Source organism: Ranitomeya imitator, chromosome 5 (genome assembly GCF_032444005.1).
Source record: "Ranitomeya imitator isolate aRanImi1 chromosome 5, aRanImi1.pri, whole genome shotgun sequence".
In the NCBI taxonomy this organism is placed as follows: domain Eukaryota; kingdom Metazoa; phylum Chordata; class Amphibia; order Anura; family Dendrobatidae; genus Ranitomeya; species Ranitomeya imitator.
The window spans coordinates 361,452,162-362,605,594 of NC_091286.1; the positions used below are offsets into that span (position 1 = coordinate 361,452,162).

Consider the following 1,153,433-nt stretch of genomic DNA (forward strand, 5'->3'; position numbering starts at 1 on the left):
AAAAACCTTCTCTCCTCCAGACGCAAAGAATGCCCCTTGTGCCCGTCACCTTCCTTGGTATAAACAGATCCTCAGCGAGATATTTGTATTGTCCCCTTATATACTTATACATGGTTATTAGATCGCCCCTCAGTCGTCTTTTTTCTAGACTAAATAATCCTAATTTCGCTAATCTATTTGGGTATTGTAGTTCTCCCATCCCCTTTATTAATTTTGTTGCCCTCCTTTGTACTCTCTCTAGTTCCATTATATCCTTCCTGAGCACCGGTGCCCAAAACTGGACACAGTACTCCATGTGCGGTCTAACTAGGGATTTGTACAGAGGCAGTATAATGCTCTCATCATGTGTATCCAGACCTCTTTTAATGCACCCCATGATCCTGTTTGCCTTGGCAGCTGCTGCCTGGCACTGGCTGCTCCAGGTAAGTTTATCATTAACTAGGATTCCCAAGTCCTTCTCCCTGTCAGATTTACCCAGTGGTTTCCCGTTCAGTGTGTAATGGTGATATTGATTCCTTCTTCCCATGTGTATAACCTTACATTTATCATTGTTAAACCTCATCTGCCACCTTTCAGCCCAAGTTTCCAACTTATCCAGATCCATCTGTAGCAGAATACTATCTTCTCTTGTATTAACTGATTTACATAGTTTTGTATCATCTGCAAATATCGATATTTTACTGTGTAAACCTTCTACCAGATCATTAATGAATTTGTTGAAGAGAACAGGTCCCAATACTGACCCCTGCGGTACCCCACTGGTCACAGCGACCCAGTTAGAGACTATACCATTTATAACCACCCTCTGCTTTCTATCACTAAGCCAGTTACTAACCCATTTACACACATTTTCCCCCAGACCAAGCATTCTCATTTTGTGTACCAACCTCTTGTGCGGCACGGTATCAAACGCTTTGGAAAAATCGAGATAGACCACGTCCAATGACTCACCGTGGTCCAGCCTATAGCTTACCTCTTAACTGATTAGATTGGTTTGACAGGAGCGATTTCTCATAAACCCATGCTGATATGGAGTTAAACAGTTATTCTCTTTGAGATAATCCAGAATAACATCCCTCAGAAACCCTTCAAATATTTTACCAACAATAGAGGTTAGACTTAATGGCCTATAATTTCCAGGTTCACTTTTAGAGCCCTTTTTGAATATTGGCACCACATTTGCTATGCGCCAATCCTGCGGAACAGACCCTGTCGCTATAGAGTCCCTAAAAATAAGAAATAATGGTTTATCTATCATATTACTTAGTTCTCTTAGTACTCGTGGGTGTATGCCATCCGGACCCGGAGATTTATCTATTTTAATCTTATTTAGCCGATTTCGCACCTCTTCTTGGGTTAGATTGGTGACCCTTAATATAGGGTTTTCATTGTTTCTTGGGATTTCACCTAGCATTTCATTTTCCACCGTGAATACCGTGGAGAAGAAGGTGTATAATATATTAGCTTTTTCCTCGTCATCTACAACCATTCTTTCCTCACTATTTTTTAAGGGGCCTACATTTTCAGTTTTTATTCTTTTACTATTGATATAGTTGAAGAACAGTTTGGGATTAGTTTTACTCTCCTTAGCAATGTGCTTCTCTGTTTCCTTTTTGGCAGCTTTAATTAGTTTTTTAGATAAAGTATTTTTCTCCCTATAGTTTTTTAGAGCTTCAATGGTGCCATCCTGCTTTAGTAGTGCAAATGCTTTCTTTTTACTGTTAATTGCCTGTCTTACTTCTTTGTTTAGCCACATTGGGTTTTTCCTATTTCTAGTCCTTTTATTCCCACAAGGTATAAACCGCTTACACTGCCTATTTAGGATGTTCTTAAACATTTCCCATTTATTATCTGTATTCTTATTTCTGAGGATATTGTCCCAGTCTACCAGATTAAGAGCATCTCTAAGCTGGTCAAACTTTGCCTTCCTAAAGTTCATTGTTTTTGTGACTCCCTGACAAGTCCCCCTAGTGAAAGACAGGTGAAACTGTACAATATTGTGGTCGCTATTTCCTAGATGCCCGACCACCTGCAGATTTGTTATTCTGTCAGGTCTATTAGATAGTATTAGGTCTAAAAGTGCTGCTCCTCTGGTTGGATTCTGCACCAATTGTGAAAGATAATTTTTCTTGGTTATTAGCAGAAACCTGTTACCTTTATGGGTTTCACAGGTTTCTGTTTCCCAGTTAATATCCGGATAGTTAAAGTCCCCCATAACCAGGACCTCATTATGGGTTTCAGCTTCATCTCAATATATGTAATCTATTCCTGTCTGACCAAAATACCTATGAGATAATTCGAAAAGACCCAACCATGGAATACTCCTCTGGATTATTTAACATCCTTACAGAGGCTTCTCAGACTGGATTAATCTCTAAAAATTAATTTGACTTTATATTCTCTAAGTATCCAATGATTGCCATTTTCTATGCTCTACCGTTGATCCATGAAGGATTTTTCCTTCTGAAGGGGCACCCAATAGTTTCCAGTACAGATGTCCTCTGTCAGAACTAGATTGTCTAACATGATCAACTTTGTTACAGCATTACTCTCATATGTTAAAGATACCACTGATTTGACCAAAGTTGAAGATATTACAGTAGAAGATGGTACCATGTTAGCATCGATCGATGTGGAATCCCTCTAGTATACCTCACACATCAGGTCTATCGGCCGTGAAGCACTATCTCAATACAAGAGAGACACATCTTATACTTCATAATAAATTCCTGATGAGACTCGTTGAGTTAATCCTTTGACATAACTTTCTTATCTTCAATGGCAAATGCTTTCCAGGTGAAATAAGGGGCGTAAAATGCTCCTCATAGTGTAGAGAGTGTGCCAACCATAGGAGCCCACTTTCACACTGCATTGCTTGGGTAAGGACATACACACAAGGCATATGGAACCATAAACAAAGGGGAACCAATAGATAAAAAAAAAATCATGGAAAAGAGCACACATCAAGTTCACCAAACCAAACAGGTCCCCCTAAGGTTAACTATGAGTTTGCCAGATACATTAAAAGTATACCATGCAGGTGCTTCTCATGCAAAAAGTGAATCTCATATATTATAGAGTCATTACAAACAGAGTGATCTATTTCAAGTGTTTTATTTCTGTTAATGTTGATGATTATGGTTTATATCCAATGAAAATCCAAAATTCATTATCTCAGTAGATTAGAATACTTTTTAACACCGGCTTGAAAAATTATTTTAAAATCCGAAAAGTTGGCCTACTGAAATTTATTTTCTGTAAATGTACTCAATACTTGGTTGGGGCTCCATTTGCATCCATTACTGCATCTATGCAGTGTGGCATGGAGGCGATCAGCCTGTGGCCCTGATGAGGTGTTATGGAAGCCCAGGTTGCTTTGATAGCAGCCATCAGCTCATCTGCATTGTTGGGTTTGGTGTCTCTCATCTTCCTCTTGACAGCATCCCATTGATTCTCTATGGGGTTAAGGTCAGGCGAGTTTGCTAGCCAATCAAGCACAGTGACAATGTTGTTTTTAAACTATGTATTGGTAATTTTGGCAGTGTGGACAGGTGCCAAGTCCTGCTGGAGAATGAAATTTCCATCTCCAAAAAGCTTGTCGGCAAAAGGAAGCATGAAGTGCTCTAAAATTTCCTGGTAGATGGCTGCGCTGACTTTGGTCTTGATAAAACACAGTGGACCTACACCAGCAGATGACATGACTCCCCAAACCATCACTGATTGTGGAAACTTCATACTAGACCTCAAGCAGCTTGGATTGTGTGCCTCTCCACTCTTCTTCCAGACTCTGGGACTTTGATTTCCAAGTGAAATGCAAAATTTACTTTCATCTGAAAACAACACCTTGGACCACTGAGCAACAGTCCTGTTCTTTTTCTCCTTGCCTCAGATAAGATGCTCCGGTCGTTGTCTATTGGTCATGAGTTGTTTGAAACAAGAAATACGACACTTGTACCCCGTGTCCTGGATATGTCTGTGTGTGGCGGCTCTTGAAGCAACGACTCCAGTAGCAGTCCAATCCTTGTGAATCTTCCTCAAATTGTTTAATGTACTTTTCTTAACAATCCTTTCAAGTCTGCGGTTATCCCGGTTGCTTGTCCACCTTTTTCTACCACACTTTTTCCTTCCACTCATCCCTCCATTAATATGCTTGGACACAGCACTCTGTGATCAGCCAGATTCTGTTTGTAATGACTCTATATAATATATGAGTTTTACTTTTTGCATTGAAGAACTGAAAAAAAAACCTTTTTGATGATATTCTAATTTTGTGAGAAGCATCTGTAGGTCAGACCGTAGGATTAAATATTATCGCCTATACGCTAAAGGTGGTAGTCAATATACTAAGGCCATATATATGGGTAACCAAATCAAAGAGTTATAGTTATCAAATATAACTAGCAAAGCTGAGCTGTTCATTAGGCCTCCTGGATTCATCGACTCAAGCCAGAAAATCCATCTCATTTCGTGTCGTATAATCTTTTTATCTTAGTCGCCTAATCTGAATGAAGGGGAAACTACTTTGAATTCTGAAAGACTTGACAGACCGGACACTGGTGCTGGTTCTGACAGTGTGGATCCTGTAACACTTGACAAGATGGACACTAGTGCTGGTTCAGACAGCGTGGATCCTGGAACACTTGACAGAATGGACACTGGTGCAGGATCAGGCAGTGCGGCTCCTGGAACACTTGATAGGACAGACACTGGTGCAGGTTCAGACAGTGTGGATCCTGGAACATTTGACAGGATCAACACTGGTTCATGTTCAGACAGGATATTTCCAGGTCTCACGAGGGTGTCCATGTCCCCCTGGAAGACCTAGAGTTAAGCAGTCAAGTCGGATAATGAATTGCAGGTCGTCTTTAGAGATGATGTGATTTGTGTCCCATATTAAATGGGTTTAGTTTCCTCTGATGCGGAAGAGGTTATCAACCCTTTTTATGCTGGTCAGAAACATGCAGCTAAATTTCAGTTGCTTCTGATCTGGTCATTACCTCTTCCTATAAAAACTGGCCTAACCTTCTTGTCCTTGCCGATGAAAGATGCATCTTCCTGTGCTGTGTGCTAATGCTAAGTTGTTGGAGTATAGTTGTTGTAGTAATGATGTGTAGTTTGCTGTAGTAAGTGTGTGTTTATCTCCATGTCCCTGTTCCCATTTAGTTTATTTCTCCCTGTCTCTATCCTCCTTCCTATTGTTGGTTAGTGATTTTGTATGATAGAGGTTTTCTGTTATCCCTGTTTTGTCTTTGTGTCTTGTTAACCTTACATTTCTGTCCCATGCTTCATGTGGTGGGGGAGGGGACAGATCAGGGTTTAACAGGAGCATTGTAAGGTCGGAGACTCAGGTCTATCTTCAAGAGTACCCCCAGGACAGAGATAGTTAGAGTTCCAGTTCCAGGGACAGTTTGAACCCCCCATTCCTTTCCAAAGACCATCACAGTGTGACACAAGTTCAGGTACAGACAGGATGAATTCAGGTTCAGGTGCAGACAGGTACTAGGTTCAGGCTCAGACAAGATGGTTCCAAGATCACGTTCAGACAGGACAGATTCAGGTTCAGGTACAGACAGGACAGTTTTGGCTTCAGGGCCTGACAGAGCAATTTTTGAGATTCAGAGACTGGCAAGGTGGTTTCAGGTTCAGGGACCGACAGAGTGATTTAAGGTTCAAGGACCGACAAGGCAGTTTCAGATTCAGTGACCGACAGTGTGGTTTCAGGTTCAGTGACCAACAAAGTGTTTTCAGTTTCAGGGAAAAAAGAGCAGTTTCAGGTATGGTTATAGATAGAGCAGTTTAAGGTTCAGGGACTGACAGAGCAATTTCAGTTTAGGGGGCCGACAAGGTGGTTTCAGGTTCACAGATGGACAGAGCATTTTCAGATTCAGGATACAGATTCAGGTACCAACAGGGTGGTTCAGGTTTAAGATTCAAGTTCATGTACCAACAGAGAGGTTTCAGGTTCAGGGACTGACAAGACCATTTCAGGTTCAGAGACTGACAAGGTGGTTTCATGTTCAGGGACATACAGAGCGGTTTCAGGTTCAGGGTTCAGGTTCAAGTAGTGACAGGATAGTTCAGGTTCAAGGACAGGGACTTGACAACAGCTTAACAGGTTGCAGACTAACTAAACACAGATGTTGCACAGGCACCTCTCTATAGGGGATGGTGCCTTAAATACATGCCTCCCAGCCATTGGTTGGGGAAACATAAGGCTGTGAGTGAGCGCACACACCCTTAGCACGCTGACAGCAGATCTGCGTGAAGTGCACAGGTCTTGAGACACAAGAGTCAGAGCAGAGAACATAGCTGGCCAGTCGAGGCGATGAGCATGTCAGCAGCACTGCTGGGATAAGGGGGAGGCACCATGCAGGGATGGGGGCATTATAGGGTAGTGTTGCTACCATTTGTAATGTTCTCTTGGATGGGGTGATGAAACTACAGAAGCTAAAAAAACCACATGTGAAGGTGCTAACTGATCTATGGTCTAGCCATGTGTCCATAGGTTTAGGGGGAGTAAAAAAAACTGTGGACCAGATGGTCCCATAAAGATTTCCTTCTCCTAAAGATGATATATGGCGCACTGAAGATGGAATTGCAGATGACAAGTTATATAACTACATTGACTTTTCAGTTTTTGAACTTCCACAAAAATGTAAAATAACCAATACATTTCTTTCAACTTCACAATTGTGTTCCACTTGTTGTTGATTCTTCACCAAAAATTTACATTTGGTATCTTCATGTTTGAAGCATGATATGTGGGAAAAGGTTGAAAAGTTCCAGGGGGCCGAATACTTTCGCAAGGCACTGTAACTCATAATAAATAATTCAGAAAAACAATGATGAATGTCATTTTTTCCAGCATTAATCTCACAAAAAAAATTAAGAGACATATGAAGCTCAAAAATGATACCAGTGAAAAATATAACTTGTCCCATAAAAAAAAGCCGTAAAGTAGCTAAGTCAACAGAAACCTAAAAAAATGACTCTAGGCATATGGCAATGTAAAATGTTTTTGTTCTATGAAAAATGTTGTTATCGTGCAAATATAAAAAAAAGTAACAAAAAATCTAAAAATATCATGTATAACATAACAACCATAGAATAAAGCTGGAATGTTATTTATTCTGTAGAATGAACATTATAAAAGCTAATCAATAAATCATTGGTAAATATATTACCATCATTTTTAAAAGTACTTAACGTTCACAAACAATTCCCCACATGGGTCTTGAAACATTGAGTGAAATGCAAAACTGGAAAAATTCATTGATATTTTGACAATTGTCATGCAGGAAAAACCAACATATCCTTAAAGGTTATGGCTATGTGCACACGTAGGAAAAGAGGTGCAGAATTTTCTGCACAAAATCCGCATCTCCTGGCAGAATCCGCAGCTGCGGATTTCCCGCTGTTTTTATGCGGATTTTGTGCGGTTTTTATGCGGAATTGATGCGGATTTTCTGCGTTTTCTGCCACTGCGGATTTTTAACATGGAGAGGTGCAGAAACGCAGCAGATCCGCACAAAAGTAGTGACATGCACTTCTTTGAAATCTGCAGCAATTCCGCACTGATTTTTCCGCACCATGTGCACAGGTTTTTTTTTTCATTGATATACATTGTACTGTACATCACAGTGCGGAACTGCAGCGTTTCTGCGCGTAAAAATCCTCTGCGGATCCGCAGCAAATCCGCATCCTGTGCACATAGCCTAAAGGTTCAACTAGAAAGCAAGTCCTCAAAAGACTGGATTTCAGCAACTGAATTATAAGCCGGCAGGTGTATGGATATGTAGCAAGTGTTTCATAGCAGCTGGCACTCTTATTAATTCCTCAGACCTAGCATTGATATACAGAGTCCTAAGTAGGAGACTCTCTTTATGGCACAAACACGCACTTGTCACATATTAACAGGGTATGTCTTGGTTTGTCAGCGCAGCTACATTAAAGTAATGTCTTGGTGGACAACAAAATTGCAGAGCAGTGCAATATTCTGCTGCTAAAACATCAATCTGATGACCAGTGGGGGTCCCAGAAAGGATATTCCAATGATCAGTAAGTCATTGCTTATTCTAAGGCTAAGGTTACATGACTGTTTTTTCTCCATCCGAGAAAATTGGTCCCATTATGCTAATCAAAGTCTGATTAGTCAAGCCATCAGAGTTTGATCAGGGAGTGATCTGATTTTATTGAAGGTGGAGAGAAAAAAAAAGTTTTTCCACTATCTCCATTCAGTCAGTCCATGAAAATCAAACTGCATTTGGATGTCTCCAGAATGTTGGCCAATTTATTTCACAGACCCGGTGTGCCATCCGATGGTCCAAAGAAACCTGCTGTAATTTTTTTTGTCATACAAGTGTAATGTGCACTGCTTCTATTGTGCTCCATGCCTAAGTATAGTGTTCTAAATTTATTTTTTTCACTAGCTAAATGTGAAATAGCATGCTATATCCCACTTTGTCATTTAGTGCTGTGGTGACATCGTTCTGTGATTTGAACTGTTGTGCATGAAGAAATATTTTTGGGGGGCAGTTGCTAGCCTGAGTCGCCATGCCATATCTCACCTTGTTATTTAGTGGCGGTGAAATTTCACAGTGTGCATAGCTCATGCACATTAAAAAAATACTATTTTTTTCTGTTGCAAAACGTGATACAGCCTGCCGTCTCACATGCATTCATTTTGATGGGTTGAAATAAAGCTGTCTGCAGACCTCACGTGCATAACAAGAAGAAAAATTTCTGTTGCTAAACGGGATACAGCCAGCCATATCCCACGCTGTAATTTTGTGGCGGTGAAATTGCTGTGTGCGCAGAGCTATTGCACATATAAAAAACAACGTTTTGGGGGTTTTACAAACTTGATACAGCAGGCTAAAACTTAATTTGAAATTGTTTGGAGCATATCTTCTAGATTATGCAGGCGTCACCCACACTTAAAAAAAAATTGTTCTGTTACTAACGTCGTACAGTAGGGGACATCTCACTTTCAAATTGTTTGTAGTATCTAATCTGTTATAAAGGCCTAATCCACAGCCCCCCAAATTCTTCTGTTACTAACGTCGTACAATAGGGGACATCTCACTTTCAAATTGTTTGTAGCATCTAGTCTGTTAGATGGGCCTGATCCACAGCCCCCCCCCCCCAAAATTCTTCTGTTACTAACGTTGTACAGTAGGGGACATCTCACTTTCAAATTGTTTGTAGCATCTAGCCCCCCAAAAAATTATTGTGTTACGAACGTCATACAGTAGGAGACATCTCACTTTCATATTGTTTGTAGTATTTAGTCTGTTATAGAGGCCTAATCCACAGACACCAAAAATATTCTTCTGTTACTAATGTGATACAGTAGGGGACATCTCACTTTCAAATTGTAGCATCTAGTCTGTTATAGGGGCCTGATTCATAGGCCCTCAAAAAATTCTTCTGTTACAAATGTCGTACAGTAGGGGACATATCACTTTCAAATTGTTTGTAGTATCTAGTCTGTTATAGAGGCCTAATCCACAGATCCCCAAAAATTCTTGTGTTACTAGCATCATACAGTAGGGGACATCTCATTTTCAAATTGTTTGTAGTATCTAATCTGTTATAAAGGCCTAATCCACAGGCCTCCCAAAAATTCTTATGTTACTAACGCTGTACAGTAGGGGACATCTCACTTTCAAATTGTTTGTAGTATTTAGTCTGTTATAGAGGCCTAATCCACAGGCCCTCAAAAAATTCTTCTGTTACTAGCATCATACAGTAGGGGACATCTCATTTTCAAAGTGTTTGTAGTATCTAATCTGTTATAGAGGCCTAATCCACAGGCTCCTTAAAAATTCTTATGTTACTAATGTCGTACAGTAGGGGACATCTCACTTTCAAATTGTTTGTAGCCTCTAGTCTGTTATAGAAGTCTGATCCACAGGCCCCCAAAAGTCTTCTGTTGCCAATGTCATACAGTAGGGGACATTCATCTCACTTTCAAATTGTTTGTAGCATCTAGTCTGTTATGGAGTCCTGATCCACAGGCCCCCCAAAAATTCTTGTGTTCCTAACATCACATAGTAGGGGAGATCTCATTTTAATATTGTTTGGAGCATATCTTCTTTGTCATACAGGCCTCATCCACACTCAAACATTTCTTTCTTCTGTGTCTAACGCAATTCAGCATGTCATATTTCATCTTGTTATTTACTGCCGCTGAAATTCAGCCGTTTGCAGAGCTGGTGAAGAGTTTAAAATCTATGTTTTTGTTGCTAATACTGTGCTCCTACCACTCTATCTGAGCAACATGACTGGGAAAAAGTGAGGCTGTGGTGGAAAGGGAATTACGCTTGGTGATTAAGGTGTACATGGGGTAGGTGGTAATGTTTGTGAAAACACTAGTGAACCAACAATGTCACATCCTATGCAAAGAAAAACTGACAACTTCTGTTACTGGATGGGCTACTAGACTACCTTTCTTTGGCAAACACACAGCGGAACTCTTTGTTGATGAGGCCCAGAAAGAGCATGTGCTCAAGTGGATGGCTAGTGCACCTTCAAGTGGACTCTCCTCCTCTTCCTCCACTTCAACATCACACCCAGTACAGTCCACAGATAGGCACCCAAATTACTCTTGCTTCCTCCCCACGCCACAACTTTACAAATGTCCAATTTAGGCTGGTTTCACACTAGCGTATGGGAGTGCTGCGGATGGCAGTGTACTTCCTCCCTTCCTCCCTGAAAATACACCTACACTCCGCCTACGCCTCCTTGCGCCCTGCAGTTCCCTGCGTACCTATCTTTATCATTGGGTACACAGGGACATATGCTGTTTGTGGATGCTTCCGCATGCGCCATTTGGACTCTGCGCCGACCACAACAAAACGCAACATGTTGCGTTCGGCGCAGTTCAGCGCAGTGTCCAAACGGCGCATGCGGTGGCATCCGCAAACAGCATACGTCCCTGCGTACCCAATGATAAAGATAGGTATTCAGTTCAGGGCACCGCGGGACGCAAAGAGGTGTAGGCGGAGCATAGGCAGAGCATAACTGTGGTTTCAAGGAGGAAGTACGCTGTCATCCGCAGCACTCCCGTACGCTAGTGTGAAACCAGCCTTACTTTTATGGAACCACATATGGGTGAGTCTGAAGAGCTGTTCACACATTCTATGCCATGGTCATCAGAAGTGTACTCAAAATCTTCACAGAGTCAAGAGGAGGAAATCTGCATTAGTGCCCAATTTTTTTTAGCTTGGATGTGGGGCAAGATGAAGTATGGTCCGAGCAGCATCCTGATCCTTGTCACTAGATCACCTCCCTGGGGGAGAGGATCCTGATGAGACTCAGACATCTGAGGCTCAGGCGGACTGTACTGTGCTGTCAGGGCAGGAAAAGGAGAAGGGCGACTCCAAGGGCAACCAATGTGATAACACAGAGGATGATGATGATGAGATGGTAGATCCCAATTGGCGTGAACATAGAGGCATACAGCTGAGTAGGTCATCTGAGGAGGAAGACAAGGAGGTTACGTTGCGCAGTATGCCGCAGACACGTAGTGATGCAGCCACGAGCAATGCATCCTTAGCCACAACTGTGGCTGTGACCAGCAGCATCTGTGGGTTTGCAGCTCACAGGGGTGGCAAGGTTTGCTTAGCCTAAGCCTTTTTTGACACTGCAAAGGATGAGCCAACTCACATCATCTGCCAACTTTTTAAATAAAAAGTGAGTAGAGGTAAAAAGTGCAATAATTTGACTACTACATGTATGAACCTTCACATGCGCAATCAACATGTGCTACTCTGGGAATACCTCTGTGCTAAAATGCGTACCAACAAACCTCAACAACCATCAGCCACCCCATCAATCGCATCTGCTGCTTCTTCCTTATTCTCTGTTGCTGTGCCAACTATTGAGATGTAGGTCTCTGACCACAGAACCTTGGGTTCTTTATTTGCTCCAGTCACAATGACTGAGAATCCGCCATCAGCTGTAATGGGAGCGAACATGCCTGCTGTTTTTGACCGATCTCAGAGAACGAGCACACCACAACTTTCTCAATCCACCCTAACATCTCTGCCTGCACCTCCATTGTGCTCCAGCAATTTGTCCGGTTCACCGTACTCCACTCTCTCTCAGTACTGCAGCCAGCCCACGGTACCGCAGTTGTGGTCACGTAAAAGAATGTTTCCTCCTACGCATGATGAAGCTAAGAGGTAGAACTCCACCATCTCCAATCTGTTGGCCATGGAAATGCCGCCTTCCCGCCTGCTGGACACAGACGGTTTCCGAAAGCTGATGGCCGTCGCAGTCCCCCAGTACCAATTGCCTAGTTGTCATTACTTTTCTAAGAAAGCTGTGCCTGCCCTACACCAACATGTTGAAGACATCACCCGTTCCTTGACTAATTCTATGTCTGCCAGGGTTCATTTCACCACAGACACTTGGACGAGTAAGCATGGCCAAGGGTGTTACATTTCGCTGACTGGGCACTGGATGACTCTGGTGGTTGCCATGCAGGCCTCATCCACACTGAAACAATTCTTTCTTCGGTGAGTAAAGTGATTCATCATGCCATATTTCACCTCATTTTGTGCCTCTGAAATTCAGCTCTGTGCAGAAGTTGTGCAGAGTAAAAAAATCTAATTTTTAGTTGCTAATAGTGTGCTCCTAGCACACTATCTGAGCAACATAACTGGGAAAAAGCAAGAACGTGGTGGAAGGGAGATTAGGCTTGGTGTTCGAGGTGTATGTGGGGTGGGTGTTAATGTTTCTGAAATCACTAGTGAACCAACAACATGACGTCCTATCCAAAGATAACTGACAACTTCTGTTGCTGGATATTGTAGTTTTTAGTGTGCTGAATTGTTCTTGCGTAATTGCAGACTCTGATATCTTTAGTGGGGCTTCTGTGCTTGCTGTTGCTGGAGATGTTAACTAATTTGTGGAAATGTGAACAGTCCTGGTTGGGTGTCCATCTGCTGGGTTGGGTGTGATGGAAGACCTGTCAGTCCCTGTAATACTATTTATACTGTTGTAAAATTGATGCCATTTTGTAGGTGTCTGCCACTAATTGTTGTAAATGTGTAGACTCCAGGTTAGGTCTCCTTAATGCGTGTTGTCTGTAGCAATACGCCTCCGAGACCTCAGGCCTTCACTTCATTGGAGTCAACTACCCGTGTTACTACTATCCATAGCTTTTTCTTACAATAGTAGTCTATGAAACTGATATAAATGCCACCTGAGTGTGGCTGAGCATGAAACCAGGTTGAGCTGTTGTATGTGGTATCGGGGTTCCCAGCACAGCAGGCCTACACCAATCCCTCACCCACCTCATCTTACTTTGATGTTCAGTTGAAAGCTCTAAATGCTGGCCCAGACGAACATACCTCATGCATGGCTGATTGCTGCTGTGCCATGTTGCAATTTGTACTGTGGGTGAATTGAGTGAACGTGCTCAGATAAGGAATTATCCTAGCATACTTGTGTGCTGAGTGTCTTCGGCGTGCTCGAAAAATATGTACAAGTCACCATGCCTGCATGTCTCGTGGCTGTTTGAAAGCCGCAACACATGCAGGGTTTGCCTAACAAACAGGCAATCCCTGCATGCCTTGCGGCTGTCAATCAGCCACGAGACATGCAGGCGCAGGGACTTGAACATATTTTTCAAGCACACCGAAGACAGTCAGTTAGCACACGAGTATGCGCGGGTAACACCTTATCCATTCTATTCAACCCTGACTCAACATTCATGGCTAGAAGTTTTGAGATCAACACCAAATTTTGGTTTCACAAAATTTGCTGCTTTGGTATTTTTAGATCTTTTAGCCAGAAGTTTCTCTGGTTACTGAAGCACAATTATGAGCATTTCACAAGTTTTTACACTTTTATTGACAAATACACAGTGTATGCAAAGACAGAATAATTACAGTGTTGATCCTAATTTATCAAGAATTCTGTAATTTGCCCTGGTAACTGGATATCAGCTTCAGGGCAAAATCCTGACTGATGGCAACCCATTCTTATCTAATTAGTGCTTGTAGCTTAGGGTACCGTTACACTTAACGATTTACCAACGATCACGACCAGCGATACGACCTGGCCGTGATCGTTGGTAAGTCGTTGTGTGGTCGCTGGAGAGCTGTCACACAGACAGCTCTCCAGCGACCAACGATGCCGAAGTCCCCGGGTAACCAGGGTAAACATCGGGTTACTAAGCGCAGGGACGCTGGGGAACGTGACAGGAATGTAAGTATGTAGTGTTTTTTTTTACTTTTACAATGGTAACCAGGGTAAACATCGGGTTACTAAGCGCGGCCCTGCGCTTAGTAACCCGATGTTTACCCTGGTTACCAGTGAAGACATCGCTGAATCTGCGTCACACACGCCGATTCAGCGATGTCAGCGGGTGATCCAGCGACGAAATAAAGTCCTGATCATTCCCCAGTGACCAACGATCTCGCAGCAGGGGCCTGATCGTTGGTCGCTGTCACGCATAACGATTTCGTTAACAAGATCGTTGCTACGTCACAAAAAGCAACGATTTCGTTAACGATATCGTTATGTGTGACGGTACCTTTACCACAATTTATTTGCTTTTGTTTGTTCATATGCTTTTGGAGGATTAGCCCCAGGTTCTCAATGGAATTTAAATCTGGAGACTTTCCTGGTCATGGACCCAAAATATCAAAGTTTTGTTCACCGACTCACTTAGTTATTACTTTTGCCTTGTGACATGGCGCTCCATCCAAGAAAATAACTTTACTGTAAGGACGTTTATTGGATTGCAGTGGATGGGTATAAAGTTGTTTTCTCTGCTGAAGACCTCTACAGACTATTTGGGACATCAGGAAGAATGATTGTCCAAAGAAGAAAAGGTGAGCGCTACCATAAGTCGTGTGTCCTACAAACAGTAAAGCATCCCGAGACGATTCATGTGTGGGGTTGGCTGTCATCCAAAGGAGAGGGCTTATTCACAATTTTGTCTAAGAACACTGCCATGAATAAAGAATGGGATTTAAACTTCCTCCAAGAGCAAATTTTCTCAACAATCCAGGAGAAATTTGGTGATGAATAATGTTTTTTCCAGCATGATGGGGCACCATGACTGGATGCAACACGCAGACAAGGACAAGGAGGAAGTAATCAATTAAACTGTTTATTTCCCTAATGTGGCGGGAAATGAATCCTCAGATTCACTGTAACTATTACAGCAGTCTCTTGCTAAATATTCTTATAACTTTCTAATGGGGATTGTACTCCTGGTATCATGAGAGTCAGTACTATCTCTTTCTATAACACAAGCCCTAGCGGGTGTCTCCTGTTCCTCCCGCCAGGCCGCATTTCAATCGGCCCCTACCCTGTCTGTTGTCCTAGTCAAGGCCAACCCCTGTTTTGTATGTCAGTGCTAGAAGCAACAGCCCAGCTCACTCATGCCTCCCACTCATCACCACATGCACCACCCCCGGGCAGAGTCTCCTCAAGCGTCTTTGGTACTTGACTGACGACATATGTTTATCATACTCAGTGGGATGAAGGCTAAGCCTCGGCTGTTGACTGGTGTCGTCTGGGCTCTGGGTCTTTACCGGCAAAGGTCTGGTACTCGAGCCTCAACCGGTGTAGTCTGGGTTCTGATGTTTAGCTGGTGACTCTTGGTTTCTGCTTCCAAGCACACCACAACCCGCCGGCTCCTGCTTTCTGCTGTGGCCTGTCATCTCGACCTCAGCGTCTTCTCCAGCACACGTCCAGACCATTGCTTCTTTTGGCACCAAAACCCGCTTTCTATACTGGGAAACTACGTTCTCAAGGTCACCTGACTTAGTGTTCCTTCCAAACTTGTCTCTTCAGAAACTTTTCCTCTTTCAATTAGTTCCGCATTGTCCCTTTTGGACAGGAGATGGCAGTCTTCCTGCACCAATGCTGAACAGCACTTGGCATTTTCATGCTTAATGTAACATCCTCTTACAACTCGATGAACAAAACATTGAGATTTTGGGTCCATGGCCAGGAAACTCCTCAATCTCATTAAGAACCAATCCTGAAAAAGCAGGTGGACAAAAAATAGGGAAATTGAGATAAACTCCAACAACTGATTAGACAAGAATTGTCTGACATCAGTCAGGATATGGCCCAGAATCTGATATAAAGCATACCAAGGTTAAGGGAAGAAATCTTGATAAATAAGGGTCGACACATAATTACTGAGTCTTTACATAAGCTTGATGAATTTGTCAATAAAATTAAAACGTATGAAATGCTTGAAATTGTACTTCAGTAACCACTGAAGTCACAGAACATCTGACTAAAAGATCTAAAATTACTGAAGCAGCAAATTTTGTAATAACTAAAATTTGTGTCAATCTCAAAAGTCTTGTTCATGGCTAAACATGTAAATCTGTTTTGATTTTTGTATGCTCAATAGAATTAAACAGCAGGATGATAATGACACCCTGAAATGCTACTGAAGGACTGTGCAAGCCATTCATGACCAGTGATCCCTTTCTTCGACCCTCAAAGACAAACACCGGACCTATCTACTATATAATTGTCTAAGGGTCACTTCCGTCTGTCCTTCTGTCTTGCTCGGATATTCATTGGTTGCGGCCTCTGTCTGTCATGGAAATGCAAGTCACTGATTGGTCTTGCCAGCTGCCTGTCATGGCTGCCACGACCAATCAGTGACGGCCACAGTCCGATTAGTCCCTCCCTACTCCCCTGCAGTCAGTGCCCGGCGCCTGCTCCATACTCCCCGCAGTCAGCGCCCGCTCCATACTCCCCTCCAGTCACCGCTCACACAGGGTTAATGCCAGCGGTAACGGACCGCGTTATGCCGCGGGTAACTCACTCCGTTACCGCCGCTATTAACCCTGTGTGACCAAGTTTTTACTATTGATGCTGCATATGCAGCATCAATAGTAAAAATATCTAATGTTACAAATAATAATAATAAAAAAAATGTTACTCTCACCCTCCAACGTGCGCCCTCTCCTCGGCAGTGCAAGCGGCAGGTTCTGGTGCCAAAGATGCTATGCGAGAAGGACCTGCCATGACGTCACGGTCATGTGACCGTGACGTCATCACAGGTCCTGCGCTCATACCAGCACTGGGACCGGTAGCTGCCGCATGCACCTCACACAAGCGCCAGGGGCCCTCGAAAGGTGAGTATATGTTTATTTTTTATTTTAAGTCTTTTTTAACCTGTTACATACGTGGCTGGGCAATATAGTACGTGGCTGGGCAGTATACTATGTGACTGGGCAGTATACTACGTGTCTGTGCTGTACACTACGTGGCTCTGTGCTGTATACTACGTTGCTGGGCAATATACTACGTTACTGGGCAATATACTACGTGACTGGGCAATATACTACGTGGCTGGGCAATATACTACATGGCTGGGCAATAAACTACGTGACTGGGCAATATACTACGTGACTGGGCAATATACTACATGGCTGGGCAATATACTATGTGGCTGTGCAATATACTACATGGCTGGGCAATATACTACGTGACTGGGCAATATACTACATGACTGGGCAATATACTACGTGACTGGGCAATATACAACGTGGCTGGGCAATATGCTATGTGGCTGTGCAATATACTACGTGGCTGGGCAAAATACTACATAGCTGGGCAATATACTACGTAGCTGGGCAATATAGTACATGACTGGGCAATATACTACGTGACTGGGCAATATAGTACGTGACTGGGCAATATACTACATGGATGGGCAATATACTACGTGGTTGGGCAATATACTACGTGGCTGGGCAATATACTACGTGGACATGCATATTCTAGAATACCCGATGCGTTAGAATCGGGCCACCATCTAGTGAGTTTATAATTATCTAATCCGAACTGTAAAGTTAGGGGTTCGTACAGAACACCCCTGTGTCTGGTGCTAAACTCCGAACACGGACTTCTCTCGGACTTTTAAGATGTAGAAACTTCTGGAGCCATCACAGCCATGGCAAGTAGTGCCATGTCAATAAATTAATAAAATATCAGAATTGTAAGAAACAACCAAACTAAAACATAGTTGTGTTTTATTACGTCTTTCAGGAAAAAAAATATTCCATATATTTTCTTATTCATATATGATCCATAGAGTTGCGCATTAATGTGCACAAATTTTTATTAAATAAATTAAATTAAAACTATTAAATTTCAAGCTCATAAGCATTTCATTTAAGGCAAATACAGTATACCAAGTTATTTGTGATCATTTACCAATAAAATCAAATAAGGGTACCTGCTTTGTCTAACAATGGAGAAAATGTAATAGAACCATTTTTTTTCTTTTTCTTTTTAAATAAAAACGTTTTTTATGTTTTGCAATCATCTATTAATCAAAATGCAGACCTATGAGATATGGCAAATGTACAATGAAATAAAGGCACGTGAAACATTGATTAAAATAAAATGAAAGGAAAACTTGTAGAGCTGTATACATTGTACAATACTTTTCAATGTACAGAATAGTTATTTGGCTAAACGGATGCAGACATTCAAAATAAGTTATTTCTAATACGAGCTGAGATGTTGAGATACCCTACATAATGTCACAAAATTAGTAGTAGTAGACAAGCTTTAGTAAGAGCAAAAATGTACTAATGAAATAGAAACCCAAAATGCAATATGAAATGGCAAACAGTAACAAGTGTTTTGTGCTTCAGACATCTTTCAGAATTGATCATTCATCTTTGTTCATGAAGGAAAAATAGTAAAACACAATAATTAATTTGCAATGACATCGGGGTCGGGGAGAGGAGTTTCTCTAATCTACCCTATAACATGAGCAAGTATTTCAATATCTCCTAAGAATGGCTTTATCAGAACCAAGCCAATGAGTAAAAGAATTAAAAAAAAAAAATACGGAATTAAATTGGCTTCAGTTCTTGTCTCTTTTTTTGTTTCTGAAATGATGTCCCTCGAAGCAGTTTTCATAGACGAGGACACCATATATACAATATACAGTATGTTCACATAACAAGCCTATCGTTTAACATCCAAGAATACTTTGAAAAGAAATGTGGAGGCAGAACTTTTTTTTTTTTCATAGTAAACAGGTCAAGTCCTTTGTGAAAGAGTTTTTACAGCATTTTGTATGGTTAAGACTGCCGTGACTGGTTTCATATATTATAAATCTTCGTAGCAAAAGAACAACCTGAATGTGATGTGCCAACTGTATGCTTGTCACAACACTATTTCACCAAAAATATACAGAAATCAACATTCTTGTTACATGTGCATTAAATTACTGAAATGAATGAAAGTGTATGCGTCATGTTGTCACAACTAGCAGCGTGTACAGTCCAATCTTACTCATTTCCGTGGTAAAATTGCTAGCAGCTGTAACATCCTTTTCTTGTAAACATGACCTTATAGATCGAGTTTGGACAGATCATTTTTTTTATCCTTGATACAAAGTGCTTTAGACCGTACAATTAGAGAACAGTACCAGAAAAGTGTAGGGCTTCCAACATAATATCTCTATTTCAATTTGGTGTGATTGGCTTTCTAGGTGAGTGGGCATTTAAACCATCCACTGTATACTGTATTCTATAGTTTATAGGATTAAAGATATCAGAATATCTTTCTTACATTTCTAGCCTTCACTTAAAACATGCATTTTCATGCAACCAAAAGAGATTGGCTTGTAGAACTTCCATTCAGGTTCTTTCTAATTCTTGCACCGCTAATTGTAAGGGCTTTCAAAACAGTTCATGCAATGATATGAATGACTAAGGAAACTGTAAACCCTACAAAGTGTTATTTGTGTATGACATGTGGAGGGCTAAGGGTTTCAGTACCATCCCTAGTTTTGCTAATGCTTTGAGATGATCTTGCTATTCCAGTCCTCATAGAGTCAGATAACAATGTGGTCTCCACCGTAGGCTCAGAGGCAGCATCGTATGTTTCTGTCTCTAGCTCCTCATCTGCAATAAAAAGTTTTGACTCTCTCCACTGTGGGTACGTGTCCTGGCTGCTTCTTGAGACACTCGAGTCACTGCATGATAGCTGTTCATTTAGTTCTTCTGTAGATTGAATCAAATTTTGTACAGAAATTGATTTGCCAAAATCCTTGTGTGTGAATGGACCTGATGATAATACCCCACTATTTGTATCAAGGCTTTTCCGCCTTACAAAATTTTTAGGTAAACTGGGTTGTGCAGGCTGTACGCTTTCTTTTGAAGCAACAAGGCAGGCGGTGACGTCACAAACATCCTCTTTTGTGGTCATGGGAATTATATGAATTGGTTCTGGTTTGCAGATATGTGTCAGTGGCGATACAGCTGGTATCTGTAGTGTTGTTGGTGCTGTTGGCTTCGAGGCCTGGCTTATTTGGTTTGATATACTGTTTGTTACCACAGTTACAGGTCCATCATTTACATTTGCTGATACTTGTGTTGCTTGGCTATCCATTGTTGGACTAAATCCATAATAGGCAGGTGCATTAAATTCATTTGGTGTGAGCACAAACTGTAACCCCCGGGGGATGTTGGCACTAGCTGATCTGGTTATGAATCCACTGTTCTGTGCAGAATTTGACAAATCTTTGCTGTCTATTGGACTTTGATAATCAGAAGTTTGTTCACATTCAAATAGGGGCATCTGAAATGATGCCAATGTCAGCGCTGAGGCAGATCCCTTCTTTAAGACCTGTTGGTAGATATCAAGTAGGCTGTCCAATTTTGACTCAATTGACTGTACCTAGGAAAGAAACAAAAACATAAACATATATATCATCATTGCCAACTTTAGTAATCATGAATTGTGGGCAAAATATATCTTTATCAAATGCCTATATCAAAAGGGGCCATATACAGTTCCACTGACACTCTTTTAAAACCCCATTTTTCACTCCTGTTGAATGAATATCCCAGTAAAAGCTCCTGAGATATAACTGAACAGAAGTGTTTGGCAGAGGCCATGCAGTGGCATTCATCACCCTTAGAACTCCCTTTTAACCCCCAAGCAACAGCCGCACAAACATGTATGGCAGGCTTGCACTGTCACTATATGGACAGTAGTTGACCCTGCTGTGTACGGCGCAGATGCCGCTGTATTACAAAACTGGCACCCAAGATTAAATGATGTCAGAGCTAGCTTTGATTCCATCAGTTCAACACTATAAATGCCAGTGTCAAACATGGCAGCAGCATTTAAAAAATATCCAAGATGGCCTCTGCCAGTTTGGAGCTCACTGCTTCCCCCATGCAAAGCGAATACAGGGTGCTGATAAATTGCTTTGGCAGCCGGGGACCTTCTGAAGGACTCCTTGTCTGCCATGGTATTGTTCTTATAAAGCCTAAGCTTTTACTGAGCAATATAGGAGACCAGTAATACACTGAAATACTATAGTCGCAGGTTTAAGTCCCCTAAAAAAAACTTATAAAAACTTTAAAAAACATTTATAAAAAATGGAAAATAGCAAAATGTAAAAATAACGTACATATTTGGCAAGATCACATACTTATGGATGGGATTGGCACATTTCTGCTGTTATTACTATATTTTGAACTAATCAATACTATCTGAAAATATAATAAACTGCAAAATATGTTGTTAGGGATAGATGTATCTCCCTTATTTCCAGTCTGTAACTCCCTTTTTCCTGCTGAGCGGAATGTTCTCACTCGTCAAAACTGCCTGTCTGCGGTAATAGAAAACTATCAGGAACCACGTGGTGGGAGGGTTGTCACCACAGATTCTTTCTCTCATTTTTGTGAAGCTGCATAGTGTGATACTGTGAGGGGTAAAGAAGACCAGAAGTGGATAGACATCTGACAGATGGTGAGTGTTGAGTGCAGCACTATAGGATGAGAAGGCAGCAGGAAACAATGAGGAGAAATAAGCCAGCTCACCCGTGATGCATAAACCAATCTTCGGGAGCACGGACCCACTGTGTCCAGGCGTGTAAAGTCAAAAACAGAAGGAATGTCCAGCTTCACCGAATCCGTAAAAAAGAATTTTCTTTATTCACAAACTTTAAACATGGAGGATACAGACTTCAGCACAAACCATATGGGTAAGAATCTCAACGCGTTTCTGGAGACTAAGCTCCCGTAGGCTACGTTCACATTAGCGTTTTGCGTGTTTGCGTCGGGCGACGCAGCGGCGACGCATGCGTCATGCGCCCCTATATTTAACATGGGGGACGCATGGACTTGCGTTGTGCGACGCATGCGTTTTTTTTGCCGCAAGCGTCGGGTGCAGAAAACGCAACAAGTTGCATTTTTCTTGCGTCCAAATTTCGGCAAAAAAGGACGCATGCGTCGCAAAACGCAGCGTTTTTGCGTGCGTTTTGGTGCGTTTTTATTTGCGTTGTGCGTTGCGTCGCCGACGCAGCGGCGCACAACGCAAATGTGAACATAGCCTTAATCATGACCATATGGTTCGTGCTGAAGTCTGTATCTTCCATGTTTAAAGTTTGTGAATAAAGAAAATTCTTTTTTACGGATTTGGTGAAGCTGGACATTCCTTCTTTTTTTGAGCAGGAAACAATACCAAAGTAAGCACTATCAGCACACCAGCAGTGTCGGCCACTCCAGAAACATGCAATGGAATAAATGCACTAATGCAAATAATCTTCTATGGTTAGAAGTCCGAGCTTCTGAAAGTCACATATAGTAAACATTTTTTTTCCTCGTCGTGTTTTTCTGATATACATTTGCATGTAGATTGTGAGAATGCTTATTTATTATTATTATTATTATTATTATTATTATTATTAGTAGTAGTAGTAGTAGTAGTAGTAGTTGACTAGTTACTACAGATGGACAGATCGCTTCGTAATCAAAGTCGTGCTGAGGATACTGAAAGAGAGGAGATTTGTGAGTCTCCTGCCAAGCTGCCATGGACTAGAGTCCAGGCTTATGGACTGGAATTCTGTGAATTGATTCGCCCACCTCAACTAGTCAAGAAAATTTAGATTTGTTTATTAAATGTTTCATTTAAAATTGCATATTAAAGATATATACTGCAGATGAATCACTCAAAAATGTGTTGTCCGGTCTTATGTGAACAGGATTGCCTATTTTAGCCAACCAGTATTCTATTACCTTATCAAATCAACTCTGATTCATAAGACATATCAATGAGATTTGATAGAGGATACTTTGTTCAGGATACTATTTTGAGATGGATGTACATGACAGATAGCATATGAAAAATGAAATTCCAGAAACAGGGAGAAATCTTTATAAAATGTCTAGTTTTTTAATGTATCAAACAAATGCTGGAACAGCACAAATACAAGAGCACTTCGGGTGCAAGGCCTCCAAAGCTTGTAATCCCTTCCTTGCAAGATAATATAAAAATATAAAAAAAAGTGGCAGCACTCCAATACTTATCCAAGTGAAAAAGGACTTTAATGTCCCTGGTGGCATGGCAACGTTTCAGCTACACTGTGCCTTTCTCAAGCCTATTTTTTTTTTAATGTACAAATCCAGAGCCTGTATTACCGGCCCATAAGTTTCAGGCCGGCATCACACTTGCGAGTTTTACGGACGTAAGAGCGCAGAAACTACGTCCGTAAAACTCGCAAAACATACGGCACAATTATTCTCTATGCCCCTGCTCCTATCTGCCGTATTAAACTGATCAGTATTATACGGCTTTCTACGGCCGTAGAAAATCGCAGCATGCTGCGTTTGTCACCGTATTGCGCAAATAAAACGTCAATGAAAGTCTATGGAAGCCCCAAAAATACGGATTACACACGGACCAGCAGTGTGACTTGCAAGGAATACGCAGCGCTGTTAGAGAGAAAAGCCGGAAATTCAGTGCGGTGTACAGTAAAATCACACTGACAGCTTACAGTAGAATAGGTAGAATAAATGTGTACACATAGAATAGGTATATATATATATATATATATATATATGTCATTGAGACACATATATGTATATATATTATTACTTCATCCAGCGCGATATAGCAGAAAGCCGCTAATTCAATTACCGGCTTTTGCTTTCTCCTTCCTAAACCCGACATGATATGAGACATGGTTTACATACAGTAAACCATCTCATATCCCCATTTTTTTGCATATTCCACACTACTAATGTCAGTAGTGTGTCTATGCAAAATTTGGCCGATCTAGCTAGTAAATTAAAGGGTTAAATGGCGGAAAAAATTGGCGTGGGCTCCCGCACAATTTTCTCCACCAGAGTAGTAAAGTCAGTGACTGAGGGCAGATATTAATAGCCTGGAGAGGGTCCATGGTTATTGCCCCCCCCCCCTGGCTTAAAACACCTGCCCCCAGCCACCTCAGAAAAGGCACATCTGGAAGATGCGCCTATTCTGGCACTTGGCCACTCTCTTCCCATTCCCGTGTAGCGGTGGGATATGGGGTAATGAAGGGTTAATGCCACCTTGCTATTGTAAGGTGACATTAAGCCAAATTAATAATGGAGAGGCGTCAATTATGACACCTATCCATTATTAATCCAATACTAGTAAAGGGTTAAAAAAAAACACACACATTGTTAAAAATTAATTTAATGAAAAAAACACAAAGGTTGTTGTATTAATTTATTCTACTCTCAATCCACTCACTGAAGACCCTCGATCTCTAAAAAAAATAAAATAAATAAACCAACAATATACATACCTTCCGAGGATCTGTCACGTCCAACGATGTAAATCCATCTGAAGGGGTTAAAATATTTTGCAGCCACGAGCTTTGCTAATGCAACGTTGCTCATGTCTGCAAAACCCCGGAGAATGTAGGTAAAGTAGGTCATTGACCTATATTTACCTGCATTTGCGGTGAGGCGCCCTCTGCTGGCTGTTCCCAGATCGTGGGAACTTTCCTAGAAAGCTCCCAGGCTCGAGATCATAAGAGGGCGCCCTCTGCTGGTTGTCCTCATATGAACTCGAGCCAGGGAGCTTTCTAGGAAAGTTCCCACGATCTAGGAACAGCCAGCAGAGGGCGCCTCACCGCAAATGCAGGTAAATATAGGTCAATGACCTACTTTACCTACATTCTCCGGGGTTTTGCAGACATGAGCAACGTTGCATTAGCAAAGCTCGTGGCTGCAAAATATTTTAACCCCTTCAGATGGATTTACATCGTTGGACGTGACAGATCCTCGGAAGGTATGTATATTGTTGGTTTATTATTATTATTTTTTTTACAGATCGAGGGTCTTCAGTGAGTGGATTGAGAGTAGAATACATTAATACAACAACCTTTGTGTTTTTTTCATTAAATTAATTTTTAATAATGTGTGTGTTTTTTTTTAACCCTTTACTAGTATTGGATTAATAATGGATAGGTGTCATAATTGACGCCTCTCCATTATTAATTTGGCTTAATGTCACCTTACAATAGCAAGGTGGCATTAACCCTTCATTACCCCATATCCCACCGCTACACGGGAATGGGAAGAGAGTGGCCAAGTGCCAGAATGGGCGCATCTTCCAGATGTGCCTTTTCTGGGGTGGCTGGGGGCAGGTGTTTTTAGCCAGGGGGGGGGCAATAACCATGGACCCTCTCCAGGCTATTAATATCTGCCCTCAGTCACTGGCTTTACTATTCTGGTGGAGAAAATTGTGCGGGAGCCCACGCCAATTTTTTCCGCCATTTAACCCTTTAATTTACTAGCTAGAACGGCCAAATTTTGCATAGACACACTACTAACATTAGTAGTGTGGAATATGCAAAAAAAATGGGGATATGAGATGGTTTACTGTATGTAAACCATGTCTCATATCATGTCGGGTTTAGGAAGGAGAAAGCAAAAGCCGGTAATTGAATTACCGGCTTTCTGCTATATCGCGCTGGATGAAATATTAATATATATACATATATGTGTCTACTGACATATATATGTATATATATATATATATATATATATATATATATAGACAGTATATATGTTTTTTTTTTTTTAAACACATGGATCCCTTGTATAGCCGTATGTCGGTTTTGCAAGCCTGCGATAAAAGCACGCAGTACGGATGACATACGGATTACATACGGAGGATGCCATGCGCAAAAAATGCTGAAACACCCTGCCTACGGAGGAGCTACGGACCACTATTTTCGGGACTTTTCAGCGTATTACGGCCGTAATATACGGACCGTATTTTCATACGCTGTGTGTGACGCCGGCCTCAGACAGATATGTCCTTAACTTCATAACGACCGCCGATGCACATTAAAACGATGGCTGCTAGAGGGGACTTACTCCTTCATCGTCATTTTAAACTGCCGATTGAGAATAAGGGTATAGCGTGCCCCAGAGGCTGAAAATCTGAATTCCAGCTGAAATTCAGGCGAACAAGATCAGCGCTGGATTTTCAGATCCCCGATCGTCGTTATCACGTTAAAAAAAGAGTGCTCATTATTAAAATCAATCAAAAGAGAGAAATGATGTCTCCAAGCCCCCTGGTATCTCTGTCATCACCCAGTCCTTCCTGCTCTGTCCCTCAGCCCTCTGCCTCCTCTTCCTGAAAAAATATTGCGAAGTGTGCCCACCGAAACCTGCCATCATGCACCCTGCAAAAGCAGGAATTTTTCCTATTGGTTCCTTTTGATCACTGTGATGGACCCTATAACAGTGATCAAAAGCCAATAATTAGTATGATATCCCCCCGTATTATCCCCTTAGTCAGATTTGTTTTTTAAATTTTATAATTTTTCATAATTTTTTTTCTATCATTCTTTGCCGTTAGGGTTAGGGTAGGGCTTAGGGTTAGGATTGGGCTTAGAGTTAGGCTTAGACATATTGTTAGAGTTGGGTTTAGGGTTGGGGTTGAGCTTAGCGTTAGAGTTGTGCTAAGAGTTAGGGTTGGGCATATTGTTGAAGCTGGGCTCAGGGTTGGGGTTGGGCTTAGCATTAGAGTTGGACTTATTGTTAGAGTTAGGCTTAGGGTTAGGTTTGAGGTTGAAGCTGGGCTTATTGTTGGAGATAGGGTTTTTTCAAAAAGCTATAACAGAAAATGATGATATGATGACTAGTGTTGAGTGCAAGTGCTCACTACTTGAGGCAGCACGGTGGCTCAGTCGATAGTACTGCAGCCTTGCAGCGTTGGGGTCCTGGGTTCTAATCCCATCTTTGACAACATCTGCAAGGAGTTTGTATGTTCTCCCCGTGTTTGCGTGGGTTTCCTCCGGGTACTCCAGTTTCCTCCCACATACAAAAGACATACTCATAGGGAATTTAGATTGTGAGCCCCATCTGGGACAGTGATGATAATAGGTGCAAACTGTAAAGCGCTACGGAATATGTTAGCGCTATATAAAAATAAAGATTGCTCTTTATTGCTGAGTATCGCAGGTTCTAGAGTAACATGCTCGATTCTACACCCCACATGACGGCATATTCAATATCAAGACACAATGTTATCAAATTCTGTATAGTATCTTAGGGTTCAAAATCCTCACTATACCCCTGGATAAAATCATTGAGGGGTTTAGTTTCCAAAATGGGGTCAGTTGTGGCATCATAGTGGCCCTGCAAATGTGACATCGTGCTCGCCGGCTGTTTCAACCAAATTTGTGTTCCAAAATTTAAATATTGCTCCTTCCGCTCCGAGCCCTACCATTAGTCCAAACAGAACTTTTTGACTACATGTGGGTTATTGCCGCACTCGTAAGAACGTGGGTAACAAACTGTGGGGTACAATTTTTGCTGTTACATCTTGCAAAAGTAAGAAACTTGGGGTAAAGCAAAATTTTAGAGGTACATTTTTTTTTCTTTCATTACACTTTGTATTAATTCCTGTGTAGTGACTGAAGGGTTAAAACATATTCTGACAACAATTTTAAAGAATATGAGAGGTGTGGTTTTTAAAATGGTATCATTTTGGGGGCGTTTTCAATATATAAACCCCTCAAAGTCCACTCTCTCAGGCTGGTTTCACATTTGCGTTTTTTTGGGTGTGTTTTTGCGGTAAAAAACGCAAAAAAACGCATGGTGAAAAACGCATGTAAACGCATGCAAACGCTGCGTTTTTTTGACGCATGCGTTTTTGCATGTGGTGTAAAAAACGCGGCGTTTTACCGCGTTTACATGCGTTTTTTCATGCGTTTGCGTTTTTTAAACGCATGCTGAGAAATGTGTGACAGCTGCCAATCATTAAAAAAAAGTAAAAAACCCACTATAAACAGAAATAGTTAGGGTTAGGGGTAGGGGTAGGGTTAGGGGTAGGGATCATAACCCTAACCCTAAAGAGATCCTAACCCTAACCCTACCCCTAACCCTAACCCTAACCCTACCCCTAACCCTAAGGGATCCTAACCCTACCCCTAACCCTACCCCTAACCCTAACCCTACCCCTAACCCTAACCCTACCCCTAACCCTAAGGGATCCTAACCCTACCCCTAACCCTAACCCTAACCCTACCCCTAACCATAAAGGGGTTAGGGTTAGGGTTAGGGGTAGGTTTAGGGGTAGGGTTAGGATCCCTTAGGGTTAGGGGTAGGGTTAGGGTTAGGGGTAGGGTTAGGGTTAGGGTTAGGGGTAGGGTTAGGATCCCTTAGGGTTAGGGGTAGGGTTAGGGTTAGGGTTAGGGGTAGGGTTAGGATCCCTTAGGGTTAGGGTTAGGGGTAGGGTTAGGGTTAGGGGTAGGGTTAGGGTTAGGGGTAGGGTTAGGATCCCTTAGGGTTAGGGGTAGGGGTAGGGTTAGGGTTAGGGGTAGGGTTAGGATCCCTTAGGGTTAGGGTTAAGGGTAGGGTTAGGGTTAGGGTTAGGGTTAGGGGTAGGGTTAGGATCCCTTTATCACCTTTACGTTGGGTGGTGGCATATTAGTGTGTTTTCAGTGTTTTTAATAAAAAAACGCATGCGTTTTTTAACGCAAAAAACGCATGCACCAAAAAACGCATGCGTCCCCATTGATTCCAATGCATTTTTTGACACAAAAAAAACGCACGAAAACGCATGCGTTTTTTTTTGGTCCAAAAAACGCTTCTAAAAATACTACAAGTAGCATTTTAGAAAAAAAAGCATGCAGTTAAAAAACGCATGCGTTGCAAAACGCGACCAAACGCATACACAAAAAAAACGCATGCGTTTTCAATGTTAAATATAGGAAAAAAAAACGCAGCAGACAAAAACGCAAGTGTGAAACCAGCCTCAGTGGGTCATTGCATCTGCAAACAATAACAGTGAAATCTGCACTATAATATAGCGCTCCTTACTTTCTGAGTTTTGCATTGTGCCTCAAAAGTAGTTCCCGATTACATGTAGGGCATTGGCGTACTCGGGATAAATTGCACGACAAACTGAGAGGTCCACTTTTATCTTGTAGCCCTTATAAAACTAACAAAAAAAAAAGTAATTATTCTTTCTTCACCACACAATGGTATGAATTTTGCTGAGGCTCATGTGGTGTCAACATGCTCACGGAACCCCTAGATGAATGCATTGATAGATGCAGTTTGTAAAATGACATCACTTATAAGGGGTTTCTGCTGGTGTGACATCCCCAATAAATTTTGGGAGTCATTTTCTCTTGTTACCCTTGTGAAAGTAAAAAAATTGGGACTACAGTAAAATTTGTGTAAAAAAAGTAAAATGTTAATTGTTTTCCTTCCACATTCCATTAATTCCTATGAAGCACCTGAATGGTTAATAAACTTCTTAAATATGGTTGTGAGGACTTTGAGGGGTGCAGTTTTTAGAATGGTGTCACTTTTTGTATTTTGTGTCATTTAGGTCCCCCAAAGTAAGTGATGTGGCCCCTAAAATTTTTTTGGGCAAATTTTGTTGGAAAAATGAGAAATTGCTGATCAACTTTGAACTCTTCTAACTTCTTAACACAAAAAATAATGTTTCAAAAACTATGCAGATGTAAAGTAGACATGTTGTTTATTAACTATTTGTGTGGTATAATTGTGATTTAAATGCATAAAAAGTATGAAAATTGCAAAACTTACAAATTTTTGTCAACTTTTCGATATTTTCATAAATATACGCAAATTATATTGACCATAATTAACCACTAACATGAAGTACAATGTGTCAGGAAAAATAGTCTCAGAGTCAGTGGGATCAGTTGAAGCCTTGCAGAGTTATTACCACATAAAGTGACACTGGTACATTTGTTTTGAGTTGAGTTACCAGCGTAAACGTAAAAAAAAAAAAACACTACATACTTACAGTCCGGTGTCTGTCCCCCGGCGCTGTGCTTTCCTGCACTGGCTGTGAGCGCCGGCCAGCTGTAAAGCACAGCGGTGACGTCACCGCTCTGCTTTACGGCTGGCCGGCGCTGACAGTGCAGGAAAGCACAGCGCCGGGGGACAGACACCGGAATGTAAGTATGTAGTGTTTTTTTTTTTTAACGTTTACGCTGGTAACCAGGGTAAACATCGGGTTACTAAGCGTGGCCCTCCGCTTAGTAACCCGATGTTTACCCTGGTTACCAGGGGACTGGCATCGTTGGTCGCTGGAGAGCTGTCTGTGTGACAGCTCTCCAGCGACCACACAGCGACGCTGCAGCGATCGGGATCGTTGTCTAGATCGCTGCAGCGTCGCTTAATGTGACGGTACCTTAAGTCACTGCCCATAACCTTTGATGGCTTATCTTGTGTGAGAAAAATCAGATTTGGCAAGTTTAAATACAACAAGGCTAAGCCTTCTTTGTAGATATCTGTTGTCAAGAAGAGTGTTTGGCACCCCATACACATTAGATTTGGGGTCTCAAACTGCATTCCTCGAGGGCCGCAAACCATGCGTGTTTTCAAGTTTTCCTTAGCATGGCACAAGGTGCTCTAATCATTATGTGTGTAGGTGATTAAATTATCACCTGTGCAGTACAAGGAAATCCTGAAAACATTATCTGTTTGCGGCCCTTGAGGAATGTCGTTTGAGACCTCTGCATTAGAAAGTCAACCAGTCTTACTAAAATCACCAGGTCAGTTTACTTTAATTCTGATTTTAGCCAGTGTGGAAAGCTGCTACAAAATGCAGCTGTCTTTCTAGCAGACAAGGCTAGCCTGCACATTAGGGCTCTTTCACCACATGTACCAGAAACACTGATGTCTTACAGTTTTCATACGTACGTGAGACACCCATGTAGACCCTTCAAGTGAATGGGTCTGTGTACATGTCAGTGTGCTTCCGTGAACCGTGTGTCCATAAGAAAAACACTCTGACATGTCTATTGTTTAACAGCAGCATGGGTCGCAAAGCATCCCGCACATGTGCATACTGATGACACATGGATAACATTCTTGTGTCATCAGTGTGACATGTACCGGTGTGTTATGACCTGGTGGTCAGGACAATAATGGACCTGGTGGTTAAGAGCACACGGAATGACCTGATAGTTACTGATAATAAGGACGAGCTCTGGGACGTGGGAACTCTGCTGACCGCAATCCCTAAACCTATCAAACACACTAGAAATAGCCGTGGATTGCGCCTAACGCTCCCTATGCAACTCGGCACAGCCTAAGAAACTAGCTAGCCCTGAAGATAGAAAAATATAGCCTACCTTGCCTCAGAGAAATTCCCCAAAGGAAAAGGCAGCCCCCCACATATAATGACTGTCAGTAAAGATGAAAATACAAACACAGAGATGAAATAGATTTAGCAAAGTGAGGCCCGACTTACTGAACAGACCGAGGATAGGAAAGGTTACTTTGCGGTCAGCACAAAAACCTACAAAAAGACCACGCAGAGGGCGCAAAAAGACCCTCCGCACCGACTCACGGTGCGAAAGCGCTCCCTCTGCGTCCCAGAGCTTCCAGCAAGCAAGACAACAAATTAAATAGCAAGCTGGACAGAAAAATAGCAAACCAAAGAAATACAAGCTGGAACTTAGCTTCTGATGGGAAGACAGGTCACAAGAACGATCCAGGAGTGAACAGACCAATACTGGAACATTGACAGGTGGCATGGAGCAAAGATCTAAGTGGAGTTAAATAGAGCAGCAGCTAACGAATTAACCTCGTCACCTGTGAAACTCAGAAACACCCACCAGAGGAAGTCCATGGACAGAACCAGCCGAAGTACCATTCATGACCACAGGAGGGAGCCCGACAACAGAATTCACAACACCGGTGCCTGGGAATCAGCGGTACTGTTCTCGCTGTTCCCCAGTGCGGGTGCTCACATCATTGTCCCCTGCTCGTGCTACAATCAGCGCTAGCAGGGGGCAATGTTGACAGTTATATTCAACTGTTAACAGCGAGAGCAGGAGGTGGCTGATGGGAGTTTCCATCAGCCATGACCTGCACTATAAATAAATTTAAAAAAAAATTATGTGGGGTTCCCCTGTATTTTTGATAGCCAGCCAGGCAAAACTGACAACCGTTGGGCTGCAACGTTCAGCTATCTGCTTTAGTGAGGCTGGTTATCAAGAACAAAGAGGTCCCCATGCCATATATTTTAATTATTTAAAAAAATAATTTAAAAAAATGGCAGGGGTCCCCCTTTTTTGACACCCAGCCAAGCTAAAGCAGACAGCTCGGGGGCTGATAGTCTCAGGCTGGTAAAGGGCCATGGATATTGGTCCCTCCGGCCTAAAAATAGCAGACTGCAGTCGCCCCAGGAAAGATCCATCTATTAGATGTGCCAATTCTGGAGCTTTGTCTGGCTCTTCTCACCTGCCCTGTGGCAGTGGCAAGTGGGGTTCATATTTGCGGTGACAACAAGCCCACAGCTTAGTAATGGAGAGGCAACTATAAAATGCCTATCCATCACTAATCCTATAGTTATATTGTAAATAAACACACTGCAGTGATGTCAGCAACACGAGAAAAAAATGCTGAGCTATGTAAAATCCGCCCACATCACTAATTTTCATTTTTCTTTGTATACTGTGCATAGGAAGAAAATTGACAATCAGTGGTGGGATCGGGGTTATAAAGAGCCATAAATATAGAGAACTATGTGGTAGATTTACTAGTCATCTAGTGATAATCTCCTGCTGACAAATCTGCGATTTTATCAAAACTACAGCACGCAGACCAGTAAGACCAGTAAGAGACACATCACTGGAATCAGGGTCTCTGTCTCTACATCATGTTGCTCTCAGATTATGTGGCAAAATCTTGATGCCAGATTCCCTTTGGCTCTGGCGCAGGCACTGCAGTGTGCAGGCGCTGGGCCTCTCTGACCTTTCCTGGCACCTGCGCACTGCAGTACTTTGCTCTGTCCTCAACAGGGCAGACAAAGTACGCCTGCGCCGGAGCTGCAGCGTGAAGACCAGAAGAGGACGTCATCCTATGAAGATGGGAGGCCCCAGAATGGACCGCGACGCCCATCGGACCAGACCGCGACGCCCACCGGATCGGACCGCCTGCCCATGTGAGTATAATCTAACCTCTTTTTCTCATCTTTTAGGATACATCGGGGGCTTATCTACAGCATTCCAGAATGCTGTAGATAAGCCCCTGATGCCGGTGGTCTTAGCTCACCCTCGATTTTGGGGGTGACAGGTTCCCTTTAAACTACACTGTTCATGTTCATGAGGACTCTATCAATTGTATCTGTGTGAGCAAGTGGATCCATCTTGTGCCTGAGGAAGCTGCAGTGCATGGTCGCCCTGAGTAACAGTTCCCCTAGAGTTCCAAAGAATTCTGAACCTAGGGGTGTGCTCGTAACACTTATTCTGAAGTCCTGAACAGGAGAGGTATTTGTGATGCTGCTATCTTTAGCCCCAGAGGATTGTCAAAATTTACATACTGTAACAAAACTTCAACCATGTAAGTAAGAGCTAGTCTAGACAGGATTTCATCTTCTGAGAATGGAAAGTAAGGGATTCAACCACAAGTTTATTAGGAGGCTGCATTCATTTTCATTATAAAATACTTTACCTGTTTTTCCACTTTTACCACTCGGCCCAACATACTGAGGTCGTCCCCTGCCTCAATTTCATGTACAGTTTTTTCACGACTCTTTTTATCTGTTGCTATTTGACCTTTTCCAAGAATCTGATCGACCCTGTACATGAGAAATAAAGCACAATGTTATTAATTCAGCAACAACAGAGGAGAAGAAACTAGAAGACAACAAATTTTAAGGAATACAAATGAGAAATATTACAGTTTTCACTTTAACGCCTTGTGCACATCATAGTAAAAATCGGACGAGTGCTATTCAATGAGGCTGTGCGCAAGCACAATTTTATAATCGGGACACACTCGGCCATTCAAGTCTAAATGTGAGAAAAATCGGCTGATTTTCACAGACAGAGTGAATGGAGCAGATGTAGAAACTTTTTTTTTTAATTCTCCACATCCAAGAAAACCGAATCACACTCTGATCACACTCTGATTAAACTCTGATCAGAGTGTGAATACTGTAGCATAATCGAACCGATTATATCTCAGATGAGAGAAAAACGGTTGTGTGTCCTTAAGCATACATTCAAGGCTGTATTCCTAGGTCATGCTGCCTTAGGCACCGATAGTTAACCCCTTTAAATGGGAGTCCCCTGAATATTTTGGAGTTAGCAGATATTGTATTAAATTGTATTCATATTATTGTATTCATTTAAAGGAGTTGTCCTGGATTTAAAGGAGTGGAATTTTTAGCCAGCCCTGCAGCTTGCCAGATATAAATGATGTGCAATGTACACACTGCAAGGATTTGGCTCCGCTTGCCAGTTCCAGTAGTCATCATGAGACAGCAAGTATACCATTTGCATGCTTGCTGTTGGGTGCGGATTAAAGTCTCACCCAGTCCTCTCAATAGTTTAAATTGAGAAGCAGATGAGACATTAGTTGGCTCTTGAATAATATGCAAACCACATCCTTGGGGTAACATGTCAACCGCTACAAGGTGCCAGAAAAAGAACTTTACATGATCAAAGATATGGAGCCATTTTATAGTCAAGTCAAGCTGGCTCAACCCACTCCTGACTTGATTGATGGCCCAAAAGCCAAGTACATAGTCAGAAGCCACCTTTAGTGCGTTGTGAGCTGGGGTGTACTGGCCTCACCTTCATCTTTATAGTGCGAATGCCACGGGCACTGCTACCCTAGTGCTGGAGACTGGCTGGCCTGGCTTCTCTGGAGAAATGATCCACCTCATTGACTGTATACATGATTGGAAATACAGTTCTCACAGTCCTTTTCATATGTGATCATAAATTACTAAACAGAACATATTCTAAAATGTACTTTATTCACAGGTAAACAAAGCGATTCTTCTGCAGTCAAAGCTCCTTTTATGTTAAATTCTTGCATGGAGCTGAGCCTCAAAAATCATATAAAAACATACCCGACATCAAAAACATTTTTAGTATGCAAAAGAATAGGAAAAAAGGAAAGGTGTATTGTAATGACAAAGCCTTTATTCAGTTACAACACATATACTGAAAGAAAACATGCTAATTACTAACCGCGTTTGAAGGCTCTTTATCCTGCATAGCATATCTAAATGTCCAGCAGAATATTGCTCAATCACATCTTTCACATCATAAGGACGCAAAGTTTCTTTAAACTTCCTCTTTGCTACGTGGAACTTCATAATTCTGTGGGAAAATGTTATGGTTAATTAATTTCCCACATAAATCATAAATGATTGATAGGCAGAAAATTAGTAAAACGATCCCACTTAGGGACATGATCATTATAAGTAACCTGTCAAGAGGATTTTATACCTTAAGCTAACTGCATGCACAGCAGGTGAAATAAGTATTGAACAAATTACCCTTTTTTTACGTAAATATATCTCTAAAGGTGCTATTGGCATGAAATTCTCACTCGATGTCGGTAACAACCAATCCAATCCACACAGGCAAAGAACTCAATAGATTTCCATAAATTAAGTTATGTGTAATAATGAGAAATAACACAGGGATAAAGTGTTGATTTGCGATTTTGGCCTATTCTCCAAACGAAAACTCTTCAAATCCTGACAGCTTCGTGGGCTCCTTCTATAAATTCTGAGCTTTAGTTCCTTCCATAAATGTTCTATTGGATTCAGGCCAGATGATTGGCTGGGACGTTCTAGCATATTTTATTTCTCTGAAACCAATTGAGAGTTTAATTTACTGTGTGTTTAGGATCATTGTATTGCTGAAATGTCCACCCTCATTTCATCTTTTTCATCCTGATAGATGACAGCAAATCTTTTTCTAGAATGTCTCGGTACATTTGTCAATTCATTCTTCCTTCAATTGCACGAAGTTTGCCAGTGCGACATGCTGAAAAACCGCCCCACACCAGGATGTTCCCACCACCAAACTTCAGTGTTGATATAGTGTTTTGGGGGTGATATGCAAAGCTTTTTGGCCTCCAAACATAGTGTGTATTATGGCATCCAAAGAGTTCAGTACTTGTTTCACCCTCTGTATGGACAGGCACCTTTGCAGCGCCCCAGAGTCCTGGTCGTTGCAGTCGCTCTGCCACTAAGGGCAGTGATGTTATATCTGATTGCACTAAAGGAGTTCACCTGACCAGGTATCACAGTCACACATTACACTTCACACTCCGGCCACCAGGGGGAGCAAAAGGCTCTATGTATTAGGCCACTCCTCACACTCGGGTAAAACTGGGGGTTGGATAGGAAGTTAGTCAGAAAGCAGCCTGGGAGAGTTCCAGGGAGGACCTGTCAGGCGTGGGTTCTTGGCAGGTGCCTAGCAGAAAGGACAGATTGTTACGGAGCCGCGCCTGCACTACCTTGTGGCGGCATCCTAAGGAAGGACACGAAGTGAAGTATTTTGTGGAGAAGTGAGAAACGAGATCGCAGCACAAAGGAGATAGAACCAGTAGGAGTCGTGCCCCGAGAACGGCAACATCCTACTGAAGCGCGTAGCCGGTGGCCGGAACGCCGAGGAAGTAACAGACTTCAAGCATTACTTCAAACAGCGGCAGGACAGTTGATTATAGGTTGACTGTCTAACTTAAATTACCTAAGCAGACATAGGAGGCAATTGTGGGAGAGGGGCATCTCTAGGGTCCCAGAATAACTCCAGGCCTACCTGTCATACAGGTGCGTCCTAGCCATACTATCTGGGGGACGGAGACAGAGAGAAAGAACGAATACGACAGTTGTGAGGACTATCCCGTGGTACTCAGCAGGGAAGGACTACAACACACAGGTGCTAGAAGGTAGGCACTGATTTCCACCTGCAAAGGGAACTCTGGATGTGCCTTCGGACCGGCCGATCTCAGCCGGCCCTGTTAGCAGTGCTCTGGATTGCGGATCCCGAAGTCTTCAGTAAAAAGGTAAAGAGACTGCAACCCTGCGTCCTCGTTATTAACCATGCCTCACATCATCACTACCTACACTACTGGGAAGCCCTGGGGATATACTTCACCTGTGGGAAGGTATACCATCTAGCTGCCATAACACCACCCCAGTGGACCCCAAGCAGCGTCGGTCACCCTGACTGAACACCACAGGTGGCGTCACGAACCCATGACAGACTTTCATCACCTTTCATTGGACGCCCCTTAGCAGGGTCACGGAACAGGTCCAGCCACCGTGACAACCCCAGGACCGAAACAGAGAGGACCGGTACCGAGTACCCCACGGCCCTGCATCTGGGGGCGCTCCACCTTCATACTGATTAAATCCATACCATGATTGTAGAAACTAGTTTTGTCGTTTCTGAGAAATCCAGCATGAAATTTGTGTGCAAATGAGAGAGCCGCATGAGCTTTGAGGTGGCACATTGCCCACCTCCTTATTCCTCACCAGTCACTTGCCTGGTGTGTATGACTAACAAGTTACTCATTTTTCAATTACCTACCTCCCCTGACTTGAGGCTTACACTTTTTCACTGCTGCTTGTTGCTGCACAGCTCCGTTCTTCAGATGGAGATGGCACATGCTCATATCAATACACTTGAGTAACGTAACGTGTAATGAGTAACGTATCGTGCAGGATATCAGTCAGGGGAGGCAAGTCACTGAAACAAGAGTGATCTGTCAATCAGACTCAGGAAGCAGACAGAAGGGGAATAGGGAAGGAGGGCAGGAGAGCTGCAAGTACAATACCTGTCTTACCCCCAAATCACCTGTGGATTTACATATGGTACACTTACAGTGCCATGAAAAAGTATTCCACATTTCTAAACATTACACCCACAAACTTAAATGTATTTCTTTATGATTCCATGCGATAAACCAACACTATGCAGCAAGTATTTGTGAAGTGTAAATGAAATGATACATGATTTTAAAAATATTTAAAAAAATGTAAATCTGAAAATTAGTGAATTTAGTCCATCTGCGTGTAATTTATTCTCAATTTAACTACAGCTGTTCTGTGAAGACATCAGAGGTTTGTTTGAGGATATTAATGATCAATCTGCAACATGTACACCAAAGAACTAACCAGACAGGTCATGGATGAAGTTGTGGAGAAGAGTAAAGCAGGATTAGGTTCTAAAAAAATAATCCAAGCTGCGAACATGTCACGCAGCACTGTTCAATCCATCATCCAAAAAAGGAATGAGTATGGCACGACTGCAAACCTAATAAGATATGGTCGTTCACCTAAACTGACATTCCAAGCACAGAGAACAATAATTAGAGAAGCAGATCAGAGGCCCATGGTGATTCTGTAGGAGCTGCTCAGCTCAGGTGGGAGAATCTGTCCACAGGACATATATTAGTTGTATACGTCACACATCTGGCCTTCATGGAAGAGTGGCAAGAAGAAAATCATTTTTGAAAGCAAGCCATAAAAAGTCCTGTTTGCAGTTTGCAAAAAGCCATGTAAAGGACACAGCTAGCATTTGGGAGAAGGTGCTCTGGTCACATGAGACCAAAGTATAACTTTTTGGGCTAAATGCAAAATGCTAAGCGTGGTGGAAAACTAACACTGCACATCACCCTCAAAACATCATCCCCACCTTCAAACATGGTGGCAGCATCATGCTGTTTGGATGCTTCAGCATGAACAGGAAGGCTGGTCAGAGATGATGGGAAGATGGATGGAGCGAAATACAGGGAAATCCTGACTACTGTTCTCTGGAACCCTGAGAATTGTGCTCTGCAGCCCTGTCTTGAATGGGACAATGATGTACATTGTTGATCTTCGCTCCATTCCTTATCTATGAGAAATAGCAGGAGACTGAACTTGGCAGTCCAATGGAAAATGAATGGAGTTGATGTGGAGCATGCGCACCTCTATGCCATTCAAGATTGGACTGGTTCCTGGGTTTCAGATTCCCTACTTGGTATTGCTGGGTGTCTCACAGCAAGTTATGTCCAATCAGCAGGATTTTAGATTAATTGCTCTTCTGGAAATAACCCATTCTCTGTGCTTGCCCCATGATAGTAATTTGGGTGATGCTTTTTAAAAATATATTTACTAGGAACATTTAATTCAATAGAGATGTGCAGCAATATTTTCTTGCTTAATTTTTTTTAATCTAAGACATGACGCATATTTTGGCTGTGCTATATAGTTCCTGGAAACAGAGCCTGAATTATAGATACCTAATAAAGTAGACACTTGAATGTTGTAATATCTATACCAATTTTCATTTCCACTGTAACTACGCATAAACCGTAAGCCCAACTAAAAATGTTAAAAAACAACATCAAAAACTTTTTGTGTAACATTAAGTCAATTGTCTTTTTGTAAACCACCACTAGAGGGCAGCAAAACAATCCTAACATTTTTACCATGACTCAGAAAGTAAGTGCTGAATGATTGGCAGCTAAATACATTCTGAAAATACTTTTATTTATAATCTGTGTCGTCCTAAGAGCCAAAAACAAAGACATGGATAAGTACATGACTCCTCAGATGAAAGAAGCAGCAGACTGGCATGGTGACAGCAACAGCACAGAGCCTGGGTGAGTTCTAACAGTTGTAGAGAAAAGAAGTAGAATAGGTAAAAACATTTTCAAGAAAGACAAGCTGGCTTTGACAGTAAACGCAAGCTCAGCAATCAAGTGTTCACTGCTGAGCCAGCTTCAGAAACTGTTCTATTACATGCCAGTCATTCAAATGGATGGGGCAAGACATGCTCAGCGAGCGCGAGGTGCTCAGGTTCATGGAGGACAGTCCCCAGCAGACAAGCCTCCTCTATGACATTCATGTGCCCTAAATGGACATACACATGGTGACTTGTGTTTAATCATGAAGTAGTAATCATGTGCTTGTGGAGCGCCCGCTAGGACCGTGGGGTACTCAGTACCGGGTCGGTTCTGTTCTTAAAGGGGTGGTCACGGTGGCAGTAACCGGTCCGTGGCCCTGGGCATCCAGTAAAAAGGGAGTTAATGGAAATGGGAATAAAGTCTAATGTAGTGGTGTTCGTGATGCCACCTGTGGTACTCGGCCAGGGATGACGCTGCTTAAAGGGGTCCACTGGAGATGATGGTATTGCAGCTTAGATGGTACAGATCCCCACAGGTAGAGCTTAGTCCCCAGGGCTCCCAGTGTAGTTAGAAAGGATGATAGATGATGAAGTGCAGGAAAGAATTGGAGGACACAAGGTTAGAGTCTCTTTACCTTTTACCGATGCAGTTCAGGTACAGGTTACAGGTGGTCTTTGGAATCCTGGCAGCCTGGAAGCGATTTGGAATCCCTCTAGCCAGGTGGGGTTGGACGCCTTCCTTTCTTCACTGTGTTCTGAGTCCCTTGCTGCCTGAGGCTTCGTACAAGGTCCTCTCTTTCTCTCTCTGTCCCTTTAGGTGGACACTACCCAAATGCCAGGCAACTCGAGCCTTTTTACAGGGGTTCTTCTCCTGTGGTGACTCTGGGGTCTATCTGCTGCTGTGCCTTCAGGTGTAGTGGTGGCCAGAAGACTTGAAATCTCCTGCCTGCTGGTGGGCATACAGTTACCCCCACAACCTCGGAATTCCAGCCTCCGGTTTCTTGCACTTGATCCTGGATGGAGCCCAATCGCAGCTCCCCTCCATTTTCTCTCTCTTTTCTCCTTTGCTCCATCTCCCCTCACTGTCTCCTACAGACTGTCTGACTCTCCTGTCAGAAGCTGCAGAACCTCGTGCCTGCACTGCTTCAGCTCTCCTCACAGACTGACTACTAACTCCTCCTCCAGCCAGAATATATAGGGAAGCTACCCTCAAACCGGGTCTAGAGCTTCCCCTTCTGGCCTGGAGTCAGAACAGTGTTGTGTGTACGAGTTACCTGTTAAAGTGATTCTTGTCGCTTCCAGGCATGACACCACCCTTCTCGTGACAACCGAATTCCTGGGGTGTTACACTTGATTCATTGTATCAAGGACAGATAGCTATAAGAAGGTCAGTATTTTCACACAGACTTTGGATACATTTTTGCATGTAAGTGTGACTTGTGACTACCTGCCATGCTGAAAATGTTCTATGAAAACATAAGCAGGACAGAGCAGTATTTCTGAACTTTGGCCTATTCACCCAGAAAGCCAAGAAATCCTTCTCCTGGGGCACAGTATGAGCATGGTCTTATTCATGGGCACAATCAGGCTGCAAAAATTAGAAACTTAAGCCCCATCATACACCAATTATTCAAAACAATGAAACTGTTACATGTGAAGTGACTAAAATAATGTGATAATCTTATGAAAATGGCATGAGAGGGTCCTCCGCAATACACGTCAGGATGGAATGGATGATGGGAATATTTAAAGGGAATCTGTCACCCCCCAGGCGTTTTTAACTAAAAGAGCCACCTTGACAGAATGCAGCATTAATGCTGCACAAGATGGTTCTTTTAGTTAAAAACGTCTGGGGGGGGGGGGAGGGGTGACAGGTTCCCTTTAAGGCAAGATCTAAAGGGGTTTTATTTTCTGGACTAAAGATACATTTCTGCAGTCAGTTTATCTGACTGTAGATTGCTGAACCCTAAAAGTGTACTATAGGCACACCGTCAGGATTCACCTCTGTTGTCTATTCTAGCGGATGTCACATGACTGCTCATATGCAATTTGAATACTTGCAGTCATGGGGTTACCGAAACAGCGAGGAGCCAGAAGACCGCAGCGTCTGATTTCTCCTACTCCTGCACTGAATAGAAGCACTTCACCTTCACATTAAATGGTGTAAATTTCTGTGGGCAGTGCAGGGATTGATCTGCTCTGTTGAGAGCTCCTGGAGCTAAGAATCTCAGATATGCACTGCTAGCCACTCCCATCTCCTAAATAAACGAGGTCCTATCTAGCACTCATTGTCAGAGATAGCTTATGCTGCATGCCTGGTGGATGTTTGTGGTTGTTACTGGAGAAAGTGTTTGGTGGATTTATCTGTGACTGATGCTAGATTTTGAGTGTGTGATAATTTCCTTTCCTCTCCTACTTTGATTTGATCCCATCCTCCTCTCTCTGATGCATTCCTCTTTTGTATGTGGGAGTATATTTGTATATTTGGTATTTTTGTTACCCCTGTTTGTATTACCTTATTAGTCTGGTTGGTGTATTATCGTACACTACTACTTCTCTTTTCTGTGGGTGGGGGAAGGTTACAAGCTGAGAGCAGATTCAGGAGCTAAGGTAAGGTGTGTGGCCCTGGCATCTTCACTATCAAAAGTAACCCAGGTAACAGGGTGAGCTAGGGTATCTCTAGCATTAGGGAAGGAGCCCCTCGTCTCAGGACACCCGACAACAGAGTCACGACATTTGTGGTCTGATGTCAATTAGCAACTTTCAGTGCTTCTCTCATTTTTCTTTAGAAGAGTTGCTAGTTGGCACTTGATCGCCAATAAGTAATCGTATATGAGGGGAATCCAGACAGTGTGCATATGGCACACTCAAGACTTGGCAAAACTGCAGGCACAAAGAGTGACTGTAGAACTTTATGTTTAGCCCAGAAAATCCCTTTAATCGTTAGTAGAGATGAGCGAACCCAAACTAAACGCTGAACACGAACTTCTCCCAGGAATCCATTGCAATGTTCAGAGTCCCGGGGAAGTCCATTGCAGAGAGAAAGGGATAGAGAAAAAGAGATAGAAAAATATTTTCTCAAAGGAGTTCAGGTTATGGCTCAAGTACATTTCTGGTACCTCAAATGAACTTTGGAATAAAGTAAAGGTCGTATGCCAGAACCTGAACTTCCAAGGTTCTGTTCTTCCCTAATCATTAGGGTTGTCTGCTTGTCATGTTTTTTATGAAATGCTGCCTACTGCATGCTAGTAAATGCCTGGAAGTTAAGAAAATCCTCTTTCTTTGTTCTTAGGGTATGTGTGCACATTGCAGATTTGCTGTTGTGAAAATTTGGGTGGATTCTTCCTCTCTTTTCAGAAAACGCAGTTGAAAATCTGCACGGATTTGATGCGTTTTTATATGCAGGTTTGATGCATATTTTCAGGCAGATTTTTCATGTGGATTTGTATGCGTTTTTGTAAGCTGAATAAAGATATATTATTTAACAAAAAAAAGAATCTGATGTAGTTTCCTATTCCAACCTCTTCTTTTACATTCTCCATTGAAGACCATAATATTATTACATGCCATGTTCAAATATAATGTTTACACACACACATATATATATGTAATTCCAAGCCCAAGGTTTAGTAGTTAATAAAATGGTAAATAAAGAGTTAAATAAAAGACACACACACACACACACTCACAAAATCTGCATGAAACGTAATATCTGTTTAATTTTCAAAAACGTTATAAGCATATGTTCTCATGGTCAGTAAACGCTGCAGGTTGGATGCTGCGTACATCCACAGCGTCCAACCCGCAGCGTCCAAATGTTACAGCATAGTGGATGGGATTTGCAGAGATCCCATCTCCACTATGCGTGCACCAGCACCCGCGGCCTCCCTGCAGAGACGGATATGCGGCGCATCTTTCCAGACTGCAGCATGTCAATTTATCTTGTGGAGACGTCCAGTTTCCACAAGATAAACATCCCCATACAATGTATTGAGCGTGGTGATTCCGCATGGTTCAATAAACACATGCGGAATCACCTGCGTTCACAAGCCAGCAGTGCTTTGGACGGAGCAGACATATGCTGCATCCAAAGCACTGCTGGTCCCTGACTGTGGGAACATACCCTAAAAAAAATTGTGTGGGCTCCCGGGTAATTTTCTTAACCAGCAGAGGGAAAGCTGATGGCTGAGGGCTGATATTAATATTATGGGAAGGAGCCAATAGCCATAAATGTTCCCAGGCTATTAAAATAAGCTCACAGATGTTTGCTTAGCCTTTACTGGCTAGTTTACAGGGAAACCCCAAAATAAAATTGACCTGGGGCCCCCCTATAAAATCAAACCAGCAAAGGCTAGGCAGACAGCTGTGGGCTGATATTAATAGCCTGGGAAGGGTCCATGAATATTGGCACCCCCCAGGCTATAAACATCAGCTCTCAGCCACCCCAGAAATGGCGCATCTTATAGATGCACCAATTCTGGCACTTAGCCTTGCTCTTCCCACTTGTCCTGTAGCGGTGGCAAGTGGGGTTCATATTTGTTGGGTTGATATCACCTTTGTATTGTCAGGTGACATCAAGCGCACAGATTAGTAATGGGAAAGCATCTATAAGACACCTATTCATTACTATTCCTATAGTTGTATGGTAAATAAAAACACAGCCAGAATAAAGTCCTTTATTAAACTTAATTAACCATACCTACTGCATCGCCTAATCCCCGAATCCCTTGATCTCCTGCAAAAAAAAAACCAACATAAATACTCCCTGTCCGAAGTAGTCCATTTAATAATGAGTGTCCCATGGTGATCTCCCGTGTAGAACAGTCACATCAGGAGATGCAGCGGTGCCACAAGTGGCAACATGAACTCCGGTGAACTCTCTTACGGTGGCGTAGTGATACACTGCGGGAGGATCACCTCCTGCAGTGTATCAATGGAGTGTATCTCCTGATGTGACTGCTCTACACGTTAGATCGCCGTGGGACACTCGTTATTAAATGGACTAAGGCGGAAAGGTAAATATATGGTGGTTTATTATTTTATTTTAGTTGCAGGAGATCGAGGACATCGGGGAATTAGGTGTTTGGTGAGTATGAATGTTGTATGTGATTATGTAAATGTGTTTTTTTTCTTAGTCAATGGTTAGACTCTTTGTTGCAGCCCCTAGTTGTGCGAGTCCCAGGATTTCTCAGAGACGCCAAAGATGTTTTGCATCAACTCTCCAATACAATATGGAATAACAATTTTCACTGGATTGGTTTTGAAGTAATTTCTTTTTACACTTCCATACCGCAAAACGTGATTATTACAGCGCTTGAATTTCATCTGAAAAAATATAGTGACTGTATTACTGATAGTGCAATTTCATCATGCAAGTTATATATTTCTTAATGAACCATAACTATTTTTCCTTTGATCGACAGTTTTATCTCCAGTGCAAGGGGATCTCAATGGGCTGTAAGCATTTACCATCGGTAGCTAATTTAGTCATGTCCTATTGGGAAGCTTTAATTTTGTATTCTGACAATAACCCCTTTTGCCTGATGTGTTCTGGTATGGCAGATACATGGATGATACACTTCTCATTTGGAGTGGCGATGTGTCTGCCATACCGGGACTTATGGATTACATTAATTCTAATGATTTTAACCTTCGATTTACATGTAGTACTGATCCTTGCACTATTTAATTCTTGGATTTAACATTGCGTGGTATTGTGGGTGATGTTATTGCTACATCAACCTATTGCAAACCATTATCAGGTAATAGTATATTACACGCTTCTAGTAGCCAGCCTATTCACACCATTAAGTCAATACCAGTGGGTGAATTAACTAGAATCACCAGAAATTGTAATGATACTGCCATTCTCTAGCAGGAGGTTGATTATGTTGTAATAAATTGAAAAAGAGAGGTTATCCTAATTGGTTCCTTATCAGGGCAAAGAAAATTGTACAAAAGAAAGAACAATGTGATATGCTTGTGCCAAAAGAAAAGGATAGAGGTGGTATTAGGAATCAGAAAATTATTTGTTCTACCCAATATTTTCCTCAATATAATATCATCAAATCTCTCATCTTAAAAAATATTCCTATTTCGTATGAAGATGAGGTTCAATCCACTATTCTATCTTCGGGCTGTCAAATGGTGGCAACAAAAGGCCACTGCATTGTTTGACACTCTCTCACCAAGTTTTTTCAATCCCAGTGGTGGATCAGGCACCTGGCTGCATCACATTGGTTTTTACCGCTGTGGTGCATCTAGATGCAGAACATGTGCTCACTCCACTACTGCACATTCTTTTTGCGATAGTGAAAATAAACAGCAATATAAAATACAACAATTGATCAATTGTAATAGTAAGAATGTGATTTACATGATCAAATGTACAAAATGTAATTTGAGTTACGTAGGCTGTATAACTCGGAATGCTTAAAGTTCATATTTCTGAGCATATTACCGATATTGTTACTTCTAATATTGTCAATTGCTCTATGTCATTTGCAACTAAGCACTTTGGTTTCTTGTCATCAGAGGAGTATGGCATTCCTGCAAGCTATGGGCATTGAGAAACTAACATTACCTGCTAGAGGAGGAGACTTCAAGGACGCTTAATTACGCATGAAGCGTATTGGATGTTCTGTGTGAATCCCTGTCATCCCGTGGGTTTAAAAGCATGAAAAGAGATTATGTTCCACTACTAAAATATGACTATTATATGTAATCTGCATTTTCTATGTGTTTTTTTCTGCTTTTGTGTATATCTTTAAAAAATGTTTCTTTTTCTATGTTTTTAAATTGTGAGTCATTATATGTATCATGTGACTGGTAATTAATCTTCATTGGTTGTAGGTGATATTTAATCATGCTGTTACTTATGTGGAGTAGCTTTGAGAAAGAACAAGAGATTGTTCGAAACACGTTGCCTGTTTCTCACTATTATGTGATTTTATTCGACTGGACTTTGCATTTTTATTCACAATAAATTTGGAATTTTTTGGAACCTGGATTTGCCCCCCTTTTTTGCTCTACTAGTACCAACACCCGGTCCCCTTCTTTAAAGGTCCTGACCGTGGCTTTTTATTGTACGTGCGGCTCTGCGCAGCCTGGGCATCCATTAGATGCTCTTTTACTATGGGCCATGTTGTGAATTCTGTGGCAGAGCTCCCTCCTGTGGTCACAAGTGGTACTTCGGCTGATTCTCTCTGGGAGCTTCCGTTTGTGGAGGAAAGTTGTACTGCGGCTTCTGAGTTTCCTCCCTCAGGTGATCTGGTGAGGTCGTTAGGTGCTTCTCTACTTAACTCCACCTAATGCTTTGATCCATGCTTCCTGTCAATGTTCCAGTGTTGGACTTGTTTTTCCCTGGATCATTCCTGTGGCCTGCTGCTCTGCATAGCTAAGTTCTTCTTGCTATTTGTTTGCTATTTTTTCTGTCCAGCTTGTCTAATTGTTTTGCTGGAAGCTCTGGGACGCAAAGGGTGTACCTCCGTGCCGTTAGTTCGGTACGGAGGGTCTTTTTGCCCCCTTTGCGTGGTTTTCTTTAGGGTTTTGTGTAGACCGCAAAGTTATCTTTCCTATCCTCGCTCTGTTAAGAAAGTCGGGTCTCACTTTGCTGAATCTATTTCATCCCTACGTTTGTCTTTTCATCTTAACTCACAGTCATTATATGTGGGGGGCTGCCTTTTCCTTTGGGGTATTTCTCTGAGGCAAGGTAGGCCTATTTTCTATCTTCAGGCTAGTGCCGAGTTGCATAGGCAGAGTTAGGCGCAATCCACGGCTGCCTCTAGTGTTGTTTGGAGAGGATTAGGGATTGCGGTCTGCAGAGTTCCCACGTCTCAGAGCTCGTTCTATTATTTTGGGTTATTCTCAGATCACTGTATGTGCTCTGACCGCTATGTCCATTGTGATACTGAATTGCCTATCACAACAGTACAGGAAGCCGAAAGTGCTAATGATTCTCAATAGAGGGAAAAAAGAAGTTCTGAGACCATTTTTTTTTCTTTGCACTGTGTTTTGCCTTTTTTTTCCCCTAGACATTTGGGTGGTTCAGGACACAGGTGTAGCAATGGACATTAAAGGTCTGTCTTCATGTGTGGATCAGCTCACGGCAAGAGTTCAAAATATTCAAGATTTTGTGGTTCAGAATTCTTTGTTAGAACCGAGAATTCCTATTCCAGATTTGTTTTTTGGAGATAGAACTAAATTTCTGAGTTTCAAAAATAATTGTAAACTATTTCTGGCTTTGAAACCTCGCTCCTCTGGTGACCCAGTTCAACAGGTTAGGATCGTCATTTCTTTTTTGCGTGGCGACCCTCAGGACTGGGCATTTTCTCTTGCGTCAGGAGATCCTGCATTAAGTAATATTGATGCGTTTTTCCTGGCGCTTGGATTGCTGTACGATGAGCCTAATTCAGTGGATCAGGCAGAAAATAATTTGCTGGCTCTTTGTCAGGCTCAGGATGAGATAGAGGTATATTGCCAGAAATTTAGAAAGTGGTCCGTGCTCACTCAATGGAATGAATCTGCGCTGGCAGCTATATTCAGAAAGGGTCTCTCTGAAGCCCTTAAGGATGTCATGGTGGGATTTCCTATGCCTGCTGGTTTGAATGAGTCTATGTCTTTGGCCATTCAGATCGGTCGACGCTTGCGTGAGCGTAAATCTGTGCACCATTTGGCGGTATTACCTGAGATTAAACCTGAGTCTATGCAGTGCGATAGGACTATGACCAGAGTTGAACGGCAAGAACACAGACGACTGAATGGGCTGTGTTTCTACTGTGGTGATTCCACTCATGCTATCTCTGATTGTCCTAAGCGCACTAAGCGGTTCGCTAGGTCTGCCACCATTGGTACAGTACAGTCAAAATTTCTTCTGTCCGTTACCTTGATCTGCTCTTTGTCATCGTATTCTGTCATGGCGTTTGTGGATTCAGGCGCTGCCCTGAATTTGATGGACTTGGAATATGCTAAGCGTTGTGGGTTTTCTTGGAGCCCTTGCAGTGTCCTATTCCATTGAGAGGAATTGATGCTATGCCTTTGGCCAAGAATAAGCCTCAATACTGGACCCAGTTGACCATGTGCATGGCTCCTGCACATCAGGAGGTTATTCGCTTTCTGGTGTTGCATAATCTGCATGATGTGGTCGTGTTGGGGTTGCCATGGCTACAAGCCCATAATCCAGTATTGGATTGGAAATCCATGTCGGTGTCCAGCTGGGGTTGTCAGGGGGTACATGGTGATGTTCCATTTCTGTCAATTTCGTCATCCACCCCTTCTGAGGTTCCAGAGTTCTTGTCTGATTACCGGGATGTATTTGATGAGCCCAAGTCCGATGCCCTACCTCCGCATAGGGATTGTGATTGTGCTATCAATTTGATTCCTGGTAGTAAATTCCCAAAAGGTCGACTGTTTAATTTATCCGTGCCTGAGCACACCGCTATGCGCAGTTATGTGAAGGAATCCCTGGAGAAGGGGCATATTCGCCCGTCATCATCGCCATTAGGAGCAGGGTTCTTTTTTGTAGCCAAGAAGGATGGTTTGCAGAGACCTTGTATAGATTACCGCTTTCTTAATAAGATCACTGTTAAATTTCAGTACCCCTTGCCATTGTTATCTGATTTGTTTGCTCGGATTAAGGGGGCTAGTTGGTTCACCAAGATAGATCTTCGTGGTGCGTATAATCTGGTGTGAATCAGGCGAGGCGATGAATGGAAAACTGCATTTAATACGCCCGAGGGTCATTTTGAGTATCTAGTGATGCCATTCGGACTTGCCAATGCTCCATCAGTGTTTCAGTCCTTTATGCATGACATCTTCCGAGAGTACCTGGATAAATTCCTGATTGTGTACTTGGATGACATTTTGATCTTCTCGGATGATTGGGAGTCTCATGTGAAGCAGGTCAGAACGGTTTTTCAGGTCCTGCATGCTAATTCTTTGTTTGTCAAGGGATCAAAGTGTCTCTTTGGTGTGCAGAAGGTTTCATTTTTGGGGTTTATCTTTTCCCCTTCTACTATCAAGATGGATCCTGTTAAGGTCCAAGCCATCCATGATTGGACTCAGCCGACATCTCTGAAAAGTCTGCAAAAGTTTCTGGGCTTTGCTAATTTTTATCGTCGCTTCATCTGCAATTTTTCTAGTATTGCCAAACCATTGATTGATTTGACCAAGAAGGGTGCTGATTTGGTCAATTGGTCTTCTGCTGCTGTGGAAGCTTTTCAAGAGTTGAAGCGTCGTTTTTCTTCTGCCCCTGTGTTGTGTCAACCAGATGTTTCTCTTCCGTTCCAGGTCGAGGTTGATGCTTCTGAGATTGGAGCAGGGGCTGTTTTGTCGCAGAGAGGTTCTGATTGCTCAGTGATGAAACCATGCGCTTTTTTTTCCAGGAAGTTTTCGCCTGCTGAGCAAAATTATGATGTGGGCAACCGAGAGTTGCTGGCCATGAAGTGGGCATTCGAGGAGTGGCGTCATTGGCTTGAAGGAGCTAAGCATCGCGTGGTGGTATTGACTGATCATAAGAACTTGACTTATTTCGAGTCTGCTAAGCGTTTGAATCCTAGACAGGCTCGTTGGTCGCTGTTTTTTGCCCGTTTTGACTTTGTGATTTCGTACCTTCCGGGCTCTAGAAATGTGAAGGCGGATGCTCTGTCTAGGAGTTTTGTGCCCGACTCTCCGGGTTTATCTGAGCCGGCGGGTATCCTCAAGGAAGGAGTAATTGTGTCTGCCATCTCCCCTGATTTGCGGCGGGTGCTGCAAAAATTTCAGGCTAATAAACCTGATCGTTGTCCAGCGGAGAAACTGTTTGTCCCTGATAGGTGGACGAATAAAGTTATCTCTGAGGTTCATTGTTCGGTGTTGGCTGGTCATCCTGGAATCTTTGGTACCAGAGAGTTAGTGGCTAGATCCTTTTGGTGGCCATCTCTGTCGCGGGATGTGCGTACTTTTGTGCAGTCCTGTGGGATTTGTGCTCGGGCTAAGCCCTGCTGTTCTCGTGCCAGTGGGTTGCTTTTGCCCTTGCCGGTCCCGAAGAGGCCTTGGACACATATCTCTATGGATTTTATTTCAGATCTTCCCGTTTCTCAAAAGATGTCAGTCATTTGGGTGGTCTGTGATCGCTTTTCTAAGATGGTCCATCTGGTACCCTTGTCTAAATTGCCTTCCTCCTCTGATTTGGTGCCATTGTTCTTCCAGCATGTGGTTCGTTTGCATGGCATTCCAGAGAATATCATTTCTGACAGAGGTTCCCAGTTTGTTTCGAGGTTTTGGCGAGCCTTTTGTGGTAGGATGGGCATTGACTTGTCTTTTTCCTCGGCTTTCCATCCTCAGACTAATGGCCAGACCGAACGAACCAATCAGACCTTGGAAACATATCTGAGATGCTTTGTTTCTGCCGATCAGGATGACTGGGTGTCCTTTTTGCCTTTGGCTGAGTTCGCCCTTAATAATCGGGCCAGCTCGGCTACCTTGGTTTCGCCATTTTTCTGCAATTCTGGGTTCCATCCTCGTTTCTCTTCAGGACAGGTTGAGTCTTCGGACTGTCCTGGTGTGGATACTGTGGTGGACAGGTTGCAGCAGATTTGGACTCATGTAGTGGACAATTTGACCTTGTCCCAGGAGAAGGCTCAACGTTTCGCTAATCGCAGACGCCGTGTGGGTCCCCGACTTCGTGTTGGGGATCTGGTTTGGTTATCTTTTCGTCATATTCCTATGAAGGTTTCCTCTCCTAAGTTTAAACCTCATTTCATTGGTCCGTATAGGATTTCTGAGGTTCTTAATCCTGTGTCTTTTCGTATGACCCTCCCAGATTCTTTTTCCATACATAACGTATTCCATCATCATTGTTGCGGAGATACGTGGCACCTATTGTTCCATCTGTTGACCCTCCTGCCCCGGTTTTGGTGGAGGGGGAATTGGAGTATATCGTGGAGAAGATTTTGGATTCTCGTGTTTCAAGACGGAAACTCCAGTATCTGGTTAAATGGAAGGGTTATGCTCAGGAAGATAATTCCTGGGTTTTTGCCTCTGATGTCCATGCTCCCGATTTTGTTCGTGCCTTTCATGTGGCTCATCCTGGTCGGCCTGGGGGCTCTGGTGAGGGTTCGGTGACCCCTCCTCAAGGGGGGGGTACTGTTGTGAATTCTGTGGCAGAGCTCCCTCCTGTGGTCACAAGTGGTACTTCGGCTGATTCTCTCTGGGAGCTTCCGTTTGTGAAGGAAAGTGGTACTGCGGCTTCTGAGTTTCCTCCCTCAGGTGATCTGGTGAGGTCGTTAGGTGCTTCTCTACTTAACTCCACCTAATGCTTTGATCCATGCTTCCTGTCAATGTTCCAGTGTTGGACTTGTTTTTCCCTGGATCATTCCTGTGGCCTGCTGCTCTGCATAGCTAAGTTCTTCTTTGCTATTTGTTTGCTATTTTTTCTGTCCAGCTTGTCTAATTGTTTTCTTGAAGCTCTGGGACGCAAAGGGTGTACCTCCGTGCCGTTAGTTCGGTACGGAGGGTCTTTTTGCCCCCTTTGCGTGGTTTTTTTTAGGGTTTTGTGTAGACCGCAAAGTTATCTTTCCTATCCTCGCTCTGTTAAGAAAGTCGGGCCTCACTTTGCTGAATCTATTTCATCCCTACGTTTGTCTTTTCATCTTAACTCACAGTCATTATATGTGGGGGGCTGCCTTTTCCTTTGGGGTATTTCTCTGAGGCAAGGTAGGCTTATTTTCTATCTTCAGGCTAGTTAGTTTCTCAGGCTGTGCCGAGTTGCATAGGCAGAGTTAGGCGCAATCCATTGCTGCCTCTAGTGTTGTTTGGAGAGGATTAGGGATTGCGGTCTGCAGAGTTCCCACGTCTCAGAGCTCGTTCTATTATTTTGGGTTATTCTCAGATCACTGTATGTGCTCTGACCGCTATGTCCATTGTGATACTGAATTGCCTATCACAACAGGGCCATACTGCCACAATACGGTCCTGCATGCTCGCCATGTGCTCGATTACACTCCGATGCGGAGTTGGCTCCTGTCCCCCATGTCTCCTTAGCTACATCGAGCAGTCCCCTTGGATGCCTGCCATACAATAGCTCAAATGGGGAAAAACCTGTGGATGCCTGTGGTACCTCATGGATAGCCCTGACAATAACACTGATGGATAGCTTTCTGTGTATGCTGTGCAGGCAAAAAGCTGTGGGGTGGGGTTATACAGAGCTCATAAATTTGCAGGACTACATGGCATTAGGTTTACTTGTCCTCTAGTTATAATCTCCTGCTGATAAAACAGTGAGGATGTTTGGATCCCATTCTTTATTCATGGCAGTGTTCTCAGGCAAAATTGTGCATGTGTGAGGGGGTGGTTGAAGATTCCCACTCCACACCTGTTTACCTGTGTAAACATAAAAGATGTAATTGGTGTTTTAGCCACTAGTTGGTAGCAGTTTGCAGATTCATACGACTGTCACCTGTATGTCATTTGGTACACAGGGAAATAACCAGTTTGAGCCGCTCCCAGAGACAATTGGAAAACTGAAGGATCACTGAGAGCTGCAGGAGGCCATCTTGGAGTGCAGTTATAGAGCGACAGATGTCACAGGAGCACAGTAGAGTTAAGAAGAACGGGTGTGTGCAGTGTGTTTGGAGCTGGTTAGATTACTGAGGAAAGGTGCAACTGTTCCAGTAATTCTTGTCAGAGAAGAAGAATCACGTTGGGGAGACGTCTACGGATGGATAAAGAGTTAGATTCCACGCAAAGCATTGGCTGTGACTTGATTGGCCTTCTAGCCGGTCAGGCAAAAACTGTGCTTTAGGTAAAAGCCCATGATCCACTCCACGGTCTCCCAGCTAAACGGCTGTTTGGATGATCAGACAGCCACTTTTGTGATCTGTTAACGGCTGGTAAGTCCTGAGCTCAGGCCCCACCATAGAGTTTCCAGTGGGTGCATACACGCAGACGTTGGTGCCAAACCTAAATTCTCAGTTAGAAACATTGTTTGCTAAGAGGGTTGTGTGAACCTTAGCTAGATACTCCCCTCAGTGTGTGAGCTTGTGTAAAGATAGTATAACAGAATTGTAATTTTAGAGAATTGTTAAGTTTGTGAATCTCTGTGCTGCACTGCTGTAGGGGCCACCTCTTGCACTCTTCTAATTACACACTTGCTCTGGGTAACGTTACCGCATTAGGCAGAACCACAAGTCAGGCAAATTACAGTGTACCTGACAGAACATACTGGGCCTATCGGTTGTGTAGCGCAGGGATCCTAGCTGATCTGTGCTAGGTGTGTGTGTGATAGTTAACTGTTTCTTTCTTGCTATTTCCAGGGTAATACAGTTTTCATTGTTAGTAACACCTAGTTCCTTAAATTTCCTGGTTGTGTTCTTTGTCCTCAGCCCGCTATATTTTGGAAGAGACCACCCCAGCACACGGTCTACACATGAGCCCACTCCTGTGTATGAAAAGCAACCCCACACATGAATGGTTTCTGGATGCTTTACTGTTGGCATTAGAGATGAGTGGATTTTTGGAAACTCACTCATTTTGCCAAATTTTCCCCCCAAAATTTGATTTGCAGTGAATAAACTCATGTATCTAAGTACTGGAAAGCTTATATTTGCTTATTAAATACATGTGAGGGAGAGGAGAGGACCTTGCTGACCATAAGCTCTTACACTTTACATGCGAGAGAAAGGACCCCACTGATTTGCCTGCTCTATGATGTGTCAGCAATGTGAGAAAATAGTGCTGGGCAAGTTTTTTTTTTCTTTAGAGAACTACAAATCGAATCTCAAAATGCTTGAATTCGCTTGAAACTGCAGTTTTCAGAAAATTTGACTCCGTTGATTTATCCGCTTATCTCTAGTTGGCATGACACAGTAGCACTTTCCTTTTCTCCAGAAAATAATTTTTCTAGATATTCCAACCAGTCTGAAGGGGATTTAAACAGAGTGAATAACTTTACCCCATCCTCGGTAATCTAAAACTTGTTTTTCTTGAAAAGTTATTTTGTCTGATGAAGCACCCTTCAGACCTGTTTTGGACTTCTGGAAGAATGATTGTCCAGTGAAGAAAAGGTGACTCCTTTTTCCTGCTAACAGTAAAAACATCATAAGACTATTAATGTGTTTTTTTTTTCATCAAGAGTAGTGGGCTCACTTAACATTCTCCTGAGAACACTGCCATGAATAAAGAATGGTAACTAAGCATCCTCCAAGAGCAACTTCTCCCAGTGATGCAAGAAAAATTTAATGGTGACCAATGCTTTTTCCAGCATGATGGAGCACCATCTCAGAAGGCAAAAGTGATAACTAAGTGGCTCAATGAACAAACATTGACATTTTGAGTCCATGGCCAGAAAACTCACCAGATCTCAATCCCATTGAGAACCTGTGGTCAGTCAATCCTGAAAAAGCGAGTGCACAAGCAAAATCATAGAAACTGTGATAAACTCCAAGTAGTGATTAGACAAAAATGTGTTGTCGTCATTAATGATTGGCCTCAGAATCTGATGCCCAGCTGCCAGATTGAATCGCAGAAGATTTGATAAATTAGGGTCAACAGTACACTATGAATATTGAGTCTTTATATAAACTTTCTGTATTTGTCAAAAATAGTATAAAAATGTATGATATGCTTATAATTGTACTTCAGTAGCTATAGAAACATCCAACTAAAAAACCTAAAAACACTAAAGCAAACTTTGAAATAACTTAAATTTGAGTCAGTCTCAAAACTTTTAGTTAGGACTATACAGTTAGGTCTGTTACTGTAACAGCTGAAAGCTAGGTGGCAGCCAATAAGCACGTCTACTAATACAAGGGTTACTGCTATATCCAATTATTGGGTAACAAGAAAACAGCAATCGCATAGTGTCACAGCGTCATGTTTTACCAGCATTGTGTCATGTCTATTAATCCACTCAGAACTACAAAAAAACTTGCTCACCTACCTTAATGTGATTTTAACTTTCATTTACTAACATTTTTGCATGAGCAGGTATATTGTTATCCTTCAGGAAGGCAAATACATTATTCTCGCATGTTAGAAATGTAACTTTTAACTGTAATCTTCTATTTTTTACTCACCTGATTGCTCGGATGACTGTTTTTAGAGCTGGGGTTAGATCCTCTACTGACACATCGCAGTGACACCCTTTGTCATCGTGTACTTCCTCTGTTCCAAGATTTACGTCAGCTAAAAAGATAAAATCAGATGCATCTAAGAAGATATTCACGGGAATTCAAATCTACAGCCTTTTAAGGATAAGGCTGAAATATGCATGTTTAGTATTGGATTCTGTTGTTCATAGTGCCTTCCTACTTCCTAAGCTGCTAACTAGCAAAGATTGATATTTTGCTGATCTGTAAATCTCAGGACTTATCTTGTCTGATAAATCTTGCTTCTCGGCGGACCCAGTTCAAATAGTAAATAATAATTTCAAGGGACAAAGAAGTGCATACATATAACTCTTTAAAAAGCTAATATTTAATAAAAATTTTGGAAAAAGCACTTAAATTCCTATAGTGCACAACAAGAGGCAAATAATAGAAACAACTAACAGAAATCAGTTGGATCAGACCACTAAGAATAGTCTGTTGGAACAGACCAAAATTGGACTCATAGAGATAATAAATAAATTCAATCTATACTGCCTCTCCCACTTAAAGATATATCATTGTTACCATAGAGGGAGATAGGAAAATACACACAGAAAAAAGATAATGTATGCTTATTCAGGTGATACCACATAGGACCTACAAATCCCTGAGATAAGGTACCGTCACACATAGCGACGCTGCAGCGATACCGACAACGATCCGGATCGCTGCAGCGTCGCTGTTTGGTCGCTGGAGAGCTGTCACACAGACAGCTCTCCAGCGACCAACGATCCCGAGGTCCCCGGTAACCAGGGTAAACATCGGGTAACTAAGCGCAGGGCCGCACTTAGTAACCCGATGTTTACCCTGGTTACCATCCTAAAAAGTAAAAAAACAAACGCTACATACTTACCTTCCGCTGTCTGTCCTCGGCGCTCTGCTTCTCTGGTCTGGCTGTGAGCGCCGGGCAGCCAGAAAGCAGAGCGGTGACGTCACCGCTCTGCTTTCCGGCTGACTGACGCTCACAGCCAGACCAGAGAAGCAGAGCGCCGAGGACAGACAGCGGAAGGTAAGTATGTAGTGTTTGTTTTTTTACTTTTAGGATGGTAACCAGGGTAAACATCGGGTTACTAAGCGCGGCCCTGCGCTTAGTTACCCGATGTTTACCCTGGTTACCAGCAAAGACATTGCTGAATCGGTGTCACACACGCCGATTCAGCGATGTCTACAGGGAGTCCAGCGACGAAATAAAGTTCTGGACTTTCTTCCCCGACCAGCGATCTCCCAGCAGGGGCCTGATCGCTGCTGCCTGTCACACTGGACGATATCGCTAGCGAGGACGCTGCAACGTCACGGATCGCTAGCGATATCGTCTAGTGTGACAGTACCTATATCCTTATTTTGACTGGCACCAGAGGTTTGCACCCTAGATAACAAGGTTTTGGGCGCCCCCCACCCCCCCGCTCAACAGCGACTGACCATAAATATCCCTGTAAATCCCTGTCACATCAGATAGACCAACTGTCTGCTGGGGAGAAAAGAAAAGCTAAGGTACAGTATATCAGATAAGATAGGATGTTAGTTATCATTATGATGTTAAGGAGTGGAGATAGGTTCCATGCCTCTGCCTCAACATGCTTCCCCCAAAAAGGTTCATGAGGAGGCCCAATTCATGTGAAGTACAGATTCTCTGATGGCCACAGGTCCATTGTGGTATTCTCATGGTATTCTGGTTCTCGGCGGACCCAATAGTAGTACAACTCACCAACATCTCACTTGTGCTTATTTTATTTTTCTCATATATTGGTTCCCATATCTCTAAGATAGCTATCAACCTAACACTCATTCACCTGACAGCTATTTTTCCCCATAATCATGAATGCTTGGTTTGGCATGACTTTCATGTATTTTTCAATGGGACAAGAGGAGAAAGCCATTGTCAAGCACCTGGCAATGGCTTATCTCCTGGAAGAACCTCATTTATCATGGAAGGGTCATAATATGGTGGACTAGCCCCATCAAAATTGGCTGGTTCAGTCCACTTTAAGCTAATGTGTATGGAGGCTTAGGTCACTGATTGTTTATCACACTTGTAACTTGTATCACACTTGTAAGTATGGCATCTTGTTATGGTAATATAATGTTTTACTAGCATTTTACTAGTAGACGATCAGTACCTAATAAGGCAAAATAACTACATTTCGCTCGCTATATCTGTTTACCCTCTTATGTGCAGATATGCCACACGAGAGGGCTAGTCAATTATGACCCACTGCAGCGAAGTGTTCACTGTAATGACACGAAAGAGGACTATGGCTGTCTTGCCAATTGGCATGACATGAACGTAAATAGATTTAGCAATAAAAAAGTGTCAGCTATAAATAATATTGGTCACCTTCTTTCTGTCCAAAAGGTTCATGAACCTCAACATTAAAGGGGTTGTTGAGGATTGAGAGTGTACAGCCACAAACATAGAATAATGGTCGTTCTTAGGTACTGCTGCTCAGCTCCCATTAAAGTGAAGTGAAGACATTTTCTATTTTAATGCCGAGGTATATTAGAAATAAATGTTTATTATAATTATTATTTCATGTCAATATAATTTTTTGTTAACACATTTGCAAATATCAAATTTTTATGTCAGAACCTGGCAATTATGGAAATGTGGTACGTTATATAGAAATCTCTTTTTTTATTGCAGATAGCTTATGCAGGAAGTTCTACTTATTCCAACTTCTAATTGGCCGCCAGGAACATCTCTAGAACTGCCCAGTGTATTATACAGTTTAATGTATAAAACCATTGTTTGCAATGAAACAATACATTTACACAACTTAGATTTTGTAGAAAGGGTGAGGCGGTATTAATATCATATTCATTAAGACACCACTCTAGCGTTTTATTTATTACCATGCTGGAGTAGTGCTACTAATGTAAGTTCCCCGCCTTTAATCTTATACTTACATCTTCATCTTTTATCTTTGCCACTCCTGATGGTCTCCAGCAGTTTGTGACTTGTCGGATCGCTCCAGTGTTTGTGCAGGAATAACTATCTGTAGGGACTGGCGTCGGACCAGCAAAAGCGCAGTAACAGATGCAATTTACGCAAACTGCCACTGCTAGGCAAGTCCTCAAGGGTTGGGATATTCTTCACCCACTCCCAAAACGACCATTAGCAACTACTGAGAAGAAATCAGAACTCAACCAGGAAGTACTCACCATACCACTGCGCAAGGGAACTGAAAAAACAGCACTGAATTGGATTTGAAGCAGGCCTTAATTAGCCAGCCCAAATCTAAGAATAAAAATCAGGTGATGTATTCCTCCCAGTCATGTCCAGGGAGCCACTCCCTGCTCACCTGTACAGCAGGGTTCACATTCCCACCATTGGTTAACACCAGGCAAGGCAGCTTCCTGCATTGCCTAGCAACTGGGAAACACATCATCCCATGTCTCATGGGCCTCGAAACAAGTGAGAAGCACAGTGTCCTGTGTTCCGACAACGCTCACCACTTCCACATACAAGGCATCACCGTGAGTAGTTGCACCTCCCAAGTGTGCAATATCTCCTCCCCCATCGCCAACAAACCAGTGGAACATTCTGGAAATGCGAAGAGGATGTTTTAGTCCATCAGCAGGTATTCCTAACAGGAAGACGCTTTTCAATGCAAGTCTGTGAGTACCTCGTTCTAGCTCTTATAGACTATCAGTCATAACTTGTGGCCACAAGATGGCAGTGCAGGACTGTAGTGGTGCTCGGAAGAGCTGAAGGTGAGTATTGTATCAATTACTGGGATCTTGCATTAGTAGCTCCACTCCAACGCTAAAATAAAAAAACACCGGAGTGGTGCTTTAAAATAATATCCAAAGGATATGCCATAAACGCAAATTCGATGAATTTCAGCTATCAAGTGAATGGGTATTTCATCAACTTTTACTAATTTACAGTGGCACTCTTTATAGACTGCAGTGGACAAGTAACAGTGCTATGGTATTTCTGCAACTTGCATAAGTAGCCATTGTCTCCAAACTGCTCCTGCTATCCAAGTGTTTTCTTTAAAAAAAAATCTCAAATTCTGTTTAACATACTTCACATTTCATTCTTGTTCATGTATTAAAAGCAATACCTTATGCACTGTTTGCTTTTGTTTTGTAAACTTTTTTATGTATTGAAGTTATTGCATAATTTTTCTGAGATCTTCTGATTTCATCTTGTTATGGGTTTTTCTAGCATGCAGTGCAGATAATTTATTATACTATATTAAACAGCTTTTATCCAACTGTAGATCAAGTTTTATTGCACCATTCTGTAAAATATGCATGCTGAATCAGAAGAAATGGAATTATGGCAGGTTTAGCAATGTTCTTATAGCTGAAGTACATTTATGTATTTTCTTTTGCTCTAACAAGCTAAAAAGTGACTAAATTAGATCTATGTGCAGCAGTAAAGTATTCAAAATCATGATTTAATAGTTCATATATTTTTGAGACAGATAAAGATTTATCATCTATCTTCAGGAGTGCACCTCTCCCCAGCCTCCCACTTTCCTGCTTACTGGGGGCGGCGTGCTCCTGAAGAGTGACAGTTGGGACAAATGACATGATTGAGCTCCAAGTCTAAACTCTTGGCTCTCTATTGCTGTGAGCAGAAGCAGCTTAGCCTCTGCAACATTGTAGAAGTACAGTGGGGAAGAAAAGTGTGGCATTTAGTCAGCTGCCAATTGTGCAAGTTCTCCCACTTAAAAAGATGAGGAGGCCTATAATTGACATCATAGGTAGACCACAACTATGAGAGTCAAAATGGGAAAACAAACCCAGAAAATCACCTTGTCTAAATTGGCAAGATTTATTTTGCAAATTATGGTGGAAAATAAGTATTTGGTCATTAACAAAAGTTCATCTCAATATTTTGCTGTATTCCTTTGTTGGCAATGAAACAAAAAAACTATAGGAAAGAAGAAGCGCACATAGGGTCTTATTTCAGAATCTGCTATTCAGAAAAATGCTCACCTGGTGCCCCTTTGATAGGGCATATAAATGTAAGCTGCCGCCGTTCGATGGGTCAAAAATTGACCATATCAGGAACCATACAAAGGATTTTTGTGGATATTGTCCGCACTGCTGAACAAATAGAAATCCGGACGTATTGATGAAAAGTAATGGTGGTTTTATTCAATGCATTTCAAAGTCTATATATGACTTCTTCCTCAGGAAATACCACACACATACCAATGTTGGCAATGACAGAAGTTAAAAGTTTTCTGTAAGTCTTCACAAGGTTGGCACATTGGCACATACTGTTGGTGGTATGTTGGCTCATTCCTCCATGCAGATCTCCTCTAGAGCAGTGATGTTTTGGGCCTGTCGCTGGGCAAAACGGACTTTCTACTCCCTCCAAAGGTTTTCTATGGGGTTGAGATCTGGAGACTGGCTAGGCCACTCTAGGACCTTCATATGCTTCTTACGAAGTCACTCAATTCGTTGCCCTGGTGGTGTGCTTGAGATCATTATCATGCTGAAAGACCCATCCACGTTTCATCTTCAATGCTCTTGCTGATGGAAGGAGGTCTGCACTCAAAATCTCATGATACATGGCCCCATTCTTTCAAGTACACGGATCAGTTGTCCTGGTCCCTTTGCAGAGATCAGCCCCAAAGCATGATGTTGCCACCCACATGCTACATAGTAGGTATGTGTTCTTTGGATGCAACTCAGCAATGTGTCTCCTCCAAACACGACGAGTTTTGATTCTACCAAACAGTTCTACTTTGGTTTCATCAGACCATATGACATTCTCACAATACTCTTCTGGATAATCCAAATGCTCTGTAGCAAACTTCAGTTGGGCCCAGACATGTACTGGCTTAAGGAGGACATGTCTGGCACTGCAGGATCTGAGTTCTTGGTTGCATATTGTGTTACCGATGGTAGCCTTTGTTACAGTGGTCCCAGCTCTATGCAGGTCATTCACTAAGTCACCCCTTGTGGTTCTGGGATTTTTGCTCACCGTTCTTGTGATCATTTTGACCCCATGGGGTGAGATCTTGCATGGAGCCCCAGATCGAGGGATATTATCAGTGGTCTTGTATGTCTTCCATTTTCTTATTATTGCTCCCACAGTTAATTTCATGACACCAAGCTGCTTGACTATTGCAGATTCAGTCTTCCCAGCCTGGTGCAGGGCTACAGTTTTGTTTCTGGTGTCCTTCGACAGCTCTTTGGCATTCGACAAAGTAGAGTCTGGAGTGTGACTGTTTGAGGTTGTGGACAGGTGTCTTTTATATTGATAACAAGTTCAAACAGGTGTCATTACTATAGGTAATGAGTAGAGGACAGAGGAGCCTCTTAAATAAGAAGTTACAGGTCTGTGAGAGCAAGAAATCGTACGTGTTTTAGGTGACCAAATACTTATTTTCCACCAAAATTTGCAAAAAAAAAATCTTGCAAAATCAGACAAGGTGATTTTCTGGATTTGTTTTCTCATTTGGACTCTCATAGTTGTGGTCTACCTATGATGTCAACTACAGGCCTCTCTCATCTTTTTAAGTGGGAGAACTTGCACAATTGGTCGCTGACTAAAGACTTTTTTCCCCACTGTACATAGACACTGAAGCTGGCCAGATCTAGCATTCCACCCAACTTGAGAGCAGTGCTTGCAGGCTTCAAAGCATAGAGTTTGCAAGTGAATGCTCCTTGTCTATTAAACTGGCCACCTATTATAGAGTGCAGCAGCGGCCAGAGTTGCCTGTAACTTAGACAACAAGCAACAAACTATACATTTAAAAATCCCTTTGTTCTTGAGAACGGAGTTGTTTTTTTAAATAAGAGCTAGATGGCATAATTTCTAGTTTTTACATGCAATTGTATTAATTTATAATGATGACAATTCTGCTTTAATATTATAGCTAAACATATGACATTGTTTTATTCACATCATAAAATTTAAAAGTTGATATTTCATGTGCTTTAAATGACCTCTCTAATTTCTATCCATTACTCAATGACCCTGATTCATCAAAGCAATTACGTGAAGCGCTTTGAAAATTCGCAACATTTTTGGAGTTGCGAGAAAATGTTGTGGAATAACAGCACAGTGGTTGGGGCAGCACAGTGGTATGACGGAGCATAGCGAAGTCCTCACGTCTAATTCATGACGACCTGAGGCATGCCTTACGCCATAATATCTTACTGGAGTCAAGGACTGGAGCAAGATAGGTTGTGAGGGGCACACCACTTTTTATGTGTTCGCACTTCTTAATGAATCAGGCGCATCTCACTCCAATACACCTCCTCATCAAGACCAGTAGGTATCAAGATGAATAGGGCACAATGTGTGTGCCAGTTATTGCACTGTTTTCTGTTATGTACTTTATTGACGGATCTGCAATTGTACCTGAATAATCAGAATGCACATACTGTATAGGCAAGGCAGGTGTATTCTATCTATTGCAGTCTCTACTATAGATATACTCAGATACCATGGTCTTTCTATTATATATACATTATATAATAAAAGTGAGTACACCCCTCACATTTTTGTAAACATTTTATCATCTCTTTACGTGGGACAACACTGAGGATATTACACTTTGATACAATGTAAAGTAGTCAGTGTACAGCTTGTAAAACAGTATAGATTTGCTGTGCTCTCTAAATAACTCAACACACAAAAGTGAGTGCACTCTCCCTGATGTCATGTCATTCATAGTGTTACAAGGTCTCATGTGTAAATGGAGAGTAGGTGTGTTAAATTTGGTGTTATCGCTCTCACACTTCACTGGAAGTTCAAGATGGCAACTCATCACAAAGAATTCTCTGATGATCTGAAAAAAAGAATTGTTTCTCTAGATAAAGATGACCTAGCCGATAAGAAGATTGCCAACATATTGAAACTGAGCTGCAGCACCGTGGCCAAGACCATACAGCGGTTTAACAAGACAGGTCCCACTCAGTGCATATGTGGTAAGCATTATATCCAGAGGTTGTCTTTTCAAAATAGTGTGAAGTCAACACACCTCATGAAAGCCATAAATCACAGTAACCACAAGTATTAAAATAATAAATATCCATATACTGTGACTTATGTATCCTATATGGACATAGCAACGGGATAAAGTCGCAAAACCTAAATCAACCAAAGAAAAAACACACGACAAAGAAAATCCCAAAATATTTAGAATAATTCATATAAATTTATTTAGAAAATCAGATAAAAGATGACAAACAACTGGAATGGGAGGGGGAGTACAACCACATAACACATGTCGAAATAAGGACACACACAGGACTCAAAAGTAATCATAGAGTTGTATATAGGCAGCTCAGGACATACCTACTGCTATGAAGTGTAGTACTATATAACTATTGCACGGCGCCCATGCTGCCTAATTATAATGCAACTTGGTGCTAGAATATAAACCATAGATCCGAACAGTAAAAGCGGCCACAGCAGAGCCACATAAGGTAATCAATATATTTATCTGTCTAGCACCAGGAAAAGAGTCCAGGAGTGTCCACCCCAACGCGCGTTTCGGCGTGTGGCCTTTCTCAAGGGGTGAGGAAGGAAGGGGAGGAACAAGTATAAAAAGCCCCTAGAACCAATGAAAATGCCTAAAACTAATGAGGGAAGGATCTGACACACTGCTGTAATTAGCGTCTCAGCTGATATTTAACCGTGAGACTCCCAGGACTCATTGCTGCCATGCTGTCAGACGTGTGCGCTACCATGGAGACAGAACGCTAAGCGGCAAAGAACCATAAGATGTCTAGCATAGCGCACACTCCACTGAATGCCACCACATCCATGACGCATGCGCAGCCATGGTGACAGGACGCTCGGCGGCGGCGGAGTCATGTGGTGAAGGGCGTCATATCACATGATCGCCACTGCCGCACATAGAGACACCGCAAGCCGACGAGGGAACAGGAACCATGACGCGCAGGCGTACTGTGGGAAGATCCAGGTACGATAGTCATATATAATCATAATGCAACAACAAATAAACAGAATTAGCATTATTAAATGTACATAACTGAGACGTAAGGTATTTTATGAATAAGGATGGTCAAATCTAGCAGTCATAACATCCAACATACAGATCAACAAAAAAGTATTTCTTATATATAACACAATCAATTTGTATACTAACGGAGTCTATAAATAATCTGTGCAACAAGACCGCCATAGATGTTGCATATACAAAAGGCAAGGTGACAACAGTAACGCAGGTTCTGTGTATTTTTAATAGATGTCGAGGCAGAACATTGAGTCCATATGGATGAAGTTTCTTGATAATATGAAAAATCCAGCATAATTGTGTCCATCACAAGAATAATCCAACATCATTCCAGGAAATAAAGGTAATGGGGCTGAATAAAAATACAAATAGACATAAAAAAGTTAAAAACAAGGACATGCGAATGTGAACAACCAACGGTCATATTATAGAAACGGTGCAAAACTAATATTTTCATTAAGCCCTTTGGGGTGGACAGTATCCAATATCCATATCCACCTACATTCCCGTTGGGCTAATTTCATACTGATTTTCCCACCACGGATCCCCGGGTCTATTGAATCTATACCCCTAACTCTAAGTGTAGAGCCATCACAGTTGTGATGTGTCTTGAAGTGACGGGGTATAGTCCGAAGCGTGGATACTTCCACATGGTCGGCGGCCGCCGCAATCCCAAGAACGTGCTCACGCACACGTACTTTTGATTGACGTGTGGTGAGACCAATATATATAAGACCGCACGGACACGTCGCAAAATAAATCACATTTTTGGTGGTACATGTGATACCATATGAAAGAATGCCTTCATAAAGCATGGCCTATCCTGCAGGCAGATTCGATCCTTAAGCAAATCCTTCCTAAAAATCCTAGTGTAACCATCCGACGTTCAAAGAATCTTCGTGACTGTCTTGTTAGGAGCCACTATCAGGAGGGCCCTGGGTTACGCTTTATTGATGGGGTGGGTCCGAGGTGTGTGTGTGCTCCATGTGGCCGGTGTGTCGCCTGTCCCAATATTGACCGCACGGACACATTTACCAACTCCTCTGGGTCTAGAACCTATGAGATTAGGCAACGTATCACATGTACCACCAAAAATGTGATTTATTTTGTGACGTGTCCGTGCGGTCTTATATATTGGTCTCACCACACGTCAATTAAAAGTACGTGTGCGTGAGCACGTACTTGGTATTGAGGCGGCCGCCGACCATGTGGAAGTATCCACGCTTCGGACTATACCCCGTCACTTCAAGACACATCACAACTGTGATGGCTCTACACTTAGAGTTAGGGGTATAGATTCAATAGACCTGGGGATCCGTGGTGGGAAAATCTGTATGAAATTAGCCCAACGGGAATGTAGGTGGATATGGATATTGGATACTGTCCACCCCAAAGGGCTTAATGAAAATATTAGTTTTGCACCGTTTCTATAATTTGACTGTTGGTTGTTCACATTCGCATGTCCTTGTTTTTAACTTTTTTATGTTTATTTGTATTTTTATTCAGCCCCATTACCTTTATTTCCTGGAATGATGTTGGATTATTCTTGTGATGGACACAATTATGCTGGATTTTTCATATTATCAAGAAACTTCATCCATATGGACTCAATATTCTGCCTCGACATCTATTAAAAATACACAGAACCTGCGTTACTGTTGTCACCTTGCCTTTTGTATATGCAATATCTATGGCGGTCTTGTTGCACAGATTATTTATAGACTCCGTTAGCATACAAATTGATTGTGTTATATATAAGAAATACTTTTTTGTTGATCTGTATGTTGGATGTTATGACTGCTAGATTTGACCATCCTTATTCATATAATACCTTACGTCTCAGTTATGTACATTTAATAATGCTAATTCTGTTTATTTGTTGTTGCATTATGATTATATATGACTATCGTACCTGGATCTTCCCACAGTACACCTGCGCGCCATGGTTCCTGTTCCCTCGTCGGCTTGCGGCGTCTCTATGTGCGGCAGTGGCGATCATGTGATATGACGCCCTGCACCACATGACTCCGCCGAGCGTCCTGTCACCTTGGCTGCGCATGCGTCATGGATGTGGTGGCATTCAGTGGAGTGTGCGCTATGCTAGACATCTTATGGTTCTTTGCCGCTTAGTGTTCTGTCTCCATGGTAGCGCACACGTCTGACAGCATGGCAGCAATGAGTCCTGGGAGTCTCACGGTTAAATATCAGCTGAGACGCTAATTACAGCAGTGTGTCAGATCCTTCCCTCATTAGTTTTAGGCATTTTCATTGGTTCTAGGGGCTTTTTATACTTGTTCCTCCCCTTCCTTCCTCACCCCTTGAGAACGGCCACACGCCGAAACGCGCGTTGGGGTGGACACTCCTGGACTCTTTTCCTGGTGCTAGACAGGTAAATATATCGATTACCTTATGTGGCTCTGCTGTGGCCGCTTTTACTGTTCGGATCTATGGTTTATATTCTAGCACCAAGTTGCATTATAATTGGGCAGCATGGGCGCCGTGCAATAGTTATATAGTACTACACTTCATAGCAGTAGGTATGTCCTGAGCTGCCTATATACAACTCTATGATTACTTTTGAGTCCTGTGTGTGTCCTTATTTCGACATGTGTTATGTGGTTGTACTCCCCCTCCCATTCCAGTTGTTTGTCATCTTTTATCTGATTTTCTAAATAAATTTATATGGATTATTCTAAATATTTTGGGATTTTTTTTGTTGTGTGTTTTTTCTTTGGTTGATTCAAAATAGTGTGATGCAGTGACCCCTGTGACAGCTATGGGGCGCTATGAGTGCTCTTTGGGATGTGCATGGAGGCATATCTATTGTGATAATCGTGGTGAAACAGTGACTGGCTGTGTTGTGAATGGCCGATATGTGTCGCAGAGGGAGTCTGCGTAGTAAGTCTGATGCAATGTTGTTGTTCTGGGACCTGTAGTCCCTCAAGAGTGTATATGTATGGTGTAGCTGTAAGGGAGACTTACTAGGCTAGTTGTGTGAGATGGGTGGGACAAACTAGCCACACATCCACACTCCCATCCAGGGGAGTGGCTAAGGGTATATAATGTGACCAAGGTGTGGGTCACATGGTTCCTGTGCATGGTCGCTGTGAGTGACCTGTGTGTTCCTGTGTGGTTCCAGTGGAAGGTCCTGGAGAGCCTGTGTGTTGGGAGGTCCTGGGAGTAGGACCGGATCCCTGAATAGCACACTGAACCACCTGTGTTGAATTTCCTGGGAGTAGGAGTTCTGAATAGCACATGGTGGGGCTTTGGACCTGGTGAGCCTGGTGTGTTGGATTTTCCTGAGAGTAGGAGTCCTGAATAGCACACTGAACAACCTGTGTGGAATTTCCTGGGAGTAGGAGTTCTGAATAGCACATGGTGGGGCTTTGGACTTGCGGGTGGCCTGGGGTGTTGGACGAGGTCCTGAATAGCACCTGGACCGGTCACATGTGCGGTTCATTTGGGGAAGCTACCGTCCTTCGGTGGGTCTGGACTGACTAAGATATGCCGCCCAGGCAAGTTGGTGATCCCTGTGAGGCAGCTTTTCCGAAGGAGTGGACTCACAAGGAGTCAGCAGGTGGAGCAGGAGCTCCCGTCAGGTACCTTACAGACTGTTGGTGCTTGTGATGTTCCATGAACTGTGTGGTCTCCCACGGTGACTGAACGGAGTGAGGTTCGGCGTGTTTAGAGACTGTGACCCAGTGTCATATGCGCTGTATGTGACTTGGGACATTGGTGAAGTGTACGGCGTACAGACACCCATGGTAACTGGGCGAAGTGAGAGGCCCAGCATGTTTAGTGTCTGTGAGACAAAGCTGTAAACGTGAGTTAAAACCGTATTGTCATATGTTGGTGCCTGTTGTGCTCCATGGACACCCATGGGAACTGGACGAAGTGAGAGGTCCAGCATGTTTAGTGTCCGTGAGTCAAAGCCGTAAATGAAGTGTTAAGACAAAGCTGTTGGTGCCTATTGTGTTCTATGGAATGTATAATGTGAACTGTGCATAACCTGGTTTATGACCCTTTAATAAACCGTATGGACTGTTTTGTGTTCAAAAATCGTGCCTGACTACGTGCCAAGCGAGTGTCCCCCAATACACTTAGTGAGAGCAATCTTACAATAGGCATATGAGTGCTGCCAGCATTTCTGCAGACATTAAAGGGGTGGGGTGGTTAACCTGTCAGTGCTCAGAACATATGTCACACATTGCATAAAATTGGTCTGCATGGTGTTGTATCAGAAGGAGGCCTCTTCTAAAGATGATGCACAAGAAAGCCCACAGTATGCTGAAGACAAGCAGACTAAACACATGGATTACTGGAACCATATCCTGTGGTCTGATGAGACCATGATAAACTTATTTGGTTTAGATGGTGTCAAGCATGTGTGGTGGCAACCAGGTGAGGAGTACAAAGACATGTGTGTCTTGCCTACAGTCAAGCATGGCGGTAGGAATATCATGATTTGGGTTGCATGAGTGCTGCTGGCTGTGAGGAGTTACAGTTCATTGAGGGAACCATGAATGCCAACAAATACTGTGAAATACTGAAACAGCATGATTTCCTCGCTTCAGAAACTGGACTGCAGTGCAGTATTCCAATTTAATGACCCCAAACACACCTCCAAGATGACCACTGCCTTGCTAAAGAAAGTGAGGGTAAAGGTGCTGGACTGGCCAAGTATGTCTCCAGACCTAAACCCTATTGAGTATCTGAGGGGCATGCTCAAATGGAAGGTGGAAGAGCACAAGGTCTCCAACATCCACCAGCCCCATGATTTTGTCATGGATGAGTGGAAGAGGATTCCAGTGCAGATGTAATGAAATACATGCCCAAACGAGTTAAGGCAGTGCTTGAAATAAAGGTAGCCACATCAAATATTGACACTTTGAGTACAATCTGTCCATCTTCTCTTAGGGGTGTACTCACTTTTGTTACCAGCAGTTTAGATGTTGATGGCTATTAATGTGATGAATTATTTAGAGGGCACATAAAATTTACACTGTTATACAGCTGTATACTGACTACTTTGCATTGTATCAAAATGACATATCTTCTGTGTTGTCCCATGAAAAAATATAATAAAATATTCACCAAAATGTGAGGGGTGTACCACTTTTGTGGTATACTGTATACCACAGAGGTTAGCTTGTTCTTTGCTGACATACTTTTGAGTCTGTACCATTTCTCACCATGCTATCCCATTTTTGTACTTTATCATCTTATAGTTTTGTATTAGTCTACTGTTTTGTATCCATACTTAATGAATATTCATTATTAGCTTTTCCTCTATTTCAATGTAGGTGTTCCTGTTACAAAAATGCATGAAAATCACTTAAAAATGCTGAAGCACTCTTCCAAATCATTTTCATTGTCAAACTATTTTTCTGTTTATATGTTCGTGTCACAAGGTTGTCACATCCCCCTGGGAGACCTGGAATTAAACTGTCACGTCGGGAAATAAATCACAGCTCTTCTTTAGAGATGGTGTGTCCCATATTAAATGGATTTTGTTTCTTCTGGTGCTGAAGAGGTTAATGACCCGTAGTATGCTGGTCAGAAACATGCATCTCCATTTCAGCTGCTTCTTATCTGGTGAATACCTCTTCCTATATAAACTGGTGAGACCTTCTTGTCACTGCAGGTGAAAGATTCGTCTTCCTGTGCTGTGCGCTAAAACTAAGTGTTTGGAGCAGAGTTGTTGTAGAAGTGTTCTGTGGTTTTCTGCGGTACATGTGTGTTTATCTCTTGGTCACCGGTTCCTGTTTAGTTTATTCCTCCCTATCCCTATCCTCCTCCCTATTGTTGGTTAGTGTTTTTGTATGTTAGAAGTTTTGTCTTCCCTGTTTTGTCTTTTGTGTCTTGTTTACATTACATTTCTGTCCAATGCCTCTGGAGTGGAGGAAGGGACAGATCAGGGCTTAATATGAGCACAGTAAGGTTGGAGATTCAGGCCTCTCTACCTTTAAAAGTACCCCTGGGACAGAGATAGATAGGGTCCCAGTTCCAGGGACAGTTTGAGGTCCCCCTTTCTTACTGAAGGCCATCACAGTGGTGTGACAGTTTGGTCTTTTAAATGCCTTATTCTGCTTCAGATTTTGAAAAAGTCTCGCGCGTGTGAATTCTTTAAAGCATCTCCAGATAGAGAATGCTTCTTACTAGGCGATGTCCAATCAAAAGGCATCAAAAAAAGTTTCAAGAAAGTATATTCTCCAAAAACTCTTGAAAAACTCTTTAAAATTTTTTCAGGGTATCAAACATCAGGTCCTAATCATCCACATGACTTATATCCTGTAATATGATGCAGAGCTACACTTTCACTGTACACTCTGCATTTCAGTGTTTGTTAACAACCAAAATTACACTCAAACGTGAAAAAATATAGAAAGGCAGTACTCACTGTTTCCTGTGGTGAAAGGAAGTCCTTTATTTCTATTCATATGGACATCCAAAGCGGCATAGCGATGTGTGAGGGAAGATATGCGGGGAGATGCAAGGACGACAGTTGTTTCGCGCACAGGTGGCGCTTCTGTAACACCCCAGGTAACCGGTTGCTACAGTGATGTTGCCTTCCCTTCGGGGAGGGCGATTTCATGCTTGGAGGCAAGGAGGATTTCCTTTATCAGGTAAGCACCTACATGCTACACATTCTGAATCCAGGCCAGAAGGGGGAACTCTGAACCCAGATTCAGGGGAGCTTCCCCAGCTTTAAGTATTCTGGTCTGGAGGAGGAGTCAGTTCAGTCTGGAGAGACAGTGGGGAGAGTGGGGTTGTGCAGCTATGTGTAAGCTGCAGCTGCAGGAAAGGAAGATAACTTGAAGGGTTGGAATGTAGTGAGCATCAGAGGAAAGAAGCACAGGAGAAGGAAAGGGCTTAGAGGGGAACTGTGACCAGGCTCCCTCTGAGCCGAAGCGCAGGAATCGGGCACCGGGAGCCTGAGGTTGGGTTGAACTCTAGGTTGCACAGCAGAACTGGAGGGCATAGGACGTTATGTAATTTGCCCGCACCCACACCTGAAGGCGCAGCAGAAGTCGAGGAGCCAGGATCATGATAGAGACCCTATAGAAAGGCTTGTACTGCCCACCATATGGGTAACTTTCCCAGGACAGGAGAGAGAGGACTTTGTCAGCAAGCCACGGGCAGCAAGGACCTTACATATTGACGCCAGTAGGAAGGCTTACGGACCACACCCGGGAGAGGGATCCACATTAGCTTCCAGGCCGGCCGACCACATCACCACCTGTTGCTGGTACCCTGGACTGCGGCTGCTTACAACCAGTAAATCAAGTAAAGACATTACAACTCTGTGTCCTCCATTTATTTGCCGGCATACACCATCCCTGTCCAGCACACCGGGAGCCCTGGGGACCCCGCTTCGCCTGTGGGAAGTGTCACCATCTTTGCTGCAGTAACATCACCCCAGAGGACCCCTTTAAGCAGCGTCGGTCCCCTATGACCGAGAACCACAGGTGGTGTCATGAACGCAAACAATATTACAACTCCCTTAAAAGACCTTTTACTTGGGCGCCCAGGGGCACGGACTGGGTCGCTGCCACCGTGACCACCCCTTTAATTGCAACCGGACCTGGTACCAAATACCCCACGGCCCTGGCAGGCTACTCAACTTGGCGTCATGAACAGGATGGACCGACCCATTGAAATGGGTCGTGTGCACCATGGACTGTAATGGACTGTGTGAAATTGTTTATTGGCAGCCATTATTGCACCACGAGGCGGATAGAGAACGAGGAGGATGTGTTGCCATGGGTGGAGCTCAAGAACCAGAGCGAAAGCTGGATCCACCCCCTACAGAGACTTTAATGCCAAAAGATCATGTCCATCAAGAGGACGGATCCACCCCCAAAGATGGCCGGCGGGAAAGTGGAGCAGAGACTGCCCACGAAGTGAAGAGAAGGAAGAGGACGCGGGAAAGTGTGGCCGCAGCATGGCTGCACTCTACTAGGTAGAAGCGATGGCGGACAGCAGTGAAGAGCCACTGGAACATGCCAACACTAGAGAGGATGTCCCCGGTCCCCGGAGTTGCCCCTACGACTCCTGCGGACCCAGATGACAGCGGTGGCCACATGGAAGGAGTCCCTGATCAAAAGGATGATGACCGCACAGCAACAGAACTTACCACCAGCACTCACAACCCCGGCAGAGCCAGAAAGAGCGGCACTGCTGAAAAAGATGTCGGGGCCGACGGAAGACCCGGAGCCTGCACCTTTAACCCCAGCAGAGCCAGAAAGTGAGACGCTGCCGAAAGAGACAACGACACCGCAGCACCAGGTCCAGCGACCTGCGCACCTGACCCCAGTGGAGGCGGAAAAGGACACTGGCACTGGAGAGACAGGTACACAAACTGCCCTGGTATCTGAAGAAACCCTGGTGGGACCCCTAGAACCCCCGTCAACCTTAACGCCTGGCCAGGTAGTTACCACTACAGTAACCTGGGACCGCATGGCAGATCTGGGGGATGCACTTACTGACCCAATGGTACCTGAACCCTCGCCCCTGAAGGCGTGCAGGCAAAAAGAAACCACCTAAAACTAGGCACCCTAAAACTGACATAATGGGATTCCCAGTAGAGGCACAAGCAGCAGCCAATAGTGTAACAATGATAGAAAAAGAAGAGTACTGTAAACAACAAATCCTAAAACTTGCCGCAGAAGAAAAACAGTGTAGAGCTAAATGGGAGACTATGGAGGAAATAAAGATATTAGCTAAAGCCAGGTCCCGCGAATATAAACTTGCAGATAGAGGAACAATAAGATCGGGAACTGTTGTTACCTTTAACTTGGACAGAGGATGGGGATTCATAAAAGAACATGGTGAAACAACTGAACTGTTTGTAAACCGCAGAGATGTAGAGTCACACCTCTTAAAGGGACACCCTGACCATGACCTGTACCCAGGAGACAAAGTGACTTTTACCCGGCACCATGGAGAAAGGGGATATTATGCCCTACATGTTAAAAGGTGCCCAGGACAACATACTAATACCCGTGTAACCACTGAAAGTGGAGTGCATAACCAGGCTACACAAACTCCTGTTGATGGACTGTTTTCAGCAGAGTCACCAGCTATGACATTCACCAAATAACTTCCCCAGTCAGGAAGCTGTGGACACCAGGACCTGCCGTGGAAAAGAAAATAAAGAGACAGAGTTACCTGCTTTGAAAATGTTGATTATGTTTTGATTGTTTTGTTGATGCTTCTTACAGTTTAAGGAGACAGTAGGGTAATGAACGATGCTTATCTGAGAACTTTCCCTTGTAAATAGCTGGCACCTCTTTAGGTGCCCCTTATTGGTTTTACCACATGCTGGCAGCATGTGTAGAACCTCTGTTTACCTTGATTGCGTTTATAGACCTGAAGCAAAACCGTCTGGTGTGGCTGAACACCGGGTCTGGATATATGCCTTGTAGCCCGCCCAAGCCAACGTTGGGGGTTTATGACGTATCCCCCACATCATTGTTATTATAGGTGCACAAGGACACCCTGTTGTTATATTATAATGTTTGCACTTTACACCTGTGTGCACTTATATAAATATGTTATGCAACGTTCAAGAAAAAGTACCTCCCATAAAGGGAAGCCTAAGTTTTCACCTGTTTAAACCTGTTGACATGCATATCTAAAAATGTTTGCTTCTTTAACCTGTACTGTTTTCTTTTCCCTGTCCGGGAGTACTGGAGTTAATGGGGAGGAGTGTAACACCCCAGGTAACTGGTTGTTACAGTGATGTTGCCTTCCCTTCGGGGAGGGCGATATCATGCTTGGAGGCAAGGAGGATTTCCTTTATCAGGTAAGCACCTACATGCAAAACATTCTGAATCCAGGCCAGAAGGGAGAGCTCTGAACCAGGATTCAGGGGAGCTTCCCCAGCTTTAAGTATTCTGGTCTGTAGGAGGAGTCAGTTCAGTATGGAGAGACAGTGGAGGAGTGAGGACCGAGAGCAGAGAGTGGGGCCTTGCAGCCACGTGTGAGCTACAGCTCCAGGAAAGGAAGATAACCTGAAGGGTTGGAATATAGTGAGCATCAGAGGAAAGAAGCACAGGAGAAGGAAAGGGCTTAGAGGGGAACTGTGACCGGTCACCCTCTGAGCCAAAGTGCAGGAACCGGGCACCGGGAGCCCAAGGTTGTGTTGAACTCTAGGTAGAACAGCAGAACCAGAGGGCATAGGACTTTATGTAATTTGCCCGCACCCACACCTGAAGGCACAGCAGTACACGATGAGCCCGGGTCGTGATAGAGACCCTATAAAAAGGCTTGCACTGCCCACCATATGGGTAACTGTCCCAGGACAGGAGAGAGGACTTTGTCAGCAAGCCACAGGCAGCAAGGACCTTGCATACTAGGGTGAGTAGGAAGGCTTACGGACCTCACCTGGGAGTGAGATCCACTTTAGCCTCCAGGCCGGCCGGACCACATCACCACCTGTTGCTATTACCCTGGACTGCAGCTGCTTACAACTAGTAAACCAGGAAAAGGCGTTACAACTCTGCATCCTCCATTTATTTGCCGGCATACACCATCCCTGCCCAGCACACCGGGATCCCTGGGGACTCCGCTTCACCTGTGGGAAGAGGACCCCTTTAAGCAGTGTCGGTGCCCTCTGACCGAGAGCCACAGTGGCGTTATGAACAAAAACTTTGTTACAACTACCTTAAAAGACCTTTCCCTTTTACTTGGGCGCCCAGGGGCCACGGACCGGGTCGCTGCAACTATGACTACCCCTTTAATTGCAACCAGACCCGGTACCGAGTACCCCACAGCCCTGGCGGGCGACTCACTTCTATGGGTCCAATAGAATTAGACCAATAGATTGGACTTATTGAAGTGCCACCCATGCGTGAAACAGCCGTCGTCCTTCCATCTCTCTGCATGTCTCCCCTCACACATCGCTATGCCACTTTGGATATCCATATGAATTGAAATAAAGGACTTCTTTTCACCACAGGAAACAGTGAGTGCTGCCTTTTTATATTTTTTTCATGTTTCTATTCTATTTGCTGGAAACTGCACCACAAGCATCAAAAGTTTCCTGAACAGCTGTTATTGGTTTTCACAATAGTTCATCAACTGGTACCTACATATTCCTCACCTGTTCTGAGTCTTAAACTGCACTGACCACACCTTTCAGTCCACTTAGCTTAAGGTCTGTGTGCAGACTGTGCCATCTAGATATCCGTACATTTAGGACCCCATTTATCAAGACTGGTATTTTGCACATCAGATTTAATGAAAACATCGCAGGAGTGACATGGGCCAAATTCATGAAGAAGAATGCTATTCTTTAATAAATATGGTCCATCTTTCAACTGCCATGTGCCAATCCCAGAACTATACTTACATAATTTTTGTGTACTTGGCTCCACTCCATCCTGCACAAGTTCCACTCACTTTTTCAAAAGAAGGCTAAATGCGTGTCGACTTTAACCTATCACTTAGGAGGTCCTGCTGCTATCCTGGTGTGGTGATGTATATACAGTATACATGAATAATTATATACATGCTCTAATGTACATTCTATATTATTTTAACCATCTATACCTCACTTGCATGGCTGGCAATAATTATACAGTAGTGTATATTTCATCCTGTTTCACACTGGACATAGAATTTTTCTATTACTTATGCAGCATGCCTCCTATTTTATTTTGACACTTGTCAATTTGTGTGTCACCCCACAGTTTTTATAATTGCGTACTAATCAAATATTTACTGTATATACTCGAGTATAAGTTGAAATGAGTATAAGCCGAGGCACCTAATTTTGCGACGAAAAACTGGGAAAACTTATTGACTTGAGTATAAGCTGGGTATGCATTGTTCCTCATCCCTATCCTGGTATGCATGGCTCCCAGCCCCTATCCTTGTATGCATGGCTCCCCGTCCCTGTATGCATGGCTCCCCGTCCCTGTATGCATGGCTCCTTATCCCCACCCTTGTATGCATGGCTCCTTATCCCCACCCTTGTATGCATGGCTCCTATAAAAAAACAAACATCCTACTTAGCTTCCTTGCGCACCCTTGCTGCATCTCTGTTGGTCACGGACCACTCCTGGCATGTTAACCCCCGGCACACTGCGATCAAACATGATCGCAGTGGTCCGGCAGCATAGGAAAGCATGTGATCGCATTGCTCCGAGGGTCTCTTACCTCCTCCTCCCTGCAGGCCTGGATCCATAATGGCCACGGGGGGCCTTCCGGGTCCTGCAGGGAGGTGGCTTCCAAGCGCCTGCTCAGAGCATGCGCCAGGAAGCATCCCTGCTGTGCCTGTCAGATCGCTGACAGTTTTTATATTTTTTTTTTTTGTGTGTTTTTTGCACTTTTTTTCGGGGTGCAGTTGGGCCCATTTTTGTCTTGTAAACTGTGGTGTCTGTTCACATGGGGTGCATTTGGATAGCGCTGGGCAGGCCCGCCTGATCTAATAGAAGGGTGTCACTACTAGGCTTGCCTGGATGCTGTGCATCTCCATTGTGTGAACAGCGCCACATACAAGTCTTTTATGTGCAGCAATGTGCCAAGCAGCCACCCCCTCCATTAGTTTGGTAGGTTGAGAGTGGCTGCCTCATCGGTTATGCTGCACCTGTGTAGTCTCCATCTTAACCACATGGGTCCACTGCATTTGTTTAGAGGCCTGGGCAGGTAAGCATCTCTGCCTCGTTTTGCTGTTTTTTCTGACACAGTGCACTGCAAAGTTTCAGATCAGCGATCTGACCCTATTTATTCATGTCCCCTCTTGGGACAAAGTAAAAAAGTAAAAGAAAATATTTACATGTGTAAAAAAAAAAACCTAAATAAAGAAAAAAAATATTGTTCCAATAAATACATTTCTTTATCTAAATAAAAAAAACCAAACAATAAAAGTACACATATTTAGTATCGCCGCGTCCATAACAACCCGACCTATAAAATTGTCCCCCTAGTTAACCCCTTCAGTGATCACCGTAAAAAAAAAGGAGGCAAAAAACTATGCTTTATTATCATGCAGCCAAACAAAAAGTGGAATAACATGCGATCAAAAAGACGGATTTAAATAACCATGGTACCGCTGAAATGTCATCTTTTCCCGCAAAAACGAGCTGCCATACAGCGTCATCACCAAAAAAATGAAAAAGTTATAGTCCTCAGAATAAAGCGATGCAAAAATAATTATTTTATATATAAAATAGATTTTATCGTATAAAAGCGCCAAAACATTAAAACATTATATAAATGAGGTATCGCTGTAATTGTACTGACCCGAAGAATAAAACTGCTTTATCAATTTTACCAAACGTGGAATGGTATAAGCGCCCCCCCAAAAGAATTTCATGAATAGCTGGTTTTTGTTCATTCTACCTCACAAAAATCAGAATAAAAATCAATAAAAAAAGTCGCGTGCCCGAAAATGGTACCAATAAAAATGTCAACTAGTCCAGCAAAAAACAAGACCTCACATGACTCTGTGGACCAAAATATGGAAAAATTATAGCTCTCAAAATGTGGAGACGCAAAAACTATTTTTTGCAATAAAAAGCGTCTTTTAGTGAGTGACGGCTGCCAATCATAAAAATCTTCCAAAAAAATGCTATAAAAGTAAATCAAACCCCCTTCATCACCCCCTTAGTTAGGGAAAAATAATAAAATGTAAAAAAATGTATTCTTTCCATTTTCCCATTAGGGTTAGGGTTGGGACTAAAGTTAGGGTTAGGGTTAGGATTGGGACTAAAGTTAGGGTTAGGGTTGCAGCTAAAGTTAGGGTTAGGGTTGGGGCTAAAGTTAGGGTTAGGGTTGGGGCTAAAGTTAGGGCTTAGGTTAGGGTTCTGGCTAAAGTTAGGTTTAGGGTTGGGGCTAAAGTTAGGGTTAGGGTTGGGGCTAAAGTTAGGGTTGGGGATAAAGTTAGGGTTTGATTACATTTACAGTTGGGATTAGGGTTGGGGTTAGGGGTGTGGTTAGGGTTATGGTTGGGATTAGCATTAGGGGTGTGTTTGGGTTAGGGTTTCAGTTAGAATTGGGGGATTTCCACTGTTTAGGCACATCAGGGGCTCTCTAAATGCGACATGGCATCCGATCTCAATTCCAGCCAATTTGGCGTTGAAAAAGTAAAACAGTGCTCCTTCCTTTCCAAGCTCTCCCGTGCGCCCAAACAGGGGTTTACCCCAACATATGGGGTATCAGCATACTCAGGACAAATTGGATAACTTTTGGGGTCCAATTTCTCCTGTTGCCCTTGGGAAAATACAAAACCGGGGGCTAAAAAATAATTTTTGTGGGTGCAAAGTTCTCACAACACATCTAGATAAGTTCCTTGGGGGGTCTGGTTTCCAATATAAGGTCACTTGTGTTTTTTTTACTGTTTAGGTACATCAGGGGCTCTGCAAATGCAACGTGACGCCTGCAGACCAAACCATCTAAGTCTGCATTCCAAACGGCGCGCCTTCCCTTCCGAGCTCTGCCATGCGCCCAAACAGTGCCCCCCCCCCCCCACATATGGGGTATCAGCGTACTCAGGACAAATTGGACAAGAACTTTTGGAAGGAATTTTTTTCCCCAAAGTGGAGCTTACTATTTGCCACATGTTTTTTTTTTGCCTTCCTCTGGATCAACATGTTAGGGCATGTTATGTTAGGCACCCTAGAACGCATATTGGGTGCCTTGTAGGCACCCATACTTACATTTTTGCTATTATCTGCAAAATTACTTTAGATATAATTTTGAAACTCCAGGTATTCCTCAAGTATGTCATTGTTGATAATGTCCAGTTGTTCATATAATTTTTTTTCATAGGCATTATGGTGTAACAATGCTTGTTTGGTGAAAACTACATCTGTACGAATTGGGGGCCTTTTAGGCCCCCGCTATTTTTATCATGTTCTCAGTAGTGTTTGTGTCTCAAGTTACTTTATTTGTACTCAGTAATGCTGGTGGAGGGGCCAGGGTGTGGATAATAACATGTGAAGATGTCATGTGATTTTTGGAGGGAGTGATAAGGTCATGACATCACCTCATGTCCTTCAGAACACAGTAATGAGCTGTGTATAGAGTACTGAGGACCATATACACTGTGAGCTAATTGCTGAAGGACCTGTGATAAGATAAACTGTTGAGAGGAAATCTGATTCATTTTCAGTTTCTGTTTCTAAGAAGCTTGCAAAGGCTAGAGCTTGTGAGCCACAAAAATCCAGAGAATTGTACACCACCTAAAAGTATAAAAGGTAAGAGCTGCTGAGGGTGAGAGGAAGAAGGGGGGACATTACACTTACAGTGTGTCACACACAAGCAAAGAGTGGACAACCCTGATTCTGTTCATTGTTTTTTCTTTGAGTTTGCTAACATCTAGTCAGCAATGGCACACTCTTCCTCCAAGTATCTGACTGACCAAGAGATTGAAGCGATTATGTTTCAAAGCGATGATAAAAGTGAACTTTCTTTGTCTGATGAAGAATATCTGCCACCAGCTAATCAAACATCCTCATCCAGTGATTCTTCTGATGATGAAGAAGTGAATCTAGTGGATCCTCAAGAAGTGATAAGCAGAACATCCAAAATGAATGTTTTTTGGGACAGTAATCCTACATTATGTGTAATATAAAAGTCTAGCACTCAACTTCAGTAACCGTAGAAGCAATTGTAACCGTAGAAACGATTTATTAGTAGCACAAGAAACGTTTCAGTCCCTTGGGACTTTCATCAGTCGCGTGCCAATGCAGGCCAGAAAGGCAAATTCAGTATAGCTGAATAAGACTTGCGGTGGACGCCGTGTCTCGAGGTGGCTCTTCTCCTCTCCCCCTCTCCAGCATTCTTAAGTCACGGGTGCTTCACCCGACAGGTGGTCATTCTCCACCATATCCCATGTGCTTTCAAGTATACTCCTTTTATACTAGGGGTCACACATATGCGCTGGTTTTATCCATATCTTATTCAGCTATACTGAATTTGCCTTTCTGGCCTGCTTTGGCACGCGACTGATGAAAGTCCCAAGGGACTGAAACGTTTCTTGTGCTACTAATAAATCGTTTCTACGGTTACAATTGCTTCTACGGTTACTGAAGTTGAGTGCTAGACTTTTATATTACACATATTGACGGTTTGGGAACCTAAGTCTTAGCACCAGTCTGTGAGCTGTGCACACGGTGTTTTCTCTTCACGAGTAATCCTACATTAGTCGGACGTACTCCAACACACAATATTGTGAGACAGGCTCAAGGAGCTGTGGGAAGTCCCAGTTACTTTTCTCCTAAAGATGTATTCTGTACTTATTTTTCTGACAATATTGCAGAAGAGGTCATATTATGTTCAAACCTAGAATGAAGACGTATCGCTTCTGCAAAAAATAGGTCCTTGAAAAATATCTCAAAAGAGGAACTTTATGCATATATTGGACTTTTACTGCTGGCAGGGAGTCAAAAATCGTATGATGTCCCAATACGAGAATTATTTCTGGACCCACTTTCTGATCCACACTATAAGGCGACAATGTCAGTGGGCAGATATGAGGAAATTAGAAGAATCATTCGCTTTGATGATAAGCGAACTCGTGCAGCGAGGTTTTAAACAGACAAATTAGCCCCTATCAGTCATATATGTAACATATTTATCAAAAATTGCACAAAACTTCTGAAAAAATAACATCAGAATTGTTTGGAAGACTAATATAATACAAAAGAAAGTTAGAATAAAAATGTAGCTGCAGCTAGTTTGCTATAGATTTCTATGCATTTTTGTGTGTTTTCATGTCTTTGTGTGAAATTTGGGAAAAAAAAAGATTTTTTGGTGTTTTCTGTGAAAAATTATAATTAAAATTTTATCTACCATTCATATTTTATTGAGCAATTTTGAAATAAACTTGTGAAAGTTATTTAAGTGTGTTTTTCTACATTATGTGCATGGGGCCTAAAAGGCCCCCAATACTTTAATATGTTTATTTTTAACGTCATGCCTTCTAGCGTTAAACTAGATGGACTTAAAGTCTTCCTTCAACCTTAATGACTATGTTACTATGTCCAACTTCTCTTGTTACCCTTGGGAAAATACAAAACTGGGGGCTAAAAAATAATTTTTGTGGAAAAAAAAAGAATTTTTATTTTCACGGCTCTGCGTTATAAACTGTAGTGAAACACTTGGAGGTTCAAAGTTTTCACAAGACATCTAAATAAGTTCCTTAGGGGTCTTCTTTCCAAACTGGTGTCACTTGTGGTGGGTTTCAATGTTTAGGCACATCAGGGGCTCTCCAAACGCGACATGGCGTCCCATCTCAATTCCAGTCAATTTTGCACTGAAAAGTCAAATGGCGCTCCTTCCCTTCCAAGCTCTGCCATGCGCCCAAACAGTGGTTTACCCTCACATATGGGGTATCAGCATACTCAGTACAAATTGCACAACAACTTTTGGGGTCCAGTTTCTTCTGTTACCCTTTGGAAAATAAAAAAATGGGGACGAAAAGATCATTTTTGTGAAAAAATATGATTTTTTATTTTTACGGCTCTACATTATAAACTTCTGTGAAGCACTTGGTGGGTCAAAGTGCTCACGACACATCTAGATAAGTTCCCTAGGGGGTCTACTTTCCAAAATGGTGCCACTTGTGGGGGGTTTCAATGTTTAGGTACATCAGGGGCTCTCCAAACGCGACATGGTGTTCCATCTCTATTCCAGGTAATTTTGCATTGAAAAGTCAAACGGCGCTCCTTCCTTTCCGAGCTCTGCCATGTGCCCAAACAGTGGTTTACCTGTTGTGAATTCTGTGATCAAGCTCCCTCCTGTGGTCACGAGTGGTACTGCGGCTTCTGAGTTTCCTTCCTCAGGTGTGAGGTTAAGTCGTTAGGTGCTGCTCTATTTAACTCCACCTAGTGCTTTGATCCTGGCCTCCAGTTAATGTTCTAGTATTGGTCTTGCTTCATCCTGGATCGTTCCTGTGGCCTGTCTGCTCAGCATAAGCTAAGTTCTGCTTGTGTTACTTTTGTTGCTATATTTTCTGTCCAGCTTGCTTTTTTGGTTTTATTTGCTTGCTGGAAGCTCTGAGACGCAGAGGGAGCACCTCCGTACCGTTAGTCGGTGCGGAGGGTCTTTTTGCCCCTCTGCGTGGTTGTTTGTAGGTTTTTGTGTTGACCGCAAAGCTATCTTTCCTATCCTCGGTCTATTCAGTAAGTCGGGCCTCACTTTGCTAAATCTATTTCATCTCTGTGTTTGTATTTTCATCTTAGCTCACAGTCATTATATGTGGGGGGCTGCCTTTTCCTTTGGGGAATTTCTCTGAGGCAAGGTAGGCTTATTTTTCTATCTTCAGGACTAGCTAGTTTCTCAGGCTGTGCCGAGTTGCATAGGGAGCGTTAGGCGCAATCCACGGCTACCTCTAGTGTGGTTTGATAGGTTTAGGGATTGCGGTCAGCAGAGTTTCCACGTCTCAGAGCTCGTCCTATGTTTTGTGGTTTTTGTCAGGTCACTTGTGTGCTCTGAACTTCAAGGTCCATTGTGGTTCTGAATTACCTATTCATAACAGTACTGGAGGCCAAAAGTACTATGCTTCTCAATAGAGGGAAAAAAGAAGTTCTGAGACCATTTTTTTTTCTTTGTACTGTGTTTTGCCTTTTTTTTCCCCTAGACATTTGGGTGGTTCAGGACACAGGTGTGGTGATGGACATTAAAGGTCTGTCTTCATGTGTGGATCTTCTCACTGCAAGAGTACAAAATATTCAAGACTTTGTGGCTCAGAATTCTATGTTAGAACCAAGAATTCCTATTCCTGATTTGTTTTCTGGAGATAGAGCTAAATTTCTGAGTTTCAAAAATAATTGCAAACTGTTTCTGGCGTTGAAACCTCGCTCCTCTGGTGACCCAGTTCAACAAGTTAAGATTATTATTTCTTTATTACGTGGCGACCCTCAAGACTGGGCATTTTCCCTTGCGCCAGGAGATCCTGCATTATGTAATATTGATGCGTTTTTTCTGGCGCTCGGATTACTGTACGATGAACCTAATTCAGTGGATCAGGCAGAGAAAAATTTGCTGGCTCTGTGTCAGGGTCAGGATGAGATAGAGATTTATTGTCAGAAGTTTAGAAAGTGGTCTGTGCTCACTCAATGGAATGAATGTGCTTTGGCAGCAATCTTCAGAAAGGGTCTCTCTGAAGCCCTTAAGGATGTCATGGTGGGATTTCCTATGCCTGCTGGTCTGAATGAGTCTATGTCTTTGGCCATTCAGATCGGTCGACGCTTGCGTGAGCGTAAATCTGTGCACCATTTGGCGGTATTATCTGAGCATAAACCTGAGCCTATGCAGTGCAATAGGACTTTGACCAGAGCTGAAAGGCAAGAAAACAGACGTCAGAATGGGCTGTGTTTCTACTGTGGTGATTCCACTCATGCTATCTCCGAATGTCCTAAGCGCACTAAGCGGTTCGCTAAGTCTGCCACCATTGGTACGGTACAGTCGAAATTTCTTTTGTCCGTTACTTTGATCTGCTCTTTGTCTTCCTATTCTGTCATGGCATTTGTGGATTCAGGCGCTGCCCTGAATTTGATGGACTTTGAGTTTGCTAGGTGCTGTGGGTTTGTCTTGGAGCCCTTGCAGTGTCTTATTCCATTGAGAGGAATTGATGCTACGCCTTTGGCCAAGAATAAGCCTCAGTATTGGACCCAGCTGACCATGTGCACCAGGAGGATATTCGCTTTCTGGTGTTGCAAAATCTGCATGATGTGGTCGTGTTGGGGTTGCCATGGCTACAAGTCCATAACCCAGTATTGGATTGGAAATCAATGTCTGTGTCCAGCTGGGGTTGTCAGGGGGTACATGGTGATGTTCCATTTCTGTCTATCTCATCATCCATCCCTTCTGAGGTCCCAGAGTTCTTGTCTGATTACCGGGATGTATTCGATGAGCCCAAGTCCAATGCGCTACCTCCGCATAGGGATTGTGATTGTGCTATCGAGTTGATTCCTGGTAGTAAGTTTCCTAAGGGTCGACTGTTTAATTTATCTGTACCTGAGCACGCCGCTATGCGGAGTTATGTAAAAGAATCCTTGGAGAAGGGTCATATTCGGCAGTCGTCATCGCTATTGGGAGCAGGGCTCTTTTTTGTGGCCAAGAAGGATGGTTCGCTGAGACCTTGTATTGATTACCGCCTTCTAAATAAAATCACGGTCAAATTTCAGTACCCCTTGCCGCTGCTATCTGATTTGTTTGCTCGGATTAAGGGGGCTAGTTGGTTCACCAAGATAGATCTTCGTGGTGCATATAATCTTGTGCGTATTAAACGGGGCGATGAATGGAAAACTGCATTTAATACGCCCGAGGGCCATTTTGAGTACCTAGTTATGCCATTCGGACTTGCCAATGCTCCATCAGTATTTCAGTCCTTTATGCATGACATCTTCCGAGAGTACCTGGATGAATTCCTGATTGTATACTTGGATGATATTTTGGTCTTCTCGGATGATTGGGAGTCTCATGTGAAGCAGGTCAGAATGGTGTTCCAGGTCCTGTGTGCTAATTCTTTGTTTGTGAAGGGATCAAAGTGTCTCTTTGGTGTTCAGAAGGTTTCTTTTTTGGGGTTCATTTTTTCCCCTTCTACCATCGAGATGGACCCTGTTAAGGTCCAGGCCATTTCTGATTGGACTCAGCCGACATCTCTGAAGAGTCTGCAAAAGTTCCTTGGCTTTGCTAATTTTTATCGTCGCTTCATCTGTAATTTTTCTAGTATTGCTAAACCATTGACCGATTTGACCAAGAAGGGTGCTGATGTGGTCAATTGGTCTTCTGCTGCTGTGGAAGCTTTTCAAGAGTTAAAGCGTCGTTTTTCTTCTGCCCCTGTGTTGTGTCAACCAGATGTTTCGCTTCCGTTCCAGGTTGAGGTTGATGCTTCTGAAATTGGAGCGGGGGCTGTTTTGTCGCAAAGAGGTGCTTATTGCTCGGTGATGAAGCCATGCGCCTTCTTTTCCAGGAAGTTTTCGCCTGCTGAGCGAAATTATGATGTTGGCAATCGAGAGTTGCTGGCCATGAAGTGGGCATTCGAGGAGTGGCGTCATTGGCTTGAAGGAGCTAAGCATCGCGTGGTGGTCTTGACTTATCTCGAGTCTGCCAAACGGTTGAATCCTAGACAGGCTCGTTGGTCGCTGTTTTTCTCCCGTTTTGACTTTGTGGTTTCGTACCTTCCGGGCTCTAAAAATGTGAAGGCGGATGCCTTGTCTAGGAGTTTTGTGCCCGACTCTCCGGGTTTGCCTGAGCCGGCGGGTATTCTCAAAGAGGGAGTAATTGTTTCTGCCATCTCCCCTGATTTGCGGCGGGTGCTGCAAAAATTTCAGGCTAATAAACCTGATCGTTGCCCAGCAGAGAAACTGTTTGTCCCTGATAGGTGGACGAATAAAGTTATCTCTGAGGTTCATTCTTCGGTGTTGGCTGGTCATCCTGGAATCTTTGGTACCAGAGATTTGGTGGCTAGATCCTTTTGGTGGCCGTCTCTGTCGCGGGATGTGCGTTCTTTTGTGCAGTCCTGTGGGATTTGTGCTCGGGCTAAGCCCTGCTGTTCTCGTGCCAGTGGGTTGCTTTTGCCCTTGCCGATCCCGAAGAGGCCTTGGACACATATCTCTATAGATGTTATTTCGGATCTCCCCGTCTCTCAAAAAATGTCGGTCATTTGGGTAGTTTGTGATCGCTTCTCTAAGATGATCCATTTGGTACCCTTGTCTAAATTACCTTCCTCCTCTGATTTGGTGCCATTGTTCTTCCAGCATGTGGTTCATTTACATGGCATTCCAGAGAACATCGTTTCTGACAGAGGTTCCCAGTTTGTTTCGAGGTTTTGGCGAGCCTTTTGTGCTAGGATGGGCATTGATTTGTCTTTTTCCTCGGCTTTCCATCCTCAGACAAATGGCCAGACTGAACGAACCAATCAGACCTTGGAAACATATCTGAGATGTTTTGTTTCTGCTGATCAGGATGATTGGGTGTCCTTTTTGCCGTTGGCTGAGTTCGCTCTTAATAATCGGGCCAGCTCGGCTACCTTGGTTTCACCGTTTTTCTGCAATTCTGGGTTCCATCATCTTTTTTCTTCAGGGCAGGTTGAGTCTTCGGACTGTCCTGGTGTGGATACTGTGGTGGACAGGTTGCAGCGGATTTGGACTCATGTAGTGGACAATTTGACCTTGTCCCAGGAGAAGGCTCAACGTTTCGCTAATCGCAGACGCTGTGTGGGTCCCCGACTTCGTGTTGGGGATTTGGTTTGGTTGTCATCTCGTTATATTCCTATAAAGGTTTCCTCTCCTAAGTTTAAGCCTCGTTTCATTGGCCCGTATAGGATTTCTGAGGTTCTTAATCCTGTGTCTTTTCGTTTGACCCTTCCAGCTTCTTTTTCCATCCATAACGTATTCCATAGGTCATTGTTGCGGAGATACGTGGCGCCTGTGGTTCCATCTGTTGATCCTCCTGCCCCGGTTTTGGTGGAGGGGGAGTTGGAGTATATAGTGGAGAAGATTTTGGATTCTCGTGTTTCGAGACGGAAACTCCAGTATCTGGTTAAGTGGAAGGGTTATGGTCAGGAAGATAATTCCTGGGTCTTTGCCTCTGATGTCCATGCTGCCGATCTTGTTCGTGCCTTTCATATGGCTCATCCTGGTCGGCCTGGGGGCTCTGGTGAGGGTTCGGTGACCCCTCCTCAAGGGGGGGGTACTGTTGTGAATTCTGTGATCAAGCTCCCTCCTGTGGTCACGAGTGGTACTGCGGCTTCTGAGTTTCCTTCCTCAGGTGTGAGGTTAAGTCGTTAGGTGCTGCTCTATTTAACTCCACCTAGTGCTTTGATCCTGGCCTCCAGTCAATGTTCTAGTATTGGTCTTGCTTCATCCTGGATCATTCCTGTGGCCTGTCTGCTCAGCATAAGCTAAGTTCTGCTTGTTTTATTTTTGTTGCTATATTTTCTGTCCAGCTTGCTTTTTTGGTTTTACTTGCTTGCTGGAAGCTCTGAGACGCAGAGGGAGCACCTCCGTACCGTTAGTCGGTGCGGAGGGTCTTTTTGCCCCTCTGCGTGGTTGTTTGTAGGTTTTTGTGTTGACCGCAAAGCTATCTTTCCTATCCTCGGTCTATTCAGTAAGTCGGGCCTCACTTTGCTAAATCTATTTCATCTCTGTGTTTGTATTTTCATCTTAACTCACAGTCATTATATGTGGGGGGCTGCCTTTTCCTTTGGGGAATTTCTCTGAGGCAAGGTAGGCTTATTTTTCTATCTTCAGGACTAGCTAGTTTCTCAGGCTGTGCCGAGTTGCATAGGGAGCGTTAGGCGCAATCCACGGCTACCTCTAGTGTGGTTTGATAGGTTTAGGGATTGCGGTCAGCAGAGTTTCCACATCTCAGAGCTCGTCCTATGTTTTGTGGTTTTTGTCAGGTCACTTGTGTGCTCTGAACTTCAAGGTCCATTGTGGTTCTGAATTACCTATTCATAACATTTACCCCCACATATCAGGTATCAGCATACTCAGGATAAATTAGACAACAACTTTTGGGGTCCAATTTCTCCTGTTACCCTTGGTAAACTAAAACAAATTGGAGCTGAAGTTAATTTTTTGTGAAAAAAGTGAAATGTTCATTTTTTTTTAAACATTCCAAAAATTCCTGTGAAACACCTGAAGGGTTAATAAACTTCTTGAATGTGGTTTTGAGTACTTTGAGATGTGAAGTTTTTAGAATGGTGTCACACTTGGGGTATTTTCTATCATATAGACCCCTCAAAGTGACTTCAAATGTGATGTTATGTCCCTAAAAAAAAAATGATGTTGTAAAAATGAGAAATTGCTGGTCAACTTTTAACCCTTATAACTCCCTAACAAAAAAAATTTTAGTTCCAAAATTGTGCTGATGTAAAGTAGACATGTGGGAAATGTTACTTATTAAGTATTTTGTGTGACATATCTCTGTGATTTAAGGGCATAAAAATTCAAATTTGGAAAATTGTAAAATTTTCAAAATTTTTGCCAAATTTCTGTTTTTTTCACAAGTAAACGGAGGTAATATCAAAGAAATGTTACCACTATCATGAATTGCAATCTGTCATGAGAAAACTTTATCAGAATCATCAGGATCCGTTGAAGCATTCCAGAGTTATAACCTCATAAACGGACAGTGGTAAGAATTGTAAAAATTGGTCCGGTCATTAACGTGCAAAGCACCCTTGGGGGTAAAGGGGTTAATGAGCGGGGACACGGGATTGTTCGGCCAGAAGAGCTGCTGGCACCAGAATGAGATGCAGTGAAGTCGTGCAGGGAAGTTAAGTAGGATGTGTGCTGAAAGCCGGTGGCTGAGGCTGTAACTGTACGTGCTATAAGAGAAATGGACATTCACTGCCACATGTTTTGTTTCTCCACACGGTGGGGAAAAAGTAACCTGCGCAGTCGGGTACTCTCGGAGTTCCCCATGTATACACACCACCACCACTTTCTGTCCATTGGGGTTGTCCACCAGAGTCACTAAGCTCTCCATGTCCAAGAGAGCCTATGTTTGGTACCTGTTGACGAGCAGGAGGTGAACAGGGAGGAATATCTGGCCACCTATCTAAGTAGGAAACTCACCCCGGCCAGGAAGTATTATAGCATAGTGGAGAAGGAGTGCCTCACCATTAATTGGTCCTTGGAGTCCCTACACTATTATTTACTCGGTTGACTATTTTGCTTGGTGACAGATTATTCACCCTTGGTATGGATGAGGAATGCCAAGGAGAGAAATGCTCGGGTCACCAGATGGTTTCTATCTCTGGAGAATTTCAATTTCACAGTGGAACATCACGCAAGGAAGTTGCGGGGAAATGTGGATGCCCTGTCATGGGCCCCTTGTATGGGGACAAATGTTCATCCCCACAAATTTGAAAAGGGGGTGGGTATTTGATGCAGTGACTGGTGTTATATGCGAAGTTCGCTATGTGTCACCCAGGATGCGCACAGAAGAGTATTAACATAGTAACATAGTAACATAGTTAGTAAGGCTGAAAAAAGACATTTGTCCATCCAGTTCAGCCTATATTCCATCATAATAAATCCCCAGATCTACGTCCTTCTACAGAACCTAATAATTGTATGATACAATATTGTTCTGCTCCAGGAAGACATCCAGGCCTCTCTTGAACCCCTCGACTGAGTTCGCCATCACCACCTCCTCAGGCAAGCAATTCCAGATTCTCACTGCCCTAACAGTAAAGAATCCTCTTCTATGTTGGTGGAAAAACCTTCTCTCCTCCAGACGCAAAGAATGCCCCCTTGTGCCCGTCACCTTCCTTGGTATAAACAGATCCTTAGCGAGATATTTGTATTGTCCCCTTATATACTTATATATGGTTATTAGATCGCCCCTCAGTCGTCTTTTTTCTAGACTAAATAATCCTAATTTCCTAATCCTAATATCCTATTAAACCCGCTGGAGTGCATTGCAGTCACAGGAATAGCTGTGGCTGCAGTGCAAAAAAAGTAAGTGTGGACCTGGTCAAGTTATTTGAACAAGGCAATGTTCAGGAAAACCCGTTAAGGGCTTTTATTTTTGGAGCAAATTACAGGATGGTAGTGGGGCAGTTTGCTCCCTCCAGGCCAGGTTTTACAAGTGGACCACGGCCACAGATTCCATTTAAAAACCCTGCAGCAAATGGTTGGGTGTATCTGTCTTGGTTTGCAAACTTGCAGAGCAGGTAGCTCTGCAAAGCTCAGGCGGTGTGAAGAAACAGAGCCAAGCAAAGCCAAAAGGCCTGGCACCCCTTAGCATAGCATTGTGGTGCAGTCGCCCATGGCAATAGGTCTCGGACACGGACTGTCTTAATACCCGGCTGTGATCCGGAGGATACCATGTGCTGTTTACTTTGGAAGTTCTGGACATTAAAACATGTTTGTTTTGAACTTTCCTGGGTCACTGCCTGTCTGTCACACTGCACCAACCACCACTGATTCTATTGGTTTCTTGCAATCATTTTCACTATACTATGCTATACTATACAACACTATACCACAGTTTATTATAATTTGCCAGCCAAACTATAATGATTAGGGATATTTCAAAAATATATGCACACTGAAATTGCATCACCAAGAAGGAAAAAGTAATGAGATTATGAAAATCACAGGATCGATATACACGTACAGTACATGATATGCAAATGATTACAAAATGGAAATAAAAATTCAAAAATCTTGAATTATTCAGTATCAGGTATGAGCGCCACATGGAGAAATATGTGCACTTACACAACTTTTCATGTTATCAATGTGGTATTAATGGTTCTCTGAGGAATTTTCTGTCTCGCTGAATGCCCTTGGTCATGCAAATCATGAAGATCTATTATTGGAAGCTTCCTTTGCAATTGCAACCAATAAAGTCACAGATGTGTTTGAGACAAGTCTGGAGATACTGCAGGCCATGGTAGCATGTTTAGGCCATGTAGGCTTTTCACATTAACACAAGCAACATGTGGCCTGGCATTGTCATGTTGAAAGACGGCTCCTGGGACACTTTAGACAAATGAATGCACCACTAGTGCTGCAAAAAAATCAATGTAACATTGAGCTGTTAATGTGAAGCATCTGGCTAAATTTACTCTTGTACCGTGAATATAAAAGAGTGGCAACCCAGTAGTCAGCACTATTTCTAACCCTAAGAATATGGGCATCATGATGAAGATAGGGCAGCAAGAAGTCGCTTATGTATCGGGCACTTCCATGAGGTCTAAATCCATGATGTGTTGGTGGCAGGGTAACACTAAAGGCTGCTTCCTTCGTCCCCTCCCCCCAGCCACGGACAACAGATTGGGTATCGTTATCCTTTTTATCTCCTGACAGTTACGCGTCCATCACCTCATCCTCCTCCATTTGTTTCTCGGCTCCTGCACCTTCACTATCAGTTTGTCTGGTACTATGAGTCACCCTTGATCACTGAAAGCCACTCTACCATGGCACCCACCTGTGTAATGACAGTCTGGAAATTTGAGATATTGTTATCCCTTCTGAATCCTCTTCTGCTTCCAACTCTTCTTCTGGGACCACCACCTTCTCATGCAAACTATTCACAGTGTGCTCCAGCATGTAGCTGACCGGAATAGTGATGCTGACGGCATCATCAGCACTAACAATCTTAGTAGCCAGTTCAAAATTGTGCAGAAGGGTCTTTCATCTGTGCTTACTGTACAAGCATGATTTGCACTATGTTTGTACTGCCTTGGCACTGGCTATGCAAAAGGACATACTGCACCAGGGCTTGTCGCTGCTGCTAAAGTCACTAAATATATAACACAGTATACCCACAATTGGTTAAAAAATCCGTCACATCATATTTCAATATAAAGAAAATATTAATTAATAAAACTAAGAGATAGTCAACCACCGGGGTGCGCTGTGCACGACTGCAGTGAAAACCACTGCGAAGGAGATACTAAAACCAATGCAATACCACACGGACCAAAATACAGAAAAACTATGCAAAAGCGTAGGAATGTTAAAATATGGCTTTATTAATGGAAATGCCCATGATTACATAATCAAAAAATAAATCTTTAAAAACATAAACAATTCCGCGCAATAACAGGATTACAAAGCTGTATATATTTTCCAGCAGTATCACTGTGTGTGTAATGGTGACATTGATTCCCTCTTCCCATGTGTATAACCTTACATTTAACAATGATAAATGTAAGGTTATACACATGGGAAGAGGGAATCAATGTCACCATTACACACTGAATGGGAAACCACTGGGTAAATCTGACAGGGAGAAGGACTTGGGGATCCTAGTTAATGATAAACTTACCTGGAGCAGCCAGTGCCAGGCAGCAGCTGCCAAGGCAAACAGGATCATGGGGTGCATTAAAAGAGGTCTGGATACACATGATGAGAGCATTATACTGCCTCTGTACAAATCCCTAGTTAGACCGCACATGGAGTACTGTGTCCAGTTTTGGGCACCGGTGCTCAGGAAGGATATAATGGAACTAGAGAGAGTACAAAGGAGGGCAACAAAATTAATAAAGGGGACCGGAGAACTACAATACCCAGATAGATTAGCGAAATTAGGATTATTTAGTCTAGAAAAAAGACGACTGAGGGGCGATCTAATAACCATGTATAAGTATATAAGGGGACAATACAAATATCTCGCTGAGGATCTGTTTATACCAAGGAAGGTGACGGGCACAAGGGGGCATTCTTTGCGTCTGGAGGAGAGAAGGTTTTTCCACCAACATAGAAGAGGATTCTTTACTGTTAGGGCAGTGAGAATCTGGAATTGCTTGCCTGAGGAGGTGGTGATGGCGAACTCAGTCGAGGGGTTCAAGAGAGGCCTGGATGTCTTCCTGGAGCAGAACAATATTGTATCATACAATTATTAGGTTCTGTAGAAGGACGTAGATCTGGGGATTTATTATGATGGAATATAGGCTGAACTGGATGGACAAATGTCTTTTTTCGGCCTTACTAACTATGTTACTATGTTACTATGTTACTTCCACAATACCAGGATTTAATTAATAAAAGCTGTACAAGAAGCGATATAAGGTGCAAAGGTAAAAAAAACCCCAAAAAACAAACAAATACTACAAAATTATCTACGTGTATAAAATATATATATTAATGTGCAAATATACCCATATGGCGACATAAAGTGACCTAGTGTGTAAAAAGCTGATTAAAATATCTCACGCATAAAGTGCACTAAAAAATATTGTACAAGTATATCCATGTCACAAAAAATAACAAATAACCCAGTGTTAAAAAACAATAAATAACCCCTTTGATATATAACGCAAATATATATAAAGTGCTATAGTGAAAAGACATTGCCACGGGGTATAAAAGTAATGTGCCAACGCCGGCCAAAATTATGTAAAAATAAGGTGCCCACTTGCAAACAGCTACCACAGGGTTAAAAATGATGGCGTCTGCCCAGATTATATATCCAAACGTGCAGTAGTACAGCAAGAATTATAAGGTTTTCCATATACCTGGGGGGGCTGGATCCTGTGCCTGCGTGTACCCGACGTGCGTTTCGGAAATATCCTTCCTGGATATCCTGACGAAGGATATTTCCGAAACGCGCGTCGGGTACGCGCAGGCACAGGATCCAGCCCCCCCAGGTATATGAAAAACCTGTGGTTGATGGAACGGTTGGTGGTTGGCATGTTGATCGCACATGTGCCGGTTCATGCATGTAGTTGTCAAATTATTGCAATTTTTCCCTTTACTGAGTTTTTTTTGCAAATTTGGCAGATAATGTGAGTTGGGTAATCCTTTGAGGTCTTAAAAAAGTCTCAGGCTATCCTCCATTTATTCACTGGCCTTACCATCTACGCCACACACCATAGGACCCCTGGGGATCCCGCTTCACCTGTGGGAAGTGTAACATCAGGGCTGCCACAACATCCCCCAGGGAACCCCTCTAATGCAGCGTCGGTCCCCCATTGACCGAACTCCACAGGTGGCGTCACGACAAACTTTAAACATTTAACCCCCCTTTAACGTTGATGCCCAGGTCGCAGCCACCATGACATCCCTCTTTGCGACCGGACCCGGTACCGAGTACCCCACTGCCTTGTGGGCACGTCATAGTAACAAGCTGAAATGATTGTTTCGCTAAAAGGTATGATGTGTAGTGTGGGGTAATCTGCAGTGTGTGTTGTACTCAGGGCCGTATTTAGAGTTTCTGTTGCCCTAGGCACTTTTAGAGCTGCATCCCCCTTTGGTGAGTATGACACTATCAGCAGTGACTTTGGCAAAAATCGTTGATGTGAAAGTAGCCTTTTGCAGCAGATCGGGCAGTTTCTCCGCATCTGCCGCGTAACGGATCACTTACGGCAACACTGCGTTTGGCCTCATTCATTTTCTATGGGATTTGTGGACATTTGTGTCACTTGATTTGGCAAATGCGGTATCATACCTCTCAACTTTTGAAGAAGGGAAAGAGGGGCAGAATTTTTAGGCAAAGCCTCTGACCACACCCATTTCACAACTAGTCACACCCATATCCACGCCCCAACCACACCCATTTAGTACTGCTGATCACACTGTTTCATAAACAATAATTATAAACAAAAAATGGCCACACAGTGCTCCATACTGTATAACGACCCCACATGATGCTCAATACTGTATAATGGCCACACAGTGCTCTATACTGTATAATGGCCAGACATGATGTTCCATACTGTATAATGGCCACACAGTGCTCTATACTGTATAATGGCCAGACATGATGTTCCATACTGTATAATGGCCACACAGTGCTCCATACTGTATAATGGCCCCACATGATGCTCAGTACTGTATAATGGCCACACATGATGCTCCATACTGTATAATGGCCACACAATGCTCCATACTGTATAATGGCCCCACATGATGCTCAGTACTGTATAATTGCCACACATGATGCTCCATACTGTATAATGACCCCACATGATGCTCAATACTGTATAATGGCCACACAGTGATCCATACTGTATAATGACCCCACAGGATGCTCCATACTGTATAATGGCCACACATAATGCTCAATGCAGTACAATGGCCACACATGACGCTCCATACTGTATAATGGCCACACATGATGCTCTATACTGTATAATGGCCACACATAATGCTCCATACTGCATAATGGCCCCCTCCCTCCCATCTTGTATGCATGGCTCATCTCCCCCTTCCATCTTGTATGCATGGCTCATTCCCCCTCCCATCCTGTATGCATGGCTCATCTCCTCTCTCCCATCTTGTATGCATGGCTCTTCCCCCCTCCCATCCTGTATGCATGGCTCATCTCCCCCCTCCCATCCTGTATGCATGGCTCATCTCACCCCCCTCCCATCCTGTATGCATGGCTCATCTCACACCCCCATCCTGTATGCATGGCTCATCTCCCCCCATCCTGTATGCATGGCTCATCTCCCCCCTCCCATCCTGTATGCATGGCTCATCTCACCCCCCCTCCCATCCTGTGTGCATGGCTCATCTCCCCCACCCCCTCCCATCCTGTATGCATGGCTCATCTTACCCCCTCCCATCCTGTATGCATGGCTCATCTCACCCCCCATCCTGTATGCATGGCTCATCTCTCCCTCCTCCCCCCATCCCATCTTATATGCACGGCTCATCTCCCCCTCCTCCTCTGTATGCATTGCTCATCCCCCCTCCCAACTTGTATGCATGGCTCTTCTCACCCCCCTCCCATCTTGTATTCATGGCTCAGCTCCCCGCTCCCATCTTGCATGGCTCGACTCCCTGTCCTCCTTCATCCTCCCCCATCCTCCTTCATCCTCCCCTCGTCCTCCTTCATCCTCCCCCCGTCCTCCCTGGCTGTCATACTCACCTTTCCCACACCGCGCCGAACATCCCTCCATCTCTGTCCCGGCGCAGCACCTTCTTCCTGCGTGAGCGGTCATGTGGTACTGCTCATTAAGGTCATGAATATGCATCCATATTCATCACCTTAATGAGCGGTACCATGTGACCGCTTATACAGGACGAGCTGCCGGCACTGAGACCAGGCATCGCTGGAGTAGGGTGAGTATGACATCTTCAAGGAGGCAGGCAGGCAGGCGGGCGGGGGGCGGTCGGTCGAGAGGTGACCCTGTACTTTAATTAAAAAAAAAAACTTGCTCAGGTGCCGCCCCCCCCCCCCCCCCCCCGCATCGTCCTGCCCTAGGCACGTACCCTCAAGTGCCTAGTGGCAAACACGGCCCTGGTTGTACTCTCACGCTATGTGTGGTAAATGTTATACTTTATTGTGCTGTGTTTCCTTGACAGGTAAAAGTTATATTTCAATTATATTCCAATAGGAGGAAAGAAGGTAGTTTTTTGCTGATTGGATATACAAATCCACCATTTATGGTGTTCGTTATTTCTTGTTTCACTAATTACTCAACAGTTGAGGAAGATAGCATTTTGTCAGTCAGCACCTTCTCCTCAATCAGTTGGCACCTGGTAAATGCCTGGATTTAAAATGTCTTTTTCTTATGACTCTGGTACTTTAAATAGCAATTCTCTCATAAAATGTCATTAACATTTGAACAGAACTTGTAGGTCATTCTGAAAATACTTAGCCAGCTCCAAATGAACTTACATTTCCTAAGATTTCCTTCCATCTCCATTAATGGACAGTTTATAACAGAATTTTGGCTATTTCTGGATGGTTAGAGATGAGAGGGCAGACTCTAGCCATTATTTTAGTGTCAGTTACAACAGTCTTTTTTACAAGTGTTAGTGTTGCTAAAGTGCCACTATTGGTTTTATTGTGCTAGCTGGATAAAAGCAAGGCTTATTTATTTGGGCGCTACATGTCTACATTAGTCATTTGCAATGATAAAATCGTAGCTGTAAGCAGATGGCATTGCTTTGTATAATGGAGCTCTTTTCCTGTAATTCAAAGTCTCTTTTTACTCTAATAGGAGTCTTTTACGTATATTGTACAAATAAGTTCATTTAGAAAGTGTCTATGTAGTAATTAGTCATGTAAGAGTAGAAAAAATACGGGAACTATATTTTATGTGGCATGAACGATTTATGTATGCCTTTGGCATCGGTGTTTTACCAGCATTGCCTTATTCAGTAATGTTTTTAAGTGTTTCTTGACAACACTCTTTGCAAGCACTATGGGACTATCACACCAGTCTAATCTTGCGTGTAGTGGTGTCGTTTTAACAGTATTTACGATACCATCTGTTTAGTAGTTGAAATGGCTGCCTTTAACTTCTATTTTCTTTTGTGTTTCTTGCCAATATATCTCAATGTAATCTCACATGTACTCTATACAATGTAACTGAAATGTCTCATCAGGAAAAAAAATGATACATGGAAGTGTTAATTATTATCAAATATTATGAAAAAAAGTTCAATCCGAGGAATGGAAATGACAGCAAGCAAATCAAATCAGAATGCAAATGATTTAAAATCTTTCTACTTTTTAAAGGGATGTTATTCTGGATTATCTCAATGAGAATAACTGTTTAACTCCATATCAGCATGGGTTTATGAGAAATCGCTCCTGTCAAACCAATCTAATCAGTTTTTATGAAGAGGTAAGCTATAGGCTGGACCACGGTGAGTCATTGGACGTGGTATATCTCGATTTTTCCAAAGCGTTTGATACCGTGCCGCACAAGAGGTTGGTACACAAAATGAGAATGCTTGGTCTGGGGGAAAATGTGTGTAAATGGGTTAGTAACTGGCTTAGTGATAGAAAGCAGAGGGTGGTTATAAATGGTATAGTCTCTAACTGGGTCGCTGTGACCAGTGGGGTACCGCAGGGGTCAGTATTGGGACCTGTTCTCTTCAACATATTCATTAATGATCTGGTAGAAGGTTTACACAGTAAAATATCGATATTTGCAGATGATACAAAACTATGTAAAGCAGTTAATACAAGAGAAGATAGTATTCTGCTACAGATGGATCTGGATAAGTTGGAAACTTGGGCTGAAAGGTGGCAGATGAGGTTTAACAATGATAAATGTAAGGTTATACACATGGGAAGAAGGAATCAATATCACCATTACACACTGAAAGGGAAACCACTGGGTAAATCTGACAGGGAGAAGGACTTGGGGATCCTAGTTAATGATAAACTTACCTGGAGCAGCCAGTGCCAGGCAGCAGCTGCCAAGGCAAACAGGATCATGGGGTGCATTAAAAGAGGTCTGGATACACATGATGAGAGCATTATACTGCCTCTGTACAAATCCCTAGTTAGACCGCACATGGAGTACTGTGTCCAGTTTTGGGCACCGGTGCTCATGAAGGATATAATGGAACTAGAGAGAGTACAAAGGAGGGCAACAAAATTAATAAAGGGGATGGGAGAACTACAATACCCAGATAGATTAGCGAAATTAGGATTATTTAGTCTAGAAAAAAGACGACTGAGGGGCGATCTAATAACCATGTATAAGTATATAAGGGGACAATACAAATATCTCGCTGAGGATCTGTTTATACCAAGGAAGGTGACGGGCACAAGGGGGCATTCTTTGCGTCTGGAGGAGAGAAGGTTTTTCCACCAACATAGAAGAGGATTCTTTACTGTCAGGGCAGTGAGAATCTGGAATTGCTTGCCTGAGGAGGTGGTGATGGCGAACTCAGTCGAGGGGTTCAAGAGAGGCCTGGATGTCTTCCTGGAGCAGAACAATATTGTATCATACAATTATTAGGTTCTGTAGAAGGACGTAGATCTGGGGATTTATTATGATGGAATATAGGCTGAACTGGATGGACAAATGTCTTTTTTCGGCCTTACTAACTATGTTACTATGTTACTATGTTAAACTCTCGTGGCTGATCTACACATAAAGCATTACAGTAGAAAGCATCTGGCAATGTAGATGAGAAATGCCACAGAGCAACAGGCTGGGAAAATGAACGCACTGAAAGGGAGCAGCAGTGTAGTAATTTAAGAAGATTATAAACCAGAATTTATGTTAACCATATCGTAACTGTACGCATACTTTTCCTACATTTATTAGGACAGAGACTTATACTGAGATTTGAAAAAGTGTTTTAACAGAAATTCAAGCCTCAGATGAAATTCGTTTTCTGTAAAAACAAAAATGCCATATACTAGATGTCAGCTGCACAGCAGCCTTGTAGGGCGATATTTCAATGGTTTACATCAATTGGTGAATTAGTAAACATTGATATATTTGGATGCAAGGGAAATGGTGACTAGGGTGCTCAAACATTTTACAATTGGCCCCTAAAATCTCAAAGCTATCAAAACTATGGCTGAGGGTGTGATTGCTGTGTGTGGAGGTGGACTGTAGCTGTCACATTCCTTTCCCTGAAGCCACAAACCGTGTTATTGTGGGACCATAGGAACAGTTAAGGTACCTTCACACATAACGATATCGTTAACGATATCGTTGCTTTTTGTGACGTAGCAACGATATTGTTAAGGAAATCGTTCTGTGTGACAGCGACCAACGATCAGGCCCCTGCTGGGAGATCGTTGATCGCTGAGGAAAGTCCAGAACTTTATTTCGTCGCTGGACTCCCTGCAGACATCGCTGGGTCGGCGTGTGTGACACCGATCCAGCGATGTCTTCACTGGTAACCAGGGTAAACATTGGGTTACTAAGCGCAGGGCCGCGCTTAGTAACCCGGTGTTTACCCTGGTTACCAGCATAAAAGTAAAAAAAAACAAACACTACATACTTACCTACCGCTGTCTGTCCCCGGCGCTCTGCTTCTCTGCACTCCTCCTGCACTGGCTGTGAGCGTCGGTCAGCCGGAAAGCAGAGCGGTGACATCACCGCTCTGCTTTCCGGCCGCTGTGCTCACAGCCAGTGCAGGAGGAGTGCAGAGAAGCAGAGCGCCGGGGACAGACAGCGGTAGGTAAGTATGTAGTGTTTGTTTTTTTTACTTTTACGCTGGTAACCAGGGTAAACATCGGGTTACTAAGCGCGGCCCTGCGCTTAGTAACCCGATGTTTACCCTGGTTACCCGGGGACCTCGGGATCGTTGGTCGCTGGAGAGCTGTCTGTGTGACAGCTCTCCAGCGACCAAACAGCGAAGCTGCAGCGATCGACATCGTTGTCGGTATCGCTGCAGCGTCGCTGAGTGTGAAGGTACCTTTAGATGTAATGTTTGGGACTAGCACAGAGTGAGAGGGGTGGGTCAAAGGGAAAGTGAGAAGTTTCTGTCAGAGAGACAGATAGGGCCTGGAGTATGTAGTTCGTTGACCACAATGTCCAAGGTGAGTAGTGCTAAATTCTGGGGTGACTGTTATGACCTGGTGGTCAGGACAATAATGGACCTGGTGGTTAAGAGCACACGGAATGACCTGATAGTTACTGATAATATAGGACGAGCTCTGAGACGTGGGAACTCTGCTGACCGCAATCCCTAATCCTATCACACACACTAGAAATAGCCGTGGATTGCTCCTAACGCTCCCTATGCAACTCGACACAGCCTAAGGAACTAGCTAGCCCTAAAGATAGAAAAATAAAGCCTACCTTGCCTCAGAGAAATTCCCCAAAGGAAAAGGCAGCCCCCCACATATAATGACTGTGAGTAAAGATGAAAATTACAAACACAGAGATGAAATAGATTTAGCAAAGTGAGGCCCGACTTACTGAACAGACAGAGGATAGGAAAGGTAGCTTTGCGGTCAGCACAAAAAACTACAAAAAGACCACGCAGAGGGCGCAAAAAGACCCTCCGCACCGACTCACGGTGCGGAGGCGCTCCCTCTGCATCCCAGAGCTTCCAGCAAGCAAGACAACAATCAAAATAGCAAGCTGGACAGAAAAATAGCAAACCAGAGAAAAACAAGCAGGAACTTAGCTTCTGCTGGGAAGACAGGTCACAAGAACGATCCAGGAGTGAACTAGACCAATACTGGAACATTGACAGGTGGCATGGAGCAATGATCTAGGTGGAGTTAAATAGAGCAGCCAGCTAACGAATTAACCTCGTCACCTGTGGAAGGAACCTCAGAAGCCGCAGCCCCACTCACAACCACCAGAGGAAGCCCATGGACAGAACCAGCCGAAGTACCATTCATGACCACAGGAGGGAGCTTGACAACAGAATTCACAACAGATGACCCTAAGTTAGAGGAGAATGAAGAGTAGGGATAGCGAGATCTGAACTTCAAGTGACTAAGAGACAAAGTAACCTTCTGGAAACAGGTCCTAGGAGAGGATGCCTAGCTATGACACCCTGAGGTGATAACACTGGGGAATAACAGAAATACACAGGACTTAGTACAATGGACTAGTAAAGTGTCCTGAGTGCGAGTTCTAGGGTGGCAGCAATGGAAAGAGTGCGTGGAACCAAAGAACAAATGCAAGACACTTTGAGAGGCCTGGATGTCTTCCTGGAGCAGAACAATATTGTATCATACAATTATTAGGTTCTGTAGAAGGACGTAGATCTGGGGATTTATTATGATGGAATATAGGCTGAACTGGATGGACAAATGTCTTTTTTCGGCCTTACTAACTATGTTACTATGTTACTATGTTACACTTGTTAATCAGGACTGTAGCGTTAAAGCTGAGTTGTGGTGAAGTAGGGAGAAACAGTGGACATAGAGAGCCCTGGAGTAAACTACTCAGGAAGGAAACTGTGGAAAATGCTGCGAGTTGAAAAGAAACATTCATAAAACTTTGTGCTAGCTATCCCTTGTATATAGCCCTTTCCAAGTTACCATTCAGTAAAGAGTTTATTTTTGAATGTTGGTCTCCCTCATAGAACTGTGAAACTGGTCTTGGCAAACCTGCAACAACAGTTACATGCGGCCTGCACAGGCGTAATGCCCTCACAGCACAAGATCACACACTCAGCTAGTACCTCCACTTTCATGTAACGTGCCGAGACGCAGGAGACGAGTACTTCGCCCACGGCTACCGCACCGCACCACGTTACAGCTGCATCAGATATTTGTAAATCCAACCAAACTCCAGTGAAAGCTAAAATTGGACCATAAACTTTCCCTTTAAGAGGACCTTTCACTACATTTTTCATATTGAGCTGGATACACAATTCACTAGTGGCTGCTGAGCAGAATAACTTTTTTTTATTTCTTCTTTCTGTTGTGGAGATATTAGCAATTAACTTATTAGTACATAATGAGTTAACTTTAGTTTAGTGCAAATGAGTGTTATTAAATACGTTTCAAAGGGGGGTGTACTCTTCTCCCTGTATGAGTTGCTATCTGATAACACCCACTTGGATATAAACTCATTAGGAGCCAATACTTTGATTGCTAATCTGGAGAGGTGAAAATTGTGTGAACATTTCAACATAAAAAATGTGGTGAAATGTCCTCCTTCACCCAGCCAACCAGTATTCTACTCTGCACTAATGAAGTGCAATAACTCTGAAATAGTCGCCTGCTGCAAAAGATATTTTCCTCTCAGACCATAAACGTGCCCTTAAAAACAGGGCATACAAGTCAGTAGATAGTGAACTTCTTATCAAAGGCTAATTTACATATCTCTTTTTCCCAAGGAGGATTGCATGGTCTACTAGATTCCTTAAAACAGATTGGTGCTCTCCTTAACCCCTTAAGCCCCGAGGGTGGTTTGCACGTTAATGACCGGGCCAATTTTTACAATTCTGACCACTGTCCCTTTATGAGATTATAACTCTGGAACGCTTCAACGGATCTTGGCGATTCTGACATTGTTTTCTCGTGACGTATTGTACTTCATGATAGTGGTAAAATTTATTCGATATAACTTGCGTTTATTTGAGAAAAAAACGGAAATTTGGCGAAAATTTTGAAAATTTTGCAATTTTCCAACTTTGAATTTTTATACCCTTAAATCACAGAGATATGTCATGCAAAATACTTAATAAGTAACATTTCCCACATGTCTACTTTACATCAGCACAATTTTGGAACCAACATTTTTTTTTGTTAGGGAGTTATAAGGGTTAAAAGTTGACCAGCAATATCTCATTTTTACAACACCATTTTTTTTTAGTGACCACATCTCATTTGAAGTCATTTTGAGGGGTCTATATGATAGAAAATACCCAAGTGTGACAGCATTCTAAAAACTGCACCCCTCAAGGGGCTCAAAACCACATTCAAGAAGTTTATTAACCCTTCAGGTGTTTTACAGGAATTTTTGGAATGTTTAAATAAAAATGAACATTTAACTTTTTTTCACACAAAATTTATTTCAGCTCCAATTTGTTTTATTTTACCAAGGGTAACAGGAGAAAATGGATGCCGAAAGTTGTTGTGCAATTTGTCCTGAGTACGCTGATACCCCATATGTGGGTGTAAACCATTGTTTGGGCGCGTGGGAGAGCTCGGAAGGGAAGGAGCGCCATTTGACTTTTCAATGCAAAATTGACTGGAATTGAGATGGGACGCCATGTTGCATTTGGAGAGCCCCTGATATGCCTAAACATTGAAACCCCCCACAAGTGACACCATTTTGGAAAGTAGACCCCCTGAGGAACTTATCTAGATGTGTGGTGAGCACTTTGACCCAACAAGTGCTTCATAGAAGTTTATAATGCAGAGCCGTAAAAATAAAAAATCATATTTTTTTCACAAAAATGATCTTTTTGCCCCCAATTTTTTATTTTCCCAAGGGTAAGAGAAGAAATTAGACCACAAAAGTTGTTGTGCAATTTGTCCTGAGTACGCTGATACCCCATATGTGGGTGTAAACCATTGTTTGGGCGCATGGCAGAGCTCGGAAGGGAAGGAGCGCCATTTGACTTTTCAATACAAAATTGACTGGAATTGAGATGGGACGCCATTTTGCGTTTGGAGAGCCCCTGATGTGCCTAAACATTGAAACCACCCACAAGTGACATCATTTTGGAAAGTAGACCCCCTAAGGAACTTATCTAGATGTGTTTTGAGAGCTTTGAGCCCCCAAGTGTTTCACTACAGTTTATAACGCAGAGCCGTGAAAATAAATTTTTTTTTTTTCACAAAAATTATTTTTAGTTTCCAGTTTTGTATTTTCACAAGAGTAACAGGATAAATTGGACCCCAAAAGTTGTTGTCCAATTTGTCCTGAGTATGCTGATACCCCTTATGTGGGGGGGAAGCACTGTTTGGGCGCATGGCAGAGCTCGGAAGGGAAGGAGCGCCATTTGGAATACAGACTTAGATGGATTGGTCTGCAGGCATCACGTTACATTTGCAGAGCCCCTAATGTACCCAAACAGTAGAAACCCCCCACAAGTGACCCCATATTGGAAACTAGACCCCCCAAGGAACTTATCTAGATGTGTTGTGAGAACTTTGAACCCCCAAGTGTTTCACTGTAGTTTACAACGCAGAGCCGCGAAAATAAAAAAATCTTATTTTTCCCACAAAAATGATTTTTAGCCCCCCACATTTTTATTTTCCCAAGGATAACAAGAGAACTTGGACCCCAAAAGTTGTTGTCCAATTTGTCCTGAGTACGCTGATACCCCATATGTTGGGGTAAACCCCTGTTTGGGCGCACAGGAGAGCGCGGAAGGGAAGGAGCACTGTTTTACTTTTTCAACGCAGAATTGGCTGGAATTGAGATGGGACGCCATGTTGCGTTTGGAGAGCCCCTGATGTGCCTGAACAGTGGAAACCCCCAATTCTACCTGAAACCCTAATCCAACAACACCCCTAACCATAATCTCAACGGTAACCCTAACCACACCCCTAACCCTGACACACCCCTAACTCTAATCCCAACTCTAATCCCAACCGTAAATATAATCCAAACCCTAACCCTAACTTTATCCCCAACCCTAACCCTAACTTTAGCCCCAACCCTAACCCTAACTTTAGCCCCAACCTTAACCCTAACTTTAGCTCCGAACCCTAACCCCAACCCTAACCCTAGCCCTAACCCTAGCCCTAACCCTAGCCCTAACCCTAGCCCTAACCCTAGCCCCAACCCTAACCCCAACCCTAGCCCCAACCCTAAACCTAGCCCTAACCCCAGCCCCAACCCTAGCCTGTCATGATCCCAATGGCAGGGAATAACAAAAAGGACAAGCACAGATACAAACAAGCTCTAGGGCGATGGAACCTGAGCTGACCGCGACCCTGAACCTAACACACAAATAAAAGTAGCCGGGGAACGTGCCTACGATGATCCTAGACGTCTCGCTCCAGCCGAAGATCTAACTTCCCCTATCAGAAGAAACACAGACCTCTCTTGCCTCCAGAGAAATACCCCACAGCAAATAGCAGCCCCCCACATATAATGACGGTGAAATGGGAGGAAAGCACATACGTAGTATGAAAACAGTTTCAGCAAAATGAGGCCCGCTAAAGCTAGATAGCAGAGGATACAAAAGTGAACTGCGCGGTCAGCGAAAAACCCTTCAAAAAACCATCCTGAAATTACTTGAACTCATGTGCCAACTCATGGTACATGAAAAGCAATTTCAGCCCACTAGAGCAACCAGCAGCAGAGAATCACATATCTGCAGGCTGGACTAAAAACCAAATTAAGCAAAACACAAAACAGGAAAATCCAAACTTAGCTTGTCCAGAAGGTTCTAGGAGCAGGGAGCAGAGGTAACAAGACACACTGGATACATTGATAACCGGCGAGGAAATGCCAGCAAAGCCAGGTTAAATAGGAAACTCCCATATGCTGATGGAACAGGTGGAACCCAGAAACCCAGGAAAGACAAGTCACCCAGTACCATCAGTAACCACCAGAGGGAGCCCAAAAACAGAACTCACAACAGTACCCCCCCCTTGAGGAGGGGTCACCGAACCCTCACGAGAACCACCAGGGCGACCAGGATGAGCCCTATGAAAAGCGCGAACCAAATCATCAGCATGAACATCCGAGGCAACCACCCAAGAATTATCCTCCTGACCATAACCCTTCCACTTGATCAAATACTGGAGTTTCCGTCTGGAAACACGAGAATCCAAGATCTTCTCCACAACATATTCCAATTCTCCCTCCACCAGCACTGGAGCAGGAGGCTCAAGAGAAGGAACAACAGGTACCTCATACTTCCGCAACAACGACCGATGAAACACATTATGAATAGCAAACGATGCCGGGAGATCCAAACGAAACGACACAGGGTTAAGAATTTCCAAGATCCTATAGGGACCGATGAACCGAGGCTTGAACTTAGGAGAAGAGACCTTCATAGGAACAAAACGAGAAGACAACCACACCAAGTCACCAACAAGAAGTCGAGGACCCACGCGGCGACGGCGATTAGCAAACTGCTGAGCCTTCTCCTGGGACAACTTCAAATTGTCCACCACATGACTCCAAATCCGATGCAACCTATCCACCACCATGTCCACTCCAGGACAATCAGAAGGTTCCACCTGACCAGAGGAAAAACGAGGATGAAACCCCGAATTACAAAAGAAAGGAGAAACCAAGGTAGCAGAACTAGCCCGATTATTAAGCGCAAACTCGGCCAGCGGCAAAAAGGTAACCCAGTCATCCTGATCAGCAGAAACAAAACACCTTAAATAAGTTTCCAAGGTCTGATTAGTTCGTTCAGTCTGGCCATTCGTCTGAGGATGGAATGCAGACGAAAAGGACAAATCAATGCCCATCTTAGCACAGAAAGTCCGCCAAAATCTAGACACAAACTGGGATCCCCTGTCAGAAACGATGTTCTCAGGAATCCCATGCAAACGAACCACATTCTGAAAAAAGAGGGACCAACTCAGAGGAGGAAGGCAACTTAGGCAAGGGTACTAGATGAACCATTTTAGAAAAGCGATCACACACAACCCAGATGACGGACATTTTTTGAGAGACAGGGAGATCCGAAATAAAGTCCATGGAAATGTGCGTCCAAGGCCTCTTCGGGATAGGCAAAGGTGACAACAATCCACTGGCCCGAGAACAGCAAGGCTTAGCCCGAGCACAAACCTCACAAGACTGCACAAAAGAACGCACATCCCTCGACAAGGAAGGCCACCAAAAAGACCTGGCCACCAAGTCTCTAGTACCAAATATTCCAGGATGACCTGCCAACGCAGAAGAATGGACCTCGGAGATGACTCTACTGGTCCAATTATCCGGAACAAACAGTCTCTCAGGCGGACAACGATCAGGTTTAGCCACCTGAAACTCCTGCAAAGCACGTCGCAAGTCTGGGGAGACAGCAGACAAAATCACCCCATCCCTAAGGATACCAGAGGGCTCAGAATTTCCAAGGGAGTCAGGCACAAAACTCCTAGAAAGAGCATCCGCCTTCACATTCTTTGAACCTAGCAGGTATGAAACCACAAAATTGAAACGAGAGAAAAACAGTGACCAACGAGCCTGTCTAGGATTCAGACGCCTGGCAGACTCAAGGTAAATCAAATTTTTGTGATCAGTCAAGACCACCACACGATGTCTAGCACCCTCTAGCCAATGACGCCACTCCTCAAATGCCCACTTCATGGCCAAAAGTTCCCGATTACCAACATCATAATTCCGCTCAGCCGGCGAAAACTTTCTAGAAAAAAACACGCATGGCTTCATCACTGAGCCATCGGAGCTTCTCTGTGACAAAACCGCCCCCGCTCCAATCTCGGAAGCATCAACCTCAACCTGAAAAGGGAGTGAAACATCTGGCTGACGCAACACAGGAGCAGAAGAAAACCGGCGCTTAAGTTCCTGAAAGGCCTCCACAGCCGCAGGAGACCAATTAGCAACATCAGCACCCTTCTTAGTCAAATCCGTCAAAGGCTTAACAACACTAGAAAAATTAGTTATAAAACGACGATAGAAATTAGCAAAGCCCAAGAACTTCTGTAGACTCTTAAGAGATGTAGGCTGCGTCCAGTCACAAATAGCCTGAACCTTGACGGGATCCATCTCAATAGTAGAAGGGGAAAAAATATACCCCAAGAAAGAAATCTTCTGAACTCCAAAGAGACACTTTGAGCCTTTTACAAACAAGGAATTGGCCCGCAGGACCTGAAACACCTTCCTGACCTGCTGAACATGAGACTCCCAGTCATCAGAAAAAACCAAAATATCATCCAAATACACAATCATAAATTTATCCAGATATTCACGGAAAATATCGTGCATAAAGGACTGGAAGACTGAAGGAGCATTAGAAAGTCCAAAAGGCATTACCAAATACTCAAAATGGCCCTCAGGCGTATTAAATGCGGTTTTCCACTCATCACCTTGCTTTATTCGTATAAGATTATACGCACCCCGAAGATCAATCTTAGTGAACCATTTAGCCCCCTTAATGCGAGCAAACAAATCAGTCAACAATGGCAAAGGATACTGATATTTTACGGTAATCTTATTCAAAAGACGATAATCTATACAAGGCCTCAAGGAACCATCTTTCTTGGCCACGAAAAAAAAACCTGCTCCCAAAGGGGACAAAGATGGACGGATATGTCCCTTTTCCAAGGACTCCTTAACATAATCCCGCATAGCAGTAAGCTCTGGCACTGACAGATTGAACAAACGACCTTTAGGAAATTTACTGCCCGGAATTAAATTTATAGCACAATCGCAATCCCTGTGAGGAGGAAGCGAACTGAGCTTAGGCTCCTCAAAAACATCCCGATAGTCAGACAAAAACACAGGAATCTCAGAAGGAGTAGATGAAGCGATAGAAATCGGAGGTGCATCATCATGAACCCCCTGACAACCCCAGCTTAACACAGACACTGATTTCCAGTCAAGGACTGGATTATGAGTTTGTAACCATGGCAGACCAAGTACTAGAACATCATGCAAATTATACAGTACCAGGAAGCGAATCACCTCCTGATGAACGGGAGTCATACGCATGGTCACTTGTGTCCAGTACTGAGGTTTATTCATAGCCAAAGGTGTAGAGTCAATTCCCTTCAAAGGAATAGGGACTTCCAGAGGCTCCAGACTAAACCCACAGCGATTGGCAAATGACCAATCCATAAGACTCAGGGCAGCGCCTGAATCCACATAGGCATCGACGGAAATGGATGATAATGAACAAATCAGAGTCACAGACAGAATGAACTTAGACTGTAAAGTACTAATGGCAACAGACTTATCAACCTTTTTTGTGCGTTTAGAGCATGCTGATATAACATGAGCTGAATCACCACAATAAAAGCACAACCCTTTTTTCCGCCTATACTTTTGCCGTTCACTTCTGGACTGAATTCTATCACATTGCATTATCTCAGGTGACGGTTCAGACGACACCGCCAAATGATGCACAGGTTTGCGCTCCCGTAAACGCCGATCAATCTGAACAGCCATAGTCATAGACTCATTCAGACCAGCAGGCGCAGGGAACCCCACCATAACATCTTTAATGGCCTCAGAAAGGCCATCTCTAAACTTTGCAGCCAGAGCGCACTCATTCCACTGAGTAAGTACCGACCACCTCCGAAATTTTTGACAATAAATTTCTGCTTCATCTTGCCCCTGAGAGAGGGCCAACAAAGCTTTTTCAGCCTGAATCTCTTGGTTAGGTTCCTCATAGAGCAAACCCAATGCCAGAAAAAACGCATCTGCATTAGGCAACGCAGGGTCCCCTGGTGCCAATGCAAATGCCCAATCCTGAGGGTCACCCCGCAGGAAAGATATAATTATCTTGACTTGCTGAGCAGGGTCTCCAGAGGAGCGAGATTTCAAAGAAAGAAACAACTTGCAATTGTTCCTAAAATTCAGAAAACGAGATCTATCTCCAGAAAAAAACTCTGGGACAGGAATTCTAGGTTCAGACATAGGAGCATGTACAACAAAATCCTGTATATTTTGAACCTTAGTGGCAAGATTATTCAGGCTGGAAGCCAAACTCTGGACGTCCATGATAAACAGCTGAGATCAGAGCCATTCAAAGATTAAGAGGAGGAGGAAGTAGCCAGGCTGCAATAAGGCTAGGCAGCAAACTCTGAGGGGGAAAAAAAAAAAAAAAAAAAAAAAAAACTTCCTCAGACTACTTATCCTCCTACTTCAGCCAATACAATTAACACTTTGTGGGCCGGTTATACTGTCATGATCCCAATGGCAGGGAATAACAAAAAGGACAAGCACAGATACAAACAAGCTCTAGGGCGATGGAACCTGAGCTGACCGCGACCCTGAACCTAACACACAAATAAAAGTAGCCGGGGAACGTGCCTACGATGATCCTAGACGTCTCGCTCCAGCCGAAGATCTAACTTCCCCTATCAGAAGAAACACAGACCTCTCTTGCCTCCAGAGAAATACCCCACAGCAAATAGCAGCCCCCCACATATAATGACGGTGAAATGGGAGGAAAGCACATACGTAGTATGAAAACATTTTCAGCAAAATGAGGCCCGCTAAAGCTAGATAGCAGAGGATACAAAAGTGAACTGCGCGGTCAGCGAAAAACCCTTCAAAAAACCATCCTGAAATTACTTGAACTCATGTGCCAACTCATGGTACATGAAAAGCAATTTCAGCCCACTAGAGCAACCAGCAGCAGAGAATCACATATCTGCAGGCTGGACTAAAAACCAAATTAAGCAAAACACAAAACAGGAAAATCCAAACTTAGCTTGTCCAGAAGGTTCTAGGAGCAGGGAGCAGAGGTAACAAGACACACTGGATACATTGATAACCGGCGAGGAAATGCCAGCAAAGCCAGGTTAAATAGGAAACTCCCATATGCTGATGGAACAGGTGGAACCCAGAAACCCAGGAAAGACAAGTCACCCAGTACCATCAGTAACCACCAGAGGGAGCCCAAAAACAGAACTCACAACACTAGCCCCAACCCTAGCCCTAACCCTAGCCCCAACCCTAGCCCTAACCCTAACCCCAACCCTAGCCCTAACCCTAACCCTAGCCCTAACCCTAGGCCTAACCCTAACCCTAGCCCTGATGGGAAACTGGAAATAAATACATTTTTTTAATTTTATTATTTTTCCCTAACTAAGGGGGTGATGAAGGGGGGTTTGATTTACTTTTATAGCGTTTTTTATATCGGATTTTTATGATTGGCAGCTGTCACACACTAAAAGACGCTTTTTTATAGCAAAAACGTTTTTGCTTCTCCACATTTTGAGACCTATAATTTTTCCATATTTTGGTCCACAGAGTCATCTGAGGTCTTGTTTTTTGCGGGACGAGATGACGTTTTTATTGGTAACATTTTTGGACACGTGACAGTTTTTGATCACTTTTTATTCCGATTTTTGTGAGGCAGAATGACCAAAAACCAGCTATTCATGAATTTCTTTTGGGGGAGGCGTTTATACCGTTCCGCGTTTGGTAAAATTGATAAAGCAGTTTTATTTGTCGGGTCAGTACGATTACAGCGATATCTCATTTATATCATTTTTATTATGTTTTGGCACTTTTATACGATAAAAGCTATTTTATAGAAAAAATAATTATTTTGGCATCGCTTTATTCTCAGGACTATAACTTTTTTACTTTTTTGCTTATTATGCTGTGTGGTGGCTCGTTTTTTGCGGGACAAGATGACGTTTTCAGCGATACCATGGTTATTTACATCCGTCTTTTTGATCGCGTGTTATTCCACTTTTTGTTCGGCGGTATGATAATAAAGCGTTGTTTTTTGGCTCGTTTATTTTTTCTTACGGTGTTCACTGAAGGGGTTAACTAGTGGGACAGTTTTATAGGATGGGTCGTTACGGACGCGGCGATACTAAATATGTGTACTTTTATTGTTTTTTTTGTTTTTTTAGATAAAGAAATGTATTTATGGGAATAATATTTTTTTTATTTATTTATTTATTTAGTAATTTTTTTTAATTTTTTTTTTAAACATGTGGAAATTTTTTTTTAAACTTTTTTATTTTGTCCCAGGGGGGGACATCACAGATCGTCGATCTTACAGTTTGCACAGCACTCTGTAAGATCGGCGATCTCACTCATCGCTGCAGGCTTACAGAGCTGCAGCTGCAGCCTGCTCCTGACCCGGAAGTACTCCCTGCAGGACCCGGATGCAGCCCTGCGGCCATTTTGGATCCGGGTACTGCAGGGAGAAGACCTCGGTACAAGGTGAGCACATCACCTTGTACCGATCGTCTCAGGGAATTACGCAGGGAGCCCCCTCCCTGCGTGATGCTTTCCTGTACCGCCGGCACATCGCGATCATGTTTCATCGCGGTGTGCTGGGGGTTAATGTGCCGGGAGTGGTCCGTGACCACTCTTGGCACATAGTGCCGGATGTCAGCTGCGATAGTCAGCTGACACACGGCCGCGATCGGCTGCGCTCCCCCCGTGAGAGCGGCCGATCGCCTATGACGTACTATCCCGTCGGTGGGAATTAAGGCCCACCCCACCTCGACGGGATAGTACGTCATATGGGATTAAGGGGTTAAAGAGGTTGACCGGTATTTTAAATTGATGGCCTATCCTTATGATAGGCCATCAATTTCAGATTGGTGTGGCGTGAGACCCAGCATCCCAGCCAATCAGCTGTTTCCCCAGCCACAGCTGGATATGATCAGTTGGGAAGCTGCACAGCTCCATCAACTCTATAGTGGCAGCAACCTGGTACTGCACATACACACCTTCTCATTTGAATAGGGGTAGATCTCTAGTACTCTGCTGCGGTTACTATGCAGTTGACAAAGCTGTATCGTTTTCCTTTGCAAATGATCCTTTCCGGCATCTACCAGCATCGAAAACAGCTGATTGGTGGGGGTACTGGTTGTCGCACTACCACCAATTTGATATTGATGACCTCTCCTGAGGATAGGCAATCAATAAAAAGTACCAACCAATCTTACATGGTTGAACTCTGTCCTAAATTTTTTTCGAAGATTCCTCACCCAATTAACCAATGTGCTACTTGTTAGAATCTGTTTTGTTTTGACCATCCGCCATCTTGTTGTGGTTTTCTGGCTGCTGGTCTATTTCCCCTTGTGCTGGGTTGTCTTGGTCAGGTAATGGCATCACCCTTTATTACCCAGCACCTGCCTCCCATTCCTTGCTGGACAACAGTGTTAATCCGCTAGTTCTGGCTAGGTGCTTTGATAGCTTTCTGTGTTTGATATTTTGCAGTTCTGGGATCTCGGGTTCTGCTATCTTTTTGTTTTCAGTTTGTTTCTGCAGCCGTCTCTGTGTTTCCTATTAGGAGGTGACCTGTTTTTTGTACCCAGTCCTTAGATCTTTTAGGGACCTCCTTCCCCTTATCTATAGGTCTTCGCTGAGTTTAGACTAGGATCGTCGGTGGGTCTATTCGCAAGGAATGGGTCGCCCACTCCATCGTAGGGTTTCAGCCTAGTCTTAGTGCAGGGTCAGCTTTCCCCCATCTCTCCTAGTTCTGTGCTGCAGTTTCGTAACACTGCTCTGCACTGTTGAGAGGCAAGAGTTTGAAACAGCTGCCTGCTAATGCAGGTGTAGTTTTTTGGAAAAGACTCTGGTTTGGCTGAATATCCAAAGATATGTGCCAAGGTCTACATTGACGTATATAGATTGGTTATCTCTAATAGGTGGTAGTGTAGATTTACATAGCCCATATCTATGAGCACGCGAATATAAAGGACCTTACTAATCTAAAAGACTTTATGCCTAATTTAAACTGTTCTTAAATAGGGATTATGAGAACTGTTAAAAGTACTCAGACAAAAAAAATATACTTGCTGGAAAGGAAAAGAAAAAGTAATTCTTCGCTCAGTTAGTGAAATAGGCTATATGGCTGCACGCTACTAGCTAATGACACCCTAGCGGTCGACCACAAGCATCAGACTAATTCTACAATTGCTCTATGAAGAATTTAAAAGGAATAAATAATTTGACATATTGATTAAGTTACCGTAGGTTATACAGACATTATAATCTAATATAAATTATTAATAAATGAAATGAATAATTAATTATTAGAATATAATTATTTAATATAGATTTTAGACATAAAAAATATATACAATCAATATCCATGAGAAAATACATACTGAAATATTCCACTTTTCATATTAACTATAAAAAATACAATAGATTTCAGCGAACGTGCTTATTAAATGATTTAATGGACAATTATAAGGCCGCTGTTGTCATGAGGGAAGCAATCCCCTCCCTCCACACCCCCATAGACTTAGCAGTGACTCATACCGGCTATACTAACAATTAAAAAAAATAATGTATTCCACATTATTTTTCTTTTCATTTAAGGCTACTTTCACACTAGCGTTTTCTGGCGGACGTCAAAATGCGTCATTTTGTGAAAAAAACGCATCCTGCAAAATCTCCCGCAGGATGCGGTTTTTTCCCATTGACTTGTATTGGCGACGCATCGCGACGGATTGTCACGCGTCGCATACGTCGTGCGACGGATGCATCGGAATTTGGCGATACGTCGTCTGGAAAAAACATTGATTGTAACATTTTTTGTCTCCGCCGGGAAACATGTCGCGACGCATCCTGCGGCATGCGTCGTTGGCTAGAATGGAAGCCTATGGACGCAGGATCCATCGTGACACGTCGTATGACGGAATGCAGGTCTGCAATACGTTTTTTTACACTGAGCATGCTCAGAATCAGGATTTTGTAGCCATTTCACCAGTCACCCCCAAATCTATATAAACCTGGCCTGGGCCTTCAACCCCAAATGTGCCAGGAAGACTCCAGCCAGCATCAAGCCAGCATCCACACAGCATCCAGACAATATCAAGCCAGCATCCAGACAGCATCCAGGCAGCATCCAGACAGCATCCAGACAGCATAAAACCTATGCAGCCAGAGACCTGACTGTGCTGCCAGAAGCCAGCATCAAGCTAGAGGCCTGCCAGCCAGTATGAGTACTGCCATTTTTGCGTGTGTCTGTGTGCATGTGTGTGCATGTCTGTGTGTGCATGTGTTTGTGTCTGTATGATGTACTGAATACAGCCAGAGCTAAACCTGAATACAGCCAGAGGCCTGCCATCGTCCTGCACCAGTCAGCGTCCTGCCAGAGTCCAGCTCCAGCCTGAGGCCTGCCACTGTAAAGCCAGCATCCAGCTCCAGCCTCAGGCCTGCCAGCATCCAGACAGTGTGTGTCCTGCCATTTTTGCGTGCATCTGTGGGTGCGTGTGTGTGAGTGTGCGTGTCTGTTTGCGTCTTTGTGTTTTTGTCCACCTGTGTGCTTTTGTGCATCTGTGTGTGTTTGCATAAGCCTGTGTGCTTTTGTGTGTGTGCATCTGTGTGTGTTTGCGTACGGCTGTGTGCTTTTGTGTATGTGCGTGCGTTATGCCTGCGCCTGTGTGCTTTTGTGCGTCTGCATTTGTTGTGCATGCGCCTGTGTGCTTTCGTGCATGTGTCTGGGTGATTGCGGTTGCATGCATCCGTGCGACTGGGTGAGTGCATGTGCATTTTTATTTAGTAATGTGATGTATTTACCAAGTAGTGTATGAGCATGTGTCTTGCGTGTGTGTTTGTTTTTTTTACTTTCATTTTTTTTTCTTGTTTTATTGTTGGAAACATTTCCAGTTGATGTACTTGTATTTAAAATAAAGAGCATTGTAGCTCCTAATTGTGATGGTAAAAAAAAAGAAAATTAAAAAAGAATTAATAAAAATTTTCTTAAAAATGTCCGTAGTATCATTTCACAAACCTGGTGTATGTACAAATGGCCACACATGCAATACTGAGTTGGTTTAGGGTGAATTGTTTAAGATAAAAGGTTATCTAACATTTTTAAAAGGGAAATTTAATTTTTTAAAGTTATTTTTAAAGGGATTTTTTCAAATCACATATGTGATCAATACATTTTGAACTGGTGTGTAGGCATTTCAATTTTACAAGAGGGTATTTTTTTTTTTTAATTTTTTGGGGGGTTGGGGAAATGGTTTTACAGCTTGCACATACTATTGCAGTAGGGAATCCAGCTGAGACTGGTGTGCCTTGGGTATTTTTTGGGGGGGTTTATGTCTAAAAACTTTTGCTGTTGGCCTGCATGAACATTGCTCAGATCATTTCAGCAGGGTGGTTAGTAAATCTTTTACATTAGCCACCAGGGACAACAGCTGCCTACCCAGAATGTCTTCTTCTGGGAGCCCTCCTCCACAGCGACAGCGTGTTGCGGTAATTTTTAATTATTTAAGTTTTTGGTGCTATAGTTAAAATTTCGGGTAATCACTATGTTAGGAGTCGAGTTTCCTCTGCTGCACAGGGGGAATCTCGATCCATGTCTGCTGCGGTCTCCCATCCGGTATCGGCCGCAGTGGGCTCTGCTCAGCGGAGACGTCGCTCCCAGCGTCTCGCTGGGGCTGATTCGGTGCATAGGGTCACTACTGCCTTTTCTGGCTTTCCTATGGTACTCTGCACTGATCTGCGGCGAGCGAGCCTCTCTGGGACTAAGTCCTTGTTTACTCACACTGAGCATGCCCAGGGCAGGGTCTCCCATTGGAGGTCGAGGGCCACATGTTCGGTCACATGCTCAGGTGCTGCAGTACATTCCATTGGTCCTTCTGGAAGGTCCTGAAAGGGCAAAACATGCTCAGGTACTGCAGCACTTTCCATTGGTCCTTCTGGAAGGTCCTGAAAGGGCAAAAACTTCAGTAGCAGCTTCCTGTGCTGCAACTATATAAACTGCGCATGACCGTACGGCCATGCGCTAGTATCGTCTTATGCTATATGCTTTGCGCCAATATGGTCATGTGTTTGAATGTGTTCAGGGACCCGGCTGAAATAAGCCCCTAGAATGCTGGCACCTCCGGCGAGGAGATTGTATTTAAGTGTGTTCAGGGACCCGGCTGAAATAAGCCCCTAGAATGCTGGCATCTCCAGCGACGAGTTTTGTATGCATGCATGACCACTCACTGCTCACATCTGGGTAGTTGGCCTGTGCCTCTGTGAAAGTCTAACAGGGCACAGAGCTTTCCTCTCGCGGTTACTCTATGAAGCTAACAGAGTTGGTATATACCGCCATATAGAGCCGCCATTATTTAGCAGCAGGTGCTTTCCTGCACGGTGGATCCCGGGTTGCGAACGCACCAATTCCATTTAATAAATTATATATTTGGTGCGTTCCGCCAACCCTAACAGTATACTAGCGCCAGGATCTGGCTAAGTAATGGCGGATGAACAGCGATTGCAGGGGTACATCCAGCTGCTGGAGGGCCGGTTGGCGTCTCTTGAGCGTGCAACCTCGGCGGTGGATGTTACCGCAATAGCTGTTCAGGCTGCTAGCGTGGCTGCAGCAGCTTTACCCACTGCCACCTCTGTTCCGACCCTATCTCACCTTCCTTTGCCTGAGAGATACTCTGGGGACAGTAAGTCCTGTAGGGGTTTCGTGAGCCAATGTGGTATACACCTCGAGCTTCTGGTTGCACGTTTCCCTACTGAGCGGGCAAAGGTGGGATTCATAATCTCTCTCCTGTCGGACAGAGCGTTGGAGTGGGCTACGCCGCTGTGGGAGCGCAACGATCATGTGGTGCGGAGTGTTCCTAGGTTTCTGGACACTCTGAAACAGGTCTTTTTAGGACCTCAAGTCACCCATGATACAGCGCTCCAACTGCTGGCTTTGACTCCGGGTTCAACCATGGTCAGCCATTTTGCTGTTCACTTCCGGACATTAGCGTCTGAGTTGGAATGGCCAGATAAAACCCTCATTCCCGTATTTTGGAGGGGGCTGGCTGACCATGTGAAGGACGCTTTGGCCACTAGGGAGATTCCCGCCACACTGGAGGAGCTCATAGCCGTATCTACTCGTATTGACCTCCGTTTTAACGAGCGGAGGTTGGAGCGAGCCCAGTGTAGGCAGAGGTTTCGGCTGGCTCCCACCTTCGCCAAACCTTTGGAATCTCCAGGCCAGGCATCCGAGTCACATGAGGCCTTAGAGGTGACACGAGTGGGATCCAAGTCTCAGTCTGCCCGTGCACATAAGGTCCATCATGTTTGCCAGCAGTCAGGACACCTTGCCTCCAAGGGTCCTCAGCGGTCGGGGAAACGTCAGCGTCTAGTGGCAGTTGGAGGAGGTACACTAGACACGGCGACGTTTGCCTCAAAGTTGTCCTTCAAGGGGACAATTACCATAGGTCCATCCACTCTTATGGTTGAGCTATGCGTGGATTCTGGGGCAGAGGGTAACTTTATGTCTTCCGCTTTTGCCCAGCGTCACGCAATACCCTTGGTGATGCTCGCCAAGCCGGTAACCATTCGAGTGGTAAATGGGTCAACACTACCTTCACAGATTACCCACCAAACCATTCCTTTCACGCTATCTGTGTCTCCATCACATCAGGAGATAATCTCCCTATTAGTCATTCCTGAGGGAATTGATGAGGTCCTGTTGGGGATACCATGGCTTCGCTACCATTCTCCTCATATTGAGTGGTCCTCCGGGAGAATTTTGGGATGGAGTAAATCTTGCGAGGGTAGATGTCTGAGGGAGTGCGTTCAGGTTGCTACTACACAGGTACCCGCAGATCTTTCCTCTCTCCCCAAGCACTATTGGCCCTATACAGACGTGTTCTCCAAAAGAGCTGCGGAGACCCTTCCGCCTCACCGCCCCTATGACTGTCCTATTGACCTCTTGCCTGGTGCTGAGCCTCCCCGGGGTTGAGTCTATCCGTTATCTCTCCCGGAGACGGAGGCAATGTCCCAGTACATCCAGGAGAATCTGGCAAGAGGATTCATTAGGAAGTCAGTGTCACCGGCAGGGGCAGGGTTCTTCTTCGTACAGAAGAAGACTGGAGACTTACGTCCATGCATAGACTACAGGGGTCTTAACACCATCACCGTTAAGAACAAGTACCCACTACCACTGATATCTGAGCTGTTTGATAGGCTACGGGGAGCGAGGGTATTTACAAAGTTAGATCTGTGGGGTGCTTACAACCTGATTCGCATCCGTGAGGGGGATGAATGGAAGACGGCTTTTAACACCAGGGATAGGCACTATGAATATCTGGTGATGCCCTTCGGGCTCTGTAATGCCCCAGCCGTTTTCCAAGACTTTGTGAACGATATCTTCCGGGATATGCTCACCACCTCGGTCGTAGTCTATCTGGATGATATTCTCATCTTCTCTCCAGATATTGACTCCCATCGGAGAGATGTTCGCAAAGTCTTCGACCTCTTACGGGCAAACTCCCTCTACGCCAAGTTGGAGAAGTGTGTGTTTGAGCAGGAGTCCTTGCCTTTCCTTGGTTATATCATCTCTGCCCAGGGTTTGGCTATGGATCCTGCCAAGCTACAGGCTGTAATGGACTGGCAGGAACCCCATTCTCTTAAAGCGGTGCAGCGCTTTATGGGGTTCATTAATTACTATCGCCAGTTCATTCCACACTTCTCAACTTTGGTAGCTCCCTTGGTTGCCCTCACCAAGAAGGGAGCAAATCCCAAGTTGTGGTCAGAGGAGGTCTCCAAAGCCTTTCTCTCGATCAAGTCACACTTCGCTAGTGCTCCCATCCTACATCGCCCCGATGTTGATAAGCCATTTATCTTGGAGGTGGATGCCTCATCCGTTGGTGCTGGAGCAGTCCTTTTCCAAAAGGATGCTCAAGGTCGGAAGCATCCTTGCTTCTTTTTCTCCAAGACCTTCACACCAGCGGAGAGGAATTATTCCATCGGGGACAGGGAGTTGCTGGCCATGAAGTTGGCTTTTTCGGAGTGGAGACATCTCTTGGAGGGAGCTCGCTTTCCCTTCCAAGTCTTCACTGATCACAAAAACTTGGTGTATCTGCAAACGGCCCAGCGGCTGAATTCTCGCCAGGCTAGATGGTCCCTGTTCTTCTCCCGGTTCCATTTTACTCTCCATTTCCTCTCCGGGGAGAAGAACGTTCGTGCTGACGCTCTCTCCCGCTCCGTGGTGTCATCGGAGGAAGAGGAGGAGCCTCGGCTTATTGTCCCTTCTGAGAGCCTGAGAACTGTAGCTCCGGTTTCGCTAGAGTCTGTGCCCCCGGGCAAGACTTTCGTACCAGCTAACTTGCGACCGGAGGTTCTCTCTTGGGCTCACTCCTCCAGAGTGGGTGGGCATTTTGGGACCAAGAGGACATCTGAGCTTCTGGCGAGAACATACTGGTGGCCGCATATGGCCCGAGATGTCAAGGACTATATTCAGGCGTGCGTTTCTTGCGCCCAGAATCGGTCTCCTCGGCAACGGCCTGCTGGGTTGCTTTACCCTCTACCGGTGGCAGACAGGCCCTGGGAGATGGTCGGGATGGACTTTGTGGTGGGTCTACCCAAGTCGCGTGGCTGCTCCATTATTTGGGTTGTCACCGACTATTTCTCCAAGATGGTGCATTTGGTGCCGCTTCCTCGGTTACCCTCAGCACGGGCCTTGGCGGTGTTGTTCATTAAACACGTTTTCCGTTTGCATGGTATGCCTGATAAGATTGTCAGCGATCGGGGTCCCCAGTTCGCATCTCGGTTTTGGAGAGAGCTCTGCCGTTTACTCAGCATAGAGTTAAACCTCTCCCCTGCATACCATCCCGAGACGAATGGGTTGGTGGAGAGAACCAACCAGACTCTGGTGACATATTTGCGACATTTCGTCTCTGCTAGGCAGGATGACTGGGCATCTTTGCTACCTTGGGCGGAATTTGCCCTGAACAACGCCGTAGCCGATTCCACTGGTCAAACTCCTTTTCTCCTTAATTACGGCCAGCATCCGCGTGTCCCTGTGCCCATGCCCGTGTCATCCATCGATTCTAGGGTGGCAGACTGGGCGGTGGAGGCACGTGACATCTGGGACCGCACACAGGATGCCATCCGGGCCTCCAAGGAGAGAATGAGGGTTTCGGCTGATACACACCGGTGCCCCGCTCCGGTCTTTGCTCCTGGCGACTTAGTGTGGCTCTCCGCCCGTAACATCAGGCTGCGAGTTGAGTCCACTAAGTTTGCTCCTCGCTACATTGGCCCGTTTAAGGTTCTGGAACAGGTCAACCCTGTGGTCTACCGTTTGGCTATTCCTCCACGCCTTCGTGTCACCCATACTTTCCACGTTTCCCTCTTAAAGCCCGTTCATTTGTCCCGGTTTTCCGAGTCATCTGCCGGGACATCGGGTTCATCCATGGATGAGTTTGAGGTGAATGCTATTGTGGGGTGCAAGGTGGTACGTGGCAAGAAATTTATCTGGTGGACTGGAAGGGTCACGGCCCAAAGGATAGTTAAATAAATAAGGCAGCACACTGCAGCGCTAGAACATACAAACTTGAAATACGAAATTTGAACTGCATTACTGCACTAGAAATATGAAAAATGAGAGCGTTTAGCGCATAAAAATGGCCAATTTTATGTGTACCTGGTAGCCACTTTACGGCATCTCTCTTATACCAGGTCCTACGCTTGCCTTACCTCGCTGAGAATAAATGTCTACATCTGAATGGGTACATGTGAAACCTGAGGATAGAACCTGGGAGCCTGTGGAGCACATTCGGGCTCCGCTGCTTATCGCAGCTTTTGAGCGTAGTGAGGCTCAAGGAGGGGGGGGTCCTAGGAGGGGGGGTAATGTTAGGAGTCGAGTTTCCTCTGCTGCACAGGGGGAATCTCGATCCGTGTCTGCTGCGGTCTCCCATTCGGTATCGGCCGCAGTGGGCTCTGCTCAGCGGAGACGTCGCTCCCAGCATCTCGCTGGGGCTGATTCGGTGCATAGGGTCACTACTGCCTTTTCTGGCTTTCCTATGGTACCCTGCACTGATCTGCAGTGAGCGAGCCTCTCTGGGACTAAGTCCTTGTTTACTCACACTGAGCATGCCCAGGGCAGGGTCTCCCATTGGAGGTCGAGGGCCACATGTTCGGTCACATGCTCAGGTGCTGCAGTACATTCTATTGGTCCTTCTGGAAGGTCCTGAAAGGGCAAAACATGCTCAGGTACTGCAGCACTTTCCATTGGCCCTTCTGGAAGGTCCTGAAAGGGCAAAAACTTCAGTAGCAGCTTCCTGTGCTGCAACTATATAAACTGCGCATGACCGCACGGCCATGCGCTAGTATCGTCTTATGCTATATGCTTTGCGCCAATGTGGTCATGTGTTTGAATGTGTTCAGGGACCCGGCTGAAATAAGCCCCTAGAATGCTGGCACCTCCGGCGAGGAGATTGTGTTTAAGTGTGTTCAGGGACCCGGCTGAAATAAGCCCCTAGAATGCTGGCATCTCCGGCGAGGAGTTTTGTATGCATGCATGACCACTCACTGCTCACATCTGGGTAGTTGGCCTGTGCCTCTGTGAAAGTCTAACAGGGCACAGAGCTTTCCTCTCGCAGTTACTCTGTGAAGCTAACAGAGTTGGTATATACCGCCATATAGAGCCGCCATTATTTAGCAGTAGGTGCTTTCCTGCACGGTGGATCCCGGGTTGCGAACGCACCAATTCCATTTAATAAATTATATATTTGGTGCGTTCCGCCAACCCTAACACACTATATGCATTAATTATGTTTTCACAGGAAGCTGAAGCAGCTGAGGGCCTCTCAGAAGGAGACGGGATGGGTGGAGAAATACAAGGAGCGGGTGCACAGAGTGTAAGTTGTGCCGAAACAGTCGCTTAACACATCACAGAGCACCCAACACATACAAAACACTTTATCATACATCACAGTACACATACAACATATGCCTACATCAAACATAATATTTTTTCTTTTTTTAAGTCTGCTGCACATTCTGGCCAAAGCCATGGATGTCCTCCCAGCCGCTCCCAGAGTCGGCGTCATCACCGCCGCGGTCAGCCAGCAGTGAGTTTGCTTTTTTTTTCTCTTGGTAGTTTTGTGTTTCAGTGTATTAATTTGTTTTTTATTTGTTATTTTCACAGTCTCCACAGCGTGCTCCCGACTCAGATGGTGAGGACATCGAGATCGATGTGGGCCGCCTCACCGAGGAGGTCCGTGAGCAGGAACCGCTGTGGAATATGGCTGACCGCAGGCATGCTGATATGTATGTGACCCGTCGGCTCTGGGAGGAAGTCTGCCAAAACATATTGCCGAGGTGGGAGGACCTTGCGCCAAGGCAGCAGACTCAAGAATGTAAGTATTCACTTTTCAGTTCTGTTTTGAACTGAACGGAATGTGTTTTGTAATTAACACTTGTTTTAATTTCTTTCTTGTCTTTACAGGTGAAAGGGTTAGGAAGCGGTGGCGGCTACTCAGGGATCGCTTCAAGAGGGAGTTTAACCAGGAGATGCTGGCACCGAGTGGCTCGGCAGGACGGAGAAGGACTCCGTATAAATACAGCCGTGCCCTGTCCTTCCTCCGGGAAACGATGCTGAGTAGAACGTAAGTATTCTACAGGCCATTGAATAAATCACCATGTTTACCTGTCTAAATTTTTTGGTTTCAGGCAGGGCTTTTTCCTATCAATATATTATTTTTTTTCCTTTTTCACAGCACCATCTGTAGCCATCGGGAGCCTGCATCTACCCTGGATCCCTCTGGAGCGATCTCTCAGGAGTCTGCCACCGAGGGCCACGTCAGTAGACCCCACCCCTCTGACCCTTCGTCTGACCCTTCCGGTACCTCTGCCCCATCCACTTCCACCGCCGCCAGCACTGGAGCATCATCACAGCCTTCGTTACTTGAAGCTGCTGGTCAACAGTTAGCGTTCCCTTTACCCCACCCCTCTGATCCTGCAACCTCTACACGACCATTAGGTTCATGGCGGCAGTGACAGAGGGGTCAGAAAAGGGGCTATGCTCCTGAATTCTTACATCTGAATGCATCCTTCCAAAGCTCTTTCAAAATTTTGGGAGAGCAAGTGGCTGCTGGGTTCAACATGGTGCAAACACGCATCAGTGAACACAGCAGTCGCTTGGATAGGCTGCATTCAGATGCAAGTCAAGCTCAAAGCAACCTTTTTTTTCAATCCATGCTCAGGAGCATGGAAAAGCTAACTGTTGACCAGCAGATGCGGGTAATGCAATGCTGCCATACTGCTCTAGTGACATAGTAACATAGTAACATAGTTAGTAAGGCCGAAAAAAGACATTTGTCCATCCAGTTCAGCCTATATTCCATCATAATAAATACCCAGATCTACGTCCTTCTACAGAACCTAACAATTGTATGATACAATATTGTTCTGCTCCAGGAAGACATCCAGGCCTCTCTTGAACCCCTCGACTGAGTTCGCCATCAGCACCTCCTCAGGCAAGCAATTCCAGATTCTCACTGCCCTAACAGTAAAGAATCCTCTTCTATGTTGGTGGAAAAACCTTCTCTCCTCCAGACGCAAAGAATGCCCCCTTGTGCCCCCTAGTGCAGGTCAGCTCCGAAACCCCTCCAACACCCACACCTCCCCACACAGCCACTTCAACTTTCCCAGCTCAGGCCCAATTCCCAGCCCAGGCCCAATTCCCAGCCCAGGCCCAACTCCCAGCCCAGGCCCAATACCAAACCCAGTCCCAATTCCCATCCCAGGCCCAATTCCCATCCCAGGCCCAATTCTCAGCCCAGGCCCAATACCAAGCCCAGTCTCAATTCCCATCCCGGCCCCAAATCCCAATGTCTTCCCCTATGTTTTCTTCCTTGTCAAGCTTTCCTTCCCCATTTAGTATTCCACCTACCCCAACACCACCCCCTCTGCTCAGCCTCCTGTTCCCCCCTTCCACTACACCCCAACACAGTAGGCTTTCCCCACCTATCGACGTGGTCCAACCTTCCAGCCCCTCCGCTAGTATCTCCACCCCACACTTTTCTGACCTGTGAATGCTTTTTTTTGCATGTTAAAAAATATATATATTTGTTAATCTTTTTCAAAATTTTTTAAAAAATATATAAAAAAAGGTTTTAACACAAAGTTTTAATAAAAAAAAAAGTATTACAATGTTTTGAGAAAAAAATTTAAATAAAATCTATTTTGGTTTAAAGTCAACTATTTGTTTCAGTGCCTTCATTTAGGTAAGCTGCTATGGTAACAAACAAAAGGTAAAAAAAAATACACACCACACATTAAAAGGTATAACATATTTGGTTTATTACCAAGAATACCACACTTATGGAAACTAATTAATAAAACTTGGTGTCAATAAAAATACTTTGTACAGAAACATAAATCCCCGAGACATGAAATAAAGATCTCACACTATGTTGTCTTTCCATGGAACACGGCCTACAGGTGACACAAAATACACTGCAAAGTGGTCCCTAATTCTGGTAACAGAACCTGCGGAGCGAACATAGCTGCTGTGGTAATCCCACAAGGTTGTCTCTGATTCTTCATCATCCACAGAAACAGGCTCCTTGGAAAGTACAAAGTTATGCAGCACCACACAGGCCTTGACAACCTCATCCACTGTTTGTGTGTGCAGTCTTATGACAGTTAGCAGAACTCGCCACTTTGCGGTTAATATTCCAAAAGCACACTCCACCACTCGTCTGGCTCGAGTTAAGTGGTAATTGAATACTCTTTTTGTTCTGGTTAAGTCTCTGCTTGCATACGGTTTTAGTAGGTGTGGCGATAACTGGAATGCCTCATCACCAACACATACATATGGCATAGGTGGTCCAGTTGTTCCCGGGAGTGGTCTGGCTGGTGGAAAATCATACGTATCTCCATACAAACAACGGCCCATCAGAGAAGTTTTGAAGACTTGTGAGTCGTGGGACCGGCCATAGGCTCCAATGTCCACAGCCTGGAATTTGCAGTTGGCATCTGCTATGGCCATCAGTACTATTGAAAAGTACTTCTTGTAGTTAAAGTACTCTGAGCCAGATCCTGCCGGTTTTGCAATACGGATGTGTCTCCCATCTACAGCACCCAAGCAATTTGGGAAATGGCACAGTTTCTCAAAAAGTTCTGCTCTTGTCAGCCAGATGTCCTTTGTCGGTTGTGGAATGTACTCCTGGTGCAAGGTTTGCCATATAGCCATGCAGGTCTCTTTCACAATTCCGGAAATTGTAGATATTCCAAGGCGGAACTGATAATGTAGTGAAGTTAGGGATTCTCCTGTAGCAAGGAAGCTGTGAAAAACAAAAATGTTAGTAAAAATTGCAAAGACCAACATAACATTTTTAAGCAATTTACACAAATATTACATTTTTTTTTCAAAGTTTCAATAAATGGCACTGCGGAAATTTTTGTTCTGTTGTGATGTACATTAAAAACAGCATTTTTACATCTGTGCATTCCTATTATGGAGCAGGTGAAAAACACTGGAATGGCCACAAACAATAAAAAAATTAACATGCTGCAGAAAATGCAACGCAATGTTTCAGCGCAGTATTTTCTGCAGCATGTTCACTGCTGATGTTGTTTTCTATAGGTTAAAATATGTTTACATGACATTAAATATGAGCAATGATATAAAAAAAAAAAAAGAAGGCTTACCGCAGTGTCACCATCAACCGCTCCGCCGGTGCGATGGAAAACCTCATGCGTGTGTCCTGCCATCTGATGACATCCCCAACTTGTTCCAGCAACCAATCAAAATGCTCCTGCCTCATCCGAACATAATTAAAAAATTTGTCCGGGTTCTGCCGCAACTCCATGTAGAGAGTTGAATGGACGCCCCGGGTCATCCGCAGTTCATTTATAGGATGTATCCATAGTCGTCGCCGGTGACGTCGCTGCAGAATAATCCTCCCTCTTGCTGCTGCCTCCTTCTCTCGAACTATTATATCCAGCCGATTGGTCTCAAAAATCACATCAGTTACCACGCTCGCAATCCTCCCAAGCACTCCTTCCATCTCTGCCACTTTCTCTAAACCCTTTCAAAGATGGGCTGTAAAAACAGTCAGTATATAGTTTTCCCTATTTTCCAGTAGCCAATCACATTTGGGAGACTCCCATTTTTAGGCATGGAAAATGGATCCGTCATAAAAACGGATGAAACGGATGGTAAAAACAGACACAACGGATGCAACGGATACAGTTTTTCGACGGGACTGTCTAGCAGATTTGCGACGGATCTGTCGAAATACTGTATGCGTTGCATCCGTTTTTCACTATTTTTGACGCATCCGTCGATACGTCGCGCTGACGCATTTTGACGGCCACCAGACGACGCTAGTGTGAAAGTAGACAAAACACAAAAGTGGATAATACTGAAGTCACCAGCATAGTTATACACCCCTACCAGGGGTATCTGTGTATCTATAGTAAAGCAGGACAACAATATGGACCATAACGGACAACTGCAAAATTGTAATCAAACACAACAAAGAGAAAAAAGGCAGCAAATAGTCCAGAATAAGGAAAATATATAGAAAACTTTATTTAATGATACCAGATAAAAACATAACAGAGGGATAGAATGATCCCTGCACTACACAAAGCATGTAAAGAATGGACAGGCGATAGGTGTCCACATTGTAAACGTATGCATATAACTATACTGTGAGCACAGCTCATCTATAGTACAGGCCGTATAAACAATGGCCCAATATAGTAAAGTAAACGAAGAAAAGATTATATAGTATAAATAATTATGGCCGCACCCTTGCATAGCAGAGTATATACATACCAGATCTTATGTATAGGTAGACACCACACTCCTGTCCCCCCCTGTCCATTCTTTACATGCTTTGTGTAGTGCAGGGATCATTCTATCCCTCTGTTATGTTTTTATCTGGTATCATTAAATAAAGTTTTCTATATATTTTCATTATTCTGGACTATTTGCTGCCTTTTTTCTCTTTGTAGTGTGAAAGTAGCCTAACTGGCATCATAGCAATATATGGATAAAACAATCTTAGTTGTCAGCCCGGGCAAAATTGAGCTATCAGAGCTGCTATTACGATCGATATTTACAAAGAAGAAGTAGCTTAGCACTACACAAAAAGAGGAATACCCCACAGAAACCATAGACAAGTAATAAAAAGGGTAGAAATGGAATAGGATGCCTACATAACAATGGCATTATTCTATCTCTGCCTGTCAGTTGCACAGTGCTCAAAATTACAGCAGTGTGACCTCCAAACCATATGTAAGTAAAAGAAAATACAGATTTTTTCACAAGATTTGTGGTAATCAGTGTGAAATACAAATCCATTGTGTGTAATTTTTCTTCCTTATTGCTTTTTCTTCCACCGTGCTCTGAACATCATCAGAAAAGAGGCCAAGATTATATCTTGATTATTATACATGATAAATATGGCTTATAAAACGAATCTATGCACTTTGAAGAAAATGTGATGTACAGTATCTGTCTCTTACAGTTTATTCATTGATATACTCTGAGGGCTGCAAAAAAAGACACTTAAAGAAACACTCCCGTTAAAATCCTCTTAATATATTAATATAATTTATCTAATATATATTTTATATAATAATGTTCAGTATAGTAATATATATCTTAATAGAATTTTATTCTCTTAATATATTGTAGTCATTGTATTATATAGCACTGAGTACTTACAATTGCTCATTTTGCCTTTCTACCCATCTAGTTCTTCTCTTTCCATTATGTCTATGGCATCACATGATTAAACACTGACTAGCTGAATTACTGTAAGCTCTATGTAGAAAGAGGAAGTATTTAATCCCTGCATGAGTCATCACTGCAAAATTCCCTGGCAGGGGGAAGGAGTGGAGCACCTGGGTCATGAGTTTAAGGAGGGGGATGACTTATGCAGGGAAAAGAGATCTTTTGATTATACATAGATCAGAGAAAAGAAAATAATTAATTAGTAAAATGAACAATTGTAAGTACACAGTGTTGTATAATATGATTGCAATATATTAAAATGATAAAAACTTTGATTAGAGTGCTTCTTTAAGTTATAAATAAAATTCAGAATGATCAAAAGATGCTACAGAGAGTGAGTCCAGAAAGAATGACAAGTTCTAATTCAGGATTATACCCTTTAAGCAGTGGCACACACAGGGTAAGAACAGTATATGAGCCCCTTACAGTCCAATAGTGCTGTCTATACTTTCAGCTGCTTGCTGCTTTGGAGGTAGAAGTGCCCCCTTACCTCTTGAGCCCCTGTACGGCTGCACAAATTGCACACCAATGATATGTCCACCCCTGCCTTTAGGACAGTTATGCTTAATATATGCTAACTATACTGGCATGTGTACTGCACATAACTATTATGTGAACAGTTCAGTTACTCCCATTAGCGAAAACTACAGAGAAATATACTGCTGTTTGGCAAATATGATCTACGAAAGAAAACCGCATACACATAGTTATGGGCCTGCTCCATTCATGAAGGAAGCATCTCCTCCTGCCTCTGAAATTGATTTATCAGCTTCTTTATACAGTATGCAGATACACAGCTGCCAGCAGATCTGGGACCAACACCTATCCCTAAAACCGAGGCTTACCAACCCGATTCTGACTGGTGAGCATTTAGGCAAAATATGAATGGAGATATTGGCATGAATGTGTGCTTGGCTTTATCCGTAAGTCCTAAGGAAATTAATGGAGCAGGCTGAGCAACTAATACGACTAGTGATAAGCGCATATACTCGTTGCTCGGGTTTTCCCGAGCACGCTCAGGTGATCTCCGAGTATTTGTGACTGCTTGGAGATTTAGTTTTTGTTAACTCAGCTGCATGATTTACAGCTGCTGGCTAGCCTGAATACATGTGGCAGTTGCCTGGTTGCTAGGGAATCCCCACATGTAATCAAGCTGTCTAATAGCCGCAAATCATTCAGCTGCGGCGATGAAAACTAAATCTCCGAGCACTCACAAATACTCAGAGACCACCAGAGCGTGCTTGGGAAAACCTGAGCAACGAGTATATTCGCTCATCACTAAATAGGACCCCTTAACTCTTAAAGAAAGAAGTGCACCTGTTTTGCCTCCTCTCAATTCATTCCCCGCTGTAACAGGCGGGATGGGTTTGAATGACCTCTATTTTGCAGATAAGAGTAGGTCTTAAAATTAGGGCCCACAGCTATCAGCCACTTATGGCATATCTACATGGTTTAATTCTAAGTAGAGCAGAAGGGTGCATTTAGGGAAGAATATCTCAGTACATACAGAGTCTGATGGGGCTGTTGCAGGGGTTGAATACGGTTTTAGTTTGTCTGTGATAATTTTCTTCACCTGGTTAGCAGATCATGCTCTTTGGGCACCCCAAACAGCACACTTCTGGGATCGTGTGTCTTAAATGTCAATATCAGAGATTGACAGCACTATTTAAGGGGTTGATAGCAGCAATCAGAGTAGCAATCAGAGCATATAACACAGCCCTGCTTCATACACCTGCATCGGACATGTGATGTATATGTAAGGCTACTTTCACACTAGCGTTAACTGCAATCCGTCACAATGCGTCGTTTTGCAGAAAAAACGCATCCTGCAAAAGTGCTTGCAGGATGCGTTTTTTCCCCATAGACTTGTATTGACGACGCATTGCGACGGATTGCCACACGTCGCATCTGTCGTGCGACGGATGCGTCATGCTTTGGCGGACCGTCAGGAGCAAAAAACGCTACACGTAACGTTTTTTGCTCCTGACGGACCGCTTTTTCCGACCGCGCATGCGTGGCCGGAACTCCGCCCCCACCTCCCCGCACCTCACAATGAAGCAGCGGATGCGCCGGAGAAATGCATCCGCTGCCTCCGTTGTGCAGTGCGTTAAACGCTAGCGTCAGAATCTCTGCCTGATGCATTGCGACGGGGAGATTCCGACGCTAGTGTGAAAGTAGCCTAATGTGGATGAGGGGCAGAGGTTAAAAGTAGAGATTAGCAAATTAATATGATGCCAATCAAATTTTTGTTGAATTATTAGGAACTCACGAAACCCAGAGAAACAGTTTGCCATTCACCCTGCGTGAATTGCCAAAAATGTCCATTGCCTTTTTACACATTGCACAAGACTGCATTAGCTAGAAAAGGATCACGTGACCTGAGGTGGGCTTTCCATTAATGCACTACAGCCATCGTATCACATGGTATAGCACATGAGGGGCTATAAAAGCAAAATACAGCAATGCAGCAGCCATTTTGTGGTGAATCTGGATAGTGACAGAACACCACAGCTCACAGCTTTGCCAACGATAGAAGGGAAAGAGAATAATGTCATACATGTTTTTCAGGGCTACTGGAGCATTTAGGGTACTTTCAATTTGCCAAAAATGAAATTTACTGGAAAATTCATTGAATCTGGCAAATTCAAATTTCAAAAGATTTGCTCATCTCTAGTTTAAAGAATAGATAGACCACTACTTTGAGGGCTTTATGGTATTTCATCAATATCAGATGTTAAAGGGTCCGACACCTCACCGATCAGTTGCTATCATCCTCACCAGCACCAAAAGCTAAACAGTGTACAAAGCTGAACAGCAGAGCTCTGAACATTGTATTGTGGCCACTGTCATACAGCAGCTGAGTTCCTATTCAACTATAGGTCATTAATATCAAGGAAGAGGAAAAACCATTTAATGTCTGATTATTTATGCTAATGACATAAAAACTGAGAGAACATTCTTAAAATGAAAAAGAAACTGAAATTATTTATTTTCAGCATATACATTATCAATTCTAAGCCATCCATCTTCACCTACTAAAGGGCCATAATGAAATCAATTCAGATACTGCAAATGTCTATTTGTATTAATATTGCACTTCTTTACAGGTTTAGCTTAGCATAGTATACCTGCATCATTTTTTAAATGATATTTTGCATTGGGGTCAGACCACTTTATAAAAATATATACCGTACTTTAATACTATAGAGTGCATTATTGCAATTATTCACCATTCTTTGCACATTAGTAGCTATTCTTGAATATTTCGGTTTAGAGCTCATCTGTCTGTTGAATAGATACTGATAGATTTTGTGAATGGAATATAAAACTTCATGTATATATTTCACACTACAATTATAGTTTTAGAAAAGCAAATACTCTTACTATCAGTCACGGGTTTGGGTTGTGAACTCTTCAGTCTCAGAGAAGGTCTAAATCTGGTTCTGTCATTGAAGCTCCAGCTTTTTTGTACTTTTGTAGGACTTGCTTCTGAGGCCATATCAGTGCTCGGGGAACGTCGATCTCCAACAGATGTTTGTCTGCCTTTTATACTTTGACCTCTTGGGCTTGCCATACGTACTCTCTCCTTGAAGCTTAATTTCTGGCTGTGAAAAAGAGATTATAGTTATTCAAATTAGAGGGCAGATCCATCAAACACTTAAGTGGGCAATAAATAGTTAAGGTTTGCTTATATATAATTTTTTTTTAAGAATGTATGACCAGATGGGCTTAATTTATCTATAACTCAATAAAACTCAATAAAATAAAGAAAAAATGTAATGAGAAAAAACCTATTTCCAAACAGGAAGCTTAGATAGATACATTATAATGAAAGCAATTGAAAAACAGATTCCATTGTGGCTCATAATGTAGAAAAAAGAAGATTAATTATCAAAGGTATTACAAGTAAACATGCAAGTTAGTCCACAGCAAGCAAATTGTCCATTTATTGAAAACATGTCCTCATGCATGTGCACGACTTTACGTTGCAGACAGTGAATATAATTTACATGTCATATTTGCTATCTGATGGCTATATATATATATATATATATATATATATATATATATATATATAGCCATCATATATATATATACAGTATATATACATATATTATTCCCAAATATACAGTGCTGTTCTTGCAGGAAATTATGTTACTTATCTAAGTTTGCAAGGGTATGCTTAACTATCGGAGACCAATAATTTAATGATTTTCTTGTGTGGTATGAAATTTTATGTTAATGAGGTTTGCCAGGATTTTACATTGATGGCCTTTACTTTGAATAGGTAATCCAAGTAAAATTGGTGGGGTCCAACCTTCAGGATCCCAATAAACCTGCAAAGCACATAGGCAGGAAGAGCACATGTTGGAACAACGTGGCCCTTCTTAAAAGCGTTGTTCCAACTTTTCTTCTTACACTCAATTTGACCATGGTGGTTTAGGAAAAAGATACTACTAATGCTCACCTCCCAGGATGTCTTCTACAACTAGTAATACTCACCTCCCAGACTGTCTACTACTATTACTTATACTCACCTCCCAGACTCCCGCTCCTCTACACTTGCTACTGGATCCCTCAATGGACTGCTGACATCAGTATCTGTTGCAACACCTTGCATGACCATTGCAACCAATCAGCAAATACTGATCACAGTCACAAGACAATTGACTTCATTCTCAGGTGCTATAAAGAAGTGACTCTGGCATTTAAGACTTTGCTGTGCCGGGTACTGAAGAGACGTGGTGAAATTCATTGCTGCAGTTCAGCAGTTGCTAATGCCTCTAACTCTGCTGATCACTGAAGTTTCCAAGAGTAAGAACCTGTCTCCAATCCAACACTCATGGACAATCATAAAGACAGGCTATCAAGGTAAATATTCCAGAAGAAAAGGAAACTTTAAAGAGCAGTACCACCCAGATAGTGAACACTGCATGGAAGAAGGTTAGTATTTCAACATCATTCAAATCGCTTTGAAATGCAAGTGAAAATTGTACATCCATGCACTGGCTATCATATTAAGATCTTGAGCACATACCATATTATCAGCCTGAGTGCGATTCGACAAAACATTGGATTGTCTATAGGGTGTGCACATGTCCGAATTCTTTCCTCGGGGAAAGTATATTCTGCATGTCTGAGTTTGGGTTCACACTGGGCCATGCAAGTCATTGACTGAATGAAAATCATTGGACTGCAATTGGAAGAAATTTTGTTCTCGATCTTCTCAAAATATGTTTTTTCATCCGAGAGAATCGGATCACACAATGATAAGAATCTGATCAAACTCTGATCAGATTGTCATTTACATACAATGGGGAAAATAAGTATTTGATAGACTGACAATTTTGCAGGTTTTCCCACCTACAAAAAATGGAGAGGTCTGAAAGTTTTATCGTAGGTACAACATACCTTCAACAATAAAAACAACTTTTTGATATAAACTCCAGTCGCCATGTTTGGAGGAAGAAGAAGGATAAGCACAACATAGAACACTGTTCCCACCGTTACGCATTGTAGAGGAATCATAATACTTTGGGGGTGCTTTTCTGCAAAGGGGACAGGACGACTGCACGATATTGAAGGGAGGATGGATGGGGGCATGTATCACAAGATTTTGGCCAACATACTCCTTCCCTCAGTAAGAGCATTGAAGATGGGTCTTGGCTGGGTCTTCCAGCATGACAATGACAGAAAACACACAGTCTGGGCAGCTAAGGAGTGGCTCCATAAGTAGCATGTCAAGATCCTGGAGTGGCCTAGCCAGCCTCCAGACCTGAACCCAATAGAAAATCTTTGGAGGGAGCTGAAACTCAATGTTTCCCAGTGACAACCCCCATACCTGAAAGATCTGGAGAACATAAAAGTACCAAAATCCCTGATGCAGTGTGTGCAAACTTGGTCAAGAACTACAGAAAACGTCTGACCTCTAATAGCAAACAAAGGTTTTTGTACCAAATATTTATTTCTGTTTTTCTATTGTAACAAATGCTTATTTCATGCAATAAACTGCAAATTAATTATGTAAAAATCGTAAAATGTGATTTTCTGGATTTTTTTAAGATTCTGTCTCTCACAGGTGAAGTGTACCTACGATACATATTACAGACCTCTTCAGTCTTTGTCGAGGGAAAACTTGCACAATAATGTTTTCATACCTTCTTTGTGCGGTTTATAAAAAGGAATTTTGGGACTGAGCTGGAAATGTTACCATGGTATTGGATTTGGGGAAATAACCCTGACTCCTATTAAATGCGGGTTTTTACATCAGCCAGGATTTGAGGAAAATATAGCTTTGTTATATCTGGCTAAAGTTTTGGCCAAGTGACAACTCAATGATTTTCAAACTAGTAAAGAATGAATATAGCAACCTAATTATCTTAAGGGATTTTAAGCTCTCTGTGGCTGATCATTATCCCATACCATTATCATTAAAGCAATGGTATACATGGTCCCCTCATTCCCATCCTGGCATGCATGGTTTCCTCATTCCCATCCTGGCATGCATGGTTTCCTCATTCCCATCCTGGTAAGCATCGTACCCTCATCCCCATCCTGTTATGCATGGCCTTCTGATCCCCATCCTAGAATGAATGGTCCCCTCATTCCTATCCTGGTATGCATCGTCTCCTCATCCCAATCCTGGTATGCATGGCCCCCTCATCCCTATCCTGGTATGCATGGTCCCCTCATTACTATCCTGGTATGTATGATCCCCTCATCCCCATCCTGGTATGCATGGCCTTCTGATCCCCTTCCTATTATGCATTGCCCCCTCATCCCCATCCTGGTATGCATGGACCCCTCATCTCCATCCTGGTATGCATGGTCCCCTCATCCTCATCCTGGAATGCATGGTCCCCTCATTACTATCCTGGTATGCATGGTCCTCTCATCCCCATCTTGGTATGCATGGTCCCCTCATCCCTATCCTGGTATACATGGTCCCCTCAATCCTATCATGGTATACATGGCCCCCTCATCCCTATCCTACTATGCATGGCCCCCATCAGAAAAACATAAAAAACAAGAACCGTTCTACTTATCATCCCTGCACTCACTCACAGCATCCTGTTCTTATAAGAGCAGCTAATTTATACTTGTAAGCAACGCATATCAGTGATGTCATAGGCTGCTTACAAGCCGAGGACAGCTGCTGGAATACTCACTGCTCTCCATGCCAGGGACTATGGGCATGTGGAGCAGTGAATATTCATCTTATTTAATAGCAGGCACACTGTTATGCACAGCCACTGACTTCCAGGTGAACATGTGTGCCTGCTATTAAAGTACAATAAATATTCACTGCTCTCCAAGCTCATGGAAATGGAAAGCAGTGAATATTCATTCCTTTTAGTAGCAGGCACATGTTATCACCCGGCAGCTTCAGGAGCCCGTGCTGCGGCTAACAGCGTGTCTGCTATTAAAGAGCAATGAATATTCACTACTCTCCGCACCCATAGTCCCTCCCACCTCTCAGCACCCGCTTTAATGCATAGAGGTGGGCGAGACTATGGGCGTGGGGACCAGTGAATATTAATTTCTCTTTAACAGCGGACACCTGTTGCTGGGTAACACGGACTTTAAACTCCCTCCAACCTCCCTATGGGGTTGAGATCTGGAGACTGGCTAGGCCACTCAAGGACCTTCATGTTAGGTGTCGAGTTCCCGGCGCTGCACAGGGGGAATCTCAAATCACCTCCGCTGCGGTCTCCCATTCTTCTCCAGCTGCAGAGGAGTCTGCTCAGCGGAGACGTTGGTCCCAGCGTCTGGCTCAGGCAGATACTCTGCGCTTGGTTGCTGCTGCTCTTCCAGGCTCAGCTATTGTAGCCAGTACTGGTCAGCGGCGAGCAGGCACCTCTGGGACTAAATCCTGATTTTCCCGTTCTGAGCATGCCCAAAGGAAGACTTCTCATTGGAGGTCGGGGGTCACACGCTCAGGTCCTGTAGCAACTCCCATTGGTCCTCTAGGAAGGTCCTGAAGTTGCTGCAACTATAAAAGGTTTGCATGGCTGCACGGCCATGCGCTAGTATCATTTGTGTATGTGCTTGTCGCCAGTTGATACACTACCAATCTCTCTAAATGTGGTGTGTTCGTCTAGCTTTGGGAATACTCTCAGGCAGGCAGTTAGCGTCAGTAGGGGCAATTAGCTGCTTGGCTTAGCATCAGGCTCCTTCCTGTGTGCGGTTAGCAAGGAAGAGTTCCTGTGCAAGCACAACCCTAGTTAGGGTATTATTCCCACATGGAATCTTACAACTCTGTGTAGCAACAGGGTTCATTCATATTCAGACCGAGTGACAGAACTCGTGTCTATACCGCCAAATAGTGCCACCTTCTATTAGCAGCAGGTCTCACTCCTGCACGGTGGACCCCGGGCTGCAAACGCACCTATGCTACTCTACTAATTACTCGGTGTGTTCCGCCAGCCCTAACACCTTCATATGCTTCTTACGAAGCCACTCCTTCATTGCCCTGGTGGTGTGCTTAGGATCATTATCATGCTGAAAGACCCATCTACATTTCATCTTCAATGCCCTTGCTGTTGGAAGGAGGTTTACACTCAAAATCTCATTATAGATGGCCCCATTCATTCTTTCATGTACACGGATGAGTCGTCCTGGTCCCTTTGCAGAGAAACAGCCCCAAAGCATGATGTTGCCACCCCCATGCTACATAGTAGGTATGGTGTTCTTTGAATGCATCTCAGCATTCTGTCTCCTCCAAAAACGGCAAGTTTTGTTTCTACCAAACAGTTCAACTTTGGTTTCATCAGACCATATGACATTCTCCCAATGGATAATCCAAATGCTCTCTAGCAAACTTCAGATGGGCCTGGACATGTAATGGCTTAAGCAGGGGACACGTCTGACACTGCAGGATCTGAGTCCCTGGCGGCGTAGTGTGTTACTGATGGTAGCCTTTGTTACGGTGGTCCCAGCTCTACGCAGGTTATTCACTAGGTCCCCCCATGTGGTTCTGGGATTTTTGCTCTCCATTCTTGTGATCATTTTGACCCCACGGGGTGAGATGTTGTGCGGAGCCCCAGATCGAGGGAGGTTATCAGCTGTCTTCTTATTATTGCTCCCACAGTTGATTTTATCACAGCAAGCTGCTTGCCTATTGCAGATTCAGTCTTCCCAGCCTGGTGCAGGGCTACAATTTTGTTTCTGGTGTCCTTCGACAGCTCTTTGGTCTTCACCATAGTGGAGTTTAGAGTGTGACTGTGTGAGGTTGTGGACAGGTGTCTTTTATACTGATAAGTTCAAACAGGTGCCATTACTATAGGTAATGAGTGGAGGATAGAGGAGCATCTTAAATAAGAAGTTACAGTTCTGTGAGAGCAAGAAATCTTGCATGTTTTAGGTGACCAAATACTTTCCACCATAATTTGCAAAATAAATCTTGCCAAATCAGAGAAGGTGATTTTCTGGATTTGTTTTCTCATTTTGACTCTTGTAGTTGTGGTCTACCTATTATGGTAATTACAGGCCTCTCTTATCTTTTTAAGTGGGAGAACTTGCACAATTGGTGGATGATGAAATACTTTTTTCTCCACTGTACATCTGGAGTATAAGATGCACCCCCCATTTTCCTCCAAATTTTTGGAGGAAAAATGTGCATCTTCCAGTCCGAAAAATACGGTAGGTGAAAAATGAATATCCCAGTAAGGCCCTTCCTTTAGTTTAAGAAACTATTTTCACAGCATTCAAAAATATCGCCATTAAATGGCTTGTATGTCCTGTTAAGTGATTAGAAGCGCTTTCTTTGCTTTCTTTGAAGACACACTCTTTGAGACCAATGAAGGCAAGCAAATGCTTCCAGGGTCATATTGAAATCAGGACAGTACAGGCATTACTCTGCAGTTAGCACAATCATCTTTCGTGGCCTTTTCTGGATCCACAGAGATAATGTCATTTTATTATGTTGAAAAACATCCATGTCAAAAAACTATTTCAGTGTCAGGCAACCCCCTTAAGGCTATTTAATACATGTATTGTCTCTTGGTGTCAGCAATCCAATGTGTTTCTTAAAGACCTCTACTAGAGCATTTTACACTTTCATCATTTGTTTCCAGGATGACCTAGGCTCGCTTCACACATCCACATTTCATGGTCAGTGTAGGGACAATAATTTCTGGGCAACTTACAGATCTCCTGTGGTTGTGAGTAGCTGGCCTTAGTGACTACTATTACTTAAAGCACCAGTCAAGAGTTTTTTTTCAAATTTCAGCTCTGGCAGTATTACTAATCTAAGTTCCCTAACTTTAGTAATATAGTTACCAGCTGCTGTCTTTAGCTGTTCCCATTGTCGGTCCGGTCCTGCTCTGCCATCTTGTAACTGCAACTTCTGACTGAAGTCAGAGGTAACGTTCACAAGCTCTCAATGCAAGTTTATGAATACCTCGTTCTGGCCTAGTTCTGGTTGACTTACATTAAGTTGAGACTTTTGGGTCGTCCAGCAAACATTGGCACGATCCGGCAGAAGGCTGACCGGGGCGGCACCAATAACAGATGAAGATGATGGCTGTTTAGCATAATACTAAGGGCAGGGAACTTACATTAGTGACAACACTTCAGCGATAAAATAAAAAAAAGCTGAAATGGTACTTTAATGCGACAGTGCTCTATCTACTGAAAATCACTGTCACTTTCCACTTTCATGAAAATAATGTTTTCATATTATTAGGAAGTAGTGGGCAAAGTAATATCTTATGTAGTCTATTACCTGGTGGATCCATATCAAGGAGTCTTGTAATGTTTGAAGTGACCACAACTTTTGCATAGCTGTATTACTCTATACGTTGGCTGAAATATAAAGACTATTTTTCTTGCTCCAATAAGCCTGCATTAGTCTGCCATGTATACTCTAGATGCAGCTGCTGCTGACTTCATGGCGAACCCTGACCACATTCTAGAAGCCTATTTGGGAAACACTGGTGTGTAAGCTCAGGAATTTGAAAATACTAAATGTAAAGCTAGTCAGGCTAGTTATAGATCACATTTTTAGATTACATTTAATGGGGTTGTTTGAAAGATATGCATTTCTTCTTTGTATGTTTTAATTACATAGAAATGCATATTAAGAGTAGCATCGGATGGCCGTAGATTCTCTCATCCAAGAGAATTGGGCCGATTATGCAAATGACACTCAGATCATAGAATAGTCTGATCCATTTCTCTTGAATGAGGGAATCAGAGCACACTGTAAGGAGAAGATGAAGAACAAAATTTCTCCATCTTCTCCATTGTGTCAATGCTGGGAAATCGGATTGCACTCCGATATCAAATGAGTGCAGTCGGATGTTTCCCAAGCACACATTGATTTGCATAGCTGAGTGTGATCTCAATACCAGAACTGTTAGGGCTAGCGGAACGCACCAAATAATAATAACTAAGTAATAAGGTGCGTTTGCAGCCCGGGGTCCACCGTGCAGAGATGTCACCTGCTGCTCGGTAATGGCGGCACTATATGGTGGCATTACATCAAAGTATACACGGGTTAACGTCACCCCATGTGAACAGATGCAAACTCAGTTACTTCACAGAGCCGCAGAGCACAATAGAATGCTGTACCCTTTTAGCTGACACAGAGTGCAGCAGAGTAGGATCTAGAGGGATCCTTAATGCTCAACCCCACTACACTGGTGGTTGAACTTACTCTGTCACTCAGTGGCTTTTGAGCCCGTGCCTGAGGATGCCTGGAGACAGATGCTGGGTTCAAGCAGGAATTCCCACCCTACTCTGACAAAGGTATTGTGCTAAGATAATTAATGCGGACACGACTGCGAACTGCTAACAGAAAGCAATAGCGCACGGAGTGCGCAAAGCGTCGCATTTGCGTACGCCGCTACTGATGCTGACCTAGTGTGTGGCGGAGGCTTAGCCACTGAGTGGCGCTGTATCTTAGCTCCACTCACCCTAATGCCCAAGCAACAACCAGAGGGAAGGGGATCATTAAGGAGCATTCACCAGATACAATCATACAAGCTCACTCACACAATTTAGGTTTCATACTAGCGCATGGCCAAGCGGCCATGCGAACCTTTTATAGCTGTAGCTCTCCAGGACCTTCCTAGTGGTCCAATAGGAGCTGCTACAGGACCTGAGCATGTGACCCCCAGCCTCCAATGAGAGGTCGACCTGTGGGCATGTTCAGTAGGAGAAAAGCAGTCCCTGGAATGTCTGCTCGCCGCTGAACAGTGCTGCCTACAAAGGCTGAGCCTGGAATGGCAGCAGTAACCAAGCGCACAGTATCAGCTTGAGCCAGATGCTGGGATCGATGTCTCTGCTGAGCAGGTTCCACTGCGGCTGGAGGAGAATGGGAAATCGCAGCGGACATGCTCGAGATTCCCCATTGTGCAGCGGCGGGAACTCGACACCTAACACAAACTCAGGCAAACTGTGATTTCTCCTTGGACTGAGACGGCCAGAGAAAAAGAATCGCACGTGAGGGGCCTCATAGAATAATATTGGTCCGAAAAGCAATCCAATGTTTTGTCACATTGCACTCGGACCAATAATACGTTGGTGTGAGCGAACCCTAAAGGTATGTGCACAACTTGTGTTTTTGCTGAGTTTTTCCACGTTTTTGCCATGAAAATCATTGCATTTTACTGCCACTGCCAGCAAAGTCAATGAGATTTCTTATATCTCATGCATAAAGTGATTTTCTTTTTTAATAAATTTGCAAAAATTACTACATTTCTGTTGTTTTCAGTCAATATGGGGTGCAGAGTGTACATTAATGAGAAAAAATGAACTTTTTTGAATTTACCAAATGGCTGCAATGAAACAAATAGTGAAAAATGTATACTTTCTGTACTTGAATACTTTCTGTACCCACTGTATATTGCTTATTTTTTCCTTGCAGATCTGAACCAGTTTCATGACTGCAGCATGTAAAAAATTCAGCTTTTTCAAAACGCTTTTCATCCCGTCAAATAAATGGAGAAAAGCGTCTTAAAAAAGTGTCACAAACACATGCTAAAAAGTGGCCAAAATGCATGTTTATTATGCAACGTTTTTCCTACCAAGAGACATGTTTTTGACACCAAAATGTCCGCAGGAAATACTTAATGTGTGCACATTCTCTAAGTGGTGTGAATGGCTTAGGGTATGTGTCCACGTTCAGGATTGTATCAGGATTTGGTCAGGATTTTTCATCAGTATTTGTAAGCCAAAACCAGGAATGGAACAATTAGAGGAAAAATATAATATAAACATATGCTCCACTTTTGCATTTATCACCCACTCCTGGTTTTGGCTTACAAATACTGATGAAAAATCCTGACCAAATCCTGATGCAATCCTGAACGTGGATACATACCCTTAGATGGAAATACCTGCCTCTGTGCAACGGCAAAAGACATTTGGGACTTGCTTAGCTGCATTGTTTCTGACACGCTTTGACTGATATTACCACTTCAGCCATGAACGGCTGAGAAGGCAATACCCCTTAAACTGATGAAAGAGTCAGAGAATTACCGTATAGTGACATATAAACAATTCCTCTATTTCAAAATTTTAGAAAAAAGCTGCAAAGTTGTAAATAAGAGAGGCTTTTGTGACAGATGAAAATATAGTATAAAGTAATAACTTATAATATAAAGCCTGATATGTATCAAGTCTCTTCCATCTGTGGAATTCAGTATTTACAATTTCATTTGTTTCATGGAAAAATCAGAGCAGTCCAAAAGATGATGGATATTGGAATTGCTGATTGTATACATAACTGACTTTAACAAGACTTTGAATTTCGTTAGGTCAATCAAAGCAAACACATTTCCATGGACTTAGAAATCCAATAAAATATAAAGTGTATTCAGGCAAAGTGCTGGTGCCTTGGAGATTTCTTTACTGTTTGCGTGTCAGTAAGGTAGAATATAGCAATAAGATAATCACACAAATTGGAAAAAGAAGAGCTAACAAACCACAACAGGTCCATAGGTCAATCAATTACTTTCTTAACTTATCAAGGTCAAATTGTAAATATCCATTCTTAAATTACATAATATTAAATACAAGTAACTTGTCAGCTTTTGCCAGAGAGGAAGTGACCGGTCCTCCTTTATAGCCTCACCGACATGATTCTTGCCAATTGGAAGAATTTTCTTCTGGCAGCATAACCGACATGCTCAGGATCTTGGCAGCTATTGTCATAGATCTTCTATAGATATTACCGCTATCATTGCCCATTCAGGCACGGTGTCTTATTCTTTATACAAGTCCCCTAGTGGGTCATGACAACTGCTGCCCATGACTGAGCCAGTAGAATGGTCAGCCGTGAATCTTTTGATCTGTGAGTTCCTTGTTGTTAAGATTTTAGGGTTGCGTTGGCCACCTCCACTCCAGACCCATGTTGGATTTTTATCTTTTGTCAGGGCATCTCTTTAAGTTAAATTTTTACAGCTTTTACGTTCATATTAAGAAAAATCCTCCAATGTATAAATATTTCTGGTTAAAAAGTAATAATTTATACAAACTACATGCATTACACATGCACTTAATAAATATTCCACATGCAAAGTATTACATGAAAATATATTCTGCATGCTGCGATTATTATCAAAAAAATAACATACAAATATACAAAATCTGATTCTGTTAATTAATTTACACTGCATCAGTACCAAGTGTAATTTTATACTAATAACAAGTTAAGAAGAAAATGTAAAACTTTTATTTAAATAATTTTTTTTCCAAGCTAATAACCGATATCAGATTTAGAAAACACATGCAATATTTTTTACCACACTTTTCAGTCACCCTCCTGATGTCATATATTTACTCTTACAGTAAGTCTGCTGTGATTAAAAGGTTTCTCCGGCCTTAGGGTACCATCACACTATACGATTTACCAACGATCACGACCAGCGATACGACCTGGCCGTGATCGTAGGTAAGTCGTAGTGTGGTCGCTGGAGAGCTGTCACACAGTCAGCTCTCCAGTGACCAACGATGCCGAGGTCCCCGGGTAACCAGGGTAAACATCGGGTTACTAAGCGCAGGACCGTGCTTAGTAACCCGATGTTTACCCTGGTTACCAGCGTAAAAAAAAAAAAACAGTACATACTTACATTCCGGTGTCTGTCCCTTACCGTCTGCTTCCCGCACTCACTGACTGCCGGCCGTAAAGTGAAAGCACAGCACAGCGGTGACGTCACCGCTGTGCTCTGCTTTCACTTTACGGCCGGCAGTCACAGTGTGGGAAGCAGACGGCAAAGGACCTGACGGACACCGGAATGTAAGTATGTACTGTTTTTTTTTTTTTACATTTACGCTGGTAACCTGGATAAACATCGGGTTACTAAGCGCGGCCCTGCGCTTAGTAACCCGATGTTTACCCTGGTTACAAGCGAACGCATCGCTAGATCGGTGTCACACACACCGATCTAGCGATGACAGCGGGAGAGCCAGAAAGAATGTTCCAAACGATCTGCTACGACGTACGATTCTCAGCAGGGTCCCTGATCGCTGCTGCGTGTCAGACACAGCGATATCGTAACAATATCGCTGGAACGTCACGAATCGTACCGTCGTAGCGATCAAAATGGCACTGTGTGACGGTACCCTTAGGCAACAAGTCTGCACTTTGTAAGGATTCTCTGGTGCCGGAAGCGGCAGGTGTGCGATTTACATATGGATGGTCACGTGCCATCTAGACGTGCACAGCTTTGCCCAATAGAAGTGTATTGAGCAAGGCCATACACGCCTAGTTGGAATGTTGCTGGAAGCATGTAAGTTGCATAATTACAGTCACATGACTGCCCACTCCTGGTGACAGCACAAGAGAATCCTCACAGCGCGCAGTGCTTGCGATGTGAGGATTCACAAGTCTTCAGTCACATACAGTAAAGGCCCCTTCACATTAAGCGACGCTGCAGCGATACCGACAACGATCCGGATCGCTGCAGCGTCGCTGTTTGGTCGCTGGAGAGCTGTCACACAGACCGCTCTCCAGCGACCAACGATGCCGGTAACCAGGGTAAACATCGGGTAACTAAGCGCAGGGCCGCGCTTAGTAACCCGATGTTTACCCTGGTTACCATCCTAAAAGTAAAAAAAACAAACACTACATACTTACCTAACGCTGTCTGTCCCCGGCGCTGTGGTCTGCACTCCTCCTGTACTGGCTGTGAGCACAGAGGCCGGAAAGCAGAGCGGTGACGTCACCGCTCTGCTTTCCGGCTGACCGACGCTCACAGCCAGTACAGGAGGAGTGCAGAGCACAGCGCTGGAGGACAGACAGTGTTAGGTAAGTATGTACTGTTTGGTTTTTTTACTTTTAGGATGGTAACCAGGGTAAACATCGGGTTACTAAGCGCGGCCCTGCGCTTAGTTACCCGATGTTTACCCTGGTTACCAGTGAAGACATCGCTGGATCGGTGTCACACACGCCGATCCAGCGATGTCAGCAGGGAGTCCAGCGACGAAATAAAGTTCTGGACTTTCTTCAGCGACCAACGATCTCCCAGCAGGGGCCTGATCGTTGGTCGCTGTCACACATAACGATTTTATTAACGATATCGTTGCTACGTCACAAAAAGCAACGATATCGTTAACAATATCGTTATGTGTGAAGGTACCTTTACTGCAGACTTTGCAGCCTAAGGCAGGGCAACACCTTTGAGAACTGTTCAAAATGGAGGAAGAGAGATTTATGGTAATTTAGTAAAATTCTTGCTTACACAGCATTTCAGAGAAGTAGGTAACTTTTACCGGTAGATAACCAAGTTTAGTCCAATAATCAAAAGACTGTCACTTCCTTAACAATTAATGACCCAAATGTGGACTAACTCACAACTGGAAGCCGCAAGTAGAGATCCAGATTTTTTTAAAAACACAAAACATTTTTTTATTATTTTAAGTATTCTGTAAAATATAAACAAACACTTCTTTAAAATATATCCGAGTGCCCCAACTAGAGAAGGACTCTGATACTGGTTAAATAATACACCATAATGGTGATATAAAGTTATTGTGGAGCATAAAGAGCCTTCATATACTGCCGAACACAGTATTACATTTATTCATAAGTATACAAACAACGAGCAAAGCAGAGATGCAAAGTACAAAATATATTGTTGTCATGTGACTTTACATAAGCTCAAAGCAGACCTAGCCATTACAGTGAAAATCAAATAATATAAAAAGATGAAGATCCTCTTCCCCTTCCCTAAACACTTCTTCCGGATGTGCTCCTTCACCTGACCGCTTGCGTCTCAGCTTGCGTTCCAGGGAGAGCAGGTCCGGAAATTAGTTTTACAAAGGGGAATTGGAGGAAGTACCCATGCGCCGATGTACATCCGGTGAGAGGCTAATTACATTTTATTCCACCGCACATGTCCCGGATAGTCCCATTGGTTTCTGCACACCATATGTACTCCTTTTCAACCACCCATAGAAACGCCCCCGGAAGAAGCGGAAGCAAAATGTGCATTGGGGTGAGGAGGAACGCTGATCTCCCACTGAGTCTGTGGAGCATTTCACAAATCGTGTAAGAACGAAGGATCTTCATCTTTTTATATTATTTGATTTTCACTGTAATGGCTAGGTCTGCTTTGAGCTTATGTAAAGTCACTTGACAACAATATATTTTGTACTTGGCATCTCTGCTTTGCTCATTGTTTGTATACTTATGAATAGATGGAATACTGTGTTCGGCAGTATATGAAGGTTCTTTATGCTCCACAATAACTTTATATCACCATTATGATGTATTATTTAACCAGTTTCAGAGTCCTTCCTAGTTGGGGCACTCGGATATATTTTAAAGAAGTGTTTGTTTATACTTTAAAGAATACTTTAATAATAAAAAATTGTTTTGTGTTTTAAAAAAAATCTGGATCTCTTCTTGCGGCTTCCGGTTGTGAGTTATTCCGCATTTGGGTCATTATCTTTTACCGGTAGTGTAAATACTTTTAATTTGAAAATATAAAATGTTCAGTGAGCTTTTTTTTTTAAATCTTGCATTTTTGTAACAATTTTTTCCAGCATAGAAAATTTGTTTTCCTTCAGCCGCTTTGATAACTGAAAGTACTCTTTTGTAGTATAAATGATAGTAGTGAAAGAGTCAGCACATATTCTCCTCTGAAGGTTGTACCCCCCAGCAACTCACCCACCCAACAACATATCTCCAGAGATAGTGAAATGCAGTTGCCGAGCTGACCCTTTGACTGCCATCATCTGTAGTCCAACACAGTAAGATATCACTGAAGTTAATGGCAGGAAAATACACTGGAAAACAGTAGAGGTTTGGAAACCATTTGCCTGCAAATTGTTTTCATAGGAGTGAAGACAAATTCCCTAATAAAGTGATTTGCAAAATTTTGTAACTTATCATGTTGGATAAAATCATTAAAACATTTTTTAGTTACTCCAAAATAAATGTAAACTTGTGCAATAGAAAAATTTGAAAAAAGTTCTTTGCTATATGGAAAGTTTTAAGAATCTGCATGCTTAATATGCTTAAATATCATGTATCGGTTTGACTACCTTAGCTTAAAGGGGTTGTCTAGTCTTAGGCCGGTGTTCCACTTGCAACGGCAAGTCTCTCGCCTCAATATCTGGCACTGTTGCCGTCACTTGGGACCGGAGCATGCGGCTGCATGTATTTCTATGTAGCTGAATGCTCCGGTACCAACCGCCAGCAGCAGTGCCGTGTATTGTGGCAAGAGACTCGCGCAAGTTTCTCACATTGCAGTTGCAAGCGGGACACCGGCCTTAGACTACAAGTCTACAGTCATTCTATGTCACTCTATGTGTCTGCAAACTTGTGCACTGCGTGCCATGAGGATTCTGGTGCGTGACTGCAAATATATGATTTGCATACATGCCAACTAGATGGACTTGGCATCGCTCAATGCAAGTGTGTTGAGCGAGGCTGGACACAACTAGTCAGAATGTGGTTGGAAGTAAGCAAATCACATATTTGCACTCACATGACCACTCACTGCTGGTGCCAACCCCGGAGAATCGTCCCTGCACACAGTGCATGTGATGTGTAGATTCACAAGTCCGCAGTCACACAGAGTGACTGCAGACTTGTAGCTGAAGACCGGACAATCCCTTTAATATTACAACATCACATGATGATAGTTCTATGTGAAAACTTTAGCTCATACTTGTATTTTATTTGGTTATTCATGTCATCTTAAGAAAAAAAAGCTATTAAAATGCTAATATAGGAAACCATTAGAACACGATTGCGGAAATGTTGCGGCAGCTGTAGCAGCCAACCTTTTCTGCAGGCACAAATGTAGTCTGTGGCACCACATAGACTGCCCATTTAAGGTGGCATAACATATATGCTCTATATATGGGACTGTTTGTTGATGTGCAGTGATCAATATTTTTAATTCCTCCTACAACCTTACTTGTGCATACTTGCAGCTGTAAGTTTAGCATTATTTTTTAAATCTTACCATAAATTTATCTGTGGAAGGAATAGAAAGCAGAAAACCAGCAAAGACAAGCACATTGTAAATGCATTAAAAGGCAATAAAAGACATGAACAGGACAAAGAAGAAGAGAAGGAAACAATGCAGAAATATTCTTTTCATCAGATTATCAGGGATGAATGTGCCAAACATTATCTGCATTAAATAGGAGAATTCTTGAAATAAATGTATCAAGTATGAATGAATATGACGTAGCAAATTGGCAGAATATCATCTTTTTGGCTCAAAAAAGGCAGAAATCCATGTACACTCAAAATCTACTACGGCACATACCCAGAGCATAGACTGCTGTTTAGCATACTGTAACAAGCCTATCATGTTATTTATCTTTCCAGACACCAGTCAGTTTAATTATCCCATCTGTTCAGTATCAGTTTTAGCTACTAATAAGAAGGGGTCATTAGCGGAATAGGAAGGCTATTCAGTTTCGACGACGAGCCTGCATGTTTGGTTATTCAGTCAAATATCAAATTCTATTTTTAATGGTAAGTGGCAACAACAACCTGCCGGCGTACAAAACGTCATTACAGGCAGCAAGCAGCAGTGAATCTAGCAAGCAGTTTGATAGTACCACAAAAAAAATAAAGTCACAGCAAAGATTAGGCAAAAACAGATTAGATTACAAAGCACAGGAAGAGGAAGTCACCCATCATGCACCTTCTCTCAGCTGGCATTCTCAGATATCATATGAGCAGACAGGATGCGGAATACCTAAGGTTCCGAGAGCTGTACATCCTGAAGAGCTTCTGCTTATTACTACAAAGCTTACTAGGAGTGAGGGGAAATAGAGGATCAGATTACTAAGCATAGCACGCTCAGGACATGTGTTAGGCCTCATTATGTACTATTATTACAGATTATTAAGGATAAAACAGACAACCAGAGACACAAATATTCACAAATAAAGCCATCAGAAATTGCAGATAAATTATGAAATTGTGGTTTATGATCAAATTATGTAATTTTTTTGACATTTCGTTAGCATCAGCTTTTGAGCCAGTAAAGCGCTGAAGCTACCCTATTACAATTCTGATCAAAAAGTGAGTAGCGCTGTACATGTATCTTTTTACTGACAGACATAGCAAAAGATAGTGTTAGTGGGGATCTAAGAGCTAAGACCTCCACTAACCACTAGAATTGTTCCAGTCAACCTCTCATGGCTTCATTAGGGAAAGATAGATCATGCCATTACTGTCCATGACCCAACCAAGGCTGATGGAAGCCAATCATACAAAACACCTCCATATAAAGGCTCAGACCCCAACCAATGCTATCTGATAAAACAGGGCTTCTCAAACTTTTTCTACTGGTGTTTCATTAGACAGATCAAGATAATGCTTGGGCCTACCAGACAGACCAAATATATGCATAGGCCTCTAATGGAGCATCATCAGACAGATCAAGATAATGCCTGGGCCTACCAGATAGACCAAGGTTATGCTTGGGCCTCTACTGGTGACTTATCAGACAGATCAATAAATTGTCTGGACCTACCAAATAGACCAAGGTTGTGCCTGGGTCTTTATTGGTGCCTCATCATACAGATCATAAAATAGTTTAGTAAAAGTGTATTTTGGAATATGTTGCACTTGTGTATTGCTGTGGTGATCCTTCTGTTATGACTTACATAGACCATACTTTTACACTAGATAAGAAAATTGTTATGTCTTAGGAGAGGGAATTCTTAACACATTTTATGTATATATAGTCTCACTGTTGCATGGGCAAGAATAACCATTTTTCAAATCTGGAGCTGGTGGTGCCGACAGAATTATTGACAGAATATTATCAAACAGTCCTCACTGTAGTGAATAATAAAAAAGTTATAAGCCAAAAGGAAGAAAATGTTTAATGAAAATCAATGACCTATGTCTTTTATTTGTAAAAGTGCAACAGTAAAAAAGTCTTCATTTATGGATAGTCTTGGTGTTCTTCAGGAAGAAGAACCATTGTCTTGGGGTTCTTCAGGAAGAAGAACCATTGTCTTGGGGTTATTCAGGAAGAAGAACCATTGTCTTGGTGTTCTTCAGGAAGAAGAACCATTGTCTTGGGGTTATTCAGGAAGAAGAACCATTGTCTTGGGGTTATTCAGGAAGAAGAACCATTTTCTTATAACTACTACGTTTACTGGTTTAGTGGAATAAAAGCCACCTTTAGTTTCTAAACTTTTACCTCAAAGTTTTTTTCAGAGATTGTAGACAGAAAACAGCTTCCAATATTTCATTTTTGGTTAAATTATTATCCTACAATCGCAATATTTCAATTTTCTTCTGCAGTTTGTCAATCCTTCACAGAGGAATCTAAAAAACAAGCCTGTGTACCATGAAGAGGCAGGCTATTGTGCAGCTTCCTGTGGCCACTTAAGTACATGTAGTAACCACATAGACTAACGCATCCACCGCTATTCACAGAGAAGGCATGCAAAAATCATGTCATTTTAGTTGGTCGGAATTGTGTAAGGGTTTAAACTAATAAAGAAAACAACAGATACTTGTAAATATATAGTCTCCATCAATGTCATAATGCATAAAGACTTTCTACTGTTTATACCTTTTTTTTATCTTAGTTGAAAAATAATTACACTTCTTTCCTCTGGGGTGGTTGAGAAAGTAACAAAAATTATTTTGTAATAATGGAATCTTTTTTTTAAATTTCTTTGTTAAAGAAATAAAAGAAGGAAGAAAATAAAAAAATAACCGTAATACGTTTTCTGTTTTTGATTTTTTGGGGGGATTTTTCCCAAAACACGTTATATTTACAGTATGTCAAATGCAATAAACGCGGGATTAGAAAACTGGTTAATTCTTTTGAAATATGATACTGTTTCTGTAATTCACACGGAAAAAAGACAAATGATGACCATAACCAAACAATAAAATAGGTAGTTCAGGTGCTAAAAAGTTAACTAAGAATTGGATGAGGAGAGGAAGTGGGAGTAAGAATAAAATGTCAATTATTATGTGCAGACTACGATTTTTAGTAACTTTTTTTTTTCCTGTTTCATTACTCTAATAATATGCAGTCAAATTAAAAGACTTAGCAAAGCTCCAGACAGAACAACTATAAATATCTTTCAGTGTGTTTATTCAGTAATATTTGCTAATGATCTAGAAAACATTAAATGAGTTCACAAACAATAACTACAGCCACCAGACATCATTAGAACTTAGAAGCTCACTAGTCCATGACAAAAATCATATAGCAAGATAATAACGCAATAACTTATGATGCTGAAATAACATATTTTACACTAGTCAGCTAATCTTTTCAAGTATTATTTTTCTTTTTCTTAATTTTCTAAATTGTTAAGACATTTTTTTATTTAGCCATTTCTATTTACTTTTTTCTTTCTTTAACCTATTTCTTATCTTCTTAGGTTTCCACGATACAGACTGTAAGGATTCACCAAATTATAGCATTGCTCAATTTATATACATGCATTTTCTGACACATTGATAGCTGCCTTATATTCTTTTTATTTGTTCAGTATTGGATCTTTGCCATTAAATTTATATAATTCTACCTTACCTAGAAGAAGTTATAATGGAAATGTACCATACTAGGTTATTTTCAAACATCTATATACATTCACAATGTCTTCTAACTTTCATATAATGTACAATAAAGAATAAATGAAGTCATCTTAACTCACAGTTACAATGTTAGAAGCCTAGATTGAAACTAACTAGTCCTTCTAACAAGATGTGATGGTGGTAAATAAATACTACAGTAAGAAAGAGAAGTGATTAAATTCAGACAAAATGTATTGGAAGCAGAAATAAGGCAGGAGAAAATACCCAACAATCAAACAATGCCCCCCAGCCAAAATCAGATACACTAAATACTTATTGATGTAAAAATGTAAATACTATAGGAAAGATAAGACCTGTTGTAACCAATGTAAAGCTTCATAAACTCGTCCGGCTCAAACATCTAAATGAAGTTGAAATACAAATTTCTGATCAGATTTTCAAAATATCATTTGGAAAAAGCACGGTGTTAGGGCTGGCGTTACGCACCCAATAATTATAAGGATGGTATAAGGTGCGTTCGCAGCCCGGGGTCCTCCGTGCAGAGATGGAACCTGCTGCTGAGTAATGGTGGAGGGACGCTTGCTCACACATGGGTTACACCTCACCCAGTGTGAATGAAAGCGAACTCTGTTGCTTCACAGAGTCGCCAAATAAACGTTGCGCCCTATTAGCAGTCACAGGGTGCAGCTGAAAGACGCTGGTGGGATCCCTATGAATCACCCCCACTAAACTGGTGATTGGACTTGCTCTGACACTCGGTGGTTTTTGAGCCCGCGCCTGAGGATGCCGTGAGTCAGATGCAGAGTCCAAGTGGGAATTCCCACCCTACACTGATCGGTTGTCAGGACAAAAGTAAACTAATATTTACCGCACAGAGTGCGTACAGCGCCGCACTGACGCCACTATCCACCCTAACTAGGGTCAGGAAAGCGCACTGGTTGCGCGCGGCGCCGCACTGGTGGTCGCTGCTGATTTGACACATTACAGTCGTGCTTCAGTGCAGGATAGCACTGTTAGGCGCTAGGTAGCTCCATCATTCGCGAACATTCAACATCACTAGGAATGGGTATGATTAAGGAGCATTCACCAGAACATGCATACATGCACACACACATGATAACAGGTTTATACTAGCGCATATCCGTGTGGCATGTGAACCTTTAATAGCGGAAGCTCCCTGGGACCTTCCGAGTGGTCCAATAGGAGCTGCTTCAGGACCTGCGCATGTGACCCCCGACCTCCAATGGGAGGTCGTCCCTTGAGCATGCTCAGAAGTAGAAAAATAGGACTTAGTCCCAGGACCACCAGCTCGCCGCTGATGAGTACTGGTTGCAATGGCTGAGCCTGGAAGGACAGCAGTAACCAGCCGCACAATATCAGCTTGAGCCAAACGCTGAGACCGACGTCTCTGCTGAGCGGCTGGAGGAGAATGGGAGACCGCAGCGGAGATGGTTCGAGATTTCCCCTGTGCTGCGGTGGGAACTCGACCCCTAACACACAGTATATAAGGAATGGTGGTAATGGTAAACTATTTCAGATTGTGGACCTAACAGATATCACACCAGGCAAATTGTCATCAAAGATGAATACAAGATGAAAAAATGCAGCAGATACAAAAGACAGCATCTGGAAACCAGGTGGGACATAGAACAATATTCTAGCAAACGAAATAAGGATATTGACCTGGGAACATGTAAACACAATAGTTTCCAAGAGGATCTGTGTGTACAAAAAACAGGAGAAGGATATTATAGGTGTACATAACTTCAACAATGAAACAAATTCTAGAAAACAAGACAACTGACTTGGGTAGGGAAAGTATTCAGACCTCTTTCAATTTTTCACTATTTGCTTCATTGCAGCCATTTGATAAATTCAAAAAAGTTCATTTTTTTCTCATTAATGTATATTCTGCACCCCATCTTGACTGAAAAAAACAGAAATATAGTAAGAAATATAGTAATTTTTGCAAATGTATTAAAAAAGAAAAAACTGAAATATCACATGGTCATAAGTATTCAGACCCTTTGCTCAGTAATGAGTAGAAGCACCCTTTTGAGATAGTACAGCCATGATTCTTCTTGAGAATGATGCAACTAGTTTTTCACACCAGGATTTGGGGATCCTCTGCCATTCTTCGGTGCAGATCCTCTCCAGTTTCATCAGGTTGGATGGTGAATGTTGGTGGGCAGCCATTTTCAGGTCTCTCCAGAGATGCTCAATTGGGTTTAGGTCAGGGCTCTGGCTGGCAGTCGAGAATGGTCAGAGTGTTGTTCTGAAGCCACCCCTTTGCTATTTTAGCTGTGCTTAGGGTCATTGTCTTGTTGGAAGGTGAACCTTCGGCCAAGTCTTGTCAGGATCCTATGGTAGGATTTGAGCAGGAACCTCGGGGGTTAAAGCTGCTGGCCTCACTTTGGATAGGGGAGGGCTTTTTACAGCTGCGGGAGGTTTGCTTTTTTTCAGTTATACTTCTGCCCTCGGCTGAGTTAAGTGACCCCTGTATGCTTGTCTTTGGGCTTTGTTCCTATCTTGTGAATCTGCATCCCGTTTTGTCCCAGCCTGTCCCCCACATCGCACTTGCCTGTCGATTAGGTTCTGTCTATGGATTATCTGGTTCTTTCGGTTGTTTCCTCGGCTCTGGTATTACCCGCTCAGATTCCTGACACCCATTTGTACCCGGTTACTATACGCTTGTCGGCTCCCCAGCTGGTCACCTCCCAGTTGTACCCTTGGAGCTCTGGCGGCTGGCCTTACCCCGGCCCCTCCTCCTGTGATCACGTGCCGCAGGTCCTGCATGCTGGTGACCATGCCGTTCTGTGTCTGCGGGTGCTGTCTACCCATCTCCATTCCGCTGTATGGGACTCATGTCCAGACCTGGACAGGTCGGTCACAGGGTCCCTGATATTATAACTGACCACAACAGTAGTCTTCTGTGGTTAGGGTGCAGTATGGATCCAATGTGCACCCTGTCTGAGCAGGTGAAGCACCTGTCTCAGATGCTGCAGAAACTAAATCTAGAGCAGCAAGCCCAGCAGGTGATGGATACGGTTCAGGGGGGAACTCTGTCCTCAGGAATTCAGGGGGGGAGGGTTAGAGAAGTCGCTCTGTTCCCCCCTGAACACCCGGTTAAGTTACCTGATACATTTTCTGGTAACAAAAAAGAATTTAGAGAGGGCTGCCAGCTCTTCTTCTCTTTGAGACCCTGCTCCTCTGGAGATGAAAGTCAGAGGGTGGGCGTTGTCATGTCTCTGCTAAGGGGGCTCCACAAGCCTGGGTGTTTTCTCTCCCCTCCACGGCCCCTGAGAGAGTGTCGGTGAATGCATTTTTGCGGCCTTAGGGCACGTTTACGATGAGCCTGATAGAGTGCGTCTGGTGGAGGATATGGTGATGAGTGTTTGTCAGTTGAAGCACTCGGTTGAGTGGTTTTGCTCGGAATTGAGACGTTGGGCTACAGAGGTTTTGTGGGATGACACCGCCCTCTAGGGCTTGTTCCGTAGAGGCCTTTCCGAACATCTGAAGGATGCCCTGGCGCTTCATCCTCCACCTGATTCCCTGGATGACGCCATGACGCAAGCGGTTTGTATGGATCGCAGGTTGCAGGAAAGAGGTGTTATGCAACTGGAAACATAATTGTTCCCCAGTGGAGACGATGCAGTGGCTACTTCTGAGGCTTTGGAGGTGGGCACCATCGCTTTGAAAGAGAAAGAGAGAAGATGTCGTCATGAGAAGCAGTTGTGCTTCTATTGTGGAGAGTCAGGACACTGGAAGAGGGATTGCCCTTCCTGCCCCTTACCATTCAAGTCAGCGGGAAATGACTAGGTCTGGGTGGTGGTCGAGGAAGCCATCCAGACCCTCCGGTACACTTTTCCTCATTTGCTAAAGTTTTGCTACCGGTGGAACTGTTGGTGGATGGTTGTCCTTATTTTTCTACAGTTTTTGTGGACTGCAGTTCATCCATCAACTTGGTCAGTCCTCACTTGACTTCACAATGTAAGATAGGGACAGCTAGACTCCAGTGAAAGTAGTGGCCATTGACTCCTCTCCATTCACTAAAGAAGGAATTTGTTATGTCTCAGAGGTTTTTCCTTCAAAATAGGCTCTGATCATGTTGAAGAGATAAGTTGTTTTGTCTTGGGGAATTTGCCTGCTGGGTTGGTGTTGGGAATGCTCTGGTTGCAACTCCATAACCCTATCATCAATTGAGTGACAGGGGAGATTGTTCAATGGGGCCCTAACTGTGTGAACCATGGTTGTGAATCTGAATTATTAACAAAAAATAGCCAAATACTAAGGTGTATCCAGATATGGTACCCCTATAAGGTCCTCTAATAGAAAGTATATATGAAGCCAGGAGGAACCTGATAAATCTAAAATATAACCTTTATTTGTCTCCTTTAAAATGATTTCTAATGGATAGAACAGTGAAAAAGTGCATATAGTGCTCAAAATAAACAGTGCTCAATAAAAAATGGTTTGATCTCACCACATCAGTCATTTTTCCAGGAGCATCCTCATGTACATTTGCAGGGAAGGGAAAAGTAGACAATAGCTATGCTACCCGGTCGTGCCCCTGTACTGCTCCCGTCCTGACAAGGACAGTCCCCAAGTCAGGCTAAGTTTTGTACCCACCACAAACAAATTACTTTCCCTACGCGTTTCCTCTCCCATAGGGGAGATTCATCAGGGGAACAGAAAAAACGGGGGTATGCATGTAGTACAATGTTCTATTTTGGGATATTAAGCCCCTGCATTGGCAGGTGGCTCCTATGTGTCCAGTGCGCCTGGCTTCCAGTGTGGACTATGGTATGGTGAATCTGAATTATTATCTGAACCTGTGAAGTCTGTCTCTATGTCGTCAGTTGGTCTGGAGGGTACTCCGGAGTACCTGAAGGACTTCGAAGACATGTTCTCCAAAAGCGAGGCTGAGGTTTTACAGCCACATAGACCCTTTGATTGTGCCATTGAGCTGGTTCCTGGGGCTAAGTTGCCTAAAACCCTTCTGTTCAATTTTTCTGGTCCTGAGCGTTTAGCCATGAAGGAGCCTCCACAAGGGGCATATACGTCCTTCTGTCTCTCTAGTGGTTGCCGGATTCTTTTTCGTTAAAGAAAAAGATGGCGGTCTTCATCCCTGCCTCGACTTTCGAGAACTTAATAAAATAACTGTGAAAAATACATACCAATCAGTTGTCTGGGACTAAATGGTTCTCCAAACTTCATATCCGGGGAGCCTATAATCTGATGAGGGTTTGGGAGGGGGACAAGTGGAAAACGGCCTTCCTCACATCTGAGGGACTCTTTGAAAACCTGGTCATGCTGTTTGGACTTACGAATGCTCCCGCTATTTGTCAGAATTTCATTAATGTGGTATTTGCTGACCTTATAGGACATTTTGTTAGTATTTATTTGGATGATATTTTGGTGTTTTCCCCGGACAGTCAGACTCATTTGCAGCATCTATGTACTGTTCTCCAAAAACTCATGGAAAATCAGTTATTTGCTAAATTAGGGAAATGTTCGTTTTTTGTACAAGAACAATTTTTTTGGGGTCTGATTGAGTCCTTTGAGGGGTTTTGTATGGATCCCAGGAAGGTGCAGGCGATCGCTGATTGGGTTCAACCCTGAGACCTCAAAGGGCTCCAGCACTTCCTGTGATTTGCCAACTATTATCGTAAATTTATTGAGGGGTTTTCACAGGTGGTTAAACCCCTTACTGATCTTACCCATAATGAGGTGGATTTAAACGATTCGTAAAGGTGCGCCAAGGAGTCTTTTTTGGCATTAAAAAAAAGTTTCATGTCCGCTCCGATTTTGGTACAACCAGATTCGTCCAAACCTTTTATTGTGGAGGTGGATGCTTCTTTGTGTGGGGGGCAGTGTTGTCACAGGGTCCTGCCACTTTAATTAACTAACCTCAAACCCTGTGCCTTCTTCTCCAAGAAGTTCTTGTCCGCTGAGAGAAATTATGATGTGGGCAATAGAGAACTTCTTGTGGTCAAGTTGGCATTTGAAAAATGGAGGCATTTTTGGAAGGTGCGGCTCATCCGATTACTGTGATCACTGATCATAAAAATTTGGCATACATTGAGTCGGCGAAAAGATTAACCCCTAGACAAGCTTGTTGGTCGCTTTTTTTTGTGGGCCTCACTGGGTTCTGATATCAAAAATTATATCTGCATGTGGGGTTTGTGCATGTTCCAAAAGCTCTCACAGCCAGCCAGCTGGGGAACTGGTGCCTTTACCAGTTCCTGAGAGACCATGGACTCACTTGTCCATGGACTTCATTACCAATCTCCCTCTGTCCAGGGTTGATACTGTCATATGGGTGGTGGTGGACAGGTTTTCTAAGCAAGCCCATTTTGTTCCTTTCAGGTACCTTCACACTGAGCCACTTTCCAATGAGAACGACAGCGATCCGTGACGTTGCAGCGTCCTGGATAGCGATCTCGTTGTGTTTGACACGCAGCAGCGATCAGGATCCTGCTGTGACATCGCTGGTCGTAGCTAGAAGTCCGGAACTTTATTTGGTCGTCAGGTCGGCGTGATTCGTCATGTTTGACAGCAAAAGCAACGATGCCTGCAATGGTTTTTCATGGAGCTAACAACCAGCGAGAACGATAAGTACGTCACTGGATCGCTCCTGCATCGTTCAGCTGTTGCCGGTGTTTGACGTCTCCTAGCGACCTAAACAGCGACGCTGCAGCGATCGGCTCATTGTCTATATCGCTGCAGCATCACTTAATGTGACGGTACCTTTAGCCTCATTACCCTCAGCTGAGACTTTGTCCAGATTGTTTGATCAGCATGTGGACCGTTTGCATGGGGTACCCCTGAATGTTGTGTCTGACAGAGGTGTGCAGTTTGTGTCTAAATTTTGGAGGGCATTCTGTAAGAAATTGGGAATTTCTTTGTCTTTCTCTTCCGCATACCACCAGGAGAGTAATGGGCAGAAAGAACACACCAATCAATCCTTGGAACAGATTCTTAGGTGTTTGACCTCTGTTAGGCAAGATGACTGGTAGGACGCTTTACCTTTGGCTGAATTCGCCTTCAACAACCAGGTGTGTCAGTCCACTAGTATGTCCCCAATTCTGGTCAATTATGGCTTTAATCCTCATTTTGGGGAATTTTCAAGATTGGATTCCGGATGTCCTGGGGCAGAGTGATCTGTTCAGTGGTTAAGGGATCTGTGGACTGAGGTACAGCGTAATATTTTCAGGGCTCAAGGGAGGTATAAGTTGTTCACTGATAGAAAGAGAACTCCGGGTCACATGTTTCAGGTTGGGGACAAGGTTTGGCTTTCCACACTGAATATCAACCTGCAGGTTCCGTCGGCCAAATTAGGTCCTAAGTTCATCGGCCTGTACGAGATTGTGGAAATAGTCAACCCGGTTGCCTATAGATTGCGTCTTCCAGCCTCATTTAAATTATCTAATGTGTTCAATAAATCTCTGTTAAAACCATTAGGTTCAGTTAAGGAAGATTCTGGGTCGGCACCTCCTCTGGTGTTGGTGAAGGGTCACAGGGAATATGAGGTTGGACACATTGTGGATTCTTGGCTGGTGCGCCACTTTTTGTAGTACCTAGTGCATTGGAAAGGGTATGGGCCGGAGGATCGCTCATGGGTTCCTACTCACTTGGTGCATGCTGACCGTCTGGTTCAAGCATTCCATGCCAAACATCCTGGGAGACCTGGGGTCCAGTGGCCCCCCATTGAGAGGGGGGTACTGTCATGATCCTATGGTAGGATTTGAGCAAGAGCCTCGGGGGTTCATGCTGCTGGCCTTCCTTTGGATAGGGGAGGGCTTTTATAGCCATGGGAGGCTTGCTTTTTTGTCAGTTATACTTCTGCTCTCGGCTCAGTTAAGTGACACCTGTACGCTTATGTTTGTGCCTTGTACCTGCCTTGTGAGTCTGCATCCCATTTTGTCCAGGCCTGTCCCCCACGTCGCACTTGCTTGTCGATTAGGTTCTGTCTGTGGATTATCTGGTTCTCTGACCCGTCTTGATTTCTGACTTCCCTTTCAGTTGTTCCCTTGGCTCTGGTATTACCCGCTCAGTTTCCTGACACCCATTTGTACCCGGTTACTATACGCTTGTCGGCTCCGCAGCTGGTCACCTCCCGGTTGTAACCTTGAAGCACCGCTGATCGGTCCGGGACCTCTGGCGGCTAGCCCTGCCCCGACTCCTCCTCCTGCGATCATGTGCCGCAGGTCCTGCATGACGGCGACCATGTTGTTCTGTGTCTGCGGGTGCTGCCTACCCATCCCCTTTCTGCTGTATGGGACTCGTGTCTGGACCTGGACAGGTCGGTCACGGGATCCCTGATAAGTCTGAGGTCCAGAGCACTCTGGGAGAGGTTTTCATCCAGGATATCTCTGTAGTTGGCCTGCACTGAGGAGAGGCTTCCGTTGAGCCACTCTGCCATAAAGGCCTGACTGGTGGAGGGCTGCATTGATTGTTGACTTTGTGGAACATTCTCCCATCTCCCTACTGCATCTCTAGAGCTCAGCCACAGTGATCTTGGGGTTCTTCTTTACCTCTCTCACTAGTTATGAGTGAACAGCATTGTTGCTCGGGTCTCCCTGAGCATGCTCGGGTGATCTCCGAGTATTTTGTAGTGCTCGGACATATAGTTTTCATTGCCTCTGCTGCATGATTTACGGCAGCTGGGCAGCCTGAATACATGTGGGAATTCCCTAACAAACATGTATTCCTCAGATGTATTCATAGCAATAGCTTAGGAATAACATTGGTTAGCATGTATATTTCTATATTTAGCATATATTGGTTAGCATATACATATCCTCTGGGCCATCAACTCTTACATCTGATAGGTAATTCTGGGAACTATGGTTATAATTAATTATCCATCGCCTTGCCTTCTATTTTAGCACTTTAGCACTTTATGTGAATGTGTTTCGGCCATGCAACTTGCTATTTGATCAAATCAGTCATTGTTATACTGATGAGCAGTGATGTTGCTGCATATGGGGACATGCACACTATACAATAGTTTTAAATGTATGCTGCTATGATGCTAGACTGTTGTACATGCACAGCAGACTGAATGACACTAGGAACACGGCCGACAATAGAGGAAATTTTTCTCAATTCACGCCTTTTTTTTTCAATTTTCCTGGTGACATGCGGCATTACGCCCCACTGGTGAACTGGTGCTCAGCATATATATATAGAATAACTCAGTCTTCAAATCCACAACAAAAGAAAGGAACATATGCGGCACTCACCCAGCTTGTGTGAAACTGTTGTCTTTAATAGTACAATAGGCTGGTTACAATCATTGCCTACAGTTCGGCAGAAAACAGTGAGGGTGCGCGGGGTGTGGATGGGAAGACGGCCGTTTCGCGAGTTATGCACTTCTACGGGTCCATGTGACTATTAAAGACAACAGTTTCACGCAAGCTGGGTGAGTGCCGCATATGTTCCTTTCTTTTGTTGTACATGTACCCCTACAATATTGTTGTATGGTGCCATTATGCAAGGGTGTTTATTATATACCCCCTTTCTTTGTGATGCTAGTGTTTAATATTATTTAGATAATACCTGGATTTTGGTCTTCTGGGTCTTGCTAGCCCCCAAGTGTTTTTTATGTGTGTTTGACAGCTACTGTAATATCCCCTGTATCTTTTGCATTATTGGTTAATAAAGTATAAATTTTATATTCATAAGTTCTTGGATTTTTTGATTGTTGTAAATTCTTTGTGTTTCTCAGATGTATTCAGCCTGGCTAGCACCTGTAAATTATGCAGCGACAAAAACTAAATGTTCAAGCACTACAAAATACTCCGACATCACCTGAGCATGCTCGGAGAGACCCAAGCAACAACGCTATTCGCTCATCACTATTTCCAACCAAAGCTCTTCTCCCACGATTGCGCAGTTTGGCTGGACGGCCAGGTTTAGGAAGACTTCTGGTGGTCCCAAACTTCTTCCTTTTAAGGATTTTGGAGGCCACTGTGCTCTTAGGAGCCTTGAGTACTGCAGAAATTATGTTGTAATCTTGGCCAGATCTGTGCCTTGCCACAATTCTAGTAAAAGGCAGATTCTTTAGGAGCACTGGATAGGTAGCCCTAGTGAGGGTAGGGCGCACAGTCACCCCGCAGCTCCAGCCGAACACCTCCGAAGAAGGACAGAAACAGGAAAAGGGTGAAACTCGGTCAAAGGAGGGCCGAAAGGAAACTGACACCAGAATGAGGTTTAATCCACAACGCGTTTCAACTGAAGTCTTCATCAGGTGGACATTTATTGGCAACAATAAGGAGGCAGTATATAAATACAAACCAACAAATCACAACACTATTAAAATTACATATGAAAATTATTTAAAACAACAGTCACATATAACACAGCCTGTCACAAAATATGGCCATGAACTTGTATTGAACACATTTGGAAACCTGCAAGGTAAATGCAATGGAACCCCAATAAAAAAAGCAATATAAACAAAGCAATATAAAAAATAATAAAAATGAATAAATAATAAAAAAAGAATAATGAAGGAAAATAAAAAATAAATAGAATAACTAAAAAAATGTTTATCTAAAAAATAATAAAAATGTGATAGAAAAAAGTGACCAGATGTTAGGGGTCGAGTTCCTGCCTCTGCACAAGGGGAATCTTTGGCCATCTCCGCTGCAGTCTCCCATTCTTCTCCTGCTGCAGTGGAGCCTGCTCAGCGGAGACGTCGGTCCCAGCGTCTTGCTCAATCTCACTCTGTGCAAAGGGTTACTGCTCCTTTTCCAGCTTCTGCCATTGAAGCCAGTGCTGGGCAGCGGCGAGCAGACGCTTTTCCCCTTCTGAGCATGCCCGGGGTAAGATCTCTCATTGGAGATTGAGGCTCACATGCTTAGATACTGCAGCAAAACTCATTGGTTCTCCAGGAAGGTCCTGAAGTTGGTCAGGCTCTGTGGCAGCCTCTCATTGGTCCTTCTAGAAAGGTCCTGTACTTGCTGCAGCTATAAAAGGTTCACATGGACGCACGGCCATGCGCTAGTATCAATCCAAGTATGTGCTTTGCACCAGTGTGGTTATGTGTGAATGTATTCAGGGACCCGGCTGAAATAAGCCCCGAGAATACCGGCTCCTCCGGTGAGGAGATTGTATGAATGTATTCAGGGACCCGGCTGAAATAAGCCCCTAGAATACCGGCTCCTCCGGTGAGGAGATTGTGTGGTGAGGAGATTGCGTGTTAGCATAACCACTGACTGCTATCAGTTCGGCAGTAAGCTTGTGCTCCTGTGAGACTAACAGGGCACAGTGCTTTCCTTTCACGCCTACTCTGTGAAGTAACAGAGCTAGTTTATATCACCAAACAGTGCCACCATTCACTAGCAGCAGGTTCCTCCTGCACGGTGGACCCCGGGCTGCAAACGCACCAATTATATTAAACGTCTATATTTACTCAGTGTGTTCCGCTAGCCCTAACACCAGATAACCATTTTTTTATTTCTTCTATTTATTTTTTATTTTCCTTCATTATTATTTTTTATTTATTTATTCATTTTTATTATTTTTTATATTGCTTTGTTTATATTGCTTTTTTTTATTGGGATTCCATTGCATTTACCTTGCAGGTTTCCAAATGTGTTCAATACAAGTTCATTGCCATATTTTGTGACAGGCTGGGTTATTTGTGGCTCTTGTTTTAAATAATTTGCATATGTAATTTTAATAGTGTTGTGATTGGTTGTTTTGTGTTTATATACTGCCTCCTTATAGTTACCAATAAATGTCCACCTGATGAACACGGTACTTCAGTTGAAACGCGTTGTGGCTTAAACCCCATTCTGGTGTCAGAGTTTCCTTTCGGCGCTCCTTTGACCGAGTTTCACCCTTTTTCTTGCTGCAATTCTGTCTCTGATCTCCTTGGCCAGTTCCTTCGACCTCATGATTCTCATTTGGTCTGACATGCACTGTGAGCTGTGACGTCTTATATAGACAGGTGTGTACCTTTCCAAATCAAGTCCTATCAGTTTAATTAAATACAGCTGGACTCCAATGAAGGAGTAGAACCATCTCAAGGAGGATCACAAAGAAATGGACAGCATTTGACTTAAATATGAGTGTCTGAGCAAAGGGTTTGAATACTTATGACCATTTGATATTTCAGTTTTTCTTTTTTATTAAATTTGCAAAAATTTCTACATTTCTGTTTTTTTCAGTCAAGATGGGGTGCAGAGTGAACATTAATGAGAAAAAATTAACTTTTTTGAATTTACCAAATGGCTGCAATGAAAAAAAGAGTGGAAAATGTAAAGGGGTCTGAATACTTTCCATACCCACTGTATTAGAAGGGATCCAGTGACTTTATGATCCAGAATCAAATAAATCTCACTTAAAACCTATAAAAATGTGTGTGCTTCTATATACATTCTAACTTACAGTGGGGAAAATAAGTATTTGATACAGTGCCAACTCTGCAAGTTTTCCCACCTACAAAGAATGGAGAGGTCTGTAATTTTTGTCATAGGTACACTTCAACTGTGAGAGACATAATCTAAGAATAAAAAACAGAAAATCACATTGTATGATTTTACATTAATGAATTATTCTGTGTGATTGGAACTACGTCCTGACCAAACTTGGAGACAATTACAAAATGAGTAGTGTTTCAGCTCCTGGATTAAAAAAATCAACTTTATTGGATCATTTAAAACTCCATTCCATAATGTGCATAGCAGGAGGATGGTGGAAAAAGGTGACTTATTTCAAAAAGATGCATGTAAAGAAGCTGCGGAGACACCATCACGTGTTTCTCGACGCAAGCAGTGAATAGCCAGGCCTTTCCCCGGGAAGGAACAACCACGGGAAGGGCAGCATCTTATGAAGGAAAGCCACCTATGCCAAGCATGGTATCCACCCACAGACAGCTGTTTCGGGGTTTTTGCCCCTCATCAGTGTGGAGTAGGAATCTGGCTATTAGGAGCAGTGCCTAGTAAAAAGGCTATAAAGGCACAGATGATTGGCCTCGGGGAGACCAAAACATCCAACACTGCGGAGACACCATCACGTGTTTCTCAACGCAGTGATTCCAGAACACTGCCCCCATCCCTTATGGGAAATATGCAGATGCATGTAAAGAAGCTGCGGAGACACCATCACGTGTTTCTCGACGCAAGCAGTGAATAGCCAGGCCTTTCCCCGGGAAGGAACAACCACGGGAAGGGCAGCATCCTATGAAGGAAAGCCACCTAACCCCGAAACAGCTGTCTGTGGATGGATACCATGCTTGGCATAGGTGGCTTTCCTTCATAGGATGCTGCCCTTCCCTTGGTTGTTCCTTCCCGGGGAAAGGCCTGGCTATTCACTGCTTGCGTCGAGAAACATATTTCATATGCATATTTCCCATAAGGGATGGGGGCAGTGTTCTGGAATCACTGCATTGAGAAACACGTGATGGTGTCTCCGCAGTGTTGGATGTTTTGGTCTCCCCGAGGCCAATCATCTGTGCCTTTATTTCAAAAAGATGACCTGCATACTTTGTCAATGCATCTCAAAAAAACTATAAGTCTAAGGCCGGCGTCACATTAGGCATATGAAAATATGGACCGTTTTTTACGGCCGTAATATGCAGAAATGATCCCAAAATAGTGATCCGTATGTCATCCATAGGCAGGATGTGGCAGTGTATTTAATCCGTGTGGCATCCGTACAGCGAGATTTTCTTGCCGGCTTGCAAAACGGACATACAATGGATCCATGGGCTCAAATATTCATTAAAACATATATTCAGTCTATATATATATCTATATATATAATTGTCTAAGGGTTTTTCCGTCTGTCTGTCTGTCTGTCTTTCTGTCTGTCTGTCTGTCTGTCTTTCTGTCTGTCTGTCTGTCTGTCCTGCAAATCCCGGCTCTCTGATTGGTCGAGGCCGCCAGGCCTCGACCAATCAGAGACCGGCACAGCATCGACGTAGAAATCCCGCGTCTCTGATTGGTCGAGGCCACCAGGCCTCGACCAATCAGCGACGGGCACAGCGACGATGATGTCATAAAGGACGTAGAAATCCCGCCTGGCGGCTTCGACCAATCAGCAACGGGCACAGCGACGATGATGTCATAAAGGACGTAGACATCTCACGTTTCTGATTCAGCGACGGGCACAGTATCGACGTAGATGTCATAATGGTTGCCATGGCGACGATGATGTCATAAAGGTTGCCTTGACCAATCAGCGACGGGCACAGTGTGCCGCGAATTCTAGAATCATCATTGTCCATATACTACGGGGACATGCATATTCTAGAATACCCGATGCGTTAGAATCGGGCCACAATCTAGTATATATATATATATATATATATATATATACACATATGTCAGTGAGACATATATATATATATATATATATATGTATATTTCATACAGCGCTAGATAGCAGAAAAGCCGGTAATTCAATTGCCGGCTTTTCCTATCTCCTTCACAAACCCGACATGATATGAGACATGGTTTACATACAGTAAACCTTTTCATATCCCTTTTTTTTGCATATTCCTCACTGCTAATGTTGTAGTATGTATGTGCAAAATTAAATCCAGGAAAAAACTGGCGTGGGCTCCCGCGCAATTTTCTCCGCCAGAGTGGTAAAGCCAGTGACTGAGGGCAGATATTAATAGCCTAGAGAGGGACCATGGTTATTGCCCCCCCCCGGCTAAAAACATCTGCCCCCAGCCACCCCAGAAAAAGCACATCTGTAAGATGCACCTATTCTGGCACTTGGCCACTTTCTTCCCACTCCCGTGTAGCGGTGGGATATGGGGTAATAAAGGGTTAATGTCACCTTGCTATTGTAACATTAAGCCAGGTTAATAATGGAGAGGTGTCAATAAGACACGTATCAATTATTAATCCAATAGTAGTAAATTGTTAATAAAACACACACACACATTAGGAAAAAAGTATTTTATTTAGTTCAGGACCAGTTTCCAACCTATAACTGCTTTGGACTACACATTTAGACTTGTTGTTTTTTATTTGAGAGAAGACAAAGTATAACAGGAAGATTTGTCTTTCTTTACTATCAACTCTATAACTTTATGAAGAAAAAAAAAATGAATTAACCCCTTCATGACCAGATGTATTTTCATTTTTGCGTTTTTGTTTTTTGCTCTCCTTCTTCCCAGTGTCATAACTTTTTTTATTTTCAAAATAGCCATGTGAGGGCTTTTTTTTGCAGGACAAGTTGTACTTTTGAACTTTTGAATGACACCACTGGTTTTAACATATCTTGTACTGGATAACGGGAAAAACATTCCAAGTGTGATGAAATTACATTTTTTTTGCTTTTTTACCATGCTCACTAAATGCTAAAACTGACCTGCCATTATGATTCTCCAGGTCATTTCGAGTTCATAGACACCAGACATGTCTAGGTTCTTTTTAATTTAAGTGGTGAAAAAAAATCCAAACTTAAGATAAAAAAAGGCACCATTTTCCGAGACTCGTAGCATCTCCATTTTTTGTGATCTTGGGCTGGGTGAGGACTTATTGTTTGCGCGCCGACCTGACGTGTTTATTGATACCATTTTGGTGTAGATACGAACTTTTGATCACTCATTGCATTTTATTACAATGTAGCAGAGATTAAAAAAAGTAATTCTGATGTTTTCAATTTTGTTCTCGTTACGTCGTTTAGCGATCGGGTTAATTCCTTTTTTATATTGATAAATCAGGTGATTCTGAACGTGGTAATACCAATTATGTGTATATTTGTTTTTTTATTGTTTTATTTTGAATGGGGCGAAAGGGAGGTTATTTGAACTTTTTTTTATATATATTTTATTTTTTTAAGATTTTTTTTACATTTTTTTTCTTTTTGCATGCTTCAATAGTCTCCATGGAAGACTAGAAGCTGCAGTACTATGATCGGCTCTGGTACATACAGCCAATGATCAGATCACCTGCATGTAGCAGAAATGCTCACTTGCTATGAACGCCAACGCGACAGGATATGAGACATGGTTTACATGCAGTAAACTATTTCATATCCGTTAGATTTCTACATATCCCTCACTAATAATGTTAGTAGTGTGTGTGTAAAATTGTGGAGCTGTAGGTGTTAAATTAAAGGATTAAGGCCGGGATCACACATACGTGAGATACGGCCGAGTCTCGCAGGTGAAAACTGTGCTCTGGCCCCGGCACTCCACAATTTTCTCAGCCAGAGAATGAAAGCCAGTGACTGAGGGCAGATATTAATAGCCCAGAGAGGGACCGTGGTTATTGGCCTACCCCAGCTAAAAACATTTGCCCCCAGCCACCCCAGAAAAGGCGCATCTGTGAGATGTGCCTATTCCGGCACTTAGCCTCTCTCTTCCCACTGCCTTGTAGCATTGGTATATGAGGTAATAGGGGTTAATGTCGCCTTGCTATTGTAAGATGACATTAAACCTGTTTAATAATGGAGAGGTGTCAATAAAACACGTATCCATTATTATTCCAATAGTATGAAAGTGTTAAAAATACACACACACATTAAGAATTAAGTATTTTAATGAAATAAAGAAACACACTGGTTTAACATCTTTATTGCACTCTCAATCTAAGCGAACCCCTCGTTCTGTAAAAAATTCCAAAATAAAAAAGCAACAATATCCCATACCTGTCCGCCGTACAGTCAAGTCTCACGCAGTAATCCATATCTGGGGGCATTTACATTTTACAACTGGGAGCAATGCTAATGCGGCTGCTCTCGGCTATAAACGACTGGGGAATGAATGAAATGGAGGGAACGGAGCTACAGTGACTAGCGGCATGAACTCAAATGATTTTCCCATGCTCAAAAGTTCATTTGAGTTCATGCCGCCAGGGGGCGCAGCTTCGGTGACGGCACCGCTAGTCACCGAAGCTCCGCTCCCTGCCTTTCAGAAAAGAGAGGTAATATTACTTGCTCTTCTGGGGTATGTGCACATGAAGGTTTTTTTTATATGGATTCTGCCTGGAACCCTCCTGAAAAAAATGCTATAAAACATTAATAATAATAATGCACAGCGATTGCTGTGCACATCTTCAGTATTTTCTTGCTTCTTTTAAAAGCTTAAGGGTTTGGAAAACCATGAAGTAATTAACATAAATAATATGTAGTGATGAGCGAATATACTCGTTACTCGAGATTTCCCGAGCACGCTCGGGTGTCCTCCTATTATTTTTTAGTGCTCGGAGTTTTAGTTTTTAGCTCCGCAGCTGAATGATTTACATTCGTTAGCCAGCATAAGTACATGTGGGGGTTGCCTGGTTGCTAGGGAACCCCCACATGTACTTATGCTGGCTAACATGTAAATCATTCAGCTGTGGCACTAAAAACTAAAACTCAGAGCACTAAAAAATACTTGGGAAATCTCGAGTAACGAGTATATTCGCTCATCACTAATAATATGTTAATTTTTCTTTATAATTGAACGAATAGGGAAAATACTCAGGCAAAACTGCAAGCAAAGCCGCTGTAGGAAAAAGTCCGCTAACACTTTCTGAAGCGACTTCACCTAAGGGCAGTCCCACACGTCCAGATAATTCCGGTACCGGAAAAAATCGGTACCGGAATTATCCGTGTCCGTGTGCCCCTGCGTTTCTGTGGCACATCAGTGTGGCACACGTGCGGCACACGTGTGCCGCCCGTGTGCCCACTGGGTACCACACGGAGCGTGCAGGAGACAGCGCTAAAGTTTAGCGCTGTCCCCTGCATCGTGCTGAAACCGCGATTCATATCTTTTGTGCAGCAGCATTTGTTGCAGAGAAGTGTTATGATCCGGTGACCTTGGAGCTGCATGAGAACTTTCACTGGAGAAAGTGGCCACTATACTGACCGCAAACCTGAACTTAACACCGCAACTAGAAGTAGCCGTGGAGTGTACCTAACACACCTAGACACCTCGTCACAGCCGGAGGACTAAATACCCCTAAAGATGGAAATCGGAATACTATCTTGCCTCAGAGAAAATCCCAAAAGGATAGACAGCCCCCCACAAATATTGGCGGTGAGTCGGAGAGGAAAAAAACATACACAGGCAGAAAAAACAGGATTTAGCACAGGAGGCCACTCTAGCTAGATAGGACAGGATAGGACAGAGTTCTGTGCGGTCAGTATTAAAACCCTTCAAAAAATCCAGAGCAGAATATACAAAAAACTTCCTACATCTAACTAAAGATGTAGGAGCGTATATCTGCAACTCCAGTGAATCCTACAAACAGAGCAGGAATAAACTGAAACAAGCACACAACAGTGTGCCACAGATACAAAAACAAAACACTTATCTTTGCTGAATTTGGCAGCAAGCAGGAGAAGCCAGAAAGCGATCCAACACTTCACAAGGAACATTGACAACTGGCAAGGGCTAAAGGATCCTGCACACCTAAATATCCCAGTCAGAATTGTAATTATCCTATACACCTGGCCAGGACTGCGAGTCAGAGACAACTGCATTCCCACCACCAACCACTGGAGGGAACCCAAGAGCAGAATTCACAACAGAGAAGATATGAATAATCCTTATAGTGGCCACTATACTGACCGCAAAACTGAACTTCTGCAGAGAAGATACGAATAATCCTTTTTTTAAGTTTATCGTGTATAAAATAAAGGTCCATGTCCCCATCCCCCCCTTGTGCACCCCCCCCCCCCCCGCTGTTCTGAAAATACTCACCCGGCTCCCTCGTTGGCTGTCGCTGCTTCCTGTCCTGGCCGCACCTTCTACTGTATGCCGATTACAGTCATGAATATGAGGCTCCACCTCCCATAGGGGTGGAGCCACATATTCATGACTGTAAATGAGCGGCCCCACGTGACCGCATACAGTAGAAGGTGCGGCCAGGACAGGAAGCAGCGACAGCCAACGAGGGAGCCAGGTGAGTATTTTCAGAACAGCGGGGGGTGGGGTGCACAGGGGGTGGGGTCATGGACCTTTATTTTATACACGAAATACTTAAAAAAAAGGATTATTCGTATCTTCTCTGCAGAAGTCCAGGTTTGCGGTCAGTATAGTGGCCACTTTCTCCAGTGAAAGTTCTCATGCAGCTCCATAACACTTCTCTGCAACAAATGCTGCTGCACAGAAGATATGAATCACGGTTTCAGGGGGACAGTGCTTACTGTAGAGCTGTCTCCTGCACGGCACACGGACTGCACACGGACAACGTCCGTGTGCGGTACGTGTTTTACTCGGACCCATTGACTTGAATGGGTCCGTGTAATACGTGCGCTCCTACGAACACTGACATGTCTCCGTGTTTGGCACACGGAGACACGGTCCGCAAAAAATCAATGACATCTGCACAGATGCATTGATTTTAATGTGTCTACGTGTGTCAGTGGCTGCGGTACGTGTGGAAACTGTCACCTCACGTACCGGAGCCACTGACGTGTGAAACCGGCCTAAGAAAACCTTGGTGCCGTCGGAATTAAGACATCACACCATTAGAGATATTGGTAATAGGATCTCTTTCAGGATTAATTATAAATTCATGTCCGTAATTAACATTTTATCAAACGTTTTATGAAATAAGTCTTTCAATTTTCAGTAAAAGACTTTTGATCTTGAAACCGATTTTAACTAAGGGTTGGCACAAATTGCTTCTGTTAATTGGTTGTATGAGCAGATGTGTGAGATCATTTTCATATATTCTTTTAAAAACTTTATTGATTGCATTATACAGTATATATTTATGCATATGATCAAATAAAGAAAGAAATTAAGGAAAGGGATAAAAAAAGATAAAGTGAGAACAAGTACTTTGAAAATATTTCCTATGCAAATGAGCACCGGAAAAGGTATAAATAGGCTGCATGGGTTGTTCTGAACTATCACCTGATAAAGGCTTGTTAGCTGAAATCCAATAGTAGAGAAAACACACATCCGCACTGCTCAAAGGTCAAACTCAATGACCGTATTATATTATCGGTCTAGCACCACAGAAAGTGATACTAGCTGTATGAATCCTTTACACCCGAATCAACGGGGTGCTGCTGCCAGAAAAAATGTATACAGAATCCAATGGCAAAATAGAAAAAGTAGGCGCGCACTTACCCTGTTGCGGTGAATATCACTTTATTAGGACATATAAACAAACGGATAGCAGGGAGGGATAGAGTCAGCCACGGACAACGATCGTTTCGTGCTCTACGGCACTTCAACGGGTCCTAACGCTGAGTGGAACAGGAAGGAGTTTTATAGACCCATCCGGATCCCAAAACTCCTCCCCCTGGACTCCAAACAGTGTTACATTTAAAACAAAATGATGTTAAAAACAACAATAATAAAATAGCACATGCTGAGAACTACAAATAAACCGAATATAACTTTTAGAAACAATGATTGAGACACTTTTATAAGAAAACCGACATGTCGACTTTGTCATTCAAACCAGATGGTCCTGCTGCGTCTGCACGCAGGATCCATCTTGCTTCCCTGCGCAGCAGGAGGCGGCACAAATCCCCAAAAATCAACTAACAGGCAGTTAAGCGTACAAGCCTTACTGCACTCACACCAACAGAGAAAGTGCTATTTGACCTTATGATCCAATCTATCTGATGTAACTTACTTATAAAGCTGGGGAAATTTGCTTCCAGGACCGCCAATATGTGGTGATATGTGGTACATATAATATGTGGTACTTAATAATAAAGATCATTTTCTAAATATTATTTCCCTGCCATCATTAATTTTTATTTTCGTTTATTACTGGTTTTTTTAGTCCATATTTGGCGCATGTTCTTTACGTTTCTACATTGGCAAAACATTTCGCCCGCTATTTGTTCGGATTAGGGAGCATTTTTATTCCATTAGAACAGGGAAAGGAGCTCCGAGGTTAATAGACCATCTACACACTTACCATGCAGGAGATGCCCAAGTACTGAGATTTGCGGGTTTGGAGCGGGTTTCGTTGCCTGAGGGAGGAGGGGATTTGTGCCGCCTCCTGCTGCGCAGGGAAGCCAGATGGATCCTGCGTGCAGACGCAGCAGGACCATCTGGTTTGAATGACAAAGTCGACATGTCGGTTTTCTTATAAAAGTGTCTCAATCATTGTTTCTAAAAGTTATATACGGTTTATTTGTAGTTCTCAGCATGTGCTATTTTATTATTGTTGTTTTTAACATCATTTTGTTTTAAATGTAACACTGTTTATGTTTGGAGTCCAGGGGGAGGAGTTTGGGATCCGGATGGGTCTATAAAACTCCTTCCTGTTCCACTCAGCGTTAGGACCCGTTGAAGTGCCGTAGAGCACGAAACGATCGTTGTCCGTGGCTGACTCTATCCCTCCCTGCTATCCGTTTGTTTATATGTCCTAATAAAGTGATATTCACCGCAACAGGGTAAGTGCGCGCCTACTTTTTCTATCTTGTTAGCTGAAATGCATTGTGTTTTAATGTTGCATTTTAATAAACCATATTGAAGAATACTGGAAGAGCAAAGTTGTTCTTGTTTTTTTCTACAAGTACACGTCTAGATGGAACCTTTTGAAGGACCCTCCACAGTATATCAAAATGGCAGCAGACTGCTATCAAGGATTAATTCTCGTTATCCTACAATTGTGCCTATGTGTATAACTGCCCAAGGTGAGTAACATTCCTCACCTGCTACCAAGTGTGACATAATTTGTCACACTTTTCTCCCTTGTAATCTAGGTAGCATCTTGCAGCAATTTCAGCCACTAAGTTTAGGGGGATACAAAATTCTTTTTATCATCCTTTTTTTCTCCAAAAATAATTTTACACTAAGCTGGAAACATGAACAATTACATAGTTGGACTTCAAAATTCTATTTTTTTCACATTTTGATGGCTTGGACATGTGAACACATTTGCAGCAAGGAATGTTAATGGAAACGTTCTTTCCTGATCACTGCCCTGTATAAATCAGCTGATATGTCAAACTATAAATGATAAAACACTTGGACTATAAGATACGTTGGTATGATCATCTGATCCATACAGTTTTTATTTATGTTGTCAGCACATTCCCTGTTTACATGAATGAATAAACTGCCGTCAAGAATGGAAAATGTATGCAGTGGACCATTACTCAATCCAACCCCCCCTGAACACTTCAATATGTAAAATATTTAGTAATGAGCGCCAATCAGCCAGCTGGCCATTCTGAATGAGAATGAGACTTAAATAGTCCTTTTTAGGTGACTGAGATATCATGTTGAGCCACCTCCCTAGTGTTCGGGTTCAGTTCGGCGAACAGGGAGGTGTTCGCCGAACTGTTCGTCGAACCCCATTGAAACCAATGGTAGGCAAACACAAACACATACAAACACAAGGAAAACACATAGAAAACACCTTAAAAGGTGTCCAAAAGCTGACAAACTGCTCAGAAGACACAACAAACATGGAAAAGTCACAACTACATATAGTCATGCGAAAAGAGGTAGAGGAGTAAAAGGAGGAGGAGACACAGAAATAGGCATGTCATGCCCTACAAAAATCAAGAAAGGCTGGAGTAAAAATCTAAACTCACTCTACCAACACCCAGACGTCTTGACAAAAAAAATTAAAAAAGAAATATCTTTAGGTAGAATGGTGGCGGGTCCATTCAGAACACTTTCCTTAGAAGACGTAGTGGTGCCCCCGTTGGGAGTTGTGCCAAAAAATGAACCCAATACATTCAGACTAATCCACCATTTGTCATATCCAAGAGGCAGGTCAGTAAACGACAACATCGATGCGGAACCAAGTACAGTACTATGTACTGTACCTCCTTTGACGAGGCAATCAGGCGGGTCAAGAAGTTGGTAAGGGGCACCCTAATGGCCAAAACAGACATTGAGGGGGCATTCTGGTTACTACCTGTGCCTCCGAATAGTGTCCTCCCATTGGGCTGCTTCTGTGAAGGAGCATACTACATAGATCGCTGTTTGCCCATGGGGTGCTCCATATCCTGCTCACTATTTGAGGTGATTAGTTGCTTCCTTGAATGTGTTGTCATGGACGTTTGTAAGGCGGCACATATTATCCATTACCTCGACGACTTCTTATGCCTGGGCCCAAAAGATTTGCCACAGTGTGAAAACACGCGGTAGTCCACCTGTGAGAAGGAGAGAGCTGGAGGGAGAGTGGACACCCCAGAGCCGAGGGGTTAGATTGAGAAAGAAAGAAGGCGGTGTAGCTTGGGTGGGGTACTCTGCTGAGTAGCAGAACTAGCTACTAGGCAAAAAAGGATTTCCTGGGCCAGATGCCATTAAAAAATAGTATTTAGGTAAACAGGCTGTGTAGCTTGCTTCATGGGTGGGGTACACTGCTGAGTAGCACTAAATTCTACTAGGCCCAAAAGGATTTTCTGGGCTAGATGCCGTTTCAAAATAGTAGCTAGGTAAACAGGCAGTGTAGCTTGCTTCATGGGTGGGGTACTCTGCTGAGCAGCACAAAATGCTATTAGGTAAAAAACGATTTCCTGGGCTAGATGCAGTTAAAAATTTGTAATTAGATCAACAGGCGGTGTTGGTTGCTTCATGGGTGGGGTACGCTGCTGAGTATCACTAAATTCTGCTAGGCCCAAACGGATTTCCTGGGCTAGATGCCATTACAAAATAGTAGTTAGGTAAACAGGCGGTATAGCTTGCTTCATGGGTGGGGTACGCTGCTGAGTATCACTAAATTCTACTAGGCCCAAAAGGATTTCCTGGGCTAGATGTCGTTACAAAATAGTAGTTAGGTAAACAGGCGGTGTAGCTTGCTTCATGGGTGGGGTACGCTGTTGAGTATCACTAAATTCTACTAGGCCCAAAAGGATTTCCTGGGCTAGATGCCTTAACAAAATAGTAGTTAGGTAAACAGGTGGTGTAGCTTGGTTCATGGGTGGGGTTCGCTGCTGAGTATCACTAAATTCTACTAGGCCCAAACGGATTTCCTGGGCTAGATGCCGTTACAAAATAGTAGTTAGGTAAACAGGCGGTGTAGCTTGCTTCATGGGTGGGGTACTTGGCTGAGTAGCACAAAATGCTATTAGGTACAAAACAATTTCCTGGGCTAGATGCCGTTAAAAAATAGTACTTAGGTAAACAGGCGGTGTAGCTTGCTTCATGGGTGAAGTACGATGCTGAGTAGCACCAAATTCTATTAGGCCCAAAAGGATTTCCTGGGCTACATGCCGTTAAAGATAGTACTTATGTAAACAGGCGGTGGGTGGCTGGGCAACTCTGCTGACTAGCAGACACTGAAGCTTTGGAGCAGACCTCTGAATCCCAGGCCATAGTATGAGGAAACAACTCTGCAGACGACCCCACCCACCTGGAATTGATGATGGCAACGTCATGCAAAACTCAGCAAGGGGACTAAATAAAAGAGTCTCCATTTTTTCCAAACATTCGGCCACAGACACCACTTAAGTGGCATCAATTTCGCCAGAGTTTTTTAAAACGGTTGGTGAGGTGATTTTCAAAAATCATTAAGCTTTTAGTCTCCCCAAGATGACACATGGGTAGAAAAGTCCTTGCGGATCCAGGATTTGTTCATCTGGATGAACGTTAGTCTGTCTACATTGTCACTGGACAGCCGCGTGCGCTTATCTGTCAGCAAACCACCAGCAGCGCTGAACACACGTTCAGAGAGAACGCTGGCTGCGGGGCACGACAAGATCTCCAAGGCATGAGTGGCGAGCTCAGGCCATTTTTCAAGATTGGAAGCCCAAAATGAGCAAGGGTCCAGTTCCACAGTCATGGCATCGATGTTAACTTGGAGATACTCTTGTATCATCCTCTCTAGGCATTGGCTGTACGTCAGACTTCTTGTCTCCTGTGGCCTTGCAAAGGATGGTCTAAAAAAATCTTGAAATGATAGGAAAAAAATTGCTGTTACCACCAGATACGATGTTACTGTTATGGTTTGAGTTATGACTCGATAGTCCCATGGTTGGCAAGTTAGAACTCAGAGATTCACTATGTGCACCACTGGTATTTTGTGGAAAAGCAGATGTTAGATTCTGTAACAGTCTCTGCTGTTACTCCTGCATGCGTGAATCCCTTTCTATGGCCGGAATTATTTCACCAAATTTGCTTTTGTACCGGGGATCTAAGAGTGTGGCAACCCAGTAGTCGGCATTACTTCGGATTCTGACAATCTGAGGGTCATGTTGCAGGTAGTGCAGCAAGAAGGCACTCATGTTTCTTGCGCATCCAGGAGGACCAAGTCCTTTTTGTCTTTCTGGTGGCGAGGTGAGAATCATGCTTCCTTCGTCTGCCCTCTCCCCCCAACTTCGCACAACAGAAATTTGTTCAAGGTCTCCCTCATCTGATGAGTCTTCCATGCCCAGTGCCAGTTCATCCTCCACTTCTTCCTTGCCTCCTGCACCTTCTTTGCGAGAAAATCTATCCCAGCCCTCCACCAGCATGTCAAAGACTGCATTGTCCATGCACTGAGGCAATCAGTCAGTGGAAAGGTGCACCTCACAATAGATGCATGGACCAGTAGGCATGGCCAGAGACATTACGTGTCCATCACGGTGCACTGGATTAATGTGGTGGATGCAGGGTCCACAGGGGACAGCCATAGTGGGACAGTTCTGCCTAGCCCACGGTCTAGAAAATAGTTGGCTGTAGGCGTTCGCAACCCCTCCTCCTCCTCCTCCTCCAGAAGCGAAAGCTCGTCCACAGAGCGCAGTCGCACGACCACTTCATCCGCAGCTGCCAGTGTTGCACACGAGGTGTCCCATTATGGAACAGCTAGTGGTAAGCGTCAGCAGGCTGTGTTAGAAATGAAGTGTTTGGGCGACAACAGACACACCGTGGAAGTACTGGCCGAGTGCTTGCAGCAACAAACTCAGTCATGGCTGGGCAGTGTACATCTTGAGGCAGGCAAGGTAGTCAGTGATAACCGAAGGAATTTTATGGCTGCCATAGCCATTTCAGAACTGAAACACATTCCTTGCCTTGCTCACACCTTGAACCTGGTGGTGCAGTGTTTCCTGAAAAATTATCCGGAGTTACCAGCCCTGCTCCTGAAGGTGCGAAGACTTTGCTCGCACATCCGCCGGTCGCCCGTACACTCCAGCCGTATGCTGAACCATCAGCGATCGCTGAATCTTCCCCATTACCGCCTAATAATCGACAAGAAGGTGGAGCTCCACACTGCACATGCTTCAGAGACTGTGCGAACAGAGGCGTGCTGTCATTTATTTGTGGGAGGATACACATACACGGGCAGGCAGTTGGATGGCAGACATGGAGTTGTCTGGTGTGCAGTGGTCGAAGCTCCAAGACCTCTGTCAAGTCCTTCAGTGTTTTGAGGAATGCACATGGCTGGTAAGTGCAGATGACGCCATCATAAGCATGAGCATCCCACCAATGCGTCTGCTGATGCAAAGTTTGACGCACATTAAGGAGCTGGCATCTGCAGCCGAGGAGGAGGGAAGTGTTATGGACCTGGTGGTTAGGAGCACCCGGAACGACCTGATGGTTAAACTCACACAGGACAAGCTCTAGGAAGTGGGAGCTCTGCTGACCGCAACCCCAAATCCTATCACACAACTAGAAATAGCCGTGGAGCGTACCTAACACGGCCTAGACGCCTCTTCACAGCCTAAGAGCTAACTAGCCCTAGAGACAGAAAATAAAGCCTACCTTGCCTCAGAGAAATTCCCCAAATGAAAAGGCAGCCCCCCACATATATTGACTGTGAGTAGAGATGAAAGTCACAAACACAGAAATGAAACAGGTTTCAGCAAAGGGAGGCCAGACTTACTAAACAGACTGAGGATAGGAAAGGTATCTTTGCGATCAGCACAAAAAACTACAAAAAGACCACGCAGAGTGTGCAAAAAGACCTCCGCACCGACTCACGGTGCGAAGGTACCACTCTGCATCCCAGAGCTTCCAGCTAGCGAGACAAAATAATGATAGCAAGCTGGACAAGGAAACAATGAACAAATAATTAACTAGCAGGGACTTAGCTTTTGCTGGAGTAGACAGGTCACCAGAAAGATCCAAGAGCGAACTGAACCAGTACAAGAACATTGACAGCTGGCATGGAGTAACGATCTGAGTGGAGTTAAATAGAGCAGCCAGCCAAAGAATAAACTATGTCACCTGTGGAAGGAACCTCAGAAGCAGCAGCTCCACTCACAGCCACCAGAGGGAGTCCATGGACAGAACTCGCCGAAGTACCATTCATGACCACAGGAGGGAGTTCGATAACAGAATTCACAACAGGGAAGCCTTGATGACAGTCAGCCATTGTCTGCTCAGGGAATTCTCCTGGACGAGGTGGCGAACGACGAGGAGGAGGAGGAGGAGGATGATGGGGATGAATATTTATGGGAGGAGGATGCTTCTCAGGTGGCAATACAAACTGGTGGCGTTGCAAGGTCAGGTACAGGGTTTTTGTGGGACACAAGTGATGTTGATTTGCAAGAAAGTGCTCCTCAACCCAGCACAAGCAGTGAATTGACACCTGGAACATTGGCCCACATGGCAGAGTATGCCTTGCATAACCGAAAAAGGGACCCCAGCATTATCAAAATGATGACCGATGACGATTACTGGTTGGCCTGCCTCCTGGATCCACAATATAAAGGAAAATTACAAAATATCATGCCACATGAGAACCTTGAGCAAATATTGGCTACCAAACAAGCAACTCTTGTAGACCATTTGGTTGAGGCATTCCCAGCACACAGCGGCGGTGATGGTTCTCACACGAGCCGTAGGGGGCAACATGGCAGAGGTGTTTGAGGTGCACAAAACCGAAGTGGCATTGGACAGAGGGGTTTTATGACCAGTTTGTGGAGTGATTTCGCAATTATTGCTGACACGACAGGTACTGCTGCATCAGTTACAAATTACTTTTCCTCCCTTATTGATGCTCTCCCTCACAGGTCATTCCCCTTTAATTACTGGGCATCTGAAATAGACACCTGGCCAGAATTGGCAGAATATGCATTACAGGAGCTCGCTTGCCCTCCTGCTAGTGTGCTATCAGAAAGAGTCTTCAGTGCTGCTGGTTCAATACTGACCGAAAAAAGGACACGTCTGGCTACCCAGAATGTTGGTGATCTAACCTTCATTAAAATGAACCAATCATGGATTTCAAATTATTTTGCCCCACCTTCCCCTGCTGACACGTAGCTTGCCAGAAAAATGTCTTGCTTTTGGCCTCCTCTTACTGACTTCTCCAATTCCTCCATTTGCAGCTGCTGAATGTCCACCATAGGCCATTTTTATACCTCCCTAAATGGGCTGACTCCCCCCACAGGGCCGTGGTCACCACCTGGTGCAAGCACCCGTGTGAGTGCCGTTTGCCTGGATAGGTGGGTGTGCCCACTCTTGGGCGACGGCACTGGCACAGGATCCCTCAAGTTTATAACTCAGAGTGGTAATGGGCCAAGAAAATATGACACGAGGAGACTATCCCAGGCTGGATTTCAAATGTGTCAGTAGCAGAGAAGCGAAGTACCAGCCATATTAGCAAACTAGTTCCCTTGAGAGCAAAAAAGACGCGGAACAGCGGGTTGAAACTAGGACTCTCATTAACTGTAGTACTATGCTGGGTTGTACTGAGCTGGGTTGTAATGAAGGCAAGTGAAATGGTGAAGACAGAGACCAAGTGAGTGAAGAGAAAGGAACTGAGGCTGTGTGTGAAAATGCTTCGTATTGTTAAGGAAACATTCATCAAATTGTGTACCCACTACATAATCCCCACCAAGCTATCCCTCAGTAAAAAGTTTATTTTTTGACTGGTGGTCTCTCTCAATTGAACCGCCAACATCTGATCCTGGCAACCCAAGCCATGTTTAACATGCAGCCTGCAGGGGTGTAGCATCCCTTTAGATGAAGTCCACGCACCCAGCCAGGACCCCCAGCTTCATGTAATGTGTCGGGGTGTAAGAGATGAGTACCACGCCCATGGCTACCGCCCTACACCACGTTACACAAGTGCAGAAGCTACGTTCTACATTAGCTGAGGAGTTGCCTCATGAGATCCAAGTCAAATCTCTCCAGACTATTAATTTATATAGAGCAGTTGGATAGTGCTGCTCATCAGTTTTCCTTGGCTCGCACCTTTCCTGTCAGTCCTGCAAACTCACAAACCTTTGGCGCTACCCGTTTGTTACTTAGCCAGTGTAGTTTTCCTAATCACTGCTCACTTTCCTATGGGCTGCTGAGCCTTGCACTGTTCAGAGTGACTTTTATCTATATATGTAAATATAAAGATAACAGCCTAGAGTTTAGAACAAATACACTGTCAGACCTGAATGCGCCACACTTTGGGTCTTCAGAAAGACAATGCTCCTCAAAAAGAACTATCACTCTAGGAGGAGCACCCACACCCCAGCAACAAGGAAGGAGGCTGGGGAGCTCTGCACCCCAGAAGACACACAATGAGACTAACCCGTTCATTTATCAATTGAAAATGTTATAAAATACAAATGTAGCAACATTACCTGTATTATGACGTAGTATTGATACTCATTTGATTGGAACACACTAATCTATCAGGGAGCTTTGCCTTCCGTACTATATATTTATCATTAGAAATGTTGAGCTATCGGCAGGTCACATGCATTTTTTTGCTTTTGTTACATGCTAACCTCAGAAATCTATCGGAAAGTGTGCTGGAGAGGCAGAAAGATGTTCAGTAGCTCTGTTGAAGGCTATAGTAAGTGTTTCTCACCCCAGTGGTGTATTCACAGCTACGTTGCTTAGTATAGCTGTATAATGCCCTTCATGGTGCTGCAGCTGCCAAGGCATTCCTACAGAGAGAAAGAGGAGCTGGATCTTCTCCACTTCCTGTGTGCAATGTATGAACTATCATATTAGCTAGTCAGTACCCAGCGAAAACACATAATTAGAGAATCTAAAAGGATAAAACTAGGGAAAACAGCATATAGTTGTCATATATTGGTCAGAGATAGTGCTACTCCTCATGCTTTACAAATGAAATCTTATTCCGAAAACTCAGATCATATGACTTGTACACTTTAAAAGTCGCAGATAAAAATGTGACTTTACTTCAACTTTGACTAATCTTTACTAATAAAAAAAGACTCATGTCATCATATTAGAAATGTTGGCATATCGGCAGGTCACATACGTTTTTTTTTGCTTTTGGTTGATTCTACTGTGACTTTGAATTTACGTATCAATAATGGACTTACAATTGAGTAACATCTTTGATATTTGTTTAAACATGACCTTCACTTGTACGCTTACTATGCATATCCATCATGATCAAAGAAGAATAAATCATACTTATACAAACCTTCCAGATGTCTCTCCTTGTTCTTTCCTTCAGGTATTAGTTAATGAAAAAGAATGAAAAATAATGTAATTAAGCGGACTGTATTTATATTACGTGATATAAACAGTGCATAGGACAATAGGAAATGCAATTGTTATTGAATATGGGACACACAACATACAATTGGCTATAGCTTAAACAGCGCAGCAAAGCTCTGAAGCAAATCCATCACACATATGTTTCCCACAGTCCTTTTCCATGCAGCATGCTCAGTACATATCACAGCAGACTGGCAAAGCACTCAATGAGGCAAATGCATGGCTGACACATACTTTACAGAAAGCTGTAGACTTTTATTAAGATTAATAGTATCTGCAGTGATGAAGTAGATTAAAGTCAATTAATAGTTGTCTCTCATGGAACAATTTGGAAAATAAATGTATGTGGGTTATATTTTTGCTTGTATTGAAAATATTGTCTAGCACATAATATGAACATATAATTGTGTTTGTCCAAGCAGCGTTCTTCATAGTTCTTCGCAAATACTTTCCAAAGACCTAATAACCCAAGGCTCCAAATTAATGTCCACAAATGCTCTATCAAGGAGGTTTGAAGTTTAACAATGAACAGGTTCAATCTGTCTAAGAATTCCTTTACATGTCCGTGTTTGCGTCCATTTTTCATGGACGCCACACGTACCCATTATAATCTACGCAGATGTCCAAGTGTTTGAACGGATCATGTGTATATGCAAATCACACGGCGACATGTCAGTTTTTAACAGGAAGCATGGATGACAAGAGCCAATACACGTCTATGGGTCCATGTAAAACATGGCCAGCACACGGATGGTGTTCTGTATGTGTTTAGCATTGCAAAGTATAGGAGAAGCTTTGGAATTGATTTTTCTTAAGCTATACTGGGAAAAAATGGATGGCCCACAAATAAAAAAACACTGTTGACACCAGTATCGCTTTTTCGGGTATCGGAAATATACAGACATGTGAAGGAGGCTTAAAAAGGAAAACTTGTTTAAAAAATGAAAACCAGCATTACTATCCTCCTGCCGCTCCGGTGCTGTCTCTTCTCTTGATATTGTTGCAGAGGTGATGTCTACAGCATGGGAGCACTGCAGCTAATCACTGGAGCTCAGCGGTTTACACCATCAGCCTTAGCGTTGCTGCTGAGCCCAGTGATTGGCTGCAGTAGTCACATGCAATAGATCAGCACCTGAGAGGCAGCGCTGGAGTTACGGTCGGTAAATAAGGCAAATCTTTCACATTTTTAAACAGAGCCTTACTTTGCAGCATTAAATAGAAATGTGGACAATCCATTCCAGCGGACCTGTCACCAATCCTGTCATGTTTGCTTTAGAAAATACTCATGAAATTAAAATTCCGCAGCATCTTTTTTCACAACTCTGCATTTTGCCTTTGCATTATGAATAAATTGGCAACTGGATGTTACCACCCTTCTTTGTCAAATGAGTGTGTCTCTACACAGGCTAAAAGTATCAGTACTGATTGGATAGTGTCAGACTGTACAGAGACAAACCCCAGCTGATAACACCCGGCTGTCAATTTATTCATACATTTCTAGGAGGAATAACATTGAGAATATGAAAAACATTTAATAAAAAAGTCATATTAGGGGAGGTAAAACGTCATCTTAAAATAATAATAACACCTTTTTTCATAAATCAGTGGTATTAGTGAAGATACAAAACTTTGTAATATATATTAGTAAAGACAAATGCCTTTCTTTCTCTTTTTCTTTCGGTACTTTTTCTTCTGCACTGATCACTCACTTAAAAAATAAATTGCTCAAATCCATCTAAAAATCTGGTTAAACTACAGTTATGGCCAAAAGTATTGACACCCCTGCAATTCAGTCAGGTATTACTCATTTTCGTCCTGAAAATGATTGCAAACACAAATTATTTGGTATTATTATCTTCATTTAATTTGTCTTAAATGAAAAAACACAAAAGAGAATGAAGCAAAAAGCAAAACATTGATCATTTCACACAAAACTCCAAAAATGGGCCAAAAGTATTGGCACCCTCAGCCTAATACTTGGTTGCACAACCTTTAGCCAAAATAACTGTGACCAACTGCTTCCGGTAACCATCAATGAGTTTCTTACAATGCTCTGCTGGAATTTTAGACCATTCTTCTTTGGCAAACTGCTCCAGGTCTCTGATATTTGAAGGGTGCCTTCTCCAAACTGCCATTTTTAGATCTCTCCACAGGTGATCTATGGGATTCAGGTCTGGACTCATTGCGGGCCACCTTAGAAGTCTCCAGTGCTTTCTCTCAAATCATTTTCTAGGGCTTTTTGAAGTGTGTTTTGGGTCATTGTCCTGCTGGAAGACCCATGACCTCTGAGGGAGACTGTTGTGAATTCTGTTTTCGAACTCCCTCCTGTGGTCATGAATGGTACTTCGGCGAGTTCTGTCCATGGACTCCCTCTGGTGGCTGTGAGTGGAGCTGCTGCTTCTGAGGTTCCTTCCACAGGTGACGTAGTTTATTCTTTGGCTGGCTGTTCTATTTAACTCCACTCAGATCGTTACTCCATGCCAGCTGTCAATGTTCTTGTACTGGTTCAGTTCGCTCTTGGATCTTTCTGGTGACCTGTCTACTCCAGCAGAAGCTAAGTCCCTGCTAGTTATTATTTGTTCATTGTTTCCTTGTCCAGTTGGCTATCATGATTTTGCCTTGCTAGCTGGAAGCTCTGGGATGCAGAGTGGCACCTCCGCACCGTGAGTCGGTGCGGAGGTCTTTTTGCACACTCTGCGTGGTCTATTGTAGTTTTTTGTGCTGACCGCAAAGATACCTTTCCTATCCTCAGTCTGTTTAGTAAGTCTGGCCTCCCTTTGCTGAAACCTGTTTCATTTCTGTGTTTGTGACTTTCATCTTAACTCACAGTCAATATATGTGGGGGGCTGCCTTTTCCTTTGGGGAATTTCTCTGAGGCAAGGTAGGCTTTATTTTCTATCTTTAGGGCTAGTTAGCTCTTAGGCTGTGAAGAGGCGTCTAGGCAATGTTAGGTACGCTCCACGGCTATTTCTAGTTGTGTGATAGGATTAGGGGTTGCGGTCAGCAGAGCTCCCACTTCCTAGAGCATGTCTTGTGTGAGTTTAACCATCAGGTCGTTCCGGGTGCTCCTAACCACCAGGTCCATAACAGTACAGCTGGCCCAAAGTATTAATGCATCTCAATAGAGGGATAAGAGAAGTTCTGAGACCATTTTTTTTTCTCTGCAGTGTTTTTTGTCTTTATTTTCCCCTTAACCTCTGGGTGGTTCAGGACACAGGTGTAGATATGGACATTCAAGGTCTGTCCTCTTGTGTGGATCATCTCAATGCAAGGGTACAAAACATTCAAGATTTTGTGGTTTAGAATCCGATGTTAGAGCCTAGAATTCCAATTCCTGATTTGTTTTCTGGGGATAGATCTAAATTCCTGAAATTCAAAAATAATTGTAAACTGTTTCTAGCTTTGAAACCCCGCTCCTCTGGTGACCCCGTTCAACAAGTAAAAATCATTATTTCTTTGTTGCGTGGTGACCCTCAAGACTGGGCATTTTCCCTTGCGCCAGGAGATCCTGCATTGCGTGATGTAGATGCGTTTTTTTCTGGCGCTTGCATTGCTTTATGATGAACCAAATTCAGTGGATCAGGCAGAGAAAATCTTGCTGGCTTTGTGTCAGGGTCAGGATGAAGCGGAGGTGTACTGTCAGAAGTTTAGAAAGTGGTCTGTGCTTACTCAGTGGAATGAGTGTGCCCTGGCGGCAATTTTCAGAAAGGGTCTTTCTGAAGCCCTTAAGGATGTCATGGTGGGATTTCCCACGCCTGCTGGTCTGAATGAGTCTATGTCCTTGGCAATTCAGATCGATCGGCGCTTGCGTGAGCGCAAAGCTGTGCACCATTTGGCGGTATTCTCTGAGCATAGGCCTGAGCCTATGCAATGTGATAGGACTTTGACCAGAGCTGAACGGCAAGAACACAGACGTTGGAATGGGCTGTGTTTTTACTGTGGTGATTCCACTCATGCTATCTCCGATTGTCCTAAGCGCACTAAGCGGTTCGCTAGGTCTGCCACCATTGGTATGGTACAGTCTAAATTTCTTTTGTCCGTTACTCTGATTTGCTCTCTGTCGTCCTATTCTGTTATGGCATTTGTGGATTCAGGCGCTGCCCTGAATTTGATGGACTTGGAGTTTGCCAGGCGCTGTGGTTTTTTCTTGGAGCCCTTGCAGTATCCTATTCCATTGAGAGGAATTGATGCTACGCCTTTGGCCAAGAATAAGCCTCAGTACTGGACTCAATTGACCATGTGCATGGCTCCTGCACATCAGGAGGATATTCGCTTTTTGGTGTTGCATAATCTGCATGATGTGGTCGTTTTGGGGTTGCCATGGCTACAGGTCCATAATCCAGTATTGGATTGGAAATCTATGTCTGTGTCCGGCTGGGGTTGTCAGGGAGTACATGGTGATGTTCCATTGCTGTCAATTTCGCCTTCCACACCTTCTGAAGTCCCTGGGTTTTTGTCAGATTACCGGGATGTATTTGAAGAGCCCAAATCCGGTGCCTTACCTCCTCATAGGGATTGCGATTGTGCTATTAATTTGATTCCTGGTAGTAAGTTTCCTAAGGGCCGACTGTTTAATTTATCTGTGCCAGAGCACGCCGCTATGCGGAGTTATATAAAGGAATCCTTGGAGAAAGGTCATATTCGCCCGTCGTCGTCACTGTTGGGAGCAGGGTTCTTTTTTGTGGCCAAGAAGGATGGCTCTTTGAGACCTTGTATTGATTACCGCCTTCTTAATAAGATCACAGTCAAATTTCAGTACCCTTTGCCGCTGCTGTCTGATTTGTTTGCTCGGATTAAGGGGGCTAGTTGGTTCACCAAGATAGATCTTCGAGGGGCGTATAATCTTGTGCGAATTAAACAGGGCGATGAATGGAAAACAGCATTTAATACGCCCGAGGGCCATTTTGAGTACCTGGTTATGCCATTCGGGCTTTCTAATGCTCCATCTGTGTTTCAGTCCTTTATGCATGACATCTTCCGAGAATACCTGGATAGATTCATGATTGTATATTTGGATGATATTTTGGTCTTTTCGGATGATTGGGAGTCTCATGTGAAGCAGGTCAGAATGGTGTTCCAGGTCCTTCGTGTGAATTCCTTGTTTGTGAAGGGGTTGAAATGTCTCTTTGGGGTTCAGAAGGTTTCATTTTTGGGTTTCATTTTTTCCCCTTCTACTATCGAGATGGACCCTGTTAAAGTTCAGGCCATTTATGATTGGACTCAGCCGACATCTGTGAAGAGCCTGCAGAAGTTCCTGGGCTTTGCTAATTTTTACCGTCGCTTCATCGCTAATTTTTCTAGTGTTGCTAAACCGTTGACTGATTTGACCAAGAAAGGTGCTGATGTGGTCAATTGGTCCTCGGCGGCTGTAGAGGCTTTTCAGGAGTTGAAGCGTCGTTTTTCTTCTGCCCCTGTGTTGTGCCAGCCAGATGTTTCGCTCCCGTTTCAGGTTGAGGTTGATGCTTCTGAGATTGGAGCAGGGGCTGTTTTGTCGCAAAGAAGTTCTGATGGCTCGGTGATGAAACCATGTGCCTTCTTTTCTAGAAAATTCTCGCCTGCTGAGCGCAATTATGATGTTGGCAATCGAGAGTTGTTGGCCATGAAGTGGGCATTCGAGGAGTGGCGACATTGGCTTGAAGGAGCCAAGCATCGCGTGGTGGTCTTGACGGATCACAAGAATTTGACTTATCTCGAGTCTCCCAAACAGTTGAATCCTAGACAGGCTCGATGGTCGCTGTTTTTCTCCCGTTTTGATTTTGTGGTTTCGTACCTTCCGGGCTCTAAGAATGTGAAGGCTGATGCCCTGTCAAGGAGTTTTGTGCCTGACTCTCCGGGTGTTCCTGAGCCGGCGGGTATTCTCAAAGAGGGGGTAATTTTGTCTGCCATCTCCCCTGTTTTGCGGTTTGTGCTGCAGAAGGTTCAGGCTGATAGAGAAACTGTTTGTCCCTGATAGATGGACTAGTAGAGTTATCTCTGAGGTTCATTGTTCGGTGTTGGCGGGTCATCCTGGAATCTTTGGTACCAGAGATTTGGTGGCTAGATCCTTTTGGTGGCCTTCTTTGTCACGGGATGTGCGTTCTTTTGTGCAGTCCTGTGGGACTTGTGCTCGAGCTAAGCCCTGCTGTTCTCGTGCCAGTGGGTTGCTTTTGCCCTTGCCGGTCCCGAAGAGGACCTGGACGCATATTTCCATGGATTTTATTTCAGATCTCCCTGTCTCTCAAAGGATGTCGGTCATTTGGGTGGTTTGTGATCGCTTCTCTAAGATGGTTCATTTGGTACTCTTGTCTAAATTGCCTTCCTCCTCTGATTTGGTGCCATTGTTTTTCCAGCATGTGGTTCGTTTGCATGGCATTCCGGACAGATTTGCATCGTCTCGGACAGAGGTTCCCAGTTTGTTTCGAGGTTTTGGCGGTTCTTTTGTGCTAAGATGGAAATTGATTCGTCTTTTTCTTCGGCTTTCCATCCTCAGACAAATGGCCAAACCGAACGAACTAATCAGACTTTGGAAACATATCTGAGATGCTTTGTTTCTGCTGATCAGGATGATTGGGTGTCCTTCTTGCCTTTGGCTGAGTTCGCCCTTAATAATCGGGCCAGCTCGGCTCCTTTGGTTTCGCCTTTTTTCTATAATTCTGGTTTCCATCCTCGTTTCTCTTCAGGGCAGGTTGAGCCTTCGGACTGTCCTGGTGTGGATACGGTGGTGGACAGGTTACAGCAGATTTGGACTCATGTGGTGGACAATTTGACATTGTCCCAGGAGAAGGCTCAACGTTTCGCTAACCGCCGGCGCTGTGTTGGTCCCCGACTTCGTGTTGGGGATTTGGTTTGGTTGTCATCTCGTCATGTTCCTATGAAGGTTTCCTCTCCTAAGTTTAAGCCTCGTTTCATTGGTCCGTATAAGATTTCTGAGGTTCTCAATCCTGTGTCATTTTGTTTGGCCCTTCCAGCTTCTTTTGCCATCCATAATGTGTTCCATAGGTCGTTATTGCGGAGATACGTGGCGCCTATGGTTCCCTCCGTTGATCCTCCTGCCCCGGTGTTGGTTGAGGGGGAGTTGGAGTATGTGGTGGAGAAGATTTTGGATTCTCGTATTTCGAGACGGAAACTCCAGTACCTGGTCAAGTGGAAGGGTTATGGTCAGGAAGATAATTCCTGGGTTTTTGCCTCTGATGTTCATGCTGCCGATTTTGTTCGTGCCTTTCATTTGGCTCATCCTGATCGGCATGGGGGCTCTGGTGAGGGTTCGGTGACCCCTCCTCAAGGGGGGGGGGTACTGTTGTGAATTTTGTTTTCGAACTCCCTCCTGTGGTCATGAATGGTACTTCGGCGAGTTCTGTCCATGGACTCCCTCTGGTGGCTGTGAGTGGAGCTGCTGCTTCTGAGGTTCCTTCCACAGGTGACGTAGTTTATTCTTTGGCTGGCTGTTCTATTTAACTCCACTCAGATCGTTACTCCATGCCAGCTGTCAATGTTCTTGTACTGGTTCAGTTCACTCTTGGATCTTTCTGGTGACCTGTCTACTCCAGCATAAGCTAAGTCCCTGCTAGTTATTATTTGTTCATTGTTTCCTTGTCCAGTTGGCTATCATGATTTTGCCTTGCTAGCTGGAAGCTCTGGGATGCAGAGTGGCACCTCCGCACCGTGAGTCGGTGCGGAGGTCTTTTTGCACACTCTGCGTGGTCTATTGTAGTTTTTTGTGCTGACCGCAAAGATACCTTTCCTATCCTCAGTCTGTTTAGTAAGTCTGGCCTCCCTTTGCTGAAACCTGTTTCATTTCTGTGTTTGTGACTTTCATCTTAACTCACAGTCAATATATGTGGGGGGCTGCCTTTTCCTTTGGGGAATTTCTCTGAGGCAAGGTAGGCTTTATTTTCTATCTTTAGGGCTAGTTAGCTCTTAGGCTGTGAAGAGGCGTCTAGGCAATGTTAGGTACGCTCCACGGCTATTTCTAGTTGTGTGATAGGATTAGGGGTTGCGGTCAGCAGAGCTCCCACTTCCCAGAGCTTGTCCTGTGTGAGTTTAACCATCAGGTCGTTCCGGGTGCTCCTAATCACCAGGTCCATAACAGGAGACCCAGCTTTCTCACACTGGGCCCTACATTATGCTGCAAAATTTGTTGGTAGTCTTCAGACTTCATAATGCCATGCACACGGTCAAGCAGTCCAGTGCCAGAGGCAGCAAAGCAACCCTAAAACATCAGGGAACCTCCGCCATGTTTGGCTGGTTTCACACTTGCGTTTTAAAACGCATGCATTTAAAAATAAAAGCATGGTGAAAAAACGCATGTAAACGCGTGCAAACGCTGCATTTTTTAGACGCATGCATTTTTGCATGTGGTGAAAAATATGCGGCGTTTTGACGCGTTTACATGCGTTTTTTCATGCGTTTGCGTTTTTTAAACGCATGATGAGAAGTGTGTGACAGCTGCCAATCATCAAAATCAAGTAAAAAAAACCACTATAAACAGAAATAGCTAGGGTTAGGGTTAGGGATCCTAACCCTAACCCTAAAGGGATCCTAACCCTAACCCTAATCCTACCCCTAACCCTAACCCTAGGGATCCTAAACCTAACCCTACCCCTAACCCTACCCCTAACCCTAAAGGGATCCTAACCCTAACCCTTAGGGTAAGGGGTAGGGTTAGGGTTAGGGTTAGGATCCCTAGGGTTAAGGTTAGGGGTAGGGTTAGGATCCCTTTAGGGTTAGGGTTAGGATCCCTTTAGGGTTAGGGTTAGGATCCCTTTATCACCTTTATGGTGGGGGGTGGCATATCAGTGTGTTTTCTGTTTTTTTCTATAAAAACGCATGCGTTTTTAACGCAACCAAACACATGTGCTTAAAAACGCATGCCTTTACATAGACAGCAATAGGTTTTTTTGCTGCCTTTGCCCAAAAAGCTCTACTTTTGTCTCATCTGACCAGAGAACATTCTTCCAAAACGTTTTAGGCTTTTTCAGGTAAGTTTTGACAAACTCCAGCCTGGCTTTTTTATGTCTCAGGGTAACAAGTGGGGTCTTTCTGGGTCTCCTACCATACAGTCCCTTTTCATTCAGATGCCAACGGATAGTACGGGTTGACACTGTTGTACCCTCGGACTGCAGGGCAGCTTGAACGTGTTTGGATGTTAGTCGAGGTTCTTTATCCAACATCCGCACAATCTTGCGATGAAATCTCTTGTCAATTTTTCTTTTCCGTCCACATCTAGTGAGGTTAGCCACAGTGCCATGGGCTTTAAATTTCTTGATGACACTGCGCACGGAAGACACAGGAACATTCAGTCTTTGGAGACGGACTTGTAGCCTTGAGATTGCCCATGCTTCCTCACAATTTGGTTTCTCAAGTCCTCAGACAGTTCTTTGGTCTTCTTTATTTTCTCCATGCTCAATGTGGTACACACAAGGACACAGGACAGAGGTTGAGTCAACTTTAATCCATGTCAACTGGCTGCAAGTGTGATTTAGTTATTGCCAACACCTGTTAGGTGCCACAGGTAAGTTACAGGTGCTGTTAATTACACAAATTAGAGAAGCATCACATGATTTTTCAAACAGTGCCAATACTTTTGTCCACCCCCTTTAGGTTTGGTGTGGAATTATATCCAATTTGGCTTTAGGACAATTCTTTTTGTGTTTTTTCATTTAAGACAGATTAAATGAAGATAATAATAGCAAATAATTTGTGTTTGCAATCATTTTCAGAAGGAAAATGAGCATTATCTGACAGAATTGCAGGGGTGTCAATACTTTTGGCCATGACTGTATACCCTATGCCTGTAACACTCTGTAGAGAGAGGAGGGAGGAAGAATTTGGAGGGACACAAAAGCAGAACGACATAGAGAAATTGCTGACATTTCCAGTGCAAAGGGAATACCTGATAAAAATGCAGGATACAAGTCACATAGTGGCCAGAAATATTACGTTTCCTTTTATACACACGACAGTTTATTTTGAAAAGTCACCAAAGGAGAACTTACACTTAAAGGGAACCTGCCAGATGATACATGCTGCCCAAACTGTGGGGAGCATGTGTCAGACGCTGGCTGTTGTATCCTAGCCATGCATGTTTCAGAGAAAAACATACTTTTAATAAAAAATTTTGTAATTTATTTCATCAGAGAAATCTGCTTCTTTCTCCCCAGGACTAATCATTCATTATCCAAATTCTCAATTCTCAGGTAAACTGTGTACGAGAAACAGTCACAAAGAGGACTAAAACTAACCCAAAAATGGGTCTAGAATGCCGAAAAAAACCAATGACCGTTTTTTTACGTATTATAAAAAACAACTGACACTTACGGTGAAGAAATTGCTGTATATCTTGTGGTCCAAGGTCTTGATTAATTAATCTGACAGTCTAGGATGGAGAACAGCTTAAAACACTTTGGTGGTCTCAGCGCTTGCAATAAACATTTGGGTCACGAAGAAAGATGTTCAGCTCAGGTTAAAGTTGTATTTGGATATTCCATGGGACTCTTTTACCCTAATCCATGACATCAAAAGCACATCCAATCTTAGAGGATAATTATTTTATGGCTGTGCTTTGCCTTTAGATAGGTCAACACATTCTTTAGAGAGCTATGTGAGATGTGCAGCATCTATGCAAATTCTGCCAAATAGTTAATTAAATCTGTATGATTTGCAAACATAGAAGACTTGGATCCGTGTCTGGCAGAAAAGACTGTGACAAAAATAGGTTGCTGTCTTTCCTGTTATTGAATAAAGGTCAGTGTGTACTAGTTTAGAAACCTGATATTCAGACTGATGAAACATAGGACGCAGAAGTGATAAATGCATTGGACAGTTTTCTCTTAAAGATTGCATATAATGGCACATGCAGGCTGTATTATATAGCTAGCATCGGCCTCTAACAGGTTCAAGTCCTGCAAGGGACTAACAAATAAAGTAAAATGCAAAGAAAAAAAGTTTTACAAAATGTGAAAAAATAAAAAAGATATACAAACTGAAATAAACCCCTTTTCCTCAGTTAACAATTAAGTAATAAAGAAATATAAAATATTAATAAAATACCCATATTTGGAATCAACATGTCTAGAAAAGTCCAATATATCTAAATATAAAGTATTTACCCAATCTATAAATTGCTGGTTTCTGGTTGCTGCAACTTCACAAAAGATGTAATAGGATGCGATCAAAATGCTGTTTCTACACTAAAACAGAACTAATAAAAACATCAAGTCACCACACAAAATACAAGCACTAACAAGGCTGAATCAACCAAAAAAATAAAAATTTTATGGGTTTTGGAAAGTGGTGACTTAAGCAATTTTTTTCTATGAATTTTTGAAATTTTCAGCACAAATAAAAATAAATATGCAAGTTTGGTATTGTCATAATCGTACTGACATTGACAATTTTTCCAGGTCGTTTTTTACTGTAGAATGAACACCGAAAAAAAACCCCAAACCCCAAATACTATTGTGGAATTGTGTTTTTTCTCAATTTCCCTTCACTTGGAATTATTTTCCCATTCTCCAGTCTACAATATGACAAAATGGATAGCCTCAAACAAAAGAACCTTTAGTCCCACAAAAAAATAATCCCTTGGCTTTGTCAGTTGGAAGATATTAAAGTTACAGCTCTTAGAAAAAGGAGAATAAAAAATGAAAGAAAGTGCAAAGTAGGAAAATTGCTTGGTCCTTAAGGGGTTAATTGTACAATTTTGTTTCCAAAATTCTACTGGTTGACTGCAGAAATAGCAATTGGCCTGGCTTTATTTTGCTGTCAGTCATGAAACATAATTGCTCTGGGAACATGACATAAAAAGAATTCTAATTTGAGGTTTTTGCATGAATAGAGTAGAGTAGAGGGCATCATTAAAGAAAAAAATGAAAATGAGTTCAAATTTAAAAAACGTACTTTCAAATACTGACAGTGACAAGTCATGGGGATAAGAGGAGAGAAGAAGATATACTCACCAGCGATGGGTGAGCATGCTAGGCACGGCTTGATACTTGAGCGGTGCTGAGAATCTCTTCATGCTCGGGTCCCCGTAAGAAGATTATCTGAGCCAGGCACAGGTTGAGAGAGATGCAAAAAAATGCTCAAGTTTGCCATTTGCTTCCATAATATTCAACTCAAGCACTTCCGACTGTCCAAAGTGCTCGATTCGAATACCGCGCCTCAGGCATTTTGGTGCTTGATCAACACTAATACTCACCATTCACCTGAATCTGCTGCCATTCTCATAGTTTCTTCTGCAACAAAAGTGATGATTTTCCAACAACCAGTCTTTTGATCCTACAGTCAATCAGTGGTCACAGTAGTCAAGTGACAAGCGGTAGGTGGAAACCGTCATAATGGCTGCGCTGTAGTGGGCAGCAGATTCCCGGAGTGAGTATATCTTCTTTTATTCTCATGGATTGTTGCTGTCAGTTTTTTAGTCAAACTAGAAATCCCCTTTATAAGGTTGCTTAACACTTTAGAAAAATATTGTCTGAGATGTGTTGCACATTTTGATCATTTTGAACATACTGTCTGCAGGTGCCATGATACAAGTATTAGAAGCTTAATATTTATTACTGTGACTTAAAATTGTGGAAAGAGGGAACAGCACAGTAACTTCATAATTTAGGGGTATGCCCGCTTTCAGATGCTTCTGCTAGTTCCCGTATTTCACAATGATGACGCAGCAATACAAAAATATGAGTTCACGGTCATGGTATCAGCTCCTCCATCTGTTCCAAGCCAAAATGTTGCCTGTGGACTTCAGTATATAAAATGTCACTGTAGCATTTTTTTTTAATGATGCTGCTTTGAAATTTTGTATTTTTGATAGAAATGAGAACAGTGGATGGTCCTAAAGCTTTCTGTAGGTGTACACACTCATATGGAACTTAAGTACCAGCTACAGGATACTTAGGCCCCAATTCATTATTGCCTTTGCGCCTGTTTTTTTTTGTCTTTATGGATAGAGTCTAGCAATTCCAGATGTTTTCATTTGATTCATAAAAAGTTGCAAAATTTGGCGCAACTTTACTACATTCCTTCCCTGGAGTATTTTTTAGTACACCAATTTTAGTGCATCTTTTGGCACCAACAAGTGACTTTTGCTACTAAAGATCTCCAAACAGTTCAAGTCCATTTTGAATTCTGCGCCAAATTCATGAATCAGGTGCACCATTTTGATGAATTTGGAGACCAAATCGGAAATTAATGACACAAGACAAAAAATGAAAGTGACTTAAAAACATATGCAGATGATGAATCGGGGCCTCCAGCTTTTCCTACAATATATTAACATGCTCAGCTCCTTCTGCTGTATAGGATTTGATGTTACCTGAACATTAGGCAGTATGTTCAACTTGACAAGTTCAAATAAAGAGGCCTATCTCATAGAGATGACAACAATCACTCATTCAATGAAAGCCATTCTGATAGTCAGCTGATTGCTGTGGTTCCAGTCTCTAATACATTGTCCATTAGCAGTGGAAGGAAAACACTTGTGGTCAAACATGTATCATTTATATGGTTTTCTATGTAAAGCGCTTAGGCAAAAGTAGCTAAAGTAGTCGCTTGGCTGATGATATATTTCTTCAAACAGGAATTCCACAAAAAAAATTAAACGTTATAGTGGCCTTACTGATTCCCTGCCACTTCATTGATTTTTTATTATTCTCCTACCCCCCATCTCTGCCTTCTGGTTCCTCTTAACAACCAGTACATGTCCTGTCAGCCAATCCCACCGATTACCAGTGATTATGTTGAGCAGGACTAAGTAGCAGAGAATGGCAAGGGACGAATGAAGTGTGGGAATAGGAGATTGGTTAGGCAATTTTGATTTTTTTAGGCATTGATCCTGTTTAAAAACCAAAAAAACCAAAGGGGTTTTCGGGTTTTAGAAAACCCTGTCCTCAAGTCCTTTCCTCACTCTCCTCAAATCCACCGCTATCTCTGTTGCTTCTCACGGTGACTGTTAGTGTCTGCAGAGCTGAAGTCTAGTATTGTTTGCGGCATTGATGTCACCCCGTCAGCCAATAGCTGACCGCAGTGGCTATGACCAAGTAGATGTAAAGAGCGTCTCAAAAGCCGCTGAGCTCGCTGATTGGCTGCAGTGCTGTCGACATGAAGTCAGTGATGGAGGCAATATCAGACACTGGGAGTAACAGAGAAGTAGAAAGGATGAGTAAAGAACGTTTTCTATTTTAAAACAAAGTGCACCTGGGGGCAGGTGTTTCCTAAAATTGGAAAACCCCTATAAATTATCCGCCCTTTACAAAAAACCTTCTAATAGCACTTTAACAGACAAAGTAACACAACAACTAAGGAAATGGGATTTTAATTTGGAGCCTGGAGATTTTAGTCTGGTTTATTAGCATACGTTTAAATTTAGGACTGTCGTGTAGAAAAAAAAATCAAGAGACAAACCGACATAAATACTAGTGTTCTATAAGTTAAACAGACATCACGAACAACACCAGCTGCCATATTTGTACCTACTTTGTAGGGCTGCAGGTATGCAAGGCCTTCAAATGAGGCTTCCAGGTAGCAATGGAAACCGATTTCTCATCAGCCGCATAACTACGCCATACACACTACGTGCAGGATATATAATAAAAAAAAAAAGAAAAAAACAAGGCAGAAGGGAGCAGGGGATAAAACAAAATTGAAAAGCAGATTAGTAAACCAGTACAAGTCATGGCTTTATTCATCATTCATAGCATTGATACATGCCTGAGAGGTGGAAGAATACTTTCATAATATCGCCAGGTGGCTGTCAGGTATGTTCGACTGGAATCAGTAGAATAAAACCGCCACGTAGCCTGGTATGAGGAAAAAATAAGAAGCACAAGGGAACCAACAACACATGAAATAAAGGAAGAACCAAGCCCGGAAAGAAGTATTAATACTTCACTCACAGCACTGCCTGCCACTTATCGAAATTGTGCTTTACATAGGTAGATGATACCTAGGCACGTGGAAGAAAATCACTATGGATAATCTCAAATAGATTTTTGTTTTTGAAGATCCAGGGATTCATTTTATTTTAGCACTACTTATTAAGTAATATTGTGCATGGAAACTTGCTCATTATTTGCTTTATAAAATGTGGTTCCAGTTCGTTACTGCTAACAAGTGGAAAAGTAGAATTTGATTTTCTAAAATGCGTGAAAGAAAACATTGATGAAAAATTAAATTGCCTCAATTATGCTTGAGCTTAATTTACAACTCCCATTGCCTTTTTTAAATAATAAAGGTTAGGTGATTCTAGTGAAGTCACATCTGAGAGGCTACAGGACAGTCTGATATGACCACGTTGCCCATAGGCTCTTGTAAGACATATTTGCAGACGCCCATCCAGCTTGAGGCTCTAAGGGTGATGTAATTACAGAAAGCCAAAATTAGCAATTACCATAATTAACCCATTATCAGTATTACCGTGCCCTGAGAAATAACTAGGAAAATGCAAAAGGGGCAATAACAAATATTAATGACTCCTACTGGGGGTGCCGGAACCAGTGCAACAAGTGGAGACAATCTATGGGTGGGCTTCACCAACACTTGTACTAATGTTGCATTTTTCATGAATTGTACATTATAATTAGTCAGTCTAATGATGGTTCCACTCATCCGTGATTCACGGTCAGTACGTGGACCGCATGACACAAACTGGCAGCAGGTCTCATGCCCCATAAACATACATAAGGCCGTCAAATATGGGTTTGGAGACCCACGAAATGTCCGTGCATCATGGTCAAGTATAAACCTGTGAAAGGGAGATGAGTGAAACTGGCTTAAGGTGGGTCTCGGTTACTTCGGTCCCAATATTGGGCAGCATGGTGGCTCAGTGGGGCACTGGGGTCCTGGGTTCAAATCCCAACAAGTACAATGTCTGTTTATATGTTCTCCCTGTGTTTGTGTGCGTCTTCTCCTAATCCATACTGATAGGGAATTTAGATTGTGAGCTCCAATGGGGACAGCGATGATGAAGTCTGTAAAGAACCGATGAATGGGACTATAAAAGCGAGTAACATAAATAAATTACATAGAACTAAAATTGTAAATGCTAATTTCTGGATAATTTGCCTGTCCAAACAGGCTGCTTATCACCACACTTAAGAGCAAAACACTGTAGGTTGGGTAAAATGATTTTTAAGTCTGCCTAAATATCATCATCCTCAGCAGCACATTATCCAGCTGCCAATAACAATGATTGTCTTTGTGCACAGAATGATCTATCTGTTATATCGGCATATATATCAATTAATTAACTTATATTTTTCAGTATGACCATTCTATCTGTTTTTGTTATCCACTTCACTGGTACTGTAGGACATTATGGTACAAAACACCTACTGAGTAATACAGAATAGTCTCAGGCGCCATGGGTTGGCAACCAGTGCTATAAATTATTTTAATAAGAATTATTTTTAAACTGGTGATAATTGGTTAAATGAACGTTTCCTTGAAATTGACAGAATTCATACTGCTGACTGGATGAGTTGTCTAATTTTAAGTGAATTAAAGCATTGTCAGGAAAATCTGTCGTAAAGGGTAAAAAAAAAAAAATAACAAGTTGTGCGCTACTTACCCTTCCCAGGTCCAGTGCTGAGTCTCAACTGCTGATTCTGATGTTTGTTGTTTTTTGCAGTACTGATGTCACATTGACAGGGATGCAGACAGTAATTGAGCAGACCCGCTCTGCTGATATAGATGGTACAAGGCGTTCAGTGCTTCTGACCTTACTGATTGGCTGCAGCGCCGCTGTCAATGTGTCACCAGTGCAGCAAAAACCAGGACAGTAGTGGAGGCAAAACCTCAGACCTAGGCAGGGTAAGTAAAGGACAATCTGTGTTTTTTTACTACTAGCATAGCTTATAGAAAAAATACTTTTCTGAGTGAGGACAACCCTTTCTCCCTTTTATTATTTTATTATGAAGACATGCTATTTGCTAATATTCTCTCTGTTTCAAATCGAAGTTTTCAATATTTCTGCTGACTATCAGTAAATGGAAAGAAACTGTGGAAGCAAGAACATTAGACTGCAGACTGATAAATTCTCCTGGCAGAATTGTTTTTTAATATTTGTTGAGAAACTGGAAAATGATGATCCCGCTAATGTGTGGGAGGTGCAGAAAAATAACTGGAACTTTTTCCCAGACCAGTTACAATCTCATGTAAATGGGTAAGACGAATTTACAGAACCTGTAAAATAAATATAATACAGATATTAAAAAACTTTACCAGGCTATCATTAAAATTTTTTAGATGAAGATATTAAAAAAAACTTTACCAGGATCTCGTTAGAACTTTTTGGTTGTTTTATTTTTTTAGTATTTGCTTTTATTGATTTGTTTGCTTTGAGCACGATTTTCTACTTTTAAAGGGAACTTGTTACTTGAACAAAAAAGCTATTAACTGGCAGACATGGAGTTAATCTACAGGTTAGCAGTGTTCTGAACCTGCCTGGCAAGGTCCCCTACAGTGGGAACTTAGACTCCCATTATAGGGATCAAATGAACTTTATTCCTCCCGGTAACATTCGGTTTTTAGTCATGGGGGTGGTGCCGTCACGGGTTCAATCACTGCTCTGTGTATAGAGAATGGCAGCTATAACTAAGCCCCCGACACTGACTCACAGCTGGATCTAATGCTTATCTGCTGTCACTCAGTGCCGGGGGCGCAGTTATGGCCGCCGCTCTCTATACACAGAGCAGTGACTAAACCAGCACTGGCTCCGCCCCTGTGACTGACAGCTGGATCTAATGCTGAGCTGCTGTCACTCAGTTCCGGGGGGAGCAGTTATGGCCGCCGCTCTCTATACACAGAGCAGTGACTAAACCGGCACTGGCTCCGCCCCTGTGACTGACAGCTGGATCTAATGCTTATCTGATGTCACTCAGTACTGGGGGCGCAGTTACAGACGCCGCTCTCTATACACAGAGCAGTGACTAAACTGGCACTGGCTCCGCCCCTGTGACTGACAGGTGGATCTAATGCTTATCTGCTGTCACTCAGTGCCGGGGGCGCAATTACAGCCACCACTCTCTATACACAGAGCAGTGACTAAACCAGCACTGGCTCCGCCCCCGACACTGACTCACAGCTGGATCTAATGCTTAGCTGCTGTCACTCAGTGCCGGGGGCGCAGTTATGGACGCCGCTCTATATACACAGAGCAGTGACTAAACTGGCACTGGCTCCGTCCCTGACACTGACTCACAGCTGGATCTAATGCTTATCTGTTGTCACTCAGTGTGGGGGGCGCAGTTACAACCGCCGCTCTCTATACACAGAGCAGTGACTAAACCGGCACTGGCTCCGCCCCTGTGACTGACAGCTGGATCTAATGCTTAGCTGCTGTCACTCAGTGCCGGGGCGCAATTACAGCCGCCGCTCTCTATACACAGAGCAGTGACTAAACCAGCACTGGCTCCGCCCCTGTGACTGACAGCTAGATCTAATGCTGAGCTGCTGTCAGTCAGTGATGGCGGCACAGTTACAGCCGCCGCTCTCTATACACAGAGCAGTGACTAAATCGGCACTGGCTCCGCCCCTGTGACTGAAAAGTTAATTTCCTCCAGCGGGGCTCAAGGTGCTGGCACCGAGCAGCATCAGAATGCTATTAACCTGCAGATTAAGTCCATATCTGCAGGATAATAGCATTTTTACACGAGACCGATTCCCTTTAAGGGCATCAAGGAGACAGAATTGTTTCTGGAGACTCTATGGTGCAACATAAGTAGCCCGGATGGCTGGAAAAATTAGCAGCAAGTTTATTTCTTGTAATTACTATAATTTATATAGGGATAATGTTATTTTGATTCAATTATGTTGTGTATAAATATTGATGTTAATCCAGTACATTAATATGAAAAGTTCCAACTTTTTTGGATTTGTATCTTGAGTAATTGGTCTTTATCATTAGTAAGTGTATGTTTGTTGTTAATGTACCATGCAAACCATTTATCATCCATATGGCAATTCAGTACCATATGAGCGATTAGGAAAGAAACATTCTCTCCCATAATAAAAAGTGACGTAAACAATTGGTAATTAAAGGAAAATGGTTTATTTTACACTTCAACAGTCATCATTTCTATTAGCTTTGGGCCATAACATTTTTTGCTCCTAGCTCCGGTGTTTGTTCTTGAATAGCCAGTATGTGTATAAAACCTTTATCCCTCAGCAGAAGGATGGGGTGATTTTAGGGCATGTGCTCTGGGTACATGGGAAAGCCCCAAGAGCCTCTTCCCTGGCAAAGTATTTAGACACGGAGCCAAGGGAATGAACTAAATCTTCCCAGCAGGGGATTGGACTAGTCTAAACAGCCTGTAATCCTATGCCCTGACGACGCCATTCTTTTATTAACTAGAGCACACCTCTGGAAGACTAGTGGTGTCCACTGAAATAACTAAAAGGAATTGCATTTAATAGGCACTAAATATCCCACAGAAAATGAGAACTCTGCAGTCCACATATTTCAAGAATGCCACTCATGACATTGATTATATGCAACTTATTATTTATACAGATTAAAGCAATAATATGGCCCTTTGATAAAAGTAAGACATACTGAATATACAGTAGTATATGTACAACGGTGATTAATGAGGATTTCATACTAAATGTAGTCATCAGCAAGCTCAACAAATATACTCTGGGAATTGGTAGTTTAAGATCTGAAAATGGTCAGTTTTCTATTGATCCCATGATGATGGTTGATTAAAAGAGCTGGCAAGTGTGTTAAATTTATATAAAACATTTGATTGTGTCTAGTCTGCTATAGCTATTAAATAGAGTTTGTCACCAGGTTTTTGTAATGCAATCTGAGACCACCATGACGTAGAAGAAGAGAGCCTGATTCCAGTGATGTTTCACTAACTGGACTGGGTGTTAATGTTTCTAGACAATCAATGCTTTATCAGCTGCAGATTATCACTACAGGACAAGTGGCCTCCTGTCTCCTTGTCCAACCCCACCCCCAGTGCTGATTAATACAGTTTCCAGTCAATACACAATGTACACATAAAGTTGCCAATCAGTGGTTTGGTCAGGGTTCGGTGTGGTTGGGGTTATACACAGCTCACCATTCTGAGCTTTGCTAAATCTGCAGCAGAAAAACTGTAAGGCTATGTGCACACGTTGCAGAATTGCTGCGGAAATTTCCGAGGCAATTCTGCAACTCCCTGCCGCGGGAAATACGCATGCAGAATTGGCATGCATATTCCCGCTAAACACTAGCGTTTTACAAGCGTAATTATCTTGCAGAATGTTAGAATTATCCAAGCGATCTGTAGCATCGCTTGGAAAACTGATTGACAGGTTGTTCACACTTGTCAAACATAGTGTTTGACAAGTGTTACCAACTTTTTACTATTAATGCTGCCCATCCAGCATCAATAGTAAAAAGATATAATGTTAAAAATAATAATAAAAAAAATTGTGATAGTCTCACCTTCCGATGGCCCCCGCAGCATGCCCGCTCCTCGTGATGCTCCCGGCAGCTCCCGTTCCCAGTAATGCCTTGCAGGAATGACCCCAAATGATGCAGCATCACGCGAGACCGCTACGTCATCACAGGTCATTGCCGCATGGCATTACTGGGAACGGGAGCAACGCAAGGAGCGGGAAGGCTGTGGGAGCAATCGGAAGGTGAGAATATCATGATTTTTTATTTTAATTCTTTTTTTTTTTTTACAGGTATATGGTTTCCAGGGCCTGGAGAAGAGTCTCCTCTCCTCCACCCTGGGTACCAACTGCACATGGTCTGCTTACTTCCCACATGGTGGGCATAGCCCCATGCGGGAAGTAAGCGGATCAATGCATTTCTATGTGTGCGTAATCGGCGCACAAAGAATGAACATGCTGCGTTTTTTCTGGAATGTGATTCCGCAGCGGAAAAAAAACGCAGCATGTGCACAAAAAATGCGGAATGCATTAAAAATGATGGGATGCTTATGTAAGCGTTTTTTCGGTGGAAAAAGGTTGAAAAAATGCTAAAAAAAAGCTAAAAATCCTGAATGTGTGCACATAGTCTAAATCTATTACAACTGCTGCACCCAGTCATACATCGCGGGAATCAGGGTCTCTGCCCTAACCACACACTGCTGTCAGATAACACAACAAAAACTGCTGACAGATTCCCTTTAAGCATCAGGTAGCAAAAGCTCATAGAAGTAGACCTACAAAATTCAAAGCATTATTGATTCTGCTTGTTTCTGCTTTTAGTGCCCTCGCAAAAATGCCAAACTGACCATGGAACCAATGTCTGCACAAATGCTGCCTATCTAGAGTATGCATCACTGGCTTATTGCCATTGTCCAAGAAACTGCACACAAGCCTGAGATTAGCAAGTACAAGCCCCGAATTGTTTGGGTGCACAAGCACCAGGATTAGATATTGTTTATTTAAAAACTGCACTAACGGTTACTTGAAATAAAGACATCAGCTTTTTTAATTTATCAAGGAACTACATGAGATGCCTGGGTGAGGCGACTAACAAGCTCCTCGGCCATGGCCAGGGTATTTAGATGCAGGACTTGGGCAGCAAACAGAATCTTGGTCGTGGGAGAAGCAAGACCAAGCTAAGACTTTGGCAACTACTACCGTATTTATTTTACGATGTAAGCTATCTGCAAGAGTCATATTTGCATATCTAGTATCACATAGAAATATACTGACTGTGAATAAAATCAAGAAATATCTATTTTTAGTTATTTTTAATTATTTTTAATTAAACAAGGCTGCTGGTGAGATCTGTAGTGTTTTTCTGGAGGCTCTAACAACAGCTATTTTAATGATAAAGGACTATTGATTTACTATGTCATTGTCTGAAAGCCATGAAAAGTATAGTAAGTTTACAGAAAAATCTAAAAAGTCTGATGGCTTAGTACTTTGCAGAAAATATAGAATGAAAGTAATTTTCTATTTATCAAGAAATTTGGAATTCTTTAAAGATCTGCATTCAAATTCTATGATTCTGCATAAAACAGGTAAAAATAGGTTTGAAAGAATAACAAGGCGTTTCAAGAATAACAATACATCTCATTGTCAATGTCATTTATTTGATCAGTTTAAGAGGTAACTCAGTACTTTCATATAAATGTCCAAGAGTTGGAGTTGGACACCTACTGCCCCCACTGGACAACCCCTTTTGGTCAGAAATCTTTTTATAAACATATTTACAACCATGATTGTTTTTTTTAAATGTAACTCTATTTTTCATTCATAGTAAATCAAAGTTTATCATTATCACCTGGAAGTACAACTGTCAAAAATAAACTCTCTTCAAAATGTTGTGTATGCATTTCTTTAGCAATGGTGCATAATGATCTTTAGGGTATGTTCACACGTTCAGGATTTCCATCCTTTTTTTTTCAGGACAGTTTTTTTAAAAAACTGCAGCTCTTGGCAGAAAACGCAGGTCCTTTTTTTGTCCTTTTTTGATGCGTTTTTGATGCGTTTTTTGATGCGTTTTTTTATCCTTTTTTTACTGTGTGTTTCCTAGGAAGCTTTTTAGGGCTAAAATGGCTGAAAATACCCTAACCCTACCCCTAACCCTAACCCTACCCCTACCCCTAACCCTAACCCTAACCCTACCCCTAACCCTACCCCTAACCCTAACCCTAACCCTACCCCTAACCCTACCCCTAACCCTACCCCTAACCCTACCCCTAACCCTAACCCTATTCTAACCTTAGTGAAAAAAAAAAAAAAAATTCTTAATTTTTTTATTGTCCCTACCAATGGGGGTGACAAAGTGGGGGGGGTGTCATTTACTATTTTTTTATTTTGATCACTGAGATAGGTTATATCTCAGTGATCAAAATGCACTTTGGAGCGAATCTGCCGGCCGGCAGATTCGGCGGGCGCACTGCGCATGCGCCCGCCATTTTGCAAGATGGCGGCGCCCAGGGAGAAGACGGCCGGACGGACACCGGGACGCCGGGTAAGTATAAGGGGGGGAGATTAGGGCACGGGGGGGCATCGGAGCACTGGGGGGGGGGCATCGGAGCACGGGGGGGGGCATCGGAGCACGGGGGGGCGGGATCGGAGCACGGGGGGGCAGCCACACTCCGCCCACGCACTTCCGCCCGCTCCCCCGCACTTCCTGCTGCAGCGGTTCTGCACATCAAATCGCAGTAAAACCCGCAGATATATTTTTGATCTGCGGGTTTTACTGCGATTTTGACCTCACAATGGAGGTCTATGGGTGCAGAACCGCTGCGGTTCAGGAAGAAGAATTGACATGCTCCTTCTTTTTTCCGGGAGCTATTCAGCGCGGCTTTTTTTTTACAATTTCCGGACCATGTGCACAGTGTGTCCTGTTTTCCATAGGGTACAGTGTACTGTACCCTGCATGGAAAACAGCTGCGGAACCGCAGCGGCAAAACCGCCGCGGTTCCGCGGTAAAAAACGCACTGTGTGAACATGGCCTTAAAGGGGTTTTCCACTTGTGGCCTCTAATGGATGTGCGATGTAGTTGTGACGTCAACCACAACCAGAAACCAGAGCAGCAGTGGGGAGCCATCCTTGAGTAGGGACCGAGATTCTGTTGGAATCATGTAGGGAAATCTCTCACATTTGTTTGTTTTTTCTATAGTACTTGGAATGTTCTGTTTTATTCAATTCTACAAATAAACTATTTTTTGCAACTTTTTAATAAAAAAAAATGGCTGGATATCCCTAGCTTTTTCCTATTGCTAGCACTGAGCAGGAGTGTTTTTTCACCCGAGTCTAGGATTAGCTGGCTACTTCAACACTGGTGAGCTGGACCACACTTTTCTATTCAGAAGTGAGCCGTCTCTGGCTGGGGGAAGGTTCAGTAATACCTGATGGCCATTAGTGTCTAAAAAGCTTTAAGTGGAAAATTCCTTTAAATGTTGCTTTGTGCAATTCCTGCCTCACATTTCATAACTACTGTTCGGTATATGACTAAAACTAGTCATGAACTCTCACTGACTACAGCTTATATAACACCAGTCAGTGCCCTGTACCCATACCATGGCTCCAGTGAAGGAAGTGTAATGGGGACTGTATTTCTCTTTTCTGTGAAGACACCAGTCATTGCCCTGAACCCATACCGTGGCTCCAATGAAGAAAGTGTAATGGGGACTGTATTTCTCTTTTCTGTGAAGACACCAGTCATTGCCCTCAACCCATACTGTGGCCCCAGTGAAGGAAGTGTAATAGGGACTGTATTTCGAAGACACCAGTCAGTGCCCTGAACCCATACCGTGGCTCCAGTGAAGGACGTGTAATGGGGACTGTATTTCTCTTTTCTGTGAAGACATCAGTCATTGCCCCGAACCCATACCTTGGCTCCAGTGAAGGAAGTGTAATAAGGAACTATACTTCTCTTTTCTGTGAAGACATCAGTCATTGCCCTGAACCCATACCGTGGCTCCAGTGAAGGAAGTGTAATAGGGGACTATACTTCTCTTTTCTGTGTAGACACCAGTTAGTGCCCTGAACCCATACCGTGGCCCCAGTGAAGGAAGTGTAATGGGGACTGTATTTCTCTTTTCTGTGAAGACATCAGTCATTGCCCTGAACCAATACCGTGGCCCCAGTGAAGGAAGTGTAATAGGGGACTATACTTCTCTTTTCTGTGAAGACACCAGTCATTGCCCCAAACCCATACTGTGGCTCCAGTGAAGGAAGTGTAATAGGGGACTATACTACTCTTTTCTGTGAAGACACCAGTCAGTGCCTTGAACTCATACCGTGGCTCCAGTGAAGGAAGTGTAATAGGGGACTATACTTCTCTTTTCTGTGAAGACACCAATCAGTGCCCTGAACCCATACCGTGGCTCCAGTGAAGGAGGTGTAATAGGGGACTATACTTCTCTTTTCTGTGAAGACATCAGTCATTGCCCTGAACCAATACCGTGGCCCCAGTGAAGGAAGTGTAATAGGGGACTATACTTCTCTTCTCTGTGAAGACACCAGTCAGTGCCCTGAACCCATACCGTGGCCCCAATGAAGGAAGTGTAATGGGGGCCCATATTTCACTTTTCTGTGAAGACATCAGTCATTGGCCTGAACCCATATTGTGGCTCCAGTGAAGGAAGTGTAATAGGGGACTATACTTCTCATTTCTGTGAAGACACCAGTCAGTGCCCTGAACTCATACCGTGGCTCCAGTGAAGGATATATAAAAGGGGACTATACTTCTCTGTTCTGTGAAGACACCAGTCAGTGCATTGAACACATAATGTGGCCCCAGTGAAGGAAGTGTAATGGGAACCTAAAATTCCATTTTCTGTGAGGATACCAGTCAGTGTCTTGAACTCATACCGTGGCCCTAGTAAAGTAAGTTTAATTGGTGTCTATACTTCCCTTTTCTGTGAGGACACCAGTCAGTGCCCTGAACTCATACAGTACCATAGCCTGAGTGAAGGAAGTGTAATAGGGGTCTATACTTCCCTTTTTTGTGAGATAACAGAAGGAACCTTTAACTACCGCAAATCCTGGCTCGCCTGTTGTTCAGGTTCCTATAATCCTATTAGATCGGGTCAGGCTTATGTTTAACTATCTTTGAGATTCATATTTTACTTGCGTTCTTTATGATGACAAAAGGGCAGTGCCATGCTCTACTTTACCCTCTATAAACATAAGTGATTTAACGGAAATAGTCTATGATATGCAACTGAGTAAACTTTAAAGGAGTTTTCTATACCCCATGTGACCTCTGCAGCCAACCAATGATCTCAGCGGTTTTAAAAATCAAAAGAAGACAAAACCCCACTAAAACTATGAATTCATTAGATAGAAATAATACCCAAGAAAAAAAATATTCTCAATAACTCTAGCAATTTACTTGACCCGCATATACTCTATGCAAAGAAATATATAGATTAGGGACACAAGAGATAAAATATATGATATCAATTATGGTAGGGGAGGGAAAGGCAAACTAATCATAGAGGTTGGCACTCTAAATATTTAACAATAATGGCGCCTACGCTCAATGTAGTCTGTTTCCTAACTACCCTAATTGATAATATAATAATACACAATATAACTTTTGTGTCTTTATCTATATTTTTGGTTGTTTGATATATTGATATTTGATAGATTATATATTGGTCAATTAAATTGCCAGAACTATTGAGAATGTTTTTGTCTTGGATTTTAACTCTATTTTAATGTCGATGTGAATACTTTTTATTTTAGGAGTGATACCTTTATTGGCTTTATTGGCTGGTTAGCCAATAAAGGTATCACTCCTAGAATACTTCTGTCATCATTGGGCAGAAAAGTATTCACATCGATTTTTCTGGCTAACACGGTACCACAATACAATTTGTTATTGTACATCAACTGTATTTTAAAAAATTCATAGTTTTAGAGGTTTTTTTGTTCTTGTTCTGTTTTTTTTTATGTTTCTCCCCTAAGACCATAGGTAATTTTGGCTTTATTTGTCTTTGGACGTTCTTCCTTTGAAAAAAAAAACTTTCTTAAAATAAAGTGAGAATGGATGAATTCACACATTGAATTTTTCATGCAGTAAAAAATCTAAGCCAAGAGTGCATCTGAAAAGAAAAAAAATGTATTAAGGAATACTCACACATACAGTCACAGATTTGACAAACTTTTCCAATATTTCTGTGACTGAATACTTGCTTTAACTGATTGGGCTTCTGGTGTATCTGCAGTATGTGCATGGATTTCTGCAATCACTTTTCAGATGAACTGGACAGATGCAACATACTTGTCATTACTACAGTATATCCTAAACTTTTTCTTATTTGACGTTTTTTTTGTAGAGCCTAAAGGAAATATTTTGATATTTCCTCTCTGTTATTACCTTAAAAAACCCTGCACCAAAAGCTGAATGTATGACGGATGGGTCAGATCACATTACTCTTAGTGATGTTTGGATGGAAAAGTTCAAGGAAAAGTCTCATTATTACATAACAGGAACTTTGGTAAGACAAAAATGGATGCTAAAAGAATGGAATTTTTAATTTTAACCCTGGGGTTGCACTGTAAAATAAAGTTTTCTTTTTATTTAAATGAATTATCATATGATTATGTTCACAGTACTTTTGCACAACACGTGAAGTTAATATTGGACAAGTAAATTAAAGGCGGTTTCCACTAAGTGCATTTATCAGAATAAGTGATAAAATGATAGATCTTTGGGGGTCCAATCATTATGACCCTCACTTATCCGAGATTGGAGTTACTAAGTTCCGTGTGTAAAGTGTATAATAGTGAGCAGAATTGAGCAAATTTTTCATGATTCGATTCCAATTACGATTGGCGGCGAATATTGTTTTTCCAATATTCGCTGAACACGACCGAGCGTCATTGGAGTCAATGAGAGTAGAAATTACTGAATATGTTCGGAATCGATCATCAAACATATAGGTGCTTCTCATAAAATTAGAATGCCATCAAAAAGTTAATTTATTTCAGTTCTTCAATACAAAAAGTGAAACTCATATATTATATAACACTATTACGAACAGAGTGATCTATTTCAAGTGTTTGTTTCTGTTAATGTTGATGATTATGGATTACAGCCAATGAAAACTAAAAAGTCATTATCTCAGTAAATTAGAATACTTGATTGATTTCGAAAACTTCACACTAGACCTAAAGCATCTTGGACTGTGTGCCTTTCCACTCTTTCTCCAGACTCTGGGACCTTGATTTCCAAATGAAATGCAAAATTTAATTTAATCTGAAAATAACACCTTGGACCACTGAGCAACAGTCCAGTTCTTTTTCTCCTTGGCCCAGGTAAGAAGATTCTGGCGATGTCTATTGATCTTGAGTGGCATGACACAAGGAATGCAAAACTTGTAGCCCATGTCCTGGATACATCTGTGTGTGGTGGCTCTTGAAGCAATGACTCTAGAAGCAGTCCGCTCCTTGTGAATCTCCCCCCTATTTTTGAATGGCCTTTTCTTTACAATCCTTTCAAGGCTGCGGTTATCCCGGTTGCTTGTGCACCTTTTTCTAACACACTTTTTCCTTCCATTCAACTTACCATTAATATGCTTGGATACAGAAGTCTGTGAACAGCCAGCTTCTTTAGCAATGACCTTTTGTGGCTTACCCTCTCTGTGGAGTGTGTCAATGACTGCTTTCTGGACATTTGTCAAGTCAGCAGTCTTCCCCATGATTGTGGAGCCTACTGAAACAGACTAAGGGACATTTTAAATGCTTAGGAAGCCTTTGCATGTGTTTTTGTTAATTATTCTAATTTACTTAGATAATGACTTTTGTGTTTTCATTGGCTGTAAACCATACTTAACAGCATCAACATAAATAAACACTTGAAATAGATCACTCTGTTTGTAATGACTCTATATAATATGAGTTTCACTTTTTGTATTGAAGAACTGAAATAAATGAACCTTTTGATGATATTCAAATTTTGTGAGAAGCACCTGTAAATTTGACACAAATAGGGTACCAATATGGAATGAATATGGCAAAATAAGATTCAGCTACCGATTCTGAACATATTTGCTCAACTCTAATAGGGAGCATGTGGTATTACTGCTTCATTTATTTCAATAAGACTGATGTAATGGTTATTTCTGTCAGTTCTATAGAAGTGAATGACGCAGTAATACATCAAGTGCACTACAGCTCCATTCACACAGATTTGGGACTCCCATTCTTGGGATTGGTGATCAGACTCCAAAAATCATACTTTTTTGGATAGATGATAAATGTATTTAGTGGGAAAAAAAACCCTAAAAATGTTGGTTTCTTTAATGCATATATGTAAACAAGAATAAAATAATCTTTTACACATTTAATGAACACTAATGGTCATTTAATTTATAATACTTTAAAGCTTTAAATGATTTAAACAAAATTGACAAAAAAACTTTTAAGAGACTAATGAATCAAAGAGATTTTGGAGCGGCACATAAATAATAGCATCTTACTGATAACAAGAAAAGGTGACAATGTGAGCACCAGCTTATTATTCTACCTATTCTGAAAAAATGTACTTTCAAAAGTCTGGAAATAAATTTGATAAAAATGATTTTATGTAAATTTAGAAACTTTGGTTTGAAATCTGAAAAAGATACAAATATCTCTAAATGCATAGCATAGCTTGAAACGTCTGTGCCCAGATGCAAATTTTCTACCTGGATCCCCTGAAGCACAGTTACATACATACATATTTACACATATTTCTATCACCAAGTCAAAAGTGGTTACTTTTTGCTCATGCATTATTCCTGCTGCTCCTCTGTGTTTTTTTTTTTTTTTTTTTTTTTAAATCTGTCATATAGTTATAGATACAGACCTTTTTTGACCCCTTTCTGACCTCGGACGGGATAGTACATCCGAGGTCAGATCCCCTGCTTTGATGCGGGCTCCGGCGGTGAGCCCGCATCAAAGCCGGGACATGTCAGCTGTTTTGAACAGCTGACATGTGCCCGCATTAGCAGCGGGTGAAATCGCGATTCCCCTGCCGCTATTAACTAGTTAAATGCCGCTGTCAAACGCTGACAGCGGCATTTAACTGGCGCTTCCGGCCGGGCAGACAGAAATGAGCGCATCGCTGACCCTCGTCACATGATCGGGGGTCAGCAATGCTTCTGTATAGTAACCATAGAGGTCCTTGAGACCTCTGTGGTTACTGATCCCCGGTAGCTGTGAGCGCCAACCTGTGGTCAGCGCTCATAGCACACCTGCATTTCTGCTGCATAGCAGCGATCTGATGATCGCTGCTATGTAGCAGAGCCGATTGTGTTGTGCCAGTTTCTAGCCTCTTATGGAGGCTATTGAAGCATGGCAAAATTTAAAAAAAAGTTAAAAAAAATGTGAAAAAAATAAAAAAAATATAAAAGTTTAAATCACCCCCCTTTCGCCCCATTCAAAATAAATCAATAAAAAAAATCAAACCTACACATATTTGGTATAGCCGCGTTCAGAATCACCCGATCTATCAATAAAAAAGAAGCATTAACCTGATCGCTAAACAGCGTAGTGAGAAAAAAATTCGAAACACCAGAATTACGTTTTTTTGGTCGCCGCGACATTGCATTAAAATGCAATAATGGGCGATCAAAAGAATGTATCTGCACCGAAATGGTATCATTAAAAACGCCAGCTCAGCATGCAAAAAATAAGCCCTCATCCGACCCCAGATCATGAAAAATGATCGGAAAATGGCGCAATTTTTTTTTTTTTGCAAAGTTTGGAATTTTTTTTTACCACTTAGATAAAAAATAATCTAGTCATGTTAGGTGTGTCTATGAACTCGTAATGACCTGGATAATCATAGTGGCAGGTCAGTTTTAGAATTTAGTGAACCTAGCAAAAAAGCCAAACAAAAAACAAGTGTGGAACTGCACTTTTTTGCAATTTCACCGCACTTGGAATTTTTTTCCCGTTTTCTAGTACATGACATGCTAAAACCAATGATGTCGTTCAAAAGTACAACTTGTTTCGTGAAAAATAAGCTCTCACATGGCCAAATTGACGGAAGAATATAAAAGTTATGGCTCTGGGAAGGAGGGGAGCGAAAAACGAACACGGAAAAACAGAAAATCCCAAGGTCATGAAGGGGTTAAATTTAGTATTACTTTGTATAGTTTTTACTAAGGGAGCATTGCTCATGTGGTAATAATGCAAAGCACAATAAAAGCAGAGAATTCCATGTGCCACGCTCCCCTTGGTAAATACCATGAAAATTAGCCTAAACAAAAAGTCCCATACCTCTGGAACCTTATTGAGTAAAAAAAACAGGATTAATCAGGCAAGAAGTGAGAATGAAAAATAGAGCACAAATTGCCCACTTTTGACTTTGTGACAGGTCCTCTTCACGGAGGGAATGAGAGGCAAGGAGGCTGAGCGTTTCCTCTTTTCCATAGTTTAGTGTTTATCATACATAGAAAGTGGGTAGGTAAATAAAAGTGAGCAGCGTCTAAATTCAAGCTATTGCGGCCACCACAGCTACAAAGATCACCAATAATGGAGTAAGCTATCTTATAAAAGTGTAAGTTCCCCATAGACAGGTTCTTAAAGAAGTATTCTCAAGTTCTTATATTGGTTTAATTAGTTAGATACCATGAAAATAAGCACATTTGCAATTGATTTGTTATTTCTATCTGCTGTCATTCTCCTGCAATAAGAGCTTTTATCATTAATAGCGTACAGCTTGTTTCCATGGAGCCCAACCTCTATTGCCTGGAAAAGAGTGTGCAGTAGTTATATTCCAGGAGATGAGATAACCCTTAACATCCCAGTCAGCTCTCTCTAGGCCACTGATTTCTATACAGTAATTATAGCTGCTCACCTTCCTCCCTCCTCCTACCTCCTCTTCCACTCATCCTCTGAAGAGATGCAGTTATAAATCACCAGCCTGGCAGCTTTCACAACAGTTCTCCTAATCACGCCTCTCTTCTCTCACTATCCAGAGCTGTGTGCTTGATGAAATACCCTGTTATCTCTATGTGTTAATACAGTGATAACTAGACATGAACGAATATGTTCGGCTCCCTCCTTATTCGGCAAGCTATGGTGCTTACCGAAGAAGCTGCAGCGGTAAACTCAATGCCTGGAGCGCTCCGATAAACAGGTGTCCAGCACCGCAGCTGCATGTGTTGCATGTGTGACTGTGACAACACATGCATGGAGGGCCTGTATGTTGTGACTGTCACACAGCCGCAACACATGCAGCTATGGTGCCGGACACTTGATGATCAGAGCGCTCCAGGCATCCGGGTTCCCACTGCAGCTTCTTTGGTAAGTGCTATAGCTTGCCGAATAAGGAGGGAGCCGAACATATTCGCTCGTGTCTAGTGATAACAGTGTACACTCCAGAAAAAACACTGATAGCTGACTGTGTTATAGCAGAACTTGTGCTGGGCTTTATAGTTCTACTAATACTACAGCTCTGCTGCTCACCAGAACTATCACTCGAGGAGTAGAGTCCTTCGAGATAGAAACCTAGAAGTAGGGAAAGTGTAAGAATATTCCATTACTGTGAACAGCTCAAGAGTAAACTTGAAAATACCTCTTTAACAACAAGCTGTAAGGGTAATTTGTTGCACTTAATATGCTATAGTAAACTGTGGCCAATGCCGCCTTATTGGGGAATATTTTTGACCTTTCATATTGTGCAATATACGGCAATACGTGGATCGGCAATTTCAGATAGAGGTGTTAGTCCACTGGCAAATGTTTCCAGACCAATGAAAATATATTTATAAAAAATAATTACCGTTTACTGTACGTTTTGTGTGACACTAACATTTTAGGAATCGTTTTGTTGCTATTATGCTTTATGTACACTTGTTTTTCTATCACTATGAATCTCTATAGTATGTAAAGACAAGGGGACATATCTATGAAGCAAAATGTGCCAGAATTCAAGCGTAATTTGCTCCCAAAAATGTTTTTAATGATTTGCACCATATATATATATGATGTGTTGTAGACACTTTATACAAATTGTCTATATAGGGGACGTGACTGAAAGAATGTGGCTGATCGGGACAACTGTGTGACTTAATATACGACACTATGAGCAACAATTGTGAGGCATATTTCTGGCACAAGGTGGGCCAACTGTTAGCTGATGTAAACTTAGACCAGACAGTCTTAAAATTAGACAGATTTATCAAACGGCATGAACCACTCTGATAAAATCTGTCTGTCTGGTCTAAGTTTGCACTGATTAAGAAATAGACAATTATGATTAATATGTTCTAATGTGTACAAAAGCAGTACCGAAAATGTTTCACAATTATATTGTATAGATTCGAGTTCTAGTATTGATTACAACATTACTTAACCCTCACCTGAATTAAACTAGCTGCAGGATTTCTCCTTTTTTCAAAGTGCTTCTGTCGATGTTGTTCCTGAACTTTTAAGGCAAATCCCGACCCAAGAATTCCCTGAAAGGTACAAAATATTTTTACCATTTATAAGAATCTGCACAGTAGAAGTGACTTCTTTTCTGCTTGTCAGAGGATTCCCAAGCATGTTTTTTTTCCTGTGACAAAAAGAAAAGAAGCCAATTTTTACTATCTGCATGATAGCTGGAATCATTTGGCCACCCAAATGAACCCGCTGATCTGACCATAGCTTGTCTACCTTTGGATTGGATTGACCTCCTAGTATCTGACCCTGGTTATTCCCCTGACTAGGGTATTGTCTTCTGATTCTGTCTTTTATGTTTATGACACTTCTAGTTTGGCAATCTTTGCCTCAGGCTTGTTCCTCTGGCCTGCAGCTACTCCATGGATGCAACCCAAAGGCCCCAACTGTAAGTCCAGATTCCTGTAAAGGGGCTGTAGGGTGAGGTTCCTTTGGCACCTACTTTATAGAGTGACTAGTGCCAAGTTTGCCTGAGGTTGCCTTTCTGAGCTGACAACATGAGGGTGGAGATACCAGAGGAAGGGTGGTTCCCCAATAGAAGATGTAATCAAATGTTAAAATTACCAAGAAACTTTTTTGGTAATTTTTTCATTTGATTACATCTACTATCATGGAAGCGCCCTTCACCTGGTATCTCCTCTCTCATTACACACTACCAGAACTCCCTTGGAGGAACTTCCATCAGCACAGCGTGTCAGCTGCATATATTGGATTTATTTCATTCATTTTTAGGAGTTGTGCTCAAATATGCACCACTACATCACGTGAGCAAATTCCCTGTTTTTGATTTTAATCTTGTTCCCTTAAGGGAATTCCACCATTGATATATGAGCTTACAACCTAAGACAGACTGTACAAGCAATGAGTTGTGCCTCTTAGTATTTTAATATGCTAACAATTTGTACTATCGAAAACCAGAAAAATGTCCACAATGTTTGCTGTTGCCTTGCTTGGAATAATATTGAAATGTCCATTTAGCAAGTGTCTGACATGTTACAAATTGATAATTTTGAGCCAACTTTATAAAAAACCTTGATTTGAGAGACCACGAGTAAAGTAGATATGCAGTACAGCATCTTTTTTAAAAAGTTAAAAAATCAGCAACCATCTACTCCCTCCTGTAGGAAGTTTGAAAGAAATCTACTGTCAAGTAAAATTAAATTTTTCCTACTTAATTGACTGACTTTTCCCAGTTTAACTCCGGTACTATGTTCTAACTTCCATTTCGAATTTAATTGGTCTCAAATAAACAAAATAAACTATAATGTTGTATCTTGTTGTATCTTGTGGCCTCATTAAATAAAAATATTTCAAACAATCATTGATTAAAAAACGTATTCAATATTGGAGGTCTCTGTTGGACAACGGCTAACATGAGTGAGATTCACCACTTATCTAAGAGACACATATTTACTTTATTGATTAGAGCACAAGGGTTATTTTTTAGAAACAAACCTTGTCTATTTTATGAAAAGAGTGTAAGAACAACAAAGAAAATGTTTTATAAACTAAAACGAAAGCTTCTAAACTGACTCATAGTTGCAGTGGTCTCATCCAATCAAGATGTGTTGTAATAAATTAGAAATGACCAAGGAGCTACTAATTAAAGGGGTTGTCTACTTAATTCATTTATTTAAAAGAGTTAATAATACAAATACAAACAATTTACAAATATATTTAAATTACAATGGTGTCCTAATCTTCAGATAATGGAATTTATTGGATTGACCAACTGGCTCATTTCAACAGCTAAGCCAATAATCCTCCTTCGAAGCTTCAACCAAGTAATGGGTCTGGTTTTGCTATTAAAATGAGCCAGTTCTCCAGCCTCATTCATTTACGCTGTTTTTCCTGCCAAGACGCATTTTTGGTGTGGAAATGTATGCAGCAAATACTTAATGTGTGCACATACGCTAACAGATCCACACTACATTATTATTTATTAAAGAAGTTCTGTGCTTTATACTCACTGCAGGTAGTGCAAAGAAGGAAATACCAAGAAGAGCAAAACCAGCTGAAAGAAGCCTTCCAAGCCACGTATGAGGAGTTTTGTCACCATAGCCAATGGTTGTCAATGTGATCTGTAATACACATGAACAAGTAATACGTTAATAATATATGAAGCATTCAAAGATTATATACTGAAGCACCGAATGTGCTAAAAGTCATTTATGAATCTGTGATCAGACGTGGCTGTAATGTAGATTTTTACTTTCATAGTGCAATGTTCTCATTTAATGTGCAATGTGGATGGTACATCGGAACAATGTGCATAGTGAGGTAGAAAGAAAAATGGAAACGTAGGGACACAATTCTAAATGGCATCATTTGCGCAAAATAAAAAAACTCTTTCTTGACTTGTACCATATTTATTACGTGTTTTCTACAGTTTCTGAACCTTGTCTATAGGAACATGGCCTTGCTGAAATAGAGGATGAGACCTAAATGTGACACCATGATCTGATAAATTTGTCAAAATGTTGTCTCAAATTTCTGACACAAAGTAAGCAAAAGAAATAGGCGGCGTGAACTTAAAATGACCAATAAAGATGAACCAAATGTATCAAACAGCATGAAATAACTGACTGCTCTCCAGATACATTCTGAATATAAAAGATGGCATCATTTCATGCAACAGGATCATGCTTTCTACCAACTTATGTTTTTATCAACTTGTTTTTTTATTGAGTTTTCATCACATCTATTGTGTTTTCTTTCTCCTTGGATACGCTGCTCAGCTTAGGGGCAGGGGGTGGTCAAAGTGGCAGTTGCGTCGGGTAACAAATGCTATGGGGTGCAGCTGTAGTTTTAAATAGCACCATTTATTTTACCATACAATGCATTGGAAAAAGGAAAAAAAAAATCGAAAGGCAATAAGCCACCCCCCCAATTTTGTAATTTTGTTTTTTTTGGGGGGGATGAGGTGGATTGCTTTTACAATTTTTATTCTGCCGTAAAACTGATCTGCTTGGTAGTGTGATTCTCCAGGATAAGGTAATTATTGCAATGCCAAGCTTGTATAGTCTACTATATAAAGCTGAATGTGTGTATGTGTGTGTGTGTGTGTATGTGTGTATGTATGTCCGGGATTGGCATCTGCACCGTCGCAGCTACAGCCACAAAATTTTGCACAGTCACACGACTGGACCCCGAGAGCGTCATATGCTATGTTGTGAGGCGAAATTTTAACCCCGCGCGTTCCAATTCACCAAACAATTTTGCCCCTATCTACATAATGGGGAAAAAAGTGAAATGAAAAGTGTTGGAGGCGTCGCAGCTACAGCAACAAAATTTTGCACAGTCACACGTCTGGACACTGAGAGCGTCATAGGCTACATTGTGAGGTGAAATTTTAACTCCGCGCGTTCCAATTCACCAAACAATTTTGCCCCTATCTACATAATGGGGAAAAAGTGAAAGGAAAAGTGTTGGAGGCGTCGCAGCTACAGCCACAAAATTTTGCACAGTCACACGTCTGTAACCCCGAGAGCGTCATAGGCTATGTTGTGAGGTGAAATTTTAACCCCGCGCTTTCCAATTCCCCAAAAATTTTTGCCCCTATCTACATAATGGGAAAAAATGAAAGGAAAAGTGTAGGAGGCAAATTGACAGCTGCCAGATGTGAACAAGGGGGACTTAAAGAATGAGAGCGATGGCGCCAAAGAGTATATACCGTACAGTTGCTAAGGTGGGGCCCCGACATGGGATACTCACCACACACGGGGATATGAACACACACATAATGCGGCACACACTACCACGTGCTTGAACACATATTACCCTCAGCACACATTTCACCACAAATACACCAACCTCGCCACATAAAAGTTGAAACACAAAAGTCGCCACTCAAAACTCGCCACGCGCAGAACTCGCCACATGCAAAAACTAGGCTCTTGCAAAACTCGCCACAAGTGCAAAATTCTCCTCATGAAAAACTCGCCACACGCAAAACTTGCACACGCGGAAAAATTGCCACATGCACAAAAGTTGCAACACATGCAAAAGTTGCCTCACACAAAACTTGCACATACTCAAAAGGCACCACACATTATATTCGCAACGCGCAAAATTCGCCATGCGCAAAACTTGCTGCACACAACTTGCTACACTAACCTGTCACATGCAACTCGACACACAAAAAGTTGCTACACAAATGTTGCCACACAAAACTCATCTCACAAAAGTCGCTACATGCATGTCGCCACACGCAACTCAACACACACAACTTGACAAACGAAACTCGCCCTAAAACACACACAAGTCTGGTATTATCCTTCAAAAATAAAAATCTGATTAATAAGCAGACAAACTACAACAAATGTACCATATAGGAAATACGGCAGCTGTCAGTCACATGACCTGTCTATTATGTGTATGTGTGAGCTAATATATACTGCCAGGGGGAGGGCTTCCTGTTGGCTGGGGATTTATCAGGCTGCCAATTTAACTTACAAATACTGAGGTAAAAATACTGAGCAAATAACGTGTGAACGAGGTCGAATACAGGAGGAGATGACACACAGGTATATACTATATACAGGGGAGATGACACACAGATATATACTATATACAGGAGAGATGACACACAGGTATATACTATATAGAGGAGGAGATGACATATAGGTACATATATATACAGGAGGAGATGACATACAGGTATATACTATATACAGGAGGAGATGACATACAGGTATATGCTATATATAGAAGATGACATGCAGGTATATACTATATGCAGGAGGAGATGACACTCAGATATATACTATATACAGGGGAGATGACACACAGGTATATACTATATACAGGAGGAGATGACATACAGGTATATGCTATATATAGAAGATGACATGCAGGTATATACTATATACAGGAGGAGATGACACACAGATATATACTATATACAGGGGAGACGACACACAGGTATATAATATATACAGGAGGAGATGACATACAGGTATATGCTATATATAGAAGATGACATGCAGGTATATACTATATACAGGAGGAGATGACACACAGATATATACTATATACAGGGGAGATGACACACAGGTATATAATATTTACAGGAGGAGATAACATACAGGCATATCTACTATATAAAGCTGAATGTGTGTATGTGTGTCTGTGTGTATGTGTGTATGTATGTCCGGGATTGGCATCTGCACCGTCAGCTACAGACACAAAATTTTGCACGGTCACACGTCTGGACCCCGAGAGCGTCATAGGCTATGTTGTAAGGCGAAATTTTAACCCCGCGCGTTCCAATTCACCAAACAATTTTGCCCCTATCTACATAATGGGGAAAAAAGTGAAAGGAAAAGTGTTGGAGGCGTCGAAGCTACAGCCAAAAAATTTTGCACAGTCACACGTCTGGACCCTGAGAGTGTCATAGGCTATGTTGTGAGGCGAAATTTTAACCCCACGCGTTCCAATTCACCAAACAATTTTGCCCCTATCTACATAATGGGGAAAAAAGTGAAATGAAAAGTGTTGGAGGCGTCGCAGCTACAGCCACAAAATTTTGCACAGTCACACGTCTGGACCCTGAGAGCGTCATAGGCTATGTTGTGAGGTGAAATTTTAACTCCGCGCTTTCCAATTCACCAAACTATTTTTCCCCTATCTACATAATGGGGAAAAGTGAAAGGAAAAGTGTTGGAGGCAAATTGACAGCTGCCAGATGTGAACAAGGGGGACTTAAAGAATGAGAGCGATGGCGCAAAAGAGTATATACCGATCAGTTGCTAAGGTGTGGCCCCGACATGAGATACTCACCACACATGGGGATATGAACACACACACAAAATGCGCCACACACTACCACGTGCATGAACACATATACCACCCTCAGCACACATTTCACCACACAAACACCAACCTCGCCACATAAAAGTCGAAACACAAAAGTCGCCGCTCAAAACTCGCCACGCGCAAAACTCGCCACATGCAAAAACTAGGCTCACGCAAAACTCGCCACAAGTGCAAAACTCACCTCATGGAAAACTCGCCACACGCAAAACTTGCACACGCGGAAAAATTGCCACATGCACAAAATTTGCAACACATGCAAAAGTTGCCTCACACAAAACTTGCACATACTCAAAAGGCACCAGACATAAAACTCACCACGCGCAAAACTCGCCATGCGCAAAACTTGCTGCACACAACTTGCTACACTAACCTGTCACATGCAACTCGACACACAAAAAGTTGCTACACGCATGTTGCCACACAAAACTCATCTCACAAAAGTCGCTACATGCATGTCGCCACACACAACTCAACACACACAACTTGACAAACGAAACTCGCCCTAAAACACACACAAGTCTGGTATTAGCCTTCAAAAATAAAAATCTGATTAATAAGCAGACAAACTACAAGAGCAACAAATGTACCATATAGGAAATACAACAGCTGTCAGTCACATGACCTGTCTATTATGTGTATGTGTGAGCTAATATATACTGCCAGGGGGAGGGCTTCCTGTTGGCTGGGGATTTATCAGGCTGCCAATTTATCTTACAAATACTGAGGTAAAAATACTGAGCAAATAACGTGTTAACGAGGTCTAATACAGGAGATCACACAGGTATATACTATATACAGGGGAGATGACACACAGATATATACTATATACAGGAGAGATAACACACAGGTATATACTATATAGAGGAGGAGATGACATACAGGTACATACTATATACAGGAGGAGATGACATACAGGTATATACTAAATACAGGAGGAGATGACACACAGGTATATACTATATAGAGGAGCAGATTACCTACAGGTATATACTATATACAGGAGGAGATGACATACAGGTATATGCTATATATAGAAGATGACATACAGGTATATACTATATACAGGAGGAGATGACACACAGATATATACTATATACAGGGGAGATGACACACAGGTATATATTATATACAGGAGGAGATGACATACATGTATATACTATATATAGGAGATGACATACAGGTATATACTATATATAGGAGGAGATGACATACAGGTATATACTATATATAGGAGGAGATGACATACAGGTATATACTATATACAGGGGAGATGACACACAGCAGGTATATACTATATACAGGGGAGATGATATACAGGTATATACTATATACAGGAGATGACATACAGGTGTATACTATATATAAGGGAGATGACAAACATGTATATACTGAGGTGAAAATGAGAGGTGTGAGGTGAAAATGAAAAGGTGTGAGTGCAAAATGAGAGGAGTGAGGGAAAATAGTGTAGTGATCGGAAAATGACAGATGTGAGGTCGAAATGATAAGTGTTAGGGGGGAATGAGAGGAGTGAGGGAGAAAATGAGAGGTGTGAGGGAGAAAATGAGAGCTGTGAGGGGGAAAATGAGAGGCGTGATGGGAAAATAAGAGAAGTGACGTGCTATAACTAACCACAGATATTTACTATGCCCAGGCAACGCCAGGCTCTTCAGCTAGTTCTATATATTTACAGAGTGACTGTCCTTTTAATTTTCATGTACTAAATCAATATTACATGTGAAAATAATAAACTTTGTAATGTATCTTATTAGAGAAATCTGCTTCTTTTTCCTACCGGACTGGTCCATCATTTTCAAAATTCTCAATTCACAGGTAAAATCTGTATGCAGTGAAGACTGATTTTTATATTATTCATATAGGAGATGACATTTGCTGCTGAGAAGACTCTATGTTGCTTAGAGGAGGGGGGAGAAGCTCTCTCTCTAGTTCCTTTCTCTTCCCTCCTTTTCCCTCCACATAGAATCTTATTAGTAGCAACTGTAATCACCTACATCGGTAATAGGAAAATGTCTTCCCTGGGAATATTGTCTCCCAACACATTTATGACGTCATTGGTCAACAATTGATAAGGGAGCTACCAGTAGTGGATCTTGATGATTTGCGTGGCTAAAGGTACCGTCACACTAAGCGACGCTGCAGCGATACCGACAACGATCGCTGCAGCATCGCTGTTTGATCGCTGGAGAGCTGTCACACAGACAGCTCTTCAGCGACCAATGATCCCGAAGTCCCCGGGTAACCAGGGTAAACATCGGGTTACTAAGCCTTCAGCTTCCCGCACTGACTGAGCGCCGGCCATAAAGTACAGCGGTGACGTCACCGCTGTGCTGTGCTTTACGGCTGGCCGGCGCTCACCAGTCAGTGCTGGAAGCTGATGGCGAGGGACCTGACCAGACACCGGGAATGTAAGTATGTAGTGTTTGTTTTTTTACATTTACAACGGTAACCAGGGTAAACATCAGGTTACTAAGCGCGGCCCTGCGCTTAGTAACCCGATATTTACCCTGGTTACCAGTGAAGACATCGCTAAATCGGCGTCACACACGCCGATCCAGCGATGTCAGCGGGAGATCCAGCGACAAAATAAAGTGCTGGACTTTCCCCAGCGACCAACGATCTCCCAGCAGGGGCCTGATCGTTGGTCGCTGTCACACACGATTTCGTTAACGATATCGTTGCTACGTCACTGAAAACATGTCAGGGTGTATAAGTGTGGCGCTCATATTAAATGAGAAATAGTTTGAGATTTTTTGAAAATTTTGTTTTCATTTTTTCATCATTTGCATCATTAACATGTCTAGTCCAAGAGTGATCTTCATACATCAGTGGTAGCTCCATGCTGACTCTGTTAGACCCCCCACAAAATCAAAGGCCATAGAAAATCCAGGATTCTGAGGCATTTGAGAAAATAGGGATAAAATATAACCTTTATTCCATCCTTAAAAATCACAACTCAAGAGAGGCCTGGATGTCTTCCTGGAGCAGAACAATATTGTATCATACAATTAGGTTCTGTAGAAGGACGTAGATCTGGGGATTTATTATGATGGAATATAGGCTGAACTGGATGGACAAATGTCTTTTTTCGGCCTTACTAACTATGTTACTATGTTACTATGTTACAACTCGTCTACCCCAATTGTATTTCGTCATGTGATTTTTAAGGATGGAATAAAGGTTATATGTTATCCCTATTTTCTCTAGTGCCTCGGAATCTTGGATTTTCTATCATTAACATGTCTATAGATCCTGTGATTTCCAACAACATAATTCCTTGACGCTGCAATTTCAGTGTTGAGGAGTGTATGTAGTGCTTTTTGACACTGCAGGCCGGTTTTCCCTTCAGAACATACCCTTATGAAATCAATTAAGGCCACGTTCCCACATGTCAAAATAATGTGTTTTATCTATACTTTCGCCAGTCCGCTCCAAAATTGAAAATAGCAATTCTTTGTTTATTGCATTTTTGTTGCTTTTTATATATCAGTTTTTTTTAATGCTTTTATCAATGCAGAAAATCTATAATTTTATACCTGTTTTTTCAGGCTCCCAATAAAAATCTGTGGTGAAAATATGCACTAAAATAGGCACAGTTCTGCCTCAGAAGGTATGAGTTTTGAATATATCACTTCAATTGTGAAACACAGTGTTTTTTTCTACACAAAAAAATGCATGGGAAATAATGTAGCATTTCCACTACATGTGAATAGTCACTAAAGGAGGTATAGTGCAGTGTTACAGAAAATGACTTTGGGGCAATATGATTTTTGGTAGTGAAGCTTGGACAAGTGAAGAACACGGTTTCAATGTACCATGCTCCCGTGGTGTATGGTTAAAATGCCAATTAACTATGCTAATGTATACAAGCAAGTCAATTCTAATTAGCAGTAGCACATCTTCGAACCATCTATGATTTATTTTGGCAAAATAATCAGCATGTCTGTAAAGCCTATTAAGAAAAACAAGTTTCCACACTTAGCAACAATTCCTAATAGTACTTAGGAAAGAACAACAATGGGGTTGGGTCGAAGTCTTAACACCGCTGTACTTGCCAGAAATTGATTTTCAATAATGAGTGTTCAGTCAGCTGTCTTAAGATATGCTAAAGTGTATAATTTTATCTGATTTCTTCATATGATAAGCCACTTGGTACTTGCTTATTCCTTTCACGCTATTTTTCTTTGTCTGTTTGGGACTTTCTAAGAATAGCTCCCTGATTACAAACTGTTTTTGAGCATCCGCTGTGAAAATAAGCTACCATTCAGATAGTGCAGCCATTTCTAAATGTCGTTGATGTAGTGTACTTCGTTTAACACTCATCTTTAGTGCCCCAGACAGCAGTGGGCCCTATGAGATTACACATGACCTGGCGCAGTTCACACTGACAGCTAATGGTGGCATAGTTTAGTGAGTAAACAGCAATTTTACCTGAGATAATAAACTACCGTATTTGAAAACGGCACCAATTTACAGAAAAATGCATTTTAGCGCAGGTTCCAGCTGCATCCTGACCTTGCTATGGCCACCAGGGGAGCATCCTGCCTAAGGCTACTTTCACACTAGCATCGTACGATGCACGACGCAATGCGTCGTGGCGACGTACCGACGCATGCTGTGAAAGCGCAGCACAACGGGGGCAGCGTATGCAGTTTTACAACGCATCCGCTGCCCCATTGTGAGCTCCGGGGAGGATGGGGCGGAGTTCCGGCCACGCATGCGGGGTCGGAAATGGCGGACACAACGCACCAAAAAACGTTACATGCAACGTAACTTTGTCTACTTTTGGTGAGTCATTTTTTAAATAAAGCTGCTTTGTTTTTAATACTTCTGGTATTTGGCTTGGACAAAACCTTATTGATATTCTTAGGTGAAGATTGCATGCGTTTTTATGTGTTTCCACCAAGGCAAAGACATTTAAAATGCACATGTGTTTTTTTCCTGAAGATTTTCCGCATCTAATGTAAGTGTATGGGGAAATTACACACAGAACACTCAGTGTAGCTGCAAGAGAAATTGACCTGCTGCAGATTTGAAACACGTACTGTAGGTGAGCTTATGCTGAGTAAAAAACACAGTGGGCATGAGATGTCTATAACTTCCATCCACTTTGCTGGAAACATAAGACGTTGTGTTTTTAGTGGAGCAAAACTAAGCAACTTCAAAAGCGCACCAAAAGCTCATTGTGGGAAAATAGCCAAAGGCTACGATGAGCTTTTGGCGAGTTTTTGATGTTGCAGAATTTCTGCACCATTTTTGCACCAATTTAAATTAGATTACTTGCGTTTTTATTACCATGCAGTTATATCGCATTTTTGATGCTGCATTTTTTGTCTCTATTTGGTGTGTCATTCTTTAAATAAAGCTGCCTTGTTTCTAAAACTTTCTGATATTTTGATTTCACTTAACTTTATTGCCATACATAGGTGCAGATTACATGCGTCTTTGAAGTGTTTGTGCTGTGGAAACACATAAAAAATGCATGTGTTTTTTTTACCTGCAGACTTTCTACATCTAATGTAAGTCTATGGGGAAAATATCTGCACAGAACACTCAGTGTACCCGCAAGAGAAACTGACATGCTGCGGATTTGAAAAACGCACAGCAGGTGATTTTGCACAGCCTAAATAAGAAGCATGGTGAACAAGAGATTTCTAGAAATCCCACGCACTTCGCTGGAACTGTAAGATGCTGCATGTTTTTCCTGTGTCAAAAATGCAATAAAAGGTAATTGTGGGAACGTAGCCTTAGGCCAGAGTCAGACTGGCGTAGAATACAGACGAGTCCTATGCGAGAAAACATCACATAGCACTCAGACCAGTGTTAATCTATGGGGCCGCTCACTTCACCGTATTTTTTCTCAGGTGTATTCAACGTGCATGTAAAATTGCAGCCTGCTGCGATTGTATGCGTATATCATAGGAGACTCGCCAATTCAACCCTATGGGTGTGAGGAAAACTCGGACACCACATGGACCATCCGTGTGACTTGCGACAAAAACGCACACATTTTCTTTATTTCAGCCCATTGAGCCATTAAATTCAATGGGGAAAAGCAGTGAAAAATGTAAAGCCATATGCATGCTATACGGATGTCAGACGAATAAATAGGTGCGATAAAATCGCGTCATCGCATTGCAAACGCATTACACATGGATGACCATACGGAGAACCCTTGTACGACTCTCAGCAAGGAGCTTTGTATCGATTTTCCATACGTTTAGTGTGACACCGGCCTTAGGCTAGGGCTACTATGAATTTTTTTTATTTAGAAAGCTCTGTATCTGCATTAGACTGGGGTCACACTTACGAGTGTGATGCAAGAAACTTGCGCGAGACCGGAGCGTGCGGCTGCATGTATTTCTATGCAGCTGAACGCTCCATTCCCGAGTGCCGACAGCAGTATTGTGTTTTGATGCGAGAGACTTGTGCGAGTTTCTCGCATTACACTCACAAGTGTGACCCCGGCCTTACGGACAGTTTGCCTTTACCAAGCTGTTTTTGTAATTAAAGTGGAACTCCAGGAAGATAAAAAGTATTCACATGGACATACCTTCTTAAACTGTAACGCTGACATTCAATGCTCTGTTTCCAATTATTATATTATCTGACAACTAGTGTGACATTGTTTTTGCTGCTGAGTGATTCTCTTCCCTTCAGGACTCACTCATTCTAGCGTATAAATTGGACAATCGGTTAAAAAATTGGATTGCACTAGGACCAATTATATTCAATGAGGCAGTTCAGATCTGAGTATATTTTCTCAGCTATATTTGGCATGAGAAAAGAAAATATCAGCATGCTGCGATTTTACTTTGAAATTGGTTAGTGCAAGAAAAAAATTGCATGCATATGGACCATCAGTCTGGCATCCAATTATTATGGATATAATACAATTCTATAACAGAAAACTGTAAATGGTCTTGTAAAAGATTAATAGCTGATGTATAAAAAAACTGGATTGTACACAGACAGCACACGAATAAAAAGTGAGAAAAAATTGTCCCTTTTTCCTTGATGAGAATTGGACAGATGTTTTATATGCTAGTGTGAGCATTGTGTCACAGGACTAGTAACAGCCAGCTCCCTGATAACTGCTCCTTCCATTCAGTCTAAGGCCGGTTTCACATTCGCGTTTTGCTGATCTGCGGAGGGCTGCGGACTTCCTCCGTGAAGCCCCGCCCTCGGCTGAACCTCTGCCGCTAGCTCCGCCTACTTCTGTATGCGGCATGCATGCGGCCTGCGTACCTATCTTTAACATTAGGTACGCAGGTCGTGCCGCTATATGCGGATGCTTCCGCATGCGTCATTTTGATGATGCGGCAACCAGCGTAGGACGCAGCTTGTAGCAATTTTTTTTCCTCCGCATCGTCAAAACGACGCATGCGGAAGCATCCGCATACAGCCGCATGACCTGCGTACCTAATGTTAAAGATAGGTACGCAGGCCGCATGCCGGCAGAAGTAGGCAGAGCTAGCTGTGGAGGTGCGGCCGAGGGCGGGGCTTCACGGAGAAAGTCCGCAGCCCTCCGCAGATCAGCAAAACGCTAGTGTGAAACTAGCCTAAAATCTGGGAGTGTGGCCAGCCCTTAACAAGTTATATGTCATATGTATTCTGAATTTGATTTATGTATACGAGTCCTCCTTCCCCCTTTCAACTCAAGATTAGGGATGAATGGACCCATGGATGTTCAGACTCTATTTTAATAACCAGCTAAGGCAAAGCAAACCCCCATTACTAACTCAGTAAGTAAAAACAGAAGAAAGCACACAAACAAAGTCTTTATTTGAAAAACACGAAGAAATAAAAATCTTTATTTGAAAAAATCCCAACAATTTTCCTATTGCCCCCATTTATTAAAATAAATAATAAACAAATAATAATCCACAGGGTCAGAGTAATCCATAATATGGAGGTCCCACGACAATCATAGTCTTCTTCACCCAGTCTATTCACAGAATGCAGCAGTCACTGCCAGGTCTTGCGCTGCGCTCTTCAAGGCCCAGCTGCTGTGAACTGAGGTGATGTCAGTAAGATTATCTCAGTTCACAGTGGTCATTTCTTACGAGGACAGCGATGCTGTGAACTGAGGTAACGTTACTGAAGTCACCTAAATTCACAGCTTCTGGTTCTCACGAGGGCAGCGCGAGTGCAGGACTGATAAGCAATGGTGCACACTGTGGATTATTATTTTTTTTCTTTTATTATTTTATTTATAAATGGGGAAAGAGGGAAATTGTTGGGGAGTTTTTTCATATAATTATTTTTTTCTGTGTTTTTTTTTTTTCAAATACATTTTTTGGGGTGTGTATTCTTGATAGACTCCTCTCCATTAGTGATGAGCAAGAATACTCGTTGCTCAGGTGTTCCCGAGCATGCTCGGGTGGTCTCCGAGTATTTGTGAGTACTCGTAGATTTAGTTTTTGTCGACACATCTGCATGATTTATGGCTGCTAGCCAGCCTGAGTACATGTGGGGGTTGCCTGGTTGCTGGGGAAATCCCACATGTATTCAAGCTGTCTAGCAGCCGCAAATTATGCAGCTGCATCAACAAAAACAAAATCCACGAGCACTCACAAATACTTGGAGACCACCCGAGCGTGCTCGGGAAAACCTGAGCAACGAGTATACTTGCTCATCCCTACTCTCCATTACTACCCCGTGGGCTTGATGTCAGCAGATATTACATAGCTGACATCAACAACACAATCCCATTAACCCAATTGCCACTGCACCAGGGCAATTGGGAAGAGCCAAGGCTAAGTGCCAGAATTGGTGCATCTAACTGATGCGCTGTGTATGGGGCGACTGAGGGCTAGCCTTATTACGGCAATATCCATGGCACTTTTCAGCCTATTAATACCAGCCCCAGCTGTCTGCTTTGCTTTAGCTGGTTATTAAAAATAGGGGGAACCCTAAAAAAACAGTGTGGGGTCAGATATTAACCCCTTCATGACCGGAGGATTTTTCGTTTTTCCGTGTTCGTTTTTCGCTCCCCTCCTTCCCAGAGCCATAACTTTTTTATTTTTCCGTCAATTTGGCCATGTGAGGGCTTATTTTTTGCGGGACGAGTTGTACTTTTGAACGACATAATTGGTTTTAGCATATTGTGTACTAGAAAATGGGAAAAAAATTCCAAGTGCGGTGAAATTGCAAAAAAAGTGCAATCCCACATTGGTTTTTTGTTTGAATTTTTTGCTAGGTTCACTAAATGCTAAAAATGACCTGCCATTATGATTCTCCAGGTCATTACGAGTTCATAGACACCAAACATGACTAGGTTATTTTTTATCTAAGTGGTGAAAAAAAATTCCAAACTTTGCTAAAAAAAAAAAAAAAAAATTGCGCCATTTTCCGATACTCGTAACGTCTCCATTTTTCATCATCTGGGGTCGGTTGAGGGCTTATTTTTTGCATGCTGAGATGACGTTTTTAATGATAGCATTTCGGTGCAGATACGTTCTTTTGATCGCCCGTTATTGCATTTTAATGCAATGTCGCGGCGACCAAAAAAACGTAATTCTGGCGTTTCGAGTTTTTTTCCCGCTACGCTGTCTAGCGTTCAGGTTAATACTTTTTTTTATTTGATAGATTGGGCGATTCTGAGCGCGGCGATACCAAATATGCGTAGATTTGATATTTTTTTTATTGATTTATTTTGATTGGGGCGAAAGGGGGGTGATTTAAACTTTTATGTTTTTTTAATTTTTTTCACATTTTTTTAAACTTTTTTTTTTAACTTTTGCCATGCTTCAATAGCCTCCATGAGAGGCTAGAAGCAGGCACAACCCGATCGGCTCTGCTACATAGCAGCGATCTGCTGATCGCTGCTATGTAGCAGAATTGCACATGTGCTGTGAGCGCCGACCACAGGGTGGCGCTCACAGCGACGGGCAATCAGTAACCATAGAGGTCTCAAGGACCTCTATGGTTACCATTCACAAGCATCGCCGACCCCCGATCATGTGACGGGGGTCGGCGATGACGTCATTTCCGGCCGCCCGGCCGGAAGCGGTAGTTAAATGCCGCTGTCTGCGTTTGACAGCGGCATTTAACTAGTTAATAGGTGCGGGCAGATCGCGATTCTGCCCGCGCCTATTACGGGCACATGTCAGCTGTTCAAAACAGCTGACATGTCCCGGCTTTGGTGCGGGCTCACCGCGGAGCCCTGCATCAAAGCAGGGGAGCCGGCATCGGACGGTATAGTACGTCCGATGGCGGTAAGGGGTTAATAGGTTGGGAAGGACCATGGATATTGTCCCCCTCTGAGAATAATAAGACCAGCTCACAGCTGTTTGCTTTCTCTTGACTGGTTACTAAAAATAGCAGCTGGCTGAAAGAACAAGATATAGTGTGGGAGGAAGAGTGAGAAAGATTTGATGACACAGTTTGTGGAGCAAGGAAGGGACAGGTGTAGACAATATGGAGAGCGGGAGAAATTTGAAAACACTGTATGAGGAGCAAGGGGGAGATGGGTGCAGACACAGTATAGTGAGTGGGTTGATGGATGCGGACACAGTATGGTGAGTGGGTGGGACGGTGTGGACACAATATGATGAATGAGGGGATGGTATGGACACAGCATGAGGGGTTAGGGGGAGTATATGATGGGGATGGTGCAGACACAGTATGGTGACACAGAATGGGAAGGATAGGATTGAATGCAGTGCGCAAATGAGTAATGCATCTGGACCCAGTATGATGAGTGAGGGGATGGTGTGAACACAATATAATGAGTGGGGGGTAGGTGCAGACACAGTATGATCAGTGGGGAGATGGGTGCAGACCTAAAAACGGGAAAGGTTTATTCTGATTTCATGTCAGATATTGAGAAAAACATGCATATGTATCTTTTTATATAGTGCATGTAAACTTCTGGTTTCAGCCGTATGTGAGCAGACATAATGGTTAGAGGGGGCATGTGAGAGAAAACATTTTGAGGCATGAGAGTTACAAGTGTGAGGAGACAGTAAGGAAAAGTATGAGTGGTCACAGAGTGGAGATTGAGTAATGTGGGGGGATGGTAGCATGAGGGGACTGTGTAAGGGCACAGCCAGGAAGGGCCAGTATGCCAAGAAGTGGGAGTGTGATGAGGGGGCACAGTATGGAGACTGGGCCCTATAAGGGGAAAACATTTTGATAGGACAATGTGAAGATGGGGCCCAGTATGGAAAAGAGATGGCTCTGTGGAGGGCATGTATCACAAGAGGGACAGTGTGGGGGTCATCTGTTGTGTATAGAATATAGAGAGAAGAAATTATTAAATTATTTATTCAGGGGCTAAATATATATTTTTTTATTTAGGAGCACTGTAATTACACTGCTATTTTTAAGGGCATCATGTCAGGATGTGCGGCAGAAGACCGGAGAAGATGACAGTCTGCAGAGATAAGATATGGATGTGAAAAGTCATCATGTAGTTTGGACAAGATAAAGAAGAAAAGAAAGAGAACGAGTCCAATCAGAAACAACATCGTCTATCAGGTACCTAGATGTAATTTATTTTTTGTGACACTAATTCTCATGGTTTTATTTTTGTTAGGAGCATTAAAGGGGTTGTCCAAGTTTGTGATGAGTCTGCAGTCATTCTATTTGACTGCAGACTTTTCAATTCTCACAGTGCGCACTGCATGTTGTCAGGATTCTCTGGTGCCAGCAATTTGCATACATGCGGGCACATGCCGACTAGACATGTGTGGCCTCACTCAATGAAAATGAATTGAGCAAGGACAGCCAAGCCTAGTCAGAATGTGGACAGAAGTATACAAATCACATACTTGTGCTGACTAGTGATGAGCGAGTATACTCAGTACTTAAGATTTCCCGAGCACGCTCGGGTGTCCTCCGGGTATTTTTTAGTGCTCAGAGTTTTAGTTTTTATTGCCGCAGCTGAATGATTTACATCTGTTAGCCAGCATAAGTACATGTGGGGGTTGCCTGGTTGCTAGGGAGTCCCCACATGTACTTATGCTGACTAACAATGTAAATCATTCAGCTGCGGCAATAAAAACTAAAACTCCGAGCACTAAAAAATACTCGGAGGACACCCGAGTGTGCTCGAGAAATCTCGAGTAACGAGTATATTTGCTCATCACTAGTGCTGACATGACTGCCTACTCTTGCCACCAGCAAGGGAGAGTCCTAAAAGTGTGTTACAGAACCCCCCAGCACCAAGAATGTTATGCAGTATATACTATGTATAATAGGTTCCATGTGAAATGCATCAGTCCACAGGCTGCGCCCCTGGACAAGATATTCTCTTTCTGACCTCCCACCACCATTGTAATTCCCACAGTAAATATCGGCAGGCTCCGGCCCCCTGCTGCTATTGTAATGTATGTCTGGCCTGCTGTGTTCCTATTGGCCTGCCCTGTGTATCTGTGTTATATATTCTGTGTGCTGTAAATAAAGGTGGTTCTTAGACTGGAAATAAGTGGAGAAGCAGTCAGCTTTTATATGCTCTCACGTAACCAAGGAATTCCAGCCAGCTTCCTTCATTCAGAATCTACATTAAAAGCAGAGTGGACTTCCTGAAACACGGGGTGTTACTGAAAGAGGTACCCCAGCTTGGTAGACCCTGTTACAGTGTGCAATGCATGCGCTGTGAGAAATAAGAAGCCTGCAGTCACCTAGAACTACTGCAGACTTTTGTCTCAAACCTGGAAATGCCCTTTAATTATGAAATGAAGCCCTGTAGCAGGCCAATGCTAACAGCATGTAATACAGTTATGTGGAAAAGTGTTTTCCACCTTCCTGAATTCCTATTCTTTTGCATGCTTGTATTCCAGCCTGTTGCAGTCTATTGGTGGTGTACTGAAACATTTTCCGTTTTTGCATGGTATCCTTACACAAATCCCTGTATAAGGTCAAATGCCTGTATGGAGAAGAGAGAAACCTTGGTTCCTTTGTGATGTCAAGCAATGAGTCTCTTAGCCAATTAGGATAGAGTGAGACTATGACGTCTGCAGCAATATTTGGCGGGAGAGAAGGTGGTCTGCGTATCCTGAATGCTTTCATGATTAGGTTTTTACCCTTCGTTTCAGGGATCATGTAAGATATCATAGAGGAGACGTACTCTCCCAGCTGAGATTTCCCCACCGATTCCGGGATTCCTCGAACTTTCATGTTGTTTTTTCTATTAAAGTTCTCAAAGTCTGTTAATTTATTCTTGAAAGAGGCTATGTCATTCTTTAGATTGACCAGAGGGTCCGATCGCACAGAGTCACCCCTTGCATTATATAAAGACGCCAACTCGTGATGTTTACTTGAAGGGTTGGACTTTTTCGGGGTATTGGGAGATTTGTCAGAGGTCATGTTAAAGTCAGAGAGTGGGACAGCATTCATTTGTGAAAATATGTTTTTAAAGAGTTTTTTAAAGACTTTCTCGGAAGTTGTAATTCCTTTTCGGTCCATAGATATTAGGAGAGCTTTACATAGGTTACCCATGAATCTCGCCGAGGGGTATTCATCAGAGGCTGAGACTCCATCTAATAGGGAGTAGTCAGGGACCTCAGGGCAAGACTGCTCCTGTTCCATGTCGCTGGTATTTGAAGTTTTTGACATATCATCCGAGCCGCTCAGCTCCTCAATATCGCTGGACCCCTTTGAGTACACTTCTGAACCCTCATAATCATAGTCGTCAGAGGAATCATTGTAATCTTGGTCAGAGGAGACCGAAGAGTCCGTATAGTTGTCAGTGTCTACACATTTATCAGCTATTGGTGACATACGCGGATCAAAGAAAGTGTCAGTGCTGGCCTGATTGTCACACTTCCCTCTAGTAAGGGTCTCAAGTTTCTTTGCAAAACGTGAGGTGAGCGTCTCTATAAATGTCTGGGACAACAATGCCCTGTCGTTTTACTAATTAAAGGGGATTTTTTCCCACTCAGTTTAGATTTACTTTTTGAGGGTAGAAAGTCATTGGTGGTGTTGAGCTGAATCCCCAGCTCCAGAAAAAGCATCTCTTCCTTGTTATGACCCAGCAATGGTGATGATAGGGGATTGTCCCTGTGGTAGTGCCCCTGTTGTGGGTTCGAGTCTGCCCCATCCTGAAGGAGTCTAACCCAATCTGGTGGGTTATATTTATTGCCGCTCCTCCCACCCGGGGATAGATTCTTCCCCCCCGTACTGGGGAGATGTGCAGCGCTTAAAATGCTCTCTCTCGGCGCGATGTGCAGGGACTACTTTCTCCCCCCCGTACTGGGGAGATGTGCGGCGTTTACGATGCTCTCCCTCGGCATGGTGTGTAGGGAATAGTTTCTTCCCCCTGTACTGGGGAGATGTACGGCACTTATTATGCTCTCCCTCAGCATGGTGTGCCGTAGGCGAGCCTCGCCGCTGCTCTCTGACTTCACTGTCCCCCACCGCCATTCCCGGCATCTGATATTTCCTGCCCCCTTCATTGCCGGGTATGAACTCCTGTGCGTCATACCTTAGTGTGCTTCAGTGCGGTGAAGAAATCGCTCCGCGGCCGGGCTGCTGTGCTGCTGGGGTGCTGTCCATTAGTTCTCTATTCGTTGCTGTGACTTGCGATGCAGGGGAGATCCCTCGGCGCTCCTTGCCATCTTCCCCGCCTGGCAGCGATGTCTTGATGGGAGCGGGGATGCTTGTTGCTGGCGTCGCTGGACTGCTTGCGATATCCCTCTGCCGCGTCCCTGCAGAGTAGAAGTCCGCGGTCTCTCTGCTTCTCGTTGGCTCTCCCGCAGTCTTCTCCAGGGTTGGGGCGGGGGTGGGGATCCTCCACGCAGTTGTCCGGGTGGTTGTCGGTGTTCTTTGGGGCTGCAGGACCACCGATTTTTGGCCGGCAGCTCCACTGCTCCACTGCTCCGGCTCACGGGACTACTTCTTTCCTCACCAGAGGGAAGCCTGCCGCAGCCATTGTTGTATTTCTCCCGAGGACTTCTGTGCCCTAATGAGGGAGATTTCGTCGGTGTGCGATCATTTTTCTTCTTCCCTCCTGCTCCTGGCATGTTCTTGCAGGTTCAGGAATCAAATAATCCACGTTTGAGTAAGCTAATTAGTAGCAAATAAGGGATTAGCAGGAGCTCCACACTTGCACGTCTGCTCCTGTCCCTTGGCAAACCACGCCCCCCGAAATGACAGCTTTTCAAAGGCGATCAATGCATAAAAATCAGACAGCATTGCATGGTCCAAGTGCTGTACAATTTTTTTGTCGCACCCATAGATTTGCATTGGTGAGTCTCGGACGACATACAATCGTAGCCTGCTGCACTTTTACACGCACGTTGAATATGCCTGAAAAAAAAAACACTGATCTGAGCTGCCCCATAGAGTAATACTATGCTGAGTTCTACGCAAAATTTTCTCACATAGCACTTGGCCATATTCTGCAGTAGTGTGACTCTGGCCTAAGGCCTTAACATTTGTCTGTGCGGTTTGCACACACAAAGAATAATACATTGAAGTAAAGTTTAATACAATAATCCTAAAAACTAAAACATGTACAGTAATAAAAATGCAAATATTAGCTATTACTTGAAATACATATTTTTGTATTCCTTAACAAGACTACGAAATAAACACTATAGAGAAAAAGATACAGTTAGGTCCATATATATTTGGACAGAGACAACATTTTTCTAATTTTGGTTATAGACATTACCACAATGAATTAAAAAAAAAAAACAATTCAGATGCAGTTGAAGTTCAGACTTTCAGCTTTCATTTGAGGGTATCCACATTAAAATTGGATGAAGGGTTTAGGAGTTTCAGCTCCTTAACATGTGCCACCTTGTTTTTAAAGGGACCAAAAGTATTTGGACAATTGACTCCAAGGCTATTTAATGGACAGGTGTGGGCAATCCCTTCGTTATGTCATTCTCAATTAACCAGATAAAAGGCCTGGAGTTGATTTGAGGTGTGGTGCTTGCATTTGGAAGGTTTTGCTGAGAAGTACACATGCGGTCAAAGGAGCTCTCCATGCAGGTGAAACAAGCCATCCTTAAGCTGCGAAAACAGAAAATACCCATCTGAGAAATTGCTACAATATTAGGAGTGGCAAAATTTACAGTTTGGTACATTCTGAGGAAGAAAGCAAACACTGGTGAACTCATCAATGCAAAAAGAGCTGAGCGCCCACGGAAGACAACAGTGGTGGATGATCGCAGAATAATCTCCATGGTGAAGAGAAACCCCTTCACAACAGCCAACCAAGTGAACAACACTGTTATGAAAGGCAATTCAGAATCACAATGGACATGGAGGTCAGAGCACATACAGTGAACTGACAATAACCCAAAATAATAGAACGAGCTCTGAGACGTGGGAACTCTGCAGACCGCAATCCCTAAGCCTATCAAACCACACTAAAGGTAGCCGTGGAGCGCTCCTGACCAGAACCTAGGCGCCTCGTCACAGCCTGAGAAACTAGCTAATCCTGAAGATAGAAAAATAAGCCTACCTTGCCTCAGAGAAATTCCCCAAAGGAAAAGGCAGCCCCCCACATATAATGACTGTGAGTAAGATGAAAACACAAACATAGAGATGAAACAGATTTAGCAAAGTGAGGCCCGACTAGCTGAACAGAACGAGGATAGGGAAGATAACTTTGCGGTCAGCACAAAAACCTATAAAAAACCACGCAGAGGGGACAAAAAGACCCTCCGCACCGACTAACGGTACGGAGGTGGTCCCTCTGCATCTAAGAGCTTCCAGCAGGCGAGAAAAACCAATAAAGCAAGCTGGACAGAAAAATAGCAACAAAATAACATAAGCAAAACTTAGCTTTGCAGAGCAGCAGGCCACAGGAATGATCCAGGGAAAAAACAAGTCCCACACTGAAACATTGACAGGAAGCATAGATCAAAGCATCAGGTGGAGTTAAGTAGAGAAGAAGCTAACGAGCTCACCAGATCACCTGAGGGAGGAAACTCAGAAGCTGCAGTACCACTTTCCTCCACAAACGGAAGATCCCAGAGAGAATCAGCCGAAGTACCACTTGTGACCACAGGAGTGAACTCTGCCACAGAATTCACAACAGTACCCCCACCTTGAGGAGGGGTCACCGAACCCTCACCAGAGCCCCCAGGCCGACCAGGATGAGCCACATGAAAGGCACGAACAAGATCGGGAGCATGGACATCAGAGGCAAAAACCCAGGAATTATCCTCCTGAGCATAACCCTTCCATTTAACCAGATACTGGAGTTTCCGTCTTGAAACACGAGAATCCAAAATCTTCTCCACAATATACTCCAATTCCCCCTCCACCAAAACCGGGGCAGGAGGCTCAACAGATGGAACCATAGGTGCCACGTATCTCCGCAACAATGACCTATGGATTACGTTATGTATGGAAAAAGAATCTGGAAGGGTCAGACGAAAAGACACAGGATTAAGAACCTCAGAAATCCTATACGGACCAATAAAACGAGGTTTAAACTTAGGAGAGGAAACCTTCATAGGAATATGACGAGAAGATAACCAAACCAGATCCCCAACACGAAGTCGGGGACCCACACGGCGTCTGCGATTAGCGAAAAGTTGAGCCTTCTCCTGGGACAAGGTCAAATTGTCCACTACCTGAGTCCAAATCTGCTGCAACCTGTCCACCACAGTATCCACACCAGGACAGTCCAAAGACTCAACCTGTCCAGAAGAGAAACGAGGATGGAACCCAGAATTGCAGAAAAACGGTGAAACCAAGGTAGCCGAGCTGGCCCGATTATTAAGGGCGAACTCAGCCAAAGGCAAAAAGGACACCCAGTCATCCTGATCAGCAGAAACAAAGCACCTCAGATATGTTTCCAAGGTCTGATTGGTTCGCTCGGTCTGGCCATTAGTCTGAGGATGGAAAGCCGAGGAAAAAGACAAGTCAATGCCCATCCTACCACAAAAGGCTCGCCAAAACCTCGAAACAAACTGGGAACCTCTGTCAGAAACAATATTCTCTGGAATGCCATGCAAACGAACCACATGCTGGAAGAACAAAGGCACCAAATCAGAGGAGGAAGGCAATTTAGACAAGGGTACCAGATGGACCATCTTAGAAAAGCGATTACAGACCACCCAAATGACTGACATCTTTTGAGAAACGGGAAGGTCAGAAATAAAATCCATAGAGATATGTGTCCAAGGCCTCTTCGGGACCGGCAAGGGCAAAAGCAACCCACTGGCACGAGAACAGCAGGGCTTAGCCCGAGCACAAATCCCACAGGACTGCACAAAAGCACGCACATCCCGCGACAGAGAGGGCCACCAAAAGGATCTAGCCACTAACTCTCTGGTACCAAAGATTCCAGGATGACCAGCCAACACCGAACAATGAAGTTCAGAGATAACTCTATTCGTCCACCTATCAGGGACAAACAGTTTCTCCGCTGGGCAACGATCAGGTTTATTAGCCTGAAATTTTTGCAGCACCCGCCGCAAATCAGGGGAGATGGCAGACACAATTACTCCTTCCTTGAGGATACCCGCTGGCTCAGATAAACCCGGAGAGTCGGGTACAAAACTCCTAGACAGAGCATCCGCCTTCACATTTTTAGAGCCCGGAAGGTACGAAATCACAAAGTCAAAACGGGCAAAAAACAACGACCAACGAGCTTGTCTAGGATTCAAGCGCTTGGCAGACTCGAGATAAGTCAAGTTCTTATGATCAGTCAATACCACCACGCGATGCTTAGCTCCTTCAAGCCAATGACGCCACTCCTCGAATGCCCACTTCATGGCCAGCAACTCTCGGTTGCCCACATCATAATTACGCTCAGCAGGCGAAAACTTCCTGGAAAAGAAAGCGCATGGTTTCATCACTGAGCAACCAGAACCTCTCTGCGACAAAACAGCCCCTGCTCCAATCTCAGAAGCATCAACCTCGACCTGGAACGGAAGAGAAACATCTGGTTGACACAACACAGGGGCAGAAGAAAAACGACGCTTCAACTCTTGAAAAGCTTCCACAGCAGCAGAAGACCAATTGACCACATCAGCACCCTTCTTGGTCAAATCGGTCAATGGTTTAGCAATACTAGAAAAATTGCAGATGAAGCGACGATAAAAATTAGCAAAGCCCAGGAACTTTTGCAGACTTTTCAGAGATGTCGGCTGAGTCCAATCATGGATGGCTTGGACCTTAACAGGATCTATCTCGATAGTAGAAGGGGAAAAGATGAACCCCAAAAATGAAACCTTCTGCACACCAAAGAGACACTTTGATCCCTTCACAAACAAACAATTAGCACGCAGGACCTGAAAAACCGTTCTGACCTGCTTCACATGAGACTCCCAATCATCCGAGAAGATCAAAATGTCATCCAAGTACACAATCAGGAATTTATCCAGGTACTCTCGGAAGATGTCATGCATAAAGGACTGAAACACTGATGGAGCATTGGCAAGTCCGAACGGCATCACGAGATACTCAAAATGACCCTCGGGCGTATTAAATGCAGTTTTCCATTCATCACCTTGCTTAATTCGCACCAGATTATACGCACCACGAAGATCTATCTTTGTGAACCAACTAGCCCCCTTAATCCGAGCAAACAGATCAGATAACAATGGCAAGGGGTACTGAAATTTAACCGTGATCTTATTAAGAAGGCGGTAATCTATACAAGGTCTCAGCGAACCATCCATCTTGGCTACAAAAAAGAACCCTGCTCCTAATGGCGACGATGACGGGCGAATATGCCCCTTCTCCAGGGATTCCTTCACATAACTGCGCATAGCGGTGTGCTCAGGCACGGACAAATTAAACAATCGACCTTTTGGGAATTTACTACCAGGAATCAAATTGATAGCACAATCACAATCCCTATGCGGAGGTAGGGTATTGGACTTGGGCTCATCAAATACATCCCGGTAATCAGACAAGAACTCTGGGACCTCAGAAGGAGTGGATGACGAAATTGACAGAAATGGAACATCACCATGTACCCCCTGACAACCCCAGCTGGACACCGACATGGATTTCCAATCTAATACTGGATTATGGGCTTGTAGCCATGGCAACCCCAACACGACCACATCATGCAGATTATGCAACACCAGAAAGCAAATAACCTCCTGATGTGCAGGAGCCATGCACATGGTCAGCTGGGTCCAGTATTGAGGCTTATTCTTGGCCAAAGGCGTAGCATCAATTCCTCTCAATGGAATAGGACACTGCAAGGGCTCCAAGAAAAACCCACAACGCTTAGCATATTCCAAGTCCATCAAATTCAGGGCAGCGCCTGAATCCACAAATGCCATGACAGAATATGATGACAAAGAGCAGATCAAGGTAACGGACAGAAGAAATTTTGACTGTACAGTACCAATGGTGGCAGACCTAGCGAACCGCTTAGTGCGCTTAGGACAATCAGAGATAGCATTAGTGGAATCACCACAGTAGAAACACAGACCATTCAGACGTCTATGTTCTTGCCGTTCAACTCTGGTCAAGGTCCTATCACACTGCATATGCTCAGGTTTAAGCTCAGGTAATACCACCAAATGGTGCACAGGTTTACGCTCACGCAAGTGTCAACCGATCTGAATGGCCAAAGACATAGACTCATTCAAACCAGCAGGCATAGGAAATCCCACCATGACATCCTTAAGGGCTTCAGAGAGACCCTTTCTGAATATTGCTGCCAGCGCAGATTCATTCCATTGAGTGAGCACTGACCACTTTCTAAATTTCTGACAATATACCTCTATCTCATCCTGAGCCTGACAAAGAGCCAGCAAATTTTTTACTGCCTGATCCACTGAATTAGGCTCATCGTACAGCAACCCAAGCGAAAGGAAAAACGCATCGATATTACTCAATGCAGGATCTCCTGACGCAAGAGAAAACGCCCAGTCCTGAGGGTCGCCGCGCAAAAAAGAAATGACGATCCTAACCTGTTGAATTGGGTCACCAGAAGAGCGAGGTTTCAAAGCCAGAAATAGTTTACAATTATTTTTGAAACTCAGAAATTTAGTTCTATCTCCAAAAAACAAATCTGGAATAGGAATTCTCGGTTCAAGCAAAGAATTCTGGACCACAAAATCTTGAATATTTTGAACTCTTGCCGTGAGCTGATCCACACATGAAGACAGACCTTTAATGTCCATTGCTACACCTGTGTCCTGAACCACCCAAATGTCTAGGGGAAAAAAAAGACAAAACACAGTGCAAAGAAAAAAAAAATGGTCTCAGAACTTCTTTTTTCCCTCTATTGAGAATCATTAGCACTTTTGGCTTCCTGTACTATTATGAAAGGCAATTCAGAATCACAATGGACATGGAGGTCAGAGCACATACAGTGAACTGACAATAACCCAAAATAATAGAACGAGCTCTGAGACGTGGGAACTCTGCAGACCGCAATCCCTAAGCCTATCAAACCACACTAAAGGTAGCCGTGGAGCGCTCCTGACCAGAACCTAGGCGCCTCGTCACAGCCTGAGAAACTAGCTAATCCTGAAGATAGAAAAATAAGCCTACCTTGCCTCAGAGAAATTCCCCAAAGGAAAAGGCAGCCCCCCACATATAATGACTGTGAGTAAGATGAAAACACAAACATAGAGATGAAACAGATTTAGCAAAGTGAGGCCCGACTAGCTGAACAGAACGAGGATAGGGAAGATAACTTTGCGGTCAGCACAAAACCCTATAAAAAACCACGCAGAGGGGACAAAAAGACCCTCCGCACCGACTAACGGTACGGAGGTGGTCCCTCTGCATCTCAGAGCTTCCAGCAGGCGAGAAAAACCAATAAAGCAAGCTGGACAGAAAAATAGCAACAAAATAACATAAGCAAAACTTAGCTTTGCAGAGCAGCAGGCCACAGGAATGATCCAGGGAAAAAACAAGTCCCACACTGAAACATTGACAGGAAGCATAGATCAAAGCATCAGGTGGAGTTAAGTAGAGAAGAAGCTAACGAGCTCACCAGATCACCTGAGGGAGGAAACTCAGAAGCTGCAGTACCACTTTCCTCCAGAAACGGAAGATCCCAGAGAGAATCAGCCGAAGTACCACTTGTGACCACAGGAGTGAACTCTGCCACAGAATTCACAACACAACACTCTCCAGGAGGTAGGCGTATCAATATCCAAATCTATCATAAAGAGAAGACTGCATGAAAGTAAATACAGAGGGTTCACTGCACGGTGCAAGCCACTCATAAGCATCAAGAATAAAAAGGCTAGACTGGACTTTGCTAAAAAATATCTTAAAAAGCCAGCACAGTTCTGGAAGAACATTCTTTGAACAGATGAAACTAAGATCAACCTCTACCAGAATGATGGAAAGAGAAAAGTATGGCGAAGGTGTGGTACAGCTCATGATCCAAAGCATACCACATCATCTGTAAAACACGGCGGAGGCAGTGTGATGGCTTGGGCATGCATGGCTGCCAGTGGCACTGGGTCACTAGTGTTTATTGATGATGTGACACAGGACAGAAGTAGCCGAATGAATTCTGAGGTATTCAGAGACATGCTGTGTGCTCAGATCCAGCAAAATGCAGCAAAACTGATTGGTCGTCGTTTCATACTACGGATGAACAATGACTCAAAATATAAAGCCAAAGCACTCAAGGAGTTTATTAAAGCAAAGAAGTGGGATATTCTTGAATGGCCAAGTCAGTCACCTGATCTCAACCCAATTGAGCATGCATTTCACTTGTTAAAGAGTAAACTTCAGACAGAAAGGCCCTCAAACAAACATCAACTGAAAACCACCGCAGTGAAGGCCTGGCAGAGCATCAAAAAGGAGGAAACACAGCATCTGGTGATGTCCATGAGTTCAAGACTTCAGGCAGTCATTGCCAACAAAGGGTTTTCAACTTAGTACTAAAAATGAACATTTTATTTAAAATTATTGAATCTGTCCAATTTCTTTTGGTCCCTTTAAAAACAGGGTGACACATATTAACCCCTTCATGACCGGGGGATTTTTCGTTTTTCCGTGTTCGTTTTTCGCTCCCCTCCTTCCCAGAGCCATAACTTTTTTATTTTTCCGTCAATTTGGCCATGTGAGGGCTTATTTTTTGCGGGACGAGTTGTACTTTTGAACGACATCATTGGTTTTAGCATGTCGTGTACTAGAAAACGGGAAAAAAATTCCAAGTGCGGTGAAATTGCAAAAAAAGTGCAATCCCACATTGGTTTTTTGTTTGGATTTTTTGCTAGGTTCACTAAATGCTAAAAATGACCTGCCATTATGATTCTCCAGGTCATTACGAGTTCATAGACACCAAACATGACTAGGTTATTTTTTATCTAAGTGGTGAAAAAAAATTCCAAACTTTGCTAAAAAAAAAAAAAAAAAAAAATTGCGCCATTTTCCGATACTCGTAGCGTCTCCATTTTTCATCATCTGGGGTCGGTTGAGGACTTATTTTTTGCGTGCCGAGATGACGTTTTTAATTATAGCATTTCGGTGCAGATACGTTCTTTTGATCGCCCGTTATTGCATTTTGATGCAATGTCGCGGCGACCAAAAAAACGTAATTCTGGCGTTTCGAGTTTTTTTCCCGCTACGCTGTTTAGCGATCAGGTTAATACTTTTTTTATTTGATAGATCGGGCGATTCTGAGAGCGGCGATACCAAATATGCGTAGATTTGATATTTTTTTTATTGATTTATTTTGATTGGGGCGAAAGGGGGGTGATTTAAACTTTTATGTTTTTTTTATTTTTTTCACATTTTTTTAAACTTTTTTTTTTTAACTTTTGCCATGCTTCAATAGCCTCCATGAGAGGCTAGAAGCAGGCACAACCCGATCGGCTCTGCTACATAGCAGCGATCTGCTGATCGCTGCTATGTAGCAGAATTGCACGTGTGCTGTGAGCGCCGACCACAGGGTGGCGCTCACAGCGACGGGCAATCAGTAACCATAGAGGTCTCAAGGACCTCTATGGTTACCATTCACAAGCATCGCCGACCCCCGATCATGTGACGGGGGTCGGCGATGACGTCATTTCCGGCCGCCCGGCCGGAAGCGGTAGTTAAATGCCGCTGTCTGCGATTGACAGCGGCATTTAACTAGTTAATAGGTGCGGGCAGATCGCGATTCTGCCCGCGCCTATTACGGGCACATGTCAGCTGTTCAAAACAGCTGACATGTCCCGGCTTTGATGCGGGCTCACCGCGGAGCCCTGCATCAAAGCAGGGGAGCCGGCATCGGACGGTATAGTACGTCCGATGCCGGTAAGGGGTTAAGGAGCTGAAACACCTAAACCCTTCATCCAATTTTAATGTGGATACCCTCAAATGAAAGCTGAAAGTCTGAATTTCAACTGCATCTGAATTGTTTTGTTTAAAATTCATTGTGGTAATGTCTATATCCAAAATTAGAAAAATGTTGTCTCTGTCCAAATATATATGGACCTAACTGTACAAAATGTATATACATTGGCAGAGCAAAACTAGCTTTCATAGAGGACCTGCCTCCACTATGTTTCTATTATTCCTCCGGTTTTTCTCCTAGAAATTTAGGAATAAATTAGCAACTGCATGTGGACATAGCCTTTGTCAAAGATGCCTAAACAATCAGTTGTCAATTTATTTACAATTTTCTAGGAAGAATAACAGCGCATCAAAACAATATGGTTTTCTAAAACCATTCTTAAGAATTGTTATATCGTGGAGCATGCAATTAATTTACTCAAACAAAAGTGTCAGGTCTTTAAGGTTTTAAAGGATTTTAACTTGAAATAACTGAAAAATATGAAAATACTGTATTAATATTTAGAAAAAAATACATATTTTTTGTTTGTTCCAACTAAAGATATTAACTCACCAGAGAAGGACATTGATTACAGGTACACATCTTCTAATGTACATGTTTTATTGAGTAGTTGCAGTTTACATAAAGCCATGAAGATAAATCTTATTATAGGGGCCATTTCAATTATTGTGATGGGCTTTTTGTGCTCTTATAACATGCAAGATATGACATATAACATTACATAAATAATCAATCCCATTTTATTCCATTTATTTTCACTTGTGATTAATTCAATAGCTGAAAAAAATGATGACCTGTTCATTCCTGAAGTATAAATGAGTGGTCACCTCAATTCCATATAGAAATCAATGATTCATTATTTTCATTGAAACATGTTTAACCTTCCTCCAAGCACAATATCTCCTTCCATTCAAGATTGATTTTACTTACCGTACCCCACCATAATGCATCTGCATATGTTTGAAATTGTGTGTTAGCTTCTTTCTCCACCAGATACACAAGGAACGATGAAAAGATGAGCACTAAAAATCCTATATACCAAGCTGTGATGAGTTCCTGCGTGAGAAATGCAATGTGTTAGAATAATATGAAGGCTAACAACAAGTTATCATAGTTTGTTAATAGATTGTCATCTTTTAGAGAGTCTGGAATAGGTGAAAAATTAAACCCTTTTAATTTTATTAAATATAATATGACCTTATAAAATGTGTCCACAATCTGTAAGCTGCTCTTATATTTGGGTTAGGGCTACACAGCAACCTGGGCCATAAGACATGACACATGGGCAAAGTTCATTGTATGGTATGCGACCAATGTCCTAGGTGCGTGTGCAGCATTTGCTACATGGGACCTATGGTTCAAGTGTGGGTGGCGTGTGCGCCATAAGTTTTATGTGTGGTTGTTCTATGATGTATTAATCCTATGTGTGAGTGGTGCGGCATGTATTCCACTTAGGCCATGTTCATACATTCAGTATTTGGTCGGTATTTTACCTCAGTATTTGTAAGACAAAACCAAGAGTGGGTGATAAATACAGACGTGGTGATGTGTTTCTATTATACTTTTCCTCTGATTGTCCCACTCCTGGTTTTAGCTTACAAATACTGAGGTAAAATACTGACCTAATACTGAATGCGTGAACATGGCCTTACTATTAGCGTACATGCGTCATCTGTCCTGCGTCATTAGTGTGTCATGTGTGTAATGTTTAGAATGTGTGTGACGACTTCTGTGCAGCTTGTATGTAGTAATCTGAACCTTTACTTGATTCCTTTCAATTCACCATCAATATTCTTTAAGATGCGAAAATTCCCAAATTTAAAGTTCACATGAATGCAAAGTTTAATAATGATAATAATTAAAATAATAATGTGGTCTATGTCTATTGTATGTTTCTCATGAAATATTCAAAATCTAATTATTTATATTACCGAAGATTAATCTTAAGTGGGAGGTTTGTGATGCAGATAAGGAAGCAGAACGAGGAAGGCTGTGTGCCTTTGGTGAGTTTTTGATATTGCGTATTTTTGCTGCATCAATAACGCTGCGACTTAGGCCGTGTTCACAAATTCAGTATTTGGTCAGTATTAAAACTGGCTGGGTGTTTAGAAGACAGCAGTGGGCCCAGTCTCAGACCTCCTCAGTGGCTGCGGTCAGCCATATATGTCCCCTCCGTCGGCTACTACTGGGGAGACGCATTATTAAATTAAATTAATGGATGGATAACATCGAATCCACATTGTTTTTCCCTTGCACTCAAAAAACAGACAAGTTTTAATAATTGTACGGGATACAGTTTTCATCCATTTTCGGTCCGTGCGTCATCTATTTTTCTCGTGTGAAGAAATTACCTGATTGAGGTTTTCCAATTTTCTTCTAACATCAGTTAAAAATGGACAGAACTTGGATGCAGTATGTTTTTTTCAAGGACCAGCTAAACTAAAATATGTTCTACAGGACAAACCCCCCCAAACATATAGAATACATACTTAGATCTTAAACGTGTGAATAGGGCCTAACTAACACACGGATAAGTCATATTTCCTACAGTATTAGCTTCTATTTTTCGCAGTTCTCTTTTCTGTCAAACCATCTATGAGAGCTATATTTCCTGACTTGGAAAAGGGGTTGTTTAAATACAATAACCCCTATAATTCACCAGAAATACTGTATATGTTCAGTAGAATAAGTACAAACAGTAACATCAATTCTCATCTTATTTCTAGATTTATGGGAAATGAGCATATAATAGTGATTACCTTGCTGTGTGCATAAACAACAGAACCTAGTAGCTTCCAAGTTCCCCCTCTCCGATCCATCCGCACCATACGTAGGATCTGTAGAAATCGAAGACTTCGAAGTGCTGATGTAGCAAAAATATTTCCCTGAGATCCAGCAGACACAACTGCCACAGAAGCAATAAGAACGATAATATCTAGAAAATAATTAATTCAACATAATACGGGTTAGTTTGCTTATATACACGGTACATAGGAATCTAAAGTATGAATACTGGCAACCTCCAACAAGATGGTCCTGGTGCGGCAGGGCTTTCATAACAGAGCAGAAACACTAGAAGACTATTATTTAGGGTTGGGTTTGTTTCTCAACACTATGAATGCATTATGTGGCCTTTGGGAACCAGTCGCCAAAAGCATCTACTCTTAGGGTTGGCGGAATGCTCCGAGTATATACAATACAGACCAAAAGTTTGGACACACCTTCTCATTTAAAGATTTTTCTGTATTTTCATGACTATGAAAATTGTACATTCACACTGAAGGCATCAAAACTATGAATTACCACATGTGGAATTATATACTTAACAAAAAAGTGTGAAACAACTGAAAATATGTCTTATATTCTAGGTTCTTCAAAGTAGCCACCTTTTGCTTTGATGACTGCTTTGCACACTCTTGGTATTCTCTTGATGAGCTTCAAGAGGTAGTCACCGGGAATGGTTTTCACTTCACAGGTGTGCCCTGTCAGGTTTAATAAGTGGGATTTCTTGCCTTATAAATGGGGTTGGGATCATCAGTTGTGTTGTGCAGAAGTCTGGTGGATACACAGCTGATAGTCCTACTGAATAGACTGTTAGAATTTGTATTATGTCAAGAAAAAAGCATCTAAGTAAAGAAAAACAAGTGGCCATCATTACTTTAAGAAATACCTAGCCCCGACCTATTCAAGCGCGCTTTGGAAACCCATCTCTTCAAACAAACCTACCACTTCAACTACTCAGTAATCTAACTTTGCCCGGTTCACTCCTTCAAAATATTACTCTGAATCTGCACCCTACTTTTCATCTGTCTCCACACCCTCCATGCACATGATAACTGCACTTGATACTTGACTATTGCACTTAAACACACGGGCTGATGACCGGATCATGCAGCTTTATATGAAAATCCCTATTTATTATAATTGCCAGACCTGGAATAACAAGCACTTTTCACTTATTGTGTCCCCCCATTTCCTTGAAGATTGTAAGCTTGCGAGCAGGGACCTCACCCCTAATGTCACTGTTTAACCCCTTACTGACATGGGACGTACTATCCCGTCGAGGTGGGGTGGGACCCCATGACCACGGACGGGATAGTACGTCCAGCGCGATCGGCGGCGCTCACGGGGGGAGCGCCGCCGATCGCGGCCGGGTATCAGCTGTTTATCGCAGCTGACATCCGGCACTATGTGCCAGGAGCGGTCACGGACCGCCCCCGGCACATTAACCCCTGGCACACCGCGATCAAAGATGATCGCGATGTGCCGGCGGTATAGGGAAGCTTCCCGCAGGGAGGGGGCTCCCTGCGGGCTTCCCTGAGCCCACCGCAGCAACGCGATGTGATCGCGTTGCTGCGAGGGTCTCACCTCCCTCCCTGCTTCCTCCAGCCCCGGATCCAAGATGGCCGCGGATCCGGGTCCTGCAGGGAGGGAGGTGGCTTCACAGAGCCTGCTTAGAGCAGGCACTGTGAAGGCTGCAGCGCTGCATGTCAGATCAGTGATCTGACAGAGTGCTGTGCACACTGTCAGATCACTGATCTGTGATGTCCCCCCCTGGGACAATGTAAAAAAGTAAAAAAAAATTTTCAAAATGTGTAAAAAAAAATAAAAAAAATATTCCTAAATAATGAAAAAAAAATATATATATATTATTCCCCTAAATACATTTCTTTATCTAAATAAAAAAAAAACAATAAAAGTACACATATTTAGTATCGCCGCGTCCGTAACGACCCGACCTATAAAACTGGCCCACTAGTTAACCCCTTCAGTAAACACCGTAAGAAAAAAAAAAAAAAACGAGGCAAAAAACAACGCTTTATTATCATACCGCCGAACATAAAGTGGAATAACACGCGATCAAAAAGACAGATATAGATAAACATGATACCGCTGAAAGCGTCATCTTGTCCCGCAAAAAACGAGCCGCCATACAGCATCATCAGCAAAAAAAAAAAAGTTATAGTCCTGAGAATAAAGCGATGCAAAAATAATTATTTTTTCTATAAAATAGTTTTTATCGTATAAAAGCGCCAAAACATAAAAAAATGATATAAATGACGTGTCGCTGTAATCGTACTGACCCGAAGAATAAAACTGCTTTATCAATTTTACCAAACGCGGAACGGTATAAACGCCTCCCCCAAAAGAAATTCATGAATAGCTGGTTTTTGGTCATTCTGCCTCGCAAAAATCGGAATAAAAAGCGATCAAAAAATGTAACGTGCCCGAAAATGTTACCAATAAAAACGTCAACTCGTCCCGCAAAAAACAAGCCCTCACATGACTCTGTGAACCAAAATATGGAAAAATTATAGCTCTCAAAATGTGGTAACGCAAAAAATATTTTTTGCAATAAAAAGCGTCTTTCAGTGTGTGACGGCTGCCAATCATAAAAATCCGCTAAAAAACCCGCTATAAAAGTAAATCAAACCCCCCTTCATCACCCCCTTAGTTAGGGAAAAATTAAAAAAATGTATTTATTTCCATTTTTCCATTAGGGTTAGGGCTAGGGCTAGGGTTAGGGCTAGGGTTAGGGTTTGGGCTAGGGCTAGGGTTAGGGCTAGGGTTAGGGCTAGGGTTAGGGCTAGGGTTAGGGTTAGGGCTAGGGTTAGGGCTAGGGTTAGGGCTAGGGTTAGGGCTAGGGCTAGGGTTAGGGCTATGGTTAGGGCTAGGGTTAAGGCTACAGTTAGGGTTGGGGCTAAAGTTAGGGTTAGGGCTATGGTTAGGTCTAGGGTTAGGGCTACAGTTTGGGTTGGGGCTAGGGTTAAGGCTACAGTTAGGGTTGGGGCTAAAGTTACGGTTAGGGTTTAGATTACATTTACAGTTGGGAATAGGGTTGGGATTAGGGTTAGGTGTGTGTCAGGGTTAGAGGTGTGGTTAGGGTTACTGTTGGGATTAGGGTTAGGGGTGTGTTTGGATTAGGGTTTCAGTTATAATTGGGGGTTTTCCACTGTTTAGGCACATCAGGGGCTCTCCAAACGCGACATGGCGTCCGATCTCAATTCCAGCCAATTCTGCGTTGAAAAAGTAAAACAGTGCTCCTTCCCTTCCGAGCTCTCCCGTGTGCCCAAACAGGGGTTTACCCCAACATATGGGGTATCAGCGTACTCAGGTCAAATAGGACAACAACTTTTGGGGTCCAATTTCTCCTGTTACCCTTGGGAAAATACAAAACTGTGGGAAAAAAAAAGATTTTTTATTTTCACGGCTCTGCGTTATAAACTGTAGTGAAACACTTGGGGGTTCAAAGTTCTCACAACACATCTTGATAAGTTCCATGGGGGTCTAGTTTCCAATATGGGGTCACTTGTGGGGGATTTCTACTGCTTAGGTACATTAGGGGTTCTGCAAACGCAATGTGACGCCTGCAGACCATTCCATCTAAGTCTGCATTCCAAATGGCACTCCTTCCCTTCCGAGCCCTTCCATGCGCCCAAACGGTGGTTCCCCCCAACATATGGGGTATCAGCATACTCAGGACAAATTGGACAACAACTTTTGGGGTCAAATTTCTCCTCTTACCCTCGGGAAAATACAAAACTGGGGGCTAAAAAATAATTTTGGGGGGAAAGATTTTTTTTTCAATTTTCACGGCTCTGCGTTACAAACTGTAGTGAAACACTTGGGGGTTCAAAGCTCTCACAACACATCTAGATGAGTTCCTTACGGGGTCTAGTTTCCAAAATGGTGTCACTTGTGGGGGGTTTCTACTGTTTCGGTACATTAGGGGCTCTGCAAATGCAATGTGACACCTGCAGACCATTCCATCTAAGCCTGCATTCCAAATGGAGCTCCTTCCCTTCCGAGCCCTCCCATGCGCCCAAACAGTGGTTCCCCCCCACATATGGGGTATCAGCGCTCTCAGAACAAATTGGACAACAAATTTTGGGGTCCAATTTCTCCTGTTACCCTCGGGAAAATACAAAACTGGGGGCTAAAAAATAATTTTTGTGGGAAAAAATTTTTGTTTTATTTTTACGGCTCTCCATTATAAACTTCTGTGAAGCCCTTGGTGGGTCAAAGTGCTCACCACACATGTAGATAAGTTCCTTAGGGGGTCTACTTTCCAAAATGGTGTCACTTGTGGGGGGTTTCAATGTTTAGGCACATCAGTGGCTCTCCAAACGCAACATGGCGTCCCATCTCAATTCCTGTCAATTTTGCATTGAAAAGTCACACGGCGCTCCTTCCCTTCCGAGCTCTCCCATCCGCCCAAACAGTGGTTTACCCCCACATATGGGGTGTCAGCGTACTCAGGACAAATTGTACAACAACTTTTGGGGTCCAATTTCTTCTCTTACCCTTTGGAAAATAAAAAATTGGGGGCGGAAAGTTAATTTTTGTGAAAAAATATGTGTTAGGTCTCGAGTTCCCACTTCTGCACAGGGGGAATCTCGGGCCGTCTCCGCTGCGGTCTCCCATTCCTATCCAGCCGCAGTGGAGTCTGCTCAGCAGGGACGTCGGTCCCAGCGTCTTGCTCGGCCTCGCTCTGTACAGAGAGTTACTGCTGCTTCTTCTGCTCCTGCCATTAAAGTCAGTGCTGGTCAGCAACGAGCGGACTTCTCTGGGACTAAGTCCTTATTTGCGCACACTGAGCATGCCCAGGGCAAGATCTCCCGTTGGAGATCGAGGGTCATGTGCTCAGGCTCTGCAGCGCATTCCATTGGTCCTCTTGGCAGGTCTTGGAAGGGCAAAGTTTCTGTGGCCACTTCCTGTCCTGCAACTATATAAACTGCGCATGACCGCACGGCCATGCGCTAGTGTACAATTATTATGTGTGTGTGTAGATGGATGTATGTTGATGGATGAAAGCTCCTAAGTATCCCTCCCTAGAGTTGTTGACTGCTCGCGGATGATGGTAGCTCTCTAGCGCCCGACTATCCATCTGTATGTTACACACATCACAGCGTCCTATAGCTGTGCCTGCCAGTACGGCGCCGTGCGCTTGCCTTGCGCTTTCCATATCCAAGCCTGGGTGGTTAGTGGCATCCGTCAGTGCGGCATCGCACGCACTCTTGTGCTCATTTATTACTAATAAGGTTCATTACACACCCAGTTGCGGTGTTGTGCCAGCAAGGGTCTAATCGGACTTCAATCCCTTTCGGGGTTAAGTTCGCTGACTACTTGCTCGCGCTCTATGTGCGGTACCGCGGTCCTGTGACTTAACAGGATCGCTTTCTTCACATTGGGTGAGGTTTAACCCACATGTTTATACTTTTAGTACCGCCATATAGTCTGTCATTCACTAGCAGCGGGTTTCGCCTGCACGGTGGACCCCGGACTGCGAACGCATCTATATCATCTTACTTGGTGCGTTCCGCCAGTCCTAACAATACACTAGCACCAGGGTCTGGCTAGTGATGACAGACAAACAGCAATCCTTCCGGTATATCCAGCAGCTGGAGGGTAGGTTGGCGGCTCTCGAGAGCGCAACCTCAGCTGTGGATGTGACCGCAGTTGCTGTACAGGCTGCCAGCGTGGCTGCAGCAACTTTGTCCATTGCCACCCCTGTTCCGACATTTTCTCGCCTCCCGCTGCCAGAAAAATTTTCTGGTGATAGCAAATTTTGTAGGGGATTTGTGAGTCAGTGCTCTATTCATCTTGAGCTCCTGGCTGCACGCTTCCCCACAGAGCGGGCTAAGGTGGGATTTATTGTATCTCTATTGTCGGACAGGGCGTTGGAATGGGCTACGCCACTGTGGGAGCGTGGCGATCATGTGGTGCAGAGTGCTCCGCTGTTTTTGAGCACTCTGAAACAGGTCTTTTTAGGACCTCAAGTCACCCATGATACTGCGCTCCAACTGCTGGCATTAACTCAGGGTGAGTCCTTGGTCAGTCATTTTGCCGTCCAATTCCGCACTTTAGCATCTGAGCTGGAATGGTCGGATAAAGCTCTTATCCCCATATTTTGGAGGGGCTTGGCTGACCACGTAAAGGACGCTCTGGCCACTAGGGAGATTCCTACCACACTGGAGGAGTTAATAACAGTCTCCACTCGAATTGATCTCCGTTTTAACGAGCGGAGGTTAGAGCGAGCCCAGTGTAGGCAGAGGTTTCGGCTGGCTCCTACTTTCGCCAAACCTCTGGAATCTCCGGTCCTGGTTCCTGAGTCACATGAGGCCAGAGAAGGGTCACAAGCGGGATCTAAGTCCCGGACCGCTTGTGCACTCAGGGTCTGTCATGTTTGCCAGCAGTCAGGACATCTAGCCACCAGATGTCCTCAGCGGTCGAGGAAACGTCAGCGTCTAGTGGTCGTAGGTGGAGGTACACTAGACACGGCGACGTTTGCCTCTAAATTGTCCTTTAAGGGGACAATTACTATAGGCTCATTCTCCCACTCGGTAGAGCTCTGCGTGGATTCTGGGGTGGAGGGCAATTTTATGTCTTCTGCCTTCGCCCAACGTCACGCAATACCCCTGGTTATGCTAGCTCAACCAGTAACGGTACGAGTGGTGAATGGGTCGACACTGCCCTCACAGATAACACACCAGACCATCCCTTTTACTCTGTCCATGTCGCCATCTCATCAGGAGATTATTTCTCTGCTCGTCATTCCAGAGGGAATTGATGAGATCCTGTTGGGAATACCTTGGCTACGGTACCACTCTCCTCATATCGAGTGGTCCTCAGGCAGAATTCTGGGATGGGGTGAATCTTGTGGGGGTAGGTGTCAGAGGGAGTGCGTTCAGGTTGCTACAACAGAGGTACCCGCAGATCTATCCTCTCTACCCAAGCAGTATTGGTCTTATGCAGACGTGTTCTCCAAAAAGGCGGCGGAGACCCTTCCGCCCCATCGCCCCTATGACTGTCCTATTGACCTCTTGCCTGGTGCTGAGCCTCCCCGGGGTAGAGTTTATCCGCTATCTCTCCCGGAGACGGAGGCAATGTCACAGTACATCCAGGAAAATCTGGCAAGAGGGTTCATCAGGAAGTCAGTGTCACCTGCTGGGGCAGGATTCTTCTTTGTGCAGAAGAAGAATGGGGAATTGCGTCCATGCATAGACTACAGGGGTCTTAACGTCATCACCGTTAAGAATAAGTACCCTTTGCCTCTGATATCCGAGCTATTCGATAGGCTTCGGGGAGCAAGGGTATTTACTAAATTAGATATGCGGGGTGCTTATAACCTGATTCGCATCCGTGAGGGGGACGAATGGAAGACGGAGTTTAACACCAGGGATGGGCACTATTAATATCTGGTGATGCCCTTCGGGCTCTGTAATGCCCCAGCCGTTTTCCAAGACTTTGTGAACGATATCTTCCGGGATATGCTTTCCACCTCGGTCGTAGTTTATCTGGATGATATTCTCATCTACTCTCCAGATATTGACTCCCACCGGAGAGATGTTAGCAAAGTCTTCGACCTCCTACGGGCAAACTCTCTCTATGCCAAGTTGGAGAAGTGTATGTTTGAGCAGGAGTCCTTACCTTTCCTAGGCTACATCATCTCAGCCCAGGGATTGGCTATGGATCCTGCCAAACTACAGGCTGTGATGGACTGGCAGGAACCCCATTCTCTTAAAGCGGTGCAGCGCTTTATGGGATTCATCAATTATTATTGCCAGTTCATCCCGCACTTCTCAACTTTGGTAGCTCCCTTGGTTGCCCTCACCAAAAAGGGGGCGAATCCCAAATTGTGGTCTGAGGAGGTCTCCAAGGCCTTTATCTCTATAAAGTCACACTTCACTAGCGCTCCTATTCTACATCGCCCCGATGTTGATAAGCCATTTATCATGGAGGTGGATGCCTCTTCTGTTGGTGCTGGAGCAGTCCTCTTCCAAAAGGATGCTCAAGGTCGGAAGCATCCATGCTTCTTTTTCTCCAAGACCTTCGCACCAGCAGAGAGGAATTATTCCATCGGGGACAGGGAGTTGCTAGCCATGAAGTTGGCTTTCTCGGAGTGGAGACATCTCTTGGAGGGAGCACGTTTTCCCTTCCAAGTCTTCACAGACCATAAAAATTTGGTGTACCTGCAGACAGCTCAGCGGTTGAATTCTCGCTAGGCCAGATGGTTCTTGTTCTTCTCCCGGTTTCATTTCACCCTCCATTTCCTTTCTGGGGAGAAGAACATTCGGGCCGACGCTCTCTCTCGCTCCGTTGTGTCATCTGCGGAGGAGGAGGAGGAGCCTCGGCTTATTGTCCCCACCGAGAGCTTGAGAACTGTGGCTCCGGTTTCGCTGGAGTCTGTGCCCCCGGGCAAGACTTTTGTTCCATCCAGTTTGCGACCGGAGGTTCTTTCTTGGACGCACTCGTCCAGGGTGGGTGGACATTTTGGTACTAAAAGGACATCTGAGCTACTGGCGAGGACTTACTGGTGGCCGCATATGGCCCGTGATGTCGCGGAGTATGTTCGGGTGTGTGTCTCTTGCGCCAGGAACAAGACTCCTCGGCAACGGCCAGCTGGTTTGCTTTATCCTCTGCACGTGGCGGAAAGGCCCTGGGAGATGGTCGGGATGGACTTTGTGGTGGGCTTGCCCAAGTCTCTTAACTGCACCATTATCTGGGTGATCACCGACCATTTTTCCAAAATGGTGCATTTGGTGCCTCTTCCACGGCTACCATCTGCACGGGCGTTGGCTGTCTTGTTTATCAAGCATATCTTTCGCCTACACGGTATGCCACACAAAATTGTTAGTGACCGGGGTCCCCAGTTTGCGTCTCGATTCTGGAGAGAGCTTTGTCTTCTACTCAGTATTGAGTTAAATCTCTCTTCGGCATATCATCCAGAGACGAATGGGTTGGTTGAAAGGGCCAACCAGACCTTGGTCACATATCTGCGACATTTTGTTTCTGCCAGGCAGGATGACTGGGCATCCTTGCTACCGTGGGCAGAGTTTGCACTTAACAATGCCGTAGCCGACTCCACCGGTCAGACTCCATTCCTCTTAAATTACGGCCAGCATCCGCGTGTTCCTGTGCCCATGCCTGTGTCTTCCGCTGACTCCAGGGTGGCAGACTGGGCTGTGGAGGCACGGGACATTTGGGATCGCACGCAGGATGCCATTCGGGCCTCCAAGGAGAGAATGAGGTCCTCCGCCGATGTTCATCGGCGCCCCGCTCCGACCTTTGCCCCTGGCGACTTGGTGTGGCTCTCCGCCCGTAACATCAGGCTGCGAGTTGAGTCCACTAAGTTTGCTCCTCGGGTCCCTTAATGGTTCTCGAACAGGTTAATCCCGTGGTCTACCGTCTGGCTCTTCCTCCACGCTTGGGTATCACCGACACTTTTCACATATCCCTCTTGAAACCCGTATACATGTCCCGGTTTTCCGAGTCATCTGCCGGGACATCGGGTTCGTCTACGGACGATTATGAGGTGAACGCTATTTTGGGGTGCAAGGTGGTACGCGGCAAAAAGTTCTATTTGGTGGATTGGAAGGGTTATGGCCCTGAGGACAGGTCATGGGAACCTGCTGAAAACATTCGGGCCCCACAGCTCATTGCTGCCTTTGAGCGTAGCGAGGCCCAAGGAGGGGGGCAATGTTAGGTCTCGAGTTCCCACTTCTGCACAGGGGGAATCTCGGGCCGTCTCCGCTGCGGTCTCCCATTCCTATCCAGCCGCAGTGGAATCTGCTCAGCAGGGACGTCGGTCCCAGCGTCTTGCTCGGTCTCGCTCTGTACAGAGAGTTACTGCTGCTTCTTCTGCTCCTGCCATTAAAGTCAGTGCTGGTCAGCAACGAGCGGACTTCTCTGGGACTAAGTCCTTATTTGCGCACACTGAGCATGCCCAGGGCAAGATCTCCCGTTGGAGATCGAGGGTCATGTGCTCAGGCTCTGCAGCGCATTCCATTGGTCCTCTTGGCAGGTCTTGGAAGGGCAAAGTTTCTGTGGCCACTTCCTGTCCTGCAACTATATAAACTGCGCATGACCGCACGGCCATGCGCTAGTGTACAATTATTATGTGTGTGTGTAGATGGATGTATGTTGATGGATGAAAGCTCCTAAGTATCCCTCCCTAGAGTTGTTGACTGCTCGCGGATGATGGTAGCTCTCTAGCGCCCGACTATCCATCTGTATGTTACACACATCACAGCGTCCTATAGCTGTGCCTGCCAGTACGGCGCCGTGCGCTTGCCTTGCGCTTTCCATATCCTAGCCTGGGTGGTTAGTGGCATCCGTCAGTGCGGCATCGCACGCACTCTTGTGCTCATTTATTACTAATAAGGTTCATTACACACCCAGTTGCGGTGTTGTGCCAGCAAGGGTCTAATCGGACTTCAATCCCTTTCGGGGTTAAGTTCGCTGACTACTTGCTCGCGCTCTATGTGCGGTACCGCGGTCCTGTGACTTAACAGGATCGCTTTCTTCACGTTGGGTGAGGTTTAACCCACGTGTTTATACTTTTAGTACCGCCATATAGTCTGTCATTCACTAGCAGCGGGTTTCGCCTGCACGGTGGACCCCGGACTGCGAACGCATCTATATCATCTTACTTGGTGCGTTCCGCCAGTCCTAACAATATGATTTTTTATTTTTACAGTTCTACATTATAAACTTCTGTGAAGCACTTGGTGGGTCAAAGTGCTCACCACACATCTAGATAAGTTCCTTAAGGGGTCTACTTTCCAAAATGGTGTCACTTGTGGGGGGTTTCAATGTTTAGGCACATCAGGGGCTCTCCAAACGAAACATGGCGTCCCATCTCAATTCCAGTCAAGTTTGCATTGAAAAGTCAAATGGCGCTCCTTCGCTTCCGAGCTCTGCCATGCGCCCAAACAGTGGTTTACCCCCACATGTGGGGTATTGTCGTGCTCAGGACAAATTGTACAACAATGTTTGGGGTCTATTTTCTCCTGTTACCCTTGGTAAAATTAAACAAATTGGAGCTGAATTAAATTTTTTGTGAAAAAAAGTTAAATGTTCATTTTTATTTAAACATTCAAAAAATTCCTGTGAAGCACCAGAAGGGTTAATAAACTTCTTGAATATGGTTTTGAGCACCTTGAGGGGTGTAGTTTTTAGAATGGTGTCACACTTGGGTATTTTCTATCATTTAGACCCCTCAAAATGACTTCAAATGAGATGTGGTCCCTAAAATAAAATGGTGTTGTTGAAATGAGAAATTGCTGGTCAACTTTTAACCCTTATAACTCCCTAACAAAAAAAAATTTTGGTTCCAAAATTGTGCTGATGTAAAGTAGACATGTGGGAAATGTTACTTATTAAGTATTTTGTGTGACATATCTCTGTGATTTAATTGCATAAAAATTCAAATTTGGAAAATTGCGAAATTTTCAAAATTTTCGCCATATTTCCGTTTTTTTCACAAATATAAGCAGGTAATATCAAAGAAATTTTACCATTGTCATGAAGTACAATATGTCACGAGAAAACAGTGTCAGAATCACTGGGATCCATTGAAGCGTTCCAGAGTTATAACCTCACAAAGGGACAGTGGTCAGAATTGTATAAATTGGCCCGGTCATTAACGTGCAAACCACCCTTGGGGGTAAAGGGGTTAAATTTTCTTAACTCGTACCGAATTTATTGTTTGTACATGTCCCCGCTTAATTGTAAAGTGCTGCGGAATATGTTGGCGCTATATAAATAAAAATTATCATTATTATAATTATTATTATTCAAATCTGTCTGATAAACAACGCTTCCATAAAAAACATAAATTACTTTTTTGTACAAGTGACTTTTTGTACGAGCCTATGGCTACAGCATACTATAAGCTAGGTGTTCTGTTACATCCTGATGCACCATGAAAAAGTCAACTGCTCTGCAATCCACTCTATAGCACACAGAGGCATCTAATAAAAAAAGTATCCTAGGGGATCCTATGGGTGACATTATCCTTTTCAAGGATTGGCCATTTTTTAGTTTTGCTCTTTCGTTTTATTATCTTGTTCTCTTAAGAGCCTCAAATTATTTATTTTTCCATTGACCATTTGTTTTACCATAAATAATCTAAAATATAAGAGAAAAATCCAAGTGAGGTAATAAAAATTGCAATTTCAACATTGGTTTTGGGGAATAGTTTTTACAATGTTCATTCTGGAGTTAGAATTACCTGGCATGAACATTTTCTAGCTTAATACAAAACTATCAAATTTATACTTTTTTTCATTATCTTGTGATTAAAAATGTTTTGATAGCTTTTTATTGCATTTTTTAGGAAATGCAGCATTTCTTAGCACTATTTAATTTATTTTGATAGATTGAACTTTTATAGACACAATGACACCAAATAGGTTTACTTTTTATATTTTTAATTTCTTTATTTTTGAATGGGAAAAGGGTGATTTAAACTTCTATATTTACTTTTTGATATATATGTGTACAATGGCATGTAAAAGTTTCAGCACCCCGGTCAAAATTACTGTTATTGTGAACAGTTAAGCAAGTGAAAGATGAAATCATCTCTAAAAGGGCTAAAGTTACAGATGGCACATTTCCGTTGCATTTTACACACACACAAAAAAATATATTTTCATCTTTTACTTTTTAATAATTACAAAAAGGAAAATGGGCTGATGTAAAAGTTTGAAAACGATGGTTAATACCCAATAGCACCCCCTTATGCAAATATCACAGCTTGTAAATTTTTTTTTAGCCAGCCAAGAGTCTTTCAATTCTTGTTTGAGGGATTTTCATCGATTCTTTCTTGGAAAATTCTTCCAGTTCTGTAAGATTATCGGGTCATCTTACATGCACTGCTATTTAGAGGTCTAGCCACAGATTTTTAATGATTCTGATCAGGGGAATTGTGAGGGCCATTGTAAAACCTTCAGCTTGTGCCTTTTGAAGTAATCTATTGTGGATTTTGAGTGTTTAGGATTTTTATCCATTTGTAGAAGCCATCTTCTTTTCAACTTCAGCTTCTTTACAGATTGTGTTATGTTTGCATCAAAAATTTGTTCAAATTTCGGTAAATCAATTCTTCCCTCTACCCAAGAAATGTTCCCTATGCCATTGGCTGCAAAACAACTCCAAAGCATAATTGATCTGTCCTCATGCTTAATGGTTGGTGAGGTATTATTTTCCTGAAATTCTATGCCCTTTGTTCTCCACACATACCTTTTGATCATTGTGGCCAATGAGTTCTATTGCTATCTCATCGATCCACAGGGTTTGTTTCCAAAATACTTCAGGCTTGTTTAGATGTTATGTTGCTTACTTCTGATGCTGTATTTTATGGTGAGGATGCAGGAGAGATGTTCTTTAGATGACTCTTCCATGAAGGCTATATTTGTGCAGATATTTCTAAACAGTAGAGCAATGTACCACAACTCCAGTCTGCTTAAATCTTTCTGAAAGTCTTTTGCAGTCAAGCGGGGGTTCTGATTTGCCTCTATAGCAATCCTATGAGCAGCTCTCACTGAAATTTCACTTGGTCTTTCAGACCTTATCTTGACCTCCACTGTTCCTGTTAACTGCCATTTCTTAATTACATTTCAAACTGAGGAAAGTGTAACTTGAAAACACTTTGCTATCTCCTTACAGCCTTCTCCTGCTTTGTGGGCCGCTACCATTCTCACTTTCAGAATGGTAGGCAGCTGCTTAGAAGAACACATGGCTGCTGTTTTTTTGGCACAAGGTTAGAGAAGGCTGGGTTTGTATAAAGCTGGGAAATTGGCTTCACCTGGGCTTTCCTAATGATGATAGTGAACAAGCAATAACCCTAACAGACTAATTAAGGTCTGAAACCTTGGTCAAATTTATCTGATCACACAAGTCTCCAAGGGTGCTCAAACATTTACATTGGCTGTTTTCTTTTTGTAATTTTTAGCATGTAAAAAATAACAATATACACTGCTCAAAAATATAAATGGAACACTTAAACAGCAGAATATAACTCCAAGTAAACCAAACTTCTATGAAATCAAACTGTCCACTTATGAAGCAACACTGTTTGACAATCAATTTCACATACTGTTGTCCAAATGGAATAGACAACAGATGGAAATTATTGGTAATTATAAAGACACACTCAATAAAGGAGTGGTTCTGTAGGTCAGGACCACAGACCACATCTCAGTACCAATGCTTTCTGGCTGATGTTTTGGTCACTTTTGAATGTTGGTTGTGCTTTCACACTCGTGGTAGCAAGAAATGGACTCTACAACCCACAAATATGGCTCAGGTAGTGCAGTTAATCCAGCATGGCACATCAATGCCAGCTGTGGCAAGAAGGTTTGCTGTGTCTATCAGTGTAGTGTCCAGTGGCTGGAGGCACTACCAGGAGACAGGCCAGTACACCAGGAGACTTGGAGTGGGCCGTAGGAGGTCAACAACCCAGCAGCAGGACCACTACCTCAGCCTTTGTGCAAGAAGGAACAGGAGGAGCACTGCTAGAGCCCTGCAAAATGACCCCCAGCAGGCCACAAATGTGCATGTGTCTGTACAAGTGGTTAGAAACCGACTCCATGAGGATGGTCTGAGTGCCCAACGTCCACAGATGATGGCTGCTCTCACAGACCAACACCGTGCAGGATATTTGGCATTTGCTACAGAACATCAGGATTGGCAAATTCGCCACTGGCGCCCTGTGCTCTTCACAGATGAAAGCAGGTTCACACTGAGCACATGTGACAGATGTGACAGAGTCTGAAGACGCCGTGGAGAGCGATCTGCTGCCTGCAACATGACCAGTTTGGCAGTGGGTCAGTAATGGTGTGTGGTGGTATTTCTTTGGATAGCCGCACAGCCCTCCATGTGCTCGCCAGAGGTAGCCTGACTGCCATTAGGTACCGAGATGAGATCCTCAGACCGCTTGTGAGACCATATGCTGGTGCGGTTGGCCCTGGGTTCCTCCTAATGCAGGACAATGCCAGACCTCATGTGGCTGGAGTGTGTCAGCAGTTCCTGCAAGATGAAGGCATTGAAGCTATGGACTGGCACGCCCGTTCCCCAGACCTGAATCCAATTGAACACATTTGGGACATCATGTCTCACACCATTCACCATCGTCACGCTGCACCACAAACTGTCCAGGAGTTGGTGGATGCTTTAGTCCAGGTCTGGGAGGAGATCCCTCAGGAGACCATCTGCCGCCTCATCAGGAGCATGCCCAGGCATTGTAGGGAGGTCATACAGGCAGGTGGAGGCCACACACACTACTGAGTCTCATTTCCTTGTATTGAGGCATTTCCACTAAAGTTGGATCAGCCTGTAACTACACTTTGATTTTGAGCATCATTCCAACTCCAGACCTCTGTGGGATATTAGTTGTGATTTACATTGATCATTTTTAGATTTTATTGTTCTCAACACATTCCACTATGTAATGAATAAAGATTTACAACTGGAATATTTCATTCAGTGATATCTAGGATGTGGGATTTTAGTGTTCCCTATTTTTTTTGAGCAGTAGTTTTTTCCTAAAATACAAAGGAAATGTGTCATCTTTAAACTTAGCTTTTTAGAGATCATTTAATCTTCAACTTGCTTAACTGTTCACAATAATAGTGTCATGACTCTGAACATGATGGTGCCACCTCCATCCTGGTCAGGTCAGGGTTAATTTTAGTCCGCCTCTCTTTGGTTCTGGAATGGCTATTTAATGTTGGCAGTTCCTGTATTGTGTCGGTGATACTTCCGTATGCTCGGCTTGTGGTTGCTGACCTAGGTTCTCGTCCGTGAACATTGTGCCTCTGTGGTAGTGTGCCTTGCTGTGTATGACTCGGTTTTGTTCTCTGGCTTCCATCTTTTGCATTCTGCTTTGTACTGCTCTGTCTCTCCTGATTATTAGACCCCTTGGCTTGTCACTGTTTACTCTTTGCCTTATCCCAAAGGTACTTCACTCCCTCCTGGCTTTGACACTCGGCTCTATTTGACTACGTTTTCTATCTGTGCCCTGCCCACCGTGTGTTCAGTGTCATTCCCTACACTCATGTGCTGTGGTTCCGCCCCCTGGTCATGTGACTGCTCTGTGCCAGGTCCTGTGCTTACTGCATTAGAGTAAGGTCCTTGAGTTTGGCGTGACTTGTTTCTGCACTCACTACGTTTATTTGTGCCTCCCTGATAGCGCCCTCTAGGCAGCGCCAGTGATACCTTAGGTGTCCCGACAAATAGTAATTTTGACCAGGGTGACCACCGTGTATACATACACATATATATATATATATATATATATATATATATATATATATGTCTTATTTTTTTTACTTTATTTTTGTCCCCTTACATTCAGCATTTGCTTGGAATGGAGCTCTCTTGAGTCCGCTCCCTGTACATGAAAATGGAAGCCACAGATCTTTGAAGGGTTAACATATATGTCAAAGGTTTTAATATGGAACATTCTCTTGACAGAAACATTGGATAGGCAAGGCAGAACATGTGAACAAAGCATGTGAAAAGAACCTTATAGATGAACATCTCAGATTTCTAAGAAAAGATGCTTCAGAAATTTTATTACATGGGGAATACAATTCTTTGCAAAATTTAACTTGTCAGGGTTTAGTATAGACTTTTATCAAGCAATTATCTAAAAACAACAATAGGACGAAATGCATTTATTGCAATAATGTACCAGATATTTCACAATGTGATTTATGATCACATTGGTTAACATTGTATTAATTTCCAATCGCGGCTCACTGAACAAGCAATCACAATTCTCATTGATATTTAGCGAAGCTTCCCTGCAACTCTCTTTTAATAGGTTCTCTTCAGGATGCAACAGGCATAGATTCTCTATATTGCTGTAGGCAGCTTTGGCAGCAACAACGATGATTTGGCAATATCAAAACATAATAGCAAGCGAGAGAAAGAATTTATTGCTTTGCTGTGACATAACACTTAAATAATGAATGGGAGTTTCTTTATTTTTCATTATTGTCTTTATCAGTCACTAGTAGCATGAATAAATACTTATGGCTCACTTATATCTATCATACATACTTTATCCATTAAAGGGGTTATCCAGTACTTTAATTATTTTTGTGTATGGGGCTCAGAACTAAGATTCAGGTACTTGCTAACTATTAGCTTGTTCTACAAGGGGACAATTTCTCCCAGTTCCTTGTCGTCCAGGCTGCTCTGTTGATGGGACATCACTGCAGACTTCATAGTTGCTTCCTCACAATTCGGCAGTGGGGAGCCAGTTGTCAATCAGCATGACATTGTCAGAGAGGCACCATCAACAGAGCGGAACAGAAGAGAAGATGCTGTTCTGTCTCCGTGAGGTCAGCACAAGCCACAGAATTGCTGTCAACAGCGGACCATGGTCACATTGAGGCAGCAGAGAACATCACAGGACAGAGCTGACATGTTGTTAGCAAAAACTTGCCTGTTAGTACTTAGACTTATAGCAAAAAATAATAAAAATCCTGGATATCCCCTTTAAGTCATCAACTAGCATTCTTCTTCCATCATTTGTGCCATACCTATATAATGAACGTGCTCACCTATTACACAAAATGGTTTTCGGGCATATCTTAACCTTCCTTGCCATCCTCGATAGCGACAGCAGCAACCAGCAGACCATATTCGAATAATATATTCCAAACCGAAGACGACAATCATTACGAATTCCTGAAATATCAAGAAGAACATTTACAAACACAAAGAAAAAAGTTTAGAATAGGTATTGCTCGGAAGCAATTTTTTAAATGAAGTTTATATTTTTAGCTCACGCAAAAGCTTAAAAAACAGAAACTGTCAGTATGTACAGTGGGTATGGAAAGTATTCAGACCCATTTAAATTTTTCACTCTTTGTTTCATTGCAGCCATTTGGTAAATTCAAAAAGGTTCATTTTTCTCATTAATGTACACTTTGCACCCCATCTTGACTGAAAACAAACAGAAATGTAGTAGTTTTTGGAAATTAATTAAAAAAAGAAAAACTGAAATATCACATTGTCATAAGTATTCTGACCCTTTGTTCAGTATTGAGTAGAAGCACCCTCTGGAGCTACTATAGCCATGAGTCTTCTTGGGAATTATGCAACAAGTTTTTCACAGTCATATAAAAACACGGCCGCCCCTCACCTCGACTCGCCCCCAGAAGAAGCAGGCGGTGAAACACGCGTTGGGGTGAGGGGACGCCAGGAGCATCCACACTGTAGGTAAATATTAATCTCTACACCAATTTTTAGGTGCTTATTCTACCCACTTTATGCTGGAACTTTGAATTCTAGAAAGATTCTCCAGCCCTAGGAATATATGCATATTTAGTGGAGACTGTGTGATTGTTTGGATGGCTAGTTCCTCCATGTCTCCATATGATGGTGTAATGCATGACGGGTGAAGGAATTTTTCTTGATATTTGATGACTATTTATTTATTGTGAATTGGTATAATATTCAAAGCAAATAATTAAATTACATTTTTTTTTTATCCTATTGTGTGTGCGAAGGGCCTTGTCTGGCGTCCCCTAAATGGCATTTTGCTTTTTTATTATTACTATTATTGTTGTCTATTGTCTTTTGGATTTGATTAATAAAAATGTATTTGTATTTTATATATGGTTGGGATCTCTTTTTTGTCTCACACATTTTGTGGGACGTGTTGATACACTTTGATAAAGTGCCCTAGGTAATATTGGACACATGTTGATTTATAGTATATACCTGTATGTCATCTCTTCTGTATATAGTATATACCTGTATGTCATCTCCTCCAATATATAGTATATACCTGAATGTCATCTCCTGTATATAGTATATACCTGTATGTCATCTCCCCTGTATATAGTATATACCTGCTGTATGTCATCTCCTTCTCCTATGTGTCAACTCCTCTTTTATATAGTATATACCTGTATGTCATCTCCTCCTGTATATAGTATATACCTTTGTGTCATCTCTTCCTGTATATAGTATCTACCTGTAAGTCATCTCCTCCTGTATATAGTAATGAATCACATGGCTTTGCCTCTTTCTTGTAACCACTATTCGTTGGTGTGAGTACCTTGTATTTATTCTTTTGCCTGATGTGCCCCTGCCTGACCTTCCGTCGCTGTTTTGTCTTTTAATTTTGGTTTTGGTGTTTCTTTTTAATGATTTTAATTTATGCTTTTTATTCATTATTTCAGCTATCCGTTGCTCAAGATATACCCCTATGTTCCGTCGAGGTCACGTATTTTACATCATGGAGTGGCATCTATGAAGTCATTTAAGTCGTCATACTTTGAGGAGAAGTGTGACTCTAGTATGGACTCAGCACTTTGCAGTCATATCATGTTGATTAATTAATGTGGGCCTATATGTGGTTGTGACTTTTCTCTATTATATATACCTTTAAATAGTCTATACTATGTGCATGTCCACACACTGCCTCCTGTTTTGGCTTGGTGCATGGTGGAGGTGGGGCGCCAGCCTCCCGGATGTTACCAGCCCTCACAGTATTGGCTTTTTGTGGGTGCTTTCTTTCTGTGCTTGTGTTATATAGGCACAGATGCAGCTTGCATATGTATGTTGTATTTATTTATTTAAATGTTTGTCATCTGTTTATTAATATCTTTAGCCTGATATTGTCACCATGTATTGTTCTCTGTCCGTATGGAGACGGGCTGTCTCTTCTCCCCTTGTGAGTTCTCTCTGCTTGCTCTGTCTGTGGGTGTGTTTTGGTGGCGACTCGCCCTTCGGATTGCGCAGCGGGGGATTGTCACGGGGCTTTTTGATCGCCCGCCTCCTCCGGACAGTGTGCGTAGTATGTAAAGTGTATTTGTGTCTCCTAGGTTACTGTTGTAGACGCGTTATGACAGCGCTGGCGGCGCATGCGCAATACAATGTATTTACCTATTAGCTGCCGCTTTCTGATGACACTCCCCTGCCCGTTCAGTGGCAGAGCGGATGTTCCTGCCGGCGGTCCCACGTGACCTTTGTGTCTCCTAGGCTACCGCTTAGATGCATCATAATAGTGTTGGTAGCGCATGCGCAATATACTACCTATTAGCCGCCGCTTTTTTATGACACTGTCTTGCCCGCTCAGTGGTAGAGCGGCTGTTCCTGTTGGCGGTCTTATGTGACGTCATGGCGCTATTTTGGCTGTTTGCTGACTGGCCTATCAGCTCCCTACCTAGTTTTAGCACTTTGTCTCTATTGGTACTTCAGTACCCTGTGACTTCTCTCGTCGGATATATAGGGAGGTTATATCCTCCATCAAAACCACGCCCCCTGAAGAAGGTGAACCCGCACCGAAACGTGCGTTGGGGATCTAGGACCGGACAAATTATCCTTTCCTGATATGGGTAAATACTTTTGTCTTATTTGTCTGCAGCTGTGGCTCTCTTGTTGGGTTTAAACCATCTCACAGGTTATCTACGTTTGATGGGTTATATGGTAAGGGTATGCCTTAGAGCAGTGGAGGTCACATGACATGTTATGCTCTATACATAGGCTCCCCTTCCCCTAAATTTTCCATGTGAACCTATACAACAATTAACTAGCTATATTATGCATATATTGCATCTATATTGAACTTCTGCCCAGCATTTTACAGTCATTTTTATATTATATTATACCACACTGGGTGTGCCCATTATGGAAGTATAATCTTACCGCTCCTTTTTATTTGGTATCTGTCCACACACCCATTTGTACTATGCCATTACTGGATATATTGATTGCTCTGTTGTCCTGTACATACGCTTTATGGTAGTTTTGTGTATGTTTTTAATCTTGTATTTAATAAAGATTTTTCACGTTTGTTTACAAGTGGCATGTCTGTTTGACTCATTTGCTCTCCTGTTGTCCTATATATTTTGAGTCATTTTCTTTTGCCCTTATAGATATGCTACTTAGCATTTATATGCCAGTTTATGCATGGTATTTTGATAGATGAATATGTTGTTGGGACTATTTGTATTAGTATATACCTGTGTCATCTGCTCCTGTATATAGTATATACCTGTGTGTCATCTCCCCTGTATATAGTATGTACCTGTATGTTATCTCCTGTATTAGACCTCGATCACACGTTATTTGGTCAGCATTTTTACCTCAGTATTTGTAAACTAAATTGGCAGCCTGATAAATCCCCAGCCAACAGGAAGCCCTCCCCCTGGCAGTATATATTAGCTCACACATACACACAATAGGCAGGTCATGTGACTGACAGCTGCCGTATTTCCTATATGGTACATTTGTTGCTCTTGTAGTTTGTCTGCTTATTAATCAGATTTTTATTTTTGAAGGATAATACCAGACTTGTGTATGTTTTAGGGTGAGTTTCATGTGTCAAGTTGTGTGTGTTGAGTTTTGTGTGGCGACATGCGTGTAGCAACTTTTTGTGTGTCGTGTTGCATGTGACAGGTTAGTGTAGCAAGTTGTGTGCAGCAAGTTTTGCGCATGGCGAGTTTTGCACGTGGCGAGTTTTATGTGTGGTACGTTTTGAGTATGTGCATGTTTTGTGTGAGGCAACTTTTGCATGTGTTGCAACTTTTGTGCATGCGGCAATTTTTCCAGATGTGCAAGTTTTGCGTGTGGCGAGTTTTCCATGAGGTGAGTTTTGCACGTGTGGCTAGTTTTGCGTGAGCCTAGTTTTGCATGTGGCGAGTTTGGCATGTGGCGAATTTTGCGCGTGGTGAGTTTTGAGCGGTGAATTTTGTGTTTCGACTTTTATGTGGCGAGGTTGGTATATGTGTGGTGAAATGTGTGCAGAGGGTGGTATATGTGCTCAAGCACGTGGTAGTGTGTGGCGCATTTTGTGTGTCTTCATATCCCCGTGTGTGGTGAGTATTCCATGTCGGGGCCCTACCTTAGCAACTGTACGGTATATACTCTTTGGCGCCATCGCTCTCACTCTTTAAGTCCCCCTTGTTCACATCTGGCAGCTGTCAATTTGCCTTCAACACTTTTCCTTTCACTTTTTCCCCATTATGTAGATAGGGGAAAAATGGTTTGGTGAATTGGAAAGCGCGGGGTTAAAATTTCGCCTCACGACAAAGCCTATGACGCTCTTGGGGTCCAGACATGAGTAGTTAAGGGGGTGAAACGGTTTTGTTTCTATATTTTAATTAATGGCGGCTGGTCAGTTGTGTGAGAGATCATGGTGCTTCTATGACATGTCCCTCTCATTGTTTTTACTGATCCACACTGCACAACACTGGAAGGGTTCATGCACCCGACCGATTTTCTTGGACGAGTGTTATCTGTTGTTTTCACAGATAGCACTTGTACCTATGATATTTTATGGGACTGTGCACACAACTGATTTTTTTTTTCATTACACAGAGTGGTCCACCGAAATAATCAGAGACATGTCCAATTTTGATCCTAGTGTCAGATCAAAGTCGACAATGTAAGTCTATGGACCCTGAAAGGATTGTACTCACTCAGACGCGTAGGAAAAAACAGGAGGCACATTCTCTTCAATGTCCATGTGGGTCTATTTGCTCCATAAACCATCAAGGCAGCAACAAAGAGGTTAACAGTCCGTACATCAGGCCGACACAGCATTAATGTCCATAGAAGACCTCTGCTCTTCTCAGGCCTATGGGCACACAGGCTGTGCAATGTCCAGCACTCAGGCTCTATCTGAAGCCATGGACACAGAAAGGCTTCTCCCTCTCTTTACACAGGCCACTCTGTAGTGTCCAGCCTGAACACATGGAAATCTGTCCACACTGACAGACTACCAAACACCCACTACCATGTGCAGCTAAACACACCTAAATTAGGTAGCCTGTCACCACACCCACAGGTGAGGTAACATCACATGCATTGATCACATGATCATGACATCACTGCAGGTCCTCGACCTCCTGCAGGGAAAAAGGGTACAGTTAGCGCCCCCACTCAGAAGTGAGGTATATGGGTAGCCAGACCCTCCCATCTCTCATAGCTAACCGCAACCCGGACCCAGGTGCACTAAATGATATCTTTAGTGCTCACATGCACTAAAGACAAAATACTCCGGGTTGCATTGCAGGGAGCATCCATCCCTGTGACACATACCTCCCATTAACTATGCGACCACCAGTCACACCACAGCCCGTAAAAAATCAGATTACACTCAGATGACATCCGAGTAAAGTCTGATTTTCATGGACAGATTGGAGAAGGAGAAGAAACTTACCAGTTTTTTTTAGACATGGAGAAAAAAAAATACCACCCTGACCAAAGTGTGATCAGAGTAATAGGACCATTTTTCTCAGTTGTGGAGAAAATGGTCATGTGACCCTACCATAAGAGTAAGTTTACACACCGATTCATGCAGAACTGTGGATTGTGTAAGTGTTATGGGCAGAAAAGTGGACTCTATGGTATGTGCAGAACTCTGGATTGTGTGGTAGATCGGCTGACTCGTCTGCACATGGAAGTAGATACAGGGACACTGTCTCTTTAAATCTTTCACTGGTTTATTATATACTTGCGGCATAAACCAGTGTGAAGTAAAATTACTTGGGCAAAACAGGAAAGCAAAACAAAATGGTATAGTCTTGATGGCATCCCTTCTCAATATGAGACCTTAGCCCCCATATAAAGGAATGGGTCAGAGACCAAGGTAACAGGACCCCTAACGCACCCGTCTCCCCCTACTATGGGTCAAGTAACAAAGTCTGATGACCACTTCCTCTAACTTGTCACCTGTATCACCAAAAAATACCAGCAAAAGTAAAAAAAAGTGGTATCCTTTAGAGGTGAGACTCAACAGGGAGTATGTTTTCAACAGGGAATGTATTAGATATGAAATCACTCATTGCTTGCAGACCATTTACCAGCAAAAAACAGTGATATTTATCACTGAAATCCTATTTTTAAAATGTTAAACCCAAGGACAGTCATGGAAACTAATATTACTTAACTATAATGGAGGCTGTTTGATTTCAGTTAAGGTGTGCAGCTTTTGGCATATACCCTATTGGAAGCAAAACAGACCCCATTATAAAGTGATACGCATGATGGATTTAAAATCCGTCATGCAACAAATAGCATTTGCAACAAAACTCATATGGATAGCGGTTCTGGTGACGTATTCATGTTGTGATGGTCGTTCTGGCCTCATATTCCTGTACTGATGGTGTTTGTAGTGATATCTTTATGAATTGGTGGTTGTCCTAGTTCTGTTTTCATCTACTGTTGATGGCTCTGGTGATGCATTCACATAGTGATGATGCTTCTGGTCCAGTATTCATCACGAGAATCATCATCAGTACATGAGTATGAAACCAAAATCATCATCAGTACATTAATACATCACCAGAGCTTTTCCATTTTTTGCATTTCTGTTTTTTGCTCCCCTACTTCCGAGAGCCATAACTTTTTAAATTTTCCATCAATATGGCCATGGAGGGATAGTCTTTTGCAGAAAGAGTTGTACTTTTGAAGGAAACCGTTGATTTTACCATATAATGTACTGGAAAATGGGAACAAATTTCAAGCACGGTGAAATTGCAAAAAAAATGCAATCCCACAATTGTTTAATTTTTTTACCATTTTCACCAAATGCTAATACTGACATGCCATCATGATTCTCCAGGTCATTATGAGTTGGTAAATTCCAAATATGTATAGGTTCTTTTCTATTTAAGTGGTGAAAAAAAATCCAAAGTTAGTTAAAGAAAAACAAAAACATCATTTTCCGAGATTTGCAGCGTTTCCATTTTTCGGGATCTGGGGCTGGGTGAGGGCTTATTTTTTGTGCACCAAGCTGATGTTTTTATTTATACCATTTTGGTGTAGATACAATCTTTTTCTTGCCCGTTATTGCATTTTAATGCAATATTGCGGCGACAAAAAAACTGTAATTCTGGGATTTTGATTTTTTTTCTTGTTATGCCGTTTACTGATCTGATTAATTATTTTTATATATTGAAAGATCGGGTGATTCTAAATGCAGCGATACCAAATATGTGTATTTCTTGGATTTAATTGTTTTATTTTGAATGGGGAAAATGTGGGGTAATTTAAACTTTTATATATATTTTTAAATATTTTTAAAAACTTTTTTTGTAACTTTTTTCTAGACTAAAAGCTGCGATCATCCAACTGCCTGTGCTATCATCTGACATGTGCCGGAAAAAATTTTGGCTCAGCAGCAGAGCACACATCAAAGGGGCAGACCCGACATGCACCGTACATATACGGTGCGTGTCATGAAGGGGTTAATGAATCACCAGAACCTCCATCAGTACATGTATACATCACAAGAACCACTGTCAGAAAATTAATATGACACCAGTACCATCATCGGTAAATTAATATGTCACGAGAATCATCATCAGTACATGAATACATCACCAAGCTTAGTACAGCAATCAATTTTAATGTCAATTCAGGTCCATGTAATTTTGTATGTTAAGAATCTACAACTAGTATGTGTAAAATTATATACAGTGGCGCTCAGTGACCAGCTGTGGTATAATGCTGCAGATTTTAGACAACAACCACTAAGTTGTCAGGGTTAAACCTATGTATAAAATGATAAATAAATAAATCCGCGCAAAAACCAATATAGAAAACCCAAACCTTTTACTGGACAATGTATTATATACCTTACACATATGGATATTACACTTCCTCTATTTGAATAAAAATGGGTGTTAATGTAAACAGTCCGTACGTGATCTACAAGTTAAAACACCAACCAGAAACAGACATGTGCACTATTATAAAGTCCACGTGGATGCTGATATTCATAGGTTATACAATAGATAGTCTTAGTATACCGACCTACAGATGCCCAATCTGAGTCGGAAAAAGAAAAGACTGTGAGTCTATAGTGTGGAGCAAAGAGAGATATCTCGTACACCCTATTAGAAAACAGCAAGCAGAAAAAGCAGAAAAATAATGAAAAAAAGAAAAAATATGTAGAAACTAGATGTAACACTATGAAACCGCCCCGGCCGGTGGCGGATGTTACAGAGAGTCAGGAGTAGCAGCGTAAGACAGCCGTGTTACCCGGGTCAGACAGCCGGGTTAACCGGGTCGGAAACCCGCTGTACGAGCCTCCTGTTACCTTAGGTGGAGCTCATGAGATGCCCCTTTCTGTTCTTCGGTATACCTCCGTTGGAGATAGTCCTGGATCCTGGGCTGGTGATGTAGTCACGGCTACCAGGCTACCAATCTTCGGAGCAGGACCTGCCGTGACGTCACCAGTCACGTGGAGAGAGGTGTTACTTGAAAACTGAACGTTCAGTGAATACGGCTCGCCTCATAGACCAAAATCCTACGCGTTTCGGAAAGAACGCTTTCCTTCGTCAGGGATGGTCCTCGGTGACCCATAGAGCATATTTATAGAAAAAACGAGAGGTGGAGTTGTACTACAAAAAACCGAAGAGTTCTATCTCGCTGTTTAGACCCTTAGTAATAAGAGTATTAAGAACAAATATCCACTTGCTTTCTGCTCTGGACATGATGGCAATATAATTCCCTTGTCTCCAGGGTACCGGTATTTTTTCTAATCCTGTTATTTCCATAGAATTCAGGTCACCATTGTGTTCTTCCACAAAATGTTTGGACAACGGGTGGCCCAAAGAATCTACAACTCCCAGTATGTCCTTAACAAAAGTAAGGAGATGCTGATAGTTGTTGCTATAAGTCATTATCAGACTGTGGACCATGCAGAAACCACAGTACTGATGAGATGTAGTCAGTATCAACAAGTAAACATTCACATCCAGGTACCATACAGGTGACATCTTCTCTGACTGAGTAGTTTCTTTCTTTTCGTCTCCATCTTTTCCAGATGTCATTGTGAGTTTTAATATCCCCAGCTCTTCTCTGCAGAATTCCCTTCTCTCTTCGATCTTCTGCAGCACATCCCAAAACGGTCTCCTTATAAAGTGTGGTATTAAAATGTATTCAGCATAAAAATATCTGAACATATTATGACCTAAACAAGCCTCTTATGGTATATGGCCTCCACACTATCTGACCTTATGAGCTACACCTGCCACACTGTCTGCCTTAATGAGGTATATCAGCCCCACTGTCTGTCATTATCAGCTATAACCGCCCCACTGTCTGCCATTATCAGCTATAAAAAGCTATAAAAGCCACAATATCTGCCTTATGAACCATGACCTACACCATGGCTGTCCCATCTCCACTGTTTTCCCTTACACTCTCTATAGCTCCACACAATCCCCCCACCATGCTAACCTCTTTCAATACTGTGCCTCCATTTCATACTGCCCCTTTCCTTATTCATACTGTTCCCCTTTTTCACTATGTCCTTATCATGCACACCACATTGTCCTGTCCAAACTTAACCCCCTGTCCTCCTACACAGAATGATGGTCACCACAGCCATCCATACTGTATAATATCCACAACAGTCCCCAATATACACTATGATGTCCATCACAGCCACCCTTGCAGTATGATATCCACCACAGCCCCCCATTATATAGTATGATGGTCCCCCACAGCACCACATGCAGTATAATGGCCCCACAGCCCCTTATATACCGTATAATCCCCCACAGCATTCCACACAGTATGATATCTACAACACCCACAATATACAGTATAATATCCTGCACAGCCCCTATACAGTATGTTCACCACAGCCCCAGTATAAGATCCCCAACAGCACCCAATACAGTATGGTCACCCTCTTGTTATTTCCCTACAGTCCCTCTTGTAATGTCCCCATATCCAGTTCCATCTTGTAATGTCTCCACAGCTAGCCCCTCTTGTAATGTTTCCACAGCCAGCACCTATTGTAATGCCCCCATAGCCTGCCCCTTATGTCCCCATAGCCAGCTTCTCTTGCAATGTCTCAATTGCCAGCTCCTTATGTCCCCATAGACAGCCCCTTATGTCCATGCGGTGCCCCAGGATCCTGGTCGTCGCAGTGGTATTGCTTTCCTCTGGGGAGAGTGATGCTACGTTTAGAGGCAAGAAAGGATAATTGCATCCAGGTATCACAATCATGCAACACATTCACACTCCAGGCCACCAGGGGGAGCTTCTGCTCCTATTTATTAGGTCACTCCTCATATATATATATATATATATATAGCTGGTAGTCTGTAGGGAAAGCTAGAAAGTTCCAGACAGTAGTCTGAGGAGGACAGAGGGTGTACGGAGCTGTGCTTGCCCTCATAGCTGCAGCTCCCAGAAAAGAGACATTGAAAGGCAGAATTGTATTGCAGCGAGCGTGAAGGAAGTCGAAGCAAAGGAGAGGATACCAGAAGGGGACCAGCCCCGAAAAGGCTGCCTCCTTCTGAGGCGCAGAATCCCGGTAGCCGGAACACCGATTGAGTAAGAACCTCTACGCTTTATTTCAGAGATCGGCAGGACAGCTAATTGCAGGTTACCTGTCCACACCTACACCCAGGAGGCACGAGGACACCCACAGAGCCTGGTTATCTAAGAGACCCTATAAACAGACTCAAGTCACCAGTCATACGGGTTTTGTCCTATCCTATATGGGGGACAGAGAGAGCGAAACATCTGTGATACCCTTATGTGAAGCCATAGGCAGTAAGGGACTAGACCACTGCAGCGCAAGGGAAGGCTACTGATTTCCACCTGGACAAGGGGACTCTGGACTTGCCTCCAAACCGGCTGGACTCTGTCTACCCTGTGGTCTGGTGCTCTGGACTGTGGATGCTGAAGTCTTCAGTAGAGGCAAAGAGACTGCAACCTGGTGTCCTCGTTCTTCACTGCGCCATTCACCATTCACCAACTACACACTGGGAAGCCCTGGGGATATACTTTATCTGTGGGAAGGTATACCATCTAGCTGCCATAACATCACCCGAGCGGTCCCCTTAAAGAAGGGTCAGTCACCCTGACCAAATACCACAGGTGGCGTCACGAACGTAAACTTTATCCCTTCAAAGACCTTTCCCCTTTTTATATGGATGTCCCAGGGCCATGGACCGGGTCAACCACCGTGACATCCCCTGTGAACCGCAGGACCCGGTACCGAGTACTCCACAGCCCTGACGGGGCACTCCATGTCCCCACAGCCAGCCCCTTTTGTAACGTCCTCATAGCCATGCCTTTATGTCCCCATAGAAATCCCCATACCCAGATACTTATGTGCTTGTAGCTTCTTGGAATTTTTCCATAGCCAGCATCTTATATCCCCATAGTCAGCCCCTTTTGTTCCCACAGACAGCCCCTCTTGTGATCTCCCCACAGCCCATCTTATGTCTCCATAACAAGCCCTCTTGGACTGTCCCCACAACCACAGGCTCTAGATATAATAGTCTCCATTCATTAGAAACATAATAGAATACAAATAAAAAAGATTATACTCACCTAATCCAGGCCCCCTGTCCATTGCAGCTTCATCTCTTCTTCCATGTGGTGCGGCAGGGAGCTGATTACAGACTCGAATACAATTGAGTGAGGGGAAGGAGAGATGGCTGGGGTGCAGGAAGAGAGAAGGTTGAGCGGTGTCAGTGCCTGCGCCCGGGCCATCTCTTTGCTGAATACCTCTCCCTGAAGCAAGGTGATAGAATGCCGCAGGCAGGCATTCAGCAATGTCTTTGATTTTTATTTCCTGCTGAAATGAAACCCCCTCTGGTAGGCAGGAGGTAGTGTCCTTGCTAGGTTGCTTTCCTGCCTATACCTCATCCTGGCACTGGTTACAGCTGTAGCATAGGGAGTGTTATAGAAAGTATGAACCACATCTCTCCTGCTTTTTCTTTGCTGTAGGATGGACGACTACAAATTAAATGGATCACCATCACAACTACTTACATGACTACCTTTTAAGTAACTATCTCACTCCAACTAATTACACCAATTATGTGTCACGATCCGTTTTTGGAATTGTGGCAGATCTGTTTTCTTTAACGTAAAACTTTTTTCCTTTCAGGCCATCGGGCGTTAATATCAGTTTCTCCCAGCTGGCCTGCTGGTGTAGTTGAATTGCTGTTGGGTCAGCCGATGTGGGTGGTGACCACTCCCACCATCCTTTAAAGGTCACCTGAAGCGTCAGCTGACTGTCGGTGTGGGTGCAATCTGCAGTGACCAAGCTGGAGTATAGGAGCTCTCGGGGTGCAGTGGTGCTTCAGCTGAATATGTTTATCTGGTGTCTTTATCCTGCTGTGCAGTGCTTTGCAGCAGAAAGATAAGTGTTGCATTTTTGTTACCTCGTCCCTTCGGTGTCTGCCCCTTCCCGGGGTTTCTTACCTGCAGTAGGTGCGGCTAGTGCCCGTCACCCGCCAGTGCACTAGCTAGGGCTAGGTGACATTTAGGGACCTGCATAAGATGTTAGGTGAGATCAGGGACAAACTCAGGTCAGAGCTCAGGAGGTAACCATCCCTGATTCCCAGGTGTCAGGGCCTTCCTCTCCCCTATTCCATCAGTATTGTGATGTTTGGTGACCGACCAACCAACTGTTGAGTTGTGTCACACTGGGTCAGTCACTCCATGACATTATGTGGACAGAATCATGTGATCTATTGGACCTTATAAAAACAGTGCACAATTTTAATTATGCTTCCTAAATAATTTTTCACTACAAAACTTGCATTGCTCACCACCTCAAAAAAACTCTGTGTGCCCATACTCTTAGCGTTTGATTTTTTGTATGTAATAGATTTGGTTTCACTTTTTTTACATAAATAATACCTGTTAAAAAATAAATGATACCAGTAAAAAGTTTGGCATAGGTTGAACATTTTTGTTATTAAATCTTTAGAAAAGTGTATTTTTCAGACTTGGCAATACTGGGCAGAAAGAGAATAAATAAAAAAGGTCATCTTAATTAGTCCATTAAGATAATTATAGGTAATTTGTAGGATAATGATAATGATCCAATTATGAAAAAGGAAAACATGGCCAATGAATGGGACCTAATCTTATCTATTTTTCTGCAGACGTTCTGTTAAAAACAATTTGTATGTAGAAAAAAAGATATCTATATATTTGCATCTATGAGACCATTTTAGTGCCAGAAACTGTTGTTCTCTTTCTGACCAGGCCAATTTTTTCAATTCTAACCAGTGTCAGCTTATGTGGTAATAACTCTGGAATGCTTCAATGTACCCCGGTGATTCTGAGATTGTTATTTCGTGATATATGATGGGTCATGGCTGAAGTGGCCGCAACATGGGTAGGTGCGTATGCAGCCAGAATTGTCAACGTATCTAGACCTGTGGTTACTGTCCACAGATAGGAGAGGGTTTTATCCTGCTGGTATTTCTGGCCGGAGATCTCCTGGTACAGGTCAGAGATGGAGGAAGCCCGAGAGCCAGAGGATTCCAAGGCCTGTGCCGCGCACTATAAGCACAGTGCCCGGGGATTTTTGCACAGTGTGTGGACACCGTCCCGCAGCCAGAAAGGAAGGAGGAAGTATGGGCCGAGGCGATGAGTGAATTGGCATCCCTGCCAGGGGTGAGGAACAACAGGCAGGGACGGCAGCGCTACATAGTCACCTGTGTATTGCTTTCAGCAATGAGCATACATTTAGAACCAATGTATTAAGAGTACTTCTCTCAAGATGACAGACCATATATCAAAGCACATCTCCACCTAGATCAATAAACATGACAATAATTACAGCGTACTTAGTAGTCCACATAGCCAGTAAACACTAGTAAAGCACCTCTGGATTTTTTGGTAGAGAGTGAGACTCATCTAATTTCTGCTATCATCTCTGCCACAAACAAAAATTTTAAGGTAAGTTGTGGAGGGAAGAAGCAAGAAGCTAGTCCAGTACAACAAAGTAAGAGAACTTTGAGAGTCCAAAAGGGTTGACTGGTTTAATTTATATATATGGAGATTCTTCCTTTTGGTTAAGACAAACGTTCTTCTGAGGAGTCTACAGCTGGTTATTTGCATGCAATTGTGGTCAGCCAACAACTATATATACTGGCTCAACCATACATATAAACGTTCAGTTTGGCCAAACTCTTGGGTTTTCAATTGGGATAGATGTGTAACCCACTACGTGACAGCTCTAGTGGTGCCTTATCTCCCAGAGAACAAAATAGTTGGACATTTAAATTCACACTGCCGATTCTTATTTCCCCCAAAATGATCTGTTGAGGAAAGTAGGGTGACCTCTATACACATTATATTGTTGGTCCATCACACTGTTATCATTGCATCAATTTTAATATGTACAGTGGGGGAAATAAGTATTTGATCTGTTGCTGATTTCGTAAATTTGCCCACTGAATAAGACATGAACAGTCTATAGTTTTAAGGGTGGGTTAATTTTAACATTGAGAGACAGAATATCGAAAATAAAATCCAGAAAATCACACTGTATAAATTATATAAATTTATTTGCATTTTGCAGTGAGAAATAGGTATTTGATCCCCTACAAACTACTAAGAGTTCTGACTCCTACAGACCAGTTAAACGCACCTAATGAACTTGTTACCTGCATTAAAGACAGCTGTCTTATATAGTCACCTTTATAAAAGACTCCTGTCCACAGACTCAATTAATCAGTCAGACTCTAACCTCTTCAACATGGGCAAGACCAAAGAGCTTTCTAAGGATGTCAGGGACAAGATCCTAGACCTGCACAAAGCTGGAATTGGGCTACAAAACCATAAGTAAGACACTGGGTGAGAAGAATACAACTGTTGGTGTATTAGTAAGGAAATGAAAGAAATACAAAGTGACGGTCAATCGACATCGATCAGGGGCACCATGCAAAATCTTAACTTGTTGGGTATCCTTGATCATGAGGAAGGTGATAGATCAGCCTAAAACTACATGGGGGAACTTGATAATGATCGCAAGGCAGCTGGACCACAGTCACCAAGAAAACCATTGGTAACACATTACGCAGTAAAGGTTTAAAATCCTGTAGTTCCCGCAAAAGGTCCCTCTGCTCAAGAAGGCACATGTGCAGGCCCGTCTGAAGTTTGCCAATGAACACCTGGATGATTCTGTGAGTGATTGGGAGAAGGTGATGTGGTCAGATGAGACAAAAATAGAGGTCTTTGGCATTAACTCAACTCGCCGAGTTCGGAGGAAGAGAAATGCTGCCTATGACCCAAAGAACACCATGCCCATGCCCAGCAAGGAGGTGGAAACATTATGTTTTGGGGCATTTCTCTGCTAAGGGCACAGTACTACTTCACCACATCAATGTGAGAATGGATGGAGCCATGTACCTCTTTCTCTCCACCAGGACATTAAAAATGGGTTGTGGCTGGGTCTTCCAGCAAGACAATTACCCAAAGCATACAGCCAAGGCAACAAAGGAGTGGCTCAAAAAGGAGCACGCTAAGGTCGTGGAGTGGCTTAGCCAGTCTCCAGACCTTAATCCAATAGAAAACTTATGGAAGGAGTTGAAGCTCTGAGTTGCCAAGTGACAGCCTCAAAATCTTAATGATTTAGAGATGATCTGCAAAGAGGAGTGGACCAAAATTCCTCCTGACATGTGCGCAAATCTCATCATCAACTACAAGTCTGACTGCTGTGCTTACCAACAAGGGTTTTGCCACCAAGTATCAAGTCTCATTTGCCAGAGGGATCAAATATTTATTTCTCACTGCAAAATGCAAATAAATTTATACAATTTATACAATGTGATTTTCAGGATTTTATTTTTGATATTTTATCTCTCAATGTTGAAATTAACCTACCCTTAAAATTATAGACTGTTCATTGTCTTTGTCTTACAAAATCAGCAAGGGATCAAATACTTATTTCTCCCACTGTATAAGAGCCTATACTGGCTCCTACAATTCACAGTAATTTCTCTACACTTATGTTAGCACATGTATAAATGTGATATGTGTACTATTCCTAACTGCACTTAACTAACCAATCGAAAGTTCAACTAGTCCCTTTATTCTTCACTTAAAAGTTAGATTTAGAGTATCACAATATCAAGTCTTCCCTGGAATGCCTAAAATTGAGTAGATGAAATTTTCATTACTGATGTGTCAAACAGTGCAACCAGGGAGCAATTATCACTATTGTTTATTTTCCTTTAATTAAAAGTCTTACAGTAAATTTTCTTGCAAACTAATTAAATACTGTATCCCACATTTCAGTTTAGAGCTTCTGTTTCTTCCTAAAATGCTTATAAATTTTGAATAGGTTTTGTTGTCCTATGGAGACATAAAATCCCGCTGCAAGGGATAGATCCCAAGCCTTATCTGCCTCTGTGGTCTCCCATTCAGCTCCGGCTGAGGTGGGTGCTGCTCAGCACAGATGTCGGGCCGAGCACATCCTTGCCCCCCAGCTTGTGGTGACTTTCAAGAGTGGCAAATGTCTCCGGGGGGTAATATTAGGTATTGGGATTCTTGTTATGTAGGCAATCCAGTGACACAGTGTGCCAGCAATCAGAGCACATACAGTGATCTGACAATAACCCAAAAACAATAGAACGAGCTCTGAGACGTGGAATCTCTGTAGACCGCAATACCTGAACCTATCCTAAACACAACTAAAGGCAGCTGTGGATTGCGCCTGACACTACCTATGCAACTCGGCACAGCCTGAGGAGCTGACTAGCCTGAAGATAGAAAAACAAGCCTGACTTGCCTCAGAGAAATACCCCAAAGGAAAAGGCAGCCCCCCACATATAATGACTGTTAGCAAGATGAAAAGACAAACGTAGGGATGAGATAGATTCAGCAAAGTGAGGCCCGATATTCTAGATAGAGCGAGGATAGCAAAGAGAACTTTGCAGTCTACAAAAAACCCTAAAGCAAAAAAACACGCAAAGGGGGCAAAAAGACCTACCGTGCCGAACTAACGGCACGGCGGTACACCCTTTGCGTCTCAGAGCTTCCAGCAAAACTAATTGACAAGCTGGACAGAAAAAGTAGCAACAAAAGCAAAGAAGCACTTATCTAAGCAGAGCAGCAGGCCACAGGAAAGATCCAGAAGCTCAGATCCAACACTGGAACATTGACAAGGAGCAAGGAAGACAGAATCAGGTGGAGTTAAATAACAAAGCAGCCAACGAGCTCACCAGAACACCTGAGGGAGGAAGCTCAGAAGCTGCAGTACCACTTGTGACCACAGGAGTGAATTCAGCCACAGAATTCACAACAGTACCCCCCCTTGAGGAGGGGTCACCGAACCCTCACCAGAGCCCCCAGGCCGACCAGGATGAGCCACATGAAAGGCACGAACAAGATCTGGAGCATGGACATCAGAGGCAAAAACCCAGGAATTATCTTCCTGAGCATAACCCTTCCATTTAACCAGATACTGGAGTTTCCGTCTAGAAACACGAGAATCCAAAATTTTCTCCACAATATACTCCAATTCCCCCTCCACCAAAACCGGGGCAGGAGGCTCAACAGATGGAACCATAGGTGCCACGTATCTCCGCAACAACGACCTATGGAATACGTTATGTATGGAAAAGGAGTCTGGGAGGGTCAGACGAAAAGACACAGGATTGAGAATCTCAGAAATCCTATATGGACCAATAAAACGAGGTTTAAATTTAGGAGAGGAAACCTTCATAGGAATATGACGAGAAGATAACCAAACCAGATCCCCAACACGAAGTCGGGGACCCACACGGCGTCTGCGATTAGCGAGAAGTTGAGCCTTCTCCTGGGACAAGGTCAAATTGTCCACTACCTGAGTCCAGATCTGCTGCAACCTGTCCACCACAGAATCCACACCAGGACAGTCCGAAGACTCAACCTGTCCTGAAGAGAAACGAGGATGGAACCCAGAATTGCAGAAAAATGGAGAGACCAAGGTAGCCGAGCTGGCCCGATTATTAAGAGCGAACTCAGCCAACGGCAAAAAGGACACCCAATCATCCTGGTCTGCAGAAACAAAACATCTCAGATATGTTTCCAAGGTCTGATTGGTTCGTTCGGTCTGGCCATTAGTCTGAGGATGGAAAGCCGAGGAAAAAGATAGGTCAATGCCCATCCTACCACAAAAGGCTCGCCAAAACCTTGAAACAAACTGGGAACCTCTGTCAGAAACAATATTCTCAGGAATGCCATGCAAACGAACCACATGCTGGAAGAACAAAGGCACCAAATCAGAGGAGGAAGGCAATTTAACCAAGGGCACCAGATGGACCATTTTAGAAAAGCGATCACAGACCACCCAAATGACTGACATCTTTTGAGAAACGGGAAGGTCAGAAATGAAATCCATCGAAATATGTGTCCAAGGCCTCTTTGGGACCGGCAAGGGCAAAAGCAACCCACTGGCACGTGAACAGCAGGGCTTAGCCCTAGCACAAATCCCACAGGACTGCACAAAAGTACGTACATCCCGTGACAGAGATGGCCACCAGAATGATCTAGCCACTAACTCTCTGGTACCAAAGATTCCAGGATGACCAGCCAACACCGAACAATGAAGTTCAGAGATAACTTTACTAGTCCACCTATCAGGGACGAACAGTTTCTCCGCCGGACAACGATCAGGTTTATTCGCCTGAAATTTTTGCAACACTCGCCGCAAATCAGGGGAGATGGCAGACACAATGACTCCTTCCTTGAGGATACTCGCCGGCTCAGATGAACCCGGAGAGTCGGGCACAAAACTCCTAGACAGAGCATCCGCCTTCACATTTTTAGAGCCCGGAAGGTACGAAATCACAAAATCGAAGCGGGCAAAAAATAACGACCAACGGGCCTGTCTAGGATTCAAGCGCTTAGCAGACTCGAGATAAGTAAGGTTCTTATGATCAGTCAATACCACCACGCGATGCTTAGCTCCTTCAAGCCAATGACGCCACTCCTCGAATGCCCACTTCATGGCCAGCAACTCTCGGTTGCCCACATCATAATTACGCTCAGCAGCAGAAAACTTCCTGGAAAAGAAAGCACATGGTTTCAACACTGAGCAACCAGAACCTCTCTGTGACAAAACCGCCCCTGCTCCAATCTCAGAAGCATCAACCTCGACCTGGAACGGAAGAGAAACATCTGGTTGACACAACACAGGGGCAGAACAAAAACGATGCTTCAACTCCTGAAAAGCTTCCACAGCAGCAGAAGACCAATTAACCAAATCAGCACCCTTCTTGGTCAAATCGGTCAATGGTTTGGCAATGCTAGAAAAATTACAGATGAAGCGACGATAAAAATTAGCAAAGCCCAGGAATTTTTGCAGACTTTTCAGAGATGTCGGCTGAGTCCAATCCTGGATGGCTTGGACCTTAACCGGATCCATCTCGATAGTAGAAGGGGAAAAGATGAACCCCAAAAATGAAACTTTCTGCACACCGAAGAGACACTTTGATCCCTTCACAAACAAAGAATTAGTATGCAGGACCTGGAAAACCATTCTGACCTGCTTCACATGAGAGTCCCAATCATCCGAGAAGATCAAAATGTCATCCAAGTAAACAATCAGGAATTTATCCAGATACTCACGGAAGATGTCATGCATAAAAGACTGAAACACAGATGGAGCATTGGCAAGTCCGAACGGCATCACTAGATACTCAAAATGACCCTCGGGCGTATTAAATGCAGTTTTCCATTCATCTCCTTGCCTGATTCTCACCAGATTATACGCACCACGAAGATCTATCTTAGTGAACCAACTAGCCCCCTTAATCCGAGCAGGGAACCCTGCTCCCAGTGGTGATGACGATGGGCGAATATGTCCCTTCTCCAGGGATTCCTTCACATAACTGCGCATAGCGGCGTGTTCAGGCACGGATAAATTAAATAATCGACCTTTAGGGAATTTACTACGAGGAATCAAATTGATAGCACAATCACAATCCCTATGCGGAGGTAGGGCATCGGACTTGGGCTCTTCAAATACATCCTGATAATCAGACAAGAACTCTGGGACCTCAGAAGGAGTGGATGACGAAATAGACAAAAATGGAACATCACCATGTACCCCCTGACAACCCCAGCTGGATACCGACATAGAGTTCCAATCCAATACTGGATTATGGGTTTGCAGCCATGGCAACCCCAACACGACCACATCATGCAGATTATGTAGCACCAGAAAGCGAATAACTTCCTGATGTGCAGGAGCCATGCACATGGTCAGCTGGGTCCAGTACTGAGGTTTATTCTTGGCCAAAGGTGTAGCATCAATTCCTCTCAACGGAATAGGACACCGCAAAGGCTCCAAGAAAAACCCACAACGTTTAGCATAATCCAAATCCATCAGATTCAGGGCAGCACCTGAATCCACAAACGCCATGACAGAATACGATGACAAAGAGCATATCAAGGTAATGGACAGAAGGAATTTGGATTGTACAGTACCAATGACGGCAGACCTATCGAACCGCTTAGTGCGCTTAGGACAATCAGAAATAGCATGAGTGGAATCACCACAGTAGAAACACAGACCATTCAGACGTCTGTGTTCTTGCCGTTCAACTCTGGTCATAGTCCTATCGCACTGCATAGGCTCAGGTTTAATCTTAGACAATACCGCCAAATGGTGCACAGATTTACGCTCGCGCAAGCGTCGACCGATCTGAATGGCCAAAGACATAGACTCATTCAAACCAGCAGGCATAGGAAAACCCACCATGACATCCTTAAGAGCCTCAGAGAGACCCTTTCTGAACAAAGCTGCCAGCGCAGATTCATTCCACAGAGTGAGTACTGACCACTTCCTAAATTTCTGACAATATGCTTCTATATCATCCTGACCCTGGCACAAAGCCAGCAAATTTTTCTCAGCCTGATCCACTGAATTAGGCTCATCGTAAAGCAATCCGAGCGCCAGGAAAAACGCATTGACATTACTCAATGCAGAGTCTCCTGGCGCAAGAGAAAATGCCCAGTCCTGAGGGTCGCCGCGCAAAAAAGAAATAATAATCAAAACCTGTTGAATAGGATTACCAGAAGAATGAGGTTTCAAGGCCAGAAATAGCTTACAATTATTTTTGAAATTAAGAAACTTAGTTCTATCACCAAAAAACAAATCAGGAATAGGAATTCTTGGTTCTAACATAGATTTCTGATCAATAGTATCTTGAATCCTTTGTACATTTGTAACGAGATTATCCATTGAAGAGCACAGACCCTGAATATCCATGTCCACACCTGTGTCCTGAAACACCCAAATGTCTAGGGGAAAAAAAAGACTGAACACAGAGCTGAGAAAAAAAAATGATGTCAGAACTTCTTTTTTCCCTCTATTGAGAATCATTAGGTTGGCTCCTTGTACTGTTATGTAGGCAATCCAGTGACACAGTGTGCCAGCAATCAGAGCACATACAGTGATCTGACAATAACCCAAAAACAATAGAACGAGCTCTGAGACGTGGAATCTCTGTAGACCGCAATACCTGAACCTATCCTAAACACAACTAAAGGCAGCTGTGGATTGCGCCTGACACTACCTATGCAACTCGGCACAGCCTGAGGAGCTGACTAGCCTGAAGATAGAAAAACAAGCCTGACTTGCCTCAGAGAAATACCCCAAAGGAAAAGGCAGCCCCCCACATATAATGACTGTTAGCAAGATGAAAAGACAAACGTAGGGATGAAATAGATTCAGCAAAGTGAGGCCCGATATTCTAGATAGAGCGAGGATAGCAAAGAGAACTTTGCAGTCTACAAAAAACCCTAAAGCAAAAAACCACGCAAAGGGGGCAAAAAGACCCACCGTGCCGAACTAACGGCACGGCGGTACACCCTTTGCGTCTCAGAGCTTCCAGCAAAACGAATTGACTAGCTGGACAGAAAAAGTAGCAACAAAAGCAAAGAAGCACTTATCTAAGCAGAGCAGCAGGCCACAGGAAAGATCCAGAAGCTCAGATCCAACACTGGAACATTGACAAGGAGCAAGGAAGACAGAATCAGGTGGAGTTAAATAACAAAACAGCCAACGAGCTCACCAGAACACCTGAGGGAGGAAGCTCAGAAGCTGCAGTACCACTTGTGACCACAGGAATGAATTCAGCCACAGAATTCACAACAGATTCTCCCGCTGTGCGGGATAGATCCCAAGCCTTATTTGCCTCTGTGGTCTCCCATTCAGCTCCGGTCAAGGCAGGTGCTGCTCAGCACAGATGTCGGTCCCAGCATCTTGCTCAGGCTCGTGGTTTACACTTGGTTACTGCCGGCCCTCCAGCTAAGGCTATAGGAACCAGTGATGTTCTGGTGCAGTCCTGTGCTCTAGAGTCTAAGTACAGAGATCACCGTACTGAGCATTTCCTTGAAGTGATGTCTTCTCATTGGTGGTCAGACGTTAGATGCTCTGGTGATGTGGCGGCTCCAGATTGGCCCGCGGGCGATGCCACAGCTGGCTGGGCGTGAGTGTTTGGGGTGGAGCCTAAGGTTTAAAAAGCTTTCAGCGGCGCATGCGGGTGCGCTAGTATCATTTCTGTGTGGCTATGTGAGTGAAGACCCTACCAATCTGTCTGCAAGTGTGATATGTCTGTCTAGCTTTGGGACTTTACACGTAAGCTGGCAGCTAGCATCTGGAAACAATTAGCCATTTGGCTTAGCATCTGTTATCTACATGTGTGTGGTTAGCACAGTAGAGTTTCAGAGCAAGCTCAACCCTAGTCAGGGTATTATGCTCAGCATCTGTTTAGTTTTTGTGTGCGATTGACACAGCTCAGTTGCAGAGTAAGCTTTTCCTCATGCAACAAAATATTAAGTTAAGGGTACCATCATTTCTGTCCAGGCCTATTTCATGAGTTTTATTTTTTAAATTCTGTGGAAGCATGGTTGAAAAGCAATGTCTGACTTTCATTTGTTCATTTTCATATAATTTTTATTTATTACTACTTTTGTCAGATTCAAATTATTTCTGTGACCATTGTGGGGTTTTCTGTCATTAAACAAGGCGTACCAACAATTTTGACCACGTGTGTATTCCAAGAAGGCATTCCAAAGTGTACGTAATGCTTCAAGGGGTTGTCCATTTATTTTAACAAGTGTGTTACAGAGTTGCTTAATGTAGCTGAATTGGTTAGAAAAGGTCCATGTACTGTAGTTCAGCCTTTCTAGATCAATTAAACATTGTTTAACACTAGATTATTTATAACCCTAAATAGGATTTGTTAATAGACAAGCTTCCAGCTATTCCTTAATTGATGGGTGGTCCAGTAGCAATATACTCAATGATGAGATTGCTGTCAAATAATCTTAAAAAAATAGTACCATTCATATCAGATGTGACATTAAAGATCATCATGTCCCCAGAGATTTAGTAGTGTAAAATGAGGCTCCACTAGCACACAGTGACTAAGGATGATCACCTTTGACATAAATGCCTATTGATAGGAAGGTTCCAGAACTCATTTGGAAGCTCCCTCACAATCTTAGAACTGAGGGTTACTCATTAGGCAGCATAAAGGATAACACAATGGGAAAGGCCAGTTTTCCACATTTTCTTTTTAAATAATGAGGCTTATGTAAATTGGCCTGTTCTGATCAAAAGTATCTCCCAAGAGCTTTGGTGCTATTGATGTAATAGAAGGTTGATCTTTGAAGTGATGTTCCATATTAAGTTCCCAGTAGTTGCAGAGGTTACCTAATGTATAACATGTTTGTGATTTTTCTTTTTGCTTATTGTAATGATTATAATTAATTGTGCAACATCACAAAGAGTTGGTGACCTTTATGTGATGCTCTAAGACAAATGACTCTCCCTATTAAGAATATATCAAACACTGGAAATAATGATGAAAATATTATATTTAATAATCATGTAAAAGCAGTATTAGATAAGGCTTCAAACTAGACACAACCTTTCATCTTGCATGGCCAAAATAACCCTAGAAAAATGTTACCCTCTCCCCCAAGCCATAGATCTATTTTAAAAGATCAACAGTAGTCTATTAATGGGCATCATAGAGTAGAATATTCAGTAGAGTACAGCTTTTAATAATAAAAATGCGATAAGTTGTTAAAATCTTACTTTCATTTGGCCTCTACATGACCATAGATTTTCCTAAATAGCTAATAAATGACTTACACAGGAATTTATTATAAAAGTATGTAATTATTCACAGTGCATGGCACGTAGGCCACTTCATCCAATCAACATGATATCAACATCATATCAATAGTTGTGAAGAATTTTACTTCTCAAAACTGAGAAGTATCATTGTTATCATCACTATGGATACAAATACATTTTTCTTTCTTCAATTGGCCATAGAGATTTAAGGGGGAATGTGACATCATAAAATTACCGAATCTTTAAACTTTTTTAATTTATGTAAATTGTATTTTTAATAATTTTAATTGACCCTTTTTAAATGTTTCATGTATATGCTTTATATATCCTGCCAAGGACAACATCTGCAATGGGTTTTGCATGTTCACCCCATGTATGCGTGGGTTTCCTGACACACTGAGAGGGAACATGTGAGTCCCAAAGGAGACAGTGATAATTATCCTCCATCCCATAGTCCCATGCCCATATACCCATCATACATGTCCTCCATCCCATAGTCCCGTTCCCATATACCCATCATACATATCCTCCATCCCATAGTCCCATCATACATAATGTCCATCCCATAATCCTGTGCCCATATACGCATCATACACATCCTCCATCCCATTATCCCACGTTCATATACCCATCATACACATCCTCCATTCCATAGTCCCTTGCCCATATACTCATCATACATATCCTCCATCCCATAGTCCCGTGCCCATATACCCATCACACATCCTCCATCCCATAGTCAAGTGCCCATATACCAATCATACATATCTTCCATCCCATAGTCCCATGCCCATATACCCATCACACATCCTCCATCCCATAGTTCCATGTCCATATACCTATTATGACATCATCTTCGCTATGGCAACCATTATGACATAACCGTCACCATTACAACCTATTATGACATCATCGTCACCATGGCGACCATTATGACATCAACGTCACCATTGCAACCTATTATGACACCATTGTCACCATGGCAACCATTATAACATCATCTTGGCCATGACAACCTTTATGATATCATTGTCGCCATGGCAACCATTATGACATCATCGTTAATACACACACACATACACTCATTTTTATATATATAGATCTTATAAGAGAAATCTGCTTCTTTTAGTTGCTACTGATGAGATTCTATGTAAAGAGGAGAGAGGAGTAGGGAGGAGCAACAGGAGGAGCAACTGTGCTGTATTACATTCGATGGGGGGCTGGCTGCATTCCATTCTATGGGGGGCTGGCTGCATTCCATTCTATGGGGGCTGGCTGCATTCCATTCTATGGGGGCTGGCTGCATTACATCCTATGGGGGCTGTGCTGCATTACATTCTATAGGGGGCTGTATTACATTCTATGGGGGAGGGCTGTATTACATTCTATGGGGGGCTATATTACATTCTATGGGGGGCTGTATTATATTCTATGGAGGGGCTACATTATATTCTATGCGGGGCTGCATTATACTCTATGGAGGACTATGGGGTGTATTATACTAAACAAGCAAAATGCTGTCCATTCATTGAGTGATTGGATTGTTTATGTGGGAACAGAATCCTTGTCCTCAGCAGCACATCGCCGGTGTAAACTGTAGATGTGCTGCTGATAACATGATACTGTATGGGGACAGATTGATCTAAATGTGATTGTTCTGTCCCCATCATTCTTTCCCAGTTGGTGTAAAGAGGCCAGGAAACAAGCGAACGACTTCACTTTTGTCAATCACGCTCATCTAGCGGCCTGAGATTAGCGCATGTAAATACAGCAGAAATGCTTCACAGGGAGACCAGGCAAGGATGATGACAGTTGTAGTTGGCACCCGGCGCCTGGGAATAGCGCTAACTCTACTGCTTTTCCCAGCACCAGAGCATTTAATTCTGGTATGTGTAATGATTTTTAGGGTTGATGTCAGCTACGTAATGTCAGCTGCTATCAATCCCCGTTGTAAGTAATGGAGAGGCGTCTATCAGACACCCCCACTACTAGCCCAGACCTGGCGAGACCCAGCGACTCTGAAGAGCGGTGACGGTAGTAACAATACCGCTCTTCACAGTTGCCGAGCTCAGTGCAAGACCCGGAATATCTGAAGAATGGTGACGTTACTGAGCTACTGATGTCACCGCTCTTCAGTGTCTCTGGGTCTCGTGCTGCGCAGCAGAACCAAAAGTGGCTGTAGGCAAAGTTTATGGAGCATCAGAATGAGGGTCCATAGCCTTTGGTCATCTCAATCCCTTCATTATCTACGAGATCCAGTTATGTAGGTAAAGTAGCGGCTTTTCTTGGTACTGCAACTAAAAGCAATAAATAGGACTGAGTTGCAATGCTGGCTACAGCTGTAATTGAATGTTATATAGTCGTGTTACACTCCCCTCACTTCTTGTAACTTACAAGTGTACAAAGATATTATACAGTCACTATGTGACAAGTGGCCTGTGTAGCTTCAAATGCAAGGGCTGAATTTTAGTTCCAGTCTGTTGCAAAGATATTAGCTTGTGAAGTTTAAGTTAGAATTTATGCTAACTTCAACTGGGTGTTAACACAGATTTGTTTCTTGAACATGTACTTCTTCCCCTGCATGAGATTGACTAATTATAAGTATGCAGTGTCATGCAGGGAAGAAAAGAACACACCCTCCTCTCCTCACTGATCTCTGCAGCTGCTGTGTAGAGATCCAGTAAAACTGAGTTATGTATCATTTCAACCCCTTCTAGATTTCATCTCAAACTGCTGTCAGATCTCCCCCTCTTCCACATTGACTTTGAAGCTACTATTAATGATGTGGTTAGTTTAACAGTCTCAAACTGGTGAAGGGTCCCTTTTAATCTTCATGGTTGGATAGTGAAGTATGCCATATATGAATAATCAGTGTACTATACTTGGCATTATAAGTAAAAATATATGAGCATATATGAAAATATATTAATGTAAATAATACAATGTTAATTATGCAATCACTATATACTAAGCTGTGTTTCAATATTTGCTATTTTAATCTTAACCTGCTAGGTCCCCCATGCCCTCCAATCCATTTTTCTGTACAAATGGGGTTTAAAAAAAGCAATGCTAATGAGGGCTTTGACTAGTCAATGGGGCGTTAGTTGCCCCAGACTAGTCAGTCCTCTTTCCATGTTATCATGCCAATGTGGACGTGATAACATAATTGTCATTGTCGCTCATGCAAATTTGCCGAGAATGCACTTCCCGGCTTATACACTGCTGCAGAGGTCCCATGACACTGCCAAAATGTGCAGCACGCATTTTGCAGGGGCTGGTGATGATGCCGCTCCTGCAAATTATGTTATCACTCCCACAGGAGTGTGATAACATGGAAAAAGGGAGGACTAGTCTGGGGCAATTAACAACCCATCAACTAGTCAATGCCCTCATTAGCATAGGAAGCGGGGACATTATAAATGCTTTTTATAAACCTCATTTGTACAGAAAAACATTATACAAGGATGGATAGGCAGAGAATGTATTCATAAATAAGTTAATGCTGCTGGGTTGGAGGGCATGGGGGATCTGACAGATTCCCTTTAACCCCTTTGTGACCTCGGACGGGATAGTATGTCTGAGGTCAGAACTCCCGCTTTGATGCGGGCTCCAGTGGTGAGCCCGGATCAAAGCCGGGAGAAGTCAGCTGTTTTGAACAGCTGACATGTGCCCGCGATCCACCCGCCGCTATTAACTAGTTATATGCCGCTGTCAAACGCTGACAGCGGCATTTAACCTGCGCTTCTGTCACATGATCGAGGGTCAGCGATCCGTCTGCATAGTAACCATAGAGGTCCTTGAGACCTCTATGGTTGCTGAAGCCGGATTGCTATGAGCGCCACCCTGTTGTCGGCGCTCATAGCAAGCCTGCAATTCAGCTACATAGGAGCAATCTGATGATCGCTGCTATGTAGCAGAGCCGATCGAGTTGTGCCAGCTTCTAGCCTCCCATGAAGGCTATTGAAGCATGGCAAAAGTAAAAAAAAAAGTAAAAAAAAATGTGAAAAAAATAAAAAAATATAAAAGTTTAAATCACCCCCCTTTCGCCCCATTCAAAATAAAACAATAAAAAAAAATCAAACCTACACATATTTAGTATCGCTGCATTCAGAATCGCCTGATCTATCAATAAAAAAAGTATTAACCTGATCGCTAAATGGCATAGTGAGAAAAAAATTTGAAATGCCAGAATTACGTTTTTTTGGTCTCCGCGACATTGCATTAAAATGCAATAACGGGCGATCAAAAGAATGTATCTGTACAAAGGTGGTATCAATAAAAACATCAGCTTGGATCGCAAAAAATAAGCTCTCAAACGACCCAAGATTATGAAAAATAGAGACACTATGGGTATCGGAAAATGGCACAATTTTTTTTTTTTTTAGCAAAGTTTGGAATTTTTTTTCACCACTTCATAAAAGAGAACCTAGACATGTTTGATGTCTATGAACTCGTAATGACCTGGAGAATCATAATAATATGTCAGTTTTAGCATTTAGTGAACCTAATAAAAAAGCCAAACAAAAAGTGTGGAAATGCACTTTTTTTACAATTTCACCACACTTGGAATTTTTTTCCCGTTTTCTAGTACATGATATGGTAAAACAAATGATGTTGTTGAAAGTACAACTTGTCACGCAAAAAATAAGCCCCCACATGGCCATATTGATGGAAAAATAAAAAAGTTATGGCTCTGGGAAGGAGGGGAGCGAAAAACGCACACGGAAAAAACAGAAAATCCCAAGGTCATGAAGGGGTTAAGCATGCTTGTTTTTTTGTACAGGGCTATAATCATGATATAAGATAAAGCAATACATTTCCTTGTATATGACCACCTCTGAGAAACTGTCACTCAAGCATCATAAAAGTGGCATATTACACATTGATCAAAAATCATAACTAGATACTAAAAAAAGATCTATGTTATCCTTTTTTAGCATATTGTAGGTCTGTGACATTTGAATTACAACCTACTTATTTCTCTTTAGTAATCAACAGCTTCCTGCTTAGCCATAGTATTATTGATGTCTACAAATCAAGGGACACAGTAAGCAAAAAATTATTTGCAATCCTTAAAATTTAGCTGATTCTCATTATAGCCAAGCTTACAATCTAGGTCCCATGTTACGTACTGTTAGGGAAGGCATTAAATATTGTAGAAATGACTAATTTCCTAAAAACCTTAATGGTTAGTCTATGTGGTAAAGGCATAATGTAACTACATAAATAAGTAAACTAAATATGTAAAAGATGTAAATGCTAAGTTGACATTAAAAACACTTTTTTGACTGAGAACATGCAGGATAAAAAATACACAGAAATCTGTGTGAGCAGGTTGCGGGATGCAGTGACGGGCAGGAGACAGAGCAAGGGTTATGAAACAGTGGAAAAAGGTATTAATAGTTCTGGGGGGTTAACTTATCCTGTCAGATGTTTATCAAGACGTGGTCATCCCAGAACTGGTGATGGCGCCAACAATGGCTGACACGGCTCTTGTCCAATATGGTCCTGGAAGTAACGATGATCCATCTTCTGGCGGCAGCGGTTCGTCTCCAGTACCTTCCGCTGAGCCCCTAGTCCAGAAGCAGGGACCACAACACTGTCTGAGTCTGAAGGGATCCGGCACACTGGTGAATCAGGACAAAGCTGACGGTCCTGCACCCGGTCTCTCCCGGAACGGGCGCAGTACTCACTAGCCCGGAACGCTCAACACGCTGCTTTGCGGTAATCAACGGGCACACTGCACGTCCCTCCTCACAGTCTTTGTCAGTGGTGGTGGGGAAGCTCATGTGTGGGCCTGCGCTATACTGATGCTCAAAGGCCATAGCACTCATGCCCCCCTGCTGTGAGCTGTCTCTGACTGCCAAGTCAGCCTCTTTCCACTCGCGCTGAGCCTGTAAACCCTTAGCCACACACCCTTTTTCCACCTGCAATGATTGGTCCGGTCTCTTAAGCTTTTCCTTGGACAACAGAGGAGACAGCCCTGACAGTTCCGGAAGCGGCACAAAAAAGGTACCCGTGGCACAGTCCCTCTTCTTACACCTGCTGAATAAAACATGGTTTTCCTATGAATCTGTGATTTTTAAGGAAACAGTCCAAGGAAGTCCAATAATGGCTTCTATTGTAATTGCATGCCCTGTATGTCATATGTCAAAATTACAGAGCTTTACTGTTTGAAGTCAGAATGGTAATAAGCACAATAAAACCACAGTTAGAGTACACTGTAGTTTTTATGTTGAGTTTGAAGTGGATTCTCGATATCGAAAACCACTTCAAATGCTTTTTGAACAAGCTTTTTATTGAATTAATTAAGAAAACATATCGCTGTTCAAAAGGCACATTTATTTTCTAATTGGCTTTAAAACCATGAAATGTCATGTCTTTGCTATGGATTCCTCTTAGAATCTGCATCAAACTAAACTCAACAGGCTACAAGAAGAAAGTTTGCCCACTGACAAAGACATGAACAGTTTATAATTTTAAGGGTTGAGATATAGAATATCAAAAATAAAATCCAGAAAATCACATTGTATAGACTATATAAAATTATTTGCATTTTGCATTGAGAAATAATTATTTGATCAACTATTTAGAGTTCTTGTCTCCTACAGACCAGTTAGATGCTCCTAATCAACTCTTTACCTGCATTAAAGACAGTTGTTTTACATAGTCACCTTAATAAAAATCTCCTGTCCACATACTATTATTATTATTTATTTATTTATATAGCACAAATTGATTCCATGGTGCTGTACATGAGAAGGGGTTACATACAAATTACAGATATAACTTACAGTAAGCAAATTAACAATTACAGACTGATACAGAGGGGTGAGGACCCTGCCCTTACGGGCTTACATTCTACAGGATGGTGGGGAAGGAGACAATAGGTTGAGGGTTGCAGGAGCTCCGGTGTTGGTGAGACAGAAGCTTCGGTAGTGGTGAGGAGGCAGCGAGGTCAGTGTAGGCTGTAGGCTTTCCTGAAGAGGTGGGTTTTCAGGTTCCGTCTGAAGGATCCGAATGTGGTTGATAGTCGGACATGTTGGGGCAAAGAATTCCAGAGGATGGGGGATATTCGGGAGAAGTCTTGGATTCGGTTGGGTGAGAAGCGAATAAATGTGGACGAGAGAAGGAGGTCTTGGGAAGACCGGAGATTACGTTAGGGAAGATATCGGGAGATTAGTTCAGAGATATATGGAGGAGACAGGTTATGGATGGCTTTGTAGGTCAGTATTAGCACCTGGAAATTATGCTATACCTGCTGAGGTATATAAATCTGGCGGCCCTGTTCTGATGCAAACGGTGACCAAACTATTCCAATATATGTGGACAAAGGAACAGGTTCCACAACAGATGAAAGATGCCAGCATAATCCACATATACAAGAGGAAAGGTAGTCGCCAATCTTGTGACAACCATCGAGGCATCTCCCTTCTGTCCACTGCAGGCAAGATATTGGCTCGTCTCTTGCTCAACCGCCTTTTACATCACCTTGAGCAAGGACTGTTACCCGAAAGCCAGTGTGGTTTCCGTGCTAAACAGTAGATATGGTCTTTTCAGCACGTCAACTTCAGGAAAAGTGCCAGGAGCAACACCGTGACCTTTATGTAACCTTTGTTGATTTGACCAAGGCTTTTGACACAGTCAGTAGAGATGGCCTGTGGAAGATCATGGCAAAATTTGGCTGCCCGAGCAAGTTCATCTCAGTCATTCGGCAGTTCCATGATGGCATGATGGTGAAGGTTCTGAACGATGGAGACGTATCTGAGGCTTTGCCAGTAACAAATGGCGTAAAACAAGGCTGTGTGGTGGCTCCAACCCTGTTCAGTATGCTGTTCTCTGCAATGCAATGTTAAGTGATGCCTTTAACAACTGTGAAGATGGAATCCAGGTTAGGTACAGGACTGATGGCAAGCTATTCAACCCAAAATGCCTGAAGGCGGTTACGAAAGTGCATGAGACTGTTATCCGTGAATTACTATTTGCAGCATGAAATGGACAGTTTTTCGCAAGCCTGCGACAGTTTTGGTCTCGAGATCAACATTAGAAAAACCGAAGTTATGTATCAACCGGCTCCAGGAAAACTGTACAAGGAGCCACGTATCACAGTGAAGGAGCAAAACCTCAAAGCAGTCGATAACTTCACCTACTTAGGCAGCACACTTTCCCGTGAAGTAACCATAGACGCTGAGGTTAACAACAGAATCACCAAAGCCAGTGCCGCCTTCGGGAGACTGCGTAAGAATGTCTGAGAATGAAGGGGACTCAGCCTTACCACCAAGCTGAAGGTCTACTGCGCGGTGGTCCTCACCACACTTCTCTATGCTAGCGAGACCTGGACAGTGTACAGCCGGCATGCTAAACAGCTTAATCATTTCCACATGAGTTGCCTCCGCAGACTCCTCCACATCAGGTGGCAAGACAATGTCCCAGACACGGCAATTCTGGAACAAACTGGGCTCTGCAGCGTTTACACTCTCCTGCTGAAAGTCCAAGCCAGGTGGGCTGGACATGTGGTCCGAATGCCGGACAGCCGACTACCGAAACAATTGCTGTACGGAGAACTGTGCCAAGGAAAGCGAGCAGTTGGGGGGCAGAAGAAGCGCTATAAAGACTGCCTTAAGGTGTCTCTCAAAAACCTGGAAGTCAACACCAATGAATGGGAAGAGCTTGCCCTGGATCGTCCAGGTTGGCGGGGCAGGATCACCTCAGGAGCACGTGCAGCTGAAGATAGGAAAATCTGTGACACAAAAAGAAAGCGTGCTGTACGCAAGGCACAAGCAGAATCTGGTGTACTGACCACATCTGCTTTCGTATGTCAAGTATGTGGGCGAACCTTCAGGGCCCGGATTGGACTCATCAGCCACCTCCGGACCCATAACTATTAATTCTCTTCTAATCCTGAAGTCATGGTCATCTTCGAAAACGAAGGACGAACATCATACAGGTCAGTATTAGTAATTTGAACTGGATACGCTGAGGGAATGGGAGCCAGTGAAGAGATTTGCAGAGGGGGAAGCAGAGGAGTAGCAAGGAGAGAGATGAATTAGTCTGGCAGCAGAGTTAAGGATGGACTGGAGAGGTGCAAGGGTGTTAGCAGGGAGGCCACAGAAAAGGATATTGCAGTAGTCAAGGCGGGAGATGATGAAGGCATGCAGAAGCATTTTAGTACATTGGGTTACTCAGAGGCAGCGGACTTCCTTTACGGAGGAAAGCGTGATGTAATTAATTGCAATATATAGGTCAGGTAAGGAAGATCTATGAGATGGAGGAAAGATGATGAGTTCAGATTTGTCCACATTGAGTTTGAGGAAGTGAGAGGAAAAGGAGGATATGGCTGATAGACACTCAGGGATTCTGGACAGCAGAGAGGTGACGTCTGGGCCAGAAAGGTAGATCTGAGTGTCATCAGCATAAAGGTGGTACTGGAATCCATGGGACTTTATGAATTGTCCCAGGCCAAGTGTATAGATTGAGAAGAGTAGGGGTCCTAGAACAGAGCCTTGGGGGACTCCAATAGAGGGTGGGATGAGGAGGTAGTGTGGGAGTGGGAGACACTGAATGTGTAGTTGGAAAGGTATGAGGAGATCCAGGATAGGTCGAGGTCTTTGATGCCAAAGGAGGAGAGGATCTGTAGTAGGTCAACTGTGTCAAAAGCAGAGGACAGGTCTAGAAAGAGGAGTACAGAGTATTGTTCGTTAGCTTTGGCTGTAAGTAGGTCATTAGTAATTTTGGTCAGGGCTGTCTCAGTTGAGTGATGGGGGCGGAAACCAGATTGTAGATTATCAAAGAGCAAGTTAGATGAGAGGTTGCAGCGGGAAGAAGGAATTTCTCAGTATGCAACATCACTGCTAGAAGTGTTAGTGGAGGTGCAGAGAAAGGAGGTGGATGGATTTGGCGGCATGGGCTCTAAAATCCGGATACTCTAGGGAGCAATTCATTCTGGGACTGCACAGCACATCCTTGAGGTGAGCACTGTCAGAACGGGTTCGACAGATCCCGCTCTTACATTTCGTCAAATCCAGGTGTAAGCAGTGGCCTGAATTAAAGAAGAGAGCTACGCGTCTGGGGTGATGCATGTCCAGGGCGTCAATACCAGAGGGAACCCAAACCATCAGGAGGTGCTGGGCCCTTGTCAACGTGCAAGAGAAGCTGACCCAGATGGAGTGAAGGGTGGGGGAACTACAACAGTCTGATTCACTGTACTCATGCAACCATTCTTCTGCCCGACCGATAAGGGATCCGTGGGAGCAAGCCCACTCCTGTCAGTCATCGGAGGCACGAGGACAGGCTCGAGGTGCCGTCCCAGCAAGAAGGAGGCATCCAATGCTGGGAATGTGGAGGACGGGGGCACCTTGCCAGAGACTGTCGGAACTATACTCAAGGCCAGCGGAAGCCGCTGTTAAACTACCAACCCCCGCAGTAGTGTGGCACTCTGTGAGGGAAGCAAGGAGAGAAGCCGCTCCATATCATAACGAAGACTTGATTGCTGGGTGTCCCATCCTATGTGCCAAATTTGAGGGAGTTCTAGTGGATTGCCTGATAGATAGATACCGGGTCACAAGTGACAATGATGCCAGAAATGTATTTCAAGCAGTATTTCCAGGCCCTGGCCAAGCCACAAAAAGAGACATTGATCTGGTTGTTTGTTGCCAACCAACAACTTATCCCGGTCACAGGGGTCATGTGGATGAATATTCGAATCTATGGGCAAGAAGTGGAGAGAAAAGGGAACCTGCTAGTCCTTGAGCCTATCAAAGAAGATGTGCCTGTAGTACTGGGAATGAATATCCTACGTGAACTCAATCAGATTATGCTTACCAAACAGGGACCTGGATTCTGGAAGAGGCTACTACACATAAGCCTACTCAAGAAGCCCTTCAACGACTGATCCGCATCTGTGGGATGCACAAGAGTGTGCCATCCTATCAGACGGTAGGGGTCATCAGGGCTCCTGGTAAAGAACCTCTAATCCTGTCTCCCGAGCGAGAAACTATAGTATACCTTCCAGTGGGGACGCATTCCAACCTTGACGGGTTGGAAGTGATTGTTCAGCCTGTGGTAGATGGAGGAGTGGACCAAGAAGTCATGATAGCTCATACGATAGCTGTGGTCCAGCGAGGACATGTCCCCATAAGAGCTTTGAATGTGGGCCCCGGGGAGGTTACCTTGCAACGAGGGACAGATCTAGCCCTGGTGTACCTACATAAGGGTGAAGTGGAGAAGGAGTCAGAAGTAGATGTCTTTATTGCCGAAAGAAGGTGCGTAGTGGACCCTAGCAGTTGCTGCGGGGGCCGAGGAGACACCATCCCTGGAGTGGAGTGGACGGGTCATCCTTGATCAAATGGAAGTGGATGTGAAGGCTCCGGGCCCTGAGCATGTGCAAGCATTAGAAGCTATGCTGTGGGAAAATTAGGCTGCATTCGCTCGTCACGCTGAGGATTTTGGCTGTACTGAAGCCATCACACATGAGATACTGACTGGAGAAGCTCGTCCAATTCGAGAACAATACCGGCTGATCCCGCCCAAGATGTATCAAGAGGTGAAAACATTACTAAGGCAGATGCTGAATTCAGGAGTGGTGCAGAGTAGTCAGAGCCCTTGGGCAGCCTCCGTGGTGCTCGTCAAGAAAAAGGATGGGACCATCCGTTTCTGTGTAGATTACAGGAAACTCAATGCCTCCACTGTTCGAGACTCGTATCCGTTGCCCCGCATCGAGGAATCCTTGATAGCGTTGGGGAAAGCCAAGTACTTTTCCACCCTGGACCTAGCAAGTGGATACTGGCAAGTAGCCGTGGCAGAGAAAGACAAAGAAAAAAACCACCTTCATCCTCCCTATGGGGCTGTTCGAGTTTAACCGGATGCCCTTCGGGCTCTCCAATGCTCCAGGCACATTTCAATGGCTAATGGAAAAGTGTTTGGTAGACTTAAATTTTGAGGCTACCCTGATCTATCTGGATGACAACATTGTGTTTTTGGACTCATTCGAAGAATACCTTGCCCGGCTTGGACAGGTACTCGGAAGACTGCGGGCTCATAACCTGAAGGTGAAGCCAAAGAAGAGCCACCTTTTCAATAGTGCGATCGAGTACCTGGGCCATATAGATGGAGTTCTACCCTCACCAGAAAAAGTGGCTGCTATCCAGAAGTGGCCAGTCCCTCGAACAGTGAGAGAACTCCAAGCCTTTCTGGGGCTCGCCGGGTACTACCGCCGGTTTGTTAAAGACTTTGAGAAGTTGGCGGGTCCTCTCAATGAGCTGCTGAGGGGGATCGCTGGAGTACCGAAGACCCAGTACATCCCTTGGGCCCAGAGACAAGACGTGACCTTCCGGGCTATAAAGAATGCCCTTACCTTAGCCCCGATGTTGGCCTACGCAGACTTTGATCAACTGTTTATGTTGTACACAGATGTTAGCCTTCATGGACTCAGTGCAGTACTTTCTCAGAAACAGGATGGACAAGAGAGAGTCATCGGGTATGCCAGCAGGTCCCTGCGAGACAGTGAAAGAAACCCTCAGAATTACAGCTCCTTCCGGTTAGAGCTCCTGGCCCTGGTGCGGGCCATGACAGAGAAGTTTGGGGGCTTCCTGACAGGGACCAAGATTCAAGTTCAAACAGACAATAATCCCCTGCCCACGTTGAGAATGCTAAATTGGGGGCCTTAGAGCAATGGTGGGTGGCTCGCCTAGCCAAGTTTGATTTCCCCGGCTACCGAAAATGCAAATGCTCATGGGCTGTCAAGAGTGACTGTGGAGACTCCAATGTGGGATCTCAATGAGCAACTCAAAGAGGAGGAAACCCCAGACTTTCGTAAGTTTAAGCCCCCAGTGGTTGCGGCCCAGTCAAGAAGGGAGGCCTGTGCATTATCCCAATCTCTGGGGAGAACCAATGAGGAATGGGGACATGTTCAGGATGAAGACGAAGGGCTGAGACAGATGAAATGGTGGGTAACTCAGAAGCGGAAGCCTGGCAAACAAGAAAGAGATGATCTGGACTCTGATATGAAGAGTGTGTTACACCAGTGAGATAGACTGGAAGTGTGACAGTCAGTGCTATATCGTGAGAGACAACAGCCAAAAGATATGGAAGTAAGGTGGCAGGTGGTCATCCCAGGAAGAATGGCTCAAGAAGTGGCTAAAGAAGCCCACGAATTTGGAGCTCACTTCGGGTCCACAAAGACCTACCAGTGGTTACAGTGGTATGTGTATTGCCCCCGGTTGAAGTCTGTGGTGGAAGATGTTTTCCTGGCAATGTTGAGTATGTGACCTCATTAACACTTAAGAGTACCGAACAGAGGGCACCCATCCAGACCATGCAGACTAAGGAGCCACTAGAAGTCTTGATGATTGACTATCTCCTCGTGGGACACTCGGCCCAGGGGCTACAGTACTGTTTGGTGATGATCGATCATTTCTCTAAGTTCGCAGTAGTCACCCCGACTAGAGATCAGACTGCGGAATCGGCGGCGTGAGCCATCTGTCAAGACTTCATCCTGGTGTATGGGTGCCCAAAGCACATCCACTCTGACCAAGGTGCATGTTTCCAAGGCAAGGTGATGGAAGAACTTTATCATATGTATGGCATCGAGCTGTCCTGGACCGCCCCTTATCATCCTCAAGGCAACAGAGCATGTGAACGCATCAACCGAACCTTACTTCAAATGCTGAGAACGTTGGAGGAGTATAAGAAGGTGTGTTGGTGGGACTACCTGCCAGAGTTGGTCTGGACCTACAACAATCGGGTCCACCCCAACACAGGTTATACCACCTATCTACTGCTATTTGGAAGAGCTGGATGAGAGATCATTGAGCTGAATTTGGAACAGCCAGAGGAGCTGATGGAGTGAACTGTCACCTCATGGGTGAAAGAGCATCGGTAACGATTACAAACAATACGGCAGTTGGCAGGTCAGCAGCTGCAAGAAAAAGAACATACGGGCTGTAAACCGACTCAAGAGTTACCGCTCCAACCTGGAGACCGAGTATTAGTCAGAGAGAATCGCCCCAAGGGAAAACGAAGTGAGAGATAGGAAGTACAGCCTTACAGAGTAATCGAGCGAGTGTATGCTAACGGCCCTGTCTACAAGGTGCAGATTGAGAGTGGGGCGTCTGCCCCTAGAGTACTTCACAGAAATATGCTGCAGCCCTGCCGGTCTGAGATCCGTTCTATGCCATTGTCGCCTGAAGGCGCTACTCCACTTCCTGAAGCTGTCATGCCTGATGGTGAAATCAATGACGAGTGGTGGACCATTCCTGACATAGTAGGGGGTCCTCAGCCACACAGTGACGGTAATCCCATGGATGTACCAGTACTGCCATGCGAGGATGAGACCAGACAAGAGCCCTCGATGACTTCCGCAGCAAGTGTTCCTCTGGAAGATAGTCAAGCCTTGCCTGACAGCCAAGAGCTCCGGAGATCCCAGAGGTCAAATGCAGGGGTTCCACCAGTCCGATATGTATAACAGTGTGCTCTGTCTGTTTTTCCAACTTTGTTGCCTCCTCTATAGGTGCTGTTTCTGCATTGCACGTTCCTTCATTACACTTTGACCTTGATGCTGTGATGGCAGAGGATGACCATCATTAAGAAGGGAGGCATGTAAGAGGGTGGTGCTGTTATGGACAGTAAGGAACATGCTGTCACTTTAAAAGACTGCACCCCCTTGCTTGGCATGATGTAATGTTCTGCTTCTCCCCTGCAATAGATTGTGTGAATGAACTGGACTGTGCAGAGGGTGGGAGTGGAGCCTGAACAGCGTGTGTGAGCTGGAGCTGCTGCAGAGAGAACTTTGTGCTATTTTGCTGCAAGAGAGGACGCACAGCCTGTAACAGAGTGGACTTGTGAAATTTGACAGACTTTTCCGGGTGCAGCGAGAGTGGCTGTCCTGTGTGAGTTTGAGAAACCACGAAAACACCGAGAAAGGGATTTACAGTTTCCAGAAGCATCTCCAGGACCCAGAAGCAAGAAGAAGACCACGTTTCATGGAGCTGGCAGAAAGCCTTGTGCACCACCATACTGGACTGTAGGGGCCCCCCGGGACTGGATCTGAGTTCCCAACATCACCGTGAGTTTGTTCCTGTTTTGTGCATGTTAGAGCCTAGTGTAGGCTTCAATAGTCAGTACACGGGAGCCGTGTGGCCTGTTTAAAAAGGCCGGGGAGGTTATACGTAGAGTAGCATCATTATTTGTTTATTGCTTGCATTTGCTTTTGTGGCATATATTGAATCTTTAACAGTTGGAGCACCGTGCTCTTTGACGGACAGGCTAAAGAATATAACTCTTGTAAATTACCTTTTGCCATAACCCTGTTTGCATCTTCCTCATCCACTTCATTCATTGCCTTCCAATAAATTTACCCTTTGTTGTTTGAACCTTATCTTGTGTATGGTAGTCGTCCTGCACCATGGTGGTCCCCGGCCATCACTTCAGCAGTAATGGGAGGTATGAGCTGTGGGGGTCCAGGGTTGGGAGATATGTCGCCAGCAGTGAGGAGAAGCAGAGAAAGGGAGAGCAGGTGGGAGAAGGAGAGTGGCTGGCTTGTTTTATGTTTTATTAAGACAGATTTGAGATTGAGGAGCAGCTCAGCAGAGGAGGACAGGTGGGTAGGTAAGAGGGAAGGGGAGACGATTATTTGGTTAGAGGGTGCTGGGGTTTATGGATAGCAAAGGAGAGAGGATTAATGGAGCAAACACTGTAAGGGCATATTTAAACATGTTGAAGGAGTAAGATGGGTTAGTACAAAAGCTAGATCCAAGTAATAAGAAGTGTTTATTCAGCAGACATACCCAAATGAGACAGATACATAGAGTGGGGTCTTGACTCCTGCCGTGACTAACTGCCGTTGAAATAACTGCACTTCACAATAATTAGCTGCCGTGATAATAATAATAATAATAATTTTTATTTATATAGCGCCAACATATTCCGCAGCGCTTTACAAATTATAGAGGGGACTTGTACATACAATAGACATTACAGCATAACAGAAATACAGTTCAAAACAGATACCAAGAGGAGTGAGGGCCCTGCTCGTAAGCTTACAAACTATGAGGAAAAGGGGAGACACGAGAGGTGGATGGTAACAATTGCTATAGTTATTCGGACCAGCCATAGTGTAAGGCTTGGGTGTTCATGTAAAGCTGCATGAACCAGTTAATTAATTTTTTTTTTTTTTTTTTTTAATATAGGCCACACAGGGATCGTTAGGTTAATGCATTGAGGCGGTAGGCCAGTCTGAACAAATGAGTTTTTAGGGCACGCTTAAAACTGTGGGGATTGGGGATTAATCGTATTATCCTAGGTAGTGCATTCCAAAGAATCGGCGCAGCACGTGTAAAGTCTTGGAGACGGGAGTGGGAGGTTCTGATACTTTACTGCCGGGAGACGCGTGCCTGACCCGCACGCGTGCCCCCCTAGAATGCTACTACATTTATAGAACTAAGTAGAGGATCAGGTGAGAGGGATTGTGGGCCCTTATTTGGGATAAATTAGCAATTTACCAACATACCAGGGGAGATTACATGATCAAAGGCACAGGGCCTGGCTACAACCATATGCTGTAACACCTTGCACCAGATAGTATCTCCTGTGACCTCAGCATGGATGTACAGCAGTAAGTATTGAATACAATGCAACAAATGATTTTAGCAAACATTCAGCAGGCACTGTTATATACCATTAAAGGAATTGTTGCAGGATGATAGGCAGCAGATGACAGCAAGCAGAGATTGCACCAATAAAGGAACTCAATTAACATACTCAATGAACCAGTCAGACTAACCTCTACAACATGGGCAAGACCAAATAAATTTATATAATTTATACAATGTGATTTTCTGGATTTTATTTTTGATATTCTATCTCTCAATGTTAAAATTAACCTACCCTTAAAATTAGAAACTGTTCATTTCTTTGTCAGTGGGCAAACTTACAAAATCAGCAATGGATCAAATAATTATTTCCTTTACTGTACATGATAGAGAAGAGCAGACTTGTAGATAATCAGGTTTGTGGACTTTTTAAAAAGTTCAGTACTGGACCCAAACTTGACTCGAACTTGACTACGGACCCCGATCTCCATATATGTCAATGGGACCAGAACTTCAGTGCTGTAAAATGGCTATAAATGGTGATAGTAAGGGCTAGGGGCTGCAAAAGGAATAAAAATGGTAAGAGCAGGACAATTGTCCTGCAAACAAATGTGGATAGGGAAATGACTTAAACGGGTTCTGTCACCATAGCAATCATGGTAAAACAGGAAGTAAATGAATAACAAAAAAATGTTAACAATGACCTCACAGAGACTGAGACTTGCTACCGCCAGTCCAGTTAAAAATTGCATCCACAGAGCATGAGGCACAGTGTCCCCACAGAAGCTGATAACAAATTTCACCTACAGAGAGTGTTTTCACATTTTTTCCAGAGAAGCTGATTCAAATTTTCACCCCCAGAACATGGGGCATACTACCCTCACAAATGGGGTTGCAGAATACACATGGGTAGCGGATCAGATTTCTATTATGGAAAGGCAGCCTGAGAAACGGGTAACACATCAAAGGAAAGCAGAAGTCAAGCAAACTAACTACTTCTCAACTGAGTCAGCAGTTGATGTAACGAGACAAAATAACCATCCTTGATAATTTTTTAGAGGCTGTGTAATTGGAATAAGTAGTGAAATGCTTTAATGAGCATTAGGCATGGTCTCAAAGGTACAGTAAAATACATTTTTAGGCCCACTGCTCGCAAAGACATGGCTGCTGAGAACACAGAGGCTTTTGGGCACAGTACCCCCACAGAAACTCATAACAAATTTCACTCACAGAGCATGGGGTCCGTACCCCTACAGAACCTGATAACAAATTTTACCCACATAGCATGGGACACAGTACCCCCACAAAACTTGATAACAAATTTCACCCACAGATCATGGGGCACTGTAACCCCACAGGTCCAAAATATCAGCTCCAATAGTGTACATTACAAATGTCGCCAATGAAAAGCTGGTAATATGCTCTTGGATCGAGCTGGAGGTCTACCGCGAGGCATGCTACCAGCAGTCCAATTATAAAGCATGTTTTCACCTTTCCCCAGAGAAGCTGATTTAAAATTTCACACCCAGACAAAGGGGCACAAGCAAGGTTGTACACACAGTGGCTTATAGGCACAGTCCATCCACAAATATGGGTTAAGGAATACACACAGCAGCTTTTGTAACAGTACTCCCACATACATGGGTTAAAAAATACATACAGCACTATCACAGACACGGTTGCATAAAAGTAGAAAAATATGTTTAGACGCACATCACTCCCACCGATACAGACAAAGATTCTAAACACTTTTGGATACGCACAATATAACAGACATGGGTGCAAAGTACACATAGAGAGTGTTTTTGGAAAACTGCACACATACAAAACCTAATACTGTCCCTCACTACAGCAGTGTCAGAAATAAAAAATAATTTATCATGAACCTGAAGGAACAGATCCAAGTGTACTGTTGGAGGAGGTGGACATGGCGGTAAAGGTGAAAGAGGCAGGGCAGCTTTGTAGCACTGGGGTCCTGAGTTCAAATCCAACCAAGGACAACATCTGCAAGGAGTTTGAATGTTCTCCCCGTGTTTGCGTGGGTTTCCTCCGGGTACTCCTGCTTTTTCCCACACTCCAAAGACATATTGATAGGGAAATTAGATTGTAAGCCCCAATGGGTCAGTGCTGATAATGTCTGTAAAGCGCTTTGGAGTTATTGACGCTATATAACTGAGTAAATTAAATAGTCAAGGGAGGAGTAATCCATACTGTTTTTTCTTGTTTTCTTTATCACACTCTCTCACTTAACTGTGATAAACACAGATTCTGACAGTACACTTTCAGCCAGGCCATCACCTCCAAGACATAATGGGCAAGCTCAGGCCATGTGTCCAATTTGGAGACCCAGAAGTTAAATGGGGTTGACCAATCTGTATGTGGAGAAGTGTGGACTAGGAAGGAGTGAGCACTAAAATGCTCAGGTGCTTATTGCTCAACTGAGCAATTCTTAAAACTCGCATGTTTGTTTAGAGTAATGGGAGTCTATGGGAAAGTTGAGCTTTTTTCAGGCAGACATTACATAGAGGTCTGGGGACAGTGAAAATGTTCAAATGGATGGGAAAAGTGCTGAATGGAAGGAGAATAGCATGGGGAAGACCCCTGGAGGCATCTCGGACTCCCAGATCACTGCTGAGAACAATAGTGTTACATTTTTATTCCAATTTAAAGAGTGATAATAAAATATTTCAAAGCGATGAAAAATTGCATTTTACAGGAAAAAAAAATGTTAAAAAACATTCTTCCAGCACAATGACTTGTATATAAGGCAAAATTTTAAAAGGATTACTGTTGTGATTTCTGTTGTCAAGCTCCCTCCTGTGGTCATGAATGGTACTTCGGCTGGTTCTGTCCATGCGCTCCCTCTGGTGGTTGTGAGTGGAGCTGCTGCTTCTGAGTTTCCTTCCACAGGTGACGAGGTTAATTCGTTGGCTGGCTGCTCTATTTAACTCCACTTAGATCATTGCTCCATGCCACCTGTCAATGTTCCAGTATTGGTCTTGTTCTCTCCTGGATCGTTCTTGAGACCTGTCTTCCCAGCAGAAGCTAAGTTCCTGCTTGCTTTTCTCTGGTTTGCTATTTTTCTGTCCAGTTTGCTATTTTGATTTTGTCTTGCTTGCTGGAAGCTCTGGGATGCAGAGGGAGCGCCTCCGCACCGTGAGTCGGTGCGGAGGGTCTTTTTGCACCCTCTGCGTGGTCGTTTTGTAGTTTTTTGTGCTGTCCGCAAAGTTACCTTTCCTATCCTCTGTCTGTTCAGTAAGTCGGGCCTCACTTTGCTAAATCTATTTCATCTCTGTGTTTGTAATTTTCATCTTTACTCACAGTCATTTTATGTGGGGGGCTGCCTTTTCCTTTGGGGAATTTCTCTGAGGCAAGGTAGGCTTTGTTTTTCTATCTCTAGGGCTAGCTAGTTTCTTAGGCTGTGTCGAGTTGCATAGGGAGCGTTAGGAGCAATCCACGGCTATTTCTAGTGTGTGTGATAGGATTAGGGATTGCGGTCAGCAGAGTTCCCACGTCTCAGAGCTCGTCCTATATTATCAGTAACTATCAGGTCATTCCGTGTGCTCTAACCACCAGGTCCATTATTGTCCTTACCACCAGGTCATAACAGTACAGGTGGCCCAAAGTATTAATGCATCTCAATAGAGGGATAAGAGAAGTGCTGAGACCATTTTTTTTTCTTTGCAGTGTGTTTTGTCTCTCTTTTCCCCTTTAACTCTGGGTGGTTCAGGATACAGGTGTAGATATGGACATTCAAGGTCTGTCCTCTTGTATGGATAATCTCACTGCAAGGGTACAAAACATTCAAGATTTTGTGGTTCAGAATCCTATGTTAGAGCCTAGGATTCCAATTCCTGATTTGTTTTTTGGGGATAGATCTAAGTTTCTGAATTTCAAAAATAATTGTAAATTGTTTCTTGCTTTGAAACCTCGCTCCTCAGGTGACCCTGGTCAACAAGTGAAAATCATTATTTCTTTGTTACGTGGCGATCCTCAAGACTGGGCATTTTCCCTTGCGCCAGGAGATCCGGCATTGCGTGATGTTGATGCGTTTTTTCTGGCGCTCGGATTGCTTTATGATGAACCTAATTCAGTGGATCAGGCAGAGAAAATCTTGCTGGTTCTGTGTCAGGGTCAGGATGAGGTAGAGATGTATTGTCAGAAGTTTAGGAAGTGGTCTGTACTCAGTGGAATGAATGTACCCTGGCAGCAATTTTCAGAAAGGGTCTCTCTGAAGCCCTTAAGGATGTCATGGTGGGATTTCCCATGCCTGCTGGTCTGAATGAGTCTATGTCTTTGGCCATTCAGATTGATCGACGCTTGCGTGAGCGTAAAGCTGTGCACCATTTGGCGGTATTATCTGAGCATAGACCTGAGCCTATGCAATGTGATAGGACTTTGACCAGAGCTGAACGGCAAGAACACAGACGTCGGAATGGGCTGTGTTTTTACTGTGGTGAATCCACTCATGCTATCTCCGATTGTCCTAAGCGCACTAAGCGTTTCGCTAGGTCTGCCACCATTGGTACGGTACAGTCGAAATTTCTTTTGTCCATTACTCTGATTTGCTCTTTGTCATCCTATTCTGTTATGGCATTTGTGGATTCAGGCGCTGCCCTGAATTTGATGGACTTGGAGTTTGCTAGGCGCTGTGGTTTTTTCTTGGAGCCCTTGCAGTATCCTATTCCATTGAGAGGAATTGATGCTACGCCTTTGGCCAAGAATAAGCCTCAGTACTGGACCCAATTGACCATGTGCATGGCTCCTGCACATCAGGAGGATATTCGCTTTTTGGTGTTGCATAATCTGCATGATGTGGTCGTTTTGGGGTTGCCATGGCTACAGGTCCATAATCCAGTATTGGATTGGAAATCTATGTCTGTGTCCAGCTGGGGTTGTCAGGGGGTACATGGTGATGTTCCATTTTTGTCTATTTCGTCATCCACCCCTTCTGAAGTCCTGGAGTTTTTGTCGGATTACCGGGATGTATTTGATGAGCCCAAATCCAGTGCCCTACCTCCTCATAGGGATTGCGATTGTGCTATCAATTTGATTCCTGGTAGTAAGTTTCCTAAGGGCCGACTGTTCAATTTATCTGTGCCAGAGCACGCCGCTATGCGGAGTTATGTAAAGGAATCCTTGGAGAAGGGTCATATTCGCCCGTCGTCGTCACCATTGGGAGCAGGGTTCTTTTTTGTGGCCAAGAAGGATGGTTCTTTGAGACCTTGTATTGATTACCGCCTTCTTAATAAGATCACAGTCAAATTTCAGTACCCTTTGCCGCTGCTGTCGGATTTATTTGCTCGGATTAAGGGGGCTAGTTGGTTCACCAAGATAGATCTTCGTGGTGCGTATAATCTTGTGCGTATTAAACAGGGCGATGAATGGAAAACAGCATTTAATACACCCGAGGGCCATTTTGAGTACCTGGTTATGCCATTTGGGCTTTCTAATGCTCCATCAGTATTTCAATCCTTTATGCATGACATCTTCCGAGAGTACCTGGATAAATTCCTGATTGTATATTTGGATGATATTTTGGTCTTCTCGAATGATTGGGAGTCTCACGTGAAGCAGGTCAGAATGGTGTTCCAGGTCCTTCGTGCGAATTCTTTGTTTGTGAAGGGGTCAAAGTGTCTCTTTGGAGTTCAGAAGGTTTCATTTTTGGGTTTCATTTTTTCCCCTTCTACTATCGAGATGGACCCTGTTAAAGTCCAGGCCATTTATGATTGGACTCAGCAGACATCTGTGAAGAGTCTGCAAAAGTTCCTGGGCTTTGCTAATTTTTATCGTTGCTTCATCAGTAATTTTTCTAGTGTTGCTAAACCGTTGTCTGATTTCACCAAGAAGGGTGCTGATGTGGTCAATTGGTCTTCTGCGGCTGTGGAGGCTTTTCAGGAGTTGAAGCATCGTTTTTCTTCTGCCCCTGTGTTGTGCCAGCCAGATGTTTCGCTTCCGTTTCAGGTTGAGGTTGATGCTTCTGAGATTGGAGCAGGGGCTGTTTTGTCGCAAAGAAGTTCTGATGGCTCGGTGATTAAACCATGTGCCTTTTTTTCTAGAAAGTTTTCACCTGCTGAGCATAATTATGATGTTGGCAATCGAGAGTTGTTGGCCATGAAGTGGGCATTCGAGGAGTGGCGTCATTGGCTTGAAGGAGCCAAGCATTGCGTGGTGGTTTTGACGGATCACAAGAATTTGACTTATCTCGAGTCTGCCAAACGGTTGAATCCTAGACAGGCTCGTTGGTCGCTATTTTTCTCCCGTTTTGATTTTGTGGTTTCGTACCTTCCAGGCTCTAAGAATGTGAAGGCTGATGCCCTGTCAAGGAGTTTTGTGCCCGACTCTCCGGGTGTTCCTGAGCCGGCGGGTATTCTCAAAGAGGGGGCAATTTTGTCTGCCATCTCCCCTGATTTGCGGTGGGTGCTGCAAAAATTTCAGGCTGATAGACCTGACCGTTGCCCAGCGGAGAAACTGTTTGTCCCTGATAAATGGACTAGTAGAGTTATCTCTGAGGTTCATTGTTCGGTGTTGGCTGGTCATCCTGGAATCTATGGTAACAGAGATTTGGTGGCTAGATCCTTTTGGTGGCCGTCTTTGTCGCGGGATGTGCGTTCTTTTGTGCAGTCCTGTGGGACTCGTGCTCGGGCTAAGCCCTGCTGTTCTCGTGCCAGTGGGTTGCTTTTGCCCTTGCCGGTCCCGAAGAGGCCCTGGACGCATATCTGCACTTAGATCATTGCTCCATGCCACCTGTCAATGTTCCAGTATTGGTCTTGTTCTCTCCTGGATCGTTCTTGTGACCGGTCTTCCCAGCAGAAGCTAAGTTCCTGCTTGCTTTTCTCTGGTTTGCTATTTTTCTGTCCAGTTTGCTATTTTGATTTTGTCTTGCTTGCTGGAAGCTCTGGGACGCAGAGGGAGCGCCTCCGCACCGTGAGTCGGTGCGGAGGGTCTTTTTGCGCCCTCTGCGTGGTCTTTTTGTAGTTTTTTGTGCTGACCGCAAAGTTACCTTTCCTATCCTCTTTCTGTTCAGTAAGTCGGGCCTCACTTTGCTAAATCTATTTCATCTCTGTGTTTGTAATTTTCATCTTTACTCACAGTCATTTTATGTGGGGGCTGCCTTTTCCTTTGGGGAATTTCTCTGAGGCAAGGTAGGCTTTGTTTTTCTATCTCTAGGGCTAGCTAGTTTCTTAGGCTGTGTCGAGTTGCATAGGGAGCGTTAGGAGCAATCCACGGCTATTTCTAGTGTGTGTGATAGGATTAGGGATTGCGGTCAGCAGAGTTCCCACGTCTCAGAGCTCGTCCTATATTATTAGTATCTATCAGGTCATTCCGTATTCTCTAACCACCAGGTCCATTATTGTCCTTACCACCAGGTCATAACAGATTACATACAAATTGTCTCTTCAGGGAGGAAGAGGACTAGAACTTTAGTGCCACCTATTGGAAGTAGCAATCCTAACAGTCAATGTCGGCCCTTTAACAAGCTTTGTCACATGACTTAGGATAATAGCCAAACCAGAATCTCAATTTGCAGACACTGCAGACACTGCAGGTACTGCCCCTCGTCAGAGACAATTTGCATTTTTCCAAGAGGAGCATTGCGGCTTTAAGTCTCCTCACCTTGACATGCTTATCATGTCACTCTCTGCAAGGAGAAACGATACTTCTTGGATCCCGGTCAGACGCCTCTCAGTCAGCCAAGCCAGTTCTCCACTTTGCACTGACGAGGGGCAGTACCCCTATTCCAGACCACGGAATAGTCAATGAAGAATATAATATCGATACATTTTGAACAAGTTTTTTGAGCCTTATATAGCAACGAAATGTACCCAAGAAGGTGCAATACCCTATGGGTGAGCAATAAAAGACCGATAAATTTTATACCAACAAAATGTAATCCAGACCACGGAATACCCTATGGGTGAGCAATATAATAATGATAATATATTGAACAATTTTTTTGGAGGCTTATATAGCAACGAAATGCACTCCAGAACATGGAATAGTCTTTGTGTGAGAAATATAATAACAATTACATTTTCTACAAGTTTTTTGAGGGTTATATAGCAACAAAATGTATCCAAGAAGATGTAGCACCCTATGGCAGAACAATATAATAGCAAAACATTTTGACCACATTTTTTGAGGCTTTTGTACTCCATACCACAGAATAGTATATAGGTGAACATTATAATGCTGATACATTTTTGACCAAATTTTTTGAAGTTTTTATAGCAGTGAAATATACGTAAGAAGATGTAATACCCAATGGGTGAGCAATATGATACCGATAAGTTTGGAACACTATATGTCTGCGAAATGAAAGTTTACAACATTTTTAAAAGCTTTTGTTTACTGTTAGAGATCACAGAAATGTTCACAGACCATGCAACACTGTATGTCTGAGAACTGGAAGCCTACACAATTTTTAGAAGCTTTTGTTCACGTTTAGAGATATGGCTAAGAAATGTAGCCCAGGAAAATGTTTCATTGATTTTTGGGTGTGTTATATAACAGAAAAAAAAGACCTCAAAGCACGTAATACTTGATGGATCTAAATATATTCAATTTTTTCAACCCCCACGAAAAAACTGCAGCTATATATTTGCCAATGGACTGCACAGACCAATTCCCTGTCTACTGACTGGATTCTGTCACTCTTCTTGCTCCTGCGACTCTCTCTCCCTCTCTAAGCTAAATGCAGATTGTACAACCCCTGGCAAAAATTATGGAATCACCGGCCTTGGAGGATGTTCATTCAGTTGTTTAACCCCTTCCCGACATGCGCCGTACTAGTACTGTGGCCTCACAGTGAGCGCCGCGGCGACCGCGTGTAGGTGTCAGCTGTATATGACAGCTGACACCCCGCAGCAATGCCCACGATCGGCGCTAGCGCCGATCATGGGCATGTAACCCCTCTGATGCCGCTGTCAGTAGTGACAGCGACATAGAGGGGCATCGCGCAGGGACGGGGACTCCCTACGCTCTCCCACAGGAACAACGCGATGCCATCGCGTTGTTCCAGTGTTCTGGAAGGGGTCCCCGGATCCAAGATGGCCGCAGGATTCCTTCCGGGTCATGAAGTGAGGTGGCTAGCCAGTGCCTGCTCAGAGCAGGCACCGGAAAGCCTCCTGCACTGCCTGTCAGGTCGCTGATCTGACACAGTGCTATGCACAGTTGTCAGATCAGCGATCTGATCTGATATAGTGATGTCTCACCCTGGGACAATGTTAGAAACTCACAAAAAAATAGAATGTACAAAAAAAAAAAATCCCCAAGTAAAGAAAAAAAATATTTCCCAATAAATCCATTTATTTATGTAAATAAAAAAAAGAACAATAAAAGTACACATATTTGGAATCGCCGCGTCCGTAACGACCCGCTCTATAAAACCGGCGAACAAAAAGTGGAATAACACACGATCAAAACTATCAAAGTAACATTTCCCACATGTTTACTTTACATCAATGTTGGAAACAATTTTTTATGAGGGTTAAAAGTTGACCAACGATTTCTCATTTTTACAACACCATTTGTTTTAGGGACCACATCACATTTGAAGTCACTTTGAGGGGTCTATATGATAGAAAATAACCAAACGTTACACCAATCTAAAAACAGCACCCCTCAAGGTGCTCAAAACCACATTCAAGAAGTTTACTAATCCTTTAGGTGCTTCACAGGAAACTTTGGAATGAACATCTAACATTTTTCACAAAAAATGTAATTCAGATCCAATTTTTTATTTTACCAAGGGTAACAGGAGAAATTGGACCCCAAAAGTTGTTGTGCAATTTGTCCTTAGTACGCTGATACCCCATATGCAGGGGTAAACCTGTTAGGGGTCGAGTTCCTGCCTCTGCACAGGGGGAATCTCTGCTGTGGTCTCCCATTCTTTTCCTGCCGCAGTGGAGCCTGCTCAGTGGAAGCATCGGTCCCAGGGTCTCGCTCAGTCTGACACTGTGCAAAGGGTTACTGCTGTCTTTCCAGCTTCTGCCATTGTAGCCAGTACTGGTCAGCGGCGAGCAGACGTCTTTGGGACTAAGTACTACTTTTCCCCTTCTGAGCATGCCCAGGGTAAGATCTCTCATTGGAGATCAAGGGTCACATGCTCAGGTACTGCAGAAATTCCCATTCGCCCTCTAGGAAGGTCCTGAAGTTGCTCAAGTTCTGTGGCAGCCTCCCATTGGTCCTTCTGGGAAGGTCCTGCAGTTGCTGCAGCTATAAAAGATTCGCATGACCGCATGGCCATGCGCTGGTATTAATCCTTGTTATGTGCTTTGCGCCAGTGTGGTTATGTATGCCTGTGGTCAGGGTCGGCTGTAATAGCCATTAGAATACCGGCACCTTTGGTCAGGAGTTTGGTTGCATGTATTCAAGGCCCGGCTGAAATAAGCCACTAGAATACCACTAGAATACCGGAATTGGTTGTGTGCTTTCCTGACTGCGTGACCACTGACTGCTATCTGCTCAGCAGTTATCCGTGTGCTCCTGTGAGCTTAACAGGACACAGTCCTTTTCTATATCAGCGAGTTCACGTATACCGCCATATTGTGCCATTTACTAGGAGCAGGTTTCTCCTGCACGGTGGACCCCAGGCTGCGAACGCACCAATAACATCATCTATATTTACTCGGTGCATTCCGCTAGCCCTAACAGAATACTGTGCATGGCAGAGCTCGGAAGGGAAGGAGTGCCATTTGACTTTTACAAAGCAAAATTGGCTGGAATTAAGATCGGACACCATGTCGCATACAGAGAGCCCCTGATGTGCCTGAACAGTGGAAAACCCCACAAGTGACACCATTTTGGAAACTAGACCCCCTAAAGTACTTATCTAGGTGTGTGGTGAACACTTTGAACCCCCAAGTGCTTCACAGAAGTTTATAACGTAGAGCCGTAAAAATGAAAAATCATAATTTTTCCACAAAAATAATCTTTTTACCCCCAATTTTTTATTTTCCCAAGGGTAACAGAAGAAATTGGACCCCAAGTGTTATTGTGCAATTTGTCCTGAGTATGTTAGTACCCCATATGTGGGGGTAAAGTACTGTTTGGGCACATGGCAGAGCTCAGAAAAGAAAGAGATTTTACTGTTGTGGTTTGCAGGTGTAATGACCCACTGGAGAGCCCATGAGGTGTCAAAACAGAAGAACCCCCCATAAATGACCCCATTTTACGAACTACACCTCTCAATGAATTCATCTAGGGGTGCAGTGATCATATTGACACCATGGGTGTGTCACAGAATTTTATACCGCGGAGAGACACGGGAGGAACGGAGCCCTATTTGCCTATTGAAGTGAATGGGTCTGTGCACATGTCAGTGTGTTTCCACAGACCGAATGTCAGTGTGTTTCCATGGACCGGGTGTCTGTGGGCAAAACACGCTGACATGTCCGTAAATGTCAGCACGGGCCACAAAATATCCAGCACACGTGCATACGCATAACACACATGAATGTCATCTATGTGACACACATCGGCACTAGGGAAGAAGTGTTACAGTAAGTGCTGTTCCCCGGCGCTGAACACGACTTTCATCGTTCTCCCCTGCTTTGCCAGCGAACGGCACAAGCAGGGGAGAATGATTCTCTTGTGGCTTGTTTTTTGCGGAGCAAGATGATGTGGTACCATGTTTATTTATATCTGTCTTTTTGATCGCTTGTTATTCCACTTTTTGTTCGGCGTTTTTATGATAAAGCATTGTCTTTTGCCTTGTTTTTTTCATGGTGATCACTAAAGGTGTTAACTAGTGGGACAGTTTTATAGGGCGGGTCATTATGGACACGAGGATACCAAATATGTGTACTTTTATTGTTTAGATTTTTTTCATTCAAATATTTATTTTTTGATAGAATAAATATTGATTTTTATTATTATTTTTTAATTATTTTTATAAATATTTTTACAATTATTTAAAAAAAAAATTTTTTATTTCATATTATGTTTGTCACTTTGTCCCACTATGGGACAATAATTTTGTGCAGGCTGATCGCTTCTATAGCATGGAGATCTGCATGCTATAGTAGCTGTCAGCGCTGCATGTATTTGACACTGACCTGGGAGACTTCCCGATCATCACTGTGCATGACAGGAAGTCTCTTAGCTCTGGAGACTCGGTTGTCGTCATGAAGACATCGGTTCTCCATGGCAGCGATTGGGACCCCGCGTCACACCGCGGGGTCTCCGATCCAAAGGCAGAGGGGCTGTCAGCCCCTGTGCCGGCTCCGGAATGCTGCAATCGTGTTCGATCGCAGCATTTCAGAGGTTAAAGTCCCGGGAGCAGTCTGTGAGAATCAGCTGACACCTGGCCGCAATTGGCCGCACCAAACTGAATTCTTGCCCCATGTGCTGGAAAGCCTAGATACAGCTCTGAAGCACAGGAGCATTTCAGTGAAAAATATACCTGGCTGCAATTATTCAGCCAGGCTCCAAGTCATGCTGCCCAAGGTTTGGGCAGCATGAGTTCGGTGACAGATTCCCTTTAATGAATTAAACAAAATTTCTATAATTTCCTGACAAACTGATGAAGTGTACAGGAACAATAGGTAATATTGAATTCAACATGGGCCTGAATCCACATTACTACAAATTCATGCAATATTAATTTCTAAAGGGACAGAAGAGTTGTTCTAACTGTTGAGTCAGAATGATTCTAACAAGACGACACTTGGACAAATAATATAAAGCATATTTTCTATTGGAGTTGTGATAATATATTTGTTACTAACTTAATTTATTGTTCTAGATAGTTCCACAATTGTGAATTGTCAACCCAGCTGACACATGGTGGCGCAAGTTTACCATATTTAGAAAAATGTGGTCCCTAAAGGATAAATGCAAAATAAATAAATAACCTTTGATTTTTATGACTTTGCATTGACCATAGTTGTATTTTAACATTAATTTGCTGCCTTGATATCCTTCAGTTTGACATTTTGTGACATTTCTTTTGAATATTAAGTGTTTATAAGGTTGTTTTGTAATCAAGCTGCATTCATAAACTATAAAATAGCAGCTATTTTGAGAAAAGATAAGCATGTCTCCATCTGAAAATGTCCATACCTTTGCATCAAAGTGCAGACTAAAGTCTGCAATACTTACTCATGATACTTTCAAGCTACTGAAAAGTACCGGCTACCTCTCTACCAACTACTAACAGCATCTCATGCTTTAAAATAAAAATAATTAACATATGAATCCGATTTCATTTAATAAAATATACTTGAGTTTCCAAATATCCATACAGGTAGTCCTCAACTTATGAACATTCATCTTACTTGTGAGTCGCAATTACAAATGTCAGATGTTAAAATTAAAAAAAACATACTCACCGCTGAACTCTCCAGCCACCGTCTGGTCTTATTTCCACTGTTGTGGGCTACATCTCCAGCCTCTTCAATATAGGCAAGGCTCCCGGCCACACCCCGGCAGGAGCTCACTGAGAGTCATAAGGTCTTATCATCATCGCAACCTTAGGACATGCAATAAGCACCGGCATCTATGCATCCAGAAGTCCTAGCTTACAGTGAAGATGCTGGAGATGCAGGCTGTCTGATGATTGAAAGAAGAAGACAGGATGTCAAGGTGATATACAGTATATCACAAAGTACACACCTCACATTTTCGTAAATATTTTATTACACCTTTTCATGGGACAACACTGAATATATGACACTTTGATACAATATAAAATAGTCAGTGTACAGCTTGTATAACAGTGTAAAATTGGTGTGCCCGCTAAATAACTCAGCATACAGCCAATGATGTATAAACTGAGGGCAACAAAAGTGAGTACACCACTAATTGAAAATGGTCAAACTGTGACCAAAGTGTCAATATATTGTGTGGCCACCAATATTTTAAAGCACTTTTTTAACTCTCTTGGACATAGAGTTCATTAAAGCTTCACAGGTTGCCTCTGGAATCCACTTGCACTATGATGACATTACAGAGCTGGCGGATGTTAGAGACCCTGCACTCCTCCTCTCTCCATTTGAGGATGCTCCACAGATGCTCAATAGGGTTCAGCTCTGTAGACATGCTTGGCAAGTCCAGCACCTTTACCCTCAGTCTCTTTAGCAATGCAGTGTATTTGGGGTCATTATCATGTTAGAATACTGTTAGAATATTGTTAGAATACTACCCTGTGGCCCAGTTTATGAAATGGAGGGAATCAAGTGCCATAGTGTTGGGAGTTTTATGGTTTGGGGCTGCATGAATGCTGCTGGCTGTGAGAAGCTACAGTTCATTGAAGGAACCATGAATGTCAACATGTAATGTGACATACTGAAGCAGCGCATGATCCCCTCCCTTTGGAAACTGGGTTGCAGTGTATATCTAATGAAAAAGATACACTACCACTGCCTTACTGGTGAGTATTGGTTAAAAAAAGCAAAAAAACTAATACTCACCTTTCCAGCCCTCTTGTTTCTGCTGTTGTGTGCCGCATCTCCAAGTATTTCTGGTCACATCGAAGGTCCAGAGTAAAGAGGCTGGAGATGAAGCATGCTCTGCGACAGAATAAAGAGGACTGGATGATTAGCAGCAGGGTGGCTGGAGAAATGTTGATTAGTTATAAAAAATACAAAATGGAGATACTCAACTCTCTGGCAGCCTCGCTACTTGCCTTCCAGTATTCCTCTTTCTGGCATTAATTTCCAAGTCTTCTGGCCATGTTCGAGCACAGTAGGTCACTGCACATCACTCATAAGGTCATGCTCCTAAGTCAGTAAGAGGCCACCTCTTAATGAATCAGAAGCATGTCATGTGTGTACCTCATCACAATTTTGTAATTTGTAAATAACAGAAGAACTCACCGACACTTCCAAACAGAAGACTGGTGTGTACAGGTGCAAACTAAGAGTAGCCATCTCCATATATAACCAACAAATAAAGTTGCACTCTGTAGCGTTACAGCATGCAAATTTGAAATGTATGAAATATGAATTGCATTACTGCTCTAGAAAATAGGAAACATTTAGAATACTTTGAGCATAAAGGAAAAATTTAGAATACTTTGAGCATAAATTGTCCGATTCATGTATACCTCGCAGCCGCGATAAGTCGAGTCTCGTTGCTGGAAATCTATCTAATGTGAATCTGACTGAGCACTCCACCCATCAGCCTCTGGCAGTTTTAATCATAGCAGGATCCTATCTACCCACCTAAATGCAGGCTTCAGTCTAGGAGAGGATTCCCATTAGATTCAGTTGAGTGAAAAGTGTTAGTCCCTTTTTGATTTGCTATTCTTTTGCATATTTGTCACACTTAAATGTTTCAGATTACCAAACAAACTTAAACCTAATTTTGCACAATAATTTAGTGATGATGGTTGCAGCTAGTTTAAAAAAATCCACTGTTTTGATGTTAAACGGGTTGTCCGCACCATATTGATAAGACTGCAGTCTGCGTGACTGCAGACTTCTGAATCCCCTCAGCGCACAGACTCTACGCTGTATTGATTCGATGGTGTCCGACCTGAGAACGAAGGGTATGCATGTTTTATACATACTCCCAGCCAGTGGGCGCTGCCATGCTTTCAAGCATTTGTATGGAGCAAGGTCGTGCCCTTTAGATGGCCACACCTACTAATCAGACACATCACTAGAAGGGGCACGGCCTCGCTCAATACATGTGTATGTAGTGAGACCATGCCCACTAGATGGGCCCTGGCCGAGAGTATGTATAGCTCATACATAATATCCGATCCCAGCTCAGAAACTGGCGAATCCCTGCAGCGCAGTGTGTGCGCTGGAGGGATTCATAAGTTTGCGGTCAGAGTGACAGCAGACTTATCTATTTGAACCGGACAACCCCTATAATCTGCTTTGAAAGTCAACTATTTATCAAAGAAGATGGTGATACTGTTTGCTACTTGGCCCTCACAATTTCTACGTTGTACATACAGTACAGACCAAAAATTTGGACACACCTTCTCATTTAAAGATTTTTCTGTATTTTCATAATAATGAAAATTGTACATTCACACTGAAGGCATCAAAACTATGAATTAACACATGTGGAATTATATACTTAACAAAAAGTGTGGAACAACTGAAATTATGTCTTATATTCTAGGTTCTTCAAAGTAGCCACCATTTGCTTTGATGACTGCTTTGCACACTCTTGGCATTCTCTTGATGAGCTTCAAGAGGTAGTCACTGGGAATGGTCTTCCAACAATCTTGAAGGAGTTCCCAGAGATGCTTAGCACTTGTTGGCCTTTTTGCTTTCACTCTGCGGTCCAGCTCACCCCAAACCATCTCGATTGGGTTCAGGTCTGGTGACTGTGGAGGCCAGGTCATCTGGCGTAGCACCCCATCACTCTCCTTCTTGGTCAAATAGGCCTTACACAGCCTGGAGGTGTGTTTGTGGTCATTGTCCTGTTGAAAAATAAATGATGGTCCAACTAAACGCAAATCAGATGGAATAGCATGCCGCTGCAAGATGCTGTCATAGCCATGCTGGTTCAGTATGCCTTCAATTTTGAATAAATCCCAAACAGTGTCACCAGCGAAGCACCCCCACACCATCACACCTCCTCCTCCATGCTTCACGGTGGGAATCAGGCATGTAGAGTCCATCCGTTCACCTTTTCTGTGTCGCACAAAGACACGGACTCATCAGACCAAAGCACAGATTTCCACTGGTCTAATGTCCATTCCTTGTGTTCTTTAGCCCAAACAAGTCTCTTCTGCTTGTTGCCGGTCCTTAGCAGTGGTTTTCTAGCAGCTATTTTACTATGAAGGTCTGCTACACAATGTCTCCTCTTAACAGTTGTTGTAGAGATGTGTCTGCTGCTAGATCTCTGTGTGGCATTGACCTGGTCTCTAATCTGAGCTGCTGTTAACCTGCAATTTCTGAGGCTGGCGACTCGGATAAACTTATCCTCAGAAGCAGAGGTGACTCTTGGTCTTCCTTTCCTGGGGTGGTCCTCATGTGAGTCAGTTTCTTTGTAGCGCTTGATGGTTTTTGCCACTGCACTTGGGGACACTTTCAAACTTTTCCTAATTTTTTGGACGGACTGACCTTAATTTCTTAAAGTAATGATTGCCACTCATTTTTCTTTACTCAGCTGCTTTTTTCTTGCCATAATACAAATTCTAACAGTCTATTCAGTAGGACTATCAGCTGGGTATCCACCAAACTTCTGCACAACACAACTGATGGTCCCAACCCCATTTATAAGGCAAGAAATCCCACTTATTAAACTTGACAGGGCACACCTGTGAAGCGAAAACCATTCCCGGTGACTACCTCTTGAAGCTCATCAAGAGAATGCCAAGAGTGTGCAAAGCAGTCATCAAAGCAAAAGGTGGCTACTTTGAAGAACCTAGAATATAAGACATAATTTCAGTTGTTTCACACTTTTTTGTTCAGTATATAATTCCACATGTGTTAGTTCATAGTTTTGAAGCCTTTAGTGTGAATGTACCATTTTCACAGTCATGAAAAAATACAGAAAAATCTTTAAATGTGAAGATGTGTCCAAACTTTTGGTCTGTACTGTATATATTAACCTCTTCCCAACATTGGACCTACTGGCATTTAATGTTTTGCTGTCAGATTCTGCAAAAGGATGTATTAATACATCCAGGTAGTCATATGGGCACATGAGCAGTGCCCGCACCATCAGCATCAGGAAATAGGCTTAACTGATTACTGAGTTCCTGTTGTAACAGCGAAGGCCAGTTCAACGATTAATAGCGATCCGGATATTTAGAAGGTTGTGAGAGGGTTAGGTGTATAATGTTAGGTGCAGCAATATTATATTCCAGAGCTGAAATAAAAAACAAATGCTGGAGTGGTGCTTTAAGGGAAATATAATGGATTTTCATGTTACTGGTAGCACTAAAGCCTAAGAAAAGCAACATGGCTCCCTCCTAAAACAAAATCCAGTGAAATCTGTGCTGGAAAATCCAAATTACCCCCTCTCTTCTGAGCCCACCTTGTACCTAAACTGCAGTTAGCTTCCAAATATGTGGCATTATTGTAGTGAGGAGTGCTTACTTAACATATTATGGGCTGTATGTTTCTAGACTCTCTGGCTGGGCATAACGTATTGGGCACCACAGTGGCATTTTTGCAATTTTCACTTGAGGGATGTGGTCACTTCTAGGGGTTTCTGCTGTTTTGGAATCTCAGTATCTCTTCTAATTTTACATGGCATCAGCAATCTATTCTAGCAAAAATAGCACTCAAAAGTCAAATAAGACACCTTTACTTCTAATCCCTTAGATTTGTCCAAACAGTAGTTTCTGACTCCCATATGGGGTATCAGAGTGCTGAGGAGAAATTATACATCCAATTGTGTGATCAATTTTCTCTGTTACACTTGTAACAGAGTTGAGAATTTTGAGAATTGTTGTTGAGAATTTTGGGGCTGAAGCAACTTGTTTATTCAATAAAACTAATATTTAAGCTTTAAGGCACAATATTATAAAATTCTGAGAAGCACCAGTGGGCTCAAGATGCTCAGCACATCCCTAGATGAATTCCTTGTGGGTGTAGTTTCCAAAATGTTGTCAGTTGTTGGGCATTTCTGCTGTTTTGGCACCATTGGGACTTTGCAAATGTGTCATGGCATCCGCAGCCTATTCCCCAGACCAATTTACACTCCAAAAATCAATAATGCTTCTTCCCTTCTGAGCCCGGCCTTGTGCCCAAACAGCACTTTCTGAGCACATATGTGACATCATGGTACTCCGGAGAGATTGCATGACAAACTGTTGAATCCATTTTCTCCTTTTGTCCTTGTTAAAATGGGGCTATATTTGGGGCTAAAACAACATTTTAGCAAAGAAAATACATATTTGTTTCTTCCAGAACCTGAAGGGTTAAACTTTTTGAATGCGTTGAGGAGTGCAAATTTTAAAATTGGGTCTTTGTGGGTTTCCTAACATTTAGTTACCAGAAAAGTCAAGCGGTACCTAAAAATAAATTGGTCTTGTAAATTTCAATGAAGTAATAAAAGATTAATGATAAACTCCCTTCTAGCAAAACAAAAACATTTAAAAAATGATGCTGATGTAAAGTGGATATGTGCTAAATGTTTTTAACTATTTTGTGTGGTATGACTATCTATTTTAAGGACATCAAACTTCTAAGTTCAAAAATTGTGAAGTTTTCAAAATTTTTGACAAATTTGAGATTGTATTGACCTAAATTTACCATTAACTTTAAGTATCATGAAAAAACATTCTCACATTCTCATAGTCAATGAGATACGTGGAAGCATTGCAGAGTTCTTACCACAGAAATTGACATGTCAGAATTTTAAAAAATTGGCCCGGTCACGAAGGTCTAGACAGGTTTTGACAGAAAAGGCTTGAATGTATGTTACAATTACAGAATTTCAAGCTCTGCACTTTTTTTTTTATTTGGCTGCATGCATTCAGTGTCCTCTACCTAGAAGGGTAAAGCTCCCTGATGTCAGTCCCCTAATTATAATGTTTGATAATTTTCTTCCGTTGATTACCTGTTCCATAAAAAGACATATAAAGTATAGTTAAATATGCCAGCATTAGGATCTAAGAGAGAAAATATCTTCTATAAATAACTGTAATGTCACATTATGTTCAGTATAATAAATCTCTAAGAAATTCTACTAACCCATTAGGGTAACTTGCTCTTCCAGCCAGTAATGCTGTTTACATAATGTGTTTTATATGGATGATTAATAAAGATTAATTTGCATCTGCCTTGTGGTACAGGGCTAGACACGATGCATGACAAAATCTATCTTAGTCATTCTTCATGCACTCTTATCAAGTAGTAATCTACAATTGTTTTTGATTTTCTAATTAAAATCCAGTTTATTATTTAATTCTAAAAACAAGCAGTAGAATTATATTTCATATATGTCAAAATAAACTTTTTGACGGACTATTTTTCAGAAAAAAAAACCTTGAACTCTCTGAATTGTAAAGTTTGGCAGAATGTTTTCCTTATAAAAATAAATATTATTAAGAAAAATATATCGGCGATTAAACCTATAAATGGAATCATCCAATGTATGGCATTATGTATCACTCTTTTTAGGGCTTGCTCACACAAGCCTGTAACTCGGACAAGTACTATCCAATGTTTTATTGGATATCTCTCTGACCAATGTTGTACTATGGTGGAGTGCTGAGAGTTGATCCACAAATAGAATAACACGCACCTATACAAATCTATGGGTGCCTGTAAAATATCAGACTCCACTCTAAGGTTATCCGAGTGCAGTACGACATCCACAGACTCAGACATTGGAGAAGATGGAGAAATTACGTTCTCCATCTTATTCACACCTGTGCTACGATTTTCTCATGCAAGCGAATTGAATCAAACTGACACTCTGCTCAAACTGTGATCAGAGTTTGAGCAGAGTGTAGTTATCATAATTGATCAGATTCTCTCATACAGAGTATATACAATCGTGTGATGCCGGCCTTATAGTCATCTTCACTGTAGGCTCACACTAACCTTGTCGTGAGTGCATTGGGATTTCCAGTTTTTACAGTAGAAAAGTACAATTTCCAATATTATTCTTGCCTTCATAAATGCCAAACCCAATAGAAACCAGGCCCTTGGTGTGACCAAAACCTTAGGCCATATACGGATCGCAATGCAAGGAATAACTGTGTTTATGACCCTTGGTCAGTCATTGCATTGTGATCCATATACCAACCATGAAATACTGTTGTCTAAACCCGGCCTTACTTGTATATATATTATTACATTACGGTATAGATCACATATCTAGTAGTAAGATAATCATAAATGTATTCTATGAAATAAATCCAATATTGAAAATTTTGTATCCAATTAAAACTTTTCTTTTACAAAGGGTTTCATTTTTTACAATCTTTCCCTTATACATATTACATATTCCCATTGTACTATTATGCTGATTTAAGAAACAGAATAAAATTAGTTTTTTTCTGAAAGTGTTTTGCATTACTTTTTACCTTTCCATGGACTAACTGTATAAATGTCATTCGATCACTGTTCTCAAATATATTTGACTGTTGGGAATCACAAGCCTCTGGATTTCTCTGTTCTCACTGGCCATTAACTGAATCTCAGAAACGGGTGGGGATTAGTTGGAGTTACCCTTGAGCTAATAGTTTTTGGAGGCACTGCTGAGATCCACAGAACACCTAGGACTTGAAAAAGGATGATAAATAAGCCTTTGTCTTACATATTCTCAGTCCTTCTTCTGAGAACTTTTCCCACTCAGTCTTGGGAGATTCATTTTAAAGAACATTCTTGGATTTTATGCTATGCATGCTATTTATGTGCTTCAGTTGTCCTTAGGCTTGTGACTGAATTAGTGATTGAGATAAGTTGAATTCAGGACAATTCACAGATGAAATATTGCATGGGTTAATAAAATGTTAATTTCACTGGGTGTGCCGCCTCACTCTCCATCTTTATTGAAATCAGGACTACAATGTTGTACCTTTGATACTCTGGCTGACATTTTTCTGAACTGTAAAGGGACATCATAAAGGTTAGAAAAATCTTTATGCTCACCTCTCCGGCTCCTCCGCACCATCAGCCATCCGGACCAAACTGCACCTCTTTATCACTGTCACTTGCCCTGAAATCCTCGGGCCTCTCACTCCAGGCTAGTAGTTTTGACTCTGATGAACTCAGAGAGGATTTTACACTTACGTGCATAAGCTCATGTTGCATGTTGTGACATCATGATCTTCTGTTCTCTTGTGCAGAACCCTACTGGGTCTCATCAGAGTAACTTTTCATCCTCCTAAAGTTAGTACTTTGTTTCTATGAGCTTTTCACATCTTGCCACTGGGATTTTTGCCCATTCCTCAAGGCAAAACTGCTCCAGCTCCTTTAAGTTTGATGATTTCCTCTGGTGAACAGCAATCTTCAAGTTTGACCACAGATTCTCAATTGGATTAAGGTCTGGGCTTTGACTAGGCCACTCCAAAACATTTATACATTTCCCCTTAAACCACTTGAGTGTTGCTGTAGCAGTATGCTTTGGGTCCTTGTCTTGTAGGAAGGTGAACCTCCGTCCCTGCCTTAAATTACTGACACACTGAAACAGGTTTTGCTCAAGAATATCCCAATTTTTTTTGCACCATCCATCTTCCCCTTAACTCAGACAATTTTCCCTTCCCTGTTGCCAAAAAAACAATCCCACAGTATGCTGCTGCCACAATCATATTTCACTGTGAGGATAAGCTGTTTTGACACTGCGTTTACCTGATTTCAAACATAGCTTCTATTTTTTTTGTAACTTAGGGCTTTTTTTTCTGCCCACTCTTCCATTAAGGCTACCTCCTATTGAGTGCACGGCTTATTGCGATCGTATGGACAGACACTTAAGTCTCTACTTGGAAACTATGCAGCTTTTTCAGGGTTAGCTTTGGTCTCTGTGCTGCCTCTCTGATTAATGCCCTCCTTGTCCAGGCTGAGAGTTTTGGTGGGCGGCCCTCTCTTGGCATGTTTGTTGTGGTACCATGTTCTTTCCATTTGATGGTCTGATGGAGCTCCAGAGGATCATCAGAGATTGGGATTTTTTTTTATAATCCAACCCTGACTTGTACTTCTCAACAACTTTGTCCATGACTTTTTGGAGATCTTAGTTGGTCTTCATGGTGTTGTTTGGTTAATGGTGATTCATGCTTAATGGTGTTGCAGGTTCTGTGACCTTTTAGAAAAGGTGTATACATACTGACACAAAAAATAGCAGATCCCGGCACTCACAGTTTGAATTAATAATTGCTGCTTATTTGAGTGAAAATTCAGTTAGATATTTCAGTCCATCACAGGCTTTTCTCAACAATGCAATTAAGGAACAAAGGTATGCTTAGGCCTACATCACACTAAACGTATGGAAAATCGTTCAGAGTCTCCCTGCCAAGAGTCACACAACTGTTCTCCGGGTGTAACGCGTTTGCAATGCGATATGATTTTCTCCCACCCATGTATCCATAAGGCATCCATATGCAATCCGTATGGCATGCGTATGGCTTTACATTTCTCACTGATTTTCCCCATTGAACTAAACTGCTCAATGGGCTGAAATGAGGAAAATGTGTGCATATTTGTTGCAAGCTAGATGGACGGTCCGTGTGGTGTCTTAGTTTTTCTCACACTCATAGGCTTGCATTGGTGAGTCCCTGACGATATACGCGTACAATCGCAGCATGCTGCAATTTTACATTCACGTTGAATATGCCTGAGAAAAAATACGGTGATGTGAGCTGCCCCATAGATTATTATTATTTATTATTATAGCACCATTTATTCCATAGCGCTTTACATGTGAGGAGTGGTATACATAATAAAAAACAGGTACAATAATCTTAATCAATGCAAATCACGACTGGTACATGAGGAGAGAGGACCCTGCCCTGCAAGTTGCAGGCTTGTCAGAAGAGGTAAGTCTTCAGGTTCCTTTTGAGGGGTTAAAATGTGTTCAAAGTGCTGCCCATTGTGTTTGATTGTCAATGCATTTGAAACAACGAATTGCCACTACATGCTTTTTATCTTCCTACTCCTACTGATTTCAGGGGACATCTCCCCCAACCCCGGTCTACCATCCACCAACCTCAACCCATACCCTACCTCACATAGAAACCTTAATAATCTTACTAATATTACTTGCACTCCTTCATCGCCTTCTTTTAATTGTGCCCTTTGGAATCCACGGTCTATATGCAACAAGTTTCCTTTCCTACACAATTACTTTCTGAAAAACGGTCTCTCCTGTGGCCATTTCCCATGGTGGCTTACAATTCTCACATTCCCCGAGACCCACAAACAGACATGGTGGTGGAGTCGGCATGCTTCTCTCCCCACAATGCACCTTCCAGGTCATCCCCCGAGCTCCATCACTCTCATTCCCTTCTTTTGAGGTCCACACCATCAGGCTCTTTCGTCCCCTCTCCCTCAGAGTAGCAGTCATATACCGGCCCCCAGGCTCACCCACCCACTTCCTGGACCATTTCTCTGTCTGGCTGCCGCACTTCATGTCCTCAGAACTACCAACCCTTATCCTGGGAGACTTCAACATCCACATAAACAGCCCCACTTCCACATCTGCATCCCAGCTTATATCACTAACCACTTCTCTAGGCCTCGAACAGCTCTCAACCTTTGAGACACACAAGGACGGTAACACCCTTGACCTGGTCTCTGCCCGGCTCTGCTCAATCTCCTACCTAGATAACTCACCATTTCCCCTGTCAGACCACAACATTCTCTCCTTCACACTCACAAATTCTCGCCCCCCACCACACTCCTACATACTACACATTAACTTGTAAATAACTCATGAAAGAATATAGTTATGTTAAAACCAAGCACACCACTGTTTTTCTTGTGAAATTCTCAATAAGTTTGATGTGTCACATGACCCAATTCCCACTGGAAAAAATAAAGTTGGATCTAAATGGCCGACTTCACAATGGCCACCATGGTTACCACTCATTTTGAAAAGTTCCCCCTCCCACATACTAATGTGCCACAAACAGGAAGCTGATATCACCAACCATTCCCATTTTATTTAGGTGTATCCATATAAATGGCCCACCCTGTATATATATAACTATTATTATTTTGTAATTTAAAAAATGTAATTTAAAAAAATGCTTTTTGGATATTACATCCCAGTGAGAGAACACAGGCCTAGCAAAAGGTTTGAGCAAATGATACCATAGAAAGTGGTAGCTCTTGAGGTCAGGGATGTGAGGAGAGCTCCACGTGTATCGCTGCAAGGGCAGCTTCGTCAGGGAAAATGTGCTAGCCAGAGTCAGTAACACATGTATAAATATAATCCAAGATTAATAATCTATTACTGGCGTGTCCTACAGTGTGCAGCTGTGGTGGAAGCTAGCGGTATGTGAGAGGTTACCAGAAGAACAGTTGAACAGCTGATTCGTGTGGCCGGAGTCAGCGCGTGCACCATGAACAGGGGACCCAATGTCCAGATAGAGCAAGGCTAACACGAATGTGTTGCTCTGCATCGCATGCATCTTGTGATGTCCTCCAATTTCACAAACACATCCACTCATAATCCTAGAGCCGCAGCGTGAAGACCAGAAGAGGACGTCATTTGATAAAGATGGGAGGCGCTGGACCTGGACCAAGAGCGGGAACGCCCCTGGGTGAGTATAATCTAACGTCTTTTTCTCATCTTTTAGGATACATCGGGGGCTTATCAAGAGCATTCCAGAATGCTGTAGATAAGCCCCGGATGCCGGTGGGCTTACCTCACCCGCGATTTTGGGGGTGACAGGTTCCCTTTAATGTTGACTTATATTTATACATGTGTTACTGATACCAGCTAGCACATTTTCCCTGACAAAGCTGTGATCCTAACGATACGCATGAGGCTCTCCACACACCCCTGACCTCTGGAGCTAGTGCTTACTATGGTTTCATTTGCTGTCATGTGTTTGGGCACTTTGTTTACTCATATTCCCCCCTTCCTCTCCTCCACTGTGGGGACTGTCCTCCTACAGCCAAATTTTCTGTACATGCTTTTCCATTGTTCCTCCTCCAGAGGTTCACTTTTGAGCTGCTAATCTATGTGAATACTTTCCTGCCCAATGATGACAGAAGTATTCTAGGAGTGATACCTTTATTGGCTAACCAGAAAATAATATGTTAGCAAGCTTTCAGAGCACAGTGGCTCCTTCTTCAGGCAAGATTACAAAAATAATTTGTGACCCCATTCCCATACTTTTCTCGTTCATGCATGTGCTGTAGCTTGAGGGCTTATTATGGTTTATTTGAAACTGTTAAACTGTAAAGCGCTGCGGAATATGTTGGCGCTATATAAATAAAGATTATTATTATTATTTAGTTTGGTCACTACACTAACTATGAGGACGGCCATTTTTGGTTAACTGTTATTCTCTCTGAGGTACCTCTATTATGGGCGATCATCCATTTCTCCTGTTTGCTCTGTTGTTGCCTGTATTCCATGTACGCTCATCCATTTATTGCCTATGATTGCTTCATTGTATTATATTTACTTACATGCTTAGTCAGCCAGGCCATTATGCACTCAGGCATGTGGTCACGTGTTTTAAATGTATTTACGATAATTGGTTTTGTGTTTTTTGGTGTCAATAAAATTGTATTTTTTCATTCTTATATACCATATGTGCGCATTGTATATGCATTGACCTTTCCTTCTCCTTATTTTGCTTCAATGGACCTCATGCATTAGGCAGCACCCTTTTAGTCTTGCATATATTGATGGACTCATTAAGGCTGGTTTCACATTTGCGTTTTTTGCCGCTGCGTTTAAATGCATATAAACGCATGCGCATCCTATATTTAACATTGAAAACGCATGCATTTTTTTTGTACGCGTTTGGCCGCGTTTGACGACGCATGCGTCGTTTCTATGCTTGCGTTTTTTTTGCGGAAATGCAACATGTAGTAATTTCTAGAGGCGTTTTTCTGCCGCAAAAAAAGCATGCGTTTTTTTGCGGCAAAAAAACGTGTTGCTGTCTATGTAAACGCATGCGTATTTAAGCACATGCGTTTGGTTGTGTTTTTAAACGCATGCGTTTCAATAGAAAAAAACAAGTCTACACACTGATAAGCCACCCCCCACCATCAAGGTGATAAAGGGATCCAAACCCTAACCCTAACACTAACCCTAGGGATCCAAACCCTAACCCTAGCCCTAACCCTACCCCTAACCCTACCCCTAACCTTAGGGATCCAAACCCTAACCCTACCCCTAACCCTAATCCTAATCCTAGGGATCCAAAAGCTAACCCTAACCCTACCCCTAACCCTAGGGATCCAAACCCTAACCCTACCCCTAACCCTAACCCTACCCCTAACCCTAACCCTAACCCTAGGGATCCAAACCCTAGCCCTAACCCTACCCCTAACCCTAACCCTACCCCTAACCCTAACCCTAGCCATTTCTATTTATAGTGGGTTTTCTAGTTGATTTTTATGATTGGCAGCTGTCACACACTAAAGACGCTTTTCATTCCAAAAAATATTTTTTGCGTTACCACATTTTGAGAGCTACAATTTTTCCATATTTTGGTCCACAGAGTCATGTCACACGCCCTCTGTACTCCCATTGGCAGTGTCTGGATCTTGATTTTTCTCTTGTGAAATTTCTCATCATGCGTATCAAAAACGCAAACGCAGGAAAAAACGCATGTAAACGCGTAAAAATGCAGCGTTTTTTTTACCGCATACGAAAACGCATGTGTCTAAAAAACGCAGCGTTTGTACGCGTTTACATGCGTTTTTTTCACCACCTGCAGATGCGTTTTAAATGCTGCGTTTTTAAATGCAAATGTGAAACTAGCCTTAGTAGTGCACCCTATAATATACATATTAGATTGACTGACTGATCACAGTGCCCTGAGTGCGGGGACCTATGGCATGGGTCCCCGTACCTCTTTCCGTGCTGTCACTGACAGCTGTCTGCATGTAGCTGTGTAACTGTCACTGTGTGTTTATACCCATTGACAGTTTAAAGTCACCCGCTTATGACGTGCTATGTCCGTCATTGGTCGTAAAGGGGTTAAATTGTAGCTTGTTGGAAATCACATGCTTGTGTATTCCTTTGCTCTCACTGAAATTTTTTACATTGATTTTTCTAATAAAAAAAATTACACACACAATTGTGATAGGCCCTTTTTAACTTTCTACAGTATATAGCATATTTATTGTGTGATACTTTTTTTTATTTGTTCCACCTGTTAAAAAAATAAGGAGTAAACAGACCATATTTATTTATTCAACTGAATCTTCTGGAAACTGTGAACAGGCACCATGCAAATAAGTAGTGTGGATATCAACATTTTCTGCAACCAGAAGTATAAGGAATGCCATTCTCCCCTTTCCTGACATATATCAGATTTAATCATTGTTTTCCACCTCTGAGTCTTCACTCTTCATGCTAGAATGTCTGACTACAGCAAACTCATATTTATGCAACATTTCTCAGAGAGGTGTTTAGAGGTGAATGCTTATCACTAGGAGCTGTCTTGGAAGGGGTTCAGAAGTTGTCAGAAATTGGAACAAGCCAATACACATGCCAATTTTTGACATGTTATTATGTAATTTCCATTATATTACGATGTTGTGTCAGTTTAGCAGCAGTCTTTCTGACTTCATAAAACTGTGACTGTGGTTTATTAATGAAGAGTCATAATTTATGCACAGAATTATATTCTGCTTAGTAGCAAATACCCAGTTCTTTGCCCCGGGGACCTGTTTTATTTATAATACTTAATATATTCTGCCAGGCCTAGCTGTTGAAACAATTTCCATTCTGAAAAATGTCAAACCAGCAGATGCACAATGATAAAAGAGAGAAAATCTATAATATAATCAGTATTGAAACCAAACAGGAAAAATAGCGGTGATTCCCGGGCGCTGCCACTGAGTGAAGACAAGGGTGTATGGGGTATGATGTGGCTCTGAGTAACATACTAAACCTGATGGAGGAGTAAACACTACTTGGAAATGCGTTATATGAATGAATAAAGATCCAGAGAACATGCCCCCTCGTCTTCACTCTGCAACAGCTGCCGGGAATTACAGCTCTTTTTCTTGTTTGGTGTGAATACGTTTCTTCCCGCTGGCGTATGGGTCAGTAGTCGGAACAGCAGCCCTTCATTCTTACAAATAGGGAGTTGGGTCGGGTCATAACCCGGGCAGGAGATCATATACAATCCTTTGCTTGCTGTGTCTTATATTGGGGGTAACACACTTAGAGCATCTTTTCTCTTTTTCTTTCATAATATAAATAGTATGAAATATGTTATTCACATTTGGTGCCATATTTGTCTTCTTATTTAAATATTTGCAACTGGGGCTAGAAATCATTTTAGCAATTTAGTTTCTTCAAAAAATATTGCACTGTTTGCTCCCTACAGCCGCAGTATTAGACCGGTTTCAGACATCCGGTTATTTCCGTCCGAGATATCCGTGTCCGTGTGTTGTGAATGTAATACTTGCGGCACACGTTTGACAACTGTGTGCCGCATCAGTACCACACGGACAGAAGAAGCACTACAGTAAGCGCTGTTCCCCGGCGGTAGCTGCTGAAGACGGCTCTCATCATTCTCCCCTGCTCTGACAGCTCGGCGTGAGCAGAGTAAAATGATGAGAGTTATAATAAAGTCTGAACGATGACAGCAGGTGGGGGCTTTTGGGACTCTTTCTCCCATCTTACGACACCTGCTGCCGCTAATAACAGTGACAGCAGGGGAGGATGATCAGGGTATTCCTCAGCCGCCACCTGTGATCTAACAAAATAAGTTAATGAAAAACTCGATGTGGGTTCCCCCCTATTTTCTTGAACCAACCAGGCAAAACTCACAGCTGGGGGCTGCAACCCTCAGCTGTCAGCTTCAGCAAGTTGGCTATCCAGAATAGAGGAGTCCCGATGCTGTTTTTTTTAATTTTTTAAATAAATATTTTTAAAAAACACGGTGTGCGATCCCCCCCATTTTTGACAACCAGCCATCCTAAAGCTCACAGCAGGGGGCTGGTATTCTCAGGCTGGTAAGGGGCCATTGATATAGGCCCACCCCCAGCCTAAAAACATCAGCCCGCAGCTGCCCAGAAAAGGCACATCTATTACATGTGCTTTTTCTGGCGCTTTGCCCAGCTCTTCCCACTTGCCCTGTAGCAGTGGCAAGTGGGGTTAATATTTGTGGGGTTGGTGTCACCTTTGTATTGTCAGGTGACATCAAGCCCACGGCTTAGTAATGGAGAGGTGTCGATAAGACACCTCTCCATTACTAATCCTATAGTTATATGTTAAATAAAGACACAGCCAGAATTAAATCCTATAATTGAAAAAATTACACAGACTTGTTTAATATTTTCAATTAAACCATACTTATAACCTTGCCTAATTCTCCAACGCCCTTGATTTCTTGCAATAAAAGTTAAATAAAAAACAAAAATATACCATACCTGTCTATCGTTCTGTCCCACGCTGTAATCCATGTCTGGGGCATAAATAGTTTTCAACCTGGACGGTGCAAAGATGCGACCATCACGGCTGAGAACCACTGGTGAATGAGCTGCTGAGAGCTGCTGTTCTATTAGTGTTTTTAGAACAGCTACAAAAGTGGAGTTTTAATGCAAAGTTGTTACCAAACCATTGCAGTCGAGTGTGTATCTGACTGTGTTAAATTGTCTTATATTCATATCAACAGCGAGAGCAGCCGAATACAAGTTATACTACACATCTAAATCTATTTCTTTTCTATCTACAGTATCTTCACTCTTATGACTGCCAAGAAATACAAACTGCAGAAAAATGCTGTAGACTCCCCAGATATCTATCAAGTGAAAAGAAAGAAAAACAATAACAAACCTTATTAATTGGGCCATCACCGGGGAATTACAGTGTTAGGCCGGTCTCACACTAGCGAGTTTTACGAACGTATGAGAGGCGCAAAAACTACACATTGCACACGTACCAATGATTCTCTATGGGGCAGCTCCTATCTGCCGTATATTTCGCAGCCGTATTTTACGGGTGTAGAATATCGCAGCATGCTGCATTTGTCAGCGTATTGCGCAAAAAATCCGCCAATGGGGGGCGAGAAAAATATGGATTACACACGGACCAACAGTGTGACTTGCGAGCAATACGCACCGATGTTCTATAGAAAAGCCGGCAATTCAGTGCAGTGTACAGTAAAATCACACTGACAGGTTTTATTAGAATAGATGGAATGAATGTCTACACATAGTATAGGGGTATATATATATATACACATATATATATATGTCAGTGAGACACATATATATATATATATATATATATATATGTATAGATATATATATATTTATTTATTTATATTTCATACAGCGCTAGATAGCAGAAAAGCCGGTAATTCAATTGCCGGCTTTTGCTATCTCCTTCCCAAACCCGACAGGATATTAGACATTGTTTACATACAGTAAACCATTTTGTATCCCTTATTTTTTAACATATTCCTCACTATTAATGTTCTAAGTGTCTGTGTGCAAAATTTGGGGGCTCTAGCTGTTAACATAAAGGGTTAAATCACAGAAAAAATTGGCTTGTGCTCCCGCGCAATTTTCTCCGCCAGAATGAGAAAGCCAGTGACTGAGGGCAGACTTTAATAGCCTAGAGAGGGACCATGGTTATAGGACCCCCCTGGCTAAAAACATCTGCCCCTAGCCACCCCAGAAATGGCACATCTGTAAGATGCCCCTATTCTGGCACTTAGCCTCTCTCTTCCCACTCCTGTGTAGCAGTGGGATATCTATATATATATAATTGTCTAAGGGTTTTTCCGTCTGTCTGTCTGTCTGTCCTGGAAATCCCGCGTCTCTGATCGGTCGAGGCCGCCAGGCCTCGACCAATCAGCGACGGGCACAGTATCGACGTAGAAATCCCGCGTCTCTGATTGGTCGAGGCCGCCAGGCCTCGACCAATCAGCAACGGGCACAGCGACGATGATGTCATAAAGGACGTAGAAATCCCACGTTTCTGATTCAGCGACGTGCACAGTATTGACGTAGATGTCATAATGGTTGCCATGGCGACGATGATGTCATAAAGGTTGCCTCGACCAATCAGCGACAGGCACAGTCTGCCGCGAATTCTGGAATCATCATTGCCCATATACTACGGGGACATGCATATTCTAGAATACCCGATGCGTTAGAATCGGGCCACAATCTAGTGGGGTAATAAAGGGTTAATGTCACTTTGCTATTGTAAGGTGACATTAAGCCAGGTTAATAATGGAGAGTAGGGTTGAGCGACTTTTACTTTTTTAGGGTCGAGTCGGGTTTCGCGAAACCCGACTATCTCAAAAGTCGAGTCGAGTGAAATCGGCCGATTATGGCGAAAAGTCGGGGATCGACCGAAACACGAAACCCAATGCAAAGTCAATGGGAATTTTTTTTCTACTTTTTTTTCTCTCTCTCTCTCTCTTTCTCCCCCAGACCCCCCCCTCCGTTCCTGAACAGAAAAGCTGGTGTTACACATTGCAAATCGCTACAGCGCACAAGCAACAAGATGACGATAGGTGTCCATGCCCCTAAGACCTATGTCATCACTCTGCCCATGCTCCTTCATTGGCTGAAAAAAATGGCGCCAAGCGCGTCATACGAAACACGACTTTGGTGCGAAAGTCGCGTACCGCATGCCCGACCCCACACAGGGATCGGGTCGGGTTTCATGAAACCCGACTTTGCCAAAAGTCGGCGACTTTTGAAATTGAACGATCCGTTTCGCTCAACCCTAATGGAGAAGTGTCAATAAGACACTTATTAATCCAATAGTAGTAAATGGTTAATAAAACACACGCACATTAGGAAAAAAAGTATTTTATTGAAATAAAGACACAGGGTGTTGTAATAGTTTATTAAATGCTCAATCGAAATGATGACCCTCGTTCTGTAAAAATGAAAAATAAAAAAACAACAATATCCCATACCTTTCCACTGTTACAGTCATGTCCCACGCTGTAAATCCATCTGAAGGGGTTAAATAATTTTACAAGCAGGAGCCTGGTAATGCAGCCGCCCCTGCCTGTAAAAACTGGGGAATGAATGGGAAGAAGGTGAATGTAGCTACCTAGACTTGCGGTGCTGCACCCCCTGCTGGCATTACCTCATATGAACTCGAGCATGGGAATTTTTCTGAATATTTTCTCACGCTTGAGTTCATCTAAGGTTATACCAGCAGGGGGCGCAGCATCGCAAGTCTAGATAGCTACGTTCCCCTGCTTTCCATTCATTCCCCAGTTTTTACAGGCGGGGCGGCTGCATTAGCAGGCTCCTACTTGTAAAATTATTTAACCCCTTCAAATGGATTTACAGCGTGGGACCCTTTATTTTAACAGCTAGAGCCCCCAAATTTTGCACACAGACCATTGGAACATTATTAGTGAGGAATATGTTAAAAAATAAGGGATATGAAATGGTTTACTGTATGTAAACCATGACAAACGGATACACGCATATATTGAGAGGGGTACCTCATAATCAATCAGCGTAACTACTAGTGTATTAGATTAGAGGCACTCTCACCCACATCATAGGACGATAAGGACCCACCAAAAACTACATAGAACCACAAAGAAAAAGGTGGAAAAATGTCCGCAAGTACAAAAGTAGAAACAACTTTATTAATAAAACTATACACAAAGGTATCAAACAGGGACAAGACAAAATCAGGCAGCAGAGTACATCACCACATAGTTAGCGAGAGCCCACATACTGGGGTGTAGGTAGATCATGAGCGCAAGTGCGCAGCAAAGTATAAGAACATAAAAGCATACTGTAAGCCTTACCCAATCGTATATATGCACCCAGCAAGTGTGGGCTCCCGCACTCCCCGACGCGCGTTTCGGAAGTATAACACTTCCTTCCTCAGGGGGCATGTCATGCAGGACGGCAGAGCGGTATAAAAGCACCCGCGACCGGAAGTGACCATGTCTGTGCGACACCGATGATCCATTCACCCGCCTCCATGCACTGACATCACCGCTGCTGTAAGATCACATGGGGCCCCATGTGACCAGAACAACAAGCGGCAAGCAGCGACGGGCAGAGGGAGGGACCCACACAGCGTCACAACAAACAGCGGCCATACTAACTGTGGGCAACGTGCCAGCACCATACCGCAACAAGCAGAGCGGTGCTGCACCGCCATACAGGGGAACAGAATACATAATACATAATATAATTTAAGACACAGAGACCCCAAACCACAGAAACATATGGCGGAGGTGTAAGACAAGTATAACACACACTATATAAACCCAAATTTATACAATATAATATATGCATAAGTACGCAATTAATCAATGCTGTACATTAATCGGTCAACATGGATAAATACATGATAGCATCATAATTGGAAGATGAGTAATATTATACCATCATACAATATTTATATACCAATATACATTGTAACTATTCCGTACATAAATAGGCCACATAGTAACATCATACATAAGGCCAGTAATATACATATAACCGAACGGATACATATACAAAATTTGGTACGGAATACACCCCATCTTCATCTTGGTAACTCCACTCTCCATCACAAGCACCACGAATATAGAAAAAGTCACTAAAAAATAAAACAAAATTAGTAAAAGAATTTAAAACCATAGAGGTCAATGCACAATGCAGCCCGCAAAATACATCAGCAGGGGGACCCCAGGAAAGGGACAAACGAGAGGCACTCATTTAGCCCATTGGGATGAACAGTGTTCAGAGCCCAAATCCATCTTGTCTCAAGCTGAGACAGACGTTTAGACAGACCACCACCACGGATGTTAATATTTAAAGATTCAATACCACGTACCCTCAACAGCGTACCATCACAGTTGTGGAAATCTTTAAAATGACGTGGTATTGTTTTTAAGGTGGAGGCGTCCGCGTGACCGACTGCCGCCTGAATGCCCAGTACGTGTTCCCTTATTCTAACCTTGAGCTGGCGAGTAGTCAGCCCAACGTAAATAAGGTTACACGGGCACGTAGCATAGTAAATAACGTATCTTGTGGTGCATGTGATACGCTGACAAATATTAAACGATTTGGTACCATCAGCGTTCAAGAACCTATCACATCGCACCACATTCGGACAGGCGACACATCAGCCACACGGAACGCACCCACCACGACTAGCAAATCTATCGAGAAAGGTGGGCATCACTTGTTCAGGATAGTGACTAGAGACCAAATGGTCTTTTAAGTTCTTTGCCCTTCTAAAGGACATCAATGGTGCTGGTGAAATCAATTTTTTCAATATAGGGTCAACCTTTAGAATCGGCCATGCCCTTTGCAAACTGGAGCGAACCATATCAGCACGGGAACTAAACGTAGTTACAAATCTCACAGTGTCATCCGCCCTTTGCCTAGGTGTATTATTATATAGGAGGCTGTGGCGGGAAGCATGCTTGGCTCGATGATATGCCATCTTAACCAACCTATGACTGTAACCACGGGCAAAAAAGCGCTGCCTCAGCTCCTCAGCTCTAGTCTCAAAGTCACCATCAGACGAGCAGATTCTGCGAAGACGGAGAAATTGCCCCACTGGCACAGAGCGAATCATGTGCTTAGGATGACCCGAGGAGGCAAAAAGTAGTGTATTGGTAGCCGTCTCCTTTCTAAAAATATCAGTTTGTAAATAACCAGAAGTGTCTCGTCTGATGGTGACATCCAAAAAGTCAAGTGACCGATAATCAAAAACAAAGGTCAAATGCACATTGAGGTCATTGCTGTTCAGGGTCTGCATCACCTGCCCAAGGTCGACGGGGGTGCCCTGCCAAATGAAGAAGATATCGTCAATGTATCGTGTCCATAAAGGGACACGGTCCATTAACCCCTGTTCATTAGACAGGAACAGGTCCCTCTCCCACAACCCCAGGAAAAGACCAGCATAAGCGGGCGCAAAGGCCGCGCCCATGGCGGTCCCCTGGAGCTGAAGGTAGAAGGACCCCTTAAATACAAAAAAGTTATGAGTGAGGGTGAACTCTAAAAGCTCCAGCAGAAGTTCTCGTAGGCCAAGCGGTAATGATGATGTACCTAAGAAATAACGTACGGCCGCAATGCCATCTTTATGTCTAATGTTAGTATATAACGATTCAACATCTGCTGAAACCAAAAGAGAATCACCCTCCAAACACAACCCGTCGACCCTGCGCAAGAGATCACCCGTATCCCGCAGAAAGGAAGGGAGGCTTGTCACAAGAGGCTGGAGGTGGTAATCAATCCACTTATTAATGTGGTCCAGGAAATTCCCTCTACCAGACACGATAGGTCTGCCGGGCGGTGTGGAGGTATTTTTGTGTATCTTGGGGAGGAGATATAGCGTCGCCACAGCTGGCTCAGGAACCACCAAAGCCGATGCTAACTCTTTGGTGACAATGCCGTCCTGGAGTGCCCGTTTAAGAATCTTATCTAGTTGACCACAGTATGCCGAGAGGGGGTTATATGTCAAACGTCTATAACAGGTCGTATTATTTAATTGACGATATGCCTCCTTCTCGTACATATTGGTGGGCCACAAGACGACATTGCCACCTTTATCAGCCGGTTTAATAACTGTATTTGGAAGTTCCTGCAGAAAACTCAACCTCAGCCTCTCCTCCCTTGTAAGATTATCGTTGACACGGAAATGTGGTATTTTATATAAATCCTCCATCACCACCCGGACAAACAAATCGATACTGGAACAAGATGACAGTGGAGGGAACCTCGTGGACCGTGGACGAATGGAAGGTGGAATCTTACCTCCTTCACCAATGTGCTCACTAGCCAACTCCTCGAGTATCCTTAGGGCCTCCTGTTCCTCTTCTGTGGGAAAAAGGGAAGAGGGAGGGACCCACCAATATGTACGAGAAGGAGGCATATCGTCAATTAAATAATACGACCTGTTATAGACGTTTGACATATAACCCCCTCTCGGCATACTGTGGTCAACTAGATAAGATTCTTAAACGGGCACTCCAGGACGGCATTGTCACCAAAGAGTTAGCATCGGCTTTGGTGGTTCCTGAGCCAGCTGTGGCGACGCTATATCTCCTCCCCAAGATACACAAAAATACCTCCACACCGCCCGGCAGACCTATCGTGTCTGGTAGAGGGAATTTCCTGGACCACATTAATAAGTGGATTGATTACCACCTCCAGCCTCTTGTGACAAGCCTCCCTTCCTTTCTGCGGGATACGGGTGATCTCTTGCGCAGGGTCGACGGGTTGTGTTTGGAGGGTGATTCTCTTTTGGTTTCAGCAGATGTTGAATCGTTATATACTAACATTAGACATAAAGATGGCATTGCGGCCGTACGTTATTTCTTAGGTACATCATCATTACCGCTTGGCCTACGAGAACTTCTGCTGGAGCTTTTAGAGTTCACCCTCACTCATAACTTTTTTGTATTTAAGGGGTCCTTCTACCTTCAGCTCCAGGGGACCGCCATGGGCGCGGCCTTTGCGCCCGCTTATGCTGGTCTTTTCCTGGGGTTGTGGGAGAGGGACCTGTTCCTGTCTAATGAACAGGGGTTAATGGACCGTGTCCCTTTATGGACACAATACATTGACGATATCTTCTTCATTTGGCAGGGCACCCCCGTCGACCTTGGGCAGGTGATGCAGACCCTGAACAGCAATGACCTCAATGTGCATTTGACCTTTGTTTTTGATTATCGGTCACTTGACTTTTTGGATGTCACCATCAGACGAGACACTTCTGGTTATTTACAAACTGATATTTTTAGAAAGGAGACGGCTACCAATACACTACTTTTTGCCTCCTCGGGTCATCCTAAGCACATGATTCGCTCTGTGCCAGTGGGGCAATTTCTCCGTCTTCGCAGAATCTGCTCGTCTGATGGTGACTTTGAGACTAGAGCTGAGGAGCTGAGGCAGCGCTTTTTTGCCCGTGGTTACAGTCATAGGTTGGTTAAGATGGCATATCATCGAGCCAAGCATGCTTCCCGCCACAGCCTCCTATATAATAATACACCTAGGCAAAGGGCGGATGACACTGTGAGATTTGTAACTACGTTTAGTTCCCGTGCTGATATGGTTCGCTCCAGTTTGCAAAGGGCATGGCCGATTCTAAAGGTTGACCCTATATTGAAAAAATTGATTTCACCAGCACCATTGATGTCCTTTAGAAGGGCAAAGAACTTAAAAGACCATTTGGTCTCTAGTCACTATCCTGAACAAGTGATGCCCACCTTTCTCGATAGATTTGCTAGTCGTGGTGGGTGCGTTCCGTGTGGCCGATGTGTCGCCTGTCCGAATGTGGTGCGATGTGATAGGTTCTTGAACGCTGATGGTACCAAATCGTTTAATATTCGTCAGCGTATCACATGCACCACAAGATACGTTATTTACTATGCTACGTGCCCGTGTAACCTTATTTACGTTGGGCTGACTACTCGCCAGCTCAAGGTTAGAATAAGGGAACACGTACTGGGCATTCAGGCGGCAGTCGGTCACGCGGACGCCTCCACCTTAAAAACAATACCACGTCATTTTAAAGATTTCCACAACTGTGATGGTACGCTGTTGAGGGTACGTGGTATTGAATCTTTAAATATTAACATCCGTGGTGGTGGTCTGTCTAAACGTCTGTCTCAGCTTGAGACAAGATGGATTTGGGCTCTGAACACTGTTCATCCCAATGGGCTAAATGAGTGCCTCTCGTTTGTCCCTTTCCTGGGGTCCCCCTGCTGATGTATTTTGCGGGCTGCATTGTGCATTGACCTCTATGGTTTTAAATTCTTTTACTAATTTTGTTTTATTTTTTAGTGACTTTTTCTATATTCGTGGTGCTTGTGATGGAGAGTGGAGTTACCAAGATGAAGATGGGGTGTATTCCGTACCAAATTTTGTATATGTATCCGTTCGGTTATATGTATATTACTGGCCTTATGTATGATGTTACTATGTGGCCTATTTATGTACGGAATAGTTACAATGTATATTGGTATATAAATATTGTATGATGGTATAATATTACTCATCTTCCAATTATGATGCTATCATGTATTTATCCATGTTGACCGATTAATGTACAGCATTGATTAATTGCGTACTTATGCATATATTATATTGTATAAATTTGGGTTTATATAGTGTGTGTTATACTTGTCTTACACCTCCGCCATATGTTTCTGTGGTTTGGGGTCTCTGTGTCTTAAATTATATTATGTATTATGTATTCTGTTCCCCTGTATGGCGGTGCAGCACCGCTCTGCTTGTTGCGGTATGGTGCTGGCACGTTGCCCACAGTTAGTATGGCCGCTGTTTGTTGTGACGCTGTGTGGGTCCCTCCCTCTGCCCGTCGCTGCTTGCCGCTTGTTGTTCTGGTCACATGGGGCCCCATGTGATCTTACAGCAGCGGTGATGTCAGTGCATGGAGGCGGGTGAATGGATCATCGGTGTCGCACAGACATGGTCACTTCCGGTCGCGGGTGCTTTTATACCGCTCTGCCGTCCTGCATGACATGCCCCCTGAGGAAGGAAGTGTTATACTTCCGAAACGCGCGTCGGGGAGTGCGGGAGCCCACACTTGCTGGGTGCATATATACGATTGGGTAAGGCTTACAGTATGCTTTTATGTTCTTATACTTTGCTGCGCACTTGCGCTCATGATCTACCTACACCCCAGTATGTGGGCTCTCGCTAACTATGTGGTGATGTACTCTGCTGCCTGATTTTGTCTTGTCCCTGTTTGATACCTTTGTGTATAGTTTTATTAATAAAGTTGTTTCTACTTTTGTACTTGCGGACATTTTTCCACCTTTTACTTTGTGGTTCTATGTATGTAAACCATGTCTCATATCCTGTCGGGTTTGGGAAGGAGATAGCAAAAGCCGGCAATTGAATTACCGGCTTTTAACCCCTTCCCAACCCATGACGCCACGTAGGCATCATGAAAGTCGGTGCCAATCCGACCCATGACCCCTATGTGGTGCCATGGAAAGATTGCGTCCCTGCAGATCAGGTGAAAGGGTTAACTCCAAATTCACCTCATCTGCAGGGACAGGGGGAGTGGTAGTAAGGGATGACTTGGGGTCACTTGTGGGGAGTTTCTATTGTTTAGGCACATCAGGGGCTCTGAAAACGCAACGTGACGCCCGCAGAGCATTCCATCAAAGTCTGCATTTCAAAACATCACTACTTCCCTTCCAAACCCAGACATGTGCCCAAACAGTGGTTTACCCCCACATATGGGGTATCAGCGTACTCACGAGAAACTGGACAACAACTTTTGGGGTCAAATTTCTCTCGTTACCCTTGGGAAAATAAAAAATTGCGGGCTAAAAAATCATTTTTGAGAAAAGAAAACATTTTTTTTTACTTTCATGGCTCTGCGTTATAAACTTCTGTGAAGCACTTGGGGGTTCAAAGTGCTCACCACACATCTAGATTAGTTCCTTTGGGGGTCTAGTTTCCAAAATAGGGTCATTTGTTGGGGATCTGCAATGTTTAGGCACACAGGGGCTCTCCAAACATGACATGGTGTCCGCTAATGATTGGAGCTAATTTTCCATTTAAAAAGCCAAATGGCGCGCCTTCCCTTCCGAGCCCTGCCGTGCGCCCAAACAGTGGTTTACCCCCACATATGGGGTATCAGCGTAGTCAGAACAAACTGGACAACAACATTTGGGGTCCAATTTCTCCTATTACCCTTGGCAAAATAGGAAATTCCAGGCTAAAAAATAATTTTTGAGGAAAGAAAAATTATTTTTTATTTTTATGGCTCTGCGTTATAAACTTCTGTGAAGCACCTGGGGGTTTAAAGTGCTCAATATGCATCTAGATAAGTTCCTTGGGTGGTCTAGTTTCCAAAATGGGGTCATATGTGGGGGAGCTCCAATGTTTAGGCACACAGGGGCTCTCCAAACGCAACATGGTGTCCGCTAACAATTGGAGCTTATTTTCCATTCAAAAAGTCAAATGGCACGCCTTCCCTTCCAAGCCCTGCCGTGTGCCCAAACAGTGGTTTACCCCCACATATGAGGTATCGGCGTACTCGGGAGAAATTGCCCAACAAATTTTAGGATCCATTTTATCCTATTGCCCATGTGAAAATGAAAAAATTGAGGCGAAAAGAAATTTTTTTGTTAAAAACAAGTACTTTTTCATTTTTACGGATCAATTTGTGAAGCACCTGAGGGTTTAAAGTGCTCACTATGCATCTAGATAAGTTCCTTGGGGCATCTAGTTTCCAAAATGGGGTCACTTGTGGGGGAGCTCCAATTTTTAGGCACACGGGGGCTCTCCAAACGCGACATGGTGTCTGCTAAAGAGTGGAGCCAATTTTTCATTCAAAAAGTCAAATGGCGCTCCTTCCCTTCCAAGCCCTGCCGTGCGCCCAAACAGTGGTTTACCCCCACATATGAAGTATCAGCGCACTCAGGACAAATTGGGCAACAACTTTCGTGGTTCAGTTTCTCCTTTTACCATTGGGAAAATAAAAAAAATTGTTGCTAAAAGATCATTTTTCTGACTAAAAAGTTAAATGTTCATTTTTTCCTTCCATGTTGCTTCTGCTGCTGTGAAGCACCTGAAGGGTTAATAAACTTCTTGAATGTGGTTTTGTGTACCTTGAGGGGTGCAGTTTTTAGAATGGTGTCACTTTTGGGTATTTTCAGCCATATAGACCCCTCAAACTGACTTCAAATGTGAGGTGGTCCCTAAAAAAAATGGTTTTGTAAATTTCGTTGTAAAAATGAGAAATCGCTAGTCAAATTTTAATTTCCTAGCAAAAAATTTTTTTATTTCCAAAATTGTGTTGATGTAAAGTAGACATGTGTGAAATGTTATTTGTTAACTATTTTGTGTCACATAGCTCTCTGGTTTAACAGAATAAAAATTCAAAATGTGAAAATTGCGAAATTTTCAACATTTTTGCCAAATTTCTGTTTTTATCACAAATAAACGCAGAATTTATTGACCTAAATTTACCACTAACATGAAGCCCAATATGTCACGAAAAAACAATCTCAGAACCGCTAGGATCCGTTTAAGCGTTCCTGAGTTATTACCTCATAAAGCAGTGGTCCCCAACTCCAGGCCTCGAGGGCCGCAAACAGTGCAGGTTTTCAGGATTTCCTTAGTTTTGCACAGGGGTTGGAATCATCACCTGTGCAGATGATCACATTACCACCGATGCAATACTAGAGAAATCCTGAAAACCTGCACTGTTGGCGGCCCTCGAGGCCTGGAGTTGGGGACCCCTGTCATAAAGGGACACTGGTCAGAATTGCAAAAAACGGCCAGGTCATTAAGGTCAAAATAGGCTTGGTCATGAAGGGGTTAAGCTATCTAGCTCTGTATTAAATATAAATATATATATATGTGTCTCACTAACATATATATATATATATATATATATATATATATATATATATATATAGACGGTATATAAGTTTTCATGAATATTTGAGCTCATCGATCCATTGTATGTCCGTTTTGCAAGCCGGTGAGAAAATCTCGCTGTACAGATGCCATACGGATTACATACGCAGAAGTACATGCGCAAAATACGCTGCCACACCCTGCCTACGGATGACATACGGATCACTATTTTGGTAACATTTCTGCGTATTACGCATGGAAAATATACGGACTGTATTTCCCTACGCTGAGTGTGACACCAGCCTTAAAGAGTCCAATGCAACCTTTACATCCCAAAGCTATGACGATAGGGAGCCAGCACCCAAACTGTCAGCACTCCAACTGCTCTTACACTACAACTCCCAGCAATCTACAGCATCAGACATGCAATTGTCATGGCTTATTGTGACTTGTATTTCCACAGCAGTTTGAGTCACTGAGCTTGCTGATGCTTCACCTAGACACAATGAAGTTTATGCCATGAAAGAACAACCCCCAAAACCTAAGTGCTGAGGTTACGGTGAATGTTGCAGAAATAAAAATGTATCTCTTCTTTATTTTAGTTAAAGATATAAAAAACAGATTTATATGAATTATGTTATTGCCATCATTTAAGAACTATATAAAATGTTTAGGTTACAGTAGAAGGGCTATCTTCCAACTTTTGAAGAACAGAAAGAGGGACAAAATAAGACTCCACATAGAAGAAAAGAGAAAAAAAAAAAAACAGCACAGATAGGCAGCATCTCATTAAAGCACATCCAATTTGCCTTGATAGTTAAACAGTAGAATTTCTGTGCAAAAAAAGCTGCAGAAAATATGCAAAATGTATGCTACATGTAAAAAAGGTCTAAAGTTTTAAAGCAAATGTGATTCTTTGAAATCTCTGCCTTTCGTGCGTATTAGGCCGGCTTCACACTTGCGAGTTTTACGGACGTAAGAGCGCAGAAACCAAGTCCGTAAAACTCGCAAAAAATACGGCACAATTATTCTCTATGCCCCTGCTCCTATCTGCCGTATTTTACTGATCAGTATTATACGGCTTTCTACGGCCGTACAAAATCGCAGCATGCTGCGTTTGTCACAAGAAATACGCCAATGAAAGTCTATGGAAGCGTGAAAAATACGGATTACACACGGACAAGCAGTGTGACTTGCGAGAAATACGTAGCGCTGTTAGACAGAAAAGCCGGTAATTCAGTGCGGTATACAGTAAAATCACACTGACAGCTTACAGTCCAATAGGTAGAATAAATGTGTACACATAGAATAGGTATATATATATATATATATATATGTCAGTGAGACACATATATGTACAGTGGGGCAAAAAAGTATTTAGTCAGTCAGCAATAGTGCAAGTTCCACCACTTAAAAAGATGAGAGGCGTCTGTAATTTACATCATAGGTAGACCTCAACTATGGGAGACAAACTGAGAAAAAAAAATCCAGAAAATCACATTGTCTGTTTTTTTAACATTTTATTTGCATATTATGGTGGAAAATAAGTATCAATGATCTATATTTAGCTTCATTTGCGGTGAGGCGCCCTCTGCTGGATGTTCATAGATCGTGGGAACTTACCTAGAAAGCTCCCAGGCTTTCTAGGAAAGTTCCCACGAACTTACCTAGAAAGCTCCCAGGCTTTCTAGGAAAGTTCCCACGATCTATGAACATCCAGCAGAGGGCGCCTCACCGCAAATGAAGCTAAATATAGATCATTGATCTATATTTAGCCTCATTCCCCGGGGTTTTGCAGCAAGGAGCAGCCTGCATTAGCGGAACTCCTTGCTGCAAAATGTTTTAACCCCTTCAGAAGGATTTACATCGTTGGACGTTACAGATCTGCGGAGGGTAAGTATATTGTTGGTTTATTATGTTTTTTTACTTACAGAACGAGGGTCTTCAGTGACTGGATTGGGCGTAGAATAAAATACTCCAACAACCATTGTTTTTATTTCATTAAAATAATTTTAAATAATGTGTTTGTGTTTTATTTAACCCTTTACTACAATTGGATTAATAATGGATAGGTGTCATAATTGACGCCTCTCCATTATTAATTAGGCTTAATGTCACCTTACAATAGCAAGGTGGCACTAACCCTTCATTACCCCATATCCCACCGCTACATGGGAATGGGAAGAGAGTGGCCAAGTGCCAGAATAGGCGCATCTTACAGATGTGCCTTTTCTGGGGTGGCTGGGGGCAGATATTTTTAGCCAGGGGGGGCCAATAACCGTGGACCCTCTCCAGGCTATTAATATCTGCCCTCAGTCACTGGCTTTACTACTCTGGCGGAGAAAATTGCGCGGGAGCCCACGCCAATTTTTTCCGCCATTTAACCCTTTATTTTAAGAGCTAGAACGGCCAAATTTTGCAGATACACACTACTGACATTAGTAGTGTGGAATCTGCAAAAAAATGGAGAGAAGACATGGTTTACTGTATGTAAACCATGTCTCAAATCATGTCGGGTTTTAGGAAGGAGAAAGAAAAAGCCGGTAATTGAATTACCGGCTTTCAAGCTGTAAAGCGCTGGAAAAAATATTAATATATATACATATATGTGTCTACTGACATATATATATATATATATATATATAGACAGTATATATATATATTTTTTTCTTTTTGGGACACATGGATCACTTCTATAGCGGTATGTTGGGTTTGCAAGCCTGCGAGAAAACCACGCAGTACGGATGCCATACGGATTACATACGGAGGATGCCATGCGCAAAAAACGCTGACACACCCTGCCTACGGAGGAGCTACGGACCACTATTTTCGGGACTTTTCAGCGTATTACGGCCGTAATATATGGACCGTATTTTCATACGCTGAGTGTGAAGCCGGCCTAAAGAGGCTGCAGAACTGTGCAGTTTGGGGGCATTTTTTCTCTATAGGCCTCTTCTAAAAAAAAACGCATGAAAATAAATGCTGTTGCATTTTTAAAAAGAATCAAAGCTTTTCTGTACTATTAAAAAGGCGGTAAAACACAGATTAATATCTGCACCAAAATCACATCAATTAAGGGGAAAATGCATAAAAGAAACACCTCAAACAAGCAATCATCAGAGAGGATTGTTATTGCGTTGTGTCGTGAGGACACCTGCACAAAAAAAGCAGCAGAAAAAACATAACATTGACACCACGTGTGAACATGGCCTCAGCATTACAGTTTTATTACTTTTTTATGGGTTTAATTAGAAATATCAATCACACCGTTTTTTACGCCATTTACCAATCTGTATGAATAAACTGATTGCTGTGCTGTACGGGTTGTCACGATTAGGCTACGTTCACATTAGCGTCAAACGACGCTGCGTCGTCAACGCACGACAACGCATGCGTCATGCGCCCCTATCTTTATCATTGGGGACGCATGCGTTGCGTTGTCGTGCGTTTTCGGTAAAACGCACGACGCATGCGTCGTTTCACCGCACCTGGGTGGCGTCGGAGACGCTACCATGTTGCATTTTTTTAGCATCCAAAAAACGCACGCGTCGCACTTGCGTCGCTCGTGCGTCGTCAATGCGTTCAATTTCCCATTGAAACCTATTGACAACGCACTTGCGTCGCGGGTGTGCGTCGTGCGTGCGTTGTGCGACGCATGCGTCGTTAGATAAAATGAAACAAAAAAGTGTCTAGACAGTGTCTAGACAGTGCAAACAGTGAGAAAAACATCCCCCATATATAAAGAAAATGTTGGATTGTTTGTCACTTCTGCTGCAGGCTACACAACAGACTAGACACACTACAATACTGTCTTTTCATCCGCTGTCCAGAGATGTAAGTATAGAATGATTCTGTGCATTTTCTACATGTTTTTTAAAATTATTTTTGCAAGTTGTGTATTATATTCTGCACTGTGGTTAAAGATATTGTGGTATTTTTAGTCTGGTTGTGATGTATGGCGTGGTATAGGATGGCGTTTCATTGTCTGCGGCCTTGATTATTGTTCTTTCCAGGATAGATTTTTCTTTTCCATTTTTTGGTTTGGTGGTGTTTTTTGTATTCAGTTGTGATGTTTTATTCTTGCGTTATATGATGGCGTTTAATAGTCTCCGGTCCTGTCGGTTTTATTGTAAAGTATGGTAGTATAGAATGATTCTGCGCCCTGTTATTAAATGTAATAATTTATATTGCAAGTTGTGTATTATGTTCAGCACTGTGGTTGTGTAAAGACATTGTTGTATGTTTCTGGTTGTGATGTATGGCGTTGTATGGCCTTTTATTGTCTCCGGCCCTGTCGGTTTTATTGTAAAGTATGGTGTGTTAATGTTTCTGCCCTTAATTTTTGGGGGTTGTTAATTTTTTCCTTTCAAAAATCTATTGTGTTTTTTGTGTTGCTCCATGCATACTGTACTTTAAAAAAAAAAAAAAAACTCTTTTGGGATTACTACATTGGGTCTGTTGTAGATTAGTTTTCTTATCTTTAGGCTTTTGTACTCTGGCATTGGGTTGTCTCTGCCATTGTTTCTTTAATTTAATCAATGTGGCAGTGTTGTTTGCTCAGCGTTAGTTCAGTTGGAGTGCAATGTTCTTTGTGGTTTAAATGAATATTTTTTTTTTTTTATATATATATTGCTGGATTGTGCATAGGAGCATAGGATCAATGTTATTTTGTTCTTTATTTCAGAATTGCATTAGTCATGGCCAGCGGCAGCGATTCGAGCAACACCCCACCGCTGAGGAGTCCGGTGAGTACATGATCTACTATTGCTTACTATATTCGCTGTCATTTGTAGATGGGTCACTCAACTTTTTGGTAAACTATTTTGCAGGCTTCTTCAAGTGAGGAGGAGGACCAGGAGGAAGAGAGGGAGCAGGAGCAGAGACCACGGGGCCAAGCTGTGGTTGCAGGATGGAGAGTAAGTTTTTCTTTCAAACCTATTCATTTTTTTTCTGTAATTTTTTTGTTTTTGCGGGTATGGGGGGTGGTGGGAGGGGGTGGTGGTGTTTGTGGTAGGTGGCGGTGGAGGAGGTAGGGACAATTTTTTTTTTCTTGCAAACATTAATATTTTCCATTTATTCTAGGTTTCACAACGGGCCCTGGATGAACCACTGGATATTGACATGATGGTGGCATCCATTGAAGCACGGGGCCCGTTGTGGGACAGCCGTGACCCCCGGCACGCGGACCAGGGCATATTGCGGCGTCTGTGGTTAGAGGTGGCACAATCGCTGTGGGATGGCTTCGACAGCGCTTCCCCCAAGGCCAAAGCTAGTTTCCGTAAGTATTTCCAAAATGCTGCTGTGATCCATCATGCCAGGATTACACAACCGTCTGTGATGTCTTCTATTGGGATTGCACACGGTTGCGTAATCGTTTTCAATATATTATCTAAAACCTTTTTTATTTTTTATCTTTATACACAGTTAAACAATTGAGGACCAGATGGCGCTCCATGAAGGACCGCTTCAGGAGGGGCCTGAAAAAGGAGGGACAGACCCGTAGTGGTGCTGCAGCTTCAAGGACCTCGGTGTACAAGTACAACCGTATACTGCAGTTCTTGCGACCGGTCCTTGAAAGCAGAGAGTAAGTATAGTACCTATGCACACACCTAGTTTTTACAACATGCATATTCACATACTACATTCCAGCCACGTAGCTTATTGCCCAGCCATTTATTTTGGCAAGTACAAAGTATAGAAATGAAGAAAAAAAGGCAAGTTCACCGAGGCGTGAAACGTTAAAAATACATACTTTTATCCTCTTCAATCATAAGCAGAGGATGAAACATCAGCACAATACAATAGACACTATCTACGCGTTTCAGGAGACAGGGAACATCAGACCTGAAACGCGTAGGTAGTGTTTTTATTGTATTGTGCAGATGTTTCATCCTCTGCTTCTGATTGAAGTGAATAAAGTATTTTGTTTTTACCTTTCACGCCTCGTTGACCTCGAATTTTTTATTCATTTCTGGTCTTCTCACACTTGACACAGCGGCTCCCTTCTGGGATTACTACAATGGTGAGCTTGACTTACTAGCAATTTCCCTGAAATCTGAAGTATACAGAACACAGAAAGATAGTAGATTGGCCATGCCCAGCCAATATTTCATAGTGGAGTAGTATAGTGGCTATCCAGGTGTATCCCAGATTTTTTATACACAAAAAAGTAAAATATAATAGATACGGCATACATTCCACTGCAAAGCAGGTTATGTTCCCATGGTTGCTCAGCTCGCAGGACCTGTGATGACGTCTCGGTCACATGACCGTGACGTCATGGCAGTTCCAACGTAAGCATAATTGTCTGGCGTTACAAACCGCAACCATAGGTGACTATTTTGAATAAATAAATGCATTTTTTTTAAATATTGATGGTGCATATGCACTGTCAATATTAAAAATAGGTTAATATTAATGGCGGCAATGGATACCTGGCGGTAAAGTTTATTAATGACGCATGTGAAATGTGATATTTAGTATACTAATGGTTTCCTTATGTTTTCACAGAACACACAGCAGCACCCGCGAGACTGTCCGACCCTCTGGAGCGGTCCTTTGTGAAGCGCCATCTGAACTGTCGCAGCCATCCCACAGCGAGAGCAGGTCTGCACCACCACAATCTGGCGAACCGGCAGCCGGTCCATCAGATGTTCCCCTGGCCGAGGCCTCTGTCGCTCCTTCCTTCGGGTCTTCCCGACAGCGTCAGTGGGCCTCGGACAGGGCGGTCATGCCCGAATTTTTACATTTGAGCACCGTATTTCAGAATGGTTTCAAGGCGCTGTGCGATAAAATGTCCAATATCGAACGGCGTCTTGAAAACATCGAAACGGATCTCTCGAGGCCGGCCAAACATTTTTTTTACTGCCATTCACAATGGCATGGTTGAACATCTTACGCCGGAACTCCAGATTTCGGTCATGCAGGGCTGCAACAATGTATATGTCACTGCTCTGCAGCAGGCTCGGGTCATGCAGTCAGCGACAAATGTGCCCGCAGTACCATCGCTGGCTGCCATGACTCCGACTCCTGCTGCAGAGCACCACCACAGAGCTCCGCGTGCCGAGGGCCACCACCACCGCCACCGCCACCACAGAACAGAGCCCCAAAGTTCAGAGCATGACAGGCCTTCAAGGGCACACAGACGGGAGGCCGACCCACACCCAGAGGGAGAGAGGAGGAAGAAAAAGAAGAAGACGACGACGACGACAAGCACTACGACCTTGGCTATGGCTGCTCCCAAAACTACCACCAGAACACAGCCTGGGTCGACCCGGAGCACACCAAGTACCCAGGCTGGGTCTACACGGAGTACACCCAGTACCCAGCCTGGGTCTACAAGGAGTACACCATCTACACAGCCTGGGTCGACCCGGAGCCGGAGTAGCCAGCCAAGGACACTGGTCGTCCCTCCTCCTCCCTCACCTCCTGCTTTGGCAGTCTCGCCACCATCAACTGCCTGGATTGATGTCGGCATCCCGTCTAGTGTGATAGAGTATGCTGCTTCCTCCCCCTCGTCCTCCTCCTCGTTCTCCTCAACACCCCCAAAAAGTGTGAGATATCAATCCCCTTTAATAGCAGATGTAGATACCCCCTAATTACATTTTCCGATTTTTTATTTTGTGTCCCTAAATAAAACTGTTATTTTTAAAAAAAAAAAAATTTCGTTTTTATTGTCTCAAATAAAGTTTGCACCAAATCACACCTTGCGCCGTATACATAAATCTTGTCTTTGTAACACCTGATGTGCAATGTCTGACAATATGTTATCAATTTTTTTTTTCATTGTTTTATAGGGCTGTCGCTCAGTGTACTATCAGATGTTACAAACACAAACAGCATTGCTCAATATGTCAAGTTTAAAATGTACCATCACACAACGATTTCAGTATAGATAAAGTTGTTTTTTGTGTGTAACCAACGTTATCTTTTCTGAAATCGTAAAACGATTGAGCACCTGCTGTGAGATTTTTGGTGTTAGCGAATGATTTGGAATTTTTTGGGGTAACTGATCACACGCTGTCATTGTTGGATCGGCGAGTTAGACACCGATCCAGCGATGTCTTTGTTTTAAACAAGGGAATATTGGGTTACTAGCGCAGTGTTTTAAACACTCAAATAAAAAGTGAACAATACCCCACCAATATAAAAAGGTGTCAACCACGTCCCTCGCCGTCATCTTTCCGCACTGACACTGTGATTCCCGCCCGTAAAGCTGAGCACACCGTTGACTTAATAATAAACGCTGTGCTGTGCTTTAGGGCTGGCACAGTACGGGAAGCTGACGGCGATGGACGTGTCACACACCGGAATATAATGTTTTTTTGTATTTTTTAAAATTACATTTACAATGGTAAACATCGTGAGTGCGGCCATGCGCTTCATAACATTACCCAGATTACACGGGACTTGCTCTTTTTTGGTCGCTGGAGAGCTGTCTGTGTGACAGCTCTCCAGCAACCACGCGACAACTAAACAACGATCTCGGTCCAGTCGTATCACTGGTCGGTATCGTTGGATAATAGTTTTATTAATGTACCTTAAGAAGTCAGGTGAGGTGGAAGCAATGTTCACAGTGTCGCCACTATTTGACTCTGGACGTATTCTGGACGTATTCTAGCATCCTGAGTACAATAGTGTTAACTCTGTAGAGTTTTGCAAACATGATCGTCTCCCTCCTTGTCAAGCCAGGTTCCATATGAAAATAGTCTGCAGGATTAAAAATGGTTGACAAGGTGGGAGCCGATCATGTTATACGTCCAAACTATGGTACACACGGCTGAAAAATTTATTTGTTTTGTCACAGTCCATTTGGGTACTGGTGCTCACATAAATTTTGTGGGACACACATTACTTTCACTAAAAATGGATTTTACAATTCTATTACTATGGAAAAACATATGGGAGATTTTTTTTGTGAAAACGGAAAGGCACAAGAACTTTATTTCAAAACACAACGCATTAGAAAATCAGGGGACATTATAACAATAACCAAACATAGGATGGTTAAATGACATGGACTCCACAGTGTTTACATGACATCATAATAACAAGATGAATTAAACCATTTGATCTTGCCATGAAACACGGCCAACATCTGAAACAAAGTATGCAGCAAATTGGTCCCTCATATGAGCAATCTCCACAGTTGTCCGCAGAGGATGATCTTGATAATCAGGCAATGGATTTGGTATGGGTTCATCGAGTTCCATGTTGACTCTCTCTTTATCAATAATAAAATTGTGGAGAACCACACACGCCTTCACCACCTCATCCACTGTCTCAATTTTCAAATTTATGGCGGATCCTAAGATACGCCATTTGGAGACCAGGATGCCAAAGGCGCACTCCACAGTTCTTCTGGCCCTGGACAGTCTATAATTAAAAATAGTTTTGGTGCGGTCCAACCCCCGACTGGAGTACGGTTTAAGTAGGTTGCCACTCATTTGAAAAGCCTCATCCCCAACCACAACAAATGGCAGGGCCGGTCCTTCGGTGTTGGGAAGAGGTCGTTGCTGGGGGAAATTAAAATTGTTCTCGTATAATCTTCGGCCCATGTCTGACTCCTTAAATGTCCGTGAATCATTTGCACGGCCAAACGCTCCAATGTCCACAGCGAGAAACCTGCAGTCCGCACCTGCAATTGCCATGAGCACGGTGGAAAAGTATTTTTTATAATTAAAAAAAAGAGATCCACTTCTTGAAGGCTTGGTAATCCTAATGTGCTTCCCATCCACGGCTCCAATACAGTTAGGGAAAGAACACACTTGTTCGAATTTTTGGGCGTTGGCCTGCCATATTTCTGTTGTAGGGATGGGTAAAAATTCCTCCCGGAGGTTGTCGCACAATGCGCGGCATGTGTCGGCAATAATACCAGACAGTGTGGAGACTCCAATATGAAACTGGAAATGCAGTGATCTCAAGGTCTCTCCGGTAGCCAGGAAACTGACAAGAAGAAAAATAAATAAATATAATTAATTACATTGTTATGAAAGAATTTTTCATTTTTAATTACAATCCCCCACCCCACAAAACAAAAACACGTTACTTAAAAAAATGGCAAGAACATATAAATCCTTCACATTCCATTACGTACCGTAGAGTCACCAGCAGACGTTCCTCGGGGGAAATCGATTTACGGAGCTGCGTGTCCTGCCTGGAAATGCTTCCTTCCACCAGACGCAGCAGATATCGGAAGCTGTTTTGAGACATCCTGGTGTACTCGAAGTATTTCTCCTGGTTGTCATTTAACTCGCCAAACAGACAATGGTAGGCTCCACGACTCTCTCGGACTTCCACTATAGGGTGTAGCCAAAAACACCGACGACTCCTTCTCCGTAGTTTGTCTCTTTTCCTCTGTTCATGACAGGCAATAGCATAAGCAATAGCAAGGGCTAATTCCAGCTCAAAATTGAGGTAGATACTCTCCATGGAACGATCCATCTTGATGCTCTATGGTTGGAAATAATCTATGCCGGGGTATATATACCACTATTACATTAATACCCACCCTCATCTACCCATTGGTGGCATTATCAATTGTCTAGACACTAGACCCACCCTCTTCTATTCATTGGTGGTGTTATCTAGTGTCTAGACACTAAATTGTGTGTAAAGATATAATCATTGTTTGACAACGCATGCGTCGTAAAACGCTGCGTTTTTTGTAAAAAGCGCAACAAAACGCACAAAAAAACGCTGCGTTTTACGACGCATCCGTCCGACGCTTGCGTCAAAAAAGGTGCGTTTTTGCGTGCGTTTCCGATCCGTCGTGCGTTGCGTCGGCGACGCAGCGTCGCATGACGCTAATGTGAACGTAGCCTTACAGGGACACAAAATGTGTCCTTGTCATTTGATGATTGTGATGTTTATTATTAAAATGACTTTTTTTCATTGTCGTGTTTTTCGGTATTTTTTAGTAATTTTATAGGATGAAAAAATCTCTTATTCTCCCTCTAGAATAAAAATACATAGAAATACACTGCTGCATACAATGTCTCAGTACAATCTGCTTGTGGAGTTAGAGTCTGCAATACCAGATCAAGTACACACAATTCTCCTCATTACTAGTGATGGGCTATTCTGTGGATGATCGCTTCCAGAAGGTTTGACCGAATATCAAAAAAAAAGTTTGGTTCTGGTACCAGAAGGGTACCTGAATCCAAGCCTGGAATCCATTCAGATTAATGGGGATCCGAACATTCATTGTTTGCCACATTGTCATCTGCATGACAGCAAGACAAACATGGGCTCTGATCGGAAGTAAGATCATTACTGCTAGTCAGAGAGCTGCGGTTCCCACGCTGTGACCAACAGTAAAAAGGTTACCTCCGGTCACGTGTTGGCTGATGAGAGAGTACTACTGCCATCAGCCTAAGCCTGCTGTTGCTGATAACAGTGAAACCAGGTGCCGCTGATGGGAGTATTCATCAGCCGCAGCCGGTGCTATAAATATATAAATAAATAAATTTAAAAAAAATGACATGGGATCTCTTCTATTTTTGATAACCAACACATGCTGCAACTCTCAGCTGTCAGGTTTATCATGGCTGGTTATTGAGAATAAAGGGGTCCCACCCTGTTTAAAAATAAATAAATGAATAAATAAATAATTTAAAAAAATGTCTTGAAGAATAGGTTTAATTTAATTTAAATAACTATTTAAAAAATGGTGTAGGGTCCCCCCTATTTTTGACAGGGGCCATGGATATTGTCCCCCCCCAGCCTAAAAATAGCAGCCCACAGCTGGCACATCTGGTATGTACGCAAATTTTGGTGCTTTGTCGGGCTCTTCCAACTTGCCCTGGTGTGATGGAAAGTGGGGTAATATCTGTGGGGTTGATGTCAGCCATTTTATATCCGCTGAACTCAACCCAACAAGTTAGTAATTTAAAGGTGTTTATGAGATGCCCCCATTACTAACCCCATAGTTAGATTGTAAAAAATATACAGCCAGAATAAAATCTTTTAATTTAAATAATGACACAGACTCCTTTATGTGAAATAAACATGCACAGTTATACTCACTTTATGCCTAACCTATTGAAGCCCCTGTCACCAGTAAAAGACAGAAAATAATACACAAACATAATACTCACTAATCCACTGATGCCCATTTCCCCTTTAAAAAAAGAAAAATATTAAACAACCAGTTCTTTCACCTGTATGATGTGAAGATAATCCATACTGTCCCACAACTATCCGGATGATGTAACCGTTATCCCGGCCAGCCGAAACACTGACTCAGGAGCATAATCGCATCTGCAGTGTCAAGTGCTGAGCTGCTGTGAGAACTTTCTCATGAAGTGAGCATTGCTGTGATGTCAGCGGGTTTCAACAGGTTTGAATTCCAGAGACCTTTCTCACGGCAGCTCAGTGCAAGACATTTTAGGAGCGTTTATGCTTCTTTGAGTGTCACAGATGTGACTGCTTTCCAAACCATCTGGATTATCGTGGGACAGTATGAATTATCTTCATGTCAGACAGGTAAGGGATATGGTTGTTTGTTATTTTTCTTCTTTTCTAGACACTCCAGGAGCACCTGTGTGTGTCAGTGTGTTCCAGCTGGTGGGGATAGCAGTCGCATCACTGATGTGACCGCTATCCATATCATCCAAATCATCATGGGACAGTATAGATTATCTTTACATCAGACAGGTGAAGGATATGGTTGTTTATTATTTTCTTTTTTTCCAGGGGACATGGGCATCAGTGGATTAGGTGTAAGGTGATAATAATTGTGCTTTTTTATTTCAAATAAAGGAGTCTGTGTCATTATCTCAACTAAATGATTTTATTCTGGCTGCTTCTTTTTTACAATCTAACTATGGCATTAGCAATGGGGGCATCTTATAGACACCTCTCCATCACTAACTTGTGGGCTTGATGTCAGCAGCCATTAAACAGGTGACATCAACCCCACAAATATTACCTCACTTGCCACCACACCAGGGGCAGCTGCTGGATGCTATTTTTAACAGGGGGTGGCAATATCCATGGCCCCTTTCCAGTTTGAGGATAAAAGCCCGCAGTTGTTTGCTTTAACTTGGCTTGTTTTCCAAAATGGGGGGACCCACACTATTTTTTTAAATAGTTATTTAAATTATTAAGAAAAATGGCATGGAGCCCCTCTATTCTCGATAACAAGCCATGATAAAACTGACAGCTGAGGGTTGCAGCCTGCAGCTGTCAGTTTTGCCTGCCAATTTTGCATTGCACCCTTAGCATGTCTGAATAGTTCAGTGCAGTCTTGGTCCTATAAGCCCAGTCAGGTAGTATATTGCCCAGTCACGTAGTATATTGCCCAGTCACGTAGTATATTGCTCAGCCACATAGTATATTGCCCAGCCACGTAGTATATTGCCCAGTCACGTAGTATATTGCCCAGCCACGAAGTATATTGCCCAGCCACATAGTATATTGCCAAGTCACATAGTATATTGCCCAGTCACGTAGTATATTGCCCAGCCACTTAGTATATTGCCCAGCCACGTAGTATATTGCCCAGCCACGTAGTATATTGCCCAGCCATGTAGTATATTGCTCAGCCGCGTAGTATATTGCCCAGTGACGTAGTATATTGCCCAGCCACGTAGTATATTGCCCAGTCATGTAGTATATTGCCCAGTCATGTAGTATGTTGCCCAGTCACGTAGTATATTGCCCAGTCACATAGTATATTGCCCAGCCACTTAGTATATTGCCCAGCCATGTAGTATATTGCCCACCCACGTAGTATATTGCCCAGCTGCATAGTATATTGCTCAGCCACGTAGTATATTGCCCAGCCACATAGTATATTGCCCAGGCAGCGTCAATAGTAAAAACTTGGTCACACAGGGTTAATAGCAGCGGTAACAGAGTGAGTTACCCGTGGCATAACGTAGTCCGTTACCGCTGGCACTAACCCTGTGTGAGCGGTGACTGCGGGGAGTATGGAGCGGGCACCGACTGCAGGGGTGTAGGGAGGGACTAATCGGACTGTGGCCATCGCTGATTGGTCGCGGCAGCCATGACAGATAGCTGGCGAGACCAATCAGCGACTTGGATTCCATGAAAGGCAGAGGCCGCGACCAATGAATATCCGTGACAGACAGAAAGACAGAAGGACAGAAAGACGGAAGTGACCCTTAGACAATTATATAGTAGATATGTTGTAATAAACTGTTCAGAGATTTGATAACTCTAGATACAACTTTAATGTCCAAATAGGAAACAGTTCCCAAATGACCATGCCGCTATCGTACAAAGCAAATAATCACTAGACCCAGTTGTAGAAATAGCAAATTTTACTAGTTTCATGAAACTATGATTTCTAACACTTGACCTCAGACTGAAAATGCTAAAACATAAAAACTGATGTTACAAGTGGATGTATGAGAAGAGCGATTAGATATAAACAGATAAAGCCTGTCATTCTATAGCTTTTGTAAAACTCTAAAAGGGAACAGCTTTTCAGAAGAGTTACTAGGAATAACTCAGTAGAATACTCACTTGTTTTTAGTCGTGACCTGGTCCGGTCATTTGTGCTGACCATTAGAGACCAGCGTCTGCAGGCAAAAAATATAATTAGGTAATACATTTAGAATAACACTTGTCTGTCTGTGGGAGGGAGGGAAGCACAGCTCATTACCTTTCATAGAAAGCAATGTACGGTTGAACTCTATTCATAATGAATGTTTAATTTCTGTGACCAGTTCATGTTTGTGTGTTTAATATTGAGTGATTATACACTGGTGGAAACATTTATAGTTACTGTATGTTTTGCTATAGATTTAAGCTAAGGTATAACCAACGAATAAGTATATATTGGTATATATAATAAATAATAATGTAAAAACATCAGCCAAAAATCTAAATACTAATGATTCTAAATAGATATACCCACAGAGAAGAACATGTAAGCTCGGTCCTTGTGGAACAGTTGCCAGCTAATGTGATTTGCATTTCCATGCACATTTATTAACTATAGTCTAATGACCTGCTTTCCTTGGGTTATTTCAGAATACATTTCCCTTAATGAATGTGGAGTTAACCCAGGAGACAATAAAACATTATTAAAGTAGTATTTTCACAATTTATTTCCGTGAATCGGCTTTTAACTTTTGCTTTTCCATATGGAATAAAAAGGAAAAAGGTCTAATCTTTTATATCCACAATTCCAAAGAGGATTATACAATTGTCAAATATATATTAAAGGCTTCTTCAATAATAAAGAACTATATATTAAAAGATAATGAAGCCTGATAAATTATTGTAAAGTATTTAACACTGATGTGAGTTTAGGTAAATGTAGTCAGAGAATGAATTTGGAAACGTTCAAACTTGAGTCTCTCTGTTACAATTACGGTTTATCTTTTTCATGATTAATTAAATAATAATATACATATACGATATAATATAAAAAAAAATAATATACTAAAAACAGCACTACAGGTATGTGAACAAAGCATGTAGAATAAATAATCAGCAAGCTGGTGCCCAGCAGAAATATAATGCTGGTGAAAAGGAAAAGTTATGTAAAGCATTGAGAAGCACTATACCTGGTCATATGGTGTACAATATATGGTCATATAGTGCACAATACATAGTCATATGGTGCACAATACCTGGTCATATGGTGCACAATACCTGGTCATATGGTGCACAATACATGGTCATATAGTGCACAATACATGGTCATATGGTGCACAATACATGGTCATATAGTGCACAATACCTGGTCATATGGTGCACAATGCATAGTCATATGGTGCACAATACCTGGTCATATGGTGCACAATACATGGTCATATAGTGCACAATACATGGTCAGATGGTGTACAATACATGGTCATATAGTGCACAATACCTGGTCATATGGTGCACAATACATGGTCATATAGTGCACAATACATGGTCATATGGTGCACAATACATGGTCATATGGTACACAATAGATGGTCATATAGTGCACAATATCTGGTCATATGGTGCACAATACATGGTCATATAGTGCACAATACATAGTCATATGGTGCACAATACATGGTCATATAGTGCACAATACCTTGTCATATGGTGCACAATACCTGGTCATATGGTGCACAATACCTGGTCATATGGTGCACAATACATGGTCATATAGTGCACAATACATGGTCATATGGTGCACAATACATGGTTATATAGTGCACAATACATGGTCATATGGTGCACAATACATGGTCATATAGTGCACAATACCTGGTCATATGGTACACAATACATGGTCATATAGTGCACAATGCATAGTCATATGGTGCACAATACCTGGCCATATGGTGCACAATACATGGTCATATAGTGCACAATACATGGTCATATAGTGCACAATACATGGTCATATGGTACACAATACATGGTCATATAGTGTACAATACCTAGTCATATGGTGCACAATACATGGTCATATAGTGCACAATACATAGTCATATGGTGCACAATACCTGGTCATATGGTGCACAATACATGGTCATATGGTGCACAATACATGGTCATATGGTGCACAATACATGGTCATATAATGCACAATACATGGTCATATAGTGCACAATGCACGGTCATATGGTGCACAATACATGGTCATATACTGCACAATACATATTCATATAGTGCACAATACATGGTCATATACTGCACAATACATGGTCATATGGTGCACAATACATGGTCATATAATGCACAATACATGGTCATATGGTGTTAAGGCTAGCGGAACGCACCGAGTAAATAGAGATGTTTTTATTGATATTGGTGCTTTCGCAGCCCGGGGTCCACCATGCAGGAGTACCTGCTGCTAGCAAACGGCAGTACTATATGGCGGTATAGACTAACTCAGTTAATTCACTGAGTAGCCGTGAAAGAGAAGCACTGTGCCCTGTTAGACTCCACAGAGGCACAGGCTAACTGCCCAAACAGAGAGCAGTCAGTGGTCACGCATGTACACAAAACTCCTCGCCGGAGGAGCCAGCATTCAAGGGGCTTATTTCAGCCGAGTCCCTGAATACATTCAAACACAAACTCCTCGCCGGAGGTGCCAGCATTCTAGGGGCTTATTTCAGCCGGGTCCCTGAATACATTCAAACACAAACTCCTCGCCGGAGGTGCCAGCATTCTAGGGGCTTATTTCAGCCGGGTCCCTGAACACACTCTCATGTGACCACACTGATGCAAAGCACATAACAAAAGATAATACTAGCGCATGGCCGTGTGGCCATGTGAGCCTTAAATAGTTGCAGTACGTTTAGGACCTTCAAAGAAGGACCAATGGAGTTGCTGCAGTACCTGAGCATGTGACCCCAGATCTCCACTGAGAGATCTTGCTCTGGGCATGCTCAGAGTGCAGAGCACGACTTAGCCCTAGCACCTACAAGGACCTTCCAAGAGGGACCAATGACCTTAGCTGCAGTATCTGATCATGTGACCCTCGATCTCCACTGAGAGATCTTACTCTGGGCATGCTCAGAACGTGAAAAGCAGGACTGAGTCCCAGAAGCGTCTGCTCGCTGCTGCCCAGCACTGACTTCAATGACAGAAGCAGGAAATGCAGCAGTAACTCTTAGCACAGAGTCAGACTGAGAGAGACGCTGGGATCGACATCTCTGCTGAGCAGGCTCCAGGAGAAGAATGGGAGACCGTAGCGGAGATGGCCCGAGATTCCCCCTGTGCAGAGGCAGGAACTCGACCCCTAACATGGCCCCCCCTCCTTTGGCCTCGCTACGTTCGAAGACAGCAATGAACTGCGGAGCCCGAATGTGCTCAGCAGGCTCCCAGGATTTATCCTCAGGACCGAAATCCCTCCAGTCCACCAAATAAATTTTTTTGCCACGAACCACCTTCCCCCCCAAAATAGCGTTCACCTCGTAATCGTCCGTAGACGAACCCGATGTCCCAGCAGATGACTCAGAAAACCGGGACATGTATACGGGCTTAAGGAGGGACACATGAAAGGTGTCGGTGATACCTAGGCGTGGAGGAAGGGCCAGACGGTAGACCACAGGATTAACCTGTTCGAGGACCTTGAAGGGACCCAAGTAGCGAGGAGCAAACTTAGTGGACTCAACACGCAGCCTGATGTTACGAGCGGAGAGCCACACTAAGTCGCCAGGAGCAAAGGTCGGGGCAGGGCACCGATGTGCATCGGCGGAGGACCTCATTCTCTCCTTGGAAGCCCGTATGGCATCCTGAGTGCAGTCCCAAATGTCTCGTGCCTCCACTGCCCAGTCTGCCACCCTGGAGTCAGCAGAGGACACAGGCATAGGCACAGGAACCCGCGGATGCTGGCCGTAGTTAAGGAGGAAAGGAGTCTGACCGGTGGAGTCGGCTACAGTGTTGTTAAGGGCAAACTCTGCCCATGGTAACAAGGATGCCCAGTCATCCTGCCTAGCAGGAACAAAATGTCGCAAATAAGTGACCAGAGTCTGATTGGCTCTCTCAACCAACCCATTCGTCTCAGGATGATAAGCCGAAGAGAGATTTAAATCAATACTGAGTAAATGACAAAGCTCCCTCCAGAATCGAGATGCAAACTGGGGACCCCGGTCACTGACAATCTTGTCCGGCATACCGTGTAAGCGAAAGATATGTTTGATGAACAAGGCTGCCAGAGCCCGTGCAGATGGTAGCCGTGGAAGAGGCACCAAATGAACCATTTTGGAAAAATGGCCGGTGATCACCCAGATAATGGTGCAACTACGAGACTTGGATAAGCCCACCACAAAGTCCATCCCGACCATCTCCCAGGGCCTGTCTGCCACCGGCAGAGGATAAAGCAAATCAGCTGGCCATTGCCAAGGGGACTTGTTCTTGGCGCAAGAGACACATGCCCGAACATAGTCTGCGACTTCACGAGCCATATGCGGCCACCAGTATGTCCTCGCCAGTAACTCAGATGTCCTTTTGGAACCAAAATGTCCACCCACCCTGGATGTGTGTGCCCAAGAGAGAACCTCAGGTCACAAACTGGGTGGTACAAAAGTCTTGCCCGGAGGCACAGACTCTAGCGAAACCGGGGCCACAGTTCTCAGGCTCTCAGTGGGGACAATAAGCCGAGGCTCCTCTGCCAGACAACTGACTAAATCAAAAAACGCACAAGGCGCGGCGGGCGGAAGCATAGAAAACAATTTTGGCATGCAGACCCGCCGCAGGAAAGGCATGACGAGATAAGTGCTAATGTGATTAATTTATCGTCAAAACTTTTTTCACAGGAACAATTACAGTTATTGACTTATGGTCTTAATTTCGTACCTATATTAAGAAAAACACACGCCCACAGAAGCAGGAAGACCTGACACCACAACAATAGGAGCCCTTAAAGGGACCACACTTCTTATTTTTCACACTATCTAGAAAACGCAGTTTGAGAAAGACCCGAGGCAGGGTCGAAACGTTACTACTTCGTTTATACTCCCTGCTGTGTGTGTATATATACGAAAATTTTGTCTCAACACATGTGAATAAATACATCACATTTTTGCAAAGATATACCATAAGAGTGCGGCTGATTTTTCTATATTGGACTTGTTGTTGGGTTTTTCCCAAGTACAGCCAGCACCAACCTAAGATAGCTGAGTGCGCTCCTTTTTTCTTAATATATTAATTTCGTACCTGATCAGAATTTTGATTTATTTTCAACCATATTAGATATTAATAAATTTATCCGCCACCTTACATTGAAAAAACATTTTTGGTCAGATGAACATGCGGATCATTTGGAAAATGAAAATACGGTTGTTAATATGGTGGAAAATGAGTTCCATGCACTGGACTTTCATGAGCAGGTCTCTTTAATAACCTTACAAGAACTACAGGGATTTGACATAGGAAATAATACTTGTATTAATCAATCAGACAACTTTAAGACCAAAAATCCGTTTTTTTATCCTATTCAATCACGTGCGGATTGCATGAATAGGTTTCAGGAAGTGGTTGAACGGGAACTTAAAATTCTTAAGAATAATATTCCATCTAATAATTACAATAATAATTTATCAAAAAAGCATCGACAGGCCATTAAAGATATAAAAGACATGGATGATATAGTCATTAAGAATAGTGACAAAGGGGGTGTGATTGTCATCATGAACTCCCTAGATTATAAAAGTGAAATTTTGAAGTTAATTTCTGATGGGAATGTTTACAAAAAATTATCTTCGGACCCTACTAATCTGTTTAAACAAAAATTTGATAAAATGACCGAAGAAGGGGTCTCTTTGGGAGTTCTAACCAATAAACAGGCTAATTTCTTACAAGTCCCTCACCCTGTGACACCTATTCTATATGGATTGCCCAAAATTCATAAGCAAGCAAAATTTCCCCCAATGAGACCCATAGTTTCAAGTATAGGATCAATAAATGAATTCTTGGGCCAGTGGCTGGACTCTTTGCTTCAACCATTGGTCCAAAGAATTCCGGGGTATATTAGGGACACAAAGGACATTCTTGATATTCTAACACACAAAGAGTGGAAATCAGGTTATACCTGGCTTAGCTGCGACATAGTTTCGCTGTATACGGGTATTCCACACAGCGTAGCTATGTCGGCATTACAATTCCACTTAAACAATTATAGTTCATACTCCCTGGATCTCATCAATTTTATTTTACAAGTCACATTCTTTTTGTTAACTCGTAATTTTTTCTCATTTGATTCTGAGTATTATTTACAATGTACTGGAGTAGCAATGGGGGCCAAATTCTCACCTTCATTGGCCAACCTGGTTATGGCGCACTGGGAACATTTATTTTTGTTTTCCACCTCCAATTTTTTTCTTCGTTCATCCATTGGTATGGCAGATACATCGACGATACGCTCATTATTTGGCAAGGCGATGTATCCGCCATACAGGATTTTCTGAGTTACATTAACAATAATAATTTCAATTTAAAATTTACATATGTCCATGCTGAAACCAAAATTTCCTTTCTGGATTTAGAATTAACAGGTGTTCCCAACAAATTAATTTCCACAAGAACCTATATTAAACCATTAGCAGGCAACACCATCCTACATGCCCAAAGTAGCCATCCCAAACATACTGTCAAATCCATCCCTGTAGGTGAATTCACTAGGTTAAAACGAAATTGTAACAATAATGCTGAACTTCAAAACGATCTTGTAAAATCCTGTAAGAAATTCCATCATCGTGGATATCCAAATTGGATGCTGAATAGAGCGTTACATCTAGTAAATAACGATACGAAATCGCAAAGTAACCCTATGTGTTCAGGGACAAATCCCCCAAAGAATTGTTTAAAACCAACGCCAAAGAAATTAATTAATAAAAACAGTGTCATGAATAAACCATTTGTTTGATTACAATTCAGCCCACAATTTAATAAAATTAAAACTATTATAAATAAAGCCATCCCTATCTTATATGAAGATCGCATTCTCTCCCAAATATTGAGTGAAGGGTGTAATATTGTAGCCAGAAGAGCACCTACTCTTGGTAACAAATTGTCTCCCAATAATTTTTTGTCTCAAAAACACAGTAGCACATGGCTCAAGTGTACAGGGAGCTACAAATGTAATGTGACTAACTGCACTACGTGCAAACACCTGGTGACCACTAAATCGTTTGGCACCGCAGAAAATAATAGCCTGCACAAAATTCAAAGCTTTATTAACTGCAACACAAAATGTGTTATATATGATTGATTGCATTGACTGCAATAAAACATATATTGGCTGTACAACTAGAAAACTGAAAAATCGGATATCAGAACATCTATACGATATCTGTTGTGAATTCTGTGGCAGAGCTCCCTCCTGTGGTCACGAGTGGTACTGCGGCTTCTGAGTTTCCTTCCTCAGGTGATGTGGTTAAGTCGTTAGGTGCTGCTCTATTTAACTCCACCTAGTACTTTGCTCCTGGCCTCCAGTCAATGTTCTAGTATTGGTCTTGCTCCCTCCTGGATCGTTCCTGTGGCCGTCTGCTCTGCATAAGCTAAGTTTTGCTTGTGTTATTTTTGTTTTGCTATTTTTTCTGTCCAGCTTGCTTAATTGGTTTTTCTTGCTTGCTGGAAGCTCTGGGACGCAGAGGGAGTACCTCCGTACCGTTAGTCGGTGCGGAGGGTCTTTTTGCCCCTCTGCGTGGTTGTTTGTAGGGTTTTGTGTTGACCGCAAAGTTATCTTTCCTATCTTCGGTCTGTTCAGTAAGTTGGGCCTCACTTTGCTAAATCTATTTCATCTCTGCGTTTGTATTTTCATCTCTACTCACAGTCATTATATGTGGGGGGCTGCCTTTTCCTTTGGGGTATTTCTCTGAGGCAAGGTAGGCTTGTTTTTCTATCTTAGGCCTAGCTAGTTTCTCAGGCTGTGCCGAGTTGCATAGGGAGCGTTAGGCGCAATCCACGGCTGCCTCTAGTGTGGTTGGATAGGATTAGGGATTGCGGTCAGCAGAGTTCCCACGTCTCAGAGCTCGTCCTATGTCTTTTGGTTATTGTCAGGTCACTTTGTGTGCTCTGAACTTCAAGGTCCATTGTGGTTCTGAATTACCTAATCACAACAGTACTGGAGGCCCAAAGTACTAATGCTTCTCAATAGAGGGAAAAAAGAAGTTCTGAGACCATTTTTTTTTCTTTGCACTGTGTTTTGCCTTTTTTTTCCCCTAGACATTTGGGTGGTTCAGGACACAGGTGTAGTGATGGACATTAAAGGTCTGTCTTCATGTGTGGATCATCTCACTGCAAGAGTACAAAATATTCAAGACTTTGTGGTTCAGAATTCTATGTTAGAACCAAGAATTCCTATTCCTGATTTGTTTTCTGGAGATAGAGCAAAATTTCTGAGTTTCAAAAATAATTGTAAACTGTTTCTGGCTTTGAAACCTCGCTCCTCTGGTGACCCAGTTCAACAAGTTATTATCATTATTTCTTTATTACGTGGCGACCCTCAAGACTGGGCATTTTCCCTTGCGCCAGGAGATCCTGCATTATGTAATATTGATGCGTTTTTCCTGGCGCTCGGATTGCTGTACGATGAACCTAATTCAGTGGATCAGGCAGAGAAAAAATTGCTGGCTCTGTGTCAGGGTCAGGATGAGATAGAGATTTATTGTCAGAAGTTTAGAAAGTGGTCCGTTCTCACTCAATGGAATGAAGGTGCGCTGGCAGCTATTTTCAGAAAGGGTCTCTCTGAAGCCCTTAAGGATGTCATGGTGGGATTTCCCATGCCTGCTGGTCTGAATGAGTCTATGTCTTTGGCCATTCAGATCGGTCGACGCTTGCGTGAGCGTAAATCTGTGCACCATTTGGCGGTATTATCCGAGCATAAACCTGAGCCTATGCAGTGCGATAGGACTTTGACCAGAGTTGAACGGCAAGAACACAGACGTCAGAATGGGCTGTGTTTCTACTGTGGTGATTCCACTCATGCTATCTCCGATTGTCCTAAGCGCACTAAGCGGTTCGCTAGGTCTGCCACCATTGGTACGGTACAGTCAAAATTTCTTTTGTCCGTTACTTTGATCTGCTCTTTGTCATCTTATTCTGTCATGGCATTTGTGGATTCAGGCGCTGCCCTGAATTTGATGGACTTGGAGTATGCTAGGCGTTGTGGGTTTTTCTTGGAGCCCTTGCAGTGTCCTATTCCATTGAGAGGAATTGATGCTACGCCTTTGGCCAAGAATAAGCCTCAGTACTGGACCCAGCTGACCATGTGCATGGCTCCTGCACATCAGGAGGATATTCGCTTTCTGGTGTTGCATAATCTGCATGATGTGGTCGTGTTGGGGTTGCCATGGCTACAAGTCCATAACCCAGTATTAGATTGGAAATCAATGTCTGTGTCCAGCTGGGGTTGTCAGGGGGTACATGGTGATGTCCCATTTCTGTCTATTTCGTCATCCACCCCTTCTGAGGTCCCAGAGTTCTTGTCTGATTACCAGGATGTATTTGATGAGCCCAAGTCCAATGCCCTACCTCCGCATAGGGATTGTGATTGTGCTATCGATTTGATTCCTGGTAGTAAGTTTCCTAAAGGTCGACTGTTTAATTTATCTGTACCTGAGCACGCCGCTATGCGGAGTTACGTGAAGGAGTCCTTGGAAAAGGGTCATATTCGCCCGTCATCGTCGCCATTGGGAGCGGGGTTCTTTTTTGTGGCCAAGAAGGATGGTTCGCTGAGACCTTGTATAGATTACCGCCTTCTAAATAAAATCACGGTCAAATTTCAGTACCCCTTGCCGCTGCTATCTGATTTGTTTGCTCGGATCAAGGGGGCTAGTTGGTTCACCAAGATAGATCTTCGTGGTGCGTATAATCTTGTGCGTATTAAGTGGGACGATGAATGGAAAACTGCATTTAATACGCCCGAGGGCCATTTTGAGTACCTAGTTATGCCTTTCGGACTAGCCAATGCTCCATCGGTGTTTCAGTCCTTTATGCATGACATCTTCCGAGAGTACCTGGATAAATTCCTGATTGTATACTTGGATGATATTTTGTTCTTCTCGGATGATTGGGAGTCTCATGTGAAGCAGGTCAGAATGGTGTTCCAGGTCCTGCGTGCTAATTCTTTGTTTGTGAAGGGATCAAAGTGTCTCTTTGGTGTTCAGAAGGTTTCATTTTTGGGGTTCATTTTTTCCCCTTCTACTATCAAGATGGACCCTGTTAAGGTCCAGGCCATCTATGATTGGACTCAGCCGACATCTCTGAAGAGTCTGCAAAAGTTCCTGGGCTTTGCTAATTTTTATCGTCGCTTCATCTGTAATTTTTCTAGTATTGCTAAACCATTGACCGATTTGACCAAGAAGGGTGCTGATGTGGTCAATTGGTCTTCTGCTGCTGTGGAAGCTTTTCAAGAGATAAAGCGTCATTTTTCTTCTGCCCCTGTGTTGTGTCAACCAGATGTTTCGCTTCCATTCCAGGTCGAGGTTGATGCTTCTGAAATTGGAGCGGGGGCTGTTTTGTCGCAGAGAAGTTCTGATTGCTCGGTGATGAAACCATGCGCCTTCTTTTCCAGGAAGTTTTCGCCTGCTGAGCGAAATTATGATGTTGGCAATCGAGAGTTGCTGGTCATGAAGTGGGCATTCGAGGAGTGGTGTCATTGGCTTGAAAGAGCTAAGCATCGCGTGGTGGTCTTGACTGATCACAAGAACTTGACTTATCTCGAGTCTGCCAAACGGTTGAATCCTAGACAGGCTCGTTGGTCGCTGTTTTTCTCCCGTTTTGACTTTGTGGTTTCGTACCTTCCGAGCTCTAAAAATGTGAAGGCGGATGCCCTGTCTAGGAGTTTTGTGCCCGACTCTCCGGGTTTGTCTGAGCCGGCGGGTATTCTCAAAGAGGGAGTAATTTTGTCTGCCATCTCCCCTGATTTGCGGTGGGTGCTGCAAAAATTTCAGGCTAATAAACCTGATCGTTGCCCAGCGGAGAAACTGTTTGTCCCTGATAGGTGGACGAATAAAGTTATCTCTGAGGTTCATTGTTCGGTGTTGGCTGGTCATCCTGGAATCTTTGGTACCAGAGATTTAGTGGCTAGATCCTTTTGGTGGCCGTCTCTGTCGCGGGATGTGCGTTCTTTTGTGCAGTCCTGTGGGATTTGTGCTCGGGCTAAGCCCTGCTGTTCTCGTGCCAGTGGGTTGCTTTTGCCCTTGCCGGTCCCGAAGAGGCCTTGGACACATATCTCTATGGATTTTATTTCGGATCTCCCCGTCTCTCAAAAAATGTCGGTCATTTGGGTGGTTTGTGATCGCTTCTCTAAGATGATCCATTTGGTACCCTTGTCTAAATTACCTTCTTCTTCTGATTTGGTGCCATTGTTCTTCCAGCATGTGGTTCGTTTACATGGCATTCCAGAGAACATCGTTTCTGACAGAGGTTCCCAGTTTGCTTCGAGGTTTTGGCGAGCTTTTTGTGCTAGGATGGGCATTGATTTGTCTTTTTCCTCGGCTTTCCATCCTCACTACTAATGGCCAGACCGAACGAACCAATCAGACCTTGGAAACATATCTGAGTTCGCCCTTAATAATCGGGCCAGCTCGGCTACCTTGGTTTCGCCGTTTTTCTGCAACTCTGGGTTCCATCCTCGTTTCTCTTCAGGGCAGGTTGAGTCTTCGGACTGTCCTGATGTGGATACGGTGGTGGACAGGTTACAGCAGATTTGGACTCATGTAGTGGACAATTTGACCTTGTCCCAGGAGAAGGCTCAACGTTTCGCTAATCGCAGACGCTGTGTGGGTCCCCGACTTCGTGTTGGGGATTTGGTTTGGTTGTCATCTCGTCATATTCGTATGAAGGTTTCCTCTCCTAAGTTTAAGCCTCGTTTCATTGGTCCGTATAGGATTTCTGAGGTTCTTAATCCTGTGTCTTTTCGTTTGACCCTTCCAGATTCTTTTTCCATCCATAACGTATTCCATAGGTCATTGTTGAGGAGATACGTGGCACCTATGGTTCCATCTGTTGATCCTCCTGCCCCGGTTTTGGTGGAGGGGGAATTGGAGTATATTGTGGAGAAGATTTTGGATTCTCGTGTTTCGAGACAGAAACTCCAGTATCTGGTTAAGTGGAAGGGTTATGGTCAGGAAGATAATTCCTGGGTCTTTGCCTCTGATGTCCATGCTGCCGATCTTGTTCGTGCCTTTCATATGGCTCATCCTGGTCGGCCTGGGGGCTCTGGTGAGGGTTCGGTGACCCCTCCTAAAGGGGGGGTACTGTTGTGAATTCTGTGGCAGAGCTCCCTCCTGTGGTCACGAGTGGTACTGCGGCTTCTGAGTTTCCTTCCTCAGGTAATGTGGTGAAGTCGTTAGGTGCTGCTCTATTTAACTCCACCTAGTGCTTTGCTCCTGGCCTCCAGTCAATGTTCTAGTATTGGTCTTGCTTCCTCCTGGATCGATCCTGTGGCCGTCTGCTCTGCATAAGCTAAGTTTTGCTTGTGTTATTTTTGTTTTGCTATTTTTTCTGTCCAGCTTGCTTAATTGGTTTTTCTTGCTTGCTGGAAGCTCTGGCACGCAGAGGGAGCACCTCCGTACCGTTAGTCGGTGCGGAGGGTCTTTTTGCCCCTCTGCGTGGTTGTTTGTAGGGTTTTGTGTTGACCGCAAAGTTATCTTTCCTATCTTCGGTCTGTTCAGTAAGTTGGGCCTCACTTTGCTAAATCTACTTCATCTCTGCGTTTGTATTTTCATCTCTACTCACAGTCATTATATGTGGGGGGCTGCCTTTTCCTTTGGGGTATTTCTCTGAGGCAAGGTAGGCTTGTTTTTCTATCTTAGGCCTAGCTAGTTTCTCAGGCTGTGCCGAGTTGCATAGGGAGCGTTAGGCGCAATCCACGGCTGCCTCTAGTGTGGTTGGATAGGATTAGGGATTGCGGTCAGCAGAGTTCCCACGTCTCAGAGCTCGTCCTATGTCTTTTGGTTATTGTCAGGTCACTTTGTGTGCTTTGAACTTCAAGGTCCATTGTGGTTCTGAATTACCTAATCACAACAGATATCTCCTGTACTTTAAATAATGGTCGCACTGTTTCAGCAGCAGCCAAACATTTTATTGATCACCATTCTCGCAGTACAATATCATTGAGAGTAACAGGGATTGAGAAAATAAAAAAACCTTCACGAGGAGGTGACATTCAGAGAATTTTGTTAAACAGGGAGGCTTTTTGGATTTTTAACCTTGGCACTAGGTTTCCTAATGGTCTAAATAGAAGCAATGAATTAATGTTCCATTATTGATAGTCACTTCATGTATTGTAAAAAGTTTTCATACATTTTTTAATTTTTTTTTTTTTTTCATCTTTCAATCTTATTTTTTGCTATTTTTGTATTTTTTGCATTAACTTTAGAAATATTGTATGTGTGTATTTTTCTATATGTTTATGTGTATTTAATTGTTAGTTTTGCACAAATTTACGCATTTTATATAGAGGTTCATTGTTAGTATTTAGGACCTTCGGGTCATGTGAAGACTTACTATCATTTTATTGGTTCCTGGTTCTTTTTATACCTGAGGAATCAGTGAGTAGATCAGCTGTGATAAAGACCGCTGTGTCGGTCGAAACGCGTAGCCTACCTCGCATGTGCTATGGTGCTGTCCCAGGAGTTGTTTCTCCATTTTAAAAGTTGGAATAAATTTTCATGATTTTACTGAAGCTGGAACCATTCTCTTTTCGTTTATGGAATCCTGCTGCGTCTTGTCAGGACGAAGTTCCGGGCTTCTTGCAATGATCGGTGAGCTGGCTTTTGCCGTATATTCTGTTTATATCTTATATTGACTGCCGTTCACCCGATTTTAACACCTTATTGGGACTCACCGCACCTAAAATTTATCGAGGTTTTGATCTACTTTTGTCACACCATACATCTTTTTACTGCAAGATGACAGACTTGGCCAGAAACCGCATGCAAAAAGCTGCCAAGGTTTTCTCGGGCTCACCTGAGGGAATTGATTTAACCCCTGATGTCTCCAACATGTGGTCTCAGCTGCAAAAAATCATGACCCAGGAAACTAAGGTATGGTGGGATTTTACCACCCTCCAGAACTATGTCACAAAAGACATGATTCCTAGAGGTCTTCGGATTAAGAAGAAAGCAACCACAGATTTTGGACAATTATTCACTGATGAATGGAATCAAATACTCAGCACTTGCTCACTAAACCTTATGCGCCTCATTATTAAATATGAAGAAACAAAACTCTCGGACATACAAAAAGAAATTGAGAGCACTAAGGAAGCCCTGAACTCTATGAACATCACCGCTGAGACAAGCGACTTTTATAAAAAAAATCCAAGAGGATATAACAGCATTAGAAGATGAAATTATTCAAAGAAAAAAGCGCAACTTTCAACGTGATTTAGGTGACTACACGTCTAACAAAGTTTATAACTGGAATGAAGGGGAGAGTTCTTTTAGAACCCCAAGATCTATTTTGAGACAGTCTAATAAAAAACGGCAGAACAAACGATATGTAAGTTTCAGCTCAAGAGAAGGGGAATCTGATGACTATACCTTCAGTGCTTCTGATAATTCCCTCAATGAGTCCGCTGGGTGTAGTTCTGCCAGACAACTGACTAAATCAAAAAACGCACAAGGCGCGGCGGGCGGAAGCATAGAAAACAATTTTGGCATGCAGACCCGCCGCAGGAAAGGCATGACGAGATAAGTGCTAATGTGATTAATTTATCGTCAAAACTTTTTTTACAGGAACAATTACAGTTATTGACTTATGGACTTAATTTCGTACCTGATCAGAATTTTGATTTATTTTCAACCATATTAGATATTAATAAATTTATCCGCAACCTTACATTGAAAAAACATTTTTGGTCAGATGAACATGCGGATTATTTGGAAAATGAAAATACGGTTGTTAATATGGTGAAAAATGAGTTCCATGCACTGGACTTTCATGAGCAGGTCTCTTTAATAACCTTACAAGAACTACAGGGATTTGACATAGGAAATAATACTTGTATTAATCAATCAGACAACTTTAAGACCAAAAATCCGTTTTTTAACCTATTCAATCACGTGCGGATTGCATGAATAGGTTTCAGGAAGTGGTTGAACGGGAACTTAAAATTCTTAAGAATAATATTCCATCTAATAATTACAATAATAATTTATCAAAAAAGCATCGACAGGCCATTAAAGATATAAAAGACATGGATGATATAGTCATTAAGAATAGTGACAAAGGGGGTGTGATTGTCATCATGAACTCCCTAGATTATAAAAGTGAAATTTTGAAGTTAATTTCTGATTGGAATGTTTACAAAAAATTATCTTCGAACCCTACTAATCTGTTTAAACAAAAAATTGATAAAATGATCGAAGAAGGGGTCTCTTTGGGAGTTCTAACCAATAAACAGGCTAATTTCTTACAAGTCCCTCACCATGTGACACCTATTCTATACGGATTGCCCAAAATTCATAAGCAAGCAAAATTTCCCCCAATGAGACCCATAGTCTCAAGTATAGGATCAATAAATGAATTCTTGGGCCAGTGGCTGGCCTCTTTGCTTCAACCATTGGTCCAAAGAATTCCGGGGTATATTAGGGACACAAAGGACATTCTTGATATTCTAACACACAAAGAGTGGAAATCAGGTTATACCTGGCTTAGCTGCGACATAGTTTCGCTGTATACGTGTATTCCACACAGCGTAGCTATGTCGGCATTACAATTCCACTTAAACAATTATAGTTCATACTCCCTGGATCTTATCAATTTTATTTTACAAGTCACATTCTTTTTGTTAACTCATAATTTTTTCTCATTTGATTCTGAGTATTATTTACAATGTACCGGAGTAGCAATGGGGGCCAAATTCTCACCTTCATTGGCCAACCTGGTTATGGTGCACTGGGAACATTTATTTTTGTTTTCCACCTCCAAAGTTTTTTCTTCGTTCATCCATTGGTATGGCAGATACATCGACGATACGCTCATTATTTGGCAAGGCGATGTATCTGCCATACAGGATTTTCTGATTTACATTAACAATAATAATTTCAATATAAAATTTACATATGTCCATGTTGAAACCAAAATTTCCTTTCTGGATTTAGAATTAACAGGTGTTCCCAACAAATTAATTTCCACAAGAACCTATATTAAACCATTAGCAGGCAACACCATCCTACATGCCCGAAGTAGCCATCCCAAACATACTGTCAAATCCATCCCTGTAGGTGAATTCACTAGGTTAAAACGAAATTGTAACAATAATGCTGAACTTCAAAACGACCTTGTAAAATCCTGTAAGAAATTCCATCATCGTGGATATCCAAATTGGATGCAGAATAGAGCGTTACATCTAGTAAATAACGATACGAAATCGCAAAGTAACCCTATGTGTTCAGGGACAAATCCCCCAAAGAATTGTTTAAAACCAACGCCAAAGAAATTAATTAATAAAAACAGTGTCATGAATAAACCATTCGTTTGTTACAATTCAGCCCACAATTTAATAAAATTAAAACTATTATAAATAAAGCCATCCCTATCTTATATGAAGATCGCATTCTCTCCCAAATATTGAGTGAAGGGTGTAATATTGTAGCCAGAAGAGCACCTACTCTTGGTAACAAATTGTCTTTCAATAATTTTTTGTCTCAAAAACGCAGTAGCACATGTCTCAAGTGTACAGGGAGCCACAAATGTAATGTGACTAATTGCACTACGTGCAAACACCTGGTGACCACTAAATCATTTGGCACCGCAGAAAATAATAGCCTGCACAAAATTCAAAGCTTTATTAACTGCAACACAAAATGTGTTATATATAAGATTGATTGCGTTGACTGCGATAAAACATATATTGGCTGTACAACTAGAAAACTGAAAAATCGGATATCAGAACATCTATATGATATCTCCTGTACTTTAAATAATAGTCGCACTGTTTCAGCAGCATCCAAACATTTTATTGATTACCATTCTCGCAGTACAATATCATTGAGAGTAACAGGGATTGAGAAAATAAAAAAACCTTCACGAGGAGGTGACATTCAGAGAATGTTGTTAAACAGGGAGGCTTTTTGGATTTTTAACCTTGGCACTAGGTTTCCTAATGGTCTAAATAGAAGGAATGAATTAATGTTCCATTATTGATAGTCTCTTCATGTATTGTAAAAAGTTTTCATGCATTTTAAAATTTTTTTTTTTTTTTTTCATTTTTCAATCTTATTTTTTGCTATTTTTGTATTTTTTGCATTAACTTTAGAAATATTGTATGTGTGTATTTTTCTATATGTTTATGTGTATTTAATTGTTAGTTTTGCACAAATTTACGCATTTTATATAGAGGTTCATTGTTAGTATTTAGGACCTTCGGGTCATGTGAGGACTTACTATCATTTTATTGGTTCCTGGTTCTTTTTATACCTGAGTAGATCAGCTGTGATAAAGACCGCTGTGTCGGTCGAAACACGTAGCCTACCTCGCATGTGCTATGGTGCTGTCCCAGGAGTTGTTTCTCCATTTTAAAAGTTGGAATAAATTTTCATGATTTTACTGAAGCTGGAACCATTCTCTTTTCGTTTATGGAATCCTACTGCGTCTTGTCAGGACGAAGTTCCGGGCTTCTTGCAATGATCGGTGAGCTGGCTTTTGCCGTATATTCTGTTTATAGAGACAGTTATTAACTCCTCCAGTGTGGCAGGAATCTCCCTAGTGGCCAGAGCGTCCTTAACGTGATCAGCCAGGCCCCCCCAAAATATGGAGATAAGGGCTTTATTCGACCACTCCAGCTCAGAAGCTAGAGTACGAAAGCGGACGGAAAAATGGCTGACCAAGGACTCACCCTGAGTTAGTGCCAGTAGTTGGAGCGCTGTGTCATGGGTGACTTGAGGTCCTAAAAATACCTTTTTCAGAGTGCTCAGGAACAGCGGAGCACTGTGCACCACATGATCACCACGCTCCCACAGCGGCGTAGCCCATTCCAATGCCCTGTCCGACAAGAGAGACACAATAAATCCCACCTTAGCCCGCTCTGTAGGAAAACGTGCAGCCAGGAGCTCGAGGTGAATAGAGCACTGACTCATGAATCCCCTACAAGATTTGCAATCTCCAGAAAATTTTTCTGGCAGCGGGAGGCGAGATAATGTTGGAACAGGGGTGGCAGTGGACAAGGTTGCTGCAGCCACGCTAGCAGCCTGTACAGCAACTGCGGTAACATCCACAGCTGAGGTTGAGCTCTCGAGAGCCGCCAACCTACCCTCCAGCTGCTGGATATACCGCAAAGATTGCTGAATGTCCGCCATTTACTAGCCAGACCCTGGCGCTAGTATTCTGTTAAGGCTAGCAGAACGCACCGGGTAAATAGAGATGTTTTTATTGATATTGGTGCGTTCGCAGCCCGGGGTCCACTGTGCAGGAGTACCTGCTGCTAGCAAACGGCGGTACTATATGGCGGTATAGACTAACTCAGTTAATTCACCGAGTAGCCGTGAAAGAGAAGCACTGTGCCCTGTTAGACTCCACAGAGGCACAGGCTAACTGCCCAAACAGAGAGCAGTCAGTGGTCATGCATGTACACAAAACTCCTCGCCGGAGGAGCCAGCATTCTAGGGGCTTATTACAGCTGGGTCCCTGAATACATTCAAACACAAACTCCTCGCCGGAGGTGCCAGCATTCTAGGGGCTTATTTCAGCCGGGTCCCTGAACACACTCTCATGTGACCACACTGATGCAAAGCACATAACAAAAGATAATACTAGTGCATGGCCGTGTGGCCATGCGAGCCTTAAATAGTTGCAGCACGTTTAGGACCTTCAAAGAAGGACCAATGGAGTTGCTGCAGTACCTGAGCATGTGACCCCAGATCTCCACTGAGAGATCTTGCTCTGGGCATGCTCAGAGTGCAAAGCACGACTTAGCCCTAGCACCTACAAGGACCTTCCAAGAGGGACCAATGACCTCAGCTGCAGTATCTGATCATGTAACCCTCGATCTCCACTGAGAGATCTTACTCTGGGCATGCTCAGAACGTGAAAAGCAGGACTTAGTCCCAGAAGCATCTGCTCCCGGCTGTCCAGCACTGACTTCAATGGCAGAAGCAGGAAATGCAGCAGTAACTCATAGCACAGAGTTAGACTGAGTGAGACGCTGAGATCGACGTCTCTACTGAGCAGGCTCCACTGCAGCAGGAGAAGAATGGGAGACTGCAGCGGAGATGGCCCGAGATTCCCCCTGTACAGAGGCAGGAACTCGACCCCTAACATATAGTGCACAATACACGGTCATATGGTGCACAATACATGGGAATATGATTGACTATTTTTGTTAGTCACCTATTTTATGAAAAGTTTGGGTTTGCATGTACAAATTTGTTAGATATGGGGTAGTGAAAGATTTTCAACATTGCCCAAAGATGTCCTAAATCTGACAGGTTTGTAAAAGCACAGCTCCGTGTTATAAAGAAGAGCCAGCCTATTCTCAAAACATGCAGTGAGTATGTAAGGGGGTGCAAGGACTAGTTGTGCCCACTCGCCTTTACGTCCCTGACAAGTTGGCATATTTAATACGTTATACTGTGAACTGTATAATGCTGCTATATAGTATATGACTGCTAAATGTTATGTGCACTGTAAGATTGTTAATGCCATGTATTTATGTTACTGTCTAGGGAAAGTGCAGTATTCAGATTGGCCCACTAGAGGGGGCACAATAGTATAAGACATGAGTAGGATAGGAACTAGTTAAATTAGGAGGGGCCAACTGAAGTAAGCTGGAAGGATTTCCTGTAGTCAGTCAGAAAGGCCTCAGAGCCCGTGCCGGGCAGTAGAGTCATGTAACGTTTCTCAAGTGAAGGAGCCCAGCTCGCCCAGGGCCTAGGAGTAACGATTGCTGGTGAAGCAGACAAATACAGCACAGCTTTGTTATGATGGTGGTCAGCTACGGAAGACGCCTGTGAGTCTGGGGCGTAATAAATTTGCAAAAATGTCTACATTACTGTTTTTTTTCAGTCAATATGGGGTGAAGAATGTACATTAATGAGAAAAAAATGAACTTTTTTGAATTTACCAAATGGCTGCAATGAAACAAAAAGTGAAAAATGTAAAGGGGGTCTTAATACTTTCCATTCCCACTGTATGTTGGCTTACAATTTGAAACTATTCTGCTGGATCTAAGTAATAAAAGACCTACATGTTATAGCACTAACTATTGCATCTTTTATTTTATTTTGAATAATGCCTTTTCTTGAGTTTACTATAGATATTTGCCATGAGGCAAAGATCAGATATCTCTCATATGAGTGCATAAGGGTAAAAATTGATTGTTGTCCTGTTTTCTTTCAATTATAGACAAGTTAGTAATCCTAGAGAGATGAAACCAGTACGAGGGATGGCCTAATGGGAATGAATAAAATGGTGGATCCTGAACGTATAATATGTGAATACCATACAGGTATTATTCTTCACTCATACAAAAAGTCTGGGAATTATATTACTCAGTCATAATCTTTACTAATTTTCTTTGTATAAAGTAATAATGGACGTTTTTTCTTCAACCAAAATTTCTATATTCACTACACATGGCTGAATTTGGAGTGAACTTATATGTGTTCCTTGTGCGGGAAAACCAGTTGAAAATATCTTGCCTGAAGGTAATTTTTTTTTTTTTTGCAAACTGGTGTCAATAACTAGGGTAACACGCAGCAAAAAATGTTGAATGGGGCCCTGAAATGCCCAAAATTGTAGCACACAGATAGATGAGGTGTCTGACGAAGATACCACACTATTCAAAATGGGGCCTATATTTTTGTTTTTTTCCAGAAAAATAGTGTATAGAAATAGGGTAAGACACAGCAAAAACAGTTGACTGGAGCCCTCAAATGCCACAATTTGTAGCCCACAGATAGATGAGGCGTCTGACGGAGATACCACACTGTTCAATATGTGGTACTGTATTTTTGTTTTTAACGCAAAATGGTGTATAGAACTAGGGTAACACACAGGAAAAACAGTTGAATGGAGCCCTCAAATGCCACAATTTGTAGCCCACAGATAGATGAGGCGTCAGACGGAGATACCACACTGTTCAATATGTGGACTGTATTTTTGTTTTTAACGCAAAATGGTGTATAGAACTAGGGTAACACACAGGAAAAACAGTTGAATGTAGGCCTCAAATGCCACAATTTGTAGCCCACAGATTGATGAGGCGCGTGACGGAGATAGCCCATTTTCAAATATCTGGCCTGTATATTTTTTTTTTGGCCAGCAAAATTGTGTCAATAAGTAGGCTATGACACAACAAAAAAAATTCTATGGAGGCCTGAAATGTCATAATTTTGAGGGCAATGATTCTGCACTGTGAAAAGGATTTGGCTGTAGTCTGCAGTGTCAACACGCAAATGGAGAAAAAAGGGGGCTCTGGATTGCTTTGGAATAAAATAATCAGGATTAAGATGAAAAAAAAATTATTCTTAGCCACTGATACCTGGTTACTAGGTATAAATGTAATAGGCAGCAGCAGACAGTAATGGAATGGACCCTCTTGATGTATACAATGATATCTATATACCCACATACAGTGCCTGCATGCCTTGCACTGATATGTATAGAGGCACATACACTCCCCTGCCTACCTAGCACTGAAATCTATATATTCCGTAATTAGACATTAGAAAGACTGTTGGCTTAGCTGGATTTGTGTATTCTATGATGGTATACCCACACTAACTGATAAGCACCCTAATCTGACCCTATCTCGGCAGCACCTCTCCCTACACTGTCTTAGGCCTGTCCCACACGTCCAGATAATTCCGGTACCGGAAAAATTGGTACCGGAATTATCCATGTCCTTGTGTCCATGTGCTTACGTAGCACATCAGTGTGGCACACGTGCGGCAGCCGTGTGCCGACTGAGGACCACATGGACCATGCAGGAGACAGCGCTATAGTTAAGCGCTGTCCCCCGCGTGCGGTGCTGAAGCCAGTATTCATTCCTTCTTCCCAGCAGCGTTCGCTGGAAGGAATGAAAAATCATTTTAAAATTTTTTTTTTGTTGTTTTAAAATAAAGTTGCCGGTAATCTGCCCCCTCCCACCCCCTGTGCGTCCGCCCACTGGCATTAAAATACTTACCCAGCTCCCTCGGCGCTTCCATCCTCTCAGCGTCGCAGCTCTTCCTGTATGAGCGGTCACGTGGTGCCGCTTATTACAGTAATGAATATGCGGCTCCAACCCTATGGGAGGTGGAGCCACATATTCATCACTGTAATGTGCGTCACCACGTGACCGCTCATACAGGACAAGCAGCGACGTTGAGAGGATGGAAGCGCCGGGGGAGCTGGGTAAGTATTTTAATGCCAGCGGGTGCACAGGGGGTGGAAGGGGGCAGATTACCAGCAACTTTATTTTAAAAACAAAATGATTTTTCATTCCTTCTTTCCAGCGAACGCTGCTGGAGAGAAGAAATGAATGGGGCTTCAGCACCACAAGCTCGGGGGACAACGCTTACAGTAGCGCTGTCTCCTGCACGGCACACGGACTGCACACGAACAGCATCCGTTTTACATGGACCCATTGACTTTAATGGGTCCGTGTGATCCGTGCGCTCCCACGAACATTGACATGTCTCCGTGTTTTCCAAACGGACACACGGTCCGTGAAAACACGCTGACATGTGCAGAGACACATTGATTTTAATGTGTCTATGTGAGTCAGTGTCTCCGGTACGTGAGGAAACTGTCACCTCACGTACCACCTCATGAGCCACTGACGTGTGAAACCGGCCTTATAGACCTGAGGACGCTGTGCGGTCAGCCAATCAAGCCAACATGGCTGCGGCAATACAGTGGGTGGCAAACAATCCCTGCATGTTGATTGGTGCTCTAAAGAGCGCCAAACATGCAGGGCAGGGACCTGCCGAATAATCTTGGAAAAGCTAGGTGCTTGCTGAGCACAGCGAATACAGAGATGCTCGGGTGAGTACCGAGCATTACCGAGTATGCTCGCTCATCACTAGTTAAAACAAATGGTGTTGTTCAAAAGTACAACTCATTCCGCAAAAAAACAAGCCTTCACGTGGCCATATTGACAGAAAAATAAAAAAGTTACGGCTCTGGGAAGAAGGAGAGCAAAAAAACGAAAACGCAAAAACAAAAATACCCCTGGTCATGAAGGGGTTAATAACAATATATTACAAAATATTTTTTCAAGTTCCATTAAATGCCCATTCATTTTTAATACTTTCTAAAAATGTTTTGTTTTTTAACCCCTTCATGACCCAGCCTATTTTGACCTTAAAGACCTTGCCGTTTTTTGCAATTCTGACCAGTGTCCCTTTATGAGGTAATAACTCAGGAACGCTTCAATGGATCCTAGCGGTTCTGAGATTGTTTTTTCGTGACATATTGGGCTTCATGTTAGTGGTAAATTTAGGTCAATAAATTCTGTGTTTATTTGTGATAAAAATGGAAATTTGGCGAAAATTTTGAAAATTTCGCAATTTTCACATTTTGAATTTTTATTCTGTTAAACCAGAGAGGTATGTGACACAAAATAGTTAATAAATAACATTTCCCACATGTTTACTTTACATCAGCACAATTTTGGAAACAAAATTTTTTTTTGCTAGGAAGTTATAAGGGTTAAAATTTGACCAGCGATTTCTCATTTTTACAACGAAATTTACAAAACCATTTTTTTTAGGGACCACCTCACATTTGAAGTCAGTTTGAGAGGTCTATATGGCTGAAAATACCCAAAAGTGACACCATTCTAAAAAATGCACCCCTCAAGGTGCTCAAAACCACATTCAAGAAGTTTATTAACCCTTCAAGTGCTTCACAGCAGCAGAAGCAACATGGAATGAAAAAATGAACATTTAACTTTTTAGTCACAAAAATGATTTTTCAGCAACAATTTTTGTATTTTCCCAATGGTAAAAGGAGAAACTGAACCACGAAAGTTGTTGTCCAATTTGTCCTGAGTACGCTGATTCCTCATATGTGGGGGTAAACCACTGTTTGGGCACATGGCAGGGCTTGGAAGGGAAGGAGCGCCATTTGACTTTTTGAATGAAAAATTGGCTGCACTCTTTAGCGGACACCATGTCAAGTTTGGAGAGCCCCCGTGTGCCTAAAAATTGGAGCTTCCCCACAAGTGACCCCATTTTGGAAACTAGACCCCCCAAGGAACTTATCTAGATGCCTAGTGAGCACTTTAAACCCTCAGGTGCTTCACAAATTGTTCCGTAAAAATGAAAAAGTGCTTTTTTTTTCACAAAAAATTTCTTTTCGCCTCAATTTTTTCATTTTCACATGGGCAATAGGATAAAATGGATCCTAAAATTTGTTGAGCAATTTCTCCCGAGTACGCCGATACCTCATATGTGGGGGTAAACCACTGTTTGGGCACACGGCAGGGCTCGGAAGGGAAGGCGCGCCTTTTGACTTTTTGAATGGAGAATTAGCTCCATTTGTTAGCGGACACCATGTCGCATTTGGAGAGCCCCTGTGTGCCTATGCAATGGAGCTCCCCCACAAGTGACCCCATTTTGGAAACTAGACCCCCCAAGGAACTTATCTAGATGCATACTGAGCACTTTAAACCCCAAAGTGCTTCACAGAAGTTTATAATGCAGGGCCATGAAAATAAAAAATAATTTTTCTTTTCTCAAAAATGATTTTTTAGCCTGGAATTTCCTATTTTGCCAGTGGTAATAGGAGAAATTGGACCACAAATGTTGTTGTCCAGTTTGTCCTGAGTATGCTGATACCCCATATGTGGGGGTAAACCACTGTTTGGGCGCACGGGAGGGCTCAGAAGGGAAGGCACGCCATTTGGCTTTTTAAATGGAAAATTAGCTCCAATCATTAGCGGACACCATGTCGCGTTTGGAGAGCCCCTGTGTGCCTAAACATTAGAGATCCCCCACAAATGACCCCATTTTGGAAACTAGACCCCAAAGGAACTAATCTAGATGTGTGGTGAGCACTTTTAACCCTCAAGTGCTTCACAGAAGTTTATAACGCAGAGCCATGAAAAAAAAAAAAAATCTTTTCTCAAAAATGATTTTTTAGCCCGCAATTTTTTATTTTCCCAAGGGTAACATGAGAAATTTGACCCCAAAAGTTGTTGTCCAGTTTCTCCTGAGTACGCTGATACCCAATATGTGGGGGTAAACCACTGTTTAGGCACATGTTGGGGCTCGGAAGTGAAGAAGTGACGTTATGAAATGCAGACTTTGATGGAATGCTCTTCGGGCGTCACGTTGCGTTTGCAGAGCCCCTGATGTTGCTAAACAGTAGAAACCCCCCACAAGTGACCCCATTTTGGAAACTAGACCCCGAAAGGAACTTATCTAGATATGTGGTGAGCACTTTCAACCCCCAAGTGCTTTACAGAAGTTTATAATGCAGAGCCGTGAAAATAATAAATACGTTTTCTTTCCTCAAAAATAATTTTTTAGCCCAGAATTTTTTATTTTCCTAAGGGTTACAGGAGAAATTGGACCCCAAAAGTTGTTGTCCAGTTTCTCCTGAGTAAGCTGATACCCCATGTGTGAGGGTAAACCACTGTTTGGGCACACGTCGGGGCTCAGAAGGGAAGTAGTGACTTTTGAAATGCAGACTTTGATGGAATGGTCTGCGGGCGTCACGTTGCGTTTGCAGAGCCCCTGGTGTGCCTAAACAGTAGAAACCCCACACAAGTGACCCCATTTTGGAAACTAGACCCCCCAAGGAACTTATCTAGATATGTGGTGAGCACTTTGAACCCCCAAGTGCTTCACAGACGTTTACAACGCAGAGCCGTGAAAATAAAAAATCATTTTTCTTTCCTCAAAAATGATGTTTTAGCAAGCAATTTTTTATTTTCTCAAGGGTAACAGTAGAAATTGGACCCCAGTAATTGTTGCGCAGTTTGTCCTGAGTATGCTGGTACCCCATATGTGGGGGTGAACCACTGTTTGGGCACACGTCGGGGCTCGGAAGCGAGGGAGCACCATTTGACTTTTTGAATACAAGATTGGCTGGAATCAATGGTGGCGCCATGTTGCGTTTGGAGACCCCTGATGTGCCTAAACAGTGGAAACCCCTCAATTCTAACTCCAACACACCCCTAACCCTTATCCCAACTGTAGCCATAACCCTAATCACAACCCTAACCCCAACACACCCGTAACCCCAACACACCCCTAACCCTAACCACAACCCTAATTCCAACCCAACCCTAGCCCTAAGGCTATGTGCCCCCGTTGTGGATTCGTGTGAGATATTTCCGCACCATTTTTGAAAAATCCGCGGGTAAAAGGCACTGCGTTTTACCTGCGGATTTACCGCGGATTTCCAGTGTTTTTTGTCCGGATTTCACCTGCGGATTCCTATTGAGGAACAGGTGTAAAACGCTGCGGAATCCGCACAAAGAATTGACATGCTGCGGGAAATACAACGCAGCGTTTCCGCGCGGTATTTTCCGCAACATGGGCACAGCGGATTTGGTTTTCCATATGTTTACATGGTACTGTAAACCTGATGGAACACTGCTGCGAATCCGCAGTGGCGAATCCGCAGCGGCCAATCCGCAGCCAAATCCGCACCGTGTGCACATAGCCTAATTCTAAAGGTATGTGCACACGCTGCGGAAAACGCTGCGGATCCGCAGCATTTTCCCATGAGTTTACAGTTCAATGCAAACCTACGGGAAACAAAAATCGCTGTGCCCATGCTGCGGAAAAACTGCACGGAAACGCAGCGGTTTACATTCTGCAGCATGTCGCTTCTTTCTGCGGATTCCGCAGCGGTTTTACAACTGCTCAAATAGAAAATCGCAGTTGTAAAACCGCATTGAAATGCGCAGAAAAAACATGGTAAATCCGCCATAAATCCGCAGCGGTTTAGCACTGCGGATTTATCAAATCCGCAGCGGAAAAATCCGCAGAGGACCAGAATACGTGTGCACATACCGAAACCCTACCCCTACCCCTAACCCTAACCCTACCCCTAACCCTACCCCTAACCCTAACCCTACCCCTAACCCTACCCCTAACCCTAACCCTACCCCTAACCCTACCCCTAACCCTACCCCTAACCCTACCCCTAACCCTAGTTCTTACCCCAACCTTAGTGGAAAAAAAAAAAAAAAAAAATTTTATTGTCCCTACCTATGGGGGTGACAAAGGGGGGGGTGTCATTTACTTTTTTTTTTATTTTGATCACTGAGATAGATTATATCTCAGTGATCAAAATTCACTCTGGAACGAATCTGCCGGCCGGCAGATTCGGCGGGCGCACTGCACATGCGCCCGCCATTTTGGAAGATGACGGCGCCCAGGCAGAAGACGGACGGGACCCCGGCTGGATCGGTAAGTATGATGGGGTGGGGGGGACAACGGGGGGGGCGTCGGAGCACGGGGGGGGTGGATCGGAACACGGAGGGGGGTGGATTGGAGCACGGATTGGGGGAACGCTGTGCGGGCAGGCGGATCGGAGCACGGGGGGGGGATCGCTGTGCGGGGGGGGTGATCGCTGTGCGGGGGGGGTGATCGGAGTGCGGGGGGGTTTGATTAGAGCACGGGGGGTGTGATTGGAGCACGGGGGGAGCGGGCAGGAGGACGGGGGAGCGGAGCACAGGACCGAGGAGAGCGGACCACAGATCGGGGGGCTGGGGGGGCGATCGGTGGGGTGGGGTGGGGGCACACTAGTATTTCCAGCCATGGCCGATGATATTGCAGCATCGGCCATGGCTGGATTGTAATATTTCACCATTTTTTTAGGTGAAATATTACAAATCGCTCTGATTGGCAGTTTCACTTTCAACAGCCAATCAGAGCGATCGTAGCCACGAGGGGGTGAAGCCACCCCCCCTGGGCTAAACTACCACTCCCCCTGTCCCTGCAGATCGGGTGAAATGGGAGTTAACCCTTTCACCCGATCTGCAGGGACGCGATCATTCCATGACGCATATGCTGCGTCATGGGTCGGAATGGCACCGACTTTCATGACGCAGCGTATGCGTCAAAGGTCGGGAAGGGGTTAAGCATATGTGGAAAAAAAGAGAAATACATTTATGTATGCAGTCTGTTATTCATAGATTTTATGCGAACAGCAATAAATAGAAGTTTAAGATAAAAAAAGATAAAAGCTGCTAATAAAGTGTCTTAGTCCCAAAAAAACAGAATTGAAAGTGCTTGACGGAAAGGGTAGATGTTCTTCCATACACTTCCAATACTCAAGAGACTCTTTTTACAAGATAAAACTTTCAGGTCCAATCAATATACAATACAAACAAACGTGTTGAAAGCGGAAAAAAGTTTTGCAGACTGTTGCATTTTACGGAACACAATAAAAACAGAGTTAGCATGATCTCTGGTGAAAAGTACACAAGTGGGTACATATTTATCTCCGCATTATGTGCCTTGGGAGTATCAAATGTTCACGGAAGTGTTGATATGACAGGAAGAAAGACAAGAACTGTGGCATGTCAAAGAGCGGAAAAGGTTAATTGATGCCACAAGACTCTATTTAGCCTACTGTAAGAAGAGCTGAAATTCAGCAGAAACTTGGTGCATCTGTGGTGTAAGAAAGTGCAGAACGGAGACGCCATAAGTTAGTCTTCTAGTGATTACAGAAATACCCTCAACATATCGGTGAAAAATGAAAGTGTAAGTACTCGTCTTGTCTTACAAGGGGTGAAGTGTCATTCAGCAACTCAAAGAACATAACATGCCTGCCTGATCCCTTCCTCCGAGTTTCAAATACCTGTTCAAAAATTGATACCATTTGGCAGTCACTCAACCAGAAGAGAATGCAACATTATCAGGGTATTAGCGAACTACATAAACATAGCGTGCCCCTATCTCAGGATACTTCTCTGGTCTTTCTCCAAACAAATTGCTTAATATTATTTAGGAAAATACTATACACAGTTGGCTTGTAAAAACTTTTAAAGATTATATTTGATAAGTAACATTTTCTTACTATGACGTTAGCATCAGAATGGTGGCTGTTTACGGAAGCCTATACTTTCTCAATGCCATGCTGACACAGACTATCACAGTTTACATTATGACAGCTCACTGAGAGGCTTTTGGATTAGTTCAGCTTGTTGAGTGAGTCATTATCATAATAACACAGTATAATAGTTCTGCAAGTATGTAATGTACTAACAAAATGGAGCTTCAGGAACAAGAGATTTTCTTCTTTGGACACACTGTAATACGGCATATGGAACTACTAAGGAGCTCTCCCAAGGAATCTTCACCTGTATTAGTCAAATGAAAAAGTTGCTGCAAAGGGTTGGAGAGCCCAAATAGTCAGTGCATTAGGCCATGTGCACACTCTCGGTATTTGGTCAGTTTTGTACCTTAGTATTTGTAAGCCGAAACCAGGAGTTTCAGAGGAAAATCAGAGGAAAAGTATAATGGAAACACATCACCACTTTTGGTTTTAGGGCTCATACCCATTTGCGAGAAAAATGGACCAATGTTATTCAATTTTTTTCTCAGCTGAAATCAGGCTGAGAAAAAAATTGCAGCATGCTGCAATTTGCTGCGTATCTCGGATGAGACTCGCCAATGCAAGTCAATGGATGCGAGAAAAAAAACGCACATCACTCGCACCATGCGAGTGCTGTCCATTTTTTATGCATCGGCGACCTTTGAAAGGCCAGTAATTCATGTACGGTGTACAGTAAAATCATACTGACAGGTCAGAATAAAATAGATATACCAGATCATTTTCCCACGCTCCAGAGTTCAACGCAGGTCAGGCTGTGAGTCATCGCAGCATCACTGTCGGCACCGCTTGTCACTGAAGCTGCGCTGGCAGCATGTCCTCATTCACCAGTGGTTTTCATCCAGGATGGTTGCATCTGGGCACTGTCCTGGTTAAAAACTGTGTATACCCCAGGTATGGATTACGGTGTGGGACAGAACGACAAGTATATTGTTGGTTTATTATTTTACTTTTATTACAGGAGATCGAGGGTGTTGAATGGATCGACATAGCAATCTGGCAGTGACAACCATAGAGGTCTGCTGGAGACCCATACGGCTCCATGTATTGCTATGCGGCCACACGCTCCGCTCCAGAGTGCCGATGCCAGAGCTTAGTTTTAACCTGCAAGACTTGGCCGTTTCTTGCTGTGTGTGATCCCGGCCTTACATTCGCGGCTGTTCTGGGCACATGTCAGCTGTTCAAAACAGCTAATGGTACGTTCACATTTGCGTTGTTGGGCGCAGCGTCGTCGACGGATACCGACGCATGCGTCATGTGCCCCTATCTTTAACATGGGGGGCGCATGGACATGCGCCGGTATGCGTTGTAATGTGTTTTATGACGCATGCGTCATTTTGACGCACCAGACAGGGCGTGGACGACGCTACTTGTAGCATTTTCCCTGCGCCAAAATTCCTGAACTTTACTATTTTATGACAATGCATGCATCACAAAACGCTGTGTTGTATATATGTGTTGTGGGTTGCGTTGACGACGCTGCGCCCAACAACGCAAATGTGAACGTAGCATAACATGTGCTGGGAAAGATGCAGCTCACCGCTGGAGCCCACATCAAATGGAGGGAGTCCGACATCGGCGTATGTCGGAAAGAGAATTCATCGCTTTAATTTTGATTTCATAAAGACACTTTCATAAAAATGTTTGTAATATATCTTATCAGATAAATTTGAATCATCGCCTGTGTATAGCAGAGGTGATCGCATGATCGCAGCTACTATTCTCCCATGGAGACTATTGAAGCAAGTGAAAAGTAAATACAAAATGTTTTTAAAAATATTAAAAAAATACAAAAGTTCAAATAACCCCCCCTTTCATCCCATTCAAAATAAAACTATTTTTAAAAAAATTAAAAAATACACATATTTGGTATTGACACATTCAGAATCGCCCAATGTATCAAGACATAAAAATAATTAATCCAATCGGTAAACAGTGTAGCGAGAATAAAGTAAAAAAGCCAGAATACTTTTTTTGGTCTCCGCAACTTTGCATTAAATTGCAGTAATGGGCGATCAAATGATTGTATCTACCCCAAAATGGTATCATTAAACATGTCAGCTCGGCACACAAAAATAAGCCTTCATCCAGCCCCAGATCACAAAAAATGGAGACGCTACAGGTCTCTGAAAATGATGCTATTTATTTTATTTATGGTCCCCCCACCTCCAAGTCTCCGAGTCCCCCCGCCTCCGAGTCCCACCCACCCTCCTTTAAGACGATACTCACCTGCTCCAGCGATGCCTGGTCTCAGCGTCTGTAGCGCGTCCTGAGTGAGCGGTCATGTGGTACCGCTAATTAAGGTCATGAATATGCGCATATTCATTACCTTAATTAGCGGTACCACATAACCGCTCACTCAGGAAGAAGGCGCTGCGGCGGGACAGAGCCGGAGGGATGTCGGTGCGGCGTGTGGGACAAGCAGCTGACAGGTGAGTATGAGGGATGGGGGGCGGGGGGAGGATGGTAAGCCACCCACGCCATGCAAGATGGCCCGGGAGAAGGAGCGGGGGAGGGGGTGGAGAGATGAGCCATGCATAGGGAGGGAGGGGGGGAATTATGAGCCATCAGCCATGCATAGGGAGGGAGGGGGGGGAATTATGAGCCATCAGCCATGCATAGGGAGGGAGGGAGGGGGGGGAATTATGAGCCATCAGCCATGCATAGGGAGGGAGGGGGGGGAATTATGAGCCATCAGCCATGCATAGGGAGGGAGGGAGGGGGGGGAATTATGAGCCATCAGCCATGCATAGGGAGGGAGGGAGGTGGGGGAATTATGAGCCATCAGCCATGCATAGGGAGGGAGAATTATGAGCCATCAGCCATGCATAGGGAGGGAGGGGGGGAATTATGAGCCATCAGCCATGCATAGGGAGGGAGGGGGAATTATGAGCCATCAGCCATGCATAGGGAGGGGGGGAATTATGAGCCATCAGCCATGCATACGGGGGGGATTATGAGCCATCAGCCATGCATACAGGGGGGGGATTATGAGCCATCAGCCATGCATATGGGGGGGGGGATTATGAGCCATCAGCCATGCATAGGGAGGGAAGGGGGGGGGGAATTATGAGCCATCAGCCATGCATAGGGAGTGAGAGAGGGGGGGGAATTATGAGCCATCAGCCATGCATAGGGAGGGAGGGGGGGAATTATGAGCCATCAGCCATGCATAGGGAGGGAGGGGGAATTATGAGCCATCAGCCATGCATAGGAGGGGGGATTATGAGCCATCAGCCATGCATACAGGGGGGGGATTATGAGCCATCAGCCATGCATACAGGGGGCGGGGATTATGAGCCTTCAGCCATGCATACAGGGGGGGGGGATTATGAGCCATGCACACAGGAGGAGGGGGGATATGAGCCATGGCCATTATACAATATGGAGCATCATGTGGGGCCATTATAAAGTATGGAGTATCATGTGTGGTCATTATACAGTATGGAGCATCATGTGTGGCCATTATACAGTATGGAGCATCATGTGTGGCCATTATACAGTATGGAGCATCATGTGAGCTCATTATACAGTATTGAGCATCATGTGCGGCCATTATACAGTATTGAGCATCATGTGAGGTCATTATACAGTATTGAGCATCATGTGAGGTCATTATACAGTATGGAGCATCATGTGTGGCCATTATACAGTTTTGAGCATCATGTGTGGCCATTATACAGTATGGAGCATCATGTGTGGCTATTATATAGTATAGAGCATCATGTTTGGCCATTATACAGTATGGAGCATCATTTGCGGTCATTATACAGTATGGAGCATCATGTGCGGTCATTATACAGTATTGAGCATCATGTGTGGCCATTATACAGTATGGAGCATCATGTGTGGCCATTATACAGTATGGAGCATCATGTAGGGCCATTATACAGTATGTGGAGCACTGCGTAGCCATTGTACAGTATGGAGCGCTGCGTGGCCATATTTTTGTTTTGTTTTAATGTATATGAAACAGTGTGATCAGCAGTGCTGAATGGGTGTGGTTGGGACTTGGATATGGGTGTGATTAGTTGTGAAATGGGTGTGGTCATAGGCGTGGCCTAAAATTTGCCGCGGCAACCTTTATACCTTTTTCCCTTCTTCAAAAGTTGGGAAGCATGGTACCGCATTTCCCAGATCACAGCAAGTACCGCAAATCCCATAGGGAATGAATAAAACCAAACGCAATGTTGCCGTAAGGCTACGTTCACATTAGCGTTGCGCCGCCGTGCGTCGGCGACGCAACGCGCGACGCACGCTAAAACGCGCGCAAACGCGCGCAAAAACGCGCGCGTTTTGCGACGCGTGCGTCGTTTTCCGACGAAAATCGAACGCACAGAAAATGCTACATGTAGCGTTTTCTTGCGTCCGACGCTAGCGTCGGAAACGACGCACGTGGCGAAAAACGCCACCAAAACGACGCACGTGTCCCCTATGTTAAACATAGGGGCGCGTCGCCGCTGCGTCGCCGCTGCGTCGCCGGCGCAACAGCGACGCACATTGGCGGAACGCCAATGTGAACGTAGCCTAAGTGATCCGTTACATGGCAGATGCAGAAAAACTGCCCGATCTTCTGCAAAAGGCGACTTTCACAACAGCGATTCTTGCCAAAGTCACTGCCGATAGTGTCATACTCACCAGAGGGGGAGGCAGCACTAAAAGTGCATAGGGCAGCAGAAACTCTAAATACGGCCCTGGGCGTCACACTGGCGTTATAAATAGCCGAGTGCAATGCGATAAAAAATCGCATTGCACTCGGACCAATGTTAACATATGGGGCAGCTCCCAGCAGCCGACTTTTTGTCGGCCGTTTTCCTCGGTTCAAGACAGTCGCAGCATGCTGCGATTGTCTCGGACCGAGGAAAACTCTCGGCTCACCCGCACCCATATAAGCCTATGGCCACGTTATGGATTTTAGACATTGTGTCAGGACCTAGGCCCTCAGAATTTTCTAGTATTATGGTGATATAGCCTAATCCACATTTTCTGAGGTCAGGGAATCTTGAAGATTGACTTTCACAGAGTTAGTAACAAAGCTATTAAGGATGAAGGAAGACTTTAAGTCCATCTAGTTCAACCCATAGCCTAACCTAACATGCCCTAACATGTTGATCCAGAGGAAGGCAAAAAAAAACCCATGTGGCAAAGAGTAAGCTCCACATTGGGGAAAAAAATTCCTTCCCAACTCCACATACGGCAATCAGACTAGTTCCCTGGATCAACGCCCTATCAAGGAATCTAGTATATATAACCTGTAATATTATACTTTTTAAGAAAGGCATCCAGTCCCCTCTTAAATTTAAGTAATGAATCACTCATTACAACATCATATGGCAGAGAGTTCCATAGTCTCACTGCTGTTACAGTAAAGAACCCGCGTCTGTTATTATGCTTAAGCCTTCTTTCCTCCAGACGTAGAGGATGCCCCCTTGTCCCTGTCTCAGAAAGGTCTTTGTACTGTCCCCTCATATATTTATACATTAAAATAAGATCACCCCTTAGCCTTCTTTTTCCAAACTAAATAGCCCCAAGTGTAATAACCTTGATATTGCAGACCCCCCAGTCCTCCAAAAACCTTGGTCGCTCTTCTCTGCACCCACCCTAGTTCAGCTATGTCTTTCTTATACACCGGAGACCAGAACTGCACACAGTATTCTAAGTGTGGTCGAACAAGTGATTTGTAGAGAGATAAAATTATGTTCTCCTCATGAGCACCTATGCCTCTTTTAATGCATCCCATTATTTTATTTGCCTTTGTAGCAGCTGCCTGACACTGGCCACTAAATGTGAGTTTGTTGTTATGATCAGGTGGCCTTGGAGCAGCATGAAATGACCTTCGCTGGAGCAGTGGTAACTTTACTGACCGCAAACCCTGATCCTAACAGCGCAACTAAAAGTAGCCGTGGGGTGTGCCTAACCAGACCTAGGCACCTCGACACAGCAGGAGAACTAAATATCCCTAAAGATGGAAATAGGAAAACTCTCTTGCCTCAGAGTAGACCCCCAAAGGATAGGTAGCCCCCCACAAATAATGACTGTGAGTAGGAGAGGAAAAGACACACGCAGACAGAAAACAGGGATAAGCAAAGGAGGCCACTTCTACCTAGATAGGAAAGGATAGTACAGGATACTATGCGGTCAGCATAAAACACTACAAAATATCCACAGCAGAAAAATACAAAAACTCCACCACCTAACTAAAGATGTGGAGAGTATATCTGCGACTCCAGCGAATCCAACTAGACTGAGAAAAACAACAGGCACAGTCTAGCAGGAAAAAAATAGAAACAAGATCAGCACAGAAAATAAACACACAGCCATGTGTCTAAAAAAATGAAGCAAACACTTATCTTTGCTGAGTTGGCAGCAAGCAGGAGAGGCCAGGCAGGGGACCAACACTTCCAAAGGAACATTGACTACTGGCAAGGACTAAAGAGTCCTGCACAGCTAAATACCCCAGTCAGAATTGCAATTAGCAGAAACACCTGTCCAAGACTGCTGCTCAGGAATAACTGCATTACCATCAACAACCACCGGAGGGAGCCCAAGAGCAGAATTCACAACAGTTTGTCATCCACCCATACTCCCAGGTCTTTTTCATTGACGGTTTTGCCCAGAGTTTTAGAATTAAGCACATAGTTATACATCTTATTACTTCTACCCAAGTGCATGACCTTACATTTATCCCCATTAAAGCTCATTTGCCATTGATCAGCCCAAGCTTCTAGTTTACATAAATCATTATGTAATATAAAATTGTCCTCCTCTGTATTGATTACCCTGCAGAGTTTAGTGTCATCTGCAAATATTGAAATTCTACTCTGTATGCCCCCTACAAGGTCATTAATAAATATGTTAAAAAGAAGAGGGCCCGGAGGCTGGGAGGAGGTTAAAGGCAGCTCAAAGCCAGCTAGAGGCGGTCTTGCTGAGTAAGGCTGAAAGGAAGAGGGAATTCATGAATTTGGCCTATTATCAGGAGGGTGAATCAGTGGGTCATTTGCTGTCGCTGGTGGCATCTGCCCAGAGAAATACTTCCTTTGTTCACTCTTTGGTGACTGGGAGTGGTGTTGCTGTTTCTGAGACTTCAGAGATTTTGGAGACTTTTGCAGATTTTTACGCAGACTTATACTCCTCTCGGGTAGATGGGTCAATGGAGGACACGGTGGCGTTCCTTGAGGAGTTGGAGCTCCCGAGGCTGAGTGACACAGCTAGGGAGGATTTGGAGGCTCCCATTACGGAGGAGGAATTGGGACGGGCATTGCAGTCGATGGCTAATGGGAAGGCGCCTGGCGTAGACGGATTTCCTGCCGAAATTTATAAAAGCTTGGGGGAAGTGTTGATCCCTAAATTGAAGGCGGTCTTGGAAGAGGCTACGAATGGTGGAAGGCTACCGGCATCTATGCGGGAGGCCACAATAGTGGTGATTCCAAAGGAGGGGAAAGACCCGACACAGCTGGATTCATATCGGCCAATTTCTTTGCTTACTATCGACGTTAAACTCCTGGCTAAGGTGTTGGCGATGAGGTTGACAAGTGTTATTTCTGGCCTGATACACTCAGACCAGTCTGGCTTTATGCCTGATAGGTCAACTGCGATTAATCTACGAAGGCTGTATATGAACTTGCAACTCAAAGCCGATAACTGTGGCCAGAGAGTTATTGCATCTTTAGACGCTCACAAGGCGTTCGATAGTGTGGAGTGGGGGTATCTCTGGCAGGTGTTGCGAAGAATGGGGTTTGGACCGCAGTTCATATCATGGATTCAATTAATGTACTCGATGCCGATGGCCAGGGTTAGGGTAAACGGGGAGTTGTCACGGACCATACAATTGGCTAGAGGGACGAGACAGGGGTGTCCGCTTTCCCCCCTTTTGTTTGCTCTGGCGGTGGAACCACTGGCCGCTACGCTTCGACAGTCTGATGAGATGACGGGGTTTAAATATGGGGTGATTGAAGAAAGGGTGGCGTTGTATGCGGATGATATTTTGTTGTTTCTGGCTGACCCGGTTGCATCCTTGGAGGGAGCCATTGGGATTATTGAACGATTCGGATCAGTGTTGGGACTTAGGATAAATTGGAGTAAGTCTATCTTGTTTAAGGTGGACGATGTGGATGGGGAGCCATTGGAGGACGGGCGACTGGAGGTGACGAGTAAATTTAAGTACCTGGGAATATGGGTATCTATGCCGGTCACTGACTATATACATGAGAATCTGACTCCAATCTTGGGTGCCCTCAAGGCAAAAGCGGATGCATGGCTTAAGCTACATTTGTCTGTGGTAGGCAGGGTGAATCTTATCAAAATGATTCTGATGCCGAAAATATTGTATATTCTTCACAATGCGCCGGTTTGGATACCACGTGGGAAATTTAGACGGATCAACTCTCTGTTTAGGAATCTGATTTGGGGGAGGCAGCATCCGCGTATCAAACTGGAGACACTTCAGCGACCCAAGGATGATGGGGGTCTGGCATTGCCTAACCCTGAGTTGTACTTTCTTGCAGCCCAGAGTCAGCATTTAAGGGGCTGGGCGCATGAAGGGTCATCTGGGGCAGTACAGCGGTTGATGGAGGTGGTGACAAAAAGAAGGCCAGTGGTGCAATGTTTGGAGGATGGATCCTTGGAGAGTTTGGGGAAGCTATATCCGACTTTGCTGTTGATACGCAAGCTGTGGAGTAGATTGAGGCACATACGTGGGATCACGGACTTGACTAGATACTCGCCGCTATGGCATAATAACAATCTGAAAGAATTTGAGGCATTGGGGGTACTGATAGAGTGGTTGGGCAAAGGGATTCAGTATGTGTATCAAATAATTGAACAAGGTGAACTGAAATCATTTTCCCAATTGCAGGCGGAATTTGGTCTTGGGTCTGCAGGGGAGTATCAATATTTGCGGATGAGGCATACCTTTGGAGCTCAGAGTAGGAACGGAGGTATTAGGATTCAAAGGGATATAGTACTGGAGTATGTGTGTAATGATGGGACGACTGGAGGAGTCATATCCACTCTGTACAGGGATCTGTTGCACACTTTTCTATTGGGGTTTCCAATAATGGCAAGAGCTAAATGGGAAAGGGATTTGGGCCCAATAGATAACGAGACTTGGGAGTCGGTGTTGGAATGGATCCCAAGACTGTCGCTGAGTGAACTGTATAGACTGTCACAGCTCTATATGATACACAGAGTTTATAGGTCTCCGATGGTGCTATATAAGGCAGGATTGCGTAATGACTCTGAATGTCCGAGGTGTAAGTCTACGGATGCAGACATTTTCCATATGATGTGGACATGTCCGAGGTTGGCTGCCTTCTGGGTGGCAGTTTTGAGTCGTATGGAAGGTGCGTATGGATGCACGGTGCCAAGGGATCCAGTTGTCTGTTTGTTGGGATGCGTGGATGAGATTGGAGTGGATAAACACCTAAAGATAGCTATAGCCAGATTGTTGTATATGGCTAGGAAGGTGATAGCTAGAAACTGGATTAGGGAAGAGCCGCCGTCAAGAGGAGAGTTCCTCCAGTATGTGAAACAGGGCCTGACACTAGAAAAAGGGATTTATAAGAAGAAAGGGAAAACTGAAACGTTCAATAAAATGTGGTCTCCATGGATTGCTATGGGATAGTAATGTGAAGTGTGGCTTATACGAATGGTTGAGGGATTAGATACTCTATTGTTTTAATGATGGTAGTAATTAACAAGATGAGCTGCTTTGTGGGGTGGGGGTGGGGGGCTTTGGGATCGAAGGGGGCTGTTTGAAGGGGGAGGGGGGGGAAATACTCTATATTGAAAATGTAAATGTAACATGTTAATTGCCTTGTTATTCTTAATAAAAATTTATTTGAATAAAAAAAAGAAGAGGGCCCAATACTGACCCCTGTGGTACCCCACTGCTAACCGCGACCCAGTCCAAGTGTGCTCCATTAATAACCACGCTTTGTTTTACTTACACATATTTTCCCTTATCCCCATTATTCTCATTTTATGTATCAACCTTTTGTGTGGCACCGTATCAAAGGCTTTTGAAAAGTCCATATACACTACGTCCACTGGGTTCCCTTTGTCCAGCATCTCTTTAAAAATTGACATCTATGTATATACTTTTTGAAAAATAACGTTTTAGAATATTTAGGACTTTTTGGTGTGAACATTGACTTCACAATTGTCACCATGTATAACATCATGTCACCTACCAGGACGAAGAGGCAATATGAAGCTTGCTCTTGATGTTCAGGGATGGTGGAAAACACTGACAGAATTAAGCAGCTGAAGACAAGAAGAAAGCTGAAAGAAAGAGAAACAAATATGTGTCAGATTTTTTTTATTCATTCTTTTAGATTAAATATTATAAATGTAAGTTATTGCACGTTAGCAGACAATGTTCTCATTAATTAACCTATATGCACAGGGGTGTAACTATAATTTTTGAGGTTCAACAGCAGTAGAGTCAGAATAGGCCCTCAATTTTATTTTGATTGTAGACTGATCTAGTAATGTAGCGCAACTAGTTTTACCTAAAAGCAAACAAGTAATGGACAATAGAACTAAAGTACAGATGCTCTGTATGTTCTGTATAAAAAAGAATCCAAAAGTACAACAAGACAGTAGATAAAAAGGAAGCACAGTAGTGTTTTATCACCCAAAAGAAGGAATAGTCCCCTGGCTTCTTCGTCCATGAAAATGAAACAATGAAGTTCTGTTTCTGACACGTTTTCATTGCTGTTTTTGGTCATGCAGTGGCATGCTTTACCATTTCACCTAGTTAAAAATTCTGAAACCTGACATGCCCATTATAAGTTAAGGAGATCCATCAGTATCTAATACAAAATCATGATCAAAGCCTAAAAATCTATACAGGTTCAGCCCAGACCATGACAAGGCAACTGTCTTGAGAAGAGCAGAGAAAAATCTCCACCCACAGTTCATTTAAAGGGCTTGTCCATCCATACTAAAACTTTACACACACCATGCATGAGATGAAAATAATAAATTACTGTATTCTCAGCTGCTGTCATCTCTGTGGATTCAACACAGGCTACTCCAGTAGTCTGTGCCAGACTGGAAGCCATGACATCCTTGTCCCTCTGTTACAGCACCTCTTGTGATTTGTTGCCACAGTGAGGTGACTAAAACAGCAGGTCATCAGATGTTTCTTTGGTGACACACTCGTACTAGTCAACTGATTACTGCAGCCAATCGTAGGCCTTATTGGTCCAATGGTTGAGCTGTGTATTCTGGATAAACAAGTGTGAGAACAAGTGAGTATATATTAATTTGTTATTTTCACCCCATGCATGGTGACTGTACAGTTTTTACTATGGCCAGGCAAGACTTTTAAGATTCAGGATTATGATGTTTAAGGCTGTGTATCCACATTGCGTTTTTTTATGCGTTTCCGCCATGTTTTTTGCCGCAGCGAAAATGCATAAAAAAACGCTTAAAAATGCATTCCCATGCAATCCTATGGGATTCTGCAGTTGCTGTGCCCATGCTGCAGATTTCCCCACTGTGGAATTGCATAGCGGTAAAATCCACACCACGATCATTATTTCTGCGGAATCGCGGCGATTCCGCTGCCATAGGATCACATTGAAACGCTCACTTTACGCACGTGGCTATGCCCACCATGCGTAAATTGAGCGCTTCGTGTGCAGATGGTACCCAGGGTCTGCAGGAGAGGAGACTCTCCTCCAGGCCCTGAGTACCATATTCCTGTAAAATAAAAAATAGGGATATACTTACCTTCTGATGGCCTCCGGAGTCCTCCCGCCTCTCAGCGGTGCACGCGGCGGCTTCCATTCCCAGGGATGCATTGCGCCAATCACCTGAGATGATGTCACGGTCACGTGACTGTGACATCACAAAGATCCTTCGCGCAAAGCATCCCTGGGAACGGAATGTACCGGGAGCGCCGCTGAGGAGACAGGGGGCCATCGGAAGGTGAGACTAACCTTATTTTTAAATTATTTTTAACATTCTATGTTTTACTATTGATGCTGCATAGGCAGCATCAATAGTAAAACGTTGGTCACACCTGTCAGGCACTATGCTTGACAAGTGTCACTAACTAGTCAATCACTTTTCCAAGCTATGATTCAAATCGCTTGTAAAGGGCAAGCATTCTGCAAGCTAAAACGCTTGCAAAATGCTTGTGTTTTGTGAGAAAACGCATGCGAATTCCGCATGCATTTTACCAGCAGCAGGGAGTTGCGGAAATGCTGCGGACATTTCTGCAGCATTTCTGCAACGTGGGCACATAGCCTTAAAATAAGATCTGAAATGCAAACAGTTATTGGCCACCTTTTTTAATATTCCATCCTTTTAACAATCTTTCAATATCCAAAGCCCAAAATCATCATGAACATCAAAGCAGATTGTGTTGGATGGAATCTGTCAGTAGGACCAAACCTAGTATTCTGTATATATATATATATATATATGTATATATATATATATATATATATATATATATATAGCTCACAGGCAGTTAATGTAACTTTAGTGTTGCAGTACAGCAGAGCTATGAGAGCAGCAGCAAATGTGTTTGTAAAGAGACAAAGTTCAGTTCTACTGTTCTGTGTTAGTTTCTTGTCTCACACTAGTAATTCCCCTTTTTATTACAATAAGCTCTGGAGACAGATTCTCATGCAGATTAATGTTCACCTCATAAGTCTTTAAAGCTCATTTGCATATAAGAAAAACATGGATTTCTCTGGAATAAGACATTGGGTCGTAGATATTAACTTATCATTTTATTCAGCTTCCTATTGCCTATATATACTATCTATTTGCTCCTACTCCTGCACTGAAAAGGAGCACTTCACCTTATTTTTAAATTGTATTTATTTCTTTTGGAAATAACTAACGGGGGTTAGTCGGCCATGGTGGGAGCTCTGGGAGTCTTATCTCTCAGCTTAGCATGGTTAGCCACTACTATCCCCTATATAATCTGGGTCCTAACTGAAACACATCATCAAAGCTAGCTTATGCTGCATGTTTGGGAGGATAGGAGTTAGTGGTTATGAGAAGGTGTATAGTGGGTTTATCAGTGACTGTTGCTTGGGTTTGTAAGTGTGATAATTCCCTTTCCTCCTCTTACTTTAATTTTTCCCCATCCTCCACTCCCTGGTGCATTCCTCTCTTATATGTGAGTGAATATTTGAATGCTTATTATTTTCAGTTGTCCTTCTTTGTGTGTCCTTGTTTGTCTGGTTAATGTACTGCAGTGCACGCTTGCTCCCCTTTTCTCTGGTTAAGGGAAGGGTACAGATGGAGGGCGGATACAGGAGATAAGGCAAGGTATATGGCCCGGCATCTTCCCCTTCAGAAGTAACTCAGGGAAGAGGGAGAGCTAGGGCGCCCCCCTAGCGGTAGGGACAAGGAAGAGGCCCCTGGTCCTGGGTCACCTGACAATCGAGTCGTGACAGCAGATTTAAAACATTGATACTCAGGGGAGCAGTGGGAATTAAATAAGAGCAAAAACTGCCCACTTTTGACTTGGTGACAGGTCCTTTTTTAAAAGGGGTTGCATTTTTGAAAAACTAACTAAACTATTTTTACAGAGTACAGAATGAATGCAGAAACTTCTGACAATGGAGTCACTGAACGGATATCCATTTTTACACTCAGCATTACACATTTTTAAAAACTCTCACTTTCCGAAAGTAACAATCTGATAAAGTACAGAGATATAAACATTCAAATGGATTCAGACCACTTAAAACATTTTAATGTAATACATTAGTGTGTGTAGTTCTTTGCTTTGTGACTCAGTGTTCGTTGTTTGTGCTGCTCATTGTCAATGTAATACATCTCTTATGCTATATAATGATAAAAGAATTGAGCAGCAGATAAAATTAGAAACAGTGGATAAATTTAAAAAATATAAGGACACAATATATAAAAAAATGAAGAAGATTTTAGAGTCCAACCATATGAGCACTGGCAAGGTGAATACATGAAGGTTATTTATATTTTCCCATGGATAGATACACTGGCTGGCTTTTGCTCCCCACGTGCATAAACAAGATTTCGGTGACCATTAACATGTGGGCAGTTCACCAACTGCCCTTTCTTGGGTTACTTTTGATAGGTACTATCAAATAGCAAAACGCGCGTCGGGTGTGGTGGGTCCCTGGCTGCTGGCTTGCACAAGGTAATTAATATCATTGTATGTATTTTATGGGCTTATATTATCTATGCTGTATATGTCTGCTCTGCTTGCTGTAGCACTCAGGCACCTTATTTATTTTTGTATGCACAATATATATTTATACTATTAAGATTATGCACTCTATATTATATGGTGCTTGGTCCCTATTGCTAGCAGATTGAGCTGACGGGTTGTATTCAGATAACCTATGTGTGTATACCTATTTAGGTTGGATATATATGTATATATCTAATTCTTTTTTTTGGATATTGATTGCCGTAGTCCCTTTCATGCTTGATATATATTATGCCACTTTAAAGCCATACCCACCCCTTTTTTCTTCCTGTATTTGTTTATTCCCCATTAATACTATTTTATGTACCTTTATAAACCTGTGTTTTTTATTGTATTTAAATAAAAATTACTTTTTAACCAATCTTAAAAAGTGTTAAGATACCGTCACATTTAGCGACGCTGCAGCGATCAAGACAACGATGCCGATCGCTGCAGCGTCGCTGTGTGGTCGCTGGAGAGCTGTCACACAGACAGCTCTCCAGCGACCAACGATGCCGAAGTCCCCTGGTAACCAGGGTAAACATCGGGTTACTAAGCGCAGGGCCGTGCTTAGTAACCCGATGTTTACCCTGGTTACCACTGTAAATGTAAAAAAAAAAAAACACTACATACTTACCTTCCGGTGTCTGTCGCGTCCCCCGGCGTTCTGCTTCCTTGCACTGTGTAAGCGCCGGCCGTAAAGCAGAGCGGTGATGTCACCGCCGTGCTCTGCTTTACGGCCAGCCGGCGCTGACACAGTGCAGGGAAGCAGAACGCCGGGGACGCGACAGACACCGGAATGTAAGTATGTAGTGGTTTTTTTTTTTACATTTACACTGGTAACCAGGGTAAACATCGGGTTACTAAGCGCGGCCCTGCGCTTAGTAACCCGATGTTTACCCTGGTTACCAGTGAAGACATCGCTGAATCGACGTCACACATGCCGATTCAGCGACGTCTGCAGGAGATCCAGCGACGAAATAAAGTTCTGGCCTTTCTGCTCCGACCAACGATGTCACAGCAGGATCCAGATCGCTGCTGCGTGTCAAGCACAACGATATTGCTATCCAGGATGCTGCAACGTCACGGATCGCTATCGTTATCATTACAAAGTCGCTCAGTGTGAAGGTACCTTTAGTTTTGGTGGTTGTACTAATAGTTGCAAAGTGGAAACAGCCAGCAAGACCTTCTTTGTAAAAGGTAGTTTGACCCAGATGTCTAGTCAGTGCTCATTAACTCCGGTCATAATGGCCCACCAACAGATGATGTTTTCAGGACTAGCTTAGTGTTGCCCAGGTGATAATTCTATTACCTGGGCAATGCTAAGGATATCATGAAAACATGATCTGCTGGAGTTGAGGAACACTGGTCTAGACATCACAGTTTGACCCATACAAAAAGTTGATGGGATCGTTATACTTGCTCATTTTTTTCTGTTTCTAACACACCAACTTTCAGAAATGAGTGTTTATACATTCACTAGATAATGAGCGAACCTGAAGTTGAAAGTCTGTTGTTAATACTGGACAGTTAGTGTACGGTGCTAAACACAGAACACAGACTTCTCCCAGAAGTGTGTTGCAATGTTCAGAGTCCCAGGGAAAGTCCATTGCAGAGAGAGAGAGACAGAGAGAGATCACCATTCTTTTAAATGAAGTTCAGGTTCTGGTTCAAGTTTGGGTACAGGTTTGGTATCCGAACTGAATTTTGGAACAAAGTTCAGGTAGGGAAACAGAACCTAAACTTCCGTGGGTCAGCTCATTCCTAATCTTCACCCTTTGATAAATTACAATATCGAAAGATAATTCAATGATATTCACTTCACCTTTCAGTGGTTTTAATGTTATGGCTGATTATTGTATTCTAGAAAGACTATACATATTTTAGTTTGTTAATGAGCCCTTAAAATATTAAACTAGACACCTAAAATGACATCTGTTTAACAAGAAAATGATGTTATTATTATTATGATTATTATGATAAATAATAAGACGAAGAAGGAGAAGGAGAGGAAGAAGAAGACAAATAGAGAAATAACAATTTTTAACCTTTTATAATCTTGTGTACACATTAATTTACTGGTTGGATGATTTTTGAAAACTCATAAAGTTGTTTGAAAAAGAACATTTTGTTACAATAGCTGTTTTTCTTTCGTTCTGTGTTTCAAACAGATGATGCTCTTTGTATTGTGATACAGCCAAACTTAAAACTATAATTTATTATTTTTCCCATTGATTATTGCTCTACATATGCTGTGGCACATACATAGGTTTTAGTGAGCTATACATGCACTGTGGCTCCCTACAATGACCAATAGCCAAATATATTGAGTTGTTGGCTGTAATAATTTTAAATTTTAAAGTTGGATTTCTCAAAATCAGTAAGCAAAAGAAACATTGGTCTTGAAATCCCAATTCCACATACAAGTTTAATGCTGGACACTATTTCTCAGCCGTCTTCATATTATTCCCTATAATCACCATTGCAATAACACCCAGAGTGCCCAGAGTGCCTTACATTTATAATCCTAGACAGTCACATTGCAATAAAGCTAACCATAGTTCACCCATAATGAAACTAACCACAATACCCCAAGAACAGAAAAAAGTCACTGTGCCTCCATGGCAAACATATTGGGCTGACATATCAGAAACTGACAACACTAGATATGGTTTAGGGTTTCCTCCATAAACATATCATTTATTCATACTATAGGAGATAACTGTATAATTTCTGGGGTAAGACTGCTGTGATCACAGGTATGGGCTACCAAAGTCCACTGTGTAAAATGAAGGTGTATGAGCATGTACAATCACTGGCCTATTGAATGCCTATAGGAGTTGTGTTTGCATTTGCTCACCATTGCTCCATTTACATGGATTATTTGGACCCTATTCACCAAGTTACATGAACATCTCAGTAGCTGGACCCTCAGTGGTCACATATTTAACATGTGTTCTATAGGTAGGTGATATATGTTGTTTGAGACAACCTGTTTTAATTTAGCTGTGTCCTACCCACACCGCACTAAAAAATAGCTATGATGGTGGGACTTAGCGCAAGTCATTCTGCTTACATGATCATGGTAGTTTCCCTGGCAGTGGTGCAGGCTGGCGGAAAGAATGGTCATGTAGCCAGGACAGTACCAGGAGGTACATGTAGAGACATAATCATAAGTCAAGAGAATAATCAATAACTGATCCAAGGTAATAATCAGGCATGTTTATTGGGAATGCAAGCAAGGCACAGATAAGTTCACGCAAGTTAGTCAAATTATAAGTGACAGTGGAAAGCAGAGTTTCTGGAGTTTAAATAGCTTTCAGCCCCACCCAGACCACACAGGATGGATCAAACACACTGAGAAATAAACTCTTGAGCTCCCAGCCTGGATGGAACAGCAAGTTCCAAAATAAACAGAACTAAAGTTGTTAGCCTGCATTGTCTGCAACAAGAGTGTGGCGCCACTAGGCATCAGAAGGAAAGAAAGGAACGGCAGGCACCAATACAGATATCACATAGGCCAGTAGTTGAGGCTTCATTATTGACTATCTTTTTTATGTATTATGTTTTTTATTAACAAGAAGCTGTGGTCGTACTATAAAGAAGTAAACATTATAGAAGACGGTAGACTTATGGGAAACAATGTATTGTATCAAATACTTATCAAATGCAAATTAATTGTATAAAAATCATACAATGTGATTTTCGGGATTTTTTTTAAAGATTCTGTCTCACAGTTGAAGTGTACCTACGATAAAAATTACAGACCTTTCCATTCTTTGTAGGTGGGAAAACTTCCAAAATCAGCAGTGTATCAAATACTTATTTTTCCCACTGTACTGTATATAAGAACATGAAAATCAGCATGCCTGGCTATTTCTACAGAGTGTAATAAGGGACTTGTGATTAGGTCATGGTCACACTATCCGTATTCGGTCAATATTTTACATCAGTAAAATGTATAATGGAAACACGTCACCACTTCTGTATTTATCACCCACTCCTGGTTTTGGTTTACAAATACTGATGTAAAACACTGACCAAATACTGACCGTCTGATGGTAGCCGAATTAACATTTAATATAGCGATATGCTGTGACATTCTATGTACACATGATTTACTGTGTCATAGTTTCGTATATACGTTGTATAATATATTCCAATTACATGAGACATTTTCCATTGGACTCAAAAGTATAAACATTGCCAAAATAAAACATCACCTATAATGGCAAATCTCAATTACTCACTTCAATTTCTCCCTTTACCCCTGTTACAAAATCATCTGAACAACATTTCTCATAAAGCAGATAGCAGTTTCCAGACAGGGTGGAAAATAATTGTTTAACAGTTTTGATAATGCAAGCCATGCAGCTTAAGTTTTCCACCATTTATAGTTTTAGCTAGAGCTGTTTATGTAGGAAAATGAGATATGGCAAAGGTTATTACCATTCGTTAGAAATGTTTGACAAGTGCTGTATGGAAGACAAGATTTCTTCCATAGATGAAGTCTAGCAAATTTAGATTACAGGTCGTCATGTGCAATGACATGTTATTTCGCTTTCACCAGTCTAATAGCATAATACAGAGTTTTGGCTTGCAAGACAAGACTACAAAATACAGAAGCACATAAAATAATGATATAATAAAGACATATTTAAAGAGGACATGTCACTTACCCTAAATATGTTTTTTTTTAGTTAGTGTGAATGATGCCGTTTTCTTGAATCTGGAGTTTTTTGTCCTGCATCTTTCCATTTCTGAGAAATAGCCTTCCCTTTCTTACTACCCATCTAACATATGAATCTAGTTTTGTCAGACATGGCGTATGATCCTCGAAAAGACAGCCACAGTAGAGTGTTGAGAAGCACACTCCCCGGATTAACACGACTAGGTTCACATCCAAGGTGCTAAAAGAAAGAGGAGGCCATATTTCAAGAATGGAGAGGTGCAGGAACAAAAGAAAAACTATGCCAGATTCAGAAACAATTAGACCAGGTAAAAAAATATATATTTATAGCAAGTGAAAAACCCTCTTTAATTACTATGCTTATAGCATAGGTGGGTAGGAGTCATGTTTCAGAAAGATAAGTATCTTTCTATACGTGAATAGAAACAAAACTTACAAAAAAGGAGCGATGATGAAAACTAAGGCTAATGATTGGATGCTGCAGGCACATGGAACCACATGATGCCGTCCATGCAGGCAAGTAAACAGAGACTGGTAGATGTGATGGATAGAAGATGCACTGTTGATTTATAATCATCCAGCAACTCTAGGGGTTAAAATGGTTATAGCAGATGGAGTGATTAGCTCAGCCAAGGGGATACTGGGAAAGTTATTATTGTGCCCTGGACATCCAAGAGTAAGGTGTGTGCTAGAGAGTCTCCTGTTAGGCAAGCTGTATAGACCAGTTCTTCCTAGGAAGTGATTGCTGTAATCATAGAAGCAGTCAGGACAGCCAGGGGCATCTTTATTACCTCAAGATAGAAGTGAGAGAGCTACAGCACCAGACTCATGCTCCCCCACCTCACTGCATGAGCAAGCTACAGTTATGCTTAGGTTAACACACTGTGCGTGAAGAGAAGTTATCTGTAAAGAAAAGTTATATGTGAAGAGAAGCTACAGTCATGGCCAAAAGTATTGACACCCCTGCAATTCTGTCAGATAATACTCATTTTCTTCCTGAAAATGATTGCAAACACAAATTATTTGGTATTATCTTCATTTAATTTGTCTTAAATGAAAAAAACACAAAAATAATTGTACTAAAGCCAAATTGGATATAATTCCACACCAAACATAAAAAAGGGGGTGGACAAAAGTGGCACTGTTTGAAAAATCATGTGATGCTTCTCTAATTTGTGTAATTAACAGCACCTGTAACTTACCTGTGGCACCTAACAGGTGTTGGCAATAACTAAATCACACTTGCAGCCAGTTGACATGGATTAAAGTTGACTCAACCTCTGTCCTGTGTCCATGGGGGACCACATTGAGCATGGAGAAAAGAAAGAAGACCAAAGAACTGTCTGAGGACTTGAGAAACCAAATTGTGAGGAAATATGAGCAATCTCAAGGCTACAAGTCCATCTCCAAAGACTTGAATGTTCCTGTGTCTACCGTGTGCAGTGTCATCAAGAAGTTTAAAGCCCATGGCACTGTGGCTAACCTCCCTAGATGTGGATGGAAAAGAAAAATTGACAAGAGATTTCAATGCAAGATTGTGCGGATGTTGGCTAAAGAACATCGACTAATATCCAAACAAGTTCAAGCTGCCCTGCAGTCCAAGGGTACAACAGTGTCAACCCGTACTATCCGTCGGCGTCTGAATGAAAAGGGACTGTATGGTAGGAGACCCAGGAAGACCCCACTTCTTACCCCGAGACATAAAAAAGCCAGGCTGGAGTTTGCGAAAACTTACCTGAAAAAGCCTAAAACGTTTTGGAAGAATGTTCTCTGGTCAGATGAGACAAAAGTAGAGCTTTTTGGGCAAAGGCATCAACATAGAGTTTACAGGAGAAAAAAAGAGGCATTCAAAGAAAAGAACACGGTCCCTACAGTCAAACATGGCGGAGGTTCCCTGATGTTTTGGGCTTGATTTGCTGCCTCTGGCACCGTGTAACATATTGTCCCCTTAAAAATATAATTTTAATCAAATACTCTTAAAAATACCACTTCCCAGTGAAAACAGAGAAAAATATATATATGAATCTATTTGTGCACCTATCCTCATATGATAGCCCTGCGCTTACCTGCTGTCCCTTCCTAACAGTGGAGGTTGGCACCCTGATAGATTATTTGGCGCCCCCACTCTGCGGCGGCTAACACCTGCTCACCCTGTGACTAACCAACTATAGGAGGGAAAACAATGAGCAAATGAAAGAAATGAAAGAAAGCGTAGGGTAAGAAAACATAAAGGTGCACAAAAAATTATTATATCCACCTCCTATATTGGAATCTCATGTAGGACGGTTAAAACGCTAGAAAAAACATAATTGGAGCAAAAAAGATCCGCTTGCTCAAAAGCGTTTTGGTGTAACGGTCCTACTGCACACCTTACAGGGATATGGCTGTGTACATAGATAACGAGATAGCAATGGGAGGAAAGATGTATATTGACAAATGACCTGGTTCAGTCTTAGATAAATCATGTGCATGGCAGCACCTCCCTGGTAAAGATTAACAGTGGTCATAATCAGTGCTTTACAAAATGTTCAACAGTATTGCATATCTCAGTATAGCTCCTAATATCCATAGGCACACAGTAGTTTCAAAATGCCATACCGGAAAAGAGAAAAAAATGAAAATAGAAGAATACACTCAGCTGTACACTAGATGAAATAATATGCAAACAATCACCAATGAGCTCTGATGACCAATGGTAGGTGCCTATACACATGCAAAGTCTAGTAGACAAAAATAGGTGGTTCCAAAGACAGCTAACAAAAAGGGTGTTAACCCCAAGAAAAACCACTTAGCTGTCAGCAAACGCCCGACGCGTTTCCCCGTCATACGGTTCCTCAAGGGGCAAGGATGATAGTGAACCGGAGGTCAGAGATGCAGGTGCCCTGATGCCTAGGCAGACCCAGGCCTCTGGCACTGGACTGCTTGATCGTGTGCATGGCATTATGAAGTCTGAAGACTACCAACAAATTTTTCACCATAATGTAGGGCCCAGTGTGAGAAAGCTGGGTCTCCCTCAGAGGTCATGGGTCTTCCAGCAGGACAATGACCCAAAACACACTTCAAAAAGCACTAGAAAATGGTTTGAGAGAAAGCACTGGAGACTTCTAAGGTGACCAGCAATGAGTCCAGACCTGAATCCCATAGAACACCTGTGGAGAGATCTAAAAATGGCAGTTTGGAGAAGGCACCCTTCAAATATCAGGGACCTGGAGCAGTTTGCCAAAGAAGAATGGTCTAAAATTCCAGCAGAGCATTGTAAGAAACTCACTGATGGCTACCGGAAGCCGTTGGTCGCAGTTATTTTGGCTAAAGGTTGTGCAACCAAGTATTAGGCTGAGGGTGCCAACACTTTTGTCTGGCCGATTTTTTGAGTTTTGTGTGAAATGATCAATGTTTTGCTTTGTGCTTCATTCTCTTTTGTGTTTTTTCATTTAAGACAAATTAAATGAAGATAATACCAAATAATTTGTGTTTGCAATCATTTTCAGGAAGAAAATGAGTATTATCTGACAGAATTGCAGGGGTGTCAATACTTTTGGCCATGACTGTATCTGTAAAGAGACTTTCATACATGTTGATGAACCATTGTATGAAGAGAAGTGATTCTGTGTGAGGAAAAGAAGCTTGAACAAAACCCCTATGATCAGCTGCAGCTCAGAACAGTGTCATAGCTGTGTGCCTGTAAACCTTTACCTCCCCTCTACTGTACAGAATTATAATTTATGGTTGCCCTGAGTCAGATTTCCCCAGGATTCCAACAAGAACTCATGTTTCCTTTGTAGCGCCCTTATATCCTGAGTGGCGTGCATGCAACAAAGAGCACAAAAGTGGTGGTTCTGGAGTAGTGGTGGATTTAGTGTAAGCAAAGGTTATATAGTCATGATCAAAAGTGTTGGCACCCTTGAAATTGTTCCAGAGAATAAACTGGTCCAAAATTCCAGTTAAGAGATGTAAGAAGATTATTGATGGATATAGGAAGCAATTGATTGCAGTTATTTTTTTCCAAGTGGTATATGCAACTAAATATTAAGTTGAGGGTGGCAACAATTTTGTCCAGCCCATTTTGGGTGTTTTGTGTAAAATTATTGTCCAATTTGCCTTTTTTCCTCTTTTTTGTGTTGTTCCAATACATACAAATGAAATAAACATGTGTGTTACAAAACATATGTCATTGCAATATTTTCTGAGAAAAATACTTCATTTTCTGGAACAAATACTTTTGGCTATGACTGTATTTTTCACATTATTATTATTTATTTATATAGCACCATTAATTCCATGGTGCTATACATTAGATGGGGTTACATCAAAATAAAAATATCACTTACAGTAAACAAAACTAACAATGACAGACAGATACAGAGGGAAGAGGACCCTGCCCTTGCAGGCTTACATTTTACAGGATTGTGGGGAAGGAGACAGTAGGTCAGGGGTTGCAGTAGCTCCAATGGTGTTGAGGTGGCCATGTGGTCAAAACAAGTTGTAAGCTTCTTTGAAGAGATGGGTTTTCAGGTTCCGTTTGAATGATCCAAATGTGGTGGATAACCGGACGTGTTGGGGCACAGAATTCCAGATGATGGGGGATATTCAGGAGAAGTCTTGGAGGCGATTGGGTGAGGAGCGAATAAGCGTGGAGGAGAGAAGGAGGTCTTGGGAGGACCGGAGATTACGTGAGGGAAGATATTGAGAGATTAGTTCGGAAATATACAAAGGAGAAAAGTTATGGGTGGTTTTGTAGGTCAGTGTTAGTAGTTTAAACTGGATATGCTGGGAATTTGGGAGCCAGTGAAGGGATTTGCAAAGAGGGGAAGCAGGAGTGTAACGAGGAGAGAGATTAATTAGTCGGACAGCAGAGGTAAGGACAGACAGGAGGGGTGTGAGAGTGTTAGAAGATAGGCCACAGAGGAGGATGCTGCAGTAGTAGAGGAGGCAGATGTTTAGGGCATGCACAAGCATTTTGGTAGAGTGTTGTGAATTCTGTGGCTGAGTTCACTTCTGTGGTCACAAGTGGTATTGCAGTCTCTGGGCTTCCTCCCTCAGGTGTTTTAGTGAGCTCGTTGGCTGCCTTGCTATTTAGCTCCACCTGAGTCTGTCTTCCTTGCTCCTTGTCAATGTTCCAGTGTTGGATCTGAGCTACTGCATCTTTCCTTGGGCCTGCTGCTCTGCTAGATAAGTGCTTCTAGTTTGTTTTCTGTTTTTTCTGTCCAGCTTGCTATTAACTTTTGCTGGAAGCTCTGAGAAGCAAAGGGGTGCACCGCCGTGCTGTTAGTTCGGCACGGTGGGTCTTTTTGCCCCTTTGCGTGGTTTTCGTTTTAGGGTTTTTTGTAGACTGCATAGTTCTCTTTGCTATCCTCGCTCTGTCTAGAATATCGGGCCTCACTTTGCTGAATCTATTTCATTCCTACGTTTGTCTTTTCATCTTGCTAACAGTCATTATATGTGGGGGGCTGCCTATTCCTTTGGGGTATTTCTCTGAGGTAAGTCAGGCTTGTATTTCTATCTTCAGGCTAGTCAGCTCCTCAGGCAGTGCCGAGTTGCATAGGTAGTGATAGGCGCAATCCACTGCTGCTTATAGTTGTGTGAGGATAGATCAGGTACTGCAGTCTACAGAGATTCCACGTCTCAGAGCTCGTCCTATTGTTTTTGGTTATTGCCAGATCTCTGTATGTGCGCTGATTACTGCACGCTGTGTTGCCTGATTGCCAGCCATAACAGTACAAGGAGCCACACCAATGATTCCCAATAGAGGGAAAAAAGAAATCCTGACATCATTTTTTTTTCTTAGCTCTGTCTTCAGTCTTTTTTTTCCCCTAGACATTAGAGTGCTTCAGGACACAGCTGTGGACATGGATATTCAGGCTCTGTGCTCCTCAATGGATAATCTCGTTGTAAATGTACAAAAGATTCAAGATACTATTGATCGGAAATCGATGCTAGAACCAAGAATTCCGATTCCTGATTTGTTTTTTGGTGACAGAACTAAGTTCCTGAGCTTCAGAAATAATTGTAAGCTATTTTTGGCCTTGAAACCTCATTCTTCTGGTAATCCGATTCAACAGGTTTTGATTATTATTTCTTTTTTGCGCGGCGACCCACAGGACTGGGCGTTTTCTCTTGCACCAGGAGATTCTGCATTGAGTAATGTTGATGCATTTTTCCAGGCGCTGGGATTGCTTTACGATGAGCCTAATTCAGTGGATCAGGCTGAGAAAAATCTGCTGGCTTTATGCCAGGGTCAGGATGATGTAGAAGTATATTGTCAGAAATTTAGGAAGTGGTCAGTACTCACTCTGTGGAATGAATCTGCACTAGCGGCTTTGTTCAGAAAGGGTCTCTCTGAAGCTCTTAAGGATGTAATGGTGGGATTTCCTATGCCTGCTGGTTTGAATGAGTCTATGTCCTTGGCCATTCAGATCGGTCGTCGCTTGCGCGAGCGTAAATCTGTGCACCATCTGGCGGTATTGTCTGAGAGTAAACCTGAGCCTATGCAGTGCGACAGGACTATGACTAAAGTAGAACGGCAAGAACACAGACGTCTGAACAGACTGTGTTTCTATTGTGGTGATTCTACTCATGCTATTTCTAATTGTCCTAAACGCACTAGGCGGTTCGATAGCTCTGCCGTTATTGGTACTGTACAGTCCAAATTCCTTTTGTCCATTACCTTAATGTGCTCTTTGTCATCGTATTCTGTCATGGCGTTTGTGGATTCAGGCGCTGCCCTGAATCTGATGGATTTGGATTATGCTAAACGTTGTGGATTTTTCTTGGAGCCTTTGCGGTGTCCTATTCCGTTGAGAGGAATTGATGCTACACCTTTGGCCAAGAATAAGCCTCAGTACTGGGCCCAGCTGACCATGTGCATGGCTCCTGCACATCAGGAAGTTATTCGCTTTCTGGTACTGCATAATTTGCATGATGTGGTCGTGTTGGGGTTGCCATGGCTACAAACCCATAATCCAGTATTGGATTGGAACTCTATGTCGGTAACCAGCTGGGGTTGTCAGGGAGTACATGGTGATGTTCCATTTTTGTCTATTTCGTCATCCATTCCTTCTGACATCCCAGAGTTCTTGTCGGACTTTCAGGATGTATTTGAAGAGTCCAAGTCTGATGCCCTACCTCCGCATAGGAATTGTGATTGTGCTATCGATTTGATTCCTGGTAGTAAATTCCCTAAGGGTCGTTTATTTGATTTGTCCGTACCTGAACACACCGCTATGCGCAGTTATGTGAAGGAGTCCCTGGAGAAGGGAAATATTCGCCCATCGTCGTCACCATTGGGAGCAGGGTTCTTTTTTGTAGCCAAGAAGGATGGTTCGCTAAGACCGTGTATTGATTACCGCCTTCTTAATAAGATCACTGTTAAGTTTCAGTATCCCTTGCCATTGATTTCTGACTTGTTTGCTCGGATTAAGGGGGTTAGTTGGTTTACTAAGATTGATCTTCGTGGTGCGTATAATCTGGTGAGAATCAGGCAGGGAGATGAATGGAAAACGGCATTTAATACGCCCGAGGGTCATTTTGAGTATCTGGTGATGCCGTTCGGACTTGCCAATGCTCCATCTGTTTTTCAGTCTTTTATGCATGACATTTTCCGTGAGTATCTGGATAAATTCTTGATTGTTTACTTGGATGACATTTTGATCTTCTCAGATGATTGGGAGTCTCATGTGAAGCAAGTCAGAATGGTTTTCCAGGTACTGCGTGCTAATTCCTTGTTCGTGAAGGGATCAAAGTGTCTCTTCGGTGTGCAGAAAGTTTCATTTTTGGGGTTCATCTTTTCCCCTTCTACTATCGAGATGGATCCGGTTAAGGTTCAGGCCATCCAGGATTGGACTCAGCCGACATCTCTAAAAAGTCTGCAGAAATTCCTGGGCTTTGCTAATTTTTATCGTCGCTTCATCTGTAATTTTTCTAGCATTGCCAGACCATTGACCGATTTGACCAAGAAGGGTGCTGATTTGGTTAATTGGTCTTCTGCTGCCGTGGAAGCTTTTCAGGAGTTGAAGCGTCGTTTTTGCTGTGCCCCTGTGTTGTGTCAACCTGATGTTTCTCTTCCGTTCCAGGTCGAGGTTGATGCTTCTGAGATTGGTGCAGGGGCGGTTTTGTCACAGAGAGGTTCTGGTTGCTCAGTGTTCAAACCATGTGCTTTCTTTTCCAGGAAATTTTCTGCTGCTGAGCGTAATTATGATGTGGGCAACCGAGAGTTGCTGGCCATGAAGTGGGCATTCGAGGAGTGGCGTCATTGGCTTGAGGGTGCTAAGCATCGCGTGGTGGTTTTGACTGATCATAAGAACCTTACTTATCTTGAGTCTGCCAAGCGCTTGAATCCTAGACAGGCCCGTTGGTCGTTATTTTTTGCTCGTTTTGATTTTGTGATTTCATACCTTCCGGGCTCTAAAAATGTGAAGGCGGATGCTCTGTCTAGGAGTTTTGTGCCCGACTCTCCGGGGTTATCTGAGCCGGCGAGTATCCTCAAGGAAGGAGTCATTGTGTCTGCCATCTCCCCTGATTTGCGGAGAGTGTTGCAGAAATTTCAGGCTAATAAACCTGATCGTTGTCCGGCCGAGAAACTGTTCGTCCCTGATAGGTGGACTAGTAAAGTTATCTCTGAACTTCATTGTTCGGTGCTGGCCGGTCATCCAGGAATCTTTGGTACCAGGGAGTTGGTTGCTAGATCCTTCTGGTGGCCATCTCTGTCACGGGATGTGCGTGCTTTTGTGCAGTCCTGTGGAATTTGTGCTAGGGCTAAGCCCTGCTGTTCACGTGCCAGTGGGTTGCTTTTGCCCTTGCCGGTCCCGAAGAGGCCTTGGACACATATTTCGATGGATTTCATTTCTGACCTTCCCGTTTCTCAAAAAATGTCGGTCATTTGGGTGGTCTGTGATCGCTTTTCTAAAATGGTCCATCTGGTGCCCTTGGTTAAATTGCCTTCCTCCTCTGATTTGGTGCCTTTGTTCTTCCAGCATGTGGTTCGTTTACATGGCATTCCTGAGAATATTGTTTCTGACAGAGGTTCCCAGTTTGTCTCGAGGTTCTGGCGAGCCTTTTGTGGTAGGATGGGCATTGACCTATCTTTCTCCTCGGCCTTCCATCCTCAGACTAATGGCCAGACCGAACGAACCAATCAGACCTTGGAAACATATCTGAGATGTTTTGTTTCCGCTGACCAGGATGATTGGGTGTCATTTTTGCCGTTGGCTGAGTTCGCCCTTAATAATCGGGCCAGCTCGGCTACCTTGGTCTCTCCATTTTTCTGCAATTCTGGGTTCCATCCTCGTTTCTCTTCAGGACAGGTTGAGTCTTCGGACTGTCCTGGTGTGGATTCTGTGGTGGACAGGTTGCAGCAGATCTGGACTCAGGTAGTGGACAATTTGACCTTGTCCCAGGAGAAGGCTCAGCTTTTCGCTAATCGCAGACGCCGTGTGGGACCCCGACTTCGTGTTGGGGATCTGGTTTGGTTATCTTCTCGTCATATTCCTATGAAGGTTTCCTCTCCTAAATTTAAACCTCGTTTTATTGGTCCGTATAGGATTTCTGAGATTCTCAATCCGGTGTCTTTTCGTCTGACCCTCCCAGACTCCTTTTCCATACATAATGTATTCCATAGGTCGTTGTTGAGGAGATACGTGGCACCTATGGTTCCATCTGTGGAGCCTCCTGCCCCTGTTTTGGTGGAGGGGGAATTGGAGTATATTGTGGAGAAGATTTTGGATTCTCGTGTCTCTAGACGGAAACTCCAGTATCTGGTCAAATGGAAGGGTTATGCTCAGGAAGATAATTCCTGGGTTTTTGCCTCTGATGTCCATGCCCCAGATCTTGTTCGTGCCTTTCATGTGGCTCATCCTGGTCGGCCTGGGGGTTCTGGTGAGGGTTCGGTGACCCCTCCTCAAGGGGGGGTACTGTTGTGAATTCTGTGGCTGAGTTCACTTCTGTGGTCACAAGTGGTATTGCAGTCTCTGGGCTTCCTCCCTCAGGTGTTTTGGTGAGCTCGTTGGCTGCCTTGCTATTTAGCTCCACCTGAGTCTGTCTTCCTTGCTCCTTGTCAATGTTCCAGTGTTGGATCTGAGCTACTGCATCTTTCCTTGGGCCTGCTGCTCTGCTAGATAAGTGCTTCTAGTTTGTTTTCTGTTTTTTCTGTCCAGCTTGCTATTAACTTTTGCTGGAAGCTCTGAGAAGCAAAGGGGTGCACCGCCGTGCTGTTAGTTCGGCACGGTGGGTCTTTTTGCCCCTTTGCGTGGTTTTCGTTTTAGGGTTTTTTGTAGACTGCATAGTTCTCTTTGCTATCCTCGCTCTGTCTAGAATATCGGGCCTCACTTTGCTGAATCTATTTCATTCCTACGTTTGTCTTTTCATCTTGCTAACAGTCATTATATGTGGGGGGCTGCCTATTCCTTTGGGGTATTTCTCTGAGGTAAGTCAGGCTTGTATTTCTATCTTCAGGCTAGTCAGCTCCTCAGGCAGTGCCGAGTTGCATAGGTAGTGATAGGCGCAATCCACTGCTGCTTATAGTTGTGTGAGGATAGATCAGGTACTGCAGTCTACAGAGATTCCACGTCTCAGAGCTCGTCCTATTGTTTTTGGTTATTGCCAGATCTCTGTATGTGCGCTGATTACTGCACGCTGTGTTGCCTGATTGCCAGCCATAACAGTAGAGTGAAGGTTGGGTAAAGGACGGATTCTGGAAATATTTTTGAGCAGAAGGCAACTGGAGGAGGTAAGAGCTTGAATGGGCTGTTTAAAGGACTGGGCAGAGTCAAGGGTTACTCAAAGGCAGCGGATTACCGGGACAGGGGAAAGTATGAATTCATTTATTGTGATAGATAGATCAGGAAGGAAAGGTGTAGATGGAGGAAAAATAATTAGTTTAGATTTGTCCACATTGAGTTTGAGTAAGCGAGAGGAGAAGAAGGAGCATATGGCTGAAAGACACTTTGGAAGTCTGGAGAGCAGAGAAGTGACATCTGGGCTAGAGAGGTAGATCTGAGTGTCATCAGCAAATAGATGGCACTGGAAGCCATAGGACTCTATGAGTTGTCCCAGGCCAAGGGTATAGATTGAGAAGAGAAGGGGTCCTAGGAGAGAGCCTTGAGGAACACCAACAGAGAGGGAGCGAGATGAAGAGGTAGTATGGGAGTAGGAAATGCTAAATGTGCGGCTGGTGAGGTATGAGGAGATCCAGGATAGGGCAAGGTCTTTGACACCTAAGGAAAAGAGGATCTGTAGTAGGAGACAGTGGTCAACTGTGTCAAAGGCAGAGGACAGGCCTAGAAGGAGGAGTATAGAGAATTGCCTGTTAGCATTGGCTGTAAGTAAGTCGTTCGTAAGTTTGGTCAGGGCAGTCTCATCTTACTCTGGCATTTTTGTTTCTGAAGTTGGAGTAACCCCTTAAATTATTTTTGATAGATTAAAACTATAGACTATAGGCATATTTTGTATATAGGGTCAAAAGAGCCAATAATATATTAAATTAAAAACTTGACACTAAATTTATTATGTACAGAGTTCTGAATGTATGTTATTGTGGAAAATGTCTATTACTGGAGCAAGAAAACAAACTGACTCAAGGATGGATGCTTGAGTTTCCTATGAATTAAAAAGATGGATAAAATGACGACTGATCCATGGGAAACATATCATGAATTATGGATTCAATGAACATTTGTTACTCTAAATTAGTTACTATCACTGGTTTGAAAGTCTGCAAGTTTTTCCATATACTGATCTATTCTGTTTTTTTTTCTCCAGCACAAATAAACTGTAATTGAAACAGATCAGTATTTATACTCCAGAGATGATGCTTTGCATCTCTTTACAGAGATGGCAACCAAATTGAAATTTCTCTTTATTGCTAGGCTGACAGCAGTGCTATTTTAATGTAGGAGGGAGGAAGCAAACAAAGAAAATACAAGATGTGGGGTGAGAATCAGACATATGCTGTGTCTGTAAAGTGACAATGCATTACCCAAATTTAAACAACAGAGTAATAATTGACAGGGAAACTAGGGTTTGTGCATCACTAGTATACATACAAAATTGCTAAAGTTACAAGTACAATATTGGCTGATTAACTGATAAAAAATATCTGGGGACTAATTTATTAAAGCAATTACGGCAGAATTCTGTCGTAAATTGCTTAGAAAAGTTGGACATTTTTACGAAACGCTGAGCTGTGCAAAAAGTTAACAACTTTTGACACTTTCACACCAGTCTCGCCCAGCTCCACCAAAATGGGCAGAGCTAAGGCCGGGATTGGATGAGGGTGTGATGCCACAGAGTAAGATTTGTGGTGAGCGGAGACCAAGGCACTGCCGCTTTTCAGATGATTATGATTCGTTAAGAAGGGAGCGCCTATTAATGAATAAAGTGTGTCTGACTCCAACATGCCCCTTCATCAAGACTAGCTGCCTTTATTTTGTGTAGAAAGGGTTGCATGCTCTATGATCTTAAGTGCAGGAGAATGTCGCCCTCTCTCTTGACTTGAATTTGAGCTCCAAAGTGCACTTCATTATAGACTCATGGAACAGTAACTAAGGGCAGAGAAATTACATGAGTTTATTAGTTCCCTGGGTGAATGCTTAGTGAAGCGGCGATATAGCACCACAACTGTGAAAGGTGGTGAAGCCTCCATGACTTAGAACTACATCGCTTTCCACTGTCAGGCAGTGGTTATTCATCGTCTTCACTTCTTCTGAGTGCTACTTAATATACATGAACCTTTACCTAACAGCAACAAGGCTCAGCGATTATTCCATACTCTATCTTCATTCTTTTCATTCATGCAAAGTAGAGTGATACCAAATGGTTTTACAGATTGAAAGCTTTGGGGACAAAAGCCAGACAAGTGGTTTGCGAGGATTGATGCAACATATCTCACACTAGTTGGCTCACCATCTGCTGCAACTGGAAATCATGAGAAACAATGCCTGGAACATTCTGGCGGCTTTCCAATTGGGCACAGAAACTCATGCTCCTTGCATGGAACATTTGCTGAATTTAATTGTGCAACATTTCTTTAAAAAAAATTCCTGTTTGAGGAAATACCTACTTGAGCATTCTCATGTGGTAAAGCATACAAAAACAGAATGGTCTGCCAGAGGCCCGTTTACATTGTGACATTGCAACCCACTAAAAATCAATACTGCATATGCTGAGTGTCCGTATGAGCAGCATAAAACCTCAATGAACTATATCATCTAGCATCCAAACTAGAAAGTGGGTTTCTTTGTCATTTGTCATTGGCAGCTGATGAGAAACCAGTGTCACCTATTCAAGACCTTTGAAGAATTTGTCATTAGGGAAAACTGTGGTATTAACAATGTTATGCCACTCCTATTTATCATGAGAAATCCACTCACCAAAATGCAAGACAGGATACAAGGAGAACAGCAAATTTGTTAACGATTCAAACGCTGTAAATCATACACGTTATTAAATGTCTTAAAAATCTCTAGAAACCCATGGGGGCTTAGAAGCAAAGTAAAAAAATGTTAAAATTTGTAATGGCTAACTGAAAAGATGGTAACAAATAGTGAACTTTTGATGCACAACAGGACGCAGATATAGTATAGAAGTAAATGGTAGAGAAAAGGGAAGATCATCGGCACATCCATCCAGGATATATATAAAATGTCTTTTATTGGAAAAAATTAATTACAACATTTGTCCTGTGAATAAGGGTGTTTTAATACACCAGAAATGCATCAAGTTTCTTGATGTTTCACTTTAACCATGTTTTAAATATTTTTTTCCGATAAAAAATATTTTATATATATCCTGGAAGGATGTGCCGATGAACTTCCTTTTTCTCTACCATTTGTCTGTGATCACCAGGGTGCAGCACCCTCAGCATGAACTCTAGTTGAAATACTGATCAAGTGATTTACAGCATAGTAAGCTTTCAAATGTCCCACTCCATACTCCGCACTACCTTCACACTATATGAGCAATATAACACAAGTGACATGTTGTCCATTCTGACATCACACCCAGCAGTCACACGACTTGTTTGATACATGACTAACAACTCTAGAGCTGAATGTGTAATGCAAGGCCTACTGGAGGATGAATGAGTAGTGCAATGCCTACTGGAGATTGAATGAGTAATGCCAGGCCTACTAGAGAATGAATTAGTAGTGCAAGGCCTACTGGAGGATTAATGGGTAGTGCAAGGCCTACTGGTGGATGAATGAGTAGTGCAAGACCTACTGGAGATTGAATGAGTAATGCCAGGCCTACTAGAGAATGAATTCGTAGTGCAAGGCCTACTGGAGGATTAATGAGTAGTGCAAGGCCCGCTGGAGGATGAATGAGTAGTGCAAGGCCTACTGGAGGATTAATGAGTAGTGCAAGGCCTACTGGAGGATTAATGGGTAGTGCAAGGCCTACTGGAGGATGAATGAGTAGTGCAATGCCTACTGGAGATTGAATGAGTAATGCCAGGCCTACTAGAGAATGAATTCGTAGTGCAAGGCCTACTGGAGGATTAATGAGTAGTGCAAGGCCCGCTGTAGGATGAATGAGTAGTGCAAGGCCTACTGGAGGATGAATGAGTAGGCCAAGGCCTACTAGAGAATGAATGAGTAGTGCAAGGCATACTAGAGAATGAATTAGTAGTGCAAGGCCTACTGGAGGATTAATGGGTAGTGCAAGGCCTACTGGTGGATGAATGAGTAGTGCAAGGCCTACTAGAGGATGAATGAGTAGTACGAGGCCTATTGGAGGAAGAATGAGTAGTGCAAGGCCTACTAGAGGATGAATGAGTAGAGCAAGGCCTACTGGAGGATGTCAGACACAGACAAGGGACACATCTTCAGTACAGGGCGTGCATAGGCAGCAGTCACATTTGAACTCTAATGACTTTAGGGGTTCAATGTCCAGTGTGTTTCCAAAAAAGTTACAAGTGTTGTAAATGGCACATAGCCATCTTACAGATTTTGCTGTGGGGTCCAGGAAGATATGTCTCTTCCATTGGCCGCATTGTTTTCATGTAGCTCTGGGTTTCATTGTATAAATTATTCATTATTTCATAAGAATAAGATAAGTTATTCTGCGACATAGCTTTGCACTAGTTGGCAGTTTGTGCACTGAATACTAAGTTTTACACAGCACCACATAGCAGATATGATTGCTGAATGTAATATCTACATTTATTTTGGCTATTAGAGCACACATTTCCAATTTGAGAAAATGAAATAGTTGCTCTCTGTTTTGTAGGTCAGAGAGTCACTGGCTTCAGCTAAATATATCCAGTGTAATAAAATGCAATGTTGGGATGCCAGCAATTATGTGTGAAACCACAAATGGATCATTCAGAGTTTGCTGTGATTCAGAAACACAGTCTTAGACTTTCATTCTGCTCAGCAATGTTTGCAAGGAAGTCTATTACTCTGTGTATATTGCCTTTACTACTAGAATATTATTTGCTGTCCCTTGGCCTAGGCTAGATATTTAGTTACAAGGCATTTCTCAATGTTCATGAGATTGTTGTATTTAATCCACAGGACATTTACTGTATTACAAGATCAAAAGAACAGTTGCTAATGCAGAACTGTAGAGGAAAACATAAAAGAAGACTGAATAAACACAACTTAGAACTTCAATATCTAAAAGGATAAATGAACAGTTTATTATTAACAAAATATATTATTCCAGTTTTTAACTTTGATGAAATAGTAAAGGCAAATCTGTTAAGCCGAAATAGCAAAAGACATCAAAAATTATTTTTTCTAGCAAAACCAATATTAAATTTTCTTTGTGGTAATAGCATTTTACAGGGTTTTTTTCAGGCTACTTTCTACTAGAAAGAAGAGTCACTTGACTCAAAGGTTTATGTCTGTATTTGAAGATGAGCTTTGTAGCAAGAAATTAATTAATTTATCACCTATCCACATCATAAGTTGCTGAACTCTGGAGGTTGCACATTTCAACAAAGCTGCAGTCATTGCTGCTTAATTCAAAGTCTATGGGGTTGTCAAAGATGGCGGTGAGTCCCCTAGAAATCAGCAACCTTTGAGATTAGGTGATGATTTGCAATTTTAGTATGAATCCTAGAAAGACTTGTTCGCCTCTCTTCAGTGCAAAAAATACCGAGCATTTTTGTATTTTGCAACATCTTTATATGTGTTATTCCTGTTGTTTTTCAAGAAAATGCACTTTAATATAACATTTGGTTATGGAAATTAAAGAGGTTTTTCAATTTTAGGTATTTTAGAGCATTTGGTCTACTTGCCTGAAATAACAAACACCCTTCCCAGATTCGTTGCAGGCTCCCTACCATTTCTGGGTCATGATGTTTTGAATGCAGCGGTGATGCGACATTGTCAGTGCGCATCACTGCTTTAGCCAATCACCGAGTTCTGAAGCTGTGCAATAGAGCTATTTCACTGCCATGTATCAAGGAATATTCTGCAGAGATCTGACTGTGCGGAGAAAGTCTGACAATGGAAATCCACCAGCAATCATCTCATTAACTGGATGTGCTCATTGCTATTCACTTTGCACATCAGGTGGTGCCATAATACATCACAGCTCTGGCAAAAATTAAAGGTACCGTCACACTAAGCGATGCTGCAGCGATACCGACAACGATCCGGATCGCTGCAGCGTCGCTGTTTGGTCACTGGAGAGCTGTCACACAGACAGCTCTCCAGCGACCAACGATCCCGAGGTCCCCAGTAACCAGGGTAAACATCGGGTTACTAAGCGCAGGGCCGCGCTTAGTAACCCGATGTTTACCCTGGTTACCAGCGTAAAAGTAAAAAAAAAAACACTACATACTTACCTTCTGCTGTCTGTCCCCGGCGCTGTGCTTTCCTGCACTGACTGTGAGCACAGCGGCCAGAAAGCAGAGCGGTGACGTCACCACTCTGCTTTCCGGCCGCTGGGCTTACACAGGGCAGAGAAGCATAGCGCCGAGGGACAGACAGCCGAAGGTATGTAGTGTTTGTTTTTTTTTTACTTTTACGCTGGTAACCAGGGTAAACATTGGGTTAATAAGCGCGGCCCTGTGCTTAGTAACCCGATGTTTACCCTGGTTACCAGCGAAGACATCGCTGAATCGGTGTCACACACGCCGATTCAGCGATGTCAGCAGGAAGTCCAGCGACGAAATAAAGTTCTGGCCTTCTAGCCCCGACCAACGACATCACAGCAGGATCCTGATCGCTGCTGTGTGTCAAACTGAACGATATCACTAGCCAGGACGCTGCAACGTCACGGATCACTAGCGATATCGTTTAGTGTGACGGTACCTTAAGAGAAGACTGCACAATGTTCACTTTGGCTGATTTTTCTCTTTATAGGTATATTTTTGAGTAAAATGTAAATTGTTCTTTTATTCTATAAACTTCTGACAACATGTCTCCGAATTTCCAAGCAATAAATTTTGTATTTTTTTTCTGAAAAGGAGAAAAGGTCAAAATTAGTGTGACAGGCAGCAGCGATCAGGCCCCTGCTGTGCTGTCGCTGGTCGGGGAAGAAAGTCCAGAACTTTATTTCGTCGCTGGACTCCCCGCAGACATCGCTGAATCGGCGTGTGTGACACCGATTCAGCGATGTCTTCACTGGTAACCAGGGTAAACATCGGGTAACTAAGCACAGGGCCGCGCTTAGTAACCCGATGTTTACCCTGGTTACCATCCTAAAAGTAAAAAAAAACAAACACTACATACTTACCTACAGCCGTCTGTCCTCCAGCGCTGTGCTCTGCACTCCTCCTGTACTGGCTGTGAGCGTCGGTCAGCCGCTCACAGCTACCGCTCTGCTTTCCGGCCGCTGTGCTCACACAGACAGTACAGGAGGAGTGCAGAGCACAGCGCTGGAGGACAGACGGCTGTAGGTAAGTATGTAGTGTTTGTTTTTTTTTACTTTTAGGATGGTAACCAGGGTAAACATCGGGTTACTAAGCGCGGCCCTGCGCTTAGTTACCCGATGTTTACCCTGGTTACCGGCATCGTTGGTCGCTGGAGAGCGGTCTGTGTGACAGCTCTCCAGCGACCAAACAGCAATGCTGCAGCGATCCGGATCGTCGTCGGTATCGCTGCAGCGTCGCTAAGTGTGACGGTACCTTAAGGCATGTGTTTGTGATGTACAAGCCAGTCCCTGATTAATCCTGCCCATGGTTAAGACAGCCTGAATCAAGTAACAGCCTCCCTTTGAGTAGAAAATGTGTTTACAACTTAGTGCTTTATTTACATAAAACATTATTTGTGAGTTGATCCCTTTAAGTATCAACTGACCATGGTGATCCAGCAGTTGAAATACCCCCCAAAAAACGCAAGAACTTAACAAGTAAACAATGTGCAGTACAAAATCCAAGAATCCATATCTAATATATAAAGCTGAATGTGTGTGTGTGTATGTTTGTATGTCCGGGATTGGCATCTGCACAGTCACAGCTACAAAATTTTGCACAGTCACACGTCTGGACCCCGAGAGCGTTATAGGCTATGTTGTGAGGCGAAATTTTAACCCCGCGCATTCCAATTCACCAAACAATTTTGCCCTTATCAGTTGCTAAGGTGGGGCCCCCGACATGGGATACTCACCACACATGGGGATATGAACACACACACAACCACGTGCTTGAACACACATACCACCCTCAGCACACATTTCACCACATATACACCAACCTCGCCACATAAAAGTCGAAACACAAAAGTCGTCGCTCAAAACTCGCCACGCGCAAAACTTGCCACATGCAAAACTAGTCTCACGCAAAACTCACCACACGTGCAAAACTCACCTCATGGAAAACTCGCCACATGCAAAACTTGGACACGTGAAAAAATTGCGCGTAATTTCGCAATGCATCCTGGGAACGGAAGATGGCGGCAGCCGTGCGCGTATCGCCGGAGCTTCGCTGGATCCCGCCGGCGGGTGAGTATATAACTATTTTTTATTTTAATTATTTTTTTAACAGGGATATGGTGCCCACACTGCTGTATACTACGTGGGCTGTTAGATACCGCGTGGCTGCTATATACTACATAGCCAGTGTTATATACTGCATGGCTGCTATATACTGCGTGGGCAGTGTTATATACTACGTAGCTGCTATATACTGCGTGGGCAGTGTTATATACTACGTGGCTGCTATATACTGCATGGGCTGTGTTATATGCTACGTGGCTGCTATATACTGCGTGGGCTGTGTGATATACTACGTGGCTGCTATATACTGCGTGGGCAGTTTTATATACTACGTGGCTGCTATATACTGCGTGGGCTGTGTTATATACTACGTGGCTGCTATATACTGCGTGGGCAGTGTTATATACTACATGGCTGCTATATACTGCGTGGGCTGTGCTATATATTACGTGGCCAGTGTTATATACTGCATGGCCTGTGTTATATACTACGTCGTCTGTGTTATATACTGTGTGGCTGCTATATACTGCGTGGGCTGTGTTATATAGCACGTGGCTGTGTTATATACTGTGTGGCCACTGTTATATACTGCGCGGCCTGTATTAACGCTTCGGGTATTCTACAATATGTATGTATATAGCAGCCACATAGTATATAGCACAGGCCACGTAGTATTTGTCTGCTATATACTACATGGCTTCTATATGCTACGTGGCCTGTGCTACATACTATGTAGCTGCTATATATATACATAAATACATATTCTAGAATACCTGATTCGATAGAATCGGGCCACCATCTGGTAAATATATAATGACCAAATATTACATTGTGAATTGTTTAAGCTGAAAAGCTGAATACTTTTTTGTTAAGTCTTCACTCTCCATTCAGCTGCTAAACGATCGGAACAAAGAGAAAATCGTGGAACGAGAGACGGTTAACATAATCTAAACAAGTATTTACGGCACCACGCGTGCCTTCATACTGGCCAATTTTCCATGATGCTCCTGACTTAGAAGCCTTTGATGCACCATGCCAAAAACCTTTTCATATCTGCAATAAGAAAACAAAAAAGAAGATCTTTCCATAAGTTAAAGACAAATCCCTAGTTAACAGGATCCAGATAAAAAGGTAATAGTGGAGGACAAGATTAATAGTGTACACCAGCATAAGCAGCCGCCTTGGCAGAAGGTTTCCATCAGCTGCAATTCTTAAGTCTGCCCCTTATTTTCAAGCTACATGAAGTTGTATTAAGCAGATGTCGACCAATATTTTACTGTTCAAGTGCAGCCAAAGCGTCTTTCAGTAATAATTCTTTTTTTAGAGGCAGATTCTGCGCTGCATTTCATAAAAGCCAATTTGTGTAACAGACGCCTACTCAGATTTGAACAGGTCGATCATGAGAACTATTCCTGTAAAATAACTGTGACAATTATAGAGCAATTATTTTGAAAGAATGGCAATACATGTTTTCCTGCAAGCTCTACGTGTAGGAGTGAGACTTAAAGAAACAATGAACTGACATGAGAAGAGAAAAATCATTCCACCACATTTTGAATGGCATACTATAACTGTACTTTACAGGGATTTTGACATTCCTCTTCTCCATACACTACTGGTAAAAGTTTGACAGGTGTCAAGGTAAGAATGGTTTCAAAAATAGAATTGTTAATAGTTTATTTTTATCAATAAACAAAATGCAAAGTAAATCAACAAAAAAGAAATCTAAATCCAATCAATATTTTGTGTGATCACCCTTTGCCTTCAAAACAGCATCAAAGCATCAATTCTACTAGCTACACTACCTAGTGATGAGCGATCGCACTCGGATAATGTGTTATCTGAGCATGCTTGGGTGTTATCCAAGTAACTTGGGCATGCTCAGACAATATGTTCGAGTTCCTGCAGCTGCATGCTGTGTCGGTAGACAGTCACAACACATGCAGGGATTCCCTAACAAACAGACAGTCCCACATGTGTTGTGGCTGTCTAACAGCTGTAATACATGCAGCAGCAAGGACTCGAACATAATATGAGGGTAAGTGCCCACACTGCGGATTCTCTGCGGATCCGCAGTGTTTATTGAGGTGCAGAAACGCTGCAGATCCGCAATTGATTTACAGTACAATGTAAATCAATGAGAAAAAAAAATGCTGTGCACACTTTGCGGAAAATCCACTGTGGAAACGCTGCGGTTTAAAAGAAGCAGCATGTCACTTCTTTCTTGTGAATCTGTTGCGTTTTTGTACCCATTTCATTATAGAAAACCGCAGGGGTAAAAAAAACGCAGCAAATCCGCAAGAAAACCGCAGCAAAAACGCACAAAAACTGCTGTGGAACCGTACAAAAAACGCGACAAATCCGCAGGTGCGTTTTCTGCCAGGAGAGGCAGAATTCGCACCAGAAATTCCTAAGCCTAATCCGCAACGCGTGCACATAGCCTAAGAGCACATTCAAGATACTTGGATAACACCCGAGCATGCTCGGATAACACGTTATTTGAGCATGTTCGTTCATCACTAACACTTCCCTTCAAAATCGGAAGCTGTCCAGCAGTGCCAGCAGCTCAGAATTTGGCAACTACCAGTGGGACCCAGTTATACCTATCCACTGTTCACACAAGTTTGGTAAAAAGAGGTGTTCAAGGAAGAATTGAGGCCAAAAACAATTCAACATGGAAATAAGGCTAGGTTCACATTGCGTTAGGGCAATCTGTTAAGCGCATAGCGCTAGCAGATTGCACTAACGCAGTGTTTATATTGGGTCCACGTTCGCCATCCCCGCTAGCGCAGATCTCCGATCTGCGCTAGCGAGGGACGGACTTTGGATGCACCTCTGACGCTGCAAGCAGCGTACGAGGTCCAGCACAAAAGAACGGCACATCTCTTGCCCTCCGAAAATGGCATGCGCTAGCGATGCGCTACAGGCTCAAATCACATTGCTGTCAATGGGTGCGCTAACGCAGGGGTCCCCAACTCCAGTCCTCAAGGCCCACCAACAGGTCATGTTTTCAGGATTTCCTTAGTCTTGCCCAGGTAATAATTGCATCACCTGTGCAATGCAAAGGAAATCCTGAAAACATAACCTGTTGGTGGGCCTTGAGGACTGGAGTTGGGGACCCCTGCGGTAACGTACCCATTGCACGGCGTTAATTGCGACATTTTCACCGTGCAACGCAGTTCGTTAGCGTTAACCCATTAACGCAATGTGAACCTAGCCTAAGGCCATTTTCAATTATGCACGAAAATATAGGAACTGGGGTGCAGAAAAATGACAGCAGGTGCTCTGGATTGATGAGTCAAATGTTAAAACTTTTGGCACTAACAATAGGCAGAGCTGTGATGCTTTCAAAAGAGGGTGTATCTAGGTATGCATACTCTTTGGCCTCAGCTCACTTTCCATTTTGTAATTTGTAAAAGGAAAAAGAAAATAACAAGATATATACATATCTTTTTTTGCCTAACACACAAATAAAATGTGTCATCTTCAACTTTAGGCTGTTTTGAACATCTGACATGTGCCCCTAACAGCTGCGGTTGAAATCACAATCCACTCACAGCTGCTAACCCGTTAAATGCCGCTGTCAATCTCTGACAGTGGCATTTAATGTGATCGCGCTGGAAGGGCGTCACTAATACCGCCCATTGACGTCCGTGTCACATGACTGTGGGTCATCAATGGATTGGCATGACAACCCGGGGTCTGCAGGAGACCCTTATGGTTGTCATTGCCGGATTGCTATGAGTGCCGCCCAGCGTGTCCCATTTAAATACAAACAATTAAAAAATACTTATTTGGTATCGCCCCGTTCAGAATTGCCCAATCTATCAAGTTATAAAAATACTTAATCTGATCAGTAAACGGTGTAGTGAAAAAAAAAATCAAAATGCCAGAATTATTATTTTTTGGTTGACATCACATTGCATTAAAATGCAATAAAGGGCGATCAAAAGATTATATCCACACCAAAATGGTAAAATTAAAAACACCAGCTCGGCACGCAAAAAATAAGCCCTCACGCAGTCCCAGATCCCGAGAAATAGAGACGCTACAGGTCTTGGAAAAGGACGCAATTTTTTTTTGGGGTACAAATTTTAGATTTTTTTTTCACCATTTAAATAGAAAATAACTGATATATGCTTGCTACCTACAAACTCATAATGACCTGGAGAATCATAATGGCAGGTCAGTTTTAGTATTTGGTGAACATGGTTAAAAAAATCCCAAAAAACTATGGTGGAATTGCACTTTTTTTCCAATTTCACCGCACTTGGAATTTTTTCCCCATTTTTGAGTACATGATATGGTAAAACCAATAGTGCTGTTCAAAAGTACACATTGCAAAAACAAGCCCTCACATTGGCCATATGATGGAAAAATAAAAAAGCTATGGCTCTGGGAAGAAGGGGAGCGAGAAACAGAAATGCAAAAATGAAAAAGGGCTGTGGAGTGAAGGGGTTAAAAAGTTCCTTGGAGCTGAAACAGTAAATAAAATTTAATAATATAGCTCGCATATTTCAGGGGCTATGATGAGTAGAGATGAGTGAATTTGATTGGGTCCCTGCTTATTCGACAAGCTATAACGCTTACCGAATAAGCTGCCTCGGGAACCCGGATACATGGAGTGCATGCTGATCAGCTGTTCGGCTCTGCAGCTGCATGTGTCACGGCTATGGAGAGCCCAACAAACAGGCTCTCCATGGCATGTGTTGTGACTGTGAAACAGCTGCGACACGTGCAGTTGTGGAGCCGAACAGCTGATCAGCATGCACTCCATGTATCCGGGTTCCCGAGGCAGCTTATTCGGTAAGCGCTATAGCTTGTTGAATAAGCAGGGACCCAATCAAATTCACTCATCTCGATTGAGGAGTACATATGAATATATGAATAATTTCACTCGATTTGCTAATTCGCCACTCCAGAAAATAACAGGAGAATTAATTCTTATTTTCATAATTTCTGAAATCGTGTAAATTGGCAAAGTACAAGAAGGATATCATATCCCCAGTTAAAATGTTAGAGATCAGGGCTAATGTCTTTTCTGCATTTTTGAATATTGTTCTTTACTTTCCTGTCCAAGGATAAACAAACCATCACCCGCATAAGGGTCCACATGATTTTCTCTATTTTCAAGTTCCAAATAAAGGACAAATTTAAATTTACTACATGTAGTAAATGCCAAGGTGAGAGCAATGAGCACTTAGCAAACATAATGTTAGTGGTTTAGCAAAATTCCACGCTTACTACCACGATATAAAAATACATTAAAGAGTGCAAAATACATGAATGTGATTTCTAACACAGTTTATTCCATACATATTGAAGCCTTTTCTAACTTGAGTAAAAAAATCACTTATGTTTCACAGAGCCATGTTATGAAAAGAAAACCTCGTAATTGATTGACCCATTATGCCATAAACCTACTGCAGCGTATAGCTGACTACTATCCAAAAAATCCAACATAATCAATCAAACTTTCCCAAACTCAATTAGCTAATACTTGGCTTATAATTAGGAGCATATGGCCATTTAGTACAATTTTTTGCATATGTATGGCCAGTTGGCCAAATTAAGTGTTACATCAAGTTATTTTTGAAGAATATTTGCAATTTCTACCACTTAGGCCAAATGCAATCTAATCTCTTGTTCAGCAATTGGATAATATTCCTTATCCCAAAATGTATTTGCATAGCGGTAATATTTCGAACTTTTACTAATACAGTTAGTCTGGTATCCAATATTGAATAATGTGAATTTGATCCCTACAAATAGTTACTCAGAGGACCAAGTTAAGCACAACATGTCTTCCCTTACCTTAGCTCATCTTATCCTGATTTTGAGGAATAGACAAGAGCAGACAAGCAGGTGCATGACAAGATAACAGATAGTAAACAAGATTTCTGCTACTTCTGTACCATGAAATTTTTATCTTCTCTTCCTGACAACTTTATCTTTCAAAAAGTAGAAGAATAAAGGTGGCTGGGAATTTAGGAGGCAGCGATCATGCTATCCTTGAATTTTGGATTACAAGAGGAAGAAGACCAGCGAGGACTCAGACTTTAAGTTTGGACTTCAGAAAGACAGATTTTAATGGACTCAAAGAATCCATTAAACAACATGTATGTAAGTGCTTGGATATGAATACAGTAATTAACCATAGCCATACAGCAAACAAGTCATGCCAGACTAATCTAATTTCCTTCTATGATTGAATCACTGACTGGGTGGATCAGGGAAATGCGGTAGATATAGTATATCTCAACTTCAGACATGCATTTTATAAAGTATCTCATACTATCCCTATTGAAAAAATGACCAAGTATAGGATTGACAAGGCTACAGTTAGATGATTCATAACTGGCTCAGTGATTGTACTCAAAGAGTGGTAATAGATGGTTGCATATCCAATTGGAAGAGTATTTCAAGTGGGGTACCACAAGGCTCTGTCCTGGCATCAGTGTTGTTCATCACTTTATAAATGATCTAGATAAGGGAACTGAAGGTAAACTGATCAACTTTGCAGATGATGCAAAATTAGGAGGGATAGTTAACACAACAGAAGACAGAGAAAGAATTCAGAAGGATTTAGATAAGCTTGAACAATAAGCAGCGGCTAATAGAATGGTATTTAACAGGCAGAAATGCAAAATTCTACATCTGAACTATAAAAATGAAACTCACATCAACAGAATGGGAGGAATAGAACTAAGCAACATCAAGTGTAAAAAAGATTTGGGTATACTAATAGATCACAGACTGCACATGAGTCAACAGTGTGATACAGCAGCAAAAAGGCAAACACAGTTCTAGGATATATTAAGAGAAGCATAGAGACAAGATCATGTGAAGTAATTATCTCCCTCTATACCTCCTTGGTCACGCTGCATCTGCAATACTGTGTCCAGTTGTGGGCACCACATTTTAAAAAATACATTGAAAAACGAGCAAATTCAAAGAAGAGCAAAAAGGATGGTGAGTGGACTGCAAACTGTAATACAAGGAACAGTTAAAGGATCTTAGAATGTTTAGCTAAGGCTAAGATGATACTTAATAGCTCTGTACAAATATCTGAAGAGATGTTACAGTGTAGAGAGATCATCTTTATTCTCATTTGCACATGGAAACATGAGAAGCAACAGAATGAAAGTGAAATGGAGAAGATACAGATTACATATTAGAAAAAAACTTTTTGACAGTGAGGGTGATCAATGAGTGGAACAGACTGCCACAAGAAGTTGTGAGTTCTCCTACAATGGAAGTCTTCAGAGGCTGGACAGACATCTGTCTGAGATGGTTTAGTGAATCCTGCATTGAGCAGAGCGTTGGACACGGTGAGGTTCCTTACAACTTTAACATTTTATAATTCTACTAGATGGCAGCCCGAATCTAAAGAATCGGGAGTCTAGAATCCATATATACTTTATTTATTCAAATGTAAGAATAATACAATTAATAAATAATAGTAAGAAAGAACAAAAATAATAGGCAATATAGGGAGAAAACACCAAACAAAAGTTCAAAATTGGTGTGAAAATGTCACTGAACCACTTCACAACTAAATATATATAGTTTTGGTAAATGGTATTATCATTTTTTTGACGAAATTCGGCAGGAGCTCGAAGAGCAACGTCACTGGGCCCGCCTCCATGCAGTAGAAACTTGCTGTGAGGTAAAAATTCAAAAATCACACCAAAATGGCGGGCGGAGTGTGTCACAGTACGGCACGTTTCTGATTGGTCACTCGCAGCAGGCGGCAACCAATCAGACACTGGACACTGTTGACGTCACTTATCTCCGGACATTAGCTCCGGACATTAGCTCCGGACATTAGCTCCGGACATTAGCTCCGGACAAAGCCACGGAAGTTGGCACAAATTGCAGGAAGTAGTATTCTAGGCAATTAATCTCCGGACATTAGCTCCGGACATTAGCTCCGGACATTAGCTCCGGACAAAGCCACGGAAGTTGGCACAAATTGCAGGAAGTAGTATTCTAGGCAATTATATATTAGATGATTCTTTGGGCTTCCAATTCTATTGGCAACATGACCTTCACTCATCCTGAGACTGAAGGGGCTTCAGCTTTGATTTTGGGCTGTAGTCCCTTGACTATTTTTGCCTTCTCAATGGTACTTCCTGAGACCTGGCTTCCCAGCAAACTGAAGCTGGCCCTATTCACTTGCATAGAGCTCCTTTGCTCAGTGGGTGGCCAGGGCACTGCTGTGTAGGTAAACAATCTTAATTTGCAGCAGTAGTGCTAAATCAGCATTCTGCAACCTTCATTCTCAAAATGGGTTTGGAGCCCTGAAGGTCAGATTCACACCAATCATAAAGTAATGGCATAACTTGATATAAAGATACAGGAATATCCCTTTAAATTTGTAGGCCTCTTTTCATTACACAGGCTTACAGCTCACTTCTTGTAAGCATTTTATATTAAATCTTAACTGAATTGTCTTATTTGTCACCAACCAAGGGTACAATAAATCTATTCCATCTATGAAGACAATTTCATGACATCTGAATGAGAACACAGTGCATTAATCAGTATCTAACAGCAGCAATGTAATAGCTTCTATCGGCAGGACACTTGTGAAGGATTATTTTAAATATAAGTAGTTTATAAAAAATAATCAGTTTATCGGCCACTGAGTATCTGATTTTATATTGTCGTCATTGCTTTCCTATTTGATGAATGGAGGGATTCCAGCATTTTCTCAAAATAATTTTAACACTTTGATTAGTTCTATTGGGAATAACTTTCAAGCTATAGCTATACATACATTAGTAAATAAGAGTCAAGCTGCAAAATATAGTGCGTTAACCTGTCAAACACAATACTATTCAAAAGTGATGAAAATCAGATATTTAATATGTGTACTATGGATACCAAAAAGTAAACTCAGTTTATCAAATTACTTTAGTTGATGTAAATTATTCGAGTCTACATTAGCGTTCAATGAGGAAGATTTACTACGGTAATGCTCTATTATTATTTATTATTAGTATTATTTATTATTATAGCGCTATTTATTCCATGGCGCTTTACATGTGAGGAGGGGTATGCATAATAAAAACAAGTACAATAATCTTAAACAATACAGGTCAAACTGGTTCCGGAGAAGAGAGGACCCTGCCCGCGAGGGCTCACAATCTACAAGGGATGGGTGAGGATACAGTAGGCGAGGGTAGAGCTGGTCGAGCAGCGGTTTGGTGGATCAGTGGTTACTGCAGGTTGTAGTCTTGTCGGAAGAGGAGGGTCTTCATGTTCTTTTTGTAGGTTTCGATGGTAGGCGAGAGTCTGATAGGTTGCGGTAGAGAGTTCCAGAGTAGGGGTGATGCATGAGAGAAATCTTGTATGGGATTGTGAGAAGAGGAGATAAGAGGAGAGCACAGAAGGAGATCTTGTGAGGATTAGCGGTTGCGTGCAGGAACGTACCGGGAGACGAGGTCATAGATGTATGGAGGAGACAGGTTGTGGATGGCTTTGTATGTCATGGTTAGGGTTTTGTACTGGAGTCTCTGGGTAATGGGGAGCCAGTGAAGGGATTGACAGAGGGGAGAGGCCGGGGAATAGTGGGGGACAGGTGGATTAATCGGGCAGCAAAGTTTAGAATAGATTGGAGGGGTGCGAGAGTGTTAGAGGGGAGGCAACAGAGCAGGAGTTACAGTAGTCGAGGCGGGAGATGATGAGGGCATGGACTAGGGTTTTTGCAGATTCTTGGTTTAGGAATGTACGGATCCGTGAAATATTTTTGAGTTGAAGGCAGCAGGAAGTGGAAAGGGCTTGGATATGTGGTTTGAAGGAGAGATCAGTGTCAAGGATTACCCCGAGACAGCGAGCTTGTGGGACTTGGGAGAGTAGGCAGCTGTTTACTGTAATGGATAGGTTTGTTGGGGGGGTCGCGTGAGATGGGGAAAGACAATGAATTCTGGTTTGTCCATGTTAAGTTTTAGTAATTTAGTGGAGAAGAAGGATGAAATAGCAGACAGACATTGAGGGATTCTGGTTAGTAGAGTGGTGATATCTGGTCCAAAGATGTAGATCTGCGTGTCATCAGCATAGAGATGATACTGAAAACCGTGAGATTCTATGAGCTGTCCCAGGCCAAGAGTGTAAATGGAGAAGAGCAGTCGCCCTAGAACTGAACCTTGCGGGACTCCGACAGATAGAGAGAGTGGTGAGGAGGTGGTGTGTGAGAGGGAGACGCTGAATGTCCGGTCTGTTAGGTATGACGAGATCCAGGATAGGGCCAAGTCTGTGATGCCAAGAGATGAGAGGGTCTGCAGTAATAGGGAATGGTCCACTGTGTCAAAGGCAGAGGACAGGTCCAGGAGGAGGAGGACAGAGTAGTGTCGCTTGCTCTTGGCGGTTAATAGGTCATTGGTGACCTTACTTAGGGCAGTTTCAGTGGAGTGGTGTGACCAGAAGCCAGATTGTAAGTGGTCGAAGAGGGAGCAGGAAGAGAGATGAGAGGACAGTTCAAGATGGACGTGTTGTTCCAGTAGTTTGGAGGCATAGGGGAGAAGTGATATAGGGCAATAGCTGTAGATACAGAGGATTAGTCAAGAGAGGGCTTTTGAGTATAGGTGTGATTAAGGCATGTTTAAAGCTTGAGGGCAAAACACCAGTTGTTAGTGATAGGTTGAAGAGATGGGTTAGGGTTAAGATAAAGACTGTGGCGAGGTTTGAGATGAAGTGGGATGGGATCGGGTAAAGTGCACAGGTGGTGAGATGTGATCTTGAGAGTAGAGTGGAGAGTCGATCTTCTGTAATGGTGGAGAAGTTGATTTTGGAGGTGGAGGGCTGGGCAGTTGGGAGGAAGGGCTCTGGGGGTTGTCGACTAAAACTGTCTCTAATTTTATCAAGGAGGATATGAGAGATGAGAAGTAGGTTTGTTTAGCTGTGGCGAGTGTGGTCTTGAAAGTAGTGAGGGACTGTTTGAATGCGATGAAGTGCTCGTTGGAGTGGGATCTTTTCCATCTCTGCTCAGCAGCCCTGGAAGCTCGCCTCAGTTCTTTGGTCAGGCTGGTGTGTCAGGGTTGTCTGTTGATTTTGTGAGCTTTGGTATGTGTGAGAGGGGCAAGAGATTCCAAAGCTACAGCTATTGCGGTGTTATATAGAGCGGCAGCATCATTGTGTAGGGAACTCTATTTAAACAAATAGTGCAAACTTAGACTAGTAAGTCTGAAAAAGCATCATGGTGGCTCGTGCTGGATGATACATTTGGTGCACCACCTCTTTGTTGGCTTAGAAATCTCAAACAGATGAGCTTGTCAATTAGTATTAGAGCAGCCATAGCTAGTGCAGCCTTATTTGTTAACAGAGCAGTGTCCCATCTTTTAAATTGGTACTTTCTTTCCAATGTTTTACTCTTTTATTTTTACGAAAGTTGTTGCATTTTAAGTCACAACTAGGGACATGCTGGAGTCAGACACTCCTGATCCATGAAGAGGCATGAGTTAATGCCGCCGCTTGGCATGAATTTGACAAGCAGCAGTTGCCATGCCCTGTCCAGACCCCAGCTCTGCCCATTTCAATGGAGCTGGGAGAAACTGGTGTGAAGACGCTAAAACTCATAAAATTTAGGTGCAACTCTGAGAATTCTGGCATAAAACTTTTGATAAATTGCGCCAAAACAAGTAAATCTGCCCTAATGTTTTTATGGGAGAACTGTTTGATGTTGTATTCATACATTTTGTGTCCATGGTATTGTTCATAACATATCTAATAAGTAGTAATATCCATTTTAATTTTTATTTAATAAATCGATAGTTTACATTAAAAGTAAGCAACTTTGTAATATTTCTTATTAGAAAAATCTGCTTCTTTCTCCTCCAGGGACTGATTATTCACTCTCAAAATTCACGGAGAAAATCTGTATTCAGTGAAGACATATTTTTATATTACTGAGATAGGAGATGGTTACTACTGATAAGAATATGTATTAATATTTTAAATATCTGACTTCACTGAAGACAGATTTTACCCATGGATTCAGAATTTTGAGAATGAAACTTCAGTTACTCTTTAAAAATTGCGTTGTTGTTTATGATCAAAGCGGCATATTGTAAAAGATTGTGAGCTATGTAAAAGTGCCATTCACTTTAATAAAGCTGACACAAGTCCCCAAGGACACCTTACCTTTGTCTTTGTCTTATTCAGTCATGCACTAAAAAAAGTCAAACAGTGTTTTTGTGCAAATCTGAAAAAGTCAAGTACCGCCAAGATGAAGGCCAGCCTCTGTCGGCTTCAATCAAGTGAATAACTCAGTTAAGGTTCTATCAGCATTCCCATAATAAAAACTGTTTTTGGGGGGATTCCAAAAGAAACCCCAACATAGTGGTCAGGTGAGAGCACTGTGTGAACCTAGCCTAACACGACATGCAAAATTGGCCACTGATTAAGAACAACTTTTCAATACATATCATCAGGGATGTCGCAGTAATGTTACAATGTTCGAGTGATATATCTATACCATGTTAGATGGCAATGGATAGACTAATATAAGTACTGTATTTTCTGGCGTATAAGACTACTTTTTAACCCCTGAAAATTCTGTCAAAAGTCGGGTGTCGTCTTATACGCCAGGTGTAGTCTTATAGGGCAGATGCGAAGTAATCTGCGGTCGCCGCATATTGTGGGGGGAGCGGTCCCAATGATGAGGTGAGGGGGCGCCTCACCGGTAAGGTGTAAGTGAAGCAGAGGCAGAGAAGGAGATAATAGGATACAAGGGCGAGCCAGATGAGTGAAAGAGGAGTGTTTTTCTAGGCACAGGATCGCTCTCTCTCTTTTTTGCATACCCCTGGCATCCCAGACGCTGACAGTTTGCTTCACTTACACCTTCCTGGTGAGGCGCTCCCTCACCTCGTCATCGGGACCACTCCCCCCACTATATACGTCGACCGCAGATTGCTCGGCACCCACCCTATAAGACGACACCCGGCATGTAAGACAACCCCCAACTTTTGAGATTTTATATTTTAACTGGAAAAGTTGGGGGTCGTCTTATACGCCCAGTCGTCTTATACGCCGGAAAATACGGTATCTTATAATGAAGAGGAGCATAGGATAAATATTGCTTGAAAAAATGCTAAACCTTGGAATTGTGAAAAAATATAAAATCTTATCCTTTGTCAGGAGTATATGATAAAAGACTTACCATTTTAATACTTTATACGGTAAATTACTATAAGAAAATATGCAAACATATTGCAGAAACCTGAACAATAAGCCCAATGAATCCTGATGACAAACCAGGTCAAGAAAAGAACAGTCATTTTCTCAGAAGCAAAACTGAAATGAGCGGTGTTAGGGGGAAACATCTATTTTCAAAAGTAACACACTTTGACAAATGGAAGACTAGAATAGCGAATTTAAACCCTGTGAATAATAGACTGATGGTTTCTGAGAAATGTTCTCTTTTTAACTACTATTTCTTTTATGAAAGACGAGATCATGCATTAGACCAAATATTCATGGTCTCCAGAGATATAACAATTCCCACATCATTTGTCACTAGATTTCCAAAACTCCTGAATAGCAATCTTTTTATGCACCAATGTAATGACTCCCATATATCTTCTTCCTTACAAAAGTCATGAGTCTGGGTAATTTCTGTCACTTTTCTGGCCTAAAGAACTAAATAACTTTAGTCATTTGAAAAAACAAAAAAAGACCAACAAGAACCACCCAAACTGAACAGTTAGAAGACCAGCAGGAGGCTGTTGTAACTTGTATTGGTAAAAGGATTGGCCGGGGATCAGTACCGAAGAATCCTTTTTCTTTATGACTACCATGCTGGGTCTACTTATAAAAAAAATCAGATGTTGATAGTCCTTTAATAAACATCCCATGACATAATATCATCTACACCTTTTCTTAGTGAACTGAAGACATAGAATGAGATAATTTAAAATGGCTAATTGTTTGCATGTTTTGTTGTACTAACGCAACTTATTAGAGATGAGCAAATCTGCAAAAATTACAATTCAGCAGATTCGATCTGCATTTAACTGGGAAATTCGGTTTGCATCAACATTATTCAAAGCAAATAAAATGAGCCCTGATTCCTGGTATAAAAGCCATTTATTATGCTTTGCAGTCTCCTAGCCTGATCCCAAAACATAACAAAGAGATGAGACAGAAAGGGGTTAAGAAATAATACGTCTGTTACCTGCAGAGGACCGGTTGGGTGCTATGATGGCAAGAATGGATGAGGAGCTAATTATTTTTTTTATTTTTTACCATTTGTCTTGCTTATATGACTCTAGCAAAATGGAAACCCAGTAAGTATTTATTTTGTTTGGTTGACACAAATCGATTTTCCAAAAATTTGGATTTTGGTAAACTGAAATCAATTTGATTTGTTTCAAATAGACTTCTTCATCCTTACAACTTATATCGTCAGGTAACCAAGAAACTTTTATCTTATTTGTACAAATGACTTGTATATTTTCTATTAGTTACAGGTTCTATATGTTTTGTCTTTTTATCTATCAGAACACTGCAATGTCGCGTTAATTTGTCAACAACCTAAAATGATAAACAAGTCATCAAAAATATATATCTTGATGATATATCTTGATAACAAGCAATTTAAAATAAATTTGCCAATTTCAAGATCATTTTCAGACCTTCCCGTTATTATTATTATTCAACCCTTATACCAAGTGTCCGGCACACGGTGAATGTTATGAGTGCCTTTGTTTTAATTTTCTGTTTACTTCAGCAATAATTTGATTCCAACTCCGCAGCAAAAAAACATGTCACAACTAATATTGCATGACTGCATCACAATCTGGTGGTAAGTCTAAAAAAGCCAGCAAAGGTTAATTAGAAAATATCTTTGGAAGATAACAAGCTCAGTGAAGGTAAACTAAAACAGAACTTTCAATTATGGGTCATCTTCATTTATAAGGATAAGGGTAGGATAAGCTGGAAAAAATATCCCATTAATAATTCTTCACAATATGGTGCAATTTGTACTGTGACAAATGATTAAAGAGGTATTCACATCTCCAAGATCCTATTCCAATATGTAGTAGGTATATTAGGTATAATATTAATAATAATAATAGAAAATACCGTTAATTACTGTAGAAATGTAGTCTAACTCTTCTGATTTGCTATATTGCTTACCCCATTTGCAGGGCATTACACTAGCTTAAGTATCAATGGTTCCAACCACTCATATAGTGACAGTTACCTAGTTAGTTGTTACTAGTCTTAACCATGGATTACTAAGCTACTGCAACGCCCTGCACATGGGGTAAGTTATATAGTTAGTCAGAAGAACTATACTACATTTCTAATTTTAGGTATTTTCTAATATTATTATTATTAGTAGTATTATTATTATTACATATACTACATTTTGGGATAGGATCTTGGATATTGGAATACCCCTTTAAGAGATTTTTGATATATTGAATGTGCTAGGTATATAAGTATTCTGCTTACTCTAAATGTCCCCATATACATTAGACTTATGTCAGCCGAACCAGCCAATAGCGACAAGTTCAGCCGACCATGTAACGGCATGGGGAGAATTGATGGTCAGAGGAGATGTCAATCATGCAAGGTATTTCCAATTTTGGATTTCCAATAACATTGTTCTCCCCAAGATTAGCTAATGGCCGATGTGTCAGTCTGCAGCTTTCTGATAGAAAACCAAGGAGAAGAGAGTTTGTCCGAACAAGAGAGTCAACTAAGATGGCTGTTGGCCAAACGACTGGTGGAAGCATTATCAAATGTATTATTTATGGGGTCCTTAAGTGATATAAGCGACATCGTCAGGATTTTAGGAAATACTGTATCTGTCATAATGGTATCATATCAAAAAATTACCGCACACTCAGACTGGATATGCTGAAAAAGGTTATTAACCAATTTATTATAACAAAAAAAGGAAAAAATAGCCACAGAAAAAGTAGGAACAAATGTGTTCATATGAGACCAAACCCAACGTTTCGACCCACCAGGGTCTTTTTCATAGGGTTACTGGGGAGATAAAAAACAGTGTAAACAAACAACAGTGGTATGGCAATAATACAGTGAAGAGAAGTCAAATAATCTGTACAAACATAGAATCACCGAGCTATATATACAAATGGAAAATATACAGACATAGAACCAGAATATACATACTAGATGCAATAGAGGTAATAGATGATATTACTATTAAGGTTCAAACTAGTAAATTAAGTAGAGTATCTCTAGGAGGGAGGGGGGAAAAAGGGAGAAAAAAAAGGGGGGGGGAAAAGAAGGAGGAGGAAGAAAGGAACGAAAATACGAGAACGATAGTAGTAAAGCGGGATGATTACCTTGGCTTCCAGAGGTATGCGCATATGTGGCAAAGAGGAGGGAAAGGCAGGAAGGCAAATTTTTGTAGTACAAGTCCTGTCACTATGATAAACAAGGTAGTGTTATGAAATTATATATGCCTAGCGGTCCCAAATTTAGAGAGCTAAAGGAAGGAATCAAAGGGAGAGAGGAATGTACAATAATAATATGTATGTCATAGTATATAGTGTACCATATATAGATATACCTGAAATGTCCTAGGTGGGCGCTCCAGTGTCGAGATGATCGACTGATATATACTGGAACAGGCTGTAGGCCGATAGTGTGTCCCAAATAGTACAGTTTAGTACATAGTAGTCCTAAAATATGAGGAGGCTATATAAGGTAAGCGGAAAGGATGGACAAGTGAATAATGTAATAGGTAGAAAGGTACCTAAGGTGTCCTTGTGCAGTGATACCAGGTATGGTCCAATAGGGTATACGGGAGGTGGCAATTCCACATGCCCTGGGAGAAGTAGCTGGATTAAGCGTACTAAAATGATAAGGGGAACTAGTAAGGGTGGTATGTACACAAAGTGTAAGAAAGTAACAGATAGAGCGTCACATATGGTACCTGCTTTGTCCTGAAAAGGCTGCGTGAAGTTGCCCACTGGAATGACAGGGGATAAAGGACAAGTGGGTCCAAGGGCTCCTGCTGGCCCTGGGGTAGTAGACCTAAAGATAAGGTCATAAATGATGAAGGTGCAGTAGGGTGAAAAATAAAATAGAAGACCAATGGTGGCGCAGCGCAGAGAGACAGCTAAAGTACCTGTAAGGTCCTAAGTTTCTCGCGGGGTAGAGTGGTGGAGCGGCACTCCCGTGCCTTGCTCTAGGCCGTGTGCTGAAGAGGAGCTAATCGGAGCTATAAATGGTACCGGCGGTCCGATAAACCGGAGGTGCGGCCGCCAGACCGGAAGTTACGAATCGTAACTTAGAACAGGCTAGGCGCCTGCGCGATGGGCGCTAATGGTCTAAGGCGGACGGGGGGAGGGGGGGGAAAGGAGGAAAAAGATGTAGGGGTGCCTGCGCAGAGGTAGATGAGTGCGGCGCCATAATGGATGAGCGTGGGCGCCTGCGCAGTAAGCATTAGTGTAAAAAGCGGCGTCCAAATATGCTGCCGATTACGCAATGGGCACAAATGGGCATGACTGAGGAGTCAGATATGTAAAGTACAGGGGAGGGTGTATTGCGAAACAGCCTAATCTATGCGGGCAAGATTAGCAGGACAAGGTGATGGAGTAGTGACGCTGTATGGGGGCACACAAGGTCCATACATATATGGGGATGGGACAAGCTAGGGATGGGGCATGGAAATGGAGCTAAGAGAATATAAAAAGGGGGGCAGGGGCCAAGGGGGCAGTAAGGCCAGAAGACTATAGGAGGCGATAAAAAAGGTATAAGGAAAAGGTATATAGCTCGGTGATTCTATGTTTGTACAGATTATTTGACTTCTCTTCACTGTATTATTGCCATACCACTGTTGTTTGTTTACACTGTTTTTTTATCTCCCCAGTAACCCTATGAAAAATGACCTGGTGGGTCGAAACGTTGGGTTCGGTCTCATATGAACACATTTGTTCCTACTTTTTCTGTGGCTATTTTTTCCTTTTTTTGTTATAATAAATTGGTTAATAACCTTTTTCAGCATATCCAGTCTGAGTGTGCGGTAATTTTTTGATATGTGACTGTTTGGGCCTCCTGGTCTGTTTTACCAGCACCTCGAACTATTATTCTTGATCTGAGTGCATACCATTATTCTCCTTATGTCATAATGGTATGTCGGAAAATGGTAGTATGGCTATTTAAAGAGTGAAGCTTCCATGTAAGGGTACATTCTTTTTTTTAAATTCGATTATTAAACAATGCACACATTAATACATAACCAATATAACGCATACAGGCTTCACATAAAATAGGAAGACAGCAAGTCTACACAGTAAAATATTTGCACAAATCTCAATTCCTCAAGTCCACAACATTTGGGAAATAATTAAGAGACTGATTATACAAAATTATGTTTTTTGGTTATACATAACACAGAATGATACCATACAACCAACACATCTATCTTAAAACTACAACTACTACCCTGCTGCCAAGACCGACTTCCCATAGTGTTAATAACTTTATCATAGTGTAAAGTGTGAGTCAATACAATCTTTAATAACAGACCACTATCTACGTGCTGATATGGTAAGATATGATAAATTCCACGTGTCCCAAATCTTATTAAATTTCCCCAAGCATCCCCTATTTTGATACAGTGTCCGCTCATAGGGTTTAATTGAATTTACCTGCTCAATCCAAGCTCTAAGGGATGGACACAAACTACTCATCCAACGTAAGGCTAACATTTTCCTCACCAGGAAAAGTGTCTCCTGCAAGAAAATCTTAACGTGGTGTCCCCATATCTCTTCCTCCAGTACACCAAACAAGCATACTAATGGATCAAGGGGAACGGGAGTATGTATAAGGGAGGTCAACAACGATGTTACCTCATTCCAAAAGGATAGAATAACTGGACATTCCCACACCATGTGTATAAAGTCTGCGTCCATCACATGGCATCTTAAACATTTGAAGATTGATATTGTCCCATTTTGAATAACCGTAACGGGGTTAGGTATGATTGGTGTATTATGTATAATTGAATCATTTTTTTATTTGCCGAAGGAGATACCTTGGTTGGAGATTCAAGAATCTCCCCCAATCATCATCCTGAATATTAGTGATAAGGAGACTCCATTTTCCCCTGTCAATAAAGCAGAATCAATACCCACGGACAACATGTGTGACTACAAAGTAGAGATAAGACCCTGAGGACCCTGTGATTTAAAGATCCCAATCAAGGGGAAGGTCGAAATTATTTGAGATGTACTAGTATTACGTAAATATGATTGAATTGCTGATCTGAGCTGTAAGTAACGAAAAAATTGGGACCTAAGGATTTGGTATTTAATTTGTATTTGTTCAAAAGACATTAAGACATTGTGGTCATATAAATCTCTGAGTGAGGAAACATTATGTGAGATCCAGAATTGAGTGGAGGGGTGGTTTAATAACACCGGGAAGTAACTGTTCTTCCATAGTGGCACTTCAGCTATAATATCCTCAAAATGGATCACTTTTTTATTTTGTCTCCAGACTGATCGTGCCAGTCGAAGTAAGGGCAATAATCTAGGGGTATTAGGCTTATCTGCTTCCAAAAACCCAAACAGACAATCAGTCTTTGCAGCGTGGGCCAAATGGTTCTCTGAGTTTGGAAGGTAATTATCAGGCATCCACCTACTCAAAGCTCTGATTTGTCTGGACAAATAATAAAAAAAGAAATCCGGTAATGCCGCTCCCCCCATTAGTTTAGACCTATGTAAAGTAGACAACTTGAGTTTAGGTCTGGCCTTCCCCCATATAAAAGACGAGATTAATGAGTTTAAATTGGAAAAGAAAGATTTAGGAATCAATACTGCACTATGCTGAAGAGAGTAACTAAGCTTCGGGAGCAAAATCATTTTAATCAGATTTATGCGTCCGGATACGGACAACGGTAATTTACTCCAGATGGTGAATTTAAGTTTGGCAAGATCCAACAACAGGAGAATATTAAATTGTAAATCGAGTTACATAGTAACATAGTTAGTAAGGCCGAAAAAAGACATTTGTCCATCCAGTTCAGCCTATATTCCATCATAATAAATACCCAGATCTACGTCCTTCTACAGAACCTAATAATTGTATGATACAATATTGTTCTGCTCCAGGAAGACATCCAGGCCTCTCTTGAACCCCTCGACTGAGTTCGCCATCACCACCTCCTCAGGCAAGCAATTCCAGATTCTCACTGCCCTAACAGTAAAGAATCCTCTTCTATGTTGGTGGAAAAACCTTCTCTCCTCCAGACGCAAAGAATGCCCCCTTGTGCCCGTCACCTTCCTTGGTATAAACAGATCCTCAGCAAGATATTTGTATTGTCCCCTTATATACTTATACATGGTTATTAGATCGCCCCTCAGTCGTCTTTTTTCTAGACTAAATAATCCTAATTTCGCTAATCTATCTGGGTATTGTAGTTCTCCCATCCCCTTTATTAATTTTGTTGCCCTCTTTTGTACTCTCTCTAGTTCCATTATATCCTTCCTGAGCACCGGTGCCCAAAACTGGACACAGTACTCCATGTGCGGTCTAACTAGGGATTTGTACAGAGGCAGTATAATGCTCTCATCATGTGTATCCAGACCTCTTTTAATGCACCCCATGATCCTGTTTGCCTTGGCAGCTGCTGCCTGGCACTGGCTGCTCCAGGTAAGTTTATCATTAACTAGGATCCCCAAGTCCTTCTCCTTGTCAGATTTACCCAGTGGTTTCCCATTCAGTGTGTAATGGTGACATTGATTCCTTCTTCCCATGTGTATAACCTTACATTTATCATTGTTAAACCTCATCTGCCACCTTTCAGCCCAAGTTTCCAACTTATCCAGATCCATCTGTAGCAGAATACTATCTTCTCTTGTATTAACTGCTTTACATAGTTTTGTATCATCTGCAAATATCGATATTTTACTGTGTAAACCTTCTACCAGATCATTAATGAATATGTTGAAGAGAACAGGTCCCAATACTGACCCCTGCGGTACCCCACTGGTCACAGCGACCCAGTTAGAGACTATACCATTTATAACCACCCTCTGCTTTCTATCACTAAGCCAGTTACTAACCCATTTACACACATTTTCCCCCAGACCAAGCATTCTCATTTTGTGTACCAACCTCTTGTGCGGCACGGTATCAAACGCTTTGGAAAAATCGAGATATACCACGTCCAATGACTCACCGTGGTCCAGTCTATAGCTTACCTCTTCATAAAAACTGATTAGATTGGTTTGACAGGAGCGATTTCTCATAAACCCATGCTGATATGGAGTTAAACAGTTATTCTCATTGAGATAATCCAGAATAACATCCCTCAGAAACCCTTCAAATATTTTACCAACAATAGAGGTTAGACTTACTGGCCTATAATTTCCAGGTTCACTTTTAGAGCCCTTTTTGAATATTGGCACCACATTTGCTATGCGCCAATCCTGCGGAACAGACCCTGTCGCTATAGAGTCACTAAAAATAAGAAATAATGGTTTATCTATTACATTACTTAGTTCTCTTAGTACTCGTGGGTGTATGCCATCCGGACCCGGAGATTTATCTATTTTAATCTTATTTAGCCGGTTTCGCACCTCTTCTTGGGTTAGATTGGTGACCCTTAATGTTCATTATATTTTGGTATATTTATTCCCAAATATTAAGGGTACATTCTTCCAGAGTTTTTATGTGGATTTTGAAGAACTTCAGCTTCAAAATCCACATCAAAGATCATTCAAAGATTACTTGAAGCATTTTTATTTCAAATTTAAATAGGATCCACTTCAAAATCCATGTAACAAAATAGGGTGTGAACATACCCTTAGCTGTTTTTAGTTAATGCATGTGAATTCAGTTATTCTTAAACCACACAACGTCTGAAATTCATGAGCTAACATTGCTATACTGTGATTTTCTTTATAGAAGCACGCATTATCATCAAATAGCTTTGAGAACATGTGCATTGTGCTTGAAACAAGAGGTTCCCTATTGTCCCTCACCATCTGCTACAGAACTCAAAGGCAAGACCAGGTGATCCTATTGTGTCAATGTTCTAAATGAGGGAATCCTCCATCAGCAGATGAGACTTGTTAGACTGATTTACAAAGAACTGCTACATTATGCAGATTAACTATTTAGTGACATCTTCACATATGAGAAGTTTTATAAAAACAATTAAGAAAGCAGAAAATAATGTCAGCTGCTAGAGTAATTAATTTTTCAGTATGTAAAGGTGACTTGTCATGTACATTTTGGTCTGTGGGGAGCATGATATAGACAAGGAAAAGCTGAGCAAAATAATATAAAGGTTAGTTGTAAAAGATTCAGTAGAACATATTTTATTCATTGAAATTGACTTTTGCATTCATATGAGTCAAGTGGGTGGTCCTTTTGAGTGACTGACAGCTCTCTCAACATGCATAATTTTAGATTGTCCATTGTTAGTTAAGACCACCCACTGAACACCTACAAAACCCAGTGTTTTAATGTATAAAATGAAATGTTTACTGAAACTTTTCCCACAAAAATGTACATAAATCTAATCAACTCCTCCTATTCTACAACATTCTAACAGCAAATACCATTTTCAACACAACAGGTTCGCTTTAATAATTTATTTTACATATATTTATAATAACTGTACAAATCCAGCAGAATATCACCATGTTTCAGAAACAATATTTGTAACAGCTGTATTATTTAGACGTTAATCATGTTCGTAATACCAGTTCTGGTTCTGGGATTGCGTTGCCATTAGTGATGGGTAAGCATGCTTTATACTTATCGAGCATCGGGTTGCTTGATCGAGCATGTGGCGAGTATCACTTGGTGCCCGAGTGCTCGGGAAGCTCATTTGAATCATCTGAGCCACGTTTCACACTGAAGCGGGGTATTCCCAAGCTGGGAGCACAGAGACTCCTCTGTCTGCTGGACATATTGGTAAGAGCATGATCACACAGCCTCTTATAGCTATGCTATAAGACTGGTCACATCAGCTGAGCATCATAGTAAATGATCCATACTGACACCTCACTTTTATTCTCCATGGCATGATTAGTATGCAAGAGTTTAAAAGTGATCAAATAAAATAAAACAGTGACTTCAATTAAAAGAAAGTACTGATATTTCCATCTAAACTTTATATCATTATTATTAGTCTGTTACAGAAAATGTTTAAGCTTTCAATTAACCCCTTAAGGACACAGGAATACTTTTTTTTGCCCTTTGATTTTTCCTCCACTTTTTCCGAGAGCCATACTTTTTTTATTTTTCCATCAACATAAGCAATATGAGAGCTTGCTTTTTGCAGTTGTAATTTCAATTGACATCATTCATCTTAACTTATGATGTACTGGAAAACTGGAACTGTGGAGGGGTTTGTTTATTGTGCCCTGAGCTGCCATTTTATTGATACCTTTTTGGGGTACCTATGACATTATTATTATTATTATTATTATTATTATTATTATTCATTATAGCGCCATTTATTCCATTTTGATTGCTTTTTGCTGTATTTTTTAGCAAGTGCACCATCTGAAAAATCCTTGGATTTCTTATACTATATGCTGCAATGATACAGTATTGCATAATATAGTGAAATCATGGCTCCCCTATGAACAGCAGCCATTGGCTGCTGTCGTAGCCCATTGGTTCTCTAAAATCACATCATAGTGGCAATTACATAATTGAAATGCTGGTGTCAGAGATTGACAGTGGCATTTAAAAATTAAAATGCAGCAATAGGAGCGAGCTACTGTTGCAGTAGATACAACCAGATGCCAGCTATGTAACACAGTCAGCATCTGCCTGATATGAAACTGGCTATGCTGACTGCATACTTTCTTTAGCCATTTATGATGAAAATGTACATAATATTGTACATTGTTAAAGCGTTAAAATATTAGGGAATTTGGCTTCACATGTAATATACTACTGTATTTATGTGAACACAAAGCAGCTACAAACAGGAGTTCCAAGCATATCCATGCATGTACAGTGCCATGCAAAAGTTTGGGTACTCCTGGTCAAAATTACTGTTTTTGTGAACAGTTAAGCAAGTTGATGATGAAATGATCTCTAAAAGGCCTAAAGTTACAGATTTATACATTTCTTTTATATTTTAGGTAAAAAAAATATTTTTTCATCTTTTACCTTTTAAGAATTACAGAAAGGAAAATGGGCCAATGCAAAAGTTTGGGCACCCTGTATGGTTAGTACCTAGTAGCACCCCTTTTGCGAATATCACGGCTTGTAAATGCTTTTTGCATCAGCCAAGAGACTTTCAATTCTTGTTTGAGTGATTTTCATTCTTCTTTGGAAAATTCCTTGGTCGTCGTGCATGCACTGCAATTTTAAGGTCTAGCCACAGATTTTTCATGATGTTCAAATCAGGGGACTGTGAGGGCCATTGTAAAATCTTCAGCTTGTGCCTTTTGAGGTAGTCTATTGTGGATTTTGACGTGTGTCTAAGATCGATTTGTAGAATCCATTGTCTTTTCAACTTCAGCTATGGTGCTATGCTTGCATTAAGAATTTGTTGAATTTCATTTAATCCATTCTTCCCTCTATTAGTGAAATGCTCCCGTGCCACTGGCGGCAACAAAACCCCAAAGCATGATTGATCCACCCCCATGCTTAATGGTTGGTGAGATGCTCTTTTCCTGAAATTCTGCACCCTTTTTTCTCCACATATACCTTTGATCATTGTGGCCAAAGATTTCTATTTTAACTTAACTTGGTCCTCAGGACTTGTTTCCAGAATGCATCAGGAGTGTTTAGATGTTCTTTTGCATACTTCTGACCCTGAATTTTATTGTGAGGATGCAGGAGAGGTTTTCTTCTGATGACTATCCCATGAAGACCATATTTTTGCAGGTGTCTTTGAACAGTAGAACAATGTACTATAACTCCAGAGTCTGCTAAATCTTTCTAATGGTCTTTTGCAGTCAATCGGGTGTCCTGATTTGCCTCTCTAGCAATCCTACTAGAAACTCTCACTGAAATTTTACTTGGTGTTCCTGACCTTATCTTGACCTCCACTGTTCCTATTAAATACCACTTCTTAACCCCTTCCCGACCCATGACGCCACGTAGGCGTCATGAAAGTCGGTGCCAATCCGAGCCATGACGCCTATGTGGCGTCATGGAAAGATCGCGTCCCTGCAGATCGGGTGAAAGGGTTAACTCCCATTTCACCCGATCTGCAGGGACAGGGGGAGTGGTAGTTTAGCCCAGGGGGGGTGGCTTCACCCCCTCGTGGCTACGATCGCTCTGATTGGCTGTTGAAAGTGAAACTGCCAATCAGAGCGATTTGTAATATTTCACCTATTATAACTGGTGAAATATTACAATCCAGCCATGGCCGATGCTGAAATATCATCGGCCATGGCTGGAAATACTAATGTGCCCCCACCCCACCCCACCGATCGCCCCCCCAGCCCCCCGATCTGGCCGGTACACTGCTCCGGCTCCCCTCCGTCCAGTGCTCCGCTCCCCCCCGTGCTCTTGTCCGCTCCCCCCGTGCTCCAATCACCCCCCCGTGCTCCAATCACCCCCCCTGCACTCCGATCCACACCCCCCGGTGCTCCGTTCCACCCCCCGTGCTCCGTTCCAGCCCCCCCGTGCTCCGTTCCACGCCCCCCGTGCTCCGTTCCACCCCTCCCGCGCTCCGATTCCCCCCCCGTGCTCCGATCCCCCCCTCCGTGGTCCCCCCCCACCCCATCATACTTACCGATCCAGCCGGGGTCCCGTCCGTCTTCTCCCTGGGCGCCGCCATCTTCCAAAATGGCGGGCGCATGCGCAGTGCGCCCGCCGAATCTGCCGGCCGGCAGATTCGTTCCAAAGTGCATTTTGATCACTGAGATAGATTATATCTCAGTGATCAAAATAAAAAAAATAATAAATGACCCCCCCCCCTTTGTCACCCCCATAGGTAGGGACAATAAAAAAATAAAGAAATTTTTTTTTTCCACTAATGTTAGAATAGGGTTAGGGTTAGGGTTAGGGGTAGGGTTAGGGGTAGGGTTAGGGTTAGGGTTAGGGCTAGGGTTAGGGGTAGGGTTAGGGGTAGGGTTAGGGGTAGGGTTAGGGGTAGGGCTAGGGTTAGGGCTAGGGTTAGGGGTAGGGTTAGGGCTAGGGTTAGGGGTAGGGTTAGGGCTAGGGTTAGGGGTAGGGTTAGGGTTAGGGTTAGGGGTAGGGCTAGGGTTAGGGTTAGGGTTAGGATTTCGGTATGTGCACACGTATTCTGGTCCTCTGCGGATTATTTCGCGTGCTAAACCGCTGCGGATTTATGGCGGATTTACCGCGTTTTTTTCTGCGCATTTCACTGCGGTTTTACAACTGCGATTTTCTATTGGAGCAGTTGTAAAACCGCTGCGGAATCCGCACAAAGAAGTGACATGCTGCGGAATGTCAACCGTTGCGTTTCCGTGCAGTTTTTCTGCAGCATGTGTACAGTGATTTTTGTTTCCCGTAGGTTTACATTGAACTGTAAACTCATGGGAAACTGCTGCGGATCCGCAGCGTTTTCCGCAGCGTGTGCACATACCTTTAGAATTAGGCTATGTGCACACGGTGCGGATTTGGCTGCGGATTGGCCGCTGCGGATTCGCAGCAGTGTTCCATCAGGTTTACAGTACCATGTAAACATATGAAAAACCAAATCCGCTGTGCCCATGGTGCGGAAAATACCGCGCGGAAACGCTGCGTTGTGTTTTCCGCAGCATGTCAATTCTTTGTGCGGATTCCACAGCGTTTTACACCTGTTCCTCAATAGGAATCCGCACAAAAAACACTGGAAATCCGCGGAAAATCCGCAGGTAAAACGCAGTGCCTTTTACCCGCGGATTTTTCAAAAATGGTGCGGAAATATCTCACACGAATCCGCAACGTGGGCACATAGCCTTAGGGTTAGGGTTGGAATTAGGGTTGTGGTTAGGGTTGTGATTAGGGTTATGGCTACAGTTGGGATTAGGGTTAAGGGTGTGGGGGGGTTAGTGTTGGAGTTAGAATTGAGGGGTTACCACTGTTTAGGCACATCAGGGGTCTCCAAACGCAACATGGCGCCACCATTGATTCCAGCCAATCTCGTATTCAAAAAGTCAAATTGTGCTCCCTCACTTCCGAGCCCTGACGTGTGCCCAAACAGTGGTTTACCCCCACATATGGGGTACCAGCATACTCAGGACAAACTGCGCAACAATTACTGTGGTCCAATTTCTCCTGTTACCCTTGTGAATCTAAAAAAATGCTTGCTAAAACATAATTTTTGAGGAAAGAAAAATGATTTTTTATTTTCACGGCTCTGCGTTGTAAACGTCTGTGAAGCACTTGGGGGTTCAAAGTGCTCACCACATATCTAGATAAGTTCCTTGGGGGGTCTAGTTTCTAAAATGGGGTCACTTGTGGGGTTTTCTACTGTTTAGGCACACCAGGGGCTCTGCAAACGCAACGTGACACCCGCAGACCATTCCATCAAAGTCTACATTTCAAAAGTCACTACTTCCCTTCTGAGCCCCGACGTGTGCCCAAACAGTGGTTTACCCCCACTCATGGGGTATCAGCGTACTCAGGAGAAACTGGACAACAACTTTTGGGGTCCAATTTCTCCTGTAACCCTTGGGAAAATAAAAAATTCTGGGCTAAATAATTATTTTTGAGGAAAGAAAACGTATTTATTATTTTCACGGCTCTGCATTATAAACTTCTATGAAGCACTTGGGGGTTCAAAGTGCTCACCACACATCTAGATAAGTTCCTTTCGGGGTCTAGTTTCCAAAATGGGGTCACTTGTGGGGGGTTTCTACTGTTTAGGCACATCAGGGGCTCTGCAAACGCAACGTGACGCCCGCAGAGCATTCCATCAAAGTCTGCATTTCAAAACGTCACTACTTCAATTCCAAGCCCCGGCATGTGCCCAAACAGTAGTTTACTCCCACATATGGGGTATCACCATACTCAGGAGAAACTGGACAACAAATATTGGGGTCAAATTTCTCCTGTTACCCTTGGGAAAATTAAAAAATTCTGGGCTAAATAATTATTTTTGAGGAAAGAAAACGTATTTATTATTTTCACGGCTCTGCATTATAAACTTCTATGAAGCGCTTGGGGGTTCAAAGTGCTCACCACACATCTAGATAAGTTCCTTTCGGGGTCTAGTTTCCAAAATGGGGTCACTTGTGGGGGGTTTCTACTGTTAAGCCACATCAGGGGCTCTGCAAACGGAACGTGACGCCCACAGAGCATTCCATCAAAGTCTGCATTTCAAAACGTCACTACTTCACTTCCGAGCCTCGGCATGTGCCCAAACAGTGGTTTACCCCCACATATGGGGTATCAGCGTACTCAGGAGAAACTGGACAACAACTTTTGGGGTCCAATTTCTTCTGTAACCCTTGGAAAAATAAAAAATTCTGGGCTAAATAATTATTTTTGAGGAAAGAAAACGTATTTATTATTTTCACGGCTCTGCATTATAAACTTCTATGAAGCACTTGGGGGTTCAAAGTGCTCACCACACATCTAGATAAGTTCCTTTGGGGGTCTAGTTTCCAAAATGGGGTCACTTGTGGGGGGTTTCTACTGTTAAGCCACATCAGGGGCTCTGCAAACGCAACGTGACGCCCACAGAGCATTCCATCAAAGTCTGCATTTCAAAACGTCACTACTTCACTTCCGAGCCCCGGCATGTGCCCAAACAGTGATTTACCCCCACATATGGGGTATCAGCGTACTCAGGAGAAACTGGACAACAACTTTTGGGGTCAAATTTCTCCTGTTACCCTTGGGAAAATAAAAAATTGCAGGCTAAAAGATCATTTTTGAGAAAATAATTTTTTTTTTTCATTTTCATGGCTCTGCGTTATAAACTTCTGTGAAGCACTTGGGGGTTCAAAGTCCTCACCACACATCTAGATTAGTTCCTTTGGGGGTCTAGTTTCCAAAATGGTGTCATTTCTGGGGGATCTCCAATGTTTAGGCACACAGGGGCTCTCCAAACGTGACATGGTGTCCGCTAATGATTGGAGCTAATTTTCCATTTAAAAAGCCAAATGGCGTGCCATCCCTTCCGAGCCCTGCCGTGCGCCCAAACAGTGGTTTACCCCCACATATGGGGTATCAGCGTACTCAGGACAAACTGGACAACAATATTTGGGGTCCAATTTCTCCTATTATCCTTGGCAAAATAGGAAATTCCAGGCTAAAAAATCATTTTTGAGGAAAGAAAAATTATTTTTTATTTTCATAGCTCTGCGTTATAAACTTCTGTGAAGCATCTGGGGGTTTAAAGTGCTCAATATGCATCTAGATAAGTTCCTTGGGGGGTCTAGTTTCCAAAATGGGGTCACTTGTTGGGGAGCTCCAATGTTTAGGCACAAAGGGGCTCTCCAAACGCGACATGGTGTCCGCTAACAATTGGAGCTAATTTTCCATTCAAAAAGTCAAATGGCGCGCCTTCCCTTCCGAGCCTGCCGAGTGCCCAAACAGTGGTTTACCCCCACATATGAGGTATCGACGTACTCGGGAGAAATTGCCCAACAAACTTTATGATCCATTTTATCCTACTGCCCATGTGAAAATGAAAAAATTAAGGCGAAAAGAATTTTTTTGTGAAAAAAAAGTACTTTTTCATTTTTACAGATCAATTTGTGAAGCACCTGAGGGTTTAAAGTGCTCACTAGGCATCTAAATAAGTTCCTTGGGGGGTCTAGTTTCCAAAATGGGGTCACTTGTGGGGGAGCGCCAATTTTTAGGCACACAGGAGCTGTCCAAACGCGACATGGTGTCCGCTAACGATGGAAATAATTTTTCATTCAAAAAGTCAAATGGCGCTCCTTCCCTTCCGAGCCTTACCATGTGCCCAAACAGTGGTTTACCCCCACATGTGAGGTATTGGTGTACTCAGGAGAAATTGCCCAACACATTTTAGGATCCATTTTATCCTGTTGCCCATGTGAAAATGAAAAAATTGAGGCTAAAAGAATTTTTTTGTGAAAAAAAAGTACTTTTTCATTTTTACGGATCAATTTGTGAAGCACCTGGGGGTTCAAAGTGCTCACTATGCATCTAGATAAGTTCCTTGGGGCGTCTAGTTTCCAAAATGGGGTCACTTGTGGGGGAGCTCCAATTTTTAGGCACACGGGGGCTCTCCAAACGTGACATGGTGTCCGCTAAAGAGTGGAGCCAATTTTTGATTAAAAAAGTCAAATGGCGCTCCTTCCCTTCCAAGCCCTGCCGTGCGCCCAAACAGTGGTTTACCCCCACATATGAGGTATCAGCGTACTCAGGACAAATTGGACAACAACTTTCGTGGTTCAGTTTCTCCTTTTACCATTGGGAAAATAAAAAAATTGTTGCTAAAATATAATTTTTGTGACTAAAAAGTTAAATGTTCATTTTTTCCTTCCATGTTGCTTCTGCTGCTGTGAAGCACCTGAAGGGTTAATAAACTTCTTGAATGTGGTTTTGAGTACCTTGAGGGGTGCAGTTTTTAGAATGGTGTCACTTTTGGGTATTTTCAGCCATATAGACCCCTCAAACTGACTTCAAATGTGAGGTGGTCCCTAAAAAAAATGGTTTTGTAAATTTCGTTGTAAAAATGACAAATCGCTGGTCAAATTTTAACCCTTATAACTTCCTAACAAAAAAAAATTTTGTTTCCAAAATTGTGCTGATGTAAAGTAAACATGTGGGAAATGTTATTTATTAACTATTTTGTGTCACATATCTCTCTGGTTTAACAGAATAAAAATTAAAAATGTGAAAATTGCGAAATTTTCAAAATTTTCGCCAAATTTCCGTTTTTATCACAAATAAACGCATAATTTATTGACCTAAATTTACCACTATCATGAAGCCCAATATGTCACGAAAAAACAATCTCAGAACCGCTAAGATCCGTTGAAGCGTTCCTGAGTTATTACCTCATAAAGGGACACTGGTCAGAATTGCAAAAAACGGCAAGGTCTTTAAGGTCAAAATAGGCTGGGTCATGAAGGGGTTAATTACGTTTCGAACTGAGGAAAGGAAAAACTGAAAAATGCTTTGCTGTCTTCTTGTAGCCTTCCCCTGCTTTTCATAGCGCTGGGCAGCTACTTAGAAGAACTTATGGATACTGTTTTTGTGGCACAAGGTCAGAGCAGGCGGTTTTCATAAAGCTTGGAAATTTGCATCATCTGACTTTTCCTAACAATGATAGTGAATAAGCTCAAAGTTACCTGAGTGCACAAATCTCCAAGGGTACCCACTTTTGCATTGGCCCATTTTTCTTTTTATAATGTTTCAAAAATGCAAAAAAAAGGCATATATATATATATATATATATATATATATATAACAGAAATGCAGAAATATTTGCAAATTTTATTAAAAAAAACTGAAATATCACATGGTCATAAGTATTCAGACCCTTTGCTCAGACACTCATATTTAAGTAACATGCTGTCCATTTTCTTGTGATCCTTCTTGAGATGGTTCTACTCCTTCATTGGAGTCCAGCTGTGTTTAATTAAACTGATAGAACTTGATTTTGGAAGGCACATACCTGTCTATATAAGACCTCACTGCTCACAGAGCATGTCAGACCAAATGAGAATCATGAGGTCAAAGGAACTGGCCAAGGAGCTCAGAGACAGAATTGTGGCAAGGCACAGATCTGGCCAAGGTTACAACAGAAATTCTGCAGTATTCAAGGTTCCTAGAAGCACAGTGGCCTCCGTAATCCTAAAATGGAAGAAGTTTGGGACCACCAGAAGTCTTCCTAGACCTGGCTGTCCAGCCAAACTGAGCAATCATGGGGGAAGAGCCTTGGTGAGAGAAGTAAAGAAGAAGAACCCCAAGATCATTGTGGCTGAGTTCCAGAGATGCAGTAGGTAGATGGGAGAAAGTTCCACAAAGTTAACCAGCCCTCCACCAGTTGGGCCTTTATGGCAGTGGCCCAACAGAAGCCTCTCCTCAGTGAAAGACATATGAAAACCCGCATAGAGAATGCTAAAAAACACATGAAGGACTCCCAGACTATGAGAAATAAGATTCTCTGGTCTGATGAGATGAAGATAGACCTTTTTGGTGATAATTCTAAGCGGTATGTGTGGAGAAAACCAGGCACTGCTCATCACCTGTTTTTTTTGCCTTCCTCTGGATCAACATGTTAGGACATGTTAGGTTAGGCTATGGGTTGAACTAGATGGACTTAAAGTCTTCCTTCAACCTTAATAACTATGCAACTATGTAATACAATCCCAACAGTGAAACATAATGGTGGCAGCATCATGCTATGGGGTGTTTTTCAGCTGCAGGGACAGGACGACTGGCTGTCATTGAAGGAAACATGAATGTGGCCAAGTACAGAGCTATACTGGATGAAAACCTCTTCCAGAGTGCTCTGGACCTCAGACTTGGCCAAAGGTTCACCTTCCAACAAGACAATGACCCTAAGCACACAGCTAAAATAAAGGAGTGACTTCAGAACAACTCTTTGACCATTCTTGGCTGGCCCAACCAGAGCCCTGACGTAAACCCAATTGAGTATCTCTGGAGAGACCTGAAAATGGCTGTCCACCAACATTCACCATCCAACCTGACGGAACTGGAGAGGATCTGCAAGGAAGAATGGCAGAGGATCCCCAAACCCAGGTGTGAAAAACATGTTGCATCATTCCCTCATGGCTGTACTAGCTTAAAAGGGTGCTTCTACTCAATACTGAGCAAAGGGTCTGAATACTTATGATGTGATGTTTCAATTTTTCTTTTTTAATACATTTGCAAAAATTACTACATTTCTGTTTTTGTTCAGTCAAGATGGGGTGCAGAGTGCATATTAATGAGAAAAAAATGAACTTTTTTGACTTTAACAAATGGCTGCCATGAAACAAAGAGTGAAAAATTTAACCCCTTAATCCCATATGATGTACTATCCCGTCCAGGTGACCTGGGACTTAATTCCCGGTGACGGGATAGTACGTCATATGCGATCGGTCGCGCTCACGGGGGAGCGCAGCCGATCGCGGCCGGGTGTCAGCTGACTATCGCAGCTAACATCCGGCACTATGAGCCAGGAGCGGTCACGGACCGCTCCCGGCACATTAACCCCCGGCACACCGCGATCAAACATGATCGCGATGTGCTGGCGGTACAGGGAAGCATCGCGCAGGGAGGGGACTCCCTGCGGGCTTCCCTGAGACGATCGGTACACAGTGATGTACTCACCGTGTACCGAGCGTCTTCTCCCTGCAGTCCCCGGATCCAAAATGGCCGCGGGGCTGCATCCGGGTCCTGCAGGGAGCACTTCCGGGTCGCCTGCAGCTCTGTAAGCCTGCAGCGATGTCAGTGAGATCGCCGATCTTACAGAGTGCTGTGCAAACTGTAAGATCGGCGATCTGTGATGTCCCCCCCTGGGACAAAGTAAAAAAGTAAAAAAAAAAATGTCCACATGTGTAAAAAAAAAAAAAAAAAATTACTAAATAAATAAATAAATAAATAAAAAAAATATTATTCCCATAAATACATTTCTTTCTCTAAAAAACAAACAAAAAAACAATAAAAGTGCACATATGTAGTATTGCCGCGTCCGTAACGACCCAACCTATAAAACTGTCCCACTAGTTAACCCCTTCAGTGAACACCGTAAGAAAAAAAAAAACGAGGCAAAAAACAACGCTTTATTATCATACCGCCGAACAAAAAGTGGAATAACACGCGATCAAAAAGATGGATATAAATAACCATGATACCGCTGAAAACGTCATCTTGTCCCGCAAAAAACGAGCCACCACAAAGCATAATAAGCAAAAAAATAAAAAAGTTATAGTCCTGAGAATAAAGCAATGCCAAAATAATTATTTTTTCTATAAAATAGCTTTTATCGTATAAAAGCGCCAAAACATAAAAAAATAATATAAATGAGGTATCGCTGTAATCGTATTGACCCGACGAATAAAACTGCTTCATCCACTTTACCAAACGCGGAACGGTATAAACGCCTCCCCCAAAAGAAATTCATGAATAGCTGGTTTTTGGTCATTCTGCCTCACAAAAATCGGAATAAAAAGTGATCAAAAACTGTCACGTGTCCAAAAATATTACCAATAAAAACGTCAACTCGTCCCGCAAAAAACAAGACCTCACATGACTCTGTGGACCAAAATATGGAAAAATTATAGGTCTCAAAATGTGGAGACGCAAAAACTTTTTTGCTATAAAAAAGCGTATTTTAGTGTGTGACGGCTGCCAATCATAAAAATCCGATATAAAAAACGCTATAAAAGTAAATCAAACCCCCCTTCATCACCCCCTTAGTTAGGGAAAAATAATAAAATTAAAAAAATGTATTTATTTCCATTTTCCCATCAGGGCTAGGGTTAGGGTTGGGGTTAGGGTTGGGGCTAGGGTTAGGGCTAGGGTTAGGGTTGGGGTTAGGGTTGGAGCTAAAGTTAGGGTTAGGGTTGGGCTAAAGTTAGGGTTAGGGTCGGGGCTAAAGTTAGGGTTGGGGCTAGGGTTGGGGCTAGGGCTAGGGTTAGGGCTAGGGTTAGGGTTGGGGCTAGGGCTAGGGTTGGGGTTAGGGTTGGAGCTAAAGTTAGGGTTAGGGTTGGGGCTAAAGTTAGGGTTAGGGTTGGGGCTAAAGTTAGGGTTAGGGTTTGGATTATATTTACGGTTGGGATTAGGGTTGGGATTAGAATTAGGGGTGTGTCAGGGTTAGGGGTGTGGTTAGGGTTACCGTTTGGATTAGGGTTAGGGGTGGGTTAGGGTTTCAGGTAGAATTGGGGAGTTTCCACTGTTTAGGCACATCAGGGGCTCTCCAAGCGTCCGATCTCAATTCCAGCCAATTCTGCGTTGAAAAAGTCAAACGGTGCTCCTTCTCTTCTGAGCTCTCCGGTGCGCCCAAACAGGGGTTTACCCCAACATATGGGGTATCAGCGTACTCAGGACAAATTGGACAACAACTTTTCGGGTCCAAGTTCTCTTGTTATCCTTGGGAAAATAAAAATGTGGGGGGCTAAAAATCATTTTTGTGGGAAAAATAAGATTTTTTTTATTTTCGCAGCTCTGCGTTGTAAACTGCAGTGAAACACTTGGGGGTTCAAAGTTCTCACAACACATCTAGATAAGTTCCTTGGGGGGTCTAGTTTCCAATATGGGGTCACTTGTGGGGGGTTTCTACTGTTTGGGTACATCAGGGGCTCTGCAAATGCAATGTGACGCCTGCAGACCAATCCATCTAAGTCTGTATTCCAAATGGCGCTCCTTCCCTTCCGAGCTCTGCCATGCGCCCAAACAGTGCTTGCCCCCCACATATGGGGTATCAGCGTACACAGGATAAATTGGACAACAACCTTTGGTGTCCATTTTATCCTGTTACCCTTGTGAAAATACAAAACTGGGGACTAAAAAATAATTTTTGTGAAAAAAAAGAATTTTTATTTTCACGGCTCTGCGTTATAAACTGTAGTGAAACACTTGGGGGCTCAAATCTCTCAAAACACATCTAGATAAGTTCCTTAGGGGGTCTCCTTTCCAAAATGGTGTCACTTGTGGGGGGTTTCAATGTTTAGGCACATCAGGGGCTCTCCAAACGCAACATGGCGTCCCATCTCAATTCCAGTCAATTTTGCATTGAAAAGTCAAATGGCGCTCCTTCCCTTCCGAGCTCTACCATGCTCCCAAACAATGGTTTACACCCACATATGGGGTATCAGCGTACTCAGGACCAATTGCACAACAACTTTTGTGGTCTAATTTCTTCTCTTACCCTTGGGAAAATAAAAAATTGGGGGCAAAAAGATCATTTTTGTGAAAAAATATGATTTTTTATTTTTACGGCTCAGCATTATAAACTTCTATGAAGCACTTGGTGGGTCAAAGTGCTCACCACACATCTAGATAAGTTCCTTAAGGGGTCTACTTTCCAAAATGGTGTCACTTGTGGGGGGTTTCAATGTTTAGGCACATCAGGGGCTCTCCAAAAGCAACATGGCGTCCCATCTCAATTCCAGTCAATTTTGCATTGAAAAGTCAAATGGCGCTCCTTCCTTTCTGAGCTCTGCCATGCGCCCAAACAATGGTTTACACCCACATATGGGGTATCAGCATACTCAGGACCAATTGCACAACAACTTTTGTGGTCCAATTTCTTCTCTTACCCTTGGGAAAATAAAAAATTGGGGGCAAAAAGATCATTTTTGTGAAAAAATATGATTTTTTATTTTTACGGCTCTGCATTATAAACTTCTATGAAGCACTTGATGGGTCAAAGTGCTCACCACACATCTAGATAAGTTCCTTAAGGGGTCTACTTTCCAAAATGGTGTCACTTGTGGGGGGTTTCAATGTTTAGGCACATCAGGGGCTCTCCAAACGCAACATGGCGTCCCATCTCAATTCCAGTCAATTTTGCATTGAAAAGTCAAATGGCGCTCCTTTCCTTCCGAGCTCTGCCATGCGCCCAAACAGTGGTTTATCCCCACATATGGGGTATCAACGTACTCAGGACAAATTGTACAACAACTTTTGGGGTCCATTTTATCCTGTTACCCTTGGTAAAATAAAACAAATTGGAGCTGAAATAAATTTTGTGTGAAAAAAAGTTAAATGTTCATTTTTATTTAAACATTCCAAAAATTCCTGTAAAACACCTGAAGGGTTAATAAACTTCTTGAATGTGGTTTTGAGCACCTTAAGGGGTGCAGTTTTTAGAATGGTGTCACACTTGGGTATTTTCTATCATATAGACCCCTCAAAATTACTTCAAATGAGATGTGGTCCCTAAAAAAAAATGGTGTTGCAAAAATGAGAAATTGCTGGTCAACTTTTAACCCTTATAACTCCCTAGCAAAAAAAAATTTTGGTTCCAAAATTGTGCTGATGCAAAGTAGACATGTGGGAAATGTTACTTATTAAGTATTTTGCATGACATCTCTGTGATTTAAGGGTATAAAAATTCCAAGTTGGAAAATTGCAAAATTTTCAAAATTTTCGCCAAATTTTCGTTTTTTTCCCAAATAAACGCAAGTTTTATCGAATAAATTTTACCACTAGCATGAAGTACAATACGTCACGAGAAAACAATGTCAGAATCGCCAAGATCCGTTGAAGCGTTCCAGAGTTATAACCTCATAAAGGGACAGTGGTCAGAATTGTAAAAATTGGCCCGGTCATTAACGTGCAAACCACCCTCGTGGCTTAAGGGGTTAAAGGGGTATGAATACTTTCCGTACCCACTGTATATATATGTGTGTGTGTGTGTATATATATATATATATATATATATATATATACTTTTTTTATTCTTTTTTTGGCTACGTGTCATTTTTAACTTTAGACCTTTTATAGATCATTTCATCTTCAACTTGCATAACTGTTCACAATAAGGGTGCGTGTCCACGGTCTGTAATGACGGCGCTTTGGACGGAGCGTCGCCGCAAAGAAAACAGACATGCTGCAGTGTAAAAAGATGCGCCGCATGTCCGTAAACGCAGGGCCGCCGGATGAGTGTTCGCACACATAGTGGAGACGGGATTTCATAAAATCCCCTCCACTATGCTGTAACATCTGGACGCTGCAAGTTGGACGCTGCGGCTGTACTCAGCGCTCAATCCGCAGCTAATCCGGATGTAATCCTGAACGTGGACACATACCCTAACAGTAATTTTGACCGAAGGTGTTCAAACTTTTACATGCCACTGCAATCCATACTGGGAAATGTGTAATGCTTTATTTAACCAGTGGTGGCACTGCAGGTTTGTATACTTGCTGCTGCAGATTAAAACTGATTGCTATGGTTGTACAGTTTGTCTGTAGAGCAACCTGTGATACACTTATTGTGTGGAACCCTTCAAATAAAAGAGATTGACCTAAGTGGATAACATGTCAAATACAGGTGTTAAAAAGGTAAACCACACAAATGTCTATTCTAAGGTGAATCCTTTAGGATATCACAAGGGCAGAATAATCTACATATTGGTTTGATACATACAATAGGGTTGTTAGTAACTAACCATTTAAAAAAACTACATTTATGTTTATTTCTGCATTTACAATATCCTGTAGAAATAGGTATGTAGATGTATTATGAACAAATGAAAAACAGTTTTTTGATAAAATGCTAATTTAGAATATAACACTTGGCAATTTAACAAAATCCTAAAACTTTGTTTTTCTTCCTAAAAGCTTTGGGACACTACATGAATCTAATATGCTGCAAATGGCATAATTAATAAGAATAGGAAATTAATTTCTTTCACCGCAGTATTGTGAGAATGGCTTTTATACTAAAAATCGAAATCATGCTTCCCGTCTCTATTAATTACAGTTACACACAAGCATTTTGCTATAATGCAAAATGAAGTGTTCAGCAGGTTGTATAAGGTGGTGTTGTCTTTTCATCTGGTCCAGCTGCATTAAGGGTTTTTCATGATCAGATGAAAAGGAATAGATAGCTATTAGTCATTGTTTTGAAAGAGAATCATGAATCATGCTATGCCTTTCCCATTAGCAACCTTTGTTAGACCTTTATGTAGTATGGCATTTCTCCAGCTTCCTGTAAACTTATATAGCTGCTACAAAAACACTGGGACAATTGACTTTAATTGGCACTTTAATCGCTATTCTCAAATGAGATGAAATAGGCAGGAGACCTAATATCGACTTGTTTGCTCTTTTATGTTGTTTCTCTAGAGAACACTTGCTTCCTCCTACCCAGGCAGTGCAAGCTGATCTACACACACGTCTCAGAATGTAACTTTGATTACTTGTTTATTGCTAAATATCATGCCAATACTGATTGGTCTCACTAACCAATAGATTTTGGAATTACTTGAATGGCACATCTATAAACTCTAAAATTTGATATATTTCAAAGAAAATCATACTGCACTTCAAGATATTCCAGACACTTATCTGTAAAGCAATTTTATAAGTAATTTCACGGCACTTTTCTTTCATACAGTTTTTAAGATCTCTAATTTTTCAAGTCATTAAATGAGTACCTGTTGCTTCGAAAGTAATCTAAAATCATTTGTTATTATTCGAATCGCTCAAAAACTTTGCAATAAGGTAATTAACTTATGAGCAAACACCAACTCCAACCTGTGCTATGATAAACATTTCCTGGAACGGTCTCCTGTAACTGACATTTGACTGTGTTATTGTTAGCAGTGAAAATGACCCTACACTTCTGAAATAAATTTTTTCTGTTATGATAATGCATGTAAGAGCTAGATGCATTGTGGGACAATTTGATTATCATCTTGGTGAACAGGTGAGGCATATGGTTATTATATTAATTCTTTTACAGGGGACATTGGCTTCTGTGGATTGGGTGTAAGGTGAGTATAAGTGTTTTTGGTTATTTTAGAGTCAATAAAGGAGTTTGTCTTATTTGTTCAAATACAGGACTTTATTCTGGGTGTTTTTTTTTTCTGCCAGTTTGAAAATTGGATTAGTAATGGGGGCGTCTTATATGTAGACAGGGCAAGTGGGAAGAGTCAGGCTAAGTGACAGATTTGGCACATCTTATGGATGCATCATTTCTGGGGTGATTGAGAGCTGATGGTTTTAGTCTTTGAAGGTACCACTATCCATGGTCCCTTCCTAGACTATTAATAGTCTGCAGCTGTCTGCCTAGCCGCTGCTGGTTATTAGTTATAGGGGGTACCCTATGTCATTTTTTTCTGCCTCCCATTGTAATGACCAGTAGAAGCTAAGTATACAGCTCTGAGCTGATATTAATACCCTGGGAAGCTCAATGGGTATTACCCCCTTCCCAGGCTATAAAAATCAGTCCCAAGCAGTCCACTTTCCCTCTGCTGTTATGAAAAGTTTGTTGGACCCAATGCCAGCTTTTTCAGAAAATATTTTATTAATTAAATACATGTACAGTAAGCTGCACACACTGTGCTAATTATATATGTGACTGACATCTTTATATCTATCTATCTATCTATCTATCTATTCTATGTGTATATATCTATCCTATCTCTTCCATTCTGTCGGGTCATGCATGGTTTTACTTAACACGGCAGATGAAATGTCAGGTTTTTAAGGACATGGGTATGTAAAAATTGGATGGCAGTCGCATGGTCCAAGCGCCATGCAATTTTTTTTATCACACCCATTGACTTTCATTGGCGAGTCTCATCTGAGATACGAGGACAATCGCAGCATGCTGCAATTTTTTGAACAGCCTGATTTGAGCAGAGAAAAAAATAGCAGATGAGCAGCGACTCACAGAATAACATTGGTCAGAGTGTAATATGATTTTAAATCGGATTGCACTCATCCGTTTTTCTTGCAAATGAGTATAACCCATATACCCCTATGCCCTCCATATATATCAGTCCATATTTCAATAAACCATTAGAGAGGAGATATAAAAAACACACAAAAAAGGGTTAAAAATGATATACATGCACTAGTAGTTATGTGGTGTACATCTTGAGCTGTCCACGTGGTCTCTTCTATGTGGGAGAGACCACAATGGAGGTAACATAGTAACATAGTTAGTAAGGCCGAAAAAAGATATTTGTCCATCCAGTTCAGCCTATATTCCATCATAATAAATCCCCAGATCTACGTCCTTCTACAGAACCTAATAATTGTATGATACAATATTGTTCTGCTCCAGGAAGACATCCAGGCCTCTCTTGAACCCCTCGACTGAGTTCGCCATCACCACCTCCTCAGGGAAGCAATTCCAGATTCTCACTGCCCTAACAGTAAAGAATGCTCTTCTATGTTGGTGGAAAAACCTTCTCTCCTCCAGACGCAAAGAATGCCCCCTTGTGCCCGTCACCTTCCTTGGTATAAACAGATCCTCAGCGAGATATTTGTATTGTCCCCTTATATACTTATACATGGTTATTAGATCGCCTCTCAGTCGTCTTTTTTCTAGGCTAAATAATCCTAATTTCGCTAATCTATCTGGGTATTGTAGTTCTCCCATCCCCTTTATTAATTTTGTTGCCCTCCTTTGTACTCTCTCTAGTTCCATTATATCCTTCCTGAGCACCGGTGCCCAAAACTGGACACAGTACTCCATGTGCGGTCTAACTAGGGATTTGTACAGAGGCAGTATAATGCTCTCATCATGTGTATCCAGACCTCTTTTAATGCACCCCATGATCCTGTTTGCCTTGGCAGCTGCTGCCTGGCACTGGCTGCTCCAGGTAAGTTTATCATTAACTAGGATCCCCAAGTCCTTCTCCCTGTCAGATTTACCCAGTGGTTTCCCATTCAGTGTGTAATGGTGATATTGATTCCTTCTTCCCATGTGTATAACCTTACATTTATCATTGTTAAACCTCATCTGCCACCTTTCAGCCCGTTTCCAACTTATCCAGATCCATCTGTAGCAGAATACTATCTTCTCTTGTATTAACTGCTTTACATAGTTTTGTATCATCTGCAAATATCGATATTTTACTGTGTAAACCTTCTACCAGATCATTAATGAATATGTTGAAGAGAACAGGTCCCAATACTGACCCCTGCGGTACCCCACTGGTCACAGCGACCCAGTTAGAGACTATACCATTTATAACCACCCTCTGCTTTCTATCACTAAGCCAGTTACTAACCCATTTACACACATTTTCCCCCAGACCAAGCATTCTCATTTTGTGTACCAACCTCTTGTGCGGCACGGTATCAAACGCTTTTGAAAAATCGAGATATACCACGTCCAATGACTCACCGTGGTCCAGCCTATAGCTTACCTCTTCATAAAAACTGATTAGATTGGTTTGACAGGAGCGATTTCTCATAAACCCATGCTGATATGGAGTTAAACAGTTATTCTCATTGAGATAATCCAGAATAACATCCCTCAGAAACCCTTCAAATATTTTACCAACAATAGAGGTTAGACTTACTGGCCTATAATTTCCAGTTTCACTTTTAGAGCCCTTTTTGAATATTGGCACCACATTTGCTATGCGCCAGTCCTGCGGAACAGACCCTGTCGCTATAGAGTCCCTAAAAATAAGAAATAATGGTTTATCTATTACATTACTTAGTTCTCTTAGTACTCGTGGGTAGGGTTGAGCGAAACGGGTCGTTCATTTTCAAAAGTCGCCGACTTTTGGCAAAGTCGGGTTTCATGAAACCCGATCCGACCCCTGTGCGGGGTCGGCCATGCGGTACGCGAGTTTCGCGCCAAAGTCGCGTTTCAATGATGCGAAAAGCGCCATTTCTCAGCCAATGAAGGTAAACGCAGAGTGTGGGCAGCGTGATGACATAGGTCCTGGTCCCCACCATCTTAGAGAAGGGCATTGCAGTGATTGGCTTGCTGTCTGCGGCGTCACAGGGGCTATAAAGGGGCGTTCCCGCCGACCGCCATGTTACTGCTGCTGATCTGAGCTTAGGGAGAGGTTGCTGCCGCTTCGTCAGAAGCAGGGATAGCGTTAGGCAGGGTCCATTAACCACCAAACCGCTTGTGCTGTAGCGATTTCCACTGCCCAACACCACCTTCGGTGTGCAGGGACAGTGGAAGCTACATTTTTTTTTTCCCCTCAGCGCTGTAGCTCATTGGGCTGCCCTAGAAGGCTCCCTGATAGCTGCATTGCTGTGTGTACGCCGCTGTGCAAACCAACTGCTTTTTTCAAAGCACAAATCCTCTTGTTCCTTCCTTTCTGCACAGCTATCTTTTTTGTTTGTACACACTTTTTATTTAATTTGTGCATCAGTCCACTCATTATTGCTGCCTGCCATACCTGGCTGAGATTACTGCAGGGAGATAGTAATTGAAGGACACTCCCTTTTTTTTTTTTTTTGTGTGGGAGATTAAGATTGACATTTCTGCTAGAGTGCCATCCCTGTGTGTGCCATCTCTCACTCAGTGGGCCATAGAAAGCCTATTTATTTTTTTGCTTGATTTGGGTTATAAAATCTACCTGAAAAAATCACTACATCAATCAGTGGGAGAAAAATATTGGCCTCAGGGCTTGTGTGCCACTCTTGACTCCTGTGTGTGTCATCTCTCAGTCAGTGGGCCATAGAAAGCCTATTTATTTTTTTGCTTGATTTTGGTTCTAAAATCTACCTGAAAAAATCACTACATCAATCAGTGGGAGAAAAATATTGGCCTCAGGGCTTGTGTGCCACTCCTGACTCCTGTGTGCATCATCACTCACTCAGTGGGCCATAGAAAGCCCATTTTTTTTTTGTGTGCTTTATTTGGGTTCTAAATTCTACCTGAAAAAATCAATAAATCAATCAGTGGGAGATTAATATTGGCCTTTGGGCTTGTGTGCCAGTCCTAAGCGTGCCATCTCTTTCTCTCAGATAGTGGGCCATAGAAAGCCTATTTATTATTTTTTTTATTGGGTTTATAAATTTTCCCTGGAACCAAAAAAAAAAAAAGTGGGAGATTAATATTGGCCTCTGGGCTTTTGTGCCAGTCCTGAGCGTGCCATCTCTCTCACAAATAGTGGGCCATAGAAAGCCTATTTATTTTTTTGCTTGATTTGGGTTCTAAAATGTACCTGAAAAAATCACTACATCAATCAGTGGGAGAAAAATATTGGCCTCAGGGCTTGTGTGCCACTCCTGACTCCTGTGTGCATCATCACTCACTCAGTGGGCCATAGAAAGCCCATTTTTTTTTTTTTTGCTTTATTTGGGTTCTAAATTCTACCTGAAAAAATCAATAAATCAATCAGTGGGAGATTAATATGGGCCTTTGGGCTTGTGTGCCAGTCCTAAGCGTGCCATCTCTCTCTCTCAGATAGTGGGCCATAGAAAGCCTATTTATTATTTTTTTATTGGGTTTATAAATTTTCCCTGGAAAAAAAAAAAAAAAGTGGGAGATTAATATTGGCCTCTGGGCTTGTGTGCCAGTCCTGAGCGTGCCATCTCTCTCACAAATAGTGGGCCATAGAAAGCCTATTTATTTATTTTTTTTTTGTTTTATATATTCTCCCTGAAAAAAAAAAGGGAGATTAATATTGGCCTTTGGGCTTGTGTGCCAGTCCTAAGCGTGCCATCTCTCTCTCTCTCTCAGATAGTGGGCCATAGAAAGCCTATTTATTATTTTTTTTATTGGGTTTATAAATTTTCCCTGGAACAAAAAAAAAAGTGGGAGATAAATATTGGCCTCTGGGCTTGTGTGCCAGTCCTAAGCGTGCCATCTCTCTCTCTCTCTCAGATAGTGGGCCATGGAAAGCCTATTTATTATTTTTTTTATTGGGTTTATAAATTTTCCCTGGAACAAAAAAAAAAGTGGGAGATAAATATTGGCCCCTGGGCTTGTGTGCCACTCCTGACTCCTGTGTGCGTCATCTCTCACTCAGTGGGCCATAGAAAGCCTTTTTTTGTTTTATTTGTTTTCTAAATTCTCCCTGAAAAAATCATTTTATTTTATTTGGTTTCTAAATTCTTCCTGAAAAAATCATTTTATTCTATTATTTTTTTTCCTAAAGTCTCCCTGAAAAAAAAAAAAAAAACAAATCAGTGGGAGATTAATATTGCCATTTCTGCTTGTGTGCCAGTCTTGACTCCTGGGTGTGCCATCTCTCTCGCTCTCTCCAATTGTGGGCCATAGAAAGCCTATTATTTTTTTAGCTTGATTTGGGTTCCAAAATCTACCTGAAAAAATCACTACATCAATCAGTGGGAGATAAATATTGGCCTCTGGGCTTGTGTGCCACTCCTGACTCCTGTGTGCGTCATCTCTCACTCAGTGGGCCATAGAAAGCCTTTCTTTGTTTTATTTGTTTTCTAAATTCTCCCTGAAAAAATCATTTTATTTTATTTGGTTTCTAAATTCTTCCTGAAAAAATCATTTTATTCTATTATTTTTTTTTCCTAAAGTCTCCCTGAAAAAAAAAAAAAAAACAAATCAGTGGGAGATTAATATTGCCCTTTCTGCTTGTGTGCCAGTCTTGACTCCTGGGTGTGCCATCTCTCTCTCTCTCTCTCCAATTGTGGGCCATAGAAAGCCTATTATTTTTTTAGCTTGATTTGGGTTCCAAAATCTACCTGAAAAAATCACTACATCAATCAGTGGGAGATAAATATTGGCCTCTGGGCTTGTGTGCCACTCCTGACTCCTGTGTGCGTCATCTCTCACTCAGTGGGCCATAGAAAGCCTTTCTTTGTTTTATTTGTTTTCTAAATTCTCCCTGAAAAAATCATTTTATTTTATTTGGTTTCTAAATTCTTCCTGAAAAAATCATTTTATTCTATTATTTTTTTTTCCTAAAGTCTCCCTGAAAAAAAAAAAAAAAACAAATCAGTGGGAGATTAATATTGCCCTTTCTGCTTGTGTGCCAGTCTTGACTCCTGGGTGTGCCATCTCTCTCTCTCTCTCTCCAATTGTGGGCCATAGAAAGCCTATTATTTTTTTAGCTTGATTTGGGTTCCAAAATCTACCTGAAAAAATCACTACATCAATCAGTGGGAGATAAATATTGGCCTCTGGGCTTGTGTGCCACTCCTGACTCCTGTGTGCGTCATCTCTCACTCAGTGGGCCATAGAAAGCCTTTTTTTGTTTTATTTGTTTTCTAAATTCTCCCTGAAAAAATCATTTTATTTTATTTGGTTTCTAAATTCTTCCTGAAAAAATCATTTTATTCTATTATTTTTTTTCCTAAAGTCTCCCTGAAAAAACAAAAAAAAACAAATCAGTGGGAGATTAATATTGCCCTTTCTGCTTGTGTGCCAGTCTTGACTCCTGGGTGTGCCATCTCTCTCTCTCTCTCCAATTGTGGGCCATAGAAAGCCTATTATTTTTTTAGCTTGATTTGGGTTCCAAAATCTACCTGAAAAAATCACTACATCAATCAGTGGGAGATAAATATTGGCCTCTGGGCTTGTGTGCCACTCCTGACTCCTGTGTGCGTCATCTCTCACTCAGTGGGCCATAGAAAGCTTTTTTTTGTTTTATTTGTTTTCTAAATTCTCCCTGAAAAAATCATTTTATTTTATTTGGTTTCTAAATTCTTCCTGAAAAAATCATTTTATTCTATTTTTTTTTTTCCTAAAGTCTCCCTGAAAAAAAAAAAAAAATCAAATCAGTGGGAGATTAATATTTACATTTGTGCTTCAGTGACAGTCCTGCGTGTGTGGCATCTCTCTCATTTGTTGCCACCAACAACAGAGTGTGTAACATTGTGCCTGATTTTCGTTGTGGTCTCACTCACCTGTAAAGGGGTAGCTAAATCATACTGAAGTTATAGCTCACCGTGTAATTTGTGTGACAGCAACAAATACCGTTAGTTTGTTTACGTTTTTAAAACAATGAGGAAGTCTGGTGGAAGAGGTCGTGGCCGGGGGCGTTCATTGTCAGCTGGTAATGAGGGTAGTGGTAGTGGTGGAGCATCAGCTGGTCGTGGGAAAAAAAATATTGCACCTAAGTCTGGAGCTGTGGAGCCAGGTTCGTCGTCTGGCTACACAAGGCCTCGAACGCTCCCTTTTCTGGGAGTAGGAAAACCGCTTTTAAAGCCGGAGCAGCAAGAGCAAGTTTTGGCTTATCTTGCTGACTCAGCCTCTAGCTCTTTTGCCTCCTCTCGTGAAACTGGTAAATGTCAAAGCAGCGCGTCGTTAGTGGATGTTCACGGTCAGGGACAAGTCGCTTCCTTGTCCTCTTCAGCAAAAACAACAACAGAGAAGAATGCAGCAGGCGACACAACGGGTTACTCCATGGAGCTCTTTACACATACCGTCCCTGGCTTAGAAACTGAAGCAGTTAACAGTCCATGCCCATTACAAGTTGAATCTGACATTGAGTGCACTGATGCACAGCCACAGCCAGACTACTATGCTGGTCCTTTGACTCAGACCACAACATTGCCCTCGCAGGGTAATGATCAAGAATCAGACCCTGATGAGACTATGTTGCCCCATCACGAACGCTATACCACCGACCGACACGGTGACACAGACGAAGTTGCACACGAGCTACAAGAAGAGGTAATAGATTACCCAGTTCTTGACCCCGATTGGCAGCCATTGGGGGAACAGGGTGCAGGCGGCAGCAGTTCTGAAGCGGAGGAGGAGGGGCCGCAGCAGGCATCAACATCGCAACAGGTTCCATCTGCCGGGCCCGTATCTTGCCCAAAACGCGTGGCAAAGCCAAAACCTGTTGGAGGACAGCGTGGCCATCCGGTTAAAGCTCAGTCTGCAATGCCTGAAAAGGTATCCGATGCTAGAAAGAGTGCAGTCTGGCATTTTTTTAAACAACATCCAATTGATCAGCGCAAAGTCATCTGTCAAAAATGTTCAACTACCTTAAGCAGAGGACAGAATCTGAAAAGTCTCAATACAAGTTGCATGCATAGACATTTAACCACCATGCATTTGCAAGCCTGGACTAACTACCAAACGTCCCTTAAGGTTGTAGCACCCTCGGCCAATGAAGCTAGTCAGCAACGCAACATCCCTTCCGGCAGTGTAGGGCCACCATTTTCCGCACCACCTGCAGTATCTGTGCAGGTTTCTTTGCCAGGCCAAAGCAGTCAGGGTCAGGGAATCACCAGTTTCGTAGTAGGAAACACTGCATCTAGGGCACCGGCGGCAACAATACCATCTCCCACCGTCTCTCAGTCTGCCATGTCCACCGGCACCCCCGCTAGTTCCACGATCTCCAGCTCTCCAGTCCAGCTCACCCTACATGAGACTATGGTTAGAAAAAGGAAGTACTTAGCCTCGCATCCGCGTACACAGGGTTTGAACGCACACATAGCTAGACTAATCTCGTTAGAGATGATGCCCTACCGGTTAGTTGAAAGCGAAGCTTTCAAAGCCCTGATGGACTACGCTGTACCACGCTACGAGCTACCCAGTCGACACTTTTTTTCCAGAAAAGCCATCCCAGCCCTCCACCAGCATGTTAAAGAGCGCATCGTCCATGCAATCAGGCAATCTGTGAGCACAAAGGTGCACCTGACAACAGATGCATGGACCAGTAGGCATGGCCAGGGACGTTACGTGTCCATCACGGCACACTGGGTAAATGTGGTGGATGCAGGGTCCACAGGGGACAGCAAGTTTGGGACAGTTCTGCCTAGCCCACGGTCTAGGAAACAGTTGGCTGTAGCCGTTCGCACCCCCTCCTCCTCCTCTTCGTCCTCCTGCAGAAGCGAGAGCTCGTCCACAGACCGCAGTCGCACAACCACTCCATCCGCAGCTGCCACTGTTGCACACCAGGTCTCCCATTATGGGGCAGCTACTGGCAAACGTCAGCAGGCTATATTGGCTATGAAGTGTTTGGGCGACAACAGACACACCGCGGAAGTTCTGTCCGAGTTCTTGCAGAAAGAAACGCAGTCGTGGCTGGGCACTGTAGATCTTGAGGCAGGCAAGGTAGTGAGTGATAACGGAAGGAATTTCATGGCTGCCATCTCCCTTTCCCAACTGAAACACATTCCTTGCCTGGCTCACACCTTAAACCTGGTGGTGCAGTGCTTCCTGAAAAGTTATCCGGGGTTATCCGACCTGCTCCTTAAAGTGCGTGGACTTTGCTCACATATCCGCCGTTCGCCCGTACACTCCAGCCGTATGCAGACCTATCAGCGTTCTTTGAACCTTCCCCAGCATCGCCTAATCATAGACGTTGCAACAAGGTGGAACTCAACACTGCACATGCTTCAGAGACTGTGCGAACAGAGGCGGGCTGTTATGTTTTTGTGGGAGGATACACATACACGGGCAGGCAGTAGGATGGCAGACATGGAGTTGTCAGGTGTGCAGTGGTCGAAGATTCAAGACATGTGTCAAGTCCTTCAGTGTTTTGAGGAATGCACACGGCTGGTTAGTGCAGACAACGCCATAATAAGCATGAGCATCCCCCTAATGCTTCTGCTGATGCAAAGTTTGACGCACATAAAGGATCAGGCGTCTGCAGCTGAGGAAGAGGAAAGCCTTGATGACAGTCAGCCATTGTCTGGCCAGGGCAGTGTACAGGACGAGTTAGCGGGCGAAGAGGAGGAGGAGGACGAGGAGGATGATGGGGATGATTATATTTTTAATGAGGAAGCTTTTCCGGGGCCACTGGAAATTGGTGGCGCGGCAAGGCCGGGTTCTGGTTTTTGGAGGGACACAAGTGACGTGGATTTGCCTGAAACTGCCCCTCAACCAAGCACAACCGCAGATTTGAGAACTGGAACTTTGGCCCACATGGCGGATTATGCCTTACGTATCCTCAAAAGGGACACACGCATAACTAAAATGATGAACGATGACGATTACTGGTTGGCCTGCCTCCTTGATCCTCGCTATAAAGGCAAATTGCAAAATATAATGCCACATGAGAACTTGGAACTAATATTAGCAACCAAACAATCAACTCTTGTTGACCGTTTGCTTCTGGCATTCCCTGCACACAGCGCCCGTGATCGTTCTCACATGAGCTGCAGGGGCCAGCAGACCAGAGGAGTTAGAGGGGCAGAAATCAGAAGTGGCGTTGGCCAGAGGGGTTTTCTGACCAGGTTGTGGAGTGATTTTGCTATGACCGCAGACAGGACAGGTACTGCAGCATCAATTCAAAGTGACAGGAGACAACATTTGTCCAGTATGGTTACAAACTATTTTTCATCCCTTATCGATGTTCTCCCTCAACCGTCATTCCCATTTGATTACTGGGCATCAAAATTAGACACCTGGCCAGAATTGGCAGAATATGCATTGCAGGAGCTTGCTTGCCCGGCAGCTAGTGTCCTATCAGAAAGAGTATTCAGTGCTGCAGGTTCAATACTAACAGAAAAAAGGACTCGTCTGGCTACCCAAAATGTAGATGATCTAACCTTCATTAAAATGAACCACAACTGGATTTCGAAATCTTTTGCCCCACCTTGCCCGGCTGACACCAAGCTTTCCTATGAAAAGGTCTTGCCTGTGGACTATTCTGAATGCCTTTTCCAATCTCGTAATTTTCTGCACCTGATTGTCCAGCATACGACATGTTTACACCTCACAAAATGGCCAAACTCCCCACACGGGGCCGTGGTATCGACACTTGGCGACAGCACCCGTGAGAGTGCTGTTTGTCTGAAGAGGTGGGTGTGCCCGCTTTTGGTCGACGGCACTGCCACTGGGTCCCTCCTAGTACAATAAAGTGTCTCTGGCGGTGGTGGTGCGCACCCAACGTCAGACACACCATTGTAATATGAGGGGCCCTGGGCCTGTACCGCCGGCCACAAGACAGTCCCCCCCCCCCCAGCTCAAACAGTGCTCTACCACTTGCAAAATTATCTCACAGCTCCACCAATGTTTAGTCTATGCGCTGACATCCTTCAATGCCTGCCACTGACAATACCATTGTATTGACATTTTTGTTATGTTAGGCCTTCGAAGCCTGTCTGCGGTCACTCCTTCCACTATGCCTCCACTGACCACACCACTGCTGCCCGTGTACCCCTGGAACCAATTTAAAATTGCCTACAGCCATGTGTTATTATTTTAGGCCTTCGATGCCTGTCTGTGGTCACTCCTTCCACTAGGCCTCCACTGACCACACCACTGCTGCCCGTGTACCCCTGGAACCGATGTAAAATTGCCTACAGCCATGTGTTATTATTTTAGGCCTTCGATGCCTGTCTGTGGTCACTCCTTCCACTAGGCCTCCACTGACCACACCACTGCTGCCCGTGTACCCCTGGAACCACTTTAAAATTGCCTACAGCCATGTGTTATTATTTTAGGCCTTCGATGCCTGTCTGCGGTCACTCCTTACAATATGCCTCCACTGACCACACCACTGCTGCCCGTGTACCCCTGGAACCAATTTAAAATTGCATACAGCCATGTGTTATTATTTTAGGCCTTCGATGCCTGTCTGCGGTCACTCCTTACAATATGCCTCCACTGACCACACCACTGCTGCCCGTGTACCCCTGGAACCAATTTAAAATTGCATACAGCCATGTGTTATTATTTTAGGCCTTCGATGCCTGTCTGTGGTCACTCCTTCCACTAGGCCTCCACTGACCACACCACTGCTGCCCGTGTACCCCTGGAACCAATTTAAAATTGCCTACAGCCATGTGTTATTATTTTAGGCTTTCGATGCCTGTCTGCGGTCACTCCTTACAATATGCCTCCACTGACCACACCACTGCTGCCCGTGTACCCATGGAACCAATTTAATATTGCCTACAGCCATGTGTTATTATTTTAGGCCTTCGATGCCTGTCTGTGGTCACTCCTTCCACTAGGCCTCCACTGACCACACCACTGCTGCCCGTGTACCCCTGGAACCAATTTAAAATTGCCTACATCCAGCCCAATTTTTTTACTTTAGGCCTTCGATGCCTGTCTGCGGTCACTCCTTCCACTAGGCCTCCACTGACCACACCACTGCTGCCCGTGTACCCCTGGAACCAATTTAAAATTGCCTACAGCCATGTGTTATTATTTTAGGCCTTCGATGCCTGTCTGCGGTCACTCCTTACAATATGCCTCCACTGACCACACCACTGCTGCCCGTGTACCCCTGGAACCAATTTAAAATTGCCTACAGCCAGCCCAATTTTTTTATTTTAGGCCTTCGATGCCTGTCTGCGGTCCGTTCTTTCTACTACTACTACACTGACCAGGCCACTGCTGCCCGTGTACCCCTGGAACCAATTTAAAATTGCCTACTGCCATGTGTTATTATTTTAGGCCTTCGATGCCTGTCTGCGGTCACTCTTTCCACTAGGCCTCCACTGACCACACCACTGCTGCCCGTGTACCCCTGGAACCAATTTAAAATTGCCTACAGCCATGTGTTATTATTTTAGGCCTTCGATGCCTGTCTGCGGTCACTCCTTCCACTAGGCCTCCACTGACCACACCACTGCTGCCCGTGTACCCCTGGAACCAACATCAGAAAATATAAAAATAAGTATTTTGCTTATAAAAAAGAAAATACTGGAGAGATATCAAATGCAGACATTTTAACATTAAAAACAAACACATACAACAAAAATCTGGTACAGTACTAAAAATGGCCACCAGCTACAATAACTTTCTCCTGCAAGTAGTTAACTGAAAGCTTTTTTCAATTTAAAACACAGATATGGCATCCACCGAGTGTTGTCCTGTCGCGTCTTCTTTATATTATTGCCAAGAAGATGCAAAACAATGAAAATAATAAAATCATTATTTACCAAAAAAATAGAGTAAGTCAAAACCACATTGCAAATAAACATTCATTACAAATAAAGAAGCAGGGCGCGTCCGAGGGTGAGTATATACCTAATAAGAATATAATCACCCTCGGACGCGCCCTGCTTCCTTCCGACAGCCTTCCTTCCTAAGAATCAGCCCTTCCGTGGTGTAGAGAGAGGGTTTGTTACACTCCAAGGTGTTCCCCAGGTTGCCTTTCCTGAGCTTCGACCTTCATGCTCTCGTTTAGTAGTTGTCGGAAAGTAGGCTGCATTAGGCCTACAAATTGGGTATGGGGTGGAGAGAGATGGTGTGTTACACTCCAAGGTGTTCCCCAGGTTTCCTTGCCATTGCTTCGGTCTTCCGACTCTCGTTTAGTAGTTGTAGAAAACTACACTGCATTAGGCCTACAAAATGGGTATCGGGTGGAGAGAGATGGTGTGTTACACTCCAAGGTGTTCCCCAGGTTGCCTTTCCTGAGCTTCGACCTTCATGCTCTCGTTTAGTAGTTGTCGGAAAGTAGGCTGCATTAGGCCTACAAATTGGGTATGGGGTGGAGAGAGATGGTGTGTTACACTCCAAGGTGTTCCCCAGGTTTCCTTGCCATTGCTTCGGTCTTCCGACTCTCGTTTAGTAGTTGTAGAAAACTACACTGCATTAGGCCTACAAAATGGGTATCGGGTGGAGAGAGATGGTGTGTTCCACTCCAAGGTGTTCTCCAGGTTGCCTTTCCTGAGCTTCGATCTTCCGGCTCTCGTTTAGTAGTTGTTGGAAACTACGCTGCATTAGGCCTACAAATTGGGTATGGGGTGTAGAGAGATGTTGTGTTCCACTCCAAGGTGTTCCCCAGGTTTCCTCGCCAATGCTTCGATCTTCATGCTCTCGTTTAGTAGTTGTTGGAAACTACGCTGCATTAGGCCTACAAATTGGGTATGGGGTGGAGAGAGATGGTGTGTTACACTCCAAGGTGTTCCCCAGGTTTCCTTGCCATTGCTTCGGTCTTCCGACTCTCGTTTAGTAGTTGTAGAAAACTACACTGCATTAGGCCTACAAAATGGGTATCGGGTGGAGAGAGATGGTGTGTTACACTCCAAGGTGTTCCCCAGGTTGCCTTTCCTGAGCTTCGATCTTCCGGCTCTCGTTTAGTAGTTGTTGGAAACTACACTGCATTAGGCCTACAAATTGGGTATGGGGTGTAGAGAGATGGTGTGTTCCACTCCAAGGTGTTCTCCAGGTTGCCTTTCCTGAGCTTCGATCTTCCGGCTCTCGTTTAGTAGTTGTTGGAAACTACGCTGCATTAGGCCTACAAATTGGGTATGGGGTGTAGAGAGATGTTGTGTTCCACTCCAAGGTGTTCCCCAGGTTTCCTCGCCAATGCTTCGATCTTCATGCTCTCGTTTAGTAGTTGTTGGAAACTACGCTGCATTAGGCCTACAAATTGGGTATGGGGTGTAGAGAGATGGTGTGTTCCACTCCAAGGTGTTCCCCAGGTTTCCTCGCCAATGCTTCGATCTTCATGCTCTCGTTTAGTAGTTGTTGGAAACTACGCTGCATTAGGCCTACAAATTGGGTATGGGGTGTAGAGAGATGGTGTGTTCCACTCCAAGGTGTTCTCCAGGTTGCCTTTCCTGAGCTTCGATCTTCCGGCTGTCGTTTAGTAGTTGTTGGAAACTACACTGCATTAGGCCTACAAATTGGGTATGGGGTGTAGAGAGATGGTGTGTTCCACTCCAAGGTGTTCTCCAGGTTGCCTTTCCTGAGCTTCGATCTTCCGGCTCTCGTTTAGTAGTTCTTGGAAACTACACTGCATTAGGCCTACAAATTGGGTATGGGGTGTAGAGAGATGGTGTGTTCCACTCCAAGGTGTTCTCCAGGTTGCCTTTCCTGAGCTTCGATCTTCCGGCTCTCGTTTAGTAGTTCTTGGAAACTACACTGCATTAGGCCTACAAATTGGGTATGGGGTGTAAAGAGATGGTGTGTTCCACTCCAAGGTGTTCTCCAGGTTGCCTTTCCTGAGCTTTGATCTTCTGGCTCTCGTTTAGTAGTTCTTGGAAACTACACTGCATTAGGCCTACAAATTGGGTATGGGGTGTAGAGAGATGGTGTGTTCCACTCCAAGGTGTTCCCCAGGTTTCCTCGCCAATGCTTCGATCTTCATGCTCTCGTTTAGTAGTTGTTGGAAACTACGCTGCATTAGGCCTACAAATTGGGTATGGGGTGGAGAGAGATGGTGTGTTACACTCCAAGGTGTTCCCCAGGTTTCCTTGCCATTGCTTCGGTCTTCCGACTCTCGTTTAGTAGTTGTAGAAAACTACACTGCATTAGGCCTACAAAATGGGTATCGGGTGGAGAGAGATGGTGTGTTACACTCCAAGGTGTTCCCCAGGTTGCCTTTCCTGAGCTTCGATCTTCCGGCTCTCGTTTAGTAGTTGTTGGAAACTACACTGCATTAGGCCTACAAATTGGGTATGGGGTGTAGAGAGATGGTGTGTTCCACTCCAAGGTGTTCTCCAGGTTGCCTTTCCTGAGCTTCGATCTTCCGGCTCTCGTTTAGTAGTTGTTGGAAACTACGCTGCATTAGGCCTACAAATTGGGTATGGGGTGTAGAGAGATGTTGTGTTCCACTCCAAGGTGTTCCCCAGGTTGCCTTTCCTGAGCTTCGATCTTCCGGCTCTCGTTTAGTAGTTGTTGGAAACTACGCTGCATTAGGCCTACAAATTGGGTATGGGGTGTAGAGAGATGGTGTGTTCCACTCCAAGGTGTTCCCCAGGTTTCCTCGCCAATGCTTCGATCTTCATGCTCTCGTTTAGTAGTTGTTGGAAACTACGCTGCATTAGGCCTACAAATTGGGTATGGGGTGTAGAGAGATGGTGTGTTCCACTCCAAGGTGTTCTCCAGGTTGCCTTTCCTGAGCTTCGATCTTCCGGCTCTCGTTTAGTAGTTGTTGGAAACTACACTGCATTAGGCCTACAAATTGGGTATGGGGTGTAGAGAGATGGTGTGTTCCACTCCAAGGTGTTCTCCAGGTTGCCTTTCCTGAGCTTCGATCTTCCGGCTCTCGTTTAGTAGTTCTTGGAAACTACACTGCATTAGGCCTACAAATTGGGTATGGGGTGTAGAGAGATGGTGTGTTCCACTCCAAGGTGTTCTCCAGGTTGCCTTTCCTGAGCTTCGATCTTCCGGCTCTCGTTTAGTAGTTCTTGGAAACTACACTGCATTAGGCCTACAAATTGGGTATGGGGTGTAAAGAGATGGTGTGTTCCACTCCAAGGTGTTCTCCAGGTTGCCTTTCCTGAGCTTTGATCTTCTGGCTCTCGTTTAGAAGTTCTTGGAAACTACACTGCATTAGGCCTACAAATTGGGTATGGGGTGTAGAGAGATGGTGTGTTCCACTCCAAGGTGTTCCCCAGGTTGCCTTTCCTGAGCTTCGATCTTCCGGCTCTCGTTTAGTAGTTGTTGGAAACTACGCTGCATTAGGCCTACAAATTGGGTATGGGGTGTAGAGAGATGGTGTGTTCCACTCCAAGGTGTTCCCCAGGTTTCCTCGCCAATGCTTCGATCTTCATGCTCTCGTTTAGTAGTTGTTGGAAACTACGCTGCATTAGGCCTACAAATTGGGTATGGGGTGTAGAGAGATGGTGTGTTCCACTCCAAGGTGTTTCCCAGGTTTCCTCGCCAATGCTTCGATCTTCATGCTCTCGTTTAGTAGTTGTTGGAAACTACGCTGCATTAGGCCTACAAATTGGGTATGGGGTGTAGAGAGATGGTGTGTTCCACTCCAAGGTGTTCTCCAGGTTGCCTTTCCTGAGCTTCGATCTTCCGGCTCTCGTTTAGTAGTTGTTGGAAACTACACTGCATTAGGCCTACAAATTGGGTATGGGGTGTAGAGAGATGGTGTGTTCCACTCCAAGGTGTTCTCCAGGTTGCCTTTCCTGAACTTCTATCTTGAGGCTCTCATTAAATTGTGGTTAAACGGAACAACTGCATTTGGCGTACTAGTTGGTTTGGGGCCTACTATCGGTGTCTGCCACTCCTTGCTGTTCTCCTGGTTTCCTGTCCTGAAATTCCGTTTTCAGGCGCTCGTTAAGTAGTTGTTAATGTTAGACTGCATTTGGCCTACTAGTTGGGTTGGGGCCTACTATCGGTGTCTGCCACTCCTTGCTGTTCTCCTCCACTGAACAAAGCTGTGCCGCCTGTTTACTACGGTTGCCAATTTTGAACTGCATTTCGACTACTTACTGATTTGGGCCTACTCTCTGTGTCAGCCTCTCATTCCAGTTGTCCTCCACTGCAATGCCCCCTGGTTATTCCTGTGTTACCAATTTTGAACTGCATTTAGCCAACTTTATTCTTTGGGCCTATATCTGTGTTTCCTCCTCATCCTGCCCATTGCCCAGCCAGTGATAGATGAGTCTGCTGGTACATTGACCCATAACGCAACATTCCCCGTGCACGCTACACAACAACATTGTGACCCTGCTGAAAGTCAGGTTGCTCTTCCCGCATACCATACCACCTTACACGGGGACAAAGAGGAAGGTGCAGATGAAAGTGCAGGTTCCTTCATCAGGTGGGGGGAGGAATACTAGTTGGCGACGTCACTGGCACAGGGCCTCTCATAGTACGCAAAAGTGTTGCTGCCGGTGGGAGGCGCCCCCGCCGTGCAAACACACCGCTGTACTTTGAGGGGCCCTGTGCCAGTGCCAATGCCAACGAGTGGGCCCCCCCTGCTTGCTCAGGTTCACAGCACTTGCAAAGTTGAAATACTTACCTCTCCCTGCTCCACTGCCGTGACGTGGTCCAGATTTCCTGGGCCCACTAATTACTTGAACCAGCCCTACCCACCACAACTTTAGCCAAATGACCCCCAATTTCAAATGCCTTCCAATTATTATAAGGTAAATTACGCTTGACAAGCTTCATTAAGAAGAATGGATGGTTTTGACATTAAAATGGGCACTCTAGGTGTTTTCCTGGCCCCCACTCACTGCCGACTATGCTGCCCCATTGACTTGCATTGGGTTTCGTGTTTCGGTCGATCCCGACTTTACGTCATAATCGGCCGATTTCACTCGACCCGACTTTTGAGATAGTCGGGTTTTGCGAAACCCGGCTCGACTCTAAAAAGGTCAAGGTCGCTCAACTCTACTCGTGGGTGTATGCCATCCGGACCCGGAGATTTATCTATTTTAATCTTATTTAGCCGGTTTCGCACCTCTTCTTGGGTTAGATTGGTGACCCTTAATATAGGGTTTTCATTGTTTCTTGGGATTTCACCTAGCATTTCATTTTCCACCGTGAATACCGTGGAGAAGAAGGTGTTTAATATGTTAGCTTTTTCCTCGTCATCTACAACCATTCTTTCCTCACTATTTTTTAAGGGGCCTACATTTTCAGTTTTTATTCTTTTACTATTGATATAGTTGAAGAACAGTTTGGGATTAGTTTTACTCTCCTTAGCAATGTGCTTCTCTGTTTCCTTTTTGGCAGCTTTAATTAGTTTTTTTAGATAAAGTATTTTTCTCCCTATAGTTTTTTAGAGCTTCAATGGTGCCATCCTGCTTTAGTAGTGCAAATGCTTTCTTTTTACTGTTAATTGCCTGTCTTACTTCTTTGTTTAGCCACATTGGGTTTTTCCTATTTCTAGTCCTTTTATTCCCACAAGGTATAAACCGCTTACACTGCCTATTTAGGATGTTCTTAAACATTTCCCATTTATTATCTGTATTCTTATTTCTGAGGATATTGTCCCAGTCTACCAGATTAAGGGCATCTCTAAGCTGGTCAAACTTTGCCTTCCTAAAGTTCGGTGTTTTTGTGACTCCCTGACAAGTCCCCCTAGTGAAAGACAGGTGAAACTGTACAATATTGTGGTCGCTATTTCCTAGATGCCCAACCACCTGCAGACTTGTTATTCTGTCAGGTCTATTAGATAGTATTAGGTCTAAAAGTGCTGCTCCTCTGGTTGGATTCTGCACCAATTGTGAAAGATAATTTTTCTTGGTTATTAGCAGAAACCTGTTGCCTTTATGGGTTTCACAGGTTTCTGTTTCCCAGTTAATATCCGGGTAGTTAAAGTCCCCCATAACCAGGACCTCATTATGGGTTGCAGCTTCATCTATCTGCTTTAGAAGTAGACTTTCCATGGTTTCTGTTATATTTGGGGGTTTGTAACAGACCCCAATGAAAATTTTGTTACCATTTTTCCCTCCATGAATTTCGACCCATATGGACTCGACATCCTCATTTCCTTCGCTAATATCCTCCCTTAAAGTGGAGGTGAAGTTAAGAATTAGCAAACATAAAAGCACAATCAGGACAGTGTTAGTGGACCTAACAGTACCAAAACATTTTAAGGACCTGGGACACTTTGTAAACCAATTAGTTCAGAGTCATTGATGATGTGCCAGTTTTAAGACGGGGAGGGGATAGAGTTGCTCTCTTGATGAAAAAAGAACTGAAATGGATTTTCAAATTGGATACCCTGAGGCTTAGGGGTATGAATGTGGATTATAATGTATATCCACATGTATATGGGCAGCACGGTGGCGCAGTGCTTAGCATTGCAGCGCTGGGGTCCTGGGTTCTAATCCCACCCAGGATAATATCTGCAAAGAGTTTGTATGTTCTCTCCGTGTTTGCGTGGGTTTCCTCCGGGCACTCCGGTTTCCTCCCACATTCCAAAGACATACTGATAGGGATTCTAGATTGTGAGCCCCATCGGGGACAGTGATGATAATGTGTGCAAAACTGTGTAAAGCGCTGCGGAATATGTTAGCGCTATATAAAGATTATTATTATTATATATAATGCCTACTATAAGGGATCGATGGGCTGAAGGTTTAGGGATTGTTCTCATTATGCGTTTCTCTCGGTATATTGTTTTTAACCCTTTATTGTGTGTTTTTTATAGCTCCTTTATTGAAATATGGACTGATATATATGGAGGGCATATGGGTATTAACCCCTTCCCGACCCATGACGCCACGTAGGCGTCATGAAAGTCGGTGCCAATCCGACCCATGACGCCTATGTGGCATCATATAAAGATCACGTCCCTGCAGATCGGGTGAAAGGGTTAACTCCCATTTCACCCGATCTGCAGGGACAGGGGGAGTGGTAGTTTAGCCCAGGGGGGGTGGCTTCACCCCCTCGTGGCTACGATCGCTCTGATTGGCTGTTGAAAGTGAAACTGCCAATCAGAGCGATTTGTAATATTTCACCTATTATAACTGGTGAAATATTACAATCCAGCCATGGCCGATGCTGCAATATCATCGGCCATGGCTGGAAATACTAATGTGCCCCCACAGCCCCCCGATCTGTCCGGTACACTGCTCCGGCTCCCCTCTGTCCTGTGCTCCGCTCCCCCCCGTGCTCTTGGCCGCTCCCCCCGTGCTTCAATCACCCCCCCGTGCTCCAATCACCCCCCCTGCACTTCGATCCACCCCCCTCCGTGCTCCGTTCCACCCCCCCATGCTCCGTTCTACCCCCTCCGTGCTCCGTTCCACCCCTCCCGCGCTCCGATTCACCCCCCCATGCTCCGATCCCCCCCCCCGTGCTCCCCCCACCCCATCATACTTACCGATCCTGCCGGGGTCCGTCCGTCTTCTCCCCGGGCGCCGCCATCTTCCAAAATGGCGGGCGCATGCGCAGTGCGCCCGCCGAATCTGCCGGCCGGCAGATTCGTTCCAAAGTGCATTTTGATCACTGAGATATAATCTATCTCAGTGATCAAAATAAAAAAAATAATAAATGCCCCCCCCTCCCCTTTTGTCACCCCCATAGGTAGGGACAATAAAAAAATAAAGAATTTTTTTTTTCCACTAATGTTAGAATAGGGTTAGGGTTAGGGGTAGGGTTAGGGCTAGGATTAGGGGTAGGGTTAGGGTTAGGGGTAGGGTTAGGGTTAGGGTTAGGGGTAGGGTTAGGGCTAGGGGTAGGGTTAGGGCTAGGGTTAGGGTTAGGGTTAGGGTTTCGGTATGTGCACACGTATTCTGGTCCTCTGCGGATTTTTCCGCTGCAGATTTGATAAATCCGCAGTGCTAAACCGCTACGGATTTATGGCGGATTTACCGCGTTTTTTCTGCGCATTTCAATGCGGTTTTACAACTGCGATTTTCTATTTGAGCAGTTGTAAAACCGCTGCGGAATCCGCACAAAGAAGTGACATGCTGCGGAATGTAAACCGCTGCGTTTCCGTGCAGTTTTTCCGCAGCATGTGTACAGCGATTTTTGTTTCCCATATGTTTACATTGAACTGTAAACTCATGGGAAACTGCTGCGGATCCTCCGCAGCGTTTTCCGCAGCGTGTGCACATACCTTTAGAATTAGGCTATGTGCACACGGTGCGGATTTTTCCATCAGGTGTACAGTACCATGTAAACATATGGAAACCAAATCCGCTGTGCCCATGGTGCGGAAAATACCGCGCGGAAACGCTGCGTTGTATTTTCCGCAGCATGTCAATTCTTTGTGCGGATTCCGCAGCGTTTTACACCTGTTCCTCAATAGGAATCCGCAGGTGAAATCCGCACAAAAAACACTGGAAATCCGCGGAAAATCCGCAGGTAAAACGCAGTGCCTTTTACCCGCGGATTTTTCAAAAATGATGCTGAAAAATCTCACACGAATCCGCAACGTGGGCACATAGCCTTAGGGTTGGGTTGGAATTAGGGTTGTGGTTAGGGTTAGGGTTGGGTTGGAATTAGGGTTGTGGTTAGGGGTGTGTTGTGGTTAGGGTTGTGATTAGGGTTATGGCTACAGTTGGGATTAGGGTTAGGGGTGTGTTGGGGTTAGTGTTGGATGTAGAATTGAGGGGTTACCACTGTTTAGGCACATCAGGGGTCTCCAAACGCAACATGGCGCCACCATTGATTCCAGCCAATCTCGTATTCAAAAAGTGAAATGGTGCTCCCTCAATTCCGAGCCCTGACGTGTGCCCAAACAGTGGTTTACCCCCACATATGGGGTATCAGTGTACTCAGGACAAACTGCGCAACAATTACCGGGGTCCAATTTCTCCTGTTACCCTTGTGAAAATAAAAAAATGCTTGATAAAACATCATTTTTGAGGAAAGAAAAATGATTTATTATTTTCACGGCTCTACGTTGTAAACGTCTGTGAAGCACTTGGGGGTTCAAAGTGCTCACCACATATCTAGATAAGTTCCTTGGGGGGTCTAGTTTCTAAAATGGGGTCACTTGTGGGGGATTTCTACTGTTTAGGCACACCAGGGGCTCTGCAAACGCAATGTGACGCCCGCAGACCATTCCATCAAAGTCTGCATTTCAAAAGTCACTACTTCCCTTCTGAGCCCCGACGTGTGCCCAAACAGTGGTTTACCTCCACACATGGGGTATCAGCGTACTCAGGAGAAACTGAACAACAACTTTTGCGGTCCAATTTCTCCTGAACCCCTTGGGAAAATAAAAAATTCTGGGCTAAATAATTATTTTTGAGGAAAGAAAACGTATTTATTATTTTCACGGCTCTGCATTATATACTTCTATGAAGCACTTGGGGGTTCAAAGTGCTCATCACACATCTAGATAAGTTCCTTTCGGGGTCTAGTTTCCAAAATGGGGTCACTTGTGGGGGGTTTCTACTGTTTAGCCACATCAGGGGCTCTGCAAACGCAGCGTGACGCCCGCAGAGCATTCCATCAAAGTCTGCATTTCAAAACGTCACTACTTCAATTCCGAGCCCCGGCATGTGCCCAAACAGTAGTTTACCCCGACATATGGGGTGTAACCGTACTCAGGAGAAACTGGACAACAAATATTGGGGTCAAATTTCTCCTGTTACCCTTGGGAAAATTAAAAAATTCTGGGCTAAATGATTATTTTTGAGGAAAGAAAACATATTTATTATTTTCACGGCTCTGCATTATATACTTCTATGAAGCACTTGGGGGTTCAAAGTGCTCACCAAACATCTAGATTAGTTCCTTTGGTGGACTAGTTTCCAAAATGGGGTCATTTCTGGGGGATCTCCAATGTTTAGGCACACAGGGGTTCTCCAAACGTGACATGGTGTCCGCTAATGATTGGAGCTAATTTTCCATTTAAAAAGCCAAATGGCGTGCCTTCCCTTCTGAGCCCTGCCGTGCGCCCAAACAGTGGTTTACCCCCACATATGGGGTATCAGCGTACTCATGACAAACTGGACAACAACATTTGGGGTCCAATTTCTCCTATTGCAGAAAAAAGAAAAAAATATATACCAGCTCACCTGTCGGCATGTGTTGTGGGGAAGCACGGATAACGTGTAGTCATCACGTGAGCAAGCAATCCAAAAAAAGAGAAAAAAATCCAGCTTCCAAAAACTTACAAATTTATTCAGGATAAAAGGCAAAGTCCAGTCCAATCCAATAAATTACATAGTGAAGAGTAGCGAGCTACGCGTTTCGAACAATGGTATGTTCTTTCTCAAAGCATTTCTCCTATTACCCTTGGCAAAATAGGAAATTCCAGGCTAAAAAATAATTTTTGAGGAAAGAAAAATGATTTTTTATTTTCATGCGTAATAAACTTCTGTGAAGCACCTGGGGGTTTAAAGTGCTCAATATGCATCTAGATAAGTTCCTTGGGGGGTCTAGTTTCCAAAATGGGGTCACTTGTGGGGGAGCTCCAATGTTTAGGCACACAGGGGCTCCCAAACGCGATATGGTGTCCGCTAACAAATGGAGCTAATTTTCCATTCAAAAAGTCAAATGGCGCGCCTTCCCTTCCGAGCCCTGCCGAGTGCCCAAACAGTGGTATACCCCCACATATGAGGTATCGGCGTACTCGGGAGAAATTGCCCAACAAATTTTATGATCCATTTTATCCTATTGCCCATATGATAATGAAAAAATTGAGGCGAAAAGAATTTTTTTGTGAAAAAAAGTACTTTTTCATTTTTACAGATCAATTTGTGAAGCATCTGAGGGTTTAAAGTGCTCACTAGGCATCTAAATAAGTTCCTTGGGGGTCTAGTTTCCAAAATGGGGTCACTTGTGGGGGAGCGCCAATGTTTAGGCACACAGGAGCTTTCCAAACGCGACATGGTGTCCGCTAACGATGGAGATAATTTTTCATTCAAAAAGTCAAATGGCGCTCCTTCCCTTCCGAGCCTTAGCATGTGCCCAAACAGTGGTTTACCCCCACATATGAGGTATCAGTGTACTCAGGAGAAATTGCCCAACAAATTTTAGGATCCATTTTATCCTGTTGCCCATGTGAAAATGAAAAAATTGAGGCTAAAATAATTTTTTTGTGAAAAAAAGTACTTTTTCATTTTTACGGATCAATTTGTGAAGCACCTGGGGGTTCAATGTACTCACTATGCATCTAGATAAGTTCCCTGGGGCGTCTAGTTTCCAAAATGGGGTCACTTGTGGGGGAACTCCAATTTTTAGGCACACGGGGGCTCTCCAAACGTGACATGGTGTCCGCTAAAGAGTGGAGCCAATTTTTGATTCAAAAAGTCAAATAGCGCTCCTTCCCTTCCAAGCCCTGCCGTGCACCCAAACAGTGGTTTACCCCCACATATGAGGTATCAGCGTACTCAGGACAAATTGGACAACAACGTTCGTGGTTCAGTTTCTCCTTTTACCTTTGGGAAAATAAAAAAATTGTTGCTAAAAGATAATTTTTGTGACTAAAAAGTTAAATGTTCATTTTTTCCTTCCATGTTGCTTCTGCTGCTGTGAAGCACCTGAAGGGTTAATAAACTTCTGGAATGTGGTTTTGAGTACCTTGAGGGGTGCAGTTTTTAGAATGGTGTCACTTTTGGGTATTTTCAGCCATATAGACCCCTCAAACTGACTTCAAATGTGAGGTGGTCCCTCAAAAAATGGTTTTGTAAATTTCGTTGTAAAAATGAGAAATCGCTGGTCAAATTTTAACCCTTATAACTTCCTAGCAAAAAAAAATTTTGTTTCCAAAATTGTGCTGATGTAAAGTAAACATGTGGGAAATGTTATTTATTAACTATTTTGTGTCACATAACTCTCTGGTTTAACAGAATAAAAATTCAAAATGTGAAAATTGCGAAATTTTCAAAATTTTCGCCAAATTTCTGTTTTTATCACAAATAAACGCATAATTTATTGACCTAAATTTACCACTAAGATGAAGCCCAATATGTCACGAAAAAACAATCTCAGAACCGCTAGGATCCGTTGAAGCGTTCCTGAGTTATTACCTCATAAAGGGACACTGGTCAGAATTGCAAAAAACGGCAAGGTCTTTAAGGTCAAAATAGGCTGGGTCATGAAGGGGTTAATATGTGGTTTATATCTATTGTAAATATTATACTGTGCGGATGTATGCACCTTGGGATATCCAATTTGTGTATTACTTGGTATTGTATACAATTTGGGTTATTGGTTAGCTTTATAGGATTACCCAGTGCGCATTATTCCTTAAAAATGTTTTTGTAGTTTGTATTACCTATGTATCCGCCTATTGTACTGTACCATAGATGATCCTGACTGCCTGCTAATATGCTTGTGTTTTCCCCTTTGATTTTTTTGAACTGTGGATGTTTTTTTCTATCTTTGTCATGTATGGGTGTTTATTACTTTGTCTCAGTGCCCTTTGTATAAGCAAGGCTGTATTGAGCTGTTTGTCACTGATTAGAATATGCACCGCCCATGTTGTCATCCTTTGTTTGGACTAACAATTCTGAGCAGCAGGAGCTTGCCTTGTGTAGAGAGGTGTGGTGTCCAATGACATTTGGACGCCGGGGCATGCTCAGATGGAAGGAGACTGGATTGGTCTAGAGCCATTTGTAGGAAGTGCCTTTGTCAATGTCAGAACAGGGATGCTACGACAACGGAGGTGCTGCGTGCGGATTGGTATTGCTAATGTTTACAAACGTTCTCTATGTGTCTGCAGTTATATCAGGTATATTAGCAATCGGGGTTGATGTATTTTCTGGCGATGTGTTAGCGGGCAGTTTGGGGAAATATGGGGCTATTTTTAACTTTTGAATGTCTGTAGATGTATGGAGGCTTATTGTGTTCAGTTTTCATTGGTGCATGTCTAAGTGAGGGGAGGGGTTTGCACTATATAGTTTGGGTTGAAACACTCCTGTACTGTCCTTGAGAAATATCTTTTGGATCGAAACGTTGCCACAAGAGGTGGAATAAAATGTGATTTTTTTTATCACCGTTTGATGCGCTGTCTTTTCTACTACTTGGTATGGACTTTTCTCCGGGATGAACTCCCTGGTTGTGACGTGCATCTTAAATAGTGTCCTGTAGGACCCTGGCTATATGAGGTGCAGTTTAACTTATAATTTTTGACTAAAACCACCAATAGTCCTGGAATGGCACTTACTTGTATGTGCCTGAAGTTATGGTAATCCAGTGGTTCCAGAGATGCAGTCTTTAAAGTTGCTTTAAAGTTAGAGAGCATCCTCCCGTTCTCAGAAACTACTCCTGTGCCCGTGTCTAAGCTCTGGCAGTCTGCCTCGGCCGAAGGCGCCGCCGTGCAGTAGCGTAGCGAGTGGGGGTGCGGTTAGCGGTGATGTCACCTGCCCGTGAATGACTAGTGCGGTACCCCAGCTTGGTTTTCATGTGTTCTTTGCAACTTAGGCAGAATTACACACTCCATCTGCCAGTGTGCCAGCGGCTTTTAACATAACTATAACTAGGCTAGCGCTAGTGTAGTTTTTACAAATTATGTAATTTACTACTTGCATAGGGATTGCTTTGGAATTGGCATTACACCGAATAGTATAATAAAAAACTTAGTTCTCACGAGTACTAAGAGAACTAAGTAATGTAATTGACAAACCATTATTTCTTATTTTTAGGGACTCTATAGCGACGGGGTCTGTTCCGCAGGACTGGCGCATAGCAAATGTGGTGCCAAAATTCAAAAAGGGCTCTAAAAGTGAACCTGGAAATTATAGGCCAGTAAGTCTAACCTCTATTGTTGGTAAAATATTTGAAGGGTTTCTGAAGGATGTTATTCTGGATTATCTCAATGAGAATAACTGTTTAACTCCATATCAGCATGGGTTTATGAGAAATCGCTCCTGTCAAACCAATCTAATCAGTTTTTATGAAGAGGTAAGCTATAGGCTGGACCACGGTAAGTCATTGGACGTGGTATATCTCAATTTTTCCAAAGCGTTTGATACCGTGCCGCACAAGAGGTTGGTACACAAAATGAGAATGCTTGGTCTGGGGGAAAATGTGTGTAAATGGGTTAGTAACTGGCTTAGTGATAGAAAGCAGAGGGTGGTTATAAATGGTATAGTCTCTAATTGGGTCGCTGTGACCAGTGGGGTACCGCAGGTGTCGGTATTGGGACCTGTTCTCTTCAACATATTCATTAATGATCTGGTAGAAGGTTTACACAGTAAAATATCGATATTTGCAGATGATACAAAACTATGTAAAGCAGTTAATACAAGAGAAGATAGTATTCTGCTACAGATGGATCTGGATAAGTTGGAAACTTGGGCTGAAAGGTGGCAGATGAGGTTTAACAATGATAAATGTAAGGTTATACACATGGGAAGAAGGAATCAATGTCACCATTACACACTGAACGGGAAACCACTGGGTAAATCTGACAGGGAGAAGGACTTGGGGATCCTAGTTAATGATAAACTTACCTGGAGCAGCCAGTGCCAGGCAGCAGCTGCCAAGGTCAAACAGGATCATGGGGTGCATTAAGAGAGGTCTGGATACACATGATGAGAGCATTATACTGCCTCTGTACAAATCCCTAGTTAGACCGCACATGGAGTACTGTGTCCAGTTTTGGGCACCGGTGCTCAGGAAGGATATAATGGAACTAGAGAGAGTACAAAGGAGGGCAACAAAATTAATAAAGGGGATGGGAGAACTACAATACCCAGATAGATTAGCGAAATTAGGATTATTTAGTCTAGAAAAAAGACGACTGAGAGGCGATCTAATAACCATGTATAAGTATATAAGGGGACAATACAAATATCTCGCTGAGGATCTGTTTATACCAAGGAAGGTGACGGGCACAAGGGGGCATTCTTTGCGTCTGGAGGAGAGAAGGTTTTTCCACCAACATAGAAGAGCATTCTTTACTGTTAGGGCAGTGAGAATCTGGAATTGCTTGCCTGAGGAGGTGGTGATAGCGAACTCAGTCGAGGGGTTCAAGAGAGGCCTGGAAGTCTTCCTGGAGCAGAACAATATTGTATCATACAATTATTAGGTTCTGTAGAAGGACGTAGATCTGGGGATTTATTATGATGGAATATAGGCTGAACTGGATGGACAAATGTCTTTTTTCGGCCTTACTAACTATGTTACTATGTTACTATGTTTTAAAATAGCAATGTTGCCTAAGTAAATACCAAGCATTATAGCAGATGGCACTCCTACTTCAGTGACAAAGAGGTTGATTTAAAACTTTATTTGAAGGGTCCTTATTTTCTGACTTCTACTCATATAAGCACAACTAGCACAAAATAATTTGTCTATCTGGAAAAAAAACAGGTTTGCAAATAAAATAGGGTTATTATCCCTTAAATGCCATGCAAAAAAACAATCTGAATCCACAATGTTCTAATACAGCTTGGTTGTATAGAAGGGCATTGGCTCCTGAATTTCTGTTATTATTATTTTTAGAGGGAAGATGGCACAAATTCTTTCTTTCAATTTTTTGATATGCTATAGCCATAATACAATGTAAGAAGGAAAATAATTTTCTTTTCTACTAAACTCTTTCTGAAAATGTTTCTTTATTACACAAGTGCAGTTTGGCCTTTAATAAAACCAAATAATTTTTAGAACTTTGGTTGAATGAAATCTGCAAAAAATCTTCCATCACAGTCATAACATAAATTTAATAAAATAAAAAAATTACTTTAACCCCTTAACCCCGGAGGTATTTTCGTTTCTGCGTTTTTGTTTTTTTGCTCCCCTTCACAGAGCCATAAATTTTTTTATTTTTTGGTCAAAATGGCCAGGTGAGGGCTTGATTTTTGTGACACTAGTTGTACTTTTGAACAACATCATTGGTTTTAACATATCGTATACTGGAAAACAGGAAAAAAATTCCAAGTGCGGTGAAACTGCAAAAAAAGTGCAGTCCCACAGTTCTTTTTTTTCTTTTACAGTGTTCACTAAATGCTAAAACTGACCTGCCATTATGATTCTCCAGGTCAGTACGAGTTCATAGACATCTAACATGTCTAGGTTCTTTTTTATGTAAATGGTGAAAACGTCTCCATTTTCCGTGATCTCGGGTTGGTTGAGGGGTTATTTTTTTGTATGTGGCAGAATTACTCACTTGCTATGAGTGCCAACCATTGGGCAGTGCTCATAGCAGTCCGGCAGTGACAACCATAGAGGTCTGCTGGATCTCTCTGTTTGTCATGCCAACCCATCGGTGACCCGCGATCCGGTGATGGGGTCACCGATGGGCGGGATTTCCGGCGCGCTTGCCAGAATCGCGAGTTAAATGCTTTTAGAAATTGAGAGCAGCATTTAACGGGTTAACAGCCGCGGGTGGATCGTGATTCACTCCGCGGCTGTTGCAGGCACATGTCAGCTGTACAGCACTTCGGCGCTCAGCCCACACCTTTCCGGGCACATGCCAAAAAGGAGTTAATTCTCACTGTTTAACCCCTTGCTAAAATCTGCAGTATATGTACAAGTTGGTTCCAGGTGTATGAAGCAGCTCAGAAGCTGAGCCTGCACCACTTCCGCTGGTTGTGACACACAGCCATAATCTGCTTGTAACAGGAGTGATTGAAGCTCAGGAGCTGAGCCTGCACCACATCCGCTGGTTGTAACACACGGCCATAATCTGCTTGTAACAGGAGTGATTGAAGCTCAGGAGCTGAGCCTGCACCACATCCGCTGGTTGTAACACACAGCCATAATCTGCTTGTAACAGGAGAGATTGAAGCTCAGGAGCTGAGCCTGCACCACATCCACTGGTTGTAACACACAGCCATAATCTGCTTGTAACAGGAGTGATTGAAGCTCAGGAGCTGAGCCTGCACCACATCCGCTGGTTGTAACACACAGCCATAATCTGCTTGTAACAGGAGTGATTGAAGCTCAGGATCTGAGCCTGCACCACTTCCGCTGGTTGTAACACACAGCCATAATCTGCTTGTAACAGGAGTGATTGAAGCTCAGAAGCTGAGCCTGCACCACTTCCGCTGGTTGTGACACACAGCCATAATCTGCTTGTAACAGGAGTGATTGAAGCTCAGGAGCTGAGCCTGCACCACATCCACTGGTTGTAACACACAGCCATAATCTGCTTGTAACAGGAGTGCTTGAAGCTCAGGAGCTGAGCCTGCACCACATCCGCTGGTTGTAACACACAGCCATAATCTGCTTGTAACAGGAGTGATTGAAGCTTAGCTCCAATCATTCCTGTTAACCCCTTGAATGCAGCTGTTAATCTCTTTCAGCTGCATTTATGGCTTGTAGTTCAGAGATCACGTCATTCCATTCACCAGAAATGGTATTAATTAAAAGAACAAGTCATTTTTACCACACAATGAACAAAACCCAAAATAGATTGCCGAAATTGTGGTATTTTGTTCGCAATTTCACCACACTTGGAATTTATTTAGCATTTTCCAGTGCATTATAAGGTAAAATGAATGAGGTTATTCCAAACTACTTGTCCTCCCAAAAACAAGCACTTATACGTCTAGTTATGGCTCTAGTAAGTAGTTGAGCAGGAGGGGGTTATCAGTATTTGTGTCTTACAAATATGTGAAAGTGTATCCATTTGATTTTTCTTTGTTTATGGCATAAAAACAAAATTGAAGTAACTAATAGCAGCTCAAATAAAAATGTAATAGCAAAAATAACAAACAGCTAAACAAGCAAAGCATCAGATTATGTTTATGTTGTTTTTACTGATGTGCATTTATTAGAAAGAGATAAGGGATTGGCATTAAAAGCATCACTTTCCTCGTATCGTATTTTTTGCCCCACACCCCGCACTCAGTGCTTTACACGTCAAACAAGGTCGTTTTCAAAATATATAAAAATGAGCTGTGTGTTGCCTGGAGACAAACTGAAGGAGTGAAATCAATGGATTTCTCCAACCTCCGTCACTCTCACTGCAAATCGCTACTTAAAAAGAAAGCCGGAGAACAGTCATTTTATGCTTTTTAGGGCATGTCCACACGTAGAATGGTCCACTGCGATTTTTCCGCCGCGGATTTGATAAATCCGCAGGGCAAAAACACTGTGTTTTTACTGCGGATTTACCGCGGATTTACTGCGGTTTTTGTGCGGATTCCACTGCGGTTTTACACCTGCGGTTTTCTATTATGGAGCAAGTGTAAAACCACTGCGGATTCCGCACAAAGAATTGACATGCTGCAAAATGTAAACCACTACGTTTCCGCGTGTTTTTTTCCGCAGCATGTGCACTGCGGATTGCGTTTCCCATAGGTTTACTTTGTACTGTAAACGCATAAGAAACCACTGTGGAAACGCTGCGGATCCGCAGCAAAATCCGCAGCGTGTGCACATAGCCTTATAGTGACATTGCCCAATATTGTCACTTGGCAGTAGCGCAATAATAAAAAGTGAAACGAATCTGGACTGAGTTTAATAAACAGAAAGGTGGTTAAATTCCACAGGAAAACAGAGTTTTGAATTTTTCTTACTCTTTCTCTTGACAAATCTAAATTTGAAAATCTAATTTTTGTTTTCTGACCTTGCAGACTAACTTTGTAAATGTAGGCCCTTGGGATAATTTTCTAACTAATGACATGCCAGGGTAAGATCTACAAAAAACACAAGTGTTACTGCATGTCAATAAAGAGACTCTTTCACCAAAGATATCACTTACTGGGATGCTTAGTTGGTTTTGACAAAATCACTGTTTATCAGCAGGAGATTATCCATAGAGAATTAGTATACCTGCTGCCACGTTGTCCATGAGATTTGCATACCATCAGTGTTTGACAGTTTTCTGCCTATGCACATTGTATACAGAAAGCTGCCAATCAGTGGTGGTGGTGCGGTTATACAGAGCTCAGCATTCCAAGAACTGGTAGACCATCAGCAGATAAAACAGTGATTTTATCAAAACTACAGCAAGCAGCCCAATAAGTGACACCTTACTGGAATTAAGGTCTCTACTCCTACATCTTGCTACTCTCTGATTGGGTAGCAAAAACTTGATGACAAATACCCTTTAAGGAAGAAAAATCTTCAAATATGGCATTGGTTTTGAAAAGTCTATCTATCAACTTTGAGAAATCTCGGTACATATTTCTGATTTTCCTTATCATGAACTTGGTTGAACTTTCAATTTTATTAACTATGTGACTATGAACTGATGAAGCTAAGACCAAACAGAAATAGCTGTTAATATTTGCAAAATTGAGCAGTGTCCCAGAAAATAATGGGGGTTTTCTATTACTGGATAACCAATCATTATTAGTCCAAAGGAAGTGAAACATTATTTTTGCTCGTCTCTCGGACAAGTGAGGCTCCTCGGTACTCAGTTCTCGGTCCCCGGTCACTGATCAGCTGCAGCGCTCACCTGACATTTCCTCAGGATGTTGATCCTAGCAGACCAGTGTGGTAGGCATTCCTGAGAAGTTCCGGTGAGGAAGTTATAGAAAGCAGCAATTTCTCTTCACCTCCCCGGACCAGTTATAAGTGATTATTAATAAACCAGCCAGGTCCATCAGAGTGAGGCCTACTCATTTCACTGGTCCTCAGTAACATAATATTTTGCCTGCTTTTAGGCCCATCACATAGACCCTTCATGGTTTATTATATAAGCAGCAATTATGACATGTAGATGAAAAATATATTCATTATGCAAATTTTGAATGAGGCAGGTAAATTTGAGGAAAAGTACAGTACAACGGACATGAAAACAATACATTTCATGGGCCTGATTCATTAACACAGGTCTTGATGAGGTTGCATGCTGGAGTCAGATGCTCCTGATTCATGAAGATGTGCACGCCTCTTCGTGAATCTGGAGCATCTGATGAGTGGCATGTGCCCTTGTGCGCTACGCCAGAAATCTTTCTCTGGTCAGGTACTAAAGGGAGATTTATGGCTTCGGGAACAGCAGAGCTGTTTCCTATGAATGAGACTGTGGCATCCAACTTTCGCTGTGCCCCCGATACACCCCAGCTCTGCTCATTTTGTTGGAGCTGAGAGAAACTGGTGTGGAAATGGCAAAAGTCACAACATTTTGGCACAACTCTGAATTGCTCCTAAATTTTGTGACTTTTCAAAGCTTTTGCACCAGAATTCTGCTGTGGAAGCTATGATGAATTGGGCCCATGTGTTCATCCCTCATTACCTCTTCAAAGCAAAAAATTCCCTATTGAAGTTATTTCCAAGATGTGTTATGCAGTTCCTTTCCAATAAGTAAAAAGTGACCAATACTAATGATTGGAAACATACTGATCAACCATGGAAACACAACAGAAATGATAAACATAACAGGCTGATATCTCCTGTGCTGAAGTCCATTTCTACGATCAGCACCAAACTCACGAAAACCTTCATTTATGAACTCTACAGTCCAGGCAGATCCACTTTAGGAATAAAATTGATCTGCAGAATAATGCAGCAGGATCTCTGGGCTGTTCGTACGTAGAGTATTTAGAGACATTAATGATTAAAGCCAACACTAAAGTACAAAAGAGGATTCCTGTGGATTTGGGGCTGCAATTTCCTATATGCAGCTGGAATTTTGCCAGAATTCTTTCTTTTTTTTGTTTAAATCCATTAGTGAAGCTATCAACGCCAATCTACAGAAGGTAAATTTACCCAAACATGTTAGTGAAAAATTTCAAATACTTTAATTAAAAAGAATATGTATTTCAGCTCCATATCAATGAGTCTGGATCTCACCTTTTTCAAGGTATTCTCTTGAATTATGTTATTATAATGGAGGCACCCTGTAAGTTTTGTTACACAGTGTAATATAACTTTAATTAAGCATGGCTGCAATTATGGAAATATTTTAAATAAAGATGCAGAGATCCTGTTAGTAAATGAAATCCACACCACAAAGGCTTCTACTGTATATCACGCAGCAGTTCATGCATTGGAAATCTGTCTAGGCATGGCATGGGATACATTATCTATAGCACCATGTGTTAGCGCTGGTTTAGAAATCAATGACTTAGATATTATTTTGGCACCAAGAAGGTAAAGGGAATCTGACATTATGAGGAATGCTACTTACCTGCAGATACATAGGGTTAATCTGTAAGTAAAAACCCTGTGTAACTGCACCTCAAATCAGCCAGATGCACTCACACTCGGGCAGTAAATAGGTGATGATTAGTGATGAGCGAACATGCTCGGTAACATGTTCTCCGAGCATGCTCGGGTGTTCTCCGAGTATCTTGGGCGTGCTTGGAAAATATATTCAAGTCCCTGCGGCTGCATGATTTGGGACAGGGGACAGCCTCGACACATGCAAGGGCTGCCAAAGAAACAGGCAATCCTTGCATGTGTTGCAGGTGTCTACCGTCACAAATCATGCAGCTGCGGTGACTCGAACAAAGTATACGAACACGCCCAAGATACTCGGATAACACCCGAGCATGCTCGGAGAACACATTATTTGAGCAGGTTTGCTCATCACTAGTGGTGATGTCAGATTCCCTTTAAACTCCAACATATGTGCAGGCTCAGTATGGTTATGTCCGAAGAACTTCATTTCTCAAGTGTTTTAACGCTTTTTTTGCATACATTTTACTGAAAAATGCAGATCAAATTGGACGTATGAATACAGACTGATAGGTTGGTAATCAGTTTATAGAACTAGGTGGCATAGATTACACTAATCTGGAGTCACCACATCATATGCTTGTACCCCACTGAGATATAAGCAGCAAAATACGCCACACATATAGTTATAGGACTACATGTACTCCATTACTTAATCATGAAATTAGATGCTTAATTGTATTTTCCCTGACACTTGGAGCGCATTCCCTTATGCTAGCCAGATGTTTCAAGCACAGTGATTATCTGCTTTATATCAGGGACATGAAAGCGAACAATAAACATGCCTTGTTTTCAGCATTCGGCTCACTGCTTTATTATATAAGATAAGAAGCCTCTCAGGAAACCACAAGTGATATCATCATGGGAAAAACTGGAAGTTCACGATTTGGCTCACAAATAAACGTGGGATGAAGATTACTGAGCTTCCCCAGTGATTTACGGCACTCCCGAACATATAGGTCTTACTGTAGGTATTTTATGTCTTGTTTCATGTCATATAAATTCATTTACTGTGTTTGTAAAGCCTGAGCGTCAGCACTTTTGGAAGCATTCATAATGTGTTATCTATATACTGTATCAGTGCGTAAAGACATATGTGTAAGAGGAAGATCTCAGGGAGAGCAGTGAATAGAAGGCAGTCCAGCTCCGCACTGACTACTATTGATCTCTGAGCACCTCAAAATATATTCGCCCCTAAATGCCCACCTCCATAAAACAACTGCCCACGGAGCATATCACTAATTTTATCATGAATTTATACTTACTGCATTGGGCCAAATTCATACACATTCATGCTGGGTCCTATAGAAGTCTATAGATGACGTACTATGGCTGGACAAAACTATATGATTTTGCAGAGAATAAAAAGTTGCTACATTGGGTTAGTACCTCTGAAGTGCAATTAGGTGATCACCTGTTAGGGTTGTGTTAAAATAGGCAAAAGTTCATATGCTGTAATTATCAGATGCCGTCAGAGATGGACCAATGGCACCAATACTTTGGTGCCTTGGATGCCAGGATGCTAACCTCTCCAGGGAAAGTCAATGGATTCGATTGTGGTATTAACATTTGTTCTTAACCAGATTAACACAAATACATTATATCCACCTTGACATTGATCGTTGATATGAATTTATTTAAACTGCGGACATAACACCGCATTTTGAAGACTAACGGCAGATCCCCTTATCAAGTAGACTGAAGCATTGCATTTACTTGATAAAGGGCACCTTGGTCCTCAAAACGCATTGTTTTACTGGAAGTCTAAATAAATTCATATTGATTATCATTGCCACAATGAACATCATTTCTGGCATTATATACTCATTTCTTGATTTCTTTACATTAAATGTAAATTCATATATAGACTGCAAGCCATTTTTGGGAGACGAAAAAGTCTTTTAAACTCTCCTTTAAACCCAGAAAAATGTTCTTTGTTAAAATCATGGTATCTGCATGATACTTTGTTGCTAATATAAAAAGAATTGACTTCTATTCTAACTTTTGTATTAAATTTGACTTTTTCGTCAGTTTGTTATGTCCTTATTAAATCTAAGAAGAAGCCACACAGAAACTGGGAATATCTCAGAGGATTTTAGTGCTTGGAATTTCTCATTGCCTCTATGTTTATTTGTGAAGCATGTAAGCAAGAAAATATTAACAAAAGGGAATTTCAGTTTTGAAGTTAAATGACAGCTTTACATAGCCGTAGGGATCTGAAGATTCTCAACATGAATGACAAATACATTCAGTATTTAATAACTGGCTTTCTTTTTTTCTCATATTTTTACTAAATATATCCAGCTGTTTCTCACACTGCATTGCAATTTGATCCAGCACCGCTGTACAATATATATAGTGTATAGTTGAAAGAAAAAAACCCACAAAAATAACTGCTGATAATATTAAAACTCTTTTCTAACATATATCCCTAGTGAATATTTTGTTCCCCTCAGTATTACAGAGATGCAATTTTACTTTATCAAAGTGAGCACAAAATCTAATGAAATATTCTTCCCTAGAAAATACCAACTGTGTGGGAGGAACTGATTATATACAACATCTGAATGGTAACGGAGCTTTTTGCTCATGTCCGATAAGAATCAGGGTGAATAGATCAATTTTTGTCAAGTCACTGGTCCTAAAAGCACAAATGTTTGAATCCATTAACTTACTAACACAGGCCATGTAGTAAATAACACAGCCCACGTAGTATATTACACAGCCACATAGAATATTGCCCAGCCATGTATATTGCACAGCTACCTAGTATATAGCACAGCCCACATAGTATATAACACAGCCACGCAGTATATAGCACAGCTCATGTAGTATATAGCACAGGTCATGCACTATATAACACAGCCATATATTATATTGCCCAGCCACGTAATATATTTCACAGCCCACGTAGTATATAGCACAGAGACACAGTATATAACACAGCTCATGCAGTATATAACACAGCCGACGTAGCATATAGCACAGCGATGTAGTATATAGCACAGCCCACATACCATATAGCACAGAGACGTAGTATATAACACCGCCCACGTAGTATATAACACAGCCCACGGGGTATATAGCAATTTGGGCACCATATCCCTGTTAAAAAAAAAAGAATTAAAATAAAAAATAGTTATATACTCACCTTCCGTCAGCCCCCGGATCCAGGCGAGGTGTTTAGCTATGCTCCTCGCGATGCTCCAGTCCCAAAAATGCATTGCGGTCTCGTGAGATGATGACATAGAGGTCTCGCGAGACAGCTACGTCATCATCTCGCGAGACCGCAATGCATGGCCCGGAGCATCGCGAGGAGCGCGTAAGGTGCCGGAAGGTGAGTATAAAATGATTTTTTTTTTTTTTTTACTATTTTTAACATTAGATCTTTTTATTATTGATGCTGCATAGGCAGGATCAATAGTAAAAAGTTGGTCACACAGGGTTAATAGCAGCGTTAACGGAGTGCATTACACCGCAGCATAATGGGGTCATTAACGCTGCCATTAACCCTGTGTGAGCGCTGACTGGAGGGGATTATGGAGCGGGCACTGACTGCGGGGAGTAAGGAGCGGCCATTTTGCCGCCGGACTGTGCCCGTTGCTGATTGGTCGTGGCTGTTTTGCCACGACCAATCAGCGACTTGGATTTCCATGACAGAGGCCACGACCAATGAATATCCATGACAGACAGAAAGACAGACAGAAAGACAGACAGACAGACGGAAGTACCCTTTAGACAATTATATAGTAGACTAGATTGAGGCCCGATTCTAACGCATCGAGTATTCTAGAATATGCATGTCCCCGTAGTATATGGACAATGATGATTTCAGAATTCGCGGCAGACTGTGCCCGTCGCTGATTGGTCGAGGCAATCTTTATGACATCATCGCCGCCATGGCAACCATTATGACATCTACGTCGATACTGTGCCAGAAACGTGAGATGTCTACGTCCTTTATGACATCATCGTCGCTGTGCCCGTTGCTGATTGGTTGAGGCCTGGCGGCCTCGACCAATCAGAGAGCCGGGATTTCCAGGACAGACAGACAGACAGACAGACGGAAAAACCCTTAGACAATTATATATATAGATTAGCTCAGAGCAACTTCTGAAAATCGAATTTCCAGGGAAAATTTTAATTTTGCCTGATCTGCTCATCTCTGACTGGTATCCATAAATAAATGGATGAAAAACAAAAGATATCTGTTCTACATCAGTTATGCATCCAATTTTAACTGATCCGTTGCTAAGTCTCAAGGGGAAAAAGAATTTCAAGCAAGTTATCTTTTTCAGTTATTTTAAATGGACCAGAAAGAAACCAGAAGCAAGATGGATGTTAAAACGGATGATACCAAACAGATGACACATGTTTATTTTTTATGGCTGTAAACACAGAAATATATTTGTGAAGGTAGCCTAGGGCCAAACCTTTTTAGAATTGCTTAGGTGGACAATATCTGTTTGAGTGTTTATACCTGGCACTAGGGAGAAATCTTTCCAGGATTCTCAGGGTGGATTGGCTACCAGTTGAATAATCTATATAGGGATCAGGTAAAATTCTAATTCGCTAGTACACACTTTTTTTTAAGGAATTGCAATTTGCAGATAGGTTATTTTCATCAAATTTAACTTATCTTATTATGCTCTGTGGTGTCTTAAGGCCCCACAGCATAATAACTAATGGCATCGCATCTTAAGATCGGTATCAGCAGCCCTAAAATCCCCTGACCTCGGTCGCTAAACGGAAGTTTCCGGGTTTGCCAAGCCTTCTGCACATGTGCCTGAAAAGTTTGCCACATATTGTGGTAATGTAATACGTCTCGGCATAGGCTGTGACATTTGTGGGGTGCATGCGCAGGACCCTCCCTGGTCTAGCAAACTCCAAAGCCTAACGACTGAGGCCCAGGGACTTCAGAGCTGCCAACGCCGTGTCAAAGTAGACAGGATTGGTGGAGGTGAGTAGTGGAGGGGATGGATAATTGAGCAGTGAGGTGACTATAGTGACTTTTTTATTTTTTTATCTGTTTTATCTGTTTGATGGCATTATTCCTTGTGGGAATAAAAGGACTAGAAATAGGAAAAACCCAATGTGGCTAAACAAAGAAGTAAGACAAGCAATTAACAGTAAAAAGAAAGCATTTGCACTACTAAAGCAGGTTGGCACCATTGAAGCTCTAAAAAACTATAGGGAGAAAAATACTTTATCTAAAAAACTAATTAAAGCTGCCAAAAAGGAAACAGAGAAGCACATTGCTAAGGAGAGTAAAACTAATCCCAAACTGTTCTTCAACTATATCAATAGTAAAAGAATAAAAACTGAAAATGTAGGCCCCTTAAAAAATAGTGAGGAAAGAATGGTTGTAGATGACGAGGAAAAAGCTAACATATTAAACACCTTCTTCTCCACGGTATTCACGGTGGAAAATGAAATGCTAGGTGAAATCCCAAGAAACAATGAAAACCCTATATTAAGGGTCACCAATCTAACCCAAGAAGAGGTGCGAAACCGGCTAAATAAGATTAAAATAGATAAATCTCCGGGTCCGGATGGCATACACCCACGAGTACTAAGAGAACTAAGTAATGTAATAGATAAACCATTATTTCTTATTTTTAGTGACTCTATAGCGACAGGGTCTGTTCCGCAGGACTGGCGCATAGCAAATGTGGTGCCAATATTCAAAAAGGGCTCTAAAAGTGAACCTGGAAATTATAGGCCAGTAAGTCTAACCTCTATTGTTGGTAAAATATTTGAAGGGTTTCTGAGGGATGTTATTCTGGATTATCTCAATGAGAATAACTGTTTAACTCCATATCAGCATGGGTTTATGAGAAATCGCTCCTGTCAAACCAATCTAATCAGTTTTTATTAAGAGGTAAGCTATAGACTGGACCACGGTGAGTCATTGGACGTGGTATATCTAGATTTTTCCAAAGCGTTTGATACCGTGCCGCACAAGAGGTTGGTACACAAAATGAGAATGCTTGGTCTGGGGGAAAATGTGTGTAAATGGGTTAGTAACTGGCTAAGTGATAGAAAGCAGAGGGTGGTTATAAATGGTATAGTCTCTAACTGGGTCGCTGTGACCAGTGGGGTACCGCAGGGGTCAGTATTGGGACCTGTTCTCTTCAACATATTCATTAATGATCTGGTAGAAGGTTTACACAGTAAAATATCGATATTTGCAGATGATACAAAACTATGTAAAGCAGTTAATACAAGAGAAGATAGTATTCTGCTACAGATGGATCTGGATAAGTTGGAAACTTGGGCTGAAAGGTGGCAGATGAGGTTTAACAATGATAAATGTAAGGTTATACACATGGGAAGAGGGAATCAATATCACCATTACACACTGAACGGGAAACCACTGGGTAAATCTGACAGGGAGAAGGACTTGGGGATCCTAGTTAATGATAAACTTACCTGGAGCAGCCAGTGCCAGGCAGCAGCTGCCAAGGCAAACAGGATCATGGGGTGCATTAAAAGAGGTCTGGATACACATGATGAGAGCATTATACTGCCTCTGTACAAATCCCTAGTTAGACCGCACATGGAGTACTGTGTCCAGTTTTGGGCACCGGTGCTCAGGAAGGATATAATGGAACTAGAGAGAGTACAAAGGAGGGCAACAAAATTAATAAAGGGGATGGGAGAACTACAATACCCAGATAGATTAGCGAAATTAGGATTATTTAGTCTAGAAAAAAGACGACTGAGGGGCGATCTAATAACCATGTATAAGTATATAAGGGGACAATACAAATATCTCGCTGAGGATCTGTTTATACCAAGGAAGGTGACGGGCACAAGGGGGCATTCTTTGCGTCTGGAGGAGAGAAGGTTTTTCCACCAACATAGAAGAGGATTCTTTACTGTTAGGGCAGTGAGAATCTGGAATTGCTTGCCTGAGGAGGTGGTGATGGCGAACTCAGTCGAGGGGTTCAAGAGAGGCCTGGATGTCTTCCTGGAGCAGAACAATATTGTATCATACAATTAGGTTCTGTAGAAGGATGTAGATCTGGGAATTTATTATGATGGAATATAGGCTGAACTGGATGGACAAATGTCTTTTTTCGGCCTTACTAACTATGTTACTATGTTACTATGTTACTATATTATGGTTCAGAGGCCTGCGACCACCATTTTGCTGAATCCACGAGTCAGCTGATTACTAAAAATTCACACTTGAGTGATTGTGTATTTTTGTAAAATCGAGTCCAATTCAATTTCACTCAAATTTATTCGCTCATTTCAAATTCACAGTTTTGAGCTTGTTTGTCTTAACTTTCCTATTTCTACAATTGGAGATTTATGCAAATATTTAATTGCCTAAATAGTATTTGTTTGAAATAATATTCAACTACATTTAAAAATCTTTAACTGATGAAACATACATAACAGGACTGTACTATTTTTTTTATTATAGTCCCAATGACACCAAAAATATTTGTTGGAGTTTATGCTTTTTCCCTAATTTGTTTGCAGCAGGACTAGTGTAGATTTTTGCCTTCTTCGGAAAGAGATGTCCCATTCTGTCTTGTTTTATCATCAACTAACCAGCTACACGATTCACACTATATTTCATTTTATGAAAGCCCCCAGTAACTACAATGCCTCTGACTTTTTTCTCTTCATTTATTTTTATTTCTGCAGATATTTATCTCAGGTGAAGATGAGGTGCTGGTAAACTAATGGCCATGAAAAAGAGAATAGCATTCCTACGAGAAAAACATATTTTTACCATACACTCACTCAAACAGCTGAATTGCATGCTGAATTTTCGTCTTTATTTTAAGGCCACAAAATGTTAAGCTTTGTCTCCAACTTTGTTATTCTGAAATATGAATTCATATCAAAAGAATTATACTTTGCATCAGTTAACCTTAAAAATCATAGCTAAATAACTAGAAATATGTACCTCGTGTGTTTTATATATTTTGAAAAATAAAATATATGGTAGAGTGGGATGATGTCTTGATAAATGAGGACATAAAAGCTAAAAGGGGGTGTTTATCTAGCTCAGGACTGCGCCATTTTCTGCTGTTCATGACGAGGCTTTAGATTTTATGTCCAATGCACTTTTAACAGCTATAAGAAAATGTACGATTTGGATATTTAAATAATTTTGCCACTTTTTCACATTATATGGGGCTTAAGTTTTATATTAACATATTTTAATTTTTTTTTTCTCATATTGGGGTAAAATGTAAAAGAAAAATAACAAAATGCATATCTAATTTTTACTTTTTTATTTTTTTTATTACAGCACAAAGAAAGGCTAAAAGCATTTAAAATTACTTTTGCCTTTCCATCATATTTATATATTGGAAACATTTTTTTCAATGCAGGCTCGAGGCAAGGATTCAGAATTTTTTTTAAATTTTACTTCATGCTTTTGTTCTATTTTGCTTTTGTTTCGATTTATTTATTTATTTATTCATTTATTTTACACACTGTGCCCACTCATAATGCCATGAAAGACCCTAGGAGGTATTTTAACACATTATCTTCTTTTTCTTTGCTATTTCCCCTGTAACTGGGCCTGGTATATTAGCTCAAGTTACATAGGAATTTCAGCCTCCTGCTTGCATAGCTGAGCTGGCTAGGTCTCCTAGCACTGTGTATAAAGAGGTTGAGATGATAAACATGGAAATAAACCATGTTTATCTTGTGTATGAGAAGTCTGGCTATGTTTGATTGCTTGCTCCTCAGCCTCGCATCTACACAATATTGTACAAGCTGCTTAGACTTATTGAATGGCCAAATATTTATAGTCTATGGACAGTCCAAAAGTAGTTGAAGATATATTACTAGAATCCTGTAGTAACTTTATACCCTCTGGTAACAAAACATCCAGAAATCACACTTAAAAACATGGAGGGCTAGACATTGGTATGTTTGTTTGGGGTAGTGCATTCCAGAAAACACAAGAAAGCACAAAAGAAGTCTTGGAGATGGAGTAGTGAGGTTCGTATTATGGAGATTGTTAGTCTTAGATAAGTTACAGAATGGAGAACATTGATAGGTAGAGATGAGGGATGAGATATAAGGTGGTGCATTACTGTGAAGAGCTTTGTAGGTGAGAGAGATAAAGCTGTATTGTATTTTGTAGTGGATGGGCAACCAGTATAATGACTGGAACAGGGTGGAGGCATCGGTGAAGCGGCTGGACAGAAATATGACCCTGGCTGCCGCATTCAAGATGATTTGGAGAGGAGAAAGCTTGGTTAAAGTTAGACCGATCAGTAAAGAGTTGCAGTAGTCCAGACGAGAATGAATAAGAGCGGCATTAAAAGTTTTTGCAGTTTCAAAGGTGAAAAAAGATCGGATTTTGAAGATGTTTTTAAGATGCAGGTAACATGAGCTAGTGCATGATTGGATATAAAGAAAAGTTCTGAGTCAAATGTGACCCCAAGAAAGCGAGCGTGACGCTTGGGAGTTATGATTGAACCACCCAAAGTAGGTAGGTTAGCAGAAGGAGGAAACATGAGTGATCAGTTGTGGAGAGATTCAGTTTCAGATAGAAGAAGGACATGGTGTTAGAGACAGCGGACAGACAATGCTTGGTATTTTGTATTAAGGTGGGGGTGATATAAGATGAAGAGGTGCATATTTGGGTATCGTCAGCATAGAGATGATCCGGGAAACCAAATCTGCTGATGGTTTGTCCAATACAGATGGTCTATAGAGAGAAAAGGAGGAAAGGAGGGGGCCTAGAACTCTGCTTTGAGGAACCCCGATAGAAGGGGGTAGAAGAGAGGAGTAAGAGCCGGGAAAAGATACAGTGAAGGAGCAGTCAGAGAGGTAGGAGGAGAACCAGGAGAGAGCAGTATCCTTGAGGCCAATAGAGCGGAGCTTAGCGAGGAGGAGTTGGTGATCCACAGCGTCAAATGCAGCAAAGAGATCCAGGAGAAACAGCAGGGAGCAGTGGCCATGATCACAGGATGACGATCACCCAATGAATGAATAAAACGTTCGTTCATCGGGTGAAATGAACTTTTGTGCAGCATAAAAGCTCATAATCCTTGGCTGTGCATCGCTCCATGTAAATAGGACTCACACTGCAGAGAACCATGGTAGCCTATGCAAAAGGAACAATCCAGTATAGGTAGAACAGTGCACATCTTTCACTTTAGCCTGACTGTAAATAAGCATTCAAACAACCATTTCCCAAAAGGCAGTTGTATCATGCCACAGGTGAGTCTGTGTAAACGAAACCTCAAGGCCAATTCTTTTAAATCTTTTTATTAATAACCTTGGTGACACTATTGAAAGAAATTTTTTTTTGCCAATGGCAAAAAACTTTGCTACTAAAAGCTGAGCTTAATTGTATAATATTACAGAAAGATGTATATAAGCTGACTACATAGGTGAAAACATGATAGATAAAAAGAAATAGGGGACATTCGTTAAATGAGGAGGCGATTCCAGTGTTCAAATAGATTCTTTACACATAGTTAGACGATGGAATACTTCACCACAAGTGATTGTAACATCAAATACTAGATCGGCATTTAAAAAGGCCTAAATGCTTTTATCAAAACAATTGTCGTTGTAGGTAATAAATAATTTTGTAATAGATAATGCATGGTTGCTCTAGAAAAGTTAAACTTGATGAATTTGTAGAATTTTTCTGGAGAGACAAAAAAACCACAAAAGCCCTCACTTATGGGGCATCACTGAAGATAGGACAAAAGAGATGCAGATTAATGTGTACTTCAAACCTGATGTTGCTGCGCATAAGGCAGCACATCAGGCACTTGAAATCAGATGGGTTGTTATCTGCTGGAAGACCCTTCTTAAAGTGGAACTTATATAATAATTTCACTGAAATAACATGATCTGCTTGTATGTGTATTCATAAATGACCGCTGCCACTTAGGTCTAAGGGGTATCATTTCTCCTTATGGAAGGTGACATCTCTGCCATCTCTGGCTTGTCAAGGTAAGGAGGCTTATTCGCCATGCAATGCTCCTCTGGGAAATATAATATGCAAATTACCTCTTCTGAGAAAAAGAGGACTTAAACTCTATAGCGCCACCTGTTGGAAGTAGCGATCCTACAAGTCACTATCAACCTTTTAACGAGTTGTGCAATATGACTTAGGATAAAAGCCAAATAGTATCTCAATTCGCAGACACGGTGTTTCGGGCTGTTGGCCCTCGTCAGTGCGAAGCATGAGAACTAATTTGGCTAGGTGAGAGGCTCTGGACTGGGGTCTAAGGGGTATCGTTAAGGAGAAACTGACGAGGGCCAACAGCCCAAAACACAGTGTCTGCGAATTGAGATACTATTTGGCTTTTATCCTAAGTCATATTGCACGACTCGTTAAAGGGTTGATTGTGTCTTGTAGGATCGCTACTTCCAACAGGTGGCGCTATAGAGTTTAAGTCCTCTTTTTCTCAGAAGAGGCAATTTGCATACGCTGCCACTTAAAGATGAAACCAGTGTAGCTGACTGAAGTAAATGTTGCAACCAAACATTGCAGTTTCAATAATAGGGTCTTTCACTTTGCGCAATGATGGCACACTGCTGGTCTGAAAGGAAGCTAAACTTTGGTGTAATGTACTACCACTGTGCAAGGTGGTAAACCCTAGAATAGAACTAAAAATGTAAAAATGCCAAAACTGTATTTCATTGGTTGCTGTAATGCAGCAAAAAACTTCAGTAAAACTTTCATATCTGTACCAATTTGGTATCAATAAAGAAGTCGTCTCGCTGTGCAAAAAACAAGCCCTCACATAGCTCCTCCAAACAAGCAATGGAAATGTTACCTTGTCTAACTTGGCATGCTGCTGAAGCTCAGTGATAAGTTACATCGGTGGCGTGCTTCAGCCAATATACTGATATTCCGGCACCAGTGGAGAGCCGGCACTGGATGGAAAAGGGTGAGTACCTCATCTGTTATTTCAGAGCATTTGTGGTACACTTTCCTGAAAAATGGAAAACCCCTATAAGACATGGTCTACCAGATGGATAAAGTCGATAACAAAATATTTCTGCCAAAAAGCTCTTGAGATGAAAATGTAATTCTATATCAAATGAACATCATGAAGGATCATACTCTGTCATATGTGATCAACCATAGAAAATGCAAAAACCGATGTCACTGTGAATAGAGCTGGACTTGGTGTTGTCTCCAGCATCAGTAATTCTTTTGCCGGCTTGTCCTCCTTGACATCCTGTACAGTATTCTACTAGCTATATAACTGACCGATTGCAGTGAGGGCAGCATACGTGCCCAAAAATGAGAAGAAAATTTGCCTAAATTTCTTGGATTACTAAACCCGACTTAAAGGCTTCACTTTGTCTTTTCGTGTATTCATGTAATATGGACATTAAGTGAAAACAAGTAGCAATGATCTGATTCTATATTTTGTATTATTCACAAAAGATCATCAAGTGACCGCAGTCTAAGGAATGAAACACACCGGCCCAGCGGTTCTCAGCTGCCCATTTCTTGGTGTATGTAATATGAACTGTGCATCTTTTTGTATTCTTTTCTATTTTATGAACAAGTAGAACAAAGGTCATGGAAAGGTTCAGAACATAACGAATGAAGGAAAATATACAATTTAATTCCTACAACAAGGTCAACTAAGACTGAACGGGGAAGGCAAAAAGGAATATTCCCAATGCTGCCAACCTCATGCCATGCTGCTCATGTTAATAGAGTTTTCGGTGTGGAAATAATGTCATTTTTCATTTCCCTGAAAACAGACAGCTGTCATAACTTTCCTAAAGCAATACAAAATAATGATGACACCTCTAAGTGCTCATGTATTAGTAATAATGCATTCCATAGTGAATGCTAAACCAGCCTGAGATGTTTTGGCACCTAAATCTTTATCTGAATCCGGTAATTACATACAGTTCAGAACACATTTTCTTTCCTTGCTTTGCCTTTTTAATAAAATCTTTTTTGGGAACAAAAACACACCATGAACAATGTTAACCCTATAATCATCCATACTGTACACTCAAAGGGAACATTTCACATTGAGCCCATTAAGCAGCATCTACTGGAACAGGAAAGCTTGTCAACATTGTTATGCAGGTTTGTGGGAAAGGATTTATTATAACTTGCATTTTATTCATTTCTATTCCTACTTGCTCTGAGATTAACAGTCCAGTGTGTGGTCCCAGTTTATTACTGACAGCTAACTGTGTTTACAAAAATAGCTGTCAATCACTATCTAGGACCGCCCACTGGACTTATCAGTCACCATCTAGGACTGCCCACTGGACCTGTCAATCACTATCTAGGACCATTCACTGGACTTGTCAATCACTATCTAGGACCGCCCACTGGACTTATCAATCACTATCTAGGACTGCCCACTGGACTTATCAATCACTATCTAGGACTGCCCACTGGACTTATCAATCACTATCTAGGACCGTTCCCTGGACTTATCAATCACTATCTAGGACCGCCCACTGGACATATCAATCACCATCTAGGACCGCCCACTGGACCTGTCAATCACTATCTAGGACCATTCACTGGACTTGAACAAGGATAATGGTGTGCACTCAGGTCAAGGACACGGAGGTGCTGGTAAAACAGACCGTGTGGTCAAGTCAATAGTAGAAGAAAAAATACCGCACACTCGAAACTGGTATGATGCAAAAGGTATATGCCAGATTTATTCACGAAAACAAGTCAACAATTGCCACTGTGATAATTCGTAGATAGAAACCCACTGGACTTGTCAATCACTATCTAGGACCGCTGTTGTGAATTCTGTTGTTGGGCTCCCTCCTGTGGTCATGAATGGTACTTTGGCTGGTTCTGTCCATGGACTTCCTCGGGTGGCTGTGGGTGTTTCTGAGTTTCCTTCCACAGGTGACGAGGTTAATTCGTTAGCTGGCTGCTCTATTTAACTCCACTTAGATCTTTGCTCCATGCCACCTGTCAATGTTCCAGTATTGGTCTAGTTCACTCCTGGATCGTTCTTGTGACCTGTCTTCCCAGCAGAAGCTAAGTGCCTGCTTGTATTTCTCTGGTTTGCTATTTTTCTGTCCAGCTTGCTATTTTGATTGTTGTCTTGCTTGCTGGAAGCTCTGGGACACAGAGGGAGCGCCTCCGCACCGTGAGTCGGTGCGGAGGGTCTTTTTGCGCCCTCTGCGTGGTTTTTTTGTAGGTTTTTGTGCTGACCGCAAAGCTACCTTTCCTATCCTCAGTCTGTTCAGTAAGTCGGGCCTCACTTTGCTAAATCTATTTCATCTCTGTGTTTGTATTTTCATCTTTACTCACAGTCATTATATGTGGGGGGCTGCCTTTTCCTTTGGGGAATTTCTCTGAGGCAAGGTAGGCTTTATTTTTCTATCTTCAGGGCTAGCTAGTTCCTTAGGCTGTGTCGAGTTGCATAGGGAGCGTTAGGAGCAATCCACGGCTATTTCTAGTGTGTTTGATAGGATTAGGGATTGCGGTCAGCAGAGTTCCCACGTCCCAGAGCTCGTCCTATATTATCAGTAACTATCAGGTCATTCCGTGTGCTCTTAACCACCAGGTCCATTATTGTCCTGACCACCAGGTCATAACAGACCGCCCACTGGACTTATCAATCACTATCTAGGACTGCCCACTGGACTTATCAATCACTATCTAGGACTGCCCACGGGACTTATCAATCACTATCTAGGACCGTTCCCTGGACTTATCAATCACTATCTGGGACCGCCCACTGGACTTATCAATCACCATCTAGGACCGCCCACTGGACCTGTCAATCACTATCTAGGACCATTCACTGGACTTGTCAATCACTATCTAGGACCATTCACTGGACTTATCAGTCACTATCTAGGACTGCCCACTGGACTTATCAATCACTATCTAGGACTGCCCATGGGACTTATCAATCACTATCTAGGACCGTTCCCTGGACTTATCAATCACTATCTAGGACCGCCCACTGGACTTATCAATCACTATCTAGGACCACCCACTGGACTTAATAGCAGACTGAGCAATTGCAGTGAATAAACTACAAGTTGGGTTAGTCTCAGAAAAGTGCAACGCAGACCCTTGTACCTGAATTACACCAAGAATTTCCACAGCTGGTGAATATAGAGGAAACATGTTTACTAGTTGTCCATGCCGCCTGATAATGACAAATTGTTGAACTCAGGGTCTCTTTCTCTACATTATGCTACTTTCAGATTAGGTCGGAAAAAAAAAGGTGATAGATTTCTTTAAATTAAACTACTCCAAAGTCCCTTAAACAACAGTCTGTAATGTGATCTATTAACTGTGTGTTATAATGGGGGAAATTCATGAACCCAAATCACATTCTAAAAAACTTTACTTACATTTATTTTAACAAGTAGATTAAATTTTTGCTGTAGGACAAAGCAAACTAATAATAAACTAAAGTAAATTAAAACAACAGTTTCTTAAAAGGGAATAAGCAGGTTTTTGATATGCAATCTGAGGGCAGCATGAGGTAGGGGTTAAAACACTGAATTCAGCAATGTATCACTTATCAAGTTTTGTGCTATTATTTGCTTATAATGAAGGTTTTATCACCAGGACCTTATAACTGCTCAGACTACAACAGCTATAGCAGTGTGTGGGCCCTTGCCTGACCACACCCCCTCCTGTGATAAGCCGCTCACTGTCCACAAACAATGTACTTAAAGAGCCTGATGTGGGCGGTGTCAACTCTCTGAGCTCTGCTTCATCCTCCATCTAATTGTCACAACTACTGCACCCAGTAAACTAAATTATACATAGTTGGAATCAGAGTCTCTTTCCCTACATTGTGCTGCTCTCAGAGAAAGTAGCAAAAACCTGGTGACAGATTCCCTTTAAGGTTGACTCTATATATCACCTTTTATATATCATTGAGTAGTTAATCTTATGTGCATTGCACTTTTGATAGTGAAATATATGTTATTTACACACTTTTAAATGTAGGAGTCTGACACAATGAAATGTGTTTGCTTTAGTTTAAATTATGCTAGCAGCGTTGTAATTAAAATAACCTAGCCCACAATTGCTATTTTAGATATTGTATTCTTACAATTTTATGTAGGATCCTTACTTATTTCCTTTTTCCTCTTGGTAAATGACGCTTTCAATGATTGTTAATAATTATCTTCTTAATTTGATGTAATGAGTTATATGCACATCTTTCTATGACTGAAGATTATTGTGCTGTAATTGCTTTTTATAGAAATCTTTTGGCTGATTCCCAAATCCCTTGGTAGACTTCTGTGGAAACGGTGACCCAAGCAGATTACATAAATTAGCCATTTTCTCCCCAATTTATTTGTACTGTTTTTCTGAGTTGATTGACTATTTAAAAACTACAGCACAATCCCTACCGTTCACTATCAGCTGCCAACCATAATCATGATACCTCACTGTTAGTGCTAGAACGCACCAAATAATAAAGAGGTAGATATGAGGTGCGTTCGCAGTCCGGGGTCCACTGTGCAGAGATGGTACCTGCTGCTGAGTAGTGGCGGATGGACACTTGCTCACACGTGGGTTAGACTTCACCCAGTGAGAATGGAGGCAAACTCTGTTCTGTTGCTTCACAGAGTCGCCAAAATACGCTGCAGCTGCAAGAGTGGGATCCCTATGAATCACCCCCACTAAACAGGTGATTGGACTCGCTCTGACCCTCAGTGGCTTTTGAGCCCGCGCCTGAGGACTCCCCGAGTCAGATGCAGAGTCCAAGTGGAAATTCCCACCCTACACTGACAGGCTGTCAGGAAAGCGCACTGTTTGCGCATGGTGCCGTACAGACGGGCACCGCAAAAAGGCACTGTAACTTGTGGTACATGTGCAGGTAGCACTGTCGGGCACTAGATAGCTTCCACCAATTGCGAGCAGTCAACAAGACAAGGAATGGGAATGATTAAGGAGCTTTCATCCATAGACAGTCATTCATCTACACACACGTTATCAAGTTTATACTAGCACATGGCCGTGCGGCCATGCGAGCCTTTTATAGCGGAAGCTCTCCGGGACCTTCCTAGTGATCCAATAGGAGCTGCTACAGGACCTGAGCATGTAACCCCCAACCTCCAATGAGAGGTCATCCCTTGGGCATACTCAGTAGAGAAAAAGTAGGACTTAGTCCCAGGAGCGTCTGCTCGCTGCTGATCAGTGCTGGTTACAATGGCTGGACCTGGAAAGGCAGCAGTAACCAAGCGCACAGTATCTGCCTGAGCCAGACGCTGGGACCGACGTCTTTACTGAGCAGGCTCCACTGCAGCTGGAGAAGAATGGGAGACCGCAGTGGACACGGTTCGAGATTCCGCCTGTGCAGCGGTGGGAACTTAACACCTCACATCACTAATACCTTTTTGGGTTTTCTCTTCAATCTATTTTTATTGGATTGCTGTTACAGGTAATATTCATAACGTTACGAGTAGGGTTGAGCGACTTTTGTTTTTATAGGATCGGGTCGGATTTCACGAAACCCGACTTTTTCAAAAGTCGGGTCGAGTGAAATCAGCCGATCCTATAGAAAAGTCGGGGTCGGCCGAAACACGAAACCCAATGCAGTGCATTGGGTTTCTAATGGTTCCCAGGGTCTGAAGGAGAGGAAACTCTCCTTCAGGCCCTGCGATCCATATTAATGTGTAAAATAAAGAATAAAAATAAAAAATATTGCTATACTTACCCTCGGACGCGCCCTGGTTGTAACCGGGAGCCTTCCTTCCTAAGAATCAGCACTTGTAGGACCTTTCGATGATGTCACGGCTTCTGATTGGTCGCGTGAGCAGTCACATGGGCGTCACGCGACCAATCAGAAGCCGTGACATCATCGAAAGGTCCTTCAAGCGCTGATTCTTAGGAAGGAAGGCTGCGGGTTACAACCAGGGCGCGTCCGAGGGTGAGTATATACCTATTAGGAATATACTCACCCTCGGACGCGCCCTGGTTGTAACCCGCAGCCTTCCTTCCTAAGAATCAGCGCTTGAAGGACCTTTCGATGACGTCACGGCTTCTGATTGGTCGCGTGAGCGGTCACATGGGCGTCACGCGACCAATCAGAAGCCGTGACGTCATCGAAAGGTCCTTCAAGCGCTGATTCTTAGGAAGGAAGGCTCCCGGTTACAACCAGGGCGCGTCCGAGGGTGAGTATAGCAATATTTTTTATTTTTATTCTTTATTTTACACTTAAATCTGAATTCCGATACCAATTCCCGATATCTTAAACATATCGGGAATCGGTATCGGAATTCCGATTCCAGATTCAGAAGATCGCCGACTTCATGGTCGACCCCACACAGGGGTCGGGTTGGGTTTCATGAAACCCGACTTTGCCAAAAGTCGGCGACTTCTGAAAATGGCCGACCCATTTTGCTCAACCCTAGTTACGAGTAATCTTCATTTTCATTTTTAATTTTCAAATCAATAGTGCACATAAAATTATACAATTTTGTAATATATCTTATCAGAGAAATCTCCTGCTTTTTTGTCCTGGATTGATCATTCATTGTCAATTCACAGGTAAGATCTGTAAAACTGTATTCAAATTAATGAGATAGAAGATAAAAGTTGGTATTTTTAAAATTCAATGGAGAAATGTGTGAGGAGGAGGCAAGAACTATAGGTAAACATAAACATTCTGCTGTATGACATGACATTCTGAAATTATATAAGTCCCTATAGAACTTTATGAACATCAATTGTCATCTCCTATTTCAATGGGAGAATCGGCATTCCCTGAAGACAGATTTTACCTGTGAGTTGAGAATTGTGAGAATGAATGATCAGTTCAGGAAAAGAAAAAAGCGGATTTCACTAATAAGATGTACGGTATTATATAGTTTCTTATTTTCAAGTGTACTATTAAAGCCAATTATGCTGATGGCGCTTTATAAATGCGGACGTGATGAATGATATACTATTATGTTGGGAAAGGGTTAAATCAGGGATATATGTTTGCATTGTTATAGCAAAGCAGCGACACTTATGATAGATTTTGTGAAGCAGATGTGGCACTATACTCCCTTATACGTGTGAGACATTTCAGCACTTTTTCAAACTTAGTACCAACTCTACAACAACAAGCTACAAGCTTATAACAAGGGTAGTTGATACGAAGGATGTATTTCGGAATGTCAAGATGGAAAGGTTGAACATGGGACTGCCACTCAACACAAAAAAGACTACTGCCAGGTACGACTGGGACACATTTGAGATGGAGGGCGATGAACTGGAAGTTGTAAAGGGATTTAACCTACTCAGACTGATGATAACTTGTAGACAAGCAATGATAGCTATAGGCAAATCAACAATGAAGTCACTGGACAAAGTCTTCAATTTTGCAAAAAATCAAGCCAATCATATCACTGGAACAAAGGATCACCAAGTAATCACTGGAAAATGCCATCATGGTCGAAATAATAGAAGGAACAAGGTGAAGAGGAAGAAAATCAACCCAGTGGCTTGATACTATCAAGATAATGGCAGAGAAAGCCCTGGTGAACCTATATAGGATTCCACAAGATCGATCATCCTACATCGTATCGCCATGGCTCGAGATCAAGCAGAAGGCCAATAAAAATAAATAATAATAATAGTGCCAACTCTGCTTCACTGAATTTATCTGAAGTGCTGGTATTTTTATTGATTTATGGATAGAACAAAACTCATAGTCGAAGACCTAAGGCCTTGTTATTAGCCATTAGCTATTGTATACATGTATAGCCAAATACGTTATAAAATGCCAGTTAGAAGCAATCCAGGGTACATATTACTCCCACCTTCAGTGTTAGTCTAGAGTTCACAAATGTTGTATCTCCCAAAGAATAAGGGGATGTTTACATGTGGCTTTTTTGCAGCATTTATTTCTGCACCTAAAACCAGACTGGAGGCAGAAAAAAATGCTGCATACAAGACATGTAGTTTAGCTGCATTTGTGCATGCATTTTTTGCAGCGTTTTTACTTGCGTTTTTCACCCATTAATTTGAATGGGCGAAAAGCTTTGAAAGAAAGCTGAAAAAATTGACTTACTTTGCCTCAGCAAAAACGCAAAAAAAACAAGCGGGCGCATGAGATTTCAGAAAACTCATTGATCATGCTGCTACTGTAGAGAGCTGCATATTTTACACACCAAATACGTGGCATTAAAAAAATGCAGCAAAAAGACAGCAAAAACGCATTGTGTGAACAGACCCTAATTGTATTAAAACTTAATTGACATCTAAAGGTTCCTTCCCAAGGTTTTAAATTAGGCGGTGTCCTCACTAGAAAATCCATTCTTCACAGCTTTTTTGCCGTGCTCTGTTGACTATGAAGCTGTTAGGAAATTCTCTTTGTAGAGCGTCAGCGCACTAGTTCACTTTCAGACGTATAATAATATTTGGGAAGATTTTGAACATGTCAAACAGAATATAAGAATGTGTTTTACATTTTGTATAACAATGACTAGAAGATAAAGCTCTAAAGAGTTCTGCTTGTACAATGGCCTGAGTGATCTGCTATCTCTTAAGGATCGAGCTTATTTGCATGTCTATAGGACTAATAGTGAACTTGTGATTGGATGGAATATGCAGCATTAATTAAATGAATTTCATTTGTTTCGGCAGAACAAGTGTGCGGATCTGTGAATACATATTAACGCAGCCGCAATTTGAAATTCTATTGAAATATCTGCCATTCCAAGAAATGGAAATCTGATACCTTTTGGCATCATTATGTGCGTTCTAACACTGCAAAGTACTGTAGCATTATAATGTTTAGATTTATTATGCAATTGTACAGACAACTTGGAAAACGATTTGACAATATGGAAAGACTACAATTGTATAGCTCTGACCTTGAACACCATTAAACAACAGAGCGGTAACGTATATCTAACCTTATTTATAACCTTACTTAATCTGAAGGTACATTTTGCAAAAGATGAAAGAAGAAGAATATTAACCTCTTACTTATCGCCAGGTGATGAATTAGTTTAGTTAATTTGCCTATACAGGGTACTAATGAGTCGGCAGCTGCACAGATGAATGTACCACTGCAGAAGACAACAAACTATTAGAGGCCTCCAGAATACCCATTATTACTCCTACATACATCCTTTATTCTCCTATATATTATCCTATATCAGACATAAGACGTATATACGAATATATATAAGGGTTATGTTGGTTTGCTGCCAAAGAAGTTAGTGAGGATGCGGTAATTAAAATTAGTACCTTTTATTTAAGATCAAAATCACAGGCCGGTTTTCAGCTTTGGACTGGAGTCTACACCAGGTGATGATTTTGATCTTAAATAATAGGTAAATAAATAATCTTTATTTTTATATAGCGCTAACATATTCCGCAGCGCTTTACAGGTTGCACACATTATCGTCGCTGTCCCCGTTGGGGCTCACGATCTAATGTCCCTATCAGTATGTCTTTGTAATGTGGGAGGAAACCGGAGTACCCGGAGGAAACCCACGCAAACACGGAGAGAACATACAAACTCTTTGCAGATGTTGTCCTTAGTGGGGCTTGAACCCAGGACTCCAGCGCTGCAAGGCTGCTGTGCTATCCACTGTGCCACCGTGCTTTATTTATTTATTTATTATTTATTTTATAAATAATAGGTACTTATTTTTATTTTTCCTGGTTCCCATTGGTGTACCACAGATGCTGTCTGGTGCTGCGTGTCACTGCCTACACTCCAAGTCCTACAACCGCGGCTTGCACCACTGAAAGTAACAAGCCATTTTACCGCCACAATCCCATCTAATTTTATGAGATTTACGAGATGGTGGCCTGATTCTAACGTATCGGGTATTCTAGAATATGTAGGTAGTATATAGCACAGAAATCTTCAGAACTGGAATGGCACTCGGACCACCTACTCAGCAGCACGAAAACTTGCAATCCTGCGATCACATTTCTCCTTCACGTGCCAACATTAGTGTGCAATCGGTTTTTGGTGCTCAGCTGTGTGCAATACGAGATCCCATAAAAAGAATAAGAAAACAGCGGCACTCACCAATTTGCTGATGCGCAGTATTTAATCCATGTAAAGATTAATACAGTCTCTTGCTAAGAAGTTACAGGGGTGCGGGGAGTGCAGGAGGACGACGGCCGTTTCGTGCGGATGGCACTTCTACGGGTCCATGTGCAATAAATTGATGTAATTTCCTTTTATACAGGTTACATCAATAATGAAAAAACAACACATTGCTGACTTTTTATACATAAATTGTATCAAAAACAATCACTATTTATTTTATCATATATTCACTGGGATTTTGACAAAATTTATAAAAATACCGCCATATCTAGTTTGTCATTAAGACCTAAAGGGCCCTGAGCATTGGCTCTTAATGTTGTCTGAGGTATGGACACAATGTATACTCTATCTATTTATCTATATTTCTGTCTAAAAACTAAAAATTAAAAAAAAATAATAAAAAAGCTGTCGGCACTCAGAAATGGAGACCCATAAAAAGTCCAGCAAAACTTTTAATAAGCCACATGTGAAATAGGCAACATTTCGGCTCCACAAGGCCTTTCTCAAGCAAGTCACATAGTACAAGAAGCTTGTATATAAAAGTGCAGGCATTTGCATAACAGCATATCAGCAATCAATCAATAAAGTGTGATACAATAATGCGATAAAATGTTATACATATATATTGTAGTAGTTCACTCATGTGGCGGCACAGAGAGGTAGGAAAAATGGGAACACTTTCTCTTTAAGTCCATGTTGGTCTATTGTCAGGCAGTCTAAACTAACCCATGGGAGCAAAACTCAGCCTTTCTGGCTAAAACAGGAAAAAAACAACAAAAGGAAAACAACAGTGCTGCAACACAGTCCATATGTTGTGGTCGGCACCCTGCTCTGGAGCAGCACAGGTACAGTCTGTGCTTGACAAGCCACAAAGCCTCTGGAGACTCCTTTCTCCTGGCTAGCTAAACCCTGACTGCCTGTAGAGCTCGGTTATTTAACCCCTTTCTGACCTGAGACGGGATAGTACGTCCGAGGTCTGATCCCCTACTTTGATGTGGGCTTTGGCGGTGAGCCAACATCAAAGCCGGGACGTCAGCTGTTTTGAACAGCTGACATGTGCCCGCAATAGCGACGGGTGGAATCGCGATCCACCCACCACTATTAACGCTGACAGCGGCATTTAACTACCGCTTCTGGCCATCTGGACGGAAATGAGCTCATCGCCGACCCCGTCACATGATCGGGGGGTCAGCGATGCATCGGCATGACAACGTAAGGTCTCCTTGAGACCTCTATGGTTGTTGATGCCGGCTTGCTGTGAGCGCCACCCTGTGGTTGGCACTCATAGCAAGCCTGTAATTCAGCTACATAGGAGTGATCTGATGATCGCTCCCATGTAGCTGAGCTAATCCAGTTGTGCCAGCTTCTAGCCTCCCAAGCAGGCTATTGAAGCATGGCAAAAGTAAAAAAAAGTTTAAAAAAAATATGAAAAAAATAAAAAAATATAAAAGTTTAAATCACCCCCCCCTATCGCCCCATTCAAAATAAAACAATAAAAAAATCAAATATACACATATTTGGTATCACCGTGTTCAAAATCGCCCGATCTATCAATAAAAAAAGGATTAACCTGATCGCTAAATGGTGTAGTGAGAAAAAAATGTGAAACTCCCAAATTACATTTTTTTTGGTCGCCGCGACATTGCATTAAAATGCAATAACAGGCGATCAAAAGAACATATCTGCACCAAAATGGTATCATTAAAAATGTCAGCTCGGCACGCAAAAAATAAGCCCTCAACCGACCCCAGATCACGAAAAGTGGAGACGCTACGGGGATCGGAAAATGGCGCAATTTGTTTTTAGCAAAGTTTGGAATTTGTTTTCACCACTTACATGAAAAAGAACCTAGACATGTTAGGTGTCTATGAACTCATAATAACCTGGAGAATCAAAATGTCAGGTGAGTTTTAGCATTTAGTGAACCTAATAAAAAGCCAAACAAAAAACAAGTGTGGGATTGAACTTTTTTGCAATTTCACCGCACTTGGAATTTTTTTCTCGTTTTCTAGAACACAACATGATAAAACCAATGATGCCATACAAAAGTAAAACTCATCCTTCAAAAAATAAGCCATCACATGGCCATATTGACGGAAAAATAAAAAATATATGGCTTTGGGAAGGAAGGGAGCGAAAAACGAACATGGAAAAATGGAAAATCCCAAGGTCATGAAGGGGTTAAACCTAAGCCTGTGATTTTCCCCATCATGTGATTGACCAGATGATCATGATTTCACGCAGGTCCTGGCAGGTCTGCCAGGGAAGGTAAAGTGGACCTTCTCCCACCTGCTCTTTGAAGGTCCACATAAAACCAGCCCTTCTATGCAACTTAACTCTCACAACACGTAGTGTGCTGGAGAAAAATGCTCTGGTTTTATCTCACTGACGCCGTTAGGCGCAGTGACACATATCTCCCTTCTACCACCCTGCCAGTGACTCTGTCACTATATATATATATATATATATACATGTGTATATATAGCGGTACAGCATTCAATAGGGAAGTGAAAAAAGTGCCTATAGTAGACAAGGACTCAAATAGAGATCATATGAAGTTATCAGCATTAAAAATAAGCTTGCGTGTAGTATAATCAATGAACCGGCTCACCAATTAAAAAGGGTTAATAAACCAATTAGTCAATGAATGTATCATCCATAACGCCATTTCAAAAAAGCACAAGATTCATGAATCAAAGAAAAAATAGATCCAACACGAAGAGTGTATCCGAGGTCAGAAGGAAATAGCAGTGGAAAGCAGGAACAAACGACAAGCGCATTAACCCCTGAGAAGATGGGTGCGCCATTTTTGAAGAGTAAATGCCAAGATATAGGGATGTAAATATAATATAACAGCCTAACATTATGCACAATCCTTTAAAGCATAGCAGATAAACATCAATGTGGACACTGCAGTGTTTATAATTAAGAACAAAGGTATCACGAGTAAAAATAAACATGGGTTGTGGGTTCGAACCAAGACGTAACGAGACTCAACCAGTGTCCATCTATCTAGCTAAACAAAAATAGAAAAATTAAACAGTACTAAATCTTCTAAATTTGAGTGCATGCCTCTAGAGACTGGAGGGTCGTCCTTACGGAGGGTGATATGTGCTGAACGAGACAGATTTAAAAATGGTTTATAGTTGGACAAATACATAAATATATGTGTACATTAGACAATACTGATAAGACCATAGTGATTTTTGGAATAACCATTTAAGTGGCATTTTGAAAGCTATCACCATCCATAAAGAAACGGATGTTATATGAGGTTAGACATAATAAAAATTGCAGCAAGACCATTATATGTTATTTATAAATATGGAACTTTTTCAGAAATTTCTCAAAACTAAAATGAAGTCATATAAAGAAATGATCAGACAGTAAACATTTTTCTAGACTTCCGGATATACGTTTTTAAAAATAACTTTATAAAAAGTACCCCCTTTCCCTAGCTAGCAATGACTATTTACATGCAAAAATAGCTACCGTAGTAATTATTTTTAGACACCTATATGAGTAAAAGGAGCTATAAATAAGGGGCCAAAAATGCACCAATAATATATTAATATATTAATTAAAATATATTCTTTATTGAATAACAAAATAATTTAAATCATAAAAATAGACATACAAAACTCAGACATATAAAATACTAAAGGCAGGTAAGTGATAATAATCAATAAAAAGTTACATTGTGTGCAATCACAATATTAATTATGGATACTCAAAAGGTACAGGGCAAAATAGCCAGTGCTGCAGAAGATAAGGTCTTTGAAAGTACATACAGATAAACAGAGAGTGATATCACATGAAAGTTCCCATAATGATAACAATGCACAGTGGCATATAGTACACTTTACCTATCAAAGAAACCACACCAGAGGCGCGTTTCACATCAAGCTTCATCAGGGGGTATTCGTTAAAATATTTTTAATTTATATTAATTGTTCCATTAAAGTACTATTATTAATACCATTGTGAATAGAACAGTTAAAAATAAGGTTTCCATTTTTTATTTTTCTATATTTTATTTTCAGAATGCAATAAGAACTGTTAAAAGATATAAAGCATTCTTTTATATGGGATCCAGAAGATCGGTCACTACCTCCTAACTTTTCTCCTACTTACAAACATGTCTGGATATAAGTTAATTGGTTGCAGAAGGAGCTTATTCATACTGCTTGGTTTGCAAAAATAAACCATGAATGCTAAGAACTGTCGCTAACTTAGCACTGTCATTTCATCATCCTCCAGTCACAGGCTTCAGGTTGCAAGTAAAGTTGCATTTACACTGAAGGATTATTGTGAACGAGATGTCTGATTAGCACTACAATGTCTATAGCTGCTCTCTATTTTGCACATGCATTTACCCATTCTTCTGGGTCTTCTTCAGTCTCCTTTTCTTAAGAATGCTCATTCACGATAATTCTTCAGTTTAAACAGGCAGCCAATCACCTGATAAACCAGCAAAAAGTTCATTCATTGGGTGAAATGATCGTTTGTGCAGTGCAAAGAGATCATAATTCACTGTGTTACATCATCCTGTGTATACAGGACTCGCAACTAGAGTTGAGTGAATAGGTTCAGAATCGGTCGCCGAATCTAAAGTTGCCATATTCGTGCCATATTGGCACTATACGAGTATTCATGCCGAATATATGTTTGAAGATCAATTCCGAACATATTTGTTCATTTCTACTCCCATTAACTCCAATGACATTTGGCTGTGTTTTCCAAATGTTGAAAATACAATATTCGCCGCCACCGTAATTGGAACGAAATTTTGAAAAATTAGCTCAACTCTACTCGCAACGTCGAGAACAATGACAGCCTACGCACGCTGAGCGAACTATTACAGATCGCTCACTGCTCATCATTCTCCATGGATGTTCTCTTGTGTAAACAGTCTAATAAACGACCCATTATCAAAAATCTTTACTGATCGGTGGTTATTCAGTATCACCGGTCTGTTTGTGAAAACGTACCCCAACGTCCATATTTTGCAAATTTTCTACAATGTTCTATGTTTTAGGGACTGTGTAAACACAACAGGCTGGCTTATCTACTGCCTACTTTTATTGTTTAGATCATCCATTCCTTGCCGTTGGATTAAATTGAGATGTGGTTACTTTAAACATCATTGGTTTTCCATTGGACCCTGGAGAGTTTTCCAAATGTTTTCTAAATCATTAAACATTTCCCTAAAGTATAGTGTTTGAGTGAAATTGTTAGTACACTGCCATTTCATTAATGTGCTGTTGGCACTTGGTGTGGTGCCACATTAAACAGTGCCACTGGTGTTTCTCTCCAATAACTCCTGTGGCTAATGAACTCTGAAACAATTACCATGTGGGAGTTTTTTGTGTTCTCTAATAATGGAATAAACTTCGATTTAGCCCTAAGCAGTAATCACAATCCATTTGTTTAGCATGAGCATAACATTTTTTGAAGAGTGAAAAAGAACATAACGAAAACTTCTAAGACTTTAATGTACTATGTTGCAGAGAACTTTTCCCGTGTTTTGGCAAATATAGTGCTGAACAGTGAGAATCCAGAAGAACCGAGACTGATTACATAACAAAGGCTGCACATTAATCAAAAGTGTTAAGAGTTTTCTCCTAATTACCTTTGCTTCACAGTTGGGTGAGTGGTGATTATGATTAGTGTTTACATCAAATATCTGATGTTTGGGAGAAAGTGCCTGAATGTGAAAAGGAGGACAATATGGAAAATCGATATATTTTATTTCAATAATTTGGTTTCGATTCATTTTTTTATATAATTTTATAGTTCCTTCTACTGAGTTTGTCCTCGCTTTAGTGCTGCATTTATCAAAGGGAACATGCCATTCCCAATGGAGCGAAACTGGTTATGTCTTACAACGGTGACTCTACTTTCAATGACGTGATCTCCCATCTGATAGATAACATGAAACAATCTACAGATCACTATTTAAAAATGATGTCCGACTCCCAAAAAGTTATTCAAATGTGCTGGTCACTTTGCGTCTGCCTCTTAGGCTACTTTCACACTAGCGTTAACTGCAATCCGTCACAATGCGTCGTTTTGCAGAAAAAACGCATCCTGCAAAAGTGTTTGCAGGATGCGTTTTTTCTCCATTGACTAACATTACGCGACGCATTGCGACGGATTGCCACACGTCGCAACCGTCGCGCGACGGTTGTGCCGTGTTTCGGCCGACCGTCGGCCGCAAAAAACGTTCCATGTAACATTTTTTGCAGCCGACGGACCGTCTTTTCCGACCGCGCATGCGCGGCCGGAACTCCTCCCCCACCTCCCGGCACCTCACAATGGGGCAGCGGATGCGCTGAAAAGCAGCATCCGCTGCACCCGTTGTGCGGCGGAGGCAACGCTAGCGTCGGTAACCTCGGCCCGACGCACTGCGACGGGCCGAGCCCGACGCTAGTGTGAAAGAAGCCTTATGTAACTTGTTATCCATTATCTCTTATTAAAGGGAATCTATCAGCAGGTTTTTTCTTTGTACTCTGAGGACAGCATGAGATAGGGGTTAAAACCCTGAATTCAACGATGCGTGACTTATCAAGCTGTGTGCTGTTGTTTACTTACGATGAAGGTTTTATCACTAAAACATTATTGCCAGGACTAGCTGCCTCGTGAGCAGTTGTCCGACCATGCCCCTACCTGTGTTAAGTAGCTTACTGTCAATAGACAATGTACATAAAGAACCTGGTGTGGACAGGACCAGCTACATACTACATCTAAGAACGCCTATTGGGTCACAACTACTGCACCTAGTAAACTAAGTGATACATAATTGGAATCAGGGTCTCTTTTCCTATATTGAGCTCTCAGATGAGGTACCAAAAACAAGAGTGGGTCTTGATCTCTCTGCTCTGCTTTTCCATAAAACTGGATGTAGGCATAACAAGGAGGAAGCCTTCAGTTAGGAGAATCTCAGCCATTGCAGGCAGAATTTTGATAAAGAGGAACCATCAGCTCGAAAAAGATAGGATAGAAAGTTACAATGACTGAAAATGTAAACACTCCATGAACTTATTAGACTGGAGGTTGATGCCGGCAAAAACATTTGTTGGTCTGGTACTTTCATGAATGGTCATACATGCATAATTTTCTGCCTGCCTCACTCCGTTGGCCTTTCAAGGTTTATGACGGTCTATGTTTTGTACGTGCACTAACCCGATTATTCTTTGTCTTCATCATTTTCATGCACATTTGTTGGTAGTGGTATAGAGTAATTGGCACTATAAGAAGAAACCAAGATAGGGTACAGATCATTGTATATGGGATCTGTGGGACAGTGGCATGACATCAGTTGAGCACACAGCCACAAGACAAAAGCAGGAATCAAGAAGGTCAATACCACTAGCAAATATAAGGATGTTTGTAATAAAAAATATGACCATTTGCCTAAAAATTTATCCAGATACCCAAATATTCAAGATAATTTTTATTTGTGGGCTAAATTCATTTAGGAAATCACTGAGGGGCTGATTCATTAAGACTAGGATTGGGCACGCCAGTCTTAGTGAATGGGCTCACTGGAGTACGATGCACCTAATTCATTAAGACTCGCACTCCACTTAATGACCTAGTGCTTATGTTATCTGGCGTGCAATGATATATTGCTCTCATCATATTAGTTGAATAATATTGGCTTAAACTTATTTTTCAGAGGAATTAGATCCTATGAAGAAGCTTCATATGCAACAAAATGACTAAGCAACTTATTTATTTTTGTCGGAAGTATGCCGGAACCTTTCATACTAGGTTACTCCATGCATGAACTAATATTAACAAGTCTCTTGATGTGAAAGTGACAGAATAGCCAAGTCTCAAGTGCAGACAGTGTGGAATTGAAGGTTAGGTCAAGGTCTATGGAATACTTGCAGTCAACAATATCACTAACGTGCGGAGCTCATTGTGTAAATTATTAATGGTGGTTTTCTCAGGAGTTTTCACATTTTGAAGAGTCAAGCATTTTACTTCACTTTCAGCATATAGGTTTGTCACTTAGTCAGATGCTTCTGCAATGGTCTGTGTATATTTTTTTTCTTTATTTTTTCTATACGGACCACTGCATTAAATTGGATATTTACTAAAAGGATGAAAAGGACAAAGTGTAAAGTGAAGTTTTCTCTACTTTTCTCTATTTTTCTATGCTCACCACAATATGGCCTTCAATATTTTCTGTAGGGGAAGCAGCCTGTTAACAAACAATTGACGGCCAGAAGAATTCTTGGTTATTTATACATATATAGATATATATAGATATATCTTTATATCTATCTCTATATATGGGTGATCTCTATGGGTGGTCCAGCTCTTCTGTTGGCTAGAAAACTATACACACTGTGGAATTTGATGGAGCAATATAAGTATACTAGATGGTGGCCTGATTCTAACACATCGGGTATCCTAGAATATGCATGTCCACATAGTATATTGCACAGCCCACGTAGTATATTGCCCAGCCACGTAGTATATTGTCCAGACACGTAGTATATTGCCCAGCAACGTAGTTTATTGCCCAGTGATGTAGTATATTGCCCAGTGACGTAATATATTGCCCAGCCATGTAGTATATTGCCCAGCCACGTAGTATATTGCCCAGCCACGTAGTATATTGCCCAGACATGTAGTATATTGCCCAGCTACGTAGTTTATTGCCCAGTGATGTAGTATATTGCCCAGTGACGTAATATATTGCCCAGCCACGTAGTATATTGCCCAGCCACGTAGTATATTGCCCAGCCACATAGTATATTGCCCAGCCACGTAGTATATTGCCCAGCCACGTAGTATATTGCCCAGCTACGTAGTATATTGCCCAGTGACATAACATATTGCCCAGCCACGTAGTATATTGCCCAGTGACGTACTATATTGCCCAGCCACGTAGTATATTGCCTAGTGACGTAGTATATTGCCTAGTGACGTAGTATATTGCCTAGTGACATAGTATATTGCCCAGTGATGTAGTATATTGCCCAGTGACGTAGTATACAGTACAGAGCCATGTAGTATATTGCCCAGTGATGTAGTATACAGCAAAGAGCCATGTAGTATATTGCACATCGAAGTAGTATACAGCACAGAGCCATGTAGTATATTGGCCAGTCATGCAGTATATTGCCCAGCTACGTAGTATATTGCCCAGCCAGGTTTGTCACAGGTGAAAAAATAAAAAATAAACATATACTCACCTTTCCTAGGGCCCCTTGTAGTCCACGGCAGCATCCGGTCCAAGGGTTGGTATTAGCGTAAGACCTGTGATGACGTCGCGGTCACATGACCGTGACATCATGGCAGGTCCTTGTCGTGCAGGCGCGCAGGGTCTGTGGTGACGTCGTGATCACATGACCATGACGTCATGGCAGGTCCTTCTGCCACCGGAACCTGCAATGGAAGATGGCGGCCGGCGCGAGCTGCTATGGAGGGTGAGTATAGCAGGTTTTTTTTATTTTTTATTATTTTTAACATTACATTTTTTACTATTGATGCTGCATAGGCAGCGTCAATAGTAAAAAGTTGGGGACACACAGGGTTAATAGCGGCGGTAACAGAGTGCGTTACCCACGGCATAACGCGGTCCGTTACCGCCGGCATTAACCCTGTGTTAGCGGTGAATGGAGGGGAGTATGCGGGCGACAGGCACTGACTGCGGGGAGTAAGGAGCGGCCATTTTCTTCCGGACTGTGCCCGTCGCTGTTTGGTCGCGGCAGCCATGACAGGCAGCTGGCTAGACCAATCAGCGAACAAATAACAGTGACAGAAAGACAGACAGACAGAAGGACTGACGGAAGTGACCCTTAGACAATTATATAGTAGATACAATAACTAAGGAATAATTTTGAGTAAAAGTTGTGGGAACAATATAGCACATCAGGATGTTACCCAACGCTACGCCGACACAAAATTGTATAGGTATCAAAGTAAAAATTCCAGTTGATACAGCCCTACGGGTTGGCAAACCCAAAGTTATATTTGGGCAATTTGGGAGCAGCGGGTAACCTGTGCTGCTTGTCAATATAACCAAGAAAGGAAATCCAGTCCAGAAGAGGGTAAAAGTGCGGTTTATTCTCAATGTGTTTTGAAGTATTTTCACTTCATCAGGAGAATTTCACATAAATGGTTCACTTGATGAAGAAGTGGGAATACTTCAAAGAGTGTTGATCATGAACTGCACTGTTACCCTCATCTGGATTGGATCTCCTTTCTTGGTCATATTGATCAGCAAAACAGGTCACCTGCTACTCCCAAATTACCATAAATCATCATTTTGTGATTATTGAATTCAATGAAAAAATCTTGCCCATATGATATAGCACTAAACAATGGACCATAATGTGAAGGGTATTGCTAGTAAGCAAACAAGAATTTGATAATACTATTAATACTAAACATATGCATGTTACAATTTATATAATTCAGCTTTATTTTACATAAGTGACCAACACATCTTGTCTTTGTAATATACTGATATATATATAATGTACTAAGAATATAAAATGCAGAATAAAATATATTGAATTTCATAGAATATTTACAGAAAGTAGCGATAACCTCTCTTCCAGCAAGTGAACTGACAGATTTCTGTTCCAGGCAAAATTCAGTTTGCAAACTCTGAATGTTAAGAAAACACTGGATATTTATTACACTTCTACATAGAAGACAAATAATTATGTCACAAAAAGCAAATGGGTTTACATTCCAGTTATGCACTCTTTAGAAAAATTAAAATAACTAGGAAGACCTATTGACAAATTTAAGCAAAAAACCTCACTATTGGAGTCTTAACCTCCAATCACCCTGGCCAAGACTACCATCAATGGGGGAAGGTGGTGTTCTGTGTTGTATTTAGTGGAACTATTTTACCTCCTCATCCCATTAATGGTGATTATTTAGCTCTATATGCTACATTTCAACAAAATACGTGTGTTAGGTCATGATCACACATTCAGTATTTGGTCAGTATTTTAGCTCAGTATTTGTAAGCCAAAATCAGAGGAAAAGTATAATAGAAACATATACACCACTTCTGCATTTATCACCCACTCCTGGTTTTGGCTTACAAACATTGATGTAAAATACTGACCAAATACTAACATCTGAAAGTGAATATAACTGTGAAATATAAATTTCTCCATTTACTTCACCAACAATTCATAGATTATACATTGTGTGTGATGTTGCCCGGAATCCTACAACAATCCTCAGTCTACTGAACCGCCGTGACCAGCTCTACCCGCTCCTAGTGTATCCTCACCCATCCCCTGTAGACTGTGAGCCCTCGCGGGCAGGGTCCTCTCTCCTTTTGTGCTTGTGTGTGCCTTGTATGGCTCATGTTTATTGTACTTGTCTATGTATGCCCCTTTTTCACATGTAAAGAGTCATGGAATAAATGGCGTTATAAAAATGTATAAAAACAATAATAATAATAATTACAAATATTTGAAGGGTTTCTGAAGGATGTTATTCTGGATTATCTCAATGAGAATAACTGTTTAACTCCATATCAGCATGGGTTTATGAGAAATCGCTCCTGTCAAACCAATCTAATCAGTTTTTATGAAGAGGTAAGCTATAGGCTGGACCACGGTGAGTCATTGGACGTGGTATATCTCGATTTTTCCAAAGCGTTTGATACCGTGCCGCAGAAGAGGTTGGTACACAAAATGAGAATGCTTGGTCTGGGGGAAAATGTGTGTAAATGGGTTAGTAACTGGCTTAGTGATAGAAAGCAGAGGGTGGTTATAAATGGTATAGTCTCTAACTGGGTCGCTGTGACCAGTGGGGTACCGCAGGGGTCGGTATTGGGACCTGTTCTCTTCAACATATTCATTAATGATCTGGTAGAAGATTTACACAGTAAAATATCGATATTTGCAGATGATACAAAACTATGTAAAGCAGTTAATACAAGAGAAGATAGTATTCTGCTACAGATGGATCTGGATAAGTTGGAAACTTGGGCTGAAAGGTGGCAGATGAGGTTTAACAATGATAAATGTAAGGTTATACACATGGGAAGAAGGAATCAATATCACCATTACACACTGAACGGGAAACCACTGGGTAAATCTGACAGGGAGAAGGACTTGGGGATCCTAGTTAATGATAAACTTACCTGGAGCAGCCAGTGCCAGGCAGCAGCTGCCAAGGTAAACAGGATCATGGGGTGCATTAAAAGAGGTCTGGATACACATGATGAGAGCATTATACTGCCTCTGTACAAATCCCTAGTTAGACCACACATGGAGTACTGTGTCCAGTTTTGGGCACCGGTGCTCAGGAAGGATATAATGGAACTAGAGAGAGTACAAAGGAGGGCAACAAAATTAATAAAGGGGATGAGAGAACTACAATACCCAGATAGATTAGCGAAATTAGGATTATTTAGTCTAGAAAAAAGACGACTGAGGGGCGATCTAATAACCATGTATAAGTATATAAGGGGACAATACAAATATCTCGCTGAGGATCTGTTTATACCAAGGAAGGTGATGGGCACAAGGGGGCATTCTTTGCGGTAGGAGGAGAGAAGGTTTTTCCACCAACATAGAAGAGGATTCTTTACTGTTAGGGCAGTGAGAATCTGGAATTGCTTGCCTGAGGAGGTGGTGATGGAGAACTCAGTCGAGGGGTTCAAGAGAGGCCTGGATGTCTTCCTGGAGCAGAACAATATTGTATCATACAATTATTAGGTTCTGTAGAAGGACGTAGATCTGGGGATTTATTATGATGGAATATAGGCTGAACTGGATGGACAAATGTCTTTTTTCGGCCTTACTAACTATGTTACTATATGTTACTATGTTACAAAACTATAGCCGGTCTAAATTTAGTATATTAAATTTTAACTTTGATCCCATTGGATGAATACGTAGGTGGGCTGCGCATGTGTCAGTTGTGACCTTAGTGTGAATAAGGGCAGACAAAGGACTGGGTCCCGAACTCAGTGCCTTTCACATCTCCACCGGGTGAGCATAACCAGCACTCTCTTACTCTCCCTTCAAAGGGTATCACCCTATTGTGAGCTCTGTTTCCCACTTCTAGATTTAAACAAATTTTAGACTTTGACAGCCAGTTAGAATATTCCATTAGATTGAGTGAAAGGTAGTAAGGGCACAATGGCAGACTGAGTAGATAATAGAGTTCAGTCTATATTACTTATAGTGCTAAATTGATCCTATGTCTGATAAATGTGCCCGATATGTAGTCAAGTGTTAATTCCTTTGCTTCCTCTTCTTGTGAACATATAGACTGCAGAAAAGAGGGCAGATGGAAGGAAGCAGTTCACGACTGTAGAATCACACAAATTTGTTTGCTTATAGATTGTAACCTTGGAAACACACAGAACCTCATAGCAGCTGTAAACAACAAAAAATATATATTTTTTCAAAAACTTTTTGAAAAGTTGCCTTTTTAAGCGAAGTGGATCGAGGGTTTAATTTAAGTATACTGAAGGTCAAGCTTCCATAATTGGGTCATTCAGCAAGACAATCTAAATGGTATGAATTGACTGACAATCGATCGGCTTAAATCAAACATAGATGATGTGACAATCCATGAATGAGTAGTTCATGCACAAAAAGCTGATTTCGAGGAGTTCTACAAAGAAGATTGAGTTAAACATCATCAACTTCATTGCCAAACATCAATATTAAATTACAGGTTGCTGAGTGATCTAATGTTCAATCTATTTTATTATGCATTCTTTCTATAGAAAATAACAGTAAATTACATTTGAGGTCACGGAACAGGTTGCCCGCGAAATACAGCTGATTAGATGACCCAAGTGTACAGTACAATAATGCTGCAACTATTAGGGTTCATACTCACCTGCGAGAAACTCGGATGAGTCTCGCACATCAATACCGGGCATGCTGCCGCCACTCAGGAGCGGAGCGTGTGGCTGCATGTATTCCTATGCGGCCGCACACTCCGATCTGAGTGCCGGGAGCAGTGCCGGGTATTAACATGAGCCCCAATAGTTGCAGCATTATTGTACTGTACATTTAATAAGTACGATGAGCCCTTAGGAAGTTAGGAAAGTATACATTTGGTCCTAATGCATCAGTTTTACTTATAGTTATTGGTTGAAACAGTTGTGCTATTGCCTATTTGCTATGCATCTGTTTAGGTAATATAAGTTTTATTGCAATAAATACATTTTTTTACTACTGTGCAGTGTTAATTGCGGAGTACAGCTCTTGGCTTCTTGGAAATTAATTACCAATTTGCATGAATGAACAGCAATCATCAGAAATATGTATATGTAACTAGTTGGAGAATTGCTTTTACAAATTATATGTATGTGTGTATTGGGCCATCACAAGACTGCTAGTGCAGATTACAAGGAACAGTACTAAATAGGCTCTTTGGGATCTTAATTAATAATTATTGACTTGAGAAGATAGTCAAATGCTAGACTATTGCTTTTATTTCCTGCTAATTAGATAAATATAAAAGCTGTTAAATCTAGCTATATATTGGAGATCAGAAGCAACATGAGAATTAGGGGGAATTAAAGGGGTTGTCTACTTTTCATCGAACTTTTGCCAATAGGCTCAATTAGGTATAAAAACAAGACTAAACTTTGCTTATGATCTCTGGGTCTAGTATTGTGTCTCTGCTGCTGCTTCAGTGTCTATTATTTAGCTGCAGCAGTGATGTCACATCGACAGTGCTGCAGCCAATTGCTAAACTCAGAAATAGATGGTACAAGCTGCTGAGCTCATTCATTGGCTGCAGTGCTGCCAACGTGATGTCACTGCTGCAGCCAAACAACAGAGACCAGAGCAATGGCAGAGTGAGTTATAGTAAGTAATACTCAGTTTATTTTTCATACCTAAGTCTGTAGGCAAAAATTTGGTGAAAGTGAAAAACTACTTTCATTAAACACCAGGTTATATACCAAGCCATTGTCATGGGTTTACTGAGACAGAGAGGAGCCAGAAGACCGTAGCATCGGATTTCTTCTACTCCTGCACTGATTAGAAGCACTACATCTTCATATTAAATGGTGTAAATTTATTTTAGCAGTGCAGGAGGTAATCTGCTCAATTGAGAGCTCCTGGAAGCTTTCCTGTGTTGAGGCTCTCAGCTGTCCACTGTTAGCCACTCCCATCTCCTATATAACCTGGGCCCTGGCCAGCACTCATTGTTATAGATAGCTTATGCTGCATGGCTGGAGGTTGTTGTTGGTTGTTATTAGAGTAGGCAGTTGGTGGATTTATCTGTGACTGTTGCTAGATTTTGAGAGTGTGATAATTTCCCTTCTTCTCCTATTTTGGTTTAACCCCATCCTCCACTCCCCCAGTGCATACCTCTGTTATATGTGTGTGTATATTTGTATGATTGGTATTTTCCTTTATCCCTGTCCATATTATCTTGCTAGCCTGGTTGGTGTATTGTGGTACACTACTACTCCACTCTACCCTGGGTGGGGGAAAGGTGCAGACTGAGGGCAAATTCAGAAGCTAAGGCAAGGTACTTGGCCCCGGCATCCACACCATCAGAAGTAACCAGGGGAACAAAGCGAGCTAGGGAGCCCCTAACATTAGGAACAGAGAAGGAGCCCCTGGTCCCAGGACACTTGACAACAGAGTCATGACAGCCATTTATTCTAAAGATGAAATTTTGTAAACTATACTTATATCCAATCAGCTAAAGTTCTGGCTCTCACTTTGCAATTTTTCTCTTGTAAAATACTCGATGAGCAACTCTTTTAATTTTCATTAACTTTTGCCACTCTTACCCAATTTTTTGTGTTAAATTCATGGTACTTATAACATATGTTTACGCTCTTCACCATATATCAAAATATCCATAAAAGTAGTCCTGTCAGTACAAAATCACTGTTCAAACGAAGCACAGCTGCTCAGTGCTCCCCTGACATGGCCAAACAGGACATTACCCTTTCCCACTTGTTTTCCATGTTTCTCCAACCTTTTCTTCCTAAAAAGCACAGATAAATAAACCTATACATGGGGCACCGGAGGTAGCAAGCTCCGCCATAATATATAATATAGAAACCCAAAAGAGAAATGGACACAATGAGCTAAAAAAATATAACAACTTTATTGAAAAATATACAAGTAACACTAATAGAAGTAAAAGCCAAATGACACAATGCAGAAAAAGATAAAAGAGGCGACACTAGTGCCACACACGGAACAGGTAATATACTGATGGAGCAGAAGACAATAATACTAATGCCATAAATATAAGTATAACACAGCACTCAGTAGAGTCCAAATAATGAGAGGACAAATCGAAAAATAAAATTAAAGTTAATGAATTAATGGCAACTGCTAATAATCAGTATGTAGTATATGTTCACACGAAGGTGTACTAACGCAGGAAAATACCCAGTATGCAATACAGAACTATGTATGAAGATAAAGTGCCTAGTGCCAATAGATATATACTGGTAACCACCAATATCAGTAGGTGTGCCAACGCAGAGAGATACATATAGATATATACTAATAGCCACCGACATCAAAAGGAGTAAAGCTAAATATATGTAGAAAAGTGACAAGATATGGTATGTGGCACAAAACAGCCGAGGGGTAGGCAAATCAATAATAGTAAATACACTGTTGTAAATAAAGACCAGTAGTCTGCCAGTAGAACATATATAACTAGGAGTACGAGTGCATAAAATGGGTACCGACCTGAATCCGTGTGTGGGAGAGGGAGCCCCGACGCGCGTTTCGCATATATTGCTTCCTCTATATATGGGTGATCTCTATGGGTGGTCCAGCTCTTCTGTTGGCTAGAAAACTATACACACTGTGGAATTTGATGGAGCAATATAAGTATACTAGATGGTGGCCTGATTCTAACACATCGGGTATCCTAGAATATGCATGTCCACATAGTATATTGCACAGCCCACGTAGTATATTGCCCAGCCACGTAGTATATTGTCCAGACACGTAGTATATTGCCCAGCAACGTAGTTTATTGCCCAGTGATGTAGTATATTGCCCAGTGACGTAATATATTGCCCAGCCATGTAGTATATTGCCCAGCCACGTAGTATATTGCCCAGCCACGTAGTATATTGCCCAGACATGTAGTATATTGCCCAGCTACGTAGTTTATTGCCCAGTGATGTAGTATATTGCCCAGTGACGTAATATATTGCCCAGCCACGTAGTATATTGCCCAGCCACGTAGTATATTGCCCAGCCACATAGTATATTGCCCAGCCACGTAGTATATTGCCCAGCCACGTAGTATATTGCCCAGCTACGTAGTATATTGCCCAGTGACATAACATATTGCCCAGCCACGTAGTATATTGCCCAGTGACGTACTATATTGCCCAGCCACGTAGTATATTGCCTAGTGACGTAGTATATTGCCTAGTGACGTAGTATATTGCCTAGTGACATAGTATATTGCCCAGTGATGTAGTATATTGCCCAGTGACGTAGTATATTGCCCAGTGACGTAGTATACAGTACAGAGCCATGTAGTATATTGCCCAGTGATGTAGTATACAGCAAAGAGCCATGTAGTATATTGCACATCGAAGTAGTATACAGCACAGAGCCATGTAGTATATTGGCCAGTCATGCAGTATATTGCCCAGCTACGTAGTATATTGCCCAGCCAGGTTTGTCACAGGTGAAAAAATAAAAAATAAACATATACTCACCTTTCCTAGGGCCCCTTGTAGTCCACGGCAGCATCCGGTCCAAGGGTTGGTATTAGCGTAAGACCTGTGATGACGTCGCGGTCACATGACCGTGACATCATGGCAGGTCCTTGTCGTGCAGGCGCGCAGGGTCTGTGGTGACGTCATGATCACATGACCATGACGTCATGGCAGGTCCTTCTGCCACCGGAACCTGCAATGGAAGATGGCGGCCGGCGCGAGCTGCTATGGAGGGTGAGTATAGCAGGTTTTTTTTATTTTTTATTATTTTTAACATTACATTTTTTACTATTGATGCTGCATAGGCAGCGTCAATAGTAAAAAGTTGGGGACACACAGGGTTAATAGCGGCGGTAACAGAGTGCGTTACCCACGGCATAACGCGGTCCGTTACCGCCGGCATTAACCCTGTGTTAGCGGTGACTGGAGGGGAGTATGCGGGCGACAGTCACTGAATGCGGGGAGTAAGGAGCGGCCATTTTCAGTGCTCCCCTGACATGGCCAAACAGGACATTACCCTTTCCCACTTGTTTTCCATGTTTCTCCAACCTTTTCTTCCTAAAAAGCACAGAGCTATCATTTAAGTAAGAGGGGGTAGAGAGAGACTGAGAGAAAGTAGGTTTGAAGTTGCCTTGAACTATTTAGCCATGCCACCTAGTACCTTTGTTGGTTTGAACAGTCACTTTGCTCTTACAGACTCCTGTGCTGTCTTTCATTATTATGGATAGAACTCGACCCCATGTTATTCTATGTGGTTGTCCACATCTAATTTTTTGTCAAACTGAGTTGTCCCAGAGGAAAAAAAAATCGCGTCATGCATGATTTGCCTCCTGGAATTGGATAGCACACACCTATTTAACTCTATGGGTCAATGGAAAAAATCAGCCAGCACTTGGATCACATCGGACTACAGTCCTATTTTCACAGACTGATATAGAGAAGGAGGGGAAACTTTATTTTTTGTTTCCACCTCTGAGAAAATCGGATCACACTCTGATAAGAAATGTGATTAGCATAATCGGACAGATTTTTACTTGGATATGGAGAAACTGATCATCTGCACCTGCCCTAATAGTTTAGAGAACATAAGCCACTAAATACTTTCCCTGTGCATAAAAAGTGGCTATAAACTGCTTTTGCCATCAGGGGTAGTTGGCATAGTATTTTGGAAGTTATCTGATTTTAGTTCATCAACATGGTCAAAATGTTATAACAGAGATTTATTGGGCCAGTTGTCTTATTGCTAAGAGTTGGCATACTGCTAGAAACAGTATATAGTTCTCCAATTTAAAACCTAGGGTGCAGTATTACCGGTACATTTTGTGGCTATCACTTTAACACTTTAAGGGAATCTTTCATTAAATAAACCTACATCTGATACATTAAATACAGGGTTTGGTTTAAAATATTAATTCTTTCGGAAAGCTATTCTGATTCCATCTGTCATCAATCTTACTGTTTATTCTAACAGAATGATCATTGAGGCAGGAGCATCCAAACTGACCTTGCATGACCCAGCATCCTTTTATCTAATACGCTGAGATACACTTTCCAGGTGCATCAGCTACTTAGTACAAGGAATGGTTTCCAGGCACATCATTGTCATTTTTCCTACTCTCTCCCAACCACTTGCTGATCCCAGTATTCTACATCGGCTGCAGGGCACGACATGCTAGCAATACAGTAATGGCTGACCTATTCATCCACCAAAGTTCAAACGGGCTAAAATTAGAAGTCTTTTCATCCCTTGTTTTTTGTATTAGAAATTAACAGTTAATTGAAATATCTGTTCAGTCAACACACTTGAAATATGTTTAGAACAACAGGCAAAGCATGCCTAAGGAAAAACAATACTCCGGTTCCTAAAAAAAACATGTTCTCTCCTAATATCTAATCCTGAAAATTTGTTAGAACTCTATAATATTAGGCAGATTTCCTTAAGGGTTTCTGTATTCGTGAAAAGACTCATAAGAAGTTCATTTTCAAACATCATTCATCAGGAGTGCATTAAGATTTGTGTAAGCCCCTAAGCCAAACCTGAGTAATGGAGAAATAGTGACGGAGAAATATAGTTCCATAAAGCACTTAAAGGGACTCTGTCATCTGAATTTGGAGGGAACAATTTTCAGCCATAGAGGCGGGGTTTTCGGGTGTTTGATTCACCCTTTCCTGACCCGCTGGCTGCAATATTGGATTGAAGTTCATTCTCTGTCCTCCGTAGTACATGCCTGCACAAGGCAATCTTGCCTTGCGTAGGCGTGTACTATGGAGGACAGAGAATGAACTTCAATCCAATATTGCAGCCAGCATGCAGCCAGCGGGTAAGGAAAGGGTGAATCAAACACCCAAAAACCCCGCCTCCATGGCTGAAGATTGTTCCCTCCAAATTCAGGTGACAGAGTCCCTTTAAATAATACTACTACACTATGTATGTTGTTAATATAAGACCTAAATAATAGCATAGCTGTCATTATGATGGAAGGCTAAGAAAGCTCAGTAAGGAGAACATTTAGTGTAGCCTATACATGGTTTAGGTGTCCTCCAGAGGATCAGTGTGAACTGTGGTTTCATTCACCCAAATCCATTACAGATACTTGCAATGATTCAGCCCCTCGTTGGAGCCATTTATAAGTTGCTTTTACCTCTTCTTGCTTTTGCCTTTTATCTTGGGGATTGAGTCTATCCTCTTCAGAGCATACCAAGGAACTTACGGTCTTACTTTGTCTACTTGTATCATGGTTTAGGTGTGCTGTTGAAGTACCCAAGTACTTGAAGTAACTGCCTCTTTATCTTTGGTATTTGTGATTTAGCTCCTGACTGTCTAGAATAAAACTTGGAGCAACTAATGTTATAAATTGTATTCCTAAGCATTTAGCTAAATCTTCCAAGAGATCTTTCCTAGTCTCTGATTTTTGTGGATGTAATCTCTCTCCACTCCTGTGACAAGAGTGAATCCAAAAGCCACTGCTGCTGCATCTTACTTAGTAATATATAAGTATTGCTTTTGTGGCACAGTATGTGAAATTTCCATTTACAGTCAGACTGGCTGTTTCTCCAAAGCCTTCACTGGCGTTGTATGCTTTTATCACTCCTTCACAATCAGAGTTTTAGCGGTCTCAGATGCTACTGACCTGTGATTGGCAGCATCTGGGAGGGGAGGGTGAAAGTACACACACCTCCAAAGAAGACTTTGAAGAAATGCCCAACGGGACAGTAAAGCAGAGATTTCACATAGTGAAAACCAAAAGAAACAAATGTATCTGCAATGGAGTGATACAACACAAAATGGAAAAAGGCAGCAGACTCAGGGGAGATCAGGGATTCTTACCAGAGATTTTTACAAGCCATTTAACTCAATTTTATTTATTTTTGAATTTTACATTTTTTTAAAAAATTTTTTAAGCAAGTGACCTATTTTTTTTAACAGGGTTGGAGGAGCATGTGACCAAACCTATCAGTCAGCCCCCTCCAATTGAAATACAGCTTTCCTATGTTCAAGGTTTCTCATAGAAGGCTGATAGACAGATCTGATCACATGCTCCTGCAACAATAATGGGTGCCTATATATGTTTTTTCTTTTTTTTTGCCATATATCCTGTGTTATGTCCCCAAACTACGTACACTACCTTTTAATTGAAATTTATTAAAGCTGACTTGAAAAGCAATTCTGTCCTTCATTGAACAAGCCTGTGCATACATGGATACATGCCCAACATCACTTCTCTCCACAAATAGTGCCACTTAACTGGCATGAATGGAACAGGCCTCGTTTGTTTTCTATGCTGTTGATTAGGCTATGTTCTCTTGTACAGAAGATACAGTATATCCAATTTTGGATCTATTTTGGGATGACAAGAGCAGAAATATAATGATTTGGCATCCATTTATTTGAATGGGGATAGAAATGTCATAGAATGTCTACCATTTGACTTCAATTCAACCTCAATTTGTTGTTTAACTTGATCAGAAAATGTCGTCTGCAAAACTATTTTGTCTGGCACGCAAAAAGATCACAACGGGATTGGTTTTTGTTTGTTTTTTTAACACTGAGATGTATGGGAAATGCATCCTAATGGATTGTCATCTGTTATGAATGTCAGTCGTTAGTGAATCCGCTTTTTAAGTGGTCCATGTACCCAGTACACTAGAGATATTGAGAGAAAACACTAATAAAAATGGATCTGTTACAAAAGGAGCAAAAATGGTTCCAAATGGGAAATCGACGTTTATATCCCTTTTCGCTCCGATTGTAACATATCCAGTTTTTTTTTTTTTAAATACTGAATCCTTAACAAATGACATACGGAATTTTGAACCAGAGGGAGCTGGTTTCATGGTCAACCTTGTTTATTCTTAAGTATCACAAAGTCATGTCACCAATACAATTCTTAGAATAAAGATAAATTGGTCAACCCCTTTAAACCGCATTAGACACTTCTATAGACGTGATTGCTAACAACAGCAATCATTGTTGAAACACGCTCAGCAGTTGAAGAAATACTTTAATATATGTGCCAATGATAGCTGCCCTCCGCTTCATGATGGTGCCAGCAAGATCTCCCATCTGAGCTCATAACAGGAAACATTGATCAAAAACCAATATACCTTTAGGTTCCACTTCAAGGTCACCCCTGTCCAGTCACCATTTATACTGCTGGTTTGCTAAGTATCATAGTGACTTGCAAAAAAAGGAGATAGGCAGTGGATGGTACTAGAGTGTGTGATATTACACAGATTTTACACAGATTGTGGACTTGGCAACTTCTGACAACCAGGCATCACGCAAGCTTAGGGTCTATGGTGCTCTGCATATATAGCAAAAAGCCAAATAATCCATGACATAAAGAGGAAAAATATGCGGCACTCACCCAGTAGAAGCTGTATTAACGTGCTCTTTATTGGAAACAGAATGTGCATACATCCATTTAGGACATCAGGTGTATAGGAGGGTGCGGTGATGGAGGCTGGACGACGGCCGTTTCGCAACTAAATGTGCTTCAACGGGTCCACCAATAAAGAGCACGTTAATACAGCTTCTACTGGGTGAGTGCCGCATATTTTTCCTCTTTATGTCATGTATCATAGTAACTTTTGAACCCCCTAAGGAATGATAATGGGGACTAGCCTTTGCACCTCCATAACTATGGTGCCAACATTATATTACAAAATGACATTTTTCAGCTGTACTTCCAAGCATTGGTACTCAAAATGAAGATTTATTTTAGAGATGAAGATGTCGTTTTACCCTAGCATTTTGATAAATGAAGACTTATGCTAGATATGTTTAATCTGGAATCATTTATATATTCAGCAGATCTTTGTAATCATTGCTTTCCCAGAAACTCTCACAGAGAAAAATGTTCCGTAGGAAAAGAAAAAAAAAATTCATGAGGTATATCATTTCACAAACCTGGCAGCTCATCTATTGCTCTCCTGGATGAGAACCACTGTTGTGTCACATTTAATATTTCAGATCAGTTGATCTCCTGCTATAATTTACTCTGGTATAAGTCTGCATGGTGAGAGGGGGATTAGCCTTATCCTTCTCAAATGTGAAATGTTCCATCAGGTAATCCCATAACCTCAAAGTCACTTTTAGTTATATCAAAATTGGTGCACTGTATGTGTAATGTGTTTTTCACACTTCTGAGGATGCAAACACCTCACACACCTTAGAACAGTATTTGTTCATTATTTTGCTCTTAGATTAAAGAAAGAAAAAAATTGACTACAGATTTATCTAAAGTAACTTCTTACAAAGGCGATCATTTTGAAGGCTAATCCCTGAAACATTTCACTCACAGCTTCAAACCATTGTCATAAATGTTTTGTAGAACTTGGAAACTGATAGGAAGCAAAGATGATTTACCGATGTAAGAAAATGTACTTTTTGTGGCTGACAGCAGGGTGTGAATCATACAGTCTCCACAATTGGCAATGACAGCCATGTAGATCCTACAGGTGACAGGTGACCCTGATGCTGCCACATATAGTTTATATATAGGATGCAGAACTCATAAAAAAAATTAGGCTGCTTTCAGATTTTTTTACAGAACCAAACCTTTAACCACCCATAACAGAAATTCCTTATACATCCATCTCATTCTCATTATTATAAAGTCCATTTTAGACACTCTTTATTTTAAATGGGAGTTTATCCTTTAACTTGTAATGGGTGGGGCGGCATCCATGACTGAGATTGCGCATCCTCTGTGCCCCACCACGCTACTGGAAAATGGAGGTCCTGGCTGGATTTGTGTGCTGCTGTTACCTTGGCAATACGCCCCTGCAGACTGCATGCTGTGGCATGGCAGGCCAGGACCAGATGGTATAGAGATGAATGACGGAGACTACAGTCGAAAAATAAACCATTCAACGAACAATTTGATGACAAGTACATACATCAGATAGCGGTCACAACACTTCACAAATATTTCTTTTGCACAATCCAGAGGCAGGATCTTAATGGTTACACACGGTTGTACATTACTTCCATAACATTTGAAATAAGTCCAGGAAACAATTATGGAAACTTCCACATTACCCTGTGAGGATTGTACAGGTCGAGGTGCATTGCTATGGACACTCACAGCTAGTCTCAATGCCAAGTTGATTTGTGAGGACCTCATTAGCTGAGGTACGTCGGTGTGACTCCTCATTAGTATTCCCCATGAGCATTCAATGACGGTCACACAGTAATTAATGTGCCACTGCAGCTTTAGTTCCCTGTACTAGAACTCATGTCCAAGCCTGGCCATCTTTTCCTCTATGACCCTCAGGCCTGTCTACACTCTAGATTCTTAACTAGTATAGATAATCATTTGTTTAAGATCTGCTTACCTGAGGTAAGGAATCCTTCCTCCACTTTAGTCTTAGTTTTAGGCCCTCTTGCCTGAGTTAAACAATTCTGCTATCACTTAATCCTTGTTTCCTTCAGAATATGCTATCCAAATGGTCTCCCTGTCTTGGCATACAAACACCTGTTTCAATGCAGGTCTGCGAGCAGCAAGACCTTAGGTCTTTTTCATTTCTCACCACTTTTCTCTATCTGACTAATACATGAAATTGCATTTTCTTGTGGTCATGTAACTCCTACCACCATGGGCTGGCCCCAATAGTTAAAGAGGTTTTTCAACTATAAAGGATACATTTAATTAAGCTGAAAATGTGTAAATAAATGTTTTTGTCATTTTCAGTTATTAAAAATTATGCTCCGTTCAAAAAATAACATTACATCTTCTGAAATGGGCCTCCTGGCGTTATTCCATCTGCGAGCTTTATCTATCCATCTCAGTGGCCGATCATATGGCCACACATGGCGCAGTTCTTGTCACCATAAAGCTAGAGTTCCTCCACCTCCCCTCCTCCCGCATGCGCAGGGTAGGTAAGAAGCTCCCTCCGCTGGGAAGCGCGTGCAGTGATAGCAGAAACACTTCCCGCACTCACACAGGTCTGACAGCTGGGTGAGATCGTTCTGCTTCACCTGCACCCGCTGTCAGACCTGTGTGAGCGTGATTGCAGACAGATGCTCCTGCCCTCACACAGGTCTGAAGAGCACGCAGGATGCAGAATACTGGGAAGTGTGTGTAATGATTGCAGACAGATGCTTTCCGTACTCACACAGATCTGTCAGCTGGGTGAGAGCAATCTGCTAGACCGGCGAGCAAACTAGATAAAACAACATTTAAACATAGCAATTTAATACAGATCTTTATGGGGGTGTAGCAGCCTCTCCACTCCTGGACATATCAGAGACCAAACAACAGCTACATAGGTTGCTTAACGTCTCCTAGCTACAGCCTTGCAGTAGGGGTAATGGCGGAAAACTGGGGTCCTCCAAACTGACTATCAGTGAGGTTCTTACTGTATTTAGCATCTATCTTTTATCCAGTTCATAGGTGAAAAATATTGTTAGAGGTACATTTTCATCACATCAGTGTGATAACTTTATAAATGAGCTGCATGAACAATATTTAGTACAGTGGATAATTCAATTATTGGTATTAAAAAAAAAACAGGGAGAGCATGTGAGCTGCACATCAGCATGCTGCCCCAAGAGCAGAATATATCATGCAGAAACTTTCAGCCTGCATTGTGCTAAAGCAATGAAAGGCAAATTAATTTCTTGCTACTCTACAAACTGATAATATAAATGCTTGTGCTCTGTTCACCCTTTGACATATATCTGTATTGAGTCAAAAGTATTGGGACACACCTCTTAATCATTCAATTCAGGCTTTTCATTAAAAACCCAGTCCCGAGCCCTGCAGCTTTTCCCAACATTAGTGAAAGAATGGCTCATCCTAAAGAGCTCACTGACTCTGAGCATGGCTCTGTAATAGGATGTCTCCATTGTAACAAGTCAGTTTATGAAATTTCTTCCCTCCTAAATATTCTGCAATCAACTGTTAGTATTAAAAATTGGATGCATTTAGGAACCAAAGCCACTCACCCACAAAGTGCAGGCCATGTAACGTAACAGAGTGGGGTCCCTGAGTGCTGAGACACATAGTGAATAAAGGTTGCCCAAACTCTGCTAACTCGATAACTACAGAGCTCCAAACCGCCTCTGAGGAAGGCCTTTTCCTGTTCCAGCATTACTGTGCCCCATTGTATAAGGGAGGTCCATAAAAGCAAGGTTGGGCAAATTTGATGCTTAAAAACCTGCCTAGTCCACATTGTGCCCTGACATCAATCCCACTGAGCACTTTAGGGATGCACTAAATCAGAGATTTCAAGCAGGACCAAAATTAGGTGTGTCTAACTTTACCAATGCTCTTCTGGTTGAATTGGCAAAAATTCCCACAAACACAACTGAAAATATTGTCAAAAGCCTTGCTAGAAATATGGAAGTTGTTATAACTGTAAAGGGGGGACAACTCCAAATTAATGTTTATGGATTTAGAATGGGATAACATGAAACCTCTCATGTAGATGTCCCAATAAATTTGTCTATTTAGTACCTATACCGAGCAGTGGACAGTGCTGCTTTTGGATCTTCACTTAGGCTGGCTTCAGACTTGCGTGTGGGAGTACTGCGGATGGCAGCATACTTCCTGCTTTCTTCTTCCCTGAAAAAATGCCTACGCTCTGCCTACGCCTACTTGCGTCCTGCGGTGCCCTGCATACCTATCATTAACCTTGGGTACACAGGACCAACCGCAACAAAATGCAACATATTGTGTTCAGTGCAGTTTGGCGCAGCACCAAAATGGCACATGTGGAGGCATCCACATACAGTGTACGTCCCTGCATACCCAATGTTAAAGATAGGTACGCAGGGCACGGCAGGACGCAAGGAGGCGTAGGCGGAGCGTAGGCGTGGTTTCAGAAAGGAAGTATGCTGCCATCCACACCACTCCCGTACGCAAGTCTAAAACCATCCTTAGACATCTACCAGTATGTTCTTTTCGAACAGATCTGTAGCTCACAAATACAGGAACATAGCCGTAATCCCAAATACCCATTACTAAGAAAAGCTATTGTAGCTATACCTTTCTGCACCACAGGGAATAACTTTCAGATTCTAATGGCCGGGTAATCTCATCGCTACTTTCATTTCTACTTTTAAATTACATGAAATAAAATAATTCTAATAAATATAGAGCAAACTAGAAACCCTTCCTTGTCCTTTCCCATAGATCACAACCCTTTTCCTGCATCCTACTGTGAATGCTGAGAACACTGCAGTACAGACAAAGGAGAAAATCAATGAATGACTATTTTAATAATTACATTTTCTAAATAAATGTAATCTCCTTAATCCGTAGCACAGATGCACGTACATTACCTGGTGGTCTCCTGCAAGTTTTTTCAATTAGAGTTATTTTTGGACAGGTATTACTAATAGTTCCCTCCCGAATCTATTTTAAGCACAATAGCATTAGTGTTGTCAGGCCAGACAGTCATTTTTATAGGAACTGGAAAAGCTGGGGGAATGCTGGCAGCGTAGCTCGGTGCTCACGTCATGATTCCACTTCCGGATAGTGACACTACCGCAGGATCTCATCATCGTCACTGAGACTGATGGAAGCTTCTTGATGCAGTACATGAACTAGCTGACCGGTAACAATTTCAGCTTCCAACTATGACATCATGGGAAAGTATTCTCATATATAGAGTTTCAAAATAAAACCACATGAACAAAGAAGAAAATAGTCTCCCTGAAGTGTCTGAAAAAACAGATCTTTTCCATAAAGATGTGAAGGCAAATCAATTCAGCAAATAAAGTTCTCTCACCTAAAGAGCGGTATATTCACTACACTGACGCCATGAGTCAGCTGAGATCATTCTTAGCACAGCAGTTTATTAACCTTAAGCCATGAAAGACACATTTAAGGGCAATTTATGTTTTCTAAACATATCAACCGCCCCGAGCAGTGGTCCTCAACTTTTCTTGCCATGAGAGCCACATTCAGTACCTTGTCCCCCAATATTAGTGACACCCAGAAGCTAATATAAAGGCAGCCAAAGCTTCCCCACAAAAAGCACACCGAGGTTGTGTGCCACATCCCTTATAAGCAGGGTACTTACATCTAGTATTCTTGCATCAGGCATACTCACCACACTATTACATTCGCTTCAAGCACCTCTCTAAGGGTACATTCACATAAATATATTAAAAATCCTTCAGAGCTTCATCCAGTAAAGTGGGGCCATTTTTTCTCAGTTGTCATCCATGTGCAGAATGTATAAAATCCGCCTGTTTACAGAAGCAGATATTAATCATTTACAGGACCATTTACAGGTTTCTATGTTACAGAATTGAGAAAATGTGTCATATACTATGCTATACTGTACCTCCATGTGGTATCTGATTTTTGTCGCGTTCCCATAGACTTTAATGGGTGAGTCTCCCATTTACTAGTGCATGCTGCAATTTTTTTTTGGTCAGTGAAAACAATTGCCCATCTACAATACACCATTGAACAATATTGGTCCCATTTTTTTCATGGACACCACTCAGACCGAAGATACGGTAATGTGAACTAACCCCTAATTCGCAGTATCATTCTGTCTCCAGATTATCATATTTATCCCCCCCTCACTGAAGTATGAACATCCAAAACTGCTCTTCTGTATAGAGCTACTTAGAAGAGTCACCATCTGGGGATCTTCTCTTCATAGCTGGTTGCTAGATCAGGTGCTGATGCACCAAGTGGGCAGACAGCCGTGACCACACACCATGGGTCCACCAGCCAAATGAAGCTCTGAAATCGAAGGTTGGGGACCCCTGTCCTAGAACTATATTTCTACCTAGTACCTTTGCCCAAATTAAAGCAAGAAAGTGGTAGCTTAAAGACCAGGTGTTGCAACCTGTTATTGCAAGGATTTATCCCATAAAGACAACCACTGACCAATGGTGCTCCATATGAGGCTGACAGACTAAACCCATGTATCTACTGAATGGTTTGCAATGCATTTGAATGAATGTCATGTAATCCTATATTTTCCCTTTGTGAAAATAGCATGGTTTCAGGAGCCTGATCAGGGAGTAACTCTGAGAACAGCAGTTCAGCGAAATGATCAACATCAGCTACATGGACATATGAAACTGGCTTCTGGAGATGGGTAATTGACTTCTAGGACAGAGTGTTCCCTATGCACCCTGTTACTTGTAAATAGATAGCACTACAAACCTCAGCATTATATAGACCATAGAATACACGCTGAGCCCAAAATCGGGGACTATGCCAAGACTAGTCGCTATATAACACAACCAAACAGAATTGGTCCACGGGGACCAAGAACAAACGACCAAACAGTCAATATCAAGATGCAAATATAGAAAAATCTTTATTCAATATAACAACAAAAACATAGAACAAGAAAGAAACAAGTAGGGGGAAGTACCGCATGGTGTGCACATCTGCCTCACCGGTGCATAAAAGACCACAGACGCACGGGACCAGGGAGGAAGGACATCCGCATATATAATAATAAATGAGTAACAAGGAAGCTAGGAGAGTCAGCAGCCACAGAGGCCCAATATGGGTGATACTGCAGAACAAAGCTTAATAAGTAAACAGAGACCACCCATTCTTACATAATGAAGCTCAAATTAGTGCGTATAGTGAGACTCCACTACAAAAAGCAGTACCGCAGCATATATAGCATATAAATAATGGCCATGGCGCAGCGCTTACCTCGGATGTAAAAAGCAGAACACTCCTCCCTGGGACCGTACGCCCTCCCCGACGCGCGTTTCGGCAACACACCTTCTTCAGGGGGCTTGGTGTGAGAATGCCAGGCAAAGATTTTATGTGCTATACCGACCCGGAAGTGACCGCGGAGAAACCGGAAGTACATACCGTTAATCATGGCAACAAAGCTAAACTATCTCCGCTGTTATAAGAGGCGCCCAGAAAAGCCGGCAGATAAATGATGCTGATAGCGTCAATCGGATACCAGGAAGTCCTCCTGTGTTGTGCCGTCCGCCCGGCCAGGCGGCGGACACGCCACCAGGAGAACGCCCAGCAATACCGATATAAGGGCGCACATGCGCACAGCGCAGCAGAAGCCGGCGGCGCCATCTTAGAACAGAAACATGAAAAGAAAAGAAAATACTAGGGAAGGACATAACAAACTAAAAAATAAAAAATCAAGAAGATAACGATACATCAAATACTACTGTGGATATAGCCATATCATGTAAATCCTATAATTGGCACATAAGCCGCGCGATAACAAGCCGCACTCACATACCATACGAGCGCTGCCATAAGTGGGCCAGTGTATCCAGGGTAGAAATGGATCATCAGCCCCATATATATCAGCATGGAGAGTACGACAGTGTAAAAAACCACTACCCTAATCTCCTTGGTACTATCCCTGCCAAATCGGAAATACATGAGATTCCATTAAACGCCAAAAAAAATGATAGATATTAATAGCCATACATTAACCTCTCAACATTACATATAAGTATCAATATATATCAGTTGGTTTAATACAAGAAATGCACACATCGAACAGGAAATGAGGCTATAGAATGATAAAGCGGCGAAACGTTATAATAGTGGTCCCACGCAAAGGAGCCTTCTATGGTAGTATCAATCATCAGTAGTTCATCCAACAAATCTTCTAACGACGAAATCCAATTTCCTCATCCATCAGCTGGCCAGATAATACCCACAGGGATCACAGGAAGGCAGACTCCACATATCCACACAGTAAGGTTAATAACATTTAAAGCCATGGGCATAAACACTAAACCTACAATAAAAGAGAAAGATTAGTAAAACATAAAACAACAATGTAAAACAATAAAAACACGTACATACTACACACCCGGTGAAGCATGTGAAGAAAATATAAAAATGTGCAGCGGGCGGTGATCACAGAAAGGGTGAGAAGCTAAGGTTCTCGTTCAACCCACGCGGATGGACGGTGCCCAGAGTCCAGATCCAACGCGACTCAAGTTGAGCCAAGCGTTGGGAGATATTACCACCACGGATACCCAGGTCAATTTGATCAATACCTCTAACACGTAATAATCTACCGTTACAGTCATGATGAATCTTAAAGTGTCGAGGTATAGTTTTAAGGAGGGCTGTATCCGTCTGGCCGCTGGCCGCCTGAATGCCCCGCACATGCTCCCTGACTCTGATCTTAAATTGGCGTGTGGTAAGGCCAACGTAGATCAGGGAGCATGGGCAGGTAGCATAATAAATCACATTGGTGGTGGAACATGTAATCGACTTCCTGATTTTATAGTTCTTACTACCCGAAGAGTCCGAAAATGAATCACACCGATCAATGTTGGTACAGGCGACACAGCGGCCACAGGGCCTACAGCCCCCCCTAGATGGAATATCCCCGTGGACCAATTCTGTTTGACCCTGTTACTTGTGCATAGATCTTTATGCCGTGAGGGAGGAGGTGATCTGTGATCATCACGTAAGGCCCCAATAAACATGAGTTAAAAGTTGTCTCAAATAGGCAATTTTTAACCATAATGAACAATTTTCTTTATGCTTATACATGCAACTTTGTCCAAGTAAAGGGTTAATGCTTGACAAAGCCTGTAAATACATAGAATTTTATAATAAATACATACAATTGGCAGTCTTGATGAATTGGTGCCCAAGCCCGTATCTATAATATGTGAAGGCCATGGCCATGTGAAGGCCATGCAATCGCACCGAGATCCTGGAGCCTAGAGGGACCCTTAAAGTTCCTTTTGCCCATCTGAAATGACTATTACTATTAAAGACCTACTCTACTGGGGGTGCTTCATTGTGTCCCACGAGGATCAAGTTATGCTACTGGGTCCGAGAGCTTATTCAAGGACATTGAGCTTATTATGACTCCGTAGATACAATTTCACTTATTTTTCATGGTATGCACATGAAGTAAGAGCATTAAAGGAAATCTGTCAGCAGGTATTTGCTGCCTCATTTGAGAGCAGCATAATGTAGGCAAAGAGACCCTGAATCCAATGATGTATCACTTATATTACTGGGTGCAGCAATTCTGATACAATCAGTTTTTAGATTTAGTAATGCAGCAGAGCTGAGAAAGATAACCCCGCCCACAGCAGGCTCTCAGTGTACATAGCTATAGATCATAAGCTGCTTATCACAGAAGGGGGTGGAGTCAGACTACCAGGCATTCCTGCTGTGTCACAGCATGAAGTTAATGTAAAAGTGTCCTACATCTGACCCACAGTGCTGGCCAGCAGAAGTATGCTTACATTATCCCCATAGATCTCATCATTATCATTGCCTTTAGGGTACCGTCACACAGTGGCATTTTGATCGCTACGACGGCATGATTTGTGACGTTCCAGCGATCTTGCTGTGTCTGACACGCTCCTGCGATCAGGGACCCCGCTGAGAATCGTACATCATAGCAGATCGTTTGAAACTTTCTTTCGTCGTCTAGTGTCCCGCTGTGGCGGCATGATCGCATGGTGTAACAAAGGTGTGCACAATATTGTATACGATGTGCGCATAGTAACCAACGGCTTCTACATCGCACATACGTCATGAAATTATCGCTCCAGCGTCGTACATTGCAAAGTGTGACAGCAGTCTACGACGCTGGAGCGATATTGTTACGATGCTGGAGCGTCACGGATCGTGCCGTCGTAGCAATCAAAATGCCACTGTGTGACGGTTTTGTAATCAATATTGTTAAAAACCCTCTATTTCTACAGCACACTGTATGTGACATATAATGCGTCCTTTCTGCAAACCTTTGACCACCATACAAAAGTTTATTCTTAAAGTCCTAAATGTGCATTATCTACTTCCTAGACATTATTCAAAACGATCTGATCATGAACTGTTGCAATTATTTAATTCTTTTGCTGTAGATTTTCTCAATGTCTTCAGATTACGATGGATTAAAGCAATCCTCTCAAAACAAAACATTTTTTCATTTATCAACATAAAAACACATTAGAGTAATGCTTCGGCAATATGATTTGATGAAAATGTACACAAATCAATAAAGAAGAGATTAAACTAATCTCCGTTATAATCATTAATATTGAAAATTAAAGATGAAAGTAATTGATTTAACTAATAGAGCCTGTTTAAAAACGAATGGATATAATGCTAAAATAACATTCAGGAACATTGGGAAAAGGTACGCTGTGCTTATTTGGAAAGTGCTAAATCTTTTTTTAGAAGAATACATTTCAATATATTGTTGTGATTATTACAATATATTAGATTAATAAAGTAAACTTTGGAATTAAAGTATAGAAACTTTCTACCACTTTAAAGCTTAGAGACTAAGGATGGGATAAGTTTGCTGACTTCCAGGATCTGCATTACCAATTTTACAAGGCTGTCCTTAAAAACCTACTATATCCGACTTCTTCCAACAGTCTCAAAAAATGCATGTTTTCCAGTGCAGTTTAGAAAATGAACTTGAACCCTGATTTCTTCCTAGAATTCTTTGACCCTGATTCACCAAAGCTTTTACACTAGAAATCTGGAGTAAAAAACTTTGAAAAGTTGCACTTTTTTTGCAACTTTCAGCTGGTCAAAAGTTGTTTTCATGCCACTTTCGCCCTGCTTTCACAAAGTAGACTGAGTTGGGAGAAGACAGAGCATGATAGGGCATGGCGGCTTGTTAAATTCATGACACGCCACTTTGCGACTTACCTGATTCATTAAGAGGCATGTGCCTCTTAGTGACTCATTCATCTCACACTTCACCCTGCACTCATCACCATCTTTCATCTATACCAGTGTGAAAAACTCCAGTCTTGATGAATTGGGGTCTCTGTCACTCAGTTTTGCAATCTCAGCAACCATGACTTTATGGAAAGCACTTGTTTTCAATTAAACAAACTCATCGTCATACCTGTGTCACACCTGTTAGAGACCACATGTCACAGGGATATGGAAACAGAATTGGGTCAGACGATCACAGCGTCTTGCAACACATACAGCTGTGGTAGCTAGAACAGCTGCAATGTCCTATTAGCAGTTCTAGTTTTCTTTGGTTTGGTGTTGTAAGAGTTAAACTGCTTAGTTGGACCACTGGAGTTCTCTGTCTTGGGTTATATCAGCTGTTCTGAGTTTGTTACTCCGAGCAGGTATAAGAACCTTCCTCCTTGCTTCTGACCTTACCAGTGATAGTTGCCACTTCCTGGTTTGGAACTGAAGGAGAACGTTCAATGTTTGTAGTAGGCGGTTGGAGAGTTCTTTAAGGAGATTGCTGCATAGTCCTGGGGACAGGGATAGCCTAGGGTGCCCCTAGTTTGAGGGATCGAGAATGAGTCACATTATTTTGTTACTACATGACACCACAGGCTTAAAAAGACTACCTCAGACAGACTTGGAACAAGCCACTGCATCTGACAGATTCCAGAGGAACCACAACCAACCTTCACCCTTTAACTCCTATTCAGCTATCTGGTTTTGCAATGAGGTCAACTGAATTGCTTCCGTAGATGGGTTTCCAGGACAGCAGAGCTACTGTCTCTGGAAACTGATTGTCAGGGGTTTAAATAGTGATCAGCCCCAGACAAGAGAAAGCAACAAAATTTTACAGAACTTAACCCCATATCTTCTGGACTGGCCAGAGCCCCAATTTCAGGTATAAAACAGGGCTACTGAATAGCCACTCTTCGTTGGCCGATGAGTGAGGCAGGAGTAGAAGGGACAGGCATGGATGTCATAACTTGTCACTGTATTGTCATGTGTGCTGTAGTGGACAGCTTGTCCATAGACTGAGACATATACATAGAGGTCAATATCTGAGGCTTATCTAAATAGACAACTGTGGGTAATGCAAAACACAAAGAAGGCCACGTTAAAAAGTAAATATAAATGTCCTTTTAACAATCATACCACTTGCCTAATGAACTAATATATTGTATTACTGATAGACTGTGGATATAAAATATGTCTCGGTTGCTCACATTTTGCTGGAGAGGGGTCTGATCGAATGACCACATTAAACAGGCGAATAATCATAGAATAAGCATTTGTAAGAATGCTTGTTCCTGATTATATTGGCCTTTGACAATATGCTAAAGCTCACCTGTCAAACAAGCAAATCTTTCAAATGTTAAATAATCAGTTAATGCATAAAAATAATCATTATCGGCAGTACATTGACGCATGTGGGGACAGATAGAATTAGCGATCATTCTGTTGCCATCAATTGTTGTTGGCCTGTGTAAACAGGCAAGTAAATGAGTCCTGATCAACATATTTATAGCTGATTGGCATTCGGTAACATGGCATAATTTGCACATCTAAATGTGCCTTTAGTTCATGGTATGCAACCCTTGTATCAAATCCAACATAAAGTAGTCAATGGGAAGTGAAAGTGTTTGGGTGTTTCTATTATCTTTATCTTTATCTTTTATTTTGTAATGTTTTGAACATTATGTATGGTATTTGTGTCATCGTTTGTACTTTATTGTAAACACTGTACTTTTTTTTATAAAAAATGGGTTGTCCATGAAAACAATATTTTTTTGAAAATTAAGGGAATTCCTTTTGGTAAAATACAAACATTACTCACCTCTAGCATTGCTGCTCCAATGTTCCCTGATGTTCTCTGTTGAACTCCATGCAGCTCCTCATATACTGTCTACCCACTTTACCGCAACAGCCATTGACTACTTTCAGTAGTGACACATATATATATGGGCAAGAGGTGAACCAAAAGAAACCAGCAGAGTGAAAGAAAAGGTTGAGGTTGGGGAGGATAAAATCAGTGAATATTCTTTATTTTATATATATCCTGGACAAACCTGTTAAACCTTAAAACTCCAATACATGTTGAGCTTTTTTTCTAATGAAGCTGTGACCTCAACTCTTTGAATACTGGTGTGAGTGAGTTGTCTGACCTATTGACCTAGAACTTGGTTGGTAGTAGCAATGAGTTATGCTGGGGTGAGATATATTCCTATTTCCCTCCTGAATGTGAAAAGGTCCACCTCATACAGTTAGACCAACATCATATGCTTCAAAGGTGTGTACATGATCTCTTCCACTATAGAAAGCAGTAAAGAGGTTATTCCCTTTCAATTAAGTTTCTACTTTGGCTGTAGTTTGTTACAAAACAAACTGCAGCCAGTTTAGACGGAATGCTCTGAAAGAGCCCCTGGCCTCATGTGCCGTCAGCGCCACGGCCAATGCCAGGTACCAGGAGTAGCGATGGATACTCATCAGTGGACCTAGGAAAGGTGAGTACAATGCAATTTGTTGTTTTATGGCAAGCTGCATCCAGGGTAATTGAAATGGAATAACCCTTTTAATGTGGTGTGTTGTCTGACATAAACTTTGCATTGTTTTTTTTTTCTATCAGGCAACATATACTTTCAGAGCATTAGTAAGAGCTAACCAGGAAGCAACTATTCAACAATGTCATTAACAATTACATTTCCTACATGCCGTAATAGCGCCAGCTGCTTGAAAACGGCTTCCTAACTGCATGAGACAATCCAATAGCCACTACTGTTCTAATCTATTTGTTATTGAAGGTTCCAAGTATTTGATTTTTTTCATTCAAGTAAACAAGGTAATTACAGTAATCTAAATGCCAATATTTGCTATACAAATCCCTGATGGTAGTTAATAAAGGTAAAATACATAATTGGGAATATTAGTCACCTCACTAATAACATGTCAAGGTAGAGGAATGTGTTTACAGAGTAAAGATGTTTTGAACATTTCAGTAATGGAAAAAAAAACTTTTGTCTTTTGATTTTGGCTGGGAAAAAAGACAGGCGAATTGAACTATGTTTATCATGTCTAATTACCAATTTACTACTCCCAGCAGCCAGAAATTACCAATTAACTAGTATCCATAACCTGTGTTTTCTAAAAAAAAAACAATAAGTGCATTGATATGATGTGAGTATAGCTACAGTCAAATGTTATGTAAATCACAGGTCCTGGCAAATCTTAACAATTTGAGATTTGATTTGAGCAAATTGCCAAAAAGAATTTGCAGTAGATTGCAGTAGATTGTATCAGTCACATAAGGCTGACATGACATCAGGTGCAACTGCGCAGGCTTCCTCATAATGCCTTGCACCTATAATATCCATGATATGGAGCAGCCAATCATGATTATCATAGCCTGTATAAAAGTCTAGGCAGGAAAGGCAACAGCCACTTTATGGTGATTTAAAATAGTGAGAGCATGTTAGAGCTCACAGCTCGGTAATAGAGATAACAAGAGAAAGCCCTAAAATGCACAAGTCAGTAATGTGTTATACAACTTCAGTACTGAGGAAGAGGAGTGTAGTAGTTGGTGAATAATATATATATACAACTGATAAAAAAAAAAGAGAGAGAGATAGGGGAAGTGCCAGTAGCAGTGCCAGACTGAGTGTGACTGAGCTGACATCTCTCTTGCTGCATGTGCATTACAATTACACATGTATTTTTTTAAATCTTAATTAACTAGAAAGCAGTAGGAAGCCAGCACAATATTTTTTACAGAAAAGAAAAGTCTGAAATCAGTGTCAGTCAGAGATGTTGTACTTGAGTCGCCCGCCAGGGCCGTGGGGCACCTGGTACCGGGTCCGATGTTCACAGGGAATGTCACGGTGGCGACCCAGTCCGTGGCCCTGGGCGCCCATGTAAAAGGGAATATTGAATAGAGTTTATGTTCGTGACACCACCTGTGGTATTCGGTCAGTGGGGACCGATGCTGCTTTAAGGGGTCCACTGGGGTGATGTTATGGCAGCTAGATGGTATAACTTCCTATAGGTGAAGTATATCCCCAGGGCTCCTGGTGTGAAGATGGAAGATGGTGAATGGTGCAGCAAAGAACGAGGACACAGGTTTGCAGTCTCTTTACCTGGTTTACTGAAGACTTCAGGCAGCCACAGTCCAGGGTACCAGATCACAGGGCAGGCAGGGTCTGGCCAGTTTGGAAGGGAATCCAGAGTCTCCTTTACCAGGTGGAGTTAAAAGCCTTCCTCTAGCGCGGTGGTGTTGTAGTCCCTTACTGCCTATGGCTTCAGATAAGGTCCTCACAGTTCTTCTCTCTGTCACCCATATAGGATAGGACAATACCTGTATGACAGATAACTCAAGCCTTTTTACAGGGACTCTATCACGCCCTGGGCTTTATGTGTTACTGTGTCTTCAGGTGTGTGTGGTTGACAGGTAACTTGCAGTTCAGCTGTCCTGCTGGTCTCTGATGTAAGTCTTAGAATCCCTTACAAACTCGGTGTGTTAGCTACCGGTTATCTTCACTTTGCCAGGGAGATAGCTCATTCGCAGCTGTCCTCCCTTGATATCACTCTCCTGAGCTTCGCTCTCCTGCACGCTCACTGAATGATGTTCTTTCCTTCTGCATGTCTCTTTCTCCAGGGGCTGCAGTACTTCAGACTACACAGCCCCTTCAGACCTTCTGACACTTTATGTTGGTCTGCTCTCTTCTGTCTCTCTCACAATCTGATCTCTCTTTCCCTCCAAACCACAATATATATAGGGGAGTCACCTAGTAATAGGATCAAAAGCTCCCCCTTGTGGCCAGGAGTGTGAACATGTAGTGTGTATGGTGATTACCTGATAAAAGATATCCTTCATCGCTTCCAAGCATAACATCACTCTCCCCGTGAGGAAAGCAATGCTACTGTGATGACCAGGACCCTGGGGCGCCACATACTTGCTTGCCATAAGTGACTGTACTGAGTTTTAAAATTTCTTGTACAATTCTTTTTGTGAAGGGGAAAATAAAAAGAAATACTAACAAAAATTCCCACAAATCCAGACATTTAATTGAACTGTCTACCACACATAGTGTGTGTCATAAACAATTTTTATTTTGCACATCTGTTTTATTAGTCAAATTTTACATCTTTACAAGCCATACCAATGCAATGCCATTTTGACTTTTTGGACATGTTTTACCTAGAATTTCTTATTACAACATTATTCAGAACGAAGTTGTCTTCTGTCAAAAGATAATTTTAAAAAAAGTTTTAAAAATTAAGACATTTATCTGTGCATGTCTGTTTTTGCACATGATTTACTAGTCAATTTTTACAACTATACATGCAACACCTATACTGCAGCTTGCTGCAAAATTTTGCTTTACATATGTGTACCTATCTGCCTAACATTTCTTGTTACAATGGCAAGGCACACATATTTTCAGGGCAATTCAAAGTATTGTAGTATTGCATTTGCAGCAAATCGATTAGCTTGAGAAAGGTTTACACCATGAACCAGAAATGTCACCATAATAGGCTATTAAAAATGTACTATGTTCTTCAAATTGTTTGTGTGCTACCTCTATTTACTATTTAGATTTGGAAGGTTTGGTAGTTACCTGAGGCCTGGTATTAAAACTTTTTTATTGATGCTACTCCTGATTTCCCAATATACATGTGTGTGTTGAGATATATGTACGGTATAATGTAGGATGTAAACCCTCTCCTTTCTGTACCAGTCTGTCATTGTTAGTTTGTTCACCGTAATTTATATTTCTATTCTGTATGTAATCCAATCTCATGTACAGTGACATGGAATAAATGGTGTTCTAAAAATAAACAAAATAATGTATGTATATATATATATATATATATATATATATATATATATATATATATATATATATAATATATAAAGCTGAATGTGTGTGTGTGTGTGTGTGTATGTCCGGGATTTGCATCTGCACCATCGCAGCTACAGTCACAAAATTGTGCACAGTCACACTTCTGGACCCCGAGAGTGTCATAGGCTATGTTGTGAGGCGAAATTTTAACCCCGTGTGTTCCAATTCCTCCTATATACAGGAGGAGATGACACACAGGTATATACTATATACAGGGGAGATGACACACACATATATACTATATACAGGTGAGATGACACACAGGTATATACTATATACAGGAGGAGATGACATACAGGTAGATACTATATACAGGAGGAGATGACACACACATACAGTTATATGAAAAAGTTTGGGCACCCCTATTAATATTAAGCTTAATGTTTTATAAAAAATAGGTTTTTTTGCAACAGCTATTTCAGTTTCATATATCTAATAACTGTTGGACACAGTAATGTTTCTGCCTTGAAATGAGGTTTATTGTACTAACAGAAAATGTGCAATCTGCATTCAAACAAAATTTGACAGGTGCATAAGTATGGGCACCCCACCAGAAAAGTGACATTAATATTTAGTAGATCCTCCTTTTGCAAAAATAACAGCCTCTAGTCACTTCCCGTAGCTTTTAATGAGTTCCTGGATCCGGGATGAAGGTATTTTTGACCATTCCTCTTTACAAAACAATTCCAGTTCAGTTAAGTTTGATGGTGGCTGAGCATGGACAGCCCTCTTCAAATGATCCCACAGATGTTCAATGATATTCAGGTCTGGGGACTGGGATAACCATTCCAGAACAGTGTAATTGCTCCTCTGCATGAATGCCTGAGTAGATTTGGAGCGGTGTTTTGGATCATTGTCTTGCCACCAGAGCCCCCAGGCCGATCAGGACGAGCCAAATGAAAGGCACGAACTAGATCGGCAGCATGAACATCAGAGGCAAAAACCCAGGAATTATCTCCCTGACCATAACCCTTCCACTTGACCAGGTACTGGAGTTTCCGTCTCGAAATACGAGAATCCAAAATCTTCTCCACCACATACTCCAACTCCCCCTCGACCAACACCGGGGCAGGAGGATCAACGGAGGGAACCATAGGCGCCACGTATCTCCGCAATAATGACCTATGGAACACATTATGGATGGCAAAAGAAGCTGAAAGGGCCAAACGAAATGACACAGGATTGAGAACTTCCGAAATCTTATACGGACCAATGAAACGAGGCTTAAACTTAGGAGATGAAACCTTCATAGGAACATAACGAGACAACAACCAAACCAAATCCCCAACACGAAGTCGTGGACCAACACAGCGCCGGCGGTTAGCGAAACGTTGAGCCTTCTCCTGGGACAATGTCAAATTGTCCACCACATGAGTCCACATCTGCTGCAACCTGTCCACCACAGTATCCACACCAGGACAGTCCGAAGACTCAACCTGCCCTGAAGAGAAACGAGGATGGAAACCAGAATTACAGAAAAAAGGCGAAACCAAAGTAGCCGAGCTGGCTCGATTATTAAGGGCGAACTCAGCCAAAGGCAAGAAGGACACCCAATCATCCTGATCAGCAGAAACAAAGCATCTCAGATACGTTTCCAAAGTCTGATTAGTTCGTTCGGTTTGGCCATTTGTCTGAGGATGGAAAGCCGAAGAAAACGACAAATCAATGCCCATCTTCGCACAAAAGGACCGCCAAAACCTCGAAACAAACTGGGAACCTCTGTCCGAGACGATGTTCTCCGGAATGCCATGCAAACGAACCACATTCTGGAAAAACAATGGCACCAAATCAGAAGAGGAAGGCAATTTAGACAAGGGTACCAAATGGACCATCTTAGAGAAGCGATCACAAACCACCCAAATGACCGACATCCTTTGAGAGACAGGGAGATCTGAAATAAAATCCATGGAAATATGCGTCCAAGGCCTCTTCGGGACCGGCAAGGGCAAAAGCAACCCACTGGCACGAGAACAGCAGGGCTTAGCCCGAGCACAAGTCCCACAGGACTGCACAAAAGAACGCACATCCCGTGACAAAGAAGGCCACCAAAAGGATCTAGCCACCAAATCTCTGGTACCAAACATTCCAGGATGACCAGCCAACACCGAACAATGAACCTCAGAGATAACTCTACTAGTCCATCTATCAGGGACAAACAGTTTCTCCGCTGGACAACGGTCAGGTCTATCAGCCTGAAATTTCTGCAGCACCCACCGCAAATCAGGGGAGATGGCAGACAAAATTACCCCCTCTTTGAGAATACCCGCCGGCTCAGGAACACCCGGAGAGTCAGGCACAAAACTCCTTGACAGGGCATCAGCCTTCACATTCTTAGAGCCCGGAAGGTACGAAACCACAAAATTAAACCGGGAGAAAAACAGCGACCATCGAGCCTGTCTAGGATTCAACCGTTTGGCAGACTCGAGATAAGTCAAATTCTTGTGATCCGTCAAGACCATCACGCGATGCTTGGCTCCTTCAAGCCAATGTTGCCACTCCTCAAATGCCCACTTCATGGCCAACAACTCTCGATTGCCAACTTCATAATTGCGCTCAGCAGGCGAGAATTTTCTAGAAAAGAAGGCACATGGTTTCATCACCGAGCCATCAGAACTTCTTTGCGACAAAACAGCCCCTGCTCCAATCTCAGAAGCATCAACCTCGACCTGAAACGGGAGCGAAACATCTGGCTGGCTGTTGTGAATTCTGTGGCTGAGTTCACTTCTGTGGTCACAAGTGGTATTGCAGTCTCTGGGCTTCCTCCCTCAGGTGTTTTGGTGAGCTCGTTGGCTGCCTTGCTATTTAGCTCCACCTGAGTCTGTCTTCCTTGCTCCTTGTCAATGTTCCAGTGTTGGATCTGAGCTACTGCATCTTTCCTTGGGCCTGCTGCTCTGCTAGATAAGTGCTTCTAGTTTGTTTTCTGTTTTTTCTGTCCAGCTTGTTATTATCTTTTGCTGGAAGCTCTGAGAAGCAAAGGGGTGCACCGCCGTGCTGTTAGTTCGGCACGGTGGGTCTTTTTGCCCCTTTGCGTGGTTTTCGTTTTAGGGTTTTTTGTAGACTGCATAGTTCTCTTTGCTATCCTCGCTCTGTCTAGAATATCGGGCCTCACTTTGCTGAATCTATTTCATTCCTACGTTTGTCTTTTCATCTTGCTAACAGTCATTATATGTGGGGGCTGCCTATTCCTTTGGGGTATTTCTCTGAGGTAAGTCAGGCTTGTATTTCTATCTTCAGGCTAGTCAGCTCCTCAGGCAGTGCCGAGTTGCATAGGTAGAGGATAGGCGCAATCCACTGCTGCTTCCAGTTGTGTGAGGATAGATCAGGTACTGCAGTCTACAGAGATTCCACGTCTCAGAGCTCGTCCTATTGTTTTGGGTTATTGCCAGATCTCTGTATGTGCGCTGATTACTGCACGCTGTGTTGCCTGATTGCCAGCCATAACAGTACAAGGAGCCATTCAATGATTTCCAATAGAGGGAAAAAAGAAATCCTGACATCATTTTTTTTTCTTAGCTCTGTCTTCAGTCTTTTTTTTCCCCTAGACATTAGAGTGCTTCAGGACACAGCTGTGGACATGGATATTCAGGCTCTGTGCTCCTCAATGGATAATCTCGTTGTAAATGTACAAAAGATTCAAGATACTATTGATCAGAAATCGATGCTAGAACCAAGAATTCCGATTCCTGATTTGTTTTTTGGTGACAGAACTAAGTTCCTGAGCTTCAGAAATAATTGTAAGCTATTTTTGGCCTTGAAACCTCATTCTTCTGGTAATCCTATTCAACAGGTTTTGATTATTATTTCTTTTTTGCGCGGCGACCCACAGGACTGGGCGTTTTCTCTTGCACCAGGAGATTCTGCATTGAGTAATGTTGATGCATTTTTCCAGGCGCTGGGATTGCTTTACGATGAGCCTAATTCAGTGGATCAAGCTGAGAAAAATCTGCTGGCTTTATGCCAGGGTCAGGATGATGTAGAAGTATATTGTCAGAAATTTAGAAAATGGTCAGTACTCACTCTGTGGAATGAATCTGCACTAGCGGCTTTGTTCAGAAAGGGTCTCTCTGAAGCTCTTAAGGATGTAATGGTGGGATTTCCTATGCCTGCTGGTTTGAATGAGTCTATGTCCTTGGCCATTCAGATCGGTCGTCGCTTGCGCGAGCGTAAATCTGTGCACCATCTGGCGGTATTGTCTGAGAGTAAACCTGAGCCTATGCAGTGCGACAGGACTATGACTAAAGTAGAACGGCACGAACACAGACGTCTGAACAGACTGTGTTTCTATTGTGGTGATTCTACTCATGCTATTTCTAATTGTCCTAAACGCACTAGGCGGTTCGATAGCTCTGCCGTTATTGGTACTGTACAGTCCAAATTCCTTTTGTCCATTACCTTAATGTGCTCTTTGTCATCATATTCTGTCATGGCGTTTGTGGATTCAGGCGCTGCCCTGAATCTGATGGATTTGGATTATGCTAAACGTTGTGGATTTTTCTTGGAGCCTTTGCGGTGTCCTATTCCGTTGAGAGGAATTGATGCTACACCTCTGGCCAAGAATAAGCCTCAGTACTGGGCCCAGCTGACCATGTGCATGGCTCCTGCACATCAGGAAGTTATTCGCTTTTTGGTACTGCATAATTTGCATGATGTGGTCGTGTTGGGGTTGCCATGGCTACAAACCCATAATCCAGTATTGGATTGGAACTCTATGTCGGTAACCAGCTGGGGTTGTCAGGGAGTACATGGTGATGTTCCATTTTTGTCTATTTCGTCATCCATTCCTTCTGACATCCCAGAGTTCTTGTCGGACTTTCAGGATGTATTTGAAGAGTCCAAGTCTGATGCCCTACCTCCGCATAGGAATTGTGATTGTGCTATCGATTTGATTCCTGGTAGTAAATTCCCTAAGGGTCGTTTATTTAATCTGTCCGTACCTGAACACACCGCTATGCGCAGTTATGTGAAGGAGTCCCTGGAGAAGGGACATATTCGCCCATCGTCGTCACCATTGGGAGCAGGGTTCTTTTTTGTAGCCAAGAAGGATGGTTCGCTAAGACCGTGTATTGATTACCGCCTTCTTAATAAGATCACTGTTAAGTTTCAGTATCCCTTGCCATTGATTTCTGACTTGTTTGCTCGGATTAAGGGGGCTAGTTGGTTTACTAAGATTGATCTTCGTGGTGCGTATAATCTGGTGAGAATCAGGCAGGGAGATGAATGGAAAACGGCATTTAATACGCCCGAGGGTCATTTTGAGTATCTGGTGATGCCGTTCGGACTTGCCAATGCTCCATCTGTTTTTCAGTCTTTTATGCATGACATTTTCCGTGAGTATCTGGATAAATTCTTGATTGTTTACTTGGATGACATTTTGATCTTCTCAGATGATTGGGAGTCTCATGTGAAGCAAGTCAGAATGGTTTTCCAGGTACTGCGTGCTAATTCCTTGTTCGTGAAGGGATCAAAGTGTCTCTTCGGTGTGCAGAAAGTTTCATTTTTGGGGTTCATCTTTTCCCCTTCTACTATCGAGATGGATCCGGTTAAGGTTCAGGCCATCCAGGATTGGACTCAGCCGACATCTCTAAAAAGTTTGCAGAAATTCCTGGGCTTTGCTAATTTTTATCGTCGCTTCATCTGTAATTTTTCTAGCATTGCCAGACCATTGACCGATTTGACCAAGAAGGGTGCTGATTTGGTTAATTGGTCTTCTGCTGCCGTGGAAGCTTTTCAGGAGTTGAAGCGTCGTTTTTGCTGTGCCCCTGTGTTGTGTCAACCTGATGTTTCTCTTCCGTTCCAGGTCGAGGTTGATGCTTCTGAGATTGGTGCAGGGGCGGTTTTGTCACAGAGAGGTTCTGGTTGCTCAGTGTTCAAACCATGTGCTTTCTTTTCCAGGAAATTTTCTGCTGCTGAGCGTAATTATGATGTGGGCAACCGAGAGTTGCTGGCCATGAAGTGGGCATTCGAGGAGTGGCGTCATTGGCTTGAGGGTGCTAAGCATCGCGTGGTGGTTTTGACTGATCATAAGAACCTTACTTATCTTGAGTCTGCCAAGCGCTTGAATCCTAGACAGGCCCGTTGGTCGTTGTTTTTTGCTCGTTTTGATTTTGTGATTTCATACCTTCCGGGCTCTAAAAATGTGAAGGCGGATGCTCTGTCTAGGAGTTTTGTGCCCGACTCTCCGGGGTTATCTGAGCCGGCGAGTATCCTCAAGGAAGGAGTCATTGTGTCTGCCATCTCCCCTGATTTGCGGAGAGTGTTGCAGAAATTTCAGGCTAATAAACCTGATCGTTGTCCGGCCGAGAAACTGTTCGTCCCTGATAGGTGGACTAGTAAAGTTATCTCTGAACTTCATTGTTCGGTGCTGGCCGGTCATCCAGGAATCTTTGGTACCAGGGAGTTGGTTGCTAGATCCTTCTGGTGGCCATCTCTGTCACGGGATGTGCGTGCTTTTGTGCAGTCCTGTGGAATTTGTGCTAGGGCTAAGCCCTGCTGTTCACGTGCCAGTGGGTTGCTTTTGCCCTTGCCGGTCCCGAAGAGGCCTTGGACACATATTTCGATGGATTTCATTTCTGACCTTCCCGTTTCTCAAAAGATGTCTGTCATTTGGGTGGTCTGTGATCGCTTTTCTAAAATGGTCCATCTGGTGCCCTTGGTTAAATTGCCTTCCTCCTCTGATTTGGTGCCTTTGTTCTTCCAGCATGTGGTTCGTTTACATGGCATTCCTGAGAATATTGTTTCTGACAGAGGTTCCCAGTTTGTCTCGAGGTTCTGGCGAGCCTTTTGTGGTAGGATGGGCATTGACCTATCTTTTTCCTCGGCCTTCCATCCTCAGACTAATGGCCAGACCGAACGAACCAATCAGACCTTGGAAACATATCTGAGATGTTTTGTTTCCGCTGACCAGGATGATTGGGTGTCATTTTTGCCGTTGGCTGAGTTCGCCCTTAATAATCGGGCCAGCTCGGCTACTTTGGTCTCTCCATTTTTCTGCAATTCTGGGTTCCATCCTCGTTTCTCTTCAGGACAGGTTGAGTCTTCGGACTGTCCTGGTGTGGATAATGTGGTGGACAGGTTGCAGCAGATCTGGACTCAGGTAGTGGACAATTTGACCTTGTCCCAGGAGAAGGCTCAGCTTTTCGCTAATCGCAGACGCCGTGTGGGACCCCGACTTCGTGTTGGGGATCTGGTTTGGTTATCTTCTCGTCATATACCTATGAAGGTTTCCTCTCCTAAATTTAAACCTCGTTTTATTGGTCCGTATAGGATTTCTGAGATTCTCAATCCGGTGTCTTTTCGTCTGACCCTCCCAGACTCCTTTTCCATACATAATGTATTCCATAGGTCGTTGTTGAGGAGATACGTGGCACCTATGGTTCCATCTGTGGAGCCTCCTGCCCCTGTTTTGGTGGAGGGGGAATTGGAGTATATTGTGGAGAAGATTTTGGATTCTCGTGTCTCTAGACGGAAACTCCAGTATCTGGTCAAATGGAAGGGTTATGCTCAGGAAGATAATTCCTGGGTTTTTGCCTCTGATGTCCATGCCCCAGATCTTGTTCGTGCCTTTCATGTGGCTCATCCTGGTCGGCCTGGGGGTTCTGGTGAGGGTTCGGTGACCCCTCCTCAAGGGGGGGGTACTGTTGTGAATTCTGTGGCTGAGTTCACTTCTGTGGTCACAAGTGGTATTGCAGTCTCTGGGCTTCCTCCCTCAGGTGTTTTGGTGAGCTCGTTGGCTGCCTTGCTATTTAGCTCCACCTGAGTCTGTCTTCCTTGCTCCTTGTCAATGTTCCAGTGTTGGATCTGAGCTACTGCATCTTTCCTTGGGCCTGCTGCTCTGCTAGATAAGTGCTTCTAGTTTGTTTTCTGTTTTTTCTGTCCAGCTTGTTATTATCTTTTGCTGGAAGCTCTGAGAAGCAAAGGGGTGCACCGCCATGCTGTTAGTTCGGCACGGTGGGTCTTTTTGCCCCTTTGCGTGGTTTTCGTTTTAGGGTTTTTTGTAGACTGCATAGTTCTCTTTGCTATCCTCGCTCTGTCTAGAATATCGGGCCTCACTTTGCTGAATCTATTTCATTCCTACGTTTGTCTTTTCATCTTGCTAACAGTCATTATATGTGGGGGCTGCCTATTCCTTTGGGGTATTTCTCTGAGGTAAGTCAGGCTTGTATTTCTATCTTCAGGCTAGTCAGCTCCTCAGGCAGTGCCGAGTTGCATAGGTAGAGGATAGGCGCAATCCACTGCTGCTTCCAGTTGTGTGAGGATAGATCAGGTACTGCAGTCTACAGAGATTCCACGTCTCAGAGCTCGTCCTATTGTTTTGGGTTATTGCCAGATCTCTGTATGTGCGCTGATTACTGCACGCTGTGTTGCCTGATTGCCAGCCATAACAGCTGGCACAACACAGGGGCAGAAGAAAAACGACGCTTCAACTCTTGAAAAGCCTCTACAGCCGCAGAGGACCAATTGACCACATCAGCACGTTTCTTGGTCAAATCAGTCAACGGTTTAGCAACACTAGAAAAATTAGCGATGAAGCGACGGTAACAATTAGCAAAGCCCAGGAACTTCTGCAGGCTCTTCACAGATGTCGGCTGAGACCAATCATAAATGGCCTGGACTTTAACAGGGTCCATCTCGATAGTAGAAGGCGAAAAAATGAAACCCAAAAATGAAACCTTCTGAACTCCAAAGAGACATTTTGACCCCTTCACAAACAAGGAATTCGCACAAAGGACCTGGAACACCATTCTGACCTGCTTCACATGTGACTCCCAATCATCCGAAAAGACCAAAATATCATCCAAATATACAATCATGAATCTATCCAGGTACTCTCGGAAGATGTCATGCATAAAAGACTGAAACACAGATGGAGCATAAGAAAGCCCGACTGGCATAACCAGGTACTCAAAATGGCCCTCGGGCATATTAAATGCTGTTTTCCATTCATCGCCCTGTTTAATTCGCACAAGATTATACGCCCCTCGAAGATCTATCTTGGTGAACCAACTAGCCCCCTTAATCCGAGCAAACAAATCAGACAGCAGCGGCAAAGGGTACTGAAATTTGACTGTAATCTTATTAAGAAGGCGGTAATCAATACAAGGTCTCAAAGAACCATCCTTCTTGGCCACAAAAAAAGAATCCTGCTCCCAACGGTGATGACGACGGGTGAATATGACCTTTCTCCAAGGATTCCTTTATATAACTCCGCATAGCGGCGTGCTCTGGCACAGATAAATTAAACAGTCGGCCCCTAGGAAACTTACTACCAGGAATCAAATTAATAGCACAATCGCAATCCCTATGAGGAGGTAGGGCACTGGATTTGGGCCCATCAAATACATCCCGGTAATCTGACAAAAACTCAGGGACTTCAGAAGGAGTGGAAGGCGAAATTGACAGCAATGGAACATCACCATGTACCCCGTGACAAGCCCAGCCGGACACAGACATAGATTTCCAATCCAATAATGGATTATGGACCTGTAGCCATGGTAACCCCAAAACGACCACATCATGCAGATTATGCAACACCAAAAAGCGAATATCCTCCTGATGTGCAGGAGCCATGCACATGGTCAATTGAGTCCAGTACTGAGGCTTATTCTTGGCCAAAGGCATAGTATCAATTCCTCTCAATGGAATAGGATACTGCAAGGGCTCCAAGAAAAGACCACAGCGCCTGACAAACTCCAAGTCCATCAAATTCAGGGCAGCGCCTGAATCCACAAATGCCATAACAGAATAGGACGACAAAGAGCAAATCAGAGTAACGGACAAAAGAAATTTAGACTGTACCGTACCAATGGTGGCAGATCTAGCAAACCGCTTAGTGCGCTTAGGACAATCGGAGATAGCATGAGTGGAATCACCACAGTAAAAACACAGCCCATTCCGACGTCTGTGTTCTTGCCGTTCAGCTCTGGTCAAAGTCCTATCACATTGCATAGGCTCAGGCCTATGCTCAGAGAATACCGCCAAATGGTGCACAGCTTTGCGCTCACGCAAGCGCCGATCGATCTGAATGGCCAAGGACATAGACTCATTCAGACCAGCAGGCGTGGGAAATCCCACCATGACATCCTTAAGGGCTTCAGAAAGACCCTTTCTGAAAATTGCCGCCAGGGCACACTCATTCCATCGAGTAAGCACAGACCACTTTCTAAACTTCTGACAATACACCTCCGCTTCATCCTGACCCTGACACAAAGCCAGCAAGATTTTCTCTGCCTGATCCACTGAATTTGGTTCATCATAAAGCAATCCAAGCACCAGAAAAAACGCATCTACATCACGCAATGCAGGATCTCCTGGCGCAAGGGAAAATGCCCAGTCCTGAGGGTCACCACGCAACAAAGAAATAATGATTTTTACTTGTTGAACGGGGTCACCAGAGGAGCGGGGTTCCAAAGCTAGAAACAGTTTACAATTATTTTTGAAATTCAGGAACTTAGATCTATCCCCAGAAAACAAATCAGGAATTGGAATTCTAGGCTCTAACATCGGATTCTGAACCACAAAATCTTGAATGTTTTGTACCCTTGCAGTGAGATGATCCACACACGAGGACAGACCTTGGATGTCCATATCTACACCTGTGTCCTGAACCACCCAGAGGTTAAGGGGAAAAGAAAGACAAAACACACTGCAGAGAAAAAAAAAGGTCTCAGAACTTCTCTTATCCCTCTATTGAGAAGCATTAATACTTTGGGCCAGCTGTACTGTTATGGACCTGGTGGTTAGGAGCACCCGGAACGACCTGATGATTAAACTCACACAGGACAAGCTCTGGGAAGTGGGAGCTCTGCTGACCGCAACCCCTAATCCTATCACACAACTAGAAATAGCCGTGGAGCGTACCTAACACTGCCTAGACGCCTCTTCACAGCTTAAGAGCTAACTAGCCCTAAAGATAGAAAATAAAGCCTACCTTGCCTCAGAGAAATTCCCCAAAGGAAAAGGCAGCCCCCACATATATTGACTGTGAGTTAAGATGAAAGTCACAAACACAGAAATGAAACAGGTTTCAGCAAAGGGAGGCCAGACTTACTAAACAGACTGAGGATAGGAAAGGTATCTTTGCGGTCAGCACAAAAAACTACAAAAAGACCACGCAGAGTGTGCAAAAAGACCTCCGCACCGACCCACGGTGCGGAGGTGCCACTCTGCATCCCAGAGCTTCCAGCTAGCAAGGCAAAATCATGATAGTAAGCTGGACAAGGAAAAAATGAACAAATAATTAACTAGCAGGGACTTAGCTTCTGCTGGAGTAGACAGGTCACCAGAAAGATCCAAGAACAACTGAACCAGTACAAGAACATTGACAGCTGGCATGGAGTAACGAACTGAGTGGATTTAAATAGAGCAGCCAGCCAAAGAATAAACTACGTCACCTGTGGAAGGAACCTCAGAAGCAGCAGCTCCACTCACAGCCACCAGAGGGAGTCCATGGACAGAACTCGCCGAAGTACCATTCATGACCACAGGAGGGAGTTCGATCACAGAATTCACAACACATACTATATACAGGAGGAGATGACACACATGTATATACTATATACAGGAGCAGATGACACACAGGTATATACTATATACAGGAGGAGATGACTTACAGGTATATACTATGTACAGGAGGAGATGACACACGTATATACTATATACAGGAGGAGATGACATACAGGTATACACTATATAAAAGAGATGACACATAGGTATATAGAGGAGGAGATGACATACAGCAGGTATATACTATATACAGGGGAGATGACATACAGGTATATACTATATACAGGAGATGACATACAGGTATATACTATATATAGGAGAAGATGACATACAGGTATATAGTATATACAGAGGAGATGACATACAGGTATATACTATATACAGGTGGAGATGACACATAGGTATATACAATATACAGGAGGAGATGACATACAGCAGGTATATACTATTTACAGGGGAGATGACATACAGGTATATACTATATACAGGAGATGACATACAGGTGTATACTATATATAAGGGAGATGACAAACATGTATATACTGAGGGGAAAATGAGAGGTGTGAGGTGAAAATGAGGGGTGTGAGGTGAAAATGAAAAGGTGTGAGTGCAAAATGAGAGGAGGGAAAATAGTGGAGTGATCGGAAAATGACAGATGTGAGGTCGAAATGACAAGTGTTAGGGGGGAATGAGAGGAGTGAGGGGGAAAATAAGAGGAGTGAGGGGGAAAATGAGAGGTGTAAGGGAGAAAATGAGAGATGTGAGGGGGAAAATGAGAGGCGTGATGGGAAAATAAGAGAAGTGAGGTGCTGTAACTAACCACAGATATTTACTATGCCCAGGCAACGCCGGGCTCTTCAGCTAGTATATATATATATATATATATATATATATATATTTATATATATACAGTATTTGATTTATATACGTCCTATATATACATATACAGTATATAACCAAAGTGAGTACAGCCCTGACACCAAATTTATGCTGTTATACAAGCTGTACACTGACTACTTTACAATGTATAAAATTGTCATATCTTCAGTGTTCTCCCCTGAAAAGATATAATAAATTATTTCTAAAAATGTGAGGGGTGTACTCACTTTTGTGACATTCTGTATATAGGACATATCACAATTTCAAAGGTGGCCAGTTTTTTTTTTTTTTTATTCTGCTGCTCCCCAGTCCCCAGAGTATATGATGCTGTTTATCTGTGTTTGCTTGTTTGTTGTAAATCCACCATAGCACTTCAGAGAAATGGTCCTTTTTACTTAATGCAAATATGTATGGTCTTTAACAAGGCTTTCTTAAGGTACCTTCACACAACGATATCTTTAACGATATCGTTGCACCGTCACGCTTTTTGTGACGTAGCAACGATCCCGCTAACGATCTCGTTATGTGTGACAGCGACCAACGATCAGGCCCCTGCTGGGAGATCGTTGGTCGCTGGGGAATGATCAGGACCTTTTTTTGGTCGCTGATCACCCGCTGTCATCGCTGGATTGGCATGTGTGACGCCGATCCAGCGATGTGTTCACTGGTAACCAGGGTAATATCGGGTTACTAAGCACAGGGCCGCTGTGCTCTGCTTTACGGCCAGCGCTGACACAGTCAGTGCGGGAAGCTGACGCCGGGGGACATGACAGACATCGAAATGTGAGTATGTACTGTTTTTTTTTTTTTTTACTTTTACAATGGTAACCAGGGTAAATATCGGGTTACTAAGCGCGGCCCTGCGCTTAGTAACCTGATATTTACCCTGGTTACCCGGGGACTTCGGCATCGTTGAAGACAGTTTCAACGATGCCGAAGTTTTTCCCCTGATCGTTGGTCGCTGGAGGGAGCTGTCTGTGTGACAGCTCCCCAGCGACCACACAACGATTTACCAACGATCATGGCCAGGTCGTATCGCTGGTCATGATCGTTGGTAAGTCGTTTAGTGTAACGGTACCTTTACTCATAGGATTCTCTGCAAATTATTACCCTGTGAGCTACCCACCTTGGTAAAGACAATAACAAGAAGCATGAAATAAACAGGCCTAATAGCTCTGTTACTGTATAGTAATATGAAAAACAAAAAAAAGAAAACGGAATACTCAGGGGGGTAGAGAGAATGAAACGAGAACAAAAACGTCCACTTGTAACCTTGTGACAGGTCATTTATTTTTAACACTTCTTTGCTTATAAAAAGATTGATTGAATCTTAGCACAATGTAGAGAAAGCTTCTCATGCCAAAACAATTTTCATCTCCAGATTCGCAAAATCTTTTCAGCAATCCATCTTTCAATAACCGAACGAAAAACACCATCAGGTCTAATAAGTCACAGTCATTCATATCATTGTACATACTGTACGCATAAAATTATGTATTTTCAGCATTTAGAAAAATGCCTCCATACGGAACGATTGTCCGTCCGTCACAAAGAAATGCTACAACCTAGTTTTCTAAAATAAGACTAAAACCTTGAGGGTGAAAGTATATATTTAGTGCGTTTCCTTATAGAAATGCACACTGCCTAGTAGTAAATTGTAAAGGCATTACTATCTGACTGCTCATCGCCTAAGATTTTACTGTTCACGTTCTACGGCAAAACGTGGACATTTGCCCTTCTAATAATTGGAAGTGGAACTCCACCTGTCACAATTTATTACAGTGTCATACATTCAGCATATTTCCCTAAACCTGCCAATTAGTACAGTATCAGAGCCAACACTGAGACTTTCGCTGAAAGCTCCTAATCCGTTCAAAAATGCAACTCAGCATTTTTAAATCCGAGATGTACAATCCTTTGTTTTAGGGTCGCTCATAGAAATGCTAAAGTACAATATAGTCCATTAGCACTAGTACTATAAAATATTCAGCAAACACAACACTAATCGGTCTAAAGTATTAATTTAAAATGCCTATATGATGGTGAAATCGGACAAATGTTAAAGACATTATAAGGCATCCAGTGATTCATCTTTTCTCTGCAATAATCAATACCGCTGTATTGTAGAATATGTCAGATGCTTTTACTATAGTATCTAACAATAGGTATAATTTCACTCTACAAGAAGCCCCCACTGGAAATTTTACGAAGAGCTACATTATGTAAATAGTAGTAAAAAATGAAATATCTCCACATCTGTCTGTAATTCCAGACATCACAAAATGAATGAGATCATTATGTTACCGCTATACGTTTGTGTGGAAGAGATCTTTATAGAGTTTCCAGTTATAACCACAAAGATCACATTCATTTCTTCTGCAGGGTTAGCCATTTTAATGCTGTATAAAACTATATACAGAGCACAGATGATTGTATAATAGGAGTCAAATGAGGTGAAACTAAAATGATCATTTGTGATCGGATAATTAAAAAAACTCAGTACGTTGAACTTAAGTAGCTTTTAGTAGCTTTTCTCTGTGAGCCTGTAACCTTTACAGTACGTCACCTTGACAGCGTGACAAGACTTTTAGACTACCACACAACTTTAACAGAGATTTTGCATCTTCATGTTCTTCACTTCTGGCCATTGCCTTTGCAATGTGGGCAATTTTATTTGTATGACTTGCTAAGAGCAATGAGAAATGTTTTGCTAGTCACTATTAAGGCTAGTCAGTCAAAAAGAGACCCTGATATGCCTAACAGTGGAAACCCCCCAGAAGTGACCCCACGTTGTAAACTAGACCCCTCAAGGAATGTGGTGTTTTAGCATCACATATTTTTCTTTTAACAAGGAAGGAGCACCATTTGACTTTTGTATTCAAAATTGGCTAGAATTGATAGTGAACGCTATGTAGCATTTAGTGAGCCCCTAAAGAGCCTAAACAGTGGAAACTCCCACAAGTGACTCTATTTTGGAAACTAGAACCCTCAATGAATTTATCCAGGTGTGTGGTAAGCACATTGATCCAACGGGTGCTTCATAGAATTTTATAACGTTTAGCCATGAAAATAAAAAGTCAAAATTTTCCCACAAAAATGTTGTTTGAGCAGCAATGTTTTTTATTTTCACAAGGGTAGCAAGCAGGGTAGAGCATCTGATGTGCATAAACAGTGCAAACCCCCACAGGTGACCCCAATTCAGAAACTACACCTTGGAAATACTTTAGACCTGTGGTGAGCACCTTGAACCACACAGAATTTTATGTTAAACTGTGAAAATGAAAAATATTGATTCCCCCCCACCAAAATGTTGTTTTAGCCCAATTTTTTTAGTATCACAAGAGTAACAGGAGAAAATGGATCCTAAAATTTGTTGTGCAATTTCTCCTGAGTATGATTGGGCACATGGCAGGGCTCGGAAGGGAAGGAGCACTATTTGACTTTTGGAATACAAAATTAGCTGGAATTGATAGCAGACGCCGTGAAGCGTTTGCAGAGCCCCTGATGTGCTTAAACAGTGGAAACCTCCACAGGTGACCCCATTTTGGAAACTAGATCCCTCAAGGAATTTATGTAGCTGTGTGGTGAACACCTTGAACTCCCAGGTGCTTCACAGAATTTTATAACATTGAGCCGTGAAAATAAAAAAAAAATTTCCCACAAAAATATGTTCTTTAAGCCACAATTTTTTTTCACAAGGGTAGCAAGTAGTGTTGAGCGATACCTTCCGATATTTGAAAGTATCGGTATCGGATGGGATCGGCCGATATCCCAAAAATATCGGATATCGCCGATACCGATACCTGATACCAATGCAAGTCAATGGGACACAAATATCGGAAGTGATCCTGGATGGTTCCCAGGGCCTGGAGGAGAGGAGACTCTCCTTCAGGCCCTGGGATACATATTCATGTAAAAAATAAAGAATAAAAATAAATAATATGGATATACTCACCCCTTCGACGAACCCTGGCTCTCACCGCTGCAAGCGTCTGCCTCTGTTCCTAAGAATGCAGTGAGTGAAGGACCTTCGATGACGTCGCGGTCAGGTGAGCGGTCAGGTGAGCGGTCACCTGACCGCGACGTCATCGAAGGTCCTTCACTCTCTGCATTCGTAGGAACGGAGGCGGACGCTTGCAGCGGTGACAGCCAGGGTTTGTCGGAGGGGTGAGTATATCCATATTTTTTATTTTTATTCTTTATTTTTTACATGAATATGGATCCCAGGGCCTGAAGGAGAGTCTCCTCTCCTCCAGACCCTGGGAACCATATGCACCGCACACGCCGAAGATGACTGGGAACTTATAGGAACTTCCGATTCCAATTTCCGATATCGCAAAAATATTGGAACTCGGTATCGGAATTCCGATACAGCAAATATCGGCCGATACCCGATATTTGCAGTATCGGAATGCTCAACACTAGTAGCAAGCAGTCGAGAGCCTCTGATGTGTACAGTGAAAAGCCTCATAAGTGACCCCAACTTGAAAACTACACCTCAATTATCTAGACATGTGGAGAGAACCTTGAATCACACAGAATTTTACAATATTGAACCGTGAAAATTACAAAAATAGACTTTTTCCCACAAAAAATGTTAGCCTCAAATTGTTTCATTTGCACAAGGGTAGCAAGAGAAAATGGACTCCATACACACACCGCCGAGCTCTGAAAGGAAGGAGGAGCGCAGACTTTAATGTAGTGGTCTGCGGGTGCCATGTCACGCTTGCAGAGCCCTTCAAGTGCTTACATAGTGGAAACACCCCTCATTTAGCCCCATTTTTAGAAACTACACACCTCAAGGATATATCTAGAGGCATAGTTATGGTAATGAAAATACTACTTTTGGTTTTACTGTATTATTAACTTATAATGTGGTGCTATGTTTAAGTTGTGTAGAGTACATCATATTATAAAAGTGTGTTGTGTTTTAACATTGTAAAACTAAATTTTACCAATTTATGGATATGTGATAAGCTCTGAAGCAATACTTTATGCAAAAGCCATGAATCTCATGGTAGGTTTCACAATGGTAAGTTGTAGCCTTTCGTATTCCCCCTTGGAGCATACTCTGCACCTTTTTTTGTGTTCTTCCCTTTCTTGCAGTTTGGGGAACTACACAGGGAAAATGTTAATATGGTACAATATAGGCACCATCAGTTTCAGAAGTACCGAGTCCCTCACCTTCCTGACTGCCAAACATTAGGGCTTTGACGACGATCTCCTGAAACTGAAGGAAGGTCCCAGTATTGCCTGCATATTGAATGAGCATAAAAGCATTGTACAGTGCCATCTGTACAATGTGCGTGGCCAACTTTTTGTACGATACTTTTACTTTTCGCATGGCACTGTATGATTTGATGACCTGATTTGAGAGAGCTATTCACCCCATTTAACCTATTACAATCCAGAATACAATCTGGCTTTGGGATTTCTGTTATGGTACCTGGGACAATGACAAGGAAGCTGTTGTCATGGTTTATTGTGGTCAACATAAGGACATCCCACTTGTCCTTATACTTGACCACAAGCATATCGTCACTGCATTGGGCTCTGCTGTCACCCTTTCTCAGCAGTTGCCCAATTAGCAGCTTAGGGAGGCCCTCTGATTTCTTCAGACGGTGCCCCATGTGACTGTACCTCTGGCAGAGAGGGTCTTAAAGACTGGGATGCTGGTGTAAAAGTTATCTACTTAGAGATGATCACCTTTATCCAGCAGTGGGTGCACCAATTCCCACAAAATTTTCCTACTCATCAAAAGTACCATGGCACAGACTCTGATCAGCACAGATACTGATCAAATTGCTGTGTCAGAAAACAAAGTGTGCAAAAAATTGAGCACGAATCCTCAACACAAGATACATTTGGGGCTGTGCACGCAGGACAAGCATGTGTAAAATGGCACCAAAAAGGTGCCCCAAGAGTACAATTGAAGAGTGGTGTGATTGGGTATGGAGGGTAATGGGTTTTGAGGGAGGAGAGTCTGGTGTAGCGATTTGGGAACTGCTGCTGCTGTGATGATCATAGATTGGTGCCAGCACACAGATAGCATGCACAGCACTGGATAGCCGGAGACACAGGAGATAGCAGCAGGATTGCAATGGCCACTCATGACTTTTCTTTCACTTAAGGCCCCTTCACATTAAGCGACGCTGCAGCGATACCGACGACGATCCGGATCGCTGCAGCGTCGCTGTTTGGTCGCTGGAGAGCTGTCACACAGACCGCTCTCCAGCGACCAACGATGCCGGTAACCAGGGTAAACATCGGGTAACTAAGAGCAGGGCCGCGCTTAGTAACCCGATGTTTACCCTGGTTACCATGCTAAAAGTAAAAAAAAACAAACAGTACATACTTACCTACAGCTGTCTGTCCTCCAGCGCTGCGCTCTGCTTCTCTGCTCTCCTCCTGTACTGTCTGGGAGCCGGAAAGCAGAGCGGTGACGTCACCGCTCTGCTTTCCGGCTCACAGCCAGTACAGGAGGAGTGCAGAGCGCAGCGCTGGAGGACAAACAGCGGTAGGTAAGTATCTAGTGTTTGTTTTTTTTTACTTTTAGCATGGTAACCAGGGTAAACATCGGGTTACTAAGCGCGGCCCTGCGCTTAGTTACCCGATGTTTACCCTGGTTACCAGTGAAGACATCGCTGGATCGGTGTCACACACGCCGATCCAGCGATGTCTCCAGGGAGTCCAGCGACGAAATAAAGTTCTGGACTTTATTCAGTGACCAACGATCTCCCAGCAGGGGCCTGATCGTTGGTCGCTGTCACACAGAACGATATCGTTAACGATATCGTTGCTACGTCACAAATAGCAACGATATCGTTAACAATATCGTTATGTGTGAAGGTACCTTAAGTCACACAAAGGATCAACACAACCACCCTGCATCTGAGAAATAGATAGGTTGTAGAGCAGCAATTGTAATTTTAAACCAACCTTTTCTTTAAGAATTCCTAGGAAAGATCGTTTAACAAGAACTGTGCAGGGTAAACAGGCTGCCAATCATGTAATGTGCAAGCAAAATGCTAGTTCATAGGGCGAAATTACCAAAATGACCTTTTGGTTTGTATAGAAGATAATCGTTCTAGGCAGCACATAATCCTGTGCAAACAGGACTTATGCTGCCGAGAACATTGTCATTGTATGTGAACAGAAGGATCTATTACTGATCATGCTGTGAGCTTTGGAAATGCTGTCTGTCTAAACAGGCTATTAAATGACAATCAATTAGCAAACAAGTAGTTAATTGGCAGTCATTTAATTTTGCAAGTCAGGTGGTGTAAACCCGCCTCAATCATGTTGATGGGTGAGGTCTATGATAGCAACTTAGTTCTTTAAATGTTCCACCCATACATGTTACATAGCTGGGTAAGCAGCTCTCAGTCGTCTCTATTATGCACCAGAGCGCTCCTGTGTGCTCTATGACTGATTCTTAACTCCCTCAATATTAATCTGTCCAGAGCTTCCATACACATTAGACTGTCGTCTGTTTTTAAGAACGCTGGTTCACGATCTTGCAATATAAATGCAGCTTAAATAATCATGATTAAATTCTTCACACTTGTCAGCAATTTAAGAGCACTAGATCGCAGCCTGACTTTATCAAGTGCCAAGTGACTGCTGGTGTGTTTTCGGCATCTCAACTTTCTATATGCACTAAGCTATGAAATACAGAGAAAAATTAAATCGTAGATGTTAAGTATTGGACTTAACCCTTTCATGACCAGAGTTTTTTTTTTTCGGTTTTGCGTTTTTATTTTTTGCTCCCCACCTTCTCAGAGCCATAACTTTTTTATTTTTCCGTCAATATGGTCATGTGAGGGCTTATTTTTTGCGGGATGAGTTGTACTTCTGAACGACATCATTGGTTTTAGCATGTCTTGTACTAGGAAACGGGAAAAAAATTCCAAGTGCGGTGAAATTGCAAAAAAAATGCAATCCCACACTTGTTTTTTTGTTTGGCTTTTTTGCTAGGTTCACTAACTGCTAAAATTGACTTGAGATTATGATTCTCCAGGTCATTATGAGTTCATAGACACCAAACATGTCTAGGGTATTTTTTATCTAAGTGGTGAAAAAAATTCCAAACTTTGTTAAGAAAAAAAAATTGCACCATTTTCCGATACCCATAGCGTCTCCATTTTTCATGATCTCGGATTGGGTAAGGGCTTATTTTTTGCACATCAAGCTGATGTTTTTAATGATACCATTTTGATGCAGACATGATCTTTTGATCATCCATTATTGCATTTTAATGCAATGTCGCGGCAACCAAATAAAGTAATTCTGGCATTTTTACTTTTTTCTCACTACGTCATATAGCGATCAGGTTAATGCTTTTTTTATTGATAGTTCGGGCAATTCTGAATGTGGCGATACCGAATATGTGTAGGTTTGATTTTTTTACTGTTTTATTTTGAATGGGGCAAAAGGAGGGTGATTTGAACCTTTATATTTTTTATATTTTTAAACACAACTTTTTTTTAACCTTTGCCATGCTTCAATAGTCTCCATAGGAGACGAGAAGCTGGCACAACTTGATCGGCTCTGCTACATAGAGGCGATGGTCAGATCGCCTCTATGTAGTAGAATTCCTAACTTGCTATGAGCGCCGACCACAGGGTGGCGCTCACAGCAATCTGACAGTGACAACCATAGAGGTCTCCAGGAGTCCTCAGTTTGTCATGCTGACACACCAGGGACCCGTCATCCATAAATGAAAGAGCTGATGCCTCTCCATCCACTTCTCATCTGATGCAGTAGATACCAACTTAATCACTTGGAAATCAAGGGTGATCAATGGTCGGATGACCCCAGTTCTTTTGATAGGTGTGGGTCCCTAAAAAGGGACTTGTGAGCCATTTATAACATATAGTGTGGACTCAAGTTCTGTTTATTTGGGGCTATTTACCAATAGCGGATTACAAGCATAACTATATATAGATATTTTAATCCAATTTTGGTCTCTACTAAACTAAATCAGTCAATTAAATGATAATAAATAGCAGGAATGAGTTCTTCAAGCTACTTACTTGCAGTTATTTACAGTTGTTAACATTTGATGAAAGGATATTTTATTGTTGAAATGTTCAGTGATCTCATTTGGACGTGAAAATGCATGTTGACGGATGTCATCCATGTCTACAATGTCTTCGGCTAAGCATTTGTCTCCCCGCTTTAGTATTTAATGCAATGAAGACGCCACAGATGACTCTACTAATGGTCAATTTGTATTTCTAAGATATTTAGGATATGGTAAATTATGATTTTCTAAGTGCATGTTCTTTATACCACTGTAGTATGGATTTACCTCATCATTTATTATCATTTTTTCAGAGGTAAAAATATCTTGTGTAGGAATGTAATCAAGCACAGTGTACAACACTCCCTTTCAGAAGTCTAAATAAACCATTAGTGCAGATCTCTCAATGTATACTATTAACCAGAAGTAAATCAAGCAGAGACCTTGTTCATGAACATTTTAAGCTAGATTTAAGATGAATTTCATACTGTGAAAGGCTGTGTCGCTTTGGAGTTTTATTTTATTAAATCCTCATAGAAATGGGAACATTATTGCTGTCGGAATTTTATCCATTTTTTTTCTTCCTAAAAACATTATCTACTGATTTGTGTTCCTGTTAAAGAAAGAATGGGATGTTTATCTTTCATTCATTCAAATTTTAATCAAATGGAGAAGTGGGACAACTCTTCAAAAAAAGACAAAAAGATAAGTTTTATTAACACTATACATATCTGAAATATTAAACTCTGAAAAGCGGTTTGCTCAATGTGCTGTACTGGGTCGAGAAACATTGCCATTTTAAATGCATACAAAGAACACGATCTAAAAGTGAGGACTATCGAGCTGTGTAGACAGACCAATTTCAGGCCGTTAAACTAGAGACAATGGGCTCTATACTAGTTGACCCGCAGTTGTTTAGCAGCCTATGTAACCAAGCAATGATGGGGACAGAGCGATGGCTAATATAATTTTTCCATCCCCATATGGTATCATGTTAATGAGAGCACCAACCATGCATAAACAAGATGATTCATACACCAGTATAAACCAGATGATCACCTGCTTAACTAGCATTTTGCTCTTTTGTTGGGTGATCGATGATATGTTTATACGGGCTGATAATCGGGAATGAGCATTTGTAGAAAGGTGTTTCACCTATATACTTGTTTAAGGACACCTTTAGAATTGCCAAAGAAAATAATTTGGTAAATTTAACATATCTATCTACTATATAATTGTCTAAGGGTCACTTCCATCTTTTTGTCCTTCTGTCACGGTTATTCATTCGCTGATTGGTCTCGCCAGCTGTCTGTCATGGCTGCCGTGACCAATCAGCGACAGGCAGAGTCCGGAAGAAAATGGCTGCTCCTTACTCCCCGAAGTCAGTGTCCCCGGTGCTCCGCTCCATACTCCCCACTCCCCGCAGTCAGTGTCCCCGGCACTCCGCTCCATACTCCCCGCAGTCAGTGTCCCCGGCGCTCCGCTCCATACTCCCCACAGTGTCCCCGGCGCTCTGCTCCATACTCCCCGCAGTGTCCCCTGCACTCCGCTCCATGCTCCCCGCAGTCACTGTCCCCGGCGCTCGCTCCATACTCCCCTCCGGTCACCGCTAACACAGGGTTAATGCTGGACCGCGTTGTGCCGCGGGTAACGCACTCCGTTACCGCCGCTATTAACCCTGTGTGTCCCCAACCTTTTACTATTGATGCTGCCTATGCGGCATCAATAGTAAAAAAAGGAATGTTCAAAATAGTAAAAAAACAAAAAACCTGCTATACTCACCCTCCGTTGTCCGCTTGCGCCTGCCGCCATCTTCCTTTCCCAGCGATGCATTGCGAAATTACCCAGAAGACCTAGCGGTCTCGCACAGCGCCATTGGATCCCAGGAGGTGGAGAGACGGGACGCTGAGGAGCAGCGACAAGAATGGTCAGTATGTTAAACTACAAGGGGCCCTCGGATCGTTAGGTATGTTTATTTTTTATTTTTTAACCTGTGACATACGTGGGTGGGCAATATACTACGTGACTGGGCAATATGCTACATCACTGGGCAATATACTATGTGGCTCTGCTGTATACTACGTCGCTGTGCAATATACTACGTGGCTCTGTGCTGTATACTACGACTGGGCAATATACTACGTCACTGGGCAATATACTACGTCACTGGGCAATATACTACGTGGCTCTGTGCTGTATACTACGTGGCTGGACAATATACTACGTGGCTGGGCAATATACTACGTGACTGGGCAATATACTACGTGACTGGGCAATATACTACGTGACAGGGCAATATACTACGTGGCTGGACAATATGCTACGTGGCTGGGCAATATACTACGTGGGCTGTGCAATATACTACGTGACTGGGCAATATACTATGTGACTGGGCAATATACTACGTCACTGGGCAATATACTACGTGGCTGGACAATATACTACGTGGCTGGGCAATATACTACGTGGCTGGGCTATATACTATGTGGCTGGGCAATATACTACGTCACTGGGCAATATACTACGTCACTGTGCAATATACTACGTGGCTCTGTGCTGTATACTACGTCGCTGTGCAATATACTATGTGGCTCTGTGCTGTATACTACGTGACTGGGCAATATACTACATCACTGGGCAATATACTACGTGGCTGGGCATTATACTACATGGCTGGACAATATACTACGTGGCTCGGCAATATACTACATGGCTGGGCTATATACTACGTAGCTGGGCAATATACTACGTCGCTGGGCAATATACTACGTGGGTTGTGCAATATACTACGTCACTGGGCAATATAGTACATGGCTGGGCAATATATTATGTGGGCAGGGCAATATACTACGTCGCTGGGCAATATACTACGTCGCTGGGCAATATATTACGTGGACATGCATATTCTAGAATACCCGATGCATTAGAATTGGGCCACCATCTAGTATATATATAAAACTCAAAATCTGTAGTAGCCCGCTCTATACAAATCCACAGTTCTTGCCCGATTCGGGTGAAATTTGGCAAGCTCCCTCCCCTCCCACAGGAGCAGACTACTGCGCATGTTATATCCCGCTAGCATCCCCCCCATCATGAGATTGGGACCCCCGAAGTGAAGTTAGGCCCTATACATATAATGGGGAAATGTGAAATCTGTAGTAGCCCGCTCTATACAAATCCACAGTTCTCGCCCGATTTGGGTGAAATTTGGCACGCCTCCTTTTCACCCACCAAATACTGTGCACGTTAAATCTCGCAGTCTTCCACTGTCATTAGATTGGGGCCCCCGCCCTATACATATAATGGAGAAATGTGAAGGTGAAAGTAAAAGTGCTGAAGGGAAAACAACAGTTGTGACTGACAGGGGTGGATTATTGTGACAGAACCAAAGAGTCACTGCCGCAAGACCCCACACAACACACAAACATTTCACAAACACCATACAAACATCACACAGACAGCACACATACACCAACCCACAAGCACAACACACCACACAAACACCAGACCCACTCTAGACACACAACACAAACACCACCCCACAAATACCACAACATCACCCCATAAATACCACATGCACACCACACACACACGCACACACGCATGCACGCACGGACCACACATGCATGCAAACACACAGATGGATGCACCCTACGCACACAGACAAACATTACTGAGCAGCAATATTGGTCAGGCGAAAAATGCCTCATAGTAAGATTGTCATCATTATTGCTTACTATAGAGGGAGCTTTCATCACTGAAGCTGCTGAGGTAAAATGAAAGCTGAGTGCTGATTGGTTGGTATGGCAACTAAACAACAACAATGTTATGACAAATTAGTAAAATGCCAAAATAATAAAAATTTTAAGTGGAAATTTTTTTTTTTACTATAGCACTCTGAAAATGTCAATTTAAGGGTGACACTGAAAATTTTACTTTAGCTACCATAACCAACAATTTGGCATTTAACATGTGGAGACCCGTTGAAGTGCCACAGTAGGCGTGAAACGGCCGTCGTCTTTCCCTGCTCACCTCCTTGTCTCTCCTGCTCCCCCGTGCCGTCAGCATGTTATCTACACTGTAAGCGTTCTTAATAAAGGACTTGGACCACGCATCTTCGGTGAGTGCTGCCGCATTCTTTCTTATATATGGTATGGACTTTTACTTGTCTTCATGCGAGCACCGCTGCTGTGAGGATCAGGCTCTCCTATTTCACCACGAGGCTATTGCAGCTGGTATTTACAGCGGCTGTGCAGCTCTGCTTTTCTCTTGGATCGATAACATGTGAGTGTAGCCGTGGGTATGCTACTAGTTAAAAATAAAAAAACAAAATACTAATTTGCGATCTCTGCTTATATAAAATAAATCTGCCCAGAAAACTGCATAAAAGAAGAAAAAAATTGCAATAAGAGGGGATCAAAACCTTTCATCTACCCCCAAAATGGCATCCGTAAAAATGCTCAGGGCAATCAGTTTTGGTCTGCTTCATGAAAATTGGGTAAGCTGGGGTGTGGTGATGCCCACTCCTCTAGCATTAACATAAAGCTTACTTATCACATTACTCTACATCATGCTACAATAAAAGAGCAAATAGGCATATTTTGTTTAATCAGTATAAGGTTATTTCTTTTTTGGGGCGGGAACACCACTAGTATGTTGAATTCGGTAACAGTTAGTGTTGAGCATTCCGATACCGCAAGTATCGGGTATCGGCCGATACTTGCGGTATCGGAATTCCGATACCGAGATCCGATACTTTTGTGGTATTGGGTATCGGTATCGGATCAATAGGGATGTGTAAAATAAAGAATTAAAATAAAAAATATTGATATGCTCACCTCTCCGGCGGCCCCTGGACATCACGCTGGTAACCGGCCGGCTTCTTTGTTTAAAATGAGCGCCTTCAGGACCTGCGAATGACGTCGTGGGTTCTCATTGGTCGCGTGCCACCCATGTGACCGGCACGCGACCAATCAGAAGCCGCGACGTCATTCTCATTCACAAATCTCCTAATTCTCGGAATTAAGGACCTGCGAATGACGTGGCGGCTTCTGATTGGTCGCGTGCCGGTCACATGGGCGGCACGCGACCAATCAGAACCCGCGACGTCATTCGCAGGTCCTGAAGGCGCTCATTTTAAACAAAGAAGCCGGCCGGTTACCAGCGTGATGTCCAGGGGCCGCCGGAGAGGTGAGCATATCAATATTTTTTATTTTAATTCTTTATTTTACACATCCCTATGGATCCCAGGGCCTGAAGGAGAGTTTCCTCTCCTTCAGACCCTGGGAACCATGAGAATACCTTCCGATACTTGATGTCCCATTGACTTGTATTGGTATCGGATATCGGTATCGGCGATATCCGATATTTTTCGGGTATCGGCCGATACTATCCGATACCGATACTTTCAAGTATCGGACGGTATCGCTCAACACTAGTAACAATATAGATAGAGAGAATATTGTATTGAAAAGAGTACTTACACTGTGTTCACTCTGTCAGATGTTGGAGCTTCCGTTGCAGTTTGCACTAGTCATTGGACTCCCCAGTGAAACATTATGAGCCTAATTATAAGTGGGGGAGTCTCATCAGACATCATGAGAATCTGTTCTTAGTTGTAAACGGTACTCACAACATAGATGCAAACAATAAAATCCTATAAACTTGGTATTTTATGCAATGGAGGGACCTTAATGCAACTTGCAGTATTTAGGGCTGATCACAGCTTGAAAGGAAATGAGGAAAATAGAGACCATTACTTCTAGTAGTCAATGATCTCTAAGGGCATATCTGCTCATATTAATGGCTGCAGCTAATGCCAATGTCTCTTCCCTGAGGAATGTTTTCTAGAAGACAAGCATCTCCACATCTCCTTTATAGACACAATGAAGTAAATTGGAAATGCAGTTATCCCTTTTCACAAAAGGACTTCAGCTGCCTAAACACTACAGGAACAATATTCATTCTATATATAAGATGCTTATTATTACCCCTCAGGTCACAAGAATTTTGTATTCTCTACCTATGACAAGTATGTGACCTTCTGCTAGTATCTCTGGAAAGTCACCATCTAATCTACAGATAAAGCAAAGTTTCTTCAAAAGAATATAAAATGTGCAGCTTTATGAAGTGATGCTAATTTAGCATTGAAGAATTTAGCATTGGGGGGTCAGATCATTGTGAAATGTACTTATTTGTATTCTTCTAAATAAAACTAACTCCACTTATAAGTGTTTTTCGGACCTTCAGTCTTGTCTTTCTTCTTTTTTCCCTTATGTATTTTAATATGATAATAGTAACAGTTATGTCACATGCTTACAGTGACAGAGAGGAGTCAAAATACCTCAGCGTCCAAGTTCTCCTACTCCTGCACTGATTAGAAGCACTTCACCTTTGTATTAAATGGTGTAAATTTCTTTTGGCAGTGCAGGGGTTAATCTGCTCAGTTGAGAGCTCCTGGAAGCTTTCCTGCATTAAGACTCTCCTATATTATCTGGGCCCTGGCTAGCACTCATTGTCAGAGTTGGCTTATGCTGCATGTCTGGAGTTGTTGGTTATTATTGGAGAAGGCAGTTGGTGGATTTATCTGTGACTATTGCTAGGTTTTGAGCGTGTGATGATTCCCTTTCTTCTCCCACTTTGGATTAACCCCATCCTCCACACCCCTGTGCATCCCTTTGTTATTTGTGTGTATAGTTGTATGTTTGGCATTTTTTGTTACAACTGTAGGTGTTACCTTGTTAGTCTGGTTGGTGTATTATGGTATTATTATTATTTATTTATATAGCACCATTAATTCCATGGTGCTGTACATAAGAAAGGGGTTACATACAGAGTTATAGATATCGTTTACAGTAAACAAGTTTACAGTGACAGACTGGTGCAGAGGGGAGAGGACCCTGTCCTTGTGGACCTACATTCTATGGGATAGTGGGGAAGAGGCAGAAGGTAGGGGCGAGGTGGCGGCTCTGGCGATGGAGAGGTGGCAGCTCTGGTGATGGAGAGGTGGCAGCTCTGGCGATGGAGAGGCGGTGGCTCTGGCGATGGAGAGGCGGCGGCTCTGGCAATGGAGAAGCGGCACCTCAGCAGTTAGGAAAGTTATGGTACACTATTAATCCCCTCTTCTTTGGGTGGGGGTATAGACTGAGGGTGGATTCAGGAGCTAAGGTAAGGTACATGGCCCTGTCATCTTTACCATCAGAAGTAATCCAGGGAACAGGGCGAGGTAGGGCACCTATAGTGTTAGGAACAGGAAAGAAGCCCCTGGTCCTGGGCTACTCAACAACAGAGTCGTAACAAGTTATCAGTGATTCATGGAGCAAACAAAATCATAAAAAACAGGCATTATATATGATATCAAAATATGTTTAAAAGGGTTTTAGCATTAAATAGTGGCAATTTGCATTAACTCTAGATTGAGGTGTGATCATATACAATGCAAAACATTGTAAAGTCACTTGTTGCCATGAAAATTAACTTAATTACAAAAAACATTTTTGCTTCATTTTTGCACTGACAAAAAAATGACCTTCTTACATCATTTCAGTGATCTTCTTGTTAACTCAGGAGAAAGTGTTAACAAAGACAGAATCTTCTCTGATGAAGCACTATTTAGACTGATTGGGACATCTGGAAGAATGATTGTTCAGAGAAGAAAAGGTGAGCATTACCATGAATCCTGTATGATATCAACAGTAAAGTATCTCAAGACCATCAATGAGTGGGGTCACTCACAAATTTGAGTAAGAACACTACCATTAATAAAGAATAGTATCTAAGCATCCTCCATGAGCAACTGCTCCAAAATAAACAGAAACAATTTGATGAAGAACAGTGGTTTTTACAGCATGATGGCGCTAGAAACCAAAAGTAATGACTAAGTGATTTGGTAAAAAACTATTGAAATTTTGAGTCCATGGCTAGGAAACTCCCAAAATCTCAATCTCATCAAGAACCTCTGGTACATTCTCAAAAAGCAGGTTGACAAAAAAAGCAGAAAATGTGATAAACTCCAACACCTGATTAAGCAAAAATGGGTTGCCAGTAGTCTGGATTTTAGCCAGAAGCTGATATCCAGCATGTCAGGGCAAATTGCTGAAGTCTTGAAAATAAAGGTCAACACTGTAAATAATGAGTCTTTGCATAAACATGATGCATTTCTCAATAAGAGTTTAAAAACTTATGAAAAAAATGTATGAAATGCTTATAATTATACTACATTATACCATAGACGCAACACTAAATTTACCTTTTGGCTCAGATGTCTCTTCTGTCCAGAATACCATGTTGTCTGTCAGCTATATCCTTTTTCTAAAACTCAACATTACATAGTTACATAGTTATTAAGGTAGAAGGAAGACTATAAGTCCATCTAGTTCAACCCATAGCCTAACCTAACATGCCCTAACATGTTGATCCAGAGGAAGGCAAAAAAACCCATGTGGCAAAGAGTAAGCTCCACATTGGGGAAAAAAATTCCTTCCCGACTCCACATACGGCAATCAGACTAGTTCCCTGGATCAATGCCCTATCAAGGAATCTAGTGTATATACCCTGTAACATTATACTTTTCCAGAAAGGTATCCAGTCCCCTCTTAAATTTAAGTAATGAATCACTCATTACAACATCATACGGCAGAGAGTTCCATAGTCTCACTGCTCTTACAGTAAAGAAACTAAACTCATAATCTTTCTTCCGTCTCATCCTTCCTGATCTATCTATCTACGACAACAAATGGCATCACGCATTCTCTTGAATCAAAAGTCGCCTGTCTGGGTGGAAACCTTGACTCTACTTTGTCCTTTAAATAGCAAATCCAAGCCCCTGTCACCTCTAACTGAAAAATATTTCCAGAATTCTTCACTTCCTCAGATTTGAATGTACAATGTTAGTGCATGCTGTGATAATCTCACGCCTCAACTATTGCAATATCCTCATCTTTTGTCTTCCAACTAACACGCTTTCACCTCTCTTGTCAATCCTTAACTAGGATAACAGCAGGACTTATCACTGTCCCCACTGCCAAAAGTACCAGTTCCTGGTTTCAAAACAACAGTATCACTGTGCTTGATTAGCTACCAAACTTGTCTGATTCTCTATGAGTTATTGTAAAGAGGAAGATGAGAGACACCAGACACAACAATGCAGATGAGCTGAAGGCTGCTATCAAAGTCACCTGGGCTTCCATAACACCTCAGCAGTGGCACAGGCTGATCGCCTCCATGCCACGCCGCATTGATGCAGTAATTGATGCCAAAGGAGCCCCGACCAAGTATTGAGTGCATTTACTGAACATACATTTCAGTAAGCCAACATTTCAGATTTTGAAATCATGTTTTTAAGCTGGTGTTATAAAGTATTCTAATTTACTGAGATAGTGACTTTTGGGTTTTCATTGGCTGTAAGCCGTAATCATCAACATTAACAGAAATAAATGCTTGAAATAGATAATTCTGTGTGAAATAAATTAAGTTTTTGACGATATTCTAATTTTGTGAGATGCACCTGTAGTTGTGCAATGTAGGATTTAACTTCATATAACATGTGTGAGACAAATATCAATTGGGTGCAGCCAACCTGGAGTACTGCAGGAAATTCAAAGAAGAGTTCCAGTAGAGTGCAATCAAGAGAGAAATAAAAGCCTGGTGGTAGGCACTTCCACAGGTATAAAATGTACATATCTCACCATGAAAAAACCTTATAGGTTTGGAAGCCATTTACAGAGAGATTTAGAACATTATAGTAGCATCACGGCTGAATGGTTAGCACTGGTGCTGGGGTACTGGGTTCAAATCCCACCAAAGACAACATCACAAGGAATTTGTGGGTGTACTGCAGAGATGTACTGGTAGTGAATTTAGATTGAGCCCCAATGGGGACAGTAATGATGATGTCTATAAATCGCTGCAAAAAATGATGGCGCTATAAAAGTGAGTTAAAAAAATAAAAAGAAACTCCCATCGATTTTTACTAATGAGCTATCAATTTAACCAGCTTTTATTATGTATTTCCAAAAACTCGCCACATTCTCTATTAACAGCCTGCAGATAAGATTAATAATAAAGTGATAATCTCATACTTTCTAAATGACTTCTATCAAAGCATAAAAATTTCATCTTACAGATTTAACAGAGCGGCTCCAGCTATATATCTACATGTGATTTATGTTGAGGCGGTTAACATTTGGCCAAGCTGCACCTGGTGCTGGAAGCCAATTATAAATTACATTAATCAAAGGTACTGTAACACGCTAATATGGACAATGCTTCAACATAAATATCACCGAGCAAAGGCTTGCTCACTCAAAATGTAATCCTCACAGTATTTAGAGGGGCTTCTACTTATTAGGTAACATAATCAACGCTACCAATGGTCACATCAGCATGCCAATAAAAGAAAACATGCTGCTGCCGCTGTTTCTGGCTTAGAACATGAACATGGTTTACAGATATCATATGCACCACGTCATGAGCAACACTTTGCTCGTGATCTGTTTGCCTTCTCTCTTTATAAAAAGTTAAGAGAAAATGGAATACTCTCAACCTGAATATGACAATGTGATTATATTAATAATTGTAATAGTTATTTTAGATATGTCATTTGAATACTGTATAGTTCATGGTGCAAAGACATTATATCCCAGAATGCAATTCACTGAATTCACTGAAAGGGAATGTGTCAGCAGAACCTATTATTTAACCCCATAATGACCACCAATACGTATTAAAACAATGGTCGCTAAGGGGTCTTATTTTCTCATTGCCGCTTTGAAATGGCGATCGGGAGCAAGGGTATAGCACCCCGCAGAGTCAGAAAATCTCCAGGGGGTAGCTGAGACTCTAGAGAACACAATCGGGACAGGATTTTCCTGTCCCCGATCATGTGAACACTGTTATTCAATTAATAACAGCGATCAAGTAAAAAAAAATTGTGTGCGCTATAAAAATCTTTTCTCTCTCTTCTGACATGATATATATGTCAGAGGAGAGAGAAATGATATCTCCAAACCCCCACCCGGGACATACTCTATCACTTGGGCTCTCTTACTCCGTCCCCCAGCCAGCCACCTCCCCTTCCTAAAAAATGGCAGGCCCCTGTGCAGTATGCCAGCTGGCACCCGGCAAGACTAGGGATTTTTCCTATTGGTTCCTTGTGATCAATGTGATAGATCCTATCACAGTGATCAAAAGCCAACAATTAGTTAACCATCCCCCCTATGTAATTTCCTTGGTCAGATTGGGCTAAATGTTAGGGTTAGGGTTGAGCTTAAGTTAAAGAAAAGAGTTTGCGTCTGGTGCTCGGGTTTGCAGAAAGTATTGCTTGCCATATGTGGCAATCGCCGCATATTTTTTGGAAGTCTAACAGCTGCAAAACATGCTTCGTACAAAAGCCTTTGTTGGTGATGACAGCTTCAAGACGCCTCATGTATGGAGGAACTAGTCGCATCCATGTCTCAGGTGTAATTTTGGCCCATTTTGACACACACTCTTCAAATCCTGAAGGTTCCGTGGATTGGATAGGTTGTTACCAACATCTGGTGAGAATTTCATATCAATAGCAACTTTAGAAATATGTTAATGTACAAAATTGGTGACGTGTTCAATACTACTTTCACCTGCTCTATATGTTTTTATAGATGCTAAATGCTAGTAAAATTAGATGCTATAAAGGGTGCTACATGTTGTTTTAAGAACATCCCAAACTTCTCGTATATTTCCAGAAACAGTGTCATGGGCAGCACTCTTCCTCAAAAAAAAAAAAAGAAAAATATTTTTTAATAATCCTAAATGACTTCTTGAATGTGCGGCCAAATGGAGGAAGCGGAGTGTACATTCACAGACAATGTGTTACTGCATGATCCTAAGATGTAAATCTGGCAGTGTATAGATTTTGCATCAACGGTTAACCTGTGCTTTAAAAGCAATAACATCCAGCATTAGAAGCTGTACATATTGGGAATATATCATTAAGATTTAATGGCACAGAATGCAATTTGCAATTTTAATTTGCAATTAAAAATGATTAAAAATGACTGATAGAACATTTAGTTCCCAAAATGTGTTTGTTTTTCTATTTGTATTATTCTTAACCATGATAATTATCTTAATTATGTATCATTTCATTTTGTAAAACCCATAAAATGTTGGTGTATTACCAATTTGCCATAAATCACTACAGTGAAAAAAACCTCTAATCCAATTGACAAAACGGCATTTTACTTCAAAATATCTAAAGTCATTACAATTCGATGTAAACATATTTTGGTTGTCAAAGTTATTTTTCATTTTTACTTTCTCCTCTGCATTTATTTACAATTTGCGCATTTTCTTAGCCTATACTAATGTGTTTTTACTCAGAGGTATTTATTTACTTCTTCTCTTAGACTGATAATTGGAGAGATTTCATATTTCAATGACTTGTTATTTGATTAGTCAAACTTATAATTAACCCATGTATTAATCATGCAGAAAATTCACTTAAAACACTCAAATTGATTGCCAAGGAATTACAAAAAAATATTTATATTAGTTCTAACACAATTACATACAGGCATCGCTCATTAGGAGTTAGCAGCTAATCAAATTAAAAGTCATTTGATGTGATGCAGTCATCTGCTTTCTTACTGTTTCTGCTTAGTAAACTGAACATTACAAACAAGACCCAATGAATAAAAAATATGCAAAAGTACATTGTGCTTATTTAAACTCAGCCCAAGTTTTTCTCTTGAACAAATATGAGGTCATTGGGGTGAATATAAAAAAATAAAACTTTCTCAATTTCTCTTGTTAAAAATATCTAGTTATATACTTTTCTCTTACAAAAATATTTAGAAAACTTATCTAGATATTCATATTTTATAACAGTAGGAATGAATGGTCCTTAGAATTAAATCATTCCTCATTTGTGGATATAAAGCCATCTCATTACGTTCACAATGGCTTACATTTTTTTAACCTTGCTTTTACTAGTGTTCCTAGAAACTAGGCAATAAGCTTCTAAATTGGAATGATACATATTCCTCAAAGGAATTGGCCTTTACTTTTAATTGATGATGCATCCTGAGTATAGGCAACCAATGTCAGATCAGTGAGGGTACGACACCTAGCACCCCGCTGATTTGCTGTTACCAGTGCAAGCAGTGGCCAGACGTTCTCGGATGCTACCGGAAAACACAGCTGCTCTGTCATTTCTATGGTGGCCACAGCAAAGTACTGCAGATCCACCCCCTAATTGAATAGGGGGTGGATCTGCAGTACTCAGCAGCGGCCACTATAGTTTTGATGATAACAGCTGATTGATAGTGTTGAGCATTCCGATACCGCAAGTATCGGGTATCGGCCGATACTTGCGGTATCGGAATTCCGATACCGAGATCCGATACTTTTGTGGTATCGGGTATCGGTATCGGATACATAGAGATGTGTAAAATAAAGAATTAAAATAAAAAATATTGATATATTTACCTCTCCGGCGGCCCCTGGACTCAGCGCGGGTAACCGGCAGGCTTCGTTGTTCAAAATCAGCGCTTTTAGGACCTGAGAATCACGTCCCGGCTTCTGATTGGTCACGGGCCGCCCATGTGACCGCCACGCGACCAATCACAAGCCGCGACGTCACCGCAAGCTATTAACGCGCTCATTTTTAAAAATGAGCGCGTTAATGGCTTTCAAAGACGTAGCGGCTTGTGATTGGTCGCGTGGCCGCGACCAATCACAAGCCGCGACGTCACCGCAAGCTATTAACGCGCTCATTTTTAAAAATGAGCGCGTTAATGACTTTCAAAGACGTAGCGGCTTGTGATTGGTCGCGGCCACGCGACCAATCACAAGCCGCTACGTCTTTGAAAGTCATTAACGCGCTCATTTTTAAAAATGAGCGCGTTAATAGCTTGCGGTGACGTCGCGGCTTGTGATTGGTCGCGTGGCCGCGACCAATCACAAGCCGCTACGTCTTTGAAAGTCATTACCGCGCTCATTTTTAAAAAATGAGCGCGTTAAGGACCTGCGAATGACGTCACGGCTTGTGATTGCAAGTAAAGAAGCTGCGGAGACACCATCACGTGTTTCTCGACGCAAGCAATGAATAGCCAGGCCTTTCCCCGGGAAGGAACAACCACGGGAAGGGCAGCATCCTAAGAAGGAAAGCCACCTATGCCAAGCATGGTATCCATCCACAGACAGCTGTTTCGGGGTTTTTGCCCCTCATCAGTGTGGAGTAGGAATCTGGCTATTAGGAGCAGTGCCTAGTAAACTACTACTCCACACTGATGAGTGTTACTTGCATTTGCATATTTCCCATAAGGGATGGGGGCAGTGTTCTGGAATCACTGCGTTGAGAAACACGTGATGGTGTCTCCGCGGTGTTGGATGTTTTGGTCTCCCCGAGGCCAATCATCTGTGCCTTTATAGCCTTTTTACTAGGCACTGCTCCTAATAGCCAGATTCCTACTCCACACTGATGAGGGGCAAAAACCCCGAAACAGCTGTCTGTGGATGGATACCATGCTTGGCATAGGTGGCTTTCCTTCTTAGGATGCTGCCCTTCCCGTGGTTGTTCCTTCCCGGGGAAAGGCCTGGCTATTCATTGCTTGCGTCGAGAAACACGTGATGGTGTCTCCGCAGCTTCTTTACTTGCATTTGCATATTTCCCATAAGGGATGGGGGCAGTGTTCTGGAATCACTGCGTTGAGAAACACGTGATGGTGTCTCCGCGGTGTTGGATGTTTTGGTCTCCCCGAGGCCAATCATCTGTGCCTTTATAGCCTTTTTACTAGGCACTGCTCCTAATAGCCAGATTCCTACTCCACACTGATGAGGGGCAAAAACCCCGAAACAGCTGTCTGTGGATGGATACCATGCTTGGCATAGGTGGCTTTCCTTCTTAGGATGCTGCCCTTCCCGTGGTTGTTCCTTCCCGGGGAAAGGCCTGGCTATTCATTGCTTGCGTCGAGAAACACGTGATGATGTCTCCGCAGCTTCTTTACTTGCATTTGCATATTTCCCATAAGGGATGGGGGCAGTGTTCTGGAATCACTGCGTTGAGAAACACGTGATGGTGTCTCCGCGGTGTTGGATGTTTTGGTCTCCCCGAGGCCAATCATCTGTGCCTTTACGGCTTGTGATTGGTCGCGTGGCGGTCACATGGGCGGCCCGCGACCAATCAGAAGCCGGGACGTGATTCTCAGGTCCTAAAAGCGCTGATTTTGAACAAAGAAGCCTGCCGGTTACCCGCGCTGAGTTCAGGGGCCGCCGGAGAGGTAAATATATCAATATTTTTTATTTTAATTCTTTATTTTACACATCCCTATGGATCCCAGGGCCTGAAGGAGAGTTTCCTCTCCTTCAGACCCTGGGAACCATGAGAATACCTTCCGATACTTGATGTCCCATTGACTTGTATTGGTATCGGATATCGGTATCGGCGATATCCGATATTTTTCGGGTATCGGCCGATACTATCCGATACCGATACTTTCAAGTATCGAACGGTATCGCTCAACACTACTGATTGACAAAAGGTGATGTGTGTCAAACCCCCACCGATTAGATATTGATAGCCTATCTCAAGGATAGGCCATCAATAAAAAATTAGTGGCCAACCACTTTATTTAGATTTCAGTTATATATTTTTGGGAACCTAATTAAAAGTGGTACCCCCAAAACTAACATTTAAAGCAAAATGTACATATTAGTTTGACCAATCAGAAGTGATTGATAAAAGGATAAGTGACTGTTGAGATTTTAGTGCCAGTCATCATTGACATGCTGACCATGCTTACATGACCATACTCCATTTATGTTTATTGGACATTTATATGGTAGATTTTGGGCACTTGTGTATCTCAACAAACTTCAAATTTTACGACTATTTAAAGAAGCATGCCCATCAAAGCTTTTATCCTTTTAATATATTGAAATCATTATATTAGATAGCACTGGGTACTTACAGTTGCTCAATTTGCCTTTCTACCCATTAAATTCTTCTCTTTTTATTTCTATGTAGAAACAGGAGGTCTCTTTTTCCTGCAAAAATCATTCTCGTCTTCAACTCCTGGCCCAGCTGCCCCCCTTCTCCCTGCCAGGGACTTTTTTTAGTGACTCATGAGTCATGCAGTGAAAATTGACTTCCTGTTACATAGAGCTTAGAAGGAATCAGCTAGTCAGTTTTTGATTATGTGATGTCATAGCCCTAATGGAAAAGAGAAGGATTAGCTGGGTAGAAAGGTAAAATGAACAAATGTAAATACACAGTGCTATATAATATGATGAGTGTATTATATTAAGAGGATAAAAAACTTTGATAGGAGTGCTTCTTTAAATAAAATTATTATAACTATTTATAAAATTGGGAACTATGCACTCACCTTTTAAAGATAAATCAGATTTGCAGCCACTGAACCCACAAATAAGACATACATAAATAAGAATAGTGAGAAATTTAATTCTACATGTTCATTTTAAATATGTTCACACAAGTAGATTGACAGGAAGTCATATCTTCCATGTTAAATGTTCCAAGTTGCCTAGCTAATATTCTGATTATCCAATAATTGGAAATGTATGCAAACGGCTTTTTTTTATAATAAACAATTTTGGAGGAAATATTCTTAATGAATACATGAAATCATTTAATAATTTATTCAAATCAATAATGCAATGGAAAATGACTAATTTGTGTCATGGTATTTAGAAAAGGCACTTCTAATACTCCAGTTAGAACAGAGTTGACTTAAATTAATATGGCTTGCCGGTATTAGATAACCAAACACTATAGATTACATTAAATGCTACCTAATTAATCAGTTTTGGTGGTTGCCCTTTAACAAAATTCTTGCACTTCCTACTCAGACCTTTTGGTACCTGTCTAATTAAAGAAATAAATGTCAATAACAGTATTGGAGGAGACTGAATTCAGCGGTTCTATAACTGACTCATTGGGATAGTAATAATAATGATAAAACTATTATTAATGGATGTTCTAAGTTGCTAAGTTCTAGAAGGAAATTATCTTTTACCAGTTTAAACTATTTAGCAATCTCTAACTAGAGCCCAATTGAAAACCAGCTGTATGATGTAGCTAGAATTTGTAGCACATGGCATTTAGCATTTTACTACATTAGTGGGGATCAGTCATGATAATTTCATCAAGTACTGAGATATAATGGGACAAGAAAGTAGATCAAACACAATTTTTCTTACAAGAACAACACATATCACTCAATGTTCAAACAAAATACCATTATTTCACAATGGAAGATGATAAAATGAAACCATTCTGTAAAGACAAGATTTTGTTTTAATTAAGATTGTAGTTCTCAGCTCCAGTAGCGCATATTCTACTTAGTATATCGGAAGATCTTGGTCTTACTGTATTTGTGTATTATTAATTATAAGTGGGATGCAGAGATATATTTAAAAAAACAACAACTTGTATGCATGTGTAAAAGGTGGGCCATTTATATGGATATACCTGAGTGGGCCATTTATAAAGTTGCATCCAAAATGGCCGACTTAAAAATGGCCACCATGGTCATACCCATCTTGAAAAGTTTTCCCCCTCCCATATAATAATGTGCCACAAACAGGAAGTTGATATCACAAACCATTCCCATTTTATTTTGGTGTATCTATATACAGTACATGTCCCACCCAGGTGTATCTATATAAATGGCCCACCCTGTATATTATTCTTATTATTTTCTTATAATTATTTGCTTATATAGCACCGTCATATTCCACAGCACTTTACACACATCATCCCTGTCTCTATTGAAGCTCACAATCTACATTCCCTATCAGTATGTCTTTGGAATGTGGAAGGAAACTGGAGAACCCGGAGGAAACCCACGCAAATACAGGGAAAGCATACAAACTCCTTGCAGATGTTGTCTTTGGTGTGATTTGAACACAGGTGAGGCAATAGTTCTAACCATTGAGCTATTGTCCACATATTTTTTAGAGTTTGGAATAGGTATGAGCACATCAAGCATGACTTGCTGAGGACATATTACTTTAGCCAACAACTTTCGATTACTTCTTGGCTTATGGTGTTGTGTGCTACAAGAAATCTGGCACTGTAATGACTACTACAAGGTTGGTACTGTGTGAAAACATGTCTTAGCTACTGTGTTCACAAGATCAAATGAGATGATTGCTCTGAGTTGGGTATTTGAAGCAGAAATAAGGGACAAGTGTAAGCATCTCTGACAATGGTCAAATTATGACCGGTAGGTAACTGGGTAAGAGCAATTCTAAAGTGGCATGTCTTGTGTGGTGTTCAAGGAAGGACAACTGGTAAAACTGACACAGTGTCATGGCCACCTAGGCTTCAGGAATAGTTTGAGGATCATGAGAGAGATCAATTAGTTGCCTTAACTTCCAAATGTCCAGATCTCATTCTGATTATTTTTGGGATGTGCTGGAAGAAGTCTGTTGGAGGTGCCACCTCAATTCTTACTGGACTTAAAAGATCTGCTATTAACCAGATACTACCTGAAAACTTCAGATGTCTTGTAGAGTTCCTGTCAGAGGTCACTGTTTTGCTGACACAAGGGGTACCAAGATCATATTAAGCAGTTGGTTTCAATGTTATGGCTGATTAGTATATATTGTACCTTTTTATAATCATAATAAAAAAGCATAACAGGAGAAATGTTTCAAAAATAGTGAAAACTTTTTACACTTAGGCCGGGTGTACATGATCCGTAAGTGGCAGCGCTTTGGACGCAACACATGTTCGCTGCATCCAAAGCACTGCCGTGCTTTGAATGCAGGTGAATCCACATGTGTTCACTGAACCATGTGGATACACCACGTCCAATACATTCTCCGCAAGAGAAATTGACATGCTGCAGTCTTTAAAAACACGCCGCATGTCCGTCTCTGCGGGTGAGCCACCGTCGTCTTTGGATGCATAGTGTGCATGGGATTTCTTGAAATCCCATCCACTGTGCTGTAACATCTGAACACTGTGGGTTGGACGCTGCACAAGTACGCAGCATCCAACCCGCAGCGTTAACTGATTGTGTGCACCTACCCTTAGTGTTTGCATCTCAGTAAATTGAAGCTGTGTCTTGTGCAGCACCACTGATTTATAGTAATACCTATAAAAGACTGAAAGCATAAACTGCTGGGGGCAAAGATTAAATGATTACTTACTGCCAATTTGTTTGGGTCACGGGACAAATTCTAAAAATGTAAAAAGCTCAGCGCATTAAAGAGCGGTCATGGCTTTATTTTCAAACAAAAGAGAACTATCTGCACAGTATGTCCAAGCCAAAGTCCTGTCCATTGAGTTAAAGGGAACCTGTCACCTGAATTTGGCGGGACTGGTTTTGGGTCATATGGGCGGAGTTTTTGGGTGTTTGATTCACCCTTTCCTTGCCTGCTGGCTACATGCTGGCTGCAATATTGGATTGAAGTTCATTCTCTGTCCTCCATAGTACACGCCTGAACAAGGCAAGATTGCTTTGCACAGGCGTGTACTATGGAGGACAGAGAATGAACTTCAATCCAATATTGCAGCCAGCATGCAGCCAGCGGGTAAGGAAAGGGTGAATCAAACACCCGAAAACTCCGCCCATATGACCCAAAACCAGTCCCGCCAAATTCAGGTGACAGAGTCCCTTTAATTAAGTTTTGTGCACACAAATAAGTAAGATTCATTCTGGATATGGAAATATCTGCACCTTTAGTAAGACTTTTTTCAGCATATTTAAGATGCTGAATAACATAACAATATTTAGCACATCCTTTATGCTCATTCTGGTTTCAGGCTTAAAGCAAGAACATCTTGTTCCTGCTCTTCAAGGATGTAGCATTGGGAGATAACCCTAACCTTTCTATTCAATGCAACTGAACTGACCAAAAGAGCAGCATGCACCTTTTTACCTACAACACATACTGTACAGTCAAATACGATGCGAGATGTTTCTCAACAATTTTATCACATCTGCCTATATCAGTGTTTTCTAATATTACCATGAGATAGCAAGAAATGTACTTTTACTGGTGCTGAAATAAACACGAAAGACAGCTGAAGTTATTGAGAAACTAATAACTAAAGTGGCTGGCTTTCTAAGCATGGCACTAAATAGGGGTCTTATTTCAAAGACAGCTGTTTATAGAAATCCTAGCTTTTACTTTCTATCATCTCAGCAGAGTAAACCAGTCATTTCCCATTTATAGCTGTTAAAGCCCTGCCAAGTAGCATTGGGCTGTGAGTGAATTGATATTTTCAACTACAGCCACAAATTCTCAAATTCATATCTGAACTGAGGTCTCAACACTTCCGTGTAACATTAACTTTGGGCCAGAATATTGATTAAGTTGTTTTGCTGGAAAAGGTTGTCATCCAGGACTTATACTGTATGCATTTGCTGCATTTATTTTATTTCTACTTTTCCAAGTATTTCAGAGGTCTTACAGAAACATATCCACACAAATGTGATTTCACGAAGCAATGGGTTGTTGCAGGGGTGGACAGAGACAAAAGCCGGAACAATATATGGGGTCTTTGTAGTCTAATATCTCATCATAAAGCACAATTCCACCTGCATTGGCAGTAGAGGTTGGACCCCTTACCTCTTAGCCCCCCGATGCGGCAGCACTGGTTACACAAATGGTATGTCCACCACTGAGCTGTCGCACTAATTAATGATACTTACATTAATCAATTATTTTACACTCAAAGGGAACCTGTTAAGCATTTCATGCCGCCTCAATTGCAGCCTGGCTGCACGATTGCAGCCAGCTATAATCTTCTCTGAAATGCTCTGGCATATCATAGAAAATATATTTCGAAGATCTGATTGGGTATCATACCTAGAGAGGAATATAGTCTGGCACCGCCCCAGTCTGGCTCTTTCCAGCGCCCCTGTAGGTGATTGACAGGTCTGACTCTTGCATGTACATAGGGAGAGATCTGTCAATCACCTCCAGAAGTGCTGGGAAAAGCTGGCTGGGGGCAGGACCAGATTCTGACAATGGTTTGCAGCCTGATCTTCAAAGTATACTTGACAGTGCATTTTAGAGAATAATATACCTGACTGCAGTCGTGCAACCAGGCTGCGATTCATGTTGCTCAAGATTTGTTTTTCCTTAGACTAATTAAAAAATGCACATTTTATGCAAATTATGGTGTCTTTATGCTAATTAGATAAGGTGTCCATATTGTTTTGGCTGTAACTCTTAGGGTACCGTCACACAGTGGCACTTTGATCGCTAGGACGGCACGATCCATGACGTTCCAGCGATATCCTTACGATCTCGCTGTGTCTGACACGCTCCTGCGATCAGGGACCCTGCTGAGAATCGTACGTCGTAGCAGATCGTTTGAAACTTTCTTTCGTCGCTGGATCTCCCGCTGACATCGCTGAATCGGCGTGTGTGACACTGATTCAGCGATGTCTTCACTAGTAACCAGGGTAAACATCGGGTTACTAAGCGCAGGGCGGCGCTTAGTAACCCGATGTTTACCCTGGTTACCAGCGTAAACGTAAAAAAACAAACACTACATACTTACCTTCAGCTGTCTGTCCCCGGCGCTCTGCTTCTCTGCACTCCTTCTGCATCCTTTGTCAGCGCTGGCCAGCCGGAAAGCAGAGCGGTGATGTCACCGCTCTGCTTTCCGGCTGACCAGCGCTGACAGTGCAGAGGAAAGCAGAGCACCGGAGGACAGACAGCGGAAGGTAAGTATGTAATGTTTGTTTTTTTAACGTTTACGCTGGTAACCAGGGTAAACATCGGGTTACTAAGCGCGGCCCTGCGCTTAGTAACCCGATGTTTGCCCTGGTTACCGGGGACCTCGGGATCGTTGGTCGCTGGAGAGCTGTCTGTGTGACAGCTCTCCAGCGACCAAACAGCGATGCTGCAGCGATCGACATCGTTGTCGTATCGCTGCAGCGTCGTTTCAGTGTGACGGTACCCATAATGTCGGGTGTTGTCCTATTTGAGAACTAATTTGCATATATTTTCCTAAAGAGGGTTGTCTGGCCTTAAAGAATTCCTAAGATTGTCTCTACGTGGAGAATCATTACTTCCTAGACCAACGTGTGATAATGCTATGATGACCACCACATGTTGCCCTTCGGCCAATCCAGCTGAGAACTCCTTCATTTGTATTCAGTGCCTCATTTGAATCTTCTGCAATTGCACACACTAATGTAATTTAGAAAAAGCAACTAATAGATGCACATTTTCTAAAGATGACACATTCCTTTTAATTACTGTAATGAATGTAGATCGATCACTTTGACATTTAAGCTTCAGGAGGCTAATTTGCATATTCCAGGTGCCTTCTGGGAGAAGCGAAGTCTCCCTAAGCTAGAAGATCGTTGGGTACAGCCGGGACCAGCTGCTTCGAAAGCATCACCAAACCAGGGATTCAAGCTTCAGGAGGCTAATTTGCATATTCCAGGTGCCTTCTGGGAGAAGCGAAGTCTCCCTAAGCTAGAAGATCGTTGGGTACAGCCGGGACAAGCTGCTTCGAAAGCATCACCAAACCAGGGATTCAAGCTTCAGGAGGCTAATTTGCATATTCCAGGTGCCTTCTGGGAGAAGCGAAGTCTCCCTAAGCTAGAAGATCGTTGGGTACAGCCGGGACCAGCTGCTTCGAAAGCATCACCAAACCAGGGATTCAAGCTTCAGGAGGCTAATTTGCATATTCCAGGTGCCTTCTGGGAGAAGCGAAGTCTCCCTAAGCTAGAAGATCGTTGGGTACAGCCGGGACCAGCTGCTTCGAAAGCATCACCAAACCAGGGATTCAAGCTTCAGGAGGCTAATTTGCATATTCCAGGTGCCTTCTGGGAGAAGCGAAGTCTCCCTAAGCTAGAAGATCGTTGGGTACAGCCGGGACACGCTGCTTCGAAAGCATCACCAAACCAGGGATTCAAGCTTCAGGAGGCTAATTTGCATATTCCAGGTGCCTTCTGGGAGAAGCGAAGTCTCCCTAAGCTAGAAGATCATTGGGTACAGCCGGGACCAGCTGCTTTGAAAGCATCACCAAACCGCGCGCCGTAATTTTTGCCTGTAGGACATTATTGCAAGAGAGCTTGGCTGAGTAGATTACACAAGAAGGAAAACACACAGCAAGTCAGCAGGATCTAGGAGCAACATGGCAGATGTGACAACCTACATGGTGAGCTGCAGCATGTGCTACATGTTCACAGATCGACCAGAAGAAGAATCCAATTTCACCTGTCAGAAGTGTAGACTAGTGGCCCTTTTAGAAGAAAAGGTGCGGGGTCTGGAAGAAAGAATAGCAACTTTGAAACTCATCAAAGAGAATGAAGACTTTCTAGACAGAACAGAAGCATCTCTACTGGTCACAGAAGGTGCAAAAAGTGTCAGAGAACCTCCAAAAGCAGATGAGTGGAAGCATGTGACCAAAAGAAGCAAGAAGACCATGGAGAAATCACCAACCACACAACTGAAGAACCGATATCAAATCTTTGTAGAGGATGAAGATGGCACACCTAAGAATGAAGCAATACCAGCAAGCAAAAAAGAAAAGGGCACACAGCAACAAGTGACAGCAAAAAGTACAGCCAAGAAGCAACGAAGAGTGGTGGTGGTGGGAGACTCACTACTGAGAGGCACCGAAGCAGCCATCTGCAGACCGGACATAACTGCAAGAGAAGTATGCTGCCTTCCAGGTGCGATGATCAAGGATGTGACCGATAGGATACCAAAGCTCTTCAGCTCCAAGGACGTCCACCCATTTCTTCTGATACATGTTGGCACCAATGACACGGCAAGGAAGGACCTACCGACAATCTGCAAGGACTTTGAAGAGTTGGGGAAGAAAGTAAAGGAACTGGATGCACAGGTAGTTTTTTCTTCTATCCTTCCAGTAGACGGGCATGGCACCAGGAGATGGAACAGGATCCTTGATGCAAACAACTGGCTAAGACGATGGTGCAGACAACAAGGATTTGGATTCCTGGACCACGGTGTGAATTACTGGTATGATGGACTCCTCGCCAGAGACGGACTACACCTCAACAAACCTGGGAAACACACATTCGCCAGAAGACTCGCTACACTCATCAGGAGGGCGTTAAACTAGAAGAAGAGGGGACGGGAAGAAAAACATTAGACTCGAACAAAGACGACCCAGGAAAACATACTCAAAAGGGAGGTAAGAACATTTCTAAAACAATCCACAGTGAGGAGATTGGAACAAAACAAAATCCTCTAAACTGCATGCTCGCAAACGCCAGAAGCCTGACAAACAAGATGGAAGAACTAGAAGCAGAAATGTCTACAGGTAACTTTGACATAGTGGGAATAACCGAGACATGGTTAGATGAAAGCTATGACTGGGCAGTTAACTTACAGGGTTACAGTCTGTTTAGAAATGATCGTAAAAATCGGAGAGGAGGAGGGGTTTGTCTCTATGTAAAGTCTTGTCTAAAGTCCACTTTAAGGGAGGATATTAGCGAAGGAAATGAGGATGTCGAGTCCATATGGGTTGAAATTCATGGAGGGAAAAATGGTAACAAAATTCTCATTGGGGTCTGTTACAAACCCCCAAATATAACAGAAAGCATGGAAAGTCTACTTCTAAAGCAGATAGATGAAGCTGCAACCCATAATGAGGTCCTGGTTATGGGGGACTTTAACTACCCGGATATTAACTGGGAAACAGAAACCTGTGAAACCCATAAAGGCAACAGGTTTCTGCTAATAACCAAGAAAAATTATCTGTCACAATTGGTGCAGAATCCAACCAGAGGAGCAGCACTTTTAGACCTAATACTATCTAATAGACCTGACAGAATAACAAATCTGCAGGTGGTTGGGCATTTAGGAAATAGCGACCACAATATTGTGCAGTTTCACCTGTCTTTCACTAGGGGGACTTGTCAGGGAGTCACAAAAACATTGAACTTTAGGAAGGCAAAGTTTGAACAGCTTAGAGATGCCCTTAATCTGGTAGACTGGGACAATATCCTCAGAAATGAGAATACAGATAATAAATGGGAAATGTTTAAGAACATCCTAAATAGGCAGTGTAAGCGGTTTATACCTTGTGGGAATAAAAGGACTAGAAATAGGAAAAACCCAATGTGGCTAAACAAAGAAGTAAGACAGGCAATTAACAGTAAAAAGAAAGCATTTGCACTACTAAAGCAGGATGGCACCATTGAAGCTCTAAAAAACTATAGGGAGAAAAATACTTTATCTAAAAAACTAATTAAAGCTGCCAAAAAGGAAACAGAGAAGCACATTGCTAAGGAGAGTAAAACTAATCCCAAACTGTTCTTCAACTATATCAATAGTAAAAGAATAAAAACTGAAAATGTAGGCCCCTTAAAAAATAGTGAGGAAAGAATGGTTGTAGATGACGAGGAAAAAGCTAACATATTAAACACCTTCTTCTCCACGGTATTCACGGTGGAAAATGAAATGCTAGGTGAAATCCCAAGAAACAATGAAAACCCTATATTAAGGGTCACCAATCTAACCCAAGAAGAGGTGCGAAACCGGCTAAATAAGATTAAAATAGATAAATCTCCGGGTCCGGATGGCATACACCCACGAGTACTAAGAGAACTAAGTAATGTAATAGATAAACCATTATTTCTTATTTTTAGTGACTCTATAGCGACAGGGTCTGTTCCGCAGGACTGGCGCATAGCAAATGTGGTGCCAATATTCAAAAAGGGCTCTAAAAGTGAACCTGGAAATTATAGGCCAGTAAGTCTAACCTCTATTGTTGGTAAAATATTTGAAGGGTTTCTGAGGGATGTTATTCTGGATTATCTCAATGAGAATAACTGTTTAACTCCATATCAGCATGGGTTTATGAGAAATCGCTCCTGTCAAACCAATCTAATCAGTTTTTATGAAGAGGTAAGCTATAGGCTGGACCACGGTGAGTCATTGGACGTGGTATATCTCGATTTTTCCAAAGCGTTTGATACCGTGCCGCACAAGAGGTTGGTACACAAAATGAGAATGCTTGGTCTGGGGGAAAATATGTGTAAATGGGTTAGTAACTGGCTTAGTGATAGAAAGCAGAGGGTGGTTATAAATGGTATAGTCTCTAACTGGGTCGCTGTGACCAGTGGGGTACCGCAGGGGTCAGTATTGGGACCTGTTCTCTTCAACATATTCATTAATGATCTGGTAGAAGGTTTACACAGTAAAATATCGATATTTGCAGATGATACAAAACTATGTAAAGCAGTTAATACAAGAGAAGATAGTATTCTGCTACAGATGGATCTGGATAAGTTGGAAACTTGGGCTGAAAGGTGGCAGATGAGGTTTAACAATGATAAATGTAAGGTTATACACATGGGAAGAGGGAATCAATATCACCATTACACACTGAACGGGAAACCACTGGGTAAATCTGACAGGGAGAAGGACTTGGGGATCCTAGTTAATGATAAACTTACCTGGAGCAGCCAGTGCCAGGCAGCAGCTGCCAAGGCAAACAGGATCATGGGGTGCATTAAAAGAGGTCTGGATACACATGATGAGAGCATTATACTGCCTCTGTACAAATCCCTAGTTAGACCGCACATGGAGTACTGTGTCCAGTTTTGGGCACCGGTGCTCAGGAAGGATATAATGGAACTAGAGAGAGTACAAAGGAGGGCAACAAAATTAATAAAGGGGATGGGAGAACTACAATACCCAGATAGATTAGCGAAATTAGGATTATTTAGTCTAGAAAAAAGACGACTGAGGGGCGATCTAATAACCATGTATAAGTATATAAGGGGACAATACAAATATCTCGCTGAGGATCTGTTTATACCAAGGAAGATGACGGGCACAAGGGGGCATTCTTTGCGTCTGGAGGAGAGAAGGTTTTTCCACCAACATAGAAGAGGATTCTTTACTGTTAGGGCAGTGAGAATCTGGAATTGCTTGCCTGAGGAGGTGGTGATGGCGAACTCAGTCGAGGGGTTCAAGAGAGGCCTGGATGTCTTCCTGGAGCAGAACAATATTGTATCATACAATTATTAGGTTCTGTAGAAGGACGTAGATCTGGGTATTTATTATGATGGAATATAGGCTGAACTGGATGGACAAATGTCTTTTTTTGGCCTTACTAACTATGTTACTATGTTACTATGTTACTATGTCTTTTGCTTTTGTGGTACAGCCACTGAGTTTTCAATAAAAACAGGAAAAAGTCCGACAGAGTGTCTAATTTTTACATGTGGCGCAGAACAATTAAAAATCACTATTAGGCAGATAACTTATCTTAATTTCTATATTACAGCACTAACATTCATGAAAAGCTCTGAGAAGAAATAATCCAAACATAAAAATAAACTTTACAAATATGTACAGTATAAGACAAAGGGCATAAATTGGATTATGACCAAACTATATAGTCAGCCCACTATTTGATGTAGATAATTCAAGGGGTAATGTTTCTCCTTGTGGGGAGTGACATGCCAAACCTGGCATGCTAATGTGAGGGGAGCTTTTTAGCATTGCAATGCTTCTCTTGGAAACTAAATATGCAAATTGTCTCTTCAGAGAGGAAGAGGACTAGAACTCTACTGCCAGCTATTGGAAGTAGCAATCCTAACAGTCAATATTGGTCCTTTAACGAGCCTTGTCACATTAGGAGAAGAGCCAAACCAGATCTCAATTTGACTTAAAAACTTTGAGATTCGATACACAGTTTGCAAAGAAAAAACCTTGCCCGTCACCATTTCCCACACTGTTAAAGCATCAGAGAGCAGACTAATGTCTTTTTGTGTGGCATTGGCTTTCCAAAAATGCCCTGCTGGTGACATTTTACAGATTACCATACCTTGTACAGTAGTGGTCAGTACCTGGGCCAGATCAGCAGTTCTCAGTGGAGTACTGTTTATATAGTTTCATCTTCAAAGTCACTAAGTAAGTCTCTCTCTTCTGTACACTCTTATGATCGGTGGGGTCCTTTCTGTCTCTCTTCTGTAAAATGTAAACTCTTATCAGCAAGGTCCTCTCTCTCTCTTGTAGTGTGTAAGTTCTTTTGGTCAGCAGAGTCCTCTCTCTTTTTCTCTCTGTCCTGTAGAGTATAAACTCTTATGATCAGCAGGGTCCTCTCTCTCTCCACTGTAGAGTGTAAGTTCTTATGATCGGCGTGGTCTCTCTCTCTCCCGTAGAGTGTAAGCACTTCTGGTCAGCAGAGTCCTCTCTCCCTGTCTACTGTGAAGTGTAAACTATGATGGTCAGTGGGGTCCTCTCTCTCTTTTTCTCTCTGTCCTGTAGAGTATAAACTCTTATGATCAGCAGGGTCCTCTCTCTCTCTCCACTGTAGAGTGTAAGTTCTTATGATCGGCGTGGTCTCTCTCTCTCCCGTAGAGTGTAAGCACTTCTGGTCAGCAGAGTCCTCTCTCCCTGTCTACTGTGAAGTGTAAACTATGATGGTCAGTGGGGTCCTCTCTCTCTTTTTCTCTATGTCCTGTAGAGTATAAACTCTTATGATCAGCAGGGTCCTCTCTCTCTCTCCACTGTAGAGTGTAAGTTCTTATGATCGGCGTGGTCTCTCTCTCTCCCGTAGAGTGTAAGCACTTCTGGTCAGCAGAGTCCTCTCTCCCTGTCTACTGTGAAGTGTAAACTATGATGGTCAGTGGGGTCCTCTCTCTCTTTTTCTCTCTGTCCTGTAGAGTATAAACTCTTATGATCAGCAGGGTCCTCTCTCTCTCTCCACTGTAGAGTGTAAGTTCTTATGATCGGCGTGGTCTCTCTCTCTCCCGTAGAGTGTAAGCACTTCTGGTCAGCAGAGTCCTCTCTCCCTGTCTACTGTAAAGTGTAAACTATGATGGTCAGTGGGGTCCTCTCTCTCTTTTTCTCTTTCTTCTGTAAAGTGTAAACTCCTATGATCAGCAGGGTCCTTGCTCTCTTGTAGAGAAGCTCTTTTGATCAGTAGGGTCCTCTACCTCTCTCCTGTAGTGTCCAGGAAAGAAAGGAGAGGTTTGTGGATGATCTCTGTGCTTGCTGATCAATAATGTGACACATATCCCAGATTTTCAAATGGATACTATCTTGTGGTCTTTCCTGATGAAGAAGTCTTTTGTACTTTGAAAAGCGTAGAATAAACCACTATCCATTTGACAATCTGGGATGTACATCTCATCATTGATCAGCAAGCGCAGAAATCATCCACAAACCTCTCCTTTCTTTCCTGGATATCATTTGGTCATTCACTGACCGGTGGATTTGCAGCAGCTGATGTGCTTTATTACATGCTTTATATTCATAAAAGGTGAGTGTAGTTTTGATTTTATCTCCTGTCATACTCCTCGGATAAGACCCTATGTTGCGATGATCTCTCCTACAACGCTGCGACCATCTCTTCTGTAGTGTGTAAGCTATTGTGACCAGCTGGGTCCTGTCTCTCTCTCTCTTCTGTAGATCATAAGCTCTTATAGTCAACAGAGTCATCTGACTCTCCTATAGAGTGTAAACTGTCATGGTCAGCGAGGTTTTCTTTCTTTCTTCTCTTGCCATGTGTATCTTACAAGCAAACACAAGCTTACCAGTATTGAGATGTCTATGAGTTTATTTGCTGCAAATCAAATTTTCTGGGAAAATTTGGCGAAGCCAGTGAATTGGAATTTCAAATCATCTGATCATCTCTAGTGGATTATCCAAATGTACACAAATGGGCCCGAAGGTAGGGTCATAACTGCAGATTTAGCATAGCTATCTCCAACCACATCATAGACAGATCCTGGTCAACTCAATCTCTGAGTTTTGGACATTAATTCATATTTATAGCATTGCATGCTGTAAGTAAGGATTAACAACCTAACGGAATAAGCAGAGCTGACCAGGATCTGTGTATGGCAGGATTTTAGCTTGAAGGCTGCAGTATTGCATTCTCTTTCGCTAATGGACTTTTTTAGTTATTCAGCCAGTATCTAAATCAAATTAAAATGCAATGATGACATAAGGAATAGGAAAGAAGATCTATTAGGAAAAAGGCCTATATGTAACTATTTATGTTGTTGAAGGGCTGCAGTTGACACTGCAATAAAGTTGGGTTATGTGATATATAATCAATCATCAATAAATGGGTTTTCAAAGCCTGCCTAAAAATGTGAATGTATGGTTGTTGATTGATGATTCACGGAAAAACATTCCACATTATACATGCTGCAAAAAAAAGTATCTTAAGGTTGAGAACAAATAGCTGCAGGTCATTGCCAAGATCACAAGAAGGCTGATGGACCAAGTGGAAAGAAGACATGTAAATGGAACTAAACTGTTAGCATACTAATTGGACAAAATGGTCAATTTGACCAAATTTCATTTGTATTTAACCCCTAACCCCCCGAAGATATTTCTGCTTTTGTATTTTTGTTTTTTGCTCCCTTTCTTCCGAGAGCCATAACTTTATTTTGTTTTTGGTCAATGTGGCCATGTGAGGGCTTGTTTATTGTGGAACGAGTTGTACTTTTTAACACCATTGATTTTTAACATATCATGTATTGGAAAAACAGGAAAAAAATTCAAAGTGTGATAAAGTTGCTAAAAAAGTGCAATCCCACAGTTGTTTTTTGTTTTGCTTTTCTACTATCTTCACAAAATGCTAAAACTGACCTGCCATTATGATTCTCCAGGTCATTAAAAGTTCATAGGCACCAAACATGTCTAGGTTCTTTTTTATCTAAGTGGTGAAAAAAATTCCAAACTTTGTTAAAAAAAATTACGCCATTTTTCTATACCCGCAGCGTCTCCATTTTTCGTGACCTCGGGTTGAGTGAGGGCTTATTTTTTGCGTGCCAAGATGATATTTCTAATTGATACCATTTTGGTGCAGACACGATCTTTTGATTGCCCGATATTGCATTTTAACGCAATGTCGCGGCGACCAAAAATACAAAAATATGTAATTCTGGCGTTTTGACTCTTTTTCTCGCTACGCCGTTTAGCGATCAGGTTAATCTTTTTTTATTGATAGATCGGGCGAATCTGAACCCGGTGATACCAAATATGTGTAGGTTTGATTTTTTTATTGTTTCATTTTGAATGGGATGAAACTGAGGCACCTATAGTGTGAAAAGGAAATAATGGGCAATTCACTTCTCACAAGCTACATCTGTAGTGTAATTTACATTACATTTTCTAAGATCGCTAAGCTACTCAACGCAGTCTCTATAAGAAAGCACTTAGCGGAGAACTATAGCCAAAGTAAGTGGCACAAACAACTGTTGCTTTGAAAAGACCCACTAATATAATTCATGTGTGATAACATTTCTTGAGGTTCTCAAAACTAGAGACATGTGAAATACAGTAATAATCATGGGAACAGACGTGTTCTGACCTTCTTGTCAGTCATCCAGTTAAATACTACAATATTTAGCAATGTATAATCTATGATGAGGCTTTGGGAAAGCATGTGTGTATGTGAAATGGATGTAGGCTGTTTTAGAATATTACTCCTCCCATGGTCCTAATATTTATGAGCAATAAAAGGATAGGAATTGGCATATGATGAGTGCCGTAGACAATATTGTTCTAAATATTGGACTGCTCTACTATTACTGTGCCGCTGGGCTCCACTTTAAATGTCTAATCAGGCATTGTTTTAAATTGTTTTCCTTGGACTATAAATGAGATCTTACTTATTACTTGATTATCGTGTTGATGGGTTCCTCTTTCCATGCATCTATATATATACTTGTCTAATGGGTACTTCCGTCTGTTTGTCTGTCTGTCTGTAACTAACTTCCGTAACAGAAATCAGCGACAGGCTTAGTTCGGCCGCAAATTGGCCCCTCCCTACTCCCCTCCAGTCAGTGCCCCCTCCCTACTCCCCTCCAGTCAGTGCCAGTGTGTCGCCCCATCCCGGACCAACTTTTTACTGTTGATGCTGCCTATGCAGCATCAATAGTAAAAAGATATAATGTTAAAAATAATTGAAAAAATAAAAAATTGTGCTTTTCTCACCTTCCGCCGTCTGCCGATGCGTGCGATGCTGCCGCCAGCTTCCAATTCCCAGTGATGCATTGCGAAATTACCCAGATGACAAGTCATCTGGGTAATTTCACAATGCATCACTGGGAACGGAAGCTGGCGGCAGCATCGCGCAAATCGGGACAGCTTCGGTGGTCGCCGGAGGGTGAGTATATAACTATTTTTTATTTAAATTTTTTTTAAACAGGAATATGGTGCCCACAATGCTATATACTACGTGGGCTGTGTTATATACTGTGTGGGCTGTGTTATATACTGCGTGGGCTGTGTTATATACTATGTGGGCTGTGCTATATATTATCTGGGCTGTGTTATATACTGCCTGCCTGCTACATACTACGTGGGCAGTGTTATATACTGCGTGGGCTGTGTTATATACTGCGTGGGCTGTGCTATATATTATGTGGGCTGTGTTATATATTAAGTGGGCTGCTATATACTACGTGGCTGCTATATACTACGTGGCTGTGCTATATACTACGTGGCTGTCTGTGTTACGTGGGCTGTGCTGTATACTATGTGGCTGCTATATACTATGTGGCTGCTATATACTACGTGGCTGTCCTATATACTATGTGGCTGTGCTATATACTACGTGGCTGTGCTAAGCACGATGTGCATACATACATATTCTAGAATACCCGATGCGTTAGAATCGGGCCTCCATCTAGTACTACATAAATACCATTAATATTACTCTCTCACAGTAGTTCTCAATAGATTGCAGTCTACTGTATTACAAATAAATACATGATAACCAAAAAGGTTTATTGTCTTCTTGATACGTTAATGACCTTTAAAATTTTCCTTTAAAAGAGGATTCATAGTAATACAAATCACTAGAGATTTCAGCAATTAAGACAACGGGGACAAGCAAGACCAGCCCACCAACCGGGGAGCAGCGATATTATGTAGCTGGCACCTGTAGCACAGTTCAAGAACCTTAATGCCCAGCTCCTTAATGGGCCTGTGCACACTATTGTCCTCCTGCTTTTGCCAATCACCATCTGCCCCAGACATTTTAGGAGCTTTTTCTACTCAATATTTTGGCATTTGACAAGGCTTTTCTTTAGACTTTGTCTACCTGTTTGCTGTCATTCTAACTTTCCGCCTGTCTTCAGATTGGCTGATAGGTATAAGGACATACCTACTACAAGCTTAGACAGGCATAATTCTATACACTTTTATTAGGGGTGATGGGGTCCTGAATTTACCCTGAATATGATCTTACACAGGAGGACAAGCAACCATGAATACTTATGATGTAGGGACAGAGACACTGATTCCAACAATGCAATAGCGTAGCTACTGGGAGGGCAAAGGGGGCCGGTGCCTCAGGCCCCGTCACATGAGGCCGCCTCTGAGGTGTCCGGGAGAGAGCAGCAAAATGTCGTCTCCCCTGTCTGACATACTCTGCACAGTGGCAGGTTGCAGAGCCTCAGTCCATGCAGTGTGCAATGCTGTCTCACCTGAGGAGCTTCTTCAGGGCTGGGCTGACAGCAGCTGCAGTTACTTTCTCGCTGTGCACGCTCTGATTTTCTCAGGGATGCTGGGTCCTAGTGCCCTCCTTGCATTTAACTAGACACTTTTGGGTCCTTCCTCACTGCCTACAAACTTCATTGGTAAGTAAGGATGGAATTTATTAGATTGATTCAATTTTGGCATGTCATGGTCACTGTGGGGTGAATGTGAGAGGATGGGGGTATTGTGGTGGCTGGAGTGGGGGAGGGGGACAGGGCACTTGGGGGTTAATATGAGAGAATGGGGTTATTGTGGGTGTTGGAGGGGGACAGGGCACTGTGGGGGTGAATGAAAGAGGATTGAAGTATTGTGGGGGCTGAAGTGGGGGGAGGGGGACAGGGAACTGTGGGGATGAATGAGAGAGGATAGGGGTATTGTGGGAGGGGGACAGGGCACTAGGGAGCTATTATTATACTGTTAATGTTATGAGATTTTATGCACTCCATCACATATAATAGTTGCTGTCTTGGGGGGCTGGAGATGGGGAGGTTGTGGGCTTTTTACACTTGTGAGCTGGGTCTTTCATAAGTATTAGTATAACAAGGATAATACAGGTTAATAGCATTAATACTTTAATAATAGGTTAGTATTTAAATCTATAATATAACGCTGGGAGCGTCACTCTGTCCGAAGCCTCTATAGACTGCGCAAGCGCAAGCGCCGACGCAGTCTGGGCCTCACAGAGCGACGCTCCCGGGAGATCGCGGTGTGCGTTCACACTGAACACACACCGCGATCTCCACCGCAGAAGCAGGGACCGCCAGGAGGGTGAGTATCGGCCTATATTCACCTGTCCCCGTTCCATCGCTGAGCGGCGCCATCTTCCCGGTCTTCGGTCTGTGGCCTTCAGTTCAGAGGGCGCGATGACGCGCTTAATGCGCGCCGGCGCCGCCCTCTGACTGAACAGTCACGGCCAGGAGACCGGGAAGATGGCGGCGCTCAGCGATGGAACGCCGGACAGGTGAGTATAGTAAGTGCTGGGGGGCCTGAGCTGGCGGCGATACCGGCACCTTACCCCCACAGCGCGCCGGTGTCCCCGCCTGCTCAGGCCCCCCAGCACTCGGCGCCGAGCGGGTCAGAGGCAGTATGGGGACGCAGGATGGAGCAGCACATAAGGATTGGGGACGCAGGATGGAGCAGCACATAAGGATGGGGACGCAGGATGGAGCAGCACATAAGGACGGGGACGCAGGATGGAGCAGCACATAACAGGATGGGGACGCAGGATGGGAGCAGCACATAAGGATGGGGACGCAGGATGGAGCAGCACATAAGGATGGGGACGCAGGATGGAGCAGCACATAAGGATGGGGACGCAGGATGGAGCAGCACATAAGGATGGGGACGCAGGATGGAGCAGCACATAAGGATGGGGACGCAGGATGGAGCAGCACATAAGGATGGGGACGCAGGATGGAGCAGCACATAAGGATGGGGACGCAGGATGGAGCAGCACATAAGGATGGAGACGCAGGATGGAGCAGCACATAAGGATGGGGACGCAGGATGCAGCAGCACATAAGGATGGGGACGCAGGATGGAGCAGCACATAACAGTATGGGGACGCAGGATGGAGCAGCACATAAGGATGGGGACGCAGGATGGAGCAGCACATAAGGATGGGGACGCAGGATGGAGCAGCACATAAGGATGGGGAAGCAGGATGCAGCAGCATATAAGGATGGGGACGCAGGATGGAGCAGCACATAAGGATGGGGACGCAGGATGGAGCAGCACATAAGGATCGGGACGCAGGATGGGAGCAGCACATAAGGATGGGGACGCAGGATGGAGCAGCACATAACAGTATGGGGACGCAGGATGCAGCAGCACATAAGGATGGGGACGCAGGATGCAGCAGCACATAAGGATGGGGACGCAGGATGCAGCAGCACATAAGGATGGGGACGCAGGATGCAGCATGAACATAAGGATGGGGACGCAGGATGGGAGCAGCACATAAGGATGGGGACGCAGGATGCAGCAGCACATAAGGATGGGGACGCAGGATGGAGCAGTGCATGACAGGATGGGGACGCATGATGGAGCAGCGCATGACAGGATGGGGACGCAGGATGGAGCAGCACATGACATGATGGGGACGCAGGATGGGAGCAGCACATCACAGGATGGGAGCAGCGCATCACAGGATGGGGACGCAGGATGGGAGCAGCGCATGACAGGATGGGGACGCAGGATGGGAGCAGCGCATGACAGGAAAGGGAACGCAGGATGGAGCAGCACATGACAGGATGGGGACGCAGGATGGAGCAGCGCATGACAGGATGGGGACGCAGGATGGAGCAGCACATGACAGGATGGGGACGCAGGATGGAGCAGCACATGACAGGATGGGGACGCAGGATGGAGCAGCGCATGACAGGATGGGGACGCAGGATGGAGCAGCACATACCATGATGGAGACAATATACCAATATAAATGCTCGCCACCCGGGCGTAGAACGGGTTCAATAGCTAGTATTAGTATAACAAGAATAAGAATATGTGCTGGAAATGTGTGAAGACAAATGTGTCTTTGTTGTATTCTCTGCAGACGAGTCCTGGCTGGAGAAGTCGACATGTCGGTCTGGGCCAGATGGCCATATGGTGGTAATATCAGTCCTGGTCATTGTATAGAGATTTATTTTCAATAACAGTGCGGTCATCTCCTGAGGTTCCCCTATACCCACCATATTTATAATCATGGTTACCCGGTTAGGGGCCACAGGCGGACACAGACAGAAAAGGGCCCATGTGAAAGAACAACATATGGGCCGTTGAAGCCCAAGAATTCCTAAAAATGCAAAATTGCACCTTCTTTAGAGGTAGAAATGGGCCCCCTTAACTCTAGGGCCCATGTGCACCCACACAGGTGGCATTAATGATATGTCCACCTGTTAGGGGCCCACTCACATGCCCCCTTCCTGAGCTGATCCCCTAGCTATGCCTCTGGAGCAATGCTTCTCTTACTGGGCTGCTTGTTGCAACTTTGATAAAATGTCAGTTTTATCTGCTGCAGATGAAGCAGCTTTCTGATTGCTGAGCTTTGTATAACACCGCCCACACCACTGATTGGCTGTGCATAGGCAGAAAACTGCCAATCAGTGGTGGGGGTGGGGTTATACAGAGAGCACAAATATGAACAACTGCATGGCATCAGATTTACTAGTCTTCTAGTAATAATCTACTGCTGATAAACAGGGATTTTATCAAAAGTACAGCAAGCAGCCTGGTAAGTGACACATCACTGGAATCAGGGTCTTTTGCTTATGCTGCTCTCAGATGGAGGTGCAATACCTTGGTGACAGATTCCTTTTAAGCAGTTGGAGGTGTTAACTTGTCTGATTTTTATTCCCTTTGTCATAAAGAAATATTTTCTTTATTTTTTTTAGTTCTTCAGAGCTGTAAATATTTATACAGTTTACAAAAAGTTTGGAAAAAATAAAAATAAAAAATGAAAGACGAATATACATGTGGAACAAATCTGGTCCTCATTAACACAGTAAACAACTATATGGAAACACAACTTTTTCTCACAAAGGAAAAGATCTAATCTTAGAACAAACAAACTAGAGCAGATTTATATTACCATTAGTTCCCATGACATATGTAATTAGAGGACTTCAACAGAACACGTATGTGTTAATTACTAAATATAGCCAAATTTGGTTTTATGCAGTCTCACAATTAATGCAGTAGTTGATACGCTCACAATGAATACAGTAGTTGAAAGCAATGGTGTCCATTTGTTTTAAGCTTGTTTATCCACTTTGTGTGCATAATGTGCCCATAAATCACATACAGCAGCAGCAAATGTATCTACAAACATGTTGAATCTAGTTCCATTTCTGTAGCATTAATACTGCAGTAGTGTCTGACATTAAATGGCAACTTATATTGGAGGAGTCAAACGGCCCGATTAATTAAGACGGTCATTTCTGTACTGGAGTAATATGTGCTGAATTCATGAAGAGATGCGTCTTTAAAGCCGTGGTCGAAAATTAAACTAAATTTCATTCTAAATCCCTATCTATTCTGTGCCATAATCCAAGCGATTTCCTAATATATTTATATTAAACATTCCCTATATACTATCTAATTGCTTTTGCATTTTTTACTATTTCCTGTGTGATGACGCTTTGTTTGAGCATGCTGGGATACTCAAACAAAGCGCCATTACAGGGGTCAGAATCTGTGGTCACTGTCACAGTCCCTGCCCCTCCCTGAAATGAAGGGTCATCAGTGACATGCAGGAGACTAGCGTCGCCCCCGCCAGTGACATCACTGGTCTCTAGTATTCTCGTTATTCTGCTCTGTTGACGGCTGATTATTACTGGTCTGAGCCGATAACAGAGCGTAAGCTTTCACTGTGCAGATCGCATAGTGCACAGCTCCAGGGAGGGACACAGTAGACACCAGCCCTTGAAACAAACATAAGTGATCATGCTTCGTATCGGGGGATACAGATACAGTCTCTGCCCCCTACTCTGATGACACTTCAGTATATCAGACTGCACTGGGGATTCTCAAGCAAAGCATCATCACACCGGAAATAGGGAAACAATACAATTTTGAATACAAGTATATTAGAAAATAACTTTGATTACGTCACTAACTAGATGGGGATTTAGAATGAAATTTAGTTAGACTTTAGACAACCCATTTAATTAATTTGTTACATCTTTCAACTACCAAGCATTATTGGCTGGGGAACATTTGCAACAATTTCCGCCACATTTCTGGTGTAAATTATGATGAATTTGTTGGGAGTGTATAGCTACGATCATCCTGGCTGAGCTCCATCTGACACAAGTAAAAATTTCAAAAGTCCCAAAATTTAAGCTCAACTTCAAATTGTGCAAAAAACCCCAACAACATTTGAAACAGTTTATAGCAAGAATTTTGGCAAAAACTGATGAATTAATAGGGGCCATAGTGTTTTCAGACATTTTGATACAGGAAAGAAATATATCTTGGTACCGTGTTAATAATAATTAACACATGTGGAATTATATACTTAACAAAAAAGTGTGAAACAACTGAAATTATGTCTTATATTCTACATTCTTCAAAGTAGCCACCTTTTGCTTTAAGTATATAAATCCACATGTGTTAATTCGTAGTTTTGATGCCTTCAGTGTGAATGTATAATTTTTATAGTCATGAAAATAAGAAAAATCTTTAAATGAGAAGGTGTGTCCAAACTTTTGGTCTGTACTGTATATATATATGTATATATATATATATATACCCCTACTCTGGAACTCTCTACCACAACACATCAGACTCTCACCTACCATCGAAACCTTCAAAAAGAGCCTGAAGACCCACCTCTTCAGACAAGCCTACAACCTGCAGTAACCATTGATCGACCAAACCACTGCACGACCAGCTCTACCCTACCTACTGTATCCTCACCCATCCCTTGTAGATTGTGAGCCCTCGCGGGCAGGGTCCTCTCTCCTCCTGTACCAGTTATGACTTGTATTGTTTAAGATTATTGTACTTGTTTTTATTATGTATACCCCTCCTCACATGTAAAGCGCCATGGAATAAATGGTGCTATAACAATAAATAATAACAATAATATATATATATATATATATATATATATATATATATATATATATATATAAAATCTGCAAAGAAAAAACGTGCCGAATGTGCAACGTGTGCAATTAGCCTATGTGCGCAAATCTAAGCTGTATAGCAAAGGGGTGTCAAGCTGAACTTTTGCCCCAGGTACAGGTAAACCTAGATTCGCTTTTGTGGGGGGTGGAACCCAGGGAACTGAGGCTATGCAATGTATTAAGAAAAGGATTACTGTCCCCACTTCTGCACTATAATTCTATTTGTTTTTAGTACAATAGTTTCACAACTGTAACTAGTTTACTTAATAGGCAATCAAGGTTTTTTTTTCCATGACTAAGGTCAGAAAAGTCTATGCATGCATTGAAGAAAACATATTTAGCACTATAATTATTCTTTCTGCAAATTATCATTAAAATATTCCGCAAACAAGTTTTCAATGATAAAGTGAAAAGTATTCTTCAGTTTCCATAATACCCATGAAATACAACTGACAATGCAGACTTTGTAGTAGGAGAAGTTCTGCGTTACCAGCAGAATCAGCTGTTCTTTGCTCATTGTAACATCACATCCAGGCTAAGGAAATACCACGCATTCTTCCACACAAAATAGATTTAGTCACAAGTTCCATCCAAGCAGCTTAATGAAAGACCCAATGATTTCCTAGCTTGGTGCTGATTTACTTTTAGATGCAACTGCTCGGCTTAGTTAGCACAATATTTAAAGCTAAACTGCTTCTTATTATAAGCCATGACGGCATAGAGATGACTTTTTAAAATACTGTTCTTTGCATTGTGTAAATCACAGCCTTATGAGAAAGAAATCGAGCTTTTAAAATCGGGTGGTTAAAAAATGACTTATCTATTGAATTATTATTGTAGTTATTTCAATAGTAATTGAAATAACTACAATACCGGTGTGGATAATTGTAATTATCCAACACTTTCCAAGAGAAAAATGTAACTGTTCTCATAATTACGCAATCTACAAAACTACCAAATTCAATTCAACCAGACATATCTAGGCTTCAGTACAGCCAACCGTATTTAATAAGATCCTTTCTATATGCTAAGTCTTATTATTATTATTAAAGGACATTTTTAATAAATAAAGCAATATTTGCCTGTAGCCATAGTGGTAATTTGCCGACAAATAACATTATAAGCAGATGTAACAGTCTACCTGGAAGTTTGACAGCAGGGAGAAAATTAAGTTATCATTTCCCATCAGGCACTTGATTCCGACTAAATGGACAGTGTACGGGGCTGTAAACAGGATACTGAGATGGCGCGGTAATCCCTATAGCAGAATCTTCAGAGCGATATGTAAGTCACGGATCAGTGGGCACGATTACATCGCTTTCCCTGAACACTAACTGGTCACTACCTCAACAACACCTATGGGACTGGAAGGGTGTGAGCGATATCTTCTATGCCTTTTGAACTCCAATTTAATAACATTTGTTTTACGAGCACTCAGGAAGTCAATACAACACAACCTTGTATGGTGTACTCAGCATTTCCGGTTTATTAGTACAGAGCCAAAGGTTAAGTAGTGTCACAGACAAAGAAATGTTCCCTCCGAAATATGTAGCCAATAGGAACTTTTGGGGCATGAATAGAAATGTGAAACTTCCCATCCAGCAGTGTTATTTGACACATGAGTTATAAGACAAGATGGATACCACAGATACAAAAAGGAATCTGTTCTCTCACAGAGAGAGAATAAAGTTACTTTTTCTTCCTGCAGTCTAATTTCCAATTGGACAGCAACAATAGTATTTACCTGCAGATTAGTGCTCAGTCTGCATATAAATAGAGTTTTATTTTATTTAGTTTTTTTATGACAGGTTCCTTGAGGTCATGGACCAAATTGCGCCAATGTCATTTGAAACGTTGAAATCCCATGCTTGTATAGTGTGTTTTGTGGAGCCACACTTGCACCATGCCGAGAGGCTCCCAGCGTATGCGCACTGAAGCATTGGGTAGTACCCAGCATCACTAAATGTGTGCGCATGCGCCGACAGTCAGTGATGCTGGGTACTACCCAAAGCTTCAGTGCGCCTGCGCAGGGAGCATCTCATCATGGCGCAAGCGTGGCTCCACAATACACACTGGGCAAGCGCGGGATTTCAGAGTGGATTCGAGTGACATCAGTGCAACTTTGGGAACATCATTCAAATTGCATGGGCGGAGACAACTGGGACTGAACGAAATGAAGCACACCCGTACGAAAAAATGATTAGACTGCCATTTTTAATGAAAAAAACATGTTAGTGACGCACATTACATCACTAGCAATGCAGCGGGGACTTTTACTTGTATAAGGAGCAATTAAATTTAATATCAAAAACTTCACTTTTTTGACAATTTACTGTTATAGGCCCCCCTTTACTGAGCAGATATGCTTCTCAGATTTAGGGGAAAGAAGAAGGGTCAAATCATTGGGAAGGAGAAATAAGGGTGTCAAGGAGTTATTGCTGCATAAAGCCCATCACGTATCAAATTTGGTGAAGTTTGGAATCTTAGAAATGTAGCTGCCATATTAAGGGAAGGAAGGAGAGATACTAAACAGCAACTCATTGGAAAAGTGAAGCAGTGAGTATTAGGTATTATTGCTCCAATGAAAATATCAGAAAAGCTCTCCACGGTATTCTAAGCCAAAGGAGGTAGGTCTATATTCCTTTAAGGTACCGTCACACTAGACGATATCGCTAGCGATCCGTGACGTTGCAGCGTCCTGGCTAGCGATATCGTCCAGTGTGACAGGCAGCAGCGATCAGGCCCCTGCTGTGCTGTCGCTGGTCGGGGAAGAAAGTCCAGAACTTTGTTTCGTCGCTGGACTCCCCGCAGACATCGCTGAATTGGTGTGTGTGACACCGATTCAGCGATGTCTTCGCTGGTAACCAGGGTAAACATCGGGTAACTAAGCGCAGGGCCGCGCTTAGTAACCCAATGTTTACCCTGGTTACCATCGTTAAAGTAAAAAAAACAACCACTACATACTTACCTACCGCTGTCTGTCCCCGGCGCTTTGCTTCTCTGCTCTGGCTGTGAGCACAGCGGCTGGAAAGCAGAGCGGTGACGTCACCGCTCTGCTTTCCGGCTGCCCGGCGCTCACAGCCAGAGCAGAGAAGCAAAGCGCCGGGGACAGACAGCGGTAGGTAAGTATGTAGTGGTTGTTTTTTTTACTTTAACGATGGTAACCAGGGTAAACATCGGGTTACTAAGCGCGGCCCTGCGCTTAGTTACCCGATGTTTACCCTGGTTACCGGGGACCTCGGGATCGTTGGTCGCTGGAGAGCTGTCTGTGTGACAGCTCTCCAGCGACCAAACAGCGACGCTGCAGCGATCCAGATCGTTGTCGGTATCGCTGCAGCGTCGCTTAGTGTGACGGTACCTTTAGAAAAAAGGTGTAGTGGATTTCTTTCTGGCTGCAAATGTAATTAAAGCAAATTTTTCAAAAATTCGACATTGCGTAAAATCACTTTTTTCATTGACTCACATTAGAATAGGTAAAATGTTCATGTCATGCATTAGGTCTATTATTAAAAGCGCAAAAGAACCTATTTTAATATTTTTCAATAAAAGAAAAGATTTTAAGGTGTGTCAAATGTTTGAAGCATTTGTTATCATTGCTCCTTCCTTATACTTCATCAGGTTAAATTTAGTCCCTGCACTAATAATAGGCTTGCTCTAAGTGCTGAGCAAAATAATCAATGTAAAGTTTCAATACAAATATAATGTCATGATAATTTCAGAAAATCTATAGAAAAAAAGAATTGGGGTAGATTTATGAAAATGTAAAAAAAAAACACCTTGCTTTGTTGGGTATAGCAGTAAATAATGGAGAAGCTTTAATTTCTTAAAGTTTTTTCCCAAGTGGAATCTGTACGGACGTTAGTTGCAATGGGCGATAAAGGCTCCTTCACGTTGACAGTTGCAATTCGCTGTAGTGTTAGACTAGTGTAAATCAGCCTGGAACAGACTAAGTCATTTAAAAAGCCCCAGGGCTCGAAATGCTTCAGACCAGAAAGAATTATTTTTTGAAACTTTAATAAATACTCTGGTTTTAGCAAATAAAGGTTATTTACTGTCTAATTAACAGTTGTACAATTTACTTACTTTCTGTGTAACTTGACAGCTTGTAGACATTTAATCCATATTTTCTAATCAGTGCATAAATATTGCATGTCATTTCAGCATAGTGGGCTTTATATTCCTCAATATGTCATATATTGATAAAGGGGGTTCTCGTTATCTAGTTTGAAGAGCATATCACTCTTGTAGCTTTGCCGCAGCAGCATGAAAACCGCGAAGGGATCCAATGATCCAACAATTTCAGAGCAGCACTTGCAAGCTCTGTGGAACAGAGCTTGAAAGTGCTGTGCCCTTTCCCTGTGAGATAGTCTATCACTGACAAACAGCAGAGGTGGCCAGTAACCTAGGCAATGAGCAATACACTGTTAAAGTAAAATTCCTTCCATTATTGAGAATGGAGAGTATTTTTAATAAGAAGTAAATTGCTCACTTGTTTTTATTTATAAGCGCTTTGCAATTAAAAAATTAAAAAAAACTCTAGAACAATCTTTTAAATAAAAAAATGTGCAGCTATACCAAGTTGTACTTCTTAATACAAAAAGGAGATCGATATTTTAAAGCTGATCGCTGTAGAAAGGAAGCAGCTCCAGAGTGGAATAATAATTTCGTAGTTTTTAATTTTAGGCGTTTTGTGCTCGCACCAAATCTTTTTTTCAAACTCAAACTGCATAGTGTTTGTTCTATGAAGTTTGTCTTTGAAAAGGGCTCGGCGAGAGCACAAAACGCTTAAAAATTAAAAAATATGAAATTACTATTCCACTCTGGAGCTGCTTCCTCTCTACAGCAGTGCGGTCAACTTTGAAACATAAATCTCCATTTTCCACTAATTACCATGCAAAAGAAGGTTTATGGGACTGCAGCAGCTGTAATATTCATGGGCGATTATTGGAGTAGTCGTGACAATCACAACCTTCTCAGGTGAGCAACTCCATAACGCCCCTCTCATCTGTACCTTTCAATATCACCTGTTGTGCGCCGTCTCCCTCCCCCTTTTTCTCTGCAAAGTTGCAGCTCAATGTAACTAAAATTCAAAATTCATAACAAAAATATGGTGGGTAATAAAATGTAAACTATAGTTTCACCAAACTGCTAAAATCAATAGTGCAAGTTAACTTAAGAAACAATGTAACATATCAGAGAATTATTTTTTCTTCCCCAATTATGAGCCTCTCCTTTCCCCCCTTTGCATCCTAAACCCACAACACCCTCTAAAAACAGTACAAAATCTATCTTCCTCAGACAAGATGGGTTGCAATGTGACACAGCCCATTATACTCTATGGAGAGGAGAAGCAAGAAGAGGCGGGCAGATGGAGACACAGAAAGATTGTGCCAAACTTTCTTACAAGTCTTTTACCTCACAGCAGTGCTGGATTCACATCTACACTGATCAATACTGCTGTACAATTTCCTGCAGGTTGCTGCTTCTTCTCACTGTGTGCTAAAAAGGAGAGCAGGAATATCTCTCAATGCACGGTGCTGTGTGTGGGAGAGACCATGGCCACTAGCCTCCTCTTTTCAGCTCAGAGTGGATTGAAAATTTAGAGATACTGCTTGCAGAGAGGGAAACTGGTGAAAATACAGGTTATAAGTCATACGATGGTCAGGTTAGAATGCTCATAGTGGATGCACCAATGCGTAAAGCAAAATGACCATCCACCATATAATTCAAAGATTCAAAGAAGTGAAAAATAGGTTAACCAAAACTGGTTGACAAGCTGTATCCTCATACAAAATTGCTGGCTGTGCATGTATGCATTTTTAGAATAAATCACTAAGTGCAAAAACATTTGTGGAAAATAATTCCGACCTCTGGTCCAGACCTATGTTCCCTTCTGCGGCCACTCGTTCAGAATTGCCCTTGTCATTCCTAGGCCTCATATGAAATTATGGCTTGTGGTGAAATGTCATGATGTTGCAGAGTCTATGATGTGAAAAGGTGCCCAGGAGATACCGGACCAAGAATGATGGCGACAGGAGTGAAGTCCCGCTACAACAGAGGACCAGGCTACAAGTTGGTACCAGGGAAGGCTAATCTTTTAGCTCATCTCAACAAAGTGTCATCACATTGGAAACGTGTAGTATTTATCTTCTAAGACTAAATCACACGTTCTGCTTTATTAGTACAGAAAGTGCATACATTATTTTCAGGATTGTACAGACACAGTTGGAAAAATAGTAGACTATAAAAGTACAATAAACACAATAGATATCACTACTCTAATACCGTGCTAATTATATTTTGAAGAACAGATCACGTTTCCACATGGTAATAGTAGTATTATAGAATCTCTGTTATATCCAGCAGAAGTACATAAATGACCCATTTAAGAATTTGAGATGCTCCTTTAGTTTAGGTGCACTAACCGTTTCACTGCCAGGGGTTTTCCGTCTTTTTCACCACTGGTAGTCTCAACAATTTTTGCACTTTTGACATGTCCAAATAAATTCTAAAATTTAAAAATTGATATTATGTTCTGAAATGATTCTTCTTAGTGTGATTTTTTGCATGACTATAACTTGGCTTTTTTATAGGGGATTATAAGCACTTCATATCTGCTCTATCTATCTAGACAAAAAAAAAAACAACCAGCATGCCTAATGTGAACACGTGCAACGCTGCAAAACTGTATTATATAGACAAAAAAGAACACAGCAGCACATGTCCATGAATCTAGGTCATGTGAAAACAGACAAATATTCAATATAGATTCTACTTCTCAAAATTATTTTTTCACAAATGTTTTCAAAAAAATTTTTTCTCATAAAACTTACACTAATAGATGAAAATGAATGTTCTTAGAGCATAAATTGGCCAATTTATGTATGCCCATCAACCAAGGCAAGGTGAACTTCCGTCTGATGGGTCCTACTCTACTGTACATGCCACTTTTGGGCCACCAGCCTATAACTATGGACAAAACTTGTCACTCTCGGGCTAAGCCTACAATTTATGGGCAGGTAGAGCAGAATACATGCACATGTGCTGCTGTGTTCTTTTTTGTCTATATAATACAGTTTTGCAGCGTGCACGTGTTCACATTAGAAGTGCTGGTTGTTTTTTTTGGTCTATTTAGTTACTGGATGCTGGCTGCCTCCAGGCTGATCTTGCACTCCTCCCATTGACCTTGCAGGTGGCCTTAATCAGCTCTACCTGCCCATAAATTGTAGGCTTAGCCCAAGAGTGACATGTTTTGTCCATAGTTGTAGGCTGATGGCCCAAAAGTGGCATGTACAGTAGAGTAGGACCGATCAGAGGGAAGGTCACCTTGCCGTGGTTGATGGGCATACGTGAATTGGCCAATTTATGCGCTAAGAACCTTCATTTTCATCTATTACCATATGTTTTATGAGAAAAAAATTTTGGGAAAAAATTTGTGAAAAAAATATTTATAGTATAATCTATATTGAACATTTGTCTGTGTTTTCACATGGCCTAGATTCATGCACATGTGCTGCTGTGTTCTTTTTTTGTCTATCTATCTATCTATCTTTGTATTCATGGCCAAAGTGTTGGCACCCTGGAAATTGTCCAAGAAAATGAAGTATTTCTCCCAGAAAAATATTGCAATTACACATGTTTTGCTATACACGCTTATTTCCTTTGTGTGTCTTGGAACAACACAATAAAACAGATAAAAAAAAGGCAAATTGAAATGGACATAATTTCACACAAAACCCCAAGCTGTCCTGCAGGCTCAGGCTGCATCAGTATCAGCATAAACTATCCATTGACATTTGAATGAAATTAAATGTTATGGCAGGACACCAAAGAGAACCGCACTGCTGTTAGAGACATAAAAAAGCTAGACTGCAGTTTGACAATTGACAAACTGTATGTAAGCCAAAATTCTGGGAAACTGTCCTGTGGACAGATGAGACCAAGATAGAATTTTTGGGGAAAGCATCATTCTACTATTTACCAAAAACAGAATGAGGCCTACAAAGAAAAGAACACAGTACCTACAGTCAGATATGGTGGAAGTTCAAAGATGTTCTGGGATTGTTTTGCTGCCTCTGGCACTGGATGCCTTGACTGTGTACAAGGCATCTTGAAATCTGAAGACTACCAAAGGTGAGTCTTGAGTGGCATTTAGTGCCCAGTATCAGAAAACTGGGTTTGCATCCTAGGTCACAGGTCTTCTAGCAGGACAATGACCCAAAATTTGCTTCAAGAAGCACCGAGAAATGGATGGAAACAAAGCTCTAGGGAGTCATGAAGTGGCCAGCAATGAGTTTGGATCTAAATCCTATTGCACACATGTGGAGAGAGCTTAAAATACTGCTGGGAGAAGGCTCCCTTCAAATATGAGAGACATGGAGCAGTTTGCAAAAGAAAAGTGTTCCAGAATTCCAGTTCAGAGAAGTAAAGGCACTAGGTGTTTTGTGTGAAATTATGTCCAATTTGCCTTTTCTTTTATCTGTTTTTGTGTTGTTCCACTACACAGAAAGTAAATAAATATGTGTATAGTAAAACATGTGTAAATGCAATAATTTTCTGGGAGAAATATTTTTTCTGGAACAATTTCAAGGATGCCAACACTTTCAGCTATAACGGTATATACATATACATTATGTATGTTTTCACATATATGTATAAAGAGATAAGCATACATGAGACATGGTTCTTTGTGCTGCTGATATATGGGATACATGGGATACTATGTCCGCTAAGTAAATAATACTATAGTAGAAGACAATAACAGTGTAAGACGTTTATAGGCTTGTTCTAGCGCATACACTCAGAATAAAATGCGCTGTACAGTCCTTTTCTAAAACTGTCCTGTTGTCCAGCAAAAGTGATGTCAAACAAGCTTATTTAATGCATTCTATATTTCATTTAAACATTTCAGCCTTCAGAAAAAGGAGCAATTTTCTAATTAACTTCACAAATATGTTGGCTCTTACGTCTGTCACAAATAAACAGGAAGGGAAACATTTCCTCCTGCTGCTGGCAAATGAGAGGAGAAAAAATGTACGATGGAATAAACAAAATCAATTATTTATTGAAATGACTTCTGTGCGGCAGTAGAACGTGAGTAATCAAAAGAAGGATTGCTAACCAAATCTAAAAGTGACACATAAAGGCAATGTCCACCACTGCTGTTTTTTTTTTGCCTGTACATATAGAAATCTAACATTTATTGAAAACATCCCCATGAACTGAAAAATTGGAAAATCCTAATATGTAATTTGCATGTGTAAAAAATTCTTAAAGGGTTACAATTGAAAGGGAATGAGGTGAAAAATCCGGCAAGGAGTACTACTAAAAACAACCGACCTTCATTTTAGGCTTTATTCGCACATCGGTGTTTTTGAACTGGTGCCAATCGTTCAATTATAGCTTTTATCTGTAACTTCCACTCCTAGTTTTGAAACACTGATGTAAAATCACTGACCAAATATTGACATGTGAATAAGCCCTTAATCTCCCATTTTGTATGTTCCAAAAAATATTTTGCGAGACATAATTTTGTATTCTTTTTTATTTTATTTTTGCTTTGTGTTCACCTGATTAACAAAGGCCAAATGAGGCTAAAATGTTGTAACGCGATTAGGTTTTTATGAAATGCCTCTGGTTCCTTGAACCTTTGGATTTCTACTTCAGCTATACACAACAATATCAGCTCAAGCCTTATTAAAATGTATCAGGAAAGCACGTATTAGTCATAAAAAAAATAACCACAACATTAAGCGCTATTTAATCTGCAGACAAAAAAAATGCAGAGAAAAAAAATGTTTTGAATGCTGTCTCGCAAAGGGTCAGAGGTTTCTTCGCTGCCAAGACTGATGGTGACTTTTCCGTGCACTTTATGCGATAACAGGCTAGATTTATTATTATGTCCATTTAGATTAAAAGCTTAACTTTTTAAGATCCATTAAAAAGCACAAACAGAGGTGACTTTATAACATTTTAATATAAAATAATAGTAAGCTCCAAGGATAGCTTATTTACAAGAGATATATACACTGTAATCCAGACTTATCTATTATTCTTACTTATATAGCGCCATCATGTTCCGCAGTGCTTTACCAATATTATCATCTTTCTACCCATTGGAGCTCACAGTCTAAATTACCTATCAGTATGTCTTTGGGGTATGGGAGGAACCCGGAGTACCCGGAGGTAACGCACGCAAACCGGAGTATCTGGAGGAAACACAAGCATACATGGGAAGAACAAATCTCGTCCTTGGTGGGATTTGAACCTAGGGTAGCAAAGCAACAGTGCTAACCACTAAGCTACCATGCCCTCCCATAAAGTTTTGTTAACAGACTAACCTCTTCTGAGTGACAGCACCACTCTTCAGACACTACCGGTCACATTACCACCTGGAAGTGGCTTTTTAGAAATGTAAGCCTCAGAATGAGGTTCTTGCAGATCACGCATAGACCATAGAATGAGCCGGGAGACTGAAGAAGGGTGATGTCACTGAGAAGAGGAACAGAACAGCACTATAAAACGGAAGTAGACGCCAATAAGTGAGCATATTGACATACACCTACTACACTATATACACATATGCAATGATTTAGTGAAAAAAAAACTTGGCTATAACCTTGCCATAACTGCTCTTAAAAATCTCTAAAAGTCAAAATAAAGCCAAAACTTGAACAACTAATATCCTGTTGCTATAAAAATGGTGATGCTCTTTGCCAACTGCGGATCAACCATGATGATCACACTTGCATATAAATTCAGAAATGAACAGATTTCTCTGGGTGAGGATCCACTGTGGGCATTTCTGGGTCAAACCTTCACTACAGAGGTTCTTTAGAAACTTTTGTGAACTGCTGGTCTCGATTTCCTTTTCATATTCCCCACTGGCCCAGCTGTAATCAGGATATGAAAGATGAAAGCTAAGTCTTTGTCCAAGTACTGTTCTTTGAGGGGAACCTCAGGCCCGTGGGCCATTTCCTGCCCTTGATGACCTTTTATCCAGCCCTAGGGCAGATTTCCGGGGATCGCAGCACTGGAGCCGGCAGCTGTATTTTGATGGCCGCCAGATCATTAATTTCTTCTTGATCTGTGAGCACGCGCTAGTAGGGTTCACTACTGAACACTGAGGTGCATGCAGTGAAAGATTAGGTCCTGATGCCAGTGCCAGCCCCTGGAAGTACTTTGTGGGTGGAGTTAGCGCGTGATTTGTGCAGCCTCTGAAGGATGGTTTAAATATCCAAATGGCCCTTGGCTGAGAAAAGATTCCTCACCCCTGAAATAAAGGTTTTTTTTTTTACACGCCTTTATTTTCTCACAAAAGATATTTAGTGACAGCAAACAGTAAAACCAAAATTAAAAATGTTTTGAGAGTTCAAATGAAAAATAAGTAATTCTAAAAAACATCATCATATTAATTTAAATCTATTATTTGTCTACCAATGCTATTGCCTATCATGAAGATGGTGAAACCACATTAGTTTAAAGACACCCAATACTGTATCAATGGTGCAGTTTAAACAAAGAAGCAATTCCCCGTGTAAAGAACATTGATCTGAGCACTGACCTTGAATATTTTGGTCCAATTATATTGGATAGCAGCATTTAAAAGGAACCTGTCACCAGTTTTTGCCACCTATTCTGAGAGCAGCATAATGTAGAGACAGAGACCCTGATTCTGGTGATTCTAGCACTTACTAGGCTGCTTTTAGTAGTTTTGATAAATTAACTGGCTTATTACCATGTCATTATCATTAGATGACTAGTAAACCTGCTGCCATGTAGTCCTCCATATTCATGAGCTCAGTATAACCCCTCCCCCACCCCTATTTGGCAGCTTCCTGCATACCCTGCACAGGGCAGAAAGCTGCCAATCAGTGGTGTCTGCGGGATTATACAGAGCTCAGCATTGGATCTGCAGCAGAGAAAAGAGTTCAAAATTGCAGCTTGCAGCTCAGTAAGTGATGCATCGCTAGTATCAGAGTCTCTGCCTGTAGCATCTGCCGGCTCCTCCGCATGGTTCCCCTCCTCCCACCATGTGCGGATGGCAGCGTATTCACCGCCCCGGGCCCAGCTTTGTCTTTGGCGTGCTCCTGCATCTTGGTCTGTGTGTGAGCTGGAGTTGCCGGCGGTGCATCTAGTATGCATATGAGTGCACTCCACTGCTTTTAAAGGGGCAGCACATGCACATAATAAAATGTTCTTAAATGACAGCTGAGAAGCATTTAGTTAATGTGAACACGAGCTAGATGTCTCTGAGCCAATACTTGGGAGGCATCTTGTATGAAAAGCATCTTCCCCAATTGGGAGGTGCCTGAGCAACCCCTATAGTTAGTATTAATGGTTGATGTGTGCAACCGTATGCTGCCAGGTCCCCCATTCCTTGTATATTGTAAAGTTATTCCCACAAACTGTGTCCCATTAGTCCAGTATAGTTTGCCCGTATTCCTGTCCCCACTTCGGCAGCATCTTATTCCTGAAACTGCGGTACCTATACCCGAACCCTGTTCCCAGTGTGGCCATTCCTGTGTCTGTTATTCCTGGTTTTAGTGCGGCCAGCTCCAGAACAGTTCCTGATATCTACAGGTCTGAACAAGAACCTATCTCCTACCTCCACATTGTCTGTACAGTCTGTACAGTCTGTACAGTCCATCAGTCTCCGGTTCCGGCTAGTCAGTGACCTCAGTCACGTCTCCCCACGTCAGCAAACCCAACTCCTGGAATAGGCAGCTGGAGTACCGGCTATCTGCAACACAGTCTGTCTCCACCATCCGGAGCTCCAGCGAACACCAGGTAGCCACTAAGCTACACCCCTTGCTAGGCAGGTTCGGCCCTGTGGATCATGAACCACATGCACCACCGTTGGGCGTTACACTGCCCTTACATTATGCTGCTCTCAGATGGGGTAGTAAAAGTCTGCTGACAGATTCCCTTTATGTAAGTTCTAATTTCAGAAACAATAGACCACTAAACTAAGTTTTCTTTTTTTTCTTTAATTCTCTCTGAATTTGAGTTAATTTCTGATAGGTATTATCCATGATTTTGATATTCACCATAGAAGCTGACACACTTTAAGCTCTTTTGTTAAACATATCATCTAACAGCTTATTCATCAATATTCTCATTTTCAGTTCTGGCACTCTTTTGTATACATTAATAAAATCCAAACTATAATATACAAATTAAACATAGTGATGAATAGTGGTACTTTTTACCCTAAAATATACGTCTGTTGCTATCAAGTGTTGAACCTGTTATTTTTTTTAACCAACATCTGACACATTTTTCAAGTTTAATACAAGTTATATGGTGATTATTATAGAGTATAATACTGGTTTATTTTCACTACACATATTGCATCACTTTCAGGATTTCAGATTACGAACTTTGTATTTCAGTTTCATAGACTAAATATTTATTTATCATAAATCAAGTTTAGTTCATTCTTTGGAAGAAAAGTCTGGTCAACTCATCTGAGATCCTAATGTAGTGAAACTTTCCTGTATCTTCCAAATTAAGTGTGGTCCAAGTTAAAAAAAATAATTTTATTAAAGGTTTTCTTTTTAAAAGAAACAGAAAGAAACATGAAAGACATAGAAATATCAAATTGGGTAGCTGGTCTCCTAAACCATTGATTTTCAAATAGGTGTTTTCTGTAAAAAAGTGCAAAAAAGAAACAAGTTAAAGGGGTATTCCCATCTTCAAGATCCTACACCAAAATGCAGTAGGTGTAATAATAATAATATTAGCAAATACCTCCAATTTGAAATGCAGAATAGTTCTTCTGATTTGCTATGTCACTTATCCCAAGTGCAGGGCATTGCAGTGGCTTAGGTATCCACTAACAATTAAATACCTGTCACTATATGAGTGGTCATAACTATAAATACCTAAACTACGGTAGTGCCCTTCACATTTGATATAGCTTATCAGAAGAACTATACTACATTTCTAATTTGTAGCTATTTGCTAATATTATTATTACATCTGCTACATATTGGGATAGGATCTTGGAGATGGGAGACCCCTTTAAAACAAGTTATACACATTAGACCAATCTGTCAAGAATAATGTCATACTGAGAAAACATATTTGGAGAATAAATGCTCACATGAACATGTTTCTATTCCATCCAGTGCATTAACAAACAGGAAGACTACTGTACATACAGACTATTAAACTACTGATCAAGTTAATTTCAATCATAAATGCTCACTCCTTTTGCTCCACCTCCTCTTTCCTTTTGTCTCCTCCCCTTTTTCGCACACCTTATTAAAACATTTATTTACAAAATATAAAAATAGCTAGCCAGTAGCCAGAGAGGTTTGAGGTGTGGGCGGGGGATTTGCTATTTCCATATTAAAAAAAAAACCCAAAAAAATTGTCACGTGGTATATTAGCACAATTTGAAGACTTTTTTCCCTTTTGCGATGGCCTAGGTACTTTTTCAAGCTCATGGTTGTAATAGATATAATTTTGACATACTGACACATTTTATAACATGCCAGTTTTGATTAATTCTAACCTAAATTTCTTAACAGTCAAAGCCTGAAAATAGCCAGAGAGTTCACACTGAAAGTTGAAGTTAACCCCTTACTGACGGGAGCTAATTTTGACCTTAATGACAGGCCAATTTTTTTAAATCTGACCAGTGGCACTTTAAGGCCACTATCAAACTTGCGAGTGAAATGCCAGAAACTCGTGCGAGTCTCTCGCATCAATACCCGGCACTGCCGCCGGCATTCTGGACTGGAGCATGCGGCTGCATGTATTTCTATGCAGCTGCCGGCTCCGGTCCTGAGTGCCGGGTACTGGTGAGAGAGACTCGCGCAAGTTTCTCACATTGCACTCGCAAGTGTGACCCCGGCCTAAGTTGTAATAAGTCTGGAGTGCTTCAACGGATCCCAGTGATTCTGAGACATTTTTTCCTGACATATTATGCTTCATGTGAGTGGTAAATTTTGTCGATATTACTTACGTATATTTATGAAAATATCAAAAATTTGACAAAAAAATTAGAAACTTGAACAATTTTCAAACTCTAAATTTTTATGCTCTTAAATCAGATAGTTATTCCACACAAAATAATTAATAAAAAAATAGTGATGAGCGAGTGTGCTCTTTACTCGAGATTTCCGAGCATGCTCGGGTGTTCTCTGAGTATCTTGGGCGTGCTTGGAGATTATGTTTGTGTCACCGCAGTTGCATGAATTACAGCTGTTGGACAACCTGAACACATGCAGGGATTGCCTGTTTGTTAGGGAATCCCCACATGTATTCAAGTTGTCTAGCAGCTGCAAATCATGCAACTGAGGTGACACAAACATAATCTACAAGCACGCCCAAGATACTCAGAGAACACCCGAGCATGCTCGGAAATCTCGAGTAAGGAGCACACTCGCTCATCACTAATAAATAACGTTAACCCCTTTCTGACCTCAGACGGGATAGTACGTCCGAGGTCAGATCCCCTGCTTTGATGCGGGCTCCGGCGGTGAGCCCGCATCAAAGCCAGGACATGTCAGCTGTTTTGAACAGCTGGCATGTGTCCGTAATAGGCGCAAGCAGAATCGCGATCTGCCCGCGCCTATTAACCAGTTAAATGCCGCTGTCAAACACAGACAGCGGCATTTAACCACCGCATCCGGCCGGGCGGCCGGAAATGATGGCATTGCCGCCCCCCGTCACATGATCGGAGGTCGGCGATGCTTCTCCATTGTAACCATAGAGGTCCTTGAGACCTCTATGGTTACTGATTGCCGGCAGCTATGAGCGCCACCCTGTGGTCGGCGCTCACAGCACGCCTGCAATTCTGCTACATAGCAGTGAACAGCAGATCGCTGCTATGTAGCAGAGCCGATCGTGCTGTGCCTGCTTCTAGCAAGGAAAAAAAATGAGAAAAAAATAAAAAAATATAAAAGTTTAAATCACCCCCCTTTCGCCCCAATCAAAATAAATCAATAAAAATAATATCAAATCTACACATATTTGGTATCGCCGCACTCAGAATCGCCCGATCTATCAAGTAAAAAAAGCATTAACCTGATTACTAAACAGCGTAGCGAGAAAAAAATTCGAAACGCCAGAATTACGTTTTTTTGGTCGCCAAGACATTGGATTAAAATGCAATAACGGGCGATCAAAAGAACGTATCTGCACCAATATGCTATCATTAAAAACATCATCTCGGCCCGCAAAAAATAAGCCCTCAACCGACCCCAGATCATGAAAAATGGAGACGCTACGAGTATTGGAAAATGGCACAATTTTTTTTTTTATTTTTTAGCAAAGTTTGGAATTTTTTTTCACCACTTAGTTAAAAAATAACCTAGACATGTTAGGTGTCTAAGAACTCGTACTGACCTGGAGAATCATAATGTCAAGTCAGTTTTAGCATTTAGTGAACCTAGCAAAAAAGCCAAACAAAAAACAAGTGTGGGATTGCACTTTCTTTGCAATTTCACCGCACTTGGAATATTTTTCCCGTTTTCTAGTACACGACATGCTAAAACCAATGATGTCGTTCAAAAGTACAACTGGGAAGGAGGGGAGTGAAAAACGAACACGGAAAAATGAAAAATCCCAAGGTCATGAAGGGGTTAATTAACATTTCCCTTGTGTTTACATCTGCATAATTTTTTTAGACAGAATTTTTGGGAGGTTAGATCGGTTCAAAGATGATCAGCAATTTGCAAAATATTTTTTTAGGGACCACATCATTACTTTGGAGGCCTATATGACAGAAAATACCCAAAAGTGACACCATTCTAAAAACTGCACCCCTCAAAGTCCTCAAAACCAGATTAAAAAAGTTTATTATTCTTTCAAGTGCTTCACAGGAATTAATGGAATATGGAAGAAAAAATTAACATTTTACTTTTTAAAAAAAAAATGTTTCTGAAGCCCTAAATATTTACAGGGGTAACAGTGAAAAATGAAGACCAAAATTTGTTATGCAACTTTTCCTAAGTACGCTGATATATTGACTTTTTGAACACAAAATTTGCTTGAATAATTTGTGGATGCCATGTCGTATTTGGAGAGCCCCTGATGTGCCTAAACCGTGGAAACCCCTCAAAAGTGATTGCATTTTGGAAATTAGACTCTTCAAGGAATGTATCTAGATCTGTGGTAAGCACCTTGAACCCACAAGTGCCTCACAGAAGTTTATAACGTTGAACTGTGAAAATGAAAAAAATAAATTTTTCCCACAAAAATATTGGTTTTAACCATTTTTTTCATTTTCACAAGGGTAACAGAGCAAAACAGACCATATAATTTTTTGTGCAATTTCTCCTCAGTACGTCGATACCCCATATGTGGTCTAAAACTACTTTTGAGGCACACTTCAAAACTCAAAAGGGAAGAACCACCATTTTGGAGTTCAGGTTTTGCTGGAATTGTTTAAGGGTGTCATGTCACAGTGGCAGAGCCCGTGAGGTTCCAGAACAGCATAAGTGACATAATTTTACAAACTACACTTCTCAATGAATTCATCTAGGGGTGCAGTGAGCATGTTGACACCACATGTTCCTCACAGAAATTTATACTATTGGGTGGTAAAGAAAGAATAATTACATTTGTACTGCTAAAATGTTGTTTCAGTTCCAAATTTTTAATTTTTATAAGGGCTAATAGGAAAAAAAGGACCACTCTGTTTGTTGTGCAATTTTTCCTGAGTACATCAATATCCTACATGCAATCGGCAACTACTCTCGCGGCTTAGTGCAAAACTCATAAGGGAAGGAGCGCCATCATTTAGGCTACGTTCACATTAGCGTTGCGCGCCGCTGCGTCGGCGATGCAACGCACGACGCACAAAAAAACGCGTGCAAACGCACGCAAAAACGCTGCGTTTTGCGACGCGTGTGTCGTTTTTTGACGAAAATCGGACGCACGAAAAATGCAACTTGTTGCATTTTCTTGCGTCCGACGCTAGCGTCGGAAACGACGCACGTGTCGGAAAACGCAACAAAAAAACGCACACGTCCCCCATGTTAAACATAGGGGCGCGTCGCCGCTGCGTCGCCGCTGCGTCGCCGACGCAACAGCGACGCACATTAGCGGAACGCTAATGTGAACGTAGCCTTAGTGCAGATTTAACTGGTAGGTTTGCAGGTGCTATGATCCACTGGGAGAGTGTACTTTGAAGGGCCTATATATTGGAAACTCCTCAAAACTGATACCATTTTAAAAACCACACCCCTCAAATACTTTAAAATTATTGTCTGTAATTTTTTTTAACCTTTCAGCTGCTATACAGGAATTAACGCAAATTGGAATAGAAGGAAAAATACATTTTACCTTTAAAATCTTGTTTTAGCCCCAAACTTCTCATTTTTGCAAGAGGTAACACTAAAAAGTGGACTCCACGGTTTGTTACCCACTTTCTTACCAGTGCGGCGATACCCCACATGAAAACAAAAAGTTGGGTTTGGACAAATGGCAAGGCTAAGAGCAGGAGGAGCAATATATGAATTTTTTAACACAAATTTGGCTAAAAAAGATGGCAGGAACAATGTCACATTTGTAGGGCCTCTACTGTGCCTAAACAGCAGAAACCCCGCACAACTGACCCCATTTTGGAAAATACACCTCTCAAAGATTTTATCCATGGATATAGTGAGCATTTTGAACTCAAAGGTACAACACAGAATTTGATAACATTAGATTGTCATATTAAAAATTTCAAATTTCATATTTTTCACAAAGTCTTGCTTTAGCCTCAAAGTTCTGATTTTTGCAAGGGGTAACACCAAAAAGCAGACCCCACAGTTTGTTACCCATTTTATGAGTGCTGCGATACCCAATATGTAATCAAAAAATTCTATTCGGACAAACGGCAGGGCTCGTAAAGGAAGATGCAATATTTGAATTTTGGAACATAAATTAGGAGAACAAGATTGTGGGCGACATGTCAGGAAATACAGGGACAGGCATGTGTCCCATGGGGACCACAATGAATCAAAAAGGCTCCTAGTGTTATATATCTTTAGAGTTAAGAGCTTCATTAATTTAACAGTGCTAGTATGATGATGTAGGACTTGTGAAGATGGAAAATTATTTTTTTTCAATAGGGTTAAAAGAAATTTGTCTTCTGCGAGCAATTGATGGAGCAACTTGGTAGCATGCTTGCACAATGATTAGCGTTAGGAGCACAAGATTTAAGATATATAAAGAGATATGGTGGTAACTTGTGGTATACTTTCAATCTATTGAAGGACCATGGTTCAACAGAAGTGAACCAAGGGTTACTTTCAATTTACATATTTACGAGGCAATGATTATTGCAGGGTAACATAACTTCATCACAAGCAAGGACAGTGAATGCTATGACTGCATCAGTATTTAATATTAATTCACTTTGTAAAGAGTACAGATGGATGATTTGGTCTCCCTATAGTACACACGTGGTCAAAATTGTTGGTACCCCTTGTTTAATGACAGAAAAACCCACAATGGTCACAGTAATAACTGAATCTGACAAAAGTAATAATGAATAAAAAATCTATGAAAATGAACAAATGAAAGTCAGACAGTGTCAACGGTGCTTCCACAGAATTAAAAAAAAAAAAACTCATGAAATATGCCTGGACAGAAATGACCATACCCCTGAAAATAATTGGACAAAAGGGACATGTTAAATCAAGGTATGTCCACTAATTAGCATCACAGGTACTCACTGTGCTGTTTGGTGACATGGTGTGTATCACACTCAACATGGACCAGAGGAAGCTAATGAAAGAGTTGTCTCAGGAGATTAGAAAGAAAATTATAGACAAACATGTTAAAAGTAAAAGTTGTAAGACCATCTCACAGCAGCTTGATGTTCCTCTGACTACAGTTGCACATATTATTCAGAATTTTAAGATCCATGGGACTGTAGCCAACCTCCCTGGGCATGGCTGCAGGAGGAAAATTGACGACAAATCAAAGTGATGGATAATACGAATGGTAACAAAAGAGCCCAGAAAAACTGCTAAACAGATTAAAGATGAACTTCAAGCTCAAGGAACATCAGTGTCAGATCGCACCATCTGTAGTTGTAGGAGCCAAAGTGGACTTCATGGGAGACAACCAAGGAGGACACCATTGTTGAAAAAAAATCATAAAAAATCAGACTGGAATTTGCCAAACTACATGTTGACAAGCCACAAAGCTTCTGGGAGAATGTCCTATGGACAGTTGAGACAAAATTAGAACTTTTTGGCAAAGCACGTCAGCTCTATGTTCACAGACGGAAAAATGAAGCACATCAAGAAAAGAACACTGTCCCTACTGTGAAACATAGAGGAAGCTTTGTTATGTTGATCAGGCTGCTTTGCTGCATCTGGCACAGGGTGTCTACAATCTGTGCAGGATACAATGAAATCTCAAGACTATCAAGGGATTCTAGAGAGAAATATATTGCCCAGTGTCAGAAAGTTTGGTCTCAGTCACAGATCATGGGTCTTGCATCAGGATAATGACCCAAAACAAAGAGCTAAAAACACCCAAGAATGGCTAAGAGGAAAACATTGGACTATTCTGAAGTGGCCTTCTATGAGCCGTGAACTAAATCCTATTGAGCATCTTTGGAAAGAGCAGAAACATGCCATCTGGAAAAGACAACTTTCAACACGAGACAACTGGAGCAGTTTGCTCTTAAGTAGTGAGCCAAAATACCTGTGGAGAGGTGCAAAAGTCTCATTCACAGTTACGGGAATCGTTTGATTGCTGTGATTGCCTCAAAAGGTTGTGCAACAAAATATTAAGTTTAGGGTACTATCATTTCTCTCCAGGCATATTTCATGAGTCTTATGAGTTTTTTTTTATTCTGTAAAAGCATAGTTGAAAAGCAGTGTGTTAGACATCGAGTTCCTGCCGCTGCACAGGGGGAATCTCAAGCCATGTCCGCTGCGGTCTCCCATTCTTATCCAGCCGCAGTGGAGCCTGCTCAGCGGAGACGTCGGTCTGAGCGCCTGGCTGGACAGATACTGCACGTTTGGTTACTGCTGCCCTTCCAGGCCCAGCCATTATAACCTGTACTGTTCGGCGGCGAGCAGGCGCTCCTGGGACTAAGTCCTGCTTTTCTCCTCCTGAGCATGCCCAAGGGAAGACCTCTCATTGGAAGTCGGGGGTCACATGCTCAGGTCCTGTAGCAGCTCCTATTGGTCCACTAGGAAGGTCCTGAACTGCTACAGCTTTAAAAGTTTGCATGGCCGCATGGCCATGCACCAGTATCATTTGTGTTTGTCAGTTGCCAGTGGATACTCTGCCACACTGTATATAAGTGGTGTGAGTCTGTTTAGCCTTGGGGCTGTACACTCAGGCAGGCAGCTAGCGTCAGTGGGGGTAATTAGCCTTGGCTCAGCATCTGGTTACTTCATATGTGCGGTTAGCACAGAAGAGTTCCAGAGCAAGCACAACTTTTAAAAACATAAGGATGAATGACCTCAGGGAGATCAAACATCCCACACCGCGGAGACATCATCACGTGTTTCTCAACGCAGTGATCCAGAACACTGCCCCCATCCCTTATGGGAAATATGCAAATGCATGTAGAAAAGCCGCAGAGACACCATCACGTGTTTCTCAACGCAAGCAATAAATAGCCAGGTCTTTCACCGGGAAGGAACAACCACGGGAAGGGCAGCATCCAAAAAGGAAAAGCACCTATGCCAAAACATGGTATCCATCCACATCCACAATGTGGATGGATACCATGTTTTGGCATAGGTGGTTTTCCTTTTTGGATGCTGCCCTTCCCGTGGTTGTTCCTTCCCGGTGAAAGACCAGGCTATTTATTGCTTGCGTTGAGAAACACGTGATGGTGTCTCCATGGCTTTTCTACATGCATAAGCACAACTTTCAGTTAGGGTTTCAGTCCCTGTGTACAGCGCGACTCTGTGAGGCAACAGAGCTTGCTTTCATTTCACACGGGGTGAAGTTTAACCCACGTGTGAGCTCAGTGTCCATCCGCCATTACTTGCAGCAGGTATCTCTGCTCGGTGGACCCCGGGCTGCGAACGCATCTCGAATCTATCACCCTATTACTTGGTGCGTTCCGCTAGCCCTAACACAATGTCTGACTTTCATTTGTTCATTTTCCTAGATTTATTATTTATTATTACTTTTGTCAGATTCAAGTTATTTCTGTGACCATTGTGGGTTTTTCTGTCATTAAACGGACCCTGTCACCTGAAAAATCGAAGGTGACCTAAGCCCACCGGCATCAGGGGCTTACCTACAGCATTCTGTAATGCTGTAGATCAGCCCCCGATGTATCCTGAAAGATATGAAAAAGAGGTTAGATTATACTCACCTGGGCGGGCGGTCTGATCCAATGGGCATCGCGGTCTGGGGCCTCCCATCTTCATAGGATGACGTCCTCTTCTTGTCTTCACGCTGCGGCTCTGGCCAGGTGTACTTTGTCTGTGTTGTTGAGGGCAGAGCATAGTACTGCAGTGCGTAGGCGCCGGGCCTCTCTGACCTTTCCTGGCACCTGCGCACTGCAGTACTTTGCTCTGCCCTCAACAGGGCAGACAAAGTACGCCAGAGCCGGAGCACTGCGAATTACCTGCGGATTTACAGTGGATTTCCTGCAGTTTTTTTTGCAGATTCCACCTGCGGTTTTACATCTGCGGATTCCTATTGAGGAGCAGGTGTAAACAGCTGCGGAATCCGCACAAAGAATTGACATGCTGCGGAAAATACAACACAGCATTTCCGCGCTGTATTTTCCGCAGCATGTGCGCTGCGGATTTCGTTTTCCATACGTCTACATGGTACTGTACAACGCATGGAAAACTGCTGCCAATCCGCAGCGGCCAATCCGCTGTGGATCCGCAGCAAAATCTGCAACATGTGCACATAGCCTGAGGCCTCTCAGCACTTGGAAAGTTTAAAGCTTAAAGAAGGACAAATAATGGCTTTTAAACGTGCATTTACTAATGGCAATTGTCAAGCAGTCAAAAACCAAGTGACAAAATTTGCATGCAGTTTGCAGTGTTAACTGCTCTTAAAAGTCTTTTTGCATATTATCTATAAAAATGATTTTGCTACTTTTTTAATCACATAGAAATGTATTAATGTCAAAGTAGCTAGTTTTTGCTCCAAATTGTCTTTATTGAAACAGGGGAAAGTAATATGGAACCATATGCAAACATTTATGAGATCATAGAGAATTACAGAGAACAAAAATAGATAACTACCGAAAATAATTTCCTATTATATATACATGTGTATATATATATATATATATATATGTATATATATATATATTGTCCTACTTTTGACTTAGATAAGTACACATGCACAGTCAGCAGTGAAGCCTAAGGTGTGTTTTTCTTAGCATCTGAAGACAATCCTTGTTCACATGGAAGACCTAGATTTCACCTAGTAGCTTTAGGCACACAGACAATCTTATCACTTAATTTGTAAGGCTGCTCTGTCCAGCCTCAGCGGCAGCATAGCTGACACATTGCAGGTTAGGAAGAGACTCTTCTTCATAGGGTTTCCATAGCAACTACTGTTTTCCACCTGGACGAGATTTTTATACGAGCTGACAAGGGTGGACATTACACATATCAGAACATGTTGCTAAATTTAAATTGCCTACAGGACTTCCAATCCATGCTATATTACCCAAACCTTAATCCACCTTTAAATAGGAGATATAAATTGTTAACTTGAAACTGTAAGTATTACATTTAGTTGTAAAACCTGGGGTTTGTAAGGCCAGTTTCAGACAACCAAGTATGGACTGTGATACCTGGATTGGCCAGTGGCCTACTGACCTGAATTCTATAGCCTCATATACTGTATGCATATGAGGTTGTCAAGTTCGAGTGCGAAGACCTGCAAGTCTGCGACAAATCCGTACACAGAGGCCATAGTATAGACTGTGAAAAATGGATGCGTAAAACAGGCCAGGAAGGTGCACCTGATGTTCCTGTGCCCTCAGAATCAGATAAAAGGGTGGGTGAAAATGGCAAGAAGACACAACACTGAAATAGTTCAACTTTTTCTTAATAGATCAATACTAACAGGAAGTACAAGTCTTTAAACATTACAGCTAACAAAGTACAGCACCAGTTCCTCTCACTTCAGGAATCACCCATACTCTGTTCGGCACATCACACTCAGATTTCTGCTAGGGCTTAGCTAGGCATCACACCCTGTTGCTCCACAGAAATTATAATCACAAGTGTCTTATCCACCAGATGTACATCATTAGACCTGTCCTCAACCAGATCCTCATTATCCACAAAATGATCCTTATGCCAGTGATCCACAAAATCAACCTTATGGGTGTGGCACTTCTGCTCTCAGTAACTGCAGTTTGCACAGTGGTCTTGTTCACTATTGTGCAGTGACCTATTCCCAGTTCTGTATGCACTCAGGCTTGAAGGCAAGCTGCAGCCTCGACTTTACATTTTTCATGTATTCTGTTGGCTTCACTCTTCTAGGTTGTACAGGTCCTTCTCAAAAAATTAGCATATAGTGTTAAATTTCATTATTTACCATAATGTAATGATTACAATTAAACTTTCATATATTATAGATTCATTATCCACCAACTGAAATTTGTCAGGTCTTTTATTGTTTTAATACTGATGATTTTGGCATACAACTCCTGATAACCCAAAAAACCTGTCTCAATAAATTAGCATATCAAGAAAAGGTTCTCTAAACGACCTATTACCCTAATCTTCTGAATCAACTAATTAACTCTAAACACATGCAAAAGATACCTGAGGCTTTTATAAACTCCCTGCCTGGTTCATTACTCAAAACCCCCATCATGGGTAAGACTAGCGACCTGACAGATGTCAAGAAGGCCATCATTGACACCCTCAAGCAGGAGGGTAAGACCCAGAAAGAAATTTCTCAACAAATAGGCTGTTCCCAGAGTGCTGTATCAAGGCACCTCAATGGTAAGTCTGTTGGAAGGAAACAATGTGGCAGAAAACGCTGTACAACGAGGAGACCGGACCCTGAGGAAGATTGTGGAGAAGGACCGATTCCAGACCTTGGGGAACCTGAGGAAGCAGTGGACTGAGTCTGGTGTGGAAACATCCAGAGCCACCGTGCACAGGCGTGTGCAGGAAATGGGCTACAGGTGCCGCATTCCCCAGGTAAAGCCACTTTTGAGCTACAGAGAAGCAGCACTGGACTGTTGCTAAGTGGTCCCAAGTACTTTTTTCTGATGAAAGCAAATTTTGCATGTCATTCGGAAATCAAGGTGCCAGAGTCTGGAGGAAGACTGGGGAGAAGGAAATGCCAAAATGCCTGAAGTCCAGTGTCAAGTACCCACAGTCAGTGATGGTGTGGGGTGCCATGTCAGCTGCTGGTGTTGGTCCACTGTGTTTCATCAAGGGCAGGGTCAATGCAGCTAGCTATCAGGAGATTTTGGAGCACTTCATGCTTCCATCGGCTGAAATGCTTTATGGAGATGAAGATTTCATTTTTCAGCACGACCTGGCACCTGCTCACAGTGCCAAAACCACTGGTAAATGGTTTACTGACCATGGTATTACTGTGCTCAATTAGCCTGCCAACTCTCCTGACCTGAACCCCATAGAGAATCTGTGGGATATTGTGAAGAGAAAGTTGAGAGACGCAAGACCCAACACTCTGGATGAGCTTAAGGCCGCTATTGAAGCATCCTGGGCCTCCATAACATCTCAGCAGTGTCATAGGCTGATTGCCTCCATGCCACGCCGCATTGAAGCAGTCATTTCTGCCAAAGGATTCCCGACCAAGTATTGAGTGCATAACTGAACATTATTATTTGTTGGTTTTTTTGTTTGTTATTAAAAAACACTTTTATTTGATTGGATGGGTGAAATATGCTAATTTATTGAGACAGGTTTTTTGGGTTATCAGGAGTTGTATGCCAAAATCATCAGTATTAAAACAATAAAAGACCTGACAAATTTCAGTTGGTGGATAATGAATCTATAATATATGAAAGTTTAATTGTAATCATTACATTATGGTAAATAATGAAATTTAACACTATATGCTAATTTTTTGAGAAGGACTTGTATGTCTTCAATGCCCAGAAAAATATTTAGAATTGAGAGTCCTCAGTGGTTGATACCTTTTAATGGATAACTGAAAAGATGGTAACAAATTGCAAGCTTTCGAGACTACGCAGGTCCCTTCATCAGGCATAGACTCATAGAAATTATGAAGAATCACATATTTATACACAACACAGCACAGAAAAATGCCTTAGATAAGACAAGTTAAGTGACGCAGAACTACCATTATGTGAGTGAAAAACAGTTATGTCCACTGACTAACACAGTACCAAGATATATATCTTTCTTGTATTCAATGCCCTGGTCAGTCATGGAAACAATTACATCTTTTGAGACATAGCCCAAGACGGCAGACCAATACTATATATGTACCCATCTCTTGTCTACATGACAAGAACCATTTTGGGTTGTGTAGCACCCATTCAATGCTTAAGTCTTCGGTAACTGACTTTAAGTGATGGGAAACTCATAGTTGTATACATTTAGTTATGCTTGGAGCATTGTGTCACTTCCACACACGCACACCAGACTAGAAAGATTCATATCCCCTCCTAGCTCTAGTCTACTCAACATATCTTCATACCATTCAAGGCTTATTCCTGAACGATTGTAGTTGAAAAAAAGCATAGCTACCTACTAGTGTCTTTCATGAAGAAAGGTATATTCACACCGTGATTGTACCTCTCTTTATCAAGGATTTAGCTGTATCTCTCATATTTATGCAGCGCACCACCCATCTTTAATGCGGAGGCCTGTGGAATTTGTTAATGCCAGCCTTATTCTCTTGTGGCAGACTACCTACTAGGATCGAAACAAAATTACCAATATAATATCATCTTCTGAACATTCATAATAAACTATCTAGTTCACCTAGTAAACCCATCGTTACTGGAAAAGGATCTCTTACCAGTTTTCTACCTCAATATATTAATATACAGAAATATGTAATAAAATTAGACTCTAATCTCAGAAAGCCTTATAGTTACACTAAAAGATGTTGAATGACAGCCCAATTTCAAATGGGTTACTCTTGATGTGGCTGCCCTTTACACCAATTTTGCGTTGGAGTCCAGGGGAACTACGGATCATCTTTACACTGGTATCAGTATTTGCTCAGAGACTTTTTATGCACTTTATTTGGTCGTTTTAGACCGCTCATGATACATTTGTGCACCTTTAGGTTTGTCTCATTGGAGATCATTTTCCAGCATGTTTATTTGATCTGTACCCTATATGATGCGCTTTATGCACTGTGATATTTATTGTGAATTATTTTGTCAGTTTCTCCATTTTTTTAACTTTAACTTATATTTAATAAACTATTTTGAACATTGGTTTCTGATATTTTGGTCTTTTTGGAGGTTTTTTTTTCTAGTTCACCTAGTAAACCCATCGTTACAGGAAAAGGATCCCTCACCAGTTTTCTACCTCAATATATTAATATACACAAATATGTAATAAAATTAGACTCTAATCTCAGAAAGCTTTAAGGTACCTTCACACTGAACAACTTAACAACGATATCGCTAGCGATCCGTGACGTTGCAGCGTCCTGGCTAGCGATATCGTTGTGTTTGACACACAGCAGCGATCTGGATCCTGCTGTGACATCGTTGGTCGGAGCAGAAAAGCCAGAACTTTATTTCGTCGCTGGATCTCCCACAGACATCGCTGAATCGGCGTGTGTGACGCCGATTCAGCGATGTCTTCACTGGTAACCAGGGTAAACATCGGGTTACTAAGCGCAGGGTGATGTCACCGCTCTGCTTTACGGCCGGCCGGTGCTGACACAGTGCAGGGAAGCTGACGCCGGGGGACAGACACCGGAATGTAAGTATGTACTGTTTGTTTTTTTTTACATTTATAATGGTAACCAGGGTAAACATCGGGTTACTAAGCGCAGCCCTGCGCTTAGTAACCCGATGTTTACCCTGGTTACCCGGGGACTTCAGCATCATTGGTCGCTGGAGAGCTGTCTGTGTGACAGCTCTCCAGCGACCACACAGCAACGAAACAGCGACGCTGCAGCGATCGGCATCGTTGCCTATATCGCTGCAGCGTCGCTTAATGTGACGGTACCTTTATAGTTACACTGAAAGTTGTTGAATGACAGCCCAATTTCAAATGGGTTACTCTTGATGTGGCTGCCCTTTACACCAATTTTGCTCATGATAGAAGTATTTCCACGGTTGATAAAATTTTGGACATGCATTCTACTATGCCAAAACTCTGGAAAAGATTCATATTTGAAGGAATTGAATTTATCTTGAAACATAATGTATTCAGCTGCAATGGAGATAATGTACGTAGATTATGTCTTACTATGATAATCTTTTTTTATCTTTCACTATTTTGTTCCATTGCACTCATAATTCAGTCTTATTTTTTCTGTATTATATGCAATATAATATCTACATTTGATCTTAGGAGATTCGATGTGAATACTTTTCTGCCCAATAATGACAGAAGTATTCTGGGAGTGATACCTTTATTGGCTAACCAGAAAATAATATCTGGTATTATGTTCTGGTTAGCCAATAAAGGTATCACTCCCAGAATACTTCTGTCATCATTGGGCAGAAAAGTATTCACATCGATTTTTCTGGCTAACACGATACCACAATACAATTTGTTATTGTACATCATCTTAGGAGATTCTATTTGTATTGTCACTCATGAAGTAATATCCATACACATAATTAAACTGTATAACACTGATACACTCCTATCACTAGCTATCTCTTATCACTAGCACTGATGAACTCCTCTCACTAGTCCCATTACAAAATAGAGTGCTCTGCTCCCTCTGGCTCTCCTGTCCCCGCCACTCAAGGCCAGCTTCCTTGCTACATTTGGCTTGATCCATTAAGCTTGCATTACTCCATATCAATCTAAATCTGTACTAAGCAACTTCAGGTGTAGTTCTGCTGATGAATCACCACACTGGCTTCAAATCTCTACCATTCCTAGCAATGAGATGGTTAACAGCCGATATTTATAATATTGAAAACATTTTGTACATCATCAAGTGCAGAACTATTGTCTATCTTGGTATATAACAATCCGCAAGACTCATCCATATGCAATTCTAACCACCACTTCCATGAATTGGTAGGTGTGTGAGTGGTTGTATTCAGGGGCATGAACAGGGCAAGACAGTCCACATCCTTACATACGGGGCATCTGACTGTCCCCTGACATATGACATATGACATATGGGCAGCACGGTGGCTTAGTGGATAGCACTGCAGCCTTGCAGCACTGAAGTTCTGGGTTCAATTCCCACCATGGACAACATCTGCAAAGAGTTTGTATGTTCTCCCCATGTTTGCGTGGGTTTCCTCCGGGTACTCCGGTTTCCTCCCACATTCCAAAGACATACAGATAGGGAATTTAGATTGTGAGCCCCATTTGGGGACAGTGATGATAATGTCTGTAAAGCGCTGCGGAATATGTTAGCGCTATATAAAAATAAAGATTATTATTTATTATTATTATTATGATGATGTCTGGGAAAAGATGGCTCTAGCAAGTGCGATTTCTGACAGTATATCCATTTGTCCTCCTGGAAATTAGAGTTTGTCAGTTGGTCTCACACCGAAAGTCTCATATTTGGGACTTAAGAAAAAACAGTCAGTAGACCAATCAGCCAAATATTACAGATCAGCCTAGTCTCATTTAGTAAGCCAATGCAGAGTTATCAGATATCACTCAAAGTCAACACTAAGCTAATCAGTGTACTATATATAATATATTTGTTTGTCTTTTCCCACAGTGAAATCTGCAGTTCAGCTAAATATTTTTTCATTAAATCTTACTGAACATTCTTAAGGGGAAAACAAAGAGCTGAGATAAACTATCATCCTCAAGGAGTGCAAAAAATAAATTGCGGTGCCTTAAAGTGGACCTTAGGGAGTACAAGTATGAGTAAATAAAAGCCTTTAGTAAACATAAAGATGTCAAGACTTTGCTGTTCTTAACATGGAGAAATTATGTATTACTGTAGTTGAGAAATAATTAATTGCTTTCCTGGAATCCTCCCACTCTACCCAATCTCTTCGACTATTAATCATTAGCGTGACTCCAGAAAGGAGCTGAAGAAAGCAAAAGAGATGCTGGCTTCCTAATTGCCATTACAATATACAGCAAATCTCTCATATTACCAACTCCAAATGAGAGTTGGAAGCTGTAAATCATATTCTGTTGCAGATTTGCAGATGCTTTTGATACTTGAGATATCACATGATTATTAGTTACAAAATAAATCAACCCCTGTGATGAACTGGAATGAATTATGATAAAACGGGAGTGTAGTGGTTAAAATACAAGTTAATCATTAAATGAAACCTTTATGAGGACATCGAGGATAGATGGTTGAATGATAAATTATAGCTGACTAAGCACAGAATTGAGGATGCCAGAAATGCATTGGCAAATGGGTCATTCGAACCTACAGCAACGGGCTGCAAACTTATATAAATGTAATGTTTAAGCAAAAAAGGCCTAGTGATCCCAAATTGAATTGGCACCATACATTATTCTAAAGTATGCCATGTTTTCAAGGCACTGAAATAAGCCAATGCTATATAATGAAACACCTAAAGTCATGCTTGAAAGTTTGTGAACCCTTTCAGAATTTTCCATATTTCTGCATAATTGTGACCTAAAATGACATCAAATTTTCACGCAAGTCCTAAAAGTAGATAAAGAGAACAAATAAAACAAATGTGTAAAAATATTTGACATTTTTTTATTGCGCAAAACAATTCAAAACCACAATTGTGAACGACTAAATATGTGAAACTTTAGAATTAAAAATCATTTATGAAATTAGACTCTGTTGTTTTTAATCAATGGACTGACAATCATGTGTAAGTGGGTAACCTATTTTATTTAAAGAACAGAGATCTATTAAAGTCTGTTCTTCACATCACTTGTATGTGGAAGTATGTCATCGTACAAACAAAGATTTCTGAGGCCTCAGAAAAAGATTTGTTGATGCTCACCAGACTGGAAAAAATTATAAAACCGTCTCTAAAAAAGTTTGGACTCCACCAGTCCAAAGTATGATAGATTGTGTACAAATGGAGGAGATTCAAAGTCATTATTACACCCCACAGGAGGCAGTGTGTGTAAAAATTAAGCAAACTTATAACATTAACCCTGCTGTTTTGTTTGGGTCATAGTGACCCGAACAGACTTTTTGCGGCCCTGTAGATTTTTTTCTGTAAGTCTCTAAAACATGAGACTCCTTGACTTTTCCTCATTTGGGGGGACCTACCTATGAGTATTTTTTTTTTTTCGTTTACTTTTTGCTACACGCAAAAAGTTACACTTGTTGTGTTGGGGTCATAGTGACCCGACATCGTTTTTTACAGCTGTGAGGCCATATTTTCAGTGAAATAAAGGAGTTATAACCTCAGTTGGGTCTATTTATTGCATCTACTATTGTATATCAATTGATTTATTTCCTAAATTATTTCAATGGGGTCGTACACGTGCTCTACCGGGGGTATGCATTGAGATCTGCGCACCATAAAAATGGCTTTATATTGATTATTTTTGGTGCGCAGTCTATTCTAAAATGTAGAGTGCACATGGAGAGATCACTAGGTGTGCACTACACGTGTATATTATGCGCAGAACGGACTACTCAGAACACACTGTCTAAGACATTTTTTTTTTGTAAAGCTGAGCTGTAAAGTCTTGCAAATAATTTTTTTTTGCTAAGTAAGTCTGTCTTCCTGGCTTATCTGCTTGTTTTCAGAAGGGTTCTTATCTTCTCTTCTCTTATCAGTACACATATGCTAGCCCAGACATGTTACCTTTCAGTTTCTTTGGAGAGCAGCTGTGTGCTTCTACCCCCATGGCCTCTTCTGGCATCAAAAGAAAAAGATGCAGCTATTGCACTTCTACTTGTGACAACAAGACGAGTATAACATGTTCTGGCTGTAAAACATTTCTATGCAAAAATCATGTGTATTGTTTTTCATGCAAGAATCCGTAAATTTATATGATCATGTAAATATATTCACATTTTAATGTTTATTATCTTTAATTTTTTATCACAAAATGTTTGATTTGATTGTTTTGTGGTTTTTTTTTTACAAAATATGTGTAGTTTTCTATTTTCGTTTTGCTCATTGGATGTATCTGTTTTTCCAGAATAATAAAAAAAAAAGATTTCTAGTTCATTTTTCTTTTTTTTTACTACCAAACATGTTCACAAACAGTCTAGTAAGCAAAAAGTATTAAAAAAATGGAGTTAGAGTGTCTAAAATCAAGGTTTAATAAGCCGGGTCATAGTGACCCGGAACACTATAAGTGTATAGTAAATGCGAACAAAACAGCAGGGTTAACCTCCCCAGGTACGGTCGATGAAAAAGGATCACTCTAAGAGCCAGATAATAGCTGTAATACATAGGTGGCATTTGCCTGTAACTGCATCAGGCAGAGCACGCTATGATCACTGTAGCTTAACCATTTAAATGCCGTTGTCAATTTCTTACAATTACATTTAAATAACTTCAGTGACGATGCATCTCATGACCGGCTTCCAGTTTATGGCATGCTAAGGGACCCCTTGGTGCCATTTTGTGTTTTTCACTGTATACTGCCATGCTGTGGTGTTGCAGTATATAGAATAAGTAATCGTGGGTTACAGTCGGGGGTCTAAAAAAAAATGAAAAAAAAATCTGATAAAAAAATATAAACTTTGTAAAAACATGAAAAAAAAAACAACAAAAATATCTAAAAATTTGAATCACCACCTATTTCCCCATTATAAATTAAGCAAGCATATTTGCTATTATTGTATCGGAAAAAGTCCAATCTATCAAACTATAAAACTAATTAATGCCGCACATAAAATCAAAATAGAAACTCCCTTGTTCCGATCAAATCATGGCATCTACCCCAAAATGGGATCAATAAAACACTAGCTTAGTCACTACATCACAGAAAAACAAGCTTTCACAAAAACTCCATCAAAGTAATAATGAAATGTTATGAGTGTTGGAAAGTAGTGACATTGTCACGCTGTGATGGTCTTTGGTAAGGAAGGAAGGCCTCAAACTGTCCCTGGAACTGGGACCCTAACTATTCCTGTCCTGGGGGTAATCTTAAAGGTAGAGAGGCCTAAGTCTCCAACTTTACTATGCTCCTCTTAAAGCCCTGATCTGCCTCCCAACCTCATGAGGCATGGGATAGAACTGTAAAGTAAACAAGAAACAAAGACAAAACAGGGCTAACAAAAAACACTGTCATACCAGAGCACTAACCAACAATAGGGAGGAGTATAGGGAAAGGGAGGGATGAACTAAATGGGAAAAGGGACCAGGAGATAAACACACATGTACTACAGTAAATCATCACACCATAGTACACTACTACAACAACTCTACTTCAACTACTTAGCTTTAGCACACAGCACAGGAAGACAAATCTTTCTCTGGCAGGGACAAGAAAGTCTGACCAGTTTTTATAGCAAGAGGTAACCAGATCAGAAGCAGCTGAAATGGAGCTGCATGTTTCTGACCAGCAAAGAAAGGGTTGCTAAACTCTTCAGTACCAGAGGAAACTAAATTCATTTAATATGGGACACAACTCATATCATCTCTAAAGAAGACCTGTGATTCATTACCCATCGTGAATGTCTAACTCCAGGTCTTCCAGGGGGATGTGACACAGGAGGATGTGACACCATCGTGACAGACATAATGAAATTTTATATAATGAATTTCACTTTTTTCACCACATTTTTTGAATAGAAAAAAACAGTACAAGTTTGGCATCACCATTATAGTAGTAGTAACCTGAAGAATCATATTGTCAGGTCATTTTTACAACATTGTCATAAAAACAAACTCCCCCCAAACAATTGCGTAATTGCACATTTTATGCTTTTTCTTTGCACTTGGATTTTATTTTACATTTTCTAGTACATTGAATAACAAATGAGAGGTGCTATTCAAACCTACAACTGGTCCTGCAAAAAAATAAGCCACCATAATGCTACTTCAGTGGAAAAATAAAAAGTAATAAATCTTGAAACAAGAGGTATTCCAATGTTAAAGGGAACTTGTCACCTGAATTGCCTTGCGCAGGTGTGTACTACGGAGGACATAGAATGAACTTCAATCCAATATTGCGGCCAGCGGGTAAGGAAAGGGTGAATCAAACACCCAAAAACCCCGCCCATATGACCGAAAACCGGTCCCGCCAAACTCAGGTGACAGGTTCCCTTTAAACATTATGGTAGGTGAAAACTTTTTGAGATCTTTTTCTTTTGATCCTTGGATTAAGTGGAGTGAAAATACAAATGTCTGTCTGATATGGGAAAACTCTTATGGATTGGTTTTCTCTAATATGACATAATTAATTCAAACTCTTGCATAAACTGCAAAAATAACAATAGAATAATATAGCTTTACACAATTATTTAATTTAAAGGCAGAGTAATTATGCTGCTTTCTTATGTAATAAAAAAATAAAAAATACTATATATATTTTCGGTATGTAAGCAATTGCTGCATAAAAACATCAGAATCACATAATATTACGTTATGAGTACCTGAAAAGTAGATTCAAGAAAAGAGCTAACCTCTCAACATGACATATTTTCTCACTGTGCTTCACCAAGAACAAATTACACTGGGTAAAGAAGCTTTCAGATTTGTAGTCAGCAAACTATTGTGTTTCCTGTCAGTGCAAAGCTGGATATTTATGTTCTATATCAAATACGATAAAGGACAACGGCTGCAAGGCCAGGTCTTAAATACGCTGAAAAATTGCCTTTTATCAGGCCAACAAGCAGCCAGCGCTCAATGAGTTTCCACAGCAGCCAAAGATTTTATGTGCATACATGCAAATGAGAATACCCTTTTGCCATTATGTGCTATAGCAGTCCCCACACTGAATATTGTGGTAAAAAAAAATCTTCGAATGGATCTGAATGCACTTTCTTCGACATAAGTAATATATATCACTAATTAAAATGGCTCACAAGGCCACAAACTTATGTGGAATTTGACAAAAAGGTTGATAAGCCAGAGAAGAGACGACGCAAAGAATTATCATGATTGGCAGTGCCTGGCATCATTCATAGAGAAAATTCAAGAATAATACCAGCGCAGCCTTCGTACGGCCAGCATACAGGGTTGCCAATGCCTGATTAAATGGTTATACCCAAGGGTTTGACCACTTGGAACCTAAGCAGTCTCAAGAATGGAGCCCAAGAACCTGAGAACCAGGTGCTACCGAGACCAATGTTGAATGAATTGGATGTGTGTGCATGCTTGACCTCCAATCCATTCAATGTCCATGAGATTGGCGAAGAAAGCCAACACAATAGTCATCTATTTCTGACAGTTCATGTCTTGGATAAACCTAAATTGAATGTCTTAAACTGAATCCTAAACTCCAAAAATGCAGTGGCCGCTCAATATATATGTTACAGGCATTGTGTAAAATGAAAAATATAAAGAACGCCCAGCACTTTTTTTGCAACATATGAAATAATGGGATTTATTTCTGACTCTAGCTACTTTACTTAAGGATTTTATAAAATGCCTACAAAAATATTAAAATTTGTGAATCCTCTACCTGAAAAGATGGTAACAAATTGCATGCTTCCGAGACTACTCAGGTCTCTTCATCTGGCATAGAATGACACGAAACCTGAAGAGTGACATATTCAGATTTTGTGTTATTCTATGCCTGATGAAGAGACCTGAGTAGTCTCGGAAGCTTGCAATTTGTTACCATCTTTTCAGTTAGCCATTAAAAGCTATCAATCACCGAGGACTCTCAAATGTTAATATTTTTCTATCTACTGGCTAACAGGGTACAAACAGATATAGTTTTCCTGTATAGGATGCCTAGTTATTCTAAAGGATGAAAAAACAAAAAAACAAGGGAGGGGAGTTTCGCTCTACTGACATGAAACGACTGACTGACAAGCAAACTAATTAAAAATAGAAAAACCAACTGAGGTGGGAAACTTGCATACAAACTGTAATCTGAAAGCTAAAATTACATCATTCTTTTGATAGTAGGGTTAATATTAGGGTTAGGAAATGTTTTGTACAGATTTGAGAAGGGGCAGGATTAGTAGGGTTAGGGTTAGCAAATATGTACAGATGAGTTAGGAAATGTGCAGAATAATTTATTTTACACATTGCTGTAGGCTGCAGTTTGGTGGCTTACATCAGCTATAATTACATAGTAATTTGTCAGTAATTAGGGTCAGGGTTAGGGTTAGGAAATGTCTACAGATTATATTATACCGGTCTTTAACAGTGGTGGATGGCAGACAGCCAGAGTCCTGTAAAATAACTCCTACACTTACTCTGTGGCTGGTTCCTGAACTGTGATTGAGCATATTTATTTTAACCATTACCTTTAAGTGTTATGTTGCAGTTTGGTCATTTTACACACTATCGAAAACAAATGAAGCATTCTACAGAATGCCTAGGACAGGCATAAAGATTACCGTAATTTATTCTATGCATTGCCTTTCGGTTTTAGGCATTCTATGCAATGCCTTCATTTCTCACAATACCTTAAATAATACATGCAAATATTTAACACATGTACTGTATATTTCTACTCTATCTACATCCATAACTACCAAATTCATAATGATGCTGACTATGTGCTACCAGTAAATAATTTTATGAGAAAATCTACAGACATATAGGTGTATAAGCCATAAGCAGGCTCTGACTGGCCCATAGGTTAACAGGGTAATCCCCTGATGGGCCCTGTGCAGATCTTGACCTTCAACCCCACTGTACGGGCAGTACTTGCCATAATTCGCTTGATTCACTCTGTACAGAAAAACACAGCATCTCATCATGCATTAACCAAACTACCCAGTTTATTATATAGCGATATAGGTAAATTTGTGAATGAGGGTAGTGTAATATGTGCATGCAGGTGAAAAGTGGGCCCCCCTAAAGTTAATATTACTGGTGGGCCCTTTGGCACCCCAGCCCGACACTGGCCATAAGTAAAAGACAAATCTTTATTGAACAGTTTCAAAACATATAAAAATGTTTAAAAGGAGAGTATCAAACAAAGGAAAAGCTACACAAAGCCTCCAGAAGCAACCAACAGTAGTCAATGAGTCATAGTAACAGTATACACATCTTGAATTTTATATGCAAAAAGTCATAAATAGCAATGAATAATCAAGCTTCAGAAATATGCATGAAAACAGAATAAATACAAGGTGGAACAAAATGCTACTAAAAAGAATGAATAGATGCACAAAGAATCCAAGTAGAGGTATGACAAAAAAACTTTGCTTAGGTTAAAGAGAAGGCCGAAGCAAAGCCAGCGTGGGCGGAGGCCGGCATGACGATGGGTTGCTGGAGGTAGGGAATATTCATTAGTGGGATGGGTTTTTGTGAGGTCATTTATAGGGCTGGGTTTAGGGTGGGTCTCATCAGTCCTCGCTCTCCAGGATCGAGTTTGGTCCTGCCCACCCATCCTTATGTTATTGGATTTGGTTCTTGTGTGTTTTGGCATTGTAATGGGTCATTGTGGCTTTGGCGGCTGGTTGAGTCCTTGAAGTTGGTTGAAAATTGGTCTGGGGATCCATGGGCATATGGTTTCCTCCATTTGGAATTTAATAAGGTTTGGATCTGAGTGAAAATTGGAACCCTTGTGGTTATGGTGCTCCCCAGCAAGTGGGGTAATGGCTGGGAGTAATTGTTGGCAGTTTGCATTCACTTTATATTCGGTAATCACCAGAGTTTTGGGGAGCTTCAAGGATTCCTCCCAGCATGCAAAAGTTATTTATACTCTAATACTTTATTGTTTGTTTGCTTTAAGTAAATGCTGCTGTGGCCATAATTATCCAAAGAATTTGTTGTCACTGTTATACGGAGTCGTATGGTTAAAGGCATGGCTACCATCAGAGCATTACTGCCCTGACTGGCGTATGGGGCCCGGTGGGCAGAGGGGGCCCACATCGGGCCCCGTCTCATCTACCCATTGGTCCTGGGTCCCAGTGGCAGGCTTCTGACAGTACACTGAACCTGCGTCTGAGACGCAGGTTCAGTGTCCTCTGTTGCCTTGCGGGCCCATCCGGGCCCGCAAGGCAACAGTTAAAGCCGTCAGCCAATTGGAGGCTGGCAGCTGACATCAGTGCACACGTCGCCGGCATATGACGCCATCGTCATTCGCCGGCGAGTCTGCACTGAAATGCCCGGGATGGATGTCGGCGCTGGACAGCGGCCAGGTAAGGTGTTATTTTTTGTTTTTTTACTGAATGCGGCAAGCCTTGGGCATGATAAAGACAGGAGGGCAGGATGGGGGACACAGGGGCAGGAAAGAAAAGAACACAGGGGGGCAGGAATGAAATCAGGGGGCAGGAATAAAAAACACAGGGGGCAGGAATGATTTCACTGGGGGCAGGAATGGAGATACTGGGGGCAGGGATGGAAACACTGGGGGCAGGAATGAAAACACGGGGCAGGAATGGAAACACCACAGGGGGCAGGAATGGAAACACCACAGGGGGCAGGAATGAAAACATTGGGGGCAGGAATGAGAACACCACAGGGGGCAGGAATGGAAACACCACAGGGGGCAGGAATGAAAACCCTGGGGGCAAGAATGGAAACAGCACAGGGGGGCAGGAATGAAAACAACAGGGGCAGGAATGAAAACAACACAGGGGGACAGAATGTATGATACGGGGCAGAATGTGAGACACAGGGGGCAGGTATGGAAACTATACAGGGGGGCAGAATATGTGAGAGGTGGCAAGATGTGAGAAACGGGCAGAATTTGTGACAGGGGGCAGGCTGTGAGACACAGGCAGAATTTGTGACAGGGGGCAGGATGTGAGACACAGGGGGCAGAATGTGAGACAGGGGGCAGGATGTGAGGCACAGGGGGAAGAATGTGAGACACAGGGCAGGATGAGAGATGGGGTAGGATGTGAAACAGGGGGCAGGAAGTGAGACAGGGGGGCAGGATGTGAGACAGGGGGCAGGATGTGAGACAGGGGGCAGAATGTGAGACACGGGGCAGAATGTGAGACACGGGGCAGAATGTGAGATACAGGGGGGTGGGATGTGAGACAGGATGGAGACAGATGGGGCAGGATGGAGACAGATGGGGCAGGATCATGGTGCAGGAACACGGGGCAGGATGGATACAATGGAGACAGATGGGGTGGCAGGATAATGGGACAGATGGGTCAGGATCATGGGACAGATGGGCAGGATGGGGAGATCATATGGGGGCAAAATGGATACTCATGAGGGCAGGATGGGAGAACATATGACTGGAGCCAGGAATGAGATACACGGGGCCAGGATGCAGATATTATTACCATAGGGGCTAATTAAGGGATATTATTACTGCAGTGATGTATTTATTTTATTTTTTGAGGATACTGTTTTAAATGGGGGGCGGTCCTATTACTGTGCAGAGCGACAATAAGTCGCCTTTTTTTCTTCATCTGGTGTAGTATAGAAGGCGGGAAAAAATTAAGCAATGTGTTCTGCAAGCGGAGCTCTAGATAACTATGTTATTTCCTGCAGAGACGAACCCTGGCTGGAAGATGTGATGGCGGTCTGTGCTGGATGAAGATGGAAAGCGAGGCTGAAGGACTTCACCAAGAGACGTCACTGGTGAGTTAGTGTGTTACCTGTACAATAAAACACTGCATACTAAGTACAGATCTACTGTGTATAATGGCACTTATGGTGATACTATTGTGTTTTTTTTTAATTAATGATCAGTATTGCAGTATTCAGTTACTATGCGGTGGTAATATGTTGTTCGGCCAAGGTGTGGTGGTATTTGTCCCTTGTATGTGCTGTTATTTGGTCACTGTGGTGGAAATATGTGGTCTGGTCATGGTGTGGTGGTAGTTGTCCCTTGTATGTGGTATTATTGGTCACCATGTGGTGGTAAAATGTGATCTGGACATTGTGCGGCGGTATTTGTTTCTTGTATGTGGTATTATAGGTCACTATGTGGTAGTAATATGGTGTCTGATCATGGTGTGGCGGTATTTTTCCCTATTTGCGATATTATTGGTCATTTAAATATAGAAAAATAAGTAAAAATATACCTAAATTGTATTGGATATTTTAACAAATGTTTAGTAAGTTACAGTAGAGTAGAGTCCGGCCAGAAGAGTCTACCTTGTCTTGGTGGTGGATTAAAAAAATCTTTTGGCCAAAACAAAAGCTGCTGGCCATGTATGTGGTGATGGGAACTGTAAATGTGTGATTGGTGAAGATGTGGTGCAGAAGTGGAGTTTTTGCAAGAGAGGGCAGTGGGACTGTGGATGGTACGAGGGGTGGAGGCGGGGCTGGGGTGGAGCCTGGGCGGAGTCTCAAGGGGGGCCCGAAAATTTTGCCAGTATGGAGCCCCGAAACTCCTAGTGGCAGCCCTGGTTAAAGGGGAGGGATGATTTAATGCTTTATACCCAGGAAACTTTTGCCAATACCAGTGTCAAGAAATGTAATTCACTAGAAAAAATGTCTGGTAATGGAAGATTGTGCATAAGATACACTAAAGTGACAACTGAATCAAAAAGAAAATGCAAAATTTCCAAATAAATAATTCAAGTAGAAAATCTCATCAGAGTAGTCCATAAGAAAAAAGAAAATAGTCACATTCCTGAGCTGAACTACATTGAAAGCTGAAGAATCAAACTTAAACTATCATAGTGGAAAGTATAAGAAGGTGGAATAAACCTGTGTGGCAGTCAAAGGAGCACCCCTGGTGCACTCAGTTTCCTCTGAGGGAGTTTCTTCCGAGACTCCTTGTTCATTTTGGTCCATTAGCTAACTGTGTATTATGTGAGTTTAGAAGATAGTCAGTTTAAAAAGATCTTGGGAAACGCTATTTACCTACAGACAACAGGGATAATCTACAGGTAAAAAGTACTAACCAAACCAAAAAAAAGAAAAAAAAATGAACTGGAGCATAAATTGCTATGTATGCAAAATAGGAGCACATTCACACTGGCCATTAAACTGACAAAACCTAGGACAGAAACAAAATAAACACATACCCTGCTGTACGTAAATAAGTAAAAGAAATAGTGCATGTAAATAGCGTAGGGTACCTTAGTAAACACGGTTTTTGATAAAAAAAAAGTGTACAAGCCATCCCACCAGTGTCAAAGTGTAATAAAATTTGTGAATTTGGGATGGGTGTAACTACTAATATTAAAACCTTACCATGCGTCATAGTGGCGTTTGTGTGAATAAGAGCTGAGCACGACTTGGTCCCGAACGTGGACACACAGCAAATGGGAAGCTGTTTAAATGTAATGTCCAGCTCAAAAGTAAACAATTTTACAATGCTTCCCGAGAACATTACTAAAAATGCAGCTATCATGAGAAAATGAACTTATTCCTTACTAGGAGTTGACGGCTTTCAGTTATAAGGGCGATGCAGGGAGCAATTACTGTCACCGTTCACAGCATCGCTCGCAACACCGCTTATTATACTGTTGGTGGCTGTAAGCATGCCCTGTCACTTTGATTGACAGCTTGATCTGCACAGATGCGAAGCAGAGTGAGCTGCCAATCAAAGTAGCTGGGTGGGCTTACAGCCACTGCTAACAGTATAATGAGCGGTGACTGTAATCACTTCCTGCACCACCTCTATGACTGAAAGTCGGCGGCTCCCAGGATGAAATCAGTAGATTTTTTCAAGGTAGCCACATTTTCAGTCATGTGGCCAGGTAGCATTAGGACACTGTTTACCTGCAGTTTAAGTAAGACGGCCAACCAGTATTGTATTTATATGCACCATATATCACCATTTACCTACATAGCTATATGTGCAGATAAATAGCGGTTTCCGAGCTGACAGGTTGCCTTAAGCAAAGAGTGATGCAAAAGACTGATTACAATGTGGGGATAAACTGCAGAAATTGTCATTTTGACATGACAAAGTATAAAATAAAAATCAGTGTTGTGAATTGTAAATTAAGCTTTAGGACAAATTTGCAATTTGAAGAAATTGCTTTATCTTCATAATAAATAGTAAACCGTGTAACAATAATAATAATAATAATCTTTATTTTTATATATAATCACATACAACGGTGAGATTACAAAGATTTGCTTCATTTGGCTAGTGAAAATACTAACCATTTCAGGATGGTCATAAAAGAAATCTAATCAACAATAGTTCTAAAAGAATTTACAGGAAAACTAATCTTGTATTCTTTCATACTCAGGTAGAGAAATATCAATATTCACATGTCTGGACCAGTTGAACACTTCAAGGGCACATAATCAGCGGGCTCTTAATTGAAATGCATAGACCTTCATTAACATTTATAACAACTGATGTACACAAGGTTTTGTGTTTGAATACATAAATTTGTATAATTAGAACTTCAGTGTACGGTGATATAGCGATTTTTCACTTAATTGCATCTCCTCTCAAAAACTGTCTTTTATTTTGTGTTTGAAAACAAATCAAGAAACACATTTAAATGTATAATAATTATAACAGGTGAGCAGATCGAGGTACTGTACATTGAATCCAACTTAAAATCTACCAAATTTTCAGATTTCCCTCAAATCCATTTTTTAAATGTTTCGCTTACAAATTAAGCAATATGGCGGTCTAGCCAGCCACCATTTTTCTGATTTATAAAGAGCCAGGAAATGGTGGGACAAAAAAACTAAGTCCACCACTCACTTGTTCCACTGCCATAGCACCAAGTCGGGTCTCCTGTGCACATCCCTTGGATTAGTAAAGAAAAAGCTGGAGGGAACTGCGGAGGACCAGATCAGGCACTGCGGTGGTGGAACAGGTGTTCGGCAAGGTAAAAGCTGATGTTTTTACCCTGTACTCATTAAGCTCTTATGTCTATTATGCTTTGCATTAAATAAATAATTGAGTATACTGGTCATTATTAATTATCTAATAGATCACCATAAATAATATATTTTCTACCTCAGCCACTAGGAATAAGACTTTTAATCCACCTTAGAAATATCTTCTATTTTGGTTAAGTTACTACTTTTTAGGTCATTCCCTAAACTACTCACTGTCCTCTTACTAAAAAAAAACTTAAAGAATAACTAATCTTTTGTAAGTTTTGTAATATGTAATATAACCCCTATTTGCTCCCGCCTATTCATTTGTCGCCACATCCTCCATGGACCCAACAGCACTTGGTAACTTGTACTTTGACAGATGCCGGCTGATGACCGGATCATGCATCTTTATATGAAGACCATTATTTATTATAATGATGGCTGAACTGTACATGACAAGCAGTATTTACTCATCATGCCCACCTTATTTCCTTATTGACTGTAAGCCAAGAGCAGGACCCTCACTCCTCCTGTAACTGTTGAATTAGGTGTTACTTTGTATTGCTTTATTTTTTGTACAAGTCACTGCTTACTTGTAAAGTGCTGCAGAATATGTTGGTGCTCTATAAATAAAATTATTATTACTAATGTAAGTCCCTTATATGCCTTGTAAATCATTGGGGATATGAGTCCTAAGACCCTCACCAATTGCCCAAACTGCAGTGGTTAAGCAGCCAACTCAGCAGGCAGATGCAATCAGCTCCTGCATGAGCGTGCACACAGGAGTGTACAGGCTCATCAGAAAGTCAAAACTAACCTTTAAATGTTTTTTTTTTCATATGTTGGAGCCCCTTTAACAGAGCATTTAAAAGTTTAATTATACTTTACACAAAAATTTACATACTTTGGGGTATGTCAGCTTGACATTTTACAATACCTCATGAACTTCTACATTAAAATACTTAAATTGTACCAACTGAAGGTAAAGTATCACTTTGTTACAAGATTGTTACATGACAATGGGGAAAGCTATATTGTCTAAGTGTCACATCTCCACCAGAATCTGCTCCTGCCACATCTGCTTCTGTCACCAGGCACAGCCTTGTTTATTCTGCGTTCGGCGCTAGTGATAGAAGAGACATTGGAACCTGAAGCTCAGCCACTAAGATTAGGGTGGCTGGGATCCTCAGTGCTGCCAGTCTGAGAATATGGGTGTGTGTGTTCCATCCGGTGGAGTTATCTACTTCCTGCTCTAGCCAATCGGAGAGCACCATACACTCTTTAAGCTTCCAACTTACTGCTGGAAGCTGACAGCCCTGTGCTCCTCCGGTTTATTTTTGTCTGTCTGTTCAGCTTCTGTGTAGTATCATTGCTTCATGTTTTGACCTTGGCTTGTTTTACTTACTATTCTTGCTTATTCTGATTTTGATTCTGATTACACCTGACCACTCCTACCAACTTGCACCACCGAACAGCAGCCTACTCTGTGGCTCCAACACAGAGGCCCCAGTTTCAGTTCAAATCCCTGTTCAGGAGTTAAAGTGTGAAGAGCAGGGCAAGCTCTGGGATCTGGTAAGCAAAGTGGCTAGTGCTAAGCCTGTCCATGCTAGTCATTTTAGATCTAACATAGCCTGATTACATTAAGGTGCTCCTATAGCCCTTCCAGCAATTTACAGTAGAAACCGGACAATCGAATAACTGTAAAAGCATGCACTGCGACATGTAGAGAAGCGAAGAGAAGAAATGTTGAGGAGGATCCTGTTAGCTACCTTCAGCCTTATAATAAAGGTATATCTAAGGTGTAGCTAACAATGTATCATTTTCTTATAGTAATTGCCCTATAATGAAGGATGAGTAGACAAGCTGTTAACTTTGAATGTCAATTGATACTTGTTTGCATATCCCTTTCACTGCAGAATATTGAAAAAAAGATAAATATTAGGTAATGTCAAGTAATTACATTCCATGTATAGATCTCAGGGACATTATGTCATTGGACCTTATGAGATTCCTAAATGTTGAAGATAGACAACATCATACCTATTTCTATCAAGTACAAGTAGACACACCTATAGACATCTATTTTATTTTTTATAAAAACTAAAATAAGTTGTTTTTTTTAATCATGAGTCTAAAAGCAACGCCAACCCTCTATAAGTATGTTCACACAACATCTTTAAGACACCAGCGGAACCACCAAGATACCACCAAGATTTTCCAAGATGAAGCTGTTTCAGGTAAAAGCTAGTAGTCTTTTTCCTGAAGTGGCTTCACTGGCGGTTTTGCTGTAGTTTTTGTGGTAGCTTTGCTGCCATTGCCTTTTTTCATTGATGTAAGCTTTAACTAGGAAGTAGCTTCCTAGTAAAGCCACCAGAAAAATGAGCATGATGCTTTTTTTAAGCACTTCATGGTTTCCGAACTCTGCACCTGTTCATTGTTCTGTAACTTCTCTTCACTGCTTCACAGCAATGTTGTTTTCACATTACTGTGCATTACACTCACTTTTTGTGGTGGTTTTGCAGTGTTTTTCAGGTGGGTCAGAATACCCTAAGACCTCATTCAGACATCAGTTTTTGTCAAGGACAAGAAAAATGCACCGAATTTCATCAGTGAGTTTTATCAGATTTTCATTAGAGTTTGGTCACAATTTCATCAGTTTTACTCTTAAGGCCACATACGTTGAGTATTTGGTCAGTCTTTTACTTCAGTATTTGTAAGCCAAAATCAGAAGTGGGTAAAACATGCAGAAGTGGTGACGTGTTTCTATTAGACTCTTCCTCTGATTGCTCCACTCCTGGTTTTGACTTACAAATACTGAGGTGAAAAACTGACCAAATACTGAATGTGTATGTGGTCTAAAGGTAAAAAATAAAATAACGTTTATCCACCTTCTATCAGTCAGTGAAAAACAAGCAGCCCAGGGACGGCATCTGAGAGCTGAGCAATTTTTTTTGCAGGTCCTATAGATTTACATTGATGATTTCTTATCCGACACATGGATTCATTTAGGACATGTCTCCATGATTTTGCGTGGACCACCCAGTCCAAAGAAAAAATCGTACATGTGGACTACCCAATAGACTTTACTAGGTACGAGTGCTGTGCGTGTTAATCCATGGATAGTACAAGAAAGACTGATGTCCGTCTGAGGCCTATACTGTTAGTTACAGTTTCTCCCTAAATTGGTAGCATGGAAGAACATTTCTACAATTAGGGTAAGGCTTTATAAAGGACACACACATTTATGAACGCTCTTCCAGGAAGACTTCACTTAAGGTATGTGACAAGCAGCTTTCTACTAGTTGTTCAATGACAAATTAGGATTAGGGTGTTTATCGATAAAACACAGGGAAGCAGTGAGATGTAAGAATCCACTAATGCTCCATATCCACTCTTTGTAATCCAGTCTGGTTGCGAAGGCTTATCTAGCTGAGAACAATCTCATTACAGCTCACTGAATAGAACCCACTCACTGAATAGAACTACTTCTGGCACCTTAATCCTATTACATTTACTTGTTCATACAATAATTTGATTATCTAATCATTTTGCATCATTGTTGTTACTGTATTTAGCATCGATAATGCATGCCCAGATTTTATAATACTGGTTAGGGTTATATTTAGCGGATTTCAGAAGGCTTTATTATGTTGCCATGGCTAGTGTCATTTCAATGGAATGATAATACTACTGACCAGCATAATCTAAATGGAAACCATAATGCTAATTCAGATGTGAAACCTTAAATGGGTTGTCCAGTCTAAACTGAGTTCGGCTGTCACTCTGTGACTGCAGACTTATGAATCCCACAGCGCACGTACTGTGCGCAGCGAGGATTCTGATCCAAGAATGGCGGTGATGTATGTGTTATACATACTCCCGGGCAGAATCCATCTAGTGGGAGCGGCCTCACGCCATACACTTGCGCGTAACGAGGCCATGCCTCGTCTAGTGATGCGTCCATCTAGTGGGTGCCGCCTCTCTCCATACAAGAGTATGGAGCAAGGCAGAGACCACTAGATGGCTTCTGCCCAGGAGTTTGCATAACACATACATCACCACCATATTTGGTTCAGAAACCTATGAATCATCATAGGATTCATAAGTCTGCAGTCAGACGGACACACAGAGTGACAGCAGACTTTTTTTTAAAACCAGACCACCCCTTTAAATTGGATATCCATCACTGGAGACCATTTTTTTTCTTTTAAAAACATGTATTTGGGAATAAAAATCAATTTTTGCAATTCCTTACATTACAAGTTTTGAGCCATTTTGCTTTTATAGGCTGTCTGTTTACCAGCACTTTTAACATTGGCGTGTCTTATAGTCATGAATCAAATAAGAAGCGATAAAAAAAGACATCATAGAGTTAGAAACTCACCAATTAGGCAATCAGAATGAATTCACCAATGGATTCTCAGTTAACTCATTCTGCAGTCAGCAATAGTCCATATTAGACAAATAGAAATACTTTTTGCAGCAATAAAGTTAAAAGTTAAAAAAGATTATTGTACAATCTATACTCATCTCTCGCAGTGTCGCCATTTAAGCAATGTTGGCACTGCTGCTCCTGGGTAATGAGATGAATGAGATGAGACCGCTGAATGGCTGCAGCTTTTACTATTTCATCAGAGTGGGTGTCCACTTTGATGGAATACTGATTGGTTGCAGCGGTCATGTGACACAACAATGTCATGTGTTCCCCTGGCATTAACAGCATCAGCATCGCTGGGACAGTGTCGCTCTGGGAGGAGAGTATGCATTCTTTTTATTTTCTATTGGGCACTGAATTGATCAGGCCAGTAGTGGACAAGCCCTTTAAACTTTTAATGACTAGGATTTTTTTTTAAATGCTGCATTCTAAAGATGTGTTATATTTCAAAATGTCCTTTCTTACTTTTCCTAAATATATTTCTGGGACTTTTCTCACATTTTTAGGTTTTAAGTATATATATTAAGTATACATTATCAGATAAATGCCTAGACGTTTATTTTAAAAATGACTGTAATAGCTATAACGGTAACAACCTATTAGATCTCTTTTTGCAATGATCCGTTGTGGACCAATTGTGGACCAATTGTGGAAATTGGTCCACAACACTATCCATAGCAAGTCACGTGAGCAATCACATGACCGTGACGTCACGCAAGGTCCTGCAGAGGCAGATAACCGAGAGCTATACAACAGCGCTTAGTCGCTGTTAGGAGTGGGTGAGCACAGGGCTGGTTGCCGCCGGCCGGGGCACTACCTGGAGCACGCTCACGGGAAAGCGGAAGAAGAAATAAACTCCACTGAAGCCGCACTCTTCCACATTTGGACTTGTATAAAGATTGACTAAAGGGAACTGAGGACCTTATATTTATACTGCACCAGGTAAAAATCTAAAGTTTTTCTAACGGACAGTTTACATCGCTCAGAACCTCTGTTGTTATTTGGACAATGTTGTGCTCCATGGCGGAGCTATTTTAAACAAACACATATTTATTTTTAAATAGTTTTTAAAGCCATATAAAAGGTGCAAACACTCAGTTTTTGTTTTTTTTTTCTCTTTTTTTCTTTTTTGGAGGGATTTAGGGGTCATAAAACTACAGAACCCAGCGCGGATTGTTTATATATATTTGTTTATAGCTACTAATACAGAGGGGTGGCACTGTATTTGTATCCGCTGCAGGATTCAGAGTTACTGAAGCGCTACTGGTGTGTTTAATTTTGTACTGTAAATTAAGCTATATCATAGCATAGTGAATGTGAATGGGTCACATTGTAACCTGCTAAGCAATGAGACAAGCAATTCAAAAAAGACAACTTTGCAGTGGCACCTTGCAGATCGCAATTAACCCCTTAGTGACAGAGCCAATTTGGTACTTAATGACTGAGCCAATTTTTGCAATTCTGACCACTGTCACTTTATGAGGTTATAACTCTGGAACGCTTCAACGGATCCCGCTGATTCTGAGATTGTTTTTTCATGACATATTGTTCTTCATGTTAGTGGTAACATTTCTTCGATATTACTTGCGATTATTTATGAAAAAAACGGAAATATGGCGAAAATTTTTAAACTTTTGCAATTTTCAAACTTTGTATTTTTATGCCCTTAAATCAGAGAGATATGTCATGAAAAATAGTTAATAAATAACATTTCCCACATGTCTACTTTACATCAGCACAATTTTGGAAACAAAATTTTTTTTTGTTAGGGAGTTATAAGGGTTAAAAGTTGACCAGCAATTTCTCATTTTTACAACACCATTATTTTTTAGGGACCACATCAGATTTGAAGTCATTTTGAGGGGTCTATATGATAGAAAATAATGAAGTGTGACACCATTCTAAAAACTACACCCCTCAAGGTTCTCAAAACCACATTCAAGAAGTTTATTAACCCTTTACGTGCTTCACAGGAACTGAAACAATGTGGAAGGAAAAAATGAACATTTAACTTTTTTTTGCAAACATCTTAATTCAGAACCATTTTTTTTATTTTCACAAGTGTAAAAACAGAAATGTAACCATAAATTTTGTTATGCAATTTCTCCTGAATACGCCAATACCCCATATGTGGGGGTAAACCACTTTTTGGGCGCACCGCAGAACTTAGAAGTGAAGGAGCGCCGTTTGACTTTTTCAATGCAGAATTGGCTGGAATTGAGATCGGACGCCATGTCACGTTTAGAGAGCCCCTGATGTGCCTAAACAGTGGAAACCCCCCACAAGTGACTCCATTTTGTAAACTAGACCCCTTAAGGAACTTATCTAGATGTGTGGTGAGCACTTTGAACCCCCAAGTGCTTCACAGAAGTTTATAACGTAGAGCCGTGAAAATAAAAAAATCTCTTTTGTTTACCCAAAAATGATCTTTTCGCCCACAAATTCTTATTTTCACAAGGGTAACAGGAGAAATTAGACCACAAAAGTTGTTGTGCGATTTCTCCTGAATACGTCGATACCCCATATGTGAGGGTAAACCACTGTTTGGGCGCACCGCAGAGCTTGGAAGTGAAGGAGCGCCGTTTGACTTTTTCAATGTAGAATTGGCTGGAATTGAGATCGGACACCATGTCACGTTTAGAGAGCCCCTGATGTGCCTAAACAGTGGAAACCCCCCACAAGTGACCCCATTTTGGAAACTAGACCCCTTAAGGATCTTATCTAGATGTGTGGTGAGCACTTTGAACCCCCATGTGCTTCACAGAAGTTTATAATGTAGAGCCATGAAAAAAAAAATCGCATTTTTTCTACAAAAATGATCTTTTTGCCCACAAATTTTTATTTTCACAAGGGTAACAGGAGAAATTAGACCACTAAAGTTGTTGTGCAATTTCTCCTGAGTACGTTGATACCCAATATGTGGGGGTAAACCACTGTTTGGGCGCACCGCAGAGATTGGAAGAGAAAGAGTGCCGTTTTACTTTTTCAATGTAGAATTGGCTGGAATTGAGATCGGATGCCATGTCGCGTTTGGAGAGCCCCTGATGTGCCTAAATGGTAGAAATCCCCCACAAGTGACCCCATTTTGGAAACTAGACCCCCCATGGAACTTATCTAGATGTGTGGTGAGAACTTTGAATGCCCAAGTGCTTCACAGAAGTTTATAATGAATAGCCGTGAAAATAAAAAATATTTTTTTTCCACAAAAAAGATTTTTAGCCCCCAAGTTTTTATTTTCACAAGGGTAATAAGAGAAATTGGACCCCAAAAGTTGTTGTCCAAATTGTCCTGAGTATGCTGGTACCCCATATGTGGGGGTAAACCACTGTTTGGGTGCACGGCAGAGCTCGGAAGGGAAGGAGCGCCTTTTTGGAATGCAGACTTTGATAGAATTGTCTGTGGGCATTATGTTGCGATTGCAGAGCCCCTGATGTACCTAAACTGTAGTAACCCCCCACAAGTGACCCCATTTTGGAAACTAGACCCCCCAAGGAACTTATCTAGATGTGTGGTGAGAACTTTGAATGCCCAAGTGCTTCACAGAAGTTTAGAATGCAGAGTCGTGAAAATAATTTTTTTTTTCCACAAAAAAGATATTGTAGCCCCCAAGTTTTTATTTTCACAAGGGTAACAAGAGAAATTGGACTGCAATAGTTGTTGTCCAATTTATCCCGAGTACGCTAATGCCCCATATGTGGGGGTAAACTACTGTTAGGGCGCACGGCAGAGCTCGGAAGGGAAGGAGCGCCATTTTGGAATGCAGACTTAGATAGAATGGTCTGTGGGCGTTATGTTGCGTTTGCAGAGCCCCTGATGTACCGAAACAGTAGTAACCCCCCACAAGTGACCCCGTTTTGGAAACTAGACCCCCAAGGAACTTATATAGATGAGTATTGGGGGGCTACCTGGGACCCCTTTTCTCTGTCCTCCGATGTGCGATCACATCGGAGGACAGAGAAATTAAAAAGAGATCGCGTTTTGTTTTTTTTTGCGATCGCCGGTAAACGGTTAATTACCGGCGATCGCAAATGCGGGGTGGGTTAAAAACCCCCCGAATCATGTTCTCTGGGGTCTCGGCTACCCCCGGCAGCCAAGACCCCGGAGAAAATCAGACTCTGGGGGGCGCTATTTACTTTTTCCACAGCGCCGTTAATTAACGGCGCTGTGGTTTAAGTACCCTTAGCGGCCGCCGTTAAAAGGCGTATCGGCGGTCGCTAAGGGGTTAAACAAGATTCATGTGCACTGTCCTGCAATGTAGCAGAGGCATACAGTCAACTTTGGCTGCATGATCTGCACATGTCGTGGCCAAAGTTGCCCTACAACCCCAGACTTTGGGAACATAATATTCATTATGAGTCCTACTATATTTTATGGGATTTTTCAGAAAGTATACTGACTACTTCAGTTTTCCTAGGAGAGTACAGGTCCAACCTGTCAATGTTACCACACCATTGACATATGCAATCACATGGGGCTGAATGAGGATGGTAGACCTTCTAGGTATTTTGATGTAGAAGAGGGATCTCAGAGTTTGGCACTTACTATGGAAGACCCAGCGCATTCGTTATAAACACCAGAGGGCAATGTGATTGCAGAATTCTGTTTTCATATCTTGAGTAGTTAAATTAAGATTTTTCTGGTCTGTGTATTTTTTTTTCGTTAAAATGGAATTTAGGATGTTCTTTCTACTTCAGTGCTTTGTATGTCTAGCAGTTTAGTCACAGCGAGAATGCTTCCCATTACACGGTCATGTTTATCCTGTTGGCTTGCTATTACCATTTTGACACTTCCAAAACTGCAACTGTCCTTGATAAACAAAAAGTAATATCTCTACAATAGTTAACACAAGAGTGACTTCACAATGAGCTGCAATTAGCAAAGATTTAATATAATGTCAAACAAAGCTGCTGGAAGAATAAAGGACAGGCTGTAAAATAGAAATACAGAAAAGATTTGACATTTTTTTCAATAACCGTAAAAGCTATATTGAATAATGATTATGTTTTAAGACTATTTTCAGCATAAAAAGTAAAAAAAAAAGGTAAAACCAATCTAAGAAGACACACTTTGCACAAGCAGCCCCCTATCATGTCATGTAGTGTTCTGTCTTCATTCTCTGAATAACATATACCAATCGGCAGCATTAAGTTAAGACTCATAGGCCTTGATTCATCATTTGTGGTTTTTCTAAGTCAACTTCCTTTTTGTCTTGGGTGTTAACTGCCATTTTTGGTGCCAAATGCATCAAAATGGAGCACGCGATTCACGAACTTGATGCAAAGTCAAAAATTAGACTTGAACTTTTTTTTGAAACCTTTGATGCCAAATATGCAAGTTAGCACAAAATGTTATAAAAACTAGACCCAAATAACAGGCTTTTACGAAAATACACCAGGGATGGGGGGCAGGGGTGTGTGGCTGGAGTGAAGTGGGGACAAGTTTTGTGACTTTTTAAAAAGCCACAATTAAAGAATCAGTCTGAAACAACTGGAACTGCTAGACACCACCCACAAAGCTTAAAATAAAAAATGAGGAAACCACATATAAAATAGGCTTAAAAAAGGTGTAAAAGCAACAAAAGTGGACAAACAATAGGAGCAAAGGGAATGACGAGTCAGCCCCTTTGTGTGTATCAGTTGTAATAGGATTTAGCATGATATTATATGCATGAAACATTTGCTTATATCTTATAGAACTAGCTTTCCGATGGTTTTAATCAAAGTGCTTTTTCTAGGGGAGCAATGACCGATTGGAATTACAGAGAAGCATAGCTTGATAATAGGACAATGATACAAAATAGGCAAAGTAGGCAGCTGATTTGGGAACCATTGCAAATTACTGGGAGAATCAGGACCAACAGCTATCATCTGAACAATCTTTCATGTTAAAGGGGTATTTCCTTCTCCAACATCCTATCCCAATGTATAGTAGGTGTAGTAATAATATTAGCAAATACCTCCAATTAGAAATTTAGTATGGTTATTCTCATTCGCTATGCACGGGACATTGCAGTAGCTTAGGTATCCAGGGTTACATCCAATAACAGCTGTCACCAGAAAAGTGGTTATAATAATAATCTTTTATTTTGATATAGCGCTAACATATTCTGCAGCGCTTTACAGACATTATCATAATCATGGATTCCTAAGCGACTGCAATGCCCTGCACATGGGGTAAGAGACATAGTGAATTAAAGGAACTATACTACATTACTAATTGGAAGTATATGCTAGTATTACTATTATAACACTTATTACGTATTGGGATAGGATCATGGAGATGGGAATGTCCCTTTAAACTTCCGAGAATAACAATGAAGGTGTGCATTCTAACACTTCTGTCTTGGATGTGAAGGTAACTAATCCTACCATTGATTACTGATGATTATAACCTCTATGATTGTTATGCAGCAGTGACTATCCTGAGTGCCATTAAATTAATGCAAAGGCTGTTGTCACACTGAGGTACGATGAGTATTATTATTATTATCCCGTCAAATGTAATAAGTGTATGGGTCAATATAACTGTTCTCTGTGGTTGGGCTCTTGGGAATATGAAAATGTTTCTTAGATTAAATCTTTTTTTTCCTTTAATCAGTCTTGCCATCAATTCTTCCATGGTGGAAAGCCTTTGCAGTGTTCTTTCCTGTCAATGTGTTTTTTTGTCTCCTGCCTGTTGCTATTCTCTACACTCGGATTAATCAGGAAGGATTATCTGTCCTTTGAATTGAGAATGCCAACCTTCAATAATAAAACTATTTTATAGGAGAGGTTTTCCACTCTTAGACAGAATTCATACAGTGATCCTCCCCCCTGGTGCCCATTAAGGCTTTTCTTTCTCCTTCAATAGCGTCAAATTTTATTTTGGCTTGAAAAATACTGAAGGAATAGTAAAGCAATACTGTAATTTTTACTTAGGAGTTGCTGCCTACAATTACCATTACAGTTTAAACATGACTAGTATGAATTATACCAAAAACTGTGACCCCAAATATGATTCCTATGAAGGCATTTCAACATGGTATGTATCATGTACACTAATCATACATGTAAAAAATGTAGTTCGGTTTAAGTGAACCTGATACTGGGGAGGATAAAACGCTATTAACCTGTAGATATGGGGTTAATCTGCAATTTAATAGCATTCCAAAGCTGCCCGGCCCCTACACTGAAAGCCCGGCTACTGGGAAGAAATTAACTTTATTCCTCCCAGCAGCCACCGCCTTTCAGTCATAGAGGCGCAGCTGGCTTAGCTTCAGTCAGCGCTCAGCACACAGTGAGTGGCAGCTGTAACCATGCCCACCAGACTGACTGACAGCTCACTATGCACTTAAGCCACGCCTTTATGACTGAAAGAGGTGACAGTTTCCCTTTAAGCAAGAATGACCCCAATAAAAAAAATATAATGGGAAAATCATTTTGAATAAAACAAAATTCTGACCATTTTCTTTAAACTTAAACTGTAGCCACCTTCCAGTTAACTAACCCAAGTGGTAGCCAAGCTGCTTATTCTTTAGGATTATGACAATGAACATATGAAGCAAGCAAGTAATGTATGGAAAATTATTCAATTCAATGTCAGTCAATGAGCTAAAAATCTCCATATTGTATGTGTTAACAAGAAGTAAAAACACTTATCAGTCTCTGATCTATCCATGATAAGTGTGGTCTATACATATAAAATGAAGGTCTATATGCAGAATATGGACATGGAATCAAATGTTAAATAGATTAACAGACTAATTATATCCTTTACAAAAGGACCAAACATGAACATATTGGTTGCAGAGTAAGCATACAAATACTAATGAGCCCACCAATTCATTTGTGAGGAGCATACTAATTAGATATGAGCGAACAAATTTGAGGGGAATTGAATTCTACTTGAATTTTTCAAAAATTTGCATTGGCCAAAATGCAGATTAATTGTTCCATACAGATTCAGTAAAATGGGTCTAGGAAGCCCAGAAAATTTCGGCCTCGTGACTGAGGCCTGAGGATTTCACCACTGCCCATGCCCATTTGAAGATACAAAGAGGTCCAGGAGGGTGTGAGTGAGTATACATATTATGTATATTATGGTCAGAGGTCTGGAATGACCTCAGAACATAATAAGGGACATTAAATTCTGGTAGAGTAACGTCTCTGCAAATCAAATTTCTCAAGAAAAATCGTGTGAACTGGCAAATTCTAATTTTGACTGATCCACTCATCTCTAGCACTAATGTTACATGATATTTAATCAAGTAATAGGCAGCTTAGAAGACATTAAAATAATATAAATCAATAATTCAGCTTTAGCAGTGTACCCACTGAATGGCTTCTATGGACTTCTATGGACTTCACTAGCCCAGTGGTAGGAACTATTGTCCTGCATAGTGCCATTTGGCCTTACCTTTAAAGGGAACCTGTCACCATGAAAATGGAATCCAATCTACAGGCAGCATGTTATAAATCAGGGGGAGCCGAGCAGAATGATATATGGTTCTATGAGAAAAGATTCAGTATAACCTGTGATTAAACAGTTAAACCTCTGAACTTTATTGTATTTTTTGGTCCAGTAGGTGGTCCTCTCAGACAGTGACAGACAGCTTTCTTGTATAATTTTGCAAACAGACATAGCTGTTAGTCACTGATAGGAATTCCCACTGGACCAAAAATACCAGAAATATGGGTCTATGCAGCCTAATTCTCGGGGTTGCAGAACACCTATCTAGGGGTCACTTGGGGTTCCAGTGGTCAGCAAATTATCCGCTCTTCCAAAGATAATATTTTTCTAATAACCCTTTAAAGGTTTATATGCAGGTGTGGACTTGTCATTAAAGAAAGCAAACAACATATTGCTAAAATGTATATCTCATTGAAAGATGAAAAATAATAGCCATAGTAATTGCTCCTGAGTAACAGTCAGCATTTTAGCTATTCATCACAAAGCAGCATGCCATCATTATACTCTTCTCTTTAAAGCGTAGAGATCAATAGCAGAGAGATAAAGAGAACTAAATAAAACAAATGACAAAAATATTAGACGTTGACATTTTTTAAATCAGGAAAATGATCTGGTATCATATGTCTCTAAGTGGCAACATTGTGTGAAAGTTAAAGTTTTGAATCAGGTGTGGGTGGTCAACCCATTTTATTTAAAGCACTATTCTGAAGACCTCAGAAGAAGAGAGTTTATCGGGCTGCAGAAGGATACAAAAGGATCTCTGAACAGTCTGGACATCAACAATCCATACAATAATAAATATAGTTTATGTGCAAGACCACAGACATGTGCAGTGACTTTGACTACATCAACAGCGATCAGCCCAAAATGCAGAAGCAGTATGTGAAAAATCGAGTACACCCCATGAATCAGTAGATTCTAGAACAACTTTTAGCAACAATAAATTGAAGTAATTGTTTTCTGTATGACTATCTGTCTCTGTCATGATTCAGATGGAATTTTGGCAAGGTGTTCATTATAATGTTACATAATTTCACTAAGATTTGTGGGCATTCGTTTATGCATAACTCCCTTGAAGTCCCACACAGCTTTCAATTAGGTCAGGACTTTGTAGGTCATAGCAACATCTTCATTCCATCCTTTACCAACTATTCTGATGTATATTTACTGGAGAACTTGGAATTATTGTCCTGGCAAAGCTTTAGATTTTAGATGGGAGGTCTCACATTTGACTTTTGAATATTTTTGTATACAAAGGATTTATGGTCGACTCAATGACTGCATGGTGTACAGATCCTGTGGCTCCAAGATAAACCCAAGTAATCAACCCCTTCACCAGGCTGCTTTACAGTTGGCATGAGGTGTTTCTGCTCATATGCTGTGTTTTTCGTTTTCACCAATTGTGGCACAGGGCACTATGGTCAGACATCTCCACCTTGTTCCCGTCTGTATAAAGAACATTGTTATAGAAGACTTGTGGTTTGTTCAGATGCCACTTTGCAGACTTTAGTTGCGCTGCCATGTTTTAATTAAGTGGCTTAATGCTGGCAATCATTCCAAAGAAGCCATATTTTTTCTGTCTTTTTCTAATTTTACAGTCATGAACTTGAACCTTTAACATGTTAACTGATGCATTTAGAGTCTGGGATCCCACTCTTGGGTTCCTTGTAATTTGGCTGGACAATGCATGGACTGATCTCAGGGTGAATTTGATGGGGCATCTAATTGAGGGAAGATTGTCAGATTGGGTTCCCCTTGTGAATATTTTTTCTCATTGTAGAATGAAGGACTTATAGCTCTACCAAAATTTCTGGGCATCAAAACTTGCTTCTTTAATATCATTGCTAATGTCCTTTCTAATTGGCATGGTATTAACACACTCCTAATTCTGAATGCTCAAAACACAAACTTACAATACAGCTGCACTGACAAAGGTGGTCTCACTTGATGATAAACAATTAAAGAGGTTGTCTGTAGGGATGAGCAAGCCGGAACTGTAAAGTTCGGGGTTTGTACCAACACCTAGTGTGCAGTACCAAACCCTGAACACGAACTTCTTACTGTACGTTCGTGTCACTGTTCAGGTTTGGCAGCCTAATAAAGCTTGTTGAAAGGCTGTAGCACAGCCAATCAACAAGCTTTAAGGTTGTGGGCACTTCTGGCCCCATCACAACCATGCCAAGTAATGGCATGGATGTGATTGGCTGGTGCACTACGTGGCCCGGATTGACAGTGTAAAATAAATAAATAATTTAAAAAAATGTGATCCCTCCTATTTTTATAACCAGCCAAAGGAAAGCAGTGAGCTGGTCTTATGCTACAAGGTGCCACTATTCATGGACCTTCCCAGCCTATTAATATTAGGCCGCAGCTGTATGCTTTGCCTTTGCTGGTTACTAAAAATGGGGGACAGTAAAAAAAATGACATGGGGTCCCCTCAATATCTGATAACCAGTTAAAGCAGAGCAGACAGCTGTGGGTGATATTAATAGGCTGGGAAGGAGCCAATACCCATTGTTCTGTTGCATTGGCAATTAGAGTAATGGGATTGTGGGGTTGATGTCTGCTGACATCAAGACCATGGGTTAGTAATGGAGAGGCATTTATCAGACACCCTATTACAAATAGAAGTTCCACGACGATCTCTGTTTTCTTCATCGAGCGAATGGATGTCACCGATCATCATTCTAGCTCTTATGCTGCCCTTCATGAGAACTGGTGCCTGTGAACTGAGGTAACCTTACATCACATCAGTTCTCATGGACTACAGCGTGAGACCCGGAAGTGGCTGCTGTTCCAGTCAATGGAGCTTTGTTCTCTGAATGGATCTCAATGCACTGAAAGAAGAAGCCAGGATCATTGTGAGCCCTCCATTTGGATTACAGCAGACTGGTGTGGATTTTTTTTTTTTTTTAGAAATGAGTGAAGAAGGGAAAATGTCGGGGAGCGATTTTTTCAAATAAAGGACTTTGTGTGTGATTATTTATTTTTACGGAGTTAGTAAAGGGGGTGTCTGACAGATGCTTTTCATTACTAACCCATGGGCTTGATGTCAGTGCCAGCTGCTGACATCAACCTCACAATACCAGCACTAGGGTAATCAAAAAGACCTGAGGTTAAGCACCAGAGCTGGCGCATCTAATAAATGCACTATGTCTTTGGTGGCTAAGGACTGGTTTCATTATGCTGGGAAGGGGCCAATATCCATGACCCTTCCCAGCTTATTATTATCAACCTTTATCTGTCTGCTTTTCCTTGGCTAGTTAGTTAAATAACGGGTACACCGTGGAATTTTTTTAGGGTCTCAAAATTATCAATAACCAGCAAAGGCAAAGCAGACAGATGGGGGCTGAAATTAGTAGGATGGGAAGGTCCATAGATATTGGCCCCTTCTCAGCATAATAAGACCAGCTCAAAGCTGTCTGTTTTCCCTTGGCTGGTTATTAGAAACTAGATTGTGGCCCGATTCTAACGCATCGGGTATTCTAGAATATGCATGTCCCCGTAGGATATGGACAATGATGATTCCAGAATTCGTAGCAGACTGTGCCCGTCGCTGATTGGTCGAGGCAACCTTTATGACATCATCGTCGCCATGGCAACCATTATGACATCTACATCGATACTGTGCCCGTCGCTGAATCAGAAACATGAGATGTCTACGTCCTTTATGACATCATCGTCGCTGTGCCCGTTGCTGATTGGTCGAGGCCTGGCGGCATCGACCAATCAGAGAGCCGGGATTTCCAAGACAGACAGACAGACAGACAGACAGATGGAAAAACCCTTAGACAATTATATATATAGATAGGGGGATCGCATGTCATTTTTTTCATTTATTCATTCAGTCATTCATTCATTTATTTATTAACAAGTATAGTAAAATACACATGCAAGGCACTGCTCCACTCCTCCACTTGGGCCTTCACCTCCTGGTTCAAGATTTATTTATTTTTTATTGTATGTTATCTTAAGTAATTTTCCTATCCAGATTTGTTTGCAGGGCAATTTCCCTGTTCTTACCTCTATTTTGCTTTTTTTGAAGCTACCTAGCTGTTACTATGACCATTTTACAGCTACTTTACAGTACCAAAGTTCGGGTCCCAATTAACTCACATAGGTTTAGAGTCTGGGGTGAAGTTAGGGTACCCAAATCAAGTTCAATTGAACCTGCTGAACTCAAACTTTCACAGGTCCACTCATCCTTAGTAATCTGATAAATTTAATGACCTTTAGAAATATCGATTTTTTTAAGCCATACCCACATTTGTAATTTGCTTTAGTTTAATTGTCCCTACAGTAATCCCTGTGCAGCTAATTCCTATATGATTTTATTTCCTGTGATGTTTTGGTTAGGAGAGGATGGCCTTGCAATTACTTCCAATCAGCTTCGATTATCCTACCTGCAATAGAAGGGCAGTGTGCTTACCACAGCTTCTTTCACCACTGCCTCCTGATGACATCACTAATCAATCGTGGTGATGGTGATGGATACAGGGAGACGTGACTGTAGATCCTGTCACTGCCATCACCCTTCTTTTTCCCCCGCCAACCCATATCTTTAGTCACCAGGGACACATAGCTTCTGTCCAAGCCATCGTGTACACTGAAAAAAGACATCATCATAAAATGGTGATAGAAGCAGTATGAGTGCAGCAGCTCCACACCATGACTTCTGTCACTGCCCTGAAATGAATCATCATCAAGGGATAGTGCTGTTATCACTCACCCAGTTTATATCATGTCCACTGATGACAATTCATCTCACGGCAGTGACAGAAGCTGTGGTGAAGTGCTGCTATAACTCACACAACTTCTATCATCGCCTCCTGATAACTTTGTGAGTCAATGAACAAGATGGCGGGGGCACAAGTCATGGTGGTGCCAAGGGCATGTCAAAAGTCAAGCGCAGTGGTGAAAGAAGCTGCAGTCATTTCTCCCAGCCTCCATCACCACATCTGCCACAATTAATTCCAGACATAATCAGGGGACAGCAGTTGTGACAGCAGTGCTGCTCCCTAATTAGGATACCCCTGCGGAGAAGTAACTGCAGGGCTATCTTTCTGTGATGTCATGCTTGAGCCTCCCCTCAAATGAAATGTCACAGGAAGTAAAAACAGCTGTTAATGGGGTTAGCTGTAAAGGGATTGCAGTAGGGAATTTTAAAATAAAGAAAATGACAAAAGTGGTTAGGGATTAAAAATCGAAATTGAAAAAGGGAATTATATGTATTGGACAACCCACTTAATCAAGTGCATTTCCTTTGCAGGACCTGGCGGCTACTTATCTGCTACTCTTAATGCCAATAGAAAGAGTAAAGCTAAGCAGTTAACTTTTCACACACTACTTCTGCATTTCGGCCTAGCTTCTATTAAATACAAACTGAGATTATTATTATTATTATAATGCCATTTATTCCATGGCGCTTTACATGTGAGGAGGGGTATACATAATAAAAACAGGTACAATAATCTTAATCAATACAAGTCACGACTGGTACAGGAAGAGAGAGGACCCTGCCTGCCCATGACATGAAGTGATATGTAGAACCATGAAATACTAAAAGGGTGTACTCAGTTTTCCTCATGGCTATATATGATAGCATGTGAGATGTTGCTATCTTAACAACAGAGCCATTGATCTGTATTATCTACTTTCTTTTAATAACAGCTTTGCTTCTATTTCTAATTAAAGCGAATATAATTCATGTTCCATGATCACAGCCTTTACTGTATCAATCCTATGAAATTAATTTTTCCTTTATTTCCTTGATTTTTTAAAATAAATTTTCCAGTCATTTAACAGATGTGACAACCAAGTGAAGCCAAAAGAAAAACTGTCGAAAGTTCCCTCACGTATGTGTCGTGATGTGTTTTGCATGTTCTCTCATAGAAAAGGGAAGCATTTAGTTACGCAAGACTGAAAACTGATAAACAGTATATATCTAAAATATAGAATAAAGAATCTCAGAGGGAAGACTGAAGATGTAAAGCTGAAACTAACTTTACATGTAGCAAATATAAGTTTTAATATAAATATAGTTTAAACCCTTAGTGGTCTATAATGAATATTTTCTTCATAGGTCCTTAAGGAACTGAGACTGCTTCATACCAGGAGCTGAGCCTGCTTCATACCAGGAACTGAGCCTGCTTCATACCAGGAACTGAGCCTGCTTCATACCAGGAGCTGAGCCTGCTTCATACCAGGAGCTAAGCCTGCTTCATACCAGGAGCGGAGCCTGCTTCATACCAGGAGCTAAGCCTGCTTCATACCAGGAACTGAGCCTGCTTCATACCAGGAACTGAGCCTGCTTCATACCAGGAGCTGAGCCTGCTTCATACCAGGAACTGAGCCTGCTTCATACCAGGAGCTGAGCCTGCTTCATACTAGGAGATGAGCCTGCTTCATACCAGGAGCTGAGCCTGCTTCATACTAGGAGATGAGCCTGCTTCATACCAGGAGCTGAGCCTGCTTCATACCAGGAACTGAGCCTGCTTCATACCAGGAACTGAGCCTGCTTCATACCAGGAGCTGAGCCTGCTTCATACCAGGAGCTGAGCCTGCTTCATACCAGGAGCTGAGCTTGCTTCATACTAGGAGATGAGCCTGCTTCATACCAGGAGCTGAGCCTGCTTCATACCAGGAGCTGAGCCTGCTTCATACTAGGAGATGAGCCTGCTTCATACCAGGAGCTGAGCCTGCTTCATACTAGGAGATGAGCCTGCTTCATACCAGGAGCTGAGCCTGCTTCATACTAGGAGATGAGCCTGCTTCATACCAGGAGCTGAGCCTGCTTCATACCAGGAGCTGAGCCTGCTACATACTAGGAGATGAGCCGGCTTCATACCAGGAGCTGAGCCTGCTTCATACTAGGAGATGAGCCTGCTTCATACCATGAACTGAGACTGGTTCATACCAGGAGCTGAGCCTGCTTAATGCCAGTAGCTGGGCATGCTTGCTGCCAGGAACTGAACCTACTTAATACCAGGAGCTGAGCCTGCTTCATGCCAGGAGCTGAGCCTGCTTCATGCCAGGAGCTGAGCCTGCTTCATGCCAGGAGCTGAGCCTGCTTCATGCCAGGAGCTGAGCCTGCTTCATGCCAGGAGCTGAGCATGCTTAATGCTAGGAACTGAACCTCCTTAATAGGAGGAACTGAAAATGCTTCATAACAGGAGATGAGCCTGCTTCATACCAGTAGCTGAGCCTGCTTCATGACCCGAGAACTGCCTGTAGCTGCTTGCTCTCATCGCCCCAGTTTAACCATGTCAATCTCTGCCATTTACATTATGTTATTGCCAGTGGGTACACTTTACAGCTCCCATCAGCTCCTTCAAAGCGACCATAAGGAACTGAGGGCCAATATGACAGTTACTGGGGTACAAGGCCCCAATAAATGCCATCTTGGCCCTCTTGTAAAGCTCAGTCTATATAGAATCGCAATTTTTCTATATACAGAAATACTATAGGAGTTTCAGGTCAAGTAAGGAGACTAAAGGTACCTTCACACATAACGATATTGTTAACGATATCGTTGCTATTTGTGACGTAGCAACGATATCGTTAATGAAATCGTTATGTGTGACAGCGACCAACGATCAGGCCCCTGCTGGGAGATCGTTGGTCGCTGAATAAAGTCCAGAACTTTATTTCGTCGCTGGACTCCCTGGAGACATCGCTGGATCGGCGTGTGTGACACCGATCCAGCGATGTCTTCACTGGTAACCAGGGTAAACATCGGGTAACTAAGCACAGGGCCGCGCTTAGTAACCCGATGTTTACCCTGGTTACCATGCTAAAAGTAAAAAAAACAAACACTAGATACTTACCTACAGCCGTCTGTCCTCCAGCGCTGTGCTCTGCACTCCTCCTGTACTGGCTGTGAGCCGGAAAGCAGAGCGGTGACGTCACCGCTCTGCTTTCCGGCTCACAGCCAGTACAGGAGGAGAGCAGAGAAGCAGAGCGCAGCGCTGGAGGACAGATGGCTGTAGGTAAGTATCTAGTGTTTGTTTTTTTTTACTTTTAGCATGGTAACCAGGGTAAACATCGGGTTACTAAGCGCGGCCCTGCGCTTAGTTACCCGATGTTTACCCTGGTTACCGGCATCGTTGGTCGCTGGAGAGCGGTCTGTGTGACAGCTCTCCAGCGACCAAACAGCGACGCTGCAGCGATCCGAATCGTTGTCGGTATCGCTGCAGCGTCGCTAAATGTGAAGGGGCCTTAAGAAATAAAGTAATCTTAGAGATAAGGGAAATGTATTTATGATGATCACCTAATCATTGGTTTACTAGGCCACCTTTCGTTTGTCCCCATACACTGTAATGTCTGTCAATGGACTTAAAGCAGCTGTAGCGTGCTACCGCTATCAGCCTGTCTGTGCAATGACCACTTTACATAAATGTTCTGCTGCTCATGAAATGGCAATAAATGGATGTATTGTGACTTAAAGTTTTATTTGCGTTCCTGTTTGTATTATTGCATTGAACTTCATGTGGTGGCTCCAAATTGCTGTAAAGAACAATATGCAGCCTTATAACACACCGTCCATGACTTTTCTATAATTATGCTCTTCATACATACCGCCATATTCAATATATGTGCTGTTTTTAGAAGGGAGATAAAAAGTGTGTGCAACATTAACTGACTCAGCAGAGCTGCCTGCTGTTAGGTTTACCTGCTGCTTGTTAACCTAAGGTGACATAACCATTCTTGAAATATATCTTATTACCTCCAAACAGCATAGTAGGTGTAAGCTTGCCGTGAAAATACCACATGTAAGCATTTCTACTTATAGCTTGGCTTTAATACAGTTCTCTGAAGTACTTGTATTTTCAGGCACATACCTTTTTTATATAATTAACACTGACACAAATCTAAAAGAGTGAAACAAAGTACTTCCAAATTATCGAGCTGACAGAAATGTAATGATAAAGCAATGGCGCAGTCAATAAATCTAGCAGAGAATCCATAGGATCTAGACCAAATGTAAAAATAGTGAGTATTTGTCTTGGAAAATAGAATTTTCAAACATGATTAGATTTTTCACTACACTCTCAATATAAATTGCAACAACAAAAACAAAGAGTCGTGGAATTATAGAAATCGCATAATCGATAGATATGTTAGTTAAAGAGGTTCTCCAATACTATGACAAGCCCTTCTTAAAGTAAATGTTCAGCCCCGAAAAAAAATAATAAAGCCTGTACTCACCTGCGGTGCAGACTCTGTTCCAGTGGTGTCGGCACTTACGGTCCCGGGGCTGTTAGGCGGTGGAATGACACATGAAGTCTGGCGCCCAATCAGCACTGGCGTCACTGTCTCTGCTTTTGACAAACAACATGAAGAAGAAGTCTGGGATCAATTGCAGCCCTGGCTTCCTGTTCATGTTCAGTTTGTCCAAAGGCGGAGACATTGACCCCAGCGTTGATTGGGCGCCAGCGTCACATGTCACAACACCGCATCACAGCTCCGGGGAGAGCGCATTCCGACACCGTAGGAAAGGCGCCAGCAAGGGAGGTGAGTATAGGCTTTATTATTTTATTGGAGCCGGACATTTATTTTAAGAAGGGGTTGTCTTAGTAGTGGACAATCCCTTTAATGGTATGTAAAAGGCATGTTAATGATATGCAAATGTTAAAAAACAGCAACTAAATAGTCAAAAAATATTGATTTTTTCAGTATCAAGTATTAACACCACATGCAGAAATACGCACACTTACACTCTTTGGCTGCTATCAATGATGTCACTAATGACTGTCTGAGAAATGCTCTTTCACATTTTATGCACTTGCACGTGCTTTATGGTATTGCCAACGTGGTCTCCAGACCAATATCCGCCTTTCACTGCATACAGGGCAAAATCTAGTTTTCATCACTGATGAGGATAGACCTACATTCCAGCCTTCAATCTCCTACTGGAGACCATGTGGAGAGAGTCATGAGGGTACGTCACACTGGCCTTTCTCCCAGGATTATGGTGTTGTATTGTAGCCGGACCTCTCTTGTCATCATTCCTGGTGCACCAACAGTTTGTTTTATATTGATTTGGTCATGGAAGCAGTGGCTTGGCTATTTCTCCAAAGTGTCTCAAGAGCATTTTTCAACACAACAAAGCTAGGCTGCATTGTTTTAGTACTACTGTGAGCAGCCTGCGTGACCTAAACGTGCTATCATGACCTACAGTGTCTCAGGGCATGTCTCTAACATCTCTAATCAAGCTTATGTGGGACATCATTGGTCAGCAACTGCAAAAGAAGTTGATAACCACTGACAACATTGGCAAGGAGTTTGTATGTTCTCCCTGTGTTTGTGTGGGTTTTTCTCTGGGTTCACTGGTTTACTCCACATATACTGATCGTGAATCTAGATGGTGAAACATATTGTGGACAGTGCTGATAATGTCTGTAAAGCAGCAGAAGAAGCAGCAGAATTTTCTGCACTAAAAACGCATTTCTATGAGCATTTTTTGTTCTTTTACTTGCGTTTTTGTTCACCTTTTACTTGCATTTTTATGCATTCATTTGAATGGGTAAAAAACAGTCCAAAAACACTGATAGAATTTACATGCTGCAGATCTGAAACAACGCATTGATGATTAAAATACACAATGAACAAAAAGTAGCAGCCTGTACATGACATTTTATAAATCTCATTCATTTTGCAGGTAATATAAAATGCCTTGCTTTTTGCACCCAGAAATACATACCTAAAAAGGTAGCAAATACACAATGTGTGCACAAGGCCTTAATTACTGTTACTGATTGAATGTGATATTACACATTCATATCTTACTTTCTAAAGTTATATAACAATGACGTATACACAAAACCTTATGAACTAGATTTCACAATTTCCCCGTTATATACAACATTCATCCTTGCATGGCTGCTATCACTGGGAGCTAATTAACCCTTAGGAAACCAAATTAGCCTTTGTACTTGTAGTACAAGTGTAGTAGAACGCCCATAGAAATACTCACACAGATAATACTTGGATTCACTGTTAGGGTTGGCGGAACGCACAGAGTATAAATATATGTAATAATAGGTGCGTTCGAAACCAGGGGTCCACCGTGCAGGAGGGGAACCTTCCGCTAGCAACTGGCGGCGCTATATGGCGGTATTAGCGAACTCTGTTACTTCACAAAATCACTAGGATAGGGTGCCCTGTTAACGTTACAGAGGAATACAGCTACCAAACAGAGCAAAACTGTGGTCATGCAGTCAGCATAGCACACAAACAACTCCTCGTCAGAGGTGCCAGTATTCTAGGAGCTTATTTCAGCCAACCCTGACCACAGGGTAGCAAGGCTCAAAATATAGGTTGATACTAGCGCATGGCCGTATCAGACTGGGAACTTCCCACGCTCGAGTTCATATGAGGACAGCCAGCAGGGGGCGCATCACCGCAACTGAAGGCAACTACAGGTCACTGACCTACATTCCATTCATTTGCTGGGTTTTTACAGACAGGGGCGGCTGCATTAGCAGGCTTCTGCTTGTAAAATTAGTTAACCCTTTCAGATGGATTTACAGCATGGGACGAGACTGATCTTCGGAAGGTATGGAATATTGTTGTTTGTTTTGTTTACATTTGTTTCAGGTGACAAGGGTCTTCCAGTGGATTACCAGTATAATAAAATATTACAACAACCTGTGTATTTAGTTCATTAAAATACTTTGTAATAATGTGTGTTTTTTTTAACCATTTCATACTATTGGATTAATAATGGATAGGTGTCATAATTGACGCCTCTCCATTATTAATCTGGCTTAATGTCACCTTACAATAGCAAGGTGACTTTAACCCTTCATTACCCCATATCCCATCGCTACACGGGAATGGGAAGAGAGTGGCCAAGTGCCAGAATAGGTGCATGTTACAGATGTGCCTTTTCTGGGGTTGCTGGGGGCAGATGTTTTTAGCCAGGGGGGGCCAATAACAATGGACCCTCTCCAGGCTATTAATATCTGCCCTCAGTCACTGGCTTTACCATTCTGGCGGAGATAACTGCTCGGGAGCACACGCCAATTTTTTCTGCGATTTAACCCTTTAATTTAATAGCTAGAGCACCCAAATTTTGCACATACACACTACTAACATTAGTAGTGTGGAATATGCAAAAAAAAGGGATATTAGATGGTTTACTGTATGTAAACCATGTCTCATATCATGTCGGGTTTGTGAAGGAGATAGGAAAAGCCGGAAATTGAATTACCGGCTTTTAAGCTATTTAGCGCTGTATGAAATATATATATATATATATATATATAATAGCTATTGAACCCGTTCTACGCCCGGGTGGCGAGCATTTATATTGGTATATGGTCTCCATCCTGGTATGTGCTGCTCCCATCCTGCACCCTTATCCTGCCATGTGCTGCTCCTATCTTGTGCCCCCATCCTGTCATGTGCTGCTCCCATCCTGTCATGTGCTGCTGCCATCCTGCTCCCCCATTCTGTCATGCGCTGCTCCCATCCTGCGCCCCCATTCTGTCATGTGCTGCTCCCATCCTGAGCCCCGATTCTGTCATGTGCTGCTGCCATCCTGCGCCCCCATTCTGTCATGTGCTGCTCCCAACCTGTGCCCCCATGCTGTCATGCGCTGCTCCCATCCTGTGCCTCCATTCTGTCATTTGCTGCACCCATCCTGCGCCCCCAATCTGTCATGTGCTGCTCCCATCCTGCGCCCCCATTCTGACATGTGCTGCACCCATCCTATGCCTCCATTCTGTCATTTGCTGCACCCATCCTGCACCTCCATTCTGTCATTTGCTGCTCCCATCCTGTGCCCCCATCCTGTCATGTGCTGCTCCCATCCTGCGCCCCCGTTCTGCCATGTGCTGCTGCCATCCTGCACCCCCGTTCTGTCATGTGCTGCCCTATTCTGTCATGTGCTGCTCCCATCCTGCGCCACAGTTCTGTAATGTGCTGCTTTCATCCTGCACCCCGTTCTGTCATGTACTGCTGCCATCCTGCACCCCCGTTTTGTCATGTGCTGCCCTATTCTGTCATGTGCTGCTCTATTCTGTCATGTGCTGCTCCCATCCTGCGCCACAGTTCTGTCATGTGCTGCTCCAATCCTGTGCCCCCATGCTGTCATGCGCTGCTCCCATCTTGAGCCCCCATTCTGTCATGTAGTGCTCCCATCTTACGCCCCAGTTCTGTCATGTCATGCTACCATCCTGCGGCCCCATTCTGTCATGTGCTGCTCCCATCCTGCGACCCCATTCTGACATGTGCTGCACCCATCCTGCGCCTCCATTGTCATTTGCGGCACCCATCCTGCGCCTCCATTCTGTCATTTGCTGCTCCCATCCTGCGCCCCCATCCTGTCATGTGCTGCTCCCATCCTGCGCCCCCGTTCTGTCATGTGCTGCTGCCATCCTGCTCCCCCGTTCTGTCATGTGCTGCCCTAATCTGTCATGTGCTGCTCCCATCCTGCGCCACAGTTCTGTAATGTGCTGCTCCCATCCTGCGCCCCCGTTCTATCATGTGCTGCTTCCATCCTGCACCCCCGTTCTGTCATGTGCTGCTGCCATCCTGCACCCCCATTCTGTCATGTGCTGCTCTATTCTGTCATGTGCTGCCCTATTCTGTCATGTCCTGCTACCATCCTGCGGCCCCATTCTGTCATGTGCTGCTCCCATCCTGCGCCCCCATTCTGACATGTGCTGCACCCATCCTGCGCCTCCATTGTCATTTGCTGCACCCATCCTGCGCCTCCATTCTGTCATTTGCTGCTCCCATCCTGCGCCCCATTCCTGTCATGTGCTGCTCCCATCCTGCGCCCCCGTTCTGTCATGTGCTGCTGCCATCTTGCACCCCCGTTCTGTCATGTGCTGCCCTATTCTGTCATGTGCTGCTCCCATCCTGCACCACAGTTCTGTAATGTGCTGCTTCCATCCTGCACCCCCGTTCAGTCATGTGCTGCTGCCATCCTGCACCCCCATTCTGTCATGTGCTGCCCTATTCTGTCATGTGCTGCCCTATTCTGTCATGTGCTGTTCCCATCCTGCGCCACAGTTCTGTAATGTGCTGCTCCCATCCTGCGCAACCGTTCTGTAATTTGCTGCTCCCATCCATATGCCCAATACATTGCTCCATAAAGGTTGATGGCCCCCATAAGATGCTCCATAGTATATGCCTCATATGCTGCTCCATTATGGTTGATGGCCCCCATGAGATGCTCCATAGTATATGCCCCATACGCTGCTCCATAAAGGTTGATGGCCCCCATAAGATGCTCCATAGTATATGCCTCATATGCTGCTCCATTATGGTTGATGGCCCCCATAAGATGCTCCATAGTATATGCCTCATATGCTGCTCCATTATGGTTTATGGCCCCCATAAGATGCTCCATAGTATATGCCCCGTATACTGCTCCATAAATGTTAATGGCCCCCATAAGATGCTCCATAGTATTATATGCCCCGTATTCTGCTGCGATATATATAAAAAAAATAACATACTCCCCTATCGTCGCTGGGCGCCGAGTGCTGGGGGGCCTGAGAAGGCGGGGACACCGGCGCACTGTGGGGGTCAGGTGCCGGAGTCGCCGCTAGCTCAGGCCGCCGACACTTGCTATAGTCACCTGGCCCTGATCCAGTGCTGCGTGCCGCTCCGTCTTCCGGGTCCCCTGGCTGAGACTGTTCAGTCAGAGGGCGGCGCGCATTAAGCGCGTCATCGCGCCCTCTGAACTGAACGTCACAGGCAGAGGACCCGGAAGACGGAGCGGCACGCAGCACTGGAACGGGACAGGTGAATATAACATACTCACCCTCCTGGCACGTCCCTGCTTCTCCATTGGAGATCGCGGTGTGCATTCAGTGCTTATGCATACCGTGATCTCCTGGGCTGCGTCACTCTGTGGGGTCCAGACTGTGCCGGCGCTTGCGCTTGCGCAGTTTATAAAGGCTTCGGACAGAGTGATGCTCCAAGCGTTATATTATAGATATATGTGTCTCACTGACATATATATATATATATACCACTATACTATGTGTAGACATTTATCTTAGCTATTGTATTCTAACCTGTCAGTGTGATTTTACTGTACACCGCACTGAATTGCCGGCTTTTCGCTAGAACACCACTGCGTATTTCTCGCAAGTCACACTGTTGGTCCGTGTGTAATCCGTATTTTTCTCGCCCCCCATAGACTTTCATTGGCGTATTTTTTGTGCAATACGGTGACAAACGCAGCATGCTGCGATTTTCTACGGCCGTAGAAGACCGTATAATACGGATCAGTAAAATACGGCAGATAGGAGCTGGGCCATAGTGAATCATTTTACCGTTTGCAATCCGTATTTTCTGCGCCTCTCATACATCCGTAAAACTCGCTAGTGTGAGGTCGGCCTTACACATGAAGCTCCCCTGAGTTCTGCCCTGCATCTCCTCTCTCATCTCTGTCTACCAGCCTACCCATCTTCTCTGTTTTGCTAACAGGGGCGTACAAAGAAATCATGGGGCCCCATAGCAAAAGTCTGAATGTGCCCTCCCCCCCAAAAAAATATAATACATATCTTTAATATGGGGATGGGGAAGCTTGCAACAAGCCTCGCTCACCTACCCCCCACCTGTGTGTCCCATTCAGCTCCTCAGGAATGTGGTAGTGCAGGACCACCACAGTCACAGACACGGCCCTGGACCATGGACCATCAGAGGGGCCCACCCGCCATTGGGGCCCAGGCCGCTCCCCCAGTGTTTGAGTGCGGTCACTTCAACAGACATGGTGACACGCAGTGTGACTGTGTCTGCTAGCAATGACGCGGCCGGGGCAACACACAAGCATAATTAAAAGTGCAGTGTCGCCCCTGCCGCGTCATCATAACCAGACACAGCTGCATAGTGCACTGCAAGCGGCCAAGGATTGTCTGGTGAAGTTACAGCAATCAAGCAGCTCTGGTGGTCCAGCAAAGCAGAGATGCTGGGGGAGTGGCCCATGCCCCAACTGTGAGTGGGCCGCTCTGATGGTCCAAGGCCCTGTTTACCCCCCCTCCTCCACACTAATGTGCAAATTGTGTGCAGGCAGAATATCCCCCCACCCCCTGTAATGTGTAAAATGCAGCAGCAGCCCCCTCCTGCACCCTCCAAGTGGTGTGCAGGGCTGCAGCAAGAATATTACCCCCCACTCTGTAAGGTGCAAACTGCAGCCACTATTTACCCCCTCCTCCACCCTCCAAACTGTGTGCAGGGCTGCAGACAGAAAATTCCCCTACACCCTCTAATGTGCAAACTGGAGCCACTATTTAACCCCCTCCTGCAGGCAGAATATTCCCCTCCAGCACCCCCACAATATAAGACACAAACTGCAGCAGTGGAGCCACTATTTACCCCCTCCAAATTGTGTACAGCAGCCAGACATATTATTTTCTAAGAAGTGCCAGCATAGTGGCAAAGGGACACTTTAAAAAAAATCACCGTCAGGCCCAGCTCACTGTCTTGCATCTCCACACAGCCTCAGCTCCTCATGCTCCGCCTCCAACAGCCGGTAGCCGCCCTCAGATGTGCAACTACTTCTGGCCGGGCCCAGCATACATTGCTCTCTCTGGCTGGAAAGCTACATCAGCCAGGAAACGTGGGATCCTTATGCAAATCCAGTCAAAGAGTTCAGCCGGGAGCAGTGTAGGACTAGAAAGGAGGAGTTAGGAGGAGCCAGGTACAAAGTGATGGCGGCGTGTATATTTAATTAAAGCAGGGGTGGGGAACCTTTTTCCAGCTGGGGGCCATTTGGAAATTTCTACCATGATTAGGGGGCCACACAAAAATTATCACCTTGAAAATTACCCCGGTATATTTAGTCAAACAATTAATTATGGTAACTCATCCTTAATGTGACGGCTGGAGCTGCTTCTCTTTGGTGCAGCTGTGAGGTTAGGTGATACTGATGATGTTGCTCCTCACAGCTGCTTTCCTAGGTTTGTGTCAGCCAGGAGAGCAGTCAACTTCTTGTCATAAGTTTTGTAAATCATATACATCACCATAGGAGACGCTGGGACTACTGTATGTAAGTGGGTTAAGAGCTCGCTCAGGGATAGGAAACGAAGGGTGGTTATTAATGGAGCTTACTCGGACTTGGTCGCGGTTAGCAGTGGGGTACCACAGGGGTCAGTATTGGGCCCTCTTCTTTTAACATATTTATTAATGACCTTGTAGGGGCATACAGAGTAGAATTTCAATATTTGCAGACGACACTAAACTCTGCAGGGTAATCAATACAGAGGAGGACAATTTTATATTACAGGATGATTTATGTAAACTAGAAGCTTGGGCTGATAAATGGCAAATGAGCTTTAATGGGGATAAATGTAAGGTCATGCACTTGGGTAGAAGTAATAAGATGTATAACTATGTGCTTAATTCTAAAACTCTGGGCTAAACCGTCAATGAAAAAGACCTGGGAGTATGGGTGGATGACAAACTCATATCTAGTGGCCAGTGTCAGGCAGCTGCTACAAAGGCAAATAAAATAATGGGATGCATTAAAAGAGGCATAGATGCTCATGTGGAGAACATAATTTTACCTCTATACAAGTCACTAGTTCGACCACACTTAGAATACTGTGCACAGTCCTGGTCTCCGGTGTATAAGAAAGACATAGCTGAACTGGAGCGGGTGCAGAGAAGAGCGACCAAGGTTATTAGAGGACTGGGGGGTCTGCAATACCAAGATAGGTTATTACACTTGGGGCTATTTAGTTTGGAAAAACGAAGGCTAATGGGTGATCTTATTTTAATGTATAAATATATGAGGGGACAGTACAAAGACCTTTCTGATGATCTTTTTAATCATAGACCTGAGACAGGGACAAGGGGGCATCCTCTACGTCTGGAGGAAAGAAGGTTTAAGCATAATAACAGATGCGGATTCTTTACTGTAAGAGCAGCGAGGCTATGGAACTCTCTGCCGTATGATGTTGTAATGATTACTTAAATTTAAAAGGGGACTGGATGCCTTTCTTGAAAAGTATAATGTTATAGGTTATATATAATAGATTCCTTGATAGGGTGTTGATCCAAGGAACTAGTCTGATTGCCGTATATGGAGTCGGGAAGGAATTTTTTTCCCCAATGTGGAGCTTACTCTTTGCCACATGGGTTTTTTTTGCCTTCCTCTGGATCAACATGTTAGGGCATGTTAGGTTAGGCTATGTGTAGAACTAGATAGACTTAAAGTCTTCCTTCAACCTTAATAACTATGTTAATAACTATGTATATACATCACATAGGAGATGCTGAGACAGCTGTATATACACCACATAGGAGACGATGGGACTGCTGTATAAGCATCACATAGGAGACACTTTGACTGCTGTCTATACATCACATAGGAGACACTGAGACTGCTGTATCTACATCACATAGAGGATGCGGAGATAGCTGTATATACATCACACAGGAGATGCTGGGACCGCTGGATATAGATCACATAGGTGTTGTGAATTCTGTGGCTGAGTTCACTTCTGTGGTCACAAGTGGTATTGCAGTCTCTGGGCTTCCTCCCTCAGGTGTTTTGGTGAGCTCGTTGGCTGCCTTGCTATTTAGCTCCACCTGAGTCTGTCTTCCTTGCTCCTTGTCAATGTTCCAGTGTTGGATCTGAGCTACTGCATCTTTCCTTGGGCCTGCTGCTCTGCTAGATAAGTGCTTCTAGTTTGTTTTCTGTTTTTTCTGTCCAGCTTGCTATTAACTTTTGCTGGAAGCTCTGAGAAGCAAAGGGGTGCACCGCCGTGCTGTTAGTTCGGCACGGTGGGTCTTTTTGCCCCTTTGCGTGGTTTTCGTTTTAGGGTTTTTTGTAGACTGCATAGTTCTCTTTGCTATCCTCGCTCTGTCTAGAATATCGGGCCTCACTTTGCTGAATCTATTTCATTCCTACGTTTGTCTTTTCATCTTGCTAACAGTCATTATATGTGGGGGGCTGCCTATTCCTTTGGGGTATTTCTCTGAGGTAAGTCAGGCTTGTATTTCTATCTTCAGGCTAGTCAGCTCCTCAGGCAGTGCCGAGTTGCATAGGTAGTGATAGGCGCAATCCACTGCTGCTTATAGTTGTGTGAGGATAGATCAGGTACTGCAGTCTACAGAGATTCCATGTCTCAGAGCTCGTTCTATTGTTTTTGGTTATTGCCAGATCTCTGTATGTGCGCTGATTACTGCACGCTGTGTTGCCTGATTGCCAGCCATAACAATAGGAGACTGGGGGGCACAGACATCAGTGTAGATGTTGGAACATATTCATCACCGGGGAGGCTGGGGGGAATAGACATCACTGAGGGGCTATATATATCACTAGGAAGCACAGACAGCACTGGGGGTATATATGTCCCTGGGGGAATATACATCACTGGTGGGGTCACATACATCACTGTGGACTATATACAGCCCTGGGGGCGATATACAGTACTCAGTGGGATATACAGCACTTCTGGGGCAAATGCAGCACTGGGGAATATACAGTACATATCACTTGGGGCACATATAGCACTTGGGGAGGGGGTATACAGCACTGGGGTGACAGGCATTGCCGGGGAGGCACATAGATCACTGGGTGGGGCTCATAAATCACCGGGGGGACACAGAGATCACCGAGGGGTGGCACGAAGATCACAGAGGGCACAGAGATCACGGGGGAGCACAAAGATCACCGGGGGCACATAGCTGGGGGGCACAGAGATCACCGGGGGTGGCACAAAGATCATGGGGGGCACATAAATCACAGGAAGGTACATAGCTGGAGGGCACAAAGATCACGGATGGGTACAGAGATCACATGGGAGCACAAATATCACAGGGGTACATAACAGGGGGCACAAGGATCACAGGGGCACATAGATCACAGGGGGTCAGAAAGCTTGGAGCCTCAGATCACAGTGGTGCATATAGCTGGGAGACACAGAGATCACAGGGGGCATATAGCTGGGGGCAAAGAGATCACAGATCACAGAGGGAACAGAGGGAACAGGGTGCACAAAGCTGGGGGGCACAGAGATCACAGGGATGCATATAGCTGGGGGGGCAGAGAGATCACAGGGGGCATATAGCTGGTGGGCACATAAATCACATGGGGCATATAGCTGGGGGGCAGAGATCACAGGGGGAACAGAGATCACAGGGGGAACATAGCTGGGCACAGAAATCACAGGGGGCACATAGCTGGGGGGCACAGGGATCACAGGGAGACATATAGCTATGGGGCACAGAGATCACAGGGGGAGGGCACAAAGCTTGGGCCACAGAGATCACAGGGGGAGCACAGAGATCACATGGGGGCACATAGCTGGGAGGCACAGAGACCACAGGGGGCATATAGTTGGGGGTACAGAGATCACATGGGGGCAGAGAGACTATATTGGGAATATAGCTTGGGGACACAGAGATCACAGGGGGCACATAGCTGAGGGGTACAGATCACCAGCAGAAAATCACAGAAATCACCAGCAGACAGGCACTGAGTTGCCACACAAAGATCGCTCTGGACTGACTCTCTGGTAGCAGCTCCTCTTCCCGGACAGGAGGACGGGAGAGCATTGGGCGCTAACCCCGCCCACCTTGGCCCTAACCCCATCTGCCCCGATGATGTCATGATTCATGTGCAGGCAGTATTCTGTAATGAACGTTGCATGTACTTGGGGGTTGAAGATCTGGCATCTGGATACGACTTCCTCCCGAGCAGTGCGGACTCAGGGGACCTGCCCGCGGGCCACATGAAAAGTCACCGGCCGGAGGTTCCCCACCCCTGAATTAAAAGCACACGGCACAGCACAGGCATTGAGGTCCGACTCCGGAGGGCCCTCTCCCACCTCTGGGCCCCACAGCAGTTGTGTGGCCAGCCGCCATTGGCGGTACGCCACTGTCTGCTAACGATCAAAGCTTAATATCTTCTATAATCTGAATGTTCCACTCCCGTTTACAGGATATCTTTTGTTCTGCACCAGTTATCTGGAATGCACTACCCCAGAAAATAAGATTAATTCCCAGTTTCCATAGTTTATTTAGACTGGCCTATCACCTCACCTCACTAATTAAACAATCCCCTGTCCTCTTTTCCACATATTTAGGAGTACTTTTTACCTGTACTTGTACACATACTGGCTGGTGAACGGTTCCTGCTGTCTTTTTTGAATGACCCCATTTATTACATTGATAGCTGGACCTTACATGACACTTTATTTTTATCTTTTGTGTTACCCCTAATTCCTCATAGGTTGAAAACTTGCAAGCAGGGGCCTCACTCATCTATGTATGTGTTGAACTACAGTGGCATATAAAAGTTTGGGCACCCCTAATCTTTTTAAATGCTTAGGAAGCCTTTGCAGGTGTTTTTTGTTAATTATTCTAATTTTCTTTGTAAGTCATAATCATCAACATTAACAAAAATAAACACTTGAAATAGATCACACTGTTTGTAATGACTCTATAAAGTATATGAGTTTAACTTTTTGTATTGAACTAAAATAAATTAACTTTTTGATGATATTCTAATTTTGTGAAAAGCACCTGTATGTATATATTTTGACTAAAATACAAAGGAAATGTGTCCTCTTTAGAGATCATTTAATCTTCAACCTGCTTAACTGTTCATAATAACAGTAATTTTGACCAGGGGTGCCCAAACGTTTACATGCCACTGTATTTTTAAAGGTACCGTCACACTCAGCAACTTTGCAAAGAGAACGACAACAATCCGTGACGTTGCAGCGTCCTGGATAGCGATCTCGTTGTGTTTGACACGCAGCAGCGATCTGGATCCCGCTGTGCCATCGCTGGTCGGAGCTAGAAGTCCAGAACTTTATTTTGTCGCCAGGTCAGTGTGTATCGTCATGTTTGACATCAAAAGCAACGACGCCAGCAACGAGCATAGTGCCCCTAGATGTGTGTCGGATCGGTACACTCCGGCTGTTTGACATGCAGCTAACAACCAGCGAGAACGAGAAGTGAGTCGCCGTTACGTCACTGGATCGCTCCTGCATCGTTCTGGAGTTGCTGTGTTTGACGTCTCTACAGCGACCTAAACAGCGATCTAGTTAAGGTTGGCTCCTTGTCTATATCGCTGCAGTGTCACTGAGTGTGACGGTACCTTTAGCTCACATCCTTATATTCAGATCTCCATTTATAGCCAACTCATACAGTTTAGACGGTTGGAGGAGTGCCACCTCTTACCTGGCAGCTTCTTTTGGGTAACTGTCCTGTTGACAGTAATGTGATGATAATGTCACACCAGGTCAATCTAATCAAAAGGAAGGAGAACCACAGATGTTAGGAGATAAGATGCGGTACTTCTACTGCCATCCAGTGGCCAGAAACCACTGTCGTGACCGATGGATGGGGACATGCGAATAGATTCACACTAACTGTTGAGTAGTTCTTGTAAATTATAGAGTTAACAAGAGGAAATATTATTACATTCTACATGGAAGGCTGTCTTCAGACACCTTTCATATCCTGGGATCGTACAAAGTTCGATTGAGAATTATCAGTCTTTTATATACACTGGAAAGTAGACATATGATTACGCGTAAGGTGAATAGTGTACACATTAACAGAGGACAGAAGAATTGTGGATATTAACTGTGGGGCTAAGGTCCTAATGTAGTCTGGAATAAATCTGAAGTTGCATGATCTAGTTCCATCAAATACTCCAAACACATCTTATGGCTAAATCCCAGAACTACGTGCCACAGCGCTTCATAAACGTATTTAGAAACTACTGTCCGTCGTCTGATTTACTTTTAACGCTTGATATTTTAATGGCATATTACATTCCAGGTGTTTCTCATGAATATGAACAAAGGATCAGAATCAGTCCATTTTTTGCCTATTGAACTGATACAGGAATAAGCCAACAAATGTTTCTTCTGAGATGCTACCTCAAAGCTTTGCTACTATAAACTGTTTCATGACAAAGCTTCAAACAGACGTTTTGTTTTAGATCTAGATTAGGTAAAATATCTGTCATTGTGTTCACATTGTTTACATCATTCAGAGGGTTCTGATAACATTTTAACAAACAAAAATGAGATTAAGCAATTACCAGTTAGGCTATAATGGGCAAAAATGGGGCCCCTGCGGATGAAAAGCACAAAACACAGAACTCCATTTCTTCTAACATAAACAATTATAGTTTACAGAAATCTTCTCTAGAAGATGGGCTTTTATCACTTTATATACCATTGCCGTCTTGTAAATATAGCTAAAGAACAAAATATCTAATACTTCAATACTTCTTTAGGTTCCTTTGATTTACAAATATTCTTCAAAGGATAAGTATATATGGGGATTTTTGTTATTTGTGTGGCATACTGAAAAGCTAAACTGGTTGTATACTACGACAAGGAAAAAGTTTTTTTTTTCAGAAACAATTCAATTTTATTATTTAGACAGCTTACAAAAAAGAACAATACTGTTCTTGTGATAAAAAAAGCTAAACTTCTTTCTAAAAAGGAATATAATTGATGTGATAAATACTATATTGGTGGGGCCCAATGGACATTCTCTGAACTGAGCTATTACCACTTTATAGTTGATAAATATTAGATTGGTGGGCGGCATTGAGCATTGTCTATACTTAAGGTACCTTCACACATAACGATATTGTTAACGATATCGTTGCTATTTGTGACGTAGCAACGATATCGTTAATAAAATCGCTATGTGTGACAGCGACCAACGATCAGGCCCCTGCTGGGAGATCGTTGGTCGCTGAACAAAGTCCAGAACTTTATTTCGTCGCTGGATCTCCCGTGGACATCGCTGGATCGGCGTGTGTGACACCGATCCAGCGATGTCTTCACTGGTAACCAGGGTAAACATCGGGTAACTAAGCGCAGGGCCGCGCTTAGTAACCCGATGTTTACCCTGGTTACCATGCTAAAAGTAAAAAAAAACAAACACTAGATACTTACCTACCGCTGTCTGTCCTCCAGCGCTGCGCTCTGCACTCCTCCTGTACTGGCTGTGAGCCGGAAAGCAGAGCGGTGACGTCACCGCTCTGCTTTCCGGCTCCCAGACAGTACAGGAGGAGAGCAGAGAAGCAGAGCGCAGCGCTGGAGGACAGACAGCGGTAGGTAAGTATGTAGTGTTTGTTTTTTTTTACTTTTAGCATGGTAACCAGGGTAAACATCGGGTTACTAAGCGCGGCCCTGCGCTTAGTTACCCGATGTTTACCCTGGTTACCGGCATCGTTGGTCGCTGGAGAGCGGTCTGTGTGACAGCTCTCCAGCGACCAAACAGCGACGCTGCAGCGATCCAGATCGTTGTCGGTATCGCTGCAGCGTCGCTTAATGTGAAGGGGCCTTTAGTTATTACCATTTTAATAGCATACAGATGATAACTACTAGATGGCCACTTTATATCATTGTATAAAGAATGAATGAATCAGAATTGTGCATTCTTGACCACCGCTTCATGCAAATGAGGGACGGAAGTCCCCAATTTTGGAGATCAGTGACTGTGACTGCTAAGACGGGTAAATAGGTGATACAATCTTATCTTCTAAACTGATTGCCTCTTTATACTCCATTACCATCCAAAATATAAAAGTTGATAGATATTAGTTTGAGAAAAATGTTCGCAACGTTAACTTAACTGTAATTTCCAACTTTAATTTTGTCAGTATGTTCTATTAATAAAAAAAATTGACATTTTTACCATGTGTGTCTAAGGAGCTGTTTCATGAAGACAGACACTATTACTACACCTTACTTTGCCACATTTTTACTGATACGAAATAAATATATTTTGACTCTCTATTAAATGCTCATTTACAGGTCCTTCTCAAAAAATTAGCATATAGTGTTAAATTTCATTATTTACCATAATGTAATGATTACAATTAAACTTTCATATATTATAGATTCATTATCCACCAACTGAAATTTGTCAGGTCTTTTATTGTTTTAATACTGATGATTTTGGCATACAACTCCTGATAACCCAAAAAACCTGTCTCAATAAATTAGCATATCAAGAAAAGGTTCTCTAAACGACCTATTACCCTAATCTTCTGAATCAACTAATTAACTCTAAACACATGCAAAAGATACCTGAGGCTTTTATAAACTCCCTGCCTGGTTCATTACTCAAAACCCCCATCATGGGTAAGACTAGCGACCTGACAGATGTCAAGAAGGCCATCATTGACACCCTCAAGCAAGAGGGTAAGACCAAGAAAGAAATTTCTCAACAAATAGGCTGTTCCCAGAGTGCTGTATCAAGGCACCTCAATGGTAAGTCTGTTGGAAGGAAACAATGTGGCAGAAAACGCTGTACAACGAGAAGAGGAGACCGGACCCTGAGGAAGATTGTGGAGAAGGACCGATTCCAGACCTTGGGGAACCTGAGGAAGCAGTGGACTGAGTCTAGTGTGGAAACATCCAGAGCCACCGTGCACAGGCGTGTGCAGGAAATGGGCTACAGGTGCCGCATTCCCCAGGTAAAGCCACTTTTGAACCATAAACAGCGGCAGAGGCGCCTGACCTGGGCTACAGAGAAGCAGCACTGGACTGTTGCTAAGTGGTCCCAAGTACTTTTTTCTGATGAAAGCAAATTTTGCATGTCATTCGGAAATCAAGGTGCCAGAGTCTGGAGGAAGACTGGGGAGAAGGAAATGCCAAAATGCCTGAAGTCCAGCGTCAAGTACCCACAGTCAGTGATGGTGTGGGGTGCCATGTCAGCTGCTGGTGTTGGTCCACTGTGTTTCATCAAGGGCAGGGTCAATGCAGCTAGCTATCAGGAGATTTTGGAGCACTTCATGCTTCCATCGGCTGAAATGCTTTATGGAGATGAAGATTTCATTTTTCAGCACGACCTGGCACCTGCTCACAGTGCCAAAACCACTGGTAAATGGTTTACTGACCATGGTATTACTGTGCTCAATTGGCCTGCCAACTCTCCTGACCTGAACCCCATAGAGAATCTGTGGGATATTGTGAAGAGAAAGTTGAGAGACGCAAGACCCAACACTCTGGATGAGCTTAAGGCCACTATTGAAGCATCCTGGGCCTCCATAACATCTCAGCAGTGTCACAGGCTGATTGCCTCCATGCCACGCCGCATTGAAGCAGTCATTTCTGCCAAAGGATTCCCGACCAAGTATTGAGTGCATAACTGAACATTATTATTTGATTGTTTTTTTGTTTGTTATTAAAAAACACTTTTATTTGATTGGATGGGTGAAATATGCTAATTTATTGAGACAGGTTTTTTGGGTTATCAGGTGTTGTATGCCAAAATCATCAGTATTAAAACAATAAAAGACCTGACAAATTTCAGTTGGTGGATAATGAATCTATAATATATGAAAGTTTAATTGTAATCATTACATTATGGTAAATAATGAAATTTAACACTATATGCTAATTTTTTGAGAAGGACCTGTATTAACAATTGACAATTCGTACTGCTTTCTTTAATATAAAGAAGTGAAAAAAATAACAATCAGCTTTTTATATGTGTTCCTCCTACTATTATTCCTATGATATAATTTCTTCCATGTAGAAATCATAGGGTATTGCAGTTTATACATCTCAGTCACAGATGTTCACTCTTAACCCAAGAGAGTCTGAGCATCTGGCTGTGAAGAACGCTGTTTGTAAAAGCATACAGGTCAAGAAAACACTGGAGATTACTGCACTCAGGGAGGGTGAGAGAATATCTGTGAAGTGCATAGACTGAGTGGTAATACTCATACATATTAGACAATCTTGTTCATTGAATTTTCAGCAGAAAGTAAAGATTTCACATAATCATTAAAGGGCCAATATTTTAGTCCCTTCCAGGTCATGATCATGGACCAATTGAAGAGGCAGAGTTGTGTATTTTTAAGAACAATGACTGTGGCCTTTATCAACATTTGTCACAGAACTTAGGAGAACATTTTCAAAATCCCTTATTAAATTCAGTTCTTGGGTGACACATGTAGCCATGTGATTCCAATCTGGTGGACTGAGAAGTCGAAGCAAAATATTCAGCAGTCCACCATTATCCATAAAACAATACATTTTGGCACAGAACAAAAACATAATGGGCCCACGCAGAGGTCTTTTTCAAGTGCACCTTCAAAAGACCCAAAAGTGGGTTGATACATGGTGTCTATGTTTCTAACGCTACTAAAATGTTGTTTTATGGATCTTGGTGGATTATGGAATTTTTTTGACTAGAGAAGATCTGGATTGGAGACTGGACCATCTTACTAGGCATACAGTGTTAGAAGGATCATTGTGGGTCTTGTCTGAAACTTTGTAGAACAGTTGTACAAGTGCTACCCAACTTCCCCTTCACACCTCTGTTCTGAGGGTCTTGACAAAAAAGATCTGGTGCATACTACAAAACTGTTCACAAGCGCCACACATGTCACAGATACCATGGGGTTGCCAACTTTGATATAGCTTCTTCCATACAAGTGGCTGCTTCCATAGGCTGCTGACAGTGGCTTGCATGAATTTGCCTGTAGCTTGTACTACTGCCTCCTGCCTACCATTTACAGTAGCAGTATTTCAACACAATCCGCAGTACAAAGTGCTAGCGCAACCATGTAACCACATATGATGACAATTATATGATTAAATCTCTTCAAGTATAACATATTGGCAGACAGAAGGATTAGACAATCACATAAACTGGTGGCTATTTTTGGCAATATGTACTAAAGCAAAATTAAATTATTCAATGAAGGCAAAAATCAATCACAGATGATAATCTTTATTTGTTCAAACTAATAATACTCCATAAATGTATGTTCAGAGCCAAAATATCTTGGTACCGTGTTAGCCAGAAAACAGAATTTGTATTAGTCTTTGCCTGATGAAAGGACCTGCATAGTCTCGAAAGCTTGCAATTTGTTACCATCTTTTCAGTTAGCCATTGAAAGGTATCAACCACTGAGGACTCTCAATTCTAAATATTTTTCTGTTTAGAGCAAACACACTCGTTCAGAAAGACCTACTACTGGAAGTCAGGTTCATACATGTGTGGGGTCGTGTCGGACTTTTACAAAGCCAGTTCACATGAATGGGTTAGTAGTAGAAATCTGCGTCACATCTGCTGTGTGTGAATGAACACTTAGCACTATCATAACATGACCTGTTAGACATGGCAGATTACATTTTTGAGAAGCAGCATATTAGCATATTAGTCTTGCTATAATTTACCATATTTGTTGCATATGTAAATGACATTTAGTGCATTAGATAAATATATGAGCACAGTTTTCGACTGGCTCGTTGGATATGACAAAGGCTGAGTAACTGTTTGTACGTGTGTGGGAGACTGGAGAAAATCAGGATTTTTGAACATGTAATTGTCACCCCCACACATTCTATGAACAGCCTATAGTTATCATGTGTACAACTGCCCTTTGTAGCCACTTTGGATAAATATATTTTGGAGACTCATTGTATAGTGAAAGAAGAGGTTGTCACAGCATATATATAGAGGTATACGAGATATTTGATTATTTTAATTAGCTAGGTCCTGGTCGTTTGCACCAAAGTATGTTTAATTCATAAACCTGACTCAATTTATATTTCTACTATTTATTAAATGCAGTAGTAAGTTACCAAAGGCTCCTTTCATATTAGCTTTCCTTCTTAAAGGAGCCATGACAGCTATGACAGATCTATTTTCAGTCCTGACCTATCTCATCGACCCATAATAAGGTTCATCAGGCTTTTATGTTATTTTTGACAGCAGGAATATGACTACAGATTAGTTTTATTGCCATAAAAATCAATGTGACTGTGCATCCCTCTGCTGAGTTAAAAAAAAAGCTTAATTTTGATAATGGATAATGTGGACAGAATATTAGTATTAGGCAGGCTGTGAAGGGCCTATGAGAAATTGGACAAGTTTCAACCAGAAAATTTAGACAATTTTTTTTCTCATTTTCAATTTTTTTTTACATCAGTGTGACATCTATGTATGATCCAATTTCATACATCCACACTAAAAAATGTACATGATCAAATACAGTTTTCTAGGTTTATGACAGAAATGGGTCCTTAAAAAACAGATGCCACTCATATGTTCCATGTGGGGTCCATTTTTTTTTACACACTCAAACTTGAATGGGTGCATCTCAGATGTAGCTCGGAAGAAAGTAATGCAAGCTGCAATTTTTTCTCACAGTCAGGCGGAGAAAAAAACTGTTCATCTGAAAAGCTCTATTAAATAACATGTGTGAGTGAGTTAGGGGTCGAGTTCCTGCCTCTGCACAGGGGGAATCTCGAACCATCTCCGCTGCGGTCTCCCATTCTTTTCCAGCCACAGTGGAGCCTGCTCAGCGGAGACGTCGGTCCCAGTGTCTGGCTCAGCCTGATACGGTACGGATGGTTGCTGCTGCCTTTCCAGGCTCAGCTATTGTAGCCAGTACTGGTCAGCGGCGAGCAGACGTTTCTGGGACTAAGTCCTGCTTTTCCCCTTCTGAGCATGCCCAGGGTAAGTCGTCTCACTGGAGGTCGAGGGTCACATGCTCAGGTACTACAGCAGCTCCCATTGGTCCTCTACGAAGGTCCTGAAGTGGCTCAGGTACTGTATCAGCTCCCATTGGTCCTCTACGAAGGTCCTATAGTTGTTGCAGCTATTAAAGGTTCGCATGCCCACACAGCCATGCACTAGTATCAACTAAGTTGTGTGTTCTGCGCCAGTGTGGTCATGTGTATGTGGTTTCAGGGTTCAACTGAAATAAGCCCCTAGAATACCAGCACCTCCAGTGAGTTTTGCGTGTGCTATTCTGACTGCATGACCACTGTTTGCTCTATTTGGTAGCTGGGTTCCTCTGTGAGGTTAACAGGGCACAGCATTCTCTTATCTTAAGTGACTCTGTAAAGTAACAGAGTTCACTTATACCGCCATATAGTACCGTCATTTACTAGCAGCGGGTTTTACCCCTGCACGGTGGACCCTGGGTTGCGAACACACCTATTACTCTATAAATATATATTTGGTGCATTCCACCAAACCCTAACAGAGTCTTCTGTCATATCAAAAATTGGACAGCACACAGCCAATTTATATGCTTGTCTGCATGAGCCCTAAGCAGAGTCTCATATTCAGTTACATTTCACATTTTTACTCAACGTTCTTAAGTCTCATAATTTTGTATTTTGTTCAGTTGTAGCCTCAAATTTCATAAAATGCAAGGATTTTAGTGCTCAGAAAATTTATATTAAAATGTGAAACTAACTGCATTAAAGTTAAGGTGTCCATACATACTATGATTTTTCACATGGATTTATGATGACAACGTCAAAGTGGTTCAGGTAATGAAAATGACACACTTATAGTCAAACTTAAAGAAGCACTCCTCCCATCAAAATTTGCATCCTCTTAATATATTGTAATAATAATATTATATGGCACTGGGTCATATAAAACTTACAATTGCTCATTTTGCCTTTCTACTCAGCGAATTATTATCTTTCTCATTAGGTCTATGAAATCACACGATTAGAAAAATACTAGCTGAATCCTTCTAAGCTCTATTTAGAAACAGGAGGTCAATTTTTCCTGCATGACTCATGAGTAACTGCAAAAGTCCCTGACAGGGGGGAGGAGCAGAGCAGCTGGGTCAGGAGGTGAAGAGGGGGGTGACTTATGCAGGGAAAAGATACTTTCTGTTTCTACACAGAGCAGAAAAATGCAGAAAAGAGAAGAATTAACTGGGTAGAAAGGCAAAATGAGCAATTGTAAGTACACAGTGTCACATAATATGATGATTGCAATATATTAAAAGGATAAAAACTTTGATGGGATGAGTGCTTCTTTAAAAACTCAAGCATAAACAATGAATAGATAACAATATTACAATAACAATAGATAACAACTTGCAGTAACCACCGATCCACCAAACCGCTGCACAACCAGCTCTGCCCTCATCTATTGTATCCTCACCCATCCCTTGTAGATTGTGAGCCCTCGTGGGCAGGGTCCTCTCTCCTCCTGTACCAGTCATGACTTGTATTGTTTAAGATTATTGCACCTCTTTTTATTATGTATACCCCTCCTCACATGTAAAGCGCCATGGAATAAATGGCGCTATAATAAATAGTATAATATTAGATTGTAAATTCATTCATTTTAAGAAAACATTATCTTTGTACAATAATGTAGTGTTCTTGGCTGTAGACATTTAAAACTGAATACTACAGTAATCCGAAGAAACATTCAGTAAAGGTGCATTTACAATGCACAATTTTCAGGAATGATCATCATTTCCCAAAAATCGTGCTGTGAAAACAGGCGAGTAATCACTATAGGAATGAGCAACACTTGTTCGTCTTGTGAAATGATCTTTTGGTTTGCCTAAGAGATCATTTTTCTCAGCAGCGCATTGTAGAGAATGATATATTTCTGATTGTTCTGTGTGCATAGGAATAGTGGTCTTTCTAAATGGGCTGTTAAATGATCTCTGACCTGCAAACATATCGCCAATCAGTGGTTAATTATCACCGGTAAATGCAGTGTAATCCTTGTATCAATATTTAACCATTTTACCATCACCACATATCAGGTTTTAGGTGAATCTTAAAAATACAAACATAATCATAATATGAGTTTACGAGGCTGCCCGTATTTGTCTTAAATAACCCTCCCCAGAAAAGAGATTACATAATAAAAAAAGTGAAGTTTTGGGAGTAGAGTTGGGGCAAATGTGCTTACATGTCCCATTCAATCAGCAAACATGGTGGTCTATGGCCGCTGGAATGGAAGAGGGAGTACCTCCTTTAACATAGCTGTGTCTGCAGCTCTTCTTTTGATTAGATAGGCTGGCGTGAGGAGCGTCATCATTGCGGTGTCACACAAATGTTATGCAAGGCAAGCCCGTCTAATCAAAAGTAGAGCCATAGACATTGTCAGGTGAAGGTACCTTCACACTGAACAACTTAACAACGATATCGCTAGCGATCTGTGACGTTGCAGCGTCCTGGATAGCGATATAGTTGTGTTTGACACGCAGCAGCGATTGGTTCCTGCTGTGACATCGTTGGTCGGAGCCGAAAGGCCAGAACTTTATTTCGTCGCTGGATCGCGCTTAGTAACCCGATGTTTACCCTGGTTACCAGTGTAAATGTAAAAAAAAAAAACACTACATACTTACATTCCGGTGTCTGTCGCGTCCCCCGGTGTTCTGCTTCCCTGCACTGTGTAAGCGCCGGCTGGCCGTAAAGCACAGCGGTGACGTCACTGCTCTGCTTTACGGCCAGCGCTTACACAGTGCAGGGAAGCAGAACGCCGGGGGACGCGACAGACACCGGAATGTAAGTATGTAGTGTTTTTTTTTTTTTTACATTTACACTGGTAACTAGGGTTAACATTGGGTTACTAAGCGCGGCCCTGCGCTTAGTAACCCAATGTTTACCCTGGTTACCTGGGGACTTCGCATAGTTGGTGGCTGGAGAGCTGTCTGTGTGACAGCTCTCCAGCGACCACACAGCGACGCTGCAGCGATCTGCATCATTGTTTAGATCGCTGCAGCGTCGCTAAATGTGACGGTACCTTAAGAGGTGAACCGAAAAAGAAGAAGACAATGCATAAATGTGTGCACACCTATGTATCAAAAGAATAACAACTTTATTATAAGACACAAAGCAATACAAAATATAAAACCATTAAAAACATGTTCCATAAGGATCAAAAAACACAAACACACCATACTACTTGAATGATAATATACCTACAAGCCACAGCCCAAGATGTTTGAAAAATGCTCATACATAGATATGCATAGATACAAATGCAATCTTATAAATATATACAGGCCGAGCACTTGTAACATGAGTGAATATATATGTAGCCACACAGAACCTAATAACAAATGGGCGTCCCCAAAGTTATTAAAACATAAGCCAAACACAGCCAAGTGAAAAAAATGTACTAGGCAAAAAATACCCTATTGCTAATATTATATGTCCCTAACAGGGAAAGCAAAAGGCCAGAAAAATATATATGTAGGCTAGATCAGCATAGAGGCACAGAAAGACATGCCACTGAAAATGTGTGCACAAAATCACAGCCACAAAATAGAGAAGTCAAGGACTTTCCCTGACGAAGCTGCCCAGTGCAGCGATACGCGTGGGATTCTCCCACACCTTCTTCTTGTTTGCCCACAGATTCGCCAGCATGGGGGTCTTTCTGATGGCAGCCATAAGACACGTAATTATCCTTTTGGCTCCTCTTTCATTTTTTTGAGGTGGCTGCACAGCTCTGTTTACACCTTTTGGGCTATGCTATTTTTCTGCCATGATTGCTGCTTCTCTATTTTGTGGCTGTGATTTTGTGCACACATTTTCAGCGGCATGTCTTTCTGTGCCTCTATGCTGATCTAGCCTACATATATATTGTTCTGGCATTTTGCTTTCCCTGTTAGGGACATATATTAGCAATAGGGTATTTTTTGCCTAGTACATTTTTTTCACTTGGCTGTGTTTGGCTTTTGTTTTAATAACTTTGGGGACGCCCATTTGTTATTAGGTTCTGTGTGGCTACATATATATTCACTCATGTTACAAGTGCTCGGCCTGTATATATTTATAAGATTGCATTTGTATCTACGCATATCTATGTATGAGCATTTTTCAAACATCTTGGGCTGTGGCTTGTAGGTATATTATCCTTCAAGTAGTATGGTATGTTTGTGTTTTTTGATCCTTATGGGACATGTTTTTAATGGTTTTATATTTTGTATTGCTTTGTGTCTTATAATAAAGTTGTTATTCTTTTGATACATAGGTGTGCACACATTTATGCATTGTCTTCTTCTTTTTCGGTTCAGTATTTACATTTCCTATGCATTGTGTAGCACCATATTAGTTACATTATATTGGTTGTGCTCCCGACACATATCTTTATACCGGTACTTTAAGAGGTGACACTCCTTCTCCCATCCCAAGGGCCACAGAGCAATGTTGTGATTCGCACCAAATCTAGTTGGGAGCACACAGAAAACTGACAATACATACTGGTAACAAGGGGAATATGGGTGAAAAATGGGTTAAACATCTTTCTCCACCTTGTGTTTACCAGTATTGTAGGATTAGATGATGTTCTACTATTCACCTTGAGCATGGCTTATATTTAAAAGAGATCTTCTTTTACTTCTACAATGCAAAAAGGCAAAATTATGTGCAACAAATTAAATTCCCCAGAAAAGCACATGACCTTGTATGCGATAATGCAAAAAGAAACATGTTCCTTATTCATGATAAGAAATACAGCAGCAATCTCCTATTATACCGCGCACGGCATACTGCCAGAATGTAGCAGGTGGTGCAGGTCAAAATCCTTGCTGACAAAAACATTCCTCAGCTGTGCTAAATACATGTATATTAATGGAAATCCAATGCATGTTCCTCACAATGAAACATTCTGAACAATTAAGCTCTCCGTGAAAAAAATGAATCTATCATTTGTAGCTAAATTTAACTATTAACTTTCTTTTATCATTTCTACTATGAATGGTGAATTAGGAAAAGCCTACTACTAGTCATGAGTGCTCGCTACTCTAGTTTGCCTAAGGTGCTTGGGTATGCATCGAATATCTATGGAGTTCCTGCGGCCACATGTTTTGTGACTTTTAGGCAGCCACAAAACAAGCGGGATTGTCTGACAAACACGGCTAACAGCCGTGAAACATGCGGCTGCAGGGACTCGAACATCTTACTCGATCACCCGCGATACTCAATACATACCCGATCACTCTAGGCAAACTTGAGTAGCAAGCACTTGAACTCATCACTACCTACTACCTGTTCTGCTACCTATCCGAATCTAGCTAAATATACAGAATATAACCAAATAAGACTAAGCTTGTACACAGCTATAGATCATTGTATGTACAGTACTACGCCTATTAATAGTATATAGCACTGCTACACAATGGGTAGTAGAAAATGGGCTCTAAAACCAACTTCCAAGATCCCTTAAAGGAGTTGTTCTGTTAAGTCAAGTAGTCATCTATCCACAAGGTAAGTGATAACTTGCAGATTGATGGTAACCTGCATTGACCGGCAGAACATTTTATCTTCGATACAAAAAACTGTTTCTGCTACAATTTTCAAACAGTAAAAACAAAGCAATTTCTCTGCAATTTTGGAAAATAGCAGCAAAATTTAAGAAAACCAAAAGCATAAAGTGAACACTGAACATATAATAATATAATATATAGTGGTTTGGTGTTTTTTTTTGTAGTTTGTTGGCCATGTGATACTACATTTTCCCTAGCAATATTGGTTTGTTACAAATAGTGAGGTGCACAAGTGCTCCTCACTTGAGGTTGCCTAGGGTGCTCGGGTATGCACCAAGTATCGTGGGTGCTAGAGTGACATGTTTGAGTCCCCACAGCCGCATGTTTCACAGTTGTTAGACAGCCTCAAAATATGCGAGAATTGCCTGTATTTGTCAGGCAATACCAGCATGTTTTGAGGCTGTCTAACAGCCATGAAACATGCAGCGGTGGGGACTCGAACACGACACTCTAGCACCCACGATACTTGGTGCATACCCGAGCACCCTAGGCAACCTCAAGTAATGAGCACTTGTGCTCCTCACTATTTATAACGAGAGGTTTTATCTGGCAGTTGGAGAAATGTGAACTTAGCTTTCACAAACAAAAATGTATCTTTATATAATGTTACGAAAATTAACAAATAAAAACCATTATCGTATCCATATCTTTACAAATTTCAATTGAATAAATTAAATGTAAAATTTGAGATAAATTAGAAATCAGACATTAGCATCTACCACTGCTTGTGAGACCAAAACATAGTGATACCCTCTTTATGGAATAGTTTCTGCATTTCCTGCTTGATATTTTAACTAAAATGGAACCTGTCATGCCCTTAAATGCCATCAACCTATAGCTATGGGGCTTATCTGCAAGTTAATTACATTTAAAGCTGTGCGACTGTGGCACTGATATATTGGATGCCAAGAGGAAGTGAACTTCATTCCTCCCGGCAGCCTCCAGCTTTAAGTCATAAAGGCATAGCTCGCTAAGCTACAGTCACCGTTCAGTAAACAATGAGTGACAGATGTTACCATTCCCCAGCACTGACTGACAGCTGGAATAGCAGTGCATCAGTGCTGAGCTGGCTGGCAGTCAGTTCCAGGGCGTGGTTATAGCCACCTCTCACTTTGTACTGAGCGGTGACTGAAGCTGCACCTCTTTGACTGAAACCCAGAGGCTGCCAGAAGGAATAAAGTTCATTTCCTCCTGGAGGCTGAGATTTTACAGGTGTGATTTAATGGCTTTACAAGACTAATAGTCTGAAGATTAACCCTATATCTGCAGGTTACTTGCTTTTTAAAGCTGTGTGACCACCACACTGATATCACAGCTACCAGGAGGAAGTGAACTTTAGTCCTCCTGGCAGCTTCCAGCTTTCAGTCATAAAGGCATGACTGGCAAAGCCACAGTCACCGTTCACCGTACACAATGAGTGACAGATGTTACCATTTCCCAGTACTGACTGACAGTTGGAACAGCAGTGCCTCAGTGCAGAGCTGACTGTCAGTCGGTGCCAGGGCATGGTTATAGATGCCAATCACAGTGTACTGAGCGGTGATGAAGCTGCACCTCTATGACTGAAAGCCAGAGGCTGACAGGAGGAATAAAGTTCATTTCCTCCAGGCAGCTGAGATTTCATGGCTTTAGAACACTATTAGTCTGCAGATTAACCACATATTTGCTGGCTAACAGAGTTTTTTTTTACATGACAGGTGGTTCCGTTTAACTAACCCAATCCAGATAGCCCTGGGTCTCCATTCAAAATTGTACCATGTGTCTGTGCATTCAGAAAACTGGTTGTCTAGATATTAACCCCTTTACCCCCAAGGGTGGTTTGCACGTTAATGACCGGGCCAATTTTTACAATTCTGACCACTGTCCCTTTATGAGGTTATAACTCTGGAACGCTTCAACGGATCCCAGTGATTCTGACATTGTTTTCTCGTGACATATTGTACTTCATGACAATGGTAAAAATTCTTTGATAGTACCTGCGTTTATTTGTGAAAAAAACGGAAATTTGGCGAAAGTTATGAAAATTTCTCAATTTTCCAACTTTGAATTTTTATGCAATTAAATCACAGAGATATGTCACACAAAATACTTAATAAGTAACATTTCCCACATGTCTACTTTACATCAGCACAATTTTGTAACCAAAATTTTTTTTTGTTAGGGAGTTATAAGGGTTAAAAGTTGACCAGCAATTTCTCATTTCTACAACACCATTTTATTTTAGGGACCACATCTCATTTGAAGTCATTTTGAGGGGTCTATATGATAGAAAATACCCAAGTGTGACACCATTCTAAAAACTACACCCCTCAAGGTGCTCAAAACCATATTCAAGAAGTTTATTAACCCTTCTGGTGCTTCACAGGAATTTTTTGAATGTTTAAATAAAAATGAACATTTAACTTTTTTTCACAAAAAATTTAATTCAGCTCCAATTTGTTTTATTTTACCAAGGGTAACAGGAGAAAATGGACCCCAAACATTGTTGTACAATTTGTCCTGAGTACGCCAATACCCCACATGTGGGGGTACACCACTGTTTGGGCGCATGGCAGAGCTCGGAAGCGAAGGAGCGCCATTTGACTTTTCAATGCAAAATTGACTGGAATTGAGATGGGACGCCATGTTTCGTTTGGAGAGCCCCTGATGTGCCTAAACATTGAAACCCCCCACAAGTGACACCATTTTGGAAAGTAGACCCCCTAAGGAACTTATCTAGAGGTGTGGTGAGCACTTTGACCCACCAAGTGCTACACAGAAGTTTATAATGTAGAACCGTAAAAATAAAAAATCATATTTTTTCACAAAAATTATCTTTTCGCCCCCAATTTTTTATTTTCCCAAGGGTAAGAGAAGAAATTGGACCCCAAAAGTTGTTGTACAATTTGTCCTGAGTACGCTGATAGCCCATATGTGAGGGTAAACCACTGTTTGGGCGGATGGGAGAGCTCGGAAGGGAAGGAGCGCCGTTTGACTTTTCAATGCAAAATTGACAGGAATTGAGATGGGACGCCATGTTGCGTTTGAAGAGCCACTGATGTGCCTAAACATTGAAACCCCCCACAAGTGACACCATTTTGGAAAGTAGACCCCCCTAAGGAACTTATCTAGAGGTGTGGTGAGCACTTTGACCCACCAAGTGCTTCACAGAAGTTTATAATGCAGAGCCGTAAAAATAAAACAAAATTTTTTTCCCACAAAAATTATTTTTTTAGCCCCCAGTTTTGTATTTTCCCGAGGGTAACAGGAGAAATTGGACCCCAAAATGTGTTGCCCAATTTGTCCTGAGTGCGCTAATACCCCATATGTGGGGGGGAACCACTGTTTGGGCACATGGGAGGGCTCGGAAGGGAAGGAGCTCCATTTGGAATGAGGACTTAGATGGAATGGTCTGCAGGTGTCACATTGCATTTGCAGAGCCCCTAATGTACCTAAACAGTAGAAACCTCCCACAAGTGACACCATTTTGGAAACTAGACCCCCTAAGGAACTCATCTAGATGTGTTGTGATAGCTTTGAACCCCCAAGTGTTTCACTACAGTTTGTAACGCAGAGCCGTGAAAATTAAAAAAAAAAAATCTTTCCCAAAATTATTTTTTAGCCCCCAGTTTTGTATTTTCCCGAGGGTAAGAGGAGAAATTGGACCCCAAAAGTTGTTGTCCAATTTGTCCTGAGTACGCTGATACCCCATATGTTGGGGTAAACCCCTGTTTGGGCACACGGGAGAGCTCGGAAGGGAAGAAGCACTGTTTTACTTTTTCAACGCAGAATTGGTTGGAATTGAGATCGGACGCCATGTCGCGTTTGGAGATCCCCTGATGTGCCTAAACAGTGGAAACCCCACAATTATAACTGAAACCCTAATCCAAAGACATCCCTAACCCTAATCCCAACAGTAACCCTAACCACACCTCTAACCCTGACACACCCCTAACCCTAATCCCAACCCTATTCCCAACTGTAAATGTAATCTAAACCCTAACTGTAACTTTAGCCCCAACCCGAACCCTAACTTTAGCCCCAACCCAAACTGTAGCCCTAACCCTAACCCTAGCCCTAACCCTAACCCTAGCCCTAACCCTAGCCCTAACCCTAACCCTAGCCCTAACCCTAGCCCTAACCCTAGCCCTAACCCTAGCCCTAACCCTAACCCTAGCCCTAACCCTAGTCCTAACCCTAGCCCTAACCCTAGCCCTAACCCTAATGGGAAAATGGAAATAAATACATTTTTTTAATTTTTCCCTAACTGAGGGGGTGATGAAGGGGGGTTTGATTTACTTTTATAGCGGGTTATTTAGCAAATTTTTATGATTGGCAGCCGTCACACACTGAAAGACGCTTTTTATTGCAAAAAATATTTTTTCGTTACTACATTTTGAGAGCTATAATTTTTCCATATTTTGGTCCACAGAGTCATGTGAGGTCTTGTTTTTTGCGGGACCAGTTGACATTTTTATTGGTAACATTTTCGGGCACGTGACATTTTTTGATCGCTTTTTATTCCGATTTTTGTGAGGCAGAATGACCAAAAACCAGCTATTCATGAATTTCTTTTGGGGAGGCGTTTATACCGTTCCGCGTTTGGTAAAATTAATAAAGCAGTTTTATTCTTCGGGTCAGTACGATTACAGCGACACCTCATTTATATCATTTTTTTTGTGTTTTGGCGCTTTTATACGATAAAAACTATTTTATAGAAAAAATAATTATTTTTGCATGGCTTTATTCTCAGGACTATAACTTTTTTATTTTTTTGCTGATGATGCTGTATGGCGGCTCGTTTTTTGCGGGACAAGATGACGTTTTCAGCGGTACCATGGTTATTTATATCTGTCTTTTTGATCGCGTGTTATTCCACTTTTTGTTCGGCGGTATGATAATAAAGCGTTGTTTTTTGCCTCGTTTTTTTTTTTTCCTTACGGTGTTTACTGAAGGGGTTAACTAGTGGGCCAGTTTTATAGGTCGGGCCGTTACGGACGCGGCGATACTAAATATATGTACTTTTATTGTTTGTTTTTTTATTTAGATAAAGAAATGTATTTATGGGAACAATATTTTTTTTTTTTCATTATTTTGGAATATTTTTTTGTATTTTTTTTTACACATTTGAAAAATTTTTTTTTTACTTTTTTACTTTGTCCCAGGGGGGACATCACAGATCGGTGATCTGACAGTTTGCACAGCACTCTGTCAGATCACCGATCTGATAGCAGTGCAGGCTGCTTCACAGTGCCTGCTCTGAGCAGGCTCTGTGAAGCCACCTCCCTCCCTGCAGGACCCGGATCCGCGGCCATCTTGGATCCGGGGCTCGAGCAGGCAGGGAGGGAGGTAAGACCCTCGCAGCAACGCGATCACATCGCGTTGCTTCGGGGGGCTCAGGGAAGCACGCAGGGAGCCCCCTCCCTGCGCGATGCTTCCCTGCACCGCCGGCACATCGCGATCATCTTTGATCGCGGTGCGCCAGGGGTTAATGTGCCGAGGGCGGTCCGTGACCGCTCCTGGCACATAGTGCCGGATGTCAGCTGCGATAGGCAGCTGACACCCGGCCGCGATCGGCGGCGCTCCCCCCATGAGCGCCGCCGATCGCGCTGGACGTACTATCCCGTCCATGTTCATGGGGGCCCACCCCACCTCGACGGGATAGTACGTCCGATGTCAGAAAGGGGTTAATTAAGCATCCATTAAATATTTGCTAAAATGAACATTAGTAATTTAGAGAAATCACTATTGCACAGCTATCCACACATTGTATATAGATTGAGATGAGTTAGCCATTTGTCACACTTGTGATATTACATTGTGTTATCTGTAGTTTCAGAGTATTACTTTTCATAGCGTGGCTTTCCAATTTTGACTAATCAAATGACAGTCCATCATAGTATACCAATGACATCTCTAGTCCACAGTAGTACGGTGATGATAGCTGATAACAGTAATATACTGATAACAGCTGCAGTCAACGCAAACACAGTGATGAAAATTACAGTCCACAATAACACACCAATGACAGCTGCAGTCCACAGTAGTGTACCAATTACACGCCCCCAGAAGAAGAATCGGCGAAACGTGCATTGGGGTGGTAGACACAACAAACTTCTGCTTACCACTAAGGTAAAAAGACTAATATGTTTCCATTGTCATTTGGTTCCATTCCTTTGTTGCTAGCTCAGATGACTATTTAGTCTATATACACTGCAGCACTTTATGCATTCACTTGGAGAGAGAGGTTATGGCTGATTGATCTTTATACCTCACCATTAGATTACGGGCACTGAGGCACTTTTATACATCCATTTGGAGAGAGATTTAAATTTTGACTGATCTTTACCTCTTCCTACCTTTCTGCTTCTATCGGCTTAGTATGCATATATAATGACAGAGCATTTTTTATAAATAGCCATTTGTTGATTCATTCTATATTTAGTGCTTTGTCATGCATAATGTTTTTTGTAAAACCAATTTAATATACTTAAATGCAATAATTTCTTGTAATTCAAGGCAGTTGCTTATTGCCTACTCCTTTTCTTGACATGAGGCATCCTTTTATTAATGTGTATTTATATGTTTAATAGAAATGATTTTGATACTGTATATACTGTACACTCCTTTTTCCCTTCCATTGTGTGTGAGGGTATGATGGTCATATTGTGATACGGAGTGTGACCTTGGTGTTTTAAGGTTATTGGAGGACTAATATGTATGTACAATTACAGCTGCAGTCCACAATAGCACACTAATGACAGCTGCAGTCCACAGTAGTACAATGATGATAGCTGATAACAGTAATACACTGATAACTGCTGCAGTCTACGGAAGCATAGTGATGAAATTTACAGTTCACAATAGTACACCATTGACAGTTGCAGTCCACAATAGCAGGGTGATGACAGCTGCAGTCCACATTAGCACGGTGATGACAGCTGCAGTCCACAGTAGCACGGTGATGACAGCTGCAGTCCACAGTAGTTCACTAATGACAGCTGCAGTCCACAGTAGCACATCATTACAGCTGCAGTCCACAGTAGTTCACCAATGACAGCTGCAGTCCACAGTAGTTCACCAATGACAGCTGCAGTCCACATTAACACACCATTACAGCTGCAGTCCACAGTAGTTCACCAATGACAGATGCAGTCCACAGTAGCACATCAATGGCATCTGCAGTCCACAGTAGCACAGCGATGACAGCTCCAGTCCACAATAGTACACTAATGACAGCTGCAGTCCACAGTAGTTCACCAATGACATCTGCAGTCCACAGTAGTTCACCAATGACAGCTGCAGTCCACAGTAGTTCACCAATGACAGCTGCAGTCCACAGTAGTTCACCAATGACAGCTCCAGTCCACAGTAGTTCACCAATGACAGCTGCAGTCCACAGTAGCACAGAGATGACAGCTCCAGTCCACAATAGTACACTAATGACAGCTGCAGTCCACAGTAGTTTAGAAATAACATCGGCAGAGCATAGTAACACACTGATGACAATGTGAGGATGTGGACTGTCAAACCCTGTCCCTACCCTGAAGACAAATGCCGTATCAATATGTGAAATGTGAACAGTGTTAAGCGTTTTATGCATTTAATGTGTATGTGTATCCTTCCTATGTTATGTGTTATGGTAATGATGTCTGTATACCTCATGATAGTGTATAAAGATAAATGTTTTATAGATAAGATGGAGCAGAGAGTAATAGTAATATACTGCAGAGATAGGAAATAGATAATGTTAGGTACAGACCCACAGATGGGACGGGAATAGTATTAATAAAAGTAGAGGTGCTTCCTGGTTATGTGTAGTAAGGCGTAGTGGAAGGTTTAAGCAAGTTCTTCATGGAGTCCAAATGCATTGGGCTGCTACAGCCAACATGGGCCTATCACTCGGGGGAGTGGATTGCCGTACAACTCCTCCATGCGGATTCATTTGTAGGGTCTGGGTCCTCGAGATTGGCGCTGGTGCCATCAGGCACATTGTACCTGCAGGCTTACAGCGGATGATGATACAGATCCTCAAAGGCGGTGGATGATGGAATCCAGGTGCACTACCATTGGTGGAAAGGGATCCGTAGAGGTAGTGGAGACAGCAGGAAAAGGGATGCTCTGTTGGAAATGAGTGCTAGGGCTGTGATTATGTCTGGTATCTGAGGGAAAGACTGTAACCCAACTGCGAACTGTTCGGTAAAAGTTTAACTGTTGAAAAGCACTTGGTTTCCCCTGGATTGTGTGCGGCGGTTCCTGAAGATGGAAGCCTAGAGTCAACGGAGTTCTATGGCCCACAAGTGAGTGTGATGCACCCCACACAACGGGAATGGGTCACGATTTTCCTGTAGGGTGCTGCACCTCGCCCATGACTACCCGGCTCAGGCACCTTCCAGCAACTGCAGTCCACAGAAGTACATTTAACATTTGGCAATTGAACAACCACTTTAAGTGTTAAGTAGAGGCCTAACTAAAGTCCTATTGGCCCCAGTACAATTTTTGGACCTGGAGCACCTCACAAGTATGGACAGATGTATGGGCCCCCTGCAGCCCCTTGAAGAAAATAAATACAGATAAAATATGCAACAGTCATAAAAAATGCAGCAATAAGATCATTTTCTAATACTTCTAAATAATACAGCCATACAGTCACATAAAGAGTATCATTAGAATGTTATGCTAAAAATAATTTGCCAATAACACCACACTATGACCGGACCACATATTATGTTCATATAGTGACCAAATAATAGCAACAAACTGATAATTAACAAAAAACACAGAACCAAGACTAATGTTACCGCCAGTAACAGTTTTACACAGGAGTTCTCTAGGCAATATAAGTATATACAGTACAGGTAAATCCAGTGACATTTCCAACTGAAGCCGTTTATTTTTGGCTTTTCTTCTTGATTCGGCACAGACCATTATGACTTCAGACCGGAGTCTTCAGCTTCATAGAAATACATGCAACCATACCCCCAGTCCCGAGTACCGGCAGCAGTGCCGGGTATTGAGGAGAGAGACTTGCGCGAGTTTCTCACATTGCAGTTGCAAGCGTGACCCCAGCCTTACCTATACAGTGCGCCATATGCCCTTATTCGGATTGACGTAGTTTGACATGTTTAATACTAGAGACCGGTTAGGACTTTCCCGATGGGTTTACCTTAATGAGGTTGGATGGCTTCTATGCTTTTTTGATCAAAATAACTTCAACTAAGCCCCCTATGCTCTTTACATGTACTATTACCATTTACTGATTTACTTGCTGTAAGGTATATGCTCATTCATTTTTTCTTAGGTTTTGTCTATGAAATGGCCACAGTGTGAATGTACCCTTACATTTTGCTCATTTACCAGCTTATATTCCAGATCAATTTTTCTTTTTTGCTGCATATTATGAACAGCCGAAACTTAGTGAAAAAAATATAACTGTAAAGAAGCCTAAATGGCTCTTCCTGCATTATCATAAATGTAAGTAATTGGGAGTAAGCAACTCCAAGTATCCTGAATGTGTTTTTAACTCTTATCGGGTGTTTAGTGTCTTCATGGCACTAGTAGCCTAGGCGCACACTGGTTTCCATCACTTTGCCATGCAGGCGGCATACAGAGCAGATTTAGATGTGCTCTATTTTTTTTATTAGGGAGAAAGGGAACCATTTACAGTAGCATTGCAGGAGCTAGAAGTAAAATCTAGATGAGAGACTATGCAGAATATCAGTAGGAAAAAGTCAAGAGAGCGGAAAGACAGCTACTGACGTCATTAGGAGGGAGACCAGTGGCTTGAAATGTGGGTAGGCAAACAGTGTAACAGCGTGACGTGTGTAAGTAAGCAGAACAGCTTATTATTCAGGGACCAGATGAATGCCTGCTGGAATCTCGAGTGGGGAAAACGGCTACGGAATAAATCTGATAAGGAAAATAAACATGTGACACTTGTCAAGTTACAAAAGCTTTAAATGATCCTGCTGCTTGGAAATCAATGTGGTAACATTATGTTTCCTTTACCTTAGGTGAACACAGAATACAAGAACAGCAGCAGGCAGCAACATTACGGAAAGAGCACAAAATTATCTACGTCTTATATGTGACATGAGAAGACGAGAAAGAGAACAGAATTATATAAAAAAGAATAACAAGATTGTTTATTTGTATAGAAATATATTCGGCGTATACCTTTACTGCGGCAAAGCAAACTAATAATTTTAATGAGGAAAATCACTGAATCAAGCCTACAATTCTGTAAGAAAAAAACAACTATGTGCTCGCATGCAAACATATTAAAGGGGTTTCACGGCCTCACAATATTGAGGATTTATCCTTAGGATAGGCTACCAAAACTAGGTCAGTGGGGGTCTGACACCTAGGACCCCCTCCGATCAGCTCCAGCTGCTTCAAGAGGAGCTGACTTGCAGTTCTTAGCAGTGGTCATTAACCCTTTCATTACTATATAATAAAAGTTTACATCAGATGAGCAGAATTGATATACAGCACAGGCTCAGGAAGTGGGCGCACACTATACAGGGCAGATGATGGCTGTGTTACACACCTGGCATCTGTCTGTGAGAGCAGCGACAGGATCAAGCTCCAATTGCTGCTTTTTAACAATTTAAATGCAGCTTAATCACTGACTTTTTAGCAAGCATCTGGCTGCCATGGCAACCTACTACCATGGTTTGAAGATGGTTTACCATGGCAGGACAGGGAGCCTGCTAAAAGCCCCTATTGCTGCCATGTTGATGTTCCTATGAATCTCAGCTTCAAGATAACTACATACAACAATACTGTAATGTTGCAGCATATGGTATAGTCGAGCATATGATCATAGGCTCAGCTACACTAAGGGGAGTATAAAATAAAATATAAATGTTTTTTTTTTAAATATATAAACGTTAAACTCAGCCTCCCCCATCCCAGTAAAAAAGACATTTTATATAGTCATTTCCAATATTTTTTTCCATCATTATTTTAATATGTAATTCTATAGTCTATATTAAATGCCAAAAAGGAAAAAAAAATACAGAAATAAAAAAGAAACATCAGAATTGCAGTTTCGTACGCTGCCTAACGAATGCAATAACACTTTATCAAAACACTGCATGTAACTCAAAATGATACCAATAAAAAGGTCAGCTCGACATGCAGAAAACAATCATAAAAAAATGGTTTTTTTTACAAAATGTTCAATGTTTTTACCACTAAAATACAAATAATTCTTACACATTTGATATTTGCATAATTTTACAGACCTGAAAAATTATAGTGTTAATTTTTACTACACAATGCGGCTTTAAGTCTCCTCACCTCGACATGCTTATCATGTCACTCTCCGCAAGGAGAAATGATACTTCTTGGATCCCGGTCAGACGCCTCTCAATCAGCCAAACCAGATCTCCACTTTGCACTGATGAGGGGCAGTACCCCGAAACACAGTGTCTGCAAATTGAGATTCTGGTTTGGCTTTTATCTTAAGTCATGTGACAAGGCTCGTTAAAGGGTCGACATTGACTGTTAGGATTGCTACTTCCAATAGGTGGCACTAGAGTTCTAGTTCTCTTCCTCTCTGAAGAGACAATTTGCTTACTAAGCAATGAAAACTGTAAAAACAAACCCTCAAAAAATAATGGACTTTTTTCCTGTTTTTTTTTAGCACATTATGATGTAAAGTGAATGGTATCTTTCAATACTAAAACTTTCCTCCCAAAATAAGAACTTATACAGATATGTCAAAGGAATAATAAAAATGTACGGCTCTTAGAAGGTGAGGAAAAAAGACAAATGAACAAAAAAAGAACCACAGAAAATCACCTAGTCATGAAGGGGTTAAGCAGTGTATGGAGCTGAAGTGTTCTTCTTCATCCACTATTTACATCCGACTGCTACTGGCACTGATAATAGCTGATCCGTGGGCTACCAGGTGTCAGACCTCATCAATCTGATATTAATAAAGGGATGAATTGGCTATCAATATTCTAAGGACTGAAAATGCCTTTAACCCCTTCATGACCTTGGGATTTTTTGTTTTTCCGTGTTCGTTTTTCACTCCCCTCCTTCCCAGAGCCATAACTTTTTTATTTTTCTGGCAATTTGGCCATGTGAGGGCTTATTTTTTGCGGGACGAGTTGTACTTTTGAACAACATCATTGGTTTTAGCATGTCTTGTACTAAAAAATGGGAAAAAAATTCCAAGTGCGGTGAAATTGCAAAAAAAGTGCAATCCCGCACTTGTATTTTGTTTGGCTTTTTTGCTAGGTTCACTAAATGCTAAAACTGACCTGACATTATGATTCTCCAGGTCAGTACGAGTTCATAGACACCTAACATGACTAGGTGATTTTTTATTTAAGTGGTGAAAAAAAAATTCCAAACTTTGCTAAAAAAAAAAAATAAATAAAAATGTGCCATTTTCCGATACTCGTAGCGTCTCCATTTTTCGTGATCTGGGGTCGGTTGAGGGCTTATTTTTTGCGTGCCGAGATGACGTTTTTAATGATAGCATTTTGGTGCAGATACATTTTTTTGATCGCCCGTTATTGCATTTTAATGCAATGTCGCGGCGACCTAAAAAACGTAATTCTGGCGTTTCAAATTTTTTTCTCGCTACGCTGTTTAGCGATCAGGTTAATGCTTTTTTTTAATTGATAGATCGGGCGATTCTGAGCGCGGCGATACCAAATATGTGTAGATTTGATTTTTTTTTATTGATTTATTTTGATTGGGGCGAAAGGGAGGTGATTTAAACTTTTATATTTTTTTTATTTTTTTCACATTTTTTGTAACTTTTTTTTTTTAATTTTGCCATGCTTCAATAGCCTCCATGGGAGGCTAGAAGCAGGCACAGCACGATCGCCTCTGCTACATAGCAGCGATCTGCTGTTCGCTGCTATGTAGCAGAATTGCAGGTGTGCTGTGAGTGCCGACCACAGGGTGGCGCTCACAGCCACCGGTGATCAGTAACCATAGAGGTCTCAAGGACCTCTATGGTTACAATGGAGATGCATCGCCGACCCACGATCATGTGACGGGGGTCGGCGATGACGTCATTTCCGGCCGCCCGGCTGGATGCGGTAGTTAAATGCCGCTGTCTGTGTTTGACAGCGGCATTTAACTAGTTAATAGGCGCGGGCAGATCGCGATTCTGCCCGCGCCAATTACGGGCACATGTCAGCTGTTCAAAACAGCTGACATGTCCCGGCTTTGATGCGGGCTCACCGCGGAGCCCTGCATCAAAGCAGGGGATGTGACCTCGGACGTACTATCCCGTCTGAGGTCAGAAAGGGGTTAAAGAAGCACTCCTCCCATTAAAGTTTTTATGCCCTTAATATATTGCAATCATCATATCATATAACACTGTATACCTACAATTGCTCATTTTGCCTTTCTATCCAGCTAATTATTGTCTTTTCCATTAGGTTTATGACATCATGTGATTAAAAACTGACTTGCTGAACCCTTCTAAGCTCTAGGTAGAAATAGGAGGTCAATTATCCCTGTATGAGTCATCCTCCTCTTCAACTCCTGCCCCAGCTGTTCTGCTCCTCCCCCTTGTCAGGGATTTTGTAATGATGTAGAATTGTAGTTCTAGTGTTGACTCATGTAGGGAAAAGAGGCTTCCTGTTTCTACATACAGCTTAAAAGCATGCAGTGTAGTGCAGCGGTAGCAGTGATGAGGGAGTGACCCAGCAAAGTTCAAAGCAAAACATCTATTTAATGTTCAACTAAAAAAAAAAACAGCACACGATATCCTCTGAATCGCAGCTGGGAACTATATCCTCTGGATTACTGTCACTAAACATGCCCCTTGTTGAGGAAGCCAGTCAGGCGAAACGGCGCTGTCGGGGTCGCTGTGGAACGCACCTTATTAGGACCGCTTGTCCATGTAAGTTTCATTAATTACTAGTACTTTGAGCGGGTATGGTCTAGGTATTTATGCGGCAGGAAGGTTAGTTTGGCAGGCTAGTTTGCACCTTGTGGCAACACACTATTTGCACTTCTGTGATTCTTTACTAGTCTTTTTTACAATGCTGAGTCCTGCATATAAATTAATTTGTTATACATTTTGCTGACACTCTGAGCATACGGAGATCTTGGAATCTCTGTGAGGATTTTTATAGCAATACTACTTTTGCATTTCCCTCACTTAGAGAATTTCTTTATTCCAAGTTTTTTCCTTCCCTTTGTATTCTCAGTGTGCAAGCAATAGTTTTTGTACTGACAGGCACAAGCACCTTTGTTTTTGCCGCTCTCCTGAGACTGTTATGCTGTATTGCTTCATATATACTGGACTGGACTTTAGTGGCCTATTTGCGTGCTGTTCCCAGCGTGTTTTTAATGAAGGATTTTTTTCTGCTGTTTATATTTTAATTGTTATGAATAAACATTTATTTATTTTATACTTTAAGCCATAGCCTCATTATTCCTGTTTTATTTGGTTATGGGAAGTTGGTTTTGACACTAAACATGCCAGCCCACCTCTAAGCTGTTGCCGTGGGCGAATGCACTGCCATGTTAATGTCTCTTTACTTACAGCAATACACAGTACACGATATCCTCCGGATCGCAGCTGGGAACCATATCCTCCAGTTTACAATCACTAAGCACGTCAGTCCACCTCCTGAGACCAGTTGCTGTGGGGTGCTAGGTTTTTCAGCTGCCTTGGCTGTTTGGCTCCTCTGGCCTGTGTTGCCTTACACAGGTGGAGCACTGCAGAGTCTTCTGCTCTGTACTCCTCCAAACACCAGACTGACAATGACTCTGAACCTGACACACCAAAACCCTATACTGCAGGGTTCTTAACTTCAATCCGTGGCCTTTAGCCACATGGAAAACCCAACCAGGAATTAAATGGACTGCACCACTACTGTCCTGTAGTCGGTTTCAAAACACAAAAGCCTAGAGCAGGTTTTCCTTAAATCTGCCTTGGACAACCAGCATGTCCAAGACCTATACTCACTTTAGTCTGCATTGCAACCACAGCTACGCCTGTGACTGCAATGCACTCTCATGGCCTCAATACACCTCTGCGCGCATCCTGGGGGAACATACAGTGACCCTCACATACAACACCATTCACTGCCTCACAGCAGCTAGTCAGTTTTTAATCACATAATGTCATAGATCTAATGGAGAAGAGAAGAATTAACTGGGTAGAAAATGAGCAATTGTAAGTACATAGTGCTATGTAATTTGATAACTGCAATATATTAGGAGGATACACATTTTGATGGGAGTGCTTTATACTTTATACTGTCTTAGTTACATGGATCTATATTAAATGAACTATACATTGTAAGTCTATAATGCCATATGGTACCTAATGAGGTCTCTTGTTTCAAACAGAAGCATAAAAGTGCTTTTATGACTGATTCTATATTACTAAAAAAAAATAACATGCTTCAGCAGTTGTCATATTAACAAGGCTTGCTCTCCTAAAAATGTTAGTTTTACTGAAGCATAGTAATGCTTCATAATACGGTGCCTTACAGAAGTACTATATGGCAATACAGTGTGTCTTTACAGCTTTTGATTAAATAGAATTCATTTTAAATTGAATAGCAATTGCAGTGTCCTTAAATGATTCACCTTTTTCTTACTACACACTTGGCCTTACTATTCTATATAACATTTTATTTGATTTTTCCTTTTCTTTACTGCTTTCCATAAAACCTGCAATATAATTGACATTATTAAAGTAATGAAATATTTTGTTTTTATAAAAAAATTGTACAAACACATTGGTATGCAAAATGTCCTTGATCTTTTATGAATGTTTCTATACATTACTGTATGTATCTTTATCTAGGAATATATCTTCAATCCCAAACCAGATTTGCTCAGTGTGTTCATATCCTTACAATTTAAACTATTTCAGTATTTGGATCAACTTAAAAGGCATTTTCATTCATCCAGTTTTAGATTCATCCTTTGTAAAGGCATTGATTGGAAGCCAGACATTGAATTTAGAGGAATGTGCAGTATCTTCAGTCTACAGTGCAATGTTACAGTCACAGGATGTTGCGTTTTAAAGCTGTGTTAAATTGCTTAGCTATTTTTTTTATCATAGATGTTGAGAAAACATGGTCGAAGGAGTTTATAGATAATTTTGTAGAGTCAAAACATCACTACTAGCAGTATAAAAAGTATATTTCAAAAAAGTTCTGAAAAATAAATGAAAAAACATAGTTTGGCACATCGTACAATAAATGTGCTAAAGCAGTAAATCAAAACTCTGATAATCACTGTTTTCTCTTGACTATACTTACCTTGTATATCACAGAGCACTAACATTAAATCTATATAATTTGAAAAAATGAATTATAATATGTATTGGAACTTCTTTTATTTTATGTGAAATTAAAAAGAACTATCAGTTTTCCTTTATCACTAACATCCTCTACTCTAGTTAGCAGAAAATCGCAGTTATCATTTACCCAGGAGAAGCCACATGCAGCATCGAACTGACCAACCAAAAGATCAGAGGATCCTCTGGTGGGCCCTGGCAGGCAGTGCATTGTAGAGGTTCACTTACTTATTACTGCTCAACATTCTCTGAACAACCCAGGAGAGCAGTGATGCAGTCATACAACTTTAACCACTGCAAATCAAGTCACTTGATTGCTATAGCCGCTCTTGTAAAACCTGGAAAGCGGTGCTGCTGAAGTTACTCAGCCTGACACTAATTGGCTGTAAAGCAGCCAACAAGTGTGAGGGTTGTATTTCCACTCCAAATCCACCACCTCTGTCTTTATAGCACAGCTCAGGTCAGGAGAATCTTGGAAAAATCCTGGAGAACAGTTCCAGAAGACTGGAGAAGGGCAAATGTTGTCCCTATCTTCAAAAAGGAAAGAAGATGGAGCCAGGAAATTGCAGGCCAATGAGCCTTACTTCTATACCAGGAAAGATCTTCAAACAAATTATTAAACAACATGTATGTAAGTACTTGGATAAGAATACAGTAATTAACCAGAGCCATCATGGGTTTGTAGCAAACAAGTCAAGCCAGACTAATCTAATTTCCTTCTATGATGGAATCACTGACTGGATGGATCAGGGAAATGTGGTAGATATAGTATATCTCGACTTCAGCAAAGCATTTGATAAAGTACCTCATACTATACTTATTGAAAAATAACCAAGTATGGGATTGGCAAGGCTATGTTTAGGTGGATTCATAACTGACTCAATGATCATACTCAACGAGTGGTAATAAATAGTTGCACGTCCAATTGGAAGAATGTTTGAAGTGGGATACCACAAGGCCCTGTCCTGACCCCAGTGTTGTTAAACATTTTTTATAAATGAACTAGATAAGGGAACTGAAGGTAAATTAATCAAATTTGCAGATGATGCAAAGCTAGGAGGGACAGCTAACACTAGAAAAGACAGAGAAAGGATTCAGAAGTATCTAGATAAGCTTGAACAATGGGCAGCGACAAATAGAATGATATTTAACAGGGATAAAAGAAAGCAATATTCTATATCTGTGCAAGAAAAACGAAAATTAAATCTACAGAATGGGAGGAAAAGAACTTAGCTACAGCACGTGTGAAAAAGACTTGGGCATACTAATAAATCACAGACTGCACATGAGTCAACAGTGTGATGCAGCAGCAAAAAAGCCAAACACAGTTCTAGGATGTTTTAATAAAAGCATAGAGTCTAGATCATGTGAAGTAATTATCCCCATCTACTCTTTCTTCGTCAGGCTGCATCTGGAATACTGTGTTCAGTTCTGGGCACCACATTTTAAAAAAGATATTGAAAAACTGAAGCAAATTCAGAGAAGAGCTACCATGATGGTGAGCGGACTGCAAAGTATGTCCTACAAGAAACAGTTAAAGAATCTGGGAATGTTTAGCTTGCAAAAAAGAAAACTAACAGGAGACCTAATAGCTGCCACAAATATCTGAAGGGATGTCACAGTGCAGAGGGATCATCCTTATTCTCATTTGCACATGAAAACATGAGAAGCAATGAAAAAAAACTGAAAGGGAAAAGATACAGATTAGATATTAAAAAAAAATTTAATAGTGAGGATGATCAATGACTGTAACAGGTTTCCACGAGAGACAGTGAGTACTCCTTCAATGGAAGTCTTCAAACATAGGCTGGACAGATATCTGTCTGAGATGGTTTAGTGAATCCTCTGTGGCACTGAGCAGGGGGTGGGGCATGATGACCCTTGAGGTCCCGTCCAACTTTAAACATTCTATGATTCCATGATTGGTGTACTGCACTGCTGCATGAAGGGAAAACAAACTGGCACCAGCCTCTGCATCGCAAAGTCAGTAAGTAGATTGTTAGGCAGACACAGGCACCAGCAATACACAAAGCCCAATAAACTCCATCATTATGCAATTGTTGGAATGTTCAGAGCTAAGTTGCTTAAGGATTATATGAGTGGTGTTGGTGAGGGGCTATCATTCAGTTAGGGGTGACTGTGGACCTCACCTACACTACCCACATCACCACTAACTAATGGTGGGCCAGAGGATATAGCCATAGTGCAGGACAATGTAGCTAAAGGGTAATGCAAGTATGTAGGCAGTAACTGCAAAAGGGGTGTGGCTTAGTGGGTAAATGGGCAGAACCTAATCGAGATGGGGTAGCTACGTTGAGCAGCGTATGCTGCATGTGTTTAGTGTGACTGCTGTATATTAAAAACACATGTGACATCCACAAACGGAAACAAAAGCCACAGTAGGGCAATGCCCTTGTCACATCACCAGTATAAAATCAAAATTGTATACGAAATTTCTACAATAAAAATATTATTAAAGCAGCACTATGAACAACGGTAGAAAAAGCCCCTATGTAAATGGGCATAGTAGACATAAAATAAACATATAATAGTATTAATGACTTATGCCCATAAAGTGTTATCATGCAAACAAGAAAGGACAGAGGGTACATACAAACTCAGAGCAGACTGTGCAAAGGCTTCTATATGGCAAAATAGATCCTGCCCTGTAAAAAGATGAAAAGGAACACTGAAAAATAGATTGCTGCAATAACTGGAAAAGCAATGTCCAGAGGCAAATCAGTGGTCATCATACTACCTGAGAATAGACCATGTCAACCCTCATAGTAAAAAGGTGCTTTAGGTAATAAGGGCTGTGCTGCGAGTAGAAGTGGTGGTGAAAACAAGGGCACAAAATGTGCCTAACATCTGTTGCCAGACAAGCTGACTTCTTAAGGGGCCACATTCCCTGCTGGTTATAGGTCATCTATACTGACCTCCTTGAAGGAGCCTGTCTCTGGATAAGCAGCAGCAGGGGCAGATTATAATAGGGTCAATCTGGGCGGTAACCCAGGGCCCAGTGGTGTGGGGGGCTCTGTGCTACCGCTCAGATTGCCCGCCACCATCAGGGCATTACTGCCCTGACTGGCGTATGAGCCCGGTGGGCAGAGGGGGCCCGCATCGGGCCCCGTCTCATCTGCTCACCAGGCCCCTACTGGCACTGCGGCAGTTAATGCTATTGATGTGCGGGTGCACGACCGCATGTCAATAGTTAACAGCCGCCAGCCAATCGGAGACTGGCAGCTGACATCAGCCACAGCACGCACGTTGCCGGTGTCTGATGTCATTGTCAGTCACCGGCGAGTGCGCGCTTCAGCTGTGAGGAGAGAGCTTCACCGAAGGAGCGTGGACAGGTGAGAACTTTTTTTTATTGCGAACGGCAATCCGGGGGGCCCGGGCCAGTATGCTGGACACTGGGGACAGAGATGCTGGACACACTGGGGGCAATATGCTGGACACACTGGGGGCAATATGCTGGAAACACTGAGGCAGATTGCTGGACACACTGGGGGCAATATGCTGGAGACACTGGGGCAGAATGCTGGACAAACTGGGGGCAATATGCTGGACACACTGGGGGCAATATGCTGGACACACTGGGAGCAATATGCTGGACACACTAGGGGCAATATGCTGGAGACACTGGGGCAGAATGCTGGACAAACTGGGTGCAATATGCTGGACACACTGGGGGCAATATGCTGGAGACAGTGGGGGCATGATGCTGGACACACTGGGGGCAGGATGCTGGACACACTGGGGGCAATATGCTGGAGACATTGGGGCAGATTGCTGGACACACTGGGGGCAATATGCTGGAGACACTGGGGCATAATGCTGGACAAACTGGGGGCAATATGCTGGACACACTGGGGGCAATATGCTGGACACACTGGGAGCAATATGCTGGACACACTAGGGGCAATATGCTGGAGACACTGGGGCAGAATGCTGGACAAACTGGGTGCAATATGCTGGAGACATTGGGGCAGATTGCTGGACACACTGGCGGCAATATGCTGGAGACACTGGGGCAGATTGCTGGGGGCCATATGCTGGAGACACTGGGGCAGGATGCTGGACACTGGGGGCAGAGATGCAGGACATTGGCGGCAGAGATGCTGGACATTGGGGGCAGAGATGCTGGACACTGGGGGCAGAGATGCTGGACACACTGGGGGCAGGATTGGAGACATGGGCAAAATGTAGATACGGGGCATGATTGGAGACACGGGGCAGAATGAAAGACATGGGGCAGGATTGGAGACAGATCATGCAGGATCGTGGGGCAGGATGGATATGATGGAGACTGATGGGGCAGGATGGGGAGATCATATGGGGCAGAATGGATACTCATGAGGGCAGGATGGGAGAACATATGGCTGGAGCCAAGAATGAGATACACGGGGCCAGAATGGGGGATATTATTACTGCAGTGATGTATTTATTTTATTTTTTGAGGACACTGTTTTAAATGGGGGGGGCGGTCCTGTTATTGTGTAGAGTGACACTATGTTGCCTCTTTTTCTACATATGGTGTAATGTAGAAGTTGGGAAAAATTAAGAAATGTGTTCTGCAAGCGGAGCTCGAGATAACTGTGTTATTTCCTGCAGAGACGAGTCCTGGCTGGATGAAGTGATGGCGGTCTGTGCTGGATGAAAGATGAAGGACTTCACCTAGAGACGTCACTGGTGAGTCAGTATTACCTATACACTGACACTATACACTGTATACTATATACAGAGGTCCTGTGTACAATGTCACCGATAATCACTGTATTACCTCTACACAGACACTGCATACTAAGTACAGACCTCCTGTGAATACTGGCACTTATTGTGATAGTATTGTGTTTTTTTTTGTTTGTTTTTTTTTCCTAACTGAAGGGTAAATTGACTAGATCAATGGATGTTTGACAGGTTATAGTTTCACACAGCAACTATTTTTCTGGAATAATCTGGTTCAGGTATATGATGACCCCGTCACATGACCCCATCACATGACCCCGTCACATGACCGGGGGCCCAATGTCTGAACAGCCCGGGTCCCTGGCTACCCTTAATCCACCCCTGAGCAGCGGTGTTCATTCTGTTGCAGCAGTGAAGCTTCCTGTTGGTGAAGTAGAGGAGTGCTATTTGTTGTGTCTTTTCCATTGTTTGTCGTATCTTCCTTGTGTTGTCTTTTTGAAGTAGTGGGACTAGTCTCGCTGATCTACGCACTAGACAGGGCAAGTTCAGGGCCAGCGACAGCCTAGACACATGATCGTGCACGATGGGAAGGACCCATCTAGGGACCATAGGGAGTGCAAGAATCAGACTCAGGTTTATGTTAGGAGGTGACCTCTTTCCTTGCTCCCTATCACCAGGGTCTTCCTTGTACATCTTCCCTGGTGTTCCCCCGGGCGTCCTCTTGTATCCAGCATGACAATTACGCTCCAGGTTCAGTGTACAAATCTTTGTGGAAATACACAATGTGTGAAGATACCCTGATGTTTGCAGAGGATGGGGTCCTCAATATATTGAGGATGCTATGGATCGCTCAATTATTCAGTATGGGTGAAATCACAGTAAGGGCACATTTAGATGTGCCAGCCACAAGCATTAGAGGATTTGTCCACTATTTGGACAACCCCTTCTCATTCCCTATATTTGGCTCCAATAAAATGAAAACACTTAAACTCATTTCCTGTGCCAGCACCGTTCCAGAGATATCGGCATTCATGTTCCCGGGGCTCATATGAGGTTGATACATCACTTGAGCACCACATCCAAACAGTGCGACGTCACTGTCTCTGTCTTCAGACGCATAAGCAATCAAAAGGGAGTGACAGCTGCAGCTCTCACTTAATAAAAAACAACAATAAAAAACTATTATACAGCTGGGTAACCAATCAAATATATTAAAAATGGATATTTCTTTAAGCCTATGGCGTTTTTTGAGGAGTCGTTTGGAATGTGTTCACTCCAAAAGATGCTCAAAAAAACTCTTCAAAGACTCTTCCTTTTCATTTCTATTGTGAACACCTTGCTGGTCATATGTTGAGTATTTGGGATTGTGCACATTGCGTCCATTAGCCAGGTTTTTTGAGGCAACAACACCTGAGGAAGATGCTGGCAGTCGTTTTCCTGAAACAGCTTCACGGATATGATTTCAGATGTGTTTTTTCTCATGTTTTTGGGACTTGTCTTTTAGTCTGTACTTTCAACTATAATACAGTTGGCGGTTGCTATTTTTATCTGAACCCTTAAGTGTTCAATAAACGTCACATAAGACAGAACATGTGTACAGAAATGTTGTTTTGACATTGCTCTGCATTATGTTCATTGTATGGGGCACTTTTACAGGTGGATTCCATGCCATCCCTCCTTCCTGGAAATTCTTTCCAAGGCTATGTGCACACGATGCATTTTTGATGCTTTTTTGCAGTGTTTTTTTCTGTGTGGAAATGGTCCAAAATGCAATAGAATCCTTAGAATCCTTATGCAAGGTAATTCAATGACAATCCTGAAGTGTGCACATGATCAGTAAATTTCAGTCAGTATTCGCACTGAATTTTTTTTGGCAGCATGTCAATTCTTTTTGCGTTTCTACAGTGTTTCTGCTTCCATTGACTTTAATTGAGTCAAATCTGCAGCAAAAATGCAGGTATAAAATGTTTGTGGATTTGCTGCGGTTTTGTTTTGTGTTTTATCGTCTTCCTATGGTGTTTCCCATGCTGTCATCTGTGTGACAGCGTGGGAAACCCCGTAGCGGTAGTTCTTATTGTGCTGCGGGGTAACGCTGTCAGATGTCAGCGTGACCCTGCAGCTGTGATTGTCAGTGGTAACGTTACCGCTGGTACCATCGGTCAGAGAGCTGCGGGGTCATGCTGTCAGATGTCAGCATGATCCCGCAGCTGTGACAGTGCCCTGCAGGCATGGGCTGATGAGACTATTGCTCCCATCAGGTTATGTCTGCTGTCACTAATAACAGTGACAGAAGGTGCCACTGATAGGAGAAGTAGTCTCGTCTGCCATCGCCTATGCTCACAGTTAAAAAAAAAGTTAAATTACATACACATTCAAATGAAAATTTAAAAAATTATACTCACCTTACACCAAATCTTCGATGCCCTCGTCTCCTAGAAAAAATGTAAAACAATAAACCAACATAAACTAACCTGTCCACCGTAGTACAGGTAATCCGAGTGTCCCATGGTGATCTCACATGTAGAACAGTCACATCGGGAAATGTGACCACTCTACCCGGCAGCCGGCAATACACTGACAGGAGGTAATCGCTCCCGCAGTGTATCAATGAGTTGCTGTGAGACTTCACCGGAGTTCATCAGCTCCGCTGCTCTCACTTATGGCACAACTGTGTGAGAACTTTCCCAAGCAGCAGCGGTGCCATAAGGGAGGTCACTGGAGTTGATCAGCTGATGAACTCTGGTGAACTCGCTCACGGCAGCTCAGTGATACACTGCGGGAGCGATTACCTCTTGTCAGTGTATTGCCGGCTGTCTTTGAGAACAGTCAAATCACTGATGTGACTGCTCTCAAAGTGATCAGGATCGTCATGGGACATTGTGGATTATCTTCTCGATGGACAGGTGAGGAATATTGTGGTTTATTATTTTATTTTTGTTGCAGGAGACGTTGGCGTTGGTGGATTAGGCATTCGGTAAGTATGGTTTAATTATGATTATTAAAGGAGTATGTGTCATTATTTCAAATAAAGGGCTTTATTCTGGGTGTCTGTTTTTATACAATATCACTATGGGATTACTAATGGATAGGTGTCTTATAGACGCCTCTCCATTAGTAACCTGTGGGCTTGATGTCACCTGAAAATACAAAGGTGACATGAACCCCACAAATATGAACCCCACTTGCCACAGCTACAAGGCAAGTGGGAAGAGTGAGGGTAAGCGCCAGATTTGCCACATTTTATAGATGCGCCTTTTCAGGGTGGCTGAGAGCTGTTGTTTTTAGTCTGGGAGGGGCCCCTGCCTAGGCTATAAATATCAGGCTGCAGCTGTCTGCCTAGCCTTTGCAGGATAAATTTTATAGGGGGACCCTATGTCAATTTTTTTTCTGGGGTCCCCCTGTAAACTAGCCAGTAAAGTCTAAGCAAACTGCTGCAAGCTGATATTAATAGCCTGGGAACCTTTATGGCTATTGGTTCCTTCCCAGATTAACAACAGCTCTCAGCTGGTGGCTTTCCTTCTGCTGGTTATTAAAATTACGGTATGCAGGAGCCCATGCAATTATTTTTCTTTTTTTTGTTTAAAATTAACAGTTGCTTTCTTGTTAGTGCCTATGTACTTTCGTTCTGTTAATGCTCCTACATAGGCTGGTGACAATGTGTGTATTGGTTTGTGTGTGTTTGTGTTTACTTAACAGCTTTTCATTACTAAGCCTAGAGCTAGGTGTTAATGACAGCTGCTGACACCAAGCCCTAATCCCATTAACCTGATGCTACTGTATCAGCATGAAAATGGTGGTGTTGAACTAAGAAATTGCATCACAGAACTTTTTTTTTTAATATCTTTATTTAGCTCAAAGAAGCCTTCATTGCTATACAAAACGCATACAAAAAACTAATACACAAATGCAGCAAAAATGCTTAAAAAACACATGTTTTTTTCTGCAGTTTTTCCTGCCAAAAGATGCAAAAACCTTGCAGAAATATCTGCAAGCAAATACTCAACATGCACACATAGATTTATTCTTCCAAAATTCACACTCAAAGTTAACGTACATCTTACAAGAATACAAACTTATAACCTGGATTTAACTTAATAACCTTAAGTTAACAAACCTATTACGATACGATACGATACACTTTATTGATCCCGTGGGAAATTATGGTATCACAGCAGCACGACTTAAATCATAAAAATCATAAAGGAATAATCTTGATTTAACTTCTCCATGACTCAAGCTTCCTGTAAAAATACATGTATACAGGCGAATATGAATTTTGCCTCATAGAATCATAGAATGGTAGAGTTGCAAGAGACCTCCTGGGTCATCTGGTCCAACCCCATGCTCAAAGCAGGATTCACTAAATCATCCCAGACAGATGTCTGTCCAGCCTCTGTTTGAAAACTTCCATGGGAAGAGAACTCACCACCACCTCTCATGGCAGCCTGTTCCACTCATTGATGACCCTGTCAAAACGTTTTCTAATATCTAATCAATGTCTCCTCCCATTCAGTTTCATCCCATTGCTTCTAGTCTTTCCTTGTGCAAATGAGAATAAAGATGATCCTTCTACAATGTGACAGCCCTTGAGATATTTGTAGACAGTTATTAAGTCTCCTCTCAGTCTTCATTTTTGCAAGCTAAACATTCCCAAATCCTGTAACCGTTCCTCATAGGACATGGTTTGCAGACCGGTCACCATTCTGGTCGCTCTTCTCTAAACTTGCTTCAGTTTGGTAATGTCTTTTTTAAAATGTGGTGCCCAAAACTGGACACACTATTCCAGGTGAGGTCTGACCAAAGAGTAGAGGGCAATAATGACTTTGCGTGATCTAGACTGTATGCTTCTGTTAATACATCCCAGAATTGCATTTGCCTTTTTTTGCTGCTGCATCACACTGTTGACTCATGTTCAGTTTATGATCTATTAGTATACCCAAGTCTTTTTCACATGTGTTGTTGCTTAGCCCTATCCCGCCATTCTAAAAATGCTTTTTTCATTTTTATTGCCCAGATGTAGAACTTTGCATTTTCCTTGTCAAAAAACATTCTGTTAGTTGCTGCCCCCTGCTCCAGTTTATATTTATCTTGTTGAATCTTCGCTCTCTCTTCTCTAGTATTAGCTATCCCTCCTAGCTTTGTGTCATCAGCAAATGTAATCAGTGTACCCTCAATTTCTTCATCTCAATCATTGATAAAGATGTTGAACAATACAGGGCCCAGGACAGAACTCTGTGGTACCCCACTTGAGACATTCTTCCAACTGGATGTGCAGCCATTTACGACCACTCTTTGGGTCCGATCACTAAGCCAGGTATGAATATGCATTGTTAGGACTGGCAGAACGCAGTCCGGGGTCCACCTTGCAGAAAGGATACCTGCTGCTCGGTAATGGTGGACTAGATGGCAGTATAATGTAAATACACACATGGGTTAGCTTCACCCGGTATGAAGGAAGCGAACCCTGTTGCGTCACATGTCCGCAATACCGCACAGAGAGCGCAAGTAAAGAGTCACAGAACTCTGTCCCAAGACACAGGGAAATAGTTCCTCTAGACTTCTTACGCTTGACACCGCTACTGTGATGTCAGGAATAGAACAGAACTAATAATTTACCGCACAGGAGTGCGTACAACGCCGTTCTGGCGGACGCCACTAACCACCATAACCAGGAAAGCGCACTAAGCACATGGTGCTGCACTGGCAGCCGCTGCTGAGAGATGCTGAATTGTGTGCTGGATGTGCAGAGTAGCACTGTCTGGCGCTAGGTAGCTTCCACCATTCACGAGCAGGCAACACCACTAGGGATGGGAATGATTCCGAGCTTTCATCCATCGACAGGCATTCATCCACACACACACATTAGCAAGTTTACACTAGCACATGGCCGAGCAGCCATGTGAACCTTTTAGAGCAGTAGTGCTCCAGGACCTTCCTGATGGTCCAATAACAGCCACAACAGGACCTGAGCATGTGACGCCCGACCTCCAATGAGAGGTTGTCCCGTGGGCATGCTCAGTGTGGGAAAAGCATCACTTAGCCCAGAAAGGCCTGCTTGCCGCTGATCAGTTCTGGTTACAAAGGCAGAGCCTGGAAAGGCAGCAGTAACCATTCGTACAGTATCAGCTTGAGCCAGACACTGGGACCAGCGTCTCTGCTGAGCAGGTCCACTGCGGCTGGAGGAGAATGGGAGACCGCAGCAGACATGGTTCAAAATTCCCCTTGTGCAGCGGTGGGAATTCGACACCTAACATACATTTTGTATATTATCAGATATTGAATAGATGACTAAATAATTGAATTTATATGGCCCTAATACAGGTGCAGCAGCTTCCCACTACCTGCTGTGCTTTGCCATTCTAGTAGGGAGGACTGATTACTTTTGTATTCCCCACACGGTGCAGCTGCCAGCTCTGTAAATGCACGTACCACAATCAAATACTGGATGCACATTAACATCAAATGGAACCATTCCATCTTGACGTTAATTTACACCTGCCAACAGGAAGTACTTACATTTTCCCCAATCATGTCTACTAGATAGATATCAAAAGTTACATACCGATTTTTTGATAAAAAAACAAGCTTAAAAATACATTTCCACATGATTGCTGTCAAATAAACATGAAAATGCTTGTTTATATGATAAAAGCAATATAGGACTATTTTCACCCGACACTCCTCGCGTATAATGTTCAGTCTGCCAGCTATTACTGCCAATTAGCTGAAATGGAAATGCACAGATTTTCTTAAATAACACATTATAAATCTGGCATGTTATAGTAGAGGTTATCGTCTTCAAAAGGATGCATTAGTAAGTGTGCCGTCAATCACACTGCTGCTTCAATAACCCTAAGATTAGATCAGACACACTCCAGATGTTAATACCATAATTAGAGTCAACTTTGATATAAATTCATCATCTGTACGATACATCACTGGAGATGACAATAAACAGTGAACACTGATGATATAATACAGATGGACCGGTCACAACCAATCAGATTTCTTAGCAGCTGACAAACTGGTCCATGATGATGATGGCTGGACCATGATTGTAAATACTTCATTGTAAATACACACCTGTACTTTGCATCTCCCCCACCTCATTGTAGATTGTAAGCTCTCACGAGCAGGGTCGTCTTATTTTGCTTTAATTATTGTATTGTTAACATTGTTACTTATGACTTTTGTGTTTGAAACTGTTAAACTGTAAAGCGCTGCGGAATATGTTGGCGCTATATAAATAAAGATTATTATTATTATTATTAAACTGACTTCCAGCACAGGTGTAGGCATAGATATATACAGTTAACAATAATCACTTACTGACTTATTATATGGCACTTCATGGTTTATATACAACAGAATTATTAAAGAAAACCTTTCACATAAAACGTACAGAAAAGTTGACTTCATCCCCAGCAAGAAGCTAAAACTTTGCACATACCAATTTAAAATGTATGTATCTTTCCATCCACTTTTTTCGAGTGGGCAGTTCCTCCTTATTAGCATTCTGCCAGCACTTCAGGTGTTGGAAATTCCTTTCTGTCACTTCCCAGCAGTGCTTGCCATAGTTTATGCCTGTCCTGACCTGGAAACCCACCTCTTTTTTATGCCTGTACCCAGACAGAATAACAGGAGCAAAGACACAAAGTGCTGCTTTAATTTTCTGTAATTCATCTCAACATCTCTGCTTTTAGAGAGGGATTAAACTTAACAACAGGCATTGGAAAGTAGGTTAAATAACAGGGAAACATTAGGTAGCTGGCATTTTGGAGTGATTCTTTTGGGGGGTAAAAGAATATAAAAATTACATTATTTGCAAAGTGAGATTAAGTTATCTGAAAGTACAATGATCGTGTAAACTAATAGAACCATTATCAAGTGCTACAGATTAAGCTGAGTTCACTTTTTTCAGCAGGTAACTGGCCCTCCAATTGTCTCCTCCTACTCCACACTAGTGCAAAAATATACATTTCTTTAAGTGTAAATTATTTAATAAATTTGTCTAAAAATATATATATATTAATATATGGAACAAATCTATTGAAATAATGCGCTATTCATACGTTTAGATTACAAAAAAACAAGTTAGCAAAACCAGTTAGCGGAACATAAGTGCAAGAAAAGTATAATGGAAAAAATAATATGTCTCTTTAAGGCTGGTTTCAGACTTGCGTACGGGAGCGCTGCGGAAGGCAGTATACTTCCTCCCTGAAACCACACCTGCTTAAATATCTTTAAGGCCGGTTTCACACGTCAGTGGCTCCGGTACGTGAGGTGACAGTTTCCTCACGTACCAGAGACACTGACTCACGTAGACACATTAAAATCAATGTGTCTCTGCACATGTCAGCGTGTTTTCACGGACCGTGTGTCCGTTTGGAAAACTCGGAGACATGTCAGTGTTCGTGGGAGCGCACGGATCACACGGACCCATTAAAGTCAATGGGTCCATGTAAAACACGTACCGCACACGGATGTTGTCCGTGTGCAGTCCGTGTGCCGTGCAGGAGACAGCACTACTGTAAGCGCTGTCCCCTCGTGTGGTGCTGAAGCCTGTATTCATCCCCTCTTCCCAGCAGCGTTTGCTGGAAAGAAGGAATGAATAATCTTTTTTTTTAATTTATTTTTGCTTTTAAAATAAAGTTGCCGGTAATCTGCCCCCTCCCACCCCCTGTGCGCCCCTCCGCTGGCATTAAAATAGTTACCCAGCTCCCTCGGCGCTTACATCCTCTCAGCATCGCTGCTTGTCCTGTATGAGCGGTCACGTGGTGCCGCACATTACAGTGATGAATATGCGGCTCCACCTCCCATAGGCAATTGGAGGGCCAGTTACCTGCTGAAAAAAGTGAACTCAGCTTAATCTGTAGCACGAGATAATGGTTCTATTAGTTTACACGATCATTGTTCTTTCAGATAACTTTGCAAATAATGTAATTTTTATATTCTTTTACCCCCCAAAAGAATCACTCCAAAATGCTGCTGGGAAGAAGGGATGAATACCGGCTTCAGCACCGCACGCAGGGGACAGCGCTTAACTCTAGCGCTGTCTCCTGCACGGTCCGTGTGGTCCTCAGTCGGCACACGGGCGGCACACGGCTGCCGCTCGTGTGCCACACTGATGTTCAACGTAAGCACACGGACACACGGACACGGATAATTCCGGTACCGATTTTTCCGGTACCGGAATTATCTGGACGTGTGAGACTGGCCTGATGTGGGTGTAAAAAAGAATAGGCGAGTCACGGCGATGCCAGGGTGGAACCTAGAGAAGGCTCCTCACTAAATTGTAAGCATGGAATGGTCATCAGTTGGGTTATTTATTCGTGGTCATGTGTGGATAGCCATCCTTACCTAGTGGGGGTCTGCTTCCCCACCAAGTCTATATATTTCTTAGATTTCCTATATAACACCCATGGGGCCCATATTCTACTAAATTTGTCATAGGAGTGATGGGCATAAGCAGCTATCTCTTCAATCTAATAATGCAGGTCGACTGTATGTACCCATTCCGAGATATTTTGACAATATTGGGTGCGCCATTTGGGGGGAATTAGTTGCTTGGCTGCGGTTAAGAGAAGTAATAACAGAGTTTTATGCCTGGATTGGGTTGGGCTATCAGCTCAGCTGAAGAAGATGTGATTCTGTTTTGGAGTTTCAGAAAGTGAGCACAGCTTAGTGATAATTTTTAGGGTACTCCTCCAGAATGGTTAGAATCTCTCACAAGACCACTATGCGTGCAAGAATGTCCCCTTATCCATCCCGCATCTCCAACATGTTGAGGGAATATTGGGAAACCATACATGCGTTCTATCTGGAGTGTTATACCACCTTGTGACAATTTGTTCTGTACGTGTTTTGAACAGACCCATAGACTTGTATTCGACCTTGTCATCCATGCCATCGGCGAAAAATAGACGTCTCAGTGTGGTTTACACAGACACATGGTCCATGTAGAAACACGGACATCTGCACAGCAGCATAGATCATAATAGCTACGTGTTGCATGCGTGAAAAAAAACAGACGTTCTGCAAACACTGGCATGTGAAGGGAGCCGAACAAGGAGAATGTGAAAGACTTCCTATGTAGTATGCCAAGACATAAATTCAGCACAGCTTCTACATTCACTAATGTGGTGCACGTTGGCGTTCTTCACCACTAGTTTCAGTGAAGGAAACTGTCGGCTATTTTTGATAAATGCTCATACAGCATTCCATTTATATAAGGCCTCCATTTTTTCAGACACTTTGCAAGTGGTGGTGGGAATTATAAATATGGCATTCAGTCTGAATGACATTTTTTACTGTGAAATGAAAAAAACATTTGTGTTGATAAATGTGAAGAATGCAGAAAATCAGTAAATTTTCTTAAATTAGTAAGTTACTAGGGTACACAAAAAGATATCAAACACTGAAATGTTAAAGGAAATCTGTCAGCAGTTTTTACTATGGAATCAAAGAGCAGCATAATATAGAGGCAGAGAGCCTGATTCCAGCGATGTATCACTTACTAGACTGCTTGGAGCAGTTTTGATAAATTTGCTAGTTTCTATGTAACAGTGTTATTAATGCTGACCTGTGTATAACCCCACCCACACCAATGATTGGCAGTTTTCTATGAGGAAGTTGCCAAATAGTGGTGGGGGCGGGGTTACACACATTAGCTAGACTGCCTGGCATGTCTCACCTAGTCCTGCAGTGATAATCTCCTTCTGATAAAACACTGATCTTATTGAAACTACAGCAACCTGCTGAGCAAATGACACATTGATGAAATCAGGCACTCGGCCCTTACATTACGTGGATCTCAGATTAATTAACAGAAACTTGCTAACAAATTTTCTTAAATGGACCATGCTGAAAATAAGTATGGAGTATATGGGCATCCATAAATATTACACAAAGCAGAAGATAGAGGAATCATTTAGGATATCAAAATACATTAAATATTGGGCCAAACCATTGCAATAAGGTGCGATTTATAAATACAATGGAACGATCAGCAGGTCACAAACTGCGGGAGACTGACCAGAGCGGTGCCGATAAAAGATGAAGACAGCGGCTGGTAATTATACGACTAGAAGGGAATTTAGATTAGCAGCACCATTCCATTCCGCTGGAGTCATGCTTTAACCAGGATAGACCAAATGTTTTGCTTAAACCAATGGGACGTCAAATATTCGTATTTGTATCATTAATTAAAGTAGGCCCTTGAAAGTTTTAAAGTACCGTACAATGTAAAGAAATCAATTTTAACCAGAGTTATTGCTTTATTTTGTATTTTAGACTCCGGACTCCAGGGAAAGTTTATAAATAATTATATATTAAACATGGATTTATATTTTTCACTGTATCATTAAGCCAATTACTTTAATGCTACCCTAGAAATGTGCCCAGCAGTGATTGTTCTAAAGTTAAATGACTGATTTTAACAGATGGGATTGGGAGTTTTGCTAATTACTTTTAATGCATTTTATTTTCCAAACAACATGTCAGTTCTGTTTGGTGAAATAAAACATAGATTTCAGTTACTTTTTGATTTTTATATAACTTTAGCATAATCTCTAACTGTAAAGGTGAGATTAGAATATTGCATGCAGGAACTGCCTCCAGGTCTCAGGTATAATAAACTAAATTATTTAAAATACATCTGTTCAACAAAGAACACTACAGGAAAGCAAAAACCTTCATAAGGCCTGTATCACACGTCAGTGGCTCCGGTACGTGAGGTGACAGTTTCCTCACGTACCGGAGACACAGACACACGTAGACACATAAAAATCAATGCATCTGTGCAGATTTCATTGATTTTTTGTGGACCGTGTTCGTGGGAGCGCCCGTATTACACGGACCCATTAAAGTCAATGGGTCTGTGTAAAACACGTACCACACACGGATGTTGTCCATGTGCAGTCCGTGTGCCCTGCAGGAGACAGCGCTACATTAAGCGCTGTCCCCCCCACTGGTGCTGAAGCCGCGATTCATATCTTCCCTGCAGCAGCATTTGCTGCATAGAAGATATGAATAATAGTGTTTAAAATAAAGATCTATGTGCCCATAGCCCTCCCACCCCCTGTGCGCCCCCTGCTGTTCTGAAAATACTCACCCGGCTCGCTCCCTCGTCGGCGCTGCTTCCTGTTCTGGCCGCATCTTCTGTATGCGGTCACGTGGGGCCGCTCATTTACAGTAATGAATATGCAGCTCCACCTCCCATAGGGGTGGAGCCGCATATTCAATACTGTAATCGGCAGCCCCACGTGACCGCATACAGAAGAAGATGCGGCCAGAACAGGAAGCAGCGACAGCCAACGAGGGAGCTGGCTGAGTATTTTCAGAACAGCGGGGGGGCACACAGGGGGTGGGGGGGTGCACAGAGGGTGGGGGGCGCACAGAGGGTGGGAGGGCGGGGGAATGCACAGGGGGTGGGAGGGCGGGGGGCACATAGATCTTTATTTTAAACACTATTATTCATATCTTCTCTGCAGCAAACGCTGCTGCAGGGAAGATATGAATCGGGGCTTCAGCACCAGATGCTGGTACGTGTGGTACCCAGCACGGTGCGTGTGGTACTCAGTGGGCACACGGGCGGCACACGTGTGCCACACATGTGCCACACTGATGTGCCAAAGAAACGTAGGGCCACACGGACACGGATAATTCCGGTACCAATTTTTTCCGGTACCGGAATTATCTGGACGTGTGAAACCGGCCTAAAGGCCTCCAAACACAATAGATTAACATCAGCCAAACCCAACAACAGTCTAATGTGAGATGGAGAATTAGCTATTGGAGAGATACATGTCGTTTTCACAAAATTTGAATTTTTGGGGGAGACTAGAAGCTGCCGATCATCTGATCGCTTGTGATACATAGAGCAGGGCTTGAAAGGATTGTTAAGAAAAGGCCATTCAAAAATTTTGGGGAAATTCACAAGGAGTGGACTGCTGCTGGAGTCATTGCTTCAAGAGCCACCACACACAGATGAATTCAGGACAGGGGCTACAAGTGTCTCATTCCTTGTCAAGCCACTCATGACCAACAGACAACGCGAGAAGCGTCTTACCTGGGCCAACGAGAAAAGGAACTGGACTGGTGCTGGGTAGTCCAAGATGTTATATTCAGATGAAAGTAAATGTTGCATTTAATTTGGAAATCAAGGTCCCAGAGTCTGGAGGAAGAGTGGAGAGGCCACAATCCAAGCTGCTTGAGGTCTAGTGTGAAGATTCCACAATCAGTGATAGTTTTGGGAACCATGTCATCTGCTGGTGTAGGTCCCCTGTGTGTTATCAAGAACAAAGTTAGCGCAGCCGTCTACCAGGAAATTTTAGAGCACTTCATGCTTCTTTCTGCCACAAGCTTTTTGGAGATGGAAATTTCATTCTCCAGCAGAACTTGGTACCTGTCCACACTGCCAAAAGTACCAGTACCTGGTTTAGAAACAACAATATAACGGTGCTTGATTGGCCAGCAAACTCGTCTGACCTTAACACCATAGACAATCTATGGGGTATTGTCAAGAGGAAGATGAGAGACATCAGACCCAACAATGCAAACGAGCTGAAGGCTGCTATCAAAGCAACCTGGGCTTCCATAACACCTCAGCAGTGCCACAGGCTGATGGCCTCCATGCCATGCCGCATTGATGCAGTAATTGATGCAAAAGTAGCCCCAACCAAGTATTGAATGCATTTACTTAACATACATTTCAATAGGCCAACATTTTGGATTTTAAAATGATTTTTCAATCTGGTGTTATAAAGTATTCTACTTTACTGTGATAATGATTTTGGTGTTCTCATTGTCTGTAAGCCATAATCATCAAAATTAACAGAAATAAACACTTGAAATAGATCACTCTGTTTGTAATGATTCTATATAATATATGAGTTTCCCATTTTGCTAGCAGACATTAACACACAAATTACTGTCCAAGGTCAGCGTAGGGTAACAAATAGCCTCAATCCCCTGATGACGCCAGTGGTACTGGTGAAACATGATGGGGAGGCTTAGGGCAGCTTTTAATAGCACATGTTCACGAACTCTGACCTTTATGCGAAATGAAGCTTCATCAGTGGTATCCATTCCAGGGGCTCGACTAGTCCCAGCTCTACTGAGCACGGGACGGTTGTCAATTCCAACAGCACGAGGTTGCTTGTCCAATATTATTTTCAAAGGATGCGAAGTGATAATGAGAAGTGATAAGTCAGCAAGAGAGCGCACTACAGTGTGCATTGTAAGGAGAGAATGTGTCAAGTAGGAAAAGACTAGCCCAGACTAGGGTTGAGCGACCTTGACCTTTTTAGAGTCGAGCCGTGTTTCGCGAAACCCGACTATCTTAGAAGTCGAGTCGAGTGGAATCGGCCGATAATCGCGAAAAGTCGGGTATCGCCCGAAACACGAAACCCAATGCAAGTCAATGGGGGAGCATAGTCGGCAGTGAGTGGAGGCCAGGAAAACACCTACACTGCCCATTTTAATGGCAAAAACATCCATTCTTGTTAACGTCACGGCAGTGGAGCAGGGAGAGGTAAGTATTTAAACTTTGCAAGTGCTGTGATCCTGAGCAAGCAGGGGGGGCCCACTCGTTGGCATTGGCACTGGCACAGGGCCCCTCAAAGTACAGCGGTGTGTTTGCACAGCGGGGGCGCCTCCCACCGGCAGCAACACTTTTGCGTACTATGAGAGGCCCTGTGCCAGTGACATCGCCAACTAGTATTCCTCCCCCCACCTGATAAAGGAACCTGCACTTTCATCTGCACCTTCCTCTTTGTCCCCGTGTAAGGTGGTATGGTATGCGGGAAGAGGAACCTGACTTTCAGCAGGGTCACAATCTTGCTGTGTAGCGTGCACGGGGAATTTTGCGTTATGGGTCAATGTACCAGCAGACTCATCTATCACTGGCTGGGCAATGGGCAGGATGAGGAGGAAACACAGATATAGGCCCAAAGAATAAAGTGGGCTAAATGCAGTTCAAAATTGGTAACACAGGACTAACCAGGGGGCATTGCAGTGGAGGACAACTGGAATGAGAGGCTGACACAGAGAGTAGGCCCAAATCCGTAAGTAGTCGACATGCAGTTCAAAATTGGCAACCGTAGTAAACAGGTGGCCCAGCTTTGTTCAGTTGAGGAGAACAGCAAGGAGTGGCAGACACCGATAGTAGGCCCCAACCCAACTAGTAGGCCAAATGCAGTCTAACATTAACAACTACTTAACAAGAGCCTGAAAATGGAATTTCAGGACAGGAAACCAGGAGAACAGCAAGGAGTGGCAGACACCGATAGTAGGCCCCAAACCAACTAGTACGCCAAATGCAGTTGTTCCGTTTAACTACAATTTAATGAGAGCCTGAAGATAGAAGTTCAGGAAAGGCAACCTGGAGAACACCTTGGAGTGGAACACACCATCTCTCTACACCCCATACCCAATTTGTAGGCCTAATGCAGTGTAGTTTTCAACAACTACTAAATGAGAGTCGGAAGATCGAAGCAATGTGGACGAAACCTGGGGAACACCTTGGAGTGGAACACACCATCTCTCTACACCCCATACCCAATTTGTAGGCCTAATGCAGTGTAGTTTTCTACAACTACTAAACGAGAGCATGAAGATCGAAGCAATGGAGAGGAAACCTGGGGAACACCTTGGAGTGGAACACACCATCTCTCTACACCCCATACCCAATTTGTAGGCCTAATGCAGCGTAGTTTCCAACAACTACTAAACGAGAGCATGAAGATCGAAGCTCAGGAAAGGCAACCTGGAGAACACCTTGGAGTGGAACACACCATCTCTCTACACCCCATACCCAATTTGTAGGCCTAATGCAGCGTAGTTTCCAACAACTACTAAACGAGAGCATGAAGATCGAAGCAATGGAGAGGAAACCTGGGGAACACCTTGGAGTGGAACACACCATCTCTCTACACCCCATACCCAATTTGTAGGCCTAATGCAGCGTAGTTTCCAACAACTACTAAATGAGAGCATGAAGATCAAACCAATGGCGATGAAACCTGGGGAACACCTTGGAGTTGAACACACCATCTCTCTACACCCCATACCCAATTTGTAGGCCTAATGCAGCGTAGTTTCCAACAACTACTAAACGAGAGCATGAAGATTGAAGCTCAGGAAAGGCAACCTGGAGAACACCTTGGAGTGGAACACACCATCTCTCTACACCCCATACCCAATTTGTAGGCCTAATGCAGCGTAGTTTCCAACAACTACTAAACGAGAGCATGAAGATTGAAGCTCAGGAAAGGCAACCTGGAGAACACCTTGGAGTGGAACACACCATCTCTCTACACCCCATACCCAATTTGTAGGCCTAATGCAGCGTAGTTTCCAACAACTACTAAACGAGAGCATGAAGATTGAAGCTCAGGAAAGGCAACCTGGAGAACACCTTGGAGTGGAACACACCATCTCTCTACACCCCATACCCAATTTGTAGGCCTAATGCAGCGTAGTTTCCAACAACTACTAAACGAGAGCATGAAGATTGAAGCTCAGGAAAGGCAACCTGGAGAACACCTTGGAGTGGAACACACCATCTCTCTACACCCCATACCCAATTTGTAGGCCTAATGCAGCGTAGTTTCCAACAACTACTAAACGAGAGCATGAAGATTGAAGCTCAGGAAAGGCAACCTGGAGAACACCTTGGAGTGGAACACACCATCTCTCTACACCCCATACCCAATTTGTAGGCCTAATGCAGCGTAGTTTCCAACAACTACTAAACGAGAGCATGAAGATTGAAGCTCAGGAAAGGCAACCTGGAGAACACCTTGGAGTGGAACACACCATCTCTCTACACCCCATACCCAATTTGTAGGCCTAATGCAGCGTAGTTTCCAACAACAACTAAACGAGAGCATGAAGATCGAACCAATGGCGATGAAACCTGGGGAACACCTTGGAGTGGAACACACCATCTCTCTACACCCCATACCCAATTTGTAGGCCTAATGCAGCGTAGTTTCCAACAACTACTAAACGAGAGCATGAAGATTGAAGCTCAGGAAAGGCAACCTGGAGAACACCTTGGAGTGGAACACACCATCTCTCTACACCCCATACCCAATTTGTAGGCCTAATGCAGCATAGTTTCCAACAACTACTAAACGAGAGCATGAAGATTGAAGCTCAGGAAAGGCAACATGGAGAACACCTTGGAGTGGAACACACCATCTCTCTACACCCCATACCCAATTTGTAGGCCTAATGCAGCGTAGTTTCCAACAACTACTAAACGAGAGCATGAAGATTGAAGCTCAGGAAAGGCAACCTGGAGAACACCTTGGAGTGGAACACACCATCTCTCTACACCCCATACCCAATTTGTATGCCTAATGCAGCGTAGTTTCCAACAACAACTAAACGAGAGCATGAAGATCGAACCAATGGCGATGAAACCTGGGGAACACCTTGGAGTGGAACACACCATCTCTCTACACCCCATACCCAATTTGTAGGCCTAATGCAGCGTAGTTTCCAACAACTACTAAACGAGAGCATGAAGATTGAAGCAATGGAGAGGAAACCTGGGGAACACCTTGGGGAGGCAGACACCGTTAGTAGGCCCTACCAAAGTTGTACACCCAATGCAGTTTTAAAATTCCTAGAGGCTGAAAACAAAACTATTGACGCTCAGCTTTTTTCAAAGGAACACAGCTGAATTGAGTGGCGCAGACAGACACAGGTAGTAGGACTCAAACCAAAAATGTGGCTCACTGCAGCAGAAAAAAGTTACAGGGGTACACAAGCTGCAGTGCTCTGGGCAGTGGAGGACAATTTCAATAGTGAACCGCAGACAGACTTTGTACGCCTTCTATTAAAAAAAGGATGCTCTATGCAATTATAAATAGGTTCTAGGGGTACACGGGCAGAAGTGGTGTGGTCAGTGGAGGCCTAGTGGAAGGAGTGACCGCAGACAGGCATCGAAGGCCTAAAATAATAACACATGGCTGTAGGCAATTTTAAATTGGTTCCAGGGGTACACGGGCAGCAGTGGCCTGGTCAGTGTAGTAGTAGTAGAAAGAATGGACCGCAGACAGGCATCGAAGGCCTAAAATAAAAAAATTGGGCTGGCTGTAGGCAATTTTAAATTGGTTCCAGGGGTACACGGGCAGCAGTGGTGTGGTCAGTGGAGGCATATTGTAAGGAGTGACCGCAGACAGGCATCGAAGGCCTAAAATAATAACACATGGCTGTAGACAATTTTAAATTGGTTCCAGGGGTACACGGGCAGCAGTGGTGTGGTCAGTGGAGGCCTAGTGGAAGGAGTGACCGCAGACAGGCATCGAAGGCCTAAAATAAAAAAATTGGGCTGGCTGTAGGCAATTTTAAATTGGTTCCAGGGGGAAAACGGGCAGCAGTGGTGTGGTCAGTGGAGGCCTAGTGGAAGGAGTGACCGCAGACAGGCATCGAAGGCCTAAAATAATAACACATGGCTGTAGTCAATTTTAAATTGGTTCCAGGGGTACACGGGCAGCAGTGGCCTGGTCAGTGTAGTAGTAGTAGAAAGAACGGACCGCAGACAGGCATCGAAGGCCTAAAATAAAAAAATTGGGCTGGCTGTAGGCAATTTTAAATTGGTTCCAGGGGTACACGGGCAGCAGTGGTGTGGTCAGTGGAGGCATATTGTAAGGAGTGACCGCAGACAGGCATCGAAGGCCTAAAATAATAACACATGGCTGTAGGCAATTTTAAATTGGTTCCAGGGGTACACGGGCAGCAGTGGTGTGGTCAGTGGAGGCCTAGTGGAAGGAGTGACCGCAGACAGGCATCGAAGGCCTAAAATAAAAAAATTAGGCTGGCTGTAGGCAATTTTAAATTGGTTCCAGGGGTACACGGGCAGCAGTGGTGTGGTCAGTGGAGGCCTAGTGGAAGGAGTGACCGCAGACAGGCATCGAAGGCCTAAAATAATAACACATGGCTGTAGGCAATTTTAAATTGGTTCCAAGGGTACACGGGCAGCAGTGGCCTGGTCAGTGTAGTAGTAGTAGAAAGAACGGACCGCAGACAGGCATCGAAGGCCTAAAATAAAAAAAATGGGCTGGCTGTAGGCAATTTTAAATTGGTTCCAGGGGTACACGGGCAGCAGTGGTGTGGTCAGTGGAGGCATATTGTAAGGAGTGACCGCCGACAGGCATCGAAGGCCTAAAATAATAACACATGGCTGTAGGCAATTTTAAATTGGTTCCAGGGGTACACGGGCAGCAGTGGTGTGGTCAGTGGAGGCCTAGTGGAAGGAGTGACCGCAGACAGGCATCGAAGGCCTAAAATAAAATAATTGGGCTGGCTGTAGGCAATTTTAAATTGGTTCCAGGGGTACACGGGCAGCAGTGGTGTGGTCAGTGGAGGCCTAGTGGAAGGAGTGACCGCAGACAGGCATCGAAGGCCTAAAATAATAACACATGGCTGTAGGCAATTTTAAATTGGTTCCAGGGGTACACGGGCAGCAGTGGTGTGGTCAGTGGAGGCCTAGTGGAAGGAGTGACCGCAGACAGGCATCGAAGGCCTAAAATAAAAAAATTGGGCTGGCTGTAGGCAATTTTAAATTGGTTCCAGGGGTACACGGGCAGCAGTGGTGTGGTCAGTGGAGGCCTAGTGGAAGGAGTGACCGCAGACAGGCATCGAAGGCCTAAAATAATAATACATGGCTGTAGGCAATTTTAAATTGGTTCCAGGGGTACACGGGCAGCAGTGGCCTGGTCAGTGTAGTAGTAGTAGAAAGAACGGACCGCAGACAGGCATCGAAGGCCTAAAATAAAAAAATTGGGCTGGCTGTAGGCAATTTTAAATTGGTTCCAGGGGTACACGGGCAGCAGTGGTGTGGTCAGTGGAGGCATATTGTAAGGAGTGACCGCAGACAGGCATCGAAGGCCTAAAATAATAACACATGGCTGTAGGCAATTTTAAATTGGTTCCAGGGTACACGGGCAGCAGTGGTGTGGTCAGTGGAGGCATAGTGGAAGGAGTGACCGCAGACAGGCTTCGAAGGCCTAACATAACAAAAATGTCAATACAATGGTATTGTCAGTGGCAGGCATTGAAGGATGTCAGCGCATAGACTAAACATTGGTGGAGCTGTGAGATAATTTTGCAAGTGGTAGAGCACTGTTTGAGCTGGGGGGGGGAACTGTCTTGTGGCCGGCGGTACAGGCCCAGGGCCCCTCATATTACAACGGTGTGTCTGATGTTGGGTGCGCACCACCACCGCCAGAGACACTTTATTGTACTAGGATGGACCCAGTGGCAGTGCCGTCGACCAAAAGCGGGCACACCCACCTCATCAGACAAACAGCACTCTCACGGGTGCTGTCGCCAAGTGTCGATACCACGGCCCCGTGTGGGGAGTTTGGCCATTTAGTGAGGTGTAAACATGTCGTATGCTGGACAATCAGGTGCAGAAAATTACGAGATTGGAAAAGGCATTCAGAATAGTCCACAGGCAAGACCTTTTCATAGGAAAGCTAGGTGTCAGCCGGGCAAGGTGGGGCAAAAGATTTCAAAATCCAGTTGTGGTTCATTTTAATGAAGGTTAGATCATCTACATTTTGGGTAGCCAGACGAGTCCTTTTTTCTGTTAGTATTGAACCTGCAGCACTGAATACTCTTTCTGATAGGACACTAGCTGCCGGGCAAGCAAGCTCCTGCAATGCATATTCTGCCAATTCTGGCCAGGTGTCTAATTTTGATGCCCAGTAATCAAATGGGAATGACGGTTGAGGGAGAACATCGATAAGGGATGAAAAATAGTTTGTAACCATACTGGACAAATGTTGTCTCCTGTCACTTTGAATTGATGCTGCAGTACCTGTCCTGTCTGCGGTCATAGCAAAATCACTCCACAACCTGGTCAGAAAACCCCTCTGGCCAACGCCACTTCTGATTTCTGCCCCTCTAACTCCTCTGGTCTGCTGGCCCCTGCAGCTCGTGTGAGAACGATCACGGGCGCTGTGTGCAGGGAATGCCAGAAGCAAACGGTCAACAAGAGTTGATTGTTTGGTTGCTAATATGAGTTCCAAGTTCTCATGTGGCATTATATTTTGCAATTTGCCTTTATAGCGAGGATCAAGGAGGCAGGCCAACCAGTAATCGTCATCGTTCATCATTTTAGTTATGCGTGTGTCCCTTTTGAGGATACGTAAGGCATAATCCGCCATTTGGGCCAAAGTTCCAGTTCTCAAATCTGCGGTTGTGCTTGGTTGAGGGGCAGTTTCTGGCAAATCCACGTCACTTGTGTCCCTCCAAAAACCAGAACCCGGCCTTGCCAGTGGCCCCGGAAAAGCTTCCTCATTAAAAATATAATCATCCCCATCATCCTCCTCGTCCTCCTCCTCCTCTTCGCCCGCTAACTCGTCCTGTACACTGCCCTGGCCAGACAATGGCTGACTGTCATCAAGGCTTTCCTCTTCCTCAGCTGCAGACGCCTGATCCTTTATGTGCGTCAAACTTTGCATCAGCAGACGCATTAGGGGGATGCTCATGCTTATTATGGCGTTGTCTGCACTAACCAGCCGTGTGCATTCATCAAAACACTGAAGGACTTTACACATGTCTTGAATCTTCGACCACTGCACACCTGACAACTCCATGTCTGCCATCCTACTGCCTGCCCGTGTATGTGTATCCTCCCACAAAAACATAACAGCCCGCCTCTGTTCGCACAGTCTCTGAAGCATGTGCAGTGTTGAGTTCCACCTTGTTGCAACGTCTATGATTAGGCGATGCTGGGGAAGGTTCAAAGAACGCTGATAGGTCTGCATACGGCTGGAATGTACGGGCGAACGGCGGATATGTGAGCAAAGTCCACGCACTTTGAGGAGCAGGTCGGATAACCCCGGATAACTTTTCAGGAAGCACTGCACCACCAGGTTTAAGGTGTGAGCCAGGCAAGGAATGTGTTTCAGTTGGGAAAGGGAGATGGCAGCCATGAAATTCCTTCCGTTATCACTCACTACCTTGCCTGCCTCAAGATCTACAGTGCCCAGCCACGACTGCGTTTCTTTCTGCAAGAACTCGGACAGAACTTCCGCGGTGTGTCTGTTGTCGCCCAAACACTTCATAGCCAATACAGCCTGCTGACGTTTGCCAGTAGCTGCCCCATAATGGGAGACCTGGTGTGCAACAGTGGCAGCTGCGGATGGAGTGGTTGTGCGACTGCGGTCTGTGGACGAGCTCTCGCTTCTGCAGGAGGACGAAGAGGAGGAGGAGGGTGTGCGAATGGCTACAGCCAACTGTTTCCTAGACCGTGGGCTAGGCAGAACTGTCCCAAACTTGCTGTCCCCTGTGGACCCTGCATCCACAACATTCACCCAGTGTGCCGTGATGGACACGTAACGTCCCTGGCCATGCCTACTGGTCCATGCATCTGTTGTCAGGTGCACCTTTGTGCTCACAGATTGCCTGAGTGCATGGACGATGCGCTCTTTAACATGCTGGTGGAGGGCTGGGATGGCTTTTCTGGAAAAAAAGTGTCGACTGGGTAGCTCGTAGCGTGGTACAGCGTAGTCCATCAGGGCTTTGAAAGCTTCGCTTTCAACTAACCGGTAGGGCATCATCTCTAACGAGATTAGTCTAGCTATGTGGGCGTTCAAACCCTGTGTACGCGGATGCGAGGCTAAGTACTTCCTTTTTCTAACCATAGTCTCATGTAGGGGGAGCTGGACTGGAGAGCTGGAGATCGTGGAACTAGCGGGGGTGCCGGTGGACATGGCAGACTGAGAGACGGTGGGAGATGGTATTGTTGCCACCGGTGCCCTAGATGCAGTGTTTCCCACTACGAAACTGGTGATTCCCTGACCCTGACTGCTTTGGCCTGGCAAAGAAACCTGCACAGATACTGCAGGTGGTGCGGAAAATGGTGGCCCTACACTGCCGGAAGGGATGTTGCGTTGCTGACTAGCTTCATTGGCCGAGGGTGCTACAACCTTAAGGGACGTTTGGTAGTTAGTCCAGGCTTGCAAATGCATGGTGGTTAAATGTCTATGCATGCAACTTGTATTGAGACTTTTCAGATTCTGTCCTCTGCTTAAGGTAGTTGAACATTTTTGACAGATGACTTTGCGCTGATCAATTGGATGTTGTTTAAAAAAATGCCAGACTGCACTCTTTCTAGCAGCGGATACCTTTTCAGGCATTGCAGACTGAGCTTTAACCGGATGGCCACGCTGTCCTCCAACAGGTTTTGGCTTTGCCACGCGTTTTGGGCAAGATACGGGCCCGGCAGATGGAACCTGTTGCGATGTTGATGCCTGCTGTGGCCCCTCCTCCTCCGCTTCAGAACTGCTGCCGCCTGCACCCTGTTCCCCCAATGGCTGCCAATCGGGTCAAGAACTGGGTCATCTATTACCTCTTCTTGTAGCTCGTGTGCAACTTCGTCTGTGTCACCGTGTCGGTCGGTGGTATAGCGTTCGTGATGGGGCAACATAGTCTCATCAGGGTCTGATTCTTGATCATTACTCTGCGAGGGCAATGTTGTGGTCTGAGTCAAAGGACCAGCATAGTAGTCTGGCTGTGGCTGTGCATCAGTGCACTCCATGTCAGATTCAATTTGTAATGGGCATGGACTGTTAACTGCTTCACTTTCTAAGCCAGGGACGGTATGTGTAAAGAGCTCCATGGAGTAACCCGTTGTGTCGCCTGCTGCATTCTTCTCTGTTGTTGTTTTTGCTGAAGAGGACAAGGAAGCGACTTGTCCCTGACCGTGAACATCCACTAACGACGCGCTGCTTTGACATTTACCAGTTTCACGAGAGGAGGCAAAAGAGCTAGAGGCTGAGTCAGCAAGATAAGCCAAAACTTGCTCTTGCTGCTCTGGCTTTAAAAGCGGTTTTCCTACTCCCAGAAAAGGGAGCGTTCGAGGCCTTGTGTAGCCAGACGACGAACCTGGCTCCACAGCTCCAGACTTAGGTGCAATATTTTTTTTCCCACGACCAGCTGATGCTCCACCACTACCACTACCCTCATTACCAGCTGACAATGAACGCCCCCGGCCACGACCTCTTCCACCAGACTTCCTCATTGTTTTAAAAACGTAACCAAACTAACGGTATTTGTTGCTGTCACACAACTTACACGGTGAGCTATAACTTCAGTATGATTTAGCTACCCCTTTACAGGTGAGTGAGACCACAACGAAAATCAGGCACAATGTTACACACTCTGTTGATGGTGGCAACAAATGAGAGAGATGCCACACACGCAGGACTGTCACTGAAGCACAAATGTAAATATTAATCTCCCACTGATTTGATTTTTTTTTTTTTTCAGGGAGACTTTAGGAAAAAAAAAAAATAGAATAAAATGATTTTTTCAGGAAGAATTTAGAAACCAAATAAAATAAAATGATTTTTTCAGGGAGAATTTATAAAACAAATAAAACAAAAAAAGGCTTTCTATGAGCCACTGAGTGAGAGATGACGCACACAGGAGTCAGGAGTGGCACACAAGCCCAGAGGCCAATATTTATCTCCCACTGATTGATGTAGTGATTTTTTCAGGTAGATTTTGGAACCCAAATCAAGCTAAAAAAATAATAGGCTTTCTATGGCCCACAATTGGAGAGAGAGAGAGAGATGGCACACCCAGGAGTCAAGACTGGCACACAAGCATAAAGGGCAATATTAATCTCCCACTGATTTGATTTTTTTTTTTTTTTCAGGGAGACTTTAGGAAAAAAAAATAATAGAATAAAATGATTTTTTCAGGAAGAATTTAGAAACCAAATAAAATAAAATGATTTTTTCAGGGAGAATTTAGAAAACAAATAAAAGAAAAAATAGGCTTTCTATGGCCCACGGAGTGAGAGATGACGCACACAGGAGTCAGGAGTGGCACACAAGCCCAGAGGCCAATATTGTTCTCCCAATGATTGATGTAGTGATTTTTTCAGGTAGATTTTGGAACCCAAATCAAGCTAAAAAAATAATAGGCTTTCTATGGCCCACAATTGGAGAGAGAGAGAGAGATGGCACACCCAGGAGTCAAGACTGGCACACAAGCAGAAAGGGCAATATTAATCTCCCACTGATTTGATTTTTTTTTTTTTTTCCAGGGAGACTTTAGAAAAAAAAATAATAAAAAAAAAAATGATTTTTTTCAGGAAGAATTTAGAAACCAAATAAAATAAAAATGATTTTTTCAGGGAGAATTTATAAAACAAATAAAACAAAATATAGGCTTTCTATGGCCCACTGAGTGAGAGATGACGCACACAGGAGTCAGGAGTGGCACACAAGCCCAGAGGCCAATATTTATCTCCCACTGATTGATTTATTGATTTTTTCAGGTAGAATTTAGAACCCAAATCAACCAAAAAAATAAATAGGCTTTCTATGGCCCACTATTTGTGAGAGAGATGGCACGCTCAGGACTGGCACACAAGCCCAGAGGCCAATATTAATCTCCCACTTTTTATTTTTTTTCAGGGAAAATTTATAAACCCAATAAAAAAAATAATAAATAGGCTTTCTATGGCCCACTATCTGAGAGAGAGAGATGGCACGCTTAGGACTGGCACAGAAGCCCAAAGGCCAATATTAATCTCCCTTTTTTTTTTCAGGGAGAATTTATAAAACAAAAAAACAAAAAATAAATAGGCTTTCTATGGCCCACTATTTGTGAGAGAGATGGCACGCTCAGGACTGGCACACAAGCCCAGAGGCCAATATTAATCTCCCACTTTTTTTTTTTGTTCCAGGGAAAATTTATAAACCCAATAAAAAAAATAATAAATAGGCTTTCTATGGCCCACTATCTGAGAGAGAGAGATGGCACGCTTAGGACTGGCACACAAGCCCAAAGGCCAATATTAATCTCCCTTTTTTTTTTCAGGGAGAATTTATAAAACCAAAAAAAAATAAATAAATAGGCTTTCTATGGCCCACTATTTGTGAGAGAGATGGCACGCTCAGGACTGGCACACAAGCCCAGAGGCCAATATTAATCTCCCACTTTTTTTTTTTGTTCCAGGGAAAATTTATAAACCCAATAAAAAAAATAATAAATAGGCTTTCTATGGCCCACTATCTGAGAGAGAGAGATGGCACGCTCAGGACTGGCACACAAGCCCAGAGGCCAATATTAATCTCCCACTTTTTATTTTTTTTCAGGGAAAATTTATAAACCCAATAAAAAAAATAATAAATAGGCTTTCTATGGGCCACTATCTGAGAGAGAGAGATGGCACGCTTAGGACTGGCACAGAAGCCCAAAGGCCAATATTAATCTCCCTTTTTTTTTCAGGGAGAATTTATAAAACCAAAAAAAAAAAAATAAATAGGCTTTCTATGGCCCACTATTTGTGAGAGAGATGGCACGCTCAGGACTGGCACACAAGCCCAGAGGCCAATATTAATCTCCCACTTTTTTTTTTTGTTCCAGGGAAAATTTGTAAACCCAATAAAAAAAATAATAAATAGGCTTTCTATGGCCCACTATCTGAGAGAGAGAGATGGCACGCTTAGGACTGGCACACAAGCCCAAAGGCCAATATTAATCTCCCACTGATTGATTTATTGATTTTTTCAGGTACAATTTAGAACCCAAATAAAGCAAAAAAAAAAAAATAGGCTTTCTATGGCCCACTGAGTGAGTGATGATGCACACAGGAGTCAGGAGTGGCACACAAGCCCTGAGGCCAATATTTTTCTCCCACTGATTGATGTAGTGATTTTTTCAGGTAGATTTTAGAACCCAAATCAAGCAAAAAAATAAATAGGCTTTCTATGGCCCACTGACTGAGAGATGGCACACACAGGAGTCAAGAGTGGCACACAAGCCCTGAGGCCAATATTTTTCTCCCACTGATTGATGTAGTGATTTTTTCAGGTAGATTTTATAACCCAAATCAAGCAAAAAAATAAATAGGCTTTCTATGGCCCACTGAGTGAGAGATGGCACACACAGGGATGGCACTCTAGCAGAAATGTCAATCTTAATCTCCCACAAAAAAAACAAAAAAAAAAAAAACAGGGAGTGTCCAACAATTACTATCTCCCTGCAGTAATCTCAGCCAGGTATGGCAGGCAGCAATAAGGAGTGGACTGAAGCACAAATTAAATAAAAAGTGTGGACAAACAAAAAAGATAGCTGTGCAGAAAAGAAGGAACAAGAGGATTTGTGCTTTGAAAAAAGCAGTTGGTTTGCACAGCGGCGTACACACAGCAATGCAGCTATCAGGGAGCCTTCTATGGCAGCCCAATGAGCTACAGCGCTGAGGGGAAAAAAAAAAAAATGTAGCTTCCACTGTCCCTGCACACCAGAGGTGGTGTTGGGCAGTGGAAATCGCTACAGCACAAGCGGTTTGGTGGTTAATGGACCCTGCCTAACGCTATCCCTGCTTCTGACGAAGCGGCAGCAACCTCTCCCTAAGCTCAGATCAGCAGCAGTAACATGGCGGTCGGCAGGAACGCCCCTTTATAGCCCCTGTGACGCCGCAGACAGCAAGCCAATCACTGCAATGCCCTTCTCTAAGATGGTGAGGACCAGGACCTATGTCATCACGCTGCCCTCACTCTGCGTTTACCTTCATTGGCTGAGAAATGGCACTTTTCGCGTCATTGAAACGCGACTTTGGCGCGAAAGTCGCGTACCGCATGGCCGACCCCGCACAGGGGTCGGATCGGGTTTCATGAAACCCGACTTTGCCAAAAGTCGGCGACTTTTGAAAATGAACGACCCGTTTCGCTCAACCCTAGCCCAGACGATGTGCTCTAACAGTGCACTCTGTTGATGGCTCATCACTTCTCATTAAAGCTGGTTAGAAAGTGCATTGTCACTGTGTATTGAAAGTAATATATATAGGAGCTAGTATTGACCATATGTCAGAATTGACAACCGACACATGCTCAGTAGAGTGGAAACTAACTCCGCCTCTGAAACGGATGTCACTGATGGCGCTTTGTTTAAGGGTGGGGCAAAGGCTGCAGAACCTGCTCCCTGATGATGTCTCATTTGAGCATTCCATCATGCACTGGGAATTCACAAAAAATGTCATCAAACTGTAAGTAACTAAGAAAATAAGTCAGTTAGAGTAGAGCTGGAAAGTTTGGGACCTTGCAAATACTGTATATTACAACAGTGATTAGATTATTACATTAAATAAACATACATTTAGGATTAAAATCAATGTTAGTTTTGGATCACCACTTTAAGTCTACACACACACGGTGCATTTTTAGACTTTGCGTAACCAAAATAGCTTTTGAAGTGGAAAATGCTTTCAGAAAAAGGCGGTGTTGTTTTCCCTGAAGCGTCTTTTCTGATGTCCTTCCAGACGTTTTCTGTGGCAACTTTTCCGTCAGCGTCTTTTTTCATATATAGTAGTGGTTTGTAGCCTCCAGAAAAATGGACCGGTCACTTTTTAGTCACTTCGTGGCTTTCAAAGCCTGAAGTGGTTTAAAGAAGTGCCAAGTCGTTTGGACATTGCTGTACATATTTAAGCAGTGTTGAGGGGCACACTAAAAATTGTGTATCTTATTTTTATTCAAAGATCTATTGATTAAAATGTTCTTTGTTTCAAGGGACAATTCCTTTACTTTTTTTTCTATACATTTTTTTGACAGCTATATTCGCCTTATTATCTGACTGTTAATATTCTATACCAATCTACTTAGCTCTATATTCTTTGTCATAACTGTGTAAAAGCCATAATTCAATAAAGCAGCTTGAAATATAAATATACAATTATTATTAGCTAACTAAAGACTAAAATACTTTTTTTGTATTTTCTATAAAGCTTTGGTTTATGTTTTGTTCCAGCTCTTCTGTAAAAACAAGACCGCATAAAATTAAATATCTAAGTAATTTTTAATAACTGACGGAAAAAGTAGTAAACTTTTGAAAGGGAGCATAAAAACCCCGAGAACATTTAAATAGTTTTTTTTACTGTAAATAAGAAATTTGTAGTACCATTTTTCCTGCTTTATGCATTTTTAATTAGCATTTTGCTAATAATCTAATAATTAGTATGCAGTAAGACAAAATAATGTTATAGCACATTGCAGGAAAATTATATGTCTGGACATATTTGCGCTCAGCGTGAAATGAGTAACAGCATGTCAGAATGACAAATGCAATATGCCACCAAAAAAACTACATTTCTCTCAAAAATGGAAGGAAATGTGATGATTTTAACTTTGAGAATTTTTTTTTTTCTAAATCTGAACAATCTGAAAATCTGAGAATGCAGTGAATGAGCAGAAATAATAGTTTATCATGCTAAAATATTTGCTTTATATACCTTGTGAAATAATTGTATACTATTATACAAAATATACCTTGTGAAATAATTGTATACTATTATACAAAATTTGAATTTACCCCTTAAAATATATTACAGTATTTAATTAGGACACTATGATATTCTTTTGTATGTTTTAATTTTTTTTTTAATATTTGTCACTTCTTGTGGGCTACCTTTTTTAATTAAAACCAGTTATCTGTGTGTTTATTACTGATTAATTGTCATTCTTAGATTGATAGGCTATCAGCTGAAGCCTGGGCTATAAAACAGCTGTTCACCAATAAAACTGCTGAAAGCAATTATCACTAGAGATTATCAATTTATTTTAAATTAATATTTCCCAGGTTTGTTGGATTTTTACTCAAAATTGTATTTTTTTTATCTAATGGATACATTGCAAATCCCAATACTGCAAAGCCTCTAATTGTCCTGAAAAGATGGATGTAACACTAGTATTCTCAAGCTGGTAAGGGACCATTGATATTGGTACCCCCCAGCCTAAAAATATCAGCCTGCAGCTGCCCTGGAAAAGGTGCATCTATTAGATGCGCCAATTATGGCACTTTGCCTGGCTCTTTCCATTTCCCCTGTGGTGGTGGCAAGTGGGCTTCATATTTGTGGGGTTGATGTCACCTTTGTATTGTCCGGTGACATAAAGCCCACGGCTTAGTCATGGAAAGGCATGTATAAGATGCCTATACATCACTACCACTACAGTTAAATTGTAAATAAACACACAGCCAAAATATAGTCCTGTAATTGAAAAGGAGTCTGTGTCATTCTTTCAGTTAATCCAGTGCAATAAATGAGTCCTACATGTTTCAGCCTACACGGTCTTAATCTTGCCGATGACTGGCCAAGGAACCTGGACATACCTGGGTGAGCTGAACATTTTTCATTCTATATATTCTTTCAGTTAAAGGACTAATGGATACACCTTTTCTGTAGTGGCTGCGGGCTGCTATTTTTAGGCTGGGGGGGCAATAGCCATGTCCCCTTACCACCCTGAGAATTCCAATCCCAAGCTGTAAGCATTATTTTGTCTAGTTGTCAAAAATGGGGGTACCTACCCCACGCCATTTTTTTAAATTACAGTATTCATTTAAATGATTAAAAAAACAGAGTGGGGAGCCCTCTATTCTTGACAACCAGCCATGCTAATGCTGACAGCTGAGGGTTGCAGCAGACAGCTGTCAGTTTTGCCTGGCTGGTTATCAAAAGTTCTTTTTTTTATTATTTATTTATAGCACAATTGATGGGTCAATTGATGCCACATTTTCTGGTGTCTGCCCCTAATTTTAGTTGTTTTGACAGTTTTTGGCCTCCCTGAAGGTGTCATCTATGCATTTGGTTTTTGCATCCCATTGAAGTCAGTGGGGTTCGTCAAACTGCAAGGTTTGAAAGGTTTGCTCATCTCTAGTAATAAGAAACGATAGGTAGGTATATACATGTACAAATAAAAAAATGTGGCAGCATTATAGGTGTAGCATGTATAGATGGAAATTTGACTAGTAAAACGTGAAACAAATGTTTATAAGTACATTTATAATGCAGATACTTGTAGTTAAATGTCTAGATTTGGGGTATTGTTCTTTCAGTCTTTAAAAAAAACAATTACTCCCCCTACTTTCACAAAAAGAAATGGACAAGACATGCAAAATCTCTCTACAGTTGCTTGTGACAAACAAAGACACCATTTCTGACAAACATTGATTTCAGGTGTTTTTTATGTACAAATGTTGTGTTGGTTTGCTGCTGTTTTCTAGTCCATTAAGAATGAGGAACTAAAATGTGTAATTTTGTTAATCAAACTTGCATTGCTGCTGGCATTTTTGCTATCTCTCTCTTCCTCTTTCAATTGAATCTTTGTATTATCCACAGAGTACTATAGTCAACTCCTTCACTGCCCACAGTTGCACAACATCTTATTGCCAGAAGTATTTGTCCAATGTTTAATAGCTTTCTTTCCTCATTGATATTGCCCAGCTGTGATCTCTGACACCCTCTCACTATCTTAAATCTGCCTAAAATTTCTGCTGCATTCCCTGCCTAGGCTTTCACACAGGCTTTTTAGTTCCTACTGACAGGCTGCTCTATATGGTGTGATAAATGCAAAAACGCACTATGGGGAAGCCTGCGCAGATATGCCTGAGTTCATTTCAGCCTCCCGTGGCTTAATTATTTTCTGCAATGTGTAAAAGGACTGTGAAATTTTTTTTTATAATTTGTGCAATTATAAATTGTTTGAATTCGTCAGGACTTGAGAATGAAATTCAACTCGAATTCAATTTGCATGAAATGAATTCACTCATCTCTATCTACAAATAATGATTTTCGGGGTAACACTAATTACTAAAACAGAAAAAATACTGTTGGAAAAGCGTGAACAAGAGTTATTTCATGTTTTTATTATACTAATAAACCTTTTTCTAGGATACGGTTTTGCTAAAAAAAACAACAACTAATTTACAGTAAAATACTGTATTTACTGTGTTTTTAAAGGTTCGTGAAAAACTGTTCATGCCATACATACTGTTCATTACCATTTGTATTGTATCCAGAATCAGCTCGGTGATATTTCAGAGAGCTTTCTTTATGCCATATTAATTTGTTACTACATTCAAAGGCGCGTGAATAAGTAAGCCTATTAGCATTTATATATGTAGAAAGTACAGTGCACCCCCATAGTAACACTCACTTTAACAAATGTGTTTCAAAATAGAATATTATTAAATGTAATGTATTGTAAGTGGCATACATTTAAGGTGAAATATGTAATCAATGTGACAAATGTAACTATATTATAGGGCGCAGTTACTTGGGAGAATTTTATAGATGAGACAAAAGGCATCTAACTGACTTTTTATTCACAAAAGGGAAAAGCACAAATTAATAGCAATTTAGAGAGATTCTTTATGATAATTATGAACTATGACAGGTGTAATTTAACCATTGTAAAAAACTGTTCAATTATCATCGCAGAGCACTACTGTTCACAGCGTACAGAAGATGAAACAGAATTTTTTTTGTACATTATTTACTATATTATGATGAACGAAGATAAATGAGAGACTTCACAAATAGCTGTCAGATAAATCGGCTAGGGTTCTTTACAGTTAGAGTAGTCAGACGGGGGAAAGCCCTACAACAAGAGGTAGTAATGGCAGACACTATATCAGCATTTAAAAAACGGATTAGACACTTTTCTCACAACAAATATTATGGTGGAATTGAGCAATCGAGAATGTGTGAATTTGGGGAGAAAGGTTGAACTTGACTTTGTATCTCTTTTCATAGGCTAGAAACGCTTTCTTTGTGAGAGTAGCATTCCCCCTGGTGCACTCATACATTGCACAGACAATGATTTGTAATAATTGTCAGCATTTAATAGAACAAAGTAATTGAAGCATAGTTTAGAGAAGAGTAAGTCTACGTTCACATTAGCATTGCGTCGGGGGCAGCCGCGGTGACGCATGCGTCATGCGCCCCTATATTTAACATGGGGGGCACATGGACATGCGTTGCTCTTGCGTTTTGTGACGCTTGCGTCACTGTGGCGCAACTGTCAGGGCGCAGAGGACGCTGCATGATGCAGTTTCTTCTGCGCCAAAAATCATGCAAAAGTGAACGCATGCATCACAAAAAGCTGCATTGTGCATGCGTTTTTGCATGCGTTGTGCGTTGCATCGCCGACGCTGCCCCTCACAACGCTAATATGAACGTAGCCTAAGTTCACACATCCACACCTTGATGATGTACCTAACACATCTTCAATATAAGAAATATATAGATGTAGAAGAGAAAGAATCCTCCATCTCTCTATGTACTGTGTATGGAGACATCATAGTAACTAGTCTCCACCCACTCAGAAACAATTGTGAAAATGAAGGGTACAAGTCATAAAATAACCAGAAATGGTGTTATCCCTCATAGACAACTTATTCTACAATGTCACCTGACACACATTAAGTCTATAGCGGTCAGTGATCAAATAAAAACAATGATTCTCTTCTTTTACAGTCAAGAAGACAGGACATTATTCCAACCTGCATGATAAAACAAGCTATAGTGATGCTCAGATCTGAGTCTCGTTAAAGTTATGCATACAAGTTATGATGTGCACTTACTATGTTCAGCAAAATAGTTCTCCATCCTGCTACACACTGATACATGCAGTTTTCCTACTTTCTTCAAAGGGACTTGGCTACATTAGTTAACATTATGACAAAAAAATTAACTCATAGTTTAAAAATATATATTTTAGTAAAAATGTTTAGAAATGAAAGCATCGCACTTTAGTATAAAAAGGAATATCTAAAATATTTGCGCTAAAAAATTCAGTTAAAAAGATAAATACAAGAAACACCGTCTCAACCCCACATTAATGTCCAGAATTTTTTAACGGAATGTATTTATGTTTTTAATTGAATTTTTTAGCGCAAATATTTTAGATATTCCTTTTTATATTGTTTATTTTCTGGACGAGTAGAGTGGTTTCGTCCTTATATTTGCTGCAGTTAATTTCAGGTTATAGTGCAGCACTTTCTGGTTCATTTTATATTTGTATTTATTATGGCACTTTAGTAAATTGCGTTCTATTCTAAATAAGTTGAAACAAATGTAAAAATAACACAGGTAGCAACATTTACAGCACGGAAGTAATGTGTATAGAAGTTCTCCAAGCTAATAATAAAAATGATGCATAACTACTCCACTTTTAGATACTTGTATTTATTTTTATTATGTATTTTATTTATTTTAAAATTACCCAGGGTGTAAAATGTAAAACAAAAAAGTATCCTCCCTAGACCACCTAGACCTCCACTCTCCATTCTTCAGGCTGAAAGTTGTAAACCTATGTCCTTCATGACATCATTGACTTAGCATGCGCAACCCAATGACCTCACTGCATTGTGTCTACTGTGTTGCCCCACTTTATGTGACAGGAAAAGAACTAAATACATGCTTTTATTTTATTATTTTCTCAAGATTCCCATACTGTTAAGAATTGTGATGGAGCACAAAGTTGCTGACTCCATCACTTACTTCAGCAGGCCACGGGTATCATTAGAAATATTGGTCTTGTAGAAAATCTTTCTTTCCTCCATCCAGGGTAATATTATTAATATATCCCATCTGGTTCATAGGGACGGACACAACATGGGCCTGTGTGATTTCAAATGCCAGGATTGAATTTCGGCCCCAGTCCTTACCTGGGCATGATTCATCATTCAAATCAATGCATGGGCTCAGGAACATTTCCAGAAATTATTGTCTGTGAACACAGTTCATTGTGCAATCCACAAATGCAAGACAAAGTGCCATCATGCAAAAAGAAGCCATTTATCGAAACAATCCAGAATGCTACTGTCTTCTCTGGGCCAAAGCTCATTTAAAATAGACCTCATGAGACAAAATGGAAAACTATTCCGTGGTCAAAGAAATTAAAATGTGAAATTTATTATGGGAACCACAGATATCGTGTCCTGCGATTTAAGAAGAGGGTCACTATCCAGCTTGTTATCAGGGCTCACTTCAAAAGCCAGAATCTGATGGAAACTCTGTACCTTCAGATTCTCAGCATTAGTGCGTATGGCATGGGCAGTTTATACATGCTAAAAGGCATTATTGATGCTGAGAAACATATATAGGTTTTAGCAGCATATGCAGCTATCCAGACTACATATACTTCAGGGAAGGCTTTGCATATGTCAGTGAGATAATGTTAAACCACTTGCTGCTTTCATCACAACAGTATGGCTTTGCAGAAGAAGAGTGCAGGTAAACTCAGGTGAACAGGCCATCTGCAGCCCAGACCTTTTACCAATAGAAACAATTTGGAGTATTAGGAAACAAAAAAAAATACAGTAGAGATGACCGAGGACTGTTGAGCAGCTAGAATTCTAAATCAGACAAGAATGGGACAACTTCCTCTCTTAAAACTCCAGCACATGTCTCCATACTTCCCATACATTTACAGACTATTGTAGAAAAAAAAGAAGAAGAGAGGATGCTTCATAATGAAAGACATGGCCTTGTCACAACTTTTTTCAGACCTGTTGCTGCCATCAGTTTTTAAATGAGTTAATTTTTTTCCAAATCAAATGGAAAATGTCTAACACCTTCTGGTCTGTGTTTTATGTTCTTTGTGAATAAAATATGGCTAGAAGAGAATTCCAAATCATTGCATTCTTATTTTTACATTTTATACCAAGTCCCTTTTTTTTGGCAACTGTGTTTGTGCACTAAATATTCCTTTAACTGATGTGTTGGGTACAAAACGAAGATCTTACTCTAGATTCAAGTCTCTCAAATTGTCAAGTCAGCTACCAACTGTTAATCTTGGACATTAATAAAAAAACAAAGCCATAAGCTGTGAATGGTCTCCAAATTTTTGCCTACATGATCATCAAGAAAGTACAGGCAAATAGGTCTTGATTCAGTAAAGCATGAATCAGCCAAAGTTAGTCAAGCTTTCAGTACTCACTGCAAATCTGACACATTCACAGCTTCGCAACTGGCTCAAATATAGAGCAGCTGAGCCCAAATTAGAGCACGCTGCTCTTTCATTTCTGCATATAGTAACCGCAATTACATGCTCCCTAGAGCTACAAACCTAAATTCACAAGCTTTATTAAGTTCACATCACCTTCCAACTTTAAAACAAATTCTTCCTTTTTCATTTAATATATTACTGCAGTTACCACAGACAGGCATTTCACTGAACTTACCAATGTGTGCCAACTTCTGTTTCTTTTTTGTATGCCATGAGATTGCTTACAGCAAACGAATACTTCACTTGGACAGCCAAATCTGGAGAAAATTGAAATGTTTCTGTAAGCCCTGTGGGGGAGACTGGTGTACAGAAACTGAGTCTGATAGATGCAGGTGCAGACAGTGTTTCTCAGTAAGGCTACGTCCCCATGATCAGTAATCGGCAGCGCTTTGGATGCAGCACACGTCTGCTCTGTCCAAAGAGCTGCTGGCTTTTGAATGCAGGTGATTCCGCATGTGTTCACTGAACCGTGCGGAATCACAGCATCCAATACACTGTATGTGTGAAATTTATCTTGCAGAGACTCGCGCAAGATAACTTGACATGCTATGGTCTGGAAAGACGTGCCGCATGTCCGTCTCCGCAGATGAGCATCAATGCATTCATAGTGGGCATGGGATTTCTTGAAATCCCATCCACTATGCTGTAGCATCTGGATGCTGTGGGTTGGACGCCGCAGATGTATGCAGTGTCCAACCCGCAGCGCTTACTGACTGTGCAAACATACCCTAAGAGATAATAGTTCCTGCTTAGCTGCATTACCTTGCAACATGAAAGAGGAGGAGCAGCAGCAGAGGACAGGACTGATTAACTTGTTAAATGCCACTGTTAATCTCTGTGTCGGAAGCTCGTCACTAATCCCGCCCATTGGCACGCGTGTCACATGACCGCAGGTCGCCGATGGGTTGGCATGACAACCCGGGGACTGCAGGAAACCCCTGTACTTGTCATTGCCAGATTGCTATTAGCATCGTCTAGCATTTCTGATACACTCAGGTGATCTGATCATCGCCTGTGTGTAGTAAAGGCGATCACAAGATCGCAGCTTCTAGTCTCCCATGGAGACTATAGAAACAAGTGAAAAGTTAAAAAAAGTTTTAAAAATATTTTTTTAAAAAAATATAAAAGTTTAACCCCTTAACAACCAGAGGTATTTTTGGTTTTTCTCCCCTTCTTCCCAGAGACATAACTTTTTTGGGGGTCAAAATGGCCATGTGAGGGCTTGTTTTTTGCGGGATGAGTTATATTTTTGAACAACATCATTGATTTTAACATATCGTGTATTCAAAAATGGCAAACAAATTGAAAGTGCTGTGAAATTGCAAAAAAAGTGCAACCTCAGAGTTGTTTTTTGTTTTGATTTCTACTGGGTTCAGTAAATGCTAAAACTGACCTGCCATTATGATTCTCCAGGTCATTACGAGTTCATAGACACAAAAGCTGTCTAGGTTCTTTTTTTATCAAAGTGGTGAAAAAAATTCCAAACTTTGTTAAAAAACAAATTGTGCTATATTTTGATACCTGTAGCGTCTCCATTTTTTGTGATCTGGGGTCGGTTGAGGGCTTACTTTTTGTACACCAAGCTGACGTTTTTAATGATACCATTCTGGTGCAGATACGATCTTTTGATTGCCTGCTTTGCTTTTTAATGCAATGTCACGGCAACCAAAAAAACATAATTCTGGCGTTTTGACTTTTTTCTCACTGCGCCCTTTAGCAATCAGGATAATCCTTTTTTTATTGATAGATGGGGCGATTCTGAATGCGGCGATACAAAATATGTGTATGTTTGACTTTTTTTATTGTTTTATTTTGAATGGGGCGAAAAGGGGGGTGATTTGAACTTTTATATATTTTTTATTTTAATATTTTTTAAAACATTGTTATACTTTTTGCATGCTTCAATAGCCTCCATGGGAGACTAGATGCTGCACTTGTCCGAGGCGATGATCAGATCACCTGTATATAGCAGAATTAATCACTTGCTATGAGCCCCGACCACAAGCAGTGACAACAATAGAGGTCTGCAGGAGACCTCTGGTTGTCATGCCAACGATCACCCGCGATCACGTGACGGGGGTCACCAACAGGCAGATTTCCAGCACGATTGCCAAAAGCGCATGTTGAATGCAATTCGCAATTCCACCAGCGGCTGTTCAGGGCACATGTCAGCTGTTCAAAACAGGAAAGATATGGACATCATCGGAGCTAACATCAAAGGGAGGGAGTCTGATATCAGCCTACATTTATGCCCAATGTTGGAAAAGGGTTAAATCACCCCAATTCACCCCTGTCAAAGTAAAACAATAAAAAAAAAATAACAAATACACATATTTAGTATCGCCAAGTTCAGAATCACCCGATCTATCAAAACATAAGATTAATAATTAATCTGATCGGTAGTGAAAAAAAAAAGTTAAAACGCCAGAATTATGTTCTTTTGGTCACTGCAACATTGCATTAAAATGCAATAATGGGCGATCAAAAGATTGTATTTACACCAAAGTAGTATCAATAAAAATGTCAGCTCAGCAGGCAAAAAATAAGCCCTCACCCATCCTGAGATCACGAAAATGGAGACACTTCGGGTCTCGGAAAATGACGCAATTATTTTAAAACAAACTTTGTGTTTTTTTGCACTACTTAAATAAAAAAGAACCTAGATATGTTCGGTATCTGCAAACTAATAATGAACTGGAGAATCATAATGGCAGGTCAGTTTTAGCATTTGGTGAATATGGTAAAAAAACAGTTGTGGAATTGCCCTTTTTTTGTAACTTCACTGCACTTGGAATTTTTTCCCCCCATTTTCCAGTACTTGATATGGTAAAACCAATGGCGTCGTTCAAAAGTACAACACATCCTGCCAAAAACAAGCCTTCACATGGTCATATTGACGGAAAAATAAAAGTTATGGCTCTGGGAAGCAAGGGAGCAAAAACAAACGCAAAAACGAAGATATGCTGCGGCGGGAAGGGGTTAATACTTATCATCAGTAATATTAGCTCTCTCCTTTGAGTCATAGGCCAAGCCTCACCCTATTTCAACCTCAGTAAAGTGCTACTCTCTCTGCCAGTTAAAAATGTATTGTGAGCCTAGTCTGCTGCTTAGTGCATCCCTGCTTGCTTGATCCTACTGTTGTTTTTGGTTACTGACTTTGGACTGTTTTGACTTCCATTCAACTGTGACTCTAACCCTACCCTCATAGTTTTTTCTATCTTGGCTTCTTCCTGACCATGTCGCTGACATCAGATTCTTTTCTCTTAGATTGCTCCACTGGCCAGCAACCACTCCGTGGGTATGGCCCAAAGGGGCCTGCATAACTTCATATCCCTTTATAGGAATTAAGGGTTGAAGCCCAGGATTCTTCTGGGACATGCCACGCATAGTGGTATGTAGAAAGCTTGTCTATGAAAGCCCTATAAAAAGCCGTCAGCCTTCTACTTATAGCTTTACCTTACACCAGCAAAAACAAGCTACTCCTTTGGTTCATTTCTTTTTAGCCATTTGACCTCTATGATATAGCAACAATCCAATCCATGGGCAGTATGTATCAGACACTACGGGGAGCGTTTCAAAGAAAAACTTGCTTTAAAAGCCATCAAGGAACGAGACCTTGCTGGAGACTAGTCAGCCAGGAGGGGTGCCCAGAACCTTCTCTCCTCCCACTGCCCTGGAGTGACAAGTGTCCAGGGCGGTGAGCGGGGAGAAGCCCAGGGAAAGCAATTGTCCAACTAATCTCCAGTTACTTGGTTCCCAGCAGCTTTTAAAGTATTTCCTCTCTGGAATACCACAGCGCTTCAGAGTCAAATATGCCTGGTTGAGATCATCTAGCCCATGCCTGATACATGCAGTCCATGGGTTGGGCTGCATGTATCAGTTGTCAGGTTCATTTTAAAGGGAACCTGTCAGTTGATTCATGCTGACAAAATAATGGGAAGCATGAATTAGAGCCTGGCTCCACAACTGTGTTTCAAAGAGAAGAGCTATCAGAAGACTATAGGGAGCAATAAGCCTAATCTGAGGCAGTCCCCATTCTGCTTTCCCTGCACCGCTGCAATTAACTGGTCTCTTATATGTTTATACATAGGGAGAAACCGGTCAATCACATGGAGTAATGCAGGAATCTTTAAAATGTTTTCATTGAAATGACAGAAAAAAAAACAAACCTGGTGGCAATTGTGCTACCAGGCTTTGATTTATGCTATCCTTGCATTGGCCAACATGAATCGATTGACAGGTTCCCTTTAAGCAGTCATCATTCTACTTTTTTTTTCTGTCTTGCATCTGAAAATATCACAATGAAAAGGTAAAATGATTTAATGAATAGAAAGAAGATTAAAAAATCCTGTCTGCACATTGTGATAGTCTTTCAGTCTATTAATTTGAGTGCCTTTATTTTTAGTCCATATATTTAGCAGAGAGGAGTCTGAAACTTCAATTTTGTCAAATGAAAACATTAATTAGCTAAATGCGAGTATGTCTATGCTAATCACGTATACTATTTATCATATAGCATGCATATACACAGAGCCATCAATCATTTTCATATTTATAGTGATATTTAGCCAAAGGGGAAGACCGCGGACATGAGCTGATTTATACCTCGCAGCTTGCTATCTGTCCTCCATTCTAACTTGAGTCATCCATTGAATCCAGGTCACATAACCTAATTAATTGTTACTAATGGAGGTAGCAAGGTCTCATTTCCATTGCATAAAACAGCATTATTTCAGAAAGGATCAGTAAAGCACAGATGAATCACAGCAACAAAGCTGGGAGCAATAGATATAATTATAGCATTGTCATATTTTGTGAACATGTGATGCAATATTCTGGCACAAAAAATTACATATCACAGTTACATTCATTGGTTGCACAACAAGTGCCTTACGGAAAATGTGTAAGGGTACCGTCACACAGTGGCACTTTTGTCGCTACGACGGTACGATTCGTGACGTTCCAGCGATATCCATACGATATCGCTGTGTCTGACACACAGCAGGTCGTTTGGAACTTTGTTTCGTCGCTGGATCTCCCGCTGTCATCGCTAGATCGGTGTGTGTGACACCGATCTAGCGATGCGTTCACTTGTAACCAGGGTAAACATCGGGTTACTAAGCGCAGGGCCGCGCTTAGCAACCCGATGTTTACCCTGGTTACCAGCGTAAATGTAAAAAAAAAAAACAGTACATACTTACATTCCGGTGTCCGTCAGGTCCCTTGCCGTCTGCTTCCCGCACTCACTGACTGCCGGCCGTAAAGTGAAAGCAGAGCACAGCGGTGACGTCACCGCTGTGCTGTGCTTTCACTTTACGGCCGGCAGTCAGTGAGTGCGGGAAGCAGACGGCAAGGGACAGACACCGGAATGTAAGTATGTACTGGTTTTTTTTTTTACGCTGGTAACCAGGGTAAACATCGGGTTACTAAGCGCGGCCCTGGGCTTAATAACCCGATGTTTACCCTGGTTACCCGGGGACTTCGGCATCGTTGGTCGCTGGAGAGCTGTCTGTGTGACAGCTCTCCAGCGACCACACTACGACTTACCAACGATCACGGCCAGGTCATATCGCTGGTCGTGATCGTTGGTAAATCGTATAATGTGACGGTACCCTTAGGCTTGTTTTTTATTTCTGACTTGTGCCATATTCATGAGTTAAATGAGTGTGGCTGAGAGGTGGAGGTGGTTTTCTGGAACTTATCAGTAAGGGAATAGTTTGGTGACAGACAGATGGAACTTTTCTTAAAGGGAACCTGTCACCAGGTTTGGCTGATATGAGTTACGGCCACTGCCTTTCAGGGCTTAGCTACAGTATTCTATAATGCTGTAGATAAGCCCCGGGTCCAACCTGCAAGAGAAGAAAAATAACTTTTATTATACTCACCTGCGGGGCGGTCCGGTCCGAGTGGTGTCGCAGGTCCTGGTCTGGCGCCTCCCATCTTCTTGTGGGTCAACGCTTTGGTCTTAACCAAACTAAATACATTGCTAAGTGATAAAATACCTTCCTGGATGCTAACTGATTCTCCATCATTGAGAAAATCAACTATGAATTTTAAATAAGGTTACAAGTGCACTAAAGGTGTGATGTTCTCTGGCTCGTACATTCAGCCCACCTTTTATGTACTTGCAGCCTTATCTCCATAAAAATTTAAAAGGGTGTCCCTTTTCCGAAAATAACTTGTTACTGGGAGCAGTTTGTTATAAAAATAGCAAACCATTCTTAACTGACCCCTCTCATACCCATTGCTGGGTCTCCACAGCTGCATTGGCAGCTCTGTGGCTCTCAGTGGGGCGTCTCATCAACACCTTGCAGAGGCGCTGAGCTCAATGATTGACTGCAGAACTGGTGAAATGGGATTTTCTGAAAAGGCACAACCCCTTTAAAAAAAATTGACAGCAATGTAAAAAACATTTGCTCCTGGTAAGCTTTATTTCTACTGGTCTTTCACTACCCTACCCAGAAATGTCATTATTTTGGTGGTCTGGAAGCTCCTGACAGATGACCAGATGAAGTTTTATGCATCGTTAAGGGCTCGCCCACACGGCCATAGAATTTCTCGTGCGAGAGAATCGCAACAATTATGCTAATGTCACCAGGATCAAACTCTGTCAGAGATTGAGCCGAGTCTTACCTAAGTGTGATGCGATTCTTTTGCATGAGAGAATCGCAGTCCAGGTGCAGAGAAAACAGAACTTCATTTCTTCATGTTCTCCATTATCTGTGTAAATGGTAATTGGACTGCACTCGGATATTATCCAAGTGCAGTCTGATATTTCACACACACCCATACACTTATATGGGGGCGCAGGGTCCGATTATTGGATGCACTCATAGAATGCTGCAATTGTATTCTCATTGCGACTCAGCATAATAATAATAATAATAATAATCGCACATCTGCATATTATGACATTGGGCCGAGTGCTATATGATAAAAAGTATCATAGCCCAGGGCTGATTGTGGTAGGGTAAAACATGCTGAATCACTAGTAAATATCCGACCAGTGAATCACTGGGAATTACAGCATTAACTGTTTAATATCAGCACCAAAAATAATTTGGAGGGTCTCACATTTTCTGAAAAGTGGAAGAATCAATGGAAATCCTTCATTTTCACCTCATAATCTAAGTATATTCATTACATGTATTGTACCACCTACTACTATAAATAAATAATATATCCCTACTGAATATTCATTTTATGATTTCCTATGCAGCTCCTCCATCCATTTCAAGAAGAAGTTCCGCAGCATCTGAGGTTTGTCTTTTTTTAATGGCAGCTTGGAAAAAGTATTGTGTAATATACACTTGCAACTGGAGCTGCTGAAGAACTTCTTTATGACAATTTATCAATGGAAAATTCTTTAGCAACAGAACTATGGTCAAAATGAAATTTACTTTAAGTTGTCTGACCGACGGTTCAGCATTTCTACATGTAAATGTAAAGTTGAATAATTCCGTAATAAAATATGATCTCCAATAATATACCATGACTTCATGCTCCCATGTAGGGCGCCATCTTTAGTCATCCTTTAGGCAAAAAGCAGATTCTGCTTATAAAAACAAATCGTTGTTTCCACGGCCAAAACAATTTCTCTGATTTATTTTGGATTACATTAAAAGTGTCCACTGATGTAAACTGTAAAAGTGGCTGTCACGATCAAGACGATAAACTTAATCTATGCAGTAAAAGGAAGAAAAAACATCTTAAATATTCACAATGAGCTTTTTTCTTAGCAATATAACTTGCTTGTGCAGTATTGTGCATGGTTACAGCTACAGCATCGAGTGTCCTACTAAGAGCAAGTTATATTTCACATTTACGTTTAAGGCAGGATCAGTTACTTATGAAATATGAGTTTTTAGACTGCTAACATAACCAATAAATAAATACATGAAAAGAAAGTCTATTCTTCTTCCATGTCTGAATTAAAGGTCGGGAGAATGAAAATAATTCTGCGCTTTCTGGAGTCACAATCCAATAATGAGTAAATATAGATTTATTGACAACACGTTTCTGACTCGTCGTCACATGACTCCTTCTTCAGGACTCCCACACATAAGGGAGAAACTGGCGTGATAATGATAAAAGTTGTAAAATTTTGTCTCAACTCCAAGTTGTGTTAAAATATCACAAAATTATGGAGGCTTTGTGTAGCTAGCTTATGTTTTCAATTATACCATTTTGTGGTACAGAAGCCATTTTCATATTTATCGCATTTTTTTAAAGGAGCTATGGTGATTGAAAAAAACCCCCACAATTCTGGCATTTAAAGTTTTTATCTCATTACGGCATTTACTGTACGGGTTAATTAATTTCATATTTTGATAGACTGGACTTTTATGGAAGAGGCAATGCCAGATGTTTGTTTTTATACTTTTAGAATTTTTTTATGGGGGCGTGATTAAACTTTTTACATTTAACATTTTTTTTATTTTTAAAAACTTTCTTTTTTTTTAGTTTCCTTACGAAAGCTTCACAGGAGTACCAGGATGGCAGCGATGGGGGACTTCATCAGGCAAGTGCATCACATGGCGGCCAATGGAAGCCACAGTCTCCTATGCCAATGGGCTGCCATATTTGCAAAGTAAGTGTCATGCTCAGACATTTACACACCAGCAAATAAAAATAGCAGCCTCCAGCAGTTGCAGAAAAAAATAGAGAATAGTAAAATATGGCATTTAATTTTTTATTAAAAATAACTGATTATATAATCAAATTATTCATACAAAAATAAAAATTGTGACACATTCCCTTTAAACACATTCTCCACCTACATTTATTGCTACTTAAATCTTATTGATATCTGGGTCTGAAATGGGTAATTACGATTATACTCGTTACTCGAGATTTCCCGAGCACGCTCGGGTGTCCTCCGAATATTTTTTATTGCTCGGAGATTTAGTTTTCATCACCGCAGCTGAATTATTTACATCTGTTAGCCAGCTTGATTACATGTGGGGATTCCCTATCAACCAGGCAACCCCCATATGTACTTATGCTGGCTAGTAGCTGTAAATCATTCAGCTGCGGCGATAAAAACTAAAACTACGAGCACTAAAAAATACTTGGAGGACCCCCGAGCGTGCTCGAGAAATCTTGAGTAACGAGTATACTCGCTCATCACTAGTAATTATGTGCTGCGACCACTGCCAAACCACTTGTCTCCTACTTTGCTTTCAGCATAATGCCATTCAGCTATATCTTAAAGTGAGCACTATAAAGATAAAAAAAACAGCCAGTGTAAATGGAACTTAAGAAGAAACAAGAGAGAATACAAAAAATGAAAAAGGAAGACCATATAAAATGGGGGAAAAAAATGAAATTACATTAACAGCTCTCCAAAAGGCGGTCAGGAAACAAGGGTGAATGGTCTATCACCTCTGAGGATTGTACTGTGTGTGATGTGAAGGAGGAGGAAGAGCAGGAGAGGTCATTTGATGCAGAGCTTGCCATTCACTGGAGCATATGCTCTTTCTGGCCCTCATCTACAGAGAGTACTGCTGTGCAGCCACTAAACAAGCACTATTTATTTTCTTAGTGTGCCTGAACAGCACTCTTATACCTTATGATTTTGGTGAGCAAATGGGGCCTCCTGATTCCTCATTGCAACACAGTTTTATCCCTAAAGATTTGAATTAGCGAATATGGCCTGCTGGTTGAACCCCTTTATTAGGCCTAATGATTTTTAAGAGCAAATGGGGCCTAATGATTCCTCACTGCAACACAGTTTTTGCCCAAATGATTTGGATTAGCAAATGAGGCCTCCTGACTGCAACACAGTTTTAGAACAATCTAGTGAGATGCTGGAAGATCGATTTCAAACAGGACAGGATCCTATCTATCTAAATGACAAGTTCACTTCCAGCAGCAGCAGGCGGCCTCTCTGCGCTGTTACACTGAGAAAATGGCGATAGTAATACAAGATGTCTGCTTTTTATACGGAAAGGGACATGTGACTTCAGCAGCCAATCACAGAAGACCTTATGCCATAACGTTGTGGATGGTTTCTCTACCCTGATTGGCTGCCGGAATGTACACACATTAAGTTATTACAGAAAACAAATTTACACTTCACAGCTCCTCTGGCCTAGACACACCCCTCTGCTCATAAAACACATCCCCCCGCTCATCATGCAGCACCACTATCCTAGACAAAGTCAAACCAAAAGAATTAGTAGAAACACGATCATATACTCTTTTGTGACCAAATTTTGCCCACTTTGAGTAGAAATGCTAGGGAAACGGAACACGAATCTGAACGTGCTATGCTCGTGCCGAATTTGAGATTGTCAAACGTTTTCCGAACAAGTTCGCTCATCTCTAATCAAGACCATTTTTATTTTTTTAGCAAACATGCAGATGCTCAAGCGTCCATATAGATTTGATTATATAACGCTTTACAGGATTTTTTTTTAACATGCAGCTGCCAAACATTAAGAGGTAAGGCAAGACTACCTTTTATCGTTAAGATTTCCTCTATTTCTTTTATTATTTTGACTTAAAATAAGTAGATAATTTTATTTATATTAGCAGTGCATATTTGACTTCATACTGTTTTAGTCAATGCAACTGAATCTTAGAAGCAACAGATATTAATATATGAAAAATGCGGGCACATGCACAATAGTGATTTTATGCTTTGACCACAGTTGGGCAATAATAATTTAATAATGATCTTTGCTCAGGGTCTTTGCACTGCCCGTATCCAATTACTGAAGAAATACATGTAACAGTGCTATGTATATGGGACTGAATCCCAATATTTTATGCCACATTAGCATGTCTAAGTATAACACACTTGTCTAGAAAATTAGCAATTATCACATTAGATCCAGTATATATAACACTGCATTCATGAAAAGGAATCTGTCAGCAGATTTTTGCTGTGTGATCTGAGGACAGAATGTGGTCACTTATCAGGCTGTGGGTTGTTTACTTACAAACACCCTGTGTTTATCATTGCACGGACTATATATGGTACAACAGAGAGTGCTTGCAAGTCTAACTCCACCCCCTCATCTGATAAACAGTTCACTGTTTATAGACAATGTACATAGAGAGCCTCATGTGGGTTGGGTTAGCTGTGATGTGGGAGGGGTTAGCTTTCTCTTCTCTACTGCATTTCAAAAATCTAAAAACTCTGTGTGAGAATCGCTGCATTCAGTAAAAACCCCAGCCTCCTTTAACCTTGTGCAAAAAGACAGCAGCCATAGGTTTTTCAAAGTAGCTGCCTAGTACTCTGTAAATTAAAATGGTAGAGGCCCACAAAGCAGGAGAAGGCCATCTCACCTCCTCCTCAGAACTGTTCCTCAACATACAATCCTCTGTCTCAAAACACAGACAGCCACCTCATGCCCTCTCCTGCTCCCACCTGCTAACACTTTCTCTGCTCCTTCTCACTGCTGGTGATATCTCTCCAAATCCTGGTCCTCCTCACCACATTCCCACAGTCATTTCTACCTCCCAGCCATGCTCTATCACAAACTTCCATAGCCTCTCTAACTTTACACCCATTTGCCCGGCCCCCACTTCCCCAGTCCCACTAACAGGAGCTCTATGGAATGCTTGCTCTGTCTGCAACAAGCTTTCCTACATCCATGATCTTTTTATTACTAACAAACTTTGCTTCCTTGCCATCACCGAAACCTGGCTCACCCCTTCTGACACAGCCTCTCCTGCTGCACTTTCGCATGGTGGCTTCCACCTTTCTCACACACCCCACCCCAGCAGCAAGCATGGCAGAGGAGTTGGTTTTCTCCTGTCAGATAACTGCTCCTTCTCCCATATCCCACTGCCACCCTCTGTCACCCTCCCTTCCTTTGAGGTGCACTCTGTGCGCATCTACTCCCCCTCCAACCTCCAACTGGCTGTCATTTACTGCCCCCCAGGGCCAGCCACCACCTTCTTTGACCACTTTATCACCTGACTACTTCATTTCCTTTCTGCGGACATCCCCACTATCATCATGGGCAACTTCAACATACCCATTGACACTTCCCTTTCAGCTGCCACTAACCTTCTATCTCTCACTTCCTCCTTCGGCCTCACTCAATGGTTTTTGGCAGCCACTCACAAAGATGGTCACACACTGGACCTCATATTCACCTGCCTCTGCTCCCTATCTAACCTCTCTAACTCACCTCTTCCTCTTTCTGACCACAATCTACTCACATTCTCTTCCCTCTCCACTCCTTGTCTGCAATCCCCACCCCACAAACTTGCACACCCTCGCAGAAATCTTAAACACCTTGATCAACATTCACTCTCTGAATCCCTCATCCCTCTCACAGACATAAGTTTCCTACACAATGCGGATGATGCTGCCGCTCTATATAACACCACAATAGCTGTAGCTTTGGAATCTCTTGCCCCTTTCACAGATACCAAAGCTCGCAAAATCAACAGACAGCCCTGGCACACCAGCCTGACCAAAGAACTGAGGCAAGCTTCCAGGGCTGCTGGACAGAGATGAAAAAGATCCCACTCCAATGAGCACTTTATTGCATTCAAACAGTTCCTCACTACTTTCAAGACCACCCTCTCCACAGCAAAACAAACCTACTTCTCATCTCTCATATCCTCCCAGTCTCACAACCCTAAACAGTTATTCAACACCATCAATTCTCTCCTCCATCCCCCAGCACCTCCTCTCTCCACACTCATCTCAGCTGAAGTCTTTGCCTCATTTTTCAAGCAGAAGATTGAGAATATCAGAGACAGTATTAGTCGACAACCCCCAGAGCCCTTCCTCTCAACTACCCAGCTCTCCATCTCCAAAACCAACTTCTCCACCATTATAGAAGATCGACTCTCCACTCTACTCTCAAGATCGCACCTCACCACCTGTGCACTTGACCTGATCCCTTCCCACTTCATCTCAAACCTCGCCACAGTCTTCATCCCAACCCTAACCCATCTCTTCAACCTATCACTAACAACTGGTGTTTTCCCCTCAAGCTTTAAACATGCCTCAATCACACCTAACCTCAAAAACCCTCTCTTGACCCATCCTCTGTATCTAGCTATCGCCCTATATCACTTCTCCCCTATGCCTCAAAACTACTGGAACAACACGTCCATCTTGAACTGTCCTCCGATCTATCTTCCTGCTCCCTCTTCGACCACTTACAATCTGGCTTCTGGTCACACCACTCCACTGAAACTGCCCTAAGTAAGGTCACCAATGACCTATTAACCGCCAAGAGCAAGCGACACTACTCTGTCCTCCTCCTCCTGGACCTGTCCTCTGCCTTTGACACAGTGGACCATTCCCTTTTACTGCAGACCCTCTCATCTCTTGGCATCACAGACTTGGCCCTATCCTGGATCTCGTCATACCTAACAGACCGGACAGTAAAAACAGTAAAAAAGATTTCACAAAAGTCATTTGAAAACCCTCCAAAAATACTCTGCAGAACAGAATTTCGGAATAAAAACAATCAGTAAAAAGCAACCAAAACAAAAAGCTGCATCAGGAAAAAAAATCTGAAATGTCTTCTGCTTGGCAAGTTTATAAGATGTTGAGCGCACATACCTCCAAGGAGGAGCATTTACTTAACTCTTTTACATCGCAGCCCTTTTTCGTTTTTGCATTTCTGTTTTTTGCATTTCTGTTTTTTGCTCCCCTTCTTCCCAGTGCCATAACGTTTTTATTTTTCTGTCGATATAGCCATGTAAGGGCTTGTTTTTTGCGGGACAAGTTGTACTTTTGAACACCATTGGTTTTACCATACTGTGTACTTGAAAATGGGAAAAAGTGCAGTGAAATTGCAAAAAAAGTGCAATTCCATAGTTTTGGGAATTTTTTTTACCATGTTCCTAAAAATGCTAAATCTGACCCACCATTATGATTCTCCAGGTCATTACAAGTTTGTAGATATCAAACTTGTATAGGTTGTTTTTTTTAATGGTGAAAAAGAAAATCCAAAGTTTATTAAAAAATATTGCATCATTTTCTGAGATCCGTAGCATCTCCAGTTTTCGTGATTTGGGGTTGGGTGAGGGCTTATTTTTTGCGTGCTGAGCAGATGTTTTTAATGATACCATTTTGGTGTGGATACAATCTTGTGAACACCTGTTATTGCATTTTAATGCAATGTTGTGGCAACCAAAAAATGTAATTCTGGCGTTTTGACTTTTTTCCCTATGCCGCTTACCGATTGGATTAATTCTTAATTCAATCAAGATATCTTGATTGATTGGGCAATTCTGAAAGTGGCGATACCAAACGTGTATTTTTTTTTTTAATTGTTTTATTTTGAATGGGGGTGATTTGGACTTTTATATTTTTTTATTTTTTAAAACATTTTTTTTTACTTTTCACTTGCTTTAATAGTCTCCATGGGAAACTAGAAGCTGTGATAATCTGATCAGCTCTGTTACACACAGGCGATAATCAGATCACCTGTGTGTAGCAGAAATGCTCACTTGCTATGAGCGCCGACCGCTGAGCGGTGCTCATAGCAATCTGGCAATAACAACCACAGGGATTTGCTGCAGACCCCAGGTTGTCATGTCAACCATCGGCGACCCGCGGTCTTGTGACACAGGATACCGATGGGCGGGATTAGTGATGCGTTTCTGGTGAGATCATATTAAATGCTGCCATCAGAGATTAACAGTGGCATTTAACAGGTTAACAGCCACTGGTGGATCGCGATTCCACCCACGGCTGTTAGTGGCACATGTCAGCTGTTCAAAACAGCTGATATCTGCTGGGAAAGATGTGGGCTCAGCACCAGAGCCCACATTGAAGGGGGGGACACAACATGCGCAGTACATGTACAGCACATGTCATGAAGGGGTTTAGCAGTTTTCACTGTAGAACTCATCTTTTTTGACCACCTAAAAAATTTAGTGTGCTCTTAACCTTATTGGACAAACAATCAGCAGATTTGGGTTCCAGTATCATCTCTATGCTGATGACACCCAATTATATACTTCTTCCCCGGACATCACCCCTACCCCTAATACCAAGGATTGTCTGTCTGCTGTCTCTAACGTCATATCCTCCCTCTACCTGAAACTTAATCTCTCCAAAATGGAACTTCTTGTGTTTATCCCTTCTACTAACCTCACTCTACCCAACATCGAAATTACCCTGGAGGGTTTAACCATAACTCCCAAGCAGCATGCCTGCTGTCGTGGGGTCATATTCGACACCGAACTTTCCTTTACTCCCTATATCCGATCACTCACTCACTCTTGTCACCTGCATCTCAAAAACATCTCCAGAATCCGACCTTTTCTCACCTTTGAAACTGCTAGGACTCTTACTGTTGCTCTCATTCATTCCCGTCTGGACTAAAACTCTCTTCTGATCGGTCTCCCTCTTACCAAACTTTCTCCTCTCCAATCCATCTTGAAAGCTGCAGCCAGAGTCAAATTTCTGTCCAGCTGCTTCACCGATGCCTCCATCTTGTGCCAGTCATTACACTGGCTACCCATTCGCTACAGGGTCCAGTATAAACTCATCTCTCTCACCCACAAAGCTCTCCACAGTTCTGCACTGCCTTATATCTCCTCTCTCATCTCTGTCTATCGCCCTACACGTGCCCTCCGTTCTACAAATGACCTAAGACTAACATCCCCCGTAATCCGAACCTCGCACCTCTGTCTCCAAGACTTCTTTCATGCTGTGCCAGCTCTCTGGAATGCACTTCTCCAGACGATCAGATGATACCTAGCGCGCTTTGAAAACCCATCTCTTCAAACAAGCCTACCACATCAACTACTCAGTAAACTAACTTTGCCCTGTTCCCTCCTTCCAAACATTACTCTGAATCTGCACCCTACTATTCATCTGTCTCCACACCCTCCATACATATGATAAATTCACTTGATACTTGATTATTGCACTTAAACACACGGGCTGATGACCGGATCATACAGCTTTGTATGAAAATCCCTATTTATTATAATTGCCAGACCTGAAATAACAATCACTTTTCACCTATTGTGTCCCCCCCATTTCCTTGTAGATTGTAAGCTTGCGAGCAGGGACCTCACTCCTAATGTCACTGTTTAAATTGTCTTAACTCGTACCGAATTTATTGTTTGTACATGTCCCCGCTTAATTGTAAAGTGCTGCGGAATATGTTGGCGCTATATAAATAAAAATTATTATTATTATTTTTATTATGACCTATGTCATGAGGTCCTGAATACAACTGCTATCTTTGCACCCTTTCAGCAATGCCCCTGCTTGGAATAACCTGTGTTCTTTTAAAAATGAATCTATTTACATGGAGCAAAATGTAATTCCTACCTCTACTTGTAGTGATTATGCCACCATAATTGCATCTTTCTCTATGAATACACAACAGCATCGATTGTAATCATAATCTCAAGATGCTGAAAATATCACTGCATGCTTTAATCACAGCTACCTGAAGCAATATTATACCAGGAATTATTTAATGTGATTTGCTTTTGCAACTAAAGGATGTAATAATATTTCTTATGAGCAAGACATGCATCTCTGGGGTTTAATATTGAATTCATTATATATGGTAAACCTTTAAAAATAAAAAAATTACATGAACCATTTGCATAGTGCCAACGTATTCCGTAGCATCAGACGACACATGCATTATTCAAACAAACTGGACTGAAGAAGACTCCAGGACCAGAGCTGGTGATGGCCAGGTAAGAATATATATATTTATATATTCATAATTATTACTACTAACCCCTTTAAGGGCCCTCTGTAATTCATCTAAATGGTGGCCAGCTAGCTGCCACCTAGCTGCCATTTTACTGGATTCACGCAAAGCAAATTACAAATTTTTTTTTGTAAAATACCATGCAGGTATGATTGAAGTATTTTTACATTTTTAGGAATAAATCATGGTGGATCCCTTTGACTTGTACTGGAGTGGGTAAGATATTTGTATCTTTCATGACAAGAAACTCTTGGAGGATAGCCAATGTGTAAGTTAAAACTTCCATACTGATGTCCTTGTATACATCTTTGTAATTATGCAGATTAGAAAGGTTTCACAGTGTAGTTCTGAATAAATAGAATACAGAGAAGACAAATAAAAGTACTACGTTTATATTTTTTCAAAATGACATTTTTATTATAAAAAACACTACGAAACCCGTTTGAATCATATTCTAAGTACAAGGGCTCATTCAGACGTCCAATTTTTGTGTATTAGTGCTGTATGGGATTTTCAAGGATAGCACTCATATCTGGGATAGTCTATAGGGCCATTGACATGTCTGTGAAAATCGTGGAAACATTTACGTTTTTGATCTGAAAGTTGAATCAAAATCGTCAATGCAAGTCAATGGGTCCATTAAAATTGTTTGCTGTAGCCTGTAAAGAACTCTACTCTCCTACAAGAGTCTTAACTTTCAGGAAATAGGATACCGGCATGCATGGCAGCATCCGATAACCCTCCATGGCAGCCTTTAGTCTCAGATAGTGAGCTCGAGATAACATTCACTTTTGACTAAAGAAGCGGTTGCCGAACGCTGAGTTAATGTATTTATTAAAGGTACCATGGCATGATCACCATATAAAATTATATGTTCGATTAGATTTGTTCTAATTTTGTTCATGTTTCCTACATAATGTTGTAATACATATTTTGCTTTTTGTTTTGTCACAGATTAACAGCTTTTAGGGTTGACTGTAGTTGTTCTGGGTTCTAGAATGGAATAGATTTCCAGCCGATCAAATGGAAAACAATGTTGTCCTTCTGGCAACTCAATGGAGGGGTCTACCTGCTGTATGATGCTCTTTACAGCCTGACTACCTGACCTCACTATCTGCATATATCAAAATGAGTTTACTATCAAACATCAGATAAAACTAGATCTCAGAATTTGTTTGCATTGTTATTAATACAATGGAGCTCCCGAGAGCAGTCACAATTCAAGGGGGTTTGTCAGGTGTTAGGTTATACATCGGCAGTTACTCTATGTGACTGCAGACACATCTCGCAGAAGCAGGTGGTTATGTGACTGTAAGTATGCGATATGCATACTCCTGGCCACATTCTGACTAGACTGTTTCTAGCGTCACTCCATACACTTGTATTGAGCAAGGCTGCACTCATGTAGTCACAATGTGGCTGGGAGTATTCATATCGGATACTTGTGGTAACATGGTCACTGCCCCCAGCGTCGGCACCGGAGAATCCTCACAGTGTGCACAATGCAAGGATTCACAAGTCTGCAGCCACATAGACCGGACAACTCCTTTGTCATTTAGCATCTAATACAAGAGCTAATAAAAAGGTTTCTTTCACCACAGAAAATGAAATTTTATGGACCTTGTATACAACATATTGACAATAATGTGTATTAGGGTAGGTCATTCTTTCACCATTGGTGGGCGTGCGAAGCTGTGCTCAGAACAAAGGGGAAAGAATGCTAGTTAGCTGGTTTATCCTGCATATTAATGCCTCGAACCATCTCCAGCACAGGAAAAAAAATTAATTTAGCCTCATTGTAGTTCCTTGGTGCTTTTATTTCCAACTAGATGGTGGCCCGATTCTAACGCATCGGGTTTTCTAGAATATGTATGTCCACGTAGTATATTGCACAGCCCATGTAGTATATTGCCCAGCCACGTAGTATATTGCCCAGCCACGTAGTATATTGCCCAGACACGTAGTATATTGCCCAGTGACGTAGTATATTGCCCAGCCACGTAGTATATTGCCCAGCCACGTAGTATATTGCCCAGCCACGTAGTATATTGCCCAGTGACATAGTATATTGACCAACCACATAGTATATTGCCCAGCCACGTAGTATATTGCCCAGCCACTTAGTATATTGCCCAGCCACGTAGTATATTGCCCAACCACGTAGTATATTGCCCAGTCATGTAGTATATTGCCCAGTCACATAGTATATTGCCCAGCCACGTAGTATATTGCCCAACCACGTAGTATATTGCCCAGTGACGTAGTATATTGCCCAGCCACCTAGTATATTGCCCAGTTACGTAGTATATTGCCTAGAGACGTAGTATATTGCGCAGCCACGTTGTATATTGCCCAGTTACGTAGTATATTGCCTAGTGACATAGTATATTGCGCAGCCACGTAGTATATTGCCCAGTGATGTAGTATATTGCCCAGAGACATAGTATACAGCACAGAGCCACGTAGTATATTGCCCAGTTACGTAGTATATTTCCCAGCCACGTAGTATATTGCCCAGTGACGTAGTATACAGAACAGAGCCACATAGTATATTGCCCAGCCACATAGTATATTGCATAGCGACGTAGTATACAGCACAGAGCCAAGTAGTATATTGGCCAGTCCCGTATTATATTGCCCAGCTACGTAGTATATTGCCCAGCCAGGTTTGCCACAGGTTAAAAAATAAAAAATAAACATATACTCACCTTTCTGAGGACCCCTTTTAGTCCACGGCAGCTTCCGGTCCCAGGGTTGGTATGAGCGCAGGACATGTGATGATGTCGCGGTCACATGACCGTGAAGTCATGGCAGGTCTTTCTAGCGCAGGCGCGCAGGGCTTGTGATGACGTTGCGGTCACATGACTGTGACGTCATGGCAGGTCCTTCTCCCATACCATCTTTGCCACCGGAACCTGCAATGGAAGATAGTGGCCAGCGCGAGCGACTATGGAGGGTGAGTATAGCAGTTTTTTTTTAAATTATTTTTAACATTACATTTTTTACTATTGATGCCACATAGGCAGCGTCAATAGTAAAAAGTTGGGGACACACAGGGTTAATAGCGGCGGTAACGGAGTGCGTTACCCGTGGCATAACGTGGTCCATTATCGCCGGCATTAACCCTGTGTTAGCGGTGACCAGAGGGGAGTATGCAGGCGACAGGCACTGACTGCGGGGAGTAAGGAGCGGCCATTTTCTTCCGGACTGTCGTGGATTGGTCGCGGCAGCCACAACAAGCAGCTGGCAAGACCAATCAGCGAATGAATATCCGTGACAGACAGAAGGACAGACAGACAGACGGAAGTGACCCTTAGACAATTATATAGTAGATATCAACCAAAATCCCAAAAGTCAGAGCCCCAATTCAACAGGTTATAATTATGACATCGCTCAGCAATATGCAATAACATTTCTATATAGAAATACTTATTTTATTATATTTGGTTACATTCTTGCACTGACATAGAAAACAATATCCCAGAAATTCATCTATTAAGCTGCTTCTTTTGTATCCCATATAGTATAAATTAATATTTAAAACTGAGAAATATATAAGGAAATAATCTTTGCCTGTATTAGGAGCACAGCTCCTCCTACTGTCCTGTGTGTCGCTGTTAGACAACTGTCTGCAGCAGAATCCTCTATGCTGTGCTCTGTCTGTAGAAATTTTTTTTTGCCAAGACCTATCCCTTGGCTACGGGGTGAGGCTTCAGCCAGGCACTAGCCAAAAACTAAATTGATTAACAGGAGTTTAACACTTGAGTTATCAGCAGAAGTCAACAGGATAAAACAAAAAAGAAACAATAGGTTGCAGGCTAAAAAAAAGGGGAGTGCAACTACAGGTCCTTCTCAAAAAATTAGCATATAGTGTTAAATTTCATTATTTACCATAATGTAATGATTACAATTAAACTTTCATATATTATAGATTCATTATCCACCAACTGAAATTTGTCAGGTCTTTTATTGTTTTAATACTGATGATTTTGGCATACAACTCCTGATAACCCAAAAAACCTGTCTCAATAAATTAGCATATCAAGAAAAGGTTCTCTAAACGACCTATTACCCTAATCTTCTGAATCAACTAATTAACTCTAAACACATGCAAAAGATACCTGAGGCTTTTATAAACTCCCTGCCTGGTTCATTACTCAAAACCCCCATCATGGGTAAGACTAGCGACCTGACAGATGTCAAGAAGGCCATCATTGACACCCTCAAGCAAGAGGGTAAGACCCAGAAAGAAATTTCTCAACAAATAGGCTGTTCCCAGAGTGCTGTATCAAGGCACCTCAATGGTAAGTCTGTTGGAAGGAAACAATGTGGCAGAAAACGCTGTACAACGAGAAGAGGAGACCGGACCCTGAGGAAGATTGTGGAGAAGGACCGATTCCAGACCTTGGGGAACCTGAGGAAGCAGTGGACTGAGTCTGGTGTGGAAACATCCAGAGCCACCGTGCACAGGCGTGTGCAGGAAATGGGCTACAGGTGCCGCATTCCCCAGGTAAAGCCACTTTTGAACCATAAACAGCGGCAGAGGCGCCTGACCTGGGCTACAGAGAAGCAGCACTGGACTGTTGCTAAGTGGTCCCAAGTACTTTTTTCTGATGAAAGCAAATTTTGCATGTCATTCGGAAATCAAGGTGCCAGAATCTGGAGGAAGACTGGGGAGAAGGAAATGCCAAAATGCCTGAAGTCCAGTGTCAAGTACCCACAGTCAGTGATGGTGTGGGATGCAATGTCAGCTGCTGGTGTTGGTCCACTGTGTTTCATCAAGGGCAGGGTCAATGCAGCTAGCTATCAGGAGATTTTGGAGCACTTCATGCTTCCATCGGCTGAAATGCTTTATGGAGATGAAGATTTCATTTTTCAGCACGACCTGGCACCTGCTCACAGTGCCAAAACCACTGGTAAATGGTTTACTGACCATGGTATTACTGTGCTCAATTGGCCTGCCAACTCTCCTGACCTGAACCCCATAGAGAATCTGTGGGATATTGTGAAGAGAAAGTTGAGAGACGCAAGACCCAACACTCTGGATGAGCTTAAGGCCGCTATTGAAGCATCCTGGGCCTCCATAACATCTCAGCAGTGTCACAGGCTGATTGCCTCCATGCCACGCCGCATTGAAGCAGTCATTTCTGCCAAAGGATTCCCGACCAAGTATTGAGTGCATAACTGAACATTATTATTTGTTGGTTTTTTTGTTTGTTATTAAAAAACACTTTTATTTGATTGGATGGGTGAAATATGCTAATTTATTGAGACAGGTTTTTTGGGTTATCAGGAGTTGTATGCCAAAATCATCAGTATTAAAACAATAAAAGACCTGACAAATTTCAGTTGGTGGATAATGAATCTATAATATATGAAAGTTTAATTGTAATCATTACATTATGGTAAATAATGAAATTTAACACTATATGCTAATTTTTTGAGAAGGACCTGTATATTTCTTGCTTAATTTAAACCTTCATTTCTAGTTTTAGTATTCATATAAGTAAATGATGTCAGCAGTATTCCAATTAAAGAAATGTATTTGAATTGAAACTCAGCTAAACTGCAATAATAATAGAATAATTAAAATATAATAAAACCATAAAGCCTATGTATAAAAGACAAGAGAAACCAATAAGGGAATCACAAAGCAGTTCATGCCATTTTATTATATGCAAAATGCCAATAATCAGTTCTGCTGTATACTTTGCAATGCATATTATATTATGTAATTAGCTAAATTAATTTAATGTATGCCAACGAAATTCTGGAAGAAATCACAAAAGTAAATGAACTGAACTAGAGCAGATGTCTGCTATTACTTACTACATCAAATGAAGCTTATGGCAATAACATAAATATGGTATATAGATTGTGATATACACAAAGACAACAGTAGGCTATGCCAATAATACTATTCTTTTGAAAAAGAATAAAAAATGGTTAACTTCACTGAGACCAGGCAGCAGGGCTGCCACTAGAAATTTCGGGGCCCCATACTGGCAAAATTTTTGGGGCCCCCTTGAGACTCCGTCCAGGCTCCACCCCAGCCCTGCCTCCACACTCCACCCCTCGAACTGGCCACAGTCCCACCGCTCTCTCTTGGAAAATCTCCACTTCTCACCTATCACATGACAGTTCCCATCACCAGATCACACATAAAGCCGGCAGCTTTTGTTTTGGCCAAAAGATTTTTTAAGCCACCAAAATGACAAGGTAGACACTTTTGGCCAGGCCCTACTCTACTGTTAGAATTTTAACTATTTGTTAAAATATGAAATACAATTTAGGTTTATTTTTATTTATTTTTCAATTTTTAAAATGACCTATTCATACCACATACAAGGAACAAATACCACAGCACCATGACCAGACACCATATTACCACCACAGTGACCGAATAATATCAAATACAAGGAACAAATACCACAACACCATGACCAGACCACATATTACCACCACATAGTGACTGAATACTACAATACTGATCAGTAGTAAAAAACACCCCACAATACTATCACCATAAGTGCCAGTATTCACAGGAGATCTGTACTTAGTATGCAGTGTCTGTGTAGAGGTTATACAGTGATCACTGGTGACATTGTACACAGGACCTCTGTATATAGTATACAGTGTATAATGTCAGTGTATAGGTAACAATGACTCACCAGTGACGTCTCTAGGTGAAGTCCTTCATCTTTCATCCAGAACAGATCGCCATCACTTCATCCAACAAGGACTCGTTTCTGCAGGAAATAACACAGTTATCTCGAGCTCCGCTTGCAGAACACATTACTTAATTTTCCCAACTTCTACATTACACCACATGAAGAAAAAGAGGCAACATAGTATCACTCTACACAGTAACAGGACCGCCACCCATTTAAAACAGTATACTCAAAAAATAAAATAAATACATCACTGCAGTAATAATATCCCTTAATTAGCCCCTATAGTAATAATAATCGCCATCCTAGCCCCCGTGTGTCTCATTCCTGGCATCAGCCATAAGTTCTCCCATCCTGCCCTAATGAGTATCCATCCTGACCCATATGATCTCCCCATCCTGCCCCATCTGTCTCCAACGTATCCATCCTGCCCCATGATCCTGCCCCATCGGTTTCCAATCCTGCCCCCAGTGTCTCCAATCATGCCCGTATCACCATTCTGCCCCGTCTCCAATCATGCCCCCATGTCTGCAATCATGCCCCCTGTGTCTCCATTCTGCCCCAGTTTCCAATCCTGCCCCATCTCTTTCCAATCCTGCCCCATCTGTTTCCAATCCTGCCCCATCTGTCTCCAGTCATGCCGCCATGTTTTTCATCCTGCCCCCTGTGTCTCCGATCATGCCCCGTGTTCAGCATTCTGCCCCCGTGTCCAGCATTCTGTCCCCGTGTCCAGCATTCTGCCCCCGTGTCCAGCATTCTGCCCCCGTGTCCAGCATACTGCCCCCGTGTCCAGCATACTGCCCCCGTGTCCAGCATTCTGCCCCCGTGTCCAGCATTCTGCCCATGTCCAGCTTTCTGCCCCTTTGTCCAGCTTTCTGCCCCTGTGTCCAGCATCTCCTCTGCCCAGCTTTCTGCCCCTTTGTCCAGCATTCTGCCCCTGTGTCCAGCATCTCCTCTGCCCAGCATTCTGCCCCCGTGTCCAGCATCTCCTCTGCCCCTGTGTCCAGCTTTCTGCCCCTTTGTCCAGCATTTTGCCCCTGTGTCCAGCATCTCCTCTACCCAGCTTTCTGCCCCTTTGTCCAGCATTCTGCCGCTGTGTCCAGCATCTCCTCTGCCCACATTTCTGCCCCTTTGTCCAGCATTCTGCCCCTGTGTACAGCATCTCCTCTGCCCAGCTTTTTGCCCCTTTATCCAGCATTCTGCTCCCGTGTCCAGCATCTCCTCTGCCCGTGTCCAGCTTTCTGCCCCTTTGTCCAGCATTTTGCCCGTGTCCAGCATCTCCTCTGCCCAGCTTTCTGCCCCTTTGTCCAGCATTCTGCCCGTGTCCAGCATCTCCTCTGCCCAGCTTTCTGCCCCTTTGTCCAGCATTCTGCCCCTGTGTCCAGCATCTCCTCTGCCCAGCTTTCTGCCCCTTTGTCCAGCATTCTGCCCCTGTGTCCAGCATCTCCTCGGCCCCTGTGTCCAGCTTTCTGCCCCTTTGTCCAGCATTTTGGCCCTGTGTCCAGCATCTCCTTTGCCCAGCTTTCTGCCCCTTTGTCCAGCATTCTGCCCCTGTGTCCAGCATCTCCTCTGCCCAGCTTTCTGCCCCTTTGTCCAGCATTCTGTCCCTGTGTCCAGCATCTCCTCTGCTCAGCTTTCTGCCCCTTTGTCCAGCATTCTGCCCCCGTGTCCAGCATCTCCTCTGCCCCTGTGTCCAGCTTTCTGCCCCTTTGTCCAGCATTTTGCCCCTGTGTCCAGCATCTCCTCTGCCCAGCTTTCTGCCCCTTTGCCCAGCATTCTGCCCGTGTCCAGCATCTCCTCTGCCCAGCTTTCTGCCCCTTTGTCCAGCATTCTGCCCGTGTCCAGCATCTCCTCTGCCCAGCTTTCTGCCCCTTTGTCCAGCATTCTGCCCGTGTCCAGCATCTCCTATGCCCAGCTTTCTGCCCCTTTGTCCAGCATTAAGCCCCCGTGTCCAGCATCTCCTCTGCCCCTGTGTCCAGCTTTCTGCCCTTTTGTCCAGCATTCTGCCCGTGTCCAGGATCTCCTCTGCCCGTGTCCAGCTTTCTGCCCCTTTGTCCAGCATTCTGCCCCTGTGTCCAGCATCTCCTCTGCCCCTGTGTCCAGCTTTCTGCCCCTTTGTCCAGCATTCTGCCCCTGTGTCCAGCATCTCCTCTGCCCGTGTCCAGCTTTCTGCCCCTTTGTCCAGCGTTTTGCCCCTGTGTCCAGCATCTCCTCTGCCCAGCTTTCTGCCCCTTTGTCCAGCATTCTGCCCCTGTGTCCAGCATCTCCTCTGCCTAGCTTCTGCCCCTTTGTCCAGCATTTTGCCCCTGTGTCCAGCATCTTCTCTGTCCAGCTTTCTGCCCCTTTGTCCTGCATTTTGCCCCTGTGTCCAGCATCTTCTCTGCCCAGTTTTCTGCCCCTTTGTCCAGCATTTTGCCCCTGTGTCCAGCATCTTCTCTGCCCAGCTTTCTGCTCCTGTGTCCAGCATCTCCTCTGTCCCAGCGTGTCCAGCTTTCTGCCCCGGGCCCCCTCCTCCCCTCCTCTGGATCGCCGCTACCAAAAAAAAAAAAAAATACTTCTTACCTGGCTGTGTGCTCCTGTGGCGGGCGAAGCTCCTCCACGCTGGTGAAGGACGCACTCGCCGGCGGCTGACGATGACGTCAGACGCCGGCGAAGTGCGACTGCGCACTGCGGCCGCTCAAGTCTGCTGCCAGCCTCCGACTGTCTGGCGGCGGCTGTTAACTATTGACGTGCGGGCACGGGCCCGCACGTCAATAGTGTGCCGCAGCGCCTGCAGGGGGGGCCCGGTGAGCAGATTAGACGGGGCCCGATGCGGGCCCCCTCTGCTCACCAGGTCCCATACACCAGTCATGGCTGTAATGCCCTGATGGCGGCCCTGCCAGGCAGAGAGCTTTTAAGACCACGTGCACACGTTGAGTATTTGGTCAGTATTTTACCTCAGTATTTGTAAGCCAAAACCAGGAGTGGAACAATCAGAGGAAAAGTATAACAGAAACATATGCACCACTTCTGGATTTATCACCCACTCCTGGTTTTGGCTTACAAATACTGAGGTAAAATACTGACCAAATACCCAACGCGTTTATTTAGTTTGTTGGATTGCTCATCTTTAATGGAAAAGTGCCCAGCTCTCACCATCCCATCAAACGTGTCTCATAGATAATATTGGATGCATATTTATTTCTCCCTTTCGGAGGGACTCTATATATTAATGATATAATATTGCACTTGCGCCTGTTCTTTGTCAAGTTTTCATTGTTTCACCTCTCATTGTCTGCACCATTTTCAACTTTAGATTCTTTTTGAAAATTCCTTTTTTAATGTGTTTGCCTGTGTTTTTTTTTTAATTTACTGCAGTGGGTAGAGTTAAGAGTTTCCAGATGTTTTGGCCTGATTCATCATTTGTGACTTTTTGAGAAATCATAAATGTACCCTTTTCTCCTACATCTTCCCAGGGTGATTTTATGTACGTCTGAAATGTTGGTGCATTTGTTTCCAAACATTTTAGCAGCACTCTTTGCTAAAAGCAGTGCTAAAAGTTGCAAAACAGATTAAAGCAAAGAGTATTTTTGATTTTGTGCAAGATTTTTATCAAAAATGATGAATCGGGTCTTACCTGCTTGAAGGTTCTTTCACACGTTCGAGTTTAAATATGTAAGTGAAAAAATGCTATTGATGTCATCAGTGTTGTGCATCAGTGTTTCATCCGTGTGTCCGTTTTTACCATCAGTGTGTCTGTTTTTACCCTCAGTGTCATCAGTGTGACCGTTTTTACCATCAGTGTCATCTGTGTGTCCGTTTTTAACATCAGTGAATTTGTTTTCATCATCAGTGTGTCCGTTTTTACCATCAGTGTGTCATCCGTGTGTCTGTTTTTACCATCAGTGTGTCATCCGTGTGTCCGTTTTTACTATCAGTGTGTCCGTTTTTATCATCAGTGTCAGTGAGTTCGTTTTTACCATCAGTGTGTCCGTTTTTACCATCAGTGTCATCTGTGTGTCCGTTTTTACCATCAGTGTGTCCGGTTTTACCATCAGTGTCAGTGAGTTCATTTTTACCATCAGTGTGTCCGTTTTTACCATCAGTGTGTCATCCGTGTGTCCGTTTTTACCATCAGTGTGTCCATTTTTACCATCAGTGTCATCAGTGTGTCCGTTTTTACCATCAGTGTGTCATCCGTTTGTCCGTTTTTACCATCAGTGTGTCCGTTTTTACCATCAGTGTCATCCATGTGTCTCCGTTTTTTACCATCAGTGTGTCCGGTTTTACCATCAGTGTGTCACTGGTGTGTCTGTTTTTACCCTCAGTGTGTCCGTTTTTACCATCAGTATCATCCATGTGTCTGTTTTTACCATCAGTGAGTTCGTTTTTACCATCAGTGTCAGCAGTGTGTCCGCTTTTACCATCAGTGTGTCCGTTTTTACCATCAGTGTGTCCTGTTTAACCATAAGTGTGTCATTCGTGTGTCCGTTTTTACCATCAGTGTGTCCGTTTTTAACCATCAGTGTCATCCATGTGTCTGTTTTTACCATCAGTGTGTCTGTTTTTAACCATCAGTGTCATCCATGTGTCTGTTTTTACCATCAGTGAGTTCGTTTTTACCATCAGTGTCAGCAGTGTGTCCGTTTTTACCATCAGTGTGTCCGTTTTTACCATCATCCATGTGTCCGTTTTTACCATCAGTGTGTCTAGTTTAACCATAAGTGTGTCATTCATGTGTCCGTTTTTACCATCAGTGTGTCCGTTTTTACCATCAGTGTGTCCGGTTTTAACCATCAGTGCCATCCATGTGTCTGTTTTTACCTTCAGTGAGTTCATTTTTACCATCAGTGTCAGCAGTGTGTCCGTTTTTACCATCAGTGTGTCCGTTTTTACCATCAGTGTCATCCATGTGTCCATTTTTACCATCAGTGTGTCCTGTTTAACCATAAGTGTGTCATTCGTGTGTCCTTTTTTACCATCAGTGTGTCCGTTTTTACCATCAGTGTGTCCGTTTTAACCATCAGTGTCATCCATGTGTCTGTTTTTACCATCAGTGTGTCTGTTTTTACCATCAGTGTCAGCAGTGTGTCCGTTATTACCATCAGTGTGTCCGTTTTTACCATCAGCGTGTCCGTTTTTAACCATCAGTGTCATCCATGTGTCTGTTTTTACCATCAGTGAGTTCGTTTTTACCATCAGTGTCAGCAGTGTGTCCGTTTTTACCATCAGTGTGTCCGTTTTTACCATCATCCATGTGTCCGTTTTTACCATCAGTGTGTCTAGTTTAACCATAAGTGTGTCATTCATGTGTCCGTTTTTACCATCAGTGTGTCCGTTTTTACCATCAGTGTGTCCGGTTTTAACCATCAGTGCCATCCATGTGTCTGTTTTTACCTTCAGTGAGTTCATTTTTACCATCAGTGTCAGCAGTGTGTCCGTTTTTACCATCAGTGTGTCCGTTTTTAACCATCAGTGTCATCCATGTGTCTGTTTTTACCATCAGTGTGTCTGTTTGTAACCATCAGTGTCATCCATGTGTCTGTTTTTACCATCAGTGAGTTCGTTTTTACCATCAGTGTCAGCAGTGTGTCCGTTTTTACCATCAGTGTGTCCGTTTTTACCATCATCCATGTGTCCGTTTTTACCATCAGTGTGTCTAGTTTAACCATAAGTGTGTCATTCATGTGTCCGTTTTTACCATCAGTGTGTCCGTTTTTACCATCAGTGTGTCCGGTTTTAACCATCAGTGCCATCCATGTGTCTGTTTTTACCTTCAGTGAGTTCATTTTTACCATCAGTGTCAGCAGTGTGTCCGTTTTTACCATCAGTGTGTCCGTTTTTACCATCAGTGTCATCCATGTGTCCATTTTTACCATCAGTGTGTCCTGTTTAACCATAAGTGTGTCATTCGTGTGTCCTTTTTTACCATCAGTGTGTCCGTTTTTACCATCAGTGTGTCCGTTTTAACCATCAGTGTCATCCATGTGTCTGTTTTTACCATCAGTGTGTCTGTTTTTACCATCAGTGTCAGCAGTGTGTCCGTTATTACCATCAGTGTGTCCGTTTTTACCATCAGCGTGTCCGTTTTTAACCATCAGTGTCATCCATGTGTCTGTTTTCACCATCAGTGTGTCTGTTTTTACCATCAGTGTCAGCAGTGTGTCCGTTATTACCATCAGTGTCTCCGTTTTTATCATCAGTGTGGTCATCAGTGTTTTTCACGGATGGATAAAGAAATCCATAAAATACAAAGCTTCTCCTATAGTTTGCAATATTAAACACAGAGGGCACGGACACACTCCTTGTGCTGTACATATGTTTTTTTACAGACCCATAGACTTGTATTCACCCTTGTAATCCGTGCTGCTAGAAAAAAAAACACATACCGTATGTCTCTGTGTGTTTTGTATAGACACACAGTCAGTGAAAAACATGGACATGTGAACGGCAGATCAGATTATAATAGGCACTTGTGGCATCCATGAAAAAAACTAATACAACACGCACGTGCAACACGGATGTATGAATGAGGCCTAAATATGGATATTTTTGCTATCAATTAAAACTGTATGATTTTTGTTTTAGCCTACAATGATTAATATGTACAGTAAATATGAATTTTGAAGCTCCACATTTAATTTTCTGTCATGTAACGATGCGGCTTTTATCCACAAAATGCCTTGTACAATCCTCTATAATCTGTATTAGGATGCAGCCTGTTAACGCTCACTGTACAGCCATATTGCATAACACAATAAGAACAATAGTAAACGCCATCAGTATATTTTAGTAATCCACTAACTGAACTCTTCTCCCTACTTGCTGATCTTCATTTTTATAAGCTTTATGTGTTGCCAAGTTCACTGATTTAGAATTACCTCCCCAGTGAGGTCGTGTCCTGGACTGCATCACACAGACTATGGGTAATTAGCCTTTAACCATATATACTTGCTGCCATGTGGCAATAAGTGCTCTTGACGATCTTGAGGTTTTGGTGCACGGCTGGAGTTATTTAACAGAGTAGTGGAGGAACTTTCTTACCGTACCTGTCAGTATAAGTGCTTATACTCATTTATATCCAGGCCAGTCATTGTACTTTTATATGGTGCATCATTACCGTTTGCAGTTCAGGTTTACGACCCCACGGCGTTTTTGTGCACTATAGGGATCACACTATCTAGTACATCTTTCCATGCTTATATATTATATATGAAATTTCGTTTTCTTTGTATTTTTTATTTTTATTTTGTGTGTTCAATAAATTATTTTTTATATTAATAACTCTGGTCCTCCTATTTAATATGCTATTTTTGAGTTAATATCTCTTTGTACTAGTCCCATACGCTGGTTTTCTTGTATATTATGGTATATTTAATAATGTTGGAAAAAAATATAGAAGGATATTTTCTTTGCTGTTAAAAGACAATGCTCCGTGAAAAGTTCTGCACCGCTACAGGCACATAAACATCATAGTAACATAACATAGTAACATAGTAACATAGTAAGGCCGAAAAAAGACATTTGTCCATCCAGTTCAGCCTATATTCCATCATAATAAATACCCAGATCTACGTCCTTCTACAGAACCTAATAATTGTATGATACAATATTGTTCTGCTCCAGGAAGACATCCAGGCCTCTCTTGAACCCCTCGACTGAGTTCGCCATCACCACCTCCTCAGGCAAGCAATTCCAGATTCTCACTGCCCTAACAGTAAAGAATCCTCTTCTATGTTGGTGGAAAAACCTTCTCTCCTCCAGACGCAAAGAATGCCCCCTTGTGCCCGTCACCTTCCTTGGTATAAACAGATCCTCAGCGAGATATTTGTATTGTCCCCTTATATACTTATACATGGTTATTAGATCGCCCCTCAGTCGTCTTTTTTCTAGACTAAATAATCCTAATTTCGCTAATCTATCTGGGTATTGTAGTTCTCCCATCCCCTTTATTAATTTTGTTGCCCTCCTTTGTACTCTCTCTAGTTCCATTATATCCTTCCTGAGCACCGGTGCCCAAAACTGGACACAGTACTCCATGTGCGGTCTAACTAGGGATTTGTACAGAGGCAGTATAATGCTCTCATCATGTGTATCCAGACCTCTTTTAATGCACCCCATGATCCTGTTTGCCTTGGCAGCTGCTGCCTGGCACTGGCTGCTCCAGGTAAGTTTATCATTAACTAGGATCCCCAAGTCCTTCTCCCTGTCAGATTTACCCAGTGGTTTCCCGTTCAGTGTGTAATGGTGATATTGATTCCCTCTTCCCATGTGTATAACCTTACATTTATCATTGTTAAACCTCATCTGCCACCTTTCAGCCCAAGTTTCCAACTTATCCAGATCCATCTGTAGCAGAATACTATCTTCTCTTGTATTAACTGCTTTACATAGTTTTGTATCATCTGCAAATATCGATATTTTACTGTGTAAACCTTCTACCAGATCATTAATGAATATGTTGAAGAGAACAGGTCCCAATACTGACCCCTGCGGTACCCCACTGGTCACAGCGACCCAGTTAGAGACTATACCATTTATAACCACCCTCTGCTTTCTATCACTAAGCCAGTTACTAACCCATTTACACACATTTTCCCCCAGACCAAGCATTCTCATTTTGTGTACCAACCTCTTGTGCGGCACGGTATCAAACGCTTTGGAAAAATCGAGATATACCACGTCCAATGACTCACCGTGGTCCAGCCTATAGCTTACCTCTTCATAAAAACTGATTAGATTGGTTTGACAGGAGCGATTTCTCATAAACCCATGCTGATATGGAGTTAAACAGTTATTCTCATTGAGATAATCCAGAATAACATCCCTCAGAAACCCTTCAAATATTTTACCAACAATAGAGGTTAGACTTACTGGCCTATAATTTCCAGGTTCACTTTTAGAGCCCTTTTTGAATATTGGCACCACATTTGCTATGCGCCAGTCCTGCGGAACAGACCCTGTCGCTATAGAGTCACTAAAAATAAGAAATAATGGTTTATCTATTACATTACTTAGTTCTCTTAGTACTCGTGGGTGTATGCCATCCGGACCCGGAGATTTATCTATTTTAATCTTATTTAGCCGGTTTCGCACCTCTTCTTGGGTTAGATTGGTGACCCTTAATATAGGGTTTTCATTGTTTCTTGGGATTTCACCTAGCATTTCATTTTCCACCGTGAATACCGTGGAGAAGAAGGTGTTTAATATGTTAGCTTTTTCCTCGTCATCTACAACCATTCTTTCCTCACTATTTTTTAAGGGGCCTACATTTTCAGTTTTTATTCTTTTACTATTGATATAGTTGAAGAACAGTTTGGGATTAGTTTTACTCTCCTTAGCAATGTGCTTCTCTGTTTCCTTTTTGGCAGCTTTAATTAGTTTTTTAGATAAAGTATTTTTCTCCCTATAGTTTTTTAGAGCTTCAATGGTGCCATCCTGCTTTAGTAGTGCAAATGCTTTCTTTTTACTGTTAATTGCCTGTCTTACTTCTTTGTTTAGCCACATTGGGTTTTTCCTATTTCTAGTCCTTTTATTTAGTCAACAACAAGTATGGGATAAGTATTTATGGAAGTAAACTTTTAGGAAATCATAAGCACTTTCTCATAAAAAAGAGCAGTGTAATTTGTATAATATCTTTAGCTTGTTAAACCAAAGGATTACATTTATCAGTGATTATTAAAGGGGTTGTCTCACCTTTAAAGCATCACTATAGCGTTTTTTTAATTTCACCACTGGTGCTTATAAACCCCTGCCCCCTGTCTAATATTCACCTTCCGGCGTTTTCACCTGTTTAAGTCGCCACTCTGGTCCGTCTTCTGCGTTTTGTGACCTGCCAGTGTTTCATGAAGCCATCCAGAGGTCACTAATCACTGTCAGTCTATGAGAGCCTTGTTCTGTCTCCCATAGACCTACATTGAGAGCTTGTGATGTAGCTTCGGTGTTCCGGACACTCAGAAGCCGCGCTCACAAGATGATGCTGCTGGATCGCACAGGCACTACAAAACATTGAAGACGCCGGAGGGTGAATATATGACTGGGTGCAGGGGACCTACATTTAAAGCACCACTCCTGCAGTGAAAAAAAATAAAACACTAGAGTGGTGGTTAAGAAACTTCTTCCTATGTATAGATCAGAGGAAAAAAACAAACTGTGCTTTATACCCGTCCTTCCCCGGGGGTTCAACCCTGCTGCCTCTGACTCTGTTGTGTGGCTGTAGCAGTAAAATCACATCTCTATCCCTGCAGCCAATCACTGAGCTCAGCAGCTCTGAGTGGCTCATGCCATCTACACGGACTGGGCCATTACACTCAGTGATTGGCTGCAGTAATGTCTATGTGTCGTGAACACTGCAGCCAACCAATGGAGACAGATATGGAGAGATGGAGATTCAGTGCTGCACCCCAGGAGGGTGTATGTAAAACAAAGTGTGCATGTAGGAAAAAGTTTTCTGAAAGAAGACGACCTTTCTAAAGGGAAGCTGTCACATGAAAAAATCCTATCAATGTCAGGAGTGGTGACTGAACCCACCCCGACACCACCCCCCGTGACTGAAACCCCCAAAATACTGGGAGGAATAAAGTTAATTTCCTCTTGGAATCAGGAGTCTAAGTGTCGTCACTGGGCAGGTTCAGAATGCTATTAACTTGCCTGTTAATAGTGTTTATTTCACGTGACAGGTTCCCTTTAAGGCCTTGTGGATTACACATGGATGGTATCAAAGTGATATCCATTTTTGCGATGGACCCATTCATTTGATCTAGCAAATCAAAAGAAAAAACGTCTCCGCTCTTTTTTATTGCTAACAATTGAAAAACAGACATGTGAATATGTCCATGGACTATAATGACTACATGTTCTAGCCATGAAAAACATAAAAAGAACACATGTACGGTAAGAAAAAACCGGACATGTCAATGGGTCTAAGACAGAGAGACACTGAGAAATAATTGAAACGATGACACAATCTTTGTCATTTTTCTGGATGTATTTACCCTTTTACCTCGATAAAGCTAATACCTTTTAGTACTTTGTGATGAGATCCATTATCTTGCATAATTCATATTTATGCAGATGTATGCTCACTCTCTTACCTATTGATTAATCATTGGGGCTTCCTCTTAGTGCAGCCCTTGCTTCATCTGTAATAGCTCCGGATGATACAATTCTGCTGTGGGATTCAGCATTGATTAAAGAGAAATAACAAAGGTGCCATTGTCCTGTCCTATAGCAGATCAATGCTCCATGCTTTACACTGGGAAAGACAGACTAATGTAAAAGCAATAGTAAAAAAAACAATCCAAAACGCTGCCTAATTGTAAGTGAGTAAAATTTATAAGGCCAAAAACTGTTTCTTATCACCCTTAAGAACTGTAGTTTATTTATATTCATTCTATACCATTCAGTCGTATTAGATACAATTTTTTTTCCGCACTCAGAGACTTGAATAGGTGAAGCTCATCCAAAATATGGAAGAGACTAATGCATGCTGAAAAAAAGGTCATCTAAACAGCCCAGTTGAATAACATTGGTCTGAGTGCTATCCATGTACTGCCTATGGAAAAAACTGACCACACGAAAAATACGGTCATGTGAAAGTAGCTTTTAGTTGATAAAACTGATGTGACCCATTTAAAAGATCCTACAAAGTTTGCCATTTATTAAAGAAGCACTGTTCCCATCAAAGTTGTTATCCTCTTAACCCCTTAAGCCCCGAGGGTGGTTTGCACGTTAATGACCGGGCCAATTTTTACAATTCTGACCACTGTCCCTTTATGAGGTTATAACTCTGGAACGCTTTAACGGATCTTGGCGATTGTTTTCTCGTGACATATTGTACTTCATGGTAGTGGTAAAATATATTCGATATAACTTGCGTTTATTTGTGAAAAAAACGGAAATTTGGCGAAAATGTTGAAAATTTCGCAATTTTCCAACTCTAAATTTTTATGCCCTTAAATCACAGAGATATGTCACGCAAAATACTTAATAAGTAACATTTCCCACATGTCTACTTTACATCAGCACAATTTTGGAACCAACATTTTTTTTTGTTAGGGAGTTATAAGGGTTAAAAGTTGACCAGCAATTTCTCATTTTTACAACACCATTTTTTTTTAGGGACCACATCTCATTTGAAGTCATTTTGAGGGGTCTATATGATAGAAAATACCCAAGTGTGACAACATTCTAAAAACTGCACCCCTCAAGGTGCTCAAAACCACATTCAAGAAGTTTATTAACCCTTCAGGGGTTTCACAGGAATTTTTGGAATATTTAAATAAAAATTAATATTTAACTTTTTTTCACACAAAATTTATTTCAGCTCCAATTTGTTTTATTTTACCAAGGGTAACAGGAGAAAATGGATGCCAAAAGTTGTTGTACAATCTGTCCTGTGTACGCTGATACCCCATATGTGGGGATAAACCACTGTTTGGGCGCATGGCAGAGCTCAGAAGGAAAGGAGCACCATTTGACATTTCAATGCAAAATTGACAGGAATTGAGATGGGACGCCATGTTGAGTTTGGAGAGCCCCTCATGTGCCTAAACATTGGAACCCCTCACAAGTGACACCATTTTGGAAAGTAAACCCCTTAAGGCAGGAGTCCCCAACTCCAGTCCTCAAGGCCCACCAACAGGTCATGTTTTCAGGATTTCCTTTGCATTGCACAGGTGATGCAATTATTACCTGGGCAAGACTAAGGAAATCCTGAAAACATGACATGTTGGTGGGTCTTGAGGACTGGAGTTGGGGACCCCTGCCTTAAGGAACTTATCTAGATGTGTGGTGAGCACTTTGACCCAACAAGTGCTTCACAGAAGTTTATAATGCAGAGCCGTAAAAATAAAAAAATCATATTTTTTCACAAAAATGATCTTTTCGCCCCCAATTTTTTATTTTCCCAAGGGTAAGAGAAGAAATTAGACCGCAAAAGTTGTTGTGCAATTTGTCCTGAGTGCGACGATACCCCATATGTGGGGGTAAACCACTTTTTGGGCGCGTAGCAGAGCTCGGAAGGGAAGGAGCGCCATTTGACTTTTCAATGCAAAATTGACTGGAATTAAGATGGGACGCCATGTTGGTTTGGAGAGCCCCTGATGTGCCTAAACATTAAAACCCCCCACAAGTGACACCATTTTGGAAACTATACCCCCTAAGGAACTTATCTAGATGTGTTTTGAGAGCTTTGAACCCCCAAGTGTTTCACTACAGTTTATAACACAGAGCCGTGAAAATAATTTTTTTTTTCGCAAAAATTGTTTTTTAGCCCCCAGTTTTGTATTTTCACAAGGGTAACAGAATAAATTGGACCCCAAAAGTTGTTGTCCAATTTGTTCTGAGTACGCTGATACCCCATATGTGGGGGGGAACCACTGTTTGGGCGCATGGCAGAGCTCGGAAGGGAAGGAGCGCCATTTGGAATGCAGACTTAGATGGATTGGTCTGCAGGCGTCACGTTGCATTTGCAGAGCCCCTGATGTACCCAAACAGTACAAACCCCCCACAAGTGACCCCATATTGGAAACTAGACCTCCCAAGGAACTTATCTAGATGTGTTGTGAGAACTTTAAACCCCCAATTGTTTCACTACAGTTTATAACGCAGAGCCGTGAAAATAAAAATTCCTTTTTTTTTTCACAAAAATGATTTTTAGCCCCCTGTTTTGTATTTTCACAAGGGTAACAGGATAAATTGGACCCCAAAAGTTGTTGTCCAATTTGCCCTGAGTATGCTGATACCCCATATGTGGGGGGGAACCACTGTTTGGGCGCATGGCAGAGCTCGGAAGGGAAGGAGCGCCATTTGGAATGCAGACTTAGATGGATTGGTCTGCAGGCATCACGTTGCATTTGCAGAGCCCCTGATGTACCCAAACAGTACAAACCCCCCACAAGTGACCTCATATTGGAAACTAGACCTCCCAAGGAACTTATCTAGATGTGTTGTGAAAACTTTGAACCCCCAAGTGTTTCACTACAGTTTACAACGCAGAGCCGTGAAAATAAAAAATCCTTTTTTTTCCCACAAAAATGATTTTTAACACCCCAAATTTTTATTTTCCCAAGGATAACAAGAGAACTTGGACCCAAAAAGTTGTTGTCCAATTTGTCTCGAGTACGCTGATACCCCATATGTTGGGATAAACCCGTTTGGGCGCGCGGGAGAGCTTGGAAGTGAAGGAGCACTGTTTTACTTTTTCAATGCAGAATTGGCTGGAATTGAGATAGGACGCCATGTCGCGTTTGGAGAGCCCCTGATGTGCCTGAACAGTGGAAACTCCCCAATTCTACCTGAAACCCTAATCCAAACGCACCCCTAACCCTAATCCCAACGGTAACCCTAACCACACACCTAACCCTGACACACCCCTAATTCTAATCCCAACCGTAAATGTAATCCAAACCCTAACCCTAGCCCTAACCCTAGCCCTAACCCTAGCCCTAACCCGAATGGGAAAATGGAAATAAATACATTTTTTTAAATTTTATTATTTTTCCCTAAGGCTAGGTTCACATTGTGTTAGGGCAATCCGTTTAGCGCTAGCGCTAGCGGATTGCGCTAACGCAATGTCTTTTTAGGTGTCGCGTTTAGTGGTCGCGTTAATGTCCCCGCTCTGGAAGATCGGGGATTGGACCTCGGGCGTGCCGCGGACGCGGACCACAACAGAACGGCACCTTGCTAGCGCGAGCCAAAAATGGCACGCGCTAGCGATGCGCTACACCCGAAAATCACATTGCTGTCAATGGGTGCGCTAACGGACCCGTTGCACGGCGATAATTGCAACATTTTCGCCGTGCAACGCTGTCCGTTAGCGTTAACCCATTAACCTACCCTAACTAAAGGGGTGATGAAGGGGGGTTTGATTTACTTTTATAGCTTTTTTTATATCGGATTTTTATGATTGGCAGCCGTCACACACTAAAAGACGCTTTTTATAGCAAAAAAGTTTTTGCGTCTCCACATTTTGAGACCTATAATTTTTACATATTTTGGTCCACAGAGTCATGTGAGGTCTTGTTTTTTGCGGGACAAGTAGACGTTTTTACTGGTAACATTTTCGGACACATGACAGTTTTTGATCGCTTTTTATTCCGATTTTTTGTGAGGCAGAATGACCAAAAACCAGCTATTCGTGAATTTCTTTTGGGGGAGGCGTTTATATCGTTCTACGTTTGGTAAAATTGATAAAGCAGTTTTATTCTTCGGGTCAGTACGATTACAGCGATATTTCATTTATATCTTTTTTTATGTTTTGGCGCTTTTATACGATAAAAGCTATTTTATAGAAAAAATAATTATTTTGGCATTGCTTTATTCTGAAAATTATAACTTTTTTATTTTTTTCGTTATTATGCTATATGGTGGCTCGTTTTTTGCGGGACAAGATGACGTTTTCAGCAGTACCATGGTTATTTATATCCGTCTTTTTGATCGCGTGTTATTCCACTTTATGTTCGGCGGTATGATAATAAAGCGTTTTTTGGCTCGGTTTTTTTTTTTCTTACGGTGTTCACTGAAGGGGTTAACAAGTGGGACAGTTTTATAGGTTGGGTCGTTACGGACGCGGCGATACTAAATATGTGTACTTTTATTGTTTTTTGTTTTTTTTTTTTAGATAAAGAAATGTATTTATGGGAATAATATTTTTTTTTTCTTCTTTATTTAGGAATTATTATTTTTTTTTTACACGTGTGGAAATTTTTTTTTTACTCTTTCACTTTGTCCCAGGGGGGGACATCACAGATCACTGATCTGACAGTGTGCACAGCACTCTGTCAGATCGGTGATCTGACAAACAGCTGGGCAGGATTAGAGCTGCAGCTGCAGCCTGCTCCTGACCCGGAAGTGCTCCCTGCAGGACCCGGATGCAGCCCCGCGGCCATTTTGGATCCGGGGACTGCAGGGAGAAGACGCTCGGTACACGGTGAGTACATCACCGTGTACCAATCGTCTCAGGGAAGCCCGCAGGGAGTCCCCTCCCTGCGCGATGCTTCCCTGCACCGCCGGCACACTGCGATCATCTTTGATCGCGGTGTGCCGGGGGTTAATGTGCCGGGAGCGGTCCGTGACCACTCCTGGCACATAGTGCTGGATGTCAGCTGACACCCGGCCGCGATTGGCCGCGCTCCCCCCGTGAGCGTGGCCAATCGCTATGACGTACTATCCCGTCGGTGGGAATTAAGGCCCACCCCACCTCGACGGGATAGTACGTCATATGGGATTAAGGGGTTAATATATTGCAATCATCATTTAACCCCTTCCCGACCTTTGACGCCACGTAGGCGTCATGAAAGTCGGTGCCATTCCGACCCATGACGCCTATGCGGCGTCATGGAAAGATCGCGTCCCTGCAGATCGGGTGAAAGGGTTAACTCCCATTTCACCCGATCTGCAGGGACAGGGGGAGTGGTAGTTTAGCCCAGGGGGGGTGGCTTCACCCCCTCGTGGCTACGATCGCTCTGATTGGCTGTTGAAAGTGAAACTGCCAATCAGAGCGATTTGTAATATTTCACCCATTATAACGGGTGAAATATTACAATCCAGCCATGGCCGATGCTGAAATATCATCGGCCATGGCTGGAAATACTAGTGTGCCCCCCCCCCCACCCCTCCGATCGCCCCCCCAGCCCTCCGATCTGGCCGGTACACTGCTCCGGCTCCCCTCCGTCCAGTGCTCCGCTCCCCCCCGTGCTCTTGTCCGCTCCCCCCGTGCTCCAATCACCCCCCCGTGCTCCAATCACCCCCCCTGTACTCCGATCCACCCCCCCCGGTGCTCCGTTCCACCCCCCCGTGCTCCATTCCAGCCCCCCCGTGCTCCGTTCCACGCCCCCCGTGCTCCGTTCCACCCCTCCCGCACTCCGATTCCCCCCCCGTGCTCCGATCCCCCCCCCGTGGTCCCCCCCCACCCCATCATACTTACCGATCCAGCCGGGGTCCCGTCCGTCTTCTCCCTGGGCGCCGCCATCTTCCAAAATGGCGGGCGCATGCGCAGTGCGCCCGCCGAATCTGCCGGCCGGCAGATTCGTTCCAAAATGCATTTTGATCACTGAGATATAATCTATCTCAGTGATCAAAATAAAAAAAATAATAAATGACCCCCCCCCTTTGTCACCCCCATAGGTAGGGACAATAAAAAAATAAAGACATTTTTTTTTTCCACTAATGTTAGAATAGGGTTAGGGTTAGGGGTAGGGTTAGGGCTAGGGGTAGGGTTAGGGCTAGGGGTAGGGGTAGGGTTAGGGTTAGGGCTAGGGGTAGGGGTAGGGTTAGGGCTAGGGTTAGGGTTTCGGTATGTGCACACGTATTCTGGTTCTCTGCGGATTTTTCCGCTGCGGATTTGATAAATCCGCAGTGCTAAACCACTGCGGATTTATGGCGGATTTACCGCGGTTTTTCTGCGCATTTCACTGCGGTTTTACAACTGCGATTTTCTATTGGAGCAGTTGTAAAACCGCTGCGGAATCCGCACAAAGAAGTGACATGCTGCGGAATGTAAACCGCTGCGTTTCCGTGCAGTTTTTCCGCAGCATGGGCACAGCGATTTTTGTTTCCCGTAGGTTTACATTGAACTGTAAACTCATGGGAAACTGCTGCGGATCCGCAGCGTTTTCCGCAGCGTGTGCACATACCTTTAGAATTAGGCTATGTGCACACGGTGCGGATTTGGCTGCGGATTCGCAGCAGTGTTCCATCAGGTTTACAGTACCATGTAAACATATGGAAACCAAATCCGCTGTGCCCATGGTGCAGAAAATACCACGCGGAAACGCTGCGTTGTATTTTCCGCAGCATGTCAATTCTTTGTGCGGATTCTGCAGCGTTTTACACCTGTTCCTCAATAGGAATCCGCAGGTGAAATCCGCACAAAAAACACTGGAAATCCGCGGAAAATCCGCAGGTAAAACGCAGTGCCTTTTACCCGCGGATTTTTCAAAAATGGTGCGAAAATATCTCACACGAATCCGCAACGTGGGCACATAGCCTTAGGGTTAGGGTTGGAATTAGGGTTGTGGTTATGGTTAGGGGTGTGTTGGGGTTAGGGTTGTGGTTAGGGGTGTGTTGCGGTTAGGGTTGTGTTTAGGGTTATGGCTACAGTTGGGATTAGGGTTAGGGGTGTGTTGGGGTTAGTGTTGGAGGTAGAATTGAGGGGTTACCACTGTTTAGGCACATCAGGGGTCTCCAAACGCAACATGGCGCCACCATTGATTCCAGCCAATCTCGTATTCAAAAAGTCAAATGGCGCTCCCTCACTTCCGAGCCCTGATGTGTGCCCAAACAGTGGTTTACCCCCACATATGGGGTACCAGCATACTCAGGACAAACTGCGCAACAATTACTGGGGTCCAATTTCTCCTGTTACCCTTGTGAATCAAAAAAAATGCTTGCTAAAACATAATTTTTGAGGAAAGAAAAATGATTTTTTATTTTCACGGCTCTGCGTTGTAAACGTCTGTGAAGCACTTGGGGGTTCAAAGTGCTCACCACATATCTAGATAAGTTCCTTGGGGGGTCTAATTTCTAAAATGGGGTCACTTGTGGGGGTTTCTACTGTTTAGGCACACCAGGGGCTCTGCAAACGCAACGTGACACCCGCAGACCATTCCATCAAAGTCTGCATTTCAAAAGTCACTACTTCCCTTCTGAGCCCCGACGTGTGCCCAAACAGTGGTTTACCCCCACTCATGGGGTATCAGCGTACTCAGGAGAAACTGGACAACAACTTTTGGGGTCCAATTTCTCCTGTAACCCTTGGGAAAATAAAAAATTCTGGGCTAAATAATTATTTTTGAGGAAAGAAAACGTATTTATTATTTTCACGGCTCTGCATTATAAACTTCTATGAAGCACTTGGGGGTTCAAAGTGCTCACCACACATCTAGATAAGTTCCTTTCGGGGTCTAGTTTCCAAAATGGGGTCACTTGTGGGGGGTTTCTACTGTTTAGGCACATCAGGGGCTCTGCAAACGCAACGTGACGCCCGCAGAGCATTCCATCAAAGTCTGCATTTCAAAACGTCACTACTTCACTTCCGAGCCTCGGCATGTGCCCAAACAGTGGTTTACCCCCACATATGGGGTATCAGCGTACTCAGGAGAAACTGGACAACAACTTTTGTGGTCCAGTTTCTTCTGTAACCCTTGGGAAAATAAAAAATTCTGGGCTAAATAATTATTTTTGAGGAAAGAAAACGTATTTATTATTTTCACGGCTCTGCATTATAAACTTCTATGAAGCACTTGGGGGTTCAAAGTGCTCACCACACATCTAGATAAGTTCCTTTGGGGGTCTAGTTTCCAAAATGGGGTCACTTGTGGGGGGTTTCTACTGTTAAGCCACATCAGGGGCTCTGCAAACGCAACGTGACGCCCACAGAGCATTCCATCAAAGTCTGCATTTCAAAACGTCACTACTTCACTTCCGAGCCCCGGCATGTGCCCAAACAGTGATTTACCCCCACATATGGGGTATCAGCGTACTCAGGAGAAACTGGACAACAACTTTTGGGGTCAAATTTCTCCTGTTACCCTTGGGAAAATAAAAAATTGCAGGCTAAAAGATCATTTTTGAGAAAATAATTTTTTTTTTTTTTCATGGCTCTGCGTTATAAACTTCTGTGAAGCACTTGGGGGTTCAAAGTCCTCACCACACATCTAGATTAGTTCCTTTGGGGGTCTAGTTTCCAAAATGGTGTCATTTCTGGGGGATCTCCAATGTTTAGGCACACAGGGGCTCTCCAAACGTGACATGGTGTCCGCTAATGATTGGAGCTAATTTTCCATTTAAAAAGCCAAATGGCGTGCCATCCCTTCCGAGCCCTGCCGTGCGCCCAAACAGTGGTTTACCCCCACATATTGGGTATCTGCGTACTCAGGACAAACAGGACAACAATATTTGGGGTCCAATTTCTCCTATTATCCTTGGCAAAATAGGAAATTCCAGGCTAAAAAATCATTTTTGAGGAAAGAAAAATTATTTTTTATTTTCATGGCTCTGCGTTATAAACTTCTGTGAAGCACCTGGGGGGTTAAAGTGCTCAATATGCATCTAGATAAGTTCCTTGGGGGGTCTAGTTTCCAAAATGGGGTCACTTGTGGGGGAGCTCCAATGTTTAGGCACACAGGGGCTCTCCAAACGCGACATGGTGTCCGCTAACAATTGGAGCTAATTTTCCATTCAAAAAGTCAAATGGCGCGCCTTCCCTTCCGAGCCCTGCCGAGTGCCCAAACAGTGGTTTACCCCCACATATGAGGTATCCACGTACTCGGGAGAAATTGCCCAACAAATTTTATGATCCATTTTACCCTACTGCCCATGTGAAAATGAAAAAATTGAGGCGAAAAGAATTTTTTTGTGAAAAAAAAGTACTTTTTCATTTTTACAGATCAATTTGTGAAGCACCTGAGGGTTTAAAGTGCTCACTAGGCATCTAAATAAGTTCCTTGGGGGGTCTAGTTTCCAAAATGGGGTCACTTGTGGGGGAGCGCCAATGTTTAGGCACACAGGAGCTATCCAAACGCGACATGGTGTCCGCTAACGATGGAAATAATTTTTCATTCAAAAAGTCAAATGGCGCTCCTTCCCTTCCGAGCCTTACCATGTGCCCAAACAGTGGTTTACCCCCACATGTGAGGTATTGGTGTACTCAGGAGAAATTGCCCAACACATTTTAGGATCCATTTTATCCTGTTGCCCATGTGAAAATGAAAAAATTGAGGCTAAAAGAATTTTTTTGTGAAAAAAAAGTACTTTTCCATTTTTACGGATTAATTTGTGAAGCACCTGGGGGTTCAAAGTGCTCACTATGCATCTAGATAAGTTCCTTGGGGCGTCTAGTTTCCAAAATGGGGTCACTTGTGGGGGAGCTCCAATTTTTAGGCACACGGGGGCTCTCCAAACGTGACATGGTGTCCGCTAAAGAGTGCAGCCAATTTTTCATTCAAAAAGTCAAATGGCGCTCCTTCCCTTCCAAGCCCTGCCGTGCGCCCAAACAGTGGTTTACCCCCACATATGAGGTATCAGCGTACTCAGGACAAATTGGACAACAACTTTCGTGGTTCTGTTTCTCCTTTTACCATTGGGAAAATAAAAAAATTGTTGCTAAAAGATAATTTTTGTGACTAAAAAGTTAAATGTTCATTTTTTCCTTCCATGTTGCTTCTGCTGCTGTGAAGCACCTGAAGGGTTAATAAACTTCTTGAATGTGGTTTTGAGTACCTTGAGGGGTGCAGTTTTTAGAATGGTGTCACTTTTGGGTATTTTCAGCCATATAGACCCCTCAAACTGACTTCAAATGTGAGGTGGTCCCTAAAAAAAATGGTTTTGTAAATTTCGTTGTAAAAATGACAAATCGCTGGTCAAATTTTAACCCTTATAACTTCCTAACAAAAAAAAATTTTGTTTCCAAAATTGTGCTGATGTAAAGTAAACATGTGGGAAATGTTATTTATTAACTATTTTGTGTCACATATCTCTCTGGTTTAACAGAATAAAAATTCAAAATGTGAAAATTGCGAAATTTTCAAAATTTTCGCCAAATTTCCGTTTTTATCACAAATAAACGCAGAATTTATTGACCTAAATTTACCACTAACATGAAGCCCAATATGTCACGAAAAAACAATCTCAGAACCGCTAGGATCCGTTGAAGCGTTCCTGAGTTATTACCTCATAAAGGGACACTGGTCAGAATTGCAAAAAACGGCAAGGTCTTTAAGGTCAAAATAGGCTGGGTCATGAAGGGGTTAAATGAGTACTGTGTACTTACAATTGCTTATTTTGGCCTTTCTACCCAATTATTTCTGCTCTTTTTCATTAGGTCTATGACATCGCGTGATTAAAAACTCACTGCCTGACTTCTGCTAAGCTCTATGTAGAAATACTGTAGAAGTCTCTTTTCCCTGTTTTCCCTAGTCAGTTTTGAATCATGTGATGTCATAGAATTAATGGAAAAGAGAAGAATTAACTGGGCAAAAAAGCAAAATGAGCAATTGTAAGCACACAGTGCTCTATAATATGATGAGTGTAATATATTTAGAGGATGAAAACTTTGCTGGGTATTCTTATGTAAGTGGATTTGTATAAAATATCTATTTACTGTTTAGTATCAAGCTAAAGAACCATTGACATAGAGTAACATACTGTACTGTACATAAAAAGCAGTAATGGCTGCCTTTCATGTTTATGTTAATACTAATAAAACATTTGTTGGCAGAGTCAGCAGATTTTATACAACATACTCATTTCACAATCTGGAGCTGGAGAATCTCAATAACCAAATCCACCATGTGGCCCTAGTCTGGAGATCTCATCTCAATCATGAAAACTGCTAAGACGTTTATTTACAGAACTTCCTTGACCACAAGTCAGTGGTCCTTGTTGTTATTTTATCATCCCATTGGTCTTTCTATTTATTTGAATTTTATAAGTATCCATGACATATTTTAATCCAAAATGGAAAAACAGATAAAAGCAAAAAAAAAATGAAAATAATGATTTCATGTGATAACCTGTTAGTAGTTATCGGGAGTGATAGACTGCAGCAGCACCAAGGTAGTGACATGGAGGAGGGAACATTGTAGCATTACGTTGTATATGGCCAGTTCTGCGATACTATAGCCTATCATTATATTTGCACAATGATATGGAGATGCAAGACAGATATTTCACTATGGTAATTCACTATCTACTTTAAAAACATGTATAAAGTGTAAAAATTAATATGTCAAAGTGTAAAAAGTGTAAAATTAATATGATTTTAGATGGAGGCAAATCCAGATTGTACATTTTTGCCAAGCGTCACCTCTGCTGTTGATCCATAATATCTCATAAAATGATGACTGTCTTGTAAATGCTGGATTATGTTTGTTTTTCTATTAAGGGACAAGATTATTTAATAACAGGGACCTGTATATCCTTTTATTAATTCATGCATATACATATTTAATAGGAATTGTGCGGTGTTCATTTTTATGCATTGACATTTTGCAAACTGCATCATGAATACTGTACAAGGAATATGCTTCACAGAGTATTACGTGAATTTGAAAGCAAGGCAAACTTTTTTACAGTTCTCCAACTTCATGGGAAAGAGTGATTGTGTCAAAGTTCAAAACTTTCTGGGCATGTTTTAAATATTTTGGTAGCAAGGGGAATAATAGTAGCTACTAGAATGAAAGGAGAACAAAACAAATAGAAATGTAAGTACCCAAAAATGATTCATAATGCCTCAAAATATGCAAATGATACATGCATAAAAAATATTTTACTAAGTTACAGACCACGACCTAAAATAAGCCTGAGCTGCTTACAAAACCTAATAAAAACACTTAAGCATTTAGTTGTTCTTCGAGTACTAACAAATACGGGGACTACTAAATGAAGACCAAATGTTTAAGATCATTTTCACAGCAAGATGTAGTTTTGCTGTAGTGCCACATTTCAGAGCCAAGGGGTTTAAAGAGATTGTCTAGTCCAAATCAATACATTTGCAGTCACCCTGTGTGACTGCAAACTTTTATATCTCCCCAGTGTACAAGGATTTGCCAGTTTCTGAGCCTGAGGCCTTGTTCCCTACACGTGTCACCTTCTAGTCGGCCACGCCAACTCACACGGCCTCACTCAATAAAAGTGTCTGGAGCGAGGCCGTGCCCACTTTTGTGGCTCTAGCAGAGAGTATGTATAACGCATAATGATGAGCTAGTATACTCGTTACTCGAGATTTCCGAGCATGCTCGGGTGTTCTCCAAGTATTTTGGGCGTGCTCGTAGATTATGTTTGAGTTGCCGCAGCTGCATTATTTGCAGCTGCTAGACAGGCTGAATACATGCAGGGACTGCCTAACAAACAGGCAACCCCCATATGTATTCAGGCTGTCTAGCAGCCGCAAATCATGCAGCTGCGGTGACTCAAACATAATCTCCGAGCACTCACAAATACTCGGAGAACACCCGAGCATGCTCGAATATCTCGAGTAATGAGCACATTTGCTCATGACTAACAACGCCTAAATACCCTCTTGTCCTGGCTCATAAACTGGCGAATCCCCATAGCACACAGTATGTGTCCTGGGGAATTCATAAGCCTGTAGTCACACAGAATGACTGCAGACTTATTGATTTGGACCAGGCAACCCCTTAAAAAAGTTTTACTGTGCATATATATGCCCAAATGAAACATCAGATGGCTTGAACACAATCTGTGAATTACAGAAATGAGCTAATGTTGGAGTTGCTCCAGAATATGCATCCAAAATAGTAATACATGTAAAAAGCTCACTATTTTAGATTATCCCTTAGATTACCTAATGATAAATGAATGTTTGCTGCTGCTAAACCTTCAACAATTCAAGAAAAGACCAAACTGATTTGAGTCATATTTCTCCAACGGCAAAGATATCTTTGGATAGAAAGTTCACCAATGTTTGATACTTTTTACAATAAGCTATGAATTACTGGCCCAATGTATCACACACCAAAACATAAAAACAATTTAACCTGAAAGGCCTATTTGTATTGCTTCTAAATCAAATTACTTCTAGAACGTTCAAAATGATGACATTCTCTCATATTTCTTAAAATAAATCTCTAGAAATCGTGGAGAATAATTCAGAATGAGGAAAAGAAATTCCCTTATAGATTTTACATACTTTAGATTTATTGGCACTTCAAAGAGCACCTACAATTGTTTTCATAAATCAACATTATAAGCAAAAATAAGAAACTTTGTAATGAGTTATTAATGAAAGGTGCCTCTATCTCACCTTACTAGTCACTGCTCAATTCTTCCCTTCAGTGATCATATACTCTCAAAAACTTCTCCAATCTGTTTACAGTTCTGTCTGCAGTGAACTAACAAATTACCCTGGGGACCCAGGCTACGAGGAAGGGAGGAGGGGGAAAGGACTGGAGGGAGACAGATACAAAGAGAGAGACAAGGAGAAACTGCTGAGGCTTCCAGTAACTATAACATAGAGTGGGCTAAAAACTGCAGGAAACAAGTCATATAATGGCCAGAAATAGTCTACAAACATGACAGCTTACTCTGAAAAGTTACCAAAAAATACAGTCACACTTTAAGGAGATTCCATGTACTAATAAGGAATTTGTCATCTCTTTCACTAATTTAGTAGTCATTATCATCTGCAAAGAAATTGATTATAGTTTGCAGAATGTGATAACAGCATTGTCTCATTGCTTTGTGTTACTCTGTTTGCAATTTACAGAGAAAAACCTATGTTGGAAAACATTTATACACATACTGTCAGTGAACCAGAAGTGTGAATGACTTGTTATGCATTTCCATTAGCAGAAATATTCAGCAAGCATAGATAGCTAAGCAAAACGATTCACAGAATCCTGGTCCAGCATCCACATCAGTACACGGTTTTACAAATTTCCTCTGTTGACAATTCAGCAACTATGGACTATGGACCATCATCATGTCATGTGAGGTTCAGTGACTATGCCTCACATGACATGGGGATCATGTAATCTTAAGAGGTGCCAAGGTACTGACCTTATCCAACTACAACATACATGGATGCTGGGCTAGGGTCCTAAAAACCTTATTGTTCAACTCTACAGAAACAGAAAAATGTATACTTGTTAAGCCTGAGTCCTAACAAGCGTCTCAAAATTTTTTTTCCTAATGTTCAAAAAGCAATTTTGTTATTCATATTTCATGTATTTCATATTTGACGTGTTTTGGCACGATAAAGTGCAACCTTTTTTTGTATATTATATATGGAGGTAACTGCTATGGTATGCACCTATTCACACTAGTTTGGATGTGCCAGTCTTTTTTCTGTCATGACCTTGGAGGTTGACACCCTAAAATTATAAAATGGCACCCCCACTCAACGTCAGCTGACCCTGGGTGTTCTTAACTACATCCTCAACTATACACAGAGTGTAGTCCAAACCACAACTACAGAACAGTGTGTACAAGTCAGAGAGTGAGACACAGAGCTAAAAACATGTTCACACAGTCATCTATGAAAGACAGAAGAAAAAGAAAGGAACCCAAAAAGACTTATGGTATAAGTGAAAACCCCAGACTGTGAATGTAATAAAATGGGGAAAGAGTTGAGAAGGGGAATATGCAAAAAAAACATGCAGGATAAGCAATAGAGAAAACCTCATGCTGTGACAGTGTTCAGAAAGGAAGGTGGGCCTCAAACTGTCCCTGGAACTGGGACCCTGGCTATCCCTGTCGGGGGAAGGGGAGGTACTCTTGAAGATAGAGAGGTCTGAGTCCCTGACCTTACTATGCACTTTTAAAACCAGATCTGCCCCTCCCCCATACCATGAGACCTGTGATAAAAAAATTAAGGTAAACAAGACACAATGACAAAAGAGGGATAACGGAAAGCAACAAACATACAAACACTCACAAAAGGTAGAGAAGTATATAGGGAAGGATAAGAATGTACCAACCAAATGGAAATAGGACAATGAGGAAAGCATACACCCAAAAACAGCACGTAACATTCTTCTGTTGCAACCATGATTTCATATTCAGGATGGCATCTTCAAGAAGCTAGGAAGCAAAACTTTCACTTGCAAGACAAAGAAGGTCTGGCCAGGTTTTAGGCTGCTTTCACACATCAGGTTTTTTGTTTCAGGCTAAATCCGGCTCCCGGGAGAAAAGCCGGAACCGGAAAAAATAAAAACCGGATCCGGTTTTTCCCCCATTGACTTGTTTTAGCACCGAATTGCGCCTGATGGCCCAGCGTTCCTTCCGGTTTGATGCCGGATCCGGCGTGCACTCGATTCCTGCGTCTGGAAAAACGTCTACTATAACACTTTTTGTCTCCGGTGAAAAAGCCTGAAGCGCCGGAAGGTGCCGGATGCAGAAAATGGCGGATCCGGCGGCCTGATCCAGTTTTTTAAACTGAGCATGCTCCAAATTTTTGTAATCCAATAATCTAGATAGGCTAGCTGGATCCGTCAAAAAAACGGATCCGTCGCAACAGTTTTTTACAATCTGCGCCAGATCCAGTTTTTCCAACATTTGCCGGATTTAGCCTGAAACAAAAAACTTGACGTGTGAAAGTACCCTTATAGGGAGAGGTAATGATCAGATCAGAAGCAGCTGAAAATGGAGCAGCAAGTTTTTGATTAGCATATAAAGGGTTGTTAACCTCTTCAGCACCAAAGGAAACCAAATCTATTTAATATGCAAACGCACAGGCTAAATGGAAGATCTGTGATTTACAATACGTCGTGATCTTCTAACCCCAGATCTCCCAGGAGGATGTGACACCTTCATGACAGTTAAGCCATGAAAATACTGTTTTAATTATAAGCTTAGTAAGTTCCATAAATATCTCACAAACGTCTAATATATGTGGATTCCACCTCTGAGGTCAGCACTTATCTCAAGAATGGAGCCAGTCTAACAGCTGTGGTGAATAGACAATTGGTTTGCATGACTATCTCCATTTATTTCTATGGAAGTACTGAGTGTAACTGAGCAGGCATGATCGGCTGTATTCAGGAATGACACAGAAGTGAAAGGCCAACTCTCGATTCACAGCAGCCATAAGACAGAGACCTGGGAACCCTTGTTGTCAAGATGCGGGATCCCAGAGGAGGGACCCATATCAATCAATTATTTATGAAGAACTCTAGATGTGAGGAACAGAGCGCACAATAGAGTGATACCTTATGGGGTGAGATTGGGAAAGTGCTTGGTAACCACTCACCTGGTGAAGTTGGGACAGGTAGAACTCCTGTGTAGGCATGAATAAAAACAGTTGCAGCTGTCCCGTAGCTGGTGGATAAATCCTCCAGGAAATATTGGATACAGCTGGATAAAACATATTAGGTGGGCTGTGCTGCTGGAGAAATCTGATTTTTAAACAATGATGATAATATTTTTTTTTATTCACAGTTTCAATGCTGTACCAGTGTCTTATATCAAGTAAAACATACAAATATGCTTTTTTTTCACTTGATAAAGACGCCGGTATGGCATTGAAACGTGTTGCGAATAAAAAAACTTTTTGTCATAATTGTTGAAGAATTGGTTTACTCTAGCACTGCAGCCCACCTAACGTGTTTTATCCTACTGAACCCAATCAGTCAGTTGTAGAATATATTGTGGATATATGCAATAAATCTCTACCTCCAATTAGAAATGTAATATGGCTCTCTTGTGATTCGCTATGTCGCTTACCCCACTGCACGGTATTTCAGTAGCTTAGATATCCATGGTTATGACCATTCATATAGTGACAGTTCTTAATGGTTGTAACCATGGACACCTAAGCTACAGCAATGCCCTGCATATGAGGTAAGCGACAAAGCGAATCAGAAGAACTATACTGCATTTCTAACTGGAGGTACTTTCCAATACTATATATTGGGATAGGATCTTGGAGATGGGAATACCCCTTTAAGTTTGATAGATTGAGAACAATAGAATAAATCCCTGAACCAAACATCAAATAATCCAGAGGTATTTCAGTTTTTGCGTTTTCGTTGCTTGCTCCCCTTCTTCCCAGAGCCATAACTTTTTTATTTTAAGTCAAAATGTCCACATGAGGGATTTTTTTTGCAGGACAATTTTTACTTTTAGATGACACCATTGTTTTTAACATGTCGTGTACTGGAAAACGGGAAGAAAATTCCAAGTGCGGTGAAATTGCAAAAAAGTGATATTCCACAGTTGCTTTTTGTTTTTGCTTTTTTACTATGTTCACTAAATGCTAAAACTGACCTGCCATTATGATTCTCCTGGTCATTACGAGTTCATAAACACCAAACATGTCTAGGTTCTTTTTTTTTTAAGTGGTGAAAAAAAAATCCAAACTTTGGTAAAAAAAAAAAAATGGCACCATTTTCCGAAACTTGTAGCGTCTCAATTTTTCTTGATCTTGAGCTTAGTGAGGTCTTATTTTTGCATGCCACTCTGACATTTTTATTGATACCATTTTGGTGTAGATATGATCGGCTGTTATTGCATTTTATTGCATTGTAGCGGCAACCAAAAAAATGTAATTCTGACGTTTTAAAATTTTTTTCTCATTATGTTGTTTAGCGGTCAGGTTATTCTTTTATATTGATGAATCGGGCAATTCTGAACACAGCATTACGAAATATGTGTATATTTGATTTTTTTATTGCTTTATTTTGCATGGGGGGAAAGGGGGTTGATTTGAATGTTGATTTTTTTTATTTTTTTATATTTTTAAAACTTTTTAAAAATTTTTTTGCATACTTTAACAGTCTCCATGGGAGACTAGAAGCTGCAGAACTCTAATCTCTGCTACACACAGGCGATCTTGCTATGAGTGCTGACCACGGGGCGGCGCTCATAGCATTTTGGCAATGATAACCATAGAGGTCTGCTGGAGACCTCTGATTGTCATGCTGACCCATCGGTGACCCGCAATCATGTGATGTGATAAGCGCGAGTTAAATGCTGCTGTCAGAGATTGACAGTAGCATTTAACTGGTTAACAGCCGTGGGTGGATCACGATTCCACCCACGGCTCAGCGCCGGTATTCAACTCATGGTATGGGCTCAGCGCCGGAGCCCACACCAAACTAAGGGAGTCGACATCGGCATACTATTACGCCCAATGTCAGAAATGGGTTAACAGTAATTTTTCAATAAAGCCATCCTCCAAACCTACTTTAAATGAGTTTCACAAATCTCCATCTTTGGGAAGCCACTATACAGCAGCTAAATAGAATAGCCTTTAGCTTGTCAATAGGTGAACAAAACATTTTCTGAAATAGGACTAAATAGTTCAAACTGCTAAATAATCCTGCTTTCCTGGAGTCTTTGATATTCCACATTGAGCCAGCTTGATTTTCTGCAATTTAGGTCTTTATTTAGCTCACAAAGTAGGCATTATACTAAATAGGTAGCGCGTTCATCTACTGACATCAGGAGTGTTGCCCTTAGCAACCGCCAATTGAGGAGAAAGGCGATAATACAAACTAGGGCTGAAGGGTCAGGCACGTAGCACTTGTAAGAAGTGTTCTTCAGCTTGTGCAGCTCTTATAACACAATACTTTTTCTAATTCTCCAGCTCACCAAATAAAGCAAGTAAAAAAGCCTTTAAAAAATGACATGGCAACAGCTCACCCTGATGAGTGTGCAAGCTTCTATCTAGGACAAGGAATAAAAGATCATTTCACCTGTCACCAGCGTGCAGGGCATCTCTCTAGGGGAAGCCGCAAACAAAGTGGAATAATAACTAACCTACTCGCGCCAGGATAAAACTGCAGCTCTAGCAGCTGATGAGCCGCTATATAACCTAGGAAAATACAGAGACACTAGACCTTCATTACTCTCCTCAGTGTGGTGGGAAATTCATGGAAGAGCAAATAGCTTACGAAGGGATTACTCACAAAACCACAAGTTACCTCTGGTCCACACAATAGGAGATAAGTAACAGGGTTTTGGAATGATGAGCCCCATCCTGAATGAATCAGAGGTGCGTCTACTCAGCCCCTACTTATTGTCAATGGGACTGCTGGAAGTAGCCAAATACAACGCTCAGCTTTCTCCTGTCGTAGTGCCACAATAGATTTGTCCGGATCCACCAACTATGCAATGAACTATGGTTTAGTCAATCATATATGCCAACAAACCACAGGTCAGGGCTCATTGTGGTTTGTCCTGATGAAGAGGTATGATCACCCTGAAACGCGTTGACAAAACCGCATCTGGTTTCCTATCGTAGCTATGATTTTATATCCACTTTCAAGTTTGCTTACAATCGGTTTGGTGGACAGCGACATATTTGATTTCACAACCCCCCCAGATGAGTAAATCCCGTTTTAAGTTTTCCTTTGAAATCTGGATAAGACCCTATTGCACTTATTGTCATTCCAGTTTTTATCTAAATACCATTGGTGTAACCCGTGCAGCTGAACCGCGGCCCAATTGGTTGGGGGTCTCACTGATCTCTTGAAAACTTGTGACCTCTGTAGGTTATCTAGCTGGTCTCTAGTCACTAAGCACCCATCATGATTAGCAAATAACTTATTATCATCCTAGCCCAGGGGTCCCCAACCTGTAGCTTGGGAGCTACATGTGGCTTGCGGGTCCATGATGTGTGGCTCACGTTTGTATGCCAGCTTGGTGCATTAGCTCCAGGTCTAGCAAACAGGTATGAAGAGCAGATCTCATAAAGGTGAATTTTGAGAGCAGCCCTGCAGATCTGGATGCACATATACTGGTCTTAAGGGTTTAGAGGCAATTTAAGTATGGTACGTTGGAGACAGGATGATACTACCTGTTAGAAGAGGTGCTTCTGACTTGGACATGACAGTGTGTTTGGAGTACTATAAGGGAGAATACCGAATGGGGATATTGTTGGAACCCTTGGATCTTGGTGTATTGCTTTGGGGTGATCTCTGTGGAAAATCTTTGGTTATCATTACACCCGTAATGAGGGCCTTGGTTGCCCCTACTATGAGGGGGCAGGAGCTGGATGTGGCTTGCGACCCTCTCTTGGAGCTGAATGTGCCTCAGAGCCCTTTCTTTGAGCTGAATGCGGCTCTCAAGTCAGAAAGGTTGAGGACCACTGTCCTAGACCATAAATAAAGAGCGGCATATAAAGAATGTAGGCGAGTATGAGGGAATACAAAAAACATGTATAGGGCTGTTTTTTTCCCGCTCATGGGGAAATAGTGCAGGCTGCTCTTTTATATGTAGATAAATTCATGACAGTGCAACCCCTTTGGGAAAAGCTATTAAACTATTTTGATATTTGCTTCCCAAACTAAGTAACCATGCTTGTTCACAGGCCAAACAATAAGTGCAAATACAGCATGAACCCATCACTTCCAAGCAGATACAATTCACTTTTGTCTTTCCGCTGACAGCAGTGTTCCCAATAGACAACCAAACAGCTGTATGTTTGTCAATGATCAGATTAAACGGGCACATATCTTAACGTAACTTTTATTATGCACAAATGTGTAGGCAGCGTGCGCTCACTAGACAAAATGAATAAAATGTAAACCAGTATGTGTAGGCATAGGTGTTGACATGTGGAAGTGTTAAAGGTAATATAATGCTTAATGATTAAATCAGGGGTTTTTTGTTGAATGTACTTTAAAAAATGTCATTTTCTCCATTTTACAATCTGTAGTAAAAAAAAATAAATCTTTCAATTTTTACACTGACCACATGAATTCTTTTAAACTTTTACTTCCTGTTCCTTTTTCAGAAGTCTCATTATCATCAGAGGCAGGATTAGAATGACGGGTCAGTAGTTTTAAAATGACAAGATTTACGTTTTTTATATACCGATCTGGATATAAAAAAATAAAATAAAATGAGAAAAATGTTTAAAAAATACAGTATATTTAACATAAAATCTTGATTTAAACAGTATAACATTTTCTGATTTCTCCATCCCCATTGTACTGCCTCTGCTATATCATACTCTGGCAATCCATGATGCATGCGTTTAACCATGACAATGTTTTATATGTATGTGTGCTGTATACATCTACTGTATGTACACATTTATGCCATACATTATGATTATGTGCATAGGATTGTTTATATAACAATGTGCAATACACATTTTTCGCAGTCTGATATACATTTGCTTGATATTGCACCAGTAATCTTAGGTGTCCTAATAACATGGCATCAAATGAGTGTCTTTAATGTGCTTGGTAATGAAAATCTCAATAATATGTAAACTATTCTTAGTGCAGAAGCACAAAAATAAATTCGAAAGAACTTTTTAGCCTGCAAGCGACCACCTTGTCTTGAATTAGACAGGGCGGTGTAGCCATGCCCTGTAATGCCATCACTCCTTCCCAGTGAGGGTAAATTGAGACCTGGCACTAATATACCCTGGTGTGCCCCATCTAAGATGCCTGCCTTTACAAGTGTGGTACTGCACCACACCACCCAAGTGTGGTACTGCATAGTATACAGCCCCCTTGAAAGGGATACTTTGGGACTTCATGTTATTGCAATTCCTTTGCATATCCATTGCTGTTAATATGTATTATTCAATAAAAATAAATGAATAAATAATAAATGAAACAAGAGCGCAGAGACACCTCCCGTGGAACCACTTGAAAATTGGATGAACAAACAGAAGCAAAGACTCGTCAGAAAATTGACAACCTGTCTTTTTCTGAAGTGTTTTCACCTTGGAAAACTTGTCGGTTTTACCAGTGTCTTAAAGGGATTGTCAGGTCCAAATCGAATCCTCCCAGAGCATGCACTGTGAGCTGCGGGGATTCGACAGTTTCTGACCGGGGACAGGAGAGTATGTATGAATTATACATACTCCCGACCATTGGTTGTGGCCTCAGTTCCATACATTTGTATGGAGCGAGGACGCGCCCTCTACATGGCCACACCCCTGGCCAGTGGCATCATCATGGGGCCCGGTCGTGCTCAATACAAGTGTATTAAGCAAGACCACGCCTACTAGATGAGCCCTGGTCGGGAGCATGTATAACTCATACATGCCCTTCAGTCTCAAGTCAGAAATCTTCGCAGCACACAGTGCGTGTGCTGGGGAAGTCATAAATTTGCAGTCACACAGAGTGAATGAAAACTTTTCGATTTGGACCAGACAACCCCTTTAAACACACTGTGAGATCAGGATTTAAATGTATCTATCCTGTTTCCCAAAATGGAATTTGAGCCAGTATGTGTGTTTTGGTATAAGGGTCCCTTAGGAATTCCTTTGTCTAATGGACTTTAAGAGAACCTGTCAGCAGGATTGTGCACAGTAACCTACAGTGTCAGGTCGGCGCCGTTAAACTGATTAAAATGATACCTTGGTTGATGAAATCCGTCTTGTGGTTATTGTGTAATCTTTATTTTCAGTTTTGAGTTAATAAGATTCTCGTGCTCTGGGGTGGACTGTAGGGGGACTGCATGTGGTGTTCTGATTAGGCATTCATGGGTATGGCTTCTGACAGGTCACTGATCCCTCACTGACCCGCCCCCTAATTTACATAATGAATATCTGAACATACTTAAAAAAAAACACTATTGCGCAGGCGCTGGCAGCATCATCCTGCTAGAGAAAAAAAATTCCTCCTCCAAGATAGCTCCATCTGCACAAGAGCAGCTATCGGATTACCTCTATATACACCAATAGCTGCTACTGCACGGGCGCCATTTTCAAATGGATTTTCTTTTTTTTTTTAATATCAGGATAATCTCAAGCATATTAATTATAAACCCAGTACACATGCAATTATGCTGCAGCGCAGGTGTTGATGCCTGAATGCATAAGGGCTTTTTTTCAGTATGTACATATCATATTCACTATGTAAACTAGGGGCCAGGTCAGAAATCATGCAAATGAATACCTAATCAGAGCACCACATGAAGACCCCCTTCCCCCCCACACACACAGGTCATCCCAGAGGACGGACATACAGTATCATTAACTCAAAACTGAAAATAAAGATTACACAATAACCACAAGACAGATTTCATCAACCAAGGTATCATTTTAATCAGTATAACGGCACCGACCTGACACTGTCTGTAGGTTACTGTGTACAATCCTGCTGACAGGTTCCCTTTAAGAGGAAACATAGGAAATAAACGAAACTAAACAGTGAAAGACACACCTAAACTCTTCAGCTTGGTGTAGACAGTATTACTTTTAGCCAATGAGATGTATGTATGCTAATGCCAGCACATTTTTAGAGATAAGAAATAAGATGACATCATACTGTAATAAATAGAGATCTGCTTTGATGCTCAATATATTAGTGTGGCTCTTCCGTGCACGTATTTGGATTTTACAATTTAATTTGGAGCAGGCACAATGTCTCAGAACGTTTCACATTATGTGGCGATGACAAAACTGTAGGAAAATTCTCAAAGAGACAATAATTCTGCAAGGTGAAAATAGAGGTTCTTCTAGTCAATCATCATCTCCAGTACGCTAGCAAAAAGCAGTGTCAAAAGTAATTTAATTCACAATAACCTGACGCAAATAGAAAAGAATACAAAGTAAACATACCACATTGTGTCCATAGCAGAAAACAAGTATAATTCTTCATCTGTATTTGGTCTGTTTTTATCCTAAGGCACCAAGGGTCTTGAGGTTTCACAGGCTTCTATCACATTCTCTTAAATGTAATGTTTCCAAAAAAGAAGCCAAAAATAACCTAGAATCTCTTGATTCCACACAGAAATATGACCATTTCCCTAGCAATAAATTATGCAACTGTGATCAACAAATAAGCCAGGAATGTATTCTATCAGTAGACTTTTCATGAGAACCTTAGTAAAAAAAATATATCACTTTCAATATTTGTCAACTACAATTAGTTTAGCTTCAAGTGAATATCAAGTCTTAAAATAGAACATGAACTTCCCCTTCAGCAAAGGAAGACTGAACTTAAGCTTGCTGTTGTCTCTCCACCTGAAATGATCAGTTCTGAACCTGTACGCTACAATTTTAATCCATCATTAGGAGAAAAAAATAGTGGCTTGAAAATCCTGTTTGTACAGTACTTATAAATCAGACCCATTTCCTCTAAGCATCACCTATTGAAGGACGGAGAGAATCCGTCTTAAAAAGCTAATGAGGCATGAAGCCAGCTGTTTCATCTCATTCATCTGTTTTACTGAATTTCTCTTAGCAAAATATTTGTTATAAAGGTTCCTCTTGCTCAAAAAGAACCAGACCTTTGTAATTTGCCATTACTAAAAAATGTTTTTTTCATGGCAGGTATATTTTTAAACACCAGTATTAACAACACATAAAGAAGTTTTTTTCTGACAAAAAACAATATTACTGTTTATGTATCTATTTTATATACGGTGGGTACGGAAAGTATTCAGACCGCTTTAAATTTTTCACTCTTTGTTTCATTGCATCCATTTGGTAAATTCAAAAAAGTTTTACATTAATGTATACTCTGCACCCCATCTTGAATGAAAAAAACAGAAACGTAGAAATTTTTGCAAATTTAATGAGACAGAAAAACTGAAATATCACATGGTCATAAGTATTCAGACTCTTTGCTCAGACACTCATATTTAAGTCACATGCTGTCCATTTCCTTGTGTTCCTCCTTCTACTCCTTCATTGGAAATCAGCTGTGTTTAATTAAACTGATAGGACTGGATTTGGAAAGGCACACACCTGTCTATATAAGACATCACATCTCACTGTGCATGTGAGACCAAATGAGAATCATGAGGTGAAAGGAACTGGTCAAAGAGCTCAGAGACGGAATTGTGGCAAGGCACAGATCTGGCCAAGGTTACAACAGAATTTCTGCAGTACTCTGGGTTCCTAAGAGCACAGTGGCCTCCATAATCTTTAAATGGAAGAAGTTTGGGACCACCAGAAGTCTTCCTAGACCTGGCCGTCCAGCCAAACTAAGCAATCACGGGAGAAGAGCCTTGGTGAGAGAGGTAAAGAACAACCCCAAGATCACTGTGGCTGAGCTCCAGAAATGCAGTAGGGAGATGGGAGAAAGTTCCACAAAGTCAACTATCACTGCAGCCCTCCAGCAGTTGGGCCTTTATGGCAGAATGGCCCGACTGAAACCTCTCCTCAGTGCAAGACATATGAAAACCTGCATAGATATTGCGAAAAAACACATGAAAGACTCACAAACTATGGTAAACAAGATTCTCTGGTCTGATGAGATAAAGATAGACCTTTTTGGTGATAATTCTAAGTGGTATGCGTGGAGAAAACCAGGTACTGCTCATCCCCTGCCCAATACAATCCTAACAGTGAAACATGGTGGTGGCAGCATCATGCTGTAGGGTGTTTTTCAGCTGCAGGAACAGGTACACAGATATCCTGGTTGAAAACATCTTCCAAAGTGCTCTGGACCTCATACTTGGCTGAAGGTTCACCTTCCAACAAGACAATGACCCTAAGCACACAGCAAAAATAACAAAGGAGTGGCTTCAGAACAACTCTGTGACCATACTTGACTGGCCCAGCCAGTGCCCTGACCTAAAACGAATTGGACATCTCTGGAGAGATCTGAAAATGGCTGTCCACCAACATTCACTATCCAACCTGATGGAACTGGAGAGGATCTGAAAGCAAGAATGGCAGAGAAATCCAGGTGTGAAAAACTTTTTGAATCATTCCCAAGAAGACTCATGGCTTTACTAGCTCAAAAGGGTGCTTCTACTCAATACTGAGCAAAGAGTCTGAATACTTATGACCATGCGATATTTCAGTTTTCCTTTTTAATAAATTTGCAAAAATTAATACATTTCTGTTTGTTTTCAGCCAAGATGGGGTGCAGAGTGTACATTAATGAGAAAAAAATAAAACTTTTTTGAATTTACCAAATGGCTGCAATGAAAAAAAGAGTGTGAAATTTAAAGGGGTATGAATACTTTCCGTACCCACTGTATTTGATACCGTAGAACAGAAATATAGATAAACAGATTGGACATATGACACAAAAAAATGTATCAATCTACTGTCCATTGTGGTAAATCTCTAGACAACTCCCTCTCAGAATGAAGACCAACTTTGAACTAAAACACATGGCATCAGCTGTAATCTATGGGTAAAGTAACAAGATTTCTTCTGCAATGGCCACAATGGGAAAAATGTGGTGTTACATGATAATCAAGAGTCCACCATAGGTAAAACTGTTCAATTTATTTCATTTTCCACTCTCATTAAAGAGGCACTCCTCTCGTTAAAGTTTTTATCCTTTAAATATATTGCATTCATCATATTAGATGGCACTGTGAACTTACAATTGCTCATTTTGCCCTTTTACCCAGCTAATTCTTCTCTTTTCTACATCACTGCAAAGTCCGCTTCTCCCCCTTGGCAGAGACTTTGCAGTGATGTAGAATTATAGTTTTAATGCTGATTCATGCAGGGAAAAAAGGTTTCCTCTTTCTACACAGAGCTTTGAAAAATTCAGCCGGTCAGTTTTTAATAATGTGATGTCATAGACCTAATGGAAAAAAGAAGAATTAACTGGGTATAAAGGCAAAATCAACAATTGTAAGTACACAGTGATATATAATATGATGATTGCAATATGCTGTATTAAGGGGATAAAAACTTTGAAGGGAGTGCTTCTTTAACCCCTTAATCCCATATGATGTACTATCCCGATGAGGTGACCTGGGACTTAATTCCCAGTGACGGGATAGTATGTCAAACATGATCGCAGCGTTCCGGCGGTACAGGGAAGCATCGCACAGGGAGGGGGCTCCCTGCTAAGCCTGCAGCCCTGCATGTCAGATCGCCGATCTGACACAGTGCTCTGCAAAGTCTCAGATCAGCGATCTGATCCTATAACATGACGCCCCTCCCTCCCCCCCGGGGCAATGTTATAAATTAAAAAAAAAATATTCACATGTGTAAAAAAAAAAAACCTAAATAAAGAAAAAAAAGATAGTTCCCATATATACATTTCTTTATCTAAATAATAAAAAAACAATAAAAGTACACATATTCAGTATCGCCGCAACCGTAACGACCCCACCTATAAAACTGTCCCACTAGTAAACCCCTTCTGTGAATGTGGTAAAAAAAAAAAAACGAGGCAAAAAACATCGCTTTCTTATCATACCGCCAAACAAAAAGTGTAATAACACGCGATCAAAAAGAAGGATACAAATAACCATGGTACCGCTGAAAATGTCATCTTATCCCGCAAAAAACGACCAGCCATACAGCATCATCAGCGAAAAAATAAAAAAAGTTGTAGTCCTCAGAACAAAGCGATGCAAAAATAATTTTTTCTATAAAATCGTTTTTATCAAATAAAAGCGCCAAAACATAAAAAAATTATATAAATGAGGTATCACTGTAATCGTACTGACCCGAAGAATAAAACTGCTTTATCGATTTTACCAAACGTGGAATGGTATAAATGCCCCCCCAAAAGAAATTCATGAATAGCTGTTTTTTGGTCATTCTGCCTCACAAAAATCGGAATAAAAAGCGATCAAAAAATGTCACGTGCCCGAAAATGGTACCAATGAAAACGTCAACTCGTCCCTCAAAAAATAAAAGACCTCACATGACTTTGTGGACCAAAATATGGAAAAATTATAGCTCTCAAAGTGTGGAGACGCAAAACTATTTTTTGCAATAAAAAGCGTCTTTTAGTCTGTGATGGCTATCAATCATAAAAATCCCCCTTTATCACCCTCTTAGTTAGGAAAAAATAATAAAATTTAAAAAATGTATTTATTTCCATTTTCCCATTAGGGTTAGGGCTAGGGCTAGGGTTAGGGCTAGGGTTAGGATTAGGGCTAGGTTTACGATTAGAGCTAGGGTTAGGATTAGGACTAGGGTTATGGCTAGGGTTAGGGCTAGGGCTAGGGTTAGGGGTAGAGTTATGGATAGAGTTATGGCTAGGGTTAGGGCTAGGGTTAGGATTAGGGCTAGAGTTAGGATAAGGGCTTGGGTTAGGTTAGGGTTAGGGCTAGGGTTAGGGTTAAGGCTAGGGTTGGGGCTAGGGTTAGAGATGGGGCTAGGGTTAGGGTTGGGGCTAGGGTTAGGGTTGGGGCTAGGGTTAGGGTTATAATTGGGGGTTTCCGCTGTTTAGGCACATCAGGGGCTCTAGAAACGCGACATGGTGTCCGATCTGAATTCCAGCCAATTCTGTGTTAAAAAGTAAAACAGTGCTCCTTCCCTTCTGAGCTTTCCCATGCACCCAAACAGGGGTTTACCCCAACATATGGGGTATCAGTGTACTCAGGACAAATTTGATAACAACTTTTGCAGTCCAATTTCTCTTGTTACCCTTGAGAAAATAAAAATTTGGGGGGCTAAAAAACCATTTTTGTGGGAAAAAAATGATTTTTTTATTTTCACGGCTCTGCGTTATAAACTGTAGTGAAACACTTGGGGGTTCAAAGTTCTCACAACACATTTAGATAAGTTCCTTGGGGGGTCTAGTTTCCAATATGGGGTCACTTGTGGGGGGTTTCTACTGTTTAGTTACATCAGAGGCTCTGCAAATGCAACGTGACGCCTGCAGACCAATCCATCTAAGTCTGCATTCCAAATGACGCTCCTTCCCTTACGAGCTCTGCCATGCACCTAAACGGTGGTTCTGCCCCACATATAGGGTATGAGCATACTCAGGACAAATTGGACAACTTTTGGGGTCCAATTTCTTCTGTTACCCTTGAGAAAATACAAAACTGGGGGCTAAAAAATAATTTTTGTGGAAAAAAATGATTTTGTAATTTTCATGGCTCTGTGTTATAAACTGTAGTGAAACACTTGGGGGTTCAAAGTTCTCACAACACATCTAGATAAATTCCTTGGGGGGTCTACTTTCCGAAATGGTGTCACTTGTGGGGGGTTTCAATGTTTAGGCACATCAGTGGCTCTCCAAACGCAACATGGCATCCCATCTCCATTCCTGTCAATTTTGCATTGAAAAGTCAAACGGCGCTCTTTCCTTTCTGAGCTCTGCCATGCGCCCAAACATATGGGGTATCAGCGTACTTAGGACAAATTGCACAACAACTTTTCAGTTCCAATTTCTTCTCTTACCCTTGGGAAAATAAAAAATTGAGGGCGAATTTTTGTGAAAAAATATGATTTTTATTTTACGGCTCTGCATTATAAACTTCTGTGAAGCACTTGGTGGGTCAAAGTGCTCACCACACATCTAGATAAGTTCCTTAGGGGGTCTGCTTTCCAAAATGGAGTCACTTGTGGGGGGTTTCAATATTTCGGCACATCAGGGGCTCTCCAAACGCAACATGGCGTTCCAGTCAATTTATTATTATTATTATTATTTATTGTTATAGCGCCATTTATTCCATGGCGCTTTACATGTGAGGAGGGGTATACATAATAAAAACAAGTACAATAATCTTAAACAATACAAGTCATAACTGGTACAGGAGGAATGAGGACCCTGCCCACGAAGGCTTACAATCTACAAGGGATGGGTGAGAATACAGTATATTGCATTGAAAAGTCAAATAACGCTCATTCTCTTCCGAGCTCTGCCATGCGCCCAAACAGTGGTTTACCCCCACATATGGTAGTATCAGCGTACTCAGGACAAATTGTACAACAACTTTTGGGGTCCATTTTCTCCTGTTATCCTTGGTAAAATAAAACAAATTGGAGTTGAATAAATTTTGTTTGAAAAAAAGTTAAATGTTCATTTTTATTTAAACATTCCAAAAATTCCTGTGGAACACCTAAAGAGTTAATAAACTTCTTGAATGTGGTTTTGAGCACCTTCAGTGGTGCAGTTTTTAGAATGGTGTCACACTTGGTTATTTTTTATCATATAGACCCCTCAAAATGACTTCAAATGAGATGTGGTCCCTAAACAAATATGGTGTTGTAAAAATGAGAAATTGCTGGTCAACTTTTAACCCTTATAACTTCCTAACAAAAAAAATTTTTGTTCCAAAATTGTGCTGATGTAAAGTAGACATGTGGGAAATGTTACTTATTAAGTATTTTTGTGATACATCTCTGTGATTTAAGGGCATAAAAATTCAAAGTTGGAAAATTGCAAAATTTTCAAAATTTTCGCCAAATTTCCATTTTTTTTACAAATTAATGCAGATAATATCAGAATTTTACCACTATCATGAAGTACAATATGTCACAAGAAAACAATGTCAGAATCATCAGGATCCATTGAAGCGTTCCAGAGTTATAACCTCATAAAGGGACAGTGGTCAGAATTGTAAAAATTGGCCCGGTCATTAACGTGCAAACCACCCTTGGGGCTTAAGGTGTTAATAGTGGGGGACATTGGGCATATAGATAGGTGATTTTCTAATAAATGCCAATTTACGTGCACAGATTACTTCTTCCTTTTACAAAAACTGGCATGGTTTTATGAGGCTAAAAGAACAGACCTTGTCAGTACAAACAGAAATTGACACCAACACCATTAACAAAGTTTCTACCCCACTGATCCAAATGGGATCCATAAAAAATGTCCCTTCCATTAAATAGTATGTGTAAAATAAAGCGCACATTTGTATACTTGTAAAATCTGTTTCTTATTAAGATTTCTTTTTTGACAGCTAAGGTAGTAATATTTCCTGGAGATAGACAATTTTATCTGTACTCCTTCAGCATTTTAGCCTGCATATTAAGTACAGGCTGCTGATGTTAGGATCACTTCAAGGGGTGATTGTCATCTTCTAGTCCCATAGTATAACAAAGCAGCAATTTTCAATGTGAACCTCTCTCTTTGAAAAAATACTTCAAAGGCTTCATTATATTGAATTTAAAGAGGAATATTTTGTGTCATAAAGTGAAATTATCTTGTTAAGAGACTACAGTAAACATTTCTTAGAAATTAAGTGCAGTTTATTTTACTATAATTTAAAGTTAAAAGTCACATATCACTTAGCATTGCATAAAACATTAACTGTTACATTGTTAATGAACGGAAATCAGTTAACTCTAATATTAATATGATAAGTTAGGTCTTCAATTGTGGGTACATGGAGCTCCCCTGTTAGTGGTCCTCATAGGTTTCATATAGCAGACATTAAAAAAGGAATCTATCAGTAGGATCAACCCTCCTAAGCTGTATATATGGAAATGCAAGTCATAGGAAGCTGAATAAAAGTCACCATGATATCTGTTATCTGATATCTTATTCTAGAGAATCCACATTTTACTTATATGTAAATGAGCTGTTCCAGGCTATAGGCCGGACACTGATCTGCATGAGTATCTGCCTCCATTGATAAATATAAATGACAGGAGGCATTACCAGTGTGAGACATGTAACAAACACAGAACATTTGAACAAAATGTTGTTGCCTTAAAAACACATTAGCAGCTGTAGCTCTCACAGCTCTGCTGTACTGTAACAATATTACAGCCCTGTCTGCCTAAGATATAAGCTGGAGCTGAGGGGAACCTGCGGATGTGTCAGTTATAATCACACACAGCTCTGCAGTGAGATCAGGAGAGCAGAGAGCGGCCATTACACATCACACTGGTAAATCCCCTTCATGTATAATAAGCACTGGAGGCAGATTCTCATGCAGATCAGTGTCCGGCCCATAGATCGTAACAGATCATTTACATATAAGAAAAATGTGGATTTCTCTGGAATAAGACATCAGATTACAGCTACCAAGGTATCATTATACTCAGCTTCCTATGACATTTATGCCCAAATAGATGGCTTAACCCCTTTACCCCCAAGGGTGGTTTGCACGTTAATGACCGGGCCAATTTTTACAATTCTGACCACTGTCCTTTTATGAGGTTATAACTCTGGAACGCTTCAACGGATCCCGGTGATTCTGACATTTTTTTCTCGTGACATATTGTACTTCATGATAGTGGTAAAATTTCTTTGATATTACCTGCGTTTATTTGTGAAAAAAACTGAAATTTTTGTTATATCACAAAAATACTTAATAAGTAACATTTCCCACATGTCTACTTTACATCAGCACAATTTTGGAACAAACATTTTTTTTGTTAGGGAGTTATAAAGGTTAAAAGTTGACCAGCAATTTCTCATTTTTACAACACCATTTTTTTCCTAGGGACCACATCACATTTGAAGTCATTTTGACGGGTCTATATGATAGAAAATAACCAAGTGTGACACCATTCTAAAAACTGCACCCCTCAAGGTGCTCAAAACCACATTCAAAAAGTTTATTAACCCTTCAGGTGTTTCACAGGAATTTTTGGAATCTTTAAATAAAAACAGTGCTGATCGCACTGGACGTACTATTCCGTCCTTTGAAGTAGGGCCCACACCACATGGACGGAATAGTATGTCCAATGGCAGAAAGGGGTTAAAAGGGTTAACCCTACTGCCAGATTCCCTTTAAGAGTAGCATGTACACATTGCTAATACTGCGCTGATAATGATGTGCCTATATGAGGATATTGCCCAATGGCAAATTTCCAACTAGAATTTTTATTCTGCCTTTAATATAGGAAGCAGTGTTTCTCAAGGTTCTGCTTCTCAGGATGCAGGAATAGACCTCATTCAGGCGTCTGAGATATTTATCATAAGTAGAAATATAGACTATTGTCTATCAGTGTTCGGTCAGTGTGTGAGTTTCTACCATTAGTGTTTCATCGGCAACTTTCACTTCTAAAAAAAATAAAAATAAGCTGCAACGCTTCTCCTCTAAATTATAGTGCTAATAATGGACCTCACACAGACATCTCACTGATGCCGTCCATGTACAGTCCTTGATTTTTATGGACCTATAGACTTGTATGGTTTTATTGATACCATTTTGGGGTAGATACGATGTTTTGATTCCCCGTTATTGCAATGTTGCGGCAACCAAAAAAAACATAATTCTGGCGTGTTGCTTTTTTCTCGTTATGCCGGTTACTGATCTGATTAATTCTTTTTATATTATATAAATCGGGCGATTCTGAAAGTGGCGATACCAAATATGTGTATTTTTTATTTTTTTATTGTTTTATTTTAAATGATGTACAAAGGAGGTAATTTGAACTTTTATAATTTTTTAAAAATTTTATAATTTTAAAAAGTTTTTTTTACACTTTTTACCTGCTTCAATAGCCTCCTTAGGAGCTTTGAAGCTGTGATCTTTTGATCGCTTGTGCTACACATAGCAGAGCTTCAACCCTACTACGTCTAGTAGTAGTAGTTGTAGTAGTAGTAGACCCTATATTAAGGGTCACCAATCTAACCCAAGAAGAGGTGCGAAACCGGCTAAATAAGATTAAAATAGATAAATCTCCGGGTCCGGATGGCATACACCCACGAGTACTAAGAGAACTAAGTAATGTAATAGATAAACCATTATTTCTTATTTTTAGGGACTCTATAGCGACGGGGTCTGTTCCGCAGTATTGGCGCATAGCAAATGTGGTGCCAATATTCAAAAAGGGCTCTAAAAGTGAACCTGGAAATTATAGGCCAGTAAGTCTAACCTCTATTGTTTGTAAAATATTTGAAGGGTTTCTGAGGGATGTTATTCTGGATTATCTCAATGAGAATAACTGTTTAACTCCATATCAGCATGGGTTTATGAGAAATCGCTCCTGTCAAACCAATCTAATCAGTTTTTATGAAGAGGTAAGCTATAGGCTGGACCACGGTGAGTCATTGGACGTGGTATATCTCGATTTTTCCAAAGCGTTTGATACCGTGCCGCACAAGAGGTTGGTACACAAAATGAGAATGCTTGGTCTGGGGGAAATTGTGTGTAGATGGGTTAGTAACTGGCTTAGTGATAGAAAGCAGAGGGTGGTTATAAATGGTATAGTCTCTAACTGGGTCGCTGTGACCAGTGGGGTACCGCAGGGGTCAGTATTGGGACCTGTTCTCTTCAACATATTCATTAATGATCTGGTAGAAGGTTTACACAGTAAAATATCGATATTTGCAGATGATACAAAACTATGTAAAGCAGTTAATACAAGAGAAGATAGTATTCTGCTACAGATGGATCTGGATAAGTTGGAAACTTGGGCTGAAAGGTGGCAGATGAGGTTTAACAATGATAAATGTAAGGTTATACACATGGGAAGAAGGAATCAATGTCACCATTACACACTGAATGGGAAACCACTGGGTAAATCTGACAGGGAGAAGGACTTGGGGATCCTAGTAAATGATAAACTTACCTGGAGCAGCCAGTGCCAGGCAGCAGCTGCCAAGGCAAACAGGATCATGGGGTGCATTAAAAGAGGTCTGGATACACATGATGAGAGCATTATACTGCCTCTGTACAAATCCCTAGTTAGACCGCACATGGAGTACTGTGTCCAGTTTTGGGCACCGGTGCTCAGGAAGGATATAATGGAACTAGAGAGAGTACAAAGGAGGGCAACAAAATTAATAAAGGGGATGGGAGAACTACAATACCCAGATTAGCGAAATTAGGATTATTTAGTCTAGAAAAAAGACGACTGAGGGGCGATCTAATAACCATGTATAAGTATATAAGGGGACAATACAAATATCTCGCTGAGGATCTGTTTATACCAAGGAAGGTGATGGGCACAAGGGGGCATTCTTTGCGTCTGGAGGAGAGAAGGTTTTTCCACCAACATAGAAGAGGATTCTTTACTGTTAGGGCAGTGAGAATCTGGAATTGCTTGCCTGAGGAGGTGGTGATGGCGAACTCAGTCGAGGGGTTCAAGAGAGGCCTGGATGTCTTCCTGGAGCAGAACAATATTGTATCATACAATTAGGTTCTGTAGAAGGACGTAGATCTGGGGATTTATTATGATGGAATATAGGCTGAACTGGATGGACAAATGTCTTTTTTCGGCCTTACTAACTATGTTACTATGTTACTATGTAAATGCTCATCTGCTATGAATGCCGGCTACAAGGGGGCGCACATAGCAGAATGGCAATGACAACCATGGGGGTCTCCTGCAGACTCCTGATTGTCATGCCAACCCATCGGCTCCCCACAGTCATGTGACTGGGCATCGATGCGTAGAGTTAGTGATGCGCTTCCAAGCACGATCATGTTAAATGCTACTGTCAAAGATTGACAGCGGCATTTAATAAGTTAACAGCGATTCCACCTATGGTTTTTAGAGGCACATGACAGCTGATCAAATCAGTTGTGATGGACTAGAGAAGATGTGGGTTCAGCGCCGCAGCCCACATCAAAGAAGGAGACACGACATATGATGTATATAAACTTTATTTGTCGTTAAAGGGTTAATCAATCACCTCTAGACTGAATATTCCTTTTGCTTAACACTGAAGACCATACCAACAGTGCATGCGGTGGTCCTATATTGATATGGACCTTCTAAGGCTACTTTCACACTAGCGTTGTTTGTCGTACGTCGCAATGTGTCGTTTTGGAGAAAAAACGCATCCTGCAAATGTGCCCGCAGGATGTGTTTTTTTTCCATAGACTTGCATTAGCGACGCATTACGACGTATGGCCAAACGTCACATCCGTCGTGCGACGGATGCGTCGTGTTTTGGCGGACCCTCGGCACAAAAAAAATTACATGTAACTTTTTTGTGCGTTGAGTCCGCCATTTTCGACCATGCATGCGCGGCCGAAACTCCGCCCTCTCCTCCCTGGACATTACAATGGGGTAGCGGATGCGTTGAAAAACTGCATCCGCTGCCCCCGTTGTGCATTTCTTTCACAACGTGCGTCGGTACGTCGGGCCGATGCATGGCGACTGCCCCGTACCGACGCAAGTGTGAAAGTAGCCTTATTTACATGACAACCACAAAAATAAAATGATATATATGTACCATACTCCTTTTGTTGAGTTGTGTTGTGAGGACAACCCTTGTTTACACACAATATTAGGGTATTTGAATGTCATAAAGTGGTCTTCCCTGCTTCAGACCACCCTCTATTACTGAAAATGAGGAGCCAGTCTGTAGCTGCTGTTCCGGCAGACTCCACTGTCTTTGTATTACAAGGAAGGCCATTCATCTGATTGATTCTCACATACAGTAAATCAGGGGTGTCAAACTGCATTCCTCGAGGGCTGCAAACAGGTCATGTTTTCAGGATTTCCTTGTACTGCACAGGTGATAATTTAATCACCTACACAAATAATGAGTTGGTGATTAAATTATCACCTGTGCAGTACTAGGAAATCCTGAAAACATGACCTGTTTGCAGCCCTCGAGGAATGCAGTTTGACACCCCTGCAGTAAATCTCCATCGCCTGTGGCTGCTGATTGTCCTAGTAAAATCAGCTCTTTGTGAGGACTGGAAGCTTTGGCCAAAATTTTGGAAGACTTTTTTTTCTTATGGGAGAGCCATTTTCATTTATATTTTCCAAAATTTTAAAACGCATTTTACTTAAAAAAAAATCAACATCAGTATAAGTGCTTCATTTTGTAAATACAGTAAGCACGATGCATTAACCTCTTAAGGACCAGGGGTATATTTCTGTTTTTGTGTTTCCATTTTTTTACTCTTTTTCTTCCCACGGCCATCACTTTTTTATTTTTCTGTCAATATGGCCATTTAAGGGCTTGTTTTTTGTGGGACGAGTTGTACTTTTGAATGGCACCATTGATTTTACTATATAGTGTACTGGAAAAAGGGAAAAAAATTCCAATTGTGGTGAAATTGCAAAAAAAAAGTGTAATTCCACAATTGTTTGGCTTTTTTGCTAGGTTCACTAAATGCTAAAACTGAACTGCCATTATGATTCTCCAGGTCATTACGAGCTCACAGACACCAAACATGTCTAGGTTCTTTTTTACTTAAGGGTGGAAAAAACATTCCAAAGTTTATAAAAAAAATGTTGCAATTTTCTGGGACCCATAGTGCCTCTGTTTTTCAGGCTCTGGGGCCAAGTAAGGGCTTATTTTTTGTGCCAGCAAAAAAAATCTGTTGTTTTTATTCTTACCATTTTGCTGTGTATACGATTTTTTGATCGCCTGTTATTACATTTTATTGAAATGTTGCAGCGAGCAAAAAACCGTAATTCTGGAGTTTCAATTTTTTTTCTCGCTACGCAGTTTACCAATCGGATTAATTTTTTTTAGATTGATGGATCGGGTGATTCTGGACATTCTGGACGTATTTGATACAAAATAAGGTGTGTGTATGTTTTTATTTTTTTATTGGTTTACTTTGAATGAGGGGTGATTTGAACTTTTATATATTTTTTATTTTTTTAATATTTTTTTAAACTTTTTTTTACTTTCTACATTGGAGACTAGAAGCTGTGATCATCTGATTATGCAGCCCTCCTCTATGTAGCAGAAATGCTCACTTGCTATGAGTGCCAACCGCTGGGCGGCGCTCATAGCGCTCTGGCTATGACAACCACAGGGATCTCATGCTGGCTCCGAGTGGTCATGCCAACCCATCCGCAAACCGCTGTCATGTGACATGGGTGCCGATGGGAAGAGATAATGACGTGTTTTCTGTGCATGCATGTTAAAGGCCGCTGTCAGAGTTTGACAGCGGCATTTAACATGCTAACATCCATGGGTAGATCGCGATTCCACCCGTGGCTGTTATGGACACATGACAGCTGACTAGATCAGCTGTCATGTGCTGGAAAAGGTGCGGGCTTATCGCCAGAGTAGGGTATATATCCGTCATTATACGTTAAGGGGTTAAAGCTCTCATGCCAGAAATCTGGAGTAAAAGCTTTGAAAAGTCACTTCGAATTGTGCCAAAAGTTTGTGACTTTTAGCATTTTCATGCCAGTTTTGGGATGTCGGCGTGGGGACCGTCGCTTGTCAAGTTCATGACAAGCGGCGGTGTTCACTAAAACACAAATCTTACACAAAGGTGTACACCGATCATCTTCATGAATCAGGAGCGTATGACTCCAGCACGCATCCTCATCAAAACTGGCATGAACCCTGCTGGTTTTGATGAATGGGGTCTATTGTGATACTTATTTCTGTGGATCTTGCATGTGTTACAGATGGTAAGATAGTCTGGAGCTGTATTCACAATCTTGCAGGGTTCAGAGCTGAACTCTCTAAACATGCCTTCCTGAGTCAGTACTTACATTCTGGATCAAGTCATCTTTTAGACCTGGGGCAACAGGAACAAGTAACCTTCTACTGCAATTCGAGATTCAGCTAAGCGATACGATTATCAAGAAGCTTCTCAATTGTATTTATTGGTAGCTTGTAAAATTGTGAATGAAGATTTGTCTGCAGGTTGCAATTGGATAAGTGCAATAAGTAATGTAACACCTTAACTCATAAGTCAATCTATAGATTACACCAACAGAATAGGAGGCATGGATATGAGAGTATTAGTGTAGTTCCTCAAGCCAAGTATATTATTGTTGTATCATGTGACCCCTGTAGCTGATTGACTGCAGCTCATCAATATCCGTTCAGTGCACACATCCGCCTTGATGAAATAGTAAAAAGGCTGCATCTGCACACTACTGATTGCTGCTGATTGGCTGCAGTGGCTATGTGACACAACAATGTCATATCACACACCGGGAACGGCAGTACCGATATCGCTGGAACAATGCTGCTGTAGGAGATGAGTATAAATTGATTAAACAGAGGTTGACCATTAGTGGACTACCCTTTTAAGGGGCTCATGATCTTTGAAAAGGGTTGTATTACGATTAGAACCCTCAGGAAGGACCACATATTTTGGGGTAGTGTCCTGTATAGAATTCACTCCTGAGTGAAAGGGGACAACTGAGTTGGTGAGAATTGATTGGAATGTCTCATTCCATCGTCCACAACAGTGGTCAGTAGATGTTGCATGGGAGCAGGAGAAACGGATCTTAACTACTGTCATTCCTGGCTATTCTTTTGATTAGTCAGCCTGGCGAGAGATTGTGTGCATTAGGCTGTGACTCTTACACGGCACCAGGATGACTAATCAAAAGAAGAGCCAGGCATGATGCCAGGTAAGAGGTGGTACTCTTGCTCCCATGCAGTGGCCACAGACCACTATCATGAGGGATAGAATAGGACACATCAATAATTTCACACCAACTAAAGACCAAAGTGGACAACCTTTATCAGGAAATGTTCCCACGCTGACTGACCATAGCCATCTATGCATTAACCCTACATTTAAATTTACTGACAGGTCATGACTTTCCTTGTAAAATCAAACTCCCTGGTTAAAGAGTGGTCCTTGGTGAAACAACTTTAGTGCTAGGGGGTCCATATCATCATCAGTCCTCCTCTTTACATAACTGTAAAACTATATTCAAAGGTGTTCATACCCTTTAGACTCTTAGATATGCTGTCTTTATGCTGACCTAAGGCGTACAACATGATGGACACGTTCTATAAGATATGGCATCAAGGTGTTTTACCTATAGGGACACTTATATAATAAGAGAGGACACTGTACATTGACATCCGCTGCCATAAGCATTGTGTGAGGCTGATAAGAATGTGTTGGATTGTGGTTCAAACAAATGTGGTCTGTAAAGCCATTCTTCGTTGTGGATCATCCTCTGATTAAGGTTTTATCTGTAATTGCTTTTTTATAACAGACAATCTGCTTGATCTGGTAAATACCACTTGCTTAGTTTCTTTCAATAGACCTGAATTGATAGTGTCTGTGAAACTCATGACTGGCTGCATAATGATACCTATCGTTGCCGGAGTATAAACGATACCAAAGTCAGATTTTTAATCAGCTATTACTTGTGATGTTTAATGATCAAAACAACAACAAAAAAGTGATCGATAAGGAGGCAATTGTATAAGCATGGTTTTTACATCACAAACACACAAACAGTACATGGTACTATATCATAACCACCACATTTATAATGTTATGCATTTATCAGTAGAGATGGACGAGTGAAGGCAGTAATGTGCTTCCTTTTTAATAATTATTTTGCTGTCAGTGGAGTAAACAAATGATAGTGTTACTAATACAAAGCGCCTCGAGAACCAGCAAGCTGCTTCATATACTGTGGCTCCCAAGAGGAGAGCATGCCAGCAAGTATACAACAGGTAGGTGTGAATGCATTATGTGCAGCACACAACATAATAACTAGCGCTATATAAATAATGGATAGTAAAAATAAAAGAAAAACAACACACATCCCACTCACAATTCTGCTAGAACATACATTTCACAAACATTGAACATTCCCTATAGTTACAGCTATAATACCATGTATATTACAATCTCTATCCAAGGGGGTTGAAAAGCATACAGACTGGTACAGAAGTCCGGGCAATGTACAAAAGGGCTTACAATCTATACGGAAAGGAGAGAGGGTGAGAATGTGTGTGCGATTTAAACCCTATTATTTACCCTAGAACAATAAAACTAAATTGACGAACAAGCATTGACATTGCTTTGAGTTCTTAGACATTCAGGCTGTTTCACCAGTGATTGGACAGTGTTAGCTTAGGGTCACACCACTGTATTTTCTCTCATGTGGAAGAATTGGGCCGATTATGCTAATCACACTCTGATCAGAATTTGATCAGAGTGTGATTTGATTTTCTTGGATGAGAAGACGATAGAAAAAAAAATCTCCATCTTCTCCATTCTGTCAGTCCATGAAAGTCGGACTGCATTCAGATGTCACCAAAGTGGAGTCTGATTTTTTTCCATCCTCATTGTCTTGAATAGCTTAGTGCAATCTGTATATCAGATGTAAATTGGACATGCTACAACTTTTATCCCGAACAGAGTCTGTATGAAGAAAAAATCGGACATGTGCACGACCCCATAGAATAATATTGGTCCTAGTGCAATCCAATGTTTTGTAGGATCGTAGGCTGAACTGGATTTATAGGCTGAACTGGATGGACAAATGTCTTTTTTCGGCCTTACTAACTATGTTACTATGTTACTATGTTACTTCTCAGACTGAAACTAAAGTTGTCTTCACAAGTTCTTAGGCTGTGAAGAAAGGTGTGTATGTCACTGATTGTCCAGTTTTCGGGGTTTTTTTTACCCAAGAAGAATACCAGACGAACGCTACAACACAGACCCTTGTCTTTTTCTTCAAGTCACGTTCCTTTTTTGTCATGATGTATTAGTTGTTGTTTTTTATGCCAAATTCTCCAAAATGGCGCACGCGATTCACAAATTTTAAAATGTTTTTTTATTTCTGTATTGAACCAGTTTTTGCAACTGCTTCTGTAAAAAAAGTCTCACGTTGTGCAACAAGTGCCCCAAAATAATTTTGTGCTCAACAACACACCCGCAAAAGAGACTAGAGTGGAGTTGTGCCAAAGTTTGCCACTTTTTAAATAGTCCTAATTGATGAATCAAGAGAAAACATCTGGAATTGGAAAATTCTGCCCACGAAGCCGAAAATAAGCCAAAAAACAGGCTAGCACATATAAAACAGGCTTAAAAGAAAGCGCAAATAGATAATGAATTCAGCGTAAACCAAAAAAGGTGCAAAACACAAAACTAGACAAAAAAAACAGGAGCAAAAGCAATGATGATTCAGGTACATAAGATGCTGCAAAAATGATATAATAGAAAAATAAATATTTAGTAAAATAGACATATCGGAGGAGCTGACAGGTCATCTGTAACTTAAGGGCGCACCAACAAGAAATGTACTAAAGCATTACAGGACAGCAAAGTGAAAAAATTTATTACAGAAATTCAGCACAGACGTTCAATGTTCAACAGGACTCTTAAAACGAATTAAAATCTGGATGGAAATGGATGAACAGTGACGTCATTTTGGTCAACTTTATCCTATCATTATTATAAATGCTTATAAATGTTAAAATAATTAACAGGTTACAAAGTTTACAGGAAACACTGAAATGTGATTAGAAACAGATGGTTTGAGAACATCAGCAGCTAACAGTATTTCCCTCCTGTTTAAGCAGTCTGATTTTGTTATTAAAAGGGTTGATCGCTACTAGGACAACCCCTTCTCAATCTGAATGTTTGCCCCTGTTAAAATAAAAGGGGTTGTTCCACCCCTTTAATGATTTATTCCTAAAAAAAACACTCAAACCTCCTAGCCACTGGGAACCACTAGTCCCATAGAAAATGAATGGAGGGGAACACACGCTTGTGCATTTCTGCTCCATTTAAGACAGTGCTTCAGAGCCCCCTTCTTAAGATCTGTGGGGATTTCTGTGGTCGAACAAAAAGCAATCAGCAAGTTATCCCCCCTATAATATGGATAAAGGATAACTTGTTTTTTTGGGGGGGTGGAATAACCCTATCATAAATAAAGGAATGGGATGGCCATCAATAGCAGGCAAATGATCCTAATACAGGTGCTGTTTTTTGTGTGTGGGCACTTTCTGTATAGATGCAAAGAAATATTGTGAACCATCTTGTTAGGGCAGTCTGACTCCCGAGTGCCATGTGATAATGGCCTGTCCGCACTTAAAGGGAACCTGTCACCTGAATTTGGCGGGACTGGTTTTGGGTCATATGTGCTGGGGTTTTCGGGTGTTTGATTCACCCTTTCCTTACTCAGTGGCTGCATGTTGGCTGCAATATTGGATTGAAGTTCATTCTCTGTCTTCCGTAGTACACGCCTGCGCAAGGCAAGATTGCCTTGCGCAGGCGTGTACTACGGAGGACAGAGAATGAACTTCAATCGCGGCCAGCATGCAGCCAGCGTAAGGAAAGGGTGAATCAAACACCCGAAAACTTCGCCCGTATGACCCAAAACCAGTCCCGGCAAATTTAGGTGACAGGTTCCCTTTAATAACCTCCTCTGCTGTCATTCTAACGCCCATGTGATATAGTGAAGCCTGGATATAAGTCTGTAACACACACACACCCATAACATATAGGCGCCATGTCTCTAAAAACATTTTCAGGACTACAAATATAACATGGCAAATACAAGTCTGCATTATCTATGTATATAGAAAAAGCACTACTGCACAACAGGGAATGGCATTCCCAACCCAAACTGAGTGTGTCACTGAGAAAAGGCATCCGTACTACCAACACAAGGTCGCAATAGTAATGCACCACTGGATGCAGCAGGCCCCATAATGAAGGCATCAGGAGCCCAAAATGAAGGCAGCAGGACCCCGTTATGAAGGCAGCATGAACCCATAATGAAGGCAGCATGAACCCATAATGAAGGCAGCAGGAACCAATAATGAAGGCAGCAGGCCCCCATAATGAAGACAGCAGGCCCCCATAATGAAGGCAGCAGGAACCCATAATAAAGGCAGCAGGTCCCCATAATGAAGGCAGCGGGCCCCCATAATGAAGGCAGCAGGCCCCCATAATGAAGGCAGCAGGAACCCATAATAAAGGCAGCAGGTCCCCATAATGAAGGCAGCGGGCCCCATAATGAAGGCAAGCGGGCCCCATAATGAACGCAGCAGGAACCCAAAATGAAGGCAGCAGGCCCCCATAAGGAAGGCAGCATGAATCCATAATGAAGGCAGCAGGCCCCCATAATGAAGGCAGCAGGTCCCCATAATGAAGGCAGCAGGTCCCTATATTGATGGCAGCAGGCACCCATAATGATGGCAGCAGGCCTCCATAATGAAGGCAGCAGGCCCCCACGATGAAGGCAGCAGGCACCTATAATGAAGGCAGTGGGCCTCTATAATGAAGGCAGCGGGCCCCCATAATGAACGCAGCAGGCCCCCATTATGAAGGCTGCGGGCCCCCATAGTGAAGGCAGCAGGGCGCCATAATGAAGGCAGCAGGCCCCCATAATGAAGGCAGCGGGTCCCCCATAATGAAGGCAGCATGAATCCAAAATGAAGGCAGCAGGCCCCCATAATGAAGGCAGTATAATGCACTCACCATAGGCCTCCATATAGTATAATGCACTCCCCATAGGCCCCCATATAGTTTAATGCACTCCCCATAGGTAGACTCTATATTGTATAATGCACCCCCCATAGGTAGACTCTATAGTATAATGCACCCCCCATAGGCAGATTCTATAGTATAATGCACCTCACATAGGCAGACTCTATAGTATAATTCACCCCCCATAGGCAGACTGTATTGTATAATGCAGCCCTTCATATGCAGACTCTATATAATATTAAGCACTCCCCATAAAAAATAAATACATCCAATACAAACCTCTCTTCTTCCTGGTTTCTCAGCTGCTCTGGTTACAGCAGCAGTGCTCCGGGTGGGCGCCCTCAGAGTGCGGAGCACGGGGTGACTGCTCCCTCTGCCCTCCCCGGTAGCTATGCTACTGATTGAGAGGAATGAGTATTCAGTCAATGCAGATATATTTAGCTTTAGGGGTCTTGTTTTGCATTTTGGATTTCCAGGTGTTGTTTTGACAATTCTGGAAATTAAACTAATCAAACTTTTATGCCATCAATTCACGTTTCCAAAAGTTATAAATAGAAAACCATAAATTACAATGGAATTATACTGCCCTTTTCAAAATGCGCTGTGTCTTTCACATTATAAACACTTTGCCACAGAAAGTTCACTACCTCAGGGAAGGCTGTAAATTATTTCTTATCTATCTATCTATCTATCTATCTATCTATCTATCTATCTATCTATCTCATATCTATCTATCTATCTCTTATCTATCTATCTCACATCTAACTAACCCTTATCTGTCTATCTATCTATTATCTAACCCTTTTCTATCTATTTAATATTTATCTATCTATCTAAATTCAGAAAAAAAGAGACAGCACTCCAGCATTTTCAAAAATACAAGAGGGACTTTAATAGCCCTGTGATCCTTGGAAGCGCTATCGTAGGTGCGAAACGGCCGTCGTCACATCCTGCTCACCTCCTTCTCTGTTTTGTTGCCCCAAGCTGTGAAGATGACGGTGTTGTTTTATATTTTCTAATAAAGGATTCAGACCACACTTGGACCGGTGAGTGTTGCCGCTTTGTTCTGTATGTTGCCATTGGTTGTAAACCTTTTTTCATGCGGGCACCTCTACTTGGATATCGGGCTCCTGTGTAACATGCCTTGGACGGACCGCGGTTGATCCCGGACTCTTTGACAGCTGTGTGGCTTCACTGTTTTCTAATATGGACATTATCTATCTATCTAAATTCAGAAAAAAAAGGCAGCATTCCAGCATTTTCAAAAATACAAGAGGGACTTTAATAGCCCTGGTGGAGTAGCGACGTTTCAGCTACAATGAGCCTTTCTCAAGCCTTGAGAAAGGCTCATTATAGCCGAAACGTCACCACACCACCAGGGCTATTAAAGTTCCTTTTCTTTTTTGAAAACACTGGTTTGCTGCCTCTTTTTTCTTAATTTATATCCTTTTGCACGGAGGGGACTCCTTGCTGAGTGGCCCTGCACCCATTGTACTTTTATATGTGTAACCATAGTACTTTTATATGTGTGCTGTTCCAATTTTTTGCTCTATCTATCCATTACCTATCTATCTATCTACAGTTGTGCTCAAAAGTTTACATAGCCCCGCCAAATTTTTGCTTTCTTGGCCTTTTTTTAGAGAACGAATGATAATGTGAAAACTTTTTTCCACTCTCCACTCATGCTTAGTGGTTGGGTGAAGCCATTTATTGTCAAACTACTGTGTCTCCTCTTTTTAAATCATAATGACAACCCAAAACCTCCAAATGAAACTTATCAAAAGTTCAGATACCCCATTTCTTAATACTGTGTATTGCCCCCTTTCACATTAATGACAGCTTGAAGTCTTTTGTGGTAGTTGTGGTTCTTTATTTTCTCAGATGGTAAAGCTGCCCACTCTTCTTGGCAAAAAAGCCTCCAGTTCCTGTAAATTCCTGGGCTGTCTAGCCTGAACTGCGTAGATGAAATCTCGCCAGAGTGGCTCAATGATATTGAGGTCAGGAAACTGAGATGGCCACTCCAGGACCTTCACTTTGTTCTGTTGTATTCAGAGACAGGTCGACTTGGCCTTGCGTTTTGGATTGTTGTCATGTTGGAACATCCAAGTACATTCCATGTGCAGCTTCCGGGCTGATGATAGCAAATTTACCTCCAATATTTGCTGATAACGTGCTGTGTTGTGAAAGGTAATTCAGTACCACAATGGACATAGAGGTCAGCGCACATACAGTGACCTGGCAATAACCCAAAAAACAAGAACGAGCTCTGAGACGTGGGAACTCTGTTGACCGCAATCCCTAATCCTCTCAAACCACACTAAAGGCAGCCGTGAATTGCGCCTAACGCTCCCTATGCAACTCGGCACGGCCTGAGAAACTAGCTAGCCTGAAGATAGAAAATAAGCCTACCTTGCCTCAGAGAAATACCCCAAAGGAAAAGGCAGCCCCCACATATAATGACTGTGAGTTAAGATGAAAAGACAAACGTAGAGATGAAATAGATTTAGCAAAGTGAGGCCCAACTTTCTGAACAGAGTGAGGATAGGAAAGGTAACTTTGCGGTCAACACAAAACCCTACAAACACCACGCAAAGGGGGCAAAAAGACCCTCCGTACCGAACTAACGGCATGGAGGTACACCCTCTGCGTCCCAGAGCTTCCAGCAAGCAGTAAAAAACAAATTGACAAGCTGGACAGAAAAAAACAGCAAACAAATAGCAAAGAGGAACTTAACTATGCAGAGCAGCAGGCCACAGGAATGATCCAGGAGGAAACAGGTCCAATACTAGAACATTGACTGGAGGCCAGGATCAAAGCACTAGGTGGAGTTAAATAGAGCAGCACCCAACGACTTCACCACATCACCTGAGGAAGGAAACTCAGAAGCCGCAGTACCACTTTCCTCCACCAACGGAAGCTCACAGAGAGAACCAGCCAAAGTACCACTTGTGACCACAGGAGGGAGCTCTGCCACAGAATTCACAACAGTACCCCCCCTCTTGAGGAGGGGTCACCGAACCCTCACCAGAGCTCCCAGGACGACCAGGATGAGCCATATGAAAGGCACGAACAAGATCGGGAGCATGGACATCAGAGGCAAAGACCCAGGAATTATCTTCCTGAGCATAACCCTTCCACTTAACCAGATACTGGAGTTTCCGCCTTGAAACACGAGAATCCAAAATCTTCTCCACAATATACTCCAACTCCCCCTCCACCAAAACCGGGGCAGGAGGATCAACAGATGGAACCATAGGTGCCACGTATCTCCGCAACAATGACCTATGGAATACGTTATGTATGGAAAAAGAATCTGGAAGGGTCAGACGAAAAGACACAGGATTAAGAACCTCAGAAATCCTATACGGACCAATAAAACGAGGTTTAAACTTAGGAGAGGAAACCTTCATAGGAATATGACGAGAAGATAACCAAACCAAGTCCCCAACCCGAAGTCGGGGACCCACACAGCGTCTGCGATTAGCGAAACGTTGAGCCTTCTCCTGGGACAAAGTCAAATTGTCCACTACATGAGTCCAAATCTGCTGCAACCTGTCCACCACAGTATCCACACCAGGACAGTCCAAAGACTCAACCTGCCCTGAAGAGAAACGAGGATGGAACCCAGAGTTGCAGAAAAACGGTGAAACCAAGGTAGCCGAGCTGGCCCGATTATTAAGGGCGAACTCAGCCAAAGGCAAAAAGGACACCCAGTCATCCTGATCAGCAGAAACAAAGCATCTCAGATATGTTTCCAAGGTCTGATTGGTTCGTTCGGTCTGGCCATTAGTCTGAGGATGGAAAGCCAAGGAAAAAGACAAGTCAATGCCCATCCTACCACAAAAGGCTCGCCAAAACCTCGAAACAAACTGGGAACCTCTGTCAGAAACGATATTCTCTGGAATGCCATGTAAACGAACCTCATGCTGGAAAAACAATGGCACCAAATCAGAGGAGGAAGGCAATTTAGACAAGGGTACCAAATGGACCATCTTAGAGAAGCGATCACAGACCACCCAAATGACTGACATCTTTTGAGAGACGGGAAGATCTGAAATAAAATCCATAGAGATATGTGTCCAAGGCCTCTTCAGGACCGGCAAGGGCAAAAGCAACCCACTGGCACGAGAACAGCAGGGCTTAGCCCGAGCACAAATCCCACAGGACTGCACAAAAGTACGCACATCCCGCGACAGAGATGGCCACCAAAAGGATCTAGCCACTAACTCTCTGGTACCAAAGATTCCAGGATGACCAGCCAACACCGAACAATGAACCTCAGAGATAACTTTATTCGTCCACCTATCAGGGACAAACAGTTTCTCCGCTGGGCAACGATCAGGTTTATTAGCCTGAAATTTTTGCAGCACCCGTCGCAAATCAGGGGAGATGGCAGAACACAATTACTCCCTCTTTGAGGATACCCGCCGGCTCAGATACACCCGGAGAGTCGGGCACAAAACTCCTAGACAGAGCATCCGCCTTCACATTTTTAGAGCCCGGAAGGTATGAAATCACAAAGTCAAAACGGGCAAAGAACAACGACCAACGAGCTTGTCTAGGATTTAACCACTTGGCGGACTCGAGATAAGTCAAGTTCTTATGATCAGTCAAGACCACCACGCGATGCTTAGCTCCTTCAAGCCAATGACGCCACTCCTCGAATGCCCACTTCATGGCCAGCAACTCTCGATTGCCCACATCATAATTTCGCTCAGCAGGCGAAAACTTCCTGGAAAAGAAGGCGCATTGTTTCATCACCGAGCAATCAAAACTTCTCTGCGACAAAACAGCCCCTGCTCCAATCTCAGAAGCATCAACCTCGACCTGGAACGGAAGCGAAACATCTGGTTGACACAACACAGGGGCAGAAGAAAAACGACGCTTCAACTCTTGAAAAGCTTCCACCGCAGCAGAAGACCAATTGACCAAATCAGCACCTTTCTTGGTCAAATCGGTCAATGGTTTAGCAATACTAGAAAAATTGCAGATGAATCGACGATAAAAATTAGCAAAGCCCAGGAACTTTTGCAGACTTTTCAGAGATGTCGGCTGAGTCCAATTATGGATGGCTTGGACCTTAACAGGGTCCATCTCGATAGTAGAAGAGGAAAAGATGAACCCCAAAAATGAAACCTTCTGAACACCAAAGAGACACTTTGATCCCTTCACAAACAAAGAATTAGCACACAGGACCTGAAACACCGTTCTGACCTGCTTCACATGAGACTCCCAATCATTCGAGAAGATCAAAATGTCATCTAAGTACACAATCAGGAATTTATCCAGGTACTCTCGGAAGATGTCATGCATAAAGGACTGAAACACTGATGGAGCATTGGCAAGTCCGAATGGCATTACTAGATACTCAAAATGGCCCTCGGGCGTATTAAATGCAGTTTTCCACTCATCGCCTCGCTCAATACGCACAAGATTATACGCACCACGAAGATCTATCTTGGTGAACCAACTAGCCCCCTTAATCCGAGCAAACAAATCAGATAACAATGGCAAGGGGTACTGAAATCTAACCGTGATCTTATTTAGAAGGCGGTAATCTATACAAGGTCTCGGTGAACCATCCTTCTTGGCTACAAAAAAGAACCCTGCTCCTAATGGCGACGATGACGGGCGAATATGCCCCTTCTCCAAAGACTCCTTCACATAACTCCACATAGCGGCGTGCTCAGGCACAGATAAATTAAACAGTCGACCTTTTGGGAATTTACTACCAGGAATCAAATTGATAGCACAATCACAATCCCTATGCGGAGGTAGGGTATCGGACTTGGGCTCATCAAATAAATCCCGGTAATCAGACAAGAACTCAGGAACCTCAGAAGGGGTGGATGATGAAATAGTCAGAAATGGGACATCACCATGTACCCCCTGACAACCCCAGCTGGACACAGACATGGATTTCCAATCTAATACTGGATTATGGACTTGTAGCCATGGCAACCCCAACACAACCACATCATGCAGATTATGCAACACCAGAAAGCGAATAACCTCCTGATGTGCAGGAGCCATGCACATGGTCAGCTAGGTCCAGTACTGAGGCTTATTCTTGGCCAAAGGCATAGCATCAATTCCTCTCAATGGAATAGGACACTGCAAGGGCTCCAAGAAAAACCCACAACGCCTAGCATACTCCAAGTCCATCAAATTCAGAGCAGCGCCTGAGTCCACAAATGCCATGACAGAATACGATGACAAGAGCAGATCAAGGTAACAGACAAAAGAAATTTTGACTGTACCGTACCAATGGTGGCAGAACTAGCGAACCGCTTAGTGCGCTTAGGACAATCAGAGATAGCATGAGTGGAATCACCACAGTAGAAACACAGCCCATTCAGACGTCTGTGTTCTTGCCGTTCAACTCTGGTCAAAGTCCTATCGCACTGCATAGGCTCAGGTTTAAGCTCAGGTAATACCGCCAAATGGTGCACAGATTTACGCTCGCGCAAGCGTCGACCGATCTGAATGGCCAAAGACATAGACTCATTCAGACCAGCAGGCATAGGAAATCCCACCATGACATCCTTAAGGGCTTCAGAGAGACCTTTTCTGAAAATAGCTGCGAGCGCACCTTCATTCCACTGAGTGAGTACGGACCACTTTCTAAATTTCTGACAATATACCTCTATTTCATCCTGACCCTGACACAGAGCCAGCAAATTCTTCTCTGCCTGATCCACAGAATTAGGCTCATCGTACAGCAATCCGAGCGCCAGGAAAAATGCATCGATATTACCCAATGCAGGATCTCCTGACGCAAGAGAAAATGCCCAGTCCTGAGGGTCGCCACGCAAAAAAGAAATAACGATCCTAACTTGTTGAACTGGGTCACCAGAGGAGCGAGGTTTCAAAGCCAGAAATAGTTTACAATTATTTTTGAAACTCAGAAATTTAGTTCTATCTCCAAAAAACAAATCAGGAATAGGAATTCTCGGTTCTAACATAGAATTCTGAACCACAAAGTCTTGAATACTTTGTACTCTTGCCGTGAGCTGATCCACACATGAAGACAGACCTTTAATGTCCATTGCTACACCTGTGTCCTGAACCACCCAAATGTATAGGGGAAAAAAAAGGCAAAACACAGTGCAAAGAAAAAAAATGGTCTCAGAACTTCTTTTTTCCCTCTATTGGGAATCATTAGTACTTTAGGCCTCCAGTACTGTTGTGAAAGGTAATTCAGTACCACAATGGACATAGAGGTCAGCGCACATACAGTGACCTGGCAATAACGCAAAAAACAAGAACGAGCTCTGAGACGTGGGAACTCTGTTGACCGCAATCCCTAATCCTCTCAAACCACACTAAAGGCAGCCATGGATTGCGCCTAACGCTCCCTATGCAACTCGGCACGGCCTGAGAAACTAGCTAGCCTGAAGATAGAAAATAAGCCTACCTTGCCTCAGAGAAATACCCCAAAGGAAAAGGCAGCCCCCACATATAATGACTGTGAGTTAAGATGAAAAGACAAAGTAGAGATGAAATAGATTTAGCAAAGTGAGGCCCAACTTTCTGAACAGAGCGAGGATAGGAAAGGTAACTTTGCGGTCAACACAAAACCCTACAAACACCACGCAAAGGGGGCAAAAAGACCCTCCGTACCGAACTAACGGCACGGAGGTACACTCTCTGCGTCCCAGAGCTTCCAGCAAGCAGTAAAAAACAAATTGACAAGCTGGACAGAAAAAAACAGCAAACAAATAGCAAAGAGGAACTTAGCTATGCAGAGCAGCAGGCCACAGGAACGATCCAGGAGGAAACAGGTCCAATACTAGAACATTGACTGGAGGCCAGGATCAAAGCACTATGTGGAGTTAAATAGAGCAGCACCCAACGACTTCACCACATCACCTGAGGAAGGAAACTCAGAAGCCGCAGTACCACTTTCCTCCACCAACGGAAGCTCACAGAGAGAACCAGCCAAAGTATCACTTGTGACCACAGGAGGGAGCTCTGCCACAGAATTCACAACAGTGCTGCATTCATCTTTCCTTCAACTTTGAACAAGTTTCCTGTGCCTTTGTAGCTCACACATCCCCAAAACATCACTGATCCACCTCCGTGCTTTACAGTAGAAATGGTGTTCCTTTCATCATAGGCCTTGTTGACGTCTCTCCAAATGTAACGTTTGTGGTTGTGGCCAAAAAGTTCAATTTTGGTCTCATCACTCCAAACTACCTTGTTCCAGAAGTTTTGCGTATTGTAGGTAAGATACTTTGTGGCATTTGCGCAGTAATGGCTTTCTTTTGGCGACTCGACCATGCAGCCCATTTTTCTTCAAGTATGTCCTTATTGTGCATCTTGAAACAGCCACACCGCTAGTTTTCTGAGTGTCCAGTATTTCATCTGATATTTGTAGGTTTTCCTTTGCATCCTGAACAATTTTCCTGGCAGTTGTCAACAACTGGTCTACCTGACTCTGGTTTTGTTTTTACAGAGCCTCTGATTTTCCATTTGTTAATCACAGTTTGAACACTGCTGACTGGCATTATCAATTTCTTGGATATCTTTTTGTATCCCTTTCCTGTTTTACACAGTTCAACTACCTTTTCCCATAGATCTGTTGACAATTCTTTTGCTTTCTGCATGACTCACAATCCAGAAAGATCAGTGGCTGGATGAAAGCTGCAAGAGTCTGTCTGGATCCCAAAAACTCACTCACCTTTTATGCACACACTGATTAAAAGCAAACAGGTCACCGGTGAGGATGTTACCTTTAGTAGCCATTCAAACCCATTTGTGTCAACTTCTGTGCATGTTATCAGGCCAAAATCACCAGGGTATGTGATCTTTTGATTAGGGTCATTTAGATGTTTTGGGATGTCATTATGCTTTAAAAAGAGAAAACACAGTAGTTTGACAATAAATAGCTTCACCCAACCACTAACCATGAGTGGAGAAAAAGTTTTGGTGTTATCATTCATATTCTCTGAACAAAGGCCAAGAAGGCAAAAATTCAACCGGGGTATGTAAACTTTTGAGCACAACTGTATCTATTTATCTAATAAACTCCTATCTAATGCTGTATTAGAATTCTAAATAATGTAATAATGATCTCTATCCTATTAAATGTTCTCCATGGTCTATACATCTACTGATATTATTCAGCTTGTCACAATAAACATTTTGCAGTATTTCATAGATTTGGTACAATGTCTATCTGACTTTATTTTATACCAGTATTTGCAGAAGCTGACTCCGCTGGACATGTATGCACAGTTTTATCTCCAGATGGTCACTTCAACCAAAATAACCTTTCTCATAGCCCTAGGCTTGGGGAGAGTGTACCGTTAAGCAAATATTCTGGATTCTATTTCTTTGTAGACAATCATTAATTTTCCTAATATACATGTATTTAACATGCTGCACTCAGACCTAGTGATCAATCATGTGATTGATGCTTATTCAGTAACATTTAACTATGAAAAGACACTTCTAATTGCATACCAGGTGGTCATGTGACCGCATGTCTGCAATCTGCATACTTCCGGCCACATTCAAACTAGACAGATTCCAGCCTTTCTCAATACACGCCCATCTAATCAGCATGTGTCCACATGTATGCAATCATGTACCCATCGCTCCTGGTGCTGGCACCGGAGAATCCTCACAATGTTCTGTGCACATGTGAGGATTCACAGGTCTGCAGTCACACAGAGTGACTGAGAACTTGTAGCTTAAGACCAGACAACCCCGTTAATCCTCAGGTTAGCCCTGGTAGAACAGGTTTTCACTGAATCAAGCTGGTCTCCATTAGCCGTTAAGCAAATTATTATTATTATTTTTTTTAGAGGTTCTTATAGGGGATGCTGGAGTATTAGATAAGCGGTGATATTAAAAATGTAACATACCCTTAAAAACATAATTACATAGAATTACATAAATATACATCTTAGTTACTAAGCAAATACAGATCAGCATACCACTAACTATGACTTACATGAATTCGAGAGGAGGACATGCTGCATTTACAAAACATCCACCAGTATGGCATGAGATCCTGCATCGGAAGCTAGAACTTGTTAGCTAAATTGACTAAGTTACTTCCTATGTCCAGCATTGGCTGAAGAGCAATTGTCAGAAGTTGCTACATTTGAGGTTAGATTAATAGTTTATTCATAACATTTTTACTGCCATCGATATCTCCGTATGTCATTGCAGCTGTCAACTGTATCAGTCCCAATATCGACAGTTTCAGTATTATATTGGAGACCTGGTATCCACTAATCATAGTTTTCCGGCCTTGCTGTAAAATTCCATTTTGTCATCTTTTTTTTTCAGCATAGCATATTGTAACAGCATTTTGAAACATTTTTCTTTGGACATGCTAAGAAAATAGATGACAAATTGTGTTTAGAAAGACAGTGTGTCCTGGATAGCTTCCCTCCAAGTGATTAGTAGAATGTGAAGCCTACACTCATTCTGTTCCATGGAGGGCAATTAGGACATTGAACACTTTCCAGTCTCGATCTAAGTAAGCAAATCTACTTACTGTTGATCTGAATAAACATTGTAAACTATATGTAACCTTAAATTATTAATTGTCAGAGATATCAATCTATCCAGTTGGGAAGCACAAGTGAATGTGGATGAATTTCATCCACTTTGGTGAAAATGAATGTAACAATCAGTGCACTGGAAAGGCAACAACAAGGCAACACCTACAAAGGAAATCATTTTGTAGATGATGGTTGCAGACAATGACTCCTTTACCTTCTTGACTGATTTTTCTTTAGTTTTGCATTTAGTTATTGTATTTCTCACTCTTGGTGGAATAATGCAGTACCGGCAGCCCACTCAGGTTTTACAAGTAGCCCAGTGACTATAGCATACATGCAAACACAAGAAGGTTTGCATTGTCTCAAACACAGTCTCAAGAGCATGGTGTAGATACTAGGACAATGAACATTACACAAGAAGAACTAGTTAGGTCCTTTGAAGAATATATACATAGGAACAAGACCGGTATCAACTCCATTCCGTACAGAGGAACTGGAGGAGCACTATCAAAGACCTACAAGATCACCTTCACTGGCCTTCCTGGTGTTCATTTATTTGACTAAACTTTAAGAAAAAGATGCCCTGAGGGCGGCATGAGGGCTTGAATTCCTGTAATGAGAACTGTACTTGCAGGGTAGCACTGTCCAGTTGACTGACATGCACCAAAGAACAACAGAATTGGAAGGTTTGCAATTGGTGCCTCAATCAAATGAGAGCAAGTTAACACTGAAAATATTTTAAAAAATGAAAAAGTCTAATATCACCATAGTGAACGTTATGCCGCCTGTAACATCAGCCACTATAACTAATTTGACAGTTGTTCAGTGGTGGTCTCAGGAGCCATCTCTTTGGAGGGTCACACAAACCTCCACAGGAAGCTTTTAGGCACCCATCTCAAGTGCTCAGTGCCACTATTAGACATTATCCAGATGAAGTGGGCCCTGGGTTCCTCCTGGTGGCGGACAATGCCTAGTCTCATGGAGCTAGAGTGTGTAGACAATTCATGGATAATCAAAGCATTGATGCTATTGACTGGTCCTCTTTGCTAAAGATGTGAATCCAATTAAGGATATCTGGGAACCTATGTATCAGTTCATCTGCGAACAATTAGCACCGCAGACTATCCAGGAGCTCACTGATGCCTTGACCCTGTTTTGTGAGGAGATACTGCAGGACATTATTCACCATTTCATCAGGAGCATTTTCAGACCTCAACAGACTCAAGGGGATTATACACAGTACTAAAATTATGAGTCGATTGTCACACACACAGGTGGCATACGTGGTTTGTGGACCCATGTGCAACAGACCTACCCAGAGGTGCGTGACTAAGCAGCTACCTAGGTGTTCGCTGGAGACTCTAGTGGTGAGGTCAGGCTTGTTCAGCAGATAGCTGCCAGCTGCAATTCCAGGGAGACATCTGGCAGTAGCAACTGACACCAAGGGTCATAGCAGTTAATCAGATTCCTACACAGGGCAGTACGGCCATTTGAGACAGGCTCAAACTGTGCAGACAGGACAGCCACTTGGTACAGGTACAGACAGGACAGCCACTTGAGGTACCACCAATGCGAACACAAGTTAAACATACCCCAGACGCGGTTTCAGGATACAAACACCGCCAAAACTGATATAGACAAGGACAATCTACTGGACTTACAGGACACTGGAAAAGGGAAATCATTATAATAGATTATGGGAACACAGGATACAGGAATAGTTATACAGACAAGGGGCAAGGACCTGGCAACATACAATTTCACCACCAACAAACCTAACATTAAATATAGGTGTTGGGGAGGGTGCCTTATATACAAGATGCCTCCCAGCTGTTAGTTGGGGGTATTTTACAATGTGCACGTGCTGCCCCTTTAAGAAGATGGGAGCGCGCGCACCAGGCACGCCGCTGGAGCACAGTGCAGCATGCACAGGGAAGGAGGAGAAAGCAAGCAAAGAAACTGCTTTGGCCGGGACGTGAGTAAGCCAGCGTCCCCACATGGTGGGAGGAGGAGAACCATGTGGAGGCACCGGCAGATGTATCATAGGTGTATTCCTCTTAATAAATTTGGCACAGTGTACTCCACTTCAAGAATGACATGCATTTACAACACCAGTCATAGTAAATTGCCCCATGCAAATATTTCAATGTAAGATATTATTGCATGATTGGCCATAAACCAAAAATTGCTCAACTAAAGAAGCAAGATACCATCCACTAGTTTACCCTCAATAAGAGAGTCAGAACATTTGCCAAAGAGGTCACCATGGGGAAGACTCATAGCCACTTAGTTACCAGTGAGAGTACAAATAACCACTAGGGGACAAAAAAATTTAAACTGACAGTCAACTGGAACAAAAAGAATACAGGTATCAACCACTAAGCGACTAATAAAAATCAGACATTGTTTTTTAATTGTCATGCAACAGAATAAAGATAAAAATAAAAGTGGCCCATGCAAAAATAATGTTACTTGTAGTAAAGACTGAAAATAATTTCACCATAGGGACATGATAACATAAAGCGTGTCCTGTAAAAGGCATAACAAGTGTCTTCAAATTTGTAATCAGAGCCTAAAAGTAGTCACTGTGCTGTTTGGTATCCTGGTATGTACCACACTGAACAAGGACCAAAGAAAGCAAAACAGAGAGTTGTCTCAGGAAATCAGAAAGGAAATTATAGACAAACATATTTAACCCCTTTCCGACATCAAGTGTAATAGTATGTCGATGTCGGCCTCCCATCCCTTTGAGATGGGCTCCGGTGCTGAGGTATCCATGGTTATGATGACCACTAACAACTAACTAACCATGGATACCTAAGCTACTGCAATGCCCTGCATGGGGAAAGCTGCATATCGAATCAGAAGAATTATACTATGTTTCTAATTGGAGATATTTGCTAATATTATTATTACATATTTTGATAGGATCTTGGAAATACCTTTGATTTTCATTAGTTGATATTCATTGAATTTAAAATGAAAAATTACTTTTGTCAGTTTCAAGTTATATCAGTGAGTATTGTGGGTTTTTCTTACTGTAACAGAAGGGTACAAAAAACTTTGTCCACTTGTCTTTAATAGTTTTAAAGCTTTTTTTAAGTGTGGTTTATAGGAATCTAAAATAAGGATTTATAACGTCAATTCTATAACATCACACTCACAATCCAATCCTGTATATTTCCCCAATTATGATGAACAATTGAAGGAAGATATTTTTACTATTTATTCCAAAAGGGGACCAGGTTATTGAAGCAACATTATGCTCCATTTTTTGCAGTGTTCTTAGTGACCGAAAATTTGACTAGTTAGAAGTTGTCATGATTCATGAATAAGAGTTAAAGCTCTGCTGCAACTTGACTGATCTTTAGATGTCTGATGACTGGCTGGAGAATGGCAGACGCTCTGACAGTGCATTTTCACTCTATTGATTTGTTGTCTTATGACTAAACAAAACCTTTACACTTCTTCACTAATCCATTAGCCAAGATCACACAGTCTTTGTATAAATCTCATTTTCCATCTTTTTCATCCTTATAGCATTCACAGGCTGTCAACTATTTGTCACACAACAGTCTTTAAATTAAACATCACTCTGAGATTAATTCTGATACAGTGTCCTTGTATGTACAGAAATATCTAAATATAACCAGCCCAGTGAGCATAGCACTGTACACCTAAATGCAGGGGCTAGTGTTGCACCCATCAGCATCAAGGACACTTGAATCTGACCAAGCCATCAATTGGCATCTTTTCTTTGTTTGACCCCTCACCGTCATGGTTCTGCAACTTGATGCTTAGGTTAGTTCAATTCTTAGATATTTGCCATAGACTGTGCTAGTGTTTGAGGAATTAAATATGATTGACCACACTGCAGACTCTGAGCATTCTGTCAGTACAGGACCTTATGATATATGACTGACTACACTGCAGACTATGAGCATCCTGTCAGTACAGCACCTTATATGACTGACTACACTGCAGACTATGAGCATCCTGTCAGTACAGCACCTTATATGACTGACTACACTGCAGACTATGAGCATCCGGTCAGTAGAGCACCTTATATGACTGACTACACTGCAGACTATGAGCGTCCTGTCAGTACAGCACCTTATATATGACTGACTACACTGCAGACTATGAGCGTCTTGTCAGTACAGCACCTTATATATAACTGACTACACTGCAGACTATGAGCATCCTGTCAGTACAGCACCTTATATGACTGACTACACTGCAGACTATGAGCATCCGGTCAGTAGAGCACCTTATATGACTGACTACACTGCAGACTATGAGCGTCCTGTCAGTACAGCACCTTATATATGACTGACTACACTGCAGACTATGAGCATCCTGTCAGTACAGCACCTTATATGACTGACTACACTGCAGACTATGAGCATCCGGTCAGTAGAGCACCTTATATGACTGACTACACTGCAGACTATGAGCGTCCTGTCAGTACAGCACCTTATATATGACTGACTACACCGCAGACTATGAGCGTCTTGTCAGTACAGCACCTTATATGACTGACTACACTGCAGACTATGAGCATCCTGTCAGTAGAGCACCTTATATGACTCACTACACTGCAGACTATGAGTGTCTTGTCAGTACAGCACCTTATATATGACTGACTACACTGCAGACTATGAGCGTCTTGTCAGTACAGCACCTTATATGACTGACTACACTGCAGACTATGAGCATCCTGTCAGTAGAGCACCTTATATGACTCACTACACTGCAGACTATGAGTGTCTTGTCAGTACAGCACCTTATATATGACTGACTACACTGCAGACTATGAGCGTCTTGTCAGTACAGCACCTTATATGACTGACTACACTGCAGACTATGAGCATCCGGTCAGTAGAGCACCTTATATGACTCACTACACTGCAGACTATGAGTGTCTTGTCAGTACAGCACCTTATATATGACTGACTACACTGCAGACTATGAGTGTCTTGTCAGTACAGCACCTTATATATGACTGACTACACTGCAGACTATGAGCATCCTGTCAGTACAGCACCTTATATGACTGACTACACTGCAGACTATGAGCATCCTGTCAGTACAGCACCTTATATGACTGACTACACTGCAGACTATGAGCATCCGGTCAGTACAGCACCTTATATATGACTAACTACACTGCAGACTATGAGCGTCCTGTCAGTACAGCACCTTATATATGACTGACTACACTGCAGACTATGAGCATCCGGTCAGTACAGCACCTTACAGCAATGGTCGTGGGCGTTTTGCCACGACCAATCAGCGACTTGGATTTCCATGACAGACAGAGGCCGCGACCAATGAATATCCGTGACAGACAGATAGAAGGACAGACAGAAAGACAGAAGTGACCCTTAGACAATTATATAGTAGATGACTGACTACACTGCAGACTATGAGCATCCAGTCAGTACAGCACCTTATATATGACTGACTACACTGCAGACTATGAGCATCCTGTCAGTACAGCACCTTATATATGACTCACTACACTGCAGACTATGAACATCCTGTCAGTACAGCACCTTATATATGACTGACTACACTGCAGACTATGAGCATCCAGTCAGTACAGCACCTTATATATGACTGACTACACTGCAGACTATGAGCATACTGTCAGTACAGCACCTTATATATGACTGACTACACTGCAGACTATGAGTATCCAGTCAGTACAGCACCTTATATATGACTGACTACACTGCAGACTATGAACATCCAGTCAGTACAGCACCTTATATATGACTAACTACACTGCAGACTATGAGCGTCCTGTCAGTACAGCACCTTATATATGACTGACTACACTGCAGACTATGAGCATCCAGTCAGTACAGCACCTTACAGCAATGGTCATGGGCGTTTTGCCACGACTAATCAGCGACTTGGATTTCCATGACAGACAGAGGCCGCGACCAATGAATATCCGCGACAGACAGATAGAAGGACAGACAGAAAGACGGAAGTGGCCCTTAGACAATTATATAGTAGATGACTGACTACACTGCAGACTATGAGCATCCAGTCAGTACAGCACCTTATATATGACTGACTACACTGCAGACTATGAACATCCTGTCAGTACAGCACCTTATGTATGACTGACTACACTGCAGACTATGAGCATCCTGTCAGTACAGCACCTTATATATGACTGACTACACTGCAGACTATGAGCATCCAGTCAGTACAGCACCTTATATATGACTGACTACACTGCAGACTATGAGCATCCAGTCAGTACAGCACCTTATATATGACTGACTACACTGCAGACTATGAGCATCCTGTCAGTACAGCACCTTATATATGACTGACTACACTGCAGACTATGAGCATCCAGTCAGTACAGCACCTTATATATGACTGACTACACTGCAGACTATGAGCATCCAGTCAGTACCTAACCTTATATATGACTGACTACACTGCAGACTATGAGCATACTGTCAGTACAGCACCTTATATATGACTGACTACACTGCAGACTATGAGTATCCAGTCAGTACAGCACCTTATATATGACTGACTACACTGCAGACTATGAACATCCAGTCAGTACAGCACCTTATATATGACTAACTACACTGCAGACTATGAGCGTCCTGTCAGTACAGCACCTTATATATGACTGACTACACTGCAGACTATGAGCATCCAGTCAGTACAGCACCTTACAGCAATGGTCATGGGCGTTTTGCCACGACTAATCAGCGACTTGGATTTCCATGACAGACAGAGGCCGCGACCAATGAATATCCGCGACAGACAGATAGAAGGACAGACAGAAAGACGGAAGTGGCCCTTAGACAATTATATAGTAGATGACTGACTACACTGCAGACTATGAGCATCCAGTCAGTACAGCACCTTATATATGACTGACTACACTGCAGACTATGAACATCCTGTCAGTACAGCACCTTATGTATGACTGACTACACTGCAGACTATGAGCATCCTGTCAGTACAGCACCTTATATATGACTGACTACACTGCAGACTATGAGCATCCTGTCAGTACAGCACCTTATATATGACTGACTACACTGCAGACTATGAGCATCCAGTCAGTACAGCACCTTATATATGACTGACTACACTGCAGACTATGAACATCCTGTCAGTACAGCACCTTATGTATGACTGACTACACTGCAGACTATGAGCGTCCTGTCAGTACAGCACCTTATATATGACTGACTACACTGCAGACTATGAGCATCCTGTCAGTACAGCACCTTATATATGACTGACTACACTGCAGACTATGAGCATCCTGTCAGTACAGCACCTTATATATGACTGACTACACTGCAGACTATGAGCATCCAGTCAGTACAGCACCTTATATATGACTGACTACACTGCAGACTATGAGCATCCAGTCAGTACAGCACCTTATATATGACTGACTACACTGCAGACTATGAGCATCCTGTCAGTACAGCACCTTATATATGACTGACTACACTGCAGACTATGAACATCCTGTCAGTACAGCACCTTATGTATGACTGACTACACTGCAGACTATGAACATCCTGTCAGTACAGCACCTTATATATGACTGACTACACTGCAGACTATGAGCATCCAGTCAGTACAGCACCTTATATATGACTGACTACACTGCAGACTATGAGCATCCAGTCAGTACAGCACCTTATATATGACTGACTACACTGCAGACTATGAGCATCCAGTCAGTACAGCACTTTTTAACATATTGGTGCTATGTAACTTTTAATGAATAGAGACATCAATAAAACAGGAAACATATAAAATTATATTATTGTGACCATACGTATTAATAATTCAATTGTGTTTAACAATTACTATAATGCTTAAGTTCTCATTAAAATGTATATATTGTTGGTTTCCGAATTTGTGATACTTGTGTTAATTGTTTTATATCTAGCGCTGATGAAAGCTAATGAGCTTGAAAAATCTAAGTATAGCGGTACTTACTATATTTGATCATGTAAGGCTTTTGCTTAGATATATGTAAGCTACAAGAACTTATCTATAACTATAAAAGTATTAGCAGCTGCTATGGGACCCAGAGGTTGAGGAGGCCAGGGTCGTACATATCATTGGTGCGACCTGTGCAACAACACAGGGGACCAAGAGGTAAGGAGGCCCATTTCTACTTCTGAAGCAATTAGAATTGTGCATTATGATGAACTCTTGGACTGCAAAGGGTCCATATACTGATCTCGCACAAGGGCTCTTTACTGTTTGGGTCCCCAGTGGAGGAGGAGGCAATTCAGGTGCAAAAACATTGCACATTTTTATAGGGAATAACATGCTGGTGGCTTTCTTCTAGCTAACACTAGTATACGAGTTCTCTGATATATAGGATCTTTGTCTTGGATAGAAGGGCATGGAGTTTATTTGCCTCTTAACACCACATCTATAACTTTTTGATCAATTCTCCACCAATTGTATGTTGACAATGCAGCTCCTCTTGAAAGTTGAATACTGCATCATTTCTTATCTCTAAATAGCAATGGTACAACCCGGGGGATGAGCCCTTTCCTCATTTTCATGTCATTCACAAATTTCTTATTAAGGTTTAAAGGGTGACCATACTTTCAAGTAACTTTTTGTACCAAGCTGTCCTGTGTGTGTACATGAGGAATGACACTATATTTGGCCATTAGTAAATACAAGAACTTCAGTGACATATTAAATGTCAGAGAAGTGGGGCTTAAATCAGAAGCCTACCACAAACAGCACAAAGAGAAAAGAGCCCACTCCAAAATTTAGGGAATAAAGGAGAGAAAGGGAGCAAATAGGCATATATAGTAACAAAATGAAGATAACACATGATAAAACTAGAGCAGGACAAAAACAGAGAGGCCCAGCAAGTCCATAGGTGCAAATTGCCCATCTAATCATTGCAGCCTCTCTGTTTTTGTCCTGCTCTAGTTTTACCATGTGTTATCTTGATATATGGCTACTGCTTTTGTATACTACTTTTGGCTACTAATAAAATTATTCATTTTGTTACTATATATGCCTATTTGCTCCCTTTCTCTCCTTTATTCCCTAAATTTTTGGAGTGGGCTCTTTTCTCTTTGTGCTGCTTGTGGTAGGCTTCTGATTTAAGCCCCACTTCTGTGACATTTAATATGTCACTGAGGTTCTTGTATTTACTAACTATCTCTGTGTTGTTCACAGTTAACCTCGGCCATACTATGGATTTTCATGCACGTGACCAGACTTGGCGTGCACTTATTAATGATACATTACAGGATGACTCAGATGGGTGTTCTGAGGGTCCTAGCAAAAATGTACATGACAATATAGTGTCGGGCATCGGTGGACTTTGTGACCCCGTTTGCCAGTTTATAGATTTTTATCTCAAACCTCTAGTGGAAACCTTACCATCGTATATACGTGACACTACGGACGCCCTGGCTAGGGTCGACAGCATTCTTGTGGATCAGGTTACAGTAATGGTAACTGCTGACGTGGAAAGCCTTTATACCTGTATTGATCATCGGCATGGGATTGATGCTATCCACCTCTTCCTGGGAGCCTTCGGCCGGGACGGCCCCCTCTGTGATCTTATCCTCGAGCTGCTGCAGTACGTGCTGTCTCACAATTTTTTTACTTTTAAAGATCATTTTTTTCTACAGAAATGCGGCACAGCCATGGGTGTGGCCTACACGCCCTCGTACGCCAATCTTTTCCTTGGTTCGTGGGAGAGAACCATCTTTGGCGATGGGGGCCCACCGTCCGCTTCCCATGTGCTGTGCTGGCATCGCTATATAGATGTTTTTTTCTTGTGGGATGGCACGGTGCAGCAGCTCGGGGACTTCATGGGAACACTGAATCAGAATCTGCTTAACATTCATTTTACCTACACGTCTGATTTAAGTAAGATCCATTTTTTGGACGTTACCTTTGAGGTAGACCTTAGAGGTCGCATTCAATCGGACGTGTACCGTAAACCTATGTCAACTCTCTGATCCATGCGTCCTCATATCACAACCCTTCCACCATAAGGGCCGTCCCGGTCGGACAGTTTTTCCGGATGAAGCAGATTTGCTCATCCGATGAGAAATTTGAGGCACAGGCCTCTGATCTCAAAGCAAGATTTTGCGCACGTGGCTATTCCAACCGATGTATCAAAAAGGGCTACCAGAGAGCCAGGGCTACTCCACGCAGTGACCTCCTCAAACCACCCAGGGCTAGATCAACTACTAAGAACATTGGGCCCATTAGATTTATTTCTACATTCAATCATGGCTGGGAGGATATGAGTCATATCCTCAATAAACATTGGTCGGTCCTGGGTACAGAACCCTTCCTGAGAGCAACTTTGGGGGATTACCCCATGACTGCTAGGAGGTCTAGAAACCTCAATGACTTGTTGGTCAACAGCCACTATATACCTACTGTAACTAATCCTTTTGGCTCTAGGGGCCCAGTGTCAGGCTCTATACCGTGCGGTCGCTGTCTTGCCTGCACAAATGTCACGCGCTGTACCACCTTTTGCTCCTCTGATGGCAAAAAACAATTTGACATCAGACACCGGATATTGTGCAATAGCACAAATGTCATCTACTATGCCACCTGTGGCTGCTCAAAGATATATATTGGTCTTACATCTAGAGAACTGCAAGTACGCGTTCAGGAGCATGTGCGTGACATTTGTGAGCAACAGCAACATGTAGGATATTATACAGAAGTACTGAGTTCTCTGGATGTGCCCACCACATACTGAAAGTGTTCAGCATAATCTTTCTATGTTTCCCTGTGCCTGTTTCCTCTCCCTGCTCCTCACATCTCCTCTCCCCTCTCCCTTCTCCATAGATTATAATGGGCAATGTCATATGACAACACAGTTAGCCTGCAGTCTGTCTTGTCTGAACAAAACAGATTTCAACAGTTGTTTTTTTTCACAATGGAATTCAAGTTCAGAAAACAGTGGTGGCGCGGAAGGAGGTGGCAGGAGAGTTGACTGATAAATGGAGAAGGAAGATGACTACTCTAAAAAAAGATATATTACAAAGCTTCTTATATTTGCCTATACTATCCATTTAAGCAAACTTAGTGGAAATTACAGTTTCATTTTAACCCCTTTACCCCTCCTCCTATTTGTTGTGGGCTCTGGCAACATTTCACCATAGCAGCCACTGGTGGAATCGCGAATCACCCGCAGCTATTAACATAATCAATCTCGACAGCGGCATTTAACATGATAATTGTCTAAAGGTCACTTCCGTCTGTCTGTCTGTCATGGATATTCATTGGTCGCGGCCTCTGTCTGTCATGGAAATCCAAGTCTCTGATTGGTCGCGGCAAAACAGCCACGACCAATCAGCAACGGGCACAGTCTGGAAGAAAATGGCCACTCCTTACTCCCCGCAGTCAGTGCCCAGTGCCCGGCGCCCGCATACTCCCCTCCGGTCACCGCTCACACAGAGTTAATGCCGGTGGTAACGGACTGCCATGGGTAATGCACTCTGTTACCGCCGCTATTAACCCTGTGTGTCCCCAACTTTTTACCATTGATGCTGCCTATGCAGCATCAATAGTAAAAAGATGTAATGTTAAAAATAATAAAAAAACAAAAAACCTGCTATACTCACCCTCCGTAGTCCCCCGAGCTGCTCGCACCTGCCACGATCTTCCGTTCCCAGCGATGCATTGCGAAATTACCCAGAAGACTTAGCGGTCTCGCGAGACCGCTAAGTCATCTGGGTAATTTCCCAATGCATCCTGGGAACGGAAGATGGCGGCAGCTGCGCGCTCATCGCCTGCGCCAGAGCCTCGCTGGATTTGATCCCGGCGGGTGAGTATATAACTATTTTTTATTTTAATTAATTTTTTAACAGGGATATGGTGCCCACACTGCTGTATACTACGTGGGCTGTGTTAGATACTGTGTGGCTCTGTGCTGTATACTACATAGGCAGTGTTATATACTATGTGGGCTGTGTGATATACTCTGTGGGCTGTGCTAGATATATTGGCCACTGTTATATACTGCGTGGGAAGTGTTATATACTACGTGACTGGACAATATACTACATAACTGGGCAATATACTACGTGGCTCTGTGCTGTATACTATGTGGCTCTGTGCTGTATACCATGTGGCTCTGTGCTGTATACTGCGTCGCTGGGCAATATACTCCGTGGCTGGGCAATATACTATGTGGCTGGGCAATATACTACGTGGCTCTGTGCTGGATAATACTTGGCTCTGTGCTGTATACTACGTCGCTGGGCAATATACTACATGACTGGGCAATATACTACGTGACTGGGCAATATACTACGTGACTGGGCAATATACTATGTAGCTGGGCAATATACTACGTGTCTGTGCTGTATACTACGTGGCTCTGTGCTGTATACTATGTCACTGGGCAATATACGTGACTGGGCAATATACTACGTGACTGGGCAATATAGTACGTGACTAGACAATATACTATGTAGCTGGGCAATATACTACGTGGCTGGGCAATATACTACTAGTCTGTGCTGTATAATACGTGGCTCTGTGCTGTATACTACGTCGCTGTGCAATATACTATGGAGCTGGGCAATATACTAGGTGACTGGGCAATATACTACGTGGATGGGCAATATAGTACATGACTGGACAATATACTATGTAGCTGGGCAATATACTACGTGGCTGGGCAATATACTACTACTCTGTGCTGTATAATACGTGGCTCTGTGCTGTATACTACGTCGCTGTGCAATATACTATGGAGCTGGACAATATACTACGTGGCTGGGCAATATACTACGTGACTGGGCAATATACTATGTGGCTGGGCAATATACTACGTGACTGGGCAATATACTACGTGACTGGGCAATATACTACGAGGCTGGGCAATATACTACGTAGCTGGCCAATATACTACGTGACTGGGCAATATACTACGTAGCTGGGCAATATACTGAGTGGCTGGGCAATATACTACGTAGCTGTGCAATATACTACGTGGCTGGGCAATATACTATGTGGCTGGGCAATACACTACGTGACTGGGCAATATACTACGTGACTGGGCAATATACTACGTGGCTGTGCAATATACTTCGTGGCTGGGCAATATACTACGTAGCTGGGCAATATACTACATGACTGGGCAATATACTACGTGGGCTGTGCAATATACGGTACTACGTGGACATGCATATTCTAGAATACCCGATGCGTTAGAATTGGGCCACCATCTAGTTTAACATGATCATGTCGGAAGCGTGTCACAAACCTTGCCCATCTGCACCCGTGTCACATGACCACGGGTCTCCGATGGGTTAGCATGACAAAGGCTGAAGACCTGCTGTGTGTAGCACAAGTGATCAGAAGATTGCAATGTCTAGTCTCCCATGCAGACTTTTGAAGCTTGTAAAAACTTTAAAAAGTTTTTAAAAATATTTTAAAAATATAATGTTGAAATCACCCCCCTCGCCCCATTCAAAATAAAACAATTAAAAAAAGCCAACACATATTTGGTAGAACCACATTTAGAATCGCCAGATCTATCAATATATAAAAAGAATTAATCAGATCGGTAGATGGTGTCACGAGAAAAAAAAAAAAAAACTATCAAAAGCTTATATCTACACCAAAATGGTATCAATAAAATTGTCAGCTCAGCACACAAAAACCTATCCAGCCCCAGATTACGAAAAATGGAGTCTTGGAAAATAGTGATTTATTTATTTATTTATTTTACAAAATTTGGATTTTTTTCACCACTTAAATAAAAAAAGAACCTATATATGTTTGGTAGCTATGAACTCATAATGACCTGGAGAATCATGATCGCAGGTCAGTTTTAGCATTTAGTTATATTGCCCCATATCTGCCCCATATAGTGCTCTGCACCGTTCATACTGCCACATAGATGCTCGGTATAAATCTGTGCCGCTGCTGCTGCTGCAATAAAAAAAAAAAAAAAAAGCCATACTCACCTTTCTTGATTGCAGCTCCCAGCGTCTCGTTCCAGCGTCCGGTCCCGGCGTCTCTCTCCGCTCTGACTGATCAGGCAGAGGGTGCCGCGCACACTATATGACCTGAACAGTCAAAGCGCAGATAGACGCCGGGAAGATGGAGCGGCGCCGGGAAGATGGAGCGGCGCCAGGTGGCTGGAACGTGGACAGGTGAATATTACATACTTACCTGGTCCCGACGTCCGGCTCCCCCTGCCGTCCCACGGTCTTCGGTGCCGCAGCCTCTTCCTCTATCAGCGGTCACCGGCACCGCTGATTAGAGAAATGAATAGGCAGCTCCACCCCTATGGGAGGTGGAGCCGCTTATTCATTTCTCTAATGAGCAGTCCCACGTGACCGCTGAAGAGGGGAAGAGCTGCAGCACAGAAGACCGTGGGAGGGCAGGGACAGCGCCAGGACCGCTGGGACTAGGTAAGTATGCCTCAGCGCCCTCTCCCCCTCACCCGCCGACCCCACCGCTACCGTGACTCGAGTATAAGCCGAGAGGGGCACTTTCAGCCCAAAAATTTGGGCTGAAAATCTCGGCTTATACTCGAGTATATACGGTACATATATATATATATATATATATATATATATACGGTATATAATTTTTTTTTCTTTTTCATTGGATTACAATGGCACAATATCAGTTCAGTTCACATTAGCATTGGGAATTTATACTGAAAATTGTATGAGATTGTAAGGCCTTTTATTATATACAGATTCAAAATGGAATGATGATGAATGAAATAATACAGTTGATCCTCTCGGCCAAAGAGCCCTCAGCAGAATTTCATAATATAAAGCCATGTCTCTGTAGCTTTACTTTAAATAGCAGTTACTCTATTAGGAAATAATTTATTGGTTCATTTAAAGCCTCATTTCACTCAGTATTCTCAAATGCTTACAGGTGAATTTAATGGCCTTTTTCCTGCTCTGCTAAAAGCTGATTAGAGGTTTTTTTTTATTAAATCAATACTTATATAAGGATAAATTATGAAAGTGTAGGTCTGTGAATTTGTAGATTGTGCACTAGTATAATGATGTGGTAATTGCTCTGTACGTGTTTATGTCACAATGATGTGGACGTTTTAGACAAGTGTGCTCTGTTTTCCTGACAGTTGTATTAGAGAATATGTGCTTTTATTCCTTGTATTTTACAAAAACAATACAACGGAAACGTGTGTATATTAAAAATAGAGTTACAATAATGTGTCTTAATATGTGATACTTTTATAACAATGTCACAATCTAAAACACAGAAGCTAAAGCATTGGTGGAGAACCAGCACTGGACCTACACAGGGTTAGTATAATCTGTTTGTTACTTTACAAATATTCACTCTTTTGGGCACCATTTTGGTGAAATCGGATAATCCCTTTAAAAAAATAACTTCAAATTTATAGTGCACCAAATGCTCATTTTCTGGTCTTTACCAAAGGGAAATTGCTCACTTTAAATATTCAAAGTAGCCTAGAGACATGCCTCCAGAGACTCCAGCGAACACTGCCCCATTGTATCAAACCAAATAATAAGCCTATGGGGCATATTAAAAGGAGGTCCAAATTTCTGAAACCATAAAGCAGATTAAAAAACAAAGTACTCATGGGAGTAGCGGGAATAAAATAAGAGCAAAAACTGCTCACTTCTTAACGGGGACAGGTCATCTTTAGAACACATAAACCCGTCATGCTTTTCAGATCCTATAACTAAACCTAGATGCTATGTATTCCTTTTCAACTACTTGTTTATGGATCCAGTATATCTAAAATGAAAAAATGAAGCAGCTTTGCATATCATCTTAATTAAAAATGGCCCATCGTTACATATCTTAAATGTCTGAGACTTAAACGTTTCATTGGTAACAGACACTAAACAAACCTTGTGTAGCCTGACTGTGTCATATTGGCCTATGATTGGTCTCCTATTAATTACGCATGTAAATTTAGCAGGTAAGCAAAAGGTAGAGAAAACAAAAAAAGACTGCACCACAACAAAGATGAAAATTACTTTCCCTTTCTGACATGTCTTTTTAGTTCTGCCCTACTGTACTTCTTGCCTGCCTCAGAAAATGTTCTACTGGCAAAAATGTGGGGCCCTTGTTCGGTAAACCCCCAGAAACTTTAGTCCACAGGCCACTTCAGGTACCCAAACTCTATCTACCTGCACCTAAACCTGGACATGACCACCAAAGAAGTCAATGACCCAAACTTTGGTGCTGTAAAATGGTTGCAGTAAGGGCTAGGGGTTTGACAAAGGAACATCTCTTTCCTCCCGGAACTCCATACACTACAACAGACTTCAGGAAAAAGTCCATGTTTGAAGTTCAGTACCGGTACGTACCCCGAATTTTACAGGGTTCGCTCATCTCTACCTGGCACTGTCTATAAAAGCCCCTAAATCTAGTTCCATATTTCATTAAATACACAACAGAATGAAAAAGCTCAGAGGATACACAGCCTCAAGTTATCTGAGAAAAAAAGTAATGCATAAAGTCAATAATTTTCTGGAGAGCTTCTAAAAAAGATCGTAAATCACAAATCACTGCTAATAAGTCATGCTTTAAATGCCTACTTGCTGTCTGATTAACACACAGTCTACTTTGTTAATTGAAATGAGAGTTTTTATTCATCTGCAAGGCAATCACAAGGCAACTAAATGAAATGCCTTTCCACAACTCAGGGTATAATTTATCAATATTTAGTAATGTGCTGGTAAATCTATGCAAGCTATCTATTCAGCCGCCATAACAAGACAACTGTGCTGAAGGAGATAGAAAATGTTCCTTCTAAGCTCGTGTAGCTGCTGCAGTCTAATTAGCGTGTATAATAAAGTTGCTTTTTTACCAATGTTTTCAAATGCCAAATATTATGTGCTTGTAATTCTCACGTTTTTGTAAGCTTCCAACTTGAACATTTCAAATTTTTCACCCAAGGGAATAAACGGCAATCAAAATATATTAAAAGAAGTAGATATGCGTATCAACAAAAAAGTAAGATGCATTAAACAGCAGAACAAGCAGCTTTATATTTTGTACAGGGATGTATTTAGGTTTCATTAACTGTATGTTATAAAAAAAAAATAGAAGAGATTGTTGAAGGTTGTCATTTCGCCCAAATTTAAGAAAGTTTGCAACGTCTGACATTCAAGGTCTGAGTATGGACCGTGACATCAAGACCAGCCGAAGGTCTCCTGACCCAAACTCAACAACCTCATTATATATATACTAAATGGAGGTCCTATGCTATCGCATCGGGAGGGCGGTAATGTCACGATGGGGGCAGGCTTTGCAGCATTGAGAATCTCTCCCCCCATGTGTTCACCCACCTATCCACTCTCTTTTTCCCCATGTGCTGACTCCTCCCGTATGTGCTCTCTTTTGACCTGTCTACCCCATGTGCTATCTCCCCCTTGCCTGCTGTCTCTCTCCTTCCTGTGCCGTTTTCTCCCCTCATGTGCTGTCCCGTTTGAGCTGTCTCCCCCTGCGCTCTGTCTCTCTCACCCCTGTGTGCTCTCTCTCTCCCTGCGCATGCGCTCCTCCTGTACAAAGATGGCAGCAGTCAGAGAATCATTCGGAAGATCCCGGCAATGGCTTTTTCGCGATAGTATTTCGTTGGTGGTACCGCACAAGAGGCTGCATACGGCGTATGCAGTGTGTGGTGCGTACGGTGTATACAGTGTGCGTGTGTGTGTTGCGATGGTGCTCTGGGATCCAGACACATCTGGACTGAACAGAATGTGAAGACATTACAAGGTAAGTATATATTAAGATATATATATAGATATATACGAGTATAGTGTATATATATATATATATATATATATATATATATATATATATATCACACATAGACAGTGGGGGAAATAAGTACTTGAACCCTTGCTGATATTGTAAGTTTGCCCACTGACAAAGACATGAACAGTCTATAATTTTAAGGGTAGGTTAAATTTAACATTGGGAGATAGAATATCAAAAATAAAATAATCCAGAAAATCACATAGTATAAATTATATAAATTTATTAGCATTTTGCAGTGAGAAATAAGTATTTGATCCCATACCAACCATTAAGAGTTCTGACTCCTACCTGCATTAAAGACAGCTGTCTTACATAGTCACCTTTGTAAAAGACTCCTGTCCACAGAATCAATTAATCAGTCAGACTCTAACCTCTACAACATGGGTAAGACCAAAGAGCTTTATAAGGATATCAGGGACAAGATCACAGACCTGCACAAAGGGATCTTCTGCAGATCTCCAGCGGTCATGTCAACCCATCGGCTCCCCACGATCACTTGACAGTGGCAACGATGTGGGTCTAGTGATGTGCTTCCGCTGGACACAAGCTAAATGTCGCTGTCAGAGATTGACAGCTGGATTTAACATGTTAATAGCTGCAGGTGCACCACGATCAAATCAGCTGTCATGGGCATTATCAAAGTTAGAGACACAACCTATGATACACCTATACATCATATGTCATGAAGGGGATAAGATTTTTTTTTTTCTTTCATGTTATGGTCTTGGTCTACTAAATTGTGGGTCATGGTAACTAGAACATACTCTAGTTAAAAAAATGTTTTGAATATTTAAGAATATATTATCATATCTGCAGATCTGATGTATCTACAACATCCACATCATGTAAGATATTAAAATAACCTGCCATGTGCAAAAAATTACTATTTACCTATATATATCATATAGGGTTACTCAGCAGGTAAATATCCTTATAACGCTGCCTGTCCACCTCTCGGGAGATGCTCGCTTCAGTCATAGGGGGATGTACAGAGTGGCTACAGTCAATGCTCACTATACAGTAAGTGGTCGCTCTAACTGCTCCCCAACACTATGACACCGTGCACATACATGCTGCAGAGCGATCCGTGACTGTAGCCCTTTTGTACACGCCCCTATGACTTACAGCGAGTGACTCCCAGGAGAATATGACTTCATTCCCTTCCGGTAGCCAGAGCCATGCTTTCAATAAGGCAGCCAAGCAGAATGATAATGTTATGTACCTGCAGGTAAATACTTTTTTTTACACATGACTGGTTCCCTTTAAAGATTGAATATTGAATATGTAGGTAACTTGTACCAAATAATAGGCAGACAGGAGAAGTATCGTGGTTATGTGGGTAAGCTAACATGGATGTTTTCCAACAAACCTTTTAAAGACATAATAATAATACGCAAAGCCACCATCTTCTCTAAAATCAGCTGATACTGTGTTGTGCCTAGTGCAGGGCATAAATCGGCAAAATAGGAGAGATTCAAAGGACCCCAGAGAGCAATACCGAGTCATGCCGGGACCACTTAGGACCTGCATGAGGCATAACACAGAGTATCAGTAATACTGCTAAAAGATGTAACAAATATACATTTGTCTTAGAGAATGTAGGAAACATTTATTCAGTGTTGTAATTCAAACAGGATACATTGGTAAAAAAGGGTTAATTATCCAGCTTTTAAAAAAAATATAAAAACCACAGAATTGCCAAAATACTACTCACTCTGTGACCCTTCTGATGATCCAGAACAAGCATACAAGATGAGACTTTTGAACCCAATCAGTGCCTTCAGCGATCACATGACATTCTACTGGCATCACTGCTCAACAATGCAAGTCTTAAAGGGAATCCGTCAGCAGTTTTTTTTCTATGTAATCTGAACACAGCAGGAGATGGGAGCTGAAACACTGTGATGTGGGTGGGGCTAGCTTTCTGAGCTGTGCTACATGATACATCTACGAACGCTGATTATATCACAACTGCTGCACCCAGTAAGCTAAGGGATACCTTGTTGGAAGTGATACATCGCTGCTATCAGATGAGGTAGGATAGATCTGGCGTCAGATTCCCTTTAACGCCGGTAATACAGAATAAAATTGCTGAGGCCAATCATGAGCTCATGTCGCCTGTAAGCAAAGACTGGGGGCAACGCCTTAGCTTCCGCCTGGCCAGAGTTTTTTTTTCCTCCTTACTTTATCATATGTACCGCAGTTTGTCTTCAGACTAGATAGACCTTTTAAACATGTATGACTAAATAAATTGGTAATATAGGAGGTAATGTGTCCCATTTCTTCTGCAGTTTTGGTTTGGTTATAGAGTAATCCAAGATGCCAGAAAAGTATTTATGTGCGAGGAAGGGAAAGCTTCATTAAAGTGTGATTGCTGCGATTACACCGAGATTACACATTATGTGCCATTGACTTGAAAGGTAGTTAAAAGGGCAATTGCAGCATTTACGATTTAATGAATTTCGCACACAGATGTTTAAAGGAATGTTTAACTATTTGAGCAATTCTTTTTGTAGTGTCATTTTTCCATCCTCCGAAAAGTGTAGGACTTGTCACACCACAGACATCTTAATGTAGAATGTTAAGATTTATTCCTATTTTTTTAAACACTGATTTTTCAATATGATCTCTTATGAAGGCTGTGGGCATGAAGTATATTTTGCAATATTCCTCCCTTGATACCACAATAGCACGGATATGTCATGGTTAAGCATGCTACTGGAAATATAATGTTGCTAAAGGAAAAATCTTTATATCTTGTTACTGAACATGTAGCCCCAGGTTTACAATATTCCTACAGAACTGATACTAAGGAAATCTATTATGGCCTCGGGGCGGAAGAAGATAATTGTGCCCTGTACTAATTTACTGTATATTTTTTCAGGTTTTTTTTTTCACCCATGTTTGCTACAAATAAATTCCTGAAGCAAGCATCATTTCATTAGAAATTATGCTTCTAAATCAGGGGTGGGCAATTAATTTTTCCAAGGGGTCACATTAGAGTCTGTGACTGTTGTGGAAGCTGAACCAATAGGCCAAAATTAATTCTGATTCTTCTTCTTTGTTTTTATTATTATTATTAATTAGTAAAATGTAATACTGAGCAGAATTAAGTCTGGTGACTCGTTGCTACAGCTAATACATGTTACCATAGGGCTTATTGTAACATGTTTTCTTTACATTAGCAGCAAACCAAAACCATAAAATTGTAATGCTTTGCTCCCTCCACACAGTATGATACCCCCACAGCTTCCCATGCAGTATGATACCCCCACACAATATGACTCCTCCAGTCAACCTCTCAGTTTGAGTCCCCCACAGACCCCTACACAAGTATGATGTCCCCATAGCCCCCACACAGAGTATGATAGCCTCACAGTTTCCCCCCAATACTATTTAAAAATAAATGAAATGACTCACTTTGACCCATTCCTCCAATGCACTGCTCTGTGCGGAGTGTGGACAAAGGCTCCAACCGGTAGGTGCAATCGAGTGACATCACTGCACTTGTTGCGCTGAGTCTCAGACACTGAATGGTGGCACAGGAAGCTGTTAGCTCCTGCATTCAATGGTAACTCCATCTTGGCAATGCAGATAGCGGTGAGATTGTAGATGCCGGTTGTGGGGTGGCAATGTGGTGCCGTATGCTGCTATTTCCAGCAATACGGATGTGGCCCATGTGATCAACTCTGTGTCCAGATCCCAGATCTAGTCTAAAGTAATTTCATTCTTGAATGCTATAAAATCCTGATGCCTTCTATGTTTATGATCCTAGATTCGGAACTCAAATCTAAATAGTGTGCTTTTTCAATAGTTATCAGTGGATATCAGGCAATATCTAATGGGGAAAACGGGTGCAAATTAGTTGTCCTCTCGAAAGAGTTTTTGATTTGGTTCATACAAGATCATTTTCTTTCTTGTGGAGGGGTTAGAGGCTAATTTCTGTAGGCCTGCCAAATCTCATAGAGTGTGGTAATTCTCACAAGAACACACTTAAAGACTAGTTGAAGGGTTTAACTAATTTGTTTGGATACCAGGAGCATCTTTACTTAGTATGTAGCTATGCATTCTACAGCATAATATTAGAAACACTTACACTTTTCCAGGGAATGCTTAAATTCATGAAGCCTATAAATTAAACAGACTTTTCAGATTTCTTTGGAGAGTGTTGGATATCGCACGTCTGTGTATTTCTATTCTCACTGGCTTTAAACTGAATGCCTGTTAAGCTGGAGACAGGACTGCTCTAAGAGGAGGTGAAATCATTTTGCAAGAATGCAATGGGGTAGATGTAGGTAAGTGATAACTTTCTGGTCACTATGGGTCCCAGTTGAATGGAGCGGTCATCTCCCATGCACACTACTGCTCCAGTCACTGTTGAATTGCTGGAAGTAGTTAAGCGCTGAACTCAGTTGTCTTTATAAGTTCCATAGACAATGCAGATGCAACACTGTCTTTATAGTCAAACACTTCCAGCAGCAAGACTCCTGTGATCGGCAAGTTATCAGATATCCTGCAGATTGATGGCAACTTCCACTCTTGATAAAACTCCTTAAAAGCAACACACTAGCATTTTTTTCTTTCATCATTGGCGTGGTATCACTAATGCATTTTCCCTGTCCCTAGTATACTTAGCAGCCACAGCATTCTTGGTAGATTGTGACCAGCCAGATCACTACAGCATTTGGTGGATGAGCCGGAAGTCATTTCTCTGTGAAAGCCATGTAAGGTGCACAGGGCGGTAGTCATGGGCAAGGGGCTGCTGTGTTCCCATACCCTGGCACTCTACAAATAAACGGTGACAGTGTCCCGATTCCCACGTGTTGTGTGTTTGCTGTAGTACACTCACAGTTCAGCCACTAGCTTCTGCTGTCTCTAGGCTCACGGATCCAGGAGCAACTGGACATAAACTAGCCTACATCCGGTTCTGCTTAACCAAACCAACGTAACAGTCTCAGTCCAGTAGATGGTATCATGCAGTGTAGGGCACAACCTTCATTTTCCATTACTAACATTCCTAGCACAGCACACATTCAAATACTCTGTTCTATCAGTCTGCTCTCTGCTTATTAGACCCTTCAGCCCCAGGGATATTTTGATGGGCTCTGCACTACTCACAGGATCTCTTATGTCCCTCTCATGCATGTCCCCATCCATCTTCTATGTTATCAAAGTAATGTCAGCACTCTCCACAGCCACTGACTCGAGCCCTGAACGTTCCAGGAATGCCTGCAGGGAGTTCCACAGGATCCATATGGCCTGAACGATAAGTACTTCTCGTACTCTTCAACACTCACCTCCTGCACACACTTGAACTTCTTCCGAACTATCAAGGAAAACAGTTCATTTCCAGCACTAAGCTTCTCCCACCATGGGACTGTTCCTGAACATTTAACTTTATGCAAACCTGCAAACCCACTTACTATATCTGATTCTATCAACTTAATCCTGTTCATCCCTATATTACATTACTAAAATTGGACACAGTAACATCACATTTTGGAAACGCCATCTTTCAGGAGGCAAGGCACCTGACTGCTCCTGTCACACTCTTACAGCCAGAATGAGGCTTTCACAGACTTACATTGAGAGCTTGTGACTTCCAGCCAATCAGAAGCTACGATCACAAGATGGGCGGCACTGGGAACAGCTGAAGACAGCGGCTAGTAAATATTTTACTAGGGGCAGGGAACATGGATTAGTGCTACCACTCCAGTTGTGAAATTAAAAAAAAATGCTGGATTGGTGCTTCTAGGTGAAATTTAACCTTAACATTTGTTGCATTTACTCATTAAGAAAATGAAAGAATGTGTTTCTATTTTAATGGCCTACATTACCGTTAATTTAAATTTCCCTTCTTTTGTATACATTTAGAGTAAGGTTAACATGTCTTCCAATCAACCATGAAACATAAAACATGTTTACTAAATCCTGATGAACTGTATCTTCCTAAGTATGGAAAATACTTGCAGGCTCATAAAGCTGTAAGAAGGTAATGCTATCAAGCAGTTAAATTGTTAAGGTTTTCACAAGCCTTAGAGAAGCATAGAGGTCTGATGCTACAACACTACACAGTAATAAAAATGCACTTATGGCCAGGATTTCGCTTCCCATGCAATCACACATTTAGGCTTTATTTGTCACTGCCCAGTAAAGAAAATCAAGGTTTGTCTGAGGAGAAGCTATTCAAGTTCAACTTTTATTAGGCTACGTTCAGACTAGCGTTGCGCGCCGCTGCGTCGGCGACGCAACGCACGACGCACACAAAAACGCGGCAAAACGCACGCAAAAACGCTGCGTTTTGCGACGCGTGCGTCGTTTTTTGCCGAAAATCGGACGCAAGAAAAATGCAACTTGTTGCGTTTTCTTGGTCCGACGCTAGTGGCAAAAAAGACGCAAGTGTTGCAAAACGCAACACACAAAAACGCATGCGTCCCCCATGTTAAACATAGGGGCGCATGACGCGTTCGTCGCCGCTGCGTCGCCCGACGCTAAGGCGACGCACACTAGCAGAACGCTAGTGTGAACGTAGCCTTAGAAAGCTGATGGGCCTGTAGCAAAATATGGTTAGTATTTCAAAATACCGAAGAAAAAAGTTCACCTCCATCTCCTGGGATAAAATTACCAAATTTGTTTATTCCAAAATATCTTTAAAATTCCATTGAGGATTCCGGGAAACAAAACATCAGACAGATGAAAGAGCGACGCGTTTCGATCAACACACTGATCTTTGTTAAAGCTCTCCTTTCAAAATACCGTCACATAAGTTTTTATCCTGATAATTTGCAATAAACTTTGATGTTGGGAATTATTAATGAACTACATCAACCTTAAATTATCCTTGTGTTTTCTTATGAAAGAATTGATAGTTTGTAATTGCATCTATTTGCACTAAATAACCCTAGGTACATAGTCCCCAATTTATCAAATAGTCTTAGCCAGACTTCTTTCATAGTACTGTGTAAGGTGAGTCAAATTTTTTGTGCAACTTATAGCAGAACTCATGCAAAAAATATTGCAATTGCATCAGCTTTGTGAACAGTGGATAAAGCTTATCAGGGACAAGGCATGGCTAACAAATTCATCACAATGTACATCAATAGCGCCTTGATAATGCAAAGGAGGAGAAAGCTGGAGCAACTAGGTAAAAAATATATACCGGTACTTTATTAACAATAATCTCACGTGAGTACAAAAGTCATAACACCACAATAGTAGAATATATAGAGAACCAGGATAGACACAGATATGCCCAGAAGAGTCCACCTCGTAATAAATTTGGCGTATATCAATCCCGCCAACCCTTCATCAATACTGACATCCAATGATGAACTGGGGTCACAAACTACATAGATGCCATCAAAGTTGCTACAAGTCCAGTGAACACAGGAGACCCAATCAGGTATAAAACTTTTCTTTTTATCTTGTCAAGTGAAAGCAGCAGAACTACTACTATTTATCTTAGTAAGGCACCCATTGCAGACTACAATAAGGGTCCCTAAATTCTAGTTACACACAGAACTACTTACAGGCAGAAATATACAGGGTGGTCCAAAAGTAGGTGGACAGTATGTGTGATAGAGTTATGAAGAGGGAGATTTATCAAACATGGTTTTTGGGGTTCAAAGTTCTCACCACACATCTAGATAGGTTTCTTGGGGGTGGGGGTCTAGTTTCCAAAATGGGGTTTTTCTACTGTTTAGGTACATCACGGGCTTTGCAAACGCAACATGACACCCACAGACCATTCCATTAAAGTTTGCATTCCAAAACGTCACTACTTTTCTTCCGAGCTCCGACGTGTGCCCAAACCAGTTATTTACCCCCACATATGAGGTTTCAGCGTACTCAGGACAAATTGGACAACAACTTTTGCGATCCACTTTCTCCTTTTACCCTTGGGAAAATAAAAAAAATTGTTGTTAAATGATAATTTTTGTGACTAAAAATTTAAATGTTCATTTTTTTCTTCCATGTTGCTTCTGCTGCTATGAAGCTCCTGAAGGGTTAATAAACTTCTTGAATCTGGTTTTGAGCACCTTGAGGGGTGCAGTTTTTAGAATGGTGTCACTTTTGGGTATTTTCAGCCATATAGACCCCTCAAACTGACTTCAAATGTGAGGTGGTCCCTAAAAAAAATGGTTTTGTAAATTTTGTTGTAAAAATGAGAAATCGCTGGTCAACTTTTAATCCTTATAACTTCCTAACAAAAAAAACACTGATTACAACATTGTGCTGATGTAAAGTAGACATGTGGGAAATGCTATTTATTAACTATTTTGTGTCACATAACTCTCTGGTTTAACAGAATAAAAATTCAAAATAAATAATAATAATAAATCAAAATAAATGTTATTATTTTCTGTCCACCTACTTTTGGACCACCCTGTATATTATAGGCTAATGTGTAGTACTACTTGTAGGCTACATCTTGCTGCTTCCTTCACATACAAACATTACGTATGTCAGAGCACACTGTGACTCCGTATGCATCAGGCCCATCATCACATATGCCCGATCCCATTTTGGAGGGTTCGGACGAAAGCCCCGACGGACCCACTAGCCATAGGGTAAAATGTGATGTGAACCATCTTCCTCTATGGGACTGACTACTTTTTTTTGATTAGGTTGCAGTCCTTGATCAGGTATGGACTTCTGCCATGTAGGAAGCATTTTGGGTATTTTTCTAGTGAGTTTAATAAAATCTTTTAATTCACAGTTATTGGAGTATCATACAGATGTAATAAAATTAAAGCAGTATATATTGGTGATCACTTGAATTTAGCACAATTGTCCCTGTTGCTTATCAGGCTTGTAAGGTCATTGCTACACACCGGTCCGCTGCCTTCTGTTGTGCTCCACATCGAATTCTGCAGGTTGGCCGGCGTGATTGGCTGCATTTGTCACATGGCCATGTAATGACTGAAGCTGGTAGAACAGGCCAGCGGGGCAACCAAGGAAGATTCAGAAATAGCAAGGTGGAAGATAAGTAAGAAATCTGTCTTTTGTTAGGTTACAGCCTTCCAAACTATTTTCATTGTTATCATTTTTCAGAATTTGCTTTTAAAAAAAAAATCCCAAATGTATTATTAACCCCTCTGTGACCTTGGACGTACTATCCCGTCGAGGTGCCCTGGGCCTATCTGACCCTTGACGGGATAGTACGTCCTGCCCTTTAATGCGATACCGCGACTTAAGTCGCGGTGATCGCATTAAAATTCCGACGCCATCTCACCTGGGGGGAGATGGCCTCGGCATCCAGGGCATTGTCGCCGCCCACCCGCCCTCTCGATCGCTGTGATTGGCTGTTCAATTCTGAACAGCCAATCACAGCCATTCTCATTGTTTCAGCCAATCGGAGCGGCTGAAACAATGAGGTCACAGGATAGGATCGAGTACCGATGTACTCGATCCTAGGTCCGGTGCCTGGCAACGCCAGGCACCGGCAAGAACACCCCGGATTGGCGCGATCGCATCGATCGCGCCAATCGCAGGGCACCGCGCGGTATTACCGCGCTGTGCCCTGCCGGAACCTGCGTGGATCTAATAGCACTGATCCTAGGATAGGACACAGTGCAGGCCCAGCAGGGCCTGCAGGAGCCGATTGGCGCGATCGATGTCATCGTCGATCGCGCCAATCACAGGGCGCAGCGGCGATCACGCTGTGACCGCTCTGTGCCCTGCAGGTGACCTGGCTGTGACCTGCCTAGGATGGCGCGAACAGATCCGATCCTAGGCAGGTCACAGCCAGGTCACCAGGAAAGCTCTGATTGGTGGGATCGATGTTATGGTCGATCCCACCAATGACAGGTCACAGCAGCAGCATGACCGCTCTGTGACCTGTCTGTGTCACCTGCCTGACCTGTGTATGACCGCTCTGCAGGGTCCTCATTCTAGCTGAGGATTCCTACAGAGCGGTCATACTGCTGGATCTCCCTGCTGGATTTTGTGCCTGGATCTCCCTGCCGTGCTGGGTATTGTGGTGCCACAGCAGCCTGTAGCACCACAATCCCTGCTAAAGAAAGAAGACAACTAAACGTAAGTTTTATCCCTGATCCCTGCCCAATCCCCGTTCATCCACCCCAATCCCCGTTCATCCACCCCAATCCCCGTTCATCCACCCCAATCCCCCCTTCCCCCTCTTTTTACCCCCTCCACCCCCATTTGTGCCGCCTCCGTGCGCACATTTAGTAGCCGCCGAGCGTTGATTGGTGACGCAGTTCACCGATCAACGCTCGCGCTCGCTTTTTTTCCCTCGCCCCCGTTGCGCCAACTCCGTACACACATTCCGCAGCCGCCAAAGTTTGATAAGTGACGCAGTTCACTTATCAGAGTTTGTGCCTGCCGTTTTCCTTTTTTTTTTTTTCACCCCCTTTTTGCGCCACCTGACTACAACCGTACGTTTTGATCACTGATCCCTGCCCAATCCCCACTTCCACCCCCATCTCCCTTCCCCCTCTTTTTACCCCCCTTTGCACCTCCTTCCGTGCGCCCATTTAACAGCCGCCGAACGTTGATTGGTGACGCAGTTCACCGATCAACGCTCGCGCTCGCTTTTTTCCCTCACCCCCGTTGCGCCAACTCCGTACACACATTCCGCAGCCGCCAAAGTTTGATAAGTGACGCAGTTCACTTATCAGAGTTTGTGCCTGCCGTTTTCCTTTTTTTTTTTTTTCACCCCCCTTTTGCGCCACCTGACTACAACCGTACGTTTTGATCACTGATCCCTGCCCAATCCCCACTTCCACCCCATCTCCCTTCCCCCTCTTTTTACCCCCCTTTGCACCTCCTTCCGTGCGCCCATTTAACAGCCGCCGAACGTTGATTGGTGACGCAGTTCACCGATCAACGCTCGCGCTCGCTTTTTTTCCCTCACCCCCGTTGCGCCAACTCCGTACACACATTCCGCAGCCGCCAAAGTTTGATAAGTGACGCAGTTCACTTATCAGAGTTTGTGCCTGCCGTTTTCCTTTTTTTTTTTTTCACCCCCCTTTTGCGCCACCTGACTACAACCGTACGTTTTGATCACTGATCCCTGCCCAATCCCCACTTCCACCCCCATCTCCCTTCCCCCTCTTTTTACCCCCCTTTGCACCTCCTTCCGTGCGCCCATTTAACAGCCGCCGAACGTTGATTGGTGACGCAGTTCACCGATCAACGCTCGCGCTCGCTTTTTTTCCCTCAACCCTGTTGCGCCAACTCCGTACACACATTCCGCAGCCGCCAAAGTTTGATAAGTGACGCAGTTCACTTATCAGAGTTTGTGCCTGCCGTTTTCCTTTCTTTTTTTTTTCACCCCCCTTTTGCGCCACCTGACTACAACCGTACGTTTTGATCACTGATCCCTGCCCAATCCCCACTTCCACCCCCATCTCCCTTCCCCCTCTTTTTACCCCCCTTTGCACCTCCTTCCGTGCGCCCATTTAACAGCCGCCGAACGTTGATTGGTGACGCAGTTCACCGATCAACGCTCGCGCTCGCTTTTTTTCCCTCAACCCTGTTGCGCCAACTCCGTACACACATTCCGCAGCCGCCAAAGTTTGATAAGTGACGCAGTTCACTTATCAGAGTTTGTGCCTGCCGTTTTCCTTTCTTTTTTTTTTCACCCCCCTTTTGCGCCACCTGACTACAACCGTACGTTTTGATCACTGATCCCTGCCCAATCCCCACTTCCACCCCCATCTCCCTTCCCCCTCTTTTTACCCCCCTTTGCACCTCCTTCCGTGCGCCCATTTAACAGCCGCCGAGCGTTGATTGGTGACGCAGTTCACCGATCAACTCTCGCGCTCACTTTTTTCCCTTCAGCCTTTTTGCGCAACCTCCGTACACACATCCCGCAGCCGCCAAACTTTGATAAGTGACGCAGTTCTCTTATCAGAGTTTGTGCCTGCCTTTTTTTTTTTTTTACAGGTTTTTCTTCTCCTTTTAGCATTTTCTTTTCAGATAAGTTTGCACAAATCACTATCCCCCCACACATACACATACAGTTATCAATAAAGTGCACCCAATCACCATATTCACACAAAAATGTCCCGCTCGTCCCGTTCGTCCCAACAGCGCTATTCATTGGAGGAGGCATATGCTTTCCTTGCCTCCGACACTGATAGCGAGGGAGAGGATCCCACTTTTCTTCACTTTTCTGATTCTTCATCCTCTTCCTCCTCCTCCTCCTCTTCCTCCTCATCTTCCTCCTCGGGTCCTGCGGAACCACCACGCAGACGCCCCAGGACAGAAGATGAGGCAGCCCCCACCACTCCTGAACCAGCGCTCCCCACTGCGGAACCCACATGGACCTCGCCCCCCGAAAATTACGAGCCACTGATTCCTGATTTTGTGGCAGAATCAGGAATCAAGTTTGACACCACGGGCCTCACAGAAACAGACTTTTTCAAAGTCTTTTTCTCTGAGGATTTTATTAACCTCATGGTGGAGCAAACTAATTTGTATGCTCGTCAATTTTTGGAGCAAAACCCCGGTACATCATTTTCCAACTGGTCTCCTGTAGACGCAGTTAAAATGATGCAGTTTTGGGGCCTGGTCCTCCACATGGGGATCGTGAAGAAGCCAGAAATGCGGCAATATTGGAGTGTAGATGTTTTATATAACACTCCAGTATTCCGAATGGCCATGGTTCGGAGACGTTTTGAGGCCATCCATAAATTCCTGCATTATTCCGATAATGCACAGTGTCCCGCACGAGATGACCCCAACTTTGACCGTCTGTTCAAAGTTCGGCCGGTCATCGAACACTTCAACAAAAAGTTTTCTGAAGTGTACGTGCCCAAAAGGGACATCTGCGTGGATGAGTCCTTGGTCCATTTTAAGGGGCGGCTCGGATTCCGTCAATACCTGCCCAACAAAAGGGCCAGGTATGGAATCAAACTCTACAAGCTGTGTGAGAGTGCCTCAGGGTACATCCACAGGTTTAGAGTGTATGAAGGGAAGGACAGCAGGATTGAACCCCCTGAGTGTCCTCCTGTCCTGGGAGTGAGTGGGAAGATCGTGTGGGATTTGGTGCACCCACTGCTGGATAAAGGTTATCACCTCTATACTGATAACTTTTATACCAGCATCCCACTCTACAAATCCCTCTCTGCGCGAGGTACCGCAGCCTGCGGTACTGTGCGCAAAAATCAGAGAGGCCTCCCAAAGACGCTACTTCGGCAGATGCTCAGAAAAGGTGAGAGAGAGCAAGGCCCAATGTAGCGACCACCTGCTGGTGGTCAAGTACAAGGACAAGAGGGATGTCCTTCTCTTGACCACCATACATGGTGAGGCAGAGCCCTCAGCACTGTACGGGGTACCTCTACACAGGTCTGCAAACCGGACTGTGTACTGGGCTACAACAAAAGCATGGGGGGGGTTGATCTCTCTGATCAACTCCTCCAACCATACAGTGCTTTGAGAAAGGCCAAGGTGTGGTACAAAAAGTTGGCCGTCCACATCGTACAAATGGCAATGCTCAATGCTTTCCTGCTGTTACGATGTGCACGCCACACCGATACGTCGTACCTTCAGTTCCAGGAGGTAGTGGTTAAGGCCCTGATATTTGGTACTCCGGAAGGAGAGGGCCCCAGTACTTCCGGAACTGAAGGTGCTCGTATCGTACCAGGCCAGCATTTTCCGGGGGTGGTCCCGCCAACCGGCAGAAAAGGTAAGCCGCAAAAAAGGTGCCGAGTGTGTTACAAAAGGGGAATACGCAAGGACACCATTTATCAATGCGACACCTGCCCCGAAAAACCTGGCCTGTGTATGAAGGATTGCTTCAGATTGTACCACACCTCCATGCACTACTAATTTACTTTGCAAGAAAGCATACATTAGTTCCAAAAAGGGGGCACATCTAGATAAGTTCCTTGGGGGGGGTCTAGGTTCCAAAATGATGTCACTTGTGGGTTTTTTTTACTGTTTAGGCACATCAGGGGCTCTGCAAACGGAACATGACGACCGCAGACAATTTCTGCATTCCAAAACGTCACAACTTCCCTTTCGAGCCCCAACGTGTGCATAAACAGTTTTTTCCCACATATGGCATACCAGCGTAATCAGGACAATTTGGACAACAACTTTTGATGTCCAATTTCTCCTGTTACCTTTGGGAAAATTAAAAATTGGGGACTAAAATATCATTTTTGTGGGAAAAAATAGGATTTTTTATTTTCACGCCTGGGCATTATAAACTTTAGTGAAGCACGTGGGGGTTCAAATCTCTCACCAAACACCTAGATAAGTTCCTTAGGGGGTACAGTTTCCAAAATGGGGTCACTTGTGGGGGGTTTCTACTGTTTAGTCACATCAGGGGCTCTGCAAATGGAACATGATGCCAGCAGAACATTCCATCAAAGTCTGCATTCCAAAACGTCACTACTTCCCCTTCGAGCCCCAACGTGTGCCCAAACAGTAGTTCCTCCCCACATATGGGGTATCAGCGTACTCAGGACAAATTGGACAACAACTTTTGGGGTCCAATTTCTCCTGGTACCCTTGGGAAAATTAAAAATTGGGGACTAAAATATCATTTTTGTGGGAAAAAATAGGATTTTTTATTTTCACGCCTGGGCATTATAAACTTTAGTGAAGCACGTGGGGGTTCAAAATTCTCACCACACAACTAGATAAGTTCCTTAGGGGGTACAGTTTCCAAAATGGGGTCACTTGTGGGGGGTTTCTACTGTTTAGTCACATCAGGGGCTCTGCAAATGGAACATGATGCCAGCAGAACATTCCATCAAAGTCTGCATTCCAAAACGTCACTACTTCCCTTTCGAGCCCCAACGTGTGCCCAAACAGTAGTTCCTCCCCACATATGGGGTATCAGCATACTCAGGACAAATTGGACAACAACTTTTGGGGTCCAATTTCTCCTGGTACCCTTGGGAAAATTAAAAATTGGGGACTAAAATATCATTTTTGTAGGAAAAAATAGGATTTTTTATTTTCACGCCTGGGCATTATATACTTTAGTGAAGCACGTGGGGGTTCAAAATTCTCACCACACAACTAGATAAGTTCCTTAGAGGGTCTAGTTTCCAAAATGGGGTCACTTGTGGGGGGTTTCCACTGTTTAGGCACATCATGGGCTCTCCAAACGCGACATGGCGTCCGATCTCAATTCCAGCCAAAGTTAGCTTGAAAAAGTCAAACGGCGCTCCTTTCCTTCTGAGCCCTGCCATGCGCCCAAACAGTGGTTCCCCCCAAATATGGGGTATCAGCGTACTCAGGACAAATTGGACAACAACTTTTGGGGTCCAATTTCTCCTTTTACCCTTGAGAAAATAAAAAATTGGGGACTAAACGATCATGTTTGTGGAAAAAATAGGAATTTTTTTTTTCACGCCCGGGCGTTATAAACTTTCGTGAAGCACTTGGGGGATAAAAGTGCTCATGACACATCTAGATAAGTTCCTTAGGGGGTCTAGTTTCCAAAATGGGGTCATTTGTGGGGGGTTTCCACTGTTTAGGCACATCAGGGGGTCGCCAAACGCGACATGGCGTCCGATCTCAATTCCAGCCAAATTTAGCTTGAAAAAGTCAAACGGCGCTCCTTTCCTTCTGAGCCCTGCCATGCGCCCAAACAGTGGTTCCCCCCAAATATGGGGTATCAGCGTACTCAGGACAAATTGGACAACAACTTTTGGGGTCCAATTTCTCCTTTTACCCTTGAGAAAATAAAAAATTGGGGACTAAACGATCATGTTTGTGGAAAAAAATAGGAATTTTTTTTTTCACGCCCGGGCGTTATAAACTTTCGTGAAGCACTTGGGGGATAAAAGTGCTCATGACACATCTAGATAAGTTCCTTAGGGGGTCTAGTTTCCAAAATGGGGTCACTTGTGGGGGGTTTCCACTGTTTAGGCACATCAGGGGGTCGCCAAACGCGACATGGCGTCCGATCTCAATTCCAGCCAAAGTTAGCTTGAAAAAGTCAAACGGCGCTCCTTTCCTTCTGAGCCCTGCCATGCGCCCAAACAGTGGTCCCCCCCACATATGGGGTATCAGCGTACTCAGGACAAATTGGACAACAACTTTTGGGGTCCAATTTCTCCTTTTACCCTTGAGAAAATAAAAAATTGGGGACTAAACGATCATGTTTGTGGAAAAAATAGGAATTTTTTTTTTCACGCCCGGGCGTTATAAACTTTCGTGAAGCACTTGGGGGATAAAAGTGCTCATGACACATCTAGATAAGTTCCTTAGGGGGTCTAGTTTCCAAAATGGGGTCATTTGTGGGGGGTTTCCACTGTTTAGGCACATCAGGGGGTCGCCAAACGCGACATGGCGTCCGATCTCAATTCCAGCCAAATTTAGCTTGAAAAAGTCAAACGGCGCTCCTTTCCTTCTGAGCCCTGCCATGCGCCCAAACAGTGGTCCCCCCCACATATGGGGTATCAGCGTACTCAGGACAAATTGCACAACAACTTTTGGGGTCCAATTTCTCCTTTTACCCTTGAGAAAATAAAAAATTGGGGACTAAACGATCATGTTTGTGGAAAAAATAGGATTTTTTTTTTTCACGCCCTGGCGTTATAAACTTTCGCGAAGCACTTGGGGGATAAAAGTGCTCATGACACATCTAGATAAGTTCCTTAGGGGGTCTAGTTTCCAAAATGGGGTCATTTGTGGGGGGTTTCCACTGTTTAGGCACATCAGGGGGTCGCCAAATGCGACATGGCGTCCGATCTCAATTCCAGCCTAATTTAGCTTGAAAAAGTCAAACGGCGCTCCTTTCCTTCTGAGCCCTGCCATGCGCCCAAACACTGGTCCCCCCCACATATGGGGTATCAGCGTACTCAGGACAAATTGGACAACAACTTTTGGGGTCCAATTTCTCCTTTTACCCTTGAGAAAATAAAAAATTGGGGACTAAACGATCATGTTTGTGGAAAAAATAGGAATTTTTTTTTTCACGCCCGGGCGTTATAAACTTTCGTGAAGCACTTGGGGGATAAAAGTGCTCATGACACATCTAGATAAGTTCCTTAGGGGGTCTAGTTTCCAAAATGGGGTCATTTGTGGGGGGTTTCCACTGTTTAGGCACATCAGGGGGTCGCCAAACGCGACATGGCGTCCGATCTCAATTCCAGCCAAATTTAGCTTGAAAAAGTCAAACGGCGCTCCTTTCCTTCTGAGCCCTGCCATGCGCCCAAACAGTGGTCCCCCCCACATATGGGGTATCAGCGTACTCAGGACAAATTGCACAACAACTTTTGGGGTCCAATTTCTCCTTTTACCCTTGAGAAAATAAAAAATTGGGGACTAAACGATCATGTTTGTGGAAAAAATAGGATTTTTTTTTTACACGCCCTGGCGTTATAAACTTTCGCGAAGCACTTGGGGGATAAAAGTGCTCATGACACATCTAGATAAGTTCCTTAGGGGGTCTAGTTTCCAAAATGGGGTCATTTGTGGGGGGTTTCCACTGTTTAGGCACATCAGGGGGTCGCCAAATGCGACATGGCGTCCGATCTCAATTCCAGCCTAATTTAGCTTGAAAAAGTCAAACGGCGCTCCTTTCCTTCTGAGCCCTGCCATGCGCCCAAACAGTGGTCCCCCCACATATGGGGTATCAGCGTACTCAGGACAAATTGGACAACAACTTTTGGGGTCCAATTTCTCCTTTTACCCTTGAGAAAATAAAAAATTGGGGACTAAACGATCATGTTTGTGGAAAAAATAGGATTTTTTTTTTCACGCCCGGGTGTTATAAACTTTCGTGAAGCACTTGGGGTATAAAAGTGCTCATGACACATCTAGATAAGTTCCTTAGGGGGTCTAGTTTCCAAAATAGGGTCACTTGTGGGGGGTTTCCACTGTTTAGGCACATCAGGGGGTCGCCAAACGCGACATGGCGTCCGATCTCAATTCCAGCCAAATTTAGCTTGAAAAAGTCAAACGGCGCTCCTTTCCTTCTGAGCCCTGCCATGCGCCCAAAAAGTGGTTCCCCCTCACATGTGGGGTATCAGCGTACTCAGGATAAATTGGACAACAACTTTTGAGGTCCATTTTCTCTTTTTACCCTTGGGAAATTAAAAAGATTATTGCTGAAAAATCATTTTTGTGACTAAAAAGTAAAATGTTAATTTTTTCCTTCCATGTTGCTTCTGCTGCTGTGAATCACCTGAAGGGTTAATAAACTTCTTGAATGTGGTTTTGAGCACCTTGAGGGGTGCAGTTTTTAGAATGGTGTCGCTTTTGGGTATTTTCTGCCATATAGACCCTTCAAAATGACTTCAAATGTGAGGTGGTCCCTAAAAAAAATGGTTTTGTAAATTTGGTTGTAAAAATGAGAAATTGCTGGTCAAATTTTAACCCTTATAACTTCCTTGAAAAAAAAAAGTTTGTTTCAAAAATTGTGCTGATGTAAAGTAGACATGTGGGAAATGTTATTTATTAACTATATTGTGTCACATAACTCTCTGGTTTAACAGAATAAAAATTCAAAGTTGGAAAATTGTGAAATTTTCAAAATTTTCGCCAAATTTCCGTTTTTTTCACAAATAAACGCAAGTTATATCAAAGAAATTTTAGCACTATCATGAAGTACAATATGTTACAAGAAAACAATCTCAGAATCGCTAAGATCCGTTGAAGCGTTTCGGAGTTATAACCTCATAAAGGGACAGTGGTCAGAATTGTAAAAATTGGCCTGGTCATTGACGTGCAAACCACCCTTGGGGGTAAAGGGGTTAAATCATAAATCAAAGTAAAATATTCTCTGAAGTAATTTACTTGTATGCTATTTCTGCAAGTCTAACGGTATAAGGATATGTGCACACGATGCGGACTCGCAGTGTTTCCGCATCTGCGGGTCCGCAGCAGTTTCCCATAAGTTTACAGTTCAATGTAAACCTATAGGAAACCAAAAACGCTGTGCCCATGCTGCGGAAAAAAAGCGCGGTAACGCAGCGGTTTACATTCCGCAGCATGTCGCTTCTTTCTGCGGATTCCGCAGCGGTTTTACAGCTGCTCCAATAGAAATCCGCAGTTGTAAAACCGCAGTGAAAACCGCAGAAAAACCGCAGTAAATCCGCAGTAAATCTGCGATAAATCTGCAGCAAAAACACAGCGTTTCACAAGCCTGTATTGGGATTAGTGTTTGCTGAATTTTAATGCAAAATATACACAATATACAAATGTTATTCTTTTTGTAAATCTGTAAATACTTAACTTTTGCAAAAACCTGCTGACAGATTCCCCTTAACTAAGGCCTCTTTCACATGTCAGTGTCTCCGGTACGTGTACTGACAGTTTTCTTATGTACCGGAGACATTGACACACGTAGACCCATTCAAATGAATGGGTCTATTCACATGTCTCCATGTTTTCACGGACCGTGTGTCCATGTGCAAAACACGGAGACATGTCCGCTTTTCTCCGGCAGCACGTACCGCAATATGTCCCGCACACGTGCACACGCAGAACAGTGTGCAGTCTCTTCCATGTGCACGTACCGCCCACAGGAGAGAAAGCGCTACAGTAAGCGCTGTCCCCACTGCGTGTGGTGCTGAAGGCGACATTCATCTCTTGTCCCCTACAGGAGACAAGAGATGAAAAATCAAGTGTTTTTTTTTATTGTGTTAAAAATAAAGTTTGGGGGTAACCTCCCGCCTCCCATCCCCTGTGCGCCCGCCCGCTTGCCGAGAAATACTCACCCAGCTCCCACGATGTCTCCTCTCAGCGCTGGCAGCAGGTCCTGTGTGAGCGGTCACGTGGTACTGCTCATTACAGTGATGAATATGCGCATATTCATCACTGTAATGAGCGGTACCACGTGACCGCTCACACAGGACAGGCATCGCAGGAGCTGGGTGAGTATTTCTCGGCAAGCGGGCGGGCGCCCAGGGGATGGGAGGCGGGAGGTGACCCCAAACTTTATTTGTAACACAAACAAAAAAAAAACCTTGATTTTTCATTCCTTCTCTCCAGCGAACGCTGCTGGGGAGAAGGAATGAATGCCGGCATCAGAATTAAAAGCAGGGGACAGCGCTTAACTGTAGCGCTGTCTCCTGCATGGTCCGTGTGGTCCTCAGTCGGCACACGGCTGCCGCACCTGTGCCACACTGATGGGCTACGTGAGCACATGGACACACAGACATGGATAACTCCGGTACCGATTTCTCCGGTACCGGAATTATCTGGACGTGTGAAACCGGCCTAAGACAGCATTGAATGAAAGGTCTCAGAAGCACAGCAGTAAAACTACACTGTGTTAGGGCTAGCGGAACGCACCAAATAATAAGACTGATAGTGTACGGTGCGTTCGTAGCCCGGGGTCCACCGTGCAGAGATGGAACCTGCTGCTGAGTAATGACGGACTATATGGCGGTACTCATAAGTATACTCGCGTGGGTTAAACTTCACCCAACGTGAAGGAAGCGATCCTGTTGCGTCACAGGGTCGCGGTACCGCACATAGAAGGCGAGCAAGCAGTCAGCGAACTTAACCCCAACTAGAATTGAAGTCCGATTAGACCCTTGCTGGCACAACACCGCAACAGGGTGTGTTAGGCAACTCTTATAATTAGAGCACCGAAGTGTGAACTGTGCCGTGCTGGCAGGCACCACTAAGCACCCAGACGTGGGTCAGGAAGCGCACTGCTGGCGCGTGGCGCCGCACTGGCGGTCACAGCAATAGACGCTGATACGTGTGTGACACGTTGAGTGATTTGTCGGGCGCTAGATAGCAGCCATACTCCATACGCGAACAGTCATACAATAGGGTAGGGGTATTTAATGAACGACTTGCACTCACAACAAACACACGTATTCAATTGTACACTAGCGCATCTAGTGCATGGCCGTGCGGTCATGCGCAGTTTATATAATTGCAGGACAGGAAGTGGCCACAGAAACTTTGCCCTTCCAAGACCTGCCAAGAGGACCAATGGAATGCGCTGCAGAGCCAGAGCACATGACCCTCGATCTCCAACGGGAGATCTTGCTCTGGGCATGCTCAGTGTGCGCAAACAAGGACTTAGTCCCAGGAAAGTCCGCTCGCCGCTGACCAGCACTGACTTTAATGGCAGGAGCTGAAGAAGCAGCAGTAACTCTCTGTACAGAGTGAGAGCGAGCAAGACACTGGGAGCGACGTCCCTGCTGAGCAGACTCCACTGCGGCTGGAGGAGAATGGGAGACCGCAGCGGAGACGGATCGAGATTCCCCCTGTGCAGCAGAGGAAACTCGACTCCTAACATTACCCCCCCTCCTAGGGCCCCCCCCTCCTTGGGCCTCGCTACGCTCGAAGGCAGCAATGAGCTGTGTGGCCCGAATGTTTTCAGCAGGCTCCCAAGACCTGTCCTCTGGACCATAACCCTTCCAATCCACCAAATAAAACTTTTTGCCGCGTACCACCTTGCACCCCAAAATAGCGTTCACCTCGTAATCGTCCGTAGACGAACCCGATGTCCCGGCAGATGACTCGGAAAACCGGGACATGTATACGGGTTTCAAGAGGGACACATGAAAGGTGTCGGTGATACCCAAGCGTGGAGGAAGAGCCAGGCGGTAGACCACAGGATTAACCTGTTCGAGAACCTTGAAGGGACCCAAGTAGCGAGGAGCAAACTTAGTGGACTCAACTCGCAGCCTGATGTTACGGGCGGAGAGCCACACCAAGTCGCCAGGGGCAAAAGTCGGAGCGGGGCGCCGATGAACATCGGCGGAGGACCTCATTCTCTCCTTGGAGGCCCGAATGGCATCCTGCGTGCGATCCCAAATGTCCCGTGCCTCCACAGCCCAGTCTGCCACCCTGGGATCAGCGGAAGACACAGGCATGGGCACAGGAACACGCGGATGCTGGCCGTAATTTAAGAGGAATGGAGTCTGACCGGTAGAGTTGGCTACAGCATTGTTAAGTGCAAACTCTGCCCACGGTAGCAAGGATGCCCAGTCATCCTGTCTGGCAGAAACAAAATGTCGCAGATATGTGACCAAGGTCTGGTTGCCCTTTCTACCAACCCATTCGTCTCGGGATGATATGCCGAAGAGAGATTTAACTCAATACTGAGTAGACGACATAGCTCCCTCCCGGTCACTAACAATTTTGTCTGGCATACCGTGTAAGCGAAAGATATGCTTGATAAACAAGACAGCCAACGCCCGTGCAGATGGTAGCCGTGGAAGAGGCACCAAATGCACCATTTTGGAAAAATGATCGGTGATCACCCAGATAATGGTGCAATTACGAGACTTGGGTAAGCCAACCACAAAGTCCATCCCGACCATCTCCCAGGGCCTGTCAGCCACGGGCAGGGGATAAAGCAACCCAGCTGGCCGTTGCCGAGGAGTCTTGTTCCTCGCGCAAGAGACACACGCCCGAACGTACTCCGCGACATCACGAGCCATATGCGGCCACCAGTATGTCCTCGCCAGTAACTCTGATGTCCTTTTAGTACCAAAATGTCCACCCACCCTGGACGAGTGCGCCCAAGAGAGAACCTCCGGTCACAAACTAGATGGAACAAAAGTCTTGCCCGGGGGCACAGACTCCAGCGAAACCGGGGCCACGGTTCTCAAACTCTCGGTGGGGACAATAAGCCGAGGCTCCTCCTCCTCCTCCGCAGATGACACAACGGAGCGAGAGAGAGCGTCAGCCCGAATGTTCTTCTCCCCAGAAAGGAAATGGAGGGTGAAATGAAATCGGGAGAAGAACAAGGACCATCTGGCCTGGCGAGAATTCAACCGCTGAGCTGTCTGCAGATACACCAAATTTTTGTGATCTGTGAAGACTTGGAAGGGAAAACGTGCTCCCTCCAAGAGATGTCTCCACTCCGAGAAAGCCAACTTCATGGCTAGCAACTCCCTGTCCCCGATGGAATAATTCCTCTCTGCTGGTGCGAAGGTCTTGGAGAAAAAGAAGCAAGGATGCTTCCGACCTTGAGCATCCTTTTGGAAGAGGACTGCTCCAGCACCAACAGAAGAGGCATCCACCTCCATGATAAATGGCTTATCAACATCGGGGCGATGAAGAATGGGAGCGCTAGCGAAGTGTGACTTTATAGAGATAAAAGCCTTGGAGACCTCCTCAGACCACAATTTGGGATTCGCCCCCTTCTTGGTGAGGGCAACCAAGGGAGCTACCAAAGTTGAGAAATGCGGGATGAACTGGCGATAATAATTGATGAACCCCATAAAGCGCTGCACCGCTTTAAGAGAATGGGGTTCCTGCCAGTCCATCACAGCCTGTAGTTTGGCAGGATCCATAGCCAATCCCTGGGCTGAGATGATGTAGCCTAGGAAAGGTAAGGACTCCTGCTCAAACATACACTTCTCCAACTTGGCATAGAGGGAGTTTGCCCGTAGGAGGTCGAAGACTTTGCAAACATCTCTCCGGTGGGAGTCAATATCTGGAGAGTAGATGAGAATATCATCCAGATAGACTACGACCGAGGTGGAAAGCATATCCCGGAAGATATCATTCACAAAGTCTTGGAAAACGGCTGGGGCATTACAGAGCCCAAAGGGCATCACCAGATATTCATAGTGCCCATCCCTGGTGTTAAAAGCCGTCTTCCATTCGTCCCCCTCACGGATGCGAATCAGGTTGTAAGCACCCCGCAGATCTAATTTAGTAAATACCCTTGCTCCCCGAAGCCTATCGAACAGTTCAGATATCAAAGGCAAAGGGTATTTATTCTTAACGGTGATGGCGTTAAGACCCCTGTAGTCTATGCATGGACGCAATTCCCCACTCTTCTTCTGCACGAAGAAGAACCCTGCCCCAGCAGGTGACACTGACTTCCTGATGAACCCTCTTGCCAGATTTTCCTGGATGTACTGTGACATTGCCTCCGTCTCCGGGAGAGATAGCGGATAGACTCGACCCCAGGGAGGATCAGCACCAGGCAAGAGGTCAATAGGACAGTCATAGGGGCGATGGGGCGGAAGGTTCTCCGCCTTTTTGGAGAATACGTCTGCATACGACCAATACTGCTTGGGGAGAGAGGAAAGATCTGCGGGTACCTCAGTTGTAGCTACCTGAACGCACTCCCTCTGACACCTACCCCCACAAGATTCACCCCATCCCAGAATTCTGCCTGAGGACCACTCGATATGAGGAGAGTGGTACCGTAGCCAAGGTATTCCCAACAGGACTTCATCAATTCCCTCTGGAATGACGAGCAGGGAAATAATCTCCTGATGAGATGGCGACATGGACAGAGTAAAAGGGTGGTCTGGTGAGTTATCTGTGAGGGCAGAGTCGACCCATTCACCACTCGTACCGTTACAGGTTGAGCTAGCATAACCAGAGGTATTGCGTGGCGTTGGGCGAAGGCAGAAGACATAAAATTGCCCTCCGCCCCAGAATCCACGCAGAGCTCTACCGAGTGGGAGAATGAGCCTATAGTAATTGTCCCCTTAAAGGACAATTTAGAGGCAAACGTCGCCGTGTCTAGTGTACCTCCACCTACGACCACTAGACGCTGACGTTTCCTCGACCGCTAAGGACATCTGGTGGCTAAATGTCCAGACTGCTGGCAAACATGACAGACCCTGAGTGCACAAGCGGTCCGGGACTTAGGTCCCGCTTGTGACACTTCCCTGGCCTCATGTGACTCAGGAACCAGGACCGGAGATTCCAGAGGTTTGGCGAAAGTAGGAGCCAGCCGAAACCTCTGCCTACACTGGGCTCGCTCTAACCTCCGCTCGTTAAAACGGAGGTCAATTCGAGTGGAGACTGTTATTAACTCCTCCAGTGTGGCAGGAATCTCCCTAGTGGCCAGAGCGTCCTTTACATGGTCAGCCAAGCCCCTCCAAAATATGGGGATAAGAGCTTTATCCGACCATTCCAGCTCAGATGCTAAAGTGCGGAATTGGACGGCAAAATGACTGACCAAGGACTCACCCTGAGTTAATGCCAGCAGTTGGAGCGCAGTTTCATGGGTGACTTGAGGTCCTAAAAAGACCTGTTTTAAAGTGCTCAAAAACAGAGGAGCACTCTGCACCACATGATCGCCACGCTCCCACAGCGGCGTAGCCCATTCCAACGCCCTGTCCGACAATAGAGACACAATAAATCCCACCTTAGCCCGCTCTGTGGGGAAACGTGCAGCCAGAAGCTCGAGATGAATAGAGCACTGACTCACGAATCCCCTACAAAATTTGCTATTACCAGAAAATTTTTCTGGCAGGGGGAGGCGAGAAAATGTCGGAACAGGGGTGGCAATGGACAAAGTTGCTGCAGCCACGCTGGCAGCCTGTACAGCAACTGCGGTAACATCCACAGCTGAGGTTGCGCTCTCGAGAGCCGCCAACCTACCCTCCAGCTGCTGTATATACCGCAGGGATTGCTGTTTGTCCGTCATCACTAGCCAGACCCTGGCGCTAGTGTAATGTTAGGGCTAGCGGAACGCACCAAATAATAAGACTGATAGTGTACGGTGCGTTCGTAGCCCGGGGTCCACCGTGCAGAGATGGAACCTGCTGCTGAGTAATGACGGACTATATGGCGGTACTCATAAGTATACTCGCGTGGGTTAAACTTCACCCAACGTGAAGGAAGCGATCCTGTTGCGTCACAGGGTCGCGGTACCGCACATAGAAGGCGAGCAAGCAGTCAGCGAACTTAACCCCAACTAGGATTGAAGTCCGATTAGACCCTTGCTGGCACAACACCGCAACAGGGTGTGTTAGGCAACTCTTATAATTAGAGCACCGAAGTGCGAACTGTGCCGTGCTGGCAGGCACCACTAAGCACCCAGACGTGGGTCAGGAAGCGCACTGCTGGCGCGTGGCGCCGCACTGGCGGTCACAGCAATAGACGCTGATACGTGTGTGACACGTTGAGTGATTTGTCGGGCGCTAGATAGCAGCCATACTCCATACGCGAACAGTCATACAATAGGGTAGGGGTATTTAATGAACGACTTGCACTCACAACAAACACACGTATTCAATTGTACACTAGCGCATGGCCGTGCGGTCATGCGCAGTTTATATAATTGCAGGACAGGAAGTGGCCACAGAAACTTTGCCCTTCCAAGACCTGCCAAGAGGACCAATGGAATGCGCTGCAGAGCCAGAGCACATGACCCTCGATCTCCAACGGGAGATCTTGCTCTGGGCATGCTCAGTGTGCGCAAACAAGGACTTAGTCCCAGGAAAGTCCGCTCGCCGCTGACCAGCACTGACTTTAATGGCAGGAGCTGAAGAAGCAGCAGTAACTCTCTGTACAGAGTGAGAGCGAGCAAGACACTGGGAGCGACGTCCCTGCTGAGCAGACTCCACTGCGGCTGGAGGAGAATGGGAGACCGCAGCGGAGACGGATCGAGATTCCCCCTGTGCAGCAGAGGAAACTCGACTCCTAACACACTGTTTTCAGAAATGCTGTTCCAGTTATACTTCTTTCTCGATTTTGCATTGGTTTAATTATATTTTTTGCTGATTTTGTATATAGTTTTTTAAATTTTTATGCTATGATGCATTCCTATGTGATCACCAGGACACAACCTCCCTTCTTTCTTCTGTGAGCTAGTATTATTTGATTCTGAGCTAGTATTATTTGATTCTGTTATACCCTCAGTTTAAGGGAATCTGTTGCCAGGTTTGTGCCACCTAATCTAAGAGCAGCCTAATGTAGAGACAGAGACCCTGATTCCAGTGATGCGTCACTTTTTAGCCTGCTTGCTGTCATTTTGATAAAATCACTATTTTAATCAGCAGTAGATTATCATTAGAAGACTAGTAAAGTGCTGCCAGGAATTCAAGGATAATCATGTCTTCTGTATAAACTCATCCCCACCACTGATTGGCAGCTTTCTGTGTACAATGTACAAGGGCAGAAAGCTGTCAATCAGTGGAGTGGGGGCGGGGTTTTACTAGGCTCAGCATTAAGAGAACTGCTAGATCTGCAGGAAATAAGTTATTTTATCAAAATGATATCAAGCAGCCCAGCATGTAGCACATTGTTGGAATCAGGGTCCTTGCTACTACGTCATGCATATGACGTGACATATCCTCTTTAATGAACTAATTTCTTAAGACATCACTATTTGAACGGTCCAGGAAAGGCAGTAGTACAATTACATTTTGCAGAAAGAGAACAATCACAGTTTTTTTTTAAATAGCCACACTGATGTGATGTACAATGTAACACATATACTGATGTATTCTTTATATTCACTGGACATCTGCTTTAAGAAGATACAGAGCTTTACTTTTTTAACTGTTTCCAGGCAGCAATCCAAGTCTTTATCCCAGTAAACTACGAAAAGAAGATTTAATGCAATCCTATTCGATTTTATGTTACCTATTTAGCCAAAATTAAATAAAGGCAGAGCGACTCTTTAGATTATATACTTTAGTGCAGCTGCCTAGTTCTGCTTCTCTATTTTGGGCAATCTGGTCTCCTACAAGCTTTGTATTAAGGAAAGAAAAACACCAATATCTTCAAATTTTACAAAACCAAAGTCAGAGATGGGAATTACGGTACCTGAAACAAGACTGACTAACTTCAGCAAAATAGTTTCTTAGCAGGCAACACCCTGTTAGCAAACACCCGGTATTTGACAAGTTTCTCATATCTGGTATCAAACATATAATTGTTGTACAAATATCAAATGCTAATTAGGACCTGATCCTGCCGCCACAATTACCCCCTTCTCACAGGAGTGCTTACACAGAAGCACTAATCTTATCTGTAGACATTAATACTACACATAGACTATTATTTCACGTGCGCCATTGTAATAATCCGGTCCATAGGAAGCAGTGGCGACGGTGGCTTTGAAGGTAAAGTTCTCTTTGATCTTTATTTAAAGAGATTATGTGTGCTTCTAAAATTGTACATTTATTTCCCGACGAACCATTTCACTGAAGAAACAGAATTTCACATATGCAAAGAGTAAAAAAATGCAGAACGTATTGGAGTGAATATGAAAAAAACATTACATTAATATTATCGAGGAAAAATGCGTGAGAACTAGTATTGCTCGAATACTACAGCTTTTACTGGACATGATAAAAGAAGTTGATGGAAATGCATGAATTTATTAAAAAACACATCTCCGCTCCCCAGATACATGGGTTGTAGTAAATATTACATTTCATGGGAAAACGTAACATTTTTTTGATAGAACACATTGTCAGAACTGGTTGGACAGTGACAGGCCATGTCATAACACAACCACTTCCTGACATGGTATCTTACTTTTTTTCATTGTCGTTTTTTCCACTTTTTCTGAAAAGACCTAACTTTTTCTATGCATGCACATTACCATACGAGTACTTGTTTTTTGCAGGACAAGTAGTATTTTTAAGTGACACCAGTCATGTTATCATGTGATGTACTGGAGAGCGTGAGAAAAAATTCCAAGTGTGGAGAAATTAAAAAAAAAAATGTGCAATTCCATAATTTGTTTTTTTATATTTACCACGTTCAATATACAGTAACAATGACCTGTTAATATGATTATCCAGGTCATTACGATTACGATGATGGCAACATTGCAACGTTTTAGTGGCGAAAAAAAATGGATTGGAAATTTAAAAAAACTAAAATTTGTCTTGTATCTAGATCTTCTGAGACCAGTAACATTTTCACTTTCAGTCGATGTGGCTTTGGGTGAGCTTTTTTTTGCATCCTGGGGTGATGAGACATCTGGCAGTTGATGGCTGAACATCACAGCCATCATCTGCCAGCAAAAATGATGTAGCTTGACGTCATATGTCAGTAAGGGATTCTGAATACATTTTCAGGTGGAGTAAGAGAAACAGCAGGCTGAGTTCTAAAGGAAAAATTCTATCTTTTTTAGAAGAGCTGGCCTAAACGTAATGGAGTCATCTTATAGTGCAATATCACTTGCCATAATTTTCAGACATATCTAAAACATATATGTTTGTTATTTCACTAGCACTGCACTGCATTGAATATGCTAAACATACTACTATTATCATGCATTTGAAATAAATATACACACATATATATATCTATATATATAATAACGGTAGATATGGATCATGCTATAGGTTATCCAGACAGTAGTTTATCATAAAAAAGTTATAAGAAAAAAAATATATATATACCGTATATATATACTGTGTGTGTGTGTATATATATATATATATATATATATATATATATATACAAGATTGTGGCCCGATTCTAACGCATCGGGTATTCTAGAATATGCATGTCCCCGTAGTATATGGACAATGATGATTCCAGAATTCACGGCAGACTGTGCCCGTCGCTGATTGGTCGAGGCAACCTTTATGATATAATCGTCGCCATGGCAACCATTATGACATCTACGTCGATACTGTGCTCGTTGCTGATTGGTCGAGGCCTGGCGGCCTCGACCAATCAGAGACGCGGGATGTTTACGTCCTTTATGACATCATCGTCGCTGTGCCCGTCGCTGATTGGTCGAGGCTGCCAGGCCTCGACCAATCAGAGATGCGGGATTTCCAGGACAGACAGACAGACAGACGGAAAAACCCTTAGACAATTATATATATAGATATATATACAGTATATATATATATATATACAGTTAGTCCTCGGGTTACGACGGTCTCGATATGAAAACAAAACATGAATAACATGATACTGTAAAATTAATGTAGTCGTACCATGTGGGAGCTCAGCAGTTGCAGGAACACCATTGATGTGTTGCCTGACACATTGGATATATCTACACTCTACACTGTATATATTAGTAGGACCACGGAGCAGACTTGCACAACGATCTCGTCTTGTGATACCCAAGTCACTGTTGCAATATATCCCATAACATAAGGTACTGTCATATGCCTATACCATCAGGGGTCAAGTTATGTAAGGAGGAACTATAATGTTTCATGGATGGGGAAAGCTGCAGATATAAATTTCTTTGACATGAGGAATAGGTGAGATATCCAGATAACTCATCTGTTTGCAGACATCATGGCTCATGCAAAGTATCCGGGACTGATATATAATTCCACATAGATGTAATGAAAACGTCTAAAATAAAAAGTATAAAATTACTATATTACTTTTATCTTAATACAATTATTCTTCTAAGGAGCAACTCCCAGTCCACATACAATAGGCTGACGGTATGTGAACACGATGTCTTTTAGATACCGACGTACCCACATCATTTTTGAACCAGAAGACATTTCAGGAAAATGGCGGTGTTTTCCTAAAACGTCTTCACTTATGTTTTCTGCATCCGACTATGCCAGCCTTTTTTTTAATTATTATTACATATATAAGATAATGATCCCAATTAGATTAGAAGCCTGAAGAACAGTCAGCTAACTTGTTTTAGCCACTTTATGGCTTCCGAAGCTTGAAAAAAATACCGCGTCCCAGGACACCTGCCCCCACTTGATATTTTGATATGCCAGCAGTACTTCTCTGGCTACCAGCAATCCTGCTGTACCATATATACTGATGACCAATCTAGCAATTGTGTTATCCACACATTCTAATATTAATAATAATAATAATAATCTTTATTTTTATATAGCGCTAATATATTCCGCAGCACTTTACAGTTTGAACGCATTATCACACTACTATATTACATAGAACACTGATGAAGGTCTTGATGACCGATACATTTGGTGTGACTACTGTATGTATTCCAGACCACATTACATTTCCTCACTTTATTAATTTGAGAGTGCCAAGGGTATCTATACATCTTTGTAATATTAAAGAGCATTAAATTTCCCTACTTTTTTGGATTCTTTCTTTGGGTTAAAATTAGCCGATACGTGAAGATTAATTTTAAATACCAAGATCTTCCTTAAAAAGACATCCAAACTAAATGCTAAAAATATACAGAAAAATGCTGCTCAACGTGTAGCTCCATATGCTGCAGGGCATCATGGCTACATATGTTAAGGCTTAATCACATCTGCTTTTATCTACTTCCAGGATTAGGCAGCAACAGCTCCATGGGCAACTGCAGGTGTTTCCCTGGAGATCTGTGATCAGAAATAGCCATGAAAATAAAGGCAAAAAATCCTAAATCTGTTCATTTTCCGCTATTGTTGATTAAGCATCCAAACTTGCTCTCTATAAAAGTTTCTTAGGATCCAGTTCTGATTGCTACAATGACTTACTAGACAGGGAAGTGCTATTTATTTTCATGTAGTGTTCCGTATCAAGTCTATTATGTAAAATCTAGTGGCCACATGTAGTCCTTAATAAAGACCTTACAAGGTATTATTTGGCACTGCACATGAAGTCAATGTGGCATGAAAATCATAGAAAAAAGGGCTTGCTAAACCTTTTATATTTAGCCTAGGGAAAAAATGGTTGCGATAGCCGAACACATAGATTTTGGTGCTAAAAAAATGTGGCTTATATGACACTGACAGTTTTGTAGAACATTATACAATACTTTCATGATGAGTTTGGTGGCAGAAAGATAAAGCAATTTGCACTTACACTAAATAATAGAAAGTAACACTCCCCTTAGCACAAAATGTTACCTAGATGGTGCCACTATGGGTAACCGATGTCATATTTTTTACCTCTACTCACTTAAGTAGTAGAATAAATGTGTTGCCTTTCAAAACTGGTATAGCTGATAAAAAAAATAAGATATTCTGAAATAACATTTTTCATGGGATTACCAAAAAGTCTTGCCAAAATGCTAAAATGATAAACTTTTCAATATATTTACTTAGGATTCTTCATGATTTTCCCACAGTTGCTGATTTTTTGGGCTACCATTTCCATGCACAATATCTGATGACTAGCCAATTAAAGCACAATTCAGCATTTTTTTAGATTTCAACGCTGGAGTGATGCCACTAAGTTCCCTGCCCCTAGGTCTTATACTTACCAGCCACTGTCTTCCGCTCTTCCCCATGCTGCTGCGGTCCTGATCCGTCATCCTGTTACTGCGACTTTTACCTGACCGGATGTTATAGGTAACGCTTACAAGCTTTCAGTGCAAGTCTATAAGAGACTTTTTCTGGCCTCATTCTGGCTCTCACACACTTACATTTAGTTGTGATTTTCCAGATTGCCCCCAGCAAACACTGGAGCGATCGGGCAGGTCACAAATTGCTAGAGACCAACTGGAGCAGATGAAGATGGCGGTTGGCAAGTACAATACAGGGGACAGGCACTTCGATTTGAAGCACCAATCCAGTGCTGCAATAAACAAAGTGGTGCCACAAACCTAAGCTACCTAATCTAAGTGAAGTGGTGCTTCAAAGGCTCATGAAGGGACACATCAATCATAGTGACCACTCTGGAGTGAAGCCCATGTTATGTCTAGGGCTGTCTTATTCATAGGTTTACTAGGCTGCAGCAGGGACTAGGTGTCCATAATTTTTTTCTTTGCTGAGGCACTTTCACTGTATGTGAAAACGAGTGCAGAACATATTTAGACTTAGTTGTCAACTCAAACAATGCAAAGTATCTCAACGGCTTAAACCATTCTTTTCTGACCTACCGCATTATGCGTCTGGATGTGCCTTTTTTTTCTTTATAACCATGGAGTAAAATAAAATAGAAGCACTTACAGAAATGTTGTAAAATGTATTTTTTCTCTTTTCATGTGGCAGAATTATATAAACAATGCGCATCAATCACGCGGAAAGTCATGTAGACTTCACCTCGGTATCTTGAGAAATTATGGATCACAAGCATTACCTTTTCCACTTCGTTAACATTACAGAGGCGGGCTTGTAGAGATCTTTTAACAATATGACAAGTTTCCTTTCAGATGTAAGGTGGACTGTCAAAGAATCTGAAGTAAATTGTCTAATTAGCATAAAATGATTCAGTTCTTAACGGTCCTCTTAGGGACATAACGGCATGTCATTTCGTTGCCTGTTCCCTATTATTCTTACTGTAAAGCACCATAAGGTAATAAATAGAATTCACATGAATTTCACAAAGAAGTATAACATTTTATGATAGTAGCTTAGTAACTTGAGTTAATCTAAAGTCAGTTTAAACATAACACTTGTAATAACTACTGGATTTCAAATCACTACTTACTAGAGATTATCAAATGTTTTCAAATTAATCAGATTTGACAAATTTTTCAATAAAATTTGTTTTGTAGGGAATTTACCCTGAATCGCAGGTACTCCAATTTTCCTGAAAATATGTGTTTAACACTCAGTGGTCTTCTAGGACTGTAGCCAATGCCTTTGAATCTTTTTAAAGTGAACCCTTAAGCACGTTTTTGTATTGTAAAGTTAAACCATGACTGTAATCATACAAAGATTAAATTGATAGCTTTGGTGAAGAAATTAGGTTCTTCTTATATCATCATTTGGAGTTTTCTGCTAATTTCGGCACACAGGGGCTGGACTGTACATTGGGTCTTCTCCCCTCTGTTGTCATGCTTCTGGATACCAACCCTTGATTCTGTGTTAGGTGTCTCTTTCCACTGGGCCACAACTGATGCACCTTTTCTTTGGGTGTTTTAGTTCTGTTATCTTTGTTTCTGTCAGTTTTGGGTAACCAGTGTTTTTCATTTACTATGTTTGCCTGTCCATTCACCTTTAGTGTGCAGCTTTAAATAGCTTTCCTTACTGGTGTTTCCTGCTGGTGAAAGACTTTGTTGGATTCATTCACTGTGCTGTTGTTTGTGATGGTTGCAGTTGCTTTGTGCATGATTCCTTTATTCATTAGAGGACTGCTACTCTAGCAATCCTAGGAGATGATAAGCACACTCAGGGTAAGCTGCCGTCGACTGTGTGTACCATTGAGTTACCTTAGGGTGTCAACCTCCACGGTCAGGCAGGGACAGACCAGGGTCAGAGAAGGGCTTTTCCTAGTCTGAACAGGGACCTTTCAGATTCAGGTATTTGTCTTCCTGGTTTGTATGTCACCCGTAAGAATGTGCTTTGATAGTAATAACACCTGTCTGTGATACCCCAACCCCTCTGCTTCCTCTGGTCCATGATTGACAGGCTTTTTCAGTGGCTTTTCTCCTCAATTTGAAATCTCAGCAGTGACCTGTCATTCAAAAACCGAAGGCAGGTGGACAGAAGGGAATTACAGACAGCACTGATTCTGCTGGCACTTCCCTATCTCTCTCTCCCCCTATACGTAAATTCGATTTATATATTATTTCTTGAAAACTATTTTCATCGTTTTGACTGCTGCTGTTGTACAACACATTACAATCTACAGTTTCGGTTCAATGCTTCAGAACTTTCTCTTCCTGTCTCTATTATTCAGCTGCGAGTCTATTCTCAATATTCCAAAGCACCCTAAAATGGCTGCTGTATTCCCTGAAAAGGCTTTTATACAAGGCATAATGAGAAAGCCTGCGCAGTCGCGCCTGAGGTCCTGTAAGTTATCTGTGACTAATGCAATGTTCTACAATGTGTAAAAAGGTATTGGACATTTTTATGGGGGCTTTTGCACAAACTGAAAACTAAATCACATATTGCTTGAATTTCTCGGGACCTACAAATTTCATAAAATTCAACTCAAATTTGATTAGCATCAAACTGATTTGATCATCTCTAACACTTACATATTGGTAAAGTACACTAGCACTACAATATAATTATCACAGTATTATCAAACCTCGCATTATTAGAGCTTCAAAATTTAAAGGAAACCTGTCAGGTCCCCCATGCCCACACAAGCAGAAGCAGTTGAGTTATGTAAATTCCCTGCCTAACAGTCCCTTTATTACATTACATACATAAACAGATCTTTAGAAAAAGTATTTCTAAAGTCCGTTTATGATATGTAAATGAGGGCTTTGACAAGTTGAGGGGGTGTGATAACATAACTTACAAGCGCCGTTGTTATCACAGGTGCTATACTTACCTCACGCATGAGTGAGGCTTCTTCCCCTCGCATCAATGATCATCTGAAGCTGGGTGTATGTGTCGGAAGTCTCCTTCAGTAGACTGTTGCTCAGTAATAAATCTGAATAAAAATACGTGACCTTCCAGGGGTCTTTTTATTGAATTGGAATCAAAGTCACTGATTTTTCATGAGTTTCTTTCACATCTGTTTCTTTAAAACTGAAATAAGTTAACTGTCTGAACTTGTATTTTTCCCACTACTTGGACAACTTCCTCTCATGCTCCTTGCTTGGACCCCATATAATAAAAAAGCTTATACCCACCTCCCATACCGCCCTCATTCCCGCGTTGTTGGCACTTAGTCTTTCAGGGTTTCCGTGCTGCTGTTTTGACACGTGAAACGCCGGCGCCCAATTGTCCTCGCCTCATGTCAAATTGAGCAGGGAGAGGAAGTCTAAGATCTGCTGCAGCCCAGACTTTCTCTTAATGTTCGATTTTTCTAAAGGCGATGACAGTGACGCAAGCGCTGATTGGGCACCGGCGTCACGTGTCAGAACATTGCACAAGAGCGACGGGGAGAGCGAGTGCAGACACCACGGGAACAGTGCCGCCATGGGAGGGGAATATAGGCTTTATTATTTTATGGGAGTCAAACATTTTGCTTAAGATGGGGTTGTGGACAACCATTTTAAGGCCAAGGTCAGATAAGTGAATGAAAAATTGGCTGAGTTTCTCCATTTTTTCTACATCCTTGTGACATCTGTCTGCAATCCATGTGCAATTTGTTTTAATACATTTTCATTCAAAAATATACATGATAAAATACTATTTCTTAGGTTAATAATGGAAGTGTATCTGTAAAAATGGGTTGAAACATAGATTTTCTGTAGTGAAGCTGATTTTTTTAATGCACTCATAGATGGAAGAGTTGGAACAGTCTAATCTGAGATACAGAAGAGGATAGTGTGAAGAAACTGTCATGTGAACAGCTCTACTGAGTCACATGGGTCAGTGTACTGTCCGATGCTAGGACAGCACGCTTGTACCATACTCTCATCTGAACGAGCCCTTATACAGTTCCCATTAGACTTTAATGGGCGAAAATACAGTAGGTGCAAATTGGTAATAAATTTCGAAACCATATGCAAATAGAAATAATCCTTATAAAACCTCATTAGCCACTCCAAGATTAGCTGGGCAAGATGGACTTCACAGCATTGTATATACTGTATGGAATTGGCTTTTTGTAAAGCATTACTATGACCACAGTGGTGGTGTACTGTTAGTCTCATTCTATATATTTCAGATCTACATGTATTTATCTTGCATGCACTTAAATGAAATATTTATAGATTTCAGCCATTTAACTCCATTTTCTCTTTTGTGTAGTCACCTTAATGGGTGAGTTTGATCCATAAAAAGGAAGACAATTCGACATTCTAGAACAGGTTTATAAGAGTCTAACAAGGTGAAGGCCATTTCATTTCTACAGTGTTTACCTCCCTCGTCAATATGGTAGTGATTTGCTAATTACAAGTATTTAGGAATTTATTTATAATCATAATTTGTCCTTTTTATTAATAACATGTCCTTTGGTTATTTTGTAATAAGGGAGGAAGAGGATCATGGGAAAATTGTGCATCTTTTTCTGCTCCATCCTTTTTTCCGCCTCTCCATTTCTTCCTCGTACCCTTTCTTTTGTTATTGGTTTTATTTTTCCTTTTTACTGGATGGGTTTAGAGAGCATTGTAATGCACTTAAAAATAATGTCTAGGAATGTATAAGGATATAATTTTTTTTGACTTTATAACAAAGATATTGAAGGAACAGGTAGTTAAACACGCTGCGGCAAATGATTACTGCTAATTGCCGTGCTTCACCTGTACTTTACCTTTATTTGCCACGGTTTAACAGCAAGTAGAAGTGAAGCACAGCAACTTGAGATAATCTTCGTGCGGCTACCACGTTTCACCTGCAGTGTGCAAAAACACTTTTACAATATCAGGAACAAGAGGAATTACAATTAGCTCTTCAATTACATGTCCAGTAGCTTTAGGGGCATTTTAGCCTTCGACTAATGATGGATCCAAAATTCCAATTGCTGCTTTTGTAATACTGTATATTTTCATTCTATTAGCATAGTTTACAGTGATTTTCCTGGTTCATCTATCCTATATCTTTGTATAATGAAAAAGCATATTTAGGGACGACCTGTCCTTTTGTAACTCTATCCGAAATTATCTTTTGAATTTATTTCGAATGATGAGTAGCCATACAAAGTATCCAGTGTGAACACCTTAACCTGAAACATATTTCTGGCAGCATATAAAAGGGAGCTGTGACAAAGAAAATCTAATGAAACAAGATGTTCCACTAAATGACATATTGCAAATCACCTAAAAGATATAATTCCACTACACGACCCAGCTAATTATCAGTCAGCCTGGCGGCAGACTACATCTCTTGAGAAACTATGGGTTGCGCAATAATTTTTTACTTTTCTATTGCAAACATTTATGGTGTATGATGCTTATGCAAAAAGTATTTTCAATATCAGTTACTACTTGTCTATATCTGTGGTCTATTCTAAGTAAAGACAATAGGCAAACAGCTCACCTCCGGCTCGTGACATGGATCACAGCTCCGATAATAGCAACACTAAAAGTACTTTGATCCAGAACAGAGAATCTGTAGCATTAAATCATCTTTATAGATTATACACACATACAGTTCAGGATTGCAACTGTCTGTAAATTTTGGATAGTCAATAAAAACATGACACTTTTTCCCATGTGAGTAAAAGCAAGAGAAGCTTGTTCGGCTATTCTGACTTTTAGACTACATCCACACATCAGTGTGACACATCCCTGTGCTATCCTTTCCTTATTGTACAAAACATGGATGAATAGTCCAAAGCACTAAAATGACATATGGGTATGATCTATATGAGTATGGGGGAGGCCAGGGCAGGTCTGGCCATCTGGCAAATGCCAGAAGGGCCTGTCTGGTCATTGGTTGCCTTGTCTGCTACATTATTATCAGAATCTGCATCCTCAAGATGCCCATACTATTAACAGTTGTGATGAAGCATAAAGTTGCTGACTTCATCACTTACTCCAGCAGTCCACAGGCGTCACCTCTGTCAGCGATCTGCCAGAGGCCAGTACCAACAGGGGACGTCAGAGGTGCAATCATATGACTGCATCGCGCTTCCAGCATCCACTGCCAGAATGGATAGAAGAGGAGACAGATGTTGCGGAGGATGAGGTGTCTGGATTAGGTGAGTTCAGGGATTTTTTTTACATTTTGGGAGGTTGTGGGAGACCATCACACTATATAGGGTGCTGTGAGTTGGATCATCACAGTATATAAGGGGCTGTGGGGTGGAACAGGATACTATATGGGGTACTGTTGGGGGACCATCATATTACATAGGGGGCACTTGGGAGGACCATCATACTATATGGGGGACTGTGAGGTGGACAGTCAAAATATATAGGGGCTATGAGATGAACCATCACACTATATGGGGGGCTATTGGGGGTACCATTGCACTGCATATAACCTGTGAGGTGTACCATCATAATATAAAAGGAGCTGTGGGGTGTAACATCATGCTATATGTTGGGTGTTGGGGGTCCATCGTATTATATAGGGGCTGTTGGAGAGTCTATCAAACTATATAGGGGCTGTGATGTAGACCATCATACTATATAGGGGGCTATGAGGTGAAACATCATACTACAGAATATGGGGGGCTGTGAGGTGCACCATTATACTATATTGGGGGTATTGGGGGATGATCATAATATATAGGGGGCTGTTGGAGGCACTATGACACTATATGGGGGCTGTGATGTTGACCATGATGCTATATAGGGTGCTGTGGGGGGACCATCATATAGTATTGGGGATAAGGTAGATCTTCATAGTATGGGGACCTATCATGCTGTGTGGGGTGGCTCTGGGGGAACCATCTTACTATAGGGAGGTTGTGGTGCACATCATACTGTGTGGAGTGGTTGTGATGGACATTGTACTGTCTGGAGGTTTATGGGGTACATTATACTATGTTGGGGCTGTGGTGACCATAATACTGTATGGGATGATTATGGGTGGCATCATACTGTATGGGGGCTGTGGGGTCCTTATTCTGTATGGGGTCTTTGTTGGACATCACACTTTATATAAGGGCCTGTGGTGGACATGATACTGTGTGGAAGACTGTGGCGCCTCTGATACTGTATATTGGGGGTTGTAGTGGATACCATACTGTATGGTAGGTTGTGGTGACAATCTTACTGTGCGGGGTGTTCTGGGCCACCTTACTTTACATAAGGTTTGCAGGGCAGTCATACTGTGCGGGGTCATTATAGTTTGTGAGGGCATAATACTCTACGGGGTCAAGAAAGGGGTATCATGTGAGTGAGATTACTTAGGGGCTGAAGTAGGGACAAAATAACTAAGTGCTGCAATACATTTCCCTCTCGGTTTATTAAAATGTTGGGAGATATGCTCTTCTTTGACTGTGACGTGATAGGACTTTTATTTTAAGGAGGTACAGAGTCATTATTATAAGAGGTCAAGGGGAGGCATTATTAAATGAGGCACAGGGGAATTATTATAAGGTATCACAAGTTGTGGTTTGTGTCGAGGCCGTAGAATGTGAGGAGAGTCCTGGAAAATCAGGATATAAAAAATAGAAATTTGAGAAAAATGTTAAAAAATTTGCAATTTTCAAACTTTGAACGATTATCCCTTTAATACAGATAGTCATGCCACATCAAAACATTAATTAATAACATTTTCCACATGTCGGTTTTACATCAGCACTATTTGTAAAACGTTATTTTATTTTATTAGCATTTTAGGAGGTTTAAAAATGTAGCAGTAATTTTTCAATTTTTCAAGGAAATTTACAAAATTTATTTTTTTAGGGACCGATTCATGTTTGAAGTGCATTTAGGGGTCCCATATATTTGGAAACCCCCAAAAGTGATACCATTTTAAAAACAGCACCCCCTGACATATTGAAAACTGCTGTCAGGTAGTTTATTAACCCTTCAGTTGCTTTTCAGGAATTAATGCAAAGTGACATGACAGAAATGACAATGTGCATTTTTACCACCTAAATGCCTCTAACTTCTGAACAGGTTACAACAGCCGGCAGACTCTTAGGCCAGAATTTGGTCATGAATTGCCATTGCAAACATCAGGACCACAAAATCATGATCTGAGGGCACCAATTGGGGTTAGAGAGAAGCCCCCACAGTCTGTTAACCATTTATAATGATGTAGTCACTATTTAAAGCAGCATCTAAGGGGTTAAACAGATTTGGACGGTGCAAACACTGATCGTGACTGATGCAGCAAGTTGTCAACTATAGTGTACAGCCGACAGCTGCTGGATTGTCATCTGTATGGGGAGGCTATTCTCTTATATCTCAGGTCAGTTAAAAGACGTATTGGCGGTCATTAAGGGGTTAAACTAAATTTCTTTTCTCACATTCAATAGAACTTGACTAAAGTAATTGTGGGGCCATAGAAAACAGTAGATGAATCTGTGTCATAAATTGACAAATTGGTAAAAAGTAGTGGAAGCGATTCATACAGTGTGTAACTATAAGACACGCACGTTTCCTATAAGGTCCATCTTCTTAAGTAGGGTGTCAGTTGAAGAGAAAAGGAATGGCAATGTAGGTAAATTAATGCTGGATAGCAAAATAAGAGAGTTTTAGAGGTTAGATAAGGAACATAGGCCTTTGGAAATATTGCTTCATTAGGCTAGGTTCCCATTGCGTTAATGGGACCGTGCTAACGGACAGCGTTGCAGCGTCCGAGGCGCGCCCGCGGTCCGTTCCGGGACGTTTAACCCGACCCCTTTAAAACACATTGCGTTAGCGCAATCCGCTAGTGCTAGGCGCTAAACGGATTGCACTAACGCAATCTGAACCTAGCCTTCGGGTCCATTCTTGTGAGTGGCAATTGTTGTGATAGGCAATTCAGTATCACAATGGACATAGCGGTCAGAGCACATACAGTGATCTGACAATAACCCAAAATAATAGAACGAGCTCTGAGACGTGGGAACTCTGCAGACCGCAATTCCTAATCCTCTCCAAACAACACTAGAGGCAGCCGTGGATTGCGCCTAACTCTGCCTATGCAACTCGGCACAGCCTGAGAAACTAACTAGCCTGAAGATAGAAAATAAGCCTACCTTGCCTCAGAGAAATACCCCAAAGGAAAAGGCAGCCCCCCACATATAATGACTGTGAGTTAAGATGAAAAGACAAACGTAGGGATGAAATAGATTCAGCAAAGTGAGACCCGACTTTCTTAACAGAGCGAGGATAGGAAAGATAACTTTGCGGTCTACACAAAACCCTAAAGAAAACCACGCAAAGGGGGCAAAAAGACCCTCCGTACCGAACTAACGGCACGGAGGTACACCCTTTGCGTCCCAGAGCTTCCAGCAAAACAATTAGACAAGCTGGACAGAAAAAATAGCAAACAAATAGCAAAGAAGAACTTAGCTATGCAGAGCAGCAGGCCACAGGAATGATCCAGGGAAAAACAAGCCCAACACTGGAACATTGACAGGAAGCATGGATCAAAGCATTAGGTGGAGTTAAGTAGAGAAGCACCTAACGACCTCACCAGATCACCTGAGGGAGGAAACTCAGAAGCCGCAGTACCACTTTCCTCCACAAACGGAAGCTCCCAGAGAGAATCAGCCGAAGTACTACTTGTGACCACAGGAGGGAGCTCTGCCACAGAATTCACAACATTACCCCCCCCTTGAGGAGGGGTCACCGAACCCTCACCAGAGCCCCCAGGCCGACCAGGATGAGCCACATGAAAGGCACGAACAAGATCGGGAGCATGGACATCAGAGGCAAAAACCCAGGAATTATCTTCCTGAGCATAACCCTTCCATTTAACCAGATACTGGAGTTTCCGTCTTGAAACACGAGAATCCAAAATCTTCTCCACAATATACTCCAATTCCCCCTCCACCAAAACCGGGGCAAGAGGGTCAACAGATGGAACCATAGGTGCCACGTATCTCCGCAACAATGACCTATGGAATACGTTATGTATGGAAAAAGAATCTGGGAGGGTCAGACGAAAAGACACAGGATTAAAAACCTCAGAAATCCTATATGGACCAATGAAACGAGGTTTAAACTTAGGAGAGGAAACCTTCATAGGAATATGACGAGAAGATAACCAAACCAGATCCCCAACACGAAGTCGGGGACCCACACGGCGTCTGCGATTAGCGAAACGTTGAGCCTTCTCCTGGGACAAGGTCAAATTGTCCACTACATGAGTCCAAATCTGCTGCAACCTGTCCACCACAGTATCCACACCAGGACAGTCCGAAGACTCAACCTGTCCTGAAAAGAAATGAGGATGGAACCCAGAATTGCAGAAAAATGGCGAAACCAAGGTAGCCGAGCTGGCCCGATTATTAAGGGCGAACTCAGCCAAAGGCAAAAAGGACACCCAGTCATCCTGATCGGCAGAAACAAAGCATCTCAGATAGGTTTCCAAGGTCTGATTGGTTCGTTCGGTCTGGCCATTAGTCTGAGGATGGAAAGCCGAGGAAAAAGACAAGTCAATGCCCATCCTACCACAAAAGGCTCGCCAAAACCTCGAAACAAACTGGGAACCTCTGTCAGAAACGATATTCTCTGGAATGCCATGCAAACGAACCACATGCTGGAAGAACAATGGCACCAAATCAGAGGAGGAAGGCAATTTAGACAAGGGTACCAGATGGACCATCTTAGAAAAGCGATCACAGACCACCCAAATGACTGACATCTTTTGAGAAACGGGAAGATCTGAAATAAAATCCATAGAGATATGTGTCCAAGGCCTCTTCGGGACCGGCAAGGGCAAAAGCAACCCACTGGCACGAGAACAGCAGGGCTTAGCCCGAGCACAAATCCCACAGGACTGCACAAAAGTACGCACATCCCGCGACAGAGATGGCCACCAAAAGGATCTAGCCACTAACTCTCTGGTACCAAAGATTCCAGGATGACCAGCCAACACCGAACAATGAACCTCAGAGATAACTTTATTCGTCCACCTATCAGGGACAAACAGTTTCTCCGCTGGACAACGATCAGGTTTATTAGCCTGAAATTTTTGCAGCACCCGCCGCAAATCAGGGGAGATGGCAGACACAATTACTCCTTCCTTGAGGATACCCGCCGGCTCAGATAAACCCGGAGAGTCGGGCACAAAACTCCTAGACAGAGCATCCACCTTCACATTTTTAGAGCCCGGAAGGTACGAAATCACAAAGTCAAAACGGGCAAAAAACAGCGACCAACGAGCCTGTCTAGGATTCAAACGCTTAGCAGACTCAAGATAAGTCAAGTTCTTATGATCAGTCAATACCACCACGCGATGCTTAGCTCCTTCAAGCCAATGACGCCACTCCTCGAATGCCCACTTCATGGCCAGCAACTCTCGGTTGCCCACATCATAATTTCGCTCAGCAGGCGAAAACTTCCTGGAAAAAAAAAGCACATGGTTTCATCACTGAGCAATCAGAACCTCTCTGCGACAAAACAGCCCCTGCTCCAATCTCAGAAGCATCAACCTCGACCTGGAACGGAAGAGAAACATCTGGTTGACACAACACAGGGGCAGAAGAAAAACGACGCTTCAACTCTTGAAAAGCTTCCACAGCAGCAGAAGACCAATTGACCAAATCAGCACCCTTCTTGGTCAAATCGGTCAATGGTTTGGCAATACTAGAAAAATTGCAGATGAAGCGACGATAAAAATTAGCAAAGCCCAGGAACTTTTGCAGACTTTTCAGAGATGTCGGCTGAGTCCAATCATGGATGGCTTGGACCTTAACAGGATCCATCTCGATAGTAGAAGGGGAAAAGATGAACCCCAAAAATGAAACCTTCTGCACACCAAAGAGACACTTTGATCCCTTCACAAACAAAGAATTAGCACGCAGGACCTGAAAAACCGTTCTGACCTGCTTCACATGAGACTCCCAATCATCCGAGAAGATCAAAATGTCATCCAAGTACACAATCAGGAATTTATCCAGGTACTCTCGGAAGATGTCATGCATAAAGGACTGAAACACTGATGGAGCATTGGCAAGTCCGAATGGCATCACTAGATACTCAAAATGACCCTCGGGCGTATTAAATGCAGTTTTCCATTCATCGCCTCGCCTGATTCGCACCAGATTATACGCACCACGAAGATCTATCCTGGTGAACCAACTAGCCCCCTTAATCCGAGCAAACAAATCAGATAACAATGGCAAGGGGTACTGAAATTTAACAGTGATCTTATTAAGAAGGCAGTAATCTATACAAGGTCTCAGCGAACCATCCTTCTTGGCTACAAAAAAGAACCCTGCTCCTAATGGCGACGATGACGGGCGAATCACATAACTGCGCATAGCGGTGTGCTCAGGCACGGATAAATTAAACAGTCGACCTTTTGGGAATTTACTACCAGGAATCAAATTGATAGCACAATCACAATCCCGATGCGGAGGTAGGGCATCGGACTTGGGCTCATCAAATACCTCCCGGTAATCAGACAAGAACTCTGGAACCTCAGAAGGGGTGGATGACGAAATTGACAGAAATGGAACATCACCATGTACCCCCTGACAACCCCAGCTGGACACCGACATGGATTTCCAATCCAATACTGGATTATGGGCTTGTAACCATGGCAACCCCAACACGACCACATCATGCAGATTATGCAACACCAGAAAGCGAATAACCTCCTGATGTGCAGGAGCCATGCATATGGTCAGCTGGGTCCAGTATTGAGGCTTATTCTTGGCCAAAGGCGTAGCATCAATTCCTCTCAATGGAATAGGACACTGCAAGGGCTCCAAGAAAAACCCACAACGCTTAGCATATTCCAAGTCCATCAAATTCAGGGCAGCGCCTGAATCCACAAATGCCATGACAAAATACGATGACAAAGAGCAGATCAAGGTAACGGACAGAAGAAATTTTGACTGTACTGTACCAATGGTGGCAGACCTAGCGAACCGCTTAGTGCGCTTAGGACAATCAGAGATAGCATGAGTGGAATCACCACAGTAGAAACACAGCCCATTCAGACGTCTGTGTTCTTGCCGTTCAACTCTGGTCATAGTCCTATCGCACTGCATAGGCTCAGGTTTAATCTCAGGTAATACCGCCAAATGGTGCACAGATTTACGCTCACGCAAGCGTCGACCGATCTGAATGGCCAAAGACATAGACTCATTCAAACCAGCAGGCATAGGAAATCCCACCATGACATCCTTAAGGGCTTCAGAGAGACCCTTTCTAAATATAGCTGCCAGCGCAGATTCATTCCATTGAGTGAGCACGGACCACTTTCTAAATTTCTGGCAATATACCTCTATCTCATCCTGAGCCTGACAAAGAGCCAGCAAATTTTTTTCTGCCTGATCCACTGAATTAGGCTCATCGTACAGCAATCCAAGCGCCAGGAAAAACGCATCGATATTACTTAATACAGGATCTCCTGGCGCAAGAGAAAATGCCCAGTCCTGAGGGTCGCCACGCAAAAAAGAAATGACGATCCTAACCTGTTGAACTGGGTCACCAGAGGAGCGAGGTTTCAAAGCCAGAAATAGTTTACAATTATTTTTGAAACTCAGAAATTTAGTTCTATCTCCAAAAAACAAATCTGGAATAGGAATTCTCGGTTCTAACAAAGAATTCTGAACCACAAAATCTTGAATATTTTGAACTCTTGCCGTGAGCTGATCCACACATGAAGACAGACCTTTAATGTCCATTGCTACACCTGTGTCCTGAACCACCCAAATGTCTAGGGGAAAAAAAAGGCAAAACACAGTGCAAAGAAAAAAAAATGGTCTCAGAACTTCTTTTTTCCCTCTATTGAGAATCATTAGCACGTGTGGCTTCCTGTACTGTTGTGATAGGCAATTCAGTATCACAATGGACATAGCGGTCAGAGCACATACAGTGATCTGACAATAACCCAAAATAATAGAACGAGCTCTGAGACGTGGGAACTCTGCAGACCGCAATTCCTAATCCTCTCCAAACAACACTAGAGGCAGCCGTGGATTGCGCCTAACTCTGCCTATGCAACTCGGCACAGCCTGAGAAACTAACTAGCCTGAAGATAGAAAATAAGCCTACCTTGCCTCAGAGAAATACCCCAAAGGAAAAGGCAGCCCCCCACATATAATGACTGTGAGTTAAGATGAAAAGACAAACGTAGGGATGAAATAGATTCAGCAAAGTGAGGCCCGACTTTCTTAACAGAGCGAGGATAGGAAAGATAACTTTGCGGTCTACACAAAACCCTAAAGAAAACCACGCAAAGGGGGCAAAAAGACCCTCCGTACCGAACTAACGGCACGGAGGTACACCCTTTGCGTCCCAGAGCTTCCAGCAAAACAATTAGACAAGCTGGACAGAAAAAATAGCAAACAAATAGCAAAGAAGAACTTAGCTATGCAGAGCAGCAGGCCACAGGAATGATCCAGGGAAAAACAAGTCCAACACTGGAACATTGACAGGAAGCATGGATCAAAACATTAGGTGGAGTTAAGTAGAGAAGCACCTAACGACCTCACCAGATCACCTGAGGGAGGAAACTCAGAAGCCGCAGTACCACTTTCTTCCACAAACGGAAGCTCCCAGAGAGAATCAGCCGAAGTACTACTTGTGACCACAGGAGGGAGCTCTGCCACAGAATTCACAACAGGCAATGCTGTATCCTCAGAGTATCTGAAGAATAAAGTAAGTGATATTTTTGGAGCACATGAATGACGTGTGTCAATGGGAATGTTGAAGTCATTTATGATATTGGTGGGGATGTTGACTGGGTATAGGAGCCAGGAAGTGAAGTGGTTAATAATGCTGGCAAATGGGCATGTTGGATACTGGATGATTGTTGCTTGATGGTTAAAGTATGAGTAGATGTACACCAAGTGAACTTCAAAAGAAGAGATGGTAAGGAAAGGTAAAGATGAGGCTGGATTTAAGAAGCAGTTTTCCAATAACAAAAGCTCGACCCCTACCATATTTGTTGGAAGAGCGTGGAGTGTTAGTAAATTGAATGCTGCTTTGCGAAAATGCAAAAGGGAAGGCTGATTCAGAGGGTGTCAGTCATGATTTTCTTAGGCAAGATTCAATTTATTGATCCTGAAAATATTCAATGAAGATAAAAGTCCACAGCTTGCCAATGTCAAACAAAAATCTTCCTTTTATTAAATGATCTAAAGTGAATTTATTGGCCCTGAGATATAGTCCAGCGTTTTCTAAAGCAAAACAATATTTCCCATAACTACATCACAGCTAGACAACACAGATTTGCAGAAAAGTATTTGCATCTACGGGAAGTAATACCAGACTGGACTGATCTAATTTACAAAGAGAACACAGAAATATGCAAAGTGACTGAAAAGGCTATGACTTTGCCAAACCGATTTACTATGATTTACATATTGTAAGTGAACGCTTTAAAAGAAATCATCAAAACTGAAAAATTGATAAAGTCTTCAAAGGTAGAATTAATGGGTGAATTTTGATTCAGCTTGATGGTAAGCATGCCTGTTCTATTACACTTATTGCAGTGCTCTCTGTGATGATGGACTTAACAGGATGTGTACATAATCACTCAGATATTACAAGAAAAGCCGAAGTCAGCAAACTATACATAAAAAAAGCTTTCCACAAAATACCATTCCAGTTGTGATTATACAGTAGCTGGAAGGAAAATGTATTACCGAGCTTTAATATATGTTGCCGTATCTAGAGGTATAATATTAAACTCCACTGCCCCAATCCAAAATGTACAATAAAATCCCCTAAAGGCAACACATAATTTAATTTATTTCTAAGCTCCAGTGCCATCCTCAGCAGGCATAGCATGACTCTCCACCTCTTGCAAAAGTACATTTGACATGCTTTGACAGTTGGAGAGTTGCAGTTTCACAGTTTGGGAAAGGTAAAATGAGACTAAGTATAAAAACTCACTCAAATCTACAGCACTGTGCAAAAGTTTTAGGCAGGTGTGGAAAAAATGCTAAACAGTAAAAATGCATTAAAAAGTCCTTGTTTAACAAACTCAAAGTGAATGAACAATGGACAATCTAAGTGCAATCAATATTTGATGAGACCACTCTTTACTTCAAAACAATATTAGTCAATTTTTCTAGTTACACTTGTACACAGTTTTTGATGGAACTTGGCAGGATGTTTCTTTAAAAAATCATGAAGAACTATCCACAGATCTGTGGGTGTAGACTAGTACAAATCTTTCCTTCTCTTGATGTAATATCAGACTTAATAACGGTGAGATTAGATCTTTGTGGGGACCATACCATCACTTCCAAAACTCCTTGTTCTTTACGCTGAAGATAGTTCTTGCCATTGCCTACAGGTTGGGGGTCGTTGTCTTGCTGCAGAATAAGTGTGGAGCTAATCAGATGCTTCACTGTTGGTATTGCATGATGGAAAAGTATCTGCATATATTTCTTAAAATTGAGGACACCAAGAAATGGGCAAAGTTGAAGACCAATGGTGGCCAAGGAAACTTAGTAGCAGATAGATAAAAGTCACATCATGCTTACTTACCTTTTAAATCAGAAGATGTCTTGTAATGCCATCAGTACATAATTGTCAGCAACCAGTGCAACCCAGCTACACCTGTCTACTGTTCACAGAAGTCTGGTCAGATGCTGTTTCTTTAGTAGAATTGCAGTCAAAAAGCCATAGTTTTTACATGGAAACAAGGGCAAGTGACTAAACTATGCATGAAAACATAAGTACTGAGGTGAATAAATATGGCAGGGAGTATCGGATAAGTCAAAAAGTAATATATTTTGCTATATCAGAAGGCAGTTTTTTGCCGAAGGGTTGGAGAGTGGTAAAATAAAGAGTGTCTGAAGGCAACAATGAAGCATGAGGGAGGTTCCTTGCAAACTTGGTGCTGCATCTCATCAAGTGGAGGTGAGAATTTGTTCCAGATAAATGGTGTGCTCAATCCTAAGAAATACAGGCAGATTCTTACCATCATGAAATATCATCAGGGAAATATCTGATTAGTTCTAAATTTATTCTGCAGCAGGACAACAACTTGAAACGTACAGCCAATGTCACTAAGAATTGTCTTCAACAGAAAGAAGATATTGGAGTCTTGGAAGTGATGATATGGCTCCACAGAGCTCTGATTTCAACATAATCGAGTCTGTCTGGAATTACCTGAAGACACAGAGGGATTTTTGCAAGACTACATCCACAGATGATTTGTGGTTAGTTCAACTAGGTGTTTGGATCAAATATCTTGCAAAGTTCCTACAAAAACTTGATGCAAGTGTACCTAGAAGAATTGATGATTTCTTGCTCTTTGAAAGGCAAAGGTTGGTCAAACAAAATATTGATCTGATTTAGATTTCTCTTTTGTTTGTTCACTTTGCATTTTATGATTGATAAAAATAAACTATAAACACTTCTATTTTTTAAAGCATTCTTTACAGATTTTTTTCCATGCCTGTCTAAAACATTTGCATACTACTGTATATATTCATGAAAGCTAAAAAAAAATAATCCTAAATTAGAGATAATAGCAGATGAAACAACAGCCTCTGCCTATATTGTTAAATAACCGAGTGATCAAATTTAATAGAAAATAAGATATAGCTAACTAAATACAAGCAAGGATGCTTATAGGCAAACCAGTTGATTGTCGTCTCCCTATGGAAAAAAAAAAGTTCCAAAGTCATAACAAATGCAAATTTAATTCAGTTTTTAGCGCCGCTTGTTAAACTCCAAGTTTCTATGACATATACTGTATATCTCTAATGTTAATGATCCTGAAAAAAAAATACTGAGTAGAAATTCTAAGCAATGCAAAGCTGCAAAGTGGAAACTACTGACATCCAACAGCAACATCAATGCTTCAGTTGAATTAAAAGTGCAACCTTTTGTGCTATTTGGGCATATTAAGTTGGACTTAATGCAAGTACAACATTTCACATTATCACTATGATAGCTTGCAAAAAAGAAGGCTAACAGGAGACTTAATAGTTGTCTACAAATATGTGAAGGAATTTCTGAGTGTAGAGAGATCATCATTCTTCTCATTTGCACATGGAGACACGAGAAGCAATGGAATAAAACTGAAAGGGAGAAGATACAGATTACATATTGGAAAAAACTTTTTGACAGTGAGGGTGATCAATGAATGGAACAGCCTGCCACGAGAGGTGGCGAGTTCTCCTTCAATGGAAGTCTTCAAACCGAGGCTGGACAGACATCTGTCTGAGATGGTTTGGTGAATCCTGCATTGAGCAGAGGGTTGGACACAATGACCCCGGAGGTCCCATCAAACTCTAACATTCTATGATTCTATGTGATCGCCTGAAAATGATTGAAAGGAAACATCTGCCATGATAAGAACCTAGAAAAACAATTTACTGTATGCACAAAAATCTCTCTGAATTCTAGAGATTATTACTTTTATATTGAAGACCTCTCTTTAGAATAGGTCATTAATATAGGATTGGTATATACCCAATATGGTGCATTGATCTGCAGACCCCAGCAGCAGCCTACAAACATTGTATGGAGCTGTGATATTCTGCTAACATTTGGTTATCCCTGGAGATGATAACAGCTGATTGGTGGGAGTGCCTGTGGTTGGACCGCCACACTTCTTATACTGATGACTGATCATAAACATCAGTATACAAGTTCTGGACAACTCCATTAATGAAACAGTTTTTTACATGGATTAGTGAAGAAGTTTCTACTGTATTGTATTCAATTCTGTTTTTCGTATTCAGTTTATAATTGTATACTGATACTTATGCATTTGTTTAGGTATATCTTAGTGGTGCCCACTCATTTTTTTCCTCTTTTTAAAAAATGTGTGAAACTTGCATTAGGGAAATTATAAAGACTGAAAACAGAAATCTACATTTAACACACCACATGCCTCATGTACTTCTTTTGTTTGTACTGTATTATGTCTTTGCATGATGTAATTCATCGAGATGTTGCATGTACTGATCATGCTGTGCACTAAAATGTGAGAGAGTGGGTGTTTTGTGGTACACACCAAAGAAGTGACACACACTTTGTAACATGTTTTTAAAATAACTACATATCTGAGACTATGTTAAAGACACTGAAACAAAAGTTTAACAATCATACCAATTCTGTACAGCAAGAACCTATAACCCTGGGATCTTCTATGTATAATGTCATTGTTTGAGTAACTTCATGCAGGTGTATAATACGAGCCAGTGCAATTGTAATACACAACAGTATTGTGACCTAGAATACAATAATTGTCTAAATAGGCTGTTATGTTAAATAAAAAATCTGTTTCTACCTGGATTTAGAAAAATTGTAAGATTCTGCACCTATTCACAGGTATCTTAGCCCACTCCTTGTGAGCAAAGACCTCCAGCTGTCCCAGGCTTGGAAAGTGCCTTCTCCAGACTGCATATTTCAGGTCCTTGCCCAGATGTTTAATTGGATTTACATCAGGGCTCATAGAAGGCCACTTCAGAAGAGTTCAATGCTTTTCCCTTAGCCATTCTTCAATGTTTTTAGCTGTGTGTTTTGGGTCATGATCCGTTTGTAGAATCCATGACCTGCGACTCAGACCAAGCTTTTTGATACTGCGCAGCACATTTCACTCCAGAATGCCTTGATAGTTTTGATATTTTATTGTACTCGTCACAGAATCAAGACACCTATGTCAGATGTAGCAAATCAGCCTCAAAGCATACTTGGGTCTCCTTTATGTTTTACAGTAGGTACAAGGAACAGTCTCCCAGAATTTTGTCAAATTCTAGTCTCACTTTTTTCTCATTTGCCTTCAAAAATGGTTTCTTCCTCTGTCATGTTACAAAAAGGCCACTTTGGCCAAGTCGGCGACTGATGATGTGATCTGACACTGATGTACCTTAGCTTTGGAGTTCATCGCTAATCTCTTTGGAAGTTCTTCTGGGCTCTTAGGTTACCATTCGTTTTATCCAGTTCTTCAATTCTTCAATTTGCCATCAATTTTCCTGTTGCAACCACCTCCAGAGAGGTTGAATACAGTACCATAGAACTTAAACTTCTGAATAATATAATCAACTATAGTAAAATGAACATCAAGGTGTATGGAAATGGTTTTATAGCCTTTACTTTTAACATGTTTGCCTATCATTTTTTTTATAATCTCCTGAGACAACTCCTTCTTTGATTTCTTTGGTCCTCGTTCAGTGTGGTAAATACCATGATACCAAACAGTACAGTGACTACTTTGAACCCTTTCAATATGCAGACTGATTACAAGCTTGTAAGCACCTGTGACACTAATTACAGTACACACCTTATTTTAACATACTCCTATGGTCAAATTACTTCCAATATTTTCTAGGGTTATCATCATTTTTGTTCAGGTCATTTTAATAGGTTTTCATTTTTAAACTGTTCTGCTGAGCCACAATTTAAAAGCAATGTCTGATTTTCATTTCAGCTGATATTCAGGAAATTTTAAATGAAAACTACTTTTATCTTATTCAAGTTATTTCAGTTACCATTGTAACCCCTTCACGACATGCGCCGTACTAGTACAGCGCATGCCGTGAATCCCCCTTTGATGTGGGCTCCGGCGGTGAGCCCACATCAAAGTCGCGACATGTCAGCTGTTTTGTACAGCTGACATGGGCGCGCAATAGCGGCGGGTGAAATCGCTATTCACCCGCCGCTATTAACCTGTTAAATGCCGCTGTCAAACACAGACAGCGGCATTTAACTACTGCATCCGGCCGGGCGGCCGGATATGACGTCATCGCCGACCCCCGTCACATGATCGGGGGTCGGCGATGCATCAGGAAGGTAACCATAGAGGTCCTTGAGACCTCTATGGTTACTGATGCAGGTCTGCTGTGAGCGCCTCCCTGTGGTCGGCGCTCACAGCACACCTGCATTTCTGCTACATAGCAGCGATCTGATGATCGCTGCTATGTAGCAGAGCCGATCAGGCTATGCCAGCTTCTAGCCTCCCATGGAGGCTATTGAAGCATGGCACAAGTAAAAAAAAATGTTTTTAAAAATATGAAAAAAATATAAAAAATATAAAAGTTTAAATCACCCCCCTTTCGCCCCATCCTAAATAAAACAATAAAAAAAAAAAAACCTACACGTATTTGGTATCGCCGTGTTCAGAATCGCCCGATCTATCAATTAAAAAAAGCATTAACCTGAATGCTAAACAGCGTAGCGAGAAAAAAATCCGAAACGCCAGAATTACGTTTTTTTGGTCGCCGCGACATTGCATTAAAATGCAATAACGGGCGATCAAAAGAACGTATCTGCGCAAAAATGGTATCATTAAAAACATCAGCTCGGCACACAAAAAATAAGCCCTCACCCGACCCCAGATCACGAAAAATGGAGACGCTACGGGTATCGGAAAATGGCACTTTTTTTTTTTTTAGCAAAGTTTGGAATTTTTTTTCACCACTTAGATAGGTTAGTTTTAGCAATTAGTGAACCTAGCAAAAAAGCCAAACAAAAAACAAGTGTGGGATTGCACTTTTTTTGCAATTTCACCGCACTTGGAATTTTTTTCCCGTTTTCTAGTAAAAGACATGGTAAAACCAATGGTGTCGTTCAAAAGTACAACTTGTCCCGCAAAAAATAAGCCCTCACATGACCATATTGACGGAAAAATAAAAAAGTTATGGCTCAGGGAAGGAGGGAAGTGAAAAACGAAAACGCAAAAATGAAAAAGGGCCGCGACTTGAAGGGGTAACAGATAGTGTGCAGCATGGAAAGTTATGAAACTTTGCAAATCAATTTTTTATGGTATTTTTGTTCATTCTTGTACAAAGGTTGCATGCAAGTGGCTTTCCAAAGCCCTTCTTTATCCCAGTCTATTTTCCTACCTTTAGCTACATTGATATCAGAATGCATTGCTCTGGAGTACAGATGATGGCAGTGAAAGACTAAGCTAAGGACCTGTAAATCAAGAGAGAAATGCAATGTCATGCGGGAGCTGCTGTGTAGGAGGAGAGGTCGGTTCCAGATTAAAAAGATTTATTGTACTACACGTTTCAGCTCAGGACCTGTGTCTCACTACGTCTGGGGGTAAACGTGCTGTAGAAGATTATTCTGATAATAACAAAGCACAATAGGCAAAGGAGACAGGTGCTGACCCTTTCATTGCCATCAACTGTACTCCAAACAATTATATTCTGATATCAGCTCAGCAAAACGCAAGTTCATAGAATGCGGAAAGGCGTTTGAAATCACTAACATGCAACTTTTTACAGGAATTAAGAAAAATCCCATATTGTAGTGATTTGTAAAGTTTCCTAACTTTTGGAGCTTAGCAAAATTATAAATAGTAAAAACTTTAGTTACTCTTTAACTGTTTGTGGCCCGCCAGTAGACTTAAAATGAACCCAAAAGAGGATATACAGTATATTGCCCTTCCTGTGGGCAGCAATGCGGCATTTTAGAAAAACATACTTTGACAGCTAGTCGGACAGGTGGGGTCTCGGGGAGCCTCTCTCCGCCCACTGCCCTGGCTTGACAGGTCTCTGCCTACCAGCCTGACTAGTTTACACTACGATCACCTGACTTAAAGAATGTTCTTCTCTGAAACACCACAGCAATTCAGAATCAAAGATACCTGGAGGAGATCGTGCAGCCAGTGCCTGATACATACTGCTCATGCATTGGGCACTATGTATCAGCTGACAAGTTCACTTTAAAACATCTCTGCAGTGATGTTCTATGATGACATTCTCATGCAGCTGCAGGGAGCTGGCGTTCAAACACAGCCAAGGTCCTCATAGAGAAAGAAGGGAAGGTTTGCTACCATCTCTGCTTTCCTAATCACTGTATACACAGCACTAAACAAGCGCTATATAGAGTAAATACAGGAAAAAAGAGTGTGCGCTTCTTCCTCCTTACCCAATGGTCATGTGATTACTAGGTCTACGGAGAGCACCGGAGCTGCTGGGTCTTAGGAGCACCAGTCAGCTCTGCCAAGAAGAAGCATTTCCACTGAAACTGAGGCTAAAATACCAGCCCCAGTTACAGGGGAATTCAGGTAATAAAAAAAAAGAATTTAAATGTAGACATATGAGGAGTAAATAGAAAAATATAAAAAAGGTAAAAATAAAATAAGAAAAGTCGCGACCAATCCAATTTGCTGTTAGCAACTCCCCATCGAAAAAAAGTGTCCAATATATAAAAATAATTGCTACAGAAAAGGGGAACAATTATTAAAATGTATTTTAGTAGACCTTTGTAGTCATAAAAAATATGAAAAACATACATATATTTTCTTTATCTTCCCATCGATATAGTCAAAAAAAATTAAAAAAGAGAGAGTATGAAAATAACATATAAATTAAGCCCCATGTATCATGAAAAAAAGATACAAAAATTTTCTAAATATCCAAACCAGAATTTTTTATACAGCTCTATGTATTGCATTTATGACAAATTCTTGAAAATGTGCCTGGTTAGGAATGAGGGTAAATGGCAGTCCTAAATTGGTTAATTGTATTTTTTTTTAAATGTTGGCAATGTTTTTGTTCTCAATATCACAATCTTTATTAAAAATATAAAGTAGAAATTTTGAATTTTATACTTTAATTTTCTGTTGTTTCAGGAAATCCACATGGACAGTAGCCACAATGAATAGACAAAGAGATTATGCTTTGTATTGAATCATCTAATGAGCATGTGCAAAGACATGATTTATTGTGAATGGTGGATCCTGTGTCATCAGCCATGTATATAGGCGTTATTTGCTGGCTGAAATCTCTTTGCAAAAGGACATGAAGTGTAACATAGTAACATAGTAACATAGTAACATAGTTAGTAAGGCCGAAAAAAGACATTTGTCCATCCAGTTCAGCCTATATTCCATCATAATAAATCCCCAGATCCACGTCCTTCTACAGAACCGAATAATTGTATGATACAATATTGTTCTGCTCCAGGAAGACATCCAGGCCTCTCTTGAACCCCTCGACTGAGTTCGCCATCACCACCTCCTCAGGCAAGCAATTCCAGATTCTCACTGCCCTAACAGTAAAGAATCCTCTTCTATGTTGGTGGAAAAACCTTCTCTCCTCCAGACGCAAAGAATGCCCCCTTGTGCCCGTCACCTTCCTTGGTATAAACAGATCCTCAGCGAGATATTTGTATTGTCCCCTTATATACTTATACATGGTTATTAGATCGCCCCTCAGTCGTCTTTTTTCTAGACTAAATAATCCTAATTTCGCTAATCTATCTGGGTATTGTAGTTCTCCCATCCCCTTTATTAATTTTGTTGCCCTCCTTTGCACTCTCTCTAGTTCCATTATATCCTTCCTGAGCACCGGTGCCCAAAACTGGACACAGTACTCCATGTGCGGTCTAACTAGGGATTTGTACAGAGGCAGTATAATGCTCTCATCATGTGTATCCAGACCTCTTTTAATGCACCCCATGATCCTGTTTGCCTTGGCAGCTGCTGCCTGGCACTGGCTGCTCCAGGTAAGTTTATCATTAACTAGGATCCCCAAGTCCTTCTCCCTGTCAGATTTACCCAGTGGTTTCCCGTTCAGTGTGTAATGGTGATATTGATTCCTTCTTCCCATGTGTATAACCTTACATTTATCATTGTTAAACCTCATCTGCCACCTTTCAGCCCAAGTTTCCAACTTATCCAGATCCATCTGTAGCAGAATACTATATTCTGTGTATGTGTCTAATAAAACCTTGGTATCCAAAGTGAAAATTAAAAGAGTTTTATTTTTTTAATATACCGTAAAAGATCCATATATGAAAAAGAAAACAGAAAAATCTAGGCATTTTTGACAACACATTCCATTTTAAAATGTTCTAATTGTCTTATATATTATTCTTTTGTGCTATAAAAATCCAATACCAATGAACAAAAGTGAACCATCTCGTTGAAGAATTGCATTCATATGCTGAGTATGTCATACACATCTCTTTTACATGATTCCTAATCATACATCACCTTCATCAATATTAGAGCTAGGAATGTTGATTTATTCACTTTGAACAGTAAAGTTAGATGTTTAATACTACTCATAACTGGAATATCTAGCCTTTTATATACAAAAATAAATGAATGGTTAAAATTGGCAAATCCTAAGTTTCATAAATCTTAGAGATCTATATTCCCACCCATGACAAAAAGAATGCAAAACTTTTACTACGTTAGTCAATATGAAGCCAAGAAATGTTTGCATTATTTACACAGGCCGGATAAAAGGCTGGGATCCAGCATCACTACAGGAGGTAGGTATTTGCTAAAAATAAAATATGGGAAAAACAATAATTATCCGAAGAGCTGTGCACTCGTTTACTGCGTTATGAATCATGCAAGAACCAAAGTTACAGTTTTGCAAATTATATTAGCCAAGTAATTCATTGTTTTTGAAAGCAGCCAAGCTTAAGATACAGAAAAAAATGCAAGATGGAAATGAAGAGATCGACTCTTACTGTTAAACACGTACAATTTACAGCATTGTAGCAGGAAGATTTTAATAGTTTCGGGAATTTCAAGTAAAACACCAAAAAATAAATTGAGATATTGTGGCAAATTGAATGAATGACTGTGTCTGCTAATAGCATTATCCCTGAAGTGCTTATTATTAGTTAATAAATAAAAAGTAAACAAGACCAAGATCTAAAGCCCCTCATTCGCATTAGATCTTCGGCCGAACATTTGTCTCTCTCGAGTTTCCCATGCATAGGAATGCTCGGCTTGGTCGGACACTCCTGTGTTCTCTATCAAACTCCTCTCCCAGAGAGCAAGACAACCATCCAGTACAAATTGTATATACCAAATCCTTCTCTCTATTCCTAAATCATCTGTTGGGGGAGAATCAGGAGGCCTTGTATACTTTAGCTGATCCCGCTGACATCAGTGGGTTTAACTAACTCTAGTCTTGTGTATAGGGACCTTAATTGACAGTGCTTTAAAGGGTTATTCCAGTCTTTTCAAGATAATACTTTTCCACAGAACTTAAGTACAGGGTGGGGTAGTACAACTGCAGGATGGCACGGTGGTGCGCATATCTAACCAACGCTCCTCAAATGGGGCTCTGCAGAGACCTCTCTCTTAACTCCTACCAATTAGCAAGTGATCACCTAACTCTCCGATGTGTGATAACCTTTTAAGAATGCTTCTACCTGCAAAAAAAATAAAATTACTCCAATTAAAATTCTCTGCCCTGTTAAGAATCTTAAACATTTAAAAGGGGATTATGGCTTCCTTAAACATAAATTCATTACATAATGAAGTGTTATGCCGTCATATCATCTAGTTTAGCATCAATTACTCCAAGTTTTAAAGCACCAATCCAGCGTGGTTTTTTTATTGCAGCGCTGGAGTGGTGCTTCTAATCTAAGGTCACTGACCCCAGTCTCATATTTACCTGATGCCAACTTCATATTTTATCACCGCCACTCCTGTAAGTCTCTGGCAGTTTGTGACCTGTCTGAACATTCCAGTGTTTGCATAGGGTGAGGTGGAGGTCAATTTTCAATAAGTCTATGAGAGCCAAGTTCTGGACTACTTCTGGCTCTTGCCGACTTGCATTGAGAGATTGTGATGTAACTTCTGACTGCCAGTCAGAAGTAGCAGTTACAAAATGGCGCCATGGGACCGGAGTGGCGCCGAAAAAAAATGATGAAGATGCCGGAGGGTGAGTATATGACTAGAGACAGGGACAATACTGAAAAAATGAAAATGTTGGAGTGGTCCTTTAGAGATCTCTGTGTGTTGTCACTCGCCATTATAGCGGTTTTCGGAAGGAGTCTGAATGATGGTAACGGGTCATTCCATATCAAGTGATCCAAATATGAATATTTTTTTTACCTTACATCTTTAGATTTTTTTTATTTTTTGTTTTTATGAAGTACAACTTTAGTTAATTACAAATTAAAAGTTTAGAATTTTTTTCTTCATCAGTTAATTTTTTACAGATTTTTAAAGTTTTGAAAAAGCGCGGATTTTGGCCTGGTATGGCTTTACATTTTTATCATATCTTGGGCTAGAATTAAGATATAGAGGTGGAAGAGGCATCATTTTTCTCACAACGGTACCAGCTTTCATTTGATATGTCACAAGACTATGTTTCTTTATATTTTGTTTTGGAGAAATCAAATTAAAAATTTTGATGCGCAATTCTGAAAAAAACGTATGTTTTAAAATTGTGAAAACATGTATGTGTGTTACTCGTGTCCTTGTTTATATTTGTACAGGGACTCAATTTGGGATCTATCAAATTTGTATTTTTTTTTAAGCCTTGAATCATCTGATTTTATGTTTGTGTGAGTTTCTTCCTTTTTTCTTTTCAAATTACAACTTATTACATTCAACATTTATATGTAACAATAAAGAAACACAAAAAAACAAATACCAAAGTGCCAGAATACATCTTAATCATCATAACAACTTGCTCAGCATTTTCAACCTGAAAGCATTGAACAAGCCAAAAGATAAAAGGTGATCACATCCTCAAGTGTGGTTTATAAATACAGTCTGATCCTAATTATATGTTAAAAACAAGATTAAAAGAACCAATATTTCTACCACCTATTTATACATGGAACAATTTTTTATCTACTATATCACTAAACATGTCATTTATGAAGTGTTTAAGAAGAATAGTACAGTAGTTAAATCCTCGTTCTATAAAATATGAACTAATCAAACAATTAATAGTAGGTTTTTAAACTGGCCTGTTATCATCAATGTGTCCCTTCTAGTGGGTGAGATGTGATCTTGTCCATAAGGGCTCACTAGCAATGGCCGTTTACTTCTGTGTCAGAGTATGCACGGCCGGTCATGGTGCTCGGCTCCACCTGAGTTATATCTGATTTTTGTAACTTGTACAATGTCTGATTTTCTTGGATACACAAAGGACGGCGCTGGACCAGAAAGTGCAGAAAAGTCACTTCTACGTCTTCATTTTCACAATCTTTGGAGAGTCCAGTAGCCGCCAGCGCCGATCATATTCACAGGTCACATAGCCAGTTGCGTCATCCATTGCCGATCTTGTGCCGCCTTCTACCACTTCATGGTCGTCACTGTCTTTATTTCCACTACATGGGATGACAGTCCGGTATTGCCGAGTCCCTGTGATGGGTTCTGCTTCCTGTAATTGATGTTATAACAAAATCTCCTCCTCTCCGTAGTCCTGGTTTGTACAATACATGAACTGGATGTTAAGAATATTTTTCTCCCTCCATTTGCCTGGGTGATAAGATTTGGTGTGATTGTGGCCTCTGGAGGCCCGAGCTGCCGGCCGGTCATCTGCTCTGCAATCACCGTCTACACCTGGTCATTCTCAGCCCTAACAAAGCTTCTCCTCTGTCCTCTCCTGCTTCTAAGTGGTAACATAATAAAATAATACAGTAATATCTAGCAATCATTTGGTAAATATAGACCCCACACTGTTAGATCACAGGCTGAACAGATCTGAAATCAAGATTTTTGAACTGACACTGTAATATTTTTATTTTTTAAAATATGATCCCATCACGATCCCATCTTGTATTTTGGTACAGATGTGGATAGGAGCATAGCAGGCACATTTTTAAATTACCGTATATACTCGAGTATAAGCCGACCCGAGTATAAGCCGACCCCCCTAATTTTGCCACAAAAAACTGGGAAAACTTATTGACTCGAGTATAAGCCTAGGGTGGAAATGCAGCATTTACAGGTGAATTTCAAAAATAAAAATAGATCATTATTTCCCCATAGCTGTGCCATATAGTGCTCTGCACCGTTCATATTGCCCCATATCTGTGCCCCATATATGCTCTGCACCGTTCATTTTTGCCCAATATCTGTGCCCCATACAGTGCTCTGCACCGTTCAAATTGCCCCATAGATGCTGCACAGATGCCCCATACAGTGCTCTGCACCGTTCATATTGCCCCATAGATGCTGCACAGATGCCCCATACAGTGCTCTGCACCGTTCATATTGCCCCATAGATGCTGCACAGATGCCCCATACAGTGCTCTGCACCGTTCATATTGCCCCATAGATGCTGCACAGATGCCCCATACAGTGCTCTGCACCGTTCATATTGCCCCATAGATGCTGCACAGATGCCCCATACAGTGCTCTGCACCGTTCATATTGCCCCATAGATGCTGCACAGATGCCCCATATATTGCTCAGCACCCTTCATACTGCGCCATAGATGCTCCACATAAATCTGTGCTGCTGCTGCAATAAAAAAAAAAAAAAACACATACTCACCTCTCTTGATTGCAGCTCCCGGCATCCGGTCCTGGCGCCTCCATCTTCCCGGCGTCTCTGCTCTGACTGATCAGGCAGAGGGCGCCGCGCACACTATATGCGTCATCGCGCCCTCTGCCTGGACAGTCAGAGCGCAGACGCCGGGAAGATGGAGGCGCCGGGAAGATGGAGCGACGCCCGGCGGCTGGAACGTGGACATGTAAATATGCCATACTTACCTAGTCCTAGCGATCCTGGCGCTCCCCGCCTTCCTCCCCGTCTTCTGTGCTGCAGCCTCTTCCTGTCAGCGGTCACCAGCACCGCTGATTAGAGAAATGAATACTCGGCTCCGCCCCTATGGGAGGTGGAGCCGCCTATTCATTTCTGTAATGAGCGGTCCGCTGAAGAGGGGAAGAAGCTGCAGCACAGAACACCGTGGGACGGCAGGGACAGCGCGAGGATCGCTGGGACTAGGTAAGTATACCTCAGCGCCCTCACCCCCTCACCCGCCGACCCTGTCACCCACCTTGATTCGAGTATAAGCCGAGAGGGGCACTTTCAGCCCAAAAATTTGGGCTGAAAATCTCGGCTCATACTCGAGTATATACGGTAAACATTTTTTTCTAAATGCGTTTTAAAGTTTTGCGCTAGCGTTCGCATAGGTAAAATATTATCAAAGATACTCTTGTGACATATCTGGTGAAGGCCTGTACAGTTCTGAATAGAATGGTGTTTATTTTGTTTCTCTATCTCTTTTCTAGCCTGAGTTATGGGGAGAAATGTAAAGGCAGGCAACATCGAAATTCGCACTTTTTCCGAACTTTGAAAATCAATTAAAAATAAAAAAAAAATCTAGAATTTTTTCTTCTTCACATTTTTAATTCTCTGACACACTGTTACAAAATAACAAAATCTCAAAAGAATTAAAAATATAGTGGTAAAAATCATTGGTTCACTTGACATGGAATGACCCTAACAAGAAGCGATACTGATACTTATAAGAAGCTGATACATACTGTATATATTATAAAATTGTACAATGTTTCATAATGCAATGATTAATCATTTTTTCTGAAGCCATAACATCCGTTTTATTTATAGTGTTCTTTAATAGATGAGTAATCTGATTTACTAGAAACTACCAGAAGCAGAGCAAGTTGCTATAAGCTATAGTTAAAAGCACCTTGTCCTCCCTTCTCCCTACACTGCGCATTTCTCTTCAAAAGGTTACAAGTCCCTCTTTTGAAGTGAAGTCTCTCTTTCTGAGTCAATTCTGCTTTTAACTAATGAAAAGCAACCAGAGCAGTGCAATATCCAGAGATCTCCAGGCGACTGTACTTCGTACACAGGCTGTGCGTATTAGTAATGCTGGAGTCACTGCTGAGCTCTGGAGGATGGTATATAGATATTTGGAACAGGCTAATACAAGTGTATGTCAATGTTTAGTGCAATGCTTATTGGCCTACTATTCCAAAAAATGACATCAAACTATACTCAGGGAGTTGATCACACGCAGTACTGCAAAAAATAAAAATACAGAATGAGGACAGTGCTTATGCCCCCGAATGACATTGGACCCAATTTTTTGCTTACTTCTTTTGCTTAAAATTCATCAAAATGTCTTTTTTTCTGATTAGTTTTGCAACTTTAAAGTGAGAAAAAAATTGCACGTTTCTCAAAAGGTCACAAAGTAATTGACATGCATAAAATCACTCCGGGAGAGAGAGACTAGAGTTGAACCAAATTATGGGGCAAAAATAGACCATAACAAAAAACTATAATAAAATGCAAAGTTTATAGAGTAGTTAAAGAAAATGAAAAAATACAGAACATTCAGCTGAACTAAATTACAGGACTCATCACAAAAAGGGTTAATCAAATAATCAATTTTAGAGTAATAATAGAATCTCCAAATATATTATGCTGGGATCATAGATGCATAGTCCCAAACAATCAGAGCCAGCTTGTATAATTATACAAAATCATACAAAGATTTAAATGAGTCAGCACCTTTGTGGCTATAGACTAATATAGCACAAATGTAATATGTTTAATACATACAGAAACACCAATAGTAATCATATATAATAATTGCGTGAGACAGAGGATTTATGGTGTTAATAAGACAGAATTGAAGGATAAAGTGCAAATGCAATACAGTCACTGGATGCTATTAGGCTGCCAAATATACGTGCTAAATAAATGCTGGCTGATATAAAGTTATAATAAGTATATAAGGAAAGTGCATGTGCAGTAAGAGTAGATGGAGATAAATAATTCAATGTGAGAGTGCAGCCAGGTCCCCTACGTGCGTTTTGGCACTTGCCTTCCTCTGGGGGGGCACATTTTTGTGACATGTCCCATCATTTGGTTCAGCTGAATTTTATGAATTTTTTCATTTTCTTTATAGATTCAATAAATGTTGCATTGTATTGTACTTTTTGTTATGGCACCATTTTAGTTATATTTTCTGCATGACCCTTGGTCCTATACTATTAATTATACTTTACAAGATTGCTCTATCTTTGCTGAAAATATGGGATACCGCGCTTGGAGGAAAAAACTATCATCAGGGAGTAATCAATAGGATAAAGCCCCTAACACCAGTTTGTAGGTACCTGCCCTGTTAGACAACACTATATATATACATATATATATATAGCCCAGAGAACACTAATGTCAATAGTAACTTATACCTAGTTCATACGTGACACTGTGAAATGCGGTACTGCTGTTTACCCTAGTTGAAGTGCATGAACCTTCATGTCCTGCGTTCCATCATTGTTGGTCCAGCCGTATCATGTTGGACGGGCGGGCGATTGTTGTGAGTTCTGTTTTTGGGCTCCCTCTGGTGGTTACTGATGGTACTGGGTGATTTGTGTTCTGCTGTCTCTGGTGTCCACCTGTTCTATTAGGATTTGGGAGTTTCCTATTTAACCGGGCTTTCTTGTCATTTCCCCGCCGGCTATCAAGGTTATCAGAGTGTTTTGTTACCTCAGCTTCTGGCTTCAGTAATCTTCAGGACAAGCTAAGTTTTTGATTTTCTTGTTCCACGTTTTGCTTTATTTTTGTCTTGTCCAGCTTGCATATAATTGTTTCTTTGCTGCTGGTTGCTCTAGCGGGCTGTAATTGCTCCTCATGTTCCATGAGTTGGAACATGAGTTCAAGTAATTACAGGATGGTTTTTTGAAGGGTTTTTTTGCTGACCGCGCAGTTTACTTTTGTATCCTCTGCTATCTAGTTTTAGCGGGCCTCATTTTGCTGAATCTGTTTTCATACTGTGTATGTGCCTTCCTCTCATTTCACCGTCATTATATGTGGGGGGCTGCTATTTCTGTGGGGTATTTCTCTGGAGGCAAGAGAGGTCTGTGTTTCTTCTAATAGGGGAAGTTAGATCTTCGGCTGGTGCGAGACGTCTAGGCTCAACGTAGGCACGTTCCCCGGCTATTGTTATTTGTGTGTTCAGGTTTAGGGTCGCGGTCAGCTCAGGTTCCATCACCCTAGAGCTCGTTGGTGCTTGTCCTTTTGTGATTCCCTGCCATTGGAATCATGACAGTATAGCCGGCCCAAAATGTTTGGGCTGAAGTAGGAGGAAAAGTAGTCTGAGGAAGTTTTTTTTTTTTTCTCCCCTGAGGTTGCTGCCTAGCCCTAATTGCAGCCCGGCTGATTTTTTTTTTTTTTCCTCCTCTTAATCCTTAAATGGCTCTGACCTTAGCTGTTTATCATGGACGTCCAGAATTTAGCTTCCAGCTTGAATAATCTTGCTGCTTAGGTTCAAAATATACAAGATTTTGTTGTACATGCTCCTATGTCTGAACCTAGAATTCCTATTCCAGAGTTCTTTGCTGGAGATAGATCTAGTTTTCTGAATTTTAGGAACAATTGCAAGCTGTTCCTTTCTTTGAAATCTCGCTCTTCTGGAGACCTCAGCAGGTTAAGATTATTATATCTTTCCTGCGGGGTGACCCTCAAAATTGGGCATTTGCATTGGCACCAGGGGATCCTGCGTTGCTTAATGTGGATGCGTTTTTTCTGGCATTGGGTTTGCTCTATGAGGAACCTAACCAAGAGATTCAGGCTGAAAAAGCTTTATTAGCTCTCTCTCAGGGGCAAGATGAAGCAGAAATATATTGTCAAAAATTTCGGAAATGGTCAGTGCTTACTCAGTGGAATGAGTGCGCCCTGGCTGCAAAGTTCAGAGATGGCCTTTCTGAGGCCATTAAAGATGTTATGGTGGGGTTCCCTGCGCCTACGGGTCTGAATGAGTCTATGACTATGGCTATTCAGATTGATCGGCGTTTACGGGAGCGCAAACCTGTGCACCATTTGGCGGTGTCTTCTGAACAGGCACTTGAGACAATGCAATGTGATAGAGTTCAGTCTAGAAGTGAACGGCAAAACTATAGGCGGAAAAATGGGTTGTGCTTTTATTGTGGTGATTCAGCTCATGTTATATCAGCATGCTCTAAACGCACAAAAAAGGTTGATAAGTCTGTTGCCATTAGTACGTTACAGTCTAAGTTCATTCTGTCTGTGACTCTGATTTGTTCATTATCATCCATTTCCGTCGATGCCTATGTGGATTCAGGCGCTGCCCTGAGTCTTATGGATTGGTCATTTGCCAATCGCTGTGGGTTTAGTCTGGAGCCTCTGGAAGTCCCTATTCCTTTGAAGGGAATTGACTCTACACCTTTGGCTATGAATAAATCTCAGTACTGGACACAAGTGACCATGCGTATGACTCCCGTTCATCAGGAGATGATTCGCTTCCTGGTATTGTATAATTTACATGATGTTCTAGTACTTGGTCTGCCATGGTTACAAACTCATAATCCAGTCCTTGACTGGAAAACAATGTCTGTGTTTAGCTGGGGATGTCAGGGGGTTCATGATGATGCACCTCCGATTTCTATCGCTTCATCTACTCCTTCTGAGATTCCTGTATTTTTGTCGGATTATCGGGATGTTTTTGAGGAGCCTAAGCTCAGTTCGCTTCCTCCTCACAGGGATTGCGATTGTGCTATAGATTTAATTCCTGGTAGTAAATTTCCTAAAGGTCGTTTGTTCAATCTGTCAGTGCCAGAGCATACTGCTATGCGGGATTATGTTAAGGAGTCCTTGGAAAAGGGACATATCCGTCCATCTTCGTCCCCTTTGGGAGCAGGTTTTTTTTTCGTGGCCAAGAAAGATGGGTCCTTGAGGCCTTGTATAGATTATCGTCTTTTGAATAAGATTACCGTAAAATATCAGTATCCTTTGCCTTTGTTGACTGATTTGTTTGCTCGCATTAAGGGGGCTAAATGGTTCACTAAGATTGATCTCCGGGGTGCGTATAATCTTATACAAATAAAGCAAGGTGATGAGTGGAAAACCGCATTTAATACGCCTGTGGGCCATTTTGAGTATTTGGTAATGCCTTTCGGACTTTCTAATGCTCCTTCAGTCTTCCAGTCCTTTATGCACGATATTTTCCGTGAATATCTGGATAAATTTATGATTGTGTATTTGGATGATATTTTGGTTTTTTCTGATGACTGGGAGTCTCATGTTCAGCAGGTCAGGAAGGTGTTTCAGGTCCTGCGGGCTAATTCCTTGTTTGTAAAGGGCTCAAAGTGTCTCTTTGGAGTCCAGAAGATTTCTTTCTTGGGGTATATTTTTTCCCCTTCTACTATTGAGATGGATCCCGTCAAGGTTGTGACTGGACGCAGCCTGCATCTCTTAAGAGTTTGCAGAAGTTCTTGGGCTTTGCTAATTTCTATCGTCGTTTTATAACTAATTTTTCTAGTGTTGTTAAGCCTTTGACGGATTTGACTAAGAAGGGTGCTGATGTTGCTGATTGGTCTCCTGCGATTGTGGAGGCCTTTCAGGAACTTAAACGCCGGTTTTCTTCTGCTCCTGTGTTGCGTCAGCCTGATGTTTCGCTTCCTTTCCAAGTTGAGGTTGATGCTTCCGAGATTGGAGCGGGGGCGGTTTTGTCACAGAGAAGCTCCGATTGCTCGGTGATGAAGCCATGTGCGTTCTTTTCTAGAAAATTTTCGCCCGCTGAGCGGAATTATGATGTGGGTAATCAGGAACTTTTGGCCATGAAGTGGGCATTTGAGGAGTGGCGTCATTGGCTGGAGGGTGCTAGACATCGTGTGGTGGTCTTGACTGATCACAAAAATCTGATTTATCTTGAGTCTGCCAGGCGTCTGAATCCTAGACAGGCTCGTTGGTCACTGTTTTTCTCTCGTTTCAATTTTGTGGTTTCATACCTGCCAGGTTCAAAGAATGTGAAGGCGGATGCTCTTTCTAGGAGTTTTGTGCCTGACTCCCCTGGAAATTCTGAGCCCACTGGTATCCTTAGGGATGGGGTGATTTTGTCAGCCGTCTTCCCAGACTTGCAACGTGCTTTGCAGGAGTTTCAGGTGGGTAAACCTGATCGTTGTCCGCCTGAGAGACTGTTTGTTCCGGATAGTTGGACCAGTAGAGTCATCTCCGAGGTCCATTCTTCTGCGTTGGCAGGTCATCCTGGAATATTTGGTACTAGAGACTTGGTGGCCAGGTCTTTTTGGTGGCCTTCCTTGTCGAGGGATGTGCGTTCTTTTGTGCAGTCTTGTGAGGTTTGTGCTTGGGCTAAGCCTTGCTGTTCTCGAGCCAGTGGATTGTTGTCACCTTTGCCTATCCCGAAGAGGCCTTGGACGCACATTTCCATGGACTTTATTTCGGATCTCCCTGTCTCTCAAAAAATGTCCGTCATCTGGGTTGTGTGTGACCGCTTTTCTAAAATGGTTCATCTTGTACCCTTGGCTAAGTTGCCTTCCTTCTCTGAGTTGGTCCCTCTGTTTAACCAGAACGTGGTTCGTTTGCATGGGATTCCGGAGAACATCGTTTCTGACAGGGGATCCCAGTTTGTGTCTAGATTTTGGCGGACGTTCTGTGCTAAGATGGGCATTGATTTGTCCTTTTCGTCTGCATTCCACCCTCAGACGAATGGCCAGACGGAGCGAACTAATCAGACCTTGGAAACTTATTTGAGGTGTTTTGTTTCTGCTGATCAGGATGACTGGGTTACCTTTTTGCCGCTGGCCGAGTTTGCCCTTAATAATCGGGCTAGTTCTGCTACCTTGGTTTCTCCTTTCTTTTGTAATTCGGGGTTTCATCCTCGTTTTTCCTCTGGTCAGGTGGAGCCTTCTGATTGTCCTGGAGTGGACATGGTGGTGGATAGGTTGCATCAGATTTGGAGTCATGTGGTGGACAATTTGAAGTTGTCCCAGGAGAAGGCTCAGCAGTTTGCTAATCGCCGTCGCCGCGTGGGTCCTCGACTTCGTGTTGGGGACTTGGTGTGGTTGTCTTCTCGTTTTGTTCCTATGAAGGTCTCTTCTCCTAAGTTCAAGCCTCGGTTCATCGGTCCTTATAGGATCTTGGAAATTCTTAACCCTGTGTCGTTTCGTTTGCATCTCCCGGCATCGTTTACAATTCATAATGTGTTCCATCGGTCGTTGTTGCGGAGGTATGAGGTACCTGTTGTTCCTTCGCTTGAGCCTCCTGCTCCGGTGCTGGTGGAGGGAGAATTGGAGTATGTTGTGGAGAAGATCTTGGATTCTCGTGTTTCCAGACGGAAACTCCAATATTTGGTCAAGTGGAAGGGTTATGGTCAGGAGGATAATTCTTGGGTGGTTGCCTCTGATGTTCATGCTGATGATTTGGTCCGCGCTTTTCATAGGGCTCATCCTGGTCGCCCTGGTGGTTCTCGTGAGGGTTCGGTGACCCCTCCTCAAGGGGGGGGTACTGTTGTGAGTTCTGTTTTTGGGCTCCCTCTGGTGGTTACTGATGGTACTGGGTGATTTGTGTTCTGCTGTCTCTGGTGTCCACCTGTTCTATTAGGATTTGGGAGTTTCCTATTTAACCGGGCTTTCTTGTCATTTCCCCGCCGGCTATCAAGGTTATCAGAGTGTTTTGTTTCCTCAGCTTCTGGCTTCAGTAATCTTCAGGACAAGCTAAGTTTTTGATTTTCTTGTTCCACGTTTTGCTTTATTTTTGTCTTGTCCAGCTTGCATATAATTGTTTCTTTGCTGCTGGTTGCTCTAGCGGGCTGTAATTGCTCCTCATGTTCCATGAGTTGGAACATGAGTTCAAGTAATTACAGGATGGTTTTTTGAAGGGTTTTTTTGCTGACCGCGCAGTTTACTTTTGTATCCTCTGCTATCTAGTTTTAGCGGGCCTCATTTTGCTGAATCTGTTTTCATACTGTGTATGTGCCTTCCTCTCATTTCACCGTCATTATATGTGGGGGGCTGCTATTTCTGTGGGGTATTTCTCTGAAGGGAAGAGAGGTCTGTGTTTCTTCTAATAGGGGAAGTTAGATCTTCGGCTGGTGCGAGACGTCTAGGATCAACGTAGGCACGTTCCCCGGCTATTGTTATTTGTGTGTTCAGGTTTAGGGTCGCGGTCAGCTCAGGTTCCATCACCCTAGAGCTCGTTGGTGCTTGTCCTTTTGTGATTCCCTGCCATTGGAATCATGACAGGCGATTGGATATAAGTGTTTGTACACTAGCGGTGGGAGGCTGGAGATAAGAAGCGCCTCAGATGTATGGTATCAGGGAGCCCCGGCAGTAGGCGTCCCTGGATACTCCTGAAAAAATGGCTGCCAGTACTCTCACTCGCGCGTGCTTAGAAGTGACGTCACTAAAGCTACAGAGCGCTGTTTAGACCAAAACAGTGTTAGGGGCTTTATCCTATTGATTACTCCCTGATGATACAGTTTTTTCCTCCAAGCGCGGTATCCTATATTTCAGCATTGATTTAAGCTCTTTTACAGGACTGGCACACATTCTGTTTGGATTCCAGCAGCTGGGGGCAGTACTCTTCTCTCCTGTGTTTATTCCTTACACAAACCCTTTTTTTCCCCCTTCCCCTTGGGTGGAATTTATTTACCTAGTGGCGAGCGCCGGTGTCATCTAGTATTGGTTGCTCTATCTTTGCTAATTTGAACCAAATTATGAACTTTTTTTTTTTTTAAAGTTTGGTACTTGGAAGTTAGTATGTGTGTGCTTGCGAGTGATCACACAGATGTGTATTTCCTTAAATTGTGACTAAACTTGACACTTCTTCAGATCTAATGTACAAGATATTAAAAATGTAAAAAAGTAATGACTGTTTAAAGAATATATGTCATATGCCATCTGCTAGTCGTTTGTCAGCCATTTGGCACCCAAATGAAGAAAAAAAACATGCATCGTAAAGTATACTGTTTTTGGTACAAGAATAATTTAAATTGGCATCATGACAAGTTGTCTAAGTGAACATTTGTGATATTTTATCTGTAAAAAGAATTATATGGAAATGAAAGAGGCTGTCTGGAGTTAGGATACAGGTCTGCAGTCCCTTTATGTGACTGTTGACTTCTACTGATGACAGTGCACAGTGAGCAGGCTATCACACTTCTCCTGTATTTTCAGTGTGAGCGGGCAGTCACGTGACCATATGTATGTGATTTGCACACTTGTCACGTGCCAACTTGTCTCATCAAGCTTCCCTCAATGTTCCTCTATTGTGAGGAGCTGAATGAATCTGGTCGGCATGTGACCGCAATTATACAGATTGAGTATCACAAGGTCACATGACCGACCACTCGCACTGGGAATATAATGAAATCATGACAGTGTGCATAATGTGCACTCTCAACAGTGACACTCTGCAATTCATGTACAAGTACAACTTGCTGTGACACTAACGCTTAACAGTATTAAAGACTATTTCTGTAATGACTAGTTAATATTAAAGAATGGTCATTAGGTCCCAATGACTAGTAAAACAAAGGAGTTATGAAGTTAAAGGGAATCTGTCAGTAGGATCGACCCTCCTAAGCCATCTATATGGACATGCAGGTCATAGGAAGCTGAATAAAAGGATATCTTGACATCTGCATTCTGATGTCTTACTCCTGACATATCCATGTTTTACTTAATATGTAAATGAGCTGTTAAGATCTGTGGGTCAGACACAGATCTCCCTGAGAATCTGTCTCCAATGCTTTGAAATGAAAGGGGTAGTAACCAGTGTGAGACATGTAGATCCTGACAGCATACTGTCAGTCATTACATGTCTTGCAATGGTAAGAACCCCCCTTCATTTAAAATAAGCACTGAAGGCAGATTCTCAGGGAGATTTGTGACCCGCCCTTAGATCATAATTCATTTACATATTAAGAAAACGTGGATTACTATGGAATAATACATCATATCACAGATATTTAGGTTTCACTTTATTCAGCTTCCTATGAGTTATATGTTCATATAGATGGCTTAGGAGGGTCGATCCTACTGACAGATTCCCTTTAAATAATTCGGTGACTATTGTACCTTTAGGGGAGCACCCATTATGTTTATCTTTTAATTGACTAACCTTAAGTTTAGGATATCTAGCAGCATGTACATTTTAGACTGTTACTGTATAGTGTATATACCCACCCAGATTTAATAAATTCCAGGCTTTAATCTTGCTGCATTTTCCATGACTGAAGCATACTTAGGTGGAAATGACTGCACCGCATGTCCCTCAGTGCTGCGCTCATTACTTCAAACATTCACTTTTCTACCTGCTGTTACTTGGAGTGGAAATAAGGTTGTCCAATACAGCTCAAAAGTGGTTGACACTTGGTGAGAAGATCAGATGGAAAAAAAAACAAGACTTAAGTTTGGGTGTTGCATGGCAACTATCCAACTGTAATTCAAAGGAGGAATAATGTAAGAATGAAGGATTTATGTAAATTTTCATTTACAAAAGACAGCGTGGGACCATTCATCTGCATGTGTTATTCCATTAAATGCAGAAAAAGTGGTAATTTCAAACCTACACACTATGCAGGAAATTAGCTTCCCTATTGAACTATTTTGAGAACACATCTGTATTATGGGTCTTTCGCCACCTTAAAATACAGTCAGTTCTAACTCATATACATTAATAATAAAGTGCCTTTGGAAAACATTTTACTTTATAAGCAAACTATAATAAAAAAGGGAATTTCAAACTATAATCATTCCATAGCACCATTAAAGGTGTAGTCTCAAATTTGGAAGTTATTGCCAATCCATTGGATAGGGGATAACGTCCCAATTGCTGGGGCTCCGGTCAGTGAGATCCACACCGATCCTGATCGCTGGGAAACCCCGTGTCAATGGAGTACTGATTGATAATGTCCACTGCTGTTCCATTTATTCTTACTGGAGTGTCATAGACCAGCCGAATACAGCATTAGGTTAATTCTGTTGGTCCCATTAAGCATGAATGGCGTGTCAACTTGCATGATCAACCACACCTCCATTCACATCTGGTTCTCGGAAATCAGTGGAGGTACAAGCAGTTGGACTCCAACGATTGGGAAGTTATCCCCTAGCCAATGGATAGTGTAAACATTCCAAACTTCAGCGAACCCTCTCAGTCTCACAAATGATTTTCTTCAGCTGAATTGATGGTATCAACATCTTGCAGATGCTCAAGAAGATTGTTGCAAGGTGGCAATGCCCTTGTAGACATCGATCATTGTTACCAACATAACATGTGCTAGTGTTTGTAATTACTTCAGCTGCCAGTGAGAGGATGATGCTGGTGGAGACCGCAGGCTCAATTGCTTTTAAAAGGGTTGTGTGGCCTTAGGCAATAAGTCTGCACTCACTTTATGTGACAGGACACTTGTGAATCCTCACACCACGTGCACTGCATGCTGAGAGGATTCTCCAGTGCTGGTGGCAGAAGCGGCCGGCATTTGACTATAAGGATGTGATTTGCATACATGCGCTCACGTGCCGACTAGATAAGCGCAGCCTAAACGCTCACGTGCCGACTAGATAAGCGCAGCCTAAATGCTAGTGTATTGAGTGAGGCTGGACATTTCGAGTTGGAATGTGGCTGGAAGTAAGATAAATCACATACTTGTGGTAACATGACCGCCTGCTCCTGGCGCCGGCACTGAAGAATCCTCACACCCCAATGCTGGTGGTCTCTGTGATGTCTAAAGCTGGCAATACGCATTAGATGTGCATGATGACAGTGACTGGCCAACCCCTCCAATATATATGGGGGCCTACCAATTCTCCCCCATACATCAGATTTTGGGGGAGATAAGGACTGACTGATCCTCACATTCTCAGAGAAATAAACCATCATCAGACAAGTCTGCCATCAGTTTACTCCCTAGCCTATTGAGAACAGATGCATACTTGGCTCAGTTTAGAGAGAAGGCTGTCGCCAAACAAGCCAGCAGCTGACTATGAGCTGATACTAGAGAGTTCAATCACTTTAAGAATGACTTGTCGCTCACAGTTGGACCATCAGTGTGGTTGGTCTGGACCACAATGCATCGGACAGATCAATTTCTACTTTCCTCTGTGTCCCTGCTGTGCTTAGTGTTAAGATGAAGAAGGTGTTTGCAGACTGTAGTTGTGTGTAGTCGTTTGCCGTTAACGACTTTTCAAGTATTGCCAATGAATAGAGCCAATAAGACAAAAAAAAAATAAAAACCGGCATATCAACTTTTCCACAGATATTTGCCTTGTGTTGTTCTCGGTCACGCTACTTAGTGCTACAGAAAAGCACTGATAGTCAGCAGAAAATGGCCTAAATCAGCTGCTATGGTTGTCTAAAATCTCTAGTGCATGACCAGCTTTAGTTAATACTGTAAATATAACACACATAATGATGCCCACAATGACTTACCACGACCATCAAATGCACAAACTGGGGTCATAGCTAAGGAATCAATCAAAATAATGCATTCTGAATTATACACAATTTTTATAGATAAAATGTATTAACTTGGAAATATCTTTAAACCTTATTATAAATAAATAAAAGTAAAAAAATAATTAAGAAAGATTTTAAGATATTTTGGTTCTATGTCATGGTCATTGTTGGTCATTATTTTGTACATTATGACAATGATAACAATTAGAAATGTACAAATTGATTTGTACCAAATCAAGGTATATATAAGGGGATATATTATATTAATATACTGCAAATTACTGAAGCTGGTTATTGATCATAATCAAGTTTATTAGTAATGGTTAGTTTTACTGATATGGCCGAATTGTGAGATATCTGCTAAGTTAAACATACTGAGTGTTCGCTCTTTGGCTCTACTTTCCATCAAGCTCTTTATGGCATTCTCACAGGGAAGGGGGAGTCGCAATTCCAGCTGAATCCTTGTTCATCGCTGCAAAGTTTCTTACAGCCCAGCTCCACACCCTTTTCAACTCCAGACCCAGCTGATTCCTCCTCCCCCTGCCATGGACTTTGCAGTGATAAAGAATTGTAGTTCTAATGATGACTCATGGAGGGGAAAGAGATTTTCTGTTTCTATATAGAGTGTAGAAGGATTTAGCTAGTCAGTTTTCAATCACAGAACTAATGAAAAAGAGAATAATTACCTGGGTAGAAAGGCAAAGTGAGCAATTGTAAGTACATAGTGCCATATAATATGATGATACAAATTTTGAAGGGAGTGCTTCAGAAGCTTCTCGCTCCAGTATGCCTCCTCATCAAGATCGGCATGAACAATGACGGTATTGATGGGAGCCATAAACTCTTGCATGTAATGAGTATCAGGGTGAACTAGTTCTTTCTCACTTGTGCTTTAGTTCTAGCATGAAGTGTTCCTTCTCTACTGCATATAGTATAGAGAAACAACAGGATAAATTACATCTACCATCCACATTTCACGCAAACGCATTAAGAAAGTAGGCTGCTTTTCTCAGCTCTTTTGCCATTTCTACTTGCCAAATATGCCATTTGCAATTTAAAATTGGCACGCTTTCCATATAGACAATTAGTTAAACGCACTTGGCGATTACCCTTGTTTATCATGTATCACATTTTCTATTCTCACCCCCTTCTTGTTTATCTCCCTTTCTAATACTGTGTGTGGGTTTGTACAGATTATTCCCAAAACATATCATATCTCATAATAATATTAATAATAACACTCCACAGTAAATTATACTAGCATTCTAGGTATCATTAAGGACTTATGTATTCAACGCACCTTGATACTTGTATCTTTCAAACGGCACAAAGTGCTTTACTTGATTGGCACAATCCATGGACGAAAGCTCTTTCTAGAGATATCTAGTTTTCCTTGTGAAATCACATTCAACCCATGATAACAGTATCCAATAGACAGAGCGGTTCTCTTCATAGAGGTGCTGAAGACATTGCAGTACATAAGCTTTGGCACACTTAAGGTCTTCACATTGTGGATCCGGGGTGAGGATGTTTTGGAGTTCAAAATAGAATCATAAACTTTCTTATTTGAAGGAGTTTTCGCAGGAACAAAGTACATTGCAATCAATAGGTTTTGGAACAAAAATAACTTCCATAATTGAATGTGTTGAAAAAAAAAATGTTCCTGTGCTGGGATAATCTTATGTGCCCCTGCACACTGATCATACCACAGCTCCTGGGCAGGGGAGAAAGGGAAAAGAGGATACAGACAGGACAGCACGGGATCACAGCTGCTGATCTACGTGAGATAAAACATTTCTCTGCCAAATTTATTGGCGAATACTGAACTGAATTATAAGTTGCTCAAATTTAAATGAAACCGAAAATATCAAATTCGACTATGAAACTAACTACATGTATCTAATAGTCATTGAGTTTTTTAAATAAATCTGCTACACGTGAATATATCCCAAGAAAAGTTCTATGTTCATCACATAAAAGCCACTTACAGGGTTTTGCTGAACATGTGTCGTATTATATAATACTACTAATAATAATAATAATAATACTGTATTATGTAGCAGCGCAAAAAGGCAGAATATTTCAGACTGTGCCAGAAGTAACAGACATAATGATCTCCATGTTTACATGGCAACATTAACAAGAAACAATGTCACAATACAAGGTATATAGCCTTCCTAGTGTATCCCTCACTACTACTGTGTTCATTAAACAAGGTGCATTTGTGACCAAAACACAACTAATCCTGTTATTACATGACTTTATTAAATAAGATTACAAATAGCTGGCCACAGAGGTGCACATTAAGCACTGAGGAATTAAAAGGATTATCCACTAAAATATAACAGGGCTACATAGTTTGAGAACACAGTGTATGTCGACTATTTTGTTTTTTTCCCCTCTGTGATCAGTTATGGAGAAGTGGGGATAAGCACCGAGGAGACACCAAGGGAAAGATTATTAAGATATATTCATCAGTTTTAGTTGCAAAATTTTTTCTGTAAAGAAGGTGCAGGATTAAGTGGAAAGGGGCATAGTCATCCACTGCCCCCAAAATGAACTATAATTTACAGTTTGTTTTTTGTTGATGGACTGCACCAGGATGCACCAAGTCTATTATCATAGAATGTTAGAGTAGGAAGGGACCTCCAGAGTCAGTGTCCAACCCCCTGCTCAATGCAGGATTCACTAACCCATCTCAGACAGATGTCTGTCCAGCCTCTGTTTGAAGACTTACATTGAAGGAGAACTCGCCACCTCTCATGGCAGCCTGTTCCACTCATTGATCACCCTCACTGTCAAAATGTTTTGTGCAAATGAGAATAAGGATGATTTCTCTACACTGTGACATAGATATCTGTAAACAGCTATTAAGTCTCCTATTAGCCTTCTTTTTTGGAAGCGAATCATTCCCAGATCCTTTAACCGATCCACGTAGGACATACTTTGCAGTCCGCTCACCATCCAGGTAGCTCTTCTCTATTAAGAGGAGTACACATCCTGCTTGCTTATGATCATAACCAGTATAAGAAATACCAGTATAGATGGATTCCCCCTCCTAACAATTGTTATATATTAGTGTGGAAGCTAGAAAATAAAACCTGATTTATGTTTCATACACTATTTGCCAAGTCTAGAATTGAATTAGGGTCTCTATAAAGCTGGCAACTGGCTATAAACGTATTTCCAAATAGTGCCGAGATCTCGTCTCCCGAGGTCTCAATCTACACATGCGTCACCTCCGTCAGCCATTTTCCTGGAGACCAACGTATTACAGCAATAGAAGTGCTGGGGCTCCAGGCTTTTACAAAATGTTGGCGGAGCCCCCTCACCACCGAACATCTCCAAAACTGCCGCACATCACCCTGGGATGGATGTGTGGGGGCTCCGGGCTTTCACAAAATGTTGGTGGAGCCCCTGCACCACCGAGCATCTGCAAAACTGCCGCACATCAGCCTGGGATGAGACTCCTGGTAAGTACATCTGGACTATAAGATGCACCTCCATTTTCCTTCAAAATTTTGGCAGAAAAAAAGTGCGTCTTATAGTCTGAAAAAATATGGTAATTTGGGGTATAAAATCTGCATATCAGCAAAAGAAATATGGATGCTAAAATGCGCTCAAATTCCAGCTGTCTGACAAACATGTAAAGGTAGATTTACACAACCATGTTTGTGACGATCCAATCTACAATGGTTGTAGAAATCCACGTGCATCTGAACAAAAACTTACATACTGCTGTCTTTTATCCTGGATTTTATCACCTGAATACAATATACTATATAGCTGACTTTTTACAAGACTGCAGGTGGTGTTTCTCTTGATGGCAGAATAAAATATGAATTTATGATTTTCTTAAAAAAAAAAAGAAAGGAATAAATGAAATGTGATGTGTGTACAAAAAAAGAGGCAATTCCAATAAAAACAAAATCACCACTCCGGAGTGGCGAAGGACATTAATTCTACCCACAGACTACATGAACACTGGGAAAACAGTAGCAACCCCCTGAAATCACTGGAAATATTTGAGACTTCAGGGCAAAGCAAACATTTGCTTCCAATCAGCCGCTCATTATGTCCTCAGTCTGAAGATCCAGCCATTTCTACCAACATCAGTCCAACAACTTAAACCTTCCCGTCGTTCGCTCAGGTTTCACCATTTTCTTTCTGAAATCACCACTGTACGATGACAACATCACATTTACAGCTCAGCCGTAGATTCTTGGCTGTGAGAGCGAAAGCCTGCGGCAGCCAGGCAGTGACATTAACATACTAACACCCGGACTACAGAAATTCTGCCTTGAGGAAGCAGCAGCTTCACTAAAAATGAATGGATGAAATTTAGTGACTTACAGCATTACCTAGCCTTGCTCAGAAGACATACAGATGTAGTAGAACTGAATATTTCATTTAAAAGGAATTTTTCAGCAGCTAATATATTTTAGCACAGCATGATGAAGGGGCAGGGAACCAGATTCCAGTGATGTGTCCACTATTGGGATGCTTTCTGCAGTCTCTCAATACTATGCTCTGTGTAACCCCGCCCACACCACTGATTGGCAGGTTTGAGAGTACACTGTGCATAGGCAGAAAGCGGCCAATCAGTAGTGGAGGTGGAGTTATACAGACCTCATGAATATGGAGAGTTACATGGCAGGTTAACTAGTCTTACAGTGATAATCTCGTGCTGGTAAAACACTGATAAAATCAATATTGCAGTAAGCAGCCCAGTAAGTTACATATCACTGGAATTGGGGTCTCTGCCCTTACATTTTGATGCACTCAGATTAGGTTACATAAATCATGTCAGCTTCCCTTGAGAGAGTAAACATTTTGTCTTCTGTTATCACTTATCATGGTTTTAACTCATTGTGGTTTTGGTTTTTGTAAGTACAAGTACTCCATCTAGGAAATGTAACAAATAAACGAGGAATATGTCCGTAGAACTGCTTTATTGAAAACCCTAAGACTAAGCCTACAGGGTGACATTTTTTTAATTAATTCTGTAGTAAAACTTATTGCAATTTCCTCTAAATTTTTAACGACTTAAAGTTGACAGCCAGTTCTGCCCCGATGCACTGCTGAGATGGCTGTCAGTCAATGTGCCAGGGCGTGCTCACAGCAGACACTCACTGTATACTGAGCAGTGACTGAAGCCTCTATGACTGAAAGCCGTGGGCTGCTGGGAGGAAATGAACTTTATCCCTCTGGGCAGCCTTCGGCTTTCAGTCATGGAGGCGTTCCGACACAGTTTCAGTCACCAGTCAGCACATAGAAGATCGGGCTATCAGTACCGCATGGGTTTAGAACCCTAGAAACCTGCAGCTTGACCCCATATCTGCAGGTTAATAATGTTTGGGGGACATGACGGCCTCCGTTTAAGTGTTTTTTTGAATTGTGCAATGCTTACATAATAAAGAATATTTAGTATAATATTTTTGAATGTGAACAATTTCATTATGTGCATTCTTTGATTTGTTTCACATCCATTCTCCAGCCTTTAGCGCCATGAATCATCATCAGGATTCATATATTTTTTACTACATAGAATAGTGCAAATGGCTGAGCAATTCGTCATGTAGAGGCGTAATATGCTTTTATACTGCAGTCCTATGGGAAATGGACCTCCCCCTCCCCCGCCCCATCTCAGCTTCAATGTTTAGCGAAAGGAAGTGGCTTTAGGGTACCTACAAGATCTTGTGATAACAAATAGAAATGTTAGCCTTCTGGAGTAATCAGAACTTTACAGAATGAAATGGTTCAGTACTTTATTCAGCTTTCCAAAGAACTTCAAGCAGAAATATAGGGGCAAAAAGCCCACCGAAGCATTCCGGTCCTTTGTTTTATTGTTCAGTGGGGATCTCAGCAACCAGTCATTCATTAATCAAAGCTTCTGACAAAATGATAGGTACCTCCAGGATTTCATCATAAGTAGCTTCCCACATGACGCCATTTCTAGTGTTCACATGGTGATTGAATGATAATTATAAGCCCGGCCTTGTCTCCCCCATGTATGAATCAGTATGGTGGAAGCATTTGTGAAGCAATGTGTGCTCCTAACAACAATTTATCAACGATATGAATACTGCATATGTTTCAGTGTATTTCTGAACTTGTTACATTATATATTTAGGAAGAATGTCTTTGGCAGTCAGTTCACTCGACAGTTTTTAGAAGCAGATTCCCAAGGATTGAAGTCATATATCAAGTAGGATTGATATCAACAAGGAATAACCAGAAACAACGGAGTAGATCCGTGAACCACCGGGAGAACATTGCCGTCACTATCACATCGGCATCATTTGTGGCATTATTTGTTTCTAAAAGTTTAAGGCGGTTGTACTAAAGTAATTAGAATACAGAAGGCAAAATGATGATCGAAGGCAATACGGAAGAGCAAATGAATATATCATCCACATAGCAGGATTTCCACATTCAATACAGGGGGAATACAATCTGTTTTAATCATTTCCTACAAAACAACAACAAAATAGAGAATGAAAATCAAACATCAGTATAAAAGATCATAATAATGCCAGCACCACCTCTAAGCGGATGACACTCAGATTTATCTCTCTGGATCTGATGTCACCTTTTTGCTGTCCAGAATTCCAGCTGTAGCCACCTTTTTCTCCTCTTGCTTTCTTAAACTCAACATGGAGGAAACTGAATTACCGTATATACTCGAGTATAAGCCGACCCGAGTATAAGCCGACCCCCCTAATTTTGCCACAAAAAACTGGGAAAACTTATTGACTCGAGTATAAGCCTAGAGTGGAAATGCAGCAACTACCGGTGAATTTCAAAAATAAAAATAGATACCAATAAAAGTAAAATTAATTGAGACATCAATAGCTGCATTCATATATCCCCATATCTGCCCCATACTGTGCTCTGCTGCGTTCATATATCCCCATATCTGCCCCATACTGTGCTCTGCTGCGTTCATATATCCCCATATCTGCCCCATACTGTGCTCTGCTGCGTTCATATATCCCCATATCTGCCCCATACTGTGCTCTGCTGCGTTCATATATCCCCATATCTGCCCCATACTGTGCTCTGCTGCGTTCATATATCCCCATATCTGCCCCATACTGTGCTCTGCTGCGCTCATATATCCCCATATCTGCCCCATACTGTGCTCTGCTGCGTTCATATATCCCCATATCTGCCCCATACTGTGCTCTGCTGCGTTCATATATCCCCATATCTGCCCCATACTGTGCTCTGCTGCATTCATATATCCCCATATCTGCCCCATACTGTGCTCTGCTGCGTTCATATATCCCCATATCTGCCCCATACTGTGCTCTGCTGCGTTCATATATCCCCATATCTGCCCCATACTGTGCTCTGCTGCGTTCATATATCCCCATATCTGCCCCATACTGTGCTCTGCTGCGTTCATATATCCCCATATCTGCCCCATACTGTGCTCTGCTGCGCTCATATATCCCCATATCTGCCCCATACTGTGCTCTGCTGCGTTCATATATCCCCATATCTGCCCCATACTGTGCTCTGCTGCGTTCATATATCCCCATATCTGCCCCATACTGTGCTCTGCTGCGTTCATATATCCCCATATCTGCCCCATACTGTGCTCTGCTGCGTTCATATATCCCCATATCTGCCACATACTGTGCTCTGCTGCGTTCATATTGCCCCATAGATGCTTGGTATAAGTCTGTGCCATGGCCGCTGCTGCTGCAATAAAAAAAAAAAAAGCCATACTCACCTCGCTGATTGCAGCTCCCAGCGTCCGGTCCCGGCGTCTCTCTGTACTGACTGATCAGGCAGAGGGCGCCGCGCACACTAGTGCGTCATCGCGCCCTCTGACCTGAACAGTCAGAGCGCAGATAGACGCCGGGAAGATGGATCGGCGCCCGGCGGCTGGAATGTGGACAGGTGAATATAACATACTCACCTAGTCCTGGCGATCCTCGCGCTGTTCCCGCCTGTCACAGCTGTCTTCGGTGCCGCGGCTTCTTTCTCTATCAGCGGTCACCGGCACCGCTGATTAGAGAAATGAATAGGCGGCTCCGCCCCTATGGGAGGTGGAGCCACCTATTCATTTTTCTAATGAGCGGTCCCACGTGACCGCTGAAGAGAGGAAGAAGCTGCAGCGCCGAAGCCCGTGGGACGGCAGGGACAGCGCGAGGATCGCTGGGACTAGGTAAGTATACCTCAGCGCCCTCTCCCCCTCACCCGCCGACCCCACCGCTACCGTGACTCGAGTATAAGCCGAGGGGGGCACTTTCAGCCCAAAAATTTGGGCTGAAAATCTCGGCTTATACTCGAGTATATACGGTAGTTTTCTTTACACCACCCTGCTGAAATTTCCTGCTGGACATCACAAGTACTTATTAAAGATCTCTACAGTTTACGCAGTCTCCCAAGTCCAATGCCTTGGAGTAACCTTTGACCTGACCTTGTCCATCAAACCACACATTCAAGCCCTTACGGTCTCCTACTGCCTCCATCTCAAAAACATTCTTTTCTCAACTTTGTATATGCAAAAATGTTAGGCTACGTTCACATTAGCGTTCCGCTAATGTGCGTCGCTGTTGCGTCGGCGACGCAGCGGCGATGCAGCGGCGAAGTGCCCCTATGTTTAACATGGGGGACGCGTGCGTTTTTTTTGTTGCGTTTTCCGACACGTGCGTCGTTTTCGACGCTAGCGTCGGACGCAAGAAAATGCAACAAGTTGCATTTTTCGTGCGTCCGATTTTCGTCAAAAAAACGACGCACGCGTCGCAAAACGCAGCGTTTTTGCGCGCGTTTTTTGTGCGTCGTGCGTTGCGTCGCCGTTGCGTCGCCGACGCACCGGCGCGCAACGCTAATGTGAACGTAGCCTTAGTGCATGCCCTTATTATTACACTCTTGCAGCCCTCCAATTCATTCTTAACTCTACTGCCTGAATAATTCACACCTTCCCCCATAACTCTTCCAACTCCCTAACACAACCCCTTCAATAACTACCCATTACCCTGAGATTTTAGTCAAAAATGCTAATAATGACTTCCAAGGCCATCCTAATTTTACGTCATCTTCTCACACATAATCTTCGGTCCTCAGAAGACCTCTTTTATGATTTCCTTTTATGTGTTCCTCACAAAACTATCTCCAATATTTCTCTTGTGCTTCCCTTATGCTCTGTAGTTCTTTATCTCAACCATCCAGGAGGTTCTCTCCCACCCTTGAAAACTTATATTCCAACCTGAAAACCCACATCCCCAAGAAAGCCTACATCATGCACTAAAGTTAAAGCATGTTCATACTGAGATTATTTAATGTGGATTTTGAATTGGATCCACATAAAAAATACTTGGAAAATACCAAACACCAAATCAAGGTAGAAACTATAAAGTAATTATGTACAATTAATTATATAGATCTGTGACAGTAACTACCCTCGATGTTAAAGCAAAATAGAAAAGTGGCAACCACTCACAACCAGAGACCAAACCAACCACCAGAACTAAGGATGCACCAGGAAGACCAAACTGAATTATATAAAATAATATCTTTATTAATAAATAGCAGCGATACAAGATAAGTAAAACAATAGATAAGCGAATAGTGTGCGAAACAGGACAGTCAATATTCAATAATTAAAAGGAAAAAATAAACCCTTAAGCACAATTAGTATAATGATCACTCACATATCTGTGCTAGATAAAGTCCCCAAAATCGGGGTAAATAGTTCCCTGAAGAAAATTTTTTATATAAAAGAAACAAATGCCAAATAGAAAAATCAACCACGAAACAATGTGCAATGATGCAAAAAAGTGTAAGTTGCTTCAGTGCAAAAGAAGTAAACTAGGGAAAGGGTCCACTCATAGATATAGGGACCTCCAAAAACAAAGTGCTAAGTGCATATAGTGTATAATCCAGGGACACTAATAATAATCATTACCATAGGGCACCTCACCGTCCTGGATACGCGCACAAAATACCGTATTTTCCGGCGTATAAGATGACTTTTTAACCCCTGAAAATCTTCTTAAAAGTCGGGGGTCGTCTTATACGCCGGGTGTCGTCTTGTACGCCGGATGCAGACACCAATGTGTATATGGTGGGTGGGGGGGGAGTAGTCCCATGATGAAGAGGGGGCGTCTCACAGGAAAGTGTGAGTGAAGTATCCCCCATTACCTCATTGTAGCTGCAGCGTGGGGTCTCTGTGCTGGGAGCGGCGGTGGCTGCTCCTCTTTGTGCTGCGTGGGTGCTGTGCTATGGGGTGGCGACTCCTCTTGGTGCAGCGTCGGGGCTCTGTGCTGTGGGGCGGCGGCGGCGTATCTTAGTGCAGAGTCAGTCGGGGCTCCTCCGGCATTTCCTCAAAGCCCGGAGGCCCCGGCAGCTCCATTGCTGTGATGCGGTGGCCTCTGGGAAAATGGCCGCTGGGGGCGGCACATGCTCAGATTCAGATCTCGTCCCGAGATCTCGTGAGATGAGATCTGAATCTAGCACGTGTTAACCTCTGCGACATGTCAATGGCGGTAAACAAAGAGAAACTTGTAAATAACTCATGAAAGAATAACGTTAAGTTAAAACCAAGCACACCATTGTTTTTCTTGTGAAATTCTCAATAAGTTTGATGTGTCACATGACCCTCTTTTCATTGAAAAAAATAAAGTTGGATCCAAAATGGCCAACTTCAAAATTGCCGCAATGGTCACCGCCCATCTTGAAAAGTTTTCCCACTCCTATATAATAATGTGCCACAAACAAGAAGTTGATGTCATCAACCATTCTCATTTTATTTAGGTGCATCCATATACATGGCCCACCCTGTACTGTCGCCTCTTCTTATGCAGCCCTAGCTTACAGTATATAACATATTGGGAATGTATTAATATGTGGGCCTGGAATAAAAAAAAATTAGATTGTGAACCCCACTAGGGAAAGGGGCTAAAATAATTACGAGACTTCTGTGTAAAACATAGTAGAATATGTTAGAAACAAATGGATCCAAGTGTCCAACTGGAACAATAATAGAAAACCTACGTGTTTCGCCATTATGCCTAACACAGTTGGGCAGTCCATGTTTAAGGCATAAAGCCATTATCTGTTTTTTAATTAGATTTAACTAAATTAGATTTTTTAATTAGATAAATAAGATTATTTCTATTATACAATTGTTCCAACTGGATACTGGGATCTATTTTTTTTTTATTTATGAAATGTTGCTCTGACATGTCCTTGCAGGGAATTATCTGTGACTGCTATATCCAGGACTGGTAAGTTGACTCTCCTATTTGAACTATTTGTTCCAGTAGAATATTTTAGCATTATCGGAATAACTGAAAACAAATACATGAACAAGTAAGAAATTGACATATACAATATTATTGAAGACCAGTGCATTGAATATTTTACAAAACACTGTGTGCTATAGGTATGAGACAAAAATGCAATGATATTGTATGCTGCATGTTCAGCAGAATGTTAGGAGAAACAAATGTGTTCCACAATCAAGCTAAAGATAAAAGACTGATGGTGTGTGAGTTTTAGTGTAACATGAGAGCAGTGCTAATGAAAGCTTTAGTTCTAGACACTATAACCGTACAGTGTGAGTCACACAGACAGAGCCCACCAGCAACAGTTTAGTGGTTTCCTCCTTCTCTCAGCCATAAGCAGAAATCTAATTATGCCCTAGATAATAACACGCCCATTACTATTTCAGAAACTTATCTCACTAGTCTTAAACAAGTGACAGTGCTTCCTCTGCAAATGCACATGTCTGTAGAAATGTCCATCCGTTTCTGGTCCACAGTGAGCTACCTACACGATCCTACATCCGAGCTGCCTTAGATTGGTGCCATTTTTCATAAAGAGTTTCTTGAAGGACATCAGTAAAATGTTGGGGTTCTTTTTATATGGATATGATAGATAGATAGATAGATAGATAGATAGATAGATAGATAGATAGATAGATAGATAGATAGATAGATAGATAAATATCCAAAAAATAGAGGCAGCACTCCAAGGTTCAGAAAGTATAAATGGTTTATTGACCCATTGTGATGACGATGCTTCGTTCCAAGCGTGGAACTTTCTCAAGCTTGAGAAAGTTCCACACTTGGAACAAAACTTTGCCACCACAATGGGTCAAGCTTGAGAAAGTTCCACACTTGGAACGAAACGTTGCCATCACAACGGGTCAAGCTTGAGAAAGTTCCACACTTGGAACGAAACTTTGCCATCACAATGGGTCAAGCTTGAGAAAGTTCCACACTTGGTACGAAACATTGCCATCACAATGGGTCAAGCTTAAGAAAGTTCCACACTTAGAACGAAACATCGCCATCACAATGGGTCAAGCTTGAGAAAGTTCCACACTTGGAACGAAACGTCACCATCACAACGGGTCACGTTTGAGAAAGTTCCACACTTGGAACGAAACATTGCCATCACAATGGGTCAAGCTTGAGAAAGTTCCACACTTGGTACGAAACGTTGCCATCACAATGGGTCAAGCTTGAGAAAGTTCCACACTTGGAACGAAACATCGCCATCACAATGGGTCAAGCTTGAGAAAGTTCCACACTTGGAACGAAACGTCGCCATCACAACGGGTCACGTTTGAGAAAGTTCCACACTTGGAACGAAACATCACCATCACAATGGGTCAAGCTTGAGAAAGTTCCACACTTGGAACAAAACGTCGCCATTACAACGGGTCACGTTTGAGAAAGTTCCACGCTTGGAACAAAACATCGCCATCACAATAGGTCAAGCTTGAGAAAGTTCCACACTTGGTACGAAACGTTGCCATCACAATGGGTCAAGCTTGAGAAAGTTCCACACTTGGAACGAAACATCGCCATCACAATGGGCCAAGCTTGAGAAAGTTCCACACTTGGAACGAAACGTTGCCATCACAACGGGTCACGTTTGAGAAAGTTCCACACTTGGAACGAAACATCGCCATCACAATGGGTCAAGCTTGAGAAAGTTCCACACTTGCTACGAAACGTTGCCATCACAATGGGTCAAGCTTGAGAACGTTCCACACTTGGAACGAAGCGTCGCCATCACAATGGGTCAATAAACCATTTATAATTTTTGAACCTTGGAGTGCTGCCTCTATTTTTTGGATATTATCAATGTTTGGATTTGCATGGTGGTCTTTGCACCCACTATTTTTATTGTTGCTGGTGCTGCACCATTTTTGATAGACAGATAGATAGATAGATAGATAGATAGATAGATAGATAGATAGATAGATAGATGCAAAAAAAGGATGTGAAAGTGCCATGCTACCACATATTGAGCAGCTGTCCCCTATAACAGGAAGTCTCTGGAAGAAGTAATACTGGAAAACCTTTTTTACGTTAGGACCACAGTAACAGACATTGGGATTATGTAATAATGCAGATGATTATTTGACATTGACAAAACAGCAGATATCAGTTGAAATGATTTCCAAGCTTATCAACGGCCAGTCATAGGAGTCAGATGTTAATAAAGCAAATGTTATTTCCCATTGTAGCCGGTGGTGTTGAAGTGCATTATAAATATTTAAAACAAATGACTATTAAGCTACACAAATCACTGCATAATGAATAGCCCAACAGAACCATGGTTTGTGGGAAAATATCAAATCTTCCCTCAATTGTCAGAAAAATAACACCATGTATGGCCATGCTAACAGACTCTTCTATCCAATGTGCACAGTTCAGACACAAACTTGTACATGACTTTTTGAGCTCCAGCAGACAGTCAATAGTTTATCATGAAGATGACGTGATTGTAAACCCCCCATATAGTAAGCGTGATCAGTGTCTTCTTTATGAGACTAACAATACATTGTAGGCCATTGAAATGATATATGAGTTTACATATTAGGTTATAACTGTTCACAATAGTATGTAAGACCGTAAAATATACAGGGACTCCACATGTAAAAGACCTTGTGACTAAACAAGGGTTCGTTTTATATCACACTTTACATCATAGAGAAAGGTCAGGTTGTCATACAGGTTGTCAAGGCTATGTCATGCATTGCATACTTTTGCTCTCCTTTCCATGTATACATACAATATGCAGTAATGATAATGCACAGCACAGTGCTCACTGGCACATAATGCCCCCTGAGGTGCCAGGATCGTGCCCACAGATGACCGCCATGTGCCTGTTGTCAGGTGTCCATCATGCATTGCATACTTTTGCTCTCCTTTCCAGGTATGCATACAATATGTAGTAATGATAATGCACAGCAAAGTGCTCTCTGGCACATAATGCCCCCTGAGGTGCCAGGATCGTGCCCACAGATGATTGCCATGTGTCTGTGCCTGTTGTCAGGTGTCCATCATGCATTGCATACTTTTGCTCTCCTTTCCATGTATACATAGATTATGTAGTAATGATAATGCACAGCACAGTGCTCTCTGGCACATAATGCCCCCTGAGGTGCCAGGATCGTGCCCACAGATGACTGCCATGTGCCTGTTGTCAGGTGTCCATCATGCATTGCGTACTTTTGCTCTCCTTTCCATGTATACATACAATATGCAGTAATGATAATGCACAGCACAGTGCTCTCTGGCACATAATACCCCCTGAGGTGCCAGGGCCGTGTCCACAGATGACTGCCATATGCCTGTGCCTGTTGACAGGTGTCCATCATGCATTGCATACTTTTGCTCTCCTTTCCATGTATACATGCAATATGTAGTAATGATAATGCACAGCACAGTGCTCTCTGGCACATAATGCTCCCTGAGGTGCCAGGGCCGTGCCCTCAGGTGACTGCCATGTGTCTGTTGCCAGGTGTCCATCATGCATTGCATACTTTTGCTCTCCTTTCCATGTATACATACTATATGTAGTAATGATAATGCACAGCACAGTGCTCTCTGGCACATAATGCCCCCTGAGGTGCCAGGGCCGTGCCCACAGGTGACTGCCATGTGTCTGTTGCCAGGTGTCCATCATGCATTGCATACTTTTGCTCTCCTTTCCATGTATACATACAATATGTAGTAATGATAATGCACAGCACAGTGCTCTCTGGCACATAATGCCCCCTGAGGTGCCAGGGCCGTGCCCACAGATGACTGCCATGTGTCTGTTGCCAGGTGTCCATCATGCATTGCATACTTTTGCTCTCCTTTCCATGTATACATACAATATGTAGTAATGATAATGCACAGCACAGTGCTCACTGGCACATAATACCCCCTGAGGTGCCAGGGCCGTGCCCACAGATGACTGCCATGTGCCTGTGGTCAGGTGTCCATCATGCATTGCATACTTTTGCTCTCCTTTCCATGTATACATACAATATGTAGTAATGATAATGCACAGCACAGTGCTCACTGGCACATAATACCCCCTGAGGTGCCAGGATCGTGCCCACAGGTGACTGCCATGTGCCTGTGGTCAGGTGTCCATCATGCATTGCATACTTTTGCTCTCCTTTCCATGTATACATACAATATGTAGTAATGATAATGCACAGCACAGTGCTCTCTGGCACATAGTGCCCCCTGAGGTGCCAGGGCCGTGCCCACAGGTGACTGCCATGTGCCTGTGGTCAGGTGTCCATCATGCATTGCATACTTTTGCTCTCCTTTCCATGTATACATACAATATGCAGTAATGATAATGCACAGCACAGTGCTCTCTGGCACATAGTGCCCCCTGAGGTGCCAGGATCGTGCCCACAGATGACTGCCATGTGCCTGTGGTCAGGTGTCCATCATGCATTGCATACTTTTGCTCTCCTTTCCATGTATACATACAATATGCAGTAATGATAATGCACAGCACAGTGCTCTCTGGCACATAGTGCCCCCTGAGGTGCCAGGATCGTGCCCACAGATGACTGCCATGTGCCTGTGGTCAGGTGTCCATCATGCATTGCATACTTTTGCTCTCCTTTCCATGTATACATACAATATGCAGTAATGATAATGCACAGCACAGTGCTCTCTGGCACATAGTGCCCCCTGAGGTGCCAGGGCCGTGCCCACAGGTGACTGCCATGTGCCTGTGGTCAGGTGTCCATCATGCATTGCATACTTTTGCTCTCCTTTCCATGTATACATACAATATGCAGTAATGATAATGCACAGCACAGTGCTCTCTGGCACATAGTGCCCCCTGAGGTGCCAGGATCGTGCCCACAGATGACTGCCATGTGCCTGTGGTCAGGTGTCCATCATGCATTGCATACTTTTGCTCTCCTTTCCATGTATACATACAATATGCAGTAATGATAATGCACAGCACAGTGCTCTCTGGCACATAGTGCCCCCTGAGGTGCCAGGGCCGTGCCCACAGATGACTGCCATGTGCCTGTGGTCAGGTGTCCATCATGCATTGCATACTTTTGCTCTCCTTTCCATGTATACATACAATATGCAGTAATGATAATGCACAGCACAGTGCTCTCTGGCACATAGTGCCCCCTGAGGTGCCAGGATCGTGCCCACAGATGACTGCCATGTGCCTGTGGTCAGGTGTCCATCATGCATTGCATACTTTTGCTCTCCTTTCCATGTATACATACAATATGCAGTAATGATAATGCACAGCACAGTGCTCTCTGGCACTTAGTGCCCCCTGAGGTGCCAGGGCCGTGCCCACAGATGACTGCCATGTGCCTGTGGTCAGGTGTCCATCATGCATTGCATACTTTTGCTCTCCTTTCCATGTATACATACAATATGCAGTAATGATAATGCACAGCACAGTGCTCTCTGGCACATAGTGCCCCCTGAGGTGCCAGGATCGTGCCCACAGATGACTGCCATGTGCCTGTGGTCAGGTGTCCATCATGCATTGCATACTTTTGCTCTCCTTTCCATGTATACATACAATATGCAGTAATGATAATGCACAGCACAGTGCTCTCTGGCACATAGTGCCCCCTGAGGTGCCAGGATCGTGCCCACAGATGACTGCCATGTGCCTGTGGTCAGGTGTCCATCATGCATTGCATACTTTTGCTCTCCTTTCCATGTATACATACAATATGCAGTAATGATAATGCACAGCACAGTGCTCTCTGGCACATAATGCCCCCTGAGGTGCCAGGATCGTGCCCACAGGTGACTGTCATGTGCCTGTGGTCAGGTGTCCATCATGCATTGCATACTTTTGCTCTCCTTTCCATGTATACATACAATATGCAGTAATGATAATGCACAGCACAGTGCTCTCTGGCACATAGTGCCCCCTGAGGTGCCAGGGCTGCCCACAGGTGACTGCCATGTGCCTGTTGTCAGGTGTCCATCATGCATTGCATACTTTTGCTCTCCTTTCCATGTATACATACTATATGTAGTAATGATAATGCACAGCACAGTGCTCTCTGGCACATAATGCCCCCTGAGGTGCCAGGATCGTGCCCACAGGTGACTGCCATGTGTCTGTTGCCAGGTGTCCATCATGCATTGCATACTTTTGCTCTCCTTTCCATGTATACATACAATATGTAGTAATGATAATGCACAGCACAGTGCTCTCTGGCACATAATGCCCCCTGAGGTGCCAGGGCTGCCCACAGATGACTGCCATGTGCCTGTGGTCAGGTGTCCATCATGCATTGCATACTTTTGCTCTCCTTTCCATGTATACATACAATATGCAGTAATGATAATGCACAGCACAGTGTTCTCTGGCACATAATGCCCCCTGAGGTGCCAGGGCTGCCCACAGGTGACTGCCATGTGCCTCCCGTCAGACTCACGCACACAGGTGTGTGGTACTCACACGAAGACGTGGTAGACGAAGGCCCAGCCCCGGGGTCTCTCCAGCACGTTGTACAGGTAGTTCTGCAGGCGGCGGTACTTGACGTTTCTCCGGCAGCTCTGGCTGCTGTTGTAGGACAGCGGCTTCCCCAGCAAACTCATGCGGGCTCCCTGCTTCCCCCGGCGGCTCTCTCCGGGGCCCCCGCCGCCTCTGCCGGTGTCACTCGTGCCCAGGAGCAGCAGCCCGTCCCCTCGGTTGGAGTTCAGCAGCACCCTGCTGCCCCGACCCGACTCCACATCCTTCATGCCGTAGTAGCGCTCCCTGCCCCTGCCTCTCCCTCCAGAGCTGCTCTTCATCCAGAGCCCAGAGCCTCCCTCATCGCCTCCACTATGGTTGCGGGGCATGGCATCACCAGTGTGGGCACAGAGGGCACAGCGAGGCTTCCTGGCTTCAGGCTGACGCTGGACGATGTCGGAGGAGATCACAAGTTGGCATGAGCCCTATATCCAGGAGGGTTCTGAGTGCAGGACGCCAGGGGCTTTCTGAGGGTCTGTCACTTGAGATGTCAGGGGCAGAGCTGTACACAGGACTTCTCCTCCACTCCACTGGATTTCCACTCTTCGCTGCGATCACTCTGCTCTGTCACACCAAGACACATAGTCTCCTCCAGAGTGAGAGCCTCCTCAGGAGATCTGACTGCCTGCCCTGGGTGGAGGCACCATGCCCAGCAGATCGGAGGGACACACACCAAGATGTGCTCTGGTCTCAGCCCCTGCCAACCTGTGTCAGAAGGTGCCACCTCCAGCCAGAGCCATCAACTGCTCCAATCTCCTGGCATGTGGTGGGCACAGATCAGCAGCTGCAGAGTGCCCATGGAACAGATCCCACAAGATGATCTCAGCTGATGGCACTCCTGGAGCTCAGCTCTGTGGAATTCCCTTGCTGCTCTTTGTACAGGAGGGGCCAGTGATCAGACAGCTCTGTACATCCAGCAGGCAGCTGAACCTCCTCAGACAGAAGACAAGTGCTCACCCAGCCCTGGCAGTCCAGCAGGCAGCTGTGCCCTCATCCAGAAGAAGCAGATCTCCAGCACTGTCACTTGTAGACAGCTAGACCTCCATAGGAGCTGAGAGAAGAAGGGGACCCACAACTTCTAGGCAGATGCACTTTCCACCACCCTCCAAAAACTTTTCCAGGGAAATCCCCTAACTATGAAGATGGTGCCAGTGACTTGTCCCTGTGCAGCCTGCAGCTCCAGTCCTTCTCCTGGTGGTGCTGCTGCTACTGACATGCAGGCTGATGTGGGAGTGGAGGAGGGGGTGTGGGGAAATGAACAGAAGCTGTTAACACTGTGATGTGGGGGTGAGGCAGCTGGCCACATTCCTCCTTTCCCCTTCCTTCACATGCTATCTATGCTCCTCATGTCTGTGCTGGGGTCCTGAGGCACAGGTGCAACCACCAGTCTGACTTGGGGGGTGGAGATCTGAGCAGCTTCTCTATTATATAAGCCCATCCGAAACTAAAGCTCTCACAGTTTTGAGGCAGAAATGAAAGCAGCTGCAACATCTTAAGAGTTATGTTTCATGTGCGTCTAGATTAATGGGTTAAGTGACCTGCAGCAATTTTTTATCGAATAGTTCAGAAATTTTTATTAAGGTTGCTGTTTCAGTCTGATGGGTAAATTTACTCTCTCATTTCCTGTTCGGAAAACAAACTAGAAGAAAGGAGGACATAAGTAAAGGAGAGATGAGTGCGGTGGAACCCTGGTGCCGCGGTGGACCCCTGGTGCCACGGTGGACCCCTGGTGCTGCAGCTGACAAAGGTTAATCCAGGCGGTAAATATAAAAATTGACAATTTATTGCAACGTTCAGAGTAGAAACTACTACTCCTCACGCAAGGATGGTAGGTTCTACTCCAAAACACATTGCAATAAAGTGGAATTTTTTTTTTATTCTGATGCCTGAGGAAGGAGAAGGTTCTACTCCGAAACGTGTTGCATTGGAAGTTTTTTTGTACTTGCCACCTAGATTAAGCTTTGTCAGCGGCAGCGCCCGGGATGCACCACACTCTACTTGTTATGTCCTCTCTCCATTTGGTGTGAGCACAGTGGCTGGAGAAACAGCCACTATTCGATTATACATCACTCTTCACGTAGTTGTGTACAATCTGATCAGACTCACCCTTAAAGGGAACCTGTCACCCCCAAAATCGATGGTGAGGTAAGCTCACCGTCATCAGGGGCTTATCTACAGCATTCTGTAATGCTGTAGATAAGCCCCCGATGTTACCTGAAAGAGGCGAAAAAGAGGTTAGATTATACTCACCCAGGGGCGGTCCTGCTCCGATGGGTGTCTCAGGTCCGCTCCGGTGCCTCCTATCTTCATTCCATGACTTCCTCTTCTGGTCTTCACGCCGCGGCTCAGGCATGTTGGCCCCATAGAGTAACATGGTGGCTAGTTATATCCATCAAAACGACGAATAGCACTAGTCCGATTTTTACGGTTGTGTGTATGTGCCCTAAGACTTATCAGTGAAATTAAAGGGAACCTGTCACCCCCAAAATCGAAGGTGAGCTAAGCCCATCGGCATCAGGGGCTTATCTACAGCATTCTGGAATGCTGTAGATAAGCCCCCGATGTATCCTGAAAGATGAGAAAAAGAGGTTAGATTATACTCACCCAGGGACGGTCCCACTGCGGTCCGGTACGATGGGCGTCGCAGGTCCGGTTCGGGGCCTCCCATCTTCTTACGATGACGTCTTCTTGTCTTCACGCTGCGGCTCCGGCGCAGGCGTACTTTGTCTGCCCTCTTGAAAATGAAGTATTTTTCCCAGAAAAATTATTGCAATTACACACATGTTTATTTCCTTTGTGTGTATTGGAACAACACAAAAACAGAAAAGAGGGAACAGAAAGAGAAGAAAACTGCCTGTGGACTTGAGAGCCAAAATTATTGAAAAATATTAACAATCTCAAGATTACTTGTCCAGCTCCAGAGATCGTGTTGTAGGTCTAAAGGTAAACACATGGGAACCGATGGTTAAAAGAAGAAAAAAAAAAAAGCCTAATTTAATAACAGACTGCACTGTTGGACGTTTTATAAACTGGTCCAAAAATGATTCATTTTGGATTAAGCAGACTCATCTGTCACTGCAAATTAGTACTGTGAGCAAAGTCATCAGTAAGGGTATGTGCACACGTTGCGGATTTGCCTGCGGATCCAAAGCGGTTTTGATGCTGCGGATTTACAGCGGTTTTCCATGCTGTGTACAGTACTATGTGAACCCATAGAAAACCAAATCCACAGTGCCCATGGTGCGAAAAATACCGCGTGGAAACTGTTCGTTGTATTTTCCGCAGCATGTCAATTCTTTGTGCGGATTCCGCAGCGTTTTACACCTGTTCCTGTATTGGAATCAGCACGTGGTAAAACGCAGGTGAAATCTGCACAACAAACGCTGGAAATCCGTGGTAAATCTGCGGTTAATCCGCAGATAAAACACAGTGCATTTTACCTGCGGATTTTTCAAAAACGGTGCGGAAAAATCCGCACGCGAATCTGCAACGTGCGCACATAGCCTAAGAGGATGCGATGTCATCAATAAGGTACTTTTTTTTTCACTTCTAGCCAGTTGTTCTCTTTTCTTTTAGACAATTCCCCTTTTAAGAATAGGAGTGACCAAAAACTGCAAGGTAAATACCAAAAAATAACATGCTGCAGCCAGTAGTATTGGTGTGCTGTGCAGTTACAATAAAGGGGCCGAATAATATTGCACACCCCACTTTTCAGTTTTTGAATTTTCACAAAAATTTAAAATAACGAATAAATTTCGTTCAACTTCACAATTGTGTTCCACTTGTTGTTGATTTTTCACCAAAAATTAACATTTGGTATCTTTATGGTTGAAGCATGATATGTGGGAAAAGGTTGAAAAGTTCCAGGGGGCCAAATACTTTCGCAAGGCACTGTATATTGCTGAAATGAAGGTGTCTGCCCCTATATCATGTTGCTCTCAGATAGGGAGGTAAAAATTTGGTGTCAGATTCCCTTTAAATTAATCTAATAGAACAGGTGTGCAAATATGATACTTTATGAGGGCATTTTTACAAAATGAGAAAAATATATAGATAATTGACTTGTCACAGCACTGTAACCACACTGATCAAGTAACAGCAGCCGTGAGTCCTGCCTGCCCCACCTCACAGACACTGTGGCTCTGTCTATCAATTAAATCTGTATTATTCTCTTTTCCGTACACATCTTCACTGCTGTGCTGTCACACACACACTTTCTGCACAGTTTATTCAGTGTTTTATGGCATCCTTTCAATATTTCACTAAACTTTGAGCTAAGACATCCTGTCACCATAAAGATTCACTTCTACGACAGTCCCTTCTAATTGGCTCTGCTGTACCATGTGATGTGATAGCTGCTTATGATTACAGTCACCGACTCTGACTCCGACTCCTCAATTTTACTGACTCCACGACTTTATTTTTCCTGATAAGTCTTGGATTAATTCACCTTTTTTTCAGAAAGATTAATCAAATGCCAAACAATTCTGAAGAAGATGTACCTCTTGGTCGAGTGCGATCGATAATCGGATACAACTCGTGCATGTTGGCCCCATAGAGTAACATGGTGACTAGTTATATCCATCAAAACTACGAAAAGCACTAGTCCGATTTTTACGGTTGTGTGTATGTGCCCTAAGACTTATCAATGAAATTAAAGGGAACCGGTCACCCCCAAAATCAAAGGTGAGCTAAGCATTCTGGAATGCTGTAGATAAGCCCCCGATGTATCCTGAAAGATGAGAAAAAGAGGTTAGATTATACTCGCCCAGAGGCGGTACCGCTGCGGTCTGGTACGATGGGCGTCGCAGGTCCGGTCCGGGGCCTCCCATCTTCTTACGATGACGTCCTCTTCTTGTCTTCATGCTGCGGCTCCGGCACAGGCGAACTTTGTCTGCCATGTTGAGGGCAGAGCAAGGTACTGCAGTGTGCAGGTGCAGGGAAAGGTCAGAGAAGTCCGGCGCCTGCGCACTGCAGTACTTTGCTCTGCCCTCAACATGGCAGACAAAGTTCGCCTGCGCCGGAGCCGCAGCGTGAAGACAAGAATTATTATTATTATTATTTATTGTTATAGCGCCATTTATTCCATGGCGCTGTACATGTAAGGAGGGGTATACATAATAAAAACAAGTACAATAATCTTAATACAAGTCATAACTGGTACAGGAGGAGAGAGGACCCTGCCCGCGAGGGCTCACAATCTACAAGGGATGGGTGAGAATACAGTAGGTGAGGATAGTGCTGGTCATGCAGCGGTTTGGTCGATCGGTGGTTAGAATATACGTCATCCTATGAAGATGGGAGGCCCCGGACCGGACGGCGACGCCCATCAGATTGGACCACCCGCCCAGGTGAGTATAATCTAACCTCTTTTTCTCATCTTTCAGGATACATCGGTGGCTTATCTTCAGCATTATTCTATGGGTGTGCCAAAAAATATGAGATCTCACACAGATCAACTATATAGCATATGATTTTTATGGATACATTGCTATTGTTTTTCATCTTGTAAATATTACTCACTGGAGATGTATGAAAAGAAATGCATCACAGATTGCATATGAATGCCATGCAGATGACAATACAGATGAAAAATTGTCAGAGTTTTCTTGATGACAATTTTTATATACGCTTCTATGAACTTAGCCTAAGACCACGTGCACACGATCAGTATTTGGTCAGTATTTTGCATAAGTATTTATACACCAAAACCAGGAGTGGAACAATCAGAGGAAAAGTATAATAGAAACACGTCACCAATTCTGTATTTATTACCCACTCCTGACACTTTGGCTTACAAATACTAATGTCAAATAGTGGCCAAATACTGACTGGGTGCATGTTGTCTTACAGTGACAAAATGGATATATAAGTCAGTTCCTTCTATTTTCGTCAGACTCTTCTGCTTGGATGCATTTTAGCTCATCTCCATTAGGACAGAGAAGTGATTATAAATTGCACAGTGCTTTTTCTAACTGGAGAAATCTCAAGTTTAATAACATCCTTTAATTGACTAATTCTGTAGTTATTTTAAAGTACTCATTTAAAAGTTGCACAGAGTGCATGAAGCAAAACCTACATTGAGCAGTATTTTTCATTTTGGTGCATAAACTTGCACCATTAATGTTGAGGACCTATCATTACCTTAGTCTGTCTTGTCTGGGGAGGTCCTAGAAGAAAAAAGTTGAGAAACCCAGTTCTAGAGTAAAGAGTACAATTTCCAGAGGAACACATAATAATTTCAGAGTTACCTTCATGGAGTCCGGTTGCATTGCCTTCCTCACGGGGGAAGGGGCTGATGTCATGCCTGGAAGTAAGGAGGGACCCTCATAGCAGGTAACACAACCATACAAGTCTGCATGAATCTCGAGCTTCTGACTAGTGGCATGCACCTCTGTGTATTACACTAGAAATCTCACACCTCTCAGGAATGCCACATCTCTTCATGAATTAGAGGAGCTATGGTGTTCCATGCCCACCATGCCCCAGTCATGCCCCAGCTTCGCCTATTTTGTCAGAGCTGGGAGAAACTGGTGTGAAAACGCCAAAAGTCACAACATTTAGGTGCAATTCCAAGTTGTGCTTAAATTGTGTGACTTTTCAATGCTTTTATGCCAGAATTTGAATCCTAAAGAGGGGAAAAGAACATTTTTAGAAATAATAATTCTTTATGGAAAAAATAAAGCTCCCCAAAGAAAATGTTAATAAAAACTAAAAGGTAAAGTGACAACAGCTAACCATTTGGTCTCAAATTGGTGTCAATTTTCCCACACATCGAAGTCCAAAAGAAAGCAATAGGTCCTTATAAGGGAAATAAATATAGAACCAGAATTAAACTTAAAAAAGCCAAATGTAGACATCTCTTATGTACAAAAAGAAAAAAAAGCATGAACCGCACATCCCAAAATCATACGTTGATCTAAAGCCGGTAGGCAAAAATTTATATACTGAACATGAGGTTTTCAGTTTAACATTCTGATCAGACTGTATGAAGCCCACTGCCACTTCACGGCAAACCTTGTAGTGGGTCCTACCGCCCTAATGAAGCAGAGCCGTGCGGCGACCACCGCCACAGCTGCAAAGTTAGGGGTCTAGCCCATTTTGGCTCTCACTGAAGAGCTGGAGGAAGGTGAGTTTCAATACTCCTTTCATTTTGGTGCTGGTGCTGTGTGACGGCCATTGTTGCTGTGGCTTTGTGCTGGTGGGGCGGCGCAGTCTGGAGTCATGGGGGCTCAGTCTCGCAGCATGGGTGCTGTGGGGCAACAGGCCGTCCGCCCTGCTGGAGCATGGCCGCTGTGGTGGTGGTCGCCGCACGGCTTCCCTCCGGGAGGGGGCGGTAGGACCCACTACGAGGTTTGCCGTGAAGTGGCAGTGGGCTTCATACAGTCTGATCAGAATGTTAAACTGAAAACCTCAAGTTCAGTATAAAAAATTTTGCCTGGCGGCTTTAGATCAACGTATGATTTTGGGATGTGCGGTTCATGCTCTTTTTTTTCTTTTTGTACAAAGCCTGTTCTTGTCTCTTTCTTGGACCAGCACTCCTCCCATTTGACACACGTGATTTTAATTAGCAGGAGACTGTAAAGTTATGGTCTAGCCCATTTTGGCTCTCACTGAAGAGCTGGAGGAAGGTGAGTTTCAATGCTCCTTTCATTTTGGTGCTGGTGCTGTGTGGCGGCCATTGTTGCTGAGGCTTTGTGCTGGTGGGGCAGCGCAGTCTGGAGTCATGGGGGCTCAGTCTCGCAGCATGGGTGCTGTGGGGCAACAGGCCGTCCGCCCTGCTGGTGCATGGCCGCTGTGGCGGTGGTCGCCGCACGGCTCCGCTCCGTTAGGGCGGTAGGACCCACTACGAGGTTTGCCGTGAAGTGGCAGTGGGCTTCATACAGTCTGATCAGAATGTTAAACTGAAAACCTCATGTTCAGTATAAAAATTTTTGCCTGGCGGCTTTAGATCAACGTATGATTTTGGGATGTGCGGTTCGTGCTCTTTTTTTTTTTTTCTTTTTGTACAAAGTAGACATCTCTTACTGTAGATGTGAAGGTGTAGGGTTTGTTAGTGGCACTTCATCTACAGACTGGCATCTTCAGCAGGGATAGTGGAATGACTTTATTTTCTAGAAACTCAAAATTGCCACCAATTGTAATCATACTCTACAACCTCGGAGCAAGGAGGTAATTCACATTATCATGATTAAAGGTCACTTATGGGTTGTTCTCAGAATGCTCTGTTTAGGTCTTTGGCAAAATATTTGGACATCTGTCTCGTATTTTTACCAGTTCTTCTAGTATGTTATCCACACTCAGAATGCTGTAAAATGATAATTGCCATGTCTTTGCCTTGCTGACTAGGTCCATCACCAGTCTCAAAACTTCCTGTTTGGTTTCAGATGACATTATGACTGCTGCTGCCAATCACTAGCTGAAGCAGGGAACAAGTGTCAGTGAATGGATTCTGTGGTAACCTGTCCATTGGGACCGAGTAGAGAGCGCAGAAGTTGTCTCTTTACTTGTTAATGAATATAGTGCCTGAAGCTAATTACAGGCCACAGAGGAGATGAATTGGTCACATACTGTACATATTTCCACTGAACAGAGTGTAAAAAGGCTAAGGAGGCACCCAAGCAGCTCTGGAACAAGACCAGTCAGGGATCAGTAAGCTGAGCACTACATATTCATGCTTAATTATAATAAGCAAAATCATAACATTTAAGAACACCTGATACCACTTCCAAAATTTGAGGGAATAGGAATGTCCATTTTGGCATGGTTTCCCTAAATACTGCATCTTTAGGTATCCAATTCTCATAATTGTCTGCAATTATTTTAATATTTTAGTGCATCCAAAATCACTGTTTTAAACAGCTGAACCACCCTTAGTCTAACCAAATACCATTGTTTTAAAGTAATATGCCTACCCTTGAACTCAAGATAAGGCCCATCATCAGGGCTGTCAATCATCTAGAAATCCCTGGACAGTCCCTTAAAATTGCAGCATTATTTTACTCTGTATGTAAAAAAATGATGCAAGCTTGATTTTTTGAAGCTGGAGAAACTTGTACAGATTATTATGACTGGAATTAGCATAATTTTATAGTTCACAGTGAATGCAGCTAATGCCTTGTGAGCAGAGGCGTAGCTAGGGTTTTGGTTCGGGGGGGAGGGGGCCAAACTTCTGAGTGGGCCCAAAACCAGGTAAGGCTACTTTCACATTAGCGTTGCGTCGGGGACAGCCGCAGCGACGCATGCGTCATGCGCCCCTATATTTAACATGGGGGGCGCATGGACATGCGTTGCTCTTGCGTTTTGTGACGCATGCATCACTGTGGCGCAACTGTCAGGGCGCAGAGGACGCTGCATGATGCAGTTTTTTCTGCACCAAAAATCATGCAAAAGTGAACGCATGCGTCACAAAAAGCTGCGTTGTGCATGCATCGCCGACGCTGCCCCGCACAACGCTAATGTGAACGTAGCCTAACCTTCATTACAATTCGGTGACGTACCCTAATACTGAAGGAGAACCTCAGCAGATGACCGCGCTATTACGGAAGATAATCTCTATATAAAGACCAACATACAGTAGATATTACCACCATATGGTCAGTGGTAAATACCAGCCCTACAGAACATATAAGAGATCACTGCACAGTTACAGATGGTGACTTACCGCTGATGCCCTTTCTGATGGAATCATTCACTTTTCCCATTTTTTCCATTTGGCCCAGACCTACATGACGACTTCTTCCAGCAACGACTCACCTGCAGAGAATGCAACAAAGACACATTTCACTTCTCACATTCCAGCCCCATCACCATCTATTCCCAACCTGCACAAACTCCTCATCCTGCTGATACCCCAATACTGAGCTGCTGCTGCTGCCGTATGTGTCCCTATTACTGCCCCTGATACCCCAATACTGAGCCGCTGCTGCCGTATGTGTCCCTATTACTGCACCTGATACCCCAATACTGAGCCGCTGCTGCCGTATGTGTCCCTATTACTGCACCTGATACCCCAATACTGAGCCGCTGCAGTATGTGTCCCTATTACTGCACCTGACACCCCAATACTGAGATGCTGCTGCCGTTTGTATCCCTATTACTGCACCTGATACTCCAATACTGGGCCGCTGCTGCCGTATGTGTCCCTATTACTGCACCTGACACCCCAATACTGAGATGCTGCTGCCGTTTGTATCCCTATTACTGCACCTGATACTCCAATACTGGGCCGCTGCTGCCGTATGTGTCCCTATTACTGCACCTGCTGTGTGGTACTATGTGCCTTCTAAATTCTAAAGTAACCCTCTATAATTTAGCAATGCCGGGTTCAAGTGCCCTAGAAAGCAGTGCCCATGTTTTGTCCCCTAGAAAGTAATATTGCCCTGTGTGGCCCTTTGATAGTAACAGTAACCTGAGTTCCCCTAAACAATAAGTGCCCACTTTACATTTAATAATGTCCTGAGTCTCCCCCTGTATAGCTCCCCTATACACAGTATGATGCTCTCTTATACACAATGCAATGCCCCCTCACTGTACAGTACCACACACATAATATAATGACCCCTTAGTAGCCCCCAAACTGTTTGATGGCTCCAACACTGTATGATGGCCCCCTAGATAGCCTCCATATAGTATAATGCACCAGATCGTCCTAAATATAGTATAATGCACTCCCCATAGTCCTACTCTATATTGTATAATGCAAGCCCATGAGCAGACTCTATAGCACAAGGCAGCACCCATAGGCAGACATTATAGCATAAGGCAGCCTCCATAGGCGGACTCTATAGCACAACGCAGCACCCATAGGCAGACTATGCAGTATAAAGCAGCACCCCATAAAAAAAATACAGAAATGCTCACCTCTTTTCTGCCTTGTTCCCGCAGTGCTCCGAGCTCACGCTCATCTCCTGACAGCGGGCGCCGGGTAGTGACGTCATCGCGCCCGCTGTCAGTGTCGGCGTCGGTGTCGTCAAATACTGACATGGGGATGATGGGAGGAGGAACATAGCGCAACGCTCCTTCCCTCATCAATGTGGTCAGCTATATTGGCTAAATGCCAAAACAACTGACCTTGAGTTGACAGGCGGGGGGCACACTGCTGGCACCGGGCCCCCCGCCTGCTCAGGGGCACCATAGCGACAGAGCAGGGAGAATCGATCTCCCTGCTCTGCTGCAGAATGTAACTGTATCGACGCACTGAGCGTGCTGATACAGTTGAAGTAGCGTAGCGCCGGGTGGGCCCCCTCAGAACTCTGGGCCTGGGGTGATGGCCCCCCTGCCCCCCCCCCCCCCCCCAGTAGCTACCCTACTGCATGTAAGAATTATGGGCTATAGTGGACATATATCACTTAAAATATTAATGATTTATTATGGTTTTACAATGTGTTTGTAATATTTTTAAAAGCTGTCTAGAAAAACAGGGAAAGTTAAGTTTGCAACCGTGACCATTGTGTTTTGGGACTGAGAGTAAAATTTTGTAAGTAACATTTATCTGTTCTATAGGGATGGCAGCTCTAATTATTGACCAAACATTGACTGGACATGCTGATATTTATGGGCCATTCTAAAATCTAACTCTTCCGTGACAGATGATGATCGAGGAGAGAAGTTTCAAGCTTGTCTGCTTTTATGCTGCCAATCCTATTTTTGCTTTTGGTAAGATAATTCTGTCTGCCACTCTCTCATAGGAACACACAGCTGATGGGGGAGTTTGGAGAGAAAGCCGTCGGCCAAACAATTGGCTGAACCATCCTTCAGCCAACAGCTATCGCTTGTGTATGGGGGGAACTTTACCTCCATCCAGATCGGATGTTTAAAAGATGGAGGGATGAGTGTGAATGAGTTACCGCATCTAAATAAAATCTTGCAAACCCGAAAACATAGGTAAAGTGGATTTGCTGATAGTGTAGAGACTACTGACAAGATAGCTGACAGTGCACAACGTTTACTGAGTATGAGATTTAATGGAGCAGAATAAATACAGGCATAGATAACAGTGAAGCATTATCACAGATATTTGCTTATAATTAAAACAGTAGATCAGCAGGCAGAGTGTGCAGATTGAATGACCCTTCCTTTACAGGAAATACCCTTAGGGTATGTTCACACGTTCAGGATTTCCATCCTTTTTTTTTCAGGACAGTTTTTTTAAAAAACTGCAGCTCTTGGCAGAAAACGCAGGTCCTTTTTTTGGTCCTTTTTTTGTCCATTTTTTATGCGTTTTTTGATGCGTTTTTTGATGCGTTTTTTGATGCGTTTTTTTATCCTTTTTTTATGCAGTTTTCTATGCAGAGACTGTGTGTTTCCTAGGAAGCTTTTTAGGGCTAAAATGGCTGAAAATACCCTAACCCTACCCCTAACCCTAACCCTACCCCTAAACCTACCCCTAACCCTACCCCTAACCCTAACCCTAACCCTACCCCTAACCCTACCCCTAACCCTAACCCTACCCCTAACCCTAACCCTAACCCTACCCCTAACCTTACCCCTACCCCTATTCTAACCTTAGTGGAAAAAAAAAAAAAATTCTTAATTTTTTTATTGTCCCTACCAATGGGGGTGACAAAGTGGGGGGGTGTCATTTACTATTTTTTTATTTTGATCACTGAGATAGGTTATATCTCAGTGATCAAAATGCACTTTGGAGCGAATCTGCCGGCCGGCAGATTCGGCGGGCGCACTGCGCATGCGCCCGCCATTTTGCAAGATGGCGGTGCCCAGGGAGAAGACGGCCGGACAGACACCGGGACGCCGGGTAAGTATAAGGGGGGGAGATTAGGGCACGGGGGGGGGCATCGGAGCACTGGGGGGGGCATCGGAGCACGGGGGGGCATCGGAGCACGGGGGGGCGGGATCGGAGCACGGGGGGGCAGCCACACTCCGCCCACGCACTTCCGCCCGCTCCCCGGCACTTCCTGCTGCAGCGGTTCTGCACATCAAATCGCAGTAAAACCCGCAGATATATTTTTGATCTGCGGGTTTTACTGCGATTTTGACCTCACAATGGAGGTCTATGGGTGCAGAACCGCTGCGGTTCAGGAAAAAGAAGTGACATGCTCCTTCTTTTTTGCCGCAGCTATTCTGCGCGGCTTTTTAAACGAAATTACGGATCATGTGCACAGCAGTGACTGTTTTCCATAGGGTTACATTGTTATGTACCCTGCATGGAAAACAGCTGCGGAACCGCAGCGGCAAAACCGCTGCGGTTCCGCAGTAAAAAACGCACTGTGTGAACATGGCCTTAGAGATTGGCTCCAATCACTAGTAGGACATACCACAGCAGATGGAGCACATCTCTACTCTAGATGCTCAATTTCTGTACAGTTAAATGCTTTACGTCCCAGAGATCAATTAGACATTTTTAGCATTGACTGCTATTTATAGGAAAAGCTGTCTTTGTTCTGAAAGCCATTTAAATTAACCTCATTTAATAGAATAAAGACATTATACACTGGGAGAGGTTAAAGTGTTCTGGTTCAATTCTTTCAAAAACAAGTTCTACCCATGCATACGAACCCATTAAACATTAAAAATGTATTATTATTGCTAACCTGGTATTTTTAAAGGGTTTGAAAAATACTTCATATTAGCCAGCAACACCTGGCAAGATTCTCTGGCACAATTGTAGCATGCTACAGTGGGTACAAAAGTATTCAGACCCCCTTTAAATTTTTCACTCTTTGTTTCATTGCAGCCATTTGGTAAATTCAAAGAAGTTCACTGTTTTTTCTCCTTAACCCCTTCATGACCGGGGGATTTTTCGTTTTTCCGTGTTCGTTTTTCGCTCCCCTCCTTCCCAGAGCCATAACTTTTTTATTTTTCCGTCAATTTGGCCATGTGAGGGCTTATTTTTTGCGGGACGAGTTGTACTTTTGAACGACATTATTGGTTTTAGCATGTCGTGTACTAGAAAACGGGAAAAAAATTCCAAGTGCGGTGAAATTGCAAAAAAAGTGCAATCCCACATTGGTTTTTTGTTTGGCTTTTTTGCTACGTTCACTAAATGCTAAAAATGACCTGCCATTATGATTCTCCAGGTCATTACGAGTTCATAGACACCAAACATGACTAGGTTATTTTTTATCTAAGTGGTGAAAAAAAATTCCAAACTTTGCTAAAAAAAAAAAAAAAAAAATTGCGCCATTTTCCGATACTCGTAGCGTCTCCATTTTTCGTGATCTGGGGTCGGTTGAGGGCTTATTTTTTGCGTGCCGAGATGACGTTTTTAATGATAGCATTTCGGTGCAGATACGTTCTTTTGATCGCCCGTTATTGCATTTTAATGCAATGTCGTGGCGACCAAAAAAACGTAATTCTGGCGTTTCGAGTTTTTTTCCCGCTACGCTGTTTAGCGATCAGGTTAATACTTTTTTTTATTTGATAGATCGGGCAATTCTGAGCGCGGCGATACCAAATATGCGTAGATTTGATATTTTTTTTATTGATTTATTTTGATTGGGGCGAAAGGGGGGTGATTTAAACTTTTATGTTTTTTTTATTTTTTTCACATTTTTTTAAACTTTTTTTTTTTACTTTTGCCATGCTTAAATAGCCTCCATGGGAGGCTAGAAGCAGGCACAGCACGATCGGCTCTGCTACATAGCAGCGATCTGCTGATCGCTGCTATGTAGCAGAATTGCACGTGTGCTGTGAGCGCCGACCACAGGGTGGCGCTCACAGCGACGGGCAATCAGTAACCATAGAGGTCTCAAGGACCTCTATGGCTACAATGGAGACGCATCGCCGACCCCCGGACATGTGACGGGGGTCGGCGATGACGTCATTTCCGGCCGCCCGGCCGGAAGCGGTAGTTAAATGCCGCTGTCTGCGTTTTACAGCGGCATTTAACTAGTTAATAGGTGCGGGCAGATCGCGATTCTGCCCGCGCCTATTACGGGCACATGTCAGCTGTTCAAAACAGCTGACATGTCCCGGCTTTGGTGCGGGCTCACCGCGGAGCCCTGCATCAAAGCAGGGGAGCCGGCATCGGACGGTATAGTACGTCCGATGCCGGTAAGGGGTTAATGTACACTCTGCACCCTATCTTGACTGAAAAAAAAACAGAAATGTAGAAATGTTTGCAAATGCATAAAAAATGAAAAACTGAAATATCACTTGGTCATAAGTATTCAGACCCTTTGCTCAGTATGGAGTAGAAGCACCTTTTTGAGCTAGTACAGTCATTGGTCTTCTTGGGAATGATGCAGCAAGTTTTCCACACCTGGATTTGGGGACCTTCTCCCATTCTTCCTTGCAGATCCTCTCCAGTTCCGTCAGGTTTGATGGTGAACATTGGCGGACAGCCATTTTCAGGCCTTTCCAGAGATGCTCAATTGGGTTTAGGTCAGGACTCTGGCTGAGCCAGTCAAGATTGGTCACAGAGTTGTTCTGAAGCCACTCCTTTGTTATTTTAGCTGTGTGCTTAGAGTCATTGTCTTGTTGGAAGGTGAAACTTCGGCCAAGTCTCAGGTCCAGAACACTCTGGAAGAGATTTTCATCCAGGATATCTCTGTACGTGGCCGCATTCACGTTTCCTTCAATGGCAACCAGTCATCCTGTCCCTACAGCATAAAAACACCCCAATAGCATGATGCTGCCACCACCATGTTTCACTGTTGGGATTGTATTGGGCAGGTGATGAGCAGTGCCTGGTTTTCTCCATACCGCTTAGAATTATCACCAGAAAGGTCTATCTTCATCTCATCAGCCCAGAGAATCTTATTTCTCATAGTCTGGGAGTCCTTCATGTGTTTTTAGCAAACTCTATGCGGGCTTTCATATGTGTTGTACCGAGGAGAGGCTTCCATCTTGCCACTCTGCCATAAAGGCCCGACGGGTGGAGGGCTGCAGTGATAGCTGACTCTGTGGAACTTTCTCCCATCTCCCTACTACATCTCTGCAGCTCAGCCACAATGATCTTGGGGTTCCTCTTTACCTCTCTCACCAAGGCTCTTCTCCCACAATTGCTTAGTTTGGCTTGAATGCCAGGTCTAGGAAGACGTCTGGTGGTCCAAAATTTCTATTTAAGATTTATTTAGGTCACTGTGCTCTTAGGAACCTTGAGTACTGCAGAAATTCTTTTGTAACCTTGGCCAGATCTGCGCCTTGCCACAATTCTGTCTCTGAGCTCCTTGGCCAGTTCCTTTGATCTCATGATTCTCGTTTGGTCTGACATGCACTGTGAGCTGTGAGGTCTTATATAGACAGGTGTGCGCCATTCCAAATCAAGTCCTATCAGTTTAATTAAACAAAGCTGGCCTCCAATGAAGGAGTAGATCCATCTCAGGGAGGATCACAAGGAAATGGACAGCATGTGCCTTAAACATGAGTGTCTGAGCAAAAGGTCTGAATACTTATGACCAAGTGATATTTAAGTTTTTAATAATTTGCAAATATTTCTACATTTCTGCTTTTTTCAGTCAAGATGGGGTGCAGAGTGTACATTAATGAGAAAAAAAATAACTTTTTTGAATTTACCAAATGGCTGCAATAAAACAAAGAGTGAAAAATATAAAGGGATCTTGATACTTTCTTTACCCACTCTATGTCCAGATTATGGTGAAATATTAGAGTTTGTCAAATTCCTGGCATCTCAGCAGCCTAAATTTCACATATTTCCTGAACCTGTAGTGTACTTTTCGTATCATTCCTAATGACTAATGTTTGTGGATCTGTCAAAAGGTTCTCAGAAGTTCAAAACCTTAGCCTACATTACCTGAAATGCTTCATCCAATAACGGCTTCAAACAACTTCTTGAGTGTATGTCACAAATACTACTGTGAAACATTGACCTCCATTCATCAAAATGGTGATTTTCTTTCTCATCTTGATGAGGGGTTATGGTGGCATCAGATGTTCCTGATTCATGAAAAGATGCACACCTCTTCTTGAATCTGGAGAGTCTAATTAGTAGCTGGGGGCCTTTGTGCGCAACACCAGAAAACCCTGTCTGGAGTAAGTATCCTGGCATAGGGAATGTCACTACTTGACCCATTTTAAGTGATCTTGGAGAATCTGGCCTAAAAACGCCGAAAGTTGCAACATATTTGCCCAATTATGAGTTTCAAAGCATTTTACGCCATAATACTGACAAAATTGATTTGATGAATTGGGGCCATGATCTGTATTTGAAGGCTTTCTGAATAACTTTTACAAACAATGTACTGAGGTCTAAATACAGGACCATCTGAGACCATTGTTGTAGAAATATTTGGTGGTGACAATTATTTTTAACCTTTTTTTGTAGATTACTTTAACCCCTTAGCGACCGCCGATACGCCTTTTAACGGCGGCCGCTAAGGGTACTTAAACCACAGCGCCGTTAATTAACGGCGCTGTGGAAAAAGTCCATAGCGCCCCCCAGAGGCCGATTTTCTCCGGGGTCTCGGCTGCCGAGGGTAGCCGAGACCCCAGAGAACATGATTCGGGGGGTTTTTAACCCACCCCGCATTTGCGATCGCCGGTAATTAACCGTTTACCGGCAATCGCAAAAAAAAAAAAAAAAGCAATCTCTTTTTAATTTCTCTGTCCTCCGATGTGATCGCACATCGGAGGACAGAGAAAAGGGGTCCCAGGAGGCCCCCCAATACTCACCTAGCTCCCCCGATGCTCCTCGTGTCTCCCGGTGGGCGCCGCCATCTTCAAAATGGCGGGCGCATGCGCAGTGCGCCCGCCGGCCGGCACCGGGAGGATCTTTGGGGTCTCGGCTGCCGGGGGTAGCTGAGACCCCAAAGAGCACGATCGGGGTCGGTATTACCGACCCCTGTTTTGCGATCGCCGGTAATTAACTGTTTACCGGCGACCGCAAAAAAAAAAAAAAAAAAAAAAGTAAAGTGTAATTCTCTGTCCTCTGATGTGATCGCACATCAGAGGACAGAGAAATAGGGGGATTCGGGGACCCTAGCATACTCACCTAGGTCCCTGGATCCTCTTGCTGCTCCTCCTGGCCGCCGGCAGCAGAACATGGCGGACGCATGCCCAGTGCGCCCGCCATCTGTCTCCATCTGCCGGCCGGCAGGAGAACAGCAGTTGGGGCTAAAATTAGGGGTAGGGTTAGGGGTAGGGTTAGGGTTAGGGGTAGGGTTAGGTTAGGGTTAGGTTAGGGGTAGGGTTAGGGGTAGGGTTAGGTTAGGGTTAGGGGTAGGGTTAGGTTAGGGGTAGGGTTAGGGGTAGGGTTAGGGTTAGGTTGGGGTAGGGTTAGGGGTAGGGTTAGGTTAGGGGTAGGGTTAGGGGTAGGGTTAGGTTAGGGTTAGGGGTAGGGTTAGGGGTAGGGTTAGGGTTAGGGTTAGGTTAGGGTTAGGTTAGGGGTAGGGTTAGGGGTAGGGTTAGGTTAGGGGTAGGGTTAGGTTAGGGGTAGGGTTAGGGGTAGGGTTAGGGTTAGGGGTAGGGTTAGGGGTAGGGTTAGGGGTAGGGTTAGGTTAGGGGTAGGGTTAGGGGTAGGGTTAGGTTAGGGGTAGGGGTAGGGTTAGGTTAGGGGTAGGGCTAGGGTTGGGGCTAAATTTAGGGTTAGGGTTGGGGCTAAATTTAGGGTTAGGGTTGGGGCTAAACTTAGGGTTAGGCTTCTTTCACACTTACGTCGGTACGGGGCCGTCGCAATGCGTCGGCCCGACATACCGACGCACGTTGTGAAAATTGTGCACAACGTGGGCAGCAGCTGTAGTTTTTCAACACATCCGCTGCCCAATCTATGTCCTGGGGAGGAGGGGGCGGAGTTACGGCCACGCATGCGCGGTCAGAAATGGCGGATGCGACATACAAAAAACGTTTCATTGAATGTTTTTTTGTGCCGACGCTCCGCCAAAACACAACTGATCCAGTGCACGACGGACGCGACGTGTGGCCATCCGTCACGATCCGTCGGCAATACAAGTCTATGGGCAAAAAACGTATCCTGCGGGCACATTTGCAGGATCCGTTTCTTGTCCAAAACGACGGATTGCGACGGAATGCCAAACGACGCAAGTGTGAAAGTAGCCCTAGGGCTAGGGTTAGGGTTGGGGCTAAAGTTAGGGCTAGGGTTGGGGCTAAAGTTAGGGTTAGAGCTGGGATTAGGGTTAGGGTTTGGATTAGGGTTCGTATTAGGGTTAGGGTTGGCATTAGGGTTACGCTTGGGATTAGGGTTAGGTTTGGGATTAGGGTTAAGGTTAGGGTTGTGATTAGGGGTGTATTGGGATTAGGGTTAGGTTTGAGGTTAGGGTTGAGATTAGGATTAGGGGTGTGTTGGATTTAGGGTTTTGATTAGGGTTATGGTTAGGGTTGACATTAGGGTTGTTTTGGGGTAAGGGTTGTGATTATGGTTAGGGTTAGTGATTAGGATTATGGATGAGGTTGGGATTAGAGTTAGGGGTGTGTTGGGGTTAGGGTTGGAGCTAGAATTGGGGGGTTTCCACTGTTTAGGTACATCAGGGGGTCTCCAAACACAACAGCCAATTTTGCGCTCAAAAAGTCAAATGGTGCTCCCTCCCTTCTGAGCTCTGCCGTGCGCCCAAACAGTGGGTTACCCCCACATATGGGGCATCAGCGTACTCGGGATAAATTGGACAACAACTTCTGGGGTCCAATTTCTCTTGTTACCCTTGTGAAAATAAAAACTTGGGGGCTACAAAATCTTTTTTGTGAAAAAAAAAATATTTTTTATTTTCACGACTCTGCATTCTAAACTTCTGTGAAGCACTTGGGCATTCAAAGTTCTCACCACACATCTAGATAAGTTCCTTGGGGGGTCTAGTTTCCAAAATGGGGTCACTTGTGGGGGGTTACTACAGTTTAGGTACATCAGGGGCTCTGCAATCGCAACATAATGCCCACAGACCATTCTATCAAAGTCTGCATTCCAAAAAGGCGCTCCTTCCCTTCCGAGCTCTGCCGTGCGCCCAAACAGTGGTTTACCGCCACATATGGCGCATCAGCGTACTCGGGATAAATTGGACAACAACTATTGCAGTCCAATTTCTCCTGTTACCCTTGTGAAAATAAAAACTTGGGGGCTACAATATCTTTTTTGTGGAAAAAAAAATATTTTTTATTTTCACGACTCTGCATTCTAAACTTCTGTGAAGCACTTGGGCATTCAAAGTTCTCACCACACATCTAGATAAGTTCCTTGGGGGGTCTAGTTTCCAAAATGGTGTCACTTGTGGAGGGTTTCTACTGGTTAGGTACATCAGGGGCTCTGCAAACGCAACATAATACCCGCAGACCATTCTATCAAAGTCTGCATTCCAAAACGGCGCTCCTTCCTTCCGAGCTCTGCCGTGCGCCCAAACAGTGGTTTACCCCCACATATGGGGTACCAGCATACTCAGGACAAATTGGACAACAACTTTTGGGGTCCAGTTTCTCTTGTTACCCTTGTGAAAATAAAAATTTGGTGGCTAAAAAATCTTTTTTGTGGAAAAAAAAAATATTTTTTATTTTCACGGCTCTGCATTATAAACTTCTGTGAAGCCCTTGGGCATTCAAGGTTCTCACCACACATCTAGATAAGTTCCATGGGGGGTCTAGTTTCCAAAATGGGGTCACTTGTGGGGGATTTCTACTGTTTAGGCACATCAGGGGCTCTCCAAACGCGACATGGCGTCCGATCTCAATTCCAGCCAATTCTACATTGAAAAAGTAAAACGGCACTCCTTCTCTTCCAAGCTCTGCGGTGCGCCCAAACAGTGGTTTACCCCCACATATTGGGTATCGACGTACTCAGGAGAAATTGCACAACAACTTTTGTGGTCTAATTTCTCCTGTTACCCTTGTGAAAATAAAAATTTGTGGGCAAAAAGATCATTTTTGTAGAAAAAATACAATTTTTTTTTTTCACGGCTCTACGTTATAAACTTCTGTGAAGCACATGGGGGTTCAAAGTGCTCGCCACACATCTAGATAAGTTCCTTAAGGGGTCTAGTTTCCAAAATGGTGTCACTTGTGGGGGGTTTCCACTGTTTAGGCACATCAGGGGCTCTCCAAACGCGACATGGCGTCCAATCTCAATTCCAGCCAATTCTACATTGAAAAAGTAAAACAGCACTCCTTCTCTTCCAAGCTCTGCGGTGCGCCCTAACAGTTGTTTACCCCCACATATTGGGTATCAGCGTACTCAGGAGAAATTGCACAACAACTTTTGTGGTCTAATTTCTCCTGTTACCCTTGTGAAAATAAGAATTTGTGGGCAAAAAGATCATTTTTGTGTAAACAAAAGCGATTTTTTATTTTCACGGCTCTACGTTATAAACTTCTGTGAAGCACTTGGGGGTTCAAAGTGCTCACCACACATCTAGATAAGTTCCTTAAGGGGTCTAGTTTCCAAAATGGTGTCACTTGTGGGGAGTTTCCACTGTTTAGGTACATCAGGGGCTCTCTAAATGTGACATGGTGTCCGATCTCAATTCCAGCCAATTCTGCATTGAAAAAGTCAAACGGCGCTCCTTCACTTCTAAGTTCTGCGGTGCGCCCTAACAGTGGTTTACCCCCACATATGGGGTATTGGTGTATTCAGGAGAAATTGCATAACAAAATTTATGGTTACATTTCTGTTTTTACACTTGTGAAAATAAAAAAAATGGTTCTGAATTAAGATGTTTGCAAAAAAAAGTTAAATGTTCATTTTTTCCTTCCACATTGTTTCAGTTCCTGTGAAGCACGTAAAGGGTTAGTAAACTTCTTGAATGCGGTTTTGAGAACCTTGAGGGGTGTAGTTTTTAGAATGGTGTCACACTTCATTATTTTCTATCATATAGACCCCTCAAAATGACTTCAAATGTGATGTGGTCCCTAAAAAAAAATGGTGTTGTAAAAATGAGAAATTGCTGGTCAACTTTTAACCCTTATAACTCCCTAACAAAAAAAACTTTTGTTTCCAAAATTGTGCTGATGTAAAGTAGACATGTGGGAAATGTTATTTATTAACTATTTTTTATGACATATCTCTCTGATTTAAGGGCATAAAAATACAAAGTTTGAAAACTGCAAAATTTTAAAAATTTTCGCCATATTTCCGTTTTTTTCAAAAAAATCGCAAGTAATATCGAAGAAATGTTACCACTAACATGAAGTACAATATGTCACGAAAAAACAATCTCAGAATCAGCGGGATCCGTTGAAGCGTTCCAGAGTTATAACCTCATAAAGTGACAGTGGTCAGAATTGCAAAAATTGGCCTGGTCATTAAGTACCAAATTGGCTCTGTCACTAAGGGGTTAAAACAGTTGTGGACCTCCTCCTATATTATTAAAGTTATTTGAGGTTATTGTACCAGCTAAAGAAAAGCTAAAATTGTGGCAAGAAACATAACTTACAGATAATTTTGTCAGAAGGCACAATATTTATTTTTCTTTTGTCTATGACAACAGATATCAGTACTATTCTTTTGAAAGGTTTAGCTTACGGTCTATGCACAGTGGGGACAAATTGAACAAATCCTTTCCAATCCTTTAATACATATTTTAGCCACAGGAAGAAAGTTGACTCTTCCTCTGTATGTGGGTATGACATGTCAAAGAAGTAGTCCTTCTACAGCAAGTAGAATGTTTTCTTTAGGATCAAATATTCCATCTTTTTCCCAGACCTCTCCAAAACCCAGGGAAGACATCTTCAGAATGCATATTACAAGTTTACAATAAGAGTAAGGGAAGCATAAAGGAAAATCTGTTTAAATTACGGTAGTAGTACAAAAACATGTATGTTCTGGATATGGTGGGAATCACATCCACTACATTCATAGCAAAGATTGTGGATTTGTCAGAAAAAATGTATTTGGTGAAGAAAAGTTAGAACTAGCTCCTAGCTACTATCATATACAGTATATTGTATCTTGATCAAATCCCTACACAGACTTGGTTAAGGAGAATTTGAGGCTTTGAGCAATCACAAAGATACTGTACATTACTCTGAGAAATGTGTAATCCTTTTGTATCACATTGGGATATTACTGTTTTATTGCTCTCGTTTTCTAGGAATCTGTCTTTGGAAGAGAATCCATTACTTCATATACAGTAAAACTGAAAATATATTTTTACTAACATGTAGAAAAGATCATGCTTTTTCAAATGGATTAAAGGAAATCTATCAGTAGGATCGACCCTCCCAAGCCGTCTATATTGGCATACAGGTCAAAGCAAGTCAAATAAAATGATACCTTGATATCTGCAATCTGATGTCTTATTCTCGAAAATATGTCAATGAGTTGTTAAGATCTATGGGTGGGATAAAGATCTCCCTTGGAATCTGCTTCCACAGCTTATTTTAAAGAAAATCTGTCACCAGGTTTCGCTACCTCATCTGAGTGCAGGAGAGTGTGGGCAAAGAGACCCTGATTCCAAAGATGTATCACTTAGTTTACTGGGTGGAGCAGTTGTGACACAATCAGAGGTTTTAGATGTATCAAGTAGCAGAGCCTAGAAAGCTAGCCCCACCCACACCACAGATATCTGTGTACATTGTGTATTAACCCCTTCCCGACCTTTGATGCACCGTGTGCATCATGAAAACCTGTGCCATTCCGACCTGTGACGCAGCATATGCGTCATGGCCGGATTGGGCTCCTGCAGGCCGGGTGAAAGGGTTAACTCAAATTTCACCCGGCCTGCAGGGACAGGAGGAGTTGTACTTTAGCCCAGGGGGGGTGGCTTCACCCCCCCGTGGCTACGATCGCTCTGATTGGCTGTTGAAAGTGAAACTGCCAATCAGAGCGATTTGTAATATTTCACCTAAAAAACTGGTGAAATATTACAATCCAGCCATGGCCGATGCTGCAATATCATCGGCCATGGCTGGAAACACTGATGTGCCCCCACCCCACCGATCGCCCCCCCAGCCCTCCGATCTGTGGTCCGCTCCCCTCCGTCCTGTGCTCCGCTCCCCCGTCCTCCTGTCTGCTCCCCCCGTGCTCCAATCCCACCCCACTGCAGTCCGATCCACCCCCCCGTGCTCCAATCCCACCCCCCTGCAGTCCGATCCACCCCCCGCACTCCAATCCACCCCCCGCACTGCGATCCCCCCCCCCGCACTGTGATTCATCCCCCCATGCTCCGATCCACCCCCGTGCTCCCCCCCCACCCCATCATACTTACCGAGCCTCCCGGGGTCCGTCCGTCTTCTTTCCTGGGCGCCGCCATCTTCCAAAATGGCGGGCGCATGCGCAGTGCGCCCGCAGAATCTGCCGGCCGGCAGATTCGTTTCAAGTGCATTTTGATCACTGTGATAAAACCTCACAGTGATCAAAATAAAAAATTACTAAATGACCCCCCCTTTGTCACCCCCATAGGTAGGGACAATAATAAAATAAAGAATTTTTTTCTTCTTCCACTAAGGTTGGGATTAGGGTTAGGGTTAGGGCTAGGGCTAGGGTTAGGGCGAGGGTTAGGGTTAGGGCTAGGGTTAGGGTTAGGGCTAGGGTTAGGGCTAGGGTTAGGGCTAGGGTTAGGGTTAGGGTTAGGGTTTCGGTATGTGCACACGTATTCTGGTCCTCTGCGGATTTTTCCGCAGCGGATTTGATAAATCTGCAGTGCTAAACCGCTGCGGATTTATCGCGGATTTACCGCGGTTTTTCTGCGCATTTCACTGCGGTTTTACAACTGCGGTTTACTATTGGAACAGTTGTAAAACCGCTGCGGAATCCGCAGAAAGAAGTGACATGCTGCGGAATGTAAACCCCTGCGTTTCCGTGCAGTTTTTCTGCAGCATGTATACAGCGATTTTTGTTTCCCATAGGTTTACATTGAACTGTAAACTGCAGTATTTTCCGCAGCGTGTGCACATACCTTTAGAATTAGGCTATGTGCACACGGTGCGGATTTGGCTGCGGATCCGCAGCGGATTGCCCGCTACGGATTCGTAGCAGTTTTCCATCAGGTTTACAGTACCAAGTAAACCTATGGAAAACCAAATCTGCTGTGCCCATGGTGCGGAAAATACAGCGCGGAAACGCTGTGTTGTATTTTCTGCAGCATGTCAATTCTTTGTGCAGATTCCGCAGCGTTTTACACCTGTTCCTCAATAGGAATCTGCAGGTGAAATCTGCACAAAAAACACTGGAAATCCGCGGTAAATCCACAGGTAAAACGCAGTGCCTTTTACCCACGGATTTTTCAAAAATGGTGCGGAAAAATCTCACACGAATCCGCAACGTGGGCACATAGCCTTAGGGTTAGGGTTGGAATTAGGGTTGTGGTTAGGGTTGTGATTAGGGTTATGGCTACAGTTGGGATTAGGGTTAGGGGTGTTGGGGGGTTAGTGTTGGAGGTAGAATTGAGGGGTTTCCACTGTTTAGGCACATCAGGGGTCTCCAAACGCAACATGGCGCCACCATTGATTCCAGCCAATCTTGTATTCAAAAAGTCAAATGGTGCTCCCTCACTTCTGAGCCCCGACGTGTGCCCAAACAGTGGTTTACCCCCACATATGGGGTACCAGCATACTCAGGATAAACTGCGCAACAATTATTGGGGTCCAATTTCTCCTGTTACCCTTGCGAAAATAAAAAATTGCTTGCTAAAACATCATTTTTGAGGAAAGAAAAATTATTTTTTTATTTTCACGGCTCTGCGTTGTAAACGTCTGTGAAGCACTTGGGGGTTCAAAGTGCTCACCACACATCTAGATAAGTTCCTTTCGGGGTCTAGTTTCTAAAATGGGGTCACTTGTGGGGGGTTTCTACTGTTTAGCCACATCAGGGTCTCTGCAAACGCAACGTGATGCCCACAGAGCATTCCATCAAAGTCTGCATTTCAAAACGTCACTACTTCACTTCCGAGCCCCGGCATGTGCCCAAACAGTGGTTTACCCCCACATATGGGGTATCACCGTACTCAGAAGAAACTGGACAACAACTATTGGGGTCAAATTTCTCCTGTTACCCTTGGGAAAATTAAAAAATTCTGGGCTAAAAAATTATTTTTGAGGAAAGAAAACGTATTTATTATTTTCACTGCTCTGCGTTATAAACTTCTGTGAAGCACTTGGGGGTCCAAAGTGCTCACCACACATCTAGATAAGTTCCTTTGGGGGTCTAATTTCCAAAATGGGGTCACTTGTGGGGGGTTTCTACAGTTTAGCCACATCAGGGGCTCTGCAAACGCAACGTGACACCCGCAGAGCATTCCATCAAAGTCTGCATTTCAAAACATCACTACTTCCCTTCCAAACCCCGACGTGTGCCCAAACAGTGGTTTACCCCCACATATGGGGTATCAGCGTACACAGGAGAAACTGGACAACAACTTTTGGGGTCAAATTTCTCCTGTTACCCTTGGACAAATAAAAAATTGCGGGCTAAAATATCATTTTTGAGAAAAGAATTTTTTTTTTTTTTTTCATGTTTCTGCGTTATAAACTTCTGTGAAGCAGTTGGGGGTTCAAAGTGCTCACTACACATCTAGATTAGTTCCTTTGGGGGTCTAGTTTTCAAAATTGGGTCATTTGTGGGGGATCTGCAATGTTTAGGCACACAGGGGCTCTCCAAACGCAACATGGCGTCCGCTAATGATTGGAGCTAATTTTCCATTTAAAAAGCCAAATGGCGTGCCTTCCCTTCCGAGCCCTGCCGTGCGCCAAAACAGTGGTTTACCCCCACATATGGGGTATCAGCGTACTCAGGACAAACTGGACAACAACATTTGGGGTCCAATTTCTCCTATTACCCTTGGCAAAATAGGAAATTCCAGGCTAAAAGATCATTTTTGAGGAAAGAAAAATTATTTTTTATTTTCATGGCTCTGCGTTATAAACTTCTGTGAAGCACCTGGGGGTTTAAAGTGCTCAATATGCATCTAGATAAGTTCCTTGGGGGGTCTAGTTTCCAAAATGGGGTCACTTGTGGGGGAGCTCCAATGTTTAGGCACACAGGGGCTCTCCAAACGCGACATGGTGTCCGCTAACAATTGGAGCTAATTTTCCATTCAAAAAGTCAAATGGCGCTCCTTCCCTTCCGAGCCTTGCCGTGTGCTCAAACAGTGGTTTACCCCCACATGTGAGGTATCGGCATACTCAGAAGGAGAAATTGCCCAACAAATTTTACGATCCATTTTATCCTATTGCCCATGTGAAAATGAAAAAATTGAGGCGAAAAGAAATTTTTTGTGAAAAAAAAGTACTTTTTCATTTTTACGGATCAATTTGTGAAGCACCTGAGGGTTTAAAGTGCTCACTAGGCATCTAGATAAGTTCCTTGGGGGGTCCAGTTTCCAAAATGGGATCACTTGTGGGGGAGCTCCAATGTTTAGGCACACAGGGGCTCTCCAAATGTGACATGGTGTCCACTAACAATGGAGATAATTTTTCATTCAAAAAGTCAAATGGCGCTCCTTCCCTTCCGAGCCTTACCATGTGCCCAAACAGTGGTTTGTGACCACATATAAGGTATCAATGTACTCAGGAGAAATTGCCCAACAAATTTTACGATCCATTTTATCCTGTTGCCCATGTGAAAATGAAAAAATTGAGGCTAAAACAATTTTTTTGTGAAAAAAAAGTACTTTTTCATTTTTACGGATCAATTTGTGAAGCACTTGAGGGTTTAAAGTGCTCACTATGCATCTAGATAAGTTCCTTGGGGCATCTAGTTTCCAAAATGGGGTCACTTGTGGGGGAGCTCCAATTTTTAGGCACACGGGGACTCTCCAAACACGACATGGTGTCTGCTAAAGAGTGCAGCCAATTTTTCATTCTCCAAGTCAAATGGCGCTCCTTCCCTTCCAAGCCCTGCCGTGCGCCCAAACAGTGGTTTACCCCCACATATGAGGTATCAGCGTACTCAGGACAAATTTGACAACTTTCGTGGTTCAGTTTCTCCTTTTACCATTGGGAAAATAACAAAATTGTTGCTAAAAGATCATTTTTGTGACTAAAAAGTTAAATGTTCATTTTTTCCTTCCATGTTGCTTCTGCTGCTGTGAAGCACCTGAAGGGTTAATAAACTTCTTGAATGTGGTTTTGTGCACCTTGAGGGGTGCAGTTTTTAGAATGGTGTCACTTTGGGGTATTTTCAGCCATATAGACCCCTCAAACTGACTTCAAATGTGAGGTGGTCCCTAAAAAAAATGGTTTTGTAAATTTCGTTGTAAAAATGAGAAATCGCTGGTCAAATTTTAACCCTTATAACTTCCTAGCAAAAAAAAATTTTGTTTCCAAAATTGTGCTGATGTAAAGTAGACATGTGGGAAATGTTATTTATTAACTATTTTGTGTCACATAACTCTCTGGTTTAACAGAATAAAAATTAAAAATGTGAAAATTGTGAAATTTTAAAAATTTTCGCCAAATTTCCATTTTTATCACAAATAAACGCAGAATTTATTGACCTAAATTTACCACTAACATGAAGCCCAATATGTCACAAAAAAACAATCTCAGAATCGCTAGGATCGTTGAAGCGTTCCTGAGTTATTACCTCATAAAGGGATACTGGTCAGAATTGCAAAAAATGGCCATGTCATTAAGGTCAAAATAGGCTGGGTCATGAAGGGGTTAACAGTAAGATGCTAATCAGTGCTGGTAGCATGGTCAGACTAGGGCTCCCATGAGCTGTAGACTGGGAAGTGATAATCTCTTGGCGATAAAATCTTAATTGTATGTAAACCTTAATTGTATGTAAACAACAGCATGCAGCCTAATAAGTGACACATCCCTGAAATCCATGTCTTAGGTTCTACATTATGCTGTCCTTAGATTGCATAACAAAAACCTGCTGACAGATTTATTTAAATGAAAGGGGACATTGCCACTGTGAGACATGTACTGTAGATCAGGAGAGCAGACTGTCACTAATGACCATTCTCACACTGGTAATACTCTCATTTGAAATAAGCTCTGGAGGCAGATTCTCATGCATATCACTGTCCATCCCATAGATCTTAAAAGCTAATTATCATACTAAGAAACACATGGATATTTCTGTAATAAGTCCTCAGATAACAGATATCAAGGTATCATTTTATTCAACCTTCTATGACATACATGCCAATATAAATAGTTTAAGGGGGGTTGATCCTACTGGCATTCCCTTTAAAGGGACACTGTCACCTGAATTTGGAGGGAACAATTTTCAGCCATGGAGGCGGGGTTTTGGGGTTTTTGATTCACCCTTTCCTTACCCGCTGGCTGCATGCTGGCTGCAATATTGGATTGAAGTTCATTCTCTGTCCTCCGTAGTACATGCCTGCACTAGGAAATCTCGCCTTGCGCAGGCGTGTACTTTGGAGGACAGAGAATGAACTTCAATCCAATATTGCAGCCAGCATGCAGCCAGCGGGTAAGGAAAGGGTGAATCAAACACCCCAAAACCCCGCCTCCATGGCTGAAGATTGTTCCCTCCAAATTCAGGTGACAGTGTCCCTTTAAACAATATTGAAGAATTGAATTAGGGTGTTATGATAAAAAGAGCACAACTTTTCCAGATTTTGGAGTAAAAATATGTTTATAAATCTTAGTTCTTACCTCCTTTGTGAAAAAGTTCACCATAAGCCACATGAAAGCTCTCAGAACATACACCAAACTTGTGCCCTATGCATCCCACAAATGCCATAAGAGCCAAGGAAAGAAACAGTATCCTTTTACCATACGCTGGGCCATAACATTTTTTACTACAAGTATATTGGGAAATCTAGTTCTGCTTCACACATATGCAAATAGCTTCATTAGAGATAATATTTCTATATTTAAATTGCAAGAGGAGCATTCCATGGCCTATAAGTCTCCTTACGCCTAATGCACTCTTCACAAGGAGATGCTTCACCGCTTAAACACCTGCTATATATGAGAGTACTGTAATGACAAATACAACACGTGGTATAGTTTGTTTTATTTAATTATATTTTTTTACAATGGAATAGTCCAAAATGTGCCCATGACCCTTAGAAATATCAAGGACTATCGCCCTTGAACCCTCACTCTTACATGGTGAACTGTTCGGGACTGAAATTTTCAATATTGCTCTATCTCTGTCATATTTTTGCCAATATGTGATGTTATTGTGTTTTATTAGTGCCAGCGTTATTCTGTGAAATGCTGCGTAATCCCAGGTAATATGGTGCTTATTTTAGTTAGATTAGCTTACAATGTACCTTGCTATACATTTATGCCTATGTTATTTTGCTATGTGAGTTCTTCAACAAATGTGACAGATCTTCAACATGTGCCATAAGTTTGAGAAGTGTGACATGTGGGATGCATGTGATTGTCAATGTGCGCGCCAATTCATAATATCGTAGAAACTATGACAACATAGGGGCTGAGATAATGAACTGAGTTGGATGGTAATAATGGCAATGTCATAAGACAGTGTGATGAGTTTTATAGGATAAATCGATGTTTAAAACCCCAGGGAGTGGACAGAGAGCTTAACAGGAACCAGTTTCCAACCAGTAGATGTCTGACACGTGCATACAGAGTGGACAGGCAGAAGGAGGAAAAGGCTTGAAGCCATGAAGAAAGGCTTGTATCTAACTAGCTACCAAGTAGAGCTTTTACCAAGTAGAGGGTTTTACAGAGCTACAGAGGAACAAGGAACTTAAACACGAGCTTCCTTGTGGTCCAGTTTGTCCCACCTATATGTGAGTATTGAGAAAGGGCAAGAATTACCACCACAGAGGAAGGCGTATAAATGTTTCCTTTGAGCAAAGAGAGCATAGTCAGCGTGAAGGCTAGCTGCTATAATGGTAAGCATTAGCTGAAGCAGAGGGAAGCACATAGGCTTATCCTTCACTGTGAGGATTATTACACTACAGAGTGCAGATGTATGAGTGGAAAGAGGATAAAACTATAAAGATGGCAGGAGTCCCGTGCCTGTGTGTTAGGGACCAATATACAGTAAGGCTACTTTCACACTAGCGTCGGTACGGGGCAGTCGCCATGCGTCGGCCCGACGTACCAACGCACGTTGTGAAAGAAATGAAGAAGCGGGGCAGCGGATGCAGTTTTTCAACGCATCCGCTGCCCCATTGTAAGGTCCGGGGAGGAGGGGGCAGAGTTTCAGCTGCGCATGCGCGGTTGAAAATGGCAGACTCGACGCACAAAAAAAGGTTGCATGTAACTTTTTTTGTGCCGAGGGTCCGCCAAAACACGACGCATCTGTCGCACGACGGATGCGATGTATGGCCATACGTCGCAATGCGTCGCTAATGCAAGTCTATGGAGAAAAAACGCATCCTGCGGGCACATTTGCAGGATGCGTTTTTTCTCCAAAACGACGCATTGGACGTACGCCAAACAACGCTAGTGTGAAAGTACCCTTATCAGAGCAGTCCTAACTAATGTATGCAATCCCTATCTGATGGGGATTGCATGCATTAGTTAGGACTGCTCTGATAAGGGTATACCGTGAAGATTGGTAGAGCAGCTTAGTATACATTTTTTGCAAAAAACGTATCAACCAAATACCCTGTTTTTTACATCTTTTACTAGCACTTGCGGATTACTGCAACATTTTTTCAAACTGAGTGTTTTTGGTTTTACTGTTCTCTTTTGTGTCTTCGGGTTTCTTGGTGGTGTGTGAACATGATCATACAGACTTGTTCACTGTGCAAGTAGCCCATGTGTTCCTGTTTCCATAATTGTTCTCTTGTGTCTACAAGACTGGGGAGTTCCACCACTCCTCTTGGGCTATCTGCACAAAAGCTGTTCTACCCTGTATGCACACATGGATTTTTCCTCTCTGAACCCTGTTCACACAGGTTATATACAGATGATCAGGTTTTTAAATACATCAGATAGGGATTGCATACATTAGTTAGGACTGCTCTGATAAGGGTATACCGTGAAGATTGGTAGAGCAGCTTAGTATACATTTTTTGCAAAAAACGTATCAACCAAATACCCCGTTTTTTACATCTTTTACTAGCACTTGCGGATTACTGCAACATTTTTTCAAACTGAGTGTTTTTGGTTTTACTGTTCTCTTTTGTGTCTTCGGGTTTCTTGGTGGTGTGTGAACATGATCATACAGACTTGTTCACTGTGCAAGTAGCCCATGTGTTCCTGTTTCCATAATTGTTCTCTTGTGTCTACAAGACTGGGGAGTTCCACCACTCCTCTTGGGCTATCTGCACAAAAGCTGTTCTACCCTGTATGCACACATGGATTTTTCCTCTCTGAACCCTGTTCACACAGGTTATATACAGATGATCAGGTTTTTAAATACATCAGATAGGGATTGCATACATTAGTTAGGACTGCTCTGATAAGGGTATACCGTGAAGATTGGTAGAGCAGCTTAGTATACATTTTTTGCAAAAAACGTATCAACCAAATACCCTGTTTTTTACATCTTTTACTAGCACTTGCGGATTACTGCAACATTTTTTCAAACTGAGTGTTTTTGGTTTTACTGTTCTCTTTTGTGTCTTCGGGTTTCTTGGTGGTGTGTGAACATGATCATACAGACTTGTTCACTGTGCAAGTAACCCATGTGTTCCTGTTTCCATAATTGTTCTCTTGTGTCTACAAGACTGGGGAGTTCCACCACTCCTCTTGGGCTATCTGCACAAAAGCTGTTCTACCCTGTATGCACACATGGATTTTTCCTCTCTGAACCCTGTTCACACAGGTTATATACAGATGATCAGGTTTTTAAATACATCAGATAGGGATTGCATACATTAGTTAGGACTGCTCTGAAAAGGGTATACCGTGAAGATTGGTAGAGCAGCTTAGTATACATTTTTTGCAAAAAACGTATCAACCAAATACCCTGTTTTTTACATCTTTTACTAGCACTTGCGGATTACTGCAACATTTTTTCAAACTGAGTGTTTTTGGTTTTACTGTTCTCTTTTGTGTCTTCGGGTTTCTTGGTGGTGTGTGAACATGATCATACAGACTTGTTCACTGTGCAAGTAGCCCATGTGTTCCTGTTTCCATAATTGTTCTCTTGTGTCTACAAGACTGGGGAGTTCCACCACTCCTCTTGGGCTATCTGCACAAAAGCTGTTCTACCCTGTATGCACACATGGATTTTTCCTCTCTGAACCCTGTTCACACAGGTTATATACAGATGATCAGGTTTTTAAATACATCAGATAGGGATTGCATACATTAGTTAGGACTGCTCTGATAAGGGTATACCGTGAAGATTGGTAGAGCAGCTTAGTATACATTTTTTGCAAAAAACGTATCAACCAAATACCCTGTTTTTTACATCTTTTACTAGCACTTGCGGATTACTGCAACATTTTTTCAAACTGAGTGTTTTTGGTTTTACTGCTCTCTTTTGTGTCTTCGGGTTTCTTGGTGGTGTGTGAACATGATCATACAGACTTGTTCACTGTGCAAGTAGCCCATGTGTTCCTGTTTCCATAATTGTTCTCTTGTGTCTACAAGACTGGGGAGTTCCACCACTCCTCTTGGGCTATCTGCACAAAAGCTGTTCTACCCTGTATGCACACATGGATTTTTCCTCTCTGAACCCTGTTCACACAGGTTATATACAGATGATCAGGTTTTTAAATACATCAGATAGGGATTGCATACATTAGTTAGGACTGCTCTGATAAGGGTATACCGTGAAGATTGGTAGAGCAGCTTAGTATACATTTTTTGCAAAAAACGTATCAACCAAATACCCTGTTTTTTACATCTTTTACTAGCACTTGCGGATTACTGCAACATTTTTTCAAACTGAGTGTTTTTGGTTTTACTGTTCTCTTTTGTGTCTTTGGGTTTCTTGGTGGTGTGTGAACATGATCATACAGACTTGTTCACTGTGCAAGTAGCCCATGTGTTCCTGTTTCCATAATTGTTCTCTTGTGTCTACAAGACTGGGGAGTTCCACCACTCCTCTTGGGCTATCTGCACAAAAGCTGTTCTACCCTGTATGCACACATGGATTTTTCCTCTCTGAACCCTGTTCACACAGGTTATATACAGATGATCAGGTTTTTAGTTTCAAAATAATTTTATTAGATTTTGATCTTTAAACATGGGTAGGGTAAGTTGGGGTGGGGAGGGGGGGAGGGGGAATGGGATAAGAAGCAAGGGGTAGGTATATCCCCTAAAACAGTTGGGGATATTGTAACAGGAACTATGTACAGTTTTGATCAGTTGAGACTGACAATATTGTTTTTATGTACAACATTATATAAAGTTTGTTAGGTCTGCGTATTGTAATAACCATCATAGCTATAATGAATATTACATGACATAACATGGAAAAAGATGGAAAACACAGTTTAGTTGGTGTGTCTCGCTGTGAGCTTTGATAGGTCCATGGAAGAGTAAGGTATGTGAGAATCTAATATGATTGGTTGATGAGTGTGGGTTTGACAACTATCTCATGTGATAGGGGTAGGGAATTGTTGATCCCATCTTGCCCACTTCTTTGTGAATTTTTTGCATTGGTCATTGGCTATAGCAAAATGGAATTCGTGGGATCTGTGTAAAGAGATTCTCGTGATAATATCATTTATTGAGGGAGTTTGCTGTGTTTTCCATAGGGAAGCAATATAATTTTTAACTACTAAACATACATGCAATATCAGTAATTTCAGGTTATGTTCGAGCTGACCGAGTCCAAGGGACAACAAAGCACTCTGAGGCTTCAATTCAAAGTGTTCATCAGTAAGTTTATCTATTATCTCTTTTGAGGTTTTCTTCCAAATGGATTTTACTGAAGGGCAACTCCAAAAAATGTGCATTATGTCGCCTTTCTGACCGCATCCTCTCCAGCATTGAGCAGAATTAATGGTGTCCATATGAGCTAGTCTACTAGGGGTATAGTACCATCTCGAGACCGTTTTAAAGTGGGTCTCTTGTAATGACATTGAGACAGTGGACTGATAAGAGGCAGTGAAGGCCTCCTCCCAGTCCTCTATGCTAAAAGTATTTTTTGTGTCTTGTTCCCATTTTGCCATTGGGGGGGTTTTAGATAGATTGTGATCTGAATTATAGTTATTATAGATGAATTTGTGGCTCCAGAATATAGCATGTCCAATATTACTCAAAAGTTTAATGGATGCTTCGGAGAATTTGGGTTTTTCCCCCAAGAAAGATTCTATATTTCTCTTGAGTATCAAGAACTCAAGGAAGGAAGATGAGGGTATATTGTGTTGACCTTTTAGAGTTAGAAAGCTTAGGAATGTTTCTCCTGTATGTATATCTCCAATTTTCCTTATTTTATGGTTTGGCCAAATTTCAGGGAGGGGTTGGTCAATTATAGAGTAGGCCAGGGAGATGGGAATCTTTTTTTGAATATCTGATTTTTTTAGGCCTTTTTGGAGTGAGAGTTTTTTCCATGCTGAAGCTATTGCCTGAAAAATTGGGTGAGCTATCAAGTCGGGGTAATTACCCAGTATTGTTTTATAGATGATCCACTTCGGGTGGCGGTCATTATTTAGTGTTGTCTCTAGATCCATCCAAATTGGCGGGTTAGAGCTTTGCAGCCAGTGTATACTTTGTTTTATGAGCAAAGTATAGTAGTGGGCTTTAATGTTTGGAATATTGATCCCTCCATTGATTTTACTTTTGAAGAGAGTTTGGGTGGCCGTTCTAGCTTTCTTTGAGTTCCATATAAAGTCATTTATTTGTGTCTGTAGGTGTGTGAGGCTGATGTCTGGGAATGGGAGTGGGACACATCTGAGGATATATAGGAGTTTGGGAAGGATAAATAGTCTCATAGTTAGTACCCTACCCCACCAGGACAAAGTGTTGTCCCTGTGTGCCAGAGTTGCTTTGAATATTATTTCTTTTAGTAGGCTAAAGTTAGCCTTTACTGTGCCCTTAATTGTTTTATTTATTGTGACTCCTAAGTAAGAAAATTCTTTATCGCACCAGTTTAAGGATGTAGCGTTTTTTATGGTTGGGTTTGGTCTTTACTTAATTCTATTGGGAGTATATTAGATTTAGCTAAGTTGATTTTAAAATTCGATAGTGTGGAGAATTTATCTATATCTTCCATTGCTTCGGGGATTGAGATTTCTGGGTCAGTGAGGGATAGTATGATATCGTCCGCAAATAATGTGATTTTGTGGTGTTTAGTGGGGGTGGAGATGCCAGTGATTTTGTTGTTATTTCTAATGGTTTCGGCTAGTGGTTCGATAGCCATGTTGAATAGAATTGGTGAGAGGGGACAACCTTGTCTGGTCCCATTTCTTATGTTAAATGGGTCTGAAATTTGTGAGTTACAATAGACGCTAGCCTTAGGATCTGAATATAAGGCCATTATGCGGGATGTCATATCTTCGTCGAAACCAAATTTGGCTAGACATTCTTTTAAGAAATCCCAATTGACTCTGTCGAAGGCTTTTTCAGCATCGAGTGATAGTAATGTGGTGGGGGTTTTACGTTTCCTTGCCCAGCTAGTAATATTAATAATTCTTCTAGTAGCGTCCATTGGTTGTCTACCTCTCACAAATCCCATCTGGTCACCGGCTATTAGTTTTGGTAATGTTAGACCAATTCTGTCTGCTAAAATTTTAGAGTATATTTTTACATCTACGTTTATTAGTGAGATGGGTCTGAAGTTTTCCAAGGTTTCTGGATCTCCCTTTAATTTTGGGATCACTGATACTATGGCCATTAACATCTCAGAGGGAAAGGAGCCCCCGCGAAAAATATGGTTGAAAGTATCGGCCAGATGTGGGGAAAGGGTGTTTGAAAAAGCTTTGTAATATGCATTGGTGAATCCATCTGGGCCTGGTGATTTATGGAGATTAAATTTTTTGATAACATTTTCTACTTCTTCAGGGGTGATGGGAGTTTTGAGGGCGTTTAATTCGTCGGGTGTTAGGGTGGGGAGGTTTATTTGTTTTAGGTATTTTTTGATTTTGTCTATCCTTTCCTGCTTGTTTGTGTGGTTGTTTTGTAGGGGGTCTAAGTTATATAGTTTGGAGTAGAAACCTGCGAATTCGTTGGCTATTTCCTTCGGGTGAGAGGTTTTGCCCATCCCATTTAGTTTATTTATTCTGTTGATTTTGTTAATTGTTCTGTTTTTTTTTATTTTGTTGGCCATATATTTTGTTGGTTTATTGTGTGATGTATAGAATTTATAATTTGACATTTTGACTATGTTATCATACGGTGAGAATAAGGTCTCTCTTAGTTCCGTTCTAAGTTTGGAGAGTTCATTTGGGGTGTTCTGGGGGGATTTAGTTTTTTTAATTAGGTTGTTTTCAATTGTTCGAATTTTATTTGTCAGATCTTTAATTTTTTCCCTGGATTTCCTTTTTTCTCTGGAAGCTATACCCATAATCACTCCTCTAATAACTGCTTTGTGCGCGCACCAATTGGTGCATGGATTCGTTAATTCTGGCTTATTGGTCTCGAAGTAGTTTTTTATGGCCTTTTGGATTGTGGTTTTGTTGGCTGGTTTATGCAGAATTTTGGTGCTACATCTCCATAGTCTGATGTTAAAGAGGGGTGGGCCAATCATTATTTTCCCTAGGACTGGGGCGTGATCAGAGATCGTTCTAGCCCCAATAGAAATTTCTTTAACATTTGTCAAGGAGTGGATATCAGTGGTAATTAGATTGATTCTTGAAGCCATTTGATGTATGTCTGAAAAATGGGTATATTCCCTGGAGTTGGCATTAAGGCATCTAAAACAGTCGTATAGTTCGTTGTTATCTAGCCAGGAGTTAAGACAATCCGCAGTGGGTCTGTTTTTGGAGGAAGAGTCTAATTTGTTGTCCGGAGTGACATTGAAGTCGCCCATTAAGAGTAGTCTACCCCTTCTGACTTCTTTGAGTTTTTTTTTGATTGTGTTTAAAAATTGTATTTGACCTACGTTTGGGGCATAGATGTTTGCTACTGTGCAGTCTTGATCGTTTATTTTGCAAATGAGTATGTGGAAACGGCCATTTTTGTCTTTGATTTCTCTTATAAGCTCAAATGGGGTAGAGCTCTCAATTAGTGTCAGTACTCCTGCTCTTTTCCTAGTGTTACAAGCCTCAAATATGTGAGAAAATTTGTGATGCGTAAAATAAGGATGGTTACCCTCCAGGAATTTGGACTCCTGCAGGCAAATGACGTTGGCCCTGGACTCGGTCAGCTCTCTCCACAACGCGTGTCTCTTCTTGGGGTTGTTAAGCCCTCTAACGTTGTAAGACATCAGGTTTAACTCCATTCTTAGTTCTAGGTGAGTGATTTAAAGATGGAAATAGTTAAAACAATGAGTATAAACAAATGGACGAATATTAAATGAAAGAAAACACAACTACAACTTTGTTACACTAGTATGCTGTTTTCTGGACAGTGTACACTCCTGTAAGGAAGAAAAAATATTAGACTTGTTTAGCAAAGTAGAATAAATGATCAGGTAGATCCTAAGGGATACTACCACTTCTCTATTGGATACCCCTGTGGAAGGAAGAAGAGGGAGCAAGAACAGGTAAGCATCCTAGTAGCAGAAATATCTAGACTTTACAAACATAGCATTTTCAATTCTTGGGTTTGATGTAGGTGTCCCTGATCGATCCAATGAAGTCCATTCCTTCTTTGGGTGAGAAGATTGGAATGGTCCGCCCTCTAAAACTCACTAGTAATTTCAGTGGGAAACCCCACTTGTAGGGAATGTCTTTCTCTCTAAGGAGGGCGGTAACCTTTCCGAATTCCCTGCGGCCCTCTAATGTTTCCTTAGATAGGTCTGGGAAAACCTTCAGGTCCTTGTAGGGTTCTGGGAAAAATTTGTTAGCTCTCAAGTAGTTGATGATCCTTTCCTTCGTTTGGAAGAAATGGACCCTTAGGATAGTGTCTCTTGGGATATCAGAGGCTATTTTGGGGGGTCGAGGAAGTCTGTGAGCCCTGTCAATTGTGAGATCAGAGGGGGACAGTTCTGGGATTGCCGTTTTAAAAATCTCCTGAATATGTTGTGTGAGATCTTCTTGCTTAATTGCTTCCGGGATCCCTCTAATTTTTATATTGTTTCGGCGCCCTCTGTCTTCTATGTCCGCCATTTTGATTTTCAGTTTTTGGATTTCCGCGGAAAGGTAATCTATGTCTGTATATGATTCTGCAGCTCCTTTTTCAATTTTTTGTATTCTCGTTTCGTGGTCATCTATTTTGTTTTTGATTAGGTTGCAAAATTTGTCAAATTTGTCATCCATTTCCTGATTATATTTTTGGAATTTTACATCAAGCACCCTATCCATTTCTTTCCAGAAGTCTGCTCGATTATCATAGGTTGGGGGATATATGTCCCGCTGGGCTCTTTGTGGGCTGTCCCTTCTGAGTCTTTGTTTTTCGGGACTAAGATTAGGGCTTTGATCATTATATGATTCCTCAGATTCACTGAGGTCTCTCACGTCTTCATATTTTTGGCTTGAAGCCCCTGGCATATTTCTTTTTGAAGAAAGGGAGGAGTCCATTTTTTCCATCTGATGTGGATTTCCGTCCGTTTTTGTTTTTCTTCTGACTACCGGTTGCTGATTTATGTCCCTCGGAGGAGACCTGGATCTGGCTCTCATGGGGCTGGTGAGGTTTACCTGGTCTCTTTGAGGATTACGGCTGCTAAATGTTTTGTTTTGTTTAACGACGTTTTGCGATTTCGGTGATTGTGGGGTTTGTGAGAGCCCTTTAAGTCTAGAGGAGCTCATAGTGGTTGGATGTTCAGACTGAGTTAATAGGGAAATAGTAGGGTAGTACCGGGGGGACCCGGTGTGGGAGCCTCCGCTTTAGAATGTCCTTTTAGCGGAAATAGTGTGGCTCAGCGAACCTTTTGTTGGTCTGTGTGGGACAGGTAGAGGCCACTGGTGGATCCGTGTGATTATATTAATAAGTCTCTCAGCGCGTTATGTTTAGTATGCTGGAGCGACGGAATGTAACGCTAGAGCTTTGTGGATAGGTCAGTAGAGCTTAATGTGACGGTATTTAACGGTATTTCAGACAGAGTGTCACAGGTTTCAAGTGTTTTAGTACGTTACTATATATTAGGGTGCTTTCAATCTGAGTCAATGTTTATAAATAAGTCTCTTTCTTGTTTATTATTGCACTTGCTCCTATGAGTAAGGATTAGGTCTTTCCGTGCGCTATGATAGGGACGCTGTGGCGGTAAAGAATGGTGCTAGGACGTCATAGGTATGACTGAGGCGCGCAGGAGTAGCTGGGAATGTTACGCCAGAGCGTAGTGAATGAGTCCTTCTATGCGCTATAATTGTGACGCTGTAGCGGTAGGGTATTGGCGTTGGTGCGTCGAGAATAGGTCTAAGGGGGACAAGAGCGCTGGAGCGCTGTGAATGTGGTCGTGGGGCGCAAATAGCGTAGCGGTTGCTACGGCTACTGTACTGGTGGGAGCGCTGCTATTAAAAGGCTGCTGCCTGTGCAGTTCTGCAGCTGCTTTCTTATGTGAGGAGAGTGGCCGGGAGCTGGGAACAGGAGGAGGAGGATCTCTTACCTCCTACCCGGATGTCTCTGGACGTGTCTGTGACTGTGCTTCTCTTCTTAGTGCTGAGAGAAGCTCCTTATACAGATCCTGCGCTGCCGCTGTGTTACGGTGTCCGGGGGTTCTGGTGAAGCAGGGAACCGGATGAAGCTCCTGCTCCTGTCAGGGTCTTAAGGAGATTTCCCCGTCAGGTCTGTTGGCAGTAGTTTTGCTGCTTGCTACTGCTGCGGTCCCTTCCTTGTGCCCAGTCTTGCTGTGCGCTGTGGGCTTAGACACCCGCTCCGTGGCCGGGTGCTGTGGAGGATGCAGGGGGGGCGGCGCTTCTGCGGCTGCTCAGCGGCGGCTCTGCTGTGGTTGCCGCGATCCCGCCGAGCCCCGCTGTAGCAGAGCCGGTGACCGGGGCTGCGCCGCTGCCTCTCCTTACTCGGCCTGTAGTTTGTTGATCCCTCCGCCGCTGCTTCACTGTGCCCGGTCTTGATGTGGGCTGCGGGCTTAGACCCCTGCTCCTTAGCCGGGCGCCGTGAAGGATGAGGGGGGGGAGGCACCTCTGCGGCGGCCCAGTGGTGGCTCTGCAGCAGTTGTCGCTATCTCGCCGGGTTCCGCCGCAGCACGGTCAGCGACCGGAGCTTCACCGCCGCCTCTCCTCGCTCGTGATTCTGTATTACGGGCCTTAGAGCACTCGCTCGCCGCCACCGGGTGTCGGGAGGGAGGGGGGGGAAGCTTCAATGGCGGCTCTGCCGCTGTAGTCTCACCCTGTCACGGCGGACCTGGAATCAGGGGGGTCTTGTGGTTCTGTCTCTCTTCGGCTTTGTCTTGGGCCCGAAGGAGCCTCGCAGTATCAGGAGAAGTGCGATGACACTGAGGTGGTGCTGCAGCCGGCCGGCTGAGTAAATTTAGGTCCAGGCCTTGTGATTGTAATGTAGGCCTCAAATAAAAAATGCCTCCAAAATGAAAAATATGGGTCTGGATGTGTGCCAGACTATATCTTGGACCGATCTTATGTGTTTTTGTGGCTGGATGGCCCAGATTTCGTTGGATTTTTGCCGGGTTTGGATGTTTTCCCTGGAGCTTCACACTCTACAGCCTCATGGTATGAGCTCAGGGGGCGGAGTAGATGATCAGGTTTTTAAATACATCAGATAGGGATTGCATACATTAGTTAGGACTGCTCTGATAAGGGTATACCGTGAAGATTGGTAGAGCAGCTTAGTATACATTTTTTGCAAAAAACGTATCAACCAAATACCCTGTTTTTTACATCTTTCACTAGCACTTGCGGATTACTGCAACATTTTTTCAAACTGAGTGTTTTTGGTTTTACTGTTCTCTTTTGTGTCTTCGGGTTTCTTGGTGGTGTGTGAACATGATCATACAGACTTGTTCACTGTGCAAGTAGCCCATCTGTTCCTGTTTCCATAATTGTTCTCTTGTGTCTACAAGACTGGGGAGTTCCACCACTCCTCTTGGGCTATCTGCACAAAAGCTGTTCTACCCTGTATGCACACATGGATTTTTCCTCTCTGAACCCTGTTCACACAGGTTATATACAGATGATCAGGTTTTTAAATGCATCAGATAGGGATTGCATACATTGGTTAGGACTGCTCTGATAAGGGTATACCGTGAAGATTGGTAGAGCAGCTTAGTATACATTTTTTGCAAAAAACGTATCAACCAAATACCCTGTTTTTTACATCTTTTACTAGCACTTGCGGATTACTGCAACATTTTTTCAAACTGAGTGTTTTTGGTTTTACTGTTCTCTTTTGTGTCTTCGGGTTTCTTGGTGGTGTGTGAACATGATCATACAGACTTGCTCACTGTGCAAGTAGCCCATGTGTTCCTGTTTCCATAATTGTTCTCTTGTGTCTACAAGACTGGGGAGTTCCACCACTCCTCTTGGGCTATCTGCACAAAAGCTGTTCTACCCTGTATGCACACATGGATTTTTCCTCTCTGAACCCTGTTCACACAGGTTATATACAGATGATCAGGTTTTTAAATACATCAGATAGGGATTGCATACATTAGTTAGGACTGCTCTGATAAGGGTATACCGTGAAGATTGGTAGAGCAGCTTAGTATACATTTTTTGCAAAAAACGTATCAACCAAATACCCTGTTTTTTACATCTTTTACTAGCACTTGCGGATTACTGCAACATTTTTTCAAACTGAGTGTTTTTGGTTTTACTGTTCTCTTTTGTGTCTTCGGGTTTCTTGGTGGTGTGTGAACATGATCATACAGACTTGTTCACTGTGCAAGTAGCCCATGTGTTCCTGTTTCGCTAGTGTGAAAGTAGTCTAACTGAGAGAACAGGCACAAATTACCAGATAAAAGCTACTACAGAGCACTGCTCCCAAGTAAAGGTACCTTCACACTAAACGATATCGCTAGCGATCCGTGACGTTGCAGCGTCCTGGCTAGCGATATCGTTCAGTTTGACACGCAGCAGCGATCAGGATCCTGCTTTGATGTCGTTGGTCGGGGCTAGAAGGCCAGAACTTTATTTGGTCACTGGCTCTCCCGCTGACATCGCTGAATCGGCGTGTGTGATGCAGATTCAGCGATGTCTTCGCTGGTAACCAGGGTAAACATCAGGTTACTAAGCGCAGGGCCGCGCGTAGTAACCCGATGTTTACCCTGGTTACCATCCTAAAAGTTAAAAAAACAAACGCTTCATACTTACCTTCCGCTGTCTGTCCTCCGGCGCTGTGCTTTCCTGCACTCACTGTGAGCACAGCGGCCAGAAAGCAGAGCGGTGACGTCACCGCTCTGCTTTCCGGCCGCTGTGCTCACAGCCAGTACAGAGAAACACAGAGCCGGGGACAGACAGCGGAAGGTAAGTATGAAGCGTTTGTTTTTTTTACTTTTAGGATGGTGACCAGGGTAAACATCGGGTTACTAAGCGCGGCCCTGCGCTTAGTAACTCGATGTTTACCCTGGTTACCGGCATCGTTGGTCGCTGGAGAGCGGTCTGTGTGACAGCTCTCCAGCGACCAAACAGCGACGCTGCAGTGATCCGGATCGTTGTCTGGATCGCTGCAGCGTCGTTTAGTGTGAAGGTACCTTAAGTCAACCATGAGGCCGGTTGTAACAAGCACAATGAATGTGTACTGTATTTCATTGTGAGGGATGCAGAGGCTGTGCTAAAGTGAAGGATGTGCTGTGAAGAAAATTGAACACTTACCTGCTAAATGTCCCAATTTTATCAGGACTCTCACAAATCTTGGTTGCAAAAAGATGTGGGGTTTAACACACCCATTTTTATTAGGATTTCCTGGGCTTAAATGCAGATTGAGAAAAAAATGTTAAGTTTAGTGTTGCAATTAGATGTTCACTCCTTCAAGCTTACTTAGTATAATATGGAAGCACCATATATACTCGTGTATAAGCCGAGATTTTCAGCACATTTTTTTGTGCTGAAAATGCCCCCCTATAAAAACATCCACTCATCCCACAAAACCAAGACCTCACATGACTCTGTGAACCAAAATATGGAAAAATTATAGCTCTCAAAATGTGGAGATGCGAAAACTATTTTTTGCAATAAAAAGCATCTTTTAGTCTGTGACGGCTGTCAAACATAAAAATCCGCTAAAAAAATGCTATAAAAGTAAATCAAACCCCCCATCGTCCTCTTAGTTAGGGAAAAATAATAAAATTAAAAAAGTGTATTTATTTCCATTTTCCCCTTAGGGTTAGGGCTAGGGTTAGGGCTAGGGTTAGGATTAGGGCTAGGGTTAGGGCTACGGTTAGGGTTATGGGTAGGGGTAGGGTTAAGGCTAGGGTTAGGGCTAGAGTTAGGGCTAGGGTTATGGATAGGGGTAGGGTTAAGGCTAGGGTTAGGGCTAGAGTTAAGGTTATGGCTAGGGTTAGGGCTAGGGTTAGGGTTATGGGTAGGGGTAGGGTTAAGGCTAGGGTTAGGGCTAGGGTTAGGGTTAGGGCTAGGGTTAAGGCTAGGGTTGGGGCTAGGGTTAGGGTTGGGGTTAGGGTTGGGGCTAGGGTTAGGGTTTCAGTTAGAATTGGGGGTTTCCACTGTTCAGGCACATCAGGGGCTCTCCAAACGCGACATGGCGTTCGATCTCAATTCCAGCCAATTCTGCGTTGAAAAAGTAAAACAGTGCTCCTTCCCTTCCGAGATCTCCCCTGCGCCCAAACAGGGGTTTACCTCAACATATGGGGTATTAGCGTACTCAGGACAAATTGGTCAACAACATTTGGAGTCCAATTTCTCTTGTTACCCTTGGGAAAATAAAAATTTGGGAGACTAAAAAACATTTTTGTGGGAAAAAAATTATTTTTTATTTTCAAGGCTCTGCGTTATAAACTGTAGTGAAACACTTGGGGGTTCAAAGTTCTCACAACACATCTTGATAAGTTCCTTGGGGGGTCTAGTTTCCAATATGGGGTCACTTGTGGGGGTTTCTACTGTTTAGGTACATTAGGGGCTCTGCAAATGCAACGTGACCTCTGCAGACCAATCCATCTAAGTCTGCATTGCAAATGGCGCTCCTTCCCTTCCGAGCTCTGCCATGCACCCAAACAGTGGTTCCCCCCACAAATGGGGTATCAGCGTACTCAGGACAAATTGGACAACAACTTTTGGGGTCCCATTTCTCCTGTTAACCTTGGGAAAATACAAACCTGGGAGCTAAACATAATTCTTGTGGAAAAAAATGATTTTTTTTTCACGGCTCTGCGTTATAAACTGTAGTGAAACACTTGGGGGTTCAAAATTCTCACAACACATAAGTTCCTTCGGGGGTCTAGTTTCTAATATGGGGTCACTTGTGGGGGGTTTCTACTGTTTAAGTACATTAGGGACTCTGCAAACGCAATGTGACACCTGCACACCAATCCATCTAAGTCTGCATTCTAAATAGCGCTCCTTCCCTTCCGAGCTCTGCCATGCGCCCAAACAGTGGTTCCCCCCACATATGGGGTATCAGCATACTCAGGACAAATTGGACAACTTTTAGGGTTCAATTTCTCCTGTTACCCTTGGGAAACTACAAAACTAGGAGCTAACCATAATTCTTAATAATAATAATTTTTATTTTCATGGCTCTGCGTTATAAACTGTAGTGAAACACTTGGGGATTCAAAGCTCTCACAACACATCTAGATAGGTTCCTTAGGTGGTCTACTTTCCAAAATGTTTTCACATTTGGGGGGGGTTCAATATTTAGGCACATCAATGGCTCTCAAACACAACATGGCGTCCCATCTCAATTCCTGTCAATTTTGCATTGAAATGTCAAACGGCGCTCCTTCCCTTCCGAGCTCTGCCATGCACCCAAACAGTGGTTTACCTCCACATATGGGGTATCAGCGTACTCAGGACAAATTGCACAACAACTTTTTCAGTCCAATTTCTTCTCTTACCCTTGGAAAAATAAAAAATTGGGGGCAAAATATCATTTTTGTGAAAAAATATGATTGTTTATTTTTATAGTTCTGCATTATAAACTTCTGTGAAGCACTTGGTGGGTCAAAGTGCTCACCACACATCTAGATAAGTTCCTTAGAGGGTCTACTTTACAAAATGGTGTAATTTGTGACGGTTTTCATCAGGGGCTCTCCAAATCACCGTGGCGTCCAATCTTAATTCCAGTCAATTTTGCATTGAAAAGTCAAATAGCGATCCTTCCCTTCCGAGCTCTGCCATGCACCCAAACAGTGGTTTTCCCCCACATATGGGGTATCAGCGTACTCAGAACAAATTGCACAATAACTTTTGGGGTCCAATTTCTTCTCTTATCCTTGGGAAAATAAAATATTGGGGGCGAAATATCATTTTTGTGAAAAAATATGATTTTTTTTATTTTTATGACTCTGCATTACAAACTTCTGTGAAGCACTTGATGGGTCAAAGTGCTCACCACACATCTAGATAAGTTCCTTAGGGCAGAGGTCCCCAACTCCAGTCCTCAAGGCCCACCAACAGGTCATGTTTTCAGGATTTCCTTTGCATTGCACAGGTGATGCAATTATTACCTGGGCAAGACTAAGGAAATCCTGAAAACATGACATGTTGGTGGGCCTTGAGGACTGGAGTTGGGGACCTCTGCCTTAGGGGGTCTACTTTCCAAAGTGGTGTCACTTGTGGGGGGTTTCAATGTTTAGGCACATCAGGGGCTCTCCAAACACAACATGGCATCCCATCTCAATTCCAGTCAATTTTGCATTGAAAAGTCAAATAGCGCTCCTTCACTTCCGAGCTCTGCCATGCACCCAAACAGTGGTTTACCCCCACAAATGGGGTATCGGCCTACTTAGGACAAACTGTACAACAACTTTAGTGGTCCATTTTCTCCTGTTATCCTTGGTAAAATAAATCAAATTGGAGCTGAAGTAAATTTTGTGTGAAAAAAAGTAAAATGTTCATTTTTATTTAAACATTCCAAAAATTCCTGTGAAACACCTGAAGGGTTAATAAACTTCTTGAATGTGGTTTTGCGCACCTTGAGGGGTGCAGTTTTTAGAATGGTGTCACACTTGGTTATTTTCTATCATATAGACCCCTCAAAATGAATTCAAATGAGATGTGGTCCCTAAAACAAATGGTGTTGCAAAAATGAAAAATTGCTGGTCAACTTTTAAGCCTTATAACTCCCTAACAAAAAAAAATTTTGGTTCCAAAATTGTGCTGATGTAAAGTAGACATGTGGGAAATGTTACTTATTAAGTATTTTGTGTGACATATCTCTGTGATTTAAGGGCATAAAAATTCAAATTTGGAACATTGCAAAATGTTCCAAATTTTCGCCAAATTTTCATTTTTTCACAAATAAACGCAAGTCTTATAGAAGAAATTTTACCACTGTCATGAAGGACAATATGTCACGACTCACGAGGAAATTGTCAGAATCATCAGGATCCGTTGAAGCGTTCCAGAGTTATAACCTCATAAATGGACGGTGGTCAGAATTGTAAAAATTGGCCCGGTCATTAACATGCAAACCACCCTTGGGGCTTAAGGGGTTAATATACTATTAGCCATGCACCAGTAAAAATATAAAGTGATAAGCAGCCCCTTGTCCCTCATTAACTATAATCTCTGACTCACAATAATATAAATGATTCAGTCTGTAACTCTCCCCAATTACCATAAGGCTATGTGCACACAGAATATATGCAAGGTTTTACAGTACAAGCAAAGTGTATGGGATTCCTGAAGTCTCATGCACACGCTGCTTATTTTTTCCTTGCAGCTGATTAAAATTGCATAATAGTAACATAGTAACATAGTTAGTAAGGCCGAAAAAAGACATTTGTCCATCCAGTTCAGCCTATATTCCATCATAATAAATCCCCAGATCTACGTCCTTCTACAGAACCTAATTGTATGATACAATATTGTTCTGCTCCAGGAAGACATCCAGGCCTCTCTTGAACCCCTCGACTGAGTTCGCCATCACCACCTCCTCAGGCAAGCAATTCCAGACTCTCACTGCCCTAACAGTAAAGAATCCTCTTCTATGTTGGTGGAAAAACCTTCTCTCCTCCAGACGCAAAGAATGCCCCCTTGTGCCCGTTAATAATGTTAATTCTTGCAGCGTATTTCACCCGTACTAATGGGGGAAATATGTAAAGCATGGGGAAAATGTGGCAAAAAATTTATTTTATGCAACTTTCTTGCTGCCAACACATTTGGATATGCAGCAGGATTTTTACCTGCAAATCCAGAACATGTGAGCATAGCCTTAGTCCCTGTCCTGTGTCCCCATGATTCACTATAAGTACTTTATTGCATCATAATTATTTTGGGGGTGGGAGAAGACACTATCAGGTACAGAGCATCCTCCACCACCTCCCAATTCATTACAAGTCCCTGACAGAGTCTTCTCCCATCTTTCAGTTCATTATAACATGTCATATGCACCTTATCGCCTCCTCTCCCACTCCCCAATAAATGTTAAATCCCCGATAGCATCAAAATGAATTGTGAAATAGAGGAGGACACTTTCAGGGGCTTAGCACACTCCTTTACCACACAATTCATTTTACATCCATATCTATCGTCCTCCTCCCCTGTTCGTAAGCCCATTATAAGGCTCCCTCCCATCCCAATCTCCCATATTCCTCATTGTCCCCCCACATCCCATCATTGTCATCTCTCCTACCTCCATCATTGCCCTCTCCACCACATTTATCATTGCCTTCTCCACCCTCATCATTGCCCGCCCAATCACATCCATCATTGACCTCCCCATCACCTCCATCATTGCCCTCACCACCTCCATTATTGCCATCTCCCCCACCTCCATCATTGCCCTCTCCGCCACCCCCATCATTGCCTTCTCCCCCACCTCCATCATTGCCTTCACCACCTCCATCATTTCCCTCTGCAGCACCCCAATCATTTCTATCTACACGACCACAGTAATTGCTCTGCCCCATCACCTACACCATTGCCCTCTCCACCACCAAAATTATTGTTCTCCCCACCATCTCCATCATTGCCCTCTCCATCACCCCAATCATTGCCCTCTCCACCACCTCCATCATTTCCTTCTCTCCAACCTTGATCTTTACCCTCTCCACCTCCTCCATCATTGCTCTCTTCACCACTACAATCATTGACCTCCCCCATCACCTACACTATTGACCTATCCACCACCCCAATTATTGTTTTCCCCACCAATTTTTGAGCATGGGTTTTCTAACATTGTAGCCTTTTGGCGGTTGGCCCTATTATGAGCACTTGGTTTACAACTATTTAGTCACAAGAATGACTAATTTTAGTGTTTTTAATGTTTGTGCATGTTGTCTTATGTTGTTTTTCTAATAAAGTATATTCTATTTAAGCTAGATCCTTGCGTCTAGTGATCCCCTCTTTATGGCCTATTCTTTTCTTCTTTGTTTTGTGATGTCTATTCATGCATAGGTCGAGGTTGGATCCCGTTCTATGATTGGTCGTGGTGCCCCTTTATATTTATTTCCCTCTCCACCACCTCAATCATTGCCCTCCCCATCACCTACATCATTGCTCTCTCCACCACCCCAATTATTGTTCTCCTCCACCACCTCCATCATTGCCCTCTCCACCACCTCAATCATTGTTCTCCTCTACCACCTCCATCATTGCCCTCTCCTCCACCCCAAATTATTGTTCTCCCCACATCCCAATCATTGACCTCTCCCCACCTCAATCATTGTCCTCCCCCACCACCTCCATCATTGCCTTCTCCACCACCTCCATCATTGCCCTCTGCACCACCCCAATCATTTCCATCTGCACGCCCACAATAATTGCTCTCCCCCATCACCTACATCATTGCCCTCTCCACCGCCAAAATTATTGTTCTCCCCACCATCTCCATCATTGCCCTCTCCACCACCCCAATCATTGCCCTCTCCACCACCTCCATCATTTCCTTGTCTCCAACCTTGATCTTTACCCTCTCCACCTCCTCCATCATTGCTCTCTTCACCACTACAATCATTGACCTCCCCCATCACCTACACTATTGACCTATCCACCACCCCAATTATTGTTTTCCCCACCATTTTTAGAGCATGGGTTTTCTAACATTGTAGCCTTTTGGCGGTTGGCCCTATTATGAGCACTTGGTTTACAACTATTTAGTCACAAGAATGACTAATTTTAGTGTTTTTAATGTTTGTGCATGTTGTCTTATGTTGTTTTTCTAATAAAGTATATTCTATTTAAGCTAGATCCTTGCGTCTAGTGATCCCCTCTTTATGGCCTATTCTTTTCTTCTTTGTTTTGTGATGTCTATTCATGCATAGGTCGAGGTTGGATCCCGTTCTATGATTGGTCTGCGGTGCCCCTTTATATTTATTTCCCTCTCCACCACCTCAATCATTGCCCTCCCCATCACCTACATCATTGCTCTCTCCACCACCCCAATTATTGTTCTCCTCCACCACCTCCATCATTGCCCTCTCCACCACCTCAATCATTGTTCTCCTCTACCACCTCCATCATTGCCCTCTCCTCCACCCCAAATTATTGTTCTCCCCACATCCCAATCATTGACCTCTCCCCACCTCAATCATTGTCCTCCCCCACCACCTCCATCATTGCCTTCTCCACCACCTCCATCATTGCCCTCTGCACCACCCCAATCATTTCCATCTGCACGCCCACAATAATTGCTCTCCCCCATCACCTACATCATTGCCCTCTCCACCGCCAAAATTATTGTTCTCCCCACCATCTCCATCATTGCCCTCTCCACCACCCCAATCATTGCCCTCTCCACCACCTCCATCATTTCCTTGTCTCCAACCTTGATCTTTACCCTCTCCACCTCCTCCATCATTGCTCTCTTCACCACTACAATCATTGACCTCCCCCATCACCTACACTATTGACCTATCCACCACCCCAATTATTGTTTTCCCCACCATTTTTAGAGCATGGGTTTTCTAACATTGTAGCCTTTTGGCGGTTGGCCCTATTATGAGCTCTTGGTTTACAACTATTTAGTCACAAGAATGACTAATTTTAGTGTTTTTAATGTTTGTGCATGTTGTCTTATGTTGTTTTTCTAATAAAGTATATTCTATTTAAGCTAGATCCTTGCGTCTAGTGATACCCTCTTTATATGGCCTATTCTTTTCTTCCTTGTTTTGTGATGTCTATTCATGCATAGGTCGAGGTTGGATCCCGTTCTATGATTGGTCTGCGGTGCCCCTTTATATTTATTTCCCTCTCCACCACCTCAATCATTGCCCTCCCCATCACCTACATCATTGCCCTCTCCACCACCCCAATTATTGTTCTCCTCTACCACCTCCATCATTGCCCTCTCCACCACCTCAATCATTGTTCTCCTCTACCACCTCCATCATTGCCCTCTCCTCCACCCCAATTATTGTTCTCCCCACATCCCAGACATTGACCTCTCCCCACCTTAATCATTTTCCTCCCCCGCCACCTCCATCATTGCCTTCTCCCCCACCTCCATCATTGCCTTCTCCCTATCTCTATCATTGTCCTCTGCACCACCCGCATCATTGCCTTCTCCCTCATCTCCATCATTGCCTTCTCCTCACCTCCATCATTGCCTTCTCCACCATTTCCATCATTGCCTTCTCCCCACCTACATCACCAACATTGCCTACACACACCACCACTAACCTCTCCGCACGTCACACACACACTCACGGCACCACTCACCTCTCTGCACATTCCCCGCACCCACTTTTTGGTGATAATTCTAAGCGGTATGTGTGGAGAAAACCAGGCACTGCTCATCATCTGCCCAATACAGCCCCAACAGTGAAATATGGTGGTGGCAGCATCATGCTAAAGGGGTGTTTTTGAACTGCAGGGACAGGACAACTGGTTGTCATTGAAGGAAACATAAATGTGGCCAAGAACAGAGATATCCTGGATGAAAACCTCTTCCAGAGTGCTCTGGACCTCAGACTTGGCCGAAGGTTCACCTTCCGACAAGACAATGACCCTAAACACACAGCTAAATTAACAAAGGAGAGGCTTCAGAACAACTCTGTGACCATTCTTGTCTGGCCCAGACAGAGCCCTGACCTAAACCCAAATAAGCATCTCTGGAGAGACCTGAAAATGGCTGTCCACCAATGTTCACCATTCAACCTGAATGAACTGGACAGGATCTGCAAGGAAGAATGGCAGAGGATCCCCAAATCCAGGTGTGAAAAACATGTTGCATCATTCCCAAGAAGACTCCTGGCTAGTGGCGTATCTAGGGGTCTACTGGGGCATGTACCCTGGGCGCAGCCGGCAGAGGGGCGCAGTTGGGCCGCTTAATGTGGTGGTCTGGGAGTCAGCTGTTCTCTGTGCTGACTGTCAAGCTGAGGATGCGGGGAGGTGGAAACGATGGATGTGGTGGAAAGGGCAATGGTGGGATTGGGGAGGAAATTCTGGAGGTGGTGAAATGGGCAATGATGGGCGTTATGGAGAAGGCAATGATGGAGGTGGTGAAGAGAGCAATGATGGGGTGGGATAGAGGACAATAATATGTGTGTGGACAATTTGAGTGGGGATAGGGGGATTTATTATGTGGGGAGAATTTGGGGATGGGGGAATTTATTATGTGTGGGGTGAGATTTGGAGTGGGGATGGGGGATTTAATGTGTGGGGGGGAGATTTGAGGACACAAAATTAAGAGCAAAAGGGGAGATGGGGGCATATATGAGGAAACAGTACAGGGGATTGGGGGCATGTATGGGGAATTGGGGGCATGTATGAGGAAACAGTAGGGGGGAATGGGGGCATGTATGAGGAAACAGTATGGGGGAATTGGGGGCATGTATGAGGAAACAGTATGGGGAATTGGGGGCATGTATGAGGAAACAGTACGGGGGAATGGGGCATGTATGAGGAAACACTAGGGGAATGGGGGGCATGTATGAGGAATCAGTACGGGGGAATGAAGGGCATGTATGAGGAAACAGTATGGGGGAATTGGGGGCATGTTTGAGGAAACAGTATGGGGAATTGGGGGCATGTATGAGGAAACAGTATGGGGGCATTGGGGACATGTATGAGGAAACAGTACGGGGGAATGGGGGGCATGTATGGAGAAACACTATAGGGGAATGGGGGGCATGTATGAGGAAACAGTATGGGGGAATGGGGGGCATGTATGAGGAAACAGTATGAGGGAATGGGGGCATGTATGAGGAAACAATATGGGGGAATTGGGGGCACGTATGAGGAAACAGTATTGGGGAATGAGGGCATGTACGAGGAAACAGTAGTGGGGAATGGGGGGCATGTATGAGGAAACAGTATGGGGGAATTGGGGGCATGTATGAGGAAACAGTACAGGGGAATGGGGGCATGTATGAGGAAACAGTATAGGGGAATGGGGGGCATGTATGAGGAAACAGTATGGGGGAATTGGGGGCATGTTTGAGGAAACAGTATGGGGGAATTGGGGGCATGTTTGAGGAAACAGTATGGGGGAATTGGGGGCATGTATGAGGAAACAATATGGGAGAATGATGGCACAGTATGAGGAGCGATGTGAAAAATTTATGTGTACAGAGTACGGGGAGTGAGGGTGATGGGATGTGTGCAGACACAGTATGGGGAGTTAGGTGAGCAGGTAGTATAAAGTGAGGGGGTACATATATGAGGAGACAGTATGGTGAACAGAGGGATGTGAGAGGAGACAGTATGAGGAGGAAGGAGAATAGTGTGAGGTGAGACAGTATGGGGGGACAAAAGTGAGTGGCCACAGAATAGAAACTGAGTAGTGGGGGCGTAGCATGGAGGGACAGTGTGAGGGCACAGCCAGGAGGGGACAGTATACCAGGAAGGGGGAGTGTGGTAATAAAGTTCAGTATAAATACTGGGCCCTATAGGGGGGACAAAGTATGTGAGAACAGTGTGAAGAGGGGGCTGGTATGGAAAGGAGAGGTCAGTGCATGCACCATAAGAGGGACAGTGTGGGGGTCATATTTTGTGCAGACAATATAGTGAGGGGCAATTTTTCATTCAGTAGCATTTTAATGACACTTGTATCTTTAAGGGTATCATGTGGAAATGTTCTGCAAAAGAGCGGAGAAGATGGAAGTCTACAGAGATGAGCTGTGGATGAGAAAACGCATCATGGGATCTGGACAAGATGAAGAAAAAGAGAATGACTCCAGAGACGACGTCATCTATAAGGGCCGGACTGAAACTAAAATTCAGCCCTGGCATTTGAAGTTACACAGGCCCACTTGTCACATGGTGACTGTATAATATCTTTGTACACTTGTAGGCAGGGTCGGTTTTAGTCAAAGTGGGGCCCCACACCTAGGCAAAGTTTAAAATGGGGCCCCAAATGCTAACATATTGCACATCACTAGTGTTGCGCGATACCGTCCGATACTTGAAAGTATCGGTATCGGATAGTATCGGCCGATACCCGAAAAGTATCGGATATCGCCGATACCGATATCTGATACCAATACAAGTCAATGGGACACCAAGTATCGGAAGGTATCCTGATGGTTCCCAGGGTCTGAAGGAGAGGAAACTCTCCTTCAGGCCCTGGGATCCATATTAATGTGTAAAATAAAGAATTAAAATATAAAATATTGATTTATTCACCTCTCCGGCGGCCCCTGGACATCACGCTGGTAACCGGCAGGCTTCTTTGTTTAAAATGAGCGCGTTTAGGACCTGAGGAATGACGTCGCGGCTTCTGATTGGTCGCGTGCCGCTCATGTGACCGCCACGCGACCAATCAGAAGCCGCGACGTCATTCCTCAGGTCCTAAATTCCTAGAATGAGGAGTTTAGTGCCTGAGAATGACATCGCGGCTTGTGATTGGTCGCGTGGCGGTCACATGAGCGGCACGCGACCAATCAGAAGTCGCGACGTCATTCTCAGGTCCTAAACGTGCTCATTTTAAACAAAGAAGCCTGCCGGTTACCAGCGTGATGTCCAGGGGCCACCGGAGAGGTGAATATATCAATATTTTTTATTTTAATTCTTTATTTTACACCTCACTATGGATCCGATACCGATTCCCGATACCACAAAAGTATCGGAACTCGGTATCGGAATTCCGATACCGCAAGTATCGGCCGATACCCGATACTTGCGGTATCGGAATGCTCAACACTACACATCACACAAAAGCATTTCGGTTGTATTTACAAGCGTTGAGTTCAGGCCGCTAAATGAGTTTGATCAACAATACTGAAGTTGTTCAACACTTGTTTCCCAGCCTCTTTCCACTAGCTGAGGAATAATGATGGGACAGAACGATCACTAATAGATCACTAACAGATCAACATACAGTATCATGTTATCAGCAGTACATCTACAGTTTATGCTGGCGATGCGCTGCTGAGAACAATGATTTTTGTTCCAGCAAAAACAATCTGAATATGCAGCATTTTACTTGTTTAGTAAAATACACCCCATAGTCCTCCATATATTATAATGTACACCACAGTCCTCCATATAGTATAATACGCTCCCTATAGTCCTCCATATAGTTTAATACACTCCTCATAGTGGTCCATATAGCATAATACACTCCTCATAGTCCTCCATATAGTATAATACACTCCTCATAGTCCTCCATATAGCATAATGCACTCCTCATAGTGTTCCATATAGTATAATGCACCGCCATAGTCATCCATGTAGTACAATTCACTTCCCATAGTATAATGCACCCCATAGTTCGTCATATAGTATAACGTATTCCCCATAATCCTCGATACAGTATAATGCAGCCCACATATAGCATAATGCAGCCACCACCCTACAGAATATAATGCAGCCACCCCATAGAATATAATACAGCCCACCTCCCCATAATATATAATGTAGCCCCCATAGAATATAATGCAGCCCCCCATAGTATAACACAGCCTCCCCCATAGAATATATTATACCCCCACAATAGTATATAACAGTCACATAGTATATAACACGGCCTCCCCATAGAATATAATATACCCCCCATAGTATATAGCACAACCCGCATAGCAGATAACACAGCCCACGTAGCAGTATACAGCACAGCCCACGTAGCTGTATACAGCACAGCCCATGTAGCAGTATACAGCACAGCCCACATAGTAGTATACAGCACTGCCCACATAGTAGTATACAGCACTGCCCACATAGTAGTATACAGCAGAGCCCACATAGTAGTATATAGCACAGCCCACATAGTAGTATACAGCAGAGCCCACACAGTAGTGTATAGCACAGCCCACATAGTAGTATACAGCAGAGCCCATAGTAGTGTATAGCACAGCCCACATAGCAGTATACAACACAGCCCACACAGAAGTATACAGCAGAGCCCACAAAGTAGTATATAGCACAGCCCACATAGTAGTATATAGCACAGCCCACATAGTACTATACAGCACTGCCTACATAGTAGTATATAGCACAGCCCACACAGTAGTGTATAGCACAGCCCACATAGCAGTTTACAGCACAGCCCACACAGTAGAACACAGCAGAGCCCACACAGTAGTATATAGCACAGCCCACATAGTAGTATACAACAGAGCCCACACAGTAGTATATAGCACAGCCCACACAGTAGTATACTGCAGAGCCCATATCTCTCCTCCCCCATAGAATGGCCCCACAGTCCAGTAAAAAAAAAACACACTCCTCACCTCCCCTCGTGCCTGCGGTTCTCCCTGCTCCTGTCTTGGTGGAGCACTGCCTGGGACACAGTGAGTGCGCGCGCACCCGCAGTGTCAGAGGCAGAGCGGGGAATGATGGACGAGGGAGCGCCAGGTGACGCTCTCTCCTCCATCATTGCATTCAGCTGTACCGGCGTCATAGACGCCGGTATAGTTGAATGCGGCAGCGGCGATGCGGGGGGGGGAGGGTGAGTCGGCGTGCAGCGGCCCACTACTGGCACCGGCCCTTCTGGCATTTGCCAGAACTGCCCGATGGCCAGACCGGCCCGTCTATAAGGTACCTCGATGTAAATGTTATGTGTGATGCTAACTCTCATGCTTTTATTTATATTAGGCGCATTAAAGGAGATGTCCAGGTTGGTAATGAGTCTGAAGTTATTCTTTGTGACTGCAGACATCTGAATTCTCCCAGTGCGCCCTGCATGCTGTCAGGATTCTCTCGTGCTGGCAATTTAGATACATGCGGTCATGTGCTAACTAGACATGTGTGGCCTCACTCAATGAAAATGAACTGAGCGAGGCCGGGCACGTCTAGTCGGAATGTGATCAGAAGTATATGTGGCACCCCTAGGGGTATTTGCCACAAAAATAGTTACTGACAGTAAATACAAATACTAAAATAGCAAGACTGCACTACCACCTCCGGCCAGAAGGGGGAGCTCCAGAGACTCCCCTTGATCCATTCTGGTCTGAGAGAAGAAATGGCAGTTGGGCTAAGGAGCTGATAGTGAGAGGTCATACAGCTGAATTTCTAACAGCCCTATGACGGTTTCCAGGCCCAAATCACCGGCCTGAGGAGAAAAGGGACAGAGAAAAAGGACATTGTGAGAACCGGGTAGCATTAATCACTACCCAGAACAGGCGCAAAGACGGATACCGGATCCGTGGCTGTATTCATTATATATAATACAGCAACCGGAAAAACGTGAGGTGATATCAGCTTCACTAGGGCCGGACGCAGCAACAGACACAGAGTTCAGCGGTACTCCTGGAGGGGGTAAGCAGATAAGAGGACTCGGGTTGCCCGTCGAACCAGGACCCGGAGGGGACAGATTGGGCCAGCAGCCAGTTCACATACAGCAGCAGGGCCACACAGAAATTGCGCACAATAAGAGGCGAAGACCCCGGCAGGGTCAAAGTAACTCAGAGTTCCCATACAGACTCCGGTGACAGGACTGGTTGTAAATCCTTTTATGTTAAAGTAAACTGGTTAAACGTTTCAGTGCCTCAGTCTTTCATTTGGACAATAGCCATCTATCCAGGATCGGGATCATCGCCGCTGGGAGAACCTGCTGCTGATCAAGTAAGTGCCTGTCCCCTCACGATACCCCTTACACTGTGTATTGCCTGAGGCCACAGCACCGGGTCAAGCCACCCGTGACATCCCCCTCAAGAGACAGACCCCATTGGTCCGGTGCTGGGTATCCCGGTCTCTTGGGCGTCACAATTGGCGTCACGAACAGGATCTAGCCAGCCCGTATACCGGGTATTGTGTGCCGTGATTGGAGCCCAAAACTGTGAAAACTTGGATGAAAAATCTTGAAAATTGACTTTATTAAAGAAAAATCCATTCCCCATTGAAAACTATTGAAAGTGACTTTTCCCCATTGGTTATAATGGAGTAAAGATGGCCGCCATCCCCTGAGGTAATCACTTCATAACCGTTAGGCACGAGACTGTTAATTGAGCTACGCCATCACCTGAGCCCCAGTCTAACTGAAAAACTTCAGAATCCGCCATTACAGAGCGCGGTGGGTGGGAGCAGCAGGGGGCGTGTCATTGTGGGCGGCACCAAGCTGAGCGCTCTGACATCAGAGCAAGGGGAAAATCGATCCTGCTGCACAGCGGAACGAATCTACACTATCCCGACGGAAGCGGAGGACCGGAATGGTCCGGATTAACTAAGGGGGCACAGTATGTCGCAGCACGGAGACGCCGCAGCACCCGGCGACGCTAATGCAGCTGAAAGACAGAGTGTCGATAGAGAGTCCGGTAGCGCAGCGGTGCAAGGAGTGGCGCCCATCATGCCGGTGCTGATGCCATATACCCCGGGTGGCCCATCGCTTCCAATGTATGAAGGTGAGCCTAATACCCTTGACGATTTCAGAGAAAAGATGCTGACCCATTTTGACATGTTCCCTGTGGGTGAAGTTCAGCGTGTTAGTCTCCTGATGATGCAGTTAAGTGGCCATGCTAAGCGAGAAGTCACAGCATGGGCAGCTGATCTAAAAGGCACTGTTAAACGCATATTTGCTGGATTAAAAGCTACATTTGAAACCATTGCCAGCAGCAAAGCTAAAATACGATTCTTTAATTGCAAACAAAAAGTTAATGAGGGCGTGAGAGACTTTGCCTTAAACCTGCAGGAAGCCCTTAAATCACTTACACTGGCTGAACCCATTTTTAACACCGGAGCGGATAAACTGCTAAGAGATCAATTTATTGAGGGACTCTACACCCCTTCTCACCGGGGGCATGTGAGCATGCTTGTTTTTAAGAACCCTGAATTGACATTTGCCCAATTAAAGGAGAGCGTTATACGTCTCCAGCTGGCAGAGGCACCTCGGGATCAGGAGCCTGCGCAACTCATGGCAGAGGCTCCTCAACAACATGGAGTACCAGTGACATCAGCTATGTCCGGGGCCATTGCTAAGCCCCTGGGGCCCAGTACTAATGAGGCTCTTCAACAAAAGCTTGACTCTTTAACTGATGTTGTTGCTTCAATGGCTAAAACCATGCAGGAGATGAGAAGACCCAAGATGGAGTTGTCAAACCGTAGAGAAGATGTTCCATGGATGAGACCCCGGAGATACCCGACATGGAGAGGACGACCCCGCGACCGCTACCAACCGGATGGACAGCCCATTTGCCGCCATTGCCAGCAGCCAGGCCACTTTACACGAGATTGTGATTTAAACGGGAATCCCCTGGGAATGCGGGCCGCTTCGCAGGAATGAACTTTCAAGGCCCAACACCCTGGCACGACAGGTACATCGGAGGACGACCCATTATCCCTATCGTGCTGGACGGAATGCCCCTCAACGCTTTGCTGGACACAGGTTCCCAGATTTCATCTATACCGTATATCCTTTATAAGAGGTACTGGGCTGATGCAGATATTGATAAAGGGCCCTCTGATGTTGAACTAGATATATGGGCCAGTAATGGTAAGTTGGTACCGAAACTAGGATTCAGGGAGATGACCATAAAGATTGGTAAAGTAGAATTGAAGAAACAGGGTATAATTGTTGTTGATGTTGACCGGCGGAACTGTGAACCAACGGTATTGATAGGAATGAATGTGTTAGAGAACTGCTTTGCCGAAGTTATTTCTGTCTTACAGCAAATTGCTGAAACTGCCCAATCCTGCCAGCAGAGAGTTCTCCGGAGGGAAATAAAAGTATTGATGTTAAGGCAACAGGTAGAAGTTGCAGGTGGAGAAATCGGCAGTGTGAGGGTAAGTGATTCAACGTCTATTGTAATCCCACCAAAAACAGAAATGCTGCTATGGTGTAGAGCAGCCATTGGTACTAAGGGACGAGATTATCAAGCCTTAATAGAACCAGTGTACACCGACAGCAGGCCCACTATACTCACAGCACGAGGGATAGTCGAGGTACACCGGGGACGAGTGCCGGTACAACTTTTGAACTGTGGAGAGGAAGAGGTCACTTTGCCAAGGTATGCTACAATGGCAAAGCTATATACTGTTGACAACAATGCCATCACAACTATTGAGCCCTTAGAACCAACCTGTCAGGTGGAAGGCAATGGCTCAGATGGAGAAATGGAGGATTGGTGCCAACAGCTACACGTGGGCATAAATTCAACACCTACCCATCAAAAACAAGGGGTGTATAGGCTAGTGACGGAATATGAACAAGTCTTCAGTAAACACCCATTGGACTTCGGACGGATAGAAGGGGTAGAACACACAATCCTCACAGTTGACCATCCCCCAATAAAAGAAAGATATAGACCCATACCGCCCGCTCACTATCAATGTGCAAAAGATATGCTGAGGGAAATGAAACAGGCCGGAGTAATAAGAGACAGCTGTAGCCCCTGGGTGGCCCCTCTAGTGATTGTCAAAAAAAAAGATGGAACTATGAGAATGTGCATAGACTACCGGCAGATTAATAACATCACCCATAAAGATGCCTACCCCTTGCCTAGGATAGAAGAGTCCTTGACTGCTTTGAAATCTGCTAATTATTTTTCCACCTTAGACTTAACAAGCGGGTATTGGCAAGTCCCTGTGGCTGAGAGAGATAAGGAAAAGACGGCATTCACCACACCAATGGGTCTAAGTGAATTTAATCGCATGCCGTTCGGACTCTGCAATGCATCCGGTACCTTCCAGCGGCTGATGGAATGCTGCCTCGGACACAAGAACTTCGGGACCGTCCTCCTGTACCTAGATGATGTGATCGTCTACTCAAAGACTTACGAACAACACTTAAAAGACTTGGCAGAAGTGTTCGAAGCCTTATCCAGGTATGGCATGAAAATCAAGCCATCCAAATGTCACCTTCTCAAGCCAAAGGTACAGTACCTGGGACACATCGTGAGTTCGGAGGGAGTAGCACCGGATCCCGAGAAAATAACCGCCATAAGGGATTGGCCGAGACCTACCAGCGCAAAAGAAGTGAGGCAATTCCTGGGATTGGTGGGTTACTATCGCAGATTTATAAAAGGATTTACCAAGTTGGCAGCACCCTTGCAAGACGCCTTGGTAGGGCAGACGAAGAAACCTTCAAACCGAAACCCTCCTTTCCAGTGGAACGACGAAAGGGAAGACTCCTTTGAACAACTAAAGAAGGCACTAATCGGAGAAGAGGTTCTGGCATACCCAGATTACCATCAACCTTTCATCCTCTACACCGATGCCAGTAATGTGGGACTAGGAGCGGTGCTGTCACAAAAGCAAGAAGGTCTGGAGAAAGTCATCGCCTTTGCAAGTAGAAAGCTCCGGCCTACTGAAAGAAATCCAGAAAATTATAGCTCCTTCAAATTGGAACTACTGGCAGTAGTTTGGGCTGTGATGGAACGTTTCAAACACTATCTGGCCGCTGCAGAATTTATTGTCTATACTGACAACAATCCGTTGACCCACCTTGACACAGCCAAATTAGGTGCGTTAGAACAGCGACGAATAGCCCGGTTATCTAATTACAACTTCAAGATCAAGTATCGAGCAGGTCGCAAGAATGGAAATGCCGATGCCCTATCCCGGATACCACACTTGAGAGATGTAGAAGAAGAAACGGGGGAGCTTGAAGAAATTGAACTACCAGCCTTCCATCATCCCAAGGCAAAACATCATCAGTCAAGTACCTATCAGAAACAACAAGAGGTGAATTTTAATCCGTTAGCACACCATAGATGGGCTGACACCCAAGACAGCAATCCGGCTGTGAAGTTGGTGAAGGAACTGTTAACTGAGCAAAGTGCATATCCCGATGAGGATGCCCCAGAAGAGACGCATCAACTCTGGAAAGAGAGAGGCAAAATGTTCCTGTATCAAGGGAAGCTCTGTAGAAGGTACACCAATCCGAAAACACATGAATTGATTTGGCAGATTATCGTGCCTAAACAAGATGTCAAGATGGTCCTCGAAGCTTACCATAATGGTGCTGGTCACTTTGGTTGGAAAAAGTTAGAAGTACTTCTAAGAGAAAGATTTTATTGGGTCGGGATGAGAAAATCAATCGAACAGTGGTGCAGAAATTGTGCAATTCCAGATGAGGCACAAAAACTGCAGGTGCTTGAACGGATATCAAGTGCTCGTTCAAGTGGGCTCTCCTCCATGCCAACTTCAACATCACAACTACTCCAGTCCTCAGAGATGTCACCCCAATCGCACTTGCTTCCTCACAGCTCCCAAGTCTCCAGCCGCCCTGTTATGAAAGGTAATTCAGTACCACAATGGACATAGAGGTCAGCGCACATACAGTGACCTGGCAATAACCCAAAAAACAAGAACGAGCTCTGAGACGTGGGAACTCTGTTGACCGCAATCCCTAATCCTCTCCAACAACACTAAAGGCAGCCGTGGATTGCGCCTAACGCTCCCTATGCAACTCGGCACGGCCTGAGAAACTAGCTAGCCTGAAGATAGAAAATAAGCCTACCTTGCCTCAGAGAAATACCCCAAAGGAAAAGGCAGCCCCCACATATAATGACTGTGAGTTAAGATGAAAAGACAAACGTAGAGATGAAATAGATTTAGCAAAGTGTTGTGAATTCTGTGGCTGAGTTCACTTCTGTGGTCACAAGTGGTATTGCAGTCTCTGGGCTTCCTCCCTCAGGTGTTTTGGTGAGCTCGTTGGCTGCCTTGCTATTTAGCTCCACCTGAGTCTGTCTTCCTTGCTCCTTGTCAATGTTCCAGTGTTGGATCTGAGCTACTGCATCTTTCCTTGGGCCTGCTGCTCTGCTAGATAAGTGCTTCTAGTTTGTTTTCTGTTTTTTCTGTCCAGCTTGCTATTATCTTTTGCTGGAAGCTCTGAGAAGCAAAGGGGTGCACCGCCGTGCTGTTAGTTCGGCACGGTGGGTCTTTTTGCCCCTTTGTGTGGTTTTCGTTTTAGGGTTTTTTGTAGACTGCATAGTTCTCTTTGCTATCCTCGCTCTGTCTAGAATATCGGGCCTCACTTTGCTGAATCTATTTCATTCCTACGTTTGTCTTTTCATCTTGCTAACAGTCATTATATGTGGGGGGCTGCCTATTCCTTTGGGGTATTTCTCTGAGGTAAGTCAGGCTTGTATTTCTATCTTCAGGCTAGTCAGCTCCTCAGGCAGTGCCGAGTTGCATAGGTAGTGATAGGCGCAATCCACTGCTGCTTATAGTTGTGTGAGGATAGATCAGGTACTGCAGTCTACAGAGATTCCACGTCTCAGAGCTCGTCCTATTGTTTTTGGTTATTGCCAGATCTCTGTATGTGCGCTGATTACTGCACGCTGTGTTGCCTGATTGCCAGCCATAACATTACAAGGAGCCACACCAATGATTCCCAATAGAGGGAAAAAAGAAATCCTGACATCATTTTTTTTTCTTAGCTCTGTCTTCAGTCTTTTTTTTCCCCTAGACATTAGAGTGCTTCAGGACACAGCTGTGGACATGGATATTCAGGCTCTGTGCTCCTCAATGGATAATCTCGTTGTAAATGTACAAAAGATTCAAGATACTATTGATCAGAAATCGATGCTAGAACCAAGAATTCCGATTCCTGATTTGTTTTTTGGTGACAGAACTAAGTTCCTGAGCTTCAGAAATAATTGTAAGCTATTTTTGGCCTTGAAACCTCATTCTTCTGGTAATCCTATTCAACAGGTTTTGATTATTATTTCTTTTTTGCGCGGCGACCCACAGGACTGGGCGTTTTCTCTTGCACCAGGAGATTCTGCATTGAGTAATGTTGATGCATTTTTCCAGGCGCTGGGATTGCTTTACGATGAGCCTAATTCAGTGGATCAGGCTGAGAAAAATCTGCTGGCTTTATGCCAGGGTCAGGATGATGTAGAAGTATATTGTCAGAAATTTAGGAAGTGGTCAGTACTCACTCTGTGGAATGAATCTGCACTAGCGGCTTTGTTCAGAAAGGGTCTCTCTGAAGCTCTTAAGGATGTAATGGTGGGATTTCCTATGCCTGCTGGTTTGAATGAGTCTATGTCCTTGGCCATTCAGATCGGTCGTCGCTTGCGCGAGCGTAAATCTGTGCACCATCTGGCGGTATTGTCTGAGAGTAAACCTGAGCCTATGCAGTGCGACAGGACTATGACTAGAGTAGAACGGCAAGAACACAGACGTCTGAACAGACTGTGTTTCTATTGTGGTGATTCTACTCATGCTATTTCTAATTGTCCTAAACGCACTAGGCGGTTCGATAGCTCTGCCGTTATTGGTACTGTACAGTCCAAATTCCTTTTGTCCATTACCTTAATGTGCTCTTTGTCATCGTATTCTGTCATGGCGTTTGTGGATTCAGGCGCTGCCCTGAATCTGATGGATTTGGATTATGCTAAACGTTGTGGATTTTTCTTGGAGCCTTTGCGGTGTCCTATTCCGTTGAGAGGAATTGATGCTACACCTTTGGCCAAGAATAAGCCTCAGTACTGGGCCCAGCTGACCATGTGCATGGCTCCTGCACATCAGGAAGTTATTCGCTTTCTGGTACTGCATAATTTGCATGATGTGGTCGTGTTGGGGTTGCCATGGCTACAAACCCATAATCCAGTATTGGATTGGAACTCTATGTCGGTAACCAGCTGGGGTTGTCAGGGAGTACATGGTGATGTTCCATTTTTGTCTATTTCGTCATCCATTCCTTCTGACATCCCAGAGTTCTTGTCGGACTTTCAGGATGTATTTGAAGAGTCCAAGTCTGATGCCCTACCTCCGCATAGGAATTGTGATTGTGCTATCGATTTGATTCCTGGTAGTAAATTCCCTAAGGGTCGTTTATTTAATTTGTCCGTACCTGAACACACCGCTATGGCAGTTATGTGAAGGAGTCCCTGGAGAAGGGACATATTCGCCCATCGTCGTCACCATTGGGAGCAGGGTTCTTTTTTGTAGCCAAGAAGGATGGTTCGCTAAGACCGTGTATTGATTACCGCCTTCTTAATAAGATCACTGTTAAGTTTCAGTATCCCTTGCCATTGATTTCTGACTTGTTTGCTCGGATTAAGGGGGCTAGTTGGTTTACTAAGATTGATCTTCGTGGTGCGTATAATCTGGTGAGAATCAGGCAGGGAGATGAATGGAAAACGGCATTTAATACGCCCGAGGGTCATTTTGAGTATCTGGTGATGCCGTTCGGACTTGCCAATGCTCCATCTGTTTTTCAGTCTTTTATGCATGACATTTTCCGTGAGTATCTGGATAAATTCTTGATTGTTTACTTGGATGACATTTTGATCTTCTCAGATGATTGGGAGTCTCATGTGAAGCAAGTCAGAATGGTTTTCCAGGTACTGCGTGCTAATTCCTTGTTCGTGAAGGGATCAAAGTGTCTCTTCGGTGTGCAGAAAGTTTCATTTTTGGGGTTCATCTTTTCCCCTTCTACTATCGAGATGGATCCGGTTAAGGTTCAGGCCATCCAGGATTGGACTCAGCCGACATCTCTAAAAAGTCTGCAGAAATTCCTGGGCTTTGCTAATTTTTATCGTCGCTTCATCTGTAATTTTTCTAGCATTGCCAGACCATTGACCGATTTGACCAAGAAGGGTGCTGATTTGGTTAATTGGTCTTCTGCTGCCGTGGAAGCTTTTCAGGAGTTGAAGCGTCGTTTTTGCTGTGCCCCTGTGTTGTGTCAACCTGATGTTTCTCTTCCGTTCCAGGTCGAAGTTGATGCTTCTGAGATTGGTGCAGGGGCGGTTTTGTCACAGAGAGGTTCTGGTTGCTCAGTGTTCAAACCATGTGCTTTCTTTTCCAGGAAATTTTCTGCTGCTGAGCGTAATTATGATGTGGGCAACCGAGAGTTGCTGGCCATGAAGTGGGCATTCGAGGAGTGGCGTCATTGGCTTGAGGGTGCTAAGCATCGCGTGGTGGTTTTGACTGATCATAAGAACCTTACTTATCTTGAGTCTGCCAAGCGCTTGAATCCTAGACAGGCCCGTTGGTCGTTATTTTTTGCTCGTTTTGATTTTGTGATTTCATACCTTCCGGGCTCTAAAAATGTGAAGGCGGATGCTCTGTCTAGGAGTTTTGTGCCCGACTCTCCGGGGTTATCTGAGCCGGCGAGTATCCTCAAGGAAGGAGTCATTGTGTCTGCCATCTCCCCTGATTTGCGGAGAGTGTTGCAGAAATTTCAGGCTAATAAACCTGATCGTTGTCCGGCCGAGAAACTGTTCGTCCCTGATAGGTGGACTAGTAAAGTTATCTCTGAACTTCATTGTTCGGTGCTGGCCGGTCATCCAGGAATCTTTGGTACCAGGGAGTTGGTTGCTAGATCCTTCTGGTGGCCATCTCTGTCACGGGATGTGCGTGCTTTTGTGCAGTCCTGTGGAATTTGTGCTAGGGCTAAGCCCTGCTGTTCACGTGCCAGTGGGTTGCTTTTGCCCTTGCCGGTCCCGAAGAGGCCTTGGACACATATTTCGATGGATTTCATTTCTGACCTTCCCGTTTCTCAAAAAATGTCGGTCATTTGGGTGGTCTGTGATCGCTTTTCTAAAATGGTCCATCTGGTGCCCTTGGTTAAATTGCCTTCCTCCTCTGATTTGGTGCCTTTGTTCTTCCAGCATGTGGTTCGTTTACATGGCATTCCTGAGAATATTGTTTCTGACAGAGGTTCCCAGTTTGTCTCGAGGTTCTGGCGAGCCTTTTGTGGTAGGATGGGCATTGACCTATCTTTCTCCTTGGCCTTCCATCCTCAGACTAATGGCCAGACCGAACGAACCAATCAGACCTTGGAAACATATCTGAGATGTTTTGTTTCCGCTGACCAGGATGATTGGGTGTCATTTTTGCCGTTGGCTGAGTTCGCCCTTAATAATCGGGCCAGCTCGGCTACCTTGGTCTCTCCATTTTTCTGCAATTCTGGGTTCCATCCTCGTTTCTCTTCAGGACAGGTTGAGTCTTCGGACTGTCCTGGTGTGGATTCTGTGGTGGACAGGTTGCAGCAGATCTGGACTCAGGTAGTGGACAATTTGACCTTGTCCCAGGAGAAGGCTCAGCTTTTCGCTAATCGCAGACGCCGTGTGGGACCCCGACTTCGTGTTGGGGATCTGGTTTGGTTATCTTCTCGTCATATTCCTATGAAGGTTTCCTCTCCTAAATTTAAACCTCGTTTTATTGGTCCGTATAGGATTTCTGAGATTCTCAATCCGGTGTCTTTTCGTCTGATCTTCCCAGACTCCTTTTCCATACATAATGTATTCCATAGGTCGTTGTTAAGGAGATACGTGGCACCTATGGTTCCATCTGTGGAGCCTCCTGCCCCTGTTTTGGTGGAGGGGGAATTGGAGTATATTGTGGAGAAGATTTTGGATTCTCGTGTCTCTAGACGGAAACTCCAGTATCTGGTCAAATGGAAGGGTTATGCTCAGGAAGATAATTCCTGGGTTTTTGCCTCTGATGTCCATGCCCCAGATCTTGTTCGTGCCTTTCATGTGGCTCATCCTGGTCGGCCTGGGGGTTCTGGTGAGGGTTCGGTGACCCCTCCTCAAGGGGGGGGTACTGTTGTGAATTCTGTGGCTGAGTTCACTTCTGTGGTCACAAGTGGTATTGCAGTCTCTGGGCTTCCTCCCTCAGGTGTTTTGGTGAGCTCGTTGGCTGCCTTGCTATTTAGCTCCACCTGAGTCTGTCTTCCTTGCTCCTTGTCAATGTTCCAGTGTTGGATCTGAGCTACTGCATCTTTCCTTGGGCCTGCTGCTCTGCTAGATAAGTGCTTCTAGTTTGTTTTCTGTTTTTTCTGTCCAGCTTGCTATTATCTTTTGCTGGAAGCTCTGAGAAGCAAAGGGGTGCACCGCCGTGCTGTTAGTTCGGCACGGTGGGTCTTTTTGCCCCTTTGCGTGGTTTTCGTTTTAGGGTTTTTTGTAGACTGCATAGTTCTCTTTGCTATCCTCGCTCTGTCTAGAATATCGGGCCTCACTTTGCTGAATCTATTTCATTCCTACGTTTGTCTTTTCATCTTGCTAACAGTCATTATATGTGGGGGGCTGCCTATTCCTTTGGGGTATTTCTCTGAGGTAAGTCAGGCTTGTATTTCTATCTTCAGGCTAGTCAGCTCCTCAGGCAGTGCCGAGTTGCATAGGTAGTGATAGGCGCAATCCACTGCTGCTTATAGTTGTGTGAGGATAGATCAGGTACTGCAGTCTACAGAGATTCCACGTCTCAGAGCTCGTCCTATTGTTTTTGGTTATTGCCAGATCTCTGTATGTGCGCTGATTACTGCACGCTGTGTTGCCTGATTGCCAGCCATAACAGCAAAGTGAGGCCCAACTTTCTGAACAGAGCGAGGATAGGAAAGGTAACTTTGCGGTCAACACAAAACCCTACAAAAACCACGCAAAGGGGGCAAAAAGACCCTCCGTACCGAACTAACGGCACGGAGGTACACCCTCTGCATCCCAGAGCTTCCAGCAAGCAGGAAAAAACAAATAGACAAGCTGGACAGAAAAAAAAGCAAACAAAATAGCAAAAGTGGAACTTAGCTATGCAGAGCAGCAGGCCACAGGAACGATCCAGGAGGAAACAGGTCCAATACTAGAACATTGACTGGAGGCCAGGATCAAAGCACTAGGTGGAGTTAAATAGAGCAGCACCTAACGACTTCCCCACATCACCTGAGGAAGGAAACTCAGAAGCCGCAGTACCACTTTCCTCCACCAACGGAAGCTCACAGAGAGAATCAGCCGAAGTACCACTTGTGACCACAGGAGGGAGCTCTGCCACAGAATTCACAACACCGCCCGTCTGAGCATGGGGAACATGGTTGAGTCTGTAGAGCTGTTTACGCATACTATAGCCTGGGAATCAGAGGTCTGCTCCAGAGCTTCAGTGAATCCAGATGAGAAAATGATCTGCACTGATGCCCAGAATCTTTGTGAGTCGGATCCAGGCCCAGATGAAGAAAGTTCTGAGCATAATGTAGACCCTTGTTCCCAAACTGTAACTCCTGTTGGTGGAGACAATGATGAAGATGATGATGAGACTGAGATACCTGACTGGAACGAAAACTTGACTTTTCGGTCGGGGTAGGAAAAGGTTGGCTCTGAGGACGACAGGTGTGAGAACACACAGGATGATGATGACGAGGTTGTAGACCCCACTTACTGTCAACCCCCAGTCTGCCAGTCCATGAGGTCAGCAGAGGAGGTGGAGGAGGATGCTATTGATGAGGTAATGGTGCGCCTTCCTGGACAGAGATGGAGTACTGGAAGCATGTCAACAACTGCATCCTCAACCCCAACTGTGCCTCAGACCAGACGTCGTGGTGGCTCTTCAGGTCACACGGGCTCTAAGCCTTGCATAGCCTGGGCATTTTTTGACATCACAATGGATGACCCAACTCATGTTGTCTGTAAGATTTGTCAACAAAATCTCAGTAGAGGCCAAAAAATCACTAGCTTGAGTACTTCATGCATGAACCATCACATGGATGTGAGGCATAAGTTGCAGTGGGAAGCTCACTGTGCTACAATGCGGCCTAGTGGGCCAGGTCAACCACCGTCTGCCCCATCCATGTCCTCTTCATCCTCTGTGACTGTGGGGACAGCAGTCGCACATGGTTTTGGATGCAGACCTTCCACCTCTTTACCCGCAACAGCTAGTGTGATTGGCAGGTCCCCAGGACATTTGCTAGTGGAAACACTTGCTGGTGTTGAGCGCTCTCTGACATCGACACCACATTTTAATCAAGGCAACATAACGTCTCCGCATGCACCTTCCTCGCAGACCAGCAGTTTGCCGGGGATACCCTACTCAACTCCGTCTAAGCACTGCAGCCAGCCCCTCAGATGTGGACAAGTAAAAGACCATTTCCTCCTAGCCATGACAAACCTAAGAGGTTGAATTTTTCCATCAGTAAGCTGTTGGCTACAGAAATGCTGCCTTTCTGCCTGGTGGGCACAGAGGATTTTCAAAACCTTATGTACGTCGCAGTGCCCGAGTACCAGATGCCTCAAAGAAAGCTGTGCCTGCGCTACACCAGCATGTCGCACACAACATCACCGCTTCCTTGAGAAACTCTGTGTGTGACAGGGTGCATTTCACCACAGACACTTGGACGAGTAGACATGGACAGGGGCGTTACATATCGGTGACTGGGCACTGGGTAACTACGGCGACATGAGGAGAAGGGGCTGCTGTCCAAGTCTTGCCATCGCCACGAGTTGCTCATCGATCCTCTGTATCTAGAAGTTCATCCACTGCTTCTGCCTCTTCAACCTCCTCTCAGTCCTCCACCTGCACCCAAAGCCTGTCTGGTAATGCCACCCGCGTTGCAACTGCGCAGAAGGAATCCTGCACACCTCCTCACTATGCTGTCACCAGGGCTCAATGGCATCAGGCAGTGTTTACATTGAAATGTCTTGGAAATGTGAGTCACACAGCAGAGGAGTTGTGGTCAGCTCTGGAGACTGAGTTCCATCAATGGTTGTCTCCACTCAACCTGGAGCCAGGGAAGGCTGTGTGCGACAATGCTGCAAACCTGGGTGCGGCCCTTCGCCAGGGAAATGTCACACACGTGCCTTGTATGGCTCACGTTTTGAACCTGGTTGTCCAGCAATTTTTAGCCCACTATCCCGGACTAGATGGGCTTCTGCAGAGGGCACGGTCGCTGTGTGCTCACTTCCGCCGTTCGCATCCCACAGCTCGACGACTTGCATCTCTACAGAAGTCGTTGGGCCTGCCAGTTCATCGGCTGAAATGCGATGTGCCACACATTGGAATTCAACTCTGCACAAGTTGCAGTGACTGTGGCAGCACAGACGAGCCCTGGTGAAATACGTTATGACGTATAGCTTGGGACAACGAGATCAAGAGGTGGGGCAAATCACGCTGCAGGAGTGGTCTCAGATCAGGGACCTATGCACCCTTCTGCACAGTTTTGAAATAGCAACAAAGATGTTTAGTGCTGACGATGTCATTATCAGCATGACCATTCCGGTGATTTACATGCTGGAGCACACCTTACACAGTGTTCGGAGTCCGGTGGTGGAACAAGAGGAGGAGGAGGAGGAACAGGAGGAGTCATATGCGGAAGGGATCATATCTCCAAGGTCAAGAAGGTTGGCAGCACCAAGGCAGCTGACATTGGAGGCTGGGGGAGAGGGGTTACCGAGGGCGCATGTTAGCAGCCAAACTGTTGAGGAAGGTGCAGGAGGTGAGGAAGAAGTGGAGGACGAACTGGTGCTGGGCATGGAAGACTCATCAGATGAGGGAGACCTTGATCAAATTTCTGTTGTGCGAGGTTGGGGGGAGAGGGCAGACGAAGGAAGCATGAACGTGTGTTCAGCGCTGCTGGTGGTGTGCTGACAGATAAGCGCACGCGGCTGTCCAGTGACAATGTAGACAGACTAACGTTCATCAAGATGAACAAATCCTGGATCCGCAAGGACTTTTCTACCCCTGTGTCATCTTGGGGAGACTAAAAGCTTGATGATTTTTGAAAATCACCTCACCAACCATTTTAAAATACTCTGGGGAAATTGATGCTACTTAAGTGGTGTCTGTGGCCGAATTTTTGGAAAATATGGAGACTCTTTTATTTAGTCCCCTCCTGAGTTTTACATGATGTTGCCATCATCAATTCCAGGTGGGTGGGGTAGTCTGCAGAGTTGTTTCCTCATACTATGGCCTGGGATTCAGAGGTCTGCTCCAAAGCTTCAGTGTCTGCTAGTCAGCAGAGTAGCCCACCCACCGCCTGTTTACCTAAGTCCTATTTTTAACGGCATGTAGCCCAGGAAATCCTTTTGGGCCTAATAGAATTTGGTACTACTCAGCAGCGTACTTCACCCATGAAGTAGGCTACACCGCCTGTTTATCTAAGTACTATTTTTTAACGGCATCTAGCCCAGGAAATCATTTTGTACCTAATAGCATTTTGTGCTACTCGGCAGAGTACTCCACCCATGAAGCAAGCTACACCACCTGTTTAAGTAATATTTTTTAACGGCATCTAGCCCAGGAAATCCGTTTGGGCCTAGTAGAATTTAGTGATACTCAGCAGCGTACCCCAACCATGAAGCAAGCTACACCGCCTGTTTACCTAACTACTATTTTGTAACAGCATCTAGCCCAGGAAATCCGTTTGGGCCTAGTAGAATTTAGCGATACTCAGCAGCGTACCCCACCCATGAAGCAAGCTACACCGCCTGTTCACCTAATTACTATTTTGTAATGGCATCTAGCCCAGGAAATCCTTTTGGGCCTAGTAGAATTTAGTGATACTCAGCAGCGTACCCCACCCATGAAGCAAGCTACACCGCCTGTTTACCTAACTACTATTTTGGAACGGCATCTAGCCCAGGAAATCCGTTTGGGCCTAGTAGAATTTAGTGATACTCAGCAGAGTACCCCACCCATGAAGCAAGCTACACGGCCTGTTTACCTAAGTACTATTTTTTAACGGCATCTAGCCCAGGAAATCCTTTTGGGCCTAGTAGAATTTAGTGCTACTCAGCAGCGTACCCCACGCATGAAGCAAGCTACACCTCCTGTTTACCTAACTACTATTTTATAACGGCATCTAGCCCAGGAAATCCTTTTGGGCCTAGTAGAATTTAGTGCTACTCAGCAGTGTACCCCACCCATGAAGCAAGCTAAACCGCCTGTTTACCTAAGTACTATTTTTTAACAGTATCTGGCCCAGGAAATCCTTTTTGGCCTAGTAGCAATTTCTGCTACTCAGCAGAGTACCCCACCCATGAAGCAAGCTACACCACCTTCTTTCTTTCTCAATCTAACCTCTCAGCTCTGGGGTGTCCACTCTCCCTCCAGCTCGCTCCTTCCCACAGGTGGACTACTGCGTGTTTTCACACTGTGGCAAATCTTTTGGGCCCAGGCATAAGAAGTCGTCGAGGTAATGGATAACATGTGCCGCCTTATAAACGTCCATGACGACACATTCGAGGAAGCAACTAAATGCCTCAAATAGTGAGCAGGATATGGAGCACCCCATGGGCAAACAGCGATCTATGTAGTATGCTCCTTCACAGAAGCAGCCCAATGGGAGGACACTATTCGGAGGCACAGGTAGTAAACGGAGCGCCCCCTCAATGTCTGTTTTGGCCATTAGGGTGCCCCTTACCAACTTCTTGACCCGCCTGATTGCCTCGTCAAAGGAGGTACGGTACATAGTACTGTACTTGGTTCCGCGTCGATGTTTTCGTTTACTGACCTGCCCCTTGGATTAGATTTTTACTCCTGCCTTTCATGATTTTAGAAGGGCATGACATGCCTATATCTGTGTCTCCTCCTCCTTTTACTCCTCCACCTCTTTTCTTTTCGCATGACTATATGTAGTTGTGACTTTTCCATGTTTGTTGTGTCTTCTGGGCATTTTGTCAGCTTTTGGACACCTTTTAAGGTGTTTTCTATGTGTTTTCCATGTGTTTGTATGTGTTTGTGTTTGCTTGCCATTGGTTTCAATGGGGTTCGACGGTGTTCGTCGAACGTTCGAAGAACAGTTCGGTGAACACCTCCCTGTTCGATGAACCGAATCGAACCCGAACACTTGGGAGGTGGCTCAACACTAGTAAAAATACTGTTTGGGCGCACAGCAGGGTTCAGAAGGGAAAGAGCAGTGTTAGACTTTTTGAACACAAAATTGGCTGGTATCATTAGTGGATGCCATTGATGTGCCGAAACAGTGGAAACCTCCCATAAATGGCAGCATTTTGGAAACTACATCCCTCAAGGAATTCATGTAGACATGTGGTGAGCAGCTTGAACCCCCAGGTGCTTCATAGAATTTTACAACGTTGAACTTTGAAAATGAAAAAAAAAATCCCACAAAACTTGCTTTAGCCCTAATCTTTTTTTCATTTTCACAAGGATAGAAGGAGAAAGTGGACCCCAAAATTTGTTGTGCAATTACTCTTCCAAACAGTGCCTTGCGAAAGTATTCGGCCATCTGGAACTTTTCAACCTCTTCCCACATATTATGCTTCAAGCATAAAGATACCAAATGTAAATTTTTGGTGAGCAATCAACACAAGTGGGACATAATTGTGAAGTTGAACGAAATTTATTGATTATTTTAAATTTTTGTGGAAATTCAAACTGAAAAGTGGGGCTTGTAATATTATTCGGCCCCTTTACTTTCAGTGCAGCAAACTCACTCCAGAAGTTCATTCTCTGAATGATCCAATGTTGTCCTAAATGCCTAATGATGATAAATATAATCCACCTGTGTGTAATCAAGTCTCTGTATAAATGCACTTGCTCTGTGATAGTCTCAGGATTCTGTTTGAAGCACAGAGAGCATCATAAAGACCAAGGAACACAACAGGCAGGTCCGTGATACTGTTGTGGAGAAGTTTAAAGCCGGATTTGGATACAAAATGATTTAGTAAAGGCAACACAGCTCATCACCCTGAACACACCATCCCCACTCTCAAGCATGGTGGTGGCAGCTGTTGTGGATTCTGTTTTTGGGCTCCCTCTGGTGGTTACAGATGGTACTGGGTGACTTGTGTTTTCTGCGGTCTCTGGTGTCCACCTGTTCTATCAGGATATGGGAGTTTCCTATTTAACCAGGCTTTCTTGTCATTTCCTCGCCGGCTATCAATGTAATCAGTGTGTCTTGTTACCTCTGCTTCCCGCTTCTGTAATCTTCAGGACAAGCTAAGTTTTTGATTTTCCTGTTCCACGTTTTGCTTAATTTTTGTCTTAGTCCAGCTTGCAGATATGTGATTCCTTTTTGCTGGTTGCTCTAGTGGGCTGATATTACTCCTCATGTTCCATGAGTTGGCACATGAGTTCAAGTAATTTCAGGATGGTTTTTTGTAGGGTTTTTCGCTGACCGCGCAGTTCACTTTTGTATCCTCTGCTATCTAGCTTTAGCGGGCCTCATTTTGCTGAATCTGTTTTCATAACTACGTATGTGCTTTCCTCTCATTTCACCGTCATTACATGTGGGGGGCTGCTATTTCTGTGGGGTGTTTCTCTGGAGGCAAGAGAGGTCTGTGTTTCTTCTAATAGGGGAAGTTAGTCCTTCGGCTGGTGCGAGACGTCTAGGAATCATCGTAGGCACGTTCCCCGGCTACAGCTAGTTGTGTGTTTAGGTTCAGGATCGCGGTCAGCTCAGTTTCCATCACCCTAGAGCTTGTTTTGTTTTTTGTGCTTGTCCTTTTGTGATCCCCTGCCATTGGGATCATGACAGTATAGCCGGCCAAAAGTGGTAATCGTATTGGCTGAAGTAGGAGGAAAAGTAGTCTGAGGAAGTTTTTTTTTTTTTTTTTTTTCCTCCCCTCAGAGTTTGCTGCCTAGCCTTAATTGCAGCCTGGCTGCGTCTTACCTCCTCTTAATCCTTGAATGGCTCTGACCTCAGCTGTTTATCATGGACGTCCAGAGTTTGGCTTCCAGCCTGAATAATCTTGCTGCTAAGGTTCAAAATATACAAGATTTTGTTGTACATGCTCCTGTGTCTGAACCTAGAATTTCTATCCCAGAGTTTTTTTCTGGAGATAGATCTAGTTTTCTGAATTTTAGGAACAATTGCAAGTTGTTTCTTTCTTTGAAATCTCGCTCCTCTGGAGACCCTGCTCAGCAAGTCAAAATTGTTATATCTTTCCTGCGGGGTGACCCTCAGAATTGGGCATTTGCATTGGCACCAGGGGATCCTGCGTTGCTCAATGTGGATGCGTTTTTTCTGGCATTGGGTTTGCTCTATGAGGAACCTAACCTAGAGATTCAGGCTGAAAAAGCTTTATTGGCTCTCTCTCAGGGGCAAGATGAAGCAGAAATATATTGTCAGAAATTTCGGAAATGGTCGGTGCTTACTCAGTGGAATGAGTGCGCCCTGGCTGCAAGATTCAGAGATGGCCTTTCTGAGGCCATTAAAGATGTTATGGTGGGGTTCCCTGCGCCTACAGGTCTGAATGAGTCTATGACTATGGCTATTCAGATTGATCGGCGTTTACGGGAGCGCAAACCTGTGCACCATTTGGCGGTGTCTTCTGAACAGGCACCTGAGACAATGCAATGTGATAGAATTCAGTCCAGAAGTGAACGGCAAAACTATAGGCGGAAAAATGGGTTGTGTTTTTATTGTGGTGATTCAGCTCATGTTATATCAGCATGCTCTAAACGCACAAAAAAGGTTGATAAGTCTGTTGCCATTAGTACTTTACAGTCTAAGTTCATTCTATCTGTGACTCTGATTTGTTCATTATCAGCCATTTCCATCGATGCCTATGTGGATTCAGGCGCTGCCCTGAGTCTTATGGATTGGTCATTTGCCAACCGCTGTGGGTTTAGTCTGGAGCCTCTGGAAGTCCCTATTCCTTTGAAAGGAATTGACTCTACACCTTTGGCTATGAACAAACCTCAGTACTGGACACAAGTGACCATGCGTATGACTCCCGTTCATCAGGAGGTGATTCGCTTCCTGGTACTGTATAATTTACATGATGTCTTAGTGCTTGGTCTGCCATGGTTACAAACTCATAACCCAGTCTTGGACTGGAAAACGATGTCTGTGTTAAGCTGGGGATGTCAGGGGGTTCATGATGATGCACCTCCGATTTCTATCGCTTCATCTACTCCTTCTGAGGTTCCTGTATTTTTGTCTGATTATCGGGATGTTTTTGAGGAGCCTAAGCTCAATTCGCTTCCTCCTCACAGGGATTGCGATTGTGCTATAGATTTGATTCCTGGCAGTAAATTTCCTAAAGGATGTTTGTTCAATCTGTCAGTGCCAGAGCATACTGCTATGCGGGATTATGTTAAGGAGTCCTTGGAAAAGGGACATATCCGTCCATCTTCGTCCCCTTTGGGAGCAGGTTTTTTTTTCGTGGCCAAAAAAGATGGTTCCTTGAGGCCTTGTATAGATTACCGTCTTTTGAATAAGATTACAGTCAAATATCAGTATCCTTTGCCATTGTTGACTGATTTGTTCGCTCGCATTAAGGGGGCTAAATGGTTCACTAAGATTGATCTTCGGGGTGCGTATAATCTTGTGCGGATAAAGCAGGGTGATGAGTGGAAAACCGCATTTAATACGCCTGAGGGCCATTTTGAGTATTTGGTGATGCGTTTTGGACTTTCTAATGCTCCTTCTGTCTTCCAGTCCTTTATGCACGATATTTTCCGTGAATATCTGGATAAATTTATGATTGTGTATTTGGATGATGTTTTGTTTTTTTCTGATGACTGGGAGTCCCATGTTCAGCAGGTCAGGAAGGTGTTTCAGGTCCTGCGGGCCAATTCTTTGTTTGTAAAAGGTTCAAAGTGTCTCTTTGGAGTCCAGAAGATTTCTTTTTTGGGGTATATTTTTTCCCCTTCTACTATTGAGATGGATCCCGTCAAAGTTCAGGCTATTTGTGACTGGACGCAGCCTACATCTCTTAAGAGTCTACAGAAGTTCTTGGGCTTTGCTAATTTTTATCGTCGTTTCATAACTAATTTTTCTAGTGTTGTTAAGCCTTTGACGGATTTGACTAAGAAGGGTGCTGATGTTGCTGATTGGTCTCCTGCGGCTGTGGAGGCCTTTCAGGAACTTAAGCGCCGGGTTTTCTTCTGCTCCTGTGTTGCGTCAGCCAGATGTTTCGCTTCCTTTTCAGGTTGAGGTTGATGCTTCCGAGATTGGAGCGGGGGCGGTTTTGTCGCAGAGAAGCTCCGATTGCTCAGTGATGAAGCCATGTGCGTTCTTTTCTAGAAAGTTTTCGCCCACTGAGCGGAATTATGATGTTGGTAATTGGGAGCTTTTGGCCATGAAGTGGGCATTTGAGGAGTGGCGTCATTGGCTTGAGGGTGCTAGACATCGTGTGGTGGTCTTGACTGATCACAAAAATCTGATTTACCTTGAGTCTGCCAAGCGTCTGAATCCTAGACAGGCTCGTTGGTCACTGTTTTTCTCCCGTTTCGATTTTGTGGTTTCATACCTGCCAGGTTCAAAGAATGTGAAGGCGGATGCTCTTTCTAGGAGTTTTGTGCCTGACTCCCCTGGAAATTCTGAGCCCACTGGTATCCTTAGGGATGGGGTGATTTTGTCGGCTGTCTCCCCAGACTTGCGACGTGCTTTGCAGGAGTTTCAGGCGGATAAACCTGATCGTTGTCCGCCTGAAAGACTGTTTGTTCCGGATAATTGGGCCAGTAGAGTCATCTCCGAGGTCCATTCTTCTGCGTTGGCAGGTCATCCTGGAATATTTGGTACTAGAGACTTGGTGGCCAGGTCTTTTTGGTGGCCTTCCTTGTCGAGGGATGTGCGTTCTTTTGTGCAGTCTTGTGAAGTTTGCGCTCGGGCTAAGCCTTGCTGTTCTCGCGCCAGTGGATTGTTGTCACCTTTGCCTATCCCGAAGAGGCCTTGGACGCACATTTCCATGGACTTTATTTCGGATCTCCCTGTCTCTCAAAAAATGTCCGTCATCTGGGTTGTGTGTGACCGCTTTTCTAAGATGGTTCATCTGGTACCCTTGCCTAAGTTACCTTCCTCCTCTGAGTTGGTCCCTCTGTTTTTTCAGAACGTGGTTCGTTTGCATGGGATTCCGGAGAACATCGTTTCTGACAGGGGATCCCAGTTTGTGTCTAGATTTTGGCGGACGTTCTGTGCTAAGATGGGCATTGATTTGTCCTTTTCGTCTGCATTCCATCCTCAGACGAATGGCCAGACGAAACGAACTAATCAGACCTTGGAAACTTATTTAAGGTGTTTTGTTTCTGCTGATCAAGATGACTGGGTTACCTTTTTGCCGCTTGCCGAATTTGCCCTTAATAATCGGGCTAGTTCTGCTACCTTGGTTTCTCCTTTCTTTTGTAATTCGGGGTTTCATCCTCGTTTTTCCTCTGGTCAGGTGGAGCCTTCTGATTGTCCTGGAGTGGACATGGTGGTGGATAGGTTGCATCAGATTTGGAGTCATGTGGTGGACAATTTGAAGTTGTCCCAGGAGAGGGCTCAGCAGTTTGCTAATCGCCGTCGCCGCGTGGGTCCTCGACTTCGTGTTGGGGACTTGGTGTGGTTGTCTTCTCGTTTTGTTCCTATGAAGGTCTCTTCTCCTAAGTTCAAGCCTCGGTTCATCGGTCCCTATAGGATCTTGGAAATTCTTAACCCTGTGTCGTTTCGTTTGGATCTCCCGGCATCGTTTGCTATTCATAATGTGTTCCATCGGTCGTTGTTGCGGAAGTATGAGGTACCTGTTGTTCCTTCGCTTGAACCTCCTGCTCCGGTGCTGGTGGAGGGAGAATTGGAGTATGTTGTGGAGAAGATCTTGGATTCTCGTGTTTCCAGACGGAAACTCCAATATTTGGTCAAGTGAAAGGGTTATGGTCAGGAGGATAATTCTTGGGTGGTTGCCTCTGATGTTCATGCTGCTGATTTGGTACGTGCATTTCATAGGGCTCATCCTGGTCGCCCTGGTGGTTCTCGTGAGGGTTCGGTGACCCCTCCTCAAGGGGGGGGTACTGTTGTGGATTCTGTTTTTGGGCTCCCTCTGGTGGTTACAGATGGTACTGGGTGACTTGTGTTTTCTGCGGTCTCTGGTGTCCACCTGTTCTATCAGGATATGGGAGTTTCCTATTTAACCTGGCTTTCTTGTCATTTCCTCGCCGGCTATCAATGTAATCAGTCTGTCTTGTTACCTCTGCTTCCCGCTTCTGTAATCTTCAGGACAAGCTAAGTTTTTGATTTTCCTGTTCCACGTTTTGCTTAATTTTTGTCTTAGTCCAGCTTGCAGATATGTGATTCCTTTTTGCTGGTTGCTCTAGTGGGCTGATATTACTCCTCATGTTCCATGAGTTGGCACATGAGTTCAAGTAATTTCAGGATGGTTTTTTGTAGGGTTTTTCGCTGACCGCGCAGTTCACTTTTGTATCCTCTGCTATCTAGCTTTAGCGGGCCTCATTTTGCTGAATCTGTTTTCATAACTACGTATGTGCTTTCCTCTCATTTCGCCGTCATTACATGTGGGGGGCTGCTATTTCTGTGGGGTGTTTCTCTGGAGGCAAGAGAGGTCTGTGTTTCTTCTAATAGGGGAAGTTAGTCCTTCGGCTGGTGCGAGACGTCTAGGAATCATCGTAGGCACGTTCCCCGGCTACAGCTAGTTGTGTGTTTAGGTTCAGGATCGCGGTCAGCTCAGTTTCCATCACCCTAGAGCTTGTTTTGTTTTTTGTGCTTGTCCTTTTGTGATCCCCTGCCATTGGGATCATGACAGGCAGCATCATAGTTTGGGCCTACTTTTCTTCAGCAGGGACAGGAAAGATGGTTAAAGTTGATGGGAAGATGATTGGAGCCAAATACAGGACCATTCTTGCAGAAAACCTGTTTGAGTCTGCAAAAGACCTGAGACTGGGACGGAGATTTACCTTCCAACAAGACAATGATCCCAAACATAAAGCAAAATCTACAGTGGAATGGTTCACAAATAAACAAATCCAGGTGTTAGAATGGCCAACTCAAGTCCAGACCTCAATCCAATCGAGAATCTGTGGAAAGAGCTGAAAACTGGTGTTCACAAACGATCTCCATCAAACCTCACTGAGCTCAAGCTGTTTGCCAAGGAAGAATGGGCAAGAATTTCAGTCTCTCGATGTACAAAACTGATAGAGACATACCCCAAGCAACTTGCAGCTGTAAGCGCAGCAAAAGGTGGTGCAACAAAGTATTAAGTTAAAGGGGCCGAATAATATTGCACACCCCACTTTTCAGTATTTGAATTTCTACAAAAATTTAATATAACCAATAAATTTCGTTCAACTTCACAATTGTGTTCCACTTATTGTTGATTCTTCACCAAAAATTTACATTTGGTATCTTTATGTTTAAAGCATGATATGTGGGAAAAGGTTGAAAAGTTTCAGGGGGCCGAATACTTTCGCAAGTTACTGTATGTGGTTGAAAACTACTTTTGAGGCACAGGGCAAAGCTCAGAAGGGAAGAAACGCTATATTAGAGATCAGATTTTGCTGGAATGGTTTGAGGGTGCCATGTCACATTGGCAGAGCCCCTGAGGTGCCAGAACAACAGAAACCCCCTATATGTGAACTCATTTTACAAACTACACTCCCCATTGAATTAATGTACAGGTGCAGTGATCATATTCACACCGCATGTGCCGCACAGAATTTTATACTATTAGGCGATGAAGAAAGAATAATTACATTTTTACAACTAAAATGTTGTTTTAGCCCCAAGTGTTTAATTTTTCTATGGGCTAATAGGAAAAAATCGACCTGTTTGTTGTCAAACTTCTCCCAAGTGTGCCAATACTCTACATGTAAATGGGAAATATCTTTCAGGCACAGTGCAAAGCTTAGAAGGGATGGAATGCCACATTATAGTGCAGATTTTACTGTTATGGTTTGTGGGTGCTATGACCCACTGAGAGAGCCCGTTAGGTGCCAAAGTAGCAGAACTGCTCATAAGTGATAGCATTTTACAAACTACACCACTTAATAAATTAATCTAGGCACTACAGAGTGCAACTTTTTTGGGGTTTATTGTATATGGAGATGGCTGCATCTAAAATGCACCTGTTCACACTAGCTTGAAAGTGCCAGTCAGTCTTTTGTCATTTGTATATTAGCTCTCTGAGCCCTCCGCCCTCCAGCATGTGCTGGTTTTTATTTGCAACAGGATCCTACCTACCCATAAATTAAGGCTTTAAAGAGAGGTATTCACATCTACCCAGAAATTCAGACTTCAGTCTTAGAGAGGTATTCATACACTATACACGTAGGTTCCTAGTAGTTCTGAGACCGCCTTGTCGTAGGCTGCTGGGCATGCATGAATTGGCCAAATTATGTGCTAAGCATCTCTGTTTTTCCTGTAATCCAGAAGCAGTATTGCTATTTATATTTCACTAGATGGTGGCCCGATACTAACGCATCGGGTATTCTAGAATATGCATGTCCACATAGTATATTGCACAGCCCACGTAGTATATTGCCCAGCCACATAGTATATTTCCCAGCCACATAGTATATTGCCCAGCCACGTAGTATATTGCCCAGCCACATAGTATATTTCCCAGCCACATAGTATATTGCCCAGCCACGTAGTATATTGCCCAACCATGTAGTATATTGCCCAGCCACGTAGTATATTGCCCAGCCACGTAGTATATTGCCCAGCCATGTAGTATATTTCCCAGCAACATAGTATATTGCACAGCCCACGTAGTATATTGCCCAGTCACGTAGTATATTGCCCAGTCACGTAGTATATTGCACAGCCCACGTAGTATATTGCCCAGCCACGTAGTATATTGCCCAGCCACGTAGTATATTGCCCAGCCACGTAGTATATTGCACAGCCACGTAGTATATTGCCCAGCCTCATAGTATATTGCCCAGTTACGTAGTATATTGCCCAGCCACGTAGTATATTGCCCAGCCACGTAGTATATTGCCCAGCCACGAAGCATATTGCCCAGCCACGTAGTATATTGCATAGTCACGTAGTATATTGCACAGCCACGTAGTATATTGCCCAGTTGTGTAGCATATTGCCCAGTGACGTAGTATATTGCCCAGCCACGTAGTATATTGCCCAGCCACGTAGTATATTGCCCAGCTACGTAGTATATTGCCCAGCCACATAGTATATTGCCCAGCCACGTAGTATATTGCCCAGTGACGTAGTATATTGCCCAGCCACGTAGTATATTGCCCAGTGACGTAGTATATTGCCCAGCCACGTAGTATATTGCCCAGCCACGTAGTATATTGCCCAGCGACGTAGTATATTGCCCAGTGACGTGGTATATTGCCCAGTGACATACTATATTGTCCAGCCACGTAGTATATTGCCCAGTGACGTAGTGTAAGGATTCCGGACTTTCCTGGTATCTGTTCGCCCTGATCCAAGATGGAGTCTTGGATCTCGCCCTGTCATGGAACTTCCTGTCTGTCCTGACTATTTAAGTCTGGGTCTTCTGTTCACCTGTGCTTGAGTATTTTGTGCTGCTGGCTCCTGAGCATCTGCCTGTTTGCTGGCTAACTCCCTGCTTCTGCTGCTTACTACTCGGTGGTCTGCTTCACCCCGTTCAGCTACCTCTCGCCTCTGGAACTGCTGCGACTTGCAGCACACCGGTGGAAGGATTTGCTTTGTGTTCAAAACTTTTCCCAGTGTTGTGCCTCTTTGCACAACCACACCAGGTGAGCAAGATTCAAGCTGTGCTTTTCTCTCCAAGAAAGATGTACTCATCTATTACGCTTAGATAGTGCTCTCCCTCTTTCTCCCCTCGTCCTCTCTTTTCCAGGACGTCATTCACATGACGCACCATCTGTGAACAATTGGACTCCTACTAACAAGTACTGTGCACACGTGTGAGCAAGTTTTGCTGGCCTTCATCATTTAAGTACTGTGTGCTTTTGCACTATAACTTTATTGGACTTCCTCGTTCAAGTGTCTTGTTTGCTTCCACATTATTTCCTTGCTGGACTGGTTCACATTAGCGGTCGCGCCCCGCTTCTCAGTTTGCTGTGATTTTCTATATAGAGCTGAGGACCTCGTTACTATTGCAGGAATATCTACCATGTTTTGTTCACTATTCTGTTTGCTGTGATTCTCTAGATAGGGCTGAGGACCTCGTTACAATTGCAGAAATATCTGTTAGTTCTGTTTACATTTCTGTTTTTGAGTAAATACATCTTTTATTGCAACTTTGCTCTCAGACTGGCTTTATCCCATGCTATCAGATTCCGTAGTACCCATATACAGTAATTATTACACGCAGTGTATTGCCCAGTGGCATAGTATATTGCGCAGCCACATAGTATATTGGCCAGTTATGTAGTATATTGCCCAGTCACATAGTATATTGCCTAGTGACGTAGTATATTGCGCAGCCACATAGTATATTGGCCAGTCACGTAGTAGACTGTCCTGAATGCTGCAGCCAGGATCATATTCCTCACCAACCGTTACACCAATGCCTCTACCCTGTGCCAGTCATTACACTGGCTACCCATCCACTCCAGAATCCAGTACAAAACTACTACCCTCATCCACAAAGCACTCCATGGCTCAGCACCACCCTACATCTCCTCCCTGGTCTCAGTCTACCACCCTACCCGTGCCCTCCGCTCCGCTAATGACCTCAGGTTAGCATCCTCAATAATCAGAACCTCCCACTCCCGTCTCCAAGACTTTACACGTGCTGCGCCGATTTTTTTGAATGCACTACCTAGGTTAATACGATTAATCCCCAATCCCCACAGTTTTAAGCGTACCCTTAAAACTCATTTGTTCAGACTGGCCTACCGCCTCAATGCATTAACCTAACGATCCCTGTGTGGCCTATTTATAAAAAAAAAAAAAGGTTCCTCGCATCATGTTCTCATACACTTTATGCAGTATTAGCCCTCTGTGTCTGTACTGCTACATACTGGTTCATGCAGCTTTACATGAACACCTGAGCCTTACACTATAGCTGGTCCGAATAACTAAAGCAATTGTTACCATCCACCTCTCGTGTCTCCCCTTTTCCCCATAGTTTGTAAGCTTGCGAGCAGGGCCCTCACTCCTCCTGGTATCTGTTTTGAACTGTATTTCTGTTATGCTGTAATGTCTATTGTCTGTACAAGTCCCCTCTATAATTTGTAAAGCGCTGCGGAATATGTTGGCGCTATATAAATAAAAATTATTATTATTATTATTATTATAGATTGCGTAGCCACCTAGTATATTGCCCAGTTACGTAGTATATTGCCCAGTTACGTAGTATATTGCCCAGTGATGTAGTATATCGCACAGCAACGCAGTATACAGCACAGAGCCACGTAGTATATTGGCCAGTAACATAGTATATTGCCCAGTGACGTAGTATATTGCCGAGTGACGTAGTATACAGCACAGAGCCATGTAGTATATTGCACAGCGAAGTAGTATACAGCACAGAGCCACGTATTATATTGGCCAGTCATGTAGTATATTGCCCAGCTACGTAGTATATTGCCCAGCCAGGTTTGTCACAGGTGAAAAAATAAAAAATAAACATATACTCGCCTTTCCGAAAGCCCCTTGTAGTCCACGGCAGCTTCCGGTCCCAGCGTTGGTATGGGCGCAGGACCTCTGATGACGTCCCGGTTACATGACCGTGACGTCATGGCAGGTCTTTCTAGCGCAGGCGCGCAGGGCCTGTGATGACGTCGCGGTCACATGACCGTGACGTCATGGCAGGTCCTTCTGCCATACCATCTTTGCCACCGGAAAGTGCAGCCGAAGATGATGGCCGAAGGGAGCGGCTCAGCGGACTACAGAGGGTGAGTATAGCAGGTTTATTTTTTTATTATTTTTAACATTACATTTTTTACTATTGATGCCGCATAGGCAGCGTCAATAGTAAAAAGTTGGGGACACACAGGGTTAATAGCGGCGGTAACGGAGTGCGTTGCCTGCGGCATAACGCTGTCCGTTACTGCCGGCATTAACCCTGTGTTAGCAGTGACCGGAGGGGACTATGCGGGCGACAGGCACTGACTGTGGGGAGTAAGGAGCGGCCATTTTCTTCCGGACTGTGCCTGTCGCTGATTGGTCCCAGCAGCCATGACAGGCAGCTGGCGAGACCAATCAGCGAATGAATAACCGTGACAGGACAGACAGACAGATGGAAGTGACCCTTAGGCAATTATATAGTAGATAATGACATGATTTAGCACTACAGAGTGCAACTTCTTTTGTTTATTGTTTCCAAAATGCATCAGGCTTGTTTAGATGTTCTTTTGCATGCTTCTGGCATTGAGTTTTATGGTGAGGACACGGGAGAGGTTTCCTTCTGATGACTCTTCCATGAAAACTGTATTTGTGCAGGTGTGTCTGAACATTAGAACAATGTACCACAACTGCAGAGTCTGCTAAACTGTTCTTAAAGTCTTTTGCAGTCAAGCAGGGGTTCTGATTTGTCTTTTTAGCAATCCTATGAGCAGCTCTCACTGACATTTTGCTTGGTCTTCCAATCCTTATCTTGCCCTCCACTGTTCCTGGAAACTGCAATTTCTTAATTAGATTTTGAACTGAGGAATGGGCAACTTGAAAATGCTTTGCTATCTTCTTATAGCCTTCTCCTTCTTTGTGGGCCTCCATCATTTATATTTTCAGAATGCTAGGCAGCTACATAAAAGAACCCATGGCTGCTGTTTTTTTTGCACAAAGTTACAGGAGGCTGTGTTTTTATAAAGCTGGGAAATTTGCATCACCTGGCCTTTTGTAACAATGATAGTCAAAAAGCCATAACCCTAACTGGATAATTAAGATCTAAAACCTTGTCCAAAGTTATCTGACCTACTGAAAAAAGTGAATAAACCAGAAAAAATATGAAAATAAATAAAATATAATTTTATTAATCAAATAGACATACATATCTAGAGATAAAGTGCATAAAGAGCATAAAGAGGAAAGGGGATATACCGTATGTAACAGTATGTTAGTCTGTTAATGGGGATGTCCTTTGGGCTGAATAACTTAAAATAGTTCAAGGAAGAAAGTACACGTCAGGGGACTAGAGTCTTAGCAGGCTATATATGATGAATATGTATTACCTATACTACAACTAATAAGGGGAAAGAAGGTGTCAGCTATGGGTACTCCCAAAGGATATTAATGCCTATAGCTAATTTTATTTTTCACTTTATCTGAGTAAACCATCTCGACAGTCACTGACATCACTGCATTTGTACAGTCCAGCAAATCATGGAGAAACGCTGTGCGCCTCCCCAAGAATTTGAATACATTGCATTATTCTATACAGCTTCTGTTTTGGGAAGACTTGCTTTCAGTTTTTAAATAACATATTTGGCCACTCTTTCTGGTTCACACCATCCTATTTATTCCAAACAAAATGTAAGCTTGTAAAGGTCTGGCAATGATGTATCTAGGTGTAATGGCCTCTGTTTAATGTATTGGCTGAGAAAAGCACCCGCTAATACAGTACATTAAATGGAAGCTATGATGAGTGCCTAACAGTGGCATCCACCACTCATAGGCTCTTTATATCATTTGTTTAATGGATATGTCATATGATGTTAGGTGAATGCCATAATAGTGTTTAGGTGATGGATGGTGCTGTTGAAAATCTCATGATGTATCCATTAAATGGATGCCTTTAACAGATCTCTTACAGTCATATATACATACTCTATGCGTCAGCACACTGCAATCAATGAACACATGATTTCCACTATTGCTACACGTTAAAAAAGTCAGGTGCTTAACATTTTTTGTATCAAACATATTAGCCACCCAATAGTGACAAGGTGACGTCAATTGGATGTAACATACACTCTAATGACTTACCTCTGTGTGTTCTCAACAAGGACTCAATACTAACTGGAGAAAGAGAATCCCGCTTGGCAGAATACCTTACAGTGGCATCCTACACAAATAAACTATTATTGTATTTGTTTATTGGATACTTATTTTACAGGAAGATAGAAGAGCAAAGTTTATTATTTAAGTAAATACTTTTTTTTTTTTGCTGAATACTGATTTATACCAGTCCAATGGAGGAACCCTTTTGACGTGTTTACCATGTAGAATGAAGGATTTTCTGACTTACAAAGCAAACAGGGGAGAAATGTACAAAGGCTATGGTCACATTGTGCTAGTGGACTTCATTATGATAGTAGGCTGGGAAAAGCTCCCAACATACAGTGGGTACGGAAAGTATTCAGATCCCTTTAAATTCTAGGAAGACTTTTGGTGGTCCGAAACTTCTTCCATTTAAGGATTATGGAGGCCATTGTGCTCTAAGGAACCTTGAGCACTGTAGAAATTCTGTTGTAACCTTGGCCATATCTGTGTCTTGCCACAATTCTGTCTCTGAGCTCCTTGGCCAGTTCCTTTGACCTCATCATTCTCATTTGGTCTGACATGCACTGTGAGCTGTGAGGTCTTATATAGACAGGTGTGCGCCTTTCCAAATCAAGTCCTATCAGTTTAATGAAACACAGCTGGACTCCAATGAAGGAGTAGAACCATCACAAGGAAGATCACAAGGAAATGGACAACATGCGACTTAAATATGAGTGTCTGAGCAAAGGGTCTGAATACTTATGACCATGTGATATTTCAGTTTTTCTTTTTTTCAAAATATGCAAAATTTTCTACATTTCTGTTCTTTTTTTCAGTCAGGGTGGGGTGCAGAGTGTACATTAGTGAGAAAAAATAACTTTTTTGAATTTACCAAAAGGCTGCAATGAAACAAATACTGTTCTTACCCACACTATATGTTAAACAATGTCCAAGATGGATGCCTAACAGTGGTATGATCATGTATCAGCTGAGCAGATACTCTAATGGATTATCAATATAGCATCCACTCAAATGGATGTATCTAATAAAGAGATGCCATAATGGTCAATGGATGGTGAATGCCTTTGTATAGCATCTGTTACAGTTATTCATAGACTGCCATGCCACCAGGTTCATGAAAAGACATTGTAAAGCTGATGATGTGGATGCCTGTAAAACATGCATTACACCAACATCTATCACACAAAAACTACTGTCATGTGTTTAACAGAAACATTTTTACAGAATCGCCAATATGAAATGGTGTAGTCTATTATGCTATAATGTGCTTTATTTCTTACATGTAGAAGGTGGTAAGACATCCAGCAACCGCAATGGAAAGGATTATAAAAGCATTATTAATTAGTAAAAATTAAAATATCAAAAGGGGAAAAATATAAATAAACACACTACGTCTATGGATTTCGATCACTAAGATTCTTAATGATTCACCCCTTAGTGACCAACAATATGTCTTTTTATTGAGCTGCGATAAAAGAGAATAGCATCCCCCCTAGAGGTGACAATCCAGCAGCTGTCGGCTGTACACTATAGTTGACAACTTGCTGCATCAGCCACGATCAGTGTTGGCACCAATTAAGGTTGTTTAACCCATTAAATGTTGCTGCCAATAGTGTCTACATCATCTAGGTGGTGTGAGGGGTTGACACACTTAGCTGCTTCCTCAGGTAGACACAGGAACCGCTCTGGCAGAGAATCACCTGCTGGTTTATTGTGGCTGGCATAAACCTTGTCAGGGTTCAGCAAAATAAACAGACCCTTGCCGGTATAACGGTAAAATAAACAAAAACTCAGTCCTTATGAATCCATTCCCTGCAGGGTTCACTTGCAGTTATCCCGCACAGTCCTTTAGCTCCTCCTGGAGCTATCTGGGAGTTCCTACTCTCCTAATACGCAACACCCACTGACTCTCATGGCTAGGTATTTATCACCCATGTGATCGTCACATGACCTTGACCTCACACAGGTCCTGTCAGGACTCTGCATGTAGAGATACGGTGGACCTCCTCCCACCCGCTCTATGGAGGTCCACTAAAACCAGCCCATAACATAGGTTACTATTAACCCTCTCAGGACTTAGTGTGCTGGAGGCAAAATCACTCTGATTTTACATCACTGACCACAGTGTACACAGTGACACATATCTCCCTTCACTATGTCAGTGACTCTGCACAATGGCTAGCAGAGTGTTGCGGCTCCTTCTTTTACCCCATTAGCACTCTGAGATCTTCATCCTGTGATCTCGACATTTGCCATGGCAATTCACAGCCAAATAATGGCCTTAGAGTCTGCCAGCTATAGTGGCCTGTTCAAAAGTTATCAAAATTTAGATGGGAAATATAACTTTTTCATTCCTGTTATGTCACTTTTCATTCATTCCTGAAAAGCACCTGAAGGGTTAATGAACTACCCGAAACCAATTTTGAATACGAGGGGTGCGGATTTTAAAATGGTATAACTTTTGGGGTTTTTCCAATATATAGGACCCCAAAAGTCACTTCAAAACTGAACAGGTCTCTAAAACAATAAGTTTTGTAAATTTCCTTTAAAAAATGAAAAATTACTGCTACATTTTTAAACCTTCGAAAATTCTAATAAAATAAAGCAACATTTTGCAAATGATGCTGATGTAAAGCTGACATGAGGGAAAATGGATTTTACTATTGCTTTGTGTGGTATGACTATCTGGATCAAAGGGATAATCATTCAAAATTCAAAAATTGCAATTTATTAATTTTTTTAAATCAAATTCTGATATTTTTATAAATAAATGCAGAACATATCAATCAAATTTACCACTATCATAAAGTATTATGTGACATGAAAAAAAAAATCTCTAAATCAATGAGATATGTTGAAGCATTCCAGAGTTATTACTGCAGAAAGTGACATGTCATATTTAAAAAAAAATGCCTGGTCACTAAGGGGTTAACCCCTTTACCCCCAAGGGTGGTTTGCACGTTAATGACCGGGCCAATTTTTACAATTCTGACCACTGTCCCTTTATGAGGTTATAACTCTGGAACGCTTCAATGGATCCTGGTGATTCTGACAATGTTTTCTCGTGACATATTGTACTTCATGACAATGGTAAAAATTCTTTGATAGTACCTGCGTTTATTTGTGAAAAAAACGGAAATTTGGCGAAAATTATGAATTTCGCAATTTTCCAACTTTGAATTTTTATGCAATTAAATCACAGAGATATGTCACACAAAATACTTAATAAGTAACATTTCCCACATGTCTACTTTACATCAGCACAATCTTGGAACCAAAATTTTTTTTTGTTAGGGAGTTATAAGGGTTAAAAGTTGACCAGCAATTTCTCATTTCTACAACACCATTTTATTTTAGGGACCACATCTCATTTGAAGTCATTTTGAGGGGTCTATATGATAGAAAATACCCAAGTGTGACACCATTCTAAAAACTACACCCTTCAAGGTGCTCAAAACCATATTCAAGAAGTTTATTAACCCTTCTGGTGCTTCACAGGAATTTTTTGAATGTTTAAATAAAAATGAACATTTAACTTTTTTTCACAAAAAATTTAATTCAGCTCCAATTTGTTTTATTTTACCAAGGGTAACAGGAGAAAATGGACCCCAAACATTGTTGTACAATTTGTCCTGAGTATGCCAATACTCCACATGTGGGGGTAAACCACTGTTTGGGCGCATGGCAGAGCTCGGAAGCGAAGGAGTGCCATTTGACTTTTCAATGCAAAATTGACTGGAATTGAGATGGGACGCCATGTTTCGTTTGGAGAGCCCCTGATGTGGCTAAACATTGAAACCCCCCACAAGTGACACCATTTTGGAAAGTAGACCCCCTAAGGAACTTATCTAGAGGTTTGGTGAGCACTTTGACCCACCAAGTGCTTCACAGAAGTTTATAATGTAGAACCGTAAAAATAACAAATAATATTTTTTCACAAAAATTATCTTTTCGCCCCCAATTTTTTATTTTCCCAAGAGTAAGAGAAGAAATTGGACCCCAAAAGTTGTTGTACAATTTGTCCTGAGTACGCTCATAGCCCATATGTGGGGGTAAACCACTGTTTGGGCGGATGGGAGAGCTCGGAAGGGAAGGAGCGCCGTTTGACTTTTCAATGCAAAATTGACAGGAATTGAGATGGGACGCCATGTTGCGTTTGAAGAGCCACTGATGTGCCTAAACATTGAAACCCCCACAAGTGACACCATTTTGGAAAGTAGACCCCCTAAGGAACTTATCTAGAGGTGTGGTGAGCACTTTGACCCACCAAGTGCTTCACAGAAGTTTATAATGCAGAGCCGTAAAAATAAAACAAAATTTTTTTCCCACAAAAATTATTTTTTTAGCCCCCAGTTGTGTATTTTCCTGAGGGTAACAGGAGAAATTGGACCCCAAAATTTGTTGCCCAATTTGTCCTGAGTGCGATGATACACCATATGTGGGGGGAACCACTGTTTGGGCACATGGGAGGGCTCAGAAGGGAAGGAGTGCCATTTGAATGCAGACTTAGATGGAATGATCTGCAGGTGTCACATTGCGTTTGCAGAGCCCCTAATGTACCTAAACAGTAGAAACCCCCCACAAGTGACCCCATATTGGAAACTAGACCCCCCAGGGAACTAATCTAGATGTGTTGTGAGAACTTTGAACCCCCAAGTGTTTCACTACAGTTTATAACGCAGAGCCGTGAAAATAAAAAATCTATTTTTTTCCCACAAAAAATATGTTTTAGCCCCGAGTTTTGTATTTTCCCAAGGGTAACAGGAGAAATTGGACCCCAAAAGATGTTGTCCTATTTGTCCTGAGTACGCTGATACCCCATATGTTGGGGTAAACCCCTGTTTGGGCACACGGGAGAGCTCGGAAGGGAAGAAGCACTGTTTTACTTTTTCAACGCAGAATTGGCTGGAATTGAGATCGGACGCCATGTCGCGTTTGGAGAGCCCCTGATGTGCCTAAACAGTGGAAACCCCACAATTATAACTGAAACCCTAATCCAAACACATCCCTAACCCTAATCCCAACAGTAACCCTAACCACACCTCTAACCCAGACACACCCCTAACCCTAATCCTAACCCTATTCCCAACCGTAAATGTAATCTAAACCCTAACTGTAACTTTAGCCCCAACCCAAACTGTAGCCCTAGCCCTAACCCTAGCCCTAACCCTAACCCTAGCCCTAGCCCTAGCCCTAACCCTAGCCCTAACTCTAACCCTAGCCCTAATTGGAAAATGGAAATAAATACATTTTTTTTAATTTTTCCCTAACTAAGGGGGTGATGAAGGGGGGTTTGATTTACTTTTATAGTGGGTTTTTTAGCGGATTTTTATGATTGGCAGCCGTCACACACTGAAAGACGCTTTTTATTGCAAAAAATATTTTTTGCGTTACCACATTTTGAGAGCTATAATTTTTCTATATTTTGGTCCACAGAGTCATGTGAGGTCTTGTTTTTTGCGGGACGAGTTGACGTTTTTATTGGTAACATTTTTGGGCATGTGACATTTTTTGATCGCTTTTTATTCCGATTTTTGTGAGGCAGAATGACCAAAAACCAGCTATTCATGAATTTCTTTTGGGGGAGGCGTTTATACCGTTCCGCGTTTGGTAAAATTAATAAAGCCGTTTTATTCTTCGGGTCAGTACGATTACAGCGACACCTCATTTATATCATTTTTCTATGTTTTGGCGCTTTTATACGATAAAAACTATTTTATAGAAAAAATAATTATTTTGGCATCGCTTTATTCTCAGGACTATAACTTTTTTATTTTTTTGCTCATGATGCTGTATGGCGGCTCGTTTTTTGCAGGACAAGATGGCGTTTTCAGCGGTACCATGGTTATTTATATCTGTCTTTTTGATCGCGTGTTATTCCACTTTTTGTTCGGCGGTATGATAATAAAGCGTTGTTTTTTGCCTCGTTTTTTTTTTTTTTTTCTTACGGTGTTTACTGAAGGTTAACTAATGGGCCAGTTTTATAGGTCGGGCCGTTTCGGACGCGGCGATACTAAATATGTGTACTTTTATTGTTTTTTTTTTTTTTTATTTAGATAAAGAAATGTATTTATGGGAATAATATATATATATTTTTTTTCATTATTTTGGAATATTTTTTTTTATTTTTTTTTACACATTTGAAAATTTTTTTTTTTACTTTTTTCCTTTGTCCCAGGGGGGGACATCACAGATCAGTGATCTGACAGTTTGCACAGCACTCTGTCAGATCACTGATCTGACATGCAGCGCTGCAGCCTTCAGTGCCTGCTCTGAGCAGGCTCTGTGAAGCCACCTCCCTCCCTGCAGGACCCGGATGCCGCGGCCATCTTGGATCCGGGGCTGGAGGGAGCAGGGAGGGAGGTGAGACCCTCGCAGCAACGCGATCACATCGCGTTGCTGCGGGGGGCTCAGGGAAGCCCGCAGGGAGCCCCCTCCCTGCGCGGTGCTTCCCTGCACCGCCGGCACATTGCGATCATCTTTGATCGCGGTGTGCCGGGGGTTAATGTGCCGGGGGCAGTCCGTGACCGCTCCTGGCACATAGTGCCGGATGTCAGCTGCGATAGGCAGCTGACACTCGGCGGCGCTCCCCCCGTGAGCGCCGCCGATCGCGCTGGACGTACTATCCCGTCTATGGTCATAGGGGCCCACCCCACATGGACGGGATAGTACGTCCGATGTCAGAAAGGGGTTAAGAGCTGGATGTCTTCCTGCTTTCTACCTGATCATTATCACCCAGGAGACTGACCATGGCCTCTGTCCATGCACCACACCCTTATTAGATTAGATTGAACAATGCCTTTGAGCTGATGTGATAATTTTCTTTGTCTTTACCTCCATCATAGGGAGTGCATGAAAAGTTTAACTGGCATACACACTTAAAAAAGCATTCAAATAGATATTTGTATACTCTTAATATATTGAAATAATCACATTATATAGCACTGTGTACTGACTATTGCTCATTTGCCTTTCTACCCAGCTAGTTCTGCTATGTTCTCTGCTCTATGTAGAAATAGAAAGTCTCTTGTCCCTGCCAAAATCATTCCCCTCTAACCAAACTGCTCTCTCCTCCCCTCTACCACAGACTTTTGCAGTGACTGATGAGAATAGAGAAAATTGACCTCCTGTTTCTACAAAGAGCTTAGAAGGATTCAGCTAGTCAGTTTTTAATCACGTGATATCATAGACCTAATGGAAAAGAGAAGAATTAACTGGGTATCAAGGCAAAATGAGCAATTGTAAGTGCAGAGTACTATATAATATGATGAATACAATATATTAACCTCTTAAGCCCCGAGGGTGGTTTGCACGTTAATGACCGGGCCAATTTTTACATTTCTCACCACTGTCCCTTTATGAGGTTGTAACTCTGGAATGCTTCAACGGATTCTGGTGATTTTGACATTGTATTCTCGGGACATATTGCACTTCATGATAGTGGTTAAATTTCTTTGATATTACCTGCGATTATTTGTGAAAAAAATGGCAATTTGGTGAAAATTGAGAAAATTTCGCAATTTTCCAACTCTGAATTTTTATGCCCTTAAATCACAGAGATATGTCACACAAAATACTTGATAATTAACAATTCCTACATGTCTACTTTACATCAGCACAATTTGGAAACAACTTTTTTTTGTTAGGGAGTTATAAGGGTTAAAATTTGACCAGCAATTTCTCATTTTTGCAACACCATTTTTTTTTTAGGGGCCACATCACATTTGAAGTCATTTTGAGGGGTATATATGAAAGAAAATAGCCAAGTGTGACACCAATCTAAAAACTGCACCCCTCAAGGTGCTAAAAACCACATTCAAGAAGTTTATTAACCCTTCTGGTGCTTCACAGGAATTTTTGGAATGTTTAAAAAAAATGAACATTTAATTTTTTTTCAGAAAAAATTTATTTCAGCTCCAATTTCTTTTATTTTACCAAGGGTAACAGGAGAAAATGGACCCCAAAAGTAGTTGTACAATTTGTCCTCAGTACCCCAATACCCCATATGTGGGGGTAAACCACTGTTTGGGCACATGGCAGAGCTCGGAAGGGAAGGACCGCCATTTGACTTTTCAATGCAAAATTGGCTGAAATTGAGATGGGAAGCCATGCTGCTTTTAGAGAGCCACTAATGTGCGTAAACATTGAAACCCCCCACAAGTGACACCATTTTAGAAAGTAGACCCCCTAAGGAACTTATCTAGATATGTGGTGATCACTTTGACCCAAAAAATGCTTCACAGAAGTTTATAATGTAGAGGCGTAAAAATAAAAAATATTTTTTCACAAAAATGAATTTTTCACCCTCAATTTTTTATCTTCTCAAGGGTACTAAAATAAATTGTACCCCAAAGGTTGTTGTGCAATTTGTCCTGAGTACGCTGAAACCCCATATGTGGGGGTAAACCACTGTTTGGGTGCATGGCAGAGTTCGGAAGGGAAGGAGCACCATTTGACTTTTCAATGCAAAATTGGTGGAATTAAGATGGGATGCCATGTGGCATTTGGAGAGCCCCTGATGTGCCTAAACATTAAAACCCCCCCACAAGTGACACCATTTTGGAAAGTAGATTCCCTAAGGATCTTATCTAGATGTGTGTGAGAGCTTTGAACCCCCAAATGTTTCACTACAATTTATGATGCAGAGCCGTGAAAATAAAAATTCTTTTCATCCTACAAAATGTTTTTTTAGCCCCCAAATTTTTATTTTCCCCAGGGTAACAAGAGAAATTGGACCCCAAAAGTAGTTGTCCAATTTGTCCTGAGTATGCTGATACCCCATATGTGGGGGGAACCACCGTTTGGGCGCATGGTAGAGCTCGGAAGGGAAAGAGTGCCATTTGGAATGCAGATTTAGATGGATTGGTCTGCAGATGTCACGTTGCATTTGCAGAGCTCCTGATGTACCTAAACAGTAGAAACCCCCCACAAGTGACCCAATATTGGAACCAAGACCCCCAAGGAACTTATCTAGATGTGTTGTGAGAACTTTGAACCCCCAAGTATTTCACTACAATTTATAACGCAGAGCCGTGTAAATAAAAAATCATTTTTTTCCTGCAAAAATGGAATTTAGCCCAGCAAATTTTTATTTTCCCAAGGGCAACAAGAGAAATTGGACCCCAAAAGTTGTTGTCCAATTTTTCCTGAGTACGCTGATACCCCATGTGTGGGGGGATCCACCATTTGGGCGCATGGTAGAGCTCAGAAGGGAAGGAGCGCCATTTGGAATGCAGAATTAGATGGATTGGTCTGCAGGCGTCACGTTGCATTTGCAGAGCCCCTGATGTACCTAAACAGTAAAAAAAAAAACACAAGTGACACCATAATGGAGCCTAGACCCCCCAAGGAACTTATCTAGATGTGTTGTGAGAACTTTGAACCCCCAAGTATTTCACTACAGTTTATAATGCAGAGCTGTGAAAATAAAAAAAAAAATTTCCTACAAAAATATTTTTTTAGCCCCCCCAAATTTTTATTTTCCCAAGGTTAACAAGAGAAATTGGACCGCAGAAGTTGTTGTCCAATTTGTCCTCAGTACGTTGATACCCCATATGTTGGGATAAAAGCCTTTTTGGGCGCACGGGAGAGCTCGGAAAGGGAAGGAGCACTGTTTTACTTTTACAACGCAGAATTGGCTGGAATTGAAATCGGACACCATGTCACGTTTGGAGAACCCCTGATGTGCCTAAACAGTGGAAACCCCCAATTCTAACTGAAATTCTAACCCTAATCCCAACCACAATCCTAACCCCAACTCCAACACACCCCTAACCTTAATCCCAACCATAACCCTGACCACACCCCTAACCCTGACACACCCCTAACCCTAATCCCAACCGAAAATGTAATCCAAACCCTAGCCATAACCCTAGCCCTAACCCTAACTCTAATCCTAGCTCTAGCCTTAGCCCGAACCCTAACCCTAGCCCTAACCCTAATCCTAGCCCTAACCGTAACCCTAGCCCAAACCCTAACCCTAACCCTAGCCCTAACCCTAATGGGAAAATGGAAATAAATACATTTTTTTATTTTTTTTCATTTTCCCCTAACTAAGGGGGTGATGAAGGGGGTTTGATTTACTTTTACAGTGGGTTTTTTAGCAGATGTTTATGATTGGCAACTGTCACACACTAAAAGACACTTTTTATTGCAAAAAATATTTTTTGGCTTTACCACATTTTGAGAGCTATAAATTTTCCATATTTTGGTCCACAGAGTGGACAGTAGTTAGCTTTCATTTAGACCTAAAAGTGTCCTTTTAGGTCTAAAATGGGAGCTAACTACTGTGTTACCAGGGCAGTATGTGATTTAGGAGGAAACTTTATAAGGGACCGTTCCCCCATGTGTATTATTCCTTGTCTTCCCTTTTATCTTCTTGGGTACATTCTTTTGTTAATTGTGGTTTTTAAATGTTTTTAATTCAAGTTGTGTGGTCAAAGGACATTTGAATTAAACTAATTAAAGCTGCCAAAAAGGAAACAGAGAAGCACATTGCTAAGGAGAGTAAAACTAATCCCAAACTGTTCTTCAACTATATCAATAGTAAAAGAATAAAAACTGAAAATGTAGGCCCCTTAAAAAATAGTGAGGAAAGAATGGTTGTAGATGACGAGGAAAAAGCTATCATATTAAACACCTTCTTCTCCACGGTATTCACGGTGGAAAATGAAACGCTAGGTGAAATCCCAAGAAACAATGAAAACCCTATATTAGGGGTCACCAATCTAACCCAAGAAGAGGTGCGAAACCGGCTAAATAAGATTAAAATAGATAAATCTCCGGGTCCGGATGGCATACACCCCCGAGTACTAAGAGAACTAAGTAATGTAATAGATAAACCATTATTTCTTATTTTTAGTGACTCTATAGCGACAGGGTCTGTTCCGCAGGACTGGCGCATAGCAAATGTGGTGCCAATATTCAAAAAGGGCTCTAAAAGTGAACCTGGAAATTATAGGCCAGTAAGTCTAACCTCTATTGTTGGTAAAATATTTGAAGGGTTTCTGAGGGATGTTATTCTGGATTATCTCAATGAGAATAACTGTTTAACTCCATATCAGCATGGGTTTATGAGAAATCGCTCCTGTCAAACCAATCTAATCAGTTTTTATGAAGAGGTAAGCTATAGACTGGACCACGGTGAGTCATTGGACGTGGTATATCTCGATTTTTCCAAAGCGTTTGATACCGTGCCGCACAAGAGGTTGGTACACAAAATGAGAATGCTTGGTCTGGGGGAAAATGTGTGTAAATGGGTTAGTAACTGGCTTAGTGATAGAAAGCAGAGGGTGGTTATAAATGGTATAGTCTCTAACTGGGTCGCTGTGACCAGTGGGGTACCGCAGGGGTCAGTATTGGGACCTGTTCTCTTCAACATATTCATTAATGATCTGGTAGAAGGTTTACACAGTAAAATATCGATATTTGCAGATGATACAAAACTATGTAAAGCAGTTAATACAAGAGAAGATAGTATTCTGCTACAGATGGATCTGAATAAGTTGGAAACTTGGGCTGAAAGGTGGCAGATGAGGTTTAACAATGATAAATGTAAGGTTATACACATGGGAAGAGGGAATCAATATCACCATTACACACTGAACGGGAAACCACTGGGTAAATCTGACAGGGAGAAGGACTTGGGGATCCTAGTTAATGATAAACTTACCTGGAGCAGCCAGTGCCAGGCAGCAGCTGCCAAGGCAAACAGGATCATGGGGTGCATTAAAAGAGGTCTGGATACACATGATGAGAGCATTATACTGCCTCTGTACAAATCCCTAGTTAGACCGCACATGGAGTACTGTGTCCAGTTTTGGGCACCGGTGCTCAGGAAGGATATAATGGAACTAGAGAGAGTACAAAGGAGGGCAACAAAATTAATAAAGGGGATGGGAGAACTACAATACCCAGATAGATTAGCGAAATTAGGATTATTTAGTCTAGAAAAAAGACGACTGAGGGGCGATCTAATAACCATGTATAAGTATATAAGGGGACAATACAAATATCTCGCTGAGGATCTGTTTATACCAAGGAAGGTGACGGGCACAAGGGGCATTCTTTGCGTCTGGAGGAGAGAAGGTTTTTCCACCAACATAGAAGAGGATTCTTTACTGTTAGGGCAGTGAGAATCTGGAATTGCTTGCCTGAGGAGGTGGTGATGGCGAACTCAGTCGAGGGGTTCAAGAGAGGCCTGGATGTCTTCCTGGAGCAGAACAATATTGTATCATACAATTATTAGGTTCTGTAGAAGGACGTAGATCTGGGGATTTATTATGATGGAATATAGGCTGAACTGGATGGACAAATGTCTTTTTTCGGCCTTACTAACTATGTTACTATGTATGTTACTATGAATTAATAAAATGTACTATATTTTTTGTTGATCCCTGCGTTTGTGCATGTCTCTTTTCCTCTTGTTTTGTATTGCCTATTTTTGACATGCTACGGGTTGAGCACACAAAATATTATTGTTGATGGTGCCCTCTATCCCTTTGTGTTTTGCAGTGTTAGTTTTCCGCCACACATAGCATTTTGCAAATAGCTCAAAAAGTTCAACTTCGGTATCATCTGACCATAGCATCTTCTTCCACATGCCAGCTGTGTCCCCTACATGGCTTTTTGCAAACTGCAAACAGGACTTTTTATGGCTCGCTTTCAAAATGGGCTTTCTTCTTTCCACTTTTCCATAAAGGTCAGATTTGTGGAGTATACAACTAATAGTCATTGCGAGTACAGTTTCTCCCACCTGAGCTATAGATCTCTGCAGCTCCTCCAGAGTGACCATGGGTCTTTTGGCTGCTTCTCTGTTTAGTGCATTCCTTGCTTGGGATGTCAGCTTAGGTGGACTGACATGTGCTGGTATTTTAACAGTTGTGTCATACTGTTTACTTTTATGAATGATGGATTGAACACTACTCCATGATATGTTCAGAGCTTGGGCCTATTTTTTTATGACCAAACTCTGCTTTACTCTTCTTCAAAACTTTATCCCTTACCTGTCTGGTGTGCTTATTGGTTTTTATGATGCTGTTTGATCCCTATTGTTCTCAAACAAACCTCTGAGGCCTTCATATGTGTAGCTATACTGAGAATAAATTACACAAGGGTGGACTCAATTTACTATTATGTGACTTCTAGGAGCAATTGGTCGATCAGGATTGTATGACTCCCACACCATCACACCTCCTCCTCCATGCTTCACGGTGGGAACCAGGCATGTAGAGTCCATCTGTTTACCTTTTCTGCGTCGTACAAAGACACGGTGGTTGGAACCAAAGATCTCAAATTTGGACTCATCATCAGACCAAAGCACAGATTTCCACTGGTCTAATGTCCATTCCTTGTGTTATTTAGCCCAAACAAGTCTCTTCTGCTTGTTGCCTGTTCTTTGCAGTGGTTTCCTAGCAGCTACTTTACCATGAAGGTCTGCGGCACAAAGTCTCCTCTTAACATTTGTTGTAAAGATGTGTCTGCTGCTAGAACGTCTGTGTGGCATTGACCTCTAATCTGAGCTGCTGTTAACCTGCGATTTCTGAGGCTGGTGACTCGGATCAACTTATCCTCAGAAGCAGAGGTGACTCTTGGTCTTCCTTTCCTGTGGCAGTCCTCATGTGAGCCAGTTTCTTTATAGCGCTTGATGGTTTTTGCCACTGCACTTGGGGACACTTTCCAAGTTTTCCCAATTTTACGGACTGACTGACCTTCATTTCTTAAAGTAATGTTGGCCACTCGTTTTTCTTTACTTACCTGCTTTTTTCTTGCCATAATAGAAATTCTAACAGTCTATTCAGTAGGACTATCAGCTGTGTATCCACCAGACTTCTGCACAACACAACTGATGGCCCCAACCCCATTTATAAGGCAAGAAATCCCACTTATTAAACCTGACAGGGCACACCTGTGAAGTGAAAACCACTCCCGGTGACTATCTCTTGAAGCTCAAAAAAGAGAATGCCAAGAGTGTGCAAAGCAGTCATCAAAGCAAAAGGTGGCTACTTTGAAGAACCTAGAATATAAGACATATTTTCAGTTGTTTCACACTTTTTTGTTAAGTATATAATTCCACAACCAGAAAAATCTTTAAATGAGAAGGTGTGTCAAAACTTTTGGTCTGTACTGTACATTTAAGTTTGTGGGTATAACGTGAAAAAATGTGGAAAAGTTCACAGGGTAGGAATATTTTTTCAAAGCACTGAATATGGATGCAATGATGGTAAAGTGTTAAAAACTACTTTTCTGAACTTGTTCCAACTGTACTCCATATATTTTATTATGTATACATTATCCTATTTGAATAAGGTCCATTCTGTGTCCCTTTCAGTAAGGCATTTTCATTTTTATTATTTTATTATGCATTCATTTGTTTTATAACGTTATATATAATTGAAAATTCTCTTGAGTTCACCTCCTTATGTACTGGAATGTACTGACATGTTTTCCTAGGAATTTGTTTTAGACTTTCAGACAATGCTTTGCAGCTATTACATCACAAGTAGTGATAATCGAACATTAAAATGCGTGATTGCTCACTCGAGTAACGCTCAAGCATTTTTCTCGAAGACCCTAACAGGAGGGCAGAGGAGGCAGGAAAATCGTTGAAATAAATGGAAACAGTGCTAAAATGGAATGGGACCAGCATGGGGAAGATGCCTGAACGCATCTCTAACTCCCAGGTTGCTGCTTTGACTAGGAGAGAGACTTTTTACCCTCATACTGAGGCATTTACCACACAGGGAGGTCAGATTTGCCACTGCAGGAGACCTCGATGAGCCTGGATAACTTCCCCTGATGAACCCCCTGAACAGGGGAGAACGCGTTGGGAAGGGAAGACACATTACCCAGGGAGGCTATATTTGTCATGGGCACCACCAAGTAGATTTATACTCGGGTACTGCCCTTGTCAGGGTGGGAGTTTTCTGCAGTGGGCATGACAGGGAAAGTCAGACCCCGAATACTGCCCCCCCCCCCCCCCCTTCTCTTCATCTCGGTCTCACCTACCCAGGTCCTACACGGAACCTTGGAGAATCAGGAGATAACTGGGTGAGATTGTACCATTTTACTAAGCACACTGGTATTAATGAGCGCTTTATTTGTTTGTCTGCCATGTATTTTATATAATATACATTAAATGTTACGTTTTATCAAATTGAGGAGCTGGCTATGCTGGATAGTGTATACAGTGGGGCAAAAAAGTATTTAGTCAGTCAGCAGTAGTGCAAGTTCCACCACTTAAAAAGATGAGAGGCGTCTGTAATTTACATCATAGGTAGACCTCAACTACGGGAGACAAACTGAGAAAAAAAAATCCAGAAAATCACATTGTCTGTTTTTTTATCATTTTATTTGCATATTATGGTGGAAAATAAGTATTTGGTCAGAAACAAAATTTCATCTCAATACTTTGTAATATATCCTTTGTTGGCAATGACAGAGGTCAAACGTTTTCTGTAAGTCTTCACAAGGTTGCCACACACTGTTGTTGGTATGTTGGCCATGCAGATCTCCTCTAGAGCAGTGATGTTTTTGGCTTTTCGCTTGGCAACACGGACTTTCAACTCCCTCCAAAGGTTTTCTATAGGGTTGAGATCTGGAGACTGGCTAGGCCACTCCAGGACCTTGAAATGCTTCTTACGAAGCCACTCCTTCGTTGCCCTGGCGGTGTGCTTTGGATCATTGTCATGTTGAAAGACCCAGCCACGTTTCATCTTCAATGCCCTTGCTGATGGAAGGAGGTTTGCACTCAAAATCTCATGATACATGGCCCCATTCATTCTTTCATGTACCCAGATCAGTCGTCCTGGCCCCTTTGCAGAGAAACAGCCCCAAAGCATGATGTTTCCACCACCATGCTTTACAGTAGGTATGGTGTTTGATGGATGCAACTCAGTATTCTTTTTCCTCCAAACACGACAAGTTGTGTTTCTACCAAACAGTTCCAGTTTGGTTTCATCAGACCATAGGACAATCTCCCAAAACTCCTCTGGATCATCCAAATGCTCTCTAGCAAACTTCAGACGGACCCGGACATGTACTGGCTTAAGCAGTGGGACACGTCTGGCACTGCAGGATCTGAGTCCATGGTGGCGTAGTGTGTTACTTATGGTAGGCCTTGTTACATTGGTCCCAGCTCTCTGCAGTTCATTCACTAGGTCCCCCCGCGTGGTTCTGGGATTTTTGCTCACCGTTCTTGTGATCATTCTGACCCCACGGGGTGGGATATTGCGTGGAGCCCCAGATCGAGGGAGATTATCAGTGGTCTTGTATGTCTTCCATTTTCTAATTATTGCTCCCACTGTTGATTTCTTCACTCCAAGCTGGTTGGCTATTGCAGATTCAGTCTTCCCAGCCTGGTGCAGGGCTACAATTTTGTTTCTGGTGTCCTTTGACAGCTCTTTGGTCTTCACCATAGTGGAGTTTGGAGTCAGACTGTTTGAGGGTGTGCACAGGTGTCTTTTTATACTGATAACAAGTTTAAACAGGTGCCATTACTACAGGTAATGAGTGGAGGAAAGAGGAGACTCTTAAAGAAGAAGTTACAGGTCTGTGAGAGCCAGAAATCTTGATTGTTTGTTTCTGACCAAATACTTATTTTCCACCATAATATGCAAAAAAAATGATAAAAAAACAGACAATGCGATTTTCTGGATTTTTTTTTCTCAGTTTGTCTCACATAGTTGAGGTCTACCTATGATGTAAATTACAGACGCCTTTCATCTTTTTAAGTGGTGGAACTTGCACTATTGCTGACTGACTAAATACTTTTTTGCCCCACTGTATATATATTAGTCAGATTAATCTAGAGCAGATTGTTCAGATTCGGTTTGCTGAGTCAACAACACAATAAAACATACAAAACTGAGCATAAAATGAATTTTGCAGGAAACCATGTTAGGAAACATTCTTTCCTACATAGTGACTTGTATTTAAGGCAAAATTAAAAAGAGAAAAAAAAAAAACTCCTCCACCCCTAAGGCTGCCGTCACACGCTCAGTATTTGGTCAGTATTTTACATCAGTATTTGTAAGCCAAAACCAGGAGTGGGTGATAAATGCAGAAGTGGTGCACATGTTTCTATTATACTTTTCCTCTAATTGTTCAACTCCTGGTTTTGGCTACAAATACTGATGTAAAATACTGACCAAATACTGCTAGTGTGACGGCAGCCTTAGGCTGCATGCCCATGATCAGTAATACTAGTGTTGTGGATGCAGTGTATTTTCGCTGCATCCAAAATGCTGCCTTGTACAATACAAGCACAGTGAATCGGATTAAAAGATATCTCATGCCCACTTTGTTTCTTTTTTACACTGTGTAAACTCACCTGTGGTGTGGGTTTTCTAGCCACGGGAGGTCAATTTCTCTTGCGGGAACATTCAGTCTTCTAAGTGGAATTTCCTCATAGACTTGCATTAGATGCGGTAAATCCACAGTTAAAAAAGCAAATGAGTTGTAAGTGCGTTTACACAGGTGTTTGTAGCCTGGTTTTAATAAATAAATCATTTTAAAAAATGTCATGTGGCACCCCTATTTTTGATAACCAGCCAAGGTAAAGCAGACATCTGTGGGCCTATATTATCAGGCTGGGATTATCCTTGTTTATTGGACCCTTCCCAGCCTAAACATACAAGCCTGCAGCCCCCAGGATTGGTGCACCTCTTGAGATGCGCTAATTCTAGCTCTTTGCCTGACTCTTCTTGATTGCCCTGATATGGTGGCAAACCATTACTAACCCAGTAATAAAAAATAAAAACACACACACAGAAAAAAAACACACTTTATTTGAAGAAATACTCACCCATACTATCCCTTATTCATCAATTTATTAAAAAAATAACAAATCCCATGCATGTTAGAAGTAATCCAACGAATCTGAAGTAGTCCACAAAAGGATACCTAAAAGACATAAAAAGACAGAAATAAAGACAACAGACATTCTCTCATTAAAGGGAACCTGTCACCCTCAAAATCAATGGTGAGGTAAGCTCACCATCATCAGGGGCTTATCTACAGCATTCTGTAATGCTGTAGATAAGCCACTAATGTTACCTGAAAGAGGAGAAAAAGAGGTTAGATTATACTCACCCAGGGGCAGTCCTGCTCCGATGGATGTCTCAGGAACAGCACCTCCCATCTTCATTCCATGACATCCTCTTCTGGTCTTCATGCCACGGCTCCGTTGCAGACGTACTTTGTCTGCCCTGTTGAGGGCAGAGCAAAGTACTGCAGCGTGCAGGCGTCGGAAAGGTCAGAGAGGCCCGGCGCCTGCGCACTGCAGTACTTTCCTCTGTCCTCAACAGGGCAGATAAAGTACGCCTGCGCCAGAGCCGCGGCATGAAGACCAGAAGAGGATGTCATGGAATGAAGATGGGAGGTGCCGGAGCGGACCTGAGACACCCATTTGACCAGATCGCAGCGGGACCGCCCCTGGGTGACTATAATCTAACCTCATTTTCTCCTCTTTCAGGTTACATCGGGGGCTTACCTACAGCATTACAGAATGCTGTAGATAAGCCCTTGATGACGGTGAGCTTACCTCACCATCGATTTTGGGGGTGACAGGTTCACTTTAACCAATTTATTACCCAAAATGATGCCACACAGGTCCAGTGTAGTCCACATTTCTCGAATCAGTCTCCGGCATCTGTGAATAGCAGTAAAGTGACTACGATGCTCATCAGAGCTGTCAAGTCTTGCTGCACTCAGCGAGACCTGGGGACGATGATGAGTGTTGACGTCATTACCTGGCATCTTTAAATAGCGGACCTGACTGTCTGACAGCCGCAAAACATACGGGGCAGGCACTCGATCATGGTGTTTGAGCTCCCACGATACTCAATCAATTAGTGAGCATACCTGAGCACTCTAATGCTCAATCAAGTATCAAGCAGTGGCGAGCATGGTCGCTCATCACAAGGTATAGGACAGCCAATCAGGAGGGACCATCTCAGCCTGTATAAAAGCTTTTTGTGATGAATCTGCATTCTGAAAGGTCACATCACAGCTTAACTGTAAAGATAGGTAAAGAAAGGCATAAATCATTGAAGAAACTGTACTGATAGTGTGTGACAGCACAGCATTGAAAAAGATTAGTGTGTGAGGATAAGACAATAGTGTCATACTTGTTTTTCATCAATATTCTTTTTATTGGTGGGATTTTTTTTTACAATTTATTAGAAGGGGATTATAGTTATAGACAATAAGGTGAGTAATAAAACATGACATAGTGATATAAAATTTGTTCTATTAAACAAGAAAGAAGATATAAACAAAGAAGAATCAACAGAGAAAAGAAAAGGTTAATGCAAGAGGAAAAGAATGTGGAAGGAAAAGTTAGGAAAGGAAGAGGGGAAGGGTAAGGAAAGAAAAGGGCATAGGAGAAGGTTGGATCAGATAAACATGGAGAGTAGGGACAGGGGAAAAGATCATCCTTATTGAAACAATATTTATAATAAAATAATTTTAAATTTGCTTTGTTAAATATGTAATTGTACTTGTACGTCTTGGCAAATAATAAAGTTTTTAACCTAAAAGGGGGCATTCCGACGTGTGGAAAGAAATAGTTTCCAAGATGACCATGTGGAAAAGTATTTTTTTGAAGAATTGTTTCTTAGAGCGTAAGAATCTTGTCATACTCATTTTTCAAGGCAATTGGAGGTTTTAGAGTACTCTTGATTCGTGGCGAATCTATTTGCAACAAATTGATTTTTCTGGAAAATTAGTCGAATCTGGATAATTCAGATGTCAAAAGATTCACTCTTCTCTATTTTATAAGTACTTCTTATTCAACTCGCACTTTAGGTCTGAAGGATGAGTGGGTAGATTTTTGTTTTTTGCAGACAATGGTGAGAAACTGAACATCAAACTATCATTGTCTCACTATTTAAAACTGGCCTATACACAATGAATGTGCACCTGTCTCTACTGCAAATACACATGCAAAATATGGAGAATCAGTTAGCTTCCCCTCTACTTGAAGCTTGTAAAAATGCTTTTTCCATTAGCATTCTAAAATGTGAGTGGAAACTAAAACCAATTTTTACATGCTCTTCAGTTTCTCTTGTCTAACTCATGTTATAAAAAAGTTGCATCAAGCAAATATAAGAAAATCATTCCCTTTTAAACATGCAAATGGAACTGTGAATAAATAAAATAATTATACCTTATTGATTGGCAGTTATATGTCATCTCAGCTTATGGGAAGGGAATATTTGAGCAAAAATTGGCTGGCCTACCCTCTCTTGATATCAAGACCTGTCTATATATCATGTACGCTAACGAATATATGTTCAAAGTATGAAGCTTCAATAGTTCTGGTTGTTTTGTAAGAATCAAGCATAGCTTTTTCAAGTAGAAGCTTTAAGTATTGTACAGTAGCTTGGAATGAAATCTTCAGAGAGGCAAAAAAAATCAAATGGTAGAGAGAGATCTGTTACTTCATATTATTTTATTTTTCTTTTTTTTTCCATAGTAAAAATGCAATTATTGATTTTGGAAGACAAGTAACATATAATCCAGAAGTGTGCACTTCTCATAAATGGCCACAAGCGTTTTTTTTTCCATTTCATTTAGTACATGCATAATTTGAGCTTTTCCCATGTAAATACATAAGCTATATTTGAATAATGAAATTGACTTGAATGCTGTCTGACAGGTTGTGAATAAGGGACGAGACACGCTGTTTACAGCCACATTGTTGGGTTTGTGTTCATAGCGTGCACTGATTAGTCACATGAAACCTTCTATAGCGTATGGCAGTGTATATACTGCAAATAGTTAAATAGATCCATTAAACTTTACCGAAAATACATTGTACTTGTGTTTGGTAGCTGGTAACACTATACTGTGCGCACGTTATTTTTGGTGATAGGCTCTTTGCATACAGATGGGCAGACCAGTTTCTATATTTGCTGTTTCAGTCAATGAAAAAGTGAAGTACAGTAACTTAGTTTATCCTTAGTATCTTTCCAGCTGGGTGTTCTGGTCTTCAGCGGCCACCTGTCATTGACATGAGGTTGTAAATCTAATTCTCTCTTCCAGTTACATAATGTTATTTATGAACAGTTCAGGTTTCACATTCAAAAGATGGATTTTATCAATCTACAATGTTCAGTTTAGCAATATATTTTGCTTAAGAGATTAAGACTTGTCACCAAGTCAAAATTGTGAATAAATTAGAGTAAAACTGGTTGTTTTGGGCTGTAAAGAAAAGTCCTCTTTAATGTCCATATAGTAGCACAAGTTGTAATAACTGGAAGACAGTGAGATATTTGCAAAGTCGTTCCTCGCTAGCAAAGTCATTCCTCCCTTATTTGAAAATATTTTGTATCCTCAAAATAAATGACGCCATGTGATTTAAGGATAGGGCAAGTATAAAATGTTAATTTACAATTTGGGTTGTCCAGCGTTAGGGTACAAATCTGCAGTCACTTTATGTGCTGACGCCAGGAGCGGTGAGCATGTGACAGCAAGCATGTGATTTGCATACATATGTTCACATGCCAACTAGACATACACAACCTCGGTCAATGCAAGTGTATTGAGCGCGGCCGTCCTGTCTTGTCAGAATGTGGCCGAATATATGCAAATCACATACTCGCTGTCAATTGATCGCCTGCTCCCAGTGCGGCCACTGGATAATCCTCACTGCACAAACATATGAAATTTACCACAGACGATGGAAGTATCCTGTGCTGTTGGAGGAAATGACAAACCACAATGGAATGTGGAATGTTGGTTTATTGTCAAGGCGTTTCAGAACCACTCTGACTTCTTCTCCAGGTTAACAACAAATTGGACGTCATCAGTAGATGGCACTGTGGTCACTTAACTTTTTCTCTGTTCCATTGGGTTAATGGAGAATTGACCACAGCTTCAATGGCCCCGGTGGACCTCTTCTATGCCTCCTTACTATAGCTTTAGCGGCCACCGCCACACTTCTTCTGTGCCTGCCACCCACATATTCAGTCGCCGTTGCAACTGTCCCTGCTTCTGACACTGCCTCCTCTTCCTCTGAAATGAGACATCACTAGGGAGCAGTGATTGAAACAGTGTGAGTGACAGCAATTGTGTCCCACATCTTCTATCACTGCCCTTACATGAATCATCGAGGGATGATGACAGAGGAAGAGTGAGTGACACCAGCACTGTCCCTTGATAGCATTTCGTTTGAAGATGGGGATAGAGGCTGTGGGGCAGTGCTGCTGTCACTCACCCTGCTTCTATCTCAGCTCCCTGAGGAGGTTTCATTTAAGGAAAAAAGTGGTGGTGTTAGAAGCAGGGACTGTAGCTGCGGTCACTGAGGATGTGGGTGGCATTCATAGAGGAAGTGTGGGGGTGACTACTGAAAATGTGTTCATTTCTCCATCAACCCCTGAAACAGAATGTGATCAAAAAGGCCAGCAATGACAGAAAGTGTCATCTCAGTCCACCCACTGATGATGTCTTGTTTCAGGCATAGGGGGTTAGAGAAGTGATTGAATGGCCATCCATGTGACACTCTGCTTGAGACTGCCATCAATCAAGACATCATAGAAAGGAAAGAAAAAAGTAGGATTGAGAGAATAGTAGGGAGTTTTATAAAGAAGCATGTTACAAAATTGTTTAGGACTCAAAAGATGGATATTTATAAAGGGCATTATAGATATTTAACTACCTCTTTTAAAATTTATCACTGGAAATATATAGATTATGTAAAGCGTAATAAAACTCATGACTTTGATGAGAGGCACAGAAGGTTAAGCTTTCTACATTTTATCATCTTGAATGATCGTCTTGATTGAAGAAATGAACACTGCATGACTCTAGTTGCAGTTTGTAAAGGCCACACTACTAGACACACCTATTTATTGTAATGGGTTTACCATGACAGAGACGAGCCAGTAGACTGCAGAGTCTGATTCCTCCTACTCCTGCGCTGAATAGAAGCACTTCACCTTCATATTAAATGGTGTAAATTTCTTTGGACAGTGCAGGGATTAATCTGCTCTGTTGAGACCTCTTAAAGCTAATCATCTCAGCTGTGCTTTGTTATCCTCTCCCATCTCCTATATAATCTGGGTCCTGACTAACACACATCCTCAGAGCTAGCTTTTGCTGCATGGCTCGAGGTTGTTGCTAGTGGTTATTTGAGTCGGCAGTTGGTGCATTTATCTGTGACTGTTGCTAGGTTTCGAATGTGTGATAATTCTTTTTCTTCTCCTACTTTGGGTTAACCCCATCCTCCACTCCCCCAGTGCATACCTCTGTTATATGTGTGTGTATAAATATTGTTTGGTATTTTCCGTCACCCCTGTTCACATTACCTTGTTAAGTCTGGTTGGTGTATTATGGTACGCTACTACTCCCCTCTTCCCCAGATGGAGGAAGGGTACAGACGGAGGGAGGATTCAAGGATTAAGGTAAGGTACATGGCCCCGGCGTCTTCACAATCAGAAGTAATCTGGGGAACAGGGCAAGCTAGTGCGCCATTAGAGTTAGGGACAAGAAAGGAGCCCCTGGTCCCAGGACACCTGACAACAGAGTCGAGAGATTTATATTTATTTACCCCAAGAATACAGTCTGCAGCTATGTGTTTGTGACAATGTATTCAACTATGGGCAGCACGGTGGCTCAGTGATTAGACCTGCAGTCTTTCAGCGCTGTAGTCCTGGGTTAAAATCCCAGGCCAACATCTGCAAGGAGTTTGTATGTTCTCACCGTGTTTGCATGGGTTCTTAAGGTACCGTCACACTAGACGATATCGCTAGCGATCCGTGACGTTGCAGCGTCCTGGCTAGCGATATCGTCCAGTGTGACAGGCAGCAGCGATCAGGCCCCTGCTGTGCTGTCGCTGGTCGGGGAAGAAAGTCCAGAACTTTGTTTCGTCGCTGGACTCCCCGCAGACATCGCTGAATCGGCGTGTGTGACACCGATTCAGCGATGTCTTCGCTGGTAACCAGGGTAAACATCGGGTAACTAAGCGCAGGGCCACGCTTAGTAACCCGGTGTTTACCCTGGTTACCATCGTTAAAGTAAAAAAACAACCGCTACATACTTACCTACCGCTGTCTGTCCTCGGCGCTCTGCTTCTCTGCTCTGGCTGTGAGCACAGCGGCCGGAAAGCAGAGCGGTGACTGCTTTCCGGCTGTCCGGCGCTCACAGCCAGAGCAGAGAAGCAGAGCGCCGGGGACAGACAGCGGTAAGTAAGTATGTAGTGGTTGTTTTTTTTACTTTTAGGATGGTAACCAGGGTAAACATCGGGTTACTAAGCGTGGCCCTGCGCTTAGTTACCCAATGTTTACCCTGGTTACCGGGGACCTCGGGATCGTTGGTCGCTGGAGAGCTGTCTGTGTGACAGCTCTCCAGCGACCAAACAGCGACGCTGCAGCGATCTGGATCGTTGTCGGTATCGCTGCAGCGTCGCTTAGTGTGACGGTACCTTTAGGTTTCCTCTCACACTCCAAAGACATAAAAAAGGGGGTAAAACATGGATTTAAACTGCACTGCTGAATGATTCGAGGTCCAAATATGTAGCCATTAAATCGTGTATAATGTGGTGTCCTGATGAACAAGTGTTGTACTTTGAAATGCGTTGAGTAAATCCACGATTTAATGGCTACATATTTGGACCTTGAATGATTCAGCAGCACAGTTTAAATCAACGTTTTACTCCCTTTTTTATCTCTGGTTGGTCACGAGTGGACCGGTGGATCTGCTGCAGCAGGATATATCTATGAGCCTTTCTTTCGACTCAAATTGGTGAGTAGAATCTGATATTTCTAATCAATTGTATCTCGGAAAAGACCCTATTGCGCTCTTTTCTCCAGCAGCATTTTTTTGACTCGAAAGACATACTGATAGGGAATTAAGATTGTGAGCCCCATTGGGGACAGTGATGATAATGTATCTAAAGCGCTGTGGAATATGATGGTGCTATATAAGTAAAGCATAATACATAAATAAATAAAACTAATTGGTGTTTAGTCAATCCGCAAATAGATTTGAGCTTCGCCAAACATTAGCCATGTCTGTAATTCACTTACACATTCTCAAAGCAAAGTGAAGCAAATTAAGAATCTGTTTTTATTAGCTGGCTAGTGGCTGATCTGATAATGCAGGTAGCCGATCATTTGTATTTACCTATGTAATGTAATAATACATTGCGGTGAAAACGTTTGTAATGTTTAGGACTTGCCCTTTTTGAATATGTAAAGTGCATAGTATTCCATCCAAATGACTGATAAGTTATTTAGAAATGACATGAAGTCAGTCAATCCTTTCTTGTTTTTTTACTTTACATTATCAAGTTATTATCTAATTTTTCAGCAGTTTCTGCATGTTCATTTAGAATGTGCTGACTAAGACGAGGAAGCATTTCATAGAAAATTTATTCCACATGATAAGCATATTATTTTACTGAGTGCAACGCGGAATGATCCAAAACGAGACTGTACATGTTTTGTCTATGATTGAAATGCAGATGAACTCTGATCTCTGCTGAACTTACGGATCTGTAAAATAATGCATTGAGCAGGTCCAGCCTTTTCAATAAGGAAAGATTTACTTGCTCCCCCTAGTGTTCTATAATATGTACTCATCACTCGCATCATTTACAGAACTACTTATCTTTGATGTTTCCTTTTAAAGCATTGCAGTATTTTGTTTTACATCAAAAGGTTAAAAGTAAATAGTAAAGTAAATATTCTGACTTGTAATGCTCATAAATTTGAACTAAATTATCCCTTCTCTATACCATCTTATTCTCATCTCTTAGTAGTCACAGTATTATATACACAGTAATGTCACTAATAAGAAACAGTGTCTGTAACTTCTATGTATCTTTAATGCAACAGCTAGGAGTTAATTAAATTATAACATGGTCATTCATTTATATGCACTCGGCATACATTAAGGCCCCGATTCATTAAAGCAATTGCAACAGAATTCTCTTGTATCACTTTGAAAGGTACCAACATTTTTGTGCAATTTGCAGGTCTTCAAAAATGTGACTTTTGGTGTTTTCAGACCAGTTTCTCCCAGCTCCGCCAAAATTGGTAGCATGATGTCACGGCTCATTGAGTTCGTGATGAGCTGTGGTGTAACTTACACCAGAAATCTTACTGCAGTTCCTGACTGTAGTAAATTTTGTGGCACTTTTCAGACACTTGATTAGTTTACAGGTAGTGATGAGCGAACATGCTCGCCACTACTCGTTACTCGCCCGAGTATCACTATGCTCAGAGTATTCGACGAGCAGCGAACATTTCCGGGATTATTCGGCGGTAACTGCTGTCTCCACCAGGCATTTTTTGGTGGACTTTAGTGACCCAATCACGCACAGGGATTGTCTGCCAGGCCATGAAACGCCGCAGCCATCTTTGCTGTGGTCATGCAGTGATTGGCTTGGCCGCACAGCCTCATCACGAGTATAAGAGACCTGGCGCCGCCCTGCTTGCTGCATTCAGCTCCGGACTTAGCGAGTGTAGGGAGAGCTGCTGCTGAGATAGGGTCAAAATCGTGCTTTTAATGGTTAGTGTAGGTCTGCAACTGTTCAGTCCGCAACTCCTGAGAAACCAACAGTCCTTTTTAGGACTAATTTGTGGGTCCCGATATTACAGCGCTATGTAGGCAGGGCACAGCATATCCACATCAGTGCAAGGCCTGCAGGCACTGTATGTGCGTCCATAGCTCCCACTGCTTCCCACCAAAAGCTTCATAACTGCCTGCTGCTGCTGCAGCTTATTTACTCTATACCTAGCTGCATTTTTCATTTTTTTTTTTCAAAAATTCACCAAAACCCCCCAAAAAATTTTATACAGCCTGTTATGTCAGACTGAGGCCTGGTGTATCTGTTTAAAAATCATAGTTTTGCAGGCATATGTAAGCATACTTCTGTGTGCTAGCCTTGTTCTACTCTTTTTTTTTTTTTTTTGCTTTTGGGTGAATTTATATAAAAAAAAAATTTATAGTCTGTTATGTCACGCTAAGGGCTGGTGTTTCTGTTTTTGAAAAATCGTATTTCCGCAGGCATACGTAGCATAGTTCTGTGTGCTATCCTTGTTCAATTTTTCCTTTGTTAAATTCACAAAAAAGCAAAAAACACATTTATTCAGTCTCTTATGTCAGTCTGAGTCCTGGTGTTTCTGTTTTTGAAAAATCGTATTTCTGCAGGTATACTTAGCATAGTTCTGTCTGCTAGCCTTGTTCCACTCTTTTTTATTTTAAAAATTTTCCCAAACCCCCAAAAAATGTAATACAGTCTGTTATGTCAGGCTGAGGCCTGTTGTATCTGTGGTGGAAAAATCGTAGCTTCGCAGGCATAAGTTTCATAGTTCTGTCTGCTAGCCTTGTTGTACTCATTTTAAATTTTTTGCCAAATTTCACATACAAGAGAAAAAATATATATATACAGTCTGTTGTCTGTGTCTGGGGCCTGTTGTGTCTGTGGTGGAAAAATCGTAGCTTTGAAGGCATACTGATCAGATATAAATTAAACTCCAAATAAATACATTTGTGTTGAGCTTTTGAAATAATTCAGTACTCCATTTATAATGGGCAAGTCAAGGGGCAAGGGACAGGGAAGTGGACGTGATGCTGATGGTGCATGCAGAGGACGAAAGCTTTGACCAGCCATGGTCACACAAATGCGATGGCGGAAAAGTGTCACAAGAGGTGGACGATGATGAGACACAATTGCCAGAAAGTCAGGAGGAGGAGCAGGGTGCAGATGTGGAAGATGAGGTGGTGGATGACATAGTGACCCAACATGGCAGGAGGACATGCAGAGCGAGGACAGCAGCGCACATGGGGAAGGATGCATATCACCCCAACAGGCTGAAAGAAGCAGTGTGGTGGCCACAGACAGAAGGCGTGCATCCGTTCCCCGTAACATCAACTTGAGGGAAGTTGCAATTTCAATTGTTAGATCTTCCCGAGTCTGTTTTTTTTTAAAGACTTTGCCGATAACCCCAAACAGGTAATTTGCAGCACCTGCCATGCCCGCATCAGCAGGGGCAAAAATACCAGCCTGACCACCACCAGCATGATCAGGCACATGGCAGCAAAGAACCCGACTTTGTGAGCCGAACCCCAGGCTGCAGGGGACACCACTGCTTCTTCCACTGTTTTCAGTATTGGGGTATCAGGTCCAGTAATAGGGACACATACGGCAGCAGTGGCTTCGTATTGGGGTATCAGGTGCAGTAATAGGGACACATACGGCAGCAGCGGCTCAGTATCGGGGTATCAGGTGCAGTAATAGGGACACATACGGCAGCAGCGGCTCAGTATTGGGGTATCAGGTGCAGTAATAGGGACACATACGGCAGCAGCGGCTCAGTATTGGGGTATCAGGTGCAATAATAGGGACACATACGGCAGCAGCGGCTCAGTATTGGGGTATCAGGTGCAATAATAGGGACACATACGGCAGCAGCGGCTCAATATTGGGGTATTAGGGGCAGTAATAGGGACACATACGGCAGCAGAGGCTCAGTATTGGGGTATCAGGTGCAGTAAAGGGACACATACAGCAGCAGCGGCTCAGTATTTGGGGTATCAGCAGGATGAGGAGTTTGTGCAGGTTGGGAATAGATGGTGATGGGGCTGGAATGTGAGAAGTGAAATGTGTCTTTGTTGTATTCTCTGCAGACGAGTCCTGGCTGGAAGAAGTTGTCATGTCGGTCTGGGCCAGATGGAAAAGATGGGAAAAGTGAACAATTCCATCAGAGAACATAAGCAGTAAGACATTATCTGTAACTATGCCGTAATCTCTTTTATGTTCTGTAGGGCTGGTATTTACCACTGACCATATGTTGGTAATATCTATGTTGGTCTTTATATAAAGATTATCTTCAGTAATAGCGCGGTCATCTGCTGAGGTTCTCCTCCACTATTAGGGCGCATCACCGAGTTGTAATCAAGGTTACCTGCCCCCCTGAACCAAAACCCTAGCTACGCCCCTGCCATCTGGTCAGACCTTCATGTCGACATCTCCCAGCCATGACTCGTCTTGTTACGATGATCTTCACAGCCCTGAAAATGACAAGGTCACATACATTGTATACATACTGGTGCCTCCCCCCTGAATACAGATACGTACCCCACCATTAATATACTATTAGCCACATACCATTAAAAATATAATGTGATAAGCAGAACTGTGCCCCCATTAACTATAATCTCTAACTCCCAATAACATAAATTATTCAGTCTCTGACTCTTCCCAATTACCTGTAAGACTATGTGCACACAGAATACAGTATATGCAAGGTTTTACAGTACAAACGAAGTGAACGAGATCCCTGAAGTCTCATGCACATGCTGCTTATTTGTTCCTTGCCGATTTGCAGCAGACTAAAATCTGCATAATGTCAATTCTTGCAGCGTATTTCTCCCATACTAATGGTTAAAAAACACATAACAAAAGCGTGGCAAAAATGTGGAAAAAAGAATGCATTTTACACAACTTTCTCCCTGCCAACACATTAGGATATGCAGCAGAATTGTTTCCCCTTCCACTCCTGAACATGTGCACTTAACCTTAGTCCCTGTCTTGGGTCCCCATCCATCATTCATTATAAGTACTTGATAGCATCATAATGAATTTGGGTTTGGGAGAAAACATTATCAGATACTGAGCATCCGCCACCACCTCCCAATTCATTACAAGTCCCTGACAGCGTCTTCTCTTTAATTTCATTATGAAGGGTTCTATGCATCTTACTGCCTCCTCTCCTATTCTCCAATAAATTTCAAGTCCCCGATAGCATCACAATGAATTGTGAGATGGAGAAGGATGCTATCAGGGGCTTGGCTCCCTCCTCCACCACCTAATTCATTTTGCATCTGTAAGGAGGTGGCGGGGAACCTCACATGCTTCCTTTCCCCTGGACACTGTCCACACGATACCTGCAGCACCTCATTGTTATTAATGTGTAGTGTAATGTTTATGTACTGTGATGTCTTGCCATGTACTGTGTGTATGTTTAGGATTAGGGATAGAAGTTAGCATAGAGTAATAGCGGGGTTAGAATAGAGGGGTGCACATTAAAGATAGAGAATAGGATAGATAAGAATGTTAGTTTAGGCACAGGCAGCAAGGAGTTATTCAGTGGGGAGGGGTCAGGGCAGAGCAGGGAGATATAGGGAAGGGACTTCCTGTTTAGAATCAGACGTCTGGGCAGTCTCCCCAGGACAGGACTCATATAGTGAGACAGTTACAGGCCATGGGGTAAAGCTATGGATGGCAGTAAGGGACTCCAGGCTGGATAATAGTGATGTTGAAGGTACAGATGGGACACAAACTTTCCAAAGATGCTGCTCGGATGGCAGAGGAAAGTAAAGCGAAGACAAGACAATAGTCTAGCTAGAGGTACAGCCTTGAATGGCGAGAGTAAAGAGAGAGAACTGACAGAGATACTAGAGTCTGCCTGGAAGGCAGGGAAAGGACAGGAAACGTTGTCCTGTGTGAACTGTACTGCCAATGTGAAGGATGCCTTGCTGGTTAGTAAAGTTCAGCTGCTTGAAAAGGACTGTGATTTTGTAGTATTTCATGGAACCTGGGAGCCAGAAGCTGGAGTAACAGAGTCTGAGGTAATTTCAGCAACAGAAGTGAGTACTCTACTGTGCCCATCTCTGCCGGGGTGCTCACTGATTGTGACTTAGTAGACTCGCCCATGACTACCACCCCGTGCCACCTTGTAGCACATCCATATCTAATCTCTTCCTCCACCCCTGTTCGTAAGACCATTATAAGTCCCCCTTCCTCCCATCCCAATCCCCCACACCCCTCATTGTCTTCCTCCCCCGGCATCCCATCATTGTCCTCTACTTCACCTTCATCATTGCCCTCTCCACCTCCATCATTGCCCTCTCCACCAACCCCATCATTGCTCTTTCCACCACCTCCATCATTGCCCTCTGCACCACCCCAATCATTGCCCTCTCCACCACCCCAATCATTGCCCTCCCTCATCACCACCATCATTGTTCTCAACCATTTCCATCACTACCCTGCCCACCACCACCAATGCTCTCTCCACCACCTCCATCATTGCCTTCTCCCCCACAACCCCCTTCATTGTCCTTTCCACCACCATAATCATTGTCTTCTCCCCGTCACCCCTATCATTGCCCTTTTCACCACCTCTATCACTGCTTTCTCCCCCACCACCACCACCATTGTCCTTTGCACCATTATCATTGTCCTTTCAACCACCACCATCATGTCTCCTCCCCACCCCATCATTGCCGTTAAACCACCTCCATCATTGCATTCTCCCCCATCAACCCCGTCATTGCCCTTTCCCCCACCTCCATCATTGCCTTCTCCTCCACCACCCCATCATTGCCCTTTCCACCACCTTCATCATTACTTCCTCCTACACCACCCCATCATTGTCCTTTCCACCACCACCATCATTGCCTCCTCTCCATCACCCCCATCATTGCCCTCTACACACACACACACCCTCTCCATCACCCCATCATTGTCTTCTACACACACCCACACATACATACACCAGTCACCTCTCTGCATGTTCCCCGCAGCCACACCAGCCACAGACACACAGACAGACACACAAACACAGCACCACTAACCTCTCCGCACTTTCCCCCGAAGCTTTCTCTCTCGCCCAGCCACACGTGGAATGACGGTCATCCAGCTGTGCTGCTGTATTGGACAGGAAGCACGGGTGGGAAGCAGGACGGATCCATGCAGCTCTGCTTGGCTGCCATTTTGTAGACAGTAGAGCTGCAGGGATTGCTCCCTGCCCTTGCACATGAGGCAATCTGGCCAGGGGTCCCTCAGGCCAGATTGCCTTTAGTGTCAGTCGGCCTGCAGGGCCCCCCTCCACTTCTGGGCCCTGCTGCAGCCGCACTGGCTGCACATGCGGTGCAACCAGTGCGGCTGCAGCACTGGCTGCACATGCGGTGTCCGCCCCTGAGCTCAGCACTCCCCTGTACCAGTCTGAACGACTGAGCTGTCAATCACTGCATCCTAAAACCGAGGGGTGGAATCGTTTCAATAACCATCTTGCTTTTCAGTCCCACATTTTGATTAAATCCTTTGAATATCTTAACAGCTCTCAAAACTTCACAACCAAATCATGGACAAAGACTAAACACTATGGGATTAAAATCAATGTAAACTGTGCAGCAAGCTCCATAATTTTGTCATAAATGACATCCATAGGGCTACATAGGGCATTTGAAGCACAATGTCAAAAAATTGAGTTTCAATGTCCATTAAGAAATATATTAAGAAATTAGCTGGTAGTCAATTTTAAAACTATCAAGTTTTTTTTTCCTTTTTTAATGTTAGAGAATATTCAGTACAGAATTCATAGGGAGCTTAACAGATCACATATCATGAAGGAACAACCTGCAGCTACATGCCTATTAAGACTAGTTATGGCTGTAATCTGCAAGGTAAAGGGAATGTGAACATTTTGAATTCTACAGGGTCATTGTGTTATTTGAAGTAGAAAGTAATAAGTAGTAAAATATATTTATTTTATGAAATTGCTTAAAATTCCCTATATTTTAGTTAGAGATGATGCTTCATAGCTACTTTGCACTTGACAAATAAAAGGAGATTATTTTAGTAATACAGTAGTTGTATTTTAAAAGAATTGAAACATTTTCATTATGGGCCATGATAAATAACCCATGAATTTTTAGTTTTTTGTGCTGGTTATTTTTTTTTCCGTTTCTCCAGAGGAATAACTTGTGGGATGACTTGTAGTTTTGAACAACACTAATTTGCAGTACAGTTTATTTTAAGAAATAGGAAAAAATTCTTAGCGCGACGAATTAACCCCTCAAAAATGTAATTCCTCTATAGTTTTTGAGGTTTTGTTTTTAAAACATTCATTGAACTGTAAAAATGACCTGCTAATTTGAGTCTTCAAGTGAGTACATTAACGGCAATACCAATCTTGTCCATTTTCTTTGTGTTTTTGCAGCCATTCTCGCTTCTCGGTGACCCGGAACTTATTATTTTTCCACTTTGTGAGGGCTTCTTTTTGCACACTGAGATGAGCTTCAGTGGAGGACCAAGATGACAGCGGTGGAGGCAAGTAACTCTTTTTTTCCCAAGATGGTATCGTGGGGAGCCATGGAAGGCTGGACATGAACATGGGGACTGAAGTAATTTAGATGTCAGAGTCAAAAGATTGACAGTGACATTTGAGTGGTTAAACTACAGCAACTGGAGAAAGATCTAGCGACTGTAGTTACAGACAGAAGTTACGTAGCGAGCATTCGCTTGGTATGAGCAGTCTCAGCTCGTGAGACTGCTTCATACATTACTTATTCTTTTTGGGTTGTGCATCTTGTCTATTTAGCTTTCCACAGCAAGTGCTAAACACAGTCAGGTCTAGTTCCTGCCCTACCCTGTCTATCTTATGGCCTGCTGACACATAGTCAGGTGAGTTGACACCTTCACGACTCTTGATGTAAGTCTACATTATGGTCAAGAAGGGCTCAATGGCCTATGAAGTAAACTTATATCATGGTGATCACCAAGAGCTGTACCCGCACGATCATCGTCAGGAGTTAAGCGTAAGCAATAACAGAGCTTCAGCTGTTATGGCCAGTAGTAGTGGCCGCACTGATCTGGGCTATTTAACCTCCTAAATGTCGCGATCAAAATTGATCGCAGCATTTAGGAGGAGCTCGTTTGATCAGCACACACGCGATGACGCTATGGCAATCTGAGATCGTCTTGATTTCCGAGTCTGACAGCTACTGTTTAGATAATGGTAGGAACACGGTCTAAAAGGCATTCAATAACACACTGACAGGTATAATGCATTGCAATGCTGGTGCATTGTAATGCAATCAGAGTAATAAAAGTTAAAGTCCCATAGAGGAACAAAGTAAAAAAGAAAAACTAATTAAAAAATAGTAAAAATATTATTTTTAAAAATCACAAAATAAATTAAAATTTTTAAAAAAAATAATTACGTATATTTATGAAAAACAAAAATGAACACAAAAGTGCACATATTTTGCCGCATCCTGATCGATAACACTGTCACACTAGCTAAACCCTTCAGTGAACACCATAAAAAAGAAAAGTGGTAAAAAGCTATGCTTTTTGATTATAACGCCAAAAAAGTGGAAGAAAACGGAATCAAAAAGTCGAATGCAAATTAAAGTGGTAATGAAACCGTCATCTTGTCCTGTCAAAAACAAGCTGCTATATAGCTTCATCAGCAGAGAAATAAAAAAGCTATAGCCCTCAGAATATAGCGATGCAAAACAATTCTATATGCTATAAAATAGTTTTTATTGTGTAAAAGCAGCAAAACGTAAATATAATAATAATAATTTTATTTATGTAGCGCCAACATATTCCACAGCGCTTTGCAAATTATAGAGGGGACTTGTACAGACAATAGATATTACAGCATAACAAAAATCACAGTTCAAAACAGATTCCAAGATGAGTGCGGACCCTGCTTGCAAGCTTACAAACTATGAGGAAAAGGGGAGACACGAGAGGTAACAATTGCTTTCGTTGTTCGGACCAGCCATAGTGTAAGGATCGGGTGTTCATGTAAAGCTGCATGAACTAGTTAACAGCCTAAGGCTGCCGTCACACTAGCAGTATTTGGTCAGTATTTTACATCAGTATTTGTAAGCCAAAACCAGGAGTGGGTGATAAATACAGAAGTGGTGCATATGTTTCTGTTATACTTTTCCTCTAATTGTTCCACTCCTGGTTTTGGCTTACAAATACTGATGTAAAATACTGACCAAATACTGCTAGTGTGACGGCAGCCTAAGTATGTAGCAGTACAGACACAGAGGGCTATTAACTGCATAAATTGTATGAGAACATGATGCGAGGAACCTGATTTTGATTTGACTTATATGAATTTGCCACACAGGGATAGTTAGGTTAATGCGTTGAGGCGGTAGGCCAGCCTGAACAAATGCGTTTTTAGGGCACGCTTAAAACTGTGGGGATTGGAGATTAAATCGTATTATTCTGGGTAGTGCATTCCAAAGAATTGGCGAAGCACGTGAAAAGTCTTGGAGACGGGAGTGGGAGGTTCTGATTATTGAGGATGCTAACCTGAGGTCATTAGCGGAGTGGAGAGCACAGGTAGGGTGGTAGGCTGAGACCAGAGAGGAGATGTAGGGTGGTGCTAAGCCATGGAGTGCTTTGTGGATGAGGGTAATAGTTTTGTACTGGATTCTTGAGTGCATGGGTAACCAGTGTAATGACTGGCACAGGGTAGAGGCATCGGTGTAACGGTTGGTGAGGAATATAATCCTGGCAGCAGCATTCAGGACAGATTGGAGTGGGGAGAGTTTGTTAAGAGGGAGGCAATTTAGGAGAGAGTTACAATAGTCCAGATGACAATGAATGAGTGAAACAGTAAGAGTTTTTGCAGAGTCGAAAGTAAGAAAAGGGCGAATTCTAGAAATGTTTTTGAGATGCAGATAGGAAGAGTGAGCCAGTGATCGGATGTGGGGGGTGAATGAAAGCTCGGAATCAAGTATCACCCCAAGGCAGCGGGCATGTTGCTTGGGAGAAATGGTGGAACCACACATGGTTTATACAATTATGCAATTTTATAACTGTGGTATCGCTGTAATTAAACTGACCGAAGAGTAAAGCTGTCAACACTTTTACTACACGGTAAAATGTAATTATTTTTTCTTCACTGCCCAATGGTATACAATTCTGTGACACAGCTGTGGTGTCAATATGATCACTGCACCCTTTGATGAATTCATTGAGTGGTGTAGTTTGTAAATTTCATAGGGGTTCTGCTCTTCTGGCACCTCAGTGGTTCTTACTGTGGTCATGGCACCCACAAACCATAACAGCAAAATCTCCAATATAAAATGGTGCTCCTTTCCTTTTGAGCTTTTCACAGTGCCTGAAAAGTATTTCACAATTACATGTAGGGTATTGGTGCACTCAGGAAAAATTGCACAACAAACTGTGAGGCCCATTTTTTCCTATTAGCTCTTATAAAAATTAAAAACTTGGGGGCTAAAACAACATTTTAGTGATAAAGATATAATTATTCTATCTTCACCATGTATGGGGTATTGCCAAACTCAGGGGAAATCACACAGCAAATTTTGAGGTCCAATGCTCTTGCTACTCTTGTTAAAAGGAAAAAATAATAATTTTGTGAGAAAACTGTATTTTTTCATTTTCTCAACTAAAAGTTGTAAATTTCAAGGTGCTCTCCACACCTCTAGATAAATTCCTTGAGGGGTGTAGTTTCCAAACTGGGTTCATTTCCACTGTTTAGACACATCAGGGGCTCTGCAAATGTGACATGGTGCCCACTATCCAACCAATTTTGTGCTCCAAAAGTCAAATGGTACTCTTTCCCTTCCAGTTCCTGCCATGCTCCCCAAACCATAGTTTTCCGCCACATATGGGTTATTGCGTACTCAAGAAAAATTGCACATCAAATGGTGTGGTCCACTTTCTCTCATTACCCTTGTGAAAATCTGGGTCTGAAGCAACATTTTTGCATGAAAAATGTATTTTGTTACCATACAATGCAAGCAATTGTTACCATCTACCTTCCATGCCTCCCCTATTTCCCCATAGATTGTAAACTTGCAATAGGGCCCTCGCTCCGCTTGGTATCTGTTGATTTATCTGATTATTGTTATTCTGTAATGTCTTTTATTGTCTGTACAAGTCCCCTCTAAAAGTGCTGCGGAATATGTTGGTGCTATAGAAATAAAAACATTATTATTATAAGATATCGGTGTACACAGGAGAAACTGGACAGCAAATTGTTTGGTCCATTTTCTCCTGTTACCCTTTAGAAAATGCAAAATTTGGGGCTAAAGCAATGTTTTTATAAGAAAAAGTAAAATTTTTATTTTGTTTTCCACATTGTACTAATTCCTGTGAAGCCCTTAAAAGGTTAATAAACTTCTTGAATGTGGTTTTGAGCACTTTGAGGAGTGCTATTTTTAAATTGTGGTCATTTTTGAGTATGTTCTGTCAAATAGACATTATAAATGTGATATGGTCCTTAAAAAAATTGGTTTTGTAAACTTTCTGTGAAAAGTTAGAAATTGCTGATTAAGTTTAACCCTTCTAACTTCCTAACAACAAAAAAAAGTTTCAAAATGATGCTGATGTGAAGTAGACATGTAGTAAATGTTATTTATCAACTATTATGTGTGATATGACTACAGAGACCCATGTGTCGTAAACAGTGCCTTCCCCGGTCCCACCACTCCATAATAAAAGATACCGACAAGCCTGGATGGGTTGAACAGGTCGGTCACAGTTTATTATTTGCAAAGTAGAGAAGGGCAATTACACTTCGCGACGGACTCATTGCTGAAGGCCCCGCCGACGACCGCTGGGCCAGCAAGCCGATGAGAGGTTACGAACCTTTGCCCCCCTCTACCTACCGCTGTGACGTATATAAAGAAAACGTCAAATTTTTTTTTTTTTTTTTTTTTTTTTTTTATAAATAATTTAAAACATTTTAACAATAATAGCACAGTACGCTCACAAGTTTATAAGGGAGGGAGGGTGGGAGAACAGTTTCCAAGGGTCAGCCGGGGAGAAAGAGGGAGGCACTGGTCCCGGCACTAGAATTTAACCCCTGTGGGTGTGGCCAGACTCCCCTCTTCTCCTCGGTTGGTCCGCTGGGCGTCCCAATCATGACATCACCTGGGGGAGTAGTGGGAGGGTGGAATTGGGCACTGCACAGTTCTTCCCATCTATCTAATCCTTTAAGGGCTCTGCAGTCAGAATCACGCACCTTATACAGTACCATGCCTACCAAACTACAGAGACCCGTGTGTCGTAAACAGTGCCTTCCCCCATCCCACCACTCCATAACAAAAGATACTGACAAGCCTGGATGAGTTGAACAGGTCGGTCACAGTTTATTATTTGCAAAGTAGAGAAGGGCAATTAAACTTCGCGACGGACTCATTGCTGAAGGCCCCGCCAATGACCGCTGGGCCAGCAAGCCGATGAGAGGTTACGACCCTTTGCCCCCTCTACCTACCGCCATGGAGGATCATGTGTATGACCTACACAGGACTCCGACCCCCACACAACATCATTAGAGCCTGTTCAACACCATCCCGCAAACCGGCCAAGAATATGTCGAGCCCGAGGTCCGTGAGGTGGATACCGTCCGGTCTTAGTAAAACTGAATTGTTCCCTTCTAGCTCTTGGTGGCGAACCACAATGTCACAATTTTCTCTCACGAACTTCGACATCTTCATGATAATCTTCTTTCTTGATTTATCGATGGCTTTCACGTCCTTGGCTCTGTGCCAAACCGCTCGAGGTATTATCTCAGACCACACCACCACCATATCCGGTGATAAACAAACAAACCACTCAATGTCCATTGACATTACTGTGTATAGCTCGACCCCTTTTCGCTTGCCCAAATCATTGCCTCCGGCATGTAGCACTAGAACCCCCAGCCCCCTGGCCCTCTTGGCGATGTCGACCATCTCCAGGAAGATCTGAGGCCACCGAAGCCCTCTGATGCCTCTCCAGTTGACTTCCAGGTTCGGGAAGCCAAAATTTGTTCTGCCCAGCCGCAGTTTAGCCCTTTCGCACGCCCAGTAGACAAAAGAGTGTCCCACTACCCAAACTGTGGGCTTCCTGCCGCCTGAAAGAGACAAGATGTGTTAAAGCAGGTCTGGTATTATGTATCTGGCAAAGCATGCGGATTTCCAGCGACCCATTCTCTGCACCTCGACTTCCGATACCCCCGCTCTAGCTGCTTTGGTAGCCGCCCCTATTCAGAAGGAATGTGTCCCATATTCTTTGGAGGCAACGCCGACTGCTTCTAAGCACTGTTTAAAAATTGCATGAAACTGATATTTAGTAAGAGGGGACCCGTCAGTGTGTGAAAGAAAAAATCTACCCGAATGTCTTACTACCGCATAGTGTTTGACAATTTTTACAGGGCATATAGGGCCGTCTGACGCCTTGACTAATACCCATGTCCCCCTCCCAGTGGGGTCGCATTTGGATCTACGTACTCTAATGGGCAGAGCTTTGCTGCATATGACGAGATCTTCATTGATTAAACCGCCTACTGATGCCGTTTTTGACTGCGGCACTAATTCGCTGATGCGAAGTACCCCGAAGAAGGTAATATAGTGAACGCTGCAGATATCAGTGTTGCCTTGTATTGTGACTTGCACACTGACAAAGATATTGCAATAATGTCGTGCAGTAGCCTTAAGGAAACTGGGCGACGGCATTCCTGACTAGGTTGAAGCCTTTTCCAGCTTTTAACGGCTTGTTTGATGAAAAAATATTTGGTTACGTCCACCCACCCCAGCAGCTGAAAGAAGAAAGCTATTCCCGATAGATGACGTTACGCTAGTATCCATGACGCACCTCTACGCCTGAGCCGTTCTAAGAGTTCTACTAACACGTCGCATCTCGCCCGGTCGCACCTATCGACTGGTCGTCCTTGAGTTAGCGATCACCACTCCTCCCACGCCTTACCGTAAACCTGCCAAGTAGCCGGTGTCACTGAAGCATGGATTAAGGGCATCAGTGATTGGCCACTATGTCCAAGAGGGAAGAAGGACACCGTAGGCCCGATGGTTGCGCATTGGGGAGGAAGAGGTTGAAGGCCTGCCAATCGGAAGATAACAAAGAGTTAGCAATTTGATCATCTACAATCGATGTAAATCTGGCACGGCACCAGATGTTGTGTTTGAGACATAATAGTGCTAGGTGGCGCAACAGTGCGAATACTGGCTGTGAAGAAGAGGACATGCTGTTTACGGTTTTTGCTTTTCTCGGCTGCTTGGTTAAAAATCTGATGTTCGTATTTTCCAATTGGGCACCCCATAGCTCGACTGATGTTACTATTGCCCAGATTTCTACCAGTGCTGGGTCACGGCCCCATGCGGCCATGGTCCATAGTTCAAGCCATGTGCCTTTGCACCACTGGTCCTTGTAGATTGCCGCGAAACCATCTGTAATATTTCCACTGACCACTAGGCCTAAATCTTTGCTTGGCGTCTCTGGTGCCATCACGCATGTGTGCCCATTGTAGGACTCTAGGAATGTCCTCCAGACCAGCAAGTCTGCTTTCAGGGAGCGGTTGAGTCTAATTCTGTGGCTTGGCTGGGCAATGCCCTTGGTTGCTAATGATAGTCGGCATGAAAAAGCTCTGCCCGCTGGCATTACGCGACAGGCAAAGTTGAGCAATCCTAGCAGGGACTGCATCTGCTGTAGGGTGACTTTTTTTTGCTTCGTGGAAGCTTTTAACCATTTGCAGAGTTTTTTACAGTTTATCAGCTGGTAGTCAAAAAACCATTGCATTGGTGTCTATTTCGATACCGAGAAAAGGCGGAACATTACAAGGGCCGACTGTTTTATCTGGTGAAAGTGGTACTCCGAATTTACAAGCTAAAAACTTAAACTTTTGGAGGAGAAAGGAGCAGAGTCTGGAGTCCCCGGGACCAACGAACAAAAAATCGTCAAGGTAGTGAATTGTTGAATTGCTACCAGTTTCGTATCGTACTACCCAGTCTAGGAAGGTACTGAAAAGCTCAAAATAGTGACACAAAATGGAGCAGCCCATTAGTAGGCACATATCGAAGTAAAATAGCTTGTCCACCTCACAACCTAATAAATGGAAACAATCGGGGTGAACGGGCAAAAGGCGGAAGGCTGACTCTATGTCGGATTTCGCCAGCAGGGCACCGGGCCCAGCAGCGCGCACGATGTCGACGGCCTTGTCAAAAGAAGAGTAGGTTACGGACGTCTCTTCCGCGGGTATCGTGTCGTTAACCGATGCGCCTTTTGGGTAAGAAAGATGATGTATTAGCAAATATTTTCCTGGCTCTTTTTTAGGAACGATACCTAATGGCGAGATCCTGAAGTTCTTGAATGGCAATGATTTAAATGGGCCCGTCATCCTGCCCAGTTCTACTTCTTTTTGGATTTTTTAATGTAAAATCTCGAGGAATTCGCCTGCCGATTTCAAATTATTTGCCGTAGTCGATGTGGGACTGGGTTTGAAGGGGATATAAAAGCCGTACTTAAAACCGAAATAAAGCTGCAGCGTCGCTTCTTTATTGGGATAAAAGGCCCAATAACGAATATGGCAATGGGCCCATTGCGGTTACGTTCACCGGGGTTAAGCCTCGCAGGTGCTCTGTTTGCTTGGCGGGTACACCTGGATGCAGGGTGTACACCTCCGCAGGAGCATTTGTGTCTATATTTACAGGACCCGTGGAAGCGGCAGTATCCATCATTAAAAAGTAAGCAGGCCCCAGGTCCGCGTACGACCACTGTATTCCGCCTGCTGCTGCTGAGTAATAAGGGGTCGCTGCCGAAAAGGGGGGCTGTTTTTGGGACAGCATGAGTCGTAACCATACGTCCGTTGCTTTTACCCCCCAGCCCAAGTCTGGTTGCATGGCCAACAATAATGTTTCAAAATGATGCTGATGTGAAGTAGACATGTAGTAAATGTTATTTATCAACTATTATGTGTGATATAACTATGTGGTTTAAGGGCATAAAAATTAAAACTTTAAAAGCTGCAACATTTTCTATTTTTTTGGCACATTTTTTATGTTTTAAGAAATAAATGCAAATTATATTGACCAAAAAATTTCCCACTAACATGAAGTACAACATGGCACAAAATTATTACTATTATTACTATTATCACTATTATTATCATTAGCACTTAATGACCTTAGAAACTGTTGGCCATGTGTAAATAACAAGGCTTATCATACTTTCAGTACAGTATGTTGCATTGTTGCATCGTTACCATACTAGATGTGAAGCTATCATTGATCATAAAAACATTGTCTACATATGTTTCTACTAAAATCCAGAACATGTTCTTTTAAGAAACTTAACTTTGGTTATACTGTAGCTTTATTTTCAATCTTTAGGTCAATAAGCCAATATGGGCTCATTTTCTACCTTACAATGAGTTCAGCAAGCTGTTTAGTCAGCAAAACTGTCATTATATTCTTTACCATTTGCAGACAATGCAATATTTTTCTGAAATTCCTTGGCATCCTGTATTGCAATAACAAAAGTGTGAGATCATTCAGATGTAGCCAAGAGAGAAAAGGCAGATAGTAGATTGAATGTAACAATGCACTTCTCAAAAGCACTGAATATTTAATGATAGACGTCAATGAAGAACTATATTCTCATTTGAAAGGCTGTCAGCCTCCAGTTTCATGACATATACTCACTATATACCCAAATTACACACACTACATATTATATTATCGTTAGCATAATATAATATAATGATGAGTTGAAGAGGCTGTAAATGTGTGAAGCTGCAGTAAACTACTGTCTTTTATGTTGCATCAACCTCATATGCAAGCTTGGACTGGCCCTCGAGAGAATAGGAGAATCCTCCTGTGGGTCACTCTGTAAGAGTGGGCCACCAATCTCTTATATGAGCCGTACTTGGTACAATATGCCTGAATCACTATGTACAGAGGCAGCATCTTATTCAGTCTATCCAGTTTATTGTTATATAAATTTGTGATTGGGGATCATGTCACATTTGCAAGTAGTTGAAAAGTGGGGCCCTAGAGTGGTTACTGGTGGGCCCTTGGCACCACAGTCCGACACTGCTCACATGAGAGAGTTCACAACATTGCCAATTGCCATAGACAGGAAAACTGCAGACAGTATGCAGACAGTTCTGTTATAAAAGCCATTTATTTTATTTAGAGGTACAACTCCTTGGTTGCAAATCAGGGCCCTATTTACCATGTGTTATTTATACTAGTGGTTTTGTTTCAGTTGTGAAAATCTGACCCTTCTCTATGCCAACATTGCCTGTCAGAGGGAAGTCGGATGGCCCCTATACACATTAGATGAACATAGTAACATAGTAACATAGTTAGTAAGGCCGAAAAAAGACATTTGTCCATCCAGTTCAGCCTATATTCCATCATAATAAATCCCCAGATCTACGTCCTTCTACAGAACCTAATAATTGTATGATACAATATTGTTCTGCTCCAGGAAGACATCCAGGCCTCTCTTGAACCCCTCGACTGAGTTCGCCATCACCACCTCCTCAGGCAAGCAATTCCAGATTCTCACTGCCCTAACAGTAAAGAATCCTCTTCTATGTTGGTGGAAAAACCTTCTCTCCTCCAGACGCAAAGAATGCCCCCTTGTGCCCGTCACCTTCCTTGGTATAAACAGATCCTCAGCAAGATTTGTATTGTCCCCTTATATACTTATACATGGTTATTAGATCGCCTCTCAGTCGTCTTCTTTCTAGGCTAAATAATCCTAATTTCGCTAATCTATCTGGGTATTGTAGTTCTCCCATCCCCTTTATTAATTTTGTTGCCCTCCTTTGTACTCTCTCTAGTTCCATTATATCCTTCCTGAGCACCGGTGCCCAAAACTGGACACAGTACTCCATGTGCGGTCTAAATGGGGATTTGTACAGAGGCAGTATAATGCTCTCATCATGTGTATCCAGACCTCTTTTAATGCACCCCATGATCCTGTTTGCCTTGGCAGCTTCTGCCTGGCACTGGCTGCTCCAGGTAAGTTTATCATTAACTAGGATCCCCAAGTCCTTCTCCCTGTCAGATTTACCCAGTGGTTTCCCATTCAGTGTGTAATGGTGATATTGATTCCTTCTTCCCATGTGTATAACCTTACATTTATCATTGTTAAACCTCATCTGCCACCTTTCAGCCCAAGTTTCCAACTTATCCAGATCCATCTGTAGCAGAATACTATCTTCTCTTGTATTAACTGCTTTACATAGTTTTGTATCATCTGCAAATATCGATATTTTACTGTGTAAACCTTCTACCAGATCATTAATGAATATGTTGAAGAGAACAGGTCCCAATACTGACCCCTGCGGTACCCCACTGGTCACAGCAACCCAGTTAGAGACTATACCATTTATAACCACCCTCTGCTTTCTATCACTAAGCCAGTTACTAACCCATTTACACACTTTTCCCCCAGACAAAGCATTCTCATTTTGTGTACCAACCTCTTGTGCGGCACGGTATCAAACGCTTTGGAAAAATCGAGATATACCACGTCCAATGACTCACCATGGTCCAGCCTATAGCTTACCTCTTCATAAAAACTGATTAGATTGGTTTGACAGGAGCGATTTCTCATAAACCCATGCTGATATGGAGTTAAACAGTTATTCTCATTGAGATAATCCAGAATAACCCTTCAGAAACCCTTCAAATATTTTACCAACAATAGAGGTTAGACTTACTGGCCTATAATTTCCAGGTTCACTTTTAGAGCCCTTTTTGAATATTGGCACCACATTTGCTATGCGCCAGTCCTGCGGAACAGACCCCGTCGCTATAGAGTCCCTAAAAATAAGAAATAATGGTTTATCTATTACATTACTTAGTTCTCTTAGTACTCATGGGTGTATGCCATCCGGACCCGGAGATTTATCTATTTTAATCTTATTTAGCCGGTTTCGCACCTCTTCTTGGGTTAGATTGGTGACCCTTAATATAGGGTTTTCATTGTTTCTTGGGATTTCACCTAGCATTTCATTTTCCACCATGAATACCGTGGAGAAGAAGGTGTTTAATATGTTAGCTTTTTCCTCGTCATCTACAACCATTCTTTCCGCACTATTTTTTAAGGGGCCTACATTTTCAGTTTTTATTCTTTTACTATTGATATAGTTGAAGAACAGTTTGGGATTAGTTTTACTATCCTTAGCAATGTGCTTCTCTGTTTCCTTTTTGGCAGCTTTAATTAGTTTTTTAGATAAAGTATTTTTCTCCCTATAGTTTTTTAGAGCTTCAATGGTGCCATCCTGCTTTAGTAGTGCAAATGCTTTCTTTTTACTGTTAATTGCCTGTCTTACCTCTTTGTTGAGCCACATTGGGTTTTTCCTATTTCTAGTCCTTTTATTCCCACAAGGTATAAACCGCTTACACTGCCTATTTAGGATGTTCTTAAACATTTCCCATTTATTATCTGTATTCTTATTTCTGAGGATATTGTCCCAGTCTACCAGATTAAGGGCATCTCTAAGCTGGTCAAACTTTGCCTTCCTAAAGTTCAGTGTTTTTGTGACTCCCTGACAGGTCCCCCTAGTGAAAGACAGGTGAAACTGTACAATATTGTGGTCGCTATTTCCTAGATGCCCGACCACCTGCAGATTTGTTATTCTGTCAGGTGTATTAGATAGTATTAGGTCTAAAAGTGCTCCTCCTCTGGATGTATTCTGCACCAATTGTGAAAGATAATTTTTCTTGGTTATTAGCAGAAACCTGTTGCCTTTATGGGTTTCACAGGTTTCTGTTTCCCAGTTAATATCCGGGTAGTTAAAGTCCCCCATTACCAGGACCTCATTATGGGTTGCAGCTTCATCTATCTGCTTTAGAAGTAGACTCTCCATGGTTTCTGTTATATTTGGGGGTTTGTAACAGACCCAAATGAGAATTTTGTTACCATTTTTCCCTCCATGAATTTCGACCCATATGGACTCGACATCCTCATTTCCTTCGCTAATATCCTCCCTTAAAGTGGACTTTAGACAAGACTTTACATAGAGACAAACCCCTCCTCCTCTCCGATTTTTATGATCCTTTCTAAACAGACTGTAACCCTGTAAGTTAACTGCCCAGTCATAGCTTTCATCTAACCATGTCTCGGTTATTCCCACTATGTCAAAGTTACCTGTAGATATTTCTGCTTCTAGTTCTTCCATCTTGTTTGTCAGTCTTCTGGCGTTAGCGAGCATGCAGTTTAGAGGATTCGCTGGTTTAGCCAACTTTAATCCACAAGGACTGAATGGGAGCTGTAAGACTCATGCTGGTGTGGTAGATGGAGGCAGGTATATCTCGCCCAGGTGTTTGTCCTATGTGAATTAGGCCACTCAGTATCTTCAGGGTGCTAATGGGTTAATGATTGCAGGAATAAAAGATGACCAGCTGGGTGTTTCCAGTGTCTGCCTGGGGCACACAGATTGCCTGCCTGTGTGAGACAAACGTGAGTGAAGAGCTCTGCTCAAGATCTGTATGTTAGCTGGGTGGGAGAAGCCCCCCCAGTTGTTGAGATAGCAACGTATTTGTTTAGTTAGTGCCGGACAGGCTAGGATTTATTTTTATGTTTTGTTTTTTTGTGTTGCTTTCACGTTAATAAATCTGACCTGAGGTCAGCCTGCTCAGAAACCTGCTGTACGCCTCAGATTCAATGCACAAACCACGTGTCCTTTGACCCCAGCAAAGGCGATCCCAGAGTGTTTTGTCACATTGTGGTGGAGAACGCGGGCATACCGTGGCACAGGCGACAGCATGGAAGACGTGGTGAAAGCCTTGGTACAGTCCACTGCCGTACAGCAGCAGGCCACTGCCGCACAGCACGAAGCTAATCGCTTGATGGCCGCACAGCTGAAGGAGTTACTGGACATGACGGTTGCAGACCGCCAACTTCTCCAACAGGTGGCGCAGTGCCTGGTGAGCATGCCTGACGCTGACCCGGAAGCAGAGTCCAGAAGGATCCATGTGAGTCGATACTGGCAAAAGCTGACTGCAGAAGATGACGTCGAGGCATATCTGACAACGTTTGAGCGGACGGCATTGAGAGAGAAGTGGCCGAAGGCACGATGGGCCGATTTGATTGCCCCGTTTCTCTCCGGCGAGGCCCAAAAAGCTTACCATGATTTGGACCCGGAGGTCGCTCAGGACTTTGAGAAGCTGAAAGCTGAGATCCTGGCCCGGCTGGGTGTGACGACGGCTGTCCGTGCACAGAGGGTACATCAGTGGACATACCAGCAAGATAAACCAGCGCGGTCTCAGATGTTCGACCTGATCTACTTGACAAAGAAATGGCTGCAACCCGAGGTACTGACAATACCCGAAATAATCCAGCGGGTTGTCCTGGACAAGTACCTGAGAGTACTACCCCCAGCGCTGAAAAGGTGGGTAAGCCAAGGAAATCCCACGACAGCGGATCAACTTGTGGAGTTGGTCGAGCGTTATTCCGTGGCAGAAGGACTTCCCGACGACACCGCCAAACCCCGGACTGTGCCTCCTCCTCGTGGAACCGGTAAGACTGTTCCAGGGACCACGGGTGAAGGAAAATCGCTTAAAACTGTGGGGGAGGAGTCCGGGACTGCTCGCACTCCGAGACCAAGAGTATTGGACGGTGGTCTCAGTAGGGGACCTGTTAGGTGTTTCCGCTGCCATGAGAAAGGTCATGTTTCTGCGAACTGTCCTGTTACCGCTGAACCCATGCAGTGCGACGTTATAGACTCTAGAAAACGCATGTCTTTGGTTACACAGCTAGTGAGTGTGAATGCGGGTCAAAATGATACAGTGAAACACCTGTGTGAATTATCTGTTGATGGGAAAAATGTTGTGGCATTACTAGACTCTGGAAGTGTGGTGACTCTGGTGAAAGCTAGTCTAGTGGCACTTCCGTCTGGTCCGTCTGACAAGTTTTCTGTGACGTGTGTGCATGGTGACACCCGCTCGTACTTAACAGCGGTCATATGGATTTCTACTCCCTATGGGTCAGTGCAGCACAAAGTGGGACTCGTTCCCGCATTGTTACATGATGTAATCCTGGGCAGGGATTTTCCCTATTTCTGGCAGTTGTGGGAGAATCAGTTGCTCCTTCACGGTAGCTGTACCCGTGAATCTTCTCCCATGCCATCTGGAAGTCCCGAGTCCCTAGAGGAGACCCCACAGGAAGATGTTGCTGGGGAGGTTAGTGAATCTAACCTTCAGTACCCCTTCTCCGTCATGGCGGGGGAAACAGAGGAAACTGAGGAACCTCAGCGAGAGGCGGAGGCAGACAGCCATCCGGCACCCTGCCTGCCAGATTTGGGAGTCCAGGTGGATGACTTCCACAGCGAGCAAATGAAAGATCCTACCCTGACTCCGGCTAGGAAAAATGTAAAAATGATAGATGGGGTACCCGTAGAACCTGACACTAGGCTAGCGTACCCGTATATGGTTCTTGAAAATGATTTGCTCTACCAGGTAGAAAAAAAAGGGGAAGACACAGTGCAACGGTTAGTGGTACCCAAACCTTATCGGCGGAAGGTACTGGATTTGGCCCACGGACATATAATGGGGGGACATCTGGGGGTACAGAAAACCACAGAAAGGATATTGCATTGTTTTGTGTGGCCTGGAATACATTGTGATGTGTGTAACTATTGTGAGTCCTGTCCAAAGTGCCAAATCGCGGCCCCTAAATCTCAGTTCCGTAGCCCTTTGGTACCCCTTCCTATCATCGGGGTCCCTTTTGAGAGAATTGGGATGGATTTGGTTGGGCCCCTTCCCCGATCCGCACGTGGGCACCAACATATCCTCGTCATCGTGGACTATGCCACTCGTTACCCGGAAGCTGTCCCTTTGCGTAACACAGCTACCAAGACGATCGCCAAGGAATTGGTACAAGTGTTTAGTCGGGTGGGAATTCCAAAACAGATACTCACCGACCAGGGGAATCCCTTTATGTCGAGGGTAATGAAGGAGCTCTGCAGGCTCTTACAAATAGACCCGTTGCGTACGTCTGTCTATCACCCTCAAACAGATGGCCTGGTTGAGCGCTTCAACAAAACCTTAAAACAGATGCTCCGGAAGGCGATAGACAAAGATGGGAAGAACTGGGATTACTTGTTACCCTATTTGCTGTTTGCCATTAGGGAAGTTCCCCAGTCTTCCACAGGGTTTTCGCCTTTCGAACTGTTGTACGCCCGTCGTCCCCGGGGACTGCTGGACGTCGCAAAAGAAACCTGGGAAGGTCAAGTCACTCCCTTTAAAACGGTGATCGACCATGTAACACAAATGCAGGATCGTATTTCCGCTGTCATGCCCATTGTTAGGGACCATATGTTACAGGCCCAGGGAGCCCAGAGGCAAAGTTATGATAGAGGCGCTAAGGTCCGTACATTTGCACCCGGCGATAGGGTGTTGGTCCTAATCCCTACGGTGGATAGTAAATTCCTGGCGAAATGGCAGGGCCCATTTGAGGTCCGAGAAAGAGTTGGTGAAGTGAACTATAAAGTGTACCAGCCGGGTAAGAGAAAACCGGAACAGATTTATCATGTGAATCTGATAAAATCCTGGAAAGACCGCTCTGCCCTAACGGCGGATCTTCCCCGTCCGGTTTGTTCACCTACTGTACCAGAGGTGCAGGTTGCTGAGACTCTCTCAGAACGACAAAAATCTGAGGTTAAGCAATTTTTGTTACAGAACCGACAGTTTTTCTCCGAAAAACCTGGCCGGACGAAGTTGGTGAAACATGAGATTGTCACAGAGCCTGGCGTCACTGTTCATGTGAAGCCCTACCGGATTCCGGAAGCCCGCCGTGAAGCCGTCTCCCGGGAAGTGATGGCAATGTTGGACTTAGGAGTCATTGAGGAGTCACACAGCGCCTGGTCCAGTCCAATTGTGTTGATACCTAAACCGGATGGCTCCATCCGGTTTTGTAATGACTTTAGGAAACTGAATGCAGTTTCTAAATTTGATGCGTACCCTATGCCCCGGGTCGATGAGTTGATCGACCGGCTTGGTAAAGCCCGATACATTACGACCCTGGATTTAACAAAGGGGTACTGGCAGATTCCTCTGGCCGAGGCGGCCAGAGAGAAGACGGCATTTGCTACACCGGAAGGTCTGTTCCAGTATGTCTATATGCCGTTTGGACTTCACGGAGCTCCCGCAACGTTCCAGAGATTGATGGATCGAGTCTTGAGGCCTCACAGACAGTACGCTTCTGCCTACCTGGATGACATCGTAATTTACAGCATGGACTGGGAAACTCATCTCCAGAAGGTACAAGCCGTGATTGATGACCTGCGAGATGCAGGTTTAACGGCAAACCCCAAGAAATGCCACATCGGGCTTGAAGAAGCCCGATACTTGGGCTACGTGATTGGCCGAGGAGTGGTTAAACCCCAGATCGACAAAATACAGGCAATTCAGGGCTGGCCACAACCAGTGAACAAGAAACAAGTGCAGGCTTTCCTGGGGATTGCCGGCTATTATCGCCGGTTCATACCCAATTTTGCAGCCATGGCTACTCCCTTGACGGATCTTACCAAGGGGAAGGGTTCCGTCATGGTAAAATGGACCTCAGCTGCTGAAGAGGCCTTCCACAGCCTGAAACGGGCTTTGTGCTCTCAGCCCGTACTAGTGACTCCTGATTTCAGCAGCGAGTTTGTGGTACAAACTGATGCCTCTGATACTGGTGTCGGAGCTGTACTTTCCCAGGTGAGGGACGGAGTCGAACACCCGGTCCTCTATCTCAGTCGGAAACTGAATGTACATGAGCAGAGGTATGCGGTGGTTGAAAAAGAGTGCCTAGCCATTAAATGGGCTCTCGACTCCCTCAAGTATTACCTGGCTGGTAGGAAGTTTAGGCTGGTCACAGACCATGCCCCTCTCAAGTGGATGCACCTCCACAAGGACCGTAATAGTCGGGTAACCCGGTGGTTCCTTGCCCTGCAGGCTTACTCTTTTACGGTGGAGCACCGACCTGGGGTGCAGATGGGGAACGCCGATGCCCTATCCCGAGTGCACTGTTTCAAAAGTGTTCTTGCTCGACCGGAGTGGTCTGAGCAAGGGGGGGGGATATGTAAGACTCATGCTGGTGTGGTAGATGGAGGCAGGTATATCTCACCCAGGTGTTTGTCCTATGTGAATTAGGCCACTCAGTATCTTCAGGGTGCTAATGGGTTAATGATTGCAGGAATAAAAGATGACCAGCTGGGTGTTTCCAGTGTCTGCCTGGGGCACACAGATTGCCTGCCTGTGTGAGACAAACGTGAGTGAAGAGCTCTGCTCAAGATCTGTATGATGTTAGCTGGGTGGGAGAAGCCCCCCCAGTTGTTGAGATAGCAACGTATTTGTTTAGTTAGTGCCGGACAGGCTAGGATTTATTTTTATGTTTTGTTTTTTTGTGTTGCTTTCACGTTAATAAATCTGACCTGAGGTCAGCCTGCTCAGAAACCTGCTGTACGCCTCAGATTCAATGCACAAACCACGTGTCCTTTGACCCCAGCAAAGGCGATCCCAGAGTGTTTTGTCACAGAGCCCTATTTAAGGCTCTATGCAAAACAGACCTGTAACATGGGCATACGCATTGGTTGAAAGTCAGCTGAACCCAATGATTTCGACCCAAGCAGTTCACCACGATAGATGTTGTCAAGGGAGAGAAGGAGTGGGTCATTGAAATTTCAACGGAAGATCCTTTTATTTTCAGAGGAAGTAAACTGCTGACTTAGCTGTCTATCAGTGGCGTTCTCCTCTTTCCCTGTGAATTACATATGGTTAGCACTAAATATGAGCAAATTTATTTCTGATGGAACAATCACCCTGATCCGTAAAAGAAAAAACTAAGATTCATTGGGTAAATTGATCAAAAAATGAAGATGCATAGCTGGCAACATTTCTGGGGTGTCTAAGTTCCATTTAACCTTGCCCTTCACGGTAATACCCCCAAACCATCATCAAATTCTTACATAAACCACAAGCTCTTTCTGCTCAGAGGTCCTGGAAATCCGGGACAGTTGACAGAACAGTAGGAGCCAGGATAATACTGCTACTGTGTAGTCCTGAGGTTGAGCTCACTAACTCATCTCTAAGGCCATGTGCCCACGATCAGGATATGATAGCGTTTTAGACGCAGCATATTTTTACTACATCCAAAACGCATTTTCATTAAGCCATGTGGATTTCCCTCATCTTATCATATGGCTATAAGTGATAATTGGCATGCTGCGGCTCATAAACCGGCTCCACGGGTAAGCTTAGGCAGCGGTAAATAAAAGCACAGTGTGCGTGGGATTTCTATACTGTAAATCCCATCCACTTTGCTTGTAACCTAGAACGCAGTGTTTTGGATGCAGCGCAGGGGAACTGTGTCCAAAACGCTGCTATTCCGGATCGTAGACACATGCCCTAACATTGTTGAGGAGAAAAACATGATCTATCTACCTGGTACTTTTACATGATGTCTCCTTTGTATAGATGAGCTCATATTTTGTGTCCCTTATTGCTGATAAAAAAAAATACGGTAGCTTATGCTGAGTTTGCATTACTGCTATTCAGTTTTCTGTCAAGTTATGACGACCCATCCCTGAATTTTCTGAAGGGCTCTTTGAGTTCTAGTTCTGAACCTGCACTTCAGCTGTATAAAAGATCAGATCTTTGTTGCCCTTTGGTGCAGCTGTCATTTCTTATAGAGCTCTTGAAAAGTGAAAGCCCTGCTCTATTTTTTTGTTTCTGTGTGCAACAAAAAAGAATGAAAGCACGATCTATAGGCATGAAACAGTAACAACCATTTACATCAATTATAAGGTCATCTACTGACAACAATTTTTCTTATTGTTTTATGGCATTAAGGGGATCTGTATGTTCAGAAAGACATCCCGGACTTTTTTATGACAAACATTACATGATTGTGTGGCCTTAAAAAAAATCTTCAGATTTTTACTATATTATTACTAGATGTAAATTAGGTCCAGTGTTATGCCATAATGCACCCATTTTATAAGTTAATATATGTCAATAAAATCTGCGTAAATGTTGTATTGTATTATAATAAATGCAAATTATGCAGAACAAGTGCCATGCTCTATGACATGATAATTCTCTCTTCTCTCATAGGTAACAGCAAGGGCTTCCTTCAGGTTCCCTATTTCTGCCAACATTTTGCGCATTCTCTGCCGTAATTTGCAGGACCACTCCCGCTCTTCCTTATTCGGGGTAGGTACTTTGTGGCTCCGAACCATCCCTGCCAAGGCTTCAGTCCCCTGCTCCTGCTCCTGCTCCCTTATACGAACTTCCACCCCAATTTCAACAAAAGTCATATATGGCCTAGCACAGAGGTGCTCCCGCAAAGCTTGCTTAAGCAGCACGTCTCTGAGGCCCACCACAAACTGGTTTCTCAATATCGCGTCAGTGGACTTCACTCCAATTACCCCAACATTATCCTGGCAGGCAATATGCACTTGTATCCCCTGCAGCTCATTAATGCACTGTGTCACGGACTCCCCCTCCCTTTAGAAACAGCAGAACAATCGCACTTGGAGTTCGCCAACATCAATGAGATCTCCATGCATTTCCTCTAAGATCAGGAATACCATGGTCAATGTGTCCCATTCATGAGGAGGGTGAAATATTACAGAATTCCGAGCCTCACAGTCTAGGGCAGAGGTCTCAAACAGCATTACTCGAGGGCCGCAATCAGGTCATGTTTTCAGGATTTCCTTCTATTGCACAGATAATAATTTAATCAGCTGCACAGAATGATTCCAGCACCTTGTACAATGCTAAGGAAATCTTTAAAACATGCATGGTTTGAGGCCCTCGAGGAATGCAGTTTGAGACCTCTGGTTTAGGGTCATTAATGATATCTCTGTCCTCAGCGCAGGGGCCATGGGGTACATTCGCATCATGCTCTTAACTCTTTCAGTCCAGTCCCACAACATCATGTTGTTCCCCGTGAACTTTGGGAGGTAACTAAGCATCGCCCCAATGGTAAGCTGACCCTTGGGGCACCTACAACTGCTTGGTCTGCCACCTCTGCACCCGTGGACTGCATCCTGCTGACTAAGCCAAGTGTTAGCAGGTTGCGGGATGCAGTGACGAACAAGAGGCAGAGCATGGGTTAACAACTTTAACAGTTTTAATTGAACAGGGGGTTAACTCCTCACAGGGAGATGATAAGAACAATAAATGCAGAATAATAACAGTTCAGTTAGTAAACTTATTGTTTCCTTTATGCTCCTCAGCCAATGATGATCTGCTGGGGGTTGTAGTCCTGGCGACGGCTGGGACAGTGGTCACAGATGGGGTCCTTTAAAGCGAACCTGTCACCCCCAAAATCGACAGTAAGCTAAGCCCATCAGCATCAGGGGCTGTAGATAAGCCACCGATGTAACCTTAAAGATGAGAAAAAGAAGTTATATTATACTCACCTGGGCTGGCGGTCCGATCCGATGGGCGTCGCTGTCCAGGGCCTCCAATCTTCATAGGATGACGTCCTCTTCTGGTCTTCATGCTGCGGCCCTGGCGCAGGCATACTTTGTCTGCCCTGTTGAGGGCAGAGCAAAGTACTGCAGTGCGCAGGCATCGGGAAAGGTCAGAGAGGCCCGGCGCCTGCGCACTGCAGTACTTTGCTCTGCCCTCAACAGGGCAGACAAAGTACGCCTGCACCAGAGCCGCAGTGTGAAGACCAGAAGAGGATTTCATCTGATGAAGATAGGAGGTGCTGGACCGGACCACAACACCCATCGGACCGGGACCGCCCCTGGGTGAGTATAATATAACCTCTTTTTCTCATCTTTCAGGATACATCGGGGGCTTATCTACAGCATTCCAGAATGCTATAGATAAGCCCCTGATGCTGGTGAGCCTAGCTTACCCTCGATTTTGGGGGTGACAGATTCCCTTTAAGAGACAATCCGCCTTCTAGCGGCAACGGTCAGTCTCCCGTACCTTCCGCTGAGCCCCTAGTCTATAAATTGATTCGGCCGAGACAGTTAAGGCCAAAGCACTATCTGGATCAAACAAAGACTGGCAAGTATAAACTGGCAAATCAGGGCGCCTGTCCTGTACCCGGTTTCTCTTATGCAGCACATGCGCTGTACTCACGGACACGGAACATATGGCACCTTCCTCTCTGGCTGTCACCGGGCACACTGCACCTGTCTCTATCAAATCCCCTGGTAGCGGCGGGAGAAAACGGATGCAGGCCTGCGCAGTGCTAGTGATCGAGGGATGGAGCACCTCTATCTGCTGCACGCTGCCTGTCCGCACCAAAACTGTCTGCTGTTGTGCGTGCTTCCTCCTAGCCTCATCTCCTGCCTCTAGGTCACCGGGTCTGTCTGCTGCAGTCCAACACAGCACCGGTGGTTTGGTTGCGGAGTGCGCTGCCTGCCTTGATGCTTGCACACTGATGGCCGGGGCCTCTCTGCACCTTCGCGCACTTCTTCCCTCAGCTTCCAGCCAGGTTCCTTGACTAAACACGCCCCTCTTCCTGGGTCATGGGGCCTGTCGGTCCTCTATTCCTTCCCCCGGGAAACAAGGGATGCAGCCTTGACAGTTCCAGACCCGGCGAAGCACAGGTACCCGAGGCCCAGTCTTCCTCCTTACAGAGTTACCTGTGGGGTTTCTGCTGTTCTGGCACCTCAGGTGCTCAGCTAGTGGAGCCCACAATGTATTCAAACAAAATCTACGTTCTAAAAGCCAGAAGTCTTTAATCACATATGTGGTAACATCACGTTCAGGAGAAATTGTGTAACTAATTATAGCTATAACCCTGGATAAAATCCTTGAGGGGTGTAGTTTCCAAAATAGGGTTACTTGTGGGGGGTTTCCACAGTTTAGGCACATCAGAGGCTTTCCAAATGTGACATGACCCATTTTTAATGTCCTGGCGGAGGGAAGGAGGTTGTCACTCAGGATTTTATGGTACATGGCTCCATCCATTCTCCCATTGATGTGGTGAAGTAGTCCTGTGCCCTTAGCAGAGAAACATCCCCAAAACAAAATGTTTCCACCTCCATGCTTGAAAGTGGGGACAGTGTTCTTTGGATCATAGGCAGCATTTATCCTCCAAACATGGCGAGTTGAGTTAATGCCAAAGACCTCAATTTTTTTCTCATCTGACCACAGTATCTTCTCCCAATCAGTCACAGAATCATCCAGGTGTTCACTGACAAACTTCAGACGGGCCTGCACATGTGCCTTCTTGAGCAGGGGGACCTTGCGGGCACTGCAGGATTTTAAACCTTTACAGCGTAATGTGTTAGCAATGGTTTTCTTGGTGACTGTGGCCTCAGCTGCCTTGAGAACATTAACAAGTTCCCCCCTTTGTAGTTTTTAGGCTGATCTCTCACCTTCTTCATGATCAAAGATAGCACGCGAGGTGGGATTCTGCATGGTGCCCCAGATCAATATCGTTTGACAGTCAGTTTGTATTTCTTCGATTTTCTTACTATTGCACCAACAGTTGTCTCCTTCTCATTCAGCGTCTTACTTTGGTTTTGTAGCCCATTCCAGCTTTATGCAGGTCTATGATCTTGTCCCTGACAACCTGACTGATTAATTGAGTCTGTGGATAGAAGTCTTTTATAAAGGTGACTATATGAGACAGCTGTCTTTAATGCAGGTAACAAGTTGATTAGGAGCGTCTAACTGGTCTGTAGGAGCCAGAACTCTTAATAGTTGGTAGGGGATCAAATACTTATTTCTCACTGCAAAATGCAAATAAACGTATATACTGTAATTAATACAATATGATTTTCTGGATTTTATTTTTGATATTCTATCGATGTTAAAATTAACCTACCTTTAAAATTATAGATTGTTCATGTCTTTGTCAGTGGGCAAACTTACAAAATCAGCAAGGGATTAAATACTTATTTCCCCCACTGTATGGAAAAACAGAACTGAATATTTGGAACAGAAACCCTTGTTTGAAATTACAGAGGTCAGACATTTCCTGTAGTTCTTGACCAAGTTTACACACACTGCAGCAGACTTTTTGGCCCACTCTTCCATACAGATCTTCTCCAAATCTATCAGGTTTCAGGGCAGTCGTTGGGCAACATTGAGTTTCAACTGCCTCCAAAGATTTTCTATTGGGATCAGGTCTGGAGACTGGCATGGCCATGCCAGGACCTTTGAAACATTTTTTATGGAGCCACTCCTTAGTTGCCCTGGCTATGTGTTTCTGGTCCTTGTCATGCTGGAAGACCAAAGCCACGACCCATCTTCAATGCTCTTACTAATGGATGGAGCTAGTTGGCCAAAATCTCGCTATATATGACCCCAACCATTCTCAATTCAACATGGTGCAGTCGTCCTTTTCCCTTTACAGAAAAGCACCCCCAAAGTATGATGTTTTACCATCCATGTTTCATTGTTGGGATGGTGTTCTTGGGTTGTACTCATCCTTTTTCTTCCTCCAAACAGCGAGGAGTTGTTACCAAAAAGTTCTATTTTAGTCTCATCTGACCACATGACCTTGTCCCATGCCTCATCTGGATCGTCCAGATGGTCACTGGAAAACTTTAAATGGGCCTGGACATATGCTTGCATGAACAGGGGACCTTGTGTGCCCTGGAGGATTTTATTTCATGATGGTGTAGTGTGTTACTAATGGTAATGTTTGAGACTGTGGTCCCAGCTTTCTTCTGGCCATTGATCAGGTCCTCCCATATAGTTCTGGGCTGATTCCTGATCTTTATCAGAATCATCCTTACCCCACAAGGTGAGATCCTACATGGAGACTCAGACTGAAGAAGATTGTCAGCCATCTTGTGTTTCTTCCATATTCTAATAATTGTGCCAACAGTTGTTGCCTTCACACTAATCTGCTTCGTATTGTCTTGTAGCCCATCTCAGCCTTGTGTAGGTCTACAATTTTGTCTCTGGTGTCCATAGACAGCTCTTTGGTCTTGGTTATGGTGGACAGGTTGCAGTGTGATTGATTGAGTGTGGGGACAGTTGTCTTTTCTACAGGTGACGAGTTCAAACAGGTGCAAGTAATACAGATAATGAGTGCAGAGTAGGAGGGCTATGTAAAGGAAAACAAACAGGCCTGAGAGAGCCAGAATTCTTGCTGCTTGGTAGATGATCAAATACTTATTTCATGCAATAAAATGCAATTTAATAATTTAGAAATCATATAATGTGATTTTCTAGTTTTTATTTTAAGATTCTGCCTCTCACAGTTGAAGTGTACCCACAATAAAAATTACAGACCTCTCCATACTTTGTAGATGGGAAAACTTGCAAAATCAGCAGCCAGTGTATCATATATTTTCCCTACTGTAATATATATATATATATATATATATATATACATACACTGCTCAAAAAACTAAAGGGAACACTTAAACAACAAAATATAACACCAAGTAAATCAAACTTCCGTGAAATCAAACTGTCCACTTAGGAAGCAACACGGATTGACAATCACTTTCACATGCTGTTGTGCAAATGGAATAGACAACAGAAATTATTGGCAATTATCAGGACACAATCAATAAAGGAGTGGTTCTGCAGGTGAGGACCACAGACCACATCTCAGTACCAATGCTTTCTGGCTGATGTTTAGGTCACGTTTGAATGTTGGTTGTGCTTTCACATTTGTGGTAGCATGAGACAGACTCTACAACCCACAAAAGTGGCTCAGGTAGTGCAGCTCATCCAGGATGGCACATCAATGCGAGCTGTGGCAATAAGGTTTGATGTGTCTGTCAGCGTATTGTCCAGAGGCTGGAGGCGCTACCAGGAGAAAGGCCAGTACACCAGGAGCTGTGGAGGGGGCCGTAGGAGGGCAACAACCCAGCAGCAGGACCGCTACCTCAGCCTTTGTGCAAGGAGGAGCACTTGGCAGTGGCGAGCAGTGGCAGTGGCAGTGACTCTGGCGAGCCCTGTAAGATGACATCCACAGGCCACAAATGTGCAAGTGTCTCCACAAACGGTTAGAAACTGACTCAGTGAGGATGGTCTGAGTGCCCGACGTCCACAGATGGGGGTTGTGCTCACAGCCCAACACCATGCAGGACGCTTGGCATTTTCCACAGAAGACCAGGATTGGCAAATTCACCACTGGCACCCTGTGCTCTTTACAGACGAAAGCAGGTTCACACTGAGCACCTGTGACAGAGTCTGGAGATGCCGTGGAGAGCGTTCTGCTGCTTGCAACATCCTTCAGCATGACCGGTTTGACAGTGGGTGAGTAATGGTGTGGGGTGGCATTTCTTTGGAGGGCCGTACAGCCCTCCATGTGCTCACCAGAGGTAGCCTGACTGCCAATAGGTACCGAGATGAGATCCTCAGACCACTTGTGAGACCATATGCTGGTGCAGTTGGCCCTGGGTTCCTACTAATGCAGGACAATGCCAGACCTCATGTGGCTGGAGTGTGTCAGCAGTTCCTGCAAGATGAAGGCATTGAAGCTATGGACTGTCCCGCCCGTTCCCCAGACCTGAATCCGACTGAACACATCTGGGATGCCATGTCTCGCACCATCCACCAACATCACGTTGAACCACAGATTGTCCAGGAGTTGGAGGATGCTTTAGTCCAGGTCTGGGAGAAGATCCTTCAGGAGACCATCCGCCGCCTCGTCAGTAGCATGCCCAGGTGTTGTACAGTAGGGAAGTCATACAGGCACGTGGAGGACAAACACAATACTAAGCATCTTTTCCTTGTCATGAGGCATTTCTACTAAAGTTGGATCAGCCTGTAATTTGATTTTCCACTTTGATTTTTTGAGTATCATTCCAAATCCAGACCTCCATGGTATATTCATTTTGATTTACATTGATAATTGTTATGTTTTATTGTTCTGAACACATTGCACTATGCAATGAATAAAAATTTGCAACTGGAATATTTCATTTAGATATCTAGGATGTGGTATGTTAGTGTTCCCTTTATTTTTTTGAGCAGTGTATATTTACTGTATTTAATGTGGCGGCGGGTTCACTCTGTACAAACATTTAGTAATGTTTTTATACATTTTTAATTATTCCTGATAGAGATCTTGAACCTGCATTTTCTTGGTTACCTGTATACTACATTGAAATCCCATATTGCAGCGCATAAAAAAATTGACTATCCACTATATAGTCCAGACATAGATTGCACTTCATAGGTGAAGTAACATGGCAGGCATAGAGCCCTTGAATAAGCCCCAAGCGGCCAAGAAAACCCTTGAGCTCCCAACAATCACATTAAATAGGGACGATGGGTGTCAGATGCATTCTCACCCCCTATTCCTAACCTCTTAAATGCTACTGCCATGATTAACAGTAGTATCAACAGAGATTTAATTTGCAAATATAGTTAGGTCTGATTGCAGCAGTTACTCTTCGGTAGAGTTGAGCGACCTTGACCTTTTTAGAGTCGAGCCGGGTTTTGCGAAACCCGACTATGTCCAAAGTCGGGTCGAGTGAAATCGGCCGATTATGACGTAAAGTCGGGATCGACCGAAACACGAAACCCAATGCAAGTCAATGGGGCAGCATAGTCGGCAGTGAGTGGGGGCCAGGAAAACACCTAGAGTGGCCATTTTAATGTCAAAACCATCCATTCTTCTTAATGAAGCTTGTCAAGCGTAATTTACCTTATAATAATTGGAAGGCATTTGAAATTGGGGGTCATTTGGCTAAAGTTGTGGGGGGTAGGGCTGGTTCAAGTAATTAGTGGGCCCAGGAAATCTGGACCACGTCACGGCAGTGGAGCAGGGAGAGGTAAGTATTTCAACTTTGCAAGTGCTGTGAACCTGAGCAAGCAGGGGGGGCCCACTCGTTGGCATTGGCACTGGCACAGGGCCCCTCAAAGTACAGCGGTGTGTTTGCACGGCGGGGGCGCCTCCCACCGGCAGCAACACTTTTGCGTACTATGAGAGGCCCTGTGCCAGTGACGTCGCCAACTAGTATTCCTCCCCCCACCTGATGAAGGAACCTGCACTTTCATCTGCACCTTCCTCTTTGTCCCCGTGTAAGGTGGTATGGTATGCGGGAAGAGCAACCTGACTTTCAGCAGGGTCACAATGTTGTTGTGTAGCGTGCACGGGGAATGTTGCGTTATGGGTCAATGTACCAGCAGACTCATCTATCACTGGCTGGGCAATGGGCACGATGAAGTGGAAACACAGATATAGGCCCAAAGAAGAAAGTGGGCTAAATGCAGTTCAAAATTGGTAACACAGGAATAACCAGGGGGCATTGCAGTGGAGGACAACTGGAATGAGAGGCTGACACAGAGAGTAGGGCCAAATCAGTAAGTAGTCGAAATGCAGTTCAAAATTGGCAACCGTAGTAAACAGGCGGCACAGCTTTGTTCAGTGGAGGAGAACAGCAAGGAGTGGCAGACACCGATAGTAGGCCCCAAACCAACTAGTACGCCAAATGCAGTTGTTCCATTTAACCACAATTTAATGAGAGCCTGAAGATAGAAGCTCAGGAAAGGCAACCTGGGGAACACCTTGGAGTGTAACACACCATCTCTCTCCACCCCATACCCATTTTGTATGGCCTAATGCAGTGTACTTTTCTACAACTACTAAACGAGAGTCGGAAGACCGAAGCAATGGCAAGGAAACCTGGGGAACACCTTAGAGTGTAACACACCCTCTCTCTACACCCCATACCCAATTTGAAGGTCTAATGCAGTGTAGTTTCCAAGAACTACTAAACGAGAGCCGGAAGATCGAAGCTCAGGATAGGCAACCTGGGGAACACCTTGGAGTGTAACACACCCTCTCGCTACACCCCATACCCAATTTGAAGGCCTAATGCAGCGTAGTTTCCAACAACTACTAAACGAGAGCCGGAAGATCGAAGCTCAGGAAAGGCAACCTGGGGAACACCTTGGAGTGGAACACACCATCTCTCTACACCCCATACCCAATTTGAAGGCCTAATGCAGAGTAGTTTCCAAGAACTACTAAACGAGAGCCGGAAGATCGAAGCTCAGGAAAGGCAACCTGGGGAACACCTTGGAGTGTAACACAACGTCTCTCTACACGACGGAAGGGCTGATTCTTAGGAAGGAAGGCTGTTGGAAATAAGCATTGCGCGTCCGAGGGTGATTATATTCTTATTAGGTATATACTCACCCTCGGACGCGCCCTGCTTCTTTATTTGGAATGAATGTTTATTTGCAATGTGGTGTTGACTTTCTCTATTATTTTGGTAATTAATGATTTTATTATTTTCATTATTTTGCATCTTCTCGGCAATAATATAAAGAAGACGCGACAGGACAACACTCGGTGGATGCCATATGTGTGTTTTCAATTTAAAAAAACTTTCAGTTAACTACTTGCAGGAGAAAGTAATTGTAGCTGGTGGCCATTTTTAGTACTGTACCAGATTTTAGTTGTGTGTTTGTTTTTAATGTTAAAATGTCTGCATTTGATATCTCACCAGTATTTTCTTTTTTATAAGCAAAATACTTATTTTTATATTTTCTGATGTTGGTTCCAGGGGTACACGGCCAGCAGTGCCCTGGTCAGTGTAGTAGTAGTTGAAAGAATGGACCGCAGACAGGCATCGAAGGCCTAAAATAATAACACATGGCTGTAGGCAATTTTAAATTGGTTCCAGGGGTACACGGGCAGCAGTGGTGTGGTCAGTGGAGGCCTAGTGGAAGGAGTGACCGCAGACAGGCATCGAAGGCCTAAAATAATAACACATGGCTGTAGGCAATTTTAAATTGGTTCCAGGGGTACACGGGCAGCAGTGACCTGGTCAGTGTAGTAGTAGTTGAAAAAATGGACCGCAGACAGGCATCGAATGCCTAAAATAATAACACATGGCTGTAGGCAATTTTAAATTGGTTCCAGGGGTACACGGGCAGCAGTGACCTGGTCAGTGTAGTAGTAGTTGAAAGAATGGACCGCAGACAGGCATCGAAGGCCTAAAATAAAAAAATTGGGCTGGCTGTAGGCAATTTTAAATTGGTTCCAGGGGTACACGGACAGCAGTGGTGTGGTCAGTGGAGGCCTAGTGGAAGGAGTGACCGCAGACAGGCATCGAAGGCCTAAAATAATAACACATGGCTGTAGGCAATTTTAAATTGGTTCCAGGGGTACACGGACAGCAGTGGTGTGGTCAGTGGAGGCCTAGTGGAAGGAGTGACCGCAGACAGGCATCGAAGGCCTAAAATAATAACACATGGCTGTAGGCAATTTTAAATTGGTTCCAGGGGTACACGGGCAGCAGTGACCTGGTCAGTGTAGTAGTAGTTGAAAAAATGGACCGCAGACAGGCATCGAATGCCTAAAATAATAACACATGGCTGTAGGCAATTTTAAATTGGTTCCAGGGGTACACGGACAGCAGTGGTGTGGTCAGTGGAGGCCTAGTGGAAGGAGTGACCGCAGACAGGCATCGAAGGCCTAAAATAATAACACATGGCTGTAGGCAATTTTAAATTGGTTCCAGGGGTACACGGGCAGCAGTGACCTGGTCAGTGTAGTAGTAGTTGAAAGAATGGACCGCAGACAGGCATCGAAGGCCTAAAATAAAAAAATTGGGCTGGCTGTAGGCAATTTTAAATTGGTTCCAGGGGTACACGGACAGCAGTGGTGTGGTCAGTGGAGGCCTAGTGGAAGGAGTGACCGCAGACAGGCATCGAAGGCCTAAAATAATAACACATGGCTGTAGGCAATTTTAAATTGGTTCCAGGGGTACACGGACAGCAGTGACCTGGTCAGTGTAGTAGTAGTTGAAAGAATGGACCGCAGACAGGCATCGAAGGCCTAAAATAAAAAAATTGGGCTGGCTGTAGGCAATTTTAAATTGGTTCCAGGGGTACACGGGCAGCAGTGACCTGGTCAGTGTAGTAGTAGTTGAAAGAATGGACCGCAGACAGGCTTAGAAGGCCTAACATAACAAACTTGGGCTGGCTGTAGGCACTTTTAAATTGGTTCCAGGGGTACACGGGCAGCAGTGGTCTGGTCAGTGGAAGTCTAGTGGAAGGAGTGACCGCAGACAGGCTTCCAAGGCCTAACATAACAAACTTGGGCTGGCTGTAGGCACTTTTAAATTGGTTCCAGGGGTACACGGGCAGCAGTGGTCTGGTCAGTGGAAGTCTAGTGGAAGGAGTGACCGCAGACAGGCTTCCAAGGCCTAACATAACAAACTTGGGCTGGCTGTAGGCACTTTTAAATTGGTTCCAGGGGTACACGGGCAGCAGTGGTCTGGTCAGTGGAAGTCTAGTGGAAGGAGTGACCGCAGACAGGCTTCGAAGGCCTAACATAACAAAATTGGGCTGGCTGTAGGCACTTTAAATTGGTTCCAGGGGTACATGGGCAGCAGTGTATGGTCAGTGGAAGTCTAGTGGAAGGAGTGACGGCAGACAGTCTTCGAAGGCCTAACATAACAAAATTGGGCTGACTGTAGGCACTTTTAAATTGGTTCCAGGGTAACACGGCCAGCAGTGGCCTGGTCAGTGTAGTAGTTGTAGAAAGAAGGGACCGCAGACAGGCTTCGAAGGCCTAACATAACAAAAATGTCAAAACAATGGTATTGTCAGTGCCAGGCATTGAAGGATGTCAGCGGCTAGACTACACATTGGTGAAGCTGTGAGAGATAATTTTGCTAGTGGTAGAGCACTGTTTGAGCTGGGGGGGGGAACTGTCTTGTGGCCGGCGGTACAGGCACAGGGCCCCTCATATTACAACGGTGTGTCTGACGTTGGGTGCGCACCACCACCGCCAGAGACACTTTATTGTACTATGAGGGACCCAGTGGCAGTGCCGTCGACCAAAAGCGGCCACACCCACCTCTTCAGACAAACAGCACTCTCAAGGGTCCAAGCGCAAAGTGGCGATAGCACGGCCCCGTGTGGGGAGTTTGGCCATTTCGTGAGGTGGAAACATGTCGTATGCTGGACAATCAGGTGAAGAAAATTACGAGATTGGAAAAGTCATTCAGAATAGTCCACAGGCAAGACCTTTTCATAGGAAAGCTAGGTGTCAGCCGGGCAGGGTGGGGCAAAAGATTTTGAAATCCAGTTGTGGTTCATTTTAATGAAGGTTAGATCATCTACATTTTGGGTAGCCAGACGAGTCCTTTTTTCTGTTAGTATTGAACCTGCAGCACTGAATACTCTTTCTGATAGGACACTAGCTGCCGGGCAAGCAAGCTCCTGCAATGCATATTCTGCCAATTCTGGCCAGGTGTCTAATTTGGATGCCCAGTAATCAAATGGGAATGACGGTTGAGGGAGAACGTCGATAAGGGATGAAAAATAGTTTGTAACCATACTGGACAAATGTTGTCTCCTGTCACTTTGAATTGATGCTGCAGTACCTGTCCTGTCTGCGGTCATAGAAAAATCACTCCACAACCTGGTCAGAAAACCCCTCTGTCCAACGCCACTTCTGATTTCTGCCCCTCTAACACCTCTGGTCTGCTGGCCCCTGGAGCTCGTGTGAGAACGATCACGGGCGCTGTGTGCAGGGAATGCCAGAAGCAAACGGTCAACAAGAGTTGATTGTTTTGTTGCTAATATTAGTTCCAAGTTCTCATGTGGCATAATATTTTGCAATTTGCCTTTATAGCGAGGATCAAGGAGGCAGGCCAACCAGTAATCGTCATCGTTCATCATTTTTGTAATGCGTGTGTCCCTTTTGAGGATACGCAAGGCATAATCCGCCATGTGGGCCAAAGTTCCCGTTGTCAAATCTGCGGTTGTGCTTGGTTGAGGGGCAGTTGCAGGCAAATCTACGTCACTTGTGTCCCTCAAAAAACCAGAACCCGGCCTTGCCACGCCACCAATTTCCCGTGCCCCCGGGAAAGCTTCCTCATTAAAAATATACTCATCCCCATCATCCTCCTCATCCTCCACCTCCTCTTCGCCCGGTACCTCGTCATGTACACTGCCCTGACCAGACAATCGCTGACTGTCATCAAGGCTTTCCTCTTCCTCTGGTGCAGACGCCTGATCCTTTATGTGCGTCAAACTTTGCATCAGCAGACGCATTAGGGGGATGCTCATGCTTATTATGGCGTTGTCTGCACTAACCAGCCGTGTGCATTCCTCAAAACACTGAAGGACTTGACACATGTCTTGAATCTTCGACCACTGCACACCTGACAACTCCATGTCTGCCATCCTACTGCCTGCCCGTGTATGTGTATCCTCCCACAAAAACATAACAGCCCGCCTCTGTTCGCACAGTCTCTGAAGCATGTGCAGTGTTGAGTTCCACCTTGTTGCAACGTCTATGATTAGGCGATGCTGGGGAAGGTTCAAAGAACGCTGATAGGTCTGCATACGGCTGGAGTGTACAGGCGAACGGCGGATATGTGCGCAAAGTCCACGCACTTTGAGGAGCAGGTCGGATAACCCCGGATAACTTTTCAGGAAGCACTGCACCACCAGGTTTAAGGTGTGAGCCAGGCAAGGAATGTGTTTCAGTTGGGAAAGGGAGATGGCAGCCATGAAATTCCTTCCGTTATCACTCACTACCTTGCCTGCCTCAAGATCTACAGTGCCCAGCCACGACTGCGTTTCTTGCTGCAAGAACTCGGACAGAACTTCCGCGGTGTGTCTATTGTCGCCCAAACACTTCATAGCCAATACAGCCTGCTGACGTATGCCAGTAGCTGCCCCATAATGGGAGACCTGGTGTGCAACAGTGGCAGGTGCGGATGGAGTGTTTGTGCGACTGCGGTCTGTGGACGAGCTCTTGCTTCTGCAGGAGGACGAGGAGGAGGAGGAGGAGGAGGAGGGGGTGCGAACGGCTACAGACAACTGTTTACTAGACCGTGGGCTAGGCAGAACTGTCCCAAACTTGCTGTCCCCTGTGGACCCTGAATCCACCACATTTACCCAGTGTGCCGTGATGGACACGTAACGTCCCTGGCCATGCCTACTGGTCCATGCATCTGTTGTCAGGTGCACCTTTGTGCTCACAGATTGCCTGAGTGCATGGACGATGCGCTCTTTAACATGCTGGTGGAGGGCTGGGATGGCTTTTCTGGAAAAAAAGTGTCGACTGGGTAGCTCGTAGCGTGGTACAGCGTAGTCCATCAGGTCTTTGAAAGCTTCGCTTTCAACTAACCGGTAGGGCATCATCTCTAACGAGATTAGTCTAGCTATGTGGGCGTTCAAACCCTGTGTACGCGGATGCGAGGCTAAGTATTTCCTTTTTCTAACCATAGTCTCATGTAGGGTGAGCTGGACTGGAGAGCTGGAGATCGTGGAACTAGCGGGGGTGCCGGTGGACATGGCAGACTGAGAGACGGTGGGAGATGGTATTGTTGCCGCCGGTGCCCTAGATGCAGTGTTTCCTACTACGAAACTGGTGATTCCCTGACCCTGACTGCTTTGGCCTGGCAAAGATACCTGCACAGATACAGCAGGTGGTGCGCTAAATGGTGGTCCTACACTGCCGGAAGGGATGTTGCGTTGATGACTAGCTTCATTGGCCGAGGGTGCAACAACCTTAAGGGACGTTTGGTAGTTAGTCCAAGCTTTCAAATGCATGGTGGTTAAATGTCTATGCATGCAACTAGTATTGAGACTTTTCAGATTCTGACCTCTGCTTAAGGAAGTAGAACATTTTTGACAGATGACTTTGCGCTGATCAATTGGATGTTGTTTAAAAAAATGCCAGACTGCACTCTTTCTAGCATCGGATACCTTTTCAGGCATTGCAGACTGAGCTTTAACCGGATGGCCACGCTGTCCTCCACCAGGTTTTGGCTTTGCCACGCGTTTTGGGCAAGATACGGGCCCGGCAGATGGAACCTGTGGCGATGTTGATGCCTGCTGCGGCCCCTCCTCCTCCTCTGCTTCAGAACTGCTGCCGCCTGCACCCTGTTCCCCCAATGGCTGCCAATCGGGGTCAAGAACTGGGTCATCTAATAACTCTTCTTGTACCTCCTGCGCAACTTCGTCTGTGTCACCGTGTCGTTCGGTGGTATAGCGTTCGTGATGGGGCAACATAGTCTCATCAGGGTCTGATTCTTGATCAGCACCCTGCGAGGGCAATGTTGTGGTCTGAGTCAAAGGACCAGCATAGTAGTCTGGCTGTGGCTGTGCGTCAGTGCACTCCATGTCAGATTCAATTTGTAATGGGCATGGACTGTTAACTGCTTCACTTTCTAAGCCAGGGACGGTATGTGTAAAGAGCTCCATGGAGTAACCCGTTGTGTCGCCTGCTGCATTCTTCTCTGTTGTTGTTTTTGCTGAAGAGGACAAGGAAGTGACTTGTCCCTGACCGTGAACATCCACTAACGACGCGCTGCTTTTACTTTTACCAGTTTCACGAGATGAGGCAAAAGAGCTAGAGGCTGAGTCAGCAAGATAAGCCAAAACTTGCTCTTGCTGCTCCGGCTTTAAAAGCGGTTTTCCTAATCCCAGAAAAGGGAGCGTTCGAGGCCTTGTGTAGCCGGACGACGAACCTGGCTCCACAGCTCCAGACTTAGGTGCAATATTTTTTCCCCCACGACCACCTGATGCTCCACCACTACCACTACCCTCATTACCAGCTGACAATGAACGCCCCCGGCCACGACCTCTTCCACTAGACTTCCTCATTGTTTTAAAAACGTAACCAAACTAACGTTATTTGTTGCAGTCACACAACTTACACGGTGAGCTATAACTTCAGTATGATTTAGCTACCCCTTTACAGGTTGGTGAGACCACAGCGAAAATCAGGCCCAATGTTACACACTCTTTTTTTGGTGGCTGCAAATTAGAGAGATGCCCCACACGCAGGACTGTCACTGAAGCACAAATGTTAATATTAATGTCACACTATTATTTTTTTTTTATTTTTATTTTTTTCAGGAACACTTTAGAAACCCCCCAAAAAAAAAAAAATAGATTTTTGCAGGGAGAATTTAGAAAACAAATGTAACAAACTATATGCTTTCTATGGGCCACTGAGTGAGAGATGACGCACACAGGAATCAGGAGTGGCACACAAGCCCAGAGGCCAATATTTTTCTACCAATGATTGATGGAGTTATTTTCTCTGGTAGATTTTGGAACCCAAATCAAGGAAAAAAAATATAGGCTTTCTATGGACCACAATTGGAGAGAGAGAGAGAGAGAGAGAGAGAGAGAGAGAGAGATGGCACACCCAGGAGTCAAGACTGGCACACAAGCAGAAAGGCCAATATTAATCTTCCACTGTTTTTTTGGGTTGTTTTCTTTTTTTTTTTTTCAGGGAGACTTTAGAAAAAAAAATAATAAAAAAAATATGATTTTATCAGGAAGAATTTAGAAACCAAATAAAATAAAATGATTTTTTCAGGGAGAATTTAGAAAACAAATAAAACCAAAAATAGGCGTTCTATGGCCCACTGACTGAGAGAGAGAGAGAGATGGAACGCTTAGTACTGGCACACAAGCCCAAAGGGCAATATTAATCTCCCTTTTTTTTTCCAGGGAGAATTTCTAAAACCCAAAAAAAAAATAAAATAGGCTTTCTATGGCCCACTATTTGTGAGAGAGATGGGACGCTCAGGACTGGCACAGATGGCACGCTCAGGACTGGCACAGAAGCCCAGAGGCCAATATTAATCTCCCTTTTTTTCTGGGAGAATTTATAAAACCAAAAAAATATTTAAATAGGCTTTCTATGGCCCACTATTTGTGAGAGAGATGGCACGCTCAGGACTGGCACAGATGGCACGCTCACAACTGGCACACAAGCCCAGAGGCCAATATTAATCTCCCTTTTTTCAGGGAAAATTTATAAAACAAAAAAAAAAATTAAATAGGCTTTCTATGGCCCACTATTTGTGAGAGAGATGGCACGCTCAGGGCTGGCACAGATGGCACGCTCAGGACTGGCACACAAGCCCAGAGGCCAATATTAATCTCCCTTTTTTTCAGGGAGAATTTATAAAACCCCCAAAAAAAATAAAATAGGCTTTCTATGGCCCACTATTTGTGAGAGAGATGGGACGCTCAGGACTGGCACAGATGGCACGCTCAGGACTGGCACAGAAGCCCAGAGGCCAATATTAATCTCCCTTTTTTTCTGGGAGAATTTATAAAACCAAAAAAATATTTAAATAGGCTTTCTATGGCCCACTATTTGTGAGAGAGATGGCACGCTCAGGACTGGCACAGATGGCACGCTCACAACTGGCACACAAGCCCAGAGGCCAATATTAATCTCCCTTTTTTCAGGGAAAATTTATAAAACAAAAAAAAAAATTAAATAGGCTTTCTATGGCCCACTATTTGTGAGAGAGATGGCACGCTCAGGGCTGGCACAGATGGCACGCTCAGGACTGGCACACAAGCCCAGAGGCCAATATTAATCTCCCTTTTTTTCAGGGAGAATTTATAAAACCCCCAAAAAAAATAAAATAGGCTTTCTATGGCCCACTATTTGTGAGAGAGATGGGACGCTCAGGACTGGCACAGATGGCACGCTCAGGACTGGCACAGAAGCCCAGAGGCCAATATTAATCTCCCTTTTTTTCTGGGAGAATTTATAAAACCAAAAAAATATTTAAATAGGCTTTCTATGGCCCACTATTTGTGAGAGAGATGGCACGCTCAGGACTGGCACAGATGGCACGCTCACAACTGGCACACAAGCCCAGAGGCCAATATTAATCTCCCTTTTTTCAGGGAGAATTTCTAAAACCCAAAAAAAAAATAAAATAGGCTTTCTATGGCCCACTATTTGTGAGAGAGATGGGACGCTCAGGACTGGCACAGATGGCACGCTCAGGACTGGCACAGAAGCCCAGAGGCCAATATTAATCTCCCTTTTTTTCTGGGAGAATTTATAAAACCAAAAAAATATTTAAATAGGCTTTCTATGGCCCACTATTTGTGAGAGAGATGGCACGCTCAGGACTGGCACAGATGGCACGCTCACAACTGGCACACAAGCCCAGAGGCCAATATTAATCTCCCTTTTTTCAGGGAAAATTTATAAAACAAAAAAAAAAATTAAATAGGCTTTCTATGGCCCACTATTTGTGAGAGAGATGGCACGCTCAGGGCTGGCACAGATGGCACGCTCAGGACTGGCACACAAGCCCAGAGGCCAATATTAATCTCCCTTTTTTTCAGGGAGAATTTATAAAACCCCCCAAAAAAATAAAATAGGCTTTCTATGGCCCACTATTTGTGAGAGAGATGGGACGCTCAGGACTGGCACAGATGGCACGCTCAGGACTGGCACAGAAGCCCAGAGGCCAATATTAATCTCCCTTTTTTTCTGGGAGAATTTATAAAACCAAAAAAATATTTAAATAGGCTTTCTATGGCCCACTATTTGTGAGAGAGATGGCACGCTCAGGACTGGCACAGATGGCACGCTCACAACTGGCACACAAGCCCAGAGGCCAATATTAATCTCCCTTTTTTCAGGGAGAATTTCTAAAACCCAAAAAAAAAATAAAATAGGCTTTCTATGGCCCACTATTTGTGAGAGAGATGGGACGCTCAGGACTGGCACAGATGGCACGCTCAGGACTGGCACAGAAGCCCAGAGGCCAATATTAATCTCCCTTTTTTTCTGGGAGAATTTATAAAACCAAAAAAATATTTAAATAGGCTTTCTATGGCCCACTATTTGTGAGAGAGATGGCACGCTCAGGACTGGCACAGATGGCACGCTCACAACTGGCACACAAGCCCAGAGGCCAATATTAATCTCCCTTTTTTCAGGGAAAATTTATAAAACAAAAAAAAAAATTAAATAGGCTTTCTATGGCCCACTATTTGTGAGAGAGATGGCACGCTCAGGGCTGGCACAGATGGCACGCTCAGGACTGGCACACAAGCCCAGAGGCCAATATTAATCTCCCTTTTTTTCAGGGAGAATTTATAAAACCCCCAAAAAAAAAAAAATAGGCTTTCTATGGCCCACTATTTGTGAGAGAGATGGGACGCTCAGGACTGGCACAGATGGCACGCTCAGGACTGGCACAGAAGCCCAGAGGCCAATATTAATCTCCCTTTTTTTCTGGGAGAATTTATAAAACCAAAAAAATATTTAAATAGGCTTTCTATGGCCCACTATTTGTGAGAGAGATGGCACGCTCAGGACTGGCACAGATGGCACGCTCACAACTGGCACACAAGCCCAGAGGCCAATATTAATCTCCCTTTTTTCAGGGAGAATTTCTAAAACCCAAAAAAAAAATAAAATAGGCTTTCTATGGCCCACTATTTGTGAGAGAGATGGGACGCTCAGGACTGGCACAGATGGCACGCTCAGGACTGGCACAGAAGCCCAGAGGCCAATATTAATCTCCCTTTTTTTCTGGGAGAATTTATAAAACCAAAAAAATATTTAAATAGGCTTTCTATGGCCCACTATTTGTGAGAGAGATGGCACGCTCAGGACTGGCACAGATGGCACGCTCACAACTGGCACACAAGCCCAGAGGCCAATATTAATCTCCCTTTTTTCAGGGAAAATTTATAAAACAAAAAAAAAAATTAAATAGGCTTTCTATGGCCCACTATTTGTGAGAGAGATGGCACGCTCAGGGCTGGCACAGATGGCACGCTCAGGACTGGCACACAAGCCCAGAGGCCAATATTAATCTCCCTTTTTTTCTGGGAGAATTTATAAAACCAAAAAAATATTTAAATAGGCTTTCTATGGCCCACTATTTGTGAGAGAGATGGCACGCTCAGGACTGGCACAGATGGCACGCTCACAACTGGCACACAAGCCCAGAGGCCAATATTAATCTCCCTTTTTTCAGGGAAAATTTATAAAACAAAAAAAAAAATTAAATAGGCTTTCTATGGCCCACTATTTGTGAGAGAGATGGCACGCTCAGGGCTGGCACAGATGGCACGCTCAGGACTGGCACACAAGCCCAGAGGCCAATATTAATCTCCCTTTTTTTCAGGGAGAATTTATAAAACCAAAAAAAAAAATAAATAGGCTTTCTATGGCCCACTATTTGTGAGAGAGATGGCACGCCTAGGGCTGGCACAGATGGCACGCTCAGGACTGGCACACAAGCCCAGAGGCCAATATTAATCTCCCTTTTTTTCAGGGAGAATTTATAAAACCCCAAAAAAAATAAAATAGGCTTTCTATGGCCCACTATTTGTGAGAGAGATGGCACACTCAGGACTGGCACACAAGCCCAAAGGCCAATATTAATCTCCCACTGTATTTTTATCAGGGAGAATTTATACACCCCACAAAAAAAAATACAGAAAAATGAAAAGGCTTTCTATGGCCCACTATGTGAGAGAGATGGCACACACAGGGATGGCACTCTAGCAGAAATGCCAAATTGCCAATCTTAATCTCCCACCAAAAAAAAAAAAAACAGGGAATGTCCTACAATTACTATCTCCCTGCCTGCAGTAATCTCAGCCAGGTATGGCAGGCAGCTACTATCTCCCTGCCTGCAGTAATCTCAGCCAGGTATGGCAGGCAGCAATAAGGAGTGGACTGATGCACAAATGAAATAAAAAGTGTGGACAAACAAAAAAGATAGCTGTGCAGAAAGGAAGGAACAAGAGGATTTGTGCTTTGAAAAAAGCAGTTGGTTTGCACAGCGGCGTACACACAGCAATGCAGCTATCAGGGAGCCTTCTAGGGCAGCCCAATGAGCTACAGCGCTGAGGGGAAAAAAAAAAAAAAAAAAACTTCCACTGTCCCTGCACACCGAGGGTGGTGTTGGACAGTGCAAATCGCTGCAGCACAAGCGGTTTTGTGGTTAATGGACCCTGCCTAACGCTATCCCTGCTTCTGACAAAGCGGCAGCAACCTCTCCCTAAGCTCAGATCAGCAGCAGTAAGATGGCGGTCGGCGGGAACGCCTCTTTATAGCCCCTGTGACGTCGCAGACAGCAAGCCAATCACTGCAATGCCCTTCTCTAAGATGGTGGGGACCAGGACCTATGTCATCACGCTGCCCACACTCTGCGTTTACCTTCATTGGCTGAGAAATGGCGCTTTTCGCGTCATTGAAACGCGACTTTGGCGCGAAAGTCGCGTACCGCATGGCCGACCCCGCACAGGGGTCGGATCGGGTTTCATGAAACCCCGACTTAGCCAAAAGTCGGCGACTTTTGAAAATGTTCGACCCGTTTCGCTCAACCCTACTCTTCGGTGCTATCTCCATGGCAAATATTGCCAAGGGCTTAAAAAGTACATATCAAGTGACCCATGCTGCCTGAATGACTAGCATGAATCAGAGACATGCTCCCTAATTGCTATAATATCTATGTTTTCCTCGGAAATTCTGTAGCATTTTAATTTAATCATTACTTAAGGAGAAGTCAGGAAGGAGGAGACTAGTCACTGGGTTGGGTGCTTACTGGGTTCTTCCCACCTGGCTTCATTTTATTGACAGGTCCCTTCCTATACTATCTATCTGAGCCGTATGTGGAGTACACAGGGTCAAGTTCTCCATTGACTATTCTCCTTTTTGCCAACTTCTCCTTAAACTATGTCTTTTCTGAGATGTCAAAGTGTTTCATAGTAAAAGATAGATTTGGGCAATTAGGGAGCTTGTCTCTGATTTATGCGGCCTGTTGTTCTAGAAGCATTAATCATCTGACACATTCTTTTTAACTCAGTAGCAAAATAATTTAACATATTTTAATATAAAGCTATGTTCACAGCAGCATAATGACTTTCATCATAACAGAGCCAAGACAGCTAAGAAGGATCAGTTTTCAAGCAGGTACTATCGAATCCCAGCAACATCATTACATTGATTTTAAAGGGGTTGTCCGATCTTCAATCCTCAGGAGTGCACCATTCCTCTGCCTCCTGGCTTTCTGCTTGCTGGGGATGGTGACAGTTCATATTAGCAACATGGTCACATTGCAGGTCAAACTGCATTCTCCAGTGCTACATACAGGCATTGTCACTGTAGATGGCAGATCCAGCCAGCTTGAGAGCCGCACTTACAAGCTCTATAGCAGGCTTGGAAGCGCTGTGCTAGTTGCCTAGAAGACTAACCACCCACCTCTGACAATTACAGCAGTAGCCAGTAACCTAGGCAGATAGCAGTACACAAAAAACATAAAAATCTCTGTTTTTGAGAACAGAGAATATTTTTATTAAGCGGTAAATTGCAAAGTTTTGACATGCATTTTATAATTTTATCCATTTAGGAAGATAAGACAACCTCTTTAAAAGGGTTTATTGACTTTCCAGTAGTTGTTACGTAAAGAACATTGTAACCATAAAAAGCAAAAAATGCAAGCAGAAAGACTGAGGAAATCAAGCGTGAACAGAGCCGAACAGATATAGTTGCCCATAGTGAATCTTTTACTTTAGCAAGAATATTCTCAATGTGAAAAGGAAAAAAAATGAAAAAAATGAACAAAATAATAAAAAAAAGTCCCATACACAATTCTAAATAGTTTTGACCTTAACTTTAACAGCAAAATACTAAATAGCCATGATATTGAGAATATTTTAGTTGCCTTTCTTCTGAATAAATACTCTCAATAAATTTCTTTAAATGTGCTAGAAAAATAAATCAAAATCTTTCTTGCTAACAGAGACTCAGAACAATTGACTATAACCTGTCATAATAAAGGTACAGCTGTTTAAAGAGATTACAAAATTGCTAAAATGTATCCAGTCACAAAAGGTCGAAATGCCCTGCAAACTATCTTGAGTTACAGGGTGAGAGCATTCATGTCCAAAGAAGTACGGTAAATGTCCTGCTCACTGGCAAAACTGAAATTGTTGGAAACGAAGGAAAAAGGCAATTTTATCCATAGCATTATTGGCAGTGAAAATTCAGGTTCTTACTTTTATTTGATATTGCCTTCCTTATAGTCTAGACATCCTGTGGCCTGTGGTTCTCCTGTGTTTCTAAACTTCAAAAAAGTAAGAAACAGAAATAGATTATATTCAATTAACAAAATTATCTCATTGGGCAAAATTGTACTGTGAACCCATTTAGTTACACTTTCAATTCGGCATTGGAGGAATTAATAATTTCTGAATGGTTATTTTCTTTTGGAATATAACACAAATGTGATGAATGCAATTCTCACTTGAAGTCACTCATGTTAATTTAGTCTAAAATCAATGGCTATAAATCCTGTAATCATAAATACAGTGTGAGTCACAAATTTCATTTTTCCTTGCCAATGACTTGCTGACAAGCAAATTACACACTAAATTAGCACTCTTCATTGTAGTACATGTCCTGTACAATAATAAAACATTGTTTCAAAATACAGTTGTCATACTTAACCCCTTAACAACCACCGATATGCATTAAAACTGCGGCTGCTAAGGACCCTCATCGTCGTTTTAAAATGGTTATCGGTAATAAGGGGATAGAACCCCCAGAGTCCGAAAATCTCCGGGTCTCAGTGAGTAGCTGAGACACTGGAGAACACGATCAGGGCCAGTTTTCCCAGTCCTTGATCACGTAATCGCTGATGTGCTTTCTATTAAAATAATTTCTCTCTCTTCTGACATGATGTACTGTACATGTCGGAGGAGAGCATTTCGGGTAGTTGCTCTGTGATATTTGTGTGCAGTTTTTGGTGAAAACCTTTTCCTTCCCTATTGGTGTTTCATGTAGTTTCTATGCTTCATTGGCTTATTACTTTTATTCCCTAGGGTTTATTCCTGTGTGTGTTCCCTGTGACTGAGCTTCTCTTTTTCCCTGTCTGTCTTTTTTATGTTAACCCTTTCACTTCTGACCCTTTTTTTCCTGGGTGGGGTTTATTTTAGTTCATTGCAGGAGAATAGCGAGGTACGAAATTCAGGCAAATTTCATACATCCTGGAGAGGTGCTTCCGCATTACCTTCTCTCCGGTGCCCATGCAACTTGGTGGGGACATCCTGGTGGGGGGAAAAACTTTACTCCATTTAAGTGGGGTGGTGTCTAATTTTTTGTTTGGGGGATCCCAACCTGAGTCTACATATATGCTCCATTACTGTGTCTCAATGTTTGATACCTTCCAAGGTTAAAATTGGGGACCAAGAAATTGAAATGTGTGTTTTTCTAGAAAGTGGTCCAGAGGCAAAGATGATTGATGAGCAGTTTTCCAATACCTCAGAGTTGTATTTGAAGGGATTATCTAATCCTGTTAAGATATTTGCCATCAATTCATCACCTCTTACTCAGAGGGGCTTTGTTGAGTGGGTACAGGGGTGGGTCTCCATATAGGAGTATATCATTCTAAGTAGATATCATGTTATGTTTTCAAGGGCCTTCTTGCACAAATAGTATTGGAATTTCCCACGTTGGCCTTACATAACCCCACTGTTGATTGGCAAACTCAGGAAATAATTAAATGTAGCTCTTATTGTAAAGACCACTGTTTAGGTACCTGTATTTCAGTGATTACCACAAACTTACCTGGTTCTCCTCTGACTTTAGTGATGTGTTTTCAGAGAAAGGTTGTCAGGAGTTGCCATCCATAGGCCTTATGACTGCACCATAAGGTTAATTCCGGAGGGGCAAAATTGCCCAAATGTAAACTCTATAATTTGTCTAGTCCAAAGAGATTAACTGTCAAAGACTATATAACTGAGAGTCTATCTAAAGGACACATTAGGCAGGCCTTCATCATCAGTAGCAGCTGGATTCTTTGTTAAAAAGGAGAATGGTGGATTAAGGCCATGTCTGGACTTCCAAAAGCTCAACCATATAACAGTACAGGATCATTATCCTCTTCCACTTAACCCTGACTTTTTAGTCAGACTGCCGGTGCTAAATTGTTCTCTAAACTTGGCCTTAAGGGGCCTATATTCTGATCCGGGTCAAACAAGGGGATGAGTGGAAAATGGCGTTTGACATGTTGGAGGGTCGCTTTGAAAATCTTGTCAAGCCTTTCGGTCTTAACAATGCGCCTGCAGCATTTCAACATTTTCTTAATTATGCTTTTTCTCATCTTTTAGTAAAGTTTTCACTCATTTACTTAGATGAAATTCTTATATTGTATAGCAGGATGGACTTCCTTTTCCCTGGTTGGTATATTTTATAGTTGATCTTTCCAATCTTTTCCACCACCTCATAGGGCGTCTGCCACTTGGTACTGAATTTTCTCTCCACTGTGGACACTAATACATGTACCCGATCAACAGGCTTAAATTGTCTAACTCAAACCGACCTATTATTCCCCCCCGGATTGTGCCTCTTGTGTATTGAAGAGGACCTCTTTTACCTGACCTCTCACTTTGGTCCATCAACACAACAGATCATTATGCCCTGCTGAATGTGGAAAGCAATTATTGGCTCACGGCTCCTTGGGAACACCAATCAACCCTGTTACTTTTTTCAGAGCACCTTTCACCGTAAGTTACTTGGCTGGGCATTCCCAAATTTGTCATGGAACTCCTCCAGATCAGTGTTATTGGTTTAGAAAATGCTTCCTCATACTCCTCTCTAGCCAGTACAGTGACAGGAAATTCACCGGCAAGTGTCAACTGACAAGGTAGGCCGCAAATGTCTGTCCAGTACTCGGCTTTCTCTATGCGGCACGTGCGCCGTACTCAGTCACGGAGCGCAGGTGTCTCTCTTTGAGCAGCTGCCATCACCTGAACGGCTGCTCTGCTCGGTTTGTGCTGCTTTGCGCGTCCACTGATACCAGTAAGTCTCTCACGCAGTAAGTCTCTCACACAGCTGTCCCAGATCTGTGCTCTGCAGCTGGGAGCTTTTCCCAACCAACTCTCTCTCGGAGTACTCTGACCAAGACGGGTGCTGCTGCGCATCTACCAGTTTTGGGGAACACACCTCAGGATCCTGCACCCGGCCCCCGCTGCTCGGTGCAAGCACCACACTCTGCACAGTTGGGCACAAGGGGCTCTGAACACACACACTGTCTCACCAGAGCACCCGCTGAAGTTCTGCTGGAGCACAGCTCCACGCTGTCTCTCCCGCTGCAGAGCGCACCGCACACCTGCCTACGCTCTCACTGTCGGGGGGAAATGACCCCTTCACGCGCTTTCTCCTCACTGCCTGGCTTAGCCTCACACCATTTACCTGGGTCATGGGGCCTGCCCTGTCCCCTATTCTTTCCCCAGGCAACATGGGATGCAGCCTCAGCTGTTCCAGACCCAGCATGATGCAGCCTGGTCTTCCTCCTTGCAGCATATCAGACTATTGTGCACTACAGCTTTAATAAGTCCCAGAACAAAGGAAAATCTTATCAGATAGCAATAGCATGCAATAATTCCTCAACAGTTCCAACTTGGTATGACACAGAACCTCAGTCTGTGTGTATGTTCACCTGGGCCATGCGTTAGTTCTTTGCCCCTACATGGATGCCCCTTACGCCACCCTCTTCCCAGGGACTAGTAGATTCAAAAGTGTGGCAGTTAGTACGGTCACCAAACTCCCTGAGTCCAGGAGTCTTGTCACAATAACAATGTTCACTGTCACCTGGCACAGTTGAGGTCCCTCGCCAGGAGGGGAAAAACTGTATGCAGAATAGATGTATCAATTGAAACTGGCTCTGACCCTTCCTGGGTCTTTGTAACCCTCTCAAAGGTGAACTTGGCCCCCCTCTTTTGGATATTCCAGAAAGGTGACCACAGGCTTTCTAGCTTGCTTAGGGAGTTCTCCAGAGCCAAGTATCTTTCCACAAGGCTCACAATTTCCTCTGCATTCTGGGAATCTACTTGGGCTAGCTTCACACGGACATAGTAAGAAGTAAGAGATAAACCGGTCCACTACCAAACTTTCCACCATCAGTGCCAGAGAGCAGGTCTCAAGCTGCAGCCATTTTTGCACCAGGTGTAACAGGTCAAACATTTAGGACTGGGGAGGCTTGTCCCTTTGGTAGCACAAGAGATGAACCTGTTGTGCCTTGGATGCCAGACTTACACCCGAATACTACATATTCTCCATCTTCAGCTTGCTTTTCTCCTGCAGGACAAAGTCATAGTCTGTAGTTCATCAGTAGAGTGTGGAATTAGGACCTCTGCACACTGCTCTGTGGGCAATTTCTTTCTGTCTGCCACCGTCTCAAAGGCAGTCAGGAAAGCATCAGCATCTGCTTCCAGAGCTATTTTCTGTTAAGCCTCCTATATTGTTTGCCTCACACAGGTGCCCACACCTGGTGGGAGGTTGCTGTCTCCCTGGAACAGATAGTTTCTGCCAAGAGAGCAATTTGCTGATGATGCTGCTGCTGGACCTGCTGCTGCAGTTGCTATGTGTATTTTATTTTTTATTGTTTTAAATTGGGCAAACGGGGGTTGATCTGAACTAATGTGTTTTTTTTATATTATTAAAAGCATTTTTTCACTTTTAAATGTATTAGTTAGTCCCCTTAAATCAGAGTTATTTTCAGGCCACCCCTTCACATGATAAACTACCGTATTTTTTAGACTAAAAGACTCACCAGAACATAAGAACATAAGAAGTACATAGTTTTAGAGGAGGAAAATAGAAAAAGAATTGAAGCAAAAAAGTTGTCATGACACACTATTATGGGAGGGGAGGATTTGCTGCTAACACATCTACAATGGTAATGTCCCCCAATTCTGTACCAATATCTCCGATCCTGGTATATATATGTCCCCAATCCAGGTATACATGGCCCCCTCATTCCCATCCTGGTATACACAGTCCCCTCATCCCCATCCTTGTATACATGGCCGCTTCATTCCCATCCTGGTATATATGGTCCCCTCATTCCCATCCTGGTATACATGGTCACCTTATCCACATCTTGGTATGCAGGGCCCCCTCATCCCTATTCCAGCATGCATGGCCCCCCTCATCCCTATCCTGGTATGCATGGCTCCCATCCCCATCCTGGTATGCATGGCCCCCATCCCCATCCTGGTATACATGGCCCCCATCAGAAAAGCATTGCAAAAACATAAATCATTGCACTTAGCCTCCCTGCTCTCCCTCACAGCTTCTTGTTCTGATGCCAGCAGCTGATTTGAGCATGTAGGGAACACATGGCAGTGACATCATGCACTTTTCCCAAGCCAAGAACAGCTGCCGGAATACTCACTGCTTCCCACACCAGGGCTATGGGCATGGGGAGCAGTGAATATTCATCTTCTTTAATAGCAGAAACACTGTTAGCTGCAGCCGCCGGCTTCCGGCAGCTGTTGGCGATCACGTGTGCCCACTACTAGTGAGAATGAATAGTCACTGCTCTCCACTGAAAAGGGTGTGGGAAGCAGTGAATATTCATGGCCCTACAAGACCGATTATTGTGCATGAAAGAAATGACACAACACAGAATATAGTGGATGAAAAATGGCCGTGAGTTTTATTTTGGGTTACATAAATTAAATAATCAAAATCCAATAAATAATCCAAATAAATACTCATTAAAACTGTACCAAGTGACCAATCCACCCAGGATAAGGGTGATTTTCCCTCAAATAAAAACTCATGACAGAAAGGAGAATCCAATCAGGAAGGGAGGGCGGGGAAAAACTTCTTTTCTTCACAGGAAAACCGTTAGGTATGAAAATAATCCCACAGCAAGGCTTTATATAATGCAAAAGACCGCCAAAATATCAAAGACCAATCACAGCCCGTAGAAACGGCACCAAACAAACTAGTATTAACCAGTTTGAACTGCTTGACAGGCATCAGAGAAAAAGGTTTAACCTTTCATTGACCCTTCTGTGAGGGAAAGAAAACAACTCAGTTAAACAATAATAAAATGGAGGTTACAATGATGGCCTGTATGGCCATGAGACCCCCAATTATTCCATTTCATGTCCGGGGGAGGGCTGCCATGGCCCTACAAGACCGATTAATGTACTTGAAAGAAATGACACAACACAGAATATAGTGGATGAAAAAAGGCCGTGAGTTTTATTTTGGTTTACATAAATTAAATAAATAACCAAAATCCAATAAATAATCCAAATAATTACTCATTAAAACTGTACCAAGTGACCAATCCACCCAGGATAAGGGCGATTTTCCCTGAAGCCAAGCCTCAAAGAGGCATAGCCCCCCAAACTCAGCCATTTTTCAACCATGGATTGAAGATTTAAATTAAAAATGTCAAACCCAATGTCAGAAAAATGGACTAAATCCTGTCTGTAAAGACATGGAAGAAAACCTTCTAAGTCCTCGTGCCTAAAGGAAAAGCCGTTAACCAAAGGAAGAAATTTGTTTTAATTCCTATTAACATGAATGCGGATTTCATCCAAAAAATAACAATTATTCCTCTTCCATAAAAGTCTCAGGACGATTTCCGAGAAAATGAAACCAGTCTGAGGGAAAGACTGCTTTAAAGCAGAAATATCCGACCTTATAATCGCTAACAAGTCTAAGGTCTTCATTTTCCCGATATCGTTGCCACCGACATGAAGAATAACTAAATCAGGCAATGGAAAATGAGCAATACATTTTTTAAACTGTAAAACAAAGCTTGACCATTCAATTCCACGAACGCTGTGCCAGAAAACTTGAACTAAATTAGGATTAAACGACAAGTTCTCCGAGTAAGATAGTTGACTAGCCCTCTTCTGGGCCCAGAACACGAATAAATGGCCGATTATCCAAACTACCAATGGGCCTAAAATCAAATAAGAAATTAATAATCATACAATTCGTGACGAATATACAATTTAAACCTCCTGGATTCCCAGCTGTTTGATTTTGGAATCAGAAAGACCAGCCCTGGATCTTTCAGTAGCTGTTCCGATTCTAAAAGAATGACTAGTTATATTAAGATTTTCCTTACCCAGAAATAATAAGCATTTCTTTAAAATAAAATTAAATTGGAAAAGAGTAGCAGGGGTATGATCTTGATGGAGAAATAAGGGGCCAGGTACATTGGGCCTAATTTGAAGCCAATTCCGAACATTAATTACAGGGCAAATAATATGATTGGGAAAAGAATCAACCTTCAGTCTAGCTCCCTTACCTGTTGTGAATTTTGTGGCAGAGCTCCCTCCTGTGGTCACAAGTGGTACTTCGGCTGATTCTCTGTGAGCTTCCGTTGGTGGAGGAAAGTGGTACTGCGGCTTCTGAGTTTCCTTCCTCAGGTGATGTGGTGAAGTCGTTAGGTGCTGCTCTATTTAACTCCACCTAGTGCTTTGATCCTGGCCTCCAGTCAATGTTCTAGTATTGGACCTGTTTCCTCCTGGATCGTTCCTGTGGCCTGCTGCTCTGCATAGCTAAGTTTCGCTTTGCTATTTTGTTTGCTTATTTTTCTGTCCCGCTTGTCTATTTGTTTTTTCCTGCTTGCTGGAAGCTCTGGGACGCAGAGGGTGTACCTCCGTGCCGTTAGTTCGGTACGGAGGGTCTTTTTGCCCCCTTTGCGTGGTTTTTGTAGGGTTTTGTGTTGACCGCAAAGTTACCTTTCCTATCCTCGCTCTGTTCAGAAAGTCGGGCCTCACTTTGCTAAATCTATTTCATCTCTACGTTTGTCTTTTCATCTTATCTCAGTCATTATATGTGGGGGCTGCCTTTTCCTTTGGGGTATTTCTCTGAGGCAAGGTAGGCTTATTTTCTATCTTCAGGCTAGCTAGTTTCTCAGGCTGTGCCGAGTTGCATAGGGAGCGTTAGGCGCAATCCACGGCTGCCTCTAGTGTGGTTGGAGAGGATTAGGGATTGCGGTCAACAGAGTTCCCACGTCTCAGAGCTCGTTCTATGTTTTTGGGCTATTGTCAGGTCACTGTATGTGCTCTGACCTCTATGTCCATTGTGGTACTGAATTACCTTATCATAACAGTACTGGAGGCCCAAAGTACTAATGATTCTCAATAGAGGGAAAAAAGAAGTTCTGAGACCATTTTTTTTTTCTCTGCACTGTGTTTTGCCTTTTTTTTCCCCTAGACATTTGGGTGGTTCAGGACACAGGTGTAGCGATGGACATTAAAGGTCTGTCTTCATGTGTGGATCAGCTCACGACAAGAGTACAAAATATTCAAGACTTTGTGGTTCAGAATTCAATGTTAGAACCGAGAATTCCTATTCCTGATTTGTTTTTTGGAGATAGAACTAAATTTGTGAGTTTCAAAAATAATTGTAAACTATTTCTGGCTTTGAAACCTCGCTCCTCTGGTGACCCAGTTCAACAAGTTAGGATCATTATTTCTTTTTTACGTGGCGACCCTCAGGACTGGGCATTTTCTCTTGCGTCAGGAGATCCTGCATTAAGTAATATCGATGCGTTTTTCCTGGCGCTCGGATTGCTGTACGATGAGCCTAATTCAGTGGATCAGGCAGAGAAGAATTTGCTGGCTCTGTGTCAGGGTCAGGATGAGATAGAGGTATATTGTCAGAAATTTAGAAAGTGGTCCGTACTCACTCAGTGAAATGAAGGTGCGCTCGCAGCTATTTTCAGAAAAGGTCTCTCTGAAGCCCTTAAGGATGTCATGGTGGGATTTCCTATGCCTGCTGGTCTGAATGAGTCTATGTCTTTGGCCATTCAGATCGGTCGACGCTTGCGTGAGCGTAAATCTGTGCACCATTTGGCGGTATTACCTGAGCTTAAACCTGAGCCTATGCAGTGCGATAGGACTTTGACCAGAGTTGAACGGCAAGAACACAGACGTCTGAATGGGCTGTGTTTCTACTGTGGTGATTCCACTCATGCTATCTCTGATTGTCCTAAGCGCACTAAGCGGTTCGCAAGATCTGCCACCATTGGTACGGTACAGTCAAAATTTCTTCTGTTCGTTACCTTGATCTGCTCTTTGTCATCGTATTCTGTCATGGCATTTGTGGATTCAGGCGCTGCCCTGAATTTGATGGACTTGGAGTATGCTAGGCATTGTGGGTTTTTCTTGGAGCCCTTGCAGTGTCCTATTCCATTGAGAGGAATTGATGCTACGCCTTTGGCCAAGAATAAGCCTCAGTACTGGACCCAGCTGACCATGTGCATGGCTCCTGCACATCAGGAGGTTATTCGCTTTCTGGTGTTGCATAATCTGCATGATGTGGTCGTGTTGGGGTTGCCATGGCTACAAGTCCATAATCCAGTATTAGATTGGAAATCCATGTCTGTGTCCAGCTGGGGTTGTCAGGGGGTACATGGTGATGTCCCATTTCTGACTATTTCGTCATCCACCCCTTCTGAGGTTCCAGAGTTCTTGTCTGATTACCGGGATGTATTTGATGAGCCCAAGTCCGATACCCTACCTCCGCATAGGGATTGTGATTGTGCTATCGATTTGATTCCTGGTAGTAAATTCCCAAAAGGTCGACTGTTTAACTTATCTGTGCCTGAGCACGCCGCTATGCGGAGTTATGTGAAGGAGTCCTTGGAGAAGGGGCATATTCGCCCGTCATCGTCGCCATTAGGAGCAGGGTTCTTTTTTGTAGCCAAGAAGGATGGTTCACTGAGACCTTGTATAGATTACCGCCTTCTAAATAAGATCACGGTTAAATTTCAGTACCCCTTGCCGTTGTTATTTGATTTGTTTGCTCGGATTAAGGGGGCTAGTTGGTTCACCAAGATAGATCTTCGTGGTGCGTATAATCTTGTGCGTATTAAGCGAGGCGATGAATGGAAAACTGCATTTAATACGCCCGAGGGCCATTTTGAGTATCTAGTAATGCCATTCGGACTTGCCAATGCTCCGTCAGTGTTTCAGTCCTTTATGCATGACATCTTCCGAGAGTACCTGGATAAATTCCTGATTGTGTACTTGGATGACATTTTGATCTTCTCGGATGATTGGGAGTCTCATGTGAAGCAGGTCAGAACGGTGTTTCAGGTCCTGCGTGCTAATTCTTTGTTTGTGAAGGGATCAAAGTGTCTCTTTGGTGTTCAGAAGGTTTCATTTTTGGGGCTCATCTTTTCCCCTTCTACTATCGAGATGGACCCTGTTAAGGTCCAAGCCATCCATGATTGGACTCAGCCGACATCTCTGAAAAGTCTGCAAAAGTTCCTGGGCTTTGCTAATTTTTATCGTCGCTTCATCTGCAATTTTTCTAGCATTGCTAAACCATTGACCGATTTGACTAAGAAGGGTGCTGATGTGGTCAATTGGTCTTCTGCTGCTGTGGAAGCTTTTCAAGAGTTGAAGTGCCGTTTTTCTTCTGCCCCTGTGTTGTGTCAACCAGATGTTTCGCTTCCGTTCCAGGTCGAGGTTGATGCTTCTGAGATTGGAGCAGGGGCTGTTTTGTCGCAGAGAAGTTCTGATTGCTCGGTGATGAAACCATGCGCCTTCTTTTCCAGGAAGTTTTCGCCTGCTGAGCGAAATTATGATGTAGGCAATCGAGAGTTGCTGGCCATGAAGTGGGCATTCGAGGAGTGGCGTCATTGGCTTGAAGGAGCTAAGCATCGCGTGGTGGTCTTGACTGATCATAAGAACTTGACTTATCTCGAGTCCGCCAAGCGGTTGAATCCTAGACAGGCTCGTTGGTCGTTGTTTTTTGCCCGTTTTGACTTTGTGATTTCGTACCTTCCGGGCTCTAAAAATGTGAAGGCAGATGCTCTGTCTAGGAGTTTTGTGCCCGACTCTCCGGGTTTATCTGAGCCGGCGGGTATCCTCAAAGAGGGAGTAATTGTGTCTGCCATCTCCCCTGATTTGCGGCGGGTGCTGCAAAAATTTCAGGCTAATAAACCTGATCGTTGCCCAGCGGAGAAACTGTTTGTCCCTGATAGGTGGGCGAATAAAGTTATCTCTAAGGTTCATTGTTCGGTGTTGGCTGGTCATCCTGGAATCTTTGGTACCAGAGAGTTAGTGGCTAGATCCTTTTGGTGGCCATCTCTGTCGCGGGATGTGCATACTTTTGTGCAGTCCTGTGGGATTTGTGCTCGGGCTAAGCCCTGCTGTTCTCGTGCCAGTGGGTTGCTTTTGCCCTTGCCGGTCCCGAAGAGGCCTTGGACACATATCTCTATGGATTTTATTTCAGATCTTCCCGTCTCTCAAAAGATGTCAGTCATTTGGGTGGTCTGTGATCGCTTCTCTAAGATGGTCCATTTGGTACCCTTGTCTAAATTACCTTCCTCCTCTGATTTGGTGCGATTGTTCTTCCAGCATGTGGTTCGTTTACATAGCATTCCAGAGAATATAGTTTCTGACAGAGGTTCCCAGTTTGTTTCGAGGTTTTGGCGAGCCTTTTGTGGTAGGATGGGCATTGACTTGTCTTTTTCCTCGGCTTTCCATCCTCAGACTAATGGCCAGACCGAACGAACCAATCAGACCTTGGAAACATATCTGAGATGCTTTGTTTCTGCTGATCAGGATGACTGGGTGTCCTTTTTGCCTTTGGCTGAGTTCGCCCTTAATAATCCGGCCAACTCGGCTACCTTGGTTTCGCCGTTTTTCTGCAACTCTGGGTTCCATCCTCGTTTCTCTTCAGGACAGGTTGAGTCTTCGGACTGTCCTGGTGTGGATACTGTGGTGGACAGGTTGCAGCAGATTTGGAGTCATGTAGTGGACAATTTGACCTTGTCCCAGGAGAAGGCTCAACGTTTCGCTAATCGCAGACGCTGTGTGGGTCCCCGACTTCGTGTTGGGGATTTGGTTTGGTTATCTTCTCGTCATATTCCTATGAAGGTTTCCTCTCCTAAGTTTAAACTTCGTTTCATTGGTCCGTATAGGATTTCTGAGGTTCTTAATCCTGTGTCTTTTCGTCTGACCCTTCCAGATTCTTTTTCCATACATAACGTATTCCATAGGTCATTGTTGCGGAGATACGTGGCACCTATGGTTCCATCTGTTGACCCTCCTGCCCCGGTTTTGGTGGAGGGGGAGTTGGAGTATATTGTGGAGAAGATTTTGGATTCTCGTGTTTCAAGACGGAAACTCCAGTATCTGGTTAAGTGGAAGGGTTATGCTCAGGCCTAATTTGAAGCCAATTCCGAACATTAATTACAGGGCAAATAATATGATTGGGAAAAGAATCAACCTTCAGTCTAGCTCCCTTACCTGTTGTGAATTTTGTGGCAGAGCTCCCTCCTGTGGTCACAAGTGGTACTTCGGCTGATTCTCTCTGTGAGCTTCCGTTGGTGGAGGAAAGTGGTACTGCGGCTTCTGAGTTTCCTTCCTCAGGTGATGTAGTGAAGTCGTTAGGTGCTGCTCTATTTAACTCCACCTAGTGCTTTGATTCTGGCCTTCAGTCAATGTTCTAGTATTGGACCTGTTTCCTCCTGGATCGTTCCTGTGGCCTGCTGCTCTGCAAAGCTAAGTTTCGCTTTGCTATTTTGTTTGCTTATTTTTCTGTCCAGCTTGTCTATTTGTTTTTTCCTGCTTGTTGGAAGCTCTGGGACGCAGAGGGTGTACCTCCGTGCCGTTAGTTCGGTACGGAGGGTCTTTTTGCCCCCTTTGCGTGGTTTTTGTAGGGTTTTGTGTTGACCGCAAAGTTACCTTTCCTATCCTCGCTCTGTTCAGAAAGTCAGGCCTCACTTTGCTAAATCTATTTCATCTCTACGTTTGTCTTTTCATCTTAACTCACAGTCATTATATGTGGGGGCTGCCTTTTCCTTTGGGGTATTTCTCTGAGGCAAGGTAGGTTTATTTTCTATCTTCAGGCTAGCTAGTTTCTCAGGCTGTGCCGAGTTGCATAGGGAGCGTTAGGCGCAATCCACGGCTGCCTCTAGTGTGGTTGGAGAGGATTAGGGATTGCGGTCAACAGAGTTCCCACGTCTCAGAGCTCGTTCTATGTTTTTGGGTTATTGTCAGGTCACTGTATGTGCTCTGACCTCTATGTCCATTGTGGTACTGAATTACCTTATCATATCACTTACCCATTTGATCCGTGTTGGATTTCTTTATAAATAAAATGGTGTGAGAGTCATGAATTTCCAAATCAGATAACATTAGGCCAGAAGGTTCCAACTTTTTTGATGATAACAATTCACCAATGCGAAGGGCCCCAGAAAAGGAAAGCAAAAACGCCACGTGAAAAAGCAATTTCTCGCAATAATTCAAACAAACATTAGGGAGGGATAAGCAAAGGTCTCTTAGTAACGAAAATGAAACTAGAATCTGGTTTAAATTGTTGTTTTTTAAAACCCTTTAAAAATTGCTTAATGGGAAAAAGAGCTGTCAGAGGAGTACTACCAAGAAGTTTAAGAAAAAACGATACATCAGCAAGTGATTTAGCCAAACCTGAATACAACAAATCTTTATTAACTAAAAATTCAACAAACTTTAAACCAGAAGCAGCATTAGCCATCTTTGGATTGAAATCATTCAGGTTACAAAAATTAAACCATTGGAGCCATGCAGCCGAATGTTGGATAAAATAGTTTATCATATTGCAATCAAGTCCCAAAATTCTCGAGGGCAAGGAGTTGCTTCTTTGTCTGCATTTGGAACCTGTGAATAAAAATTTGACCACTGATTTTTATACAAAGAATCGGTAGCTGCATTCAAAACACTAGATCCCGATTTGGCTTTAATCCAGATTTTAAATTTGAGACATAAAAGAATGAACTGTCTCAAAATAGTGGCTGCCCATCTATTTTTGGAAGATAAGGTATTAACTGACATAATAAACCCTTGATTTAAAGAAAGAAAAATAATTTTGGAATTGCGTAAGAGGGGGCCCCAAAGAAAAATGCCTAACAAAACCGCAAAAAGTTCTAAAACCACCTGGTTTTCAATTACGTGGTTAGAAACCCAACATCGAGGCAAATGTAAATCAATCCAATGAGAATCAAAATGAATTGCACAACCAAAAGAGCTCTGAACTGAAAAATTGAAAAGTAACGCATCTGCCAAAACAAAAGCAGACTGCCAACAAGATCTCCCGTTAAAAAGTTGATAAAAATTGAAGCCAAATCCTGGCGTTCTCTTTGAGCTCAGAATAGATCCTAATATGAGAATTGGGAGAAGAAAACCAATTGTAGCATCATATAATCGGCTGGAAAAAGCCCTACCAATGGGAGTAATGCGAAGGGCAAAATTTAGCAACCCCAAAAGTGATTGCAATTCTTTAAGAGTAATTTTATCCTTGCTGATAAAATTCATCAACACGTTCTGAAATTTTGATACTTTATCAGCAGGAAGGGAACAATCCATCTTAACGGAATCCAAAGTAATGCTTAGAAATTCAATCGAGTTAGAAGGAAAAACTGTTTTATCATTAGCAATGGGTACCCCAAAATTTTCTCAAATCCTGATGAAATTGGAAAGAGTCTTCAAGGAAACCGAAGATGAAGAGGAGCCCACAAAAAAAATCGTCCAAATAATGTAAAATGCCGACATCATTAGAATTGGATTCCAAAACCCAGTGCAAAAAGGAAGAAAAACTCTCAAAATAAAAACAAAAGAGAGAGAAAAACCCATTGGCAGGCATTTGTCAAAGAAAAATTCATTTTCAAAATAAAACCCCAAAGAATTGAAACCGTCCGGCTGAACAGGGAGAAGCCTGAAAGTGGATTTAATATCCGATTTCGCCATCAGGGTATAATTGCCAAAATTTCTCAGGATATCAATGGCTGTATCAAAAGAGGCATAAGAAACAGAACATAGTGATTTGTCGACCTCGTCATTTAAAGAAGCACTGTAGGGGTAAGATAAATGATGGATCATCCTAAAAGAACCCTGTTCTTTTTTGGGACCAATTCCCAAAGGGGAAATTCTAAAATTTGAAAAAGGAGGAGATGAAAACGGACCTGCGGTCCTGCCTACTTAATTCCAGTTCACTCAAACATTTTTCTCTAGCAATTTCAGAATGAGTATAAAGGGACGGTAGATTCCTAACAATTTTGCAACCCACACCTTTAAAAGGAGGAATGCGAAAACCATATAAAAAAACCTTCGAAAATTAAATTACTAATCTCCTTGTTTGGGTACGTGTTTAAGCAAAAAAGCATTTTTTCCAGTTTCGCTGGAGTCCGTGCCTTTTGGGTTATTGTCTTTAGTAAGATTGCTGGGCAGATAATTTTTTTAAACACTTTGACATTGGATGGGAATTACCACAGAAGGAGCACTCATGCCAAAATCTGCATGAATGGCTCCATTTGCAAACAGATTCGTTAAAAGCAAAACATACGCCCTTCTTAATGGGGGTAGATGGAGGCTGCTTGTTAAAAAAAATAGCATTTGCGGTAGCATCAAGTTGATCCACAGCCCAACATCCTTAACACCCCAGATGACTTCAGGATGAACCGCCAATTTATGGCGGAAAGCCTCATCATAATGCAGCCATGCAGACCCACCAAAATTACGGTAAGCCTCAAGGATTATGTCAACATGCTGGAACAGTGTACTACAGAGATTTGGGAATTTCTCACCAAGAACAGATGCATAAATGGAGAATGCTTGGATCCAATTATTGAAAGATTTTAAAGGACCCGTTTCTGATCATCCAAATCAGACTTGTCGTCTTTCTTCTCCATTCTACCTGTCTATTCCCTTTGAGGGGGCAAAGAAAATAAATCCACGTAACTATTGCGCCATATAAGTTTCTTAATAGCAGAACTCAAATGGAAGCCTAAAACCTAAAGGAGGGTAAGTGCCTCCTTAAAGGTGTTCTTAATGTTCATGCTAGACATTGTGAAAGAATCTACATTAGAATTAATGTTAGGTCCAGAATGCGAGGCTGAGGTAAAAGCTTCGCCTAAAGCCTCTGCTACCACATTTTTGATAATAAGTTTAAATTGAGATTGAGAGACAGACAAAGAAACATTGATGGTCTCACCCTTTCCAGCGCTGTTAATCTGAGTATGGTCATCCGCAGCACGGCCCACGCTGGAGCCTTCCATGTTAGGCAAGTGCGGCTGAAAAGAGAAGGCAGCTGTATCTTCTTCATCTTCGCTCAACGGAGGAGCGGCAGGAAGAGGCTGTGATGCCAGGACAATGGAAGACGCTCCCAGGATGCCGGGTGAAGAAAGAGCCGAAATCGCCAGCGTATTGCTAAGCAGAGACGCCGCAGTGCTTGTACGACCGCGATGCCCCGCTGCTTTGCCGGCGGCATCAGCTGACATACCCGGCCTCTGGTGCTGTGGAAGATCTCGCGCCGGGCTGCGAGACTTCCTGGATGATGGATGTCCTGACTTCCTGCTCTTCACCAGGACATGACGGCTTGAACACTGAGGTGAAGCTGAAGGGGAGAAAGATGTCGGAGGTCTCCTGCTTCTCACGCAGGAGGTAGAAGCCGTTGCAGTAATTGGGGGCTGAGCTGGAACCAAGGTTGGCGCTTGAAGCTGAGGAAAAGGGACAGAGGTAGGAGGGGTAGCGTCAGCTGCTGCCAAAGCAGGTTTAGCCGCAAGGCAGCTCTTAAGCCAGTCCAAACCATCTTCTTCGCCGGCCCTCAATAGCAGTTGCTGTAGGAGGCTGTCCATCATGTCAGGAAAAACTTCTTTTCTTCACAGGAAAACCGTTAGGTATGAAAATAATCCCACAGCAAGGTTTAATATAATAATAATAAATAATAATAATCTTTATTTTTATATAGCGCTAACATATTCCGCAGCGCTTTACAGTTTGCACACATTATCATCACTGTCCCCGATAGGGCTCACAATCTAAATTCCCTATCAGTATGTCTTTGGAATGTGGGAGGAAACCGGAGTGCCCGGAGGAAACCCACGCAAACACGGAGAGAACATACAAACTCTTTGCAGATGTTGTCCTTGGTGGGGTTTGAACCCAGGACTCCAGCGCTGCAAGGCTGCTGTGCTATCCACTGAGCCACCGTGCCGCGGCTTCCAGCCACAACTATCACCGCGCAGTCGCTGAAGACGGAGCCATCAATCCGCCACTATGTGGTAGTAATCGGGCTCCCCCCGCGGCTTCCAGCCACAACTATCACCGCGCAGTCGCTGAAGACGGAGCCATCAATCCGCCACTATGTGGTAGTAATCGGGCTCCAACGCACGATACTCAGCACATCGGCCAGTCCCACGCTGTAGCGGGAGCCAGAGTTTCCCCGTCCTGCGACATCCCCCCGTCAACATCGGCGGGGGTTCCTCCAGGATCGGTGTCCACTCGTCCAGAATCACACAGCGGTGAGTGTTCCAAGGGTAGCGAGGAAACGTTACGCTACGGGGTTAATGTGAAGGAAATGGAGCTAACTTCAGCGTTAAAGGAGATAATCCTGCAATTATCTCAGGCAAGGGGAAATGTGGTGAACAATTCAATACCACAATCCGCTAATCTACACAAAGACGCCTTCTTCTGCGGGATCAGTCCGCTAGGCGCTCATATAGACCAGGAAACGAGACTGAAGATATGGAGCAACGATTACATAGATATATGGTCGCTGTTATCAGCCGACCAACAAACGGTGGATAAAGCGAACGATAGGGGTTTTGATAAAGGGAGATCGAAAATTGCTCTAACCATGAATAATTGGATCCAGGCCTTCGCAGTATTGGGCTGTATTATGGGCCAGAAACATCCGGAACGCTGCTCCGAATTGTTTATATATCAGGACATGATATATAGTTCGTACAAGTCGCACGGCGGTTCAGCCTGGCGAAGGTACGACGAGGAGTTCCGCAGGCGTCTGGCCCTACAGCCCAATCTAGGCTGGGGGGTAAAAGCGACAGACGTGTGGTTGCGTATGATGTTGTCTCAAAAGCAGCCCCCCTTTTCAGCCACGACCACTAATTACTCCGGAGCCGCAGGTCAGAACTCAGTGGTCGTGCGAAAACCCGGGGCCTGCTGGCTATATAACGAGGGAAACTGCCGTTTCCACGCGCTATGCAAGTTCAGACACGAATGCTCCGCTTGCGGGGGGGGACACCAAGCATCAAGGTGCACTCGTCAGCCGCACAAAGGGCCTACAAGGCAGAACCCCAGTGAGCGTAACCGCGATGGCCCCCTGGCTAAAGCTCTACCCCAATAAGAAAGCGGCTCAGAAGCTGCAGGCGGGATTCTCCGACGGGTTCTTTATTCCCTTTAGGCTAACAAGAACGCCAACCCTATCCGATAACCTTAAATCGGCTCGCGAATTCCCCAAAATTCTTAGGCAAAAAATTGGAAAGGAGGTAGAATTGGGTAGGGTAGCAGGCCCCTTTACGTCGCTCCCCTTCAAAAACATTAAAATATCACCGTTAGGCATCATACCAAAAAAGGAACCCGGTAAATACCGCCTAATCCATCATTTATCTCACCCAAAGGGCGATTCGGTTAACGACGCAATTACTCCAGAAGAAGCTTCTGTCTCATACGCGTCTTTTGATAGGGCGGTAGAATTAGTGCGGGCAGCCGGGACCGGCGCCCTGCTCGCCAAATCGGACATTGAATCGGCATTCCGTTTACTACCCGTGCACCCCGAATGTTTCCACCTGCTGGGCTGCAAAGTGGACCAACACTATTACTTCGACATGTGCCTCCCAATGGGATGTTCCATCTCATGTCACTATTTCGAGCTATTCAGCACCTTCCTAGATTGGGTAGTTCAGTACGAAACGGGCAGTAAATCCCTAATTCACTACCTCGACGATTTCCTGTTCGTCGGCCCCAGAAATTCTAAACTCTGCTCCGATCTACTAGAAAAATTCAAATCTATCTCACTCAAATTCGGCGTGCCATTGTCACCGGAGAAAACGGAGGGTCCATGTAATGTATTGCCCTTTCTGGGCATTGAAATAGACACCAACTTGATGGTGTTCCGCTTACCAGAGGATAAAATACAAAAAACCCTGCAAATGTTGAAAGGCTTCCGCGAAGTTAAAAAGGTAACCCTACAGCAAATGCAGGCGTTATTGGGTCTACTGACGTTTGCCTGCCGCGTAATGCCGGTCGGCAGAGCATTCTCGCGCAGACTATCTCTGGCAACAAAAGGCGCTTCGCAGCCCGGCCATAGAATTAGGCTCACTCGTTCGCTAAAAGCTGATCTGCTGGTATGGCAGACGTTCCTGCAATCGTACAACGGTCACACGTGTGTCATGGCTAGAGAGCTCACAAGCAAGGAATTAGGGCTGACAATAGGGTGGAACAAAAAGGAGGGTTTCGCAGCAATCTATAAAAACCAATGGTGCAAATCTGGTTGGCCAGAAAGATGGACGACAACAAAGTGGGGGCAAGACCCAGCCCTATGGGAATTGTTTGCGGTAGTAGCAGCGTTGGAGATATGGGCCGATCTGTTGAGGAACATGAACATTCGTTTCCAAACTAAAAATGTGAAAACAGCGAGGAGTCTAAATCACATGTCGTCTTCATCCTTGCCCATACTCGCTCTCTTGCGACGGCTCGCACTGATATGCCTAGAAAACAATATTTGGTGTAGAGCCACCGTGGTGGCGGAGGTTGACGAGAATATCATTAACCCATTGTTATTTTCCAATTGGCAGGCTTTCAGAATCCAGCAGCCCAACGCGCAACCCCTGGGTATCCTGTGTCCACTGTCCCTGTGGGATACAGTGGCCAATCATTGATGCCCTTAATCCGGGCCTCCGTTTCGCCAGCTACCTGGCAGGTGTATGGTAAGGCTTGGGAGGAGTGGTGCTCACTAATTCGGGGTAGGCCAGTCGATAAATGCGATCAAGCACGAAGCGCGGTGAGCTTCAGCCAAGCCAAGAATGTCGCCGCCCCATTTCACTGAGACTATTGCAGGACCTGATTGCGTTATCCCCGTCAGTCTGCTCATCGCAATACGAGGCAGCCCTCTTATCGGCAGCTTTTGCGACCGTCTTTTTCGGAGCACTGCGTATCAGTGAATTGCTACCGCGGTCAAAAAACGCGTCGGAAGGCGGCCTAATTAATGAGGACATAGTAATATGCAGCGACGCCCTGCGCATCAGGGTTAGAAAATCCAAATGTGATCCCACCGGTAGGGGAACATGGGTCCTGGTTAACTCCACTGATGGCCCAGCTTGCCCGCTAAAAATGGTTAGAAGATTCGCCGAGATAAGACACGCTGGTAGATTTTTCTTCACTCATACAGACGGGTCCCCCCTGACCAAGTACCAATTCCAGGCGATATTCAAGCTATGCTTGGAAAAAAACGGCGCAAACCCAAAGGAGTACGGAACACATTCGTTCCGCATTGGGGCAGCCACGGAAGCGGCTAGGGCAGGAGTGTCAGAGGCCGAGGTGCAGAGAAGGGGTCGTTGGAAGTCCGCATGCTTCGCCAGATACATTAGACCCGACTTGCTTAATTAACATGTGTTGTCTCTTACAGGGGTTGAAGTTTGGGTGGTAGGAGATTCCTACGTTTACTGGGCCGAAAAGAGGGCCGAACGGCGGCCAGGAGGGATAAATCTTTACCTCCCGGGCATAAAAGTTAAATGGAGGGGTGTCAGAGGCCTCCAGTGGAAACAGGTGTTCAAAGAGATGGTTGGAATAGCAGGGATGGCGGAACACCCGGTGATAATGGTGGTACACGCGTGTGGCAATGACCTTGGCAAACAAAAGGTGGCCGAATTGTACAAATGGGTGACAACTGATATGGAAAGGTTCAGCTGTCTATTCAGGAACATGATACTGGTGTGGTCGGATATAGCACCACGGGCCGTCTGGCACGGAGCAAGAGATAAAAAAGCCATAGAGCG

The 1,153,433-nt window shown here is 42.7% G+C and overlaps 2 protein-coding genes across 2 annotated transcripts; one reads left to right on the forward strand and one right to left on the reverse strand.

Moving 5' to 3' along the window:
- Nucleotides 1–18,014: 18,014 nt before the first annotated feature.
- KCNQ5 (potassium voltage-gated channel subfamily Q member 5) lies at nt 18,015–970,763 on the reverse strand. The gene is made up of 14 exons (XM_069726569.1): nt 970,255–970,763; nt 401,319–401,409; nt 264,961–265,087; nt 247,366–247,541; nt 245,537–245,662; nt 216,561–216,671; nt 214,512–214,607; nt 196,219–196,313; nt 181,685–181,711; nt 131,867–132,087; nt 55,783–55,891; nt 35,291–35,422; nt 33,762–33,888; nt 18,015–20,697 (listed from the first exon to the last, which is right to left on the reverse strand). Exons 1-14 carry the CDS (start codon nt 970,635–970,637, stop codon nt 19,756–19,758), a joined length of 2,763 nt encoding a protein of 920 aa, XP_069582670.1. The 5' UTR covers nt 970,638–970,763; the 3' UTR covers nt 18,015–19,755.
- Nucleotides 352,734–355,309, forward strand: LOC138637702 (uncharacterized). The gene is made up of 3 exons (XM_069726567.1): nt 352,734–352,984; nt 353,131–353,290; nt 354,217–355,309. Exons 1-3 carry the CDS (start codon nt 352,828–352,830, stop codon nt 354,593–354,595), a joined length of 696 nt encoding a protein of 231 aa, XP_069582668.1. The 5' UTR covers nt 352,734–352,827; the 3' UTR covers nt 354,596–355,309.
- Nucleotides 970,764–1,153,433: the final 182,670 nt, after the last annotated feature.

What these genes read in the sequence shown, in the direction of transcription:
- LOC138637702 (XM_069726567.1), top strand. Translation starts at nt 352,828, where the DNA reads ATGATGGTGGCATCCATTGAAGCACGGGGCCCGTTGTGGGACAGCCGT. An exon ending in CAAGGCCAAAGCTAGTTTCC is followed by an intron (nt 352,985 to 353,130) that starts GTAAGTATTTCC and finishes CTTTATACACAG; the next exon opens with TTAAACAATTGAGGACCAGA. An exon ending in CCGGTCCTTGAAAGCAGAGA is followed by an intron (nt 353,291 to 354,216) that starts GTAAGTATAGTA and finishes ATGTTTTCACAG; the next exon opens with AACACACAGCAGCACCCGCG.
- KCNQ5 (XM_069726569.1), bottom strand. Translation starts at nt 970,637, where the DNA reads ATGCCCCGCAACCATAGTGGAGGCGATGAGGGAGGCTCTGGGCTCTGG. An exon ending in CTGCAGCTAGTTTAATTCAG is followed by an intron (nt 196,314 to 214,511) that starts GTGAGGGTTAAG and finishes TCCTGCACGTAG; the next exon opens with TGTGTATGGCGTAGTTATGC. An exon ending in CAAGGAGAGACATCTGGAAG is followed by an intron (nt 132,088 to 181,684) that starts GTTTGTATAAGT and finishes TCTTTTTCACAG; the next exon opens with CCAGAAATTAAGCTTCAAGG.